The sequence below is a fragment of the Bubalus bubalis genome, chromosome 10 (assembly GCF_019923935.1).
Source record: "Bubalus bubalis isolate 160015118507 breed Murrah chromosome 10, NDDB_SH_1, whole genome shotgun sequence".
NCBI lineage: Eukaryota > Metazoa > Chordata > Mammalia > Artiodactyla > Bovidae > Bubalus > Bubalus bubalis.
The window spans coordinates 95,870,312-97,023,744 of record NC_059166.1 but is presented as its reverse complement, the minus strand read 5'-3'; the positions used below and the strand labels follow the sequence as shown (position 1 = coordinate 97,023,744).

General features: G+C 38.6%; 1 protein-coding gene, 3 long non-coding RNA genes, 2 other non-coding genes and 3 pseudogenes across 9 annotated transcripts; 5 read left to right on the top strand and 4 right to left on the bottom strand.

Annotated features, from left to right (window-relative positions):
• Nucleotides 1-109,949: 109,949 nt before the first annotated feature.
• Nucleotides 109,950-110,021, bottom strand: TRNAC-ACA. Its single transcript has one exon. It is a non-coding gene; the product is annotated as a tRNA-Cys (tRNA).
• Nucleotides 110,022-254,658: 144,637 nt separating this feature from the next.
• Nucleotides 254,659-1,138,848, top strand: ADGRB3 (adhesion G protein-coupled receptor B3). 3 transcript variants are annotated; one of them, XM_044924546.2, is made up of 32 exons: nt 254,659-255,160; nt 257,981-258,146; nt 259,224-259,995; nt 593,177-593,287; nt 599,073-599,234; nt 605,575-605,739; nt 624,328-624,492; nt 624,965-625,129; nt 641,974-642,075; nt 642,412-642,518; nt 672,142-672,336; nt 694,125-694,193; nt 699,502-699,610; nt 735,438-735,587; nt 736,395-736,470; nt 757,153-757,255; nt 770,049-770,092; nt 967,726-967,852; nt 969,471-969,574; nt 973,864-973,966; nt 1,072,686-1,072,836; nt 1,075,434-1,075,503; nt 1,078,334-1,078,400; nt 1,080,910-1,080,995; nt 1,088,313-1,088,411; nt 1,088,727-1,088,898; nt 1,102,106-1,102,201; nt 1,103,979-1,104,018; nt 1,109,074-1,109,717; nt 1,120,753-1,120,788; nt 1,131,069-1,131,173; nt 1,138,041-1,138,848. In XM_044924546.2, exons 3-32 carry the CDS (start codon nt 259,239-259,241, stop codon nt 1,138,227-1,138,229), a joined length of 4,569 nt encoding a protein of 1,522 aa, XP_044780481.2. In that variant the 5' UTR covers nt 254,659-255,160; nt 257,981-258,146; nt 259,224-259,238; the 3' UTR covers nt 1,138,230-1,138,848. The 3 variants fall into 3 exon arrangements, with proteins under 3 accessions (XP_044780481.2, XP_006078332.2, XP_006078333.2); XM_006078270.4 differs by lacking the exon at nt 254,659-255,160 and adding an exon at nt 255,839-256,575; XM_006078271.4 differs by lacking the exons at nt 254,659-255,160; nt 1,088,313-1,088,411 and adding an exon at nt 255,839-256,575.
• LOC102411933 lies at nt 321,270-341,665 on the bottom strand. Its single transcript, XR_006542512.1, has 3 exons — nt 341,528-341,665; nt 341,265-341,361; nt 321,270-321,404 (listed from the first exon to the last, which is right to left on the bottom strand). It is a non-coding gene; the product is annotated as an uncharacterized LOC102411933 (long non-coding RNA).
• LOC112587607 lies at nt 395,878-397,198 on the top strand (annotated as a pseudogene).
• Nucleotides 422,354-423,614, top strand: LOC123327813 (annotated as a pseudogene).
• On the bottom strand, nt 467,049-468,153 carry LOC123327816. The gene is made up of 3 exons (XR_006542515.1): nt 468,023-468,153; nt 467,697-467,769; nt 467,049-467,169 (listed from the first exon to the last, which is right to left on the bottom strand). It is a non-coding gene; the product is annotated as an uncharacterized LOC123327816 (long non-coding RNA).
• Nucleotides 581,774-583,467, top strand: LOC112587606 (annotated as a pseudogene).
• TRNAS-GGA lies at nt 774,694-774,765 on the top strand. Its single transcript has one exon. It is a non-coding gene; the product is annotated as a tRNA-Ser (tRNA).
• Nucleotides 1,114,727-1,126,034, bottom strand: LOC123327815. Of its 2 annotated transcripts, none has more exons than XR_006542514.2 (3): nt 1,125,896-1,126,034; nt 1,117,295-1,117,820; nt 1,114,727-1,115,277 (listed from the first exon to the last, which is right to left on the bottom strand). It is a non-coding gene; the product is annotated as an uncharacterized LOC123327815 (long non-coding RNA). The 2 variants fall into 2 exon arrangements; XR_006542513.2 differs by having other exon boundaries at nt 1,117,295-1,117,407.
• Nucleotides 1,138,849-1,153,433: the final 14,585 nt, after the last annotated feature.

Below are 1,153,433 nucleotides of genomic sequence, written 5' to 3'. Positions count from 1 at the left end.
TTATTCCTAGGTATTATTTTTATATTTTTCCAATAGTTATGTACGGATGTGAGAGTTGGACTATAAAGAAAGCTGAGTGCCATAGAATTGATGTTTTTGAACTGTGGTGTTGGAGAAGATTCTTGAGAGTCCTTTGGACTGCAAGGAGATCCAACCAGTCTATCCTAAAGGAGATCAGTCCTGAATATTCATTGGAGGGATTGATGTTGAAGCTGAAACTCCAATCCTTTGGCCACCTGGTGTGAAGAACTGACTCATCTGAAAAGACCCTGATGGTGGCAAAGATTGAAGGTGGGAGGAAAAGGAGATGACGGAGGATGAGATGGTTGGACGGCATCACGGACTCAATGGACATGAGTTTGAGTAAGCTCCAGGAGTTGGTGATGGACAGGGAGGCCTGGCGTGCTGGAGTCCATGGGGTCACAAAGAATTGGACACGACTGAGCAACTGAACTGAGCTGATTATTGTTTGATACAATGGAATTGGTTTTGCTTTTTATTTCTGACAGTTTATTATTAGTACATAGAAAAGAAACAGATTTCTGTATGTTAATCCGTATCCTAAAACTTTACTGAATTCACTTGTTAGTTCCAATAGCTTTTTTTTTTTTTTAGTTTTTTTTTTAATTTTTTTATTTTTTAAATTTTATTTTATTTTTAAACTTTACATAACTGTATTAGTTTTGCCAAATATCAAAATGAATCCGCCACAGGTATACATGTGTTCCCCATCCTGAACCCTTCTCCCTCCTCCCTCCCCATTCCATCCCTCTGGGTCGTCCCAGTGCACCAGCCCCAAGCATCCAGTATCATGCATCGAACCTGGACTGGCAACTCATTAGCTTTTGATGAAGACATTTGGATTTTTCTATGTTGAGTACCGTGTCACTTGCAAATAGTGAATTTTATTTCTTCCTTTCAATTTGAATGGATGTTATCTTCCTCTTGTCTTATTCTTGTGGCTAGGACTTCCAATGCTTCATTAAGTAGAAGTAGCTAGAGTGGGTATCCTTTTATTCTTTTTGTTTTTAGAGGAAAGGCTTTCTGGTTTTTCACCATTATGTATAATATCACTGTGTATCATAAATGGCCTTTATTATGATGAGATATATTCCATTTATATAAATGTTGACTAGACTTTTTGTGATGAATGGACATTGAATTTTCCAAAGTGCTTTTTCTGTGTTTATTAAAATGGTCATTTCAACTTAATCCTTCCATTTGTTAATATGATGTATCACATTGATTGATTTGTGAATATTCAAAGTATTTGCATTGTTGTAATAAATCCCACTTGATCAAAGTGTGTAATATTTTGGGAATCCACATGTATTGTTAAATTCAATTTCTAACATTTTCTTTAGCATTTTTCTATCTATATTCATCAGTGATACTTGTTTTTTGTGGTATATTTATTTGATCTTTGTATCAGGATAATAGTGGCTTCATAGAATTAATTTGTGACATTTTCATTCTCATTTTTTAAAAATAGCTTGAGAATGATAAGTATTAACTCTTCTTTGTTTGTTTGGTACAACTCCTCTGTGAAGCTATCTGGTATTGGAAAAAAAAATGTTTTGCTTGGATTTTTTGAAATTATAAATTCAATTTAACTTTTAATGATTGATCTCCTTAAACTATTTCTTCCTGATTCAGTCTTAGAAGTTTGCATTTTTCTAAGAATCTGTCCATTTCTTCTAGGATGTTCAACTTGTTGGCATATCACTGTTGTAATATTCTCTTATAATTTCTATTTCTGTCATATTGGTTGCTATTTTTCTTTCATTTCTTATTTTTACTGGCTTGAGATCTTTTTCTTGTTTCTTGACGATACTGGCGTAAAGTTTTTCTATTATGCTTATATTTTTTTTAATTATCTTTATTTCACTGACCTGTTTTTTGTTTTGTTTTGTTCTGTTTGTTTGTTTGTTTGTTTTGTTTTTTCACTGACCTGTTTTTATTGTTTTTTTTCCCTCAATTTTATTTTTTTCATCTATGATCATTGTTGTTTCCTTTGTTCTGATGCATTTGGACTTCATTTTTCTTCTTTTCCATTTCCTTTGCATGGTAGCTTAGGTTATTTTAAATTTTTTTTTTTTTGCTTCCTGATATGCCTCTACTAATATAAACTTTCCCTTATCAATCACTTTTATATATCCCATAATTTTTTTAAAGTTATATTTCCATTTTTTTTTACTTTAAATATTTTCTGATTTACTCTTTGATATCTTCTTTGATCCATTGATTTTTGTGATACCATTTTGTTTAGTCTCCAAGTGTTTTTACTTTCCCTGTTTTTTTTTTTTTATTAATTGTTTTCTAGTTTCACAGTGTTGTGTTTATTAAAATTGTTTTTTATAATTTCTATATACTTAAATTTGTTAAGATTTTTTTTGTGGCCTTACATGTGATCTATCCTGGAGGATGTTCCATATGCATGTGAAAAGAATGTGCATTATGCTGTTTTTGGATGGAATGGCCAATTAAGTCCAACTGATCTAATGTGTTATTGAAAAACAATGTTTCTTTATTGATTTCTGTCTGGATAATCTGGCCATTTATGTAAGTGTGATGTTAAACACCCATACTAATATTGTATTAATGTCAGTTTCACTCTTTTGTCTGTTAATATTTGCTTTATATATTTAGGTATTTTGTATTACATGCATATATGTTAATGCATGTAACATATATATAAAACAACCTTTTCTTATTTTGATCCCTTTATTATTATATATTTGCTTTTTGTTACAGAATTTGTTTTAAATCTTGATATGACTTCACTAGACCCATTTTACTGTTGTTTCATTTTCATAAACTTTGATCCCCATGCTTTCAGTGTGTGTATGTATCTTTAGCTCTGGAGTCTCTTATATGATGTATATAGATGGGTTTTGGCTTTTTTATTGAATCAACCACCCTATGTCTTGGAATTTATTTCACAACCAGACACATCTAAAACTGAGTGTCATTTCTGCTTTGGCCCAGCCTTGTCATTATTTCTGGTGCTATTTCTGTACTATTCCCCAGTAGCATATTGGATACCTTCCAACCTGAGGGGCTCATCTTCCAGTGTTATGTCTTTTTGCATTTTCATGCTCTTTATTGGTTTCTCAAGCCAAGAATATTAGAATTGCTTGCCATTTCTTCCTCCAGGGGGGCCAAGTTTGGTCAGAATTCACTAACTTACCCATCATGGGTGGACCTGCACAAGATGACTCATAGCTTCATTGCGTTATGCAAGCCTCTTTGCCATGACAAGGCTGTGATGCATGAAAGAAATCCTGATGCTGTAAAGAACAATACTGCATAGGTACCTAGAATGCTAGGTCCATGAATCAAGGTAATTTGGAGTAGTCAAAAAGGAGATGGCAAGAATGAAGTTTGGCATCTTAAGAATCAGTAAACTAAAATGGATGGGAAGGGCCAAATCTAATTCAGAATATCATTATATCTACTACTGTGGAAAATAATCCCTTAAAAGAAATATAATAACCCTCATAGTCAACAAAAGAGCCTGAAATGCACTATTTGTCTGCATTCTCAAAAACAACAGAATGACCTCAGTTCATATCCAAGGCAGACCATTCATCGTCATAGTGATCAAGCAAATGCCCCAACCACTAATCTTGAAGAAGCCGTGTTGAATTGTTCTATGAAGACCTACAAGACCTTCTAGAACTAACACCAAAAATGATGTAATTTCATCACAGGGTATTGGAATTCAAAAGTAGGAAGTCAAGAGATACCTGTACTAATAGGCAAATTTGGCCTTAGAGTACAAAATGAAGAAGGGAAAAGGTTAACAGAGTTTTTTCAAGAGAACACACTGGTCACATAAAACACCCTCTTCTAACAACACAAGACACAACTCTACACGTGTACATTACCAGATGGTCAATATTGAAATTAGATTGATTATATCCTATGACCAACCTAGACAGCATATTAAAAATGAGAGACATTATTTTGCCAACAAATGTCTGTCTAGTCAAAGCTATGTTCTTCCCAGCAGTCATTATGGATGTGAGAGTTGGACTATAAAGAAAGCTGAGTGCCAAAGAATCGATACTTTTGAATGGTGGTGTTGGAGAATACTCCTGAGAGTCCCTTGGACTGCAAGGAGATCAAACCAGTCAATCCTAAATGAAATCAATCCTGAATATTCATCGGAAGGACTGATGCTGAAGCTGAAACTCCGGTACTTTGGCCACCTCATGCAAAGAACTGACTCCTTGGAAAAGACCCTGATACTGGAAAAGATTGAAGGCAGGAGGAGAAGGGGATGACAGAGAATGAGATGGTTGGATGGCATCACCGACTCAATGGACATGAGTTTGGGCAAATTCTGGGAGTTGATGATGGGCAGGGAGGCTTGACATGCTGAAACCCATGCGGTTGCAAAGAGACAGACACGACTGAGTAACAAACTAACTATATCCTTTGCAGCTGAAGATAGAGAAGCTCTATATAGTCAGCAAAAACAAGACCAGGGGCTAACTGTGGCTCATATCATGAGCTGTTTATTGAAAAACTCAGGCTTAAATTGAAGAATATAGGGGAAACCACTAGGCCATTCAGCAGTGACTTAAATAAAATCCCTTATGATTATACAGTGGAAGTGATGAATAGATTCAAGGGATTAGATCTGGTAGACAGAGTGTGTGAAGAACTATGGACATAGGTTCATAACATTGCACAGGAGATGGTGACAAAAATCATCCCAAAGAAAAAGAAATACAAGAAGGCCAAGTGGTTGTCTGTGGAGGCTTTACAAATAGCTGAGAAAATAAGAGAAGCAAAAGGCAAGTAAGAAAGGAAACAATGTACCCAACTGAATGTAGTATTCCAGAAAATACCAAGGAGACATAAGAAAGCCTTATTAAGTGAACAATTCAGGGAAATAGAGGAAAACAATAGAATGGGAAAGACTAGAGATCACTTTAAGAAAATTGGAAGTACAAGGGAATATTTCATTCAAGGATGGGCATGATAAAGCACAGAAACATTAAGGGTCTAACAGAAGATGAAGAGGTGGAAAGAAATACAGATCAACTATACAGAGAAGGGTCTTAATGGCACAGATAACTACAATGGTGTGGTCACTCATCAGGAGCCAGATAGCTTGGAGTATGAAACTAAGTGGACCTTAGGAAGAATTACTACAACAAAACTAGTGGAGGTTATGGAATTCCAGTTGTGCTATTTAAAATCCTGCAGTAAATATGTCAGCACATTTGGAAAACTCAGCAATGGCCACAGGACTGGAAAATCTCAGGCTTCGTTTCACCTCAAAGAAAGGCATTGTCAAAGAATGTTCACACTATTGTAAAATTGCCCTCATTTCACATCTAGCAATATAATGCTCAAAATCCTTCAAACTAGGCTTCAGAAGTACTTGAACCAAGAAATTTCAAATGTACTAGTTGGGTATAGAAAAGACAGAGGAACTAGAGATCCAATTGTCAGCGTCAGTTGAATCACAGAAAAAGCAAGGGAATTCCAGGAAAAAACAACAACAACAACAACAACAACAACTACTTCTGCTTCATTGACTACCCAAAAGTCTTCGACTGTATGGATCACAATTGTGGACAATTTTTAAAGAGATGGTAGTAACAGACCACCTCACTTGTCTCCTGAGAAACCTGTATGCAGGTCAAGAGGCAACAGTCGGAACTGGACTGGGAACAATGTACTGGTTGTACTTTGAGAAAGGAGTATGATAAGGGTGTATATTGTCACCCTGTTTATTTAACTTACATGCAGAGTACACCATAAGAAATGTGAGGCTGGATGAAACACAAGCTGGAATCAAGATTGCTGGGAGGAATATCAGCAGCCTCAGACATGCAGATAGCAGAGAATGAAGATAAACTAAAAAGACCCTTGATGAGGGCGAAAGAATGAAAAAAATGGCTTAAAACTCAACATTAAAAAAGTAAGATCATTGTCTCAATTCCCATCACTTTAAGGTAAATAGAAGGGGAAAGGGTGGAAACAGTGACAGATTTTATTCTCTTGGGATCCAAAATCACTGGTTACTGATTATAGCCATATAATAAGAAGACATTTACTCCTTGACAAACTAAGACAGAGTATTAAAAAGCAAAAACATCAGTTTGTCGAAAGGTCCATACAGTCAAAGCTATGTTTTCCAGTACTCATGTACAAATATGAGAATTGGGCTATAAAGAAGGCTGACTGTTGAAGAATTGATGCTTTAGAATTGTGGTGCTGGAGAAGACCATTGGGAGTCCCATAGACTGCAGGAAGATCGAATCAGTCCATCCTAAAGGAAAGCAACACTGAATATTCATTGGATTATCATCAGGATTGATGCTGAAGGTGAAGCTCCAATAATCTGGCTACCTGAAAAACCCTGATCCTGAAAAACACTGAGTGCAGAAGAAGGGGTGACAGGATGAGATGGTTGAATAGCATCACAAATTCAATGGACACGAGTTAGATTGGATGTCAGCAGTAATGTTAGATGCTGACATTAAAAAAAAAAAAAAAAACTAGGAAAAAAAAAACTATTAAAAATACAAAGATATGGAGGCTAAATAACATGCTTCTGAATAACTAACAGATCATGGAGGAAATCAAAAGGAAATCAAAATATACATAGAAACAAGTGAAAACACGACAACCCAAAACCTATGGGATTCAGTAAAAGCAGCGCCAAGTGGAAGGTTCATAGCAATAGAAGCTTACCTCAAGATACCACAACAGGAGAAACATCAAATGAATAACAGAACTTTACACCTAAAGCAAATAGGAAAAGGAGAAATGAAGAACCCAAAAGTTAGTAAAGGGAAAGAAATCATAAAAATTGGAGAAGAAATAAATGAAAAAGCAACAAAGGAGACTATAGCAAAAATCAGCGAAACTAAAAGCTGATTCTTTGAGAAGATAAATAAGATAGACAAACCATTAGCCAGACTCATCAAGAAAAAAAAAAGGAAGAAGAAGCAAATCAACAAAATTAGAAATGAAAATGGAGAAATCACAACAGACAAAAAGGAAATACAAAGGATCATAAAAGACTACTATCAGCAACTATATGCCAATAAAATGGACTCCTTGGAAGAAATCAACAAATTTTTTGAAAAGTATAACCTTCCAAAACTGAGCCAGGAAGAAATAGAAAATCTTAACAGACCCATCACAAGAACAGAATAGAAACTCTAATCAAAAATGTCCCAACAAACAAAAGCCCAGGACCAGATGGCCTGACAGGTGAATTTTACCAAAAACTTAGAGAACAGCTAAAACCTATCCTACTCAAGCTCTTCTAGAAAACTGCAGAGGAAGGTAAACACCCAACTCATTCTATGAGGCCACCATTCCCCTAATATCAAAACCAGAGAAAGATGCCACAAAAAAGAAAGCTACAGGCCAATATCACCAATGAACATAGATGCAAAAGTCTTCAACAAAATTCTAGAAAACAGAATTCAACAGCATATTAAAAAGATCATGCGTCATGACCAAGTGGGCTTTATCCCAGGGATGCACAGATTCTTCAATATTCACAAATCAATCAATGTAATACACCACATTAACAAATTAAACACAAAAACCATAGGGTTATCTCAATAGATCCAGAGAAAGCCTTTGACAAAATTCAACACCAGTCTATGATTAAAAAAAAAAAAAAATACTCTCCAGAAAGCAGGCATAGAAGGAACATACCTCAACATAATAAAAGCCATCTGTGAGAAACCCACAGCAAACATTATCCTCAATGATGAAAAATTGAAAGCATTTCCCCTAAAGTCAGGAACAAGACAAGGGTGCCCACTCTCACCACTACTACTCAACATAGTTTTGGAACTTTTAGCCGCAGTAGTCAGAAAATAAAAAGAAATAAAAGGAATAAAGATTGGAAAAGAAGAAGTAAAACTCTCATGGTTTGTAAATGACATGATCCTCTACATTGCTGTTGTTGCTAAGTCACTTCAGTCGTGTCTGACTCTGTGAGACCCAATAGATGACAGCCTACTAGACACCTCCATCCCTGGGATTCTCCAGGCAAGAACGCTGGAGTGGGTTGCCATTTCCCTACATAGAAAACCCTAAAGACATCACCAGAATATTACTAGACCTAATCAATGAATATAGTAAAGTTGCAGGATATAAAATTAATACACAGAAGTCCCTTGCATTCCTATACACTAACAATGAGAAAACAGAAGGAGAAATTAAGGAAACAATCACCATTGTGATGAAAAGAATAAAATACTTAGGAATAAATTTACCTTAAAAAAAAAAAAGACCTATATATAGAAAACTATAGAACACTGATGAAATAAATCAAAGATGACAGAAATAGATGGAGAAATATATCATGTTCATGGATTGGAAGAATATAGTGAAAATGAGTATACTGCCCAAAGTAATTTATAGATTCAATGCAATCTCTATCAAACTACCAACAGTATTTTTCAGAGAACTAGAACACATAATTTCACTATATGTATGGAAACACACAAAAAAATTGACTAGCCAAAGTAATCTTGAAAAAGAAGAATGGAACTGGAGGAATCAACCTGCCTGACTTCAGATGATACTACAAAGCTACAGTCATCAAGACAGTATTGTACTGGTCCAAAAACAGAAATATAGATCATTGGAACAAAATAGAAAGCCCAGAGATAAATCTATGAACCTATGGACACCTTATCTTTGACGACGGAGGCAAAAATATACAATGGAGAAGAGACAATCTCTTTAACAAGTGGTGCTGGGAAATCTGGTCAACCCGCTGTAAAAGAATGAAACTAGAACACTTTCTAACACCATACACAAAAATAAACTCAAAATGGATTAAAGATCTAAATGTAAGACCAGAAATTATAAAACTCCTAGAGAAAAACATAGGCAGAACACTCTCTGACATAAATCACAGCAATATTCCCTATGATCCACCTCCCAGAGTAATAGAAATAAAAGTAAAAATAGGCAAATTGGACCTAATTAAACTTAAAATTTTTTTGCACAAAGAAGGAAACTATAAGCAAGGTGAAAAGACAACTTTCAGAATAGGAGAAAATAATAGCAAACAAAGTAACTAGCAAAGAATTAATCTCCAAAATATACAAGCAGCTCATGCAGGTCAATACTAGAAAAATAAACAACCCAATCAAAAAATGGGCCAAAGAACTAAACAAACATGTCTCCAAAGAAGACATACAGATGGCTAACAAACACATGAAAAGATGCTCGACATCACTCATTATCAGAGAAATGCAAATCAAAACCACAATGAGGCACTATCTCATGCCGGTCAGAATGGCTGCCATCGAAAGGTCTACAAACAATATATACTGGATAGGGTGTGGAGAAAACGGAACCATCTTACACTGTTGGGGAGAATGCAAACTAATACAGCTACTATGGAGAACAGTGTGGGGATTCCTTAAAAACTAGAATTAGAACTGCATAAACTGAAGCTAGAACTGCCATGCGACCCAGCAATCCCACTGCGGGGCATACACACTGAGGAAAGAGCCACGTGCACAACCATGTTCATTGCAACACTGTTTACAGTAGCTAGAACATGGAAGCAACCTAGATGTCCATTGGTAGATGAATGGATAAGAAAGTCTTGGTACCTATACACAATGGAACATTATTCAGCTATTAAAAAGAATGCATTTGAGTCAGTTCTAATGAGGATGAAATTGGAGCCTATTATACAGAGTGAAGTAAGTCAGAAAGAAAATTGCCAGTATAATATATTAATGCATATGTATGGAATTTAGAAAGATGTAACAACATCTATGGGATAATGGCAACCTTATTTGCAATACAGCAGAAGAGACATAGATATAAAGAACAGAATTTTTGACTGTGGGAGAAGGCAAAGGTGGGATGATTTGAGAGAATAGCACTGAAACATATATATTACCATATATGAAATAGATGTCCAGTCCAAGTTTGATGTATGAAACAAGGTACTCAAAATCAATGCACTGGGATAACCCAGAGGGATGGGATGGGGAGAGATTTGAGAAGGACTTCAGGATGGAGGGACACATGAACACCCATGGCTGATTCATATCACTGTATGGCAAAAAACACCACAATATTGTAAATAATTAGCCTCTAATTAAAAAAAAAAAAAGAAAAAAAAAAAAAAACACCTCCTGGAGATAATGAAGATAGTGAAGCCTGAAGCACTGAAGACCATGAGGTCACAAAGAATCAGACATGACTTAACAATTGAACAACAACCTTTGTCTTTGCCTGGAGCATTTAATCTACTGACATTAATAAGCAAGGTGAAAAGACAGCCTTCAGAATGGGAGAAAATAATAGGAAAAGAAGAAACTGACAAAGAATTAATCTCAAAAGTATACAAGCAGCTCATGCAGCTCAATACCAGAAAAATAAATGACTCAGTCAAAAAATGGGCCAAACTAATAACTAAATAATTAAACAGATATTTCTCCAAAGACAGATGGCTAACAAACACATGAAAAGATGCTCAACATCACTCATTATCAGAGAAATGCAATTCAAGACAACAATGAGGTACCATCTCATGCCAGTCAGAATGGCTGTTATCCAAAAATCTACAAACACTAAATGCTGGAGAGGGTGTGGAGAAAAGGAAACCCCCTTACACTATTGGTAGGAATGCAAACTAGTACAGCCACTATGGAGAACAGTGTGGAGATTCCTTTAAAAACTGGAAATAGAATTGCCATATGACCCAGCAATCCCACTGCTGGGCATACACACCGAGGAAACCAGAATTGAAAGAGAAATGTGTACCCCAATGTTCATCACAGCACTGTTTATAATAACCATGACATGGAAGCAATCTAGATGCCCATCAGCAGACGAATGGATAAGAAAGCTGTGGTACACAATGGAATATTACTCAGCCATTAAAAATAACACATTTGAATCATTCTAATGAAGTGGATGCTCAAAATTCTCCAAGCCAGGCTTCAGCAATACATGAACCATGAAATTCCAGACGTTCAAGCTGGTTTTAGAAAAGGCAGAGGAACCAGAGATCAATTGCCAACATCTGCTGGATCATCGAAAAAGCAAGAGAGTTCCAGAAAAAACATCTATTTCTGCTTTATTGATTATGCCAAAGACTTTGACTGTGGGGATCACAATAAACTGGAAAATTCTGAAAGAGATGGGAATACCAGACCACCTGACCTGCCTCTTGAGAAACCTATATGCAGTTCAGGAAGCAACAGTTAGAACTGGACATGGAAAAACACACTGGTTCCATATAGGAAAAGGAGGACGTCAAGGCTGTATATTGTCACCCCGCTTATTTAACTTATATGCAGACTACATCATGAGAAACAGTGGGCTGGAAGAAGCACAAGCTGGAATCAAGATTGTCAGGAGAAATATCAATAACCTCAGATATGCAGATGACACCACCCTTATGGCAGAAAGTGAAGAACTAAAGAGCCTCTTGATGAAAGTGAAAGAGGAGAGTGAGAAAGTTGGCTTAAAGCTCAAGATTCAGAAAATTAAGATCATGGCATCTGGTCCCATCACTTCATGGGAAATAGATGGGGAAACAGTGGAAACAGTGTCAGACTTTATTTTGGGGGGACTCCAAAATCACTGCCAATGGTGATTGCAGCCATGAAATTAAAAGACACTTACTCTTTGGAAGGAAAGTTATGACTAACCTGTGTGTGTGTGTGTGTGTGTGTGTGTGTGTGTGTGTTAGTTGCTCAGTCGTGTCCAACTCTTTGTGACCCCATCGACTGTAGCCCACCAGACTCCTTTGTCCGTGGGATTCTCCAGGCAAGACTACTGGAATGGGTTGCCATTTCCTTGACCACTTAGATAGCATATTAAAAAGCAGAGACATTACTTTGCCAGCAAAGGTCCCTCTAGTCAAGGCTATGGCTTTTCCATGACCAACCTAGATAGCATATTAAAAAGCAGAGACATTACTTTGCCAACCAAGGTCCGTCTAGGCAAGGCTATGGTTTTGCCAATGGTCATGTATGGATGTGAGATTTGGACTGTGAAGAAAGATGAGTGCCAAAGAATTGATGCTTTTAAACTGTGATGCTGGAGAAGACTCTTGAGAGTCCCTTGGACTGCAAGGAGATCCAACCAGTCCATCCTAAAGGAGATCAGTCCTGAGTGTTCATTGGAAGGACTGATGTTGAAGCTGAAGCTCCAATACTTTGGCCACCTCATGCGAAGAGTTGACTCATTTGAAAAGACCGTGTTGATGGGAGGGATTGGGGGCAGGAGGAGAAGGGGATGACGGAGGATGAGATGGCTGGATGGCATCACCGACTTGATGGACATGAGTTTGAGTAAACTCTGGGAGCTGGTGATGGACTGGGAGGCCTGGTGTGGTGCGATTCATGGGGCCTCAAAGAGTCGGACATGACTGAGAGACTGAACTGAACTGAACTGAATGAGGTGGATGAAATGGAGCCTATTATACAGTGTGAAGTAAGTCAGAAAGAAAAACACTAATACAATATACTAATACATATATGTGCATTTAGAAAGATGGTACTGATAACCATATGTGTTAGAAAGCAAAAGAGATACAGTTATAAAACAGTCATTTGGACTCTGTGGGAGAAGGCGAGGGTGGAATAATCTGAGGGAATACCATTGAAACGTGTATATTATCATATGGGAAATGAACAGCCACCCCAGGTCTGATGCATGAGACAAGGCACTTGGCTGGTGCACTGTGATGACCCTGAGGGATGGGATGCAGAGGGGAGGTGGGAGGGGGTTCAGGATGGGGAAAATATGTACACCCATGGCTGATTCTTGTCAATGTATGGCAAAAACCACTACAATATTGTAAAGTACTTAGCCTCCAATTAAAATAAATTTTAAAAAATAAAGTGAATACGGATAGATATATATTTATTGCCATGTTTTTAGTTGTTTTTGAGTTATTCTCTAGTTCTCTGTAGCTTACTTTTTCTTTAAATTTTTTCCCTTGTAGTTGAATGATTTTTTAAAGTTATAAGCTTCATTCATTTATCTCTCTCATTTTTATATATCTATTGTAGGATTTGATTTGTGATCTTCTTGGGGTTCATCTATGTTTTCTTGTAACTATATCTATTTGTTTTAAATGGATAGCTTTTTAAATTAAATCACATTCTACAAGATCTAAATTTTTAAATTTCTTCCCCCATATTTTGTGTTTTTGATTTCATATTTTAAATCTTCATCTATTTTCTGATTACTGTATTTATATTTCATTTTACTATAATTTGTCATTTAATCTTTCTACAAGTTTGTGTTCAATCTTTTAACCTTTCTATATGCTTATGCTGATCCTCAGTCTAAAGGTTGATTCTCAGCCTTTAATATTTAGTTGTCTTTACTAATGTTTTGTTTTGTTTTGTTTTTTCTGTAGATACTTACTTCTTGTTATTTAAATTTTATTCCACTTGGAGAAATACATTTTAAATATTTTAAAGTGTTTTATTACTGATGAACCCTTCTAGACTTTCTCTTTTGAAAAGTTCTTTATCCTTCAATTCTAAATGGGTAATTCTGCTGAGTAGAATATTCTAGGTTGCCGGTTTTCTCCTTTCATCAGTATGAATGTATCACTCTCTTTTTGCTACAAAATTTTGTAGAAAAAAATGTATGTATTTTTAAAATTTTTATAAAAAATAAAGCTATCAGCAGATAGCTTTATGTGGGTTACCTTGAATATGACATTTTGTTTTTCTCTTTGCTGCCCTCAGAATGTTCTCTTTAGCTTTGTCTTTTGCCATATTAATTATGATATGTCTTGATGCTGTTTATTTTGGTTTATCTTTCTCGGTTTTCTCTGTGTTTTCTATACCATTTTGTCTTCCCTCAGGATTGGGAAGTTCTCAGCCATAATTTTATCAAATATATTTTATACTCCCTTCTCTTCTCCTTCTGTGACCCCTTTTAGGCTATGTTGGTATACTTGATGTTTTCTCAGGGTTCCTTAAGCTGTTCTCAATTTTTTTTTAATTATTCTTTTTGCTATTCTGTTTGTGTGACTTTCATTATTCTTTCTTCACAAGCTCCCAAGATGGCAGAGGAATATGATGAGGAAACCACTTTATCCCCCACAAATTCATCAAAAAATCATTTGAATGTTGAACAACTTCCACAAAACAACTTCTGAATGCTGGTGGAGGACACCAGGCACTCAGAAAGGCAGCCCAATCTCTTCAAAAGGAGGTGGGAGAAAATTTAAAAGAAGAAAACAGAGACCAAAATTTAGGGACAGAGACCCATCTTAGGGAGGGAGTCGTTAAGGAGGAGAAGTTTCCATATAGTAGGAAACCCTCTCACAGGTGTGTCTGTCAGAAGTTTGGAATCTCAGAGGGCACCATAACCAAAAGAAAATAAAAGAAAAACAAACAAACAAAAACCCGAAGAATATGTGCCTAACCACAATTACAAGTGGAGACAGAAAAGTGGCACAGACGCTCACATCCACCAACAGAGAGTGGGGGCTGGACAGGAAATTCATTGGCAGGGACCAAGGAGGTGAATAAGACACACAGCCCACCTAGGCCCACCCAGCTACCTGAGGTGCTTGGACCTGGGACGGGCACAAAACGCACAGCCCATCTCGGTCTGTGCCCCTGCAGAGCACCCAAAAACGTGAGTAGCTTAGACCTGGGAAGTGGACTGGCTAGACTCCTTTCTCCCCTTTTGACTCTCCCTTTCCTCATACTGTCACCTCTATCTCCTTCCTCCCTCTTGTCTATATAACTTTGTGAATTTCTCTGGGTGTTCCTGGCTGTGGAGAATTGTTTCACCATTAACCTAGGGGTTTTATCTTCTGTGCTGTATAGATGGAGAAGTCTTGAGGGTACTGTAATAAAAGGATGAAAAGTCATAGGCAGGAAGCTTAACTCCAAAACTTTAGAACATCAGAGAACGCCTGACTCCAGAGAACATTAATAGATGAGCGCTCACCCAAAAGTCTCCACACCTACCCTGAAACCAAGCTCCACCCAAGAGCCAACAAGTTCCAGTGTAAGATATACCATGCTAATTCTGCAGCAAAACAGGCACATAACACTGAACATTAAAAGATGGGCTGCCCAAAGTCATGCCAAACCTGTAAACACCCCCAAACTCACTACTGGACACTTCATTCTACTCCAGAGAGAAAAGATTCACTCCACCCACCAGAACACAGACACAAGATCTCCCAACAAGGAAACCTTGACAAACCACTAGTCCAACCCCACCCAGAAGGAGCAGACTCCATAAATAAGATCAGATCAGATCAGATCAGTCGCTCAGTCGTGTCCACTTTGTGACCCCATGAATTGCAGCACACCAGGCCTCCTTGTCCATCACCAACTCCCAGAGGTCACTCAGACTCACGTCCATAAAGTCAGTGATGCCATCCAGCCATCTCATCCTCTGTCGTCCCCTTCTCCTCTTGCCCCCAATCCCTCCCAGCACCAGAGTCTTTTCCAATGAGTTAACTCTTCTCATGAGGTGTCCCAAGTATTGGAGTTTCAGCTTTAGCATCATTCTTTCCAAAGAAATCCCAGGGCTGATCTCCTTCAGAATGGACTGATTGGATCTCCTTGCAGTCCAAGGGACTCTCAAGAGTCTTCTCCAACACACTTCAAAAGCATCAATTCTTTGGCGTTCAGCTTTCTTCACAGTCCAACTCTCACATCCATACATGACCACAGGAAAAATCACAGCCTTGACTAGACAGACCTTTGTTGGCAAAGTAATGTCTCTGCTTTTGAATATGCTATCTAGGTTGGTCATAACTTTCCTTCCAAGGAGTAAGTGTCTTTTAATGTCATGGCTGCAGTCACCATCTGCATTGATTTTGGAGCCCCCCAAAATAAAGTCTGACACTGTTTCCACTGTTTCCCCATCTATTTCCCAAGAAGTGATGCGACTGGATGCCACGATCTTCGTTTTCTGAATGTTGAGCTTTAAGCCAACTCTTTCACTCTCCACTTTCACTTTCATCAAGAGGCTTTTTAGTTCCTCTTCACTTTCTGCCATAAGAGTCGTGTCATCTGCATATCTGAGGTTATTGATATTTCTCCCGGCAATCTTGATTCCAGCTTGTGTTTCTTCCAACCCAGTGTTTCTCATGATATACTCTGCATAGAATTTAAATAAGCAGGGTGACAATATACAGCCTTGATGCACTCCTTTTCCTATTTGGAACCAGTCTGTTGTTCATGTCCAGTTCTAACTGTTGCTTGCTCACCTGCATACAAATTTCTCAAGAGGCAGATCAGGTGGTCTGGTATTTCCATCTCTTTCAGGATTTTCCACAGTTTATTGTAATCCACACAGTCAAAGGCTTTGGCATAGTCGATAAAGCAGAAATAAATGTTTTTCTGGAACTCTCTTGCTTTTTCCATGATCCAGCGGATGTTGGCAATTTGATCTCTGGTTCCTCTTCCTTTTCTAAAACCAGCTTGAACATCTGGAATTTCATGGTTCATGTACTGCTGAAGCCTGGCTTGGAGAATTTTGAGCATTACTTTACTAGCATGTGAGATGAGTGCAATTGTGCGGTAGTTTGAGCATTCTTTGGCATTGCCTTTCTTTGGGATTGGAATGACAACTGACCTTTTCCAGTCCTGTGGCCACTGCTGAGTTTTCCAGATTTGCTGGCATATTGAGTGCAGCACTTCCACAGCTGCACTTTGAGGATTTGGAATAGCTCCACTGGAATTCCATCACCTCCACTAGCTTTGTTCGTAGTGATGCTTTCTAAGGCCCACATGACTTCATATTCCAGGATGTCTGGCTCTCGGTCAATGATCACATCATTGTGATTATCTGGGTCTTGAAGATCTTTTTTGTACAGTTCTTCTGTGTATTCTTGCCATCTCTTCTTAATATATTCTGCTTCTGTTAGGTCCATACCATTTCTGTCCTTTATCGAGCCCATCTTTGCATGAAATGCTCCTTTTCTATCTCTGATTTTCTTGGAGAGATCTCTAGTCTTTCCCATTCTGTTGTTTTCCTCTATTTCTTTGCATTGATCGCTCAGGAAGGCTTTCTTATCTCTTCTTGCTATTCTTTGGAACTCTGCATTCAGATGCTTATATCTTTCCTTTCCTCTTTGCTTTCTGCTTCTCTTCTTTTCACAGCGATTTGTAAGGCCTCCCCAGACAGCCATTTTGCTTTTTTCCATTTCTTTTCCATGGGGATTGTCTTGATCCCTGTGTCCTGTACAATGTCACAAACCTCTGTCCATAGTTCATCAGGCACTCTATCTATCAGATCTAGGCCCTTAAATCTATTTCTCACTTCCACTGTATAATCATAAGGGATTTGATTTAGGTCATACCTGAATGGTCTAGTGGTTTTCCCTACTTCTTCAATTTAAGTCTGAATTTGGCAATAAGGAGTTCATGGTCTGAGCCACAGTCAGCTCCTGGTTTTGTTTTTGCTGACTGTATAGAGCTTCTCCATCTTTGGCTGCAAAGAATATAATCAATCTGATTTCAATGTTGACCATCTGGTGATGTCCATGTATAAAGTCTTCTCTTGTGTTGTTGGAAGAGGGTGTTTGTTATGACCAGTGCATTTTCTTGGCAAAACTCTATTAGTCTTTGCCCTGCTTCCTTCTGTATTCCAAGGCCAAATTTGCCTGTTACTCCAGGTGTTTCTTGACTTCCTACTTTTGCATTCCAGTCCCCTATAATGAAAAGGACATCTTTGGGGGGTGTTAGTTCTAAAACGTCTTGTAGGTCTTCATAGAACCGTTCAACTTCAGCTTCTTCAGCATTACTGGTTTGGGCATAGATTTGGATTATTGTGATATTGAATGGTTTGCCTTGTAAACAAACAGAGGTCATTCTGTTGTTTTTGAGATTGCATCCAAGTACTGCATTTCAGACTCTTTTGTTGACCATGATGGCTACTCCATTTCTTCTGAGGGATTCCTGCCCAGAGTAGTAGATATAATGGTCATCTAAGTTAAATTCACCCATTCCAGTCCATTTCAGTTCACTGATTCCTAGAATGTCGACATTCTCTCTTGCCATCTCTTGTTTGACTACTTCCAATTTGCCTTGATTCATGGACCTGACATTCCAGGTTCCTATGCAATATTGCTCTTTACAGCATTGGACCTTGCTTCTATCACCAGTCACATCCAGAGCTGGGTATTGTTTTTGCTTTGGCTCCATCCCTTCATTCTTTTTGGAGTTATTTTCCACTGATCTCCAGTAGCATACTGGGCACCTACTGAGCTGGGGAGTTTCTCTTTCAGTATCCTATCATTTTGCCTTTTCATACTGTTTATGGGGTTCTTAAGGCAAGAATACTGAAGTGGTTTGCCATTCCCTTCTCCAGTGGACCACATTCTGTCAGATAATTTCATGGTTCCACAAATAAGTGGAACCATGAAATTCCAGCCTGCAGAAAGGCCACCCCAAACACAGCAATGTAAACAAAATGAAAAGGCAGAGAAATATTCAGCAGGTGAAAGAATATGATAAAAAGCCACCAAACCTAACAAAAGAGAAGGAGATAAGGAGTCTACCTGAAAAAGGATTCAAAATAATGGTGGTAAAGATGATCCAAAATCTTGAAAACAAAGTGAAATTACTATATAGACTAGAGACAATGATTAAGAAGATGCAAGAAATGTTTAACAAGGACCTACAAGAAATAAAGAGTCAATCAATAATAGACAATGCAATAACCAAGATTAAAAGCACTCTGGAGGGAACCAACAGTAGAATAACTGAGGCAGAAGACAAGATAAGTGAGGTGGAAGATAGAATGGTGGCAATAAATGAAATAGAGAAGAAAAAAGAATTAATAGAAATTAGGAGAGCCTAAAGAAACCTCTGGGACAATGCTAAATGCCCCAACATTTGAATCATAGATGTCCCAAAGAAGAAGACAAAAGAAAGGGCATGAGAAAATACTTGAGGAGATAATGGATGAAAACCTCACTATGTGTTCTGTATCCCTGCAGTTCATTTGATATAATGTGTTTTTTTTTTACTTTTCATTTCAGCTGTTGTACCTTTCAGTTACTTTTCTTTTTAAAATATATCCTAGTTACTTCTTAAATTCTCACTACATTAATCTACTCTTTCCCTTAATTCAATTAGCATTCTTCTTACTAATACTTTGAGTTCCTTATCTGGGCAAATGTATGCTTCTGTTTTATTATTCATTCTTTCAGGGGGTTTCTTTTGTTCTTTCAATTGAGACTAGTTCCTCTGCCATTTTTCCTAAAGTTTCTCTGACATTTTGAAGTTAAGTAAGTTCAGTTAAGTTCAGTTCAGTCGCTCAGTAGTGTCCGACTCTTTGCGACCCCATGAACCGCAGCACGCCAGGCCTCCCTGTCCATCACCAACTACTGGAGTACATCCAAACCCATGTCCATTGAGTCTGTGATGCCATACAACCATTTTATCCTCTGTCGTCCCATTCTCCCTCTGCCCTTAATCTTTCCCAGCATCAGGGTCTTTTGAAATGAGTCAGCTCTTTGCATCAGGTGGCCAAAGTATTGGAGTTTCAGCTTCAACATCAGTCCTTCCAATAAACACCCAGGACTGATCTCCTTTAGGATGGACTGGTTGGATCTCCTTGCAGTCCAAGGGACTCTCAATTCTTCTCCAGCACCACAGTTCAAAAGCATCAATTCTTTGGCGCTCAGCTTTCTTCACAGTACAGCTCTCACATCCATACATGACCACCAGAAAAATCATAGCCTTGACAAGACAGACCTTTGTTGGCAAAGTAACGTCTCTGCTTTTGAATATGCTATCTAGGTTGGTCATAACTTTCCTTCCAAGGAGTAAGCGTCTTTTAACTTCAATGCTGCAGTCATCATCTGCAGTGATTTTGGAGCCCACCAAAATAAAGTCTGACACTTTTTCCACTCTTTCCCCATCTATTTGCCATGAAGTGATGGGACCGGGTGCCATGATCTTCGTTTTCTGAATGTTGAGCTTTAAGCCAACTTTTTCACTCTCCTCTTTCACTTTCATCAGGAGGCTCTTTAGTTCTTCTTCACTTTCTGCCATAGGAAGGTGTCCTCTGCATATCTGAGGTTATTTATGTTTCTACAGGCAATCTTGATTCCAGCTTGTGCTTCCTCCAGCCCAGTGTTTCACATGATGTACTCTGCATATAAGTTAAATAAACAGGGTGACAATATACAGCCTTGATGTACTTCTTTTCCTATTTGGAACCAGTTTGTTGTTCCATGTCCAGTTCTAACTGTTGCTTCCCAACCTGTATATAGGTTTCTCAAGAGGCAGGTCAGGTGGTCTGGTATTCCCATCACTTTCAGAATTTTCCACAGTTTATTGTGATCCACACAGTCAAAGGCTTTGGCATAGTCAATAAAGCATAAATGGATGTTTTTCTGGAACTCTCTTGCTTTTTCGATGATCCAGCAGATCTTGGCAAAACAGTTGCCTATTGTGTTATTAAAGTGGTGTCCTTATGTTGGAGCACCCCTTTATAGACTACCTTTGCCCAATCTTACCCTGAGGAGAACAGTACATGACAAGAGAGACTGGCGAAGGCACTTGGCATGGGCTGTGTCTGTCCTGGCTGCACTGGTGACCCAGACCACTTCTAGGTCCTGCCTATGTAAGCACCAGTGATGGCTGCTCCTCACAGCAGCTTACGTGGCTGCTGGTAAGACTGAGACATCTCTGGGTCTGAGTCACCTTTGTTCCTCCAACTGAGTTCTCCCCTTAACCATTGCAGACTTTGTGCCAGGGTGAAGCTGTATCCTGAAGCATGTGGGGTCAGAGTGATCGCTCCTTTCAGGCTGAGGTATGCTGGGTTGGTTGGTTGTGAGAAACACCAACACCCCATGCAGTTTCAACCCACCCTCTCTTCCCAAGCAGAATCCTCACAAGCAAGTTGCACCCTCCTCACAAGCAGAGCCCAGGCTTCCCAGAGCCCTCTTTTTATCTCACAAGGCCTTCCAATCAGACAAGGGGATTCATCTTCCCTGGTAATGGGTCCCAGGGATAGGGCATCCAATATGGGCCTGGACCACATACTCCCCAGGGGAATCCCTGCCTGTGTAATCCTCTTTTTCTTCTTCCCAGGGGACCAGGTCCAAACTAGTTCACTTCCCTTCCTTCCTTACTTGATTCCCTTGTGAACCTTTCCTAGCCAATGTTGTATAGGAGTCTTTCTGTCAACCCCTAGTTAGTTTTCAGTGAGAATTATTTGACATGTAGGTTTATTTTCAATGTATTCACAGAGAAAAGTGAGTTCCACATCCTCCTATTCTATCTTGATCTCCTCTCACCTTTTATTCTCTTTACCCTTACTTTTCCAGCTGGAATTTTCTCCCTACTTCCTTTACATATTAAAGTTCCAAGCACTCATTTACACCAAGCTTAAATTTAACAACTTCCATTAAGGAATATGGGCCATACAGGTTAAGAGGTTACCTCTTCTTTTCTTGAATAGGTCTAACTCAGTTGAATATACCTGCTTTTATTATGATGTTGTTTCTGTTGTCTGCATATGTGTTTCTTTTTAACCAAATTGAGTTCTTTAAGAGAGCTGAATCATTTCCAATTTTTTTTTCACTCCCCTTCTCTCCATTCCAACTTCTATCATCCTACCACATACACCACCACCCTCCCCAGGCACATCTATCTATTAAACTGTACCAAAGTGCTTTGTCATATACTTATTTTTATGCAAATATATAATTTTACACAGTCATTAGTATTGCTAAGAATAGGGACCATTCAGCCAACACTGCCATAAAATATCTATTTAAACTTTTATTTCCTCGGCCTTTTAGACTCCTCCTCATAGGAATAACATCAAAATGGATTAATGCTTTTAAACTAATTTCTCCTTCCTCTCTTACTTAATTCAAAATCCTGGAAATCTAGATATTCTTAAACAATCCTTAGATGTCCTATACCATTCCATTAAATGCCATGTTCTCTACCTCATAAAAGCCCAGTACACTTTCTGCTTTGCATCTCCCAACATGCTATTCATTTAAGAGCAGTATTTTTATACATTAAATGAGCAAGACTCCAATGTGCATAAGGCAATCATTCCTTATTTTACTGATGTAATATTCAGTTTTCCTTATGGAAATAAGCATAAGAAGTCTAAGCATTTCAGCCTACTCAATTGGTATGTTCAAACAATTCCCTCGGATGTATAAAATTTATATCCTTGGATGGCACTTAATTGCTGAAAAACTACAGTATTCCTTTATATCCAGTGGCTTGTATATCCATGAGATTGTTTTCACTGCTGAAAATTCTTTTTATTATTATTTTCATTTGCAGTGTTTTCTTAAAATAATCCTTTTGTTGATAGTATAATATGATTATACATTCTTCAGTAGATTTTGGATGCACATTATCGCTCAGAAGTTTGTTTCAGACATTTCTGATAGAAATTGTGGATGATTATTAAACTATTAAACTCTTGAGTATGTCTAAATCGAGTAGTTTTCTAGCATCTTTACACTACAAAATAAGCACAGTTTCTCTGACTTCATCTATTATTCTCTTAATGGGATAAAAGCAATTTACATGTCTGTGTCCTTAGACTTAACCTATTAACTCTATTTATTGACTGTGTGTTTTCTACAAGGACATTTATTTTTATGCTTTAGAGTTCTCTTTTAAATATTCTTTTGGCTAAACTTTTAGGGTGTGGGTACAAGAAAAATGTATACATACAAATTGGAATGCATTCAGTGAGTCAATACATTAATATTTCTTTTCAATTAAATCTCAAAAGGGAAATCTAAGGAGAAAGTGAACGTTCTCCTCTATGTAAGTATAAAATAGGTAAAATATAAGACAGCCTTGTCTTTTCATCTTTAGATCATCTTTTTATATAAAAATATTACAATAATAGGAAAGGAACCTTCATTCTATACTTTTATTTATTTATTTGGGAAATGAATGCAGACTTTTATTGCCGCTTTTCAGTAGAAAATATGAATACGGACTTCCATGGTGGTCCAATGGTTAAGAATCTGCTTGCCAATGCAGGGACATGGATTCTGTCCCTGATTTGGGAAGGTTCCACATGCCATGGAGCAGTTAAGCCCAGTGCCATAATTACTGAGCCCATACTGTAGAGCCTGAGAGCCACAATGGCTTTTAGAAACAGGAGAAGTCACCACAGTAAGAAGCCTGTGCACCACAACTGAGGATAGCCCCCACTTGCCACAACTAGGCACAAAGCCTGCACACAGCAACAAGGACACAGCACAGCCAAAATTAATAAATAAAACCTTTTTTTTAAAGAAGAGGAAAAAAAAAGAAAAAAAAAGAGAAAATATTAATATGTTTAGAATATTTTTAATTCCATTTTTCCCCCTCTGGGAAAGAAAACTTACATACATGATGTTAGATAGTAACTTACTTTTATTTATTTATTTTTTTATACACCCTCCCCTTTTAATAAATTTACCATCAACTAAGGTTTGTCTCTTTGAAGAGGAAAAATTAACATAGCCCAAGTAGGCAGAAGCCAGAAGAATTTTGTATGCCAATGGTAGAAAGTAGCCCACTTTTCTACCTTTTTTAGGATAGGACCCTAATTCAGAAATAGTAATTATTTACCCTAGAGTAGGGATTGAAACAAATACAAATTCATAGTATAGACTAAAAAATAAGCTTTATACTTAATTTTTCTTACGTAATATTTTGTCAGAATAATTTTTAAGAAATAGAATCTAAACTTACTTTTTTTAATTGAAAAATATCTTTCTGTCTGATAGAGATAATATACAAACTCTTGCAAAATAACAGTACTAAAATATTTGAATCTTTGAAATACAGGGAAAATATATCCTGAAGTCATTTAGACTCTCTGATACCAAAACTTCAATTTCTTTTCATAGCATTTATTTTATATTGCTTTCATAGGTACTACTGTAACTTGATGAACTATGATAATTAATGTCCTATTCTTAATATCACATTATTGAAAATCAGTCAAGAAATAAGTTATAAAAGAAGAAAACTATGCAACAGAAATGCCATTCTATTTAAGCTCAGGGAAAAAAAGGAAAAAACAGCTATGAAACAAACAAACAAAAAAAATAGATGCCATAGAATCCAGATAATAAGATCCTAAATTCTAATTGAATATACTTCTGTATCTTGAATATATATTGCAGAAAAAATGCCTTTAAAAATACAGAATTTCAATGGGTAAAAGCATATTATAGAAGGGTTAAACAGTTCATTTCAAAAGCATTCCCATGAGATTCTAGTTTAACCAGAGTGACCTGCATTTGATAGCTTACGGTGAATGATGTTCGATTTGTGATCTCCAAAGAAGATTTAGCTTCAGGACTAAGGACCAGGCTTCAAACACTCAAAACTTTGTATGGCAGAAGTTTTATTACAGGGATAAAGGGCGAGAAAGCTTCTGACATAGACTTCAGAATGGGAATGGAAAGTATAGTATTGAGTATAATGTTAGCTGTAGGTTTGTCACATATTACCTCTATTATTATGAATTACTTCTTCTCTATCCTGTGTACAGAAGAACTGTACAAAAATGTCTTCTGACCTAGATAAACATGGTGGTGTGGTCATTCACCTAGAGCCAGACATCCTGGATTGTAAAGGCAAATGCGCCTTGGTAATGATTGAAAGCATTACTACAAAAAGAGCTACAGGAAGCAATGAAATTTCAACTGAGACATTTAAAATTTTAAAAGATGGTGCTATTAAAGTGTTATACTCAATATGCTAGCAAATTTGGAAAAGTCAGTAACAACCACAGAACTGGAAAAAGTTCAATCTTCATTCCAATCCCAAAGAAGGGCAATGCCAAAGAATGATCATGCTACCATAGAATTGCACTCATTCCACATGCCAGCAAGGTAATGTTCAAAATCCTTCAAACTAGGTTTCAAACAGTACATGAACCAAAAACTTCCAGATGTACAAGTTGGGTTTAGAAAAAGCAGAGGAACCAGAGATTTAATTGCCGCCACCTGTTGGATCATAGAAAAAGCAAGGGGGTTGCAGAAAAACATGTATTTCTGCTTCATTTACTAGGCTAAAGTCCTTGACTGTGTGGATCACAACAAAATGTGGGGAATTCTTAAAAAGATGAGAATTCCCAACCAGCTTACTTGGCTCCTGAGAAACTAGTATGCAAGTCAAGGAGCAACACTAGAACCAGACATGGAACAAAGGACTGGTTCAAAATTGGGAAAGAAGTATTGTCATTCTGTTTGTCTAACTTCAGTTCAGTCCAGTTCAGTCATTCAGTCATGTCTGACTCTTTGTGACCCCATGAATCGCACCACGCCAGACCTGCTGGTCCATTACCAACTCCCTGAGTTCACTCAAACTCATGTCCATTGAGTCGGTGATGCCATCCAGCCATCTTATCTTTTGTCATGCCCTTCTCCTCCTGCCCTCAATCCCTCCCAGCATCGGATTCCTTTCCAATGAGTCAACTCTTCACATGAGGATGCCAAAGTATTTGAGTTTCAGCCTCAGGATCAGTCCTTCCAATGAACACTCAGGACTGATCGCCTTCAGAATGGACTGGTTGGATCTCCTTGCAGTCCAAGGGACTCTCAAGAGTCTTCTTCAACACCACACTTCAAAAGCATCAATTCTTCGGCACTCAGCTTTCTTCACAGTCCAGCTTTCACATCCATATATGACCACTGGAAAAACCATAGCCTTGACTAGATGGACCTTTGTTGGCAAAGTAATGTCTCTGCTTTTGAATATGCTATCTAGGTTGGCCATAACTTTTCTTCCAAGGAGTAAGCGTCTTTTAATTTCATGGCTGCAGTCATCATCTGCAGTGAATTTGGAGCCCCCAAAAATAAAGCCTGACACTGTTTCCACTGTTTCCCTATCGATTTCCTATGAATTGACAGGACTGGATGCCATGATCTTAGTTTTCTGAATGTAGAGCTTTAAGCCAACTTTCTCAATCTCCTCTTTAACTTTCATCAAGAGAGTCTTTAGTTACTCTTTACTCTCTGCAATAAGAGTGGTGTCATCTGCATATCTGAAGTTATTGATATTTCTCCCAGCAATCTTAATTCCAGCTTGTGCTTCCACCAGCCCAGCGTTTCTCATGATGTACTCTGCATATAAGTTAAATAACCAGGGTGACAACATACAGCCTTGATGTACTCCTTTTCCTATATGGAATCAGTGTATTTTTCCATGTCCACTTCTAATTGTTGCTTCCTGACACGCATATAGGTTTCTCAAGAGGCAGGTCAGATAGTCTGGTATTTCCATCTCTTTCAGAATTTTATACAGTTTATTGTGATCCACACAGTCAAAGGCTTTGGCATAGTCAATAAAGCAGAAATAGATGTTTTCTGGAAATCTCTTGCTTTTTCCATGATCCAGCAGATGTTGGAAATTTGATCTCTGATTCCTCTGCCATTTCTAAACCAGCTTGAACATCTGGAAGTTCACGGTTCACGTATTGCTGAAGCCTGGCTTGGAGAATTTTGAGCATTACTTTAGTAGCGTGTGAGATGAGTGCAATTGGGTGGTAGATTGAGCATTCCTTGGCATTGTGTTTCGTTGGGATTGGAATATACTCTGACCTTTTTCCCATGAACAGTATGAAAAGGCAAAATGATAGGATACTGAAAGAGGAACTCACCAGGTCAGTAGGTGCCCAATATGCTACTGGAGATCAGTGGAGAAATAACTTCAAAAAGAATGAAGGGATGGAGCCAAAGCAAAAACAATACCGAGCTCTGGATGTGACTGGTGATACAAACAAGGTCCAATGCTGTAAAGAGCAATATTGCATAGGAACCTGGAATGTCAGGTCCATGAATCAAGGCAAATTGGAAGTGGTCAAACAAGAGATGGCAAGAGTGAATGTCGACATTCTAGGAATCAGAGAACTGAAACGGACTAGAATGGGTGAATTTAACTTAGATGACCATTATATCTACTACTGTGGGCAGGAATCCCTCAGAAGAAATGGAGTAGCCATCATGGTCAACAAAAGAGTCCAAAATGCAGTACTTGGATGCAACCTCAAAAACGACAGAATGATCTCTGTTCATTTCCAAGGCAAACCATTCAATATCACAGTAATCCAAGTCTATGCCCCAACCAGTAACGCTGAAGAAGCTGAAGTTGAAGGGTTCTATGAAGACTTACAAGACCTTTTAGAACTAACACCCCCAAAAGATGTCCTTTTCATTATAGGGGACTGGAATGCAAAAGTAGGAAGTCAAGAAACACCTGGAGTAACAGGCAAATTTGGCCTTGGAATACAGAAGGAAGCAGGGCAAAGACTAATAGAGTTTTGCCAAGAAAATGCACTGGTCATAACAAACACCCTCTTCCAACAACACAAGAGAAGACTTTATACATGGACATCACCAGATGGTCAACATTGAAATCAGATTGATTATATTCTTTGCAGCCAAAGATGAAGAAGCTCAATACAGTCAGCAAAAACAAAACCAGGAGCTGACTGTGGCTCAGATCATGAACTCCTTATTGCCAAATTCAGACTGAAATTGAAGAAAGTGTGGAAATCACTAGACCATTCAGGTATGACCTAAATCAATATGATTATACAGTGGAAGTGAGAAATAGATTTAAGGGCCTAGATCTGATAGATAGAGTGCCTGATGAACTATGGACAGAGGTTCGTGACATTGTACAGGACACAGGGATCAAAACAATCCCCATGGAAAAGAAATGGAAAAAAGCAAAATGGCTGTCTGGGGAGGCCTTACAAATAGCTGTGAAAAGAAGAGAAGCAAAAAGCAAAGGAGAAAAGGAAAGATATAAGCATCTGAATGCAGAGTTCCAAAGAATAGCAAGGAGAGATAAGAAAGCCTTCCTGAGTGATCAATGCAAAGAAATAGAGGAAAACAACAGAATGGGAAAGACCAGACATCTCTTCAAGAAAATTAGAGATACCAAGGGAGCATTTCATGCAAAGATGGGCTCGATAAAGGACAGAAATGGTATGGACCTAACAGAAGCAGAAGATATTAAGAAGAGATGGCAAGAATACACAGAACTATACAAAAAAGATCTTCACGACCCAGATAATCATGATGATGTGATCATTGACCTAGAGCCAGACATCCTGGAATGTGAAGTCAAGTGGGCCTTAGAAAGCGTCACTATGAACAAAGCTAGTGGAGGTGATGGCATTCCAGTTGAGCTATTTCAAATCCTGAAAGATGCTGCTGTGAAAGTGCTGTACTCAATATGCCAGCAAATTTGAAAAACTCAGCAGTGGCCACAGTCCTGGAAAAGGTCAGTTTTCATTCCAATCCCAAAGAAAGGCAATGCCAAAGAATGCTCAAACTACTGCACAATTGCACTCATCTCACACGCTAGTAAAGTAATGCTCAAAATTCTCCAAGCCAGGCTTCAGCAATATGTGAACCGTGAACTTTCTGATGTTCAAGCTGGTTTTAGAAAAGGCAGAGGAACCAGAGATCAAATTGCCAACATCCGCTGGATCATGGAAAAAGCAAGACAGTTCCAGAAAAGCATCTATTTCTGCTTTATTGACTATGTCAAAGCCTTTGACTGTGTGGATCACAATAAACTGTAGGAAATTCTGAAAGAGATGGAAATACCAGACCACCTGACCTGCCTCTTGAGAAACCTATATGCAGGTCAGGAAGCAACAGTTAGAACTGGACATGGAACAACAGACTGGTTCCAAATAGGAAAAGGAGTACATCAAGGCTATATATTGTCACCCTGTTTATTTAACTTATATGCAGAGTACATCATGAGAAACGCTGGGCTGGAGGAAGCACAAGCTGGAATCAAAGTTGCCCAGAGAAACATAAATAACCTCAGATATACAGAGGACACCTTCCTTATGGCAGAAAGTGAATAAGAACTAAAGAGCCTCTTGATGAAAGTGAAAGAGGAGCGTGAAAAATTTGGCTTAAAGCTCAACATTTGGAAAACGAAGATCATTGCATCCAGTCCCATCAATTCATGGCAAATAGATGGGGAAAGAGTGGAAAAAGTGTCAGACTTTATTTTGGTGGGCTCCAAAATCACTGCAGATGGTGACTGCAGCCATATAATTAAAAGGCGTTTAGTCCTTGGAAGGAAAGTTATGACCAACCTAGACAGCATATTCAAAAGCAGAGACACTACTTTGCCGACAAAGGTTCGTCTAATCAAGGCTATGGTTTTTCCTGTGGTCATGTATGGATGTAAGAGTTGGACTGTGAAGAAGGCTGAAAACCAAAGAATTGATGCTTTTAAACTGTGGTGTTGGAGAAGACTATTGAGAATCCCTTGGACTGCAAGGAGATTCAACCAGTCCATTCTGAAGAAGATCAGCCCGGTGATTTCTTTGGAAGGAATGATGCTGAAGCTGAAACTCCAGTACTTTGGCCACCTCATGCGAACAGTTGACTCATTGGAAAAGACTCTGATGCTAGAGGGATTGGGGGCAGGAGAAGGGGATGAGATGGCTGGATAGCATCACTGACTCGATGGACGTGAGTCTGGGTGAACTCCGGACATTGGTGATGGACAGGGAGACCTGGCGTGCTGCGATTCATAGGGTCACGGATAGTCGGACACGACTGAGCGACTGAACTGACCTGAACTGAACTGACATTTTCCCATCCTGTGGCCACTGCTGACTTTTCCAAATTGGCTGGCGTATTGAGTGCGGCACTTTCACAGCAGCATCTTTCAGGGTTTGAAATAGCTCCACTGGAATTCATAACTTCCACTAGCTTTGTTTGTAGTAGCCATTCCTAAGGCCCACTTGACTTCACATTTCAGGATGTCTGGCTCTAGGTGTGGGATCACACCATCATGATTATCTGGATCGTGAACATCTTTTTCATACAGTTCTTCTGTGTATTCTTGCCATCTCTTCTTAATATCTTCTGCCTCTGTTAGGTCCATACCATTTCTGTCCTTTATCAACCTCTTCTTTTCATGAATGTTCCCTTGGTGTCTCTAATTTTCTTGAGATCTCTAGTCTTTCCCATTCTGTTGTTTTCCTCTATTTCTTTGCATTGATGGCTCAGGAAGGCTTTCTTATCTCTCCTTGCTATTCTTTGGAACTCTGCATTCAGATGCTAATATCTTTCCTTTTCTCCTTTGCTTTTCACTTCTCTTCTTTTCACAGCTATTTTTAAGGCCTCCTCAGACAGCCATTTTGCTTTTTTTGTATTTCTTTTCCATGGTGATGATCTTGATCCTTGTCTCCTGTATAATGTCATGAACCTCTGTCCATAGTTCAACAGGCACTCTATCAGATCTAGCCCCTTAAATCTATTTCTCACTTCCACTGTATAATCATAAGGGATTTCATTTAGGTCATACCTGAATGATCTAGTGTTTTTCCCCACTTTCTTCAATTTAAGTCTTAATCTGGCAGTAAGGAGATCATGATCTGAGCCAAAGTCAGCTCCTCGTCTTGTTTTTGCTGACTGTATAGAGCTTCTCTATCTTTGGCTGCAGAGAATAGTATCAATCTGATTTCGGGGTTGACCAGCTGGTGATGTCCCTGTGTAGAATCTTCTCTTGTGTTGTTGGAAGAGGGTGTTTGTTATGACCAGTGCATTCTCTTAGCAAAACTCTATTAGCTTTTGCCCTGCTTCATTCTGTATTCCAAGGCCAAATTCGCCTGTTACTCCAGGTGTTTCTTAACTTCCTACTTTTGCATTCCAGTCCCCTATAATGAAAAGGATATCTTTTCAGGGTGTTAGTTGGTCTTGTAGGTCTTCATAGAACCATTCAACTTCAGCTTCTTCAGCATTACTGGTTGGGGCATAAGCTTGGATCACTGTGATATTGAATGGTTTGCCTTGTCTAAATTACATGCAGAAGATATCGTGCAAAATGCTGGGCTGGATGAGTTACAAGCTGGAATCAAGATTGCAAGGAGATACATCAGCAACCTCAGATATGCAGATGATACCAACCTAGGGGGAAAGCAAAGAGGAACTAAAGAGCCTCTTGATGATGGTGAAAAAGGAGAATGAAAAATGCTGGCTTAAAACTCAACATTCAAAAGCTAAGATCATGACATCTGTTCCCATCACTTCATGGCAAATAGATGAGGGAAAAAATGGAAACAGTGACAGATTTTTTTTTCTTGGCTCCATAATTACTGTGGATGGTGACCGTAGCTGTGAAATTAAAAGACACTTGCTATTTGGAAGAAAACTATGGCAAACCTAGATAGCACATTAAAAAGCAAGAAATCACTTTGCCAACAAATGTTCATACAGTCAAAGCTATTAGTCATATATGGATGTGAGATTTGGGCAATAAAGAAAGCTGAGAACCGAAGAATTGATGTTTTTGAACTGTGGTGCTGCAGAAGACTCTTGAGAGTCCCCTGGACAGCAAAGATATCAAACGAGGCAATCCTAAAGAAATCAACCCTGAATATTCATTGGAAGGGCTGATGCTGAAGCTGAAGCTCCAATACTTTGGCCATCTGATGCAAAGAGCTGACCCATTGTAAACACCCTGATGCTGGGAAAGATTGAAGGTAGGAGGAGAAGGAGATGTCAGAGGATGAGATGGTTGGATGGCATTACCAACACAATGGACATGAGTCTGAGCAAACCCTGGGAAACAGTGAAGGACAGTGAAACCTACCATACTGCAATCCATGGGGGTCACAAGACCCGGACATAACTTAGCATTTGAAAGATGAAATATCCTATCACAGTACGTTTATGTATTTTGTCAAATCCTTTTCTGTACCTATTATATGATCATGTGATTTTTAATGTTTCATTTCATTGATGTGATTTTATTGGTTTATGTATGTTGAACCATCCTTGAATTCCTCCATTGTGATGTATTATCCTTTTAATATATTCTTCAATTTAATTTGAACCCTTTTAAGCCTATGGTTTTTCCAGTGGTCACATATGGATGTGAGAGTTGGACGATAAACAAAGCTGAGTGCTGAAGAATTGATGCTTTTGAACTATGGTGTTGGAGAAGAACACCAAGGCTCTTGAGAGTCCCTTGGACTGCAAGGAGATCCAACCAGTCCATCCTAAAGGAGATCAGTCCTGCGTGTTCATTGGGAGGACTGATGTTGAAGCTGAAACTCCAATACTTTGGCCACCTAATGCGAAGAGCTGACTCATTTGAAAAGGCCCTGATGCTGGGAAAGATTGAGGGCAGGAGGAGACGGGGACGACAGAGGATGAGATGATTGGATGCCATCACTGACTCAATAGACATTGGTTTGGGTAGTCTCCGGGAGTTGGTGATGGACATGGAGGCCTGGCGTGCTGCAATTCATGGGGTCTCAAAGAATCGGACACGACTGAGCGACTGAACTGACTGACTGACTGAACCTGTTGCCTGAATTCATTTTCCTAAAACTTCGTTGAGAATATTTGTATGTATATTCATCAAGGATATTGACTTATGTATTATTTTACTGTGGTAATCATATCTGTTGCTGGTATCAAAGTATTGCTGGCCTCACAAAATGCATTTGGTATTATTCCCTCCTCCTCAATGTTTTGGAAGAGTTGAGAAGAATTGATATTTTTTTTTTAATTTTTGGTAGAATTCTCTAGAGAAATCATCTGATATTGGTGTTTTTGTGTTCGGTGTTTTGTTTGTTCGCTTTATTTCTGATTCAATCTTTATCCATGATTGGTCTGTTTGGATTTCTTCCTTATTTCTGATTTAGTCTTGGTAGATTGTGTATTTCTAGAAATATATTCATTTCTTCTGGGTTATATACTTTGTTAGCATATATTTGTTCATATAGTCTCATAATTCTGTAAAGTCTCCACTTTCACATCTGGCTTTGTTTGTTGACTGTTTTCTACTTTTTTCTCATTTAATCTAGCTAAGAGTTTTTCAACCTTTTCAACCTGTTTATCTTTTTGAAAAACCAGTTCTTTGTTTCATTGATTATATCTATTCTTTTTCTGGTCTCTATTTCATTTATTTATGCTCTGATTCTTATTATTTTCTTCTTTTTGCTAACTTTGGGCTTAAGATGTTTTGTTTTTCTAGTTTCTTGTCATTTAAAGTTACATTATTTATTTAAGATCTTAGTAATAGTGTATGTGTGTATTGCTATAAACTTCCCTCTCAGAACTGCTTTTTGCTGCATCCCACAATGTTTAATTTATTTTCATTTTCATTTGTTTGGAGATTATTTATTTCCCTTTTGATTTCTTCTTTGACACAGTGGTTATTTAGAAGTATATTGCCTACCTTGCAAATATTTGTAGATCTTCTTATTTTCCTCTTGTTGTTGATTTCTACTTTCATATCATTATGATCAAGAGAAGACAACTGATATGACTTCAGTCTTCTTATATTTTATGATATGCTTTATAACAAATATAATCAATCCTGGAGAATATTCCATGTGTACTTGAAAATATCATGAATTCTGCTACTGTTGGATAGAATGTTCTGTATATGTCCATTAAGTCCAATTATTTTAAAATCTGATTCAGTTCCAAATTTTCTTATTGATTTTTTGACTGGTAATCTACCCATTGTTAATGTGGAGTATTCATATCCCATGCGACTGTTGTGTTTTTGTCTATTACTTCCTTAATATCTGTTGTGAATTGTTTAATATATTTCAGTGCTTAAGTGTTGGAAGCAGGTATGTTCATGACTATTACATCTTCTTGATGTATTGATTATCTTATCATTCTATAATGATCTTCTTTGTCTGTTGTTATCCTTTTAGGCCTGAAGTCTATTTTCTTTAAGTATGGCTACCTTCTTTCTGTTTTCATTTGTTGAATATCATCTTCCAACCTTTCATTTTGAGCCTAAATGTGACTTTAGAGCTGAAATGAACATCTTATAAGTAGCATATAGTTATGTCTTTTTTTTGATCCATCCAACCATTATGTGCCTTTTGATTACTAAGTTCAATTAATTAATATTTAGGGTGATTCATGATGTGTAAGGATTTACTACTACCATTTTATCTTTTGTCTTCTGGTTATTTTATCCCACCAATATTTCTCTCTCCTCTCTTTCTGTCTAGCTTTGTAAGTTGATAATTTTCTTATTCTCCCAACCTCTTTGTCTGTGTGTGTGTGTGTGTGTGTATGTGTGTGTGTGCTTTAAATATGTATTTTGTGGTCATCATGGTTTACATAAAATATCTCATAAACAGTCATTTTTCCCCTGTTAGCAATTTATCTCCATTAGCCTATGAAAGCTCTATCATTTTACTCTTCCTCTATTTATATTTTTGATGTCACAGGTATTGCTCTTTATACTGCAATTTTGTTACCAAATTGTGATAGCTGTGTTTATGGTTAACTCTCTTTTCATTTAGTCTTTATGCTAAGAGTTTAACATACTATTTTCAAAATTAGTTACAGTATTCTGAGTACATATCAACTTAATCAGAGTTTTGCTTACTTTTGTCTTACAATTTCAGATAGAGCATTTCTTGTAACAGATATAGTTGTGGTGAAGTCCCTCAACTTTTGTTTGTCTGAGAAAGACTTTATTTCTCCTTCATATCTGAGAAAACTTATAGAAGCAGAGGAGGTGTGGTGTTCACTGGGAGCTGTGCATATTCCCATGGCTCAGTAGAGGAATCCAGAAGTAGGGGGATCCCAGAGGTTTGCAGTGAGTGATTTTCATGTCTCCTGGGACAGAGAAAAAAGGACATTTTCCTCAGTTCTCTTTGCCTAATTCTGTTTACTTTACCTCTTCTAGTTATTGCAGTCTCTTTTCAGACTGAGCAGCTTATCCCTCCAGCTGCAGTGTGAGCTTGGCAGACCTCCATGTGCCTTCACCCTCTACCTCCTCTACCAGAAAGGACTTGGTGGCTTGCTCTCTGACTAGTTGTCACCTTCTCAGCTGCTGCTGGTTCTGCCACCACTTCCTTTGCTCCTCTGCCTCCTCACCTCCTCTGTGGTCCAGTCCACCCACTTACTGGTGTACAGATGGATGGACTCTTGGGTGTTATGGTTTGTTGAGCAGAGTCACTTTTTTTCTGTTATGGATGTCCAATTGTTTTAAATCAAAGGAGAAAGAAAAGAGAAGAGACTCACACGTCCGTTATGCTGACATCACTCCTCTTTGGTTTTTTTTTTTTTTAATTAATCTTACAGTGGGTGTGCAGAGGTGAATATTCATAGACATTTTGAAATATGAAAACTATTAGATAAAAACAAGAGTGAAAATATACTTGCTGTGTACAAAAGGGCTTTTATGGGACAGCATGAGGCCAGGCAATAGAAACTGACACAGCACATAACCATGTATTAAAGATAGTAAAAGAAAAAGAGATGCCTTAGCATCCAGGAGTAGAAAGAGTCAGATGTAGAATATTGGCAAGAGATAATGAAGAAAAGAAAATGGTTTTTGGAAGATCAATATAACAGTATTTTAAGTAATATTGGTAGTTTTTGACTGAGGAGAAAGCTAAAGCTTCTGTTTTAAATTATTTATATGTTTGTTTTCATTTCCTACTCTAAAATAGAATTTGTAGTATTCTAGTATACTTTTCCTAAAATAAGAAGAGGATGTACATTGTGAAACACTAGTTAGTGATACCTCATTTGAATTTTTTAAAGCCCAGTATTTTTAAATAGAAGTAATAGCATTAACCTGGCATACTAATGCTCTATGATCTTAGAATTATTTGTTCATTTAAATTTGTTGTTATTAAACCTTATTAATGATGTTAATAACACTTGATAATATGCTTATTCATTGCCTGAGCAGAAACACTAATTTTGTTAAAGAATAGCAATGATGTGTTTATACTCATTCGTATGGTAATCTTAGTCAATAAATTAGCAGAGTTAGTATTAGTTAAACTATTTTTTAATCAATGGTTATTTTTGTAAAAAGTACCACTTTGTTAGAGGAATTACTGAAAATTTTTAAAGTTGAAGAAATAAACATCCATGAAAAGACAGAAAAATTGTGACTAGCAGGGCATTTGAAATAAGAATTTAAATGTCAGATTAGACACATAAGCTGTTTGTTATTTATATTAGGCAATGGAAAGACTGAAGTATAAAGGTGGGAGAAATAATACTGAGTTGAGGGACAAAATACTATGCCCTTCCAACTGAAAAAAAAAATATCAAAAATCAATTGCATGTTGTTTCTAAGCAGAGAATGAGAGAGTAAGTGTCAGTACAAACAGACACTGCACCATAGCTTTGCAGGGATGGGTTCTGTAAAGTGACACCTACAGCCGAAGTCCTTGTTCTATGCAGCTTAAATAAACAAAAAGAATTTAAGACCAACATTCTAAGAGAGAATCAATGAATGAATCATGGTGGTAAAGCATGCTAAATAAGATGCTAGTGAATATAAGATTGATCACAAAATTAAAGTGCTTTTTACGGATAGTACAGGATAAAAATAATGGCAAATATCTATACATTACATTGACAATTAAAGTCATCTAGACTATATCTGCTAATACTTTTCCTAGATGAAGCATTGGGAAGAAGAAAGAAAATGTACCTTTTCAGTTAACATTTTCATCAAGAAACATGTTCTCTTCGCCAAGCTGAAATTCTCTGCATATGTAGCCTAAGCATCATTTGCTGAGACTTTTCTAAAGCTCTTCATTTACACTACTATGATGGATTGGATATTTGTATGTTTCATCTTCTAGGGTTATTTTAATTTAATGCCTTAAGTAAAAGCAGTTCCTATAGGTACTGAAATTAGGTAATAGAAATGTGCAAGTATTTCTCATAACTTTTCTCAATTTATAGTACTTTTAAATGAACACCAAGTATTGATGTGATTACCACCTCCATCATATTATTAGTAATATACATTTAACTGAAAAGCATTTGCATATGAATAAAGGTAAATACATAGACATGTGTTAAAGTAGAAGACTTTTGTTAGCATAAGAAAAGCTATATATGATTTTGAGATCTTGTATTAAATCTACCACAAAAGTGTACCTGCATAACAATCATATTTATACTTTAAATTTTGTGAACATTTTAGTGCGGTTCAGGAATATGAGTCACAAGTGATATTCATTCAGTTCAGTTCAGTCGCTCAGTTGTGTAGGACTTTTTGCGACCCCATGAATTGCAGCACGCCACGCCTCCCTGTCCATCACTAACTCCCGGAGTTCACCCAAACTCATGTCCATCAAGTCGGTGATGCCATCCAGCCACCTCATCCTCTGTCGTACCCTTCTCCTGCCGCCAATCTCTCTGAGCAACAGAGTCTTTTCCAACAAGTCAACTGTTCTCATAAGGTGGCCAAAGTACTGGAGTTTCAGCTCCAGCACCAGTCCTTTCAATGAACACCCAGGACTGATCTTCTTTAGAATAGACTGGTTGGATCTCCTTGCAGCCCAAGATACTATCAAGTGTCTTCTCCAACACCATAGTTCAAAAGTATCAATTCTTTGGCGCTCAGCTTTCTTCACAGTCCAACTTTAACATCCATAAATGACCACTGGAAAAACCATAGCATTGACAAGACAGACTTTGGTTGGCAAAGTAATGTCTCTGCTTTTGAATATGCTATCTAGGTTTGTCATAACTTTTCTTCCAAGGAGTAGTTCAGCTCAGTTCAGTTGCTCAGTTGTGTCTGACTTTTTGCGACCCCATGAATTGCAGCACGCCAGGCCTCCCTGTCCATCACCAACTCCCGGAGTTCACTCAGTCGTCGCCTCCTGTCCCCAATCCCTCCCAGCATCAGAGTCTTTTCCAATGAGTCAACTCTTCGCATGAGGTGGCCTAAGTACTGGAGTTTCAGCTTTAGCATCATTCCTTCCAAAGAAATCCCAGGGCTGATCTCCTTCAGAATGGACTGGTTGGATCTCCTTGCAGTCCAAGGGACTCTCAAGAGTCTTCTCCAACACCACACTTCAAAAGCATGAATTCTTCGGTGCTCAGCCTTCTTCACAGTCCAACTCTCACATCCATACATGACCACGGGAAAAGCCATAGCTTTGACTAGATGGACCTTTGTTGGCAAAGTAATGTCTCTGCTTTAGAATTTGCTATCTAGGTTTGTCATAACTTTCCTTCCAAGGACTAAGCGTCTTTTAATTTCATGGCTGCAGTCACCATCTGCAGTGATTTTGGAGCCCCAAAATATAAAGTCTGACACTGTTTCCACTGTTTCCCCATCTATTTCCCATGAAGTGATGGGACCGGATGCCATGATCTTCATTTTCTGAATGTTGAGCTTTAAGCCAACTTTTTCACTCTCCACTTTCACTTTCATCAAGAGGCTTTTGAGTTCCTCTTCACTTTCTGCCATAAGGGTAGTGTCATCTGCATATCTGAGGTTATTGATATTTCTCCCAGGAAACTTGATTCCAGCCTGTGTTTCTTCCAGTCCAGCGTTTCTCATGATATACTCTGCATAGAACTTAAATAAGCAGGGTGACAATATACAGCCTTGACCTACTCCTTTCCTATTTGCAAAGAGTCTGTTGTTCCATGTCCAGTTCTAACTGTTGCCTCCTGACCTTCATACAGATTTCTCAAGAGGCAGTTCAGGTGGTCTGGTATTCCCATCTCTTTCAGTAAGTGTCTTTTAATTTCATGGCTGCAATCACCATCTGTAGTGTTTTTGGAGTCCAAAAAAATAAAGTCTGAAACTGTTTCCACCGTTTCCCCATCTATTTCCTATGAAGTGATGGGACCAGATGCCATGATCTTCGTTTTCTGAATGTTGAGCTTTAAGCCAACTTTTTCACTCTCCACTTTCACTTTCATCAAGAGGCTTTTTACTTCCTCTTCACTTTCTGCCATAAGGGTGGTGTCATCTGCATATCTGAGGTTATTGATATTTCTTCCGGCAATCTTGATTCCAGCTTGTGCTTCTTCCAGCCCAGCGTTTCTCATGATGTACTCTGCATAGAACTTAAATAAGCAGGGTGACAATATACAGCCTTGACCTACTCCTTTCCTATTTGCAAAGAGTCTGTTGTTCCATGTCCAGTTCTAACTGTTGCCTCCTGACCTTCATACAGATTTCTCAAGAAGCAGGTGGAGGGTCTGGTATTCCCAACTCTTTCAAAATTTTCCAGTTTATTTTGATCCACACATTCAAAGGCTTTGGCATAGTCAATAAAGCAGAAATGGATGTTTTTCTGGAACTCGCTTGCTTTTTCCATGATCCAAAGGATGTTGGCCTTTTCTAAAATCATCTTGAACATCTGGAAGTTCAAGGTTCATGTACTGCTGAAGCCTGGCTTGGAGAATTTTGAGCATTAGTTTACTAGCATGTGAGATGAGTGCAATTGTGCGGCAGTTTGAGCATTCTTTGGCATTGTCTTTCTTTGGGATTGGAATGAAAACTGACCTTTTCCAGTCCTGTGGCCAATGCTGAGTTTTCAAAATTTGCTGGCATATTGAGTGCAGTACTTTCACAGCAGCATCTTTCAGGATTTGAAATAGCTTCACTGGAATTCCATCACCTCCACTAGCTTTGTTCGTAGTGATGCTTTCTAAGGCCCACTTGACTTCACATTCCAGGATGTCTGGCTATAGGTGAGTATTCACACCATCGTGATTATCTGGGTCTTGAAGCTCTTTTTTGTACAGTTATTCTGTGTATTCATGCCACCTCTTCTTAATATCTTCTGCCTCTGTTTGGTCCATACCATTTCTGTCCTTTATCGAGCCCATCTTTACATGAAATGTTCCCTTGGTATCTCTAATTTTCTTGAACAGATCTCTAGTCCTTCCCATTCTGTTGTTTTCCTCTATTTATTTGCATTGATCGCTGAGGAAGGCTTTCCTATCTCTCCTTGCTATTCTTTGGAACTCTGCATTCAGATGCTAATATCTTTCCTTTTCTCCTTTGCTTTTCACTTCTCTTCTTTTCACAGCTATTTTTAAGGCCTCCTCAGACAGCCATTTTGCTTTTTTTGTATTTCTTTTCCATGGGGATGGTATGAATTCCTGTCTCCTGTACAATGTCACGAGCCTCTGTTTATAGTTCATCAGGCACTCTATCTATCAGATCTAGTTCCTTAAATCTATTTCTCACTTCCACTGTATAATCATAAGGGATTTGATTTAGGTCATAGCTGAATGGTCTAGTGGTTTTCCCTACTTTCTTCAATGTAAGTCTGAATTTGGCAATAAGGAGTTCATGATCTGAGCTGCAGTCATCTCCCAGTCTTGTTTGTGCTGACTGTATAGAGCTTCTCCATCTTTGGCTGCAAAGAATAGAATCAATCTGATTTCAATGTTGACCATCTGGTGATGTCCATGTGTAGAGTCTTCTCTTGTGTTGTGGGAAGAGGGTGTTTGCTGTGACCAATGCATTCTCTTGGCAAAACTCTATTAGCCTTTGCCCTGCTTTATTCCATACTCCAAGGCCAAATGCCTGTTACCCCAGGTGTTTCTTGACTTCCTACTTTTGCATTCCAGTCCCCTATAATGAAAAGGACATCTTTTTTGGGTGTTAGTTCTCAAATGTCTTGGAGGTCTTCATAGAACTGTTCAACTTCAGCTTCTTCGGTGTTACTGGTTGGGGCATAGGCTTGGATTACTATGACATTGAATGGTTTACCTCGGAAATGAACAGAGATCATTCTGTCGTTTTTGAGATTGCATCCAAGTACTGCATTTCGGACTCTTTTTTTGACCATGATGGCTACTCCATTTCTTCTAAGTGATTCCTGCCCACAGTAGTAGATATAATGATCATCTGAGTTAAATTCACCCATTCCAATCCATTTTAGTTCACTGATTCCTAGAATGTCAATGTCCACTCTTGCCATCTTCTGTTTGACTACTTCCAATTTGCCTTGAATCATGGACCTGACATTCCAGGTTCCTATGCAGTATTTCTCTTTACAGCATCGGACTTTGCTTCTATCACCAGTCACATCCACTACTGAATATTGTTTTTGCTTTGGCTCCATCCCTTCATTCTTTCTGGAGTGATTTCTCCACTGATCTCCAGTAGTATATGGACACCTACTGACCTGGGGAGTTCCTCTTTCAGGATCCTATCATTTTGCCTTTTCATACTGTTGATGGGGTTCTTAAGGCAAGAATACTGAAGTGGTTTGCCATTCCCTTCTCCAGTGACCACATTCTGTCAGACCTCTCCACCATGATCCACCCGTCTTGGGTGGCCCCACATGGCATGGCTTAGTTTCATTGAGTTAGTCAAGGCTGTTGTCCATGTGATTAGATTGACTAGTTTTCTGTGATTATGGTTTGTGTGTCTGCCTTCTAATGCCTCTTGGAACACCTACCATCTTATTTGGGTTTCTCTTACCTTAGACGTGGGGTATCTCTTCACAGCTGCTCCAGCAAAGTGCAGCCACTGCTCCTTACCTTGGAGGAGGGTTATCTCCTCACAGCTGCCCCTCCTGACCTTGAACGTGAAGTAGCTCCTCTCGGCCCTCCTGCGCCCGTGCAGCCACCACTCCTTGGACATGGGGTTGCTCCTCTCAGCCACTGCCCCTGACCTCGGGCGTGGGGTAGCTCCTCCCAGCCGCTGACCCTACCACTTCATTAAGATTTAAAAACCTATTGTTCTACATAGCAAAAGACCATATAAGTGTGAATAATACTGTGCAGTCTGCATGCCCCCAAGGAAAAGTATCACTGAAACTTCCTATGCTACCTACAAGATTTATTAGCTATTCTTCTTCCAATTTGAGGATCACTGCATAGATCCTACACATAGAACTGCAGCCATAGCAGCCATAATGAAGTGAAGTGAAAGTCGCTCAGTCGTGTCCAACTCTTTGTGACCCCATGGACTATAAAGTCTGTGGAATTCTCCAGGCCAGAATACTGGAGTGGGTAGCCTTTCCCTTCTCCAGGGGATCTTCCCAACCTAGGGATCGAACCCAGGTCTCCTGCATTGCAGGCAGATTCTCTACCATCTGACTCACCAGGGAAGCCCATAGCAGTCATATATGGCTTATAAATAATTGCTCATTAAAACTTGAATAATACAGTCTATCTAGAGAGGCCAAGAAGAGACAATAAGGTGACTGATGTTTTCATAATTCTGTTCCCATCATGCTGGTTTTCCCACTGCATGCTTCTCTCTACCTTCTCTTCAGGCTCCAGAGGAAAACGGAAAGGAATACTTACACTTTAGAACAACTTGGAAATTCACTTAGAATTTGAAATTCAGCATCCTGCAAATTCCAAGTGATCCAGGTTTTTCCTTACATACTTAGGGTAATCTATTTGTTTTTCCACATAACTTGACTTTAGTAAATTCATTCATTTAAAAAGACACTATTGATTGTTAAATTGCTTCAGGCTTTCTTATCAACAACTGGGTACCATGGGGACAAAGACAGGACACCTACTGTTGCAGAGCCTAATCATTTAGCAGGAACCAGTAGATTTTAAGAAATTATTCACCATATAATTTCAGACAGTGATGAGCAATGAAGAAAATTAAACAAGAATAGGTTAAATGGAGAGAAGTATGTTAGAAGTTTATTTCTGTTGGCTGGTGGGTAGTCCTTTCAGAGGAGTTGACTTTTAGACCCAGAGAGACAAGCCACATGAGGAAGAGTTAAGGGCAAGACACAAAGGCATGAACAAAGTCAGCATGGTCTTCTGACTAGAAGGCCAGCGTTCTTGCAGGGTACTGGGTTAATGGCACATTGCTACCAAATAGAGAAAAGTCAATGCCGAAATATATTTTTCTGCCTCAAAATCATCTTTAAATGTCTCATTGGTGTATTTATGGGTCCTGTATAACAATTGGTTTATCAGCATATGCTGTAAATGTATATCCCTCTGACTGTCATAGCAGCTTGAATCTTGGGGCCACGAACTAATTTTTAAAGAGTTTTTCCTGGACTTTTCTATGTCGGAAGATTTTTTATGCAGTTTCAGTTTCACTACTTGTGATTGATCTGTATTTATTCCTGGTTCAGTCTTGGAAGGTTGTACCTTTCTAAGAATTCATCCATTTCTTCCAGAATAGTACAGGAGCTCAGCTCAGTGCTCCGTGATGACCTAGAGGGTTGGCATGGGGTGGGAGGGAGGTTTAGGTAGGAGGGAACATATGTATCCTTATGGCTGATTCACTTTGTACAGCAAAAACTAACACAACATTGCAAAGAAATATACTATATACTCCATTATATATAAATAAATATACTGTACTCCATTTTTTTAAAAAGAGACTTTCCTTCCATTCTCTTTCCAAAAAAAACAAGTGTCTTGTTCTATTCAATGGACTTTCAACAGTCTAGAAGCTGCCTGTGTATTAAAGACCTGACAGCACAGTGATGAGGCAGGGTGAAGGGGAAGCAGCATTGCTAAAAGAACACAGCACACAGATGTAGAAATTATTAAGGTAAACAATGTATACAATCCTTCTCATTTTTTAAAACCATTTTTAAGAATGGGTGAGTCCATCTCATTAAGCATTTAGAGAATATTTGTTTCTCAAACAATATATAGTTTATATAAACTGTGGAAAATTCTGAAAGAGATGGGAATAACAGACCACCTGATCTGCCTCTGGAGAAATCTGTATGCAGCTCAGGAAGCAACAGTTAGAACTGGACATGGAACAACAGACTGGTTCCAAATAGGAAAAGGAGTACGTCAAGGCTGTATATGTCACCCTGCTTATTCAAATTCTAGGCAGAGTACATCATGAGAAATGCTGGACTGGAAGAAACACAAGCTGGAATCAAGATTGCCGGGAGAAATATCAGTAACCTCAGATATGCAGATGACACCGCCCTTATGGCAGAAAGTGAAGAGGAAGTAAAAAGCCTCTTGATGAAAGTGAAAGTGGAGGGTGAAAAAGTTGGCTTAAAGCTCAACATTCAGAAAATGAAGGTCATGGCATCTGGTCCATCACTTCATGGGAAATAGATGGGGAAACAGTGGAAACAGTGTCAGACTTTATTTTTCTGGGCTCCAAAATCACTGCAGATGGTGATTGCAGCCATGAAATTAAAAGACGCTTACTCCTTGGAAGGAAAGTTATGACCAACCTAGATAGCATATTCAAAAGCAGACATTACTTTGCCAGCTAAGGTCCGTCTAGTGAAGGCTATGGTTTTTCCTCTGGTCATGTATGGATGTGAGAGTTGGACTGTGAAGAAGGCTGAGAACCAAAGAATTGATGCTTTTGGACTGTGGTATTGGAGAAGACTCTTGAGAGTCTCTTAGACTGCAAGGAGATCCAACCAGTCCATTCTGAAGGAGATCAGCCCTGGGATTTCTTTGGAAGAAATGATGCTAAACCTGAAACTCCAGTACTTTGGCCACCTCATGCAAAGAGTTGTCTCATTGGAAAAAACTCTGATGCTGGGAGGGATTGGGGGCAGGGGGAGAAGGGGACGACAGAGGATGAGATGGCTGGATGGCACCACCGACTCAATGGACGTGAATCTGAGTGAACTCCGGGAGTTGGTGATGGACAGGGAGGCCTGGTGTGCTGCAATTCATGGGGTCACAAAGAGTTGGACACGACTGAGCAACTGAACTGAACTGAACTGATAGACCATAAATAAAGGTAGCCACATTAAAATTATAGTGAACATGCACATGTATTTTCAACTTGTCTCATAACATAGGTAACATAGTCTATTCATTGAGGAGATGTATTAAAATAAACTTAAGCCCAAATATATGAATCAATCTATCAATTATGTATGTCTGTATATGCCTTTAATTTTTTTAATGTTTGCATAGTTTAAATTATTGTAAATTTTATTTTCAATGTTTTTAATTTTATGTTAATGCAAATAAAATACTTTAACAAATACCACAAAGAGTGAATCAATGTATACAAAGTGCTATGCTTTTAAACATTTGTGCAGTCCTTGATATTATAGAATTTCTTTTAGATCCTTATTAAACTATTCAGCTGAGAAGAAAATTTAAGGAAAAGAGCAAGTGAAACTGCAGCATCCGTATGATATTGAGGCAAATCCCTGGTGGCTCATAGTGGGAGTCCTAGTGTTTTATATTTTTCTGGGAGAGAAAAAAGAGAAGTAGTTTGAAATCATTGGAAATCCTCCCTGAGAGACTTACTGGAATCATATTATTGAGATAGATAAACTCTAAAAAGGAATTCAAAATGGCAGGTCCAGGTCCAAAAGTTCACCACAAAGAAGCTAAATATGTGCTGTTAGAAACAGCCTGCAGAACCACACTGCTGAGGGAAGCTACTGTCACAATGGAACATTGGCAGATATACAGACAACTTTCATTTTGAAATTATTTTTTTTAACTTTTTAAATGGATAATTGACATAATTTACAGACTCACATATTTAATATAAATATGTCTATTAATCAGGAACAGGAAGAATTATTAAGAAACCACATTAGATAAGCAAATTAGAGTAAATACTGATCATTATTCCTAATTGAAATACACAGATGTTTGTGTTGTAATTCTAGAGGGACCATTAAATTCCATTTGGGGAGCATTAGTGTGAGATGCAAAAATGGAGCAAGAAAGCAAAATATTCCAGAAATATATTTTATAACAGGCTTTAATGTTGTACCTATTTAATTTACAACAAAAACTGGTGGGGATTTGTGCATGTTGGATAGTAAATAATTTTTGGCACAAAAATGTTAGGTCAAAGACTATGTAGGTGCATATAGGGGAGGATTCTTCTATTAGTTGCCATATGTCCCAGAAAATATCTATATTTACCTTAATGGCTTCCATAGCAATTATGTCTTGCTTGTGTTAAGCAAATTTTGAAAAAATAGTACATACGACTACTCTTTCAAAATAAACCTAAAAGGAACCACTTTTTTTAAACTATATGTAAGTGAGTTGATATTGAGCCCTACTTTAAAAAAAAAAAAGTTTGCTTGCATTTTTCTCTACAGATATATAATTTCATAAAGTCATTCCACCTTTGATTATAACTTCTAACCTGACCTAACATGCATATCAATTTGCCAAAGGGTATTTTGATCCCAGTGTCATTAATCTATGAAAAAATGGATGTGATAATAGAAGAACCAATCTAATTTTTATTGTAGTTTTGGTAGTATAATACTATTATGTTAAGATGGAAATTCTGTAGATCTTAGGCCTTTGTATATAAGGTCCAAGAAGTAAAGTGTATATATATACATATATATATGTGTATATATATATATATATATATACACACACACACAAACACACACACACACAAATACATATATATAAACATACTCCTTCACAATCTTTTTGCCATTAAGTTCAAAGACCCAAATGCTAAATGCTTTAAAGTTATTTTAAGTTCATTATAATAGAAGCCTAACCATAGGTAGAATTCTCACACACCTTAGATAAAAATTAGGGAAACAAGGGACTTCCCTAATGTTCCTGTTTAAGAATTTACTTGCCAGTGCAAAGGAGATAGGTTCAACCCCTGGTCTTAGAAGATCCCACATGCAGTGGGGCAACTAAGTCTGCAAGCAATAGCAACAGAGCTTGCATGCTCAAAAGCCTGTGCTCCCCAGCAACAGAAACTTCTAAAATGAGAAGTCTGCACACTGCAAAAAATAGTAGCCCCCACTGCCTGAAAATAGAGAAAGTCCTCACACAGCAAAAAATACAAAAAAAAAGAATTAGGAAAACAGGGGTCTATATTCAAACTAAGTGCTGCACTCATTATGCCAACAAATTTGGAAAACTCAGCATTGGCCACAGGACTGGAAAAGATCCCAAAGAAAGGCAATGCCAAAGAATGCTCAAACTACTGCACAATTGCACTCATCTCACACGCCAGTAAAGTAATGCTCAAAATTCTCCAAGCCAGGCTTCAGCAATACGTGAACTGTGAACTTCCTGATGTTCAAGCTGGTTTTAGAAAAGGCAGAGGAACCAGACATCAAATTGCCAACATCTGCTGGATCATGGAAAAAGCAAGAGAGTTCCAGAAAAGCATCTATTTCTGCTTTACTGACTATGCCAAAGCCTTTGACTGTGTGGATCACGATAAACTGCGGAAAATTCTGAAAGAGATGGGAATACCAGACCACCTGACCTGCCTCTTGAGAAATTTGTATGCAGGTCAGGAAGCAACAGTTAGAACTGGACATGCAACAACAGACTGGTTCCAAATAGGAAAAGGAGTTCGTCAAGGCTGTATATTGTCATCCTGTTTGTTTAACTTATATGCAGAGTACATCAGGAGAAACACTGGACTGGAAGAAACACAAGCTGGAATCAAGATTGCCAGGAGAAATATCAGTAACCTCAGATATGCAGATGACACCACCCTTATGGCACAAAGTGAAGAGGAACTCAAAAGCCTCTCGATGAAAGTGAAAGTGGAGAGTGAAAAAGTTGGCTTAAAGCTCAAAATTCAGAAAACGAAGATCATGGCATCCAGTCCCATCACTTCATGGGAAATAGATGGGGAAACAGTGGAAACAGTCAGACTTTATTTTTCTGGGCTCCAAAATCACTACAGATGGTGACTGCAGCCATGAAATTAAAAGACTCATACTCCTTGGAAGGAAAGTTATGACCAACCTAGACAGCATATTGAAAAGCAGAGACATTACTTTGCCAACAAATGTCTGTCTAGTCAAGGTTATGGTTTTCCCTGTGGTCATGTATGGATGTGAGAGTTTGACTGTGAAGAGGGCTGAGCACCGAAGAACTGATGCTTTTGAAGTGTGGTGTGTTGGAGAAGACTCTTGAGAGTCTCTTGGACTGCAAGGAGATACAACCAGTCCATTCTGAAGGAGATCAGCCCTGGGATTTCTTTGGAAGGAATGATGCTAAAGCTGAAACTCCAGTACTTTGGCCACCTCATGTGAAGAGTTGACTCATTGGAAAAGACTCTGACACTGGGAGGGATTGGGGGCAAGAGGAGAAGGGGACGACAGAGGATGAGATGGCTGGATGGCATCAGTGACTCGATGGACCTGAGTCTGAGTGAACTCTGGGAGTTGGTGATGGACAGGGAGGCCTGGCGTGCTGCGATTCATGGGGTCGCAAACAGCTGGACACGACTGAGCAACTGATCTGATCTGATCTGATATTCGAACTTGAAAATCATTCTTTTTGAATAAAAATAAATAATAATTAGTGATTATCAACTGCCCATATAATTTCTTTTCTAATTTCTTTTATACTGGTTATACTTGTATAACCAGTATAAAAAAAAAGCAAGTTCTTTTACCTTTAAAATCATCTGAAGAATAGTGGGGCATGACTTCAGGTAATGTTCTTATTTCTAGAAGCCCCAGTGGAATATTTTTTTCCTTCCCATTTATTACTATAATTAATAATAAATGAAGTTTTTATAAAGTATAAGTTCAGGGAAATTCACCACATGTTACTATTTTTCATATTTACTCCTTGAAGCAGAAATATTTTCTTAATAACTTAAAAAATTAATCACATACAACTCATCCTTTATTCAAAGTCACTGAATGAATCAGTGTTAAAACCAAGAATATAGAGAGAACAAGATGGCAGAGGAGTAGGTGGACATGGAGAACATCTCTCTCCATGGATATATCAGGAATACACCTTCAGACACAGAAGTGCATGCAGAACACCAGCTGAGAGTGGACAGGAGTATCTGACCCGTGGAAAAGAATATATAGAGCCATGCCAAACTTGGTAAGATGAAGGAACTAGAAGGAAAAACAGGAGTGCTGGTCGGGGCAATTTTCTGAGTCACAGGAGAAATATTTACAGCTGAGAGTGAAACAGCTGATCAGTGGCAGCCTAGATGAAATGAGAATCAGACAGTCCTTGCCACAGCCGTGCATAACCCAGACAAGGACACAGGTCCCCTGGAAGGTGCAGAGGCTGGGAGCTGGAGTTTAGGGATTGTGGAGCAATTGTGGAGCTGCTGTTGACCTCGGAGAGACAGATTGAGGGGACGTGAGGGAGGAGATTGTGGTGGGAAATGCCTGTGGAGGAAAACCAGGCAATCATGGAAGCAAAGAGATACTGCTGAGTCACACATAGTGGATGGAGCCATCACTATTGCCTCTTTTTCCCCACATGCCAGCATCGGCAGCTGAACAATAGAGAGGCTGGCCCATCAAACACCTGCGACACTGAACTACAGAATAGACCCCAGCCAGGGAGGCCCCTCCATGTGCCTGACCGCACAGATCTACAGAGTAGGCCCCCAGCCGGGTTGGGGGTGGGGAGTCGGGGAGCTCTATGTACACAGATCTACAGAGTAGGGCCCCAGCCGGGTTGTTGAGGGGGAGGGGCGGGGGAGGGGGAGCTCTAGGTGCCTGATGCACCAAACAACAGAGCAGAACCCCAGGCAAGGGAGCCCTCTAAGTGCCTGAATGGGTGGAGCTATGGGAAAGGCTAGCCAAAGAGGCCTGATCGCCAGCTACAATGAGCTAGAAAAAAGACTCTGATAGGGCCATAACTTCTGCAGTGGAAGCAGTCCATATCTCTGCACACTTGGCACTAGCAGGGTACCAGAAAGCCAAGCAGCTGAGCCACATTCACACTCAAATATCGATGTGACAGAGCTGCCACAGACATAAAAAAGTCTTGTGTCTATGTGCACAGGGTCACTCCAATAGTGTCTGACTCTTTACGACCCTGTAGATTGTGGACTGCCAGATTCTTTGTCAGGGAGGGGGTTCTCCAGGCAAAAATACTGAAGTGTATTGGCCAATACTGGTTGTCATACTCTTCTAGAGCACTATATTTCCTGCTGCCCTAGCTGCCAACTCCCCTGACTACTTGGTGCTGTCAGAATCCCTACAACACAAGCAGCTGCACCACCTCCACACCTGGCCCTCACAGAGGCAAACCCAAGTTCTCCAGGGAAACCTAAGGAGCAAACCCCAGTGTATGACTGACATGCAGAAGCAGAAATAAAATGACAGTTGAAACCCAGGGGCAGGAATAAAATGGCAGTTGAAACACAGGGGCAGTGTGGTTAAGGAACAAGACCCAAAACCTTCCCACCAGCTGTACAAGCTGCAGATTAAATCCACATGATCAACTAGGCAGACTCTATGTCCATGGAATATATAAAAGGTCATTGAGAGCTCCCACAAAAGCAAACACACTAGTTCTGGTAGCTGTAGACATTGGAGGCAAAAACACACAGGAGTAGGACCAGATTAGAATCTGAGCTGCTCCCACAGCAGGTCTAGAGATCAGCACAGTGTTTGAGGGCATCCTGGGGAGGTGAGGTGGACTGTGACTTCCTGCGAGGGAAAGGACTCTGATAGCAGTAACTCAAGAAAAATATTTATTATTCTTATGTTTTGACTTGTTCTATAAATTCTTTTGGGGCTTTTTTCATTTATTTTCTTTCTTTTTTTTTTTTTTTCCTCCTCTGTTGTAGTTGATTTTACTGGCACTATGAAATCTAATTAAGCTTTTGACCTGTTTTTTCTCAGTAACATTTTTTATTGTTGTTATAAACCTCTGTCTAAACATTGGGCTTTTGCAGTTCCGTGGAGTTTTCCTTTGTTTTCTTTTTTACTTTCCTTTTTTAATTTTAATTTTCAATTTTTTAACCTATTATTATTTTTTCTACATTTATTTTTGTTTGCTTTTCCTTCTGTTCTTTTCCCCTTGCAGTTAATCTTTAATGTATATAAATCTTCTTCATCTACCTCTATTTATCTTTTCATATCTATTCTTTCTTTTCTTTCTTTCCTTTCCTTTTAGTATATTTGCTAGTTTTATTTTCATTGATTTATTCCCAAATTGGCACTTTGCTTTACTTTTGTTTTCCTGTTTGTGCTTTAGTTAGTTTTATTCTGATAGATATAATTTTTGGTTTCCTTTGGTCACTGGGTCAATCAGTCGTACTTTATTTATGTTGGACTGTTTTTATTTTGCTTATGGGTGTATATGTATATGTATATGTGTATATTCAGTCACACGTTGTATTGGTGTTATAAACCTCTGCCTCGACATTGGGCTTTTTCAGTTCTGTGGAGTTTCCACTATTTCTGTTCCTTCTTTCTTTCTTCTTCTGTTGTTTGTTTGTTTGTTTGTTTTCACTTTTTTATAATTTTAATTTTTTAAATCTATTATATCTTTTCTACATTAATTCCTTTGTTTGCCTTTCCTACTGTTCTTTTATCCTTGCAGTTAATTTTTAATGAATATAAATCTTCCTCATCTACCTCTATTTAACTTTGCATATCTATTCTTTCTTTTTTTCTTTCCTTTCCTCTCAACATATCTGTTAGTTTTGTTTTCATTGCTTTATTCCCCACTTGGCACCTTGCTTTAGTTTTATTTTCAAGTTTGTGCTTTAGTTAGTTTTGTTCTTAACTGGTAAATAAACTTTTTTATTTCCTTTGTTTGCCGGGTCAATCTACTGTACTTTATTTGTGTTGGACTGTTTTGACTTTGCTCATGGATATATATATATATGTATGTGTATATTCCATTATTTTAATTATTATTTGCCTGATTTTGCAACTGCCTTTTGTCTGGGGTTCATCTTTGGTTTCTCATTCTTGGATATTTATTTTCATCTCACTTCATGCCATAAAAAACCACTTGGAGAATTTTTGTTCCTGACCAGATATCAAGCCCTGAGCCTTTGGAGTGGGAGCACTGACTCCAAGACCCAAGACTACCAGCAAACTAACCCTAGGGAGAATCAAATAGTGAGAACTCACACAAAGGAATACACTTGACTACAAGACCCAGCATCACCCAACAACCAGTAGCACCCTGTGCAGGATATCTCATCTAAACAACAAATAAAACCAAAATACAAACCCATTCATCAGCAGATAAGATTACTACCTCCCTCAGTCTTGCCCATCAGAGGAAAAACAAACAAACAAATAAAAACTTGGCACAAATTTTACCCTCTATAGATTACAAAAACCACAGGACCAATCCTAGGAGGGCAGAAACCAAAGGGAAGAAAGAATTCAACGTTGAAGCCTGGGGAAAGGAGACCTCAAACACAATAAGTTAAAAAAAATAATAATGAAAAGGCAAAGAAATACTAAGCAAATAAAGCAACAAACTAGAAACACAAAAGTCCAAATACATAAAGAGGAAATAGGCAAACCACCTGAAAAAGAATTCAGAATAATGATAGTAAAAAAGATCAAAACCTTGAAAACAAAATGAAGAAAATGAAAGAATCTTTTAACAAAGACCTAAAAGAATTAAAGAATAAACATACAGAGACAAACAACACAATTACTGAAATTAAAAATATTCTAGAAGGAATCAATATCAGAATACCTAAAGCATAAGAACAAATCAGTGAGCTGGAAGATAAAATGGTGGAAATAAATTCTGAAGAGCAGAATGAAGTAAAAAGAATGAAAAGAACTGATATTAGTCGCAGAGACCTCTGGAACAATATCAAATGGACCAACATTCAAATTATAGGGGTCCCAGAAGAAGAAGAGAAAAAGATAGGGTATGAGAAAATTTTTGAAAAGATATAGTTGAAAATTTTCCCAATATGGAAAAGGAAATAGTCAGTAAAGTCCAAGAGGCACAAAGAGTCCCATACTGGATAAACCCAAGGAGAAACATGCCAACACAGAGACTAATCAAACTAACAAAGACTAAACACAAAGAAAGAATATTAAAAGCAGCAACGGAGAAGCAACAAGTAACATACAAGGGAAACTCCATACGCCTAACAGCTGATCTTTCAGCAGAAACTTTGCAGGTCAGAAGGTAATGGCAGGATATATTTAAAGAACTAAAAAGATAAAATCTAAATATCTAAAAAATCCTGCAAGGATCTCATTCAAAATTGATGGAGAAATAAAAAGCTTTTCAGACAAGCAAAAGTTAAGAGAATTCAGTACCACCAAACCAGCTTTACAACAAATGTTAAATGGACTTATATAGTCAAGAAATATAAGAGAAGAAAAAAGATCTCCAAAAGAAACCCCAAACAATTAAGAAAATGGCAATAGGAACATATATAACAATAATTACTTTAAATGTAAATGGATTAAATGCTCCAACCAAAAGACACAGACTGGCTGAATGGACACAAAAACAAGACCCATATATATGCTGTCTACAAGAAAACCATTCAGACCTAAAGACAGTTACAGACTGAAAGTGAGAGGATGGAAAAATATATTCCTTGCAAATGGGAAGCAAAAGAAATCTTGAGTAGCAACCCTCATATCAGACAAAATAGACCTTAAAATAAAGAATATTACAAGAGCTAAGGAAGGGCAACACATAATGTACAAGGGATCAATCCAAGAGGAAGACATAACAATTGTAAATATCTAGGCACCTGACATAGGAGTACCTCAATACATAAGACAAACACTAACAGACATAAAAGGAGAAATTGAAAGTAACACAATAATAGTAGGAGATTTTAACACCCCACTCACACCAATGGACAGATCATCAAAACAGAAAATTGACAAGGAAACACAAGTTTTAAAAGATACATTAGATGAGAAAGATGTCATTAATATCTTTGGGATTTCATCCAAATGCAGAAAAATACACCTTCTTGTCAAGTGCACGTGAAACATTCTCCAGGATAGACCTGATCTTGGGTCACAAATCAAACCTCAGTATATTTAAGAAAATTGAAATCATATCAAGCATCATCTCACAATACTATGAGACTAGATATGAATTACAAATAAAAAACTGTAAGGAACACAAACACATGGAGATTAAGCAACATGTTTCTAAATGACCAACAGATTACTGAAGAAATCAAAACAAAAATCAAAGAATTTCAAGAAACAAATGACAATGAAAACACAACTCAAAACCTATGAGATGCAGCAAAAGCAGTTCTAAGAGGGAAGTTTATAGCAATACATTCCTACCTCCATAAACACAAAAAACATTGAATAGACAACCTAACTTTACACCTAAAACAACTGGAAAAAGAAGAACAAAAAAAAAATCTTTTAATGGTAGAAGGAAAGAAATCATAAAGATCTGAACAGAAATAAATGAAAACAAAGTGGGGGAAAAAAAAAAACAGCAGCAAAGATAAATAAAACTATAAGCTGGTTCTTTGAGAAGATAAACAAAATTGTCAAGCCTTTAGCCAGACTTGAGAAAAAAAGAAGAATCAAATCAATAAAATTATAAATTAAAAAGGAGAGCTTACACCAGACAATGCAGTAATAAAAAAGAGTATAAGAGACTATTATGAACAAATATATGATAATAAAATGGATAACCTGGAAGAAATGGACAGATTCTTAGAAAAGTTCAATCTTCCAAGACTGAACCAGAAAGAAATAGAAATTATGAACAACCTAATTACAAGCACTGAAATGGAAGCTGTGATCAAAAATCTCCCAAAATCAAAAGCCCAGGGCCAGATGGCTTCACAGGAGAATTCTATCAAATATTGGAGAAGAGCTAACGCCTTCTAAATTAGAGAATTAGAATTAGCTCTTCTAAATAGAGAAGAGCTATCCTTCTAAAACTCTTTCCAAAAATTGCAAAGGAAGGAACACCTCCAAACTCATTCTATGAGGCCACCATCATCCTGATACCAAAACCAGGAAAAGACAACACAGAAAGAGAAAACTACAGGCCAGTATCACTGATGAACATGGATGCAAATATCCTCAACACGATTTTAGCAAACAGAATTCAGCAACACATCAAAAAGCTCATACACCATGATCAAGTTGGGTTTATTCTAGGAATGCAAGGATTCTTCAATACACACAAATCAATCGATGTGATACACCATATTAAAAAATTGAAAGATAAAAATCATATGATAATCTCGATACAGAGAAAGTCTTTGACAAAATTCAGCACCCATTTATGATTAAAACTCTTCAAAAAATGGGCATAGAAGGAACCTAGCTCAACATAATAAAGTCCATATATAATAAGACTATAGCAAACATTATTATCAATGGTGAAAAACAAAAAGCATTCCCCCAAGATCAAGAACAAGACAATGGCGTCCACTTTCACCACTATTATTCAACATAGTTCTGGAAGTCCTAGCTATAGAAATCAGAGAAGAAGAAGAAATAAAAGGTATCCAGATCAGAAAAGAAGAAGTAAAGCTTTCACTGTTTGCAAATGACATCATATTGTACCTAGAAAACCTTAAAGATAGTATTAGAAAATTGCTAGAGCTAAACAGTGAATTTAGCAAAGTTGCAGGACACAAAATCAATACGCAGAAATCACTTGTTAACAATGAAATATTAACAATGAAAAATCAGAAAGAGAAATTAAGGAATCAATCTCATTCACCATTGCAACAAAAAGAATTAAATATCTAGGAATAAACTTATGTAAGGAGAAAAAAGAACTGTACAAAGAAAATTATAAGACACTAATGAAAGAAATCAAAGATGATATAAACAGATGGAGAGATATTCCATGTTCCTGGGTAGGAAGAATCAATATTGTGAAAGTGACTATACTACCAAATGCAATCTATAGATTCAGCATGATCTCTATCAAATTACCCATGACATTTTTCACAGAACTAGAACAAAAAAATTCACAATTCATATGTAAACACAAAAGACCCCTAATAGCCAAAGCAGTCTTGAGAAAGAAGGATGGAGCTGGAGGAATCAACCTTCCTGACTTCAGATTATACTACAAAGCTACAGTCATCAAGATAGTGTGGTACTGGCACAAAAACAGAAATATAGACCAATGGAGCAAGATAGAAATCCAAGAAGTAAACCCATGCACCTATGGGGACCTTATTTTTAACAGAGGAGGCAAGAATATACGATGGGGCAAAGACAGCCTCTTCAATAAATGATGATGGGGAAATTCAACAGTTACATGTAAAAGAATGAAATTAGAACACTTCCTAACACCATACACAAAAATAAACTCAAAATAAATTAAACACCTAAATGTAAGACCAGAAACTATCAAGTCTTAGAGGAAAACATAGGCAGAACACTCTATGACATAAATCAAAGCAAGATCCTCTATGACCCACCTCCTAGAGTAACAGAAATAAAAAAAGTAAACAAGTGGGACCTGAATTAGACTTAAAAGCATTTTCACAGCAAAGGAAGCTGCAAGGTGAAAAGACAACCCTCAGAATAGGTGAAAATAATAGCAAATGAAACAACTGACAAAGGATTAATTTCCAAAATATGCAAGCAACCCATACAACACAATACCAAAAAAAAGGAAAAAAAGCTCAATCAAAAAGTGGGGAAAAGATCTAAACAGATATTTCTCCAAAGACACACAAACGGCTAAGAAACACATGAAAAGATGCTCAACATCACTCTTTATTCAGTTCAGTCGCTCAGTCATGTCCGACTCTTTGCAGCCCCATGAACTGCAGCACACCAGGCCTTCTTGTCCATCAGCAACTCCCGGAGTTCACTTAAACTCATGTCCATCAAGTCGGTGATGCCCTCCAGCCATCTCATCCTCTGCCGTCCCCTTCTCCTCCTGCGCCCAATCCCTCCCAGCATCAGGGTTTTTTCCAGTCAGTCAACTCTTCGCATGAGGTGGCCAAAGTATTGGAGTTTCAGCTTTAGCATCAGTCCTTCCAATGGACACCCAGGACCGATCTCCTTTAGGATGGACTGGTTGGATCTCCTTGCAGTCCAAGGGACTCTCAAGAGTCTTCTCCAATACCACAGTTCAAAAGCATTAATTCTTCAGCGTTCAGCTTTCTTCACAGTCCAACTCTCACATACATACATGACCACTGGAAAAACCATAGCCTTGACTAAATGGACCTTTGTTGGCAAAGTAATATCTCTGCTTATCAATATACTATCTAGGTTAGAGAAATGCAAATCAAACCACAATGAGATATCACCTCACACAATTCAGAATGGCCATTATCAAATAGTCTACAAACAGTAGATGCCGGAGAGGGTGTGTAGAAAACAGAACACTCTTGCACTGTTTGTGGGAATGTAAATTGATACAGCCACTATGGAAAATGGTATGGAGACTCCTTTAAAAACTAGAAATAAAACCACTATATGACCCAGCAATCCCACTCCTAGGCATATACCCTGAGGAAAGCAAAATTGAAAAAGACACATGTATTCCATTGTTCTCTGCAGCACTATTTACAATAACTAGAACATGGAAGCAACCTGGATGTCCATCTACAGATGAATGGATAAAGATGTTGTGGTACATATACCCAATGGAGTATTACTCAGCCACAAAAAGAAATGCATTTGAGTCCGTTCTGATCAGGTGGATGAACCTAGAACCTATTATACAGAGTGAAGTGAGTCAGAAAGAGAAAGACAAATATTGTGTTCAAACACATATATACAGAATCTAGAAGAATGGTACTGAAGAATTTATTTACAGGGCAACAATGGAGAAGAGACATAGAGAATGGACTTATGGATATGGGGAGAGGGGAGAAGAGGGTGAGATGTTTGGAAAGAGTAACATGGAAACTTACATTACCATATGTAAAACAGATAGCAAATGGGAATTTGCTGTATGGCTCAGGAAACTCAAACAGAGGCTCTGTTTCAACCTAGAGGGGTGGGATGGGGATGGAAATTGAAGGAAGATCAAAAGTGAGGGGATATGTGTTTACCTGTGGCTGATTCCTATTGAGGTTTGACAGAAAACAACAACATTCTGTAAGGTAATTATCCTTCAATAAAAAAGAAAAGAAAAAAATGAAAGTACAAAGTAAAGAAAAAAAAGAACATAACTAAGATTTCCTATGAATTCTGTATTCATAATGCATACAACTACACTACATTTTCCTCTCATCGATCCCTGTAAAGACATGTAGAGAACCCCTGAAGTGGAAGAACTGGCATTTTAATTTTGTGGCCATAAAATTATTATTTTATCCTATTGGAAATGGAAAGTAAAATTGAACTTGTCACATATGATAGGGGAACTATTAAATAGAGAAGTAAAACAAATTTGACTGTGTGGATCACAACAAACCAAGGAAAAATCTAAAAGAGATGGGAATACCAGACCACATTACCTGCCTCCTGAGAAACCTATATGCAGGTCAAGAAGCAACAGCTAGAACCAGACATGGAACAATGGATTGGTTCCAAATTGGGAAAGGGGTATGTCAAGGGTGTATATTGTCACCCTGCCTATTTAATTTCTATGCACTGTACATCATGCAAAATGCCAGGCTAGATGAAGCACAAGCTGGAATTAAGATTGCTGGGAGAAATATCAATAACCTCAGATATGCAGATATGCATAATATATGCTCAGATATATGCATAAGGTATGCGCCACCCTTATGGCAGAAAGTGAACAAGAAGTAAAGGGTCTCTTGATGGTGAAAGAGGAGAGTGAAAAAGCTGGCTCAAAACTCAATATTCAGGAATTGAAGATCATGGCATCTGGTTCCATCACTTCATGGCAAGTAGATGGGGAAATGATAGAAACAGTAACAGACTTTATTTTTCTGGGCTCCAAAATCACTGCAGATTGCAACTGCAGCCATGAAATTAAAAGACCCTTGCTCCTTGGAAGAAAAGCTATGACAAACCTAGATAGTGTATTAAAAAGCAGAGACATTACTTGCCAACAAAGGTTTGTCTAGTTAAAGCTATGGGTTTTCCAGTAGTAATGTATGATTGTGAGTGTTGGACCATAAAGAAGGCTGAGCAGTAAAGAATTTGTTCTTGAACTGTGGTTTTAGAGAACACTCTTGAGCATCCCTTGGACTGCAAGAAAAGCAAACCAGTCAATCCTAAAGAAAATCAATCCTGAATATTTATTGAAAGGACAGATGCTGAGGTTGAAGCTCCAATCCTCCACCTGATGCAAAGAGCCAACTCATTGGAAAAGGCCCTGATGCTGGGAAAGATTGAGGGCAGGAGGAGACGAGGATGCAGAATATTAGATGATTGGATGGCATTACTGTCTCAATGCACATGAGTTTGAGCAAACTCTGGAAGATAGTGAAGGACAGGGAAGCCTGGCATGCTGCAGTTCACGGGGTCACAAAGAGTCTGACAGGACTTAGCAACTAAACAACAGGAAAGGATATGTTGGTTCTTCAACTTAATGACTTCCAGACAGAGAGCAGCTAGAGGCCAGATACTGGGCCAAGAGGCAAGAACAATTGTTCACAGATTACCATTCGTGATCATCAGCATAATTCACAAATAATATGTTCAAATAATTTTGTCTGTTTTTCTTTCTAGCAATTTGTTGACAGCACTATATAAAAAAAAAAAATTACTGAAATGTATCAAGTTACTGGATTACACAACCTATAATGTAAAAGAAAAAAAAAAGATTCCTTCAGACAAGAGTGGTTAATATTAAAATGGCACGAGTATTAAAGATTTAAAGTGCTAAAGAAAGAAAGTTGAAATCGTTTTGTCCAGTTCAGTTCAGTTCAGTCACTCAGTCGTGTCCGACTCTTTGCAACCCCATGAATCACAGCACGCCAGGCCTCCCTGTCCATCACCAACTCCCGGAGTTCACTCAGACTCTCGTCCATCGAGTCACTGATGCCATCCAGCCATCTCATCCTCTGTCGTCCCCTTTTCCTCCTGCCCCCAATCCCTCCCAGCATCAGAGTCTTTTCCAATGAGTCAACTCTTCGCATGAGGTGGCCAAAGTACTGGAGTTTCAGCTTTAGCATCATTCCTTCCAAAGAAATCCCAGGGCTGATTTCCTTCAGAATGGACTGGTTGGATCTCCTTGCAGTCCAAGGGACTCTCAAGAGTCTTCTCCAACACCACACTTCAAAAGCATCAATTCTTCAGTGCTCAGCCTTCTTCACAGTCCAACTCTCACATCCATACATGACCAGAGGAAAAACCATAGCCTTGACTAGATGGACCTTTGTTGGCAAAGTAATGTCTCTGCTTTTGAATATGCTATATAAACAGCCTATAGATAAGTCATTTTTTTAATCCAATCAGCCGCTCTGGTTATTCTTATAGAAATATAGTTGATTTATAATGCTTTGGAAAGGTCAGTTTTCATTCCGATTCCAATGAAAGGCAGTGTCAAAGAATGTTCAATCTACTGTGCAATTGCACTCATTTCACATGTTAGAAAGGTTATGCTGAAAATCCTTCAAGACAGGCTTCAGCAATAGGTGAGCTGAGAACTCTCAGCTGAATTTAGAAAAAGCAGAAGAACCAGAGATCAAATTGCCAATATTTCTTGGATCATAGTGAAAGCAAGGGAATTCCAGGAAAATATCTACTTCTGTTTCATTGACTATGCTAAAGCCTTTGACTGTGTGGCTCACAACAAAAGTGGGAAATTCTTAAAGAGATGGGAATACTAGATCACCTTATCTGTCTCCTGAGAAACCTGTTGTGGGTCAAGAAGCAGCAATTAGAACCAAATATGGCAAAACTGACTGGTTCAAAATTGGGAAAGAAGTAAAACAAGCCTGTATATTGTCACCCTGCTTATTCAACTTATATGATGCAGATTACATCATGTGAAATGCCAGGCTGGATGAATCACAAGTTGGAATCAAGATTGCTGGGAAAAATGTCAACAACCTCAGATGTGCAGATGATACCACACTAATGGCAGAAAGGGAAGAGTAATTAAAGATTTCTTGTTGAGAGTGAACAGGGAGAGTGAAAAAGCTGGCTTAAAGCTTAACACTCAAAAAACTAAGATCATGGCATCTGTTCCTATCATTTCAAGGCAAATAGGGAAACAATGGAAGCAATAACATATTTTATTTTCTTGGGCACCAAAATCACAGTTGACAATGACTGCAGTTTTGAAATTAAAAGACGTTTCTTCCTTGAAAGGAAAGATATAACAAACCTAGGTAACATATTAAAGCAGAGACATTGCTTTGCCAACAGTCTGTATAGTCAAAGCTATACTTTTTTTTTATACTTTTTACCCAATAGTCATGTACAGATATGAAACATAAAGAGTGCCAAAGATTTGATGCTTTAGAATTTTGGTGCAGGAGAAAACTCGAGTCCCTTGGACAGCAAAGAAATAAAATAAGTCAATCGTATAGGAAGTCAACCCTGAATATTCATTTGAAGGACTGTTGCTTGAAGCTGAAGCTCTGATACTTTGACCACCTCATGCAAAGAGTGAATGCATTGGGAAAGATTGAAAGCAAAAGAGAAGGGTGTCTCATAAAATGAGATGGTTAGATACTGTTGGGGGCCAGCGTGAGGCACTCCGCACGTGGCAAAGGTCATGAGGAAGGAGGCTCGACATACGCAAAGGCAGGATGGAGCCTCAAGAGTCCCCCTGGAAATTCTCGAGCATCTACCCCCATAACCAGAGCCTGCCTACTTTACTACTTTGTGCTCTCACCTACACCTCTGACTTTATGGGGGGCTGTCCCCATCCACCTCTTTCAGAGAAGGAGTTAACTTAGAGCTCCAGTTAATAATAATTCCTGGGCATGACAGGAGCGTTCCAAACTTACAAACTCCTCTGAAGGTTCTCTAGCCTGCCTGACAGGCTTGTCCGGCCACATGTGATTGCTCACAGCCTCCCAACCATGAGAGGCACGAGATGCTTTAAACTTTCTAAAAACAGGTTCTTTAGAGAAGTTAGAAAACTATTAGTATAAGTATAATGGGCTGATTAGAAACTGTATTGGAGAAGGGTTTTTCATTTGTTGAGCCAATGTTTACTGCTAAGTCTCCACATCCCCTGCCCTTATACACATTAATGAATATATAGAAGAAGTATTAACCTTTGATATTAATCACGTTAGACCTTAGGCTAAGCAAATTCTTTCCTTAATTAAAACCCACTACACCCTTACCCTATAGGAATGCAACTTTATCTGGTACCTTCGGAAGGTGGCGTCTGTTTCAAAAATAATCACCCCTGGAGAAATAAGTGTTCTGGTTGACTGACCGCTGTCACAAGGAGAGGGTCTTAAATTGTCAGCAGGCCCCCCTGGCCAGAAGATGATGTAACACCCCTAAGACCTCTGTATACATCTGTATGAAGCACCTAACTTTAATAAAAGTCAGGACTGCTGACCCCTCGTGACTTTTGTATAACATCTCAGTGTATAAAAACAGACCCTGGAAAACAAAGAATTGGGATCATTTCCTCAAAAGACTGGTCTCTCCATGTCGTTCTTTCTCTCACCTTCTGGCTGAATCCCCATCTGGAATGTGGAGGTTTGTCAAGCCTAGTAATTATGCCTGGGCTTCTAAGGTCTGACTGGGAAGGCCTTAGTGTCTCCTCTCCTTCGGGAGAACAGGAGGACGCCTGCGGCCTATGTAGGTGACGTAAATTCCTTGCCTTGGAATTTTACTAGCTTTCCATGTAAACCAAGTTATTCAGCCTCTTTTCTCCACTGAATTTTCCTACAGAGCTATCCTCATTCTATTACTCTTTATATCTCTAATTAATATTCAATTAAAGCTATCGTATCCTGATCGCCGAAGCCATCTCCCCTTCAAATTTCCCTGGATCCACTGGGGCTGGACCCTGACAAGACACCATCACCAACTCAATGTGCATGAATCTGAGCAAATGTCAGGAGATAGTAAAGAACAGGGAAGCCTGGCATACTGCAGTTTCAGTTCAGTTCAGTTGCTCAGTCATGTCTGACTCTTTCTGACCCCATGAACCGCAGCACACCAGGCCTCCCTGTCCATTAGCAACTCCCAGAGTTTACCCAAACTCATGTCCATTGAGTCAGTGATGCCTTCCAAACACCTCATCCTCTGTCATCCCCTTCTCCTCCTGCCCTCAATCTTTCCCAGCATTAGGGTCTTTTCAAATGAGTCAGCTTCTCGCATCAGGTGGCCAAAGTATTGGAGTTTCAGCTTCAACATCAGTCCTCCCAGTGAACATCCAGGCCTGATCTCATTTATTTTTTTTTCTTTTTTAACTTTACAATATTGTATTGGTTTTGCCATATATCAAAATGAATCCACCACTGGTATACATGTGTTCCCCATCCTGAACCCTCCTTCCTCCTCCCTCCCCATACCATCCCTCTGGGCCGTCCCGTGCACCAGCCCCAAGCATCCAGTATCATGCATCGAACCTGGACTGGTGACTTGTTTCATATATGATATTACACATGTTTCAATGCCATTCTCCCAAATCATCCCACCCTCTCCCTCTCCCACAGAGTCCAAAGGACTGTTCTGTACATCAGTGTCTCTTAGGATGGACTGGCTGGATCTCCGTGCAGTCCAAGGGACTTTGAAGGGAATCTCAAGGGATTCCCAACACCACAGTTCAAAAGCACCAATTCTTCTGTGCTCAGCTTTCTTTATAGTCCAACTCTCACATCCATACTTGACCACTGAAAAAACCGTAGCATTGACTAGACAGACCTTAGTTGACAAAGTAATGTCTCTGTCTTTTAATATGCTAAGTTGGTCATAACTTTCCTTCCAAGGAGTAAGCGTCTTAATTTCATGGCTAAAATCACCATCTGCAGTGATTTTGGAGCGCCCCCAAAATAAAGTCTGACACTGTTTACACTGTTCCCCCATCTATTTCCCATGAAGTGATGGGACCAGATGCCATGATCTTTGTTTTCTGAATGTTGAGTTTTAAGCCAACTTTTTCATTCTCCTCTTTCACTTTCATCAAGGGGCTTTTTAGTTTCTCTTCACTGTCTGCAATAGGGTGGTGTCATCTGCATATCTGAAGTTATTGATATTTCTCCTGGCAATCTTGATTCCAGCCTGTGCTTCTTCCAGCCCAGCATTTCTCATGAGGTACTCTGCATATAAGTTAAATAAGCAGAGTGACAATATACAGCCTTGACGTACTCCTTTTCCTTTTGGAATCAGTCTGTTGTCACATGTACAGTTCTAACTGTTGCTTCCTGACCTGCATATAGGTTTCTCAAGAGGCAGGTCAGGTGGTCTGGTATTCCCATCTCTTTCAGGATTTTCCACAGTTTATTGTGATCCACAGAGTCAAAGGCTTTGGCATAGTTAATAAAGCAGAAATAGATGTTTTTCTGGAACTCTCTTGCTTTTTCCATGATCCAGCAGATGTTGGCAATTTGATCTCTGGTTTCTCTGCCTTTTCTAAAACCAGCTTGAACATCTGGAAGTTCACGGTTCACATATTGCTGAAGCCTGGCTTGGAGAATTTTGAGCATTACTTTACTAGTGTGTGAGATGAGTGCAATTGTGCGGTAGTATTCTTTGCCATTGCCTTTCTTTGGGATTGGAATGATAACTGACCTTTTCCAGTCCTGTGGCCACTGCTGAGTTTTCCAAATTTGCTGGCATATTGATTGCAGCACTTTCACAGTATCATCTTTCAGGATTTGAAATAGCTCAACTGGAATGCCATCACCTCCACTAGCTTTGTTCGTAGTGATGCTTTCTAAGGCCCACTTGACTTCACATTCCAGGATGTCTGGCTCTAGGTGAGTGTTCACACCATCGTGATTATCTGGGTCATGAAGCTCTTTTTTGTACAGTTCTTCTGTGTATTCTTGGCACCTCTTCTTGATATCTTCTGCTTCTGCTAGGTCCATATAATTTCTGTCCCTTATCAAGCCCATCTTTGCATGAAATATTCCCTTGGTATCTCTAATTTTCTTGAAGAGATCTCTAGTCTTTCCCATTCTGTTGTTTTCCTCTATTTCTTTGCATTGATCGCTGAAGAAGGCTTTCTTATCTCTCTTTGCTATTCTTTGGAACTCTGCATTCTGATGCTAATATCTTTCCTTTTCTCCTTTGCTTTTCGCTTCTCTTCTTTTCACAGCATTTTGTAAGGCCTCCCCAGACAGCCATTTTGCTTTTTTGCATTTCTTTTCCATGGGGATGGTCTTGATCCCTGTCTCCTGTACAATGTCACGAACCTCATTCCTTAGCTCATCAGGCACTCTGTCTATCAGATCTAGTCCCTTAAATCTATTTCTCACTTCCACTGCATAATCATAAGGGATTTGATTTAGGTCATAGCTGAATGGTCTAGTGGTTTTCCCCACTTTCTTCAATTTCAGTCTGAATTTGGCAATAAGGAGTTCATGATCTGAGCCACCATCAGCTCCTGGTCTTGTTTTTGCTGACTGTATAGAGCTTCTCCATCTTTGGCTGCAAAGAATAGAATCAATCTGATTTCAGTTTGACCATCTGGTGATGTCCCTGTGTAGAGCCTTCTCTTGTGTTGTTGGAAGAGGGTGTTTGCTATGACCAGTGTGTTCTCTTGGCAAAACTCTATTAGCCTTTGCCCTGCTTCATTCCATACTCCAAGGCCAAATTTGCCTATTACTCCAGGTGTTTCTTGACTTCCTACATTTGCATATTATATTTTTCAGACTAAATTTACTACATTATGAATCTTATATAATATTTAAAGAAAACTGCCCAGTATTTTGAAACAAAATGCAGAAATATGCTGTCTGTGAACTTTTCTTCCTATAGGCTGAAAAATATTCATTGCCATAATAATGAAAAAATAAATATATACATTGAACAACAGCATTATCAAAATTCTTATGATATTTCAAAACTCTTTTCAAATAAGATTTCCTGTAAATAGCACTTCCTGTATAGTTTTAAAAGGAAAGCAACCACACCATCTTTAGTATGTAAACATATCAAAAATGACAAAATATACTTACTTATATCTCTTGTGTTTTCATCTCTACTTTTCCCTTCCAGTCCTCTACTTTCCAGTGCAGCTAATCAGGTTGGTCATTTTCTTATTTATATTTAATGTAAGTAGTTATCATTTATAAATTAAAACATATTCATACACTCCTACCCTTAAGAAAATGATTAAAGCACATGGTTAAAAGAAAGAAGCAAGCATATGAGACAGCTAATCCTTAGGTAGGTTGATAAGGAGCCTGGGACTCTCAAGGAGAAAGGGGTCCAGGGCTCTTGAGGAGGAGAAAAGGACAAACTGTTTTTTTTCCACAATGCTTTGTCTTGTCAGTGTAAAAATGTATCTTGCTTGAGGACTTGTTTCTCCTTATCAAAAACCTTCTGACTAATCTTTTCTTTTTTTTAATTTTATTTTATTTTTAAACTTTACATAATTGTATTAGTTTTGCCAAACATCGAAATGAATCCGCCACAGGTATACCTGTGTTCCCCATCCTGAACCCTCCTCCCTCCTCCCTCCCCATACCCTCCCTCTGGGTCATCCCAGTGCACCAGCCCCAAGCATCCAGTATCGTGCATCGAACCTGGACTGGTGACTCGTTTCATACATGATATTATACATGTTTCAATGCCATTCTCCCAGATCTCCCCACCCTCTCCCTCTCCCACAGAGTCCATAAGACTGATCTATACATCAGTCTCTTTTGCTGTCTCGTACACAGGGTTATTGTAACCATCTTTCTAAATTCCATATATATGTGTTAGTATACTGTATTGGTGTTTTTCTTTCTGGCTTACTTCACTCTCTTGTTAAGACTTATATGGTGGGAGTGGGTCTAGTAAGACCTTTCTATTCTTAGCTCTAATTTTGTTAATTTAAGATGTATGTGGTAGGAATGGGTCTGGTTAAAGTATGTAAGGCCTGGATAAGACTAGCAATGGGGGGAAAGGGCACTCTCCATCCCCCTTCAGATGTCTATGTCAGAAGCTTTCTCTCTCCCTTTTCATAATTTAATAAAACTCTGCTACACAAAAGTTCTGAGTGATCATACCTGGTCCCTGGTCCCGAAGCTAAATATTCTTTGGAGATCATGAATCTAACATTGTTCACTATAAGCTATCACATATATATACATCTTCTGCAACAAGCCAAACAGAGGAGTCATAATAGTTTAGCAAATGGTTCTATATAACACACTTATTAAGTTTCACATCAGGAAAAACTGTGTAGTCTATATTCCCCAAGAAATCTAACATTAATTTTTAAGGTTTTCTATTGTGAGGGATGATTATTTACATCCCTTACATTTTTAATGTTTTTATTTAGAGGTTCAAACTTGTCAGGCCTTTTGTAAAGTCTTTATTTTTGTATGGATAATGTATATTCTAATACTTTATTTCATTTTTATTTTCCCTGATTTATTTTTTATCTTTGTTTGCTTGGCTTAGTTTATTTTTCATAACTTCAGACAAGAATGGAAGAACAAAGTGTACTAATACAGATGAGCTCTCCAAACAGGTCTGAAAGCCTCACACCTAAATGCAAAGCTCTTGATTTTCTGCCTAATTTCAATGTAAACACATGTTCTATAAATGCAATACCTCTGCCTCTAAAGATAACTCAGAGTGCTAAGGAAAAATAACTATTTTCTCATATTCATATCTGCCATTTTAATGTTGAAAAGTTAGAGAAGTGATATTTTCAATTTATACAATTATTTTATGCCACTTAATCTAACCATATTGTAAGTATGTCACTTTTAGTCCTAGGACTTGAGTAGACAACATATCTATAGAAATGGAGGTAAATGCATTCATTTCCTATAATTCAAAAAGTGTTCTTTAACATGCTTTGTATTGTCTAAACAACTTAATGTGCATATGAAAGGATGGAAAAGCAGTTTGAAGCTATAAATATTATAAACTCTTTGTATGGAATACTTTCTGTACATATGAGACAAATTGCTATCTTTATTCTTGTGGAACTGTAAGTTTTCATTCTTTTAAGTAGTACAATTCCCATGAAGTAAAAGTTTCTCTTATCTACTGAGGATCTTAATACATGTGACAAGTTTCAGAATAAAAGGTAGAGACAATGAAACACTCTGCATAATTTAATGTGGGAAACATTTTATTTTGAAGAGAGAAGACTTAGGTGGATTTTATTGTTCACTTTCTTTAGTGAACAACAGCAACACATGTTTTAATTCCACATGATGAATTCCCTGTCATCTAAGAAATCCAACTTTCCTTTTTTGTGTGGTGAAGGAAAAATACAGTGTTTAATACAGGGCACCAAGCAAGGAAAAAAGTGCAGCCCATGCTCAAAAGACACAAACTTCCTGATGGCTTTCAGGGAAGGAGTTTTAAAGGCAGTGGGAAGGAGGGAGCTGCAAGGTGTGTGATCAGCTTATGCATAAATATTGTGTTGGTTGGCATCAAGGTGAAGTTTTGAGGATCGTCAATCTGGTTTCAACAAGTCTAGGGTTCCTGTGCTTGCAGTCAGCAATTTCTTCTGGTGGGGTCTGCTTCCTGTAAGAACAAACTTAGGAATGTGTGTCAGACCTTTATCTCTATCTTTCAGTGAACTCCAAGTTTGGTGTTTATAGAAGTTTTCTTCTATATGAATGTTTTATGATCTAAATTGTTATCAGTGTCCTAACCCAACAGCTATTCTTTGTTTCATGTCTTCACATTTCCTAACCATTAACTCTTGAGCCAGCCCTTAGAAACTCAAGAAAGACCTGGGAGACTAAAGAAAAAACTTTTACTTCAAAAGACAGGGTACATTGCCTTGTATAGAGGAGTTTCATCTTGAGTTGATGAATGGCTTATCTGATGATGTTATTTTCTCTTTTCTGCATTTCAGTGACAGCAAAGAAAGAAAGATAGTGAAGTCACTCAGTTGTGTCCAACTCTTTGCAACCCCATGGACTATAGCCTACCAGGCTCCTCTGTCCATGGGATTTTCCAGGTGAGACTACTGGAGTGTGTTGCCATTTCCTTCTTCAGGGGATCTTCCCAACCCAGGAGTCAAACCCGGGTCTCCTGCATTGCAAGCAGACGCTTTACCATCTGAGCCACCAGGAAAGTCGCCAAGACAGTGGAAATTCCAAGTCTCAGTGACAACAAGAGCCAGTCAATTCCTCAATTCTTATAAAACAATTGCTCTCATCCTGGATCACTTCCAAATTTAACATATACATAAATCTTAGGAATACTGATACCATGGCTTACCATGGATCACTACTCCTCTGCTTGCTATTGGCAAGGGATCTTTATGACCATATGATTGAGTGCAGTGGAATTGAAATCCAGTTCCAGAATTCCATTTGCAAGGTCCAACTGCCTGGTATTAAGTATTTTATATTAGGTCAAAATTTTTTTTTTGTTTTATGTCAGATTTTCAGTGGTGTCAAATCTTCAGAAATAACAGAAATAAAGCCAGTGAATCACCAACATAGAAATTAGTTAAAAGTTTACTGTTCAAAAATAAATAAATAAATAAATAAAAGTTTACTGTTCAGTTCAGTTCAGTCACTCGGTCATGTCCGACTCTTTGCAACCCCATGAATTGCAGCATGCCAGGCCTCCCTGTCCATCACCAACTCCCCGAGTCCATTCAAACTCACATCTATTGAGTCAGTGATGCCATCTAGCCATCTCATCCTCTGTTGCCCCCTTTTCCTCCTGCCCCCAATCCCTCCCAGCATCAGAGTCTTTTCCAATGAGTCAACTCTTCACATGAGGTGGCCAAAGTATTGGAGTTTCAGCTTTAGCATCATTCCTTCCAAAGAAATCCCAGGGCTGATCTCCTTTAGAATGGACTGCTTGGATCTCCTTTCAGTCCAAGGGACTCTCAAGAGTCTTCTCCAACACCATAGTTCAAAAGCATCAATTCTTCGGTGCTCAGCTTTCTTCACAGTCTAACTCTCACATCCATACATGACCACTGGAAAAACCATATCCTTGACTAGACGAACCTTTGTTGGCAAAGTAACATCTCTGCTTTTCAATATGCTATCTAGGCTGGTCATTACTTTCCTTCCAAGGAGTAAGCTTACTGTGCACACACCAAAAAGACAGCTCACAAATCAGGAGCACTCGAGCCAAAATGAAGGAAGGAAGGAATGAGGAACGAAGCTTAGGGACTACTGTTATAAAGTAGTTTATATAGTGAGAAAGCAGGCACTGCTTATTTCCACAGTTGTTGGTTATAGTATTAGAAAAATAAAATTAATTACAGGTTAACTTAGATACCAGGTAAGCACTGACTTCATAAAATAATAATAATAATGACAAATTTGTAAGGTATAAAAGACAAAGTTGGAATAAAATACTATGTAACAATTAAAAAAATTAATTACAGGGAATTGGCTAGTGGTTATTTCAAATTACTTTGGAGAAGCAGTTTAAGTTTTGCTTATGATTTCTGTAGGCATAAACAAGAAATGATCTGGTCGAGTTATTCTTGCAAAATAAGCTAAATTAAGCTTTGTTTGTATGACTAAACTGGTTTCATTGCTCCAAGGAATTTTAAGGCTGATTATCATTTGTTTTTTATTTTAACAACTGCAAAAATTTTTTATTTATATTTCTAAATTTGGAAATATGTTTTTACTTAGGTGTTCTGCTTTTCTAGGGTCTCATTAAACTTTTTCTGCTGCTTTCTACCATAGTAGTTTTATCTGATTTTTCTAACATTTTAAAGCTTTCTCTTTTTTTTTTTCTATTTTAGAAGTAAAATGTGCTGCAAAATGCACTGATTGTAAAGGGCTAATTCCATGAGTCTTGATAAATACACAAACCAGAGTAACCACTACCTCAACCAAGATATTAAAAACATCACTATTGAAAGTTTCCTGTTCCAGTCAATCCTTACTCAACAAAGGCAACCAATCAATCACTGTTTTGAATTCTACCACTGTGAATTCATTTTGCTTTCCCTAGAGGTTCATATGGGCTTCCCTGGAGGCTCAGTGGTAAAGAATGTCTGCCAATGCAGGAGATGTGTGTTCAATCCCTGGGTCAGGAAGATCCCCTGGAGAAAAAAAATGGCAACCCACTCCAGTACTTTTGTGTGAGAAATGCCATGGACAGAATAGCCTGGCAGGCTACAGTCCATGGTGCTACAAAAGAGTCCAGACACAACAATAGTGAGTAAACAAGAGGTTCATACAAAAGGAACCATACAGTGTTTATTCTTTGATTTCTAACTTTTTTCTCCCAATATAATATGTATGTGTTCTAATCATATGTGGAGTGTATCATACATTATTTATATTTTTGTAGAGAATTGCACTGTTTGAATAACTGAAATTTGGTTGCCCATTTTGCTATTCATATGTATTTGATTTGTCTCCAACTAGGGACTAGTTTTAAGTTTTTCTAAGTATTTCTATACAAGTATTCTTGAGGATATTTTTATTTTTCCTTCTCTATTTTGTCATTAGAATATTTTACTTGAGTTCCTTTTGAGTAAATAACAAAGACTAAAATTGGGTTAATGACATCTAAGATTGTGTCAAAAGATATGTGAAAACATTTCCAAATTGTGGTTGCACCATAAGCCATCTAAAAGATCCCCAGACACTTTAGGTTGCCACTCATATTTGGTGTTGCCAGTCTTTAAAAATCTAGCCATTCTATGGAATCTTCAATTTTATCTCACTGTAATTTTATTTGAAATTTCCTGGTAACCAGTGGTATCAAGCATCTTTTAACATGCTTGTGGGCCACACAAATGTTTTCTATTCTGAAGTGTATGTTTAAATATTTTGTCCATTGTTGATATATAATAATTATTTATATATTTAGAATTAAAATACTTTGTCAGATATAAATACTGAATACACACACTTGCACACACATATATATATACTATTTCTGTGTTCTTAACAGCACTTTTCAGAAAACAAAAGATGTTTATTCTGAATGGATATTTAATCCTGCATCATTAAGTTCAGTTCAGAAAAATTAGAAATGAAAATGGAGAAATAACAACAAACAACACAGAAATACAAAGGATCATAAGAAAATACTATCAGTAATTATAGGTCAATAAAATGAACAACTTGGAAGAAATGGATGAATTCTTAGAAAAGAATAACTTTCCAAAACTGAACCAAGAACAAATAGAAAATCTTAACATACCCATCACAAGCACAGAAATCAAAAGTGTAATCAAAAATCTTCCAAAAAACAAAACCCCAGGACAAGACGGCTTCACAGGTGAAGTCTACCAAAAATTTAGAGAAGAGCTAACACCTATCTTACTCAAGTTCTTCCAGAAAACTGCAGAGAAAGGTAAACTCCCAAACATTTTCTATGGAGGCCACCATCACCCTAATACCAAAACCAGACAAAGATGCCACAAGAAAATAAAACTGCAGGCCCATATCACTGATGAACAGAGATGCAAAAATCCTCAACAAAATTCTAGCAAACAGAATCCAACAATATATTTAAAAGATCATATATCAAGTCCAAGTGGGCTTTATCACAAGGATTCTTCAATTTTCACAAATCAATCAATGTAATACACTACATTAACAAATTGAAAGATAAAAATAAAAATATTATCTCAATAGATGCAGAGAAAGACTTTGACAAAACTCAACACCCATTTATGATAAAATCTCTCCAGAAAGCAGGCATAGAAGGAACATACCTCAACAAAATAAATGCCATATATGATTAAAACCAGAGCAAACATTATCCTCAATGGCAAATAATTGAAGGCATTTCCCCTAAAGTCAGGAACAAGACAAGGGTGCCCATTCTCACCACTACTATTCAACATAGTTTTGGAAGTTTTAACCACAGCAATCAGAGAAGAAAAACAAATAAAAGAATCCAGAATGGAAAATAAGATGTAAAACTCTCACTGTTTGCAGACGACATGATCCTCTACATAGAAAACCTTAAAGACACCATCAGAAAATTACTAGAGCTAATCAGTAAATATAGTAAAGTTTCAGGATATAAAATTAATACATAGAAATTCTTTGCTTTCCTATACACTAACAATGAGAAGACAAAAAGAGAAATTAAGGAAATAAGCCCATTCACCATTCCAACTAGAAGAATATAATACTTAGGAATAAATTACCTAAAGAAATAAAACACCTATATATAGAAAACTATAAATCACTGATGAAAGAAATCAAAGATGACACAAATAGATGGAGAAATATACCATGTTCATGGATAGGAAGAGTCAATATAGGGAAAATGGATATACTACCCAAAGCAATCTATGAATTTAATGCAATCCCTGTCAAGCTAAAATGGTATTTTTCACAGAACTAGAACACACAATTTCACAATTTTTGTGTAAGCACAAAAAAACCTTAAATAGCCAAAACAATCTTGAGAAAGAAGAATGGAACTGGAGGAATCAACTTGCCTGACTTCAGACTATGCTACAAAGCTACAGTCATCAAGACAGTATGGTACTGGCACAAAGACAGAAGTATAGAACAATGGGAAAAAATAGAAAACCCAGCAATAAATCCACACACCTGTGGACACCTTATCTTTGGCAAAGGAGGCAAAAATATACAATAGAAAAAAAGTCTCTTTAACAAATGATTCTGGGAAAACTGATCAACCACCTGGAAAAGAATGAAACTAGAACACTTTCTAACACCATACACAAAAATAATCCCAAAATAGATTAAAGATCCAAATATAAGGCCAGAAACTATAAAACTCCTAGAGGAAAACATAGGCAGAACACTCTCTGAAATAAATTACAGAGGTCAAAGATCCTCTATGAACCATCTCCCAGAGTAATGGACAAAAAAGTGAAAATAAACAGATGGGACCTAATTAAACTTAAAAGCTTTTGCACAATGATGAAAACTATAGGTAAGGTGAAAAGCCAGCCTTTAGAATGGGAGAAAATAATAACAAACGAAGCAACTGACAAAGAATCTCAAAAATATACAAGCAGCTCATGCAGCTCAATACCAGAAAAATAAATGACCCACCCAATCAAAAAATGGGCCAAAGAAATAAGAGACATTTCTCCAAAGAAGACATACAGATGGCTAACAAACACATTAAAAGATGCTCAACATCACTCATTATCAGAGAAATCCAAATCAAAACCACAATGGGGTACCATCTCATGCTGGTCAGAATGGCTGCTATCTTTAAAAGTCTACTAAAGTCTTCTATCAAAAAAAAAGTCTACAAATAATAAATGCTGGAGAGGTTGTGGAGAAAGAGAATCCTCTTACACTTTAACTGTTAGTGAGAAGGCAAAATGGTACAGCCGCTATGGAAACAGTGTGGAGATTCCTAAAAATACTGGGAATAGAACTGCCATACACCCAACAATCCCACTGCTGTGCATACACATCAAGGAAACCAGACTTGAAAGAGACAGATGTATCCCAATGTTCATCTCAGCACTATTTACAATAGCTAGGACATGGAAGCAACTTAGATATCCATAGGCAGACAAATAGATCAGAAAGTTGTGGTACATATACACAATGGAATATTAGCTATTAAAAAGAATGCACTTGAGTCAGTTTCAAAGAAGTGGACAAAACTGGAGCCTATTATACAGAGTGAAGTATATCAGAAAGAAAAACACCCATACAGTATATTAACACATATATATGGAATTTTAAAAGACAGTAATGTGATCCGATGTGCAAGACAGCAAGAGACACAGATATAAAGAACAGACTTTTGGACTCTGTGGGAGAAGGCAAGGGTGTGATGATTTAAGGTAGTAGCATCAAAACATGTATATTACCATATGTGAAATAGATGACCAATCCAAGTTTAATGCATGAAACAGGGCACTCAAAGCCAGTGCACTGGGATGACCCTGAGGGATATGAGGCAGAAGTGAAAGGGGGTAGGGGTTCAGGATGGAGGGACACAGGCACACTCATGGCTGATTTATATCAATGTATGGCAAAAATCTACACAATATTGCAAAGTAATTAGCTTCAAATTAAATAAGTTAATTAACTAAAAAAAATAAAAATTCAGTTCAGTCACTCAGTCATGTCCAACTCTTTGAGACCCCATGGACTTGGGGTCTACAGGATGCCAAGTTTCCCTGTCCATCACCAACTCCCAGAGTTTACTCAAACTCATGTCTATCGAGTTAATGATGCCATCCAACCATTTCACCCTCTGTTGTCCCCTTCTCTTCCTGACTTCAATCCTTCCCAGAAAGAGGGTCTTTTCAAGGAGTCAGTTCTTTGCATCAAGTGGTCAAAGTATTGGAGTTTCAGCTTCAGCATCATTCCTTCCAATAAATATTCAAGACTGATTTCCTTTAGGATGGACTGGTTGGATCTCCTTGCAGTCCAAGGGACCCTCAAGAGTCTTCTCCAACACCACAGTTCAAAAGCATCAATTCTTTGGCACTCAGCTTTGTTTATAGTCCAACTCTCACATCCATACATGACTACTGGAAAAACCATAGCTTTGACTAGACGGACCTTTGTTGGCTAAGTCATATCTCTCCTTTTTCCTATGCTGTCTAGGTTTACCATAACTTTTTGTCCAAGGAGCATGTGTCTTTTAATTTCATGGCTGCAGTCATCATCTGCAGTGATTTTGGAACCCAGAAAAATAAAGTCTCTCACTGCTTCCATTGTTTCCCCATCTATTTACCATGGAGTAATGGGACCGGATGCCATGATCTTACTTTTCTGAATGCTGTTTTAAGCCAACTTTTTCACTCTCCTCTTTCACTTTCATCAAGAGGCTCTTTAGTTCTTCTTCACTTTCTGCTAAAAGGGTGGTAACACCTGAATATCTGAGGTTATTGATATTTTTCCTGACTATGTTGATTCCAGCTTGTGCTTCATCCAGCTCAGAATTTCCCATGATGTACTCTGCATATAAGTTAAATAAGCAGGGTGACCATAAACAGACTTGACTTAATCCTTTCCCTGTTTGGAACCAGTCTGTTGATCCATGTCCGGTTCTAACTGTTGCTTCTTGACCTGCATACAGATTTCTCAGGAGGCAGGTAAGGTGGTCTGTTATTCCCATCACTTTAAGAACTTATCACAATTTGTTGTGATCCACACAGTCAAAGGCTTTGGCATAGTAAATAAAGCAGAAGTAGGTGTTTTTCTGGAACTCTCTTGCTTTTTTTATGATCCAACGGATATTGGCCATTTGATCTCTGGTTCCTCTGCCTTTTCCAAATCCAGCTTGAGCATCTGGAAGTTCATGTTCAAGTACTGCTGAAGGCTGGCTTGGAGACTTTTGAGCATTACTTTACTAGCATGTGAGATGAGTGCAATAGTACAGTAGTGAAAGGTTGTTGCTGAACCACAAAATACACCGGGATTCTTGGTCTCTGGAGTAGAAGAATTCAATTTGGGGCCAGAGACAAGGCTTGATTACTCAGAGATTTTGTGTAATAAAGTTTTGTCAAAGTATAAAAAAGATAGAGAAAGCTTCTGACATAGACATCAGAAGGGGGATGGAGAGTGCGCCCCCCCCTCCAGTGCTAGCAAGAGAGTTATATACTTTTTACTTAGTTATTACAATGAATCAAAAGAATGTCTGGAAGTTGTAGAGATAAGACCCACTCCCATAATTTACATTTTAAGACAACAGGATTAGCAAGAAGGTTTTCAGGAAGAAGAAACTCTCCTCAAGCAGGATACATTGTTGTTGTATAATCCCTAGTACAGAGTTTAAACTGAGTTGTGTAATTGATTAAGACTAAGAAACTCAGACCAAAAAAAGTTTGTCCTTTACTCCTCCTTGAGAATTCCAGACCCCTATTTCCACTTTGAGAGCCCCAAATCCCTTTCTCCTCCTTGGGGACCCTGGACTTCTTATTAGTCTGCCTAGGAATTCACTCTCTCAGTAGTTTGATCATTCTTTTGCATTGACTTTCCTTGGGATTGGAATGAAAACTGACTTTTTCCTGTCCTGTGGCCATTGCTGAGTTTTCCAAATTTGTGGCATATTGAGTGCAGCATTTGCACAGCATCATCTTTTAAAAGTTGAAATAGCTCAACTGGAATTCCATCACCTCCACTAGCTTTGTTCGTAGTGATGCTTTTAAGTCCCATGGCTTCACATTCTAGGATGTCTGGCTCTAGGTGAGTGATTGCACCATTATGATTATTTGGGTCATGAAGATCTTTTTGTATAGTTCTGTGTATTCTTGCCACCTCTTCTTAATATCTTCTGCTTCTGTTAGGTCCATCCCATTTCTGTCCTTTATTGTGCCCTTCTTTTCATGAAATATTCCCTTGGTACCTCTAATTTTCTTGAAGAGATCTCTAGTGTTTCCCATTCTCTTGTTTTCCTCTATTTCTTTGCATTGATCACTGAGGAACACTTTTTTCTCTGTCGTTGCTCTTCTGTGGAACTCTGCATTCAAATGGGTATATCTTTCCTGTTTTCTTTTGTCTTTAGCTTCTCTCCTTTTCTCGGCCATTTGTAAGGCCTTCTCCGACAACTATTTTGCTTTTTTGCCTTTCTTTTTCTTGAGGATGGTCTTGATTCCTGTCTCCTGTACAATGTCATGAACCTCTGTCCTTAGTTCATCAAGCACTCTATCAGATCTAGTCCCTTAAATCTATTTCTCACTTCCACTATATAATCATAGGGGATTTGATTTAAATCATACCTGAATGGTCTAGTGGTTTTCCCCACTTTCTTCAATTTATGTCTGAATTTGGCAATAAGGAGTTCATGATCTGAGCCACAGTTAGCTCTCGGTCTTCTTTCTGCTGACTGTATAGAGCTTCTCCATCTTTGGCGCAAAAAGTATAATCAATCTGTTTTTGGAATTTCTGTTAGTGCTGTAAATTTGCTTAGTTTGTTTTTTAAGTATTAAACTATGTTTTCCTGAGATACACATTATTTTATCAATATATAGTTTACCATAGCTTTATTGATGTATCCACATTTTGTTGGCTAGAGTAGCCTATAAACATTAATTAAGTAAAGCTTCTTCTCTTGTTCATATCTCCATTGCTCAGGGAGAGATTTGAAAATATCCTACTATAGTAGATTTCTAAATGTATCTATTTCTGTCCAGTTTTATTTCATTAGTTAGGGATTTCTATTACTAGTTTTGTACAGTTTTATGATTTTACATTTGAGATAAACTGTCTCTTTTATCATTATAAATGTCTCTCTTTGTATCTGATAGTTTTCCTTTTCATAAAGACTAGTTCATTTGCTAATAATATAGTTAATCAGTGTTCTTATGTTTACATAGTATTGCAATGCATGACACTGGCCTGGCTTTGTACTACAAGCCCTTGGTCAAGATACAGTCAAGAAACTATTGCCTCAGTTACTTCTGCATGATCCACAAAAGTTCAGACACAGACTCAGACTCGGTAGGCAGGAGGGGCAGGAGGGTGGTGGAGAGTGAAATATCCCCATCTCTGTCCTCTCCATGTTGGGTTGGCCAAGGCTGACATCTTTTCACATACTTTTGCTTTCAATTTATACTTGCCTTTATACCTTATAGAAAACATATACTTTGGTCATGCTTATCTATCTTATCTGATAAAACACCTTCTCATTAATGCCTTTATCCATTCACTTTAATTTATTAATATGATTGCTATAAATAAAATATTTTTATAATAATGTGATATCCTTAACTTTTAAAAAATATTTAATCTAGTTTTTATTTTATGTTGAAGTATAGTTGACTTAGGGCTTCCCTAGAAGCTCAGCTGGTAAAGAATCTGCCTGCAATGCAGGAGACCCTGGTTGAATCCCTGGGTCAGGAAGATCCCCTGGAGAAGGGATAGGCTATCCATTCCATCTACAGTGTTTTTTTCATTTCAAGTGTATAGCAAAGTGATTCAGTTATATGTATATTCATTCTTTTTCAGATTCTCTTCCTATATAGGATATTACAGAATATTGACTAGAGTCCCCTATGCTATATAGAGAGGCTCTTATTGATTACCTACTTTATATAGAGTAGTGTATATATGTTAATACCAAACTCCTAATTTATCCCTCCCCTTTGGTAACCATAAGTGTGATTCTGTTTCTTTCTTGAAAGTAGGTTCATTCATATCAAATTTTTAGATTAATGATACCATATGATATTTATCTTTCTCTGTCTGAGTTACTTCACTCAGTATGATAAACTCTAGGTCCATCCATGCTGCTGTAAATGGCATTCTTTAATTCTCTTGTATGACTGAGTAATATTCCATTGTATGTATGTACTACATCTTCTTTTTTTTTCTTTTTTTATTTTATTTTATTTTTTAACTTTACAATATTGTATTGGTTTTGCCATATATCAAAATGAATCCACCACAGGTATACATGTGTTCCCCACCCTGAACCCTCCTCCCTCGTCCTTCCCCATACCATCCCTCTGGGTTGTCCCAGGGCACCAGCCCCAAGCATCCAGTATCGTGCATTGAACCTGGACTGTCGACTTGTTTCATATATGATATTATACATGTTTCAATGTCATTCTCCCAAATCATCCCACCCTCTCCCTCTCCCACAGAGTCCAAAAGACTGTTCTATACATCAGTGTCTCTTTTGCTGTCTCATACACAGGGTTATTGTTACCATCTTTCTAAATTCCATATATATGCGTTAGTATACTGTATTGGTATTTTTCTTTCTGGCTTATTTCACTCTGTATAATAGGCTCCAGTTTCATCCACCGCATTAGAACTGATTCAAATGTATTCTTTTTAATGGCTGAGTAATACTCCATTGTGTATATGTACCACAGTTTTCTTATCCGTTCATCTGCTGATGGACTTCAAGGTTGCTTCCATGTCCTGGCTATTATAAACAGTGCTGCGATGAACATTGGGGTACACGTGTCTCTTTCAATTCTGGTTTCCTCAGTGTGTATGCCCAGCAGTGGGATTGCTGGATCATAATGCAGTTCTATTTCCAGTTTTTTCCACACTGTTCTCCATAGTGGCTGTACTAGTTTGCATTCCCACCAACAGTGCAAGAGGGTTCCCTTTTCTTCACACCATTTCCAGCATTTATTGCTTGTAGACTTTTGGATCGCAGCCATTCTGACTGGCGTGAAATGGTACCTCATTGTGGTTTTGATTTGCATTTCTCTGATAATGAGTGATGTTGAACATCTTTTCATGTGTTTGTTAGCCATCTGTATGTCTTCTTTGGAGAAATGTCTATTTAGTTCTTTGGCCCATTTTTCACTTGGGTCATTTATTTTTCTGGAATTGAGCTGTAGGAGTTGCTTGTATATTTTTGAGATTAGTTGTTTGTCAGTTGCATCATTTGCTATTATCTTCTCCCATTCTGAAGGCTGTCTTTTCACCTTGCTTATAGTTTCCTTTGTTGTGCAGAAGCTTTTAAGTTTAATTAGGTCCCATTTGTTTATTTTTGCTTTTATTTCCAATATTCTGGGAGGTGGGTCATAGAGGATCCTGCTGTGATATATGTTGGAGAGTGTTTTCCCTATGTTCTCCTCTAAGAGTTTTATAGTTTCTGGTCTTACGTTTAGTTCTTTAATCCATTTTGAGTTTATTTTTGTGTATGGTGTTAGAAAGTGTTCTAGTTTCATTCTTTTACAAGTGGTTGACCAGAGTTCCCAGCACCACTTGATAAAGAGATTGTCTTTAATCCATTGTATATTCTTGCCTCCTTTGTCAAGATAAGGTGTCCATATGTATGTGCATTTATCTCTGGGCTTTCTATTTTGTTCCATTGATCTATATTTCTGTCTTTATGCCAGTACCACACTGTCTTGATGACTGTGGCTTTGTAATAGAGCCTGAAGTCAGGCAGGTTGATTCCTCCAGTTCCATTTTTCTTTCTCAAGATTGCTTTGGCTATTCGAGGTTTTTAGTATTTCCATACAAATTGTGAAATTATTTGTTCTAGCTTTGTGAAGAATACTGTTGGTCGCTTGATAGGGATTGCATTGAATCTATAAATTGCTTTGGATAGTATACTCATTTTCACTATATTGATTCTTCCAGTCCATGAACATGGTATATTTCTCCATCTATTAGTGTCCTCTTTGATTTCTTTCACCAGTGTTTTATAGTTTTATATATATATATATATATATAGATCTTTAGTTTCTTTAGGTAGATATATTCCTAAGTATTTTATTTTTTTTTTGTTGCAATGGTGAATGGAATTGTTTCCTTAATTTCTCTTTTTATTTTCTAATTATTAGTGTAAAGGAATGCAAGGGATTTCTGTGTGTTGATTTTATATCCTGCAACTTTACTATAGTCATTGATTAGTTCTAGTAATTTTCTGGTGGAGTCTTTAGGGTTTTCTATGTAGAGGATCATGTCATCTGCAAAGAGTGAGAGCTTTACTTCTTCTTTTCCAATTTGGATTCCTTTTATTTCTTTTTCTGTTCTGATTGCTGTGGCCAAAACTTCCAAAACTATGTTGAATAGTAATGGTGAAAGTGGGCACCCTTGTCTTGTTCCTGACTTTAGAGGAAATGCTTTCAATTTTTCACCATTGAGGATAATGTTAGCTATGGGTTTGTCATATATAGCTTTTATTATGTTGAAGTATGTTCCTTCTATTCCTGCTTTCCAGAGAGTTTTTATCATAAATGGATGTTGAATTTTGTCAAAGGCTTTCTCTGCATCTATTGAGATAATCATATGGTTTTTATTTTTCAATTTGTTAATGTGATGTATTACATTGATTAATTTGCAGATATTGAAGAATCCTTGCATCCCTGGGATAAAGCCCACTTGGTCATGGTGTATGATCTTTTTAATGTGTGGTTGGATTCTGATTGCTAGAATTTTGTTAAGGATTTTTGCATCTATGTTCATCAGTGATATTGGCCTGTAGTTTTCTTTTTTTGTGGGATCTTTGTCAGGTTCTGGTATTAGGGTGATGGTGGCCTCATAGAATGAGTTTGGAAGTTTATCTTCCTCTGCAATTTTCTGGAAGAGTTTGAGCAGGATAGGTGTTAGCTCTTCTCTCAATTTTTGGTAGAATTCAGCTGTAAAACCGTCTGGACCTGGGCTTTTGTTTGCTGGAAGATTTCTGATTACAGTTTCAATTTCCATGCTTGTGATGGATCTGTTAAGATTTTCTATTTCTTCCTGGTCCAGTTTTGGAAAGTTGTACTTTTCTAAGAATTTGTCCATTTCTTCCACATTGCCCACTTTATTGACATATAATTGCTCATAGTAGTCTCTTATGATCCTTTGGATTTCTGTGTTGTCTGTTGTGATCTCTCCATTTTCATTTCTAATTTTATTGATTTGATTTTTCTCCCTTTGTTTCTTGATGAGTCTGGCTAATGGTTTGTCAATTTTATTTATCCTTTCAAAGAACCAGCTTTTGGCTTTGTTGGTTTTTGCTATGGTCTCTTTTGTTTCTTTTGCATTTATTTCTGCCATAAGTTTTAAGATTTCTTTCCTTCTACTAACCCTGGGGTTCTTCATTTCTGCCTTTTCTAGTAGCTTTAGGTGTAGAGTTAGGTTATTTATTCGACTTTTTTTCTTGTTTCTTGAGGTATGCCTGTATTGCTATGAACTTTCCCCTTAGGACTGATTTTACAGTGTCTCACAGGTTTTGGGTTATTGTGTTTTCATTTTCATTTGTTTCTATGCAAATTTTGATTTCTTTTTTGATTTCTTCTGTGATTTGTTGGTTATTCAGCAGCGTGTTGTTCAGCCTCCATATGTTGGAATTTTTAATAGTTTATCTCCTGTAATTGAGATCTAATCTTACTGCATTGTGGTCAAAAAAGATACTTGGAATGATTTCAATTTTTTTGAATTTACCAAGGCTAGATTTATGGCCCAGGATGTGATCTATCCTGGAGAAGGTTCTGTGTGCACTTGAGAAAAAGGTGAAATTCATTGTTTTGGGATGAAATGTCCTATAGATATCAATTAGGTCTAACTGGTCTATTGTATCATTTAAAGTTTGTGTTTCCTTGTTAATTTTCTGTTTAGTTGATCTATCCATAGGTATGAGAGGGGTATTAAAGTCTCCGACTATTATTGTGCTATTGTTAATTTCTCCTTTCATACTTGTTAGCATTTGTCTTACATAATGCTGTGCTCCTATGTTGGGTGCATATATATTTATAATTGCTATATCTTCTTCTTGGATTGATCCTTTGATCATTATGTAGTGTACTTCTTTGTCTCTTTTCACAGCCTTTGTTTTAAAGTCTATTTTATCTGATATGAGCATTGCTACTCCTGCTTTCTTTTGGTTTCTGTTTGCATGGAAAATCTTTTTCCAGCCCTTCACTTTCAATCTGTATGTGTCCCCTGTTTTGAGGTGGGTCTCTTGTAGACAACATATGTAGGGGTCTTGTTTTTGTATCCATTCAGCCAGTCTTTGTCTTTTGGTTGGGGCATTCAACCCATTTACGTTTAAGGTAATTATTGATAAGTATGATCCCATTGGGGGTACTTATAACATACTTATAACACAAGCTGAAATCAAGATTGCCAGGAAAAATATCAATAATCTCAGATATGCAGATGACACCACCCTTATGGCAGAAAGTGAAGAGGAACTCAAAAGCCTCTTGATGAAAGTGAAAGTAGAGAGTGGAAAAGTTGGCTTAAGGCTCAACATTCAGAAAACGAAGATCATGGCATCCGGTCCCACCACTTCATGGGAAATAGATGGGGAAACAGTGGAAACAGTGTCAGACTTTATTTTTCTGGGCTCCAAAATCACTGCAGATGGTGACTGCAGCCATGAAATTGAAAGACGCTTACTCCTTGGAAGGAAAGTTATGACCAACCTAGATAGCATATTCAAAAGCAGAGACATTACTTTGCCAACAAAGGTCCGTCTAGTCAAGGCTATGGTTTTTCCTGTGGTCATGTATGGATGTGAGAGTTGGACTATGAAGAAGACTGAGCGCCGAAGAATTGATGCTTTTGAACTGTGGTGTTGGAGAAGACTCTTGAGAGTCCCCTGGACTGCAAGGAGATCCATTCTGAAGGAGATCAGCCCTGGGGTTTCTTTGGAAGGAATGATGTTAAAGCTGAAACTCCAGTACTTTGGCCATCCCATGCGAAGAGTTGACTCATTGGAAAAGACTCTGATGGTGGGAGGGATTGGGGGCAGGAGGAAAAGGGGAGGACAGAGCATGAGATGGCTGGATGGCATCACTGACTCGATGGACATGAGTCTGAGTGAACTCGGGGAGTTGGTGATGCACAGGGAGGCCTGGCATGCTGTGATTCATGGGGTTGCAAAGAGTCAGACATGACTTAGCGACTGATCTGATCTGATGATCCTATTGGCATTTATTTTATTGTTTTGAGTTCGAATTTATACACCCTTTTTGTATTTCCTGTCTAGAGAATATCCTTTAGTATTTGTTGGAGAGCTGGTTTGGTGGTGCTGAATTCTCTCAACTTTTGCTTGTCTGTAAAGCTTTTGATTACTCCTTCATATTTGAATGAGATCCTTGCTGGGTACAATAATCTGGGCTGTAGGTTATTTTCTTTCATCTCTTTAAGTATGTCTTGCCATTCCCTCCTGGCTTGAAGAGTTTCTATTGAAGAATCAGCTGTTATCCTTATGGGAATTCCCTTGTGTGTTATTTATTGCTTTTCCCTTGCTGCTTTTAATATTTGTTCTTTGTGTTTGATCTTTGTCAATTTGATTAATATGTGTCTTGGTGTGTTTTGTCTTGGGTTTATCCTGTTTGGGACTCTGGGTTTCTTGGACTTGAGTGATTATTTCCTTCGCCATTTTAGGGAAGTTTTCAACTATTATCTCCTCAAGTATTTTCTCATGGTCTTTCTTTTTGTCTTCTTCTTCTGGGACTTCTATGAATCGAATGTTATAGCGTTTAATATTGTCCTGGAGGTCTCTGAGATTGTCCTCATTTCTTTTAATTCGTTTTTCTTTTTTCCTCTCTGATTAATTTATTTCTACCATTCTATCTTCTAATTCACGAATCCTATCTTCTGCCTCTGTTATTCTACTATTTGTTGCCTCCATAGTGTTTTTGATCTCATCTATTGCATTATTCATTATATATTGACTCTTTTTTATTTCTTCTAGGTCCTTGTTAAACCTTTCTTGCATCTTCTCAGTCCTTGTCTCCAGGCTATTTATCTGTGATTCCACTTTGATTTCAAGATTTTGGATCAATTTTACTATCATTATTTGGAATTGTTTATCAGGTAGATTCCCTATCTCTTCCTCTTTTGTTTGGTTTGGTGGGCATTTATCCTGTTCATTTACCTGCTGAGGATTCCTCTGTCTCTTCATCTTGTTTATATTGCTGAGTGTGGGGTGTCCTTTCTGTATTCTGGCAGTTTGATGGGTTCTCTTTATTGTGGAGTTTCCTCGCTGTGTGTGGGTTTGTACAGGTGGCTTGTCAAGGTTTCTTGGTTAGGGAATCTTGTGTCGGTGTTCTGGTGGGTGGAGCTGGATTTCTTCTCTCTGGAGTGTAATGAAGTGTCCAGTAATGAGTTATGAGATGTCTATAGTTTTGTAGGAACTTTGGGCAGCCTGATAGGCAAAATGATAGGATACTGAAAGAGAAACTCCCCAGGTCAGTAGGTGCCCAATATGCTACTGGAGATCAGTGGAGAAATAACTCCAGAAAGAATGAAGGGATGGACCCAAAGCAAAAACAATACCCAGCTGTGGATGTGACTGGTGATAGAAGCAAGGTCTGATGCTGTAAAGAGCAGTATTGCATAGGAACCTGGAATGTCAGGTCCATGAATCAAGGCAAATTGGAAGTGGTCAAACAAGAGATGGCAAGAGTGAATGTCAACATTCTAGGAATCAGCAAACTGAAATGGACGAACTCCCACACTGTCTTCCTTAGTAGCTGTAACAATTTACATTACCACCACCAATGTAAGAGGGTTCTCTTTTCTTCACACCCTAGCCAGCATTTACTGTTTGTAGCTTTTTGATGATTGACATTCTGACCAGATTTGATGATTGCCACCACCCTTATGGCAGAAAGCAAAGAAGAACTAAAGAGCCTCTTGATGAAAATGAAAAAGGAGAGTGAAAAAGTTGGATTAAAACTCAACATTTCAAAAACTAAGATCATGGCATCTAGTCCCATCACTTGATGGCAAATAGATGAGGAAACAATAGAAGCATTGAGAGACTTTGTTTTTCTGGGCTCCCAAATCACTGCAGATGGTGACTGCAGCCATGAAATTAAAAGATGCTTGCTCCTTGGGAAAAAAAGCCATGACCATCATAGAGAGAATATTAAAAAGCAGAGATATTACTTTGCCAACAAAAGTCCGTCTAGTCAAGGCTATGGTTTTTCCAGTAGTCATGTGTGGATGTGAGAGTTGGACTATAAAAAATGCCGAGCATGGAAGAATTGATGCTTTTGAACTATGGTGTTGGAGAAGACTCTTGAGAGTCCCTTGGACTGCAAGAAAATCCAACCAGTCAATCCTAAAGGAAATCAGTCCTGAATATTCATTGGAAGGACTGATGCTGAAGCTGAAACTCCAATATTTTGGCCACCTGATGGGAAGAGCTGACTCATTGGAAAAGACCCTGATTCTGGGAAAGATTGAAGGCAGGAGGAGAAGGGGACAACAAAGAATGAGATGGTTGGATGATATCACCAACTCGATGGACATGAGTTTGAGCAAGCTCTGGAAGTTGGTGATGCACAGGGAAGCCTGGCATGCTGCAGTCCATGGGGTCGCAAAGAGTCGGACATGACTGAGTGACTGAACTGAAATGATTGTGACCAGTGTGAGCTGATATCTCACTGCAGTTTTGATTTGCATTTCTCTAATAATGAGTGATGTTAAGCATCTTTTTGTGTACTTTTTGGCAGTCTGTATGCCATTTATAGAGAAATGTCTATTCAGATCATCTGCTCATTTTCTGATTGGGTTGTTTTTGTGTTTGTTTTTTTTTTAACATTGTTCTACATGAGCCATTTGTATGTACTGAAGATTAATCCCGTCTCAGTAGATTTGCTTATAAATATTTTCTCCCATTCTGTTGGATTTCTTTTCATTTTTTATGGTTCCCTTATTTCACCTTTTAAATTTCTTTCTTTATTTTTTTTCAGTGTGGTTCTTCAAACACAAGTCTATTTTCTTATTTTTATTACCAGGCAATTAAATAAACTAACATTTTATCAGACAATAAGCCTCATCTTATTAAATAATTTTTTTAAATTATAATCATTTTTAATCACTACTTCTTATTTAGTTACTTTATATTTAAATATGAGAAAAAAATAAAAAAGAATGAACAAAATATTAAAAAAGAGAAATAGGTAATTTCACATGTAGTTCAGTATGAACTTATCTAGTAAAAGACAAGAAATACTGCCACCAACTTATAAATAATTTTAAAACACTTGAATTAATCAAAGTTTCATGTGCCCTTATTTTAAAAAAATAATTAATCCCCCTATCTTTTATTTAATTGGCTATTTCTGTGTTGTCTCTGATGCTAAATCTGAATCCTTATGGAGAGAGTGAAAATCTTATTTCCTTTTAGCTCCCCACAACAGGACACAAGGGGCACCTTGGTAGTGCTCAACACATTATTTGTTGAATTAATAAAGCAGGAAATGCAGTTGTTGCTGAGCATCATTTTCAGGCTGTTGGGAAGAAAATGAGCTAAATTTTATTTTGCAACATATCTGCCTGGTGTAGTAAAAGGATTTGTGATTCCTCTAATCTTTTGTGCTTATAATGTCCCAGTTGACAGAAATTCATTACCAACCTGCATTGGAGGCAGCAATGTCTCTATTTTAGGATCTCAGAAGAAAACTACTAACTCTAACTTGACTCCTTTATATCAGACTTGCCTTTGGAATATTGTGTATTTTAGTAGTAAACTACAGAAAATAATTTTACATTTTTATAAGGCTCTATAGTATAAAGCATTTCACATGTATTATTTATTTAATCTTCATAATATCATGGTATCACTGCTTTTATGAAAAATATGAAAAACTTGGAAATAAGATAGGAAAATGATTATATGAGCTTTCAATGTCACATTGGAGAATTATTTAAGAGTCTCACTAAGAATTATTGTAATCTTCAGTGTCATGAACCTTTTTACATGCTTTTTATTACTGATCAGAGTCCAAACTATCCAATGTTACATGTTACCTTATAGACTTTGGTAGAGATGCAAATAATTTGTCTGGTTGAAATTATAACCAAAGGGAATGGATTTGTTGCCCTTTAGGATTTTATTCAGGATTCTACATAACCTAGAAATCTAAAAAAAATTAATGCTCATTTCCTAAGCCTTCTTTTGAATCAATTTACCATCCTGCTTACCTCATAATAAGTTAAATAAATCTATCATGTATACTTATACTTTATTTGCATAGTACTTCTTTTTTAAAAGTTCTTAAAAATTACTCTTTGATATCACCATGCTTATTCTCAGTTAGCTGAGGTCTCTGAGTAGTTTACACACATACACATATATATGAGAGTGTGTGTGTGAGAGAGATATGAACTATTATATAAAGAAGAGACATAAACTTTAGTAGCATGCTCACGTTACATTCTCCTCACTTATTTTTTTTAATAACTAGAAGTTTTTACCCTTTGATCTGCTTTATCCATTTTGCCCATCCCCAAACTCCTACCTCTGGCAACCACCATAAGTGTCAGTCATTTCTCTGTATCTATAACTTTTGCTTTTGTTTCTGTTCTGTTTAGATTCCACATATGAGTGAGTTCATATGATATTTGCTCTTCTCTAATTTGTTTCACTTAGCATAATGTCCTCAAAGCTCATCCATGTTGTCACAACTTGCAGTACTACCTTCTTTATCATAACAATATTCCACTATACATATACTTTATTTTCTTCATCCATTCAAGGTGGTTTTCACTTCTTTGCTAATGTAAATCGCACTGTACTGAAAATGGGGTGCATATATCTTTTGGGGTTTTTTTGTTGTTGTTGTTGTTTTTCATTTTTTAGGTAAATACCCAAAATTAAAATTGCTGAATTGTACGATTGTACTAGTGGTAAAGAACCTTCTGGCAATGCAAGAGATATAAGAGAGGAGGGTTTGATCCCTGGGTTGGGGAGATCCCCTGGAGGAAGACATGACCACCCACTCCGGTATTCTTGTCTGGAGAATCCCATGGACAGAGGAGTCTGGTGGGCTACAGACCACAGGGTCACACAGACTCAGACATGCCTGAAGTGACTTAGCACTTATGGTAGTTCTACTTTCAATCTTAAGAGAAACTCCATTCTGTTTTCTATAGTGGCAGCACCAATCTACATTCCTACAAAGAGTGCATAAGGGAAACCTCCTTCTCCACATCTTTACTTACATTTGTTATATCTTGTGCTTATGATGATAGTCATTTTAATAGCTGTGAGGTGATATTTCATTGTGGTTTTGATTTGCATTTCCCTGATGATTAGTGATACTGAGCACCTTTTCATGCAGCTACTGGATATCATATTCAGGAAAATGTATGCTCATAATATACATTTTTTTTAAATTGGACTTCGGTTTTGCTACTGAGTTGTAGGAGTTCTTTATATATTTTGGACATTAACAGTTTATCAGATATATGATTTGAAAATACTTTCCCCCATTAAGTAGGTTGACTTCTCATTTATTTCACAGTTTCCTTTTCAGTGCAGCAGCTTTTTAGTTTGGTGTAGTCTACTTGTTTAGGCTTTTGTTGACTTTGCTTTTGGTGTCAAATTTGAGAATATTATGACCAGGATCAATGTTGAGAACTTTACTGCCTTTTTTCTTAGGAATTTTATGATTTCAGATCTTATATTCAAGTCTTTAGCCTATTTTGACCTAAATTTTTTTATGGTATGATAGAGTGATCCAGTTTCATCCTTTTTCATGTGTCTGTCCAGTTTCCCCAGCATCTTTTATTTTAGAGACCATCCTTTTCCCAGTATATGTTCTTGGTTGCTTTGTCATCTGTTAAATGATCATGTATACATAAATTGATTTCTGGTTCTCTATTCTGATCCGCCAATTTACATGTACATGTTTATGACAATATCATACTGTCTAAATTACATGTATACCTTGTTTTATTTCTCTCCACCTCACTGTGCTTGCAGATGTTGTCGGGTTTTTATCTTAACAAATTGAAGGTTCCCAGAAATGTTGCTTCAGTCAAGTCTGTCTGCACCATTTTTTCCGATGCTATTTTCTTCATGTCTGTGTCATATTTTAGTAGGTCTCACAACATTTTAAGCTTTTTAATTTATTATTACATTTGTTATGATCTGTGATCATAGATTTCTGATGTTACCATTGTAATTATTTGGGGGATGCACAAACTGAACCCTTATAAGACAGTGAATTTGATAAATATTGTGAGTGTTCTGACTGACTGTTCCACCAACAAACGATCCCCTTTGCCCACTCTTTCCTGAAGCCTTCCTAGTCTCTGAGACACAACAACATTGAAATTTGGCCAATTAATAGCTCTCAATGGCTTCCAAGCATTCAAGTGAAGGGAAGAATTATACATCTCTCACTTTAAATCAAAAATAAGAAATGACCAATTTTCCCAATGAAAGCATGTTAAAAACCAATGTATGCCAAACGCTAAGCATCTTGCACCAGTTAGCCAACCGGTGACTACAAAGGAAAAGTTCTTAAAGGAAATTAAAAGTTCTACTCCAGTAAAAGTTCTACTCCAGTAAAAGCAAAATTGATGAGAAAGTGAAATAGCTTTCCTCCTGACACGGAGAAAGTTTTAGTGGGCTAGATAGAACATCAGACCAGCCACAACTTTCCCCTAAACAAAAGCCTAATCCAGAGCAAGGGCCTGACTTCCTTCAATTTTTTAAAGGCTGAGAGAAGTGAAAAAACTGCAAAAGGAAATTTTAAAGCTATCAGAGTTTAATTCATGAGGCTCAAAGGAAGAAGCCATACTCATAATATAAGTTCAAGGCAAAGCAGCACATGCTGATGTAGAAACTGCAGCAAGTCATCTAGAGGTCTAGCTAAGATAATTCATGAAAGTGGTTACTCTAAACAGCAGGTTTTCAGTGTAGACAAAAGAGCCTTCTATTGAAAGAAGATGCCATCTAAGACTTTCGTAGGTAGAAAGAAGTCAATGCTCAGCTTCAATGCATCAAAGGACAAGATCATTCTATTGTTAAGGACTAACGTGGCTGGTGACTTTAAGTTGAAGTCAACGCTCATTTCCCACTCCAAATTTCTAGGGCCCTTAAATAAAAGTGAAAATCACTCAGTCATGTCCGACTCTTAGCTATCCTCTGGACTATACAGTCCACGGAATTCTCCAAGCCAGAATACTAGAGTGGGTAGCCTTTCCCTTCTCCAGGGGAGCATTCCCAACCCGGAGATCGAACCCAAGTCTCCCACATTGCAGGCAGATTCTTGAGCCACAAGGGAAGCAGGGCCCTTAAGAATCGTGCTAAATATACTCTACTCCTGATCCCTTCAAGTTTTATCATACAATTTCAGCAATTCAGCCACATCTTCAGGCTCCAGTTCTAATTTTAATTCTTTTGCTATTTCCATCACACATGCAGTTATTTCCTCCAATAAAGTCTTGAATCCCTCCAAGTCATCCAGGAGGGCTGGAATCAACTTTTTGCACAGGCAGGGTAGATTTAGCATGATAGGGCCCTTAAGAATCATGCCAAATCTATTCTGCCTGTGCTCTCTAAATGGAACAACAAAGCCTGAATGACAGCACATCTATTTACAACATGGTTTACTGAGTATTTTGAGCCTACAGCTGAGACTACTTCTCAGAAAAAAAATATTCCTCTCAACCTATTACTGGTCATTACCAAGAACTCTGACAGAGATGGACAAAGAGATTAATATTTTCATGACTGCTAGCACAAGATCTATTCTGCAGCCAATGAATCAAGAAGCAATTTTGAATTTCAAGTTTTATGATTTGATATAGCAGCTATGCCGCCATAAATAGTGATTTCTCTGATGGAGCTAAACAAATTCAATTGAAAATCTTTCAGAAAAACTGCCATTTTAGATGGCATTAAAAACATTTGTGATTTATGGGAAGAGATCAAGATATCAATGTAAGAGGAGTTAGGAAGAAGTTGATTCCAACCCTCCTGGATGACTTGGAGGGATTCAAGACTTTACTGGAGGAAGTAACTACAGGTGTGATGGAAGTAGCAAAGGAATTAAAATTAGAAGTGGTGTCTGAAGATGTGGCTGAATTGCTGAAATCTTATGATAAAGCTTGAAGGGATGAGTAGTTGCTTCTTATCAATAAGCAAATAAAGTTGTTTCTTGAGATGAAATATACTCCTGGTGAAGAAACTGTGAAGAGTGTTTAAATGACAACAAAGAAGTTAGAACATTACATAAACTTATTTGATAAAACAGCAAGTTTTAAGAAGAATGACCTCAATATTGAAAAAAATTCTAATGTGGGCAAAATGCTACCAAGCAGAATTATACATTACAGAGAAATTATGAGTGAAAGTAAGGGCCAATCGATGTAGCAAATATAACTGTTTTCACAAAATAATCAACCTCAGTCTTCACATGTACCACCATAATCAGCCAGTATCCACCAATATTGAGGCAAGACCCTCCACCAGCAAAAAGATCATGACTCACTGAAGGCTCATGTGATGGCTAGCATTTTTTAGCAATATTTTTAATTATAATATTTATATTGTTTATTAGATACAATGCTATTGTGCACATAACAGAATATATATATAGTGTACACATACTTGTATATGCCCTTGGAAACCAGGATTCATTGCAATATTGGATGTATTGTGGTAGTCTAGAACTGAATCTGCAATACTTCTAGAGTCTGTATAGTCAAAAATGTGGTTTTTCCAGTAGTCATGTAGATATGAAAGTTGGACAATAAAGAAGGCTGAGTGCAGAAGAATCAATACCTTCAAATTGTGGTGCTGGAATAGACTCTTGAGAGACCCTTGGACTGCAAGGAGGTCTCCTAAAGGAAATCAGTCCTGAATATTCATTGGAAGGACTGACACTGAAGCTGAAGCTCCCATACTTTGCCCACCTGATGCAAAGAGCCAACTCATTGAAAAAGACCCTGAAACTGGAAAAGATTGAAGGCAAAAGGAGAAGGAGGTAGCAGAGGATGAGCTGGATAGATAGCATCACCAACTCAATGGACATGAATCTGAGCATACTCAGGGAGATAGTGAAGGACAGGGAAGCATGGCATACTGTAGTCCATGGAGTCACAAACAGTTGGACATGATTTAGCGACTGAACAACAACATCTCTATACTATATCTAGATAATATAATTTGAAATCTAGGATCTCAGCTGTTTTTCTTTTGGCATCCCTGTTTTGTATGATGAGTTTGGAACTTTGCCCCTTTTCTATTTTTGGAAGAGATTGCAAAAATTTGTATTAACTTCTTTAAATGTTTGGTGGAATTCACCAGTGAAATCTTCTGGTCCTGGGCTGTGTTTGTTGGGAGGTTTTTTATTATTGATCCAATCACCTTACTAAATCAATCTGCTAAAATTTTCTATCTTTATGATTCAGTCCTTGTAAGTCTTATGTTATTATCCGTTTTATCTAGGGTATCCAAATTTTTAGTGTATTATTGTTCACAGTAGTCTACTTTGATCCTCTGTTTTTCTGTTATCTGTTGTAACGTCTCCTCTTTCTTTTCTGATTTTATTTATCTGAATGCTCTCTTTTCCTTTTCTTAATGAATCTAGTTAAAGGCTTCAGTTTTGCTTATCTTTTCAAAGAACCAGCTCTTGTTGTCAGTGATCTTTGACACTGTCTTTTAATCTTATCTAATTTATTTTCACTTTGATCCTTGTTATTTCCATTTCTTTTTTTTTTTTTTTTTTTTTTTTTTTTTTTTTTTTTGCTAACTTTGGGTTTCATTTTATTATTTTTCTAGTTCATTTAGGTGTCGAGTTAGATGGTTTTATATGAGGGCTTCCCTTGTGGCTCAGCTGGTAAAGAATCCGCCTGCAATACAGGAGACCTCAGTTCGATCCCTGGGTTGGGAAGATCCCCTGGAGAAGGGAACAGCCACCCAGTATTCTGGCCTGGAGAATTCCATGGGCTATACAGTCCATGAGGTCACAAAGAATCAGACACAACTGTGGGACTTCCACTTTCACTTTCTTTCCACCTATTTTTTGCCACATCCTGCAATTTTTGGTTCCATTTTCATTTCTCTCAAGGTATTTTCTGATTTCTTTTTGATTTTTTTCTTTGATCATTGATTGTTCAGTAGCAAGCATTTAACTTCCAAATATTTGTGAATTTTCCAGTTTTCTTTTTGCAATTATTTTTTTATTTCATACCATCATAAACATGCTTGATATTTTGTGTCTTTTTTAAAATTTATTAGACTTGTCTGAGAATGTTCCATCTCTCCTTGAGAAGAATGCTTCATTGACTCTTTTGGTTACCTCAATTTGGTGTTAATCCCATGCGGTAAAGTTTTCATTTCCTGTATTTCAATTTAGTTAAAATATTTCTATTTAGTTCTACTTTATAGTTTCTATTTTTCATTCACCTGTTCAACACTTTTAACAATGTTTCTTCTTAAATCCTTAAACAAATGCATTATAGTTTGTTATCTGCTCATGCTAGCATGTAATCCCAGTTCTGTTTCTCTTAACTGTTTCTTGATGATGGTCACATTTCCTGCTTCTTAATCTACCTAGCATTTATTTTGAATTGAACATTGTAGATTATACATTGTAGAAACCCTAGACTCTCAAATGTACTGATTTATCTTTTAATAAGGAGTTATATTGCTCTATTAAAAAGTCTCTTTTACGTTCCTGGACTCAAACACTGAAGTGTTTTCCCATGATGCACAAAAGCAAAAATCTCTTCTCAGTTTTTGAGCCTACCATCTACTGTTTTTCATGGAAAGTGAAAGCATTACTTGCTTAATAGTGTACAACTCTTTGGAACTCTGTGGACTGTAGCCCACCAGGCTCCTCTGTCCATGGAATTCTCCAGGCAAGAATACTGGAGTGGGTAGCCATTCCCTTCTCCAGGGGATCCTCCTGACTCAGGGATTCAACCCGGGCCTCCTGCATTGCAGGCAGATTCTTTACCATCTGCACCACTGGAGAAGCCCATTTTTCACAGGATTCCTTGAATCTTCCTCCTGTGAAGGTCAGTGGGCCACAAAGGATTTGAACATAGTTTATATGCAGACATTGCGACTGTCCAAGTTGTGTAGCTGTGTTGTAGGTATACTTCCCCTCTTAACATCTAGCTCTTCTGACAGCCCTGTACTCCAGCTTCTGATAGCTTAATGTAAAAATAGTTTTCATTTTTGTTTGTGTTTGATTATACTCCTGCCATTCCAGTAGCCTGGAGAATATCCTCCAAGAAAAGCCAGTTAAAGTAAGATCTCACCTAGTGATCACCACTTCTCTCAAGAGTTGAATTCACTCCAGTTTCTGTCTGGTTTTGTATACTTATCAGTGCCTTCAAAGAGTTAGAGGTTTTAGTCCTTTATCGAGTGTTGTCTGCCATTTGATTTGTCCAGTACAAGTAATCCTGACATTATAATAAATGGAAGCTTTATCAGATTTATTTTCATTTTACTTCTCTATTTGGTTTGATTCATTTTAAATTAAATTAATGTAGTAATGGAGAAAAGTAAGTAAGGAAAAGGGTAGAAGAGCAAACAGGACCTTGCAGGACAATAACACTTAACAAATTACTTATTGTGCTATGTAGGGTATAACCTCTTTTCTTCAACCCAGTTTCTTTAGTATTATCCATTATACTTCTTATAAACTTATACATATATAAAAATAATGGGTTTATTTGCTTTGAAATCACAGAACTTTATTCTTGGATCAATGCTGTTCAGAGCCAAGCCCAGGGAGATGTTCGGTATCTATGCCACAACCTGAGTTTTTGCATCAATCAATCAAAAGTATTTGAACTTGTATAAAAGATGTAAGTGGAGATTCAATGCAATTTTACCTAATATTGCAGGGCAGAGAGTACAGAATGATCTTCTTATTATATATATTGCATACTACCTAGGGAAACAGGAGACCACGCTATCTAAGTTAGCAATTTTGGGCTACAACCATGATATAAGTGTAGGTGTAGAACTTTAGTCTCAATAAAAGCAAGACAAGCCTTCAGTATTATAGGGACTAACAAACTACAACTTGTGTAATTGGAAGGTATGTGCTGATATATATGTTGATGACCAAAACCACCATCCAAAAGATTAATTTATTAGATTCTTTACAGGTAAATTATACTAAAGGAGCCTTGTAAATATAAGTAAGGTCTTCATAAAAAAGATAGTGCAAGCTACTGGCATTTGTACTATGGGCAAATGATAAATTAACACTTGCTCTAAAAATTAGAAAGTTATAGCAGTCAACCTTTTCTTACTATTTGTTAAAGAATTATAGAACTCACTCAAGTACTTTGGAATTGCTTGATAACATTCAAAGTTTCTATATAATGGAGAATGTTAGCTCCAACCTCTTACACTTTTGGTGGAAATGTAAATTTATATATCCATTATGAAGAACAGTATCAGTTCAGTTCAGTTCAGTCACTCAGTCATGTCCGACTCTTTGTGACCCCATGAATCACAGCACGCCAGGCCTCCCTGTCCATCACCAACTCCTGGAGTTTCACTCTGACTCACGTCCATCGAGTCAGTGAGGCCATCCAGCCATCTCATCCTCTGTTGTCCCCTTTTCCTCCTGCCCCCAATCCCTCCCAGCATCAGAGTCTTTTCCAATGAGTCAACTCTTCGCATGAGGTGGCCAAAGTTCTGGAGTTTCAGCTTTAGCATCATTCCTTCCAAAGAAATCCTAGGGCTGATCTCCTTCAGAATGGACTGGTTGGATCTCCTTGCAGTCCAAGGGACTCTCAAGAGTCTTCTTCAACACCACACTTCAAAAGCATCAATTCTTCAGTGCTCAGACTTCTTCATAGTCCAACTCTCACATCCATACATGACCACAGGGAAAAACCATAGCCTTGACTAGATGGACCTTTGTTGGCAAAGGAATGTCTCTACTTTTGAATATGCTATCTAGGTTGGACATAACTTTCCTTCCAAGGAGTAAGCGTCTTTTAATTTCATGGCTACAATCACCATCTGCAGTGATTCTGGAGCCCAAAAAAATAAAGTCTGACACTGTTTCCACTGTTTCCCCATCTATTTCCCATGAAGTGATGGGACCGGATGCCATGATCTTCATTTTCTGAATGTTGAGCTTTAAGCCAACTTTTTCACTCTCTAGTTTCACTTTCATCAAGAGGCTTTTTAGTTCCTCTTCACTTTCTGCCATAACAGGCAGCTGCGACCCACGCACTTAAGCGTGGGTGGCTGTGACCGGTGCACATAAGCGCAGCCGAGAGGAGCTACCCCACGTTCGAGGTCAGGGGCAGAAGCCAGGAGGACCCCATGCCCGAAGGGTGGCAGCCAAGAGGAGTTACCCCACGTCTAAGGTCAGGGGCAGCAGCCAAGAGTGCCAGGCTGCAACGGTGCAGGAACCTCCGAGAAGAGCTACCCAAGTCGAGGCCAGGGGCGGCGCTGGGAGGAGCAATTCCACGTCCAAGGAGCGGTGGCTGCGTGGGCCCAGGAGGGCCTAGAGGAGCTATCCCACGTTGAAGGTCAGGAAGGGTGGCGGTGGGGAGATACCCCTCATCCAAGGTAAGGAGCAGCAGCTGCACTTTGCTGGAGCAGCCGTGAAGAGATACCCTACGCCCAAGGTAAGAGAAACCTAAGTAAGATGGTAGGTGTTGCAAGAGGGCATCAGAGGGCAGACACACTGAAACCATACTCACAGGAAACTAGTTAATTTAATCACACTAGGACCACAGCCTTGTCTAACTCAATGAAACTAAGAACAGTATAGAGATTCCTTAAAAAAACTAAAAGTAGGACTATCATATGACCCAGAAATCCCACTTCTAAGAGTATATCCAGAGAAAACCATCATTCAAAAGATACAAGCACCCCAATATTCATTGCAGCACTATTTACAATAGCCAAGACATGGAATCAATCTAAATGTCCATCAAGAGATGAATTAATAAAGATGTGGTACATATATACGTCCCTGAGCCACTTCCCTGGTGGCTCAGATGGTAAAGCATCTGCCTACAATGTGGGAGACCCAGGTTCATTTCCTGGGATGGGAAGATTTCCTGGAGAAGGAAATGGCAACCCACTCCAGTATTCTTGCCTGGAAAATCCCATGGATGGTGGAACCTGGTAGGCTACAGTCCATGGGGTCACAAAGAGCCAGACACGACTGAGCGACTTCACTCTCACTTTTCACATATATACAATGGATTACTACTCAGCCATAAAAAAGAAACAAAATTGTGCCATTTGCAGAGACATCAATGGACCTAGAGACTATAATCATAAAGTGAAGTCAGAAAGAAAAATATATAAATATCACTTTTATGTGGAGTCTAGAAAAATCATACAAGTGAACTCATTTGCAAAGCAGAAATAAAGACACAAACAGAGAGAACAAATGTATGGATAGCAAGAGGGGAAGGAGTGGTGAGAGGAATTGCCAGATTGGGTTTGACATACAGTATACATGTGTACATACATATATACACTATTGACACTATGTATAAAACAGGGAACCTACTGGATAGCACAGAGAACTCTACTGAATGCTCTGTGGTGACCTAAATGGGAAGGAAATCCAGAAAAGAGGGGATGTATATACATATAGCTGATACACATTGCTATTCAGCAGAAACTTACACAACATTGCAAAGCAAATATACTCCAATAAAAATTAATTTTAAATTTTTAAAAATAAAGTTATTTCTACTAACTTGGACTGTTCTTCTTGAGTGATAAAATGTCAGGTTTCTAAAAGTTGAAAGCAAAGAACTTTTTACTTCATGTCTGCTAGTCTAAACATCTGACTTTGTCTTACAGCAATACAATATACAGCACAGGATAGTGATTAAGAGTATGGATTCTGGAGTCAGAGTCCATGGCTCCAATTCTGGTTCCACCACTTCCTACTAGTCTGAAATGGGTCAAATAAATTACCACCTCTGTGCTTCAGGTCTCAAGCTATAAAATTGTGAGTATAATAGTATCTACATCATAAGGTTGATGTGAGGATCAAATGAGTTAATAACTATAAAGCATTTAGGATAATCATGGGCACATAATACTATACAAGGATTACAACCATTATAATTTTGTGAAATATTTCAAATAGTAACTGATTTAACTTCACTGTCTTTCAAAGATTTAGAAAGTCATGAACCACTGAAAGTGTCATGTCATGGCCATTTTCAGAATTCATCCATTTAGAACTTTTTTTTATTTTATTTTATTTTTAAACTTTACACTATTGTATTGGTTTTGCCAAATATCTAAATGAATCCGCCACAGGTATATATGTGTTCCCCATCCTGAACCCTGCTCCCTCCTCCCTCCCCATACCATCCCCCTGGGTCGTCCCAGTGCACCAGCCCCAAGCATCCAGTATCGAACCTGGACTGGCAACTCATTCCACATTTAAAACTTTTAAGCTCTGCTGCTGCTGCTGCTGCTGCTGCTAAGTTGCTTCAGTCGTGTCCGACTCTGTGTGACCCCATAGACGGCAGCCCACCATGCTCCCCCATCCCTGGGATTCTCCAGACAAGAACACTGGAGTGGGTTGTCATTTCCTTCTCCATTTAAGCTCTAATTAATAGTAAATATTTTCATGGCTCCTTAAAAATTGCATCTTTGCTGAGGAAGTGTTCATACATTATCCCTTCAGTCAACATTTGTTGATTGCCAACTCTTAGACAATGAATGAAGTGGATCCCAAATATGTACCTCATGGAGTTTTCATTGTAAAAGGAATTCAGAAAACAAGTTATACAATAATGTATGCTAAGAAGAGAAAAAGGATAGAAAGAAAGAAGTGTTAGAAGTGAGAGTAATTGTAATTATAAATAGCTATGTTGGTTATTTATCACTAGTAAAAATCATTTACTAGTGATTTTATGTCATTTGTCATTCATTCTAAGTCATTATAGATGATTCATAAAGTAAATCATTTTGAGTGTAACAGCACAATCTTTAAGTTAAATCTCAGTGATAATTGCCAGGTCTACAAATTATTAAGTATATGGTTACTAAATTTCTCTAATTTCAGTTTCTCCATCTTCCAAATTATGAAAAGCCTACCATATATAGTTTTTGTGACTGTCTAATAAAATGGAAAAAATTGTTTGGAGATCTCTAAGTGCACATATAGTACTCTCTTTTTGAAGAAGACTAACAGTTTCTTCTTGAGAAAGTCTGAGTTATTCATTTTTAAAAATTTTTTGTTTAACGAGCCCTTATATTTGATTAAGTCTTTGATGGGGACTATTTTAAGCACTTTGCAAATAATGACTTATTCAATCCTTATAACTACCTAATCAGTACATATTATTCTTCCCATTTTACAGATGAGAAACAGGCTCCGAAATGTTAACCATTTTGTCCGAGGTAGCAAGACCAGTAAGTGGTCTTAAACTATCCCATAGTTTAAGAAAACTTAAGCTTTATGTTTTTCTGCATCATTAGGAAGGAGAAACAAATCCCTCTGGTCCTGGTAGACCAATTAAGAAAAGGCACCATAGCTTTGCTACTGATGCAGTTCATACGGGGGCACAGGTTCTGCTGAATGAAGCTTGAGAGGGATTTTGCTGCCCAGTCAGGTTAGAATAAAGGAATTATAGCAGTCAGAAAGAATGCTTTCTGTATTCTTTTTGATTCTTAGGAAAAGTTTACATGGTTCTAAGCCATCTTCTCTTATCCACCTGTCATATAATGATCTTCTTGTGAGCATAAATAGTATTACACTTGATCCTAAACTAAGTATGACAAATGTTAATGCACCCTGTAATTTCTGTCATTCCTTATTTGGAACAAGAGCTATATATACACTTGAGGATAATGAATAACAGATGCAAATTCTATGCTTAAAGCTCCTAATGTTAAAGCATTTTGCTGGTTTATCCTTTTGAATCTGTCTCTCTTATTTAGAAAGAGGCCTGCTCTTGCCTTGAAGGTTATTTAACATCAACAGTATAAGAAATAATATGTCTTTGCTGAAACAATATTGCTAGAAATAAGCCCTGGGGAGCCTTAGGTGAGAGTTGAACACTAGCTTTTCTGCTGAAAATAAATTTACAAAAATAAATAAAACAGAGGTCACATTGCCCTTCTTTCTAAGCCAGGACCTCTAAACTCCACCTGTGCATTATACTATTATGGGATACTTATTTTGCTATCGCAAACACCAGATGATTTAAATAGAAATTCCAGAAATGGGGCCTGAGCATAAGTGTCTTTTAAAAATTGTCCAGGTGATTCTATAGTTCATTCAGAGCTCAGAATCATGATACAGAATGTAAGGGCTTTCTTTGTCACCAGTCCTGAATTTGTTGCTTTTCAGTCACTCAATCATGTCCAACTCTCTGTGACCCCATGGACTGCAGCATGCCAGGCGTCCCTGTCCTTCACTATCTTCTGGAACTTGCTCAGGCTCATGTCCATTGATTTGATGGTGCCATCCAATCAACTCATCCTCTGTCACCTGCTTCTTCTGCCTTCAATCTTTCCCAGCATCAAGGCCTTTTACAATCAATTGGCTCTTCGCATTAGGTGGCCAAAGTATTGGAGTTTCAGCTTCAGTTTCAGTCCTTCTGATGAATATTCAGGGTTTATTTCCTTTAGGATTGAGTGATTTGATCTCTTTTCTGTCCAAGGGATGCCCAAGAGTGTTCTCCAACACCACAGTTCAAAAGCGTCAATTCTTTGGTGCTCAGCTTTCTTTACAGTCCAACTCTCACATCCATACATGACTACTGGAAAAACCATAGCTTTGACTATATGGACCTTTGTTGGCAAAGTGATGTCTCTGCTTTTCAATACTCTATTTAGGTTTGTCATAGCTTGACTTCCAAGGAGCAAGCATCTTTTAATTTCATGGCTGCAGTCACATCAGTAGTGATTTTGGAGTCTTAAATTGAAGACTCTCTCATCATCAACCACAAGACTATAAGAAATTGAGGGAATATCACCATATTACTTAAGAATTGCTTATTACAGAATAAAATATTTGTTGAAACCCTTTGAGCAGCCTCTCCCCTGGTGTCCTAAAATCCCTTTTAATAGTCATTATAAGAATCAGTGTGCCATCTAATCCAGGTAGGGGTGCCACCTCTAATTTCCTGTAACAAAGTTCTTAGTGAAATGCTTGGCACATAACATGCCCATAATTAACAGTAGTAGTTATTAGCTGATCTGCAGAAATTTTCTCTCAAGTATATATACCTTCTGTTATTAATAATAATGGCTACATAAAGCATTTGGAATTCCTTTATGTTTTATGTGCCAACTAAGTCAAAGGGGAATTTCAGGGAACCAGTCATATTTATGCGCTTTGTTAACTGTTCTCGTTTTGTACATAATTTGTTTGCTTATTTATAACATGGTTTGTTTTGAGATAAGATTGTATAGCCTGAAATATGGATACATAAATAACAGACTGAGTGGTAGTATAGTCACTAATTTGTGTCCGACTCTTGCGAACCCATAGACTGTAGCCTGCTAGGCTCTTTTGCCCACAGGATTCTCCAGGCAAGAATACTGGAGTGGGTTGCCATTTCCTTCTCCAGGGGATCTCTCTGACCCAGGAATCAAACCCAGGTCTCCTGCATTACAGGCAGACACTTTACTGACTGAGCTATCAGGGAAGCCCATCACACTGAGATCATGCTATTAAATATTTATTATAGTTAAAATTATGCAAGGCCAATGGTTAGATAAGGATGAAATTTACAAAGTATTTTCCTAATGATTTTTTTTTTTTTTTGATGAGGGATTGGTTTATTGCTACAGGAAGAATTTTGGTATTTTCTACTTTTTGTAAACAAAAGATTTATTAATATGGTTAATTTATAAAGTCATAATAGTTAATGATCATATCTGGTAACTTGGAAGACAGCAGTAATATAGATTACAAAAGCCAAAAATAAAATAAAAGCATATTACACTTGACTTCACATTTATAATATAGCCTAACATAAAAAATATGTTTTATGAATGTTGCCATTTTCATATTTTCTTACTAGAATTAAATTTTATTTAAACACATAGAGTATTCTCTCAAATCAGAGTAATAATGAAAATAAAATTCTGAATACTAAAACTAGAAAAACATAAGAAACCATCCATTAGCATTCTCCAGAGAGACAGAGAAACAGAACCAAGAAATTCTGTGTGTATGCACACTCATATACACACACATACACATACCCCAAGATCTACAGGGTAAGGTGTCAAACTGGAAACCCAGGAGAGCCAGCGGTACTGTTTCAGTGTAAGTCTGAAGGCCTGAGAATCAGGAAAACCAGTGGTGTAGTTCTAGGCCAGTGGTGGTCAGGCTGAAGACCCAAGAAGACCCAATGCTTGAGTTCAAAGGCAGAAAAAACCAGCCACAGATCAAAGGCAGCCAAGTAAAGGGATTCCCTCCTACTCAGAGATGATCAGGTTTGCTTTCTTTTTCCATCCAATCTTTTACCTGGTTGATTGAGACCCACACACATTAAGGAGAGCAAACTTAGTCCACTTGTTTAAATGTTAATCTCATCCAGAAACATCCAGAATAAGATTTAAATAAATATTTAGATATTCCACAGCCCAATCATGTTCATACATCAAATTAACCATCACAATATGCTTATATAACATGCTATGAAATATTGAAAATCAGACTATGGTTTATACTTGTAGAGAAGAGCATATGGCAGACTGTGGGTGTCGTTGTTGAAATGGGCTGAGTATCTAACTTTGGGCCCCCTTCTCGCCTACAGTAACTTCTCTGTATTGACAACACCACCACCTCCAATTTCCCAGGGCTTTTGTTTGGCAAGCATCCAAACAATGCACAAATCATTTTGTTATCTGCATGTTTATGGACATGCTCCCCAAATTTTCTGGCTAGAATGGCTTTGTTTATAGGGAAATTACTGAACTCCATGAACTCCCACATCTTTTGCTCCATAATGTCTAAAGGAAGATGTAGATCTCTCCTTTTATTACTATGAAAGACACTATGGTATAGAAAACTCACACCGGAAAGATGATGAACTTTTACTCTACCCTGATTAGCATATTGTTCATGAGGAATGTTTTATGGCTAAGTTTCCTAATATCTATAATGTTCAGTTTCCCACTGTGCAAAATGTGGAAGAAAACATACTTTACAAAGTTAGCATATAAACTAACTAACATATATAAAGTTCTTAGTACAGTGTTTAGTATGTAGTAAAGAGCCTCTTGATGAAAGTGAAAGAGGAGAGTGAAAAAGTTGGCTTAAAACTCAACATTCAGAAAATTAAGATCATGGCATCTGGTCCTATCACTTCATGGCAGATAAATGGGGAAACAGTGGAAACAGTGGCTGACTTTATTTTGGGGGGCTCCAAAATCACTGCAGATGGTGATTGCAGCCATGAAATTAAAAGATGCTTACTCTTTGGAAAGAAAGTTATGACTAACCTAGACAGCATATTAAAAAGCAGAGACATTACTTTGCCAACAAAGGTCCGTCTAGTCAAGGCTATGGTTTTTCCAGTGGTCGTGTATGAATGTGATAGTTGAACTATAAAGTTGAGTACTGAAGAATTGATGCTTTTATTTTTTTTTTTTTTAACTTTCAAAGAATTGATGCTTTTAAACTGTGGTGTTGGAGAAGACTCTTGAGAGTGCCTTGGACAGCAAGGAGATCCAACCAGTCCATCCTAAAGGAGATCAGTCCTGGGTGTTCATTGGAAGGACTGATGTTGAAGCTGAAACTCAACACTTTGGCCACGTCATGCTAAGAGTTGACTCATTGGAAAAGACCCTGATGCTGGGAGGGATTGGGGGCAGGAGGAGAAGGGGGCGACAGAGGATGAGATGGCTGGATGGCATCACCAACTCGATGGACATGAGTTTGGGTAAACTCCAGGAGCTGGTGATGGACAGGGAGGCCTGGCACGCTGCAGTTCATGGGGTCACAAAGAGTCGGACACGACTGAGTGACTGAACTGAACTGAAAGGTATTGATTGTATATTTTGAACAAGAAACTCTAGGAAGTCTGTCTTTTTAACACTGGGTTTCTATCTTTATAATTTTCCCACTTTAACAGAGTTGAAAATATTCATATTGACTCCACAATAACATTCAATTATAATTTCTGCAACTCCTCTTCTAGGGGTTAAAGACTTTTTTTTTTAATGAACCAAATAAGGAAAAAAGAATCTTTTGTTTCCCCTCTCTTTTAGGTGCATCGTGAACTCTCACATAATCATTCCATTCACTACCACCAATTGTTGTTAAACTCAGAAGATAATGGGTGAGATTTCAAGTTATAACATCTCAGATCTTAGGTATAAGGACAGGCTTTAGACATATTTCAAATCTCTTGGCTTCTTGAGAAAGCAGATACTAAATCTGTCACGACTCAAAATCAAGTAGTCAGCCTTTGGCCTTATTCCAGTGTATAATGGAACAAATTCCAGGCTTCTCCCAGCTTCATTCTTATTTGCAGTCCACAGACATAAGGCTGCTGCAGTTAGATGTTAATAAAAGATCTCAGTGCAGCAGAGCAAAGGACAGAAGGAGCAAGTCTTGGTGTGGAAGCCAAATGGGCCGGCCCTCTGTCATCTGGCAGCTGTCAGAAGAAACAGCAGAGGATAGAGTTATAAAGCATGTCCACCTTGCAGGTCAAAAAAAAAGTATTGTCATATTTCAGCTAATTTTAAGAAAATCATAGAGTTAGGTACAGTTATAAAGTAAAAATTGTGCATAAATGAAAAGAAAAAATAGATTTCAAAAATTTAGTGAAAACACTGATATCTCAATCCAATTAATCCAAAACTGTTTTTCTGTAATGAAATTATAGCTCCCTTCATTTATTATTTCCATTAAAATGGGAGTCTGTTCTGATTAGCTCAGCACATAATTTAGAATCTAAGTCTCTAAATTGAATCCTTACATGATATGGTTACTCAGGCCAGGTGTATGTTAAAGTGAGCAATAGCATGTAGACAATAATAAGCATCATTGCTTGCACTAATTCCTCCAGGGTATTTTATTGGTTACCACATGGTTGAGGTAATGGTTGCTTGTGGTCAATTAAATTAACTAAATGCAATTCTTTTCTAATTTGAACAATTTCATTCAGAATTAAAGTTAAAAAACATTTTTTTCTATGTTAAGCTACTGTATCAGGAAGTTTGGAAAAATATCAGCCTTCATTAAGGTAAAAATAAATGTTAATAAGATTTCTCCAATTCTATATGCAGTAATTCAGGGTATGTTTATTCATTGCATTCTCATAATCAGTTATATAGAAATTCGTAGTCCAAATTTTAAATCTACCAAAGCATATTTTGTTAAAATGTTAAAAGTAAATATATGAGAATCTTCTTGGAGTCATACAAATGGTCACAAGATTGTATCAATGCCACTTCCACAATGCTTGAATATTTGTAGGTGACTAAAATTAGTATTTACTGATTTCAACAGTGTAGAGCATTGTAAAAGGGACTCACACTTAGGACTCGACGTCAAGACACTACACCTAAATATCAACAAAGAGGAATGAAACAAACAATTGACTATGTAAAGCATAAATATGAGAGATTTAATGTCAAAAAGACAAATGCTATTCATCACTGGAAAATATACACATTTGTGGAAAAAGAAAAAAGAGAATCATAATTAAATTTCTATTAAATCCTAGAGCTTAATATTTCTTGTTAAATGCCAAACATATAAACAATAAAATGCATGTGTGAAAATCACTCAGTTGTGTCCAACTCATGCAGACTTCATGCAATGTAGCCCTCCAGGCTCTTCTGTCCATGAAATTCTCTAGGGAAGAATACTGGAATGGGTAGCCATTCCCTTCTCCAGAGGACCTGCCTGAGCTGGGGATTGAAGCCAAGTCTCTGGCATTGCAAGCAGGTTTTTTACAGTCTGAGCCAGCCACCAGGGAAGTCCCCCACCCCTACACACACCAAAAAACAACATGTATAGATGAGAGTATTTTCTATAGCAGTGACACTATGGAATATGACAAGGTAGAGCATTTAAGAAAAACACCCCCTCCACTAAAACAAATTAAACTCACAAAGACTGACACTTTTTTTTTTTTAATCTGAAAACTAACTCAAAACTTTCAGCAACTAAAGTTCTGCTTACTGAAGAAAAGAGTAGCTGGTTGTTAATAAGAGATTGCTGTGGTATTTTCACTTACCCATCATCTCCCATTCCTCATCATAGTGGTGGTAAATACAGAATAATAGTCAGTGTTCCTGGGGCAGATTACTGGTTCCAAATTCACACTGACCATGTGCATTTTTATCAGGAATCAGCACAGAGGCTCACCATTGTTTTAATTTTTTAAAAGATTTTATTGGAATATAGTTGATTTACAATGTTGTATTATTTCAGGTATGAAGTGAAAGTGAAGTCACTCAGTCGTGTCTGACTCTTTTCAACCCCATGGACTGCAGCCTTCCAGGCTCTTCCATCCATGGGATTTTCCAGGCAAGAGTACTGGAGTGGTTTGCCATTTCCTTCTCCAGGGGATCTTCCCGACTCAGGGATTGAACCCGGGTCTCCCACATTGCAGGCAGACACTTTACCCTCTAAGCCACCAGGGAAGCCCATAATAAAACAATCAAGATACATCATAATAAATCAGTTATATGTACCCATATATCTACTCTTTTTTTAGATTATTTTCCACTATAGACCATTATAGAGTACTGAGCAGAGTTCCCTGTTCTATGCAGTAGATCATGATTAGTTATCTATTTTATATTTAGTAGTGCAGTGTATATATGTCAGTCCCAAACTCCCAATTTATCCCTCCTCCCATATCCTCCCAGTCACCATAAATGTTTCTATATCTATGACTCTATTTCTGTTTTGTAAATGAGTTCATTACACCATGTTTTTTTAGATTCCACAAGGATATGTCTTTGTCTGACTTGTTTCACTCAGTATGACAGTCCATACTGTTGCTGCAAATGGGATTCTTTCATTCTTTTTTTATGTCTGAGTAATATTCCATTGAGACTGGCCTTTGTTTTTGCCCCTTCTGCTCCATACTTTTTAGGCAAAGAAGCTTTCCAAAAAGCTGTTGGAAATATTTAAATATATATATATATAGTCTGCACCCACGTGATGAGACAGCAAGCAGGGAAAGGGGCACAGAGACCCAAAAGTCTGGGAAGAACAAGGTAGAGCAGGAACTCTCTTGAGGGAATAAGAGCTCAAAGGGCCTCCACATACACTGTGTAAGAGAGGACAGGATGCACATCCCCAGGTCCAGATATAAAGGACCTGAGAGGGCCCACAACTCAGGTTGTACATCCACCTTTGGATGTATGATCTCCATGCAAAGAGGACGTTAAGGACAAAACCACAAAATCTTACAAAAGGAAAAGAGTGTTGGTAGACTGGCATTGAAGGAATTTCCAGCTCATGGCCAAATTGCTAAGGCCAGGTAAAGTAGTACTTCTCTCTCTCTCTTTTAGCTCAAGATATTTAAGTAAATTCCTGTCAGGTCACTGGCTGATCCACAGTGACTTCAGTGGCCACACATGGCAAAGAATACAGGCTTTGCTAAAAGCTTATATATATATATATATATATATATATATATATATACAACAAACTAAAGAAGATTAGGGAGAGAATTTCTGAAGAAAATGGATATCAGTAAAAATATCCATCTAAAAGATAGAAATTATAAAAAAGGAACAACATAGAAATATTAGAGCTGAAACATACAATAACTGAAATTTAAAAATTCACTAGAAAACTTCAACAAGAGATGTAAGGAAGCAGAAAAGACAAATCAGTGAACGCGAAGTTCAGGCCATTGAACGGAAGAGAAGAAAAGGGGACAGAGCCAAAGGGCCTGTGGAGACCATCAAATGAACCAGCATACGTATCAATATTATGGCACTCCCAGAAGGAGCAAGAAGCAGACAGACATCATTCCCTTCAAAATGTATAGTTTTATGCTATGAATTTACCTACATTTAAAAAATAATAATAATATCTTCTACAGCTGTTATTTGTTTAGGTTGCCTGGCCAACCAAATCTAACTTTAGGAAAACTACATACAGAACTAAATGAAGGACCTTTCTATAAAATAATTGACATGTATTTCTTTTAACATTTTCTTACACAGACATTTCCAAACACAAGTGAAAAGAACCCTGAAGGGCCACCTCCAGTTCCTCAGACAGCCCCACCCAAACACTATTTCATCTGGAAACATTTTAGGTTGTTTCCCTAAAAAAAGTTCTTCAGTTGAAGGTGCTGCTGCTGCTGCTAAGTCACTTCAGTCGTGTCTGACTCTGTGCGACCCCATAGACGGCAGCCCACCAGGCTCCCCTGTCCCTGGGATTCTCCAGGCAAGAACACTGAAGTGGGTTGCCATTTCCTTCTCCAATGCATGAAAGTGAAAAGTGAAAGTGAAGTCACTCAGTCGTGTCCAACTCTTAATTGGTCTACTTGTGAGAGTTCATGATTTTTTTAATGAGTATTTTATTTTAGAATTAAAAAATGTCAAGATCATGAAAGTCAAGGGAAAAGGAGGAATTCTTCCCACATTGAAAGAGACATGACAAATAAACATATCATATCATCCTAGACTGGAATATTTGCTATAAAAGACATTATTGGAACAATTCATTATGTCTAAATGGAATCTGTGGATTAGATGATTTTAGTGTATCAATGTTAATGTCTTGATTTTGATTGTGATTATGTGGCTGTGTTCTTTTAAATGCATGCTAGTCTCCAAGGATTATAAGACATAATAGTAGCAATTGAGTGAGAGAGAGGGGCTGTTGTGGGGAGGAGGGAACTCTAAATACAGTGAAGTCCAAATTAAGGGAATGAAGGGTACTATATGTACTGTTCTTTCCACACCACCTTAATGACTGTATCCCTGTTCCATCAGTCAGAATCTGCTGCTCATCTCTGCAAACATGCTTACCTTTACACTTCTGTTCACTTTCTTCATTTTAAATACTACTTTGATTTTAATGACTTCCAAATCCATACATTCATTACAAGACTTGTTCCTTAGCATCCCATTTATCTATTTCCTTGGAGTCACAGTTACTTCAAATTTAACACAATCTATTCATTCATTTATTCAGCAAATATTTACAGAATTCCTGTATGGAAGTTGTAATGCCAGGCCCCAGGGAATATATTACTGATAGCTGGTGAGCTAAACTTTCATGAAGCTAAAAGTTTCATTATATTAATTTCAAGGCTTCCTTTGCTAAAATGTGTACCTTATAATGTAATCCAGAAATTTGTTACTTTTTATTTCAAAGTTGTGCCGGTTTTTTTTTTTTTTTTTTTTTAAAGATTTATTTTTTTAATGATTTCTTTATCTGACTTCTTTCCCTTCCTTGAAAGTGAAAAGTGAAAGTGAAGTTACTCAGTCGTGTCCAACTCTTTACAACCCCATAGACTGTAGCCTACCAGGCTCCTCCATTTGTGGATTTTTCCAGGCAAGAATACTGGAGTGGGTTGCATTCTCTTCTTCAAGGGATCTTCCCCACCCAGGGATTGAACCTGGGTCTCCCGCATTGTAGGCAGATGCTTTACCATCTAAGCCACCAAGGAACCCTCTTTCTTATCACTGCTCTTTTCCTAGTCCTATGGTTTCTCCTATAATTTACCACTAACTCTCCATAGCTGAACAACAAAGATCTTGTTAAACTTTTGTGTTCCAAGGTTCCTTATAGATTTTGTTACTAATGTAAGTCACTTTTTCTGCTTTTTGCCAGAGTGATAATACTTTTATTATTATTTTTATATGAGCATCATGTAAAAAATACTCATTGTAAACATTTGATTACCATATAAATATATAAAGAAAAAAGTAAATACTACCCATCATCCTGAGGTTAAAATGGTTATCCCCTCAAGCATTCTTTATGCATGAATATACATACCCAAATAAATTTACAAGTATAGGATTATGAAAATGAATAATATACAAAATAACTTATACATACAGTGGAATATTACTCACCGATACAAAAGAAGGAAATCCTTCTATTTATGACACTGTAAATGGACTTTTGGGGCATTGTGCTATGTGAAATAAGTCAGACAGGCATATCTGGGAGATACTGTGGTTTTTCTTCCAAACTACCATAACAAAACAAATTTTACAATAGAACAAGTCACATTAATTTTTTGGTTTCCCAGTATGCAACAGCATTATGTCTAAAAAGACAATATAAGTGTCTTAATTTTAAAAAAGGAGGGGATATATGTATACCTATGGCTGATTCATGTTGAGGTTTGACAAAAAACAGCAAAATTATGTAAAGCAATTATCCTTCAATAAAAAATTAATTAAAAAATACGTTATTGGTAAAAATGCTTACTATCATCTAGGCCTTCAACAAGTCATATTCTCTGTGCAATAGTAACATCAAAGATCACTGATCTTAGATCACTATAATAAGTATAATAATAAGGAAAAAGTTTGAAATGTGAGAATCACCAAATGTGGCACAGAGACACAGTGAGCAGATGCTTTTGTAAAAATGATGCTGATAAACTTGTTTGACACAGAGTTGGTTCTGGCCTTCAATTCATGGAACATGCAATATCTATGAAGGACAATAAAGTGAAACAATAACATGAACTGTGTCTTTACTACATGCTCTCATTGATACACGGAATATAAATCATTAAACTCATAGAAACAAGGATGGAGTGGTGGTTGCCAGGGATTAGGGGTCAGGAAAATAGGAAATGTTGGTCAAATGGTACAAAATTTCAGTTATAAAGTGAATAAGCTCTGGAGATCTAAGGCGCAGCATGATGACTATAGTTAACAATGCTGTAGTGTATACTTCAGGCATACTTCAAAGTTGCTACAAGAGCAGAATTTTAATATTCTCACCATAAAAACAACCAATTATGTGAGCTGAAGGATGTGTTTACCTTATTGTGGTAAACATTTCATTATAAGTATGTGCACAAAATCATCACATTGTACACGTTATACTTATACAATGTTGTATGTCAATTATATTTCAATAAAAAAGAAAAATTAATTTAGATAGAATAACTGTATATTTGTATTAAATTTTCCTTTTCCTTCCCAAATCCATTAATCCAACTATTTTATATTGTTTGATCAGTTTGCTTTCCATTTTATTTTGAAGAAAAAAAAAAAGAATCTTAGCCTAAATCTGGGAGTGTAATTATCTTCTTCACACATAGTTTCCAACAATCCAAATTTAGAGGTAGGATCATGTGTACCATGACTATTTGGAAAACAACTAAAAATTTACATTTGGCTTTAACAGTAATAGATGGAAAATGCATGAATGAACAGAAAAATGAAAAATTTTACTTTTTCCTCCTTAAAAATATGGCAAAACACTGTTTCAGTTCAGTTCAGTCACTCAGTCATGTCCAACTCTTTGCAACCCCATAGACTGTAGCACCCCGGGCTCCCCTGTCCATCACCAATGCCCAGAGTTTACTCAAACTCATGTCCATTGAGTCCATGATGCCATCCACCATCTCATCCTCTGTTGTCCCCTTCTCCCGCCTTCAATCTTTTCCAGCATCAGGATCTTTTTCAATGAGTCAGTTCTTTGCATCAGTTGGCCAAAGTATTGGAGTTTCAGCTTCAGCATCAGTCCTTCCAATGAACACCCAGGACTGATCTCCTTTAGGATGGACTGGTTGGATATCCTTGCAGTCTAAGGGACTCTCAAGAATCTTCTCCAACACCACAATTCAAAAGCAGCAATTCTTCGGTGCTCAGCTTTCCTTGTGGTCCAAATCTCACATCCATACATGACTACTGGAAAAACCATAGCTTTGACTAGACAGACCTTTGTTGGTAAAGTAATGTCTCTGCTTTTTATTATGCTGTCTAGGTTGATCATAACTTTCTTCCAAGGAGCAAGCATCTCTTAATTTCATGGCTGCAGTCACCAACTCCAGTGGTTCTGTTTGCTCACACATGTACATCCTGTAATCCTACAATGTCACCACAGGGTGCCTCTAATAGGTTAACAAAGGCACAGTGACCAAACAAACTTAGGAGATCTTTTTAATAAAGTTTAGAAGCTTTCCAGTCCACTGTTGATATGATCCCTTACTTCCGACAGAAAATATCACTGATAAGAGCGAGGAGAAACAACTTCTTATTTGAAAAATTCTGTTTGAATTACATGTGGCAAGTATAAATAAAAATATTTAATTTGTGATCACTCACCTAGAGCCAGACATCCTGGAATGTGAAGTCAAGTGGGCCTTAGAAAGCATCACTAAGAACAAAGCTAGTGGAGGTGATGGAATTCCAGTTGAGCTATTTCAAATTCTGAAAGATGATGCTGTGAAAGTACTGCACTCAATATGCCAGCAAATTTGGAAAACTCAGCAGTGACCACAGGACTGGAAAAGGTCAGTTTTCATCCCAATCCTAAAGAAAAGCAATGCCAAAGAATGCTCATACTACCACAAATTGCACTCATCATCTCACACACTAGTAAAGTAATGCTCAAAATTCTCCAAGCCAGCCTTCAGCAATACATGAACCATGAACTTCCAGACGTGCAAGCTGGTTTCAGAAAAGGCAGAGGAACCAGAGATCAAATTGCCAACATCTGCTGGATCATGGAAAAAGCAAGAGAGTTCCAGAAAAAACATCTATTTCTGCTTTATTGACTATGCCAAAGCCTTTGACTGTGTGGACCACAATAAACTGTGGAAAATTCTGAAAGTGATGGGAATACCAGACCACCTGACCTCTTGAGAAACCTATATGCAGGTAAGGAAGCAACAGTTAGAACTGGACATGGAACAACAGACTGGTTCCAAATAGAAAAAAGAGTACGTCAAGGCTGTATATTGTCACTCTGCTTATTTAACTTCTATGCAGAGTACATCATGAGAAACGCTGGGCTGGAAGAAGCACAAGCTGGAATCAAGATTGCCGGAAGAAATATCAATAACTTCAGATATGCAGATGACACCACCCTTATGGCAGAAAGTGAAGAGGAACTAAAAAGCATCTTGATGAAAGTGAAAGTGGAGAGTGAAAAACTTGGCTTAAAGCTCAACATTCAGAAAACAAAGATCATGGCATCTGGTCCCATCACTTCATGGGAAATAGATGGGGAAACAGTGGAAATAATGTCAGACTTTATTTTTTGGGCTCCAAAATCACTGCAGATGGTGATTGCAGCCATGAAATTAAAAGACACTTACTCCTTGGAAGGAAATTTGTGACCAACCTAGATAGCATAACCATAGAAAGCAGAGACATTACTTTGCCCACAAAGGTCCGTCTAGTCAAGGCTATGGTTTTTCCAGTGGTCATGTATGGATGTGAGAGTTGCACTGTGAAGAAAGCTGAGCACCGAAGAATTGATACTTTTGAACTGTGGTGTTGGAGAAGACTCTTGAGAGTCCCTTGGACTGCAAGGAGATCCAAGCAGTCCATTCTAAAGGAGATCAGTCCTGGGTTTTCATTGGAAGGAATGATGTTAAAGCTGAAACTCCAGTACTTTGGGCACCTCATGCAGAGTTGACTCTTTGGAAAAGACTTATGGTAGGAGGGATTGAAGGCAGAAAGGAAAGGGGACGACAGTGGTTGAGATGGCTGGATGACATCACTGACTCGATGGATGTGAGTTTGAGTGAACTCCAGGAGTTGGTGATGGACAGGGAGGCCTGGTGTGCTGCAGTTCACAGGGTCACAAAGAATGGGATACGACTGAGTGACTGAACTGAACTGAATCACTTTGCACTCATAAAATACATTATGATTTTATTGTCGTACATTTATAAACTGATTTTCATTCAGTTATCCTATATAAATATCTTTAATTTGAGTTTAAATAATTCTACAAGATGATTTTTGATGAAAATTAAAATAACCTTAGCTACCATAAAACCATTAATACTATAATACATTGAAATAATGCATAAATATGCATATTTTAGAGCATTTACACTGAAAGACATTAACTTATAGGAATGTATGATATACAAATGTAGGAGATCCCTGGACTAGATTAATACACACATTTCAAGAAGTTTCATTTTCCCAAAATGGGGAGAGCTTATGTTTTGTTCCCTCTTCATCTCAGTTTTGTTGCCACTCTCTTGTGGCTCCCAGCTCATATTAATACTCAACACCACTAGGACTGAGCAGTCTCTTTAGTAAAGAAACTTTTCTGAGCTATGATCTACACTCCAAACTGGTTCATCAAACTTTCAACATTCCAATCTATATTATTTAGAGACTTTATCTATCTTAGGTTAGTACCTCACCTTCAGAATTTTGCTTTGGTTCAATGACTTATTCTTTAAGGAGACAAAAGTATTTTGAGCAAGAGAAGATCCTGAAGCATCAATGTCTTCACCTTTGTTTTTCCAAACATTATGAGGAGACATTCAGCAGGTATGGTTGGGGAATGGGAGATACAGTGGAAAGGAGGAAGCCCTGATTCCTCCTTAAATTTTCAACCAAAGCCAATCCATTTTTACCTGCTTAACATTGGAAACTTCAAGTAAGATTTTGTTTTGAGAAATGATTCCATAGTTAACTGGTATTTTTATAAAACAGAATGTTATCAAAGTAAGCAGTTCTAATTTGGCTCTATATTTATTTTTTTCTTTCTATTTCATTTAAGTAATGAAATTACTAATTTTTTTATTTTCTAAATTTATATCAAATACTATTCTTTCCCACTTTAACATTAAAATATTGTATTGTCTTTATTATAAATTCTGAAAAGTATATTTCCTGATTTTAAATGTTATCAATATGTCCAATATAGACAATATTTTATATGGTCTCTATGGATTAAATATAGGGAAACATTTTCTTTGCATTAAATCTAAACTAATTTCTTATATTTATAACAGATAAACTTGTAAATAGAATAATGTATATGTATAATATATATTATATAATACATATGGTAAATATGTATAATATATATTATTCTATTTACAAACTTTACAAAGTGAAGGGACAGAAAAATATATTTACTGCAAATGGAAATGACAAGAAAGTGGGGATTGCAATACTCATAGCAAGCAAAAGGAACTTTAAAAGAAATGTTATAAGAAAAGATAAGGAAAGACTGTGTGTAATGATAAAAGGATTTATATGTGTGTGTGCATGCTAAGCCACTTCAGTTGGGTCTGACTCTTTGCAACCGTATGGACTTTAGCCTGTCAGGCTCCTCTGTCCATGGGATTCTTCAGGCAAGAATACTGGAGTGGGTTGCCAGGAACTCTTGCAAGGGATCTTCCCAAACAAGGGTTCAAACTCACATCTCTTACATCTACTTGCATTGGCAGGTGAGTTCTTTACCATTGGTGCCACCTGGGAAGCCCAGGGATTTATATAAGAGGATATTACACTCATCAATATATATGCATCCAGTGTAAGAGTACCCAGATACATGAAATAAATTCTAACAGACATAAAAGGAGAAATTGATGCCCTGCTCATATTCATTGACAGATCCTTGAGACAGAAAATCATTAATGTAACAGAGATCCTAAAAGATACAATAGAACAGTTAGACTTAATTGATGAATTTCATGAACTTACATCCTATATATATATATATATATATATATATATATATGAATACTATTCTTTTAAGGTGCACATGGAACATGCTCTGGGATTGAGCACATGTTCCAAGTGCTCCTGAAAAGAATACGTGTTCTTTTTTTTTTTTTATTTAAGTTACAGAAATACATCAGTGAAGTCTAACTGTTCTATTGTATCACTTATTTCAAGGATCTTTTCTAACCAAAATGGCATAAAACTAGAAAACAACCACAGAAAAAGAAACAAGAGAAAAGATTAAAACACATGCAACATGCTACTAAAAAACCATTTGTCAATGCTGAAATAAAAGAAAAAAATTTAAGAGGCAAATGACAATGAAAATGCAACCATAAAAAACTTTTGGGATGCAACAAAATAAATTCATAGAGAAACATTCTTAGTGACACAGGCATTCATCAAGAAACAAGAAAAATCTCAATAGACAACCTATGAGGCATCCATCACCATGATACCAAAACCAGAAAAGGCACTACCAGAGTATAAAATTACAGGCTAATATCTTTGATGAATAGAGATACAAAAATTCTCAACAAAACGTTAGCAAACCTAATTTACCAACATAAAAAATTTATACATCACATTTGGGGTTTATCCTAAGGATACAAGGATGGTTCAACATATACATATCAGTCAATGTGATATACCACATCAACAAAAGATAATAGAAAAATGCATAACTATTTCAGTAGATGCAGGAAAAGCAGTTGATAAAATTCAACATTCATTCATGATAAAACTCTTACCAAAGTGAGTAAGGAACATATCTCAACATAATGAAAACTATTTATGACAAGCCCACAGCCAGTATAATAATTAATGTTTTAAAACTGAAAACTTGTGTGCTAAATTCTGGAATAAGACAAAGACACACACTCTTATCTCTTCTATTCAACATACTATTGGAAATCCTAGCCACAGCAAGCAGACAAGAAAAATAAATAAAAGATATTCAATTGGAAAGGAAGTGGTAAACTTGTCATTATAAGCAGATGACATGATAATATATATAGAAAATCCTAAAGAACCCACACAATAACTACTAGAACTGATAAGCAAATTCAGCCCAATAGAAGGACAGGAGAGCCTGGTGTGCTGCCGTCTATGGGGTCGCACAGAGTCGGACATGACTGAAGCGACTTAGCAGCATCAGCAGCAAGATTAACAAAGAGTAATCAGTTGCATTTCCTGACACTAACAGAAAGGGAATGTAAACAAACTTTTTATTTTCTAAATGGCACCAAAAATAGCACTTAGTTAAAAACCTGACCAAGGAGGTGAAAGATTTATATGTTGAGAACTACAAAACATTAATAAAGGAAATTGAAGATTATTCAAAGAAATAAAAAAAATATCCCACACTCTTGGATTGGAGGAATTAATATTGTTAAAATGGACATACTACACAGAGCAATTTACAGATTTAATGTAATTCCTAGCAAGTTATCCCTGGACATTTTTCACAGAACTAGAACAAATAATCCTTTAAAAATGTTATGAAACTATACAAAAGATACAGAATTGCCAAGAAATCCTGAGGAAAAAGAACAAAGCAGGAGGCATAACCCTCATAAATTTCAGACCCAAAGCTGCAGTTATCAAATGGTATGCTATTGGCACAAAAACAGACATGCAGGTCAATGGAACAGAATATAGAACTCAGATGTAAACCCACATGCCTATGGCAAATTAACCTTTAATAAAGGAGACAAAAATGCACAAAGGAGAAAAGAGAGTCTCTTCAGCAAGTAGTGTTGGAAAATTTGGAAAACTTCATGCAAATCAATGAAGTTAGAATACATCATCACACCAAATAAAAAATAAACTTAAAATGGCTTCAAGACTTAACTTTTAATATCAAACTCCTAGAAGAGAACATAAGCAAAACATTCTCTGATATAAATTGCATCAAAGTTTTCTTGTCAGTCTCCTAACAGAAATAAAAGCAAAAATAAACAAATGAGACCTAACCAATCTTATAAGCTTTTGCATAGCAAACCAGAAAAAAATGTAAAGATAGCCTACAGGCTGGGATATGTTTGCTAATGATACAATCAACAAAAGTTTCATTTCCAAAATATACAAACTGCTCATACAACTCAAATAACAAAGAAACAGACACCCCAATAAAAAATGGGCAGAAGACATTGTTTTCTACAAAGAAAAAAGACACTTGTTTTCTCCAAAGAAAACAAACAGATGGACAAGAGGCTCATGAAAAGATGCTCAACATCACTAATTATTAAAGAAATGTAAATCAAAGCTACAGTGAGGTAACATCTCATACTAGTCAGAAAGGCCATCATTTAAAAGTCTGCAAATAACAAGTGTTAGAGGTCATATAGAGAAAAGGGAACATTGTGACAGATAAATGAATAAAGAAGATGTGGTACATATATACAATGAAATAATACTCAGCCATAAAAAAGAATGAAATGGGAGCCAAGATGGCGGAGGAGTAGGACGGGGAGAACACTTTCTCCCCCACAAATTCATCAAAAGAGCATTTAAACATCGAGTAAATTCCACAAAACAACTTCCGAATGCCGGCAGAGGACATCAGGCACCCAGAAAAGCAGCCCAACTCTTCGAAAGGAGGTAGGAAAAAATATAAAAGACAAAAAAAGAGACAAAAGAGGGAGGGACGGAGTTCCATCCCGGAAGGGAGTCTTAAAAAGAGAGAAGTTTCCAAACACCAGGAAACCCTCTCACTGCCGAATCTGTGCCGAGCTTTGGAAGCACAGAGGGCAACATAAAAGGGAGGGGGAAAAAAAAAATAAACAATTAAAAATCGCGGTTTGTGAGCCCTACGGGAACTCCCCCAGCGGAGAAGCAGCGCAGACGCCTGCACACGGCATTAGCAAGCGGGGGCTGGGCAGGGAAGTGCGGCACGGGCTGTGTCCCTTAGAGTAAGAATCGGGCCGAATGTCCTGAGCGCTATCTGAGCGAAATAATTTGGGCTAGCAAACCAGACTGTGGGATATCTACCACGCGAAAAGCCAGCCCTAACCTAAGACACCGCCAGGCCCGCGCACAGAACAAAGGACTGAACAGAGATAGCCGGCTGCAGACCTCCCCCTCCGGTGACAGGCAACCAGAGCCGGAAGGGGGCAATCGCAGCCCCAGAGAGACACTATCTATAAAACTGTAAGCAGGCTTCTTTGCTAACTAAAACTTCTTGGGGGTCTGGACGGTCAACATCTGCCTGAGAAGGTGCGCCGGTTTTACACCCAGATAACCGAGTGGCGGGGAGGCGATAAGTCGCAGCATTGGCGCCCGCCAAGCACCTCATCGCCTGAGCTGCTCGACCTGGGAAGAACACAAAACGCAGGCCCAACCGAGTCTGCGCCTCTGAGGACTACCCGAGTGCCTGAACCTGAGCGGCTTGGACCTGGGAGCTCAGTCCAGGGCCGGCCTCTGATTGCTCCCGGCGGAACAACCTAGAGCCCAAGCAGTGTGGGCAGGGAGGTTACACGCGCCGTGAGCGGGGGCAGACCCAGTGTGGCCGAGGCACTTCGAGCGCACGCCAGTGTTATCTGTTTGCAGCATCCCTCCCTCCCTCCCCACAGCGCGGCTGAATAAGTGAGCCTAAATTAAAAAAAAAAAAAAAAAAAAAAATAGTGTCCTCAACCATCCCCTTTGTGTCAGGGCGGGAACCAGACACTGAAGAGACCAGCAAACAGAAGAAGCTCTAACAGAGGGAAACGCCTTGGAAGCTACAGGCCATAGATTAAAACCCTGTGGTTACTACGGATTACATAGGAAGGGGCCTATAGATCTTGAGAAATATAAGTCGGACTAAGGAACTGCCAAAAATGAACTGAACCCACAATACTCACAACAAAACCAGAGAAAGACCTAGATATATTTTTACTATTTTTACGATCAATCTTTCTTTCTTTCTTTCTTTTTTTAATTAAAAAAAAAATTTTTTTTAAGTCCTCTATTGTCCTTTAATTTTCACTTTTATAACTATTACTTTGCAAAAAAAAAAAAAAAAAAGACCCTATTTTTTTTTTTTTTTCTTCTTCAGCAAACTTCATATATATATTTTATAATTTTTTGACCGTGGTTTGTTTTTTTTTTTTTGTTTTTTTTTTTTTCTTTTTTCTTTTTCTTCTTTTCTTTAACATTGCATTTTTGAAATTCCAAACTCTACTCTAGATTTTTAATTTTAGCCTTTTGATATATGTTATCAATTTTGTACCTATAGTTTTTTTCATAATTGCTGTGACTTTTTTTTTTTTTTTTCCTCTGTTTCTTTCTCTTCTTCTTTTATATAACATCGTATATCTGCAATTCCAAACTCTACTCAAGATTTTTAATTTATGCTTTTTGGTATTTGATATCAATTTTGTACCTGTATTTTCTTTATAATTTTTGCGACATTGTTTTTGTTGGTTTGTTTGTTTTCTCTCTTTATTTTTCTTCTTCTTCTTTTTTTTTTTTTTTTTTTTTTTTTTAACGTTGTATTTTTGAAATTCCAAACTCTACTCTGGATTTTTAATTTTTGCTGTTTGGTATTAGTTATCAATTTTGTACCTGTAGTTTCTTTATTACTTTCACGACCTTGTTTGTTTTTCTTTGTTCGTTTTTTCTCTCTTTCTTTTCCTTCTCCTTTTCATTAACATCGCATTTTTGAAATTCCAAACTCTACTCTAATTTCTAATTTTTGTTTTTATGTATTTGTTACCAATTTTGTACCTTTAAGAACCCAATCTTCAGGACCCATTTTTCACTAGTGTACGAGATTACTGGCTTGACTGCTCTCTCTCCCTTTGGACTCTCCATTTTCTCCACCAGGTCACCTGTATCTCCTCCCTAACCCCTCTCTACTCTACCCAACTCTGTGAATTTCTGTGTGTTCCAGACGGTGGAGAACACTTAAGGAACTGATTACTGGCTGGATCTGTCTCCCGCCTTTTCATTTCCCCCTTTTATCCTTCTGGCCACCTCTGTCTCCTGCCTCCTTCTTCTCTTCCCTGTATAACTCCGTGAACATCTCTGAGCGGTCCAGTTGTGGAGTGCACATAAGGAAGTGACTACTGGCTAGCCCACTCTCTCCACTATTGATTCCACCTCATCTCATTTGGGTCACCTCTAAATCCCTCCTCCCTCTTCTCTTCTCCATGTAACGCTGTGAACCTCTCTGAGTGACCCTCACAGTAGAGAAACTTTTCATCTTTAACGTAGATGTTTTATCAGTGGTGCTGTATAGAAGGAGAAGTTTTGAAACTACTGTAAAATTAAGACCGATAACTGGAAGTAGGAGGCTTAAGTCCAATCCCTGACTCCAGGGAACTCCTGACTCCAAGAAACATTAATTGACAGGAGCTCATCAAACGCCTCCATACCGACACTGAAACCAAGCACCACACAAGGGCCAACAAGTTCCAGGGAAAGACATAACAAGCAAATTCTCCAGCAACAAAGGAACACAGCCCTGAGCTTCAAGATACAGGCTGCCCAAAGTCACCCCAAAACCATAGACATCTCATAACTCATTACTGGACATTTCATTACACTCCAGAGAGAAGAAATACAGCTCCATCCACCAGAACATCGACACAAGCTTCCCTAACCAGGAAACCTTGACAAGCCACCTGTACAAACCCACACACAGCGAGGAAACGCCACAATAAAGAGAACTCCACAAACTGCCAGAATACAGAAAGGACACCCCAAACTCAGCAATTTAAACAAGATGAAGAGACAGAGGAATAGCCAGCAGATAAAGGAACAGGATAAATGCCCACCAAACCAAACCAAAGAGGAAGAGATAGGGAATCTACCTGATAAAGAATTCCGAATAATGATAGTGAAATTGATCCAAAATCTTGAAATTAAAATGGAATCACAGATAATAGCCTGGAGGCAAGGATTGAGAAGATGCAAGAAAGGTTTAACAAGGACTTAGAAGAAATAAAAAAGAGTCAATATATAATGAATAATGCAATAAGTGAAATTAAAAACACTCTGGAGGCAACAAATAGTAGAATAACAGAGGCAGAAGATAGGATTAGTGAATTAGAAGATAGAATGGTAGAAATAAATGAATCAGAGAGGATAAAAGAAAAACGAATTAAAAGAAATGAGGACAATCTCAGAGACCTCCAGGACAATATTAAACGCTACAACATTCGAATCATAGGGGTCCCAGAAGAAGAAGACAAAAAGAAAGACCATGAGAAAATACTTGAAGAGATAATAGTTGAAAACTTCCCTAAAATGGGGAAGGAAATAATCACCCAAGTCCAAGAAACCCAGAGAGTCCCAAATAGGATAAACCCAAGGCGAAACACCCCAAGACACATAGTAATCAAATTAACAAAGATCAAACACAAAGAACAAATATTAAAAGCAGCAAGGGAAAAACAACAAATAACACACAAGGGAATTCCCATAAGGATAACAGCTGATCTTTCAATAGAAACTCTTCAAGCCAGGAGGGAATGGCAAGACATACTTAAAATGATGAAAGAAAATAATCTACAGCCCAGATTATTGTACCCAGCAAGGATCTCATTCAAGTATGAAGGAGAAATCAAAAGCTTTTCAGACAAGCAAAAGCTGAGAGAATTCTGCACCACCAAACCAGCTCTCCAACAAATACTAAAGGATATTCTCTAGACAGGAAACACAAAAATGGTGTTAAATTCGAACCCAAAACAATAAAGTAAATGGCAACGGGGTCATACTTATCAGTAATTACCTTAAACGTAAATGGGTTGAATGCCCCAACCAAAAGACAAAGACTGGCTGAATGGATACAAAAACAAGACCCCTGCATATGTTGTCTACAAGAGACCCACCTCAAAACAGGGGACACATACAGACTGAAAGTGAAGGGCTGGAAAAAGATTTTCCATGCGAATAGGGACCAAAAGAAAGCAGGAGTAGCAATACTCATATCAGATAAAATAGACTTTAAAACAAAGACTGTGAAAAGAGACAAAGATGGTCACTACATAATGATCAAAGGATCAATCCAAGAAGAAGATATAACAATTATAAATATATATGCACCCAACACGGGAGCACCGCAGTATGTAAGACAAATGCTAACAAGTATGAAAGAAGAAATTAACAATAACACAATAATAGTGGGAGACTTTAATACCCCACTCACACCTATGGATAGATCAACTAAACAGAAAATTAACAAGGAAACACAAACTTTAAATGATACAATAGACCAGTTAGACCTAATTGATATCTATAGGACATTTCATCCCAAAACAATGAATTTCACCTTCTTCTCAAGCGCACATGGAACCTTCTCCAGGATAGATCACATCCTGGGCCATAAAGCTAGCCTTGGTAAATTCAAAAAAATAGAAATCATTCCAAGCATCTTTTCTGACCACAATGCAGTAAGATTAGATCTCAATTACAGGAGAAAAACTATTAAAAAATCCAACATATGGAGGCTGAACAACACGCTGCTGAATAACCAACAAATCACAGAAGAAATCAAAAAAGAAATCAAAATTTGCATAGAAACGAATGAAAATGAAAACACAACAACCCAAAACCTGTGGGACACGGTAAAAGCAGTCCTAAGGGGAAAGTTCATAGCAATACAGGCACACCTCAAGAAACAAGAAAAAAGTCAAATAAATAACCTAACTCTACACCTAAAGCAACTAGAAAAGGAAGAAATGAAGAACCCCAGGGTTAGTAGAAGGAAAGAAATCTTAAAAATTAGAGCAGAAATAAATGCAAAAGAAACAAAAGAGACCATAGCAAAAATCAACAAAACCAAAAGCTGGTTCTTTGAAAGGATAAATAAAATTGACAAACCATTAGCCAGACTCATCAAGAAACAAAGGGAGAAAAATCAAATCAATAAAATTAGAAATGAAAATGGAGAGATCACAACAGACAACACAGAAATACAAAGGATCATAAGAGACTACTATCAACAATTATATGCCAATAAAATGGACAACGTGGAAGAAATGGACAAATTCTTAGAAAAGTACAACTTTCCAAAACTCGATCAGGAAGAAATAGAAAATCTTAACAGACCCATCACAAGCACGGAAATTGAAACTGTAATCAAAAATCTTCCAGCAAACAAAAGCCCAGGTCCAGACGGCTTCACAGCTGAATTCTACCAAAAATTTAGAGAAGAGCTAACACCTATCCTGCTCAAACTCTTCCAGAAAATTGCAGAGGATGGTAAACTTCCAAACTCATTCTATGAGGCCACCATCACCCTAATACCAAAACCTGACAAAGATGCCACAAAAAAAGAAAACTACAGGCCAATATCACTGATGAACATAGATGCAAAAATCCTTAACAAAATTCTAGCAATCAGAATCCAACAACACATTAAAAAGATCATACACCATGACCAAGTGGGCTTTATCCCAGGGATGCAAGGATTCTTCAATATCCGCAAATCAATCAATGTAATACACCACATTAACAAATTGAAAAATAAAAACCATATGATTATCTCAATAGATGCAGAGAAAGCCTTTGACAAAATTCAACATCCATTTATGATCAAAACTCTCCAGAAAGCAGGAATAGAAGGAACCTACCTCAACATAATCAAAGCTATATATGACAAACCCACAGCAAACATTATCCTCAATGGTGAAAAATTGAAAGCATTTCCTCTAAAGTCAGGAACAAGACAAGGGTGCCCACTTTCACCATTACTATTCAACATAGTTTTGGAAGTTTTGGCAACAGCAATCAGAGCAGAAAAAGAAATAAAAGGAATCCAAATTGGAAAAGAAGAAGTAAAGCTCTCACTGTTTGCAGATGACATGATCCTCTACATAGAAAACCCTAAAGACTCCACCAGAAAATTACTAGAACTAATCAATGACTATAGTAAAGTTGCAGGATATAAAATCAACACACAGAAATCCCTTGCATTCCTATACACTAATAATGAGAAAACAGAAAGAGAAATTAAGGAAACAATTCCATTCACCATTGCAACGGAAAGAATAAAATACTTAGGAATATATCTACCTAAAGAATCTAAAGACCTATATATAGAAAACTATAAAACACTGGTGAAAGAAATCAAAGAGGACACTAACAGATGGAGAAATATACCATGTTCATGGATTGGAAGAATCAATGTAGTGAAAATGAGTATACTACCCAAAGCAATCTATAGATTCAATGCAATCCCTATCAAGCTACCAACAGCATTCTTCACAGAGCTAGAACAAATAATTTCACAATTTGTATGGAAAAACAAAAAACCTCGAATAGCCAAAGTGATCTTGAGAAAGAAGAATGGAACTGGAGGAATCAACCTACCTGACTTCAGGCTCTACTACAAAGCCACAGTTATCAAGACAGTATGGTACTGGCACAAAGACAGAAATATAGATCAATGGAACAAAATAGAAAGCCCAGAGATAAATCCACGCACATATGGACACCTTATCTTCGACAAAGGAGGCAAGAATATACAATGGATTAAAGACAATCTCTTTAACAAGTGGTGCTGGGAACTCTGGTCAACCACTTGTAAAAGAATGAAACTAGAACACTTTCTAACACCATACACAAAAATAAACTCAAAATGGATTAAAGATCTAAACGTAAGACCAGAAACTATAAAACTCCTAGAGGAGAACATAGGCAAAACACTCTCTGACATACATCACAGCAGGATCCTCTATGACCCACCTCCCAGAATATTGGAAATAAAAGCAAAAATAAACAAATGGGACCTAATTAACCTTAAAAGCTTTTGCACATCAAAGGAAACTATTAGCAAGGTGAAAAGACAGCCTTCAGAATGGGAGAAGATAATAGCAAATGAAGCAACTGACAAACAACTAATCTCGAGAATATACAAGCAACTCCTACAGCTCAACTCCAGAAAAATAAATGACCCAATCAAAAAATGGGCCAAAGAACTAAATAGACATTTCTCCAAAGAAGACATACAGATGGCTAACAAACACATGAAAAGATGCTCAACATCACTCATTATCAGAGAAATGCAAATCAAAACCACTATGAGGTACCATTTCACACCAGTCAGAATGGCTGCAATCCAAAAGTCTACAAGTAATAAATGCTGGAGAAGGTGTGGAGAAAAGGGAACCCTCTTACACTGTTGGTGGGAATGCAAACTAGTGCAGCCACTATGGAGAACAGTGTGGAGATTCCTTAAAAAACTGGAAATAGACATGCCTTATGATCCAGCAATCCCACTGCTGGGCATACACACTGAGAAAACCAGAAGGGAAAGAGACACGAGTACCCCAATGTTCATCGCAGCACTGTTTATAATAGCCAGGACATGGAAGCAACCTAGATGTCCATCAGCAGATGAATGGATAAGAAAGCTGTGGTACATATACACAATGGAGTATTATTCAGCCATTAAAAAGAATACATTTGAATCAGTTCTAATGAGGTGGATGAAACTGGAGCCTATTATACAGAGTGAAGTAAGCCAGAAAGAAAAACACCAATACAGTATACTAACGCATATATATGGAATTTAGAAAGATGGTAACAATAACCCTGTGTACGAGACAGCAAAAGAGACACTGATGTATAGAACAGTCTTATGGACTCTGTGGGAGAGGGAGAGGGTGGGAAGATTTGGGAGAATGGCATTGAAACATGTAAATATCATGTATGAAATGAGTTGCCAGTCCAGGTTCGATGCACGATACTGGATGATTGGGGCTGGTGCACTGGGACGACCCAGAGGGATGGAATGGGGAGGGAGGAGGGAGGAGGGTTCAGGATGGGGAACACATGTATACCTGTGGCGGATTCATTTTGATATTTGGCAAATCTAATACAGTTATGTAAAGTTTAAAAATAAAATAAAATTAAAAAAAAAAAACAAACAAAAAAAAAAAAAAAGAATGAAATAATTTCATTTTGCAACAACACGCATGGACTTAGAGTTTATCATGCTAAACATAGTATGTCCAAAAGAGAAAGACAAATACCATATAATATCACTTATATGTGGAATCTAAAATACACACAAATGAATTTATCTATGAAACAGAAATAGACTCACAGAGATAGACAAAAAAATTGTATTTGCCAAGGAGGAATGGGTAAGGGAGGGTCTAACTGAGAGTTTGGGATTAGTGGATGCAAACTATTATATATAGGATGGATAAACAACAATGTCCTACTGTATAAAACAAAGAACAATATTTAATATCCTGTGATAAAGCACAATAGAAAATATGAGACAGAATATACATGTATGACTGAATCACTTTGATGTACAGCAGAAATTAATACAACTTTGTAAGTTAACCATACACCAATAAAACTAAAAATATATTAAAGGCATTTTTCACATAATAAAACAAATAATTATAAAATTTATATGTAAGCACAAAAGATGCCAAATAGCCAGAGTAATCCTGAGAAAAGAAGAACAAAGCTGGAGGTATTAATATCACACTTCCTGATATGAAACTATACTACAGTAATCAAACAGCATGATACTGGTACAAAAACAGACACACAGATCAGTGGAACAGAATAAAGATCCTAGAAATTAATCCATGCTTAAAAGGTCAATTATTCTACGACAAGGAAGCAAAAGTACAGAATGAAGCAAAATACACTTTCACCAAATGGTATTGGGGAAAATGGAGAGCTCTATGCAAAAGAATCAAAGTAAGCTTTCTCACCATATATAAAAATAAACCCAAAATGGAGTAAAGAATTAAATGTAAGACCTGACACCATAAAACTTTTAGAAGTAAACATTGGCAGCACACTCTTAGCAATTTTTTTTGTTTATATATCTTCAGGCAAGGGAACCAAAAGAAAATAAAAAATGAGAGGACTATATCAAACTAAAAAGCTTTTGCACAATGAAAGAAACTATCAACAGAATAACCAACTAAATGATAGAACATATTTGCAAACAACAAACCCAGTTAGGTGTTTATATCCAAAATATACAAAGAGCTTACACAATTCAACATTTAAAAAAGCACTCCACAAACAACCTAATTAAAAAATGAGCAGAGGACTTAAATAAGACTTACAGATGGCCAGGAGGTACATGAAAAGATAACCAACTTCACTAATTATCAGAGAAATGCAAATCAAAACCATAATGAGTTACCACTTTACATGTCAGAATGATTGTCATCAAATAGGCAACAAGTAACAAGTGACAGCAAAAATGTGGAGAAAGGGAACCCTTGTATACTGTTGGTGGGATTGCAAATTGGTGCAGTCATGCTGAAAACAAGTATGACATTTCCTCAACAAATTAAAAATAAAACTTCAATATGATCCAGGAATTTCATTTCTGGGTGTTTACTCAAAGAAAACAAAAACACCAGTTCAAAAAGATATATGCACCCAAATGTTTATTGAGCCTTATTTATAATAGTCAATATATGGAAATATCCAGAGTGTCCATTGTTTGATGAATGAACAATGAAGATGTGGTAAATATACATAATGGAGTATTGGCCATAGAGAAGTGAAAATTTGCCATTTGAGGACAGCATGGTTGTAATGAGAGTGTATTATGCTAAGTGAAATAAGTCAGAGAAGACAAATATCACATGATCTCATATAAGTGGATATTAAAATATAAAACAAACAACTAATAAAAACAAAATAAAAACAGAGTCATAGTTATAGAATATAACTGGATAGTACCCAGAAGGGATGGGGGGATAGGTGTGGGTGAAATAGGAGTAGGTGAAAGAGGAGTAGGGGATTAAGAGCCATAAATTTCCAGTTATATAATAAACAAGTCACAGGGATGCAATATACAACATAAGGAATGCAGTCAGTATTTTAATAACTTTATATGGGGATAGATGGTCCCTAGATTTATTGTGGCTATCAGTTTATAATGTATGCAAATATTAAATTATGTAGTGTATCTTAAACTAATGTAGTATTTACATCAACTATATTTTAATTAAAAAGTAAAGGCTGTCAGTTAATCAAGGTGACATCACAGTTCTAAATGGATGCATCTAAGAGCCTCAAAATTTATGAGGCAAAACTTCAAAAATATAAATAAACAGTAAATGGTAAGTAAAAGGTAAATAAAATAAATATATGGAAGACCTATGCAAAACTATAAAACAACCTAATTGACATTTATGGACACTTTGCCATCTACAGCAATTACAGTCCATGGTCAAGTGCATGCAGGACATTTTACTAACGTAATCCATATTGAACTACAAAATAATTCCTTATATGGTCAAGAGAATTCAATTAATAACAAATGGAATTGAATTAAATCTCAATAACAGAAATATATCTGAAAAACTCACACATTTTTTTAATCTAATGATATTTTCATATAAGTATGGGCCAAAAATAAATGAAAATTACAAATTATAGTTAACTTTGAACTTATTTAGAAACACAGTATATCAGATATTGAAAAACAGATCACTGAAAGCCAATATTAGGAAAATACTTATCATTCTTTTTAAAAAATATCAAATATCAAAGACAAAGACCAGTTTATGTTAAGATATTGGGAAAACAGATAATTAAACTTAAAATAAGCAAAAGAAAGGAAAAATAACAAAGAGGAAAATATAACAAATATTTTAAAAATTTTAAAAATTATTGAAGCCAAAATTTGGTTCTTTGTGAAGGACAATAAAATTGATAAATCCCTTTCCATGTCAGAACAACAAAAAAGGAGAAAATACAAATTATCATTTCATAAATAGAAGTGATATTACTATCTATTTTGCATGTGGCAAATGGATGGTAAATAAAACTATGCCTATAAGTTAAATCACATAAATGGAATAAATAAATTTCTTACAACACAAACATTCAACACTCACTCTAGAGAGCCTGTACAAAGGAACTACAAAGTATTGCTGAAAAGATTAAAGATGACTTAAAAAGTAGAGACATACCTGGGTTATAGATGAGAAGCTTCAACACTAAAACAGCAATTCTTTCAAACTGATTTGTCAGTTAAAAGCATTCCCAATAAATATACAGGTACACTTACTGATTGAATTTTAGAAGTTCATTTCAATGTCCATGTAGAAATGGAAAGGATCTGAAATAGCAAATAAATAACAGCAAAGTTAGAGTGCTGACAGTAATCAAGACTGTGCTGTATTGCCATAAAAACTGATAAATAAAGTAGCAGAATATAAAAGACAGTCCAGGAAAATACCCATATTTATAGACAGCTTATCTTTGACAAGGGGACTTCCCTGGTGACTCAGTGGTCAAAAATCCATTGCAATGTAGGAGACCTGGTTCTATCCCTGGGTCGGGAAGATCCCCTATAGAAGGAAAGAGCTACCCACTCCAGAATTCTTGCCTGGAAAATTCCATGGAGAGAATTCTATTGCAGACAAAAAGAGGATATGGGGTCAAAAAGAGTCGGACATGACCAAGCGACTAACACTTTCACACTTCATTTATTTTGGGGAAAGGTGCAAATGCAATTCAGCAAAGGATCATCTTTTCAACAAATTTTGCTGAACCAATTGGACATCCAAATCCAAAAAGCATAAATAAATTACCACATATCAAAACTGGCTCAAAATAGTTTTATAGACCTAACTGTACAACCTATAAAACTACAAAAATTTTAGAGGAAAAAGGAAGAAAATGTTTCTGAAATTGATTAGGCAAAGATTACTTAGCTATTACACAAAAGTCACATTCCACAAAAAAAAAAAAAATTGATAAATTTAACTTCCCCCAAATTAAAAAGTTTTCTTCTTCAAAAAATGGGCTTCCCTGCCAGCTCAATGGTAAAGAATCTGCCTTCAATGAAGGACCTGCAGGAAACATAGGTTTGTTCCCTGGGTTGGGACGATCCCCTGGAGGAGGACATGGCAACCCACTCCAGTATTTTTGCCTGGAGAATCCCATGGACAGAGGAGCCTGGTGGGCTGCAGTCCATGGGGTCACAAAGAGTTAGACATGATTTAGCAGTAAAACAATTTGTTAAAGGATTTTCATCCATAATACACGAAGTACTTCCAGAACTCAACTACAAGGAAAACATTCAATAAAAATGTTTAATTACATGAACAATCTGAAAATAAAACTTTAAGAATGAGCACTCACTCATGCACACTCTTCAAAAGATAACTGTTAGGAGAATGAACTGACAAGCCACAGACTAGGTGAAAATATTTTAAAATCATATATCTGATAAAAGATTTGTGTCTAAAATTTAAAAAACAAAAAAGAACTTTCAAAGTCATTAATAAAAAAATCAAATGGACATCTAGGTTGCTTCCATGTCCTGGCTATTATAAACAGTGCTGCGATGAACATTGGGGTACACGTGTCTCTTTCCCTTCTGGTTTTCTCAGTGTGTATGCCCAGCAGTGGGATTGCTGGATCATAAGGCAGGTCTATTTCCAGTTTTTTAAGGAATCTCCACACTGTTCTCCATAGTGGCTGTACTAGTTTGCATTCCCACCAACAGTGTAAGAGGGTTCCCTTTTCTCCACACCCTCTCCAGCATTTATTACTTGTAGACTTTTGGATCGCAGCCATTCTGACTGGTGTGAAATGGTACCTCATAGTGGTTTTGATTTGCATTTCTCTGATAATGAGTGATGTTGAGCATCTTTTCATGTGTTTGTTAGCCATCTGTATGTCTTCTTTGGAGAAATGTCTATTTAGTTCTTTGGCCCATTTTTTGATTGGGTCATTTATTTTTCTGGAGTTGAGCTGTAGGAGTTGCTTGTATATTCTCGAGATTAGTTGTTTGTCAGTTGCTTCATTTGCTATTATCTTCTCCCATTCTGAAGGCTGTCTTTTCACCTTGCTAATAGTTTCCTTTGATGTGCAGAAGCTTTTAAGGTTAATTAGGTTCCATTTGTTTATTTTTGCTTTTATTTCCAATATTCTGGGAGGTGGGTCATAGAGGATCCTGCTGTGATGTATGTCAGAGAGTGCAGAGGGATAGAATGGGGAGGGAGGAGGGAGGAGGGTTCAGGATGGGGAACACATGTATACCTGTGGCGGATTCATTTTGATATTTGGCAAATCTAATACAGTTATGTAAAGTTTAAAAATAAAATAAAATTAAAAAAAAAATCAAATGACCTAATTTTTTAAACAGACAAAATATCTGAAGAGGCATTTCACCAAAGAGACTGTATAAATGGCAAATAGCTGAATGAAAAGATGCCCAGCATCACCATTAATTAGAGAACTAAAAATTAAAACAACCATGAAATATCACTACATACTTACCAGACTGGCTAAATTTTAAGACAGTCCACACCATGTTTTGACAAGATGGTGGAGGACTGGACTTTCATATACTCTTGTGGGAATGTACAATATTACAAACAGTTTGGAAGTCAGTTTCTTAAAAGGTTAAAAATATACTATTACATGATTCAATCATTCTACTCCTTGGTATTTACCTAAGAGAAATAAAACTATATGTCTACAGAAAAGCCAAATACAATTGTTCATAACAGCTTTATGTAAAGCCAAAACCAAAATCCAACTGCAAAATAGGCAGGTTCTGCTAGACTTCTCTGTTTTGCATATACAGTTACTTTTTACTCTTGAAAGTAATTCTATAACCTAGAGTTTCCTACTCTACATTAATACAGATTGAATTTTATGTTCCTTCTTTTAATTTTTATGGCTGGGAGAAATATCCTGTGAGGAAATTGCCATCATATTTTCAAATTACCATGTGAATATACTCTTACATAACTTTTTTTTTTTTTTACCATTTTATCATTCTGTTTATTGTTCATTTACTTTCCTCCAGCTTTTCTTGTATCCCAAAAAGATATTATTTATCTGTGAAAAGTGAATGGAGTCATTATGTAGTGCTATTAGATATTTTTAAATGAAAATTATATTTTAAACTTCTTTTATATTTCTTATAATTTGTTGAGTCTCTTTAACATTTTCAATGGAGTAAAATTGCACATCATAATGTTAAAGGGCATTACTTATTTTAAGGGTAAATGCTAAAATATAGTATGTGTGTGGCTGATAATGTAACTTTGAAATAATATCATGACTGTTACCATATATGCAAAGCCTGCACTCAAGTTTAAAGTGAATTGAAAGAAAAGAGAAAGGGTAAAGATATATTTTGATATCTGTGGCTTCTCCCAATAATTTTGCACTTAGTTTTTTATCCAATATTATATATTTAACAAGTGAAGTGTTCATATTCATGGGTCCAGAGAGTAATTTCTAAGATTTCTAACATGCCTTGTTCTGATTTCTGCTGACTCTGTGTCTCAGGATTATTATTGTGAAAAGGGTAAAAGAAATTGACAAATAGGGATTTGGTAAAGAGCTAGGTGTAATATTGTATACCTTTATACTGACATATATGTGTGTTTTTAGATTATATACATGTATGCATTTATTTTGGATTTACCTGGTGGTTCAGTGGTAAAGAATCAGCCTGCCAATACAGGAAACGTGGTTCAATCCCTAGGTCTGGAAGATTCCGTGGAGAAGGAAATGGCAACCCATTCCAGTATTCTTGCCTGAGAAATCCCAGGGACAGAGGAGCCTGGTGGGCTACAGTCCATGGGGTTGCAAAAGAGTCATACAAAACTTAGTGACTAAATAGCAATCACGAGTTTATTTTAAGGTAAAAGCAAAACATCTTAAAGAGAGAAGAAAGTTACATAAACAAATTTACAGCTGTTACAAGACACAGTTAATAAGACCAGAAAAATAATTTTCCAATTTTTCCCCTTTTCTTTATTCTATTCATTTCTGTCATACACAAGAAAAATAAAACTTCTAAATTATGTTAGACTTGTCTCCAATAACAAACTCTGATCATAAACTAAAAACCTATATCTATTTTCTCACTGAATTAAAATTAAAACTAAATTTTGATTGATCCAAGCCAGCTGACTAGATTCATTAGAGTTTCAGACAAAGTAGTCTAAATGCCACCAAAGTTTTATGAATACCACTGAATGTTGCAGAACCACAACTGAGCTATAATCTTAGAGTAATGGAACTGTTATAAGAGTATTGGTTTAATGTGAATTTCAAAGAAGACTATCAAAGTCCCTTCCCATTCCCAAGTTTAATATTTTTAGGGAACCTATCAAACAGAAAAGAAAACTCATTAGTTACCGTAATTTATATAGTGCTTTTTGTGTGTTCTAGACACCATAAGAAATGAGGTCCATTATCGTAAAAATGCACTGATTTACCTTACATATTTTCTTCCAAAATTGTAATACACATAGTAGTCACATGTTTTTGTGTTTCCATCCCTCTCAGGACATGTAAAAGACAAAGCAAATATAAAAAACTTTAAATTTCTCTTTAATCCATTGATAGCATGATCTTATAGATTGTCATTTATTGGTTTTGACTATAGTATGCATGCCCTGAAAATCATTTTTCAGATAAGTTAAATAAAAAAAAATTTTAAGATAAAGCAAATATTTCATACATAACTCATATAATTTAAAATGATTGGAAAGAAGTTATAGTGATCTAATACTGTTTTTCTCCAGTATAGAATATATTTTCCCCCATTTCTCTCTCTGCTTGCATTTAATAGACATATACTGAGCTTTTACTATTCACAAAATGTCATATTGCATATTTGGGAAAACTTGAAAATGTATTTCCAATAATTCCTCTTTCAGTTGTGTCTTTACTTTAGGACACTTCACTTTGCACGTGAGTCAGAATTGGTGCAGATGAATTATCATTGACAGATTCCTAAAGATTTTTATGTTGCCTAAAGTTTATATTAGGAGTCTGTGGTTAATATCAGAAATAAAAGAATAATGTAAGCACTAAAGAGGAAGAGTTGTATCACTCATTCAATTTTTAAATTTGTCAGATAGTAAAGCTGAGGCTGAAGAAAGCTCAGACACAACATATAAATACTCCAAAGACTTTCTTGCTTCTTCACTGGATTAACCATTTCCTAATAGCCAATTGTGTTAATAGAGTGCCTTCTGCTACTGCTGCTAAGTCGCTTCAGTCATGTCCGACTCTGTGCAATCCCATAGATGGCCTCCTACCAGGCTCCTCTGTCCCTGGGATTCTCCAGGCAAGAACACTGGAGTGGGTTGCCATTTCCTTCTCCAATGCATGAAAGCGAAAAGTGAAAGTGAAGTCACTGAGTCGTGTCCGATTCTTAGTGACCCCATGGACTGCAGCCTACCAGGCTCCTCTATCCATGGGATTTTCCAGGCGAGAGTACTGGAGTGGGGTGCCATTGCCTAGGCTAACTTTATTGGACTTACAAATTGTACTTAGGAATGTACTCTCAGAACAAAATTCATTTGTATGTAGGGGACTTGTACATCCTTCTCCAAAACGACTCAAAAAACTTTTCCCTGTCCCCCAAAATATATTTTATATATATTACATTCAATCGTGACTATTTCACCCCTATTAGGACATGGAAACCTGGTTTGCTGCAGTCCATGGGATCACAAAGATTTGGACATGACTTAGCGACTGAACAACACAGTCATAGAACACAAGCCAAAGTCATAAGTAAAAACTTTATCCATTTCCAGATTCCATACCCCTGATCGCTTTAAGGCTCTGAATGTGCTTTTTTAAAAAAAATAGATTTTATTTTTAGAGCATTTTTGAGTTCACAGGAAAATTAAGGCAAAAGTAGAGAGAATTTCTAAATTAATATAGTTTTACATGGTCAAGCAGCATATGGGGTAAATGATAAATGTATCATTCACCAACATCTAATAAGCCAAAATGGAGATTAAAAATAAAAACTACCATCTAGGTTAGATAGTAAGGGAATTGATATGGGTTTCAGTTGGTCCTAGTGGTTCCACCTCATGCTTTGAGTTTCAGTTTGTCCATCCTCTCCACAAGTTCACATCCATCTTCTCTCTTAAACTGCTGTCATGAGCAACCAAGAAATTCAATGAAAAATGATAGTCTTGTCAACAAATGATTGAACATAACTGGCTATCCGTGAATGTGGAAAAATGAACTCGGCCCTTATAACGTGCACAAATATTAACTCTAAATATACCATAAACCTAAAAAAGAAAAATAAGACAACAAAGCTTTTTTTTTTTTTAATATAAGAAAATGTCTTTGTGATTTTGAGTTCAGCAGAGTTTCTTGAATAGGACCAAAATCCTAAGCCATAAAAGAACACATTGATAAGTTTGATTTTATCAGAATAAAGAACTCTGCTTCTTGAATAACATTGCAGAGAATGAAAATAGAAGTCATACACTGAGAGAATTTATTTGCAAATTCATAATTGATTAAGGGACTTCTCTGGTGGCTCTGGAGTAAGAAATGGCAACCCATTCTAATTTTGTTGCCTGGAGAATTCCATGGACAGAGTCTGGCGGGCTACTGTCCATGAGGTCACAAAGAGTTGGACATGATTTAGCAGTAAAACAATTTATTAAAGGATTTTCATCCATAATACACAAAGAACTTCCAGAACTCAACTGTTCTGTTTCAACAGGAAAATATTCAATAAAAATGTTTAATTACATGAACAATCTGAAAATAAAACTTTAAGAGTGCATTTTCAGTAGTCATCATAAGGAGTAATATAATTGCACATAATTTTAGCAAAAAAGTACAATATTAGCACAATGAAAACCCCAAATTATTGATGAGAGACTGTGAGAAGATCTAACTGAATGATACACCATACTCATGAACTGGAAGACAATATTTTGAGGAATTCATTTCTTCTCCAATTAAGCTGTGGGTTTGAAGTAATCTCAAATCTATCTCCAGGAAGTTTTTTTGGTATATAAGGCATAACTGATTCTAAGATTATTACTGAAATGCAAAGAGCTTAAAATAGAGAGAAATATTGACAAAGAACAAATTTAGAAGACTTTTTAGCAGCAATATGCTTTTAGGGATATATTACATATCTATATTCTTTTTAGAATGTAAGGAGATGCAGTAAATATATGTTAACAATATAAAAATCATATTAATATATCTGGCATTTATGGAGAAATTACTTCTTTTCTAAATGTATGTAAAGTTCAAAATATTTTCATTTTTTCAAAATATTTTCTGATTTTAATTTAAAGCATAGGATTTCCATAGTTTTAAATAAATGCCTTGTGAGTCATTATTTCCATCATCTTTTCCATCTTGATCTTACTTAAACTAAAATGAAACTTTCAACTGTATTTTTAAAACTAATGTTCTAAGACCTTAAAATCTTGCATAAATTGCATGAATGAAACTCCAATTTTATATATCTAATTCTCCCTTAAATTCAGGTCTAGCAGAGACAAATTATCAACTTTCATTTCAGTTCAGTTCTGTCGCTCAGTTGTGTCTGACTCTTTGCGACCCCATGGACTGCAGCACGCCGACACCAGCCTCCTGGAGCTTGTTCAAACTCATGACCATCAAGTCAGTGATTCCATCCAACCATCTCATCCTCTGTCGTCTCCTTCTCCTCCTGCCTTCAACCATTCCCAGCATAAGGGTCTTTTCCAATGAGTCGTCTCTTTGGATCAGGTGACCAAAGTATTGGAGTTTCAGCTTCAGCATTAGTCCTTCCAATGGCTATTCAGGACTAATTTCCTTTAGGATTGACTTTAATATTCATTAATTTATTCTCCTACACCCAGAAGTGGTTTTTATCCTTAATATATCTTTACCCAATCATCTCAAACATAATTCTTCCATATTAAGCATTTTTACAAAGAAGTAATAGCAATTGTAAGAATCATCAATATTGAAAATACTAGTCGTTGACATTAACAGATCAGTCTAGCAGATATCGATTTTCCAATGGGCTTCCCCCAAATTTCCCCAGTATAACAGAGTTTTGAAAACTATTTCCGTGAAAATGAATATTTCAACAATTGTCCATAAACAACTCCTCGGTAAGATATTTATAAACAGGAAAACCCACTTTTTAAATGAATGATGGAGAGTAATATTTCTAACCTGTTTCAGTGCTAGTTTGGGGCCAGACCCTTCCTACTGCTGTAAGTCAAAAAGCTTGCTCTCAGCTAATATGACTCATTTCCTCACAGTTGGAAGAAAACATTTTGAATTGCACAGTAAATTTGCTGGCAGCATCTTACAGTGTTTATGGATGGTGCTTTTAACTTTTAATTTTAAATGCTCTGATTACCCAGAAATTACTATTACCTAGAAAAGGCAAAGTACATCAAAATTCATGTAAAGAATTAGATGCTTGGATCAGTGTTCTACAACGCAGGAGTTTAGTACATAGCTCCCTAGTGGCAAGCGTTAGTGTTGTAATCAGTGAAAATACAGGACACTTTGATCTTCCAATAAGCAATGATTTGCATAGAAATTCACATAGCTAAATTGTGAAAATTTCTTTGAGGTAGTAAATATATACCTGGACAAAATTGTGTTTCCTTATTTATTACATCCAGTTTTACAAGCTAGAAATTATTTGATTGCATATAGAAAAAAAAAATAAAAGGAAGAATAAGGAGTTAAAGATATTATAGTTTACCTCTCTGCTACATTAAGGAGACCTAGACGGAAGCAGTTCAAGGAAGTCTCTACAAGGCTATCAGTAACTAAGGTAATTATCCTCTGTTCTATTTCAAGATTTTAGTAAATCTTGACAATAAATAATGTAAGTAATTCAAATTTGGCTTTATGATATCTATATATATACTATGTGTGAATAAAAAGGACTTCTTTGTGGCTCAAATGGTATACCTTCCTTACTCAGATGTCTCACTTCTTCTTGATGTCCTTTGACCATGTAAGACAAAGCATCTTGATATGTGGTTGTTTCCTAGATAAAAGTTTCCCTAATATGTGCATTTTTAAGGAACTGAAAACATCTGTTAAAATAACTAGCCACAGCTGAGATAGAAACTGAACTAGAAGCTGCCAGATGGAACACATCTTTAAAATCTGTTTACTTTTAGATAAACTTGCTCATTCTTTCTCAAGAAGATGTAGTAATGTAGCTAACTAGGTGGAAAAGGTTTTTTTGTATGCTATTTGTTGATGATCATTGTGGATTCATTCAGCAACACAGCTACTGAAAACCATGTTAACTTCAAGTGTTTTTCGTAGATTGAGGAACAATTTAAGACAAAATTATAAAATAGGTAATTTATCTTTAGCCCATATTCACATCAGGGCTTCCCTGTTCACTTCAGTCATTCCTAAAGATTTTTCTATTCCTTTACTGTATAATCTTATCCTTATCATTTTCAGTAACTACCAACAATTAAACCAAGAAACTGCATGTAGGCGTGCTCATTCGTGTCTGACTCTTTGCAACCCTATTGAGCCTGTCAGGCTCCTCTGTCCATGGGATTTTCCAGGCAAGAATACTGGAGTGGGTTGCCATTTCCTCCTCCATGGGATCTTCCGGACCCAGGGGTCAAATCCTCATCCCCTGCATTGGCAGGCAAATTCTTTACCACTGAGCCACCTGAGAAGACCACACAAACCAAGAAACTAATTCCTGCCAAAGTGATAGGTGGTAAGGTTTATGTTCCTATCCCTTTCAGAGTTCATTTTCTACTTTGCAATGTGTGAGTAAAATGATTTTTAAGACTAAAGCATATTTCTTTCAAATTAATGTACATTTTCCTTTTCAAGTTCTAAGATTTGAGGAAACAATTTTGGCACAAGAATATTCTCAGTATACAGAAAACCAAGCACCATATTTCAGCTGTTCTAAAGTCAAGTCCTGATTATGTACTGCTCTCTAGATCTCTAAACAAGATTTATACAAAGAACCAAAATCCCCAAATTCAGAGAATATGATATCCCCTAAATGGCAAGTATCTTAGAAAATAGGTATTTTTGTGGGCAAATTGGGTTTCCCTTGTGGCTCAGCTGGTAAAGAATCTGCCTGCAATGCAGGAGACCTGGGTTTGATCCCCGGGTTAGTAAGATGCCCTGGAGAAAGGAAAGGCTACCCACTCCAGTATTCTGGCCTGGAGAATTCCGTGGACAGTCCATGGACTCGCAAAGAGTCGGACACGACTGAATGACTTTTGGCAAGGACTAGAGGATTCTAAGAGAAGGCAATGGCACCCCACTCCAGTACTCTTGCCTGGAAAATCCCATGGACAGAGGAGCCTGGTGGGCTGTAGTCCATGGGGTTGCTAAGAGTCAGACACGACTAAGAGACTTCACTTTAACTTTTCACTTTCATGCATTGGAGAAGGAAATGGCAACCCACTCCAGTGTTCTTGCCTGGAGAATCCCAGGGACGGGGGAGCCTAGTGGGCTGCCATCTATGGGGTCGCACAGAGTCGGACACGACTGAAGCGACTTAGCAGCAGCAGCAGAGGATTCTATGCAGGAAGACAGATCTCACACAATTTGGGCTTGGAGGAGGAGATGAGGGAAACTCAGAGATTGAGATAACTAGGTCCATGAGCTAATGCAAAAAGGATCATTGCCAGGAAGACAGCATATGTTAGAAAAGTTTAAGAAGGCATATTGTTTTCAGAGCATTCTGGAAGGAGTTAGCAAGACTTACTTAGAGAAATGGGAAAAAAAAAAAACATAGTTTAGCATCATAAGTAAGATCAAAAGCAGTATTCCTATCTCTGAAATATCTAGAGTACCAGTTAGGAACTCTGACATGAGGGGATATAAGTGAAAACCAGCTGAAGGGACTTGATCAAAGGAAATGAAGTAAAAGCCAAATAGTAAGAACTCTGATCAGAATCAATATGTTCTGAATTTCCACTCCTGGCCATGATACAGTAAACAACCAGATTTACATTTACATTTCCTCGACAGTAATAAACTGGCCAAAGTATATGAAGCAACAGCTTTCAGATATTGGACAGGCAGCACAGGAAAATGATCCTTGAGAGAAGGAAAACAAATAAGATGAGACCTACGATTGCCATAGCCTGCTACCTGGAAAGACCAGTTCTTGAGGTCTCATGATTCACTCACCTCTGTTCATGTCTTTTTGTCTTTTTTTAATATCTGTCTTATTTTTTAATGGTTTCATGGTATGATCTTCATAATTCTATTTATTTAAAATTCTAGAAAATTCAAAGTAAGCTATAATGGTGGTGGTGGTGGTTTAGTTGTGTCCAACCCTTGGGACCCCATGGACTATAGCTGACCAGTCTCCTCTGTACATGGGATTTCCCAGGCATGAATACTGGAGTGGGTCTTCATTTCCTTCTCCAGGAGATATTTCTGACCCAGGGATCGATCCCAGGTCTCCTGCATTGCAGGCAGTGTCCTGAATTATAGGCAACTCTTTACCAACTGAGCTACCAGGGAAGCCTGTAAGCTACAATGATGTAAAGCAAATCATTGTTTAGTTTGAACATTAATATCAAAACTCATCAAATGATACACAATGAATAAGGTTTATTATCTATCAATTATACCTCCATAAAAATATAAACAATAAAAGAGGCAATGAATGCTCATTATTTGGTCCTTGTCTATCTACATTCCTTCCCTTGGTGATTGTAATAAAATGAATAATCCCTAAAAGATACCAGGCCCTAATCCTTGGAACCTGGGACTATTACCTTATTTGGGAACAAAGGTCTCTGCATATGTGCTCAAGTACCATGATATGGGTTGAGCTATTGAATTTCCCTTGTGGCTCCTAAATGCACTCACATATACTCAACTATGAGGGAGTCAGGGGGAGATTTAACAGAGATAGAAGAGGATGAGGCAGAGTGGTCCCATGCCATGAAAAGAGAAGCTGAAAGAAGCAAGAAACAGAGTATCCAGAGCCTCCAAAGGGAGAGCAGGCTGATGACACCCTGATTTTGTCTCAGAGAAACTGATTTTGGACTTCTGGTCTCCAGAACAGTGAGAATAGTTTTGTGTTATCTCGACCCATCAAGTTTGTGATATTTTGTTATAGCAGCCACAGGAAACTCATAGAATTATGTTACCCATTCCCAAGTATTTAAATACACTTCATATTCAGAAATTATTTGTTTTTGTTTAGTTGTTATGTCATTGCTGATTTAAAATCTTCTTTCTCGTCTTCTCTTCTGAATTTAAATCATGAAATTCAGTTGTCAACATGCTATCTTCCTTTGGAAAATTTCAGTATTTCCAAAGTTGCACATCTTTCCCCCAAAGCCTGCTCTATGCTCAGCTTTCCCACCTCACTTGATACCAAATCTTTCCCTCTGATTGCAAAAATTCTTATCAGCATCAAAAACTCTTCTTTTCTCTTCACCACCAATATGCAATGTGTAAGGGGATCATGTTAGTTCTACCTTCAGAATGCCCAGAATCTGACCAAATATTATCACATCTGCTATACTACTAACTGAGTTCAAGTCATTACTGTCTCTCACCAGGATTAAATACCCAAAGCTCCCCATTTCTACCCTACACTTCCCTAGTCACCCAGTAGCACATGAATAAGATCCAGTCACACCCTAGGTATATATATATATATATATATAATATATATATATATATATATATATCAGTTCAGTTCAGTTGCTCAGTTGTGTCCGACTCTTTGTGACCCCATGAACTGCAGCACACCAGGCCTACCTGTCCATCACCAACTCCCAGAGTCCACCCAAACCCATGTCCATATATATGTATATCCCTTCATTTGTGAGCCTCCCTCCCCTCACCATCCAACACTTCTAAGTCACCACAGACCCCCTGGCTGGGCTCCCCATGTTGTATAGCAGCTTTCCACTAGCTATCTATTTTACACAATGGTGGTGTATATATTCACATTGATTATATACACATTCACATTGCTGTATGGCAGAAACCAACACAACATTGTAAAGCAATTATCTTCCAATTAAAAATTTCAAAAAGTTAGAAATGAAGCCACATCTGATTAGAATGATTCTCTGTTGAACTCAGAGTAAGTGTAATGTCTCTCCATGGCATACCTAGCAGACCCTGCTTAGCCTGGCTCTCCCCTCCCTTTTCTGACCTGGTCTCCACCCTTCTATCCTTCACCCACTCTATTCCAGCCACACTGGCCTCCTGGCTGACCTCAGACACCCTGCCTTAGAGTGATCACTTAACGCTTTCACTTGAATACTCTCCTCCTGCATAGATTTCTAAATTTGTGCTCAAATTTCAAACTCCCAGTGCAATCTATCCACATGATTCTATTTAGTAAAATAAAGCAAACACCCCCATATGTCACACTCTCTTCCCCTTACATCCTCTATTTTTTCTTTTTCCTTAATACTTATAATCCTTTTATAAACTATATAATTTTGCTTATTATTTTTATTTTTCATTGTCTCCTTGATACTGGAAAGTAAGCTCCTTGAGTAAGAAAATGTTTTTCTCCCTGATATATCCCAAGTATACAGAACAATGGCTGCTTCAGAATACACATTCAATACAACTCACTGAATGAATAACTTAATAGATAAATTAATTAACATTAAAGTTAATACATATCCTTTGTCATTTATTATCACTTAAATTAAGTAACGTGAAAAATTCAGGATCTGACAACATTTTCTTGATCAGGAACTTGTAAGAAATTAATTTTGCTATTGTTTCAGTTAGTCTATATGCAAAATACACCATCTTGTTACTCAACACCATGTCATTCATATGAGTGCCTCTTCAAATCATGTAGGTAGAAGAAAACAAATTCACCTTTATATTTTTCAATCATTTGGAACTCAATTCACTTTAAACTTTCCTAAAATGCACCACATTTTCAAAATGGTAATTCTTTCAGGTTAAAATATTGAAGTAAGAACTTGAAATGACCCATAAACTTGCAAAAAAAGTTTTTACTAACTGAAGGAAGTAGCCTAAAATATAACTAAATTCCCTGACCCCTTAAACAATCATATGAGCACTTACTTCATACAAATATTCTGCTGAAATATAAATTCCCTCAGCAAAAACTATTGGAAAATAAGTATGTTTTCATGACAGTGAAAAATTGTTCTGTGTTCTGACAAGTACATTAGGAAAAAAGAAAGACAGCAGAACACTGCACAATTCACTTTAAAATTCTATACTAGTTCAATATGAAGTTATTAGACATCTATAAATTTGTTCTGCTTTTGAACACCAGACATAATTAAAATTGTGAGATTTAATGACATACTGCTTCCCACTGCCTTTTCATAATTTAGGTTTTTATATGCAACTATTAAAACTACTTTTTAAGTCAAAGGACTAGGGAGACGTCTTCTTTCCTTCATAATTTAGGTTGCTATCACTGTAGATTCTAGGATGTAAAAGTTTTCTAAAATTTGGGAGTAGAAATAAAAAACACATTTATACTTCTCTCTGTACTGCATGGTACCTAAATAGAGCTATACATATCAGTTCAGTTCAGTCACTCGGTCATGTCCGACTCTTTGCGAACCCATGAATTAAAGCACGCCAGGCCTCCTTGTCCATCACCATCTCCCGGAGTTCACTCAAACTCACATCCATCGAGTTGGTGATGCCATCCAGCCATCTCATCCTCTGTGGTCCCCTTCTCCTCTTGCCCCCAATCCCTCCCAGCATCAGAGTCTTTTCCAATGAGTCAACTCTTCGCATGAGGTGGCCAAAGTACTGGAGTTTCAGCTTTAGCATCATTCCTTCCAAAGAAATCCCAGGGCTGATCTCCTTCAGAATGAACTGGTTGGATCTCCTAGCAGTCCAAGGGACTCTCAAGAGTCTCCTCCAACACCACAGTTCAAAAGCATCAATTCTTCGGTGCTCAGCTTTCTTCATAGTCCAACTCTCACATCCATACATGACCATTGGAAAAACCATAGCCTTGACTGGATGGACCTTTGCAGGCAATGTAATGTCTTTGCTTTTCAATATGCTATCTAGGTTGGTCATAACTTTTCTTCCAAGGAGTAAGCTTCAATAACCATCTGCAGTGATTTTGGAGCCCCAAAAAATAAAGTCTGACACTGTTTCCACTGTTTCCCCATCTATTTCCCATGAAGTGATGGGACCAGATGCCATGATCTATTCATTTTCTGATTGTTGAGCTTTAAGCCAACATTTTCACTCTCCTCTTTAACTTTCATCAAGAAGCTTCTTAGTTCCTCTTCACTTTCTGCCATAAGGGTGGTGTCATCTGCATATCTGAGGTTATTGATATTTCTCCTGGCAATCTTGATTCCAGCTTGTGCTTCTTCCAGCCCAGCATTTCTCATGATGTACTCTGCATATAAGTTAAATAAGCAGGGTGACAATATACAGCCTTGACGTACTCCTTTTCCTATTTGGAACCAGTCTGTTGTTCCATGTCCAGTCTAACTGTTGCTTCCTGACCTGCATATAGGTTTCTCAAGAGGCAGGTCAGGTGGTCTGGTATTCCCATCTCTTGAAGAATTTCCCACAGTTTATTGTGATCCACACAGTCAAAGGCTTTGTTATAGTCAATAAAGCAGAAATAGATGTTTTTCTGGAACTCTTGCTTTTTCAATGATCTAGCGGATGTTGGCAATTTGGTCTTTGGTTCCTCTGCCTTTTAGTTGATATTTAATAAATACTTATTAAACAATAATTAAATAAGGATAGTTACCTTGAGATATACCTGAATTTATTAATAATATCTTATGCAAATACTTAAAAAAATGAATTTTTTCAAATACCTGCTTATACATGCCTACTGCTTTCAGCTGTTGTTCTTCAGCTACTATTCCCATCCACAGACTTATTAATCTCATTAACACTTCTTCCATTTTGGGGCCCAAATTTTATTTCTCTTTTATCAAACATATAAAGGCAATTATAATAAATGGATCTGTTCATTTGTATCAGTAATTTTATATACTCTTCAGCCCATATTGAATAAAGTACCATCTCAAGATTTCAATAAATTTTTGACACATGGACTTACTGTAACCTAAAAGTAGAAGTGACATTTCATGATATTAACCACATGGTCTTCAATTCAAGGTATTTTTTTTAACCAATGATAAACATTACAAAAATATGATATAGATTGCTCAGTGTGCTAGGTTGAAGATTGTCAGCCAAAGCTTCATGTCTTTCCTAGAACCTCAGGATTAGCCTTATTTGAAAATAAATCATTTCAACTGTAATTAACTCAGTTAATACAAGTTTTTACTGGTGTGGGGTAGTTATGCAATACATTCTTATGAGGAGGGGAAAAATACAGTCATGTGAAGGAGGCAGAGTTTAGATGATGCAGCTACAAGTCAAGGAAGAGCAAGAATTGCCTGCAACCACCAGAAGCTAGGACAATGCAAAGGTCTGCCCCTAAAGTCTCAGAACAAGCCTGGCCCTGTCAACACCTTCCATTCATGTTTCCAGCTTTCATAACCACAAGAGATAAAATATTTATACTTTTAAGTTACCCAGTTTGTAGTACTTTGTTACAGAAGCTCCAGAGAACTAATACACTTGGTTGTTTTTCGGTGGCCAAGTCATATCTGACTCTGCAACCCCATGAACTACAGCACTCCAGGCTTCCCTGTCCTTCATTATGTCCCAGAGTTTGCTCAGACTCAGGTCTATTGAGTCAGTGATGCCATCCAACCATCTCATCCTCAATTGCCCCCTTCTCTTGCCCTCAGTCTTTCCCATCATCAGGTTCTTTTCCAGTGATTCAGCTCTTTGCATCAGGTGGCCAAAGTATTGGAGCTTCAGCTTCAGCATCAATCCTTCCAATGAATATTCAGAGTTGATTTCCTTTAGGATTGACTGGTTTGATCTTCTTCAGTCCAAGGGATCTCAAGAGTCTTCTCCAGCACCACAATTGGAAAGCATCAATTCTTCAGCGCTCAGCCTTCTTTATGGTCCAAATTTCACATCTGTACATGACTACTGGAAAAACCATATTTTTTACTCTATGGACCTTTGTTGGCAAAGTTTTGTCTCTGCTTTTTAATACTCTGTCTAGGTTTGTCATAGCTTTTCTTCTACAGAGCAAGCGTCTTCTAATCCTGTGGCTGCAATCACCATCCACAGTGATTTTGGGCTCCACAGGAGCCCAAGGAAACAGAATTTGTCACAGTTTTCACTTTTTCCTCATCTATTTGCCATGAAGTGATGGGAATAGATGCCATAATCTTAGTTTTTTTTTTTTAATTTTATTTTATTTTTAAACTTTACATAACTGTATTAGTTTTGCCAAATATCAAAATGAATCTGCCACAGTTATACATGTGTTCCCCATCCTGAACCCTCCTCCCTCCTCCCTCCCCATAATCTTAGTTTTTTGAATGTTGAGTTTTAAGCCAGCTTTTCACTCTGATCCTTCACTTCATCAAGAGGCTCTTTAATTCCTCTTCACTTTCTGCCATTAGGGTAGTGTAATCTACATATCTGAGATTATTGATATTTTCCAGCAATCTTGATTCCAGTTTGTGATTCATCCAGCCTGGCATTTTCCATCATGTACTCAGCATACAAGTTAAACAAGCAGGGTGACAATATACAGCCTTGATATATTCCTTTCCCAATTTTAAACCAGTCCATTGTCTGGTTTAACTGTTGCTTCTTGACCTGCATACAGGCTTCTCAGGAAACCTGTATACAGGTAAGGGTGTGTGGTATTCCCAATCTCTTTAAGAATTTTCCGGTTTGTTGTAATCCACACATTAAAAGACCTTAAGGTAGTCAATGAAGGAGGGTTTTTTTTTGTTTTTTTTTTTTTGTTTGTTTTTTTCTTTTTTGGAATTCCCTTGCTTTTTCTATGATCCAGCAAATGTTGGCAATTTGATATCTGGTTTCTCTGCCTTTTCTCATTCTAGCTTGTACAACTGGAAGTTCTCAGTTCACATATTGCTGAAGCCTAGCTTGATGGATTTTTTTTTGCTCAATTTATGTGCAATATAAAAAGTAATTAGCATCTAATTAAAATAAATAAATTTAAATTAAAAAAAATAAATCCTATAATTTACACTGTCATCTCATCCCCTTTCACAGCCCCCCTGAGTGAAAAACTGGTTGATTTAGTAGTTTTCTCTTACAAGAAATATATTAATAGCACAAACTTTGGATATGACTATGACTACATCTCAGTGATTGTGTGTAGTCTCTTCAAATCTGAGACACTGAGGAAATTTATTTTATTTTTAACAATGTACTATGCTTAGTTACTCAGTCATGTCCAATTCTTTGCAACCCCATGGACTGTAGCCCACCAGGCTCCTCTGTCCATGGGGATTCTCCAGGCAAGAATACTGAAGTGGGTTGCCATACCCTCCTCAAGGGGATCTTCCCAACCCAGGGACCAAACCCAGGTCTCCCACATTGAAGACAGATTCTTTACCATTTGAGACACCAATGAAGCTCAAGAATAATGGAGTGGGTAACCTATCCCTTCTCCAAGGGATCTTCCCCACCCAGGAATTGCACCAGGGTTTCCTTCATTGCAGGTGGATTGTTTACCAGCTGAGCTACCAGGGAAGCCCTTTTTTAAAAAATGCTTGTATGTAAATGATTTCATATACACATAGGGACATGAAAACAATTCTAATTCAAATTAAAAAGCAGAAATATTTGAAAACTAAAGCCTTTCTTTTGAGGATTCCTTATTCACAGATATTGATCCTCTCTGAAGGTGTTTCTTTGGCAATAAAGTGTTTAGAATGGGAAACTTTGGATCTAGGGTTTTAATACAGTATTTTGTACAAATTGGTTTTTATATTAAGAAATTAGCATACATCTATACAAATAAACTATTTTCATATTTTTAAATGGCAATTTATTTCACCTTCCCAAATGATGCAGTCTCCCCACATGTGATCCACCTTCTCCCCACCCCCGCACAAAGCTATATTTTCAGCCTGGAAAAATTTTTCTCCCCCCAAACCATATTTCCAGTCTAGAAAAATAGCTTTTAAAAAGATGAGCATAATATGTTATAGATGGTATCCTGGCCAGCAAATGTTTTCTCTATATACTCACTCCATGAGAAATAATACAGGAAAAAGGAATTTTACTCTTAATAAGATAAATGTGATATATGTTTTAATGTTTTGAAGAAATACAGAACAAAAGCATTTGTTTGCCTATTTAAGAATACCCAAAACAGTGATTTTTCCATCTCTCCATCCACAAGAACACCTTGCTGGAGAATTTACAGGCCATGGAGGAGAAGTTGGCTGATTACATCTATGGCTACTATTTGCATTATTTTATTAACTGATTCTTATTTCCTTCAAAGTTACCAGTAGCTATGCAGAAGATAGTTTTGTGTTATCCCTTCTCATCCAGAAACTAGATATTTTAATTGTTTTGTGATATAAACACTAAATAGCAGATATGTGTATGAATCTGTGTATATTTTCATCTTAGCAGATTGCACATTTCTACTGCTTATCTAAAGTCTGGAAAAAGAAGTGCTGAAATTTTCTAAAAAGTGTGATGGGAGTGAACTATTGGAGACCTACTGGACTAATGCAACTGCCGGGCTTAAAGAGGCAAGATATCCAGGTTATCATTCTATATTATAACCACTTTTTGTTATTTTCACCCATGGATAGCATTCATTATTCCAAAACAATTTTTTAAACTTTTAGCACTATGATCCATTAATTATGTGCACATCCTTCATCCTTAGCTTCATCAATTCTTAAGTGATTTCAAGGTAAGTTGAATATCAAGGTGTATTATATTTGGCCATGTCTTTGGTTGACTGCATTTGACAGAACGACATATAATGACGTGTAATGAAGAACTCATGGTCACATAATTCATACTTGTTTGGTTTCCTTCTGATTATTTATATCTTTCTTTTTTAATATTTCTTTAAAGAGTAATGCTGAAATGAAGCTAATAGTGTGCACAAGTCCTTCCCTTAGGATGTCTTCCAAAGTCAGAACAGAAAAAATTGCACTGAACTGCTGTCGATGGGGTCGCACAGAGTCGGACACAACTGAAGCGACTTAGCAGCAGCAGCAGCAAGCTTTTATTTCAATTACAAATTTGAATATAGATATAAATGAAGCAATATATATGAAAGTACTTTGTGTACTATAAGGTACTATTAATAAAAAGCTAGTTGCAATCATTGTATATATGTAATCATTGTATTACATGTATACATGTAATCATACAATGTAATCATTGTATACAAATAGTTATAAAGTATATTAAAACTGGACTTTATGAAAAAGTCTTCATGATGTTATCTTATTTTCAGTAATTTTTAGTATTTTGATGTTCATAATCAATAATTAATGAATTAATTGACATATATTATGATCATCAAAATTAATTTTTTAAAGCCCGGCCTATTAAAATACATGTGGGCTTTATTTTATTTTATGCAAAATATTCAATATTACCTTTGTAAAGCCTGCTAGAAGGTCTGAAGCAATTCTTTCTACAGAAATGTTTTTTTTTTAAAACCTTGAACCACTCTCTCACTTATGCAACAGGACTCTAAGTCTTCAGGCAATAGAGAGGAAATCTGGAAAATGTTAGATATTCTGTATTCTGTATTGTCAAACTCTTTTGTTAATTTGTAACTTAATTTGCCTTTAAGCATGCTTTTCTTTTATGCTGGATGTGTAGTATATCGTGGGTTAAATTTTTTATCTAGAGAAAATTACATTTCTCATTAAACAGTTGTCTTGCCATGATATATATATATATATATATATTGCATATGTATTCATCAGTCTAGGAGTTTTAAAAATCTGTGGATTTAATGGCCATAAATACATGTATGGCAAATATTTAGATAACCATTTCCAGCTGCCCATAACTTTGAAATGCAAATGTCTATTCTTGAAGAACCATTTGTCTATGTTGTATTTGGAGGTCATAAACACAATATTCACTTATCTATGTGATGTTATTTTACACATAGTAAATATGTTTTAACCTGCTGTGTTCAGTACTTGAGTATCCTCAAGAAGTTTGAATATGCTCCTGTAAGTAAGGAACCACTAGTGGGTGTTAAGGAGATAAAGTCCCTGTTCTTAGCCATACTAAGGAGATTTGACTACTGTCTCTGGAAAGGATAACACATATAGTGTTTTGTAAGAGATGCAATAAAAATTCTCTCAATTAAATAGTTTCCCTTTTGCCTCAAGCCGTCCTTGGGTTAACTCTTCTAGAATACTCACCATGTTTATTTAGATTTGATCACTCTTAATATTTTATTCTTTGGCAATGAAAAACACATAGCAAGAAATTATTGTAAAATGAAAAATTCCAGGACATAGTTTTACAGTTTTAAGAGAAATATGAAATTACTTACTGCGTGTTAAGTTGGGTCAGGAAGCTCCACTGGAGAAGTGAAAGGCTACCCACTCCAGTATTCTGGCCTGGAGAATTCCATGGACTGTATAGTCCATGGGGGTCGCAAAGAGTCGGACACGACTAAGCGACTTTCACTTTCACTTCAAGTCGCTTCAAGTCATCCCCGACTCTTTGCAACCCCACGGACTGTAGCCAGGCTCCTCTGTCCATGGGATTCCCCAGGCAAGAATACTGGAGTGGGTTGCCATGCCCTCCTCCAGGGGATCTTCCAACCCAGGGATCAAACCTGCATCTCTTACCATCTTCTGCATTGACAGGTGGGTTCTTTACCACTAGTGCCACCTGGGAAGCCCTGAGAGAAATATACTCTTGCAAATTTGATTTATAAAGAGCATGCTTTAAATTCGTAGAAATGTTTGCAACAATACCATAGTATTTAGAACTTCATTAGCACGTGATTGGATTCACCTTGAACTACAGGCATATTCTATGAAAACCTTAGCATTATGAACTGTATTTCACAAACTAGGAGAGATTTGACTATTTTTCAAGAAGCTGGTATTCTTCCAAGGGAAAAGTAGTGTCTAGAATGAGCCCGTTTTTATGTATTAAGTTCTAGCCATTAATCTCCTACAAAGCTGAGGAGAGCAGTTCTTGTCGGATTTCTTCCCTGTCCCAATAGATGTAATGGTTTGCAAAGGTTAAGCTGAATCAGAGGCCCTAGCCCACAGAGCCTCCGCATATTCTGCTCATGTACTGTCATAACAGTGCCTTTCCCGACTAGTTAGGTCTCCACTCTGCTTCCTATTTTTAACAAGTGCATCACATCCAGCCTTGTACTGGTGAGTTATACCTCTTTTCCATGATCCATGTCTTCTCTACTCTCTATAGCTAGGGTAATATTACCTCCACTGGCTGACCCAGATTCATCCCGGTTCTCTGACCTCCTGATGTCAACTCTGTTTAAACATGGAGATACTATATATTATATAAATTCTCTCACTGCTGCTGCTGCTAAGCCGCTTCAGTCGTGTCCGACTCTGTGTGACCCCATAGACGGCAGCCCACCAGGCTCCCCCGTCCCTGGGATTCTCCAGGCAAGAACACTGGAGTGGGTTGCCATTTCCTTCTCCAATGCATGAAAGTGAAAAGTGAAAGTGAAGTCACTCAGTCGTGTCCTACTCTTCGCAATCCCATGGACTGCAGCCTACCAGGCTCCTCCATCCATGGGATTTTCCAGGCAAGAGTACTGGAGTGGCGTACCATTGATATCAGTTCTTACACATCAATCTAAACTTCCTTGCCATTGAGCTGATGACATCCCAAGCCAATGTCTATTTACGAGGACATGTCCCATCATATGACCTGCACGATCCTAAATGAGAGGGTGTTCTTAGGGCTGATTATAAATTGCTATAGCTTCAGATTTAACTGTTTTGAAGTGTTGAGCATGCACCAACTCTACCTACTGTATCAGAAACTTTGACTGGGAAACAACAGCTTTTTAATTATATTGTTTACCCAGAAATGCCTACTATAGGGATTACCAGCACCCACACCAATAAAATATGGAAAGTGAAAACTATGTATTAGGCATCTGGGGAGTTGTTCCAAGGAATGACACTAGTGCTATTAATGACACATGGCTATTAAAATGTTAAGATAAGATTTCCCTCATGGTCCAGTGGTAAAAAATCCACCTGTCAGTGCAAGGAACACAGGTTTGATCCCTGATCTGGGAAGATTCCACATGACGCGGAGCAGCTAAACCCATGTGACACAACTACAGAGCCTGTTGCTCTGGAGCCTACAAGTTGCAACTACTGAAGCCCACATGCCTAGAGCCCGTGCTCTGCAATAAGAGAAGCCACTGCAATGAGGAGCCCACCCACCACTACTAGAGAATAGCTTCCACTTCCCACAACCAGAGAAAGTCCATGGGCAGCAAGGAAGACCCAGAAAAGCCAAAAATAAACAAATAAAAGACACTTTAAAAATAAAATAAGATTATAACTGTTTAAAAATGTTAAGCTTCTTAATCATATACAATAATAAACTAAAGGGAATTATATAAGATTTTTAAACAGAAGAATAATGCTATATTTAAAATAGATAACCAGAAATGACCTCCAGTATAGCACAGGGAACTACACTCAATGTTCTATAATAACCTATGTGGAAAAAGAATTTAAAGAAAAAAATAATGTGGCAGAATTTAGAAAGTTTCCATGGAGAATGAAATGAGAATGGAAGAATAGAGTGGGAGAAGCTTTGGGAAAAGAGCCTGGAAAAGCCTAGGAATAAGGACAAAAATGTGTACTCACTTCTATGGATGAGATAACCCAGAGGGTTTAGTAGAAAAATCTTAGGTAAAAGGATGACTGCACCACTAAGTCCTAGATTTGAGAGTATAACTCGTCCTGAATATGTCTCTGAGACTATTGATAGTTTCCTTGCCTTAATTAAAACTAGTTTACAAAGTGACATGTGGCAAAATCTGCACATGGGAGACAGTAGACTCAGTTCTAACAAGAGAAGCCTGGTAAAGGCAAGAAACAGGCAGAGGCTGACAATCTCCATCATTAAATGCAGGGGAAATAAAGGAGACCCAGGCATAAGTTGAGGAGTAAGGATGAGAGCAGGTCACCATACAGTCATCTGGGGATTATGTTTAGTTTTAAATGTTGTGGGGCTTTCAGGTAGAAGGGCTAGTGGAAAGTTAGTATCTTGAATATGAAAACCAGAAAAAAAGTGTGAATTAGAAGCAATGTGTCACTATTTGGAAGACAGTAGAATTTCAAGAAGAGAGGGGCAGCATTACCTCACGATTTGGAAAGGTTAAATAATATGCTGAAAATACACCACTGATTTGGCAGTCAGTAGGTTATTGCTAATACTAACAAATGCTGTCTTCCTAAAGTGGTGGCGTAGTAGATTGTACTGAATGATGGAAAATGAAGAAGTGAATGTAGTTGGCTCATTCAAGTAGTTTGGCAATGAATGCATAGAAAATACTTTTCTAGCTGGTTGCCTAAGGATAGTTTACAGATTTTTTTCCTAGAACTTTCCTTTAAGCTTGGGAAACTCAAGAAAGTTAAGGCACCAATTAAAAAAACAAGCAAAAAAACCAATCTGGTTCCACATGCAAGGAGCTCAGAAGTCGCCGCTTCATTCTAATCACAAGTGAAAAGCCAAACAGATTGAAAGACCAGCAGCTCCTCTTGTATTCATAAGACAGAGGCTGGATACAAGGCAAACCATTGCTCCCAAGATTGGAAAGGCAGACCAGCAAATACAGAAAGTCATAGTTTACTAAGGCAGAGATTTATGAGCAGAAACTGCTGTGGAAACTGGTGTTGAGGCAGGAGAATGGAATTTTAATTGATAAATCACTGAAGCATGAGTGTGGACAACTCCAGGGGATCCCAGTAAAGGGAATGGGGTGGAAGAGTAGTCACAAATTGGTGAGATTTACTTCTAGGAGCTCAGTCGGATTTCCACAGTAAATATCAGAGAAAAATTCCCTCATATTTCTTTTAGGAGGAGGGGAAAAAGAAACCATTTTGAAGTACCCAGAGCACTTTGTTCTTAACAAAGTCTGCTCTCGGGGAAACTAATTAACCAGAGTCTAATCTCCTGGGGTATTATCCTAGCTTACCTAGGAAGGAAATACCCAACTTTAGCCAACTCTAGCCATCTTCTCCCATTGAAAAGGGGAGAGAAAACTGAGAAACACTTGTGGCATTTACAAACCACAGGCAGAGACTAGATAAAAGTCCAATGCTGTAACACAGGAGTAAATAACACTTCAACTTCCCTACATCTCAGAACTACACCACTAAAGGCCTATTTACAGCATCTTCTTTCATCCAGTATAACATTTCTGGCTATCATGGAAAAAACTACAAGGCATTCCCAAAAAAAAAGAATTTTTAAAAAGACAAAATTCTTTTTTGGGAACGACTTGTAGATAAATTTAAAAAATAATAATAATATATATATATGGAATTTAGAAAGATGGTAACAATAACCCTGTGTACGAGACAGCAAAAGAGACACTGATGTATAGTACAGTCTTATGGACTCTGTGGGAGAGGGAGAGGGTGGGAAGATTTGGGAGAATGGCATTGAAACATGTAAAATATCATGTATGAAACGAGTTGCCAGTCCAGGTTCGATGCACGATACTGGATGCTTGGGGCTAGTGCACTGGGACGACCCAGAGGGAGGGAATGGCGAGGGAGGAGGGAGGAGGGTTCAGGATGGGGAACACATGTATACCTGTGGCAGATTCATTTTGATATTTGGCAAAACTAATACAATTATGTAAAGTTTAAAAATAAAATAAAATTTAAAAAAAATAATAATAATAATAAAAATAAAAAGACAATGTAAGCATTAGAACCAGATATGTCAGAGCTTTGGAATTATCAGCCCAGGAATTTAAAACAAATATGAATTATGGATAAAGTAGACAGCATGTGAGAACAGATGGTCCATGTAAGCAGAGAGATGAAAATCCTAGGAAAGAACTAAAACTAATGCTGGAGATTAAAAAAAAAAAAAGCCCTGTAACAGAAATGAAAAATGCCTTTGATGGACTAATTAGACTAGACACAAATAAGGAAAGTTTATCTGAGCTACCAACATAAAGCCAGAATCCTTGAAACCAAAAAGCAAACAGAACAGATTGAAAAAACCCGAACACAATATCCATGGATGGTGGAGTAACTTGTATGTAATAGAAATGTCAGAAGAAATCAAAGTGAAAGGGGAAAGAGGAAATATTTGAAGCAATGATGACTAAGAATTTTCCCCAAGTTCATGTTAGACAACAAACTCAGGAAGGAAACCCAGAACACCAAGCAGGATAAATACAAAAACAGGCAAAACAGACACTTATGCACCTCATCTTCAAACTATAGAAAATCAAAAATAAAGAAAAAATCCTGAAAGAAACCAGGCATTGGATAAATGCCTTACCTAAAGAGAAACAAAATAAAAATAACATCTGACTTCTCAAAAACCATGAAAGCAAGAAGAAAGCAGAGTGAAATACTTAGAGTATTGAGAGAAAAAATACCCCACCAATATGGAATTCTGTAACCTGTGAAATTATCCTTCAGAACTAGAGGAGAAATAAAGACTTTATCAGTCAAACAAAAATTGAGGAACTTTTTTGCCAGTAGACTTGCCTTGCAAGAAATGTTAACAGTTCTTTGGAGAGAAGGAGAATAATAAACATAAAGAAAGAGAATTAAAGAAGAAAAAATAAGGTAAAACAAAACTTCTATTTTACTTATTCTTAATTAAGCTAACATTTTTTCCAAAATGATAAAATTAAAATTTAAAAAATTCTTCAAAATATTAATAGTAGTAACTTTTATTTGTATGTTTATGTATATATATACATATATATGTTTATGCATACTTATATATAAGTGAAATGAATGACAACAATGACACAAGAGATGAAAGATATTAGCAGTATTTTGTAGCTATAAGATATTCACACTACCCATAATAGTTAATTAAAAGTAGACATAGATTGCTCATAAATGTATTCTTCAATTTCCAGAGCAATTACTTTAAAAAGTAAAACAAGTGCTAAGAAAGGAGAGAATATGGAATTATAAAAAGCGCTCAATTAAAACCATAAAAGGCAGAAAAATAATGGAAGACAAAAATAACAATAAAGAACAAAGCAATGAATGCAAAACAGTAACAAATATGGTGCACATTAATCCAACTATATCAATAATCATTTTGAATGTTAAAGGTCTAAAAGCACAAATTAAAAGAGATTGTCAGAGTGGATCAAAAGTATTCAATCATACGTTGCTTACAAGAAACCCATCTAAATATAAAAAACACGTATAAATTAAAACTAAATGGATGGAGAAAACATATTATGCTAACACTCATCAAAGGAAAACAGGAGTAGATATATTAATTTCAGACAAAACAAGCTTCAAAATAAGAAAAGATATCAGGGATAAAGAAGGGCATTAAAAAATGATAAAAGGGTGACTTCTCCAAGAAGATATAATTAGATATAATTTTTAACATGTATTTGGGTTAACCAAAAAGTTAGTTTGGATATTTCCATATGATCCTATGGGCTTCCCTGTTATCTCAGTTGGTAAAGAATCCACCTGCATTGCAGGAGACCCTGATTCAATTCCTGGGTCGGGAAGATTCACTGGAGAAAGGATAGGCTACCCACTCCAGTATTCCTGAATGTCCTTTGTGGCTCAGCTGGTAAAGAATCTGCCTGCAATGTGGGAGACCTGGGTTCAGTCCCTGGGTTGGTAAGATCCCCTGGAGAAGGGAAAGGCTACCTACTCCAGTATTCCCGCCTGAAGAATTCCATGGACTTTATAGTCCATGGGGTTGCAGAGTCGGACACAACTGAGCAACTTTCACTTTCACTTTCACTTCATGATCCTATGAAAAACTCAAACAAAGTTATTGGCCAATCCAACCCAATATATGACTAACAGAATAGTGTCAAAATACCTGAAGCAAAAACTGACAAGATGTGCAAGTTCGATGCATGCAAAAAACATGCATCAACTAGCAAAAACATGAAGAGCAGTGCAAGTTCGATGCATGAAGCATGGCACTCAAAGCCAGGGCTTTAGGACAACCCAGAGGGATGGGATGGGGAGGGAGGCGGGAAGGGGTTCAGAATATGGGGACACATGTACACCTGTGGCTGATCCATGTCAATGTATGGCAAAAAAAAAAAAATCACAATATTGTAACTAGCCTCCCATTAAATAAATATATTTTTTTAAAAAACATGACAATGACAAAGAGAAATAGATGAATCCACTATTATAGTTGGAGACTCCAACATCCTTCTATCCAAAATGGACAGACTCGGCAGGCAAAAATCAGTAAAGACATAGTTGAACTTAACAGCATTATCAATTAACTCAGTATGAATGACATTTTTTATAGACTACTATATCCAACAATAGCAGAATACACATTCATCTTAAGTTTACACTAAACATAAACCAAAATAGCCCAAATTGTGGGTTATAAAGCAATTCTTACTGCAATATACTTAAGCCATTAATAGGAACACATTTGAGTCAGTTCTAATGAGGTGGATGAACCTAGAACCTATTATACAAAGTGAAGTGAGTCAGAAAGAGAAAGATAAATACCATATTCTAATGCATATATACAGAATCTAGAAAAATGGTATTGAAGAATTTATTTGCAGGGCAACAATGGAGAAACAGACATAGAGAATGGACTTATGGGCATGAGGAGAGGGGAGGAGAGGGTGAGATGTATGAAAAGAGTAACATGGAAACTTACATTACCATATGTAAAATAGATAGCCAGCAGCAATTTGCTGTATGTCTCAGGAAACACAAACAGGGGATCTGTATCAACCAAGAGGGGTGGGATGGGGCAGGAGATGGGAGGGAGGTTCAAAAGGGAGGGGATATATGTATACCTATGGCTGATTCATGTTGAGGTTTGACAGAAAACAACAAAATTCTGTAAAGCAATTATCCTTTAATAAAATATAAATTAATTTAAAAAAATTCTTACCAAATTTAAATAATAAAAATTATACAATATCTGATCTCAGACCACAATGGAATTAATCTAGGAATTTCTATAAGAAAGATAAATGAAAAATCCACAGTGAATTGAACAGTAAACAACATACTTCTAAATAACTCATGCATCAAAGCAGAAAAATCAAGAGAAATAAAATATTTTGGAAAAAAATGAAAATACAACTTACCAAAATGTGTTGGCTATAGTAAATGCAGAGAATAGAGGGACACTTATAGCATTGAATACATATGGTAGAAAAGAAGATCTAAAATCAATCATGTAAATTTCTAGATTAAGAAACTAGAAAAAAGTGGGGGGGGGGGATTAAATCCAAAATGAGAAAGAAAAGAAATTACAAATATTAAGACAGAAATAAGTAAAACTGCAAAAAGGAAATACATTGGAAAAAAAAATAAACAAAACCAAAAGCTGATTCTTTGAAACAATTAATAAAATCAATAAGACTTTAGCCAGGATAAATAAGAGAAAGAGAGAAGTGGCATAAATCAGTAACATCAGAAATGAAAGAGAACACAACCACAGATTCCATGGAAATTATGAGAATAATAAAGGGACACTATAAACAATTCTCAACTGGAATTCCATCACCTCCACTAGCTTTGTTCGTAGTGATGCTTTCTAAGGCCCACTTGACTTCACATTGCAGGATGTCTGGCTCTAGGTGAAACAGATGGGGAAACAGTGGAAACAGTGTCAGACTTTATCTTTTTGGGCTCCAAAATCACTGCAGATGGTGACTGCAGCCATGAAATTAAAAGACGCTTACTCCTTGGAAGAAAAGTTATGACCAACCTAGATAGCATATTCAAAAGCAGACATTACTTTGCCAACTAGGTCCGTCTAGTCAAGGCTATGGTTTTTCCAGTGGTCATGTATGGATGTGAGAGTTGGACTTGAAGAAGGCTGAGCACTGAAGAATTGATACTTTTGAACTGTGGTGTTGGAGAAGACTCTTGAGAGTCCCTTGAACTACAAGGAGATCCAACCAGTCCATTCTGAAGGAGATCAATCCTGGGATTTCTTTGGAAGGAATGATGCTAAAGCTGAAACTCCAATACTTTGGCCACCTCATGTGAAGAGTCGACTCGTTGGAAAAGACTCTGATGCTGGGAGGGATTGGGGGCAGGAGAAGAAGAGGATGACAGAGGATGAGACGGCTGGATGGCATCACCAACTCGATGGACGTGAGTCTGAGTGAACTCCAGGAGTTGGTGATGGACAGGGAGGCCTGGCGTGCTGCGATTCATGGGGTCGCAAAGAACCGGACACGACTGAGTGACTGAACTGAACTGATAAACAATTCTATCCCCACAAATCTGATGTGTGTGTGCTCACTTAGTCTTGTCCAGCTCCTTGCAGCCCTACATACTGTAGCCCACCAGACTCCTCTGTCCATGGGATTTTCCAGGCAAGAATACTGGAGCAGGTTGTCATTTCCTACTCCAGGAGATCTTCCTGACTCAGGGATCAAACCCAAGTCTCTGGAGTTTCTTGCACTGGGAGGCAGACTCCTTACCACTGCACCACCTGGAAAACAAATCTGATAACCTTAAATAGACTAATGTCTAGAAAGACAAACCAGCCAAATTCATAGAAAGAAAAACAGATAATCTGAATAGGCCTATATGTTCTAAACAAATCGAGTCATTAATTAAGAAACTTCTGAAACAGAAAGTACCATGCCCAGATGGATTCACTGGAGAAATCTACCAAACATGAAAGGAAGAGATTATACCAATTCTTTATAATCTCAGTTGGAGGGTAGAAGCTAAGGAAATGCTTCTTAACTCAGTCTCTGAGGCCAACACTGGTGGTGGTGTTTAGTCCCTGAGTAGTGTCTGATTCTTGCAATCCCATGGACTGTAGCCTGCTGAACCCCTCTGCCCATGGGGTTTCCCAGGCAAGAATATTGGAGTGAGTTTCCATCTCCTTCTCCAGGGGATCTTCCCAACCCAGAGAACAAATATGTATCTCCTGCATTGCAGGTGGATTCTTTACCACTGAGTCACTAATAGGGCTTATTACCCTAATTTCAACACCAAAAAAATATATTACAGGATTAAGAAAAGAAAAAAAAATATCTCTAATGACCATGGGTGCAAAAAATATCAACAAAACATTAGCATATCAAACCCCCAAAATCATTAAAAATCAATTATGCACCACAAGTAGGTGAGATTTGTTCCAAGTACTTAAGTATGGACCTAACAGAAGCAGAAGATATTAAGATATTAAGAAGAGGTGGCAAGAATACACAGAAGAACTGTACAAAAAAGACCTTCACAACCCAGATAATCATGATGGTGTGATCACTCAATTAGAGCCAGACATCCTGGAATATGAAGTCAAGTGGGCCTTAGAAAGCATCACTATGAACAAAGCTATTGGAGGTGATGGAATTCCAGTTGAGCTATTCCAAATCCTGAAACATGATGCTGTGAAATTGCTGCACTCAATATGCCAGCAAATTTGGAAAACTCAGCAGTGGCCACAGGAATGGAAAAGGTCAGTTTTCATTCCAATCCCAAAGAAAGGCAATGCCAAAGAATGCTCAAACTACCGCACAATTGCACTCATCTCACATGCTAGTAAAGTAATGCTCAAAATTCTCCAAGCCAGCCTTCAGCAATATGTGAACCATGAACTTCCAGATGTTCAAGTTGGTTTTAGAAAAGGCAGAGGAACCAGAGATCAAATTGCCAACATCTGCTGGATCATGGAAAAAGCAAGAGAGTTCCAGAAAAACATCTATTTCTGCTTTATTGACGATGCCAAAGCCTTTGACTGTGTGGATCACAATAAACTGTGGGAAATTCTGAAGGAGATGGGAATACCAGACCACCTGACCTGCCTCTTGAGAAACCTATATGCAGGTCAGGAAGCAACAGTTAGAACTGGACATGGAACAACAGACTGGTTCCAAATAGGAAAAGGAGTACGTCAAGGCTGTATATTGTCACCCTGCTTATTTAACTTATATGCAGAGTACATCATGAGAAATGCTAGGCCATTCAGGTATGACCTAAATCAGATCCCTTATGATTATAGAGTGGAAGTGACAAATAGATTCAAGGGATTAGCTCTAATAAACAGAGTGCCTGAAGAACTATGGATGGAGATTCATAACATTGTACAGGAGGCAGTGATCAAAACCATCCCCAAGAAAAAGAAATGCAACAAGGCAAAGTGGTTGTCTGAGGAGGTTAAGTCATATCTAACTCTTTGCAACCCCCATGGACTGCAGCAAGCCAGGCTTCCCTGTCTTTCACCATCTCCATGAGTTTCCTCAAACTCATGTCCATTGAGCCAATGGTGCCATCCAGCCATCTCATCTTCTGTTGTCCCCTTCTCCTCATGCCTTCAGTGTTTCCCAGCATCAGGGTCTTTTTCAATGAGTCAGCTCTTCACATCAGGTGGCCAAAGTATTGGAGCTTCAGCTTCAGCATCAGTCCTTCCAACAACAATTCAGGGTTGACTTCCTTTATGATCTACTGGGTTGATCTCCTTGCAGTCCAAGGGGCTCTCAAGGGTCTTCTCTAGCACCCCAGTTCAAAAGCATTAAGTCTTCAGTATTCAGCCTTCTCTTTGGTCCAACTCTCACATCCATACATATCTACTGGAAAAACCATAGCTTTGACTATATGGATATTTTTCTGCAAAGTGATGTCTCTGCTTTTTGATATGCTGTCTAAGTTTATTATAGCTTATCTTCCAAGGGTCATCAATCTTTTTAATTTTGTGGCTGCAGCCACTGTCTACAGCGATTTTGAACCCTAAGAATATAGTATCTGCCATCATTTCCACTTTTTCCCTCATCTATTATTCATGAAGTGATGGAAGCAGATGCCATGATCTTCACTTTCTGAATTTTGTTGTGGCATATGATGTGACATTTGACATGGTACACATATACAGTGGAGTATTACTCAGCCATAAAAATGCTATTTGTAGCAACATGAATAAACCTAGGTATTATTATATGAAGTGTTGTAAGTCAGGAAGAGAAGTACAAATACCATAATCATTTATATGTGTATTCTAAAATATGACACAAATGAACTTATTTACAAAGAGAAACAATAGACTCACAGACAGCAAATTTATGGTTACCAGAAGGGAAAAGGGGTAGGTGGGGATGGGATAATATATGTTGGAGTTAAAATATACAAACTGCTATACATAAAATTGATTTAAAAAACCAAGGTCATACTGTATAGCACAGGGCACTATATTCAATATCTTGTAATAAACCACAATGGAAAGGAATATGGTTATATATATATATATATATATATATATATAGTGTGTGCTTCACACAAGAAACTATTTATAACACAACAATGTAAATAAACCATGCTTCAATAAAAATTAAAATTAAAAAATTCTCATTTACATTAAAAAAATAAAATACCTAGGAGTAAACTTAACCAAAGAGGTGAAAGACCTATACTCTGAAAGGTATAAGATGTTACTGAAAGAATGGAAGATGACACAAATAAATGGAAAGATAAACCATACTCATTGATCAAAAGAATTAAAATTGTTAAAATGGCTATACAACCCTAATCAATCTATAGATTCAATACAAAATACCAAAGGAAATTTTCACAAGGTAGAACAAGAATCTTAAAGTATGTATCAAACCACAAAAGACCCCAAATAGCCAAGACAATCTTCAGAGATGAGAATAAAGCTGGACATTTATGACTCCTGATTTTAATACAAGCTATAATAGTCAAAGTAGTGTGATACGGGCATGAAAAGAGACATATACATCAATGGAGTATAGTAGAGAGTCCAGAAATAAATCCATGCACTTATAGCCAATTAATCTCCAAAAATAGAAGCAAAAATACACAATGGAGAAAAGATAATCTCTTCAATAAATAGTGTTGGGGAAACTGGACAAATACTTGGAAATGAATGAAACTGAACCACTATTTCACACCATGTACAAAAATAAATTCAAAAGGCATTAAAGACTTGAATGTAAGACCTGAAACCATAGAAGTCCTAGAAAATAAAGGCAATATTGTCTTTGATATCAGTCTCAGCATTATTTTTTGTCCTCTCCTTCTCAGGCAAGGGCAATAAAAGAAAATGACCAACAAATGGGATTCTTCAAACTAAAAATTTAATGCACAGGAAAGGAAAAAACTAGCAGAACACAGAGACAGCCTACTTAATGGGATAAGGCGTTTGCAATTCGTATTTTCAATAAGGAGTTAATCTCCAAAATATAAAAGAACACAAATAACTTAATAAAAATTTAACCACCTAATTAAAATATGGGCAGAGAACATGGATAGATATGTTTTGAAAAAGTGCAGACAGATAGCCAACAAGAATATGAAAAGATGCTCAACATCACTAATCATCAGGGAAATGTAAATCAAAACTACAATGAGATATCCCCTTACACATGTCAGAAGGTCTATTATCAAAAAGATAAGAAACATGAAATTTTGGCAAGAATGTGGAGATAAGGGAACACTTGTACACTGCTGATTGGATCATAACTTGGTGCAGGCACTATGGATAACTTTATGAAGTTTTCTCAAAAAGTTAAAAATAGAAGTACCATATGATCCAGCATTTCCAGTCACAGGTATTTATCTGAAAAAAACAGAAACACTAATTTGAAAAATATTCATTATTCCCAATAGCCAAGCTACAGAAGCAACCTGCAAGTACATTAATAGATGAATGGATAAAGAAGATATGGTGTGATACATATATGTGTGTGTGTGTGTGTGTGTGTGTGTGTGTATCACACACACATATATAATGCAATAATATTTAGCCATAAAAAGCAAGAAACTCTGCTATTTGCAACAACATGGATGCACCTAGAGTATATTATGCTAAGTGAGATAAGTCATACAAAGACAATTAGAGTATAATTTCACTTATGTGTGAAATTTATAAAACAAAATGAATACAAAAAAACAGAAACAGACTCACAGGTATAGGAAACAAACTAGTGGTTGTCAAAGGAAAGGGGTATTGGGGAGGCAGGTGAAAAAGTGAAGGGGATTAATGAGATACAAACTTCCAGCTATAAAATAAATATAATGGGGAGGAAAGCTACCATATAAGGTACATAGCCAATAATATTGTAATAACTTTGTATGGTGATTCATGGTAATTAGATTTATTAAGAGGATCATTTTAATTGTACCTAAATATCAAATAGCTGTGATGAGGCACACCTGAAATGAATATGATATTGTATATCAATTATACTTCAAATAGAAAGAAAGGAAGGAAGGAAGGTGTTAAGTACAAGAACAGGTGAAAATGGGAAACAAACATTTACTCAGGGGAAAGAAATCTGTGGTCCTTTGAGACTATAACTTCTGAAGAACTCTCTGTACTTTAGCTCTGAAAGGGTTACACCATACAAGTGCTTTCTGTATAATTCAGGAAAAGGAACTGTGAAACGTGGATAATTTTTGCATGTCATTAGACACTTGGCAGCTTTATGGATGCCCTCTTAAGCTTAAGTGTGTTTTCTCCTCTTTTTGCCTCTGGTAATATTTTCCCACTGTTTAAAGTTTATGAGTTGTTGTTGTTGTTGCCCAGTTGTGTCTGACCCTTTGTGACCCCATGGACTGCAGCACGCCAGGCCTCCCTGTCCTCACCATCTCCTGGAGGTTGCCCAAGTTCATGTTCATTGAATCAGTGATGCTGTCCAGCCATCTCATCCTCTGACACCCTCTTCTCCTTCTGCCCTCAATCTTTCCCAGCATCAGGGACTTTTCCAATGAGTTGTCTGTTCGCATCAGATTACCAAAATACTGGAGCTTCCGCTTAAGCATCAGTCCTTGCACTGAATATTCAGGTTTACTCTCCCTTAGGATTGACTGGTTTGATCTCCTTGCTGTCCAAGGTACTCTCAGGAGTCTTCTCAGCACCACAGGTCAAAGGCATCAATTTTTTGGTATTCTGACTTCTTTATGGTCCAGCTCTCACAACTGTACGTGACCACTGGGAAGACCATAGCTTTGACTATATGGACCTTTGTCAGCAATTTCTCTGCTTTTCAACACACTGTGTATGTTTGTCATCACTTTCCTGCCAAGAAGCAATCGTCTTCTGATTTCACGGCTACAATCACCATCCACAGTGATTTTGGAGCCAAGAAGAGGAAATGTGTCACTACTTCCACCTTTCCCCCTTTTATCTGCCATGCAGTAGGGGGAGGATGTACTGATCTTACTTTTTTAAAATATTTAGTCTGAAGCCTTCTCCTTCACTCTCATCAAGATGCTCTTAATTCCTCTTTGATTTCTGTCATTAGAGTGGTATCATCCATGTACCTGAGGTTGTTGATGTTTCTCCCACCTATCTTTATATCCTTCAAGGATCACTGCCTTGCCATGGTGAAAGGGCTTGCATAACTCAATTAAGTCATGAGCCATGCCAAGCAGGACCAGCCAAGATGGATGTGTCATAGCAGAGAGTTCTGACAAAATGAGATACACTGGAGGAGGGGATGGCAAAGCACTCCAGTATACTTTCTGTGAGAACCTCACGAACTGCATAAAAGGCCAAAAAGTTTATGAGAGGTGACTCTTAAAGTCATGTTAAGGGGGATTTAAAGTTTTATCAATACAGATTTATCTGGCTTCAGGGGGAAATGATGAAAAACAACATTTATTACCACAGAATCACTCAGATGACTTCTCTAGGCAGTACTGCAAACATCACCAACTTTCTTAAGTTATGAAAATGTAATCTGAGAAAATAATCCCTTTTGTAAAATCTCTTTTACAGACTTTCAGTATATTTCAGTCAAAATATGTAAAAACAAGATTTGAGTGACATTTGAAACATTGACAAACAAATTTAGAATTGTATTTTTATTACTATGTCAAAATAAAGAAGTGAAATTTAAAACTATTTTACCTGAATGCTTTTCTGTTCTCTCTAAACAAAATGTGAAGTTTTCAATTCGCTGTACCTGAATTTTGTCTAAGGAAATATAATTCATTTTGGGTCCAAGGAAATAAATATTTTCAAATACCACATAATGAACCTCCTTAAAAGAAGTATATGTTTTGTTAAAGTTGGTTGATAGGGGCTTGTAAAAAAAGAAAAGAAGTAGATATAAGATGGTATTCATTTTCTTCTTTGTATTTTCCCATATTTCCAAAATTTTATAATAAATAAGCATAGCTTTTATATGGGAAAAACAACTTAATGTGGTAAGAGATAAAATTATACTAAGGCAGTTCTCCACCAGTACAAGATGAGGGTTGATGCATACCAAGGGAGTTTGTTATGTATGGAAGAGGGGGAAAAATACAAAAATTTTCCCCATTTTCTTGCAACTCCTTAACCTGAATTATTGCTATATTACTAGTTGCATTTGTGTATATCTCACTTACATATTAAAAAGTATAATAATACGTGAAAAACAGAATAGTCACCCTTTCTGTGCTCTGACACCACAATAGTAAACTAAAAAGAAAAAAGTAACTCATCATCCAGAAAACAATTAAGGAATTTATATTACTGTCATCTTCTTTGGTGGACAATAAGTGACAGGAATCTGAGGAAAAAGAGTCTGACCAGCTTTCTCAAGAAGTGCAAAATCTACTTTAACCCCCAGTTCAAGTCATCCAAATTGCCTTGGAGAATGTAGCAATCAAAATGTCCTGTCATTAATGTATAATTTAAAAAAAATAATAACATTTGCTTGAGTGGTGATTATGTCCAGAAAAAAATCACTGATTAAAAATATAATAAATCCTATAAAATAAAAAAGAAAAGAAATAAAAAGTGAGTGCTTTTCATATATACCAACAATTAACAAGTGGAACCTGAAACTAAAAACAAAATAGCATTTACGTCAGCACCCAAAAAAAACTGAAGTCCTTAGGCATAAATTTACCAAAATATGTAAATGATTTATATGAATAAAGCTACAAAACTTTGATGAATGAAATTAAAGAACTGAATAGGTTTTCTCTGGCAGCAAAAGAATCCACGTGCCAATGCAGGAGACAAGAGTTCGATCCCCTGATCGTGGAAGATCCCACATGCCACAGAGCAGCAAAGTCCATGTGCTACAACTACTGAGCCTGTGCTCTAGAACCTGGGAGCCTCAACTAATGAGCCCAGGCACCCCAACTACTAAAGCCCACATACCCTAGAGCCCATGCTCCACGACAGCAGAGATCACTGCAGCTGCAACTAGAGAGGAGCTCCCACTCACTGAAACTAGAGAAAAGTCTATGTAGCAGCAAAGACCCAGCATAGCTAAAAATAAATAAATAAATAAAATTAAGAAAGGAAAAAAGTATAAAAAAAAAAAAAGAACTGAATAAAGATTCCACTTTCAAGGGTAAGAACAAGTCTTTCAACATTGTAATATGTCAATTCTTCTCAACTTAGTCTATATATTGAATACAATCACCAAAATCCCATCAAGTTATCTTATGGATATAGACAGTGAAAGTGAAAGTCGCTCAGTCGTGTCTGACTCTTTGCGACCCCATGGACTTTTCGTGGAATTCTCTAGGCCAGAATATTGGAGCGGGTAGCCTTTCCCTTCTCCAGGGGACCTTCCCAGCCCAAGGATTGAACCCAGGTCTCCTACATTGTGGGCGGATTCTTTGCCAGCTGAGTCACAAGGGAAGTTCAAGAATACTGGAGTGGGTAGCCTATCCCTTCTCCTGCGGCTCTTCCCAACCTAGGAATCAAACTGGGGTCTCCTGCTTTGCAGGCAGATTCTTTACCAACTGAGCTATTAGGGAACCCCATATATATAGACAAACATGCCCTAAAGTTTATATGGAGTAGAAAAAGATCCAAAATAGCCAACATAATATTGACGAAGTAGAAAGTCTGAGAACTGAAACTACCTGACTCAATCAAGACTTATTATAAGGTTATAGTTATCAAGTTAAAGTGGCATTGGTGAAAAAAAAAAAAGAAAATAAAAACAAATACCAGTGCAATGGCAAAGACAGCCCCTAAATAGACCCCCATAAGCAGAGTCAACTGATCTTTGACAAAAAGCAAAGACAATATGATGGATCATCTTCAACAAATGACACTTGAATAACTGGACACCCATATACAACGAAATGAATCTACAAACTTCACTAAAATTAAGACAAACTGACTCATAGATCAAAACTATCAAGCCCCTAGAAGGTAGCAGAGGAGAAATTTTAGATGACTATAAGTGTGGTGATTCTTTTTTAGATACAACACCAAAGACACAGTCCATGAAAGAAATAGTTAAGATGGACTTCATTAAAATTAAAACATTTTGCTCTGTGAAAGACAGTGTAAAGAGAATTAGAAATACAAACTACACATTACAGGAAAGTATTTGTAAAATGTATATCTGATAAAGAACTATTATTTGAAATATAAAAAGAACCCTTAAAACTCAGTAATAAGAAAACAAATCGAGTCAGCAAAAGAGACACTGATGTATAGAACAGTCTTATGGACTCTATGGGAGAGGGAGAGGGTGGGAAGATTTGGGAGAATGGCATTGAAACATGTAAATATCATGTATGAAATGAGTTGCCAGTCCAGGTTCGATGCACGATACTGGATGCTTGGGGCTGGTGCACTGGGACGACCCAGAGGGATGGAATGGGGAGGGAGGAGGGAGGAGGGTTCAGGATGGGGAACACATGTATACCTGTGGCAGATTCATTTTGATATTTGGCAAATCTAATACAGTTATGTAAAGTTTAAAAATAAAATAAAATTAAAAAAAAAAAAAAAAAAGAAAACAAATCGTCTAATTTAAAAATGATCCAAAACCTTAGCAGACACTTTATCAAAGAAGAGAAGTGGATAGCAAATAAACACAGGAAAAGATGTTCTCCATCATTTGCATTGAGGGAATTGCAAATTGTCTTCTCTTGCCTGGAAAATCTCATGGACGGAGGAGCCTGGTAGGCTGCAGTCCATGAGGTCGCTAGGAGTCAGACACGACTGAGCGACTTCACTTTCACTTTTCACGTTCATGCATTGGAGAAGGAAATGGCAACCCACTCCAGTGTTCTTGCCTGGAGAATCCCAGGGACAGGGAAGCCTGGTGGGCTGCCATCTATGGGATCGCACAGAGTCGGCCACGACTGAAGCGACTTATCAGCAGCAGCAGCAGCAGCCATCTATGTGTCTCCTTTGGAGAAATGTCTGTTTAGGTCTTTTTCCCACTTTTTGATTGGGTTGTTTGTTTTCCTGGTATTGAGTTGTATGAGCTGCTTGTATATTTTGCGAATTAATCCCTTGTCAGTTGTTTCATTTGTTATTATTTTCTCCCATTGTGAGGGTTGTCTTTTCATCTTGCTTATAGTTTCCTTTGCTGTGCAAAAGATTTTAAGTTTAATCAGATACCATTTGTTTACTTTTGTTTTTATTTTCCTTGCACTGGAAGGTGGATCATAGAGGATCTTGCTTTGATTTATGTCATCGAGTGTTCTGCCTATGTTTTCTCATAAGAGTCTTATACTTTCTGGCCTTACATTTAGGTCTTTAATACATTTTTAGTTTATTTCTGTGTATGGTGTTAGGAGGTGTTCTAATTTCATTATTTTATATGTAGCTGTCCAGTTTTCACATCACCATTTGTTGAATAGGCTGTCTTTACCCCATTGTATATTCTTGCCTCCTTTGTTAAAAATAAGGTACCCACAGGTGCATGGGTTTATTTCTGTGCTTTCTATCTTACTGTCTATATTTCTGCTTTTGTGCCAGCACCATACTGTCTTGATAACTGTAGTTTTGCAGTATAATCTGAAGTCAGGAAGGTTGATTCCTCCAGCTCCATCCTTCTTTCTCAAGACTGCTTTGGCTATTTGGGGTCTTTTGTGTTTCCATATGAATTGGGAAATATTTTGTTCTCATTCTGGAAAATGCCATAGATAAAATATTAAGGATCACATTGAATCTGTAGATTGCATTTCACAGTATAATCATTTTCACAATATTTATTCTTCCTGCCCAAGAGTATGGAATATCTCTCCATCTGTTTATGTCACCTTTGATTTCTTTCATTAGTGTATTATAATTTTCTGAGTACAGTTCTTTTGTCACTTAAATAAGTTTATTCCTAGATATTTATTCTTTCTGTTGCAATGGTGCCTGAGATTGAGTCCTTAACTTCTCCTTCTGATTTTTCATTGTTAGTATATAGGAATACAAATGATTTCTGTGTGTTGATTTTGTATTCCATGACTTTGCTAAATTCACTGATTAGCTGTAGTAATTTTCTGATAGTATCTTTAGGGTTTTCTATGTATCAGATCAGTTCAGTTCAGTTCAGTCATTCAGTCATGTCCGACTCTCTGCAACCCCATGAATCACAGCACGCCAGGTCTCCCAGTCCATCACCAACTCCCGGAGTTCACTCAAACTCATGTTTATCGAGTTGGTGATGCCATCCAGCCATCTCGTCCTCTGTCATCCCCTTCTCCTCCTGCCCCCAATTCCTCCCAGCATAAGGGTCTTTTCCAATTAGTCAACTCTTCGCATGAGGCGGCTAAAGTATTGGAGTTTCAGCTTTAGCATCAGTCCTTCCAAAGAACACCCAGGACTGAACTCCTTCAGAATGGACTGGTTGGATCTCCTTGCAGTCCAAGGGACTCTCAAGAGTCTTCTCCAACACCACAGTTCAAAAGCATCAATTCTTTGGTGCTCAGCTTTCTTCACAGTCCAACTCTTACATCCATACATGACCACTGGAAAAACCATAGCCTTGACTAGACGCACCTTTACTGGCAAAGTAATATCTCTGCTTTTTAATATGCTGTCCAGGTTGGTCATAACTTTCCTTCCAAAGAGTAAGCGTCTTTTAATTTCATGGCTGCAATCACCATCTGCAGTGATTTTGGAGCCCAGAAAAATAAAGTCTGACACTGTTTCCACTGTTTCCCCATCTATTTGCCATGAAGGGATGGGACCAGATGCCATGATCTTAGTTTTCTGAATGTTGAGCTTTAAGCCAACTTTTTCACTCTCCTTTTCACTTCCATCAAGAGGCTTTTTAGGTCCTCTTCACTTTCTGCCATAAGGGTGGTGTCATCTGCATATCTGAGGTTATGATATTTCTCCCTGCAATCTTGATTTCAGCTGATGCTTCTTCCAGCCCAGTGTTTCTCATGATGTACTCTGCATAGAAGTTAAATAAGCAGGGTGACAATATACAGCCTTGATGTACTCCTTTTCCTATTTGGAACCAGTCTGTTGTTACATGTCCAGTTCTAACTGTTGCTTTCTATGTATAGTATCATGTCATCTGCAAACAGTGAGAGCTTTACTTATTCTTTTCCAATTTGGATTCCTTTTATTTCTTTTTCTTCGCTGATTGCTATAGCTAGGACTTCCAAACTATGTTGAATAATAGTCTTGAAAGTGGACACCGTTGTCTTGTTCCTAATCTTAGCAGAAATATTTTCAGTTTTTCACCTTTGAGAATAATGTTTGATGTGGACTTATCATATATGACCTCTACTATGTTGAGCTAGGTTCCTTCTATACCCATTTTTTGAAGAGATTTAATCATAAACGGTGTTGAATTTTGTCAAGAGCTTTTTCTTCATCAATTGAGATTATCATATGGTTTTTGTCTTTCAATTTGTTCATATTGTGTATCACATTGAATAATTTGCATATATTGAAGACTTCTTGTATCCCTGGAATAAACCTAACTTGGTCATGGTGTATGAACTTTTTGATGTGTTGCAGAATTCTGTTTGCTAAAATTTTGTTGAGGATTTTGCATCTATATCCATCATGGTATTGGCTTTTAATTTTCCTTTTTTGTGTGTAGTCTTTGTCTGGTTTGGTATCAGGGTGATGGTGGCCTCATAGAATGAGTTTGGAAGTTATCCTTCCTCTGAAATTTTTTGAAACAGTTTTAGAAGGATAGGCATTAGCTCTTCTCTAAATGTTTGATAGAATTTACCTGTGAAGCCATCTAGTCCTGGGCTTTTATTTTGGGGAGGTTTTTTTTTTTTTTTTTTTTTTTTAATCACAGTTTGGATTTCACTCCTTATAATTGGGTTGTTCATAATTTCTATTTCTTCCTGGTTCAGTCTTGGAAGATTGAACTTTTCTAAGACTCTGTCCATTTCTTCCAGGTTCTCTATTTTATTACCATATAGTTGTTCATAATAGTCTCTTATAATCCCTTCTATTTCTACCTTGTCTATTGTAACCTCTCCTTTTTCAATACTAATTTTGTTGATTTGATTCTTCTCTCTTTTTTTCTTGATGAGTCTGGCTAAAGGTTTGTCAATTTTGTGCATCCTCTCAAAGAACCAGCTTTTAGTTTATTAAACTTTACTATTGTTTCTTTCATTTCTTTTTCATTTATTTCTGCTCTGATCATTACAATTTCCTTACTTCTTCTAATTTTGGGGTATTTTTGTTCTTTTTCCAGTTATTTTAGGTGTAAAGTTAGGTTGTCTATTTGATGTTTTTCTTGTTTCTTGAGGTGGGATTGTATTGCTATAAACTTTCCTCTTAGAACTGCTTTTGTGGCATCCCATAGGTTTTGAGTTGTCATGTTTTCCTTGTCTTTTGCTTCTAGAATTTTTTTTATTTTCCTTTTGATTTCTTCAATAACCTGTTTGTTATTTAGAAATGTATTATTTAATCTCCATGTGTTTGTGTTTTTTTCAGCTTTTTTTTCTTTTTGTTGATACCTTGTCTCATAACATTGTGGTTGGAAATGATGCTTAATACAATTTCAATTTTCTTAAATTTACTAATTTTTTATCTGTGACCCAAGATGTGGTCTATCCTGGATAATGTTCTATGTGCACTTGAGACAAAGGTGAATTCTTCTGCATTTGGATGGAATGTCCTTAAGATATCCATGAGATCCATCCCATCTAATGTATCATTTAAGGCTTGTGGTTCCTTATTAATTTTCTGTTTTGAAGATCTGTCCATTAGTGTAAGTGGGGTGTTAAAGTCTCCTACTATTGGGTTACTGTCAATTTCTCCATTTATGTCTGTTAGTGTTTGTCTTATGTATTGAAGTGCTCTTATGTTGGGTGCCTAGATATTTACAATTGTTATGTTTTTCTCTTGGATTGATCCCTTGATCATTTTGAGGTTTCCTTCCTTATCTCTTGTAATATTCTTTATTTTAAGGTCTACATTTTCTGATATGAGGATTGCTACCCCAGCTTTCTTTTGCTTTCCATTTGCATGGAATATATTTTTCCATTCTCTCTCTTTCAGTCTATTAAGTGTCTTTAGACCTGGAGTAGAATTTTTGTAGACAGCATATATAAAGGTCTTGTTTTTCTATCCATTCAGCCAGTCTATGTCTTTTGATTGGAACATTTAATCCATTTACTTTTAAAATAATTATTGATATATTTGTTCCTAATGCCATTTTCTTAATTGTTTGAGCTTTGTTTTTGTGCTTCTTTGAAAATCTTTTGATTTCTCCATTAATTTTTAATGAGATGCTTGCTGGGTAGAGTTTCTTGGTTGTAGATTTTTCCGTGTCAGTACTTTCAATATATCCTGCCATTCCCTTCTGGCCTGCAGAGTTTCTGCTGAAAGATCAGTTGTTAAATATATGGAGTTTCCCTTGTATGTTACTTGTTGCTTTTCCCTTGCTGTTATAAATATTCTTTCTTTGTGTTTAATCTTTGTTAGTTTGTGTCTTGGCGTGTTTCTCCTTGGCTTTATCCTCTATGGGACTCTTTGCACCTCTTGCTCTTGACTATTTCCTTTTCCATGTTGGTGGATTTTTCAACTATAATCTCTTCAAAAATTTTCTGATACACTTTCTTTTTCTCTTCTTCTTATAGAATCCTGATAATTCAAATGTTTGTGTATTTAATATTGTTCAAGAAGTCTCTGAAACTATCCTCAGTTGTTTTTCATTCTTTTTACTTTATTCTGCTCTTCAGCAGTTATTTCCATCATTTTATCTTCCAGCTCACTGATCCATTCTTCTGCTTCAGATATTCTGCTATTGATTCTTTCTAGAGTATTTTTAATTTTAGTAACTGTGTTGTTTGTCTCTGAATGCTTACTCTTTAATTCGTCGAGGTCCTTGTTAATTGATTACTGCATTTTTTCCATTTTGTTTTCAAGCTTTTTGATCATCTGACTATCATTATTCAGAATTCTTTTTCAGGTAGTTTGCCTATTTCCTCTTCATTTATTTGGGCTTTTATGTTTCTAATTTGTTCCTTCATTTGTGCCATTTATCTGTGCTTTTTCATTTTTTAAAAATCTTGTGTTTGAGGTCTACTTTTCCCAGGCTTCAGGTTGAATTCTTTGTTCCTTTTGGTTCCTGCCCTCATAAGGTTGGTCCAGTGGTTTGTATAGGCTTCATATAGGGTGAGATTTGTGTTGAGGTATTTTGTTGTTGTTCCTCTGATGGGCAGGACCAAGTGGGGTGGTAACCCTGCATCCTGATGATTGAGTTTGTATTTTTGTTTTGCTTGTTGTTTGGACGAGGCATCATGCACACGGTGTTCTACTAGTGGTTGTTGATGTTGGGTCTTTTATTCAAGTGCCTTCCTTTGTGGGAGTTCTCACTATTTGATACTCCCTAGAATTAGGAGTTCTCTGGTGGTCTAGGGCCTTGGAGTCAGTGTTCTGACTCCAAAGGATCAGGGTTTGATCTCTGGCCAGGAACGAAGATTCCACATGTGTCTTGTTATGGCATTAGGTGACATTAAAACAAATCAGATCAGATCAGTCGCTCAGTCGTGTCCGACTCTTTGCGACCCCATGAATCACAGCACACCAGGCCTCCCTGTCCATCACCAACTCCCGGAGTTCACTCAGACTCACGTCCATCGAGTCAGTGATGCCATCCAGCCATCTCATCCTCTGTCGTCCCCTTCTCCTCCTGCCCCCAATCCCTCCCAGCATCAGAGTCTTTTCCAATGAGTCAACTCTTCAAAATACACCCCCCTCAAAAAAAAATAAAATAAAACAAAACAAATACCCAAAAATGAGAAACCAAAGATTAACCCCAAACAAATGGCAGTTACAAAATCTGGCAAATAATAATCAAAATAATGGAATATACACATATACACATACACCCATCAGTTCAGTTCAGTTAGGTTCAGCTGCTGAGTCGTATCCGACTTTTTGTGACCCCATGAATCGCAGGACACCAGGCTTCCCTGTCCATCACCAACTCCCGGAGTTCACTCAAATTCATGTCCATCAAGGCGGTGATGCCATCCAGCCATCTTGACCTCTGTTGTCCCCTTTTCCTCCTGCTCCCAATCCCTCCTAGCATCAGAGTCTTTTCCAGTTAGTCAACTCTTCACATGAGGTGGCCAAATTATTGGAGTTTCAGCTTCAGCATCAGTCCTTCCAATAAACATCCAGGACTGATCTCCTTTAGAATGGACTGGTTGGATCTCCTTGCAGTCCAAGGGACTCTCAAGAGTCTTCTCCAACACCACACTTCAAAAGCATCAATTCTTCAGTGCTCAGCTTTCTTCACAGTCCAACTCTCACATCCATACAAGACCACCATAAAAACCATACCCTTGACTAGACAGACTTTTATTAGCAAAGTAATATCTCTGCCTTTCAATATGCTATATAGGTTGGTCACAAATTTCCTTCCAAGGAGTGTCTTTTAATTTCATGGCTGTAGTCACCATCTGCAGTGATTTTGGAGCCCAGAAAAATAAAGTCTGACACTGTTTCCACTGTTTCTCCATCTATTTCCCATGAAGTGATGGGACCAGATGCCATGATCTTAGTTTTCTGAATGTTGAGCTTTAAGCCAACTTTTTCACTCTTTCACTTTCATCAAGAGGCTTTTTAGGTCCTCTTCACTTTCTGCCATAAGGGTGGTGTCATTTGCATATCTGAGGTTATTGATATTTCTCCCTGCAATCTTGATTCCAGCTGATGCTTCTTCCAGCTCAGCGTTTCTCATGATGTACTCTGCATAGAACTTAAATAAACAGGGTGACAACATACAGCCTTGATGTACTCCTTTTCCTATTTGGAACCAGTCTGTTGTTCCATGTCCACTTCTAACTGTTGCTTCCTGACCTGCATACAGGTTTCTCAAGATGCAGGTCAGGTGGTCTGGTGTTCCCATCTCTTTCAGAATTTTCCACAGTTTGTTGTGATCCACACAGTCAAAGGCTTTGGCATAGTCAATAAAGCAGAAATAGATGCTTTTCTGGAACTCTCTTGCTTTTTCCATGATCCAGCGGATGTTGGCAATTTGATCTTTGGTTCCTCTGCCTTTTCTAAAACCAGCTTGAACATCAGGAAGTTCACGGTTCACGTATTGCTGAGGCCTGGCTTGGAGAATTTTGAGCATTACTTTACTGGCGTGTGAAATGAGTGCAATTGTGTGGTAGTTTGAACATTCTTTGGCATTGCCTTTCTTTGGGATTGGAATGAAAACTGACCTTTTCCTATGCACCCATAAGCAAAATCAACACAGCCCAACAACAAAAAAAGTACTACTGATTTACCAGATGAACAAAGGAGACCAAAAATTATATCTACCAGAACAAAACTAACTAAAGTATAAAGTGGAAAACAAAACTAAAGCAAGGTGCCAAGTAGGAAATAAAGCAATGAGAATGAAACTAACAATATTGTGAGAGGAAAAGAAAGAATAGACATGCCAAGTTAAATAGAGGTGTATAAAGAGGGTTTATACACATTAAAGATTAACTTCAAAGGGGAAAGAATAGTAGGAAAAGGAAACTAAGGAATAAATGTAGAAAAATAATAATACACTTAAAATTTTTTAATTAAAATATTAAAGAAGAAGAAAGGAAAACTCCACAGAACTGAAAAAGACTAACATAGAGGCAGAGGTTTATAACAAGAATAAAAAGTGTAATTGATTAAAAAAAATCTCAAAGCTTAATTAGTTTAATTAGTTTCCATAGTGCTCTTAAAAGTGACAACTACACCAGGGTTGGGGGTGGGAATAGGGGTAAAAAAGAAAAAATCCAAAAGAAACTACAAAACTAGTCAAAACATAAGAATAATAAATGTTTTTCTTGAGTCACTGCTGTCAGGGTCCTTTCCTTAGCTGAGAGTCACAGCCCATCTCACCCCCCTAGGATGCCCTCCAGCACTGTGCTGGTCTCTGGACCAGCTGTGGGGGCTGCTCAGATTCTAATCTTGTCCTACTCCTGAGTGTTGTTGCCGCCAATGTCCACAGCTATCAGAACTATTTTCTTTCGTGGGAGCTCCCAGTATCCTTTTATATATTCCATAGACAGAGTCTGCCTAGTTGATCATGCAGATTTAATCTAGCAGCTTGTATAGAAGGTGGGAGGGTTTTGGGTCTTCTTTTTTAGCCACACTGCCTCTGGGTTTCAATTGTGTTTTTATTTCCACCTTCAGATGTTGGTCGTCCACTAGAGTTTGTTCCTGAGGCTGCCCTGGAGAATCCAGGTCCCAGCGAGGGCCAGGTGTGTAGGTGGTGCAGCTGCTTGGGTCACAGGGATTCTGGCAGCACCAGGTACTCAAGGGACTTGCTGGCTAGAGCAGCAGGAAATATAGTCCTCTAGAAGGGTATGACAACCAGTATTGAACAATACACTATAGTATTCTTCCTGGAGAACCCCACTGACAGTGAAGCCTGGCAGGCCACAGCCACAGGTTCACAAAGAGTTGGACATGACCAAAGTGACTCTGTGTACATATACACAAGATTTTTTTTTTTTTTTTTTTTTTTTTTTGCCTGTGGCAGCTCTGCATCAGTGAGAGTTGAGTGTGAAGATGGCACAGCTGCTTGAGTTGCAGGGACCCTGGCAGTGCCAAGTGTGCAGGGACACAGACTGTCTCAGCCACTGGAGCTATGGCCCTATCAGAGTCTTTTTTGAGACTTTGGTAGCTGGAGATCAGAAAGCCTCTTTGGCTAGTCTTTTCTGTAGCTCTGCACTTTAGGCACTTAGAGAGCTCCCTTGCCTGAGATCTTAGTCTGTTGTTCAGCGTTTGAGGCACATAGAGGGGCCCCTGGCTGGGGTCCTACTCTGTAGTTCGTTGCATCAGGCGCCTAATGGGCCAGCTGGAGAGAGAGGTTATGGTGATGGCCCACCCCGACCCATGACTCGGCAGTATTGCCTTGCTTCCATGTCTGGCTGGCTTTCCTCCACAGGCATTTCCCACCACTATCTCCTCCCTCACATCCCATTGGTCCGTCTCTCCACAGTAACAGCAGCCCTCACCCTGGGATTTCTCCAAATCACTATGCTCCATCTCATAGCCACTGCACCTTCTAGGGGACCTGCATCCCTATCTGGGGTATATATGGCTTTGGCAAGGATTGTCTGATTCTCATTCCACTTAGGCTGCCACAGATTAGCTGTTTAATTATAAGCCTTAAATGCTACCCCTCTGATTCAGACAATTGCCCCAATGTGAGTATCAGACCCTTGCTTCAGTTCCCCCACCCACTGAGGGCAGGTCCAGGCCTACTAACCTCCAGTCTTTCCCCCTAGTTCCTTCATCTTACCGAGTTCTGCATGGTTCTATATACTCTTTTCCACTGGTCAGGTACTCCTGTCAACTCTCAGCTGGTGTTCTGCAAGCACTTCTGTGTCTGAAGGTACATTCATGACATATCTTTGGAGAGAAATATAGTTTCTCTCACCTACTTCTCCACCATCTTGTTCTCTTCCCCCAAGGAGCAAGTGTGTTTTAATTTCATGGCTCCAGTCACCATCTGCAGTGATTTTGGAGCCCCCCAAAATAGTTTGTCACTGTTTCCATTGTTTCCCCCATCTATTTGACATGAAATTTTAAAATCTTTTAAATTATTTTAAAATTTAAAAATAATCAGGTAAAAAAGTAAGACTAAAGAAAAGAGAACTATAATAAGCAAGATGTTCAAATGTACAGAAGAGATAATAGTGCAGAGGTAACCATGCAGCCAAAGCCTTTGACTGTGTGGATCACAAGAAACTGTGGAAAATTCTGAAAGAGATGGGAATACCAGACCACCTGACCTGCCTCTTGAGAAACCTATATGCAGGTCAGGAAGCAACAGTTAGAACTGGACATGGAACAACAGACTGGTTCCAAATAGGAAAAGGAGTACATCAAGGCTGTATATTGTCACCCTGCTTATTTAATTTATATACAGAGTACATCATGAGAAACGCTAGGCTGGAAGAAGCACAAGCTGGAATCAAGATTGCCAGGAGAAATATCAATAATCTCAGACATGCAGATGACACCACCCTTATGGCAGGAAGTGAAAAGGAACTAAAAAGCCTCTTGAGAAAAGTGAAAGAGGAGAGTGAAAAAGTTGGCTTAAAGCTCAACATTCAGAAAACTAAGATCATGGCATCTGGTCCCATCACTTCATGGGAAATAGATGGGGAAACAGTGAAAACAGTGTCAGACTTTATTTTTTTGGGCTCCAAAATCACTGCAGATGGTGATTGCAGCCATGAAATTAAAAGACGCTTACTCCTTGGAAGGAAATTTATGACCAACCTAGATAGCATATTTAAAAGCAGAGATATTACTTTGCCAACAAAGGTCCGTCTTGTCAAGGCTATGGTTTATCCCGTGGTCATGTATGGATGTGAGAGCTGGACTGTGAAGAAAGCTGAGCGCCAAAGAATTGATGCTTTTGAACTGTGGTGTTGGAGAAGACTCTTGAGAGTCCCTTGGACTTCAAGGAGATCCAACCACTGATGCTGAAGCTGAAACTCCAATACTTTGGCTACCTGATGTGAAGAACTGACTCATTTGAACAGACCCCGATGCTGGGAAAGATTGAAGGCAAGAGGAGAAGGGGACAACAGAGGATGAGATGATTGGATGGCTTCACCAACTCAATGGGCATTTTAGTAAACTCCAGGAGTTGGTGATGGACAGGGAGGCCTGGCATGCTTCAGTCCATGGGGCTGCAGAGTCGGACACGACTGAGCAACTGAACTGAACTTAGCTGAGGAGGTACGGGTCAGCAGAGGACTGCTACAGGGGCAGGGGCTCCGGGTGCAGCAGACCTGGGCATAAGCCCTCTTGGAGGAGGTTGCCATTAACCCCACCAGAGAGCTGCTAGAACTTGCACAGGACAGGACCCTGCATGCACCAGGACCCAAAAGAAATGAGCAGTGACCCCAGAAGAGACTGACTCAGATGTGCCCATGAGTTTCGAGGAATCTCTGGTGGAGGTATGGGTCAGCGGTGGGCCTGCAGGGTTGGGGGCACTGAGTGCAGCAGTGCCTGCATGGGACCTTTTGAAGGAGGTCTTCATCATCTTCAGTACCTCCACCATACTTTGGCCTCAGGTCAAATAACAAGGAGGGAAGATGGCCCCACCCTACAACAGAAAATTGGATTAAAGGTTACTGAGCATGTCCCCACCTATCAGAACAAGACTCAGTTTCCCCCCAAGTCAGTCTCTCCCATCAGGAAGCTTCCTATCCTTCTCCATCAGAGGGCAGACAGACTGAAAATTACAATCACAGAAAATGAAACAATCCAATTATATGGACCACAGCCTTGTCTAACTCAATGAAACTATGAGCTATGCCATGTAGAGCCACGCAAGATGGACAGGTCATGGTGGAGAGTTCTGACAAAACATGGTCCACTTGAGAAGTGGCAAACCACTTCAGTATTCTTGCCTTGAAAACCATGAACAGTATGTAAAGGCAAAAAGATAGGACACTGAAAGATGAACTCCCCAGGTCTGTAGGTGTCCAATATGCTACTGGAAATCAGTGGAGAAATAACTCCAAAAAGAGTGAAGAGACGGGGCCAAAGCAAAATTAACACCCAGTTGTGGATGTGACTGGTGATGGAAGTAAAGAGCAATATTGCATAGGAACCTGGAATGTTCGGTCCATAATTTAAGGCAAACTGGAAGTGGTCAAACAGGAGATGGCAAGTGTGAATATCGACATTTTAGGAATCAGAGAACTAAAATGGACCAGAATGGGTGAATTTAACTCAGATGACCATTATATCTACTACTGTGGGCAAGAATCCCTTAGAAGAAATGGAGTAGCTATGAGGATCAACAAAAGAGTCTGAAATTCAGTAGTTGAATGCACTCTCAAAAATGATAGAATGATCTCTGTTCATTTCCAAGGCAAACCATTCAGTATCACGGTAATCCAAATTTATGCCCCGACCAGTAATGCTGAAGAAGCTGAAGTTGAATGGTTCTATGAAGACCTACAAGATCTTCTAGAACTAACACCCAAAAAAGATGTCCTTTTCATTTTAGGGGACTTGAATGCAAAAGTAGGAGGTCAAGAGATACCTGGAGTAAAGGCAAATCTGGCCTTGGAGTACAAAATGAAGCAGGGCAAAGGCTAAGAGTTTTGCCAAAAGAATGCAATGGTCATAGCAAACACCCTTTTCCAACAACACGAGAAGATTCTACACAGGGACATAACCAGATGGTCAATACAGAAATGAGACTGATTATATTCTTTGCAGTCAAAGATGGAGAAGCTCTATATCATCAAAAACAAGACTGGGAGCTGACTATGGCTCAGATCATTAATTCCTTATTACCAAGTTCAGACTTAAATTCAAGAAAGTAAGGAAAACCAGTAGACCAATCAGGTATGACCTAAATCAAATCCCTTACAATTATACAGTGGAAGTGACAAATAGATTCAAGGGATTAGATCTGATAGAGTGCCTGGAGAACTATGGACAGAGGTTCGTGACATTGTACAGGAGGCAGGGATCAAGACCATCCCCAAGAAAAAGAAATGTAAAAAGGCAAAATAGTTGTCTGAGGAGGCCATAAAAATAGCTGAGAAAAGAAGACAAGCGAAAGGCAAAGGAGAAAAGGAAAGATATACCCATTTGAATGCAGAATTCCAAAGAATAGCGAGGAGAGATAAGAATGCCTACCTCAGTGATCAATGCAAAGAAATAGAGGAAAGCAATACAATGGGAAACACTAGAGATCTCTTCAAGAAAATTAAAGATACCAAGGGGACATTTCATGCAAAGATGGGCTTGATAAAGGACAGAAATGGGATGGACCTAATAGAAGCATAAGATATTAAAAAGAGGTGGTAAGAATACACAGAAGAACTTTACAAAAAAGATCGTCATGACCCAGATAATCAAGATGGTGTGATCACTCACCTAGAGCCAGATGTCCAGAAATACAAAGTCAAGTGGGCCTTAGGAAGCATCACTATGAACAAAGCTAGTGGAGGTGATGGAATTCCAGTTGAGCTATTTCAAAACTTAAAAGATGATGCTGTAAAAGTGCTGCACTCAACATGTCAGCAAATTTGGAAAACTCAGCAATGGCTACTGTACTGGAAAAGGTCAGTTTTCATTCCAATCCCAAAGAAAGGCAATGCCAAAGAATGCTCAAACTACCACACACAACTGCACTCATCTCACATGCTATCAAAGTAATGCTCAAAATTTTCCAAACCAAGCATCAACAGTACATGAACTGTGAACTTCCAGATGTTCAAGCTGGATTTACACAAGGTAGAGGATCCAGAGATCAAATTGCCAACACCCATTGGATTATCGAAAAAGCAAGAGAGTTCCAGAGAAACATCTATTTCTGCTTTATTGACTATGCCAAAGCCTTTGACTGTGTGGATCACAAGAAACTGTGGAAAATTCTGAAAGAGATGGGAATACCAGACCACCTGACCTGCCTCCTGGGTAATCTGTATGCAGATCAAGAAGCAACAGTTAGAACTGGACGTGGAACAACAGACTGGTTCCAAATCGGGAAAAGAGTACCTCAAGGCTATATATTGTCACCCTGCTTTTTCAACTTATATGCAGAGTACATCATAAGAAATGCTGGACTGGTTGAAGCTGGAATCAAGACTACTTGGAGAAATATCAATAACGTCAGTAATGCAGATGACAACACACTTATGGCAGAAAGCGAAGAAGAACTAAAAAGCCTCTTGATGAAAGTGAAAGAGGAGAGTGAAAAAGTTGGCTTAAAACTCAACATTCAGAAAACTAAGATCATAGCATCTGGCCTCATCACTTCAAAGCAAATAGATGGGGAAACAATGGAAACAGTGAGAGATCTTTTTTTGGGGGGGGGTGGGGCTCCAAAATCACTGTAGATGGTGACTGCAGCCATGAAATTAAAAGACACTTACTCTTTGGAAGGAAAGTTATGACCAACCTAGATAGTATGTTGAAAAGCAGAGACATTACTTTGCCAACAAAAGTCCGTCTAGTCAAGGCTATGGTTTTTCCAGTGGTCATGTATGGATGTGAGAGTTGGACTGTGAATAAAGCTGGGTGCTGAAAAATTGATGCTTTTGAAATGTGGCGTTGGAGAAGACTCTTCAGAATCCCTTGGACTTCAAGGAGTTCCAACCAGTCCATCCAAAAGGAAAGCAGTCCTAAATATTCATTGAAGGACTGATGCTGAAGCTGAAACTCCAATAATTTGGCCACCTGATGCGAAGACCTGACTCATTTGAAAAGACCCTGATGTTGGGAAAGATTGAAGGCAGGAGAAGAGGACGACAGAGGATGAGATGGTTGGATGACATCACCAACTCAGTGGACATGAGTTTGAGTAAACTCTGGGAGTTGATGATGGACAAGGAGGCCTGGCACGCTGCAGTCCATGGGGTCACAAAGAGTCGGACCCAACTGAGTGACTGAACTGTAGTGATCCTATTTTCATATGAATACATAATTAGCAACAGCAGATCTCTGATCAGCCCAACGATGGCTACAAATCCTTTTTGAACTGAGCACTGTAGCCGGGTATGTGGGATTCACAAAGTAAAGGTTGAGTTCATCATAGCCTCACAAGCAGGAGAGGAAGACTTCAGGAAAAAGAGAGATGAAGAGTAACAGAGGTGGGACTTCCCTGTTGGTCCAGTGGTTAACACTAAGCTTTCACTGCAGGGTTGTGAGTTTGATCTCTGTTCAGGGAACTAAGATCCCATATGGCATGCTGGCAGCATGGCTAAGAAATAAAAAGTACATTAACTAATTAATTAAAACACGAAACAGTAACAGAGTCCACTACTAGCACTCACAAAAGGACCACAATATTAAAATGTTTAAAGAAAACAGAAGTGAAAAGTTTACAAAGAAAACAAGTAAACTTTGGAATATTATATCAAGAATTTACACGAAAAGCAGAATTGTAACAAACATGTTAATGAAAGCTAAATGCGTAATGAAAGCATAACATAGATAGTCCTCTACTCATTGAACAACATACAACAAAACATAGATAGAAAACTGTTAGAAAAAAAAATACTAAATTTGAGAGGAATGCCCTCAGTGTATAAAAACTAAAAATCTAGTAATCATTCTATGAGAGATCTAGTAGAAATATGAAGAAAAATAGGACTATAAGCGAAGAGAAAGTCATTCAGTCATGTCTGACTCTTTCTGACGCCATGGACTGTAGCCCTATATAACATAACAAATAAGGAAAAATGTCGATATATATATATTTTGATCTTCCCAAATAGAAAATATGTCTTTAATTTTTCCACAAAATGTTATCAGAAAAATGGTTATAAACAGGAATACAAATACAAACAGCCTCAAATATAGTATTTCCAAAATGTAAACTATATTTGTTAGAATTAAACATTAATAACAAATATTTTCAGTTTATAAATTCACACACTTAAAAATTTTTAAATTCTCCTGAATTATAGGACTAGATAAGAAGATTCCTTTTAATTCCAAGTTTCCAGGGCTTTATAGATTGAAAAAATACTCTGATGAGTATATTATTAAGTTAATAAGCCCTAGTATTTTTAAATTAAGTGAAAGTATTTTTTATTCATGCTTAAAATTAATAACCAATTTAATAAAGATGTTAAACACATATTTTGGATTTAATAAATCTGCTGTAATCAATTGTGTATTTATAACCCCAACTTGTTTTATTCTAAACCATATTTTCTAATACATAAATGAACCTATTTCTTCATATTAAATTTGTTTCAAAAATTGATGTTGACTAGAAGGTACCACACATGATGAAAAGGTAAATCAAATAAGATAAGAAAGATAAAGCCAATATGACTATATCCTAATTGAATTTTACATTAAAGCTTAACTCCGATGAGAATGATAAAAAAAGTTATCTAGTCTTATCTTCACATCTAACACATTTAATCTTCCCTCTTAGATACTGAAGCTATGTTTCTCTCAGATATCTCTAAATTCATAAATACAACCAATTTGTCAAATGAACATGGGAAACCCTGTAACTACTAGAGGGCGGTAAAGTCTTGTTATGTGCCCAGGAGGATCGCCAGTACAATCCATCCCTTGCAAAACCCACATGGGGTGACTGGATGATGCAACTTTCAGCTTTGTTTTCTGCCAAGTAGTAAAGTCTGAGAAATCAGTGTGGCTCTCATATTTGCACTTTAAACAAACTCAGTCATGTGATGCATCCCAATCGATAAACACTAATTAGCAAGTCAACCTTTGTAATTCGGTTACAAGTTGGTGAAAGTGATGTATTTCTTTTACATATCAGATATTAGCACTCTTCCTATAAAATTCTCTACGTAAATTGTTTTAGGACTTTAAAAAAAGTCATTCTAAATTTAAACAATTGTCTTATTTAAGATGTCATGGCAAATATTTACTATAAAATCATGTATCCAGCAAACTTTTCAACATTTAAGTATTCATTGGAAAAAAAAAATAGCCAGAACATACTTTTGGTGCTCTGAGGAATAAATATATATAAATGATATAGTTGCCTAGCAACACTCCCCAAAAAGGAAGATGAGAAATTTTGTATACTGTTTAGCCATTTTTAAAAAATGCTATTCCTGTCATGCAGCATATTAGATCAGGCCACTTTGTGAACAGGATTTTAACAGTGAGGAGATGTGACTGTGTTTAAGATTCCTTTTTCCAGTCACTAGTTCATTGTCAGCGGCAGCTACAGAGCAGCTTTATGTGCATTCAGAGACCGCCAGGAAATTAGTTCTGCATGACTGAGTCAGCACTGTAGCTCGGAGAACCAGGATCACCCATTTCCTTAAGCAATTGTTTATTCCTTGTTGTGATAACAATATTAAATATTATAGTTCTGGTTTACAGAATAGTCACACCATCCTATTTCATGTAAAAATTTAGCTGCCCCTTAAAGAGTGGCCCATACTATAGACTTCACTCAAGCTTAAATATAACTTGTCGAGTGTTTCTTTGCTTCCTGTTTCATTCCTAAGTCCTGGATGGTTGTTAATAGCTGATTTAGTGTCTTCAGATCTTCTCCTAAACTCTATGAGGCAAAGAAGCAAAATGTCAGTAAAATGAATTCAGAGAAAATGAGCATCTAAAACCAGCAAAAACTAAAATTAAATTGATATTTAAAATTAAGGCAAATGTTTTTGTTTCTATGGTTTTCAAGGAAAAAAAAATAGCATGGCGTTAAGATTTTCCTCTCTGGACTAATGAGCCAGTAGGCTGCATCCCAAAGTAAATGCACACCATTAAATGCACTGCATTCCTGCCCATTCCTGTTCACCCGATCCCTTCCAAGTTGCCATCCAAATCACTCCCTATCTCATTCTCTCTGTAACAAGGCAATACAAAACCTTCCTAGACCCAGTCCCACAGATCCGTCACTATTTCCTAATTAAGTTCTAAGTTATTTATCCAAATAAGGCTTGGGACTTCCATGGCCGTCCGGTGGTTAAGGTCCCTCATTTTCACGGCAGGGGACACAAATTCAATCCTGATCAGGGAATGAAGATCACATCTAAGAACAAATAAATACATAAGGCTTTCCCATATTCTTGAAGATTGAGTAGGAATATTTTCATCATTATTACACATTTTGTATATGCCAGCATGAAAATAATTTCTGTTTCTTTGACATATTTCTTAATCTGTGGGAGAGGGAGAGGGTGGGGAGATTTGGGAGAATGGCATTGAAACATGTATAATATCATGTATGAGGCGAGTTGCCAGTCCAGGTTCGATGCACGATACTGGATGCTTGGGGCTGGTCCACTGGGACGACCCAGAGGGAGGGTATGGGGAGGGAGGAGGGAGGAGGGAGGAGGTTTCAGGATGAGGAGCACAGGTATACCTGTGGTGGATTCATTTCAATGTTTGGCAAAACTAATACAATATTGTAAAGTTTAAAAATAAAATAAAATTAAAAAAAATTTTTTTAAATAAATAAATAAAAATATGGTATATAATCTCAAAATATTATACACCCCCACAGGTACACATACATTCACACATGACTTTTTGAGTTTGGGCAGATTATCCTTGCCTGAATGTCACAGTATAACCTATTCAGAATTTAAGGCCTAAGAGTTTTCTGGGGGAATGTCTAGGTATTTTAAGGCAGGATTCCTATTTTCTGTTCCTCGGTGTACACCATACTTGTGCATGAAACTATAATCTAGAACATGGAAAAGAACTTCAATTCCACAGAAACTTGTTAGATGCTCACTCTATAACTTGAACTTTGCAATGATGAATACATGACCCAGTTCTTAACCTGATCTTTTCTCCTTTAACAATATGAAAGATACCTACCCATCTGTTACAATTTTTGGTTGAAAATATTAGATAAGATTATGTCAAGTAAAATCAGCTTGTAGAATTTTGTCATAGCAAGAGTAGAACAGAATTTCTTCATAATTATATTTTTCAAATTGATCAAATTCCATTTTATTAAGGAATGACAGGCTTTCTAATGCAGGAGAATCAAAACATGTCATATGTTGATTCTGTCTGGTCACTAACACTAGCAAAAATAAAGGGAAATCTGGTTACCTGAAACAGTTTGCTCTGACGTCAGAAATGGGATAGTCTCGGGAATAAATACTAACACATTAGCCCAAGAAGGACAGAAAAGTATTTTACTAGAATCAGTTGTTTAATTTGAGCTTTGTAAATGGCAGAGTAGCACAGAGTTATTCTGTAGCAATCATGAGACAAGTTGCAGCAAATACCAAACTAAGAAACTGAGAGAGTTTAGTTCAGTTCAGATAAGTCGCTCAGTTGTGTCCGATTCTCTGCAACCCCATGAATCGCAGCACGCCAGGCCTCTCTGTCCATCACCAACTCCCGGAGTTCACTCAGACTCAAGTCCATCGAGTCAGTGATGCCATCCAGCCATCTCATTCTCTATCGTCTCCTTCTCCCTCCTCCCAGCATCAGAGTCTTTTCCAATGAGTCAACTCTTTGCATGAGGTGGCCAAAGTACTGGAGTTTCAGCTTTAGCATCATTCCTTCCAAAGAAATCCCAGGGTTGATCTCCTTCAGAATGGACTGGTTGAATCTCCTTGCAGTCCAAGGGACTCTCAAGAGTCTTCTCCAACACCACACTTCAAAAGCATCAATTCTTCGGTGCTCAGCCTTCTTCACAGTCCAACTCTCACATCCATACATGACCACGGGAAAAACCATAGCCTTGACTAGCCGGACCATTGTTGGCAAAGTAATGTCTCTGCTTTTGAATATGCTATCTAGGTTGGACATAACTTTCCTTCCAAGGAGTAAGTGTCTTTTAATTTCATGGCTGCAGTCACCATCTGCAGTGATTTTGGAGCCCCCCCAAAAAAAAAGTCTGACACTGTTTCCACTGTTTCCCCATCTATTTCCCATGAAGTGATGGGACCGGATGCCATGATCTTCATTTTCTGAATGTTGAGCTTTAAGCCAACTTTTTCACTCTCCATTTTCACTTTCATGAAGAGGCTTTTTAGTTCCTCCTAACTTTCTGCCATAAGGGTGGTGTCATCTGCATATCTGAGGTTATTCATATTTCTCCCAGCAATCTTGATTCCAGCTTGTGTTTCTTCCAGTCCAGCATTTCTCATGATGTACTCTGCATATAAGTTAAATAAGCAGGGTGACAATATACAGCCTTGACATACTCCTTTTCCTATTTAGAACCAGTCTGTTGTTCCATGTCCAGTTCTAACTGTTGCTTCCTGACCTGCATATAGGTTTCTCAAGAGGCAGGTCAGGTGGTCTGGTATTCCCATCTCTTGAAGAATTTCCCACAGTTTATTGTGATCCACACAGTCAAAGGCTTTGGCATAGTCAATAAAGAGAGAGTTTAGTATGCAACAGTTAAAGTCAGACCTGGAGACCGGGACGCAAGAAAGGAGTAAAACCAATGCCAATAGGTTTTAGCAATGTGTGCTACTTTCTAAAGAGCTGATTCCTAATTTTCGGTTCTTTTTCTGAGAGTCTCTTAAAGCCTCTCTCCCAAATCTCCAAGAGAAGTTAAATTTTGAAGAACTAAAGGGTGTCACAATTCATTTAGGAAAAATAATAAATTTTTTCACAAATATTACAGCTACCAGCCCATGCTAAGTCACTTCAGTCATGTCCAACTCTGTGCGACCCCATAGACGGCAGCCCACCAGGCTCCCCCGTCGCTGGGATTCTCCAGGCAAGAACACTGGAGTGGGTTGCCATTTCCTTCTCCAATGCATCAAAGTGAAAAGTAAAAGTGAAGTCACTCAGTTGTGTCCGACTCTTAGCGACCCCATGGACTGCAGCCTACCAGGCTCCTCTGTCCATGGGAGTTTCCAGGCAAGAGTACTGGAGTGCTACCAGCCCATAGAAGAAACCAATTTAGAAAAATAGCAATAGGTTGAATCCTCAGGGTTGTGAAGATAGTGTTAGGCTGTGTAAAAAGAAATAATTACAATCCATACCATTCCACATTTTGCCTAGAAAATCTGAACATGAATGTAAAAATGGAAAGTGCAGGTAGAGGAGGGAATACTTCTGATGCTCTGTAACTCCTAAGACATGCATAGGTGATCCACAAAAGTCATCAGGGATGCCTTTAACTGGTAAGCACCAGTAGCCTGCACAAGGACTAGTCTGAGGCAGTGACTGTGGGCTGAAGTCCACCCTTGCTCAGCTCTTGAAGACACGGGGCTGTGTTGGCCTGAAAGGAAGGGACACCTTTTTAATACATATTTTGTTCACCTCTGATGAATCAGTGGAGGTATAATCCTTTGTTCACTCATGGAAAACACTGTTAATTTGTGTTTTCTTGGCACTTCCTACCATTGCATAATAAACAGATACCAGCACTTTGTACTAAGGAACATCTTACATGTTTGCTGGCATTTACTATAAGAAAAGAAAGCATTGGTATTTCAGAGCAATCATAAAATGAGTTTTTGTCTTTTATAATTTAATTATTATATTCTTTTCACATAGAAATATTTTAAAAATTGTAAAGCAAAATCTCTATTTAGTTAACTCTGCTCTAACATAAATTTTTAAAAATTGTGTCTTTCTAACCATAAAAAATTGTTTCTATTTCATACCTTTAATACATATGAAAATACTTTGATCTTTGCCTTTTAAAAGTTAATATTTTTAATTTTTTTTAAAGTTATAAGAATGAAGATATTCATAATAGCTACAAAGTTTTATTCTCTGGGTGATATTTACTTAATTCTTGGAAAAGAAAAGTATCAATTAATGCATGCAGTTACATATCACCGGCCAGTTGATACACTGAACACAAGGCATTATGCTAAGAACTGTTCAAAATTTAAACCTTAAAGTAACTCTAAGCCCATTAGATGCTGCCAATCTGTCACCACAAGTAATCTCTAAAGGCAACAGTGTGACAAGACTTGCAAACATGTATTTACTTTCTAAAAACATAATCCCAATTATAAGATTTTAGAGCTCTGCTGAGGATGTAACAGTTCTAGGGATAAGAAAATGGGTATTTTATTGGGAGAATGGAAAAGGAAATGGTACAGGTAGTCTGCACAGGTGGGGTAGATGTTTAAGAGTTGGAATTCTTAAAGAGAGAAGAGAAAATAAAAGATGAAAAAGTGAAGAGAAAATTAATCTTCACCTACAAAAGTAGGCCAGAAAGGAAAAAAAGGAAAATTGCTCTCTTTCTCACTTGATTGTCATTTTTAAATTTATTTATTTTTAATTGGAGGATAATCACTCCACGATATTGTATTGGCTCCTGACACAGACCAACAGGAATCAGTCACAGGAATACATATGTCCCTTCCCTCTTGAACCTCCTCCCCACCTCCCACCCCATCCCACCCCTCTAGGTTGTCACAGAGCCCTGGATTTGAGCTCCCTGCATCACACAACAAATTCCCACTGGCTATGTAATTTCACATAGGGTAATGTATATGCTTCAATGCTGCTCCCACCCTCTCCTTCCCCTGCCGTGTCCACAAGTCTTCTCTATGTCAATGTCTCCATTGCTACCCTGCAGATAGGTTCATCAGTACCATGCTTCAAGATTCCATATATATATATATGTGTTAGTATACAATGTTCATTGTTCACTTTTTGACTTACTTCACCCTGTATAATAGGCTCCAGTTTCATCCACCTTATTAAAACTGACTCAAATGTGTTATTTTTAATGGCTAACATTCCATTGTATATTTGTACCACAACTTCTTTATCCATTCATCTGTTGATAGACATATAGGCTGCTTCCATCTCCTAGCTATTGTAAATAGTGCCAAGATGAACATAGGGGTACATGTCTTTTTCAATTATGGTTTTCTCAGGGTGTATGCCAAGCACTGGTATTGTTGGGTGGTCATATGGTAGTTTTATTCCCAGTCTTTTAAGACATCTCCATGCTGTTCTCCATAGTGGCTGTAACAATTTACATTCCCACCAACAGTGCAAGAGGGTTCACTTTTCTCCACAATATCTTCAGCATTTATTGTTTGTAGATTTTTTGATGATGGCCATTCTGACTCATGTAAAGTGATACCTTACTGAAGTTTTGATTTCCATTTCTTTAATAATGAATAATGTTGAGCATCTTTTCATGTGTTAGCCATCTGTATATTTTCTTTGGAGAAATGTCTATCTGGTTCTTCTGCCTACTTTTTGATTGGGTTGTTTGTTTTTCTTTTATTTAGCTGCATGAGCTGCTTGAATATTTTGGAGATTAACCCTTTGTCAGTTGTTTCATTTGCTAATATTTTCTCCCATTCTGAGGGTTGTCTTTCACCTTGTTTATAGTTTCCTTCATCGTGCAAAAGCTTTTAAGTTTAATTAGGTCCCATTTGTTTATTTTTTATTTTATTTCCATTACTCTACAAGGTAGGTCATAGAGGATTTCCTGTGATTTATGTAAAAGAGTGTTCTGCCTAAGTTTTCTTCTAAGAGTTTTATTATTTTTGGTCTTACAGTTAGATCTCTAATCTATTTTGAGTTTGTTTTTGTGTATGATGCTAGTTCTAGTTTCATTCTTTTATGTGTCATTTTAACTTAATTGTTTCATTTCTAATCATTGCTCTCCACCAAAATTTGTTAGAGGAAGAATCCACAGATATGGCTGATTTCCACTTTTATCCTGATCCTTCACTGTGCTTTGATTGAGGTGCCCACACAAACTTGACCAACACTTAGGGACTCAGTCCTGCATCTCCTGTCTCTCTAGGGGCAGGACCTATTGATGGGACAATGCCTTGCCCAAGTGTTACCTTCTGATTCTGACCATGGTCATTCCAGCCTTCAAATGACTTTCTTCACAGGGTAGGATGAAGAAATCCACAAAATACTGTTCATAAAAGTGGTGAAATCTCACAGTGACAAAATCCCCATGAGCTGAGACCTCTAGGAAACTGTGTGTTTGTGAGAGCCTGTCTCTTGGCTCAGAACCATTCCTGTGGACATTCCTGCCTCTTACAATATCGCACGGGACAGTACTCTCTATGTAGTAGCACAGTGCATATATTGCAGCTTCCTTAACAGCAGGAAAGCACAAACAAATATACAAGCAGAAAATGTACTGAGAAATTATAAACATATGAGACCCTTTGGTCACTGCTAACTAAACAAGGACAACAAAAACTAGACAGTATATAGATGTTACATGTTTGCTATTATTTATTGGATAAGTCATGTTTGACTCTCTTGTGACCCCATGGACTGTAGCTTCCCAGGCTCCTCTGTCCTTGGACTTTCCCAGGTGAGAAAACCAGAGTGGGTTGCCATTTCCTTTTCCAGGAGATCTTGACCAGGGATCAACTCCATCTGTCCTGCATTGCAGGTGGACTTTTAACCACAGAGCCATCAGGGATGCCCATTGATGTTACACACCTATACATAAAAGCAGTGATTAACTAAACGGACAACTGCCATTTGAGGTGTGTTGAAAGTATATGCAATCAACAGAGGAATGGAAACAAAAGAAGATGTGATAACATATATACCACGGAATATTACTCAACCATAAAAAGAAATGAAATTGGGTCATTTGTGGAGATGTGGATGGACCTAGAGACTGCCATACAGTGTCAGAGAAAAGAAAATATATACTATATATACTATATATATATATATAGTATATATGTATGTATATGTATATATATGTATGTATATACAATATACATACAAAATATATACAATATACATACTAATTAATGTGTATATTGTTGCATATATGCAGAATCTGAAAAAAAATGGTATAGATTATCTTATTTACAAGTAGAAATAGAGACACAGACTACAGAACAGATGTATGGATACTAAGGAAGTGAAGAAGGCTTAGATGAGTTGGGACATTGGGATTGACATGTATACACTACTATGTATAAAATACATAACAATGAGAACCTACTATATAGCACAGGGACTCTTTCAAATAAGGTGTTTTTTGAATTTGAAGTCTTATTTGAATTTGGTCAAAAAGAAATTAGTGGGTTCAGTTACAGAATTTACCTGTCTAAAGACTATGTATTTTGATAGGTCAGCTATGCATCTGTGCTTCATGAACAGTTATTTACTTTCTTGATTTATGTTTGTACACATCTATTACTTCAAACTGGAAATTTGGTTTTATAGATCTATAACAATAGAAACAAAAAAAAATACTATAATATAAATGAAGAATTTTAACAGATCTTCAATTGTGTAAGATTCTTAAAAGCTTCATGTTGATGTTTGACAGAAAATAGTGAACTTCTGTAAAGCAATTATCCTTCAATATAAAATAAATAAATTTAAAAACAAAAAATGTAAAAAAAAAAAAAAGATTTTAGTAACATCTCCATCTTGACAGACCATAACTCATGTAGTTTTTTCGTATTTTCTAGAACTAGGGACCCTATCCAGATCATAAGTTTCTCAGTTGTTTTTTTCCCCTCTTTAAAGTTTTCTAAATGCCCCAAATAAAAACTTTCCTTTCCCCAGCAGAGTCTTGATATTCCATCTGGAAATTCCTGTGAGTTTTCACTGAATAAACTGTGGAAATAATTTCTTGTTTTGTCTTTGGTAAGGGCACTAACGGATATGTGACAGGCTCATAACCCATGAAGGTAATGGTGTGAAACTGCTCCAACGGGCTAGAAAACTAGAGATCACACTTCAACCCATATCTCTTGATGCTCACAAATGATATACTTTTTCTATTAGAGAGTAAAACTGTCTCTCAATGAATATTCCTTAGTTTTCACTCAAAAGAAACTAAGAATTTTGAAATTTTATATTAAAAAAAAAACCTTTTCAGTGTAACACTTTGTATGCAAAAATATTCAAATTTAAACATTGGGTGATGATAAACAAATCAGTGTTTATTCCAATCATAAAGTTTTCAGATGATGATCATAATAGCACTAGTTTAACACTTAAAAAGTCTCACTAGCACTATGCAATGTGTTTTATATATATTTCAACCCCTGTACCCCCAAACAAGCCAGCAAGGTTAGATTCTCTATAGTATCTCTATTTTAGATAATCTATAACATTACGATGTTTAAGTATCTTGCTCTAGATTGACTCAAAGTATTCCTCCTGATGAAATCTTATTTTGAATTGTATAATGTCTTTATATCGCTTTTTAATGCCTTCATTGTAACTTTATTCTACTTGAAGCAAGTCTGATCATTAGCATGGACTTATTCCTTATACAACAAGAAATTGCCACCTTTTAAAATTACAAAATATTTTGACTTATGAGTATTGAATCAACTTTATTTTATGAGAGTTTAGCCTAAAACACTTACATGACAAACTCCACAGTGGATGTTTTCTGCATATCCAGGGAAAATCTGATTTCTTTCTCCCACTAGCAATTATAATTTAGTGCTTTATTTTCAAATTACTGTATTCAATAACTGCAATATTTCTTCTTGTTTTCAAACAGCCACATTTTGCTTTTAATTATTTATTTTCTAAGAGCTATCCTAGTAGCTATAATATCTGTGATCAAACTACTCTTTCACTCTCCCATGAGGTGGATTGCAGGCACATATTGTATATATCAAAAAATTGCAGACTAGCAGAAGAACACGACATACAGCATTTCTTTATGAGCCAGAACAATTCCAAGCAAGCGGGGATATTACAGTACATCTCTGCTTTTGTAGAGTCAGCCCTGAATATTTATTGGAAGGACTGATGCTGAAGCTGAAACTCTAATACTTTGGCCACCTGATGCGAAGAACTGACTCATTGAAAAAACCCTGACGCTGGGAAAGATTGAAGGCAGGAGGAGAAGGGGACGACAGAGGATGGGGTGGTTGAATGTATCACAGACTTGATGGGTGTGAGTTTGAGCAAGCTCTGGGAGTTGGTGATGGACAGGGAAGCCTGTTGTGCTGCAGTCCATGGGGTTGCAAAGAGTCAAACATGACTGAGCAACTGAACTAATTACTCAAAGACTAACGTTAGTCTTTGCAGAGTTAAAAATATAAAGGCACTGACAATGCTTGAAACAAATGACAAAAAAGATGACTAGTTCAAAACTAAATGTCCTTTACTGAAACAAATTCTTGTACTGTCACTTAGAGAAAAAGAAAGGAGAAAAAATCAATTAAAACTGGGGTGGGAGGGAGTAAGTCTACAGAAGAATGGGTGAGAGAAGAAAAGATACTCTGTAAAGTGAATAAATTATTAGTAGAACATTCATACTACTTCCTTAACCCTACATCAAGATCCAAAAAAAGTGTAGAAAAAAAGAAAAAAGGCATGAGAGGTTGTAGGGGTGATTAAGGAGCCTTTGTATGAAGCCTATATTTTTCAGCTACTAACTCTTGCTATGTCAAGAGAATAAGCAACTCAAATGTCTGGACCAGAAACATTTGTACAGTCAGTTACATAATAACAATAACCATGTTTTTGAGTGAGACAAATCTGGGTTTGAAATGTTGACAACACTATCTCATAAATTATGTAAGCCTTCTGAAACCAATTTTCTTATCTTAAAATGGAGATGATAATATCTGCCTCCAGAATGATGTTGCAGATTGAACGATTAAATAGAAAGTGCCAAGGAAATTATAGTACAAAGGAACAGTGAAGCAAAGCTAGGATCCCTCACCATCTTGCTCCCCATGAGACAACCAATCTATCCTTTGCTGAAGATTTTTTTCCCTGCGTTTACATCCCATATGATAAGACACCAACTCTGATTTACTCTGCCCTCTCATAGGACTTTAGCCAGTATCCAATCATCTGCATTGAATAAATAAATAGGAGTGAGAAGCATTAGAGTAAGTATATCTGATACAATTGAGTCATTGTAACTATTAGGATTTGAGGGAGATCTCCTAACATGACTTCCTGCAATATGTGAGGACAATACAAGCAGGTGACCAGGTGCAGTTCTGATGGTGATGTCAAGCAGGAGATTTGAGATACTGCTGAGTGGACGACTTGGAGACAAGTTGAGGATTAGGAGTAAAGGCAAAACAGGAAGCATGGCCACAAGTAGTCTGGGGTCATGGAAACAAAGTCAGGAATGAGTGTTTTATTGTTACTGTTACAAGATGTGGCAACACTGTAATTATAGAATTATACATACCATTACTCCCTCCAAAGGTGGATATTGTTTCTTGGGGTGGACAAACATCCATCATTGCTCCCAGGCCAAAAGCCAAAATGTGTGCATGAATGAACTATTTCTACACTGAAAACAAGGTCATGCATATCTATGGTTACCAGACATTAGAACATAAAAAGACAAGAAAAGGCAGAAATGAAAAATGCATACAGGAGAATGCATTTTAAATGATAATTTTAAAGGAGGAAAGGACAGTCAAAACTTAGAAATTCTGCTTTAAATCTACAGCGATTATTTGTAAGGCTGAGTGGCCCATTCTATCTATAATGTTTAAATAAAGATTCATTTTAATCTCAGCAACACAACCTAGGAACTCTACATTTTGCTTTAGCCTATGCAGAACTGATTCGATGGACGTGAGTCTGAGTGAACCCCGGGAGTTGGTGATGGACGGGGAGGCCTGGCGTGCTGCGATTCATGGGGTCGCAAACAGTTGGACACGACTGAGCGACTGAACTGAACTGAACTGATGCAGAACTGTGAAGCAAAGAGATGCTCCTCTCAAGTTTTCATTCTTAATCTGCATCTGCATTCTTAATCAGTTCTTCTTTTTACTTCCTACCAAAGTTTGGCCTTGTGATAAACAAATGTTGCTGAAAACCACCTAAAATGTCACTCCTTAAGCAGCTTTGAGTTAAGGAGCAGGGCTCAGAGTCCGTTTTACTTCAAGTTTCTAGAAGAGCCCAAGGCTGAGATTCCTATGCCAAAGCTGGATGTATCAAGGGCGTGTTCTCAGGAGGAGTGTGAATGCAGCTGCGTTAGGAAAGGGAAGAAGAGAAGTTGAGGGTGTGATTTCAGGGGAGGCTGATCCCACACATTTCACTACAGAGTCTCTCTCCCTAAAGCAAGGGCTTTTGCAGCCCAGCACAGTCAGAAAACTTCTGGTCTCCTAACAAGTGCGTGTGTGCGTGCTGTCCCTTCAGTCTTCTCTGACTCTTTGCGACCCTATGGACCATAGCCTGCCAGGCTCCTCTATCCATGGGATTCTCCCAGCAAGAATACCGGAGTGGGGTGTTGTGCCCTCCTCCAGGGGATCTTCCCCCTAGTAAGTGAGGCAGCTCCAGAGAAGGCTGCAGAAAGTAGAGCCCATAGCAGCCCCTGCAGCTGCAGTTAAAAGGGATCCTCAAGAATCCTGGGTTAGACACCAATAGTGTCATTGAGACGCATTATCAAAATCATCTAAAATGTTATCAAAAGGGATTCTTATATAAATCTCTAAAAAATTAAAGTGATATAAGTTTTGAGAGACTTGGAAGTGAAGAAGAGCATGGGTGAGGGAGAAGCAGCATCATTTCTGTATTCCTGAAGGCATTTTTACAGATTTTAACCGTGATTCCTTATCAATACAACAGTGCTGTTTACTGAATATCTAGACGTCCAAACAAAAGGTGAAGTCTGCAGACGTATCTTCATGGAGTAATTTTTAGCATATATCTGCATGCGGGTACAGATATTATATCTCTTAACAAAACAGATATTATTCTTGAACTTCCTAATGATCCTGAGAAACAAATGGAGCTAGTATTTATTATTATTTCATAAAGAGGCAAACCACAATTTAGAAAAGACATTGACAAATGCTTGTCACTCAACTCTTAAGTGTTGCTATCAAAATCTGACCTCACATGGCCACAACTTCCATTTCAAAGCAAGTTTCAACTACTGATGAATCTATTTGTGGGGCAGGAACAGAGAAGCAAATGTAAAGAATGAACTTGTGGACACAGCAGGGGAGGAGAGTGTGGAATGAACTGAGAGAGTAGCTTTTATGTATATACACTAGCATGAGTAAAACCAACAGCTAGTGGAAAGCTGCATGTAACACAGGGAGCTCAGCCTGCTGTCTGTGATGGTGGGATGGTGAGGGGAAGGAGACTCAAGAAGGAGGGTCTATGCTGCTGCTGCTGCTGCTGCTAAGTCGCTTCAGTCGTGTCTGACTCTGTGCGACCCCATAGACGGCAGCCCACCAGGCTCCCCCGTCCCTGGGATTCTCCAGGCAAGAACACTGGAGTGGGTTGCCATTTCCTTCTCCAATGCATGAAGGTGAAAAAAGAAAGCAAAATTGCTCAGTCATGTCTGACTCTTAGCGACCCCATGGACTGCAGCCTACCAGGCTCCTCCGCCCATGGGATTTTCCAGGCAAGAGTACTGGAGTGGGGTGTCATGGAGGGGCTATATATACACATAAAGCTGAATCACATTGTTATACAGCAGAAACTAACACATTTTAAAGCAATTTTACTCCACTTAAAATACAATAAAATTTTTAAAAACCATGTTCCCTAACCATGCTTCCCTAATGATGCTATTGAAAATATATGTTCTGTTGTCTAAACATGTCAAAGTTCATTCTTTCAGATAACACTTTGCAATCACTCTAGTGAAATAAAAAGGCAAAGCACCTAGACTCAAAGGAACAAGATTCATGATCTATATTTTTTGTCACTTATTATCTATACGATCATAGACAATTCATGCTGAAACTTCAGTCTCTTCCACTGAAAAATTAAAGTTTGAAATAGTACCTTTGCCCCAAGGTTGGTTGGGTTCTATCTGCAAGAGATACAGTATTTGAATGTTGCAAAATACTATAAGGTGTTATTATTATTATCAACATCATATGGAAAAGACCAGATAATCTCTTGTCAGGGACAGTTATTTCCAGGTGACCATTGCAAAAAGCCCTTACAGCTACTATCTCTCAGGTTTTAAAATTACAAAATAATATGACTCCAGACCGAGGTCTATATCAGCCAATATCTTGTCCAAGCTAATGACAGCAAAACTCTATACTTTTATCTCCTGGGGTTTAATGCCACTTTAATGTCAGTTACCCACATAGGCCCAAAGCTTGTGCTGAACTTTCTTAATAACTTTCCCTCCCTCTTTTTGAGGTAAATGCATCATTTCCTGCCTAAGTAGCATAGTTTGATGGTGCCATTTAACTTTATTTTGCTGAAGAAAATCTTCACATTCTACTGTTTCAATTTCCTGTGACCTCAATTAAAATTGTAAATGGAATTTGTATTCACAGTTTCTAGCCATAAAATATGGATACCAATAAAAGTTCTTCTTCAAAGGTTAAAGAATATATTCTGAGGCTTTAGAATGAATAAAACTAGCATCTTTACAATACACGCCTAATATAAATTCCCTCATGACACTGAATTATAGATTTAAAAGACTAAGTTAGATAGTGCAATAGTGCCTGCTTAATTTCTCAAGCAGAGGATTAAGTTCTAGCTATAGCTGAACGTTTGTACATTTTGACTATCTAAACTCAATTTCCCACCCACTGACCCCAACCTCTGATAACCACAAATTTGATCTCATTTTCTAAGAGTTTGTTTCTGGTAGTATAATTGATCTATAACATTGTGTTAGAACATAATGATTCTATATTTTTATATATTACAAAATGATCACCACAATAAGTCTAGTTAATACCTGCTGCTGCTGCTGCTGCTAAGTCGTTTCAGTCGTGTCCGACTCTATGTGACCCCATAGACAACAGCCCACCAGGCTCCGCCATCCCTGGGATTCTCGAGGCAAGAACACAGGAGTGGGTTGCCATTTCCTTCTCCAATGCATGAAAGGGAAAAGTGAAAGTGAAGTCGCTCAGTTGCGACCCCATGGACTGCAGCCCACCAGGCTCCTCTGTCCATGGGATTTTCCAGGCAAGAGTACTGGAGTGGGCTGCCATTGCCTTCTCCCTGTCACCATAGAAAGATACTAAACGATTATTGACTATATTCCCCACAATGTTCAAATTGTCACATTCACAAGACATTTTAATTTAAATGCAGTATTCTATTAAAAAGTAATCTAAAGCAAACATATCTTAATTATTTTATCAAAGTAAAATATGTTTTGGCTTAAAAAATTAACAAAAGTAGTAACCAAATATCTGAATATAATATAACTGGTAGTAGAAGAAACGGAGAAGGCAATGGCACCCCATTCCAGTACTTTTGCCTGGAAAATCCCATGGATGGAGGAGCCTGGTGGGCTGCAGTCCATGGGGTCGCACAGAGTCGGACACAACTGAGCGTCTTCACTTTCATTTTTCATTTTCATGCATTGGAGAAGGAAATGGCAACCCACTCCAGTGTTCTTGCCTGGAGAATCCCAGGGACGGGAGAGCCTGGTAGGCTGCCGTCTATGGGGTCGCACAGAGTCGGACACGACTAAAGCGACTTAGCAGCAGCAGCAGCAGCAGAAAATATTTTTCACACACACACATAGCAATTGGCACTTAAAGAATATGCAGTTTCCCTATTGTTTTCCTATTTTTTCTGAACTGGACCTAGCAGTGGGCGACCATGTGATAATGCAAATGGCTACAGATATCCTAAGTGCCTGCCATCTTAAATTTTATGGTTATGAGTCAAACTGCAGTACAACACATAACTCAGCTTTAATGAAAGAAAGGAAAAAAGAAGAAAAAAAGAAAGAGAAGCTTTCAGTGAGCTTAAATAATCATTTCGTCACAACATTTTAGTTGGTTGAATTCCCATTGGAGTAATGCCAAATATTGCAACAAAGGGACTAATTCTGTGAAAGATAATTGTTCTACAACGATCTTAAAATATTTAAAAGCTTATGCTACATTCCAAAGAAATGATTCTTCTAAATCAAGCATTTCTTCAAAATAAACAAAGTCACATATCTGCGATGGGAAACAATTTTTTTTTTTACTAACTCTCAGAATTTATCCTTTTCCTGCTCTCCTCGTCCATACTTGAGAGGGAGGATTTAAGAGTGCAGTTACATTCGTTTGTTAAATTCTAAGAATAGCATATAAATATTCTGGTGATATTAAAATCTTTTTTTCTGATACTAGCTTTCCAGACCCCATGCTCATCCTGGTTTGAGGGGAGAATAGCACTGCACATTAGCCTAGACCGATTCCTTTGGTTTGGTTTGAAATCAGCAAGCAGAAAACAACAGGAATTCTATATGAAACTGGGCTTATACTGGTGTAGTAGTATTTTTTAAAGTATCATATCTAACTATGAGACCGAAAAAATAATACATTAGGTCAAACAGAGAATATTCATCTCTGTCCAATTAGTTTCAGCACAGGAGCTTATCTACCTGTGGTCACAGACTTGGGTAATTACTCTTTTTGTTTTTCTGACATTCTGTGGTGAAACTATTGAGTGTATTTTGGCCTTTTTAAAGACCAAATTGACTCTTAATAAGAACAGCTTAGTTGAACAATTAATGATGTAGTTGTTTCCATCACCAAGACACATTTTATCCTGTGAAATATCTGATGAATGTTGCTAATTGCTTTGCAGTTCTGAAGTAAATATCATTATATATTTTGATAATTTCCATAAATCAGTAGGAAAAATCATTTCAAATGAGGTAAAAACTATTAACTTCTTCAGTTGCCTGGATAAAATGAGGAAAGCATTAATTGCTCTAAATTGAGTCTAACAACATCAAAAGTAGAGTACCTGGACAGGAAGACACAAGCTGCTTGGTACTCTATGATGAAAGCTCGATGATTTTTTTATGTGGCCAAGAAATTACTAATAACATTCATCCATCAAATTCTCCTTTAAACAGTGTTCATCACTGAAGAAAGGCAAATGCTCATAGCTATTAGTGGATATTGCCTATCCATGGAGGAAATTTCCCCTTTACTTAAGTAATAATACTGTCATTCTTTCAACTGGGACATGAAAATTTTAAATAATTTATGTACAGAATGCTCAGCATAGAAGTAACAGTCCACTTTGTTTCATACTTCTTTTGGGGGGAAATATAATTTAATATTAATCACAAATCCCTTCTTAAACTTCCTATTGGAGACCAATTCAAAACCTATGCTCAATAATTGTATCTCAATTGCCTTTGTGCGGTATGTTCCCCAGCATATACATTTCAGAAATTGATGTTCCATATATGAGCCTTTAGTGATTTTAGAGCACAAAAACATAGGTTTCATGTAAATGTTTTTTTTTTTTTTTTAACAGGTAAAGAAAATAGCATATTGGTTTATTTTCTGTTGTTGTTATATTTTATTTTCCAAGTAATACTGATTAAAAATATTTACACACCTACTTGAAAGTCCACAGTTCAGCACTCTTATTTGTATGGCTTTAAAAGTTATAGCACAAGATCTTTACATTAAGGATTGGAGAATTTTAAAAATATGAAGTATTCTGCTTGGAAGAATTGTTAAACAAGCCACAATCTTTCAAAAACATTTACATGGAATGCCTTCATGGAATGCATGTAAATGTTTTTGAAAGATTGTGGCTTGTTTAACAATTCTTCCAAGCAGAATAATTCATATTTTTAAAATTCTTTATATTTAAGGATCCATTCTGTTTTATAAAAGCTATCAGACAATCACCTAGTCACAGCCATTTAATGTAAAGATGTGTTCATGCCACATTTTGTTACTGTAACAACAGAGGAGCTTTCTCTTATTTGGTGGTTTCACATCAATTATTAAGGTTCAATCACACAGTTGGTATGTGGGAGCAGGGCTTATAATTTTGATTAATTTTACCATCTTTTTATGCTTTATTGATTCCCTTCTATCCCTTGCTGCTGCTGCTGCTAAGTCACTTCAGTCGTGTCCGACTCTGTGCGACCCCATAGATGGCAGCCCACCAGGCTCCCCCGTCCCTGGGATTCTCCAGGCAAGAACACTGGAGTGGGTTGCCATTTCCTTCTCCAATGCATGAAAGTGAAACATTCTATCCCTTACTCTTCCTCAATCTCTCTGCCAAGGCAATCCTTTAATCTATCTGACTATGGTTTCTCAAGATGTAAATTGTCATTTTGTGTGCTGCTATTTTTCACTTTCATAAGAGACTTGCTTGTGTGTTGTATAGCTAAGTCTTTCTCAGCTTTTTCACCCTTATCGTCATGGGGACTTCAGATCAGTTGTATCTAACTATGTGTCAAGTACATCTTTTTCACTCCATTAAAATGGAGATACAAGAACCACTCACTTCCACAGTTAACTTGGTACACATACACAATCCGCCACGGAACTGTATAAAAGTTACTCTGGATCTTATGTTCAGGGAGGTAAATGATGACTAAGCAGTAGCACACTTTCCTCAAAAACAACTGCACCAAACTACAACTCCCCCAGAGCACACAGACACCAGAGGTTTTCATTTTGGGTTAGGCTGAGAGAGTTGTAGTGAAATTACAAGGTTTTTTTTTTTTAACTTGAATTTATATGATTACAATAACTTTAAAATCTCTTCATAGACTAGTGAAGTTTGGGGTTTACTTTTCTGGTCATTACTTTTTCATAATCATTTGCTCATTTTCTGTTTTGCGTGCTTTCTTCATTTTAATATAAGAATCAATTGTATATTTCAGATATACAATATAATGTTATGTTGTATATAAAAATAACTTATGTTTTGTTATGACAGTGTCTTCTTCCATTCTATGATCTGTGTGATCTCTTTCACATCACAAAAATTCTCAATTTTTACATAATTCCAATGGTCTTTTTTTTATATAATGTATGCTTTTGAAGATTGTTTAATATTTTCCCATACACTGACCACAAATATTGCACATATAGATCTTTAAACTATCCAGAGTCTTTTTATGAACAATTTTTTCTATAACATACAGTGTATACAATTTTCTCAAGAGTTGACAGGTATAAAAATGGGAATGCAACATTAAGAAAGTGACTGACAAGAAAATATACTCATGATGGGAAAAACAAGTTGGTGAGAGAATAAATTTTTAACAAATTCACCTTCAAAAGAAAGTTTATTTTCAGATTTTTGCAGATGCATTCTAAAACAAAAACAAGGATAAAGACACTTTGCAAAGAACTATATATGAATTCAAACAGATTTCTACCAGTATCATGTGACAATATTCCACAGAAAGCCGGCTGTTCATTAGAGTTACATGTATATTTCTTGGTACTAGCAAGGAACTCAAACACTATGCTTCCCCTTCCACTAGGCTTTCCTATCTCACAGCTTTTAACTGACATGTACACTTAGTATAAAAGAGAAATTAATAATACTATATATATTCCCCTCCAGCAATTTGCTTTTCAAGCCTTTCTCCTAACACGGAACAAAAATAGATTTTAAAAATTGTTAAATATGTTGACCTGAAACCAATAGACTACCAGATATTTCTCCATTAGGGATGCGTTTATTCATTCAGGATCAGCAGAGAATTGCAGTTCAGGGTCTGCAAACATGGAGTGAAAGTGAAAGTCCAAGTCACTCAGTTGTACCTGACTCTGTGACCCCAAGGACTATACAGTGGGTGGAATTCTCCAGGCCAGAATACTGGGGTGGGTAGACAGTCCGTCTCCAGGGGAATCTTCCCAACCCAGGGATCAAACCCAGGTCTCCCACATTGCAGGCGGATTCTTTACCAGCTGAGCCACAAGGGAAGCTCCTAATTTGCAAACATGGAGAATCACAAGCAAGTCCCCTCAAAAATAGAGAAAAAAATAACTTTATAGATGGGAAAAGAAGCTGGGAGGGTGGAGTAAACAAAGACTCCTTGGTTTTTCATTGGCTGAGCCCTTGCCAGGAAAGAAGAGGAGCCTTTCTCCTTCCGGTTGGGTTTAGCTATCATCACAGGGTGTGAGAGCTCCCCCTGCTGGTCTCCCAATTCTAATTTAGGTTTCTGTGGGTTGGTTTTATTATTTGAGGTTGGAATAATGGGTGAATATCAGTTTATCTCGAAAGGTAATAGACTATATATCTCATCATATTAAGCTTTCAATATTGACACCTAATAACAACTTAAATTTCTTCAGAATAAAAGGAGCTAATGCTATATATCTACAACCACAAACTCTTGATGGCAGAAAAAGCAACCATACATCTGAAGATCTATTAATTAATATGCTCAATTTCCATCCACTTCATTTTTTAAGTTTTTCATGAAGTTCGTTGATTCACAATGTTGTGCCAATCTCTGTTATACAGCAAAGTGATTCAGTTATATATGCATATCTATTCTTTTTAAATACTCTTTCCATATTGTTTATCATGGGATATTGAATATATTCCCCTTTGTTGTCCATTAGGATCCTGTTCCCTATCCATTCTAAATGTGACAGTTTGCATCAACCAAACTCCCAGTCCATCCCTCTTCCTCCCCACCTCCCCCTTGATGCAGCAGAAAGCTCAGCTTTTCTGTGCACTGGTGTCAAATCAAATATCAGAGCAGAGTTTTAGGTGAAGTCAAAAGGATAGTTTTTTTTTTGTTTTTTTGGTTTTTTTTTTGCCAGGCAAAAGGGGACACAGCAAGCTCCTGCTTCAAAAAAATACTATATGTCCTCAGTTGAGGAGAGTGAGAAGTGATGGTTCAAATAAGTCATGATCAGTTCATGGATGTTCTACTGATGGGTTGATGGTAAGGTAAATAGGAGTCAGCATCATCAACCTTCACATTCCAGCTGGTATGGGTTCTGAAAGATTGTAGCAGCATACTATCATTAATCATTAACTTCTCCCACCTGGAGGAGGTTTCAATATCTGCAAATCAGGTCAAAGATATTGTTGTGTATATCCAGGACCCTGCCCCAAGGCTGCGCTATTGTTTCCTGACTGCTCCTCCCTGGTCTCCTATCCCCATCCTTCACCAATTAACAACTGCCTGAATCTCTCTGTTGGAACTTAGAGAAGGTCATGGAGGCTGAATAAAGCCTGTTTTCTATAATCAAAGGAAAAGGGGACGTAGAAGGGCTTTGTGCCCAAGAGCTCCAAAGGGCCTTGCTCGGCATCACTGGCAACCACACGTCTATTCTCTGTGTCTATGAGTCTGTTTCTGTTTTGTGGATAAGTTCATTTGTGCAAATTTTAGATTCCACATGTAAGTGATATCATTACATTTGTCTCTCTGACTGCCTTTGTTTGATATGATAATCTCTAGTTGCACCGAGGATCTATGTTAAACTGACTCCACATAGGGGTCTCCTTATGGCTTGTTGATGTCTCCTCCACTCAACATATTCTCATTCAGAGGCCTGAGATGAAGGGGGCAGTGCTGGAACAGCAAGCCCTACTGTGAGAACACAATCTAAATTTCACATGCATCATGACTACTCTAATCCAATGGCTACAGCAAGTCAGATGGCCAAACCTAGAGTCAAGGGTTACATTCAGCCTACCACGAGGCCAAGAAAAAACACGTGGCCAAATACAGTACATACTGAGACAGGAAGTACATTCTACCCAAAGGGGGAACAGAAGAGAGTCAAAATCTTCTGAATAATCCAGACTATTATAGAAATTCTTAAAGAGATGCCAGACCACCTGACCTGCCTCCTGAGAAATCTGTATGCAGGTCAAGAAGCAACAGTTAGAACTGGACATGGAAAAATGGACTGTTTCCAAATTGGGAGAGTATGTCAAAGCTGTATATTGTCACCCTGCTTATTTAACTTATATGCAGAGTACATAATCAGAAATGCTGGGCTGGAGGAAGCACAAGATGGAATCAAGATTCCCAGGATAAATATCAATAACCTCATATATGCAGATGACACAACCCTTATAACAGAAAGTAAAGAAGAACTGAAGAGCCTCTTGATGAAAATGAAACAGGAGAGTGAAAAAATTGGCTTAAAGCTCAACATTCAGAAAACTAAGATCATGGCATCTCGTCCCTTCACTTCATGGCAAATAGATGGGGAAACAATGGAAACCATGGCAGACTTTATTTCCCTGGGCTCCAAAATCACTGCAGATGGTGACTGCAGCTATGAAATTAAAAGGTGCCAGCTCCTTGGATGAAAAGCTATGACAAACCTAGACAGCATATTAGAAAGCAGAGACATAACTTTGCTGACAAAGGTCCATCTAGCCAAAGCTATGGTTTTTCCAGTAGTCATGTATGGATGTGAGAGTTGGACCATAAAGAAGACTGAACACTGAAAAATTGATGCTTTTGAACTGTGGTGTTGGAGAAGACTCTTGAGAGCCCCTTGGACAGCAACGAGATCAAATAAGTGCATCCTAAAGGAAATCAGTTCTGAATATTCATGAGAGGGACTGATGACAAAACTGAAGCTCCAATACTTTGGCCACCTGATGAGAAGAACTGACTCATTGGAAAAGACCCTGATGCTGGGAAGGACTGAAGGCAGGAGGAGAAGGGGACGGCTGAGGATGAAATGGTTGGATGACATCACCAACTCAATGGACATGAGTTTGAGTAAACTCCGGGTGTTGGTGATGGACAGGGAGGCCTGGCATGCTGCAGTCCATGAGGTCACAAAGATTCAGATATGACTGAGCAGTTGAACTGAACTGAACTGATTATATATATTTTTATTAGGGTATAATTGATGTACAATACTACATCAATTGGGGTTTTCCTAGCAGCTCAGTTAACAACTAAACCACAACCACCACTACATGAGTTACAGGCACAACATAGTTAATCATGATTTTTAAAGTTTGTATTCCATTTACAGTTACAACAAAATACTGGTTATATTCTATGTGTTATACAATAATATGTCCTCATAGTTCATTTATTTATTAACTATTACAGATTTTTTTGAAACAGGTACTCGGAGATTTTATTCTTACATTCTTGCATGGTTAAGCAATGAGAAAAGAAAACACATTTTTATTACTGGTAATTTATAACATGCAACATGGTTCTTTAACATAAGATAAGGAGCATGGTAATTATGTAGAAGGACCTTGTTTCAAGCTGCTCAGGCTGCCATGACAAAATACCATAAACGGGCTGGCTTAAACAACAGAAATTCATTTTTTCACAGTTCTCTAGGTTGGAAGCCTGAGATAATAACCTGGCATTGTCGAGTCCTGCTGAGAGCTCTCACCCTGACATGGGGATGACCGCTCTTTCTCTGTGTCCTCACATGAAACAGGTGAATCAAACTCTCATCTCTTTCTCTTCTTGAAAGGACATTAATCCCATCATGAGGACTGAAGATCATCACCTCATCTAAACCTAATTATCTTCAAATACCATCACTTTGGGATTGGACTCGGAAATATGAACATGAACATGAGTCCCCATGCTCTGATCCCTGGAAAGGCCTCAAGCAGTCATATCGCAATTGCAATGCACACATCCAGGGCCCATGTTTGCTTGCTATATGCCTTTCATCAGGAAAAAGGGAGTGGGGAAGGACTGCTGGAGAAAAGGCAGATTCCAGGACTGAACTGTGAATGGTGCAAAGTAAGATAAGCCAGAATATCATGCTACTATGCTGAGAGTAAGAGGATATGTCATAAGACAGAAGCCAGCTTGAAGGAGTTTCTATCCAAAAGACTTTGAACATCACAAATAATATTGACAGTAATGAAGCATCATACATGGAATGTGTGTGTGTTAACTGAGTCATTAGTGATAGTTAAAAATGCAATGGAAGGGGTAAGAGAAGAATGATGAATCATAATTGTAGAAGGAAGATGGATTAAAAATTACATTTTGTTATTGGTCAGTTGCTTAGTCTTGTCTGACTCTTTGCAACCCCATGGACTGCAGCATGCCAGGCTTCCCTATCCTTCACTATCTCCCAGAATTTGTTCAAACTCACGTCCATTGAGTTGATGATGCCATCCAACTACCTCATTCTCTGTCCTCTTCTCTCCTGCCCTCAATCTTTCCCAGCATCAGGGTCTTTTCCAATGAGTAGGCTCTTCACATCAGGTGGCCAAAGTATTGGAGCTTTGGCTTCAGCATCAGTCCTTCCAAAATGCATTCAGGGTTGATTTCCTTTAAGATTGACTAATTTGATCTCCTTGTTGTCCAAGGAACTCTTAAGAGTCTTCTCCAGCACCACAGTTCAAAACCATCAATTCTTCAGCACTCAGTCTTCGTTATGGAACAATTCTCACATCTGTATGTGATTACTGGTAAAACCATAGCTTTAACTATATGAACCTTTGTTGGCAAAGTGATATCTGTTTTTTTAATGCACTGTCTAGTTTTGCAATAGCTTTTATTCCAAGGAGCAAGCATCATTTAATTTCATGACTGCAGTCACCATCCAGAGTGATTTTGGAGCCCATGAAAATAAAGTATATCACCATTTCCACTTTTTCCCCCTCCTATTTGCCATGAAATGATGGGACTGGATGCCATGATCTTCGTTTTTTGAATGCTGAGTTTTAAGCCAGCTTTTTCACTCTCCTCTTTCACTGTCATCAAAAGGTTCTTAAGTTCCTTTTAGCTTTCTGCCATTAGGGTGATGTCATCTGCATATGTGAGGTTGCTGATATTTCTCCCGACAGTCTTGATTCTAGCTTGTGCTTCATCCAGCCAGGCATTTTGCATGATGTAGTCTACATAGAAGTTAAAGAAACAGGGTGACAATATACAGACTTGACATATTCCTTTCCCAGTTTTAAACCAGTCCATTGTTCCATGTATGGTTCTAACTGTTGTTTCTTGACCTGCATATCAGGAGACATGTAAGGTGGTCTGGTATCCCCAACTCTTTAAGAATTTTCCACACTTTGTTGTGATCCACACATTTAAAGGCTTTAGTATAGTCAACAAAGCAGTGGTAGATGTTTTTCTGGAATTCCCTTGCTTTTTCTATGATCCAACATTTGTGGCAATTTGATCTCTGGTTCCTTTGCCTTTTCTAAATCCTGCTTATACATCTGGAAGTTCTCATTTCACATATTGCTGAAGCCTAACTTGAAGGATTTTGAGCATTACCTTGCTAGCATGCAAAAATTACCTTTAGAAACCACAGAAATAATAAATGATGTACACAGGATTCATCAGTTGATACTAAAACCATTAAGTGAATGAGTATTGGGAATGAGATTTTCACATAGGTCTGAAAGTTTTTATATTTATATATTACTTGTTAATTAAAAAGTGAAAAGGACACCTTTGTAATGGAAAGCCTTCAAAATTAAAGATTTTCAATACAGAAAGAACACACAAATATTGTGTGCCTCTTGCTGTGATACACTGAGAAGGACACTACATATTTAATGTTATTTTCAAACCAATATTAAATCCAAATGTCCTAATAAGGTACTAATCAGACAAATTCAAATTGAGGGTCATTCTATAAAACAACTGGTCTGAAATGTTATTTTTTTAATGCCAACATCATGAAAAGCATTAAAAAAGGGGATGATAGCTCTTTTAAATAAAAGGAGACTTTACAACTAAAGACAGTGTTTTCAATTTAATTGGATTCTGGATATTTTTGAAGCTAAAAGAATACTGATAGAAAAATGAAAAATTTTCAAAATGAATTGTATGTTAGATGAGTGTGTCAATGTTAAATATTTCTTCTGGTTATTGTGATAGAGTTTCACAACTACAATTCCCATTGTTGCCAAGTATTGTATATCAAGTAAGACAAGTTTTATGAATTATAAACGTCTTGGCAATGTCTGAATATGATCAGTAAACAAGCAATTATTCAGAGCCTATTATGTACCAGGTCAACAATTGCCACATAGGCATTGTGACAATCTCTGTGACTGACAGCTAAAAGGTTAACTAGGTAGGAAACAATAAACAATTACACACAGATGATATAACTCCCAAAACATCAAGTTTCATGGTATAGACCTTCTTAAATTTTTTATGTACCTATTAATTACCAAGGATCTCCTAAAAAGGCACACTCGGATTGCATAGACCTGTAGTAGGGCCTGATAGTCTTCGTTTCTAATTAGTTCTGGCCCTTGGATCACAATTTAAGTAGCCAGTATAGGATGTAAGTTATAGAAGAAAGAAATCTTTAGGAATTAGAGTAACTATGGTTGGGTCTCTTAAAAACAAATTATAATTAAAGCTAACAGATTAATTCAATTTCTTTAAAATTCTTTGCCAATACAGTACAACTATTTGAAAAACGCAAAGCAATTTGACTTCCATTACTCATAGTTTGCATTTGTTAAAAGGTAAGAACTTTTAAACAAACAGCAGCCTCTCCTACACTTGCTTGAATTACATCCATTGGTAATATTTTAATGTTTGTAGTTGTATAAATTATTTGAGCTCAATGGCGGTATTTAGGCATAAAATGTATTTTTTTTCTTTTTTTTTAGAAACCAATTAGAGTAACTAAAGAAGGTTTTGGAGAGGAAATGAATCTTGATAACTCTTTTTCAAAGTGAAGGAGCAGACGGAAAGGTAGAAAGATATTTATATTAGCATTATTAATTTGTTCATTCTTTATATTGTACATCTTCTCAGTAGCCAGCATGTAAAAGACTCTGCAGCAATGAAGACGCTATTTGAATTAATTTTAGCTTCTCTCACAGTTTCCTCTATAGAAGAGGAGCTCAGTGAATATATTTATTACACTCAATTTAATTTATGGCTAAGAAATAGCCAGAAAAAAAGAAATGGAGAGAGAAATTATCATAATGCAGTTATGGGCTGTAAAAAGAATAGTCTGACTCAAGAGAAACATAACTGTGCCTGGGAAGATAGGGTGAAGAAAGATTCTGAACATCTTAAAGAAGTAGCAGAAAAGTATACATTTTTTTCTTCTTTTTTTGTCACTTTATTTTTTAGTTGAAGGATATTTGCTTTATAGAATTTTGTGGTTTTCTGTTATACATTTGATGTAGTTAAATTTCTATGAATAACATTATGAAATAACATTCTAAATATAATTCTTAACAGCAGTTTACCAACAAGAGATCTTGATTGGAGGAGAGTATAGTGGAGGCCTACTGGGAGCTATTGCATAATCCAGAAAACCATCTCTCCTAATTTATCAATCTTCTCCTGGCTTCAAGATGTTCCTTTGCCAGTTTCTCTTTTGTCTGTATGGTCAGAGGTTGTGTGAGTTACTTTAATAACGCTAGGTCCCTGGTAAAGGTGAGACCCTTTACTCATATCAAAGTTTTCATAGTCTGTCAGGAAGCATTTAACAGGAGGCTTCCTGTGTGCTGTTTTGGATCTGTCAGGAATTCTCTGTTCCGTATTAATTCCTGAATATTCAGGAATTAAGAAGAGAGGCAAGCCTCTCCTGGGGGCTGAGGAATCCAGGCATTCCCTTCATTACTTTTTCTACATGGTGATAAGTACCCTCTTCCTTCTTATGAACCATATGGTAAAAGTGATTATTTACAACCCTCTCTCTTTCATATGGATGACCTCATGTTTCCTTGATAACTTGTAAGTTTTGATTTTATCTCTGCTGAAAACAGCTGTCTTGTAAGACAGTATAAATACCTACACAATGTTGAATAAACACCTTTGCTCCATCAGAGCTTTGGTCCCCGAGTCTTTCTTTCTCTTTCTTTCTCTCTCTCTCAGGCTATTTCTTTGGAGCGCAGAGGCTCTCTGAGTTCACTTTCCTGTCCGGGCTTCTAAGACCCTCTTGAGAAGGTGCCCTGCACTTTCATGCCATCGAGAGGGTGCCTGAGGCCTCTGTGAACAGAGCAAGCCCCGTGTTAGGGACTTTATTGGCTTTCTGCAAAAACCAAAGAATATCAACTTATTTCTCTCACCTTTACTTTCTTATTGGTCAACTCGGGATCACCAGGTTCCGGTCCATTAAAGGACCTCAACAATAGTCACATCTGATTTTTTCTCAACTTTTTACAAAAGTTCTAAAAGTTGCTTTTAAAGAAACTTGATATCAAAGATAAGGCACTATGCTAATTATTTTAATCAGATTCTTTCTTAAATCATTGAAAAAGTTCCAGGCCTTGAACCTGGGTCTCCTGCACTGCAGGTAGATTCTTTACCATCTAAGCAACCAGAGAAGCTCCAAAGTTCAATTAGCTAGGCAATTATTGATGTTAGCTTTTTAGTGCATGGATGGAGGAGCCTGGTGGGCTGCAGTCCATGGGGTCTCTAAGAGTCGGACACAACTGAGCAACTTCACTTTGACTTTTCACTTTCATGCATTGGAGAAGGAAATGGCAACCCACTCCAGTGTTCTTGCCTGGAGAATCCCAGGGACAGGGGAGCCTGGTGGGCTGCTCTCTATGGAGTTGCACAGAGTTGGACACAACTGAAGTGACTTTGCAGCAGCAGCAGCAGCATGCTAAGTTGCTTCAGTTGTTTCCGACTCTTTGCAACCCTATAGATTGTAGCCCTCCAGGCTCAGTGTCCATGGGATTCTTCAGGCAAGAATATTAGAGTTGGTTGCCATTTCCTATTCCAGGGGATCTTCCCAACCCAGGGACTGAGCCTGCATTTCCTGTGTAGCCTACATTGTAGGCAGATTTTACCACTGAGCCACCGGGGAAGGTTGTTAGTACAAACATTTAAAAGTCTTTGTATGTTATACTTACATCTGCTAGTAAATACTATTCCCATGTATATTGTGAATAATTTCTCCCTGCTCATGGCTTGCATTTTCATTTCCTTACTGCTATTGTATTGTTAAGAATACTTTATCCACTCTTTTATCTACACCTAATATCAAGGCTATGATTCTTCCAGTGGTCATGTATGGATGTGAGAGTTGGACTGTGAAGAAAGCTGAGCACTGAAGAATTGATGCTTTTGAACTATGGTGTTGAAGAAGACTCTTGAGAGTCCCTTGGACTGCAAGGAGATCCAACCAGTCCATTCTAAAGGAGATCAGTCCTGGGTGTTCTTTGGAAGGACTGATGCTAAAGCTGAAACTCCAGTACTTTGGCCACCTCATGCGAAGAGTTGACTCATTGGAAAAGACCCTGGTGCTGGGAGGTATTGGGGGCAGGAGGAGAAGGGGATGATAGAGGATGAGATGGCTGGATGGCATCACCGAACTCGATGGACATGAGTTTGAGTGAACTCTGGGAGTTGGTGATGGACAGGGAGGTCTGGCGTGCTGTGATTCATGGGGTCGCAAAGAGTCAGACATGACTGAGCGACTGAACTGAATAAACTGTTGAAAATTGCATAGACATTTTAGAAAAGAGATCCAAGAGATCCAAAGTGTAATTTGAATCACCAGATTAAATCATATAATATGATTTATATATGTACAAAGTCATAATTATAAGGTTAAGCAGTTTAAACACATTGATTCTTCCAAGAGACTCAAGGATATATAAATATTCAGAAATTGAAAATGTGGGATTTTGGTTATCTATTAGGAATCCATGAATAGTGCTGAAAGTATATGATAAGGAGTACTAACTATCCATTATGATGTAACAAATTACCACAAGTTTGGTGGCTTTACAAAACACAAATGTATCATCTCAGTTTCTTTGAATGTGAAAACTGTATACACATTGGTTACTCTGTTCAGGATCTCGGGAAGCTGTACTATAACTATAACCCAGGCTGCTACCTTATCTGATGTTCATGGTGCTCATCCAAGCTAACTGGTTGTTACAGAATTCAATGCCTTGCGGCTGTAGGACTGAGGTCTGCACTCTTGGATGTCACTCGTGGTTCCTGTCACATGACTTTCTCCACAAGACACCAGACCGTTCACTTAAGGACAACGGAATCTCTTCCTGTTGGAATCTCTCTGACTTCTTCCATCTCTGGCTTCTATATTCTCTTTCAAAGGGCTCATTTGTGTCCAGTTTATCCAGGATAATCTCCTTTCTGACTAACTTAGTTGATTAGAAATCCCAATTTCATCTTCAAGATATTAATACTTTCATCTTGCCCCATTACTTAATCTAATCATTGGAGTACTTTCTTATTATAACCACAGGTATCACCCACAATCAAAGATTTGGATTATGTTACAGGTATGTGGAGGAGATGTGCATGCGAGGAGAAAATCAAATATTAAATAATCAGATTAAAATAAAGATGCACATGTAAAATTCATCCTACTATGCGGAAAACATTCCCTGAATGTAAAAAGAGAAAAAAGGAAAAAAGAGAGAGACAGAAATCACACACACACACAAAGAGGACAATGGATTTGTTTATAAAATACATTTGAAATATGTAAATTGAGGCTAGAAAAACTTGAAAACTGAGGAAAATATGTTTGCATTTATAATTTAATTGTTCATATGGAAATATCTCTTACAAATTAATTCAAAAAAATAACCTTAGTGGAAAAATGGAATGATTTTATGAGCAAGAACCTTAACTCATAATACTAGCTGATATTGATATTGATTTTACTCAGCCACATTCTGTGCTAAGTACATGGCAGCAATTAATCTTCACAATGAGCTTATGATAAGATAATATTATTCCTGTTATGAGTTGCTTGCATCCCCTCCAAAAAGATGCTGGAGTGCTAACCCTGGTACTTTGTAATGTAAGCTTATCTGGAGTTAGGGTCTTTAGAGAGGTAACCAGGTTAAAATTAAGTACAATTATGTAAAGTTTAAAAATAAAATAAAATAAAATAAAAATTAAGTCATTAATGTGAGCCCTAATTCAATATGTCCAGTGACATTACAAAATGAAAAAGCTTGATATAGAGGTAGATATACAAAGAAGAAAGAATATGTGAAGAGACATTGAGAAGACAGCCATATATAATCCAGAAGAGAGGCCTCAAATGAATCTCCCTCACAACCTTAAAAAGGAATCAATACTGCTGACATTTTTATTTCAAATCTCTAACTTCAGAATTGTGAAAAGATACCTTTCTGTTTATAGGCCATCCAATTTGTGGTACTCTGGTACAGCAGCCTGAACAAAGTAATTCTTGCCTAGAGAATTCCATCAACAGAGGAGCCTGGCAGGCTACAGTCCATGGTGTTGCAAAGAGTCAGACACCACAGAGTGACTAACACTTTAACTTTCAACAAAGTAATACATAAAAGAAAATATTGACTTAGGTTAATAACATGTCAAAGGAAATATAACCAATGATATCAGAGCTTGGTCTCAAACTCATCTCTCTCTTTGAGGCAGGCTGTATCCTTAACCATTCTACTACACTGAAGATATATAGTCAATACATATTTAAAATAATTCTTACTAATGACCAAAAGTAAAATTTCTTAAAGAAACCATAATACATCTTACTTGTTTATCAATAGAAAAATATTTTTAGAAACAAATACTGCAGTGGGAGATGGCTTATTGAATTGTTCACTTTTACCAATTGTTATTTGGTATGCAAAGTAAACAAATTCATTTATGACATTTGATAATTTGGCAATATGTACAGAAATAATTACAAATTTTCATCTGTTTCACTCAGAAGGGATTTATCTTAAAATGTTGCTAGAAATGTGCAGAAAGTTTGATCATGGTGATATGGTTTATAGTATCAAAATAGTGGAAACTTTCAAAATTATTAACAATAAGAGAAAGTTTAAATGGATTATGGAACACTCATATAATGTAATATTACTTTGTCATTAAATGTAATCATTTAGATAATGTTTTGTAAAAGCAGCCAAACATATTCTTTTTTAAAAAGTTGTTAGACAAAAGTTTCAAATGTCATAACAAGGATTAAGAATGGGACATTAGCAAGATGACAGAGCAGTTTTCTACCATCACTTCCCTGCCCCTCAGCAGAGCATCAGTTTTGGCAATCATTCACAGATGAGAATGTCTTTCTGGGAGTTCAAGAGTCCAGTGGAGAAGTTCCAATGCATCACTGGAGCAAAAAGTCTGAGACAGAGGATTTGAGTATGGTAAGAAAACAAGTTCACTTTACCCACATCAGTCCTTTCTCCAAGTGTCCTAGGTCAGTGCCAAAAGATAAGCCCTCTGCCCATGATTTCTCCCGTGGGGAAAAATGAGAATAGTTGAATGAGTGCCTGTAGCAGCATGCTGCACAAAGACGCCATTCTTTCTTGCCCTACTCAGAATACTGAGGTGATCTGTAAAATTGAGGGATCAGGAGAAGTTTGAGCAGAGCAACCAGAGTTCAGGACTCATTAAAGCGATGCTCCTCACCAATTCACAATTCTTTTCTATCAGTCTCCTCATGGATTGCTTCCAAGAGCCAGGCCACAAGCTCCTGGGAACATCTTCTATACACTGGCATACATGCACCCACAATGCCTCAGTGCTCTGCACACCTCAGTGCTCTGCACATCTCTTCTACCATGGTCAGGTCCCAGCACATACTCCTGAGGACAGCACGCATAAGCTTTTCCAGGCAGCTGGTTAACACACACAGAAAGCCTCCCAACTCTGTGAAACTGGAAGAAGATTCACAAACTTGACCATTTTGAGGCACTGCCCAAGGGAAAACAAACTGGAAGTTCTAAAATCCTCTCACTTTGCAGGATCAAGGGAAAGGCCGAACAAGAAGTGTTGGAGCAGGCGTATAAGGCCAAATAAAGCCTCAGAATCACTAGGTGAACTGCCTGAGGCAAGTATCTCTCTTCTAAAGCCAGTTGGTAAAGACTGGAGGACATGACTGCTTCTTTAATCACAAAAACAATGATGCAAGACTCCAATGAACATGAAGAGTCAAAGAAACATGACATCACCAAAGGAACGAAAAAGCTTTACAATAACTGACCTCAAAGAAATGGAGATCTACTAACTGCCTGAGGAAAAATGCAATTGATTGTTTTAAGGAAGATCTGTGAGCTATAGGATAACACAGATGACTCAATAAAATCAGGAAAATAATACATGAACAAGATGAGAGGTTGAACAAAGAGACAGAAATCTTAAAAAAAAAAATGCAGAAAGAAATTCCGAAGCTGAAGAAAACACTGTAAGCAATGAAAAAGAAAATAGACCATCACAGAGGACTTTTAGTGTTAGCTGCTCAATTGTGTCCAACTCTGTGATCCCAGGGACTGTAGCCCACCAGCTTCTCTGTCCCTGAAATTCTCCTATTAAGAATACTGGAATGGGTAGCCATTGCTTTTTCCAGGTGATCTTCCCAACCCAGAGATCGAACTTGGATATATGTATATGTATACATATATGTGTGTGTATATATATATATATACACACACATATATATATATCCAAGTCTTATATATATAACTTGGATATATATATGTATGTGTGTGTGTGTGTGTGTATGTATATATATATATATATATATATATATATATATACATATACATATCACAGAAGCCTCAAAAGGTGAGGAGGAGATAGAAATGAACAGAAAGATTATGTAAAAAAATGATGGCTGGAAACTTCCCAAATCTGGAGAGAGATATGGTTGTCCAGGTGACTGAAGCTCCTAGGTCCAAAGCAGACTCAATTTAAGGAAGACTTCACAGAGACACATTATAATAAAACTACCAAAAATCAGAAAATAGAGAATTTTGAAAGCAGCAAGGAAAAAGAAACAGCATGTACAAGGGAACCTCCCCAAGGCTACTGATGAGTTTCTCTACAGAAACCTTGCAGGCAAGGAGAGAGTGGGCTAAGAGATTTAGAGAACTGAAAGAAAAAGTTGCCAACCAAACATATTTTATCTGGCAAATCAAAAAATTCAAAAATAAATCTAAGATAAAATTTTCCCAGACAAACAAAAACTGTGGGAGTTCATCACCACTATAGTCACCTTACAAGAAATGCTAAAACGAGTTCTTCAAGGCAAAATCATAACACATGAGCATTTGAAAGTATAATATACACTTGTAAAAGTAAATGGTCAAATTCAAGTTAATAACATGACTGCTGCTACTACTAAGTCGCTTCAGTCGTGTCCAACTCTGTGCAACCCCATAGACGGCAGCCCACCAGGCTCCCCTGTCCCTGGGATTCTCCAGGCAAGAACACTGGAGTGGGTTGCCATTTCCTTCTCCAATGCATGAAAGTGAAAAGTGAAAGCAAAGTCGCTCAGTCGTATCCGACTCTTCGCAACCCCATGGACTGCAGCCTACCAGGCTCCTCCGCCCATGGGATTTTCCAGGCAAGAGTCCTGGAGTGGGGTGCCATTGCCTTCTCCATAATAACATGACAGTAGTATGTAATTACTTAACTCTTGTAACAGGTTAAATATAAAAGTTTTGAAAGTAACAATAGCTATGATAGTTTGTTAATGAATACACAATATAAAATGATGCAAATATAATATCAAAACATAACATAGAAAGGGGCAAGTAAAAGGGTAGAGATTTTGTTTGTAATAAAAGTTAAGTTGTGATTGGATTAAAATAGAGTAGTGTAACAATACAATGTTTTATGTAAACTTCATGGTAACCACAAAGCAAAAGCCAACACTAGATATACACAAGATAAAGATAAAAGAATCAAAGCACACCACTATAGAAAATCATCAAGCCACAATGATAGCATAGAAAGAGAAAGTAACTATAAAACAGAAATAAAATAATTAACAAGATAGTAATAACAAGTAATCATCTGTTAATAAATAGGTAAATAATAAATAATAAAAGCTTTAAACATAGATGCATTAAATTTTCCAATCAAATGATGAAGTGGATGAATAAAATTCTTTTTAAAAGATTCAACATTATGCTGCCTACAAGAAACTCACTTTAGTTTTAAGGACACATAGCCTGAAAGTGTAGGGATGGAAAAAGGCTTTTCATACAAATGAAATCCAAAAGAACACAGGTATAACTCTATTTATATCAGGCAAAATAGACTTTAAGCATTATAACAAGAGACAAAGAGATCATTATAAAATGAAAAGCAGTCGATTCATCAAGAGAATATAAAAGTTGTAAATATATATGCATCCAACATTGTGATATCTAAATGTATTAAAGAAACAATAACATTTTTATTTTAAAAAATTACTCGATTATAGTTGCTTTACAATGTTGTGCTAGTTTCTGCTGTGCAGCAAAGTGAATCCCTCATACGTATATACACAGTCCCTCCTTTTTAAATTTCCTTCTCATCTAGGTCACCACAGAGCATTGAGTAGCGTTTCCTGTGCTGCACAGTAGGCTCTCATTAGGTATCTATTTTTTGTACATAGTAGTGTATATAGTGTATCTATATGGGGCTTCCCAGGTGGCACAGTGGTAAAGAATCCACCTGCCAATGCAGGAGATGTGAGAGATGTTGGTTTGATCCCTGGGTCAGGAAGATCCCATGGAGTGGAAATGGAAACCCACGCCAGTCTTCTTTGACTGGAAAATTCCATAGACAGAGGAGCCTAGCAGGCTACATGCAGTCCATGCAGTCACAAAGAGTTGGACATGACTGAGTGACTAAGCACACAAAATGTATATACGTCAATTCCAATTTCCCAATTCATCCCACCCTCCCTTCCTCCTTGGTGTCCATATGTTTGTTTTCTACATCTATGTCTCTATTTCTGCTTTGCAAATAAGCTCATCTGTACCATTTTTCTAGATTTCACATATATTCATTAACATATGATTTGTTTTTACTCTTTCTGACTTATGTTAGTCTGTGTGACAGTCTATAGGTCCATCCACGTCTCTACAAATGACCCAATTTTGTTCCTTTATATGACTGAGTAATATTCTACTGTATACATATATATGCATATATATGTGCTACATCTTCTATATTAATTCCTCTGTCAATGAACATTTAGGTTTCTTCCATGACCTGGTGATTGTAAATAGTGCTGCAATAAATAGTGGGATATATGTATCTTTTGGAAATATGGTTTTCTCTGGGTATATGCCCAAGAGTGGGATTGCTGCATCATATGGGAGTTCTGTTTTTAGTTTTTTAAGGAAGCTCCATACTGTTCTTTATAGTAGCAGCACCAATCAATATTTCTACACCCTGTAAGTGGGTTCCCTTTCTCCACACCCTTCCAGCATTTATTGTTTGCAGATTTTTTGATGATGGCCATTATGACATGTGTTAGGTGATATTTGATTTGCATATTTCTAATAATTAGGGATGTCGAGCATTTCTCATGTACCTCTTGACCATTTGTAAGTCTTCTTTGGAGAAATGTCTATATTTCTACCCATTTTTTGTTCATTTATTTTTTGATATTCAGTTTCATGGGCTGTTTATGTATTTCAGAGGTTAAACCCTTGTCAGTTTTTTCATTTGCAAATATTTTCTCCCTTTCTGACGGTTGTCTTTTCATCTCGTTTAGGGTTTCCTTTGCTGTACAAAAGCTTTTAATATTCATTAGGTCACATTTGCTTATTTTTACTACTTTAGGAGGTGGATCAGAAAGGATCTTGCTGCGATTTATGTCAAAGACTGTTCTGCCTATGTTTTTTGCTAAGTTTTATAGTGTCCAGCCTTAAATTTAAGTCTTTAATCCATTTGGAGTTTACTTTTGTGTATGGTGTTGGGAAGTGTTCTAATTTCATTCTTTTATATGTAGCTGTCAAGTTATAGCACCACTTATTGAAGAGACTGTCTGAAGAAACATTAACATTTCTGAAGGGAGATCGAGACATAAATGCAATAAAAGTAGGGGATTTCAATAACCCATATTTAACAATGAATGGGTATTCCAGACAGAAAATCAATTAGGAAACACTGGACTTTAAACTTTAGACCAAATGGATATAACCTACATTTATAGAATATTGCATCCAAAAGCAGCAATATGCAAATTTGTCTCAACTTTACATGGAACTTTCTCTATGATAGATCATATGTTAGGTCACAAACAAATCTTAAGAAATTCAAGAAGATTGAATTAATATCATGTATCTTTCCCAAAAACATTGGTGTGACACTAGAATAAATAGCAAAAGGAAAATTAGAAAATTCACCAGTATGTAGACATTAAACAGTACAATCCTCAAAAAACAATAGATCAAAGATAAAGTCAAAAGGAAACTTTAAAAATATCTAGAAACAACCAAAATGGAAAAAAACACAAACAGAAACACAACATACCGAAAGTTAAGGTAAACATTAAAGAGTATCCTAAGAGAGAAGATTACAGTAATAAATATCTACATTAATAACACCAAAAATGATGCCAAATAAACAACTTATCTTTACACCTAAAAGACCTATGAAAAGAACGTACTAATCCCAAACTTAGCAGAAAGGAGACAACAAGTATCAGAGCAGAAACAAATTAAATAGAGGCTAAAAATTAATGTAAATGATTAATGAAATTAAGAACTTGTTTTTTGAAGATATAAACAAAATTGGCAAAACTTTCAGTTCAATTCAGTCATTCAATCATGTCCAACTCTTTGTGACCCAATGGACTCCAGTACACCAGGCTTCCTGTGCACCACCAACTCCCAGAACTTGCTCAAACTCATGTTCATCGAGTCAGTGATGCCATCCAACCATCTCATTCTCTGTTGTCCCCTTCTTCCCCTGATTTCAATCTTTCCCAGCATCAGGGTCTTTTCCAATGAGTCAGTTCTTTGCATCAGGTGGCCAAAGTATTGGAGTTTCAGCATCAGCATCAGTCCTTCCAATGAATATTCAGAACTGATTTCTGTTAGGATTGACTGGTTGCATCTCCTTGCAGTCCAAGGGACTGTCAAGAGTCTTTTCCAACACCACAGTTTAAAAGAATCAATTCTTCAGTGCTCAGCTTTCTTTATAGTCCAGCTTTCACATCCATACATGACTACTGGAAAAATCATAGCTTTGACTAGATGGACCTTTGTTGGCAAAGTAATGTCTCTGCTTTTTAATATGCTTCGTAGGTTGGTCACAGTTTTTCTTCCAAGGAGCAAGCGTTTTTTAATTTCAAGGCTGCAGTCAGCATCTGCAGTGATTTTGGAGCCCCCCAAAATAAGTCTGTCACTGTTTCCATAGTTACTCATCTATTTGTTATGAAGTGATGCAGATGCCATGGTCTTTGTTTTTTTGAATGTTGAGTTTGAAGCCAGTGTTTTCATTCTCCTCTTTCACTTTCATCAGGCGGCTCTTTAATTCTTCTTCTCTTTCTGGCATAAGGGTGGTGCCATCTGCATATCTGAGGTTATTGATATTTCTCCAGGTAATCTTGATTCCAGCTTGTGTTTCACCCAGCCTGGCATTTTGCATGATGTACTCTGCATATAAGTTAAATAAGCAAGGTGACAATATAGAACCTTGACATACTCCTTTCCCAATTTGGAACAAGTCTGTTGTTCCATGTCCAGTTTTAAGTGATGCTTCTTGACCTGCATACAGACTTCTCAGGAGGCAGGGAAGGTGGTCTGGTATTCCCATCTCTTTAAGAATTTTCCACAGTTTGTTGTGATTCATACAGTCAAAGGCTTTGGTGCAGTCAATAAGCAGAAGTAGATGTTTTTCTGGAACTCTCTTGCTTTATGATGATCCAACAGATGTTGGCAATTTGATCTCTGGTTCCTCGGCTTTTTCTAAATCCAGCTTGAACATCTGGAAATTCATAGTTCAGGCACTGCTGAAGCCTGGCTTGGAGACTTTTGAGCATTACTTTGCTACTGTGTGAGATGAGTGCAATTGTGCAGTAGTTTGAACATTCTTTGGCATTGCCTTTCTTTGGGACTGGAATGAAAACTGACCTTTTCCAGTCCTGTGGCCACTGCTGAGTTTTCCAAATTTGCTGGCATATTGAGTGTAGCACTTTCACAACATCATCTTTTAGGATTTGAAATAGCTCAACTGGAATTCCACCACCTCCACTAGTTTTGTTCGTAGTGATGCTTTCTAAGGCCCACTTGACTTTGCATTTCAGGATGTATGGCTCTAGGTGAATGATAACACCATGGTGGTTATCTGGGTCATGAAGATCTTTTTTTTGTATAATTCTGTGCATTCTGGCCACCTTATCATAATATCTTCAGCTTTTGTTAGGTCCATACCACATCTGTCCTTTATTGTGCCCATCTTTGCAAGAAATATTCCCTTACCTCTAATTTTCTTGAAGAGATCTCTATAGTGTTTTCCATTCTGCTGTTTTCCTCTATTTTTTTTTTTTTTTTTTTTGCATTGATCACTGAGGAAGGCTTTCTTATCTCTCCTTGTCATTCTTTGGAACTCTGCATTCAAATGGGTATAACCTTCCTTTTCTCCTTTGCCTTTATCTTCTCTTCTTTTCTAAGCTATTTGTAAGGCCTCCTCAGACAATCCTTTTGCCTTTTTGCATTTCTTTTCTTGGGGATTGTCTTGATCCCTGCCTCCTGTACAATGCCACGAACCTGCATCCATAGTTCTTCAGGCACTCTGTCTATCAGATCTAATCCCTTCAATCTATTTGTCACTTCCAGTGTATAATTGTAAGGGATTTGATTTAGGTCATACCTGAATGTTCTAATGGTTTTCCCCTACTTTTTTCAATTTCAGTCTGAATTTTGCAATAAGGAGTTCATGATCTGAGCCACAGTCAGCTCCACTTCTTGTCTTTTTCTGATTGTATACAGCTTCTCCATCTGTGGCTGCAAAGAGCATAATCAATCTGATTTCAGTATTGACCCATCTGGTGATGTCCATGTATAGAGTTTTCTCTTGTGTTGTTGCAAGAGGGTGTTTGCTATGACCAGTGTACTTTCTTGGCAAAACTCTGCTAGCCTTTGCCCTGCTTCATTTGGTACTCCAAGGCCATATTTGCCTGTTACTCCAGGTATTTCTTAACTTCCTACTTTTGCTTTCCAGTCCCCTATGATGAAAAGGACATCTTTTTTGAATGTTTGTTCTAGAAGGTCTTGTAGGTCTTCATAGAACCATTGAACTTCAGCTTCTTCAGCATTACTGCTTGGGCAAAACTTTAGTGAAACTAATTAAGGGGGAAAAGAGAGAAGAATCAAAATAAAAATGAAGCAAGAGTTACTATAACTGACAATGTAGAAATTCCAAGGATTATAAGAGACTACTATGAAAAATTATATGACACAAATTGTATAACCTAGAGAAAAACAGATAAGTTCCTAGGAACATACAACCACAAAGATTGAATCAGTAAAAAATTGAGAATATGGACACTCCAATAGGGAGTATGGAAATTAAATCTGTAATCACAATTCTCCTAACAAAGTAAAAAAGAAAAGCCTAGGACTAGTTGGCTTCACTGGTGAGGTCTACCAAATATTTAAATAGGAAGTAATATCAATTCTGTTCAAACTCTTCCAAAAAATTTAAAGCAAGGAATATACTGATATCGAAGTCAGCCTAATACACTAAAGAAAATAAAATTATTAATATCCCTGTTTTATATAGATGCAAAAATTGTCAATAAAATATTAAGCAACTGAATTCAACAGAACATTAAAAAGATTATACATCATGATCAAGTGTTATTATCCCTGGACACAAGGATGAATCAATATAATGCAAATCAACAGTGTGATCCACCACGTTAAGAGAATAAAGGATAGAAATCCTAAGATCATCTCAAATAATAAAGAAAAGTATTTCACAAAATTCATCATCTTTGAATGATAAAACCTCTCAATAAATTGATTCAAAAGCAGTGCATCTCAACATAACAAAAGGCATATGACAACTCACAGGTAACGTAACACTCAACTGTGAAAAGCTGAAAGCTTTTCCTCTACATTAGTAATAAGGCAAAGTGCTCGTTCTTGCCAATTCTACTGAATATAGTACTCAAACTCCTAGCCAGAGTAATCAGACAAGAAATGTAAATAAAGATATCCAAATTACAAAGGAAGATGTAAAATTACTGGTTTGTAGATACGATCTTATATACAGAAAATCTTAAAAATCCAACAAATGAGTTAGAACAAATAAGTAAATTCAGTAATTTCAATGATTCAAAATAAATGTACAAAACTCTGTTGCATTTTAATGTACAACAATGTGCATCAGAGATTAAAATAATCCAATTTTTAATAGCATTAAAAGGAATAAATACTGAGGAATAAATATAACCAGGAAGGTGAAAGATCTGTACATTGAAGATTATAAGATGATGAAATAAACTGAAGACCTCAATATATTGAAAAATATATCATATTCATGGAAGAATTAATCTTGTTAAGTTTGTAATACCCCCAAACATCTGCAGATTCAACATACTCCTTATTAAAATCCCAGACATTTTTCACAGAAACAGGAAAAAAACACCCTAAAATTCATATGGAATCAACAGAGACTCTAAAAACCCAAAATGATTTTGAGAAAGAAAGACAAAATGTAGGCACCACACTTTCTGATTTCAAACTTTATTACAAAGCTGTAGTAATCAACACTGCGTGGCACTGGCATAAAAACAAAATAATAAAAACACAGTCAACCCTGAAACAATGCCATGACCAGGTGCTTTTTTCTCTCCATGCAACTGAGAATTGAAATATAATTTGTAGTTGGCTCCCAAATATCAGTTCCTCTATCCGCAGTGGATTGTGTAGTACTAAAGAATTTACTATTGGAAAAAACCCACATATAATTGAATTTGCCACAGTTCAAATCTTTGTTTGAAGGCCAACTATAGTCAGATTTAATGTGTCAAATTTTTTCAATATATCCCACAGGTTATCTTACAAAGAAATAAAACTTAGATACAGTTTTAAATCCCTCCTATCACTATCCTTTACTTTTTACCTCTTATTCAGTGTTAACCCTTACCTGGAAATTGCTATTTGTTTTCTGACTGTGCTGTTTACCCTTTACCCTTATTATTCTTTGCTAGGTATTATATGATTTTCTTCTTCAAACTGATCATAATCTTAACAAAAATATGTTTCTTATTAAATGATACATATTATTTGTATATCATATCCATAATATGAACATACAAATTAAGGGGCTTATTCATCTGTTAGTATTATGCAAGTGAGAATGGGGTCCAGAACTTTTAGTTTTTGCAAAGGACTTAATTTACAAGCCAAAGTGATTTAAACATATATGAGATCTGTATTGACGTATATTAAATAAAGTGAACTTGGAGCAAAAAAACAAACAAACAAAAAATATTAATAATAGAGCATATTAGTCCACTAAAGAGAAAGAAAATATTTGAATAAGTATAACAAAGCAATGGGCTAACACAAAATGTAGTTTATATTTAAGAAAAATGACATTAAAAAAATCTGAACTTTATAAATAAGGCAGTAAAATTCTTTAAAATTGTCAAGCCATGCACAGAGATTGGAATAAGAAAGTAAATGTATTTAATTATCATAGTAATTGCTAAAATGATGAAGTGAGTTCTATGACAAAAACTCAGACAGCTATTATTAGCACAGTAAAATCTATCACAATAACCAGAGGAGAGCCTCCAAGTGCTCAAAGAGTTTAAAAAGCAGCTGTTCGACCAGATGGCATTACAGCGCCCTGGAATCCAGAATATTTCTATTTGTTTGTTTGGAACTTCAGTGTTGGTCTTCAGAGTTCACTCTGACTCCATCTTCCATCAATAGCCTTCTGTTTGAGTACCTCGTTCCTAAGTTTGGGCTTCTGAAAATTTGCATTCCCTACGGCAAACATATAACCTCGTACTGCCAGCTCCTGGGTACCGATACACGGGTTATGGAATGTGATTCCTGTTGTCTCGGTTTTCCCCCTCACATCATTTCTACTCCTTGTAGAGTTCAGATATTTAAGTAGTTATACACTGAAATAGCATCTATGTAATCATACCAAATAAAAATATAACTTAAGGCTTTTCACTGCTGAGACAGGTGTTTTAGACTAATAGTCACATGATGTTAAGGAGAAAATAAACCAGGATTTGGATTCAAAGAGTTGGATTTAGATTTGAGTGATTGCACATTTGTTTTCAATTAGATATATACATTTGTAACATTAGTCAAACTTTGCATTTCAGTTTAGTCATTTATAATAGGTTGGAAAAATTTTTTCTGTAAAGGATCAGAAAGTCAATATTTTAGGTTTTGTGGGCTATTCTTCTCTGTCATGACTATTTAACTCAGTCTTTGTAGCTCCAAAGCAGCCATTAAAATATGTAAATGATTGGACATGGCTGTTATCCAATTAAATTTTATTTACACAAACAAGTGGCTGGCCATATTTAGCCCACAGCCTGCAGTATGCCAACTCGTGACATATGAAATGAGAATAAAAATACCAGTCTTTCACAGGGTCGACATAAATTATTTAATACATGGGAATGTATTCTAACATAAATGTAAATCTCTATACCTTTGCATGATGTTACCACCAATGATTTCACAACCTTAGAATTCATTCTATGAGATACTTGTATAATATGCTGAAACACCATAATATGACACCTAAGAATCCTCTGTCCATGGGGATTCTCCAGGCAAGAATACCACAGTGGGTGGCCATGAAGATCCTCCTCCAGGGGATCTTCCTAACCCAGGGATCAAACCCAGATCTTCCACAGTAGAGACAGATTCTTTACCTTCTGAGCCACCAGGGAAGCCCCTTCAATCTGTAGCAAATAACTTTACACACTTCCATGAACAACTTGATTCTAAAATCTGTGCTACCGTCAGTTCAGTCACTCGGTCGTGTCTGACTCTGCAAGCCCCTGGGCGGCAGCACTCCAGGCCTCCCTGTCCATCACTAACTCCCAGAGTTTACTCAAATTCATGTCCATTGATTCAATGATGCCATCCAATCATCTCATCCTCTGTCATCCCCTTCTCCTCCTGCTTTCAATCTTCCCAGAATCAGGGTCTTTTCAAATGAGTCAGTTCTTCACATCAGGTGGTCAAAGAATTGGTGTTTCAGCTTCAGCCTCAGTCCTTCCAATGAATACTCAGGACTGATTTCCTTTAGGATGGACTGGTTTGATCTCCTTGCTGTCCAAGGGGCTCTCAAGAGTGTTCTCCAACACTGCAGTTCAAAAGCATCAGTTCTTTGGCACTCAGCTTTCTTTATAGTCCAACGCTCACATCCATACATGACTATTGGAAAAACCATAGCTTTGACTAGATGGACCTTTGTTGGCAAAGAAATGTCTCTGCTTTTCAATATGCTGTCTAGGTTGGTCATAACTTTTCTTCAAAGGAGCAACTGTCTTTTAATTTCATGGCTGCAGTCACCATCTGCTGTGATTTTGGAGCCTGCCCCAAATAAAATTTGTCATTGTTTCCATTGTTTCCCCATCTATTTGCCATGAAGTGATGGGACCAGATGCCATGAACTTAGTTTTCTGAATGTTGAGGTTTAAGCCAACTTTTTCACTCTCCTCTTTCACTTTCATCAGGAGGCTCTTTATTTCTTCTTTACTTTCTGCCATTAGTGTGGTGTCATCTGCATATCTGAGGTTATTGATATTTCTCCTGGTAATCTTGATTCCAGCTTGTGCTTCATCCAGTCCAGCATTTCTGATGATGTAGTCTTCATACAAGTTAAATAAGCAAGGTGACAATATACAGCCTTGATGTATTCAAATATTGAAATAAAAATCCTAAATTTTAAAATATTATCTTAAATGTAAATTTTTGATGTTTTATCTATGCAGAGTATATGTCTTAAACATTTGACTGTATTTTATTCAGTTGATGAATGAAAATGGAGGATTATAAAGGAGAGTAAGATTGATGGCATAAAATTAAGGATATATAATATAACCTACTTTATACTGAACTACCTTAAAGAGATAGAACATTCTGAAATGGATTTCCATTGGGATAGTAAGAGAGGATGCTATCCATTTAAATGAATTTTAATTCATTCTAAATTATAATTGAAACACAAAGCCCATGAGGTGACCACATTAAAGAGTCGTTGTTGAGCAAGATAGAGCTTGATGGCAATTTTGCTGTCTGCTTGGGAATGCTGAACAGAGATAATGGGGCTTCTGCTAAAAACTCTGGGAAAGCACATTTTATGGACATCTCTGAGGAGCAGTTACACTAACTGAATTCAATTAAAAATTGGCTTGAAACCAGGCGGATATGAACTTAGCTAAGAGAATAAAGCTATGAGTTAAAAAAAAATTTTTTTTTTAATCCAAGGCTTGGAGGCAACAGGGAGAGCATTGCACTTATTCATGTGGATGTTATCTAGAATGAGATTGTGTTGTTGCTATAATAGCAAATCTTTTTAATAAGCAAAGACCTTTATGAATTATTTCCAGGTTACTACTTCAAAAGCTAAACTAAGCAATTGACTATGAACCTAGCCAAAGGATTTAGTTAGAATATCACTAAAGTTATTTTCCTTTCTGATGACTATTTGGCAGATGCTAGACTTGCCTGAATCTTCTTCCATGATACCTTTAACACCACCTATACTTTCTTAAGTTAAACATTTTGATATAATTTATTATCATGATTGATATATTTTTTCTATTTTATTGCTCCCTCTGTCAGCCTTGATAAACACAGATACATACGTATGCATAAGAAACAGTAATTCATGAAGACTATATCAAGAATATTATCATTCTATTATAAATATTTGGATAATAAGAATCATAGATTATCTTTTTTTCTTAACATGAAACTTACTGCTAAATAATGGTTTGGACATTAAGAACTATGAAATGGAGACTCTGTGAGTGAGTTAGCTAGTGAAAGTCACTCAGTCGTGTCCGACTCTTTGCGACCCCATGGACTTAGTCCATGGACTTCTCCAGGCCTGAATACTGGAGTGGGTAGCCTTTCCCTTCTCCAGTGGATCTTCCCAACGCAGAGATCAAACCCAGGATTCCCACATTGCAGGCAGATTCTTTACCAGCTCTCCAGCTCCAAAGTTCAAAAGCATCAGTTCTTTGGCACTCAGCTTTCTTCACAGTCCAACTCTCACATCCATACATGACCACCAGAAAAACCATAGCCTTGACTAGACAGACCATTGTTGGCAAAGTAATATCTCTGCTTTTCAACATATTATCTATGTTGGTCATAACTTGCCTTCCAAGGAGTAAGCATCTTTTAATTTCATGGCTGCAATCACCATCTGCAGTGATTTTGCAGCCCCAAAAAGTCTGACACTATTTCCACTGTTTCCCTATCTATTTCCCATGAAGTGAAAGGACCAGATGCCATGATCTTAGTTTTCTGAATGTTGAGCTTTAAGCCAACTTCTACACTCTCCTCTTTCACTTTCAACAAGAGGCTTTTTAGTTCCTCTTCACTTTCTGCCATAAGGTTGGTATCATCTGGATATCTGAGGTTACTGATATTTCTCCCGGCAATCTTGATTCCAGCTTGTGTTTCTTCCAGTCCAGCGTTTCTCATGATGTACTCTGCATATAAGTTAAATAAACAGGGTGACAATATACAGCCTTGACGTACTCCTTTTCCTATTTGGAACCAGTCTGTTGTTCCATGTCCAGTTCTAACTGTTGCTTCCTGACCTGCATACAGATTTCTCAAGAGGCAGGTCAGGTGGTCTGGTATTCCCATCTCTTGAAGAATTTTCCACAGTTTATTGAGATCCACACAGTCAAAGGCTTTGGCATAGTCAATAAAGCAGAAATAGATGTTTTCTGGAACTCTCTTGCTTCTTCCATGATCCAGTGCATGTTGGCAATTTGATCTCTGGTTCCTCTATCTTTTCTAAAACCAGCTTGAACATCTGGAAGTTCACAGTTCACGTACTGCTAAAGCCTGGCTTGGAGAATTTTGAGCATTACTTTACTAGCATGTGAGATGAGTGCAATTGTGCGGTAGTTTGAGCATTCTTTGGCATTGCCTTTCTTTGGGATTGGAATGAAAAGTGACCTTTTCCAGTCCTGTGGCCACTGCTGAGTTTTCCAAACTGGCTGGCATATTGAGTGCAGCACTTTCACAGCAGCATCTTTCAGGATTTAAAATAGCTCAGCTGGAATGCCATCACCTCCACTAGCTTTGTTCATAGTGATGCTTTCTCAGGCCCACTTGACTTCACATTCCAGGATGTCTGGCTCTAGGTGAGTGATCACACCACTGTAATTATCTAGGTCATGAAGCTCTTTTTTGTACAGTTCTTCTATGTATTCTTGCCACCTCTTCTTAATATCTTCTGCTTCTGTTAGGTCCATACCATTTCTGTCCTTTATCGAGCCTATCTTTGCATGAAATGTTCCCTTGGTATCTCTAATTTTCTTGAAGAGATCTCTAGTCTTTCCCATTCTGTTGTTTTCCTCTATTTCTTTGCATTGATCGCTGAGGAAGACTTTCGTATCTCTCCTTGCTATTCTTTGGAACTCTGTATTCAGATGCTTATATCTTTCCTTTTCTGCTTCCCTTTTCATTTCTCTTCTTTTCATAGCTATTTGTAAGCCCTCCTTAGACAGCCATTTTGCTTTTTTGCATTTCTTTTCCATGGGGATGGTCTTGATCCCTGTCTCCTGTACAATGTCACGAACCTCCGTCCATAGTTCATCAGGCACTCTATCTATCAGATCTAGGCCCTTAAATCTATTTCTCACTTCCACTGTATAATTATAAGGGATTTGATTTAGGTCATACCTGAATGGTCTAGTGATTTTCCCCACTTTCTTCAATTTAAGTCTGAATTTGGCTATAAGGACTTCATGATCTGAGCCACAGTCAGCTCCCAATCTTGTTTTTCTTTTTGACTGTATAGAGCTTCTCCATCTTTGGCTACAAAAAATATAATCAATCTGATTTTGGTGTTGGCCATCTGGTGACGTCCATGTGTAGAGTCTTCTTTTGTGTTGTTGGAAGAGAATGTTTGCTATGACCAGTGCATTCTCTTGGCAAAACTCTATTAGCCTTTGCCCTGCTTCATTCCATACTCCAAGGCTCTGTCATGTCCAGCTCTTTGCAACCCCATAGACTGTAGCTGGCCAGGCTTCTCTGTCCATGGGGATTCTCCAGGCAAGATACTGGAGTGGGTTTCCATGCCCTCCTCATGAATGTGTAATGTCAAATTGTTTGTTGGGTGGTTTGCGATATATAAACACTTCACAGATGTGAAATTGGGTTTTTGAAGTATTCTTTTAAGATATGAGGAGCCATAGAAGACTCCTAATGACATCTGCTCTGGCTCTCTGTCTATGTCTATCATCTGCTTATCATCCATCTGTCTGCATGTATATATATACATGTATCTATCTACCTGCCATCCATCTCTCATCTCTCTATCCATCACCTATCTCTCACCTATCACTTTCTCTAGCCGTTGTTATAGCAGAGGCTATGGTAACAAAGCTCAAGCTACCTTATTTACCAGATTACTTAAACCAACTGGCTCTTTCTCGTTTCTAGCAGTTTATTCAAATATTTCCTTCTCATACATAGGTTTCAAGTGTTCTTTTATCTGATAACTATATCTCTTAGATAAATTTATAGCTAAACAAGCTGAGAAAAAATGGAAATAAAATATCTGTGTTAAAAAGAAAGCATAAATTAAAATACTGAAAATAACAAACAGATGTTTTAGGAATTTAATAAAAAATGAGGTCTGTTAAACCTAAAATCTGTCTCCAGTCCATATTCCAACAGACATGAAACTACAAAGAAGAACAAAAGTCTTCTGCTGCAGTATATTAGATCTGATATGCTATTCAGATCTCAATGTTAATTTTCTTTAGGTAACAAGGGAGACAACCTGATTCTAAAATTCATATTGCATTTCATTGAAACTCTGAAATCTTGTGAACTCCACGATCAATGATATAAGAATTTAATGTCATGGTTACATGGTGATTATTTATGGAGAACCCACTCCAGTGTTCTTGCCTAGAGAATCCCAGGGACGGGGGAGCCCGGTGGGCTGCCATCTATGGGGTTGCACAGAGTCAGACACGACTGAAGCGACTTAGCAGCAACAGCAGTAGCAGCAGCAGAAGGGTAAGAAGTATTTGCCTCACAATTTCTAAAACATTCTTTTCAAAAGTGCCCATGAGTATTTTTTTTCTTTTCACATTAAAATAATTGATACATTTAACAATTTTTATAAAATGAAAATATTGGTGGTTATATCAATTAACACTTATACCAAGTAACTGCTTGAAAAGCATCACTATTTAGCAGCACATAACAGTGGGCACTTAACACCATCTAACATCTTCTAAAAGTCATACCTAAAAACAGCTAGAGTTTAATATTAAATTTTAATTCATATAAACTAAGTTTTCAATGATTATTAGAATGTACTTTTTACTGTAAGAACACTATGGAAATTTAATTTTCCAATCACTTGGGTTTTATTATGGAAGCACTCAATCATACTACCAAAGTCACATTCTCTGAAAGTTTTTCATGAGGTTATGAATAGCTTGACATTAGCTGGAAATGCTCATCTCAGACCAGAACTTTACTTTCACACCCTCTTTCAGCAAACTTTTTAATCACATAGATTGAAAAATATAAAAATTTAAAAATATGTCTTGAATCCATTCTTCTGCCACCTTGAAAATTAAGGTTTTATTAAATAATTAAATAATCAGAAATGAAAAGTAGGTTGAGTCCAGTATCATTTTCTTACCTGTAGAAGAATTTTAATAGATTTCTTGATATTTTATTTCTCTTATATTCACAGATATAAAACTAAATTTAACATGATAACATTGTTCCTGAATTATTATTCATTAGCCAAGTCTGATTATATAAAAATATTCAACATAAATAGGAATATATCTGAATGCTGGTTCTTTATGTCACTAATAATTAAATGGGCTTCCCAGGTGACTCAGTGGTAAAGAATCCACCTGCCAATTCATGAGACCCAAGAGATGCAGGTTCGATCCCTGGGTTAGGAAGATCCCCAGAGGTGGAAATGGCAACCCACTCCAGTATTTCTGCCTGGAGAATTCCATGGACAGAAGAGCCTGGCGGGCTACAGTTTATGGGGTCACAAAGAGTCAGATATGACTGAGCGACTGAGCAAGCACACAATAACTGAATACTATATCCATGTATGAAGACAGATTTATGTTTAGATATTTAGATCTATGAAAACATAATTCATATCCTATCATACAAGTAATATTTTTGAAAAGAATTTAAATATGTTTAGGATTTATTGATAATAATTCAGATGGCAAAGTTTATTACCTGAATGTTACCATCTCTAGAAAAATAATTCAAATATTTTTCTATATATGGATTTTATTTTGTTTTTCAAGGAAAAAGTATATATAGCCAAATAATCTTAAATAATTATATTTTAACACTGTGATGTTAGCTCAATTTAACTTTTCTCTGTCAAGTGCTTGGAATATTTGATACAACAAGCCCAGCCTATTGTCTAAAAAAATATAACTGAGGACTCATACAATATTCCAATGGGCCCCTCTTCCTGCCTAGTTGGTTTCAGCTCTGGTGTTCTGAGTCTAACCTCTCCTTGGCCCTGAGAATATGAAACTCTTGTTCTCAGACTTATATCACCACTGCTTGACTCAGCATGAGTGCATCAATATAGATGACTCAGAGTTATACAATGTGCTTGTAAATAGTGCTAATCGTTACCATTTATTACAATAAGTTAAGTTAGTTAAGTTGCTCAGTCATGTTGGACTCTTTACAATCCCATGGGCCATAGCAGGCCTGGCTACTCAGTCCATGGGATTTTCCAGGCAAGGATAATGGAGTGGGTTGCCATTTCTTTCTCCAATTTATTATAATAGTAATTTATTACAATTATATAAGCCATAATTATAATAATTATGTATTCTTATAAATGAAGCCCTTCTCCTTTCCTCACCATATTTAGCACTTTCCACGTCATCACTAATCTACAAGACAATGATGTGAAATAAGTGGTATTGTTTTAATAACTGATTTTTGAAAATACTAAGATTCAGATGTGCAGTGACTTGCCTGTGCCTAAACAGTCACTAGAAAGCCAAGTCAGAATTCAAACACTGGTCTGTCTCAAAACCCACACTATAGCACTAATGCATTTGGTTATCTTTGCCTTGTAGGTTATAATGATCTTTTTGATAATTTCAAATACAGCAAGTATATTTCAGGAGCAAAGACATAATAAATATTCTTCTTAAATGGAAGCATTAAAAATTTATTAGTTTTAAGAATAGCCTTCTTCTACTTCCATGAATTCCATCAACAATTTTAATTAATTTCAAAGTGCACCATCAAAGCTCTCAGGGGTTACAAGATATTTATGTAACTGTCTGTTCAGGCTCAGTTAAAAGGGGTCACCAGATGGCTTCCTGCCATGTGAAGGTTGTCCACTATCCGGAGCTATAATGCAGGTTCCAGTGCAACAAGATAAGCAGTGCCTATATCCTAGCATAAGGTAATAGAAAATAATATGGTATATTTTTTGTTCAAATAATCTTATATAATGAAAAAAAAGTCTACTTAGCAGAACTGGATGAATAATCATGTTTCAGGAATTGAGATATAAATGTCAAAACAGAAATGATTTTGGAAATGGGAAAGAGTAAGAGGCCATGAATAACCATCTTCCCAACTCAACTCGGTTATCGCTCAGCTGGGTAACGTTAGGCAGTTCACTGTTCAAACCTGTGTCTGTTTCCTCATCTGTAAAGTGAGGACCTTGAGCTATGCTGTTATTTCCCAAATTTGTCTGATCAACTCAACATGGCCACAGGACTGAAAAGGTCAGTTTTCATTCCAATCCCAAAGAAAGGCAATGCCAAGGAAAGTTAAAACCACCGCACAATTACATTCTTCACATGTGCTAGCAAAGTAGTGCTCAAAATTCTAAGCTAGGCTTCAACAATATGTGATCCAAGAACTTCCAGATGTTCAAGCTGGATTCAGAAAAGGCAGAGGAACCAGAGATCAAATTGCCAACATCTGCTGGATCATCAAAAAAGCAAGAGAATTCCAGAAAAACATCTACTTCTGCTTTATTGACTATGTCAAAGCCTTTGATCACAACAAACTGTGGAAAATTCTTAAAGAGATGGGAACACCTGACCACCTGACCTGTCTCCTGAGAAATCTGTATGCACATCAATAAGCAACAGTTAGAACTGGACATGGAACAACAGACTGGTTCCAAATTGGGAAAGGAGTATGTCAAGGCTGTATATTGTCACTGTGCTTTTTTAACTTCTATGTAGAGTACATCATGTGAAATGCTGGGTTGGATGAAACTCAAGCTTGAATCAAGATTGCGGGAGAAATATCAATAACCTCAGATATGCAGATAACACCACCCTTATGGCAGAAAGTGAAGAGGAACTAAAAAGCCTCTTGATGAAAGCGAAAGAGGAGAGTGAAAAGGTGGGCTTAAAACTCAACATTCAAAAAAAAAAAAAGATCATGGCATCTTGTCCCATTGCTTCATGGCAAATAGATGGGGAAACAATGGAAACAGTGACAGACTTGATTTTCTTGGGCTTTGAAATCACTGTGGATGGTGACTGCAGCCATGAAATTAAAAGACACTTGCTCCTTGGAAGAAAAGCTATGACCAATTTAGACAGCATATTAAAAAGCAGAGACATTACTTTGCCAACAAAAGTCTGTCTAGTCAAAACTATGGTTTTTCCAGTAGTCATGTATGGATGTGAGAGTTGGACTATAAAGAAAACAGTTGTGTTACAGAAGACTCTTGAGTGTCCCTTGAACTGCAAGGAGATCCAACCAGTCCACCCTAAAGGAAATCAATCCTGAATATTCATTGGAAGGACTGATGCTGAAGCTGAAGCTCCATTACACTGGCCACCTGATGAGAAGAACTGACTCACTGCAAAAGATCCTGATGGTGGGAATGATTGAAGACAGGAGAAGGGGAAAGCAGAGGATGGATGACAGAAGGGGATGAGACGGTTGGATGGCATTACTGACTCAATGGACATGAGTTTGAGCAAGCTCCTGGACTTGGTGATGGACAGGGAGGCCTGGCGTGCTGCAATCCATGGGGTCACAGAAAGTAGAATATGACTTAGTGACTGAGCTGAACTGAACTATCTGATCATAAGAATCACTTGAGTTTGAGGTCAAAAAATTTAACTCTGTATAATCTAGAGGATCAGAATCCTTGAGGAAGGGTCTTAGGAATGTACATTTTAATGAAAACCCTCATTGACACTGATGATGGGGCAAGTTACAGAAATACAGGAGTAAATTGTTTCTGGTGTTGCTTATACTTATGAAAATCCATAATCTATCTTATAATTCCATAGAGTTTTCTGTAGAAAAATGGAGAGTGGATAAACTGAATGATTTATCACTGCTAATACTTGTGCTTAATCTAGATTTTCTTTCTACTTTATAAATTAATTTCTTGAAGAAAACAAAATTGAGACTCAATATATACTCTGTTGTTACTGGAGTTTCTGACATATGGACAGCATGAAATTTTGAGTAAAATAAAACAGAGTTGAATGTGTGACGCATCAAATTCTTCCTATGTTTGACATGTTCAATAATTCAGAGGGTAATATACTCAATGAGGATACTTCATTTTTAGCCTATTAGAAAACTTAATACATTGGTAGGAATCTGCATTTTTATATCCTTTTGGAAGATTAAGTTGAGTTTTACTAGTTCTAATTCAGTGTGATTCAAGAAAGGCACAGAGAAAAAAGATTAATAAAATCCATGGTGTGTCTTATTCCCTTTCCTAAAAAGAAAATATGAAGATGCATTTAGATAACTGATATCATATTCGTATTTTGTTTGTCTTTTGGTTGCTGAATAATTCCTTTATAGTTAGTGTTCTAAGGATTAACATGTCACCTGGGTGCCCTGCCTGCAATCTGGAAAACAAACTGCTGAGCAGACTCTGGGATGTAAAGAAATTCTTCCCGATGTTGACACTGAAAGCATCAATTAAGAAGATTAGGTAGGTTTTGAAAAGAGAATTTTGGAAGGAGTTGTTTACCAATTTTTACCTTAGTAGAGCAACTAAGATCATAGAGAGACAGTGTTGATATGGAAATGGAAGATTTGCCTGAGACTTAAATTCCAAAAGCAAAATCAAAGAACAGCCTAGGTGAGGAAATGTGCTCTCTGTAAGTTGGAACTGTCAAATGCTATACAGTATTAAAATGCAGGTAATGCACAAGAGGTTTCAGTAAACAAATCTCGCTCCAAAAGACACTGAAATTTTTAACAGATCATTTTATCTTCCAGGAAAAATGTTTTTAAAGTATTAAGAAAATTAAAAGGGACTTAATGTACAGCAAAGGAAATGATACTCAATAGTTTATAATAACCTATAAAGGAAAAGAATCTAAAAGGAATATCTAGGTATTACACATATATGTATATGCACAAATGAATCATTACTCTGTACACCTGAAACTAACACAATATTGTAAATCAACAATACTTCAAGAGAAAAGGAAAAATGTATTAAGAAAGTAAATTGGCCCCAGTGGGTAATCTATGTAACTCTGGTTCAGTAAGGCCAAAATTAAATGAGATAGTCAGTTGTATCACTAGGACAAAATAACGTAAAATAAAATTTTGTAAGGATGAGAAAAAGATGACCACATAAAGAAAGATAAAAGAAACAAAATGTTCAAATGTGTAATAATAAAAAGTCTGAAACAGATACTGCCTTCACAGCCCAGAATGCTTAATGATAATAGAGATAGAGGAAAAGCAGCATTATTAAATCTCTTCCTTGATTTTTATCTCCTACTAAAAAGAAAATGATCTTTCACCCTGAAAGTATGGTATGACAATATTTGAGTGAAATGATACTCAAGAAATCAAGAAAATATTCAAAGGACCCTTAAATCCTTTATATTGATTCAAATGTCCTAGTTTAGAAAAATTGCATCACAGTATAAAGAAAGAATAAGTGTTCATATGAAAGCATTTTCAGCGATTTTTGAAGACTCCTGGAAAGTATTCCTCAGTGATCAATGCCAAGAAATAGAGGAAAATAATAGAATTGGAAAGACTGGATATCTCTTCAAGAAAATTAGAGATACCAAGGGAACATTTCATGCAAAGATGGGCACAATAAAGGACAGAAATGGTATGGACCTAACAGAAGCAGAAGACATTAAGAAGAGGTGGCAAGAATACACAGAAGAACTGTACAAAAAAGATCTTCATGGCAAATAGATGGGGAAACAATGGAAACAGTGAGAGACTATTTTCTTGAGCTCCAAAATCACTGCAGATGGTGACCACAGCCATGAAATTAAAAGACGCTTGCTTCTTCGAAGAAAAGCCATTACCAACCTAGACAGCATGTTTTTTTTTAAGTTTTTTTTTTTAAACTTTACATAATTGTATTAGTTTTGCCAAATATAAAAATGAATCCACCACAGGTATACATGTGTTCCCCATCCTGAACCCTCCTCCCTCCTCCCTCCTCATACCATCCCTCTGGGTCGTCCCAGTGCACTAGCCCCAAGCATTCATTATCGTGCATCGAACCTGGACTGGCAACTCGTTTCATACATGATATTTTACATGTTTCAATGCCATTCTCCCAAATCTTCCCACCCTCTCCCTCTCCCACAGAGTCCATAAGACTGTTCTATACATCAGTGTCTCTTTTGCTGTCTCGTAAACAGGGTTATTGTTACCATCTTTCTAAATTCCATATATATGCTTTAGTATACTGTATTGGTGTTTTTCTTTCTGGCTTACTTCACTCTGTATAATAGGCTCCAGTTTCATCCACCTCATTAGAACTGCATATTAAAACACAGAGACATTACTTTGCCAACAAAGGTCTGTCTCATCAAAGCTAGGGTTTTCCCAGTAGTCATGTATAGATGTGAGAGTTGGTCTATAAGGAAAGCTGAGATGCTTTTGAACTGTGGTGTTGGAAAAGACTCATGAGAGTCCCTTGGACTTCAAGGAGATCCAACCAGTCCACCCTAAAGGAGATCAGTCCTGGGTGTTCATTGAAAGGACTGATGTTGAAGCTGAAACTCCAATATTTTGGCCACCTGATGAGAAGAGCTGACTCATTGGAAAAGACCCTGATGTTGGGAAAGATTGAAGGCAGGAAGAGAAGGGGATGACAGAGGATAAGATGGTTGGATGGCATCATCGACTGAATAGACATGAGTTTGAATGAGCTCCAGGAGTTGGTGACGGACAGGGAAGCCTGGCTTGCTGCAGTCCACAGGGTCGCAAAGAGTTGGACATGACTGAGAGACTGAACTGTACTGAACAGGAAAGTAAAAATAGGCACAGGAAGAATACATCTTTAAAATGGTACATATTGACTCTTAAAAGGGAAAAAGAACTAATTCCTAGAAATCATAATTTAACAAATTCAGTATTGATCCCTGGAAAAATTATAGAATAAATTATTGAATAGGTGATTTGTATAGAAAATAAAATGATGACAAATAGGAACCAACCTGGATATACTAAGAAACAATATTGTTAATCTAAAGGTTACTTCTTAGGATGTTACAGGAGAGGAATGTCATTAGAATAATGCCTATGCTTGTGATTACAAGATTTTTGGCATAATCTGGCATATTCTTGGAGGAAGGAAAGATAAGCATGGGTTGTTTGGTTAAAAAGCATTCCATAACAACTAAAAGAATGTCAGTTAGTTGGGTGGTGGTGGTGTTTGGTCACTAAGCTGTGTCTGACTCTTTTACAATCCCATGGACCGTAGCCCACCAGTCTCCTCTGTCCATGGAACTTCCCAGGCAATATTTCTGGAATGGGTTGCCATTTCCTTCTCCAGGGGATCTTCCCCATCCAGGGATCAGACCCTAGTCTCCTGTGTAGACAGGCGAATTCTTTACCACTGAGTCATCAGGGAAACCCTAGTTAGTGGACTAGCCAACAAACAATCATCAGGTGATACTCATCAAAGCATAAGACAATATCCCTTCTTTCCAGAAATTTACATTCTAAAGGGGAGAAGCTTCTAGTGGTATCTTATTGAACACTCTATTTGAACTTGATCAATTTAACACAGTCCACTGACTTGATAATCACATCAGATGTACAGATGTCATTGAGTGTGGAACGGCGTTGAATTATATTATCCACCCACAAGATGTCAATAAACTGAGTGGGCACCACGTATCACATATTCTTTAACACTCTTTCCACTAAGAGGTGATTAAGCCAAGACACTCCTCTTTTCCATCCCCCACACCAGTTCCACAGGCACCTTGAATCCGGGCAGGCTTAGTGACTGTTTTGACTAGTAGAATAACGTTGGATGTAATGTTTTCGGATATAGGCCTTGAGATCCCGGCAGTTTTCTTTTCCTGTCTCAGGTAAGACACCTGCAACGCTGCCTGGAAGACCGAGCAGCCTTGAGGGGGCCAATGCGAAGAGGCACTGACACCTTCTACCAAGGGCTCCTGCTGAGCCCCGATCTCCAGCCAACACCGAACGCCAGTTACCAGCGCGCCATCATGGAAGCAGCGTCTCTCGATACCAGCCAACAGTCCATCCCAGGGGGCACTGCAGGGCCCAGAGGAAAGACTTCCCGCCAGGCAAGCCCTCCTCAGACTGTCTTTATGAGGAAAAGAAGTGACTGTTATTAAGCCACATGTGGGCCCCCCTGCCTTCTCATAGAAACGCGCAGACACACACATTTTATAAATACTCAATTGTATAAATAAAAACAAACACAAATGCATTGATCAAACTGTCACTGAATATGAACCAGCAGTATGCATGTTTGCCCTTATCTAAATCGTCATTCTTGCTGCATATAATCATTGACAAATTTTATTGATTTTATCTCCAAATGTCTCTTGGATTCCTCTCCTTCTCTCCATCTTCACTCAACCCATCATTGTCACGAAGTAGCCTCCTAAGTTGATTCCTGATGTCCATTCTTACCTTCCTCAAACCGCTCAAGTTGAGGTGAGAATGAGCTATTAAAAATGTAAACATGAATGACTTACTTCTCTGTTTACAATTCTTCAATCAATATTGCTATCGGATAAACACCTACTGATTTTTACCCTCATGTATATCAACAGCATCAACTGCCATGACCCCTTTCTTTGTTTGTTGTTTGTTTTTCACTCTCCACACTTTTATTTTCTTTTTCTGAACCTGTTCTGCTCCCACCCACCTCAGTGTATTTGCACCCTCTGTTCCTCTTGGCGAAGATGACTAGTCACCTCTCACTGTCCTTCAGCTCTCTGATTAAATGCCACTTCCTCAGAAAACTGTTCTCTGCCCACCAATACCTGGTCGTATGCCCCCCTCCCCCACCACACGTGCTCCTCACTTTTCAGAATGTGCTTTCTTTGTCCTCTGAGACATTCGATACATTTTCAACATATAATTAAGTGTGGCTAGTTATTCACTGGTTACCTCTACCAACAGAGACAATCATAGCAATGGCGGGACTCTTACCACCTCTGACTTCCAAACATGTTACAACATGCCTTAAAGGGAGTACCTGCTTAGTGATTATGTGTTAAATAGATCAATGATTGATTTGTTTCAGGATCTTTAAAGCCTTCTTCTCTGAAAATGGTAGAACATGAAATATTATTCATCCTGCAACTACAGAGGTTGGTTAAGTAGATGCTCAGTAAATGTTTATTCATTTAAACTGAATAAACAGCCTTATTATACATGGGAAAGTTAAAGTATGGAGCAATTTTTAAAATCAGGGCATCCAAGAAATGTGGCAAACTGAAATAACGTCAACTGAAAGCAGCCATATAGATGGAGACAAGGCGCATGAGAAGTGACCGCAAGAAATAAAGTCCAGGGAAGAAAGAACTCTAGCTGAGTTGTGACACATATATATATTACACAGCTGTTAAAACAGAAAATACTCCAGTGGGAGCAGCTAATATCAACCTATGGGGTTTATCATGTTGCAAATTCCAACCAACTCATTCACTTAATAAAGTAAGCCCCCTACATATGAACAATTTTCATTCCAGGAGCATGTTTGTAAGTCCAATCTATTTTTAAGTCCAACAAAGTTAGCCTAGGTACCCAACTAACACAATTGGCTACATGGCAGTGTACTGTAGTAGGTTTATAATACTTTTCCCACAAATAACACATAAAAGCAAGTACAAAAAATGAAGAAAACATTTTTAATTTGACAGTACAGTACCTTGAAAAGTACAGTAGTACAGTACAACAGCTGGCATACAGGGACTGGTATCCAGTGAACAGGCAAGAAGAGATACCGACTAGAGGAGGGAGAGAAGGAAGGTATTGGCGCTGAAATATCCTCAGCATTAGAAGACGGAGGGCGAACTGCAAATTCACTCACGCCTGAGGTTGATGCACAGGTTCTGGTCCTTGCTGGAGTCAATTCTATCGACTCTCTTGGGGGGAAAAAAGAGAGAGAGAGAGAGAGAATGATCCAGTAATGCCTGGGTTGTAGCTCTTTTTTTCTTATCATAGATAACATGGTAGGCCTGGATTGCATTCTGAATGGCTGCTGCAACCTTTCTGTACTGTTCTGTGTTCTGACCCTGTGCCTCAAAAACTAACAATACCCCATCAAATAAAGAAAACTACCTTGCCATTTCCTGCATCCTGAATCTCTTCAGTCACCTCTTCTTCCTCCTGTCCCTCTTCATCCTTTCTCTGGGCCTCCAGTTTCATGGGGTCTTCATCAGTAAGCTCCTTGTGTGCACAGCAAGGAGTTCAACGAAGTCGTCCTCTTGCAGCTCTCGCTGAGGCTGACTCTAACTTCTCGCTGAGGCTCACTGAGTTGCTGAAGACCTCTTTGGACTCCTCACCCACTTTCTCAAATCCATGAAAATCATGAATAACCTGTGGGCAAAGTTTCTTCCAAACCCCATTCATGGTGATGGCCATATCCTCACACCAAGCAATTTTTTTATGACCTTTATAGTTTTTCCAAAATTATCACAATGCTGTTCTTGATTTGTCACTCACCTTTACTGCCTGACAAAGAGTGTGATGTGAATAGTATTTCTTGAAAGTCGCTGTAACTCCCTGGTCCATAGGTTGGATGAGTAACATGGTATTCGGTGGCAGATATACTACTTTGATACTGGGATGAATATTGTCCATGAATAGAGGGTGGCCTGCAGCATTGTTAAGCAACAAAAGAATGTTGAATGGGACGTCATTCTTCAAGAAATATTTCTCTACCTCCAGGATAAAGTGCTGGAAAAACAAGTCCTGGAAAATGGCCTATGTAAACCTGACTTTGGGGTTACTTTTACACACAACAGGAAGAGAGCCCTTGGCTATGTTTTAAGGGCTCTTGGGTTCTCTGAATGATAAACTAAGAGAGACTTTGGCTTCATATCACGGAAGCATTGCCACCAAGCGACAGAGTTAGCTTATGATTTGCTGCTTCTAGCCTGGCATCAACATTTCTTCCTTCTTGATATAACTTTGGTCTGGCATTCTCTTTCAGTATAGTCCTGCCTCATCCACATTAAATGCTTGCTCATGTAAATATGTGCCTTCATTAATAATTTGAGGAAGCATTTCAGGAAATTCCTCTGCAGCTCCCGAATCTGCATTCACCACCTTGCCACTCATTAAACTAAGTGAGATTTCAGCTTCATATCACTGTAAGCATCGCCACCAAACAACAGGTTTAGCCTACTCTTTGCTGCTTTATAGCCTGGCATTAACCTCGCCTCTTCCCATTTGGTCCTATCTCATCTATACTAAAAACCTGCTCAGGTAAATATCCACCTTCATCAATAATTTCTTGAAGCAGTTCAGGAAATTCTCAGGCAGCTGCCAAATCCGCACTTGATTCCTCACCCCTGACTTTTACATTGTGAAGGTTGGCTCTGTGCTTGAACAGATGAAACCAGCCACAGCTGGCATTAAGAGATGAGCCCTCTGATTCTTTGCTGTGTTTTCTTCACGTCTTTGTAAAGTTTTCCGGCTTTCTCTTGAATTGTCATTCAGCTGTGTGAGACTCAGTGCTGACGCTGATCCTGCACCTATACACAGAGAAGCTTCTCCATCGCCTCCATCACTTTTCCACACTTTCTCAATATTATTGCTGACATCATCAGCACAACAGGCTTCATATGTTCCATAATCTTGTCCTTGTTTTTTAGAATCACTAAACAATTCATGTTATAAGGAGGAGTGATAGCTACCATCTTTTTTGCCTCAAGCCACTCTATTATTTTCATTTTTTTCCCATTGTTATCATTTGGCAGTTCTTAGCAGTACCAAGTACATACCACTGCTTTTACACCTGCTTCCAGACATCCTAGGCATGAATTAAAGATGCTATACTACTGTACTTTATGTAGTACTATACAGTAAAATACACAAAATCACATGTGTATTGTCAATACATGACAATATACACCAGCCATGTGGATTCACTTATGTGATCTGACATGAGAAGGCATGCTCTTATCTTTGCAAGTTCGAAGGATCATGCAGGGAATTCACTGTATCTAGCAATCACTTACTGTGTGCCTTGTGCTGTGTTAGGGAAGAGTATACAATCACGGAGTTTGTAGGCTACTAAAAAATCAAAGAACAATTAAATAATTAAGAATTGCTGTTGTTGTTATTCAGTCACCCAGTGGTGTCTGACTCTTTGTGACCCCACGGACTGTAGCACGCCAGGCCTCCCTGTCCCTCACCATCTCCCGGAGTTTACCCAAGTTCATGTTCATTGCATTGGTGATACCATCCAGCCATCTCATCCTCTGACACCCTCTTCTCCTTCTCCTCAATCTTTCCCAGCATCAGGAACTTTTCCAATGAGTCATCTGTTCGCATCAGATGACAAAAATACTGAAGCTTCAGCTTCAACATCAGTCCTTCCAGTGAATATTCAGGGTTGATCTCCCTTAAGATGGACTGTTTTGATCTCCTTGATGTCCAAAGGACTTTCAGGAGTCTTCTCCAGCACCACAGTTCAAAGGCATCAATTCTTTGGCATTCTGCCTAAATTAGCAACTACTAAGAAACAGACAAATAAGTATCTTGGAAAGAATATAAAGTAAGAACCCATAGATTGGGTGGTTAAAAAAAAAAAATGCTTCTCTAAAGAGGCGATTTTCAGATGAAACCTGAAGGATGAGAATAGGACAGGCTAATAAAATTTTGCCACACATCAAGGGACGGGAAGTCCATTTCTTATGCGGGGAGGCTATAAGGAATGGAAAAGCTTGGTGTCTTTGAGACACTGAAAGATTAAGTAGTGTGGGCAGCATAAGTAAGCACGATGAAAGGGAAACAGGAGTCACATGATGTGAGGTCTGTAGGCTGTGATTAAGGGTTTGGACTTATTTAATATATGTACAATGGAAAGCAACTAGGGTTTAAACAAAAGACTATTTTAAATTATGTTTTAAAAGAACATATTTTGCCTTGAGCATAATTGATTGAAAGTGGATTAATCAAGAATATTTGATACCAGGTAGAAGCTTACGACAGTCAACTGAGTAAAAATGACATGCTTTGGAAAATAAAAATGTAAGTGAAAGCAGAATTAGTTAGATTTGAGATACATGCCTTTGAAATGTTTTATGGGTTGAATATAGGCTTCCCAGATGGCACAAGGTAAAGAATCTGCCTGCCAACGTAGGAGACACAGATTCAATCCTGTATCAGGAAAATTCCCTGGAATGGAATGGCAACCAACTCCGGTACTCTTACCTGGAAAATTCCATGGACTGTAGCCTGTCAGGCTCCTCTGCCCATGGGGTTACACAGAGTCTGACACAACTGAGTGAGCATGCACACATGCATGGGTTAATTTCCCCTCAAAATTCACATGCTCTGTAAGATGAGGGAGCTCCCATCCAACCACATCTCTTTATCAATGAAGAATGCAGAAAGTTATCAGAGTTGATGTATTGAACTCAAGTTTTATGTTTTAACAATCAAGTAAAAAATACAAAATATTCATCAGTTCAGTTCAGTTCAGTCACTCAGTTGTGTCCGACTCTTTGCGACTCCATGAACCACAGCACGCCAGGCCTCCCTGTCCATCACCAACTCCCGGAGTCCACCCAAACCTATGTCCACTGAGTCCGTGATGCCAGCCAACCATCTCATCCTCTGTCATCCCCTTCTCCTCCTGCCCTCAATCTTTCCCAGCAACACGGTCTTTTCAAATGAGTCAGCTCTTCACATCAGGTAGCCAAACTATTTGAGTTTCAGCTTCAACATCAGTCCTTCCAATGAACACCTGGGACTGATTTCCTTTAGGATGGACTGGTTGGATCTCCTTGCAGTCCAAGGGACTCTCAAGAGTCTTTTCCAACACCACAGTTCAAAAGAGTCAATTCTTCAGTGCTCAGCTTTCTTTATAGTCCAACTCTCATATCCATACATGACCACTGGAAAAACCATAGCCTTGACTAGACGGACGTTTATTGACAAAGCAAAATATTCATATGGGGGTGTAATGGGCAAGTCAGCTTACAAGTCTTAAGTTATGATAGAGTAACAGCCCATAGAGTGAGGCCATGTGAACCCAGTGTATATACAGGGACATTAGGGTGCCCAAGGGTGTGGATTTCTTCACCAATGTTCTGCTGCATGGATGCTGGCCCAGGAAGGCAGTTTTACAGTACATTCAGCCAGGAAAATATAAGCAAGAACTGAAGGTTTTAAATAAATTACTATAGTAATGGGTATGGAATCTATAGGGTTATGCATCAGTTATCTATTGTTACATAACAAGCTATCCCCAAACTTGCCAATGGAAACAGCAGATACTTGGTGTCTTTTTTTTTAAATAAATTAATTTATATATTTTAATTGAAGGCTAATTACTTTACAATATTGTAGTGGTTTTTGTCATACATTGACATGAATCAGCCACGGGCACACATGTGTTCCCTATCCAGAACCCCCCTTCCACCTCCCTCCCCACCCCATACCTCAGGGTCATCCCAGTGCACCAGCCCTGAGCACCCTGTCTCATGCATCGAACCTGGACTGGCAATTCATTTCACATATGGTAATATACATGTTTCAATGCTACCCTCTCAAATCATCCCACCTTTGCCTTCTCCCACAGAGTCCAAAAGACTGTTCTTTACATCTGTGTCTCTTTTGCTGTCTGACATATAGGATCATCATTACCATCTCTCTAAATTCCATGTATATGTGTTACTATACTGTATTGGTGTTTTTCTTTCTGACTTATTTCATTCTGTATAATATGCTCCAGTTTCATCCACCTCATTAGATCTGATTCAAATACATTCTTTTTAATAGCTGCGTAATAATGCATTGTGTATATGTACCACAGTTTTCTTATCCATTCATCTGCCAATGGGCATCTAAGTTGCTTCCATGTCCTGGCTATTATAAATAGTGCTGCGATGAACACTGGGGTACCATGAGGTACCATCTCACGCCAGTCAGAATGGCTGCTATCAAAAAGTCTACAAACAATAAATGCTGGAGAGGGTGTGGAGAAAAAGGAACCCTCTTATACTGTTGGTGGGAATGCAAACTAGTACAGCCACTATGGAGAACAGTGTGGAGATTCCTTCAAAAATTGGAAATAGAACTGCCATACGACCCAGCAATCCCACTGCTGGGTATACACACCGAGGAAACCAGAATTGAACGAGGCATGTGTACCCTGATGTTCATCACACCACTGTTTACAATAGCCAGGACATGGAAGAAACCTAGATGCCCATCAGCAAACAAATGGATAAGAAAGCTGTGGTACATATAGAAAACTATAAAACACTGATAAAAGAAATCAAAGATGACACAAATAGTTGGAGAAATATACCATGTTCATGGATTGGAAGAATCAATATAGTGAAAATGAGTATACTACCCAAAGCACTCTATAGATTCAATGTAATCCCTATCAAGCTACCAACAGTATTTTTCAGAGAACTAGAACAAATAATTTCACAGTTTGTATGGAAATACAAAAAACCTCAAATAGCCAAAGCAATCTTCAGAAAGAAGAATGGAACTGGAGGAATCAACCTGCCAGACTTCAGACTGTTCTACAAAGCTACAGTCATCAAGACAGTATGGTACTGGCACAAAGACAGAAAAACAGATCAATGGAACAAAATAGAAAGCCCACAGATAAATCCACACACCTATGGACACCTTATCTTTGACAAAGGAGGAGAGAATATACAATGGAGGAAAGACAATCTCTTTAACAAGTGCTGGAAAAGCCGGTCAACCACTTGTAAAAGAATGAAACTAGAACACTTTCTAACACCATACACAAAAATAAACTCAAAATGGATTAAAGATCTAAATGTAACACTATAAACTCCTAGAGGAAAACAAGAGCAAAACACTCTCTGACATAAATCACAGCAGGATTCTCTATGACTCACCTCCCAGAGTTAACAGAAATAAAAGCAAAAATAAACAAATTGGACCTAATTAAACTTAAAAGCTTTTGCACAATGAAGGAAACTATAAGCAAGGTGAAAAGACAGCCTTCAGAATGGAAGAAAACAAGAGCAGAAGAAGCAACTGACAAAGAATTAATCTCAAAAATATACAAGCAGCTCCTGCAGCTCAATTCCAGAAATATAAATGACCCAATCAAAAATGGGCCAAAGAACTAAAAAAAAAATTTCTCCAAAGAAGACATACAGATGGCTAACAAACACATGAAAAGATACTCAACGTCACTCATAATCAGAGAGATGCAAACCAAAACCACAATGAGGTACCATCTCATGCTGGTCAGAATGGCTGCCATCAAAAAGTCTACAAACAATAAACGCTGGAGAGGGTAAGGAGAAAAGGGAACCCTCTTACACTGTTGGTGGGAATGCAAACTAGTACAGCCACTATGGAGAACAGTGTGGAGATTCCTTCAAAAACTGGAAATAGAACTGTCATAGGACACAGCAATCCCACTGCTGGGCATATACATCAAAGAAACCAGAAATGAAAGAGATATGTGTACCCCAATATTCATAACAGCACTGTTTACAATAGCAAGGACATGGAAGCAACCTAGACGTCCATTGGTAGACGAACAGATAAGAAAGTTGTGGTACAGATACACGGTGGAGTATTACTCAGCTATAAAAAAGACCACATTTGAGTCAGTTTTAATGAGGCAGATGAAACTGGAGCCTATTATACAGAGTGAAGTAAGCCAAAAAGAGAAACACCAAAACAGTATATTAATGTATATATGTGGAATTTAGAAAGATGGCATTGATGACCCTATATGCAAGACAGCAAAACAAAAACAAAAACAAAAAAACACAGATGTAAAGAACAAACTTTTGGACTCTGGGAGAAGGTGAGGGTGGGATGATATGAGAGAATAACACTGAAACATGTATATCACCACATGTAAAACAGATGACCAGTGCAAGTTCAAAGCATGAAGCAGGGCACCCAAAGCTGGTGCTCTGGGACAACCCAGAGGGATGGGGTGGGGAGGAGGAGGGACAAGGCTCAGGATAGGGGACACATGTACACCCATGGCTGATTCATGATGATGTATGGCAAAAACCACCACAATATTGTAAAGTAATTAGCCTTCAATTAAAAATTATTTTTAAAAGGCTTTCTTAAATGAAAAATGCAAAGAAATAGAAGAAAATAATAGCATGGAAAAGACTAGAGATCTTTTCAAGAAAATTGGAAATACTAAGGGAAACTTTCATGCAAGGATGAGCACAAGAAAGGATAGAAATGGTATGGTCAAAACAGAAGAGGAAGAGATTAAGAAGAGATGACAAGAATACACCAAAGAATTATACAAAAAAGTTCTTAATGACCCAAATAACCATGACGGTGTGGTCATTCACCTAGAGTTGGACATCCTGGAGTGAAGTCAAGTGGGCTTAGAAAGCATTACTATGAACAAAGCTAGTGGAGGTGATGGAATTCCAGCTGAGCTATTTCAAATCCTACATATGATGCTGTTAATGTGCTCTACTCAATATGTCAGCAAATTTGAAGAACTCAGCAGTGGCCAAGGACGGGAAAAGGTCAGTTTTCATTCCAATCCCAAAGAACGGCAATGTCAAAGAATGTTCACACTGCTGTACAATCGCAGTCATTTCACATGCTAGCAAGATAATGCTCAAAATCCCTCAAGCTAGGCTTTAGATACCAACAATCCTGTGTTCATAGTAATTCTTCCTAAGCCCACTTGACTTCACACTCTAGAATGTCTGGGTATAGGTGAAAGGCCACATCATTGTGGTTATCTGGGTTACTTAAATGAAAATTACTTTATACATTAATCTGGCAGTTTGGAGGCAAGAGTACCATGAGTGCTTGCTCAGTCATGTCTGACTCTGTGACCCCATGCATGGACTGTAGCACACTAGGCTCCTCTGTCCATGGAATTTTACAGGCAAGAATACTGGAGTGGGTTGCCATTTCCTTCTCCAGGGGATCTTCCCAACCCAGGGACTGAAACTGTGTCTCTTGTGAAAGGCCACAGGAAGGCTGATGATTATTCTTTGAAACGGTGAATTTAAATTGCATTAAAGTACAAAATAGTCCAGTCTCAAGAGGGAGACAGGACACAGAGTCTCAACTGCTGCACTCCTTTTTTGGGGTGGGGGCTGGAGTCTGTGTATCAGCAGTGCCGTCGCCTGGTAGAACTCTGCAGACGGGAGCAGGGTGGTTCTCCCTCGGCTTCTCTTGGGACTGCGCTGTTGTCAGGGGCCAGACACCAGATTTCTCCACGTACCGTTCTTTTTGTGATTCTGGATTCTGACTCCCTGAGCAAATCAGACTAGCCTAGGGTTACTGGAGCCCGCCACTTGCTTGGCATATTTATCATCCACAAATCATCTGCTATAAATATACCTCAGCAGGATGATCATCAGGCTGGCTCTGTAGCCTGCAATTTATGAAGGTTATGGGAAACGGTGTGAAGGGTGAAGTGCTTTATTAAGGGTGGCTTTCTCCCTAACCCAGCCCCGCATTGCTCTGGAATATAAATGACCCTGGGAGTGAGTGCTCCTTTCCCTTCAGGATTAAGGCTTTTTAAATTGTTCCTTTTGGCTGTTATTCTTTTGTCACTGTTGTGAGACCCACAAGATTTTGAAAGAAACGACTAAATCACTATTCTAGATAATGTGAGAAACCTCTAGTTGCAAAGTATATTTAAACCTCACATTGGTTCCTTTTTATGTACAAATCATATGCAACATACTCCTTTTCTCCATTTATTTTGCATGCCATTAGTCTCTTTACTTTTCGCTTCTGGCAAAATAACAGAATTGACCAAAATGTCTTGCAAGTATCATAATCAAAATCTCTGTGGAAGTTGAAATAAATGAAATGTGTGCTGCTTCTTTGATTGTTAAATGTATTTTTTTTTTAATTTTAAAAAATGTGTTTGCTGAAGACACAATGTTTTGGATTATGCCCCGGACATAAACCTTATTTTCCTTTCACATTCTCTTAAATGAATAAAAAATATTGAAACGAACCCAAAACGACACAAAACCAAAACGCCACCCAGGCAGCTCTCAGCAGTGAATTTTCCTGGAACACGGTTAAAGTCGGCTGGATGGGGAATGATTAACTGTTTCCCTTACAGAGTGTTATTCTGAACATTTGTCCCAAAAGAAAAAGCCTTAAAGAGGGTCACCCTATTAATATGTATTAAGCAGTAAAGGACCAGTTTTAACATTTCAGACAACTCCTGTGAACAAATCGTGGACACCTTTCTGTTTTCACTACAATCCTCTTTTAAAAAACGATGTTCCCGGCTATCCAATCGACCCAGGGGTGAGGAACAACATGAGGAAGAAAAAAAAAAAATGCAGAAGGAGAGAAAATGATGGAAATGTGTTTTATTCAACTTCACCTGCCGCTCAAGCAACTCACCCAGAGGAAGACTCCACACGTTGTATGAATTACCCCAGCATGGTCTCTTCCCCTACATCAACGCACTATTTTATCACCTGTTTTGCAAAGCACCAACTGCGTTTACAAGTAGAGGCATACCCGGTAGGCAAATAACCTTTTGCTGCACGTACTGGAAGCTAGCTCATCAAATACTTGTCAGCCAACTGTCCAGGAGGCAAGAACACCAAGGTGGGGAGTGGCAGACATTTACCCCTCTTTCCATGCTAAATCGAGAATCTGGTCGCTTCTCCTCCTCCAGTCCTTCCCTCCTTGTCACCCCCGTGCCCAAACTGTTACTAGGGAAACTCGAAAAAGAACTGGATGCATTACGAAAACAAAAGTTTCGACCCCATAGGCACGATCCCATCGCCATGCAGAAAGCAACGCAGACGCCCAACCTCGGTCGCCGTATCAGCCAGAACAAGTAAGATGTTAATTGCAGACTCGCAGAGGAAAAAAAAAAAAACAAACAAACAAAAAAACTAGTATTGTTCCTCCCGGGTACGCGCGCCGTTTGCGGGGGGCGAGACCTGCCCCCTCCGCGGTGGGAGATCCATCCCTCCGAGCCCAGGTGCGGAAAAGAAAAGCTGCGACAGGTCGGCGCTAGGAAAAAAAAGAGAGAGAGAGAGAGAAAAGCAACCTAGTTCGGCAGTTTCGCCCCTAGCCCCGGGGGTCGCCTTCCCGCGCTCCGCAGCCCCGGCCTGGCCTCCCTGGGGCGATGAGTCCCCGCCGGCAGCGGCGCTGGGAACTGCAGGTGCACAGACCTCCCAGGCGCAGACAGCCGCGCTCCCGAGAAGTGCGGGCTGGAAGCAGCGGTGACGTGAGGGGCATCGCGGCCCGGGGGTTGGCGCGCCGCCCGCCGTCCCCCAGCGCGCGCCCCTCCTGCCGCCCGCGCTCCACCACGCCGAGCTCCGTGCGGGCCCCGGGCCGCCTCCGGGCGCACCGCGCTTCACGCGCGCGCCGCCGAGCACACGCGGGGGGCCGGCGCGCGCCCGGGGGGCGCGCGCTCTCTCCGTCGCCGCCGAGCACACGCGGGGCCCGGCGCGCGCCTGGGGGGCCGCGCGTTCCGGCCGCCGCGCGCCCGGGAGAGCGAGCGTCGCGCGCGCACGCCCGACACAGAGCTTTACTATCTGGCTCCCCTCTCGCCTCCCTCCTCGCCGGGCATTCACACGGCTCTCCGACATCACCAGCATCCCCAGCCAAGGCTCTCTCTTTTTTTTTTTCTTCCCCCCTCCTCTCCTCAGTACCTGCGGGCTGTGGGGCGGGAGGAGACGGAGGGGCGGGAGGAGAGCGGGGAGAGGGGAAGACAGGAGCCCCAGCCTCCCGAGGCGGCCGCGGGCGCCCGCGGAGTGAACCCGCCGCCCCGGCGCATCGGCCGCGCCGCCGCCTCTGCTCGGCGCGCTTCCTTGGCTTCCTGGCCGATTGCTTTGCTGGGGGGGCAGGTCTGGAAAAACAGCTCCAGTGGCTGTGAAGCCACTTCCTTTTTTTTTTTTTTTAAATTCCTTAGCGTCTGTCTTCGGGGGGCTCTCCCCGCTCCCGCCGGCGCCTCGGTGGGAGGTTGGATTCACTTGGCTACGGCGTAGGCTCCGGGTTCCTGGGGGGCTTTTATTCCCCCAGCCCTCCCCTCTTTGATTCTCTCTCCCCCCACCCCCGATCCCCGCGTTCTTTTACTTCTCTTATGTGCGCGTTAAAAAAAAAAAAATCCATCCTGATTTTCTAAGCTCAGCCGGGGAAAGATGGGCTCCGGGGCTCGGGACCGAAGGGGCGTCTCTCCGTCGCTGTTGCTGGGACGCGTGCCTGCGCTGCTGCCTTAGGCGCCCCGAGTGTTCCGAGAGGAAGGTAAGGACGGGGGTCCGGGGGTCACCTTCCCTCCGCCAGGGTCGCCAGCCACCAGCCTTCCCCCCCCCCCCCCGGGGGGCGGGGGTTGCGGAGGAAGGATCGGGAAAGGCAAGGCTGTTGCTGGTGGATGGAGGGGCTGCGAGCAGACCTGACGGTCTCCATTGACTTAAACGCCGCAGTTGAAAAGTTAGGCAAGTCTCGTTTTCCAGAGATGTGCTCCGTCAGGAGGGATAGGCTGAGAGACCTGAAACATCTGGCGGTTGTGTGTGATCGGGGTCATTTTGTGGGGGGAAATGTTAGGTTAAAAGGAAGTTAAGGGGAGGCCGTGGGTCTTCTGTTGGGGGAGAAAGAAAAAAAAATCAGTGGAGTGATGGCGCCGTCTATGTTCGACTAAAGTGTCACCCAGAAAATCAGTTTTGAGGGGAGCTAAACTAAACGCCAGTTTGCCTCTCAGCAGGAGACAAATAAATAAATAAATGGCATCCTTGAATCCTCGGTGGCCGGGTCCCTTACACACCCGCAACCCGGTTCTTTCTTTCTTAAAGAGAAAGATATAATTGTTGGAAGTGGCCCTGCAGTCGGGGACTGGCGGGGGATGGGGGTGGTGGTGGGGGTGACAGAGTTCGGCGATCCATTTGTGATTATGTAGAATAAAAGAAGACTCCGTACACGAAGGAGTATACCAGTGATCGAAATAAAGAGCGTTATATTGAGGGGGCTTTCTTGAGCAGGCTCGAAGAGTGAAATCAGAGCCTTTTATCCACTGTTTCTCATCCTTGATGAGCACAGCAATGCAGACATGCACTGTCAAATAGATGGAAGCAAAAGTACCGGGTTTCATTAGGAAAAGAAATACGACCTCTTTTTGAGTTAGTGATTATAAAATGAAGCCCCCTTTCATGGATGGAATTCCTAATTTAGACACTCACTGTCACATTGGCTCTCAACGCCTACACTCTATCCTGAAGAACACTGCGCAGACCTGCATTGCCTGCAAAGTGCTACAGCAGGGGGAAAAGGGGGGATTATTTCTAGAATTTGCTATAACTTTCCCTATTTTTTAACCTTTACATCCTCTTTGGTTTTATTTTCTCAAGAAGAAAATGCATTATTCATTGAGCTGTATGTTTGAATCCGAGAACACTGTTTTGATAGTCCCAGCAATTCTGATGTTATTTTAAACTGCTGCTATATGGAGATTTAGAATTGGAGTTGTTTTTGCTTATATGAAGACATAGAATTGGAATCATGATCTGGGGATTGCAGATCTGTCTTCAGGGACTTCAAAACTGGATTTTGTGTGCATGCATTGGTGTGTGTTATGCAATGGGGAGGAAGAGGACCCAGGCAAAGACATGAAAACTCTTAACTATCTATATGTCTGTATGTCTGTCTCTGTTTACAGAACAGTGGAAGAGACTGCAGCCTAAAGACTTTTAAAATTAACTTGGCATCACTTTTCTCAGCTCAAAGGCTAAGCAAAAAAGCAGTGTCATTTATTCTAAGAAATAACTTCTTAAAGGTTAAAGCTGAAAAATATTCAAGTTACTTTTGGATAACAACTTACAGAGGTAAATATAACCAAGAATTACCGTATTATGTAAGACCAGGTTAAAAAAATAGAGGGGGAAAGGAAAAGAGCTTTGGAGCTGTTATTGGAGAGGTAGCAACAATTCAGTAATTGAAATCTGCTAGAAGAGACAATGCTAATTCATATATCTACCATGTGTAAATGTTAAATTACAGTAGATAATTCTAGGTAAAATAGCCCTAATTAAAAAAAAAAAAAAAGACTGAAACCAGTTCAGTTCCTGTGGTTCTGGGATTATTCACTAGTAACGCCTTTGGAAACAGATACTAATACAATGGTCTACTTTATGTATCCCAGGAGGCATGTCACATTGAAATGACTGCCTTAAATCGTGGTTCTCAATGATGATGTCCGAAAGCTAGTCTTCCTTCTGTATCTGCCCTTTCTTGGATGATAGTTTACAAATTCTGTTAATCTACATGAATGCCTGTAGTTTTGCATAGGAATTTCCCATCAGTTCACATAGTGGCCCCTGCAAAGACTAGTAGGAGCATTTGGGTGATGGTGTTTCAGCTGCAACAAATTATCATTTGTGCTTTTAAAATTGAGGCTATCATTTGTCATACGTGCTTTTCACATTTAAAAGAAAAGAAATAATATGACGACAGCTGTTCCCAGATTATCAGATTTTGTGTGATGTTGTTTACTGCAGGCAGAGAGCTGAGGGGGAGAAAAGGTTTGTCTAGGTTGCTTAAAAATATCTCAGAAATTAAAATTTAGGTTGTTATATTTAAAAAGCTGAATTTTCCTCTTCTTTTACTAGAATCATAATGCACTTGAAGGAAATCTTGGTAGATAAGAGCATTCCTATTAGTAATCTATTGAATATTATTTTAAAATTGAATGTAGAGAATTTGGCCATTGCGAAGGACCACGTGAGGGCGCTGTTCACACAGCAACAGATAGTTTTATGGCATAAAAAAATTACCTGCCCTTTTTAAAAAAGGCTTTTTTGCTGAAATCTTGGAAACAGCTGGCTGTAATATTGGAAGGAGTTTCTTTTTATCAATGCGCGTAGACTCCTACTTGCATTTTACTTTCATTGCCATTTTTACAGGCCAAATGACATAGGATGAAGGCTGTTCGTAACCTGCTGATTTATATATTTTCCACCTATCTCCTGGTTATGTTTGGATTTAATGCTGCCCAAGACTTCTGGTGTTCAACTTTGGTGAAGGGAGTCATTTATGGATCGTATTCTGTAAGTGAAATGTTTCCCAAAAACTTTACAAACTGCACTTGGACGCTGGAAAATCCAGATCCAACCAAATATAGCATTTACCTGAAATTTTCCAAAAAGGACCTTAGCTGCTCTAACTTTTCCCTCCTGGCTTATCAGTTTGATCATTTTTCCCATGAAAAAATCAAGGATCTTTTAAGAAAGAATCATTCTATAATGCAACTCTGCGAATCCAAGAATGCTTTCGTTTTTCTACAGTATGACAAAAATTTTATTCAGATACGTCGGGTCTTTCCAACCGATTTCCCAGGATTACAGAAAAAAGGGGAAGAAGATCAGAAATCTTTTTTTGAGTTTTTGGTGTTGAACAAGGTGAGCCCGAGCCAGTTTGGTTGCCATGTGTTATGCACTTGGTTGGAGAGCTGCTTAAAGTCAGAAAATGGGAGAACGGAGTCCTGCGGGATCATGTATACAAAGTGCACCTGCCCTCAGCACTTGGGAGAGTGGGGGCTCGACGACCAGGCGCTGGTTTTGTTAAATAACGTGGTGTTGCCCCTGAATGAGCAGACCGAGGGCTGCCTGACCCAAGAGCTGCAAACCACCCAGGTCTGCAATCTTACCAGGGAGGCCAAGCGACCGCCCAAAGAAGGTAAGGTCAGCCAAGAGGGGGTGCCTGGGTGGGGGCGGGGGGCGATGGGGCGGAAATGTGCTGTGTCCCACACTGGCCGGATCCTTGCCACATCCCTGGGTCATCTCTGGATTGATTTGTGATCCTCACTGGTCTCTTAAGCTAGTTTTACTTTTCAAGGTTTTAGACGGGTGGCAGGGTGGGGTGGTGCTCAGCAACCTGCCCTTAGATGCCAGTGGGAGTGTTCAGGGGAAAATAGGTGCAAAAATGTGGAGTCAGTTTGAGATGGAGGTGGGTGGCTGGGGGGTGATGCTTTATTGCTTTCTTAGGCTGCAGCCCCTGGGGGAGACGGAGACACTCAGAGACCTAGGAGTGGATCTGTAGGCTTCTCGCTGGGGCTTCAGCCCACTGTCTCATCTGTGGCCTCTTTCCGGGTTGGAACTTGGGGTGTAGCTACTGAGAGGTGACACAGATTCAATGGCATGTCGGTGTGGACCAAATTACTCCCCTACATGGGATGGCAAGGGTGCCCCTCCCCCAAAGACCCATCATTGTGTTAAAGATGCTTTGCACAGTAAGTCCCATGCTGGCTCTGTGGTCAACGGAAGCCCACTGAAAGTGCAGACTGTAAGGTTACAAATGAACACAGGCAGGTCCTGCAAGACCTGGTACCCTGTTAGCATGACTTTTGGTTCTGTCTTCTTGGTCCCCTCTTGAGCTTGTCAGAGCTGAGCTAGATGGAAAGCCGTGCAGCGGAAATGCAGAAGAAAAGGGGAAAGTACAGGAGTGATTTATAGCTTCACCCAGACTAGTGGGGAAGCTGCCCCAGGATCTGAGACTGTGGATTACGTTTAATAAGGCTGGAAAGCTGGCACATTTTGAGAAAACGGCCTTCCCCTTTGGAAGATTAGGGGATGCATTCTGTTCATTTGAGGGCACGGCTGGTATCTAGCCTCTCTTGCTCCCCAACCCTGCACCCAGAGTGCATGTTGAATTTTTATGCAGGAAATGTTTTCTGATTGCCACAAAGATCTCTGTCTGTGGAAAGGGACAGCCAAGCTCCAGTCCCTCCTTGCTCTCCTCCCCCAACAGAAGTTGTCTTTGTGGCCAACATAAAATTGACACGTTGTTGGAGAATTTTAAGAGTAGCCAAGGTTTTGTAAGGGGGTGGGGGGCGGTGGGGAAAGAGAGAGAAAACGGCTTAACCAGCAAAAAGCCTTGACTTTTCTGCTGAAAGCCTTTTGGGGGATGGGAATTATGGAAGAGACATGGCACCCGGGGCAAAGAAGCCTTAGAAAATAAATTCAGACTAATGGCGCTGGGAGAAGGGTGAAAAAACCTTTAAGATTTCTACAGGTCAGTGTTTCCCTAACAGCTGTGACTGAAGAAAGCAAAGTGGTTTTAAATTACAGGAGTTCTTTTCTCTAGTAAAAATCCCAGAGAAGCACTTGCAACTGCAGGGATGGTATTTAACACCATTTAAAACCGATTAGTGTCCCTTAGAATAAGAAGCTATAGTACATGAGGAAAGTGTGATGTTATAAGCTGGCTAATAAGACAATTAACACCAGAATCCAGGTTTTGTTTGTCTGTTCTATTGCTGTTCTAAGAAAATGGAGAAAATTTGTATCTTCAGTGGTTAAAATTTTATCATCAAACTGACTGCTGATGACAGTGGAAAAAGAATCTTGGTATATATACAACCTTTTTTTTTGTGAATGGTAGCAAGTGACAAAAACAAAGTTGTTGTGTTCTCACGGAGTATGATTTTTAGAGATTTTGCTAGTCATGATCATGAGGTGTGGGTTAGGAAAGGGCTGAGATTTATAGAAGTTGGACTAGATGGCCATTCGTTTCAGTAAATGACTAAGAGTGATTTTAGACATTAGATGTTTGAATCCTGGGGGAGGCTGTACGCTTCTTTTGGCTAATTAGCTGGTGAAATGAGAAAGAAATGCCTCCATAGAGAAATCAGTGATTGTTTTAAAATTGTTAACATGTTAATAGAGCTGAAGAGGAAAAGTTTATATAATAGGGGAAGAGTATGTGCTGTATCAGTAAAATTGCACAGCCTATATCCTTTGTCTTCTAAATTTGTGCTCTTGAATTGCTTAGGTGTTCTGAGTCAGAAAGGTAAGGATAAGTAATTCCTGATGACATAATTGTGGCTGATGCATTTGTAAGTAATTCCTATAAAATATGTATATAGTACTCCTTACTTCATTCAAAGAAGACCTTTCAGGCCATGTTACATTGTAGGAAAGGAATGTGAAAATCTGCAGATGCTTAATTTAGTCAAATTATGCAAAAAGTACATTAAATCATAGTCAATACAAATGATATGTAAAATCTTACTGTTTCGAATAAACTACCACATAATGATATTCACAGGGCTTGAGGGCTATATGTAATAATTACATACGGTGGTGCTACTCATATCTAATTTAATTCCAAAATGTTTTCATTTTATTTGGTAACATGTAATCTCAACTTCTAAAATGGGGTTTTAAAAGTCCCACTTGTATATTACTTTATGATTTCTATTCTCTGTGAAAAGTAAACTATCCTGTAAATCATAAGGGGAATATTTACAAGTTCATCCTCCATAGTTTTTGCCTCCCATTTTATTTGCTGTTATAAGTACTGACTCAGAAGCCTTGAGTAGAAGTATTTTCCAGTGTATTATGTCACACAGGTGGCACAAATTTGACTGAATGGTCTTTATGCTCAGTGGATACAGTTTCAGAATTTTTAATGTAATGCTGCTAGTGATGATAAAGATATGCTGAATACTGAATATTTTGTATCTGTCCATTGGAGTTATCATGTTTAGTCAGTATTTGAGAAAACTATGGGCTCTCAGCAATGGAATGTCAGTTTTGAGATAGGATTTCTACTAAGATATTTGTTAACAAACATTCATGTACTTAAGAATTTCATAACCAGAAAACAGTGAGAAGACTATTACTGTTTGAAATGACAACACTGACAATTATAGGTGTTATCTTGAATATATTATAAAAGTAAATTGTTAAATGATGCTACATTAAAGTGTGAAATTTTATTATATTTAAATATTTTCTTATTTAAGATCATATTTCACATATTTGAGGGTGCCATGTGATTATAGAAACTTAGCTGTCATTTCCTAATTTTTATGTTTAATTTTGAAAGTCTAGTAAATCAGCAAAATGGACTCTCTTGAAAATAATGTCATCTTATTTCAGGCAGTTATTAAAGAACTTTTTATGTACAGTCTATATACCTGTTTTTAAAAGAAAACTAAAGTAACATTGCTGTTTACCTGGCTTTCAGATGTGAGTAGGGGCAAGACTGGTATTTATTCATGAGGTCTTTAATATTTTTTATAGCTTTCTTTTACCACAGATGATCCTGGACTATATAGCTAAAGTATAAAAGATCATATATGATCTTATTTCTTACTACTTCACTTAAATAATTAAAACAGTTAAGAGAGAGAAATTGCATACCAGGGTGTCTAAATCACATAATAATCCTTAATGGAAGCTTTGTTTCCTACTTAACATCAATGGCGCTACTTATGTGCAGGGAGTTGGGATCCCTGTATAGATTCCAGGAAATCTGGACACACACACTTCCTTGTCTTTTCATTCTGCCCCTGCTAATCCTTGATAATCATCCACCCAAAGGAAGTCTCACCATGTGCCTATATAAAGTCTAGCCTGTGTGTGTGTGTGTGTGTGTGTTTGAACTTGGCACAAATCCAGAGCAATTTGTGTGTCTCTTCATTTTCAGGTGATTTCATTTCTTTCTACTTGTGGGGTTTTTTTGCCTCATCACTCTTTTAGTCACTTTTCCCTTGCTTCTTTAGCCTCCTGGCTCTTACTTCCTTTGTGAATGCTGTGATCCCACACTGTATCAGGATGTACAGAGATCTCCTGAGTCAGTGGCATCTTGTCAGTCTGTCCTTCCCCTTGGCTGGACCCATAGCCCTTTGCACACACTGTACTTCTGTTCTAGCATCTATCATATGGCATTGAAATTTCCATTTATTTTTCCGTCTTCCTGTGCTAGTCTTGTGAGTTCTTCAAGTGTACAGACTTGGTCTTCCAGTTGTCTAGCACAGTCTAAACAGAGCTTCAATAAAGATTGGTTGAAATGAATGTTAAATGAGCTAAACAAAATAAAAAATTTAAATAAGGAATATACCAATAAATTGAGGTTAATACCATTTATAACATTTCCAGTACAATTAAGGTGTTATTTAGCCAGCTCCGTATCTCAAAGTATTGTTTAATAACATTTTTAAAAGCACAAGAAGAATGGAGTCATTGAGAAATAGTGTTGGTTCCATATGCATTTATTATAATAGATTAGTGATAAATATAGCTTTCTATATACAGCTGTCTACAAAAACAGTAGTAAGAAAATTTGCCAATTTTTACCTGTTTTTTAAATTTTCTTCATTTCTATCTACGTTTTTTAGCAGTTCTTATCCAGAAATGACATTTTCCAAATCTTTTTTCCACAGTTTGAAGAGAAACATATGCAAAGTCTTTCCAAGAAAGAGGAATATTTGCATGTCGTTTAGAGCTTCTGTTACTTATTCCTGATTATGATCTATACGTATAGTAATAGTAGAATACTACTAAAATTTTAGGCCTGGCCAAGTAACAGGCCCTAATTTTTACTTTTGCCATTTTAGAATTTTGTCAAGCAATTTAGGGAGTGGCTCAGATATGTAGAATTAATGAAAACTCCATTATATGGCAACTTTTTTTGGAGGCAGTAAATTAAAAATATTAACAGAAAAATCTTGTGTACACATGTGTGTCATTCTGACTTCAGTGTTAGTTGCAGATAAATGTGCTACACATTAGTTTTCTTCAAAACTGAGATGGGCATTTCATTTACTTAGATTCCAACTTCATGTATTCCTATACTTCATTTCCTAATAGAAGTGATTTTCTTGTTAAATGAAATACTTTAATAAAATACAGGGTCCTTAGAGTCAGTTTGATCTGTATTATCTACAAATACAGATCAAGTCATCTGGCCCTTGGATCTGAAATCATAGTTTCTTAAAAAATCAACATTTGTTACTTTTTTGAAATATAATGAGCTGGGTTTGAATCCACACCTTCACCTGAGAACCTGTTCTGTGTCCCCGCTTCCCTTCTTGGGTTGTTAGAAATGCTTATTCCTCAGGGTACCAGAGAACAGGATATGACATTATGTAGTTAAAAAAAAATTATCCCAAAAAACTAATGAAATTAATGGCTTGGAATATTTTAGTTCCTGTCAGCTCTGTGGAAACTTCTTACCAATTCAATTAACTAATACAGATCAGAGAGGTATTCAATTTTTCTAAGTGTGTCAGTTCATTGAAATGAAAGGTGTATTTTGGTATGAGATGCCCTTGGGTCCTGAGAGTGACTCAGCCACCTCGTTGCATCCTTGACAAGGGACAGTGCTTCACTGAGCTTGACTGTACTGTAGTGAAGTGCTGAATTAGATGAGATTGCATATGGAAGACACTTGGTCTAATCCTCAAGTTTTGTTAGGCCCTCAATTCAGTTTTTGAAACCTCTATTTTATTCTTATCTTTTGGCTATAAATGATAGATGATTGATAATAACTAATGAAGTAGATTACCATATAATTATTTGAACTTGTTTAGGAATTTAGGGCATTTAACAAAGGGTCATTAGTTGATTGAATGTCTGTTTTGTATTATGTAAAGAAAAGGTCGCATCTGGATACCTTTGTGTTGATGGAGGCATGACTAATACATCGGATAGATCAAGCCAGTGAATGTGAGTCATCCCAGGGCTGGAAAGCTGTCCTCTGGATATCATTGCTGATCCTTTTTAAAGTCTGTAAAATCTAAATGTAAATTAAGGAGTTTCCAAGTGTTTTACTTTTTGCTGCATTATGCAAAGTTAAATTCCCGTTTTGAGTTCTGTTTTGAAAAGGAATTATCCTGAAACAATTAAATCTATATTAAATCATTTGAAAAGAAGTAGAACATTTTTGGAATTTTTTTCACTGAATTGTGTTTAGTTGTTATAGACTAATGAGCCCTCAGAGTCCTCCAAAGGCTTACATATTCAGATATTGAAAACAAATTTAAAAATTTGTTAGAACTCATTTGAAGATTCTAATGTTTTCTTAAAGTTGAATTACAGAATGCCAACTATAAGACTGCATAAAATGTTATGTGTTCAATTAAATGCTAAATGCTCTATTTTTCAATTATCTTTCAACTGTCATTCAGGAATTTTGCTCATATGCAGAGAATGACCTAGCTAATACTTATTTATTAAAGGTTAATATATTTCTTCTTATTATTAATAAGATATTCTTAATAAAGTAATATGTTTCTAGTTTGCACAGAAAGTGCCATGAGTAACAAATGCATAGTAAATACATTAGTGTGGAGATATTTCTCTCAAAAATAATTCCCTGAATAGGAATCTTTTCTGAAATTGTACATGTTTGCTGATATGCATTTTCCCCTTATGACACATCCCTTACACTTAGAGCATGTTATAAAATATGAAAGCAAAATGGTTACTGCTTAGTTTCTCCCATATTAAGTGAAATAATTTATCTGCTAACCTAATCTTGGATATTATATTCTCAAATTACTTCTAGACAACAAGATTCTTTAAAGACTGAGAATTGTTTGGGAAAACAGAGCAAATATGTGCATGGAAAAGACATTGAAACACTGATGGAACCAGATTACAGTGTTGAGGATGCAATTTACATGCACTTAGATATAATCAAAAGCATTAAACCAATTGTGGACCTAACCAGAGTCTACCTTGGTGAATTACTTTTTAGCAATGAATGGGTTAAAAAGATAGAAATGGCACACAGAAATATTTGCTTTCCTAGGTCAATGGTATAGAGTATCTATTTCATGACATTTCTACTGGTGTTCCTCCATTTAAAAATAATTTTTAAAGTTTTGATTAAAAATTTATTAAAATTAATATCTACACCACATATATAAATAAAGATAATTTGTTCTCTAATAACTATTTTTAAAGAGAAAACTTCAACTACGTATCACTTTTAAGAAAAGAAAGATGTGGAGTGTTTTGTTAAACATTTTATAAATTAAAAGAATGTAAGGAAACCCGACATTGAGAAAGTGTTTTCCAGTTCACAGAGGTCTGTGGCACAGATTATTCTACTTCAGCAGTAACTGTGTGAGGCACCTATTATTCGCTCCATCAACATGGGCCGATTATACCTTAAAGACCATGACTTTCCTTTCTCATCATTTTACTATAGACTGGTCCAAATGAAAAACTACAGAATTTTAGAGCTATGAGTTTCTTTCTGTTTCTGGAACACCTGAATCACAAATTCTCAGATTCATAAGGGCCTCTCAGCATCATCTCATCCAAATCTTACCTGACTAAAAGAATTCCAATCTGCAGATGTATCACGGGAATATTATTTCAACTGAACGTAAGTGTTCTTGGAGTTTATATTTAATGCCATTTCTATAATGTAAAAGAGACATGGTCATTTAGGATGGTTGGATAGATCTAATTATTAAAAAAGAAAATTACCTGGTATCCAGCCAGAACAATAATCAGAGTATATTGCTTTACTACTGAATATAGACTCGTCTTTACAAATCAGAACTTTCATTCATTAGGTTTTTTTTTTGTAATTGGTATATATTATTTAAACAAATGTGATGTAAGTTTCAAAAATCTATTGATTTTCAGTCTAAGCGCATTAAGTTTAAAGAGCAGTGTGTTTCAAGTGCAGAGCCTGTCTAGATTTAGAAAGATGATTTACCAAGGTCTATCTTGGATTTTCGTTTTATTATCATTCTCTAGGGCAATCTGTGTTTTAAAGAAATAACATGTTCTGTTTTTTAGTTATCCCATTGCACATTGAGAAATGCTATTACAGGGGGAAACAGATCAGAACCCACTCCTGTTTTGAAGGTCACAGCCCCTGTGGGTGGGCTTCCCTGGATTCTCTGGAAACCCCTCTCTTCTCTCAGTCCTGAGGCCCATGCCCTGATTCTCACCCTAGGACTGTACTCTGTCTCCCTGATTTCTCCAAGCTTTATCCATGCCTTACTCTCTTCTCACATTACTTTACTACAAGACATCGTCTGTTTCTTATTGGGACATTTACTGGTACAGGAGTATGTGATTTTGTTAAGTCATTACGTTGAGCTTGGTCTGAAATCGTTCCTTTTAATGTGCTAACAGTCTTATGTAATAATTAGCCATTTGCAGAGTTGCAGGTTGGCTAACCCTACTAATTGAAAGGATTGAGCTAGGCTTCCCTGGTGGCTCAGATGGGAAAGAATCCACCTGCAATGCAGGAGACCCAGGTTTGTCACTGGTTCCAGAAGATCCCCTGCAGAGGGGAATGGCAACCCCCTCCAGTATTCTTCCCTGGAGAATTCCATGGACAGGGGAGCCTTGAAGGGCTACAATCCATGCGGTCGCAAAGAGTCGGGCACGAGTGAGCAACTTTCACTTCACTTGAAAGAGTTGAGCTAATCAAAGTAAAAACCAATTGGCCATTTTTTAAGAAGCTCAGTTGACATGGTTTATTTTACACTTGATCCTAACTCAGGATCAGTAAATGTTCATCTTCATAACTACATTGAGTTTAGGAACTCCTCCAATAGTCTTTCTGTATGTACATGTTGACTTGTTGACTACTTAGCCTGTTTTAAAATCATGTAACATGTACATTCATATACAATTTTTCAGTAATGATGTGACCACAGAACATTTGAACTGGCCTGGGTGTTCGAGGAAAGTTTTGTGAGTTGGCAATTTCAAGGCTCACATATAAAATGTAAAAAGTCCTGGCAGGTTAATATTTAGTTTTCATTTTATATCATTATAATAGTGGAAATATAAAATGAAAAAACAATTTCGGTTGCTAATGTAAATATCCTTTTGCCTGTTGATTTCATTATACATCTCAAGTACATGTGTCCAACTCTTGGTGATTCCATGGACTACAGCCCACCAGGCTCCTCTGTCCATGGAATTTTCCAGGCAAGAATACTGCAGTGGGTTGCCATTTCCTACTCCAAGCAAAGACAAAAAACAAACAAACAAACAACAACAAGACTAATACAGAACTTTTTTTTTTTCTTTCATTTCATTGCAAAAAGAAACCAAGGCAGCTAAGTTTACCCTTATAATTTCATTAAGAAAATTACAGTTTTAACTCTTTCTGTGTTTAGGTTGCCTTTCACGTCACAGAAGAGTCCTGAGAAGGAAAAAGGAAAATAACTTCCAAAGAAACAAACAGGCTAACCTTTATTTTTTTCTGACCTTCTGTTGATATACAGCTCTGATTTTTCTGAGTAGGTGATACATAACAAATATTTATTCTTCAGTGAATGCTTTTGGAAATATTTTTTTCTAATGTTGGCTCCTCATACTAATTGTAATGTGGAAAAGAGGGCACCTTGAGAAGATAGAAATCTGTTTACTTTATATAATCTTTCCACATAAATCTGGCAAATTTTCAACGATCTGCTTCTGTATCTGGGCTGAGAGATTTCAGTTTATTTTGGCTTCCCAGAGAGGTCAGCTTCCTTTACAGAAATGTCAGCTTGTGGTCGGCTCTCTTTGGCTGGCCTTGGTTTTTGTAACTTAGAGGGCAAACTATGTATATTTTTTAAGTGGTGTCTGAGATATTAACCAAATGCAGCCTTTTCAATCGGCTTTACTTCCAACTACAATGAAGTAAATGGCCATGAAGCACGGTTGTTGGTTCCATTTGTACCACTGAGAGCATTTTAATTGCCTTCCTTAGCTTGTGATATATTAACAGTCTGTTCTCTTAAAAATGTATGGCTTCCCTCTGTCTAGTGGTTTTCCTGGAATTTTCTTATGACCATATTTTGGTGTCCAGTTGGTGATAAAGGGCATAAGTGAATTCTAGGCAGTAATAAATATTACATATACTTGCCACTGGTCTCTGCATCCTGAGGGGAGAGAAACCACAGTAATATGGCTGACTAGAAGTTAATCCATTAAGTAGCAAGAACTGATTAATGCAAAAGAAGTAAGTATGTATAGGATATGAATTAATACAGCTTTTTTCCCCCTTAGCAATGGAAATTTTTTTCAAAATAAAAAGTCAATATATGAAAAAGTTTATTAAAAATAGGACTTCTTTGGTGAAGTGAGCAGGAAGCCCAGAGCTTGCCTTATCCACCTCCACAGGTGAAACACCCTCCTTCTGTTTTTGTCACACTTATGGAATAAGAGACCTGCTCATGACCTGTCCCCTACTGCCTGTCCTGTGAACACTTTCCTTGGGATCTCTCTTTCCTTGGGGTCAGTTTGTCCTGGGGCTGCATGTCGTGTTTCAGGAGTAGTACCTGAATTGTCCATCTTTCTGTCTCATCATCTGGATTCTGAGCCTCTTCGCCTGAAGTTTCCGAACCTGCAAATTCGCTTATTGCAATCATACCTCTTGCTCATAGACTGGAGTTTACCCAGATAAATACGAATATTGTATTAGGATCCTTTTGGATCTTTATCTGATGAATAATTAGAAGCCCTCGTGTTAAATCTTTATAAATGTACTGTTTTTGGGTGTTACTCATTCTGATTCTCTTCCTGATTGTTTAGTTACTCCCCAAACTGTTCAGCTGAAGACTGTCAAACATCTTGAAGTAAACTAAAGTTATCAGGGCATAAAATTTTTTTGGAGGTCATTTGTTCACCATGTTAGCATCTGTTCTATGGACATGAGTGGACACTGAAGTGTTATTAATGCTCTTCCAGTAGTGTCAGCCTTCCCTCTCTCTGGGCATGGGTCGTGACTGATTTCTGGACCAGCTGTGCCTGGATGGGATCATGTGACTGGTTCTGGCCAATGGGTGGTAAGCAGAAGTGTTACTGCTTGCTTCTGAGTTGGGTTGTTTCATTGCTGGAGGAAGATCACCAGAGTGGTCTCTTTGCCTCTGGCAGGGGGACCTGTGCCAGAGAGAAGGGCCTCCCCAGGCAGCTTGTGTCATTAAACATGAGAGCTGATTGGAGCCCCTTTCCGTGGCCTGAAGGCTGAGCCAGGAAGTTCTTGTTCTGTTTCGAGACACTGGGTATTCAGATTTGTCTTTGTTACTACAGCCTAACCTAGCATATTCTAGCTGATAACAAAACGTCCAGTTAGGGAGGATTGGGGCACAGTGGCGTTAACTGGTGGTTTTAAAAGGTGACGGGGCACACTGGTGACCTGTTGTGTAATTCAGCTGTGAAGATGTGGTGGCCAGACAGGTCTGTGATATTTTGTGGGGAGGATCTCGCCTACCTGAATATTCTACAGTGTACTCTGGTGTAGCTGAATTTCAATTTATTGTTAACAACATTCTGGACCTCATTTTAAGTATTAATTTATCAATATTTAATTGTCCTAGCCTAATTAAAATAGTAAATTAATACAGGCATTGTATGTTTGGACTTCCCTGGTGGCTCAGACGGTAAAGCGTCTGCATACAATGCGGGAGACCAGGGTTCAATCCCTGGGTCGGGAACATCTCCTGGAGAAGGAAATGGCAACCCATTGCAGTGCTCTTGCCTGGAAAATCCCATGGACAGAGGAGCCTGGTAGGCTACAGTCCATGGGCTCGCAAAGAGTCACACACGACTGAGTGACTTCACTCACTGTTGTACGTTTAGATAACAAGAGACCATTCTTTTGACATATACTCAAAAGCTATTGGATTTTTATATATGTTCACGTGGTCTTTTGCTGAGTCATGATTGTCAAAGAACTGAGTAGCAGACATTGCTTATGGTCTGGGGGTTCTTACTGACAGATGAAAACGTGGCCCCGTTACCTTCCCTTCACCCTCCCTTCTTTATCTTCATTCCTCCTTCCCCCCTTCCTCTCTTTCTCCTTGGGTACTTCTTTTCCCTCCAGATACATAGGCCATGATATATATGTGTTCACCCAGATCCTGTACTGCCACAATTTGCACAGAATCTGTTATCAATATACATGTAGGTGTTTGTGGTAAACAAATATTTCTATGGGCGTTCAAGGGGAGCTTATAAACACTTAGTAAGCACTGCCTCATTAATCTTAACAATTTTCTTGTGAGGTTAATTATGTAGTGGTAATTAACCTCCCCTGTGAGTAGGTGGGCTTTTGCCATGTTGAGAAGTGTTTTTCCCTTCCAGGAGAGGTGGGAGGGAGCACTGGGCTGCTGTGAACTTTAAACATGCCTCTGAATGCTACTTCGCAGGAGTGAATGTTGGTAGTACTCGGGAAAATCTTACTATACTGGCCTGAACCTTGCATTTTTTCCCTGACTCTCCTGTCCTCAAGTTTTCATTATAATATGCGCGTTATTTAGACACATTCCAGGACTCCGATGGGGGTATACAGAATACTAAGCAGCTGAGAAGTTAAAAAAAAATTGAACACAAATATATTCTCTTTTTTCCATTTTATATTGTGTTCTGAAGAAAATTTAGGTATGCAGTGAATTATCAATTTTTTTTCCTTCCCCTGTATTTTATATCTGATCTTTGGGACACATACACATACACAGTCACTTATGCGTGATCTGTGGCATTAAACACTCACAGGTATTATATGCAATGTGATTTGAAAAGATGAACATTTTTTCAATAGCTTGAGGATATATTCCCTGCTAAACTGCATTTACTAACTAAATATTTACTAGATATAAATCTAACTAGTCTCACTATTGAGAAGATCACAGGAATGGCAAAGAATAAAGATGCCTTTTGCAAGTAAGCTTTAACATTTAAGTTGATATTTTGAAAATTCACTTGGAGCCTTTTTAATAAATACATTCAGATCAGTGTTCTGTGGATCTTCTTAATTTTCAGAAATTAATTTTTTTTTTTTACTTAGGATTTAAGAGTAAAAATCATTTGTCAAGCAGGTTTCTAAAAGTTGAAAACAAATGTCAATTCATAAACGTGTACACTTTTCCATTTCTGGGAAATTCACATGTATCATGTCATAACAAATTAACACTTTCAAATTCTCTTTAATCATTGATTATTTTCTTCCTTTGGAACTTGTTCCATATTAGATCCCACACATCTGATGGTCATTAATTTAGATATTTCCTTATAGAGCTTAATATAAAACGAAAATTGCTTCAAGTCAACATTTCATAGTGATTTAAGAGTCAGACTTCGTGGGTTCAAATCTCATTTTCTCAACTTCTAATGGAGAATATTACATATTTCTCTAAACCTCAGTTTCTTTGAGAGATTGAGGTAATTAACATAAAAAATTAACATGATTCCTGGACTGTTTAATAGAGGCTCAATACATATGAACTTCCATTAATTGGATGGTTTTGGAACCCTTTAGAAACCCTGCATAAGCTTTTTCTTTAGTGCAACAAATAAAACTTTGATTTGTAATAAAAAGTAATTTATTTAATTGACCTCCAAGAAACTAAAATGCCTTCTGGGTCATTCAGTCTGGAAAAACACACTGTATCTTTAACCTTTCTTCCCTCTGAATCTTCAGGTTCCTGAGAAAAGTAGTCTGAGTTAAGCTGCCATATCTCTTCTTCTTTCTTCCTCATTTCAGAAATGATTCACTCTGTTCCCCACATCATTTTCCTCTTAAAATAGACTAGCCAGTGATATTCACAGATCGTTTGACAAATGGTGATTGCCCCCAGATGATTTTCTCTCAAAGGCTCGGTTCTACTCTAAATCAGAATCAGAAAGCGTTATGGACTGTATTTTGTCTGCCTAAGCAGCTTCAACTTCTGGGTATTTTCCTGAAAATATTTTTGTATCTTGGGTGAGTCCTTTCCTCATAACATTATGGTCTAAATGAATTCCCATTTTTTTGGTTAAGTCAAGTTAAAATCTGTATTCTGATTTCTTTCTCACGACTGGCATACATGTTAAAAATGAAGCAAGCTGTAATTACCTCCTGGCCTGCATTGAATCCCTTTTTTCTTCTGAGTAGAGTCAGATCTCCTAGAAAAATATCTTGCTTGCTGCCTGCTTCTTAACATTTATTCTAAGGCTTACTGTAAGAAAATATCAATAAAATATAAATTCATACTATATTTTTCAAAAGATCATATCTTTTTACTTTCAGTTTTCTGAAACTTTTACTTTTGCCTTTATAAACAAGAAAATTAGCAATGTGGCATTAGATACTAATATTTTTAACACTCTAGAATCCTTTGTATTTAGAAGAGCACTTAGAAGACTGAATAACTGCCTTTTGGATGAGATTTGCCATAACTTGAGGCAAGTCAGTCTGAGCTCCAGTTTACTCAGTTATAGAAAATAAACTTGGTTGAGTGAAACTCATAGGATTCTGTGGCAAGTAAAACTGTACCATATATGAAAGCCATTAAGAAAATGAACAGTGGCATCCAAAAATGTTATTGTTATTTATGGTATTAACTTGTAAATTTGATTAGATTCATTAGTTCATTGGCATATGTGCATGTGAAATAACGGCCCTGTCCTGCAATAATAAATATCATAGATGGTTGGATGGATTGTTGGACTTATTTGCAGACGAGACTGATTTGTCCTTGGGAAAACACTGTTCCCTTGGCTCTTCTTTTTCTTTTCGATGTCAGTGGAAGCAGTGACAATTTGAGCTGCACGTTCAAACCTTTTAGTTTGATTCCCAGCCCTGCCTTCCGCCAGCTTGGTGACCTTTGGCAATTTGCTTCATATATGTAAATCACATTTTCTGTATCTGTGAAAGAGAGATCATCTCTATGCCATTTCTTTTTAAAAAATGTATTCTGTACCAAAAAAAAAAAAAACAAAACAAAACACAAACACTGTTAAGATAAATGCATGAAAAATGCAGAAGTGGTCAGTTTCTCTTAATGCTGGTTTTTAGGTAATCAAGCTTTAAGTTTTCAGCTGCCCATTGTAAGTTTAAGTATGAGTTCAATTGTGTTCAGGTCTAGCTTTCCTCTTCTGTAGATGAAGATCAGAAGTACACTGAATCACTTCATAATAAGCTTTCCACTCCATGTTGGTCAAAGAAATAGTCTGAAAATAAACACATCCTTTCTTCCCTTTTGTGTCAAGAGTTAGCATTGGAGGAGAATGAGTAGATGAACGCTTGCCCAAAACCTTATGCCCAGTGCCAAAAATACTGTGGGAGAAATTGGAATTTTACAGAACTGCTTATTTTCTCAAGGGGAGAAGGCTACGTGTAAATAAGCAAAGATTTCTATGCCATACAAGTAATTGAAATTAAATGTAATTAACTTTGAGGAATACAAATTAGGTAAATTTTGCATCAAGGTGGATTTTGAAACAGAGTAAAATATGGAAAGAAACATGCAGGGAGAACTTCATAATTTCTTGAAGTATTTTTGTATCCGTCCTGAAAAGACGGCAGTTTGGAATCTGTTTTCTCTAGGTCACAGCTGGGAATATTTCCAAGGTCAAATGTGATCTGGTAGCCAGACATGCCATTGTTCTGATGGCATCAAATTTACTAGGTAAAATGCCGACTTACAATAATTTATCAACTTGTAAAGAGTTTGGGCAAATCTAATACTTGGTAAACAGTTTTTAAAAACATTCAGTTTTGTGCTTTTGAACAAGTATAGCAAACTGAATCAGTAAAACTATATTCAGATTTTTAAAATGAACCTTAATACAGGTTTAACAAAGTATTTGTTTTGACTCAGAGTTTCCTACACCAGGCATAGCACAACCTAACCACTAAATGTAAATTTTTCAGTTAGCCTGACTTCAGTAGGTGGTGTATACTTTAGAAATCCATTAAAAGAAAGGTACCGTGCATAATGGATATTTTGAAGAGAATATAAAATGGAACAAAATAGTCCACCAAGCTTATATAATTTTTAACTTTGTTTTTTGTAAATTTTTTAATCTATTTGTGTGTTTATTTTCTAATTATAGTAGTAATGAATACTGTGTGTCCAGTATAATTTTAGATCTCAACTCTTTCAAGGTTCTAAGACTCCTGTGAGATGTGTATTGTCATTACTGCCTCCAGTTTCCAGATGAGGTGTCTGGGACACAGCAGGACTGACTGAGTGACCTGCCAGGATCACACTGAGAAGGGCAATAGCTGAAATAATCCCTCTTTTAATCCTTACAACATACCTTCACTCTGTGCAGATGAATACAATCTGACATTTTGAATAATTGCAAAGGTGCTTGACTCTTAAAATCCTTGAATTATAGGATGTTTTTAAAGAGTATAACATTTTATTTTAATTCCTCCAAAGTCCATTTCCTCCTGTGTTTGGGTAGCCTCTGATCTGCTAATGCTGCTAGCCCTCAGTCTTTCCCAAGCTGTTGCCTGTGTCAGAGACTCCCTAGTAAAGGAGCTTTCTTCTCCAACCGAGTCCATTATTCACAGAATCCTTCAATCTCAACTCTCTCAGGAAACCTCAAGTGATGAAAATAGGAGTATTGATTTTGACTTGCTCTGAGACATCCAATGCTTATGAAATCCTTTCTACTCATAAATATACAACTCTGAATGTTTATATTTGCAATCATCGACTCAGTGAACATGAGGTTGAGCAAACTCCAGGGAATAGTAAAGGCTTCCCCACAGGAAAGCCTGGTGGGCTGCAGTCCTTGGGGTTGCAGAGAGTCAGACACGATGAGGGACTGAGCAACAATAAAAATGTTCATTTAGATTTAAGTATAGTCTGTTTTAATAGTTTTCTATAAAATATGAATTTCTTAGGTTTCAAGTGTATGATTGGTAAAAACTACAGCTTAATTACCTTGAACTTTACTTAATACCATATTAACACAATGAGGTGCTTAATCTTTTCTGTAATTATGATCATAGAAGATCCAAATAAAATTAGAATGACAATTATCTTTTTTTGTATAAGTTAATGATTTTAAGTTGGGAAGATGTCATTTATATTAGACAAAAATAGGTTATAGTTAGATTAAACGTCTCTAATACTAGAAAATACAGAATATTATAAAAAAGAAACAAAGGTGAAAAGTTCAATTCCTTGCTCAGAGAATATTTGATCTTTGTCTTTAAATTAATTTTGATATGTTCTTTTGAAATTCTCAACTTTCATATGCTTGGGCATTGAAAATGAATACTATCCTACTAGGAAAAAGAATAAATCCTGATCCAGTCTGACTAAAATCATCCTCTGTGGAATTTTCTTAGTGATAATATTCAAATACCGAAAATCAAGCTGATGCTAACTTTTCCTTCTGAATGGTAGTGATTCAATGTGTTGAGGATTTAAGAGTTTCTTGAGAGGAAGTAATCAAAATAAAATTACTTTTCTTCTTAAAAAGAACAGCTATTCCATTTATTCTAAAAAGAGGAATTCACAGAGTTTATGTAGGTAAATGTCAGTCACAAAACAAAAAGGAAAAGATAACTGCAAAATAATTCTCTGAAAAGTTCAGACACATCAGAAGATTTAAGGTTGATTTCCATTTTCTTTTCATTTACCTTTCACCATTTATATTTCCCTGAGTTTCTTTCACATTTGTATGTGCTAGGAAAACATATTCCCCCATAACTTTTTATTCTGTGTTTCTTATTGAATTTTATAATATTACAGTCTTATTACAATATTAATATATCTTAAATCCTGTCAGCTCCAATACTAATTATTTTTATACTACATAATTTCAAAAAATATATTTAAATTACTTCTGAATTCTTATATCATGCAAATTTTGTAGCAGGACTTCAGGTGCATAATAAAAAATATTCTGCTGCTGGTGCTGCTAAGTCGCTTCAGTCGTGTCCGACTCTGTGCGACCCCATAGACGGCAGCCCACCAGGCTCCACCGTCCCTGGGATTCTCCAGGCAAGAACACTGGAGTGGGTTGCCTTTTCCTTCTCCAATGTATGAAAGTGAAAAGTGAAAGTGAAGTCACTCAGTCATGTCTGACTCTTAGCGACCCCATGGACTGCAGTCCACCAGGCTCCTCCGTCCATGGGATTTTCCAGGCAAGGGTACTGGAGTGGGGTGCCATTGCCTTCTCTGCAGCATTTGGATAATTTAGCAGATTAAGAAAAAGAATTTAGAAAAACATTTCAGGGCAATTTGCTTGTTTTGAGCATCTGGTTAACAGCTGGAGTAATGAGAGTTAACGCAGCAGTGACCGTCTTTTACACTGATCTCCCGTGCACTCACAAACACTAGGAAGTATTAACTACTATTAATTCTTGCTTCCTTTTGCTATAGGGATTTGCTAAAAAAAGGGAAAAGATCCTTGGAGTTTTCCTTCCCTAAAACAATTTTTCAAAAATAAGATTATATGTAGTTTGTATATCATAGTTCACACGTTGACATATATGTAATATCTCAAGGTGGTCTGCTGAGTTGAATTATCTTATGTACAAAATATCTGTTTTGAAACTTTACTTTCTAAGAAGTGTCTCTAGGTAAGGTTCCACATGTATTGATAAGGGTAAACAGGTACTTACTGCATATATCATGTTCTTGGCCTCGAAATCAGAGCCATGCAATAGAAGTAGGGAGTACACTTAGTATATCACAGATGAGAAGAGTATTTAAGATTTTGCCACTGTTGAGAAGAAGCAAACACTGTAGGAGGTCAGAAAGGAAAGAACGACATGGCCTTTGGGGATTTTCCTGGTGGTGCAGTGGTTGAGATTGTGTTTCCATTTCCGGGGGCACAGGTTCAGTCCCTGGATGGGGAGCTTGGGTCCTGCACGCCTGGAGTGGAGTGGGTTGCCATTTCCTTCTCCAGGGGATCTTCCTGACCCAGGGATCGAACCCAGGTCTCCTGCATTGCAGGCAGAGTCTTTACTGTCTGAGCCACCAGGGAAGCCCCAAGGCAAAGATGAATCAAAACCAAAAAAACAAAAAAATGGTGAAGACTATATGATCAGTTTGAGAGATTTAAAATGGCATGAGGTGATACATTTTTCAAATAAAGTACCAGAGGGAAAGAAAAGGCTTGACTTTTGATGGTTGTGGCCCTGGGACAGGTTCATAGTTTTCAAAGGGGACCTGGTTCAAGTTCAATCACAGTATGGTTCAAAAATGATGAGTCTGTGGTTTTGGCAGATAATTAAATTGGCCTTGTTCTGTGAAAAAGCAATTAGACTTTTTATATTGTAGCTCAGTCACTTAATAGCTATGGTATTTACCACATAAATCAAGTAATCAGTTAATCTAAGAAGCTTAGAATGGTTCTTTGCATGTAATTTCTGCTTAATAATTTTGGTGAAAACAGTAAATAAATGGAGAAAGTACTCTAAGTTAATTTTCACAAGAATAATTTATTTCATATTATCAAAATTGGCAATAACTTAGAGAGCCAAGGTCAAGTCTATAGTCTAGGGCAAGATCAGTGAAAGTCTTCAAGGGTAGCAAAGTGGTGAGAGGTAAAAAATGATGCTAAGGCATAGGTAAAAAGAATTTTTGGTGAGGATTTTGAAGTTGTTATCATAGGACATTCATTTCAGAAATTATGTTTTTTCCCAAAGCATTTTAAAATCTAATGTTTAAAATCAAAACGGTGCTATGCAAGGCGAAAAGAGCCGAGAATAGTCAAAATATATTTCTTTTGTCATTTTTTTAATTTGTTTTTTAATTGGTGGAAAATTACTTTAAAATGTTGCGTAGGTTTCTGCTGTACAACAGTTGGGCAGAAGACCTTAACAGACAGTTCTCCAAAGAAAATATTCAGATGGCCAATAAACACATGAAAAGATGCTCAACATCACTAATTATTAGAGAAATGCAAATCAAAATTTCAGTATTTCTTAAACACCATGTTTTAAGGGTCACTGAATTAAGTTAAAGGTTTTATTCTTGTGACACTATATAGAAATTGCAAAAGTACTGTTCAAATAATGTTAATATATAAAATCCATTCATTATAGAAAGTTTATCCTACAATGTGTCATATATAAAAATATCATTTTTAGTCTTGTTAAAATTATCTTATGTATAAACATTAATTTTATTACAAGGGAATCATGAAAATAGTGCTTGTTGCCTTTCTTTATTAGCACTTTTTCATAAAGTAAAAAAAAAAATCACTATTTTAGATCTACTAGTCACTTTAAGGGGAAAAATGTAAAGAGAAAAAAGTTAACATCTGGGATTCTAAGAATTGGTGTTACTTATATCATGAAAGAAGATGTTATAAGTGTCTTCCCACATATGATATAATCCTGTTTGTCAAATAAACAAGAAATTTTTATTTTGATCATTTTATCAGTTTTCAACAAGTTATTCAAAATAATAAAAAACTAAAATGGATAAGAAAAAATTTAAACAATTTATATTTTCTTTTAACTTACCTCTGTTATTCCAATTTTTCAGATCTTCATAAATATGAAGTATACTATTTAGATTCTAGGAAATAATTTTAATAGTTTTTTTTATACAATATAGTTTGTATTCATTACATAATTTATACCTAGAACTCTACCATTTCCCCATCAGTTTTGTATTTTGAAACTCTGTTGAAAGTAGTTCTTGATTTTGGAATCACAATTTTTTTATTTTTAGAAATTAAAAACTTGATTTACCAAAAATTTGCACAGTAAATTATGCATACACGTATATCACATTTTCATATTTGAAGAAATCTTTATATTTTCGGAGTTTTCAATTTGAGGTTGGTAGAATTAAATTATCCAGCCAAACCTATGCAGCTACTCTTATGCTCCTTAAATTGCCTACGTTTGCTAAAATCTGCCATTAATATCTGTATGTGTTCTGCCTATATATAAGAACTGAGAGTTATTTTTGAAAGACACATTTTGTCTTTAAAGAAGATAGGATTCAGTGTTGCCTGCTTGAAATGTTTTCCTTCTTTCTTTGGAAGTTGTTAAAGGCTTTTGAATAGAAATAATTTTAAAATAGAAATTTCCAGCTATCAATGAGCGCATTGCCTTGATTTCAACCAGAATTAAATATAAAGAGCTGAACTGAGTCCTTGGCATTCTGCTGTGCCTTCTTCATTTAGAAACTTCAGTATTAAGTGAAAGCCAGATGATTCAAGTGTTGCATTTTAGCATAGCACAGATTGTGATCTTTAGAGTTACATTATCTATATATTACAAGTAATCCAACTAAAACATCTGCACTGTGGCAGTTTCTGTGAAATTTAATTTTCACTAAAAGCATGAGAGTCAATAGGAAAATCACCCTGTCAGCAGAATTTGAACATAGAAGTTCCATTCATGGGATAAAAGGATTATTTGTAAATGGAGCAAAATATGCTGAGTGATATTTGTCATTTTGTTAATGATCAGTGTTCTCATTTGCCCTAATTTATTTTAATTCCCCTAGTGTGTTCTACATTTGAAAAAAAGAATAATCTTAATTACATTTTTTATATTTTACAATATCATCAGTTCATAAAGCTGATGGACCATCATTCTCAAAACTGTATTTATTTGAGTAGTATGAAAATATGTAAGATATGTTTGGTGTTTAGAATAATGTATCTTGTCCTCCTAGTGTTTTCATGTTGCTCTGACCAAAATGAGAAAGTTGAGGACCAGTGGTTATGTGTGATAATTAATGTCGGACTCCTCGGGCAGAACGCTGGTCTGCACCAGGGCAGTCCGTCTTCACCGCTCCACACTTCACTGCCCCCAGATACTTGCTGAAAAGTTTCCTAGGAGGGGGACTAGTGATTGATTTTGGGGGTGGAGAGATTGTGGTTGCAAGTGAATTATTGGAGCAGCATCAGAATTCACAGTCTTAGTAATTTTATTCTTAATGATTTTATTTAATTCTTAATAATTTTATTTAATTCCTTTTCAATGGTTGGTTGAGGGTCTGTCTTTCATTTTTCTGTGTTCAGATGCCTAGTGTGTGGATCAGATGAGATCATTTAAATCATAGGATCTCACCCCTTTCACTTTCACCAGGCCTCAGCTCAGCTCTCTATCTCGGCCAGGACCCTCTAGGGAACTCTGTGTCCTGCTCGAGGGTGAGGAGTGAAGTATCACTCTGTCTCTACACTCCCCACTTTGTGGTATTTGTAGTAGGCTCTCTGTGACTGGTGTTTGGGGTTGATGGTGGTTTCTTTGATGAAAATGGAGTCAGTCTTGCCCTGTATATGTGTTTCATTGTGCTCATTCGGTTTCAGGGATTGAGAAAAGGTTTGGAAAAATGCAGCTCTCCTGCAGCCTTTAACTGTAGTCCAAAATATTCTTCTCAGAAGAATTTTCCCCGAATTAAAATTATAATATCTTAGTACAACTTGTTTACCTCTGGAGGGAAAAAACAAACAAAAAAACATAACAGTAGCTGTAGCCCAAAACTGCGTTGCGGCTTAGCCAAGAACCATATGCTATAATGGGTTTCCCAGGTGGCTCAGTGGTAAAGAATCTGCCTGCCAATTCAGGAGACGCAGGTTCGATCCCTGGGTCTGGAAGATCCCCTGGAGAAGGGAATGGCTACAGACTCCAGTATTCTTGCCTAGAGAATCCCATGGACAGAGAAAGCTGTTGGGCTGTAGTCCATGGGGTCACAAAGAGTCAGATGTGACCGAGCGTGCACACACGTGCTCTAATAAATGCACAATAGTGTTTAGCTGTCACCATCATCACCATCATTGTGATGATGGTTGGAACTTCTGGGGGATAATATCATATGTCTGTTTTGTTTGAATTCACTTTAAATTCTCAATCAATTCAAATAAGTAACTGTAAATATTTTGAATGTAATACTTGATGAAATAATTCCAATAGTTCATCTTTAATCTTTGGAGTGGCAGTTAATGTCAATGGATAGATACATGAAGTATATTACGTAAAGTGCAATTTGATATTATTATAAGCTGCAGCCATACTGATGTAAATTTACATCACAGAAGCATCAATATATTAGTGTCTAATTTCTGTATTCCCAAGTTTACTGGTTCAATATCTCTTGAAAGTTTATCTAACATTAACAGATGAATAGATGTATTCTAAGGTTTAATATCATTAATAATTATCGTTTAATTATTGATAATTTATCTCACAGTATATTTATAGGCTTTGTTTATTCTCACCTTAAATGAGATACTTCTGTGAGTCTCATGTTCTTCATTATTGACATGTTTCATAGATGAGTTCTAGAGTCATAGACTAGCAGACCTGAATCTGCCTGGAGAAATGTTTTGATGTTTTAGCACAATGTTCAAAGCATTTTTTAGTTTAAATGCCTTTCATCAGGGCATGGAGTCACGGTTCTTATCACACTGAACAGCTTACGTATAGCTGTTTTATACATTTATGTTAGGTGTGTGACCACTGCCAAAATAGAGGTTTTGACTCCTAGACCTATATTTTGGAGGTCACTTCCTACTTTAAAGATTTGTGTATCTATGTGACTGTTCCTCTGTGGTAGAGAAGTGAACAAATAGGTCTTTATTTGTGCCCATCTGCCCTGTTTGTTACAACTTTTGGTAGATACCTGTACCTGTCACAATCCTCTTGGGAAGAATAGCTGTTTCTCTTTTGGTCAGGGGCACCAGAAAGTAACATATTATGATTTTGTAAGTGCTCATTATCTTTCAGGCTATAAAGGTATTTCAAGGAAAAGAATGTGTTATTAATTCGCTATAAAAAAGTAACAACTGTAGATTTTATCTTAACATTATTAATTTTGCCATTAGCTATTTTCACTTTTCTTTTAATTTTTGAAGACTTGTGAATGTCAAAACTCTTTTTTTGAAGTCCATAAGTATAATTACCCTAAGAATAATGGTAAAATATCTTGATATAAAAGTCATGGAATTTTGTTAGGCTAAAGGTCAAAATAATGAGGTAATTTAAAAGGAAGTGTGGTTTATACTCTTTGGAAAAGAGGTTGTCATATGCAAATTAATGATGGATTATTTTTAGTGTTCTGTAAATGTGAAGCTGACCCACTGCTGGCAGTAGTAATACCTGTAGAATTAAAGAGTGTTTATCTGGTTCTAGTGGATTATTTCATAGTCAAACTACCTTGTAACAAATGACAGTGTTCCATATAGATATGATTTTTTTTTTTTTTTTACTTTGAGGGAAAGGTGATATAACTAAAACAGGAATATCAAACTTGGTTTTGTTAGCTGAGATCAAGTTATAGTTTGATTTATAATTCTAGAATGGCTTAAAAATTCCTTAAATGGGGAATTTGCTAAGTTTTACAGTGATTATTTGCTCATCGTATGATGCAAACAAACATTTCATAGGACACATTTAAGGGGAATGTATCAAACTGCTTGGAGATTTCACACTTCTACTGAAATTGAATTTAAATGTGAAAATGCTAATTCATAGATCCTTATCTGCTCAAACAGCAGTGGTACCTCCTCTGTTTAACTCAAGGCAACAAACTCATAAAGCAAACTTTAGAAACTCTGACAATATGAATTTTGCATCTACCAACTGAGCTATGAGGGAAGCCCATGCAACCTTAGAGAATCAAACAATTCTTAGAATTAATATGTCTTCCAAATCAAATTTAAAAGAAATCAACTCAATAAAGAGTCCATTCACAATAGCAACAGTAGCAAAATTTCATAACATAACTACAGACAACCTTAATAAAAGTTTATTAGGAAAATTTGAAGAAAAAGTATACCACTTTGGAGAAAATACAATATTTTAAATGTAAAACTATGCTGTTTTCTTAGGTAATATAACTAAGAATTATGAAAATGTTAATTTTTCCAAAGTCAAATTACTAATCTGGTGGATTTTAAAATGTAAACTTTGCTAATGTTATTCTAGTAACAATCTTCTTATTGAAAGAGCTCTGAAGAGAATTTAATTATCATGTAATTGTAAAGTTATAAGTAAAAAGTGTATTTACCCAACAATTAACATTTATCAGTGATATTTAATATAAAGCTCTAAAATCCTAGTGTACTTAGAAATTTAACATTCAGTAAGAGAAGCACTGCCAACAAATACACATTCAGTCAAAGATTCAACCTATAGTGTTGGAGGGCTAGGCTATTTGGAAAACTACAAATTTAAAATCTCCCCTCAAATCTTATGCTAATGGAAAAAAATGTATAGATGGAGTAAATAAGTCACTGTGTTAAATGTAAAAAAATAACTTCAAAATTTGTAAGAAAATATTTATATTTAATCTCAGGATATTTAATATTAGAAAAAAAATAGAAAATGCAAAGAAAATTTTAATAAAATTGGCCACCAAAAACTGAAAAAAAAAGGAAAAGAAAACTAATACATATCAGAATACATTATAATCAAACTTAAAAGCCAGATTTCCAAATGGGAAAGATATTTTAAATATATAGATTAATGTCCTTACTGCATAAATAGCTCTCTTTTAAATCAAATTCTTGCTTTTCACTCTGCTTGGATAGCATTATTTTAAATTAATATAGACAAAAAATACTGTAATGACAGAATAAAGGATACGAATAGAAAATAAAAAACTAAATCCTAATGGGCAGTAAATATATAAGAATACTGAACATCACTAGTAATGAAATATGACTGATACAGTAATTAGGATGCCATTTAGGATACCAATTTTATAATCTGTCAAATAAAAAAAATGTTGAAGAAGATAATACTGATAATAACAGTGAAGTCATAGGTGCCTTTTCTTAGACTACTATTAGTGGAAAATATATAAAAGGGATTTTGGCAGAAAGTACCAATAGATTTAAACCAATAATTTGTCGTTCTAAGAATTTAGCTGAATTTTCACAGAACTCTTTCTATAATAGTCTTCTGTATTTTTTATATTTGTCAGTACCTTGAGAAATTCATATGCCCAATAATAAATAGATGATTAATTCAGTTACATTTTATATGAATATGAATATTCAAATTCATGGTTTAGAAAATGTAATAATGGAAAAATGACCCATGATATAATGTTAAGTGAAAAAAGATAGAAAATTGTAACTATGATACCAGAGGTTGGTTTTAAATTATGGCTACATGTATAGACTATATAGAAACACACATAAATGTAATTGTCTTCTACTAGGATTATGGATCAGTTTCATTTGCTTCCATGTGTTTTGTTTTTTTTTTTTTTTCTTATGAGTACAAAGAGTATAGAAGAAAGTACTGTGTAGTAATGTTAAAACTTTCCAATTCCAGAAGACATACTTTGTTGCTGAAATACATATATATTATGATAAAAGTTGCAATAAGTTTAGTTAAATAACTAGCAATTTAAGCATAAATGGCTTGAGAAGGTTCGATGGTTACACAGCTAACCTAAGTGTACAACAGCTCTCTTCAGATGTCCCGACGGAGTTGGAGGAGGTAAGGTGGCTTTCCTACATCAGCTGATTAACCGCACTTTGACTCTCCCCCATGTGCCCTCAGTCTCTCGTAGACTGGATCGCATTTCGTCACAGCATGATTCTCAAGGCCCCAAAAGAGCAAGGGGGGAAGCTGAACAAATGCGGCCTCTGTACCCTGCTGCTGCTGCTGCTGCTGCTGCTAAGTCGCTTCAGTCATGTCTGACTCTGTGCGACCCCATAGACGGCAGCCCACGAGGCTACCCCGTCCCTGGGATTCTCCAGGTAAGAACACTGGAGTAGGTTGCCATTTCCTTCTCCAGTGCATGAAAGTGAAAAGTGAAAGTGAAGTCGCTCAGTCGTGTCCAACTCTTAGTGACCCCATGGACTACAGCCCACGAGGCCCTCCGTCCATGGCATTTTCTAGGCAAGAGTATTGGAGTGGGGTGCCATTGCCTTCTCCTCTGTACCTTGACTCCACATTAAATCTCCAGGACACAGTTTTGGGTAATGAAGTAGAAAAGAGTAGCTTTATTGCTTTACCAGGCAAAGGGGGCCACACGGGCTAATGCCCTAAAACTGTGGGTTCCCTCCTGGAGAGGGTATGGAGGAGTTTTATAGCAATGGTCCAAAGAGGAGGGAGAGATCGATCAGCTTATGGACATGGTTCTGATTGATTAGCAGTGAGGTAAGTTGGAGTCCTCATCGTCAACCTTCTGATTCCAACGGCTCGATGTCTGCATGCTTATGGGGAGCATACAGTTAGCTTCTCCCACCTGGTGGGGGCTTTAGTATCAGTGAAATTGCTCAAAGACATCTTTACATGTAGCCCTTGAGGGGGAACCAGCACCCTGCCGTAGTTCGTTCAGTCGCTCAGTGGTGTCCGACTCTTTGCGACCTCATGGACTGCAGCATGCCAGGCCTCCGTATCCATCACCAACTCCCAGAGCTTATTCAAACTCAAGTCCATTGCGTCAGTGATGCCGTCCAACCGTCTCATCCTCTGTCGTCCCCTTCTCTTCCCACCTTGAACCTTTCCCAGTATCAGGGTCTTTTCCAGTGTGTCAGGTCTTACCATCAGGTGGCCAAAGTATTGGAGTTTGAGCTTCACCATCAGTCCTTCTATTGAATATTCAGGACTGATTTCCTGTAAGATGAACTTGTTTGATCTTGCAGTCCAAGGAACTCTCAAGGGTCTTCTCCAACATCACAGTTCAAAAGCATCAATTCTTAGATGCTCAGCTTTCTTTATGGTCCAACTCTCACATCCATACATGACTACTGGAAAAACCATAGCTTTGACTAGACTGACCTTTGTTGGCAAAGTAATGTCTCTGATTTTAATATGCTGTCTAGGTTGGTCATAGCTTTTCTTCCAAGGAGCAAGCTTTTAAATTCCTGGCTGCAGTCACCATCTGCAGTGACTTTGCAGCCCATAAAAATCAAGTCTGTCACTGTTTTCTATTGTTTCCCCATCTATTTGCCATGAAGTGATGGGACCGGATGCCATGGTCTTAGTTTTCTGAATGTTGAGTTTTAAGCCAACAATTTCACTCTCCTCTTTTATTTACATCAAGAGGCTCTTTAGTTTCTCTTCACTTTCTGCCATAAGGGTGGTGTCTTCTGCATATCTGAGGTTATTGATATTTCTCCCGGCAATCTTGATTCCAGCTTGTGCTTTATCTAGCCCAGCATTTCGCATGATGTACTCTGCCTATAAGTTAAATAAGCAGGGTGACAATATACAGCCTTACGTACTCCTTTCCCAATTTGGAACCAGTCTGTTGTTTGATATCCAGTTCTATCTGCTGCTTCTTGACTTACATACAGATTTCTCAGGAGGCAGGTCAGGTGGTTTGGTATTCCCATCTCTTTAAGAATTTGTTTGTTGTTATCCACACAGTCAAAGGCTTTGGTGTAGTCAGTAAAGCAGAAGTAGATGATTTTCTGGAACTCTCTCACTTTTTTGATGGATGTTGGTATTTTGATCTCTGGTTCTTCTGCCTTTTCTAAATCCAACTTGAACATCTGGAATTCATGATTCATATACTGCTGAATTCTGGCTTGGAGAATTTTGAGCATTACTTTGCTAGCTTGTGAGATGAGTGCAATTGTGCGGTAGTTTGAACGTACTTTGGCATTGTCTTTCTTTGGGATTGGAATGAAAAGTGACCTTTTCCAGTCCTGTGGCCACTGCTGAGTTTTCCAAATTTGCTGGCATATTGAGTGCAGCACTTTCACAGCATCATCTGTTTGAAATAGCTCAACTGGAATTCCATCACCTCCACTAGCTTTGTTCATAGTGATGCTTCCTAAGGCCCACTTGACTTCACATTCCAGGATGTCTGGCTCTAGGTGAGTGATCACACCATCATGGTTATCTGGGTCATGAAGATCTTTTTTCTGTAGTTCTTCAGTTTATTCTTGTCACCTCTTCTTAATATCTTCTGCTTCTGCTAGGTCCATCCCATTTCTGTCCTTTATTTTGCCCATTTTTGCATGAAATATTCCCTTGGTATCTCTAATTTTCTTGAAGAGATCTTTAGTCTTTCCCATCCTGTTGTTTTCCTCTATTTCTTTGCATTAATCACTGAGGAAGGCTTTCTTATCTCTCCTTTCTATTCTTTGGAACTCTGCATTTAAATGAGTGTAATATTCCTTTTCTCCTTTGCCTTTCACTTGTCTTCTTTTCTCAATTATTTGTAAGGCCTCCTCTGACAACCATTTTGCCTTTTTGTGTTTCTTTTCCATGTGAATGGTCTTGATCACTGCCTCCTGTACAATGTCATGAACCTCCATCCATAGTTCATCAGGCACTGTCTATCAGATCTAGTCCCTTAAATCTATTTCTCACTTCCACTGTGTAATCGTAAGGGATTTGATTTAGGTCATAATTGAATAGTCGAGAAGTTTTCCATACTTTATTTAATTTCAGTCTGAATTTTGCAATAAGGAGTTCATGATCTGAGCCACAGTCAGCTCCCAGTCTTTTTTTTTTTTTTTTTTTTTTTTTGCTGATCGTATAGAGCTTCTTCATCATTGGCTGCAAAGAATAATGGCACCCCACTCCAGTACTCTTGCCTGGAAAATCCCATGGATGGAGGAGCCTGGTGGACTACAGTCCATGAGGTCACTAAGAGTCGGACATGACTGAGCGACTTCACTTTCAGTCTTTGCTTTCATGCATTGAAGAAGGAAATGGCAACCCACTCCAGTGTTCTTGCCTTGAGAATCCCAGGGACAGGGAAGCCTGGTTGGGCTGCTGTCTATGGGGTCGCACAGAGTCAGACACGACTGAAGCAACTTAGCAGCAGCAGCAGCAAAGAATATAATCAATCTGATTTCAGTAATAACCATCTGGTGATGTCCATGCGCAGAGAAGGCAATGGCACCCAACTCCAGTACTCTTGCCTGGAAAATCCCATGGACAGAGGAGCCTGGTAGGCTGCGGTCCATGGGGTCACTAAGAGTCAGGCACGACTGAGTGACTTCGCTTTCACTTTTCACTTTTGTGCATTGGAGAAGGAAATGGCAACCCACTCTAGTGTTCTTGCCTGGAGAATCCCAGGGACAGAGGAGCCTGATGGGCTGCCGTCTATGGGGTCGCATAGAGTCCAACACAACTGAAGCGACTTAGCAGCAGCAGCAGCAGCAGATGTCCATGTGTATAGTCTTCTCTTGTGTTGTTGGAAGAGGGTGTTTGCTATGACCATTGTGTTTTCTTGGCAAAACTCTATTAGCCTTTGCCCTTCTTCATTCTGTACTCCAAGTCCAAATTTTCATGTTACATAAGGTACCTCTTGACTTCTTACTTTTGCATTCCAGTCTGCTATAATGAAAAGGACATCTATTTTAGGTGTTAGTTCTAGAAGGTCTTGTAGGTCTTCATAGAACCATTCAACTTCAGCTTCTTCAGCATTACTGGTCGGGGCATAGACTTGGATTACTGTGATATTGAATGGTTTGCCTTGGAAACGAACAGAGATCATTCTGTCGTTTTTGAGTTTGCATCCAAGGCTGCGCTGTTGTTTCCTTACTGTTCCTCCTTTTGTTTGGCATCCCCTCTGCTCTGTGATTAACAAGTGTCTGAGCCTGCCTCTCGGAACTCAGGGGAAGGTCAATGAGGCTGAATGAAGCATATTGCTTATAATCAATAAATTGGGAACACAGAAAGGCTTGTGTGCCCACAGCATTTTTATGCCTAGGATTCTAAGCAGCATGTTATTTCTGCCATATTTTATTTGTCAAAGTAAGCATCTCATTGTGGGCAGCCCAGATCCATGAGTTAGGGAAACAGATGCTAGATGGGAGAAGCTGTGAGATGGTGTTCTTTGTTTTCATCACCTGTGCTGTGTGATTTGCTTTGGCCAGTGGGGCATTGAAAATGCTTGTAATTAGATCTAGCCTCCTGCAAAATTCGAGACCACAGGAGAGAGGATCTAGCCACACTGGTGATCCCTCCAGTATTGAGCCTTCCCTGCCATCCCCACCATGGGCTCAGGTGTGTGACCATCCAGCTTAAGCTGGAACTGCCCGAGGTTCAGAAGAATCACACAGATGATCCAAATAATCATGAGAAATTATAAATGTTTGTGTTTTTAAGCTGATAAATACTGTAGAGCATAAGCTAACTCAAGATAATCCCTTTGGTATGAGTAAGAGAATAGGAATTTACTGAATCAGATATTGGCTCAAAACTGTGCAGCAATTGCTAAAGCCATAATCTGAAGCTTGATGCTGTCTCTCAGCAACGATCATTGAGGGACCACGGCCCTGAAGGCAGATGTTCTCATGGGCATCCTTATTGCAGAGAGCACCTCTCTTTCAAATACTGTATACAGCTGTCTAATAATGTGAAACTAAATCAAACCAAAAACTCTACACATAGAAAAGTCTGAGAAATGTAGATTTTAGTACTCCAGAATCATAGTGCAGGAATTCATATGAGGAAGGTGTGATATTATAATTTATAATAAGAAATGTTTATTTTTTCTTAGACCCAGTTCCTGACACAGAGCTCCTAGTTCAGTTCAGTCCCTCAGTCGTGTCCCAACTCTTTGTGACTCTGTGGACTGTAGCACACCAAGCTTCCCTGTCTATAACCAACTCCTGAGGCTAATTGAAACTCATGTCTGTTGACTTGGTGATGCCGTCCAATCATCTCATCCTCTGTCGTCCCCTTCTCCTCCCACCTTCAATCTTTCCCAGCATCAGGGTCTTTTTCAGTGAGTCAGTTCTTCATATCAGGTGGCCAAAGTTTTGGAGTTTCAGTTTCAGCCTCAGTCCTTCCAGTGAATATTCAGGACTGATTTCCTTTAAGATGGACTGGTTGGATCTCCTTGCAGTCCAATGGACTCTCAAGAGTCTTCTTGAACACCACGGTTCAAAGGCATCAATTCTTCTGTGCTCAGCTTTCTTTATATCCCATACATGCCTCATATCCATACATGACTACTGGAAAAGCCATAGCTTTGACTAGATGGACTTTTGTCAGCAAAGTAATGTCTCTGCTTTTTAATGTGCTGTCTAGGTTGGTCATAGCTTTTCTTCCAAGGAGCAAGCATCTTATAATTTCATGGCTGCAGTCACCATCTGCAGTGATTTGGGATCCCTCCAAAATTAAGTCTGCCACCGTTTCCATTGTTTCCCTGTTGTATTTGCCATGAAATGATGGAATGATGGAATCAGATGCCATGATCTTAGTTTTCTGACTATTGAGTTTTAAGCCAACATTTTCACTCTCCTCTTTCACTTTTATCAAGAGGCTCTTTAGTTATTCTTCGCATTCTGCCTTAAGGATAGTATTATCTGCATATCTGAGGTTATTGATATTTCTCCCAGCAGTCTTGATGTCAGCATGTACTTCAACCAGCCTGGCATTTCACATGATGTACTCTGCATATAAGTTAAATAAGCAGGGTGACAGTATACAGCCTTGATGTACTCCTTTCCCTATTTGGAACCAGTCTTTTGTTCCATGTCTAGTTCTCACTGTTGCTTCTTGCCTTGCATACAGATTTCTCAGGAGGTAGCTCGGGTGGTCTGGTATTCCCATCTCTTTCAGAATTTTCCACAGGTTTTTGTGATCCACACAGTCAAAGGCTTTGGTGTAGTTGATAAAGCAGATGTAGGTGTTTTTCTCAAACTCTCTTGGTTTTGCAGTGATCCAACAGTTGGCAGTTTGATTCTGGTTCCTCTGCCTTTGCTAAATCCACCTTGACCATCTGGAAGTTCACAGTTCACATACTGTTGAAGCCTGGCTTGGAGAATTTTGAGCATTACTTTGCTAACATGTGAGATTATTGCAATTATGCATTAGTTTGAGCATTCTTTGGCATTGCCTTTCTTTGAGATTGGAATGAAAACTGACCTTTTTCCAGTCCTGTGGCCACTGCTGAGTTTTCCAAAATTGCTGGCATATTGAGTACAAAACTTTCACAGCACTATCTTTTAGGATTTGAAATAACTCAAGTGGAATTTCATCACCTCCACTAGCTTTGTTTGTTGTGATGTTTCCTAAGGCCCACTGGACTTTGCGTTCCAGGATGCCTGGCTCTTTGTTAGTGATCATACCATCGTTATTATCTGGGTTGTGAAAATCTTTTTTGTATAGTTCTTCTGTGTATTCTTGTCACCTCTTCTTAATATCTTCTGCTTCTGTTAAGTCCCTACCATTCCTGTCCTTTTATTGAGCCTATCTTTGCATGAAATGTTCCCTTGGTAGCCCTAATTTTCTTGAAGAGATCTCTAGTCTTTCCCATTCTATTTTTTTCCTCTATTTCTTTGCATTGATAACTGAGGAAGGCTTTTTTTTTAATCTCTCCTTGCTATTCTTTGGAATTGCATTCTAGTGGGTATCTCTTTCCTTTTCTCCTTTGCCTTTAGCTTCTCTTCTTTTCTTAGCTTTTTGTAGGCCTCATCTGACAACCATTTTGCTTTTTTGCATTTCTTTTTCTTGGGAATTGGCATGGCCGTGTAATGTCTTTGGTTCTCTCTTGTTACAACAAAAATTTGAAGTGACGGATGTTAAAGCCCTCGGCGTGTCACAGCTCTCGGACAGTCTGTGTTATAGCTCTTGGACAGATCAGTTTTATTTAGAAAATAAAGGAAAATACATCCTAGAGGCGTGAGGGTATGCCGATCCAAAGGATATGAAGAGACGAGAACGAGAGGGGGAGAGAGAGAGAGCACGAGCGAGCTAGCACGTGTGCTCACTGGAGAGAGATGCCCGGCCCTTTGGCTCTTCTTTTTGTATGTCTTTCCCCCTCTCTGGGCCTGCCTATGTAAATTGGGCTAGCTAGGAGTGCTGTTTGTTCTACTTGAGGTCTTCACTCAGGTCCTTGGAGTGAGGACCTCCTCACTCCTTCCTTTGGTCTATTTTTGTGGGCTTTTCCCTTCTTTGTCTGTTAGTCACTGCCATTCTGGACTCCTTTTTCCTATTCTAACTGCCCAGCAGGGATGGTCTTGATCCCTGCCTCCTGTACAATGTCAGGAACCTCTATCCATAGTTCTTTAGGCACTCTGTCTATCAGATCTGGTCCCTTAAATCTATTTGTCTCTTTGACTCTATAATCATAAGGGATTTGATTTAGGTCATACCTGAATAATCTAGTGGTTTTCCCTACTTTCTTCTATTTAAGTTGAATTTGGCAATAAGGAGTTCATGATCTGAGCCACAGTCAGCTCCCAGTCTTGTTTTTGCGGAGTTTATAGAGCTTTTCCTTGGGCGTGAAGAGATATGCAGAGTACATCATGAGAAATGCTGGACTGGAAGAAACACAAGTTGGAATCAAGATTGCTGGGAGAAATATCAATAATCTCAGATATGCCGGTGGCACCACCCTTATGGCAGAAAGTGAAGAGGAACTAAAAAGCCTCTTGATGAAGGTGAAAGTGGAGAGTGAAAAACTTGGCTTAAAGCTCAACATTCAGAAAACGAAGATCATGGCATCTGGTCCCATCACTTCATGGGAAATAGATGGGGAAACAGTGGACACAGTGTCAGACTTTATTTTCCTGGGCTCCAAAATCACTGCAGATGGTGACTGCAGCCATGAAAATTAAAAGACGCTTACTCCTTGGAAGGAAAGTTATGACCAACCTAGATAGCATATTCAAAAGCAGAGACATTACTTTGCTAACAAAGGTTCATCTAGTCAAGGCTATGGTTTTTCCAGTGGTCATGTATGGATGTGAGAGTTGGACTTTGAAGAAGGCTGAGCACCGAAGAATTGATGCTTTTGAACTGTGGTGTTGGAGAAGACTCTTGAGAGTCCCTTGGACTGCAGGGAGATCCAACCAGTCCATTCTGAAGGAGATCAGGCCTGGGATTTCTTTGGAAGGAATGATGCTAAAGCTGAAACTCCAGTACTTTGGCCATCTCATGCGAAGAGTTGACTCATTGGAAAAGACTCTGATGCTGGGAGGGATTGGGGGCAAGAGAAGAAGGGGATGACAGAGGGTGAGATGGCTGGATGGCATCACTGGCTCTAGTTCTGAGTGAACTCCGGGAGTTGGTGATGTACAGGGAGGCCTGGCGTGCTGTGATTCATGGGGTCGCAATGAGTCGGACACGACTGAGCGACTGATCTGATTTGATCTGATCTGATAGAGCTTTTCCACCTTTGGCTGCAAAGAATATAATCAATCTGATATTGCTGTTGACCAACTGGTGATGTTGACCTGTAGAGTCTTCTGTTGTGTTGTTAGAGCTCCTAAAACCCTTAGAATTTCTGTGATTAGAGCATGAAAAGATGTTTTTTTATGTTAATTAGATGACTCTTAGGTAACCTGAGGAGGGTGGTTGCCTGGAGAAAGTGTGATTGCAAGATTAGAAGTTTCTGTAGCCAACACCAGCCCCTTCCCCCAAACTCCAGCAGGGGAGATGACTCACTCCCTGAGGGCAAGAGATTAAGTAATCAGGACTCTGAAGCCTCTTGAGAGAGAACCCCTTGGACAGCAAGGAGATCAAACCAGTAAATGGTAAAGGATATCATTGTTTATAAATGTACTAAATATTCATTAGAAGGACTGATGCTGAAGCTGAAACTCCAGTACTTTGGCCACCTGATGCGAAGAACTGACTCATTTGCAAAGCCCCTGATGCTGGAAAAGATTGAAGGTGGGAGGAGAAGGGGATGACAGAGGATGAGATGGTTGGATGACATCACCAACTCAATGGACATGAGTTTGTGTAAACTCTGGGAGTTGGTGATGGACAGGGAGGCCTGGTGTGCTGCTGTCTATGGGGTTGCAAGGACACGACTGAGCAGCTGAACTGAACTGAACTGAGGACAATAGCCCAGTAGAGAACCTCTCAGGTAGCTCTGACGAATTGCTTCATAGAGGGGATGGAGTTCCGGTGGAGGGGGCAGGGGTGGAAATCAGTGTTACATGTGATTTTGGTGAAGAGGGTGCCTTCAGTCAACCACACATTTTGGCAGAGGCTTGCTGCTAGTCACAAAGAGCCGATATCATCATTAATGATTTTAGTGCTTTTCTAGACATGAGAAGAGGCAAGAAGTTGGGCTCATAAAATATTCTGAAAATATCTAACTGTCTGAAGACCTGTTCTGCCAGTTTTTCCCAGAGCACAGAGTGCCTTACTCCGGACCTCCTCTCTCAAGTCCTTTCAGGTGGTTTTGAAGGTCTGTGACTACAGTGGCTAGTGACTTCCTTCTGTAAGAACTAGATGGGGAGCAACAGTTTTTATTTGGCAGTTACAAACCGTTGGTATTGTTAGAGAAAATTTAACATTTTCTTCTGAAGCCATGATTGCAAAGCACGGGGTAGTGGGGAGTAAGATAAGCTCCATTGTCCTTTGTCTGATATGTTGACATTGCTTCATCTAAGCTTATGTCTCACTGGTAGTCAATTCAAAGAAGATGAGAAAGCAAAGGAGGTAAATAATAAATTATTGCTATGAAATTTAAATTCAGGCTTAAAGCCAGTAGCCAGAATAAAATGTAGTGAAAGAAACAGGTACACAGAAGATTTAAGATAGGCTTTCTAAAGGATCAAAAGCAAGGAGGGAAAAAAAAAAACTGCAACTGAGTTTAAAATCTAAAAATAGTAGTTAGAGCTGAGAAATAAAGTTGAGGGAAATAAATGCGATAATTCAAAGAAAAAATGAAACCAAAGTGAAGTAAGAGGCTACAACGTGCCTATTAGATGCAGAGAGTAGAGGCCCGGGGTGATGGAGCCCCTTACCTAGCTGGGGGTCCCCGCTTCTCCCTGAGGGGAGCTTAGGAAAAGTCCTCTCTTTGTTATTTGGACCCTTTCTAATCACCCAGTCCCCAGATATGTAGTAGTTGACAAACTCATTGTTTCTGAATGTCACTTATGCTCTTTGATGATTTTCTTTAGTTTTATTTTTTTCTGGTTAGATTTATCATCATTTAACATGTATATAAAATTATAGAAAGGTCCATTCTCCTATTCAACTCATCATTTTGTTTACCATTCACCCCCCTCCCCAAAGTGCTTTACTTTCTTTGTCCCATTTTATCATTTATATATTTATAAAAACCTTGTATTTGTTTATTCAAAATGTTTTGACCTACAGAGTACTTTCCTTTAAAATTATCTTCCAACATTTTGTTGTTTGTTTCCCAAAGGAAAGTGTGCCATTTTTATGGATGGTATTGTCTTTCTGGAATGCTAATGCAGTAGTGAAACTGTAATAAAGCTAACTCACAGCCAGAGAACTGCGGTTTAAGCACCTACCTATGTTGTGAATCTCTTTCAAGCTACATTATTAGGCACTTGTTTTATTTTCTAATATTTCTGTAGTATTCTGTTCCCACAGAACAGACTGTAAAATCCCCCAGGACAAGTACAGTATCTTACTGCTTTTATGTTCTCCATAGCTCTTGGTATAGTGATGCGTACCATGTGCTTTTTAATGTATATTTGTTGAATTAATTATACATTTCTTCTGTGCATATAAGGAGTCAGGCAGCCAAGGATTTCCAGTCGAGTTATCCTGCATTTAAATACAAATAGCTTTCTTAAAAGGATACTTTTTTAAAAATTCTGAGAGTCAATTTGCAGAAAAAATGATGCAGTTACTCAGGACCCAGCCATTTCAGAATATTGTTTGTTCTAAGTGAATTTTGCTGTTTGACTCCGGAAATATTAAATAAATCCTATTTAGTGCTCATCATTCCTTTTTTGGCGAAGAGCATACATAAACAGGAAGTACGCTATACATTAATTTTTGGCAAGAATGTTTTCTTTATATGGCAACATTCTTTCCTTACTTTTATTCAGACATTTGCATTTCTTAAGAGGTTCACAACAGATCAAAAACTGTATATAAAACTGAAAGTCTATTTTTTATACTGCATATAGATTTCTTTTCTTAACTGGTGAAATATTTGCTGTCCTCAGTGCATTTCTACTGGCTTTTGGTTCAATACAAATCTTTGATAACTCTGAGTTTTCTGAAGAATTACTTTCTGAAGTTATTTTCTTCTTGTCACTGCAAACACTAGCTCAGAATTTTTTATGGGATGTCACTACTTTTCCCTTTTGTGTGTTTTCCCCACCTGAATGTTTCAGTGGAACATTCAGAATTTATTGATATACATAGAGTCATAGGAATTTAAAATGTAATTTCAAGTCATAATAGAGGGGACTACACAAAAAGATGCATCCAAATTTTTTGTTCAGTTATGTGAAAAAAAAAAAAGTGATGCCATCAGGTATATGACACTGAAAAAGTTAACAGTAGTGATGTGTGTGCTCAGTAGCTCAGTCGTGTCTGACTCTTTGTGGCGCCATGGACCACCAGGCTCCCCTGTTCATGGATGATCTTTCATTAATAAAATCATCATGGAAAATGCCATCTTGTCTCTCTAGGTCATGTTGAATCAAAAGACAGACCAAAGTATCTTTGCCCCTGAATGAGGAGCAAAAGCATTGCTTTGCTTTTTCTTAAGCAATTAAAAATACACCCTCATTCATTCACAGGCAGTTAGAATCTTCAGAACACAGGTCAGGGCTGTGCTCACCATGTATTTTGGTTGCTTTGCAGTGTCTCAAAAGTTAGTTTCATGTGGAGCTCTGAATTGTTAATTTTTCTGGAAAAAAAATCAGAAGATTCAGAATCGCTAGACAGGCATTTCCACCAAGCATTGCTTGGAGCCTGGTATCTGCTCCTTGTAGAAATGCCTCCTGCGTTTCATCACAGACTCACTGCTGTCCTGGAAGTATAACCTGAAGTCCTGGGTGAGGCCACTACACAGTAAGCTTTTGGATCTGTGAGCCCTGCTGTAGAACAGGTTAATAACAGGTGTATAGAATGAAAAATGGTGGTTAAAAAAACAATTTCATTCATTTGGAATTTGGAATGTGGATGTGATCAGAAGAAAATTAGGTGGAGTGAAACGTATGACATTGGGGAGTACATCCAGGTTTGGATCATTATTTTCAGGGTTCCTCCCTATTGAGTCTAATAGCCAGTTTCTAATCTACCTTTGTTAGCATTTCTCATACGCCTGAACTTTAGTATGATTTTTTAATATTCAGGGTTGTCAGTAGGCTAACAATCTTAACACTCCATTAATTCCAGGATTCAGAAAATCAGAATATGTAAATTAAAACAATAATGCTAATAGCAAATAAAACGAACATTATAATTACAATAAAAAACTTCAAAAGATGTTATTTTAAAGTCTCCAGTGACTTACCTGACAGATGTTTTAGTATTATGCACATAAATACAAGTGAATGACTTTTATAACCTCCTTTTCTTTTAAATTTTATTCCAGTTTATTTATTGTTTAGATTTTCACCTTTTCTGTGAATCATCTTGTGAATATTTATGCTGGGATTTCAACATTCAAACTGTATAGAAGGCACTTGCATAAAATTAAATATTTGTTAGATTACTGTGAATATGTTTAAGTCTAGACCAAAAAAGAGACTGATAGTATGTTAATTGGATAATGTTTACTGTTGTAATAAATTAAAAAAAAATAAAAAATAAATAAATTTAAAAAAATAAAATGAACAAAGAAAAACAAACAAACAGACTCCAAAGTTTTAGTAGCCGAACACAATAAAAATTTATTTCTTGTTCACAGAACAGTTCAGTGAAGGTGTTCCTGGTTTGTGGGTGGCTTCCTTAGGGCTTCCCTGGTGGCTCAGAGGTTAAAGCTTCTGCCTGCAATGTGGGAGACCTGGGTTCGATCCCCGGGTTGGGAAGATCCCCTGGAGAAGGAAATGGCAACCCACTCCAGTATTCTTGCCTGGAGAATCCCATGGACAGACGAGCCTGGTGGGCTACAGTCCATGGGGTTGCAAAGAGTCATACACGACTGAGCGACTTCACTCACTCACTCCCTTCAGGAGGTGATATTAGGATTCCGATTCCTTTATTGTGGCTCTGCACCCCATAGGGACATGGAGATTCTTGTACCCAAGCAGAGGAAAGGGAAAGTTTGTAAGTTTGTTATAGACTAGGAGTATCACTTCTGCTTACATTTTTATTGGCAGAAATAGTTACTTCTACCTTTGATTGTTCCTGTAACCTTCTGTTTGAAATCTCATTCTATACTGATCACAGTGGCTCTGATAAGCAGAGGTCAACATTATTGAGGAGAAACAGGTAAACAAAAAGCAACTTCAGGACAGACTCAAAAGAAAGACATCATCAAAAGAAAAAAAAAAAAAAACTGAATTCAGTTATTTGTCCTATAAGAAAATATTGAGAACGGTGAATGTAAACATTTTGTTTTCATAGGTGTTTTGTTGGTAGATAAATTTAGGAGGAAAATATAATGCAAGAAAAGGAAAAATCTTTACATATACTGAGAGTCATTTGTCTGTCTTTCTTTTAAAGTCTTTATTGAATTTGTTACAGTATTATTTCTGCCTTTTTCTTTTTTGTCCGTGAGGCAGGTGGGGTGTTAACTCCCCGACAAGGGATCGAATCTGCACCCACTGCATTGGAAGGTGAAATTTTAACCACTAGACTGCCAGGGAAATTCCTGTTGATTTTCTTTTTAGAAAAGTCTATTCATGTCCGAAACCCATGATTTTAAATTGGGTTATTTATTTTTGCTATTGAGTTGAGTTCCTTATATACTTTGCTTATTGACTCCTTATCAGACATCTTAGTTTGCAAATATTTTCTCCTTTTCATTCTGTCAGTTGTTTGCTTTGCTGTGCAGATTTTTAGGTTGATGCAATCCCAGTTGCCTATTTTTGCTTTTGCTGCCTGTGTTTTTTAGTGTCATAGCTGAAAGAAAAAAAAAAAAAAAATCATTGCCCAGGCAAATGTCAAGAAGCTTTTTCCTTCTATTTTTTTTTCTGTGTTATGGTTTCAGGTCTTATATTTAAGACTATTTATGAGTTGAATTTCTATATAGTGGGAGATAAGAATAAAATTTCATTGTTCGGCAGGTGGCTGTGCAGTTTTCCCAACACTAGTTATTGGAGAGACTATTCTTTCCCTATTTTTCGTTCTTGGCGCCTTGTCTAGGAACAGTTGACTGTAGATGTATGTTGTTATTTCTGGGCTCTGTATCCTGGTCCATTGGTCTCTGTCTTTATGCCAGTACCATATTGATTTGATTACTATAGCTGTGTAATGTATTTTGTATCATGCCTCCAGCTCTGTTGTTCCTCAAGATTGCTCTGGCTATTCTGGGTCTTCTGTGGATCCACATGAAGTTGAAGATTGTTTTTTTCTGTTTCTGTAAAGACTGTCATTTAGATTTTGATAAGGATTGCATTGACCCTGTAGACCACCGTGTGTAGTATGGACATTTTAACAGTACTAATTTTGTAATCCATGAAATGTTCAAACAGTTGAAAGACTAGCACACTGACAATTATAAAATACTAACGAAGGAGTTAAAGAAGACAGAGATAAACGTAAAGATGTTCATTTGTGTGTTTCTTCTTTAATTCCTTCAACTCTGGTTAAGTTTATTCCTAAATACTTTATGTGTATTGTTCACTACTATGAATGGGACTCGTTTTTAATTTCTCTTTTAGATAGTTTGTTGGCAAGGATGTACAGAAAAGGGAACCTTTTTGCACTGTTAGTAGGAATGTACATTAGTATAGCTATTATGGAAAACAGTATGGCAGTTCCTCAGAAAATTAAAGATTAAACTGTCATATAATCCAGCATTCGCAATTCTGGGTATCTATCTAAAGTAAATGAAATTCGTATCTTGAAAAGATATCTGCATCATTATGTTACCTGCAGAAATATTTACAATATCCAGGATATGGAAACAGCCTAAATGTTTGTTGATAGATGAATATGTAAGAAAATGTGAGAGAGAGATATATATATGTGTGTGTATATATATATATGTGTGTGTGTGTGTGTGTGTGTGTGTATATACTCAGTTGCTTCAGTCATGTCCAATTCTTTGTGACTCAGTGGACTGTAGCCTGCCAAGCTCCTCTGTCCATGGGATTCTACAGGCAAGAATATTGAAGTGGGTTGCCATTTCCTTCTCTAGGGGATGTTCCTGACCCCCTGACCCAAGAATCAAACCTGCCTTTCCTGTGCCTCCTGTATTACAGATGAGTTCTTTACTTCTGAGCCACTGGGGAAGCCCAGATATATGTATATTAGTTCAGTTCAGTACAGTTGCTCAGTCGTGTCCGACTCTTTGCAACCCCATGAATCGCAGCACGCCAGGCCTCCCTGTCCATCACCAACTCCCAGAGTTCACTCAGATTCACATCCATTGAGTCAGTGATGCCATCCAGCCATCTCATCCTCTGTCATCCCCTTTTCCTCCTGCCCCCAATCCCTCCCAGCATCAGAGTCTTTTCCAATGAATCAACTCTTTGCATGAGGTGGCCAAAGTACTGGAGTTTCAGCTTTAGCATCATTCCTTCCAAAGAACACCCAGGGCTGATCTCCTTTAGAATGGACTCGTTGGATCTCCTTGCAGTCCAAGGGACTCTCAGGAGTCTTCTCCAACACCTGAGTTCAAAAGCATCAATTCTTTGGTGCTCAGCCTTCTTCACAGTCCAACTCTCACATCCATACATGTATATATTCAGCCTTAAAAAGAAGTAAATCTGCAACAACATGGATGGACTTGGAAGGCATTTTGCTAAAGGAGATAGACCAAATAGAGACAAATATGTAAGATCTCACACGTGAAATCCAAAAAAAAAAAAAAATGTGGAGCATCTAAAAGCAGAGAGCAGAATGCTGGTTGCCAGAGGTGGAAGTGGGGAGATTTTGGTCCCAGGATCCTATGTTTTGGTTATGTAATCTAAACATCTGCTGTGCAGCATAGTAACTGCAGTTATTAATATGATTTTATTTATTTTCTATGATTTGAAATTTTCCAAGAGGCTTGATCCTGTTTGTTCTCATCACACACAAAGAATTTTTAACTATGTGAGGTGAAGGCTATGTTAACTATTTTGATGTGGCCATCATTTCACAAGCTATACATATGTGAAACAGTGATTCCCAAGCAGCTCAGTAGTAAAGATCCCACCTACAATGTAGGAGAGACAGGAGACACGGGTTCGATACCTGGAAGTTTTCCTGGAGGAAGAAATGGCAATTCATTCCAGTATTCTTGTTAGGAGAATCCATGAATAGAGGAGCCTGGCTGGTTGCAATCTGTGGGGTTGCAAAGAGCTGGGCATGACTGAACACACATGTACATATATGAAAAAGGATATTCTATGCCTTGTGTGCCTGTGTGTTAGTTGCTCAGTCCTGTCTGACTCTGTGCCACCCCATGGACTGTAGCCCACCAGGCTTCTCTGTCCGTGGGATTCTCCAGGCAAGAATACTGGAGTGGGTTGCCATGCCCTCCTCCAGGGGATCTTCCCAGCCCAGGGATCAAACCCAGGTCTCCTGCATTGGAGGTGGGCTCTTTATCATCTGAGCCCATTCTATGGGAAGCCCACTCTGTGCCTTAAATATATACACTTTTTAGTTTATCAATTATACCACAATAAAGCTGGAAAAAATAAACTGGGAAACAGGAAAGAGAGAACGAAGAAGGAAGGATAGAGGCAGTAAAAATAGACCTCCACAAACCAAGCAGAGAGGGGAGTGAAAGGCCGACAGCGGACAGGGTACAGGAAGGGAAGTTCTGGAGCGAGGGCCTGAGCACAGCCTCTGCTGTGTACCTTGGTGACAGGCTGTGGAGCATCCTGGACTGTGGAGATTCTGTGTCTGAAACGCGGCCGAGTGCCTCATCTCCTTTCATCCTCAAGTCTTTAGGCCACTCTGAATGGAATCACAAGGCCAACCCAACAGGGTAGAAATTAATTTCTAAGCCTGGGGATCAGGAGCCAGGAGGACTGAATGAAATCATTTAAAACTGGTCTCTCTTTTTTTTTTTTTCTAGGCATCATATTTCAACACTTTTTTTTTTTTAAATTTTATTTTGTTTTTAAACTTTGGGTGGGAAGATTTGGGAGAATGGCATTGAAACATGTAAAATATCATGTATGAAACGAGTTGCCAGTCCAGGTTCGATGCACAATACTGGATGCTTGGGGCTGGTGCACTGGGACGACCCAGAGGGATGGTATGGGGAGGGAGGAGGGAGGAGGGTTCAGGATGGGGAACACATGTATACCTGTGGCGGATTCATTTTGATATTTGGCAAAACTAAAACTGGTCTCATAGTTAGTTTACCCTTCTCTTGAAGCATACATTCAGGTACCTACTAACAGGTGAATACAAGTGAATAACATCAACAAAATATGAATATTTTATATACATATAACTTGTATATATCTTATGTGGATTTATAGAATTCATATTTATAAAAATATATATAAATAAAACTTGGCAATTAAGCTAGATATTGCTAAATTTATTTTCTATTTCAAAATTATAGGGTTACCATCTTAGAACTCAGAGCTTTTATCCCATAATTTAGATAGAATGTAAGGGATCAGTGGCAACCCACTCCAGTGTTCTTGCCTGGAGAATCCCAGGGATGGGGGAGCCTGGTGGGCTGCAGTCCACAGGGTCGCTAAGAGTTGGACACGACTGAGTGACTTCCCTTTCACTTTTCACTTGCATGCATTGGAGAAGGAAATGGCAACCCACTCCAGTGTTCTTGCCTGGAGAATCCCAGGGATGGGGGAGCCTGGTGGGCTGCCGTCTATGGGGTTGTACAGAGCCGGACACGACTGAAGTGACAGCAGCAGCAAGGGATCAGTTTATCAGTAATATGTGGACATAGCACACAGAGAAAGAGTGATTTCAATACAATGCTTTAAAATCACCCCAAAAGGAAAGAGATTCTAGTTATGGAATAATGCTCCTGTTTTCTTATTTATTACCTTTGCAACTTTTCTTGCCTACACGTGATAGTTAAATGAGTTACATAGCTGCCCTTGAAATCTCTAAGCTATTCCATGAAGTAATGCTATTTCAATCTTTACTGCTTTCTTAATCTGTTATCTAAATAAAGTTAAATTCTGTTCAAATTCTGTGACGTTATTATTTTAACAGAAATTAAATATAAGTTGTCTGGGTGATAAAGTTGGAAACTTATTAGGACATTTTTAAAACTACTTTTTTGTTTTATTTTTTTTCTCTTAAATTCTCTTTATGAATTGTGTCACTATTCTAAAACATAAAACTTTTCCACAATCTTTTGAGATGTAATAAGTTAATATCTTTATTACAATAGTTAAAGTCAAATTAGTTAATAAAGTTAGGATCTTTTAATAAATTTGAATCTAGCTATTCAGCCCTTTTGAAAGATACCTGGATATTTGCATGAAGGGAAAAAAGTTTCTAATCGGGCTGAAATGATCATCATAATTGTTGCTACTAAAGATTCTTTAATTTATCAGAGGAGCTTTTAAAGCTGTTTTGATGATTGATTGATTGATTAACTTAATTTCTAAAAGTTCTAATAATATTGGTCATCTGATTTTTCAGATTAGAGGTAATGGAAAACTGTGATGCTAATAATGTCATGTAATGTGGCACGTATTGTCTATATAGTATCTGAAATTTTCTAGTCACTCTACTTAGGGCTAATGCTGTTTCCATAATTCTGAAGGGAAAATGAGCCATTCCAGAAGTTAGTGACTTCCTAAATCCCAAAGGTGGTGTCTGGACTTACAACCAAGGATTGTCTGTACCCAGAACCTGAACTCTTCCAATGACACCAGTGTATTCCCTAATCTGAGAACAATGCTCATGTTATAATACAGTTCATTAGCGCATGGGCAAAATGCTGACGTGAAGTAAGAAATATCTATGGTATACTTGGTATGCATAGTTTTAAAAATGAAGAAATGCATTTCCAAAGGACTTTTTGTAGAAAATATTTTAAGTTGAATGCAATCTGTTGGCACTTAAATGAGAAAATTCCAATTAATTGGGACAGTCATATTGATAAAAAAAAAAAAAGCACATTTCATGACTACTACATGTATAAGCACACTCAAGAACTCTCTCATGGTAAAGAATCTACCTGCCTATGCCAGAGCCACAAGAGATCTGGGTTAGATCCCTGGATTGGAAAGATCCCCTGGAGGAAGAAATGGCAGCCCACTCCAATATTCTTGCTGGGATAATCCCATGGGCAGAAGAGCCTGGCAGGCTACAGTCCTTAGGGCTGCAAGAGTTGGACCCAGCTGGGCAGCTGAGCCTGCATAAAAAATAATTACACATTTTATCTACTACTACTAATTTACTTCAGTCATGTCCAACTCTGTGTGACCCCATAGATGGCAGCCCACCAGGATCCCCCATCCCTGGGATTCTCCAGGCAAGAACACTGGAGTGGGTTTCCATTTCCTTCTCCAATGCATGAAAGTGAAAAGTGAAAGTGAAGTCACTCAGTCATGTCCGACTCTTAGTGACCCCATGGACTGCAGCCCACCAGACTCCTCCATCCGTGGGATTTGCCAGGCAAGAGTACTGGAGTGGGGTGCCATTGCCTTCTCCGACACATTTTATCTAAGTATTTTAAAAAAAACTTTCATGTTGTTATTATTTACTCTGTGTTAGTGTGGATTCTTCAGAGCAACAGCACCATTAGTGTTTGTTGCTCTTTCTATTATATATACATGTATGTATAGAGAGATTTGTTCTATTATATATTTTCATGTGTGTGTGTGTGTGTGTGTGTGCGCGCGCGTATGTATAAGAAATTGGTTCATATGGTTCGGAGGTTAAGTCCCAGGATGCATGGTCTACAAGCAGGAGAGCAGATGGTGTAAGTTCCAGTACCAATCTGAGTCCTAGGGCAGGAGAAGACTAGAGATAGTCAGGCAGAGTGAGATTTACTCTGCCTTTTCTTTCTATTCAGGCTTTCAGTGGATTGGGTGCAGCCCAACAACACTGAGGAGGACCATGGCTTTTTACTGAATCTGTGTATTCAAATGTTAATCTCACCCAGCTACACCCTCAGGGACACACCCAGAACAGTGTTTTTTCAAATATTTGGTCACTCTGTGGTCTAGTCAAGGTTACACATAAGATTAACCATCAGAAACTTGTAGGAAAATTTGCATCAGTACTGACTTTTGAGTCATTATGCATCTAGTTATAGAACAGTATTAAACACTCAACATATAAATATACTTAACTAGTTTTCAGAGTAAAGATGGTTACTATTCATCACTGCTTTCAATTAAAAATGACTTTCTCAAGATGTATTATTTCTCTTTTCTCCTTTTTCCTTTTTAAATGTGGTATCAGAGTATTCATTATAGAGCTGGACTAAATTCAGACTGGCCTTTAGGCAGGTTGTTTTTGTTGTTGTTCAGTCACTAAGTTGTGTCCAACTCTTTGCGACCCCCATGGACTGCAGCAAGCCAGGCTTACATGTTTGCATTATCTCCCAGAGTTTGCTCAAACTCATGTCTTTTTAGTCTGTGATGCGGACTCAATAATTTCATGATTGCAGTCACTGTCCACAGTGATTTTGGAGCCCAAGAAAATAAAGTCTGTCACTGTTTCCATTTTTTCCACTTCTATTTTCAATGAAATGATGGGACCAGATGTCATGATCTTGGTTTTTTGAATGTTGAGCTATAAGCCAACTTTTTCACTCTCCTCTTCACCTTCATCAAGAGGCTCTTTATCCTCTTTGCTTTCTGCCATTAGGATGGTGTCATCTGCATATCTGAGATTATTGATATTTCCCCCAGCAATCTTGACTCCAGCTTGAGATTCATCCAGCCTGGCATTTCCCATGATGTACTTTGCATATGGAGAAGGTGATGGCACCCCACTCCAGTACTCTTGCCTGGAAAGTCCCATGGATGGAGGAGCATAGTGAATAAAGCAGAAGTAGATAGTTTGCTGGAATTCCCTTGCATTTTTCAGTGGTTCAACAGATATTGGCAATTTGGTCTCCGATTCCTCTGCCTTTTTAAAATCAGCTTGAACATCTGAAGTTCTCAGTTCGTGTACTGTTGAAGCCTAGCTTGAAGGATTTGCAGCATTACCTTGTTAGCTTGTGAAATGAGTTCAGTTGTACAGTAGTTTGAGCATTCTTTAGCATTACCTGTTTTGGGATTGGAATAAAAACTGATCTTTTCCAGTCCTGGGGCCCTTGCTGAGTTTTCCAAATTTGCTGGCATATTGAGCGCAGCACTTTAACAGCATCTTCTTTTATGATTTTAAATAACTCAACTGGAAATCCATCACTTCCACTAGCTTTATTTGTAGTGATGATTCCTAAGGCCCACCTGACTTCACTCTCCAGAATGTCTGACTATCGATTAGTGACCACACCACTGTGGTTATCCAGGTCGTTAACACTTTTTTTGTATAGTTCTTCTGTGAAATCTTGCCACCTTTGCTTAATCTCTTCTGCTTCTGTTAGGTTCTTGATGTTTCTATCTTTATTGTGCCCATCCTTGCATGAAATGTTCCCTTGGTATCTCCAGTTTTCTTAAAGAGGTCTCTAGTCTTCCCCATTCTATTGTTTTCCTCGATTGCATTGTTCACTTAAGAAGGCTTTCTTATCTCTCCTTGCTATTCTTTGGATCTCGACATTCAGTTGGATACATCTTTCCTTCTCTCCTTTGCCTTTTACTTCTCTTCTTTTCCCAGCTATTTCTAAGGCTTCCTCAGACAACCACTTTGCCTTCTTGCATTTCTTGTTCTTGGGGATGGTTTTGGTCATTGTCTTATGTATAGTGTTACGGACCTCCTTCCATAGTTCTTTATGCATTCTGTCTACCGGATCTAATCCCTGAATCTATTTGCCATCTTCACTATATAATCATAAGGAATTTGATTTAGGTCATACATGACAGACCTAGTGATTGACTGTACTTTCTTCAATTTAAGCCTGAATTTTGCAATAAGTATCTCATGATCTGCCTTTGTAGAGTTTCTCCATCATCAGCTGCAAAGAATATAATCAGTCTGGTTGCGATATTGACAGTTGGTGATGTACATGTGTAGAGTCATCTCTTGTGGAGTTGGAAGATGGTGCTTGCTATGACCAGTGTGTTCTCTTGGCAAAACTCTGTTAGCCTTTGCCCTGCTTCATTTTGTACTCCAAGGCCAAACATGCCTGTTACTCCAGGTATCTCTTGATTTCCTACTGTTTTACTCCATTTGTCCATGATGAAAAGGACATCATTTTTTCTTGGTGTTAATTCTAGAAGGTCTTGTAGGTCTTCATAGAACCATTCAACTTCAGCTTCTTTTTGTAGGTCTTCATAGAACCATTCAACTTCAGCTTCTTTTTTAGTGTTTGGGCATAGGCTTGGATTACTGTGATGTTGAACGGTTTGCCTTGGAAACAAATCGAGATCATTCTGTTGTGTTTGAGATTCCATCCAAGTACTGCATTTCAAACTCTTTCGTTGACTGTGAGGGCTATGACTATCCCTTTCTTCTAAGGGATTCTTGCCTATACAAGTGGATAGAATGATCATCTGAATCAAATTTACCCATTGCCATCCATCTTAGTTCACTTATACCTAAAATGTTGATTTTCACTCTGGCCATCTCCTGCTTGACCATGTCCAATTTACCTTGATTCATAGACTCTAACAGTCCAGGTTCCTATGCAGTGTTGTTCTTTACAGCATCAGACGTGCTTACACCACCAGACACATCCACAACTGAGTGTCATTTCTGCTTTGGCCCCTCCTCTTCATTCTTTCTGGAGCTATTGCTCCATTCTTCCCCAGTAGCATATTGGCAGTAAGTAATAATAATTATAACAACAACCTTAGCAATCAGACTGCAGTTGGAATAGATACTAGGTTAGTGCACTTTAGAACTTTTTTCCATTTAATACAGGAGAGATTCTATAGCTATCCATTTCAGATTTAGATACTGTCAGATGTTTGCCCTAGTGTGACATGGTATTGAAGTGTTGGGTTCCAGGTAAGGAGGAAACAGGCATGAATAGTAAAGAAGGGCTTTTGGAGGCAGGCAGATAAAATACAAGCAGGTGTCTGGGAGATTTTGCTAGCCCAGCAAGGACAGTTCCTCTGTCAAGGCTTACTGTGAAACCAAGGATCCAGGGATGAAACTACTAGGCACTGTGCTTGGGGAACCAGGTCTACTCAGTGCGTGACAGGTAAAGTTCTCTTTCCTGAACCCAGATGTGGTACATATACTCTACTGGCTTTTGACCATCTTTTACAAGAATCTCGTAACAGTGATATTTCAGACACTTGGATGATCAAAGAATACTTGAAGTGTTCTATTAATGCAGCCTGTTATACTCAACATAATCTTATTTTTTGTTTTACTCCAAATTGGGAATATCCTTAAAGACAAAACCTATTACATAAATGAAGATAACAATAAGGGTAGCCTGATGATAGAAATTAAGCCTAAGAAAATAAATTCAGAATAATAAGTTACTTTAATATTTTTATTTATATTGTTAACTTTCAGTTGTGCCATATAATCTAAATTTAATGTCCACAAACAAAAAGGTAGTATAGAAGCTTTCCATCATATACCAAATAAAGTTTCAGAAGTATTAATAAATTTTTTCAAAATAGAACAAATAGTTATAATTCTCCAACAAATTTATTGATTCTCTGGTTTTAGTGGCATTGGGACATTTTACCATAGAAAGCAAAGGAAGAAACCATTAACAACATAAAATACATTTGACTCCTCAAGATAAAATATTTTCAGTTCAGTTCAGGTCAGTCAGTCAGTCGTGTCCGACTCTTTGCGACCCCATGAATTGCAGCACGCCAGGCCTCCCTGTCCATCATCATCTCCCGGAGTTCACTCAAACTCATGTCCATCGAGTTGGTAATGTCATCCAGCTATCTCATCCTCTGTTGCCCCCTCTTCTTCCTGCCCCCAATCCCTCCCAGCATCAGAGTCTTTTCCAATGAGTCAACTCTTTGCATGAGGTGGCCAAAGTACTGGAGTTTCAGCTTCAGCATCATTCCTTCCAAAGAACACCCAGGGCTGATCTCCTTTAGAATGGAATGGTTGGATCTCCTTGAAGTCCAAGGGACTCTCAAGAGTCTTCTCCAACACCCCAGTTCAAAAGTATCAATTCTTTGGCACTCAGCTTTCTTCACAGTCCAACTCTCACATTCATACATGACCACTGGAAAAACCATAGCCTTGACTAGACGGACCTTTGTTGGCAAAGTAATGTCTCTGCTTTTCAATATGCTATCTAGGTTGGTCATAACTTTTCTCCCAAGAAGTAAGAATATTTTAATTTCATAGTTGCAGTCACCATCTGCAGTGATTTTGGAGCCCCCAAAAATAAAGTCTGACACTGTTTCCAGTTTCCCCATCTATTCCCCATGAAGTGATGGGACCAGATGCCATGATTTTCGTTTTCTGAATGTTGAGCTTTAAGCCAACTTTTTCACTCTCCACTTTCACTTTCATCAAGAGGCTTTTTAGTTCCTCTTCACTTTCTGCCATAAGGGCGGTGTCATCTGCATATCTGAGGTTATTGTTATTTCTCCCGGCAGTCTTGATTCCAGCTTGTGCTTCTTCCAGCCCAGCGTTTCTCATGATGTACTCTGCATATAAGTTAAATAAACAGGGTGACAATATACAGCCTTGATGTGCTCCTTTTCCTATTTGGAACCAGTCTGTTGTTCCATGTCTGGTTCTAACTGTTGCTTCCTGACCTGCATGTAGGTTTCTCAAGAGGCAAGTCAGGTGGTCTGGTATGCCCATCTCTTTCAGAATTGTCCAGTTTATTGTGATCCACACAGTCAAAGGCTTTGGCATAGTCAATAAAGCAGAAATAGATGTTTTTCTGGAACTCTCTTGCTTTTTCCATGATCCAGCAGATGTTGGCAATTTGATCTCCGGTTCCTCTGCCTTTTCTAAAACCAGCTTGAACATCTGGAAGTTCACGGTTCATGTATTGCTGAAGCCTGGCTTGGAGAATTTTGAGCATTACTTCACTAGCGTGTGAGATGAGTGCAATTGTGTGGTAGTTTGAGCATTCTTTGGCATTGCCTTTCTTTGGGATTGGAATGAAAACTGACCTTTTCCAGTCCTGTGGCCACTGCTGAGTTTTCAGAATTTGCTGGTATAGTGAGTGCAGCACTTTCACAGCATCATCTTTCAGAATTTGTAAGAACTCTAACTGGAATTCCATCACTTCCACTAGCTGTGTTCGTAGTGATGCTTTCTAAGGCCCACTTGACTTCACATTCCGTGTATACTAAATACCATAAATAAAATAAATGACAGGTGACACATGAGTAGCTGATTCAGTGATTTTTGAAAGCCAAATAATTAAATATTTTAAAACAAAACTAATCAACGCTGGTCAGAATATGACTTAAGATATACACGGCTAAAATTATGTAAGTTGGTTTACCTGTATAGTTTCAAATGAATTGGTTCATTATTCTTCTTTCCATTATCTGTCTACAAAAATAATGTGAGATGCTAGTAAATATTTTTGATGGCAATATTTATAATAAGCTGTATTAGAAACATAGTCCTCAAACCTTGGGCAATAAATTGTGATACAATATGAGGTAATACAATACAGTCATAGAAAAAAATTATTTCAAAAACTTTTACTGACATGGTAAATTCTGTTTGTATAATTGCTATTAAATTTTAGCAAGCAAGTTAACAAAAATACATGTGTATTAAAAACAAGCAGGATAGTGATTATTTTAGATTGTGAAATTATGAGTATTTTTCCTTTACACATTCTATATTTTTAATGATTTCTGCAGTGAGTGTGCATTTCGTTTTATTGAGTAAATATTCATATTAAAAATAATGGCAATGGGACTTCTCTGGTGGTCCAGTGGTTAAGAATCCACCTTTCAATACAGAGGATGCAGGTTTGATCCCTGGTTGGAAACGGGACGAGTGTTGACTGATCTCATACTACCAAGAAGAGCTGAAAAAATCTAGATTTTTCTGTGACTTTAAAATTTTGCAATATGTGGTGACACAGATGTGGGAGAAATCTAGCTCTGGATTGTGGGTTTGCAGGCTTTGTCTTGTTCTTTTTCCTTGTGTTTTACAATAATTTGTATTCTTCCAGTAGTTCCCTGAGAGCTCTCACGCCTGCCTCCAGTTTTCTCTGTCACTCTGGATTTAATGTACTTGGTTTGTCTACCAGTCTGTCTTAGTTATTAATCTGGCTTGTTCTTGAGCCTCTGCAATGACTTTTTGCTTTGCAAATCTTACTTTTAATTACACTGCATTGTTTATTTCAGTTCATTTGAAGTCAGTTAGAAAAAAAGACAAAAAAAACTCAATCTGATTTTTTAATAATAACCTTTTAGCTCAGGGAGAAAACAGGGACAAAAGATGTATATTTTAGACCTCCCAACACTTAAAAAATGCAGAATATGGCCCTTTCTTAAGATTTAATTCTGCATTGTATAATGGGGTCATTGAAATCTGAATTGAGATGTCTGGCCTACTTTTAATGAGGGCTTACTCTTTTAATATAGCCTTTATTAAGAGGGACTTGATTCCATTGGGAGGAAAATGAGAGCAATATGGTATAAATTGCAATTATGAAAGATTGTAATATGAATAAAAGGGTAATTTTTCAGAAAAATTTTGAGGACGTGTTTAAAATAGTAGACAATCACACGTAAATAGATTTTCTTTTGGAGTAGAACTGATGCTATATACCATATAATTTAATTTTATGTTAATTCTTGTCATTAAAATAATCATAAAATGTCCTTTTGGAAATAATCTTTCTTTTAAAATAGGAGCCTATACTTTTGTATATTTTAAAAATAAACAGATATGGAACCAGGGAATGTTTGGATTTGGTCTCACAGTTATGGGGTGGGGTGGGGTGATGTGCTCTGCAAAACAGAGAATGAAAATTTGTCAAGAAAGAGATGGTGCTTCAGTCTCCACAAGACCCCTGATTCTCACACTTGCACAGCCTTCTGGGAAACTGAGCAGGAACTGAACCAGCTCAGACAAAAGACCTTCTCACACTTGAACATGGACTTTCAACTCTGGTGGAAAAGCTCGAAGTGCATCTTGTGAACCCTATTGATTGGACACAAGTTGCAGTGACAGACCACTCATTCAATGCTTTACTCCTCAGTGAGTTAAGGAAAACCTCTAATGTTACAAATCCAAATAAAAAGGAAGGGAACACAGAAAATGAAGACTTTCAGAGAGCAAAAGAAAGCTTCAGAAAAGCTATAAATTATTATCCTGAGAGAATGGAAGAATATATTGTTTCTCTATAATAATAATTTAAAAATTGACAAATCTGAAAGTCTCTCAGAAATTAAAGATATGAGAAGCAAAATAGAAGTTCAAATATAAGTTAGTATAAAAATAAGATAATAGAAAGTAGGAAAAGTACAAAGATGGATAGTGAGAACTGAAAGAATCAAAAAGGTATGGGGTCTATCTGTAAGAAACAATGGTTGATGGAAATTCCAAAAATAGAAAAATATCATGTGCAAAAAATACATAAATAGATAAGTATATAATTGATTATTAGTTTTTTCAGAAATAAAGAGTACAGGACATGGTATCCAGATTTAGGCCCAATTTCCAAGGACAGTGATTTGAAGGATGTGGGTGATAAGTGCATCATTATTAACTTCTGAACACTGGGAATAAAAGGAAGATTTTAAAAATTTCCAGGGGAAAAAAAAAAGCATAACAGAGAAACAACTGGCATATAAACAGTAGAGACAATAGAAAATTCAAATGTTATTTCATTTTTAGTTAATAAACTATGGTCCACAATCCCACTCTTCTGGCATATATCTGGAGAAATCTAAAATTCAAAAAGATACTTGCACCCCAGTGTTTATAGCAACACTATTTACAGTAGCCAATAGACTGGATCAACCTAGATGTCCACTGACAGATGAGTGGATAAAGATGATGTGGTATTTAAATACAGTAGAATGTTACTCAGCCATAAAAAAAGGAATGAAATAATACCATTTGCAACAACACGGGTGGACCAAAATATTATCATACTAAGCAAAATACGGTGAAAGAGGAGAGTAGATAAAGCTGACTTACAACCCAACATTCAAAAAACTAAGATTGTGGCATCTGGTCCCATCACTTCATGGCAAATACATGGGGAAAAATGGAAATAGACTATTTTCTTGGGCTCCAAAATCACTGCAAACAGTGACTGCAGCCATGAAATTAAAAGACTTTCTTGATCCTTGGAAGAAAATCTATGACAAACTTAGTCATCACTTTGCTGACAAAGGTGCCTATAGCCAAATCTGTGGTTGTTCCAGTCATGCATGGATGTGAGAGTTGGAGCCTAAAGTAGGCTGAGTGCTGAAGATTTGATGCTTTTGAACTGTGGTGTTGGAGAAGACTGTTGAGAGTCCCTTGGACTGCAAGGAGATCCAGCCAGTCAATCCTAAAGGAAGTCAACCCAGAATACTCATTGCAAAGACTGATGCTGAAGCTGAACTCCAATACTTTGGCCACCTGATGTGAAGAACTGACTCATTGGAAAAGACCCTAATGCTGGGAAAGATTGAGAGCAGGAAGAGAAGGGGTAGGCAGAGGACAGGACGGATAGATGACATCACTGACTCGATGGACATGAGTTTAAGCGAATTCCAGGAGATGGTGAAGGACAGGGAAAGCTGGTGTGCTGCAGTCTACGGGGTCGCAAAGAGTCAGATACGACTGAGTAACTAAATAACAACAACAAAATAAGTCAGACAGAGAAAGATAAATATCACATGATGGTGCTTATATGTCAAATCTTAAAAATACAAATGAATCTAGCAGAAAGAAATCCAGAGACATAGAAAACTAACTTATTGTTATCAAAGGGGATGGGTGTGTGTGTATGAGATAAATTAGGAATTTTGTATTAACAGATACACCTACTATGTACTAACAGATAACCAATAAAGATTCACTGTTTAGCACAGGTAACTCTACTTAATATTTTGTATAAGGGAAAAGAATTTGAAAAAAATATATGTATGTATAACTGAATCACTTTTCTGTACACCCTAAACTAACACAACATTGTAAATCAACTATACTTCAATAAAAATAAATTTCTAAAAAAGATTTAAAAAATACATTCAAATAAACAGACAAAGAATTCTGTGTTATTAAGTGAATAAAAGAAGAATGCCACTTCATGGAGACATTCTAAACTGTGTACAAGATAAATTCCTTTAAATTTTTCAAGTGTAATGATTTTCCACTGAGAATTCTGTAGTCAACTAAGTGGTCAATCCCACATAATGTTTGCCTAAAGACACCCTAAGGCCAAATATTTGAAAAAACTTGCCCGCCAGTATCTCAGGAAGCTTCTAAGTGGTATACAGTGAAATGATATGTAAACCAAGAGAAAGGAAGATGTGGGATCTGTAAAATTGGAAATTTGGGGGGAGGTGAAGGGACTTCTTCAGAATTCAGATGTAATTAAAGATATCATTAGGATAGATGATGGTCTTCCTAGGTGGCACAGTAGTAAAGAATCTGCCTGCCAGTGCAGGAGATATAAGAGATGTGGATTTGATCCTAGGGTTAGGAAGATCCCCTGGAGTAGGAAATGGCAACCTGCTCCAGTATTCTTGCCTGGAAAATTCCATGAACAGAGGAGCCCCGAGGGCTACAGTCCATGGAGCTGCATAGAGTCAAACACAACTGGGCACTCACACATACACACAAGCATAAAGCTAATTTTCAAATAGCTGAGAATCCTGTGTACAAGGTGGAAATCTAATATTTCTGTGCTGCAATTTGCAGAGATAAAACTTTTTAAAAAAAATTTTTGATGAAATGTATTATTGTGGAGGATCGTTCTATTTCTCTTTCTGAAGGTCTTCAAATGTAACATACGTCTTCAACCATGTATGTTTGTAAAAACACATTGGATATTTATTATATACCACTTTGGCCACCTAATGTGAAGAGCTGACTCATTGGAAAAGACTCTGATGCTGGGAAAGATTGAAGGCGGGAGAAGAAGGGGATGACAGAGGATGAGATGGTTGGATGGCATCACTGACTCAATGGACATGAGTTTGAGTAAGCTCCAGGAGATGGTGAAGGACAGGGAGGCCTGGCGTGCTGCAGTCCATGGGCTTACAAAGAGTAGGACACGATTGAGCGACTGAAGAACAACAAGGAACAACTGACTGTGTATCTTACCTTTCAGAGGAGAAGATGTTGAATACATATTAATAACTTAAACGTGTATTATATAACTAGCAAATTGTTAAGTTCTGTGAGAGAGTGCTATGAGTGCTAACAAATGTGCTTTAATATACTTCGATTTCACTTGTAAAATACCTGAAAGTCCCCAAGCATATTTTTCCCCTAAAAACTAGCATTTGTAAAGTGACCTTCTGAGGTGCAGTATTCACCATGGCATGCTAAGTTTAGTGTGTTCTTTTAGTTTAAGAACAGTGTAATTTTTCACCATTCCTGTCAAATACATTAGAAGGAGAAAAAGATATTGTTATCTCTGTTTGGCCCTTGAGGAAGTTGAGTCAAGGGGAGATTGAGTAACTTGTCAAAGAAAATTAAGTCAGGAAAGCTGTGGCTCTTTAGATCAGGCACCAGTCATAGGACCTTGTTGTCAGGCTTGGCTTTTGGATAGAGAAAGAACCTAAGAAATTCAACTGCAGCCCCATTATTTTGCAGATGATAACGTTTATGTCAAGGAACTTGCCCGCTATCAGAAAAGTGCAGGATCTGAATAGGTATGAAGGTGACTTGATCTTAAGGCTTTTGATCTCTTCTGTGACCTTATGCCACGATCAATAAGGTTAATTGTAGATTTCATCTAACTTTTGAAGATTTTACTTTCTCTTTAAATTTAAGTATTCCATTCTGTAAGAGAGAATAATTTTCTCTTTGTCCATCTATTGGGTGTAATTCTTAGTAGTCACCCAGTTGGGTGAATTGGGTGTAATTCTTGGTAGTCACCTAAGCCTGAAAAACTCAGTGGAGGTACAGCGCCTAAGATACCTACTCTGAGTCATGATGTTTATCTTTCTACTCCTGCTGGAATTTCTGTTAGAAGGAGGGCACCCACCTCACCCACTCCAGTTTGTTCTTCCCCAAATCCCAGGCTATTTCATATTCATTTAGGCTCACAGCTTAGCTTGTCCTTTGCACTGATTTTTGTTCAATCATAGGCTTCACTGTAAGATTGCAGAAATGCATCTTGTGTTTCTGTCTTGGTTTTCTTTGAGGGCCTGTCCTAAATTTATGTCTCTAATAACTCCCAACAAGTTATTCAAGTGGGTGTTGAATAGAGGGGTGCCCCAAATATAACATTCCATGTTTAATTTCATGGAATTTTTTTAACTTAATTTTTCTCTCCTGGGTATTATATATTCATTCTTAAAATTTTTTAAAAATATAATCATTATTACTGATCTGAATTCTGTATTCCTTTATTAATGCACCATTGTGGATTAGACACTAATGCAAGGAAATACATACTTCCTCTTAACAAAAATACACATAATTTTTAATATTAAGAACAATTTAATGTAATTGGCAATCTTAGCTTTACCATGGCAGGGAGAAATAAAAAACAGAACAAAATGGGTTTTGTGGCATCTGCATTCTTAATTAATTTTGAAGTCTCTTTAAAAGAAAGACTAAAAAACTACAGATATGAATGTGAATATTTGAGACAAGGAAACAAATTCATAAGAAAATGCAAATTTGAAAACTGATAAATGCCACAAATGTCATGAAATTTAGAACAATACTTTAATCATTTCAGAAGTTAAATGACTGAGATAGATTTAACATTTTTTCCAAAATTTTTGACTGCATGCTTTTTAGTCTCCTCTTCATAAGACATTGATTTTATATTTATCCCCCTGAGAAAAATAGAAACTTAATTCAATCTTCCCTCTAGCATGTATTTTATTATTGATAGCCAAGATGAATAAAACATGCAACTTTGCACAACGTCAGACGTGCTGTTTGTAGTACTGCTTCAGGTTTGTGCTCTGAAAACCCTGGGGTTATGATAAATTCTATTTCATACAATTCCCATCCATAAGAGAGGAAGTATGGTTGTTTATCAAGTTTATTGCTGATAGCAGAGAACTTCTGTTTTGACTAGGCATTGATGAGAACCAAATTCTCCACTTAGAGTTTTATAGGCCTGATGATTGGAATAATTTTCCACCGAAGTCATATCATGCTCTGTACAATTCTAAATCTTTTTTCTCCTCCACTACCCACATCCTTCCATTGCTAGGCACGGTAGGAGATGCTTTTATTGTGATAAAACCTCTGTGTCACAATGCCTAGAAAGTAACCAGTAGGAGGATTCCAGGAATCCATTTCTACCTGAGGAAGGAAATGATAATATATTGATTATTCTGACTGCATGCATAGATCCCAGAAGACCGAAAGTAAATGAATCCTTTAATTACCTTCATCATAGCTGGATCTCAGGCTGCCTGTGGCCATTATATTGTCACCCAGTATGATAGAGGCAAGACTGTCTTACAAAGAGACAGTGGTCTTAACTGATTGCCACTGAAGTATCTTATTTATGCAAATTTGACCCATTGGGATCCCATGGACTGTAGCCCTCCCGATTCCTCTGTTCATGAAATTTCCCAGGCGAGAATATTGGAGTAGGTTGTCTTTTCCTACTCCAGAGATAGGCAGTAATGATTACATGTTAGTCACAAAATCCTAATTTACAGCGGAGAACTGCTGTATAGCATCAGGAACTATACTCAATGTCTTATGTTAATAATAACCTATAATGGAAAAGAATTTGAAGAAGAACTATACGTGCATAACTAATCACTGCTGCTGTATACTTGAAGCTAACACAATATTGTAAATTAACTAAACTTCAATTTAAAGATAATTAAAAAAAAAAAAAAAAAAAAAAAGAAGATCCTGCAAAGAAAGGGACCCAAAAGCTGAAATTTTCTCTGGCCTTTGAAAGTTTGAAATCAGATTTGCAACCTACCTTTATAAATGGACTGTAGAACCTGATTGGAGTTTATTACTGAAGTCTAAGCTTTTTTCCAGTTTTCCTGGTGGCTCAGATGATAAAGAATATGCCTGCAATGTGGGAGACCTGGGTGTGATCCCTGGGTTGGGAAGATCCCCTGGAGAAAGGAATGATTACCGACTCCAGTATTCTTGCCTGGAAAATTCCATGGACAGAGGAGCCTGGTGGGCTAGAGTCCATGGGGTCACAAAGAGTCAGCCATGACTTAGCAACTAACACAGAAACACAAGCTTTTTTCCACGATTATGTAATCCTTTTATTGATGATTTCCCATTGTCTTAATTGTTGCTTATTTTCTTCTATCACTTTGTGTGCAGACAAAAAAGACACCCTCAGAGTTTTTTCCTGATGCAGTTTATGGAAGGGAAGTATGGTCAGGGTTCAAGTTAAAGTGCCCAGTCTAGCACGGAGGGAAGTTGTCAACAACCACCCCAGGTCTGGTAGGGTCGATGACGGCAGTCCTAGCCCCAGAGCCTGGGAGGCTGAGGCCCCTAAGGGGGCAAAGGTGGACTCACCTAGAACTGGAACCTGGACTTTCAGTCTCCTGTTGCTGCCTCCTGACTGGCTGCTGCAGTGGTCGGTCCCCTGCTTGGGGACCCTGTATGCTGCTATTCATTGAGTACAAAGCAGAGCAGAGAAGGGCAGGCAATGAAATGTTGGGGGGGACAAACCAGAATTAACCAGCATAGGTACCAAATACCCTACAATAAAGTAAGTCTCAAATAATGCACATTACTATTTGATTACCTGGGTACATATCTATGTGAATTTTTAATATTACCAATAACTAAGCTCTCTTTACCATAATCGAGGGGCTTCCCACGTGGCCCAGAGTTAAAGAATCAGCCTGTGTGAGTGCAGGAGTTCCATCCCTGAGTTGGGAAGATCCCCTAGTGTAGGAAATAGCAACCCAATCCCATATTCTTGCCTGGAGAATTCCATGGACAGAGGAGCCATAGGGTCACACAAGAGTCCAACACAACTGACCACACACACATGCACACCACTAATTGAAACTCCATGAAAAAGAAAGCAAACTGTTATAGTTTTTATTTGGTTTATGTTGTTGCCTATTCTTTTTTTTTTTTTTTTTTTTTTGATGATGGGTGCTAAAAGAAAAACATATAAAAAATTCATAGGTGGTATTGTTACCCAACCAAATTGGGTGCACTTGCCAGAGTGCCCAGTAAGGCCAGTCTACTGACATGGGCTTGTGGTGAAGGAAAGGGCAGCGTTTATTATAGGGTACCCGAAAAGGAGCTTGGGGTACCTGCTGCTGCTGCTAAGTCGCTTCAGTCGTGTCCGACTCTGTGCGACCCCATAGACGGCAGCCCACCAGGCTCCCCCGTCCCTGGGATTCTCCAGGCAAGAACACTGAAGTGGGTTGCCATTTCCTTCTCCAAGGCATGAAAGTGAAAAGTGAAAGTGAAGTTGCTCAGTCGTGTCCGACTCTTAGTGACCCCATGGACTGCAGCCCACCAGGCTCCTCCATCCATGGGATTTTCCAGGCAAGAGTACTGGAGTGGGGTGCCATTGTCTTCTCCGTGGGGTACCTATTGCTCAAAAAATCCAAACTCTCTGATGGGGTTTCGCCAAAGCATGTTTACAGGCCAGTTGAAGGAGGCTGGTTGCAGGGTATGTGATCAGCTATGCACAGTTTTCTGACTGGTTGATGGTGAGGTAACAGGGTGATGTCACAGGGGTTAACATCAGGCTCCAGTAAGTCTGGGGGCTACGTGCTCGTGGTCAAGTAGTTAACTTCTTCCACTGGGTGAGGTTTTAGCATCTATAAGACAACCAAAGAAATGTACATCACATACTGTTATCTGTGTACTTCACGGAGGAACCAAAGATTCTGTGACTGCATTTGGCTGATAGCCTGTTTGCATTGTTATTTATTCTCCTGATCTGACTGCTACTCTTGTTCACTACCTGTTCACATCCTTTCAGTCATTAAGTATGGAGGCAAGACTTTGTGACTCAGGTGGGGCCCGGGAGACTTCAGCTCTTCTGCAGGCAGAGGACATGTGGGGAGACGTCTGTCCTGGGAAGGCCCATAGGGGCCTGCTCGGTTATAATATGAAGTCATACAATCATGCAATATTGAGGGATTTATTACTAAACATGTTTGTGAAGAATGCATATTTATCAAAGGGCAGTGAATTATATTTTAAGCACACAATGAATCCTCGTGCAAACACAGACCCCTGACATCCTGGCCAGCCTTCAGACAGCATTTTGATGGCCTCTTCTCATGTCCTTTGACATTCCTGGTCCTTATACTTACAGCTCCTGCACTATCAGCTTTCCAGGTGGCGCAGTGGTAAAGAATCCTTTTGCCAATGCAGGAGATGCTAGAGATGCATGTTTGATCTCTGGGTGGGGAATATCCCTGGAGGAGGAAATGGCAATCCACTCCAGTATTCTTGCCTGGAAAATTCCATGGACAGAGGAACCTGGTGGGCTACAGTCCATAGCATTGCAAATGGTCGGACATGACTGAGGGTCTGACCTGCACCATCGACTTCCTAGAGATCACTCCTGAGTCCTCATCCAGTGTGTTGATGAGGATAGGCTTTCGTGGGTGTGACTGAAACACCCTTCTCAGCCAGGGAGAGGCGGCCTTGCCTTTCCTCCCTGAGTTCCTGGATAGTGCAATCTGAGAAGTGAATAATTAGTGTGGGTGCAAATCTTAGCCTTTATGTGCTACTGAGCTGCTGGGAGCAGTGTGTGGGGCTAACTGCAATTCTGGTGTGTGTGTGGGAGGTTTGTCCCCGAAAGGTTTGGAGATATTATAATGCCCCTTTGTTTGTGTGTTTTTGAAGCATGGAAACATAGCTTAACATATATTTAGGGGCTACAAGTTTCCTCCTCTAAAAATTTAAATCTTGAAAGGACTCCTTTTTGGGTGACATAATAATAGGTTTGCTGCCATCAGAATGAATGTTTCTGCCCACTGCTATGCTTTCCATAAACAAAATCAAATTCCTTTATGTTTTAAATATATAGAAAAACTTAGAAGAAAAGTTTGCATTTCTAACCTCTGAATAATGTTAAATCATTGGTTCACTTGGGGTTATGGATGAATGTAGATCTTTGATTTAGAAAAGCTTCAATTTGATTCACTTGACTGGTTTTCTGAGATTGAGTTTGATCCCCAAGCCTATCTTTAATATTATGCGCTTGGATAGGAACTCCCTTGTGTAGGAATAAATACCTTTACACAGATTAAACTATTGATAATTCTATTTGGTATGTAGCATACAATGGGCACCTCAAATATGACAGTTCCCTTCTTTAATATTTTCACCATGTTTGATTATTTTCTGTCTGTTTTCCTATTCATTTCGTAAAGAAGCCACTCTGGGTTATGCTTTATTTTACTTTTTTCTTTCATCCTACTTGGTTACGTGGTGATCTTTCTTGCAGCATTGAGTGTATGAGATCTGCCAGCATTCAGTGGGTATTCTGTGAGAGTTGTTCCACACGTAGATGTATTTTTGAGTATTTTTAGGAGATAACCTCCACGTCCTTCTGTTCACCATCTTAATCTCCACCTCTGGGTTATACTTTTCTTAACGAAAGGAATAAATTATTCAAACAATTAAAAAAGACTAGCAATAATCATTTTATGAAATGAAGAGAATATTTTTTTCTAGACAAGTAGGTGCTTTAAAAATGCCACATTATTTTACATCTTTTAAGGTCTTGATACATATTTGCCAAAAATTCTTTTCACTGATTTTCATTCATTTATTATTGCCGTAGACTTTAGGACAAAGTAGATTAAAATACTCATAGGTTTAGATGTAATCATGTGCCCATCTTAGTTGTAGGGGTATCTGTTGAATACTTCAATGGATCTTAAAATGGAATGTGTTGTATAGAGGACAGGACTGTTTTTCTTAAATCCTGCCTGAAGCGTGGTAGTCACTGTGGTGGTTTTCTCATCATGTTTGCTGTCTTCTCTCTGAAAATAGCTGCTGACTTTGCAGGCACCTAAGGCACAGCTGCAGGAACCTTCCAGAGCCTCAGAGCAAGGAACTTGAATTTGGTCAATTGATAGATGAATATTCAGTGTCTGAGGTTTATTCCTCTAGGGAAAATTTTAAAATTTATGTGTCTGTGAGTCTCAGAAGCTTATATACACTGGTGGAAATTTCGTTACCTCCAACTATCTCAGTTAGTGGACTTCCCAGGCTGAAGACCATGTATTTAAATTTAATGTATTAAATATGCACCCACCCAAGTGTAACAGATTTGAAAAGCATCAATTCTTTGTTACTTTCATATTCAGCTGTATTAGGTATGATGGCAGTCATTGGAAAGACATTAATATAATTTTATTAAATTCATATTTCATGTCATTAATAAATTCATAAGTACATATTTTAAATTACAGATTATTTCAGCACATGGAGAGCTATAATGGGGTCTAATGTTAACAGGAAATAATAATAGCAAGCATTTATTAAAATGCCAATTTCTATGTCTGAGAGTGAGTACTATCCTAGGCCTTAATTAAAAGGACCAGAATTTATAAATATCTAAGTAAATTTCGCCCTCATTTAAAACACATATCTGGATTGCTTACAAATTTCAAATGCAGTATCTTTTTCTAACAGATACTAATGAATTCAATGAAAGAAGCTAGATCTTAATGCACAAATGATAGCATAGAGGATTGACAGAAAATTGCTGTATGTACACAATTACACACCTGTGTATGTACACACTCATATATACTAAATCTATGATGTATTCCAATATTTACACCACACTATAATTATGAAAGAAAGAGGATTTTAATATTTATTCCTAGAATAATTTCAAATATATTCCCTAGGAAACTTAAAATAGGGTAAACATTTCCTAATGTTTCAAGTAACTATGCAAAATCTCTTGAAATCAGTTTTTTTTAGAGTCCATTAACTTTGATGTCATTTAAAATGCTGTTTACATATGGAATAACTACTTTGATTATTCCCTAGAATGTTAATTTTGTGTTTAGAGTAATGAAATCTGCTTTCTTCCACATTTAAAATTGCAGAGGGAAAAAAAAAAGGCAAAGAAGAGTACTACTGAAAGCTTGGATATTGAAAAAATGTGATCCATGCTTCTCAAATGCTGTTTATGCTACTAAACTTCTCAAGTGCTTTTTTTTTTTTTTTTTAAGAAGTTAGGAACTACATTGAAATGTTCCAGATGTTATACCGTTTCTGGTTAGAAAATACCTGAAATATGCCAGAGGTTAAAGTTGTGCTGTAGCTACCCAAAAGCCCATGAAACACACATTCATCAGCAATGATCCTTAACTAATGTTGAAATCAAACTAGCAAGGGAAACCTTAGGGATATTTTGCGATGGTTTTTTGAGACCAATATATCTGTTGGAATTTATCAGACATTTCATTGCTCTATGTGTTACTAGAATTTGAAATTGATAGAATTTTGAAACTCAATATCATTGTTTTAAAAAGTTTGCCTTTTCACTCTCACTCCTCCTTTGAGATTTTAGAAAATGATTTTCCTTACTGCAAAGGGGGCTGTAAAGCGAAATGAAAGTGGAGGCTACTCGTGCAGAGAGCGTTCCCTCCTTAAAAATGTCAACAATGAAATAATGTTTTCAAAAGGGCTCTTGAGATGACATATCTAAAACCACATACAGAAAAAAAAAAGCTGTTGGTTGGTTCTGTGACTGCTCAGCTTCATGGAATCAATTCAAGGAAATTTAGAAGCTGCAAACAGACAGCATGTTCAATTTTAAAGGTAACTGAGTTTAAGGAAGGAAATAATAGTGGGAAATTGCTGTAGATCAGATTTTTCTTAATAAAAATCTCCACTCTGTTGTGAGTTTAATGGGTGATATAGTTCATTGACCGCATTTTTCCTCATATGTCCCTATAATTCCAACTCTAGGGCTTCAGCTTATGAAAATGAATTGTGTAACACAGAGAGTAAATGAAATGAATTACCAGGCTTGGGATTTGGCCATCTATCGAAACATACCCCGTATGTCATGAGTCTCGTGAAAAGAACATTGCAGTATTTTATGGATAGTCTTCAACATTTAAGAAATTATTGAAAAGACAGTGCTAGAATCTTCCATATTTTATAATATTAATCAGTTAACTAGAACATAGCACAGTCACTCCTGATTCCTTAGCAACAGTTTTGGATTTGAGTAAAATTAAGTAATGCACGATACCCTCTATTCTTTAGTGTTTTTTCCAATTATGTACATTGGTTTTTTTATTTTCATGTATATTTGTGCCTGTGAACTGCTAAAATAATTTTTTTTCATCCTGAACTTATGATATCAGCAGGACTGGATGTTCTATACTAATCGACAAATTAGGTGCACATTAATCACCAGGAACACATGGCACCTACCCCCAAATTTGGAAAGCATTCAAAAGTATCATTTGTGAATTTGGCACTGTTGACAAAATGGCCTTTTTTTTTTTTTTTTTGGGCAAGGCATAATGCCAGGGGCCTGGTGAATTGACGTATTAAACCCTATTTGTAAGGAAGTATGAAGGGTATGAGTATCATTTCTCAACTTGGGTGGTAAGACATATAGACCCATTTGGAATCACCATCAATTAGAATGGCAGAAACCCAACTTCAGTGACTTTCTGATCCAATCCTTGCCTCTCAGCTCCCTGAGATTTATCCAAGTTTGAGGTAACTGGTGTTAAGATATTGTTATGGAAGTGGGGTGGAGGGAAGATGTGTGTGGGAGCTTATCTGTCTTGTTTTCGGTCCTCTGCCTGCGTACACAGAGGTCTGCTGAGATGGCCGTCACGCCATATGGCCCCCGATTATGTTTCCCATAGATAACCTCAGGGACGTGCTGTGTTTGTGTCAGATCAGCCTCTTCAGGTCTGGTGCCCTCTCCCTTTTCATAGTTGGCAGTCATTTGACTGCTCCCAAGCTACATCAGGGAAAGGAAGTACAGCCTTTGTGCTTTTCAAAATCCCAGCAATTGCCTACTTCTGCTGCATCTCGGGATCCCTGAATTGGAATCCTCTCCCTCCCCAGACCATGGTTTCGGTCTTTAGAGAACACATCAGTCTCATTAAGCTCTCTTCTCCTCAATGTTGTGGGTACATCTGAGACTTCTATGTGCTCATGTGTTTAAACTTTCAAAAATTAAAATCAGGAATACTTCTTTTCTATGTTGGGTTATTTTCCATCTCCTGCTATCAGGCAGCAGGCATAGTATAGTCTGTTGTTCAGTTCAGTTCAGTCACTCAGTTATGTCCAACTCTTTGCGACCTCATGGGCTGCAGTACGCCAGACCTCCCTGTCCATCACCAACTCCCAGAGTCCACCCAAACTCTTGTCCATTGAGTTGGTGATGCCATCCAACCATCTCATCCTCTATCATCCCCTTCTCTTCCCACCCTCAATCTTTCCAAGCTTCAGGGTCTTTTCAAATGAGTCAGCTCTTCCCATCAGGTGGCCAAAGTATTGGAGTTTCAGCTTCAGCATCAGTCCTTCCAAAGAACACCCAGGACTGATCTCCTTTAGGATGGACTGGTTGGATCTCCCTGCAGTCCAAGGGACTCTCAAGAGTCTTCTCCAACACCATAGTTCAAAAGCATCAATTCTTCTACACTCAGGTTTCTTTATAGTCCAACTGTCACATCCATACATGACCACTGGAAAAACCATAGCCTTGACTAGATGGACCTTTGTTGGCAAAGTAATGTATCTGCTTTTTAATATGCCGTCGAGGTTGGTCATAAGTTTCCTTCCAAGGAGTAAGCCTCTTTTAATTTCATAGTCTGTTGTGGTGCTATCCATTCGATGTGCTGTGATGATCCTCTATCTGAGCCATTCAGTATGGCAGCCCCTGGCTACCTGTGCCTGTTGGTCGCTTGAAGTGTGCTCAGTGTGACTCAGAAACTGAAGTTTTAATTCTGCTTGGTTTTAATTTACAGGTAAATTGCCACATGTGGCCAGTGTCTAGCAGAGGCAACTGCTGGAATGTGGAGAAATGACAAAGCTTTTAAAGAAATGACTATATTCCTAAATATCTTGCAGTCCTAAAATCATGTCTGGGAAGTGCTATATGGCATGTCAGATATGAATTTGACTCATTGTGGCTGAGACTGCTTGCAAGAAAACTTTGTCCCTCTTTCTCAGTAGATACTCCTTGTGCTCCTCTGTCACTGATGGGTGCAGGCGGCTGGGAGGGGGAGCAGATGGGAACAAACCTAAACTTTCAGTGAAAGATCTCTTCTGACTAAATTCCCCATCTTTCATGAGACTCCTTTCCTTTATTTTCCAAGAAGGTATCGGGATGTGAAAGAAAGCCTACAGATAGGTGTTCTTGGGATGGGAACGGGTCCCCTGGATTGCATGCAATCTCTGTGTCTCTTGGTCTCCTAGACACTGGGACTGGAGAGGTCTGGTGTCTGGGCACGGCTTACCCCCCACTGCCAAAGTCCACAGCAGCTGGGACTCCCAGTCTGTTCTTGGTGCCTCTCACTGTTGGTCACCTCTGCTAGTCTGAGGGGATCAGACTGCTGGTGTCTTGGTCGGCATCAGTGAAGATCTCTGAGAGTCCAAATAGTCTCTGCATCATTTCCCAGAGTTTTGGATCCTATAGAAGCAAAAAACAGCCTGTAGCACATTAAATGCGGTGGGAGGAGCCTCTGGCTCAGGTGTTCTTGATGTCTCAGTTCAGTCGCTCAGTCCTGTCGGACTCTTTGCGGCCCCATGAATTGCAGCACGCTAGGCCTCCCTGTCCATCACCAACTCCTGGAGTTCACTCAGACTCACGTCCATCGAGTCAGTGATGCCATCCAGCCATCTCATCCTCTGCTGTCCCCTTCTCCTCCTGCCCCCAATTCCTCCTAGCATCAGAGTCTTTTCCAATGAGTCAACTCTTCACATGAGGTGGCCAAAGTTCTGGAGTTTCAGCTATAGCATCATTCCTTCCAAAGAAATCCCAGGGCTGATCTCCTTCAGAATGGACTGGTTGGATCTCCTTGCAGTCCAAGGGACTCTCAAGAGTCTTCTCCAACACCACAGTTCAAAAGCATCAATTCTTTGGCGCTCAGCCTTCTTCACAGTCCAACTCTCACATCCATACATGACCACTGGAAAAACCATAGCCTTGACTAGACAGACCTTTGTTGGCAAAGTAATGTCTCTGTTTTTGAATATGCTATCTAGGTTGGACATAACTTTCCTTCCAAGGAGTAAGTGTCTTTTAATTTCATGGCTGCAGTCACCATCTGCAATGATTTTGGAGCCCCCAAAAATAAAGTCTGACACTGTTTCCCCATCTATTTCCCATGAAGTGATGGGACCAGATGCCATGATCTTCGTTTGCTAAGTGTTGAGCTTTAAGCCAACTTTTTCACTCTCCTCTTTCACTTTCATCAAGAGGCTTTTTAGTTCCTCTTCACTTTCTGCCATAAGGGTGGTGTCATCTGCATATCTGAGGTTATTGATATTTCTCCTGGCAATCTTGATTCCAGCTTGTGCTTCTTCCAGTCCAGCGTTTCTCATGATGTACTCTGCATATAAGTTAAATAAGCAGGGTGATAATATACAGCCTTGATGTAGTCCTTTTCCTATTTGGAACCAGTCTGTTGTTCCATGTCCAGTTCTAACTTTTGCTTCCTGACCTGCATATAGGTTTCTCAAGAGGCAGGTCAGGTGGTCTGGTATTCCCATCTCTTTCTGAATTGTCCACAGTTTATTGTGATCCACACAGTCAAAGGCTTTGGCATAGTCAATAAAGCAGAAATAGATGTTTTTCTGGAACTCTCTTGCTTTTTTGATGATCCAGAGGATGCTGGCAATTTGATCTCTGGTTCCTCTGCCTTTTCTAAAACCAGCTTGAACATCAGGAAGTTCACGGTTCACGTATTGCTGAAGCCTGTCTTGGAGAATTTTGAGCATTACTTTACTAGCGTGTGAGATGAGCGCAGTTGGGTGGTAGTTTGAGCATTCTTTGGCATTGCCTTTCTTTGGGATCGGAATGAAAACTGACGTTTTCCAGTCCTGTGGCCACTGCTGAGTTTTCCAAATTTGCTGGCATATTGAGTGCAGCATTTTCACAGCCTCATCTTTCAGGATTTGAAATAGCTCCACTGGAATTCCATCACTTCCACTAGCTTTGTTCGTAGTGATGCTTTCTAAGGCCCACTCACTTCACGCTGGCTCTAGGTCAGTGATCACATCATCGTGATTATCTTGGTCATGAAGATCTTTTTTATACAGTTCTTCTGTGTATTCTTGCCACCTCTTCTTAATATCTTCTGCTTCTGTTAGGTCCATACCATTTCTGTCCTTTATCGAGCCCATCTTTGCATGACATGTTCCCTTGGTATCTCTAATCTTCTTGAAGAGATCTCTAGTCTTTCCCATTCTGTTGTTTTCCTCTATTTCTTTGCATTGATCACTGAGTAAGGCTTTCTTACCTCTTCTTACTATTCTTTGGAACTCTGCATTCAGATGCTTATATCTTTCCTTTTCTCCTTTGCTTTTCGCTTCTCTTCTTCTCACAGCTATTTGTAAGGCCTCCCCAGACAGCCATTTTGCTTTTTTGCATTTCTTTTCCAGGGCGATGGTCTCGATCCCTGTCTCCTGTACAATGTCACGAACCTCATTGGTGTCTAGACCTCTGGAATTCCTGTTGTGGCTTCTCTCAGCCCTTACGATATCTGGCTGAGATCAAAGTGGTAGTCAATTGATGGGGTCTGTTTATCTGAATCTCCTCTTCTCCTCTGGAGGCTTTCTCTTCATCTTCCTACCTGGGTAGAACTTCTCTGAAATTCTGTTGTCAGTGGTTTATAGTAACCTTTCATGATCTGAATTAGCCAAGCTTGAGTTTTAATGTTGGGTTCTGCAACATTGTATGGAAAAGCCTGAATGAACTTCTTGAGCAACCCAATACTCAAAGGGAACTTCTAAATTTATCATTTTCTCTTTAGAGAAAGCATGTTTGTTTTTGTTTTTTTTTTCACAGATTATTGTGTCACTGTGAAATCAGCTGTTTTTGAAATTCAAAGTAAAAAGTTTTTCCTGCATTAGAAAAAGGACATATACAATGATATTAATAATGCAATCTCTGAATTTGAGGTTTGAAATTTTTTATACTTTGCTATATTTTTGAAGATTGACTTTTGTCACTTTTATATCCTAAAAAAAGAAAATCTGAAAGTGAAAGTTATGAAATTTTTACCACCTCATTTAAAAGTAAAGCACAAACCACAACTGAATTAATGAAATAGGATAAAGAAGCTCCTGGAATTTGATATCTTATTGTTGTGACAAAAAGCAAATCTCCTGAGCTTCATTTTAAAATGTTTCAAATGTTGAGAGTCAAATGTTTGACATTACATGAAAAATTCTGAATCATAAACATGTAATTTTAGTCCTAATGATTATAAGTAATTAAGGGACAATTTCCAGTCTGGCTCCAAAGAGTTGAACATTAAACAGTTTTAGAGATCATAAAGTGTATAGTCCCTTTGTTGAGAAAATTAGCCATTAATTTGTACATTATAGAAGATTGATATAAAGCACATTTAGCCAAAATGTAGTTAACTTTACTTGAGCTTTAAAGTAAGTCTAGAAAGCCCCAGATTGTTTTGATTAATTAAAGGACAGCTCATTCTCCTGTAAATCGGTGCCATCATAGTATGGTGCTTCTTATTTTGGAGAATTATCACCTGTCAGCTTAGTCAGTGGGAGAATAATAAAAAGGCTTCAGATGATGTAAAGAATCCTATGAAGATACACTGTGAGGGACTGAGCATGGGATGGATCAAGCCTGAGATCAAAATGTCCAACCATGATTTTATGTTAAGAAGAATACAGCTTTCAGTACTTAAACCTAAAAATTAATACTATTATTTTTGGTGCAATATCATTTTTACATGTATGTTGACACAGGTAAATTTCATAAAATTGCTGTTTCATTTTAATTAACCAGAGAGAATGTGGTTATTAATAATGGCATAAAAGTATACTGGAGAGAGAGGCTGATAGGAAAGCAAATAGCATTGGTATTTATTCCAGTCTGTGGATTAGGGAAAGGTCCGTGGAGGATACGATGATGTCATCAGCCTTTGTGACTCTGGTAAAACAAAGCAGCAAGATGGACACAGGCATAGGAGTAGATCTGGGCACATATATAATTTGTGCTAAGCTTCGCAGGTGATTTTTATGCCTGTCTAGTGCAGTTCAACGTAGAAATCTCTAACTATTCTGTAGTTTTTTTCCCTCCAGAAGAACAAATTAATATTAACAATATTGTTTTAAAAGAAAAGATTTACCTATAATGAAATAGTTTCCTTACACACTATGTATTTTGGACCACAAATACTGAAGAATCGAGTTCCATAATATGAATGGACACAAGCTCTTCCCTATTTAATACAGCTGGGGAAACTTATTCTTTGAATTAATGCTGTACAATTTGCAGACACTTCAGGCTAATTTTAGACTGATGTATCTATTTATGTAAATTATGGCTTCGGAGGGGCTTCCCTTGTGGCTCCGCTAATCCTCCTGCAATGTGGCACACCTGGGTTTGATCCCTGGGTTGGGAAGATACCTTGGTGAAGGGAAAAGGCTACCCACCCCAGTTTTCTGTCCTGGAGAATGCCATGGACTGGAATTCCAGTACAGTCCATGGTGTTGCAAAGTGTCCCACATGACTGAGTGACTTTCACTTTCACTTTTCTCTCTCTTTTAACCACATCTTGGTTCTGAGTTCTTGATTGGCAACTCATTTTTTTTCTGTGCTGTAAAAGCCACTTAAATTGGCTGTTCATTATTGTTCTGCCTCAAAAAAAAAAAAAAAAAAAAAAAAGGGGGAAATCATAAGTTTCCCAGATCAAATGCCACAGACACATGACACCAAGAAAATTCACCTGTTCCACTTTCACCCGTTGTCCTAGTCATTCTTTAAAGATAGAGATGGTCTTCCTACACACTTGAGGTTTTTCAGTTCAGTTCAGTTGCTCAGTCGTGTCCGACTCTTTGCGACCCCATGAATTGCAGCACGCCAGGCCTCCCTGTCCATCACCAACTCCCAGAGTTCACCCAAACTCTTGTCCATTGAGTCGGTGATGCCATCCAGCCCAGGTTTTTAGTTTGTGTTAATTTTGTTCCAAACTGGAAGAAACAAAAGAGGCTGGGGAGGATTGATTCTGGTTTGTAAGCAGCTGTAAGTTGTCTTTCAATCTGCATATTGTACTTTATATATAAGTCTCTGAGTACATTTACTTGATTCATCCAATTATTTTTAAACTTCTTAAAGAATTGCTTGTTGAGAGGCAGCCTGTTGTGGGGATACTCAATCCTTCCACCACTGCCCCCCACAACCCAGCCTAGCACAGGAATGGGCTAGGGAGGGACCTGAGGGCCAAAAGGGAACACTGATGAGCTTCTTTAGAGTTCAGTATTAAGAGTCCTTTAATATTTCCAACCCATTAATGTGTATGAAGCTGAGAGACTCTAGCTAATCAGCCAAGGTAAAAGTATTAATATCATAAATTTCTCATGTTAATATTTTCGTCTTTTGGAACCACTTAGAGTGGTTTCTGTTTTCCTAACAGTGTTTCTGTTTTGGAAATTGTCTGATGCACTTGGCTGAAATATAAAATATGTCAGAATTCTGGGTACATTTATGTGTAGTTAGAACTGGCATACCATTTGTGTCCTTTTGACCATTATTTCACAGAGTACTTAGAATAGATGATTTTTTAAAAATATGTAAAGTTGAACTTGTAGCAGTATTATTGAAAGTGCCTTCTAGTAAAACATGGATTTTAAAAATAATTCAAAGGATTGAATAAATGTAAAAAAATCATTATTGGGGATTCCTAGGTGTTTCAGTGGTAAAGAACCCACCTGCCAATGTAGGAGATGCAGTTATAATCCCTGGATAGGGAAGATCCCCTGGAGAAGGAAATGACAACCCATTCCAGTATTCTTGCCTAGAAAATCCCATGGACAGAGGAGTCTGATAGGCTAGTTCCCGGGATGGCAAAGAGTCAGACACAACTGAGCATACATACACACACACAATAAACCATTATGTTTATAATTTGATATTTTCAGTTTATTTTAAAAGGCATAAAAATGATATGGTTTGATAGTTGTTGGGAAAGATTGATAGGACGTGATATTAATCAAGCAAGTGTAGTAATGGTAGAGTTAAGGTACAGCTGCAGCTGTTTACTGGAAAAATCTTTCAAATTTGCTGTATGTTTGAAAAGTTCATGATAAAATTATAGAAAAAAGTCAAATTTTGTAGATTCCAAACGAGGTCAGTTTTGACACTCAGAATCAGTGATTTATGGTTCATAATCAATATTTTGTTCTCCTGGAAGAAAAGCAAAAGTGTTAGTCACTTAGTCATGTCCAACTCTTTGCAACCCCATGGACTGTAGCCCACTAGGCTCCTCTGCCCATGGGACTCTCCAGGCAAGAATACTGGAGTGGGTTACCATTCCCTTCTCCAGGGAGTCTTCCCGGCCCAGGGATTGAACCCAGGTGTCCTGCGTTGCAGGCGAATTCTGTACTGTCTGAGTCACCAGTAATGCCCCTAATTAGCTAAAAGTTAATAAGAAAAACATGCTTAAATACAATTTAAACAGTCTTTTTTATACACTACCACTGTTTTGTAGGACTTCAAATAACTGTAACTTTGAAATTTTGGGAGCATCATCATATATTCAAAAAGGCCAGATTCATAATTGATATGTAAGAAATTAACATTATTATTCACTTCACATAATTTCTCAGAGCAATTATGGCTATAACTGAGGACCTTTTTATCCATTCATCTGCTGGTGGACACTTGGGTTGTTTCCATGTTTGACTGTTGTGAATGATGCTGCATGAACATGGAAGTACAAATATCTTTTCACTAACCTGTTTTCATCCCATTTGGTTATATACCCAGAAGTGGTATTGCTGGATTGTAAGGTAGCTTTGTTTTTTTTTTTTTTTTTAAGTTTTAAAATATCAGTCCTCAGTTTTCTAAATGAAATGTTTTATAGTTGCTTGAATTCTTGAAATATTTTATAATATGCATGTGGTACATTTTACAATGTATTAGTTTTATAGTAAAAAAATTAAGATATAAAAATGAAGGTGATGAGCACACACTACAGAGAGTTTAAAAATTAGAGGAAAATTGTAGTTCTGTTTAATTTTTTGAGGACTCGCCATACTGTTTTCTATTTGTCTGCATTTAATTTACAGGTAGTCCCAAATTTTTTTTTTAAATAAAATATAAGAAAGATACCCCTGGAATACTGAGGTAAGTATGGCATCAAGTAACAAGGCTTATTAACCTCATGTATCATATATCTTTGTTGTTGTAAAAATTTTGCTCTGTTTTTAAATTTGGGGCATTTAGAGAATAATGCTAACCTGATTATCATTCTCAAGTGAGCTTTCAAGAGTTCATTAAAAGTTAAGATGAGAACAGCATGCTCTACGAAGCAGCTATTTTTAACAGAAACAAATTTGAATTCACCTACTTTAAAGCTTTTCACTCTTTTTAGAAAATATTTCCGTCAATAATTTTTAGATTATATAAGTCTATTGAGGTCGCAGTTTATAGACCCATCTCACAATGATCTGACATTTTTGCATCTTGGCTAAATTCATGAGAACCAAAATTCTTTCTCTTCAAGGGCAGTCCAAATAGAGAAGCAGAGTATATAGGTTTGCTTTAGATAACAAAGAAGCAAACAACCAAAGTCTCAGAATGTTCAGTTAATTGACAATCCTCAACTGTATATATTTATGCTTTGATTTGGTAAAAATATTTTGCCGTGTGGAAGCCTCCCTTTGGGGCAAAGGGCTCCTTTTAAAAGTGAAAGTTTTAAATTCCATTAAAAAATAAAATCCTGTAACAAGAAGTATACTTTTGTCTTGAATTTAAATGAAAAAAAATAAAAACCAGTCACTGAAAGCTGTAACATCTTCTTAGTAATTTAGTGATATCGCAGAATATCTTTTACATGTATTTATCATTATTGGAAATTATTTTTGAGATCACAAATACATTTAAAAATAGTTACTGGGCTATATTTTTGAAATGTTGTGGCTGGAACAGATCATGGATCTTTTTCTCTGGTTCCCTTTATCTGGAATGTGCTTACTTTGTTCTGTGGTACCAGCTTAGAGTCACTTTTTCTTGGTCTGTCTCCTTGTCCCTGAAGGAAACTGTGGCTCATCTGTGTTTTTTTTCCTCCCAAGTAAGTACCCTGTAGTGCTTACTTCCATGTTGACTCCTGTATTTTCTGCACTAGAACCTAAGCCTGATTTGGGCAGGTATTGTTTTATGCATGGCTCATTGGGCACTGTTTCCAGCCCTCTGAACACAGTAAGTGCTCAGTGAATTGGAATGCTCTCTCATATTCCAGAGGGCTGACTTACCCTCTGAAGCCTCCCTCTTCTCCAGGGTCATTTTGATGTCAAGCAGCATTGCAGTGGTCTCAAAAGAGAGAAAACTAATATCAGGGTCTTCCTCTTTCTTTCTCCATAACGTGCGTGTTTATTTGAAGAGCCATGGTGGAGTCTGGGTATATGACTCTACATCTCTCTGAGTCTTCCAGGAAGCAGATGCATACGTGAAGTTTTCATGGAAGAAAGTTTAAGGAAGGGGTCATTTAGAGGTGGAAAGGGTTGAGTTGACCAACCTGAGATGGGAAGTGCTCACTCAGGGACTAACTAGTATTAAAGGGAAAAAAACTGGACAATACTTATGGCAGCAAAACCAGCTTTTATTCAGGAACTATTGAAATAGAGGAAGAGAGTCCTGAGAACAAAGCTGGATTTAACTCTGAATACAGCATGGACAGTGGAGATTTATTGACCAGGGTGGGGTCAGTCGATGTAAAATTACTAAGTGGAGGAAGGAGAATGTTTGACTCAACTGACCCAACAAGATTTTTGCTGAAGGTGGGTTTGAGTGATCAGGTATCACCTAGGGGATCTAAGGATGAGGAACTTGGTCAGATATCGAGGTGATCCGATACTGAGGATGGGAAATTCTCTGTAAAGTGACTTAGCAGAATTTTTGCTACAATGGACAACACAGACATGGACATGGAAGTCTAAAAGTCGAGGTCTAGTTGAGGTTTTGGAGGCATCTGGCCGAAGGGAAGCTGTTACCACCTGCAGACCTGAGAGGCAGAGGGAAGGTCATTGCAGGAAGCTTGGGGCTTATAGGAGGCAACCACTGCCAGAATTCAGACCCAGTAAGGATGGGAGATTAAGTGGAGAGTAGATAACCCTAGTTGGCCAACCCAACAGGAGGCCAGGCAGCGAGGAAGCCCAGGCATAGAGGTCATTCTCTGGAGTGAAAGCCAAGGAGAAGAGGACACAGGAGACAGGAGGGGTTTGTGGAGACGGATCAGGCATACTCTGACTGGCTGAAGCCTTTAGACCGATTGTTCATTGCCTTGAAAGCTATTTTCTTGTCAATAAAATGTGAACAGTAAAACCTAATTTGTAATTGCAAAGTTGAAAGAAAGAAAATATGTAAGACACTTAGCATCAGTTCAGTTCAGTCTCTCAGTCGTGTCCGACTCTTTGTGACCCCATGGACCGCAGCACACCAGGCCTCCCTGTCCATCACCAACTCCCGGAGTCTACCCAAACCCATGTCCATTGAGTCGGTGATGCTATCCAGCCATCTCATCCTCTGTCATCCCCTTCTCCTCCTGCCTTCAGTCTTTCCCAGCATCAGGGTCTTTTCAAATGAGTCAGCTCTTTGAATCAGGTAGCCAAAGTATTGGAGTTTCAGCTTCAACATCAGTCCTTCCAATGAACACCCAGGACTGATCTCCTTTAGGATGTACTGGTTGGATCTCCTTGCAGTCCAAGGGACTCTCAAGGGTCTTCTCCAACACCACAGTTCAAAAGCATCAATTCTCTGGTGCTCAGCTTTCTTTATAGTCCAACTCTCACTTAGCATAAGTCACTATAATTTCCTTGTTCTTGGTGTTCTGAGCATAGGCATATTTTGAATCTCTGAGCTTCTAAACTTTGAACTTTCCTCTGATTGGAGAGTTACCACATACTTCAAAAATATCAAGAATGGGCTGAAGTTAAAGATACGGCAGTGTGGTTAATGCAGAAAAACAATTTAATTTGGTAGATTTAAACTTTTGCTTTACCTAGCCCATGAGAAAGAGATGCTGATTGTGAACAAGGAAGGGGCTCTGTGTGTGTACAGAATAGATGTCCGTCTGTGTGTCTGTGTGGCTGGGGCTTTTGGATAGTGCTCTGAGCCAGACTGGGGGTGTTCACATCCTGGATCTGCCACTTACTACCTCTGTGACCTTCAGCAAGTTACTTAACATCTCTGTGTGCTTATTTCCACATCTTTGAATATACGGGTAATGATGTCGTTTGTCATGGAATAAGATAAGATATACAAGTTCTGAGAACAAGTCCTGGGATGTAATAAATATTTATTCGATATTATTATTATTCCACAGATATGTAATTATTTTAATGCATACATGTTGTTATAGATCCACCCATAAGTAATTCAGTTATAATTAAGCTTGTTTTGAATAAAGGATTTTGCTGACAATAACTATACCCGTGACAAAAAGGTCTCTTTTTGTTTCTATATAGCCTATTTGAACTGATCATCTGATGGATTATATTGACATTAGCCTTGAAACAAAGCTGAAATAGAGTTTAAATTACATCTTTTTGGAGTAATTGTGCTCTGTAGATATTTTTCTTCCTAGCATTGCATCTGTTTTGTATATCCAAATGCCTTAAGAAACTCCTTTGGTTAAATATTTTTCTGTTAATGTGAAGTAAAATCATTTGTGTATTTATGCATGCATGTGTATATGTATGTATATGTATGTATATGTGTGTGTATGTTTATAAGAGATGATATTCAGGTATATATAATTTATTATTATAAAAAACTACACTCTGAAAATGAGTTTATATTTACCCTTATATCAGTTGTTTCTAGTTTACATGTTCAATTAATATAATCCAGTCAAATAGGCTAAAGATTAAAATATAATTTCATGTAAGTATGAGATGAAGTAATTATACTTATAAATTATTAAGAAATAACCTTTGTTCTTATTGAAAATAAATTTATCAAGTCATTATAATTGTATTAACTAATAAATGGGAGAATAAAGTTGGGTGAGTTAGTTTTAGGAGGAATTCTAGCAATATTACGATCTGTAAGAAATTATTCTGACCCCGACCCCCAGCCCCACTTGCACCCTGGTCAGAGTGATAACACCCAGTCAGTAGAAGTTGCTAAGTGGCCAGACAAGAAATTCAGGCAAGCTTTTATTGGGACCCCCGCTGCAGCAGTGAGTGAAAGTCACTCAGTCATGTTTGACTCTTTGCTATCCCAAGGACTGTAGCCCCCTGGCTCCTCTGTCCATGGAATTCTCCAGGCAAGAATACTGGAGTGGGTAGCCATTCCATGTTCCAGGGGGTCCTCCCAACCCAGGGATTGAACCCAGGCCTCCGGCATTGCAGGTGGATTCTTTACCATCTGAGCCACCCAGCAGAAGGGCAGTAAAAATGAGTAGCAGGTTCCCTTGCCTTCTCCCTAGAATGAGGTGAGTGGGTTCCTTATAGGGTGAGGGTAGGAGTGTTTCCAGGGGTCAGTGGTGAGTGCAGGGCCAAATGCAGAGTACCCTGCTTTCACTCCCAATACCCTGATTCTGTCCCCGCTTTTCAGAAGTGATGGATTTTTTTCTTTTTGGACTGTTTTGTATCTTGTTGCCCATAATTTGCCGGGACTGCATAGGTGCACAGTTATTTTTAGTCCCTTTTAGTTTCTTTGTGTTCTGTTGACTCAGGAGACATTTATCCAGGTACAGCACTGCAGTATCCCCAGTCCCCGGTCCCAGCCTGCCTCAAGAGCACTAGCCTGTTGTGCACACCTAAGAGAAAAACATTCCACCAACATTTCTAAAGGGCTCAGTTCATGGACACGTACAGTCCATAAAATTAGCAGAAGTTTGGAACATCTCCCAGTAAGTTTTTAAAATACAAAAACTAAAGATACTTCTAATGAAAGAGTTCTGCCTTTTGAAAGATCTTAACCACTGGCACCTGTGCTGAATATTTTAAAAAATATTTTGAATTATTTCAAGAGTAACTAAAGAAAAGATAATGGCTGACTCTTGATATATGTCAGATTTGAAGCTTCACTTGTTCTCATTTTTAAAATAGTTTTATCTTACAAAAAATTAAGCAAATGTTTCATAACTGGTGTGTTAACTTCTGAAAGTGAGCTTTTTTTTTTTAAAGATCTTGGCTCATATCAGTGCCTATTATCAATCTGTACCTAATTTTTTTACTTAATAGCAGCAAGAAAAAACTGTTCTGCCTCACTCAGGGGCACATACACTGGGGCTGGAATGAAAGGAAATGCATTTCTCAGGCACTCCTTGAGTGGGGATTTGTTTAAAATGTAGGTGGTTCTGCTTTAAAGCTCACTGCTCTGAACATTTTGAACCCTTTGCTTCATTAATTGCATTCATTCTGAAATACTTTTCAATTTAAAACAGGAGATAATTGTAATACCTTGAAGCAAATGAGATGTTATTTCAATAATTAAATCCAAAATGAGATGCCAACACATTAGCCCCGCTGCTGTGTCTGCCTGTTAATAGGGACTCGCATTCCCATTGGTCACACTGCTTCCTTTCTTTTCCAGTTGAGGTAGAAGTACTGCATACTAATCGTATTCTAATGTCTTTTATAAGAGGTAAAATGTGTGTGAAGCCCTATCACACTGTTTTAAATTAATCTAACTTTGCAAAAATTATAATAATTATATGACATGTTGCTTTCATCCCATGCAAATATGCATCAGATTTAAGAAAATAATTTTACATAACAATCGGGTTACTTGAATTCTAAGTGCATGCTTTCTCACTAATGAATTTGTTGGTAGAATCAGGAGGCTTTTTATTAGCTTTGTCAAGCTGCAGAAACTTTCAGTGTTTAAAATGGGCCTCAGCATTTCGGCTGAGAGTACAGAGCCTATGGTCTTGGAGGGTGTGTGATTGGCTATGCCAAGAGGAGAAAGCATCTATTTTCTCAAAATAGTGTGATATTTTGGAGGGGGTATATCATTTTCATCAGGGACACAGCTCCTATATTAAAATACTAAACTTGGATATGTTGTTTATATCAGACTACATAGGCAAACGGAAGTTTCTGTTTATAGAAGTGACCTAAATATATGATTTTTCTTAAAGAACTATTAATACTTCTGGTAAATTGGTTTTCCTTTCGGTGAAGATTTTTATGCTCTTTGTTTTCTAAGAAGCTAAAAACCACTTAGTTCTTCCTGCCCCTTATTTTAATGCTTGTTTATGCCCTATTATCTCAAATCTTACTATTTATATTATATATATATATAATATAATAATATTATTATTAATGATAATAAAAACCATAGTAAAAAATAACTGACACATTAACACTTACTGAATACTTCCTGAGTGATGGACTCTGTGCTTAATGCTTTGGAAGCTTACCGCCCCAGTCCTCACAAAAAAAACACATAAAAGGGATATTCTTATTATCTATATTTTCTAAGCAAAGAACCCAGGACTACTGGTGGTGGAGTCACTTACCTGATGTCCTGCAGCAAATGTGCACAGAGCTAGTCTGGCTCCAGGACTCCAGCTGTCAACTTCTCCATCATCCTGAGCTGACAGGGGCGGGTGGATGCTGAGAGAGCAGAATCAAAGATGGAGGTGGTGTTTTTTCAAAAGTGTTTCAAATATAACCTTTAACCTACACTCTTATCAGAAGAATCAGAGAACCCTCATCCCCTGCAAGCCCCTTTCCTCCGTGATTCTCTTTGTGGATTCCATTTTTTTGCCCCCTGGCTCACCGTGTCCTGCCTGTTCTGTCTGCAGCACCTTTTATCCTGAGTGGTTCTGAGTCTCTGCTCTTGTTACTCCCGTTTGTTTTGAGTGTAGCATTCTAGTGATTAGCGCCATCTGTTATTTGGGTTTATCTGGCTCTTCTCCTGGTGGTGGATGTGCTTTTCCTTTGTTTAAAGAAGAGTGGAGCTTTTGTTTCCCATGTGTACACCACTGTTACGATGTTTCTAGTTCAAGGCAGAATCTTCTTTCTTGCTGCCACAAGAAATTTGAAGGGCTGGCCTGGGAAGAGTGCTGGTGTACCGCCCTACCCCCGAAGGTGCGTCAGTAGGGATCTTCCCGGAGGCCAGCGGTGCCCATCCTTTTTGGCACCAGGGACTGGTTTCCTAGAAGGCAATTTTTCCAAGGACTGGGGGTGTGGGATGTTTTGGGGATGATTCAAGTACATTACAATATTGTGCTAATGATCTGTATTTGCAGCCATTGCCTAGCACTAGCATCACCCCCTCAGATCACCAGGGATTATAGTCTCATAAGGAGTGCACCACCTAGATCCCTCACGTGCCTGTGTGGTTCACAGTAGGGGTTCACACTGCTAGGAGAATCTAATGCCTCCATTGATTTGACAGAAGGCGGACCTCAGGCGGTAATGCAAGAGATGGTGAGCAACTCTATGTGCAGGTGAAGCTTCTCACCCTCACACCTCCTTGGTGGCCCAGTTCCTGACAGGCCCCAGCAGGGGCTGGGGACTCCCGTTGTAGGCCATTGTTTTACAGGAGCTGCTAATGATCAGAGGGCATCTCTGGCTTCCATCCTCCTTTCAGAGCCTTAGATTAGGGGATGGCTCTGCCTGCAGGCTTCCCATCCCTCCCCTACCTTAGGTTCAGCTGGCTGCGCTTCGTGGAAATTGAACTCCCAGACGTGTGCACTGATCGTTTTAAATCTTCCTGAGGCCTCACCCCAGGAGAAGGCAATGGCACCCCACTCCAGTGCTCTTGCCTGGAAAATCCCATGGACGGAGGAGCCTGGTAGGCTGCAGTCCATGGGGTCGCGAAGAGTCAGACATGACTGAGCGACTTCACTTTCACTTTTCACTTTCATGCATTGGAGAAGGAAATGGCAACCCACTCCAGTGTTCTTGCCTGGAGAATCAATCCCAGGGATGGGGGAGCCTGATGGGCTGCCGTCCATGGGGTCGCACAGAGTTGGACACAACTGAAGTGACTTAGCAGCAGCAGCAGAGGCCTCACCCCACCCCCTGCAGTAGTTTGCTTTCTGGGACCCCGTTGTCTTTCCTCCTTCCCTTCCATTTCTTGAAATAAACGAAAGACTTTGGTGAGAAAGTTCACTGTTGTCTTTCCTGCTCTTCATTCTGACCCCTCACACTGCTGTGAATTAACCCCAGGATTCTCCATCTTTAGCTGTACATTCTTTGTTTCCCACCCAGGGCAGGTCTCTTGATCTTTGTGAATGAAGACAGTTGATATGATCATTATCTTTCCAGATCCCAGATCCCCAACTCAGGGCCTTATTTCCTTCCTTCCACCAAGGCTGTGAACTGCTTGCATTTCTCTCTCCTTCTTTTATACCTATTCAAGAGTTTTCTTTGTCTTGGACTCCTTTCCCCTCCAGAAGATTGGTAAACTGTTTATAATTTCAAATCCCTCTTTCACAGGGCAGTTTTTTTTATAAACAACACAAGATGGTTTCTATTTTACATGAGTTTTTATGGTTAGCTCATAGGAAAGCAAACAGAATTTACAAAATTAGCAAATAATGAGTATCATAGAGATGCAAACCCTCTGAAGTCTTAATTCAAATTGAAATAAGAGCTAAGTGCGCTTTCTACTATTCCCCACAACTGACTTCCTGCACTGGTGCCTCTGCCAGCCTCTGGTTTTTATCTGGGGCTCAGCCAGCATAGCAAAGCCAATGAGATTTTGGCTCCAGCAGAATGAGGCTGACCTGGCTGTTGGGTCAGCTGTTAACCCTTCCTGTCCAGGGTGCTTGTGGCCCACTGCTGCCTTCATTCTCTGCAGCCTTTCTGATTAGTTTACAACCCTGGCCCTAGTCACCACCCAACTTACATCTGCTCAGTGACTCATCACATCACCCTAAGAAATATGCTTCTTGTCCCTTATTAGCACAAATGTTCTTTTTTCGTGGTGAACTAAATGCTGGGAAAATACCTTACTTAATGAGATAGAGTTGGAAGGAGTGGCTTTTAAGGGAAACGTGATTTGTTGAGAAGGCATATTTTTTGTTTGTTTTGTTAATTTTTATTTTTCCTTATGTAAGTGTAGTTGACTTACAATAATACATTAATTTGGAAAGGTGTAGTTTTTTATAATTGAAATATAATTTATTTGTACTGTTGTATTAGTTTCTGCTGTACAGCAAAGTGAATCAGTTATACATATACATATATCTACTCTTTTTTTACCTTCTTTTCCCATGAAGGCCATTACACAGTATTGCATAGAGTTTCCAGTGCTATACAGGGGCTTCTTATTTGTTATCTATTTTATATATAGCAGTGTGTATATGTCTATCCCAATCTTCCAGTTTATCAATAACTTTAATGTGACTATATTGTAGAAATTTTGTGTGTCCTTGGCATAACTATTATGCTATGGAAACAAAAAAATAAACTCCGGGATAAATGTCTTTTAAAAGTATGAATTAGACTTTCAAAAATAATTGAGGCCAAAATATTTTTAATACATTCATTGACTTTCTAAGTGCACAAGATTTTTTATGAAATAGAAGTTGAACAGAGGCTTAATTTATATGTGGAGTATCATTATTTTGCAACTTGTCGAGTTCAGCAGAGGTTAAAAAAAAAAAAAGTTTTTTTAAAGGTTTTAAAGAGGTAGCAATTTCTGGTGACTGGACCCAGAAGGCTGAGGGTGTTACTGAATTGAACTTGGGTCTGCTCATTGGCTGTGTAGCAAGGCATAACATGGAGTTGTGGGGAAGGAAAGTACAGCATCTATTAAAGGGCACCAAGCAAGGAGAAGGACAGACACTGCTCAGTAGACCTGAACTTCCCAATGGGTTTCAGGGAAGGGTTTTTAATGGCAAGATTTGGGACAAGCGTTGCAGGTCTTAGACTGTCTACAAAGTTATAATTTTTTAAATTGAATTATAGTTAATTCACAGTGTGTTGATTTCAGGTGTACAACAAAATGATTCAGTTATACATACATATATATGATATATATACATATGATACATAAATATATATATATAAAATCTTCCAGATTCTTTTCCATTATAGGTTATTATAAGATACTGAATATAGTTTCCTGTGCTCTACAGTAGGTCCTTGTTGTTTACCTGTTTTATGTGTATTAATGTTACCTGTTAATGCCAAACCCCTAATTTACCCCTCCCCCCACTGCTATACTCTTTGGTAATCATAAATTTGTCGGTTGGTGATGAGGTAACAGGGTGGTGGTTCTGGTTTCAAACAGTCTGGAGTCTATCTGCTTAGTGTTAGCATGTAATCAGCAACCTCCACCTGGGCTAGGGTCTTGGTTTCTGCAAAGGGACTCAAAGATTTGTCACTGGCAAGGCCTCTTAGGGTCTTGCTCAGTTTCAAGGGCACAGCTATATTAGCAATTTTGGTCTTGATCCTCACCACAGGCATTTCAGTAGTTACTATTTAAAATTCATTTTTTAACTCGTGCTTTTTTTTGCATTTTAATAGCTCTACTTCTAACACTAGAATGCAAATGTGAATTTTTGCCTGGGGCGTTTTCTATTTTACCAGTTCAAAATCACTAGGAATCTATATTCTTAATACTAGTACTGTGCATGACTCAGAATTTCAGGAGGAGAAGGAATATAGGGATAAAAATGAGAGGGCATGAAATAGAGTATTGTGAAAATGAGGATGGATAGAGACAAAGAGGTGAAATATAGGAAGAAGGACTTGGGGAAAAGGAGAACTACAGAGACAAGAAGAAACAGAGAAAAACATGGAAGTTCAGTAAATTGTGATTTTGGTTGTTTAGACTAGTTGAATGGGTTTTGCTTTTTCCGATTTACATGGATAGTAACGAGTCTCAACTTTAATCACTTATTTGGAATAGTCACTTAATAATAGTTAAAAATACCGCTTTCTTCCTTGGAAGCAGTTTTCCAGCTTTAACTTTCAGAGTTCAAAATTTTTATGTTTTTAAATTAAATGTTATTCAACACTGATGAGTTTTGCTGAAGAATGAGAAAATTTTTTTTATGAATTAGTTTTGGAACTTTATAGATTTTGGTTATTGTATGAGCTTAAATACCTTTGGGTTTCAAACACTGGCAGAATTTTTTTTTAAATTGTTCTTGTTTTTGGATTATTAAGGCTACCTTGTACCAAAAATAGCTGAAGGTTATATTTTGAATCAGCAGATACTTTGTACTTCTCAGCCTTTTCTTTCAAATCAAATTCAGGTTTATGGTCTAATTATAGATAACATGTGGCGTGAACAGCAATAACAAAACGACACCTTGATGGAAACAGAAAGGCTCAGAGGTAAATGGATTGGGCACTTTTCCACAGTTTTCAATTTTTGTAAACAAATCATTCAGAGAATGTTGTTCTGGGTCATAAAGCCAGATACCGTTCTACCTTCTCCCCCTGAAACACCTGTGCCCTCATACCTGGGAGATTCCAGTTCCTTTTCCACTGGTACCCTGGGAGTTCATGTTTTTTTAATTATTAGGTATGTTTTATATGATAACCAAATCATTCCCAGATGGGCTCCTGTAGGCGTTTTGTCCAGAGTCACTGTTCTGTTTCTGCCTTCCTGTCTTTCTGTCTCTGCACCTTCTGTGTGTTTGTGTCTCTGTCTCTGACTATCTGTTGCTTTCTGGATCAAATACAAACTTCTCATCTCTACTTTAGCATTTGCTTTGCCAACTTGACTTCTACTTTCATTACCCGTTGGGAGTCTTCCATTGCCAGCCTTGTTGTTGAGAGATGGCCTGCTTTTGGCCCCTGTGCTATTAGCTACCAGCAGGCGTCTACAGTTGGAACAGTTCAAGGCTAACAAAGGCAACTGCTTTCTGTCTAGGTATTCACGTATCTAACCTAAATTGAAGTTAAAATTGTGTTTTTACATCTAGAAAGTTGAAATTCATATCTCTAATCCCAATAAAATTTATCTATATCCATTTAATGCGTTAAAACTTTTATATTATTATTTGAAGAGATATATAATATATATTATACATTGAAAATATGAAGAATATGTTTTCAGTGGAAGGAACATTATGGAATGATTTCTGTTCATTAGTAGGGCAGTAACTACTTGCTAAGTGATGTCTAAAAGAGTAGTCTTTGGTTACAGACAGTCTAAACATTTTGTACTTTTGTTCTTATTTATATTCTGTAAGCAGTTGCTTGGGAACATCTATAAAATACTTGAGTGCCTGTGTGGTTTTAATCTATACTTAAGGCTCTAATTTCTGATACAGTCCTTCGAATTTGAAAAAGTTATTGTTTATGGTATATTATTTTCAAAAAAATTGAGCATTTATCAGTGCAGTAGGCAGCTTTTTTCTTTGATTCCAAAAGACAAGAAGATAGAAGAGAGGCTATATCCAAAACAATAAGTAGAATTTCAATTATGGAAAGACCTTTTGTCTAAAACTTATTACACATGGTATTTTTCATCCTGTCCAAGTCATGTGGCACTGCTGTCCGTGTTTACACAAAAGTTTTATCACCAGTTGGTGGTGGTGGGATGTGCTGCACAGGTGTGCACTAACCGCACTTAGGTTCCTTTGTTTATTTTCCCTCGTACACATTCTGGAAAGTAGCAATGAAAAATAATGATCAGATAGGAAAACCCAGCTTGATGGAGTGTTCAGTATACCACAATACAGTTGGCATGTTGAAACATTGTTTGGAGGGTGTTTCAATTTAAAATGTACATGCAATCAGGATAAAGGGGAAAATACTGAAAAGTCTGTAAAATGGCAGGCTTGTGGGAGATATATTTTATAGTTTGATGTATGGCATGTCTTAGGAATAACAATGAGTTATTTCTAAGCCATGGGGAACTATAAAAGCATTGGTTTTTCGAATTTTAAAATGCCTTCTATTATACTGTAGTCAGTGTTTGAAGATATATAGACTTTGGAGTTAGATCTGAATTCCTTTCTGTTTCTTTCACAGTTCCAGCTATGTAATCCTTGGAAAGTAAGTTCTCAGGAATTACAAAATAAGGTTAATATGTAAAATATTATTTGGTTACATTAATAAGCTTAATATGACCCATGTCACATTTGAAATTGTAAGGAATCAAATGAGTTAAAGCATACAAAGTGTATTAGCAAAGTGTACAAAATTTTTATCATCATTAAACTTATGCATTAAATAAATGATTTTTATTTATGAAAAAAATGCAAGACCTTGAGGCTGTTTCTTTCATGGCAAAGAGCAGGTAGGAGAGCAAAGCTGTAAACGGATAAAATAATTGGAGGTGCTTTAATATTAATAAACCTTACATCCTCTGCATAGAAATGCATCAGAGACTTGAATGAATTACCAGGAATTGTAAATGTCTCTATAAGCCTCTAGTTGGTAGCTCTGCAGAATTTTTTATCCCAAGTTTGCTTTTCATTGTTTTTTATTTCTGTGTGTGTTTAGTTATATATATGTGCAATTTCATTGATTCTTCTTTAAAAATCTTTTTTTAACCTTTCTATTATCTGTAATGGTTGTTTTCCGTTTGTAGTTATTATACAACACTGGCTATATTCTCAGTGTTGTACAGTACATTCTTGAGCCGGTTGTATTTTTATCCAGCTTCTGTGCCCATCTATGTAGGGGCAGCCTTGAAGAAGTAAGTTTACTGATGTTTATCAAGCACCAACAATTTTGGAGACCTTTTCACTTGCTTTTTCTTGCTTAATTCTCACAATCATATTTTGCAGTCGATAATACTGGATTCTATTAAATAATTTAACAACTGAGGGGCTGGAGAAGGTCATGGGACTAATACGTGGCGTACCTGTGCTAGGGCCCTGCCTTTTCTCATGCGTAGTCTTTCTGCCACTAATCCTTCCAGATGTATAAAGGAAGGATGGAAGTTTTTGGTAAATGTGTGGCACCTAGTATAACGTATTTTAGGCATTTCACTCAGCGCTTTACGTGTATAGTGATAAATCTCACCAGGATCCTATAAATCAGCCATTTTATTCCTGTTGGTCTCTATTAGGACAGTATTGGCTATATCTGACAAAATAAATGAACTCAGATGTTGTAAAAAAGAAGCTGTTTGACATATTAAGGCATCCAGAAGTAAAAGCAGAAATGACTAATGGTAGACAACGTGGAGATTAAGTACTCTTTCCTGGAATGTGTGTGTTGATGTGTATGTTTGTTGGGGCTTGTTGACAGTTTAGGCATTAAACCTTTATGAGCTCTTAGTGCCAAGCATTTCACTACATAATCCCATCAGAATTGGCATTATCTAGATTAAATACAGGAACTCATAGGTACAACTAGGTCAAATGAGTTCAGGGTTACACAAATCATAATTGATAATTAGGGCATACAGTTTGTCTTTCTGAGTTTAAAATCTGTGCTTCTTCCAGTGACCATACCATCATTCTTCTATAAAAATGCCTTGGGAACACCTGGAGTTAATCTAGTCATCTGCTTCCATTAAAGTGAAAAGTGAAGTTGCTCAGTCGTGTCTGACTTTTTGCAACCCCATGGACTGTAGCCTACCAGGCGCCTCTGTCCATGGAATTTTCCAGGCAAGAATACTGGAGTGGGTTGCCATTTCCTTCTCTAGGGGATTTTCCCGACCCAGGGATCAAGCCCAGGTCTCCTGCATTGCAGGCAAATGCTTTACCATCTGAGCCACCCCACCAGGGAAGCTTCCATTAAGCTGTAGGGTAAATTTTCATTGTTTATTTTGTTTGAATATATAGTATGTATTAATATACATGGAGAAGGAATTGGTAACCCACTCCAGTATTCTTGCCCTGAAAGTCCCATGGACAGAGGACCTGATAAGCTACAGTCCATGGGGTCACAAAAAGTTGGATATGACTTAGCAACTAAAACAAAACAAAACAAACAAACAAACAAACAAAAACAAACCCAGAACAGTTCATACATACATGTACATATACACATAGGGCTTCCCTGATAGCTCAGTTGGTAAAGAATCCACCTGCCATGCAGGAGACCCCGGTTTGATTCCTGGGTCAGGAAGATCTCCTGTAGAAGGGATAGGCTACCCACTCTAGTATTCTTAGGCTTCCCTTGTGGCTCAGTTGGTAAAGAATCCGCCTGCAATGTGGGAGATCTGGGTTTGATCCCTGGGTTGGGAAGATTCCCCAAGAGAAGGGAAAGGCTACCTACTCCAGTATTTTGACCTGGAGAATTCTATGGACTGTATAATCCATGAGGTCACAAAGAATCAGACACAACTGAGTGACTTTCACTTTCATACACACACACACACACACGTATGTGTGTGTATGCATATATATATATATATATATATTCAAAAGTGCTGTATGTGTAAGTACAATCTAGTAGATTTGAAATATTATTATTCTATTTGATCTACTGCTTGAGCGACTTAGTATGTTCATGCTCATGAAAGAATCCTGGAGATATTAAAAATCCCCTTCATTGTGGACCTGTGTTTTACTGGTCTTACAATGCAGACTGCATTTTCCATATTCATTTGGACATGCTAAAATTAGTATCACAGCTTAGTCTTGGTTTCTTTCCTAGAGGTGTAGTGGAACCACTCTGTACCAGCTCACAGAGCCGGCATTTCTTCCTGACTCCACTTTCAGTGGCCTCATACTGGTGGCTTGAAATCACCCACTAGGAATATTTATACCACAGAAATTGGCAGACATTGCAAATCCGAGCTTCCTACTTCCTCACTTCCCAGGAGAACCAGCTGTTAAACTTTTTCAAGCTCATCCCTGCTTTTAACTCTTGCTGGGAAGTCCGCTAGACTATTTGGGATGTTTGTGAAGAGTCTGCATCTAAGCAAAACAATTTACCCTCCTGTTTCCTAGAGATAAGCTCTGACTTTTGGAAGTGATTTACTTTCTCTGAGCCTGTAAACTTAAGATTCAAATGTTTTTCTTTATTATAGGATTAATTTTCTCATGTTCTTTATTTCCATGAAGAGACCTGGTGATAGGCTTTATTCACTTCTCACTTAGGTGCTTATCTCTCTATGTGGGATATTCAGCAGTTTTCAAGTTCTCCCCATGAATGTTTTGTTTGAAAGGACCATCTTTTTTAAAAAGTGCCACTGTGTTTTAGAACATATTTATAAATGCTTCAATTTGCCTGAACAGCCTTTCAATAAAGGACCATCTTTAAGGAAAGTTCTTAATTCTGCTGTATCAACAGTTTTAAATGTTAAGTATGCACAGCTCCTAAGAAGGTCCTTATAGCAATAGATTTATACATAATTCACTGTATTTTATAATAATTTCAAATTTAGAACCCCAGTTGCAGATGTTAGTTTCTCCAATTCAAATGAAAGCCTTTGCCTTAGAAATGATAGATTTTAGAATGCTACACCATCATAACAAATTTTGGTCTGTAAATGTCTTAAATGTTCGAAATGATGAAAATGAATTTATTTTATAGAAAGTTTTCCTGAGTGGGTAAGATAAAACGAGTTTTAATGTAGATAAGCAAGGTGATGCTTTTACGGAAAAGTAATTCTACTTGGAAGATACCTGGGTCCAAGAGAGCTTTTGTACCAAGAGAAGGCTGGAAGAAGCTGTTCTTTTTTTAAAGGATTTGATGGATTTTTATTGATTAGAGAGGTCTTCACATCACTAGCTATCTTTAATGAAGCTATGGAATTCGCCTGTATTTTTCTTATGATTTTGTGAATTAATAAAAAGCATAGTGTATTTCTGCCATGTACGATAAACTCCAATAATGTTGTGCCATGTACAATAAACTCCAAGAATGTTTTATGGAAAAATTCTGTTGGACAAATCAGTTGATCAAGAACATGTGAGTAAGGGATGCAAGTGAGAGTCATTTTAAGGAGTTATTTCAGTTCAGAAAACTGAGACCTGGAACAGGGAATAGCTAAACTATAAAAATTCATCTGTGGAGTGGAGTGATATAGTGCACACAGGCTCATGCAGTGAATTGAAATGAGTTAGCTTGAGGAGAGACTTCTTGAAACTCCTTTGAACAGTGAAGAGTAAACTGACTTTCATTGAAGGGAGGATGAAGGCTGGAAACAAGCTCAATAATAATTCTAAGACTCTTCAGCTTGTATTCAATGTTCAGCCATGTAAAATGTTAAAATTGTTCAGCCTGTGTTAAATGATTTAGGAATTGCATTTAAAGATATTTTAACTAACCATGTATGTCAGTGGTTCTCACATGTAAAAAATGTGTCTCAGAATCAGCAGTGCTTGCTCAGAATAGAACTTTCTAAGCAGCACTACAAATCCACTAAATTGACATTTTGGGGGCTTGGGGCCACGACTATAAACTTTAATAAACAACAGAGATGATGCAGCTGAGCCATAGACCACTTAGAGAAATCCTGCTTCCTGTTGATGCTAGGAAAGAACGTCCTGGAATAGTCTTAGACAGCCTGATGGCCTCCTACTAGAATGTGTCCCAGTGCCTCTGTCAGCTCCAGTTACAGTGATCTGCCGCCAACTCATTGAGCAAGTCCTGTGCTGTTAAGCCTTTCTGCAAGTTGTTTCCTCCTCCTGAAATCCCCTTCTCTTCATATTTACTCACTGAGCTCATGTTCATCTTTCAAGACCCATTTTGTATCTCCCCTCCTCTGGGAAATCTCCAGTTCATTCAATCAAAATTTGTCTCTCTAAGTTTCCTAAAGATACTGAACATGCAGTAGCATTTACCACAGTGTATCTTGCATCTATATAGAATTGTGCTGCTGCTAAGTCGCTTCAGTCATGTCCGACTCTGTGCGACCCCTTAGACGGTAGCCCACCAGGCTCCCCCGTCCCTGGGATTCTCCAGGCAAGAACACTGGAGTGGGTTGCCATTTCCTTCTCCAATGCATGAAAGTGAAAAGTGGACGTGAAGTCACGCAGTCATGTACGACTCTTCGCAACCCCATGGACTGCAGCCTACCAGGCTCCTCTGTCCATGGGATTTTCCAAGCAAGAGTACTGGAGTGGGGTGCCATTGCCTTCTCTGATATAGAATTGTATACCTATTATATAAGTGCTTATCCATCAACTAGAGTCAGAGTTGGGAAAATGTGGTCTGTGGGCAATCTAGCCCATGCCTGGTTTATAAATTATATTTTATGAGAACATCAGTTCAGTTCAGTTCAGTCGCTCAGTCGTGTCTGACTCTTTGCGACCCCATGAATTGCAGCATGCCAGGCCTACCTGTCCATCACCAACTCCCGGATTTCATTCAAACTCATGTCCATCAAGTCGGTGATGCCATCCAGCCATCTCATCCTCTGTTGTCCCCTTCTCCTCTTGCCCCCAATCCCTCCCAGCATCAGGGTCTTTTCCAATGAGTCAACTCTTCGCATGAGGTGGCCAAAGTATTGGAGTTTCAGCTTCAGCATCAGTCCTTCCAATGAACACCAAGGACTGATCTCCTTCAGAATGGACTGGATGGATCTCCTTGCAGTCCAAGGGACTCTCAAGAGTCTTCTCCAACACCACAGTTCAAAAGCATCAATTCTTCGGCGCTCAGCTTTCTTCACAGTCCAACTCTCACATCCATACATGACCACAGGAAAAACCATAGCCTTGACTAGACGGACCTTTGTTGGCGAAGTAATGTCTCTGCTTTTGAATATGCTGTCTAGGTTGGTCATAGCTTTCCTTCCAAAGAGTAAGCGTCTTTTAATTTCATGGCTGCAATCACCATCTGCAGTGATTTTGCAGCCCCAAAATTAAGGTCTGACAATGTTTCATCTGTTTCCACATCTATTTGCCATGTGATGGGACCAGATGCCATGAACTTCGTTTTCTGAATGTTGAGCTTTAAGCCAACTTTTTCATTCTCCTCTTTCACTTTCATCAAAAGGCTTTTTACTTCCTCTTCACTTTCTGCCATAAGGGTGGTGTCATCTGCATATCTGAGGTTATTGATATTTCTCCCGGCAATCTTGATTCCAGCTTGTGCTTCTTCCAGCCCAGCGTTTCTCATGATGTACTCTGCGTATAAGTTAAATAAGCAGTGTGACAATATACAGCCTTGACATTCTCCTTTTCCTAGTTGGAACCAGTCTGTTGTTCCATGTCCAGTTCTAACTGTTGCTTCCTGACCTGCATATAGGTTTCTCAAGAGGCAGGTCAGGTGGTCTGGTATTCCCATCTCTTTCTGAATTGTCCACAGTTTATTGTGATCCACACAGTCAAAGGCTTTGGCATAGTCAATAAAGCAGAAATAGATGTTTTTCTGGAACTCTCTTGCTTTTTCGATGATCCAGCGGATGTTGGCAATTTGATCTCTGGTTCCTCTGCCTTTTCTAAAACCAGTTTGAACATCTGGAAGTTCACGGTTCACGTATTTCTGAAGCCTGGATTGGAGAATTTTAACCATCTCTTTACTAGCGTGTGAGATGAGTGCAATTGTGCGGTAGTTTGAGCATTCTTGGGCATTGCCTTTTCTTTGGGAACATAGCTGTGCCCATTTGATGGCACATCATTTAAAACAGTAGAGCTGAGTAGTATCAACAGGGGCCAGTGGTCCTCAAAGTCAGGTAGTTACCACATGGTTTCTTAGAGTTTGGCAAACCCAGAGCAAGAATATGTGCTGTATTTGTATATAATTCAGAATGCTAATTATGTATTAGTGTTTAAGAGAATGTTTTGTAGAAATTTGCTATCCTATGATCTGTATAAAGGGTTTCCCAGGTGATTCAATGGTAAAGAATTTTGCCTGCTAATGCAGGAGCCACAGGAGACGTGAGTTCAATCCCTGGGTTGCGAAGATCCCCTGGAGGAGGAAATGACAACCCACTCCAGTATTCTTACTGGGATAATCCATGGGCAGAGGAGCCTGGAGGGCTACAGTCCATGGGGACTCAAAGAGTCAGATACGACTGAGCCACTGAGCATAGACACAGTCTGTATAAAATAATTGGTGAAAAGAATGAAGAAATAGTTGGAAAATAAATTTATTATGGCAGCAGAGATAATACAGACTTAAAGTCTTTTCCCATTCCTGCCTTAGTTTGTGTCTGAGTCCCTGTCCTTGGTGTCATTCAGTGCTTCTGTCTCTCTGTGATGTTGGACAGTATTCTTTGTATGTGCTTCAAATTCATAGGCCCAAGTGGCTGTTGAGTACGTGCCATGTGATTAGTGTAACCTAATAACTGAATTTTAATTTAAGTTAAATTAATACACATTTAATATATGATAGCTAGTTGAGGCATATTGGACTATGTAGGCAGAGGGAAAACATAGAGGTTTATAAATAGTTCTACTCAAAGAGAAAGTGCCTGCAGTAAGAGGGAGAGGGAGAGAAGAATTAACTGAATAAAATCGACAAGATAGCTCTTATGCCTCTGTTATGATCCCTATATGTATTTTGGCTATGAATTCTATGATTTGGATATTAAACAAAGAAATTGATTTCTGAAGTTAGACCACCACTCTTACAGATAAAAAGTCTTTAAGTTAGCATTTTTTTTTTTCTAGGGTTCTTCAGCATTTCCAGAACTGGCATGTTTCATAGATGAAATGTGCCAAGCTAAACATGAAAGAAGGACATTAGAGACACCTAAAGATTCACACATAAATTATATGTGTGAGTTGGTGTGCTTGTGCTAAGATTGCACGCACAGTAACCATAAGGCAAAGTGAGAAGGAGGTGGAGAGGCTGGCCCAGGGCTTGTGTGCATTGTCACTGGTGGTGAAGAAAGGGGGACTCTCACATGTGTAATTATCTCTGCACTTGTGTTCACTGAACTGAATTAAGCTTCCCTGTGCCATGAATGTATGTAATGAGAACTGTGTAGGTGTGGAAAAGTACAAATTAAAGGATTGATCAAGCATATGCACCTGTTTCAGAGCCCTGTCCAGCACATGAAGAGGAGAAGGGTGGAAGGGATGCTGTTCCTGATGTTACTTTGGAGAGTAAGCAGGGCAGTCAAACATCCACTGAATATTGTGTTTCACGGGGTTCTTAGAATTGTCATGTCAACCAGTGTAGACAAAGCTCACATTGGAAAAATGAGAATGATGTTTTCCTTTGTATCAGTCATTTTCATGTCTTGGTCATTATAATATGGCATTCAAGCTTTCTGAATATTTTCTCTTCTTCAAGTTAGGTGAGGCTTCTACCTGAATTTCCAACTCAATCTTAGTAGGTACCTACAGATGTAGATATACCTATATATAAATCTTTTACGTATTGCTGTTCAGTCCCTCAGTCATGTCTGACTCTTTGCCATGCCATGGACTGCAGCACACCAGGCTTCTCTGTCCATCAGTGTCTCCCAGAGTTTGCTCAGACTCGAGTTCATTGAGTTGATGATGCCATCCAACCACCTCATCCTCTGCCTCCCCTGTCTCCTCCTGCCCTTAATCTTTCCCAGTGTCAGGATCTTTTCCAATGAGTTGGCTCTTCGCATCACATAGCTAAAGTGTTGGAGCTTCAGCTTCAGCATCAGTCCTTCCAATAAATGTTCGGGGTTGATTTCCTTTAGGATTGACTTGTTTGATCGCCTTGCTGTCCAAGGGACTTTCAACAGTCTTCTCCAGCATCACAGTTTGAAAGTATCAGTTCTTAGGTGCTCAGCCTTCTTTATAGTTCAACTCTCACATATATACATGACTATGGGAAAAACCATAGCTTTGACTGAAACCTTGTAGGCAAAGTATTGTCTCTGCTTTTTAATATGCTGTCTAGGTTCATCATAGCTTTTCTTCCAAGGAGCAAGCGTCTTTTAATTTCATGGCTGCAGTCATTGTCTGAATTGTTTTTTGAACCCATTTGTATTTATCTATAACTAAGATCATGGCATCTGGTCCCATCACTTCATGGGAAATAGATGGGGAAACAGTGGCAGACTTTATTTTTGGGGGCTCCAAAATCACTGCAGATGGTGACTGCAGCCATGAAATTGAAAGACGCTTGCTCCTTGGAAGAAAAGCTATGACCAACCTAGACAGTATATTAAAAAGCAGAGATATTGCTTTACCAAAAAAGGTCCATCTAGTCAAGGCTATGGTTTTTCCAGTAGTCATGTATGGATATGAAAGTTGGATTATAAAGAAAGCTGAGCACTGAAGAATTGATGCTTTTGAACTGTGGTGCTGGAGAATACTCTTGAGAGTCCCTTGGACTGCAGGGAGACCCAACCAGTCCATCCTAAAGGAGATCAGTCCTCAGTGTTCATTGGAAGGACTACTGTTTAAGCTGAAACTCCAATACTTTGGCCACCTGATGCAAAATGCTGACTCGTTGGAAAAGACCCTGATGCTGGGAAAAATCGAAGGTGGGAGGAGAAGGGAACAACAGAGGATGGGATGGTTGGATGGCATCACCAACTCAATGGACATGAGTTTGGGTAAACTCCGGGAGTTGGTGATGGATGGGAGGCCAGGCGTGCTGCAGTTCATGGGGTCGCAAAGAGTAGGACACAACTGAGTGACTGAACTGAACTGATAGGTATCTCTATCACTGGGGCTTCCCAGGTGGTAATAGTGGTAAAGAACAGGACTGCCAGTGTAGGAGACATAAGAGACATGGGTTCAATCCCTGGTTTGGGAAGATTCCCTGAAGAGGGTGTGGCAACCCACTCCAGTATTCTTGCCTGGATAATCCCATTAACAGAGGAGCCTGGCAGGCTACAGTCCATAGGGTTGCAGAGAGTCAGACACAACTAAAGCAACTTACCATGCAAGCATCTCTTATCATTTAATATGTATATTTAAAATATATGTATGTATGTATGTAAAGTATGTAAAGTGCTCTGGTCTCCTCTAAGTCATCCAAGCAAATCAGAAGGGAAGGCCATACATAAATTGATCCATGAGCTCAAAGAAGTGCCATCCCCTAATATTAGGTAAATTCTCCCTTTCCACTATGGAACTGTTTAAATCGGAAAGAGAAGGACACATTGAATAAACTTTTAGAAATATAGATTAAGCATCTCTTTAACTCATCATATTTATTAATGTGACTGACTATGCAATAAAATTTTATTATAATTTCTCCACTCATATTTTATGAAATAGCAATTTTTATATGCATCTTGTGCTGAGCTGTGTGTTCGTTATCATCACCCAGGTTATTTTGTGAGTTATATAATGTAGATTGACAATATGATTGCTTCCTACCAAATTACTTGAAATACAGCACTCTTTGGATCTGTGTATAATTTCAGTGCAAACCACAGATATCAGTTTGCATAGTGTAGGGATTTAAAAAATTGATCGTGAGATATATGTTAATAGGTGCCCAGAATGTTATTACTATTCAAAGATGAGGTTATACTGCCTTGAATAATGACTTGTGTTAAAATATTTTTCCTCGTTTTATTTGCTTCTATCAGGTTCTTTCTGTGTCTCAAAGTCACTGCTTGACCTCATTTCAGGCTGGCGTATGTTCCCAAACAGCTCTTTATTTTGAAAAAATAGTGATTAGAAATTGCCCCGTAATATGAGACTGTGTAATGTCTCAAATAGAAATCAATTTTTTCTTTCCTAAAAGATAAGGAGTGACCCCACCTTGTCTATATTTAATTTTTGCATATGATGATGTTCATTCAGAAATGAGCCAAGAAAACAAGCAAGCAGTTTTAAAAAGCAAGGAAAAATATCTTAGAAGCCCCAAGAAAGAAATTACTTGCAGAAAAGGCCCGTAGGGCACCGTGCTTTTGGGGGGCAACCTGTGGTCTTTGGAGGGCTCTCTACGGTGACATTCATCTGGTGAATTTTTGCCTGTGGCCAAGGCTATACTCAAATAAGAGTGTTTGCAGATATTAAGCTTTCTGTTGTATAAACAACTTCTTTTGTTCAGATTTTATGCTCAACAAGCAAACTTATAATAATTTGCCTCCCCGTGTAGTTTACTTGTAAAAACATAATATGAAGATGTGACTTGCAGAGAGCTACACTACATGTAGTCGGTATTTGGATTGCTCCAACCCCATGGTTATCTTCAAGATGTTTCCCCAGCTTCAGCAGCTCTCTCTTCCCTGGCATCTTCCATTGATGTTAATACATTCAGTGAAGTTACAGCCAAGGTCTGCCAGTCTTGGAGACATCTGACCCCTTTAAGATGACTTTCTATGACTTCTGTTGTATCTGCTCAGTGATGGTTTGACGGTTTAACTCTCAGAAGGCAATGTTATTTCCCAGTTGCACGAGGAGTCTGTAATCTCTGAAGAGGAATGATGGTAAGTGGTGGTCTTGCTCAGATAAAAAATTACACAGCATACAGGAAAGTGAAGTCGCTCAGTCGTGTCCAACTCTTTGTGACCCCATGGACTGTAGCTACCAGGCTCCTCTGTCCAAGGGATTTTCCAGGCAATAGTACTGGAGTGGATTGCCATTTCCTTCTCCAGGGGATCTTCGAGACCCAGGGATCGAACCCAGGTCTTCCACATTGTAGACAGACGCTTTACTGTCTGAGCCACGAGGGAAGTCCTAGTGGTATACTTACACATAAGGAAGTCAAATGTTGTTGGTTTTTTAACTATTCCCAGGAGTGGGGGGCAGGGGTCACTCATTTTTCATCAGTATATATGGACTGGATATTCCTTGGGCTAAAGTGAAGTGAAAGTGTGAGTCACTCAGTCATGTCCAACTCTTTATGACCCCATGGACTGTAGCCCACCAGGCTCTTCTGTCCATGGAATTTTCCAGTCTAGAATATTGGAGTGGGTTGCCATTCCCTTTTCCAGGGGATCTTTCTGACCCAGAGATTGATTCCAGATCTCTTGCATTGCAGGCAGATTTTTTCCCTCTGAGCCACTAGGGAGGCCATGGATAATCATTGGAGCTAAGACATATATAATTATAGGATTGCTGAGATAGAATATGACATAGTCTTAAGTGTAATTCACACTTACTAATTTATTCCAGGAACTATTTATTGAATACCTATTAAGTGCTAAATGAGGTGCTATATGGTGGATACCAAAAGAAGCCAATTTGCTCACTATCTGAAGCATTGATTCTCAACTGGAGAGCATTTTGCTTCCTAGGAAACAATTGGCAACATTTGGAGAAATCTTTGAGTGTCACACCTGGGAGAGGTACTGACATTTATTGTCATCTAGTGCCACTTAAGGATGTGCTAACCATTGTACAATGCAGAGGACAGCCCTCTACATCAAAAAGATATCCAGCCCAGTAATGCCAAGGTTGAGAAACCTTGACCTGAATGTTAAAATGTAGTTAAGCTTCTGCATGTGAAGTATTCAGGAAATAGTGTAAGTGGAAAGGTTGTTTTTATCAGGTTGATTATTTTATATTTTTCTTACTATGTTCTGGTCCAATAAACACTGAAGTCTTGAAAAATACTTTCAAGAACTGTACAGATGTCCTGGAATTACATTTAAGAAGTTCAGATTTCATATACTGATTCTTTTTAGTCAGCATGGATTCCAAATTTCTGACTAGAAACAGATTTTAACTGCAAAATGAGGACTATGAAATTAAATTAGAGGTTCAGTGGACTTTTATTGACTTTTAGGAATGGCCAAAATATCGGTCAACTGTAGGTCAGTTCTCTAAATCTCAATAGCTCATTGTCCTGGGAAAAACTGTCTAATTTAATAATTCTTGCTCATGGTGAAAACAAGCTTTTCTACTTCCTGGATACCAACACGTCTTTAAACACATACACACGCACAAAATTGTGTATTAGGAGTAAAAGAAATAAATACATAAATAACTATAAAATTTTGATTTGAACTTTTACATGTCAAAAGAAGAGAACTGATTACTGACTTGTGTGTCCTTTTGTTTTTTAGATTTATGATCATGGCAGATTCAGGCTAGAGCATATAACAAAGATGCACAGATTTTACTTAAAAGGTGATTTTTTTTTTTAACTCGCAGTTTTAAAAACTCACAGTTGTTTATGAGTTCTTAGGAAGAGTCTTTCCAATTTATCTCTATTTTTTAACTTTGGTCATTGGGAAGAAACTATCCAGGAGCCATTTTCTTTAGTTTATGGAGAAGGTGCCTAGGCAGTTTGTTAGTCAAGGGAGCACACACCACGGTGAGACATGGCCTGTACGCTAGACAGAAATACAGTCATTACCAGTGCTGCCACGCAGCCGTGTGCAGCCGCTGTACATCCCAGCACTGATGCTGCTACCTTAATGTGTAATAATCTGACTTACTGTTCAGTCACTAAGCTGTATCCAGTTCTTTGCAACCCCATGGACTGCAGCATGCCAGGCTTCCCTGTCCTTCACTCTCTCCCGAGGTTTGCTCAAATTCATGTCCATTGATTCGCTGATGCCATCCAAACATCTCATATGCCGTCACTCCCTTCTCTTCCCTCAATCTTTAGTTTCCATGAATATATTTATATTTGTCAGATCTCCTGGTTGTGCTGCTGGAGTCAGAGAATCATGCCATCAATTGCTTTGGGGAGCTTAAGAAAGCTTCATAGATTAGGAAGGGGTTGGAGTATTCTAGGCAGAGGGATGTGACATTCAAGGGAAGTGTAATAGAATCATGCATCACAAATTTCAAGAAGAGTAAAGTTGTGCCCCTCTACCCACTGGAGAAGCAGGAGGAAGCAAAATGGGGGCTCAGTCTAGAATCTGAAGGATGATATAGGATGCATTATCTTTCCAGGTGGCAAAGGGATAAAGAATCTGCCTGCCAACGCAGGAAATGCAAAGAGACACAGGTTCAATTCCTAGGTCCAGAAGATGCTCTGGAGTAGGAAATGGCAACCCACTCGAGTATTCTTGCCTGGAAAATTCCATGGGCAGAGGAGCCTAGCAGGCTACAGTCCATGGGGCTGCAAAGAATCGGACACAACTGAGCGACTGCGCACACACATAGGATGCAGTGAGAGTTTTAGGATTTACTTCATGGAGTTTAGAGTCCTAAATTTTTAAGGCAGTGGGAGTGGCATGATCAGATTTTTGTGTTAGAATGATAATTAAGGAGTTCAGTTGATGGGTTAGACAGGAGAAAAACTAGAATGATAGAAATTATTTAGGAGCTTATTGTAGCTATCCACATGCTGAAGATAAGTACAAAGTCAGGAGACAGTGCCCAGAAGGGGAGTTTTTCAACATTTTTGTCACAAATTGAAAGGAATTGGTGACCGACTAGATGTCAGAAGTAAGAACAAGACAACTTGAGAATGATGCCGTAGATTTAGCTTGGGTGATGTGGAGGATGCGAACCAAAGACCTGTTTGCTAGATGGCAGGTTTTCAGTTGGTTGTGCAGCATTGTCTGTGCAGCATCCTAGAGGAGATCAGTCCTGGGCGTTCATTGGAAAGACTGATGTTGAAGCTGAAACTCCAATCCTTTGGCCACCTGATGCGAAGGGCTGACTCATTTGAAATGACCCTGATGCTGGGAGAGATTGAGGGCAGGAAGAGAAGGGGATGACAGAGGATGAGATGGTTGGATGGCATCACCAACTCAGTGGACATGAGTTTGGGTGAACTCCAGGAGTTGGTGATGGGCAGGGAGGCCTGGCGTGCTGTGGTTCATGGGGTTGCAAGGAGTCGGACACGACTGAGCGACTGAACTGAACTGAACTGTGCAGCATTTAGGGGGCAGTTGGGAGGATCTCTTAGGAGAGAGGACAGAGTGAGGGGCTCGGATCTGAGAATCATTAGTATCTCCAGATAGCAGTGCTGATGCTCAGGAGGGGTGAGTCTGTCGCCAGCACAGGGTGAGAAGGGGAAGATTTGACAGAAGTTTAAGGGGAGGGCTGACAGAAAGGACCTGAGAGTCTGAAAGTAAATTAATTAAGGCAATAGATTCCAGGAGTGTTGTCACAGACATCAAGATGGAAATAAAGGAAAACTAGAGGACGAATAGCAGTGCTAAATTTTGCAGAAGTCTAAGAAAGATCAAGACTATGACAGAGGCCTATGGTTTGGGCAGCTAGAAGCTATTCATATTATTGACTATAATTATTTCCATAACATCTGTCGGTAAAAGGCAGATTGTTGAGTTAGTGTAAGTGTTGGAGGGATGCTGTCTAGATTAGATTTTCTCTAGTGAGGATCACTGGAGAGGGAAATGGCAACCCACTCCAGTGTTCTTGCCTGGAGAATCCTGTGGATGGAGGAGCCTGGTGGGCTGCTGTCCATGGGGTTGCACAGAGTCGCACACGACTGAAGCGACTTAGCATGCATGCATGCATTGGAGAAGGAAATGGCAACCCAATCCAGTGTTCTTGCCTGGAGAATCCCACGGATGGAGGAACCTGGTGGGCTGCCGTCTATGTGGTCGCACAGAGTCGAAAACGACTGAAGCGACTTAGCAGCAGCAGCAGCAATGAGGATTATTTGCTAGAAAGTTTTTTTCTTTGTTGTCATCTGTTGTGAATATTTTTCACCCAAAGGTATGTACACCCACATAAAGACAAAAGGAGGGATACAGAAAAAGACTTTATAGATACCTTATCTACCTATTCAACTTAGAAGGAAATTAGAATAAAAAAGGTTAAGGGTCTTGTCCAGAATGTGCACACAGTCAGTTGTAAAACCAATTCTGCAATCATCCTCTTGATTCCTGGTCTGGTATATTATCCATTACTCCGTGAACAGAAAGATAGAGGTCATTTCTATGCAGAGAAAAACAAATGAGCTGTGTCATTGCAGAAATGTTCTGCATGGTTTCCAGCCATCTGTTTTGAAGCTCAGTCTGGACTCCTAGGAATTGAGACTGCTGGGCTGAATTTAGATGGACCGTGTGGACAGGGCAAGGAAACTCTTGTACTTGAGGGGTTTGGATATTTCAAGATACGGAATATGGAAGATACAAAATCTTTATGAGAAAATTCCTAGAGCTGTGGGATTTTTGAAGACTGCCTTTGACTTCTTGTTGTATATGATTCTGGACTTCTGTGTCTTCTCATTAGACCTGCTGTGCTTTTTATGTGTTAAAAATGGAGCAGAATGCATTGCTTTTAGCAGAAGAAAAGGATAAAGCAGAGAGAGCATTGGGTTGGAATTCAGGAAAGCTGAATTCTGACCCCAGGTGTGGTACTTTGTGCCCGTGGACCCTTCACACTCTGTGGGCCTTAGTTATCTTACTGCGCTAGGTCAGCATTTGAAACTGAGATCTTTTGAAGTCCCTTAAAGACTTGTTTGGTACAACCCACATACCTGTTGGAGTTGTAATATCTTCAACCAGAAATGCTCCCCCTAGGTTACCTTAGGTCCCGTTGTCACGTATCCAGGTAACGGCCTCTGTAGGGCTTGAGCTTGTGAACCCTGATGTCCAGTCCCCTTTCAGCTTGGATTTTCCATGATTCCTTATAACAGCGCTCAGAGTCCTGGAACTGTTGTCCAGGCTTGCTATTTGTTGCCCAAAATGCCCATAATGACAGAGTTGCAAACTCCTAACAAACTGATTTAAGACTAGAAATGAAAAATCTTGATAAAGAATATGTGCATGCATGCGTATTCAGTAACTTCAGTCGTGTCTGACTCTTTAGGACCCCTTGGACTGTAGCCCTCCAGACTCTTCTGTCCATGGGATTCTCCAGGCAGGAATACTGGAATGGGTGTCCATTCCCTTCTCCAGGGGATCTTCCCAACCCAGGGCTTGAACCTGGTTCAACACAACATTGTAAGTCAACTATACGCCAATAAAATAAAAATTAAAAAAAAAACCTTTAGGTTAAATAAGCATATATCATTTAATATAATTATCAAAGGTCATCAGAACGTTAAATTTGGACTTCCCTGGGTGTCCAGTGGTTAAGAATTGGCTTGCCAATTCAAGGGACACAGATTCGTGCCCTCCTCTGGGAAGATTCCATATGCTGCTGCTGGGCAGCTAAGCCCACACTCCATAACTGCTGAAGCTAAGCACCCAAGATCCTCTGCTCCACAGCAAGGGAAAGCCACTAGAACGAGAAATACATGTTCTGCAGCTGCAGAGTAGTCCCCGCTCACCACAGCTAGAGGAGACCCACTCACAGCAATGAAGACCCAGTGCAGCCAACGATAGATACATAATTTTTGAAAAAAAAGAACATTAAAGGTTATTAAAAAATGGTAACACAATGTAATCAGCAGGATGCTCTTTCCTAGTTGGATTGTTTTTAAAGAGACTTTCCAAATTATTTTCAATACTGTTCCATAAAATTAGGGAAAACAAACAAGAAAAAGTACAGACAGAAATCTGTGGTGGTACATTGTAATTTAACCCTCTTTTCCCAAAACTCACTTTTTAGGCTAAGGTATGGGTTTTCATTGTAAGGAGTTACTACAATTCTGTATTTTCTTTCACTGGGACTTTCTCAGTTTACTTTTGAAGGGTCATAAGATTTGTCTTACAAGGAACATTGGAGCTTTTAGTTCTCTAGACATTCCTTGGAAATAAGAAATCTAATGTGAAAAAGCTAGAAATTGATGCTAGGAATGGTTTCTGTGAATTCCCTTAAGTGTACTGCATCCAACTAGTTGACACATCTTTCTTGGTGATAAAATGGTTGTCATTTCAATCAGATGACAAAAAACAATTCTCCAAGTGAAGCTGAGCTCCTTCGCCAAGAGGACTGTTGAACTTTTAATAGTTCCTGAGAATGAAATAATCAGGCATGTATTTGTCAGAAGCTTAATATAAATTTTTTTCTTTTGATTTTATCTGGGCATTTTTATTGAATTTTACTTGATTTGATTTTTCCATCTCTTCTATGAGAATGGCTTTTTGCTTGTAAGTTTCACTCAAATTGACATTTTGATGGTTTAACACATTAATGAAATTTCTAGAAGATAGGCTGTGTTCTTTGAAAAATAAAATATTGACAGAGTACACCAAAGGGACATTTTAAAGTACATTTTGATTTCCTTTGCAGCTTGATAACATATTTGCTGCTGTCTGGTAGCTCCCAGAGCCGTACTTCCCACTCTGTGTCCAGATGATATTGGGCAATATTGTAGTACATCTTTCTGTATCTGGATTTCTGTATGCAGATTGAGTGCTTGGCTGTCTATGAATACCACAAAGTCCTCCTCTCCCCGTCTAGCAATGTGGGACTGAAAAAAAAAAAAAAAACAACCACCTTTCTGAAACCATGAAGTCATCTTTTTCACAGCCACTGAATTTCCAGACAATATAGAGTCTACTTTGCTTTTCAAAATATTTTGCTTTGCAAAAACACACAAATGCACAGAGATAAAACACTTTCATAGCACTGTGTGCCAGGCATTCTTCTAAATTATGTATGTAATTCATGTCATTTGTTTTCGACAGCATGCCTAGGATATAGGGACTGTTGTTGCCCCACTTCTCGGGTGAGGAAACTGAAGCTCAAGTTGGCACAGTCAGCAGGAGACAGAGCAGGAGTCAACAGGATCACTCGACCCCAGGGCCCCTGAACCTAACCACTAAGCAGTGCTGTGCAGCTCTGACTTAAATGAGCAAAATAGTGTGTAGCTTCCAGTGAGACAAAAGAGCTATCAGAAGTTTTTACTGAAACCAGAATTCCACAGTGTACTATTTTTTTTTCTTTTTTCCATTAATAGACGTTGATGAACCTTTCTCCTTTCCACTAGGGAGAAACATACTAAGCTAAGCCACTCTGAGGTAGGCCAAGAAGACATAGAGTAATTCAAACATTAAACTAGAAGTAAATTGAGAACATTTTTGCATTGTAATCAAGTTTTTTTTTTTTTTTAAAGCATTAATGGGGATATTAGTCTCCCCACGGGAATTCTTGTCCATCCACTTGGTTGCCTTGCCCTGGCCACACCCTTGGATAGCAGAGTTGCCCTGGAAGCTCCCCTTGTTAGAAGCGTTGGTGTTGCTGATGCTCAGTCTAGAGGTCAGTCCCTGGAACCTCTTGGACGAGTCATCCAGAAAATATAATGCCTCTTTGGAAAGTGTCGTCTTGAACTTAAAATCCTTTCTAAATACTCAATTCACCCTAGGAATCAGTATCGAGGTATTGATGAATCCATGAGCTTTTGTTATTTATTGTTAGGACCCTGTTTCTCTTAGGAACCTTGGTCATTTTAAGGAAACATACACCATCGGATTTCTCAACCAAGTAATCTCCAATGCAGAGTGCCCTATCCAGTGCTCAAGACTGGGGTGGACGCTGCAGATGAAAGCTGCATGTGGGGGGGGGATCTGAGTGACCATCATGAAGCTGAGCCTGGAGGGATGTCTCTGACTTCTGGAGACCCAGGGGCTTCTGTGCTCTGGGGCAGGCAGTGAAGGGCCCTGAGCTAGCTTATGCAGGCATAAGAGTCCCTGAGAATCTATTTCCCACACTGTTTACAGAATCAGGGCCAAAGTTTCCATTATTGTTCAACTGTAGTTCTTGCAATTACTGTTGCTGATATGGTAGCACTTTTCAGAGCAGTTAACATCAGTGCCATGCTGAGGGAAGCATAGTCAGATAATGGCTTTTCTCCTTGCTTTATTGATTCTCCATTTACAAATACACATTTTTTTCCTCTTTATTCTTATAGTATGGATCCCACTTCTAGAAGCCAAAAATCTATTGTGCCAAGTTATGAACTGGTAAAAGCCGTCTCCTTGGCTCTGGGAATACAAAAATGAATAAGAAATCGCCTTTGCCTTAGAGAAGTTTATAGTCTAGTAGCAGAAGGATGCTTGAAGAATAAGGCAATTGGTATTTGAAAATAAGACTGTATCCTATTCCATTTGTTTACTTGTCCCCTTCTATGATTAAACAGTAAAGTTTGGGGAAACAGGGCCATTGTCTTATTTATCTTTATAAATGGCACTTAAAATATTTTCAAAGCTGAATCAGGTACATATCTAAATTCTCACATTCAATTAAATGTACAGTAGTAATGTTATACTTAAAAATTTAGTAGCTTTTTAACTGTAAACAATGAATCTTGATCTTGTACAAGTCATTTCCATTCCCTAAACTTCTGGAATGAACCAATGATAAGAGGTTGATGAGGCATCAGGAAAGAGAATGAAATTAATCCCACAAGAGGAGTAGCATTTTGTTTCTATATATATGTCTGTGCTGCTGTATAGAATTTAAACACTCTAATGTCTCTTTCCTTTAGAAATTTGCATTTTAAGATGTTGGTGTTATGACACACATCTAGCAAACATCCAATACAGAGGCACTGTGGAGCCCAAAGGAAGAAGGAAACATGGGCACATCATTGTTCGTCAGTGTTGAAATGCTGCCCGCCACCCAGAGGAACGCTACGCGCTGTTGCCTCTTGGCTGATGAAGGACTGTGGCTATTCAGTCCTCTCTCGTTCTCCCGTTTTCTTCCTTTTGGTCCTTGTTGGGCTCTCACCTTTCTAGGAGGAGAGGTGGAAAGGAGGAGGTAATACTCAAGGGTAGATTCCATAATCTTCAACAGCTCAGTTACAAGGGGAAGTAGTAGTAGAAGATGCTAAAACTAATGGATTAAATGGGGCTTTTTAATTATATGTAGCTTTCCTTGATGCATGAGAGTCCTTGTTTTCATTAGTCATGAGGCCGAGGTAGTTTTTTCCCTATTTGTTAATCCACAGATTGAGACAGCACACGGCTTTGATGTCAATCACAGACCTGCAGGGTAATGTTCAGAAAGGAAGAAGAAAAATCTTAATTAGTCACATAAACAAGGGAAAAGCAAATCTTTAGGAAGAAAATAAGAAGGAATTAATGGTTTATCTGGATTACAGCCAAAGAAAAAGTAAGTCAGATGTGTTGTTTGAGCAAGTTTAAGAAAGTATCAGAAAGAAGTACAAATGATGCAGAAGTCCTTTCTTCCAAGTCTGCTGAAGATGAAAGAGACTTGATAATAATAGTGATAATAAGATAGACATATAAATAAGTGAATATTTGATTAGTAATCTCATAACTAATCTTTCTTTTTCCTTAAAAGAGTGTTTTCCCATAGATATCTTAATTCTCATGGTACCGATTTACTATCAGTCAACTATTTAGTGAAAAAAATCACATGGCTTCACTAGGGTTTACATTATTTCTGTTTGAGTCTTCTATAAGTATTTATGCATTATGCTTCAAGGCAATATCATCAGCTATAACGTACTTATACTTTAATGCATAACTTAAGTTGCATTTCAAGATGTCAAGATGAGTATAGACCAGTCACACAAAAAGAACTTCTGAAAAAAACAAAAGCCTAAAATTTAAAACTATGACATTACAATATTATCTACAGTACGGATTCTTTTATTAAGAAGCTTCAAGATCAAAGCATAAATGTTTTGAAAAATGATATTCTTCAAGTAAATGCACTTTCTAATAATATGAAGTAACACTAATGATCAAACTCATGATATTTATGAACTTTTTGGCTTACTCATGTTTTAGTCAGAAGCATAGTTTATCGCTTGCACTGACATATGCCTAAATTAAATTGTTTTCATTTATAGTAAAACAATGAATAATATAATTTTAGTCACTTTTACAATGTAAAATTAGATTTAATTCCAAGAATGAAAAACAAATGAGATATATTTGGATATTACCAACTTACAGATGTGTGGATCATATTATCACTATATGCAGATATTGATCACTGTTTATAAAATAGACTTGAATAAATTAAATAGTGTTCATTGACAACTTAAATGCATATCAATATGCCTTGCCATATGTGCATGCTGCTGCTGCTGCTGCTGCTAAGTTGCTTCAGTCGTGTCTGACGCTGTGCGACCCCATAGACAGCAGCCCACCAGGCTCCCCCATCCCTGGGAATCTCCAGGCAAGAACCCTGGAGTGGGTTGCCATTTCCTTCTCCAGTGAATGAAAGTGAAAAGTGAAAGTGAAGTCGCTCAGTCGTGTCTGACTCTTAGCAACCCCATGGACTGCAGCCTACCAGGCTCCTCGGTCCATGGGATTCTCCAGGCAAGAACACTGGAGTGGGGTGCCATTGCCTTCTCTGATATGTACATATATACTCATATTTATTCTGTACTTTCAAGTTGTTTTCTAAGACTTTATTTTTTAATAGTGTAAAAAAACATGCAGTACGAACTTCATGGGTATATTTAGCTTATCTCCTTATAGATGTATTTTGTAAATCAATTAATATGAGTATTAGGCCTTATAATAGTGAAATAATTCCTTATTACATAATTGATAATGTAAAAACAATTTACTGGTTTTAAAATTTTAATTGTTTTAAAGTATTTAAACATTGAACTATTTTTTTTTAATTTTATTTTATTTTTAAACTTTACATAACTGTATTAGTTTTTGCCAAACATTGAACTATTTTTAAAGGAAGTTGTTTTGAGTTATAACAATTAAATGAAATTCAGAGATGAATAAATACCATCCTATCACAGGACGATTGCTAGGAATATGGTGTGGGACTGGAGAGAGAGTGTGTGACAAGCAGACGGAGAAGAGGTCTGCAGGACTGGGGTCAGGGGGTCCAGGAGGATTTGCAGAGTGTGTCTCTGAGTGGACAGGGTTCGGGCTAGAGTGCAGGAGCTCTGTGGGGGACAGGGCTGAAGCAGAGGTGAGACTCCACCCTCGCTGTGCATGAGTCTTGGGGAAACCTGGGCTGCCGCCATATTGGGCTTCACATGGTCCCTGGTGAGTCCCAGGCAAAGGTCTTATTTGAAAGAGCCCAGGGGAGTTCCTTGGTGGTACAGTGGATGGAACTCTGCCTGCCAATGCAGCGGATGTGGGTTCGATCCTTGGTCCAGGAAGATTCTGCATGAAGAGCACCTAAAAGCCCTTGTGTCACAACTGCTAAGCTTGTGTGCCACAACCAATGAGGCCCACCTGCCCTGGAGCCCTTGCTCCACAACAGAAGCCACCACAATGAGAAGCTCATGCACCGTGAGGAAGAGTAGCCTCTGCTCACCGCATCTAGAGAAAGCCCGTGGGTGGTGACGAAGACCCAGTGAAACCAAGAATAAATAAATAAATAGCCCAGATGTTTTTAATGTGCCATCAGGGTTAAGGAAAAGAATTGATAGTTTTCCAGCTTTGGAGAGCATCAAAATCACCCGGAGTAAAAGTTACAGGACCCCACCCCAGTGTTTCTGATTGGACCTGGGACTGGACCAAATTTATGTTTCTGATATCATCTCAGAAATACATGACTTGCTGTTAGTCTGGGTCCATACTCTGAGAACCACCACTCGCCATTCTTATGAGAATTTTGCTTTGAAGATGCGAGAGTGCTAATCAGTAAACAGAGAGGGAACTTTCTCAAATCCTTCATGGAAGAAGTGTATGTGCGTGCATGCTCAATTGCTAAGTCATGTCTGACTCTTTGGGACCCCTGCAGACTGCAGTCTACCAGGCTCTTCTACCCATGGGATTTTCATGGAAGAAGGGGAGATCACAAATAGATATATAAATATGAACTTGAAAATAAAACGAGGTTCATAGAAATATTGAGTACCAGAAAACTAATTAAATAAATTGTAGAGTGGGCAGAAGTTTCTCACAGGACTTGAGAAAGAAAGGACTATTAATGACAGCTTGTATTAGACGGATGTAGAATACAGATGGAGAGGACTAAAGAGGATGTCTTTAGTCCCTCTTCTTCCAGTGTGCTTCAGAGCGTTTCATTTTTGAACATTTCTTTTCCATTGCTTGCTCCACTTTTCCATTTTTGCTTTTTGAGCTCTGTGAACCTACAGATTATCTTCTGTCAAGTTCTTACTACCTATTCATAGCTAGGCATTCATATTGAAATTTAGCATCTTTCCCCTTTATCCTGACTGGAGTTTACTCAGGCTATAACTTATCAAGAATACCAAAGAAGTTAATGGTAATGGAGTTCTGAGGTTTTTGAAAATTCAGAGGGCAAAAGATCAAAATGCATTGAGTGGTAGAGGTTCTGCCTGTTATCCAAAGGTGTGGTTTCAGTCTTGAGAAAGTGAAATCACTCAGCCATGTCCAACTCTTTGCAACCCTGTGGGCTGTAGCCTACCAGGCTACTCCATCCACGGGATTCTCCAGGCAAGACTACTGGAGTGGGTTGCCATTTCCTTCTCCTGGGGATCTTCCCAACCCAGGGATCGAACCGAGGTCTCCTGCCTTGCAGGCAGATGCTTTACCCTCTGAGCCAACAGGGAAGCTTTGAGGATGTGCAAAAGGAGTAGATAGAAGAAGACACTGAATTTGATATGAAATTTTGAAAGCACCATATGGATATTTAAATGCATATCAGGGTGATGGTAATGTAGAAGAAAAATGTGGATTCTATAAGAACATTCTGTAAGAACACTGAGGAGTGTCCCAGATACTGGAGGATGGTAATTAAAAATGGGAACAGGTGAATGTATACAGAGGACAAGGACATTCCGTGGAGAGGAGGCTCCTCAGCAGTCTACCCAGAAGCATGTTTATCACTGAAAGACCACCAGGGAAGACTGAGGAGGACACTGGATTGCCTTTTTAACAAGACATTTGGAAGAATAGTCAGCTTTTCAACTTCGAAGTGTTTATAGGAATGATTTAGGAAGGAGAGTCCAGGATTTGGTTCAGATTAGGTCTGTTGATCAGGCCGCATGAGAGGCCTCCCACTTCTTACCCTATTGATGGAGTTTAACCTGGGCTGCTTCTGGGACATCTGATACTTGACTGAGTGAAATGAAGTGATAAAATACAGAACTCACACAAGGTCAATACTGCTATGAAAATGGCTAATGCTAAAGCTCAAGAAAAATCTCAAAAACTGTGATGATTATCTCACTGCCCACGGTACTCCTAATTACTGTTCTTAGTTTCCCATTGCAGGTAAAAACTAAAAAAAAAAAAAAAAAATCTGTATATCTGCATCCTCAATCTTGTTGACTCCTCACCTCATTCACAATAATGTGCTTAAACCATCTGGGACTCGTTTCAGGTACTAAAAATTCATGGAGATTTTTTCTGCCTCATGGTCTTTACTGTTCTCTTTGCTTTGGATACTGTCGACTTCATCTCTTGCCTGAGACTGATGTATCTACCTAGGGTCACTGGTTATGAGCTCCATAACCATCTCTATAACACACAACATACCTGGGAATATCTGCTCTGTTTTTTTTTTTTTTCACTTCTAGCCTGATACTTTCAGGAAATAATCTCTTCTATCTAATTTACTGCTCTACATGTCATGTTTAGTACACACATAGCATGTGATACAAAGTTATTTGAAAGAATGAATAATCAAGTTCTAGAATTGAGGTTATTATTTAAACTATAAAATATATATAGTTAAATCTAAGATGTGTCTGACATGAAAAAAATAGGCTTACGCCAGTTTCTAAAAGCCTGCTGAGAGTATCTAACACAATTTTGCTTTTCTATGATGGAGGGTACAATGATGATTTGTTAGCATCTGAGAAATTGATTAAATTGCCTTACAGTTATAGGTTGTGTAAAGGACAGGGAAGCCTGGCATGCTGCAGTGCATGGGGTAGCAAAAAGTTGGATACGACTTGGAGACTGAACAACAACAAATGTATATGATAGAGAAGAAAACAGGTAAACATAAGTTTACAAATTGAAAATAGAAATACATATATTAATGTGGAAAGTACTGAGAAGGTTGTGATGGTTGAACAGTGTGATTGTGCCTATATTAAAACATATTGGAAAAAAACAAAATACATTGGAAACTAAATTTTAGCTTAATTGAATTGATTATATTGAGTTTTTTCTTAGCATGTTAAGCTTTGAAATTATGTAACAAAATTGGGAGGGAAAAATTCCACCTTCAAATTTATTCTCTGGGAAGGTTTCTAGCCTGGATACTAAGGGTTATCCTATCACCATGCCTTGCTTGAAACAGCTATTCAATGGAGGCTTAAGGCATTAGACTGGATTTAATTTATGGAGAAAAAGAACTAGATATTGCATAATCCCATATTAGGGGCAAACTCTGGAAACCTGTTTTTTGTCCTTCTGTCTTAAAATAGATAAATGCTTCAGTTTTGATGAAAGCATTTAAGTGAAAAGATTTTAAAATTTTTATAATAAAATGGCTACTGAATTCTCCTTTTCCTCTAAAAATATTTTACTACAATTATTGGCTTTGAAATTTTTATTATGGATGGAGAATGCTTTGACTTTAAATAGCTTATCAATGTTTTATAACAAAATGAAACTAATTACATTTGATATCATGATAATAATGATTGCAAGAGTGATTATTGTCCTTATTATCAGAAACAGAAAGTTGAAAAATAATTAATAAAATTTTATAATATAGATCACTTTGAATATCTCCATGAAAATAAAAATATATTAAATTATGTTCGTTTGAAAAGTAGTCCCAGCACCCAAAATCACTTACTGCTAAGAGTTGTTGTACTTTCTGTCAGTCTATCTTTTTAAAAGTATACTTGAGTTAGTCATGTATAGCATTTTAATGTTTCATATCTTTCTATAAGAATATTTCCCTCAATAAGACATAATGAGCTTTCTTCTATGTAATAGGAAATGCTACATGTGGTTATGATATACTCTAGCCTGTGAATACATCATAATTTGTTTAACTTAAAAAAAAATTACTGATGTTTTCCAACATTTCTTTATAATGTAACAATGACTGTTTTTATGCTTAAATCTTTATGTAAGTCTCAAGTTATTATTGGGAGAAGGCAATGGCACCCCACTCCAGTACTCTTGCCTGGAAAATCCCATGGACAGAGGAGCTTGGTGGGCTGCAGTCCATGGGGTCGCTAGGAGTCGGAGACGACTGAGTATCTTCACTTTCACTTTTCACTTTCGTGCATTGGAGAAGGAAATGGCAACCCACTCCAGTGTTCTTGCCTGGAGAATCCCAGGGACAGGAGAGCCTGGTGGGCTGCCGTCTATGGGGTTGCACAGAGTCGGACACGACTGACGCGACTTAGCAGCAGCAGCAGCAAGTTATTATTTGGAGAAGGCAAAAACACCCCACTCCAGTACTCGTGCCTGGAGAATCCCATGGACGGAGGAGCCTGGTAGGCTGCAGTCCATGGGGTCACTAAGAGTCGGACACGACTGAGTGGCTTCACTGTCACTTTTCACTTTCATGCATTGGAGAAAGAAATGGTAACCCACTCCAGAGTTCTTGCCTGGAGAATCCCTGGGACAGGGGAGCCTTGTGGGCTGCCATCTATATGGTCACACAGAGTCGGACATGACTGAAGCAACTTAGCAGCAGCAGCAGCAGCAGTTTATTATTGTTCATAACTGGAATTACTGCATTAGGAGTTAAGAATAAAGTAGAAGAGTTGTTTCAAATAGGAACCAGCTCCCCCCATCCTTCATAGCACTGAGTATTTTGTAGCTTGTTTTTTAGTAGAAAAATACTATCAATACTATTTTTATCTATTTTATTATTAGTGATGTTGCATGTTTTCCCTATGTTTAAAAGTCAGTTGTATACTTTTTCACCAGGAAGAGAAAGTAAAAAAAAAAAAATTAATAATCTTGTTTAAATTTGTATCCATCAAAACAAAAAGTACCTAGGAGTAAACTTAATTGAGGATTCCAGCTTATGTTTCATCCAGCCCAGCCTTTCTCATGATGTCCTCTGCATAGAAGTTAAATAAGCAGGGTGACAATATACAGCCTTGACGTATTCCTTTTCCTATTTGGAACCAGTCTGTTGTTCCATGTCCAGTTCTAACTGTTGCTTCCTGACCTGCATACAGATTTCTCAAGAGGCAGGTCAGGTGGTCTGGTATTCCCATTTCTTTCAGAATTTCCCACAGTTTATTGTGATCCACACAGTCAAAGGCTTTGGCATAGTCAATAAAGCAGAAATAGATGTTTTTCTGGAATTCTCTTGTTTTTTGATGATCCATCTATTGTTGGGCAATTTGATCTCTGGTTCCTCTGCCTTATCTAAATCCATCTTGAACATCTGCAAGTTCACAGTTCAAGTACTGTTGAAGCCTGGCTTAGAGAATTTTGAGCATTACTTTGCTAGTGTGTGAGACAAGTGCAATTGTGCGGTAGTTTGAGCATTCTTTGGCATTGCCTTTCTTTGGGATTGGAATGAAAACTTACCTTTTCCAGTCCTATGGCCATTACTGAGTTTTCCAAATTTGCTGGCATATTCCGTGCAGCACTTTCACAGCATCATCTTTTAGGATTTGAAATAGCTCATGTGGTGTTCCATCACCTCCACTAGCTTTCTTTGTTGTGAGGGTTCCTAAGACCCACTCAACTTCCCATTCTAGGATATTTGGCTCTAGGTGAGTGATCACACCATCATGATTATCTGGGTCATGAAGATCTTTTTTGTACAGTTCTTCTGTGTATTCTTGCCACCTCTTCTTAGTGTCTTCTGCTTCTGTTAGGCCCATACCATTTCAGTCCTTTATCGAGCCCATCTTTGCATGAAATATTTCCTTGGTATCTCTAATTTTCTTGAAGAGATCTCCAGTCTTTCCCATTCTATTGTTTTCCTCTATTTCTTTGCACTGATCACTGAGAAAGGCTTTCTTGTGTCTCCTTGCTGTTCTTTGGATCTCTGCATTCAAATGGGTACATCTTTCCTTTTCTCCTTTGTCTTTAACTTCTCTTCTTTTCTCAGCTATTTGTAAGGCCTACTCAGACAACCATTTTGCCTTCTTTTCTTGGGGATGGTCTTGATCCCTGCATCTTATACAGTGTCATGAACCTCCATCCATAGTTCTTCAGGCACTCTGTCTATCAGAGCTAATCTGGCGTAAGATGGCAGAGTAGAAGGACGTGTGCTCATCTTCTCCTGAAAGAACTCCAAACTTACAACTCACTGCTGAACAACTGTCTCTGTAGAATAAAGGATCCCACCGAAAAAAGATACCCCACATCCAAGGGCAAAGGAGAAGCCCCAGAAAGATTGTAGGAGGGGCAAAATCGCATTTAGATTCAAACCCTTTACCTGCCACAGATGCTCAGAAGGCTCAAACAAACCTTATGTGCACAAGGACCCAGAGGCCCCACAGAGACTGAGCCAGAACTGTGTCTGAGTGTCTCCTGTGGATTTACAGGTCAGCAATGGCCTGCCACAGGGGCAGGGGCTCTGGGTGCAGTAGACCTGGGTATGGCATAAGCCCTCTTGGCTGCTATTAACCCCACCATACAGATGCCAGAACTTACACAGGACTGGGGAAACAGACTCTTGGATGGCACAAACAAAACCTTGTGTGCACCAGGACCCAGGAGAAAGGAGCAGTGATCCAACAAGAGATGGACCCAGACTTGCCTGTGTGTGTCTAGGAGTCTCTGGCGGAGGCATGGGTGGCTGGTGGCTTGCTGCAGGGTTGGGGGCACCGAGTGCCCTAGTGCATGCATGAGACCTTTTCAAGGAGGTTATCTTCATTACCATTACCTTCACTAACCACCATTATCTTCCTTACCTCCACCATAGTTTGGCCTCAGGTCAAACAACAGGGAGGGAACACAGGCCCACCCATCAACAGAAAATTGGAATAAGACCCAGATTCCCCCTCAGTATCTCCCATCAGGAAGCTTCCATAAGCTTCTTATCCTTATCCATTAGAGGCCAGACAGAATGAAAACCATAGTCACAGAAAACTAACCGATCTGATCACATGGACCACAGCTTTGTCTAACTCAATGAAGCTATGATCATGCCCTTGTGTCTAGGGGCACCCAAGACAAACAGGTCATGGTGGAGAATTCTAAAAAAATGTGGTCCACTGGAGATGGGAATGGCAAACCACTTCAGTATTCTTGCCTAGAGAACCCCATGAACAGTATAGAAATGCAAAAATATATAGCAGTGAAAGATGAGCCCCCCAGGTTGCTAGGTGCCCAATATGCTACTGGAGATCAATGGAGAACTAACTCCAGAAAGAATGAAGAAACAGAGCCAAAGCAAAAACAACAACCAGTTGTGGATGTAACTGGTGATAGAAGTAAAGTCCAATGCTATAAAGAACAATATTGCATAGGAACCTGGAATGTCAGGTCCATGAGTCTAGGAAAATTGGAACTGGTCAAACAGAAGATGGCAAGAGTGAATGTTGGCATTTTAGGAATCAGTGAAGTAAAATGGACTGGAATGGGTGAATTTAACTCAGATGACCATTATATCTACTACTGTGGGCAGGAATCCCTTAGAAGAAATGGAGTAGCCATCGTAGTCAACAAAAGAGTCTGAAATGCAGTACTTGGATGCAATCTCAAAAACGACCGAAGGATCTCTGTTGATTTCCAAGGCAAACCATTCAATATCACAGTAATCCAAGCCTATGCCCCAACCAGTAATGCTGAAGAAGCTGAAGTTGAACGGTTCTATGAAGACCTACAAGACCTTTTAGAACTAACACCCAAAAAAGATGTCCTTTTCAGTATAGGGGACTGGAATGCAAAAGTAGGAAGTCAAGAAACACCTGGTGTAACAGGCAAATTTGGCCTTGGAATACGGAATGAAGCAGGGCAAAGGCTAATAGCGTTTTGCCAAGAGAACGCACTGGTCATAGCAAACACCCTCTTCCAACAACACAAGAGAAGACTCTACACATGAACATCACCAGATGGTCAATACCAAAATCAAATTGATTATATTCTTTGCAGCCAAAGATAGGGAAGCTCTATACAGTCAGCAAAAACAAGACTGGGAGCTGACTGTGGCTTAGATCATGAAATCCTTATTGCCAAATTCAGACTGAAATTGAAGAAAGTAGGGAAAACCACAAGACCATTCAGGTATGACCTAAATCATATCCCTTAGGATTATACAGTAGATGTGACAGATAGATTTTGGGGTAGATGGTTATGAAATGGCAAGTTTAAAGACATAAAATAAGAGGATTGATGGTGGTTTGAAGGGGGGTCTGCATGGCAATGGCACCCCACTCCAGTACTCTTGCCTGGAAAATTCCATGGGCGGAGGAGCCTGGTGTCCATGGGGTTGCGAAGAGTCGGACACAACTGAGCAACTTCACTTTCACTTTTCACTTTCATGCATTGGACAAGGTAATGGCAATCCACTCCAGTGTTCTTGCCTGGAGAATCCCAGGGACAGCGGAGCCTGGTGGGCTGCTGTCTAGGGGGTCGCACAGAGTCGGACATGACTGAAGTGACCTAGCAGCAGCAGCAGCAGCAGCAGCAACTGCATGGCGTGTATGACCTGAGTAGGGGAGGGAGTTGTCACAGGTGGAGTCTGAGTAATGAGTGGAGTCCAGGACTTGTATCATCTTGCAGGTCCCGGTGGTGGGCCAGTAGAATATGAATTCTCAGAGTATTTTGTACAGAGAAGTGATGTAATCTGACAAACATTTTAATTGCATTGGCCCCTGAGCTAAGAACAGTTGAAGGACCGCAGTGGAAGCCAAGAGACAAGCTGGGAGACTATTCCCATAACCCAGGGCAGAACATGGTGATGGACTGAATGAGAGCAATAACTGTGGTGATAAGACGTGGTGGAGACAGTGGGACATTACTAGAGACTGACTATATTTAAAAGCAAGAGCCAGCGATTTCCTGAATGCTCAATATGGAATGTAGAGGAAAGAGAGTAATCCATGAGGAAGGGCCTGAGGAATTTGGGATGAGCAGCTGTAAGAATGGAGTTGACCTTAATGAGATAAGGAAGCCCAATATTTGCAAGAAGATGCTATTTGGTTCGGGTCATAATAAATCTGGGAAACACATTTCACATTGTCTGTGTATAACAGAGGTCCCAGTGTACACTAGTCTGGAGTTTCACAAAGGTCCAAGTAGAGATGAAAATGTGGAAGTTGTCAGTGAATAAGTTCAGTCGCTCAGTCGTGTCCAACTCTTTGCAATCGCATGGACTGCAGCACACCAGGCTTCCCTGACCATCACCAATTCCCGGAGTTTACTCAAACTCATGTCCATCGAGTTGGGAATGCCATCCAACCATCTCATCCTCTGTCATCGCCTTCTCGTGCCTTCAATCTTTCCCAGCATCAGGGTCTTTTCAAATGAGTCAGTTCTTTGCATCAGTTGGCCAAAGTATTGGAGTTTCAGCTTTAGCATCAGTCCTTCCAATGAATATTCAGGACTGATTTCCTTTAGGATGCACTGGTTGGATCTCCTTGCAGTCCAAGGGACTCTCAAGAGTCTTCTCCAACACCACAGTTTAAAAGCATCAATTCTTTGGCACTCAGCTTTTTTTATAGTCCAACTCTCACATCTGTACATGACTACTGGAAAAACCATAGCTTTGACTAGATGGACCTTTGTTGGCAAAGTAATGTCTCTGCTTTTTAATATGCTGTCTAGGTTGGTCATTCTTCCAAGGAGCAAGCATCTTTTAATTTCTTGGCTGCTGTCACCACCTGCAGTGATTTTGGAGCCCATGAAAATAAAGTCTCTCACTGTTTCCATTGTTTCCCCTTCTATTTGCCATGAAGTGATGGGACCAGATGCCATGATCTTAGTTTTCTGAATGTTGAGCTTTAAGCCAGCTTTTTCACTCTCCTCATTCACTTTCATCAATAGGCTCTTTAGTTCCTCTTTGCTTTCTGCCATAAGGGTGGTGTCATCTGCATATCTGAGGTTATTGACATTTCTCCTGGCAATCTTGATTCTAGCTTGTACTTCATCCAGCCCAGCATTTTGCATGATGTACTCTGTATATAAGTTAAATAAGCAGGGTGACAGTATACAGCCTTGATGTACTCCTTTTCCAATTTGGAACCAATCTATTTTTCCATGTCCTAATCTAATGCTTACTTCTTGACCTGCATACAGGTTTCTCAGCAGGCAGGTAAGGTGGTCTGATATTCCTTCCCATCTCTTTAAGAATTTTCCACAATGTGTTGTGATCCACACAGTCAAAGACTTTAGCATAGTCAGTGAAGCAGAAGTAGATGTTTTTCTGGAATTCTCTTGCTTTTACTGTGATTCAAGGGATGCTGGCAATTTGATCTCTGGTTACTCTGCCTTTTCTAAATCCAACTTGACTATCTGCATGTTCTCAGATCACATACTGTTGAAGCCTAGCTTGGAGAATTTTGAACATTACTTTGCTAGCATGTGAGATGAGTGCAATTTTGCAGGAGTTTGAACATTCTTTGACATTACCATGGCAATGCTATTGCCATTGTCAGTGCATAGTTAAGATTAAAATTTAAAATGTAATTGTGTGGTGTTAAGAAGAAAATGACTCTAAATAGAGAAGAGCTGTGAGAACTATGAGCTGGGTCTGTCCAACATTAATATTTGGAGATATTGTGAGGATACAGCCAAGGAGACAGAAAGGAACTCTTCCTAAGATAGAAAACTAAGTGTGTACTGTGCTGTACTCAATCAAGAAAGAGAAAGGAATACAGTGTACACCATGATTAATATCATTAACACTGTTGTATGTTGTATGTGAAAGTTTTTATTAGAGTAAATCCTAAGAGACCACATGACAAGTAAAATATAATTTTTGTTTAATTTCATATCTTTATGAGATGATGGATGGTCACTAAACTTATTGGGATAATCATTTCATGATCTATTTAAGTCAAATCATTATGCAATACACCTTTACACAGTGTTATATATGTCAACTCTATCTCAGTAAAACCCAAAGAAAAAGTACTAAAAATATTAATTGAGCAGCATGAAACCATTCATGGGTGCTTTAGGTTCCAAGAAAATGGTGATGAACAAGACATAAATTATTGGCAGTAAACAGGCTGTGCACCTCCACGGGGAAAAGAAAGAGAAGACCAGGGAATGGATGTGAGGTAACATTTCACATTCTGCTGTTGGTCAGTAAAATGAGGACAATGACCAATGACCTAGCATTATGCTGGTCAGTGAGGACCTCACTAAGTGTTCTTCTCTTCCGTGCAATTTTTTTTTAACCAAAGTGATTATTTAATATGTAGATTTTGTAATAGATAAAGAGGAAATGTTTTAACAATTATTTGTTACTTCTTTCCTTTCAGGAAAAAATGAAATTTCCCTTTACAACCCAAGTATTACCTTACAATTAGGTGATTATCAGTTCAGTTCAGTTGCTCAGTCGTGGCCGACTCTTTGTGACCCCACGGACCACAGCATGCCAGGCCTCCTGTCCATCACAAATTCCCGGAGTCTACCCAAACTCATGTCCATCAAGTCGGGGATGCCATCCAACCATCTCATCCTCTGTCGTCCCCTTCTCCTCCTGCCTTCAATCTTTCCCAGCATCAGGGTCTTTTCAAATGAGTCAGTTCTTTGCATCAGGTGGCTGAAGTATTGGAGTTTCAGCTTCAGCACCAGTCCTTCCAATGAACACCCAGGACTGATCTCCTTTAGGATGGACTGGTTGGATCTCCTTGCAGTCCCTTGGAGTCCAAGGGACTCTCAAGAGTCTTCTCCAACACCACGGTTCAAAAGCATCAATTCTTCAGTGCTCAGCCTTCTTCACAGTCCAACTCTCACATCCATACATGACCACAGGAAAAACCATAGCCTTGACTAGATGGACCTTTGTTGGCAAAGTAATATCTCTGCTTTTGAATATGCTGTCTGGGTTGATCATAACTTTCCTTCCAAGGAATAAGCATCTTTTAAATTTTATGGCTGTAGTCACAGTATGCAGTGATTTTGGAGCTCCCAAAATAAATGCAGCCACTGTTTCCCCATCTGCTTGCCATGAAGTGATGGGACCAGTTGCCATGATATTAGTTTTCTGAATGTTAAGCTTTAAGCCAACTTTTTCACTCTCCTCTTTCACTTTCATCAAGATGCTCTCTAGTTCTTCTTCACTTTCTGCCATAAGAGTGCTTATAGTATAGGTGATTATAGTAATGAAAAAAAAATTGATTCCACTTGTAAGTGAATCCCAAATTTTGTTTCACCTTTTCAAAAGTTACATAGCCAGTATATGCAACAGGAAGCACCTTTACGATGTCTGGGGTGACACCCCTGAAAATGTCCCTTTTTCCTTCTTTGTTGCATATATTTTGAATGAGATGAATCATAGAAGGACAGAAATCTCCACTACCTGAGTGGATTAGCTTGAAGAATGAATAGGAAGAGAGTGATTGGAAGAACCAACTCCTGGGCATTTTGTTGGAAGGGGACACTGAGCTAGATATTTGCAAAATATGTACCGTCATGCAGAAGTTTTGTTATGATTTGTTTTTAAGGTGGGAGAAAGTTGAGCATGCTTTAGTATGCTGATCAGAATTTTCCTGTAGAGAACAGTTTGATGATATAATGAGTCAAGAGGATAAAAGCTTATTTTTAAATAGATGAGAAGAGAATGTATCCTGATGTACAACTGGGGAGCCCTTCTTCAGTTAGGAGCTTGCAGGAGATGAAAGAACCCGAGTGTGTAGGTAAGTGTGCATGTGGATGGTAGATACACAGATAAGAGCCCTTGGACTCTTTTTTACTTATTTATAATTTGTGATTATAAACTCAGCTGCAAGTGAGGCAGGGAGATGTTGAAGTTCTAGGAAAAAAAGACATGGTATGGTTAGTTGTCTGGGGATGTGAATTGTCCTTAACTCTGACTTATTTTTTAAAAAATCGTAGGACTAAAATACATAACATATGTTTACATATTCAAATTGTAGGTTAATTATTAATAGATCTCATGCCACACCTTGTTATTTGTTGGAGAGTTTAAAATATCAGTGGTCATTTTGTTTTGTTATATCCCCTGCTTGGTTTTAAATACAGTAATTCTCCTACATACAAACCTTCAAGTTCAGACTTTCAGAGATGAGAACATGGATTTGCATGTCTAATCATGTAAATTAGTTCACGTCTCTGGCATGCATTGTCACGTGTGTGCATCCTTTATAAGTGGCTGTGCTTTTGTGTACTTTACTGTGTATTACTGTATAGAGTGCAATAGTACAGTATCTTTATTTCAAGCCCAGGATGTATGCAAGCAAGTGTAAAAGCACTGGTGATGTAGCTGGTACTGCTAAGAAGCTCTTGGAAACAAAAGTGAAAATGATTGAGAGTGTGAGACAAAAAGATGGTAGTTGTTGCTTGTTCTTATAACATGAATCATTCAACCACTGGCAAGATTCTAAAGAACAAGGACACAATCATGGAACATGTGACGTCTGCTGCGCCAATGATGTTCACAATAATATAAAAGAAGCTTGGAGAAGTGACGGAGGAGATGGAGAAACTTTTCAGTGCATAGATGCAGGGTCACCATCAGTCTCCAGTCCTACTCAGCTTAATGCTGATTCAAGAGAAAGCCGAAAGCCTTCACGAAGACTTGAAGAAGAAACACAGTGAAGCATCAGAGCATCTTTTAATGCCAGCCATGGCTGGTTTCATCGGTTCAAGGCTAGAGCCAACCTTCACAATGTAAAGGTAAATGGCAAGGCAGTGAGTGCAGATTTGGTAGCTGCCAGAGAGCGTCCTGAAATGCTTTGAGAAATTGCTGATGAAGGCACATATTTACCTGAGCAGGTTTCTAATGTGGTTGAGACAGGACTGTACTGGAAGAAGATACCAGACTGCTTACATCAGTAAGGAGGTAAAGTTGACACCAGGCTGAAAACAGCAAAGGGTATGCTAACTGTATAGTTTAGTGACAAGGCTTCCACAATGTAAATCTGAAGCCTCTTTTAGTTTATCATTCAGAGAATCCAGGAGCCCTGAAAACATAGCCAAGGGCTCTTTTCCTGTTGTGTGGCAGAGTCACCCCAAAGCCGGGGCTACAAGAGCCATTTTCCAGGATTTGTTTTTCTACCACTTTATCTTTAAGGTAGAGAAAGACTGCTTGGAGAAGGACACCCCATTCAGCATCGCTTTGCTGCTCAACGGTGCTCTGGGCTGTCCCCCATCCATGGATGACTCATGCAAACGTCACAGCAGTGCGTCCGCCACAGAATACTATATTGCCTATCCAGCCTGTGGTCCAGAGAGTTACAGTGACTTTGGAGATAGATTATTCATGTCATGATTTTTGTCAGGCAGTAAAGGTGAGTGAGGAATCAGGAGCAACTTTGCAACAGCTTTGGAAGGGCTATGGGCTTCCCTGTGGCTCAGACAGTAAAGCGTCTGCATGCAATGCAGGAGACGTGGGTTTGATCCCTGGGTCAGGAAGATCCCGTGGAGAAGGCAGTGGCAACCCACTCCAGTACTCTTGTCTGGAAAATCCCATGGTCAGAGGAGCCTGATGGGTTACAGTCCATGGGGTCACAAAGAGTTGGACGTGACTTAAGTGGCTTTCACTTTCACTTGGAAGGACTATAACAACTACACGGTGATAAAAACATTAACTTTGCTTGGTGTCAGGTTATGGCCATCACCATGAATGGGGTTTGGGAGAATCTTTGTCCTGAGTTTGTGCACGATTTTTGTGGATTTGAGAAGGTGGGTGAGGAGGCCAAAGAGGTCTTGAGCAACTCATGGAGCCTCAGCGAGAAGCTGGAGCCAGAACTGCAAGAGGAAGACTTCCCTGATCTCCTTCCTGTGCACCCAAGGAGCTTACTGATGAAGACCTGATGGAATTGGAGGCCCAGAGAAAAAATGAAGGGAGACAGGAGGAAGAAGAAGTGACTGAAGAACTGAAGAGATTCACGATGCAGGAAATGGCAGGGGGTTTTCTTTACTTGAAGAGGTGCTGTTAGTTTTTGAGGCACTGGACCTGAACACAGAATAGTACACGAAGGTCGCAACAGCTATGTCATCTATGACAAGGACAAAAAGAGCTGCTACCCAGGCATCATTGGATCATTTTTGCCAAAGGTTAGATAGAATTGAATCCAGCAAGGAACCAGAACTTGTGCTATCAATGTCAGGCATGAGTTGAATTGCAGCTTGCAATTGTAGTTGACAATCCTTCAGCTCTACCATCTCCCACTTCCTCTCCCTTCTTCAATCGGTATCTCTTCTTGCCTGTTCACTCGATACCAGTCCCTGTATGCCAGGTGTTGTACTGTACTACTGTACTTTTCAAGGTGTGTACTGTAAGATTAAAAATATTTTCTTTATTTTTTTTAATGTATTATTTGTGTGAAAAGTGTTAACAAACCTATTACAGTACAGTACTATTTAGCTGATTGTGCTAGTTGGATACCTAGTCTAACTTTGTTGGACATGGGAACAAATTGGGTCTAGAAATGTGCTATCAGAATAAAACACTTTTGTATGTAGGAGACTTACTGTAGTTTTCTTTGCTTTTATTCAACTTTTTGGACTACTGATAGCCAAAGTTTGTAGCTTGTTAAGGGAGATGCTGATTTAACATTTTCAAGTGAACAACAATATTCATCTACACAAGTACAACCATAGGAGACGAATTCCAATATCCGGGAGTAGGAGATCCTCACACAGCTTGCTCACATCTCCATTTTATCAGACGTTGTACACTTGATGGGGCATGTATAATGGTTTCTGTTTCTACTGCTTTCTGCTGATCAATAAAGAATTCTTTTCAAAACAGATCTCAAGGTATATTGTAGTGAGTGGGAGTCTGTACTGCTTATAATCATGTTGTTCAGTCCCCAGGTTGTGCCCGACTGTTCACGACCCCACAGACTCTAGCACACCAGGCTTCCCTTTCCTCACCATCTCCTGGAGTTTTCCTAAGTTCGTGTCCATTGCATTGGTGATGCCATCCAACCATCTTATCCTCTGTTGCCATCTTCTCCTTTTGCCTTGAATCTTCCCTAGCATCATAGTCTTCTCCAATGAGTTGGCTGTTCGCATCAGGTGGCCAAAGTATTGGAGCTTCAACATCAGTCCTTCAATGAATATTCAGGGTTATAGTTATATACAGTGTTAAATGTTTGGGCAAGCTTTTCAAAGGGTTCTGGGTACACAAATCCATAAAATGATAAACAGAAAACAAATAGCAACAATAAACAAACATAAGCATTCTTATAATAGATAATAAAGACACCTTAAAAATCAACTTGTATATGTTAAACCCAAACTCCTAATATATACACACTACTGTAAATAAATCAGATAACCAACAAGGACTTATTGTATAGCATAGAGAAATCTACTCAATATTTTGTAATAACCTATAATGGGAAAGAATCTGAAAAAATTTCTATATATGTATGTATAACTGAATCACTCTGCTGTACACTGAGATGGTAAAGAAACTGTCTGCGGTAAAGGAGACCCGGGTTTGATCTCTGGGTTGGGAAGAGTCCCTGGAGAAGCGAATGACTACCCACTCCGGTATTCTTGCCTGGGAAATCCCATGGACAAAGGAGCCTGGCAGGCTATAGTCTGGAGTCGCAAAAAGTCAGACACGACTGAGTGACTAACACATTATAAATCAAGTATACCACAATAAAAACATAAACAAAAACAAACAGAAAAAAAGAGATAAAGTATCTTTTGATGACAGATGAAGAAGATCAACTAATGATGACATAAAATAAAATAATAAAATCTATAAAAAATCAACTTTTACCATTAACCTCAGGGAACCGTGGTCTTGTATGGACCCCAATGTCGGCGTCCATTTTTACATGAGCTTTTGTTTTAAAACCATGTATGCAATAGTTGCAATATTATCCTTTTACAAGATCATGTGTTATTAAAATGTACTAGTTACTTGTGTCTGTGTGTTTTGGAAAACTAGCTTCAGTGTATTTGTAGAAGGACAGAAATAATTTTTTTTAATATATAAAATTTAATTTGGAACACAACCTTGTCTTCCATTTCTCTTACATTCTTAACGAAGAGTGAGTTTGTAGAACCTGAAGCACAGTTGGAGAGTATGCTGGTTGTTTTTTAGCCTTCCCAATCCGTCAAGCAGCAATGATCTGAAGTTTAGCTGAAGGAATTGGAGAGCTGAACTGAATTGTCAGCAAAAATGAACTAGTTTGGTTTTCTGAGAAATACTATTTTTATCTACATGATGCAGATTATGAAACAGGCAGAGGGGATAAAGGCAGCTTCACAAGGTCACACAGGTCACACAGCTAGCATGGAGTGGTGCTGGCATTTGAACACAAGCAGCCTGGCCTTCCTACACAGCATGGCATGTCCCTTTTTTGAAACCAGATCAAAAGGGCTACTGCAGCAAATTGGCTTCTTGAGGGAGCATCGTGAATTCATGTTGCTAATTCCTCAGAGCCTAAATATATTTGCTTCTGCTGCTGCTGCTGCTAAGTCACTTCAGTTGTGTCTGACTCTGTGCAACCCCATAGACGGCAGCCCACCAGGCTCCTCTGTCCCTGGGATTCTCCAGGCAAGAACACTGCAATGGGCTGCCATTTCCTTCTCCAATGCACGCATGCACACCTAGTCACTTAAGTCGTGTCTGACTGTACGTGACCTGGTGGACAGCAGCCCACCAGGCTCCTCCGTCCACAGGATTCTCTTGGCAAGAATACTGGAGTGGGTTGCCACGTCCTTCTCCATTGCTTCTGATGAAATGCTCTTTAAAAATCTTCCCCATCTTTCCATTCTTTTCCTTATGGTATTTTACGTAAGTGTGTAAACTCTCCCATCATCATTCATGGGTGATACTGCTTTGGTAAGCAGGGCAACATGAAAAAGTTCATAAAGATTTTAAACAGATTCCTTTGTTGAAAGTTTAGTGACAGGGCTGAATATGCATATATCTTGTATGAAGAATTTCACCTAACATGTGAAGAAAATAATACAGCAACACTTTCTCTGAAATAGGAGTTACAAGTCAGTGATTTCTTTCCCTACTGTTGGCTTGCAACAGGCTTTTGGAGAAATCCTAGAAGATAAATTACCTGGGTGTTTTTTTCCCAGTCTTAACACAGATCATTGCTAATGAGCAGCTTCTTCATGATGTAAAAGGTCTTCAGAGCCTTCCAGTCACAGGTGATATACATGTAACAACGAATCTGATGGTTTTCCTGCCTCCTCTGGGACCTGACTCTGACAGAGGGAGAAGGGAAAAATAGAAACACTATCTGTACACTTCCTTCTCAGAAATAGGGTTTCTTGTTTGAAAATTGAGTTGGTATAATGGAAAGAGGATAGGAAGAGAGGAACTGTTGTTTACTGTTAGAATTAACATTAAGCATAGAATTTCAGATTTGCAAGATGAAAAAGTTCTAGAGCAATTTCACAACCACGTGAATATACTTAACACTGCTGAAGTTAAGATGGTCCATTCTGTGTTTTGTGTTTCTTAACTACATAAAAAATTGTACTCAATACTCTATTATAACCTAAACGGGAAAAGAATTTGAAAAAGAATTGATACATATATATGTATAACTGAATTACTTTCTTGTATACCTGAAACTCACACAACATTATGAATCAACTATACTCCAATATAAATTTTTAAAAAGACATCTTGGTTGCATCCAAGTTCTGATGATGATGAATAAAGCTGTTATAAACATCAAAAAATAGATAAAATATTTTTGTGAAGTTGAAAAAAAAAACTTTAAAAATCAGTATGTATTTGTATCCTGCAGGATTTTTGTAAATCATATACATATATATATGTCATTTTTATATATGTGTATAAATGCTTATACATTTATATATACACATACACACATATATGTATATATACACCTATATATCTTACATCATATACTTATATCTCTGTATATTTTGAAATGAATTTAGAAAACCCCTATATATTATGTAAATATATACATATATGAATATGTATATATACAAATATATACACATGTGAATATATATACACACAAATATATACACATGTGAATATATATATATATACAAATATATACATATACACACACATTTATCTAGTTAGTCTTTTCTTCCCAGTGAGAGTTTATTATTTCTTTGTGTTGCAGCTGGCCTTTTGCACTTGACAATATAATACAGCTCTCCTTCTATGTCTATTTATTACAGTTTGTAAGAAAGATGATATTGATGATAGTGATGTCACAGTTACTGACAACATAGCATTTGTCCATCATTCCTCTAGTGATGGGCATATTTATTGTAAAGTCTTATTGTAGTCAACAATTCAGTACAAATTTTCTTACTGATGCATTCCTGTAAGGTGATTCTCAATCACAGATATGTATATTTATAATTTTTTTCTTTTTTTTTTTTTTGAAAAAAGAAGTACTAAAAATTAACCTCCAAAAAACCTGAGAATATTTGGTATAACCTTGCCAATATTGGATAATATCAATAAATAGTTAAATGAAACATAATGTAAATGTTTCCTAATGTAATTTTTAGTGTATCATATGATTTGTGTATTATCTGGATGCCTCTTGTTCATTTCCAACTTATGCCTTTTTATTATGATTGTTCTGTTCAGTTCAGTTCAGTCGCTCAGTCCTGTCCAACTCTGTGACCCCATGGACTGCAGCACACCAGACCTCTTTGTCCAGCACCAACTCCTGGAGTTTACTCAAACTCATGTCCATTGAGTCGGTGATGCCATCCAACCATCTCATCCTCTGTCGTCCCCTTCTCCTCCTGCCTTCAATCTTTCCCAGCATCAGGGTCTTTTCCAAGGAGTCAGTTCTTTGCATCAGGTGGCCACTGTATTGGAGTTTCAGCTTCAGCATCAGTCCTTCCAAAGAACACCCAGGACTGATCTCCTTTAGAATGGACTGGTTGGATCTCCTTGCAGTCCAAGGGACTCTCAAGAGTCTTCTCCAACACCACAGTTCAAAAGCATCAATTCTTCGGTGCTCATCTTTCTTTATAGTCCAACTCTCATATCCATACATGACCACTGGAAAAACCATAGCCTTGACTAGACGGAGCTTTGTTAGCAAAGTAATGTCTCTGCTGTTTAATATGCTCTCTAGGTTGGTCACAACTTTTCTTCTAAGGAGTAAGTGTCTTTTAATTTCATGGCCGCAGTCACCATCTGTAATGATTTTGGAGCCCCCAAAATAGTCTCTCACTGTTTTCCATTGTTTCCCCATCTGTTTCCCATGAAGTGATGGGACCAGATGCCATGATCTTAGTTTTCTGTATGTTGAGTTTTAAGCCAGCTTTTTCACTCTCCTCTTTCAGTTTCATCAAGATGTTTTTAGTTCTTCTTTGCTTTTTTGCCATAAGGGTGGCGTCATCTGAGTATCTGAGGTTATTGATATTTCTCCCTGCAATCTTGATTCCAGGTTGTGCTTCATCCAGTCCAAGGGACTCTGAATTATGATTGTTACTGTCTCTTTATTAGTTTATAGGAACCCTTTATGTAACTTTATCTAGAAATGTTTATGGAAATGCTTGTGATCTTTATATAATCAATGAAATCAGAGTTTGCTTAATGGGACATGTGATACTCAGTTGTAATTAGAATTCTATTTCTGGTATCTTAATACAGCTCACCCTACAGAGTCTTGGGACATGGATGTTGTCTCAGTGGCCCTCAGCCACTTTCTTTGGTGTGAAAATGTTCTCCTTTTTCACTCTTCTATTTCTAGTAGAGCGTTTTATTATTTATCCCTGGGCTTTCTTCTATTTCCATTTGATTTCTTCAGTAATGTTTTTTTTTACTTTCTCTAATCGTTTTAAACACATTTTAATTTTGTTTAATACCTTTGAAGATAATTTGACTTTCACATCCTCTAATATTCCACTCCATGCTGTTAGTCCAGTGGTCCAGTTGTTTTTTCCCGTGGATTACTGAGCTTGCTCTGTCATTGGGCTGTTGTGTCTATTGGACAGAATATATGGGTCGTGAAAGCAGCAGGCTCCGAGTCATCTCACAGCTGCCATAAGTCACTGTCTTGTTATGGCAGCATGTACTAGGGTGGCTTACACAGGGCTCAGCTGGACAGGACAGGAGGCAGGGAGGCCCATGGAAACAGGACATTAAATTACCTTCTGTGAATTAAATTATCCAGTCACATGTGATGCATGAATTTATATATTAATCTGTATTTTATATATGAAAAAATGCTTTTGGTGTAAAATAGCCTATCTAACTGAAGACTCTGGCCATGTGGACAGAAAATAGTCTTATGAGAATGTGAGCCTCTCCTTTGCTTCTCAGGGTAATGAATCATCCATACATGTGCAGTGAGCAGCAAAAGTAGTGAAGTCACTCAAAGGCAAGCATTTATATAACATTCATATACGAGGCAGAGTTTGTGGTAATGGAGCAATTCATTAAGAATGTGTTGCTGTCTGATGACATGCTTTTTAATCAGTTATTCTTTTCATTCATTTGAACCTATGCATTTTCAAGTGACAGAAGGACTTTCCTAGAATCGACTCAGAAACTGATACACCATTTCCATATACTTTAGCGTAATTCATCTAAGTACTATAAATGGAACCATTTTAGCCAATGGCATTTGCACATTTGGCAGTAGTCAGAGTAGGTAAGAATGTTAATTAAAAAAAAAAATGTGTGTAATGAAAGAATCTGTGACTAGTTCATGGAGATAGTGAAACCTAGAAATAAAATTATCTAGCTGAGCGTTTTCTTGGCAACAAAATACCCACAGTATTCATATTATCATTTGGTAAAAATCGTCATTAGCAGTATTAGCATTTCATTGGCAATACTGCATGCAAATTAGTCTAGTGTTGTAATGTTGAATAAAATTGGATGCAAATACCTGTATCATGATTAAGTTTTATGTCTGTGTGAATCTGTCCAGTAACACTGGACAGGCTGGCTGTCAGGAAAAAAGAAATACTGCTAACATTTGCAGCAATAGTACTTGCATAGTTGCAGAATATAAAGCATTCTAAGTCAAATTTTGTGACTACTGAAAAATAAGTCAGAATAGTCAACTTAGGGTAAAGCCTTTGATACCTGGTGTATGGTATTTCTAAACATCTGTAAGGATATTGATAAACATATATGATGGTATAGTAATATAAGCTTCTGAAGCATGATCATTTTCATAAACAATGAAACTTTATCAAAATTAAAGAATTGACTATAATAGTGTGCTCTAATTTTTGAATAATTGGTAACCCAATTAACAGATGTAAAATATCTGTGGTAGCTAGAATATTTGATTGAATTTCCATTTTATGCCATGCTACTCACTGAAAAAAATTACATTAAAATTTCAGCATATGTATTATGAAACTGGCTTTACTGAAATTCAGCAATTAACATTGCTGCCATAAACATCACTATCCACATGTTTTGTGGTAAGAATAAAAACCATTGCTCTAAAAGGAAGTAGGGAGTTTCTGAATATTTTATATTGAAGTTCATATTAAACAAGGGTCTTTCATTAAATACCAAGGCTTGTGATCACTGAATTGCAATAAAAGGTTTTATATGTTTCTGAACTATATAATTTTGAGTACACAGTTTCAGCATACATGACTGAGGATCAGAGGAATTAGTGGAAGAAGGCCAATCAAAATAGGGCATATGTGTTATTTATTGCCACAAGAAGAATGCCTTTGCTTTCTTTTTTTTTTTTTTTCCTTTTTGTTTTCTTTGTTTTCTGCTGTTGTTGTTTAGCAGCTAAGTTGTGTCCCTCTCTTTTATAACCTGCCAGGTTTCTTAGTCCATGGCATTTCCCAGGCAAGAATACTGGAGTGGGTTGCCATTTCCTTCTCCAGGGGATCTTCCCAACCCAGGGATCATACCCAAGTCTCCTGCATTGGCAGGCAGTTTCTTTACCACTGAGTCACCAGGAAAGACCCATTCCCATTGTTTACAGCCTATAAACAAATGAATGCATAGATTACATTAACCTTTATTTGTCTGTGTTATCAGATATAGTTCTTCTGTGTATTTGTACTGTAGCAGATATGTATGAACAGATACCTTGTCAATTAATTTTTAATTTTGTCTCTGCATAGAACTTTGGCCATAGCATTTTTTTCCTCTCTGGCATTTAACAATTTTCTTTGTTCTGGGAGACTTCCATTCACCTCTGCCTTTCTTTTTATAACCTGTTTTGTTAGTTTGGACCCATATTTAAAGAACCCTTGGAGTGTGTTTGCCTTGAAATATTTATAATGGATAATATAGGGATCTTGCAATCAGAGCGCTGTATGGTATCTGTAAATAAATCATGAGGATGATTCATTCAGGCCTTCTTCCAGTGTATTTTCTTACCCACCATTGACAAAGGGAGAGACTGGTGGTGCAGGAGCTGACTAAAGGGAGGTATGGGTTGGTGGATGATGTGATAACATGGGCCAGAAAAATGTACAGTTTCAAAGCATGTAACTGAAGTTGTAGCCTTCAGCCTTTAATGCCCGAACAGCCACTGTCTAAATTGCAGCAGGCCTGGCTGCAGGAAGTGGGGCCTTTACCAGGCTCCATTCCCCATGTATTTCTGGGAATTGGAGTTCTACCCTATCCCACCCGTCTGCACTGGGTTACTGAGAGCTGACCCTTTCTTCTGGAAGCTTCTCTTGCCCCTCATGTGCAGCCTCTCTCTCCCGGATGGCTGTTTCTCTCCTGGACAGCTTTCTCACCAAGCCCATGACTCAGAGCATAGCTGAATCCAAGCTCTGCTGTCTCACGTGACTTCCAGAAAGTGCCACATGGGCAAGAATGACTCCAACTCCAGGCTACATATCGCTGCTCTCAGGCTTCATAGGACAAGACTTGTCCCTTGCTGGGCACTCCTTGCTGAGTCTTCTTCTTGTATTTCAGAGGCCAGTTCATCCTCTGTCGATAAGACTGTCCTTACCCAGGTTGCCCCCAGTTTGTGCACACCCCGACCCCTGCCCACCCCCTGCTGCATTGACCTTAATCTGCCAAGACTAAGCAGGGGAAAATAAGTCCCCATCTCACTTCCCTTTTGCCCAGTCACAGCTCTGCCTCCAAGTTAAATAAAATAAAATGATAAAACGGCAGACATGTAAATTCATGGAGAAAGGAAGAAACTTATTTAAAACACATTATTATGCAAAATGCCTGTCTCCTAGGTATTATAACACATTTACATAACCAAAAGGCTTATTAAAATTTCCCCCATATCAAGGAAGCATTTTGCACTGAAATCATTTAAAGTACAACCTGTAGAGAAGTAGGAAAAGCTGACAGTTTTAAAAAGAAAAATACATCCTATCCGTAGTCCCCCATCTGTTTGCACTATGTGTGTGCTGAGTCCTTCAGTCGTGTGCAACTGTTTGCGACTCTATAGACCGTGGTCTGCCAGGCTTCTCTCACCATGGGATTCTCCAGGCAAGAATACCAGAGTGGGTTGCCATTTCCTTCTCCTGCAAATCTTCCTGACACAGGGATCGAGCCCACCTCTCTTATGTCTCCTGCATTGGCAGGAGGATTCTTTACCACATCTGTTTGTAGCTATTGTCAAAATTGGAGCCCATTCACTGCTAGAAAAAATCTATTTCAAGTGCAGAGAGAATTTAAGGGAAAAGAGATATTGCAATTATTTTTTTAAGTAATATATATTCTATTATTGGGATTCGCTGGAGGCTCAGACTGTAAAGCGTCTGCCTGCAATGCGGGAGACCCGGGTTTGATCCCTGGGTTGGGAAGATCCCCTGGAGAAGGAAATGGCAACCCACTCCAGTACTCTTGCCTAGAAAACTCTATGGATGGAGGAGCCTGGTGGGCTACAGTCCATGGGGTCACAAAGAGTTGGACATGACTGAGCGACTTCACATTCTATTATTAAGTATTGCTAATAAGTATATAAGTATGTATTAAGTGTATATTTATTGAGTATAGACTTTGTGTGTGACACCACTGTAAATCCTGTTTGTGTAACATAAAGGCCCTAAGGATGTGATATAGCGACATGAATAACTGGGTGCTAATTATGTATTTCCTATAATTCTGTGTTAATTCAATTATCATTAGCTGACTATTCATCTCACATCAGCCTATGCCAGAGAGCATAGAAAATTAATACATTTATAACAAAAGTTCTAGCTTTCAGGAACCTATGTAATTGGATAAAAATGTGTACATGAAAAATTGAGGTGATCTGTAGGTAATATATAAATAAATCACAAGCTATGCATTATAAGTATTATAAGAAATTAAAACTGGCATATGGAATTAGCTTAATTAGGAATTTTAAGAATTGACTTAGCCCAAAAAGGTTTTTTGGCTAAAAAGGTTTTTTGGAATTTTAAGAATTGACTTAGCCTAAAAAAGACTTTTCAGTTATAGTAGAATATTCCTGATATAGGAAGGTATAGGGAGTCTCAGAATATACAGTCTAAATAAAGAGAAATATGTGAAATGGGAAGATAGGTCCAGTTGTCTGGCACTCTTGAGCTTTGCAGGTCAAGTTCAAGATGCACCTCTGATGTTTTTGCCCCAAGAGTCAAGCATATGCTATACATGTGTGATTTACTGGTCTTGACTGATTAAATTACAGTGCAATGAGTAAATCTGGTACATACCTGCAAAACCTTTTAGTGATGGGAGAAACAAGAAGCCAATTAATATCCAATATTCATGCACCATCCATGATTTATGGGGAGAACAGAATCCATACACACAAATATCAATGATGCTCACCAAGTGGAGACAGGACAGGAGAGGGCGCTCCCCTGGCCACCGCCAGGACGGAAGACAGCCCTGGCTCCTGGTGGCACCTCTGCTGAGGAGTGCAGCCCCTGGGAACGCAGAAGCACACATCCAGGCCCTGTTCAAAGACTCCATCATGCAGCTGTGCACTGCACGGCCCGAGAGGCCACGACATTCCTCAGGGAATACTTTGAGAGTTTGGAAAAGGAGGAGGTAAAACGGATCCAGAATCTGCAGAAAGCAAGCTCTTGTGCAGACTCAAGGAAGGATGAAGTCTCTCTCCCTCCAACCAACCCAGCGGTGAGGGGCTGGGGGCGACAAGGTGCCATCCACGCTGAGGTCTACACTAAGCAAGATGCCACATCCTGTGATAGGAAGGTGGGACCAGAAGGTTACAAGACAATGGCTGCTTTAGCTAAAGCTGTTGAAAAGAATGTGCTGTTTTCACATCTTGATGATAGTGAGAGAAGCAATCATTTTGATGCCGTGTTTCCAGTTTCCTTTATTGCTGGAGAGATTGTCATTCAGCAAGGTTATGAAGGGATTGATCAAGGAGAAATGAAAGTCTGTCAGCAGTGAATGGGCAACCAGTGTTGGGGAAGGAAGGAGCATTGGGGAAATTGCTTCAATCATGGAGCACCCAGAGCAGCTACCTTCAAGGCCCAGACAGATGTGAAGTTGTGGGGCATCGCCCCAAGACAACTCTAGAAGGATCCTCCTGGGAAGCGTGCCGAGAAAGCTGAAGACGTGTGAGGAGTCTTTTAGCAAAGGATCTATTTTAGCATTTCTGGACAAGTGGGAACATCTCAGGGTAGCTGATGCCATGGAACCAGTCCAGGCTGAAGACAGCCAGAAGACTGGTGCAGGGAGAATCAGAGAAGTTCTTTTTTGTTTTAGAGGATTCAGCTGCTATGCTGAGCCATCGGTCAGAAAATGGAGAATTTGTTGAAGTGGGAAGATTGTTTTGGCAAAATTGCTCTGCTGATGAATTGTTCACCTGCTGCCACCCTGGATGTGCGTGGCCTGTTGAAGCGTGTCAGGCTGGACCTGCAGAGGTTGGAATGTGTTCTCAGCTTGAGCTCGGACGTTCTCAAGTGAAACCGCCAGCAGCACAGCAGTTTTGTGTCCCTGTCTGTCTGGAGTCTGCCTCCTGTGCCTCCCTGCCTGCCTCTCCCCATCCAGATTCTTCATGCAGATGGGCTCTGTCCCGCTTTGCAGGGACAGGTGGCCGCTGGCATCGCAGCTTCTTGGTTTCCATTAAAGTTGGATTTACAGCACTGTTTTTATTTGGGAACATTAACTGAGTGTGCCTACAAAGTAAAATAAATAGGAAGAGTTCTATAGAGTCTTTGCTGTTCTTGCATCTCTGTGTGCAGTGTTAGTATCCACCCTGGGCCCTGCTGGCGACGCTTTCTGGTGAGATCAGACCCTGCACCACGTGGGTTACCATAGACCCATGATGTAATAATAGTGCAGGATCTTTAAAGTGACTGAAGTTTCATATTATATAAGCATATTTTAGACTGTGGCCATATATATAGCCATATTTGTACTTCTTTGTAGAATAAATGATGTCTCATGAAGCTCTGAGAATTAGGAAAAACACATGTAGAAAAATTTTAGTATAGTAGAAAGACATCTGCCTGTGTTTAAGGGCAGAAAAATGTGCAGTTTTTCTAATTATCAGATGGATATGACATGTTTGCTTTTTTTTAACAAGAATTTTTATTTGTCAAACTAATTTGCCTAGTTTTGTTTTGATCTTGTTCTTAATGTTTCCTCTCCAATTCTAAAAGCATTTAAGGTGTGGCTGTCTATTCCTGTCTTTTGCTTTCCACACCAAATCATAAGCTGCAAATATTGGGTTCTGATTTAACCACATCTGACTCAGCTCATAAATTCTGATTACACCTGCATTTATCTAGTTAGTGCCAAATATCGATCATCAGATGCTGGACTCAGAATAAGAATTTGAGGTTTGCACTCTTGGTAGTTAACTTAGAGCTTTTGGTTAATGTACATCCTTCAGTTGACTCTGGGATCATAATCTCATTTAAGCACTGATTCCAGGAGCCAGGGTTTGCTGGGGAGAGACAGACAAAATGTGATAACAGAGAAAGGGAGGTGGGATTGCTAAAGGGAAATACGACAGGTGGACAGAGATCAGTGTTGGGGACTTTGTCCCCTAAATTCACTGGGGCAGGAGATTGGGGAAGAAGTTTTTACTTTGCTTTAACCTCCCCCTGTCTTTTTACATCAACTAGGATTTATGGTGGGTTGGGGGGCTCAGCTGGTAAAGAATCTGCCTGCAATGCAGGAGACCTGGGTTCGATCCTTGGGTTGGGAAGATCACCTGGAGAAGTATACTGGAATATCCACTCCAGTATTCTGGCCTGGAGAGTTCCATGGACTGTATTGTCCATGGGGTCCCAAAGAGTTGGATGTGACTGAGCGACTTTCACTTTCACTTTCAGAATACGTCTGTGTTTCAAATTGGTCTAAAAGGCCATCCTGCTGAAAAGTTCTGCTTTCTTATCTACCATTTTATTTCTCTGGAAAACTTTTTTTTGGGTAAACTTTTGTTTTGAGTCTTAACTGTATTTCAGTATTTCCCAGCCTTATCAACATTACATTAGTCTTTGTGCACCAATGATTTCTGCTTATTTTTATTAATGTTATTTTTAGATGAATGTCACAGTTCCATAATTTAGGCACTTTTATTTGCATTGTGGGGGGCTGCCCAGGTGGCTCAGATGTTAAAGCATCTGCCCGCAATGCGGGAGACCTGGGTTTGATCCCTGGGTCAGGAAGATCCCCTGGAGAAGGAAATGGCAACCCATTCCGGTATTCTTGCCTGGAGAATTCCAAAGAGAGAGGATACAGTCCACCGGGTCTCAAAGAGTTGGACATGATTGAGCGACTGACACTAATGCTTTTGTATAATATGTAGGGTTATATTTGGAAGTGACTGCAAGTGTTTTTTTCCATCTGTATGCAACTGACTCTGATTATTAATCTCCTCTCCTTACCCTTTCTTAGGTAACTTAAATCACAGATTTGAATAGATTTTTTTCACAGATTTGAACAGTTTTTAGGTTATACTAAGTTTGGAGTTTTTGCTCAGACACTCAGTCATGTCCAACTCTTTGCAACCCTGTGGACTGTAGCCCACTCGTCTCCTCTGTCATGGGATTTCTCAGGCAAGAATACTGGAGTGGGTTGCCATTTCCCAGGGACTGAATCTGCATTTCTTAGTCTCCTGTATTGAGCTTCCCTGATAGCTCAGATGGCAAAGTGTCTGCCTGCAATGCGGGAGACCTGGGTTTGATCCCCAGGTCGGGAAGATCCCCTGGAGAAGGAAATGACAACCTACTCCAGTACTCTTGCATGGAAAACTCCATGGATGGCGGAGCCAGGTAGGCTACAGTCCATCAGATTGCAAAGAGTTGGACAGGACTGAGAAACTTCACTGACTGTATTGGCAGCAAATAGTTTACCACTAGCACCACCTCAAACTACCACACAATTGCACTCATCTCACACGCTAGTAAAGTCATGCTCAAAATTCTCCAAGCCAGGCTTCAGCAATACGTGAACCATGAACTTCCAGGTGTTCAACCTGGTTTTAGAAAAGGCAGAGGAAACACAGATCAAATTGCCAACATCTGCTGGATCATGGAAAAAGCAAGAGAGTTCCAGAAAAACATCTATTTCTGCTTTATTGACTATGCCAAAGCCTTTGACTGTGTGGATCACAATAAACTGTGGACAATTCTGAAAGAGATGGGAATACCAGACCACCTGACCTGCCTCTTGAGAAACCTATATGCAGGTCAGGAAGCAACAATTAGAACTGGACATGGAACAGACTGGTTCCAAATAGGAAAAGGAGTACGTCAAGGCTGTGTATGGTCACCCTGCTTATTTAACTTATATGCAGAGTACATCATGAGAAACGCTGGGCTGGAGGAAGCACAAGCTGGAATCAAGATTGCCAGGAGAAATATCAATAACAAAACCCTTATGGCAGAAAGTGAAAGAGGAGAGTTAAAAAGTTGGCTTAAAGCTCAATATTCAGAAAACGAAGATCATGGCATCTGGTCCCATCACTTCATGGGAAATAGATGGGGAAACAGTGGAAACAGTGTCAGACTTTTTTTGGGGGGGGCTCCAAAATCACAGCAGATGGTGACTGCAGCCATGAAATTAAAAGACACTTACTCCTTGGAAGGAAAGTTATGAGAAACCTAGATAATAGCATATTCACAAGCAGAGACATTACTTTGCCAATACAGGTCCGTCTGGTCAAGGTTATGGTTTTTCCAGTAGTCATGTATGGATGTGAGAGTTGGACTGTGAAGAAAGGTGAGCACTGAAAAATTGATGCTTTTAAACTGTGGAGTTGGAAAAGACTCTTGAGAGTCCCTTGGACTGCAAGGAGATCCAACCATTCCATCCTAAAGGAGATCAGTCCTGGGTGTTCATTGGAAGGAATGATGCTAAAGCTGAAACTCCAATACTTTGGCCACCTCATACGAAGAGTTGACTCATTGGAAAAGACTCTGATGCTAGGAGGGATTGGGGGCAGGAGGAGAAGGGGACGACAGAGGATGAGATGGCTGGATGGCATCACCAACTCGATGGACATGAGTTTGATTGAACTCCGGGAGTTGGTGATGGACAGGGAGGCCTGGCATACTGCAATTCATGGGGTCGCAAAGAGTCGGACACAACTGAGTGACTGAACTGAACTGAGCACCATCTAGGAAGCCCAAGTTTGGAGTATAAATCTGGGGAAAATATTTTATTTACCTTTTGGTGTGGGGTAGAAAGCTACCTTATTACAGATTTTTTACTTTTTAAAATAATCAGTACTAAATGAGGATTTTGTGATCTGTTTTATTTTCATTACTTTTATATTTAAAAAATTAAAAATTAAAATTATATTCTTATTAACTTAAAGTTTGATTTGATCTTTGTTTATATGGTAAAATTGTACTTAACTAAATTGTTTACAATGCCACCAACTTCCACAGTTTGATGTATTATGTTATCGTGATCATGATATTTACATACATACAGTGCTGTTTAAATGAGTTTTGCTTGTAAGTTATTTGGCTTTGCTGTTTACTCCCTTGTAGTTTTAATCTAAGAAAATTTAGATCTGAATTTAAAATGATCACATTTAAAGCTTTATCTTAGTGCAGTTTGAGTATGTATGAGAGATTACGATTGGCATCGCTTGTCTCAGTAGATATTTAAGGCTTTAGAAGTCATTATTTCTGGCCTGCTAAGTGAGTTTATGAGATCTACTTCTCTAGAAATTACAGTGGACAAAGGACCATTTTGTATCGTTTCCTGGCTACTCATCTGATTACACTGTGCGTGCTAATACACTCTCTTCTTTTTGTTATCGATTGTCTTAACAGTAGGTCAAGTAATAAAAAAGATTAAATAAGGAGATATATATATATTTAAAATATAAATAAAGAAAAAGAAAAGCAGTCTAAAAAATAATCTCAGTAACCAACTGAGAGTAGGAGAGTGAATGTGAAGTTGTTTTTTCCTAACTGGGTGTGTTTTTAAGGTAGTATGTCATGGACAAAAGCAAAGCTTCCTGGTGCTGATTGGAAGGGCTGGCGTATCCCTAAGGCAACATATCAGATTTGGTTGGAGGTCTTAGAAGAGTAGCAAGTTGGAAATTTTGGTTAGACTCTCAGAGAGGCAAGTTTTAAAAGCACAAGGTCATTTAAAAATGAGATTTAGAAATTAAATCACTTTAAATAGAAGGACTCTGGTATCCAGAGAAGGTATATTATTTGAGGTAACGGATGAAAATATGAAGTGAATGTAAATCCAGAGGAGGTGTGAATTCTATAAAAGAGCAGGTCCCTAGGGGGAAAGCTTAGTGTCACATTGTGGTTTGGGTCCATGACTCAGGAAGCAAGCTTTACTTTTCTCTGAAAGTCAGAGATTAAAACCAGGGATAAAACATTACAACCTGCTTTCAAGTACAATTCATATTTGATCTTCATGTTAATCATGACTAAGGCAGAACAAACACTGTTATCCCCGTGTTGGATTAGAAATGCAGACATTTTTCATCTTTCCTGCCAGCCCTCTGCATAGCGGAAAAGAATCTTAAGGACCAAGAAGTCGGGGGTCAAGGGGCAGGGAATCTAAATTAAAGGTGATGACGGAGACCAGCTCTAACTGAGAAGGTAGGAGAAAGGGCTTGCCCTGCTGCTCCTTCTCACAGCAGGCTCTGCACAGGTCTGTACCATCCCCAGAGCTGCGTCCGTGCTTGTGGACTCACCACCCATGCTCTGTGTTTTGTCTTCTCTTCTTGGCACTTAACATAGTACTATTCAGGTGGTTCACAAATTTTTATGAATATGCACTATTTTTACCAAGTCCAAGCTCCTACTGCTTGCCACACAACAGGCCAATAAATCGAGAGAGGAGTTATTGGGCCAAGAAATAGTGACTTTATTCAGAAAGTCAGCAGACTGAGGAGACAGTGGATTAATGTCCCAAAGAACTATCTTCCCTGGCTGTGGATGCTAGTTGTTGCTTTTGTTTTGTTCTGTTTTTAATAGAACAAAGAGGTGGGAGGTGAGGAGGCAAAGCAAAAACAAGGTGGTAAGTGGTGGCAAATGTTTCCTGATTCCTGAGGACTCCAGAGGGGAAGTGTTAATTTCTTCTTTTCTGCAGCCATTCACAGGTGGGCCTGGTCAGAATGTTTGCTGTGAGCTAAACAAAGATATTTAGGTTAATGCTCATTGCATGGGAGGCAGGGTTCCTGGAGGTAGCCCATTATGTATGCTTTAAGCTACAGACAACCTGACTTTAGTGATTAACTTATAGTGAAAACAACAGAACACAAAGGTTAAAATAAAAGAAACAGACCCATGGAGTCAGATTTGTTCTTCCTTATTATGCCATCTGCAAAGGGGACCTGAGGAGTAAGAAGTGTATGAAATAGAAAATATGGGTCCTGAGCTCCAATAGCTCATAAAGAAATCTAGAGGAGACCCTCATCAAGGAGGGAGCTTCCGTGTGGAATGTTATATGCTGGGAATAGGAGGAGGGCAGTTAGACAAACCAGCACTTGGGAAGTTTCATGACTGTAGACATGTAACACATGTGGGTGTTCACTGTGGGTGCAGAGCGCTTATCTGTTTTCTTGATGGAAGGGCTAGGAGCCTCGGTGAGAAACGAGGGCTGACCTCTCAGGTTGACGTCACTAAGGAGAACCTCCAGCCGCACAGATGAGGGCTTGAAGGTGTCACAGGACACGAGACAAGTCGGTGTGACAGCATCAAAGGTGCAGTCCTCAGAAGGCAGGATGTGCGTGCGCTCAGGATTCATGTGTGCCGTGCGACTGCACATGCTTGTGGAACAGACCTACACACTCCTTTGCATCTGGTACAAGGTGCAGAGCTGGCTTGTGGGCACTAATGAGAATGGATCTGAGGGTTGAGGGTCCGTAAGTGGACAAGTGAGTGGACAGCAGGTTCAAGCACATTGTGAGGATGGAGGGGGAGATTTCCTCGAGTTGTTCGCTGATATGATTATGTGTAAAGATGTACAAAATGACTGCAGATGGTGACTGCAGCCATGAAATTAAAAGACGCTTACTCCTTGGAAGGAAAGTTATGACCAACCTAGATAGCATATTGAAAAGCAGAGACATTACGTTGCCAACAAAGGTCTGTCTAGTCATGGCTGTGGTTTTTCCAGTGGTCATGTATGGATGTGAGAGCTGGACTGTGAAGAAAGCTGAGTGCTGAAGAATTGATGCTTTTGAACTGTGGTGTTGGAGAAGACTCTTGAGAGTCCCTTGGACTGCAAGGAGATCCAACCAGTCCATTCTGAAGGAGATCAGTCCTGGGTGTTCATTGGAAGGACTGATGCTAAAGCTAAAGAGTTGACTCATTGGAAAAGACTCTGATGCTGGGAGAGATTGGGAGCAGGAGGAGAAGGGGACGACAGAGGATGAGATGGCTGGATGGCATCACCGACTCGATGGACATGAGTCTGAGTGAACTTTGGGAGTTGGTGATGGACAGGGAGGCCTGGCGTGCTGCAGTTCATGGGGTCGCAAAGAGTCGGACACGACTAAGCGACTGAACTGAACTGAAATATGTACAGACACACTAACGGTTACAAAGGGAAAGTGAGAGGTAAGTTAGGAGTTTGGGATTAACATATACACACTGTTATATATGAAATAGATAAATAATGAGGTCCTACTGATTAGAACAGGGAACCATATTCAATATCTTGTAATAACCTATAATAGAAAAGAATCTGAAAAAGAATAGATACATAGATATATATATATAACTGAATACCCCGGGTCTGGAAGATCCCCTGGAGGAGGAAATGGCAACCCAGTCCAGTATTCTTGCCTGGAGAATCCCATGTGCAGAGGAGCCAGCCAGGCTACAGTCCATGGGGTTGCAAAGAGAGACTGAGAGACTGAGCACGCATGTGCATAACCGAATCATGTTGCTGTGCACTGAAACCAGCAGGACACTGTAAATCAACTGTACTTCAATAAAATAAAATGAATTTAAACATAATAAATAGATGCACGTTATTGAAAAAAGAAAAAAAAAAAAACTGTAAAGGAAGGAGCAAGACAAATAAGACAGCGAATGTCCTGCCTTTGATGAGTTTCCCTGAAATGCACCCTGGGGAGGGGGTTTGGCCAGTGTGTGGCAACTTGGGCCCCAGCAAACAGGAAGGGTGTCTGTATTTTTTGACCTTGGAGAGAAGGGTGAGAAACCGTAGGGTCACTGACTGAAATGGAGGGATTCTAGGAATAAGCTCATGATAGATGTGATGGTCCATCTCGGTCTCTCTTGGAGAATTAAATGGTGAGGTCCCCTGCCCTCGCCTGCCCAGGATGCACAGACCTGAAGGGAGAAGGAAACGTCAGCAGGGAGCCCCGTGGGAGGTGGCCATTTGAAGATGAAAAAAGATGGTTGGAGTCTGAAGGGAACACAGAGCAGCCCAGAGAAAGCTGAGCGCTCGGGAATTGAAGGAAGGAGGCAAAAACCAAGGGGAGATTCAAAATCTTTATGACAGAAGAGAGGAGAGCAGGGGCTGAGCGCTTTGCTTGTCTGGAAGTGGGAAGGTTGCAGCCACAGGGGAAATGTTTTTTCTGAAGAATTAACTGAGGGCATTTGCTTTGGAACATTGCCTCTTAAGACGTCCTGTTTTCTGATAAATGGTGTTTTGTTGTTTGTGTCAACCTTCTGCTGTAGACATGGTCCCTTTGTTTAAATTTCCACTAAAATAAAATGCTTTTCGTACATGGGCACTTTCAAGGAAGGTAATTCTCAGGTAGGGTAAAAACCCCTCTACCTTTTCCCAGGCCTTGCTGGAAAGAGATTTTAGAAAACACTGATAGATGTGTCTTCCAAGTCTAGAGTTCTGGTTGATGGGCATGCTGGCTAACTCAGCTCTGGAAAATCTCTTCAGGTCAAATTAAGGGTAGGGGACAGAGTACTCCTGCTGAGGAGACAGCTGTATATAACTTTAATTTAAATGCCACCAATGAAAAAATTGCCCTGGTATAATTTAAAGCATTTGGTTAAGGGGAGAGTTACTTTATAATTAAATAACGCTGCTTCCTTCCTATCTACCCCATGGGTATGAGAGTTAAGAACTAAAACAATTTAATAGGATAATATTTCAAGAGCATACAGAGCACTTGCAGTCCAGGGGGAACAGTGGCCACAGAGGCAGCACCAAAAGCTGGGCTTGTGGAAGCAGGCGAATGCTCAGGTACGGACACAAAATGGGAACTCAGTGCTCAGGCTCATTGTTTAGGAAATCTGTTTGCTGGAGTGATGGTGGGTTGCATATTTACAAAACAGAAATAGACTCAGAGACATGGAAAGCAAACTTATAGTTCCTAAAAGGAAAAGGTGGGAGGGGTAAATTAGGGGTTTGGGATTAATATATACACAGTGCTATATATAAAATAGATAATCAACAAGGATCTGCTATATAGCATGGGAATGCCACTCAATATCTTGTAATAACCTATCACAGAAAATAATCTACAAAATAATATGTGTGTGTATATATATATATTGTTCAGTCTATAGATTCATTATTTTATACATATATATATATATGTATAAAATCTGGCTTAGATGGTAAAAAATCTGCCTGCAGTGCAGGAGACCCAGATTTAATACTTGGGTTGGGAAGATCCCTTGGAGAAGGAAATGGCAACCCACTCCAGTATTCTTACCTGGAGAACCCTATAGACAAAGGAACCTTGTGGGCTACAGTCTTTGAGGTTGCAAAGAGTTGGACACAACTGAGAGACTAAAACACACATACACACACACACACACACACATATATAAAGTGAAGTGAAAGTTGCTCAGTTGTGTCTGACTCTTTGCGACCCCATGGACTGTACAGTCCATGGAATTCTCCAGGCCAAAATACTGGAGTGGGTAGCCTTTCCCTTCTCCAGGGTATCTTCCCAACCCAGGAATCAAACCCAGGTCTCCTGCATTGCAGGCAGATTCATTACTAGCTGAGCCACAAGAGAAGCCTATATATATATACACACACATATATATATATATATATTTATAAAACACATAAACTGAAATTTATTTTGCTATATACCTGAAACTAACACAACATTGTGAATCAACTATATTTCAATAAAAATAATTTAAAGTCTTTAAAAAAAAAGGAAATCTGTTTGTTAGGATATCGTGAAGGTGTTTGCTTTCCGGCAGGCCATATTCAATACCAGACAAACCTCTCCAGGTCTGCACGGGCTACCCACCCTGCCCAGAAACCAAATGGGAGCTCAGGGCAGTCTTGTTTCTCACACGTTTGTATCTAATGCTGGAAGAAGTTGCTACAAGGAACACTGACTGTTTATTCCCAAACCCCCAATCTTCTAATAGTTGCACACACACTGCTTCTGCGCGGAGGACACTTTTACTTTCAGGAGTGATTATGATTGTTTGGGTATGGTGTTCCTTGCAGTGTGATAATGGATGTTTAATCACAGAACATGTGCTTTCCATTTTGAGCTCCATTTCTCACGCCTGGGGCTCTCATTCTGTCCCCAGGATGGCTGGGACACACCTCCTGGCTCTTCTCCCGTCTTCACGCCTTCTGCACACTCCCGGATCCCTGCTACCCTGTGCTTTTAGAAACAACAAAGTGTTGAGAATGCCGTCAGCGCCCCTCCAGTTTGGTCACAGATCTATGTGTAGTCATCCTTCCCTGCCTTTCTGTTCTGTATCAGAAGGAGCACAACCTCTTCCAGAGCAGAATCTCAACCAGGACCCTGACCTGCCCAGATGTGTGAGCATCGCCCGATTCCCCCATCATTGTGTTTTGTTCACCCTCTTCATCTTTGTATGGGCTCTCCGTTTGTCTGTACTTTGAAAAAAAAAATCATTCTTGGGCACTCTCTATTTGCTAAGTGGAACCTCTGAAGTTAGTGTCTGAATCTTGATAGTTTCCTGATCTCCATCTATTGGTCTGACTGATTCTTAATCTAAGATTCTTTATCTACCTGACCACTGATTTGAAAATAAAATACCTAGAGTTTCTAAATCCTTGAGTTTCTACCAGTGCTTTTATTCACATGCAGTTTCATTTCTCTAATTCTGTGCCTCTTCATTTCCCTGTATGCTCCTCAAGTTTCAGCCTCGCTTTTTACAGCTGTTTTTCTGCGAACTCTAAAGATGCTTGAGAATTTCCTATTATAATAAGCAAAACCAAAAAAAAAAAAAGAAAGAACTTTCTTTTAGTCTTGCTTTTGTCCCTCAAAATAATAACATGTCTCCTTATCTCTTGGAACTACTTGGAATCTTACCACCATTTTAGTCGCGTACAGTCTGGTTGCCATGGTTACTACTCATGGCTATGCTCTCCAGTATTACCACTGACCTCTAAAGTTACTGAGTTTGTTATTTGTTTACAATATTTATGCTACTGGCTGCTTGATTTCACTTGCAGCTTTGATGAGAAACTCCTTATTATGTGTTCCTGGTAATGTGTCCCTCTCCTAGCACTAACAGAAAATATCCTGGTGAAAGATTACATATGTGGGCTGTGGAGCTTTGCAGACTCGCCTTTCCATTCTGGCCTCTGATTATACATGAATGTGACCCGAGGAGAGCTATTTAATTATTCTAAGGCTCATTCATTCACGTAGTGGAGAAAAATTGTCCTTGCAAAATTACTATCAGGATTAGAGGTAATGGATATTAACTCTTAGCAAGTTCTTGATACACATGAAGCACTCAGGAAGTAGTCAGTCCAGGCATCGCGAGCAGCAGCAGCATCCCAGCATCCCTGTCAAACCACTATCATCACCACTGGCATTTTCAGCACCTTAGTTACTGGAGCACCAGTTTTCTCTCTCTCACTCGTTATCCCTTGTTTGCTGACAGGTGTCCACTTACAGGAACACAACTGTAACAAAATCAGTACTGAGAACTAATTTCATTGTGTCACTTTTATTGTTAAAAAACTTTCAGTTGTAACTTATTTCCTCATACTGAATGAATGATTACGTGTTCCTTCCATTGTGTGTATTCAGAACTGTTTTGAGCTTTATGACATATGTTAGCTTGCTTGTGGGATTATGAGTCACTTGTTTGTCTGTTTGAACACCCCTCTGCTGCTGCTGCTGTGTCGCTTCAGTTGTGGCTGACTCTGTGCCACCCCATAGACGGCAGCCCACCAGGCTCTCCTGTCCCTGGGATTCTCCAGGCAAGAACACTGGAGTGGGTTGCCATTTCCTTCTCCAATGCATGAAAGTGAAAAGTGAAAGTGAAGTCGCTCAGTCGTGTCCGACTCTTAGCGACCCCATGGACTGCAGCCTACCAGGCTCCTCTGCCCATGGGATTCTCCAGGCAAGGGTACTGGAGTGGGGTGCCATTGCCTTCTCCGGAACACCCCTCTACTAATCCTAAAAGCTGCTTAGGGTAACTACATTGATTCATTCATTTTGAATTTCAACCAGTTTTTTTTTAATCTCAAATGAGTGATTTCTGAGACTGACAGTTTTATATATACATACATGCAAACACGCATAATTTCAAAGTTATTTAAATATACTAGGTACCCAGAATATGAAATTCTATGCCATGAACTCTTATGGCTTACAAAGCCAGAAAGATTATTCAGTTGAGAGAGGCTCCCCATGATAAAGTGTCAGCCTACCTTGACGTTTTCCTTACCAGCTGAGAAAATAACTAAATTACACACAATCTGCGTAATTTAAATATGTGGTTTTTTGATGGCTTGTGCCCTATTATTATTTATAATTATATAGAGTACATATCTATTCAGTAAAAGCATTTATTTTCCATATATCTGAGACAAAATGAAAATGTAATCAATATATTCCAAAATATTTAATTTTCTATTTATTTATGAGTAGAAAAGATTTATATTATTACTCTGAACTTTTTTTAGATATTCTATTCTGTTCTTAAAAGATAATTCACCTATCTTTGCCTAAAAAAACATGTGCTCCTCATTAACTAGCGTTCTTGGCAAATCCTTTTTCTCCATTGTCTGTATTAGTTGCAGTCCGGTCTCTTTTTATTTTTAGTATAGTGTGTGAAACATTTGGCCACTGCTTTCCTTATTCCAGATTACTTTTACATTTCACTTTTGACGTGGCCTAATGTTATGTAAACGGTCCTTATGAAGTCTTTAAATCAAATTGATTCTTTTGTGTACAAGATATTTCCAAAATGCATAGCCAATATTTCTTAAACTCAAATACAGTTCAAACACAGATTATTGTATTAACGCAAATTTTCTCTATATGTAAAAACGAACTTTTCTTTCCAGAAAAGTCAAAGAAACTAGGTCAATTGAGAGGTAAAAGACAAGGGTTATAGTTGAAGAAAATGAATGTTAATAGCACAAATTATTTCATTATATTACCATACATTATAAAATTTAGCCTAAGAAAATACCATGAATGCTTGGTCATTAACTAAAGTAATGTCTTAATTTTTTAAAAAATTATTCCTTTACTACACTATGTGTGCCATTGGTTTCCTTCTAGTCAATGTCTTTTTAAGTTGGAAAATTCAATTTAATTATGTAATTAGCTAGTTAGTTCCATTTTTTTTATTAAATCTTGATTAAAAGCATTGGGCATAAGCAGAAGCAAGCAATTCAGTATACCTGAATATCATAATTTTTGTTTTTCTCAGTGTTTCATAATGAAGTCATTCATTAGTTGTAAATGATCCTGGATCCATATGCCATCAAAGTTGAAGGGAAAAAATTAGGTATTTAGTTATTTCTGAGAATGACTCTCTTTCTGACTCTCTCTCTCCCTCACTCACACACACACACACACACACACACCCCCCTCAAGGACATTTTTCCCCTTGGGATGGCTGTCATATGCTTCAGTAATGGAGATTAAATTCCTAGTAGTTAGTTGGATAGATCTTTTCCTAACAGAGAAACTAAAATTCATTAAAAACTAATTAGGAATGTATAGGAGGTTAATTTTACATGTTCAGCCTTATTAGAATGAGATAAGTAATTCATAAAATATCAAAGGATTGCTTTCAAGAGAACTAAATAAAATGACACTACCAAGTATTGTTTCCTAAAAAAAAAAAAAACAATAGAAACTATAAAAGCAAGTCAAGGCAAACCTTCAGTCCAACTCATCTTACTTTTTGTCAGAAGGAAAACCACAAACATAACATACCCACAGCTCTATTAAATAGTGGCTTCTGGCAAAGAGTCTGTGAAGTAGCAGCTGCAGTGCAGGTGGGCTTGACTTTTTATTGATTGCATTCCAGCGAGAGAAGACTGTGCCATTTGCCGTGATCTTCCCCTCAGTAAGACCTAACTGGGTATGAAATCTAACAGGATTTGGTGTCCGATTGGAGCCCGTGCACTGACGCCGTAAGAGCAGCATATTCAGTTCCCTGAATACATTTGCCAGTTGCGGTTAGATGTATAATATAGAGGGGAAGCAAGGGAAACTATTCAAATGCTCTCATTTTTCTTTTTGCCAAACATAATTTTTAAAATATATCAGCTTTTTTTTTCACCTTGACTTCTAGCTGAATAGCTTGGGCTATTTCCATGTTGGGAAAAAAGAAGTCAGTTCACCAGGTTTCCTTTCCAGCAACCTCCCCCAGCGTTCTGGCTCCTGCCCGGTGGTCCCGAGGTTGCTGCTCAGAGCAGCAAGTTCTGGGGAGGTTCCTGCAGCCAGCTCAGCTCCATGCCCTTCAGGGCAGGGCTCCGCTCCTCCCAGTTGGATTTGTGACTTTACACAGACACCCTAAACTTCCCTATTTGGTTCCATCTTTTGACTCAACCAGGACTTATTTGGCACCTCCTGGGGGCAGGCTCTGTCTGCCCACAGTCTCTGGTGCTGGCTCCCTTGGGCCTGAATTGGACTCTGCATCCACTGATGTATCTTCTCCACATCTCCTGTGGTCTGGGCAGTCCTTCAGTATCCCTGGCAGCCCCTCTGAGTACCTGCAGGGGCGTTGCTTGGTTTTCTTTTCTTTTTTTTTTAATTTTAGTTTTTATTTTATATTGAAGTATGGACAGAAGAGTACCTGGCAGGCTAGAGTCCAGGGGGTCATCAAAGAGTTGGACACAACTTAGCGACTAAGTAACAACTGAGAAAGTGAAAGTCACTTAGTTGTGTCTGACTCTTAGTGACCCCCATGGACTGTAGCCCACCAGGCTCCTCTGTCCATGGGATTCTCCAGGCCAGAATACTGGAGTGGGTAGCAAGTTCCCTTCTCCAGGGGATCTTCCCAGCCCAGGATTGACCCCAGGTCTCCCACACTATCAGTGGTTTCCTTATCAGCTGAGCCACCAGGGAAGCCCAAGAATACTGGAGTGGGCAGCCTATCCCTTCTCCAGCAGATCTTCCCGACCCAGGAATTGAACCCAGGTCTCCTGCATTGCAGGTGGCTTCTTTACCAACTAAGCTACCAGAGAAGCACAACAACAACAATAGCATAATGGGTTTACAATGTTGCCATTAGCTTCAGGGTACAGCAAAGTGATTCAGTTATGCATATAAATATATCCATTCTTTTTCAGATTCTTTTCCCATATAGATTATTAGAGAATATTGAGTGGGTTTTTTTCAAGGCGTCCACAGCGTTACTATGCTTCTGTGATCACATTGTGTATGGTTCAGCCATACATTTTCTGTTTTATTTTTTATATTAATTAATTAATTTTAATTGGAGGCTAATTACACTATTATACTGGTTTTTACCATACAGGGCACTCAAAGCTGGTGCACTGGGACAACCCTGAGGGATGGGATCGGGTGGGAGGTGGGGAGAGTTCAGGATGGGGGACACATGTACACCCGTGGCTGATTCATGTCAATGTATGGTCTGTTTTATTGTATAGACTGCAGATGGTGTTAAGTAGCCTGTTTATTTTCTCCTTAATCTTCTTTTAGGTTCTGTTTTCTGGTGGGTGATCCAACTTGTCTTTCCTCAGATTAAGTCTTACGTTTTGTAAATATGAAACTGCTAATCTATTTTACTGTCAGATTTTTCTCCTTATCATCATACTTGCCTGTCTTCCAAAATAGTAATGGAAAGATGGGAAATGTTTTTATGAGACCAACTAGATAATACGTACGGAGAAGGCAATGGCACCCCACTCCAGTACTTTTGCCTAGAAAATCCCATGGATGGAGGAGCCTGGTGGGCTGCAGTCCATGGGGTTGCTAGAGTCAGACAGGACTGAGCGACTTCACTTTCACTTTTCACTTTCATGTGTTGGAGAAGGAAATGGCAACCCACTCCAGTGTTCTTGCCTGGAGAATCCCAGGGACGGGGAAGCCTGGTGGGCTGCCATCTATGGGGTCGCACAGAGTCGGACACGACTGAAGCGACTTAGCAGCAGCAGCAGCAGCAGATAATATGTAAGTCAAGTTTGTGGTTACCTGAGAAGTACTGTATATGAACATTTTATTGCCTAATACTTTTGTATAAAAATGACCTATTTATTTCTTTAATTTGTTTTTCTGAAGTAGAGGTGATTTGCAGTTTGGTATAATTTCTACTATGCAGCAGAGTATTTGATTCAGGTATACATACATATACACTCCGTTTCATGTTCTTTTTCATTATGGTTTTTCACAGGATGTTGCAGATAGTTCCCTGTGCTATAGAGTAAGGCCTTGTTTATCCATTCTATATATACTAGTTTGCATCCACTAATCACAGACTTCCAATCCAACTCATCCACTCCTCTCCCCGTTGGCAACCACATGTCTGTTTTCTGTGCCTGTGAGTCTGTTTCCGTTTCAAAGATAAGTTCATTTGTGTCATATTTTAGATTCCACATATGAGTGATGTGCAGTATATCAAGTGGTATTTAAAGAATGACAGATTTTTATTCTCATCATTCATCCAGTGATTTAAGCCATAGCACCACATTTAAAATCCACTTTAAGCTAAAATATGCAAATCTATTTAAATATCATAGAGAGATTTACCATGTCCCTTGCTGGTTAAACTGAGTGTTGTACGACTATCACTGCTCTCCAAACTACCCCATGTTTTTGTGTGTGTGCTTAGTCGCTCAGTTGTGTCTGACTCTTTGTGACCCCATAGGCTGCAGTCCCACCAGGATTCTCTATCTACGGACTTTTCCAGGCAAGGATTCTGGAGAGGGTTGCCCTTTGCTTCTCCAGGGGATCTTCCTGACCCAGGAAATCTGTGTGTCCCGAGTCTCCTGCATTGGTGGTGGTATTTTTACCACTGCGCCTCCTGGGAAGCCGAACCCTACATATTATTGCAGCATTTTTATCTTTGCCCTCTTTCCCATTCTCCTCTCCTTTTTCTTTTTAATAAGCTTCTCTCTACTTTTTTGCCATTCTTCCTTTCCTCTGTTTTTTTTTTAGATTTATTTTTTAAGAACTTGTAAAAAGTAACCTTGAAGTTTATATGGAAGAACAAACAAGTGAGAAATACATCTATGTTTTGTTTTTAAAAAAAGTAATAATAAGCAACTTGATCTCAGTGCTAAAACCTACTATGGCACAATAATTAAATTGGTATTATACAGATGAAGCCTAAGCTTCCGTCAAAATAAATCCACCACATCATAAGCCCAAGTATGAGTACACATATAACAAGTAATAGATGTGGCCCCAAAATTGATGAATCAAGGAATTGTTTAATAAGTAGGACTGATAAATAACTATTTGAAAAGTAAACAGAAGTGTAAAAAAGGTAAGAATGTATTTTAACCTTTCACCTAAACAAGATAGCAATTAAATAAATTATAAACATATTTGCATATATTTTAAATGCAATATTATAAATGAAGTTAAATGATATCATATGATCACTGATAATTGGAATCCAAATAAAATGATCAAGTAATTTGACTTACAGATATAAATAATAAAATAAGAATTATATTAACAATAATGATATCACCTGTCCTTTTCTGAAACCTTATCAGAGTGTCAGAAACTCTAATAAGTGGTTTACTTGTAATATCACATTTAATCCTCTGTGACTCTCACATTACAGTCTCTGTGATTTCCAGGAGAGGGACACAGATCTTAGATTTCAGGTAACTCACTAAATTCTGTCATAATTTAAACTTTAGCCTAACTTTTTACGTTTATATAAAACACTCCTGTATGTAGCTATTTAGGTTGTTTTACTTTATTAATATTATGACACTCAGATGAACTTTTTGATGCACACACACAAACACATGTTTAAGAGAGAAATCTGCATTTAACTGTTGTATTTTAATGATTCATAGAAATGAACTACTTATTTTATTCTTTTGTGTCATATTGGTAGACTTTTATATTGATTTTTTATGTTCCTTATTACAAAGAAACATTTTAATGTACCCACCTGTTAAAGGATTTCTTCCTGCTGCCAGAATTTCTGGATGTTGGGGATGCACATTTTAAATGTTAATGAGATTTTATTAGCAGTGATAGCAAGTATTCATGTCATATTTTTGGTTTTAATAGAAATGCACCTGAGGATTGATTACTAAGGATCATTTCGTGTTATTTACTTGTTTTGGGAAAAAAAGTTATTTTTCCTTAGTTGCCTCTCTTCCTTTTTTAAAATAATATTTTTAGATATGAGCAGAAATTGGGCTTTATAAAATTGATGTGTACAATTGTTCTCCCATACAATTCTTATAATCAATATTTAATGTTCTTGCAAAGGCTTGCCTGCAAAATACCTTTCAGTTTTATTGAATAAAGTTCTAGAGCAAGTAAAAGTTAAAACACGTCAGCGTTTTAGAGAAAATCAAGATTCAGTTAGAAAAAAAGAAATACAAAATATGATAACTGAGCTGTAACGTTGTAGGATGCCAAACAGATTAAGACCATTATTCAAAATGAAAAAAGAGTAAAGAAATATATATGACTCCTGAAGAACCAGAATCAGAAAGGAAGGTGACTTTACTAAGAGCAGCCAAAGCAGCAGCACTGGAAAAGGTCGAAGTAATCTTGCATGCTTCCTCAAGGAAGATATAAGAAGCAAGGTGCTAGAGATGAAGTCCCCTTAAAAACCTCCTTTAAAATTATGTTCTGAGACTTCCCTGGTTGTCCAGTGGTTAAGACTCTGTGCTTTCAATTCAGAAAGCATGGGTTACATCCCTGGTTGGGGAAGTAAGATGCCATATGCTGCACAGCATGGCCAAAAAATAAATAAAATTCTATTCCATTCTTTGCTTTAATGTTTTCCTGTATCAGAAAAAAAAAAAAGTTCTCTAAATAAATCCTGATGGGATTTTGATTAGAATAGAGTTTATTGATTAATTCATTTTAAAATATGTCAACATATTGCAATGCCTAATTTGATCATGTCTTCCTTTATTTTCTTAAATTTCCTTTCCAAAATGTATCACAGTTTGGTAAACTTTATCCCATTTTATTTTACAAAATTATATTCCTCAACATTTCTCTACTAAAATTTCTATTTGATGAATGCTGGTTTAATGGAACGCTACTAAATTTTACATGCTGACCTGATATCCAGCAACTTTTGAACTTTCTTATTCATTCTAAGAGTTTTTACATTCTCTGGGCTCATATAATGATCATCAGTTTAGTTCAGTTCAGTTCAGTTGCTCAGTCGTGTCCGACTCTTTGTGACCCCATGAATCACAGCACGCCAGAACTCCCTGTCCATCACCAACTCCCGGAGGTTCACTCAAACTCACGTCCATCGAGTCTGTGATGCCATCCAGCCATCTCATCCTCTATCGTCCCCTTGTCTTCCTGCCCCCAATCCCTCCCAGTATCAGAGTCTTTTCCAGTGAGTCAACTGTTTATATGAGGTGGGCAAAGTACTGGAGTTTCAGCTTTAGCATCATTCCTTCCAAAGAACACCCAGGGCTGATCTCCTTTAGGATGGACTGGTTGGATCTCCTTGGAGTCCAAGGGACTCTTCAAGAGTCTTCTCCAACACTACAGTTCAAAAGCATCAATTCTTAGGCACTCAGCTTTCTTCACAGTCCAACTCTTGCATCCATACGTGACCACTGGAAAAACCATAGCCTTGACTACACGGACCTTTGTTGGGAAAGTAATGTCTCTGCTTTTCAATATGCTATCTGCTGCTGCTGCTGCTAAGTCGCTTCAGTCGTGTCCGACTCTGTGTGTCCCCATAGACGGCAGCCTATCAGGCTCCCGCGTCCCTGGGATTCTCAAGGCAAGAACACTGGAGTGAGTTGCCATTTCCTTCTCCAATGCATGAAAGTGAAGAGTGAAGGTGAAGTCACTCAGTCGTGTCCGTCTCTTAGTGACCGCATGGACTGCAGCCCACTAGGCTCCTCCGTCCATGGGATTTTCCAGGCAAGAGTACTGGAGTGGGGTGCCATTGCCTTCTCTGAATATGCTATCTAGGTTGGTCATAAATTTTCTTCCAAGGAGTAAGCGTCTTTTAAATTTCATGGCTGCAGTCACCATCTGCAGTGATTTTGGAGCCCCCCAAAATAAAGTCTGACACTATTTCCACCTTTTCCCCATCCATTTCCCTTGAAGTGATGGGACCAGATGCCATGATCTTCATTTTCTGAATGTTGAGCTTTAAGCCAACTTTTTCACTCTCTTCTTTAACTTTCATCAAGAGGCTTTTAGTTCCTCTTCACTTTCTGCCATAAGGGTGGTGTCATCTGCATATCTGAGGTTATTGATATTTCTCCTGGCAATCTTGATTCCAGCTTGTGCTTCTTTCAGCCCAGCGTTTCTCATTATGTACTCTGCACAGAAGTTAAATAAGCAGGGTGACAATATACAGCCTTGACGTACTCCTTTTCCTATTTGGAACCAGTCTGTTGTTCCATGTCCAGTTCTAACTGTTGCTTCCTGACCTGCATACAGGTTTCTCAAGAGGCAGGTCAGGTGATCTGGTATTCCCATCTCTTTCAGAATTTTCCACAGTTTATTGTGATCTTAATATATGTTTTCTGCAGAACATGGCAGTTTTGACTCTGCTCTGTGATTCTCATACCTTTACTTTTGCCATAGTTTTGTCCTTCTGAGAGGGATCTCTAGGACAGTGTTGAACAGCAGAAGTGATACCAGGCACTCATGCATTTATTCTTACTGAATACTAGTGAAGTTATACCAGTCAGAGATGATCTTTACTTTAGATTTGTCTTCGTGAGGAAGAGAGAGAACTATCTTTCATAGACTAAGGAAGTAACTTTCTACTCCTAGTTTTTTTATGGTGCTTTTAGTCATGAATAGGCATTGCTGCTGCTGCTAAGTCACATTGTCATGTCTGACTCTGTGAGACCCCATAGATGGCAGCCTATCAGGCTCCGCCGTCCCTGAGATTCTCCAGGCAAGAACATTGGAGTGGGTTGCCATTTTCTTCTCCAGTGCATGAAAGTGAAAAGTGAAAGTGAAGTCACTCGGTCGTGTCCAAGTCTTCACGACCCCATGGGCTGCAGCCTACCAGGCTTCTCCGTCCATGGGATTTTCCAGGCAAGAGTACTGGAGTGGGGTGCCATTGCCTTCTCCAATGAATAGGCATTAAGGTTTATCAAATATATTTTCTTCATCTGTTAACTTTGATCATATCATTTATGTGATGAAATAACATTGGTAGATTTTCTAAATTTGGAGCATTATTGAAAAAAACTTTCTTGTCTATGATATATAAATATTTTAAATATATGACTGCAGTCGAAGGTTGGGTCAATGATGCTGCACAGTTCACGATGTGTTATCAGTATCAACCCCTGCAAGGTTCTTGACCTTTTTAATTCATCTTTATTTATAAGTTTGACAAGCTTATAATTTTCTTTACATGAGAAGCCTTATATCATCGTAAGATCAAGTTATAGTAGTTTCATAAATTTGGATAATATTGGATTTTTTCTATATTATGGAACAATGTGTATAAGGATTATCTGTTAGTTGAAATTTCAGAAAAATAATTTTTGCAAAATGATTCTGGATAAGACACCTATTTTTATTCTTTGGTCAATTTCGGTAATTTGTGTATTCCTAAATATTAAGAAATTTCTAGAAACATATTGTTTCACTCATGTTTTCAAATATAGTGAATATTTTAATGATAACTTATATATTTTAAAATAAAAAGTTTATATAGAGACATATCTATTTTACACTTTTATATTATATGAGCTATTATGTTATTTTTGTTCAATTTTGTTAGATATATTTTGGGTTCTACTTCAAAATACAGGAAATTATTTTTATTGACCATATCAATTGTGTTTTTTTTTGTTCTCAGGTTCTATTTCATTTAATTACTTTTTCCCTCAGTCGTTTCTCTTCCTTACATGTCTTATATTCTTTTATATCTTATTCTATTGAATGCTCAGATTATTTATTTTCAGTTTTTTATGTTTTCTATTAAATGAGTTTTTGGCTAAACCTTTTCCTGGGGTTACTGTACTAGCTGCTTCCTATGTAGTATGAACTTTTCACAGGAGTATACACATATTGAGCACTGTTTTACAGAGTCTACACCAGTTCATACACAATAGCTCTACATATAGAAATGCATGGATTTTTGGTACTGCATCACTTCTAGACCTGGAATTATGGATTGTATAGACAATTTGCCACCTAATGAACAAAAATAACATTATTTCACTTTAATGCAATTACTAAGCCGTCTTAGAAAAAGCTATTTTGAACATAATTATATACTTACTTGATTTATGTTTTGTTGATTGTTTTAACGAACCATTTCCCTTAAAGACTACTGTTAACAAGTCCATGAAAGGATCCCAATCAGTAGTCATTTAAAAAAATATTTTTATTATTTCTTGTCCAACTTCTCTTTAGATATTTCACTACTAGCTACAACCACTAATCCTACTTGAACAATCTCCAAAAGAGATATATCAATAGGAAATTGTCTATAGAAAAAAGTTATAGTTTATTCATGATGCAAATATACAGTAGTGTGAGTCATAAATACATAAATCAGCTACTGATGGAGAGATCAACTTGATGAAATCTGATTAAGGAACAGTAATTCATTCGTAATGCACTGGTTTATAATCCATGGTTCCCAACATAAATAACTTCTCTAGGTTTCTCATGGACACTCTGACTACACATGGTCGTATTTTCCAGTGCTGGATGAATTACATTCTCTCTAATAGTCTATATTCTCTGAAACTCTAGGCTTTCTTTAAAATAAGTGCTTTATTAAAGGTTATTTATTTTTAGCTCCTTAATTGTGTGTTTATAGAAGCATAAATTATTTGTTTTAGTATCTTCACATCACTGATGTCAAAACAATCAATATGTTGGCCCATCTTTAAAGTTTTATGAATTAGAATAAATAACATTACAATACTGATTTAGCTATACTTTGGGAAGTTGCAACTTAAAAGATTTTCAGGGGAAAAGTTGTGCATAATCTTTCCCTTTAAAATAATAGTGTAATAAAACTTTTTGTTGAAAAAATCTGCAGTTCTTTAAATTAAAAATTATTAAACTTAAAAATGTATGTAAACTTAAAAATGTGTTAAACTTATGCACATGTATGATAAAAATCATGACTGTTACATTTTGTTTGTCAAAGGTTATTTTCTAGGTTTTGACAATAAAGAAAAGGAACTGAAATTGTAAAGTGTTAGTAGATACAGCAGTTCCACTGTGAAGCTTGGGTTACATTTTGAGGGAGGGATGTTCCTCCACCCTTCTGAGGTCTTTTGGCTAATCTAATAATCAGATTGACATAGATGGATTAAAGGGAGAAAAACAAATTTAATTTGTATAAATGTGGAGGCCCTATAGGTAAGGGAGCTAAGAAGTGAATGCATCAGGTTGTTGATGTACCTTTTAGACAAAGAATCAAGTAGTTGTGAATATTTGATGAAACTAAGAGGTCTTCCTTGGGGTAGCAGATAAATGAAGAGGTAACACAGTTTGTTCAGACAGCTTTTGGGACCTTGAATCCCCTCTCTCTGTCAATAAGGATGCCCTCCATCCACGGCCAAAGGTAGGGCACCTTCCCATGGGAGCTTTGTTTCCTGCTCTCATGGGAACAAAGGAGGGCCAGAGTGTTCTTTTTGTTCCAGCTGGCTCTCCTTTAATCTTGATTCAAAATAATCAATATGCCACTTTGGCACATTTGGGGGCAGCCTGTCCCGATCTGCAGCACATGTAACCTTGGACAAGAGAATCTGTATTAAAATATCATGCTTGGTGTATTTCAGAATCTCTGCCTCACACTAAAACTCCTTTTTCTAGAGAGAAAGCTGAATTTATCCTATAATACAGACAAAGCCTGTTTTATTACTCTTTTAAAATAATGTGTTTTTTACATGTTGAAGAAACCTTCACAACCCCGCATTTAGCAAGTCTGTCAGCACCGGTTTCCAATAGCATCGTCTCACTTTGCATCTTTGGCATATTGGTAGTTCTCATATTTCCAACATTTTTATTATTGGTTATGGCGATCTGTGATCAGTGATTCTTGTTGTTACTATGGTAATTGTTTTAGGGTGCAACAAACTGTACCCATGTAAGATGGTGAATTTAAATGATAAACATCATGCCTGTTCTGACTGCTCCACTGACTGTTTCCTGTCTCTCTCCCTGTCCTTGGGATACAACAATATTGTATTAGGACAATTAATCACCCTACAAGTGTTCAGTTGAAAGCAAGAGTCGCATGTCTGTCACTTTAAATCAAAAGCTAGAAATGATTCAGCTTAGTGAGGAAGATGTGTTGTAAGCCAAGACTGGCCAAGAGCGAGGCCTCTTGTGCCAAACAGCCAAGTTTTGAATGTAAAGAAAAAGTCTTAAAGGAAATTAAAAGTGCAACCCTAATGGACACACAAAGGATAAGAAAGCAAATTACCTTATTGCCGATATGAAGAAAGGTTTAGTGGTCTGGTTAGAAGATCAAATCAGCTACAACATTCCCTTAAGCCTAATCCAGAGCAAACTCTTTTTAATTCTATTAAGTCTAAAAGAGCTGAGGAAGTTGAAAAAGAAAAGTCTGAAGGTAGCAGAGGTCAGTTCCCAAGGCTGAAGGAAGGACGCCATCTCCATAACACAGAAGTGTAAGGTGAAACAGCAAGTCACCCAGGAGATCTAGCTAAAATCATACATGGAGGTGGTGACCCTAAACAACAGATTTTCCATTTAGATGAAATAGTCTCATATTGGAAGATGACGCCATCTAAAATTTTCATAGCAGGAGAAGAGAAGACACTGCCTAGCTTCAAAGAACAGGCTGACTCTCTTGTCAGGGGCTAATGCAGCTGGTATTTTAAGTTGAAGCCAGTGTTCACTCACCAATTCTGAGAATCCTGGGGCCCTTGAGAACTATGCCAAGTCTACTCTGCCTGAACTCTGTTAATGTAACAAGTCTTCATGACAACACATCTGTTTACAATGTGGATTACTGAATATTTTAAGGCCACTGCTGAGACCTACTGCCCAGGAAAAAGATTCCTTTCAAAATGTTGCTGCTCATTGACAATGTACCTGGTCCCCAAAGAGCTCCAATGGAGATGGACGAGAAGAATGTTTTCATGCTTGGAAACACAACATCTATTCTATAGCCCATGGATCAAGGAGTCATTTTGACTTTCAGAGTATATTAAATAATGCATGATTAAGGCTATAGCTACCTTAGACAGTGATTCCTGTAATATATTTGGGTAAAATCAATTGAAAACATTCTGGAAAGGATTCACCATTCTAGGTGCCATTAAAAAACATTTGTGATTCACAGGAAGAGGTCCAAATATCAACATTAACAGGGACTTCAGATTGATTTCAATCCTCATGGATGACTCCCCTCATGGATGAGGGGTCTGACGCTTCATGGAGGAAGTCACTGAAGGTGTCATGGAAATGGAAAAAAAAACAGAGTTAGAAGTGGAGCCTGAGGTGTTGACTGAATTGCTGCAATTTCATGGTAAAACTTTAACATTTGAGCAGTTGCTTCTTATGGATGAGCACAGAAAATGATTCCTAGTGAAGATGCTGTAAAGATTGCTGAAATGACAGCAAAGAATTTAGAATATTGCATCAATTTAGTTGATAAAGCATTGCCAGGGTTTGAGAGGATTGACTTCAAGGAACTTCTCCTGTATGTAAAAGGCTATCAAACAGCACTGTTTGCTACAGAGAAATCATTCCTGAAAGGAAAAGATGCCGCAAACTTCATCACTGTCTCAGTTTAAGGAATTGTTGCAGCCATCCCACCATTCAGCAGCCAGCCACCCTGATTGGTCAGCAGTCATCAACCTCAGGGCAAGACCCTGTGCCAGCAACAAGATTGCAACTTGGTGAAGGCTCAGATGATGGTTAGCATTTTTTAGCAATAAAATACTTTAACATTCAGTATGCACATCGTCTTTCAGACATAATGCACACTCAGTAGACTACAGCATAATGTAAGCGTAAGTTTTATATGCACTGGGAAACCAAAAAGTCACTGTGATTCACATTATTGCAATATCCACCTTATTGCAGTAGTGAGGAGCCACGCCCCCAGTATCGCTAAGGTGTGCTTTTTCCCTTTGGCATGTCGCTGAATATCCCGGTGTCACCATGGGCCACCAGCCCGCCCGATGTTACCAGTATTGTAAGAACAAGTTGTACCCAAAGTCCGGCTTCTGCCGAGGTGTCCCAGATGCTGAGATCCACATCTTCAACTTGGGGTATAAGAAGGCCGAAGTGGATGAGCTCCCACTCTGTGGCCCACAGCGTCAGATGCGCATGAGCAGCTCTCCTCTGATGCCCTAGAGGCTGCCCTTATCTGTGACAACAGTACATGGAGAAAAGTGGTGGTAAAGACGGTTTTCACATCCGACTGTGGCTCCACCCCTTCCAAGTTATTGGCATCAACTGGATGTTGCCTTGTGCTGGAGCTGATAGACTCCAGACAGATATGCGCAGTGCCTTTGGAAAACCCCAGGGCACAGTGGCCAGGGTCCACATTGCCCAAGTGATGATGCCCGACTGCACCAGGCTGCAGAACAAAGAGCATGTGATCCAAGCCCTCTTCCCGGCCGAGTTCAAGTTCCCGGGGTGCCAGAAGATCTCCATCTTCTGGGGATTTACTCAATTTAATGCAGATGAATTTGAAAACATGGTGGCAGAAAAGCTGCTCCTCCTGGTTGGCTGTGGGGTCAGATACATCCCTAATCGTGGTCCCCTGGACAGATGCGGGCCCTGCACGCAGGAGAGCATCAGCGCTGTCCCCTCCATAATCATGCTCACCAATAAATGCTGTTTGGAAAATACATTTTCCAAAAAAAAAATGTATACATACATTTCAAACATTGAAATAGCATTTCAAACATTGTTATCAGAACTTCATTTCCTAAACACTGCAAGAAAAAAATACTGTTATGTGTTCTTTGTTTTCATAAAATTTAGAACTTAATTTTGAATATTTAATACTTTCAAGAAAAATAAACTGAGATTATACTAGATCAAAATTCATATCAATATATTTCAAATGTATTATGAACCTCCATGTTAGAGTACTTAGTGTAGATTGAAATGTCTTTTATAAGCTTAATTATGCCATATATCGAGTGAATTTGTTTTGCAGCCACCCCACCCTTCAGCAGGCAACCACCCTGATTGGTCAGCAGTCATCAACCTCAGGGCAAGACCTTGCTCCAGCAAAAGATTGCAACTTGGTGAAGGCTCAGATGATGGTTAGCATTTTTTAGCAATAAAATACTTTAACATTCGTATGCACATCATCTTTCAGACATAATGCACACTTAATAGACTACAGCATAATGTAGGGTTAGGGTTAGGGATATATATATATATATATATATATATATATATATATATATATGGTGTGCTATATAGAAGAATGAGTAAACATTTACCAAATAGACAAGAAAAGACAGACATTGCAAAAAGGCTGTCTTTATTATGATATTTGCTTTATTGTGGTGGTCAAGAACTGAGCCTGCACTGAATCTCTAAGGTATGCCTGTATTTCAGTTTATTTCTTAGCGGCTGTATGTAAATCTCCTTTAGATTAGAGAAGATGAAGAAGAAAGATGTGTATTCATTGTCAAAACTTAAAAAGCATTTATTCAAATAAAATATCTACAAAGCACAAATGTCAATTTTTTGTTCCTATTCTGAATGCAACCCTTTGTTTATAAAACAAATTCACTTGATATATGGCATAATTAAACTTATAAAAGACATTTCAATCTACATTAAGTACTCTAACATGGAGGTTCATAATACATTTGAAATATATTGATATGAATTTTGATCTAGTATAATCTCAGTTTATTGTTCTTGAAAGTATTAAATATTCAAAATTAAGTTCTAAATTTTTTGAAAACAAATAACACATAACAGTATTTTTTTCTTGCAGTGTTTAGGAAATGAAGTTCTGATAACAATGTTTGAAATAGATTTTATTAAAGAAATATAAAAGTATAGCTATCCATCAGGTAAGAAGTAATTTCTAAACTCTGTGTATTCTAAGTCTGGTTGGGGGAAGCTGAGAATTCACCCTTGAGAAAATGCCTAACATTTTTAATGACTTCCTATTGAAATTAACTGAAGCTCATTCATTAAAAATATGGCATGGCATTTCTTTGTGCATTCAGTATTTTGAATTACTCTGGCTGTCTTCATTGTGAACAGACAACTACTGTCTTTATCATCCTAATAGAATGAGAAAAAGAAATCTGCATATTTTGTTTTCTGCTGTTTTATACACAAACCTCAGTAATTGGATTCTGAGACTTCATTCTCATTTTTATCCCAGGGCTCTTATTGATTCTTTGGCCAGTAAGACAGGCACTCTGGAAGGAATACATTAAGGGAACAGCAACACTCACTGTCTGATAAGTGGTTGCTAGAATCACTGATATTGTATCACTTTGGTGATGCATGTCTCTGTCTCAGGTTCTAAGGTTGGGAGTGTGTAGACCCTCCTCTAATCACTCTACGTGTTATCTTTTGCCTTTCTGCCTCTCATTAGCATCTGCAATCTAGAATGTGTGCCAGGAAAAAAAAAAAAAAAAAAAGAACTAAAATTTTGATAGAACAATTGGCAAACTTTGTATATATTTTTTTACTTGATTCATAATTGCTAATACCACACCCATAAGCAATCTAGATGGAATAAGTAATTGTTTTCTCTGTGAGAGAACCTGTTACTCAGATGGGCTGTTGGTAATTGACAAGGAAGACTCATGTTTTAACTCCTGACAACCCAATATATTGGGACAAAGGCACAAGTGGCTCTTTTTAAAATGGGGGACACAGGGGTTGAAAGGCTTATTGCTCCAAAGAATTACAGAAGAAACTGCTTACCATTAACTACGAAATATGGTGCTATTTGCTACATTTGGATAAGAGTGGATATGCGTCTCTCATCTATCCATGATTTCATGTGCTACTGCTGACTGATTTATCAAGGCAGTGTGTCTGGGGTGTAAAATGATACCACAAGTTCCCTGAGCTTTTCTGTTACTCAGACTTGCCCTCCTTGTTTTTCAAAAAGAATTTTGTTTTGGTCATTATTCACCTTAGTTTCTCAGAATTAACATGTATTTGAAGATTATTCTAATGAAAATTCAGAAGACATTGGTTTATTTCTATGATATTGAACACATCAAATTTATGTAAATAGCTCAGAATTTTTTTAAAAATGCAAAGAAATTTCTCCTCTATAAAATAAAAAAAATAAATTCAAGTTTGAAAAATGCCATAATAACCTTGTGTAGACTATAATTCAAATAGTTTAAATTAGGGTTGAAGATGTTGAAAGAAACATGTATAATATGAAAGTATTAATTTTACCATAAGAGTAAGTGAGGCAATGAAGTTGATAGTTTGAATTCTAAGAATCGAGTGACATAAACTACCAAGCAGCTTTTTAAAAAAGGCCCTCAAAGGGAGCAGCTAATAATTCATTTCTGGTTGGTGAATATATGATATATATGAATATAATATGAGTATTTAATTAAAATTGTTTTGAATTATAAATAATCCTATCTTCATAAAATTATAGAACATCTTTAGAAAAAGAGTAAAATTTATTCACACCATTTTGAAACTATAATGTAACATTATTCTTTGGGTCTCATTTTATTATAACTAGAAAAGTACTTACCAAATAACACCAACCTGTTAGTTGCTAATAAGAGAAAACTGAGTTCAGAGAAGTTGAGATGACATGTGAGCCTACTGCTGGAACCTGCATGCTGTGACCCCTGAGGATGGGTATGGGGTGGGGGCCTTGGGGGTCTTTCCTGGAGGCAGAGACGCCCAGCTTCATATCCTTGACTCATTGCTTTTACACTGGGGACTTCATTCAGCAAACATTTTTGCACGACTTCCTTATTAGGCACTGAAAAGCTGATTGCCCCTGTTGGAGGTCATCTTACCATTGCTATGCATTTGGAGAGGTGATCCTTGCGGTTTGGCTGGAACAGCACATTTCTTTCTCTTAGTCCACAGATGCCGAGTGAAAGCTCTTTTACATTGATCAAGTGAAGAACATGGCCATGAGCAGATTGTAATGAATTATCTTAAATATTTAACTTATACTTTTGCTATGTAAACTTTTACTTTAATTATCGAACTGTTTCAGTTTCCACATGTCAGATTTTGGTGACTTCAAAAACAGAATAAGCAAAGTGTGGAAAATATTTTTCCTTAAGGGATTGAAAAGTGAACAGTCATAAAAATCAAATAACCAAGGTCTGTGTATGATTTGATTGAATTCACCATTTATTGAACATCTATAACATGCTAAGACCATGCTGAGTATTGATGGATATATAAGTAAGACATGTGCCTATGCTTATATGTAGATTACATTCTGAACATTTATTTAAATCATTAGAATGAATGATTTAAGTAAATGATTCATTTAAAAAGATTTAACTCAAAAATGGTCTGTATAAAGGTCCATATAATCAAAGCTATGGTTTTTCCAGTGGTCATGTATGGATGTGAGAGTTGGACCATAAAGAAGGCTGAGTGTTGAAGAATTGATACTTTTGAACTGTGATGTTGGAGAAGACTCTTGAGAGTCCCTTGGACTGCAAGGAGATCCAACCAGTCCATCCTAAAGGAAATCAATCCTGAATATGCCTTGGAAGGACGATGCTGAAGCTGAAGCTCCAATACTTTGGTCACCTGATCCGAAGAGCCAACTCATTGGAAAAGGTCCTGATGCTGGGGAAGATAGAAGGCAGGAGGAGAAAGGGATGACAGAGGATGAGATGGTTGGATGGCATCACTGATTCAACAGACATGAGTTTGAGCAAGCTTCGGGAGATGGTGAAGGACAGGGAAGCCTGGCGTGCTGCAGCCCATGAGGTTGCGAAGAGTCAGACATAACTGAGCGACTGAACAACAACTCAAAAAATAAAGAGATTTGTCATATATTTAAAGAGATTTAAATACAGCAGGTATTGTATTTTAATGCCTTTTGTGATAATAGCCATGTGCATCCATTCATCCAGAAAGTGTTGAGTGCCTACACTGGGTCCGAGTTCTGAGAATACAACAGTGAATGAAACAAAGTACAGGGACCTTACATTCTAACAAGGAGAGACAGATGAGGAGCAAGTAAACAGATTATTCATATCATGTAGTTTCCAGTGCCATGAAGAGAAATTTAATAGCAAAAGGAGATGGAGATGGTGCGCTCTTGGTGTGCTTGGCTAGGTAACATATGTAGGGAAGGGGTCTCCAAGCCCTTCAGCATCTGACTGGCAGGCAAAGGGAAGGTTGAAGTACAGAAAAAAGTAAATGGAACTTGAAAGAGAAGAGGTTGTTTTGCAGGCACCGTGAATCAGATTGCCTGGGATCCTAAGTGCTTGGGAATGGAGTGTGGCCCTTCCGAGGGCCTGGAAAGTCTCTAACAGCTCTGCTTTTGCTCGCTTCTATTCATAAGTGGAGGGTTCCTGTGAGGAGAGCTCTACCAGGAAATGGAAAGTGTTCCATTTCACTTTGTGGGAGAAGTTAGAGCTGTGAAAGCCCACTGAGGTAGATCGGTTAGGAGGGTGTAGTGGCTCCCCAGGCAGTTGAGCAGTAAGGCCATCACGGAGAGCGCTGAAACTGAGAGTCTCGCGGCTGGATGTGTGCACAAGGGCACCGGAAGTGCTTCTGAGGTTTTGAGCGTGAACACAGGAAGGGGTTGTGAAACCATCAAGGGACTTTTGGAAAGTGGACACCGGAGCAGGTTTCTGGAAATGTGACAGATCATTTTCAGTGCAGATTTTTGAGGTAGTGATATGGCTCTTAACTTGAGGTACCCAGGAATCCCATGCAATTATGGGCTGGATTTTGTGAGAAAGTGTGGAATTCAGGATGCACATTTGGAGTTGAAGATGCTCAGCATAAAAAGAAATAGCTGGGACATGTGATTAAAAAAAAAAGAACAAAAGTGACAGTAATGATTTACCATACAAGTAATCAATTCTGAGAGAAGCTAGTCTGTCAATTACTCTAATGGGAAAAGTCAAGACATTTAAAATATTAGAATAAAACTAAGGCAGCTCAGGATAGTGTAGGCAAAGATAGCCCTATATTAGTTAGTAATTGTAATTACAGGCAAGACATAAGTAGCTATTTGTAGTTTATTAAAATTTGCATAAATTATCTCATTCTTTCCACAATAGCAAGCTGTGGGTTCAGTATGACTTCTCATTTACCCGAGAAGGAAATTGAGGTTTGAAGAAACGGACCAATTTTCCCAAAGTTTCCCAGTTCATATGTGGTGGAGTTAGGACTTGTCCTCACACAATTGATGTCATCCTAAACATTGCCAGCTTCCTGAATTAGAACATATCAGCTAAACCAATACCAACCTGTCCAGTTCACAAACCTTGATAGAAGCCAGTATTAGCTCATAGTGAGGTAGCTATTTCATTGGTGTGTTCATTCATTCAACAAGCATTTGTTGAATATCCATGCTTTGGGCAGTGTACTAACTCCGGAGGTTTGAAAGCGTGTAAGATAGAAAGATAGAAATTAATCCTTTCCTGGTCTGCTTGGTGTTCAGTGAAATGTTCCGAGGAGTAAACAGGCAGTTATAAGGGCTGTGTGGTCAGTTCTTTCCTGGAAAGTCCATGGTGCTTGTGAGAACTCATGAATAACCTGGAGCCCAGATTCGGAGGGTCAGGGAAGATTTCTCATGGAAGGGGATATTGTTATAGAGCCAAATTTGGGTCCACTCTCCCGTGCACAATAAAGCCAGTCTACTGACACCGGGTTGTAGTGAAGAAAGTGTGGCATTTATTGCAGGCACCCAGCAAGGAGAACAGACAGCTAGTTCTCCAAACACCTGGATTCCCAGTTGGGCTTCCAGGAAGCATTTTAAAGGCCAAGTGAGGGAAGGGGTTGCAGGATATATAGGATCTGCTCATGCCCAGCTGATGGTTGGTTGATGGTGAGGTAACAGAGTGGGGTCACAGGGGTTAACATCATCAGTCCTCAGGCTCTAACAAGTATGGGGGCTACATGCTCCTGGTCAAGAAATTAAGTTCTTCTGTTTGGTGGGGCTCTTCGCATTTGTAAAACTTCTCAGAGGTGTGCACCAGACACTTTGATCTGTTTATTTGATAGAGGAGCTAAAGCAGGAGTTATGGGGGAGGAATCTGTCCTGGGAAGGCTCTGTGGGGTCCTGCTGGGTTAGACAGTGTCTAACCAGTGTCTTGTGGGCTGCCGTCTATGGGGTCACACAGTCGGACGCGACTGAAGCGACTTAGCAGCAGCAGCAGCAGCAGCAACCAGTGTCTTGGACAGCTGAGACCAGAAGTGTGATATGACGAGTTGGGTTTATTAAAGAAGCAGCAAGACATAAAGATGGGGAAGCCTAAGAGGGCTTAGGAACCTAAAGGGTTGGATGGTGAGCTGTCCACATGTGAACTCAAAGAAATAAGAAGGGAAGACAAAGTGGTGCCTTGACACCTAAACTACAGGTAAATTTATAAAACTGTATGTGATGGATTCTCTCTAAAGAGAACTGAATGGTGTCTAATACATTTCAGGTTTCTTTTTTTCTTTTTTTTTTTAAGTTTGTGAAGCCTATTGTTAAATTTTAACTTTTCTGGAAAATGACCTTGTATGAAATAAGGTATTCCTGAATAAGCAAGGTGTCCCTGTGATACCTTGTATTATCATCTGCTAAGTCATAGGTCATAAAAAAGTAACCGAAGAAAGGGAACAGGACGAGAATTGGATTCAGAATTGTAATGATCTGCCTCTGTATTTTAATGCCTTTTTACAGCAGACCAATGTTGAACCTTCTGCTTTGTCACATTTCCTTTTTCTTGCCGGGTGGGGAGGCTGTAAAATCACTGAAGTTTTGATTAAACATCCTTGGTGTCAGTATTCTCAGGATCCCTTCCTGGAATAGGTGAATTTAGCTGTAACAGCCTCAGATGGAATTAATTTCCCCCAATTTTGCTTTTGTAGTTATTTTGTAGCAGGTTTTCGGATGCTTTTAATTACAGGAAAAGGATTATGGAGACAGGACATGCAGTGGAATGTGGCCTTTTAACGTTGATTGCTATTTTCTTTTCCAATGATTATTCTGTTCAGAAAAAGGTCATGCTTCCAGGACACATTTGTTTCTCAGAAACGTTTCTGAAGATGTGAAATATAATAGGCATCCTGGGAATGTATCCCAATTGGCTCCCCAAATATGTTGTTTTGAAACATTTTTCACTCACGTGAAAGTTACGACAGCAACATTTTATCAACAAGTGTATTTATCATAGCAGTAAACACAATTCTAGCAGAAACCTGTTCAGGATTCAACAAATATATTCAGGCCCCTAAGCAAAATCCTGCTCTATAAATATGCCCTCCTCTTGTAAGGTTTTGGGAAGAGAAGTTCTGGAAAGGAGCATTTTTTTTTTGTAGGCAAGAGACATTTCAGTTTTTTAAGAGAGTAATTGGGCAGGAGACAGGGAAGTCTAGGGGGTGGGAAAGAAAGGCTCATGACTAACACGGCCTTGCCTGTAAAGCAGGACTAAGAACCTTTCTTATGAGGATTAAATGAGATAAATCCCACAAACCCTTATTCATGCCTCTCACAAGCTAATTGCTCAGGGGGAAGAAAAAAATTTTTTTTTTTTTTTTTTTTGCCTTCCTTCATCCATTTAAGCTCCAGCCTGCATTTTCTAGTGGCTTCTGACGTGGGGTGGGGGAGGGGGTTGAGGGAAGAGCAATAGGAGCCGAAAACAGTGGGGACCGGCGGGGCTTTCGTGCCTTTCTGCATGTGTGTGACCTAAGGGGACACTACCCCGCTCCTGGGGCACAGACTGAGGCCGACCCTGCACCTCACAGGCTGTTTATGAGCCCTGGCCGCTGCAGGCCCCTGGAGATGGCCACGGGGCGTGCTGGCCGACAGTGCCTGCCTTCCAGAAGCAGCAGTGAGTGTAAGGCCGGGCCTGCGGTCCTCTGCACACGTGTCCTCCGGACGGCGGCAGGAAGCCCCTGAACCTCATCCTCATCCTCGGGCCCGAGATTAAACGACTTACTGTGTGTAAAGTACTCAGGACAGTTGCTGCCATGATGTGGGAACCGTTTCAAATAAAATAACAGTCACTGATCAAGGCTTGTCCCTGATGTCATCCATGATGGCAAAGATAGCAAGGCTCCTTTCTGTGCATCTCCTTGCTTTTTATCCACCCTGGTCACGGATTTCTCTCCTTAAGACACTGCTAATTATGACATAAACTTGGGGAGCTTCCTCTTCTGTTAACCTTAGTTCATTTTGAGCTAAGGCACCCTGGCTGCCAAAATAATTTTTTTTTTCTTTTCTTCTTTTCCTTAAAAGAAACATCTAGCTGATTTATTATAAAAATGTTTTATTCATATAGCATTTATTTAATAATAGATTTAGTTTTTTTTTTTTTTTTTTTTTTTTAGTGGTGTGATAAATAAGAATTTGGAAATCAGGGTGGAATTGTAATGTCACTCCAGCATGACTGAAGCTCCCTTACATGCTTTAGTACATGGTGAGCACAGGTTCAGTTAGGAGCCAGATGTTGGGCCTAACACAGACTCTGTTACCTTGATAGCTTATGCTTATCACACTACCTGCATTTATTGGCCATTTCACTGCTAATAGTCCCTCAATTTTAATTGGATACAAAAAATAAGGAGGTGAGGGACTAAGAAATGCCACTTTATTCCTGGCCATAAAATCTAATAAGAGCCTTAGTGCAAAAAGTCCTGGTATAAACAAAAAAATGCTTTGCAAAATTAAGTCAGTGCTGCTCTTCTTAACCCTCTACTACAAATAACTGAGAAGGGGTTAAATGTAATGATTTTTGAAAGTAGGCTGTAGTTTCACCTGCCTGGAGTGGCTGACAGATAGATGACAGATGGGAACGCAAGCCATGGATGGAGTGGTTGACCTTTCTGGCTTCTTTTAAGCCCTTGATTCCAGAATTTGAATGCATAGATTCACATGCATTTATTCAGAAATATGTGCACCCAGACTACTTTCTGCTAAATGCAGACTCCCACTCTTAAACATTGGAGAGAGAAAGAAGCCTGTTAACTGACATTTGCAATTTCAGGATGGCACCGTGTGGGAGAAGGAACTGCCAATCATTTCTGCCAACATCACTCTGGAGGGGAGTCTAAAGGAAGCTAGCTTGGTCCAATTAAAAGAAGCAGTTATGAGTAATGAAAAGTAAACAAATCTAAGGAAAATGATACTGCTGATTATAATGGCTCCTCACAATGAAAGGCTGGAGTCTGTTGGGTAGCACTTTTGTTTCCAAAGCTATTCATCTACTTTGATTTTATTGAAGATTTTTATAGGAAATAATCAAAAAGAAATCATTAAGCTTCATTTCATAACTAAGTAAAACTCACAGTAGTGGAAAAATTAAAAGCTCTCTACAGAGCCTTAATTAGGTCAATTTTCTACAGGGCCTTTGGGTTAGGAAAAATATATAAAATGTTACATTGTGACCCATTTAGCTACTTGATTATAGATAATCTTTCCAAACAGCCAGCAGACCTACATTTTCTTTTGTTAAGATTGAATCTTTAGTATGTGAAATTTGCTTTTGTGATATGATGTAATTCAGTTGTTGTAAATGTAGGCTTTGATAAGCTTTGTTTTAATGCCTTCTGTATGTGCAGGGCAAATTAAACCATGTACTGTAATGGTGCACAAAAGTGTGTGTTGTCTCCAAAAACATAGTGGTAGAGTACTTTTACCATTGCTCATAGAATTTGTGTTAAATTAATTAGCTTTAGTTCACTTGTGCAATGATGCAAAAAACAAGTATCTGTAGAAATTAACATTTTGGTTGTTAATAACCTAAACAGAGAAATATGCCTGACTCAAAGTTCTGGGAGAAATATAAAAATACTTCTTTTTCCAAACAATTTCCCTCTCTAAATATCTCTACACTTGGATCTTACAAGATAAATGTATATTAGGAAACGAAAGTACAAACTTATATTACCTACCACTGATAAACAGAATAAATAAATAATCCATGATAAGAGGCACAAGATCAAGGGAAAAGTGTTTCTGGACATGTGAAAAAATGGTGGCAAATGGCTACAAAAAGGAAACACAAGCTTCTTTAATACTGGAAAGCTGCTGGTGGGACCAAAAGGAATAGGAAACAATTAAATAATCTCTTCTGGAAGTAAGAAAAGGACTAAAGATAAGCATGATATGTTAACACCGATCCACAGAAAAGATTTCGAACCATCTGTCACAGGGGTTTACAGCTGACTTCAAGCTAAGAGTAGATGAAGATCCAGAAGACTCATGCACAGAAATGGATAATAGTTTGCTTCAAAAATACCCAATTGGTTTTGCCAAATATCAAAACTAATACAATTATGTAAAGTTTAAAAATAAAATAAAATTAAAAAAAAAAAAGAAAATGAAAAAACAAAAACAAAAACACCCAATTGGAAGCTGAGGCTAAACATTGATTTAGCTGATGTCCATAGCATCCTGAAAAATGCTATCTTGATAAACAGGGTAATGCCAGACCACCTGGATCCAGTCAGCTTAGCATATCGTGAAAGCAACGCACCCAGAGAGCCTGTCGGGTCCAGTGCCATGTTCAGTTTCTGCAGGTAGAGGCTACAAGCGTGAGCCTGCCCATTCTTATCTGTGGAGCTGGCCCTTTAGCCTGTCATGGACATCACATCAGGCATTCTGAAGTAGATGCTATTTCATTAGCATCACTTACTTCCAGAGAGTGACACGGTCTTGGAGCAGAGCCAGGCTTCTGGCACGAGAGACGCGTTCGATTCTGGACTGGATTCCCCAGGAATGGATGCGAACTGTCTTGTGCGGTGCTTGGTAAAGGTTGCTGTGAGAGACACATGGAAAGGTTTCATTCACCCATGTGGCTGGGTAAAACTAGATTTTTTAAAGAATCCCTTTATCACCACAGAAAGACAATTCCTTGCTGCTTGCTCATACGTGTGCTGGCGTTCTAACTTAGCGCTATGCAATATGTCGTCATAACACTTTCCAAATGAAAAAGTTGAACCACTTTGTAGCTATGAAGCAGAGGCATATTTAGGATACTAACCAAATCCAGATAGTGACTGTAACCTCATACTTGAACGTATTCTATGTTTCGTGGGTTTTGTTTTCAACTCTGTGTCATGTTCCAGAAGTTTAGGTTAGTCATCAAAATATTTTTAATTTGGGGAATTCGCATGGTTTGCTTTTGTATTTTTACAGATCACTTGTGATGAGTTTGTACAAAACACCTACACTTCATTTTGTACTGAACCAACCGGTATACTTGTCAGTATTTCCCATCACAGAAAATACCAGAATCGCATACTTCTGTATCCAGAATACAACCACCACTACCATCACCCCCACCCCCTTTTCCCTGATGCGGGACTGCCATCTGGTGGAACACAGAAGGCACTTCTGGTTTGGACTTTGTCAAAACTGTGTGATCATGATTGCTCAGGTTTCCAAAGAAAGAAAGAAAGAACCTGAAATCACTCAGTGGTGTCTGACTCATTGTGACCCCATGGACTGTAACCTACCAGGCTCCTCCGTCCATGGGATTTTCCGGTTAAGAGTACTGTAGTGGGTTGCCATTTTCTTCTCCAGGGCATCTTCCCGACCCAGGGATCGAACCCTGGTCTCCCGCATTGTAGGCAGACGCTTTACCGTCTGAACCACCAGGCAAGTCTTAAGGACTGGCATGAAAAATGGGAGCCTTCCAATGTAGGTGAGCCTGCAGTGAAGAAAGGAGACAGTGGTACAGATGAAAGCAGCTGAAACTATCTCTGAGGGCCTCAGTGGCTATGGTGGGGGCGTGGGGACTAGTGAGAAGAGATCACATGCTCAACTTTACTACCAAGATTTTTAAAAATTTTTGTATATTGATCCACACACAGTGCATGTGTATGCACATTATATATGTGTTTGTGTGTTCGACAAGGCAAAGGCAATCCCAGTAGAAGCAAAGCGTGCTTAAAGCCAGATAAAGCAAAGTTACCTACTCCCTTTTCCCTTCCCACAAACATGCACTGCCCCCGCCCCCCACCAAGGCCCACTCCTTGGAATCCCCACATTGGCCATGTGATGCTGCCTGAGCAATAGAGGGTCTCTGAAGCCGTGGAGGGTTCCCTTCTAGATGTGCATCCCACTGACTCTCAGGGATAATGTAGACATTGCACAAGAATTGTACTGACACATGGTGGAGGGCCAGGGGAGGGAATCCTCGACAGCACGCGGCACACCTATCTTACACTAAAATCAGGATCTCTCATGAGGGTGGAGAAAGCGGAGACAGGGCCCAGGTATTTCTGAATAATAGGTGTACTTCCTACTGCCTAGTTTTCAGGAAGCAAAAGGCATCTTGTGTGCCAAGCACTGTAACAGATACATCTGAGCTAATCACAGATACTAAACATAGAGTACTTGAGATAAGAACGTTCCCAGCCAGACCCAGCCAGACGGCAGCAACGATGCTGGATGTGGTGAACCCTCTGCAACTCTGTATCTGAGGAAGGGGATGAGAGGGAAACTGCTGGCTTCTCACTCTCCCTGCTTCTTGCCCAAGCTGTGCTGTGTGGGAAAGTAACATTTGGAAGGAGATAAAGCCCCAGGACAGACACTTTCATATCCTGTAGAGCAGTTTTCCCGAAGAGTATGGTTGTTTCTTTGAAAGTAATGTCTTTGAGGTTGAAGTGTTTCATTGTACAAAGAAAAGGATGCTGTAGCTTTTTCATCTGGAGGAAAGTCAGGATGGTTGTAAGAAATCACGTCACCATGTTCCCCATCGGAGCCGGACTCCAGGCATCCTTCCCAGTGACTGCGGGCATCTCTGGACCCAGGGCGGACCCTCCCTAAGATTCTGTCCCCAAACATCCACATGGTTGAGAATGGAGCGGTGCTATTTGTCCAGACATTTTCTTTTCCTAGGCCTCAAACAAACCTTCCGTATGAACCAAGAGGTAAATATCAGTGGGAAATGGTCAGAGCCTCACGTTTGATTGATAGGTTGGTGGTCTGTTTGACATTTTGAGAAGTGAGTTAGGGTATTTGGTGACTAGTTGTCCTTGGTTGTTCCTGGGGGAAGTGAGTAAACTTCAAACACAGGAGTTTAAATTACTTGAACCCCATGGCCAACTGAAGGATGGTTCATTAAAGAAAGTAGGATGTCTCCCGAATGATAAAAGACCTAAGGAGGAAAATGTGACAAAGTACCACGCTTAATGACTTGATGGTATGTGTTTGTGGAGTGATTAGAAAAATGCATAAGTAGCTTGGTTGTGTAGCAGAGTAGGAACTGTATTTCTAATTTCATCCAGATAGTCCTTTTAAGGCTGCAAACTTTGCACTTCAGATTTTAATGGATTTTTTCTTGTGTGATACATTCCCCTTGGCATACAAAGAAGCTTAAAACACACACACACACACACAAACTTTTTATTTTGAATTAAATAGTTTTGGTTTTAAAAGAAGCTTTAAAAATAGTGCAGAGTTCCAAGCTCCTTTAGTGATGACGTCTTATATAATCAGAATATATTACCAACACAAGGACAGTGACATTGGGGCACTACCATTAACTACCAACTTCATTTAGATTTCAGATGTATGCAGTTTAAAAAACATTATTTAGCATGTCTTAATGATTGTTATTTAAATTATTTTATTGTGTTTCAGATAGCTGCTTAAACTAATATACCTTGGTTCAGAACTCAAAGCTTTGCTTGAAAATTGGACTTCCTGAGCAAATCTTTCCTATCTGCATTTATGTTTTGCCTTTGTTTTTGTGTTGTTCTCAAGTAAGCAGATACTGTAACCTGACATTGCATGAATTCTTGTGGAGTTTAATGAGATTGCTCATCTGCAAAATTAAGACTTGGAGCAAATCTCTAAGGTGGCTGTCTTCCAAATAATTCCTTGTCTTCCGCAAAACCATGATTTTCACTGTTTCTATCAGTGTCTTCTGACTTATGAGCTCATAGGAGTTCTGCTATGCCAAACGCAGTTATCTCTTGGACTTCGTCCTCCCCTTTATTCAACTGTGCAAATTCTAAGCATGATGTCATTGGAAGCCATCAGTATCATTTGGAACATTGCCGCTATAGATCAGTGAAGCTAAGCTTTTCCTTTGCAACTGAAAATATCATGAGCAAAATGTTACATTTGTGCAACGATTGATAGTTTCAAAATACTTTCATGGGCAGCATTTTCCTGGATCCCACACAAGGACCTTGTGAAATAGGCTGAGTAAATATTTTATTATTTCCACTTAAGCTTTGTGGGCCCCTGAGACTAAATATCAGATCCATTCAGGAAAAAAAAAAAGAAAAAAAACTGGGTTCAGCCAGGAAGACATATATGTGCCAGATAAATCAATAGAGGAAATTTAATATGGAGCATTTAAAATAGGATGGCTAAAATTAGATGGGAGAGCAACAAGAACATGAGGGGAAAGCGAAGCAAACAGGTTGGCAGGCACCAGACACTGTCTGCCCTCCCTGCAGTGGCTAAAAGCCGAGATGGGGTGGCTGGTCCCAGGAAGCAGAGGTACTTTGTTAGACCATTGTCTCCCACCAGCCAAGATTGCTGCTGTGCTCAGTCGTTCCATTGTGTCTGAATCTTTGCAGATCCTATAGACCGCAGCCCACTAAGCTCCTCTGTTCATGGAATTTTTCAGGCAAGAATACTGGAGTAGGTTGCCATTTCCTACCCCAGGGGATCTTCCCAACCCAGGGATTGAACCCGTAGCTCCTGCCATTGGCAGGTGGATTCTTTCCCACTGCACCACCTGGGAAGCTCAAGCTCAGCCGAAGCCTAAAGGCTGGTGAGGAAGGGAAATGGAGTTTCACACCCACAGGGGTTCTAAGCGGAAGAAAGGAAGTGTGGGGAGCTGATCTCAGAGCAAATGGGCCAAATAGTGTTGGGCAGGTGTACTCATTCATAAACAGAAACACCACATGTTGGCATGTTGCTCAGCTTGAAGGTCAGCAGTGAAGTGCACGTTATCTCTGCAGGGAAGAAATGGTTCTGTTTTGTAAGGGAGGGGGCATCGTATAAACAACTATCCTTACTCCTGCTGCCAACTTGTATTTACTATCCAGTTGTATTTACTATCCAACTTGTATTTACTACCCACTGAGTACCACTTATGTGCCAGGAACGATAATTAACTATTGAAATGCAGTTCCTCGTTTAACCCTTTGGGTTGTACTTATTCCCATTTTACAGATGATAAGACTGAGGCTTCCAGAGGTCAGATGCATTACTGAGGGTCACAACACTGCATAGCTGACATTCTGACCCAAACCTTCTGAACCTAAAATCCATGCTCCTTGGCCTACGCTACATTGCCTCCCTAAGTGTGATAAAATCAATTTCTAGGATTTTGTCTGTGTTCAAGGTATAGGGTAGGTGCCAAAGAATAAGTGACCAGTTTGTCCCGGGGGCAGGGGAGACTTCATAGGAGGCAGTGCACTCAAGTTGACCTTGGAGGGTTTCTCCAGGGGGACCAAGAGGCAGGGGCGGTCAGAGGCAGGGGGGGATGTTAGCCCCTGGACCACTTTGCTTTAGATCTCCCCTGCCTGCAGTTAGGTGGCTGTTATGACATGTTCATATAATGCTTAGTCATTGTTCTGGCACTGGGTGAATGTCAGAGGAAATCTTGGAAAGACAGACTTGAGCCTAAGTGTTAGGCTAGTCAAGTAGAAATGCCACCAGCTCCATCTGACCACTGACCGTTCATTCCTCTCAATCATTGGAAATAGATGTTCTTGATAAGGTGTTGGTGATATCTGAATAGGCTTCTGCTAAGTGCTTGGTTGTGCTCTTTATTAACTTTGTTCAAAACTGAATTATCCCTCATTATTCTTTTATAATTATGCCATGTATTTATTTAAAGAAATTAAATTTCCATATAATTCCTCCAATTTTTCTGGGTATTGATTTCCTTTTATATCCACATACACATTTATTACTTCTCAGTAATGGACTTTGTGATGGATTTAATTTTTTTTCCTTTGGCAATTGTCTACATCTCAGAAATGTCACTTGTCAAGGATATCAATTTCTTCAGCAAATAGAAAGCTATTGAATACTTTTATATGAGCTTTAAACTTAGCTTCACCTGGTTTCCATTATGTTGCAAGGTGCTTTAGAGGTAGAAATGCATTTCTGGCCTGCTCACTACCACACGAGAAAAATGATTTTCCTAGCTTCTTTGATTTACTTCCTTGTAGGCACTCATTTGAGTTATACATCATCTGTGTTATAATGTAGGCAGCTTCATATCAGCAAAGCAGAGAGAATTCTTAGTATTGAAATAGTGCATGTCCTTTTCTTGTTTTTTTTTTTTTTTCACAGAATTTAATAGTGTCCATTTTATTTATTTGAATGTCAAAATTCCCTAGATATTAATAGCTGCCACATATTGTGATTAAAGTTGTTTAGGTGAGCAGAGAATGGAAGTGGCTGGATTTAATTATGGTCAATAACCACAGCTGTGGGGAATGCAAGACATTCTGATTCTCTTATACCCTCATCAGCACTATTTATTTAGTGAAATAATTCAGTATTAATGAGCTTATATTGGAATTGACTTGGCTCAGATGGTAAAGAATCTGCCTGCAATGCCAAGGACCAGGGTTCAGTTCCTGGGTCTGAAAGATCTCCTACAGAAGGAATGGCTACCCCCTCCAGTATTCTTGCCTGGAGAAGTCCATGGACAGAGGAGCAACAGTCCATGGGGTTGCAAAGAGTGGGATATGTCTGAGCAGCTAAGTCACTTTCACTTTTCATGCCTGATAAAAGGGAAAAAAAGAAAAACCTTGGCTCCTTAAATGACAGCTTATATCTCTACTGTCCAAGTTTCCTTGGTAATAGCTTCATCAAATGTTCAGTAGGCTTTACTTAAAGGAAAGAGTTAAAATTGTCAGCGTCATGATTCTAAAATGAACTTTCATTTCTGTCTTTTCCACACTGTGTTCATATGCATATATATTTACAGATTGATTCATGACTGTGCAGGTAACAATTAGAAAGTGTTGATTTAAAAAGAGTGAAAATTCTGTGTACAAATTATAAATATATGCAATATGAGTATGATGAATATTTACAATATAAAATATAAAGAAAGCTAGTTGATGCTCTATATTCCTTTTTTCATTCCTTTGTTTGCTGTTGTTTCTATGGAAATTGACTATTTAGGAGAATTTAATTTCCTACTGGGAAAGACTGAATGCCGTATGGTATAGACAGAGTCTCTGAGTTAGAAGACGAGCTGGCTGACTTTAAATGAGGAAACTGTGCCTCATTTTCCACATAAGAGTGTAATCACATTTATGACCTAAAATGGTTTTTTGAAGGTAAATATATATATATATATATATATATATATATATATTTAAAAATGTGAGACTTTGATGAACAAAATATTCACGTTACACTTTGAATTTTTTTATATAGTTTAAACCACGTCAATTAGAAGTCACTTAAATGTGATAATACAAGCCAAGGGTATTATAATAATGTTTGTCAGCAAATCCAAATTATGATTTGGAAAGCCAGAAAGACAAGTTCTAGGGATGAAAATCAGAGTCCAAGATCTGAAAAGTCAATGCAAAGGGGCTGGAAAAGTGGTCCACTGGAGCAGGGCCAGCATAACCTGTAGCTTGGCCAGAGAAAAAACCTGTATTAAGAAAGAATTTGGTCTCTAGGCCCATCAGGTCCCTGCAAATACTGTCGTACAGAGTGAAGTAAATCAGAAAGAGAAAAGCAAATATCGTATATTAATGTGTATGTGTGAAATCTAGAAGAATGGTATAGGTGATCCCATTTACAAAGCAGAAATAGAGGCCATGCATATGGACACCAAAGAAGGAAGGGGGTGGCGTAAGCTGGGAGAGCGGGGCTGACACATATACACTGCTCGGTATAAAACAGAAAACTGGTAAGGACCTGCTGTAGAGCATGGGGGACTCTACTCAATGCTCTGCGGTGACTTAGATGGGAAGAAAATCTAAAAAAAGAAGGCATATATGTACACGTATAGCTGATTCTCTTAACTGTACAGTAGAAACTAACACAACCTTGTCTCAGACAGTAAAGCAACTATGCTCCAATTTAAAAAAAAAAAAGAGAATTTGGTAGAAAGATGAACATTGTTTTCCTACTTTATCACCTCTAGACTCGAGAGTCTTGAGTAAAAGTGTTATATGGAGTATTCTGGAGTTTGAGTAAACATTATTTTACTAAAAAAATTTTTTTAAGGTAAGCATATTTGTGAGAACCAGTGACTTTGTTCTACACTCTATAATAACACCTTGGCTATTGGTATGTGTTTTTTTTATTAATTTATTTTAATTGGAGGCTAATTACTTTACAATATTGTGTTGGTTTTGCCATGCATTGACATGAATCAGCCATGGGTGTACATGTGTTCCCCATCCTGAACCCCTCTCCCACCTCCCTTCCCATCCCATCCCTCAGGGTCATCCCAGAGCACCAGCTCTGAGCACCCTGTCTCATGCATCAAACCTGCACTGGCGATCTATTTCATATATGATAATATACATGTTTAAATGCTACTCTCTCAAATCATCCCACCCTTGCCTTCTCCCAGAGAGTCCAAAAGACTGTTCTTTACATCTGTGTCTCTTTAACTGTCTCGCATATTGGGTCATTGTTACCATCTTTCTAAATTCCATATATATGTGTCAATATACTGTATCGGTGTTTTTCTTTCTGAGTTACTTCACTCTGTATAATAGGGTCCAGTTTCATCCACCTCATTAGAACTGATTCAAATGTATTCTTTTTAATGGCTGAGTAATACTCCATTGTGTATATGTACCACAGCTTTCTTATCCATTCATCTGCTGATGGACATCTAGGTTGCTTCCATGTCCTGGCTATTGTAAACAGTGCTGTGATGAACACTGGGGTATACGTGCCTCTTTCAATTGTGGTTTCCTTGGTGTGTATGCCCAGCAGTGGGATTTCTGGGTCATATTGCAGATCTATTTCCAGTTTTTTAAGGAATCTCCACACTGTTCTCCATAGTGGCTGTACTAGTTTACATTCTCACCCACAGTGTAAGAGGGCTCCCTTTTCTCTGCACCCTCTCCAGCAATTATTGTTTGTAGACTTTTTGATGGCAGCCATTCTGACAGGCATGAGATGGTACCTCATTGTGGTTTTGATTTTCATCTCTCTGGTAATGGGTGATGCTGAGCTTGTTTTCATGTGCTTGTTAGCCATCTGTATATCTTCTTTGGAGAAATGTGCTAATTGGCTGTGACTCTGTCTGTCCCCTTCTCTTCCTCTCTTCCTGAGAAGAGGGTGGACTTTGGCTTCGCTTGTGGTCCTTACAGTGGCCGGTGTGGCCCCTGTCCTGGGAGCTAGGATGCCCGGGATTGCTTTGGGGCTCTCAGTGCTAAGTTACAGTAAGCGCCTAGTCTCTTGTTTAATGGTATAGAACCTGAGTAACCCTTGGTTTTCTTTCTCTGTGAGCGACACAGTGACGCTGTCCATAGTTCTGAAGCCCTCCACCCTCCCATATGAATTCTCCCATGTCTGTATCTGTGATGTCCTGGCAGCTTGGCTTCATTTGTTCTGCACAGTCAACATTTCCTCTCACTGTTTAAACCCCCTCAGCAGAAGCAGTTTACTGTAAACGTGTCTCACATTGAGCAGAAACAATGACACTTACATTCCGATGACACATTTTCTATCAACAATAAACAGCTCTTCCCTGTGCCCCACCCCCTCCCCCTTGTGATAGCTGAGATGTATCCCAGGTGGAGCATCTCTGCTCCCTGTTCAGCTATATGCCTCCTTGTTATGTAGGAGCTAAATGGGCCCCGTGAAGCTGCAAGACCGGGATGAGGGAAGAAGGAGGAGATGCCATCATGTAATCCGTTGTGGGGCCCCGTTGGCTCTCACCCTGGTTAATGGCTGCAGTCCTGCTCCAGGTACACTTTCCCCTACCTTATTAAGAAGAGTACTTATCACCCAGAGTGCTCACATTCAGAGAGCTGAGCAAAGGCCTGGGCTCCCCGCTTCCTGACAAGGTCACTACCCGCAGGCCGAGGAGACCCAGGAAAGAAACCCTCAGCCAACGCAGTCATTTACTTCCAGGGAATGTATTTATTCCTGGTCATTTTAGGTAGTGACTGCTTTTCTTTTGTTTATTTTTCTGCCTCATTTTTCGTGATCAAGCATTTGAAATTCTTTCTGGTAAATTTGTCCATGGGAAAAAAAAATTTGCTTTATGATTCAATTCAGTTTGGGATCCTTGTTAAACCTAAAAGAAGATCTCACGGGCACACAGCTGTGACAGAACAGAGGGAGGCGGTTGGAGCCTGCCTCGTGGGTCCTCCAGGCTCTTACTGCCCCTGCTGGCATCCCAGCCCCATAGGAGTTTAGGGTTTTGATCTTTAAAATTCGCTGTCTGTTGTTATAATTCTAGCAACCCGGAGATCACATATTGTGTCTACATTCAGTGTTTTGCTAAGTAAAATTAGTCTGTATCTTTTATGTTCTCTGTGTGTGTGTGTCTATTTTTACGCACTCCAATTGACCCCTGAACAACATGGGTTTGGACTACATGGGTCCACTTCTAAGTGGATTTTTTTAAATAGGAAAGACGGCACTGCTACACAGGGTTGATTGAGTGCTGGGATGTGTAACCGTGGATACGGAGGAACCATGTATACAGAGGGCTGACTATATTTATATTCGGATTTTTGGCTACATGAAAGATGAACATCACTAACCCCGGTGTTGTTCAAGGGTCAACTCTATTTACAACCATAGGTTGTTCCTTTATCTCCATAGTCCAGTGTGAATTGCTTTCTTAGCTCTATGCATGAATTTATTCTTAGGACAGTCATAATTTTCTTCAAGGTTATACTCTGTCCTTTAAAATTTAATTGGATACAAATATCACCCTTTTACCAACCAGTTCGTATTAGTTACAATCTCACTCATCATTGAAAACAGTCTTTCATGTTTTAAATCTGGAAACTGTTTGCAGTTAGTGTGTTATTTACTACCTTTGCATCCAGGACAGAGTGAATTTTTCCACTGCTGCTTTCTCAAGATGCATGTAAACCTGTGTCACTAGGATTCTGTGTTAAAAAATCACAGTGTGGGAATTGTATGTGAGAAGCAGTATTTCAGCTCAAATGTCCTGTTTTTTACCTTATACAATATAACCAATCCAACATTGGAGGTCCTCCATGGTAAAAATTGCTTATGTATATTAGCAGATTTTATGTATCATTTAAATTTGGAAATGATTCAAAGCTCTAGCCAGAGTGAATAGGTGAATCAAAGTATAGTCCCTTAAGGGAGAGCTGTGTGATATTAACTTGTGTTTTGATACTATGTGTGTATTTATAGTCACGTGTAAACATAGATCAATGAAAAATAAGAATTATGAAAGCTGTAGAGTCATTTTGGAAATGCAAGCATTTATGTTTTACTCTTCTGCAGAATGAAATGCTACCTGGGAAAGAAATTGATGCTGTGGTAATAGCTCCAGCACATGGAGCTCAGAGCACATAGCAGTTTATATGCTCATCTATTTAATATTCACAACAACCCTGTAAAGCGAGTACTGTTCTTATTCCCACTTTACATATGAGGTAAGCCCTAAAGAAATTAAGTATTTCACCCAAGATACGGCAGTTAGCACATCCACCACCCAGTTGTCTATTTTAGTGGCTTTATTTCCTTTGTAGTTTTGAAGGCAGTGAGAGTTACAGTGAAGAACTATATGCCTGTTAGGAACGTAAGGAAGTTCAGGAAGACCCTGAATTAGGGATTGGAAACCCTGTCCAATAGATGGTCCTCCCCAAGAGGTCTGTGTGCAGGAAGGATCACAGAGGTGTTGGAGACACATCACTTAAATCCAGCTTGAGCGAATCCTGTATTTGAGTGTTAACTCTGCTCAGATAATTTAAACGTTTAATACCAGGCACTGTTGGAGTCCTTATATGGCATAATATTATATATCTTCCTTCAATTTCCATATGTCAACAAGAACATTCTCAATTGATTTTCTGGGGAAGGTTATTAAACTTTTCATAAAGTTTATGAAAAATATCATAAACTTTATTATTCTTGACCATCATTATTTTTGCCAACTTTGTAATTATGTAAAATATAGACTAAAGTCAAAGTACCCAGGTGAAGCCAAGTGGCTAGGCCTTTCAGTAACATTTCCATGAACGTGAAAGTGAACATGTGTGTAGCATTGAGAACCTCAGTCCCTAAACTATCAGGTGAGCTCAGGGATGTTCACTGTTCCCTGGGCTTTCATGCACGTGCCCTGGGCACTCATCACTTCCACAGTCTTGACTTGTAACTGGTGTGGTGAGACTTAAAACATCTTAAGACTTGTAACTGGTCCGTGGCATTTTGAAAAAAGAGAGATAAAAATAGGAAGTTAAAGTCTTCTTTTATAAACTAAAGGCAAATGAAATAGTCCTGAAGGAAAAAACATATGTATCTTGAGATAAAACACAGTATGTAGTATAGAAAGGCACAGAATGCTAAGGTAAATGAGATAGATTCCTTTAAAATACAGATTGATAAGACATTCAAGAAGCTAGAGGATGCTCTGAGAAACAGGAGCCATCATATATTTCTTAAAATAATCAGCTGCAAGTATACAGTGATAGAAATGCAAATCTTAAGGTGCTCTTAGCTAGCTAGAGGTTAAATCAATGTTTTTCTTCAAATCAAAACATCAGAATTTTTCCTCAGTCAATTTTAATTTTTAAAGGTTGAATATTTATGGGGAATCTAAAAGCTGAAATTGTCATAAGTCCTTGGGAAAAGGTTAAGCTAAGGAATAAGTAAACAGAAGATGCTTGTGAGTGAGCTTGAAGGTGTCCAAGAACACCTTGAATTAAAATGCAAAGCATCTGAAGAGAAAGTCTGTCTCTTTCTTTAGATTTCGAATAGAGTCCAAAAACTGTTAATAATTATTGCTTAAGAACAGTATTTTTTTCCCCTTTTTACCTGGCTGTGAACTAGACTGGCTTCAAGTCTTCATATTCAATGTGTGTTGATGATTTTATATAAAGTTGTAATCATGGGCTCCTAGAATTTCAGGTTCCATTTTCGTGAATCATTTCTGCTTTTGCTGCCAAGTGAAAATAAGCCTATGCTTAAGAATCATGTTTGTGAAAGGAGAAAAAAGCTTTTGAGCCAGGTAGATTTGTGTTCAGAACTTCCCCCTGCTACTTGGTTAGATTTCATAAGTTTTTGAATCTCATCATTCCTTACTTGTAGTAATGATGATTATGTAGCATAATAAAAACCAGAGACCATCACTTCATTGATATAGGTCTGTCTAGTCAAAGCTGTGGTTTTTCCAGTAGTCGTGTATGGATGTTAAAGTTGGACCATAAATAAGGCTGAGCACTGAAGAATTGATAATTTCAAGTTGTGGTGCGGGAGAAGACTCTTGAGATTGGATTGCAAGGAGATCAAACCAGTCAATCCTAAAGGAAATCAACCCTGAATATTCATTGAAAGGAATATTGCTGAAACTGAAGCTCCAATACTTTGGCCACCTGATGTGGAGAGCTGACTCATTGCAAAGACCCTGATGCTGGGAAAGATGGAGAGCAAGAGGAGAAGAGGGCAGCTGAGGATGAGATGGTTGGATGGCATCACTGACTCAATGGACATGAGTTTGAGCAAATTCTGGGAGACAGTGGAGGACCTAGGAGCTGGTGTGCTCTGTACAGTCCATGGAGTTGCAAAGAGTTGGACAAAACTTCGTGACTGGACATATATGTATTCCCAGGTGGCACAGTGGTAAAGAATCCATCTGCCAGTGCAGGAGATACAAGAGACACAGGCTCAATCCTTGGGTGGAGAAGATCCTCTGGAGTAGGAAATGGTAACCCACTCCAGTATTCTTGCCTGGGAAATTCCATGGATAGAGGTACCTAACAGGCTGCAGTCCAGGGGCTTGCAAAAAGTCAGACAACGACTGAACGACTGAGCATGCGCACACACACACACAAACACGTGTATTTGTTCAGTCACCAAATTGTGTCTGATTCTTCATGACCCCATGGACTGTAGCACGCCAGGCTTCCCGGTCCCTCACCATCTCCCAGAGTTTGCCCAAGTTCATGTCCATTGCATTGGAATATATATATATACACACACATACACATACATATATATGTACACACACACACATATATATGATACCATTTGGCATCCAGACAGAACTTCATTTCAGTCCAAGATATGCCATATTCCATTCTGTGTTTTACCATTTATCAGAATAGTCTTTTTTTATACTCGATTGACTGGAGTCTGCAGAAACATCATTTGCCTCCAGTGTTGTTGTTGTTGAAGCACTGCATTCTTAGATTGCAAGTCTAAACCCTCTTCTGCCTGACACCTCCTCCACTCTTTCCTCCTATTCTGGAGTACAAGTGTTCCCATTTTCTTTCCTCTTCTTTTGAGGTGTCTAGATTTGTCCAGTGTCTTTATTCATTTTGCCACCAGTCTTTCCAAGTGATGTCTGGGAATGCCCTGTTTTCTCCAAAAGCCTAGCTGAAGCACTTTCTGAATGTGGATCTTCTGGGAATATGCTTGGCCCGTCTTGGAGGTTCACTCCATCCGTCTCTGCTTTCTCGGTGGCAGTCCTACTATTATGGCCCCAATTCAGAGAACCGTGAAATGAAATGTTTGCTTCTATATCTTCTGATACAGTCAGTCCAGGCAATACCTTTGCCCATTTATAACAACTTAGGCATAATTCTTTTTGGAAATAAAATAAAGTAGAATGAGTTTGCCAGACCACAGGGTGCAGTGTCTTAGGTGCTTAAAAACAGGTAGCCTCTGTGGAGAAAATTATTACAGGAGAACAAAACATACACATTTTATGTATGCTTGTGTCTCTGCTGTACGTTATTCTTTGTAAACCAAGAGAAAGGAATCTCACAGGTGATAAGAGCTACTTAAAAATATTTTCAGAGACACAAAGAGTATTTGTCTCCCTAATTTTCAAGGGTTTTTAGGGGATATATTCTATACCGAGAATGTCCGCCTGTCCTTATCTGAAGGCCTGTCTGGCAGCTGGAGTGAGACATTCTTAGAAAGGAATGAGCCGTGATGATGGCCGCTTATATCTGTCACTCCTGATTCCATTCTCTCCACACACGTGGCTTGGCTGTCTAGCATCTTCAAACGCTGAGATAGAAGCTTCTGGTTATGAGGAGGAGGAGACAGATGTATAAACAGGCACATTGGGGAAAACAAACCACATATGGAAGCATTCCATCCTTCCTAGAGCTGCAAGGGGAAGCTTTCTGGGGCTGTTCTCCCTTTGAGTCTCAGAAGGTGGAGATTGGCGTCAGGATACCATTTTCAGCAGAAGCAAAAAAGGGCTTCCTGCTGCCTCCGAAACATGGAAGCCATCCATCCACTGGTGGGAGGGCACCAGGTCCGGCTGCAAAACCCCTAGGAATCACATTCCTTTTCGACAGGTGCGGGGGTAGAGGTTCTGAGTGGTGGGCTTGACTTCTGTTTGTGAAGTCACTGACCTTGAGCTCAAGGCTTCCAGGTCCTGCACTCGTGATATGGTCATCTCACTGGGTGTTCCTACCACTGTGGCTTCTAGGGGCAGGCGGCCCTCCTTTGGCCAAAGATGCTCCTAACATGTGTATTTCTCTTCAGTCTTGTTCCTTTCATCTCCGTTGGACTGTAGGCCTTAAGCTGAGAGCTGAAACCATGTAATAGCATTTGATTTATCAGTGAGCCACTTAAAAGCATTTTGGTTTGATGGGTTCTAACCTGTCACCAGTGGAGGTACCTCTGTGTTTTCTATGCCCATCAGGCTTCCTTCCACCTACTCATCCTTTCTCAGTGTGACATTGCCATTGTTCCTTTTCTAGTTATAAGCAGTTCTCTACAAGATGAACTTTTAAGATTAAAGAACATCTTTCCTGCTGCCCCTTCCTCAGCGACAGACTTGCTTTTCAAGTCAAGGCTGAACATTTTAAATAAAATTTAAAATAAACTCATTAAAATGGATGGTTTATTGAAAAACAGTGAACCTATACATGATATAAATTTTGCGGAAGTGTATTTTCATTACATTTGGCAAATACGCATGCATTCACAAGCTTTCTATGCTTTGAGTCCGTTCTGTCTTCATGTAGAGGATTAAAAGATGAATAAAACATTGTCCCCACCCTCGAAGGACTCTGAGATGGGTAGGGAAACCAAATATTTAAGCTAGTGAATTGGAACCCTGAATGCAGAGTACAGCAGTGGGAACACATTCAAAATGCAGAGAGGATGCTGATGAGACGGTGACTCAGCCTGGAGAGGAAGGAGAAGCTTCCTGGGGAAAGGAACTCAAAATTATGCTTTCAAAACTTTGAGCAAAGGAGTTTTTTAGGAGGAGCAAATTATTCTGAATAGGATCTTCACAGCAGAAAGACATCTTGTAAAGATGTTGATGAGTGATGACACATGAATGGATAAAGAAGATGTGGTACCTATATACAATGGAATATTACTCAGCCATAAAAAGTGAAAATGTGCCACTTGCAGAAACATGGATGGACCTAGATATTATCATACTAAATGAAGTAAGCCAGACAGAGAAAGACAAATACCATATGATATCACTTATATGTAGATGCTTATATGAGGACCTGTCAAAAATTAAAGAAACATATATTGGATATTTAAATTTTATAGAGCATATTATTAGGTATTGATCCAATACATAATGTAAGCTTTTTTAAAGGAGATAAATATAATAGGACTAATTAAGCAATTATCACCATGGATGGAGACAGAAAACACCATACTAAGTCAGAGAGGACGAGTATTATATGATATCACTTATCTAAGAAATGGGGCAGCGATAGACTCACAGACACAGAAAACAAATCTACGGTTACTAAAGGGAAAAGGGATCAGAGAAAGGATAAATTAGGATATCCTAGCAGGAAGAATCCTGTGGACCAAGGAGCTTGGTGGGCTGCTGTCCATGAGGTTGCACAGAGTCGGACACGACTGAAGCGACTTAGCATGCATGCGTGCATTGGAGAAGGAAATGGCAACTCACTCCAGTGTTCTTACCTGGAGAATCCCAGGGATGGGGGAACCTGGTGGGCTGCCATCTATGGGGTCGCGCAGAGTCAGACACAACTGAAGCGACTTAGCAGCAGCAGCAGCAGGAAATGGGATGAACAGATACAAACTACTATACATAAAACAAGTAAGTAACAAGAATTTACTGTGTGACACAGGAAATAATATTCAGTATCTTGTAATAACCTATAATGGAAAATAATCTGAAATTTTATTTGTGTGTGTAAATATATATATATATATATATAGGCTTCTCTGGTAACTCAACTGGTAAAGAATCCACCTGTAATGCAGGAGACCCCAGTTCAATTCCTGGGTCAGGAAGTTCAGCTGGAGAAGGGATAGACTACGAACTCCAGTATTCTTGGACTTCCTTGGTGGCTCAGATGGTAAAGAATCTGCCTACAATGCAGGAAACCTGGTTTGATCCCTGCGTTGGGAAGATCCCCTGGAGAAGGGAATGGCTAGCCACTCCAGCATTCTGGCCTGGAGAAAGAAGTCCATGGACAGAGGAGCCTGGTGAGCTACTGTCTGTGGGGTTGCAAAGAGTTGGATGCAACTGAGCAACTTTCACATGTGTGAAAGTTGCTCAGTTGCAACTATATACACACACACACACACACACACACACAAACACACACACAACAATCACTTTGCTATATGCCTGAAACTAACAATGCATTGTAAATCTACTATACTTAAAAAAAAATTACATTGATGGGTGAAATGCCATAAATTGGTCAGGAATGGTTAAGTGCATTAGCTTTAAACTTCAACTGTGGAAGGACAGCAGGCAGAGGTAGGGTCCTGGCAAGGCTGAGTGAACGTCTTATATACCCACCTGACTGCTTTAACCTTACCCTCTGGGCTGTGGGAAGACAGGAGGGTTTACTTACGTAATAGGGGCTTCCCAGGTGGCACAGTGGTAAAGAATCCTCCTGCCAATGCAGGAGATGCAAGAGATGCAGGTTCGATCCCTGGGTCAGAAAGATCCCTGGAGTAGGAAATGGCAACCCATGCCAGCATTCTTGCCTGGAAAATGCCATGGACAGAGGATCCTGGCAGGCTACGGTCCATGAGGTCTCAAAGAGTCAAACACGACTGAGTGATTAAGCACAGCACAAATGGAGGGGAAAGATGTGCCGTTTTATATAAGGGAGACTAGTTCGGACAGGGGTCCTCAACCCTGGGTTGTGGACCAGCAGTAGTCCTTGGTCTGTTAGGAACCAGGCCACATGGCGGGAGATGAGCCCTGGGCTAGCAAGAGAAGCTTTATCTGCTGCTCCCATTGTTGGCATTACTGTCTGAACCACCATCCTGATGTCTTCCACAAAGCCAATCCCTGCTGCCAAAATGGGTGGGGACCACTGAGTTAGGAAATGGTTACAAAATCCCAAAGCAGATCATAAAATATAAAACTCAAATACACATAAACTCCCAGCACAGCCACCATTCCACTAAGGCAGTGCCGTAGAGAAGGGAGAAGAAAAGTATGTAAGAAGACACATCTCCAGAAATTAGTGGCTCCTTGGATTTGAATAGTGAGAAAGACAGAGCCCAAGATTATTTTCAGGTTTCTGGTCCTGGAGAAAGGCTAGGAAGTGGTACCACTCACCAAGATGGGGTGCGGAGTGAAGCAGTTGTAGAGGGAATAATTACCCGTGAATAAAACAAATACCATCAAGTGTTTACTAAATGCCAGCGTTGCTATGTGCTGTTCATATAAAAAAATAATAATAAAAAGGCAAATTTCCTATTCTTAGTTTACAATCTGTAGACAAAACAGGTAGTGTGCAAAAAGAGTGTATAATGTAATTCCAGATGGTGGTTAGTACCATAGAGAAAACTAAAGCAGGTGAGCCAGTAGAGGCTGTAGGCTGGGAAGGCTGTTACAACAGTCTATGTGCAAGATGGTTAGAAAATCACTAAATATCTTCTCTCCATGGTGGTGATATTTAATTGGAGAAATGTAGGAAGCAGAAAACAGCATGAGGGTCTGGAAGAGAGCACAGTGACTCCAAGCCCTGGGGAGCAGGACTGATTTCATCAGACCGTGGAGACAGCCAGTGTGGGGAATGGGTAAGTGGGTTTTAGAGAGGAAGTGGTCTTGCTGTCAAGAACAGTTGGGATTTTATGTCATTTGAAATGAAACCCTGAAGAGTTTGGCCATCAGAGTGACAAGATCTGATTTATGTCTTTAAAATATCAAGCTGTTGAGCACACAGAACGGATTGTTGGAAGGTAACGTAAACGCAGAGAGACAAGTTAGGAAGCGGTTTCAGCAGCTCAGGAGGATATCATGATGTCTTGGACTAGGGGGATGGTGAGGATTTGAGGAGTCTTTAGGTTTCATATGTATTTCAGCGCATGGCTGTATGGATGGTAAGTTCCAATGTGAGCAAAAGGACCACCCGAGGATGAATGCTAGATGGTTGAACTCAGCAGTTAAGGTGTGGGAAGAGTTTTGGTGGAATATGGAAGAGAGAAATGAGCAGTTCATTTTGGGGCCTATGAAACCTGGGGTGCCTTGGGACATTCATGGAGAGATGTCGTGTCCATGGTAGGAAGATGACACCAGGAGTGTTGAGCGAGTCCCAACTGTATGTGTGAACTTGTGAATCATCAGCCTGGATGTGAATGGAATCTTCTGGACTGGAGGACAGAGGGCGGAAGAGGGTGGGGGAGTGAGCCTGGAAGCACACAGAAGTCAGAGAAGGTGCTGGCAATGGGGGGTGGGGAGAAATACAGAGAGGGTTGAGGCATCTTACTGATGAATTTCAGTAATGGGAATATCACAGGAAGGAAGGTATGGATCAGTTATATCAATTGCTACTGACAGGTCAGATAATTAAACCTTGAGTTCCTGCAGAATTTTAAAAATTAGCTGAACTCTGCCTTTGAATGAGCTAGTTTAAAAATTTGTAATTATGATAGCATATATGCACTACTATATATAAAACAGGCATATATCAAGACAGGGAACTATAGTCAATGTCCTGTAGTAACCTATAATAGAAAATAATCTGAAGAAGAATATGTGTGTGTGTATAAACATATATATATATATATTCTGACTCTGCTGTACACTTGAAACTAATATAACACTGTAAATTAACTATACTTGATAATAATAAAATAAGAAGTCATTTGGCTCTTAGCCAAGAATATTTGGGCATGTATTCCCTTGCTTTTCTGTGTCCTTACCATAGCTGTTTGTGTTTGGTTTTCATTTTTAAGTTTAGAAGTTCTCTTATAAAAAATTATCACAGAAGATGTTAAAAATGAAAAAAAAACTACTTAAGAACAGTGCATGTAAAATTATTATACAAAAAGAAGAGTATCATTGCTCCAGATGTGTACAAACCACTGTGTTTGGAGCACAGGAAAGAGGGAAATGTGTCTAACAGGCAGCTGGTGGGTAAGAAGGAACAAGCAGCCGACTTCAGAGCACAGGGCTCCTGGGACCACGGAGATCTGCCTCCACTTCACCAGCTGCCTGGTGCAAACACTTGATTCTGAGACAGGACTCTCTGTGCTACTGAGATAATAGCCAGAGTTCCTTTTGCTTTTTTTCAGCTCCCGCATGTGCTAAGTTGGGCTTCCCAGGTGGCCCTAATGGTAAAGAACCCGCCTGCCAAATGCAGGAGACATAAATGATGTGGGTTCCATCCCTGGGTTGGGAAGATCCCCTGGAGGAGGGCATGGCAACCCACTCCAGTGTTCTTGCCTAAAGAATCCCATGAACAGAGGAGCCTGGCGGGCTGTAGTCCATATTTTACTTGCTGTTACCCGTGTGCACGATGGTAAATCTCAGTCACCTTTGTCCTGTGTTATTTCTGGGCATTCAGAGAACATGAGTTCATCAGATACTCTCTTCTTTACAGAAATGTTTCTCTCCTCTGCTTAGAGTCATGCTTTATCCCTGGAGGCTGTGTTAGCATCACTATTCTTCAGTTTAAGACTTCAAACAGACTTCAGATTCAACAGAGTGTGTCTGTCCTGCCCTCCTCATGTTTGACCTCCCCAGTACCTCTCTGCCAAGAGCACAGTACTTGCGCCTTCCTTGTTAAGCCAAAGAAAGAGGTGCCCATGGAATGGATAAATCCACTCTTCTCCAGTCCCCCTCACCTGACAAATCTGTCCAGACATGTCTGAACTACAGCAGATAGAAAATGAAGCAGATAGGAAAAACAAACATGAATAGTATCTTCTCTTCTTAGGTAAGAAAAAGAAATAATCCAACTTCTTTATCTTTCACTTGAAGAAATTGAAATCCAATAATGTTAACTGATGCATCTAGAGACACAAAGCTGAATTTTCTAGAACTCAGACGTGTATCCAAGTTTCCAAACCTTGGGCTGTTTCCTTTTCCAATAAAGCAAAAACACACAAATACACACAGAAATACCACAGTAACTGAATTTTGAATACGGTCTAACTGTTTCCATTGAGTAGATCGATTAATTTTACTGTACTCTTGGAAACAAGAGAACTATTTGGAAGACGAACATGGTGATAATAGGATGTATCATACTGCAGACTCAGAAAGAGAAGGACAATAATGCTTGGCTAATTTCTCTTTATGTTTCAAACTTCAAATTGTATCAACTTGTAATGGAGAAGCAATAGTTTTGAATAGATTTGCTTAGAGGATGGGAAACTTAATAAATATTGAAAAGGAGTATAAAATCTTAATATTGAATTTCTAAAGTTCATGAATCTTGTGTAGGGTAGCAGAGTATCACAATAATCATAGAGATGTATATTTACAGAAACAACTGGTTAGGTGAAATATAAATCTAACTGAACTAATCATTTGGTTAAGGAATCAACTTTGTACAGATAATGTTAGAGATTTTCAAATTTATTTGTGTAAATAGCTGGGGACTAGATTTTGCTGCTAGGTGGTTATAAATTCGATCTCCACCAATCCTATCTGGGTTCAACATTCCTACTAGAGTTACCTTTTAAAAATCCTTTGTTTAACTCAGTCCCTTTATGTAAAACTTTGTCCCTATTTGCTGCAGAATGAATGTCAAACTTCTTTATATGGCATTAAAGAAGTCAGGGTCCTCTCCGTCTAACTGGACTTACCTTTCTAATGGTGTCACTGGCCCCTGTTACTCAGGTTTTTTCCTAGCCAAATCCTTTTTTTCTTTCTTTATATTATTCTACTACCTACCTTTCATTCACAGGTATGCCTGTTAATAGCTGCCTCCAAGTTATTTCGCATGTGTACACCGCACACTTGCCTCCCACCTCTCTTTCTCTTTCTCTCTCCTGTTGGAATGCTCTTCTAATTCGTCTTGACCAGCTGAAAGCCTCTGACGCCAAACACTCCTATCAGATGTCAACTTACCTGAGACTCCAATGACTCCTTCTGGCCCCCATTATAATTTGTCAACTCTCATTCACAGGACTTGCAGGTTATTCAGCTCTCCCTTTCCCTGTCCAAGCTTGCATTCTGTTTTCATTCTCCAAAGCGGCTGTTTCACAGGTACCACCTTTTTCAGCCCTACTGCCCTGATGGCTCGTTCAGCGGATGACTCACTGAGAAACCCGCTGTGAGACGTGAGCCCCACTAACCTGTTTCTGCACCCAGCAGGTCCACCCATGCCTTCGTGCCGGTTCCCTCCTGCACTTAGCGGTGTCCCCTTCCAGATCACTGGCCTGTGCTCCTCCCGCATTCCTTTCCTTGTCTGGGACGTGGCCCTTTACTCTCCCATACCTTTGTACCTTCTTACCATTGCTTTCTTCCTGTCAACCTGCACTATCCTGGTTTTTATTTTTGTTCATTCCAAACCACAGTGTTTCCCCCTATTTCAGCTTCTTTCTCAAACAACTGCAGTGTTGCTTAGTGCTTGCTTTTTATTTGATTACAAGTATGTGGAAATACTAGTGGGTATCTATGAAAGAAAGAGTTGCTCAGCCGTGTCCGACTCTTTGCAACCCCACGGTCTATACAGTCCGTGGAATTCTCCAGGCCAGGATGCTGGAGTGGGCAGCCTTTCCCTCCTCCAGGGGATCTTCCCAACCCAGGGATCGAACCCAGGTCTCCCACACTGCAGGCAGATTCTTTACCAGCCGAGCCACAAGGGAAGCCCAAGAATCCTGGAGTGGGTATCTGTGACACCACATCAGTTCTATGTATTCCTCCAGTCCACGCACTCAGATGTCAGTCACCCTGTACAGCTGCCATGCTTCTGAAGTCCAAATCCATGGCCTTTCTGACTTTGTTATCACTCTCTGCACTTTTCGCCAACATTCTTTCATGAAATAGTACCCTCTTCTGGTTTGAAGAATATGGATTATCCACTATCCTCTCCTACTTTTCTGATTTTTTTTCCTGTTTGTTAGGAGCTGAAAATATAGTTGGACATGCCATTCCTGAACTATCATCAGTGGGTCCCGATTACCTACATAATGAATATCCTGGACTTTCTTAATTTTAATACAATCTAACTTTTGCACAGCCTTTGAGAACCACACCAGAAGGCTTCCAAAATATCACACACACTCATACCTTCCGGCCTTGGATAATGCTGTTGCTCTCTGTCTAGAATGCTGTTTCGCACTTTTCAACTTGAGAAAGTCATGCTTATCTTGCAAATTATCTCCCAAATGTCACTCCCACTGTACCACCTGCCTTCTCTAATTATTACGTGGAAAATTAGTAACTGCCTCTGTGTTTCTTTTACACTTTTTAATGTGCATTACAAATTTTCGGTAATAGTACATGTCTCATATTGAAAGTATTTTTAAAACTTTCTCTTTCCTATCATGCTATTTCCTCAGGTTAGGGTCTGTATTTACCTTTACATTCACAATGCTTAGCACACTGTAAGTGATCACTAAATATTGATTTATTTAATAATAGTTTGTCTTCAATCAGAGCTCTTTGGTGAAGACAATTTTGCCATATTCCTCCAATTACATATCTCTATAAAATAAATTGATGAAAGAGATTGGATAAAAAATAGTTTTTCTGCAATTTAAGTGGTGAATTTGAAGTAATTAGGGACAAAGTATTGTAATGACAACAACAGAATTAAATATTTTAAATTATTAGTATTTTAAAATATAATTCCTAAATTTTTAGTTTACAGTCCAATCATTCAAGTTCAGTTAATATTAACTGTAGCTCTTGTGTTTGTTTGTTTTTTTTTTTTTTCATCTTTCATGATTTACCTCTGGTTTGTCATGTTCTGTTAAAATGTGTAGACTATAGTTCTGAAAAATGCCAGCTTAAAATGAATTTATACTGACTGTATACTCTACAGAACAGAATGTGAACATTTTAGAAACTCTTACTGTCTCCCAAATGTTGATCATTCACCTGATAGCTATTGCTTTTCTCAGTCTAATTTTATTGGATTTACTGAATTAAACTCTGTCTTGTAATGATGGGACTGAATGGTTAAGAAAGCCTAATATGGGGCAACTTCCATCTTATTTTACCTTAACCCATGAAAGGGAAACTCCCACATTCTGAAATTCTCACCTACTGCATCCTAGAGACCAGAGATAAAAGTTCAGATTATCTATAGCCACTGAGGAGGTGTTTGGAGCTTACCTTCACCAACCAGGTCACATCTCAACTGCAGAAACCAAGTCTTATGTGACTACATAAGGCAGTTACGTGCCAGAGCTCAGCAGAGGGGCTGTGATTATAGATGTGAATGAATGAATGATGACCATGGTAATTATTTTACACACTTACATTCATTACATTTCCTATGTAGTTTTAGAATGTTTGCAAAATCAGTGTTCATGATTTGCTGAAATTAAAGTATTAAAGTTAAGATGGATTATTTTTTAACTCCTGAGGATTTGTTTTTGTCTTTAAACAAAAAATACAGACCTTGTGGCATTTCCTTTAAGCATAATATGAATAAAATGTCCTCATGATTACAGTTGTTAACTTTCATGTGAACACTTTGACTTATGTAATCGCAGCCCATGTTCTTCTTAGTCAATATGGACCTTATCTGTTTATCAGAGTTTCAGAATAATTAGGTTCTCAATGTCTGAACTTAAGGATAGGCATTTCATATTATAGATTATGTCTGAATTTATGCATCTGAGTTCAGATTTTTTAAAAAACTATTACACTAGTAACATTTAAAATATTAAGAAAAAGCCCTTATGATTTCAGAACCTATAAATCATTGGTATTACCTTTCAATAACACTGCATTGTAATCTTAGCATATATACAGATTAGTGTTCTGTGTATTAATATATTGCCAAACAGAATTGTCTGCCTTGTCAGAATCTTTTATATTATTATTCTAGTGGTTACATAGTAGTAACTGCTGCTGCTGCTAAGTCGCTTCAGTCGTGTCCGACTCTGTACGACCCCATAGACAGCAGCCTACTAGGCTCCTCTGTCCCTGGGATTCTCCAGGCAAGAATACTGGAGTGGGTTGCCATTTCCTTCTCCAATTTATGAAAGTGAAAAGTGAAAGTGAAGTCGCTCAGTTGTGCCCAACTCTTAGCGACCCCATGGACTGCAGCCTACCAGGCTCCTCCGTCCATGGGATTTTCCAGGCAAGAGTACTGGAGTGGGTTGCCATTGCCTTCTCCGACATAGTAGTCTAGAGATCTGATATTCTAAAATTTACATAATATTCTCATTACTGTTTACTTACAAAATATTCAGGTTTATTGTAGAATTATAAATCAGCAAGCAACCTGAATTAAGAAGAAAAAGTACTTAGAATTTCACTTCCTGCAGACAATCACAATTAATATATTAGAATATATTTTGAATATTATATATATATATCTAGTTTATTAAATATTCATACAAACAGGCACATAAATATATATTATCTGTGTATTTTTTAATGTGACTATATAATATATAATAAGAATATACAAGTTATAATCAGAAATCTTATTGATAGTATATTATGACCAATTTTGTACTTATAAATCACAGTTATCTGCATAGTATTTCCTTTTTGGAATATGTTATTATACACTTAGAATATACTTTGTTGCATTGCAGTGGTTAAGTATCCATATCATTATGCAGCTGTCTTATTAGTTATTTAAAATAAATTCTAATATAGTTAAAGGTATGCATATTTTAAGGCTTTACTATCTGCACCAGAAAGGATCAAGAAAAGGTTATGTAAAGTTATATTTCTGACATCAAAGATGTAACACAGCTTAGCCTTTTTGAACATTTTAAAAGAACTCTTCTAGCATGAATTGCTAAATTTGCTTAAACATGTTACAAAATATCTCAAATAAAACCCAGTTTTAGTTGTATATAAGGTTAGATAATGGTTATATTGGACTTTTTCTTATCAAATTGAAATAAATATTAATTTCTCTTAACACAACAGTGATTAGTGATGTAGTCTCTGTTTGCCATTTGAGCATAAATTCCACAATAAAAATAAAGACATGGTAACCATGCCCAGGTAGTAGTATCTCAGTTATCTGTAAGCTGTAGACAGAGTTTTTCCAAATTAATTTTTAAACCTGTATTTGACTTAAGTAAGGACTCAGAAATAGTGAAACGTTTTAAAAAAGCAACTAGAGCTTTTTGTCTAGGACACTGTGCCACTTTATAAGTGGAACCACTTACACAGCTCCATGAGTTAAATGTATCATTCATTAATAGTTGAAAGAATTTCCAGGACTGAGAGTGAAAAAAAACATAAGTATGTAAATTTCAACTTGCATTTCCTGTAACACCTAGTCATGATAACTTTGTTGTACCTTAAGAAAGCTCTAAAATATTTGTAAAATTATTTCAGTAAGAATATTTCAAGGTCAGTTGGATCTGATTTTCTTTTCATCTCTGAAAAAAATGAAGCCATTACAATTTTTTTTAATTTAATATAATTAAATCAGGTTTCCAGGGATTCCAGTATGGTAGTTTCTGACCTGGCATTTAGAAGTGTCAAAAGTCCAGCTAGATCAATCAAAGGGAGCAGTGCTTGTTTTGGTGATGTCATCTGTCACCTTGTCAGCTGGACACAAAGTCGAAATTGAGCTTCTATTTCAGATAGTACCGCTGAAGCTGGTTTCAGTCCCACAGCACAGTTATGTATATACGTCTGGCAAGAGAAAACCACCTTACTTCTCAAAACTTTTCGCTTGCTATCCCTAACTGTACATTGGCTACACCTAAGATTTTTTTTTAATCCATTTTCAATACTATGCAGATGGTTTCTTTTTTTCTTTTTTTTTCTTTCTCTGAACTGTGTTGCCCCAAAATACTGTATACTAGGAATGGATAAAATGGGATATATCAAGTTAGACTCTAGGTTCAATATTTGTATATTTCATAATTTCCCTCAGAATGCCTTACCATCCTTAGATACTATACTAGGTAACTCACAAAAAGTGCATTTTGTATCCATTCAATGTGGATATCAGCTGGAAGGAAGAAGGCAGAGGAAAGGGCAAAAAGAAGGAAAGAGAAAAGACAAGGGGAGAGAGGAATAGAATGAATGCATAATGAATAAAAGAAGATTCTTGCATAGCAGTTGTAGAGAATCAGCTACAGCAGGGTTTTTTTTTGTTTGTTTTGTTTTGTTTTTTCCAAGTGTGGTTAGAGGACCACCTGCAACTGGGCCTGTTAGAAGCAGAGCTTCCTGAATGCTGGTCCATATCTGCAAAGTCAGCTCCCCTTGGGATGGAACTAAAGGACCTGTATTTTCCAGGAGCACCAAAGATGATCTTGTGCCCTCTAGAGTTTGAAATCTGTTGCACTAAAGTGTAAATAAAGTTAATTGAAAATTCTGACCCATAACCTGATTTAGAAAGATGGTATTGGCTTAGAAAAACTAGTCATATATTATGACTTGTTCTCAAGCATTAAGAACAGTGTAAATGCACAGAACCTGCTAAGAAAATAAATGTTCCATGGGGAATGCGTTGGAAAGCAGAAACTGATGAGGACTTATTCACCCTATATTGTTCACTCCTGTTGTAAGGCTCATCCTTGAAATGCAAGCAGGAGCATATTAGGATAGAATGACTATTTACCTACAGAGTGTTTTTCTTTCAAGTGAACCTAAATGATAAGTATAATTAATGTTTAAGTAACACAATAATTAAGCGTGTAGGTATAGCCTCTCTCTGAATTGCTGAAGCATACAAATTATTTGAAGAATTTGAATACCAAATGCTGTTTGCATGCCAACATATTTACTATAAATCTGTTGATGGTGAAACATAATTTGCCCAGGCAAGTATTATAAATATCATCTAAATAACAGTTAGTGCTGATTGATCATTGCTAATATGGATTTTTAAATTACAGTATATTTGAGGGAATATTTTAATTATAACTTCTGACAACATAAGCTTATTTCTTTATACACTTTAAAAGTTTTTTTTCTCATCTAAGAAAAAAAATAGCATAAAAAAACGAGAAATGAATTCACAGCCCCAAAGGTCAAATGCTAATTTTGGGTTTCCTTCATTTAAAAAAAATATTCCCAATATCAGTGTCGAAACTATTGATTATTAGTGAAAAATACATTTCCTATGGTGTTCTTTTTGACTTGTACATTTTAATCTCTGTTAAAAACATATTAGTCTCTGCTTCTTTTCCCTCCAATGTTTGAAGCTGAATCACAACACAAGGATATTATGCAAATCAAGACAATTCTTTCCACAGCTCTGAAAATTTAATGTCAAAAAATACATATTTTAGCATACATAATTTAGTGAAAAGTTCATTTTTATTTTTTATGCAAAAGTGCTCTAAGCTTTGGAGTAAGAGAATTTTGTAGGTTCCTGGTTTTACCACATTTTTTAGGAGTGTTTACTTCCTCATGGATGTCTAAAGATGTTAGCATCTGACGTTTTTTTTCCTGGAATTGTACCAGTTTCATTTTCATTCTGTTGTTATTGTTATTATTACCTCATGTTGGAGCATAAATGGAAAATTACTCAAAGGATCAGTGGTTGACATGCACCGAACTCCTGGCCGATAATGTAGACTGTGCTTCCTGGGAGGAGTGAGCCATGTCATGCCCTTAGGGTAGGATGGAGTAATGTTGTCTGTAACTCAGCTTGTCCTGTAAATGCTTCTGAAAACTATCACACTGTCAAAAACACCAGCCCATTTACAATCACTGCCCTAAACACCACCAGCAATGACAAGACCTTTAGTTACTTACGGTGGACCCATCCCAAACAAAACAGGCGCTCATCCCAAAATGACTGGGTTCTGCTTCATGGGGCAGGTGGGGTTGTGAGAGTGGGGAGACTCATTTCAGGGTCACACTGTCACTAATGTTTTGATTCTGAGAAACTGGACGGATCTTGCCAGGCCTCCGTTTCCTCATTTTAGGGAAAGTGGTTTGAGATAGACAATTTTGAGAATTTTTCTTGGTTGCACAATATACCTGAGTTGATAAGAAAAGTGCAAAGTATGTGGTGGTAAGATAAACAATGATTAGATCATAATTAGGTTAAATGTGAATAAAAATTAAGAAAAGATAGAAAAAATGTTATGAAAATCTAAATATGAAACATGTTGGGGTAGAAAGGAAAAAGATAAGAGTGAGAACAATAGGAAAATGTATCACCAGAGTGTCTTTAAAAGTATAAAATGATAGACAATGTTTGCTAGAGGTATCACGTTAAGAAAAAAGAATAGCAGTGTGTTTCTCCAAGCTTGTATACAAGTAGATACAAGACTAATGGAATGATATTTTAAAGTGTGCTTTTCAACACATACACTTTAGGAATTTTAACTGTGTTTTTTAAAGTTATTTAACAAAAATAGCAATGTGGATTCATTTTGTATTTTCTCACCCTTTCTTTTTTATGGAAGTTATTTTCAATATTAAAAACAAATTTCCAAAATCGATTAAAAGCAAACAACTCCACTTAACCTCACATGGTCAATAATTTTTTTGATGTCAGAATATTCTGCTATATCCAATCTTGATACAATTTAACATCTAATTCTACTTCCATTCTTTTGAACTACACTCATATCTGTAAGATAATAATGATAAGAAAATTTTAATTCCTAGGCACTTGCATTTGCTGTGTGTTGGAAACCGTTTGAGTTTTCTACATCTGTGTGTAAACAAACCAAAGTACTAAGTTTATGTATGGCATAAATCATGTGGATCTGACTAAGGCTTGTATTTCATGTTTTTTTTTTATTATAAAACTTATAAGTTTTTACCCTTATATCTCTCCATCATGCCAAATCAATTATTTTTTTTAGCAGTTACTTATGGATCATCAGAATGGACCAGGTACTTTTCAAGATGTTGTGGGAGAAGTGTGATATGCTACAGATACAGAAATAGATGATGTTGACAGACAGAAGCACAATACACAAAGTGAAAAGAAAGGGAAAGTCGCTCAGTCGTGTCCAACTCTTTGTGACCCCATGGACTATGCAGTCCGTGGAATTCTCCAGGCCAGAATCCTGGAGTGGGTAGCTGTTCCCTTCTCCAGGGGATCTTCCCAACCCAGGGAGTGAACCCAGGTCTCCTCATTGCAGGTGGATTCTTTACCAGCTGAGCCACAAGGGGAGCCCATACACAAGACTGATCTGTTATTAAACATATAAATGTTTTTGAGTGATTGAGTCAATAAATAAGAATTTAGTGAAGATGAAATCATTTTCAGTTGTAGTAAATAAACTATTTCATGGCAAAATTAGAATTATTTGGCCAGTCAAACCTGGGATTTGAACAGGTGCCAAGAGCTGCAAAGGGAAAGGCATGAATAAAAGTAGGAGTGTGCAATGTGTAAAGTGGTTTGAAGGCAAGAGGGGAAATGGATGACAGAAGATGAGATGGTTAGATAGCATCACTGACTCAATGGACATGAGTTTGAGCAAACTCTGGGAGATAGTGGAGGACAGGGAAACATGGCATGCTGCAGTTCATGTGGTCGCAAAGAGTCAGACACAACAACTCAGAGTGGTTTGGGAGACACGGAGGAGATTAGCAGATGAACCTGGCTATTACAGTGACCTCGTATGAGGGACGGTATATATGTCTGGGACCAAGGTAGAAAAAGCCTTAAATGCCAGCTTAGTAGACTTGAAATTTATCCTGTGGGCAGAAGAAAGCCTTAGGGATAATAGAAATATTTACATTATTAAATATGATGAGGGCAGATTAGTCTGCCTGAATTCTTATTTCTGAATGTCTATACAAGTCAGTGCCCTGTGTAGCACACGAAGGCTTATTCACATCACAAAGAGTCATTTGTTGGGTGCTTAACAGTGAACCTTGCCCGCACCAAGGCACGTACAACGATTGCTCCCTAGTGTTCTTTAAGAATTGAGCCGGCGGAATCTGAAGGTTCTTAGCGTCCTGAATACAGCACACAACTTTTGTACACCCTGGGCTAAATTGTGCTATGTAGTGTCAGCTAAATATGTTAGTCACAGTTATAATTAGGCTTCCAAAAATACCAGATAGTGGACCTAATATCACCTTGTAGCAGGTATATAGGCTCACATTAACCTAGCACATGAAGGAACCAGATGCTGGAAAGAATTTGACTTGCCATGAATTCAGTTCAGTTCAGTCGCTCAGTTGTGTCCGACTCTCTGTGACCCCATGGACCACAGCACGCCAGGCCTCCCTGTCCATCACCAACTCCTGGAGTTTACTCAAACTCATGTCCTTCGCGTCAGTGATGCCATCCAACCATCTCATCCTCTGTTGTCCCTTTCTCCTCCTGCCTTCAGTCTTTCCCAGCATCAGGGTCTTTTCAAATGAGTCAGCTCTTCGCATCAGGTGGCCAAAGTATTGGCATTTCAGCTTCAACATCAGTCCTTCCAATGAACATTCAGGACTGATTTCCTTTAGGATGGACTGGTTGGATCTCCTTGCAGTCCAAGGGACTTTCAAGAGTCTTCTCTAGCACCACAGTTCAAAATCAATTCTTCTGTGCTCAGCTCTCTTTATGGTCCAACTCTCACGTCCATACACGACCACTGGAAAAACCAGGGATGCTTCGTTTTATACTCTTTAGCCAACCCTTCAGAGTGTTACTCAGATGCTTTAAGTGTTCAATACAGAATTTAAGTCAGGACTGAAATTTCGATTCTTACTTTCTGTCTTTATTGTCTTCACAAACTAGATACTGAATCTCAAAAGATGAACCTTATATAGTTTGAAGCTTTATATAAGCTAATTATAGCATTGGCATTATTAGCCAACAGGCTAAATTTGTCAGTCAACTGAAATAGTCTAATTTTTTTGAAAAAGTAAAACAGCATTCTGTCTAATTTAATTGAGTTAGGAGATGCTTCTTATCAACTTCCCAAAAGAAATATTTATTTTCTTAGTGTACTTTTTGTTAATCCACAAAAAATATTAGTGCTTTCCACTTTCAATTTTCATGATACCCACATGTAACTTATGTGAGAATATATGCATGTGTCATCCTTGCTTAAGATAATGGTTCCTTGAACACTCTTCTTGCATTATGAAACTCAGCCAAAGAAAATAATTACTGCCCTTAAACTTTTTTGCATACATAATTGAACAAAATAGACATGTTAAAGATACACAGCCAAAAATCTTCCACAGAACTTTAATATTGCTTTACATATTTCCAAAAAATTGTAAGAATTTGGTTGATATATGTTATATCGGATGCTTTTTTAAAATGTCATAATATTACACATATTTATCACACTCACATTGATAGATTTATTTACCAGACTCAGAATTATTTTATATAGTTTCTTTTAGTGCAGCATTAAGCTTTAAGATGCAAATTATTCTCCTCAGAATAAAGAACTTCTAAAATCTTTTGCAGTTTCTCGGAAGTAGTAATGGTCCAATATGTCATAATTTTAAACTGTAAAAGTACTTTGGAACAAAATATTTTTAAAAAGAATATGATAATAAGAGGCAATTGCCTTTTGACATTACAATTTTTAAAAGTTAAGAAGCCTTTAAAATAGGATCTATTCATGGTATTTCAGCTTCCTTTCCTATTTTTTGGAACATATGTGCTTTTGGTTTTAAACTAGTTGTGATAAAACTGTGTGTCTTGAAAGGAAACCCTCAACAGTGTAGGCAGACAGGGGGAGGTGTCTTCCAACATCTTTTCTTCTTATTTTAGCTTTGAAAGTTCCTGAAGAACAAGGATCCATCCCTGGAAGAAGGCAAAGATCAAGTAATATTAAATGCAGTGCACACAGCCTCTTCATGAAATATAAAAATTAGTTGATACAGGAAAATAAATGCTATTAATTGATTTTAAATTAGCAAACAAAGTTAAATTGACCTGGAATAACTAATTTAAGCACTCTTGAATATACTGAGATATATTTAAATCTGAAATAAACCTAGAAATATTTAGTTTAAAATAAGTATCCAACACTTATTAGAATAAAAGTTATGATTATTTATTATCATGAAAATGATTAAGAATCTTCACTGAGTTATGACACTGTTAAATGGGGAGTTATTAGAAAACATAACAGTATTAATATCTAATTATATAAAATTGATTTGCAATTAGCTCTACAGGAGTGCAAAAGTAATTCCTGTGGTATTAATGAAACCAGATTAAAGAGGAAAGCTCTTTTTTTTCTCCTAATTAGTTTGGTTTGCAAATTCTTATTGATGACACAAATACATCATTTATTTTCCTCTCAATGTGTATGGATTCCAAGCTACCTTTTCTATTGCAAGAAAGTTTCAGTTGTTTCTCCCTTCTCGGCCTTGAAGTTATTCATGAATTGCACAAAGGCTACAGAGAATGAGAAAACGAAAACAGACCCAAACTTAAATCAAGAAATGTTTCTAAGTTGCTTTTGACAGCACTGGCACTGCCTGTACCCCCTTTAGTCCTGTGTCCAACACCCTTCCCTGTAGGCTGCCTTCCGGGGTTGGGCATCAGCTCCAGCTCCCTGCAAGAGCACCCAGCCCGCACCCCTCAGCCAGGCCTGCAGGCTTCTCACGACGCCCATGGCCCCGTCTAAACTGAAAGCTCTGTTGAATACCATCCTTCCATGTCCTTCTAGATTTCTTGTTGGCAGCTCATTCCTCCACTGTGAATTCACCAAGTGCTATCCTCTCAAATATTATTCGAAAAATACACAGAGATGATTTCCTAACCCAAAGAGACTTGTTACGATAACTCCTGTAACTGTCACAACATATTTTTTATATCTTTTATAAAATATCCTTGTGTTCCATACATTCCTCCCTGCTAGACTAAACATTTCTGAACAGCAAAAACCTGTTTTCCTCATCTCTGTGTTCCTCGGAGGCTAACCCCACAGGAGCCCCATATAAAATGTGAACATTTTATAGGTATTTGTTGAATAAATGAGTGGAAGAAAAGACTCAGTAACTATCTTGTTATAAATGCCAAGGATTTGTTTATTTAATCAACCATGAGATAACAAATGGTGAAAAGGTATTTATTCTTTCTACTTGCCCTTGTATGTGTAAGACCTGCGATGCTGTATTTCACCTTTGTTTCCTTTAAGGCATTACTTTTATTTTTCTAGCTAGTTTTTTCTCGCTATGCATCTCCAGCTGGTACCACTGTATAGTATAAAAAGCGTGTTGAATGTAGGCTGCTGCTGGAATGTGAAATGAAGACTGTTGAGTTAAAGCATACAAGTCTTGTGTGTAGAAAATATCTGGCAAAACACCCAGCAGCACTCAAAATACCTCTGCAAAATGGGTCTTCTAATAATCCTAAAGATGGTTACAAGTTTCAGGTAAAATATTTTTGCCAGGTTTCTGGGGTAGTGTCTAGCACCTGTGGTAAGCTTTCAGTAAACTAGCTGTGCACCGTACACTAGATCTCCTTAGTTATCCCTTTTATACACGTGCGTGCATACTCAGTCATGCCTGCGTCTTTGCGACCCTGTGGACTGAAGCCTGCCAGGCTCCTCTGTTCATGGGATTTTCCAGGCAAGAGTACTGGAGTGGTTTGCTCTTCCTTATTCCAGGAGATCTTCCCGACCCAGGGATCGAACCTGCGTCTCCTGCCTTGGTGGATTCTTTACCTGCTGTGCCACCTGGGAAGCCCCATGTTATACGTAGTAGTTTGTATATGTCAATTCCAATCTCCCAACTCATCCTGAATGCCTTCCCACCCCACCTTGGAATCCACATATTTGTTCTCTACATCTCTGTCTCTATTTCCACTTTGAAAGTAGTTCATCTGTACCATTTTTCTAGATTCCACATATGTGAATTAATATATATTTGATTTTCCCTTTCTGACTTACTTCACTCTGTTTAACAATCATTAAGTCCATCCATGTCTCTGCAAATGCAGCACAATTTGATTCCTTTTTATGGCTGCATAATGAAAGAGGGGTTATATGTATGCATACAGTTGATTCACATTGTTATACAACAGGAACACAACATTGTGAAGAAAACTATACTCAAATAAAAACTTAAAAAATAAAATTGTAGCTATGATTGTATTTCAAGCCAAGTGCATTTGTGAGTAGCAGAGAGTCAATTATAAAGAGCTTATGATAGAACTTAAAAAAAAAAAAAGAATAATCTGGTTTCACCAGTTTTGTTGCCATCTACGTGTTATTTGGAGAAGGAAATGGCAACCCACTCTAGTGACCTTACATGGAGAATCCACATGGATGGAGGAGCCTGGTGGGCTACAGTCTGTCAGGTTGCCAAACAGTTGGACACAACTGAGCGACTCAACAACAACAACAACCTGCTTATTACTGCAAAATGACTGTGGTGCTTGTCATTGAAATGTTTAGCGTCATGATTTGTATCTTTGGCTGGAGGTGAAAGGTGATAGAAAAGAAAGTGAGTAACTGAATTACTATTTTTTTGAGGAATAGAGTAGCTTTTCTTCTAGCAACTGGGGCCCATTCCTCCTCCTTTGCTAAGTTTGGAGGGAAGGGCAAAGAACAGAACAAAGACTTTAGAGGCGGAAGAATGCAAATCTCAGGTCTGGTTCCCTGGGCCCTCAGCCTCTCCATCTGCACATCCTCGCTGCAGTGTGAGTGGAATTCTGCACACACCGCTTACTGGTTCACACCTTTAATGTCACCACTGTTTTACGTAAAATCAGAAGCTGGTGCCCACCTCCCCGAGTGAGAGGTGAAGGAGCGGGGGACACATAAACACCAAGACATACGCACCCAGCACCCAGCATGGCACGGGGCAGGTGCTCCAGTGTTTCTCCCTCCTCTTTCCTCTCCCTGACCCTCTGCCCAAGCTGCGGTGATCTATGAATACACTACTGGAGAAATGAAGCAGTTTGCTTTGGTGGGGAAGACTAAGGAGGAGAATTTAGAATGTGTGTAACTAGCATGAAACCTTTCTTGGGAGAAGAAAACAAGTTCAAGTCCTGGCTTTCTCCCCCTAGCTCTGTGACCTTGGACCCTCAGATTTTTTGGGACCTCGTTTTCTTCCCATAAAATGTCAGTTTACTACTTGCAGCTCTCATCATCTACTGTTGCAGAATAAACGAGCCAGTCTTTGTATCCCCAACTGATAGACCCAAAGAAATGTTACACTATTTTGCCAAAACAAAATTTTGAAAGATGGAAAATTCGAGGACGAGAAGGTCTCTCCTTTCTTTATTTAATCTTCCAGACTTTCTCTCTTTCAGATTCTTAAAGAAAGCCAGCTCTGCTAGGAAAGATGTATTTCAAATAAATCAACAGTGTTTCTATAAAAGTTTGATAAGTACATGTTTCAGTATATAAAACATTTGGCTTAAAAGGAACAAAGCACGTGGCAGATGCTTCTTTATCCTGGAATCTCACAGCTGTCGTCTGTTACAGTAATGATGGTTGAATGAGTAGAGTGTTGTTTATTCCACTAAAGAAATTATCCAGCCTTCAGAATACAAAGACTTCTTTCATTTTTCTCACCTTGATATCTGAAAGCAATGGGACATACCTTGCTTCATGTGTAACTAGCTGCTTATTGTCAATTACACGCGCATGTCCATGGCACTCACCCACCCCTTTAAATCTGGCTTTCGCCAGCTTCACTCCATTAAAATCGATCATTCCCACTGCCACAGCCCTCTGGCTGCCTGAATGCTGCTTCTGCTGCTTCTCCTCCGTGTCTGCACTCCTGGCCTCCTTCCACTCTGCACACACACACTTTCTCCTCTGCACACTGTGCACTTCCCCTCCACTCCTTGTCTCCTTTGTTACCCTGCCTTTCTCTTTCTTGCAATCAGATTGCATCCTCAGATGACTGCTCTCTCGATAATCTTCCTTCTTGGTATATTCACTCACGCCCATAAATTGAGTTTAGCCAGTCCCTCTAGGGCAATGTCTTCTGAATATCTACTTGCAGTACTGACATCTCCCGTGTCTAAATAGCTGCTTCTGGGGATCTCTTCCAGGAGGTACCACTGGACACCTCAATGCCCAAAGTCCCAATGCAAAACTCACTATATCCCCATAGAAATTGATTTCTCCTTCCTTTTTTTATGCTGGCAATAGATAACAGCTTTGAAGTTACAAAGCAAACCTTCACTTTCTCATTCCCTTTTGCTTCTTGTTTGCTTTGTGCTACGGAATATTCCTCTTTGACTGGTTTTCAAAGTTTCCCATGAAATGATTGTTTTTTGCCCCTGCTATTGCCTTCCATCTTTTATTACGTTTAGCCTGAGCTGTTGTAATAAAAACCTTTATAATTGGTTCCACATCATCTTTTTTCCTATCCTGAGCCATTCTACATCTCTGCTAGGCTAGACTTATTAAAGATTCAGATTGATTGTATAATTTTCCTTCAGAGTAGCTTCCATGACCTTCTGCTTTGACTGGCATTCAAGGCCCTACACAGAAGCTGCTCTACCTTGTACCCATTACTTGCCCTCATGTTCACTTAATTTAACCCAGTTACTTTTATTGTAGCTATGTATATCTCGACTTTTTTTCCTCTCTTATAAAACTTCAAATACCTTAAGAGGTTATAGTGAATGTTCTATAAATATTAATTGAACAAATAAATAATTGAATCTTCTAGTTATTTTTTTTACCCCATCTTACGGCATCTATGTTATAGTGCTTTATGCTGTGTTTATTTGTATATTTATTTCATTCCCCCTTCAGTAGGTAAGCACCAAAAAGTCAGAGACTACATTTTACTGATTTTTCTAACCTTGCAATGGTTAGCCCAGTATAAAATGCTCTGAAATATTTATTAAATTGACTAAGCAATATTCATGCAAAACTTAGAATAAGGCTTAGAATTATAGATAAAATATTATTACTTAGATAAAATATTAGTCAATCTGTTGTCATATATTGGAAGTGGCCTCATTTTGGAGCTTGATATACATTTTTGATGGCATGAGTTAATGACCTCATCTGTTTACTATTTGTCTCTATAAAAATTTCTTGTGATTGTTGTTGTTCAGTCTCTTTGAAACTCCATGGCCTGCAGCATGCCAGGCTCCCCTTTCCTTCTCTATCTCCTGGAGTTTGCTCAGATTCATGTCCATTGAGTCAGTGATGCTATCTAACCATCTCATCCTCTGTCATCCCCTTCTCCTCCTGCCTTCAATCTTTCCCAACATCAGGATCTTTCCCAGTGAGTCACTTCTTCGCATCAGGTGAAGAAAATATTTGAGCTTCAGTATCAGCCCATCCAAAGAATATTCAGGGGTGATCTCCTTTAGGATGGACTGGTCTGAGCTCCTTGCAGTCCAAGGGACTCTCAAGAGTCTTCTCCAACACCACAGTTAAAAGGCATCAATTTTTCAGTGCTCAGCCTTCTTCATGGTCCAACTATCACATCCATACATGACTATTGGAAAAACCATAGCTTTGGCTCTATGGACCTTTGTTAGCAAGTGATGTCTCTGCTTTTTAATACGCTAAGTTTGTCATAACTTTTCTTCCAAGGAACAAGCGTCTTTTAATTTCATGGTTGCAGTCACCATCAGCAGTGATTTTGGAGCCCAAGAAAATAAAATTTGTCACTATTTCCACTTTCCCCCTTTTTTTGCCATGAAGTGATGGGACCAGATGCCATGATCTTCGTTTTGAATGTTGAGCTTTAAGCCAACTTTTTCCTCTCTTCTATCACCTTCATCAACAGGCTCTTTAGTTCCTTTTGACTTGCTGCCATTAGAGTGGTGTCATCTGCATATCTGAGGTAGTTGATTTTTTTCCCCTCAGTGTTGATTCCAGCTTGTGCTTCATCCAGCCCAGCATTCCACTGATGTACTCTGCATATAAGTTAAATAAGCAGGGTGACAGTATACAGCCTTGTCATACTTCTTTCCTGATTTTGAACCAGTCTGTTGTTCTGTGTCGGTTCTAGCTGTTGCTTCTTGACCTGCATACAGGTTTCTCAGGAGACAGGTCAGGTGGTCTGGTATTCCCGACTCTTTAAGAATTGTCCACAGTTTGTTGTGATCCACACAGTCAAAGGCTTTGGCATAGTCAATGAAGCGGAAGTAGATGTTTTTCCTGGAATTTTCTTGCTTTCTCTGTGATCCAGTGAATGTTGTTAATTTGATCTCTGGTTCCTTTGCCTTTTCTAACCCAGCTTGTACATCTGGAAGTTCTTGGACGCCCTTGTGTGGTTGATATGAACTACATGTATATAATCTGCTTCTTATTTTTAAAATCTTGATCAAATCCGCTATTGTATAAATTGAGAAATCTTAGGCTAAGATTGATAATTTTAGTAAACTCAATTGATAGCAAAGCTGCAGTGTTTTATCTAAACTTTTGTTGCATTCATGAAATTATTTATAAATTTGTGACATGTATGTTATTAAGAAGCAAAATAATTTAGTTGCATAATGCAATTGGGTAATTGGAAAGATATTGGTATTACTAGTTAAAATGAAGATTGTACTTTGTATATGTGTCTTATACTCTTAAGACAAATATTAACCCATTTAATAATTTACTGCAATCCTAGATGCTCAAAACTATTATTGTTCATGTTAACAGATAGAGAACATGAAGTACCAGGAGTTCATGTTAATTGTTCAACTTTAGAGAACTCGGGAATCTACCAAGTGTAACTTCAGATTCTGTGCCATTAGGAAGTCGCTCTCCTGGCTCTGCCTAGGGATATATGTGCCTGTGAGATGAGAAAAAGCACCGCTGATGGCCATAAGGAAGTGAAGAGATGAGAGGCTGATCTCGTGTGTGTTCCTAATATATTAGGCACAATTTAACAGACAGCTTTTTATGTAACCAATTTCATCATCCCCAAATCTATGAATAATAAAGTTAAGGAGAAGGATAAAAAGAGAAGTTAGGGGTAAAAGAAATAATTATTTATAATTTGATGTATGCAGTTCTAGAATTTGTCAGGACACAGTGGTCATCAGCAGCCTGGTGAGATCTTTCTGATATTAGAGGATCTGGCTCCTTTTTGAGTACTTCCTTCTTTTCTGACATTTTGTTCCATTTGAAATACCTACTGTTTGCTATATTTGAGGTGCATTGTCAAATAAGAATAGTTTAAGATCTGTCTTCAAATAGAGTTATTGTGTCCTCTGAAAAGTAATATTCCTATTGTTTAGCAGTTTTTCTTGTTAAAATTCAAAAGCTGCCATGCAAGGTCCATTTGATCTCTATTTGAACCATATCCCCAAGGATGTGCCAAAGGAATAGCTTGTCATAGATAAACACAATTTTAAAAGTTTCTGTGTAAAGTTTCAGTTTTAGAGCCTTGGACTGTACCTTAAGAAGCTCTATAAGTGATTTTGAGAAATATAAATTGTCATCCAAGCATTTTATGAGGCATTTCATTTTAGACCCTGAATTAAATGACCTTCTGCTCACTGGAGTTGGTAATAATTCAAGGAGGCTATGTTTCCACTAAGTGAGGAGTCTTTGGAAGCATCATTTCCTTTTACATTGGACAGGAAAGCTGTATTGGTTTCTGAGCTAAAGAATAAGTCATTCCACTTCTAGGAATCTGACTGGAAGAAATAAACATTAAGCACAAAATGTTTTAGACACCAAAATGATTGCTACTCTTAGATAATTCACGGCAACTAAAGAGGTTTCCTGAGGGGCAGAGGCATGCAGGTTTCATTCGTCTGCTCGGTGGAATATCATGGAGCCACTAAAAAGCACTCTTAATGTTCATTGAAAGGTTTAGAGCACAAAATTCAATATGATCATGATTCTGAAAACCTGGGCATAGAGAAAAACGGAACAAGTCAAGAAGTACGGGTACTTTTCATACGTTTTTACACTTGGAAGTATTACTTTTATGCTGGAAAAGAAGATGGAAGAAGAATTTACCTCAAAAATATTACAGCAATTCTCCTGACTCTCTATTCCATGATTTATTTAAGCAGTCAGATACTGAGGTAATATGGAAGAAAACATGTTTACCTTCTATGTTCTTGTTCTCTGTTTTTTAAAAGGCCTTCATTATAAATAATGATGGACATTTTTTTCTCTCATGGATATTATTTCCAGTTGTTTATTGGATGATTTTTCTAAGAACTAGTCATATTTTGGTTAATAACCATGTCAGTGACTAGCAATCTTCATGTAAAACCATTCATGCTTGATGTTCTCTGTTTGATGATGTGAGGAAAAATTTGAAAAGATGTTTTGAATAAGGGGTCATGTCATAAAATAAGAAATGAAATTCTTAAACTAAGTCATCATTGCCTCTTTCTATCATTAGAAGTTCCAAATGAGTTTCTCTTACTGGTAAACTTTCTTGGGTTTTATATTTTAAATAACTCATAATGATTCCCTCTTTGTTATATGACAATTTAGTGTGGTATTTGATTTTGTTATTTTCTCTGAAAAAAAGAAGATTTTACTCCACTATCTTTAGATTTCTGTTGTTTCTTTTTTGTCTAATAGTTATTCCTTCATATGATTTTTTTTTTTACAGTTTTTTTCCTTTGTCCTGTTGTGTCAGAGTTTTAGCATTGTGTGCCTAGATGTGGAATTCTTTATAATTGTCTGACTTGCTGTGGACTTGAGTCTTCCTACATTTGAGGTTTCATGTCTTTCATTGTTTATGAGACTTTCATCCATTTTCACTTTGAATATGTCCCGTCTTTCCTTGTACCAACCTCTGTGATAGTTATACTAGAGCTGGGCAGGACGTACCTGTTATCCATGTCTCCTAACCTTCCTTTGTATTTCCATTTCTTTTGATCTCTTTGAAGAATTCTGAGTTGCATCTTTAACTTCATTTCTAATTCACTACTTTTCATATCATGATTAACTTACAGTTTACACCGTTCTCTGAATCTATCCAGTCCATTCTAAAGGAGATCAGCCCTGGGTGTTCTTTGGAAGGAACGATGCTAAAGCTTAAACTCCAGTACTTTGGCCACCTCATGCGAAGAGTTGACTCATTGGAAAAGACTCTGATGCTGGGAGGGATTGGAGGCAGGAGGAAAAGGGGATGACAGAGGATGAGATGGCTGGATGGCATCACCGACTCCATGGATGTGGGTTTGGGTCAACTCTGGGAATTGGTGATGGACAGGGAGGCCTGGCGTGCTGCGATTCATGGAGTCACAAAGAGTCGGACATGACTGAGCGACTGAACTGAACTGCATCTTTATTTCAATGGCAGTTTTTCCTTTCTTTAAAGTCACCTTTATTGAGATATAATTTATATCAAATAAACTTTACAGATTTCAAGTATACAGTTATATATATATATATATATATATATAAACATAATGGAAATCATTTTCATTGCTTATTTTTGTGTTTTTTTTCTAACATTTCTCTTTTCTGATGGCATCTTATTACCTTCACATATTTCATTCATTGTTTTGTGTGTTTTGCTTTTAAATTTGTTTTTTTTAAGCAGTTTTTCCCCAATTAAAAATAAATTTTAAAATGTCCAGGTGATTGGTAAGTTAGTGAATATAACATATATTTAAGTTTATGTAACAAATATTTGAATAGTACTTATGTATTAAGCCCTGGTCCAAGTATGTTATAAATATTAACTCACCCTCTTAATATTAGATGTATTTCTTTTGTGATGGACATCCAGTTGGTGCTATAGTCTGAACCTCTTGTGGCCCAATTATGGTCGGATTTTTATTTGGTTGTTTTTGATGAATTATGCTCATGGTGGCTTTACTGCTTGTGTATTTTGTAAATGTGCACTGTGAGTATATAATTTTGCACATTTTCTCTGGTCAGTTGTCTGACATTTGCTGTGGAAGTGGTCTTTGAGGGATAGTTTACATTTTTTTTTTTCCCTAGGCACTCCACAGGTATCCAAGATCACTTTAGAGTTCACATTGTGTAATACTTCACATATCTATACAATATAGGATTTTCATATATATAATACAGGATTTTCAAATATATAAGGAAATACATACATATGTAATATATATTATATGTAATAAAATAGAATAATGAAGTTAATACATTTTTCACTCCCCATAGGTTAAGAAGCAGAATGACCACGACTTACAGTAACTTCTCAGCACTAACAGTTCACACTGGTGGTGTTTCCTCCCTGTGTTTGTGCCAGCAGTTTTTCTCGCACAAGGAAATCTTTCATCTGTTTACATGTTCAGCAGATAGTTACTGAATGCCCACTGTGTTCCAGATATGATCCTATGTGTTCCAAGCTCAGAAATGAGCAAAACAGACAAAATCCTCTGTCCTTAGAGAGTTTGTATTCTAGTAGGTCCAAGGCTGTACTTAGAGGGAGTAGGTAACACACAGACCTTGTCCAATGGGACAGATGTTACAGGGGAGAAAATAGCAGAGTGGAGAGAGTGTTAGCCACAACAGGAATTATGCTTTGAAAACTATACTGAGAGAGGGAGGGCCTCGCTGAGACGAGAGACTTGAAGGGAGTGAGGGACTCAGTAGGGAAGTTATGTGGGAGGACACCCGAGGCAGAGGGAACATTAGAGGAACGCCCCAACGTGCTTTAGGACCAGGAAACACAGAGAGACAGCTGGAGCAGAGTGAGCTTCAGGAGCTCAGAGCCAGGACAGGGCCAGGCTGTGGAAGCACTGGAAGGAGGTGGGCATCATCTCCTAGGGGGACCGGGAGATTTGGGCGGGTTTTGAGAACAGAAATGGTGTCATCTGGTCTGTTTTAAAGGGATTTACCTGCTTGCCAGGTCGAGATCTGCTGGAATTGAGCAAAGACATAGTGAGAAGGGCTGCTGGGGCCCTCATAGTGCCCAGAAGGCAGCGGTGGCTTTACTGGAGCGAGCGGTGGAGGTGGAGAGGAGGGGCCAGCTTCTGGAGCTGTTTTTAAGGCACAGGGTACAGGATTGAAACTGAGCAGGCCCCGTGTTAGAAGGAAGCCCAGGAGACAGGTGTCCTGGAAGTGAGGGCAGTGGTGCGTTGACAGGTGAACAAGCAGCTGAGGGTGTGGAGCAGAGGGTGTGACCTGACCTTAGTGTTCGAGCCAGAGGGGTGTTCCCAGCTGATCGCTGTGAGTGCAGGAGTGGAAAAGAAAGAAAGATTCTTTTAACAGAGCAAAACATGGGACCATTAGCTAGAGAGGGAAGTGGGGGTGAAAGAGGGTATTGCTCAGATGGTGAAAATTCAGGTGGCATGTTTGTAGATGGAGAAAAGTGGAGAGAGAGAAAAATCGATGGTGCAGGAGAGAGCAGAGACTTCCAGGACTCTGATCAGGAGTAGACAGGAAGGTGTGGATACAGCGCAGCCTGAGTGGAGGAGCCTGTGCTCAGGACCCAGGGTTTACAGGGATGTTTGCTCTGAGGCGTTTCACAGATGGATATTTTGCTCATATAATCTACACTATTGTCAGAAACGGACATGTATTTTCACGAATGTAATGCGTCATCTTCGGTAGTGCAGCATGAAGCCCTCTGTGTACTCTAGCCTCCTTCTCTGTGGTCCAACCACAGTGACCTTTCAGTCCCTGAAAGCCTCCTACTCGCCATGAACCTTGGCATGTCAGTTACATCTGCCTGCAAGGGCACCCACTCCAAGGCTTTATTCAGATCTTCGGAGCACTTTCCGCAGATGTAACCTTCTATGCAGTCCTGGGCTCATTGATTAACAATGAGCTCTGGTAGCCTTTACCATGAGGCTTTAATCCCATGAGGCTGGACCACATCTCTTAAAATGTTTAAAAAGCATAATAGTATATTAAGTAGCAAACAGTGACATTTGTTATTTATTTATTTATTAGCAAGTATTGTATGAATGAAATACATTTTTGTTTTTAAAAATGTACTTAATTTAGTCTGGTTTTTAACTTATACAAAGTTCATGAGGCAGGTGCTTCCTGCTATACAGTTTGGCTACCTAGGTGGTATACAGATTAAGCTCATTATATTCATAATTGTACTTAGTTCTGAGCTTCCTGGATGACATATTTTAATGAGTAAAATGCAGTCCTAATAAGCCAGCAAGTTGTTTTACACTGGAAGAAGATGTTCCACCACTTTGTTCAAAGAAGAAAGAAAAGCACGCACCGCGCAAAAGTTATTTAGACATTCAAAAGTAAGCCTCAATTTAAGAACTTTTAATTGTGCTTCTGCAATTTAGAGATAGCCCTGCCTCAAATATGTAGAATATTTTCCAACTGAAATAAACCATTCACTGGCCTGTAAAAGTACACCTTTAGTGGAGCATGTTAATTCCTAGCTTAAAGTGTGTGCTGGCCTGTGGGAGCAAGTGGTTGAAAATGTGTTTATATTTAAACAAAAATTAAATCAATGGCTTCACATTGATTCAAATGATATACAAACAACAAAATGAGGAATAAAACAGTGTAGCTAAAATATTTTACTGATACCCCAAAATCAGGAGAATTTCAACAATAACTAAAACCTTAAGTGTTAAGTGAAGTCGCTCAGTCATGTCTGACTCTTTGCGACCCCATGGACTTTAGCCTGCCAGGCTCCTCCGTCCATGGGATTTTCGAGGCAAGAGTACTGGAGTGGGTTGCTGTTGCCTTCTCCAGGGGATCTTCCCAACCCAGGAATCGAACCCAGGTCTCCTGTATTGTAGGCAGATGCTTTTACCGTCTGAGCCACCAGGGAAGTCAGGAATCAAATAATAGTGTGGGTTCCGAGGCTTGCTCCTTGTGTGGTTATCAGTAGAAGGTTAGACAGTACTCTTGCCTGGAAAATCCCATGGACAGAGGAGCCTAGTGGGCTGCAGTCCATGGGGTCGCTAAGAGTCGGACATGACTGAGCAACTTCACTTTCACTTTTCACTTTCATGCATTGGAGAAGGAAATGGCAACCCACTCCAGTGTTCTTGCCTGGAGAATCCCAGGGACGGGGGAGCCTGGTGGGCTGCCGTCTATGGGGTCGCACAGAGTCGGACACAACTGAAGCAACTTAGCAGCAGCAACAGCAGCAGCAGCAGCAAACAGTCAGACCTAATTCTGCAGCTGAAGTACAGGCTGCACTGGTCTTCCCATGAGCTCACTGTGTGACTGGAGTTTGAGTTTACAAGATAGAAAGGGAAGTTAAAAGTATTGAGTTCCACAGAAAGAGCTTGCCTACTAACTTAGCTGTATAACTTTTTAAAAATGAAGGATACCATCAACAAAATGAAAAGGACAACCTATTGAATGGGAGAAGCTATTTGTAAATATGACTGATATTTGGGATTATGATGCAACATATATAGATAGCTCATACAACTCAATATAAAAAAAGGAACTCACAGTTTATTTTAAAATGGGCAGAAGAACTGAATAGATCCTTTTCCAAGGAGGAATGCAGATGGTCAACAGGCAAATGAAAAGATTCTCAACATCACTCATCATCAGAGGAATGCAAATGAAAACCACAGTGATCTATCAGCTCGCATCTGTCAGCATGGCTGTTATCAAAACACCCCACGCGTGTTGGCTCTGTGGATCTGGAGAACATAGAACTCCTATATGCTGTTGGTGGTATTGGTGCATCTGCTATGGAAAACAGTATGGAGGTTTCTAAAAAAATTAAAAATATAATTACCATATGATCTATCAATCCCACTCCTGAATATATATCTGAATGAAACAAATACACTAAGTTGTAAAGATACAGACACCGCAGTGTTTGTGATAGCACTATGTACAACTGTCAAGGTATAGAAACAACCTAATTTCCATTAACAGGTGGGTGGATAAAGAAGATGTGGTATATACATGCAATAGAATACTCAGCCATAAAAGAGAATGAAACAACATAGATGAACTTGGAGGGCATTATGCCCAGTAAAATATCGATAAGTCACACAGAAAAAGGCAACTACTGTAGGATGCCATATATGTGTAGAAGCAAAAAGACAGGGCAAACTAAAGTGAGTCACTCAATCATGTCCAAATCCTTGGGACCCCATGGATTATACAGACCATGGAACTGTCCAGGCCAGAATACTGGAGTGGGTTGCCATGCTCTCCTCCAGGGAATCTTCCCAACCCAGGGACTGAACCCAGGTCTCCCGCATTGCAGGCAGATTCTCTACCATCTGAGTCACCAGGGAAGCCCACGAATGCTGGAGTGGGTAGCCAATCCCTTCTCTAGTAGATCTTTGCAGCCCGGGAATCGAACCGGAGTCTCCTGCATCGCAGGCAGATTCTTTACCAGCTGAGCTACCAGGGAAACAAAGCACTACAGAATTTAGAGTCTTTCATTCAGTTAAAAAATGTTCCATCCCTAAATGTGCAGTCCCAAGGTCCATGCTATCCCTTTCATTGATCCCTCACATAGCCTGCATCTCAGGTAGAACAGAGAAGCTTTAATCCACGTTCCTTTTAAACAACTGCTCTAGTGTTGTTGTGTTGGTACCCAAGCAAAATTCAGTCCTATCAGTTTCTGGCATATAAAATGAGTAGAGAAATGTATGACACAAGGTCAAGAGAATGAAGGACTTGAGATAGGGTGAGGTGTTGTATAAAAGTACTTGCATCTTTAATACAATATTCTATATTATTTTAGCATTAATAGAGAGAGGGGAGGAAAATTTGGTATCCTCCTTCAGTTCAGTCGCTCAGTCATGTCCTATTCTTTGCGACCCCCTGGACTTGCAGCACGGCAGGCTTCCCTGTCCATCACCAACTCCAGAGTTTACTCAAACTCATGTCCATTGAGTCATTGATGCCATCCAGCCATCTCATCCTCTGTCGTCCCCTTCTCCTCCTGCCTTCAATCTTTCCCATCATCAGGGTCTTTTCAAATGAGTCAGCTCTTCGCATGAGGTGGCCAAAGTATTGGAGGTTCAGCTTCAACATCAGTCCTTCCAGGGAACACCCAGGACTGATCTCCTTTAGGATGGACTGGTTGGATCTCCTTGCAGTCCAAGGGACTCTCAAGAGTCTTCTCCAACACCACAGTTCAAAAGCATCAATTCTTTGGCGCTCAGCTTTCTTTATATTCCCGCTCTCACATCCATACATGACTACTGGAAAAACCATAGCTTTGACTAGATGGACTTTGTTGACAAAGTAATGTCTCTGCTTTTTAATAAGCTGTCTAGGTTGGTCATAACTTTCCTTCCAAGGAGCAAGCGTCTTTTAATTTCATGGCTACAGTCACCATCTGCAGTGATTTTGGAACCCCCAAAAATAAAGTCTGTCACTGTTTCCACTGTTTCCCCATCTATTTGCCATGACGTGATGGGATCAGTATTCTCCTTAGTTTAGAACTAATTGAATTTTTTATAAAGAACATAAAAAAGACCTGTCTACTTTAAAAAATGTATTAATTTTGTTCATTTGAGTGTTTGGTGTGTCATGTGCCAGTTACATTCTTTGACCTGTGTTGATTCAAAGTGAAGAATATCAACATACCAAACTCATCATGCTTAGCAGTGCCTTCCTGTTAGAAGTTAATAAGTTGTGAGGAAGAGAAAATACTAATTATTCAACATGCATTTGTAGAACTGTATTAATATCTAAAGTCCTGTTTTTGGGCTTCCCAAGTGGCACTAGTGGTAAATAACCTAGAGACATGGCTTCAATCCTGGGAAGATCCCCTTGACAGGAAATGGCAGCCCACTCCAGTATTCTTGCCTGGAGAATCCCATGGACAGAGGAGCCTGGTGGGCTACAATTCATAGTGTCCAAAAGAGTTGGATGTGACTGAATCGACTTAGCATGTCCTGTTTCTGATGAATATAAAATAGAAAGCATTTTTTATTGACAAATAAATACACTTAGTAACTTCAGGCACTCATTTCTTGGGGTCTGCTTTTGAATTGAAATATAGTCAAAAGAGCTCACTTAGAAGTCAGATTTTTCAGGTTTTTATTAATTTTACCACATTCATATCTAAATGACTATCTCAAAACAGAAGTACTATTTTGCACATTGATTAGAGCAAGTTCTAAATGGAATTTGCTATTATTAGAAGATGAAATAATCTCATATGAAATAGAACATAATGACAAGAATGAATATTTGAAATAGTTACATCTGCTCTTTAGATATACTGAGTTTACAAAATTATCCATAGTGAGTATAATTATACCTTGATTAAGAAGCACAATAAACTACTAAGATCTTACTATCACAACAGATGTAGTATGAGCTGTCTGAACTTTCACCTTTGAACAGACTAGTGATACATGAGGCTGGTTTGAAGAAAAGTTTTGATTGCTTGTGAATCATAATTATTTCATAACCAGAGCCAGTTAACAGTCTCCATTAACAAGTATTACTTTTGACGTTTTAAGATCTATGATGGTATCAGACCTGGAAATACCTTGCCTTTTACTTTCCAATGGGCAATTAAATGCTAGATAAAGGGGGGGGAAAGCAGAAATACTCAAAGTTAGAAAAGGTTCATATTTAGATTTGGAATTTATAATGGCAGCCAAATTTTTCTGTAACCTAGATCTTTCAATTCTATCCACAGAGGCAATGTCTGAAAGCAATCTATATTAATAGAACTTGGACTTCCTGTTCCAGCTCTCACATCTAGATGTTACTTGCTTTTAGAGAAAACAGTGATGTCTTTTAGTTTGAATTAAAGCAACTGGTGTATAAAAATTTGGAAAAGCAAAGTGAATTCCATACTTGAACTTTCTGTAATTTCATTGACAATTTTTATCCCTCAATTCAATTCAGTTCAGTTGCTTAGTCATGTCCGACTCTTTGCGACCCCATGAGTTGCAGCATGCCAGGCCTCCCTGTCCATCACCAACTCCCAGAGTTCACTCAAACTCACGTCCATGGAGTCGGTGATGCCATCCAGCCATCTCATCCTCTGTCGTCCCCTTCTCGTCCTGCCCCCAATCCCTCCCAGCATCAGAATCTTTTCCAATGAGTCAACTCTTCGCATGAGGTGACCAAAGTACTGGAGTTTCATCTTTAGCATCATTCCTTCCAAAGAACATCCAGGACTGATCTCCTTTAGAATGGACTGGTTGGATCTCCTTTTTGTGCCTACGTGGCCAGTAATGATATACTTGAAAATACCATAGTCCTGAAAATGTCAGTAATGGACTGCCCAACCAAAAAAGAAGTATAGAGAAAGGACACACTTGGAAAACTTGTAGGGATATGATAAGAACCACAGTGATGAACTATTTATGAGCATAGAGAGCAAAAATGGCACAGTGACCCGAAGGCTGCTTTCTCATTGAGGTGAATGATGAATGTTAAAATGGACAAGACAGAAGGAAAGCCTTGTTTCAGTGATTTTAGACAAGTTGACTTTGAAGCATTGCAAATTGTGTGGACTATTTAGGTGAAAGGTCATTGAGCAGTAGAGAGCATGAGGGCAGAACCCAAGAGAAAAGACTGGGTGGTATTCATCAGATTACTCAAAACTATGATTTTCTGTCTGTGGGACACAGCAGTCTGTCTTGTTAAGGTTTCAGAGTCATTAAATAAGGTAATGAGTGAGATCTCCTAGAGACAGCCCATGGGGCTCTGGGGAGAAGATGGTCAAGTGTGCATCCCTGGGAAAGCTTTTAGTTGAAAAAGTCATCCAATGGTGGGAAGAGGACCAGGAGAGATGAAGTTGGAAAGTCAAGGGGGGATAGTGTTCAGAAGAGGGAAAAAGTCAAATGAATCGAAAAGTTGTACTTCAAAAATTAGGGAAAAATAACCTATACTTAAACTAATTATGTTGTAAATTATGTCCCCTGCCCCAAAGAAATATTTCCAACCATCCATCATGAGAATGCCAAGGCCTCTTACAGATCACTTTTGACTGTTCCTACTGTGATCTAAGCCCAGATGGACTGGAGAGTCAGTGATGGCATTGCTAACAGGATCATGGGCAGTGACTGACTATGAACTTTGTGGCTACCTTTTTCTTGTTGGTGGCCTAATATTAAGGAGTTTAAATCAGAGCCTTTCATTTTAGTAACTTGTGCATACTTTAAAGCATATAGTCTAAATTGGACTTAGTATCCAATGCTTGCTCCTTGCAAGAAAAACTATGAAAAACCTAGGCAATGTATTAAAAAGCAGAGATATCAGTTTGCCAACAAAGGTCCTTATAGGTAAAGCTTTGGTTTTTCCAGTAGTCATGTATGGATGTAACAGTTGGATCATAATGAAGGCTAAGCACCGAAGAATTGATGCTTTTGAACTGTGGTTCTGGAGAAGACTTTTGAGAGTCCCTTGGGTAGCAAGGAAATCAAACCAGTCAGTCCTAAAGGAAATCTACCCTGAATGTTTCCCAGGTGATGCTGATGGTAAAGAACCTGCCTGCCAATGCAGGAGACATAAGAGACCTGGGCTCAATCCCCGAGTTGGGAAGATCCCCTGGAAGATGTCATGGCAACCCACTCCAGTATTCTTGCTTGGAAAATTCTGTGGACAGAGGAGGCTGGCGGGTTATGATCTATAACGTGGGAACTGGACATGGAACAATGGAAAGTTCAAAATTGGGAAAGGAGTATGTCAAGGCTGTATATTGTCACCCTGCTTATTTAACTTATATGCAGAGTACATCATGGGAAATGCTGGGCTGGAGGAAGCACAAGCTGGAATCAAGATTGCCTGGAGAAATATCAATAACCTCAGATATGCAGATGACACCACCCTTAAGGCAGAAAGTGGAGAGGAACTAAAGTAAAGAACCTATTGATGAATGTGAAAGAGGAGAGTGAAAAAAACGGGCTTAAAACCTAGCATTTAAAAAACAAAGATCATGGTATCTAGTCTCATCACTTCATGGCAAGCAGATGGGGAAACAGTGGAAACAGTGTCAGTCCTTATTTTCTTGGGCTCCAAAATCAATGTGGATGGTGACTGCAGCTGTGAAATTAAAAATGCTGGCTCCTTGGAAGAAAAGTTATGAACAACCTAGACAGCATATTAAAAAGAAGAGACATTACTTTGCCGACAAAGGTCTGTCTAGTCAAAGGGTGGTTTTTCCAGTAGTCATGTATGGATGTGAGAATTGGGCCATAAAGAAGGTTGAGTGCCAAAGAATTGATGCTTTTGAACTGTGGTGTTGGAGAAGACTCTTGAAAGTCCCTTGGACAGCAAGGAGATCCAACCAGTCAGTACTACAGGAAACCACTCCTGAATATTCATTGGAAGGACTAATTATGAAGCTGAAACTCCAATACTTTGGCCACTGATGCAAAGAGTTGACTCATTGAAAAAGACCCTGATGCTGGAAAGATAGAAGCCAGGAGGAGAAGGCGATGACAGAAGATGAGATGGTTGGATGGCATCACCAACTTAATGGACATGGGTTTGAGCAAACTCCGGGAGATGGTGAAGGACAGGGAGGCCTGGTGTGCTGTATAGTCCATGGGGTCACAAAGAGTCAGACATGACTGAACGACTGAACAACAACAGAACCAATAGGATTGAATATAATTAACATTAGAACCCTGAAAGTTATTTGTCCTAACAGTATTTGTAAAAAAAAAAAAAAAAAAAAAAAGACTGAGGACATTCAGAAAGTATTTTATTTTTAAAATACTTATTCGTTTGGCTCTGCCAGGTCTTAGTTGAGGCATGTGGCATCTAGTTCCCTGACCAGGGATAGAACCCAGGCCCCCTACATAAGGAGTACAGAGTCTTAGACCACCAGGGAAGTCCCCAAAAAGCATTTTAAAATAATGGCGTTACATCTAAATCCAACTCAGTTATTAAAATAACTATTTATGATTCATGAATAAAGTATAAAAACATCAATAAAGTATAACTGATTAAGCTACCATTTATTTAAAAGTTACTATCATTACAGTGTTTAATAAATATGCATAATATTTATACTTTGTTTTGTAATCATTTAGGTATTCTACTTCTTCAGCCAATCTTTAATTTCCATGGTGAGAGGAGTCTTCTGACTCATCTCTGAGTTTCCCACATTGCTTTGCCTCCATACCCAAAGTCCAAAATTAGAGATACAGTAAAATATTTCTCAATGTATTGTATCAACAAAATATCAGTACACATGAGTTACCTAATTGAATAAGATTAAGTTTTGCTCCTGAAACAGCAAATGAATTTAAAACAAAGCACAGTGAGTGTTTTACAGTTTTAAAAATTAGTTTCTTCATTTTTCTTGTTACAACTTTGACTAGTGATTCGATTGGTTAAAATGGTGCTAATGCGACCAACCTAAGGTTTGAGTTCTGTGTGAAACTTTAACTCTTTGCTCAGAGACACAAATTAAGTCTTAGCCATGGTCATATTTGCATTATTGATTAAAAATAAAGGGGCAGTGCGTGGATAGAAGTGGACAGACTATTTACAAATCCATTTATATACCTGGAAAATGAATTCAAAGAATGCTGTCTTTTTGGTCGGTAGCACATTTGTTCTGAGGAGCAGCACCTTATCTTTGTTCTGCCTGATATCTGGATTTCCTATATTGACAATCCTCCAGTATTGACCTGCTAGCATCTGCTTGCCATGTACCTTCCTGGGTACGGTTTCCAGCAGAGTGCTCAGAAATTCATTCAGCCCACACCTAAGGAATATAAAGATGTCTTCTTATATTCCTTAAAACTTATAAAAATGTAAGTTTTAAGACGTGACTTTTAAAAAAGCACGTTTATTTCAAAGGCTTTTAATTTTAAACCAAAATCGCCATCTCCATTTTGTACAGGAAAGGGTATATGTTGGCAATATAAAAATCTAAGATACTGTAATGTTTCTTAATCCAGTTCTATGTAACATTTCATGATGAATTAGTTTAAGAAAAATTTCAATTATTTTATAAATGAAACAAGTTGATAGAATGCAAAATTTTTTATTAAAAATAATGTTAAGGAAGTGTACATAAACTAAAAAATTTAATGAGTATGGGGACAAAAACTTGAAAATATAGTTATTAAGTTTATTTTATTGGTACTTTGAAGGCCTTTTACTGCCAAAGGAGTACAATATATCAAGTCATTCACAGTGTGGTTTTGATCAAGTTCAAAAGTTGAAATCTAAGCATTGGACTAAAGTATTATTATATTTATATTTTCAAGTAGTTAAAAGAAAAATATTCATTATTATTTTAGCTAGTTAAGCATTTTTACATGAAAATGTATTTGAACTCAAAATTTTTATCATCTCTATTTTCCTGAAATCAGTATATCACTATGTAAATATTATTTAACTTACTAAAATGGAAGTTTATTAATATTATTGCAAATTTATTAAAAATGAAAAAATAACTAGTTTTTTGACAATTATTCTTCTAAAAGATTCATAACCTACACATGATTTAATTCTGGTATAGTTGGAAGAAAAGATATAGTTATTACATCAAAAACTTAAAGCAATTTTTTTTCTGGAATTATAAATTATTTTTAAAAATGAGAAAAAATGTTAATTTATTTGGTATTATAACCAGTCAAGAGGAAGACCTTTTCCTTTGCACCCGAGTGTAAGCTTCATGTGGGCACGATTTTTATCTTTTTTGATCTCTGCAATACCCTCATCACCAAGAAAAGTGCTTATATACAAGCATTTAGTAAGAATCAATCAATAAATACAAATGACTCTGACAATCTGGGAACTATCTCCTTTTTATAAATTAATATAATTGTGCCATACAAAGAAAAGTAATGGGTTAACAGAGACTAATAAATGCTATCATTCTGTGCAGCTCTGTCTAGCTCCTTTCTGTAGCATACCCAGTCACAGGCTCTCACAGCAGGCTCTAAAGTCCCCAGGTTCTGCTGCCTTTCATTCATAATGTACAGGGGTCAGATTTCAACCAGGCCGAGGTGCAGATCAACACGAATAACCAACCCTGTATGAATAATCACGTGAACTTCAAAGTCTCCAGATTTGGGGCAAATAAATGGCACTGTGCTTAAGAGTTTATGTTTGTCTATACATGAAATTTACTTTTAAAAATCAATAATACAAAGGTTTCAGGGTAGTCTGATGGTTCCATTCTGTAACTAGTGTATCTGATTTCAAAAGTTATAAAACACAACAAATTAAAAAAATAGCCACTTTGTATGGAGGAACAGAAATCTAGACGATTGCAGCCAAGTTGAACTCCTTCAGGAAAATACTTCAGCCAGTATTTCTGTAGTCTTTTATTTTCTGAGTTAAGTTTGCTGAATTTATTCATGGATACTCCATCTGTTCAGTGTGGAGGGACCGTAGAAGGATATATTTATGGGTGGCCTCTTGCTTCAATCTGATGAGTCACTAAAGCAAGAAAGTACTAACATCACGTCCGGAATCAGAAGGGCTTGTGAAATGCTGTTTATAAAATGAAGTTCAAGATTCTGTTTTGAAGATCTGGGTCAGACCTCAAGCCTTTAAGATTTGGAGAAATCGGGCATAAATGTTATTTTTTTCCTCAAACTAAGCATTACTGTATGGTTACATTGAAAATATTTCAGTTGAAAAAACCAACATCTAGGCCATTTTAGATTTTAAAAATATATTTATTTATGTAATTTCAACCCTCAGAATATTTAGCATACCTAAAAGAAACTTCAAAAATTTTTGTCAACACTAGTTACAGAATGATATCATCAGACTACCTTAAACCTTTTATATTTTTTATTTTTAAAAGTAAATTTTATATTTAGATATACATAAAATACTATGACCTTATACCAAGGGACTTCAAGATAAGATGCTTGCTGTTGGGTCTGCTAAAGTAAGGTGAGGTATGAGATGTTTTCCATGTACCCACGTGCTGCTTTCTGGGGACAGGTTTGGGTCTTGCCAGGCTGCACAGAGCAGGCAGAAACACTGATTTACTATCACTGTCTGACACTAATTTTCTGATTCATCTTGAATTGATATCACTGGAATCAACTTAGGATGTTGCTTGGTGATTTGAAGTGATTGATCTTCCCATGGAGCTTATTTTTAGATAAAATATATGCAAATGATGTGCAGTGCTTCTTTGTTCTCTTATTTTCATAAGAAATGTGTGTTGTGTTTCTTTTTCAATTATCATAGGAAAAAAATAACTATCCTAAATGTAAATGAAAATTGTCTAAATGAGCTATTAAGAAACCGAATTACACCCCACATAGCATGAGGCATAATCCTATTACCATTTTTTTCTTTTTACTCTGGCTCTTCCAGCTCAAATTTTGTCTCCTGTTCTTTTTTTTCTTCTCTCCCATGTATTAGAGAGGTCATAAACTTCTGCAATTTCTTGGATTTCAAGGAGTCTTTTATAGTCTTTTTGTTTGTTTTACAGCATAAGTTTCCTGCCATAGCTTCTTCATCTGTCTTTAGTTTTTCATGTCCTTTTTCTTTGTTTGTTTTTTTTTTTGTGGCATTTGTAAAATTTGATTTTGGTTGAGATCAATTTTCTTCTCAAATATTTCTCATCATTTGGTGGAGGTTGTTTCTCTTCTCCGGCCCAGCAATTTTGTAGTTACTGCGGTGGGGGAGGTGGGCTGGTGGGATATTATTAGCTCCTTCCTGCCGGGGCTGCACCTCTCCAGCCCCCACCGTGCAGGGAGAGCTCTCTGCTCTTGGCTAGTGGTGCTGTGGGCAGGCTCCCAGTCAGTCATTACATATCGCCCGTCCTGGGCATCTCACCTTGCTTTTTGCTAATGCACCGAAACACAGGTGCAGAGGGGACTTTTCTCCTCCGCATGACCAGTCGAAGGCCTTCCTTGGGTTGGAGTTGGCACAGATGAGTGTCTTCCTGTCTGGCCTTCTGCCCTGTGATGAGGACTCAGGGATTTCCGTCCTATGTGCCCACACACCTCTGTCTCTACTCTGGATGAGGGATGCCGGGCTGGCCTGCGGGCTCTGTGCTGTCTGAGAGCTGCAGGGGCAGGGACTCACTCTACCTCTTCCTTGGACCTGGACCAGTTTTTACTTCTCCAATTTGCTGCTCATCTTCCTAGATTGTGGTTCAGGACTGTGGCCATTTTCTAGCTTCACCAAGACACATTTTTCTTGCCTGTATTTGTGTTCTTGTTGGTTAGTTTCAGAAAGCAGAGCCTTACTTCTGCATCTTTAACTGGACGTTCCAGGTTACATTCGCACATCGGGCCCTTGGCAATTCTTAGGAGTTACTTGCTGTAGGTGCTGATAGCTGTTTAGCCTCCTGGAGAAGAATTATTTTTCTCAGTCTCTTTTAAAGAATAACAATTAACAATGCATAATCTCTTTCCTCATCTCCATAGACCTTATTTCAAGAGTAAAATGTCTGTGAAAGAGGATGTGTGGAGTGAGTGAACACACAGATTTGCTGTGTTTAACTTCAATGCTCGTTTTCATTTGATTGTGAACTCGGGGTGTTCAAAGTCCATGTATCTTAGAAAAAGGAAGCTTCTTTGTGACGACCCTAATTTAGAGAACTTGAAAAATTGTTTAGCTTTCCTCTCTGCAACTCTGCACTCAAAAATCCAACCACTGACCCTGCCACCTCACCAGCTCTTTCCTGCTCAGACCTTTGGACAGGAAGGAAATGCATGACTTCCTAGAATCATACACACCAGAAAACAGGAATGAGATGATAAACAAAAAGAGCTTCGTTCTGTAAGTAACTTGCTGGTATGAAGCTTTCCTGGGGTGTGGGAATTAGTTAACAGTCTTGATTCTTAGGACCACTCCTTTTGTCATGTGATGCACCATGAGATGTGTGAGCATAAAAGAATGAATGAAGATGCTAATAATTCAAACTATAACTTAAGCACCAAAGGTTGTAGAAGTCAGTAATAGTTGATATATTTTTGCCTTAAATTAACTTTTATATAATTAATCACTTTATATATAGCATGTGTATGCTATTTGTGCAACTATTCGAGTATTTTAAGAAATAATATGGTAAAATTAATCTGTAATTTGTACAATGTAAGGTAGATAAGTGCCAGAATTTCTTTGAAGTGCATGTCCTTTAAAGATAGAAGGGTAACAATAAAAAGTTTCATTTGCTCTTCTTGAAGACTTGAAATAGGCTAAAAACTGAGTCATATCATTCGGGGATCACTTATGGTCCTAGCCCAGGAAATAAATATGAGCTTATTATGCTCTTTCTCATTCAAAAAATTGCTTCGGTGACCTGGAGTCTGTTGCATGGCTTCTGAAGGCCCAGCTTTGTCTGAGTGGATTTTTCATTTAGAGCCACTCTTGCACTAGGACTCCCACTCATACTCTTTAAGGAGGATGCTGCTGTCTGAGGATTTAACCAGGTTTAATAGCTATTTGTTTGGAGAAGGAAATGGCAACCCACTCCAGTATTCTTGCCTGGAGAATCCCAGGGACAGAGGAGCCTGATGGGCTGCTGTCTATGGGGTCGCACAGAGTCGGACACAACTGAAGTGACTTAGCAGTGGCTATTTGTAGTAGCAACTACCAAACGGTATCTCAAGCTGACCTGTTGGATCTCCCATCCATGTTAACCTCCAAGGCCATTCTGACAGTCATTGCTTTCATTCTGGATTTTGAATTTTCAAAACCTACATTTTCACTTTTATGTGAAAAAAAAAATTAGAGGGAAAAAGAAGCAGTCAGAAAAAGATGCATATATACAGAGAAATGCCAACCTGCATTATGAACTATGATAGGTAAAGGGATGCCAGGGTCTCTGCAGACTGTTACCAGTATGTCAGTCAGTCCGTCAGTCTGTCAATCCATAGATGCTGCAGTAAACCTGGTTTTCAGAACCTTCATGTGTTATCAGGCTCATTTCCCCCAATCCCCTCAAAACAGAGAAAGTGACATCAGCTCTGTCGTGATAATTTCTTGTCAGAACAAGCAGCCTGCTCCATTCCTGGTCCCATCTCTCCTTGTAGCTCATCTGTTTACTACACAAGATGCAGAAATGTAGTTCTGGGGGGCATATGCAGCAATTGGAGAAGGAAATGGCAACCTACTCCAGGATCCTTGCCTAGAAAATTCCACGGACAGAGGATCCTGGTGGGCTGTAGTCCATGGGGTTGCAAAGAGTCAGACACGACTGAGCGACTAACATAACACATAATGCATCAATTTGCCTCACTTTTTTGCTCTTAATAAAGTATTGAAGGAAACAAACATTAACAGCAACTTTAATTCCTGAACTCAACTGGATTTACTTCATTGTTCCCATTTCTCATTCCACCATTACCTCCTTTGGCAAATACTACCTATTCAGATTGCTTTTAACAGCAAACAACAATATATTTCTTTGATTTGGTAAACTGTTTTGTTAAGAAAATTAAAATTGTAGCATAGCCAAATGAGCTACTGAAATAGCTCATTCATTAAATAGGAATCAGGGTCCTAATTTTAGCGTCCTAGATCTGTTACTTATATGCTGACTTTTATGTAATTGGTTTCCCCTCTCTACATCTGTTATCTTTTTTTTATTTTATTTTTTAACTTTACAATATTGTGTTGGTTTTGCCATATATTAACATGAATCCGCCACAGGTATACACATGTTCCCCATCCTGAACCCTCCTCCCTCCTCCCTCCCCGTACCATCCCTCTGGGTCATCCCAGTGCACCAGCCCCAAGTATCCAGTGTCATGCGTCGAACCTGTTATCTTGATAAGTGAAGTGGAAAAGATGCTTCAACCAATTTAAAGGGCTATTTGGTGATGATTTCATGGGTTTGTGTGTGCTTGTTTTTTTAACCATACTATATTCCAAAATCTGTTTGAAACAGCTTAGAGAGATGTATAGAATTTGAACAGATAATTGTAACAAAAGTGTTAGTCACTCAGTTGTGTCCAACTCTTTGCGACCACATGGACTGTAGTCTGCCAGGTGCCTCTATCCTTGGAATTCTCCAAACAAGAATATTGGAGTGGATTGCCATTTCCTTCTCCAGTGGATCTTCCCGACCCAGGGATTGAACCTGGTTCTCCAGCATTGCAGGCAGACTCTTTACCATCTGAGCCATGCCTACGGAACAAAAATAAGTCAAGGTAAAGACTAGCATAAAAGTGGGTCTAAACTTACTGTCAGTTCTGAGAAGTCAACAGAAAAGGAAAGGGTAAATGGACACATGATCTCAGAGTCTCTCTCTCCCTTGCTGTGACGAGTTGTGAACAGAGTGGTGCAAATTAGAAATATAATCTTTATATCCATCCTATGATAGAAATACAAGACCCTCTTATGTAATTTTCTCATAGGAATTAGTCATCACCCTGCTTCTCAGGAACGTCGGGTGAAGTTGTATATATTAATCTGCCATCATTCCACCTTAGTAGCACATTTGTTCCAAGTTTATCTGAAACCATGAACTTCAGAATGTACACCTTCTTGTATGGTAACTTGATTATGTAGCATGTCAGAGGCAGTGCCATCTAAAAGGTCAAATTTACCATTTATATGTGAACAGCGGTTACTGTCCTGAGGATGTTTGCTCTATCATTCTTCCCAGTACCCAGGGATATAACTTTTGATGAGCTAGTTTTAGACAGATGCTTCTAGAAGAAAGTTCGAATCCTTGTAGAATAAAGTTCGAATTTCCTGTTGGTGGTGTAGACTTTGTCTAGTTGTAGGCTTGCAATCCTGTTCCAAATTGGCCACTTTTAAAGCATGTGAAATCGAGGCATAACTGAAATGTAAAAGACAAGTTCAACAGGAACCAGAGGATGACATTTGCAAAAGAGAAGAAGAAAGAAGATAAGAAAAGAGGTATTAACAAATTAAAAATTTAAGAACTTGAGTCAACTGAGAAATTAAGTCCAAAAAAGATCTCAAAATAAAATAGTTTTTAAAAATGAAAGAGCTAAAATTTATTAACTGTATTGTAAAATTTAATGATTTTGAACAGAATTGAAAAACGTTTATACATTAAAAAGGACTAGGGCAATTAAAACATAAAACAACACAGTGATAACTATTAAAAAAACAACATTTTTAAAAAGCAATAAAGAGAGGTAAAAGGAAAAGCATAAATCTTCCAGGCTGGATATTCACTCCCCAGGGTCTCTTGACTTAATCTTGCTCTTTAGTAAATATGTATGAACAAAGGAATGTTATTATTCCCATTAACGACAAATACTTTCATCTAAAAAAAGGATGGAAAATGCTAATTTTTACTCTTAAAAGAAGTACTAACTAGGAAGACAGGTAGAAAGTCAAGTTTAACTCTTAAGAGTAAAAAGTCATAGAAACAACATAATGGCTACTGTTTTGCATAATCCAAGAAACTAGCTGCCAAAGATGCCATTTTTATTTTTAAAGGGTCTTTTCTTTCTGACTCAAAACATTTTTTCTACCATGTTTTACATAATTCTACTAAAATATGCTTGTTTTTGTGGTTTATAGACTCACAGTTTTGAAATCAACAGGGAAAAGGAAAATTCTGAGGAACAAAATAATGTTAAAATGCTTTCGTTTGTTTTGCTGAGCTATTACTCTTTCCATGATCAATGCTACCAAAATTTAATAAAATATAACAATTATTACACATACAATAACATTAAAAAGCTTTTTCTGAGGTGATATTAGCATCCTGTGCATTCTCTGTTGAATTTTGAACATTGATTGTTCAAAGGCTAACCCAATTCTTTATGTATTTTCCTGGTAAATAAAAAGGCCATAACCTGACTTAATCTTTTTAGATGTAAAACAGAAGATTGTTCTCTAAGGTTGATTAATTTCTTAAAATATTAATGCTCTGTCAGGCTTGTTGTGGTGAATGAAATGTTTGAGTTTTTATCAGGCAGTTTTTGAAAAGGAATGATATTTGCTTTCATGTTTTGTAGGTGAAAAATGGTTCTTGAATCATGAAAAAGGGCTTTTGGAAAACATCAATGTCCTTAAATTAAATCTTTCCCAGTGGAGGTACTTTATGACATATTCTTGTTAATATCATTTTAGAATCTGTGTCTGGGGATTTTGCAGTAAAGTCTAAGGAATGACCAGAATGCAGGCACTGGCAGCTAAATTGCACAGTTAAATTCAGACTTACAGTTTTTACAGTGGTTTGATAAAATTTCAAATGATTTCTTCCTTAGAAGAGGAAATATCAAGGGATGAGTAGCTAAGCTGTAAACACATAGGGATTAAGCACCCACATTATCCAAGTCAAACCTGTCACTGATCTTCCATTAGGAGTCAGCTGCTGAAAATTAGCTGACACATTTGCTTCCAGTTTTTAAAGAAAAAAAAGTTTGTTTTTGGCCATAATTATACATGCTTAAAGAATACAACCAATACTGAAAATCAAAAATGAAAAATTAAATTCTACCACTCTAAAATCATCATTTTTAACATGAAGTGACCACCAGCCCATCATTCAATTCACCAGTTTTCTCTCTGTGCCAGAAATATAGCCAAACATCTGGGTGCATGGGTGGATGGATAGATGGATGAAAACATGGAAATATTTTTATAACATGGGAAGCCTAGTATAAATAGTTTTTTAAGTTAAAAACTCAACTTTAGTTTCATTTGAGTTTCATAGAAGACAAATACACTGATATGAAATTGAAGAAAAATTTTAGTGTTCAGTAGATGATTCTGTGAACACTAAAATTTTTCTTCAATTTCATATCAGTGTATTTGTCTTCTATGAAACTCAAATGAAACTAAAGTTGAGTTTTTAACTTAAAACTATTTATACTAGGCTTCCCATGTTATAAAAAATATTTCCATGTTTTCATCCATCTATCCATCCACCCATGCACCCAGATTCTGTGGAGAAGGCAATGGCAACCCACTCCAGTGCTCTTGCCTGGAAAATCCCATGGACTGAGGAGCCTGGTGGGCTGTAGTTCATGGGGTCGCTAGGAGTTGGACACTACTGAGCGACTTCACTTTCACTTTTCACTTTCATGCATTGGAGAAGGCAATGGCAACCCACTCCTTGCCTGGAGAATCCCGGGGATGGGGTAGCCTGGTGGGCTGCTATCTATGGGGTCGCACAGAGTTGGACATGACTGAAGCGCCTTAGCAGCAGCAGCAGCAGATGATTCTGTTGCAGGAAGGGGGGACCCCCTTCCACGGCCCGAAATTGGGCTCTTGTCTAATACTTGAAATGAATTGTGCGAGGAGACACACGAGCTGACAAAGCAAAAGGCTTTATTGGGAAAGGACGCCTGGGTGGAGGCAGGAGGGTAATCCAGGAGAATAGCTCTGCCATATGGCTTTCAGTCTTGGGTTTTATGGTGACAGGATTAGTCTCCGGGTTGTCTTTAGCCAGTCATTCTGACTCAGAGTCCTTCCTGGTGGTGCAGGCCTTGTTCAGCCAAGATGGACACCAGAGAGGAGGATTCTGGGAGGTGGTCGGATACGTGGTGTCTCCTTTTGACCTTTCTTGAACTCTTCTGGTTGGCGGAGGCTTATTAGTTCCCTGTTCCTTACCAGGACTACCTGTCATAAAGCAACTCATGCAAATGGCTGTGGGGTCTATCCAGGGTGGGCAGTTTCAGTCAGTGTGCTTGCCTTAACAATTCTACACTACACTGTAGTACCAGTTAAAATATGCCTGTAAGGTTAAAGAGAGGGGGTAGAGGGAGTGGGTGAGGAGGTCAGGGAAGGAGGAAAAGGCAAAGGAGAAGAAGACAGGAGAGAAGGCAAAAGGAAGTGTACCCTTTTTAAGGTAGAGTCATTGTTTCCAAACTGTTGTGTTGGCCAAAAAGCGTGTTTGGGATTTTGCGTGAGCTGTTAAGGAAAACCTGAACAAACTTTTTGGCCAATCCAATATCTACTTCCATTTTAACTTTCTCAGTGCTGTATTAAAAGATCAATCTATTCCCACTTGTTTTAACAAGGCATATTAACATATATATGTGTGTGTGTATATATATATATATATATATATATATATATGTATGTTAACAAGCATATAACAGGTCGTTTTTACCTTTTTCATTTTTTGTTCCATAACCTCAGATCCATGGAGTGATCTGTGCGTAACTGGATTCGTTTCCCTCACCAGTACTTTTCCTATAGGTTTCTAGTTCTTTGCTGTTAATTTTCATTTATCCCCTAATTGGATATATTAATGGTCTACCTTTTATTGTCTGTTTCTTTTTTGCTTTCTCAACAAGGGCTTCTGAGCATGGCATTATCTCAATGTTTTCCCATTTAAGAATAGTGTCTGCCTACTGCCTATGTGACTTCCCTGGTGGCTCAGATGGTAAAGCGTCTGTCTACAATGCGGGAGACCTGGGTTCAAGCCCTGGGTTGGGAAGATCTCCTGGAGAAGGAAATGGCAATCCACTCCAGTACTATTGCCTGGAAAATCCCATGGACAGAGGAGCCTGGTAGGCTACAGTCCATGGGGTCACAAAGAGTCGCACACAACTGAGTGACTTCACTCTCACTGCCTTTTTACATAAATAATATTGTTACTGGTTATAGAATTCTCAGGTTTCACTTTTGTTACCCTAGAACATTGTAGACATTGCTTTACTACCTCTTGCATTGAAAGTTGGAAATATTTACTGCCAGCATGAGGTTTAATAAGAAATTATTTAAGGGTGAATACAGGACTGTAGAGTCAGTCAGTTGACTGGGCCGTGCTTTGGCCTTGACTATTCTGTATTAAATTTGTTTGAAAGACAGTGTATTCTTTAATGTATAGATTCACTTCTTAATGGAGGGGACTATTTTATATTGCAGATTTGCTAAAATGCATGTTCTCTTGCATTGTGGGCATCTGGGCTTCCCTGTTGGTTCAAATGATAAAGAATCTGTCTGCAGTACAGGAGACCTGGGTTCTATCCCTGGGTTGGGAAGATCCCCTGGAGAAGGGAATGACAACCCACTATAGTATTCTTGCCTGGAGAATTCCATAGATAGGGGAGCCTGGTGGGCTACAGACCATGGGGTTGCAGAGTTGGACACCACTGAGCCATTAACACTTCCACTTTTTCACTACTGCACAAACATTATTGATCTTTATGTAAAATTCCCTTGCGAGTATAGTCTTGCTTCCATATTTGTTTTACTTTAATCATTTTAATTCCTTGCATTAAAAAAAGTCAGCATTCACTATATAAATCTAATTGTTTCCTAAATATCAATTATTTCACCTTTAATCAGTTTTGTTTCTACTGTTCTTAAGTTTTGTGTATTGTTATGTAGTGGTGGAATTGTGATTCTTGATTTGTATGATCAAGCTTTTTATAGACATTTAAATCTTATGTAGTCTATTCATCTCATCTTTGAGCTCATTTTTGCAGAATTCTCATTCTCAATGTTATTTTATATCATGAGATAATTATGAGGAATTCCATTTTGTTCCATGAGTTATTTTTCTTTGTTGTTACAGACTTGGTCCTTCTGTCTTTATTTGCCATATTGGGAATTCTACAGAGATGTTCTCTGCTCTGATAAAATATGTAGGACATGTTTACTCTCTTCCTACTATATCTGACTTCAGTTAAGTTTTCTTTCAGAGCTGCAGATCAAGGGCTATACCTTTGCTTTTCTTATCCCCTTATTTTAGTTATATGTACTTTAAAATTTTAAAAATATATATATTCAATTTTAAAGATTGCTTCTCATTTGCAGTTACAACAAAATATTAGGTATACTCCCCATGCTGTACAATATATCCCTGAGCTCATCTTACACAAAATAGCTTGTGACTCACACTCCCCCACTTCTGTATTGTGGTAACCACTGGTAATCCACTGATAAGCATTATTTTTTTCTCTGTGAGTCTGTCGTCTTTTGTTGTTGTTTTATTCACTAGATTACAGTATTATTCCATTGTATAAATACACAACTTCTTCCTTATCCATTCATCTGTTGATGGGTACTCAGGTTCTTTCTATACCTTCACAATTTTATGTAATGTCGCTTTGAACATAGGGGTGCATGTTTTTTGTTTTTGCTTTTTTTTTCTAATTAGTTTTTTTTTTTTTTAAGACTACATTCTCAGAAAGTAAAATTGCTAAGTCATATGTTAGTTTACTTTTAGTGTTTTGAGAAACCTACATGCTGTTTTTCACAATGGCTGTGGCAATTTACATTCCTACGAATAATGTAGGAAATTCCCTTTTCTACTCATCCTTGCTGACATTTTTTTTATTTTTGTGTTTTTTGTTTGATGACAGCCATTATGATAGGTGTGAGGTAATATTTCATTGTGGTTTTGATTTGCATTTCCCTGATGATTAGCATATGCCTGTTGATTTCATATGCCTGGTGGCCATCTGCATTTCCTCTTTGGAAAAATGTCTGTTCAGTTCTTCAGCCCATTTTTATTGGATTGTTTGGGTTTTTTGGATGCTGAATTATATGAGCTGTTCATATATTTTGGATATCAACCCATTATCAGTCATATCATTTGCAAATATTTTCTCCCATTCAGTAGGTTGAGCGCTTTCCTTTGGTGTACAAAAGCTTTCAAGTTTAATTGGTTTAATTAGTTTCAAGTTTAATTCCTGCTTTTCTTTTCTTTTTTTGGAGTGAAAAGAATAACTTTATTTTTGTTTTTTCATTAATTATTTTATTTTAATTGGAGGGTAATTACTTTACATTATCATGATGATTTTTGCCATTCATCAACGTGAATCAGCCACAGGTATACATGTGTCCCCCAATCCTGAACCCCACTCCCGCTTCCCTCCTCACCCTATCCCTCTGGGTTTACTTTAGGAGATGGATCCAAAAAATATTGCTGCTATTTATTGCAAAGGGTATTCTGCCTGTTTTTGTCTAGGAGTTTTATAGTCTCACACTTAGGTCTTTAATTCACTTTTAATTTATTGTTGTACATGGTATTAGAGAATGTTCTACTTTCATTTTTACATGTAACTCTCCAGCTTTTTCAGTACCACTTACTGAAGAGGCTGTTGTTTCTTCATATGTATTCTTGCCTTCTTTAATCTATTGAAAAATAGGCTAATTTTTAAACCTGAGGTAATGACAGAGTGAGTGGAAGTGGGAGGGTGAGCTGAGGTGGCCCACAGTCTTTGTTAGATTTTCTCTCCATCTGAAATGTTGTCAATTATTCAGTATGGACTCACTATATCTAACTATGGATGAGGGCATATATGATTTTCAAAAGGTTAATCCTTGGACTTCAATCATCCCTCCAATTATTTCATACCTTCCAGAATCTTCACTTCTACTCCACTTTTCTAACTGTTAGTCGCTCAGTTGTGTTCGACTCTGTGACCCTATGGACTGTAGCCCACCAGGCTCCTCCGACCATGGGATTTTCCAGACAAGAATACTGGAGTGGGTTGCCATTCCCTTCTCCACAGGGTCTTTCCAACCCAGGGATAGAACCCTGGTCTCCTGCATGGCAGGCAGATTCTTTACCTTTTGAGCTACAGGGTAGTCCTGAAGGGATGGCAGTTCAAGTTTGCTTCCCTGCAGATTAAGCACGTTTAGATCAAGGGTGTGTGTGACTCAGTGGTGACTCAGAGGCAGAGGAAGGTACCAGTGCTGATATCAGAACCACACTCCAGAGGGCTTGTGCAGGGCTCATCTTCCTCTTTCTCTCTCTCTCTCCCCACTGCCTTCTTCACCCCTTCCTTATTTTCTTCATCTAAGTGTTCTTTCTCTCCCTGTTTTGCTTGCTAATTTTTGAAGATGATTGTATTATGTTGGCCTAGTTTCTGTCTGGGTATGTTGGTTATTTTTTTCTTTGTATGACCCTTTGTTGTTCAATATTTGGTTTTGATGAAGGGAATTCTAAAACTGAAGTTATTATAGTGCTCTTAACCTCGAGGTCCCTATTTAGTATTTAATGTTCTGCAATACATCATCAAATGATTCTCCCAACACCACATGTGATTTTTAATGGTCATTATATTTCAGAGACAATTATGCTACACAGACTGTGGCATTTTAAAATACCTGCCAGCTTCCCTGGTGTCTCAGTGGTAAAGAATCCACCTGCCAATACAGGAGACATGGGTTTGAACCCTGGTCCGGGAAGATCCCACATGCCATGGAGCAGCTAAGGCTGTGTGTCCTAACTATTGATCCTGTGCTCTACAGCCAAGGAACCACATGTCACAGCTACAGAAGCCAGAGAAGCCTGCACACCGAATGAAGGGTAGCCCCTGCTCACCGCAACTAGTGAAAAGCCCACACGCAGCTACAAAGACCCAGCACAGGCAAAAATAAACTAATAGATAATTTTAAATAATAAGTAAAACACCTTGCATTAAAAAAAATAGTCCTTCATTAATGACAGGTTTACCATAGCGTATGTGGGTGATCCTCAAATATATCTTTGAATTTTTTTCCTCTGATAGGTAGGTAAAATGACTTTGCAGAGTTTCAGCATAGTACATACAAGTTGTATGAAACATGACTTTCATGGAGACAGTTTATACTCTTCTAGTATTGTTGACTGATTCATAAAAACATAAGCTATTTATTTGCATTGTACAATGACCAAGTTTTCTTTTCTTACCTGAGCGAGGCAGAGCACATATATAAAATCTTTATTTATTATTCATTTTAACATTGATTATTATAACCTATTACAGTAGATTTTTAAGTCCTTTAGCATTAAGCCAGTGGTTACTATTCTACTTTTTAAATAAACTGATGGTTTGTATTTCTTGTTTTTTAAAAAAATGAAATTAAAAATCATGTTCAAAGATCAGGGACTTACAAAAATGTTCCAATCACAAGTGTCTAGATTTATCAGCTATTTTGTTATAGCCTTAAACTCTATATTTGAAAAATCATATTTGTACTTCATGTGTATTATATTTAGTTAGTAAGGTCTCTACAGATAAAAGTACTTTGTACAGGGATCTAGGAGTCTTTTAAGTAGTTAAATTAGTATATGTTGAACACATTAAGTTAGCCTAATATAGAAAATGAGATGGCTGGATGGCATCACTGACTCGATGGACGTGAGTCTGAGTGAACTCCGGGAGTTGGTGATGGACAGGGAGGCCTGGCGTGCTGCGATTCATGGGGTCTCAAAGAGTCAGACACGACTGAGTGACTGAATTGAACTGAACTGAACTGAATATAGAAAAATAGAATTATGGTACTGGATCTCTGATTAAAATGCTCAAATTATTTTATATAATTGGTAGAAAACTCTGTCAGTGTATACCCAATAACTTGTGTGTCTTTAAAGAGTTGTTGACAAAATGAGTTGTTGATAAACATTTGAGTTGTTGACAAAAAACTCATTAAGGTCATCTGAAATTGTTTTCTTTCAGGGGTAAATAAATGCATTTTGACTTGATTAGACATGTTCATCTAAAAAAAGATCCACCTTTTACGATTTATGTCAACATCATTAGTGGCATCTTTTTAATGGTCTCCCTCTGCAAAAAATGCTACCTAAGCATGATCTCGTGTCTTTTAAGTGCTGATTTTTTCTTTAACTAAAGCCTTGTGGCTTTCACTGATGCACATGGTGACAATGCAGGCTGTCGGAGATGGGAGAACTGATTTAGCTGGAAATGAATTAATACCATCCTCCTCTCCCGTCAATTTTGTTAAAACTGTGTCTCAAGTAGAAAATGTTGGCTCTGAGTATGGAATAATGAGTTACTTCTTAGACTCAATGAGTAAAATGCCAGGAATGGAAACCACGCTACCTGTGTGACTAGAATATTAAATGAGGAGCTGTGTGTAATCACTCAGCAACAAAAATGCCCTCAGTGCAGATGGGGTCAATTCGACCAGGATCAGTATTTACATTCATCCCTGAAATCATGTATCCTTTGCTTTCTGTACCTTCTAGAGCCCAGATATTTTTTTCTCCTGAAACTGTAATTCATTAGTGTATATAATTTATCTTTACCCATGGGTAAACTTTTAATCTTTGCTGCAATCATGACAAGACAAAGCAGAACAAATTATGATATATCTTTGTACAGTAATTTCTGACAGAATCACCCAGAGTAAATAAAAAGAAAAATGCATTTGGGAAAAATGCAATTAATTTATGTTATAATTGAGTAGAGATTTCATAACCTGTATTGTTTTCAGGTTCTGAATACCAATATTTTGAATACCAATATTTAATAACCATAAATTTGAAATAAATTAGGGGTTTCATTCAATTGTTGGCAAAACACTCTATAACATTTTTCATTCTGTAGTGATTTTTATCTTTGTAAGTAAAAATAAAAGCTGGATTTTGTTATTGGAGAAACAATGAAATCAAGATGTTATTACACAGAGAAACATGTGGGCAGTGGGGACACTAACTAAAATCTGAAATATTTCTGTTAATATTTTGAGTAAAGAAACGTAATTAATAGCTCTGTGAGGAGTACAGCACTGCTATATGCTATGTTTGGGAATGTTCTCAGTATTTGTGAACCTAGAATCTGTTTTATGTCTTTATTTAACACTAACTGAAGAGATTGTTCTAACTTGGATTTGCAAAATACAAGGTAAATGACGTGAGAATGACTGAAATTACACATGGAACATAATGTGTACAGTTTATTAGAGAGTTCACTGAAACATGAATAAGAATAGCATAGATTACAGACAGTAAAGCCGTGATGTTTACTTTCAGTCTTGCTGAAATCCTTAACCACGTGTGTGCAGGGGGAATTTTCTTCAACCTCATCCTTTACAGACCTTTTATTAATCATCCTGATTCTTAATTCTGCACCATCTGCTCGTTTCTTGCTGTGTTTGTTTTGTAGTGATCTATATAAGGACAGCTACTTCTTCCTATCAAGACTCATTCTAAAGGTTTTCTGTCTTGGTATGATGAAAGAGTCTGTGGACACACACTCTGTCAACAGTCCCTCTATAGCACTTACTGTTTCTCTCTCTTGAGCGATCTCTGCAGACCTCTGCCCATGGCTGCTAGTTTTCTGGAAATAGTTTTTTTCTCTATTTAGATTTCATTTTTACAAGTTCAAGAACTCAGTTTTTAGAGCTGGGCTGGGTGGTGCAGAGAGGACTCGCCCATCAGGAATTGTTTTCATCCTGGCAAAGGGTTTGGCTATGCAGATAAGTAATGTGCTGTCTGTGCCAGGCTTTTGCAGATTTAGAGTCTCAACTGCCACCTCTTATCTGCTGTATATTCAACTTCTTTCTCTCCAGCTTTGAAGCTGGGGCGCATTTCTCTCTCTGTTGGTTGCTTTGCCTTTCTGATCTGAGCGTGACCCAGTTTCTGCCCTCTACCATCACATTCCCACAGATGCAGACTCAGGCTCTCCCCAGCTGGATGCATTTCTCCTTCGGGGCAGGATATCCGAGGAGAAATGCATCCAGCTGGGGAGATATCCGATGCATTTCTCCTTTGGGGCAGGATATCCGAGGAGGGCGTCCTGGCTCTTGCTGAACTTGCCCTGGGAACCACTCCCTGTACCCTCCACCTGCATGTAGCTTCTCACTTCTCCTGTCTCTGCCTGGGGAGCTAGACCCAAGCAGGGCAGCTTGGGTATAGAAGTTACCTGCTTCCAAACTTATTTTAACATAAAAACTTCCCTTGAGTCCCATGTCTTTTGCTTTTTGTTCCATTATTATTTCCTTTAAGAAAGTTTAGGTCTTCTGTTTAACTCTTTGACTCCTGCCTTTTAGTAGATACAAACTCTGAACATTTTTAAATATCTATAACCAAGGTGATTGTGGACTAGGCTGTTTAAAGACAATAAGAACTCTAATTTTGAATACTTACAAGTAGCAGATATAGGATCTCTTAGGTCGCTCAGTGGTAAAGAATCTGCCTTCTATGCAGGAGACATGGGTTTAATCCCTGAGTTGGGAAGGTCTTCTGCAGGAGAAAATGGCAACCCACTCCGGTATTCTTACCTGGGAAATCCCATGGACAGAGGAGCCTGGTGGACTACAGTCCATGGGGTCACAAGAGTTGGACACAACTTAGAGACTAAGCCCCCACTGCCAAAGAGCAGATATAGCTTTATGTGTCTTCAAATAAGTTCATGGCTACTATATGAATGAGAGTCTGTCAGAACATAGGATGTGTGACCATAAAATTAAAATTTCAATACTTAAGTATAAAATAAAACCAAAAAATAAAAAAAATCTGACAACTAAAAGCATTTATAATTTCTAGTTTAAAGCCTTTATATTATTAATGATTTCTTAAAATAAATGTACTATGCTAAACGTGTATTGCCTTTCTATATGAGATGATCAGACATTTTTATTCTCCAATATGCACCATTATTAAACAAAATAATTTTGTAAGAGGGTGTTACATGATGACAAACTATTCTGCAAAGAGCAATGGAAAAATGATAACATTATAGGTTTCATTGTTTTACTAAATATTAAAAATGTACTTTATTAGTAACAATTATACATGTTTCTTCAATATGGAGTATAGTTGATTGTTGATTAACAATGTTGTAATTATTTCAGCTGGACAGCAAAGGGACTCAGCCATACCTATATATGCATCTGTTCTTCCCTAACCTTCCTTCCCATCCAGACTGCCACATAACATTGAGCAGAGTTCCCTATGCAGAGCACTGTTATTTTTGAACATACCATAGCACTGTAATTTTATTTCATTTTTTGAATGGCTAAAAAGACTTCTTACTATAAGATAACAGCGGGGTTCCCAGGGTATGTCTATGGCTGAGAAATAAAGCTCAGCATGTCAGTTGCTACTATTTCCTTTTCCCTGGTTTCTTTCAGTGCCACCTCTTTAGATTTGGGAGTTTTACCTGATTTCTGTAGTTGGAACTTGACCTCTGGTAGCAAGGACTTAGCAAATGTAGAACCTAAGGAGCACTGATATTTCCTTCCATTGATGATAAGTCCATGGTCCATCTCTGTTGCCAGGGTTCAACACAGAGCTAAAAGCTGGGAGGCGGGAGGCCTGTTTGTTTTGGAGAGCTCTGTCCATCAGGTGGTAAAACCTGTATGGGAATTTCAGGAAACAGAGCCTCGAATCAATCCAGTCAATGGACAGCCTCTGCCCGGAGCACAGCAACATGCTCCACTGTGTAGCCTCACTCTGGACCAGAAAGCACGGCAAGGAGCCACACCCACCCTGTGGCCCGGCCTGACTCTGCGGGTTAGGGTTCTGATCTACATCTCTGAGAAGATGTGGGTTTTAGGTTTCAGAAGAAGACCAGTCCATCCTAAAGGAGATCAGTCCTGGGTGTTCATTGGAAGGACTGATGCTGAAGCTGAGACTCCAGTACTTTGGCCACCTGATGTGAAGAGCTGACTCATTTGAAAAGACCCTGATGCTGGGAGGGATTGAGGGCAGGAAGAGAAGGGGACGACAGAGGATGACATGGCTGGGTGGCATCACTGACTCAATGGACATGAGTTTGGATGGACTCTGGGAGTTGGTGATGGACAGGGAGGCCTGGCGTGCTGTGGTTCATGGGGTCACAAAGAGTCGGACATGACTGAGCGACTGAACTGAACTGAACTGAGAGCTTACTCTTCCATATCAAAAGCAAAACTCTCTGTTAATGCTCAAATATGACTTGATTTACATGTTTGTAAGAAATTTCCACATTTATATCAGGACAGAGTTTTACTACGGGTTTTAGAATGTTTGGCAAAAAAGTTACAGACAAATGAGCCTAATGGGAAATTATAAAATAAGAAAGACATTTAAAATGTTTCTGCTTGTCCAGTCAATGGATGCTTCCCAACATAGTTTGGAAGCTATTGTTCTATGCATTTCTCTCTTAAATCCCTATGAAGTGAAGAAGTGAAGTTGCTCAGTTGTCTCTGACTCTGTGACTCCATAGACTGTAGCCTACCAGGTGCCTCCGTCCATGGGATTTTTCAGGCAAGAATACTGGAGTGGGTTGCCATTTCCTTCTCCAGGAGATCGCCCCGACATAGGGATAAACCCAGGTCTCCCATGTTGTAGGCAGACGCTTTACTGTCTGAGACACCAGGGAAGTATAAATCCCCATAGGGGATGAATTTTTCCCTAGAAACCCACAGTAACCAGCCTCCTGCTAGTTACTCCCTATGTGGCCCCCTCTTCAGTGAATCAGGACTGATTTGTGTGACCAATTAAATAAAGCAGAAATGACACTATATAATTGCCCAGGTGGTGCTAATGGTAAAGAGCCTTCCTGCCAGTGCAGGAGACATAAGAGATCCGAGTTTGATCCCTGGGTCAGGAAGATTCCCTGCAGGAGACATGGCAACTCACTCCAGTATTCTTGCCTAGAGAATCCCATGGACAGAGGAGCCTGGCAGACTACAGTCCATAGGGTCCCAAAGAATCAGACATAACTGAAGCCACTTAGCATACATGCTTGCATTTAGCCTGTTCAGTTCAGTTCAGTCCAGTTACTCAGTCATGTCCAACTCTTTGCGACCCCGTGAATCGGAGCATGCCAGGCCTCCTTGTCTATTGCTGACTCCCAGAGCTTACCCAAACTCATGTCCATCGAGTCGGTGATGCCATCCAGCCATCTCATTCTCTGTCGTCCCCTTCTCCTCCTGCCCCCAATCGCTCCCAGGATCAGGGTCTTTTCCAAGGAGTCAACTCTTCGCATGAGGTGGCCAAAGTATTGGAGTTTCAGCTTCAGCATCAGTCCTTCCAAAGAACACCCAGGACTGATCTCCTTAAGGATGGACTGGTTGGATCTCCTTGCAGCCCAAGGGACTCTCAAGAGTCTTCTCCAATACCACAGTTGAAAAGAGTCAATTCTTCAGTGCTCAGCTTTCTTCACAGTCCAACTCTCAAATCCATATATGACTACTGGAAAAACCATAGTCTTGACTAGACAGACCTTTGTTGGCAAAGTAATGTCTCTGTAGACACCATGAATGAAATGGGAACAGTCAGTGTTTCATCCTGGTGTTCAATAATATTGTATATTATCCTGTACCAATAATAACAACTCAGGAGAAAGCAGATGAAACTAAGCAAGACCCTGTGTATTTACTGGACAGCAAGCAGTGCTAACTCTTTAGCAACATAACCTCCTTTCATTTTTAGCATGATTCCATGAAGACAGTATTATCACAACTGACAGCAGGGGGCTGGGGGGGGCGGTGGGACACCAATGATAGAGAGATTGAGTAACTTGCTGCACATCATGGAAAGCATCAACAGGTGCCCATGTCTGCCCCAGCTACCTTAGCCAAGCTCACCTGGCTTCTATGTGTTAAATTTCCCTCCCCATATTTCATCTCATCAAGAGACTCTTGATGAAGGTGAAAGAGGAGAGTGAAAAAGCTGGTTCAGAACTCAACATTCAAAAAATTAAGATCATGGCATCCCATCCCATCACTTCATGGCAAATCGAAGGGGAGGGGGGAAAAATAGAAGCAGTGACAGACTTCATTTTCTTGGGCTCCAAAATCACTGTGGACAGTGACTGTAAACATGAAATTAAAAGACCCTTGCTCCTTGGAAGAAAAGCTATGCAAAGTAGACAGCATAATAAAAAGCAGAAGCATTACTTTGCTAACATAGGTGCATATAGTCAAAACTATGGTTTTTCCAGTAGTCATGTATGGATGTGAGAGTTGGACCATTAGAAGGCTAAGTGCCGAAGAATTGATGCTTTTGAACTGTGGTATTGGAGAATACTCTTTTTTTTTTTTTTTTAATTTTATTTTATTTTTAAACTTTACATAACTGTATTAGATTTGCCAAATATCAAAATGAATCCGCCACAGGTATACATGTGTTCCCCATCCTGAACCCTCCTCCCTCCTCCCTCCCCATTCCATCCCTCTGGGTCGTCCCAGTGCACCAGCCCCAAGCATCCAGTATCGTGCATCGAACCTGGACTGGCATCTCATTTCATACATGATATTTTACATGTTTCAATGCCATTCTCCCAAATCTTCCCACCCTCTCCCTCTCCCACAGAGTCCATAAGACTGTTCTATACATCAGTGTCTCTTTTGCTGTCTCGTACACAGGGTTATTGTTACCATCTTTCTAAATTCCATATATATGCGTTAGTATACTGTATTGGTGTTTTTCTTTCTGGCTTACTTCACTCTGTATAATAGGCTCCAGTTTCATCCACCTCATTAGAACTGATTCAAATGTATTCTTTTTAATGGCTGAATAATACTCCATTGTGTATATGTACCACAGCTTTCTTATCCATTCATCTGCTGATGGACATCTAGGTTGCTTCCAGGTCCTGGCTATTATAAACAGTGCTTGAGAGTCCCTTGGACTACAAGGAGACCCAACAAGTCAATCTTAAAGGAAATCAACTCTGAATATTCATTGGAAGGACTGATGCTGAAACTGAAGCTCCAATAGTTTGGCCACTTGAGCTGAAGAGCTGACTCATTGGAAAAGACTTTGGTGATGGGAAAGATTGAAGGCAGGAGGAGAAGGGGGAGACAGACAATGAGATGGTTGGATGGCATATTTGACTCAGTGCACATGAGTTTGAGCAAACTCCTAGAAATAGTGATGAACAGGGAAGCCTGGAGTACTACAGTCCATGGGGTCACAAAGAGTCAGACATGACTGAGTGACTGAACAACAACCACTTTCCTTTATTTTTTGCCTTTAGTTTAAAGTGAAGTGAAAGTTTAAGTCACTCAGTCATGTCTGACTCTTTGCAACCACATGGACTGTACATTCCATGGAATTCTCCAGGCCAGAATACTGGAGTGGGTAGCCTTTCCCTGCCCCAACCCAAGGATCAAACCCAGGTCCCCTGAATCACAGGTGGATTCTTTACCAGCTGAGCCACAAGGGAAGTTTAAAAGACCTGTGGCAGATTCATTTTGATATATGGCAAAACCAATACAATATTGTAAAGTTAAATAAAATAAAATTTTAAAAAATTAAAAAAAAAAGATAAAAAAAAGACAAACATATTTAAAATAAGCTTGTTTAGACAATAAGCATCCTTCTCCCTCCCCTTACCATTAAGGCCACCACTTCTTGGATGATCCACTCAGTGTTTACCTTCAAGTCTCTGTAGGGCATATTTGCATTGCTTCCTCTTGATTTGCAGGTTTAGAAATGATTTTTTAACTTTTCACTATAGAAGATTAGGATAGGTACCCTTTCCCTGCTTCTTCATGTATGTGCACCCTCCCAAAATTCTTTAAAGTATGGGTCATAATTCTGGTGTAGGTTAGTGTCAAATGTATACATTATTATGACTATGTAGAAGCTGTTTACAGTGTGATTACTTTTCCTTCTATTTACTACTTTTTGCCTTCCCTGAAGTTAATAATTATATAATTTTCATTTTTATTGCAATTTTGGAATTGTAAGTTTGGTGCATATTTTCTACCGTTATAATCTCCAAATGTCTCCCAGTTGTCTACATTTTCCCACAAGACCTTCTATAAGGGACGTGCAAATAAATTAGTCCTTTTCTTTTCATTAATTGACACACTGTATTTGCCACCTATTTGGATTTTCAGAGATATTTTAGATACTCATAAATCCAATTTTATCAGTATGGATGAGAAGAAATGATCACATGTATTCACTGAAAAGAAATGCATTAATAGAAATTCTCTCTTAGGTTAATGTAAAAAGATGTTTGCTATTAAAACTACCTTATATTTATAAAATAAGAATGGTCTGTAATGTTTCTCATTGCATATTGACAAGTGTAAGGTAACTGAATATTTTTGCAATTAGGATAAGTTATAATGTCATTTTGGGGTAAAATGAATATATCTATTATAATGATTATGAATCTTAGTTACTGACATTCAATATAATTTTTAATCTTCCTTAAGTGTAATGCAGTTAATTTACAATCTCAAGCATTTAAAAAAAGCTCTGTGTCCAAAAACATAAACATAAATGTGATGAACACATTTAAGAATGTACACAGGGACACATTAAGGTGAAATGCTCAGATGGAGAATGAATTTTTCTGAATAACTGAGTTTTTGAAATGCCTGATTACTGTTGTCTGTAAGCACAGAAATTAGCTTAACTGAGCCACTCCAAAACTGTATCATATTCAGCCCTGCCTTCTATAAAATAGCCCAGCCTTTTTTGAAAGTTTGTAATGAACTTCATTATTCATTTTTCTTAATTACATTTACTTTCAGGCTACCAATGCTCATTATAATTCAGTAATTCTTCCTTTTTCATCTCCTGTTCTTTCTCACAGTTGGTTGTTTCTCTTGAATTGTGGGCTTTATTCCATATCATCAAAATTATTTGATCAGATTAAAAGCCAGTAGTATGGATATAAGGGCTCTAGTGTGAATAAAAGCTTAGTACCAGGGCTTGTATACTTATTTGGACTGCCCAGAATTTATGGTTACTTAGTCCTTAAATATGATTTTATCTGTGTCTAGTTAAATTTGTTGTAAAAGTGGTGTATGTGTGTAGCAACTACCCTAGACATTGTCTCCTTTTACCATAGTAGAACCTTCAGCTGAGCCCTGGCTACCAGGAAGGGGCAGCCATGTGCCTTAGTTCTGGGCAAAGATGTGGAGGGAGAGGGTACCATTTTCAGCCTTAAAGGAAGCTGTGTGCTTTTCTGCCTCTGTCTGCCCAGCTGCTTAGAACTCACAACTCCCCCACCGACGAGGAGAGTATGAGAGTCACACCATCCCTAAGGATAGTGGAGCAGAAAGCTGACAAGGATACCCCAAACTAAGGGCAAAGTAAACGTCTTCTTTTTCCTTTAAGCCACTATTAGTTGGATTCTTTTTGTGCTTCTGTTCATTAATCCTAATTAGTGCAACTGAAGAGTTAACTGTGTAAAGATGGCTTCTCTGCTCAACCTACTGGCCGGTTCATCTGTTCTGAGTAAAAACGCAGTAGATTTTATTTCAGTCTCATCTGCTCAGGCCCTGAGGTTTGAAACATTAGTTTTCTGAAGATAGTTGGTTGTCGTTAGGTTATTAATTCGCTAGATGATAAAGCAGGCACTGCGTGAATGAAGTGCTGTTAAGAGCAAGACTATTTTTCTTAGTCTTCTTAGGCTCTGACTCCAGTTGAAAAAGTAAACATATACCCTAAGTTCTTTTTGATATTTGGCCTGTTGAATGATTCGAAGGACTGACAGACAGTCCTGCCTCCCATGAACCTTGGTCTGCAAAGTTACCTGTACCTCTGGTTTCAGCTGCCTCTTCAGATGTTGATTAAAAGACTTGAACACAACAGAATAGAGTAAAATAGAATGGAAGAGAATAGAAGAGAGACCCAAAGTAACCTGACTCTTGCTGAAATCCCAGTTTCTAGAGACATTTAACCCAGCAGGAAATTAAAAATAAAATAGGTGGTTTTAAGTTCTTTAATCTTTTTAATTGCCCTCAGACCCTTTCCTGGCCCCTAACAACGTTTTGGAGATGTTGCTAGCTTTTCCTGTGAATTTGGTAATTAAAAGCACGGTTCAGTTCTCAAACTTAAGTTTCATTTCTTTTCTTTCCAAAGCATAAACTTGGGCCCGACTGAGGAGCCTGGAGTGTTGTGGAAGGTATGGGCCTGGCTTTTCTTAGCCCATCTCACTCTGAGAGTTCACCTGCTCCCTGATGGGAGGAAACAGTGCTGGTGTCTCGTGGGAAGGTCCTGCAGGGCCTTCCTACGGCTCAGTTCCCTGGTGAGGCAGGGCGAGAGCCTTCTGGAACGTGACCCCACACCCCTCGTGGGGCACTGTCGCCCTCCAGCCACAGAGGCGCCTGCATCCAGGGGACGAGCGGGCTGCCAGCCAAGGACCCCGGTCCTTGACCTTCTGTGTGTCTGCATGGACCATGGGCACCTTCCTTTGCCAGATGCTAAGCATGACAGTCCTGCCCATCCTGCCCCCTCCACTCACCCTACCTGCTGTCTCCCTCTGGTTTTCTTTTGTCCAGAGGGTCTGGGTCAGACGAGTAAATCTGGCCAGATTTGCTGGTCAGACAACAGCTACCTCCTCTCCACCATGACTCCTTAGCAACAGCACCAGCTTTTCACAGGACCTCCCCACAGGCACTCCACCTCCCTTCTTCCCCTCTGTTTCCAGAATGGGGACAGGCAGGGTCCTGTTATCTCCCCCAGCTCCAGGCCCTCTCTTCAGAGAGAGAAGTTCCTCCCAGGTTTGGCACTGGTTCCCCTTCCCATGCTGTTGCTTCTAGGATGAGGTTCCTCTGTGGGGACCACATATCATTTTATGCAGAATATAATTTGTAAGCCAAAACCACAGAATTGGCTTCAGCAGTTATTCAGTAGCTTCACAACACACATTTAAAATACATGTTTATTTTCCCTTGCTCCCCAAATGCCTGCTTTGAAGGGAGCATAAAGTGCTGCTATGTTTAGGTTTATTTTGGAAAATCTAGTTAAGGAATTGTCATAACCTTGATAACTACTATTATCATTCTCTGAGATGTTTTGAATAAATATTATGATACACATTTGTGCAATATTTCTGTGTCGGCATATGCCAGATGTGAGATGACATGCAGCTTTGCAATCCAAAAATACAAACTCCTGGAAGGGCAGTAACCGCGAAGTGTTTTATATTCTGAATTTAACTATGGAGACAAGACTGGCAGATAGTGGGGTGTGTGTGTGTGTGTGTGTGTGAGCACGCACGCACACGTGCACATGCACACACATTTTAACTTCATCTCAGCATCCCATCCAGCTCTAAAACTCTTATGTTTTGGCTTTCCTGATGCCTCTCAAAGCAAAATGAATCATTTCCAGAAGATTGCAATGTAATGAGTTTAACCTCAAAGATTTTATCCTTCTCAGCAGTCAACTGGAAGCTAAAGCACATCAGAGAGAAGCTAATCACAAGATGCTTGCATTTCAATTATTCTGCATTTATCATTGCAATTACTAATTCCATCTATCATTTCCTTGCTAAATATAGGAGTAGGAAAAACACCCTCACATTCATAGTCATTTCAGAAATGTGAATAGCCTATAGTTGACATATAGAGTTCTTTATATATTTATCATTTTAACTATGATTAAAACTACAGTTAAAATTATTCAGAGAGACTTTCTGCAGTAGAAATTTTAAGGAGTACCCTTGGTTGCTTTTGAGTATGCCATATGCATACTTCAAATTTAGAGTGATAATTATATCTATAGAAGCTTAAATTTTCTAGACTGGAAACAAGGAGAGAAATCATGCAGGAAAATCAAAGATCAAATTGAGCATTTATGATGCACAGAGTAAAAGCTGACAGTAAAACCTAGTAAACAATGTTTGTATAGTCAAGTCAGCTAAATCATTCAATTTATGGATACAGTATAAAAGCAAAAGTTACATTTCTAATATACAGAAAATAGGAAAAAACATCTATGTTTTCAATTTATTTAGAGTTCTGAAATCACTCTTGCATATGGAAAATCATAAAGAGCTATTTTAAAATCCAATTTTATGTAAGAGACACACACATACACAGAGCTTTGAAAAAAAAAAAACAACAACAATATTCTGTGCCGTGTAAGGCAAGGCCATCTTCCTTGATGTAAGTACCCACAGGACTCTTACTGCATACATCCTGTGTCTGAAACCAGTGGTATCATTGCCTTGAGTTTCCCATGAGAAATAACCATTAAATATACCACCAAATGGGTATCGTAGAGGGGGTTTGGGGGACTGACTCTGTAAAAAACCAACGGGTGACTCATAGGCAGCTTTCAACAGTAGCTGTGCTTGAGGGAGGGGATACATGTATACTCATGGCTGAGTCACACTGCTATATGGCAGAAACCAACACAACACTGTAAAGCAATTATCCTCCAATTAAAAATAAATTTAAAAACCTTTTAAATATTTGGAAATTCCACATAGAAATCTTGATTCTCAGCTTGTTATCAAAACCAGCATGAAAATACAATGGGCTTGTGTAGCCATCCGGTGAAGCTGAGTCCACAACTGAGCCCTGTCGGGGGATGTGTTCCTGTCAGGTTTACACAGCCCCCATTATCCCCCTAACCTTGCAAACAGTAAATTCCAATATTGGGTATGTGTGCAACCATATCAGACTTATGTCATACTCGGTGGGACTCCACATTACCCTCTGGTCAGATTAGCTTTTATCACCCCGACATCTACCTTGAAGCAAGACAGAACATTTTTGTGGAGTAAACAGTACTTCACTTGAGTTCATCTGTTTCTTCTTTTGACAAGGCCTGTATCTTCCCGTGGAGAAGGAAATGGCAACCCACACCAATATTCTTGCCTGGAGAATTCTTTGGACAGAGGAGCCCAGTGGGCTATAGCCCATGGGGTCACAAAGAGTCAGACTTTGCCTAAACGACTAAGCATGTGTCTTCCTAAGATCATCTCTGATGCTTCAATTTGAGCTACGGTTTTATATAACAAATTATTTTCAATGATTATAAGTAATTTGTATAATTTTAATTATATTTGATAAATTCATTTTCTCTTCCTGTACTTTCCATATAAATAAAAGCTATGTAAGCCAAAGAAATAAATTAGGAATTTGGGATTAACATATATACACTACTATTTGTAAAACAGGTTAAGAATGACCTACTGTGTAGCACAGGGAACTGTATTCAGTCTACTAAAACCTATACTGGAAAAGGATCTGAAAAGGAATTTATATATGTATATATATAACTGAATCACTATGCTGTGCACCTGAAACGGAGATGACATTATAAATCAACTGCAAAAAGTGGTTTAAAAAAGCTGTAAATATCCTTACGTATGAGGTTCTGACACTTGCATAGTGGTTGGAAAGCTACCATAATTCAGATAAGGCAATACATACTGGATCTGTAGCAGTCAGTGCCTCCTGTCAGGTTGCAGGAAATGAGGGCCTCTTTGCAGCTAAGTGCATGCCAGGCTTAGGTAGCATTTGTTGCCTGTGGAAATACTGGGAGCTAACTTAGCCATCTGTTACATACTTTAAATAATGCAATAGCTAAGTTGAATTACTGACAGGAAGAAAAAAAATATTGGGAAGGTGAAAACAGTTGTCAGAAAGGTAAGGTTTGAACAGAAGAAACAACTAGAAAAGGGATTTTAAAAAAAATAAATAAATATATGAGAAGAGGAAGAAATAGAAGAGCAATCAATTCTTTGCATCCAGTGTCCAGATTAGGCTTTGTTAGTGTTTACTGTTTTGAATACATCAAAAGTTTTGGTCACATTGAGGATGGGTCCTTTATTAATTTGGTGGTTTAATTTTGTCATTGAATTAAGGATATACTTCTTGAAATTGAAAAAAAATAACCATAGTCAAGCTGTGGTTTATGTGGCTATATTTGCTCTTAAGTGTAACCCAAAATATGACTTCCAATGGACTTTGTGATGCTTAGCTGCTCTGAACAAGAAAGACACATTGGTTCTGAATTGGTGACCCATTTGGAGACATTTTGCCAAGTTCTAGGACCACAGTTAGAATTTTAATGTACTTGATTCTTGATTGAGGAAGCTCAAATATTCTAGAATCAATTCACAACACACACAAACACAAGCACTATGTACATATATATATATATATATGTAATGAAAATTATATTGATATATGTATATATTTCTAAAGAAAGGGAATTAGGAGAGAAATGTATTGAATATTTGGGTGTTTGGACTCATAAATGCACTTACCTAATGGCCACAGACTGATCCTTCTCTAGTTTCAACAAACCCACAGCCACATGTTTTTCTGTGTCCTTAGCTCCTGAAAGACATGCAGGCTTTTGGCAAACGGCATTGCTGGAAATCAAAAGAACTGAGTTAGCCCTTTACAAATGAAGAGTTTGCAGTGACTAAAATTATGAAAAATCCTTCAAGATGTCTTAAAATATATAATATTAATATGTAGTATGATAAATGCATTAGCTTTGTTTAATTCTGAACCAGTCTCAGCAAAGAAAATGGATGCAAATCATTTCTGAAGAGCAGGTGAACACAGTCTGATTTAGGTTTGGCTACTCTCTGTAAGATTGTAGTTTGGATTACAGCTGTATTTCATGTATTTTTCTCCTGGAAAGCTAATGAAAATCCTGTGGATGTAATGCCATTAATCCCTGGAGAAGAACTAACTGGGGCAACATTTAGGATAACAGATGTGGGTGCTGTAAGTGCCAGTGATAAGACAAGAGTCAGTTCATCAGCAGGAAGGATTAAATAAGTGAAGCTGAGAAATGGGGGCAGGCGGGTTCTGTTTGCCCTGAGGGCAATGTCATGATAACCCAATGCTTTCGGTAGTTATTTTCAATAACATTGAAGTAATAATACGTAAGATTTGACCTTAAATCTTTTAACTCTAAAGCCCAGCAGTGAAAAGCGTAAGGTCTTACAAGATCTAAGTTTTTTCACCAAAGAAGCAGCATTAATAAAATATTCACTCTTAGGAAGGGGAGTGTGAAGGAATCATAACTTCATGATACTAGGAAATTTATTAAATATTCAAAATGCTGTATTACATTTCTCTAAAAATTATTTTATTTTATAAAATTTAGCATGTATTCTTTCTTCATTCCAAGCTCATTAACATAACTCAGAAAATCCTAGATAGTAAATGAAAGCTTAAATTATATTGGTTATTCAGCAGTATAAATATAATGATTCCAGACTGAAGATCTCTGGGTGCTAACATACCACTCATCACAGTAGGTACCAACTCTGAGATTTCACTTTCAGAAATGCTGCCTGTGCATGTTTTATGTCAGGTGACATTATTGTTAATGTCAGGGCTTTCTAATAGGATGGGATAATATTCTGTTTTATATAGGTGCTTTTGACAAGAATGAAAATGAATGAATTCACATAAATATTACTACTGTAACTGTTTTCTTAAAACATAACCTTCTGGGAAATAACATGTTACAACCTCATGACATATTATTGCTCTTTCAGGTAGCACTCAAGTTTCTAAGCTTGACTCGTGACTATAAATTTTTCAAAACCATGAGTTATGGATTATGGATTATTTCAATGTAGACTCTTAAATATGCTTTTTAAAATTCCTACCTCATGGAGCAGTTAGTCCGGATTACACCCAGCCTCTTAGAAAGTTAATAATAAATAAAAATTTGTCAGTGCCCTGAATTAGCTTTCTGTGCATTGGTATGTTAAGCTTCATATTTAGGGAAACTTGGAAATGCTCTTTATGTACCTAAAACAAAAACAACATGATTTTAGGATGATTGAGAAGGCCAGTATTAATATTTTAGTGACATATATGTATACAGCCAGATCCTAGCAGAATTCCATACATGAGATTCAAATGAAGTCACAGTGCATTAATTATTAACATGATGACTATGTTATGTTATTAACATAACATTGATGACTATGTATTAAATAGCTTTTAGTGACTTTCATGGAATTTTTCATTAAATTGTTCAGTCAATCAGTCCATCCATGTAAATGTGTCATGGCTTGGTGATCACGATTCACAGAGTACATGTGCTCTTCAGAAATGTGAATTAAAGAGCCATGAATAAAGTATGTTGATGATTGAACATTATTTTTAGTGGAGCCAAGGTGTTCGCTGAGAACAGTTTTGGTCCCATGATGCCTCATGTTGCCAATAAGAAAGAGCCTGGATGTTAGGATGACTGGTCCTGAGGCAGAGCAGTGCCTTGATGACAAGCATCAATGTGGATACAAATGTTTTTTCTCCTTTCTCCAAAGCAAAACTGTTTTAAAAAAAATGGGTCTTAGCTCTCTTTCTTATCAATACTTGCCTAAATCAGGTGACACTTTTGTTAGAGTTCCATGGGAAGCTTGAAAATGAGCCATTGCACTTAAAACAAGTGGTTTCCCCCAGCTGATGACATGTTTTAGGACCACATCTAGCAACAAGGGCACAGTCCACTTAGAACTATGAGAAAGAGCCCCAGTTTCCAGACATTCTTCTTCTTCCTAATATATGCCTGTTATTTATTCAGATTTTATTTTGTTTCAGTCATTCTGCTGACACGACCTTCCTGTGGGTTACGGTATTATTATTGCTGTTTTAAGAATTAAGGAAATTGAGTATTTTGTTGGGATAACAGAAAAGAGGGATTTGAGTCTATGCCTTCTGGGTTTCAAAGAGTTAAAGTATTTTAGGTATTAACTCTGTTGATACTATTTTAATCACATTTAAGAAAAATTAGCTTATTTCAAGTAAATTATTTTGACATCAATAAGTGAAAATTTTTCTGAGACTATTAGGCAAGCAGTTTTAATTTTTAAAAAAATAAAAATAGGAAGGGGGGAAAAAAGAAAGTTTGCTAATAATATATATCATGTTTGCACAAGAAAAGTGCAAGCACTGTTATTGTCCATATGCTGTATGTGGAAAGTAAGTTATCAATGTTTTCCATTAATATTCAGTGCTAAAGCATAAGCTCAACTGAAGCTTAGTAAAAGTTATTTTGGATACAAATTTTATATTTGAAAATTATTTCCATCCATATATGATATAGTTAAAAACTTAATTATTAAATATAGACAGTATATTTATTTATCCAATCAATTCATAAATGTATATGGAGTGTACCAGAGCTTAAAGGTTGAATGAACCAAGTGGACAGTCTCTGCCTTCAAGAAGCTTCCTGACTCACAATGACTCACAGCTAAAAAGATATCCAGCCGAAAGGTGACCTGCTCTTTGGTGTCTTATTCCCTTGGTGGAGTCTGCAGAGCCTTCTTTGTGAGTTCTGAAGCTGAACGTATTATTCTACCAGGAGATGATCAATCCTTGATAAATAAACTTGTCTTAACTAAACTCATAAGACAGAGATATAAAAGCCAAAACAATATTTTATTGATTTCTAAAGCTGACACTAGGTAATATCTTCATAGGTAGTGCCTGGGACTTGAAATTATTGGAGAAGATTTTGGTAAATAATCATATCAAATGTTTTTGATGGTGTCAACAGTTGTATAATTTTTCTTCCAGGGAATTATTAATATCACCAATCTATTGCTAGAATACATTTTTGCTAGCCAAAATTTTCCAGATAATGTTAGTCCTTATGAGAAATCATGAATAAACACTGCAAAATGTTTATTTAGCTTTGTTGTTTATTTTCATGTTTGATATAATTTAATTGTAAGTTTACATAATTTATTTTTCCAGGTTTTATTGAGTTATAATTGACATATGCCATTGTGTAAGAATACTGTGTTGTATTATCATTCTTCTTGTGGGTTACCAAAAGCACCATTATAAAAACATTCCATAGGTTAACAGTTAAACTTCAGTACTGTCTTTCTCTGGATGTCAGCTGGGTTTGACCTGGGCATTTGTATTCTGCGAAATGTTTTCAGAGTGTCTTCAATATTTTTGCATATGGCTAAGGTTTCTTTTTATTGATGATTTTAACTAGTTTGCATAAATGAATTTTTCAAAAATGACCTTTTCTAAAAATCTGAAATATCAATTTGTAACCGGCACCAGTAATGGGTCTCATTTATTTATAATGTAACCTTACATGTTTAATCAGAAAACATACTTCCAACTTTTTCATTTGTAAAATGACTTGCAAAGCATTAATTTTTAGCAGTAGTAGTAGTAGTAATACTGTTTTGGTACATATTTAAGTCATTCTTTAAAATATTTTTTTCCTTTTTTTGGTAAGGCCATTGATAAAATACTCATTAATTATTTAATATTTGACTTCTATATTTCTCTTCAGAAGCATTCATATAGATAAATGTATGTGTAAGTTAGTACTTGGATATAATGAAGTGATTGGATTTCTGTGTATCTTAGGTAAAGAAAGATACTTTTTTGATTTCCAGACATCATTAGGCTGTGCCCAATTTTAACCTTTAGGTGGCAGCATTTGAGAACAGTTATATGTCTACATAGAAAGTTGCCACCATTGAGAAAAATATGTTGAAGCATAATACATAAATTCAAAAGAAAGGATTAGGGAGTCATTTATTATTTAAGTTTTATTATTATTTATTATTTATTTAGATTCAAGACAATCCCTAAACAAGCCATAGCATAATCTCATAATTTGGAGATAAAAAAATATTTCCTGTCCACATAAGACTATTTTATCCCCATAAAAAGCCCTTCATCTTTTTTTAACTGATATTTCTTCACTGATCATGATTTCATTGAAGGCAGCAGAGGGAAGGTGTTTCTAAATGGAGATTCCTATGTGGCCTTTGTTCCCAGCATAGCCCCAGTTTTAATGAATTTTACCTCATTAGACGTATCTGAATGTTCCTTCTGAAGAATTGAACATAAAATGATATTTTTTTCCTTGCAATTCATTGGTTGACAAGCATTTTACGTTGATATATAGTAAGAGAGGAATGGGGAAAATATAGTTTACAACTAATTTATAATAGTTCTGGTTGTAGACCATCTTAGTTTTTAACTAGAATTATCATCACAAAGGTAAATTGTTTTGCAAGATTGATAACTCAGTTAATCTATCACTCTAAACTTCCTTCCTTTTGTAAATATTGGGATCAAGTAATTTTATGTCACAATTCAAGTACCTGATCAAGATCAGAAGATCAAGATCAGAAGAAATGGCTATGATATTTAGTGGAATTTCAGTGTCTAATTTCACATAGGATCATGTCAACTGTTCCACGATAGCTATAATTCTCATTGTATAACTTCTCATTATATTAAAACTCGAAATTTATTTTATTTTACTCCTTTTAGATTTTAATATATTCAAGAGAATTTTTTAGAGTAACTTATTTTTTTTAATTTTAATTTTTTTAACACCAAAAACATTTTGTATTGGGGTATAGCCAATTAACAATGTTGTGGTAGTTTCAGGCAAACAGGGAAGGGACTCAACCATAGATACACATGTATCCAGTCTCCACCAAAGCCCCTTCCCACCCAGGCTGGCACATAACATTGAACAGAGTTCCATGTACTACACAGTAGGTCTTTGTTGGTTATCCATTTTAAATATAGCACTGTGGACATGACCTACCCCAAATCCCTAACTATCCTTTGCCCCCAGCACCATAAATTCATTTTGTAAGTCTGTGAGTCTTTTTCTGGATTGTAAGTAAGTTCATTTGTATCCTTTATTTTCAGATTCCGCTTATAAAGCATGTCATATATTTCTTCTTCTCTGCCCAACTTACTTCACTCAGTATGACACTGTCTAGGTCCATCTGTGATGCTGCAGATGCATTGTTTCATTCATTTTAATGCCTGAGTAGTATTTCACTGTATGAATCTACCATATCCTCTTTATCCATTCCTCTGTAGAATAACTTTTTAAATAATAGTTTTATATTCTTTGATCCTTGTGCTTATTTGAAAATGTTTCAATATTTTTATCCTGATTTAAGTTCAGAGGATTTTAAGTGCCTATTCTATTATGATAAGAGAGATAAAATTTCAAGGAACTTAATTAAAACTGTGTTTATATACAGCTGCCTGGTATAGAAGATTAAATAATGTGTATCTGTTTATTTTGTCTGTCTAAAAAAATTAAATAATTTTGCCGAGGGTGTAGTGTTTGCAATGATTTTGATGGATTGTTGAAAATTGCAAAAAAAATAGTTACCTAGTAATTATATAAAAATTTATAGACATAAGACAAACTATAGGAAGTCTTTCATGTTTTAGATGTTTTTTTTTTTTTTTTCTGTGCTATTTATATTAAAGAAACTTTGGAAGATAACTAAAGAAGCAGATGTAGGATAATGGATAATCCTTTAATTACTTTTATGAGATGTTTGTAGTCTTGATAAATCCAGGGTACAAAAGTGTATAAATGTATGTATTCTGTGACCACTTCAGTTTTAGTCAGAATTCTTTCATTTGCATGAGTTACTTAAAATGGCTTCAACAAGAGAGAGGATCTGTTTATTTACTGACTGGGGCCAGCGCTCAGAAATCTGACTCTCCCTTCTCTCTCCTCTGATTGCCATTTGATTGGCTTCATTCTTAGAAATCTCTTCCAATTGGTGACAAAGCAGTTTTCCACCACTCTGGCTGGCATCCCTGGCAGAAAACACCTAAGGGTGCTTCTTCCCAGTGACCTAAGTGAAAGTTCCAGGGAGGGTTTCATTGTCTCAGCCTGAGATTCATTCCCATCCCTGAGCTTATCATTACCAGCAAGGAGTCTCTGATGGATGGGCCAGGATCCCAGGCCTCCATCCACTCCACAACCCCGAGGACGACAGTTAGCATCAGTGTTACCCAGACGACATGGACTAAAGCAGGAGTAAATTGGTTCCCCAGAGGAAATAGGAGAATTTTCACCTGGAGAATGGGTGTATAGGAGTATATATTGTATATAGCAGAGAAGTAAAAAAGTAGGTGTCTACCATGGCACCTATAAAATGAAATAACAGACTCTTTTATACCATCAGAGAGACAGAGACAGAGATGAGAGAGGGCCCTTCATTATGATCACATAGCCAGTACAAAAATCAAATATTGTTGACTAAAGCCAGCTCCAAAAGCAAGACAGTTAGCTGAAGTCAAGCATAATTAGAGTACAATGCATGTTTGTATATACCATGCTATATTACTAAAATGCACAAATCTTAATCAAGTTCCACTATACTTATATTAAACTTATGATTAGCAATTTGTGGCAATTTCAACTAAATTTAATTGTTTAATTAAATTTAACAGTTTAATATCTATTGGCATGCTAAAAGTTATGGTTCAGAATACTATTTAAAAAAATGTATACTATGAGAATTCCATGCAAGTATTAATATAATGATTGTAAAAGGGGCATGATGGCAGAAGATCAGATCAGATCAGATCACTCAGTCATGTCTGACTCTTTGCCACCCCATGAATCACAGCACGCCAGGCCTCCCTGTCCATCACCAACTCCCGGAGTTCACTCAGACTCACGTCCATCGAGTCAGTGAGGCCATCCAGCCATCTCATCCTCTGTCGTCCCCTTCTCCTCCTGCCCCCAATCCCTCCCAGCATCAGAGTCTTTTCCAATGAGTCAAATCTTCGCATAAGGTAGCCAAAGTACTGGAGTTTCGGCTTTAGTGTCATTCCTTCCAAAGAAATCCCAGGGCTGATGTCCTTCAGAATGGACTGGTTGGATGTCCTTGCAGTCCAAGGGACTCTCAAGAGTCTTCTCCAACACCATAGTTCAAAAGCATCAATTCTTCGGCACTCAGCCTTTTTCACAGTCCAACTCTCACATCCTTACATGACCACTGGAAAAACCATAGCCTTGACTAGACGAACCTTTGTTGGCAAAGTAATGTCTCTGCTTTTGAATGCTATCTAGGGTGGTCATAACTTGCCTTCCAAAGAGTAAGCGTCTTAATTTCATGGCTGCAGTCACCATCTGTAGTGATTTTGGAGTCCAGAAAAATAAAGTCTGACACTGTTTCCACTGTTTCCCCATCTGTTTCCCATGAAGTGGTGGGACCGGATGCCATGATCTTCGTTTTCTGAATGTTGAGCTTTAAGCCAACTTTTTCACTCTCCACCTTCACTTTCATCAAGAGGCTTTTGAGTTCCTCTTCACTTTCTGCCATAAGGGTGGTGTCATCTGCATATCTGAGGTTATTGATATTCTCCCGGCAATGGCAGAAGATAATATCCTCTAAATTGGTGAGGCTTAAAGTACAGTATTCAAATTCACTTTCATCTCCTTTAACTGTAATTGCTATAGAGCTACATATGGTATTTAGATTAAAACTCAGTTTCCTATTCAGCAAGATGGGATATAATAATGCAAGAATATATAGATAAAGATTAAATAAGATATGAGTTCACAAAAACTTATACACTGAACATTTTCCTTAATGGTAGTGACAGAGTTAACAGTTTTGTGATAAAGTATATAAAAATTATTAGACTCACCTTTTAGAGTTTAAATCAGTTTAAAAAACAAAATTTTATATACGTATAATTAATATGTGTGTGTGCTAAGTCACTTCAGTTGTGTCTGACTCTGTGACCCTAATGGATTGAAGCCTACCAGGCTTCTCTGTCTATAGCATTCTCCAGGCAAGAATACTGGAGTGGATTGCCATTTCCTTCTCTAGGGGATCTTCCCAGGGATTGAACTCGTGTCTCTTATGTCTCCTGCATTGGCAGGTGGGTTATTTACCACTAATGCCTAATTATACATATATAAAATTAAGGACAGTAAAATTAATACTTAATAACAGTAAAATTAAGATCCAGTATATTCTTGAAATGTAAACCTGTCAGAACCTTTTTGGACTCATCTAAATTAAACAGTTTCTTTCTTGTAGCTGACTTGTTTAAAGTCAAGATTAGAACAGTCTTATGGACTCTGTGGGAAAGGGAGAGGGTGGGAAGATTTGGAAGAATGGCATTGAAACATGTAAAATGTCATGTATGAAACGAGTTGCCAGTCCAGGTTCGATGCACGATACTGGATGCTTGGGGCTGGTGCATTGGGACGACCCAGAGGGATGGTATGGGGAGGGAGGGTGAGGAGGGTTCAGGATGGGGAACACATGTATATCTGTGGTGGATTCATTTTGATATTTGGCAGAACTAATACAATTTTGTAAAGTTTAAAAATAAAATTAAAAAAAAACAAACAAGATTAGAAAGCAGCAGGTAAATAGATAGCCAACGGGAATTTGCTGTGTGGCTCAGGAAACTCAAACAGGGGCTCTGTATCAACCTAGAGGGGTGGGATGGGAGGGAGAGGGGGAGGTTCAAAAGGGAGGGGATATATGTATACCTGTGGCTGATTCATGTTGAGGTTTGATAGAAAACAGCAAAATTCTGTAAAGCAATTATCCTTCAATTAAAAAATAAATAATTTTTTTAAAAAAGAAAAGAAGAAAAGAGCAACAGGCAGAGTGGTGGAGAGAGGGGAAGAAAATTACATAGGGACACTACTGATGGGTGAACTTCTTACTCAGGGACCTCCGCATTCAGTCACTTGCTTCCTGTCATTATATTTATGTCTCTATTTTCCAAATGTTAAAAGAACCTTGTGTCAATAGCGTTTGGTTTTCTGACGTACTTTAGAAATTTATGTGCTAAGAAATATCAGCAGGAAGATACTTCTTTCCTTAAAATCTGATCTGACTGGTAAAAATCTGTACTATACACTATGTAAATGGATAACAAGTCAATTGCAAACCAACTGAATGTGCAAATCTTAGTGCTGGTTCTGAAATCTCTTCAGACTAGTCATCATGATTTCAAAGTTTGTCTCAAAATTTGCAAGAGTCATGTGTTTATCAAAAGTGACAATGAAACTCTAGTGAATGTTGAATTCTCATGCTTTAGGTATACTTCCTTTTTAGAATTTTTGGTTCTTTACTGTTTCTAGCTTACTGTTTCATTTAAATTTCCTACATGCTAACTTTGGGTGATTGAAATAAAATTACAGTATATATAAAACAATTATTAGAAGAATAAATCAGAGAGTCAATCTTTCAGTGTGCATCTTTTCTGAATTCAAACTGTGATCAGGCCTTGAAAAATTACAGCTCAGGCACTATCCAAGTCATCTTGGGATACTAGTTAATTCTTATGTTCAATAAAATTTAGGCCAATTGAGCCTAAGCAGATACTGAGGCTTTTCACGCTTCCCACTGGCATGCTGACCCAGGCCAGTTGTATTCTAAGCATGTCTACATGACAGCATCACAGATTGTGAGATGCAAACTGCTAAGTCGCTTCAGTCGTGTCCGACTCTGTGCGACCCCATAGACGGCAGCCCACCAGGCTCCCCCGTCCCCGGGATTCTCCAGGCAAGAACAATGGAGTGGGTTGCCATTTCCTTCTCCAATGCATGAAAGTGAAAAGTGAAAGTGAAGTTGCTCAGTCGTGTCCGACTCTTAGCGACCCCATGGACTGCAGCCTACCAGGCTCCTCCGTCCATGGGGTTTTCCAGGCAAGAGTACTGGAGTGGCAGACTAGTTCCTATAAAATGGCCATGTACAGTTGTTGCACCTTTAAAACAGTAGTTAGCTATGATCAGACTGCTTGAAACTATATAAAGAGGAGAGATTTCTAAGTCATGGGATATTGTTATATAACCAAAAGGTTTAGTATGCCAGAGGTCCTGACTTTTGACCTCCAGATTTACACGGCCGCTCCCTGGGATTAAGAGGAGGATATGACTGGGTTCTGGCTGTGACATTGACTCAGGAGGATGGGCCACCCCCACTGATAACAACTCCTGCAACTGAATTGAGTCTTGGCCATAAGTTGCAGTGTTAAAGATGGCCTGCATCCTCCCTTCTTGTTTCTTGTGCTATTACATAATGTTATCACTTTAAAAAGAGGACATTGAAAGTCAGTTTTTTCCCTTAAATTTCTTAAAAAATTTATACAGTCAAAGCTTCCAGTGCATTAAATTATCTTTGTTGCTACCCCATCCTCCAAAGCCACTCTTCCCACGCTATCTAACAATGCTGTCATTTCAGGCTTGCTAGATAGATACCCTATCATGAGGGAAACAGACTCTGCTAATTCATACTAGCTACCAAATCAATGCTTTTTGAAGAGTGTGCATTGTATAAAGAAATTTAAAGAAGGCACCAGAAGGGACTTTGCAATTCAGAGAGAAGGCAGGGCATTTTTTACAGTATATTTACAGGAAAATGAAAATTAAAAGAGCCATCATCCTCTGGAAAAATCTAATATAGTTCATGCATATATTTATTCAACAAATATTGGCTACCTGTAATATTCTAGGTATTGTTGTTGATCTTTTTATTTTTAATCATAAAAATTTAGATCTTACCTTAAAAGGTAAAAAGACAAAGGACTATAAAGCTAATCAATAGTTCAATAGTATCTTTGTCAAGTTTGTGAGACATTAACAAGAAGATGCATCAAAATACTAGTGGTGGTTATCTCTGAGGGATTGATGATAAAAGTAATTAATATTTTCTTACTTTATGCTTTTGTGTTCTTCCAGTTGTCTGCAATGAACATAGAATGTTTTGAAATTTCATTTAAATTAGAGAAAAATAAATGTCATTAATAATGAAAATAATTTTTTAAATAATGAAAAAAGACATCTTTGTGGTTTATTTTCCTAACTTTTATTGGTTAGAAAATATGAGGAGAATCTGATTTCCCATTTTCATCAGGAAGGGCACTGATAGGGCTTGTGGGCTGGCACCCTACTGCCTGGGAACTGAGTTGGGGGAAAGTTGCCCACAACTACTGTAGCCTCACCTTTTAAAAATTCTTTAAAAGGAGTCCTGAAAAGTATGCATTGGATATTTTTACATATTCGTTGTCAAATCCACAGTTTTATGACTAAAAAATGCAGATTCTACCTCCTTGCTCTCTTTTCTCTACACTGCAGGGTGATTTCTCTCAAAAACCAACCTGGTTATCATTATTAAAATTATTAGATTTATCTTCTAGTAAATATGACCTTTTAGGAAAGAACTACCTATGTTAATTACCTAAATTACCTTCATATTTGTGAAGATGCCTTTATTTCAATGATACTACCCAATATTCATGATTTCTATTGTTTTTGTGAAGATACATCAGAAGACACATACATTTGGCTTTTAATATCGGCTCCTTGTTTGTGGAACAAGTGTGTGCTACAGTGTGTACTGCAAGGCCCGTCCTTGCAGCCTCAGCTGAGATCTCATCTCTCCACTTAAATCCTGTTCCTTTGCATTCTGTTAGTTCCACTAATACAGCATCCTATCATTCGCACTAAGCACCCCACCTTTACCTGTCAAGGTCTTTCACATTCACCAGGGTTCAACTTGCCATGATGCCTGCCTTCAGAAAGGTATCCCTGACATCCCACAGTTCATGTATCAGAGCACCTAACACATATTATTCCAATTTCTCTGTTACTTCTTGGCAACATTTAGCAGTAGCAGTTACCAAGTCCAAAATTGTTCTGTTTGCACACAACAGGCCAATAAATCGGGAGATGAGTTGTAGGGCCTCGAAATAGCCAGAAGACCAAGGAGATGGTGGACTACTGTCCCAAAGAACCAATTACCCAGGTTAATTCACTCTTCTTTTATATTGCAAGGGGCTGGGAGTGGGTAGGCAGTGGCTGGTTATTGCAAACTTCTTGGTGTAGGAATCCATTGTTCTTGCAATTGTCCCTGTAGGTCAGGCCACAATGTTCCTGTAAACAAACCTCCAAGACAAATATTATTCTCTGTTCTGAAACATTTTATCTTTATATGAATGGAAAAGTATTATACCTTTAAAGGTCAGAGCCTTAAGAATGGGCTATCCCTTGTGTTTCAGGCTATAGGCAACATTCTTTTACAAAAGGTGCAGCGGTCAGGCAATAGAGTGCAAGGGTTAAAGTAAAAGGAGCAGATCGAATATGGAGTCAGATTTGCTCCTTGAGGGCAAGGACAATGTTTGTTTTGTTCAGTGATTTGCACATTTGGGCACTGAGTAAGTGGTTGGCTAGTATATGTTGAATGGTGAACGATGACTCCTTCAGGAAATACTTCGTAAGTGAGCCTGGGTCCATAAGGCTCTATTCTATGACACATTTCTTTTCTTCATGAAGTTTTCCAGTTAGTATGCCTAAGTGTTTGGGGATAAGTCATGACATAAATCTTATTAAAAGGCAACACTGCAGTCTGAACAAAGGGCTAGAAGATTTTAGTCTCAAAGGTTAGAGGTCATGGAATCTCTTGGAGATTAGAGTTCATTGTGGAACATTCTGATTTATGTTTTGGAAAGTAGCACTCTCTTTTGATGGAGAAGACAATGGCACCCCACTCCAGTACTCTTGCCTGGAAAATCCCATGGACGGAGGAGCCTGGTAGGCTGCAGTCCATGGGATCGCTAAGAGTCGGACACGACTGAGCGACTTCACTGTCACTTTTCATTTTCATGCATTGGAGAAGGAAATGGCAATCCACTCCAGTGTTCTTGCCTGGAGAATCCCAGGGACGGGGGAGCCTGGTGGGCTGCCGTCTCTGGGGTCGCACAGAGTCGGACATGACTGAAGCGACTTAGCAGCAGCAACTCTCTTTTGATAGATAGTTTTTAATTAGCAATTTTGATAAATGAATAAAACAAGGATTCGTTTCCTTTATCTTTGTGTTTCAGTTTAAAATGGTAAAAATGATTATCATCTTCATCTGCTCTATCCTGGAATAAACAAAATATTTGATGTATATTTTTAAGTATTACTATAATTATGGTTTTTATTTCACTAGACAGGTTACATCCCGATTTTATGTGTGCAGGTCTGTGATTATGATAATCCATTCATAATTGCTTGTGTGAAATCTATGAATCCTTTTCCGTACACTGTTGTATCCTCTTAAGTGTTGATAAACTGGATCCATTAAAAATTTTTAATGTTCTCTTACAGATTATTTGACTTTGACTTAGAAATGTTACATTCCCATTAATTTCATAAATATTCCTCTAATGCTGTTTCTAAACCTGGGACATAATATGGATCTTATTTCCCAGAAAATTATGGATATTATCAGTAATTGCTCCATTACCACAAGGGAAAAGTATATTTAGATTGTAGAGTCCTGAGGTGTTTCAGAAAAATCTTTTGAAGTAGTGATTCAATATAGGTAATGCATGTAGTTTGCATGCAAATAATAGTTATTATTCTTTCATGTGTAACATTTAAGCCACGGGATACTGAAGTCTCATTTCCTGTTGGGAGTTTTCCATGTAAATGTGGTGCTGTTCTTCCATCTGAACAGCTGTAGGTTTCCATTTTATTGTATAAAATGAGCAGTAGAATGCTAATGCTGAGTTGTGATTTTAAAAAAATAGATTATTTCCAGCCTTAAAAGAATGTTGCCCTTCTTTCACATTGCATCACCTTATTCTATTCTGTGATAATATCCTTTATGTTCTCTCTCTGAATTGAATTTTCTCTGTAGATGGGCTTACCCCCTCTTTTCAGTGATCTGTAGGCTTCTCCCTTATCCTGTGACATAAGGAACCTCAATTATGCTTTTTGTTGTTATTCAGTCACAAAGTTGTGTCTGACTCTCTGCGATCCCATGGACCTCATGGACTATGCTAGTTTGTACAAATTACATCAGGTGTTTTCTGTGGCAATATAGATTTCCTCCTTTTCATTGCTTTTACTGTAAATGTGTTTAAACAACACCTAAAAAGACTTTTTGAAATAATGAAATACCAAAGAGGCCCCTAAAGTTTCTTTCCTTGGAAGATTAATTTGGTAAGAAAGAATGTAGTCCCATTGACTATTGCTTCTACTACTGGTTTTGTGAGTTAGGTGTGAAGAACCAGCCTTCAGAGCAGGAAAAATGTTCAGGATGGTAAATGTGTCTTTCTGAGATGCTCCGAAACTGTTCATATAGAAAGGCATATGTGAGGAATCTTATCCTTAATTCTTAGTTGACCATGTTATAATGTTTGTCTTTCTTTCAGGCAAATGATTAAAAGAAAGATCAAAACCCTTCTTCTCCAAGTAATAAAGGGATAAAGAAATTAGATACGTTATAACCTGTACTTCTGATAAACTGTCCCCAAGTGCTTTCTAGAAGAATCACCATAGTATACAGATGGAAATAACTGAGGCAAGATACCTTTAAAAATGTAGACATTTCATTTTTAAAAAAATTGTTTTTGATTGGAGTATAATTACTTTACAGTATTGCGCTGGTTTCTGCCATATACCAGCATAACCCAGCCATTGATATACGAATGTCCCCTCCCTCTTGAATCTCTCTCCCACCCCTCTAGCTTATCACAGAGCACTGGATTTGAGTTCCTGGTGTCATACAGTAAATTTCCACTGGCTGTCTAACATTACCTATAGTAATGTGTGTTTCCGTAGCATAGACATTGCATTTATTTAATTGCATTAGAATTAATGAGGCTTGTATTCAAACAAGAAGTCAAGCAAACTGCTTCGATTGGTGTTCTGTCAATGGATATGGATATTTGTTCAGTGAGGTATTGTGAGAGTGGCAGAATTCAAAGAGGATTTGACTGGAACTCAAGTGCTGCATTTGAATCTCTTACTCAGTCTGGTTTTCATGGTCTCCAAAGTTCATCTAAGTCTAAGGCAGATGTAATTTTAGGAATCACACTAGCCTTTTCTATCCTCTGAGTACTTCCTTCATGCCAGCGACCTTGCTGGGTGCAGGGATGAAGCAGTGGACAAGACAGACACAGTTTCTGTGCTACGGGGCCCGGGATCCAGGAAGAGACACAGCACAGCATCACAGAAATGAGCTGCTGCATAGACATTGCGACCAGTGCCACAGGGATGTCCTGAGACAATAGTGGGGTGACCCGAACTTGAGTGAGAGTTGGGACTTTCTCTGACAGCATAGAAATCTGAGCAATGAGACACCGCAGTGGGTGGAGGGAAGCAGAACCAGGCTCCAGGCAGAGGGGTGAAATCGCCTAGAGATCCAGGACCTAGTCTGTGTCTAAGAAGACGAGTCTGTGGAGAGAGGACAGAGAGTATGTCATGGGATGGCTAAGGCCAGCTTAGGGCTTTCATTAAGTACAGGGGCAGCCCGAGAGGAACAGAGACGCTGGTGGTTTGCTTTGTGAAGGTACGCCTTTTTGAAAAGGCGGGGTTCTCAAGGACATCCTTTCAGATGTGAGGAATTTAATCATCTGAAGATGTTTTTTCAAAGGCTTCCTTTCCCACCTGGGACTCCTCATACCCTATGTGAAGACCACTGTGCCTGATCTCAGAGGGTTTGCAATCTCATTCAATAGAAAAGAGTGGAACTTAGGGAATGGTAATTAATCTTAACCAATTTAAAGCACAATTCAGGACAAGCATAGAAGAACTATAATATGCAAGCCATGTACAATGCCTTAGTCAATTGAGCAGATAATGATGCCTCAGAGGCCTGCGGTGGTCAGGCATTTCTTTTGGGATCTTAAAAAACAGAGTTTGAATGATATGAGTGGAGGACTTAGGACATCTCAGAGCCAATAGTAGTGGAGATTATAGAAGGGGGAATCAGAAGATGTTTTGAGATCAGTGCAATTTGATGAAATAGTCAGAAGTCAGGCAGTTTGACTGCAAATCATATCAAGTCATGACACAGATCACAGGAGCCCTTGTAGGCTTTGGAGCAGGAGATGCTAAAATCAAATTGGTCAAAAGGTTTCAGTGAAAACCTTAACAAACAGATTGGAAGGAAGAAATTGTCATCACATTTAGAAGCCTGGAGTCAGAATCCTGGCCTGCATCAATAAAGCTTGAAGTGATGAATATGAAAATGGAAAGTAAGGAGAATTTTTGACAGATCAAATGAAAGTAACAACACAAGATGAGACAGGACTGGATAATTGTTTGCATATGGAACTCAGGGGAAAGTGAGGAATCCAAGAAAGCAAAAATCTGCACCTGGTAAATTTGGGGAACGGTTTCTGTCACTGTTTAACCCACTGGAGTGTTGGACACAATCTAGCTCAGTAAGTTAAGCAAAGCGGTGCTGTCCAATAAGATATAGAGCTTATGCATCACCTAGACACGTGGTCCAGGCCTGGCCTGCACCGCCACCCGACTGTGAGGACAGCAAGGAAGAGCCCTTGTACTGCTGCTGCTGTCAAATCCGGGTGTTCAGCCTCGCTGGTGTTAGTGGCTGGTGTCTACCTGCTTGGCGTCGTTCCCTGACAGTCTCTCTGCTTAACTAATGCTTTTCATAAACCAGAAGGACTGTGCTTATTGCTTAGTGGCTGTACTTGGTCCTCCATATGGTTTTCTTCCATTGGACATGGCTTAGGCCATGATAACCCTTAAGTGTGATAACCTTTCTCTTCCTGGAAAGTAAAATGGACCACTGGTCAGAAATATGGACTGTGTCACATATACACTGTCATTTCTCCTTTAGTAATAGCTTTCCAAAATCATAGTTGGAACTATCCACAGTTCCTTTCCAAAAAGTGTTTAACAGTTCATTGTTTAACATACTGTCTCCAACCAAAATATCTTGTTTATTATTTAGGCAATTTTTCGAAGTGCCTTTAAATTTATTTTTTAAAAATTCATCCAGATTAAGCAAACTGAAACAGGAAAAAGAAATAGAATTGGATCAGCTATCATCATACCATCCAGACATAACTACTGATTTGGGTTAGCTTATAGCTTCTGAATGCACATAAAATATCTTTTATTACAGAAATGTGATCATATTTTTGTATTGAAAATGTAATATTTGTATCTACTGTTGTGTGACCTGCTTTTCTCAAATCAAAATTAGCTGTTGAATGTCTTTTCAGTGAATAAATTGTAAGCATCATCATTCCTATAACCTGTGTTAAATTTTATTTCAGTACATTTCTAGTATGTTTTAGATGGTTCTTAATATATTCTATGTAAATGTTGTTATCATAAAATGTTTACATACTCACATATAGAGAAAAACACATGTATAGATGCATATATATGTATATATATACACACACGTGCATGTATTCACACACTTGTCTGATTATTTCTTTGGAGTAAATTTCTAAAGAATATGTTACTTCAAAGTTGTACAATTTTAAGTCTTATCATACATATTTTCAAACTGTCTTACAGAAGTCATAATCCCCTGGGTAGAATATGTAAGTACTGATTTCCTCACTCTTTCAACAATAAAACCATAAGGAGTCTATTAGCTGAATAAATATATCTCAGGGTTTTAAGTTGCATTTGTAAGTTATTTGTAGGTGAGCATTATATTCTTCTCTTCATTGGTCATTAGTATTATTCCTTTTTGAACTGCCTGTTCTTATTCTTTGCCCATTTTCCACAAGAGTTAAAACCAATTTCTTAAATGTTTTTATGAGCATCAGCCAACACAACTAGCTTAAAAAGATTACCTAAATAATTAGATTTTTATGTCTTTTCTTTTATTGCAAAACAATGATTTTGTATTTTCCAGGTGTTAAGCACCTGGTATTGTTTAACATCAGTAGCTCTCATTTTCCTAAGCTCTTTATTCAATGTATGTTTTAATTAAAATGAAAAATGTGGTGATATTTCCAACATATCTTATGTAATTTCTTTTACCATTCTCTTATGGGGATTGTCGTCACAAAAACACCTCAAACATATCAACAGAGATTTTTATGTAAAAGCCAAAATTTAAGTGGTAGCCCTGCACTGCCACTGAAGGTAGAACTTATTTTCACCAGTATTTGAACAGCCAGCACAATGTGGACAACTTCCAAGTTAGTTAGCGTGACTAATCATAGAAGTTGAAATCTTTGCTCCCCTACCTGGTGGGTGACAAGAACTAAGTTTTCCCTTTTCTGTCTGGCCCCCCTTTCCAAGAGCTCTGCTTCCTGCAGGACAGAACAGGGCCTTTCTGTCTCTTACACAGAACTGTAGTTTCTTAAAGAAAATGTGTCCTGGTTAAAACTGAAGCTGTAGGTGGAAATTTGGGGGTAGAGGAACAGTGTGAGATTGACAGTGGAAGATCAGAATTTGATGGTGTTCAAGAACCAGTGAGGTGCAAAAAGAGGAGACAGAATAAGGGGTAGGAAGAAAATACTTTTGCAAAGCATGCATAACCACACTTCTCAAGTATGTACAAGAGATTCGTGACAAAAGGGGTATTGTTGTTCACTCTCTCAGTCATGTCTGACTCTTTGCGACCCCCATGGACTGCAGCATGCCAGGATTCCCTGTCCTTCACCATCTCCCAGAGTTTGTGCAAACTCATGTCCATTGAGTCGATGATGCCATCCAACCATCTCATCCTCTGTTGCCCTCTTCTCCTCCTTCTCTCAGTATGTCTAAGCATCAGAATCTTTACCAATGAGTTGGCTCTTTGCATCATGTGGACAAAATATTAGAACTTCAGCATCAGTCCTTCTAATGAATATCCAGGTTTGATTTCCTTTAGGATGGGCTGGTTTGATCTTCTTGCAGTCCGAGGGACTCTCAAGAGTCTTCTCCAGCACCATAGTTTGAAAGCATCGGTTCTTCAGCACTCAGCCTCATTTATGGTCCAGCTCTCACATCTGTACATGACCACTGGGAAAACCACAGCTTGGACTCTACAGACTTCTGTCGGCAAAGAGATGTTTCTTCTTTTTAATATGCTAAGTTTTCCATAGCTTTTCTTCTAGTTCTTTTAATTTCATGGCTGCAGTCACTGTCCACAGTGATTTTGGAGTCTAAGAAAATAAAGTCTGTCACTGTTTCCATTTTTCCTGCATCAATTTGCCATAAAGTGATGGGACCAGATGCCATGATCTTAGCTTTTTGAGTGTTGAATTTTAAGCTAGCTTTTTCACTCTCCTCTTTCACCTTCATCAAAAAGCTCTTTACTTCCTCTTCACTTTCTGTCATTAGGGTGTTTGTCATCTGCATATCTGAGGTTATTGATATTCCCCCTAGCACTCCTGATTTTAGCTTGTGTTTCATCCAGCCTGGCATTTCATATGATGTACTCTGAAGTGAAGTGAAGTGAAGTGAAAGTCTCTCAGTCATGTCCGACGCTTTGCAACCCCATAGACTATGCAGTCCATGGAATTCTCCAGGCCAGAATACTGGAGTGTGTAGCCTGTCCCTTTTCCAGGGGATCTTCCAAACCCACGAATCGAACCCAGGTCTCCCACATTGCAGATGGATTCTTTACCGTCTGAGCCACAAGGGAAGCCCAAGAATACTGGAGTGGGTAGCCTATCCCTTCTCTAGCGGATCTTCCTGACCCAGGAATCAAACTGGGGTCTCCTGCATTGCAGGTGGATTCTTTACCAACTGAGATATCAGGGATGTACTCTGAATGTAAGTTAAATAAGCAGGGTGACAATATACAGCCTTGACTTATTAATGCAGTTTAATAATTGTTTCCATGTGTTAATAAGAGATATGGTAATAGTATAAAATGATCCACTCCATAATTAACAGTTTAATCCATTCAAGAACATAGATTTTCTGATTATGGAACAGGTAGAAATCATGTAGATTTGCACTGTCCAAAGATTAAATCATTTTGTTCTCCTTTTTTTTTTTTTTCAGGCTTGAAACTTTTAATCCAATTCTGAGAATTTAAAGATATATTATGTTGTTTAAAAAAATCCAGGAAATTAACATGTGATACTGTATTACTAACTGAAGTGCAGATTTTGTTCACATTACACAAAATTTTATGCTAGTGTCCATTATTTGCTTTCACACATTATTCAAGACTCCACATTGTATTTAATTGCACTGAGAAGCTTCAGCTGCATGCAACAAGTTCTGGTAAATTCTCTTCATTTTTATTCTGTTGCAGATATTTTCTGATTTTCCTTCTTTAGGGCTTTTTAGATATATCCATCATTGAAAAGTGGACTTTTAATTACCACATACATGGGATTTTTAAAAGCATGTTGGGTATTAATTTCTCATTTTGGTATTAATTTCTCACTGAAATCTTTTCTTCTCTGCAGTCACCTCTGTTTTTTTCAGTCTTCTAACTTTATTGAAGTTTTCAGTGGCTAAGTCAAAGAACTCTGTTGGTAAATGCCACATTGCACTTGAAAATATGTGGGTTATTTTCAAATATATTTTGATATTTATTTCTAATATAATTCCACAGTGATAAGAAAACAAACTGTGTATGATTTCAGCACCTTTATACCATGAAATTTTTTTTTTAATTTTTTTTAATTTTATTTTATTTTTAAACTTTACATAACTGTATTAGTTTTGATATTTGTTCTCCTTATTTATTCATTTTGTGTTTGTCAGGTGTCAAACACACATTTTGGGTGGCAGATACATGATAAAGAATAAAGCTTCTGACCTCTACCTACATTCTAAGTGGAAAGTCAGTAACAAGCAAACTGATAAATTGTTACAAAAGATAATGAGGGGTGATGATAAGAGCTGTGAAGAAAAATTTACACAGTAAGGCGTTAGAGAGAAACTGAGGTTCTTAGTATTGTGTAGAGGGTCAGTGATGGTCACTTGGAGGAACTTGCAGTGGAGCTCGTCCCGGGAGGACTCTGCAGATTTCTGGATTGAAGAGCATCGAAGTCTGAGTGAAGAGCACATGGGGAGGTGTGGAAACAGGAGTGTGCATGTTCAGAGATTATTTGGAAACTTTTTATTACTCCCTTAATTTCTTATCAAATTAATGTTTCACATTTAACTTGAAATCCATTAATGGGCCCAAATGAATAGAAAGTAATAAACATAAAAATTATATTCAATAATGTATTTTCTTTTAGGTATATATATTTTTTTAATGTTAGAAATGACTAAAGGCAAGACTGGTAAGGTAGATATCAGGAGACGATATGCTCAAATAGGATAGGTAAAATAGTGGGACAAAAGTAGGATTAGTGTATAAATTTTAACAAAAATGCTTTGGTGACATGACTAATGACCTGTAGTGACTAAATAAATCAACGTTATTTTGCTTATCCAAATATTGAAATTGAGACTTTATTTCAACTCAGTATTTTGATTTCCATGCCTAGTTTAAGTTATAATAACAACAACAAAAAGTAGCATGTTGGAACAATAAGTCTTATAAAGTTGTATCCACATTGGATTCCTGGATTTTGATGGACAGTTAATTGACCTGAGACTATGAGTTTATCCAGTAGTACCGAACAGAACCAGGTATATGATATCTGCCTTCAAGTCTATACTTTGGTGCTCCAGCTGTCAACAAATAAATATCCCTAGCATCTCAATGAGCAGTGCTGATGGCATTAATAGTATTTGCAAGATTAACCTAACATCATGGAGCAAACTTCCCATATTCTTTTGTTTCTATCTGTCAGTCTGTCCATCTGTCTACACGTGTGTGCATGCATGCTCAGTCATGGCGGACTCTTTGCTACCCCATGGACTCCTCTAGCTCCTCTGTCTATGGAATTTTCCAGGGAAGAATACTGGAGCAGGTTGCCATTTCCTACCAAGGGGATCTTCCTGACCCAGGGATTGAACCCGCATCTCTGGCATCTCCTGCATTGGCAGGTGGATTCTTTACCACTAGCACCAGCTGGGAAGCTCATTTACACATGACCATCAGCCAATTATGAATTTCAAAATTGTCCAAGTGAATTCTTTGAAGGAATATGCAAATAATAAAACTTCAGTGATATTTTCTGTATGTGTTATGATGTAAATGATGAAGGTATTTGTTCTTTAAATCCTTTCTTTCAGTAAAGTCCTAAGGAAACAATAAGGCACTTAGTTCATCAAGATGTCAGCATATCTTGATGCATATCAGTGCTGCTCATCGACACTATACTTGAGCAGTTTTTACAAGGATGTTAGACTTTTTTGATACCTGTATAAATCAAGGCAGAGTATTGCTTGAGAGCCACAATGAAATATGTAATGAATGTGGAGGTGTGTGTATATTCTACTTAATTCTGTGCAATGGGTGCTAGATGTTGCCTCAGATATGTCTACACTATTCTTGAGCTTAGAAATTATCAAACATAGTATATTAATAAACTCTGTAATGGTGAGTGAAAATTTTTAAATTCAAGAAAAGGACATTAAAATTTTACTGGAGATTAAACAGAGTAAATATCAGGTTTTTAACCTAAAGAATGAATTCAGAGAGCAAGTAGCATTTGTTATACGATGGATCTTAAAGGCAAGTTTGGATAGTTATAAGTGGAGGGGAGATGTTCAGTGGATGGAAAGGTATTGAGTGAATGGAGTCTGAGGGTGGAATACAGGGGACAAGTTCCTGCAACAGGAAACAAGCTGTTGAAAAGAGGTCAAAACAGTAGTAAAATTGGAAAACTAACATTATTTTCAAAGCTGTACTGGAAGAAGAGTATGTATCTTTGAGCAAGGAGTTCTTTTAATTCAAGAAGATTAATCTTCCAATGCTGATTTGTAATGAATTTTATTAGGGAAATTTTAAATTAGCCCAGGCAGCAATTAATTAGGCAATATTGGAAATGAGAAGTATGTAAGAGAAATCATGAAAGTAGATTATGTATGATTGAATGGCTGCCTGAGAAAGGGATGCAGAGCACTTGCATCTGGTGACTAGGAAATTGGTAGTGCCATTAATAAGATAGATCAGGAGGAGTTAATAGTCATGGGGAAAAATATGATTATGGACATCTTTCCAAGTGGCTCAGTGGTAAAGAATCCACCTGCCAATATAGGAGACCCAGGTTCGATTGCTGGGTCAGGAAGATATCCTTTTGAAGGAAATGGCAACCCACTCCAATATTCTTGCCTGGAAGATCCCATGGACAGAGGAGGCTGCCAGGCTACAGTCCATGGGGTGCCAAAGACTTGGACATGACTTAGCAACTAAACAACAACAAATGGACATCTTGAATTTACACTGCATCATAGAAGCTCTAGGAAGCTCACAATAGGTTGTTGGAAAGCTGTGTCTGGAACAGAGAAGAGAAGAGGAAAGAGCTGAAGAGGCAGGAGGCATAGGAAGGGGCATGGAAGTGGACGAGTGGGGAAGTAGGGAGTGAGGTGGGGACATCCAGAGGGATCTTACCACCGGCAGGTTCCATGGAAGGTGGAGAGCTGAGGATGGAGCCTGGGAAGACGTGGATGCGGTCCCTGAATGTCACTCCCTGGAGAAGGTCCTGCACTCATGGGAGTGTTCTCCATCTGTGCCGTCCAGGTTGGTGGCCAGCATGTCACAAATGCGGACCCGAGCTTTAAATCTTAGTTCAGTTCAGTTCAGTCGCTCAGTTGTGTCCAACTCTGCGACCCCATGGACTGCAGCATGCCAGGCCTCCCTGTCCATCAATAACTCCAAGGAGCTTACTCAAAAACATGTCCATTGAGACGGTGATACCATGCAACCATCTCATCCTCTGTCACCCCCTTCTCCTCCTGCCTTCAACCTTTCCCAGCACCAGGGTCTTTACCAATGAGTCAGTTCTTCACATCAGGTGGCCACAGTGTTGGAATTTCAACTTGAGCATCAGTCCTTCCAATGAATATTCAGGACTGATTTCCTTTAGGAAGGACTGGCTGGATCTCCTTGCAGTCCAAGGGACTCTCAAGAGTCTTCTCCAACACCACACTTCAAAAGCATCAGTTCTTCGGTGCTCAGCTTTCTTTATAGTCCAACTCTTACATCCATACATGACTACTGGAAAAACCATAGCTTTGATTAGACAGACCTTTGTTGGCAAAGAAGTCTCTGCTTTTTAATAAATGGTCTAGGTTGGTCATAACTTTTCTTCCAAAGAGTAAGCATCTTTTAATTTCATGGCTGCAGTCACCATCTGCAGTGATTTTGAAGCCCCCCAAAATAAAGTCTGACACTGTTTCCACTGTTTCCCCATCTATTTCCCATGAAGTGATGGGACTGGATCTCATGATCTTTGTTTTCTAAATGTTGAGCTTTAAGCCAACTTTTTCACTCTCCTCTTTCACTTTCATCAAGAGCCTTTTTAGTTCTTCTTCACTTTCTGCCATAAGAGTGGTGTCATCTGCATATCTGAGGTTATTAATATTTATCCCAGCAATCTTGGTTTCAGCTTGTGCTTCATCCAGTCTGGCATTTCTCATGATGTACTCTGCAGAGAAGTTAAATAAGCAGAGTGACAATATACAGCCTTGATGTATGCCTTTTCCTATTTGGAACTAGTCTGTTTTTCCATGTCTAGTTCTAACTGTTGCTTCTTGACCTGCATACAGATTTCTCAGGAGGCGGGTCAGGTAGTCTGGTATTCCCATCTCTTGAAGAATTTTCCACAGTTTATTGTGATCCACAGTCAAAGGCTTTGGTATAGTCAATAAAGCAGTAGTATATGTTTTTCTGGAACTCTTGCTTTTTCAATGATCCAATGAATTTAGTTTCAGTTAGTTTAAACTTAAGTATAACAGCCACATGTGGTTGATGGTTGCTGCATTGATAAGTATTTCTGAGGCTTCTCCCCCACTGTTGTCTCACTGCAATCACATTTCCACTCAGCCACCAAGTGACACTCCGAATATATAAAGTGTAATGTGTCCTTTCCCTGCTTAAAATTCCCCAAAGGCTCTTCAATGTCTGGAGTAAGATCCAAGCTACTGCATCATGGCTGCAAGGAGAAATCTATGATCTCGCCTTCCTCGCCAAAGCCCCAACCCCATCAGCTCTCTGGCACAGATGAAACTTTCCAGGCCTGGCCTGTGTTCTCATTTCGCGAATGCCTACCCCTTCCTCATCCTCCGTTTCCTCCTGTCCTTTCTGGTGTCACTTCTCGGTATTTCAGGTCTCTACGTAGGTGTTATTTCCTTTATGCCACTGGTCAAAATTGGTATTAAATAATCTATATATTTCCCTCACCCTCCTCACTGGACTATAAACTCTGAGGGCAGGTGTTCTGTTTCTCAAACCTCTCAGAACACCTGGCACATAATGTGTGTGCAACAAATATTGGGCCATTGTTGATCAAGTACCGACAAGGATTGCCTGACAAAGACTATGCAACTGCAAGCAAGTTTCCATAAATAACTCTTGTTGCTGTGGAATGAGCCCATCTCGCAGACAAATGCTCAGAGCAACTTACACAGACAGTTTGTTAAATTGTGTACCTGAAAAGTCCATTAAAAAGAAGAAACTAAGATAATAATGTATTGAATGATACAATTTGAGTAGTACTTCATGTCGAATAAGATGGTATATTCATAAAAGCCTCAAGTCTGGAATTCCCAGCCTCTCAGTTTCTTCCTACCCCAGAGGAAGATTTTATTTCTTAGCTACCCCTCCAATGCCTATTTCTGATCTATTCTTATAGACATCTACGATCCTTGAAAGCACTTCTACATTTTCTCAGGGTATTTTTTTAAATTTGTCAGTAATAATGTAAGGTAGACATTGCTGTTATCACCAATTAGAAAACAAAATGAAATAAAACCTTTGGGTCCCAGATTGGCAGTTTGTTAGAAAAAGATCTGTTTTGGCTTGAAAGTGCATGAGAAATAAGGACCAATTTATCACTCAGAAAAGAGTTGTTTACCTTCATTGTATGAGTGAAATAAAGTACTGCCCTGTTGAACTGCTTCTACTACTTAAATAACCAGAGAATGATACTGTTAATAAAATTTTATTTCACTAGGAATAAAATTAATGGTACATTTTTTCTGTTTTTAAAGACCTTTGTCTAAGTCAAATGTAAAGAAATTATGTATATGAAAGCTAGTATTTTTCCTTAGTATTTAAAATGATGGTTCATATCTATGGATTTAAAAGAAGAAGAAATCCCCCTCCAGGGCAAGCAGCTCTTCCCTACCCCCCACCTGTTATGCTTCCTGTTTCATTGCTATGAATGTTTTTAAAAATAGAAAAGGAAAAGGACAGTGAAAGAAGAAGGAAATAAAGGAGAAAACAGAAGTAAAGTTTAACTGAATATGCTAGTATGAAGTGAGCACATTTTATCTCAAAAGAATGTGTTTACTGGATTCTAATTTTATTTCCAAATATAAGTTAAAAGTTCAATCCTGTGTATTTAATTTTTATGCTGATGTGTAGTGTTTATAAATATGAAGTCTCTGGGAAATAAAGTTGGATTTAAAAAACACCTTCTAATTCTAACCTTGCGTTCACGCATGACTAGGTGCTCAGTCATGTCCACCTCTTTGCGACCCTTTGAACTGTGACCTGCCAGTCTGTGTCCATGGGATTTTTCAGGCAAGAATACTGGAATGGGTTGCCATTTCCTTCTCCAGGGGATTTTTCCAACCCAGGAATCGAACCTGCGTCTCCTGTGTGTCCTGCATTGTAGGTGAATTCCTTACCCACTGAGACATCAGAGCTCTATTCAAAAACTTAAATATCTTCCTTCACCTGAAACTTAGACCCACACCCAAATAGGTAACTCCAAAAGTTTGAAAAGCATACAATTTTGTTTGAAAAGCATATAATTTCCTTAGATTGGTAGAAGCAATATCAGTTCAGTTCAGTCTGTCTGACTCTTTGTGACCCCATGGACTGCAGCACGCCAGGCCTCCCTGTCCATTGCCAACTCCCAGAGTTTACCCAAACTCATGTCCATTGAATTGGTGATGCCATCCAACCATCTCATCCTCTGTCATCCCCTTCTCCACCTGCCCTCAATCTTTCTCAGCATCAGGGTCTTTTCAAATGAGTCAGTTCTTTGCATCAGGTATTGCGATGAGAAATACCAAAGTATTGGAGTTTCAGCCTCAGCATCATTCCTTCCAATGAACACCCAGGACTGGTCTCCTTTAGGATGGACTGGTTGGATCTCCTTGCAGTCCAAGGGACTCTCAAGAGTCTTCGCTAACACCACAGTTCAAAAGCATCAATTCTTTGGCACTTAGCTCTCTTCATAGTCCAACTCTCACATCCATACATGACTACTGGAAAAACCATAGCTTTGACTAGATGGACCTTTGTTGACAAAGTAATGTTTCTTTTTAATATGCTGTCTAGGTTGTTCATAAGTTTTCTTCCAAGGAGCAAGTGTCTTTAAGTATAAATAAAATATGTGATTTTTAAAAGACATATTTTAGTAATATAATATTAAGCCTAAGTATAAAAAATATTCCAATAAACTTGTCCCCAAATTGAAGACACTCTTATGAATAATACTGTAAAATAGCCTTTCATTTGAAATCTTTTTCTAATCCCTTCATTTTCCCCGTGGATTTAACATAGTTACTGCATGACCCATTACTTACCAGGTAGTGCCTATTAAATTAGATAATCATGAAACTTCCCCCCATAGGAATATGGTACATTTTGTTAATGTCCTACATTAACGAAGGAAAGCAAAATGGGTCTCTGTTTTAGAATTCTGAATGATAACTTGGGACATAAAAATGGGACATATTTTATGAGCTTTGTAATATTTTTCTGATGTAACAGTTAACTTCTAGAATGTCTCTTCTGGGGAAGGATTCTCTGTGCTGCATGAGTTACAAATTTTGTATCATTATTTTCTTGCTACACTGTGCCTCCTTAGGTAGAGAATTTGAGTAAATAAAAGCCAGATGACTTTCAAGTGGTGAGAATTACAACATGAGCCCTCAAAAGACTCATGTGTTTCCTTTATCTTCCTCCCTTGCCCAAAGGGGCATGTCAGAAAGTAGATAATTACCTTGTGAACTCTTGTTATATACACAGATGGATTGGTTAGTATGAAAAAATTGCATTAATAGCTTGTGAAATGCAGATGAGGTAACTATTTAGATCACTCCGTCAAAACACTAACTCATTCTGATCTCAAAAATTTAAATGAGTCTGAGGAACATGTGGTGTACCCCAGTCATTTTGGCATAAACATTTCACTTCAAATCATAAGAGTTAAGATAGAAGCTTAATTTGTTACTACAAATAGCAATTAATTCAACTGCTATGTGAATTAACATGTTTCTTATTTCAGTGTTTTATTGTGTAAATAATTAGACGGAAGTCCATCATCATTTGGTGAATCCTAATGGACTTCATCTTTAGTTTATCAAAAAGGATCATTTTGGAAATAAACAGCAACACTGTTGTCAAAACCTGGGTCTCGTAGGTAAAGGGAGTTAGTGGGAAAAATAACTGAAGTGACATTAAACATAGTTTTTAAACACAGGAAACAAAAACTCTAGAAGATGTTCCCTTCTGAAACATACAATAATCATTAGCATAATAGTCCTTTTCCAGATGTAGCTGTACTTACATCCCCGTTTTCTTAATTCAGAAAATATTTCATTGACTTCACGAGCTGATTCTGCTGAGACTGATTTTCTTCCTAAGTTCAATATATGCAGACTACACTTCCTGTTTAAATATTTGTAATTATTCACACTGATTTGAAATATAATGTCTTTTGCATTTGAACTTTTCTTTGTTTTATTTTTGCAAGTTCTATGGAATGTGTATTTAGTGTCCAGGATTTTGCAAATTTTTGTGATGCTTAAGAAGGCATCTGTATTAGTCTGGGGTTCTAGAATGTACCAGAAGGATGAAATTGAACAAATCTGTCTGTGATCTACCCCATAGATCTGCCATGTGTTCTATAGGAGGGGAGGAGTGTTTGTTGCAGTAGATCATTTAAGAGGATTAAACTGAATTTCTCATATAGAAAATACTCCATTTCTCTAAACATTAATCAAGTCTTAAGATATTGGTAGAGAATGAATGTATTACACAGTATGCCAGGTATTCAGATTACTATTTCCCAGTATCTCCTGGTGAATAAAGTAACCAAGAAACTTGTTACAAACACAACATATCCAAGACCCACAGCAGGTAAGTGAGATCTGAACACATTGGGGGTTGAGTGGTAGCCAGGAATGTTGTGATGCCATTTCTTTGCTGAATGGTCATCAGTGTATATATTCTCGAAGAAACAGTTTACATTATAATAAAACTGTACTACACTAGCAGACCAAAAAAAAAGCTGTATAAAGAATCAAAGTAATACCTTTAAAAACAAAATATGTCATCTGTTATTAAAGGGAATTTATGGAGTTGAGCTGAGAAGGTGATGGCACCCCACTCCAGGACTCTTGCCTGGAAAACCCCATGGATGGAGGAGCCTGGTAGGCTGCAGTCCATGGGGTTGCGAAGAGTGGGACACGACTGAGTGACTTCACTTTCACTTTTCACTTTCATGCATTAGAGAAGGAAATGGCAACCCACTCCATTGTTCTTGCCTGGAGAATCCCAGGGATGGGGGAGCCTGATGGGCTGCCATCTATGGGGTTTCACAGAGTCGGACACAACTGAAGCGACTTAGCAGCTTAGCATGGAGTTGAGCAAAATGAAAACAGCAGTATATCTTTATATGGGCAGCAGTTTCGCGGGGAACTTAAAGTTCTGGTATAAAGATACGAGTCAGAAATAAGGTTAGGACAGCCTTTCTGTGGATTGAAAAGATTAATGAAACTGGAAGCTTCTTTTAAGGGGAACATAAAGTCTTAATGATGGGTAAGAGAAGGATAAGGATTCAGGTTCAAGTAACCCTTGAAAGCTATAATTCCCTTAGAAATGGTTGACCTGGCAGTTAATAATCACAAAGAGTTTTGAAAAATATATGAAAGAACTGGAGAATTTAAAATTGTTTTTTACATGTTTCAATGCCATTCTCCCAAATCTTCCCACCCTCTCCCTCTCTCTCAGAGTCCATAAGACTGTTCTATACATCAGTGTCTCCATTTTGATATTTGGCAAAACTAATACAATTATGTAAAGTTTAAAAGTAAAATAAAATTAAAAAAAAATTGTTTTTTAAAGTACTTTATATCTTGATACGCACATTATAGAAGGAAGACCAGATGAAAAATCCACATTACCCTGGGACCATGGTCAGAGATTACCATAAAATGATGTAGAAAATTCTCTTTTCAAAAATTCTTTATGTGTATCTATAAAATATTTACATATTTTATATTTTAATGGATAAAATATGGAAATTAATATATAACAGTAAGCCGGTGGCATTAATAAAATAAATTCAGACAATTCATTGGCCTTTAAAGAAAAAGATTGTCCATAGAGATCAGAGAGAGAAAGAAACAAAGAAACTACTTTTTTAAACAGTTGCAATTCTAAAGTTATGGAGCAAGCAGAAAATTATAACATGAATTTCCCTTTAGTCAAGAACCAATTCTTCTCTTTTTAATTGACCATAACTTCTCCCAGCTGTCATCCTGCCTTAATTAATCCTACTTGCAAAGGTAAAATCTTGTAGGTGTGAAGTTTTGCAGACACAAACCTATTTCTTGCGTGGAAAGCATAAAATATATGGGGAAAGGAGATAATCAGTAAAGGGAATGACAAAGTATATGAAGATTGAATATCTGATGTTTTATTAAGAATTTTAAAGAAAAGTGATGTTCTAAATTGTCACCTGATCCCATCTGATCATCAGAGATAAAAATACCTGTCTCCTGGGCTAGGCACCTTGGTTTTGTTGCTGCCCTCAACAATAAGAAAAATGGTTTCTAACACATGATTTGTGGAATCAGAGCCAATAGCTTTAAATAAACAAATGAACAAGGCAAAAAAAAATAATAATTTAACTGAAAGTCAATAAATCTCCTGGTCCCCTGGCCTCACCCAGCTTCTGCTACAGGTACCTCACCTAGATTCCCAGATCAACCTTTGACTTAAATTTTTCTCCCAGCTTCTTTGATGTTTTAGGTTTTAATCTCAGCTCTGCTTTTCCCAGGTTAGGACACATTGAGCAATAAGCCCACCAAGTGATCTAAACTGGTGTGTGTTGCTGGTAGAAGCATGGTTAAATACTGTAAAGAAAGGATTGCAGAAGGAAAAGGAGTGAAGATAATGTCATTGTGAAACATTGGCACTTGATATTTAACATATCTACTGCAAGAAATGCAGAGAAACACATTATAGCAAAGCCCCAGAGTATTTGTTTTGAGAAAAAAGTTACTTTGGGCTCTTATTTTAAAAAGAATAACGATAAAACCCTGTATGTGAGATAGCAAAAGAGACACAGATGTATAGAACAGTCTTTTGGACTCTGTGGGAGAGGGAGAGGGTGGGATGATTTGGGAGAATGGCATTGAAACATGTATAATATCATATATGAAACGAATTGCCAGTCCAGGTTCCATGCAGGATACAGGATGCTTGGGGCTGGTGCACTGGGATGACCCAGAGGGATGGTACGAGAAGGGAGGAGAGAGGGGGGTTCAGGATGGGGAACACGTGTACACCTATGGCAGATTCATGTTGATGTATGGCAAAACCAATACAATATTGTAAAGTAATAAAGCTTCCAATTAAAATAAATAAATTTATATTTAAAAAAAATAAAAAGAGTAGAGCTAGAGTGTGACTCCCTACTCCTTAGATGTGGATGGCACATAGTGATTTTCTTCCGGAGCACAGTATGAAAAGCAGAGGGGAATAACTTCACGATGGAGATGAAGAACTAGTCAGCACTGTCCCAGACGGTGGCCACGGTCAGTTCCAGCAGTGACCAGGCACTTTCATGGCCTGGACCCTTGGTATGATGTTTTGAGAATGGCGCTTCACCTCTGACCTTTCTCCCCAAGTTCTGTAACTCCAGTCTAATTGTAAGAAAAATATCAGGCAAATGCTAATTGAGAAGCATTCTATAAAATACCTGACAAGAACTCTTCAGAGCTGTTAATGTCATTAACAACAAGGAAAGTCTGTGAAACTATCATAACAACAGGACCCTTAGGAGATTTGACCTATAAAACAAATGTGGTGTCCTGGTTAGGATTTTGGAACAGACGTTAAAAAAGATGTTAAAAATCTAAGGCAATCTGAGAAACTTGAACTTATTAATGATGTTATAGATAGATTAATAATGTTATAGATAATGTATTAATAACAACATCAGTTTACTAGTGGTCACATATGTACCATAGTAATGAAAGATTTTAATGGCAGAGCAAACTGGGTCTCTGGTGGTAAGAACCCTGTGTTCTGTCTCTCCAACTTTTCTGTAAAAATAAGACTACTCTAAAAATATTTATTTAAGAAATTAGTTGACAGTTACCTACAACTTAATATTAAAAGCCTTTTGGAAAAAGTCAAGTGAGATCCACAGATCATGGCTAAATTCTTGACTAGGTTATCAGGGACTTGGGAGAAATGTACCTGAAAAATTGGTCACAACAACGTCTGGGGAAGAGGTACATGGATAGACCTCTCAAGATAGACGAGTCTGAAGATATGTGTTTCTCACTGCAAGGCTCACTAAAGGGTGAACTCAGAGGAGATGAATTTTAATAAAGAAGTGGGTAGAATGGCTCATTCTGTGAACTTCAGTCTCCATCCCCAGCCATTCCTTTCCTTGCCAAAGTGGCTTATGACTAAAGTGGCCACGGTGACAAGGAAGGAGGGTGTGCGTGGGCTCAGCAACATGGGCCTCCACGCACTAACAGTGTGTGCACCTGGCCGCCAGCAGTAGAGACCAGCGCTGAGGCCACAATGTGCCAGGATTCCTCAGAAGGATTACCAGTGCCAACACATCCATCATGGGAGAGGCAGCACTTATTGTTCCTAGAACAGACACAAGGCTCCTGCCAACATTGTCATCTGTGGATTTATTTATTTATTTATCCACTGTTACATGGAGAAGGAAATGACAGTATTCTAGACTGGAAAATCCCGTGGACAGAGGAGTCTGGTGGGCTACAGTCCATGATATGGCAAGAGTTGGGCTTGACTTAGCGACTAAACCACCACCACCACCACCCACTGCTATGACATTCCGAAGGACAAAACTTGGAAGGCAAGTCACAAAGGGCAATACAATGTATTGAATTAGAATGATAGTATTATGGTTAAGTGCTTTTTTTTTCCTTCAATAATATTTAACATTTTAAAAATATTTTAAATATTTTATAAAATGAGAGAAGTGGTACCATATTGATAATGCATGCATACTAAGTCATTTAAGTCTTGTCTGACCCTTTGAGACCCTATGGACTGCAGCCTGCCAGGCTCCTCTGTCCCTGGAGTTCCCTAGGCAAGAATACTGGAGTGGGTTGGCATGCTTTCCTCCAGGGAATCTTCCCGACCCAGGGGTTGAACCTGTGTCTCTTTGCCTCCTGCATTGGCAAGTGGGTTCTTTACCACTAGCCACCACCTGGGAAGCCCACTCTATTGATAATATTTAATATTAACTTGAAGGAAATGCCAGCCCACTCCAGTACTCTTGCCTGGAAAATCCCATGGACGGAGGAGCCTGGTAGGCTACAGTCCATGGGGTCGCAAAGAGTCAAACACAACTGAGCAACTTCACTTTCCTTTATATGTCCTAAGGGTAAGGAACATATTATTCTTAATGCATGAGTTCAGCATAAGAACTATCATAAAGTGGACATGATGGAGTAAAGATGATTCTCAACACACCTTTTATCTCCCATGGCATCAGGATTTTAGTAACATTATCCTGGTGTATATAGAATCCATATTTTGTACCACATGTTTTCTATCTATATTCTGAAGCCAGTCTACAAGTAATTAGGTGTTATTCATTTTGCCACCTCTGATTCAAAATGACAGGAAGAGCCACGTGTACTTTGGATATTTTATTCACTGAATAGTATGTCTGTTATTACACCAAAAACTGTACTAACAACAGAGAGTTTATTCCCTCAACCTCTGTAGGACACTAAATCAAACCATCTGTAGTAATTATTTTTCTGTCTAGAATATGATTGTTAACATATGGCAGTGTCAAATTATTTTAATTTATCTTTTGTTAAGCAAGAAATAAATAGCATGTCATCTCTTAAGTAGCCTGGAGACTCTTTGTTTTATTCACTGTGAAAAAGTCAAATAATTTTGCCTACTGTCCTTCTACATATTATACCAGAAAAAAATTCAGAAATGTCCCTAAACTTACATGTAGAATAAAATAAAGAAAAAGTTAGCAAATAAGATACTGTTCATTGACTTTCAGCACCAAATTGTGATTAATATACTTGTTTGATAATATTGAAAAAAACAATGAAAAATCCTAGAATCTTGTTTAGATAAGGCATCAGAGGGACTAACTATATTATTTGCTATAAATGTGAAAGAAATTCCAAATATAATTATATGCTTCTTTTCCCATTTGGCTGATGAACTGAAGAAACGTTCCACCTAGTGATCTTGGCACTAGAACTCTCAACTTAACCTCTGTGTGACTGAGTAGAATGAAGGACTTAGACAACATGATTTCAGTCTCTCTGACCCTATTATTTTTTATTTCCTTGGGCTACAAAATCACTGCAGACAGTGACTGCAACCATTAAATTAAAAGACACAAACTCTTTGGAAGAAAAACTATGACAAACCTAGACAATGAATTAAAAAAGCAGAGACATCATTTTGCCAACAAAGGTCCATCTAGTCAAAGCTATGGTTTTTCCAGTAGACATGTATGGATGTGAGAGTTGGACCATAAAGAAGACTGAGCACCAAATAATGATGCTTTTGAATTGTGGTGTTGGATAAGACTTAAGTCCTTTGGACTGCAAGGAGATCAAACCAGTCCATCCTAAAGGAAATCAATGTTGAATATTCATTGGAAGGACTGATGCTGAGGCTGAAGTTCCAATACTTTGGCCACCTGGTGTGAAGAACTGACTAATTTGAAAAGACCCTGATGCTGAGAAAGATTGAGGGCAGGAGGAGAATAGGGTAAAAAAGGATGAGATGGTTGGATAGCGTCACTGACAAATGGACGTGAGTTTGATCAAACTCCAGGAGATAATGAAGGACAGGGAAGCCTGGCATCCTGCAGTCCATGGGGTCACAAAGAGTCAGACATGACTTAGCAACTGAAGAACAACAACTGGCCTCATGTAATATGCTTTCAATGTACTTTTTACATTGTTTAATATCAGGGAGTAGTCCTTTGCAAGATCTCTGCTGCCTGTGAAGACTCTCTGAATATGGAATGTAGAAACAAGCATCAATCCATATGGGGCTTCCCAGGTGGCATTAGTGGTAAAGAATCTGCCTGCCAATGCAGGAGATGTAAGAGACATGCATTTGGTCCCTGGGTTGGGAAGATCCCCTGGAGGAGGGCATGGCAACCCACTGCAGTATTTTTGCCTGGAGAGTCCCATGGGCAGAGGAGCCTGGCAGGTTACAGTCCATAGGGTCTCAAAGAGTTGAACACGACTGAAGCAGCTTTTGTACAGCACATCAATCCATATGTTCTGATATGTATTTATGATTATATAATTTTTAAATTTGTACTTCTTTAGAAATCCAGGGCATATAATTTAATCTGGGATAAATATTAAGAAAAACTAATTGGCCCATGATTTCCAATTCTGACGAGCTTCTTATAAATAGGCCCAGTGATCCAACATTAAAATGGTCTTTGTGGAAAGGAGATGAATTGTCTGAGGAAAGAACAACTTTTGAAGTAACAGTCAGTGGTAAAAGATGACAGTACATAACAGATCTAATATTCTGAAGTAAAACAGCTTCAAGGTTATAATAATGAGAATGATGATGATGTTTAAGAGTACTGTGTCTCTAAATATCTTATTACTTAAAATTGAAAAATAGCCAAGATGATCTATGTTGTAATGAACAGCTATCATAAAAGTACTGAACACATATGTCTTTTTATTAATTTTTAATTGGAGGATAATTTTATTATAAATTTATAATATTTTCTTGGTTTAAAATATTTTATATTATTGTTTTAAAATACTTTATAATATTTTTTGGCTTTATAATATTTTGTTGGTTTTTGCCATATGACAGTGGGAATTTTCCATAAGTATACTTATATCCCCTCCCTCTTGAGCCTCCCTTCCACCCCACCCCATCCCACCCCTCTAGGTCATCACAGTGCACCAGGCTGAGCTCCTTGTGTTAGACAGCAGCTTCCTGCTAGCAATCTGTTTTACACATGGTAATGTGTATATTTCACTGCTACTCTCTCAATTTGTTCTATCCTCTCCTTCCCCTGCTGTGTCTGCAAATCCATTCTCTACATCTGCATCTCCCTTCCTGCCCCGCAAGAAGTTTTATCAGTGCCATTTAAATAGACTCCATATATATGCATTAACATACAATATTTGTTTTTCTCCATCTGACTTATTTCAGTCTGCATAACAGGCTCTAGATTCATCCAGCTCAGTTCAACTGACTCAAATTCATTTCTTTTTATGGCTGAGTAATAGTCCATTGTATAGATGTACCACATCTTCTTTACCCATTTATCTGTTGATGGTTGCTTCCATGTCTTAGTAAATAGTGTTGCAATGAACATTGGGGTACATATGCATTTTTAAATTACTGTTTTCTCAGAGTGTATGCCAAGTAGGGGGATCGCTGGGTCACATGGTAGTTTTATTCCTAGCTTTTTAAGGAATCTCCTTACTCTTTTTCATCATCAGTTCAGTTCAGTTCAGTGGCTCAGTCATGTCCGACTCTTCGTGAACCCATGAATCGCAGCACGCCAGGCCTCCCTGTCCATCACCAACTCCCAGAGTTCACTCAGACTCACGTCCATCGAGTCAGTGATGCCATCCAGCCATCTCATCCTCTGTCATCCCCTTCTCCTCCTGCCCCCAATCCCTCCCAGCATCAGAGTCTTTTCCAATGAGTCAACTCTTCGCATGAGGTGGCCAAAGTACTGGAGTTTCAGCTTCAGCATCATTCCCTCCAAAGAAATCCCAGGGCTGATCTCCTTCAGAATGGACTGGTTGGATTTCCTTGTAGTCCAAGGGACCCTCAAGAGTCTTCTCCAACACCACACTTCAAAAGCATCAATTCTTCGGTGCTCAGCTTTCTTCACAGTCCAACTTTCACATCCATACATGACCACAGGAAAAACCATAGCCTTGACTAGACGGACCTTTGTTGGCAAAGTAATGTCTCTGCTTTTGAATATGCTATCTAGGTTGGTCATAACTTTCCTTCCAAGGAGTAAGCGTCTTTTAATTTCATGGCTGCAGTCACCATCTGCAGTGATTTTGGAGCCCAAAAAAATGAAGTCTGACACTGTTTCCACTGTTTCCCCATCTATTTCCCATGAAGTAATGGGACCAGATGCCATGATCTTCATTTTCTGAATGTTGAGTTTTAAGCCAATTTTTTCACTCTCCTCTTTCACTTTCATCAAGAGGCTTTTTAATTCCTCTTCACTTTCTGCCATAAGGGTGGTGTCATCTGCATATCTGAGGTTATTGATATTTCTCCCGGCAAACTTGATTGCAGCTTGTACTTCTTCCAGTCCACCGTTTCTCATGATGTACTCTACATATAAGTTAAATAAGCAGGGTGATAATCATGGTTGTATCAATTTACATTCCCACCAACAGTGCAAGAGGGTTCCCTTTTCTCCACATCCTCTCCAGCATTTATTTTTGTAGATTTTTTGATGATGGCTGTTCTGACCTGTGTAAAGTGATACCTCAATTGTAGTTTTGACTTGCATTTCTCTAATAATGAGTGATGAGCGTTTTTTCATGTTTTTGTTGGTTATCTGTATGTTTTCTTTGTATAATGAGTGAAACAAGAATACAAATTTGATCTTGATATTTTAAAAACATTATAACCTATCCAACACATACTTATTTGCTTCATTATGTATTTATTATTCTAGAGATCAGACTTAATCGTTATAAAAGAGCTAACCACCCAATGCCTACTAGTATTTTTTAATGAAAGTCCTACTTAATTAAGATACCTGCCAGTATAGGGCTGCTGTCTGAAACTTGATAAAATGATAATACTGCCTATAATACTGATAACAATTGCAATAATTATAACACCCTAGGAGCCATAACTAAATCTCACTCAGTTATTCAATCTGAAGAAATTCTAGTAATCTCCCAAGGCCCTTTTGATGAATCAAACCAAATAATTTAGTTGCAGCTTTTAGCACAAATTGGAATCAAGATTTCTGGGAGAAATATCAATAACCTCAGATATACAGATGACACCACCCTTATGGCATAAAGTGAAGAAGAACTAAAGAGTCTCTTGATGAAAGTGAAAGAGGAGAGTGAAAAAGTTGGCTTAAAACTCAACATTCAGAAAACGAAGATCATGGCATCCGGTCCCATCATTTCATGGCAAATAGATGGGGAAACAGTGGAAACAGTGTTTGACTTTATTTTTGGGGGGCTCCAGAATCACTGCAGATGGTGACTGCAGCCATGAAATTAAAAGACACTTACTCCTTGGAAGGGAAAGTTATGACCAACCTAGATAGCATATTAAAAAGCAGAGACATTACTTTGTCAACAAAGGTCCGTCTAATCAAGGCTATGGTTTTTCCAGTGGTCATGTATGGATGTGAGAGTTGGACTATAAAGAAAGCTGAGCTCAGAAGAATGGATGCTTTTGAAGTGTGGTGTTTGAGAAGACTCTTGAGAGTCCCTTGGACTGCAAGGAGATCCAACCAGTCCATCCTAAAGGAGATCAGTCCTGGGTGTTCATTGGAAGGACTGATATTGAGGCTAAAACTCCAATACTTTGGCTACCTCGTGCGAAGAGTTGACTCATTGGAAAAGACCCTGATGCTGGGAAAGATTGAGGGCAGAAGGAGAAGGGGACGACAGAGGATGAGATGTTTATATGGTATCACGGACTCGATGGACATGGGTTTGGGTGGACTCTGGGAGTTGGTTATGGACTGGGAGGCCTGGCGTGCTGCAGTTCATGGAGTTGCAGAGTCGGACACAACTGAGCAACTGAACTGAACTGAACTACCAGGTTCAGTCTGAAAGGAAGGCATTAGGTTTGAGTTATAAAATGGAATAGCCACATCATATGTAGGTATGAGAAATTTCAAGTCTAGATGCTAGCATGTTAAAAAAATAATGAATTTTGTTATGTAAACTTATTTTAAAATGTGTTAATTTCTGTGTATAGCAAAGTAATTCATATATGCTTATATATATATGAATTACTGACATGGGTGAGCGACTGAGTACATGCACTTAGTAGCTACAGTCATGTCCAACTCTTTGTGACTGTATGGACTAATAGCTCTCTAGGCTCCTCTGTCCATGGGGATTCTCCAGGCAAGAATACTGGAATGAATTGCCCTGCTCTCCTCCAAGGGATCTTCCTGACCCAGGGGTTGAACCGCGTATCTTACGTCTCCTGCTGCATTGCCAGGCGGGTTCTTTACCACTAGTGCCGCATGGTGTGTGTGTGTGTGTGTGTATATATATATATATATATATATATATATATATATATAGTTATGGTTGTTGTTCGGTCGCTAAGTCCTCTGTGATTCTTTGCGACCCCATGAACTGCCCTATGCCAGTCTTCCCTGTCCTTCGCTATCTCCCAGAATTTGCTGAAACTCGTATCCATTGAGTTAGTGACGCCATTCAACCATCCCATTCCCTGTCGCCCCCTTCTCCTCTTGCCCTCAATATTTCCCAGCATCAGGGTCTTTTCCATTGAGTCAGCTCTTTGCATCAGTTAGCCAAAGGACTGGAGCTTCAACATCAGTCCTTCCAATGAATATTCAGGGTTGATTTCCTTTAAAACTGACTGGTTTGATCTCCTTGCAGTCCAAGGACTCTCTCATCAGTTCTTCAGCTTGCAGCTTTATGGTTTAACTCTCACATCCATACGTGACTACTGGAAAAACCATAGCCTTGACTAGATGGACCTTTGTGGGCAAAGTGATGTCTCTGCTTTTTAATACACTGTCTAGGTTTTCTGTAGCTATTCTTACAAGGAGCAAGCATCTTTTAATTTCTTGACTGCAGTTACTGTCCTCATTGATTTTGAGGGCCACATAAATGAAATCTGACACTGTTTCCACTTTTTCTCCATCTGTTTGCCATGAAGTGATAGAACTGGATGTTGTGATCTTTGTTTCTTGAATGTTGTGGTTTAATCCAGCTTTTTCACTTTCCTCTTTGATCTTCATCAACTTGATGAAGTTTCTGCCTCTTCACTTTCTGCCATTAAAGCTGTGTCATCTGCAAATTAGAGGTTGATATTTTTCCTGGCAATCCATTCCAGCTTGTGATTTATCTAGCCCAGTGTTTGCATAATGTATTCTGCATATAAGTTAAATAAGCAGAGTGACAATATACAGCCTTGACATACTCCTTTCCCAATTTTGAACCTGTCCATTATTCCATGTAAGATTCTGTTGTCCTGCATATAGGTTTCTCAGGAGGGAGGTAAGGTGGTCTGGTATTCCCATCTCATTAAGAATATTCCACAGTTTTTTGTGATCCACACAGTCAAAGGCTTTAGCATGGTCAATGAAACAGAAGTAGATGATTTTTCGAAATTCCTTTGCTTTTTCTGTGATCCAGCGTATGTTGGCAATTTGATCTCTGGTTCCTCTGCCTTTTCTAAATCAAGCTTATACCTTTTGAAGTTCTTGGCTTAAGTATTATTGAAGCCTAGCTTGAAGGATTTAGAGTATAATCTTGCTAGCATGTGAAATAAGTGCAATTGTGTGGTAATTTAATATATATATATAATATATGTATATATATGCACATATATGTATTATTTTTCATTGTGGCTTATAACAGGTTATTGAATAAAGTTTCCTGTGCTGTACAGTAAGACCTTGCTGTTTCCATTCTATACACTACTATGTACTACTCTGCATCTGCTAATCCCGTACTCCCAATCCATCCCCCCCACAACCCCCTTCCCCTTGGCAATCACAAGTTCTAACAGGTAAAATTAATTAGTGAAACTAGTAAGAAAGAAGGAAGGCATTTAGGAACTGGTAGAGACACTAGGCTTAAAGCTCAACATTCAGAAAACTAAGATCATGGCATCTGGTCCCATCACTTCATGGGAAATAGATGGGGAAACGGTGGAAACAGTGTCAGACTTTCTTTTTGGGGGCTCCAAAATCACTCCAGATGGTGATTACAGCCATGAAATTAAAAGACGCTTACTCCTTGGAAGGAAAGTTATGACCAACCTAGATAGCATATTCAAAAGCAGAAACATTACTTTGCCCACAAAGGTCCGTCTACTCGAGGCTATGGTTTTTCCTGTGGTCATGTATGGATGTGAGAGTTGGACTGTAAAGAAAGCTGAGCGCCGAAGAATTGATGCTTTTGAACTGTGGTGTTGGAGAAGACTCTTGAGGGTCCCTTGGACTGCAAGGAGATCCAACCAGTCCATTCTGAAGGAGATCAGTCCTGGGTGTTCTTTGGAAGGAATGATGCTAAAGCTGAAACACCAGTACTTCGGCTACCTCATGCAAAGAGTTGACTCATTGGAAAAGACTCTGATGCTGGTATGGATTGAGGGCAGGAAGAGAAGGGGACAAAAGAGGATGAGTCGGCTGGATGGCATCACTGACTCGATGAACGTGAGTTTGAGTGAACTCCGGGAGTTGGTGGTGGACAGGGAGGCCTGGTGTGCTGCGATTTATGGGGTCGCAAAGAGTTGGATACGACTGAGCAACTGAACTGAACTGAACTGAGAGACACTAGGGACTGGAAAAGGGTATATTTTAGTCTAAATTTTTTTCTTTTTTTCATAGAAGAAGGTTTAGTTGCCAGATATCAGGCATACAGGTAGAGGTCAGAAATACAGATTTCATGTGAAATTGTTAAGGCATGTTTTAAACCAAACAAAATCATTTTGTAAACAGTGTGTGGTGCTGATAAATGATTTTCAGGAGCCAGTGATTCTTTGAAAGTAGAGATGGGCTGCAGAATCACCAGGTACTTGTTACAAATCCTTGTTCCTGGGGCTCCCCAACATAAATTCAATAGATCTGACTTAGGCACTGAGAGGCATTTAAAAAACTATAACAGATATTTCACTGGCAATGTAAACTTTTAAAAACACAGTGTAAGTTTATTTCTACTAAACATTTGAAAATGAAAGGAGATGGAGCCAAATTTAAGTCGCAGGATGTTTTAGACAGATATGCTGGGAGTGTCACATTCTTCTATGTGAGCTCACGTTTCTGGTTTAGTGATTTCAGCATCACAGGATCTCTGATAAAGCACATATCAGCCTGGTCTAATTAAACATTAAGAAAAGTACCCACAGGGAACTCTACTCAATATTTTATAAAAGAATCTAAAAAAGAGTGGATATATGTATATGTTGGATTCACTTTGCTGTACACTTGAAATTATCACATTATAATCAACTGTACTCCAATAAAAATGTTTAAAAAGTGCCAAAATAGGCATGAAAATATTCATTTTGAGAATATTTTGCAAAGAACTGTGTGAGAATGTCCATATAAGTAAACCCATGCTAGAAACAAAATAATGTGTATAACTACGTCTGTGGAAGTGACACAGGACTCAGTGGGACCAGAATTTCTTTCTACTTTCACTGGAGAAATGAATTGGTCTCACTTGAAAGAAATACCCACATCATTGGCGAAATGAGGGGAGTGTTGTAGAAATGAAGAGTGAATCTGCACCGTGGCCTCCTTGTCTGAGAACCTCCCTCTTCGGTTAAGTTCCCTAAAGCTCAGCTTTTAGATGTTTCCTGTATGTACCTGCAGTCCAGTGCCACCTCCAGCTTACAATTAATTGCCTGTGAGGTGCTCAATGTCCCATTCTTTTATGCAGATTTACAAAGATTAGAACCTTTCTGAGTTTTCCTGTACTTGACCTTTTTTTATGTAATCCATGGACTTTTTTTCAAAAGCTGTTCAGTGACAGTTTTTAAATGCTATTATCCTAGTGAATCATTGAATATTAGTATTTTTTTGTAAAATTTTTATTGTAACATTTATTGTAAAAACCCCAACAGTACAAGAATATATTGATCACATACCTTGATATTTCTCCATCTGATCTCGATACAAAGAAGTCACCAATGTTAACAGTTGGTGTGATTTTTTAGAGACATTTATACATGCTCATAAGCACGCACATGAGTGCACTCAGGATTTAGTGAAGTTTTGAATAAATGGAATCAGGTGCAAATTATCTGACACTATTCACTCCACAGTGTACTTTGGAGGTCCTTCCAAGTCCATACACATGCATCTGCTATATGGTTCATTGCTTGCAGAATAGTCTGTATTTTAGCTGAATCCTAATTTCACCCTTGCTTATTGATGGACATTTAGGATGTTTTCGTGGACATACTTCCAACCATGGGTGTCCAAAACCCCTCTGTTGTGACTTTCTGTTTTGTCCGTTTCTCTCACAGTTCTCTTTCAAATACTGAAAGTAGTCCTCAGAGTCATCTCTTCCTCAAGCATACAACCTGATGAAGTGCTGTTGTGACTTCAGTGATGTTAGGACACTTAAGAACGTAGATCTTTCTTTTCTTCTAGTTTAAAGTAAGGCGTGTTTCTCAAATTGTTGATGTTACATGGGAATTGAATTTTGCTCTGTTTGTGGAGAGGGACATGACCACTGTGTGTAGCTGCCAACTTTAGCTCATACTGGTTGACATTGTAATGAAGAAGAATGTATGTTTAGGTTGTTGTTGCTGTTTCCTATATCTTAGTTATTAAAATCTGGCCAGTGTACTGCATCATTATACTTTATAATTATATCTTTAGTAATAGTCCCGAATAATAGGTCCATGCCATATTGTGTTTTTAGAGCTCCATTCCTAAAAGTGAACAGCATATGATTTAGGATACTAATAAGGGCCCCTCTTACTAGTCCTTGTGTGCTCAGTCGCTTCAGTTTTGTCTGACTCTGTGACCCTGTGTACTGTACCTTGTGAGGCTCCTCTGTCTGTGAGATTTTCCTGGCAAGAACACTGAAGTGGGTTGCCTTGCCCTCTTCCAGGGGATCTTCCTGAACCAGCAATCGAACCTGTGTCTCCTGTGTTTGCTGCATTGCAGGCAGATTCTTTACTGCTGAACCACCAGGGAAACCCTTGTTAGTCCTTGCTGCCAAGTCACTTCAGTCGTGTCTGACTCTCTGCATCCCCATAGACGGCAGCCAACCAAGCTCCCCCATCCCTGGGATTCTCCAGGCAAGAACACTGGAGTGGGTTGCCATTTCCTTCTCCAATGCATGAAAGTGAAAAGTGAAAGTGAAGTCGCTCAGTCGTGTCCGACTCTTAGCGACCCCATGGACTGCAGCCTACTAGGCTCCTCCATCCGTGGGATTTTCCAGGCAAGAGTACTGGAGTGGGTTGCCATCGCCTTTTCTGTTGTTAGTCCTTAAGCTTGTGTTATTAATGCTACTCTTACCCTTTCTGACAGCTGACCTAAACTCCACAAAGCCTCTTCCCAAGACTTTGACATTAAGAATAATGAATAAGTTTATCCTGTTTCTTACTCCATGAGATCTCATAATTTACTGTCCATAAGGATTGAGCAAAAGCACTTCCTTTATTATGGACTTAAGCTGTAAGGCTACTTGGGAATGGATACGTTTGTAGCAAAATATGCTGTGATCTCTTTTAATCACTAAGCAATGAGGCCTCCAGCAGGCTTCTTGTTCTGCTTGGCTGGTCAAGCAAATAATTACAGGTGTCCCACTTCAGAGACACCTGCTGCAGGCTGGTCCATGACCTCCATCCCCCATGTCATCACTGCTCAGCTCAGAGAGGGATGGAGAGCCTCCCCATGGCTCCTGGCTTCACAGCAGTTCTTTGATTGTCTTCAATCTGGAAATGAGTTTTATAAATTAGGTTAAAAATTTTCCAAATATTCAGACTCTATTCTTTCCTCTGGCTGTTGTCCCAATTTCCTCCTTTCTTTTCACGGTTATAGAAGGCACAAACTTGACCACAGTCTCCATTTTCTCCCTACCTACCCTCCTTAAATACATGAATTTAGTTTTCCTCTGGATATTCTAGAGAAATTGTGCTGAAAGCAAATTTTTTTCAAATGCTCTCTTCCTGACTTTTAGAAATAAGATATAATCACTGTGGATCACTTGGAAAAGATAGCCGATGATAAAGATACACAAAAATTGTTTATAATGTCACAGAGTAGATATAGGCATATTTTTGTCCTTGGGGTTTTTTGTTTAAGTTTTTTGTTTGTTTGTTTTTGTACTGTGCTTATAAATATAGTAAGATCATTTTCCTTTGCCACTAAAATTTCTTGGAAATAGTTTTTACTTGCTATATTAATTTCATTAATTACTAATTCCTTAGTTTCTAATTGCTTGGTTTTAGAAATTAACAAAAATTTGATCATAATGTTTGACAACATCTCCAATATTTTTAATCAGGTGTATTCAGAAAAATGGAATTTCCCAGTCAATACACAATATTGACAGTATTAATGTTCCTGATAAAAATTGCCACATTGCTAAAGACAAAGGTGGAAATAATTTGGATTCCAATAGCATTCTTTGAGTGCTCATTTTGTGAAATGAGCTCTTAAAAGGATTGTCTAACATTTAATTTTTGCTAATCTAATACATTAAAATAACTTTGTGTTCTTACAGTTTATTGTATCTAGGTTGCTAATGGAGTCAGCATGTGTATTAGTTATTATCATTTTTTGTCTGTTAATTGTGTATTCATATAATAGCACCACAATTATGTTCACTGGTTTGTTGCCAAACCTTAGATTATGTTGATTATGTTTATGATAAACAAAATATTGTGTTCAGAAAGTCTTTTACAATAAAATCTATTATGTCCATGTATATTTGCCTTTGTAATCTCCACTTTATCTTTTTCCTCCCTTTTTCTTACCTCCATTCTCTTCATCCTTCCACTTAACTCTGAGATATTAGGCATGTCTATTCATCTTTATAAGCCTCTCAGGAATAATATACAGAGGGTAATTGTAAGGAATAAATATGTCATATTATCATACTATGAAGCACTGTGTCTAGCACACTCTATAATTCTGATTGACATTTGTAGTTTTGTTTCAGATAGCCTCTGCATATTTATTGTTAAATTAACTACTTGTGTTATAATTTATTTTTAGTATATTTTTAAAAATATTTCTACTTTATTATTTTTTATTGTAGTGAGGCTATTATTTTGGATATTTTTATCACATATGCAGACATAACGAAACTTATTAATTCTACTAGTTTTAAAATTGGTCTTTCTAGGTAAAGAATTTTGTCTGCAAATAAAAAGTTTTTTTTTTCCATTATTTTGTGGTGTATAAATGTTTTGAGTCTAGTTGTGCTGATTCTATCAATACTTCCAAACCAGTGCAAAAAAGCAGAGACATTACTTGGCCAACAAAGGTCTGTCAAGTCAAGGCTGTGGTTTTCCCTGTGGTCATGTATGGATGTGAGAGTTGGACTGTGAAGAAAGCTGAGCGCTGAAGAATTGATGCTTTTGAACTGTGGTGTTGGAGAAGACTCTTGAGAGTCCCTTGGACCACAAGAAGATCCAACCAGCCCATCCTAAAGGAGATCAGTCCTGGGTGTTCATTGGAAGGACTGATGTTGAAGCTGGAACTCCAACACTTTGGCCACCTGATGCGAAGAGCTGACTCATTTGAAAAGACCCTGATGGTTGGAAAGATTGAGGGCCGGAGGAAAAGGGGACAACAGAAGATGAGATGGTTAGATGGCATCACCGACTCGATGGACATAGGTTTGGGTGAACTCTGGGAGTTGGTGATGGACAGGGAGGACTGGCGTACTGCCTTTCATGGGGTCGCAAAGAGTCGGACACAACTGAGCGATTGAACTGAACTGAATGCAAAGTAGTCATTGTTATTATAAACATCCTTGTTTTGTGCTTTTTACTTATGAGGGTGTCTCTAGAGTCTCATTTCTAAGTATGATGGAACAATTGACTTGATGTTTTTTTAGTTATTTTTCCTTATCTGAAGACTCTCAGTTTTGACTGAAATACCACAACAAAACAAAATCACACTATGTGAGAGCTGTGAGCTTTAGTTCTATTCAGGGACCTTACTGAGGACTATAGCCTGGGAGACAGCTGGTCAGTAACTTAGAGGAGCTGTTCCTCCAGAGCTAAGAGGAGAGACCAGTGTCTATATGATCTTGGAGAAGAGGGCACATGAAGCCAAGCATACATCACAGGGAGGGATTAGTGCTGGCCATGCTGCTGCTGAGTTGCTTCAGTCGTGTCTGACTCTGTGCGACCCCCATAGATGGCAGCCCACCAGGCTCCCCAGTCCCTGGGATTTTCCAGGCAAGAACACTGGAGTGGGTTGCCATTTCCTTCTCCAATGCATAAAAGTGAAGAATGAAAGTGAAAAGTGAAAAGCGAAGGTGAAGTCGCTCAGTCGTGTCTGACCCTTAGTGACCGCATGGACTGCAGCCTACCAGGCTCCTCTGTCCATGGGATTTTCCAGGCAAGAGGACTGGAGTGGGGTGCCATCGCCTTCTCTGGCTGCTGGCCATGAGTAACAGGTATCTCAGTTAATAGTTTCAGTGCTCCTCTAGGTATCAGAAGATGCAAGCCTAGGGCTCACTTGATTTTTTTCCTGAGAAATACATCCTAACTATCTAGGGGTCTGTTTTTTCAAAGTACAGAGCGCCTCATCCTGTTTTTCATCCCAAATTCCTTTCCAGGTGCACTGTGTCAGCAACTGCCTTGGCTAATGACTTGATCATTGGAGAACAGGAGGGTGGGCAACAGTCTTTGTTTTATACTAGTTTTAAAAGAATTTTAATTACAAGAAGTTGATAAATTTTAGGCTTTTCTAGATCTGTTTCAGTTATACTTTTTCTCAAATGTTTTCCAACATTGATGCATAATTAATTCTTCAAATGGACCCTACCCAGTTATGAGAGATTTTTCCACTCATGTACCATTAATTTCATCCTAGTTTTTTATTTAGGGTTTTCACATAAATTATTTTGCTTCACGCTTTTTATTTTTAACCATATTTGTTATATGTTACTACCTTTGTTACCCTAACTTTATAAAACAAATTAGGTAGTTTTAAATGTTTTGCAAGTTCTATAACATTTTGTCTATATTAGGAAATAATTTCATATAAAAATTTAAAAGCTACTCTTGCCATTATATATGAAGCTGGTCCTTATTGGCATATAGTCCTTTAACAACATTTTCTGTCCTCCTTGTTTATTGGACAATTAAATATTTTTCCTGCTTCTTGAATTAACATTGCTAAATTTTTCTGAAAATTATTGATTTCAATGAAATTGTAATGTTAATATTTATAAATATCATAGTCTCCTTAATATTAAAATCAATGTTAGTTATCTCTTCCCCTTTTAATTTATATGCATATTTTATTTATTCACTGCATTCATTAGAATCACAAAAAGAGATTAAGTTTCTGTTGTTGATCAGTATTCAATTCTAATATTTCTGTTTCTTATCAAGTTATTTTTCTTTTACCTTTTTTGGAAATTATTTGATTCTTGAAGATCACCAGTGATTATCTAATATTCAAATCCAGTAACCTTCTCAACTCCTTTTTATTAATTGAAGGCTGGGCTTCCCTAGATGAAACACGCTCTTAAGTTCTGTCTCCTTTCGCTGTTTCTCATAATCTTATTTCAATGTTCTGCTTTCCTCTTCCAAACTGCAATGTGGGCTCTCTCCAAAAGCAGCTCCTGGTCCTTCTTTGCTTTGTAGACCTCACCCAACCTTTATCACAGCAAAAAGTCAATAAACCTATATCCTCATATTGACTTCCTTAGTTCATCTGTTAGCATTTCCACTAAGAAGTTTCACTCTCACCTTAAGCTCAAAGTGAAGTCATAAAATTCTCACAAGTACTTCCGTGTTGTGACTTCCTGATTGCTGACTGTACCATTTCCATTCCTTCCAAATCTTATCCTTAAACCCTGAGGTTATCCAGATCCTCATTCCCCTCCTTCAGCTGCAAAATCTAATACACTCTGCATTTGTGGTTGATGTGGTCTCACAGAAGCATCTTCCACTGGTGCTTCCTCCTCTTTATCTGAGAGCACCCAGCTGATAAGAGAGCCTGATGATTTAAGTGAATGTCCAATCAGGAGAGGTTTCAGTCACCCCTAAATTTATTAGTGACTCTCCAGAGGCCTCTTTTTCTCCTTTTGGAAAAAAAAAAATTGTCAATACTCTTACCTTGGGATGACTTTCAATTCTAAATCTGTCCTTGTGTCTGTGGGAGATATTGGAGATTTTAATTCAGTGAATGTATTCTCAACAGTGAAATCTTTGCACTGTTAATTTGCCTTTGGTACAAGTTCTGAAGAAAACCTCATAACATCTTATTACACATGCCTCTCCCCAAAAGAGCATTTAAAATTTGAAAATAATGGTGGTAAGAATTTTTTGATGGTGGATTAGGGATAAACATAATATTTTTTCTGACATCTTTATCATAATGAACTTGAATTGCTTTTACTCAGGGCATGGATACTGTGCCCTCTGTTTTAGTTTAATACTTTAAAGAAAAAAACATAGGCTTTGAACATACTCACACCTGATTTTGAATGACCACTCTGTATAGTGCAAGTGATACTATTACATTATTATTTGATTTCTCATCTCTACGTGGGTGAGGGGGTCATAATTCTTAAATATAAAAGAGGTAACAAATTCCATCTTTCCACCAAAGGGTAGTGACATAGTAAATGCCAAAGAAATGTTGGTATCCTCATTTAAGCACCAGAGAAAGAAAACATTGACACATGTATGTGGACTCTGAAATTAATTTCATATAATCATTTTATGGTAACTGTGTTAAAGTATTTATTGATATCACTTACTGGCTGGTCTTAGGGTAGGACCAAAATGCTTCTATCTACACTTTTCCAGCCAATCTGCTCCAGGAAGCTTGGAGATTGCCTTTTATGGAAGCAGTAGGAGATTTTGACCTCAAAACCTGAGGTCAAGACAGCCAACCATGAAGCTACTTTAAATTTGTAAGTCAGTAAATTCACTGAGATTCTCTGGATACCAGCAAAACATGTTCTCCATCTTCAGAGGAGGCTGCAAGAGAAGGTGGTTTATGTTCATTCAGTGAAGTTGCCAAATCTGATTCAGCAGTGTTACAAAAGTGGCATGAGAATTGATGGAGAATTTCTACTTAATCTGAGGATTTAACTTCACTAATTTCAATGGCGTTTGCTAAAAAAAAAAAAATAAATAAAGGTTTATGGCTAGTAATTACTTTTTTAGCTGGTAATGTCTTTTCATTTGCAAATGTGTTTCTGGGAATGTTTGAACGTTGGCTTTTTGGAAAATGACTTTATTTGCTGCACAAAGGTCATTCTTAAATGTCAAACATCATTTGGTAGTTGTTCATGTTTCATGTTTTTTAATGTCTGAAAGAATATTTTTTTCAGACTTGTTTTTGAGGTTAACCTAGTGTTTTGAGGTAGTGGGAAATTCTGGTTCTCTGAAACCATAGGGTATGAAAAGAACATAGAGCATTGTCACAAGTGAAAAATCAAGTTCTTGTGTGGCTCAGTCCTGACCTTTACAAGTGATTAACAGATTGCTTGTCTGGTAAAAGAGTTCAGTTCTTTCTCAGCCATTTACTAAGAAGAATTGAGTACTGTTGTGAGAATTTAATTCTTGTATTAAAATTGGAGTCAGAAAAACTTTACAGTCTGTAGAGGAACCAAAACTAAAGCCTTTCCATTCTCAGTAACTTAAAGATTGAATATATAAATTCCTCTGATTTTTTTATGTGCCTCTTCCAGAGTGAATCTAATGTGGCCTAGTACTCACACTTCTAAATTCTTCATTGAAAATATAAATGCATCTCTTTATTCATACTTAAAAAAGAAAATTTTGTTAGACACAAATTAAAATGACTAATATTGTGAAGGGTGAAAATTTTAGGAAAGGAGCAGTATGATATGTTACTTACTATTAAAATATTTCCATTATCCAAACTCATGTTAATGACACTATAAGATTACACTTTTTGGGAGGCATCTTAATATTAATTCACATTGTGAAACTGTTAATTTGACATATTTTCCTTCCCATGGTGTATCATGGAAAATCCACAAAGCAATTGGAAGGGATCTGCAGCTGAGATTATAAAAGCTCTGAGCAAACATTAGCCTGATTATGTATTCCACCATGATTAACACCATGAAACCACATATTCCAACTTAGGAAAATAAGCCATTCAAAGTGCAAGGATATCAAATTAATTTTAAGGTTGAAAGGGTTTATATTAACTATATGGCCTTATACTTGAGGGCCTGCTGTGGTCATCGATTATATGTGACTTTTTTAATCCCAGACCCCAAACACCTTCAACTGTATAATGATGGACAAGTCAAGTAATCTCTTGAAACTTCATCATTTCAATATCTAAAAGGGGACTAGGACTTAACTCATGATAGCACTTAAATAGAGTAGCTAACTTGTTGGAAAGAATTTGAACAATATGGCAGAATGATCTGATGTGGATGGACCCCAGCCCTAATGAAAACTCATATAAATGCTGAATAAATGTTGGATAACAAACATGAGCCATCCTGAAAAAAAAAAAAAAAATATATATATATATATATATAGGTATCCATAAAATACAGCAGCAATAATAAAAAGACAAAAGTGACATATAGGGTCAGTTGGCGCTTTTGAGTGTTTTGGGTCATTATAAGCTCTAGATGGTTAAGAATTTATGACTTCAGTGTTGCTGCATGGAGAGGAGAGTATGCTCAGCCAGCATAGGCTCGGGGAAAAAAAAACAACTACGTAAAGCTGGAGGCCTCACTGAATTCCCTTTTCTATCAAAGGGAGTTTAGAGAAATTTTATTCAATAGCTGCAGGAAAGAGTGAGAAAGAAGCTTGCCTTCCTCAAGAGGCTTGGTGGGAAGAAGAAAGGTACCCCCACCCCAACAAAAGAAGCAAACACTAGCACAGGCCATGCAAGTATATGATGCATGTTTATGGTTTTGTGATATAGCAACCTACAGCCAAGAAATTTATGGCTGTGAAGGATATTTTTACAGTGAGGATTATATGAGTTTCATGGAGGGGGAAAGTGCTGTGCAAGATGAGCACTCAGTAGAAATAACACAGAATCATACAAAATAAAATACAGGAGAAAGCAAAAACCATGCAGGAGAATCAGCAGATGTAATGCAAGGATCACACTCTGAATGAGAAAACACACAAGCAAAATCCTTCAATAGGCCACAAAACAGATATGTTTAAAGTGATTTTTCTAAAAGAATAGAAATAATAAAGAAGAAATACAGAGCAACATAATAGAAAATAGATTTAGAGGATGTCACCCAGAGTGCAGTAAGATTAAGATCATGACACTCAATAATAATAGCTTTCTCTCCTTTCTCTGTTTTTCCTCTCTCTCAACATTGCAACATACTTTGCAGTCACTTACAAGGCACATGATACAGTGATGGACAAGACAGAAAAGACTCCTAGTCTTATGAAGCTCACATTTTAGTGGATTGTTGGATACAGTTATTAAACAAAACAGAAACAAACACAATACAGATAATGATAAGTTCAGTGAAGAATTAAAATCAGGTCTTAGAGAATGACTGTATTTGTATTCGGTGATCAAGGAGAGCCTTTTGGAAAATGGTGAGATTTTAACTAAGAATGACAAACTGGAAAAGGTCAGTTTTCATTCCAATCACAAACAAAGGCAGTGCCAAAGAATGTTCAAACATTCTACTATTCTGCATGACTCTACTGCACAATTGCACTCATCTCACACACTAGCAAAGTGATGCTCAAAGTTTTCCAAGCCAGGCTTCAACAATGTGTGAACCATGAACTTCCACATGTTAAGCTGGATTTAGAAAAGGTAGAGGAACCAGAGATCACATTGCCAACATCTGTTGGATCATCGAAAAAGCGAGAGAATTTCAGAAAAACATCTACTACTGACTTACTGACTACGACAAAGCCTTTATTGTATGGATCACAACACACTGTGGAAAATTCTTCAAGAGACTGGAATATCAGACCACCTGACCTGCCTCCTGAGAAATCTGTATGCCAGTCAAGAAGCAACAGTTAGAACTGGAGGTTAGAAAAAGAAGTTAGAACTGGACATGGAAAAACAGACTGGTTCCAAATTGGGAAAGGAGTATGTCAAGGCTGTATATTGTCACCCTGTTTATTTGACTTATATGCAGAATATATCATGTGAAATGCTGGGCTGGATGAAGCACAAAATGGAATCAAGATTGCTGGAAGAAACATCAATAACCTCAGATATGCACAGGACACCACTCTTATGGCAGAAAGCGAAGAAGAAATAAAAAGCTTCTTAAGGAAAGTGAAAGAGGAGAGTGAAAAAGCTGACTTAAAACTCAACATTCAACAAAGGAAGATCTTGGCATCCAGTCCCATCACTTCATGGCAAATAGATGGGGAAACTATGGAAACAGTGACAGACTTTGTTTTTTTTTTTTTTTTGGTCTCCAAAATCACTGCAGATGAAATTAAGCCATGAAATTAAGAGATGCTTGCTCCTTGGAAGAAAAGCTATGATGAACCTAGACAGCGTATTAAAAAGCAGAGACATTACTTTGCTGACAAAGGTCCATCTAGTCAAAGCTATGGTTTTTCTAGTAGTCATGTACTGATGTGAGAGTTGGACTATAAAGAAAACTGAGCGCCAAATAATTGACACTTTTGAACTGTGGTGTTAGAGAAGACTCTTGAGAGTCCCTTGGACTGCAAGGAGATCCAACCAGTCCATTCTAAAGGAAATCAGTCCTGAATATTCATTGGAAGGACTGATGCTGAAGCTGAAACTCCAAAACTTTGGCCATCTGATGTGAAGAACTGACTCACTGAAAAAGACCCTGATGCTGGAAAAGGTTGAAGGCAGGAGGAGAAGGGGGTGACAGAGGATGAGATGGTTGGGTGGCATCACTGACTCCATGGACATGAGTTTGAACAAGCTCTCGGAGTTTGTGATGGACAGGGAAGCCTGGCGTGCTGCAGTCCATGGGTTTGCAAAGAGTTGGACACGACTGAGTGACTGAACTGAACTGAAGAATGACAAGAATGAAACAACCATGAAACAAACAACCCTATAGTTCTATAGTGAAGTTAGACGGTTTCTCTTCTCTAAAGCACCTTATCCATTAGGCACTCAAAATTTATTTCCAAAATGAGACTATAATTTTTGAGACAATTATCACTGTTTTTTGACACTCGGAGCACTATTCTTTCCGCATATTATACTTTATCAGAAAAGTTTCCCAATTAAAGAAATCAGTGTATGTTTTAGGCAATAAAAGGTCAGTATGGCTGGAACATGGTTAATCATAGGGAGAAGAATGTGAGATGGTTTTTTGAGATGTAGGCTGGGCAGATTACACAGGCCTATTAGTAAGACCCAGAGTAAGGAGTTTAGATTTTATTTTAAGAGTTGGAAAGATATGAAATGAATTTAGAGAGGAGGTTTACATTATCTGTTTTACCTTTTAAAAGGTCTGCCTTTCTGCCATGAGGAGACTGCATGGTGAGCAGAAGTGGCGGTGGAGAAGAGGCAGTTAGACAGGCATTGCAATGCTCCCAGTGCGAGAAGCTAGTCGGGTGTGTACCTGTGTGGTGATGATGGCGCTCAAGAGACCTCGACAAGTTTGGAACATGGTTTGGATGGACACAGGACAGTTGAAAAATCAACAGAATACAGTGTTGTGGAATGGGGAGAATCATAGATTCTAGGAATCAGAGATACATCCCTGTGGAATACTGACTAGTCGCACCACTAGTTAAGCACCTCCACTAGTCAACACTTAGGTACTTCATGTGGACACTCACTCCTTTTTACGGACTCTCAGTTGTCAGAAAATTCTTCCTATGGATTTGACCCTTTCCCCTGTATTCTTTCTTATTTGTTCATTTATTTTTAATCCTTCTGCACATGAATTTCCAAATATTCAAAGAAAATCACTGTTTCTTCCTGAATTTTTTCCCAAGTTAAGTATACACAGTTTTTTATTATTACTATTATTATAAGAATCTATTTTTATCACATTTGGAGCCCTATAGTTCTATAGTGAGGTTAGACGGTTTCTCTTCTCTAAAGCACCTTATCCATTAGGCACTCAAAATTTATTTCCAAAATGAGACTATAATTTTTGAGACAATTCTCACTGCTTTTTGACACTCTGAGCACTATTCTTTCTGCATATTATACTTTATCAGTATTTCCCTTTAAAACACTAATGGCCACATCTGAATATAAAGTGGACCAAAAGTTCTGAATTCTATACTTTAAAAAATGCAACAAAAGTTTAAATTGAGATTTGGTACAGCTATTTTACAATGTTGACTCATCAGACTTTAGTCATCAAAACCCCCAGTATATTCACTTTAAAATAACTTGTTACGCCAGGTGTATGCCAGCCTAGAAGACATATCCTGATATAGACTTCTGGCAAAGGAACAATAACTTATATAATACATAGATTTGAAGAAATATTATAATTAATTGGAAAATATTTAAAAACTTAAAGCTACAGCACTAAGATGACATCGTTTTTCCTTCTGAGAAGCAAAATTTTAATTACATCTCCCACTTAACTCTTGTTGGAGCAGTTTGCAATAATTAGCTAATCAGAACTATTGTGCTCTGTGAAGGTTGGGGTCAGGGAAGAAGAAAAAGCCCAAAACCAAAATCAGGAAGAATTTAGCACATAAGAGATGCCATCCTTAATTCCCTTTGCCAATCCTTGGCCACTTAGCCACCAGTTCAGTAGACCCAGCAATGACTAGTAAACAACTTTAGATTCCCTTCTATATCAGGGTGGTGTTTGCATTTGGTACAGAAAGTGCAAAATCAGCTGAGAGACTGTGTATAATGGATATTATAGCATGAGCCACCCAGAGCCAATATAAGAATGTCAGGTTGTAATCCTAAAGTTACCATTAATATGTTTCCAAATTCTCCATCCTTTCAAATGCTAGCTTTAGTGTAATTTTAAGCAAACACTTGGCTTGATCTTCTGCATAATTTGCAGCTATAAATTCATTATACTCTTGATATCCCTAGGGATGTTTTGAGGGAGGGGTTATATATGTTCCTGCCTGTTCAATCTTACATGTATTTTAGCTATGTCATTGACCATTGCTTTGTATTTTGTAGGTGGGGCTGTTCTTTATTCTGCCCCTTGCCAACCTCAGTGTGAAATCAATCTTTAATTTCTGTAATCACCTCTTTTTAAATATTACTAATATAAGGTATAGGCTTTTAATAAAAGTTAGTTGTAGTGTAGAAGGATTTTATTTCACAGTATATACCTTTATATTTAAATATCACTGTTATTAAAATTGCTTCTGATATTATTTCCATGTGGAATCTCACAGTTTCCTCCTGCGGTCTCAGTTTTCAAGCATTTTCTGGATGGTTCTCCCCTTACTCCTTAATCCTCTTTTTAACCTCACCTCCTTCCTCTGTTTTACTCAGGAAGCCTCACCTTGTCTCCCTGGGAGCCTCAGTAAAGTTCAAATTATTACTTGTTAATATGCCAACTAATCTCTCTCTTTTATCACTGTCAGTTTTCCAGATTTCACCTTAGGGCTTATCTTTACATAATCAAACTGGTTCATCAAGAAATTTTTGATAACTCTAAGAAAATTTTCTGCATTATTTCTAGTCAACTTTTATTTTATTTTGCTCTTTATTTATTCATGAATGATTTATCCTGAGCACCATACGTTTATTTAAAAATAAATTTGGAATGCATGTCTAGGACCAGCTCTCACCAAGGTGGTAATAAGCTTGTTTTCACAGATCCTAACTGTATCACTGTAACTAGGAGGCACTATAGTGTGGGTGGCCTCAAGATGTAGATCAGCCTACAGGAGTGGGAGACTGATGGTTGTTTTTCCAAAAGTGATACCGGAGTCTGTAGGAATGGGTGGAATTTCTCAAGGAGAGAATGTTGAGGGGAAGACTTAGCTTTAGAGGATGAAGATTCACTAAGGCAGTGAAGGAAACAAAGCAGTCAGGAGGAGGAAGAAAATCAAATCGTCAGCTTTGCAAACCAAGGGGGATGAACATTTTAGGAAAAGTTGTGGGATGGGGCAGAGTGGGAGGGTGTCAAATGCTGGAGGCATCAAGATGAATGTGACAGTTTCTGAGGCAATTGCCTTTCCAGAAAGCGGTTTCATTCAGGGAAGGAGGCTTGAAGTCAGATTGCCTGACATTATTGGACGAGGGGAGAGTGGAGAATCAGAGGACACTCTTTTGAAAGGTTTATGTAAGTAGGAGAGAGAATTCTTCAGAGAATGACATGGAAAGTAATATGGTTTGCACTTAACTTTAATAGTCAGAAGTCAGGATTCAGTTTTCTCAGAGGATGCTCTTAAGGGATACAGAGAGGCTGGGATGCAAGCAGAGGGCAGCTTGCAGCACCTTCAAACCTCCACACCAGATATGAACAGAAACTAAGAAAAGGGGAAGCTGGCTTAAGAGAGAATTGCTGAGTATGCTCAGTTAAAGGGCTGGTCCTTGTATGGAAAGGGAACAGAGTTCCAAGTAAGCTGAGTGAGAAAGACCCATATCTAGACATGCATTGGTAAAATTTCAGAACTCTAATGATAAAAGGAAAAACCTTCAAAGAAACTTCCAGAAAGAAAAGCAGATTCTCTTGTATGTGTTACTCTCTTAGTCATGTCTGACTTTTTGCGACCCCGTGGACTGTAGCCCACCAGGCTCCTCTGTCCATGGAATTCTCCAGGCAAGAGTACTGGAGTGGGTTGTCATTTTACCAGTAGACATCTCACAGGCAACAATGGGTACCCGCATTCTGTGTACAAGTTATCGTCAGTGTTCACTGAGGAAAAGAGATACTCAACCTGGGGAGTTCCCTGGTGCTCCAGTGGTTAGGATTTGGTGCTTTTCACTGCCAGGGTCCGGGTTCAATCCCTGCCTCAGGAACTAAGATAAAAATCCTTGACCTTAAGTTTCTAGGTCTAGTAAAACCAGCATTCAAATGTGACAGCCAGATGGGTCAATGTTAGACCATTCTCTGTTAAAAGAGGTACTTGAACAGAATTAAGCAAATCCAAGAAAGGAGATCAACAAAGAAACTGATACTGAGAGTTAGATTAAGTTGAGACTAATAGTCAAGTCTAATTATTGAAGAATGATGTACAATAATTTGGAAATGAATATGGAAAATAATGATACATGAGTATCAAGACAGAGGAGCATGGATGACACATTAAAATTCTTGTCTTGGTTTGGGAAAGAGTACAAACACTAATTAACTATAGATATTGATAGATTTAAAGCTTTATTTAAGTACATGTGGTAAAATTGGTAAACACCAATAATTTAAAGATATCTAAATAAAAACTATTACAGTGAAAATTGCTATCAATCCAAAAGAATTAAATAGGGGGAAAATGAAAAAACAAGAAAATATGCTAAATAAAAAATTTAAGATATAAGATATAAGTCCAGTATTATGATAAATATGATAAATTAAGATGATTTTATTTCCTACTAAAAGGAAGAGGATCAATGTGATTTTTAAAATACAGCTATACATGTTTTATGTAAGATATATGCTTAAAGCAAAATGATACTGAAGAGTAGAAAACATATGGAAAAAGATGTAGCAGGCAAAGGTGTTAACAAAGCAGCAATAACAGTATTAATATCAAGCAAAATTGGACAAGGAAAAGCACTACTCAGGTTGAAGAGAGATGTATATTGAGAGATAGTAGACCAAAAAAAAACTAACATTTTCCCTCCCTGAACTATTAGTTGTGAAGTATTTTTGGGAGGGGAGGTGACATCAAAACTGTGTCTATGGCTCCTTCCTCTGAGAGCAAATCTTTGATGGCTGCATAAATGTAAATGTATGACCCCGTGAAAATAGAGAGGCATGCTATAATGAAACTATATTTATGTCTTCTTGGGTAGTTTACAAAAATAAAAGCATTTAAGAGGTATAATATAACAATAGTGAATGGAATGAGGAAACAAGCATTTTCGCATAGTGCACATAAAGACTAGATCCATGTATAACAAAATCAATTAAAATTGAAAGGAAAGAAAGCTCTGGGATAATAGAAGAGAAGCCAATGAGACCACAGCATGATTTTGGACATAGTAACCTGGCTTTTGTGTCAAGTTTTCATCTCAGTGATCTCTTAATCATCCTCCATCAAATGATACAGATGAAATATTACTTAAATTCCCTTTATCTGCAGCAGTTTCTGAATGAAACAATGATATTAAAAGTTATGAATCTGACTAATGTATTTTTGATCACTTATAATGAAGCTGTCCAAGGACTGGCTAATAAATTTAATATTTATGTAAGACTTATAAGCCTTGTATATCAGACTAGGAATAACTATAAAATTTTCTCTCACAAAAACAAATTCTTGTCTGTTCAGTTCATGTCTGTGTATCACCAGTGTCTAGAGTCCTGACTGGTTTATAATAGGTGCAAATTTAATGTTTATTAAATGAATGGAATGTATTAGGGCTCAGAAGCCTTTGAAAACATATTGTCTTCTAAAGAAAAAAAAAATCCCTCTCCAATGAGGATGCTGGCTACAGCTTTCCAAACTGCATAATCTGAAGCCTCACATGCAAAGTAAACCTTGCTTTAGTGCTCAGACATTCAGCCAGGGAGAAAGGAGAAGCCCCAACAAGACTGTGGGAGGGGTGAAATCAGGTATCCAGTCAAACCGCATACACACCAGAGACACTTGGAGGGCTCAACAAAACCTTGTATGCACCAGGACCCAGGGACCCCATAAAAGACTGAGCCAGACCTGCCTTTGAGTGTCTCCTGTGGAGGCACAGGTCAGCAGTGGCCTGCCGCAGGGACAGGGGCTCTGGCTGAAGGAGACCTGGGAGGTGTGGTGTGTGGCCTAAGTCCTCCTGGAAGAGGTTGCCATTAGCCCCACTTTAGAGTGACCAAGCAGATGACCCACAAACTGAAGAACAATTATACCAGAGAAGTTCTCACACTGTTGTGAAAGTTCTAGGGCCCACAACAGATTTCCCAACCTGGGGATCTGGCAAAGGGACTGAGAACCCCCAGGGAATTTGACTTTGAAGACCAATGGGATTTGATTACAGAACTCCTACAGGACTGCTGCTGCTGTTTCTAAGTCAAGTCCGACTCTGTGCAACCCCATAGACGGCAGCCCAACAGGCTCCTCCATCCGTGGGCTTCTCCAGGCAAGAGTACTGGAGTGGGGTGCCATTGCCTTCTCCACGTGCAGGACTGGGGAAGCAGAATCTTGGAGGGCACAAACAAAACCTTGTGTGCACCAGGACCCAGGAGAAAGGAGCAGTGATCCCACAAGAGGCTGAGCCAGACTTGCCTGTGAGCATCCAGGAGTCTGTGGCAGAGGTGTGGGTCAACAGTGGGATACTGTGGGGTCAGGGGTACTTAATACAACAGTCCTGGTCTAAGTCCTTTCAAAGGAGCTGCCATTACCACCATTACCTCTACCATAGTTTGGCCTGAGGCCAAACTACAGGAAGGGAACACAGCCCCACCCATCAACAGAAAATTGGATTAAAGATTTATTGAGCATGGCCCTGCCCATCAGAGCAAGACCCAGATTCCCCCACAGCCAGTACCTCCCATCAGGAAGCTTCCACAAGTCTCTCATACTTATCCATCAAAGGGCAGATGAATGGAAACCACAGTTACAGAAAATTAACCAAACTGATCACTTGGATCACAGCCTTGTCTAACTCAATGAAACTATGAGCCTCACTGTATAAGGCCACCCAAGATGGATGGGTCATGGTGGAGAGTTCTGACAAAATGTGGTCCACTGGAGAAGGGAATGGCAAACCATTTAAGTATTCTTTCTTTAAGAACACTGTGGACAGTATGAAAAGGCAAAAAGTTATCAAATGGAAAGATGAACTCCCCAGGACAGTAGGTGCCCAATATGCTACTGGAGAAGAGTGGAGAAATAGCTCCAGAAAGAAGGAAGGGGCTGAGTCAAAGCAAGAACAGAGCCCAGCTGTGGATGTGACTGAAGATGGAAGTAGTCTGATGCTGTAAAGAACAATATTGCATAGGAACCTGGAATGTTAGGTCCATGAGTCAAGGTAAGTTGGAGGTGGTTGAACAGGAGATGGCAAGAGTGAACATTGACACTTTAGGTATCAGTGAACTAAAATGGAGTGGAATGGGCGAATTTAATTCAGATGACCATTATATCTACTACTGCGGGCAAGAAGCCTTTAGAAGAAAAGGAGTGGCCATCATAGTCAGCAAAAGAGTCTGAAATGCAATACTTCAGTGCAATCTCCAAAACGACAGAATGATCTCTGTTTGATTCCAAGGCAAACCATTCAGTATCACAGTAATCCAAGTCTATACCCCAACTACTAATGCTGAAGAAACTGAAGTTGAAAGGTTCTATGAAGAACTAGAAGACCTTCTAGAACTAACACCAAAAAAGATGTCCTGGTCATCCTAGGGGACTGGAGTGCAAAAGTAGGAAGTCAAGAGATACCTGGACAAACTAGCAAGTTTGACCTTGGAGTACAGAATGAATCAGGGCAAAGGGTAACAGAGTTTTGCCAAGAGAACACACTGCACATAGCAAACACCTCTTCCAACAACACAAGAGACGACTCTACACATGGACATCACCAGATGGTCAGTACCAAAATCAGGTTGATTATATCATTTGCAGCCAAAGATGGAGAAGGTGTACAGTCAGAAAAAACAAGACTGGAAGCCGACTTGGCTCAGATCATGAACTCCTTATTGCAAAATTCAGACTTAAATGAAGAAATTAGGGAAAACCACTGGACCAATTCAGGTATGACCTAAACCAAATCCCTTAATGATTACACAGTGGAAGTGAGAAATAGATTCAAAGGATTAGATCTGATAGACAGAGTGTGCCTAAAGAACTATGGACAGAGGTTTGTGGCATTGTACAGGAGGCAGTGATCAAGACCATCCATAAGAAAAAGAAAGGCAAAAAAGCAAAATGGTTGCCTGAGGAGGCCTACAAATAGCTGTGAAAAGAAAAGAAGTGAAAGGCAAAGGACAAAAGGAACTATATACCCATTTGAATGCAGAGTTCCAAAAAATAGCAAGGAGAGAGAAGAAAGCCTTCCTCAGTGATCAATGCAAAGAAATAGAGGAAAACAATAGAATGGGAAAGACTAGAGATCACTTCAAGAAAATTAGAGATACCAAGGGAACATTTCATGTAAAGATAAGCACAAAAAAAAAACAGAAATGGTATGGCGCTAACAGAAGCAGAAGATATTAAGAAGAGGTGCTAAGAATACACAGACGAACTATAGAAAAAAGATCTTCATGACCCAGATAATCATGATGGTGTGATCACTCACCTAGAGCCAGACTTCTTTGCAAAGTCAAGTGGGCCTTAGGAAGCATCACTACGAACAAAGCTAGTGGATGTGATGGAATTCCAGTGGAGTTATTCCAAATCCTGAAAGATGATGCTGTGAAAGTGCTGCACTCAATATGCCAGCAAATTTGGAAAACTCAACAGTGGTCATGGGACTGGAAAAGGTCAGTTTTCATTCCAATTACAAAGAAAGGCAATGCCAAAAAATGCTCACACTACTGCACAATTGCACTCATCTCACAAGGTAGCAAAGTAATGCTCAAAATTCTCCAAGCCAGGCTTCAATAATACATGAACCATGAACTTCCAGATGTTCAAGCTGGTTTTAGAAAAGGCAGAGGAACCAGAGACCAAATTGCCAACATCTGCTGGATCATCGAAAAAGCAAGAGCATTCCAAAGAAACATCTATTTCTGCTTTGTTGACTATTCCAAAGCCTTTGACTGTGTGGATCACAATAAACTGTGGAAAATTCTGAAAGAGATGGGAATACCAGAACACCTGCCCTGCCTCTTGAGAAAACTGTATGCAGATCAAGAAGCAGCAGTTAGAACTGGACATGAAACAAAAGACTGGCTCCAAATCAGGAAAGGAGTACGTCAAGGCTATATATTGTCACCCTGCTTATTTAACTTATATGCAGGGTACATCATGAGAAATGCTGGACTGGAAGAAGCACAAGCTGGAATCAAGATTGCTGGGAGAAATATCAATAACCTCGGATATGCAGATGACACCACCCTTATGGCAGAAAGTGAAGAAGAACTAAACAGAAAAACTCAACATTCAGAAAACTAAGATCATGGCATCCAGCCCCATCACCTCATGGCAAATAGATGAGAAACAATGGAAATAGTGACAGACTTTATTTTCTTGGGCTCCAAAATCACTGCAGATGGTGACTGCAGCCATGAAATTAAAAGATGCTTGCTTCTTGGAAGAAAATCTATGATCAACCTAGACAGCATATTAAAAAGCAGAGATACTACTTTGCGAACAATGGTCTGTCTAGTCAAGGCTATGGTTTTTCCAGTAGTCATGTATGGATGTGAGAGTTGGACCATAAAGAAAGCTGAGTGCCAAAGAATTGATGCTTTTGAACTGTGATATTGGAGAAGACTCTTGAGAGTCCCTTGGACTGCAAGGAGATCCAACCAGTCCATTCTAAAGGAAATCAGTCCTGAATCTTCACTGGAAGAACTGATGCTGAAGCTGAAGCTTCAATACTTTGGTCACCTTATGCAAAGAACTAACTAATTAGAAAAGTCCTGCTTTTTCACATTGGGTTTTCTGCCAGGACACAGGTGTTGTGAAAAACCACCGTTAAACCTAAGCCAAAATGGGAAAGGAGAAGACCCACAACAACATCATTGTCATTGGGCACGTAGATTCAGGGAAGTCTACCACGGCTGGCCATCTGATCTACAAATGTGGCAGGATCGACAAGAGAACAATTGAAAAGTTAGAGAAGGAGGCTGCTGAGATGGGAAATGGCTCCTTCAAATATGCCTGGGTCTTGGGCAAACTTAAAGCTGAACGTGAGCGTGGTATCACCATTGATATCTCCCAGTGGAAATTTGAGACCAGCAAGTACTATGTTACCAACGTTGATGCCCCAGGACACAGAGACTTCATCAAAAACATGATTACAGGCACATCCCAGGCTGACTGTGCTGTCCTGATTGTTGCCGCTGGTGTTGGTGAATTTGAAGCCGGTATCTCCAAGAATGGGCAGACCCATGAGCATGCCCTTCTGGCTTACACCCTGGGTGTGAAACAACTAATTGTTGGCATTAACAAAATGGATTCCACTGAGCCACCCTATAGCCAGAAGAGATATGAGGAAATTGTTAAGGAAGTCAGCACCTACGTTAAGAAAATTGGCTCCAACCCCGACACAGTAGCATTTGTGCCAATTTCTAGCTAGAATGGTGACAACATGATGGAGCCAAGTGCTAATATGCCATGGTTCAAGGGATGGAAAGTCACCTGTAAGAATGGCAATGCCAGTGGAACCACCCTGCTTGAAGCTCTGGATTGCCTCCTGCCACCAACTCGCCCAACTGACAAACCCTTGCATTTGCCTCTCCAGGATGTCTATAAAATTGGTGGTATTGGTACTGTCCCTGTGGGTCGTGTGGAGACTGGTGTTCTCAAACCTGGCATGGTGGTCACCTTTGCTCCAGTCAATGTAAGAACTGAAGTGAAGTCTGTAGAAATGTACCATGAAGCATTGATGAAGACCTTCCTGGGGACAATGTGGGCTTCAATGTCGAGAACGTGTCTGTCAAAGATGTCCGTCATGGCAATGTGGCTGGTGACAGCAAAAATGACCCACCCGTGGAAGCTGCTGGCTTCACAGCTCAGGCGATTATTTTGAACCATCCAGGCCAAATCAGTGTTGGATATGCACCTGTGCTGGATTGTCACACAGCTCACATTGCTTGCAAGTTTGCTGAGCTGAAGGAGAAGATTGATCGCCGCTCTGGGAAAAATCTGGAAGATGGCCCTAAATTCTTGAAATCTGGTGACGCTGCCATCGTTGATAATGGTTCCTGGCAAGCCCGTATGTGTCGAGAGCTTCTCTGATTATCCTCCCCTGGGCCGTTTTGCTGTGCATGACATGAGACAGACAGTCGCTGTGGGTGTCATCAAAGCAGTGGACAAGAAGGCAGCTGGAGCTGGCAAGGTCACCACGTCTGCCCAGAAAGCTCAGAAGGCTAAATGAATATTATCCCCAATACCTGCCACCCCAGTCTTAATCAGTGGTGGAAGAACGGTCTCAGAACTGTTTGTCTCAATTGGCCATTTCAGTTTAATAGTAAAAGACTGGTTAATGATAACAATGCATCGTAAAACCTTCAGAAGGAAAGGAGAATGTTTTTGTGGACCATATGTTTTGTGTGTGGCAGTTTAAGTTATTTTTTAAAATCAGTACTTTTTAATGAAAACAACTTGACCAAAAATCTGTCAAAGAATTTGAGACCCATTAAAAAAGTTTAATGAGAAAAAAAAAAAGAAGAAAAGTCCCTGATGTTGGAAAAGATTGAATTCAGGAGAAGGGGACAACAGAGGATGAGATGGTTGTTCACCGACTTGATTTACATGAATTTCAGCAAACTCTGGGAGATGGTGAAGAAGAGAGAAGCCTGGTGTCCTGGAGTCCACGGGGTTGCAAATAGTCAGATAAGACTGAGCCACTGAACCTCATTCACCCAGGGACCTGTTCTGTTACAGTCCAGGACTTTTGGCTTCCTTAAAGGAATTTGTTAGAGGCCAGACAAGAAATTCAGGCAAACTTTATAGGGGTCCCTCCTGAGTCAGAGGGTTGGGAAAAGAAGCAACAGTTTCCCTGCTTGCTCAGAAGGTGGGTGGGAGAGTCAGCTTTTTCCTTATATGGGGTGAGGGAAGGGGTGTGTGGAGGAGTCCACCCAGAGAGGGGCTTAGGTGCTTTGCCCACCCCTTAGGTGCTGCTGCATGCAGGGGCATATGTGGTACCCTGCTTTTGCTTCTGATACCTGGTTTTTGTTCCAGTCTCTTCAAAAGTGGCAGTTGGGTTTTTCCACCTCTTTGTATCTTTTGGGTCCAGAATTTGCCTTAAATGTGCATGCACACAGTTACTTTTAGTCCCATACAGTTTCTCTGTGTTCTGTTACCCAAGAGAAGTGCATCCAGGTGTAAGCATTGAAGCAAAGCATTCCAGGTCCCAGGCTTGTCTCCGTTCCACACTGAGTGACTTGAGCAAAGGTATAGAAGCAGCTACAGCTTCATGTTTTCCTTAGACTCTGGGGCCTGGTTGTTCTGGGCACCCCAGGCAAGCTGGCACAGCCTCTAGGCCTCTGGGTCTGCTGAGAGATGGCCCACAGGTCCATTTGCCAACTTTTGACTTGAGAAAATGATGCAGTTTTAGTGCTTCAGAAGACCTCAGAAACCTGTTCTAGAATCCCCTTTTGCAAGAGGAGGAAGCAGGTTAAGAGAAGCTCAGGTGTGATGCTCAAACAGAAGCTGCTTCTGCTGGTTGACCATTCACTTGTCCACTGCGACCTTAAGTTGTAGCTTCCACCTGAGTTTCAGTGGTCTTCCTTCTCTGGAGGTATATGAAGCACTTCTTTGATACTGCAAATTGTTTTTAGTTCTCTTTTTGAATGCCTCTTGGGCTTCAATACTAATAAGGACAACCTATGGAAACAAGTTTGAATATATGTTAATTGATTATAAGGATAGTTTTTATCCTAGAAAAATTCTGAAAATATCATTCACATGTGTTCACATATCCCTTAAAAATAAGCTGTGTTAAGGGATTAGTAAAGATAGTATTATATTATTTTTAGAAATAATTATAAACACTCTATGTACATCTTAATCATTTTCATTAAATAAGTCAGTTTTATTATTTCAGTAACTATGTATACAATAATGCTTTAAACTAAAATGTAATAAAATGTAGAAATATAGCAGTAGATAAATGGTAAAACATGAATAGAACTATTTACTTAAAAAATAGATTATGTAGGAACAAAATAGATAGGTCAAAAAGTGTAAATGTCAGAGGAAATTCTCTTTTCTTACCTCCAGATACAACCTTGAGATCATGTGAATCAAGTGAATGTAATTTAAGTGCAATAAAGATGTTTCTGAATTATCAGTGCTTATGAAAACAAACAAACAAACAGTCATTTCACGGAATACCCACTAGGTATATATGTTGAACTGTTTTGGTCAAGCAACTACTTACCTTATCTTTTAACTTTCAGTTGTAATGTTGAATGCACTAATTCTTTTCATGGAGTATCTTATGAAATTATTTCTTTCAGTAAATATGCATAGGGTGACATTTCTTTCAGTTAAACTATTCTGTGCTCTACTGTTATAGTGGGCTTCCCTGGTAGATCAGCAGTAAAGAACCCTCCCACAGTGCAGGAGATGCCGGAGACTCGGTGGTTGGATACCTCAGTTGGGAAGATCCCTTGGGGGAGGGAATGACAACGCACTCCGATAATCTTCCCTGGAGAATCCTTTGGACAGACGAGCCTGGCAGGCTGTAGTCCATAGGGTAGCAAAGAGTCGGACACGACTGAAGCGACTGATCACACATGCACGTATACTGTCATAGTAAATGAGATTGAACTTTAGCAAGTTGAAAAGTCCCAAATGGATATGAGCTTTAATTAAAAAATCATAAAAGGGAGGAGGGAGGAGGGTTCAGGATGGGGAACACATGTATACCTATGGCAGATTCATTTTGATATATGGCAAAACCAATACAATATTGTAAAGTTAAATAAAATAAAATTTAAAAAAAGAAAAATCACAAAAAAATCATAAAGGAATTATTTTTCTTAAACATTTTAAACAAATACATAATATATAATATATAGATTATGTAATATGTATAATATATAAGTATGTACATAAAGGTAGCATCTATCAAAAATATTATACTAAAATGTGTGACTTTTGTAAACATAAACTTTTCTATAAAACATTTTTCCTGTAAACTTTTGGGGCATTCAAATGCACTCTCATTGCCGATGATTTGGACCCCAAAGATGTACTCAACCTGCAGTAAGCTGGGGCTGGCCAGCGTTCTGTGTGTCCTTCTGGTTCTTATCTAATGGGGGTACCCCAACTATCTGCTCCTTTACCCTTAGGAGCTGCCAGAAACCTGTCCGTCGAACCTGACCCTCTGCCCAATCACAGATGGTTGTATATGGACAATTGCAGCCACTCTTCATAGTTTATGCTGCCTCTAATTATTTTTCCCTACAGTCTGCTCTCCATTCTTCAGTTACCATAATCTACCTAAATGCAAATCAAACCATGATTTCTCACTCATTGCCTCTAAAATCCTACAAGAGTTTCTCGTTTCATTAGATAGAGATACTTTCCAGGGTTCTTCATAAGGCCCAAAAAAGGCTTTCTGTGCGCCTGATTCCCTCTCATGTCAGAGAGGTTGGCAGAAAGCCAGTCAGCCCTGTTATTGTTAGGAAAATACAGAAATGATTCATCCAGGGACAGCCCAGTTCACTTTCTTTTCATTCAGATTCCCTAAGATCTTATTGGGTCACGTTAGCAATAAGATTCATTTTACAGTATGAGGGGTTTAGTTCCCTACAAAGGTGCTGGAACTCACAGCATAGCATCTTATTTTGCCACTGCTGTGCTAAAATGTTAAATGCTGATGCAGGTCAACAAGAAGAGATGAATACTACTAGTTTGATATTGGAAGTAGAATTGCTTTTATTATTTATGTGTTTCTATATTTATTTTAAGCCTTACTATGGCTCAGATGGTAAAGAGTCTCCCTGCAATGCGGGAGACCCGGGTTCCATCCCTGGGTCGGGAAGATCCCACTGGAGAGGGAAATGGCAGTCCACTCCAGGATTCTTGTCTGGAAAACCCTGTGGATGGAGGAGCCTGGCAGGCTACAGTCAATGGAGTCACAAAGAGTCAAACACAGCTGAGCAACTAACACACACACTATATTTATTTTACTCATCTCCAATAAATGAAGTATTTTTCAAGCAAATCACTACTAATAGTTGATAAAAATTCAACTTATCTCAGAAAGAGATGAGATCATAAAATGCAATTGGATAATATATACTAACTAAATATTAACAAATAATTCCGACATTGATGATTTCTTACATGGAATGGTGTACCCAATTTACTAACATTTCCCAGAAGTCAGAGTTAGTATAAAAATAATGATGTAAAGGTTTATACCCCAAATGTCCTGGAATCATTCTAGATAAGATGCTTTATAATATAATTTTTGAATACATGTTTGAGAAGAGATTTAAAAATCTATTATTATATGTAATTATTTTTCAAAGCTTGTATTTGGAAATACAGTAAATTAGAATATATCATTTTTGTCTAAGAGTATCGATACTAAATATATTTGACAATTGTTTCTATAAAATAGTATGGGTTTTGTAATTTAAGAATTTAAAACACCTGATCATTTTTAGTTTTTCTGTGGACGTACTAACAGTATACCCTTTGATTATACTATCTTTTGTCCAATTTAGAAGTGCCGTAAAATCACCCATTTACTTAACAGAGAAATGGCCAATGTTGAAAAATAGCATTTCTGTGGTAGTATTTTCAAAAGCAAGATTCTATTTTTATAATAAACAGCATCTTGTTTCCTATAACCAAGTATCTGATTATGGCAATGAAACCAAGAAGTAATTTGACAGAAAGAATATCAAGTAATCTTTTAATTTTTAATAATGGATTGCTCAGATTTCTAGTGTTTCTTAATAGAAATTAATTTATTTTAAACAGCATTAATTTTGTGATCCTCTAAAAATGTATTTTATTTAAATATTTTCTGATATTTATTATGTAATGGTCATTCTTGAATTAATTCTTTGGAAATTGTCATTTATTCACTTATCATATTCCTGTTTGGTTCTTTGGGGAAATTAAAGTATTAGTATGTTTAAAATTGGGGCTTCCCCGATGACTCAGAGATGAAGAATCTCCTGCAGTATAGGAGAGACATGGATTCAATCCCTGGGTCAGAAAGATGCCCTGGAGGAGGAAGTAGCAATACACAGGAATATTCTTACCTGAAAAATCCTATGGTCAGAGGACCCTGATGGGCTACAGTCCAAAGGGTTGCACACAATAGGACTCGACTGAGTGACTGAACAACAGCAACATTTATAATTAACAGTAAAAGGTTTTTCTTAACCGGTGTCCTTTAGAATTTTAACTAATGATGCCTAATCTTAAAATTCCTTGTTTCCAATTGTTCATGTAAGTTCTAGAAATGTCTTTGATGATACAGACTACAAAAGATAATAGTCTTTTCCTCAATCATCTATTTGTTTCCATAAATCACCTGCTTGTACAAGCACTAAACAAATACTTGGTGAGGGAGAGAATACAATTTTTAAGTCTAATCACATTAAGTGTTTTTTTTAAAAAATCTCAGAAAACAGGATATTATAATGACTGATAATCTGGCTCCTTGTCACTACCTAGAGAACTCCAAGCAATCTTATGCACACAAAAGAATTTGCATGAAAAATAAAAGTATCCAATAAGTAAACAAACAAAAATAAAAAATAAACAAATTTAATAAAATGTAAGTGTAGCTAATTACTTCAATTAAGATAAGTAATTTTATGTACCTGAAAGGCTCAGGCCATGTTTAGTGGCTTTTCTTGGGTGTGAAAGTATCAGAGACTATTTCTTACTTATCTTTGTAATTTTAATACTTAACATAGTAAATAATTGACAAAAATGAAGTGGTATTTTAAAACATTAAGCTTTGTTTTAGGACACTGAGATTTAAGTCCTAAATAAAATAGTATTTTAATTATTTTCATAACCTGAATATATTTATACATTAAAATATATAGTAAATGCTGTTGACAAAAGAAATGTTGACTGTCATAATCATGCATACCTAACATTTAAGTACTTTATAAGAATTTTATTTTTTACCCATTGAACTGTTCACCAAAGAATATTAGAGAAATGATTCTCAGCATCTAAAAATTTGCATTTTAAAGAAGCAATTCATAGAATAAAATTTATTTATAGGATAAATATTGAACCCTAGCTATACAAAGCAAGAGGTGATTTTAAATCTCATAAGGTGTACTTCCTTCTCATAGAAGTTTATAATCTAGTTGGGGGAATAAGAAACCTAATCTAATAATTGAAAATCCATTATTGACATAAAACAGACAGAAGTTAAGGCATAGGGAAGCTGATGCTGATTGGTTGGTTAGTTCATGGTGGTGGTGCCATTGGGGGTGGGACTTGGGGTGGCTTTGTTGCAGGCATGCCTGGAGAAACAGATGTTTCAGGTGAGGAAATTAAGAGAAAGGGTGTATTGGCCTGACCATTTCCATGACCAAAAGTCGTGCAATGGGGCTGTAGCATAAAAGTACAGCATAACTTTGAGAGTTTCTTGAGAAGCAATAGTGAGCTAGAATAGTTTCTGTGGAAAGGTGAGCGAAAACTATCTGACAATGTGAAGTTAATATTTATATTGCAAGCTAGATGGCAGTAACAACTGTTATCAAATAATCTGATGTTCTACTTGTCCATACATTGAAGAATAAACACATGGTAAAATAATGAATTATGTGTGTGTGTTAACTTATTGATGATTTCACTTTATTATAACCCTTGATTTCCAGAAAAAAATTCATAACTGAAAATTGAACACCAAGAGTCAGTTTACGAGTGTATTTGTTTCTTAGTCATCTACTTATAAGTCCTGGGTGGAGGAATAAAAGACATAAAACTATATTTAAAGCAACAAATTCATATCTAACTTCCAGAGGCTACTGCTTTTTTCCGAAGTGCAGTGAAAGAGTTTGTATGAAAAAATGTGCCTAAACATGGAAGCCATATGAGTTTTATACATGAACACAGTTTATTGACCCCTTCATTGATAGTATCAGTATAAAGATATAGTAAATAACCCTGTATTTTCATAAGCCATATACCATATGTATATATACAATATTATGCTATACATGACTTCATCTGATTCCATAACTTGCTTTTCATTGCTTTCACCAAAGCAGATCATCTTTTTATTTGGCTATGCTATTTTCTCGTGTAACTAATGTAGAATATGATCTTTGAATCATTTGAATATGGATCAACAATCACGAAGAACTTACTTATTCAGAAAGTATAACACTCTAAAGGTTTACCTTCACTCACACTCACCAAGTAAGAGAATAATAGCAAACATAATAGCTCATTATTTTTAAAGTTTGGATTATTTAATTGGCCTTTATTTTCATAAGAAGTCAAGAAGATAATATCATCTTGAAAGAGAACACCGATATTTGAAAGTATCCCATTGTGAGATATGGATGGATCCATAACGTTTGTTGTTAAACCTCACCATTGATAATAACACTTAAACAAAGATGTTTATGTTTTTCCAAACACTCGGCACATAAACATTAGCAAGAGAAAGTCATTTAATTAGATAAGAGTTTACATATGTCACTTACAAACTGGGATTATTTTAGGTCTGAAACAGTCAGTCTAGAACATTTAAAAAAATACCACCATAGTGTTGCTTTTCCATCTGAGAAAAAGAAATAAATGGCTAACATGTCATCTGTCTTATAAGGAATTTGGTTACATCAATACTTCATAATAGTTTTAATTTTTAAAGTAATTTTAGATAAGTTGTTTTGATGGCAATAATAAAAATTTCATTTAAAGTTTTGGTTGTATAAAAATTATGTAATAATGTCAATATATGATTGAAGACTTTCTTAAATACTATGACCCATGGTAAGGCATCAGCACTAACATTTTATAACATTGGTGATTAATAAGTAGAAGTGACTAGATTGAAGAATATAGAAATCTAATTTGTAATATAAATATATTTGGGAGACTTCAATTACATTCCAGCTAATAATATGACATATTCACTGAAATAACCAATGCCTATTTTAAAAAAATAAGTAAACTCATTTTTAAACTTCAGAATTATTAAAAATTGAATATGACACTTTTAAAATGATCTCAGCAGTGTCAGCCTATATCCTCAGACTCCTAAATTTCAGGATCATTGTCCCTGTACAGTAAACTGTTTATCCTTAGAAAACAAATTGCAGGCTATTATCATACTGCCACTGAGTTGAAGAATTGCCTTCTCTAAAGCAGGTAATAAAGTTACCTAGTAGTTAGGATGTTGTGGGCATGGGATAATTTCTTTTGCTGTCCTTCACTCTCCGGGTGCCCAAACTACCTTAGTCCAGGTGTCAGAGCCTCCAGATTATTTTCGTGAACCTGCACTCTGATTCAGATGCCCTAAGTGAAAGACACACACACAAATACAATTTAAATGATAAATTCAAGGGGACAGAAGGTAAAGCATACTGTTAATAAAAATTACTACTAAATTTCCTTTGCTATTTCAGATCCAGAGAAATTTCAGTTATATATAATATTTTAAAATATTGGGTAGTGTATGAATCTAGATATAAATTTTCAAAGTAGTCACTTTCCAAAATCATTAAATGATATGTGATTAGATGCTTCTTATTAGCAGAATGAAACATGATTTAGGCAGAACCTACAGTGCACATAAACAAATGCACTGAAAGGTTGTTGGCAGCAATGGGAAACAGTGATGGATTTTACAAGATTAAACCAACTGACATTTTATGAAAATTTCAGTTTCCTGCCCTGAATTCTATCTAAACTGACAAAAACACACATTTAAATTTCTCAAATTTCTCATGGGATGTTCACTTGTGTAGAGTGTCTGGCAAGGATTTCTGATAAATCAATCTGTCAGGTGCCATACTTTTAATATTTATGAGGAAAGCTGCCAGGCTGGACAAAACACGTGCTAATGTTTTCTCCTCACACAAAAGATCAGAGCTGTGCATACAAAAATGCACTGCTTAATTGCACAAAGTACACTGTAGTATTTTAGCAGAAGATTATTTAAAGATGGTTGGGAAAAGCCAAAACAATAAGCTGGTGAAATTACCCATTCCTAAATGTTGACATTATTAGTTCTAGCAATATAGCTGCACAATCATTAGAACACATTTTAGCCAATCATCTGTGTCATGTAGAAAAGACCTGGTCTTAAAGGCCCAGCAATTTTCTTGTAACATTGAGCACCACTGACCTCTGGCCCTCAGCAATGCCCTCCCAACACCTGCACTCCGGTGAGCCAGAACAAAACATGCCATTCATGAGGCTTTGTTTTTATTAAAATTATTTTTAGTGGCTCAGTGGTAAAGAATCTGCCTGCCAATGCAGGAGACGCCAGTTCAATCCCTGGGTCAGGAAGATCCCACAGTGGGGGGAAATAGCAACCCACTCCAGTATTCTTGATTGGGAATATCCCATGGACAGAGGAGACTGGAAGGCTACAAAAATTATTTTATAGTAGCAGTGAAAAGTATGGAACTCTTACAGAGTTCTAAGTGTACAGATTAAAAATATATATTATGTGGAATCTATTCTTTTGTTCAGCTTATTTTTTTCTCTCCCCCATCTGTCTCTGAGTTATGCCCAGATTTTTCTTCCTTTCTTAGGAGGTATACATTGAAAGGATTAAATGAAGAAACCTGGAGTCATTCTCATTCTTAAACATAGCTTTTAAAGTGCTTAGAAAAGAGATGAAGAATTATGTGGGGACAAGGCAGGAGAAGATGAGAATTATTTAAGCTACCATTTTCTATAAGCTTTGGAGGACACCAAGGTCAACTTCATCTTTGGAAAAATAGTTCATCAAGTGAATGTTTGCCTTAGGTGAGCTAGGTTACAGGATTACTCACTCCACAAGAAAGTGCTGAAAAAACCTGTGGGGGTGACCACTCTTCGGCAAAGCAGCAACTGCTTTGCAGTCAGGATTCTCTCTCTGAAGAACAAGTTAGCACTGTGGTTGTATTTTTTCTGATGCATTGCTTCAAAACATGATCAGACAAGAATACACTACTTCTGTTAATTAAGCTGACTTAAAACCCGATGTTTCATTTCACTGACTGTTATTATTGTCTCTTGAAATCTTGTTCTTGTTTATAGATTTTTTTTGACTGGAGTTTAGAAATATTCCAAGCAGATGAGCCTAGAAAATTTAGAATCATGGAATGAATCAGTAACTTCTAGATCTGTGTAGGAACATATTGCATGAGACAGTGATGTGATTTATGAGAAATGTCTACACACGAGCTTTCATATACCTTTATTCTGTCTTTAGAATTTGGAATGATGGGAGATCATACAATTAAAAGTCAGCGACCTCGATCTGTTCATGAAAAAAGGGTCCCTCAGGAACAAGCTGATGCTGCTAAATTTATGGCACAAACTGGTAATACGTTAGTTACATTTTTCTATTTATTGTTGTTAATTTAATGAAACCACTGCATGTTTTCATAATCTTTTGCTGCACATTTGTCAGTTTTTGGAGCTGATATTTTTTTTGAGCCATTTTTTTTTTTTTTTTGTCACCAGTTAAAGTCCATAAATGAAGTAGCTGTGAATTCAAAGTGCACAAAAATGTGTAAGATTTATTTTGCTTTCAGCATGAGACATTTAGGATTTACATATTATTACTTACGTTAATTAACTAATTAAAATGTATTATTAAACTTTTACAGAAAGTCAACAAAGTTATTTCATCAACAAATGATTATTTTGACTTTTCAGAATTAAAATTTGAAGGACTTTAGATGATGAAATTTAATGTTTTATATGTTTAATATTTTTTTCAAATGTCTTGCATCATCTAACTATTAATTGATTGTTAAAATGTATAGCAATTAGAAATTTTTTTAGAATTTAATATTTTTAATTTGAAGAGTTTTCTTATATGAGCTAAATAATAAAAAGTTGACAGTCTTTATTCATAGCTGTAAAACACTCCTAGTAATTTAATATCAATAAAATAACTTTTTTGGTTTATAACATTTTAATTTTAAATAAATCAGATTATTCTTAAATACATCCCCTCCAAATATAGATACATTCCTCTTTTGGCTCATCATAATAAGTGGGCTATAGTTCCACCTCTTTGTACTGCATGTAGAATGTTCTTAGATGAAAATATGATTAAACTGTACTGTGACTATTTTCAGCCATCACTTTTATTTCAGGAAATTGCAAACTAACAGTTTTATCTATGTCTTCACAAAGTCTTATATGTCCCAATCTAGATGATGTGTTTTACTATTTTTACAGAAGTTTCAAGTACATGATCAACTTTTGACATAACATTCAGAGAAATTTTGATGAAATTCTCTTGAAAAATGAATATGTCCTTTAGTTCATATATTCTTCAGATAATATTTATTCAGAACACTAGATTTTTATCTACAACTTAAAAACTGCAAATGTTCTTAATGAATTGTGCTCTTAGTAATGGGTTAGTAGTCGTAGACTTGAATATATTAGTGGCAAATAGGTCAATGAATTCTCAGAACAGAAAGAACATTTAGAATAAATTCTACAGTTAAGAGCATATTTTTAGCTTTGTAAAACTACATGTTACAACCAAATCCAGAAATGAAGAAAGCTTGCTTATCTGGATTGCTTTTTGTGCAGCTTCTTGTTTAAGAAAAGCTTATTTATGTTTTTACTGTTTGTGCAAAAGCAAAAGTGCATGACTAGGTTTGGGCAAATTTTCAAATTTCTAAATGTATTTTTCTCCCTTACAGGGATCAAAAATTCAACTACTGACCAGAGATTAGGGAGTGTTTGTCTGTAAATAAAGCATAGAGCATGGGCTGACTACTCAGCCTTCTAAGATTAGAGGTGTCTTGACTTTTTGCAAAAGAAGTGGCAGACACTGGCTTACTAAAATTCCTAAAACTAGGGTCACTTATTAATAAAATGAAGAACCATAGTTTTAATTTTCCAAGAATGTAGCATGAGTTTTTTTATATAAACTTAATTTTTGGATTTGCCTGACACATACCAAGAGAATTCAGAGTTTTCAGCCAAAAACCTTTTTGCAAAGTCAAATCACAAGGAACATTATGTTTTCTTAGTGATTTATTACTAATTTCTGTTTTAATTTACTCACTATTTTCCAAGCATTGTTTTGTATCTACTATATAGTAACACATGATTTGGTAAAATAGATGAAATGCTTATTAAATAGATACATGAAGAGCTTTAAAACTGTTTCTCCATGCTGTGAACAATAAGTTGGAAATGTCAATGAACTTCAGAATTAAACTTCTGAAAATATTGATGGAATGCTTGATTTGGTAACTAGTATATATTTCTTATTTCATTTTAATCCAAAGATAAGCAACTATAAATACACGTATAAGACTGATTTTAAATTTAAATTACTATAATACTGATAAAAGACTAGAAAACTGCATTATTAGTTTTTAAAATGCTTAATTTGACACTCACAGTTGTAAAGCTAAAAGGAGAGGGTTTTTTCCCCTTAAATATTTTTTGAGTTATACTTTCTCTAGATGTTTAGGTAGTTGGAATAAATACAGCTGAGTATCACACAATAAAATTTTATGAAAGTTAACTTTTATTTATAAAACATCTATTTCACCAAGTAAAACTTTTCTATTTATAAAACGAAATAAATGAGTGTTACATATAAACAATGATAATCATTTGCTAACATTAATTTAAAAACAAAGAATAATAAAATAGATGTAAAACTGAATAATAAAATACAATATATTTGTATATTAGTCCTGAGGGAAAACAAAGCAGCAGCTATCAGACCTTAAAATTTAAGAATTCCTTTCAAAATGAGTAACCTGGCCTCTTCAACCAGTATGATCAGTCAACCCTTTTTATGAAATAATAATTAAGTGGTAATTTTTTTAGAAGAGTAATATTTAGTAAGGTTGTATTACTTTATCAAACTAACTTGATCATTTTAGTCGATTAGGTAATTGAGATTGGTTAGTTTGGGCATACATGTACAATGTTCGAATGAAATGAAATGCTGTGATAAGATATATAGACATCTAAATTAAATGCCAACAAAATGGCTTAAGCCATTTTAATTATATTCACTGATGCTTTTTTAACATCATAGTTATAAAATGGTCTTATAAAAATGTTTAGGAAATTAGTCTTTTATTCCAGTGGAGAAAATAGAATACATTAATATGTAGTATGTTATTTAAAACAGAAAAATAAAATTGTAAATATATTTCTAATTTCATAATTTTTACATACTAGCAACATTTTATATTAATATTTTGTTTATAGCTTAAAATGTACTCTCATACATTATCTCATTTAATTCTCACAAATAGGTTTTGAGGTAGATGTATTACTCATCTGACTGAGAGATTCAGAGAAATAAAGTAACTTTCTCCAGGTCTCAGAGCTAATATGCATTAGATTTCCATCAAACACAGGTCTTCTGACTCTACGTGCAGTGCTTTCTAGTTTCCTTTCATGTTTTATGTCAGAATAAGGAGCCTTAAAAGTTCCGTAGATACTGAATCCTTCTACACCATGTGTAATGTGCCTTCAGTTACAAGTTAAGGAACCAAATTATAGTAGTTTGTGCTCTCTCCAAAGACACATATATTAAAAAGAGTATACATTGTGTTATACTTTACTATTTTAATATCAGTGCATTTTTTATAAAATAATTTTGCTGGAAAGTGTTTCTCACAAAGCCCCAAGACTAGAACAGCCTTCATGCCTTTCTGGGATGAGGCCATGGGCAGAATGGAAAATGTAACTACTACATGGAAGTATTACTTGAAATTATAGATGGAGATATAACAAGGTCATTTTTATAGGTTGACCAATATTTTAATGGCAAGGTTTGATTAGTAATTGGAAAGCCCATATATATGTTATCCATTTATTTATTTTGGTTTCGATCAACGAAAGGAACCATCAGTTTGAGCGAGTGAATTAGCCAATTCTGAAGAATAATTATCAGTCCCTCCAACCTAGGCATCACTGTCTAGCTTGTTCAACAACCTTGTAGCTTCATACATACAGAAGCAACCTGAATTTTCAAATATTTGTACAAAAATGCACTTAAAAGTAGTTTGTGATCCTGATTCATTGCTCACTTTAATTAAAACATTTTTTCCTGCCATCATAACAATGCAATGCTTTTGTGGAAAAATAGAACTAATTGTATTCATGACTTTTATCATTTGCTTATTATAGAATTCACAATGTTCAAAGTTTTCTGGCTTTTAATTAATAATATTCAACCATGATATTTCTACTTCACTTAGTCTTATCATAAACACCAGTTCAACTATCACAAGAAAAAAAATTTCATTATATTTTCCCCAAATTTAAGTTTAAATTTTCATTACTATATACATATATATGCATGTATATATATATGTGTGTAGATATTTTTAACCATTGTTATATTATTTGGTTTCTAAAATAATGATTTTCAACCTTGATAGAGTATTCTTTAATGTAAATGCATAATCTATTAGTCATAGATTTAAATATTATTCAAATGTCATTCAATAACATTTTATGGACTAGTAATATATAAACTGGTAGAGGCAAAAAATACTGGAATAATCAAGGGTGATGATTAGAGTATGACCAAGACAAACATTGATCACAACACTGAAAAGATGTCCTACTTAATATAAAATGTCGTCCCAGTTACCACTGTACCCTATGACATACATCCAGTTATAAATGCATTCTGTTATGTATACCTCTGGGTGCATAATGCAGACCAATATAAGAACAAATGTTTCTACTACATACTCAAAGTGTGGTTGGTGGACCCATGCTTGTCTGTGACCTAATTGTCCTGGGCCTTGAGATAAGAAGCTTACAACAGAATGTAACTTGAACTACTTTATCAAATGCATGTTTTATTTCAGCTGATTTTTCTCAGTGAAGAAATCAGAACATTGAGTTACATTCTGATCCAATCTCCTTCTGTCCTAGAGTCCCCGCCTGTGGATCAGCTGCCTTGAGTTACACTGCAAGTCATTTCTAAGTCATTTACTAACCTTTCCACAGAAGGTGGACACATGGATTATCACATTCTATCCTTTGAATTCTATACCCAAGGCAAATTCTAAGTGAAACCTATAAAATATAAATTGCTCCTTGGTTTATATAATCAGTGATACAAAGCTTTCAGAAACACTTTGCCAAATGATGGAAAAGTACTTTTTAACAAAGTCTAAATTTAACTAGTATCCTCCAGTAGGTAAATGGCCCGACTTTGTATTTGGAGAAAAGCAACTACAACTTTTCCAATCAGTTTTCAAAAATCTATTCTGAACACCATGACCAGAATATAATTATCAATAGGAGCTCTTGGGATTGTCTTAGAAATTCTTGATTTTACATCTCCTTGGGATGTGACTTTGGATAATAATAGAAGGGAGACATAGTTTCAGGGTGATACCTACTCCAAGAAAATTAATGAATTCAGACATTCAATGACTTTTAAAACCCTAGTTTTTAGTAAAAACTAGTTCCAGGTTAAATTGACAGACATCATAGAGAAATTTTCCTTTATTTCAATTAAAATTCATTTTGAGGAAAATTGTGAGCAGAACATTTTAAAACAAATTATCACAAATGAATAACTGTTATAGGATGAAAAACTAGGAATTGAACTAGGAATAAATTATAAATAAGTGTCAGTGTTCAACACAATAAAAATTAGATATGCCCAAACTCCCAGGCCCTACCTAATTCAGCATTAGAAAGGAGATTATGCAACAAAGAATTGGGGAAGGATGCATCAATATATGCCTGCTCGCCAAAGCCAGAGTAAGTTTAGCCATGCATTTTGCTTTCTCTTCCAAACAAGTACAGAGCCTTAGACTGGTTTGAAAAGAATTGCTCCAACAATCATTCATTCCTTGTTAAAAATTACGGACTGGTCCATTCATAGCATCCATGGCCCAGTGGATTTGTGAAGCAGAGTCTTGCTAACAAGGTTATAGCTAACGTGAACCTTGCATCATAGTGTCATAGTATCTCTATTTACATTTCTTTTTCTCTGAAATGTTTTTGTATGGCTTTGATGTACTGTCATGTTTTTACATTGAAATTATCCTTGCATGTCATAATGTCACTTTGGTATAATGCTTACTAGATGAATATTCAAGACGGTATTTCATGTTTGTTTGTTGTCTTGCTCACAGGTGAATCTGGCGTGGAAGAGTGGTCCCAGTGGAGCACATGCTCAGTTACTTGTGGTCAGGGGTCGCAGGTGCGAACCAGAACTTGTGTATCACCTTACGGGACCCACTGCAGCGGCCCATTAAGAGAATCAAGGGTTTGCAATAACACTGCCCTCTGTCCAGGTAGTGTTAGCAGCAACTACAACTGTGGATGTTATTGAATTGTGTCATGCTACGCATTTGGAACAATGTGTTATTTTCATATGAACTGGGTATAGACATTTTAATAAGAGTGAATAAGTGTAATTTGTTTTCAGCTGTGAAATTTTATTATGTATGTGCTTCATTCTGCTTTCAGAGCAGTCAAGCAATTATATAAGTGACTCCCTACCCACTTGAAACTATAAGTTTGATATTTCTGTATGTTTCTCATGGTATTTAAGGTTCAAAGTCTTATTTTAAAAGGTGAAAAAGTCCGATTGAATGTTGGATGAACAGTGAAATTTGCCAGCATCCTGGAATGTGATCAGTAGGCACTGTTTAGGCAGTGGTTAATGCAGCAATACAACCTTTAAGGCAGTCAGCTATTTTCCTACCACTTATTTAACCCATCAGAAAAAAAGTGCCCCTGACCAAAGGACTTTCTGTTAGTTTATTTCATTCAAGTGACTGCCCTCATCAAAGCCATCCTCTGCTTTGTAAACTTAAAGTCACTAATGGAAAAAGATGGTCTTCTTTATAGCATAATAGCTTACCCACTTAGGACCCGGTTTTTCCATGTTGCTTCATTTTTTGGCAGGCAGTGCATATATGCATATTATGAGCATTTCTTCTTCTCAGAAGTCTGACTTTCCTGTAAAATGAGTACCAACAGGATTCTTTCAAGAAGTCCAAAGCACATAATCCTGTGAATCTCCAGGTTTATACTTATGCTCAGCCATCTGACGGATGGGTGATGCAAACTCATTATTCCCTGCAGTTGACGATGGACTTGCATTCACAGCCCATCGAGATCCTCTGGAGTGAGATGGGCACAAGGAAAGGGCCGGGCACTGCGCTGCCTCTCATCTGGTGAAGCGTGCGTAAGGCTTCTGGCGAGTTCCACTTCCAGAGAAGGCGGATTCTGCAGTTGCTAAAAGCAAATGTACAGAGTGGGCGGCCCGGGGCAGGGATAGTCCGGATTTCCCAGAAGGGGCAAGGGCAACCCATTCAAAAACAAGTTGGAGGAGGAGTTATTTAATAGGGACAGTTTTGATTTGCAGAATGAAAATTTTCTGGAGACTTGTTTCCCAACAGTTTGGATATACTTAATACTGCTGAATTGTATACTTAGAAAGGATCCAAAGATAAATTTTCCATTTGGTATATTTTTATCACAATAAAAGGAAAGACACGCTGGTAAAAATAAAAAGGGAAGAAAGTGGTGAGCAGTCCTGAAGAAGGAATGCTTTGGTGAGCTGGGAGATCCCTTTGTCAGGGGCTTGGAAGGCACATAGCAGTAGAATTAAAAAATAAACAGTGGGACTTCCCTGGTGATCCAGTAGTTAAGAGTCCACATTTCCATTGCAGGGGGCAGTGGATTTGATGCCTGGTTACTGAACTAAAATCCCACATGCCCCACGATGCAGCCAAAAACAAAAAGTAAATTAACTAAACAGAGCGGAACAACAGGAAAAAGAATAGATATATATATAACACACACATATAACTGAATCACTTTGTTGTACACCTGGAACACTGTAAATCAACTCTACTTCAATTAAAAAAAGATAAATAAGGCAGAAATCTATGAGGAATGGGAGGTAGAATTAGCAGGAAAAGAGCAATAATTCCACTAAAAACAAGAAAAGTCAATGAGCATCAGAGAGAAACAGACTAGATGAGAAGGAACATCAAATGAAAAATAAAAAGTGAGGGAAAAATGCTTAAGGAAGTTGTAGATGGGGAAGACAAAAAAAAAAAAAAGACAAAAACAGGAGTCACAGAGCAAAGTGAACTCTAATACATTAGGCAAGAGCAGAAAAGCAAATAGTAAGCAGATGGGCATTTTAGAATTAAAACATTTCTAAATTTTGTAGGTAAAAGGACCTCATGAGGAAATGCTAGTGGATTTTCTGCTGAGTGTAGGTTAAGTGCACAGCGCACTGTCTGGACTAGTACTTAAATCTGGCCCCTACTTAACAGTGTTTACGTTAAGGGCTCTGTACTGGACAAGGAGAGAACTGTCAACAGAGATTTAGGTTGTACTTGACCTATACACTTACCTTGTCAGCATCCTTTTGAAGAGTCAAGATCCTTTCAATGTACAGGAATAAAATCTAATGGCTAACAGATCCCTAAGTGCAGGTCTGAGCGGGGCTAAGGAGTTCCCCACAGTTCTCTGTTCAGAGCTTACTTTCCAGACACTAGCCATAAACACTCACCTGGTTGGCAAATGAAAACCTCCATCTTCCTACCAGACGATGTTGATTCACCCCTCCCTGGGCATGAGACCATCTGTCGTGGGACCAGCATGCTTTCCCTTTCACTCTGCATCTCAGGTCCAGAAAACAGTAATAATCTATGATGGTCAAGTTTGTCCTCATTTTTTTAAACCTCCTACCGTGATGCCTACTGAAGAAGTACATGCTAATTATTGGTTCCTCTTCACCTCCACATACATAGAGGTTTGTCTTTCTAAATATTAGGATGATAAGAAATCTGTATCTTTTAATCATCTAACCACTGTTATAGTTCTGATATTGAATCAAAGATCTTGACAAGAGTTTTGTTGATTTCTTTTTAATTTTCCAAACATAAAGAATAACTTAGCAACTTTATTATTTTTTGAATGTGCAATAGTTACCCCACTACAAGAAATTGTGATACGTTTCAGATGGTGATTGTGCTTGTTATGAAATATTTTGTGTTCAACATTTTGTTCACTTATTTGCCATGCTGGTAAATATGTATGTTTTTATACAACATACAATGAAAACACTAAAAAAAAAAAGATGAATTTAAAATCTGAGATAGTACTTTGAATAGTGTAAATATTTTTTCTGAAATAATAGCTTATTCCCAAGAAGAACGTTACCTCAGAAATAAATAACCCACTTGTCACACTGTGTATAAAGAAGTGCATTTGCCATTTAGTTAATGAAAATGACACAAGGAAAAATTGAATGTTAAATATCACTTTTCACAAAATGTATGGAATGATAGAACTAGAGCTTATATTTATTTGTGCTACTAAAGGTTAATCAATAGTGTTATATATTAGTTACCATTCACCCATATTATTTACATTTAAAGAGTTTTTTTTAATTAAATTGCATAATAATGTGTTATTTCTAATATGAATCCTAAAATATCCAGCCTTTTACAAAATTTTTGCCTTGACATCATAGTTTCTTAGAAGCTTTTATTGCTTAGAGAAGAAAATGCTAGAGATAAACAGAAAGTAAATTGAGAAAATTAGAGAGCTATGTGAGATTGTGTATTTACTGACCTGGTTTTGGCAACCCACTCCAATTTCTTGACTGGAAAATCCCATGGATGGAGGAGCCTGGTAGGCTACAGTCCATGAGGTAGCAAAGAGTCAAATATGACTGGGCAACTTTCTTTCTTTTTTCTGACTTACAGTTTTATGATCTCTTCCAGGGTTTCTGAAACCTTGGTACTATCAACATTTTGAAGTGGATAAATCCTTATTGTGGGGAGCTGGCCTGAAGGTGCAGGGATGTCTGGCAGCATCCCTGACGCCTACCCTTCAGATGCCAGGAGACTTCCTTCTTCCCCTGAGGCTCTGACAACCAGATAGTCTCTGATGTTCCCAGATGTTCCCTGGGGAGGCAGTGTTGCCGCTGGTTGAGAACTACTAATCTACTTTATATGTACTGCAGTATTTTAGAATAAATGTTTATTTAGGCTAAGGAGTGGTTTTGAATTTTTTTTAAGGTCATAGTTTTCATATCCATTTATTTTCTTAAGGAAAAAAAAAAGAAAACTTTCATTTAACAGAGTTATCTTATACATCCCAATCTAAATTACAACATAATTTGTATACTTATTTCAAAATCTGGTAGTAATATAATTTGCATATTGTATATTCTTCATTTCATCTCTAGATAGAATAGAGATGAAATAGAAATATTACAGCTGGTATCTAAAGAGGAAACTATAAAAATAGATTGATTAGATTTGCATCGAGGCATATTTTTCAAATGCACTAGATCACTTTTCATACTTTTCTAAAAAGAAAAGTTTATATAATGAATTCCCATTAAAATGAAAATATTTAACCTTTATCCTAAATCTTATGAAGAGAATTTATAAAATTTATAAAAAAAAATTGTGCCCTAATTTCCTACTAATTCAATAGTATCGTAAAAATTATTGATAATTTTATGTCCTTTTCAAATAAAAAACAAGTATTTTTGCTTTTTAAAAATGATGTGGAGGAGTCTCGAAATTTCACCATGAAACAATAAAGACTTAAAAAGTAGGAGGTAAGATTACTTTTCAGAGGATTCTAGCTTCATAATTTAACTAAGTCATCAAGATTAATTAACATTTCAGTAAGATTTTGGAGAAAAACCTGGCAGTTTAGCAGCGTTTTCTTCTGAAGCATTGTTCACTGCTTTTGGAACAACGCAGTTTGATAGAAGACAAAACGAACAGAATGAGAAATAAAAATACTATATAGCCTATTAACATCTTATACAGAAAATAAGGGAGAAATGATGTTTTTTAAATGGAGAAACTTGGTAACTAAACATAAATGCAAAAATTGCTTAAAGGTATGCATTTTACATAACTAAATGTTTGTATATGTTACTTTAAAATATTTTGCTATAATTAATCATATATTCCCATATGTAAATATAGGTATTTGTATATTTTTTTCCTTAGACTTTAAATATAGACTTACTATTTATTCTTATACCAATAGATACAAATTATTTTTGGTGTTCCTAAACTTAAATGGGAAAAATGCAAACATGTTAATTTCTCTCACTCTTTTTCTTTTTTCTTTTTTTTATAAAACCATCTCTTTTTCTATACAGTGTGTTTGAAATATATTTGCCAGCTAGTTTCATAGTACCTTAAAGAATATTTCATTGACTATTGCCTAAATTTGGCTAATTTTTCCAATATTTGAACACATTTTCACAAGTTGGGGCAAATAAATAGTATAACTAGAACAGACTGCCTTATAATTAAGGGTATTGTATCTGTGTTTTTAAAATAACAACTTGGTCAGCAGATACGTGAAGAAGATTCTAGACGTACTATATTTACTTGAATAACTCTTCTGTTACTTCTACTTGCCCTGACCAATGTTGAAGAGAAAATGAGCATCTTTTTTTGTTGTTTTTATTTAAGTATAAATTTCTACTCCCCCTACTCATGTCTGTAGGTGTTATATCAAGCATTTGCTCATGGACTTTCAAGAGTAAGATAGAGTTTCAATATCAAGACAAGAACTTTTGACCTGAAGAGCACATTTTGCCTGGTTTATTTTAATTTGTATTATCCATGGAATGGATATAATACATGTATTATCCATGGAGTGCTACTGCTTACTGCCCCAAATGTTAAAAACTGGGATGGAATTGGTGATTTGACAGTTCAAGAAAGGGACCTAAACTTTGAACCCTAATGGCCTTTTGGCAAAAGTTATCAATATTTATGTGAAGTGTTTATTATGGAGGAACACAAATTATGTTAGTATTTCCATTCAAGTTTGAATTCATCATGATGGCATATTTGAAGTACTGATGTATTGATAGTTATATGAAGCATAATCTTAATTAAATCATTTGTTTTTTCAAGAAGTTTTACTTAGTAGGAGAATTACCAGTGTCATTTAGTTATTGGAGGAGGAAAGGTGTCTTCTGGTTTCCTGGCTATTAGAAATAGGTCTTCATATTTGCCCCTCATGTTAAACCTAGGGAAAGAGGGGACTCTTAGCAAATAAATAGAAATTTGAAATTTACCTCTTATTCAAAAAACAGTGACTTTAAACACCCAGATTTTAAATGGCAAAAATACATTTTATAAAATGTGAGGTCTGTTTAAAATATGTACCTTCAATTCTCTGACACCATAAAATTTATTAATCAAATTTATTAATCCTGAAACTTTTTAAATGTTGAAAAAATTAAGTTGACCCTCTCTATTTAAACTCAGCTTTAACTCCAGAAGGTTACTCTAAGAAATTTAGTTTTACATAGATGTGAAATAACTCATGACTGTTTTACCATGACATAGAGAGGTACATTTCCATTAAAAAAATAATAATAAACTATATGACATAAGTAATTGTTCAAATACAAAGGTACATGCAAGTTTATATTATTTTAATAATTTTTGAGTTAACTTACATTTTGTGGCAAATAAGAGTAATTCAAATGAATATTTAAAATACCTTCGTACTTGTCTATTTGATGAGTTTTTTTTCTTAGTTATGTATTTAAAAAAGTAATCTTTGACTTTGCGTCTCGGTTTCTGTTGTTGAAGCTTCTTTGCTTTATTGCAGTCCATGGAGTCTGGGAGGAGTGGTCTCCGTGGAGTCTGTGCTCATTCACCTGTGGTCGAGGCCAGAGAACCAGAACGCGGTCGTGCACTCCGCCCCAGTATGGGGGGAGGCCGTGCGAAGGGCCAGAGACGCATCATAAGCCGTGTAATATCGCCCTCTGCCCAGGTGAGCCTGTTCTGCATTTGGTGAGCTTTGTGTTTCTGATCTTTGTTATATGGTCCTCAGAATACCTAAGAGATTTTAAGAGTGCAACCTTCATTTAGCCTCATTGGAAAATGAGCCTTTTCTTTATTGATTCTTGCTTAAATAAAGCCAGCTACCTTCCTTGATTCTATTGTATGCAGTTGTGTATATTAATATTTCATTAATTTTGAAATATTAATAATTAATACTGTGTACCAGGGGATGCTCACCTTTAGTGAAATTCTATAAATATGCATATTAATGATTCCCACTAAGACTTTTATCCTATACATGGATTTCTGCCCTGGAAAAATTATAAGGCTTCCCAAAGACTTGAATGGACTGTTGCTTCCACATTGTAAATAGAGAGTCTGGTGTAGAGATGGTCCTTCCATATGAGGATTATAGACATTTGCTGGAAAATCAGACTTTCTGCATTCACTGCTAGATATTCAAAATGGTTAGATCATAAGTGATATATAATCCTGATGTGATTATGAGGACTGTAAAATCTGTTCTTCAAGTGTATTTATATTTTTTTATTTTCCTTTAAAATGTTTCAATTCTGTTTTACCTTTTGATAATTTCCCCCATTGCTCCAGAGAAAAGTCTTCCTAATGCTGTTATTTAGGATGCGGAAACATTCACACATAAAACAAATACCTACAAAATGAAAAAGACTGATCTCTAGCTTGAAGGGGGTTGCAATTTATAGGAGAAAATGAACACAAACAATGATAGAATCTCCCAGGAAAGCAAAGACACTTCTTAGAAGAAGAGACAGGTATGAGTGGCAAATGGCAAAGTCTAAGAAAAATGCACAGACCAGTATTAATAAGCAGCATGTTCTGTTTGGAAGAGTTTCTCACTGGCCCATGCAGTCACATATTCTCCATGCAGTCAACAGCTGGGATCCCAGTAGTGAACTCCAGACATATTACTTAACTCACATTGAGTCCCATTTGCCCTCTACATTCCCCACATTAATATCTTATCTTATAATACAATGTTTTAAAGTTCTTCTGGAACTTTTAAGCGTCTAAAATATCTGAGGACTATGAAAAACACTGAAAATGCAGAGAAGAAACAGTCATCTAACAAGCTTAATTGTTCCCTTTTAATTCAGACAGAGACTAGAGTTCCTACACTTGGGAGTATACATGTAAATATATAGCAGTTATATTGAGTAATATACTTTTTACTTTTAGAATTTTATGAATCCTATGAATTGTGAATATAACTATATGATTCAGTATTCAGGTATTATGAATACTAAGGTGTCAAAATCATGATTCCTTATTTTCAAATCATTCCCAGAAAATCAAAGTTCTTATTTCTATCTCTATGTAAATATACAGATAGGCACACCAGACATATGCATGTATATTTATGCTCTGCCTTTTCCCCAAAGATTTAATTTATGCCAATTTTAGAATTTTTTTTCTAACAACTAAGCTGTGATATTTATAGGTAGTCAGAGTTCACTAATTTTTCTATGGAATGTGAAAAAAATAGACAACACTGGGAAGTAAAGAATAATAGCTAACTATGGAATATCTTTGGATATATTTGTTTTTAATTAATTCTTTACCTCAGTTGATCCCCATAAGTACAAAGATAAAATGGCACCGATCAATAAAATGTTGTCAGCCGGGTTTTTCATAGTCCATTTTCCATTAATTTATCTAGACATAAAAAGCTTAGATATGAGTACATAGAGATGCTAAGTTGTTAGAATTCAGATAAGAAAATTCATTTTTCTAAGCTGATCCAGTTATGACTTAGAGGTGTTCAGTCATAATTCCACAGATGGTAGCTTTGTCCCACTGGCTACTCTGCAAGTACATAGACCAAATATCACTCACGTAGTAACCATGTGTTTTCAGGCTAGTAGTGTTTTATCTGTACTATACTATCACTGAAATCACTCTAAGATCATTACAGTTGGATATCTTAGATATAAGAAGAATTAGAACTAATTATCTTATGGCCAATTTCAGGGATCTTCACTGAATATAAAGCATTATTAACTATCAACTAGATGTAAGACACTACTGAGAATAATGTAGAATCCCTGATCTCTAGAAATTTACAATCTCTTCTGAGGATTTAGAAGCACGCATATGAAAAATGAAAGTGAAAGTCGCTCAGTCATGTCTGACTCTTTGCCACCCCATGGACTATACAGTCCATGGAATTCTCCAGGCCCGAATAGTGGAGTGGTAGCCTTTCCCTTCTCCAGGGGATCTTCCCAACCCAGGGACTGAACCAAGGTCTCCTGCATTACAGGTGGATTCTTTATCAGCTGAGCCACAAGGGAAGCCCACACATGTGAAAAATAGAATGCAATTCTGAAAAACACAAATAAATGCTCTAGTCTCAATAAAAGGTAGTAATTTGAATATTAAGTGATTTCAACTTACATTTCTTACAGCCATCCTACCTGAGATTCCTAAGATATCCTCTTAAAGAAAAAAACTATGATAAGAAATGTGACCATGATGAAGAGTATGGGTAAGACCCACACTTGGTTCTCCTTGGTTAGGCTGACATGGGCCACGGAGCAGAAGAAAGCAGGGGACACATTCAAAACAAAAAATTGTGTCTCTGGTCACTACTTCTGCAAGATTTGATCATGCAAGTTCTGATCATGGGCAGTGATGTTTTAGTGTAGAGTCATGTGAGAACAGCCTCCCAGCTTTTAAGAAACACATGCTGCTGCTAAGTCACTTCAGTCGTGTCTGACTCTGTACAACCCTATAGACAGCAGCCCACTAGGCTCCTCTGTCCCTGGGATTCTCCAGGCAAGAATACTGGAGTGGGTTGTCATTTCCTTCTCCAATATTGCTCTGTATATTTCTGGCCGACTGCTCCCATCCAACACCAGTCACTGTTTAGGTATAGTACACAAATCAGTTACTAATGACTCAGACTAGGAAATACCAGATCTAACTTTTCCTTCCTTCCTTCTCTTCTTGTATGGCAAGGAGGCAAGTGATTTACCTTTGCTCAAAAGGAATGGGAGAAAGTTGGACATTGACTAAGGAAAGTATCAGATAAGAATAGATGTCATGTATTATCAGTAGGCAATCAAGATTGCTGGGAGAAAAATCAATAACCTCAGATATGCAGATGACACCACCCTTATGACAGAAAGCAAAGAAGAACTAAAGAGCCTCTTGATGAAAGTGAAAGAGGAGAGTGAAAAGCTGGCTTACAACTCAACATTCAGAAAACTAAGATCATGGCATCTGGTCCCATCACTTTATGACAAATAGATGGGGAAACAGTGGAAACAGTGGCTGACTTTATTTTTGGGGCTCCAAAATCACTGTAGATGGTGACTGCAGCCATGAAATTGAAAGATGCTTGCTCTTTGGAAGAAAAGTTATGACCAACCTAGACAGCATATTAAAAAGCAGAGACGTTACTTTGCCAACAAAGGTCCATCTAGTCAAAGCTATGGTTTTTCTAGTAGTCATGTATGGATGTGAGAGGTGAACTATAAAGAAAGCTGAGCGCTGAAGAACTGATGCTTTTGAACTGTGGTGTTGGAGAAGACTCTTGAGAGTCTCTTGGACTGCAAGGAGATTCAACCAGTCCATCCTAAAGGAAATCAATCTTGAATATTCATTGGAAAGACTGATGCTGAAGCTGAAACTCCTATACTTTGGCCACCTAATGTGAAGAACTCATTGGAAAAGACCCTGATGCTGGGAAAGATTGAAGGCAGGAGGAGAAGGGGATGACAGAGGATGAGATGATTGGATGGCATCACCGACCCTATGGACATGAGTTTGAGTAAGCTCCGGGAGTTGCTGATGGACAAGGAAGCCTGGCATACTGCAGTCCATGGGGTCACAAAGAGTCGGACATGACTGAGCAACTGAACTGAACTGATCAGAATTTGCATAAATAAAACACATTTCATTATTTAGTGTGAAAAACACTCATCATTCCTACATAGCATCCACTTCATTATGGGGATGATATGTGTTTTTTCTTAGTGGAGGACACATTAACCCACTCCAGTATTCTTGCCTGAAGAATGTGGACAGAGGAGCCTGATGGGCTACAATCCATAGGGTCGCAGAGTCAGACACAACTGAAGCAACTTAGCACAAAACATGTGTTTCTTAGGGGCTTCCCAGGTGGTGCTAGTGGTAAAGAACCCACCTGCTAGTGCAGGAGACATAAGAAACATAGGTTTGATCCCTGGGTTGGGAAGGTTTCCTGGACGAGGGCATGGCAACCCACTCCAGTTTCTGGCCTGGAAAATCCCCATAGACAGAGGAGCCTCTTTTCTCATCTACAGTACCAATCAAGTGTCATACTATGGAAGGATGTATGTATGTATCTGTGCGTCCAGTGGTCTTTGTGATCTGTTTCTATTACCTCACCATACCCAGAATTTCTGGAAGTGCAACCTGTGCTTTCTGTTTTCTCCGAATTTTCATTGCAGTCACTAATTGAGCATCAAGTTCACAATGATATTAGTTGATATATTTGACAACAAAGAAGTGCTCTTGTATTTCCTGTTTATCTCTCTGTGCAACTTTATTCCTGGTTGTATCCAATTATTAAGTAGATTCTTTCCACCTATACATATCCAAATTTCTAATGCTCATCCAGATGTTTTGTAGGGCATTTCTGTTCTTATTTAAAAATACATTAATGTGTTGTAGTGGAAAGATCTTTGGTTTTTGCAAGTGAAAACATATTTGAATTTAGATATCACATTTCACATCTGTGTTGCTCCTCTGGTCTTAATTTCTTCAGCTGCACATTGAGGACAGAATAGTAACACCCTTTTCATGAGAAGGCCACATGAGATGCTCTAAAGGAGAGAACTTGGTAGTTAGCAAACTAGCAAATGCTATTAATAAATATTAGTAGTATTATCACGTCAGTGCAGTCCAGTGAGAGTCCATCAGGATGACACTTGTCGTTGAACAAGTTGGGTTTGTCACTGTCCACAGTGAGGGGGAATTAACCTAGGGAACTGCAGGGCATCTTAGTAAGAGGGTGGTGTTGTTGCTGTTTAGTCACCAAGTCCTGTCCAACTCTTTTGCGATCCCACAGACTGTAGCCCACCAGGCTCCTCTGTCCATGGGATTTCCCAGGCAAGAGTACTGGAGTGGGTTACCATTTCCTTCTCCAGGGGATCTTCCTGACCCAGGGATCAAACCCAAGTCTCCTGCATTGGCAGAGAGATTCTTTACCTCTGAGGTACCAGGGAAGCCCAAGAGGGTATTAGGAAAGACTTACCAATGGTTTGGGCTTGTGGTGGGTGATTTCACAGAAAGTTTATTAAAGTAGGACTTTGCTTCACATTTGATGGTGTCAGGGTGAGGGGGGCAACTCTAGGATTTAGTATCTTAGTAAATATCTAGGACAAGTGAAGACCAGCTGAGTTGGTGTGTCCCTCAGCTGAGAGAGGAGAATGCAGCTCCTCTCTCAGAATGTGTGTTCTGAGAATATGTGTTCCACTGGGACCTGTCTTTGTCCATGAAGTGGTTTTGGTTTACCTCATTTTGATCACAGTCTCAAAGTGACCTTGTCTGGTATTCATGTGCTGTGATGGTTTTAGGTCCAACAAGAGACAACACATCATTATGACACCAAGGAGGCTGCCAATAGCACTGAAGTTTGGCTAAGTTTGTCAGGCCCCTGCCTGGGTGTCCCCTAGATGGTGACCCCTCCTCCATGGTGACTGGATCACTTTAGAGGTTTCTGTTGTTAGTGATTTTGATTAATATTCATCTGGAGAAAATTAACAGACATTATGAAATGTTTGCATTTCCCAGGTAGGCCCTCCCTTAACATTATATAGGTGTGTATCTGCAAAATAAAATCTACCTTATCTTTTCCAAAATTAAATTATTTGAGGAAAATAAATGTTTAAGTGTTTACTTCAAAGTCTCAAGGTTCATTATAATTTCTTTCATAGTATTTGGCTTTATATTAATGGTAATAATTATTTCCCTTTGTCCAAAGTTGAAGACTGGAGGAACAAGTGATTCGAGTTTGGCCCTACTTGTTTCCGTTTTGACAATTCTCCTTCTGATATATATTTATGAAGTAGAGGACAAATAATATCGAAGATAGGCAGGGGTAAATAATATGTAAGTGACAGATGGGAGACTGAAATAAGGAATTATTGACAAGTTTTCATTTATCTATAAGAAGTATATCTGAATGAATGAATATGGTTCAGTAGTCTGGAATCCACAAGACATGGATGAAGGTTTCATCCCAGTCCTTAATTGTAAATATTTACTTTGGCAACTTCTTACTTTTTTCTATTCCCCACTTTCATTTGTAAAGTAGAGCCAGTATTCATTACCCTTCATATTTTAGGAATGTTCTATGATTAAAGTTAGGTTAAGAATCTTGAAAAGTATAAAATAACAAAGTTGAGGGTATTTATCATGATTTAGATAGGACTATTACTTGAAAAGTGAGGGATTTGGTGAAATAAGCTCAGGATATTATGATAGTTTTTGAGCTTTGCTTCTTATGGACAGGCTTAACCAGATACTCAAAAGAGATTCTTTGGGCAGGATTTTTCTAAGGAGAAGTAGGTACGTAAGTGTTAGTCTATGGGACTGAGCAGTCCTGCATTTGAGAAATCCATTCCTTAGGGTCCAGAACCTTTCTAGAGAGATCTGATTTGGTTGTACTTTCCAGATACATTTGCAGACTCTTATAAACTCCAAGAAGAAAGAAAGAACCACCTGATGGTAGGTCCTGAGGAATAGAGCTGGACCCAAATGTCTGTTACCATGAGCACGAGGCTTCAGTCTCCTGCGGTGCTAGTATTTTGATTCTTCAGCATCTGTGAGAGGGTGACCTCCCACTGTCCCTCTGCAGGGAGCTCCTGGGGAGACAGTGAGTGGAAAGATGCTGAGACTTTGCCCTATCTGACTCACTACCTGAGAGGTCCCTGATCTCTCAGCATGAGGATGTTATAATTTACAACACAAATGATACCTCATTAACCTGGTCTTTAATTAATTTATAGTTTATAATCTTAACCTTCTGGTCTATTATGTGGTGATTGTATTCATTTTGTGTCATTTCAGATGTTTAAGCACTATTCTGGTGATGTTTTGGTGCTTAGCTTATGAATTTTTTTAAAAAAATCATTATGTCTGTGTTAATTCTGGATTTTTTTTTCATTTACCATTTAATATTTTTCTCATTTAAACTTTATCTTAACTTCATCTTATCTTACTTTTTAAAATCCTTAGTCTTACCATGATAACTTGGTAAGACTATCCTTAATTCTATTTTTTTTAAAGCGTATTTCATTTTGATGTCTCCTCTCTTGTCATTTATATAAAAATGGCAGATAGGAAACATAAGTTTAGGCTCTTCAGCATATGGTTCTTCCATATTTCAGTCTTGTATTCCAAAGGAGTCTTTCCCATTTCCTGGGTAACTTTCAATTCAATAAAAATCAAAGCTTTCCAACTTTGCCATTCCTAAGTCAGATAGCCTAAAAGGCAGCTTTTGTCCCCCAGCTCTTCCCTATCAGTAACTTAATCAGACAGCAATAATCAACCCAGAACAGTTGTTGAAATGATGGTTTTCGTGTCCAAAATACTCATGACTTTAACTTGTGTTTATTGTTATCCAACCAATTCTAGAATGTCACTAGTTATTCTCAAGATGAGAAAATAGACTGAAGCATAGTATTTTCATTAACATGTATCATAGTCACTGGGAACTATATTCAATATCCTTGAATAAACCATAATGGAAAAGAATATAATAAAGGATGTATATCTGTATATAACTGAATCACTTTGGTGTAAGAAGAAATTAGCACAACAGTTAAATCAATTGTGCTTCAATAAAAATTTTAAAGTTATAAAGTAAAAGAAAATGTATCATAGGAACTAACTCCCTGCATATGGGAGACAGATTTTTCTTCCAAGTGAACACAACTGCAGAAGGAAGCTTATATAACAAGGTAAAACCCAGAAATCGAACAATTTAAACATGGTAATTTTAATTTTTCTGTGTCCAGAAAATGTCTCATGTGTCACATTACTGAAAAAAAAAACTTTGTGTCTGCAGAGTGGCTCTGTTTTATAAGGAAGTACTGCTGTGAAGGCGGGACTGGCTGATCTTAGCATCTTCCCACATTTAAAATATGGCCTCCCATCCTCCATCCTTAGACGCCTCTGTGCGATGGGTAACAGGTGATAGGCATTTGGAGTTTTTAAATTGAAAAATGACAATGAAAAAGCCCAACTGCAAATGCTGATGATAGAAATGAAGAGAAAATGAAAAGCCCAAGAAAATGTGGGCTCTTCACAGAAGAAATTATGTCTTATAATGTGATGTCAAATGGTGTTCCATGAAAGAAAAAAGAAGAAGAAAAGAGGGAGGGAGGAAATTTGGGAGAGACAACTTTAAACAAAGTCTATTCAATGCAGGATTCCCTGGGTTATGTCTATAATGGCACTGCAGGTTCAATATGTTCCAGATAAACATTTTTATTTCAGGGCTATATGCCTGCTGACCTGTTTGAAAGTTCCTCTAACCCAGTTCAGTAACAGGTCCTACCATTTACCCCTGTCTGGGCTGTAGTCTAGTCCACTACCATCTGCCACACCAATTCCTGCCCCTGTGCAACCCATTCTGCACAAATCCACAAAATAGAAGGGCTCAAATATGAATGACACCACGTCTCTTCACAACTATAAAGTCCACTCGTGGCATTTCAGCTTTTTGGTCCTGTACCTACTGGACGCCCCAAGATCTGTCTTCTGTTGCCCTCAAAACCCACCTCCTGCTGTGTCGCCCTCTTCATGAGCCCCAGACTCATCTCTTTCCTGAAATGCACAAAGCCTTCCTGCCCTCAAGCCCCCCTTGGGTGGAGCCCTCCACAGAGCTCAGGTCTCTGGCTCCTCCTAGTGATGGGAACTCAGCTTTTCTGTGGTCATTCTGCCTTCAGAACTCTTCCGGATGAGACTGTTGTTTCTCCTTTGTTTCCTTGTTTACCGTCATCTGTCTCCACCACAGCCGCTCAGACTGTAGGTTCCAGGAGGGCAGAGCATAGTGCGTCTTCATCAGCACAGTTGTCCATGAATCTAGGAGAAGGAGGCCAGTCACAGTGTAGATTCTCAGGAGGGCGTCCACAGCCTGCAAGACCAGTTCTGGAATGTCTGCGTGCATGCCTGCGTGCTAAGTCGCTTCAGTCATGTCTGACTCTATGCCACCCTGTGGACTGCAGTCCACCAGGCTCCTCTGTCCATAGGATTCTGCAGGCAAGAATACTAGAGTAGGTTCCCATTTCCTTCTCCAGGGGATCCACCCCATCCAGGGATTGAACCCAGGCCACTATGTCTCCTGCATTGGCAGGTGAATTTTGGACCATGAGTGCCACCTTGGAAGCCTGTTTTGGATTGTTTCAGTTCAGTTCAGTTGCTCAGTCGTGTCTGACTCTTTGCAACCCAATGAATCTCAGCATGCCAGGCCTTCCTGTCCGTCACCAACCCCGGAGTTCACCCAAACTCATGTGCATCGAGTTGGTGATACCATCCAGCCATCTCATCCTCTGTCATCCCCTTCTTCTCCTGCCCCCAATCCCTCCCAGCATCAGAGTCTTTTCCAATGAGTCAACTCTTCGCATGAAGTGGCCAAAGTATTGGAGTTTCAGCCTCAGCATCAGCCCTTCCAATAAACACCCAGGATTGGTCTCCTTTAGGATGGACTGGGTGGATCTCCTTGCAGTCCAAGGGACTCTCAAGAATCTTCTCCAGCACCACAGTTCAAAAGCATCAATTCTTTGGTGCTCAGCTTTCTTCACAGTCCAACTCTCACATCCATACATGACCACTGGAAAAACCATAGCCTTGACTAGACAGACCTTTGTTGGCAAAGTAATGTCTCTGCTTTTGAATATGCTATCTAGGTTGGTCATAACTTTCCTTTCAAGGAGTAAGCATCTTTTAATTTCATGGCTGCAGTCACCATCTGCAGTGATTTTGGAGCCCCAAAAAATAAAGTCTGACTCTGTTTCCACTGTTTCCCCGTCTATTTCCCATGAAGTGATGCGACCAGATGCCATGATCTTCATTTTCTGAATGTTGAGCTTTAAGCCAACTTTTTCACTCTCCTCTTTCACTTTCATCAAGAGGCTTTTTAGTTCCTCTTCACTTTCTACCATAAGGGTGGTGTCATCTGCATATCTGAGGTTATTGATATTCCTCGTGGCAATCTTGATTCCAGCTTGTGCTTCTTCCGGCCCAGTGTTTCTCATGATGTACTCTGCATATAAATTAAATAAGCAGGATGACAATATACAGCCTTGACGTACTCCTTTTCCTGTTTGGAACCAGTCGGTTGGATTGTTTACATTTCCCCAAATCATCAGGAAGACTTTTCTGACAGAACGACAAGGTGCTAATTAGCTTGCAGTAGGCACAGATTTCGGAGAAGGAAATGGCAACCCATTCCAGTGTTCTTGCCTGGAGAATCCTATGGGCAGGGGAACCTGGTGGGCTGCTGTCCATGGGGTCGCACAGAGTTGGACACGACTGAAGCGACTTGCAGCAGCAGCAGCAAGCACAGATTTCTAGAAAGAAAGCTTTGAGGTGTTTTCACACTCATGGGTTTGCAGAGTCTGGGGTTCTCCCTGTCAGTATGTAGGACAGTCCTATCTGAGTAAGTGGAGATGGGGTGGGGAGTGCTTTGATGGTCTGTTTGGTCTGAGGTCACCCGGGTAGAGAACAAACCTAAATGCATCTGGGAGAGGCAGCATTAGCAGTGCTTCGGATTCTCCAGCAAGCATCAGATAAGAAGAAAAAAGTCTCTTCATGGCTTGTGTGGTACCTAGCTAAGTGGTTATGAAACAGAAACCTAAGGTGTATCATATGATAATTGGTTTTCAAGTATCTCACCATTTATCCCTGAAGTGTAATGTACATGTCGGATTGGGAAATGCTTAAATGTCCAAAACAGAGCTCTTAATTTCCACCTCTCAAAAACCTCAACTTTTTTTTTTTAATTTAGTGAAATAACACTACCATTTCTGAAAGATGTTTCTTTTTTTCTTTTTGGTTCAGATATTTTCATGATATTGTGATACTCTTTTCTTAAAAAAAAGTTTTATTGGAGTATAGTTGATTTAGTTTGCTTCAGGCATACAGCAAGTGATTCAGTTATATGTACATATATACCAGTGTTTTTTCAGATTCTTCCCTCTTGTCCGTTATTATGGTTGTTGTTGTTGTATACTCACTAAGTCATGCCCAACTCTTTTGTGACCCTGTGAACTGTAACCTGCCAGGCTCCTCTGTCCATGGGATTTCCCAGGCAAGAAAACTGAAGCAGGTTGCCATTTCCTACTCCAGGGCATCTTCCTGACCCAGAGAACTAACCCACATTGTGTCTCGTGTCTCCTGCATTGGCAGACAGATTCATACCACTGCGCCACCAGGGAAGTATAGTTCCCTTTGCTATACAGTAGGTACTTCTTGCTTATCTGTTTTATATATAATAGTTCAGTTCAGTTCAGTTCAGTTCAGTCGCTCAGTCGTGTCCGACTCTTTGCGACCCCATGAATCGCAGCACGCCAGGCTTCCCTGTCCATCACCAACTCCCGGAGTTCACTCAGACTCACGTCCATCGAGTCAGTGATGCCATCCAGCCATCATCCTCTGTCGTCCCCTTCTCCTCCTGCCCCCAATCCTTCCCAGCATCAGAGTCTTTTCCAATGAGTCAACGCTTTGCATGAGGTGGCCAAAGTACTGGAGTTTCAGCTTTAGCATCATTCCTTCCAAAGAAATCCCAGGGCTGATCTCCTTCAGAATGGACTGGTTGGATCTCCTTGCAGTCCAAGGGACTCTCAAGAGTCTTCTCCAACACCACAGTTCAAAAGCATCAATTCTTTGGTGCTCAGCTTTCTTTATAGTCCAACTCTCACATCCATACATGACTACTGGAAAACCATAGCTTTGACTATATGGACCTTTATCGGCAAAATCATGTCTCTGCTTTTTAACACACTGACTAGGTTTGTCATTGCTTTTTTTCCAAGGAGTTTGTTTCTTTAATGGCTGCAATCACCATCTGCGGTGATTTTGGAGGACAAGAAAATAAATAAAGTCTGTCACTGTTTGCATTGTTTCCCCATCTATTTGCCATGATGTGATAGGACTGGATTCCAGATTCCATGATCTTCATTTTTTGAATGCTGAGTTTTAAGCCAGCTTTTTCACTCTCTTCTTTTGCCTTCATCAAGGGGTTCTTTAGTTCCTCTTCACTTTCTGCCATAAGGGTGGTGTCATCTGCATATGTGAGGTTGTTGATATTTCTCCCGCCAATCTTGATTCCAACTTGTGCTTCATCCATCCTGGCATTTTGCATGATGTACTCTGCATATAAGTTAAATGAGCAGGGTGACAATATAAGCCTTGACATACTTCTTTCCCAATTTTGAACCAGTCCATTTTTCCATGTACAGTTGTAATTGTTGCTTCTTGACCTGCACACAGGAGACAGGTAAGGTGGTCTGGTATTCCTATCTCTTTAAGAATTTTCCTCAGTTTGTTGTGATCTACACAGTCAAAGATTTTAGCATTGTGAATGAAGCAGATTTTTTTTTTTTTAATTCTCTAGCTTTTTCGGTGATCCAGCAGATATTTGCAATTTGATCTCTGGTTCCTCTTCCTTTTCTAAATCTAGCTTGTACATCTAGAAGTTCTCAGTTCACATACTGTTTAAGCCTAACTTGAAGGATTTTGAGCATTCCTTTGCTAGCCAGTGAAATGGGTGCAATGGTGCAGTAGTTTGAACATTCTTTGGCATTGCCCTTCTTTGGAATTGGAATGAAAAGTGACCTTTTCTGCCACCTTAGAACATAATGATTTTTTTTTTTAATTCCAAGATGACAAAATAGATGTTCCACATTTGACACTAAAAGAAATTCTTTCGTATACAATTGGTCAATTATCTAATCCTTTAAATTAAAATCACATACCCCTCTCTTTCTAACTTCTTAATTTTCCATTTTCCCACTGGAAATGGAAATTTGACTTATCACACTATATAACACACTAAGGGAATACTGGTCTTTTCTTCTTTTTAAGAAAGTATATAATCAGTTACTTTGTCACAGCCATTCTTTCATAATGGATAGGGAATATTCACAAAAAGAGACTTCTAGTTCTCAGTGTAAAATAAAACATCAAAAACTTACACTTGATACATTTTCATTATTATTTGTTTTCTGTAACTGACTTATAAACAAAACTTCCTGTAAAGTGTATGTTTTGCTGGTTTATAGTGGTGTCAAAGTTCAAAATCCCCTCAAATACCTAATTTAACTCGTTCTTGAACTCTAGCCACAACATAAAATGTGTACTTTGACAGAAAGACTGAAATAATATTATAAATGTATGGACTGAAAATGTTAAAAAAAATTTTTTTTACAATGATTATGCAAAGTCTTCTTTCAAAAAAACTTCTACTGTGCAAAACACTTCACAAATAATCTGTTTTTCTAATACATCTAATATGTCTTCAGCAAGATACTTTCTCTCCTCACCCATAATATAGCTCCCTGCTGAATTATCTACTCTGAGTCTTTCTCTATCTCACTCATTCCTAAATGCGCATCTTCCTAGCTGTAGACACTTACCCTCTCTTCTTTGTACTGAGTGTACAACTGTTACATTCCTAAAAACTACTAAATTTTTTACTTTAAAGCAGAATTCTTAAGGATATCAGATATTCCTTTATTCTAGTCACTTAGCACTGAACTGATTGGTATCACTTAATTCATCTTTGTTTCTGTGTTGCTTTCTAAATATTCTCAGTAAGTTGAATACCTGTACATTTTTTGGCCAAATAGGTGGTACCTACAGTGCAGGTATGAATCTTATTTTTTAAAAACCTTTCTCCTCCAAATGCAAACTTACTAAGTGTTATCTTAGAAAAGCAAACTTCTGAAATGGAAAACGCACTCATCTCCAAAGCCAACATCTAGAGGAAATGGATTCACTAGACTTCTTTTTTGTCTGGCAAATGGATTATATAGTCAATAAGACTGTGTCAGGTGCTAAAAGTGAGATGCTTAATGACATGAATGGGATGATTAAATTGGCCTTTTATGATTTTTTAAATCACACAGTATCACTAGATACATATTAAATAACTTTCTTTTTAATAGCTCCCTGCACAATCTGAAATTAGGTTGAAAGTACTCATTCCTATTCTTCCAGGGTGGGTCTTCACAGAAGCATTAGTTTATAACTTTGGATTTATGAAATATATGAAAAGCAATGGAATGACATTGGAAAAAAGTGGACAGTAATATCCTGGTGCATTTTTAACATGTATATGCTAGTTAATACCTTCAGGTAAATATTTTGCCTGGTTCCTTTGCTCACTTTTCATTTGTGGCCTATGGGATTATACCTTCATGAATGCTTCTCCTTTGTCTAAACCATCCAAATCTTACTATACTAGTCTAACACAGTTACCCCCTAGTAGATGTGATGAGTTTTCTGAGTGTTTTTATTGCTGTGTTAAATTGATATTGCTTTTCATTTTTTATTTACTTATTTATGTACATAAAGTAATTCTTTTGATGAGTTCTAAAAGATTTTTGAGGGGTTGGAATTCAAATTCTAGTATTTCTTGTAACACCTATCACAGTATCTGGTGACTGAAAAATTCTCAATAGTTATTTGCATGAGTGAATAAATAAATGCATCTCAATTTGAACTTCCAAAGAAAGGCTCAACCATCTGTATTCTATCCCAGCCTGGACACCTGGGTGTCCCCTTGGCCCTCTCTCTGCTCAGGGCCCTTCCCTCGCATCCCTGATCTCCCCAGGATGCCACCCTGGCAGGTTTCCTCCTCCAGCTCAGACCCTCCTCTGCTTTCCTGTGCCAGATACGATCCGAGTCCCATCGAAATTCTCCAATGGCTGCTTAACGATTGGAGCAAAGAGCTAAAATCCTTAACATGGCTACAAAAAGTTTGAAATCTGGCTCCTGTCTCTTCCCTGACCTCCCTGATAGTTATTCATCTGGCTGTCTGGGTGATGCTCACAATGCCCCTCATTCAGTCCTGCCCAGCACCTCTGTATCTTCATGGAATAAGTGCTTTCTTAGGGACTTCCTATTATCCTTCAAGTGTACTTGAAAACTTGCTTTGTCAGGGAAGACTCCCAAGACCCTGAAAACTCTTGTCTCACTCTGTCTTGAAATCATCCTTTGCAGCAATGCTATAGAATTAACTTATTTGGCATGTAACTAACTGTTTAACTTGTTCTAGGGAGTCCTTTTCTAAAATATGAGCTCTGTAATTATCGTTATTTATTATATTCATTGCTACCTGTACCCATCTCCAAAATCAAGGTCTTGTCTTTTTAAGTGGTCAATAAATATATTTGAAGAAATAAATCAATAAATGAAATAATAGACACATAAAAGTAAATAGAAATGAAGAATGAGGTAATAGTTGTTTGGAGGGTAATAACATCTAATTGGATTCATTTAGAGTCTCTTGGTTGGCATTCATCTTCAAGGTTGGTTTCACCTTGTATAGGCACACCTCAGAAATATCACAGGTTCAGTTCCAGATCACCTCAATAAGGGGAATATCACAATAAAGTAAGTCATACCATTTTTTGGTTCCCCAGTGCACATAAAAATTATGTTTACATTATACTGTATTCTTTTAAGTGTGTAATAATAACATTATGTCTTAAAAACAATGTACATACCTTAATTTTAAAATACTTTATTGCTCAAAAATGCCAACCACCATCTGAGCCTTCAGGAAATTGTAATCTTTTTGTTGATATAGGGTCTTGCCCACATGTTGGTGGGTACTGACTGGTCAAGGTGGTTGTTGCTGAGGACTCAGATGGAAGTGGCGATTTCTTAAAATGAGACAGAAAAGTTCCCACATTGGCTGAGTCTTCATTTCATGAAATATTTCTCTGTAGCATGTAATCCTGTTTGATAGCATTTTGCCTATAATAGAACTACTTTCAAGATTGATGTCAGTCCTCTCAAACTTCCATTCTGCTTTATCAACTTCTTTTATGTCATATTCTAAATCCTTTGTTGTCATTCAATAATCTTTACAGCATCTTCACCAGGAGTAGATTCTACTTCAAGAAACTTTCTTTACTTATCTATAACAAGTAATTCCTCACCCCTTCAAGTTTTATCATGAAATTCAGTCACATCTTGGGAGAAGGCAATGGAAACCCACTCCAGTATTCTTGCCTGGAAAATCCCATGGACAGAGGAGCCTGGTAGGCTACAGTCCATGGGGTCTCTAAGAGTTGGACACAACTGAGCGACTTCCCTTTCACTTTTCATTTTCATGCATTGGAGAAGGAAATGGCAACCCACTCCAGTGTTCTTGCCGGAGAATCCCAGGGACGGGGGAGCCTAGTGGTCTGCCGTCTATGGGGTCGCACAGAGTCGGACACGACTGAAGTGACTTAGCAGTAGCAGCAGCAGTCACATCTTAATGCTCCCTGTATAATTCCAATTCTCTTGCTGTTTCCACATCTGCAGTTACTTCCTCCACTTAAGCCTCGAACCCCTTCAAGTCAATGAAGATTGCAATCAGTTTCCTCTAAACTTCTGTTAGTGTTTGGAGCACTTCCTGTGAATCATGAATATTCTTAATGGCATCTAGAATGGTGAATCCTTTCCAGAAGGTTTCTTCTTCACTGCCCAGATCCATCAGAGGAATCACTATATCTGGTGCCTATAGGCTTACAAAATGTGTTTCTTAAATAATAGGACTTAAAGGTCAAAATATCTCCTTGATCTCCATCCATAAGAATGGTCATTATGTTAGCAGGCATGAAAAAGCAACATTAGTCTCATTGTCTCCATCAGAGTTCTTGGGTGACCAAGTGCATCGTCAATAAGCAGTAATGTTTTGAAAAAAACCTTTTTTCTGAGCAGTAGGTCAACAGTGGGCTTAAAATATTCAGTAAACCATGTTGTAAACAGATGTCCTGTCATGCAGGCTTTGTTGTTCCATTAATAGAACACAGAGAGAGAAGATTTAGCATACTTTAAGGGCCCTAGGATTTTCAGAATGGTGAATGAGAACTGGCTTCAAGTTAAAAGCTACATTAGCCCCTAACAAGAGTGTCAGCATGTCCTTTGAAGTATTAAATCCGGCATTTACTTCTCCTCTCCAAATATGAAAGTCTTGGACAGCATCTTCTTCCAATCAAAGGCTGTTTGTATAGAGTGAAAATCTGTTGTTTAGGGTAGCCACCCTCATGAATTATCTTAGCCACATCTTCTGGATAACTAGCTTCAGCTTCTATATCAGCACTTATTGCTGCACCTTGCACTTTGATGTTACGGAGACAGCTTCTTTACTTCAACTTCATGAGCCCGTCTCTGCCAGCTTCAGACTTTTCATCTGCAGCTTCCTCACCTCTCTTAGCCCTCATAGAACGGAAGGTAGTTTGGGCTTCCCTGGTGGCTCAGAGGGTAAAGTGTCTGCCTGCAATGTGGGAGACCTGGGTTCAATCCCAGAGTTGGGAAGATCCCCTGGAGAAGGAAATGGCAACCCACTCCAGTACTCTCGCCTGGAAAATTCCATGGACAGAGGAGCCTAGTAGGCTACAGTCCAAGGGGTCACAGAGAGTCAGACACGACTAGGCAACTTCACTTCAGGGCCCTATTATGTCTGGATGAGACTTCTGCATATGGGAATGGTATGGTGGTTTGGATTTTCTCTCCAGACCGGTCAAACTTTCTCTGTATAAGCAGGAAGGCTTTGTTCATTCCAGTGTGCACAAGAGTAGCACATTTAATTTCCTTTAAGAGTTTTCTTTACATCCCCAACTTGGCTGACTGTCACGAGGTCTGACTTTTGGCCTGCCTCAGCTTTCAACATGCCTTCCTTACTGAGCTTATTAATTTCTGGGTTTTGATTTCAAGTGAGAAATGTATGACTCTTCCTTTCATTTGAACACTTAGAGGCCTTTGAAAGTGAAAGTGAAGTCGCTCAGTCGTGTCCGACTCTTTGCGACCCCGTGGACTGTAGCCTACCAGGCTCCTCCGTCCATGGGATCCTCCAGGCAAGAGTACTGGAGTGGGTTGTCATTTCCTTCTGCAAATTGGCCTGATTTCATTACTGTTGGGTCTCAGGGAATAGGGAGACTCAAAGAGAGGGAGAGAGATGAGGGATCAGCTGCCGGGTGGAGCAGTCAGAACACAGTCAAAACACTTAACTGTTGAGTTCCCTGTCTTGTATGTGCCTGGTGCCCCAAGGCAGTGACAACATTCACATCAAAGATCACTGATCATAGACCACCATGACAAATATAATAATCATAAAAAGTTTGAATTATTGTCAGTTACTAAAAATGTGGCACAGGAAGCAAATGTTGTTGGAAAAAGGGCACTGATACACTTGCTGTACACAAGGTCACTAAAGAACTTTAATTGGTCACAAGTGCAGCATCTGAAAAGTGCAATAAAGACCTGTGTCTACTTTGTGTACAACCTTGTCTCCTGGAAACCTCCTCATACCGTCTCTGCTTCTGCCTTGCAGTCGATGGACAGTGGCAGGAGTGGAGTTCCTGGAGCCAGTGCTCGGCGACCTGCTCGAATGGGACCCAGCAGAGGAGCCGGCTATGCACTGCAGCCGCACACGGGGGCTCGGAGTGCAGGGGGCCCTGGGCAGAGAGCAGAGAGTGTTACAACCCCGAGTGCACAGGTGAGGCCTGAGGATTGCACTTTAAGGATGCCTGCCATTAGGTTCTGTGACAGAGCCGTGCAGGACAGTCATGGGATAAACCGATCATTATACATTTCTACTCAATGAAGCCAATTGTACCAAAGCTCATTCTACTGTATGTTGTATTAAGAAGGCAACAAAATTCAGCAGCTTCTTAAATTCGATCAAATTAATTAGATTGAACTAAATATTGATGTAAATCGATGAAGTCTAGAGCTGCACTTGTCCTCTTTTAAAACTCAATGTCCATTTGTCCAGATCCTGACAAACCTATAGAAGCTTCTGTTCATCAAGTGCTCTAAATTTGGCCGGAAAGTCAAATATTTGTGTATACTTTATTTGTGGTGGTAGACTAATAAAAACTGAACAGTCGTGGTCCTCAGATTTTTGAATACCTAAAGCGGTTAGCACTGTACTTCTGCTGTTGACCATGGTGGTGTGTTTCTTTCAGCCAATGGGCAGTGGAATCAATGGGGTCATTGGAGTGGCTGCTCCAGGTCCTGTGACGGGGGCTGGGAGAGAAGGATGAGGACCTGCCAGGGCGCGGCCATGACCGGGCAGCCTTGCGAAGGGACAGGCGAGGAAGTGCGGAGATGCAGTGAGCAGCGCTGTCCTGGTAAGTGTGCTCAGTGTCCCCGGGGAGATACGCTGGTCCCTCAAAAAAAAAAAAAAAAAAAAAAAAGATGAAAAATATTGCCTTTGGTTAAAGATAATGTTTCCTCAGTTAAAGTATTGGTGTTGATAAATGGTGATTCCCTTTTTTCCCTAATGTATGAAGTTTCCTCTGTTTCTGTGTCATAGACTGTTTTCTGTATGTTTTTAAATTGTTTGCTGCAAAATGAGTAGGCATATTGAACAATAACATGGGTAGACATGTTTAAAATTACTAATAGTTTGGGGTGTCATTTTTGTAACTATCTTTATGAAATATTGTTTACTGAGAGAACAAGTTGCCTTAGATTATTTAGTAGAAAATAGATGCGTGAGAAAATACAAATATAAGACTGAAACTCAGAAACTTGTAAATTTCACTGTTAATCCATCCTGATGTGTGACCTTGGACACCTCGGTTTACCTGCCCCATTCCCACTGCAAAAGGAAAGCCCTATGAGGAACTCACTTTAAAATGACAGCATCAGTCTTAATTCGTAGAGAAAGCCTGGAAGTATTGCTACATTAGAGGATTTTACACATAAGCATAGCATACAGGAAGGGTCAGAAATTGACCATATTATCAGTCACATATATCTGAAAGTTCATGTAGAACAGAGACTCTTTCCTATGAGTGTGTACATTTCATAAAACACTGTTAATACTCAAGACTCAATAAATAAGTGAAAATTAGGATTTTAGAATGATATCATTGGCAAAATTTTGTAAACATGCCAGAAAAGCTAATAGCATGGAATTTTAAGATTTCATTGCTGTGTATAAAACTCTGAACTTAGAAATTCGAAGACCCAATTAGAGTTGATGTTGCCACTGTTAATTGTGGGCAAGCTCGCCAACTCTGGCTGTCTGGTCCTGCTGAGTGTGATGACTGCATCTGTTTGAGATTCCTTTTCAGACAACTATGGATTCCTGTCTCTTATCTAACATGACTACTTCAATTTAGAAAAAACTCAATGAATTCTAAGAGTTATCTGGGATCAAAACTTTGTATTTCTCCATATTTAGAATTCTAAAGACTTTTCATGGTTCAGAGATAATAGCAACAGAAACTAGACTCTGAGGGCAACAATAAGTCAGTTGTGTTCCTTTTAGAGCTTTAAAAAATCTAAAATTAGTTTTGTTCATTCTTAAAGCCATATGAATCCTGAATGATAAGAAGTAACCAGCATGGAGAATTCTGTTGAGAAGGATATCTACACCAATTAGCACTGTGAAATTTCTCCTGTGCTTCATAAAAATTAAGAAGCATTAAACAAACGCATTTATTTTGCCCTGGGAGAAATTTCACTGGAACAGTAAGCATAATTAAATAAGACCCTTTTTAATATTTGAAGTTATCTAAACTAGTCTGAGCATGCCAAGGTTCTTAACCAGTCCTTTAACACTGACTTTCATCTGCAAATACAGATAGAAGATGGTGCTGCTTGCAACCAGATTTATAAAGATTGCCACCTGCTGTTTGGAAAACATTTTACATACCTATTTACAAAAAAAGATACTACACCCTGTTTGCTAGGCTTATTTGCTGGCTTTCATGATTTCAGGGAGATTTAAAAATTATATAAAACTGTAAACACTTTGTAGATTATATAAATATATATTTTTGACATTAACCTTGATACTTTCATTTTTCTCTATTCAAAACTATGATTTAAATCATCTCCAAGTATGTAAATAACATTTTTTAATTAAAATGAATTATTGAGTTAGCTAAACAATTCACAAATTAGTGCTTGTACAGGGGTAAAAAGATAATCATATGTACCAAGCTTTTGAAAATATATCCTTATCTTTCACCTTCATACAAATCACACTTTCCATTAACATGGGACTATAATGTGACTAATTTCAGCAGTACTTCTGCCTCTGTATAGAAATTTTATCAAAATAAAAGTAGGTTTTTCAAATCACATTAGCTAAACAATTCACAAATTAATGCTTGTACAGGGGTAAAAAGATAATCATATGTACCAAGCTTTTGAAAATATATCCTTATCTTTCACCTTCATACAAATCACACTTTCCATTAACATGGGACTATAATGTGACTAATTTCAACAATACTTCTGCCTCTGTATAGAAATTTTATCAGAATAAAAGGTTTCTTTTAATATTTATCCTTTAACTTTTCCATGCACGTCAATGACATCTCCAGATTATTTTTTTCAAAAAGGCAGGGATAATAAATAACTTAGTTTTCCACAGTGGACTTTATTTATACGCTATACTGGCTTTTCAACTCAGAGCAGTTGTTTCTGTATGGTCAGTATATATTCCTTTTATAATTAGGAGCGTAGGTTTTCTAATTTCTTCCACTAAATTGCTCCTAATTTGCACACTGGCAATATAAATTGAGAAAACTTTCAAATTATCTTAACAGTTGCTAAGTCATTTTTTCTTGTTTTGTCAAAGCTGAAGGTTTCTATTGAAATAATATGATTTTTCTAGTGCTATTTATAGTATTGTTCATTCTTAATTTTATTCATCTTGCTGGAAACAAATAAATTATTTATTTTTATGCTTAACTTAATTTGGATACAAAACAAATTAATCAAGTTTGCCAAGAGACCCTCTGTTGTCAAGAAAGTAAAGTATAATATATGCACATCTCTGGGTAATTAATGAAAATAATGATTAATTATCTGGATTTAATCAAAAGCTCTTATGACATCTACTAAAAATGGAACAAGATTAGGATATTTCTTTCCTGGTAAATAGATCAACAAAAACTATTAAAAAGAGCATCATCAATGTCCCTGTCTTCTTAAGAAAGAGAACGAGAAAACTATTATTATTTTAAAAACTACTGCTAGTTAAGAAATAAAAGAGCTACAGGGGAGATAATTAAGTTGCCCAAATTTTAAATTGATCAAACTCACCAAATAATGATTTTATTGATCTCAGTCTCGTTATATACCCAAGCTTTTTGGCTTAAACTAGTGGAATAATTTTGTTATATTGCTACAATGTGAAAACGTACTATTTTTAGTCTTTTGTTTGGTTGTTTTTTTCTCCCCCAATTTTCCCCTGGATTCGCCTATGTTAGCCTAGGCTTCACAAGGCCTCTCTGCTCTGTTCCAGGGAAGGGCTTGCTCTTCCCAGAGCCCAGTTCTAGGATCCATGAATCTTTAGTCATTAGTTGCTAAATTGGAACTTGGAACCTGCCATTCACAGGCAGATGTTACACTTAATTTATATATAAAATGTTCTTCTTGGAGTCACCATTGCTTTGTCTACAAATGATGAGCAAAGCTTGCAGGTGGAATGTGCTGAGAAAATCTTTGTAACAGCAACTTAAACAGAGATGGAGCAGTTATTGTGATTCTGAACTCTAGATATTCAGAGCCACTTACTTGGTTTCTGAGTAACTTTCTTTTAGTAGGAAGAAAATATCACCACACTTGCATTTTTTGAGTTTTTATCTTCTCTGAGTGCCTCTCTGAATTATCTAGAGCTGTGCTCCTCAAACTTTAGTTGACAACCCCCTTTTAAAATTGCATCAAGCATGATACAGGATGCTCGGGGCTGGTGCATTGGGGTGACCCAGAGGGATGGTATGGGGAGGGAGGTGGGGGGGGGTTCAGGATGGGGAACACGTGTACACCCATGGCGGATTCATGTCAATGTATGGCAAAACCAATACAATATTGTAAAGTAATTAGACTTCAATTAAAATAAATAAATTTATATTAAAACAAAAAAAAGAAAAACAGAAATTCTTAAAAAAAAATTGCATCAAAAAACACTTAGGAATAAACCTGACCTAGGAGGTGAAAAAATATGCTAAGAACTATAAAATATTAATAAAGGAAATTGAAGATGATTCAAAGAAATGGAAAGATATCCCATGCTCTTAGACTGGAAGAATTAATATTGTTAAATGACCATACTACCCAAAGCAATCTATAGATTTAATGCATTCCTATCAAATTACCATGGCATTTTTTCACAGAACTAGAATAAATAATCCTAAAATGTATATGGGATTTTAAAAGACCCAGAATTGCCAAAGCAATCCTGAGGAAAAATTTAAAAACAGGCGGCATAACCCTCCTAGAATTCAGATAATACTACAAGTCCACAGTAATCAAAACAACATGATATAGACACAAAAACAGACATATGGATCAATGGAACAGAATAGAGAGCCTGGAAATAAACCCATACACCTATGGACAATTAGTATTCAACAAAGGAGGCAAGGGCTTAATTTCAAAAATGTTCAAACAGCTCATACAACTCAGTAACAAAAAAATACAACCCAATCAGAAAATGAGCAGAAGACTTAAATAGACGTTTCTTCAAAGAAGACATACAGATGGCCAGCAGGCATATGACAAGATGCTCAACATCACTAATTATTAGAGAAATGCAAATCAAACTACAGTGAGATACCACCTTACACCAAAATGGCCATAGTTAAAAATTCTACAAATGGTGGAGAGGGTGTGAAGAAGAGAGAACCCTTCCACATTGTTGGTGGGAATGTAAATTGGTGCACCCAGTGTGGAAAACAGTACAGAGGTTCCTCAAAACAAATAAAAATAGAGCTACCACATGATCCAGCAATCCCACTCCTGTGCATATATCCAAACAAAGCTATAATGCAAAAAGATACATGCACCTCAAACTTTAGTGGACAGAATAATTACCCAGAGAGTTTATTAAGACAGAGATTCATGAGCCGGTCCTCTGTCCCAAGGTTCTGATTCAGTAGGTCTGGTCTAGGCCTGGGAATCTGCATTTCTAACAAGCTCCCAGGTGTTAGTGGCAATGCTGCAGATGACCCAGTAGGTTGCACTGGCCTTGAGTATAAGTAAGTAAATACAAGTGACAAAACTAGCAAAGAATGGAAAATGGTTCTCACCCTCAGCCACACTGTTGCAAGTTGCAATATCCCCTTAATAAGATTGCAGGATTTTATTGTATTCACACTTCATAAGTAAGGAGGGATTATTTCTGAAATCTGCTCATAACAAAAATACAGGTAATGCATTTCACATTCCCTTACCCAACTCTTGTTTCAACCAAAATAAAATAGAAACATAGGGCAATTAGCCAGCTGTTGTGGACAAGGAAGAATGGTTTATGCAGGGCACGTGGTTGTACAGTCCTGGTGCAGGAAGAACTGGGGTGTCACTGGAACCCATTTGAGGTGAATTGTGTGCCTCAAGAACACATATCCACTGTAGCAGAGGTGCCTTTTCACTGCCTGTCCCCATGCTCGGAGCTACTCTGTGCACACACATACAGCTGCGTAATATCTGGATCAGGGAAGTATCAGGAAGGAGGATGGAGTCTGCTCTCATATCAACTTACATTCTCCTCCATTCCCAGGGGGAGGACTGGGGATTAATTAATCACTATCAATACAAATATTGTGTCTTTGTTAGAGACAAGTTTAACAAGTTAAAAAGTCAGACTTCTAAGTGGTGTAGGCTGAAAGAGCTGTTTGATGGTCTGAGGTCTACTTCCTCCTCACAGAGCAATTTCTCTCGGCCTTATTTTCCCCATGATCACAGAGACGAAAATAACTGCAGCCACTTTGAAGGGTGTTATAAGAGCTATTTGAATTAAAAATATTTAATGCACTTGGAAGACTGCCTGATTCATAGGGGTGTGTAAATATCCCTGTTGTGGTGGTGTATCAGCTTGAGACTGATAATAGTCATTCTCCATATAAGGAAGGCTCTTAAGAAACATATTTGATAAATACCCCTCTTCTTCCCTCAGACCTTAGCAGCACCATGAAGTCTTCATATGTGTTGGTTCCACTGCTGAATTAGAGCAGTGTGAGCACAAAGACGGAATCAATCTCATTTACCTCTGCACCCCCAGCATAGGGGGTTCCTGAAACATTAGAATTAGAGAGTTGCCAGCAAGTCAGATTTGAAATGTGGGGTCATGCATCATGCATATTTCTTCTGTTTTCTGCATGCAGCTCTGCAGTGTAGAATCAATTTCTCTTTAATGCTGAAATTCTAGCATAAGTGGGGAAAACTAATTTTCCACATCAAATTGATTTAAGTCCTGTATAATTTTTGCTATTTTTAAGAGACAGAAAATCAGTTTGAATAGACAGATTAACAGCTAATCACTAGGTAATTGCTACCTTGTTTTAAGGGAGCATGCTAACTGTGTACTTGTGCCTTCAAGTACAGTTGTATCTTACAGATGGGTTTTTATATCTTTACACTAGTGAGAGTAAACAGTGGGATTTTTCAGCTGATAAAACAGAGTCGTGGTTCCATTTTGCTGAGGCATAAAAAAGCAAGTGGTTCACATTGCTACACATAATATGTTTTTTATTTTGAGCACAGAACCATGGCCTGAACTAATTATATATTTCATAATTTACAAAATGCACGCAGGTAGCATTAAACAGAAAAAAAAAAATAACACAAATCTCTATTTCCAGCTTTTCTTTCTCTCCTGCACTTTAGTTTAATGCACCAGCCAGCTTTTTGATGCCAGGATGTGCTTAGGTAACTCCACATCAAAACTATTTTCGCATCTCTCCTAAGCTGCATCCTCCCCGTGTTCTGTAACTCAGGGCAGAGCGCACCAGACATTCTTCCTAAAAACCCGAGTTCCATCTTTGCTCTCTCTCTTGTCCTCACCTCCCACATGAGCTGTGGAGCAGAGCCTGCCATCCTCCTAAGGGGGTTGGAATCCACCCACCTCCCTGGCCACTTCCTGTGATCCCCCAGCCCTACTTCCCTGGTTACCCTATTTCGATGGTCACAGGCCTGCCTGACTTCAGTGTCTCTCTCCCTCGACCCACTCTCCAAACTGCCTGGACAGCTTTCAAAACATGACAATACGTGTCCCTACCCTTAAGTTCAAAGCCCTATTTTAGCTCTTCACCTCACCCTGTCCCCCTCCTGCAGTAACCCCCCTCTGACCATCCCCAGTTCTCCTTGCCATCCTGAAAGGTTCCCCAAGATTTGGATGGACCAGGCTCTTCCTTCCCCACTGATCCTGCTGCACGGGGTTCCCGAGGCACACTTCCCCATCCTCACTGGCTGGCAGTTCCTTGTCCTTCACACTTCCACTTGATCATCCTTCAGGAAGTCCTCCCCTGATGTACTCCTAGAGCAGCCCGGACTCCCCAAATCATAGTGGGCGCCCAGCTGCATTGCAATTTCTCTACTTATGTGTCCTTCACTATCATGGAGTTGAGAAGCCCTGACTGTTCTTGTTTGGTTTTGTGTGTGTGTGCAGTATTTATCAAGGAGACTGGGGCATGATAGAGGTTCAAATATTTATAGAATGAATGAGTTCCATTCCTGCCACTGAAGCAACCCCAGAAAGATTCTCACTCTCGGGAACTTCATCAACCTAAGATGGAAGAAAATGTCATTTTACTGTCTACACTGTTCTGCTTTAGGTATGAACCGCAATAGAACTATTTTCTGAACTAATTTTTTTTTAAAGATTTAATCTTCAAAGATGACAAATAACTTTTGATGAAATATTTAAAACAGCTGAGAGATTCGACATTCCTTCTAAAAAGCTGAGAATCCTGGACCAATTTGCAACTTTGAATCTCTGATTCCCCTGGCATCTTCCTTTCTTATCACTTGTGTACTGAGTAGAAACTCAGTACAAAAAGCATGATGAATGCTAAGCTTCATGAATTTGCAGGGCAGAGAACAAAGTTTGTTGACTTCTCTGGGTTTATAAAGTTACTGTGATTTGTTTTTGTTTTTGTTTTTGAACTGGCTGAAGTACCCCCTTGTGATTGTCATAGGCAAATGCGAATTAGTACTTACTTGAGTGGTGTGGTTGGAAAAATAGCTTTTTAATCAGCTTTTTCTTTAACCAGTTAGACTATATGCAGATCATATCAGAGGATTCTGAATAGGGTCCCCAGGACTCTTACCAAGTCAGGCACAGCCATACAAGATCAATATTTGTAATTATCCAGTACCATGGAAACCCATTTTGGCTAATTTTTAGGAAAAGTGTAGTAACTAACTGCTCACTCTTATTGGTTCTAAATGAAATTTATTATTTACTACTGACCTATTTCACACACACACACACACACACACACACACACACAGAGTCCTCAGTACTTTGCAAAATCATCTGCATTCTCTGTCATCTTAGGCACTGGAGTAATGGGAAAATAGACCTTTTGAGCATATTTGGTAGCTTTGGGTTAAAAATACATGTGTGTGTATAGTCGTGAAAGTGAAAGTCGATCAGTAGTTTCCGACTCTTTGTGACCCCATGGACTACACAGTCCATGGAATTCTCCAGGCCAGAATACTGGAGTGGGTAGCCTTTCCCTTCTCCAGGGGATTGTCCCAACCCAGGGATCGAACCCAGACCTTCTGCTTTGCAGGCAGATTGTTTACCAGCTGAGCCACAAGAGAAGCCCAAGAATACTGGAGTGGGTAGCCTATCCCTTCTCCAGCAGATCTTCCAGACCCAGGAATCAAACTGGGGTCCCCTCCATTGCAGGCGGATTCTTTACCAACTGAGCTACCAGGGAGTAGTTTTCCACTATCTTTTAGCAGACCTGTAAATGCTATGTGTCCTAAGGATGAAACAAAAATCCTTTTATTCATGGTGCTCACATTCTAGCAGGAGGAGGCAAAAAATAATATATAAAGCAGAAAATCATGCAGATGTATGTGGTTAGGAGTGTCTTGGAGAACACAAGGGCAGAGGAAGGACTGGATGCATAGGGCAGGCAGGCAGGCTGTCTCTGAGAAGACGGGTTACAGAGGAGCTTGAAGGCAGTGGAGAGGAGCCAGGAGGAGGTTTAGGGAAGGAAGCTGGGCGGTGTCCTGGGCAGAAAGAAGAGGTGCACAGGCTCTAGAGTGGGGTCCTCCTGAAGCTGGAGAAGTCTCCAGGGGACAGTGAGAGTGGAAGCGGAGGAGCTGAAGAAGGAGCAAGGCTGTAGAGCCTTGTAACTGATGCTCCTTAAATCACTCAGCGTTGCACTTTTATGGAGAGAAGTTTCCCCCAAGTAATGTACCTTTTTAAAAAATTGAGCACTGATCCTAGCCCACCTTGATTTTGAACTTCATCAGTTCCAGGTGTGAGCTGGGTAACTGTTTCACCCTGTTGGCCCACTCTTGCCATCTAGTGGGGAAAGTGAAAGTCTTCAGGCAAGAATACTGGAGTGGGTAGCCTTTCCCTTCTCCTAGGGATCGAACCCAGGTCTCCCACATTGCAGACAGATTCTTTACCATCTGAGCTATCGGTGAGTACTTGTAATTGCCAGATTTTCTTACTCCCAAGGTGGACTGGGGCAGGGCGCTCTTGGGAATAACAATGGATGTGAGAAACTTTCAGAAACCTTACCTGGAAATGAAGAAATCAGGGTGCAGATGGCTCCATCATTGACTTATGTCAAGACTGAATCAGGAAAGAAAACTGAAAGCTATAGCAACAAGTTTCATGAAATGTATTTCAAATTTCATCAATGGAACTGATGAAAATTTGGGTTTGAAAATAGTATAAAGGTACAAGTGAAGTGAAAGATTACAAAGGAAGAGTTAATTAGGTGATGTTGAGCAGAAGCTGGGTATATAGATAAGCAAAAAGAATAGTCAAACATCATGATAATGTTAGATTGATCACTGCTATGGCTTTCTTAAAATAGATGCATTCTGTGCATTTTAACACATAATTTCCCTTTTCATGTTCTATAGTAGTTTGGGTTGACATTTACAGAAACACAATTATCATCTGTTACAGTATTGTCCAGGATGGTAGATATTAAAATTTTAACTTACATTAATAAAAATTAGATATATTTAAAACTCAGTTCTCAGTCTTACTTGCCACACTCCAAGTGCTCAGTGGCCACATTGACTAGAAGCCACCATACTGGACAGTGAAATTCTCCTTTATCATTGCAGAAAGTTCTACTGTATGACACTAGTCTTATATTGTTTCCTCAGTAAAACTGATTTACTCAACAAACATGTTTTGAATCTTTACTACATGCTAGACATTATAACAGTTCATTACAGCAGGTGAAAGATAAATAAATAAAACATAATTAGTCTCCTAAAAGGCAAAATTTTGGAGTTGAGAAGGTTTACAAATGTAACCAGATGCTTTCCGTCCACTTGTGAGAAGAGCTATAATACTTGCATGTCCAGTGACTGAGGTACTGAGGAGGCTTCCCAGAGATCCACAGTTTAAGATGTGTTTTAAAGATAAACAGGAATATTAACAAAAATCAAGGAGGGACGTGAGTATTTTAAGTGGAGGATATAGCTTCTGCAAAGTCAAGGAAATGTGAATTTGTATGGAGTATCTGGAGGATTACGATTCTATGTGGCTGGCTGGTTCACGGGAGAATAAATATGAATTGCAATTGGAGAGTGGGTTAGGGCTTGCTGGAAGGGCCTTTTCTGTCACAGCCAGAACAGTTATTTTTATCCTGTCAGATGACTGGAAAACCATGGAAAATTTCATGCAGCACATTATGGGATTACTCTCCATTTTAGAGATTACTTTATTGATGTGGTATAAAAATTGGATTGAACATTCATGTCAATGTATGGCAAAAACTACTACAATATTATAAAGTAAATAGACTCCAATTAAAATGAATTTAAAAAAAAAAAGAAAAAAAATTGCATTGAAGAGGAAAGACGTGAGAAAGAATAGAAGCACTTGATATCCTGCATCTTACATGTAATAAATACATCTATATTTGGAATAAAAAATAAATTCACCTCTCTGAGCATGTTTTCCCATTTGATCAATGCAGCTAATAGTCTCTATCCTATAAAGTTGTTGGGGAAATTAAATGAGTCCATTCATGTAAGATGGTTAGTAAGGGCTCAATAATGTTACTGTTATTAATAGTTTGAAATTGTCTAAGGAAAGCTTTTAACATAAGGAAAATGTAAGGGGTCGATGATTCTGCAAAAATGCAGTGAATGAGACAGGGAGAAAGAATGGTACAAATGCTTGAGAGAAAAGAGCCTTCTAAGATCTTAAAGAAAGTGTTTCCAGGTAGGAGGGAGATGTCAAAGGAACAAGTGCCATGCATAAGGTTCTGAGAGTGATGACCAAGGTGAGTGTGTTGGGTTTGGCTGTTAGGAGATCACTGGTGGGTGAGGACAGGGCATTTATGAATATGGGGCTAGTGAAGGTTGGATCAACGGCTAAACCACCCACCAAACAAAGATTCCATGACTCAGAGACAGGTGCCTGCGGGTTTTAATGAGAATCTAGATTATATATATGTTATACACACACATATAAACTCAATATGAGGGAGATTATCAAGGTAGCAAAGAAGGTGTGCATGCATCAGAGTTCCAGAATCAGTCCTGCTGATACCTCTACCAGTCCCATCACTTAGACAAGCCTCTTCTTTGGGAGCCTTGGTGCCCCAACCATAAAGAACAAGGAGATAGATTAGGTGCTCTTCAGTGTCACTCTCAGTTCTAAATGCCCACATTTAAACCACTCATCTCAGTGAATTATTGTTTCAAGAAAGTATTATTTCAAGATGACAAATAAAGTGCATTCTTAATCTACTAACAACTCTAATAGGTCCTAACGATCTCCTAAACTCTGAAGTAGAATTAGTATCTAGATTCAGTTCAGTTCAGTCACTCAGTCGTGTCTGACTGTCTGTGACCCCATGAACCGCAGCATGCCAGGCCTCCCTGTCCATCACCAACTCCCGGAGTCCACCCAAACCCATGTCCATTGAGTCAGTGATGCCATCCAACCATCTCATCCTCTGTCGGCCCCTTCTCCTCATACCCTCAATCTTTCCCAGCACCAAGGTCTTTTCAAATGAGTCAGCTGTTCGCATTAGGTGGCCAAAGTATTGGAGTTTCAGCTTCAACATCAGTCCCACTAATGAACACCCAGGACTGATCTCCCTTAGGATGGACTGGTTGGATTTCCTTGCAGTCCAAGGGACTCTCAAGAGTCTTCTCCAACACCACAGTTCAAAAGCATCAATTCTTCAGTGCTGTTTTCTTTACAGTCCAACTCTCACATCTATACATGACCACTGGAAAAACCATAGCCTTGACTAGATGGACCTTTGTTGACAAAGTAATGTCTCTGCTTTTTAATATGCTGTTTAGGTTGGTCATAACTTTCCTTCCAAAGAGTAAGCGTCTTTTAATTTCATGGCTGCAATCACCATCTGCAGTGATTTTGGAGCCCAAAAAAATAAAGTCAGCCACTCTTTCCCCATCTATTTGCCATGAAGTGATGGGACCAGATGCCATGGTCTTAGTTTCTGAATGTTGAGCTTTAAGCCAAATTTTTCACTCTCCACTTTCACTTTCATCAAGAGGCTTTTTAGTTCCTCTTCACTTTCTGCCATAAGGGTGGTGTCATCTGCATATCTGAGGTTATTGATATTTCTCCCAGCAATCTTGATTCCAGCTTGTGCTTCCTCCAGTCCAGCATTTCTCATGATGTACTCTGCATATAAGTTAAATAAGCAGGGTGATAATATACAGCCTTGACAAACTCCTTTTCCTATTTGGAACCAGTCTGTTGTTCCATGTCCAGTTCTAACCGTTACTTCCTGACCTGCATACAGGTTTCTCAATAGTTTATTGTGAATGACTTATATAGTATATTGTCCCCAGAACAAGAAATTTCTCACAGGTATCGCACTCATATATAGGCATTCATGTATTCATTCAACATTGGATGACATCTCTGTGCCAGACACACCTTTATGTGTAAGATAGAAAGGACCTAACATCCCAGGCAAGTTGTGAGGATAAATATATGAACATATAAATGTCAGTGCTGTGTGGGAGCAGAAGAGTAGGTGTGTCTGGAAAAGTGACAGTTGCTCTTTCTAGGAGTAAGGTGTCAGGTTTAGTACAACATATGCTTTTTTTCTTTCACAGATTCTATCATTTCTAGTATGCATCTGTTATTCTTGAAATTCCCTTCATCTTTCTTGGCTTAGTAATCAAATTGAGCTTTTGAAGGAAAAGAAAATAATTCATTTATTTTTATATGATGTAGTGTGATTGCTATTATTGCTCTTATATGAAGAAAAACAAAGTTATATGTTTTGTCCTTTAAGTTTATTTACTGTTGACACCTACAGTTAATAATTCTGATATGACTTTCAGTTTATTAGAAATCATTTTATTTTGTAACATCTCAGAACTTTATGAATAATGATGAGTATTGGAAAGACTATTTATACATCTGAATGTGATATAATGTTCAGTTTTTAGGTGTATTGCGGATACTGTTCATGACAGTAATTGTCCCGCTGTTCACACTGTTCACTGAACTCACGGTAGGCAAGGCCCGAGCTAAGAGGCTGGAAGAAAATGCGAGGAAGTGTAGGAACTGCAGACACATTTATTCTCTCCCGGCTGGAATAGCAGTCTTAGCAACAGACATAACATAATACAACATAACCGCACAGAACCCTTCCGGGCTTTTCTAGGTGAAGCATATACAGGTGAACATAAAGTAGCTCGTGACCAAGTGGGTAACTCGTGATGCACATGCGCAGTGCTTTAAGCGAGCTCGGCTGTAGCCTAAACCTCCTGACGCACATGCGCAGTGCTATAAAGGCGCTCAGCGGTTACAAATGGATCTCATTATTTATAGAACGTGGGGCAAGAGAGCCTGACCACACCATCTTGGCTAATTTGCCCTCTCCCCACAGTCCACCTCTAAAAGCTCCCTCACCTTACATTCTATATGCAGTCCATCTTCTGTGATATTCCCTTGGTGAGTGACACTGACCCTTGGATTTACCTCTTGCAGCAGCATTAGCTACAACAGTTACATCCCCAATACATAGCAAAACCCAATGCCAGGTATCGCCTGGAACTCATGTTGCAGTCCTTGCCCTCATGGGGCTAGAAGAACCACCCACCATATGTGGAGTGCCTTTATCTTGCGTGGCCAAGTCCAGTCCACCATCTGTCCTTGTGAAATTGCAGGAACGCCTCCAAAGGGGCAACTCTACCCCATGGGTTTTTTTTATTAAGGATCCAGAAAAGCCCACAGGTGCCAGGCCCACCCCTTCGAGGAGGGCATTCACAGCTCACCCACAAGATTCCAAATGCTTTCACAGTGTTGTAAATCTGCAAGAGTGTCAGAGGTTAGTAGCACATCATGGACACAGCCTTTATACACTGTTGTGGGGAGAGACTTTCCAGACTCTTAGCTCATGCCTTGCTTTCAGCAGTGTGAACAGAGAGACAGTTGGCATCCCCAACAGGATTAGCAATAGAGCTGTTCTAGTGAATCTACAGCATGGAACACACAGCCTAAATTTACATTATACACCATAGGACACAGCCCTTACGGTATGCCTCGGCACAAATCAGCCCACGTTGGCATCTGCATAACTGATGGAAGCCCTGCTAGCTCAGGCCCCCTTCAGGGTCTTCACACTTTCAAAATGGCGTCTGGCACACCATCCCTCCACTGCTCCCAAGCTAGCCACTATGGAGGTCACCTCATAGATGGGGCGCCCACACAGGGTGCAGGAATAGCAGTCAGGGATCCAGAAGAGGTCAGCGGGCACTGTTCAAAATGGCATCTGGCACGCCATCCCTCTTCTTCTCCCAAGCTAGCCAGCATAGAGGTCACCTTGTAGATGGGGCGCCCCACACAGGGTGTGGGAATAGCAGTCAGGGATCCAGAAAAGGTCAATGGGCACTGTTCAAATGGCGTCTGGAGTGCCACCAGTGAAACGCTCATCATCTGGACCTCAGGCATTTGGGTTACATATCGACTGCCTCATGCCCAGGTTTCTCACCACTTGGGTCAACGCGGCATAGTTACACCGTTTACTTCCGGTATGCTGGGGCTGTCCCACGTTCACCCACAGGGTGCAGATGGCGGTGTTAATCCATTCCATGAGGGTGTGCACTGGGTTAGGCGCCCCCTGCGTGAGCCGCCTAGCATTCTGCAGCCTTTGTCTCGAAGAGGGGTGAATGGTGATACACGCCAGCCATTCTGCCCCATCCCCAGAACACAGGATACTGTTCACCTGTGTCCTAACGTCTCAAGAGCCATATTGCCAAGGGTTCCCCTCTCCTTTGCCGAAATGGTGTACCTGAGTCGACCAACTCCACCTGAGTATATGGTCAGTATGTTGTGAACTCAGTCACATCTGGGGCCCCTTGAGGATGCCCACCCCGGGCCATAGGCTGCTCATGTTTCACCTTCTGCTGCACAACAGGCCTTGTTGCCAAGAGGGATCTGTGGTCTCATAGCATTAATTATCACCATCACTTACCGCCTTGCTGTCAGAGATGCTGGGTTCTTCAGGGCCACCGGGTTCTTGCTCTAATGCCAATGTATGTTGCTCTAGTTCTTCCAAGTGACTGCACATTGCACACTGATGCAGCCTTATGGGGAGTGCTATCCATATTCACCTGCAGGGTAGTCAAGAAAATGTGTCCCATGGTGCCAGCAGCAGCCCTTGCTGCCTTGTTCAGCAGGTGGGAACTCTTGCCTGCAACACCTTTCAGTGCTATCCGGTGAACCGTCCACTGCCTCCCAGTCTTCTACTGGAACCCATGCCAAAAGGATCGTGGCCACATGGTACCACATGCTATGTGGTGGCCGCTGGCTCCCTCCAGCCAGTGGAGTCTCCAGCTCTTCTACCTGCTGGGTATCCTGCCACCTCTTCTGTGGAGCCTCAGGCTCCTCTACCAGCTGGGTTTCCTGTTGACTACACCAGTTGTATTGTTGATCCTGTTCATGACATCATCTCACTGTTCACACTGTTCACTGAACCCATGGTAGGCAAGACGTGAGCTAAGAGGCTAGAAGAAAATGTGAGGATCCATAGGAACTGCAGACACGTTTATTCTCTCCTGACTGACACGACAGCCACAGCAGCAGACATACATAACACAACATAACCACACACAACCCTTCTGGGCTTTTCCAGGTGAAGCATATACAGGCGAACCTCACAAAGTAGCCCGTGACCGAGCGGGTAACTCGTGAAGCGCATGGGCAGTGCTATAAATGAGCTCAACTGTTACATAGTCATTATTTACAAAATGTGGAGCGAGAGAGCCTGAGCACGCCATCTTGGTTAGTTTGCTCTCTTACCCACAATCAGATCAGATCAGATCAGATCAGTCACTCAGTCGTGTCCGACTCTTTGCGACCCCATGAATCGCAGCACGCCAGGCTTCCCTGTCCATCACCAACTCCCAGAGTTCACTCAGACTCACGTCCATCGAGTCAGTGATGCCATCCAGCCATCTCATCCTCTGTCATCCCCTTCTCCTCCTGCCCCCAATCCCTCCCAGCATCAGAGTCTTTTCCAATGAGTCAACTCTTTGCATGAGGTGGCCAAAGTACTGGAGTTTCAGCTTTAGCATCATTCCTTCCAAAGAAATCCCAGGGCTGATCTCCTTCAGAATGGACTGGTTGGATCTCCTTACAGTCTAAGGGACTCTCAAGAGTCTTCTCCAACACCACAGTTCAAAAGCATCAATTCTTCGGCGCTCAGCCTTCTTCACAGTCCATCTCTCATATCCATACATGACCACAGGAAAAACCATAGCCTTGACTAGTCAAATGACTTTTTTTTTTTTAGCCTAAGCTTTCTTTGGAAAGTGCTTTTTTTCTGTGAGGATTTTGTAGGGAATGAAATGAAAGCTAGTGGTGTTTTGTTTCTGAAGACATCTCTAACATTTCAATAAACACCACACTTAAAAAAAGAGAGCTCTCTTCAGTCAGAGAGCTGCATTTCAGGATTGCTTATTGCCAGCATTTAAAAAATAAACACCATGGGTGTTAAAGTCCCTTTGTTTTAAATTGCAGCACCTTATGAAATATGCCCAGAGGATTATCTGATGTCGATGGTGTGGAAGAGGACTCCAGCAGGCGACTTTGCCTTCAATCAGTGCCCAATGAATGCCACAGGTAATGTAGGATGACCCTCAAACCCAGACAATGACCACCCGCCAACAGCAGCCTGCTGTGTTCTTCTGTCGTGTTTCGTCCTATATCTAAAACTAAGTCTGTCTAATAAGCAGTTAATAAAGCAATTTTAGTAAAGGGCTTCCTAAGTGGAGCCTATGAAGAGGTCTGGAAAATCTTGCGGATTCAATGGTTTCTCAGTGTGAGTAATATGCATTGTGAAAATAATCAAAGGGACAATTTACATGCATGTTTAGAGTGTGAAAATGTACAAACCCAGGTTTTCAGCCTGCCTCCAAGCCTCCCTGTCGTAAAGCTCTCTGTTTTTGTGACTCGCAGGCACCGCTAGCAGACGCTGCTCGCTCAGTCTTCACGGAGTGGCCTTCTGGGAACAGCCGAGCTTTGCAAGATGCATATCAAATGAGTACAGACACTTGCAGCATTCAGTAGGTGCAAAGCCAGCTTTAGTACTTGCTCTGTTTAATTCCTGTTAATGATCTCTGTGTGAGAGTTTAGTCTGCTGCTATATAGTCAAATTGATAAAATCTCTGAAAATAACACCTAAAGTGAAAAAGTCTGTGCTAGAAAGCTAACTTTTATAAATCAGTGCTAAACTGTTTTATTTCAAGGGTTTGGGATTTTATGGATCCTGCTTGGATCCTGCTATTTAAATGAATGGATTCCTTGTCTATTGGAAAAAAGTCCTGAATAAAATCTGTTACTTGGGTTTATCTATATGAGTTAAACTATATATCATGACTGGCACAAATCAGTTACCTAGTGCATAAGACTTATTTCAAAATACCATAAATTTTAAAATTAAATTCTTTAATATTTTAGTACTCAGGAAATAATAAAGCTGTGTCATATAGGTATCAAAAATTTCACTGCATTTTGACATTAAGACACCAAAAACAAAACAAAAAGATGGTGTTATTTTATCAGAGAAAATTAGTTGCTCACAAAAGATGACATGGGACAGATTTCCAGAAATAGCCCCTCTTCTCCCACACATCATTGAATTATTCAGAATATGCTGTATGAATATTTTGAGCACAGTTAAGTGTTGCTAGGTTTTTTACCAGTGCAAGTCATTGTCATTTTCGGAGACTGTTGTCATTCATCCTGACAGTCGAGAAAGCTTCCTGTGTGAACACACATTACGGGGCTCAGAACAAAGTACAAGGCGGAGCCTTGGAGAATCCAGCGTTGGAGGGGTGCTATGCAGTTAAGAGCCCTGAAGTTCTGTTGTGCTTATATTTTCTTTCATTTTCTTACTGTTGCTCACAAGTAAACATAATTTAAAAAAACCAAAAACTAAAGAACATTCTCATTCGTGGATGGAGAAATAGCTTGTAGAACCCTTATTAATGAAGTGAATGTATTTGACTCATTATCAGAAAACCAAAAAAGCACATTTTAAAAATATCTGAAAACCAAATGCTGTTTAGTATGTTTACTTTCCAAATCAGTAATCAAACTGATGAGTTATTTGGCTACCTAGAGCCTTATTTCTGTTGTTGTGTGTATATACGTTTATGTATACACCTATATGTGTACATGGGCTTCCCTGGTGGCTCGGATGGTAAAGAATCTGCCTGCAATGTGGGAGACCTAGGTTCAGTTCCTGGGTTGGGAAGATCCCCTGGAGGAGGGCATGACAACCCACTCTTGTATTCTTGCCTGGAGAATCCTCATGGGTAGAGGAACCTGGCGGGCTACAGTACATGGGGTCGTAAAGAGTCAAACATGACTGAGCCACTAAGCACAGCACACATATGTGTATATACATACGTGATATCATATATATACACATTAATACAATTATACACAAATACATATATTCAATAATATGTACTTATGTGCATATAAGTATTTGGTGATATTTGACCTCACTGAGCTTTACTTGTGTCAAAATTAAAATGTTTCAGAATTAAGTATAACCAAAGACTTTCTTATGAATTTAATTTTAAATGAATTTTATTTTCGTCTAATTTTAGGCATGATACTTTGTCTACTTAATCTTAATATTCATATTTAGTTCTTATTTATTCTTGGTAATAAATGAGAATACTTGTATTGATTAAGTAAATCATAGGTCAAGTCTTACAAATTTGTTAAGAATGAATAATATCACTTGGTGTAAAATGTTTGCTTTTTAAATTCATCATTTTATACAATAATACTTAAATGTACTTGCCTTCTGTGAGTGCAGGTCATCTGCTAATGGAGAGAAATAGAAACCCACTGTGAAATAGGAGAGATGGTCTCATGTTGTGAGTCACATAGAAATCATTCAGTTAGTGATTGGACAGCCCATGTGTCTGTGCCCCTGCTCACTTGCAGGCAGAAATCAAGTGCACGCTTTTGCAGAATAAGAAACAGCCTCAGGGCATTCAGCTCCCACAGACAACCAAGCAAACTGCACTGGGCACTTGCACAGATTAATTCCAGTCCCCACCACCGCCTGCAATATGGGCATCCCTGCCTTAGTCGCATGGAAAGAAATTGAAAATCCTGGGAACAGTCCAGTTAAGTGAGGCAAGAGTGAAAGCTGCATCCCACGTGCAATTGTTCCAAAGCTTAACCTTCTTTCTGGAAGTCATGCTCCCTTCTGAGTCTTTGATTTGAAATCCTCAGCCCTAGAATCTGGTGCTATAGGCACCATTTTCTGATTGCATGTCCTTTGGAAAAGTCATGTGATCTCACTCAAGTCTTGGTTTGTTATGCAAGATGAAATTGATAGCATCATCTTAGCATCTCTGGAGGTTTTGAGTAAGAGTAGATGAAATACTGTATGTGAGATGGTTGCAATGTGCTATGTAACTATGAGGTATTAATATCTACAGGTACAGAAAATGCATTGAGTTAAAAAATTAAGAGTAAAATTTTAGAGCTTAAGTTAACTTGAAATGTACATGTGAAAAAATTATGGACAAATACAGATGAATGGATAGATAGAAAGGCAGGCAGGTAGATAATTGAATGAATAGATAGGCGGATAGGATTGATGTCATATGTATTTTTGCACGTGAATTTGGTTTATATGCACATACAGAAACATACATACAGTTATACATGCATACAAACACTCATCTAGTACTTTCCTGGGGACCATGGTCTTCTCCTTTACAAATTCAGGGAAGTATAGCACTGAAGGATGCCTTAAAGAGTGTTTACCTAATACATGGAGCTCATCATATGTACTCTCAAAGGTCAGTTGGAGATGGGAATTAAATCCTTTTCTTTGCATGCTTCTACACTTATGGCTTCACATACTTTGAGTAACAAAGCTAGGTAGTACTTCAATGTAGAATAGTTCTGATTCCCCAAACTTCTGAAATTGCTTTTGATGATTCTGCACCTTCTCTTCTAGTAGAGTTTGTTGGTTCACAATTTAATGTCCTATTTCTCTTGGGGTATTTAATTTCTTGCTGCTCTACATTTGTGAAACTCATTAATTGTTAATTGTCACCCACTGCAGAGACTTATTTAAAATAAGTAGACCTGTATTTTCCAACTTTTCACATATAGATCACAATATATGTACACACACACATAGATTACAATATTTTATATACCCATTTTATAAAATTATATGAAGACTAAGTTTGAAATGACATATTGTCAACAAACAGTTGAGTGCTTTCTTTGACTTCTTATAAACCAGTTGAGGTAAAACCGAATCATTAATTAGTTTAATATAGGAACTTACTCATCTGTCATATTGAATGTTTATTGAATTCTTTGAGGACAGAAATCATTTCTATTAAGCTTTATTTCTCTAGTCTTCAACACAGTGCTAAATGTGTTCTAGATATTCCATAAATGACTGCACCTTTTCTTATCAGAAAGGGGATGTGCTGGCTGGAGGGTTCTAAGAAGGTGATACACAAAATTTCATGTTTTTGAATTTTAACCACATGAAATTAATAATTTAATTTAATTAAAATTAAATTAAAGTAATTAATCCCTCACCTGCAGTTTTCCTAGTCTAAAACCATCTAGAAATGTGTAGGGCTTTACAATTTTACTTTATGAAATAATTTGGTCATTGAAGAAGAATTTTCAATAAGCTCAACTTCATGAAGTCTTTTTGGAAACTTTGTAAGATACAAAATTGAACACTGTGATCCAACTGCTGCTTATTAAAAAAGTGACAAATGAACACATTTTAAAAAGTGATAATAAAGGAATAGAGTATTTAATGTAGTGGGAGTTTTGGACAATTCAGGGTTTTTTTTTTTTCCATATTGTAATATTTAATTTCATACTCTGGGATATTTTTTGAATATTTTGAATTTATACCCAGCAAGAAAAATAATTTCAGAACCTACTGAGAACTAGGTACAGGGGCCAGGGACATTAAGAATACATTAAGTTTTTTTTTTAACTTATTAAATGATTTGGATAAAATGGGTGATATTGTGGGCCAAGCGGGTCAGTTCCCCACCCCCCAAATTAAACAGATCATTTAGTCTTTCTTACAACTGAACAATCAAGATAACTCTTTCTCTCTCTTCCTCTCTCTCTATTTCTCTCTCTCATTCTCTCTCTCTCACTCTGTTTTATTCACATTCGAGTTCATACTTACACATACACACCTGAAATGGCAGATGACATAGAACTAGCAGCTCTAGAACAAAAGGAGTTGAATCAGACATGCCAATGCCATTTCATAAATTCATCAGGCAGAAAAGTCACTTCTTCCATGGAGAGGAGTGTGTGATGGGGGACTGAAAAAGCTCACAGATATTCCTCTATATTCACAGAAATGGAAAGAATTGGTATAAATGTTTCTTTTAAAGTCATTCTGCCTTATAACCTCTGCTTTCTATTTTTCAAGCTGTCATTTAACAGTGAATAAATACAGAGGCTGGAGCAATAATCTGTCTAGTCACGAAAAGGTTGACTTTGTGGGAAGGGATGTCAAGGAGCTTGATTTGTGGTTTAAGGACTTTGTTTATTCTGTTTTGCTCTACATTTATGACTGTTTATTAGGAGAGAGAGAATGATGGAGATGGATGGAATGGGAAGTCAGGGGAGATAGAGCATGACGGAGGCAGAGAGGCTGAGGGGGAGAATGGACTTGCTGGATCTCGAGGGTCCAGGGGAAGGAAGGTGGGAGATTCACCCAACAGTGCTGACACTCTGTTCACTAGTCCCTCGGTTTATTACACATGATAAGCACACAACACAGAGTTGTGAAAACAGAAGTTCAGTTCAGTCTCTCAGTTGTGTCCAAATCTTTGTGAACCATGGACTGCGGCACGCCAAGCTTCCCTGTGATCACCAACTCATGGAGCTTGCACAAACTCATGTCCATTGAGTCGTTGATGCCATCCAACCATCTCATCCTCTGTAGTTCCCGTCTCCTCCTGCCTTCAATCTTTCCCAGCATCAGGGTCTTTTCAGATGAGTCAGTTCTTCGCATCAGGTGGCCAAAGTATTAGAGTTTCAGCTTCAGCATCAGTCCCACCAATGAACACCCAGGACTGATCTCCTTTAGGATGGACTGGTTGGATCTCCTTGCAGTCCAAGGGACTCTAAAAAGTCTTCTTCAACACCACAGTTCAAAAGCATCAATTCTTCGGCCCTCAGCTTTCCTGATAGTCCGACTCTGACATCCATACATGACTACTGGAAAAACTATAGCTTTGACTAGACAGACCTTTGTTGGCAAAGTAATGTCTCTGCTTTTTAATAAGCTGTCATTTAACAGTGAATAAATACAGGTTTGTCATAGCTTTTCTTCCAAGAAGCAAGTGTCTTTTAATTTCATGGCTGCAATCAGCATCTGCAGTGATTTTGGAGCCCAAGAAAATAAAGTCTGTCACTGTTTCCATTGTTTCCCCATCTATTTGCTATGAAGTGATGGGACCACATGCCATGATCTTCATTTTTTGAATGTTGAGTTTTAAGTCAGCTTTTTCACTCTCTTCTTTCACTTTCATCAAGAGGCTCTTTACTTCCTCCTCACTTTCTGCCATAAGGGTGGTGTCATCTGCATATCTGAAATTATTTATATTTCTCCCAGCAATCTTGATTCCAGCTTGTGCTTCATCCAGCCTGGCATTTCTCATGATGTATTCTGCACAGAAGTTAAATAAGCAGGGTGACAGTATACAGCCTTACGTACTCCTTTCCCAATTTGGAACCAGTCTGTTGTTTCATGTCCGGTTTTAACTGTTGCTTCTAGACCTGTATACATATTTCTCAGGACGGAGGTATGGTGGTCTAGTATTACCATCTCTTGAAGAATTTCCACGGTTTGTTGTGATCCACACAGTCAACAGCTTTAGCGTAGTCAGTGAAGTAGAAGTAGATGTTTTTCTGGAACTCTCTTGCTTTTTTGATGATCCAGCGGATGTTGGCAATTTGATCTCTGGTTCCTCTGCCTTTTCCAAATCTTGAACATCTGGAATTTCTCGGTTCACATACTGTTGAAGCCTGGCTTGAAGAATTTTGAGCATTACTTTGCTAGAATGTGAGATGAGTGCAATTGTGCAGGAGTTTGAACATTCTTTGGCATTGCCTTTCTTTGGGATTGGAATGAAAACTGACCTTTTCCAGTCCTCTGGCCACTGCTGAGTTTTCCAAATTTGCTGGCATATTGAGTGCAGCACCATCATCTTTTAGGATTTGAAATAGCTCACCTGGAGTTCCATCACCTCCACTGGCTTTGTTCGTAGTGATGCTTCCTAAGGCCCACTTGATTTCACATTCCAGGATGTCTGGCTCTCGGTCAGTGATCACACCATCGTGGTTATCTGGGTCATGAAGATCTTTTTTGTATAGTTCTTCTGTGTATTCTCGCCACTCTTCTTAATATCTTCTGCTTCTGTTAGGTCCATACCATTTCTGTCCTTTATTGAGCCCATCTTTGCGTGACATGTTCCCTTGGTATCTCTAATTTTCTTGAAGTGGTCTTTAGTCTTTACCATTCTGTTGTTTTACTCTATTTCTTTGCATTGATCACTGAGGAAGGCTTTCTTATTTCTCCTTGCTACTCTTTGGAACTCTGCATTCAGGTAGATATATCTTTCCTTTTCTCTTTTGCCTTTAGCATCTCTTCTTTTCTCATCTATTTGTAAGGCCTCCTCAGACAACCATTTTGCCTTTTGGCATTTCTCCTTTTGGGGATGGTTTTGGTCACTGCCTCCTGTACAATGTCATAAACTTCCGTGTCTGTCTATCAGATCTAATCCCTTGAATCTATTTGTCACTTGCACTTTATAGTCGTAAGGGATTTGGTTTGGGTCATACCTGAATGGTCTCCTGGTTTACCCTATCTTCTTCAATTTAAGTCTGAATTTGGCAATAAGGAGTTCATTGTCTGAGCCACAGTCAGCTTCTGGTCTTGTTTTTGCTCACTTTTTGAGCTTCTCCATCTTCAGCTGCAAAGAATATATTCAGTCTGATTTTGGTTTTTACCATCTGGTGATGTTCATTTTTAGAGTCTTGTGTTGTTGGGAGAGGGTGTTTGCTATGACCAGTGCATTGTCTTGGCAAAACTCTGTTAGTCTTTGCCCTGCTTCATTTTGTACTTCAAGGCCAAAAACTTGCCTGTTAGTCCAGAAATCTCTTGGGTTCCTGCTTTCACATCCAGTCCACTATGATGAAAAAGACATCCATTTTTTATGTTAGTTCTAGAAGGTCTTTTAGGTCTTCTTAGAACCATTCAGCTTCTTCAGCATTAGTGCTTGGGGCATAGACTTGGATTACTGTGATATTGAATGGTTTGCCTTGGAAACAGACATCATTCTGTCGTTTTTGAGAATGCACCCAAGTACTGCATTTTTGACTGTTTTGTTGATTATGAGGGCTACTCCATTTCTTCTAAGAGATTCTTCACCACAATAGTAGATGTAATGGTCATCTGAATTAAATTGTGCCCATTCTGGTCCATTTTAGTCCACTGACTCCTCAAATGTGAAAATAGAAAGGGGGTAACAAATCTCTCCTGGAAAAGTGCACGAAGAAGGCAATGATCTCTGGTCTGGCACAGGTCTTGGACAGTGTGAATTGGGAGTCACTGTGAATTGGAAGTTGCCATCTGCCCAGCAGGAACATCTCTCAGGTCCTCGATGGAAGAGTGTTAATTCACATCACTCAACTTAGTGGACTCCTTTTTTTATTTTAATTTTTACCATGTTGTGTTGATTTCTGCCATACAGCTCAAAACAGCCATAATTATGCATCCATCCCCTGCCTCCAGAGCCTCCCTCCCCTCCCCTTCTTCCATCCCTTCAGCTCATCACAGAGTGCTAGTCTGGGCTCCCTGTGCTACACAGCAACTTCTCACCAGCTGTGCCTCTTAAATCTGATAGTGTATATATGTATATATGTTGATGCTACTCTCTCCATTCGTCCCACTCTTTCCCTCCGCACTGTGTTCAAAAGTCTGTTCTCTGCATCTGTGTCTCCATTCCTTCCCTGAAAATAGGTTCATCAATACCATTTTTCTAGATTCCATATATATGTGTTAATATATTATATTTGTTTTTAGTGGTCTCTTTTTAAGGAGTAATGGTTTCTCCAGGAAAAGGGGTCTTGCCAGTTGCTCTCTCTCTTCCAGTGAGGTACATTACCCTTTAATCTTCTGATCTAAAGTAACAGTCTTTATCACTCCAAGATGATCACAGTCCTGTAGAGGATGTTTCAAAACTACTGGTGTAGAAATTCACACTGGCCACTGATTCATTTTGAGCATGTCTTTTTGTTGTTGTTGTTGTTATGGTTTATTTTATTAAACAATTAATCTGCATTTGCACAGTATTTGCATAAATTAGTAAATATTTATGATCATCTTTTGCTCCACTGAGTCTTTTTTTTAATTTTATTTTATTTTTAAACTTTGCAATATTGTATTGGTTTTGCCAAATATCGAAATGAATCCGCCACAGGTATACATGTGTTCCCCATCCTGAACCCTCTTCCCTCCTCCCTCCCCATACCATCCCTCGGTAGCTTGAATCCTTCCATTTCGTAGAAGCTGAGTAGGAGTCATAATACAAAAGAAATCACATCATAACATTTGCTTTATATTAATATATTTTCCCTGCCTTCCAGGTGAATTTTGCTCCATTGCAATAAACTTCTTACATATCACACTTTGTTGGCTACCACCTCATTGCACAAATATCCATCACATTGCCTAAAAAAGAATAATACATTTGATGACTACAGCTTATTTACAGTAAAAGAAGAAAACAATAGGTACCATAGTTTTGTTTACATTTGCTTATTGGTTTTTTTTTGAGTGAGTAATTTTGGGACAAATAACCTCATGCTATTGTCTAGCCAGGAGAAGGCAATGGCAACCCACTCCAGTACTCTGTCCTGGAAAATCCCATGGACTGGAGCCTGGTAGGCTGCAGTCCATAGGGTCGCGAAGAGTCGGACATGACTGAGTGACTTCACTTTCACTTTTCAATTTCATGCATTGGAGAAGGAAATGGCAACCCACTCCAGTACTCTTGTCTGGAAAATCCCATGAGCGGAGGAGCCTGGTAGGCTGCAGTCCATGGGGTCGCGAAGAGTCGGACATGACTGAGTGACTTCACTTTCACTTTTCATTTTCATGCATTGGAGAAGGAAATGGCAACCCACTCCAGTGTTCTTGCCTGGAGAATCCCAGGGACAGGGGAGCCTGGTAGGTTGCAGTCCATGGGGTTGCGAAGAGTCGGACATGACTGAGTGACTTCATATTTACTTTTCTATTTCATGCATTGGAGAAGGAAATGGCAACCCACTCCAGTACTCTTGCCTGGAAAATCCCATGGGCAGAGGAGCCTGGTAGGCTGCAGTCCATGGGGTTGCGAAGAGTCGGACATGACTGAGTGACTTCATATTCACTTTTCATTTTCATGCATTGGAGAAGGAAATGGCAACCCACTCCAGTGTTCTTGCCTGGAGAATCCCAGGGACAGGGAGCCTGGTGGGCTGCCATCTATGGGGTCACACAGAGTCGGACACGACTGAAGCAACTTAGCAGCAGTAGCAGCATGGTCTAGCCAACCAGGGGAACTAGCCTGATTTTAATTTTTGAATATTCACTAATTAAATAAAGGTGAGTGAGCCTGAGAGAACAAGAATTTGTTCTTCCAGTGTTTTGTTTTGTTTTGTTTGCAGTACTATGTGGCTGGAACACAGCAAACAATGGGGGTAATTCTGGGAGAAGTTAGATCAAAGGCTTTTTAATCCTGGCTGAACATTGCAACCATGTGGGAGTTCTTAAAAAATACCAATGGGAAGTTCACTCAAGGCCAATAACATGGAGTTATTACCAGTCTACAAAATACAGTCAGTAACTGTATGTTATTATTATTACTAATTACATTAATTTGGCATTCATATAAATGTATTTCTATTTACATGTATAAAAAATGGGTGTTCACATTATTTCTCTCTTTTTAAGTACTCAAGACATAGCATGTGACTGCCTTTCTATTTTTGATGCCAAGTTTCAAGTTTCTGCCAAGTTTGTCAGAGTCCTCACTTCCAGAGCTCAGATAATTATTGCATAATCCAACAATGCCAAGGAAAAGTTGAAAAACATTACTACCTTTAAAATGGACAGAAGGCTTTTAATTTTATTCAAGGCCACATGTTAAGGTTTTGTTATCTGAGTTCAACTTCACAATCCCAAAATTTTTAACATGAGATCTTGAATAAAATTATGAGTTTCCTGAGTGTTCATCAAATGATAATAGTTAACATTTATTGAATGGTATCTGCCCTGAGGGAGCTGACTGGAAAAAAAAATCAGAAGGAAGATGTTAATTAAATCTTGTTATTTTAAGCAATTCGTATGTCAAAGTTTACAATGTATTTCAAGGACAAGATAGAGAATATTTTAGGCTTTGTATTCCATATGGTCTCTGTTCTAAATACTCAACTCTGGTTTTGTAGCATAAGAACAACCATAGACAATTAGTGAACGTGGCTAAGTTCCAGTAAAACTCTTACAAAAACAGGCAATGTGCTGGCTTTGGCCCACAGGCTGTATGTAGTTCACTAACTCCTGGTCTGTAGTATACATTTTAAGTTTTTTATTTTTCTTTTGTAACATTTCAATTCTATGAGAATTTTCCATCAAAGGATGGACAGATTTTATTTTGTTCTTCTTTTCTCCTCTATTTTTAAAAGATTTTAACCAATCATTTTACATTTCTTATCAGCAAAATCTATTATTTGAATAATCTGTGAAGGCCTTGTTTTATTTCATCAGTCATATAGTCTGTCATATCTAATCATTTTTTATTAAATCTCAGGCATTGTGTAAAACAAATGTAGGATTTGGGGATGATATTGAGGTCAATCAAAAAGCATTCCTGTTTTCCTTGATTATTCAAATATAATGAGGAACTGAGATTTTAATGCAGCCAAGGATTGATCTGGATCAAGAAGTTTCTCAGTTTTCTTAAGACTATATCCCCTTAGTCTCCTTTCTCCTCTGTGTGTGTTATACACTTTAGACAGAGAGCTTATGTGTGGCCGTCTCATCAGCCCTGAGAAACTGTAGAAGATTCAGATCTACCCTTCATAGGGTCCAAGCTTTCTGTCCAGGCAACTTCAAATGCATCAGATATCATGAGTGGGGACAACTGGTTGCTTAAAGCTGGACTCCTTCTTCAGATTTAGGAAAAAAAAGCATACTTAAGGATGGAGAAAAGTACACTCCACCTTTTAAAAGTGTTTATCTTTACTCCTCATCTTCCTACACATTCCAAAGATCCAGCAAATGTTTCATTGGGAAAAATCCCAGTTAGAGTTTTTAGGGACCCTCCAGTTCCCATTATAGCTCTCCAGCCCTGAGCAACCAAAAAGCATTAATTTCTCTTTCTACCCTAGAGAGCCTCTGCCTGGGCTGCACCTGCCCCTCATTTCTTGCCAAAATTTAGCAGAGATTCCAAAGGGGGGAGAAAACTGGCTGAAATTGTTTTCCTATCTCAAAAAGGATCTCTTCTTTCTGGAAATGTAACTTATCTCTTCCATAACTTTCTGAAGCTCTAAAGAAAATGATTTTTATAATCTATCAATTTTTTTCTAGTTATAGTGGCAAATACATTGGCCTTACAGGAATATACACTCTGTATATATTCTATACTCTACTAAAATAATAATTTGTCACTGTATTATATTAATAAAATATAAAAATATTTTAGGTACATATGATAGTGTTTCCTAGGAAATAGTAAGGGAATGCATTAAATAGATGTATAATTAAATACTTATAAAGTTATATTTTATTTTCTCTTTTCTAAAAACTTGTAACATATTACTGATCATATCTATAAATCCCAGGAGAATTTGAAGCTTCTCCCCAGTTATGAATTTAGTGACTTGATGAAGAAATGTTAGAGTTAGTCTTTAGGGATTGAAATCTACTGACTTGAAATTTATCCATGGAATGATTTAGTAGAATAAACCTGTACAGAGCAGGCTGTTTAGGCTGATGCCAAAGGAAAATATTGTAAAGGAAAGCCTACTCTATTATTTAATTGTCCATCCATCCATTCAACTACCCAGTAAGTTATTCTACAAATACACACTGAACTTTATCGAGGTGCAGCACAGTCACATGAGTGTGACACACACAACAAACACAAAATAAAGCAGACCAGAAAAGAGCGAATGATTCCAAACCGCAAGATGTCAGGAACTTAACCAAGTGCCAACATGGGGAATAAAGTTTGGAGACTGATTGGGATGAGAAAGGCGTTACATATCGTTGACAAAATGACATTACAACTGTGACTTGAAAGATGAGATAGATTCAGACATACTAAGAGTGCAGAGAATGAGTTTTTCAGGGCATGACCGTACATTCTACTAGAGAGAGTGTCCATGGAATTTTCTAGACAATACTGGAGTTCCAGTCTCCTCCTATTCCAGGGCATCTTCCCGACCCAGGGATCGAACCTGCATCTCTTCCCTCTCCTGCATTGGCAGGTGGACTCTTTACCAGTGTGCCACCTGGGCAGCCCTCTATTGAGAATAGCATGTGGGAAAACCTTGAGGTCTTTAAGGAAGCGGAACTTGATCCAGTAGCCAGGGGTAGTGAGCAAGAAGAGAGTGCCATGAGATGAAGTTGGAGAACTAGGTAGGGAAAATATTATTTTTTTCTATGCCTTAAAGACCTTTGCTGAGAGTATGGATTTTATTCTAAGGGCAGTGGAAGCCATTGACAGTAAGGAGAGATGTGATTCAATAATGCAAGAGGGTCATAGGGCTCTTGAAGATAGGCTGAAGGGGCAGGATGGCAAGCTGTGGAGCTCACTGCAAAATCCAGAAGAGTGACGACGGTGCCCTTTATTAAGGCTGAGTGAGCACATGTGACTGACGCTGTGTCCTTTTCTGAAATGAGAAGGCAGGGTGATAAACATTATGGATAGTTTGAAGCAAGTAGGTTTAGGGGTTGCCACAGGTTACATGAAGAACTCAGGGTACAGCTGGCCAGAATAGACATGAATTTTCTCCAGCAAACTTGAGTTTCTTGGATGCAAGTGCAGTGAATGCTTGTGGTAGAACTAACATGTTTTCCCAGAACTGCAAGCAGAAGCAGCACCTGGGAGCTTGTTAGAAATACGGACTCTTAGACCCGCACTTTGTCCCAGACCCGCACTTTGAAAATTTGCCTTTGTGATTCATATACACATTAAAATTTAAGATGCACTGTGGTAGATTTTGCCTAGGGTTGCAGTTTTGGTCGATGAATTCAGAGAAGTTAAGTGAGTTCTGGCTGGCTCTGTACCATCGCAAGACATGCTATGTGAAGTGATCCCTAGAAGCACATGGAAGGATCGTGCTTCTTCACTCCCTTGAAGTTAGGCATACACATGTGACTAGTTCCAGCCAACTGCTTGTATGTGGAGGTGACCTTTGTTATTCCAGGCCTGAGAATGTCCTTGCCAGTGCAAACTCCTTCATCCTCTGTCATGCCAAGCCCTGGAGTGACTAGGATAAACAGAGCCTCTCTGATGATCTGAGTTGAGTATGTAGTGTGACTGAGAAATAGATCGCTTTGCTTTTAGGCACTGAGATTTTGGAGTTGTTGTCACAGCATAATCTGTCCCATTCTGACTCACGCAGTGTCTCTATAACTAGGAAACTCCAGTAACAGAAACAGAATTGAAAAAGCCTCCAGGAAGGAAGATCAGTTACTGCCCTGCGTCCCATTGGGCAGGTCTCTGAAAGTCTAGGTCCCCGCCTGTGACCACTAAAGTGCTTTCAGCTCATGCACAGGCCCTAGTGCTAGCTCAGAATATAATAATCATTGTAGATTTGTTTGGTGTTAAGAAATTCCACCTACCAGTAACCTTTGCCCAGGAATGGTGCTTCTTCATTTTCACTAGAAATTAAGACTTATTTCTATTTTTTTTTCACAAGGAGATAAGTTTATTGTACTCTTATTCTTACTTTGTAAATGTCCAGGTTTTATGGAGTAATAAAAGCCTCTTAGTGAAAGTTAAAGAGGAGAGTGAAAAAGTTGGCTTAAAGCTCAACATTCAGAAAATGAAGATCATGGCATCTGGTCCCATCACTTCATGGGAAATAGATGGGGAAACAGTGGAAACAGTGTCAGACTTTATTTTGGGGGGCTCCAAAATCACTGCAGATGGTGACTGCAGCCATGAAATTAAAAGATGCTTACTCCTTGGAAGGAAAGTTATGACCAACCTAGATAGCATATTCAAAAGCAGAGACATTACTTTGCCAACAAAGGTCAGTCTAGTCAAGGCTATGGTTTTTCCAGTGGTCATGTAAGGATGTGAGAGTTGGACTATGAAGAAAGCTGAGCACTGAAGAATTGATGCTTTTGAACTGTGGTGTTGGAGAAGACTCTTGAGAGTCCCTTGGACTGTAAGGAGATCTAACCAATCCATTCTAAAGGAGATCAGTCCTGGATTTTCTTTGGAAGGAATGATGCTAAAGCTGAAACTTCAGTACTTTGGCCACCTCATGCGAAGAGTTGACTCATTGGAAAAGACTCTGATGCTGGGAGGGATTGGGGGCAGGAGAAGAAGGGGATGACAGAGGATGAGATGGCTGGATGGCATCACCGGCTCTATGGACGTGAGTTTGAGTGAACTCCGGGAGTTGGTGCTGGACAGGGAGGCCTGGCGTGCTGCGATTCATGGGGTCACAAAGAGTCGGACACGACTGAGCGACTGAACTGAACTGAGGCAGTGGATATATACCTGGCTCCGTTTTCAAGACTCAGTTTGTTCTCATAATAGTACCTTGCAATCTTCAAATTCATGGCATCTTCTCTCTCATTTCAGAAATTCCTGGGGCAAGAAATTGGGGTACTTGATGCACCGTGGTCAAATACTGTCCATCCTGGGTTCTGGGCAGTACATTTTTAATTTATGCAGGGGAATATTTAGCTAAATCTCCCCATCATGTGTTCATTAAACAATTTTCTCTTCAAATTTGAACTCCTAGCCCTAAGATGAATATGTGTTTTTGTATCAAATATAGAGCAACTTAAGAAGTATTCATGTAACTAAAACAAAAGAGCTGCCCTCTTTTTTACATAGGATGATCTCTGTCTTTCCTGGAGACATCAGATAGATCTGTAAACCACTTAAGACCATCATCTAGGGAGTGATTTTTGTCTTAAAAGTGGGCAGTTATGAACTGAAGCAAAAAGTACATATTTAGACCGTTGCTTTAGGAAAAGAAGTTTCTTCTATAATTATCTTTTAATTGAAGCCACTTAGAGCTGCAAAACCTTTAATATACCTTACAGATGGACTGTAGGAGTTGATGCTGAAAATAATATATAAATATATGATTTTAAAGTGTGTCGTTTGCACAGAGCAACTACGATAAACCTTTTTTTAGGATTCACACAATAGAGGCAACTGTGACTGCCAGTAGGAGGCATAAAGTGAAAAGAATAAGGTTATTTCAGGAACACAGCTACTCCTTAAACCATGACCCTCACCACATCTCTCTACATAAATAGCAAGGAGACTTAATCCAGAACTATTAAAAGCTACTGTCTTTAGACTTCAGGTTTTTTGTTTGTGTGTTTTCCCTTCACTGCTGCTCTTGTCAACACTATTAAATGTGAATGACACAGAAACTTTTAAGGATTGTCCTTTGGAGCAAAAATGCACACAAAGTACTGCAATGTGTGCAGATATAATCACTGATAATTGTAACTTTACAAGAAATGTTAAAATTATAACTATTTCTAAACTACTTCTGTGACTAAATGAAGAGAATTGAAAAATACAGCCCAAGGGAAATAGAAGCTTTCATGTACCCATGGGGGCTCTTTCTCTCCACTTGAATAAAACTACAAACATCTTTCATGAGTTGAGTTGAGTTTGGTTGCTCAGTCATGTCCGACTCTCTGCAACCCCATGGACTGCAGCACGCCAGGCCTCCCTGTCCATCACCAACTCCCGGAGTTTATCCAAACTCATGTCCATTGATTCAGTCGGTGATGCCATCCAACCATCTCATCCTCTGTTGCCCCTTCTAATAACACCTTCAATCTTTCCCAGCATCAGTGTCTTTTCCAATGAGTCAGTTCTTCACATCAGGTGGCCAATGTATTGGAGTTTCAGCTTCAGCATCAGTCCTTCCAATGAATATTCAGGACTAATCTCCTTTAGTATGGACTGCTTTGATCTCCTTGCAGTCCAAGGGACTCTCAAGAGTCTTCTCCAGCTCCACAGTTCAAGAGCATCAATTCTTCGGCGCTCAGCTTTCTTTATAGTCCAACGCTCACATCCATACATGACTACTGGAAAAACCATAGCCTTGACTAGATAGACCTTTGTTGTCAAAGCAATATCTCTACTTTTAAATATGCTGTCTAGGTTAGTCATAACTTTTCTTCCAAGGAGCAAGCATCTTTTAATTTCATGGCTGCAGTCAGCATCTGCAGTGATTTTGGGGCCCCAAAAAATAAAATCTCTCAATGTTTCCATTGTTTCCTCATCTATTTTCCATGAAGTGATGGGACCAGATGCCATGATCTTAGTTTTCTGAATGTTGAGTTTTAAGCCAACTTTTTCACTCTCTACTTTAACTTTCATCAAGAGGCTCTGTAGTTCTTCACTTTCTACCATAAGGGTGGTGTCATCTGCATATCTGAGGTTATTGATATTTCTCCCAGTAATCTTGATTCCAGCTTGTGCTTCATCTAGTCTGGCATTTCTCATGATGTACTCTGCATAGAAGTTAAATAAGCAGGGTGACAGTATACAGCCTTGACATACTCCTTTTCCTTTTTGGAACCAGTCTGTTCCATGTCCAGTTCTAACTGTTGCTTCTTGACCTGCATACAGATTTCTCAGGAGGCAAGTCAGGTGGTCTGGTATTTCCATCTCTTGAAGAATTTTCTAGAGTTTCTGTGGTCCACACAGTCAAAGGCTTTGGCATATCCAATAAAGCAGAAGTTGAAGTTTTTCTGGAATTCTATTGCTTGTTCGATGATCCAACAGATGTTGGCAATTTGTTCTCTGTTTCCCCTGCCTTTTCTAAATCCAGCTTGAACATCTGGAAGTTCACCATTCATGTACTGTTGAAGCCTGGCTTGGAGAATTTTGAGCATTACTTTACTAGCAAGTGAGATGAGTGCAATGGTGTGGTAGTTTGAGCATTCTTTGGCATTGCCTTTTTGGGATTGGAATGAAAACTGACCTTTTCCAGTCCTAAGGCCACTGCTGAGTTTTCCAATTTTGCTGGCATATTGAATGCAGCACTTTCACAGCATCATCTTTTAGGATTTGAAATAGCTCAACTGGAATTCCATCACCTCCACTAGCTTTGTTCATAGTGATGCTTCCTAAGGCCCACTTGACTTCTCATTCCCAGATGTCTGGCTCTAGGTGAGTAATCACACCAATCACACACAATCACAATGACCCAATGATTATCTGGGTCATTAAGTTCTTTTTTGTATAGTTCTTCTGTGTATTCTTGCCACCTCTTCTTAATATCTTAAGCTTCTGTTAGGTCCATACCATTTCTGTCCTTTATTAAGCACATCTTTGCATGAAATATTCCTGTGGTTCTCTAATTTTCTTAAAGAGATCTCTAGTCTTTCCTATTCTATTGTTTTCCTCTATTTCTTCGCATTGATAACTGAGGAAGGCTTTGTCTCTCCTTGCTATTCTTTGTAACTCTGCATTCAAATGACTATATCTTTCCTTTTCTCCTTTGCCTTTACTGTCTCTTCTTTTCTCAGCTGTTTGGAAGGCCTCCGCAGACAGCCACTTTGGCTTTATGAATTTCTTTTTCTTAGGAATGGTCTTGATCACTGCCTCCTGTACAATGTCACAAACCTCTGTCCATAGTTCTTCAGGCACTCTGTCTATCAGATCTAATCCCTTGAATCTATTTGCTACTTCCAGTATATAATCTTAAGGGATTTCATTAAGGACACACCTGAATGGTCTAGTGGTTTTCCCTACTTTCTTCAATTTAAGTCTGAATTTGGCAATAAGGAGTTCATGATCTGACCCACAGTCGGCTCCTGGTCTTGTTTTTGCTGACTGTATAGAGCTTCTCCATCTTTGGCTGCAAAGAATATAATCAGTCTGATTTCAATATTGACCATCTGGTGATGTAAATGTGTAGAGTCTTCTCTTGTGTTGTTGGAAGAGGGTGTTTGATATGACCAGTGCATTCTCTTGGCAAAACTCTATTAGCCTTTGCCCTGCTTCATTCTGTACTCCAAGGCCAAATTTGCCTGTTACTCCAGGTATTTCTTGACTTCTTACTTTTGCATTCAAGTCCCCAATAATGAAAAGGTTATCTTTTTTGGGTGTTAGTTCTAGAAGGCCTTTTAGGTTTTCATAGGACTGTTCAAATTCAGCTTCTTCAGCATTACTTGTCGAGGCATAGACTTGCATTACTTTGATATTAAATGGTTTGCCTAGGAAAAGAACAGAGATCATTTTGTCATTTTTGAGACTGCATCCAAGTACTGCATTTCAGACTCTTGCTGACAGTGATGGCTACTCCATTTCTTCTAAGGGGTTCCTGCCTACAGTAGTAGATATAATGGTCATCTGAGTTAAATTCACCCATTCTAGTCCATCTTAGTTTGCTGATTCATAGAATGCCAACGTTCACTCTTGGCATCTCCTGTTTGACCACTTGCAATTTGCCTTGATTCATGGACCTAACATTCCAGGTTCCTATGCAAGATTGCTCTTTACAAAATCGGACCTTGCTTCCATCACCATTCCCAACCACAATTGGGTGTTGACTTTGCTTTGCCTCTGTCTCTTCATTCTTTCTGAAGTTGTTTCTCCACTGATTTCCAGTAGCATATTGGGTACCTCCTGACCTGGGGAGTTGATCTTTCAGTGTCCTATCTTTTTGCCTTTTCATACTGTTCATGGGGTTCTCAAGGCAAGAGTACTGAAGTGGTTTGCCATTCCCTTCTGCAGTGGACCACGTTTTGTCAGAACTCTCCACCATGACCTTTCAGTCTTGGGTGGCCCTACCTGGCATGGTCCACTGAGTTAGACAAGGCTGTGGTCTATGTGATCAGATTGGTTAGTTTTCTGTGATTGTGGTTTTCATTCTGTCTGCCCTCTGATGGAGAAGGATAAGAGACTTATGGAAGCCTCTGATGGGAGGAACTGATTGAGGGAAAAATTGGGTCTTGTTCTAATGGGTGGAGCCATGATGAGAAAATCTTTAATCCAATTTTCTGTTAAAGGGTGGGGCTGTGTTCCCTCCCTGTTATTTGACCTAAGGCCAAACTATGGTGGAGATAATGAGGATAATGGTGACTTCCTTCAGAAGGTCCCAGTCAGTGCCCCCAACCCTGTACCAGGCCACCGCAGACCCACGCCTCCATTGGAGACTGCTGGATACTCACAGGCAAGTCTGGGTCAGTCTCTTGTGGGGTCACTGCTCCTTTCTCCTGGGTCCTGGTGCACAAGGTTCTGTGTGGGCCCTCCAAGAGTCTGTTTCCCAGTCCTGTGTAAGTTCTGGTGGCTCTATGGCAGGGTTAATGGCAACCTCCTCCATCAGATGGCTTATGCCATACCCACATCTGCTGCACCCAGATCCCCTGCCCCTGCAGCAGGCCACTGCTGACCTGTACCTCCTCAAAAGACACTCAGACATAGTCTGTCTCAGTCTCTGTGGGATCTCTGGGTCCTGGTGCACACAAACTATGTTTGAGCCCTCTGAGCGTCTCTGGCAGGTATGGGGTTTGATTCTAAACATGATTTCGCCCCTCCTTCCATATTGCTGGGGCTTCTCCTTTGCCGTTGGATGTGGGGTTTCTCCTCAAAGTCACTTCAGTGCCACACAGGTGCTGCTCCAGCACCACACAGCTGCCACTCCAATATCTAAAAATCGTTTATAGAGATTGGTAAATGACTTCAGGAACACCTCCACACTGCATTTCAAATTAACAACCACTACTTAATAATTGACAGCATCTCAGCAGCCTGGAAAGTTGCTTGCCAAGCCTCTTTATTTTTATATTCTTTTTTCATATGAAAAAGATATAGTGTCAAAACAAGCATGTTTGTGGATAACTTCTAAATATTAAAGCATTTTGATAGTTTCTAACAAAAGTGTTGTATAAAACCTGAGTTAAATGTGTAATAGTTAAGTGTATGGACTCTGGAATCCAACTGCCTGAGCTCAAATTTTGGGACAGTTTACTAGCTATGTGTTCCTCAGGAAGGCATCTCACCACAGCATGTCTCTGTTAAATGTGGGTAATTACAACACCTCCAATTGTTTTAAAACTCAAATGAGATAAATCAGGTAAAATGATTAGTCCCATGTTTGCCATAAAATAGGCACTTAATAAATGCTATTATATTTTGTGGTAATTGTTGCTATTATTTTTCAAAAGGTTTCCAACTGTAGAAATTTAACAACTGTAGAAATTTAAAATTTGCCTACTTATATTAATTGGATAGCTCTTAAAAGGCAGTTCTGTCAGGAAATGTAAATGTTCCCTAATTATCACATACTTCTTTGTTTTGAATAATCGTGGGCAGCTATGTTTTTACATTGTCTACTTTTGAAGATCACAGTTACAGAAGGAAAAAAGAAAATTCTTCTATGGTTTTGGTTTCATTTAACAAGCACTTTGAGAAGATACCTTTGTGCCTCAGACAATGTGCTGGAAATTACAGGGTAAACAAATTGAAAAAGAAACTACAGGCCCTTTGGAGTTTACAGTCTAATAGAATGGATGAGATAAGAACACAAACACTATAATATTGTAAGATAGAGCAAGATTACTTCTATGAGGTTTGAAAGTACAGATCATATCATGATTGCAGTTATCTGAAAAGAATTCAGGAAGGAGAAAAGAAAGATAACAATTTAACAAAAGGATTTGGAGAAAACATTTAAAGTCATAGAAGCGCATAATTCAGGGAGTAACAGCAGAATCCCTGGGCTTTCTTTGGGAATGATGAGTAGTTCATTCTGTTTGGCATTAGGGACCCACAGCAGTAGAGGAACAGTGGGGTGGACCAACATAATACTTCACAGATCATGTTGAGGTTCTGCATAAACTGCATCAAGACTATTTTTAAAAGGTGCATGATAACTGAGCTCAAAAGAAAGACAGAAATATTTAGATATCAGGAGTGAAGGAAAAGAAGAAATGAATGCAAGAGTCATAGGGGGAAGTTAATACTACAGCAGCCTGGGAGGATTTCTGATTATACATGAGTCCTGGGTACTGGAAGTTGAGTTTCTAAAGCTTTGTTAGATCAGGTGACAAGAACACCTTCCACATGAGTCGTGGCCTGCACAAGGCTAAGTCGTGGAACAAGATGAACCAAGCTCCCTGCAACAAGCTGGCACTATCTTGACTGCTCTGGCTTCATGGATGAAATAAACTCTATAGGTCTATGATGGGTCTAAAAAAATTAAGTTTATACAAGATTTTAGGAAGAAGAGGGAAGAAATTACCTTTCAGAAACTGAAAGGCTAGCTGAACTATAAATAGAAGGAATTAACATGGAGATTAAAAGTGATACAGTATCATTGAATTGCCTGAGGCCCTCGCCCTCAGAGAAACACACTCAAAGCTAGTCCCTAACAACTCTTTCACAAACCAACAGCATGAGGGTCCTAAAGGATAAACACAACTCAATGAATATGAGTTGACAATAATTTCAGATATCATGAGGGAGAGTTAGCAAACACAAGAATCAAGGGAATTAGTGATGCAAGTAGAAATATTAGAAAATATGAAAGAAACGATAATGTATTTGTTGAAAATAATTTGAGCAATAAAAGAACAGAAGGCACAGTTAAAAAATGCAACACTGTGAAAAAAATGATCTAGAACTTAAATCAGTGGAAAATAATGTCACTGAAACTAATGAGCAGAATAAAGAACCAGTTAGATATAGTTGAAGAAAGAATTAGTGATCAGAAGTTAGTTTGGAAAAAGATCACTCAGAAGCCAGAATAGATACAGAAATGAAAATAGTGATAGAGAACTTAGAAAAATAAGAGTAAAATGAGACAGTTTAGTCTACATTTAATAGAAATGTATATAATGTAATGGAAATGTTGTCCAGAAGTAGAGTACATAGAGATTGCATTATGAATTAGTACTTAAGAATTTTCCAGTGTCGAAGACAGATAATATATTAAGATTTGAAAGGATTGTCAATAAATATATGCAAGTCCATAGTAACTTAATCTGCATTGTACTAAAAACAAAATGAAAAATACTAAAAACTACCATTAAGAAAAGACTGGTAATCTACAAAAGATCAACTGTGTAACTTGCAACAAGAGAGACTTGGAATCACATTATAAAAATGCTAAAAGGGAAATAAAAACATTCTCACATAAAAGGTCAATTGAAAATGAGTATAATTTTTATATAAAGTACATCAGAGATTGAATGAGTTACCATTCATAGAACCTTACTAAAAGATTAGAAAAAAGGAAAATATGCTCTGAAAGAAGAGAATTAAAGAATCAATGGTTGAGAAGCAGTAGTGAATAAATAGATTAAATGTATTGCTGGTTTTAAAAATCAACAATAATAAAAATAAAGACCCGTATGAAGAGTTCAAAATTAAAGTGGATTGAATTATTAACAAGCAATAAAGATGTAAACGAAGATCATGCCATCCGGTCCCATCACTTCATGGGAAATAGATGGGGAAACAGTGGAAACAGTGTCAGACTTTATTTTTTGGGCTCCAAAATCACTGCAGATGGTGACTGCAGCCATGAAATTAAAAGATGCTTACTCCTTGGAAGGAAAGTTATGACCAACCTAGATAGCATATTCAAAAGCAGAGATATTACTTTGCCAACAAAGGTCCGTCTAGACAAGGCTATGGTTTTTCCTGTGGTCATGTATGGATGTGAGAGTTGGAATGTAAAGAAGGCTGAGCACCAAAGAATTGATGCTTTTGAACTGTGGTGTTGGAGAAGACTCTTGAGAGTCCCTTGGACTGCAAGGAGATCCAACCAGTCCATTCTGAAGGAGATCAGCCCTGGGATTTCTTTGGAGGGAATGATGCTAAAGCTGAAACTTCAGTACTTTGGCTGCCTCATGAAGAGCTGACTCATTGGAAAAGACTCTGATGCTGGGAGAGATTGGGGCCAGGAGGAGAAGGGGACGACAGAGGATGAGATGGCTGGATGGCATCACCAACTCTATGGACATGAGTCTGAGTGAACTCCGGGAGTTGGTGATGGACAGGGAGGCCTGGAGTGCTGCGATTCATGGGGTCGCAAAGAATCAGACACGACTGAGCAACTGAACTAAACTGAACTGAACTGAAAGATGTAAAGACTGAAATGATAACTCACAGGATAGAAATAATAGGAGATTAGGGTTGGATGAATAAAATGAGACAGATAAAAGATTGGAATTGTCGGTTAGGATTATATTTGTTTGGCTTTGTAAGTTAAATAATAAAGGGCATATTTGATTTAATATGAAAATGGATGGATTTTTTGGTGGACTTTTTTTTTTTTTTCCCCTCCAGAAGAGAAGCAACTTGTTCAGAGATGTGAAAAGTAGGATAATTAGCTTGGGGAAAGACTCACTCAGTTAAACCAGTTAGGAGAGTATTGTTAAGAGTGTGATGATAGGCCTTGAAGCCTTTACCAGATTCCATCTTGCCCACAGGTAAGAAGGATGGATATGAGAAACATAACATAGCTAGTATTTAGAGAAATTAGAAATTGAAGATAAGAAGGGAAAACAGTCGCTGTGTCCATTTTTAATCTCTTTGCATTAGCCCACCCTAGCAACTAAAGCAATGGCACCCCACTCCAGTACTCTTGCCTGGAAAATCCCATGGACGGAGGAGCCTGGTGGGCTGCAGTCCATGAGGTCGCTAAGAGTCGGACACGACTGAGCGACTTCACTTGCACTTTTCACTTTCATGCATTGGAGGAGGAAATGGCAACCCACTCCAGTGTTCTTGCCTGGAGAATCCCAGGGACAGAGGAGCCTGGTAGGAGGCCGTCTATGGGGTCGCACAGAGTCGGACACAACTGAAGCGACTTAGCAGCAGCAGCAACTAATGAGAAGGCAATGGCACCCTACTCCAGTACTCTTGCCTGGCAAATCCCATGGACGGAGGAGCCTGGTAGGCTGCAGTCCATGGGGTCACACAGAGTCGGACACGACTGAAGCAATTTAGCGGCAGCAGCAACTAATGATATTTGGTTGTTTCAGCAGACAAATCAAATGATTCATTAAGTTATTTGTTTTGGGCTCTGCTGGCTCTTTCTTGCTGTACAGGCTTTGCTCTCTAGTTAAGGCAAGCGGAGGCTGATCTCTAGTCGTCGAGTGAGGGCCTCTCATCGTGGTGGCTCCTCTTTGCTGTGGAGCAGGGATTCCAGGGCACATGGGCTTCAGTCGTTGGAGCAGGTGGGCTCAGTAGTTGCGGCTCCTGGACTCTAGAGCACAGACTCAGTGGTTGCTGTGAATCATGTGGGATCTTCCCGGATCAGGGACCTGACCCATGTCTCTCACATTGGCAGGCAGATTCTTTACCACTGAGCCAGCAGGGAAGCCCTTGGACGACATTTAAATCCAGGTTTGATGATTGCAACTGTTCTTTAAATATAGTATGCTGGTAAGATTTTCAGAGAGAATGCTTAGCAGGTAATTGTTGAGTTTAATTTTCAGCTTAAAGAATTGTGGGATTCAAGTCAAATTTCATACTTCTGATTTTGATTTTGAAGACAAACGAAGATTAGTTGAAAGGAAATAGCAAGATGAAGGGTGAGTGTGTGTGTTTCTCAGCTGTGTTTGACTCTTGCGACCCTATGGACTGTAGCCCACCAAATTCCTCTGTCCATGGGATTCTCTAGGCAAGAATACTGGGGTAGGTTTCCATGCCTTTCTCCAAACAAGATAAGTTATGGGTATATAAATAAGGTACCAAAGTCAGGGTGTATTTTGAGAGAAGGAAAGACTGGAAAAGAATGAAGACTGAAGAATGGGTGGGATTCAAAATCATTAAGGTTTAACCAAAGGGTTATACCATGGAGATGAGAACAGAAGATGCAAATGAGGAACAGTATGAAACAGAGAAAGATGATGTGAGCAAACCCACTTTGAACTTTATTTCTTCATGATCCAGAAAAGAGAAAAACAGTCCAGGAGATAAACATGGATTCATCACTCTGGAAAAAAGTGGTGAAAGGGTAGGCCCAAGGTAGGAACTCTTGTGTTATGGAAGGAAGGTCAAGAAACTGTAATTGTTTTTCACCTAAATACATTCTGAATGTGTCTTACCCAAATACCCTTTATATCCTTTAAAAACGCTACCAGTAGCCTATGCTACTGTGTACAAATATTACAAGGTATTTGTCCTGAGTGCCTTCCATATATAGACAATGCCAGGAAGGATGCTAATTAGTACCAGTTGTGAGAGCTGGTTTGTGGTCTGGTCATCTGTCTCAAAGATCAGGACTGAGAACAGCTCATTCTACATAAGCCTGCTAAGCAGCTGTCAGCTGGCAATGACTAATTTCTAAGGACTGGGCCAAATTTGGTGCTGACCCAGACATGAAAGTCTGCATTTCCTAGCTCTGATTAGTTGAGACAACCAAAGCCCTCTGTATTATTTTTATTACAAGCAGAAAACATGTCTGAATGGTGCATTCCTCAAGATTCAAGTCAATGTTGTGATGCTTTTGTCTGAGAGAAAGGATGCATTATGTCCATATGAATCAGACCCTCACCAGTATAGGTGCTCCTACTCAGTCGCTCAGCCATGTCTGACTCTTTGTGCCTCCATGGATCATAGTCCACCAGGCTCCTCCATGAATATAGCTTTCCAGGCAAGAATACTGGGGTGGGTTGCCATTTCCTTCTCCAGGGCAAAGGAGGGGATTGACAAAATAATAGATGGGCAGCTGAGTTGAATAGTCAGATGTTTACCTTGGCAACCATTGCTGCACCACATTCCTAGTGGAGAACTGTCTAAGTATTCCTTGGCTTTGAGCATCTCAGCTGTGATTTGTACTGCGAGCACCAAACTGAGAACTGAGGTCTGCAAAATTATTTAGGGTAGACTTTATTAACTTCATTTTTCTTTACCATTTCACACTGTACCTACTGAAGCAGATACTTTTGAGTCCAGGAGCTGCACTGTCTCTTCAGGTCAAGGAGTTTATTTATCTTATGCTCTCTGATACCAGTGTTTTCTATGGACTAAGCTGTGAGACAGCTTAGGACAACTTTCCAAGTGTGCCTAACTTAATCCCACAGAAATTCAAGACACTTGTTGCTTGGAAGGAAAGCTGTGACAAACCTAGACAGCATATTTAAAAACAGAGATATCCCTTTGCCAAAGAAGGTCCGTCTAGTCAAAGCTATGGTTTTTCCAATAGTCATGTACGGACATGAGAATTAGACCATAAAGAAGGCTGAGTACCAAAGAATTGATGCTTTTGAATTATGATGCTGGAGAGACTCTTAAGAGTTCCTGGGACTGTAAGGAGATCAAACTAGTCAATCATAAAGGAAAACAACCCTGAATATTCATTGAAAGGACTGATGCTAAAACTGAAGCTCCAGTACTTTTGCCACCTGATGAGCCAACTCATTGGAAAAAAAAGAAAACCTGATGCTGGGGAAAATGAAGGTAAAAGGAGAAGGGGCAACAGAGGATGAGATGGTTAGATAGCATCCTGGACTCAATGGGCATGAATTTGAGGAAACTTCTGGAGATAGTAGAAGACAGAGAAGCCTGGCATGCTACAGTCCATGGGGTCACAAAGAGTCAGACACAATTTAGCGGTTGAACAACAACTTAATCCCAAGAACTTAATGAGCTTAGGAGGAATCATTCAATAATTCATTTACTAATTTGTCCAACATATTAAGTCCACTAGGTACTGAGAGTATAACTGTAAACATAATACACAAAAATCTCTTCTTTTACATGGCTTCTGTTCTAATGTGGGAAGCAGAAAAATAAATGAGATATAAGATAGATACACAATGGTAGGTAAGGTTAAGCACAAAGAAGCTAAGATATTTTTTGAAAAGCTAAATTAATACCTAAATAAATAAAAGGGTAAGATAATTGAGAATGACAAGGATGCCTTTTAGATAGGAAGTCAGGTAAGACTTCTGTGAGGAAATGACAAGAACACATGTGGATCTCTGTGGGAAGACTATTCCAGACAAAAGGAAAAGCAGGGCAAAGACCCTGAGACAAGCATGTACTTAGAATTGAGGAAGATGAAAAAGACCAGAGTGACCAGAACACAGTGAATCAGAGGAAAAGTGTGAGTCTCCAGGAACTAGATCACTTAGGCACGCAGATCACGATGAACTAGGAGCTTTTCTGTATGCTATAGCTGTGCTGACTATGTAGGCTTGTGTGGGTTTATTTTAATTAAAAAAATATATATGCTTGGGGCTGGAGCACTGGGACGACCCAGAGGGATGGAATGGGGAGGGAGGAGGGAGGAGGGTTCAGGATGGGGAACACATGTAAACCTGTGGCGGATTCATTTTGATATTTGGCAAATCTAATACAGTTATGTAAAGTTTAAAAATAAAATAAAATTAAAAAAAAAAAAAAAAAAAAAAAACTTGAAACCGTATAGGCATATTTTTCAAGGCTGAGAAGAGACATGACAAACTGAATCTCCGATGACTTCAATTATATAAATAGTAAGTTGAAATGTTTAAATAAAAACCTAGGCAACCCTGTCTTTAAAGCCCATTCCATCATATTCCATCATAAAGATATAGTCAGAATATCATAGCTGAGTTCACTCTAGCATACTTTTATTGTGCTATATTCTAAGGCTATGAACAAGGCAGAAAACCTACCCTAAAAGTTCAGAAAGAGTACTGGGACAGAAGACATATAAGCAAATGATTATATTTAATTCAGTGTGATAGAGTAGCTGATGGATGTATGAGTTAAGACCACACAGGAGCTGATTAACTCAGTTCAGATATTTAGAAGAACCAGGACTATCTGAGTGGTAAAAAAAAAAAAAAAAAAAAAAATTGAGAGAGAGAGAGAGGGGAATGGGTGGCATATCCAGTGCAAACAATATGACATTATGGCACACGTAACCTGAATAGAAAATTTCTGAGTTATCACTAGTTTAGAGGCAGGCCTGGAGTTCAACCTGGTAGCACACATCTTCATTGTACCCCAGCCTGCTTCTACTGGGGGATCAGCGTTCTTTCTGATTGGCCAACACAGTGTCTGCATCTTAGATTAAGTATCACTCCATAGCGACGAGCATTGAGACCACAGAGATAAGCAACCACTGGATCATTGCTGCACCATCCATTCTCTGGGTCAGGTGTTGATGGCTGGCACTGAGGGGAGACCAGGAGAGGAATAAGAAAATGGGAAAAAATAAACTCCATTAACATGTTATGTTTTTAATGTAACACAAATAACAGAGCATGTCTCTGAAGATTTTTATTTTCCCAAAATATATTTAGAGTTTTAGAGGCTAAGGAAAATTTAAATGTCTGAAGTGTCAAGGAAGCACTTAAAAATACATTTTAAAGAAAATTCCTAACTCCAAGATTAATTCAGATTGATTGCTGTACCTCAAAGGATTTGTTAACACTTTTCTTAATGGGAAATTGATGGTTATAGTATTATACTTGAACCTTTCTAGGCCAGTCTTTCTCTGGTGTGTTAGTTCCTAAGTATTTCATGATCTTTTGATAAGTTAACATTATCAAAAATTTAGCAATGGGATGATAAAGATTAACCTTCTGTTAAATAAGTAAACATATAGTGTATCCTTGCTATGAGTGTATCCTTGCTAGTGTATCTATTAAATAAGTAAATATATCCTTGCTATACTTTTACTGTAACATTCTTCCATGTGATAAGATGCTTTTCTTCCCTTGGATTGGATGACAAGCAAATATGAAAACCGACAGTGTATTTCTCTGGTCATCAAGCTAATTTAAGTCTTGCATCTCAATGATTCATTCTGCTGCTGAAAACCTAGCTGAGAGATTTTTATTTTGTTGTTGTTTATTCCTTTTTAAAATAAAGCTAACTTAATCTAGTGTTCAGTCATGTTCATCATAGTAGACCTCTAAAGTTTAACTAAACGTCTGTCTTAAGCTAAATGTTATTGTGAAAACTTTTTTTGCTGCTACATAAAGATGTGTCTACTTTAAGAAGTAAGGCAAAAGTCATTAAACCCAGCTTCTCAAATACAAAAGGATATTTTGATGTGTTTATAGTCTCCCGTCTCTGCTCACACCTCACTGAACAACCTCCCATGTTTACCATGTGCAAAGCTATTTTTTATTTTTATTTCAGTTAAGACCCTAAATTAATACATGCTTCCTGCGAAACGCTAAATTATGTTTTCTGAAAACTAGAAAAGGCAAGTCCATCAAGCCTGCCAAAATGTGGACACAGATTCTGGCAGTTTATCCTTGCTAGGGTGGGAAACATGCAACTTAGTTTTGAAACCTTCCCAAGGTTTGCAGTGCTATTGGAAAGTCAGCTCTTTAGTTTTAAACACATTTGTCTGATGAAGCTATGTGGGGAAACAGTAATGAAGATTCTGATGTTTATTCTGTTCTGTTGACCATCACAGATCAAAGAACACCTTGCAAAGGGGCAAAGAATGCTGGCGGGTGATGGGATGTCCCAGGTCACCAAGACACTGCTGGATTTAACTCAGAGGAAAAACTTCTATGCAGGCGATCTTCTGATGTCGGTTGAAATCCTCAGGAATGTGACGGACACCTTTAAAAGGGCAAGTTACATCCCTGCCTCTGATGGCGTCCAGGTAAGGGAGGCAATTCCATGAAGGAATACCAAGTGAGCTTGGGATCACTTATGGGCCTGAGAAGCTGGTACAGCCACCTTGGAGGATTCCTGGTCTGGAGCGGGGTGTGCTCCCTCCTGTTGGGGAAGAATCCAAGCTGTGTTCAGTATGAGCTGTGGAAGTGACCCCAATTCCTTAGTCATTATACCCTTCAGTGTCCCCAACAAACATAATGCACCTCAAGGAGAGAGTGAGTAAGAATGTGTGTGAAGTGATTTGAGCCATGGGCTAAAAGACACTATAGCAAATTCAAGGTTGTAGCATGGATCTTTTATTCCCACACTTAATAACACCATCTTGCCATAGGAGACTATTAAAAGTACATTAAGCATAATGAAAGCACATTGACTATAGCATGCAAAGAAGACATGGTTTAAGTTTTGTTCGGAGTTTTGTTATTAGAAGGGGGAAGGCCATACTTAATTTTGTGGAATTATCGCCTGAAAATGCTGGGCGAGTAGAGAATTGTCCTGGATAGGAAAATAAGTTCAGTAACTCCTCAACAGCCTGTTTGTCTTGTTATGGCAAACTTCTAGAATGGCATCATTTTTTTCCCATAGTACAGTTTAAGTACTCATTCAATTTTAGAATTGTCTTTGCCATTAAGACCAAGCTTGTTGAATGGCAAACAAAGCATATTTGATGCAACACTAGTTTGGATTTCAGCTCAAGTTTTCTTGTGCTGTAGGCTAGATGTACTCCTGCCAAGAATACTGAGTTGGTTTTTGAGTTAGTTTTTGTGTTTCCAGCATAATGTTCTTCTGTATCTCTGCATGAAGTTCATTAACATAAAAGTTTGGCAAAACTCCCACATCAGGTAATTTTCTTTCAGCCCACTCTTCCTTTGGGAGTTTTATTTGCATTTCACTTAGAGAATGCAGAGGGTGGGCTTTTTCAGTGTTTTTGTTTGTTTGCTTGTTGTTTTGCTTTGTTTTGACCAGAGATTGAAGGGAAAGAGGAATAGAATGCTTTTTGGTATCATGGAATTATTCATAAATAATACCTGTGCCCTAATTTGTATAGAGATTCATATAGTACTTAAATTATATAAATATTCTGTTCATAGTAGCTGCGATAAGAATTAGAGGGGCTGTGGTATATATAATATTATATTACCTGTGTCCAGGAATACATTTCTAACTGTAAAAACGCATTACAGGGAGGAAGAGTAGAAGATACTGTCATTTGAGCATTTCGATTCTTTTTTTTTTGGCTGCACTGCAGTGCTTTCAGGAACTTAGTTCCATGACCAAAGATTAAACCCAGGCCCCTGCAGTGAAAGTACTTGTTCCTAACACACTGGACTAACAGGGAACTCCCAAAACTTTTATTACTTTGTTGTTATTCGGTGGCTAAGTCATGGACTGGAGCACACCACACTTCCCTGTCCTTAACTGTCTCCCAGAGTTTGCTCAAACTCATGTCCATTGAGTCAGTGATGCCATCTAACCATCTCATCCTCTGTTGCCCCCTTCTTCTCCTGCCCTCAATCTTTCCCAGCATCAGGGTCTTTTCCAATGAGATGCAGTTTGATCCCTGGGTCAGAAAGATCTGGAGAAAGCAGTGGCTACCCATTCTACTATTGTTGCCTGGAGAATTCCATGGACAGAGGAGCCTGGCAGGCTACAGTTCATGGGGTTGCATAGAGTCAGACATGACTAATCAGCTAACACTTTGCTGCTTTACAAAGAATGAAAGTTTTCCAGTTTTAATAATGTAATAAAGTAAGCCAAGTACAACTTTTCTCCTTAGTTCTGAAATACGTCTATCCATTAGCATTTACATTGTAAAAATTACATGTGAACTCCTTGACATAAAGTACAAGTTGTAATTTCAAAACACGTCAGATTCTTGTGTTTACAAAGGAAACATCAGGCAGAAAGCTGCCATCATTGAGCTCTTGGGCCTCTCTGTACCATCAAGAATGTAAGACTTTAAAGTTTTAATCATACTTAAATTACAATTCCCAGGTTGTGTTGGGGTCATGTTGTGAATGAACTTCTCATTGTAGGGCATGGACTCTGAACGATTAGTGTAACCAGAGGCTTTTTCATGGACATCAGCTGGTTTGACTTAAATAGAGCAATGTGATTGTGTTGTTTTATCTTGGTCAGAAACACCTTGCTGATTTTCTGTCCTACTCAGTAGTTACTCCTCGGCATGAACACAAAATCTCAGCCGGTGCTGTCCTGGTCATTTCTCACATAAAGGAGCTGCATTTTTCTACTCTGCTGTCTTGACTGGTGTCTTTCCAGGCACCTGGAAGCCTTCTTCTTCTGGAAGTCCTTCTTCATCTCTGCCTGTCCCACTCCAGGTGAAGTTGCTACAAGTCTTTCTGAAGGCCAGTCCTGCAAGCCCCAGACTTCATCTGAATATGACCTGTCTCATCTCTAAAATCCCAGGGGACTTTGCACCTCTTTTATTCTACCTTCCACAAACCATTTTGCACAAACCTTTTGGATGTATTTGTTGTCTTTGCTTGATAACAGCCTTACCCAGCACTTTTATGCCTTTACTCCCCGGGGCTCTGGGCACTTGTGATTGGCTTGGCTCATCAGACTTCATATGACATAAACTAAATTCATCATAAGTGCCATGTTCTCTTGCATTTTCACCTTGGTAGAATTACTGGTCCTTAGGCTGCTCCTGTAATATCATCTGGACTTTTCCCTTCTCTTCCTTTCCTTATGGGCAGCCGATACTGTGCCTCTTCCATCTGTCTTTCCTGTTTTCCCACTGCTGTACCCTAACTTTGCCTTCTTTCAGTGACCCCAGCCCGCATTAGTTGCATGGCCTTTTTCCTTCTATACTCCCTCAGATCTCTCCCTACATCCCTACTCATCATGTCCGCTGTCCTGGTTGTTTAGTTGCTAGGTCAGGTCCGACTCTTTGCCACCCTGTGGAATGTAGCCGGCTAGGCCCCTCTGTCCATAGAATTTCCCAGGCAAGAATACTGGAGTGGGTTGCCGTTTCCTTCTCCAGGGATCTTCTCAACCCACAGATTGAACCTGAATCTCCTGCATTGGCAGGCAGATTCTTTTACTGCTGATCCACCAGGGAAGCCCCATTGGCTATCCTAGGATGGCCATGATTATGTCATGATTAAGTCAGAACCCTTAACCTGGGCTCCAAGGTTGCCTGAAAGACAACCCAAAGCCTGTGTCTTGCCTTCTAGTGTATCCATAGTACCTGGATAACCTATCTCTCCAGCCATGAGCATGGACCACTCTCTCCCTTCACAGTTCAGTTCAGTTCAGTTCAGTCGCTCAGTCATGTCTGACTCTTTACAACCCTATAAATTGCAGCACGCCAGGCCTCCGCGTCCATCTCTTACTCCCAGAGTTCACTCAAACTCACGTCCATTGAGTTGGTGATGCCATCCAGCCATCTCATCCTCTGTCATCCCCTTTTCCTCCTGCCCCCATCCCTCCCAGCATCAGAGTCTTTTCCAATGAGTCAACTCTTCACATGAGGTGGCCAAAGAACTGGAGTTTCAGCTTTAGCATCATTCCTTCCAAAGAACATCCAGGGCTGATCTCCTTCAGAATGGACTGGTTGGATCTCCTTGCAGTCCAAGGGACTCTCAAGAGTCTTCTCCAACACCACAGTTCAAAAGCATCAATTCTTCGGTGCTCAGCTTTCTTCATAGTCCAACTCTCACATCCATACATGACCACTGGAAAAACCATAGCCTTGACTAGATGGACCTGACCTAGAGCTAAATCAACCACTTCCTGCCTCCTGGATATGCTGTGTTTCTTGGCTCCAGGTCTTAGCTTCCTGTTTGCTTTCAGACTGGCTTAGTCTCTCTCCATCTTCTAAATTAATCTCTCAGTACTCAGCCTCTGCATGCCAGAAACACGTTTCCTCCTGTATCTCTTTACATCCAGAGTTATTAGCAGCCTGTGAATCTTTGCAAAAGAAAAAATAGTCCTGATCAATCTTTGGATCCTAGCCTAGCTCCAAGTCCCCCTCATCCGAATAGGATTTAGCAGATTCTTGACTATACAAGGTGTGTAACAAATATTTGTTGAATTCACAGCAAAATTAATAATTATATAGACACCACTGAATTTTTATCCTTTTTTTTAAACTGGGGAAAGAGCAAAGACTAAAGAGATGTTAAGTAAAACTCTTTAGAGAGAATACATTCTTTTTTTTTTTTTTAAGTTTATTTTATTTTTAAACTTTACATAATTGTATTAGTTTTGCCAAATATCAAAATGAATCCACCACAGGTATACATGTGTTCCCCATCCTGAACCCTCCTCCCTCCTCCCTCCCCATAACATCCCTCTGGGTCCTCCCAGTGCACCAGCCCCAACCATCCAGTATCGTGCATCGAACCTGGACTGGCAACTCGTTTCATACATGATATTTTACATGTTTCAATGCCATTCTCCCAAATCTTCCCACCCTCTCCCTCTCCCACAGAGTCCATAAGACTGTTCTATACATCAGTGTCTCTTTTGCTGTCTCGTACACAGGGTTATTGTTACCATCTTTCTAAATTCCATATATATGCGTTAGTATACTGTATTGGTGTTTTTCTTTCTGGCTTACTTCACTCTGTATAATAGGCTCCAGTTTCATCCACCTCATTAGAACTGATTCAAATGTATTCTTTTTAATGGCTGAGTAATACTCCATTGTGTATATGTACCACAGCTTTCTTATCCATTCATCTGCTGATGGACATCTAGGTTGCTTCCATGTCCTGGCTATTATAAACAGTGCTGCGATGAACATTGGGGTACACGTACCTCTTTCCCTTCTGGTTTCCTCAGTGTGTATGCCCAGCAGTGGGATTGCTGGATCATAAGGCAGGTCTATTTCCAGTTTTTTAAGGAATCTCCACACTGTTCTCCATAGTGGCTATACTAGTTTGCATTCCCACCAACAGTGGAAGAGGGTTCCCTTTTCTCCACACCCTCTCCAGCATTTATTACTTGTAGACTTTTGGATCGCAGCCATTCTGACTGGCGTGAAATGGTACCTCATAGTGGTTTTGATTTGCATTTCTCTGATAATGAGTGATGTTGAGCATCTTTTCATGTGTTTGTTAGCCATCTGGATGTCTTCTTTGGAGAAATGTCTATTTAGTTCTTTGGCCCATTTTTTGATTGGGTCATTTATTTTTCTGGAGTTGAGCTGTAGGAGTTGCTTGTATATTCTCGAGATTAGTTGTTTGTCAGTTGCTTCACTTGCTATTATCTTCTCCCATTCTGAAGGCTGTCTTTTCACCTTGCTAATAGTTTCCTTTGATGTGCAGAAGCTTTTAAGGTTAATTAGGTCCCATTTGTTTATTTTTGCTTTTATTTCCAATATTCTGGGAGGTGGGTCATAGAGGATCCTGCTGTGATGTATGTCAGAGAGTGTTTTGCCTATGTTCTCCTCTAGGAGTTTTATAGTTTCTGGTCTTACATTGAGATCTTTAATCCACTTTGAGTTTATTTTTGTGTATGGTGTTAGAAAGTGTTCTAATTTCATTCTTTTACAAGTGGTTGACCAGATTTCCCAGCACCACTTAAGTGTAGTTCTTTGCAGGGCTTTTTATGTAAAATGCCTGCTGCTGCTGCTGCTAAGTTGCTTCAGTCGTGTCCGACTCTGCGACCCCATAGACGGCAGCCCACCAGGCTCCCCCATCCCTGGGATTCTCCGGGCAAGAACACTGGAGTGGGTTGCCGTTTCCTTCTCCAATGCATGAAAGTGAAAAGTGAAAGCGAAGTCGCTCAGTCATGTCCGACCCTCGACCCTCAGCGACCCCATGGACTGCAGCCTTCCAGGCTCCTCCATCCATGGCATTTTCCAGGCAAGAGTACTGGAGTGGGGTGCCGTTGCCTTCTCCATGTAAAATGCCTAGTTAATGCTAGATTCAGTAAAAGAGTAATACATTGATCAATCTTCTATCTCCATTGATACATTGATGAAAGTGAGATAGAATAGCCACAGTCTGTTAAAATTAGGGGAAAAATAAAGTGTGCCTTTATTTCTTGGAAGTATAGAGCATAGTAGTAGTTTTATTTTGGGTATCTGGTTGGTAGAAAATTATTCCAGAAGCCTTTTCCCTTCAGGCATATTCTTTCCAAACCCTGGGGTTTGGCCTTATGTCCGTATTTCCGCTCTTATTGGTTCTCTGCTTTAGTTTGGTCTTCCTGTTTATAATCTGATGCAGATTCCTTCAAGATGCAGATCAAAAAGCATTTCTAGTCCAAAAATCTTCTCTTCAGATCTCAGGCAGAATTCAGTGTTTTCCTAATTGTCTTGCCTTTTGAAACCTTGTAAATACCCAATGGACAGAGAATCCTGGCAGGCTACAGTCCACTGGGTCACAAAGAATCTTTTTGTTGGTACTAAGATACAACTTAGTGCTGAAAAAACAACAAAAATACTCCTATTAGAGCAGGTGTTTCACATAACAGTGAAATTATTTGTTTCCAGGCCTCTTTTTCAGCAGTAAATTTTAAACTTGTTGAGAAGACAATTAGGTCCCTGGGGCTTAAGCTGGCACTAGGAGCATGGTAGACATGCAAATATTTGTTCAAGTAATTAGTGAATGTGAATAATATAGTAATATTTGAGGAATTTGCTTTACAAAAAAGAAAAGTACCCTAAGCTTCCAATTAAGAGAAAGAAAGAAAAAAAGAGAAGATCTATCCGTTTACTTGTTTTTTCACCCCTGGGATAATTCATACCGAGTTGCATAATCAGTGGAAGTTGAGTTTATACCACCCACACCTGGAACTGTGGAACTTACAAAGTTGAATCAGACATGCAAATTGAAATTTGTCCAATAACTATGTTGATGTTTTCAGACACATTGCTTAATCTTTATGTACCTTATTTCTTCATATCTAAAGAATAAATAGTAGTAGAGTCTATTCCATTAGTCATGGCAGTTATATTCTATAAGTGAAAGAATACTGAATCATTTACTAGCCGGGAAAATACAGGATGGATTCCTACAAGAATATGGTAGTATAATTTCATCAACCACTTAATACATGACCTTGTTTGACTTATTTATGTATATATAACAATATGTATGTTATTATCATATATTCATTATTATATATTTGTTTATATAAAACATTATTATTGTTGCATATCATGCCTGAACAAAGCTTACCTAATACATATATTTTCTCTCTAAGGCATACCAGAGCTTTCTTGAATTTAGGAATGCTAGATAATCCTCCAACACTATGCTGGGAGCCATTTTCAACAGTGAAATTACCATCAAAAAGCACAAAATATATGGGGGAAAAAAACCTGGGCATTAAATCGACCATGAAACACACTTGTTTACAGTATGTGGGCTTGAGACCAAGACTCAGAGCATGGTCGTGTGACCTGAGCTGGGTACATGTGCATGGGGTGACTCAAACTCACCACGCTATGCATGTTCCTGAAGCTATGAACTTTGATTTGTGAGTTAGAAATTAATTTTAGTGAGTAATTGAACTTGCAAATATGAAATCCATGAATAACGAAGCCCAGTGATATCTGTTTTTCAGGGTTGTTGAGAGGCTTAGAAAAAAATGCAGATTATACATGTAACAACCCATTTGTGATTCATGTGGCAGACAGCAGGTTCTCTGTAATGCCATTAGTACTGGTGTTGTAACTCTTAACCCCTTGCTCTCAGCCTGCTTACAATATTTCTAAAGGAAAAGATAATTTAGGAATGAGGCTAGGCCAGTAATGAGGAAGAGAGATTACAGTGTCTCCCTTCCAGGAACTCTCAAAACATAGAGTCTGAACTGCAGCAATAAAAAAAGAACCTTAGGCCTTGAGATAGAATTTGGAGAAGAAAGCTAGGGCAGAAATAATCATCAAACTCCAATAAAAGGTGTAAAAATTGGGACTCCCCTGGCAGTCCAGTGGTTAAGACTCAATGCTTCGAATGCAGATGACATGGGTTGAATCCCTCATATGGGCACCAAGATCCCACTAGCCACAGGGTGTGGCCAAAAAGTTTATTAAAAAAAAAGAAAAAAGAAAAGACATAGTAATGGTATGCATGTGACACATTCAAAAGACCAAGTTTTGTAAAAAAGGAGATTCATACTGGAAAATGTCAGTCATGAAGGCAGGAGAACCAAGGCTAGAGAAGAGTTTGGATGTGATTCTCTATAAACAAAGTACTAAACCTGAGTGCTGTTTCTGAAAGGGGATCTGGCTGAGGTAGAGAAGGGAGATCCGTGAGTCGAGGAAGACTTGGCCACATCACTGATTTAGAGGTTCAGAGAAAAGAAGGCAAGCATGTTTCAGCAATAGTGGATCAGACAAGGAGGCAAGATCCGCTTAATGGAATGAAAGGCAGGCCTCTGAGATGGCTTATCATTGGAAGTAAAGAAAGAAAAATTGGAAAAAATACACACATGGAGTATCCACAGAGACTCCTCATGTACAATGGCCCTCAAACTTGATGAATATGAGGACTTGTCTCTTTTCAAGCATCTTTTAGTTCCCTGATGAAACTTCTATTGGCCTAACTCAGTGTTTTCCAAATGTTTTTGACTGTGACCGACTGTAAGACACACAGTTAACATCGATATATAACTGAAAAATAGACTTTTACAAAACATTTACCTATTCTGTAGGTAATGCACTCTTGCATTTTCTGTTCTTGTCTATCATGTTATGAAAAGTTGATCAGGACCCTCAAACAGGTTCCCCTCTCAATGTTTGAAAATCACTTGTTTGCCCGACATACTCCTGAGGCTTGAAAATTCATTTTTCCAATAACTTAGATTAAATAGGAGGCCGAAAACTTCCACTTCCAATTTGTTTCTTAAATGCAAACCATCTTCTTAGGAAAATTCTCAGAATTAGGAGGTCAATAAATCACATCAAGGGCTTCCCTGGTGACTCAGTGGTAAAGACGCTGCCTGTCAGTGCAGGGGACACGGGTTCATCCCTGGTCCAGAAGACACCACATACTGCAGAGCAAGTAACCCATGCTCTAGAGCCTGAGAGCTGCAACTCCTGAGCCCAAGCACCAGAGAACAAGAGAAGAATTCTGTGCTTCACAACAGGGGAAGCCACCACAATGAGAAGCTGAAGTCCACACACTGCAATAAAGAGTAGCCCCTACTCACTGCACCTAGAAAAAGCCCTAGTGCGGCAAGGAAGATCCAACACAACAAAAAAGAAAGAAATTAAATTCTCAATAGAGTTGATGATTTTGGATAAGGTAAGCATCTTCTCTTTAAAACACTTGATGAGAAAGAAGGTACGTTGGATCTTTCTCATGTACCCATCAAGAATTAGGCGAGGATCCTTAAGTATCATTTCTGTTCTGTTTTCATTTCCCTTTTGTTTTCTGTGTGCAAAAGAGTGGATTGACAGATGGGGATGCATCTATGACTGTGATCATCCAAGGCCCTCATGTAATGATTAGCCTAATTTTCTTGACCAAATACGATCTAGTAAGTACTCTTTCAGAGAAGGCAACCAGGAGGATTAATAATTTCCTATAATTAATTAATAACTACAATATTTCCTATAGTTAATTATTTCCTATAATTAATAATAATAATAGTATAAATTAATAATTTCCTGGGGACGTAGGGAAGTGGTAGAGGATGATGACTCAGAGTGCTTGCTCTGTGGGCAGAGTCCTGAGCTTCTGGTCATGGCTCTTCTACTTGTCACCTGTCTGATGCTGGACAGGTGACTGGATCTCTGCATACCATCATATTTTCTTCCATCATATGGAATGCTGGTACCCATGTATAGTGCTGATGTGAGGGTTAAATCTCTGTCTAAAAGTTATATAGCACCTCAGTTCAGTTCAGTTCAGTTCAGTCGCTCAGTCATGTCTGACTCTTTGTGACCCCATGGACTGCAGCACACCAGGCCTCCCTGTCCATCACCAACTCCCGGACTTTACTCAAACTCGTGTCCATCCAGTTGGTGATAGCATCCAACCATCTCATCCTCTGTTGTCCCCTTCTTCTCCTGCCTTCAGTCTTTCCCAGCATCAGGGTCTTTTCATATGAGTCAGTTCTTCACATCAGGTAGCCAAAGTATTGGAGTTTCAGCTTCAACATCAGTCCTTCCAATGAATATTCAGGACTGATTTCCTTTAGGATGGACTGGTTGGATCTCCTTGCAATCCAAGGGACTCTCAAGAGTCTTCTCCAACACCACAGTTGAAAAGCATCAATGCTTCAGCACTCAACTTTCTTTATAGTCCAACTCTCACATCCATACATGACTATTGGAAAAACCATAGCCTTGACTGGACGGACCTTGTTGGCAAAGTAACGTCTCTGCTTTTTAATATGCTATCTAGATTGGTCATAACTTTTCTCCCAAAGAGTTAGCGTCTTTTAATTTTGCACATGGCACACAGTAAAAGGTCAAGAAACCTGCCGACCCTTATGATTGGGGAAGGTGAGATTCTGACAGAGCGAACACCTGAAGCATCTCTGGACCACACATGTCTGCTGCTGCTGCAGACGTATATTTTGCTGTCTCTCCTGGGAACAAAGGAAGGTCAGGTGTTCCTCACAGCACTACCTAAGCAGGAATGCATTACTGGATTTTTTTCTTTTCTTTCCCTACTCTTAACACAGGAGAAAGGCAGGGAATGTGTCAAGAAGCATGGGAGCCTGAAAAGAAGAATTAGTCTGAAAGGCTGATACCACAAGACCATTTCATAGTTAACCAGCAAGTGGATGAGAGGATCGCTTGAATCAGTAGCCAGGATTCCTGGCCCTGTGGGAGCCAGTTTGAGTCCAGCTGACAATCAGTCTGAGTCACAATAGATGCTGTTTTCAATGCTTGAAGCCTGAGAAGGTTCCCTATTCTTTCTCCAGGGTAGAGAGAAGTTATGCAACTCAAAGCTATCTCTAGATAGTGTTGAGGGTGTTCGCCTGTTATAAAGAAGGAAAGAAGAAATTCAATGCTGAATACCTGCCTTCAGTGAGGGAGATATTAAGGAACGCATCTTGCTTCACCCATCAACACGAGTAAAACCTACTGTGCACAGAATTTGGGAGAAGGCTGCAAGCTGAGAGGAACTCAGGAAAGTTGGGTGTTTGTGGAATGCCACTTATCAACTGGTACATGTTATGTGGTATACATGAACGGCTTTGGTGGAGCTCAAGAAAAAATGATGAGGCATTTGATAAGCAGTCTTGCCCTTTTGGAATCCCTCGTTATTTCCTTCAGATGCAAGAAAACATTGGCATTTGCACAAGCACAGTGTACAGATAGTCTTTTCTTGTGATTTCATTTATTATCAAATTTTCCTCTTAAGAAATTATCAGGGAATGTGTCAGGTCACGGGGCTACCGTAATAAATACCATGAACTGGGTGTTGCATCGCGGGTCTGCAACAACAGAAGTGTGTTGCATCGCAGTTCTGCAGGCTGGAAGGCCAGGGTTAGGGTGTGGGCAGGTGTGCTTCCCCAAGGCCTCTCTCCTCAGCGTGTATTGGCTGCCTTTTCCCTGTAGCCTCCCAGGGCTCTCGTCCCTGCGTGCATCGCCCCTGATGTTGCTGTGTGTTCTCAGTGCCTCTTCTCACAAGCATGCCTGTCAGGCTGGGTCAGGACCCAACCTTATTTTCACTTAATCACCTGTTCAAAGGCCCTGTCTTCAAATACAGTTGCCTTCTGACGTTTGGAGGGTTGAAAGCTTCAGGGTAAGGATCAGGAGGCAGACCAGTTTGAGCCCACCACAGGGAATCTTGCAGGACTGGGGGAGTTCCTGTTTAGCCAAGAGAGGTGTGTGCCATGCACCCTCCCAGGTGACCAAGATGGCAGCCTAAAGTCTCTCTGGATGCTTGCCTTGCTGCAGGCTTGGCCTGTCTCATCTGGATCGGTTTCCCCAGAGAAGAGTCTTCTCTCCTTCCCTGCCTCCTCTGTCACCTCCCTCACCTGGTCCTCTTCCTGTCTTCTCCAGTGTTTGCACCCTGATTTTATCCCATTTGGCTCTATTCCTGGTAATTTTATTTTTCTGCGAAAGGCTCCAGATTTCCACTAGGGCTCAGGACACACAGATTCTGAGCTTCAGGCTTATGGGATGGCAGAGGCTGGACACGTGCTCTCAGCTCCACCCCAGAGCCTGAGCTCCGCTGCAGTGGAGCTGCCAGCCGGCCCAGGCACGCCCCGTAGGGTCTGCCGTGTGCGCGTGGGGCTGCCCATCCTTGAGGGGCCTGAGCCTGGGCCTGGCATTACTGCCGTCTGCCTCCTGGGCACCTGTCCCCCTGATTAAGAGGGTATCACCAGCATCGCCCCATTGCCTTGTACCCTGATTAAGGGGGGCATCACCAGCATTGCCACATTGCCTCGTCCCCTGATTAAGGGGGCATCGCCACATTGCCTCATCCCCTGATTAAGGGGGCATCGCCATATCGCCTCCTCCCCTGATTAAAGGGGCATCACCAGCATCGCCACATCGCTTCATCCCCCTAATGAAGCCACCGCCCCCGGCCTCCGCGGACGACACAGGCTCCTTCCAGGACCCCTCGTTTTCCTTCTTACTTTCCTGTCCGCTGTTTGCCACTGTTAGATTTTGTGTTTTCCTGAAACTTGTGTGACAAGACTCTGGTGGGATCTGGGCCCCTCTGAACTAACCCCTGCCTCTCTTGCATCCTGTATTAACAGTCTTCTTCCTCCACCCCTCAGCTCCTACTGAAGGTCGTGCGGCTGCGTCTGCTTCCTTTCTGTCTCTTGAACACCTTAGGTTGCCTGCCTGCCTGTCGTTTCCCAGCACCGTCCTGAGCCTGCCCCTGGTTGATGGCCCCTTCCTCACCCTGTTTTCAGCTCACACCTCATCTCCTCAGAAAGGTCTTTCCTACTGGCTCTTCAACCTAATGCAGCCTTTCACATGCACACACATACAGACACTGTACACACACATCCAACCATGTGTACACATACACACTCATACACACAGACACATGTATACATAAACAGCCTCACATGCACACTCACACACACACATACACACACACCCACACAGACACACATATACACAAACAGCCTCACATGCACACTCATATACACACACAGACACACATATACACAAACACCCACGCATCCACATTCACAGACACACATATACACAAACACCCACACATACACACTCATACACACACTCATACACACTCATACACACACACAGATACACATACACACACACATAAACACTCATACACACAGACACACATATATACAAACACCCACACATACACACTCATATACACACACAGACACACATATACACAAACACCCACACATACACACTCATACACACACAGACACGCATATACACAAACACCCACACATACACACTCATACACAGACACACATATACACAAAAACCCACACATAAACACTCATACACACACTCATACACACACTAATGCACACACACAGACACACATATACACAAACACCCACACATACACACTCATGTACACACACAGACAACATATACATAAACATCCACACATACACACTCATACACACACACATATACACACATATACACAAACACCCACACATAAACACACACACAGACACACATATACACAAACACCCACACATATTCATACACACTCATGTACACATACTCATACACACACAGACACACATATACACAAACACCCACACATACTCATACACACTCATGTACACATACTCATACACACGCAGACACACATATACACAAATACCCACACATACACACACACACAGACACACATATACATAAACACCCACACATACACACTCTTATACACAAACATCCACACATAAACACTCATACACACACTCATACACAGAGACACACATATACACAAACACCCACACATACACATTCACACACACACAGATACACATATATACATTTATACCAAACACTCACACATACACACCAGGTGGTGCTAGAGGTAAAGAACCCGGCTGCCAGTGCAGAAGACAAAAGAGACACGGGTTCAGTCCCTGAGTCGGGAAGATCCCCTGGAGGAGGAAATGGCAACCCACTCCAGCATTCTTGCCTGGAGACTTCCAGGGACACAGGAGTCTGAGGGGTTACAGTCCATGGACTCACAAAAGAGTCAGAAACATTGAAGCGACTTAGCACAGCACATGCCCTCACCATCCACACACACATACACACATGTACATAAGCATGCACACACATACCCCTCCCCGGCCCAGTGGCTCCGGGGCCCCATACACTACTTTATTTTTGTATCATCGCCTTAAGTCATGTTTTAGATGATTACTTACTCCTAAATTTACTTTCCTTACACAGTACCATGTAAGGTCCGTGAGGGCAGGACCTGTGAGTGTCTTGCTCACTGTTGTTTTCCCAGCACTCAGAATTGGGACAAGTACATAACAGGTATGCAGGAAGTATTCTGGAAAAAGCACATGCATTTCTGCTTCACAAGTGTCCCCTGCGTCTTTCCGCACGCCCATCCCACATCCATTGTCCCCTTACACCCTCATAGCCTCTCCCTCGGGCTGTAAACTCTCCCAGGGACATTCCTCTCTCCAGCCTTCTTACTCCCCAAAGCCCCGGCTTTCTACCTGCAGTGGATTTTTCTCTCTCTCCTGATGCCCTTCTGCTGCTAAACAAGGCAGCTGTCACTCCACCAGGGATGGGCAATGATGTAGCGTGGTGGTGAGGCCTACAGTATTGGACAAAGAGCAAGCTGTGTGTGAGAGAGATGGCTCCTTCCTGGGAAAGAATCAAGGCCACACATCCTCTTCTGTATTCGCCAGGTGACTGGATCTCTGCATGCCACCATATTCTCTTCCATCATGTGGAATGCTGGTACCCATGTATAGTGCTGATGTGAGGGTTAAATCACTGTCTAAAAGTTATACAGCACCTCAGTTCAGTTCAGTCGCTCAGTCATGTCTGACTCTTTGTGACCCCATGGACTGCAGCACACCAGGCCTCCCTGTCCATCACCAACTCCCGGAGTTTACTCAAACTCATGTCCATTGAGTCGGTGATGGCATCCAACCATCTCATCCTCTGTCGTCCCCTTCTTCTCCTGCCTTCAATCTTTCCCAGCATCAGGATCTTTTCAGATGAGCCAGTTCTTAGCATCAGGTAGCCACACTCATACATAGAGGCACACATATACACAAACACCCACACATACACATTCACACACACACAGATACACATATATACATTTATACCAAACACCCACACATACACTTCAGCTTCAACATCAGTCCTTCCAATGAATGTTCAAGACTGATTTCCTTTAGGATGGACTGGTTGGGTCTCCTTGCAGTTGAAGGGACTCTCAGGAGTCTTCTCCAACACCACAGTCCAAAAGCATCAATGCTTCAGCACTCAGCTTTCTTTATAGTCCAAATCTCACATCCATACATGACTACTGGAAAAATCATAGCTTTGACTAGACAGACCTTCGTTGGCAAAGTAATGTCTCTGCTTTTTAATATGCTGTCTAGGTTGGTCATAACTTTTCTTAAGCATCTTTTAATTTCATGGCTGCAGTCATCATCTGCAGTGATTTTGGAGCCCAAAAGTGGGTGTCTGTGCTCATGATGGCCTTGAGACTTAAAATGACATTTTCAAAGAATTTGTATAGTTGATTTACAATGTTGTGTTAGTTTCAGGTTACAGCAAAGTGATTCAGTTATACATATGTGTATATATATATATATATATATATATATATATATATATATACACATATATATTTATTTTTTTCAGATTCTTTTCCCTTGTAGGTTATTACAGGATATTGACTAGAGTTCCCTCTGCTATACAGTAGGTCCTTGTTGGTTATCCAGGGATCGAACCTGGGTCTCCTACATTGGAGGCAGATTCTTTACCCTCTGAGCCACAAGAGAAGCCCAGCTTATAAATAGTAGTGTGTAAATGTTTTTTTTGTTAATGCATATATGTGGAATGTAGAAAAATGGTATAGATTTGCAAAGGAGAAATAGAGACATAGCTGTAGAAAACAAACTTATGGATACCAAGTGGGAGGTGGGAAGAATTGGGAGATTGGGATTGACATATATATAATATTGATATTATGGATAAAATAAACTAGTGAGAACAGACTGTATAGCACAGGGAGCTCTAGTCAATGCTCTGTTGTAACTTAAATTGGAAGGGAATACAAGGAAGGCGGTATATATGTATACGTGTGGGTGATTCACTCTGTTGTACAGCAGAAACTAACACAACATTTTAAAGCAACTATGTTCCAAGAAAAATTAATCTTAAAATGCCTTTGAAATAGGAAGAATTTGATCCTGTATTTAATCAGGAAAACCAGCTTCCTTACTTGCAAAACTAAGCACTCATATCTCCTTCCCTGGACATATAAACATACAAAGCCCTGTGTATAGAGCAGAGGATGGTGTTGAAAAGGAGGCAGCACATTGGGGAAGGGACCATTTATCCATGATCTTTATTCTCCCAGTGCTCATCCAGGGTCTTCTACACAGTAGGAATGAAGCCAGTCAAGTTGAAATATTTGAGTATTTATATTTTCCTATGCCTTGTGCTGTATGCCAGGGGCATGAGAGTGAGCAAAATAGAAATAATCTGAACTAAATGATAGGCTGGTCAAGAAAAAGCCCTACACTGATCATCACATAAATGCATCGTAATTAAGAAATGTGATATATCACACAAAAAAACCTACACAGTACAATTGCAGCTCATCGTGTTTGCTGCCCTGTATGTGGTGCTTACGACTGCTTGCTGCCTGCCTGACGTTAGGGTGAAGGAGCTCTTACCTGTTGCTGGGTGAGCTTGTGGTGGTTTTGCTGGGGTGCTCATGCCTGGGTGCAGAGACTGTCATACTGATTCTCCAGGTTTTGGGGAACACCAGCTCACAGAACAGAGAACAAGGGGCCCTTCTAGTAGATAGGACCCCTTCCTTCACATCACATTCTTGTAGGTGATTACTTCCATATACTGGCTATTTCCTTCTTCCATGAATTTTTTGCCAGTCATGAAGGATGACAGTACTGGTAAGTGAAAGATAAAAATGGTCACTAATCAGAAAAAATAAATAAATAGCCTATGCAGACCTCATGTGCTTTAGGGGGTGGTGGTGATCTGAAAGCCTTTTTGAGGAAATGGCATGTAAATCTATGTGTGGAGGGCAAGGGAAAAAAAAGAAAAAAAACGGCTCTTTGAGTAAACAAACAGAAAAATGGTTGAAGAAAGGGAGCCACATTGTATGCATCCAGAAGCTGGGTAGCATCGTGTTTGGGATGCTCTGAGTAGTCTGCTGAGCCTGGAGTAGAGAGAGTTGGGGGCAGGATAGCTCAAGAGGGGGTGAAGAGGCAGGAAGGGGCTGGATCACACTTGACCTGCATCTGCTGTCTGGACTGGGGATAGACGACTGTCCTGAGGTGTTTATCTCAATCCTAGTGGAGTGTCCCTGCATCCCTGCTTGTCTTTGAAGCTTTTCTTACAATCCCCTTATATTTCTAGTCGGATCACCACAATCCATGAAAGCATTCCGTTCTGCTAACTGACTCTTACTCCTTGGGACCCATCTCTGCATCTCGGTGCCCAGGCATTTGCTGCTGGGTTGAAGGGAGGAGAACATGCTTCCCATGGCTCAGATATCTCAGATCAGGAGGCTCATCTACAGCTCTCTTTCTCTAAGGAATTCAGCTAAAGGCATGTGCTGAGATGTGCCTCGGTATATTTATAGAAAATCATAGATTGTCCCTAAGAAATTTGTCAAGTGGAAGCCAGACAGGCACAGAGCAAAGAATTAGTTAGTTACTGCTTTCCATAAAAGTGAGTGTCCTTTTAGTCTCCTGTGGCTAAACCTAGGACTTGCACTTTGAATGTGGCAGGGACATTGGTGCTTCTCTTTGTGACCTGCATTCCTTGTGCTGATTTTCAGAATACTTCCTGCCCAGGACAAGCAGCGTCCTGCCTCCTGAACTCGGTGCCCATGCTGTTTGGCACAGAGCCTGCCACATGGTGGGTGTCTCACCATCACAACTCTGAAACCCCTCCCAGGGGAGGGCAGGAAGGAGAGTTTTCTGCTGAACAAATCACGGGCCATAATGTGGCTGTAAATACAAATCATGCAGCCAGTCATAAAAAAGATAGCACCAAGGGAATAAAATCATAAAGCTTCCGTATATCGAGTACTTAGCTTGTGTCCGATAACTGTGTGGAGAATGAGCTCTTAGCTTCACAAGTGCTCTGCCCAGCAGCTGTTGGCATCCCTGCCTTACAGAGAAGGCAAGCTGTGGTGGGCCACGTAAGCCCACAACCACACAAGTACTAAGTAATGGGGGAATTTTAAACTAGGTCAGCTAGTTCAAGCTCCAAACTCAGACTCTGCCAAGGACTCTCAATTTTCAAATTGGTGTAAGTCATAGAGATCAGAGCTTGATCAAAACCAAACAGAAACCCACTGTCAGACGAAGTTCCGGGGCTAAGGGACTTGATCCATAATTCATCAAAAGAGCAATCTGACCCCAGTTAGCAGCGCTCTTAAAAAAACTACAAGGAGTGCATCTGCTGCTGTGGAAGTTTCTTTATATTTTTCTCAAAAATTCAATCCAGTGACCTAAATGTTATGAGTCCCCTCTTCAGAATTCTGTTCTGTTTGGTTTTGCCTTGTTCTTTCACACTGGTCTTTGAGCAGAGGTCAAGGTGAATTGATATATTGAAATACATTTTTCCTTTATGTGTTTTTTTAATTGAGGTATAGTTGATTTATAATGTTGTGTTGGTTTCTGCTGTACAACAACGTGAATCAGCCCTAAGTAAGTATGTGTTAGTCACTCAGTCATGCCCGACTCTTTGTGACCCCAAGGACCCCACCAGGCTCCTCTGTCCATGAGATTTTCCAGGCAAGGATGCTGGAGTGGGTTGCCACTTCCTTCTCCAGGGGATCTTCCCAGCCCAGGGATCGAACCTGGGTCTCCGGCACTGCAGGCATATTCTTTACTGACTGAGCTATGAGAATCCTCCATGTGTGTACATATATCCCCTTCATTATGGACCTCCCTTCACTTCCCTTTCCCACCCATCTAGGTCACCACAGAGCACAGAGTTGATCCCTGTATTAGACAGCAGGTTCCCACTTGCTGTTTTATATTTTACACCTGGTAGTGTATATATGTCAACACCACTCTCTCAACTCATTCTCCCTTTCCCTTCCTGCATTCACATATCCATTCTCTATGTCTGTCCCTCCCCAGTTTTCCAGATTCCATACATATACCTCTTCCCCAGTGTCTGTGAGACAGATTAGAGCAGGGTCAACTCAAAGGAATGATGCTTGAGTCTTGGAGAAATGCAGGTATACTGACTTTGTAACTCTGTTATTTCCTATTAACCACCTGCTGTGAAAAAGGCATTGCATGTGAGGAAGATACACTAAGAAACAGGAAAAGTTCAGTTTCCCCATAAATGCCTACCCACCCCCTCACCTGGGATGTTCTGACTTAGCCCCTGTGACCTTAGCTGCTGCTGCTGCTGCTAAGTCGCTTCAGTCGTGTTCGACTCTGTGCGACCACATAGACGGCAGCCCACCAGGCTCCTCCGTCCCTGGGATTCTCCAGTCAAGAACATTGGAGTGGGTTGCCATTTCCTTCTACAATGCATGAAAGTGAAAAGTCCTGTGACCTGCATGGCCCCACAACTGGCCATTTCCAGACCTAAGCCACAGGAAGATGGAAGGAGAGCTTTATTCTGTGCTATTTCCCCTCGCAGATAAGAGTCGAATACTATTTACTAGCCTTGGAGAGTGGTCCAACAGCCTTTCATAGACTCTCTGCTTGCTTGAACGTATATTTTAAAAATTTGTTTTTTTTACACTATGCTCTCTGGTGATTTTGAAAAACGTAACTCTGAATGTATCATTTTGATCAAGGAATCACGTGTGCTCGCACTGGCCTTGGCGTACAGCACGGAGTCGCTGACCCTCTGTTAGTAAAACACGCTGTGTGAAATGCTTTCCCAGAAATGGAGATGCATTTGCACAAATTGCTTCCCATTCGCGTGGCACCCTCGTTAGGAGCAGCATGAATTCTGTGTGAGAGCTGGCGGGGGCTCGGTTGTGGACCTCAGCTCTGCTCACTGGTGTGAACAGGGATACAGCCTGCAACTTTTGTCTCATTAGCATCACGTCCCCTGCTGAGTTCAACTGCCACAGGCAGTCTGAGAACTCTAAAGGTTAATTCTTTCTGCTCCTATGTAGAGTTACAGCTCAATGGACAAAGCTCTTAAAATGTTATCACTCCAACCAGGACATTTTAAGTGGAAAAAATGGCTGGTAGTACAAAAAGGTTAAATGAATTAGAAAACCAGTCTCACACAGACTTGCCCGTTTTTGTTTTGTTTTTTCTTTCCCCAGAGTTGCATAAAATATTGTGTAACTTTTATTGAGGCTGTGACTCAAAACATGTTTCAACCATGTGATTGCCAGGAACTATTAAAATAAATAGCACAAATAGGGCAATTAAATATAGATACTAACAGATTCAGAGCACAGGAGGAAATGGAGCAGCTTTGTTTTCCTTCTAAAAACACCCAGGTCAATTAATTTAGAATTTGAATAAAGGCCTGTTTTGAAAAGCCAGCTGGAGAGGGAGGAGGGCTAAGGAGGTAAAAAAATTCTGGCTCTCACCCCTCACCCCGCAAAGGGAGACCTGCCCCAAGCGAATGTATTGAGTGGATCAGTGAGGCAGTGTTCCTGCTGACTCCAGGCAGACTAGTTGGAAGAGGTGGGCTCCAAGGACAGCAGCAGGGACCACCATCCGTGTCGCTTTACACAGACGTTGCAGGTTCACTATACACTTCCTGGGCCTCCCGTGACCCTGTCACTGGCACCCTGGCTTTCCTCTCCTGGCCCCTGTGTTTTGAGGACAGAGAGAGGATGAGAGGATGGGGAGGTCCATCCTTGGTAACCACCCCTTGTGTAGGTGCCAGGCACTAACACCGCCCATGTGGGTGTGTGACACAGAAAGTGAACCCTGCAAGGTGCCTGCCTGCCTGGAAAAGGGACGCTGAAACTGGTGGTGAGCACTCCCAGGACAGGATGCTGTCAGTGGGTTTCCAATGGGTCATCAGGGACATGGGGAAGGGCAAGGATTTGGAACATCCCCAGAACCATGTGACCATTCCTTCCTTGGTTCTGACTTGCTGCAAGGGACAGGGGAATCAAAAGCAAGGATTTGAAAATAGCCAAGATTTACTGAGTGCTTGTTGAAAAGTTGCATGCCATCTTTATGATATGTAGTTGTAACCGTTAAAATAATATAGCCAGAAAAAAGGGCAGAGCCCGGGTCCGCCGAGGAAGGCTTCACTCATCAGCTGTGCCTTCACTGTCATGCCCTTCGACACAGCCATGTGAGAGGCGAACGTGGGTCCCAGGGAAGTGGGCCACTTGAATAAGACACACACGGGGCTGTCTTACAGGCGCTCGCAAAGAGGGCTTCTTTGTAAGGAATAATCATATGGTGTCATGAGACAGCAGAATCAGGGACAAATAACTGTGAGAGAAAAGAACTGTTGTACCTATTTTGCTATCTTCTAAGATGGATATATATGTAGGAAGGTCACTGGAAATCCCAGGATCTTAAGGGATCCTCAGAGATCTTCCAGGATAGTATGTTGGTGTCATTGAGCAATATGGCAAAGTGTTTAGACCTTCAGCGCATTATCAGTCCAAATAGATGTTGTCAGCAAGTATGCTTCCTCGTGTAACATTAAATCTTTTTTTCTAATTTAATTTACAGAACTTCTTTCAAATAGTTAGCAACCTTCTCGATGAAGACAACAAGGAAAAATGGGAAGATGCACAGCAGGTAAGACCAGGTTATTTCTGAACTTAAAGTGAAAGTGGCTAAATCAAGCTTCTTAATCTGTGAAAAAAGGAACGGCTTGCTATTCCAAGAGCATAAAATGAAAAATTTAAGTCATTCTAGATTATTTCATACTAAATTTAGAGAAAACAAATAACCTCCTTTATCATGACAATCTATGGAATGAATGATATTTAAAATGTAAAAAAATGGTGTAGGTTTAATATCTAACTTTAAGGTATTAACAGATAATGACTATGCAACTCAGCCATCCTTTTCTTTCCTGTCTACAGACTATAGGGAAAACAACAAATCTAAAAGGAGATATTGCAAACTAAACTGTGGGGTACTAACTAGTTACATCATTTGTATTTACTGCAATGTTATGTGTAATCTGAATTATGTATACACATGTGTGTTTTGATTCAATGCCAAGAGTTGTAAAAATGAATTCTTAGTAAAAAAAAAAATATATTCTGCTTTTTTCTCTTTCTGCTAAGCATTATAACTGTAGCAAATAGCCTTACCGGTTTAGTTATTATTATTATTTTTTAATATAAATTTATTTATTTTAATTGGAGGCTAATTACTTTACAATATTGTATTGGTTTTGCCATACATCAACATGAATTTGCCACGGGTGTGCACATGTTCCTCATCCTGAACCCCCCTCCCACCTTCCTCACCATAACATCCCTCTCGGTCATCCCAGTGCACCAGCCCCAAGCATCCTGTATCATGCATCAAACCTGGACTGGCGATTCATTTCACATATGATATTATACATGTTTCAATGCCATTCTTCCAAATCATCCCACCCTTTCCCTCTCCCACAGAGTCCAAAAGACTGTTCTGTACATATGTGTCTCTTTTACTATCTCGCATACAGGGTTATCGTTACCATCTTTCTAGTTATTATTTGAAAAATGCCATTTGTGCCGTACTGACTGACGCGTGGTTAATAATATTTTTTCTTAAACACAAAAAAAGTGGGTTAGAAGTTAACAAAGGGAGAATAAGCATATTTTTAAAAACCCTGTGGAAATTTAACTTAACTGAATGTTAAATGGCTTTAAGTTTTCTTTTGATACTTGATCCTTGTTAAAAAATCCAACACAGCAGTACAATATTGAAACTGAGAGTATTTACTGAGGTTCAGGGGGCTCCTCTTCTCTCTGCTTTTCCTTTTGTAATCATGATCTGGGCCTTCAGCAGTAGAGCTCACTATTTCTGTTATCATAGGAACTCTAAAAATAGTCCAGCATGGTCCACCTCATTATCAGGTACACGTGCTGTGCTTCTGGCTGTAGCAAGGAAAAAAAAAAAAAAAATCACTGCTTAGTCTAAGACCCTAAATCTATCTTTTCCTACTACTTTGAATTATATACTTGCCCTTGGCTTCCTTCTAGAGGAGAACCTCCTTCACTCACTGTGAGAAAACGGTGTCTCTCAGTAGAATACACTGCAAAGGCTGAGTGCATCAGAATTCTGGTGACTATTCACTATGGATATATTTAGATCAAATGAATACTACCCTGTTTAAAACAAGACTGTAATTCATCAGATGGTATTATTTACTATGAGATCCCAGCTTGAACAATCAGTGAACATTGGCAGAACCTTTTGTCAATGGGAAATCCTACATTCATAATCTCCCTATTTACTTGTGATTGTGAGTTAGCTATATTCTTGTCTTTTAAATATATTTTCAGTAGTGATTATCTTTAATGCTTCTTTGAAACAACTGTTTGAAATAAATCAACTATTTTGTAGCAGTGTTGTCATGAATGCACCCACGTAATAAAAGAATCTTCAGGTTTTTGACACTAAGGGTGAACTCTTTGAAAATAAGAGCTGTTTAAAATCTACAGAGAGAATCATTTATCTATTTTAGAGGACTAGCTCAATAAAACATAGCTCTGGGTGCACCTGGAAAACTAGCAGCATAAAATGCTGAATATTGAAGTCAGAAGGGTTTTGCCATCAAGAATTCACACTTTTGGACAATAAACTGTCATTCCAGAATTTTTTTATGGCACATCAGCGCCAGTTATGAAGGACCAAATTATGTTTAGCTAAAGCATCCTACTAAAACCACAGTATATGTGTTAGTCACTCAGTCATGTCCAACTCTTTGCGCTGTAACCTGCGAGGCTCCTCTGTCTATCAATTCTCCAGACAAGAATATTGGAGTGGCTTGCTATTCCCTTCTCCAGGGGATCTTCACAACCAAGGGATCGAACCTACATCTCTTTCATGCAGGTGGATTCTTTACTATCTGAGCCACCAGGGAAGCCCAAAATCTCAGGATACTAAAGTAGGGGAAAAAAGGCTGCATTTTACATAGCACTGTTTTATAGACTAAGATAGTAGTTGGAATGGATAGGTCATTTTCAATCATAATATTGTGATTGGCATTTCTTAGTTATACTGAAACCTCGTGTGTCTCTATAGGAGTGTGCAAACTGTGACTGTTGGTCCAAATCCAGCCCAACACCTATTTTGTAAATAGTTTGGGACCATAGTCACAGGATCTATGGCTGCTCTGGTACAGCAAGGACACAGCTGGGTGTTGGAACAACAGACACCCCATGAGCCACAGAGCTATTCTCTGACCCTTTACGGAAAAAAAAAAAATATATATATATATATATATATATATATATATAATCAGCCTTTGTTCTATGATATTTGAAATCTGATTGGAAAATATAAACAAAACAAAATCTGCTACAAACAAAATCTGCCTCCACCCTAGAAAACCTCTCCCCAAAGGTAGATGACAAAGAAAGCAGTTTTATTACTGAACAGGCATTAAGCCAGAATGTGGTGTGTATCACTGACAATTCACTAAGAGATACAGAGTAACTTCACCCTTTCAAACATCCAAACAGGATACAAGTCATTACAATCTGTCCTCAAGATAAACAGTAATTAGTTCTTGCTTAAGAGGACTAGATAACACCATTTGTCACAGGCAGTTCATCCTAAATTCACTTGATAATTGGGATGACCACCTTGTAAAAAAAATGCTTCCCTGGTGGCTCAGAGGTTAAAGTGTCTGCCTGCAATGCGGGAGACCTGGGTTCGATCCCTGGGTCGGGAAGATCCCCTGGAGAAGGAAATGGCAACCCACTCCAGTATTCTTGCCTGGAGAATCCCATGGACGGAGGAGCCTGGTAGGCTACAGTCCACGGGATCGCAAAGAGTCAGACACGACTGAGCAACTTCACTTCACTTCTTCAAAGAAAAAATAAGCTCTCGTATCTTAATGCCTGCAGACAGTTTTGCAACTCTGAATTAGGATCCTCCCCACATCTGACAGCAATGCAAGATCGAGTCCTGCCTTCCTTGATGACCACTTTCCACTGAGAGACATCCCTGGTTCTTTAAGTTGGGAAGAAGCTATTTAGCTTTCAAAAATGTTTACATACATTTCAAAGAAGACATAGAAAGGATTTATCAGTTACTCATTTTCTAATAATCCAATGCTTTTGGCCATCTGAGGTAAAGAGCTGACTCACTGGAAAAGATCCTGATGCTGGGAAAGACTGAAGGCAAAGAAGAGGGCAACAGAGGATGAGATGGTTAGATAGCAGCACCGATTCAATGGACATGAATTTGATCAAGCCCCGGGAAATAGTAAAGGACTGGGAAGCCTGGTGTGCTGCTGCCCATGGGGTTGCAAAGTGTCAGACACAACTTAGCAACTGAACAACAACATTTTCTAAAGTAAATGCCCCTAAGAAAAGGGAGGGGAGCAAGGGGTTAGTTACAGAGGGAGTCTCTTCTCTATTTTCAACAGGGAGAATTAAGCCTCTTCTATTTAATGTGTATTTACACATATTACACATACTCATAGACACATACACCTACACAAAAACAGAAGGAAAAATACAGTAGCAGGAGGAAGTTTGGAGTTGATGGAAATGTCCTGTACATTTTTGGAATGAACTGTCAAAATTCATAGTTTATGACTAACTGTAGGAATGAAATAGCGTTTCTCCCCAAATCTTTCCATAATTTAAAAAATTACAGCTATCTATGGCATACATTTTGAACTATCAGCCATTGTTCATGTCCTCAGCTATATGTAAGTCTATGATGCATTTGAAGTGTCTGATTTTTGGATTGGTGCAGCCACAGCTCCTGTAAAATATACATACCGTTCTACTGGCCACCCTGCCCAATGTGTCTTTCTGCTAATCAGAGTATGTCCTCCCCTTCTGCACAAGCTTTTGCAAATAGGAAGCCACTAAGACTCTCTAATCCACTTAACTTTTTTATGGCTAGAAGCTGCAGTGAAGCTGAATGACTAAAAGAAATGAACCTAACTTCAAAAGACTTTCTGCTTTAATATGGTTATATAATGAGGGCTGAATTTTTCAGCATGATAGGTTACACATGCTAAAATTCATGTGTCTTTTTATTTTTTTTATTTTTTTTTTCTGTGACTCCGTATTTTTTTTTTAATTTTATTTTATTTTTAAACTTTACATAACTGTATTAGTTTTGCCAAATATGAAAATGAATCTTTTTAAATGGACCTCACATTCCACTCGTTATGAGCTATTGCCAGAATCAGGTCATCTGTTAGCAAACACACATGTTTCCAGTGTTGTGAAGCGTCTGGTGTTGGGTATCTTGTGTATGTACGTGTAAGATACCTACACTAGAGCTGTTATTATCTTGCAAGTATTGCCAACATTATTATTGATACAGTAGCTATTATAATTATTAGAAATGTGTCTCTCCCAAGATAGTTATTTTGCAGTGAACATCACAGAATGTAAATATTTATGATGGTATTGATAATTGTTTTTTTTCTCTCTCAGTGTTCATCATGTAGATCCTAAGTAAAAAAAAAAAAAAAAAAAAGAAAGAAAATGTAAAAAGCCCTCAAATTTCAGTGGTTGTTCTATGTTGTAATTAAGTGAGGAAAGGAGCCCATCAAAAGTGAAGACATTCTACTTTTAAGTGTACAATGTGTTAGGTGTCTGAGTCTCTTAGATTTATGAAGTGTCAATCATGGTATCATATCATCTCCAGAGTTCTTGCCGTGTGATGTTTGTTATCATTCTCAACTACTAGTTCAAGAAATACAACTATTAGATGGTTTAAAATATTAATAAATCAAATTAATAAACATAAATTTAAGAAGTAAACAAAAATTACAGCTTTGCTAGTTGTAGAAACATGTTCAAATAAATCAGAGCTGATTTATGATTTCATTGTGTCATTTTTTAACTCGTTATGTTTTCTGTTATGTAGATTTTTTTTTGTTCCATCTAACCTTTGCTTATTTTTGTAGATTTATCCAGGCTCGATAGAGTTAATGCAGGTGATTGAAGATTTTATACACATTGTTGGAATGGGGATGATGGACTTTCAGAATTCATACTTAATGACTGGAAATGTAGGTAAGAAATAGGATGTTTTCCCAAAATCTTACTGAAATTTAAAAAAATCATTGCAGGTATCTGAGCCATATATTTCTAAGTGCCATACCCATTGCTCATATCTTTGAGTATTGTGGATAATGTATTATAGATACTTCGTGTCTGGTTTTTCGATGGGCCAAACAACATATGTGTTACACACACACACACACACACACACACACACACTTGCATGCGTATGTGTGTATGTATACATTTACATAGGCCTACTTGTATTTATCTGCACAGAAATATACCAAGCATTTATTACTGTCCAATCTCATGTTGAAAATATACAGTATATGCTATGTGATTATATAAAAAAATAAACCTTCGTGGGCTTCTGAACACTGTTCTCAAAGATGCGGAGCCACTTTGTTGCTGAGTGTCCCAAGGGAGTGCTCAATCTCCATGGGGGTGGGACGACATTTGAGAGACCTTTAGGGGTCATTGTCACGGTGCTGCTGCCACTGAAGTTTTCTTGAGTGAGTCCTTGGACACCGTGTGTCTCTCGGATCCCTCTGTAGTAGACCCGTAATGTTAGCATAGGTGAAATGGAAGCGTCTTTCCTTCTTTAGCCGCCTGTAACACTGCCTCTCATAAGGGGACATTACACAGAGAAGCAAAACCACAGGGCCGTCTGCTGCTGTTGCCTCCAGCAGTTATGTTAACTGAATGGCACATTTCTCTTTGTGGTTAAAAGAAAAACTGCAAGAACAAAGAAATATTCTTCCTAAATAGTATATGTGTTGAGCGAATACAGGTTTATAGTTCTGTTTCTTTTTTTTTTAATTGGAGACTAATTACTTTACAATATTGTAGTGGGTTTTGTTTTTTTTTTTTAACTTTACAATATTGTATTGGTTTTGCCACATATCAACATGAATCCGCCACAGGTATACACGTGTTCCCCATCCTGAACCCTCCTCCCTCCTCCCTCCCCATACCATCCCTCTGGGTCGTCCCAGTGCACCAGCCCCAAGCATCCAGTATCGTGCATCGAACCTGGACTGGAGGGAGAGGGTGGGATGATTTGGGAGAATGGCATTTAAACATGTAGTGGGTTTTGCCATACATTGACATGAATCAGCCATGGGAGTACATGTGTTCCCCATCCTGAGCGCCCCTCCCACCTTCCTCCCCATCCCATCCCTCTGGGTCATCCCAGTGCACCAGCCCTGGGCACCCTGTCTCATGCATCAAACCTGGACTGGCAATCTGTTTCACATATGATAATTTACATGTTTCAGTGCTATTCTCTCAAATCATCCCACCCTCACCTTCTCCCACAGAGTCCAAAAGACTGTTCTATACATCTGTATCTCCTTTGCTGTCTCGCATATAGGGTTATCGTTATCATCTTTCTAAATTCCATATATATGCGTTAGTATACTGTATTGGTGTTTTTCTTTATGGCTTACTTCACTCTGTATAATAGGCTCCAGTTTCATCCACCTCATTAGAACTGATTCAAATGTATTCTTTTTAATGGCTGAGTAATACTCCATTGTGTATATGTACCACAGCTTTCTTATCCATTCGTCTGCTGGTGGACATGTAGGTTGCTTCCCTGTCCTGGCTATTGTAAAGATTCCTTAAAAAACTGAAAATAAAACTGCCATATGACCTAGCAATCCCACTGCTGGGCATATACACAGAGGAAACCAGAATTGAAAGAGACATGTGTACCCAAGTGTTCATTGCAGCACTGTTTACAGCTTTGTTTCTTTAAAGATTCTTCTCATGATGTTACTGGGACTCTCGTTTTCTTTCATTTGTCATGTTTTTGCAGTCTTCACATAAAGACCCTTAACTGTAGGTAATGATGTGCTTAAATCCAGATATCTTACCTAACATTCGTATTTACAGGCTATGTAAGTTTTAGTTTGCAGATCAGAAAGAGGCCTAACTTGGTAGAGGGATTAACCAGGGGAGTTCAACTGTTATAGAACATAACTTCCTTATGGTTATGGTGTGGTGGTTCATTCTATACTTGAATCCTTTAGAACTACAGGGACTCATTTGACTCTGAGATATCATCCAGCAGGGTAGCCTCAACTTGTAACAGGTAATGGATGGCTGACTACCGGGTGTATTCTTCAGTTGATAAGAACCTGTGTACTGGAGTACTCAAAGGTCTGGAGAGGGTTCCCTGCCCTTAGGCCATCTTTATGCAGCTCGAGGTCTTATGAGTTAGAAAGAAACTGAAAGTGTTAGTTGCTCAGTTGCGCCTGACTCTGTGATACCTTGGACTGTAGCCCACCAGGTTCCTCTGTCCATGGGATTTTCCAGGCAAAAGTACTGGAGTGGGTTGACATTTCCTCCTCCAGGGGATCTTCCCGACCATGGAATAGAACCCAGGCTTAGACCTATGTCTTATCAATTAGACTTATGCCTTAGTCCACTTTCTGGAGGTGGTGGAGACCCCAGACTTCTCCCCAGTGTGCATGTCTAGCATCTTGTGCTGGTTCAGAGATGAAGGGAGCAGTCTTTGCTATGGGCAATGAGAAAAAAAATGACTGAAAATAGTATCTTTTCAGTAGGACGAATTCAGAAATCAGAGAAAATTCAAATTAAATATCCATTCAAAATTGTCTGGGCAAAGAGAGGAAAGGTAATGTCTCTGGGGAAAGGGGGTGCCATGTTGGGCTGTGAATTTGGGGCAAATGAAAGGAAAACCCTCAAGAGATTTTGGGGTTGCCGATCACTCAAGATGGAACCACTCATCTAAGGGACTATGACTTTTGAGGGGAGGAAGGAACCAGGAAGTGTGGTATGCAAAATTGGACAATTTGCAAAATAATTTACAAAGAAAAAAAAAAAACTAAAGGGTAAAACCAAAGAGCTATTGTTTTCTTGATTTTTGTAAATGTTAACGTCTAATTCTAAAATGCATTACTGACTAAAAGTATTATCGGATCAAAACATGGCACTGATTCAGAATGTGTTTGGAAGAAAACTTTAAAAAACAGAGCCAGTCTCAGAGTGTAGTAACTAGGCTGTTTGAATAGTAGCATGTCAAATTCCCTGTGTTACTTGTATTATTTACAACAAAAATTCCAAAAATAGCCATCAATTGCAGCTGTTTATTCCTCTTTACCTTTCTTTTGACTTCCCAAATAGATTTTTGAAAAGTTTGTGTATTTTTTTATTAAAATTAAGCTTTACCTATATTCACCTACTTCCTTTATCATTATTAAAGAAGTATATTAAGCATGGTAACTCAATGCAGTTTAATGTTGCAAATAAAACCAATATCATCCTATATTGCCTTCAGCCTTGTGTAAGGACAGTGTGGCTGTCTGGCCTTCTGCTTGCTTATGCAGCACTGACTGTCCATATAAGAAAAGGTTATGTCCTGTGCATAAATATCCCCCAATTATTACACTAGCCAGAAGAGATTTTATTCATTGTTATTGTTCCAAATACTAGCACAGGAACTGACTGACTGTTGTTTGATGACCAGAAGAAGGTTATCTTCAATAATATTTAAGATTTTTCCAAAGAATATCCATATATTAGTAAGAATTCTCCACAGAAACAGAATCAGTAGGATATATGTAGATACATGGAAATTGATTTATCTGTGGAGACTGGTTCATGCAATTTTAGAGGCTGAGAAGTTTTGAGATCTTCCTACAAGCTGGAGGCCAGGAAAGATGACGGTGTTGTTCTAGTCCAAACCTGAAGGCTTGAGAGCCAAGAAAGCCAATGGTGTAAGTCCCAGTTTGAATTTAGAGACCTGGGAATCAGGAGTGCTGGAGTCTAAGGGTAAGAGATAATGAATGTCCCCGCTTAAACAGAAAGCACATTCTCCCTTCCTCTGCCTTTTTGTTCTATTCAGGCCCTCAGTGGATGGTATGATGCCCACCTGCATTGGTAAGGGATATCTATACTTAGTCTGCTGATTCAAATACTAGTCTGTTTCAGAAATACACTCACAGACACACCCAGAAATGTTGTTTGACCAGCCACCTGGGCATCCCTTAGCCCAGTCAAGTTGACACATAAAATTAGCCGTCACAACCCAGTTATATCAAGCTGGAGGATACCAATAATAATTACTTAACTATTCATATTCTTCATGTTATCATATTTGATACTAGTATATATATAAAACATGACTGTACTGTCTTGTCAGGTATGGTCCAATGTTTTAGAACAAGGACACCCAGAGAGAATAATTTGCAATGACAAATTGTGAAATGTGTGAGTTAGCATTCATTTTATATCCTAAGTCCAAATATTAATTATTCAACATGGAACTTACACACACATGCCTGCAGGCCTCCAAACACACACACAGCATGTTAGTGAAAAATAAAGTAGTAACTAATAAAGTTTGCTATTCCTTCTGGCTATTCTTGTTTAGTGTGTTAGAGTAAGACTCCACAAAGAATTTTAAAAGATCATCATGTTTTCAGAGATTACATTTTTTTTTTTAAATAAAGCCAGTATGCACAGCCTCCTCACTTTTCTGGGAATAGAGATAAGCTCTTGAGGAAAAAAAAAAGAGTTGAATAACCACATATAAAAGAAAGACCATATGATTAAGAGTCTCAGAACCTTGCTGATAGCTTAGTTTATTTCAACTTTAAATATAGGTTCAGTATTTCTGTTTCTCCTGGTACCTGGTTTAGGTAGAATGGTTTAGGAGCAGAGATGGTGGTGTTAGAATCACATACATAGCAAATGGAATAGCTGAGATGATGAAAAAGAAGCTCTGAAAGAAACTAGCAGGGTGGAGCTGATACTGCCTGTGGGAGCAACACTTGTTTATCAGGATACAATTTCCTGTAATTGATTAAGACGGCAGGAAAATGACTGACATGTCTTAGAAAGATTTAGACTTTCTTCTGAAATAATTCACATGAAAACTTTTGAAGCTCCTTTTATCTGAAAAGCGTCCCTACCTGTGTCAATGTTTGATAACTGAGATGCTTTTACATGCTAAAAGTCTATGAACTTTTTTGTATAAATGTAGCATGTTCATTGTGGGAGGGAACAGGTCCATTGCCCTGATCACTTTCTCAAAAGACTTGTGACCTCAAGAAGTTTATTAACACAAGACTTGGGAAAAATATTCTATGAACAAAGATGTTAAGCCAATGAATTTATAAGGTAATTGAATATTTTTTGTATGTCTTGTGTGAGTATGACATTCAAATAGACAAATGATAAGTTGCAGTGAATAAAATTTAGTGAGCACATAGTAAACACTATTAAATAGCTTATATAATTACTGAATAAATGAATGAATATGAAACATTGATGTCTACAGAGAGACTTAAATTTCAGTATGCTTCAGTTTATCAAACTGTTGTATTCTAAATATACTGTATATGTTCTAAATATACTGAATAGGAAGTGATTGACTTTTTTTGAGTAAAAATCTGATTTTTAAATATATTTTTAAAATATTGTCAGTTACCTCAGTGTGGCTATATCTTACTATTATTTGCATTAAAGTTATTTTTGTTGAAGAAAAATATGCCTTGAGTTTAAACTGACTTCTTACCCTTTCTCTTCAAACATTTTCTCCTCTCTTCCTTTCAGCCCCATGTTTCATCACTTTCCTGAAATGCCTCTCAGAAAAGTCTTCTGGAATCTCCCTATTGTCAAATCAAACCTCTTCTCATACTTCAGCCTCAGGTCCCCTGTGCCTTGTTAACCATTCTCTCTTGAAACTGTCCATTCTTTTAGCATTTGCGTATTTATTATAGTAGAAAATAGAATTTGGGGATGAAAGTCAAACTCATGACTCAAAACTATTTAGAATTCTTGGAGGCAGTAGCATAAAGCCAGTCACTGAGCAGGAGATGTGACGTTGTTTGCAGTCCCAGACAGAACAGGGCGTGTGCAGTCTCACCTGACCAGAGTGAGAGGCCAAGTGCATGCGTTCCAGCTGCTCTCAGTTCAGTTCAGTTCAATTCAGCCATTCAGTCATGTCCGACTCTTTGTGCCCCCATGAATCGCAGCACGCCAGGCCTCCCTGTCCACCACCAACTCCCGGAGTTCACCCAAATCCATGTCCATCGAGTCAGTGATGTCATGCAGCCATCTCATCCTCTGTTGTCCCCTTCTCCTCCGGCCCCCAATCACTCCCAGCATCAGATTCTTTTCCAATGAGTCAACTCTTCACATGAGGTGGCCAAAGTATTGGAGTTTCAGCTTCAGCATCAGTCCTTCCAGTGAACACCCAGGACTGATCTCCTTTAGGATGGACTGGTTGGATCTCCTTGCAGTCCAAGGGACTCTCAAGAGTCTTCTCCAACACCACAGTTCAAAAGCATCAATTCTTCGATGCTTAGCTTTCTTCACAGTCCAACTCTCACATCTATACGTGACCACTGGAAAAACCATAGCCTTGACTAGATGGACCTTTGTTGGCAAAATAATGTCTCTGCTTTTGAATATGCTATCTAGGTTGGTCATAACTTTTCTTCCAAGGAGTAAGCGTCTTTTAATTTCATGGCTGTAATCACCATCTGCAGTGATTTTGGATTCCAAAAAAGTAAAGTCTGACACTGTTCCAACTGTTTCCCCATCTATTTCCCATGAAGTGATGGGACCAGATGCCATGATCTTAGTTTTCTGAATGTTGAGCTTTAAGCCAACATTTTCATTCTCCTCTTTCACTTTCATCAAGAGGCTCTTTAGTTCCTCTTCCCTTTCTGCATGCTCTAGATTTGCATAAAGTCACTGCAGAATGTTTTATAGTTTTCTGTTATATTTTTAGTCATTTCCATAACCACTTCAAGGAACACCTTGCGTTTGCCTTATTTATTGGTAAGAATATCCTATTCTTTAGAAATTACTTGTTTTAATTTTGGACTTAAAACCTGAATTGTGTTCCCCAAATTGAATTCAATAATCAGTGATGTGAGGCATGTTGCGGTCTACTGACTATGTTCAATTAAAAACAAAAAGAATTTATCTCTTAAGCAAAGCCTTTCCTCAGTGATCCATGTCATTAAAATGTATGAATGATCTTACAAGGATATTGCAGTCTAGTTGTGCACCTAAAAGGATTTCATAGATGAATAAAATACCAAGTATACATTGGTATTTGGTGTCATGCAAACCAAACATTACAGAGATTCATTCATGGAGATGCTGTTCCACGCAAAGAACTGGAAATTTTTCTTAAGAAAGAATCATTTAGAGTATACTCTGAAGGATGGCTGGATTGTTGACAGGGCAGCAATCTGAGGGACAGTGAGTGGCAAGGAGGTGGTGACATTCCAGAATGTTCTTCTAGTGAAAACAGAATAGAGTTCTCAAAGTTGAGATAGCGTTTATAGGCTAAGTGGTCTATTTTGATAAAGACACCCATTACAGAAGTAAGAGAAATGAGACTAAGTTGGAGAGGCCTGCTGAGACCTGGTGTAAGACAGTTTCTGGTTCTGAAGAGCATAGGGAGCTCCTTAGGCTTGGCCAGATGCGAGAGTTATGCCCCAGAGAGACACCAGTTACAGCAGCAATAGAATTTGTTGAAATTGAGAATGACTTGAAGACTAGAAGGTTTTTTATAATATCTTTTAAAATAATATTTTATAATATCTCCATGCAGGAGATAATTAAGAGTTGGTGATAGAAAAGAACCCAAAACATGGTCACCAGTTTGAGACTCTGAAGGTAGAAATGATGGCATTCCATAACTGAACAAGGTGTCATAAAGAAGGAAGGAACTGGGATCTTATTCATCCAACAAGTATTTGAGTGTGTCTTTCACATATTAATGTTTAAATGCAAATGTACCTCTCCAGTGAAAAATAAAATGTGGTCTTGTTACCAGTTTTAGGAGGGTCAAAGAGGATCCTCCTTTGTGGATGTTAGCTCTTGGTAAGGACACAAAGAATCTGAGGTCTTACATGTGGCAAAAACAAGTTTATTAAGGAAAGAAGAGAAAGAACACCTCAAGGGAGAGGTAGGCTAAGCCAAGAGAGGCACTGGCTTCAGAAGGTTGAGGTATGGGGGTTTTCAAGAGAGGGCTTTTACATATTCATCTAGGCAGGTGTAGACTGACCGTTTGGATTGACAGTTGCAAGCTACATAACAACAGGTTCTATTGTGCATGCTTTTCCCGTAATTCAGTCTTTTATATAAGGTATATGTATATATAGAATATTTATGAATGCTTAATGGGCTTCTGGCTGTGTAAGGTCACTGGAGAACACAGCAGCAATCAAGGGAACACGTCCAGATGTTGTAGAAGTCCCTGTGGTTAGATTGTATCCATTGTGTGCCTAGGGCACCTGTGCCTGAGTTGGAACAGTCTCTGGTTATTTTGTAGCATATCTGTGAGCTCTCCTGGGCTGCACTGGGACCTGTCTGAGATGGGGTTTAAAGATCAGCTTGAATCTGCGAGGCTACCCCTCCTTGCTCATGCCTGACTTTCTACTTAACAGTCTTAGGCTTTGGTAGAGAAGTAATAGTTATGATATACACTTGGTAGTCAACTGCAGAGAAGTGATAGTTGAGGCCAAAGAAGCTTTTTCAATTCTCAGAACAGGAAGAGGGTAAGAAGGAAGATGATGCCTGTGTGTGCGCATGTGTGCTGAGTTGCTTCAGCCATGTCCGACTCTTCGTGACCTATGGAGAGTAGGCCTCCAGGCTCCTTGGTCCATGGGATTCTCCAGAAAAAGAGTACTACTTATTATGTGCGGTGATGGATGTTAACTATACTTATTGTGGTCATCATTTCACTAAATATAAAAATATTGAATCATTATGTTGTGCCCTTGAAACTAATGTTATATTTCAATTATATCCAAATTAAAAAAAATATCTCTATGTATGACTATGGAGAGACCTCTAGAATATATTGTCACCTGGAAAAGTAGGTATAGTAATAAACCAGGTTAAGAAATATACTTTATGGTCAGATAAGATTTACACATTATACTGGAAGGAAATCATGTAAGTTATTGAACAGCAATCAATGTCAACAGGGAAAATAAAAAAACAAAGAATGGTTGCTGGTGTCAGAATAAGAATAGTCAGAGATAGTCAGTATAAAATGTTCCAGAATAAGACAGTAGAAAATCAATGTCATGTAATTAATAGGAGACAGAGAACATGTCAAAATGAATACTGTAGTTAATATGAATTGCTAATAAAGTTCAGAACAGTAGAGTTAAGAAACATCTTGCATGATAGCTGATGGTGTAACATAAAAGTTCTACAGGAAAAATGCATGCCCAATGAACAAGATCTATATTTCCAAGCTCTTTAGCTTGGAAATGGATTCACCCTTAACATTCTGATACAATTATCTCTAAGGATTTACTTTGCACAGATCAATGTTGCTTACCGCTGTCTCACAGCTGTTCCTTCAAAACTATTCAAGTTGGTGATATCAAATAAAAAAGGAATATTATTAGGCTAAAAAAGTTTCAAAATATATGTTATAATTATTAGCTTTAATAAGGAATTTCAGAAGTCACTCCTATATACACCCTGCTGCTGCTGCTGCTGCTGCTGCTAAGTCGCTTCAGTCGTGTCTGACTCTGTGCGACCCCATAGATGGCAGCCCACCAGGCTCCCCCGTCCCTGGGATTCTCCAGGCAAGAACACTGGAGTGGGTTGCCATTTCCTTCTCCAATGCATGAAAGTGAAAAGTGAAAGTGAAGTCGCTCAGTCATGTCCGACTCCTAGCAACCCCATGGACTGCAGCCTATCGGGCTCCTCCATCCATGGGATTTTCCAGGCAAGAGTACTGGAGTGGGGTGCCATTGCCTTCTCTGATATACACCCTTAAGACATAGAATATTCTGGAAAGTATAGTTTCCATTTTCCCTTGTTAATCCAATAAGGCCAATGCCTTTAAAATATTAACATTAAAACACTTTTCTTTGTCAAGCTAGATATTGCTGTCTGTTCTTGGTTTAGAAATATAAGACACTGGGCTTTTCATAATGAACATTCACACTTGATATTTTCTGGAATCGAATCCAAATTCAATCTCAAGAATGGCATAATACAATTTTGGCATCTCCTTTCTCTCCACAATGCTGTCTCATCAACATCACATCTATGTTCCTTCTTACACTCACAGGTAAGTTTAATCATTTCTTTAGTAGAGTATCTTGTTCTTCCACTGAGAAACCCACCTTCAGTCTGATGATGTAATTATAAAAATAAAGTGGCCTCTCTTTCTAGGTTTATTTTCCTGTCCCTGCTTCCATTTGTTGTTTGTACATCTCCATCACTTGCTTAGCTTTCTTTCTTTGAAAAAACAGATGCCTGTAGTCAGTTGACATCAAGCCTGAAAAATACATAATTTAACATCTTTTTGGTTGTTTATCTGTAGCACCTGATGTTGGTTAAGTCAGCGAGACTTGAGTCTGAAAGCGTCAGATTCTACCTCATCTGCCTGGCTCACTATGCTTTTTCCTGCTAGACATGTGAAGCATGTGGTATGTGTTTCTTTAGGTCAGAAAGAACAAACTAAAAATACTTGTCTTTTTTTTTTTTAATGATACTAACACACCAGTTTCCTTGGGAAAATAGATAGTTCAAACATTGTTTTAAAAACTATGGTTTGGAACGCTATGCAGCATTGAGTTCTTTGAATAATTTCTCGTTTAATAGGAATTACCTTATTGCATTTTCTATGGCCAATTATTCCAAATGGTTGGGGGTGAGTGTCTGGGGAGGCTGCTGAGAAAAAGGGTCATACCTGATGCTTCTAGTGGCAGGAAAGACCTACTCCTCCTGGGGATATCATGCTCTCCTTTCAACCCAACTGAAACCCCATCAGATGCTCTCTAGTGTCAGTATACTAGTGTGGTAATAACACGTGGATGTAATTGGCGTTAAGAGAGTGTCAGGTTCTGTTCTAGGTTCTGGGGATTTCTCAGTGAACAGACCAGATGAAGTTGTTGTTCTGTGGAACCTGTGTGTTATAGCAGAGACAGAGGTCAATCAAGCACCGTCTAACATGCCCAGTGATACTAAGTGATATGAAGACAAGTAAAGGAATCCATCAGGAGGGGTCAGAAAGGGGAGAGCGGAGGGGGTGGATGGTGGAGAAGTGCTAATTGCACAGAGATGCCCTGAGTGTGTGAGACATGGTGACCTGTGGTAACAGACTTTTCCAGCAGAAGGAATAAGTACAGATGCCCTGATGTGTCCTTGTGCTTGACATCTTAGAGGCCTGAAGGAGGCCAGTGATGGTGGGGTGGCTGACAGAGGGGCCGCGGAGGAGCTGGAGTCAGAAAGGGGCTGAGGACCAGACCATGGAGGGCTTTTGACCATAAGTCTGAACTAGATGCAAAACCACTGAAGAATCTGAGCCGAAAAACCAGACCATATTGATGCCTGTCCTGAAAGGACCCTTCTGACTAATGGAGACAGTCAAGGTTATGAATGTACATGTGGAGATGGGAGGGTAATTATTGTAATAGGCCAGGCAAGAGAGCTCTATGGTTTGGACATGATGCCAGTGGAAATAACACAAGAAGTCAGATGCTGGAGGTATTTCAATGGTTGATCTAAGTGTCCTGACAGTTAGAAATAGGGTGTGAAAGAGATAGTCAAGGAAATGTCTCCATTATGTCTCCAAGAACCCAACAACAAAAATAAGACAAGTTGATTTCCAAATCTGTATACTATAAACAAACATCTAAAACTTTCTTCAGTGACCATGTAAATGTCTCTACAGTTTAGGATCCAAAATAAGTTGTTTGGTTTACTCTTTCCTAAATCCTTTTCATTTTATACTTGACATATAACACTGTATCAGTTGTAGGTATACAACATAATGATTTGATACATGTATTATGAAATGATTAAGATAATCATTTCAGTTAACATCATGACCACAGTTGCAATTTGTGGGTGTGTGTGTGATGAGAACTTTTAGGATCTACTGTCTTAGCAAATTTACATATATAATAGAGGTTGTTTAGTCGCCATGCTGTTTCTTTTTTACGTCCTCTTGCTTCCTGAGGCCGACACAAATACTTCTCTTACAGCTTAAGCAGCTTTACCCGTTGAAGCCATCAGCATTCTGCATTGTTACAACCTCTGAATCCTTGGTCAAAATCTAGAATGAAACCGTTCCTTAAGATGACTTTTGAAAGCTGTCAGATTGACTTGCCAGTTAACATATTAAATAAATTCCACCTTTCCTACCATTTTTGTAATTTTCTCTTCTGTTTATAAAGTCACGGGAGCTCAAGAATGAAAGAAGACTTATGAATCAACTAAGTCCAGCCATAAACTTGTTAGTCCATCTTCAAGTACTTTGTAATTTTTAAAAGTTTTTTGGAACATAAAAAATAAGTAGGTTTATTATCTGAGTTGGAAAGGTCTTTGCAAGGCACTTTTTTTCTCTCCAGTTAAAAAAAATATTATTTTCTACTAGTAATACTGTCATAATTATAACCCTGGACCTTAACACAGAAAACTCTTATCATGTGGTTGTGTTTCAAATTAACAGTAGATCTATATTCTTTTATAAGTTAACTGGGGTTAAAATAGTTATCAGATCAGATCAGATCAGATCAGTCGCTCAGTCATGTCCGACTCTTTGCGACCCCATGAATCTCAGCACGCCAGGCCTCCCTGTCCATCACCAACTCCCGGAGTTCACTGAGACTCACGTCCATCGAGTCAGTGATGCCATCCAGCCATCTCATCCTCTGTCGTCCCCTTCTCCTCCTGCCCCCAATCCCTCCCAGCATCAGAGTCTTTTCCAATGAGTCAACTCTTCGCATGAGGTGGCCAAAGTACTGGAGTTTCAGCTTCAGCATCATTCCCTCCAAAGAAGTCCCAGGGCTGATCTCCTTCAGAATGGACTGGTTGGATCTCCTTGCAGTCCAAGGGACTCTCAAGAGTCTTCTCCAACACCATACTTCAAAAGCATCAATTCTTCGGCACTCAGCCTTCACAGTCCAACTCTCACATCCATACATGACCACAGGAAAAACCATAGCCTTGACTAGATGTACCTTTGTTGGCAAAGTAATGTCTCTGCTTTTGAATATACTATCTAGGTTGGTCATAACTTTCCTTCCAAGGAGTAAGCGTCTTTTAATTTCATGGCTGCAGTCACCATCTGTAGTGATTTTGGAGCCCAGAAAAATAAAGTCTGACACTGTTTCCACTGTTTCCCCATCTATTTCCCATGAAGTGGTGGGACTGGATGCCATGATCTTCGTTTTCTGAACATATAATAATAATTACATAGTTGCAGGTTTATCTATCCGTTTATCTATGTTTTATACATCCATACTCATGAAGTCATTTTAAAATAATGCTTCTTGTCCCTGAAAAAACTCAAGCTAGAAAACCTTGTTAATAACTATTCTTTCTCATTTCAAGTAATCCAGATATCCTAAACGTTTTCTCCAGTGTCCCTGTGCTGTGCCAGCTCTTCGCTCTAATCCTAACTACTGCTGCTAAGTCGCTTCAGTCGTGTCCGACTCTTGTGTGACCACACAGACGGCAGCCCACTAGCGATATCCCACTAGGGATATCAGGTGGCCAAAGTATTGGAGCTTCCGCTTCAGCATCAGTCCTTGCAATGTATATTCACGGTTGATTTCCTTTAAGATTGACTCCTTTCCTTTAAGATTGACTCTTTGATCTCCTTGTTGTCCAAGGGACTCTCAAGAGTCTTCTCCAACACCACAATTCAAAAGTGTCAATTCTTCAGTGCTCAGCTTTCTTTATATTACAACTCTCATATCCATGCATGACTACTGGAAAAACCATAGCTTTTACTATATGGGCCTTTGTCGTAGAAGTGATGTCTCTGCTTTTTAATACACCTTCTCAGTTTGTCATACCTATTCTTTTTTTTTTTTTAATTTTATTTTATTTTTAAACTTTACATAATTGTATTAGTTTTGCCAAACATCAAAATGAATCCGCCACAGGTATACATGTGTTCCCCATCCTGAACCCTCCTCCCTCCTCCCTCCCCATACCATCCCTCTGGGTCGTCCCAGTGCACCAGTCCCAAGCATCCAGTATCGTGCATCGAACCTGGACTGGCAACTCATTTCATACATGATATTTTACATGTTTCAATGCCATACCTATTCTTTATCTTGGTTTAATTTACCATTAAGAAAGAATAGAATCTTTTCTGTTGTGGATGATATTGAACATAACTACCTGTGATGTATAGTAGGACCTTGTTGTTTATCCATCCTATATATGATAGTTTGTATGTACTAATCCCAAACTCCCAAACCATCCCTTCCCTACTCCAAAAGACTATTAAGAAGAATGTATATGAAACGAGTCGCCAGTCCCGGTTCCATGCACGATACTGGATTCTTGGGGCTGGTGCACTGGGACGACACAGAGAGATGGTACAGGGAGAAAGGAGGGAAGAAGGTTCAGGATGGGGAACACATGTATACCTGTGGCAGATTCATGTTGATACATGGCAAAACCAATACAATATTGTAAAGTTAAAAAAAAAAAGAATGTATATATTCAAAAAGAAAGAATAGAGAGTCAGCATGTTGCTACTTTGGCATGTCTCCTTTCTTATAATACCTTATATATACATTATGTGACTACATATTTTAATGAAAATTCCCTAGCCATAAAGTGACTGTTATTCTAAGGAACTCTTTTCAGTGGTGCCATTTGAGTACAATGCATAGGAAAATGTTTTTGTTTGTTTGTTTCTACTTTTATTCCTCAGGCTTTCCAGGAAATGTTTTGGTAAAGCATCCTTAGTATTAGAGTGTTTCCCAAATTAACTCTTTCACAAATGCTCCCAATGCAACCTTGCTGCCAGAGCGTTAAGGGCACCCACGCAGTGTGATCTAATCAGTGCTTCCTGTTCAGAGTGGATGCATTTTTATCCCTTGGCAGCTTAGTAATTGAAAGTTAAGGATTGGTTGCATTATGTTGCTCAGCCAACCACATTCTATCCTACTTCTCTTATATAAAGAACTTCATTGTAGCCTTTGATATGACTCTAGGGGAATCTTACTCATAGAGTCTCTATTACACATCAAAGTAAAATGAGTCCTAACATTTGTATTCTTTTATTGTATCGTTTTTCATATATTTCTATTTTATTAGAAAATTCAAAATTGTTTTTTTGACCAATTGCACATTTTAAAGGATGCTTGAATAATGCTTTTTTTTCTGAATCTTTTATAACATATCCTGGCTGGGGAAAATTTTGTAAGCTTATTTGTCATTCATTCATTCTCCATCCCTTCAGTAACTGTCCAGGAGAGAATGCCCAGATAAAGACCAAATCTTTGGCCTAGTCCTGTCATTTCTTTTGGATTTTTGTATTTACTGGGAAAATGCTCATTGTCTGAAAAAATCTAAGGAGGTCACACAAAGCTCAGTTGGAAATGTACAACGTATAGGATCACAGGGATGCTCAGCAGTGTAGAAGCAGGAACAGGAAAAGCAGAGGACAAGCTGGCTTCTAGCATCACTGTGCGTGTCTGTAAAAGAAGAGTTTAGAGCTTAAAGGATGGTTTGTGTTATATACTAGATTTCACATGTAAGTGACATCATGCAATATTTGTTTTGTCTGACTTTGCTTAGTGTGATCATCTCTAATAGAAAATATGAATATATAAGTGTAAATTTATGTATATACATCTATATATATGCATACATATATGTGTAGAACTGAGTCGCTTTATTGTACAGAAGAAATTAATAGAGCATTGTAAATCAACTACACTTCAATAAATTCTGTTTTAAAAAAGTTGAAAGTATGAAAGGCATGTTACAGGAATGATGAAGAAGTGTTTCCTAGGGCTACATCTTTGTGTATTAGACACAGATGGTAAAAGCTGCCCTGAGATGGAAAGCCACAGTTTCAGAAATTAAGATATCTGGTGAGAACGAGACTGAGATTTCTTAGGTTTCACACGTGTTGGCACCTACACCTAACCACAGACATTCTGGATTTGAATTTTAACTGTTCTCGGTAAAGAACATGAGTTTTAGCAAAGAAGTTGCTGTCCCTTTTGTGCCCTCTGGAAGCTGTGAAGAGCTTTGCCCAAAGGGATCAGTGCTTTGCTTCAGTCTATCAGCTGGACATCAGGGGGAAGATTCCAGTCAGAGAAAGGCTTTCAGATTAGCACAGGCCCATGCTGGAGACGGAATCGCTTCCTAGTGCCCTGAGACACTGCCTCTAAAAGACGGACATGTGCACACTGCTGTATGTAAAATAGGTAACCACAGGGAACTCTGCTCAACATTCGGCAATAACTAAATGGGAAAGAATTTGAAAAAGAATATATATATATATATAATTCTGGAATGATAGGTCTTCTCAGTCTGACTTCATTCTTCTGTTTGAAACAGTAACATCAGAGTCTGATAGGCTCATTTATAGACTGGAATAGAAATAGAAAACCTAAAGCTAACTAAAAGCAACATTTGTATATGTCTGATCTCTATTGGTTTATGCAATAAGGATTTGGAATCACTAAATTTGTCACACACAGGCCATCTTTCTTATTTTGCTGTTCAACTGAATTAGAAGGATGTTACTATGAGTTTGTGTGAATATGAAAAACAGTCCTATTTTAACTGTCTCTATGGAAATAATTGCTTATCTCTATGGCAATACTGGTTTGCCTCTACAACAATAACCAGTGAAAAGAAGTGCTAATTCCTTTTATCATTTAAAATTTTTTTTTCTTTTTATGGTTTCACCTTTGCAAATATTTTACTTGATCAGACCAAGAATTATTTACTAAATTGTTCCTCGTCTCCATTGTTTCCTTCACTGAATTCCAGAAATATAAGTAAAAATGTTGTCATCTGAGTCTGACAGAAAACTCTGACCCAAATTAAAGACTGATGCTCTTTATTTCAGTGAATGCTGGGATGCTATTTTGTACCTAGAAAGACTTGCTGGCTTTGGAGCCTGACCAGCTGCAAATCTTGGCTGTGTCACAATTAGCTGAACTTCTCTGTGCCATTTCATCTCCATACCCCTCAGGGTGCTCCTTTCCAAAGTAGAAGTAACGGTCTCTTTCCTGAATAGGTACAGTAAAAATTAAAGATATATAGGTATAGACACAGATACACACACATCTCTCTCTCTCTCTCTCTCTCTATATATATATATATATATGTACACACACATATATACACATCATCTGGCTGATGGAATGTGGGACTTTGGTTAGGTCACTCCATTCCCATAGGCACAGTCTGGCCCTCTAGGGAGCTTCTACAGTTCCTACCTACTCTCTTTTTTTTTTAATTTATTTTTAATTGAAGGATAATTGCTCTACAACCTACCTACTCTTTAAGACTCTAAGTTTTTGATTGTTGTTTTGTTTGCTTTATGAACACTTTTTGGAATATAATTGCTTTACAATGTTGTGTTAGTTCCTTTAAGAACTAAATCTACCATATGACCCAGCAACCTCACTGCTTGGGCATGTACCCTCAGAGAGCCACAGTACATAAGCACACATGTACCCTGATGTTCATTGCATACTACTTACAATAGCCAGGACGTGAAAACAACCTAAATGTCCACTGAGAGATGAATGGTTGTAGTTGTTTTTAATCTCAAGAGTACACATACTGTTTATTTCACAAGGCAACCAGATCCTATATTTACAGGTTTATGCAATAACTAAATCTGGAAAGTCACTACTGTTGTGTCTGTCTGTTTGGAAGTGTGTTTGTTCCAAGGCTGTCTTCTGTAGTAGAATGCCACTAATGGTCCACAAACATTTCAGTGGTACTTGCACTTCTCTATCTTAAGAAGCTCCTCTCTTCCATGTATTTATTTCTCATTAGTCAAATCCTAGCTCTTCTAAATGATTTATAGAGGCAAATATCTTCAGCTTTAATTTTATAATTTCTATCCCTTAACATGTAATACGTCACCTGTTGTTTGCAAAAATGTATAAGCCAACTCTGTAGATGCATTAAATAATTCTGCAGTGTTAAATCCTCCTGCATTCATAAGTCAATTAGTTCTCATTTATTCTTAAATGATATCTTTGAATAGTCAAAAACTACTTTTTTGCATTAGTTATTCACTTAAATTTTTCATGTGACGAACTTTAACTTTAGAAATGTAAGTAATGACATGTGGCTAGTTTAATGTGTTCCCTTTAATTTTATCTTCTGTTTTTGTCTGTGGCTTATGAATATGAGAGAGCAGATGTGAAGGAATGTGCTTGTGTGTATATGTTCTAAGACATTCTGAGCTTAGGAGAAAATTAGTGTTTTTTTCCTTTAAAGTTACATCAAACACTAAAGATACTTTTAAAAAAAAGTTACACTGACTTGAAAACGCAATAGTCACAGGCTTTGAAAACCTTTCTATGCTGAACAGTATTTTGTTCAAATTGTAGCTGATAACCACAAAGTAGGATGTTATAATAGGGACTTAACAATTCATAAAGGAATGATTTATATTGGACAGTACCTTATATATCCAAATATATGTTCTGAAATGAAATGAAGTTGATACATAGAAATTATTAAAAGGGAAATATGGTTAAGATGAAGACACTGAAACATTTTCTTTGCCACTACAAAACATTTTAATGATCAACTTTGATATCCATTTGAGCTACTTTATTATTTTTAGAATTATGAACCTTCCTCCTTTTGAAGCATCTGGTCTTCATTATTTGAGAACATTAATCTCTACCTCCTTTTTTTCTAGACAATCTCCATTTGCTTTCCCCAGGCTCATTGCCTAATTAATTCTCTTTTAAATTTCCCTAACTCCTTCATTTTTTTTCTTTTACATTCCCTAAAATACATTAGTGTTTATTAAAGAGGATAATCATCTTTAAAACTTATTCTAAGACTCCTTAATATTTCAAAAATATCATAGTGTATTAAAGTATATAATATTTACTTCTAAAATATCTATTAATTGCAAAGTAAATATATTATTGAGCAGTATAATTTAGACTGCATAGGTGAAGCAAAACTGTAATTGATTTGTATGCTGTTTTTAATAACATAGATTATTCTAGTGAAATAGAGCAGTCAGTCTCAGAGTGTACATTTTTATTTGTGCATGCATGCAAATGGGGAATAAAAGTACATTGTTGTTTAGGGATTATTTTTGGGGTTTTGATTTCACGATCCAAAAACCAAAATTTTTTTTGGAGCTTGAAGAGAAAGAAATGATGTTCACAAATATAGAACTTATGTATTCATTTAAAAAGAAGTAACTTTAACGGAGTATAGTTGGTGTACAATGTTATATTAGTTTCAAATGTACATCAAAGTGATTCAGTTATACATATATATATAACATACATATGTTATATATATATATATGCACACATTGTAAATATGTATATTCCCATCAACAGTGTAGGAGGGTTCCCTTTTCTCCACAACCTCTCCAGCATTTATTGTAGTTTCTTTCTATATAAGAGTTATTTTCTTCTAAAATTTTGGATCTTCCACAGTATTTTACACAAGGCACAGAATGGTTGAAGTGAAGGATAGAAGGAAATTGGCATATGTCATGTCCTACTGTGTATAAAAAGTGAGCTGTCTTTGGCTTCACTTGATCTTAGCCAAAAGGTTGCTAAGTGATAACTCTCTTTGGCTTAATCCTCATGAAAGGTTATTTACTTTTTACAGATGGTCAAAAGCAAGAGCAATTAAATGACTTGCCAAAGATCACAAAGTAATTGGAAGACCAAATGTATTTGTCTTCATGGCCCAAAGATATCACATTAAACTCCAGTGCATGCTAGTGAGCCTTTGGAACACCTCATTCATTAAAAACATGGAGAGTTGTGTCAAAACTACTAGATGTTATGATCCTGGTACACAGCAGTAAAATGGAAACTTCCTTTCCTTTTGGAGCTTATAGTCTACTGTGGGAGGCAGATAATATATGAATCAATGTAAAACTGAATAATATTACCTGTTAATGTGCTGCATGTTCAGTTTTGTCCAACTCTTTGCCATCCCATGGACCGTAGCTGACCAGGCTCCTCTGTCCATGGAATTCCCCAGGCAAGAATACTGGAGTGGGTTGCTGTTTCCTTCTCCAGGTTACCTGTTAATAGAGCCATAAAAAATAAAAAGTTATATGATAGAGAGGAAATGGGGGAGTTGAACTCTTTAGATGGGGTGGTTCAGGTAGACTGAGCTAAGGAAAGCACAATTTAGCAGATTCAAGGATAAGCGTAGAAAGAATCTTCTAGGTGGAGAGGAAGAGTCCTGTGGTGGAGAGGGAAAACAGTGTGCATCCAACCGGGGGGAGAGTGGATGGTGCTTTAGTCATGACTCACAAACAGGCAGGCACCAGCTACATGAAGACCATCGGGTCGGTGTGGGTTTACTCTAAAAGCACTGGTGAGCCATTGAATTACTCCCAGTATGAGGACAACACAGTCTCATTTACATTTTTCTTTCTTTTAAAAAATTTTTATTTATTTTAGTTCGAGGCTAAATATTTTAAAATATTACAATTTTTAGTGGATTTTGCCATACGCTGACATGAATCAGCCACAGGTGCATATGTGTCCTCCATCCTGAATCCCGTCCCTCTGGGTTGTCCCAGTGCACCGGCTTTGAGTGCCCTGCTTCATGTATCAAACTTGGACTGGTCATGTGTTTCACATATAATATTCATGTTTCAATGCTATTCTCTCAAATCATCCCATCCTCGCCTTCTCCCACAGACTCCAAAAGACTGTTCTATACATCAGTGTCTCTTTTGCTGTCTCACATATAGGGTTATCGTTACCATCTTTCTAAATTCCATTTATATGCATTAGTATACTGTATTGGTGTTTTTCTTTCTGAGTTACTTCACTCTGTTTAATAGGCTCCAGTTTCATCCACCTCATTAGAACAGATTCAAATGCATTCTTTTTAATAGCTGAGTAATATTCCATTGTGTATATGTACCACAGCTTTCTTATCCATTCATCTGCTGATGGACATCTAAGTTGCTTCCATGCCCTGGCTATTATAAACAGTGCTGCAGTGAACATTGGGATACATGTGTCTCTTTCATTTCTGGTTTTCTCAGTATGTATGCCCAGCAGTGGGACTGCTGTCTCCTATGGCAGTTCTAATTCCAGTTTTTGAAGGAATCTCCACACTGTTCTCCAAAGTAGCTGTACTAGTTTGCATTCCCACCAACATTGTAAGAGGGCTCCCTTTTCTCTGCACCCTCTCCAGCATTTATTGTTTGTAGACTTTTTAATAGAAGCCATTCTGTCCTGCGTGAGATGGCACCTCATTGTGGTTTTGATTTCCATTTCTCTGATAATGAGTGATGTTGAGCATCTTTTCATGTGTTTGTTAACCATCTGTTTGTCTTCTTTGGAGAAATGTCTATTTAGTTCTTTGGCCCATTTTTTGATTCACTTCAGTTCAGTTCAGTCACTCAGTCGTGTCTGACTCCTTGCAACCCCATGAATCACAGCACACCAGGCCTCCCTGTCCATCACCAACTTCCAGAGTTCACTCAGACTCATGTCCATCGAGTCAGTGATGCCATCCAGCCATCTCATCCTCTGTCATCCCCTTCTGCTCCTGCCCCCAATCCCTCCCAGCATCAAAGTCTTTTCCAATGAGTCAACTCTTCGCATGAGGTGGCCAAAGTATTGGAGTTTCAGCTTTAGCATCATTCCCTCCAAAGAAATCCCAGGGCTGATCTCCTTCAGAATGGACTGGTTGCATCTCCTTGCAGTCCAAGGGACTCTCAAGAGTCTTCTCCAACACCACAGTTCAAAAGCATCAATTCTTCGGTGCTCAGCTTTCTTCACAGTCCAACTCTCACATCCTTACATGACCACTGGAAAAACCATAGCCTTGACTAGACGAATCTTTGTTGGCAAAGTAATGTTTCTGCTTTTCAATATGCTATCTAGGTTGGTCATAACTTTTCTTCCAAGGAGTAAGCGTCTTTTAATTTCATGGCTGCAGTCACCATCTACAGTGATTTTGGAGCCCAAAAAATAAAGTCTGACACTGTTTCCACTGATTCCCCATCTATTTCCCATGAAGTGATAGGACCAGATGCCATGATCTTCGTTTTCTGAATGTTGAGCTTTAGGCCAACTTTTTCACTCTCCTCTTTCACTTTCATCAAGAGGCTCTTTAGTTCCTCTTCACTTTCTGCCATAAGGGTGGTATCATCTGCATATCTGAGGATATCTTATTGATATTGATATAAGAAATATATTATTCATATTTCTCCTGACAATTTGATTCCAGCTTTTGATTGGGTCTTTCATTTTTCTAGTATTGAGCTGCATGAGCTGCTTGTATATTTTTGAGATGAATTCTTTGTCAGTTGCTTTGTTTGCTATTATTTTCTCCCATTTCAAAGGCTGTCTTTTCATCTCGCTTATAGTTTTCTTCGTTATGCAAAACCTTGTAAATTTAATTAGGTCCCATTTGTTTATTTATTTTCTTTTAGTTCTACTTTTTTGTTGTTTATTTTTATTTTTTTTTATTTTTTAACTTTACAATATTGTATTGGTTTTGCCATATATCAACATGAATCTGACACAGGAGAGGGTGGGATGATTTGGGAGAATGGCATTGAAACACGTATAATACCATTTGTTTATTTTTTATTTTATTTCCATTACTCTGAGAGGTGAGTCATAGAGGATCTTGCTGTGATTTATGTCAGAGTGTTTTGCCTCTGTTTTCCTCTAGGAGTTTTATAGTTTCTGGTCCTACATTTAGATCTTTAATCCATTTTGAGTTTATTTTTGTGCATGGTGTTAGAAAGTGTTCTAGTTTCATTCTTTTATAGGTGGAAGGCAATGGCACCCCACTCCAGTACTCTTGCCTGGAAAACCCCATGGATGGAGGAGCCTGGTGGGCTGCGGTCCATGGGGTCGCGAAGAGTCGGACACGACTGAGTGACTTCACTTTCACTTTTCACTTTCATGCATTGGAGAAAGAAATGGCAACCCACTCCAGTGTTCTTGCCTGGAGAATCCCAGGGACGGGGGAGCCTAGTGGGCCACCGTCTGTGGGGTCGCACAGAGTCGGACACGACTGAAGCAACTTAGCAGCAGCAGCAGACCAGTTTCCCAGCACTGCTTGTTAAAGAGATTGTCTTTTCTCCATTGTATATTTTTGCCTCCTTTGTTAAAGATAAGGTGTCCATATGAGCATGGATTTATCTCTGGATTTTCTATTTTGTTCCATTGATCTATATTTCTGTCTTTGGTCCAGTACCATACTGTCTTGATGACTGTAGCTTTGTAGTATAGTCTGAAGTCAGGCAGCTTGATTCCTCCCGTTCCATTCTTCTTTCTCAAGACTGCTTAGACTAGTCAAAGTGTTTTTTTTTCTTACAAATTATGAATTTATTTTTTCTAGTTCTGTGAAAAATTACCATTGGTAGCTTGATAGGGATTGCATTGAATCTGTAGATTGCTTTGGTTAGTATACTCATTTTCACTATATTGATTCTTCCAATCCATGAACATGATATATTTCTCCATCTGTGTCATCTTTGATTTCTTCTGTCAGTGTTTTATGGTTTTCTATATATACATTTTTTTTTTCTTTAGATAGTTTTATTCCAATGTATTTTTTTCTCTTTATCACAATGGTTATTGGGATAGTTTCCTTAATTTCTCTATTTTCTCATGATTAGTTTATAGGAATGCAAGGGATTTCTGTGTGTTAATTTTATATCCTGCAACTTTACTTTATTCATTGATTAGCTCTAGTAATTTTCTGGTGGTATCTTTAGGCTTTTCTATGTAGATGATCATGTCATCTGCAAACAGTGAGAGTTTTTCAGGTGAGATTCTGGAGGCTTCAAGAGGGATCTGGAATGGAAACAGAGGGAAGAGAGGTGATAAGACACTTGCTAGAGATAATACTGAAAGGAGGTGTTGCTTTATGGTTTTAGGAAGTGAAGGAAAACTGGAACAACCCTTAGGTTTTTATTTGAATATCTGAGTACCTGGCAGCACCTTCTGTGGAGATGAAATGCTTGGCGGCAGAAAATCTAGAGTTTTGATCTAAAACACTGTTTACTAAATGAAAGAGCCACTATGTTGGTCACATCAGATATTTTTTCTTCTATGGTTAAATACAGTGTTTTCTTACATGACCATTCATTTATGAATTGTCTGTGGCACCTTCCACATCTTACTACAAGAGTTAGGTAATTGCAACATAAGTTTGCTGGCCCTCAAAGCTGAAAATGTTTACTTGTTTGGCCCTGTCTAAAAAACTGATTAGCTCTGCAGTAGAGCATGGCTGGAACCTAATTTTAGAGTATGGTTCTCATTTTTCTAAACCAGTGGTGCTTTTCGATAATCTTTATAAAGGCTTTATCTCCTTATAAAGCCAGTCTGTCATTGTTAAGGGCTTCCCAGGTAGCACTCATTCTGAAGAACCCACCTGCCAATGTAGGAGACATAAGAGATGCAGGTTCGATCCCTGGGTTGGGAAGATCCCCTCGAGGAAGGCATGGCAACACACTCCAGTATTCTTGCCTGGAGAATTCCATGGGCAGAGGAACCTGGAAGGCTATAGTCCATGGGGTTGCACAGAGTCAGACACGACTGAAGCAACTTATCACACATGTCATTATTATTCACAGCTACTTTACTATTGTGGTTTGTTTATTTTTTCTTTTTTTGCTCTCCATTTATTTTTGGTACCTTTCCTTGTTTGCTTCTCTTTACCCTCTAAGAGTGAATCTTTCCTATACACATTGCAGCCTCTTTTCTGCCATCTCCTTGATGTCTGCAGAAAAGCCACCTGACCACCAAAGCTTCCTGTATTTAGGAAAGGTCCCTACCCACTCACCATTCTCCCGAAGATCACTTATTGTTACTGACATTTGGTCTGGTTTTGCTTGTCTGTTCCCTGTCTGTCTCTCCTCTGATACCATGCTGGTCACATGAGGGCAGGGGCTTGGATTGTTTTGTTCACTGGTGTATTTCCTTTGCCCAGAACTGTGCTCGGCATGTGGTAGATAATTCAGTTAATATCTGTTGAATGAACTAATCTGTTCATTGTATTCTTTCTTTGGGGGAACTTATCCATGTTTACATTATCAACTATTACTTCTTACTAGAAGACATCCAGTTCATATCTCCTAGTACTAAATTTGATCATGCTGTAGATCTCAGGTCACTTAGTCCAAAATTTCATTTTCAACCTTTTCTTTGATTACTTGTCTACTTAAACCTTTATACTCTATTAAAAATGTTACTCTTTTTCAAGGGCATTGTAGTTTCCCCACCTTGTACCCAGACACTGCTGTTCTGATGCTCCTGGACATCTTGGCTCTCTTCCAGGCTTTGAGTCTGCACTGGCTCATTCTTCTTCCTCTCACTTATGCTTATCCATCAGATCTCAGCTCACGTTCTGCCTCTTCAAAGAGGCCATCTTTGGCAAACTAACCACACGCCACCTCATCGGTTCTTTCTTTCATACCACCTGTCACACCTCAAATCATCCGAATTGTTTCTTCACTTAACAAATGTGTGTTTCCCACTAGACTGCAAGCTTGTTAAAGGCAAAGACTCGGCATCTCTTGCTCACTTGCTAGTTCCTCAGTGGTGGGACAGTTCCTGGAATACTCTCAGGGCTCAAAAGAAGTTTGCTAGAGGAATGAATTTCCAGAGAGAACTCCAGTCCACAGTGATCATTCACTTGTCAAGTCTTGGCACTTGGCAATGCTGTTACTGTTCTGGGGATGGATGATTCACTATCTTGGGAAGCCCTGGGATTCTAGACTTCAGTTGCTGTTTCCTGCCTATATGGGTGCCTGATTCTTACTCCTCTAGTAAGGTTTAAATACCCATAGATCTCAAAACAATACATCACACAGGCATACACACACAATGATGCATACACAAGCATGCCTATTTCTCTGCTTTTGGTTTATTATCATCTGAAGGTCCTTCCCCTGCAAGAATACTGCTCTTCATTTCACAGGTTCAGAGAAGAGAGAAAATTTATTTCCTAAAGCATTTTCTTTATCGATTTGGCTTTAAAATTCAGGTATACATGCAAAAATTTTCTGCATATTTTATTTTCTATTTATGTTAGGAATGAAATAATGAACTACTTGTGTAGAGAAGATCACCATTTATAAGTGCCTCTTTATAAAAGTACACAAAACATACCCTTTTTAAAAACTGAAATAGAACTGATATAATCAGCTTAAAATTTCCCTCATTAAATTTTGCATAGCATAGAAAGAAAACGGCAGTCAGAACATGCAGTAGTTAACAGAAAAAGTACAGAAATTAAGATGCTTTTACAATATATTTCTCTTTAAAGAAAGATTATAATATTTAACAATAGCTTCTCCAACATTTGTCTGCAACAGGGGTAGGCAAACCTTCTCTGCAAAGGGCCAGGTACTAAATATTTCAGGTTTCGTGAACAGTACAGTCTCTGCTATAACTGTCCAAGTGTATTACTGTGGCCTGAGAGCAGCCGTAGGCGTCACGTGGATGAATGGTATTTATTTGGGGCTGTATTCCAATAAAACTTAATTTGTGAACACTGAGATTTGAATTTTATTTAATTTTCACGTGCCAAGAAATAGGATTATTCTTTTGATTATTTCAACTACTTAAATGTCTGAAAACCATTTTTAGCTCACAGATCATACACAAATAGCTGCGAGGTCAGATCCAGCCTGTGGGCTGTAGTCTGCCAGCCCCTAGTTAAGAGAGTTCAGCTTGAACAAGGTGATGTGTTTGTCTGGCTGGGGGTGACCATGTGTATCAGCAGGAATACATGCCGAGTAGTAGTATCTGAGAGGAAGCTGAGGGGAACCTCTGCAGAGATCACTGAAGTTCGGCCAGAAGTTCAAAAGCAGAAATCAGAAAAGTGCCCTGCAGTGCAGAGACTCCCAGGCTTTGAAATGGCTAATGGATTAAAAAATAGAATCTGAAGCTGATAATCCACAATTAATTTACAAGCTTTTTGATTTTAATGCCAGAAAGGAATATACAAAATGGTTAATTAAAGTTTCAATATATATACAGCAGGTCATTAGAAAGTTGAATACGATCTTTGACTTGCCACTTTCTCAGCTGCCTGTTGAGTTTGTCTATTTCTAAATATCAGAGAGTCCTGCATTCTCTCTTAAAACAAGGCAGTGAACTCTCTAATAGGAAGGATGTTTCTCACCTAAATCTCTGTGTGCTGCTATGGGATGTGGGGTTGTTACTCCCTGTAGCAGGGACGGTGGAGGCCGAACTGATTGATGCTCTCGGCGCTCAGCACCCTCTCCTTGCAGACGCCCCGCCCACCAGCTCTGTTTCCCAGGAAACGGAAGCTGCAGTGTGCTCCAGGGTTGCCTGTTCTTTCCCCAAGACCCTTAATGCTCCAGTCCCAGCCTTTAGGAAGGAGACAGCATAAATGAGGGAAGTTGGATGGGGAGAAGGGAAACCAAAAAATCTGTCTGTTTGAATGTCTGTTTCCTATAAACACTGTTGAAGAAACCTGAAATGTGATTGTTCATGAAGATATTAGAACATGAAGATTATGATGGATGAATTAAACTATGTGTGTGTATAGTTTATGCATCCCCTTTTGCTAACTACAGTTCTTGCATCCCCTTTTTCTAACCACAGTTCTTCAGTGATATCTAGTTTTGATCTTCTGTTGGGCAAATAAGATAGTTTTATTTCCTCTAATTGAATCATTATGTCTGTCTTTTGTATTTAGCACAAAAATATTAGAGTAAGGCAAAGTAAATTTGCTGTTATGTGTTAGGTACAAACTGCACCACACAGCACAAAATCCTGTGCTTCTGAGTAGGCAAACCGAGATTTGAATCATAATGTGACCACTTAGAGCCCTCTTCCTCATTTAAACTGAAAGCACAGACAATAACAATAAGGATACTGATAACACCAGTACCTCTTAGGGTTGTTTTAAATATTAAATAGTGTATCATGTTTAAGGCATCTGAGCCAAATGCTGTACTAGGAACAGGGCCTAACACAGAGGAACTACATAATAAATATTAATGCATGCTGAATCAGTTAAGGAACAGTGGCAAGTGCCAAGACCATGGCGAGTGTGCAATAAAAGTCAGCTGTCCTTCCCTTCTCTCCCAAATACCCTCAGTATTTTGCAAGCCACTCAGCATTGCCATAGAAGTATAAAAGCAATGGCTTCTTAAGCTGCTAAGTGCCACAGAAGTCACACTACATATAGGCTCTGCTCAGCTCCCATGTGCTTGCTATGGGCTCCTGAGCAAAACTGAGTCATGTTCTTTTTTCTTAATTTATTTTATTGAAGTACCGTTGATTTTTCAGTCTTGTGTTAATTTCTGCCATATAAAAGGTGGTCCAGTTATATATATATATATATATACATTTTCTTTTCATATTTTTTCCATTATGGTTGCTACTAATGCTAAGTCACTTCAGTCGTGTCCAACTCTGTGTGACCCCACAGACAGCAGCCCACCAGGCTCCCCCGTCCCTGGGATTCTCCAGGCAAGAACACTGGAGTGGGTTGCCATTTCCTTCTCCAGTGCATGAAAGGGAAAAGTGAAAGTGAAGTCACTCAGTCGTGTCCGACTCTTAGCGACCCCGTGGACTGCAGCCTACCAGGCTCCTTCGTCCATGGGATTTTCCAGGCAAGAGTACTAGAGTGGGGTGCCATTGTTGAGTTGCTTTCTAACACACTTATGAAATGCACCACTCCCTCCATCCCAAGTGTTATGTACAGGACTTTGTGCAGGTAGCCATCCAGTAATGTTGAGTGATGTTTTCCACAAGCACTTTCATTTGGATAACTGGCCAATTTTCTAATACTAGTGAGTCAGGATCCAGTTTGTAAGTTGTCCCCTCTTAATCGACATGAAATACAGTGTGAATTTTAAATATATTGGAAGCATCAATAGTAGAAGGCAGTGAGAAAGACAGCTTTTAGGGCATCCCATAAAGAGCTTCTGTATGCCCCTCCGCTTGTGTTTATGATTATGCCGTGCCTTCCCTGGGGAGTTTCCTCTACTTATTACAGGATGTGGGTCATTGAATTCAGCACTTAGGTCACTGCCTAAAAGTAGTGCTTTTCAAGTTCTTTGTGCGGGCAGTGGCCATGACTGCAACAGAAATACTGAATTTGTCATCCACAACATAGTCATTTCCCTTCTCAATGGAGGAGATAGATTTTTAACGTGACTGACCTTGTGTAACCAAATAACCAGAGAAGGCAGTGCCTTGCCTCTGTCAGAAGCTACTAGAATAAAGGAATGAAGGAAGGGAGAAAGAAAGGGATGAATGGAGGAGGGAAAGAAGGGAAAGGATGAACTTAAAGGGAACTGTTAGTCACTCCTGAGGTGGTACATTAAAGTTGATGCATTAAAGTACTGAAGAATGACCTGTATTTATTTTAAGTGCAATTCCTGCCTTTGGTCTGAATATATTCCACATTAAGTTTTGACTGTGTAATTTCATGCCTAAGGTCACTGAAGGACAACCAAAAAGGAATGTTTAATGCAAAATTCAAATGCTTTATCATCCTATGGATGTACGATGAGGTAGTTCCCTAGTTCCCTTGGAAGTAATTATGAGGAAACCTACTAGAATAGCCAACAGTTCCCTAGGACCACTCATGCTTCAGGTACTGATTCGGCACCCAGCTCTCACTGCTTGACATATAGTTATTTATTTCATCCTCCAACATTCCAATGAGATAGATAATATTATTATTCTCATGGTACAGAAGAGGAAATGGAGGCACAGAGAGGTTAGATAGTTTGCCCTGGGTCACACAGCATATAAAATGAACTTGAAATTTATCCTCTAAAATGAGACTTTTGAAAGTGATAGGCGGTGTTAATCATAATCGTATAAAATAACAGAAATGAACTGGGACTGGCCCTAAAAGTCCAGGACATCATAGTTAGCCTAAAATATCCAGAATTTGAATCCAGGCCCAGATCCAGAGTCTACACTTATTTGACTCTAGTAAACTGCCCCTTTCCTCCGCTGGCTCTCATTTGCCCATTCTGTTCATTCCTGCAGCATTTATCTGTACACTTCAGTCCCTAACATTTTCTTTCCAGGTGCCTTATTTTTGCTCATTGTGTATTTTTTTCAATTGAAGTTTAGTTGATTTACAATGTTGTGTTAGTGTCAGGTATACAACCAAGTAATTCATATATATGTGTGTGTATATATGTATATAATTTTTCAGATTCTTTCCCCTTATAGGTCTTTGCTGTTTATCTAGTTTATATATATGTATTTGTGATCCCATGAACTGTTGCCCACCAGACTCTTCTGTCCATGGTATTTTCCTGGCAAGAAACTGGAGTGGGTTGCCATTTCCTCTTCCTAGGGATCCTCCCCACCCAGGGATCAAACTCATGTCTCCTGTGTCTTCTGTATTGGCAGGCAGATTCTTTACCATTGAGCCATCTAGGCAGACCCCTGTTTTATATGTTCAGTTCAGTTGCTCAGTTGTGTCCGGCTCTTTGCAACACCATTAATTGCAGCAAGCCAAGCCTCCCTGTCCATCACCAACTCCCAGAGTTCACTCAGACTCATGTCCATCGAGTCAGTGATGCCATCCAGCCATCTCATCCTCTATCATCCCCTTCTCCTGCCCCCAATCCCTCCCAGCATCAGAGTCTTTTCCAGTGAGTCAACTCTTCTCATGAGGTGGCCAAAGTACTGTAGTTTGAGCTTCAGCATCATTCCTTCCAAAGAACACCCAGGACCGATCTCCTTTAGGATGGACTGGGTGGATCTCCTTGCAGTCCAAGGGACTCTCAAGAGTCTTCTCCAACACCACAGTTCAAAAGCATCAATTCTTTGGTGCTTAGCTTTCTTCACAGTCCAACTCTCACATCAATACATGACCACTGGAAAAACCATAGCCTTGACTAGACAGACCTTTGTTGGCAAATGCTATCTAGGTTGGTCATAACTTTCCTTCCAAGGAGTAAGCGTCTTTTAATTTCATGGCTGTAGTCACCATCTGCAGTGATTTTGGAGCCCCAAAAAATAAAGTCTGACACTGTTTCCACTGATTCCCCATCTATTTCCCATGAATTGATGGGACTGGATGCCATGATCTTAGTTTTCTAAATGTTGAGCTTTAAGCCAACTTTTTCATTCTCCCCTTTCACTTTCATCAAGAGGCTCTTTAGTTCCTCTTCACTTTCTGCCATAAGGGTGGAGTCATCTGCATATCTGTGGTTATTGATATTTCTCCCGGCAGTCTTGATTCCAGCTTGTGCTTCTTCCAGCCCAGTGTTTCTCATGATGTACTCTGCATATAAGCTGAATTAGCAGGGTGACAATATACAGCCTTGACGTACTGCTTTTCCTATTTGGAACCAGTCTGTTGTTCCGTGTCCAGTTCTAACTGTTGCTTCCTGACCTGCATATAGGTTTCTCAAGAGGCAAGTCAGGTGGTCTGGTATTCCCATCTCTTTCAGAATTTTCCACCGTTTATTGTGATCCACACAGTCAAAGGCTTTGGCATAGTCAATAAAGCAGAAATAGATGTTTTCCTGGAACTCTCCTGCTTTTTCGAGGATCCAGCGGATGTCAGCAATTTGATCTCTGGTTCCTCTGCCTTTTCTAAAACCAGCTTGAACATCTGGAAGTTCACAGTTCACATATTGCTGAAGCCTGTCTTGGAGAATTTTGAGCATTACTTTACTGGTGTGTGAGATGAGTGCAATTGTGTGGTAGTTTGAGCATTCTTTGGCATTGCCTTTCTTTGGGATCAAAATGAAAACTGACCTTTTCCAGTCCTGTGGCCACTGCTGAGTTTTCCAAATTTGCTGGCATATTGATGTGTATATGTTAAGCCCAAGCCTCTAATTTATTCCTTTTTTTTTTTTTCTTATTCATAATGCAGCTGATTCAACTTGTAGTGGACCATACACATTACAAGGATGAATCAGACAGAATCCCCATCGTCCAGGACCTCAGTCAATAAGGACAAAGGGCTAAAACATCATGATTTTTCTTAGGAACAAGTTAGAGGCACCCTATCTGCTTTGATGAACCAAAGGAGAACTTAGTGGTTACAAAAAAAAAAAAAAAAAAGAAACCAAAAACAAAAACAGAAGAATGACTCATGTGCTTTTAGATCCTTTGTATAAATTCCCTTATGCTTTCTGATGGGCAAAAATCTATACCAAACCCGAACCCTCTGAGAACTTGGCCAGTAACAGACATGGTGCTCTCAGAGGGTTTTATGCTGTATTCCAAATGCAGAATGAAAGCAGTGAACATGCAGAATGAAAGGCAGCTGGGTTTGCTCCAAGGCTTATCCATGGTGAGTCACCTATTTTTATTACATGAGAAATAAGTTCTAGTGTTGTAATGAAGACATGATACAGTGAATTTAGGCTAATTCTTGGAGCATTCAAGACTCGCCTATGTGTTCAGGGATATTATGTCCTTTGAGATTTTTTTCTAACCACTTTAACCTTCTGTAAGAAACATATTTTCTCAGTTTTTGAGGAAAGACACGATATTATTTGAATCCTCACGACTGGATTTTATGCAGCAACTTATGGAAGCAAAGCATGCAGGTTGTGCCCTCATGCTCTGCACTGATGCTCTTTGGCAGCACTAGACACGTATATACTCTAGACATGTCTTAGGACATCATTGACTATAGTTGATTTACAATGTCATGTTAGTTTCAGGTATACAACACTGTGAGTCAAATATATATTAGTATATACATATATATATATATATGTATCTTTTTCAGATTATTTTCCTTATCAGTTATTATAAAATATTGAATATAGCTCCCAGTCCTTGTGGAGTATCTATTAGTATTTTATGCCTGTTAATCCCAACTGCCTAGTTTATCCTTCCCCCACCTCTATCCCCTTTGATAACTGTCACTTTGTTTTCTATGTCGGTGAATCTATTTCTGGTTTGTAAAAATAAGTTAATTTGTGTTATTTTTTAGATTCCACATTTAAGTGATATCATATAGTATTTGTCTTTGTCTGACTTAGTATGATGATCTTTAGGTCCATCCATGTTGCTGCAATGGCATTATTTTATTCTTTTTTATAGCTGAGTAATATCGCATTGTACAAATGTGCCACGTTTTCTTTATCCATGGGCATATAAGATGTTTCTGGGTCTTGACTGTTGTGAATAGTGCTGCTGTGACACTGGGGTGCATGTATCTTTTCAAACTATGGTTTTCTCTGGATATATATAAGGCATTTGTTTTTAATCTTACCTCTTTTGAGCTCCCTAGTTCCCTAAAGACTAATTGCATTTAAATTTTACATGAAGGTTTTAGAGAAACTTAGTGAAAAAGGGAAGGAATTGAGGACTGGGTTGGTCCAAGTGTCTGTTACAGGGACTGAAAAAAGGAAAAAATAAAAGTCATCCTTAAATCATTTTTGTTGTATGCAAATAGGCTTTCTTGTTAATCACGGCACCATCATAAAGAACAACAGGGTCACCTTAAGCATCTTCCTACGTAGGTTTAAGGTAAAAATGTGCACATTTAAATACTGCATATTTTAAAGAACTTGTATACTGGTAATTGAGGCTGTATTTGAATCTTGTCAGTTTATGAAGTCATATCTCTTTTTATAATGTATTTATCTAAAATGCCATCTTACTTTATGAACTGCATTTCTATAAAATTAATGAATACATATTTGTTTTTATACACTTCCTATGTGCAATACTGCACAATTTAAAGGACTTCTTACAGAAGTTAGATAAGTGATTCTAAGTGATTTTTGTATCCCTTTAGTCTAGAATCAGTAGTCAATTAAATCTACATGGTTGTCATTTAACACCCAGTGTACCTCCAACTGAAGAATGAATGCACTTCATAAAGTGAGATGCATGCATGTATAATTATCTCATTTTTATATATTTAAGAGTAATGTATTGAACCCGCATTTGTGCAGGATAAAGTGATATACAACTGATACAGAATAAGCTTCTTCCATATGACATCTATTTCTTTTTGATTGTTTATTTTTTCTGTTTTGTTTTCTTTTCAATGTATATAGAAGCCATAGGCATTATTAGACTTCAGAATCCAACAGTTTATCTCTTGTTTTCCTTTATAATAGAAACCAGAAATCAGAAAAGGCTTTATTATTTTTCATCAGTTTTTAGACCAGTGAAGTGAAATAAATTTCCTCTCAACACCAAGACAACCAAAGTTAGAATCAAGGAATTTGGAAGTAGATGCACTTAGCTTTGCATCTTGGATGAGGCCTGGAAGTCCGTTAAGAAAGACCATGCTGCCAGTGTGCTGGCCTGTCATGTACATGCACTGGAGTCTTTGGACCCTTTAGGACAGATAAACTGGGTTGGCTTGTGGAGCATAAAGACTATGTTGTTTGAATTATTAAAGAGACTAAAATAATTAGAGATGCTATCCCAAAACAGCATTTCACATCCATAACAATGTATGTTACCCGGCACCCTTTTCCTTCAACATTTAGTTACAAAATCCTTTTTTAGCGTTATTATGTCAAATTACAAGCCAAATGAAATTCTATTCTGTTCTGATAATGGATGTGTGTAATAGTCTGAAAGAGCTTTCATAAAGTATAGTAATATATAACCAATTTAATTTGCAACTAAGCCAGTGGTGAAGTAATATGTTTACACAACTAATATTGTTAAATTCATAATTTTCATTCTCTCTTGTTTAAATTACAAGTTTCTTTCGAATGAAATACATTTATGAGGAGCCTAATGGTTTCTTACTATGGCTTTTCTGTTGTGATAGCTTTTAGGGTTTCCCCACTATCTTTCCATTTAAATCATACATAGGACATCTGAAACTTTAATGTAAGTCAAGTATAGACCTAAGTTAAAGTTACAAATTAAGTAATCATTGAAAATATATATAATCAATAAGTGCTTGAATATTTACTATCATAGTTTTGTTACATATAGTTATATATTGATGTATATATATGTATAATAAAATATATATTAAGGCATAGCTCAGTTGGTAAAGAATCTGCCTACCATACAGGACACCTGGGTTCAATTCCTTGGTTGGGAACATCCCCTGGAGAAGGAAATGGCAACCCACTCCAGTATTCTTGCCTGAAGAATCCTATGGACAGAGGAGCCTGGCAGGGTCGCAAGAGTCGGACACAACTTAGCGACTAAACCACCACCACCAGCCAACCAAGGCATTAGCAAACATATTATTCATTGAGTAAACACAGAATTCTTTTTTCACATATTTATTACATTTATTACCTTCAATTATGGGTGTACATTTTAAGAACTGTTTGTTATTGCTATTCTACTTGTTAAATAATTCTGCATATTGTATTGTCTCTGTGGTTTTGGCATTGGTGCTTGGTTATTTGAATTCTGACAGTTCTGTCTCCCAGAGCAATATGCTTGTTTTTCATGTTCATGATACCCAATCCAATCCGTGAAATAATTGTTCCAATGGCAGTGTTCAGAGGTGAGCACAGAAAACTTGTTCTGAAGACAAAGTACAGATTTAAATGAAAATGTCAGTCTGTGAGTCAAGTGTGTTAATCAAAATATTTAACAAAAAATATGGCATGGGCTTCTAACCATTAGAATGGAGGCCCATCCTAAACAACCAGTATGTCTGCACATTTTGTGCTCTGAATGTGCACCACTGAACATCATTGTATGATCCCCGCTGAGAGCAACAGAAACCAAATTAATAAGAAAAACAGTCACAGCCTTAATGAGCATCATCTAATATGGAGGAATAAGTATGTATGTTTTATAGCTCTGATAAACATAATTTGGGCTAGAAATTTTCTTTTGACTATACTGAAAGGTTTAATTTGGTCAATTTTGATAACACTGAAAGATTTTAGGTAACATCATTGCTTCTTTTTTAATAGTGGCTAGCATTCAGAAGCTTCCTGCAGCCTCTGTTCTAACAGACATCAACTTCCCAATGAAAGGACGGAAGGGGATGGTTGACTGGGCAAGAAACTCAGAAGACAGGGTGGTCATTCCAAAAAGCATCTTCACTCCTGTGTCATCAAAAGGTAAATATATGAAACGATTTAGGCCTTGAGCAAAAAATATACGAGTTCAATGCTACACTACCAATTTAGTCTGTAATCATGACCTTACAGTCATTTTGTTACTATAGAAAACTCAATTTGGTGTCGCCTAAAATCTTAATTTACTTGAGTAAAAGATCTATTAAAATGTGTAAAAAAAAAAAAAAATACAAGTGCAAATTGTAGACCTGCTGATGACATGGTCAGATTTTCAGTGTTAACAGTCCCCCCCCAGTGTAAAGCATGCAGCACACTATTTTAAGTTTAGGTATTGAAATAGGTTGTGTTTTCTAGTCCATTAAAAATAAATTATTTCTGCCTCACTTAAAAAAATTGATACATAAAAGCCAATCTAAGAAAAGAATTGAGTTTTAAGACCATCTTAGGTAGCCTCTTAAACTGAATGGCCCTTTTCAGTAGTGACCCTGGGGTCTCACTTCTTACCTTGGAGGTCTGACATTTTAACCGAGAGCTCCAAAGAGCATAGGCTGTCTCCCCACATCACCTGGAATTTAAGCTCTTTTGCTAAAACTACAGTCACTTCTTGTCTCAGCTTGAAGGAAGGTTGCTTCATGACACAAAACCCACTGAAAACATATCTTCTGGGTCATGATTGACCCATACAGTGTGTGGGCTCAATTGCCCGGCATGGTTAAGAAGGCATTTCTTATTCCTGACTTTGCATCGGTAAATACTGGAATCCCCTTGTAATTAGGAGATTAAAAGTTTTATAGGACATAGTATTTTTCTTGCTGTTTTGCTAATATGTTTAAATTTTATTCTTTCTAGAATTAGATGAATCATCGGTCTTTGTTCTTGGAGCAGTCCTGTACAAAAACTTAGATCTAATTTTGCCCACTCTGAGGTAAGCTACAAAGTAATAAGCTGTTGTAATCTCTGTAAATTATTCCAAAAATGTGATTATAGCTCATTCTATGAAAATAGTCAAACAAGCTTTGGTAATACAAAGGGCTTTTCTTAAATGAAATAGAAAATACCAATTTAATGAACAGCTTATTAGCATATCATGGCATTGCAAAACAAGTAGGAAAGACAATTTTGGTTCCTGATTATAGCCCTGTAATTCTGACTTGCCTTGACTGAGGGAAAAAAAGTAAGAAAAAGAAAACCTCAAGGCTCCATAATAGAATGGATCATTTTAGAATTAATCTGTCTTCTTGCTTTATTTGTACTTAATGTTACTGTTTACCAGCATGACATGAAATTAAAACAGTGTCATGATGGCTGAGAACACACGTTTTGTTCACTGGCACAAGATCTCAATTTGCTTCTAAATAAATATCCAATTACAGTTACATTAAGAAAGAATGCTGTTGTTCAATTAGAGGAGTAATTTTGGAAGAAATCCATTGATTTCTTTCCTCCCAGACATTAAAAAGAAACAATTACAAATAGTAATTCTACCAACATTAATTTATTTGTTCTGCTGTCTTAACTGGTTTATCAGATCGATAAAGAATCCGCCTGCAATGCAGGAGACCCCGGTTTGATTCCTGGGTCTGGAAGATCCGCTGGCGAAGGGATAGGCTACCCGCTCCAGTATTCTTGGGCTGCTCATGTGGCTCAGCTGGTAAAGAATCCGCCAGCAATGCGGGAGACCTGGGTTCAATCCCTGGGTTGGGAAGATATCCTGGAGAAGGGAAAGGCTACCCACTCTAGTATTCTAGCCTGGAGAATCCCATGGACTGAGTCGGAAAGAGTCGGACACAACTGAACGAATTTCACTTTCACTTCACTTTCACAGAAAAAAAAGAAACAAAAACATGGGCTCCCCAGGTGGTGCAGTGGTAAAGAATTCACCTGCTGTGTAGGAGATGCAAGAGACGCGGGCTCAGTCCCTGGGTCAGGAAGATCCCCTGGAGGAGGGCACGGCAACCCACTCCAGTATTCTTGCCTGGAAAATCCCCATGGACAGAGGAGCCTGGTGGGCTACAGTCCATGGGGTCGCAAAGAGTCTGACAGGACTGAACTACTGAGCACTCACGCACACGGAAAGCAAGGTGTCCATCTGTCTGGATGATGCTGTCCTCACTCTTGATGACCTGTTTCCTCCAGCAGAGCTCGCAGTGGAGAACTGAGACAAAACTGTATTTCAGTTAAATACAGCCCCAGGGCTGTGAGCACTTCCTCACTCCCATCTGAGTAAAGCACTAAGTTTTTTGAGGGGAGAGACTGCAAATTAATGTGTACATTATACCAGGGGTATAACAAATGGGCTAATAAATAAAAACAATTAGAGTTCAGTCCAGTAGGAATAGACCTCCCAAGAAAGAAACAGTTGCAGTGACTGCAAGATTATTTGGAGAAAATCTATGTGGAGCAAATTGATAGAGTTGGTGTGTCATCCAAGGGGAGGTTTCAACCACAGAGACAACTCAGAAATCTAGCTTTCTTTAACTCTGTTCTTCTCTGGATGGAAATTGGGCTTCCTGAATTTAAATAGGTTTGTGGTTCATTTGGTTCTGCTAATACCTCTTCAAAGCTAATTCTTTCACTTTCAGTTTTTCCACGGGTTTTATTAAAACACATTGGTCTGTACAGTTACTCACAGCTAAAACTAATATGGAGTTACGCTGCCTCTATCTCTGTGTATGATATTTATTTGAGGAGAAAGTTAAAAGATGCTCAAAGTTAGCCCCTTATTTCCATTGGCAGTTTGTTTGTATAAACCTAATCTTGCAAGAATTCTAGATTAGGCACTAACTCAAAATCAGTTGATTTGGGTTTTAATTTCAGTTGAACATAACAAGAAATTTATAAGCTTTTCAGTCACTCAGTCATCATCTGCTTCAGTTCAACTTTAAAATAGAAGCACCTTTATGTGCAACATTCATTCTGTTTGCTGCAGAGGGACATAGTGAATGCAAATGAAATACTCAGTGTGTAATGCTTTAGACGGTGAATTAGTTTCACTGCTACATGTCAAACAGAGTTGCGTTATGGTTGATCTTATTTTGAATAACACCATAGAACTCACTCACGTACACAAAGTCAGATTAGTCTCAGTTCAGTTCAGTTCAGTCACTCAGTCATGTCCGACTCTTTGCGACCCCATGAATTGCAGCATGCCATGCCTCCCTGTCCATCACCAACTCCTGGAGTTCACCCAAACTCATGTCCATCGAATCAGTGATGCCATCCAGCCATCTCATCCTCTGTTGTCCCCTTCTCCTCCTGCACCCAATCCCTCCCAGCATCAGAGTCTTTCCCAATGAGTCAATTCTTTGCATGAGGTGGCCAAAGTACTGGAGTTTCTGCTTCAGCATCATTCCCTCCAAAGAAATCCCAGGGCTGATCTCCTTCAGAATGGACTGGTTGGATGTCCTTGCAGTCCAAGGGACTCTCAAGAGTCTTCTCCAACACCATAGTTCCAAAGCATCAATTCTTCAGCACTCAGCTGTCTTCACAGTCCACCTCTCACATCTAAGTTTTAGTCTAACTTTCATAAATTCATAGAGTGAAGGGAATTGGAAATTTATCTAGGGATATGAGTTTGAGGGAACTCTGGGAGTTGGTGATGGACAGGGAGGCCTGGCGTGCTGTGATTCATGGGGTCGCAAAGAGTCGGACTCGACTGAGCAACTGAACTGAACTGAAATGAATGGGCCTTTTTGTAAAAAAAAAAAAAAAAAAAAAAATCTTTCAACATTTTTTACATCATGGCAGAAGCAGTGGTCACTTGTGGGAGGATTAATGGCTACATTGTGGGCAGTTTAATGCATAAACTGAAAAAGTCCAGAACTGTACTCCACTGGCATGACCTGTGACAGAGATTCAGATTAGCCTCTGGGCAAGTCACTGACTGTGTGTAAATCGTTCAGTTGAACTCAAAGGTTCTTTTTAACTTCAAAAATTCCTTGTCTTTATTTCAGTAAAATTGTATAATTTTGGCATTCTGGCATATTTATTTGAAGTTCTTAATAACCTTTATATAAGAATTGTGACTATGTACACCCACTTACACTTCCTAAGGATAAAGTGATTAGGTAAACGACTATAGGAAGACAATATTCACCTTTAGATTCATTAGATATAATGACCATAGAATGCTTAGGATGAAAGGTTTGTTTAAGCACTGTTTGAAAGGTGAAATATTAGCATTTCCTCCTCATTTTCTTTCATTTCACACTGTACAATGATGAAACCACTAAGCAATCTCAGTTTTGTTTGTTTTTTTCTTTCCAAAAAATTGTTTCAGAAAGTCTAGTGGGTAGAAGAAGCCTTTCAGAAGACAAGAGTGATGCCTTTGTTATATAATCACTCAACAAATATTCACTATGCAACATCCCTCCTCACCCAACTGTCTTAATTCTTTTAAATCTCCTCTATTCTCAGAACTCCCAGAACAGTGCATTATATTTATTATTATAAATAATAAATGCACAAGAAATGTTTACTGGAATAATTGTCTTATATGATAAAATAGTCTATATAAAAAGCCAGTTTTTTAAAAATTGAGGTACAAAGAAGTTTAGCGTTTATGTTGTTGTTCAGTCACCCAGTCGTGTCCAAGTCTTTGTGACCCCATGGCCTGCAGCACCCAGGCCCCCTGTCCCTCACCATCTCCCAGTCATGTCCAAGTCTTTGTCACCCCATGGCCTGCAGCACCCAGGCCCCCTGTCCCTCACCATCTCCCAGTTGTGTCCAAGTCTCTGTGACCCCATGGACTGCAGCACCCAGGCCCCCTGTCCCTCACCATCTCCCAGAGTTTGCCCCAGTTCACGTCCATCGCATCAGTGATGCCATCCAGCCGTCTCATCCTCTGATGCCTGCTTCTCCTTCTACCCTCAACCTATTCCAACAGCAGGGTCTTTTCCAGTGAGTCAGCTGTTTGCATCCAATGAGTCGGCTGTTTACACGAAAATATTGGAGCTTCAGTTTCAGCATGAGTCCTTCCAAAGAGTATTCAGGGTTGATCTCCGTTAAGATTGACTGGTTTGATCTCTTTGAAGTTCAAGGGACTTTCAGGAGTCTTTTCCCACACCACAGTTCGAAGGCATCAATTCTTTGGCTTTTTGCCTTCTTTTTATACTATTAAAATATTTTAGGAACAAAGGAATAAAATACATATATTTTGTTTTTTCACTGTAAAATTTGACTATGCCATCTGAATCCAAGAGAAAAAGACATATTTTCTTATTCAACATGAAAAATACACAAATTTACTCTATATGTTTAGTTATTATTTATCAGATATTCATGACACATTTTCTTCTGTGATCATTTTACTAATAATTATCTGTTGAATATTTTGGAGCCAAGTTTCCCATACATGGAATAATGTCAGGCTTGCTGTTAAATCTCCAGGAGTTTTGTATTTTAATGCAGTATTTTTAAAACAATACTTTGCATAATTGCCCTGGTGCAGACCAAGAAGAACTCGATAATGTTTCGAATAGATATCATTTAGAATTTTGCCTTAATATAAAGACAGCAATAACTTTGCATGTTGACTCTTTCATTTAGATATTCCTCTCTTGCCCTAATATGCCTTCGACTCTTCTTCAAACTGCAACCTCAATTTTACTGTTGGATTGTTTTTCCTTTTACAATTAAGTGGATTCAGATTGTGACTTCATCTGAAGGAAATGTGCTCTACTCAAGTCCAAACTAAGTGAGGGCTATTCTCAGCCTCCCAGTTGTATTCTTCAGAATAATACCTCACAGTAAAAAGCATAGAGCCAGTGCCACAGGCCCTTTAAAGGTTAGTTCTGTCCACAATCTGATTCTGCCAATAGGGGAACTGAGCCCAAGATGTTATGTCCCGAAGGTGGGTGGGTTCTAATCCATCTCAAGTCTTTGGTTTTCCAAAACCATTATCTTTCACTCTCTTGCTGCCTCTGGATGCTCACATATCTATTTCTTTGAGTAGTACAGATTTCTACATTCCTTTGGATACATGTGTATCTTCTGCAGAAAAACTTGAAAGGCCCAGGGGGAGGTAGCCATGCATGGGTACCTCAGAGTGCTAGGGGTCAATTTGGTGGCCCCAGCCAAGGCTATTAACACCAAGGGCTGGACTCTTTCTACCCCTCATGACCACTTTTGAGACTGATCGCTGAAAGCTGACCAGCAAAGGTCAGGGATCCTTTGAGGGTGCTGAGAGCATCCACACAGGCTCTATGCACATTAGGGAATTAATAACCACCCACAGTTCTTACCCTGTTGAGGGTTTAACTGCAGTACATTTTAGTAGGACAATTTGGTAAATCTGGGAGCCTGTAAAAACGCATGATTATCTAATAGAAATTATCTCTAAGGAAGAAAAGTATATCCAAGCATGCATTCAAGCCAAAGAGTTCAAGAAACAGTCGTAATCAACCCATTTTCTAATTCATCTAATAAAGCCAAGTTCCAGCTATATAGGAAAATTACAATACTTTTGAGTATGGGAGTAATGTGTACTTTTCCTCGTAGGATGTATAGATGTGCTGTGCTGTGGTTAGTCGCTCAGTCATGTCTGACTCTTTGTGACCCCATAGACTGGAGCCCACCAGGCTCCTCTATCCATGGGATTCTCCAGGCGAGAATACTGGAGTGGGTTGCCATGTCCTCCTCCAGATGGAAGATGTAGTCCTGCTTTAAAAAAAAGAAAAAATGTGCATAAATGAAGCTATTAATATTCATTATAAAGGACCTAATTAAAATTATATGCAAATTACACTATAGTATTAAAGTGCTAGGAAAAATATGGATAAACCAAACTAACATTTTCATTAGCCAGTAACATGAAAACTATTTTTTCAAAAAGGAAAAAACTTTTCAATAATGCAAAATCACATAAATTTGCTGTCAAGTACACCAACCTAAAAGATAAATCATGCTAACTTTTTTCATATTTAGGAAATAGAGCCCATTTAACTGAACTGAACTGAACTGAGTTCCTAATATTATAGGAATTAAAAGCAAACAAGAATAGCAATGAACCAGAAAATAGTGTAAATAATAGAAAAACAAAAACATAATCACATTTATACCAATACATCTTGAACGTAATAGATCTGAAATACTGAGTTGCACCAAGAACATGTTTTCTTCAGTTTGAGGACCAGATTTTGAACTTTGCCTCTTCATTCTGAGTTTGCAGTGAAATATTGTAGTTTGTAATAGTCTGTATCTTTTAATAATGTCCTATGGTGAGGACATTAATAATTAAAATTATTCATGGGGTAACAAATTTATATGACTCATAAATTATTGTAATATTACAAAGTCAGTATATTATTTTTTTTAAAAAATGAGTTTAATTTGGGCACACTGTTTTAAAATTAATTTAAACCTCTGATCCCTTAGCTTCATTGTGGATCTAGGTGTTACCTAACCTGAAATTGTCATTTGTTTTCCAAGTTCTAAGTTAGCCCAACTACTTTTAGCAGCCATCAGCTGATTTTAGTATTAAGCATAAGTGAGACTATCACACTAAGTAAAATAAGTCAAAGACAAATATCATATGATATCACTTATATTTGGAATATAAAAAAGTGATAGGGATGAACCTATTTAGAAAACAGAAACAGACTTACAGACATAGAAAACAAATTTATAGTAACCAAAGAGGAAAGGGGAAGAGAAATAAATTAGGAGTTTGGGATTAAGACATACACACTACGTCATATAAAGTAAATAATCAGCAAGGACCTACTATATAACACAGGGAGATGTACAATGTACTCTGTACTAATCTATATGGGAAAAGAATCTGAAAATTAATTGGTGTATTTATATGTATAACTGAATCGCTGTGCTGTATACCTGACCTAACACGACATTGTAAATCAGCTATACTTCAATATAAAACTATTTTTTTTTAAGTAAATGTATTTAGCTTAATGATTTCGATGCAGTCTCCATTTCCTGGAATATATGAAATCACCTATTTTATTTTGGTTTTATTTTAATTGAAAAGCTCATTTAAAACAGTTATGAAAGCTTTCAGGTTAGAAGCTGCATGAACTATACTTTTAAAAATAGAAAGAGGCTACAGTAATTTTAATATGTTTACTGCCGGGGTCCAGCCCCAGTGGATCCAGGGAATTCGAAGCAGGGAGAGCCTCGGCGAGGATCAGGAAACAATTGCTTAATTAAACATTAATTAAGAATGTAAAGAGTGGTTAAATAAGGATAGCTCAGTGAGGAAATTCAGTGGAGAAAAGAGGCTGAATAATTCAGCCAGAAGGTGAGAGAAAGAACTACATGGGGAGACCAAGCTTCGGTGAACAAGGCCCGCACTTTATTTTCCAAAGTAGTTTTTATACCTTAAGTTGTGCATAGGGGATAATGGGGGAAGGGATAGAGTCAGCAATAAGCCAGGCTTTCTTCATATGCAAAAGTTTAGGTGATTTACATCATCTTCTGGCCTGGAGGCCTGTTAACATTTTAAGAGCCTTTGTTCAGAAAAGTTATTTTTCTCTAAAGGTGATTAGTCAGGCGCCACCCTCCAAAAGCATTAGATAAAGTTGTATTCCTATAGGGAAAAGGTGTGGTGGGCTATAACAAGAAAAAGAATTAACTCAAGGGTCCAAGGTTACAAACATTAAAGCTACTGCTTACATTCCTATACACCAGTTATATTAATCAATACACTGCCAGGGACACAGTAGGTAAGGGAAACGTAGCAGCAAACATTGGCCCAACAAGTGAAAAACCCTTCACCAATACAATTTCTAATCAATCTTTTAACTGCTCAAAGGACTCTGTATTTAGACAGTTTAGAACATCTCATGCCTCTCACGGTTGGGAGGCTGTGAACAATCACATGGGGCCAGAAGAACCTATTCAGGAGAGAGATGGGGGTGGGGGACAGCCCCCGTAAAGTCAGAGGTGTAGGTGAGAGCACAAAGCAGTGAAGTAGGCAGACTCTGGTTTTGGGGGTAGATGCTCGAGAATTTCCAGGGGGACTCCTGAAGCTCGATCCCACCTTTTCGTATGCCGAGCCTCCTTCCTCATGACCTTTGCCACGGGCGGAGTTCCTCATTAACTCCTTTTTACTGTACCTTATCTGGCTATATGTTATTTGCACGATTAGTTCCACAATCCCTTCTACTGATATTTGTTTTGTAACACTGCATTACATTGTTTTAGTGCTAAGTCACTTCAGTCGAGTCTGACTCTTTGTGACCCCATAGGCTGTAGCCCACCAGGTTCCTCTGTCCATAGGATTCTCCAGGCCAGAACACTGGAGTGGCTTGCCATTCCCTCCTCCAGGGGATCTTCCCAACGCAGGATCAGATCTACCTCTCTTATATATCCTGCATTGGCGGGGAGTTCTTTACCACTAGTGTCACCTGGAAAGCCCAAAATGTAGTAAAAAACACACACCATTTACCGTCTTAACCACTGCAAAGTGTACAGAATAGTAGTGTTGACTCTATGATACGTATTGTGCAGCAGATTTCTAGAATTTTTTCACTTTGCATATTTCTTAAATAGCAACTCCCCTTTGACCTCCTCCTCCTAACCCCTAAAACCACGATTCTACTTTCTGCTTCTGAAAATTTGACTATTTTAGAAAACCTTGTATAAGTGAAATCATACAGTATCTGTCTTTTTGTTAATGGCTTATTTCACTTGGCATGATGTCCTCAAAGCTTATCCATGTTGTAAAATAGGACAGAATTTCCTTCTTTTTTAAGGCTGGATAATGTTCCATCATCTGTATTAACTTCCTTTCTTTATCCATTCATCTGTCAATAGACATTTGGGTTGCCTCCACCTCTTGGCTACTGTGAATAGTAATGCAGTGAACATGGGTGTATCAATATCTATTCAGGATCCTGTTTTCAGTTTTTTAGGATATATAACTAGGAGTGGGATTTCTAGATCATATGGTAATTAAACTTTTGAATTTTGAAGAATCTGTGTACTGTTTTGCATAGCAGCTACACCATTTCACGTTCTCACCAGCAGTGCAGAAGGCTTCCCATTTCTCCACAACCTACTCACCGCTTATGATTTTCTGTTTTGTTGACAATGGCCATCCTAATGGATGTGAAGTGATATTTCCTTGTGATTTTGATTTGCCTTTCCATGATAATTAGTGATGGTTGAGTATCTTTGCATATACTTATTGGCCTTTCACATATAAACTTCATAGAGATAATTAAGTCTCTTGTCCATTTCTGAGTCTTATTCTTTGTTTTCACTTTAGAATTTATTTATATATTCTCAATAATCATTTATCATATATAAATGATAAATATTCTGTCTTATACATATTATAAATATTAATATATTTATAAATATTATAAATATATAAATATTCTGTAAATATTCTGTCTTATTACATACTTGACTTTTCACTCTCACAGCTATTTTCTTTACTATTTTTAAGTCTGTGTAGTATCATATGTCTATTTTAACTTTTACTGCCTGTACTTTTGGTGTCATATCAGAAATCACTGCTAAATTCAATGTCATAAAGCTCTTCTATGTCTTAATCTAGGAGTTTTATTGTTTCAAATTTTATGGTCAACCTTGTCAAGAATAATTAGACCATATATGTGAGGGTTTATTTCTAGGCTCTCTATTCTATTCAACTGATGTTTATGTGTTCTACTGTCTTTATGCCAGTGCCATACTGTTTCGACTTACTATAACCTTATAACATGTTTTGAAATCAAGAAGTATAGTACCTCCAGCTTTCATATTCTTTCTAAAGATTGTTTTGACTATTCAGAATCTTTTCAGATTCCATATGAATTTTAGAATTTTTTTTTCTATTTCTACAAAAAGGTCATTAGGATTTTGATATGGGTTGCATTGATCTGTGGATTGCTTTGGGTATTATGGAAATTTTAACAATATTATGTCTTTCTGTTCATAAACACAGGCTGTCTTTCCATTTGCTCCTATCGTCTTTGATTTCTTTCAACAATGTTTTTTTGGTTTTCAGCATACAATTCTTCACTTCCTTGGTTAAGTTTATTCCTAAGTATTTTATTCTCTTTGATGCTGTTTCAAATGTGATTGCTTTCCTAATTTCCTTTTAGGATTATTCATTGTGGGTGTTGTTGTTTAGTTTGCTAGTTCATGTCCAACTCTTTTGTGACCCCATAAACTGTAGCTTGCCAGGCTCCTCTGTCCATGGGATTTCCCAGGGAAAAATACTAGAGTGGGTTGCAATTTCCTTCCCCAGGGGATCTTCCCAACCCAGGGATCCTGAATTGGCAGGTGGATTCTTTACCACTAAGACACCAGGAAACCCCCATTGTTAGTGTACATAACTGCAACTGATTTTTGTGTGTTAATTTTACATCTTATACCTTGCTCATGTGTTTATTAGTTCTAAGAGGGTTTTTGTGGAATCTTTAGGGTATTCTACATGTTAAGATCATTTCATATACAAAGTGAGATAAATTTGTTTCTTCCTTTCCAATTTGGTTGCTTTTTGTTTCTTTTACTTGCCTGATTGTTAGGCTGTTACAGAATCCCCACCTGTTAACAATTCTAGGTTTAGCTTGAATAGAAGTGACAATATATTGCATGTTTGCTTTCTTTTTTTTTTTTTAATTTTATTTTATTTTTAAACTTTACATAACTGTATTAGTTTTGCCAAATATCAAAATGAATCTGCCACAGGTATACATGTGTTCCCCATCCTGAACCCTCCTCCCTCCTCCCTCCCCATTCCATCCCTCTGGGTCATCCCAGTGCACCAGCCCCAAGCATCCAGTATCGTGCATCGAACCTGGACTGGCAACTCGTTTCATACATGATATTTTACATGTTTCAATGCCATTCTCCAACTTACAGTGAACAATTTTAGTTTTTTACCATTGGGAGTGATGTTAGCTGAGGGCTTTTCAAATAGCCTTTATTATGTTGAGGTACATTCCTTCTAAACATAATTGGTGAACTTTTTTTTTTTAAGGTTTACATTGATTTTCCTTTTTTTTTTTAATTTTTAAAATTTTTTATTAAATTAATTAATTTACTTTAATTGGAGGCTAAGTACTTTACAATACTGTAGTGATTTTGCCATACATTGACATGAATCAGCCATGGGTGTACATGTGTTCCACATCCTGAACCCCCCTCCCACCTCCCACCCCATCTCATCCCTCTGGGTCATCCCAGTGCACTAGCCCCGAGCACCCTGTATCATACATCAAACCTGGACTGGTGATCTGTTTCACATATGATAATATACATGTTTTAATGCTATTCTCTCAAAACATCTCACCCCCACCTTCTCCTACAGAGTCCAAAAGACTGTTCTATACATCTGTGTCTCTTTTGCTGTCTCACATATAGGGTCATCATTACCATCTTTCTAAATTCCATATATATGCATTAGTATACTGTATTTGTGTTTTTCTTTCTAACTGACTTCATTCTGTATAATAGGCTCCAGTTTGATCCACCTCATTAGAACTGATTCAAATGCATTCTTTTTAATGGCTGAGTAATATTCCATTGTATATATGTACCAGAGCTTTCTTATCCATTTGTCTGCCAATAAACATCAATATTGCTTCCATTTCCTGGCTATTATAAACAGTGCTGTGATGAACATTGGGGTACATGTGTCTCTTTCAATTCTGGTTTCCTTGGTGTGTATGCCCAGCATTGGGATTGCTGGGTCATATGGCAGTTCTATTTCCAGTTTTTTATCATGATACAATATTGAAATTTTCAATTGAATTTTCTGCATCAGTTGAGATGATCATGTAGTTTTTGTTCTTTCAATTATTGTTGTTGTACAGTCACTCAGTCATGTCCTATTCTGCAATCCCATGGACTGCAGCACACCAGACTTCCTTTTCCTTCACCATCTCAGAACTTGCTCAAACTCATGTCCATAGAGTTGGTGATGCCATACAACTATCTCTTCCTCTGTCGTCCTTCTCCAGCTGCCTCAATCTTTCTCAGCATCAGGGTGTTTTCTAATCAGTCAACTCTTTGCATTAGGTGGCTAAAGTATTCGAGCTTCAGTTTCAGCATCAGTCCTTCCAATGAATATTTAGGACTAATTTCCTTTAGGATGGACTGGTTTGATCTCCTGCTTTCCAAGGGACTCTCAAGAGTCTTCTCCAGCACCATAGTTGGAAGGCATCAGTTCTTTGCTCAGCCTTTTTTATTGTCCCGCTCTTACATCCATACATGACTACTGGAAAATCATAGCTTTGACTGTATGGACTTTTGTGGGCCAAATAATGTCTCTGCTTTTTAATATGCTGTCTAGGTTTGTCATAACTTTTCTTCCAAGGAGCAAGCATCTTTTAATTTCACAGCTGCAGTCACCATCCACATTGATTTTGAAACAAAAGAAAATAAAGTCTGTCATTGTTTCCATTGTTTCCCCATCTATTTTCCATGAAGTGATGGGACCAGATGCCATGATCTTAGTTTTCTGAATGTTGAGTTTTGAGCCAACTTTTTCACCCTCCTCTTTCACTTTCATCAAGAGGCTCATTAATTCCTCTTCACTTTCTGCCATAAGGGTGGTGTCATCTGCATATCTGAGGTTATGATATTTCTCCTGGCAATCTTGATTCTAGCCTGTGATTCATACAGCCTGACATTTCTCATGATGTACTCTGCATATAACTTAAATAAGCAGGGTGATAATATACAGACTTGACATACTCCTTTCGCAATTTTGAACCAGTCCATTGTTCCATATCCAGTTCTAACTGTTGCTTCTTGACCTGCATAAAGATTTCTTAGGAGGTGGGTAAGGTGGTCTGGTGTTCCCATCTGTTTAAGAATTTTCCACAGTTTTTTGTGATCCACACAGTCAAAGGCTTTGGCATAGTCAGTAGAACAGAAGTTAATATTTTTCTGGAATTCTCTTGTTTTTTTCTTTGATACAATGGATGTTGGCAATTTGATCTCGGGTTCCTTTGCCTTTTGTAAATCTAGCTTGAACATCTGGAAGTTCTTGGTTCACGTACTGTTGAAGCCTGGCTTGGAGAATTTTGAGCATTACTTTGCTAGCATGTGAGATGAATGCAATTGTGCAGGAGTTTGAACATTCTTTGGCATTGCCTTTCTTTGGAATTGGAATGAAAACCGCCTTTTTTCAGTTCTGTGGCAACTGCTGAGTTTTCCATATTTGCTGGCATATTGAGTACAGCACTTTCACAGCATCATCTTTTAGAATTTCAAATAGCTTAGCTGTAATTCTATCACCTCCACTAGCTTTGTTCATAGTGATGCTTTCTAAGGCCCACTTGATTCACATTCCAGTATGTGTGGCTCTAGGTGAGTGATTACACCATCATGGAAATCTGGTCATTAAGGTCTTTTTTGTATAGTTCTTCTATGTATTCTTGCTACCTCTTAATATCTTCTGCTTCTGTTAGGTCCATACCATTTCTGTGCTTTATTGTGTCCATCTTTGCATGAAATGTTCCCTTGGTATCTCTAATCTCTTTGAAGGGATCTCTAGTCTTTCCCATTCTATTGTTTTTCTCTATTTCTTTGCATTGATTATGGAGGAAGGCTTTCTTACCTCTCCTGCTGTTCTGTGGAACTCTGCATTCAAATGGGTATATATTTCCTTTTCTCCTTTGCCTTTTGCCCTTCTTCTTTACTCAGCACTTTGTAAGACCTCCTCAAACAACCATTTTGCCTTTTTTCGTTTCTTTTTCTTGGGAATGGTTTTGATCACAGCCTCTTGTACACTGTTATGAACATCCGTCCATAGTTCTGTCTATCAGATCTAATCCTTTGAATCTATTTGTCACTTTCACTGTATAATCGTAAGGGATTTGATTTAGGTCATGCCTGAATGGTCTAGTTGTTTTCCCTACTTTCTTCAATTGAAGTCTGAATTTTGTAATAAGGAGTTCGTGATCTGAGCCACAGTCAGCTCCCAGTCTTATTTTTGCTGACTGTATAGAGCTTCTCCATCCTCAGCTGCAAAGAATATAATCCATCTGATTTCAGTATTTACCATCTGGTGATGTCCGTGTGTAGAGTTTTCTCTTGTGTTGTTGGAAGAGGGTGTTTTCTATGACCAGTGCATTCTCTTGGCAAAACTCTGTTAGCCTTTGGCCTGCTTCGTTTCATACTCCCCACACCAAAGTTACCTGTTACTCCACGTGTCTCTTGACTTTCCTACTTTTGCATTCCAATCCCCTATGATGAAAAGGACATCTTCTTTTGGTGTTAGTTGTAGAAGGTCTTGTAGGTCTTCATAGAACCATTGAACTTCGTCTTCTTTGACTTTATTGGTTTGGGCATAGCCTTGTATCACTGTGATGTTGAATGGTTTGCCTTGGAAACAGATCATTCTGTCATTTTTGAGATTGCACCCAAGTACTGCATTTTGGACTCTTGTTGACTACAAGGGCCACTCCATTTCTTCTAAGGGCTTCTTGCCCATAGTAGTAGATTTAATTTTCATCTGAATTAAATTCACCGATTCTGGTCCATTTTAGTTCACTGATTCCTAAAATGTTGATGTTCACACTTGTCATCTCCTGTTTGACCACTTCCAATTTACCCTGATTCATGGACCTAACATTCCACGTTCCTATGCAATATTGTTCTTTATGGCATCAGACTTTACTTCCATCACCAGTCACATCCACAACGGGGTGTTGTTTTGCTTTGGCTCTGTTTCTTCATTCTTTCTGGTGTGATTTCTCCACTCTTCTCCAGTAGCATATTAGGCACCTACTGACCTGGGGAGTTCCTCTTTCAGTGTCATATCCTTTTGCCTTTTCATATTGTTGGGTGAGTGGTTTAATTTCCTCGGTTCTGTTGCACTGCAACAAAGATTTGAAATGGTGGACCACTGTTACAGCTTTTTTATGGCTCAGAGCTTTATTCGGCAAGCAAAGGATAGTACGTCTCCAAGGCTTGAGGGCGGGTCAACCCCAAAGGAGAGGCCTCAACCTGACTTGGCTCCCTCTGTTATAAGTTTGTTTTTCCTTCCCCTTCTCTTGCTCTCTGCAAATTAGGGTTAGCCAGGAAGGGGGTGTGTTTGTTTCATCTGAGTTTCTCATTCCAGTTCATGGATTTTCTTTTGTTCCCTTTTCACATGCTTTTCCCTGTGTCTTTTAGCTACTGCCATTTTGGATTCCTTTTTCCTATTCTAACTACCTACCAATACTGTTCATGGGGTTCTCAAGGGAAAAATACTGAAGTGGTTTGGCATTCCATTCTCTAGTGGACCATGCTTTGTCAGAACTCTCCACCATGACCTGTTCATTTTGGATGGCCCTACATAGCATGGCTCATAGTTGCTTTGAGTTAGACATGCCGTGATCGATGTGATCAGTTTGGTTACTTTTCTGTGACTGTGGTTTTCATTCTGTCTGCCCTTTGAAGGATAAGGATAAGAGGCTTGTGGAAACTTCCTGATGGGAGAGACTGGCTATTGGGTAATCTGGGTCTTGCTCTGATCTGGGGCAGGGGTTGGGGGGGACGGGGGAGGCATGCTCAGTAAATCTTTAGTCTAATTTTCTGTTGATGGGCAGGGCTGTGTTCCCCCCCGGGAGTTAGGCCTGAGACCAAACTATGATAGGTGACCTCCTTCAAAAGAATTTATGCCAGCACTCCCCACAACCCCAAGGACTGTTGTATCCAGTGCCCCTGACCCTATGGCAGGCCACTGTCAGCCCACACCTCCACCAGAGACTCCTGGATGCTCACAGGCAAGTCTGGCTCAGTCTCTTGTGGGGTCACTACTCCTTTCTCCTTGGTCCTGATGCACAGGTTTTGTTTGTGCTTTCCAAGAGTCTGTTTCCCCAGTCCTGTGGGCGTTCTATAATCAAATTCCACTGGCCTCAAAAGTCAAATTCCCTGGGGGTTCTCAGTCCCTTTGCCAGATCCCCAGGTTGAGGAATCTGTTGTGGGCCCTAGAACTTTTAGAATAGTGTGAGAACTTCTTTTTAGGTACATATATTATAATTGTTATATATCCTCCTGGTGAATTGACCCTTTTATCATTAACTAATGTTATTCTTTGTCTCTTATTATAGTTTTTGCTTAAAGTCTGTTTTGTCTCTTATAGTTTTTACTTAAAGTCTGTTTTGTCGATAGAAATATATCCATTCTTGCTCTCTGTTGGTTACCATCTCTAAGGAGTATTATTTTACATCTTTAACTTTCAGCCTGTCTATGACCTTATACCTAAAGTGAGTCTCTTGTAAAGAGCTGCATTGCATTTTGTTCTCACTTTTTTACTCTCTTTAAGATATGTTTCATGAACCCTATGCACTTTAAGCCTTTTTAATAATGTGAAGAATAACTTGAGCCTTCTTTGAATAAAGAACTCTACACATTTTAAAATGTTTCAGGTTCTGACTAGCACAAATCTCAAGGACAAGAAAGAACTTTATTACTTTAGTCATGAAATCCATTTAGCGGTAAGATCTGCTTTTCCAGCAGTGAATACAAATGTGAACCCAGCCAGGAGGCATTAGTAGATCACAAAGTCTGACATGACACACGAGGAGCCAGCTATTCACTTATGCAAACTAGAATAAGTTGATGGAATAAATTAATTTTGTACACTGCATATTTTTTAAAAGCAACTATTGAATAATGTGTATTTGCTTGCTTTTCCTTCACTAAATATTTGGATACTGTGATACTGACATTATTTTTTAAAACTTGGCCAAAAGTTTAATATTTTTTGGTATATTATCAGTGTCATTCAAATATGTGTTATCACTAAAATGTGGCAAACGTAATGTACTCAGGATACATAAATACTGGATACTAATATTGTCCTCCTTGAACTAAAATCTTATGGAAGGAGACATGCATAGTATCAGTGGATGCTGTGATAGAGCCAGTACATATTAGTGACACAAAATGAAGGGGGTACTCACATAAGTGTGATGAGACCATCCAACTGCATAAATACATTAATGCATATCCCTTCCCAAATGTATTCTAAATAAAGTTATTACACATCTGAACACACAGTTTCTCTCCCTGCTACACATACACAGTTTAGTTCAGTCGCTCAGTCGTGTCTGACTCTTTGTGACCCCATGAACTGCAGCACGCCAGGCCTCCCTGTCCATCACCAACTCCCAGAGTTTACTCGAACTCATGTCCATTGAGTTGGTGATGTCATCCAACCATCTCATCCCCTGTCGTCCCCTTCTCCTCCTGCCCTCAATCTTTCCCAGCATCAGAGTCTTTTCAAATGAGTCAGCTCTTCGCATCAGGTGGCCCAAGTATTGGAGTTTCAGGTTCAGCATCAGTCCTTCCAATGAACACCCAGGACTGGTCTCCTTTAGAATGGACTGGTTGGATCTCCTTGCAGTCCAAGGGACTCACAAGAGTCTTCCTCAACACCACAGTTCAGAAGCATCAATTCTTCAGTGCTCAGCTTTCTTTATAGTCCAACTCTCACATCCATACATGACCACTGGAAAAATCACAGCCTTGACTAGACGGACCTTTGTTGGCAAAGTAATGTCTCTGCTTTTTAATATGCTATCTAGGTTGGTCATAACTTTCCTTCCAAGGAGCAAGTGTCTTTTAATTTCATGACTGTAGTCACCATCTGCAGTGATTTTGGAGCCCAAGAAAGTAAAGTCAGCCACTGTTTCTTTGCTATGAAGTGATTGGACCAGATGCCATGATCTGAGTTTTCTGAATGTTGAGCTTTAATCCAACTTTTCACTCTCTTCTTCAACTTTCATCAAGAGGCTTTTTAGTTCTTCTTCACTTTCTGCCATAAGGGTTGTGTCATCTGCATATCTGAGATTATTGATATTTCTCCTGGCAATCTTGAGTCCAGCTTGTGCTTCATCCAGCCCAGCGTTTCTCATGATGTACTCTGCATATAAGTTACCCTAACTCAGACACACATACTTACCAAAAACCATAAGATGGAATTAATCTTCTAGGAACCTTCTCCACCAGGCTGATTGAACAACAGACTAAATACCCTACAGAAAGTAGCTTATCTAAACTTGGTTCTCCACAGCCCAGTTTCCTGAGGCTAAAATCTCCCCAGGCCCAAACACAAACAGAACTTCATAAATATCTTAACAAAGTATAAATTCCTACTTGGAATCCTCACATCTGTATATTCCAATAAATTATTCACTTATACATCTTCTAAAATAATACAGTTTCTGTATAATATCATTTTAACAGTTGTTAAAATTAACATTTTATAATCTTTTGGTTTTATTTATAGCAGGAAAACAGGATTATAAACAAGACCAGAATAAAGGAGTAGACTGAATTTGAGTAATGTGTAAATATTTTTGTTTCAGGTAAACATCCTGAACTGAAATATATTCATTCCTGAGAAGGAAACTTGTGTCTGTGTCCTAGGGCTGTCCTGGGGGAGAAATCTCCATATTTTATTGTTTTCTTTCTGGTGGTGGCACACGAGCATTTTCCCCAACTTCAAGTGTTTTATACACACACACACACAGACACACACACTCATATGTATGACGAGATATATATGTATATATTGTTTCTGGGAATCCTGTCAGATCTTCTAATATAATTAATCACCTGGCATCAACTCACAATTAATTCCATCTACTCTCATTTGGTCCCCTGATCACTTCTGCTCATGAAAAAAACAGGAAAAAGTCAGTTTGCAAAGGAAGTTTGGCTTACTTCTATATCCTTCTCAATATATCTTATCTTCAATTGATTCATTAATATTAAATGAAATAAATAACAGTGAACCAGCCTTCTTTGTTTGCAAACACACTCCTCTGAAGAATATTAAAAACAATTTTTTTTTTTTTTTTTTTACTATTTGTTGTTAGACTGGATACAATGAAACTTCCTGAGTGTTTAAGAATTTTGTTATTTGACATTGCTAAATACATGAGAGATGGGTTAAAATGTTATCCCACTCAGAATTTGTTTATAGTCTCTCTGCTACTAAATATTCTACTAAATATTCCTCCAAGTGTAGTATACTTGTTTTTTGTTGTTGTTGTTTGTTTTTTTTTTTTCTGGTGAAATCTTGTGGCAAAGATTATCTCATTAGAGAAATGATTTTCACAAAGAATGTGAGGTTCAACATGATTCTACAATATTGGAATTATATGACTTTGATGATACAGACATTTTAGAAAACCATATGGCAGTAACTTAAAAAATTAAACATGCTTTTACCACATGAGCAAGCAATTCTAATCATACTCAAGAATGTGAAAATATGTGTCATCCAGAATGTATGCATACCAGTTATTCATAATAGGCAAATATGGAATAGCTACTCAAAATCATAAAAGCTAAAAATCAGAAGCATCCTAAATGTTGCTCATTGAAATGATGAGTAGATCAGAAATTGCATGTCATGAAATGCTGCTTAGCTATAAAGAGAAACAGGATGGATGCATCTCAGAAGCATTATGGTATGTGAATTAAATCAAACACACATGTGTATGTACTGTATGATTTTATTTAAATGAAATTCTCAAAAGGCATAATTATAATGACAACCTGTCTGTGGTTTCCTGGAACCATGGAGATGGGAAAGGATCAAGTATAAAGAGTCTTAAGGAAACTGGAGGGTTGTCTGGATTTGCTGGTACAGTTACCGAAAGCTTTTGACTACTGACTTAAAACTGATGAATTTTATTAACTATAAATATTGCCTTAAACAACAAAAAAAGATGGAAAAATTAAGTGAGTTTGTCTTGACACCTGTTATGAGTTCCCCAGAATAGTAAATGATCTATGGAAGAACAGGTGCTTTATTTTAAATCAAGAAGGAAGGAATATATACATCTTCAAATAGCTCAAATACAATAAAATCTTTAAATTTCTATATAATAGAAGGTGTAAAACACTTTATACCTGTTGGATAAAAACATGTGCAAGAAACATCTGGTTCAGTTTTATAGGTTTATACTTATAGGTATTTTTTTGTAGCTTATAAATATAATTATTTTGAAAACTTCTTTGTGAGTGAACTATATTGGTGAGATATTTCAAAATGCAAATGTGTTCCTTATATCTAGCATATTGAGATATAGAAGTGGCCTGAAAATATGTTTTGTTGAAATAAATGATAGTCAGTAATTAACAACATTTATTTATATTTAAATTCTACTTGTTTTCATTCTATACTACTTACCAGTCATTCATCTTAATGAATTTTGAAAAAGTTTTAAAAAATGCAAAGACAGCACTTTGTAAGAAAAGTATCTGGTCTCCTGGATAGCAAAACTGTTAAGTCCACCTTGAGATAAATGGATTATATTCGTTTAAAGATTGCCTGAAGGTTTGAATTCACAATGCATCTATCTCACAGGTGAATCAGATTTAAGTAATCGAAAGCTTGTCGGCGCTATAGCTTTTCTATCTTTCCTGCATTTAAAATGGTAACAGTCAGCAATAGCTTTTTCCCTCTAAGGCTTTCTAGTTCCAGGTAGGGTATATTTATAATAAGAAATCAACTATATCTTTCCATGAATACTACTTCAGGATCATGTTTTAAATCTGTTCGTGCAGTTTCTATGTCTTTGCCTAGATACATTTATTAAAAGTGTCATCACAACATGTACTGAGCATACGAATTAATATTCCTTTTCAATCCTTTCTCCTTTTAATCATAATTATTCTGTTTCAGAAATTATACTGTCGTCAATTCCAAAATCATCGTGGTCACCATAAGGCCTGAACCCAAAACGACGGATTCATTCCTGGAGATAGAGCTAGCTCATTTGGCTAATGTAAGTATCGTTCATTTAGCTTTGAGTTTCTTATAGAATTGACCTTTTAAAGAGGTTAATAGTCATTCTGTGGACTAATGAGACCAGAACACATTTTCTAAACTCTTCAGAGTTGCAAATGAATTTATCTCTTATGAAGATATGTGTTATATAGAAACAAGATGACATATTATCCTATGTTTTTGTTCATAACAGAACTCTCAGGTTCTCCAATATAGTACTTAATAGTTTGTCAGTGCCTACATCTTTATTGGGCTCTAAGCTAGGCAATGGGGGATGTCAAGATGGGAACCAATCTCGCCCCTGGTGAGGAAGACTACGATGTAAGATGCATGCAGCAGCAGAAGCTACAGACATAATGCAAAGGGGAGTGCTGTCCTGCAGGGTACCCCAGGGTTGGAGAGTGGGTGGAGTGGCTTTTTAATATTCTACACTCATGATCAGAAGAGGCTCCTTGTAATTACCTGGGTGTTGCAGTGATCAAAATCCAAATCTTCCATCCAGAATGATAAGAATTCATCCAAATGCAAATGAAATTCTTCAGACCTTGTTTAGGCAATAGACAGAAATTTAAACCATATACTTATCCTTTATACATTCACCTCAAATACCTAACTCATTGATTTAAGGGGCAAAGAAAGTGATTCCTATTAAGGCTTTCTTAATTATGCTTTTACAATGCCTGTGTTCAAGTAAGACAATCTCCTATGTTGCACATACATAGTTCTTTTTTTTTTATTACTCCTTGCACATTTTCTATGAACTTGGCTTTTACATACAGTTAATGAAAGCACAGAGTGATTGTCATTTTCCCAAAGTGAATGACATAATGAAATTTATTCCCACATCCTTTAGTTATAAAACCTGTACTTTTCCTAGTATTTTATAATTTCTGATATTAAAGAACTCAGATACATTTTATTAAAAAATGACAATCATCTTTCCTATAAACCAGTTTTTAAAAAGCTGTTCTGGCTTCTTAGATTGTTTAATGTAAACCTCACATCTCTCAGCACTGATTTTTAAACATTATGATTAATATTTTAACTATCAGGTCTTTTCACACTTTTGCCAAAATGTGTCCATACTGGTTCTAACTTTGACAATGTGTCTTATTTCTATTATATGTACTTCTTCATAACTTATAATGGCTCTAATATCACTACTGAATGGAAAACTAAGAGTTTCTTTCAACATTACTTTTGAATAAGGAAATTGTTCCTTTGCTTGTTCCACATGTATTATAAAATATTTGTTTACATATTTGTTTGTATATATATTTTTATCATGGTAATGTCTATTGAGTTATAAGCATTGGTGAAGAATATTAAGAGATATTAATTGCCTGCATTGCTCCCTTTTTCTTAGGGAGAAAACACTTCTCTAAATGAGCATTCACAAAACTTTCCAAAATAAAGATTAAATCACTATTGAGAATTCAAAGAACATGTTAATTAAATGGTATTTTTCTCATAAATTGAAGAAAGATTAACTGTAAAATAGTGTTGATAAAACAGTCTCATTATTTCAGTTGAATAGAACTATTTGAAATGAACATATTTAAGCTTTGAGTCACACTTTTCTGGCAGCATATTTTGTCAATTCAATTTCCAAGAGATACAGCGCATCTAAAAAGTTATTTTCTATGTATGGAAACTAGAGTATATGGTCAATACATTTTATGAAGCCCTAGCTACATTCTGGAGTGGCAGTGAGTCAGAGTATAAGCAGGATGAGCTGATTACCAAGTGACTGAGAATTGGTTCTTTCAGTGTTTTGACTGAGTTGACCAGATTCCCAAAACAATACTATCCCACCGCCAAAGACCTGGATCTGAGAGAATATAGACAAATCTGTTACACAGAAGGGCTGAGGGAGAAGAAGAGAAGTTTACTCTGAAGAAGAAATGCCTCGAGGCGTTCCTGGGTCAGAGCAGCACCCACCTGTGCGTGTCCTTGAAGGCCACCTGACTCCAGCCCACGTAGTGGAGACGCTCTTGCTGCTTCATCGCTTGTCTTTCCTCCACTTTATAAATCCCTCCCTCACACACCTCTTCACGCTCTGCTGTTTGAAGTCTCCGTGCCTGTTGTATTTATACTCACCGTGCAGATGAGGCTGTCTTAAAGACTTTATTGTTCACTGAGGGAAGGAATATATGACTGGTTTATTGAATGTCTTATAAAGTATGTTCTGACTTTATTATATTTTCATTGAAGAGGTAGTCAGAAGAGCGTAAGCTAGCATAAAGTATTCTTCACTAAAATGTGAAGAAAAGATATATCTCAAACATGAAGTTAAAGTGGATTACAACAAACACAAATTTCATTATAACTATATTGACACAGATACATTATCACTGGTGTTCCCTTCAAAGTTGACCTGTTTCAAATAAGACATCTTGCTAATATCAACACTGTCTACTTTCACCTGTTTTCTTATAGCAAATGTATCTGCTGCAGTTTACTAAGCTCAGAAGAGAATAATGACTAACAAATTGTATCTGTTGCATATACCATGTGCAGAAAAAGGAAGAATGAAAATTAATAGTTCTAATGAGTCTAGGGAAAAGCCTGTTAGTGTTTGTTTAAAAAAAAAATGTGTTCTTTTTTTAAAAAAACAAAACAAAACAGGCTTTTTAACAAATAGCATTTAAAACATGTTATGTATAATGAGACCCTTGGGAACTGGTAGGACTAGGTAATAGAACATAGAATCTTGAAATTGCATACTGTATTCAGCAAAGCCATTTGCAGTTTTAACCAGCTCATAAGTCATTAAAGAGTAAGATACTATTTTTAGTTCAGTTTTCTAGGCTCATGACTTTATTATTATAATTTGCAGAGTCCAGTTTTGTGGTCTTTAGTGCTTGAACACAGAAATTGCTTGATTATTAGAAATACCAAATTTGCTTTTCTGAGAAAAGTAATTTTGTTTTCCATGTTATATTACTTAAGTATTATTAGACTCCATAATGTGCAAGGAAAGTTAATACATTTATTGAAAGTAATTATTGGGACCTAAATAAGGGGAGTCGAGTGGGTCTGTAAGTACACACATAAGGAAACACACACACACACACACACACACACACACACATACATACACCCACCATTAGGATGCCTTGGTCCTGACTGATCTGGGTCTGCTGACTTTCCAAGATATAACATCCTTATCATTAAAGATGGGTTTGAAGAACTTTAGTTATCTTGTGCTCTATCAGCTTTGCAAGCCTGTAGTCCCCTTTTTCCAAACAAAATGTCTTAATAGAGTTCTATTTCTGGTAGAGGGATAGATTGGCCCACACTAGCCTGCAGTCTCTGCAGTCAGTTTTTCTCTTTCCTTTTCTTTCTTTCCCTGAGTAACAGCTTTCACGGTCTAGGTAGGGTGAACCTTCTATCTTTCAGTATTAAGAAAAATCTACTGGGTTTATTTGTAGTTCTCAAATTGATCATATTTACAAATGGTCTCATGGGAATCAGGCTTGTAGGTTTTATTCTCTTTGCCATATTGCTTGTTGTATACTAATAGGATCTACCTAACAAATTAAGGAGTTTGTTTTATGTTTATAAACTAAAATTAGTCATGAGCCATGGCTTTGTAAATCATAGTGGAAAACACAATGGAAAACTAATGAATATGCTTTTTGCTATTAAGAAGCATGAGAAACAATAAAGAGAAATCCCCACGTTCATTAGTGGGTATTTTCATGAATAGCACAGGCCAATAACAATCCAAGGAATTAAAAATCACTTGGCAAAGCTTAAAGAATAAGTTCAGTCTATGCGATTGTAATTTCCACAGAGGGATATTTGTATCCCTTTACTTTTTAAGTTACTTTCTACCCTAGCTTGTGTCCAGTTGGAAGAGATTTCTGATGTTTTGCCTGCTCAAAACTCTTGGTAGTTTTAATGGGAGAGTCTTGAAATGCTAACTAGATGAGCAGATTGATGGTTCTGCCAGCGGCTAAAATTGAGATAGAAATTATTCTCTAGCTACAGTTTTTTTGGTTATATCCTAAATTCCTAAACTTGAGTAAGCATTCTTCCCACTTACATCTCAAATTCTGTTTATTTTTATTCATAATACAACACTGTTATTCTTCAAAAAGGTTTAGACTAATTATGCTATTGTTGGAGCAGTTTCAGTTGAGTCAGGCATTTTGGGCATATGAGTTATAATGGTCCTTGTCGTATCTACTCAGTTATGCTCTTGTAGTGTGACAGCAATCGTAGACAGTATGTAAAAATGGGTGTGGTTCTGTTACAACAATATATGATTTACCAAAGTAGGTAGCAAGCCAGATTCAGTCCCTGGACTGCATATATTATCACCCCCTGTATGGTAAAGAGAATGTGCCCCCACCAAGATGCCCACATCCTAGCCCCCATAACTTGAATATATTATAGGTCAGAAGGGAATTTGCAGATGTGATTAAGGGTAAGCACACTGAGATGGGGCAAATATCCTAAATTATGTGAGTCGGTCCAATTCACATTAACCATTAAAACTGGAAAGCCTTTCCCAGCTGTGGTCAGAGAGATGCAAGGTAATAAGGACTCAACCTGCCATCGCTGACTTTGAAGATGAAGGAATAGGACTGAAAGCCAAGGAATATGGGCAGACTCTAAAAGCTAAAAACAACCCCTGGTTGTCAACAAAGAAGAAAGCACGGACCTCAGTCCTACAACTACAGGAGCTCAATTATGCTGAGACCTGAATGAACCTAGATGCAGATTCATCCTCATATCCAGAAAGGACTCCAATCCTGTTAGCATTCCAGCCTTGTGAATCTCTTGAGCAGAAATCCAGCTAAGTTCACAAAGACTCCTGACACAGAGAAACTGTGAGATAATAAATTTGTGTTGTTCTATGCTGCTAAGAGTATGTTAATTTGTAGTAGCAGCAATAGAAAACTAATAACCTGTATTTGCATTGGAACATTGCAAAATCAAGTTTTTATTATGAAAATAATATATATGTGTACCTTAACAGATAAACTACAATAATAATCATATATTTCTCAGTGAAAGTCAGTCAGCAACTACAGATTACATTTCGGCCTGCCGATTATCATGCCAGACAATGAGAATGGCCACTGTAAGCTGGTAGTGGGATGTTAGGGAAAATTGGAGGATGTCAGGAGCAACTCTGACATTTGTAGATGTATTGTGCTCTTAAAGCAGCTGAAGAAATTTCTCTGCTGGCAGCTGATACATTGAAACTGTCCAAAACAGTCCAGCCAGCTCTTGTCTCTGCCAGGACCCCATGAAAATACTACTGGGACACATTGTTACATCGTTTTGGATTTAAAGGAAGAAGGAAAAGCTGTATGCTCTATCTATACGGAATCTAGTTAGCAGTCACATATGAGGAAGACGAAGACATAGATGTGGAGACAATGATTTTCTTTGAAAGATATACATGTAAATAATTTCTGATACTGGTTCTACTTTTACCACTTCCTCTATTTCAATAAAAAAATATGTGTCAGGAAATAATGTACATTCTGTGATTGGTGATATAGCTAAGGAATCAGAGAAGCAAGCTGTTATCACATCCACAAAATCAGTGTCATCTGGTGAATGTGGATTCCTGAGTACCTAGAGCAGAAGCATGCCCTCCTGAACAGCTGCCAGCTTCGGGAGAACGTGACTTGTCCTGATAGAACCATATTCTGCATTTCTCACTTCACTGCCCTATATACCATTCTGCTTTACCTAAAGACAGCTCTTTCTTTTCCATCTTCTTGATTTAGCTGATATTCTCAATGCTTTGCTTTCTATAAAACTCATGCAAATAAATGGAAAAATTCTATGTCTCCATGTCCTTTTTAGCAATAACACAGTGTTGCATTCTCAGTGAGGTTCTTTGGACTCCAGGTGTATCTCAGCTACCCTATCAAAAAAGGAGCGTTAGATCCAGACATAGATGTTTTTAAGTATCATTTAAAAATACTAAAATATTCTTGAAAACCTTAAGAAGAAGTGTGGAGAACATGCAACAAACGGTCTCCTGTTATTGAGCTGCATATTATTTTCAATGGCATCATCCCCTTAGGTGGTGTATTATACTTTCAGGGATTATAAAGATGTTTATTTGTTAAAAGATATACAGAAAGGGCTCCAGAAAGGGCTCCTGCTCACTGATCCGTTTTAGTGACCTGTCAGAGATATGAGTGTGGAAAGATTTACCTCTACTAGAATTCTGCTTCCCTTAGAATGCATTCCTGAACGTTTTAAGATGTGGCTCTTCTCAAGAAGTATTTGAATTATAGGCAAGATATAAACTAGTCTTTGGTGGGTCAGATCAGGTGTTTTGGGAATGTTCTTAGGAATTCCCAAAATCTGTTTGTGCAGTTGTTTAACAATTACAATTAGAAGTGGGATGGAAGTGGAGGATAAGCTTAGCAAAATCCAGGTCTTTTTAATGTAATGCCTTTACATATAAAATTTCAGAAATAGAGGCTTTGTAATGTCAGTTGAACAGTCTGTCTCCTCTCCATATACAAGAACTCAACACACTCAATCATGGGAAGATGTGACAGAAGAACTTGCCCTGGAACATATGACCCAGAGCCCTGGAAATGTTGGAACAGTGACAAGAAGGTCACTGCCCTTCTCCACGTCCTTAGAAGCGTTGTCTACAAGCTTGCTTTTCCTCTACAGATGAGAGGACATTTTTGTTTCAAGAGGGCTATGAAAGGTACAGGAAAGTTAAAAGGTTTCCAGATTAGGAATTTACCGTGAAATATGAGGTCTAAACGTTTGAACACTTCAAAGAAAAGCAGAGTGAAGTAGCCGTGTTATTTCTGGTGTGTGTCTCTGTGTGCGTGCGTGCATGCTCAGTCATCACTTCAGTCATGTCCGGCTCTTTTGCAGCCCCCAGTGGACTGTAGCCCACCAGGCTGCTCTGTCCATGAGATTATCCCAGCAAGGATACTGGAGTGGGTTGCTTTTTCCTTTCCAGGGGCTCTTCCTGACCCAGGAATCGAACTGAACCTGTGTCTCCTGTGGCTCCTGCATTGGCAGGCAGATTCTTTACCACTTGAGCCAGCTGGGAAGCCCCTGTTTTGTGTCCATGATTCTACAAATGTAATGTGGATTAAAAATTAAGAGGAGTGGAGGAAGTAGTTGTAAGAATGCCTCCTCCTAGGTTAAGCCCCAATCTCAGAGTTCCTGAAGCCAAAGAACCTACCATTTTAATCAACATCCCAGGTGATTCTAGAGTAAGTCCAGAGAAAACACCTTGAAAACATTAAGGTAACAAGAACATAATTAAGATTTCATGTGAATTGAATTTATTCAGAACTTAAAAACTCCAAGGAAGACTTGAAGTAACTTGGTCAAAATTCATGTTTATTATGACTATTATCTTTTCTGTAAACAAGCTCCTTCAGGTATTTATTCAAATATCATCTTATTGGTTCAGTTCAGTTCAGTTCAGTTCAGTCGCTCAGTCGTGTCTGACTCTTTGGAACCCCATGGACTGCAGCATGCCAGGCCTCCCTGTCCATCACCAACTCCCAGAGCTTACTCAAAACTCATGTCCATTGAGTCAGTGATGCCATCCAACCATCTCATCCTCTGTTGTCCCCTTCTCCTCCCGCCTTCATTCTTTCCCAGCATCAGAGTCTTTTCAAATGAGTCAACTCTTCGCATCAGGTGGCCAAAGTATTGGAGTTTCAGCTTCAACATTAGTCCTTCCAATGAATATTCAGGACTTATTTCCTTTAGGATGTACTGGTTGGGTCTCCTTGCAGTTCAAGGGACTCTCAAGAGTCTTCTCCAACACCACAGTTCAAAAGCATCAATTCTTTGGCTCTCAGCTTTCTTTATAGTCCAATTCTCACTTCCATACGTGACTACTGGAAAAACCATAGCCTTGACTAGATGGACCTTTGATGGCAAGCCCTATTGGTTAAGCCTTCTCAATATACAAAATTGCAATCCACTCACTTCCCAGTCTTTCCTACTCAGTGTAATCTACTTTTCAACACAGCACATATTGCCCCCTAGCATATTATGTATTTCCTTGGGTTTTTCTTTGTCTCTTTCCCTGCCCCCTTCATTATAGGTAAGTCTGTGAGGCAAAGGCTTTGTTTTGTTCAATGCTATGTCCCCAGTGCCTCCATGTTATCTGGAATGTAACATATTTGCTAAGCGATTTTTGCATGAGTTGATGAACTTGTTCATCATCTTAGCTCTCTCCTGACTTATTTTTGTGAGCATGATTTACCATTGTGAGATGTACTGAAAATATTACATAGGTGAAAAAAAAAGACTTGGATGAGAGTTTTCAAAAAGAAAAGGAAGTCATTAATAAATGTCATTCTAGGGTAATTCTACGGGGTAGGGCTAGAAAAGATGTCTAAATTCCCCATTTTACAAACAAGAAACTAGGGAAGTTATGTAAGACCAAAGGAAAAGAGGACCATGTATGGAAACACATAGACAAAGCCAGTGATGTATTATACTGTTAAATAGATATACAGATAGCCCCTCATTCATGATTTTTCACCTTTTGATGGTGGGATGTGATACGCATTCAGTAGGAACCACACTTAGGATTTTGAATTTCAATCTTTTTCTGGGCTAGAGAAATGCAGTTACTCCCTTGTGATGCTGGGCAGTGGTCCACAGCTCCAAACCAGCCACACAATTGTGAGGGTGGACAATTGTGATACAGCCATTCTGTACCCATAAAACCATCTTGATTTTACTTTCAGTACAGCAGGCTTTGCATGAGATGATTTTGCCCAAATTTTGGCTAATGTGTTGTGAGCACATTTAAGGTACACTAGGTTAAGCAATGATGTTCGATAGGTTAGGTGTATAAAATACGTTGTCAATTTACAGTATTTTCAACTTGCAATGGGTTTATCAGAATGTAACCTGCTCATCATCAGTCAAGGATGCTCTGTATTGATTTGCTTGATGTTGAGACAGAGGAAAGAAGTAAAATAAAATATCAAAGACTATTAAAGATAGTACAAATGATATGTTTAGAACATCTATGGTGACTAGAAAATGTGACTCTTGGTACACTTTTCAAATGCTTGAAACTGGGTGAGTGGTAATGTTTAACTCAACTGTACTGTTCAACTTTACAGTTTTGAATGGAGTCAGGAGACACTTTTTTGGCCAAAAACTTAGAGAACAGCATATTCTTTCCAAAAGTTTTCAAACATATTCAGTTTTAATATTTTAAGTATCAATTATATTGACTGCTCTGTAGATTCATTTCCAGTCCATTTGGCTCATTTACCAGACAATCTTTGTTTTTTTAGTTTCATGAATTTCTTAAATCCCCTTCTGTGAGTTACTTCGCAGTCTGTTTTCCCCTTGCTTCTGCCATTATATTATGTTCCTTCGTTCTGTCAAGCTCACCATTTCCTGTTATTGATTTTCCATAAATTCCTCATAACAGTTCTTACAGCAGAGTGCCTTTGAGAAAAGTATCTTAAAATTATAACAAATATTTTACAAGTGGTTCCTTGTAGCCAGTTTTTTTTTTCCATGTATAGAATTCATTCATCATTGATTTTGCTTTGTTTACCATTTCACATTCTTTTTTTTTTTTGGTCTTCATGTTCATAACTTTAATAACCAAATATGCCTTCCAATATTTATTCTCCTTTTCTTCCATAGTTATAGCCTCCAATTAAAATAAATAAATTTAAATTTTAAAAAAAATGGGGTACTATAACCATCTCACATTCTTATTCCTTAAGTGACTGGTCTATCAAGGTACTAAGATCCTCTAATCTGCTTGTTCTGCATATTTCTATAAACTTCAGATGTTTATGTAATTGACCTCAGCCCACAGCCCCACAGGGTAACTGTTCTGGAATGAACGTTCACAGAGGTGTATCTGTCTTTTGTGTAGGTCCCAGAATGTACAGTAAAAAGCAAGATGGAGCGGTGCATATCAGAACCTATAATATTTCTCATGTGGATTGTTTCTAAATTTTCGAAAGGACAGATAGAGAGAAAAGCATGAGCTCTAAGTGGTTAGAGTGAGGAAGGTAGGGATGAAACTAAGATTTGACAGAGGTATGGGTAAGAGTAGAAAAGACATTTCTCACCTTCATACTTTCATCCTAAGTGAAAATTAGTTTTCTTAGAGGGGTAAAGCAGAAAGAAATACCTAAACAATTAAGCTTATATTCTATTTCTTTTCTAACTTTATTGTAACCTGTTACAAATTATAATTATGAAATATTAATCCTATCATCAGTATCCTGTGCTGTTTTATATAGAGATTGACCTTAATCTCACTTGTCCATTCCTAAAGAAACAAGCTCAATATAGAGGACCTGTAATTTCAAGGTTTTATGCTTACTGCCTATATCCAGTGTACACACGCCCATGCCCTTCATTGTCATATTCCAAGGATAATTTTTCTATAAATTGCCTTGAGTTCTTCTGAATAGAACTCTAGATATATATAAAATAACTTTATGATACAATATTGTATTTCTGCTGAGGACTTGTTAGGAAGTCAGAAGCTGTGTCAGAATTTCAGGTAAAATTAGAAAGGGTGTCATAGGACAAAGAAAGAAACAAATTTGAGATGCCATCACCTCTTCATCTCATGAACATGTACATATCTCTGCCTCACGTAATGACTCAGTAAGGACCCACTTCTTCCATGGAACTTGCGGTAACACAGGCCATGATGCTCTGTCCATTATTTGTCCCCTAAAAAATAAATTATGACTAGCGATATTTCTTTTGATCATGTCTCTATTGTTATATGAACATTCCACATGTTCCTCATCAATCTCTATAAGACTATAACCCATTTCAAGGAAGGGAATGTTTTTATGCTCTGAGAGCATGGTTTATAGGTATGAGTGTCTGATTAGAAGAAAGATATCTTAGAGATCTGGTCTATGAGGGATTCTGAAGAATGGTAATAATGGTAACATATGGGAGTTAGTCAAATCCCAATTAAAATGCTAATAAAATTGGGATCAGTTCAGTTTGGTCACTCAGTCACATCTGACTCTTTGCGACCCCATGGACTGCAGCACGCCAGGCTTCCCTGTCCATCACCAACTCCTGGAGGTTACTCAAACTCATGTCCATTGAGTTGGTGATGCTATCCAGCCATCTCATCCTCTGTCGTCCCCTTCTCCTCCCACCTTCAGTCTTTCCCAGCATCAGGGTCTTTTCCATTGAGTCAGTTCTTCACATCAGGTGGCCAAATTATTGGAGTTTCAGGTTCAACATCAGTCCTTCCAAGGAATATTCAGGACTGATTTCCTTTAGGATGGACTGGTTGGATTCCTTGCAGTCCAAGGGATAGATTTCACCAATTTTAGAATAATGAGCCAAAGTTGTGTTTTTTTTTTTTTTTCTAATAGAATTCTAGAATGAACATAGTGAACAGTACTTTAGAGAGGCAATGTTTCCCAAAGAACTTGCCTAGATTTTGAAAATATTGCTTTGCCAGATCTACTCTAGTAATTATCTATTTGGAAACAAGACTGAGGGCAAGTTCATAGCTGGCAATCACCAAGGGAGCTTGTCCACCTGCAGGAAGGTGCCTGTAGTCTGTTTCAGGACTGGAACTTTCACCTGTCTTGGCTTATTCATCATTTTGATATCAGTGACTTGTTGGATGAGCCCATAGATGTGATGCGTCTTCATCCTGCAGTGACCCAAAGTTTAGTAGAAGTAGTGAGTGTGTGGGATGTCAATATCAGGATTTAGAAATCTTCCTGAGAGAATACAATGTGTCAAGCTCAGGAGAACACTACCAAAATATCCCATACACTGTTGGTGTGGGTTATTAGGAATAGGCCACCTATACTGGAGAGGCAAAGTTCCGCTTTGTCCTGTGCGTGCGGCTCAGGTGGATGTTTTCCTAGGCACACTGTAAAGTAAGCACTCCCGAAGATGAGTGCCATGGAGAGTGAGAGAACTTGAAAGCGACAGAGTATGTTTAATAGAAAAGACAAGAGGATCTGTGGATAGCTAAAGATATCACAGAGAAGAAGAATTACTAGGTTAGTTTCAAAGGGAACGATAAGGCCCCATGAATGTGACAGAAAAACCAAAAGTAAACCATTCCAATGATCAGAGCTCTTCAAAACTGTGTGCCTGGTGGATTATCCAATGTGGAAAACTCATTGTGTCATCCTGAAGGTCATCGTGGCTGCTCAGTACATAATTATTAAACTAAATAAAAATTTAGCATGTTTCCCCCATAGCTTTATTAGATGTGGTTCTATAGAACTATGCTCTGTTGGTTAAGAAAATATTGCAAGTCCACAGACTCTCTGGAAATGCTCTTGTCTTTTAGAAGCTACACCCCCGGAAACGGAATAGGACATGGCAGGAGGGTGCCTAATACAGAATGTTTTACTGTGATTTAACTACTACAAGTATTTCTTAAAGGAAATAATCCAGCAGTTAGTATTTTAGAGAAAAAAATCAAATAGAAATAATAAAAGTATAAACCATGTTGTATATGAAAATAAAGTATAAATATAAAAGTATAGACTGTGTTGTAAATTAAATTTTCACTTATAATTTTAAAAAAATTAAATATGGGTTATGATATTTGGAATAGATGTAAGTTTTCTTGAGTAGAATTTCATTAAATGAGCCATTAAAACTATGAGGAAGGACATGCAAATTTTTATGCAAAACAGAGGTGGAATCTTTCTTTAAAGTATCTTACTGTGAGATAAGAAATGTGCCATTCTGTTTGCATTTCACAGAATACTCCAGTTTTTTAATACACCTACTCAAGATACATTTATTCTTTTTCTTCTTACTTTTAGGGTACTTTGAATCCCTATTGTGTGTTATGGGATGACTCAAAAACGTAAGTGACAGATGTTTCCTTACATTACTTTGGACTAAATATTCAAAGCACGTTAAGTTATTTCAGCTGCCTTCTAGTCCACAGGAATATGATAAGTTAGTGGGATGGAGTTACACTCATTGAGAAGAGTCTCCTTTTTGAAGCTGCAAGACAGCATAATGAATGTGTTTTGTGTGTGTGATGATGCCATCAGGTTATATCCCAAGATAGGACTGCATTACCTAATGTGTAAGGCACATTGCGATGTGAATTCCATGAGGTTTTTAAAAAAGCTCTACTGTTTTAAAATTATAGTAGCTCAAATGCTATTTCAACATTTTGCCCTAGTGATTCTGCTTAGCATTGCAGAATAAAATAGCAATCTCTATGGTCATTTAGCCAATACATTACTTGCATAACCTTGAATCTATTATCAGAGTAATGCAATATTTATATGGCCCTTCAAATTGTTTTCTTATGAAAATGTTGAGTGACATTTAATTTTCTTTTTCTATATTTTATGAATTCAGGAAGACAAAAGAAAATAATTTCAGTAAATAAGGATGAATCATTCTTCCATGTATTGCTTTGTTTGTACAAGTAATTGCAATATATCTGGTCAAAATCATCTTAATCTCATTGGTAATGCTATGAGATTTTAAGGTCTCAAAGAGCAGAAAAATCCATGATTAAGGCTTAATTAGACTCCCATACTTTAAGTACTTGTGTGCGTTTTTTTCATTGTAGTAGCCCGATTATACAATCTTCTTTTTCTTTGCTTTGCATGGAGGAGAGATTAATGTCAATCAATCTCAAAAAGTAGTACCACATGTATGCTGTCAGTTAGCACACCACATTCTATGTATTCTAAGAATTTTCCCAGTGTTCTCCCCCCTTAATTGGATGTGTATTCAGGGTTTTATGATGTTGCTTGTCTCCTATTTGTAGTTATTGGAGAGTTTAGAAGAGGGATGTTCTTAGATTTCTAGGTAAAAAACAAACCTATTGGAAATGTGCTAATTCTTAGGAGAGTGATGTAGGTTAAAATAGTATTTATGTGGGTGAAAAATCAATGATATGAATCATGTTATTTTCTTTCCTTTTTTCTTTTCAGTGGTATGAATCATGTTTGTTTTTTTTTTCTTTAGAGTCAGATATTCTAGGATCCTCTTTTCCTAGGAACCTTAGTACATAAAGAGAGTCTCAACTTGACCTGGTAATAACATGAGTTGGATGCTGTCATTGATGTAATTTTTTTTTTTTTTTTGCTTTTTAAAACCACATGAAGAAATCCACTGTAGTAAAATTTCTGCAAGATTTCCTCTTTACTAATAGCCAGAGAAGATGTTCATAGTATATTCTAAGTCACTGTTTAGTATGTTGTATAGCCAAGGGAAATATAAAAGTCTACCAAAAAAGGTAATTGTTTTCTACTCAAGAAAAGCATGCCATCTTACACACGTGATTATAGGCATTTGCATATCTCCATGAATAATAACCAACTTTTGTTTAGTTTCATTATCTTTTTAGTGGATAGAATATGTTTCTATATTGATCCAAGTAGGAGAATGCATTGGTTATTCCAAAAGATCTTTGGGACTTACAGGAATATTATAGGAAAAGTGGCATTCCCTTATTTTGTGTTTCTCTTGGTTTGTTTTCTCAGTTTTTCTAAGGTGTTGAGTTTAATTTATGGAACTATTGGTGTGCTTGAGGTCAGCACTGAGTTTACAAATCACATTCTACTTTCTCTAACATCTGCTGACTCTTATCCATCACAAAGAACATGTCTTGGTTTTACAAACCTCAACTTTGTAGTTGTCCTTGAAGAAAACTATTCAGTGAGAGGTGTGTTTAGCTGCCTTTCAAATCATCTTATCTCCAGAGATCAGTGCAGTTCATATTTCCTTGATGTATCTGAAGAGTGATCAAAAATCTTTGCTCTGTGACAGAAATTCCATCCTGTCATACTTTTTAACAGACTACTTCATCATTAAATTGTTTTTCTGGGTGAATTTGAAACAATGAAGGTTAAGACAATTTTTTTTTGTTTCTTCACATCTGTTCTTCTATTTTGATAATGTTCACATACACAATAGCTTTATCGATGCAGTGATGTTAATTTTGAGTATAAGACACCAAGCATAGTTAAAAATGAAGAGATATGGCTCATTTTTTTAATCAGAAAAGCATTGATCTAAATGATGCTTTCAAGATTGCAGTAGCACAGTTGAAATTAGAATTCATTTTTTAAATTTTGGTGTAGTAATCAAATTACCTTAAATTTTTATTAAGAAGTATTTGACATGTAACGGTATGGTAGTATCAGGTATGAAACGTAATGATGCCATATTTGTTTACACTGCTAAGTGACCACCATCATAAGTCTACTTACTATCTGTCACCAATGTTGTTTTGTTTTTTAGTCGCTAAGTAATGTGTGACTCTTTTGTGACCCCATCGAAGGTAGCCCACCAGGCTCCTCTGTCCATGGAATTTCCCAAGCAAGAATACTGGAGTGGGTTGCAATTTCTTTCTCCAGGGGATCTTCCATGCCCAGGAATCGAACCCATGTCTCCTGCTTAGAAATATATTCTTTATCTCCAAGCCATCTGGGAAGCCATCTGTCACCATTATATAGTTGCAAACTTTTTTTTCTTATGATGAGAAAGTGGGATGAAGAAAGTAGGGAAAACCATTAGACCCCCCAGGTATGACCTAAATCAAAATCCTTATGATTATACAGTGGAAGTGAGAAATAGATTCAAGGAATTAGATCTGATAGACAGAGTGCCTGAAGAACTATGGATGTAGGTTTGTGACATTGTATAGGAGGCAGTTATCAACAACATCCCTAAGAAAAAGAAATGCAAAAAGGCAAAATGGTTGTCTGAGGAGGCCTTACAAATAGCTGAGAAAAGGAGAAGCTAAAGGCAAAGGAAAAAAGGAAAGATATACCCATTTGAATGCAGAGTTCCAAGGAATAGCAAGGAGAGATAAGAAAGCCTTCCTCAGCAATCAATGCAAAGAAATAGAGGAAAACAATAGAATGAGAAAGACCAGAGATCTCTTCAAGAAAATTAGAGACACCAAGGGAACATTTCATGCAAAGAAGAGCACAATAAAGGATAGAAATGGTATGGACCTAACAGAAGCAGAAGATATTAAGAAGAGATGGCAAGACTACACAGAAGAACTATACAAAAAAGATCTTTATGACCCGGATAACCACGATGCTGTGATCACTCACCCAGAGCCAGACATCCTGGAATGGAAGTCAAGTGGGCCTTAGGAAGCATCCCTATGAACAAAGCTAGTGGAGGTGATGGAATTCCAGTTGACCTATTTCAAATTCTAAAGGATGATGCTGTGAAAGTGCTGCACTCAATCTGCCAGCAAATTTGGAAAACTCAGCAGTGGCCACAGGACTGGAAAAGGTCAGTTTTCATTCAAATCCCTAAGAAAGGCAATGCCAAAGAATGTTGAAAGTACCACTCAATTGCACTCATCCCACACACTAGCAAAGTAATTTTCAAAATTCTCCAAGCCAGGCTTCAACAGTACATGAAAGCTGGATTTAGAAAAGGCAGAGGAACCAGAGATCAAATTGCCAACATCTGCTGAATCATCGAAAAAGCAAGAGAGTTCCAAAAAGCATTTACTTTTGCCTTATTGGCTATGCTAAAGCCTTTGCCTGTGTGGATCACAACAGACTGGAACATTCTTAAAGAGATGGGAATACCAGTCCACCTTACCTGCCTCCTGAGAAATCTGTTTTCAGGTCAAGATGCCACAGTTAGAACTGGACATGGAACAACAGACTGGTTCCAAATAGGAAAATGAATACGTCAGTGCTGTATATTGTCACTCTGCTTATCTAACTTATATGCAGAGTACATCATGCAAAATGCCAGGCTGGATGAAGCACAAGCTGGAATCAAGATTGCTTGGAGAAATATCAATAACCTCAGGTACGCAGATGACAACACCCTTATGGCAGAAAGTGAAGAAGAACTAAAGAGCCTCTTGATGAAAGTGAAAGAGGAGAGTGAAAAAGTTGGCTTAAAACTCATCATTCAGAAAACTAAGATCATGGCATCTGGTCGCATCACTTCATGGCAAATAGATGGGGAAACAATGTAAACAGTGACAGACTGTTTTTTGGGGCTTCAAAATCGCTGAAGATGGTGACTACAGCCATGAAATTAAAAGGCACTTGCTGCTTTGTGGCTGACCCAAGGAATAACTTGAAAATACTTTGCTCACATCATAAAAAGGCTTATTTTAGTTACAAAAACATTTCTTTTTACACTTGTGTGATTAATAATTTGCACATTTTTGGTGCTACTCCAAATTTGGATTTTTGGGTATTGAATCTTGTGTTGATGACATTCCCTAGAAATTCCATAAGTCTTCCTTTCATCTGAAGCTATTAATATTTATCCTGTTCTCGGCAACACCATTTGTTGCTAACAGGTCTGTGAAATATGTTTGTTCTCAGAAAATGTTTTAGAGATTCGTTTTTTCTTTATTTTATTTCAGTTGATTTATAGTATTATATTAGTTTCAGTATTACAGCATAGTGATACAACATTTTGCAACTGTACTCAATTAAAATTGATTCCCTGGTGGCTCAGAGGTTAAAGCGTCTGCCTGGAATGTAGGAGACCCAGGTTCGATCCCTGGGTTGGGAAGATCCCCTGGAAAAGGAAATGGCAACCCACTCCAGTACTATTGCTTGGAGAATCCCATGGAGGGAGGAGCCTGGTCAGCTACAGTCCATGGGGTCAGGAACAGTCGGATGCAACTGAGCAACTTCACTTTCACTTTCAATTAAAATTTATTATAAAATAATGGCAATATTTCCCTGTACTGTACAAAATGTTCTTATTACTTATTATTTTGTACACAATAGTTTGTATCTCTTAATCTTGTACCCCAATTTTGTGGTCCTCTCATCCCTCTTCTCACTGGTAACCACTAGTTCTCTGTATCTGTGAGTCTCAGTTATATGCATATAATTGGATTTATTTTTTTATATTTCATATATAAATGAAAACAGAGTTCTTTGACTAATTTCACTAAGCGTAATGCCTTCTAAGTTCCACTCACATTGTTGCAAATGGCAGATGTCCTTCTTTTTCAGGCCTGAGTAATATTTCAGTATTTCATTGTTCACATCTTCTTTATCCATTCGTCTGTCAATGAACTTGTTGCTGTTGTTTAGTTGCTAAGTCATGTCCAATTCTTTGCAACCCAATGGACTGTATCCCACCAGGCTCCTCTGTCCATGTGATTTCCCAGGCAAGAATACTGGAGTGGGTTTCCATTTTCTTCTCTAGGGGATCTTCCCAACCCAGGGATCAAACCTGTGTCTCATACATTGGCAGGCAGACTCTTTACCACTGAACCATCAGGGAGGCCCTGATGTGTATGTAGGTTGCTTCTATGTCTTGGCTATTATTTATATTGTTGCTATGAACATTTGCAGTGCATGTATCTTCAAATTAGTATTTGGGGCTTTTTTTTTTTTTGATATATACCTAGGAGTGGAATTGTGGGATCATGTGGTAGTTCTTATTTTTAGATTTTGGAGGAACGTCCATACTGTTTTCCATAGTTTCTATACCACCTTACATTTCTACAACAGTGTGCTAGGGTTCCCGTTTCTTTACATCCTTACCAGTATTTGTTGTTTGTAGACTTTTTGATGATAACCATTTTGAGAGGTGTGAGGTGATACCATATTGTAGTTTTGATTTTCATTTTTCTAATAATTAGCAATGTTATGTGCCTTTTGGCCATCTAATTTTTTTTTTAGAAAAATGTCTATCCAGGTCTTCTACTCATTTTTGAATTGTTAGCTTTTAAAAATAGAGTTGTATGAGTTATTTATATATTTAAAAATGGACACCTTATCAGTCACATCATTTGCAAATATTTTCTCCCATTCCATAGGTTGTCATTTTGTTTTGTCAGTGGTTTCCTTTCCTGTGCAAACACATTTAAGGTTAACTATTAATAGATTACATTTATTTATTTTCCTTTTTGTTTCTTTTTCCTTCGTAGACAGATCAAAAAAAATATTGCTATAATTTATGTCAGAGTGTTATACCTGTGTTCTTTTCCAGGAGTTTTATGGCTTCAGACCTTACACTTGGGTCTTAATGCATTGTGAGATTATTTTTGTACATGGTATGATAAAATGTTCTAGTTTCATATTTTTACACTTAGCTGTCAGGTTTTCAAAGGAGCAGTTATTGAAGCAACTGTCTTTCCTCCATTGTATATTTTTCACTCCTTTGTTGTGTATTAATTGAGCATAGGTTCCTGAGTTTGTTTCTTCTGTTCCATTAATCTGCGTGTTTGTCTTTGTGTTAGTGCCATGCTGTTTTGACTACTGAAGGTTTGTAGTATTATCTGAATCCAGGGACCATGGTAACTTTAGCTTTGTTGTTTTCTCTCAAGATTCCTTTGGCAATTCAGGATTTTTTGTTGTTGTTTAATATGAATTTTAGGATTATTTCTTCTAGTTCTGTGAAAAATTTGATTTTGATAGGTATGACATTTAATCTGTAGATTTCATTGGATACTGTGGCAATTTTAACAATACTTCCAATCCAAGAACATGAAGTATACTTCCATTTCTTTGTATCATCTTTATTTTCCTTAATCAATATATTGTAGTTTTCAGAGTCTAGGTGCTAAATTTATTTCTTTTTGAGGATAATTTAAATGAAATTATTTTACTGCTTCCTCTTTTAAATAGTTCACTATAGCCTTCTATCCTGCAGCTTTACTGAATTTGTTTATTAATGCTTATAGATTTTTTGGTGGAAACATTAGGGCTTTCTATGTATATCATCATAACATCAGCAAATAGTTGACAGCTTTACCTCTTTTCTTGCAATTTACATGTCTCTTATTTCCTTTTCTTGTCTCATGCAGTAATTACGATTTCTGGTACTGTGTTAAATAGATATTGTAAGAGTAGGCATCCTTCTCTTATTCCTAATTTTAGGGGAAAGGCTTTTCATCACTGAGTGTTACCTGTGGGTTTACCGTAACTTGCCCTTATTATGTTGAGATATGTTCCCTCTATATCCACTCTGAGTTTTTATCATGAATGGATTCTGAAGTTTGTCAAATGATTTTTCTGTATCCATTGAAATAATCATGTAATTTTTACCCTTCTTTTTGTTGATGTTGTCTATCACATTGGTTGATTTGTGAATATTGAACTGTCCTATGATCCTTGAATAAATCCAAAATTGATCATGGTGTGCCATACTTTTTATATATTGTTGAATTTGGCTTACTAATATTTTGCTTTTACATCTATATTCATTGCAGGTATTACTCTTTAAGTTTCTGTTTTTGTAGTATCTTTGCCTGGTTTTGATATGAAGTGGACAGAGAAGCCTGGTAGGCTGCAGTCCATGGTGTCGCTAAGAGTTGGGCACGACTGAGTGACTTCACTTTCACTGTTCACTTTCATGCATTGGAGAAGGAAATGGCAACCCACTCCAGTATTCTTGCCTGGAGAATCCCAGGGACAGAGGAGACTAGTGGGCTGCCGTCTATAGGGTCGCACAGAGTTGGACACAACTGAAGCAACTTACCAGCAGCACCAGCAGCATAGAATGAATTGGAGAGTGTTCTGTGCTCTTCAGTTTTTCTGGAATACTTTAAGCAGAATAAGTATTAGTTCTTCTTTATATGTGTGGTAGAATTCACCTGTGAAGATGTCCAGATCTAGATTTTTTGTTTGCTGGGAATGTTTTTTTAACTGCGAATTTAATTTCATTATTGGTAATTGGTCTGTGCAAATTGTCTGTTTCTTCTTGTTTCATTCTTGGTAAGTGTTTGTCTCTGGAAATTCTTGGTAAGTGTTTGTCTCTCTCTGTTCATCCCTTCTATGTTGTCCAATTTGTTGGTGTATGTTCTCATAATTTTTTGTATTTTTGTAATATTGGTTACTCTTCCTCTTTTATATCTTACTTTGTTTATTTGATTCCTTTCTCATTTCTTCTTGGTGAGATAGCTTAAAATTTCTCATTTTTTTAATCCTTTTAAGAAACCAACTCTTGAATTCGTTGATTTTTATTTCTTCTTTTTTGTCTCTATTTTTTAAAATTCTTCTCTGATTCTTAAATTTTTCTTCTTTTCTGCTGACTTTGGGCTTTATTTGTTCTTATTTTTCTACTTCTTTTAAGTGGTAGGTTAGGTTATTTATTTGAGGGATTTTTGTTTATTTCTTGAAGTAGGTGTTTTTGTTATTTAGTAGCTAAGACATATCTGACTCTTTTGTGACCCTCTGAACTGAAGCCTGCCAGGCTTCTCTAGCCATGAGATTTTCCAGACAAGAATACTAGCGTGGGTTACCATTTCCTTCTGCATTGGCAGGCAGATTCTTTAGTGCTGAGCTACCAAATAAGCCCCTGAGGAAGGCCAACTATGAAGTTCCCTCTTAGAATTGCTTTTGTGCATGCCATAGTTTTGGGAAACCATGTTTCCATTTTCATTTGTCTTTGCATGTTTTCTGATTTCACCTTTGATTTCTTCATTGAACCACTGCTTTTTTAGTAGCATGTTGTTTGATCTCCATATTTTCATTCTTTCCTACTTTTCTTTCTGTAGTCAAATTCTAGTTTTGTATTATTTTCTTTGGGGAAAAGACAATATAATTTCTATACACTCCAATTTTTTTATGTAATTAATTTACTTTTTATTGAAGGATAAATTGCTTTATAGAATTCTGCTGCTTCCTGTCAAACCTCAACATGAATCAGCCATAGGTATACCTATATCCCCTCCCTTTTGCACCTCCCCCCATCTCCCTCCCCATCCCACCCCTCTAGACTGATACAGAGCCCCTGTTTGAGTTTCCTGAGCCACACAGCAAATTCCTGTTGGCTATCTATTTTACATATGGTAATGTAAGTCTCCATGTTACTCTTTCCATACATCTCACCCTCCCCTCCCCTTTCCCCATGTCCATAAGTCTATTCTCTGTGTCTATTTCTCCATTGTTGCCCTGTAAATAAATTCTTCAGTACCATTTTTCTAGATTCTGTATATATATGTTAGAATATGGTATTGATCTTTCTCTTTCTGACTCACTTCACTCTGTATAATTTTTTGAGACTTGTTTTGTGGTCTAACATGGTCTATTTTGGAGAATATTCCATGTACACTTGAGAAGAATGTGTATGCTGCTGGTTCTGGTTGTAAAGTCCTATACATATCTATTAAGTTCAATTGGTCTATTGTGTCATTTAAGACCATTGTTACCTTATTGATTTTCTACCTGGATAACCTGTCTGTCCATTGATGTCACTTGGGTGTTAAAGTCCTCTACTTTTATTGTACTATTGTAAATTTTTCTCTTTAATCTATTAATATTTGCTTTTTATATTTAAGTGTGCCTGTATTGTGTGCATATATGCTAATGAATATAACCTTTTATTGATCACTTTATTCTTACATAATGCTCTTCTTTGTCTGTTTTGAGTTTCTTATAAAGTATTTTGTCTTTATAAGATATGAGTACAGCTATCCTTATTTAAATCATTTTCATTTGCATGAAATACATTTTTCCATCCTCTCACTTTCATTCTGTGTATTTCTTCAGATTTCAGGTGAGTCTCTTGTAAGCAGCATATAGGTGGGTCTTGCCTTTTTAACCCATTCAACCACCTTATGTATTCTGATTAGAGCAATGTCTGTTGAAATTTATATAATTATTGGTAACTATTTACTTACTGCCATGTATTACTTGTTTCTGATTGTTTTTCTTTTTTCTCTGTTCTTTTATTCATTTTAGTTTCTTTCTTTATGGATTAATGATTTTCTGTTGTGGTATGCTTTTTTTTTTCCTCCTATAGTTCTTGTATATCTATTGTGTATATATATATATATTTTTGAGTTGAACCTGTGCTTTTCTTTATTTTTTTTTATTTTTTTTTTAATTTTATTTTATTTTTAAACCTGAAACACTGTATTAGTTTTGCCAAACATCAAAACGAATCCGCCACAGGTATATATGTGCTCCCCATCCTGAACCCTCCTCCCTCCTCCCTCCCCACACCATCCCTCTGGGTTGTCCCAGTGCACCAGCCCCAAGCATCCAGTATCGTGCATTGAACCTGGACTGGCAACTCGTTTCATACATGATATTACACATGTTTCAATGCCATTCTCCCAAATCTTCCCACCCTCTCCCTCTCCAACAGAGTCCATAAGACTGTTCTACAGAGTGAAGTAAGCCAGAAAGAAAAACACCAATACAGTATACTAATGCATATATATGGAATTTAGAAAGATAATAACAATAACCCTGTGTATGAGACAGCAAAAGAGACACTGATGTATAGAACAGTCTTATGGACTCTATTGTATATTTTTTGATTTGTGGTTACCATGAAGTTAATATATGTTGTCTTATAACTGTATCTACTTGTTTTAAACAGGTAGTCCTTACCTGTCCTTCAAGTTCAAACACATTCTAAAAGATCTACATTTTTAACTCCCTTCCCTCACATTTTGTTTACATGTTTTACTTCTTCATGTTTACCCCATACTGATTATTATTGTTATATTTGCTTTTATTCTTTATTTCTTTTCATCTTTGTACTAGCTTATTTAAAAGGTTGAACCCCAGCCTTTACCATATACTTACTTTTACAGTAGGATTTTTCCTTTCTTTTATATATATATATATGTATATATTTACTTTGTGCTATAACCTTTTCTTTACCACTTATAAAAAACGCTTTAACATTTCTTTGAGGTAGGTTTAGTATTGATAACAACTTTTAAGTTGTCCTTGAATGAGAGGTATTTTTTTATCTATCACCCCTTCAATTCTAAATGATAATCTTGCTGAGTAAATTATCCTAGGTTACAAGTATTTCCCTTTAAGCACTCCTTTTTGGCTTGCAACATTTTTGCAGAAAAATCAGCTTGTGGCCTTATGGGGGTTACCTTGTGTATGGCTCTTTGTTTTACTCTTCTGCCTCTAGAATTCTCTGTAACTTTTGCCATTTTAATTATGATATGTCTTGATCTGGGCCTGTTGGGGTTTATGCTCTTTGAGACCCTCCATGATTCCTATGCCTGGATATCTGTTTGATTGCTCAGCTTTGGGAAATTTTCACCCATGATTTCATGGAATACATTTTTGACAGACACACCCTTGCCCCCCCCCCCCCGCCCCCGCCCTGATCCGGGTCTATCCTCTCCTTCTGGGGCCCCTATAATACAAATATTGGTATGCTTAGTGTTGTCTTAGAGGTCCCTTAAACTGTTGTCAATTATCTTTTCTCTTTATGCTGTTCTTATTTGGTGATTCGCATTATTCTGTCTTCCAGTTCATGTAAGTGTGTTTCTATGTCACTTAGTCTGCTAATACTGTCTAATGTGTTTTTCATTTTACTTATCATATTCTTCAGTTCTGATTAGTTCTTGTTCATATTTTCTAGTTCCTTGTTATAATTTCACTGTGTTAATCTAATATTTTCCCTAATTCAGTTAGCATTGCTAATGCTTTGAACTCTTCATCTGATAAATTTTTAACTTCTGTGTTCCCGTCCCCCACCCCACCAGGGGTTTTCTCTTTTTCTTACAGTTGAGAGTAGTTCCTCTGCCTTTTCATTTTGCTTAACTTTCTCTGTCCCTGTGTGGGTAAAATCATTACCTATTACAGTGATGAAGGGGTATCCTTATGTGGGAGCGTCCCTGTACAGTCTGCATGTGCCCAGTGGCCTTGGTGGAAGGGCCGAATTTGATGTGAATAAAAGTCAAATTTTTCCTTGGGGTTTGCTGGCACCTACCACCTTGGTAGGAGATGGGGCTGGAGATAGAAGGCCTAGGGCCAGAGCAAGGTGTAAGGTGGGGCTTCTCCTGTGCTCAGTGGCCACTACCACTATATCGGGGACAGGGGCAAGTCCCAAGTTACTAGAGGAAAAGCCCTTGTGAGCAAGTCTTAGCTGGCTTTGTTTCCTCTAAGTGTGTATTCTTCCCATTCCCAGCCCTGGTACGATCACCCCAGAGATGCTCAAACAAAAGCCACTGCTGTGGATGCTCGACATAGATCTAGACATGGGGTGTGGTGGCCCTGGCCATAAGTGTCCCAGGCTGCTTCTGGTGCACTGCCTGTTGTGAGTGTTAGTAAGAGCTGCCTCCACCCTGTTCAGATGCTTCTTCAAGTCTGAGCTGCCTTTGTGCCTTATTGCCAAGTTCTCTCTTTGGCCACAGCGGTCCTCCCCACAGGCAGGAGAGGATGACCTGCATCAGGAAGCAAGAAGATCCAGAGTGATCGCACAGCTTAGGCTGGGGCACATGTCACGGTGGTCGTGGGAAGCTAACCAGCAAATCCAGAGTTTTAGTCTATGCTCTCTTCTGTGTTTTGGGTGTAGGCAAGCATGTTCACACTCCTTACAAGCAGCATCCAGGCTTCCCATAGTTCTCCTGTTATTCCCACTGGCCCTCCAACCAATCTTATTACTGTTCGACCCCATGGTTGGGGTTCCTGACCTGTGGTTCACATTGCTCACTCCCAAGGGAAGATCTCCATCTGTGTAGTCTTCCTTTTCCTCTGAGTCCCCTCCGAGGGGCCCAAGTCCCCACCCACTCTCTTCTGTCCCCATCCTACCTGATTATATAGGAATCTTTCTTACAGCCTTGGTGGTGCAGGAGCCTTTCTGCCAGTTTCAGTAAGAATTGCTCCACATGTAGATGTCTTTTTGATGTGTTCCTGGAAGGTCAGTTCCACACTTTCCTAGTTGCCAATCTTGATCTCCCTCTCCAGAGTTTTAATTGCATGACTTTTCATTGTAACTTATTAACTATTGATGAACAAGTTCATAAATCCATTTATAACTTATTTTCTTGCCTCATAGTTGAAGCCAAAAGCTTTTTCAGACTAGACTTTTACTTCTCTACATTTCAAATTGATTTATTGGAGTCGCAAGCAGCAATAGTCACATCTGACTGAGACTGACACTGGCTTGTTTTATCTCAAAATCATGTAATTGAAGTGTTCTTCTCTTACTTTTGCTATCCTTATTTCTTAATACCCATGAAATCTTTCTCTCTTATTCATATTGTAAGCCATCATTTCATTGATCTCACAGTATGATTCCTAGAAAATGTAAAACTAACACTTTAGCCAAATCCCATCATTCCAAGGAGTTTGTTATCCCTGTTCTTGATCTTCAGGTGACAAATATACCTGTGTTGTTAGGGAAACATATACTGTCAGGAAATATACTTTAAGAAAGATATGCTAGCTCTTAGAAGTTCAAAGCAATTATACAAAACATTGCTACTATTGGATAACCAACCTTTGTTGTTGTTGTTCAGTCTCCAAGTCATGACCAACTCCATGACCCAATGGACTGCAGCATGCCAGGCTTCTGTGTCCCTCATCATCTCCCAGAGTTTGCCCAAGTTCATGTCCATCCAATTGGTGATACCATTGAACCATCACATCCTCTATCACACTCTTCCTCCTGCCTTCTCAGCATCAGAGTCTTTTCCATTGAGTCAGCGATTCACATCAGGTGGCCAAAGTATTGGAGCTTCAGCTTCAGCATCAGTCCTTCCAAAGTGTAATCAGGGTTGATTCCTTTAAGATTGACTGGTTTGATCTTGTTTCCAAGGGATACTCAAGAGTCTTCTCCAACACCACAAATTGAAAGTGTCAATTCTTCAGTGCTCTACCTTGTTTATTGTCCAACTTTCACATCTGTACGTCACTACTGAAAAGACCATAGCCTCGACTGTACAGACCTTTGTCAGCAAAGTGATGTCTTTGCTTTTTAGCACATTGTCTAGGTTTGTCATAGCTTTCCGGCCAAGAAGTAATTGTCTTCTAATTTCATGGCTGCAGTAACCATCTGCAGTGATTTTACAGCCCAAGAAGAGGAAATCTGTTACTACTTCCACCTTATCCCTTTATATTTGCCATGAAGTGATGGGACAGGATGCCATGATCTTAGCTTTTTAAATAGAGTTTTAAGCCGGCTTTTTCACTCTCTTCCTTCACCCTCATCAAGAGACTCTTTAGTTCCTCTTCATTTTCTGCAATTAGAATGATATCATCCACATATCTGAGGCTGTTAATATTTCTCCCGGCAATCTTGATTCCAGCTTGTAACTCATCCAGCCCAGCATTTCACAGGATGTATTCTGTGTATAAGTTAAATACACTGGATGACCATAAACAGCCTTGTCATACTTCTTCCTCAGTTCTGAACAGTCAGTTGTTCCATGTAAGGTTCTAACTATTGCTTCTTGACCTGCATGCAGGTTTCTCAAGAGACAGGTAAAATGGTCTGGTATTCCCATCTCTTTAAGAGTTTTCCACAGTTTATTATGATTCACAAAGTCAAAGGCTTTAGCATAGTCCTTGAAACAGAGATAGATGTTTACCTAGAATTCCCTTGCTTTTTCTATGATCCAGCAAATGTTGACAATTTGATCTCTGGTTCCTCTGCCTTTTCTAAATCCAGCTTGAACATCTAGAAGTTCTCAGTTCAAGTAATGCTGAAGCCTAGCTTGGAGGATTTTGCATAATCTTACTAACATGGTAGATAAATGCAATTATCTGGTGGCGTGAACATTGGTTAGTACTGCCCTTCCTGGGAACTGTGATGAGGGTTGACCTTTACTAGTCCTGTGGTCACTGCTGGGTTTTCCAAATTTGCTGACATATTGTTTGCAACACTTTAATAGCATCATCTTTTAAGACTTTAAATAGCTCTGCTGGAATTCTGTCACCTCCACTAGCTTAATTGGCATCAGTGCTTCCTAAGCCCCACTTGACTTCACACTCCAGAATGTCTGGCTCTAAATGAGAGACTATACCATCACGGTCATCTGAGTCATTAAGGTTTTTTTTGTGCAGTTCTTCTGTGAATTCTTTCCATCTCTTCTTGATCTCATCTGATTCTAGTAGGTCTTTATTATTTCTGTCCTTTATTGTGCCCATCTTGAGATGAAATGGTCCTTTGATATTTCTAATTTTCTTGAAGAGATCTCTAGTCTTTCTGATTATCTAAGGAGGCTTTAAAAATAACAGTGGAAAGAAGAGAAGTGAGAAGTAAGGGAGGAAGGGAATAGTATGCCAAACTAAATGCAGAGTTCCAGAAAATAGCAGGAGAGACAAGAAGGCCTTCTTCAACCAACCTTTATCCTCTGAATAATAACTGAATGACAAGGCATAGTTTATGTGCTCTATTCAAATTTCTGTCTTTGAACTGACAGATAGACTTGGGGAAAACTGATAAAGGCAGAACTTAATAATAGCAATGGCTTACAATTATTATAAGGGAACAAAAGGAACAACGAAGAGATCTTATTGGAGAAAATTTATAAAATAGTTAAGAAAGAAAAGAGATCAATTATACTTCAAAATCCAACCAACAGACAAACAAAATTATACAAGAAAGGCATCAGATTTGTGGTTACCAAAGGCGGGAGTGAAGAGAAGGTGAATTGAATAAAGGCAGTCAAAAGGTACAACATTGCCAGTTTATAAGGTAAGTGAGTTCCAGGGATATAATGTAGAATGTGATCAATGTAATTAACATTGCTAGATGTTATTATGAAAGTTGCTAAGAGTTCAAATCCTAAGAGTTCTCATCACAAGGGAAAAATTATTTTCTATTTATTTAGTTTTGTACCTGTATGAGATGATGGATGTTCACCAGACTTACTGTGATAATTATTTCATGATGTATGAAAGTTAAATGATTATGCTGTACACCTTAAACTTATATAGTGCTGCATGTCAATTGTATGTCAGTAAAACTGGAAGGAAAAAAAGAACAAGAACTGCTATGTAAAACAGTAAATGTATGCTCTTCTTGTTATGGTAAAAGGGAAGCATCTTTTACAGCCTTGAAACATTTTCTTCAGAAGCAATGAAAAAAAGAAAATCTATTTTCAAAATATTCTGCATACTTACAGTCATGATTCCAGTACATCAGTACTTCTAGAATTTCTTTTACAATTAACCATAGACAGGATTTTAAAACTATTTATCTTCAAGAAGCGTTTTTACTCTTTTGGATAGATTTATCTTTGAAAACTAGTTAAAATTTAACTGAATACCTCATAGAAGTCAGTACTTTGGAAAGAAATTACATGAGTATATAATAAATGTCTGACATTCAGTATTCCAAATTGACTTTGTTATTCACAATTTCTAATATGTCCAAAGTAAGTCCTAGGTGTCAGTTTGTTAAATTTTATTGGACAGTGTCTGAGTACATGTCTGCTTCTCTGCAGTTAGAATTGGAAGAAATAGCTAGTTCTGAATGGTGCTTCATGTAATTCTGCCTCAGTTGATATATTCAGGGCCCATATGGATCAACTGCAGAAACAGTTATATTATCATTGTTTGTGTCTTAAGATGTCAGAATTTCATGGAATTTACCATTTTCTGTTCAGGTTCAACGATCAGTTCTCTAGTAAAATAAAACCAATGTGCTTTTTCCCCTTAAATATTCACATGGTAACATAAATAAGATTATTAGATGCTTACATTATCAAAATATGAGTTTTATAAATTAAAATGTAACCAGTCTCTAAAAAACTAAATATATTACTGTGGTCAATAGCAACCATGCCCAAAGTCATAATAGTTACTGGTGTTCAGATTTATAATTGATAAAGTTTTTGCCTCTGTTCACAAAACACAAATACTATTCTAAAAGCACTGCAAAAAGCAATAGAAAAAGCTTATTTTCTGAGAAACTACCAATATAATTAAAGATTCATTGGTATGAAATTAAGTGATGCTTTCTTTACTTTTGCTTTTCTTAGACTGTACATTACTTTTTGAAGTTCCATGTATCCACAGATGTGTGTTTTTTTATAAACCCATTATAATTTAAAATTATATTTTTTCACCTTTATTTAGGAATTTTTTTTCCTGTTTCATCCTTTATAATAAAAAGAAATTAGAAGGTTTTAAATTACATAATAAACTCTAAGCAATTTAATCTAGTTTCCTAAAGCATATTTTTGGATTTGTTAGTGTATAAAGTATCATTTTTAACTGATAAAATTTACATAAGTGTATCTAGTACTATTAACAACCCATTATGTCCATTATTGTGAGATGTAAAGTTCAAGATATATTGCATTCTGCCTTTAATATGCATTCTGAGGACTAATCAGTTCAGTTATTCAGTCATATCTGAATCTTTGCGACCCCATGGACTGTGGCACCCCAGGCTTCCCTGTCCATCACAAACTGCCAAAGTGTGCTCAAACTTGTGTCTATCAGGTCAGTGATGCCACATAACCATCTAATACTCTGCCATCCCCTTCTCCTCATGTCTTCAGTCTTTCCCAGCATCAGGGTCTTTTCGAAGGAGTCAGTTCTTCACTCAGGTGGCCAAAGTATCAGCTTCAGCATCAATTCCTCCAATGACTATTCAGAATAATTTCCTTTAGGACTGACCGGTCTGATATCCTTCCAGACCAACAGACTCTCAAGAGTCTTCTCCAACACCAAAGTTCAAAACAATCAGTTCTTCAATGCTCAGCCTTCATTATCGTCCAACTCTCACATCCATATATGACTACTAGAAAAACCATAGCTTTGATCTTTGGATCTTTGTCAGCAAAGTAATGTCTCTGCTTTTTAATATGCTGTCTAGGTGTGTCATAACTTTTCTTCCAAGAAGCAAGCGTCTTTTAATTTCACAGCTGCAGTCACTATCTGCAGTGATTTTGGAGCCCAAGAAAATAAAGTCTGTCACTGTTTCTGTTGTTTCCCCATCTATTTGCCATGAAGTTATGGGACTAGATACCATGATCTTAATTTTCTGAATGTTGAGTTTTAAGCCAGCTTTTTCACTCTCCTCTTTCACTTTCATCAAGAGGCTCTTTAGTTCCTCTTTGCTTTCTGCCAAAAGGGTGGTGTCATCTGTATATCTGAGGTTATTGATATTTCTCCTGCCAATATTGATTCCAGCTTGTGCTTCATCCAGCCCGGTGTTTTGCATGATGTACTCTGCATATAAATTAAATAAGCAGGGTGACAATATACAACCTTTACATAATCCTTTCCCAATTTGGAACCAGTCCATTGTTCCATGTCTGGCTTTTACTGTTTTTCTTTGACCTACATACAGATTTCTCAGGAGGTTGGTAAGGTGGTATGGTATTCTCGTCTCTTGAAGAATTTTCCACAGTTTGTTGAGATCCACGCAGTCAAAGGCTTTAGTATGGTCAATGAAGCAGAAGTAGATGCTTTCCTGGAATTCTCTTGATTTTTCTATGATCCAACAGATGATGTCCATATGATCTCTGGTTCCCCTGCCTTTTCTAAATGCAGTTTGAACATCTAGAAGTTCTCAGTTCACACAATTTTGAAGCCTAGCTTGAAGAATTTTTTTTAATTTATTTATTTATTTTAATTGGAGCCCGATTACTTTACAATATTGTGGTGCTTTTTGCCATACATTCACATGAATCAGCCATGGGTGTACATGTGTCCCCCATCCCAAACCCCTCTCCCACCTCCCTCCCTATCCCATCCCTCTGAGTTTTCCCAGTGCATCGGCTTTTAGTGTCCTGTTTCATGCATAGAACTTGGACTGGTCATCTATTTCACATATGGTAATATACATGTTTCAATGCTATTCTCTCAAATCATCCCACCCTCACCTTCTTCCACAGAGTCCAAAAGTCCATTCATTATATGTGTCTCTTTAGCTGTCTCACGTATAGGGTCATTGTTACCATCTTTCTAAATTCCATATATATGCATTAGTATGCTGTATTGATGTTTCTCTTTCTGATTTACTTCACTCTGTACAATAGGCTCCAGTTTCATCCACCTCATTAGAATTGACTCAAACGTGTTCTTTTTTTATGGCTGAGTAATATTCCGTTCTGTATATATACCACAACTTTCTTATCCATTCGTCTGCCAATGGACATCTAGGTTGCTTCCATGGCCTGGCTACTGTAAACAGTGCTGCGATGAAGATTAGGGTACATGTGTCTCTTTCAATTCTGGTTTTCTCGGTGTGTATGCCCAGCAGTGGTATTGCTGGGTTGTATGGCAGTTCTACTTCCAGTTTTCTAAGAAATCTCCATACTCTTCTCCATAGTGACTATACTAGTTTGCATTCCCACAGACAGTGTAAGAGGGTTACCTTTTATCCACACCCTTTCCAGTATCTATTGCTTGTAGACTTTTGGATAGCAGCCATTTGACCAGCGTGAGATGGTACCTTATTGGAGTTTTGATTTGGATTTCTCTGATAATGAGTGATGTTGAGCATCTTTTCATGTGTTTGTTAGACATCTGTCTGTCTTCTTCAGAGAAATGTCTGTTTAGTTCTTTTGCCCATTTTTTGATTGGGTCTTTCCTTTTTCTAGTATTGAGCTGCATGAGCTGCTTGTATATTTTTGAGATGAATTCTTTGTCAGTTGCTTTGTTTGCTATTATTTTCTCCCATTTCAAAGGCTGTCTTTTCACCTTGCTTATAGTTTCCTTCATTGTGTAAAAGCTTTTAAGGTTAATTGGTTCCCATTTTTTTTATTTTTGCTTTTATTTCCATTACTCTGGGAGGTGGGTCATAGAGGATCTTGCTATGATTTATGTCAGAGGGTGTTTTGCCTCTGTTTTCCTCTAGGAGTTTTATAGTTTCTGGTCCTACATTTAGATCTTTAATCCATTTTAAGTTTATTTTTGTGTATGGAGATAGAAAGTGTTCTAGTTTCATTCTTTTACAGGTGGTTGGCCATTTTTCCCAGCACCACTTGTTAAAGAGATTGTCTTTTCTCCATTGTATATCTTTGCCTCCTTTATCAAAGATAAGGTGTCCATAGGTGTGTGGATTTATCTCTGGGTTTTCTATTTTGTTCCATTGATCTATATTTGTGTCTTTGTGCCAGTACCATACTTCTTGTTGACCATAGCTTTTTAGTGTAGTCTGAAGTCAGGCAGCTTGATTCCTCAAGTTCCATTCTTCTTTCTCAAGATTGTGTTGGCTATTTGAGTTTTTTTGTATTTCCATACAAATTGTGAAATTATATGTTCTAGTTCTGTGAAAAATTACCATTGGTAGTTTGATAGGGATTGCATTGAATCTGTAGATTGCTTTGGGTAGTATACTCATTTTCACTATATTGATTCTTCCGATCCATGAACATGGTATATTTCTCCATCTATTTGTGTCATCTTTGAATTCTTCTATCAGTGTTTTACAGTTTTCTATCTTTAGGTCTTTTGGTTCTTCAGGTAGATTTATTCCTAAGTATTTTATTCTTTTCATCACAATGGTGAATGAGATTGTTTCCTTTATTGCTTTCTGTTTTCTCATTACTGGTGTATAGGAATGCACGGGATTTCTGTGTGTTAATTTTGTATCCTGCAACTCTATTATATTCATTGATTAGTAATTTTCTGGTGGAGTCTTTATGGTTTTCTATGTAGAGAATCATGTCATCTACAAACAGTGAGAGTTTTACTTCTTCTTTCCAATCTGGGTTACTTTTATTTCTTTTTCTTCTCTGACTGCTGTGGCTAAAACTTCCAACACTATGTTGAATAGTAGTGGTGAGAGTGGGCACCCTTGTCTTGTTCCTGGCTTTAGGGGAAATGCTTTCAATTTTTCACCATTGAGGATAATGTTTGCTGTGGGTTTATCATATATGGCTTTTATTATGTTGAGATATGCCTGATTTCTGGTGAGTTTTTATCATAAATGGGATTTTGAATTTTGTCAAAGGCTTTCTCTGCATCTATCGAGATAATTATATAGTTTTTATCTTTCATTTTGTTAATGTGCTGTATCACATTGATTGATTTGCCAATATTGAAGAATTGTTGTATCCCTGGGATAAAGCCCACTTGGTCATGATGTATGATCTTTTTAATATGTTGTTGGATTCTGTTTGCTAGAATTTTGTTGAGGACTTTTGCATCTATGTTCGTCAGTGACATTGGCCTGTAGTTTTCTTTTCTGGGGGCATCTTTGTCAGGTTTTGGTATTAGGGTGATGGTGGCCTCATAGAATGAGTTTGGGAGTTTACCTTCCTCTGCAATTTTCTGGAAGAGTTTGAGTAGGATAGGTGTTAGCTCTTCTCTAAATTTTTGGTGGAATTCACCTGTGAAACCATCTGTTCCTGGGCTTTTGTTTGTTGGAAGATTTTTTATTACAGTTTCAATTTCCATGCTTGTGACAGGTCTGTTAAGATTTTCTGTTTCTTCCTAGTTGCATTTTGCAAGGTTATACTTTTCTAAGAATTTGTCCATTTCTTCCAAGTTGTCCATTTTATTGGCATATAGTTGACGATAGTAGTCTCTTATGATTCTTTGCATTTCTGTGTTGTCTGTTGTGATTTTTCCATTTTCATTTCTAATTATGTTCATTTGATTCTTCTCCCTTTTTTTCTTGATGAGTCTGGCTATTGGTTTGTCTATTTTATTTATCTTCTCAAAGAACCAGCTTTTAGTTTTTTTGATTTTTGCTATAGTCTCCTTTCTTTCTTTTTTTATTTATCCCTGCTCTAATTTTTATGATTTCTTTCCTTCTACTAACCCTTAGGTTCTTCATTTCTTCTTTTTATAGTTGCTTTAGGTGTAAATTTAGACTATTTATTTGATTTTTCTCTTGTTTCTTGAGGCAAGCTTGTATTGCTATGAACCTTCCCCTTAGCACTGCTTTTACTGAATCCCATAGGTTTTGGGTTGTCCTGTTTTCATTTTCATTTGTTTCTATGCATATTTTTATTTCCTTTTTTATTTCTTCCAAGATTTGTTGGTTATTCAGAAGCGTGTTGTTTAGCCTCCATATGTTTTTATTTTTAATAGTTTTTTTTCCTGTAGTTGATATCTAATCTTACCACATTGTGATCAGCAAAGATGCTTGAAATGATTTTGGTTTTTTTGTATTTACCAAGGCTAGATTTAAAGCCCAAGATGTGATCTGTCCTGGAGAATGTTCTCTGTGCACTTGAGAAAAAGGTGAAATTCATTGTTTGGGGGTGAAATGTCCTATAAATATCAATTAAGTCTAACTGGTCCATTGTATCTTTTAAAGTTTGTGTTTCCTTGCTAATTTCCTGTTTGGTTGATGTATCTATAGGTGTGAGTAGGGTATTAAAGTCTCCCACTATTATTGTGTTATTGTTAATTTCCCCTTTCATACTTGTTAGCATTTGCCTTATGTCCTGAGGTCCTCCTATGTTGGGTACATATATATGTATAATTGTTATATCTTCTTATATTGATCCTTTGATCATTATGTAGTGCCTTTCTTTGTCTCTTTTCTCAGCCTTTATTTCAAAGTCTAGTTTATCTGATATGAGTATTGTTACTTCTGCTTTCTTTGGGTTTCCATTTGCATGAAATATCTTTTTCCAGTCCTTCACTTTCAGTCTGTATGTGTCCCTTGGTTTGAGGTGGGTCTCTTGTAGATAGCATATATAGGGGTCTTGTTTTTGTATCCATTCAGCCAGTCTTTGTCTTTTGGTTGGATCCTGTTGCCATTTACTTTGTTGTTTTGGGTTCAGGTTTATAAATCTTTTCTGTTTTTCCTGTCTAGAGAAGATCCTTTAGCATATGTTGGAGAGCTGATTTGATGGTGCTGAATTCTCTCAGCTTCTGCTTGTCTGTAAAGCTTTTTATTTCTCCTTTATATTTGAATGAGATCCTTGCTTGGTATAGTAATCTGGTTTTTCTCTTTCATCACTTAAGTATGTCCTGCCATTCCCTTCTGGCTGAAGACATTTTATTGAAAGGAGAGCCCCTTGTGTGTTATTTGTTGCTTTTCTCTTGCTGCTTTTAATATTTGCTCTTTGTGTTTTATCTTCATTAGTTTGATTAATTTGTGTACTAGTGTGTTTCACCTTGGATTTATCCTGTTTGGGACTCTCTGAGCGTTTTGGACTTGGGTGGCTATCTCCTTCCCCATTTTAGGGATGTTTTCAACTATTATTGCCTAAAGTATTTTCTCATGCCCTTTCTTTTTTTCTTTTTCTTCTGGGACTCCTATGATTCAAATGTTGAGGTATTTAACATTGTCTCAGAGGTGTCTGAGGTTGTCCTTATTTCTTTTAATTCTTTTTTCTTTTTTCCTCTCTGCTTCATTTATTTCTAGCATTCCATCTTTCACCTCACTTATCCTATCTTCTGCCTCAGTTATTCTTCTGTTGGTTCCCTCCAGAGTGCTTTTGTTCTCACTTACTGCAATATTTCTTGCATCTTCTCAGTCCTTGTCTCTAGTCTATTTATCTGTAACTCCGTTTTGTATTCAGGATTTTGGATCATCTGTACTATCATTATTCTGAATTCTTTTTCAGGTAGACTCCCTATCTCCTACTCTTTTGTATGGTTTGCTGGGCATTTATTGTGTTCCTTTACCTGATGAATGTTTCTCTGCCTTTTCATTTTGTTTAGATTGCTGTGTTTGGGGTGCCCTTTCTGTAGGCTAGAAGTTCGTAACTTGAGGTTCCTCTTTATTGTGGAGCCTGCTCCATGTGGGTGGGGTTGGACAAGTGACTTGTCAAGGTTTCCTGTTTAAGGGAGCTTGCATCTATGTTCTGATGGGTGGAACTAGAACTTTCCTCTGAAGTGCAATGAACTGTCCAGTAGTGAGTTTTGGGATGTCTATGGGTTTGGCATGGCTTTGGGCAGCCAGTCTTTTTAATGCTCAGTGCTGTGTTCCTGCTTTGGTGGAGAATTAGCATGGTATGTCTTGCTCTGGAACTTGTTGGCTCTTGGGTGGAGCTTGGTTTCAGTGTAGGTTTGAAGTTTTTTGAGTGAGCTCTTGTCTATTAATGTTCCTGGAATCATGAGTTCTCTGATGTTCCCAGACCTGCATCTGGCTTTCAGTCTTATTCTTAAAATAGGCTCAAGACTTCTCCATCCATACAGCACAGATGTTAAAACATCTAGGTTAATGGTGAAACAATTCTCCACAGCTAGGGATACCCAGAGAGGTTCACAGAGTTACATAAAGAAGAGAAGAGGGAGGAAGGAGATAGAGGTGACTAGGAGGAGAAGAGGGGGAATCAAAAGGGGAGAGAGCAATCTAGCCAGTAATCAATTCCCTATGTGTTCTCAACAACCCAGAACACCCAGAAAGGTTCACAGTGTTAAGTAGAGAAGAGAAGGGGGAGGGAGGAAATAGAGGTAACCTGGGGGAAGAAGGGAGAGTTAAAAGGCAAGAAAGCAATCAAGCCAGTAATATCACCCCTAAGTGAAAATGGATATTGAAGATTAGATTCTTAAAGGTACAAAATTGATAACAAATACCAAAAAGCAAAGATTAAAAATCTAGAGTAGAGGTTAGACTCTCCAAAAAAAGAAACAAAACAAAAACAAAACTATTAAAAATACAAAACAAAGTCAATCACAAAAATTATAAAATAAATATAGATGAAATTTTCCTTAAAAATAGGGTCTTTTTTTCTCAAGGTAATAGAAGGTTATAAAAATGAAAATTAAAAGAGTAATAAAGAACTTAAAGTTAAAATCATTAAAAAGTTTGATAATAGTAAAAATATACCTAGGAATTTCTCTGGAGCTGTTGTGGGCAGTGTGGGGTCAGTTCGGTTTCAGATAGTTCCTTGTTGTAGCTTATACTTGTTCTCAAGGTCTATAGTGAAAGTGACTCAGTTGTGTCTGACTCTTTCTGACCCCATGGACTATACAGTCCATGGAATTCTCCAGGTCAGAATACTGGAGTGGGTACCATTCCCTTCTCCAGGGGATCTTCAAGGTCTATAGGCCCCTTCCAGTGCTTAGTCAATGTTAACTACAGGGTTTTAATTTGTTGCAGCTGTCACTTGCAGAATGTTTCCCTCTGTTTATTTTGGCTTCTTCTGTTTGCAAGTCTCTTCAGTGTCTAACTTCCACTCTGACACAAGGTGGCGAAGGTGGTCATTTATTTAGGCTCACTTGTTCAGTTGTGTTGTGGGGAGGGAGGAACACTGCAAACAAATATGACTGGCATGTGTGGAGAGTGCTCACAATTTGTGGACCACCCTGTGTTTGCCCCAGCTCACAGCCGTGTGTGCTTTCTGGGGTCTACACTGCTCAGGCTCCAGGGTGCTCTACAGGGCACTGTTGAAAGCAGGCCCTGTATTTGGTGCACTTCCCAGGTCTAAGCTGCTCAGGTTCAGATTCTCAGGTACTCTACAAGGGCACAGACTCAGTTGGGTGTGCATTTTTTGCCCTTCACAGGTCCGAGCAGCTCAGGTGACAAGGTGTTTGGCGGGTGCACTGTCCCTGGCGGACAGTGCGTCTTAATCACCTCCCTGGTCCTGGCCGCTCGATTTCCTGGGTGCGCCGCTAGAGCACCATCTCAAGTGTGCCAGGTGCCTCCTCTGGGGAGCTGATCTCAGGCTGCGACCCTCCTGGCAGATGTCAGCTGTCCAGGATATCAGGAAGACGTGGTTAGCAACTGGGAGCCTGCTCACAGTTTGGTGGAGGATGCTGGTGTCTGGGGCCAAGATTGCCCGCTGCCTTCCAGCTCTGGCTGTCACGTGCCAGTTCATGATCTGATCCACAGTCAGCTCCCAGTCTTGTTTTTGCTGACTGTATAGAGCTTCTCCATCTTTGTCTGCAACAAATATAATCAGTCTGATTTTGGTATTGACTCTCTGGTGGTGTTCACATGTAGAGTCGTCTCTCATGTTGTTGGTAGAGGGTGTTTGCTATGTGCAGTGCATTCTCTTGGCAAAACTCTGTTAGCCTTTGCCCTGGTTCACTTTGTTCTCCAAGACCAAACCTGCCTGTTACTCCAGGTATCTCTTGACTTCCTACTTTCGCATTCCAGTCACCTGTGATAAAAAGGACATCCTTTTTTTTTTTTTTTTTTTTGGTCTTAGTTCTAGAAGGTCTTTTAGGTCTTCATAGAACCATTCATGGAGAAGGAAATGGCAACCCACTCCAGTACTCTTCCTGGAAAATCCCATGGATGGAGGAGCCTGGTAGGCTGCAGTCCATGGGGTCGTGAAAAGTAGGACACGACTGAGTGACTTCACTTTCACTTTTCACTTTCATGTATTGGAGAAGGAAATGGCAACCTACTCCAGTGTTCTTGCCTGGAGACTCCCAGAGAGGGAGGAGACTGGTGGGCTGCCGTCTATGGGGTAGCAGAGTTGGACACAACTGAAGCGACTTAGCAGCAGCAGCAGAACCATTCAACTTCAGCTTCTTCAGCATTAGTGGTTGTGGCATTGACTTGGATTACTGTGATATTGAATGGTTTGTCTTGGAAACAAACAGAGATCATTCCGTTGTTTTTGAGATTGCATCCAAGTACTGCATTTTGGAATCTTTTGACTATGAGGGCTACTCCATTTCTTCTAAGGGGTTCTTGCCCATAGTAGTAGATGTAATGGTCATCTGAATTAAATTTGTCCATTTTGGCAAATTAGAAGAGATCTCTGATCTTTCCCATTCCATTGTTTTTCTCTATTTCTTTGCATTGATTACATAGGAAGTCTTTCTTATCTCTCCTTGGTATCCTTTGTAACTCTGCATCCTGATGAGTATGTCTTTCCTTTTCTCCTTTGCCTTTTGCCCTTCTTTACTCAGGTATTTGTAAGGCCTCTTCAGACAACCATTTTGTCTTTTTGCATTTCTTTTCCTTAAGGATGCCTTTCATCACTACCTCCTGTACAATGTTATGAACCTCTGTCCACAGTTCTTCAGGTATTCTGTCTATCAGGACCGATATCAGGAGTGAAATCACACCACATATTCTTCATTGCAATCCTTGATGCTCTAAAATGCGAGTTGGCAAAGTATACCTGGGGCCTCTCAGGTGGTGCTGGTGGTAAAGAATCCATTTGCCAATTCAGGAGATGCAACAGACATGGGCTGGATCCCTGAGTTAGGAAGATCCTCTCCAGTAGGAAATGGCATCCCTCTCTAGTATTCCTTCCTGGAAAATTCCATGGTCAGAGGAGCCAGGTGGGCTACAGTCCATTTGGTCACAAAGAGTCAGACACAACTGAACACGCACAGGACAAGTTCAAGAAAGTATGGCCTGCAGCATGTGGGATCAACCCGGACTCAGAGCCATTTCAGTATAGTTTTATTGGAATGCAGCCACATCTGTTTGTTTACATATTGTTTATGGCTGCTTTTGTCCTGCATCTGTTGCCTTGAGTAATTGCAATGGAAATCATGTGGCCCACAAGTCCTAAAATATTTACTATCTAATCCTTTTCAAAAAAAAAAAAAGAAAGAAAGAAATTGCCAATTCCTGCCCCCAAAAATGTTCTCCAGCATTTTTCATGTCTTGGCACACATAAAAAATAATTACTCAACACATTGGGACAAACAAATGAAAAGTTTGCAAGCTGAGTCAGGTTAAGGTGCCCAAGGGTCAGGGGACCATTACTCTATTAATCCTGGAGAATTCTCCATCACTGTTCATTTCAAATACACATTCATCTATAATGTTTCATTGTATCTAGAGCTTTTGATAATGTTTTTTCCTGTTTTCCTTGTATCATAAACTCTCTTTCTGATCTTCTGCTCAGGTTTCTTTTTTCTCTCAGTAATGTATTTTGGGGAAAAAATCTTAACAATTTAGTTTACTATCTCTATCTTCACTTCTGTCTAATTTGTTATTTGTTTATCCACAGAGTTTTGATTTTAAGTTATTGCCATTTTTCATTTCTAGAATTTCCATTTTTATCTTTTAGATTACTTTTTAGATTTTCCTAGCTTATCCAGGTATTTTTAAACTTATGTTTTATTTATTTTAACTTAGTAAGTACAGTTTCATAATTGGTGATTAGTGATTTCTATATTTGAATTTTCATGGGTCTATTCTGTGTTTTTTTTTTTTTTCCTCTTAATTTTTACTCATAGGACCTTATTTACAAATGTTCTAGGTTATATTATGCTATCTGTTCTTAAAATATTATTTGTGAGGATTGATGCTTATTATTAAGGTATCATCTTCCAAGGATGATTTGTTTTTGCCTCTTCTGAGCACTTGGTGATAATACTAACCAGGATTTCAATTCAGTCTCGAGGTTACCTGATTTATCCACGTAATGTCAACACAAGCTCCGATTCTACACGAGGGCTGGATCATTGTCACATTTTTTTCCTCATGTATCCCAGCATTTCTATTAGTATTCACATGGAAGGACTGATCTGAAAAAGAACTTATTGCTGGAAATTGGAACTCTAAATCAATGCCTTATCACACCTATAATCCCTGAACAGCTCACCTTATCCCCTTGCATGTTTGTTGGGAAGCACTGCCTGAAGTATTTTCTGTCTGCTCTTGATAACTCTGTATTTTCTGCCTCATTATAGCAATTTGATATTTCCTTAGAGTTGAGTATCTAGAGGACTGGAAGTGTGTCTTATGCACCTTTTTAGATTTTATGCATAGCAAAAAGATTTGCAAATAGTGCTGAGTAAATTCATTAATTAATATGATAAATCTTTCTTGAGACCCTATTATTTGTTCTCATGCTCAAGGTGCCTGACACATGTATTAGTGAACAGACAAAAATACCTGAATCATGGAACTTAAATGGGAGGATGGGTGAAGTAGGGGGTGATAAGAACATAATCTATAAATAAATTATATAGTGTGTTAAAAGGTAAAAATGTCATGGTGGCTTTTATCAAGATAAGAGAATAGAGCATGTCATTTAATTCAGTTGATTTGTTTCTATTCCTTTGACTTATTCCAAGATGCCACCATTTGTTATATAATATTTATTTAACAAGTTTCCAAGGTAGCACTTCAGCATCTATCCCTGGGTCTTCAGGTTTGACCAGATGCTTTTCTAGGTTACCTGAATAGCTGTGATATTGATGAATGTCCTTTCTTCATCTACACTCTGTCTTTGGTCTGAATGTCTGTCCCTCTGGCCCCACCACAGTCGTTATCCCAACTATAAATTGTGTAATGCCTTAAAAGCAGTAGACATAAGCTATTAAATTTAAATATTTTCTGAAATTGAAACAGTTGAAAAATTTTCAAAAATTACTAAAGGGGCAGAATCAATTCATTTTATACTTTCCACTAAAATTTAGAAGTGAAAAACTCCTTGACTTTATCCATAGGCATTCTGGATCCAAAATATTGCAAATGATTTCTAGATTTACAATTTTCTACAGTCAATTATTTATTATATGAACAATGATCTCAAAAGACTGCAATTGTGTGTGTTGTGTGTGTGTGTGTGCAGCAGTTTTATTACAGTACGAAAAGGAACACAGAAAGCTTCTGACACAGCCATCAGAAGGGGGTGGAAAGTGCCCCCCTCACTAGTCTTTTCAAGGGCTCATTTATACTTTTTTCAGACCCACTCGAAAGACTACAATTTTTGAAGGAAGAATATTGCACAATGCGTGTGTGCTCAGTTGCGTCTGACTCTGCGACCCCATGGACTGTAGCCCTCTAGGTTCCTCTGTCCAAGGAATTTTCCAGGCAAGAATACTGGAGTGGGTTGCCATTGCCTACTCCAAATATTGCACAATATTCCTCTTTAAAGTTCATTAAAAGTATTATAGCCATGAGGGGCTCTCAGTTTATCTGGAAAGCTGTCTACCTATTTGAGGATATGAAACTGAAAATTAACTTCAACTTTTTAATCAACAATTTAGGAAAAATATGATAATAAAATTAAATCTTTCTAAAACCCAGATGATTAAAAAGTTAAAATGAGCATAATGTTGATTATTGCATAGAATCATAAGAATCAACAGAAAAACTGCTCTAACATGCTTGGTTCGGTGACTTAAATGTGGGAGAAGCTCATTAAAGTTTTGTGGAGGGGTGGGTGAGCTGTTTGGTCTACTGATTAGTTAGTAGGCTATTCTGGCAGGGAAGGATAACTATGCATACTCCCATGTCTCAACATCGGGACTCATGTATCTGGAAAAATAGTCTTTTAAGATGTCAAGATACCTTGGGTAGGATTATAGAACAGAAAGTGAAAAAAATAAATAAAAATTAAAAATAGCCTGAATGAAGTAAAACCAAGCAATGCTGCCCAGAGACTTGTCTGTACCATGGAAACTCTCGTTGGTGTTTGTACCTGCTCTGCCCCTTACCCATAGCTCCTTCTTCTCCCAGCCATCCTCACAGTCACTGAAGTCAGTTTTCAAAGTATTTACTTAAACTAAATGTTTTAAAAATCAATAATAGCAAAATTGGGAATTCATCCAACATTTCTCTCCAATTTATACTGCTATTACAGGCCCTGGGATGATTCCAGGAATTACTTTTGACAGAATTTTAAAAATTAGGTTTAAATATTAGGTTTAAATTAGGTTAAAATATTCCTGGGATTAACAGGGAGCTGGCTGGTAAGGACAGACCACTATTGAACCTCTCTTAATTCACAGATGTCGGTGGTTCTGTTTCTGAAAAGGTCCAGGTTTAAATTACCAGTTATCTGTATTAGATAATTTTAGAACCCCACTTTTTTCCCAGCTGTTTGCATGATGTAAGCAAAATTTTCCCCAACTTATATATCCTGTAAACAACAGGATGGACATTTCTTAATTTGCTATTTAATTTAAAAAATTCAAGTGTCAGAACTGTTCAATTGTACCATAGTTAGTAATTGTTTGCCAACTTCTGTGTTAAAGACATTCAGTAATTAAAGATAGGTAATGTCATCTCTCATTAGACCCCATTAACCAAGACACTCAGTATATATCTGTTAATATCTTTAAAATTTTAAAATAATATTCTCTTCCAAATTATCTGAAATATAGGTGTGAGTGAACATTAGGGAATGTGAGATCAAGGTATGGAAAATAATTTTCAGATTTGATAATAAATACACAGTTATTGATTGAACTGTGGGGAACACTGAGGAGAAACAACAGGATAAGAACATGTATAGTAGCTATGATTTTCATTAAAAAGTTAAACCTACTCCAATCATTTTTATTTGTTTGATATAATGGACATAAGTACACTTAAGAGGTATAAATCAAGGAACAACTATGACCACAATAGTTTAAATTTTTTATTTGGAGTCAAATTGGAGTTTTTATTGAAGTTGCCTTACCTTGAAAAGACAGAAAACAAAAGAACTCATTTAAAAATATGTGTAAATGTGGCCTATAGAAAGGAAAGCAATTTGGAAATCTATAATGGACAAGGTTAATATCTTAAATATAAGATTAAAACACTGTATTAGCAATATAAAATACACAGAAGATTTTCTGGACGCTCTGTGCTTTCTACAAAGCAGCTATTTTTGTATGTCTTGTTGTTATGCGATCGCTTTTTAACACTATTTATACTCCTGGGCTTTGGCAAGAACTGGGCGAGTTGCACTGCCCTGCATTATCACCAGTGTCATAAGAGCACTCTTCTAAGGGCGCTTACCCAGAAGGCTAAGTCCAAGTGGGTGGTCTTGTTCCATCTCACTCGTCGGAGTGGTTGTAGTCTTTAAAAGTGTGGTTTAGGTTACTAGGTTTTATGAAACCATATTTGAGAATCTAGTTAGGTTTTGAAACCCGGTGCTGGGCTTTTTTGGGGTGTAATGGAGAGTGGGAAGAGAACAATAACAGTAGCATTGAAGGAAGTCTTCCAATAGAGTACATTTTAAACTATTTCCAGGATCATGGTGGCGGCCGCTTAGAGAATCACTATGTGTGGATTCCTTTGTGTTTGAAACATGCAACTAAGCAGATTTTAAAGTTTTATTAATTCAGCAGGGCACCCCCCCAACACACACACACACAAAAGTGTTCTAGTAGCAAGGAAAATTTTGCACACTGCTGAACTATTTTACTAGAGACATAATTGTAATGTAACTTGTAGTCTCAATAAAATAATACTTACCAAATTCTACAACCAGTAAGATCCTTTTGGGAAATCATACACATATATGGGCCCTTTAAAACTTGAAACTTGAGCCTGGACTAAAACTGAAGTCAGAGAACAGGCCTAGTGTTCTTCCATATCTGCTGCCTACAGAGGGAACCTGATTAGGCTCTTCAATCTTTGTCAACTTAAAAGTCGCAGGACAAGACAGCTGAGGTAGAATTCTACAAGGTAGAATTTAACGTCACCGTTCTAAATCTATTACCATACACCGTCTCACATTAGAAACATGTGGAAAATAGAATATCTGGTTTCTAAATAGCTGTTACATACTGAACTGATCCTGGGAAAATAAAAGAAACTATGTAAACAGTATAGATAGAGTGGAAAAGCAACTTATGGACAATTAGCCTATGTTGCAGCTAAAGAAATGTAACACCTTTGAAATGACCTCAGACCATGCATGAGTGTAGGTCACAGCTGAGCAGCTCTCCTTTGAGTAATCACTGTAATTAAAAGGCATTTATGCCTCGGCTAAATGTAGGTCTGATCCTGACAGATCTTTTCAACCTGCTCTGTGTACAGATGACAAGTTCCTGAAAGGTAAGATACCTTTCAAAAACTAAGGACAAGAAAGTACATTTTCTACAGTTTCATTCACTTTCTTAGGAGACCTCTCCTCATCCCTGGTTTCTGAGAATGCCATTATCATACCATTGCAGCTTTTTCAGCACCTAGAACAGTTCCTAGACAGAGAAGGCATTTAATAAATGCTTACCAAGCTGAAACTGAAGTGTTCAATTTTATAGTAAATTTGTGCATGTTATTCCTTTGTCTAAATAGATATGTTAAACAATGTAAGTTTTATGACATATAAATAATAAAATATTATTTCAGTGTTGATAGATCATCTAGCTCAATATAGCAGTCTTATCTATTCCTAAAAGTTAAACTGTTCTCATTCTTTTTTCCCTTCAAGAGAGAAATGCATTCTCTTTTGCCACAGAAAATACAACACTTTGTATTCAGTGTTCATGGGAAGAATTCATAATTCAGACTCTTATTTTCACACTGCCTTTCAACAACACCTACGCAACTCAGAATAATAATGTGCTAAGCTGCTGTGGCTGCAAAGCATTTCAATAAAAGAAGGAAATTATTTTCATAATTACTGATAAGTTCTTAATTTGTTCTGCTAAATGGTAAATCAACCACAGTTGGTGAAAGAAATGATTCTTATGTTTTGATATTACAGGTTTAGAAAAGGAGGCTTACAGTTGTCTTGAAATACCAGGGAGTGATATGTTCACTTTATGGAGAGAAAGGGTTAATTAATGGAAACTCTCTCAAGTCCTAAATATCAAGCATTGTATTGCTCTCTGAAGTTTACAATGCTCAGTTAAGTCATCTGCAGATTTCTATCTGAAATTTCATACTTTCTGTTGAAAGTAAGGGATTTAAAAAAAAAAAAAATCACTATAAGATGCTAACAGGACAGAAATCAGTTAAAACTGTCATTAAACGTGTCAAAAATTATTAACACAGGGTATTTATTGAGATGCACCCTGAAGTTAAGCACGATCATTAACTTTATAAAGAAAGTGGAATATTACAGTTTTTTCTGATCTATGTCAATTAGGTACTCAATAAATGGACATCAAAAGGAATTTTTGTTGAAAGAATCAATGAATGAACAGTTAGATCATTTTTGTCTGAACCAGTATCTCCCGTGCAGTATACCTGGGAATATCGGAAACTTTTCTGAGCCTCTATTGTGAGCATTAATTAAATTAATGATTTACTGACACCTCATTTATCCAGCATCATTTGAGAAATAGTGCTCCTGGTTAAAGATTTATGGTTACCTGAAGATGCACTTTGCAGTCGTGTTCATTTAAGCTACATCTTTCTAGAATGCACCTCACCTCCTCCTATCTGCTCAGGGATGTGATCCAGGCTGTGATAGTGCTGAGCCCCTAGAGCACTCTCTCTCCCAACATACAGCTTCTCTCCATCTGGACTATGGGATGTGTAGTGGTGTCTCAGACTCTACCCATGAGACACTGGGAGCCCTCCCCGCCCCCCGACCCTGAAGTCACTCAGTCATGTCCAACTCTTTGCAACCCCATGGACTGTTACCTACGAGGTCCTCTGTCCATGGGATTTTCCAGGCAAGAGTACTGGAGTGGATTGCCATTTCCTTCTCCAGCAGATCTTCCCGACCCAGGGATCGAACCCAGGTTTCCAGCATTGGAGGCAGACGCTTTAACCTCTGAGCCACCAGGGGAGCCCTCCACTCCTCGTTAATTGTGATAAACAAAAATATCTCCATTTCAGTTCAGTCTCTCAGTTGTGTCCGACTCTTTGCGATCCCATGGACTGCAGCATGCCAGGCTTCCCTGTCCATCACCAACTCCCGGAGTTTGCTCAAACTCATGTCCATTGAGTCAGTGATGCCATCCAAACATCTCATCCTCTGTCATCCCCTTCTTCCCCGCCTTCAATCTTTCCCAGCATCAGGGTCTTTACAATGAGTCAGTTTTTTGCATCAGTGTCCAAAGTATAGGAGTTTCTGCTTTAGCATCAGTCCTTCCAGTGAATATTCAGGACTGATTTCCTTTAGGGTGGACCAACTGGATCTCCTTGCAGTCCAAGGGACTCTAAAGAGTCTTCTCCAATACCACAGTTCAAAAGCATCAATTCTTTGACAATCAGCTTTCTTTATAGTCCAACTTTCACATCCAGACGTGACTACTGGAAAAACCATAACTTTGACTAGACAGACATCTGTTGGCAAATCAATGTCTCTGCTTTTAAATATGCTGTCTAGGTCGATCATAGCTTTTCTTCCTAGGAGCAAGTGTCTTTTAAATTCATGGCTGCAGTCACCATCTGCAGTGATTTTGGAGTCCCCCAAAATAAAGTCTCTCACTGTTTCCATTGTTTCCCCATCTATTTGCCATGAAGTGATGGGACCAGATGCCATGATCTTAGTTTTCTGAATGTTGAGTTTTAAGTCAGCTTTTTCACTGTCCTCTTTCACCTTCATCCAGAGATTCTTTTAATTCCTCTCTGTTTTCTGCCATAAGGGTAGTGTCATCTGCATATCTGTGGTTATTGATATTTATCTTGGCAATCTTGGTCTCAGCTTTTATTTCCTCCAGGCCAGCATTTCTCATGATGTACTCTGCATATAAGTTAAATAAGCAGGGTGACAATATACAGCCTTGACGTACTCCTTTCCCAACTGGAACCAGTCTGTTGTTCCATGTCCAGTTCTAACTCTTGCTTCTTGACCTGCATACAGATTTCTCAGGAGGCAGGTCAGGTGGTCTGGTATTCCCATATCTTTAAGAATTTTCCACAGTTTGTTGTGATCCAGACAGTCAAAGCCTTTGGTGTAGTCAATAAAGCAAAAGTAGATGTTTTTATGGAACTCTTTTGCTTTTTTGATGATCCAGTGGATGTTGGCAATTTGATCTCTGGTTCCTCTGTCTTTTCCTAAATCCAGCTTGAACATCTGGAAGTTCACAGTTCACGTACTGTTGATGCCTGGCTTGGAGAATTTTGAGCGTTAATTTTCTAGCTTGTGAGATGAGTGCAGTTGTGCCATAGTTTGAGTATTCTTTGGCATTGCCTTTCTTTGGGATTGGAATGAAAACAGAACTTTTCCAGTCCTGTGGCCACTGCTGAGTTTTCTAAATTTCCTGGCATATTGAGTGCAGCACTTTCAGAGCATCATCTTTTAGGATTTGAAATAACTCAACTAGAATCCCATCACCTCCACTGGCTTTGTTTGTAGGGCTGCTTCCTAAGGCCCACTTGACTTCACACGTTGCCAAGTGCTCCCAAGGATGAGGAGGTGCAGAATCATTTCTGGTTGAGAACCATTGATATTGGAGAACTTTTGTTAAAGACACAGATTTTGCCCCAAGTCATATCTACTGAATCATGTACCCTTCCTTCAAGAAGATATCATTAGTGATGAAAACGGAAAAGTCAACACATGGATACAATTTTTAAGCAGAATTGTGCATACAGAACCTGTAGGATTCTGAGATCCAGGGATGATCTCTCAGAGGGGGTGATGCCTGAGTTGTTTCCTGAATTAAGTAGGGAAGTGTCAAGTGAGGAGCAGAGGAAGGAAGTTTACAACACAGAGTCAGCATCATGTGTAAGGGTGTGGATGGTGATGTTGGAGCATCCAGCCTCTCAGGGATGCTTGGAGCCTAAGTACAGGAGATAAGCAGACCCAAGAATTAAGTGTGATCAGAAAAAGAGAGGGGAGAGCTGTGTTTGCCTTGTGACAGAGTTGGGACTTTTTCTTCAAAGGTACAGAAAATCCCACACAAAAAATGTTTAAACCAGAGACATATACAAAGAAATCTTTTTTTTTTTTTTTAAGTTAGATAGGGATGGAGAAAGAAACTGAACCAGAGGAACCAAGATAGCAGGCAGGAAACTTTTTCAGAGCCCCACAGAACTCCAGGCGAGACAGGAAGGAGTTTGGACAGCAGAAGGGGATGAGGAGGTGTGGACAGGTAGGAGGAGTGTCTGTGACTGAAAACCAACAGGACCTGGTGACCACCTGGACACAGGGCAGAGGGACGGAGAACAGTGGAGGATGCTTCTAAGCTCCACAGCAGAGGGTTTATGCCTCACCTTCTCTCTGAGGACCATTGTTCTCTCGTGGAGGGAAGTGTAATTGATATGTTTTACTTTGACATCCAAATTGATGATTCTTTCATACTCTGACCTAATAATTATTTAAATGATTAAAGATGAAGATTTTTCTTTTCAAAACTCTTCTTTTTATTAGTTGCTACTGTGTTTGCTAGCAAAGGTGCTAGTACTGGTGTTTATTAGTCTGGACTATGTTCTGATTGAGCATAAATCCCAACTTAGTTAGTAGACTAACCCACAGATGCCAATGTTGAGCATTTGGATGTATACACCCAAGTTAAGTTGGTACCCAGAAGGGGAAAGTTTGAAATACTCAGCAGATACTGAAAGCAATGTTTCTGTGTTTCTAACATGGTTATCAGATGTTGGCTTTCACTATTCCTTCAAATACACTTTATTTCTGATATATCAATGAAATATTCATGGTTGACTATATAGAACATAAGATTATAGTTTCTTTTTTAAGTAAATGGCTTATGCACATTGAAAAATCTAAATTTCTAGTCAGATAATGTGGTTTAAGGGCTCTGTTTGGATACCTGCCCATTTGCAGAGAAATCACCAAAGCCTGGATCTCTCTTGTGTGAGGCAGAAAACTAATTTAGAGAATTTCAAGATGCAGGTGTCAACACACTTTTAGGAGGGCTTACAATGATGCAGATCCCAAGCTGCCTCTGACATGAGTGAGCTACATGAAGCAAACCAAAGGTGCGGGTGTCTCGAAGGCATCAGTCCAGCCTACATTCAGGCTTTTGTTAAGCACAGGGATGTTTCATTACTCACTCCCTCTTTAGTGTGTATGCCTTTATTCTAATTATCCAAGTCAGAATTAATAAACTCTGTGTTTTTGAATGATCTGTGGTTTTCTGCAGGTTACTTTTCACATATGGCACTCACTCTGTTCTAACAATCAAGAAAATCTGGATTAAATGCCAAGAATAAGCAGAAGAACAGTAAATGTACTGAATTGGTTTTGCAATTTCTAGTTTAAAAAAAGGCAGTAAGAGAGGGTTCAGGATGGGGAACATATGTACACTCATGGCAGATTCAAGTCAATGTATGGCAAGCCAATACAATATTGTAAAGTAAAATTTTTTTAAAAAAAGGCAGTAAGAGCGCAAGGAGAAAGCAATGGCACCCCACTCCAGTACTCTTGCCTGGAAAATCCCATGGATCGAGGAGCCTGGTGGGCTGCGGTCCATGGGGTCGCGAAGAGTTGGACACGACTGAGTGACTTCACTTTCACTTTTCACTTTCATGCATTGGAGAAGGAAATGGCAACCCACTCCAGTGTTCTTGCCTGGAGAATCCCAGGGACGGGGGAGCCTAGTGGGCCACCGTCTATGGGGTCGCACAGAGTCGGACACGACTGAAGCGACTTAGCAGCAGCAGCAGCAGCAGCAAGAGTGAAAAGTTTGGTCATGGAAGGCTTTCAGCAAAGAGTTCTGAATTAAATTTTATGAAGTTTGAGTGTTGCCCTGCAGAAGCACAGGGGCGAGATCCTTGGGAGGCAAGGTTGACAATAGCTTATATGTGACGTTGAGGGGGGTGGGTAGTCAGTAAGTTTGACTTATTGAGCTAGTGAAAATGATGATAGTTAATATGATCAGTCAGAAAAGACTGGTTAATGAGTAAATTTAAAGTCCAGGCTAACAAAATAGGTTTTAGCAGTAAGATTTTTAGTTTACCAAAATGTTTTAATAGCTTTGACTGTCTGGAAAAAAGTGTCATACTTTAGACTAGTTTTCACTTTTTAGGTAATGAATTCTGGGCTCATGAAAGACAAAGTGGTTCCCCAAACCTGGCAAACAGATGCCCACTGCAATTTATTACTTTAATATTTCAATAACCTGGGATGGTACACCCTCCACTCCCCCATCCCCCCACAAACTTTCCCTTGTTTGTACAGTTATATTGAGTATTTTTTTTCCTTTGCTATATGTCCCATATGACACTAGTTCAGACGATTTATGTTTTAATATTGTGTAGACATAGAACAGATATAAATAATGAACAATAATATACAATAAAGATCGGGATACCTAGAACACCTCTAAACATTATTTTAAAAAATCAACATTTGTATTCATTGTTTTGTCTGACTTTTCTGTGACTGACTGCACCTTTTAGTGGAATTTTCCATTTCTTTCTGGAAATTTACATTTTTATTTATTTTTTAAAATTACTTTTTATTGAAGTATAGATGATTTACAATGGTTGGTTTCTGTTGTACAGCAGGGAGAATTAGATATTCACTCTTTTTTTAAGATTTCCTTCCCATTTAGGTTACCATAAAGCATTGAATAGAGTTCCCTGTGCTATACACAGATCGTGTCTATTAGTTATCTATTTTAAACATAGTATCAATAGTGTATATATGTTAATCCCAATCTTTCAATTCATTGCACACCCCTTCCCCACCTTGGTAACTGTTAAGTTTGTTTTCTACATTGTAACTCTATTTCTGTTTTGCAAATAACTTCATTTGTACCCTTTTTCTAGATTCCACATATAAGCGATATTATGTGATATTTGTCTTCCTTTGTATGACTTCACTTTATATGATAATCTCTAGCTACATCCATACTACTTTGAGTGACATTAATTCATTCCTTTTAATGGCTGAATAATATTTCATTGTATACATGTACCACATCTTCATTGTCTCTGAAACTTTCTAAAGACCTCATTTGAAATATTTCTAATGTGACAAAGTCTAGAAAGTCTCTCTAGGTCATAAATTAATATCTTAGGCTTCCTAACTTTTCACTGTAAACTGCTATAGTCAGACATTAATTTTTTGTTTTTAATGTGATGATGCCTCACATCAGGGCGTAAAATCAACACAAATCTTGGAGCTCTGTGAGCTTGCTTTAATTTCTGATAATGGTCTTCTTCTCAGAAAAGAGGAGAACTTCTACTTCCGTGGTCATCACCTATTATATCATCATCTATTCTATGCATCTATACACACACACAGATTTCCCCTAGAATAAGAGGAGCATTAGCTATTATGTTAACTATTTGATGCCACTAAAATGCTTATAATTTATTAAAACTGTAAATATTAGCTTTCCCACTGCCTTAAGTACTTAAACTCTCAGCTTTTTTACTTAAACTCTGATACTTTCCTAAGCTCAAGCCACATAACTTTGCTTATTGTTTGTGCTTAATTTTCTCCTTTGTAAAAATCTGGTCATTTCTACTCATATGACTTTGTTGTCATAGCTGCTACCCAGTTTTGAAAGTCACTGGTACACTCTGTTCAAACATATTAAATCTCATCTTTGCCATAGAAAAGGATAATACCTTTATGATCTCTGTAAGAGCCTCATTTAATCTTAGGGAACCGTTCAGAGACCCAGAGGTTCTGTTCTGTGTTTTAACCACACTACACACTGCATTTCAAATGACGTATTTAGTGAAATGCAAGATCTCTCAGGAATCCAAATGGAATTTGCATTGAGTCAAAGAAACTCACAAGCTCTCTCTGTGAGCCGTTTGAATTTTTGCAGTATATAAATAATGATGTCCTCAAATATTAGATTAAAAGAGGACACTAAGAATGCAATTTCACTTTAAAAGCTTTAACTTGTAGTAGGAGGTAAATATTACATTCTATTTCCTTTTATCTTTGAGAATGTTGAATAATTTTTAAAGATACGTCATGTGGGTATCACCACATCATGAGATTAGAATATCTATGATTCGGGTTAAGCTCTATAGAATGGTCAGATTAACAAGAATAATATAAATGATTCTGTGGATTTAAACATTTCAAATGAACGACAATATTACTCAATGAACAGCTTTAGGTCAAATGATTTTACTTAAAGAATGCATTTTTTTAAAATAATTGCTAGATCATGAATGAAATAACTAATTTTTTGCTGAAAACATTTTGCATTTTTTTCGTGATCCCTAGAATTGTTCAATAAGAAGCATTTCCTATGGAAATCAATGTAATATACCTAACCCATCCTGTCTCTGTGCTTGAAACAGTTTGTCCCTGAGATGTAAGTATGTATCTCATAGGCTGCTACATATACTATGAAGTATTTTGAAACTGTTTCCCAGAATTATTTTAATACACAATTATATTCACTGTAGCCTAAAATTATAGTCTTCCCTCCAAAGAACCTAGAAAACAGATTTAAACATTTATGAGTTATTTTGAATGAAGTAGTTATAATAATCCATATAGAAATAAAAAGCATAATTATGTTAGCAAATGAAACATATTTTGTGGCCTCATTTACACAGCTGGTTCATTTAGGTAAAACAGGTTATTTTCTTGAACTGCCAAATGAATGAATTCTGACTTGAATAAACTACTTCTACTTTCTCAGTTATTTTCCCCCAGCCTTTTATTTTATTCTGTGTTGTTCACACACATGAACCCACAAGTGAAACTTTAATTAAATTAGGAATACAGCTTTACCTGAGTTTTACTACTTTAAGTACCAGAATCATGACTAAAATGAACCACCAAGTTCAAGTGTTATTCACTTGGGACTCTAGGAAAACTGCACAAGAATTTTTTTGAGAATGAGTGAAGCACATCATGAGATACCTTCCCATCATGAGATACATAATCATACTTAAGAGGTACTAGCTTGGTATATTACTGGCTCCCAACAAATAACTATTAGTTTCTTATTTTACTAGATTAAAATCCAAATAAAATTGTACATTATGATAAGAACATTAAAGATAGGATAATTTTCATATAAAATGATAACTTTAAATTGTTAATGAAAAAAGTGAAGTACGTTTACTTAGGACAGAAGGTCACTATGCTGTCTTATATTTTTCTCATTTAATCTCATTTCAGTGAAAACTTCATTGGTGCACTTCATTAGGGCACTTCACCAGTGCCCTCGCTAAGAACCAGTTTTGGGGAATCTGTAACTAACTTAATTTTAAATTCCTACATCTATAAAAATATTGTGTGCAGTTTTGATATTAACATCAATTCCGGAGGTTCACAGCTGAGGGTGTGAAGGTCCACCCAGTGGACCTCTGACAATGTCACACAGGAGTAGGGTGCACTGGCATCTACTTACTGGGTAGAGGACAGAGATGCTGCTGAATACCCTGCAATCCACAAGAGAGCCCCTGATGGGGAAGAATTATCTAGTCTTAAAGGCAATAGTGACAGGATTCTGAACCCTTGTTATAGTTTAACTCAAGGTACTGGTGATACCATAGAGTCAAACTGCCAAAGAGAGTGACAGACTTTGCTTTCAGATTCCACTAAAACTTACATCTAGTTCTGATTTCCTTATATCAGTATATGGCAAGTATAGACCCTTAGCAGAAAGTCTCAAGTTACAGTAAAACTTTCATCCTTAGTTTCCAAGGGCGGCCCTGCTTCTTTCCAACATGTTCCCCAAAAGGGTGACCTTCTTCATTTTTCATTTTGCTGTACTTCCTATCACTTGGTGCTCATTCATTCAGTTCAGTTCCGTTCAGTCTCTCAGTTGTGTCCGACTCTTTTCGACCCCATGAATCGCAGCACGCCAGGCCTCCCTGTACATCACCAACTCCCAGGGTTCACCCAGACTCACGTCCATCGAGTCAGTGATGCCATCCAGCCATCTCATCCTCTGTCGTCCCCTTCTCCTCCTGCCCCCAATCCCTCCCAGAGTCTTTTCCAATGAATCAACTCTTCGCATGAGGTGGCCAAAGTACTGGAGTTTCAGCTTTAGCATCAGTCCTTGCAAAGAAATCCCAGGGCTGATCTCCTTCAGAATGGACTGGTTGGATCTCCTTGCAGTCCAAGGGACTCTCAAGAGTCTTCTCCAACACCACACTTCAAAAGCATCAATTCTTCGGTGCTCAGCTTTCTTCACAGTCCAACTCTCACATCCATACATGACCACAGGAAAAACCATACCCTTGACTAGACGGACCTTTGTTGGCAAAGTAATGTCTCTGCTTTTGAATATGCTATCTAGGTTGGTCATAACTTTCCTTCCAAGGAGTAAGCGTCTTTTAATTTCATGGCTGCAATCACCATCTGTAGTGATTTCGGAGCCCCCAAAAATAAAGTCTGACACTGTTTCCACTGTTTCCCCATGCACTCTGAACACATTTGTACTTCCAATGGGGATTTGAGATGAAAATACATTTCCTTCATTCCCCCAAGGCAGAAATTCAGTCTTCATAACCATTAAATGCAAGGCCATACTCTGAGGGAGACCATCCAAGGGCTGGTCTGCTTAACTAGTCCTTGCCCAGTATCATGTAAGCTGAACTAAGTAAATCATCAACCACAGAGATCTACACATGACATATGGAATATCTTAGTCCTTTGTTTCTTTATGTGAATATTTGTGGCTCTTGAATTAATATCCATAAAGAACAAGAAAGGAAAAAAAGGAGTCATTCCAAATTAAGATAATTCTTTTAAAGTCAATTTTATCAACTTTGTTATTGGATTTAGACACATAAGTCATTTACCTGAATAAATTAAGAAAGAGTATCTCCTATAAAAAAATAAACAACTACTGATCTCCCTCTAGATATCATTTTAACTTTTATTAGAAATAATCATTTGCAGAGGAATATGTGTGGATGAGTTTCCCTCCACTGTGGTGCAGAATTCCCTGTAAATCATTCTTCTTACATCTATAATTCTTAAATGGATCTCATATGTTAATGTTTTCCTTCAATCTTTCTTATTTTGGGGGTCGATTGCTTTTGTCCTTTATATTCTGTGAAAAAAAAACACATATTCATTATTCACCTGAAGGGCTGTAACTGGATGTAGAATAGCTAGAAAATAAAAACAAACAAAAAGTTTGTTTCAGTTCATAAAGTGTTCATTGAGAAAATAATGTCTTCAGAATAAATCTCAAAAAGTTATTTGTATACTGAGGCACGGATAACCTCCAACAAATAACTGTGTATTTTATGCTTCTGCGTATTCTGTTGTACAGTTAAGAGGTATATCCAATTTACTGCAGTGTATATTATGTCCTTTGTACGTGGAGTGATAACCAGAGAAACAGTGATATTCACAGCTATGAATGTCAGCATCTAACATGAAAGAAGAAAAATGCCTGCTTTTCTAAACTAATATTGTGTGTGTGTGACTTAGATTCCTAAGAAAAGTTGCTTTCATTTTAAGAAAGGAAGGAAGAGGAAAGAAAGGCAAAAGCTAAATTATCCAATTTTTTAATAACTGGGGAGCTTTTACTCAAGTAAAACAGTTGCCTTTCTCCTAAAATAAATGCTTTGTGGTGTATGGGCCAGGGGAACATAAACAGATGTCTCTTTGATTACACTGGTTTCTAATTTCAAGTAACATAAGGCCTTGATACTATTCCAATTGCTTGAACTTTTTCAGAAGATATCTTAAAAATTGGTATCATAATTTCAGAGATAAATACTGTTAAATATCAGAAGACTTTAAGATCAATTTCCTTCTTAGAAAAAGTGTATATTTAATGAAAGGGAAAAAAAAGAGAGAGAAGGAAGGAGGGAGAAAGAGAGAAGGAGGCTTGTGAAGCCCCAGCTGCAGACCTGGGTGAGCACCCCCAGAAGTGTAGAAACCACTGATATGCTCTCAAAGTTGGTGCAGAAGACAGAGTAGTTTCTAAATTCAAAATGAGCTTGGATATGATCACTTTTAACAATGCCCTTCAAGAAATCTAAAATGCTTACAGCGTGAAAAATTTTACTTGAATAATTTGGTTCACTGGGGGTTATACATATAGGTGTATGGATTATAGCTCTTTACAGCAAAATTAATTTTTGTATATTTTTTTCTTAAAACAACTTTATCCGCTTGTTTTGAAGTGCAAATGTTGGATACCGTCAGTATCACAAAGGTATGCTACAGAAAAATGGGCTAGAGAGGGCAACACAGGAGTTGGAGGTGAACTGAGCCTTGGGTCTTCATGCTGTTTATAGCTTTCTTTCAACAGACTATGAAAGAATAGACTCAAACTTCTATTTACCATACTTCCAAGAAACATTTATATGGTACTTCCTAGGTGCAGGATACTTTTCTAAATGTTTCTTGTATATAAATATGTTTAATCTCATAAAGCCTGATAAAGTAGTACCATCTCCATTTTATACAATAGAAAATGAAGCACAGAGAATTAAAAAGCTTTTACAATATCACTAAGCTAGTGAGGGTAGAATGGGATTTGAACCCAGACAACCTTCTCCAGCACGAATATTATATTTTCTCCTGATGATAACATATTAAGACTCTCCATCTTGAAAACACTTAAGTACAAAATTTTCCCAGTGAACTTGAAGCCTTCCCATTAGAATCATTTAATTTGCTGGAGTGAACTATATAAAGTGATCCCAAACATAAGAGATGCACCTGTCCTGAAATTTTTACAAATAAGGTTAAATAAGTCAGTATAGTGAGCACCTTAGAATAAACCTCCAAAGATATTACAAATAATGTGTGTTTTTGTACATGTTTCATGTTGTACATGTACATCTGAATTTCCTTGCAAGAAATCCAAACTTGTGTCTATGATGTGTTTTAGGTTTTAAGAAATAGCCATCTGAATACATGGTGTTAGGGATCAGAGGAGAAGGCAATGGCACCCCACTCCAGTACTCTTGCCTGGAAAATCCCATGGACGGAGGAGCCTGGTAGGCTGCAGTCCATGGGGTCGCTAAGAGTCGGACACGACTGAGCGACTTCACATTCTCTTTTCACTTTCATGCATTGGATAAGGAAATGGCAACCCACTCCGGCGTTCTTGCCTGGAGAATCCCAGGGACAGGGGAGCCTGGTGGGCTGCCATCTATGGGGTCACACAGAGTCGGACACAACTGAAGTGACTTAGCATAGCATAGCATAGCATAGGGATCAGAGGTCTCCGGCTCCATGACTGAGGCCAAGTTCCTGGGCTAACAGGAGCGGAGGGGCTCACCTAAGTATAAGGTGGTATTAAGTCATGGATCACTGAACAGTGGGACGAATAAGGTAGCCTGGTGGAGCCCAAAGGGAAAAGAGAGCTTCTGTAATTTTGCACTGATTACTTGGTAGAAAAGACGCTACCTGGTGCCACATCTGATTTACGGAACAGATTGGACTGGTAATGAGAGTCCAGATATAGCTGACCTCTTTCAAAGAAACTTGTAACCTTTTTTGATATACTTTGTGTCGGTTCATGAATAAATTATCACTATGCAGTTTTTCATTTTATACTGAAGCTTATTCTTATGTTTAAATGTATTCAAATTTCTCAATAAGAATAGACAACCCATAGAACCCAAACTGTAATTCATTTCATTCTCCTATTGTTCTTTTCCTCTTGTATTTTTTACTTAAAAAAAAAAAAACATTATTTATATTGTATATTTGTTCTCATGACAAAAATTCCAACAGGGAAAATATGCTCAGACTGAATTCATTTCTATGGTATTCTCAAAATGGAAATTACAAAGTGCTCAGATATTGTCTTCAAAACAACTAACAAATAAAAAAGCTGCTGACCTCTGTAAGGAAAATGGCCCAATTCATTTTTGAGCATAAAATATGAAATTCAGGTAAACTGATCTTTAGAAGAGTTCAAGTATTTCTGGTATACTAAAATTATATTTCATTCAGTTGAAATAAATAAGTCATAACTATGAAAGTGTTACATTATTTATTGAAATGGAATTTAGATCATGCCAGTATGTCAAGGGAACTTCCCAGTGGCTAAGCAGTATAGAATCCAACTGCAATGCAGGAGACATGGATCTGATCCCTGGGTCAGGAAGATCCCCTGGAGGAGGAAATGGCTCCAGTATTCTTGCAGGGAAAATCCCATGGACACAGGAGCCTGGTGGGCTACATTCCATAGGGTTGCAAAGAGTCGGACACGACAGAGAGACTGAACACACACACACACACAGAGTATGTCGAGAGAAGCTAATTTTTGTTAAACAAAGTAGGCATCAAGAAAACTTTTATATAGCTCTGCTTAGATGACTACATTAAACAGGTTATTTTTATAGATTTAATTATACACAACATAACTAGAGTGTGCCCCTTGTCAATCAAGTAAAAAAGCCCTTACCTTCTGTCTCCATAATCACATTTTCTTAATACATGGTTAAGAAAAAAAAAATCTCATTTAGCAATGAACCCTCGGATATTTACTAATTATGACAAATCTATGGCATTTCTCCAACTTTTAAAAGTGTTTTCTGAGCTCCTAAAAGGGATTAAAGATTTTAAAGTCTTTACTATAGCTGCCATCCTTAGTTCCACCCTGTAATGAACTGTGAAAATAATGAAGAAGAAAATTGCATGGATCTTTTTACATTTGCACTCAGAAAAGCTCTTGGTCATCTATAGTTCCAAGTGAACTTCTGCAAAATGTATTTATAATTATAAAGCAGTGTATATTAAGGCAGAAGCATTTGTGTTTAACAATCGCCAAGTGGTAACAGGGGGAGAACTTGTGGGCAAACTAATTAACAATTAGGACCTATCAAGGTGTTCATGGGTCCTGTTATTAATATTTAAATTACACCTGAAAATGCATGCACTAGATAATAATGTTATAAAATTGAAATTTTTATTTGTATCTGATATTCCCTGAAACTTCATATTTTGTTAAAGGTCTAAGACAGAACATAAATGTTGCCTGTTGTTAAATTTTAGTTTGAGATTTTTTCATTTGTTTTTATTAGATTTCTTGAAGCCTTTGATATAAAAAATCTATGAACATAATAAAATTATTGTGTGAAGAATATTCTTCCCTTTTCTATAATATAATAAAGAAAATACATGGCAACTCCTAACCAAACACATTTGTAATAAGGTACTAAAAGGTAATACTGAAAACATAATATTTATTTCAGTACAACTTCCCTAGTAACTCAATAATTCAATATTTTTTTTTTATCTACCCATTTTCTGATAATTTACTTTCCTGGAAATTTCTACAAAAATTTATATTTAAACAAGTTATTTATTGCCTACTCAAAGGATTTTATGCAAATATGTATATTCTGTTTTATTATCCATCCATTTTTATCTAAAAGATATTTTTCTTTTAAAATACCTTCTTCACAGTCTCCTAATTCCTCTCACCCTTCCCCTATCCCCCTTGGTATCCATAATTTGTTCTCTATGTCTGTGTCTCTATTTCTGCTTCGCAAATAGGATCATCTATACCATTTAGATTCCATATATATGCATTAATAATACAATATGGGATTGACATATATACACTATTGATGCTAGATATAAAGTACATAACTAATGAGAACATACTGTCTAGCACAGGGAACTCTATTTAATGCTCTGTGGTGACCTGAATGAGAAATAAATCCACCAAAAAGGAGAAATATGTATATGTATGATGGACTCACTTTGCTGTACAGTAGGAACTAACACAACATTGTAAATTGTATACTCCAATATAATTAATTTTAAACAATGAAAATAAAGTACCTTCTTATTGGGAGAAGCAGAATATCACAACAGATGAGTTTTCTTTGGTTCTGATAACATTTGCAAGGTGAATTTGCTTTAATGCTGTGGTTTATAGCAAATGGCTTAAGAACTGATCCTTAAATAAGTGAGGTAGGAAGCCAGTTGATACTAATAGCAGTGGTAAATGGAATGGCTGTATGCTGCTGCTGCTAAGTCGCTTCAGTCGTGTCCGACTCTGCGCGACCCCAGAGACGCCAGCCCACCAGGCTCCCCCGTCCCTGGGATTCTCCAGGCAAGAACGCTGGAGTGGGTTGCCATTTCCTTCTCCAATGCATGAAAGTGAAAAGAGAAAGTGAAGTCACTCAGTCGTGTCCGACTCCTAGTGACCCCATGGACTGCAGCCTACCAGGCTCCTCCATCCATGGGATTTTCCAGGCAACAGTACTGGGAATGGCTGTATAGTTGGTAAAATTTCTACACTCTGGATTGCAAGAAATGTCTCACCTAAAGTTCACATCTCCATGTATGTGCCTCAGCACAGTAGCTAAAATAATCTAAGGTTGATTTTACCATCCGTCAGCCTCTTGCCATGCACTGGTTTTCCTCCCCACATGGCAGATCAGTTTGCAGAAAATCATACGCTTTTAATATATGTTTTTTCTTCACTAATTTTTTTTCCTCAGTTGTTAAAATACTATGAAATCAATAAATACAGAATGAAGCAAACTTCACTAGAGAACATGGAAATAGTCTTGTTTAAGTAAAACACAGGTAACTGTGATTCTAAGAAGGTTTTTTCTTAACCAGGCTATGAGAACCAAACACATCTGTAAAAGTTAAGTTTTGTGTCAAAAACAGCAATAACCTGAAGGACAGTATTTCATAGCAGTATTATCAAATCTGATAATGATTTTGTTTCATTTTTACATATGTTGACGTTGTTTACATTGCACATTTTGGCATTTGCCATGGTCCTCATCACCTGGCTGAGGTGTGCCCATCCAGCCATGCAGTTTCAGTCATATGGTTGTAAAGAGGTGTAAATTACATTTAATTGGATGGTGGTACGCAGAGCCGGACAGGCAGAGGTAGAGTCATAGTTCTGCCACCTGTTACTTTTATTGGGCCTTATTTTTCCTGTCCCAACAGCACCAAAAATGTAAGAAAACGCGTTTGTATTTCCCCCTCCCTCCCAAGAGGAAGTCAGTCACTGCTTGAAGAGTATCTAAGTCAGTGAAAGCTTTTGTTCCTCAGTCAGCTTTTTTCAGTTATCATCGCTGGTCAGATCTATTTGTTCCCCAGGAGAATTCAGTGGATTCAGCTGTTTTCCAAAGGCTTTGGTGGTATTCTATATTGGAAAGCCAGAAAAGGGACTTTCCTCAAGGGACTCTGTTGTGAGCTTCCCAGGTGGTGCTAGTGTGAAAGAATCTGCCTGCCTGTGCAGGAGATACAAGAGATGTGGGTTTGGTCCTTCAGTCAGAAAGATCCTCTGGAGCAGGAAAGGCCAATGCTCTCCAATATTTCTTTCTTGGAAAATTCCATGGACAGAGGAGTCTTATGGGCTATAGTCCATGGGGTTGCGAAGAGTCAGACACAACTGAGCACACACCAGCGTGACTGGAAAACATTCATCATGAATTATCTGTTCACACTGAACTGTGCAGTAGTATAAGAATGACTGGCATGCCAACGGCCACGGAAAAGAGGAACCAAGTGGTCTGCAGAGCTGAAGGAGGTCATGTCAGGATTTCAGTGTGCTTTGGCAACCCACTCCAGCGTTCTTGCCTGGAGAATCCCAGGGACGGAGGAGGGCCTCCGTCTACGGGGTCGCACAGAGTCAGACACGACTGAGATGACATAGCAGCAGCAGCAGCAGCAGAGTGCCCCAAGAAGGATCTTTACCCGGTATCTGTGGCCTCTGCGTGTGGCCAGGATAAAAACTTCCTATTAGAAAGAAACAAGTGGAAGCAGTTTAGATGCAATCATGTGAACTCATGTGAACATAAATCTGGCCCGATTCTCCAGTCTCTCAAAACTTGTATTATTTCCTCGAGGATCTTCACGCTACTATTATTCATGAATCTGTTCAATAATTACCTTCATCAAAGAATGTCTAAATAAATCTTTGATGCTCTTCATAAATAGCAAAGCAATAGAATATGACTAATCTTTGTTAACCTTCTACAGGAAAATTACATGGTGTGTTTAAGTGTTTTTTTCTTATTAACTAGGCTCTTTTAAATAGTAAAAACCTTAAATACATTTCTGCTTAGGTATGAGTTTTTTAAAAAGCAAGAGTTTTTAAAATCCAGCTTTCTTAAAATTGATGTTTCTTTTTAAAGTACACTGAATGTGTATAAAAAGATCACATTCAAACCTACATTATTTTAGTCTATCACATTAAATATACATTAGAATCCTTGAAAATTATTCACTTAACCAATATTCATTGTATCTAATGTGTGCAAAGCATTATGCAGGGTTCCAGGAGTAAAAGAGTTTTCCTTCTTACTTATGCCCATCTTAGATTATATTAGCTTTGTCATTGTGAGAAGTGAACCAAGAGTGTGTGGATTACTAGCAGTTACAAAATATATACTTTTTTTTTTTTTAATATCATAGAGCTAAAAAGCGTTAGCCAAGGAAGAAGACACTGGCTTGATTGTGTAAACCAAGGAGTAAAAAGTTGGCTTAAAGCTCAGCATTCAGAAAACGAAGATCATGACATCTGGTCCCATCACTTCATGGCAAATAGATGGAGAAACAGTGGAAACAGTGACAGGCTTTATTTTGGGGGGGTCCAAAATCACTGCAGATGGTGACTGCAGCCATGAAATTAAAAGACACTTACTCCTTGGAGGAAAAGTTATGACCAACCTAGACAGTGTATTAAAAAGCAGAGACATTACTTTGCCAAAAGAGGTCCGTCTATTCAAGGCTATGGTTTTTCTAGTAGTCATGTATGGATGTGAGAGTTGGAGTATAAAGAAAGCTGAGCACCGAAGAACTGAATCTTTTGAACTGTGGTGCTGGAGAAGTCTCTTGAGAGTCCCTTGGACTGCAAGTTGATCCATCCAGTCCATCCTAAAGGAATTCAGTCCTGAATATTCATTGAAAGGACTGATGTTGAAGCTGAAACTCCAATACTTTGGCCACCTGATGCAAAGAACTGACCCATTTGAAAACACCCTGATGCTGGGAAAGATTGAGGGCAGGAGGAGAAGGGGACGACAGAGGATGAGATGGTTGGATGGCATCATCGACTCAATGGACATGAGTTTGAGTAAACTCCAGGAGTTGGTGATGGACAGGGAGGCCTGGCATGCTGCAGTCCGTGGGGTTGCAAAGAGTCAGACACGATTGAGCAACTGAACTGAACTGAAATGAACTGAACTTAACTGAAAGAGTAAATCAGTGGAAAAGACTAGGAATCTTAGCTCCAGATCACAGAGGCTGTTATATCTCCTTATTTTAGGAAGGACTGTAAATGCCAAACCTGGCCAAGAGATTCCCTGACCTTGCAATTCTTATACACCTGAGATTGGGTACAGTGAGTGTAGGAAAACTGAGCATGTACCTAGAGTATCAGATCAGCATGTTAGCGTGTGTGGCAGGGACATGAAGTCAAATGAACTTGAGTTCTAATGTGAGCTCCATCTGTAGCTGGTGAACTTCTCGTTTTTCTTGAGTCTTGTCTTTGAAATGAGGATATGAAGGTCTTTGCAGTGGATTTGAAGAGATGGAAATCAAGTAGCATATGCAAAACAACTAAACTTTTGAGAATACAGCATAGAAATGAGAAAGACATGCCCTCAACGTCTGATGTGTGTGTATGAGAGAGAGACTGATGGACAGACAGAGGTGGGAGATTGTGTTAAGGGCAGGGACAGTAAAGACAAGATGAGAGGGGAGAAGAGAATGCAGTGGAGGTCACAATTTAGTTTGGGGAAATCTAAGGGTCTTTTTGAGGACATAAAGTCAAACTGAGGCCTGATGATAGATAAGAGTTATCCTGGGAGGGATTTGGTAGAGTGCAGGTAGGCCTTCAGGCAGGACAGGGTTTGTTACCCTCAGCAATCAGAGATGCTAGCTGTGTGTATGGTGGGGATGGAGTGTGGTGGGGAAGAAATTGGGCCTCATTTGGAGCTGACTGCATAATGTATGTTCTGAGCTGGGAAACTCAGTAAAGAGTAAATGTTGCGGTAGGGGTGCTGTGGGTCATTATGAAGCCACAGGGAACATCTTGGGCACACAGGCTGCACAGCACCTCCTGGTTGGCAATGTCCAAGGGCGATGGAAGGCCGCTGGAGGGCATTCAGTTAGAGGGTGACATAGTGGATCTGTGCTTTAATAAAATGATCCACCATAGAGGCCTATGTATAAGATTCTGGGATTTTATTTCTCTTTGCATAAACAAAGTAAGAGCCAGTTTGATGACATGATTTAGCCAAGGATGGATTTCTTCTGTTATAATTCATTAATGAAACAGTCGAGAAGAAGGAGAAGTGCCTTTTGTGTTTTAAAGAGGGGTGGAGAAGTCATTTTCTGCTGACGACTGTTTGGGTATGCTTCCAAAATCGGTGGCCGAAGGCCAATGAGAATCAATATTGTCTCCAGCCCTACCCATCCCAGACCCTCAGTTTCCTTTGTATTTCAGTATGTGACTGTGCTAGACATGAGATAACTCAATAAAGTGAATAATAAAGTAGTTATAGCTAATGTTGATTACCAAAAAGCATACTATTGGGTGTCATATTCATTATCTAATTCTCGAATTGTGAGGTAAATATTATTAGCCTTATTTAATAGAAGAGAAAATTGAGCTTTCTTAGGATTAGGTGCCTTGCCCAACCAGCAAGGGAAGAGTTGAGCTTCATTCCAGATTGTCTGATGGCAAATTCCCTGCTCCAGTTCCCTGAATTGGGGGTGGCAGGTGAGTGATTTTCAGAGCTCTGTTTTGGTGATGTAGTAGGGGAAAGAAGGTGATAAGATTAACTAGTATTTGCTAGGCTTAGTGTACCTGCTGCTGCTGCTGCTAAGTCGCTTCAGTCGTGTCCGACTCTGTGCGACCCCAGAGACAGCAGCCCACCAGGCTTCCCCATCCCTGGGATTCTCCAGGCAAGAACATTGGGGTGGGTTGCCATTTCCTTCTCCAATGCATGAAAGTGAAAAGTGAAAGTGAAAACTTGTACACAGAATCGACCTTAGAAACTAAACTAGATTAGTGTACCTAGTCTAGTTTCTAAGGGCGATTCTGTGTGTGAGTTTGCTCTCTTAAGGTGTTATTGTTACTGTTGTTTAGAATAGCCATGGTACGTTCAAAATGGAAGTGGCACAGTGATACTATGATGTCCTTCTTTCTCAAAAAATCATATGAACTGTTGCTACTTATTTTAGGCTATGGTATGAACTCTAGAATAGCTCCCATGCTAAACAATGAGATTAAAACATTCCACATATTGAGCTGAAGATGGAATATGCCCATATTTTGGATATATATCCCTAGTAGCAGTGAATAATTTATAAAGGCCAAGTCATTCTGTGTTGAAAATGGAAGTCATTATAATTTTTTTTAAACTTTATTGATTTACGGGCTTTGAAAGGTTGTTGCTGAACCACGGAAAGATGCCGGGATTCTTGGCCTTCGGAGGAGAAGAATTCAATCTGGGGCCAGAGACGAGGCTTGATCACTCAGGGCTTTTGTCTAATAAAGTTTTATTAAAGTATAAAGGAGATAGAGAAAGCTTCTGACATAGACATCAGAAGGGGGTAGAAAGAGTACCCCCTTGCTAGTGTTAACAATGGAGTTATATGCTTTCCAATGAATCCAAAGAATGTCTGGAGGTTGTAAAGACCTCACCAGACCTACTCCCATAATTTACATTTTAAGATAACAGGGTTAGCCAGAAGGTTTAATCCAGAGACTGTCCTCAGGCAGGATGCATTATTGTTATATAATCCTAAGGAATGTAGAGGGAAAAAAAGTTTGTCCTTTTTTCCTCCTTGAGAGTTCCAGACCCCTCTCCCCTTGGGGACCCCTAGACTTCTTATTAACCTGCCTAGGAAATGACTCTCTCAGCTTCCCAGGTGGCTCAGTAGTAAAGAATCTGTCTTCCAATGCTGGAGACACAGGTTTGATTCCTGGGTCAAGAAGAAGGATCTCCTGGAGAAGGAAATGGCAACCCACTCCAGAATTCTTGCCTGGGGAATCCCTTGGACAGAGGAGCCTCGCAGGCTGTAGTCCATGGGGTCACAAAAGAGTCGACACAACTTAGCAACTAAACAACAATATAGTTGATTTACAATGTCTTATTTATAGCAAAGTGACTCAGTCATATATGCTGCTGCTGCTTCAGGACTTCAGTCGTGTCCGACTCTGTGCGACCCCATAGACAGCAGCCCACTTGGCTCCTCTGTCCCTGGGATTCTCCAGGCAAGGATGCTGGAGTGGGTTGCCAATTCCTCCTCCAATGCATAAAAGTAAAAAGTGAAAGGGAAGTCGCTCAGTCATGTCCGACTCTTAGCAACCCCATGGACTGCAGCCTACCAGGCTCCTTGTCCATGGGATTTTCCAGGCAAGAGTACTGGAGTGAGGTGCTATTGCCTTCTCCACAGTCATATATATATATATATACACACACACACATATATATATATATACACACACACAAATATATATATATACACACATACACACACACACACACATTATTTTTATTTTGTTTTTCATTATGGTTTGTCACAGAATATTAAACATAGTACCCTGTGCTGTGACTTAGTTAAGTCACCATAATTTACATAGGAAATTGCTATAGAACTTACAATAAAGAAGTTTAAAAATACCTTGTGTTGATGAAATCTTATTATCATAGAATTTACTTTGATACCAAGTATGTAATCATGTCCAGAGAAGGCAATGGCACCCCACTCCAATACACTTGCCTGGAAAACCCCATGGACGAAGGAGCCTGGTGGGCTGTAGTCCATGGGGTTGCTAGGAGTCGGACACGACTGAGCGACTTCACTTTCTCTTTTCACTCTCATGCATTGGAGAAGGAAATGGCAACCCACTCCAGTGTTCTTGCCTGGACAATCCCATGGATGGAGGAGCCTGGTAGGCTGCAGTCCATGGGGTCGCTGAGTCAGACATGACAGTGACTTCACTTTCACTTTTCACTTTCATGCATTGGAGAAGGAAATGGCAACCCACTCCAGTGTTCTTGCCTGGAGAATCCCAGGGACGGGGGAGCCTGGTGGGCTGCTATCTCTGGCATCACACAGAGTCGGACACGACTGAAGTGACTTAGCATAGCATAGCATAGCATGTAATCATGTCACTAACACTTTTCTTTAAACAACTCTTTCATCCTTATCATTTCCCTTCTTCTTATTAAAATGGTAGAAGATAAGTTGTTTTTAAAGTTACAGTCATTTTAAAACCCCATTTATTTTGTATAATAATACAAAAGCCATCAAAAGTGGTAAACGATAAACATTTATTACCCAATTTTCAGGCCGTTGATAGCACCAGGGGTATACAAAGAAAGCAGAAAAATTAACAACCTTCCTAATGTTGATACTTGTTATCTTCAGTGTACATACGATGAACATTCTGAAATCTTGCTCTTCAGCTTCTCTGTGGAATATGCATCATTAAACTTTCCATTTGTGGGACATTCAACCTCACAGAAATTGAATATATTTAGCAAAATTTTCTTGAAAATACATTATGTTTTTTATCATTATTCAGGGTATCAAATGGATTTGGTTTCTCTTTGATGATTTAATATCTTTAGAAAATAATATTATTTTTAGGAAATAATATTGAAGTATAAAGAGACTCTCTTTTATCAACAAATAGGATGTTCTCCACACAGAAGCATTATTAGAATCATATCTCACTTAGGCACATTACAGTCACTTAGGGACCTTCCAGATATACATGCTGGGGCTGAAATACATTAAGTGCTGCTTTGCTGCCCAGCATGTGCTCTCACTCTTTCTGGGACGAATATCGCACTGTCCTTAGGAAAACCACTCATTCCACCAGATAAAGCCACAGGTTTTGTGTCAGTTTGACCTTATTCCTGACCAAGGCAATGGTATATGCTGACTAGCCTGAATCAAAGCTAACTGACTGATGTGGTGTGGGTACCGGACTGAGCGTTGTTTGTAAAACTGCACCTAGTGGCTTTTTCTGCAACAACGTGCCTCACTTTTCTGTGACCTGAATAAGATGGAATGGAGCCCAGGTTGCTGCCTGCAACCGTCCTGTGACCTCGGGGAGCCAACATTGGGATAAAACTGCCATGTAGGAAACAGTATGGAGAAAAGGGAAGAATGTGAGTATATCCTTGGTAACATCGTGAGTGTCTGCCTCAGGCCACCCCTGCACTTTCCATTAACAGTGGATTCTTCAGCTAAATAGCTCAACGTGCTTGACCCTTTGTTTACTCAGTTTGGGTTGAGTTTTCTGTGACATGAAACCAAGATAATTGCAGCTGATGCAGTGAAGAGTTTTTAATGAAAATGGCATTTCACTTCCGGCTCGTGAACAACAGAAGAAACAGAACCACTGAGCACATAAGAAGGATCAGTTTCAAAACCTGTCTGTGACAGCTTCGATGACAGAGTCACCTTCCACCTGGGTGACCTCTTGGTTTGCACTGGGGAGCGGGTCCCTTGCAGTGGCCACGGAGTAACCAGTTCTAGATCCCAGGGCCTTGGGACTCTCTCAGAATCAGCAGTGATCTCATCGTTTGGCTTGGGTGCCTCCTGATTATAGATGGGCTCTGTGATGTTTAGGAAATAGAGTAAGATACCAGAACAAACACAATAAAAAGTGCAGGGGTTCAAGCAAGGAAGAAGTTACCTTGTCTGTTCCTTAGAGTCTGTGAATGGGCAGGCAGGCCAGAGCGAGTAGCTGCCTCAGTCCAGGAGTTCACCTGAGGACCACTCCCAAACTGGGGGTACCACTTTGTCGTCCTTGGCTTGCCTTCCGTCTCTGCACCAAAGACCGAAACTCCATTTAACCCAGCAGAATAGCAGAAAGGGAAAGAAAAGAGGTAGATGGTAAACACTTTCCTCTACGGAATGTGATGGAGCTATTGGTCTGATTGCTTCTTCTCTGACCATTGCATCCCACTGACCAGACCAAAACTCACTCAAAACCATGTGTCCCACCAGGTAGTCATAAGGCTGAGAACTGTAGTCTCTGGCTAAAACCTTCTAGGACTCTAATACTAGAGAAATGAGAGTGCTGGTAACAATTTAAGTATGGAGCTCCTTCATATTTTTCCATGTTTCCATAACATTAATACCATAAAATATTCATCTTATTCATGTACATATCTGTATACCCATATCTATGTGTATATTACATGTATCATGCATATAGCATTCACATACATATATGCACGCTTCCAGTTACTTCCCAGAGAAATATTTTTCTAATACTTATGTGATTTTACAAACTAACAAAAATTCAAGTTCTAAAAAAGCTAAGATAAGTAAAAGTTATAATTAATAACCACAATAGAATGCATAACTCCATTTTCTTTATAATTCTGAGTAAATTAAACGAGAAAGCAAGTTTTCACTTCAATAGATTGTAAATATTTATACAAAATGACTAAATATGTTTACATATTACCTAGTTCTGAAATTTATATTAACTGTTGCAACATTTCCTGGCATGAAAATTAGAGGGTAAACTTACATGATTAAGGCCATTAGTCAATTATTTTGTTCTGCTAAGTGATGTATTCAAAGTCTTTTTCTGAGCTACAGTGAACTTAGTTTTTATCTGTACAGCTTTTCCTAATATTGTTTTGCAGTCTCAAATAATTCAATGACTGTTACTTTAGATCTGATTTAGATAGTCATTAATCATGTCAACCTGAGTCAGCCTGGGTATTGGAATTTATGGAGCAAGGAAGCTCTTTCAAGTGCATCTTAAAACAGACGTTTGCATTACTTGGTCTCTTAGGCCCCTGGTGTAACACTAGTATATAAATCCTGCAGATTTCTGGTGCCTAGGAGAGTGACGGGCCCAAACAGTGACATTTTGGAAGGAAAAATGGAGCCTCCCAATAGCACCTCAACATGGCTTTCTTTTTTTCTTTTTGAACCACTACTCCTTGGGTTCAAGGGATTGTCCCCTGTCCCAGGCTTTGTCCTAAGTACTTCACTTTAATCCTTATGACAGGCTTTGCATGTTTAGTCATGTCTGATGCTTTGTGACCCCATAGTCTGTAGCCCGTGAGGCTCCTCTGTCCATGGAATTCTCCAGGCAAGAATACTGGAGTGGGTTGCCATTTCCTTCTCCAGGATCAACAACCCTTAGGTGAGGACTACTAGCATTGTTTCACAGGTAGAGACCCTGAGGCTTGGAAAACTGATGAGCTTGTTCAAGACCATGGTTTTGCTCTCCTTTCTCTGGCTCCAAAATCCTTGAATATTACCCAGCTCTTACTACATCTGAGTCAAGGTGGGTGTGGATATGTCAGTCAGGGTTCTCCAGAAGAACAGAACCGATAGGATGTTGACAGATACACTGGAACAGAGAGAGAGACTTCAGGTGTGCGGGGTTTCCTTCAGAAACCGCAGGTCCTGTAGAGGGCGGGAGGGGCCCCAGTGGGTGGGGCTGGTTGCTTCTGTGATGAGACCAAACAAGCTGTAGGAGGGAACAGAAGAAAACGGGGATTGTGAATCATGGTTTAACTGATTGCGGTAAAAGCTAAAGATAGTTTTTTGTCCCAGGTAGTATGAGGAAGGTGGGGTTTCTGAGAGCTATAGTATTCCTTAGGGGTAACATCTCTAGAGTGAGATAAAGGTATAATGCCATTTGCAGTGACATGGATGAACCTAGGGACTGTCATAATGAGTGAAGTAGTTCAGATAGGGAAATATCACATGATATTGCTTTCCATCCAGATTCTATCATATGATATGTGTAATCTGAAAATATGGACCTCTGCTCAATACTCTGTAATGACCTATATGAGAAAGGAATGTAAAAAAAGAGGGGGTATAGGTATGACTGATTCACTCTGCTGTACACCAGAAACTAACACAACATTATAAATCAACTAGACCCCAACAAAATGTCATTTGAAAATAAATGGACAATTAAAGAAACAAACTTTGTTGCCAGGGCAAATAAACAAACAAAGAAGGGAATATGGTTTTCAGAAGACAGCTTTCATTAACGGACAGACGGTTGTTGGGCAGGCGGCAGGACTCCTCGGGCGCATTACAGCAGCAGGCAGGCCAGTTGCTCTAACTGTGTATTAAACAGTAATGTGCAGCCACATTACTGCTTCAAAGGGCACTGAAGGCCTGGACCTCGACTGATGCGCTCCTGGCCAGCTGGCCCTTTACTCCAGCTGGGCTGTGCTGACCTCAGAAGTCAAAGCCATTGGTCAAAGCCTCCTCCGCCTCCAACTATTGTTGTTGTTCAGTCACTAAATTGTGTCCAACTCTTTCAACCCCATGAACTGCAGCATGCCCCGCTTCCCTGTCCTTCACCATCTCCCAGAGTTTGCTCAAACTCATGTCCATTGTGGCAGTGATACCATCCAACCATCTCATCTTCTGTTGCCTCCTTCTCCTTTTGCCCTCCATCTTTCCCAGCATCAGGGTCTTTTCCAGTGAGTCACTTCTTTGCATCAGGTGGCCAAAGTACTGGAGCTTTAGCTTCAGCATCAATGCTTCTAATGATATCAGGATGATTTCCTTTAGGATTGATTTCTTTGATCTCCTTGCTGTCCAAGGGATTCTCAAGAGTCTTCTCCAACACCACAATTTGAAGCATCAGTTCTTCAGCACTCAACCTTCTTTATGATTCGACTCTCACCTCTATAAACGACTCCTGGAAAAGCCATAGCTTTGAATATTTGGACCTCTTTTGGCAAAGTGATATCTCTGCTTTTTAAGGCACTGTCTAGGTTTGTCATAGCTTTTCTTCCTAAGAGCAAACGTCTTCATTTCATGGATGCAGTCACCATACACGGTGATTTTGGAGCCCAGGAAAATAAAATCAGTCAGTTTCCACTTTTTCCCCATCTATTTGCCATGAAGTGATGGGACCAGATGCCATGATCTTAGGTTTTTGAATGTTGAGTTTTAAGCCAGCTTTTTCACTCTCCTTCACCCTCATCAAGAGGTTCTTTAATTCCTCTTTGCTTTCTACCATTAAAGTGGGTATCATCTACATATCTGAGGTTGTTGGTATTTTTCCTAGCAATCTTGATTCCAGCTTGTGCTTCATGCTGCCTGGCATTTAGCATGAGGTACTCTGCATCTAAGTTAAATAAGCAGGGTGACAATATACAGCCTTGACATACTCTTCCCATTTTTGAACAAGTCCATTGTTCCATGTCCAGTTCTGACTGTTGTTTCTTGTCCTGCATACAGGTTTCTAAGGAGACAAATAAGGTGGTCTGGCATTGCCACGTCTTGAAGAATTTTCCCCAGTTTGTTGTGATCCACAGTGAAACTCTTTAGTGTAGTCAATGAAAAAGTAGATTTTTTAAAAAATTCCCTTGCCTTTTCTGTGATCTAACAGATTGGCACTTTGATCTCTGATTCCTCTGCCTTTTCTAAATCTCCTTCCTCACTTTCAACTATTATTTGTTTCTTATTCCAAAAGCAATATATATTGTCTGAAAGAACCTGGAAAAAATCCAGACAAAAAATTGCCTGTAGTCCCATCACCTATGCTGATGCACAGTCTCAAAACTTCTAAATTTAGCCAGAATGTTACTATAGATCTGGCTACGGATACAAGGAGAATATAGTTACAAAAATGGATTTGTGCTTTACATACAGTTTTATGCCCCGCTTTCTCAATTATTTGTACTGTTAATATAGTTCCATGTCAATAGATACATTTCTACAACTGTTGGTAGGGGTATGTAGAATTCCATTATATTTATAGTCTCCAGTACTGTTGAAGTGTATAATCCCTTGATAAAGTGTAGATATGTTATTCCTCCAGAGCATGCATTCCTGATGTTTTTCTGATTCCCAGATCATCAGGCATAGATTAATTTCTCTTTCTGTCTTTAGAAAGCAGGAAGAGAAAAGATACACCTCTGTCATCTAAATCACTATCTCTAATAAGTAATATCACAGCCATATTACAGTAAGCCAAACTCTCACTGGCAATATAGGTAATACTTCAGGAATAAACATTAGTTTAAAATTTAATTATCTCAACCAGTTCCAAAATAAGAGTGATAAATCAAGAACAACTTGCTTTTCAGTTTTTTTTTTTTTTTTTATTATCTCGAGCTTTACAGCAGCAGGCTTCAAACCCAAGACAAGTTTTCAATGCCCTGTAACAGTTGTCTTCTTGAGTCCGAGTATGATGTGTTTCATTGAATTATATGAAAATTAAGTTCAGGAACTTATGATGTAGTTGTCATGAAAGAGTGCACCATCCCGTCATGCATGCCTCTTCACTACTGCCTATTTCAGGAATTACTGATGTCGTCAGTGCAAAGCTGAATCATTCATTTCTAGAATACCTCTCTTGACATGTAAAGATAACAGCATTGTCTGATTGCAACATCCAGATTTTCCTTTCCTGTTTTTCTGACTCTTCTACCAATATATGCATTTTACAAAGTCACAGAGTAGCAGTATAATGAATAATTTGGGCCCAAGTCTATGTGATTATAGCAAGAATTACTTTGAACAGGTAGTCAGGGGCACCTGACATCTAGCTGTGGCTTAGTCATCAATCACATTGAGAAAGCAGTTGGCTCCCACTTTCATTATGTGTAAAATGAAACAGTTGAACTAAACGAGCATTGAGAACCTTCCAGGTAGTGTATTTCTAGTATGATTCACCCATTTGGAGGCCAGAAGCTTCTTCTACCTCAAGCACCGGTGACTGGATACTGGACCTGGGATTCTTTTCTGGTCAGAGCCAAACTACCAGGAAACTGTTCACTTTCCCAAGGTTAGCATGTGATATTAAATGGCTTAACTGAATCCACCGGCTGAGTTCCTAGAAGAGATCATCAAAGACTCAGCACAGAACTTAGCCAGCCATCTGGGTAAGTGATTCTAATATGATTGAGAAGCTGCCTGCAGGAAAGTCAGACAGCAGTCTGTACCACGGACTGCATGCCTGGCACCTGGTACACTTCTTCTTCCCCTCACTTCTAAATTCAGTCCTCATGTGAGGGCGAGTGACTGATGAAACCTGAGTGACTCTCAGCTCTGCCTGCAGGCCTCTCCAACATGTTTCATTTCAGGTCTCCAGCCACTGCAGGAGAAGGTGTCACCCCAGACTGAAGGATGGATTCATTGTTTAGGGAGTCAGACTACAGTCCCAGATGTTCTCAATACCTGATTGGTACCAGAAACCCATAGACCACTGTTTTATCAAAAAATATGCCTGAATATGTGGATATACTTATTTTACATGGGAATATATTACCATACAAAGTTTTCAAAGTGATTATGTAATAATCAAGTTTATATTTGGTCTGTCTATAATAAAACTGTTTTTTGTGACAATATTTTAATGTTGTTTTTGCCTTCAAATGAAGAGTATATGATAAATATGCCCTAAAGTAATATGAATTGAGCTTTAATTTGCTCATATTTTATTCTGCTCAAAAAGAATTAGAGCTGCTGCTGTAATGGACATATTCTGATACCTTAGATTACAGACTTCTCAAAACTGGCATTTGTTATTAATAGTAGTTTGAGTCTACATACCCCTATACAGATGCCTTTTTGCCAGTTAATCACTGTCACAGGAAAACTCTGATTTACGTAGAAGTCACAAATTATTGATAATTTTATTTTCTCTGTCTAGCTGAGCTAAAAAACTTACTTCAGGGAGAATATTGATGAAGGCTGATTCTAGAGCAGATTGTCAGCATGGAATTTATCAATCTGATGACATGTTAGGTTAACAGGAATTCCTTCCTATTGTGTATAGGAATGAATACACATAGGAATTCCTGCTGAAATTCATTCATTTCATTAAACAATATTTATTTATGCCTGATTCGTGTGAGACCCTAGTCAGGATTTGGAACATAGCGGTAAGCAAGACAGACAAAGATTTCAGTCCTCCCCGAGCACCAACTCTAACACGGGTAGAGAGGGGATAAGAAACCTCATGCACGAGCAGACTGGGTTATAGAAGGCAACACACGACGTGGAGAAGCTAAAAGGGTGGGGGGCAAAGGAACAGTGGGACACGGGTGGGGATCATGGGGCGGTGCGGTCAGCATAGCCCTCATGGAGATGGCCGAGTGGAGCAGACGCAAAGGCAGTGAGGCAATGTATTCCTGTGGTCATCTGGAGCAGAGCGTTTCAGCCAGGGGGGCCCTGGGGTAAAAAGTATTAAGTATGAATGCAGCAGGCTCGCCCAAGCAGAGCAAGGAGCCCCGGGCGGCGGGAGTGCACCGCGGGGAGACCAACCGGAGGTGGGATTCAGGGACTCTGAAGGCCACGTCATGCAGGGCCTCCCAGGCCATCACAGGGGCTCAGGGCTTGGCTCTGGGAAAATGTCATGGCCTAGAGCACAAGAGTGATATAGACTTCCATTTTAAATGCATCTTGCTGGAGCTACTGTGTTCACAACAGGCTGTGGGTGGTATCAGCAGAGAGGTCAAATGTGAAGCCGTCTCAGTGACCTGGGTGTCCCTATCTGGACGGTAGCAGCAGAGACCATAGGATGTTTGAAAGACTGGATTCACAGTATGTGGGCTGAAGGGGATTCCAGAATGACCACAGAGAGCGGGGTCAGAAATACGAACGAATGGCACTGCCATTAAGCAGGATGGAGAAAGTGACGCATGGCCTGGGTTTGTGGGATGGGAACAGGAGCTCAAATCCAGAAGGTGGGAGGTTATGTTTTGTCTACTGCAGTGCTTCTCAAAGTGTGGTCCCTGGACTGGCAGCAGAAGCATCACCTGGGAACCTGTTAGAGACTCATACTCTTGAACTCCAGCTTAAACCTTCTCAATGGGAGACTCGAGCCATGGTGCTCAGTGGTCTGTGCGATATCCAGCCCTCCAGGAGATTCTGATGCTTTCTCAAGTTCTAGAAACACTATGTGTTGTTGGCAAGGACCCCGCGCCACTGTCACAGAACGGGAACACCATGGGTTCTGAGGTTAGAAGACCTGGGTTAAAATCCCACCTGACTTGAACAAGATGGTCTCTCCACCTGAGTCTTCATTTCTCTATCACTAAAGGGTAGATCGGAGAAGGCAATGGCACCCTACTCCAGTACTTTTGCCTAGAAAATCCCATGGACGGAGGAGCCTGGTAGGCTGCAGGCCATGGGGTCGCTAGAGTCAGACACGACTGAGCGACTTCACTTTCACTTTTCACTTTCATGCATTGGAGAAGGAAATGGCAACCCACTCCAGTGTTCTTGCCTGGAGAATCCCAGGGACGGGAAAGCCTGTGGGCTGCCATCTATGGGGTCGCACAGAGTCCGACACGACTGAAGAAACTTAGCAGCAGTAGCAGTAAAGGGTAGATGGGCTTCCCTTGTGGCTCAGCTGGTAAACGATCTGTCTGCAACACGGGAGACCTGGGTTTGGTCCCTGGGTTGAGAAGATCCCCTGCAGAAGGGCAAGGCTACCCACTCCAGTATTCTGGCCTGGAGAATTCCATGGGGTCGCGAAGAGTCAGACATGACTGAGCAACTTTCACTTCACTTCATTCAAGGGTAGATACTGATATCTGCGCCACTGGATTGCGATCAGAAACCTGATAAAACAAGGTAGGCTAACAACCCTATGCATCTTCAAAGAATTAGGAAGGGAGACAAGAGGCTGGGAATGGGGAGGTATAATTCAGTTCAGTTCAGTTCAGTTCAGTCGCTCAGTCATGTCCGACTCTTTGCGACCCCATGAATCGCAGCACGCCAGGCCTCCCTGTTCATCACCAACTCCCAGAGTTCACTCAAACTCATGCCCATCGAGTCAGTGATGCCATCCAGCCATCTCGTCCTCTGTCATCCCCTTCTCCTCCTGCTCACATCCGTCCCAGCATCACAGTCTTTTCCAATGAGTCAACTCTTTGCATGAGGTGGCCAAAGTACTGGAGTTTCAGCTTTAGCATCAGTCCTTCCAAAGAAATCCCAGGGCTGATCTCCTTCAGAATGGACTGGTTGGATCTCCTTGCAGTCCAAGGGACTCTCAAGAGTCTTCTCCAACATCAAAGTTCAAAAGCATCAATTCTTCAGCGCTCAGCCTTCTTTACAGTCCAACTTTCACATCCATACATGACCACAGGGAAAAACCATAGCCTTGACTAGACGGACCTTTGTTGGCAAAGTAATGCCTCTGCTTTTTAATATGCTATCTAGGTTGGTCATAACTATAGTACTTTTCACTAATATCCTCTTGCTTTCAAGAATAAATAGTAATGATTACATGGAAGATCAGAATTTTTCTTGAAACTTTGCTAGATTTTAACACTCAAGTAAAAATGATTGCTTAACAAATCTCAGATTGATGATGCTACTTGTATGACTCAATAGAAAGAAGAATTGGTTGAATTAATATGGGAAGGAAATAGAAGTCTGTATTTTTACTACAAAATAGAAACACCTACTTCAATATGAATTTTTTTCTCTAAGTGTATGTGCTTATCTTTTAGCATCTGTTTACATTTAGTTTGCAAATTTGAGTTTTATTTTTCTTTTTTTTTAATTTTATTTTATTTTTAAACTTTACATAACTGTATTAGTTTTGCCAAATATCAAAATGAATCCACCACAGGTATACATGTGTTCCCCATCCTGAACCCTCCTCCCTCCTCCCTCCCCATTCCATCCCTCTGGGTCGTCCCAGTGCACCAGCCCCAAGCATCCAGTATCGTGCATCAAACCTGGACTGGCAACTCGTTTCATACATGATATTTTACATGTTTCAATGCCATTCTCCCAAATCTTCTCACCCTCTCCCTCTCCCACAGAGTCCATAAGACTGTTCTATACATCAGTGTCTCTTTTGCTGTCTCGTACACAGGGTTATTGTTACCATCTTTCTAAATTCCATATATATGCGTTAGTATACTGTATTGGTGTTTTTCTTTCTGGCTTACTTCACTCTGTATAATAGGCTCCAGTTTCATCCACCTCATTAGAACTGATTCAAATGTATTCTTTTTAATGGCTGAATAATACTCCATTGTGCATATGTACCACAGCTTTCTTATCCATTCATCTGCTGATGGACATCTAGGTTGCTTCCATGTCCTGGCTATTATAAACAGTGCTGCGATGAACATTGGGGTACTCGTGTCTCTTTCCCTTCTGGTTTCCTCAGTGTGTGTGCCCAGCAGTGGGATTGCTGGATCATAAGGCACTTCTATTTCCAGTTTTTAAGGAATCTCCACACTGTTCTCCATAGTGGCTGTACTAGTTTGCATTCCCACCAACAGTGTAAGAGGGTTCCCTTTTCTCCACACCCTCTCCAGCATTTATTACTTGTAGACTTTTGGATCGCAGCCATTCTGACTGGTGTGAAATGGTACCTCATAGTGGTTTTGATTTGCATTTCTCTGATAATGAGTGATGTTGAGCATCTTTTCATGTGTTTGTTAGCCATCTGTATCTCTTCTTTGGAGAAATGTCTATTTAGTTCTTTGGCCCATTTTGTGATTGGGTCATTTATTTTTCTGGAGTTGAGCTGTAGGAGTTGCTTGTATATTTTTGAGATTAGTTGTTTGTCAGTTGCTTCATTTGCTATTATTTCTCCCATTCTGAAGGCTGCCTTTTCACCTTGCTAATAGTTTCCTTTGATGTGCAGAAGCTCTTAAGGTTAATTAGGTCCCATTTGTTTATTTTTGCTTTTATTTCCAATATTCTGGGAGGTGGGTCATAGAGGATCCTGCTGTGATGTATGTCAGAGAGTGTTTTGCCTATGTTCTCCTCTAGGAGTTTTATAGTTTCTGGTCTTACGTTTAGATCTTTAATCCATTTTGAGTTTATTTTTGTGTATGGTGTTAGAAAGTGTTCTAGTTTCATTCTTTTACAAGTGGTTGACCAGAGTTCCCAGCACCACTTGTTAAAGAGATTGTCTTTAATCCATTGTATATTCTTGCCTCCTTTGTCAAAGATAAGGTGTCCATATGTGCGTGGATTTATCTCTGGGCTTTCTATTTTGTTCCATTGATCTATATTTCTGTCTTTGTGCCAGTACCATACTGTCTTGATAACTGTGGCTTTGTAGTAGAGCCTGAAGTCAGGTAGGTTGATTCCTCCAGTTCCATTCTTCTTTCTCAAGATCGCTTTGGCTATTCGAGGTTTTTTGTTTTTCCATACAAATTGTGAAATTATTTGTTCTAGCTCTGTGCAGAATGCTGTTGGTAGCTTGATAGGGATTGCATTGAATCTATAGATTGCTTTGGGTAGTATACTCATTTTCACTATATTGATTCTTCCAATCCATGAACATGGTATATTTCTCCATCTGTTAGTGTCCGCTTTGATTTCTTTCACCAGTGTTTTATAGTTTTCTATATATAGGTCTTTAGATTCTTTAGGTAGATATATTCCTAAGTATTTTATTCTTTCCGTTGCAATGGTGAATGGAATTGTTTCCTTAATTTCTCTTTCTGTTTTCTCATTATTAGTGTATAGGAATGCAAGGGATTTCTGTGTGTTGATTTTATATCCTGCAACTTTACTATAATCATTGATTAGTTCTAGTAATTTTCTGGTGGAGTCTTTAGGGTTTTCTATGTAGAGGATCATGTCATCTGCAAACAGTGAGAGCTTTACTTCTTCTTTTCCAATTTGGATTCCTTTTATTTCTTTTTCTGTTCTGATTGCTGTGGCCAAAACTTCCAAAACTATGTTGAATAGTAATGGTGAAAGTGGGCACCCTTGTCTTGTTCCTAACTTTAGAGGAAATGCTTTCAATTTTTCACCATTGAGGATAATGTTTGCTGTGGGTTTGTCATATATAGCTTTGATTATGTTGAGGTATGTTCCTTCTATTCCTGCTTTCTGGAGAGTTTTTATCATAAATGGATGTGGACTTTTGTCAAAGGCTTTCTCTGCATCTATTGAGATAATCATATGGTTTTTATTTTTCAATTTGTTAATGTGGTGTATTACATTGATTGATTTGTGGATATTGAAGAATCCTTGCATCCCTGGGATAAAGCCCACTTGGTCATGGTGTATGATCTTTTTAATGTGTTGTTGGATTCTGATTGCTAGAATTTTATTAAGGATTTTTGCATCTATGTTCATCAGTGATATTGGCCTGTAGTTTTCTTTTTTTGTGGGATCTTTGTCAGGTTTTGGTATTAGGGTGATGGTGGCCTCATAGAATGAGTCTGGAAGTTTACCATCCTCTGCAATTTTCTGGAAGAGTTTGAGCAGGATAGGTGTTAGCTCTTCTCTAAATTTTTGATAGAATTCAGCTGTGAAGCAGTCTGGACCTGGGCTTTTGTTTGCCGGAAGATTTTTTATTACTGTTTCAATTTCCGTGCTTGTGATGGGTCTGTTAAGATTTTCTATTTCTTCCTGATCGAGTTTTGGAAAGTTGTACTTTTCTAAGAATTTGTCCATTTCTTCCTCGTTGTCCATTTTATTGGCATATAATTGTTGATAGTAGTCTCTTAAGATCCTTTGTATTTCTGTGTTGTCTGTTGTGATCTCTCCATTTTCATTTCTAATTTTATTGATTTGATTTTTCTCCCTTTCTTTCTTGATGAGTCTGGCTAATGGTTTGTCAATTTTATTTATCCTTTCAAAGAACCAGCTTTTGGTTTTGTTGATTTTTGCTATGATCTCTTTGGTTTCTTTTGCATTTATTTCTGCTCTAATTTTTAAGATTTCTTTCCTTCTACTAACCCTGGGGTTCTTCATTTCTTCCTTTTCTAGTTGCTTTAGGTGTAGAGTTAGGTTATTTATTTGACTTTTTTCTTGTTTCTTGAGGTGTGCCTGTATTGCTATGAACTTTCCCCTTAGGACTGCTTTTACCGTGTCCCACAGGTTTTGGGTTGTTGTGTTTTCATTTTCATTCGTTTCTATGCAAATTTTGATTTCTTTTTTGATTTCTTCTGTGATTTGTTGGTTATTCAGCAGCGTGTTGTTCAGCCTCCATATGTTGGAATTTTTAATAGTTTTTCTCTTGTAATTGAGATCTAATCTTACTGCATTGTGGTCAGAAAAGATGCTTGGAATGATTTCTATTTTTTTGAATTTACCAAGGCTAGCTTTATGGCCCAGGATGTGATCTATCCTGGAGAAGGTTCCATGTGCGCTTGAGAAGAAGGTGAAATTCATTGTTTGGGGATGAAATGTCCTATAGATATCAATTAGGTCTAACTGGTCTATTGTATCGTTTAAAGTTTGTGTTTCCTTGTTAATTTTCTGTTTAGTTGATCTATCCATAGGTGTGACTGGGGTATTAAAGTCTCCCACTATTATTGTGTTATTGTTAATTTCTTCTTTCATACTTGTTAGCATTTGTCTTACATACTGCGGTGCTCCCGTGTTGGGTGCATATATATTTATAATTGTTATATCTTCTTCTTGGATTGATCCTTTGATCATTATGTAGTGACCATCTTTGTCTCTTTTCACAGTCTTTGTTTTAAAGTCTATTTTATCTGATATGAGTATTGCTACTCCTGCTTTCTTTTGGTCCCTATTTGCATGGAAAATCTTTTTCCAGCCCTTCACTTCAGTCTGTATGTGTCCCCTGTTTTGAGGTGGGTCTCTTGTAGACAACATATGTAGGGGTCTTGTTTTTGTATCCATTCAGCCAGTCTTTGTCTTTTGGTTGGGGCATTCAACCCATTTACGTTTAAGGTAATTACTGATAAGTATGACCCCGTTGCCATTTACCTTATTGTTTTGGGTTCGAATTTATACACAATTTTTGTGTTTCCTGTCTAGGGAATATCCTTTAGTATTTGTTGGAGAGCTGGTTTGGTGGTGCAGAATTCTCTCAGCTTTTGCTTGTCTGAAAAGCTTTTGATTTCTCCTTCATACTTGAATGAGATCCTTGCTGGGTACAATAATCTGGGCTGTAGGTTATTTTCTTTCATCATTTTAAGTATGTCTTGCCATTCCCTCCTGGCTTGAAGAGTTTCTATTGAAAGATCAGCTGTTATCCTTATGGGTATTCCCTTGTGTGTTATTTGTTGTTTTTCCCTTGCTGCTTTTACTATTTGTTCTTTGTGTTTGATCTTTGTTAATTTGATTACTATGTGTCTTGGGGTGTTTCGCCTTGGGTTTATCCTGTTTCGGACTCTCTGGGTTTCTTGGACTTGGGTGATTATTTCCTTCCCCATTTTAGGGAAGTTTTCAACTATTATCTCCTCAAGTATTTTCTCATGGTCTTTCTTTTTGTCTTCTTCTTCTGGGACCCCTATGATTCGAATGTTGTAGCGTTTAATATTGTCCTGGAGGTCTCTGAGATTGTCCTCATTTCTTTTAATTCGTTTTTCTTTTATCCTCTGTGATTCATTTATTTCTACCATTCTATCTTCTAATTCACTAATCCTATCTTCTGCCTCTGTTATTCTACTATTTGTTGCCTCCAGAGTGTTTTTAATTTCACTTATTGCATTATTCATTATATATTGACTCTTTTTTATTTCTTCTAAGTCCTTGTTAAACCTTTCTTGCATCTTCTCAATCCTTGCCTCCAGGCTATTTATCTGTGATTCCATTTTAATTTCAAGATTTTGGATCAATTTCACTATCATTATTCGGAATTCTTTATCAGGTAGATTCCCTATCTCTTCCTCTTTTGTTTGGTTTGGTGGGCATTTATCCTGTTCCTTTACCTGCTGGGTATTCCTCTGTCTCTTCATCTTGTTTAAATTGCTGAGTTTGGGGTGTCCTTTCTGTATTCTGGCAGTTTGTGGAGTTCTCTTTATTGTGGCGTTTCCTCGCTGTGTGTGGGTTTGTACAGGTGGCTTGTCAAGGTTTCCTGGTTAGGGAAGCTTGTGTCGATGTTCTGGTGGATGGAGCTGTATTTCTTCTCTCTGGAGTGTAATGAAATGTCCAGTAATGAGTTATGAGATGTCTATGGTTTTGAGGTGACTTTGGGCAGCCTGTATCTTGAAGCTCAGGGCTGTGTTCCTTTGTTGCTGGAGAATTTGCTTGTTATGTCTTTCCCTGGAACTTGTTGGCCCTTGTGTGGTGCTTGGTTTCAGTGTCGGTATGGAGGCGTTTGATGAGCTCCTGTCAATTAATGTTCCTTGGAGTCAGGAGTTCCCTGGAGTCAGGGTTTGGACTTAAGCCTCCTACTTCCAGTTATCGGTCTTAATTTTACAGTAGTTTCAAAACTTCTCCTTCTATACAGCACCACTGATAAAACATCTACGTTAAAGATGAAAAGTTTCTCTACTGTGAGGGTCACTCAGAGAGGTTCACAGCGTTACATGGAGAAGAGAAGAGGGAGGAGGGAGTTAGAGGTGACCCAAATGAGATGAGGTGGAATCAATAGTGGAGAGAGTGGGCTAGCCAGTAGTCACTTGCTTATGTGCACTCCACAACTGGACCACTCAGAGATGTTCACGGAGTTATACAGGGAAGAGAAGAAGGAGGCAGGAGACAGAGGTGGCCAGAAGGATAAAAGGGGGAAATGAAAAGGAGGGAGACAGATCCAGCCAGTAATCAGTTCCTTAAGTGTTCTCCACCGTCTGGAACACACAGAAATTCACAGAGTTGGGTAGAGTAGAGAGGGGTTAGGGAGGAGATACAGGTGACCTGGTGGAGAAAATGGAGAGTCCAAAGGGAGAGAAAGCACTCAAGCCAGTAATCTCGTACACTAGTGAAAAATGGGTCCTGAAGATTGGGTTCTTAAAGGTACAAAATTGGTAACAAATACATAAAAGCAAAAATTAGAAATCTAGAGTAGAGTTTGGAATTTCAAAAATGCGATGTTAATGAAAAGAAGAAGGAAAAGAAAGAGAGAAAAAACGAACAAAGAAAAACAAACAAGGTCGTGAAAATTGTAAAGAAACTACAGGTACAAAATTGATAACTAATACCAAAAAGCAAAAATTAAAAATCTAGAGTAGAGTTTGGAATTTCAAAAATACAACGTTAAAAAAAAATAAATAAATAAAGAGAGAAAACAAACAAACCAACAAAAACAATGTCGCAAAAATTATAAAGAAAATACAGGTACAAAATTGATATCAAATACCAAAAAGCATAAATTAAAAATCTTGAGTAGAGTTTGGAATTGCAGATATATGATGTTATATAAAAGAAGAAGAGAAAGAAACAGAGGAAAAATAAAGTCACAGAAATTATGAAAAAAACTATAGGTACAAAATTGATAACATATATCAAAAGGCTAAAATTAAAAATCTAGAGTAGAGTTTGGAATTTCAAAAATACAATGTTAAAGAAAAGAAGAAAAAGAAAAAAGAAAAAAAACGGTCAAAAAATTATAAAATATATATATGAAGTTTGCTGAAGAAGAAAAAAAATAGGATTTTTTTTTTTTTTTTGCAAAGTAATAGTTATAAAAGTGAAAATTAAAGGACAATAGAGGACTTAAAAAAATTTTTTTTAATTAAAAAAAAAAGAAAGAAAGATTGATCGTAAAAATAGTAAAAATATATCTAGGTCTTTCTCTGGTTTTGTTGTGAGTATTGTGGGTTCAGTTCATTTTTGGCAGTTCCTTAGTCCGACTTATATTTCTCAAGATCTATAGGCCCCTTCCTATGTAATCCGTAGTAACCACAGGGTTTTAATCTATGGCCTATAGCTTCCAAGGCGTTTCCCTCTGTTATAGCTTCCTCTGTTTGCTGGTCTCTTCAGTGTCTGGTTCCCGCCCTGACACAAAGGGGATGGTTGAGGACACTATTTTTTTTTTTTTTTTTTAATTTAGGCTCACTTGTTCAGCCGCGCTGTGGGGAGGGAGGGAGGGATGCTGCAAACAGATAACACTGGCGTGCGCTCTCAGTGCCTCAGCCACACTGGGTCTGCCCCCGCTCACGGCACGTGTAGCCTCCCTGCCCACACTGCTTGGGCTCTAGGTTGTTCCGCCGGGAACAATCAGAGGCCGGCCCTGGGCTGAGCTCCCAGGTCCAAGCCGCTCAGGTTCAGGCACTCGGGTAGTCCTCAGAGGCGCAGACTCGGTTGGGCCTGCGTTTTGTGCTCTTCCCAGATCCGAGCAGCTCAGGTGATGAGGTGTTTGGCGGGCGCCAATGCTGCGACTTATCGCCTCCCCGCCACTCGGTTATCTGGGTGTAAAACCAGCGCACCTTCTCAGGCAGCTGTTGACCGTCCAGACCCCCAAGAAGTTTTAGTTAGCAAAGCAGCCTGCTTACAGTTTTATAGATAGTGTCTCTCTGGGGCTGCGATTGTCCCCTTCCGGCTCTGGCTGCCTGTCACCAGAGGGGGAAGGTCTGCAGCCGGCTATCTCTGTTCAGTCCTTTGTTCTGTGCGCGGGCCTGGCGGTGTCTAAGGTTAGGGCTGGCTTTTCGTGTGGTAGATAACCCACAGTCTGGTTTGCTAGCCCAAATTATTTCTCTCACATAGCGCTCAGGACATTCGGGCCGATTCTTACTCTAAGGGACACAGCCCGTGCCGCGCTTCCCTGCCCAGCCCCCGCTTGCTAATGCCGTGTGCAGGCGTCTGTGCAGGCGTCTGCGCTGCTTCTCCGCTGGGGGAGTTACCGTAGGGCTCACAATCCGCGATTTTTAATTGTTTATTTTTTTTCCCCTCCCTTTTATGTTGCCCTCTGTGTTTCCAAAGCTCGGCACAGATTCGGCAGTGAGAGGGTTTCCTGGTGTTTGGAAACTTCTCTCTTTTTAAGACTCCCTTCCTGGGACGGAACTCCGTCCCTCCCTCTTTTGTCTCTTTTTTTGTCTTTTATATTTTTTCCTACCTCCTTTCGAAGAGTTGGGCTGCTTTTCTGGGTGCCTGATGTCCTCTGCCGGCATTCAGAAGTTGTTTTGTGGAATTTACTCGACGTTTAAATGCTCTTTTGATGAATTTGTGGGGGAGAAAGTGTTCTCCCCATCCTACTCCTCCGCCATCTTGGCTCCTCCTCTGAGGTTTATTTTTCTACTTTTCTAGACAATGCAGGGTATGACATCTATGAATTTTACAGAAGTCTTCATATAAATTAAAAATAAAGAGATGTAGTCTTGGAACCGCTTTTTTCCAGGAAAACTCATTCTTCTTTCATTTTGTTATAAGATACTCAGGTTATCTGCTAAAACCAAGTCTGCATGGTGGTAAAGCAATGTTTTAAAGTTTGAAAGACTTGTCATATAGCATGAGTTTTTATATTTGAAGTCACTAACATATGGGGTCGCAAAGAGTCAGACACAACTGAGTGACTGAACTGAACTGAACATATTCTTGCCATGGCAGCTGACCAGACTGATTACCGGACAGAAGTACCACCTCATAGTTGGTTATGCTAATCTTAATTAATCTAGGGTTTTGATTGATGAGCTGTTATGGTCTGCATAGAAATGAATAAATTTTCAGAACATAGACTAACATCACTAGTCTGGGAAATTAAGAATTAACTACCACTTTTTATTTTTATATATTCAGTAAACAGTGAAGGTAATAGATATTAGATACTAGTGTTAAAAAGTTTTGTTTTACACAAGTATAATTTAAGTCAATACTTACCTGCCTGGTTTGGAAACTTTTATTTCCTGCCTCTGGAATTCTCTAATAATATTCTTGCAATGTGTTCAACATTCATTCAGAAAAAGAATGTTGAACATCTCATATATCTCTGTTACTGCTCTGGATACCTGGGAGCCCAGCAATGAACTAAACTGGGAACTAAAATAGATACACGTCTGGAAGTTATATTCCAGTGTTTGCAGGCAGACGATAAGTAAGATCAGTAGGTTTTATAATAGGCTGTACGTGCTGTGTAATACATACTATGAAGGAAAATTAAACAAGGAGAAGAATATTAATAATAGAGAGGTAAGGCAAAGGTAATTCTACATACAGAGCCTGGGGAAGGAATCTCTGAGAAGGTGACATTTGAGTCTAGACCTCACGTGTGTGAAGGAGTGAGCCTGGTACATATTTGGAGAAGAGACTTCTCAGAGGAGGGACTGCAAAGTCCTGGAATTGCAGCACATCTCGGAGCAGCAAGTTGGCCAGTATGATCAGAAAGGGGGATTGAGATTTCAGAGATGGGGTCAAAATGCAAAATATAAAGAGCCCTGTGGGCCTTTGTCAGGTCTGAAATACCTAGTGTGAAATAGGAACTCGAGAGTTTTGGCAGAGGGTTTACACGACCTGGCTTCCATCCAAGGATCTCTTTCTTTTGTATTTTCATTTGACCAAGAACTTGCCTGGAAATAAGCTTCTGGGGTTAAGTCATTCTCCCATAAACTCTGAAGTCACAGTTGCTCCAAACCATGTATCATCACGTGGGAGCTCTGGTTTGCTGTCTTTAATGGATGAGACTTCCATCTCCCTGTCATGTTTAGCATTTCTCAGTATCTTTATATTTTACATAGAGTTTGTGCCCAGGTAGGGGTTTTAGTTCTTTTTTTTTTTTTTTTGGCCTCCAAAAGTTGTTCTCATGTAGCTAAAGATTCTAATCTTTCAATTCTATGAAAATTTCTTGGATTATTTTCTCTTCATTATCTCATCCTTTCTAACATTCCTAAAAAAAAGGATGATGGATTTTTCTAGTCTTCCTATGTCTGCTAACTTTTTTTTGCTATAATTTCCACATATTTATCTGTTTCTACACCACAGACTGCCAGAGTTAGAATTTTCGTTTTTGTCACTTACTCACTCTATGACCTTGGGCTAGTTACTTAATCTCCGTGTTGTCTGTGACTCTCCATCTATAACATGAGAATAATAACCATGATACTTGCCTTGTAGGAATGTTGTTTGGTATGAATTAATTCATAGAAAATGATAAATTAATGTTAGCTCTTTATCTTCAGTGTTCGGTAGCTTCATTCTATCATTGAGAAGTTCCTGTTATTTTTTTTTTTTGAAAAATTCAAGCAATTATGATTTCAATTTGCAAGGATATTTTCTCTCTTTTTGACTCATTCTTTCTACATAGAAGCCTATCCTTTTTCTCTGTATGCAATATGCTATCAAATCCCCCTGGGGAAAACAATTAGAAAAATGGGAAGTTATTTTCTTCCCCAGATTGTTTCTATTTCCTCAAGAGTCTGCCAGTCTATGTGTATTCCTTAGTATTTTTTTTTTTCATTTTGCCATGAGTTTTCTTCACATGCCTTGAAGTGCTCAGTTGTCAGTCCATATTAATGGAAGAAAGACAAAGGTTTATCTTGTATACAGATATCTGACATGGGGGAATCCTCTGGATAGTCTCCCCTTGGCTGGGAAGACTCCTTGCAGGGTCTCCATTACCAGCGGAGGGGTAGCAGGAAGGCAGGCTTCCTCCGAGGGCCAGGGGGAGGACAAGCAGGCAGACGAGCGAGCAGCTGCCCTCTGACGTCCCTCTTGGAGGGGCTCCCTTTCCCTGTGTGAGCCCTCCATCTGCACCACTTGTGGGGACCCAGATTCCCCTTTGCCTCCACTCTGTTCTTGCTGCAGCTTTCAAACCCCATCTCGGAGCCCTCCCCAGGCAGATCAGTCACTTTCCTTGGGGACTTCTCAGAGGGTAACTAGATCATTCCACGTGTATCTAAATAGGAAGAGGGACCTGACCAGCCCCTCTTGATTTAATTTCTCCTGTGACTCTGAGAGCTGCCCAGAGCATCTCTGAAAACAACAAGGCTCACCTCTCACCTTGAAGGCAGCTGGCTCTGCTGGTTCCCCTTCCAGTCTCATCCCATCTGCACCCGTGGTATCAGAACTCCTACCTGGACTTCAGGACCTGTGCTCAGAGTATATCTGATGTCATTTCAGTGAACGGGGGAGACCACACAATGATGAAAAGCTTGCACTGTATCCCACAGTTGGGTACACAAGGCAAGTCGACATCTTTTAACCTGCACTCCGCAGCTTGGGTTTCAGAATCCGGACTGTGAGTGGCAGAGGTCTCCGGCTAACGTAGTTTGTAGCACAATGGGGTCAGATCACAAGAGCTTCCCTTCCTCCTCTCCCCATACAGTTTGACCTTTCACCTCTAAGATGAGTTTCCCTGATTACACAGTGGGATCTCCAAGCTGAGAACAATAGCGGTTACCTCTTCAGCTCCAAAATCAGAGAACCTTAATCCCCTCAGACCAGACTCCCTTCTTCCCCAGGTGAAGTAAGGCAGGGTGGTTTCACTGGAGTTTGCTGCTGCTGCTGCTGCTGCTAAGTCGCTTCAGTCGTGTCCAACTCTGTGTGACCCCATAGACGGCAACCCACCAGGCTCCCCCGTCCCTGGGATTCTCCAGGCAAGAACACTGGAGTGGGTTGCCATTTCCTTCTCCAGTGCGTGAAAGTGAAGTCACTCAGTCGTGTCCAACTCTTCGCGACCCCATGACTGCAGCCTACCAGGCTCCTCCGCCCATGGGATTTTCCAGGCAAGAGTACTGGAGTGGGGTGCCATCGCCTTCTTCTGGAGTTTGCTGCTAGGAAGATATTAATCCTAGGAAAGAGCACAGGGAAGTGAGATGGTGTCAGAGGCTGGAGAGAGGAGAAGAAATTTTGAGAACAGTGTGTGGAAAGGAGAAGTGAGACGTTTAGTCTTCCCTGTTCCCACCTGTGGATGTGAAATCCTGAAAGCGAATTTCAGGATTTCAACTCAAAGGAAGTTTAGCTGCCTATTCCCTGGCTAGAATGGACCTCGCCTGTTAATCCACTCTCCAAACACCACCAGCAGGCCGTAGAAAGATGGGAGATACATGAGGTCAGGAGACTGTAGATGGTCACTTAGCTGGGTGCCCCAAAGCCATCAAATGAGCCACCCTGGAGTCAGACGCTGGATGGACTCACAGGGCCAATGAGATGAGGACTGGCCAACAGAGAAGTGGCCCAAACCAGACTCAGCCTGTCACCAATTTGTTTACAGGCTCCTTTTGTGAAAACATTCCTTGGACTTTTCTGATACATATTTACATCCAGCTTGAGTAGGAGGAAAGGGAATTTGGGGAGAGACTTGAACAGGAAAGAGATCCTGGAAATGTTTGAATATGACTGTATTCACCCGAAGGACACTATTTTAATCTGGAAGTGATTGAGGAAACTGTAGGGCTGGAGAAAAGACAGGGCCCATGTTAGAGAAAACCAAGAACAATTCTAACATAAATACATAAAGAGTTTCATGTTTACCCATAGCTTAATGTTAACTATATAACTTTTGAGCTCTTCATATCTAGTAATGTATATTATAGTAGGGTGCTTTACAAATATTGTCTGACAAAATGCCTAATTTATCACTAACAGTAACTGTGCTTCAGTGCTAAGAGGTAAAATATTCCACGTGTCTCCCTCTGAGATTGGGTTTAGGTACCACCATGGTGGTTCATCAATGTCCCAGCAACCTCTGAGGCCCAAACGTGGTTATCACACGGACCCATCAAAAGTGGCTCACAGCATGCCCAAAGTCATCTGCCTCAGACCTTTACAAACTGAAGAGTAGGTTAGAAACAGATTTCTTCCCATTCTCAATCCTAAATTCCAAAGCTTAGAAGTAGTGTTAAAACATTCACTTCAGACTCACTAAGACACATTTTGTTTATTATTATTTCTGTTTAGACTTCGAATCAGGTTCTGCCTTAACATATTTTAGGCAAATCAGTAAATATGAATTGATTCAGCACTAGAGGGAAAATGATAACACAGTGCTGCTGGCATCATTTCCTGCTTGACATCTTCATTTTAACGATTAATCCATGTATTGGCTGACATGAATTTGAAACAAAGCAAATTTTACGACTCTTGCCTTCGAATTGAGTTATTTGTCATTGAAGATGGTATTCCTAAATTGCAATTTTCAAACTGGATTCTTTGCCATCTGTTGTATGAAGAGTGCATGGCGGTCTGCAAATCTCTGATTCAAAATTAGGTGTTTCTATCATGACAGTTCCTAAGCTGTGTTCTGTCTCTTTATAAGTCTATTTCTGATCTCTGACTCCTGTTAAAATTGATCCTGTACAAGTCAGTCTGACCCATATACTACATAAAATTGTTTTTGAGGTCTGAAGCCTCAATACCAGATAATGTCTAAATCTGCCATTAAATTTTGCTTTGTGCTATCTGTCCCACAGTAATTACTACCACCTTCATCATCATACTCAAGTCTTGATAGGCAGTGTTGCTTTGAAAATGCTAAGAGAAAATGTGTTTTATAAATCACAGAGTGTATTTCTTTTGGAAATTAACTACTGATCAGTTCAGTTCAGTCGCTCAGTTGTGTCCAGCTCTTTGCCACCCCATGGATTGCAGCATGCCAGGCCTCCCTGTCCATCACCAACTCCTGGAGTTTACTCAAACTCAGGTCCATCAAGTCAGTGATGCCATCCAACCATCTCATCCTCTGTCGTCCCCTTCTCCTCCCACTTTCATTCTAACTACTGATACTTACACATAAATGGAAACTTCTGTAATTTTTGTTTTCTTCTTTATCCTAAAAGAAAAAACTATGCTGTTTTATATTTATGTCACTTATGTGTGGCTTCCTAGTTTCTCTTTCTCGAACGTGAGTAAACTCTGAGTCTTAGACGGTTGCCCAGGTATCTTAAAATACATGGTCAGTTATTGTGATCCTTTCTTTTTGTGATGGTTATTATGATGGTCTGGTTATTTCTAGGTTTGAAACTACAAATGTAGCTTCTAATCTGGTTTCTACTTAATCACTGTGTGATTTGTGACATATCACTTAGTCTTCTGTGTCTACGTTCGCTCTGTTATAAAATGGAGGGTATAATATCAACCAATTAATGTGTATTTATATTTAAAAAAGCAACCTTTTTTCCTTTATTTATTTGCACTACAGATCATATTTTATTCCAGAATATATTAACCTCATATTTAGGTGTGATTTCTTATTCCAAAATTTCTTGATACTGTGAACCCTTGGTATCAGCTTCTACCAACAGAAAAATGTTAAAATTTTGCTCCAGATGTGTTCCAGTGCCTGGGAATTGGCATGAGGTGAGGGCAAGGTTACAGCCAAGGTAACAGTGTTTCTTCTGGCATGGTTTTTCAACACAGGTGCCTTTGAATGTCTCCTTCATACTCACCCCTAAAGAGGCACTAGAGCTGTCTCCCTACAGAAAAAAGAAATCAAATGCTAAGCATCAGCATAATGTGTTCACATATGGACAAATTCTCCATTAGCAAAAAATCCAGTTATTCTGTTTCCAGCGAGACATTGTAGCTAGGCTGCACCCAATCTGTGAAAAGCACAAGCTGCCTGTGAACACTTTGTGTGCTTATTATCAGTATTTAAGACACATCTGCTTATCCTCACTGTCACCTGTCTGCTCCTAAGAAAAAGTATCTGAGGGCTACCCTTTATTTGAAAGTCAAATGTATTTCTGTATCTTTGCTACATCAATTTTACTTAAAAGACTTAATTCTCCAAAGCCAAAATGACAAAATCCACAGCTTAGAGTCATTTATTAAAATTTAAACCCTCCATTTAAATGAAGAAAGCTGTTAGGGGATCCTGTAGTCCATGATTTGAAGACAATTATTTATTCTGCAGGGATAGTACTGATAATTTAAAATGTTCCCTCCTTGCCTTTAATAGATAGTAACTATAATCATAGAATTTCTTCTAAAGTCTTTTTCTGCTTTTTGACAAACTACATAGCAGATATAAACCTACCTCTTCCCCAAAGGAAAAGAGGAAAAAAAAAAAAACAAAAAAAAAGCTCCAAGAATCATTGATCCAGGCTTGAAGCCAAGCAATCTATTTTTAGTACTTTCTCAACAAGCCACACAATAAAAATGTAAATGGAATGGTGCTACTTGCTTCTCTCACCTTTTTTCAGTTTGCAAGTTTGATGCTGTTTAAATTGTTTATTTTCAGACTATCTTCAAAGAACTTAGTTACTCCGGTTTGGGGGCCTTACTGCCCCAGTTTGACATTAATCATAATTACACAATTCTTACTGCTTTACAATACTCGACTTTCATCAAAAGGAGAAAGGGGCAGCAGAGGATGAGGTGGTTAGATAGCATCACTGACTGACTCAGTGGACATAATTTGAGCAAATTCCAGGCGATAATGACGGACAGGGAAGCCAGGCATACTGCAGTTCATGCGGTCGCAGAGTCAGATGCTACTTAGCAACTCAACAACAACACAACTTGACATTCATAAAATCTAAGGATAAACTTGAGGTATCTTCCTACTCTGGGTTGCTGTCAATTGAGTCACTTCTAAGTCTCCCCCCACCCCAGTATATTGCAATATACCTGATACATAAGGTCATGTAATTTGAAGATATACAGAGTGTCGATTTGATACAGATATACTGCAATACAATTACCACTGTAGTGTTAGCTAACACCTCCATCACATTGTATAATTACCTTTTTATTGTTATAAGAACATTTTAGATCTAATCTCTCAGCGACTTTCTAGTATATAGTACAGTATTATCTTTAATCATAATGCTGTGCGTAGATCCCCCAGAACAAATTAATCTTCCAATCAGAAATTTGTACTGTTTGACTAGTATCACCCCATTTCTCTCACCTCCCATCATGGTAACCACCAATCTACTCTCCATTTATATGAGCTCATCTCTCTTAGATACCAAATGTAAGTGATCTCATATAGTATTTCTCTTTCTGTGATTTATTTCACTTAGCATTATGCACTCAAGGGCCATCCATGTTGTCACAAGTGACAGAATTTTGTTATTTCTCATGACTGAATGATACTTTATATCATCTTTATCCATTCTCCTTTTGATGGACACTTAAGTTGCTTCCCTCTCTTGGCTATTGTGAATAATGATGCAATGAACTTAGAAGACCAGTTCTTTTCTCCATGTAGTGCTTGTTTCAGCCAGCCTCCTCCTAGGCTAGATAATTTAGCTTTCTGGAACATCAGTAGATTATAAATTCCCCATGAATGAACTACATTTGAATCCTGTGTGTACCAAAAGACTGAAACAGTACATAGAGTATGTGAGGAAAGATAGCATGTATATGCTGACTGTATGTCAGGTACTGTTCTGCTCTGTTTTCATGCATTAATTTACTTAATCTTCACAACTTAATGAAATAGGTATTATTATTATTATCATTACAGTTGAGTTAATCTGAAATGTTGTTGTTTAGTCACTAAGTCGAGTCGGACTCTTTGCGACTCCATGGTCTGTAGCCCACCAGGCTCCTCCATCCATGGGATTTCCCAGGCAAGCATACTGGAGTGGGTTGCCATTTCCTTCTCCAGGGGATCTTCCCGACCCAGGGATCGAACCTGCATCCCTGCATTGGCAGACAGATTCTTTACTGCTGAGCCACAAGGGAAGCCCTGATCCGAAATACACAAGGTGCTTTGGCCAAAGCCACACAGCTAGTATGTAAGGTAACAAAAATTTGAAACTAGGCAACTCTTGAGTTCTACCTTCTACCTTCTACCTTATAATTCCACTACCTCAACTAGTGGAAGTAAGAATTCAGAGTATATGTGTGCAATTAAATAAAATAGAACTTTTAATGAAAGTCGAACACTTATGTCCAACTCTTTGTGATTTTATGGACTATAGCCTGCCCGGTTTCTCTGTCCATGGAATATCCAGGCAAGAATACTGGCGTGAGTTGCTATTCCCTTCTCCAGGGGATCTTCCTGACCCAGGGATGAAACCCAGGTCTCCTGCATTGCAGGCAGATTCTTTACCAGCTGAGCCACTAGATTGTAGATGATGCAGACGGGCTAAAAACAAAAGTGAAAGAGAAAAAGGTAATGTATGGAAGTTGGAGGGTAGCACTGCAAAAAGAATAAGGAGTACTGGGGGACAAGGGAAAGGAATATTGGAAGAAGAGAAACTAAACATAAAAAGTGAGGAAACAGTGTCAGTGGGACTGGAAGGTAAATTTATTCTTAAACAGCTACACACTTGTTACATTATTGCTACCTGAGTTACACCCACCATAATCGCTCAGACTCCCAATCTTGGTCCCATGTCAGTCAATATCAGACAACAGTTCATGTGAGATGCTAGGAAAATTGTCTCACTGAACAATGGCCTTTTACTATTCACTGAGTCTTTATATTCTATAAAATCAGAAAAAGAAATGTTTGCTAAGGATCCTTTTCAGTGCAGACATACAGTCTATCCTCAACTTGAATACCTTTTCCAGACTCTGTCTAAATACAGGTTTCCCTTCCCAGTAAGTGAAGTGAAAGTGAAGTCGCTCAGTCATGTCCGACTCTTTGCGACCCCGTAGACTGTAGCCCATAGGCTTCTCCATCCATGGGATTTTCCAGGCAAGAGTACCAGAGTGAGTTGCCATTTCCCAGAAGATCTCCCAGGAGATCTTCCCAACCCAGAGACTGAACCCGGGTCTCCTGCATTGCAAGCAGACGCTTTACCCTCTGAGCCACCAGGGAAGCCCAGTAAGTAATCTACTCTAATTATGTAACCAGTTTTTGTAGAGATCAGTTGGCCTGAAAGATGATGAGAAATCCCTGGTTATCATTCTTGCTATGTGTCGTCTTGACTACCTGGGCCTGCGGGGTTCACAACTCAGATTCATTCAATGCTCATGTGCCCTCTGACATGCTCACATCACCCACTGATACCCACACCCTGCCAAGGAAGTGGTGGGTGCTTCCTAAATGGACTAAGTAGATTTAGAAGTGTCCTATGCCCTTGACTTCTTTTTCTCCTTCTTTTTCTTCCTTTTAGATAATTTGAAGCTTTGTAATCCCTTTTTGCCCTACCTCTGGTTTTAGTAATTATACGTTCTTTTCATTTAATGGTTGCCCATTATTTGTAAATTATAAACTTGATTTAATAGACTCTATTGTGATCAGTATCTCAGCCCTTTTCCAGAACATTACAAAGACTTGTAATGTTAACTCCTGCCACATGATCCTGACTTACTCATTATTTTTTTCTAGACTTTTATATCTACCTTATGTTTATACGTTCCAAATTTAGCCATTGTTATTTTTCTTTTAAAAGTCACGCTTAGTAAAATTACTTACATCTGATTAACAAATTCTTTACTCATTATTTCCTTCTAAATTTACTCCTTCCTTCTGTATCATTTTCTTCTTGAGATACATTCTTCACTAGATATTCCACCAAGAAGACTGAGAGACCTCTCTCAGTCTATTTCTGAAACATGTTTCTATTCTTTGTTCAAGAGCAAAAGATATAAGATATAGTTTTTTGCTAATTTTCCCTCAATTTATAATTATATTTTTATGAAAATCTCCAGATGAGAATTAAGAATCATTAAAACAGAAGATGTTCTGAAAAGAAGCCATGCATTTCAAGTGTTGGAAGATAGCCATTAATTATTTCAAAGTTAAAACCTAATGTAAATTAGCTCAAAATCAGAAAAAAGAAGAGTGTTTAACTCAGTAGCCTTTCAGCATAAGACATTTAATTAAAAATCATGGCATTATCATGGAGGTCAAACAGTAGAGTACTGAAAGTTAATATTGGAAATTATATTTAAAATAGAGTAGAGAGACGACACTGAATATTCTCATTATGTCTAGCACCAAATGATATTGAAAAAAGTAGCTTTAAATTTGAATACAAGTTCATAGTGTGTGTAATAGCAATAAGTATAGTGCCATGTGGGTCTTTGCAGTTGAAGCACAAAAATTTAAAATGGGACTATTTGAAAAGTCATTCACACATATGCTTTATTTTTTATTTTATCTTTGAGTGTAGTTGATTTGCAATGTTATATTAGTTTCAGGTGTACATCAAAGTGATTCACTTATCCATATACATGTATCTATCCTTTTTCATAGTCTTTTCCCATATAGATTATTACAGAATATTGAATAGAATTCCCTGTGCTATAGAGTAGGCCTTTGTTGTTTATCTATTTTATATATATAGTAGTATATATATCGTAGAAGGCAATGGCACCCCACTCGGGTACTCTTGCCTGGAAAATCCCATGGATGGAGGAGCCTGGTAGGCTACAGTCCATGGGGTCGCTAGGAGTTGGACACAACTGAGTGACTTCACTTTCATGCATTGGAGAAGGAAATGGCAACCCACTCCAGTATTCTTGCCTGGAGAATCCCAGGGACAGGGGAGCCTGGTGGGCTGCCGTCTATGGGGTTGCACAGAGCCAGACACGACTGAAGCAACTTAGCAGCAGCAGCAGTATATATATGCTAATGCCAAACTCCTAAGTTAACCCCCTGCACAGCACCTTTCTCCTTTGATAACCATAGAAACCAAATTTGTTTTCTATGTCTGTGAGTCATTTCTGTTTTGTATATAAGTTCATTCTGTTTTTAAAGATTCTGCATACAGGTGATATCATAGGGTATTTCTCTTTCTTTGTTTGACTTCATAAATTATGATAAGCTCAAGGTCTATCCATGTTGCTACAGATGGCATTGTTTTATTCTTTTTGTGGGTGAGTAATATTCCATCCTATATACGTACCACATCTTCTTTATCCATTCATTTTTTGATGGACAGTTATGTTGTTTCCATATCTTGGCTGTTGTTAATGGTGCTGCAATGATCATTGGGGTGTATGTATCTTTTAATTATATATCCACTTTTGTCTGGATATATGCCCAGGAGTCTGATTGCTGGATCATGTGGCAGGTCTATTTTTAGTTTTCAAAGGAAGCTCCATACTGTTGTCCATAGGGGTTGGACAAGTTTATAGCTCCACTAGCAGTATAGGACCCGGAGAAGACAATGGCACCCCACTCCAGTACTCTTGCCTGGAAAATCCCATGGACGGAGGAGCCTGGTGGGCTGCAGTCCATGGGGTCGCTAAGAGTCGGACACGACTGAGCAGCTTCACTTTTCCCTTTCATGCATTGGAGAAGGAAATGGCAACCCACTCCAGTGTTCTTGCCTGGAGAATCCCAGGGATGGGGGAGCCTGGTGGGCTGCTATCTATAGGGTCGCACAGAGTCGGACACGACTGAAGCGACTTAGCAGCAGCAGCAGCAGCAGTATAGGAGGATTCTCTTTCCTCCGCACCTTCTTCAGCGTTTTTTGTTTGTAGGCTTCTTGGTTATGGTCATTCTGACCAGAATGAGGTGAGACCTCATTGTACACTGACTTTGATTTCTGTAGTGATCAGCAGTGTAAGCATTTTTTTATGTGCTTTCTAGCCGTCTGTATGTCTTCCTTGTAGAAATATCTATTTATAAAATAATCTGCCCATTTTTGATTGGGTTGTTTGTTTTTTCAATATTGAGCTATATGAACTTCTTTTTATATTTTGGAGGTTAATTCCTTGTCAGTCCCATTATTTGCAAATATTTTCTCCCATTCTGTAAGTTGCTTTTTTGTTTTGTTTATGGTTTTCTTTGCTATGTAAAGGCTTCCCTGATAGCTCAGTTGCTGTGCAAAAGCTTTTGAGTTTAATTAGGTCCCATTTGTTTATTTATGTTTTTATTTTCATTACTCTAGAAAGGGGATCAAAAAAGATCTTGTTGTGATTTATGTCAAACAGTGTTCTGCCTGTATTTTCCTCTAAGAGTTTTATAGCATCCAGCATTATGCTTAGATCTTTAATTCATTTTGAGTTTAGTTCTGTGTTTAGAGTTAGAGAATGTTCTAATGTCATTTTTTACATGTAGCTGTGCATTTTCCTAGCACCATTTATTGAAGAGGCTGTCTTTTTTCCAATGCATATTTTTGGCTCCTTTGTCATAGATTAATTGACCATAATTGCATGGCCTTATTTCTAAGCTTTATATTCCTATTCCTTTGCTCAGTAAGTCTCTCTTTGTGCCAGTACCACACTTTTTTGATTATTGTAGCTTTATAGGGTAGTTTAAAGTCAAGGCGTTTGATTCCTCCAGCTTCATTTTGCTTGCTCAAAATTGCTTTGGGTGTTTGGAGTCTTTTGTATTTCCATACAAATTCTAATATTTTTTTCTAAATCTGCCAAAAAACTGGCATTGGTAACCTGATAGGGATTGCATTGAATTAGTAGATTGCCTTGGGTAGTATAGTCATTTTCACAATATTAATTCTTCCAATCCAAGAACATAGTGTATCATCCCATCTGTTTGTGTCATCTTTGATTTCTCTCATTAGAATCTTATAGTTTGTGAAGTACAGGTCTTTTGCCTCCTTTTAGGTAGGTTTATTCCTAGGCATCGGAGAAGGCCATGGCACCCCACTCCAGTACTCTTGCCTGGAAAATCCCATGGACGGAGGACCCTGGTAGGCTGCAGTCCATGGGGTCGCTAAGAGTCGGACACGACTGAGTGACTTCACTTTCACTTTTCACTTTCATGCATTGGAAAAGGAAATGGCAACCCACTCCAGTGTTCTTGCCTGGAGAATCACAGGGATGGGGGAGCCTGGTAGGCTGTCGTCTATGGGGTTGCACAGGGTCAGACACGACTGAAGCGACTTAGCAACAGCAGCAGCATTCCTAGGCGTTTAGTTACTTTTGATGTGATGATAAATGGGATTGTTTCCTAATTTCTCTTTCTGATCTTTCATTGTTAGTGTAGAGAAATGCAACAGATTTGTATCTATTAATTTTGTATCCTACAACTTTACCAGATTCATTGATGAGCTCTAGTAGGTTTCTGGTAGCATCTTCAGAATTTTTATCTATAATATCATGTCATCGAAAACAGTAACAGTTTATTTTCCAATTGGATTTCATTTATTTCTTTTTCTTCTCTGATTGTTGTGGCTAGGACTTTCAAAAGTATCTTGAATAAAAGTGGTGAGAGTACACATCTTTGTCTTTTTAGTGATCTTAGAGGAAATGATTTCAACATTTCACCATTGAATATGATGTTAGCTGTGGGTTTGTCGTATAGGGCCTTTATTAGGTTGAGGTATGCTCTCCCTATACCCACTTTCTGGAGAGTTTTATTCATAAATGGGTGTTGAATTTTTGTCAAAGGCTTTTCTGCATTTACTAAGATGATCATATGATTTTTATTCTTCAGTTTGTTAATGGGGTATCCTCACATTTATTGATTTGCATATATTGAAGACTCTTTGTATCCCTGGAATAAATCCCACTTGATCAGGGTGAATGATCCTTTTAATGTATTGTTAGATTAGGTTTGCTAGTATCATGTTGAGAATTTTTGTGTCTATGTTCATCAGTGATATTGGCCTGTAATTTTGTTTTTGTGTGTGTGTGTGGTGATATTGTCTGGTTTTGGTATCAGGGTGATGGTCATCTCATGGATTGAGTTTGAGAATGTTTCTTCAACTGCGATGTTTTGGAATTTTTTGAAATTGAGGATAGGTGTTTTGGAACAGAAGGATAGGTGTTAACTCTTCTCTAAATATTTGATAGAATTCAACAGTGAAGCCATCTGGCCCTGAACGTTTGTTTGTTGGGAGTTTTAAAATTATAGATTCAAGAGAAAAGGGAACCCTCTTATACTGTTGGGGGGAATGCAAACTATTATAGCCACTATGGAGAACAGTGTGGAGATTTCTTAAAAAACTGGAAATAGAGCTGCCATATGACCCAGCAATCCCACTGCTGGGCATACACACCGAGGAATCAGAATTGAAAGAGACATGTGTACCCCAGTGTTCATCACTGCACTGTTTACAATAGGTAGGACATGGAAGCAACCTAGATGCCCATCGGCAGACGAATGGATAAGAAGGCTGTGGTACATATACACAATGGAATATTACTCAGCCATTAAAGAGAATACATTTGAATCAGTTCTAATGAGGTGGATGAAACTGGAGCCTATTATACAGAGTGAAGTAAGTCAGAAAGAAAAACACCAATACAGTATATTAATGCATATATATGAAATTTAGAAAGATGGTAATGATGACCCTATATGTAAGACAGCAAAAGAGACACAGATATAAATAACAGACTTTTGGACTCTCTAGGAGAAAGCAAGGGAGGGATGATGTGAGAGAATAGCATTGAAACATGTATATTACCATATGTGAAATAGATGACTGGTCCAAGTTTGATGCATGAAACAGGGCACTCAAAGCCGGTGCACTGGGACAACCCTGAGGGATGGGGTGGGGAAGGAGGTGGGAGGGGGTTTCAGGATGGGGGATACATGTGCACCCGTGGCTGATTCATGTCAATGTATGGCAAAACCACTACAGTATTGTAAAGTAACTACCCTCCAATTAAAATAAATTAATTACTTAAAAAAATAAAATCACAGGTTCAACTTCAGTACTTGTATTTGGTCTGTTCATATTTTCTATTTCTTTCTGATTCAGTCTTGGGAGATTGTACCTTCAAAAGTGTGTTTCTTCTAGTTTGTCCATTTTGTTAGTATATAGTTGCTTTTAGTATTTTTTATTATCCTTTGTATTTCTGTGGTGTCAGATGTAACTTTTCCTTTTTCATATCTGATTTTATTGATTTGAGTCCTCTCACTTTTTGTCTTGATAAATCTCACTTAAAGGTCTGTCAATTTTATTTCTTTTCAAAGAATCAGCTTTTAGTTTCACTAATCGTTTCTATTGTTTTATCTCCATTTAATTTATTTCTGCTCTGATCATTATTATTTTTATTCTTCTACTAACTTTGGGTTTGCTAGTTCCTTCTCTCCTTGCTTTAAGTGTAAATTTAGGTTGTTTATTTGCGATTTTTCTTAGTTCTTGAGGTAAGACTGTATTGCTAAATATTTCCCTCTTAGAACTGCTTTTGCTGTATCCCATAGGTTTGAGATTGTCATGCTTTCATTTTCATTTGTCTCTAGATCCTTTTTAAATTTCTTCTTTTATTTCTTATGATCTCATCAACTGTTTAGTAGCATATTTTTTAACCTCTATGTTTGTGTTTTTTTTTTTTTTCCTTGTAGTTGATTTCTAATCTCATACACAGTGTTGTGTTCAAAAAAGAATTTACCAAGGCTTGCTTTGTGTCCCAGAAAATGGTGAATCCTGGAGGATGTTCCATGTGCACTTGAGAAGAATGTGTGTTTTGTTGCTTTGGATGGAATGCTCTATAAATATCAACTGAGTCCATCTGCTATAATGCTTCATTTAATGCCCGTGTTCCCTTATTGATTTTCTGTCTGAATGATCTGTCCATTGAGGAAAGTCCCTCAATATTACTGTGTTACTGATTTTTTTCCCTTGTATGGTTATTAGCATTTTCCTTAAATATTAAGGTGATTGTATATTGGGTGCATATATAATTGTTTTAGCTCTTTTTTGGATTAATTCTTTGATCATTATGTACTGCCCTTTGTTTCACAAAAGTCTTTACTTTAAAGTCTATTTTGTCTGATATTAGTATTACTACTTCAGCTTTCTTTTGATTTCTCTTTCCATGGAATATCTTTCTCCATCCCCTCACTTTCAGTCTGTATGTGTTTCTAGGTCTGAAGTGGGTCTCTTGTAGACAGCACACGTATGGGTTTGTTTTTGTATCCATCCAACAAGTGTATATCTTTTGGGTGGAGCATTTAAGCCATTTACATTTAATGAAAATATTGATATGTATGTTCCTATTGCCATTTTATTCATTTCGGGGGTTTGTTTTTGAAGGTCTTTTTTCTTCCCTTCCTCTTTTTTTTTTTTTTTTTTTTTTTTGTTATTTTCTCCTGTGATAGGATGGGTATCATTAATGTTGAGTTTGTAATCCTGTTTCTTTTTTTGTATATATCTTTTGTAGATTTTTGGTTTTCAGTTACCATGAAGTTTTGATATAGTATAGTAATTATATATATACATACATACACACAAAATTGTTTTAAATTGCTGGCCTCTCTATAGTAACCATACTATACACACACACACACACACACACTCACACACACAAGATTGCTTTAACTTGCTGGTCTCTTAATTTTGGATGTATTTTTAATATCCTGCATTTATGCTCTCCTCATGATTGACAGTTTTGATATCATATTTCTGTGTGGAGGATTTCATACCTTTGCTGTATATTTTGACTTTACTTTTAAGATTACAAATTTCCCATTTGTAATCTTAGAGTTTCTAGTCACAGTTTTTTCTTTTCTACCTAGAGACATTCATTTAGCATTTATAGTGAAGCTAGATTGGTGGTGCTGAATTCTCTTAGCTTATGCTTGTCTATAAAGCCTCTGGTTTCTCCATTGAATCTGAATGAGAGCTTTTCTGAGTAGAGTATTCTTGATGATAGATTTTTGCCTTTCATCCCTTTGAATATACTGTGCCACTCCCTTCTGGCCTGCAGAGTTTCTGCTGAAAAATCAGTTGATAATGTTATGTGGATTCCCTTTGTGTTATTTGTGGTTTTCCCCTTTTTATTTTTAATATTTCTTCTTTGTCTTTAACTTTTGTCGATTTAATTACCTTAGGTCTCAGTGTGTGCCTCATTGTGTTTATCCTGTTTGGCAGGAGTCTCTGACCCCCAGGCCATGGACCAGTATTGGTCTATGCATTTCTACCTGAACCATCCCCCCTCCCCATCTGTGGAAAAATTATCTTCCACAAAACTGGTGCCAAAAAGGTTGGGGAGCCTGTGAGTCTTTATGGGACTTTCTGCACTTCCTGGGCTTAGGTGACTGTTTCATTTCCCATGCTAGGGAAGTTTCCAGCTATTATCTCTTGAAATATTTTCTCAAGTCCTTTCTCTCAACTCCTTATAAGAGGCCTCTAAAATGTGAATGTTGGTCTTTTAATGTTGTCCCAGAGGTCTCTTATACTCGCATTTTTTTTTCATTCTTTTTGCTTTTTCTGTTCTGCAGCAATGGTTTCCACCCTTATGTCTTCCAGCTAACTTATTCATTCTTCAGCCTCATTTATTCTGCTAGTCGTTCTAGTGTATTTTTCATTTCAGTTACTGTATTAGTCAGTTTTGTTTGTTCTTTAAATCTTCTATCTCTTGGTCAAATATTTCGTGTATCTTCTCAGTCTGTGCCTCCATTCTTTTTCTGAGATCTTGGATCATCTTTAGTACTACTTTGAATTATTTTTTCAGGAAGATTGCCTATCTCCACTTCACTTGGTTTATTCTTCTTGAGTTTTATCTTGTTCCTTTTTTGGGAACATGTTTCTCTGCCATCTCATTTTGTCTAACATCTGTGTTTGCAAGCTGTGTTCTGCAGGCTGTAGGACTGTAGTTCTTCTTGCTTATGCTGTCTGCCCTCAAGTGAGTGAGTCTGGTCTAGAGGCTTGTGCAGTATTCCTGGTGGAGAGACTGGTGCCTTCCCAGTGGTGGGTAGAACTGGGTCTTGTCCCTCAGTTGGGCAGGGCTATGTAAAGGGGTATGTCTGGAGGTAGCTGTGGGCTCAGGAATACTTTGGGCAGCCCTGAGTTGTTGACAGCTTGGGCTGTGCTTCTGCCTCTTATGTTTGGCCTGAGGCATCACAGCCTTGGAGCCTTCAGGCCACTGGGTTGGGCCAGATCTAGTTGTCAAGAGGGTGGCTTCTAGGAGGGCTCATACTAAAGAGCACTCCCAGTACCTCACCACAAGTGTCCTTGTCCCCACCAGTGAGCCGCAGTTGCCTGCCCTCCCCCACCTCCCCAGGAGACCCTCTAGGACCAACAGGTAGGTCTAGCTAAGGTTTCTTTAAAATCACTGCCTTTTCCCCCTGGATTTTAATGTGCACAAGACCTTGTATGTGTCCTCCAAGGGTGGAGTTTTTATTTCCTCCAGTACTGTGGAATTCCTGTGATCAAACTCTACCGGCCTTCCATGCCAAGTACTCTAAGGGGCTCCTCTTCCCGGTGCCAGAGCCCCAGCCTGGGGAGCCTGATGTGGAGCATGGATCTCTAACTCCTTTGGGAGGACCTCTGTAATGTCATTATTTTCCAGCTTTGGGGTTGCACACCCAGGGGATGTGCAGTTTGATTATATTGCATATGCCTCTTCTGCTGTCTTCTCGTGGCTTCTTCCTTGTCTTCGGATGTAGAATATCTTTTTGGGTAGGTCCCAGTCTTTTTTTGTCAATGGTTCTTCAGGAGTTAGTTGTGATTTTGGTGTTTTCATGAGAGGAAAGAAAAAGTTGGTTCTCAGTTGTGTCTAAGTGTTTGCTACTCCATGGACTGTAGCCCACCAGGCTCCTCTTTCATGAGAGAAGGTGAGCTCAATCCTTCTACTCCACTATTTTATCTCCAATTCATGCATATCCTTCAAATAAACATTCTCCCTACAGACCATCTTCTCCCTTCACATATTGCTATAACTATTTATGTTCTCTACTATTCCTTGTATATTCAACTCCTACTTTCTGTTGAGGGGTCAGGCTTAGTCCCACTTGTTCTGAAAACTTTTACTCATCACCATAAAATTCTGTATCTTTTAGAGCACTTGTGGTTTATTCTGGTCACCAGACACTACATTGTTGACAGATAGCTTTGTGAGTCTTATTTGCCAACTGAATTGTGAGAACACAATTGAAATTCAAGACCATTTTTCTTCTCTTTAACTATCATAGCTCTTCCTGTGTCATGTCCCACATATGATTTTTACTGCACTTTTTAAAGTATAGTAGTAAACATTAACAACTTTGAAAAGAGAGGACAGGAGGATACAGGTTGAGGAAAAGGACATTTTCTGCCCTAATGAACATAGTAAAGTGGCTTCTCTTATTGAGGGGGCATCTCTATATACATAACTAATATAATGGAAGAATAATTAATTTAAGAGCATATATGAACAGATGGACAATAAGGAAATACAAGCTAGTTATCAAAAGAATTTTAAGAGTAGCATTTCCATAGAATACATTCAGTCAGACAAGGTGGATTACATATATTTTAATGTGTATGTTTCTAAATGTAAACTGCATCTTTGGCATACAAACAATCCTGTTGACAATGTTGTTTTTGGTTTTCTCGAAAGATCATCTTTTTTTTTTACAGTGTATTCTGAGGGGTATAAATTTCAACACATTGAGAACTTTATTTAAGAAGAGACTTAAAGTACTTAGCAAATAAATGGTCATCAACAGATGTCAAAATAGGAACTGCTTCTACTGCTGTTAAGTTGCTTCAGTCGTGTCCTACTCTCTGCAACCCCATAGGTGGAAGCCCACCAGGCTCTCCCATCCCTGGGATTCTCCAGGCAAGCAAAATAAGAAGGAGCTTTGTAAATTCCAAATAAGTAGCAAAACTGGTTATGCTAAGTTAGAGATTTTTTTTGTCCTTTATGGGCTTATCTTCTGGTTTCTTCCAGAAGTAGCCTAAGTTATGTAAGTACTATTAAGCAAAAATAACAGCTACATTTTATGTGGCAAGGATTTGATACATTATATCAGGCCTTTTTAAGTGAAGTATATTCAGATTTTTACCTTCTGACATCGATTTCAATAAGGCCCATAAAAATGTCCTCTATCAGCTAATTTAATGCCAACAAAAGTGTAGTTATTTTTCCAACAATTCTCTTCATTCAACCTAATAAATGTTCTGTCATATTAAGCAAGGAGAAAGAATTAATTTCTACATATAAATTTTGTAAGTACAGATTACATGGTATTTATGTTTCTATGTCATTAAAAAAAAAAAAAATTGTGTCCTTGCACAGAAAAATCCAGCAGGTTAAAGCATCTTAATTACTAGGAATTTGCAGTATCTTGTGTCTAAATGATACCAAAGGACCAATTTCGAGCCTGACTTGGAAAATTCAGCAACTTGTAGTTTTTGACTTATGGTTATCAAAATCTGCCTCAGGATAAAAAAGCCCATAATAACCAAGAAAAGAGGTGATAGGGACAATTAAGAGAAGAAAAAAATGCCAAATGTTGAATTTGGTAAAGTCATAACAGGTTAGTCTGCAGCAATAAACTGAATGTAAAACAGAAAACTTTCCCTCTACAAGAAATTCCCTGTGTAATTGGAATGAAATACAAAGAAATATACCAAGACATAACTTTGATTTAGTCTTCACTGAAGAGGGAAGAAAATCACAGGGAGCAAAACTGAATAATAACTGTGATATGCCTTTCCTAGCATATTCTTTAATGAAAAGACACAATTTCAGAAATATGCTCTTGGTTAGCATGGTATACGTATATGTGTATGTATGCATATATGGAGGCTTCCCTGGTGGCCCAGTGGTAAAGAATCCACCTGCCAAGCTGGAGACACAGGTTTGATCCCTGAGATGGGGAGATCCCTGGAGAAGGAAATGGCAACCCACTGCAGTACAATGGCACCCCATTCCAGTACTCTTGCATAGAAAATCCCATGAACGGAGGAGCCTGGTGGGCTGCAGTCCATGGGGTTGCTAAAGAGTCAGACACGACTGAGCAACTTCACTTTCACTTTTCACTTTCATCCATTGGAGGAGGAAATGGCAACCCACTCCAGTGTTCTTGCCTGGAGAATCCCAGGGACGGGGGAGCCTGGTGGGCTGCCGTCTATGGGGTCGCACAGAGTCGGACACAACTGAAACGACCTAGCAGCAGCAGCAGTATTCTTGCCTGGGGAATCCCATGGACAGAGGAGCCTGGAGGGGTTGCAAAGAATCAGACATAACTGAGCATACACAAGGCTTACATATATATTTAAATGTTTGTGTATTGTATCCACATTGTGTGCATGTGTGTCTGTATACAAGTGTGTGAATGCATATAAAAATATATGTGCATTATTGTAAATATGATGTAAATTACTGTCACTATAAAAAAATGACAGCAAGCGCCCTGTGTATGAACAAGTTCAGTTCCAAGAATCCATTTGTAAGCCAATTTGTTCATAAGTCCAACGAAGTTAGCCTAGGTACCCAACTAACACAATCAGCTATATAGTACCATGTTATAATAGTTTTATGATACTTTTCACACAAATAGTATAGTAAAAAACAAACACAGAAAACAAAGAAACATTTTAAACTTACAGTTCAGCACATCTATAGCTCAGTTGGTAAAGAATCTGCCTGCAGTGCAGGACACTGGGTTCGATCCCTGGGTTGGGAATATCCCATGGAGAAAGGAAGCAGCAATCCAGTCTAGTATTCCTGCCTGGAAAATCCCATGGACAGAAGAGCCTGGTGGGCTACTACAGTCCATGGGGTTGCAAGAATGGGACATGACTTAGCAACTAAACCAGCACCACAGAACCTTGAAAAGTACAGCAGTGTCGTACAACAGCTGACATACAAGGGGATGTTCACATTTTTGGAAGTTCACAATTGAAAGTTCGTATGAGGGAGACTTACTGTAGAACATAAAAATCATCATGAGTAAAGAATTGTATTTTTCCCCATTCCCATATTCTATAAGTAACAATCATCATAAAATAATTTCTGGGGAAAAAGACTTATAACCCACGATTGTTGTTGTTCAGTTGCTAAGTCATGTCCGACTCTTTGCAACCCCGTGAACTGGATTATATATCTATAGTTGCCCTCAAATTAGGAATATGTATCTAACATCTAGTTTTCTCTATGAATGTATCACTTATAATCGCAAATAAGTCCTTCTTTATGTAGTGGCCGGTCCACAGGAAATACTTACAATGGTTTTCACGACAGAATATTCATCCTACTCTTTTGAAAGTAATTGCCTTCTTTTATTTAATATTTAATATTAAACTTTCTATAGACTTCTATAGGTCAATAAATTTGGAATTCCACAAGCCCATCTATTTTCTTTTAAAAATTCCCTTCATAACCGTATTCTTTTTGGTTTTACCCTACCTACTATCCTTTTCTATCTTCATAATGAAGAATTCTTCAGTCTTTAACTTTTTTGTTTGATTATTTTGGTTCCTCTTCGAATTGTCTTTATTTATTTTAATACCCAGACTACATTTAGAACCTTTACATTTAGAACTACATTTAGAACTTCAAGTAACAGCCTATTTTGTTTTTATGTAAACCTAGAGGAAATTATTTATCTCTCTATTTTGAATAATGCCCAGCTCTTTGTGGTGTTTTATGGTTGTATAATAAACATACTATCTAATATGAAAAGATAATATCTTCTATAGGGCCAGTGATTCCAATTCCTCACAGAACAGATTTCAATTCCTCACTATTAGTTTCTATATATATATATATATATATATATATATATATATATATATATTCTACGCATATATATGGAATCTAGAAAAGTGGTACTGAAGAATTTATTTACAGGGCAGCAATGGAAAAACAGACATAGAGAATAGACTTATGGACAAGCAGAGAAGGGAGGAGAAGGTGAGATGTATGAAAGAGTAACATGGGAATTTTCATTACCTTATGTAAAATAGATAGCCAATGGGAATTTGCTGTATGTCTCAGGAAACTCAAACAGGGGCTCTGTATCAACCTAGAGGGGTGCAATGGGGAGGGAGAGGGGAGGGAAGTTCAAAAGGGACGGGATATATGTGTACCTATGGCCAATTCATGTTGAGGTTTGACAGAAAACAACAAAGTTCTATAAAGCAATTCAGTTCAGTTCAGTGGCTCAGTAGTATTGACAAATGTCTGAATATTTTTCCTTTGTCTCTATACAGACTTGTTTTTCTCTCATTTATGTTACTCTTTGCCCAGTAAGTTCTATGTAGTAGTTTTATCCTTTTCTAAGACACCATCATTTCATAAAATGCTAAAGTGAATCAGTGAACATATATTTCCTCTGGTTAGTTATCTAGTTTATATGATCAGTTATGCAATGGTAAGTTAAAACAAACACACAAATAAATATCAGAGACTTAAAAGAACAGCTTCTCAAATAATAGTATTCTCCATAATAGGTTCAGTATGCTAGTTGCTGTAGGAAAGAATCCCTTAATTTACCATGGCTCAAACCCAATAGGGAGAAGGCAATGGCACCCCACTCCAGTACCCTTGCCTGGAAAATTCCATGGGCGGAGGAGCCACGAAGGGTTGGACACGACTGAGTGACTTGACTTTCACTTTTCACTTTCATGCATTGGAGAAGGCAATGGCACCCCACTCCAGTACTCTTGCCTGGAAAATCCCATGGGCGGAGGAGCCTGGTAGGCTGCAGTCCATGGGGTCACTAACAGTTGGACATGACTGAGTGACTTGACTTTCACTTTTCACTTTCATGCATTGGAGAAGGAAATAGCAACCCACTCCAGTGTTCTTGCCTGGAGAATCCCAGGGACGGGGGAGCCTGGTTGGCTGCCGTCTATGGGGTCACACAGAGTCAGACACGACTGAAGTGACTTAGCAGCAGCAGCAGCAGACCCAATAGATCCCTTTCCCCTTCTGTTGAAAGTTCATGTGGTGAAATCAAATGAAGAGGCTAACAGGATGACCGTCCTCCAGCCAGTCATGCAGCAACGCAGGGGAGGATGTTTTTCCACCGCAACGTATCTGCAGAAGCTGCTTTGGTGCAAGAGAAAGTGGAGAATAACAGGGAAGAACAAGCATGGGAGGTTTTAATGACCCAGGCCTGAAAGTGGTACCCACCACTTCTAGGTACATTTTATTGGTGAAAACTGTATCAAATCTAAATAAAATACACAAACATACAATATACATACAAGTGCACAAACAAAAACAATGATAAATATAATATAAAGTAACATCATAGCATGATGTATGAGAGATAATGACAAAATAATGACCATACCCAGCTACAAGGAAGAAGCTAGAAATTTATGGTATACTATGTTCCTTTTACTGAACCAAAGTTGGATTCATTTGCCAGCATGCTCGGTGAAGCCAATCTAGTGACACCAGGTCTTGGTAAAGGAAAGCATAGCATTTTCTGTGGGCAGAAAATGGGCACCAGGGACAGAGTGCAGGTAGCTAGTGCTTAAAAGGCCCAAACTCCCCAAAGGCTTTCAAGGAAAGGTTTTTAAAGACAAGGTGAGGGAAACTGTTGTGAGATGTGTGGTCAGCTTTTGGACGTTCTTCTGATTGGTTGGTGGTGAGGTAATCAGGAGTCAACATCATCAACCTTCTATTTCTGGACAGTCTGGGGGCAGTATTCAGTTCACTTCTCCCACCTGATGGAGGTTTCACAATCTGCAAAGCAACCCAAGGACATGGCTCAGAATATCTGTAGCCCTTGAGGAGAAACTAAAGGTCCTTAACTTTGTTCAGTGGCTGAAGCTATTATTATTCTGTCTTAATCTGACTGTTTTCCTTTCTGCATGTCTCACTTCTCTGATTAAATGGATTCTTTGACTAAAGCTTTTCTACAGACAGAAGGCTGGCAGAGGACATGTGGGTGGGAAAGGGGGTCTGTCCTGGGAAGTCCCTATAGGGTCCTAATTGGTTCCATCCCCACGAAGGTGAAAGAAAGAAAGAAACGCTTTTTGGAAGCTAGCTGGCAGTCTCTGTCACATCTGCTTTGTTCAGCGACATTGTCTCAGCATCAGGAAAGGCGCAGTTGGAAGACACTAGCTGTGGGCACTTTGTGTATAAGTACTTCAGGGTTCTCCTGTGTCTCCATGTGTCTGTGTGTATTCAGCTGCCAACTTCCAGAGCTGTTTAGGGCTCAGGTGTAGCTCTCTAATTTGTCCTTACCTGGTGCCATAATGGCACCATCATGGCTTACTGAAAAACTTACTCAGTGGCAGCCAGTATTCACACATAAATGTGCCCAAGTAGAGTGAGATTTAAAGTTTGCCTTAATGACCCCCGACTTCCACACACTCATCTACAACTTACTTGATTATTTCATAAGTCCTTTCCTTGGAGAAAAGAGGCTGGCTTTCTGGTGGTTAAAGTAAATTACAGTATACTATGAATTCTTTTTTAACTGAGGGTTGCTATTTTTTTTCTTCCTTGAATTCCAAATTAATGAGATTTATTAACATTAAGTTTATAAAATGCTAAGCTAATGAATTATAATGAGGAATAAGAATATTCTTTTGTAAAGCTGCCATTAAGACTGAAAGAGAGAGCTCTGTGATTAAGTTCACATTGTAATTCAAGTGACTAAGGAAAGCAAAGGTTATAAGAGGCAAAATATTCACCAAGAAAAATTGCTTTACGCCCATCAGAAGACTCTAGAGGAAAATATTACTTTAATTTAAAATTAACCAGTGCATGGCGCTGTGCAGAACAAGCAGACCTTGATTTGTGAGTTTACAAGTCAAGGAATTTCTACTTGAAAACCGAGCAGTACTGAGAAAGATGACTCATCATGGGACAAGGGGCCCTTGTGTCTCGTGTGGTCATGAAAGCAGGTACCTTACCAGGTTCAGCCTCTCAGAATATCGTGACCGTCATGATTTTGGAACTGTTCAACCCCTTTTTCATGCCTCTTTCACCTCAGCCTCTCTCCACAGCAGATGCTTGGTTTCACGGGCAGCCGGGCTTCCCCAAGGAGTGTCCTGCCAGCTTCCTCCACTCACCCCTGCCCCCTGGCCCCTCGGTCACCGCCCCTCTGCCCGGTGGCAGCGCCACAGAGACTTGTTTCTGCGGCAGGTCAAATGCCCCACATGACAGTGCCATCCACTGACATTAGGCCTGGTCCTTCTGTGCCCTGTTCTTTACTATGTTGAGAGTACCTGCTGACTCGGGAATTTCAGGGCATTCTGCTTTCACTGAGGCATTTTATTGTGGGTGTATCTTCATTGTAACTCACCTATGACCCATCTGTTAGATACGGTCATCTTGAAGAACTGTTTTGCTTTGTAACTTACTTAATGATGAAATGATTTATATTCATAAACTGTATGTGGAAATATGTGAGCAAAGATCATTATAGCTACCATTGTTTACTTTTATGTTCCATTCAATTATTGAAGTATGTTACCTAAGTTAATCCTCCCAAAAATGGTTTCTGCATTTTTATATTTGTATACTTGTTTTACAGATGAGAAGACAAGTTTTCGAAGTTGTGTAAGTTGCACAAGCTCACCCAGTTAACTACTAACTAAGAGACAAGCCTAGATCGCAGGATTGTCTAGGGCCAATGCCCATTGTGTTAATAACGACTAGTATATCTTGACTTCAATTACATATTTTTCACTTTACTCTCAATATGAAGTGAACAAACTAGAAATATTTTATATTTTGAAGGAAACAAGATCACTTCATCTAAAGCAATTTTTTAACTGAGACCCACAGAAATGAACGGAGAAGGCAATGGCACCCCACTCCAGTACTCTTGCCTGGAAAATCCCATGTATGGAGGACCCTGGTAGGCTGCAGTCCATGGGGTCACTAAGAGTCAGACACGACTGAGCGATTTCACTTTAACTTTTCACTTTCATGCATTGGAGAAGGAAATGGCAACCCACTCCAGTGTTCTTGCCTGGAGAATCCCAGGGACGGGGGAGCCTGGTGGGCTGCCGTCTATGGAGTCACACAGGGTCGGAAATGACTGAAGCGACTTAGCAGTAGCAGTAAGCACAGAAATGAAATGCCCCCCTTTTACCATAAGTCAGCCACACAGCACAGACGAGAACTAGAATGAATATTACTGCTGCTATGACATGTTACCTCCTGTACTATAACCTAGATGACTCAGTGAATATGCCATTTTAGAATCTGATCTCTTTCAAACCTTGTCCTTTCAGATTCTTAGTGGAAATATTCTTAAGCTTCATAGCAACATACTAATTGGTAATATTATATCATTAATTTTATACTCTGAATTCAAGAGCCTCATAAATAAGATTAAATAGGATAATTCATGAAAACAGTAACTGGACTCAGACTTTTAAGTAGAGCATCGAGGAAAACAAACAAATATGCAATCTTACTTGACCGCATCCCAGATTAGAGCGTGTACATACTCCAACAGAAAGAGACCCACTGAGAAAGACACTCTCAGCAGAGGCCCCGCACAGGAGGGAATGCACCCACACCAAGAACAAGCGCTGCTGCTTGTCTGCCTTTGTTGTCATGAGCTAGGAAAGTCTCCAGCTTCCTCCAACTTAAGACTGATCACTGTGAGCTTTACAAGAATGCTGCTTGCCACTATCAGCATGGCATGTACGCTGAGCAATCTTTTTTTCATCCACAGTGATTGACTTGTGTGATTCTGTCCTTCTGATCAAGGACATGCATTTTCAAGACAGCTGGCCAGGGTTTGGGATGCATTCTACAGCTGTGACAGGGCCAAGGAACATGCCCACATGGAATGGAACTCACGCTCTCAACTTAATTAGCTTTAAGCCTCACACACTGAGCCAAACGGCCATGGAGCATTCCCCAGAAAGCTCGGCACATCTACACATGCCACTCATTCTTAACTGTAGACAAGACAAATGCACTCTGCACATACAAACCACTGTCATATGTCCTGTAAACAGTTTTTTAGACCAGTCTGAGTTAAGTCCAGGAGAGAAAATGTAGGGATAGATCAATCTAATGTAGATCAATCTAACTATTTGAAATCTCCTCATGGAACATGATCTGATTAAAAACTTTCAGTAAGTTAGGAAGCACTTGCCAAAAGCAAGATCAAAGCATAATGTTAGAGAATTCCTTCTCCCCTCAATACTTTGTTACTGTGATTGTTCAGCTTAGGTTGCTGATTCTAAATTCATTGATACTAACCTTTAAATCTTGAGGCTCCTTGAAGCTAAGACACACACCTTCCTGAACCTATCTCTCAGACGCTCAGACAGCGTATGTGGTCTAATTAGAATTTAGCTTTTGTCTGATAACATGTGGGTAAATCTCACCTGCTCTGAGTTTTTATTTCATCGTCTTAAAGGACTCAGGTTTGCTCACAGCTCAAATACCCCAATTTCTAAAGCTTTACAACTACATTTTCCTTCATCCTGTTTTGAGTTGACAAAGTATCTCGCAGACTATTCACTGAAATATTAAATCTAGTCTGTGCTGTGACCCTCAAGGCTGTACACAAACCCCTCTCCATTATGTCCTCTTCTTCCTGGTTTCCCACTTCTCTCTTCCTTGTTCTCCGTGTCTCTCTGGCCTCCTTGGTTCTGCCCTGCACACTGGCGCCTTCCAGAGCAACCTTTGCACTGACCAGACGGTTTTCCCTCTGGAGGCTGTAGGACCTGCTCTCCCATTTCTGTTAGCAGTTTCTCACACATCACCTTCTCAGGGAGGCGTTCTCTGCCACCCTTCGGAAATATGAATCTCTGCCCCAGCACCGGCTCCTTATCTCCCTTCTTTCACTTTCTCTATTCTTCTTAACATTTACTGTCCAAATACTGGATTATTTTTCTTAATTATTTTGTTTATTACTTGTTCCTGCCCTCATGCAAGCTCTATTAGGGGAGGAATTTGTGTCTGTCTTATTAATATTTATGGCTACATTTAAACCAGTGCCTGGTATGGAGCAGGTACTCATTAAGTGTTTGCTGAATGAATGAATGCAGCTAATCTCTGTCTAGGGGCCCTTGTTCATATATTTCTGATACTGTGAACGTTTGGCTAGTTGTTTATGTTATGTATTTGGAAGGGCCCAACCAAAGTGAGCAAATTTTCTTTTTCATTTTTAAAGCTGGCCTTCTGGGGTGAGGAGAGAGTAATTTGTACTTCTTTTCAAGCTCTCAAAAATACAGGCATTATTCCACGCTTAATTCTTCAAAATGGATTTATCTGGTGGAGGCATTACTTTTTGTAGCTTCCACAGCTACCACCAGAGAAAAATCTTGGAAACATAGAGTTTAAATTCATGTCCCAAATGTGACTCTCCTGAATGCAAATTGAGTGTGAATTTATTAGAAACCATTAGTGGGATAAATGTCCTCCTATTATGTAAATCTGTATCTTTAATCTGAAATGTAGAAAGTGAATTGCTTTCCAGAATACCTGATCTGTGATTCTGTAATTAGGTGAACAGGTGGTTCATTACAGGTGCAGTTAGTGACTTGCCCCTGATCACAAAAACGAATAGCTTATTCTATATGTCCCAAGTCACTCAGAGAGGGAGTTGTATTGGCTACACAGTTTTTCAAGCTACAAGTGTTAAGTGCCTGAATTCAGAAGCAGAATTCAGTATTCGTTTTGTTTTATAGATATCAAAGTTGACCCTTCACAACTGAGACACAGTTATTTTCAGTGACACATTTATTTTATATAGTATTCTATAATATCTACTTTAATATCTAGACAGGTTGTGAGCAAGTAGAGAAATTGAGTTTATGTGTTTAATATTATACTGTAATAACATATGTAAAGTCTTAGTAAATTTTAAAGGGGATCATTTATGTATCTCTGGCTGAACCAAGGGTCCTGGAGTTGCACTGAGACAATTTATGATCACACTTATTTTCTAATATATATTTTAGCCGTAGTTTTGAGGAAAAGACAATAAAACAAATTTAGGTGCTGAGTTTAGAGTCATAATCAACAATATGTAGCCCTAGAAGTGAAACCTGCATGCAGTATCCTCCCAGATACTGAAAGAAGTATCTCTAAAAGATAAAAAACCAAGAAACCCAACACAGAATTGGATCTTCAATTATAAGCTCTATGAAAAGGTAAAAACTTTACAAAAGCCAGAAAGGGTAGCATAGAGATAGAGATCCACCTGTGGTGGGAGACAGTTGTCCTTCAAGACTCTACCTTCCTCCTGCTTCTATACACATAGCATTGTGGTTCAGGAAATCATATGGGGTATTTTGTCAAGGTTGATAGCAGATGGAATAATATGGAGAAAGGGAGGTTGAGGAATTTTTTTTAAAGCCTGAGAAGGAATATAGAAAAGCAGGCTGAAAGGTAAATGGAGGGAACAATCAAGAAGAGAGGAGGTGGCACTTTGCATCCAAAAGTTGTGATTGTCTTTCACGGAAATGGAAAGCTCATTTCAGTGGCGTAGAACACAGTATCTTTGTCCTCAAGAAGGATTAGTCAAGTCATGCCTCTATGAAAATAGGGAAATTTCAAATGGACTCTAACAGACAAATGTCATTTGACTTATCTCAGACCCCCACCCCAAGAAAAGTCCAACGTTGGAGTTTGGTAAGAAGACACATGCACCCCAGTGCTCACAGCCGCACCACTCACAACAGCCGAGACATGGAAGCACCCTGTGTCCATCCACAGAGGAGCAGACAGAGAAGGCGTGGTGCATACACACAGTGGAGAATTACTCAGGTTTGTAAAGGGACAGAGAAGCCGTGGTGCATACACACAGTGGAGAATTACTCAGGCATGAAAAGGGACAGAGAAGCCGTGGTGCATACACACAGTGGAGAATTACTCAGGCATGAAAAGGAATGAAATTGAGTCATTTGTAGAGACATGGATGTCATATAGAATGAAATAACTCAAAGCAAAACAGGTATCGTGTAATAACACATATATGTGAAATCTAGAAAAATTATATAAATGAACCTATTTGCAGGGCAGTAATAGAAATGCAGATGTGAGAAAAGGCATGTAGACACAGCAGGGGAAGAAGAGAGTGGGATGAATTGAGAGAGCAACGTTGACGTATGTCCAGTACCATGTGCCAAATAGATAGCTGGTGGGAACCTGGTGTAACGCACAGGAAGCTCAGCTCAGTGCTCTGTGATGACCGAGATGGGTGGAATGGGGGGCTGAGTGGGAGGGAGGCTCAAGGGATAAGGGCTATATGTGTTCATAGAGCTGATTCACTCTGTTGTCCAACCAGAACTGACACAGCATTGTAAAGCAGCTATGCTCCAATAAAAAAATAATAATAATAAGCTGCAATACAGACATAGTGAAAGTAGGCCTTGCCAAATGTTAATAAAGCAAATTGAGCTGTAATGACCTACTGATGACCCTCCCTACTGCATCCACACATCAAAACTGGACTCGTTTGTTTATTCGTTGTCTGCCTAATAGATCAATGTTGGGGTTTAAGGACAGTTCCTACTCTCTCTGTGATGGTGAGAGACCTGCATTTATAATCCACAGGTGCAGTAAGACACGTGATTTGACCCATGGTCTTTGGATTTTGAATCTTTCTTCCATTTCTCCACCATACTATTTTCTCTTTCTCTGGTTCCCCTCTTGCTCCTTAAATAATAAGCAGGCTCCTCAGTGTGGTTTAGGATGCCTTTGTGGTCCAGCCTCAGCTCCATCCTCCTCGCTCTTCCTGCTGCACCTGCCTCGGCATCCCAGCAGTCAACTAGCTGTTATTTCCACAACAGTCATGCTGACTCACACTTTTCTCCCTGCTGTTCCGTCTGCCGTCAGTGGCTCTCTCCATATACTTTATCTGTTCTTGGCAAATTCAGGTCACACCTTCAGTCTATCCCTCTGCTTGCTCAGAGCAACTTACATTGTTTTTGTTGTTCTTTAGTCGCCAAGTCATGTCTGACTCTTTTGTGACCCCATGGGCTGTAGCCCACTAGGCTCTGTCCATGGGATTTCCGTGGCAAAATAATGGAGTGGGTTGTCATTTCCTTCTCCAGGGGATCTTTGTGACCCAGGGACTGAACCCACATCACCTGTTTGGCAGGTGTATTCTTTACCACTGAGCCACCTGGGAAAGTTCCAGAGCTTATACCTACCACTAATTTAGCTCACAGTAAGTGGTAAGGAGCTTCTGTGTTATCAGCAGTCTCCAACCTAGAGGGCAGGTCTAAATGTCAAAAGATCCTTCAACTCAATTTCCTAAGGACTCAACTTAGATGCTCATTGTCTGCTAAGCTGGAGTGAACGGTGCACGTGAGCTGACCAACAGTCTCCATCCATCCATCCATCCATCCATTTATCCACTCATTCCAACAACAGGTATTGAATTTCATCATGTTTATCAAGGCCCTTGCTCCTTGCTGAGATGGCATATTCTTATAAGTAAAGAACACCTAGTGTAAAGGTTTTAAAATTGTAGTAGCTTTGACAGTGTCAAAGTGATAAAGAGAACAGAGAACATTGAAAGTGCATTTCACTGGCATCTGGTTACTTAAGTAGTTCTGAAACTCTTAATAGTCTTCACAAGTGTTCTAAATCTAGAGCTAATTTATTAAGTTGGATTTGAGAGCTAATTCTTATGTAGCTAATAACCTAATGTGACAAACTGTCTCCTGTGGAAGGATGTGTCCAGTATATTTAGGAAGAAGGAAGAAAGAAAGCAACTGAATACCTCACTCCTTGGCAGCATTCCCCTTGCAGACACATTCCCCCAAATCCTGCCTCCATTAACTTTAAGGCAATAGAAACCTCTACATTTTGGTGCTGGCCACCAGATAGGTGGTGTGGGCTCTTTCTAGCTGACAAAATAAAAATAACTGTTCACTATGTTTTGAGTTCAAGAAATCAAATTCCAAAAAAATATAAATTTGACATTATGCCATCATGTATTAATATCTCAGTGTACAAACTTTTTGCCCTGTACCAAGGTACATTATAAATTCTATATTATTATAAAATTGAAGCCAATAGTATCTTTAAAGGATTGTTTGATGCAGGAGTAAATTGAGTCATCACCAGTAGGGAGTTGAGAGCAGCCATCAGTCCCAGTCAGTGTAATGCTGACAATTCATAAGGGAGCCGTTTCTGAAGCACGAAGAAAAGTGAAAGTGTGTCTCTCAGTTGTGTCTGACTCTTTGCGACCCCATGGACTGTAGCCCGCCAGTCTCCTCTGTCCATGGGATTCTCCAGGCAAGAATACTGGAGTGGGTTGCCATGACCGCCTCCAGGGGATCTTCCTGATCCAGGGATCGAACCCTGGTCTCCTGTGTTACAGGCAGATTCTTTACCGGATTCTGAGCCATGGTAGCTAAGTACAAATAATCACAATGAGTTAAAAATTTTTCATAAACCAATCTATATCTAAAAACTGCAAAACTTTCAACTGCTTCTGAGAAGAGGAAGACATAATTAAGGTGGAGAATAGTTTTTTCTTCATTCAGAAGCTGCAAATGAGAGAAATTGCATGATAGTAGTTATTTGAATACTGAAATAGGACCAAAACCTCAAGGCAAATTTGTCCTTTTCACTAATTTGGCAAAATGACACTATCTATGTCCTTGGGTCTTTTATGAATATTTAATGAAAGTCAAAAATAAACAAAAATATAAAGGTAATTTTGGGAGACATTCATATTTTTTATGTATGTTGATTGATTTAATTTAAAAATATGTAATTGAGAACTTATTCTCAATTAAGTCTCCAAATATTGTAATTATCTTTCACAGTAATGAGAAGCTCCTTTTCAACAAGGTATTATTATTCAAGGTGTTGGTTTAAAAATGGACACTGTCTGTGTCCTCAAGTTAATGAACAAGATGATTTGGGAAAGCTGCTGTGAAGGAAGAAGCAGGATAGCATGATGCAGAATGGCTGAGTTAGCAGAGAGGCTGGGGGAGAGGGCAGGGCCGAGACAGCAGGTCAGGACAAGCCACTGTGGGGAGTGACACATTAGGTGAGAGAATGGTTTTTTCTGGCATCAGATCATGCGTCTCTAAGACATTGCAAGGGTTTTGGATATTTTCTAAAAGCAATGAGAAGTCACATGGGCCTTTTAGCTAAAGGAACAACACGATCAGTTGTTTTTTTTCCTTCTGTGAAGATACTTGTGTCTGTGTGTGTGTGTATGTATTTGTACTATGTGCATGTGTGCATTCTTTTTATTATTATTGAAGTATGCTGACTTACATGTTTCAGGTAGACAACATCAACACAATTTTTTAATGTTATACTCCATTTATCGTTAATATAAAATATTGGTGATATTTTTCTATTGTACAATATGTTCCTGTCTCTTATTTATTTTACACACAGTAGTTTGTACCTCTTAATTCCCCACCTCTTTATTGCCCCACCCCCATCCTTCCCTACACTAGTAACCACTAGTTTGTGCTCTATGAGTATTTCTTTGTTATATTCATAAGTTTGTTTTCCTAGGTTCTATATATAAGTGATATCATACAGTATTTGTCTTTCTCTGTCTGACTTGTTTCACTTAGAAAAATGCCTTCCAAGTCTATCCATGTTGGGCAAATGGCAAAATTGCATACTTTTTTTATAGTTGAGCAATCGGAGAAGGCAATGGCACCCCACGCCAGTACTCTTGCCTGGAAAATCCCATGGATGGAGGAGCCTGGTAGGCTGCAGTCCATGGAGTCGCTAAGAGTCAGACATAACTGAGCGACTTCACTTTCACTTTTCACTTTCATGCATTGGAGAAGGAAATGGCAACCCACTCCTGTGTGTTCTTGCCTGGAGAATCCCAGGGACGGGGGAGCCTGGTAGGCTGCCGTCTATGGGGTCGCACAGAGTCGGACACGACTGAAGCAACTTAGCAGCAGCAGCAGCAATACTACATTAGCACATCGTCTTTATCCATTCATCTGTTGATAGACACTTAGATTGCTTTCGTACTTTGGCTATTGCAAATAGTGCTGCTATGAACATAGGGGTGCATGTATCTTTTCGAATTATACTTCTATTTGGATACATGCCCTGGAGTGGGACTGCTGGATCACGTTGTGGTTTTGGTTTTAGTTTTCTGAAACTACTGTTCTCTGTAGTGGCTGCACCAATTTATGTTCCCACCAACAGTGTAGGAGGGTTTCCTGTTCTCCACATCATCACCAACAGGAACTCTTCAGCTAAAGATGCAACATGATAGGTTTAATTTCAAAAGATCCCTTAGGTTGCTGTGTGGACAAGAGAGAGACAGAAGTGGAAATATTAGAAAGACCAGTGTTGCTAAGAAAATAAAGGCTGATTTTCAATTTTTGTCAAACTTACTCCTGTTAATAATTGTCAATTCTATTGCTGAATATTTAATAAGGAAGTGATCTCTAGGTCACGTTTTTTTCCTCACTTTACAAATGAATAAATAAAGCCCAGGGATGTTAGGCAGCACAACTTACTTCCTGATCAAGCTGTGTCATCATCATGTCTATTAGTTATCAGTAGATAACCAACCAGAGAAGTCAATGGCACCCCACTCCAGTAGTCTTGCCTGGAAAATCCCATAGAGGGAGGAGCCTGGTAGGCTGCAGTCCATGGGGTTGCTAAGAGTCGGACACAACTAAACAACTTCACTCTCACTTTTCACCTTCATGCATTGGAGAAGGAAATGGCAACCCACTCCAGTGTTCTTGCCTGAAGAATCCCAGGGGCAGGAGAGCCTGGTGGGCTAATGTCTATGGGGTCACACAGAGTCGGACATGACTGAAGTGACTTAGCAGTAGCAGCAGCAGATAACCAACAGAGAAGACAATGGCACCCCACTCCAGTAGTCTTGCCTGGAAAATCCCATAGAGGGAGGAGCCTGGTAGGCTGCAGTCCATGGGATTGCTAAGAGTCGGACACGACTAAACGACTTCACTCTCACTTTTCACCTTCATGCATTGGAGAAGGAAATGGCAACCCACTCCAGTGTTCTTGCCTGGAGAATCCCAGGGACGGGGGAGCCTGATGGGCTGCCATCTATGGGGTGGCACAGAGTCGGACACGACTGAAGCGACTTAGCAATAGGTAACAAACCTCTCTTCCAGGAGGCCTCAGCTTCAGATCAGAGCAGATACCAGGTCTCCTCAAGCCACTGAGGGAGTAGCCCGACAAAGTGGTCAAGTTGCCCACTCTGGGTCCATTCTATTCTTCACATCCTGCCCTGCACTTTTATTAGCTGCATAAGAGGGGGAAGGTTACTTAACTTTACTGGGCCTCTGTTTCCTTGTCTATAAGCAGAGAGGATAGTAGCAAAACTCTACTTAATAGAGTTGGTGTGAGAATTGCCTGAGTTGAAATTTGTAAAATGCTAAGAACAGTACTTGATAAACACTGTTAAATGGTCACAAAAAATATAAAAAGGCCACAGAAGTACGGATGTGTGAAATATTGCAAGCACCAGGCACCAAGGCCCTGGGATGTATGGATATGTGGGAGCTTGTATACTCCCTGAGGGAGTTTGGGAGGGGGTGGGCAGCAAGGAGAGGAAGGGATATTGTACATTGCTCAAAGCAACTACTGTACTTTATGATGCCATTTCTGAGAGAATCCCCTATTGGCTTCCTACCCAGTAGCAATTTCCTTTCCTTTTTTTTTTTTTTTTTTTTTTGGTGGAGCTCATGTCTAACAACAAAAGCTCAAATGCCATACATGTTCTTTCTCAGATTTCATTTCTGGGTTTGACCATCTGATTCTGGTAAGGGATTGCAGGGAAGAGTGTGTGTGTGTGTGTAGCTGAGGAGGAGGAGGCTCAAGCTTCTGTTAACAAATTTTCTCTCTGATAAAAAAAGAGACACTGATGTATAGAAGTCTTTTGGACTCGGAGCTGGAGAGGGTTTGTTGATTTGGGAGAATGGCATTGAAACATGTATAATATCATATATGAAACGAGTCGCCAGTCCAGGTTTGATGCATGATACTGGATGCTTGGGGCTGGTACACTGGGATGACCCAAAGGGATGGTACGGGGAGGGAGGAGGGAGGAGGGTTCAGGATGGGGAACACGTGTATACCTGTGGTGGATTCATGTTGATATATGGCAAAACCAATACAATGTTGTAAAGTTAAAAAATAAAATATATTAAAAAAATTTAAAAAAGAGAGAAAGATAAATCCTCCTGATAAGATTCTCTTTTCCCATCCATGCATGGTTTTGAATGTTTATGAATTAGGGATCAATGGTTGGAGTGGTGGCAGCCACCTTGTGACCATGAGGAAAGCCCATGTATATCAAAGAATAACTGAAGTCCTGCAATCACTGAACTGCTGAATTCTTCAACCAGAGAACTACCTATATCTGAAGTTATTTCTAAGTGCAATTTATTAACAAATTTCTCTTGTCTGGACCTCTTTTGACTAGTTGTTCTTTTTGTGTTTTTGTTTGTTTGTTTGTTTTTTACTTGGAGTAGAATCATCCTGTCTGAAATACTCTCCAAAAGCATTCATTTTTTTTTCAGCAAATAGTAATTAAACCTCTTTAATGCCATCTTATACTTAATTTTATCATACAAGTAAAATAGGTATGAAAATTAATAGCATTTATGATGCTTTTCTTATTCACTATTTAAGTCTATGATTCCTCTGTATTATATTGTAAATAATTTGAAGACATGGGTTGTTTTCTTTATTTCTTCCTCCCCTTTCCCTCCATAACACCTAATAAAATTCCTTGGGTACCAAATGAAATTGATTAATGTTTATTAAATTGTTTGAATAGCTTTGGATAATTGAGTCTTCTTTCTCCCATCTCTAATTCCATATAACTGAAGATGATTAAACCTAGATTGAAAAACACACATTACATTAAGTATTAATTTTCTCACCCTCAGCTAAAGTTCAGTCAAAGAAAGCAATATAAACAAGGCTTGAGCAGTTTCAGGAAGAGTGTAAATAGATGAATATTGTTCTAATTGAAAGACATTACAACTAAGAATTATGCTTCCTTATAAATAAAGTTTTATAAAAGTAGGGAAATATAAAGAAAATTTATTTTGAGTTTACCTTACTAATAAGCTTTTCTTATTGATACCACTCATTGGAGGATCTTATGAGGAAAGAAATATTCCTATCTATAGGTTTTTCAACATTACTGTCAGGACAGCTTTCTCTGAAAACTGCTTGAAGACATCATTTTTTTTCATTTGCTTCCACTCAGCTTTTTCTCATCTACTTCAAAGTGAACATAAGAGCACTTTCCAGAGTGAGCTGGTTTTCTCCCAACACCAAAGTAAAGAATACAGTAATACAGACTATAATATCATTTGATTATCACAATTTTTCAGTCTTTTCGAAGATCTGAATAAGTCAGAACCAAATTCCTAATTGCAGTTTTCTTACAACATTATTCATCTCCTCTTATTTCTCTCATGCTCCAAGCCCCCTCATCTTGTGAAATTATTCCCTGTTTGCAAGTGAAGGAAACTGTGAAAGTATGGCTTTAGTCTAAAGTCTAGAGTTCCAAAATATCCTTTAGTCTTCGACAGAGAATCTGAAATGTAGATACCCATAAGTAACTATAAGTCAGCTCCCTATGATGTATCTCTTTCACTGTTCCTGAAATTCTTTCCATAACTTTTTGACTCACTTTTGTTTCACGTCCTAATAAAAGCCTTCCATCATTTAGTAGAACTTAGAGGTTCTAAAATAAAAATGAATGGCCTTCCTTTACATGCCACCAGCATTTTAACCATGGTCATAATCTTACGTACAGACTATAACTGATTTTTTTAAGTTTTTGTGTTTTATTTTCTTACCTTAAGTCTTAGTAGTGTTGATTATATTTAACAACATGTTCAAAAAAACATGGAATAAAGGCTTATTATACTCCAGTTCGGAGAAGGCAATGGCACCCCACTCCAGTACTTTTGCTTGGAAGATCCCATGGACGGAGAAGCCTGGTAGGCTGCAGTTCATGGGGTCGCTAGAGTCGGACACGACTGAGCAACTTCACTTTCACTTTTCACTTTCATGCATTGGAGAAGGAAATGGCAACCCACTCCACTGTTCTTGCCTGGAGAATCCCAGGGATGGGGAAGCCTGGTGGGCTGCCGTCTATGGGGTTGCACAGAGTCGGACATGACTGAAGCGACTTAGCAGCAGCAGCGTATGCCAGTTACCTGGAATAGAAAGGTGGATAATAAATGAACTCCAGCTCTATGGGCACTTGCTATAGCTGGGGAGAGAAATGAACAAGCAGGACCAAGCAGGTCCAGCTGGTTGCCAAGCAGATAGTAGATGTTTGCTATGTAGATGTTTAGGAAGGACAGGAGGCAGGGAGAGAGGGCTGTATTTGAGTAGACATGTTTGTTTTCAGAGTCCCAAGGATATCATCTGTATTCATTCTCTTAATAACCTCAGCCACTCTTGTGGTTTTAAATACTGTGTATTATTTAGTAACAGATGACTACTGGATTTATATCTGCATCATCCATTGTTCCTCTGAATGTCTCTGTATATCTGATTTCTACTTGGACATTTCTTTGATAGCTACTGTGCTTCACAAATTTAACATTACAAACCCATAGCTTTGAACTTTTCCCTCAAACCTACAATTTACACATTCTCCCCTATGTCAGTAAAAGCCAGTTCTATTGTTCAAGTTGCTCAAACCAGAAAAGTTGACCCTTTTTCTTTCCCACTCCATATCTAATCATTTAGTAATTACTATCAGCTGTCTTTAAAATGTATCCAGAATTTGATGATTTCTTATGAATCCACTGCTGTCATCGTGACCCAAGCTTCCATGATCTTTGAGGGACCCAAGCTTCCTTGATCCAGATTACTTAAATAGGTTTCTACCTACTCTGACTGTGCTTCTCGCTTTTGCCCTTATCCGTTAAGTCTCAACACGTCAGCCTAAGTGATCTACTGAACTGTACGTTAAACTGAGCCATCTCCTCTGCTCAACACCCTTCCACAGCCTCCCATCCCAAGCAGAGAAAACCCAGAATTCCTTACAATATGTTATGTGACCCTTCTTGGCATCTGTCTTTCTCTCTCTGTCCTCCTCTCCTGCTATCTGTTCCTTAAGTCCAGTTGCTCAGGTCTCCTTTATGTTTTCCCAACGTGGCAGGCATCTCTACCTCAGGACTTTTGCACATGACTTGCTTATTTCTAACCATGGAAATCCTTTACCTACCCAAGCCAGAAAATGCCTCCCTTGCCTACATCAGGAATCTGCTCCAATGGTATATTTTAGTGTCAGCCTTCCAAGTTATTATTTTTAACACCCTCCCTCCACCATCACCACCAGATCATTTATATACTTTCGCTGATTTACTGTATGCTATTTTAAAATAATCATCCAGAATAACTCTTTGTTTTTCACATATTTCCTTTCAGGCTGTCTCCCCCAATACCCAATTAGAATGTAAGCTTTAAAGGAATAATATTTGTTTGTTGGTTTGTGTACTTTTCTTCCCGTGCTAAATTTATAATGTCTGGAATATCTCCAGGCATATAATAAGCTTTCAAAAAACATAAATGAATGAGCACATATCGTTGCCATCGAGAGGGAAGGGGTCTCAGGACTTGAGAGAATACAGGGAGCTCACAGAACGGTCAGTGCATGTTCTGGGAGGCTCCATGTGCAAAGGCTACGGTCAGACTCCTGCCGGGTCATCACTCTAAGTTATCCTCGTGATCTTAGGCACGTTACTTTTCTCTATGAAACGTATTTTGCCCATAGAAAGGGTCTTTTGTGGGCTTCGATAAGGATTTTAGGCTTTCTCCTGTAATGCAGTGGTTCCACATTGAAAGCATGTTAGAATCACTTGGAGGACTTGTGAAAACACTGATTGCTGAGCTCTGCCCCCATAACTTTTGGTTCAGTAGGTGTGCAGTAGATCCTTGAATTTGCATATCTAACAAGTGTCAGGATATATTCATTAACTATGGCTGCATGAAAAACCATCTCAAAACTGACTGGCTGAAAACAGCAAACATGTATTATCTCAGATTTGTGGATGAAGAATTCAGTGAGGATTGCAGTCAAGTGTCAGCTAGTGCTGTGGTCTTATTGGAAAGGAAAGCTTGACTGGATGACTTGCTTCTTTTCTTTCAAGACTTCCTTCTCATTTTGCTTTTTTTTTTTTTTTTTTTTTGCAGTTGGACTAAAGTTGCTTTACAATGTTATATTAGCTTCAGGTGTACAGTGTAGCGATGCAGTGTTTTTGCAGATTGTTATAGGTTATCACAAGCTTCCCAGGTAGTACCAGTGGTGAACAGCCTGCCTGCCGATACAGGAGACTTGAGGAACACAGGTTCCGTCCCTGGGTGGGGAGGATCCCCTGGACGAAGGCCGAGCAAACCACTCCAGTATTCTTGCCAGGAGAATCCCAAGGACAGAGAAGCCTGGCAGGCTACGGTACGTAGTGTTGCAGAAAGTCAGACACAACTAAATTCTGACTTGGCACACACACATAAGTTATTACAAGATAACGTGCTGTACGGTAGAACCTTGTTGCTTACCTATTTTATACATAGTAGTTTGTATCTGTTTGGAAGTGACAAATAGATTCAAGGGATTAGATCTGATAGACAAAGTGCCTGAAGAACTTTGGACAGAGGTTCATGACATTATGCAGGAGGCAGTGATCAAGACCATCCCAAAGAAAAAGAAATGCAAAAAGGCAAAATGGTTGTCTGAGGAGGCCTTACAAATAGCTGAGAAAAGAAGAGAAATGAAAGGCTAAGGAGAAAAAGGAAAGATATATTCATTTGAATGAGAGTTCCAAAGAATAGCAAGGAGAGATAAGAAAGTCTTCTGCAGTAATCATTGTAAAGAAATAGAGAAAAACAATAGAATGGGAAAGACTAGAAATCTCTTCAAGAAAATCAGAGATACCAAGGCAACATTTCATGCAAAGATGGGCACAATAAAGGACAGAAATGGTATGGGCTTAATAGAAGCAAAAGATATTAAGAAGAGATGGCAAGAATACACAAAAGAACTGTACAAAAAAGAACTTTATGACTCAGATAATCATGAAGGTGTGATCATTCACTTAGAGCCAGACATCATGGAATGCAAAGTCAAGTGGGCCTTAGGAAGCATAACTATGAACAAAGCTAGTGGAGGTGATGGAATTCCAGTTGAGCTATTTCAAATCCTGAAAGATGATGCTGTGAAAGTGCTGCACTCAATATGTCAGCAAATTTGGAAAATTCAGCAGTGGCCACAGGACTGGAAAAGGTCAGTTTTCATTCCAGTCCCAAAGAAAGGCAATGCCAAAAAATGCTCAAACTACCTCACAGTTGCACTCATCTCACACACTAACAAAGTAATGCTCAAAATTCTCCAAGCCAGGTTTCAACCGGAGAAGTCAATGGCATCCCACTCTAGTACTCTTGCCTGGAAAATCCCATGGACAGAGGAGCCTGGTGGGCTGCAGTCCATGGGGTCGCTAAGAGTCGGACACGACTGAGCGACTTCACTTTCACTTTTCACTTTCATGCATTGGGGAAGGAAATGGCAACCCACTCCAGTGTTCTTGCCTGGAGAATCCCAGGGGCGGGAGAGCCTGGTGGGCTGCCGTCTATGGGGTCGCACAGAGTCAGACACGACTGAAGCGACTTAGCAGCAGCAGCAGGCTTCAACAGTATGTGAACCGTGAATTTCCAGATGTTCAAGCTGGATTTAGAAAAGGCAGAGGAACCAGAGATCAAATTGCCAACATCTGCTGGATCATAGAAAAAGCAAGTTCAGTTCAGCTCAGTTGCTCAGTCATGTCCGACTCTTTGCAACCCCATGAATCGCAGCACACCCGGCCTGTCCATCACCAACCCCTGGAGTTCACCCAAACTCATGTCCATTGAGTCGGTGATGCCATCCAACCATCTCATCCTCTTTCGTCCCCTTCTCTGCCTGCCCTCAATCTTTCGCAGCATCAGGGTGTTTTCAACTGAATCAGCTCTTCACATCAGGTGGCCAAAGTATTGGAGTTTCAGCTTCAACATCAGTCCTTCCAATGAACACCCAGGACTGATCTCCTTTAGGATGGACTGGTTGGATCTCCTTGCAGGCCAAGGGACTCTCAAGCGTCTTCTTCAATACCACAGTTCAAAAGCATCAATTCTTTGGCACTCAGCTTTCGTTAGAGTCCAGCTCTCACATCTATACATGACTGCTGGAAAAACAGTAGCCTTGACTAGACAGACTTTTGTTGGCAAAGTAATGTCTCTGCTTTTTAATATGCTGTCTAGGTTGGTCATAACTTTCCTTTCAAGGAGTAAGCTTCTTTTAATTTCATGGCTGTAGTCACCATCTGGAGTGATTTTGGAGAGTTCCAGAACATCTTCTTCTGTTTTATTGATTATGCCAAAGCCTTTGACTGTGGATCACAATAAACTGTGGAAAATTCTTAAAGAGATGGGAATACCACCTGACCTTCCTCCTAAGAAATCTGTATGCAGGTCAAGAAGCAACAGTTAGAACTTGATGTGGAACAACAGACGGGTTCCAAATCAGGAAAGGAGTACATCAAGGCTGTATATTGTCACCATGCTTATTTAAATTATATGCAGAGTACATCATGAGAAATGCTGGGCTGGAAGAAGCACAGGCTGGAATCAAGATTGCTGGGATAAATATCAATAACCTCAGATATGCAGATGACACCACCCTTATGGCAGAAAGTGAAGAAGAACTAAAGAGCCTCTTGATGAAAGTGAAAGAGGAGGGTGAACAAGTTGGCTTAAAACTCTGCATTCAGAAAATTAAGATCATGGCATCTGTTCCCATTATTTCATGGCAAATAGATGGGGAAACAGTGGAAACAGTGACTTTATATTTTGGGACTCCAAAATCACTGCAGATGGTGACTGCAGCCATGAAATGAAAAGTTAATACCAACCTAGCCACCATAATAAAAATCAGAGACATTACTTTGCCAACAAAGGCTCATCTAGTCAAAGGTATGGTTTTTCCAGTAGTCATGTATGGATTTGAGAGTTGGACTATAAAGAATGCTGAGCCCTGAAGAATTGATGCTTTTGAACTGTGGTGTTGGAGAAGACTCTTGAGAGTCCCTTGGATTCCAAGGAGATCCATCCAAACCATCCTAAAGGAAATCAGTCCTGAATATTCATTGGAAGGACTGATGCTGAAGCTGAAACTCTCCAATACTTTGGCCACCTGATGCAAAAAGCTGACTCATTTGAAAAGATCCTGATGCTGGGAATGATTGAAGGCAGGAAGAGAAGGGGATAACAGAGGATGAGATGGTTGGGTGGCCTCACCAACTCTATGGACATAAATTTGAGTAAGCTTTGGAAGTTTGTGATGGACAGGGAGGCCTGGCGTGCTGCAGTCCATGGGGTTGCAAAGAGTCAGACACAACTGAGTGACTGAACTGAACTCAACTGAATTTGTATCTGTTAACCCTACCCTTAATTTTTCCCTGCTTCTTTCACTCTTCCTTTTGTAACAATAAATTTGTTTTCTCTTTCTGTGAATCTGTTTGTTTTTCTTATACATTATGTATTGTTTATATTTCCCACTTATAAGTGATATCCAGTATTTGTCTGACTTATTTCACTAAGCATAATACATTATAGGTCTTTCTACATTGTTGCAAATAGCAGAATTTCATCCTTTTCATGGTCACGTAACATTCCATTGTTCATTTCTTAACCCGTTCACCTGCTGATGGGCAGTTAGGTAGCTTCCATGTCTTATCTGGTATAAATAATGCTGGTGTGAACATTGGCGTGCATGTATCTTTTCAAATCAGTGCTTTGATATTTTTGGATATATACTCAGGAGTCAAATTGCTGGATCATGTGGTGTTCTGTTTTTTGTTTTTTGTTTGTTTGTTTGTTTGTTTTTGAGGAAACTTTCTATTGTTTTCCATAATGGATGCACCAGTTTACATCCTCACGAAGAGTATACAGAGATTCTCTTTTCTCCATGTCTTCTCCAACATTTGTTATTTGTAGACATTTTGATGATAGCCATTCTGACAGGTGTGAGATCATATCTTATTGTTATTTTCATTTGCATTTCTCTAATAATTAGCAATGTTGGCCATCTGTATGTCTCCTTTGGAAAAATATCTTTTCTGGGGTCTTAGGCCAATTATTTGATTGCATTGTTTGTTATTTAGATTTCCTTTCATTCTTCATCATGTAGACTCTCCACAGAACACCTCACAGTATGGCAACTGGCTTTCTTCAGAGCCAGCAAACAGGAGAGCAGCCCCAAGATAAAAGCCACTGTGTTTTTCTAACCTAATCTTGGAAGTGGCATCCCATTATGTCCGCCATACTCTGTTTGGTAGAAATAAGTCACGCGATCCAGCCATACTCAGTGGAAGGCTGTGAACACCAGGAGGTGGGAGATTTTGGTGGCCAAGGTGATTATGGCTGTGCTGGTCTAGAGGCAATAGTCTGAGAACCATTGCTGTAAATAATTTTAAGCTAGTGAGTGACAGGGAAGCATGCCACGTGAAGAAGAGGTGAAGGAAGAGGTGAGACTTCTGAAAGCTATTTCAATAATTTACATGATGAGTTTTATTTGTGTATAATTAACACTCTTTTTTGTTTTGAAAATTAGCTCTTTTTAATCAACATATTTAATAATTATGCCTCCAAGTTTGGGTCTAAACTTCCTCTATAAATGAGATATTTGAAAACAACTTTCAAGATTATATAAAAAGATTTGTGTGGAGTTAGATTCCATTAAGGGTTTCAGTACACTTTTGTCCCCTTATTTACCATTAAGCATGTATTTAAATCTAGAGAGGCTTCAACCTAGACTATCAGAAAAGGTACTTTAAGTTTGACCACTAACAGCATTCCAAGATAAAGGCAATTGATGGTTTTAAATACATAAGTACAGACATTCAACACATCTCTGTCTCTCTGAAAGCTTAGAGTAGGGTGTGAATTAGGCATATATTCAAGGACACAATGACTGTTAAATTTGCTAAGAAAATGGGCATAAAAAAAATGGAGCAACATTTCATAAAATAAAAGGAAAGTGATTTTAATTTACAAGTAGAAATAAGTGGCTTTCAAAGTGTGAGAAATTCATAAGTAGACTTGAATGTTATTTTAATAACATTATTTTTGCATGGGAATACATGATGTTCTAATTTTTTTTTTTTGAAAGCTCAGCAGTTTGATGAGACTCTGCACCAAGAAACTATCCTATAAGCTGAGGTGGGCAGCCTGCCTCATCCCATCAGTAATGCCCACTGTTGAGACATCCAGTCTCAACAGTAGTTTCACGGCAGCAGGGGCAGGTTAGCCCCTCTGGCTGAGGATTCAGTTTCTTTGGCTTGCTTATTTGCTTCAGTCTGTTCTCACCTCCTAGACATTGATTTTGGCTGACATTTAGTTCACCGTGTTCTCAAATTTTTTTTTTTTTTTTAAACCATCTCCAAAAGAGAGACAGGAGCAGAGACGCCCTAACCATTACCCATCATGTCAGCACAAGACAGGTTCAGGTAATCTGTTCTGCAGACAGTGGCCCGAGTGTAAGGGAGCATTTTCTTTAGCATTACTTCAGACTTAGCAAAAATAATAGAAGAGTTAGCTCTTGTCAGAAAGTGTTTCAAAGACCTGATTCTTTTTTTTAACCAAGCAACGTTTCCTACCTCCCCTGAAACCAGGTACTCCCCATGTTGCCATGAGATGGATAATTAATGCTCAAATTGCCTGGAAAATCCCATGGATGGAGGAGCCTGGAAGGCTGCAGTCCATGGGGTTGCTGAGGGTCGAACATGACTGAGCGACTTCATTTTCACTTTTCACTTTCATGCATTGGAGAAGGAAATGGCAACCCACTCCAGCGTTCTTGCCTGGAGAATCCCAGGAATGGGGAAGCCTGGTGGGCTGCCATCTATGGGGTCACACAGAGTCGGACACGACTGAAGTGACTTAGCAATAGCAAAGTACAAATGGACATAAGTTTGAAAAGGTCAAGTATTATTCAGAAAATCACCAAGGGAAACTATGCAAACCATATGAAAAAAATTAAAAGAGGGAGAGACAAGATGCATTTTTTAGTTTGGCCTTATAGATGCTAATCAACTTGCTTAGGAAATAGAACCACTGCTGTAAAGCAACCCTAAGCCCAGGTAAGATAGATTCCCATCAGCTGAGGGTAGATTAAGGGGCTGGTTGAATTGTAAATATTGCATAACCCTTTCAATAAAAGTGAGAGAGTATTCCATTATTTGAGTAAGTAAGTAAGCTTAAGAGCAAATATTGCATTATTTGAGCCATTTCTAGTTTTACCCCTGATTTCTTCTAATGTTTCCTAAAGTCTAGACCAGTATTTCTAAGTGCTTAATGAGACAAATGAAAGGTATGAACGTGTTCCTTCTTCAGTATTACCTGTCTCACTTAAAGGCAGAATCATCCACATGTGGTTGTGAGATCTTTGAGGGTAGAAGTTATGTCTAATTCAGTTCTATATCTCTTATATTTTTTTCCCCAAAGTAGAAAGGAGGCATGCAGATGTAATCACATATCCAGCCATTGAAATGATTTCATGATATACCTGAAGAAATGAATTCATTATTTTATAACTTGCAAATTTTAGGTTAGGGAAAGATATTTTTCTCAAAGCAAAACACTGCCCCGAAAGGATAGGAAGGCAAGTATGGGCACCAGCTAGGAAGCTTGTGTTGTCATTGTTGTTGTTCAGTCACTAAGTATCTGATTCTTTGTGACCTCCTGGATTTCAGCACACCAGTCTCCCCTGTCCTTCCCCAACTCCTGGAGTTTGCTCAGAATCATGTCCATTGAGTCAGTGATGCTATTTAACCATCTCATCCTCTGTCCAGAGAAGGCAATGGCAACCCACTCCAGTCCTCTTGCCTGGAAAATCCCATGGACGGAGGAGCCTGGTAGGCTGTAGTCCATGGGGTCACTAGGAGTCAGACACGACTGAGCTACTTCACTTTCACTTTTCACTTACATGCATTGGAGAAGGAAATGGCAACCCACTCCAGTGTTCTTGACTGGAGAATCTCAGGGATGGGGGAGCTCGATGGGCTGCCATCTATGGGGTCGCGCAGAGTCGGACATGACTGAAGCGACTTAGCAGCAGCAGCAGCATTCCTCTGTCGTCCCCTTCTTCTCTTGTCTTCAATCTTTGCCAGCATCAAGGTCTTTTCAAATAAGTCAGCTCTTTGCATCAGGTAGCTAAAGTATTGGAGCTTCAGATTCAGCATCAGTCCTTCCAATGAATATTCTGTGTTGATATCCTTTAGGACTGATTGGTTTGATCAGTCAAACCAAGGGACTCTCAAGTGTCTTCTCCAGCACCACAGTTCAAAAGCATCAGTTCTTCAGTTCTGTCTTCTTTATGGTCCAACTTTCACATCTGTACATGATTACTGGAAAAACTATAGTTTTGACTATACAAATCTTCGTCAGCTAAGTAATGTCTCTACTTTTTTATATGCTTTCTAGGTTTGCCATAGCTTTCCTTCCAAGGAACAAGTATCTTTTTATTTTATGGCTGAAGCTTCAGTTTGCAGTGACTTTGGAGCCCAAGAAAAGAAAATCTGTGACTGTTTCCACTTTTCTCCCTTCTATGGGCCATAGCTTCATTGAGATTCAAGCCCCATCACCACGATAAGGCTATAATCCATGAAGGGGGGATGTGTTTATTGTTGGGAAAGATGACCCTCAGAACAGGTCACCACACAGGGATAAATTGAGATATTTATTCCATGAAACAGGCATTAATCAAGCATTTCCTGTGGGCAAGTCATTGTTAGAAAACAGAGGATTAAGACATAGTCCGTGAACTCTGGAAATGTCTATCTAAGGGTTAGGCATAGCACCTATCACAGTAATAATTAGGTGATTTTCTGTTGTCTGTTTCTTCTTTTAGTTTCAAGCTCTGTGAGGACTAGGATCTTCTATTGTGGCAGCTAGTACAGTGACTGGACTATCTAAGGCATTCACAGGTTCTTGCAGAATGGATGCATCCTTCTAAAACCAAGCGAACATGGCCATCTTCTCTGGGGCATGCCCACTGTCTCCTCCCACAGGCCCTCATCTCTGCCTGGACCCTTCAGAGGCTCTCACTCATCCCTCAAATCTCTAACCAGACTTCTTTCTCGCTGCCAGTAGAGGGGCCTTTCTAAAACCATGTGTGATCCCACTTAAAAATCTTAATTTTATCTTCAGCAGGTAACAGTGGTCCTTCACTTTGGTCATGCAAACCCTTTTGAATGCTGATGAAAGCCAAGTATCATTTTCCCACTTAAATGCATTTACAACACAAGACTTTGTACCTAATTTCTAGGTGGCTGTGATCTTCCTGAAACCCATCTCCTACGCCTGATAGAGGTCTAGGAATTTTACCTTAAGAATTCCAAGATAAAATGCAGACTGTTTAGTAGGACACAAGCTGTTTAGATGTCACTTCTATGCCATCAGGCACGACCCTCTGCCCCAGCAGTCATACCCCCAAGCTCACCTCGCACACAGCCTTATCATGGTCTCCTAGACTCCACGTGTCTTCCTTGGATTGATGTTGTCATCTTGTAATCCCTTCACTTATCTGCTAGGCAAACCTTAATCACCCTTCACAAAGAAGCTCGCATTTCACCTCTTCCAGGAAGTCTCCTTCAATGGGCCCTAATAAAAGTCACCTCTTGTTTCTTTGAGTTACCTCTGGTCCTTTCACATAGCTCTGCAGTTCCCTGTCTCACTATTATAATTGTCATATTCATAATTATCTTTACTCACATGCCAGTTCTCTAAACTTCAGAAGTATTGCTAATAGTACTCATAATAATGGCTAATATTTATTCCAGGCCTGTAATTGCATAAGGCTATGTTCTAACAGATTCTTTACTATTTGAGCCACCAGGGAAGCCCTATATATAAATATATAGATGCATACATACATGTAACAATTTAAACCTCACAAAAATGTATGAGGTAGGTATTATTTGTATGTATATTTTATAGTTGAAAAAAAAAAAAAAACAGGCACAGAGAAGTTAAATTTTAATTCCTTGCATCAAGAAGTTTATCTGAAAAGCTTATTAGAATGGACTGAATTAAAAAGCAGTATTAGGGATACCAGCAAATTGCTGAAATGATACTTCTAATAGGTGCCATTTGCTGAGTACCAAATACTTTCAGTGCACTTGGAAGTTTACCTTATGTCATCAGTAATATTAATCATCTTTCAGCAAGGCACACTTTAGTTTCTGCCTGTAACAGTGTGGGGAGAACACCCTCTGTTAATTCTTTGACAGAGAGTTTCCTATGCCATCTGAATATGGAAGAAGTGAACCTTGGGAAGACTAGGAGAGCCTGGTCTGTGGACGAATAATGATGAAAATGGAAGGTTCTGTAGCTTGGAGCTTCACTTGTGTCTGACTCTTTGCAACCCTATGGACTGTAGCCCGCCAGGCTCCTCGGTCCATGGCATTCTCCAGGCAAGAATACTGGAGTGGGTTGCCATGCCCTCCTCCAGGGGATCTTCCCAGATCAGGGATCCAACCCATGTCTGCTGCATTAGCAGGCAGATGCTTTACCACTGAGTTACCTGGAAAGCCCCGTGTGTGTGTATACTTGTTATTAAATATTTAATGGAATTATTCATCCACTTCCTTCTTTATGTGCTGTGCTAGGTAGCTTCAGTCATATTGGACTTTATGAGACCCTATGGACTCTAGCCTGCCAGGTTCCTCTCTCTATGCGATTCTGCAGGCGAGAAGACTGGAGTGTGTTGCCATGCCCTCCTCCAGGGGATCTTCCTGACCCAGGGATAGAACCTGCACCTCCCAGGTTTCCTGCGTAGGCAAGGGGGTTCTTTAGCACTCTCGCCACCTGGTAGCTTCAAGAAGGGATGTTGAATAGGGAAGATCAATTGACCTCTCAGATTCCCACAGTAAAGAGGACCTCGGTGTGGGCACATGGTCTTACTCTGAGCTTTATAGGTTCACAAACTTGAATATTAATACTTCTAGGGGTCATCTGTTTTTAGAAGATTTGTTCAACTTAAAATTCATCACAAACCAATATATTAATACATAAATTAAAATGATACTTTATTAATTCATCATCCATTCCCTGATGTATACATTCACAAGGAGTTACATCATAACTAAAAAGTTACCAGGAGCACATAACTTCCCGACAAATGTTGAGTCCCTCTGTGTGCCACTCACTGCACTGAGGACTACAACAGTGATCAAAAGAGGCAAAGATCTACGCTCACAGATACGAAATCCTGGGGTTGCATTACATCCTGTGCACCTGTTCTTCCATCTGCATTATAGGGACAGTCCCATCTTGTGCTGGTGGTGATGACAGGGAACCATCTGGTGAGCAGTACAGTCAGCTCTCAGTCAGCGTTTGCTCCTGACTGCCTGCTCGATCGAGGTTCTGTCCCTGATCACAGATTCACGTGAGATTTAAGAAATTCTTTCTTGTCAGTTTACCTATGACAAAGGAGGCAAGAATATACAATGGAAAGGAGACAGTCTTTTCAATAAGTGGTGCTGGGAAAACTGGACAGCTGTGTGTAGGAGAATGAGATTATAACATTCTCTAACACCATACACAAAAAATGAACTCAAAATGGATTAAAGACCTAAATGTAAGACTGGAAATCATAAAACTCCTAGAGGAAAACATAGGCAATACACTCTTTGACATAAATCAAAGCAGTTTTTTTTTTTTTTTTTTTTTTTGAGCAGCCTCCTAAAGTAAAGATAAAAGCAAGAGTAAACAAATGGGACCTAATTAAGCTTAAAAGCTTTTGCACAGCAAAGGAAACAATCTACAAAATGAAAAGATAATCTACACTCAGGGAGAAAATATTTTCAAACAATTTGACCAGTAAAGGATTAATATCTAGAGTGGCTCAGACGTTAAAGAATCCGCCTGTAATGCCGGATACCCAGATTTGATCCCTGGGTCGGGAAGATCCCCTGGAGAAGGGAATGGCAACCCACTCCAGTATTCTTGCCTGGAGGATTCCATAGACAGAGGAGCCTGGTGGGCTAATAGTCCATGGGGTCTCAAAGAGGCAGACATGACTAAGCGACTAACTTTCACTTCACCTTCATATATTTCAGTATCAAAAAACAACCTAATTAGAAAATGGCAGAAGAGCTGAATAGACATTTATCCAAAGAGGAAATGCAGACAGCCAATAGGCATATGAAAGGATGCTCAACATTACTAACCATCAGGGAAATGCAGATCAAAACCACAGTGAGACATTACAAGTTGCTGTAAAACAAAGCAAGCTCAACCTGATGCTCTGTGACCCCTAAAGGGGGGGTGTGAGGGAGCGGGAGAGAGGTTCAAGAGGGAGGAGATGTGTGCATGCTTACGGCTGATTCGTGTTGTTGTACGGCAGAAACCAACACAACATTGTAAACCAATTATCCTCCAATTAAAAATAAATTTTGTACCACAGCTTTCTTATCCATTCATCCGCTGATGGACATCTAGGTTGCTTCCATGTCCTGGTTATTATAAACAGTGCTGCGATGAACATTGGGATACACGTGTCTCTTTCATTTCTGATTTCCTCGGTGTGTTTGCCCAGCAGTGGGATTGCTGGGTCATATGGAAGTTCTATTTCCAGTTTTTTAAGGAATCTCCACACTGTTCTCCATAGTGGCTGTACTAGTTTGCATTCCCACCAACAGTGTAAGAGGGTTCCCTTTTCTCCACATCCTCTCCAGCATTTATTGCTTGTAGACTTTTGGATAGTAGCCATTCTGACTGGCGTGAAATGGTACCTCATTGTGGTTTTGATTTGCATTTCTCTGATAATGAGTAATGCTGAGCATCTTTTCATGTGTTTGTTAGCCATCTGTATGTCTTCTTTGGAGAAACGTCTATTTAGTTCTTTGGCCCGTTTTTTTGATTGGGTCATTTATTTTTCTGGAATTGAGCTGCAGGAGTTGCTTATATATATTTGAGATTAGTTGTTTGTCAGTTGCTTCATTTGCTATGATTTTCTCCCATTCTGAAAGCTGTCTTTTCACCTTGCTTATAGTTTCTTTTGTTGTGCAGAAGCTTTTAATCAGACCCCATTTGTTTATTTTTGCTTTTATTTACAGTATTCTGGGAGGTGGGTCATAGAGGATCCTGCTGTGATGTATGCAGGAGAGTGTTTTGCCTGTGTTCTCCTCTAAGATTTTTATAGTTTCTGGTCTTATGTTTAGATCTTTAATCCATTTTGAGTTTATTTTTGTGTAAGGTGTTAGAAAGCGTTCTAGTTTCATTCTTTTGCAAGTGGTTGACCAGTTTTCCCAGCACCACTTGTTAAAGAAATTGTCTTTTCTCCACTGTATATTCTTGCCTCCTTTGTCAAAGATAAGGTGTCCATAGGTGCGTGGGTTTATCTCTGGGCTTTCTATTTTGTTCCATTGATCTATATTTCTGTCTTTGTGCCAGTACCATACTATCTTGATGAAAGCTCTGGTACATATACACAATGGAGTATTATTCAGCCATTAAAAAGAATACATTTGAATCAGTTCTAATGAGGTGGATGAAACTGGAGCCGATTATACAGAGTGAAGTAAGCCAGAAAGAAAAACACCAATACAGTATACTAATACACATATATGGAATTTATAAAGATGGTAATGACAACCCTGTATCCGAGACAGCAAAAGAGACACAGATGTATAGAACAGTCTTTTGGACTCTGTTGGGGGTGGGGGGGGGATGACTTGGGAGAATGGCATTAAAACATGTATAATATTATATAATAAACGAATCACCAGTCCAGGTTCGATGCAGCATACAGGAAGCTTGGGGCTGGTGCACTGGGATGACCCAGAGGGATGGTATGGGGAGGGAGGTAGGAGAGGGGTTCAGGATGGGGAACACGTGTGCACCCATGGCGGATTCATGCTGAGGTATGGCAAAACCAATACAATATTGTAAAGTAAAAAAATAAAATAATATAATAAATTTTTTTAATTTAAAAAAATAAATTTTAAAAAGAACAGAAATAACAAACGTTGACACAAATGTGGAAAAATGGGAATCCTAGTACACTATTGGTGGGAATGTAAATTGATGCAGCCACTGTGGAAAACACTATGGAGATTTCTCAAAAAACTAAAAATAGAACTACCATACAACCCAGCAATTCTACTCTAGGAAATATATACAAAAAAACAAAACCAAAACAAACACAGTAATTCAGAAAGATTTGTGTACCCCCAATGTAGCATTATTTATTATAGCCAAGATATGGACGCAACTAGGTGTCCAAGTGTGTGTGTGTGTGTATATACACACACACACACACACACACACACACACACAATGGATATTACCCAGCCACACAAAGAATAAAATTTGCCATTTGCAACAACGTGGATAGATTTGGAGGCTATTTTGCTAAGTGAAATAAGTTAGAGAAAGACAAATAATGAATGTTATCTCTTACATGTGGAATCTAAAAAATACAACAAACTAGTGAATAAAATACAAAAAAGTAGCAAACTTACAAATACAGAAAACAAACTAGTAGTTATCAGTGGGGAGAGCAGAAGAGGAGAAGGGAATTAAGAGATATAAAGTATTATGTTGGAGAAGGCAGTGGCACCCCACTCCAGTACTCTTGCCTGGAAAATCCCATGGATGGAGGGACCTGGTGGGCTGCAGTCCATGGGGTCGCTAGGAGTCCGACACGACTGAGCGACTTCACTTTCACTTTTCACTTTCATGCATTGGAGAAGGAAATGGCAACCCACTCCAGTGTTCTTGCCTGGAGAATCCCAGGGACGGGGGAGCCTGGTGGGCTGACGTCTATGGGGTCGCACAGAGTCAGACACGACTGAAGCGACTTAGCAGCAGCAGCAGCAGCAAGGGTGCCGACAAATTGATGCTTTTGAACTGTGGTGTTGGAGAAGACTCTTGAGAGTCCCTTGGACTGCAAGGAGATACAACCAGTCCATCCTAAAGGATATCGGTCCTGAATATTCATTGGAAGGACTGATGCTAAAGCTGAAATTCCAATACTTTGGCCACCTGATGCAAAGAACTGACTCATTGAAAAAGACCCTGATGCTGGGAAAGGTTGAAGGCAGGAGGAAATGGTGAGGCCAGAAGCTGAGATGGTTGGATGGCATCACCGACTCGATGGACATGAGTTTCAGTAAACTCTGGGAGTTGGTGATGGACAGGGAGGCCTGGCGTGCTGCAATCCATGGGGTCACAAAGAGTCAGACATGACTGAGCGACTGAACTGAACTGAATACCTGTAACTTGTATAGTATTATACATCTTGTACCTATTGTATAGCTGCATGTCAATAAAATATATATACTAAAAAAAGAAATTCTTTCTTGAGGGATGCTTATTTTAACAGTTTATATTCAAGTCTTAATCTGATGACATTCTCTTTTCTTTGTTTTTGTTTTTGTTTTTTTTTTTTTTTGGCATACCTTCTCTGTTGTGTTGCATATTTATTTAGAGTTTAACTCTCAGAGAGGCGGAAACCTTACTTCCTTCTTTCCAAGTTTTTCATACTTTGTTCCTGGGGCTATGCATTACCTACAGAGCAGCTCGAGTAGAACTCTGCTCTGTACATGTTTGCAAATTGGCAAATAGATAATTGTGTTTCTAGCTTATAATCAGAGAGAATGGACTGAAAATGTAGCTTTGGGCCAAGTCAGGAGGATTCTGAGGACCAGTATGAGTAGGAACTTCAGTCTGTATTTGGTAGAAAGTCATTGCTGGTTTTAGAAAACAAATGACACAACGCGATATGAATTTTTAGAAGGTACAGATTTCAGGACAAAAACTCAGATATACAAGACATGCGTTTTCTTTTTCTAAAGCTAATTGTCCTTTCTGTTTCATGCCTCCATCTTTCCAGTGTGTAAAACTCAATCCCAGTTTGTTTAGGATTGTTGACAGTTTTTTTCCCTGGATTTCTTTCCAAACATCTAGATTTAGTAATTTGGGCTTTTCTGGTTTCCTCTGATTTTAAATAAGCTCTTCCAAGCTAGGAGGAGAATACATCTCCTCAGATATGTTTGTGAACAGAAGGGACATGGGCCATATTTCTGAAGAAAGTCCAATGCAGTAACCAGAGCCCAGGGTTCTTCTGTCCCCCAGCAGGTCCAAAGGCTGTGCCATGGAAATGCTGGGCAGCCTGGACAGGAGCTGGGCAGAGGGTCTAAGGCAGTCTCCAGAGTTCTTAGTTGCCAGTGCAAGGGGTCGGGGTCCCTAGTGCTGACAGGGTTCAAGTTTGAAGCCAACCTCAATGAGGTCCTCACAGCAGCAGAGTTTTTGCTGTGTGCCCAAGAAGGATCAGAGAAATAACTGGAAGGGAGTTGGATTGGAATCACCTTGCAGTCCAGAGTGTGGGACAATGCATGATCTGCTCTCATTAAAGATTACTTTTATCCCTGGAGCAGGGATGCAAAATCAAGGCTCATAATACAAGTCAATTCTTAGAAAATTCAGGAAGTTTGACATTGTCTGTACCTCACTATGTGGCCTGAAACTCTGACTTGATGCACACTTTAGAATCCAATAAACTAAAACCAAGCAACCATCAAGGAAAGGTGTTTAATCAATGGAAAGTTAGAGCATAGTACCAACTAGGAGAGAACAGGGCAAAAGCCAAGTTTGATTTCACCAGTTAAAATTCAGTGTTAGACTAAGATGACTATAGTTATCAGAATAATTAAATGTGGAAGTAAAAGCAGAATTCTAGCATGGATGAGCAAAATCTATGGAGATGCAACAAATGAAGTTAAATGACTATTTAATGTTGGGGCGTCCTAATTACCCAAATTTTCACCATCTGAGTACCCAAGTTACGGTGATGATGTTAGCGAACCATGGTTTGCTTAAAGGAAAATGTTCCTCAGTAAAGTCATGTTCTATGAAACTGGTCCCCATTGAAACAACCTGCCCACTTCACAGCAGCATCTATCTGCACCAGGACAGTCAGATCCTTTTAATAAGTCAGTCTCTTATTGGTTATTACATATTAAATATCTAACTTAAAATTTAATTTTGATGCAAATCAATCGCAAACTGAAATTTCAAATTTTGCAAGATCTGATTTCATGAAGTTTTTGTGAGCAAAGTTGCAGAATTGCTTATATCATACCAGAATTATTGACAGAATGTCTTTTGCTCTATCTTAATTTTCTGTTTGAAAAATCAGTATCTAATTCAGTCTACAGTGGTTATAAGAAGTGATACATTGATTATAAATTAAATTTATTAAAAAAGCATATCACTAATTATTTTACTGTAAGATAATATCTCAACTTGATGTTTTTGTTTTGTGATATTTAGCATGAAAATTTGATATGTTTCAAAGGAATTCAGTTTCACTGGCTTTTTCTAATATTGTAATGTATACCTGCTGTAGTGAATAAACTTCCATCCAAGTTTATGCAGGAAAAAAGACAGTTCAAATATACCTTAAAAGGAAGGAAATACTATTGTGGGAGAAACAAGATCAAATGGATGGACTGGTAAAAATTGTTCACTTACCATAAACCCTCATTATACAATTTTACAGCTGACTACTAGAAATGCAGATTCTTTTGAGATGTCACCCACATTTAGCAACTATCTAGGTTTCTTAGGGGCTTCCCTGGTAGCTCAACTGGTAAAGAATCTGCCTACAATGCAGGAGACCCTGGTTCAATTCCTGGGTTAGGAAGATCCCCTGGAGAAGGGATAGGCTACCCACTCCAGTATTCTTGGGTTTCCCTTGTGGCTCAGATGGTAAAGAATCTGCCTGCAATGTGGGAGACCTGGGTTTGATCCCTGGGTTGGGAAGATCCCATGGAGAAGGGAAAGGCTACCCACTCCAGTATTCTGGCCTGGAGAATCCCATGGACTGTATAGTCTATGGGGTCACAAAGAGTCGTACTGAGTGACTTTCGCTTTCAGGTTTCTTGGCATGTACAGTGTGCTCAATGTGATGTCTACTATAGTTTACCTACCCTTATTTTCTTTGCCTCTTTCTCTTATTTATTTTAAATTTATGTTGTACAATGCTGTAAGCTATCTCAAAACATGTGTGCTATAAATGAAAAAAAAAAAATCAAATACAATACGTATCAAGGTCCTTACCAGTTGTATCTGCTAGAAATGGTAGTTTTGAACTTAAATATAAAGATTTAGGGAAAATACAATGAGGATAATATTTTAAAACTATTGATTTCCAATTTAAAGCTCTGGGAGGTTCAACCTTGTCTAATGCAGTGTGGCTCATGAACTTTTTCCTGGCAGCTATGGCCTGCTTAGATGATAGTTTACAGCCTGACCTTGGGCTGCATCCTTCTCACAGCTTCTATTCTGTCTTAGCAGCCTTGGGGTCCCTGACTGACTAAGTGCAGAAAAATTTAGAATTGGTTAGAAGGCTCTCTGGTGCACTTCTGAAACCTGATAATTCTACGAGAAAGTCATTTCAAGAAGACCATTCAGACTTCAGGGAACACAGCAATTTCTAAGTACCATTGATGAGCAAAAGTTGACCCAAAGGAGAAGATTTGGATGGATTTTCTTTACCTTGCTCTTAAGGGGCCCAGAACATTTTTACTAGTATTTTAGACTGAATTGCTTTGAGACACTCAAAAGTAATTTTCCAAATTTTTATAACAAGGCCAAGTATATGATTTCTTTCCCTTGAACCATTTTCAGTCTAAGTGTATGTGAAAAATAGGGCATTTGGCTGAAAATCTGGATCTGTATGCTCCATATAATGTGGATTCTTAACTGCATACTTTTAGCTTTCATAGCAAGTGCTTTTCCTTTAAGCCACATAACTAGTACTTTATCACTTTCAAAATCCTTCGAGGCCCTTGCTTTTCGTTAGCATCGCTCTCGCCTGTCTTCAAGTGCGGGCTTCCCTCCTGGCTCAGACAGTAAAGAATCTTCCTGTAATGCAGGAGACCTGGGTTTGATCCCTGGATCGGGGAGATCCCCTAGAGAAGGGAATGGCTACCCACTCCAGTATTAATCCATGGACAGAGGAGCCTGGCAGGCTACAGTCCACGCGGTCACCAAAAGTCAGCCATGACTGAGCCACTAACACTTTCACTGCTTTTCTTCAAAAGTAGGACTCTCAGTAGCTTCCCTGGTGATTCAGTGGTTAAGAATCCACTCGCCAGTGCAGGGTACATAGATTCGATGCCTGCATGCCCCACATGCCGCGGGGCAGCTAAGCGCATGCGTCACAGCTGCCGAGCCCAACCTCTGGAGTTCCCGAGCGCAAGTGCTGAAGCCCGTGTGCTTAAGGAAGGGATTAAAGGGGCGATACAAAGGAGAATCCCAGGGACGGGGGAGCCTGGTGGGCTGCCGTCTATGGGGCCGCACAGACTCGGACACGACTGAAGTGACTTAGCAGCAGCAGCAGCAGCCGCAACAAAGGTTTAGAAGCCAAACTTTTACCCAGAAAAGAAAACATGATGTCTATATAGGTGCTGAACCATGTAAACAATCCACTGTAATAGACAGTAAGTGGTGTTCCCTGCGATAAACCTGCACAGGTAAATTGGATGGTAGTCAGAGAAAGGGAAGAAAGTTGGAAAGGTATCAAAGTACCACTTTCTGGAAGACATGGCCTTGGCGCAAAGAGCTTGAAAAGGGAGTAGGGAGTGGGTTTTAGGTATGGAATTAGAGCCTGTCAGCTGCAAGTAGCTCACGTTTGCTTGAAGGCAGAGGAAGTCCAGGTGGAAAGCTCAAGTAAGACAGGGTCTTAGAAGACAATTGAAAACCTTTTTGATGAATGCTAATTGAAATATAATATGAGCCACCATCACCTGCTCCGTGGACTGAAATCTGAGCAAACTCTGGGAGATATTAAAGGACAGGGAAGCCTGGTGCCGTGCAGCCCATGGAGTTGCAAAGAGTTGGACACGACTGAGCAACACAACATGAGCCCCCTATGTAACTTACCATTTTCTAGTAACTACATTCAAAAGTAAAATTAATTTTAATTATAACTTTCATTTAACCTAATAGATCTAAACTTGTAACAGTTAATACACAATCAATGTAAAATTTATTGAGGAGATATTTAGTTACGTTGTTTTTCACCCTAAGTCTTTGAAAGCCAGTATGTAGCTTACACTCAAAACACATATCAGTTCCTACAATCACATGTGGCTGGTGGCTCTCATATTAAACAATGTAGTTCTTGAGAGGATTTTAATTAATGAGGACAAGAAATAAATAAATTGAATAAAAATAAGAGATAACACACATTTTTGCTCATCGTGTATATAGTGTGTGATATGTTGAGAAATACATGCAGCTTCCAAAATGGCCTGCTCACCGTCTTCTCCTGCTCTGGGTAACTATTCTCATTGTCCAGCTGCCAGCCACAGTCCATTTGCTTAGAGCCTTGGTAATTCAATGTCTGGTTCTATAGAAAGGTGCAGAAGACTTAGTCCCATGCTAATGCGTTCAGTCGCTTCCCCTGGATATGGTTGTTGGTTGTGACTGCTGAGGTTGGAGGAGATATTTCCTGGGCTGGAGAAGAAAGGTGCTTCCTGTGTCTGTTGAGAAAGCAGCCCGAGGTGCATGCCTCGCTCTCTCCCCCCACTCTGTTTCTCTCTCAATGTGAACAATGGGATTTTAAGCAGTTTTCTTGTAACAACTCAGGGAGCAAGCCTGGATAAAACAGAGAGAGAAGCCTTGCTTGCATCAATAAGCCTGGTCTAACTCTGTATCCCATATGAGAGATTGCAACCCTGGATCCATTTTCTTCTTTTTCATTAGTTATGAACAAGTTTTGTTTTTTGTTTTTTTTTTTTCTTCCAGAAGGGAATGAGTTTATTAAGAGCAAAGAGCAGAGATAAAATGGGCCCTGCAAATACAGTGGGCCAACCTCCTGACAGACCAGGGGAAGCTGACTGTTTTCATGGGTTAATAGCCAATTTTTATAGTGTCAAGACAGAGAAAATTCCTGCTAGAAGTTTGGTTTTAAGTGACTAGTTGGGACACTATACGGTATTTACTGGAGTGGGCATCTTTTACTTAATTGAAAGTCAGGAAGGTTGTTAGTGAAGATCAGGGGGCTTTTGGCAAGGTTAGAAAGACAAGTTGATGTTTTATTCTGACACATGGCCACACAGAATTAACACTACATTTCCAGGTCCTCTTTGAAAAGACATGTGACCATGTGACTCAGTTTGACCAGTGAGCTGCAAGAACGTCCCCTGTGACTTCTTGGAGGTCTCATACTTCATAGCTTGAGTTATAGCTGGCTTCCGGACTGTGATGTGCCCTTGAGGTTGGAGGCTGTGTGCTGAGGATAGCAGAGCAGAAAGCGTGGAGCTTGGGCTCCTAATGAGATCATGGGACCTCCAAATCACTCTTAACCGCCTAAGCCTCCATATCACTTTTAACCACATTCCTTTTACAGAAGGGGATATATGTCTATTTTCCTTTAACCACTGATATTTCGAGTCTTTTCCATGATAGAACAGCTCCACCTCTGTTTAGCCATGCCCTTCTTCTGGCGGGCAGCAGTGGCCCACACAAACTTGATCCACTTTGGGGGAAAGAAAGATAATAAGTGAACAAGCTCAAGAGGGACTTAACAGCAGAGAAAGGCTGCTCAGTACAGTTAGGGAGGTCTCCATGGGAGCAGTGGTTTGCAGGGCGATGGGGAGCCCACCACAGGAGAGAGAAGGTAGCATAAGAGTGTGCCTGGAATGCATGGACCAAATCTAGCCCTCCAGGTCAGGAAAGCTATTCAAATTCTTTCCTAAGGAAACCGGGAAGCCACTAAGTAATCTTTTAAACAGGAGAATAAATGATCTAGTTTTTAAATTAACTTTTTATTTACTTATAATTTATACTTTGATGGATCATTTAGTGGATAAGACAGGAGTAAGAAAACTATGTGTAGGAGAAAGTGAAGAATAGCTACATCTTGGACTAAGATGGAAGTGCAGAGATGAAGATGAACACATGTATCTCCTTTTTTTGAGTCTTATTTAATTTTTTTAATGTTTATTTATCTATTTGGCTGTGCCAGGTCTTAACTGAGGCGCATGGGATCTTTGATCTTAGTTATGGCACACGGATCTTCAGCTGTGGCATGTGAACTCATAGTGGCTGCATGTGGAATCTAGTTCCCTGACCAAGGACTGAACCTGGGCCCTCTGATTTGGGAATATGGAGTCTTAGCCATTGGGTTACCAAGGAAAACCCTATTTACTTATTTTTTTTTCTTTTACTTTTTTATTGAAATATAGCTGATTTACAATATTGTGTTAGTTTCAGATGAAAAGAAAAGTGATCCAGTTATACATATATAACAATTCGTTTTTAGATTTTTTTTTCCCTTATAGGTTATTACAAGCTATTGAGTTATAGTTTGAGATAATATAGTTCCCTTATAAACTACAGGTTACTACAGGTATAGTTCCCTGTGCTATACAGTAGGTCCTTGTAGGTTTTCATTTTATATATAGTTTTTTGTCTATATGGGCTTGCCTGGTAGCTCAGCTGGTGAAGAGCCTGCCTGCAATGCAGGAGATCCTGGTTTGATTCCCAGGTGGGGAAGATCCCCTGGAGAAGGGACCTACTCACTCCAGTATTCTTGGTTTTCCCTGGTGGCTCAGATGGTAAAGAATCCACCTGCAATGCAGGAGACCTGGGTTTGATCCCTGGGTTGGGAAGATCCCCTGGAGGAGGTCATGGCAACCCACTCCAGTGTTCTTGCCTGGAGAATCCCCATGGACAGAGGAGCCTGGTGGGCTACAGTCCATGGGGTCGCAAAGACTTGGACACAACTGGCTGACTAAGCACAGCACAGCACAGCATAGTTTGTCTATATAGTAGTGTGCCTATGCTAATCCCAAACTCTAATTTATCCACCCACCCCTTTGGTAACCATAAGTTTATGGACACATATATTTTCATACAATGAAAGTATTGGGCAAATGGAAGAGATATTCCAATAGTTCATTAATCTTATAGGATTGATTTTTTTTTTCTATCTAAGTCATTACTATTCATTATTACCTAACAGAGAGTAGGACCTGGAAGGAGCAGCAGAAATACTGAAATAATAATTGGAAGTAAATTTAAAAAAAAGGTCATGGAGTGAAACAGTGTGTGAATCTGCACTGCTAGGAGAAAGCGTCAGGATGGGGGAGCAAATGAAACGATGCTGGGAGTACCCCTGAGGGTTTTGTGACCAAGAGGAGAAAAGAGAGGATAAAGCAGAAAGTGCGGGTGGACTGTGGTGTTGTAGAAGACTCTTGAGAGTCCCTTGGACTGCAAGGAGATCCAACCAGTCCATCCTAAAGGAAATCAGTCCTGGGTGTTCATTGGAAGGACTGATGCTGAAGCTGAAACTCCAGTACTTTGGCCACCTGATGCGAAGAGCTGACTCATTGGAAAAAACCCTGATGCTGGGAAAGATTGTAGGCAGGAGGAGAAGGGGACAACAGAGGATGAGATGGTTGGATGGCATCATCGACTCAACGGACATGGGTTTGGGTGGACTCCAGGAGTTGATGATGGACAGGGAGGCCTGGCGTGCTGTGGTTCATGGGGTCACAAAGAGTCGGACACGACTGAGCGACTGAACTGGGGGTGGACATGGGAGAAGGGGCATTTGTTCACTTCCATGTTTTATCTAAGCCCCTCTCACAGAAAATACTTTAGCTGGTAGGCTGCAGAATCCAGACAACTGAAGAAAAGGATTTTCTTTCATTTACTGGAAAATAGATAATATGTAAAACTCTCATTATTTTAAATGAAATGGTTCATTTAGGTTTATTGATGTTTTATTTATGATATATATCCTCCTTCGTTACTCTTCCTTTATAATATACCTCTTTAACAGATAAGACTACATTTTGACAGTCACACAGGTTGAATTCATAAACTCAGTTTTTGGTTTAAATAACTTTAAGCTTTTAAAGGTATTGAAGATACATTATAAAGATATCTAAGATGTAAAGATGTGTAGAGTTGAAAATACTCTTAATTTCATTATCTAGAGGCTAAATTCCCTCAGAAGTTTTTGAAGAGTTTTATACAATTGAGGGACTTCTCTGGTAGCTCAGCTGGTAAAGAATCCGCCTCCAATTCAGGAGGCCTCAGTTAGATTCCTGGGTCAGGAATATCCCCTGGAGAAGGGATTGGCTACCCACTCCAGTATTCATGGGCTTCCCTGATGACTCAGACAGTAAAGAATCCACCTGCAGTGCGAGAGACCTGGGTTCAATCCCTGGATTGGGAAGATCCCCTGGAGGAGGGAAAGGCTACCCACTCCAGTATTCTTGCCTGGAGACTCCCCACGCACAGAGTAGCCTGGCAGGCTACAGTCCATGGGGTCACAAAGAGTCAGGCATGACTGAGCGACTAAGCACATAGCATATACAAGATCATACCATTTTTTCCTTTATTTCTATTATTGTCAAATAAATATACTTTTAATATTTAAATAGTTTACATGTAAATATGGTTTTAAATATTTCATTAAGGAAATATATTTCACTAAATATTTTAGTTTGAATATTTTAGCTGTCTCTTTTCTCTACTCCCTAGTTCTTCCTCGTCTCACTCAAATCAGTCCTATATGTACACTGATCTCAGACTAACCTTTCTCAGATGTCTCTGAAACCATTTATCTCTCAAAAAAACACTCAGTGGCTCAGCTCCAACTACTTGACTGAATGCAAACACCTCATCCTGACAGTCAAAGGCAGAGGGGCTCCTGGTGGATTTTCCAGTGTTTCTTTCCAGGTCTCCTGTATACATAGGCAGGTTCTGGTCTGTATGTGGAACATGGCCTATACATCATGCTTCTGTCAAGAACTGTAATGAATCCAAGATTCCCTCCCAGTTGCAGCCAAGTAAGGTGGCCTGCTATAGCTTCGTAAATGCTGGTGGGCTCCATGAGACTTTGGAAGAGAAACAAAGGAAACCTGACTTTTCAGTGCAGAAAAATTGCAGAGTGTCAGCATTTTGGGGGCTAACTCCTCAAGCCCCACTTCATACAGGTTGGCACAGAGAGTGGGACAGTAAAGATGGGTTGTGTTACAGGAGAGGCACCAACCCCGAGCTTAGGAAGCTTCAATAGTTTACACTGAAGAGGGGGAATCCCCACCCCTTGCTCCAAAGTGGGATTCTGTCTCTATCTTGGAACAGATTCCAGAAAAAATTGCTGTCAGTGATTCGCTCCCAATGTGTGCAGAAATGTGACAGACATATGGAGAGTTGCACTCACCCCCAAAATTTACAGATTCCTCCTTCTGCCTAGGATGCCATCTTCTGATGCATTGTTTTATTAATAATTATCCATCTGTGTGTGTGCTCACTCACGTCTGACTGTGACCCCAGAGACCATAGCCCACCAGGCTTCTCTGTCCATGGAATTTACCAGGCAAGAATACTGGAGTGGATTGCCATTTCCTACTCCAAATTATCCATCTGCAAATATCATTTAAACTATTTCCCTTAAAACTGCCTTCATGTAGTCAGAAATATATTTTCCCTCTTTTGAATGTCCCTCTTTTTGCATCTCTTCTATTTTATTACATGTACATTTTACTATAGTTCTTTAGCCAAGTAGATTTTTATAATCAAAAATATTGATGATTTCTCTTGTTTAAGGGTATTCTTACTGGGCATTGTGTTTCCATCAATACCTAGAGAAGATATACAATAAACAATTCAATTCTACAAAATTCCATGATTCCAGTAAGAGGATATTCATGGCAGAAATTGGCTCACAGATTTCCAAACTCAGTAATTTTGACTTGGAAATATAGAAATAATTGTGTTTGGTAGGAAGCAATCCCAGGGGTGGGAGAGCCTGGTGGGCTGACGTCTATGGGGCCACACAGAGTCGGACACGACTGAAGTAACGCAGCAGCAGCAGCAGCAGGGACATAAGATGAAAAGATAGACCCACATGGACCCACACATAAGATAAGAGGGGTCTTGAGGCATGTAAGATGGAAATGTGAGCAATTCAAAACCATGAGTAAGCGTAAATTATGACAGAGAAAAATTGCAAAGTAGCATCTGAAGAAACCAGGTATGGAGGGGAGATGAGCATGGAGTTGCATGCAGAAACAAATCTAGCCTAGGAAAGCTAAGCTAAGACGCACCTGCTGAGGCTCCTAGGCTACCCTGGATTCTTAGCTATGGACCTTTCACTTATTTGTGTGATGTTCTTGATTCTTCACTATTTGGGTCACTTTGTCCCAGTTGGCCTGGGACTCTTCAGTTGGCTGAGAGCCATTTCCCCCTTGTTCTTCGCATAAGCACCATTATCCTTTCCATTATCTGAGGCAATCTGCATGGGTCCCTGCTCCTGTCACTTGAAAGAGCCTAACATAGAAATGAATTGGATGTAATGCACCAGTGGCGTGTTGATACATGTCCAACAACTAACTCTTCAGAGAAAAAGGAACTCATTGGTAGCCTTTATCAATTTCCATGGTATAAATACTGCTACCATGACTTCTTTCAAGCTACCAACATAATGTAACATAACAGCCCCAAATGAGGAAGAGGTGTGCGTGATCAGTTCTCGTGAGCCTGAAGGAGCTGATCCCAGCGCAGCACTGGATCAAACGTTCAACCTTGGCATATAGATCTTGTTCTTCTAATCCTTCATTATAAAATTCAGTAGCTGCCTCTGAGTTATCACTTTAAAACATGACATTTCTGTTACATGAATGTTGCCCTCCCAAATTCCCACTATTTTATACCAATTAATTTATAAGGCAGTTTAAGTTTCCTTTGTATTTCAGGGGATACACAATATGTTTACATTTTTCCATAACCTTGTGCACTCTATTTTTTGCCATAGATTTTGTTTCAGTTTGAAATCACTGAGTGTATTTTGCATTGTTCCATTGTAAAAACTGCTTGACTTACTTTCAAATTGAAAGTCTTCAAATGAAACAGGAAAACCTGTAAGTACTTCAGTCTTAAAATTGTCCTACGGCATACATGGTGATTTGAAATTATTGTGGTACTTTCCTTTTCATTATAAGTGCCTCTTTATAAGCAGTAGGGACTCTGAACTTATGAAGTAGAAAATAATTTAAAATTATTGGAGTGCTTTGGACTTTTAGGAGACCTTCATTCTTTCAAATTGGAATTCCAATTTGTGAAGTGCTCCAGTAAGTTTAAATTGCTGAATGCTGTAGACTCAAAATTCGGGTACAGAGCTTCTTACCAAAGAAGTATTATACATTAAAAATCCTTCAGCTACTTCTCAGAGGACACGGTCACATTACTAATTTCTTTCCTTCCTCAATCTGCAATTAAGAACTTACACGATATGTGTGAAAAATAAACATAGATCCAAATTTTAATCTTAAATGTTAACTCACATCCTTAAATTCTGATCCTTTGAGATATAGAGGTTTGTATTTCTGAAATACTACAGGCTACCCAGGCAGCTCAGAATCTGCTTGCCAATGCAGGAGACGTGGGTTTGTTCCCTGGGTTGGGAAGTTCACCTGAAGGAGGAAATGGCAAACCCCCCAGTATTCTTGCCTGGGAAACGACAGAGGAGCCTGACGGGCTATCGTCCATGGGGGCCCAAAAGAACTGAACACGACTGAGCACTTGCTGGAGGAGGATGAAATACTTGAAGAGATAGGAATGAAAACAAACTTCACAGGTCTGAACAAACTCATTTTATGGAAGTAAGCATCCTCATATTATTTCTTGTGCCTTATGAATATAGATAATGTAAAAAATTGTGCCTTCCACCCTCCATGCTGCTATGATAAAATTATTATGAAAATTAATTAACATGGCCATCTTGTTCCCATTGAAATAAAAATAAATTCAATAAAAGCTAGTGCAATAACTCCAGAAAATGTTAGGGTATGTAGACAAAAGGGAGTAACACTATTTTACTCTTCATAAATCAAATAACAATTGAGGCTGCTGGTCGTGGCAGTTTGTCCATAAAGAAATGGATGCAGCAGTTTCAAGGCACTCTTGAATCCTAATAACCTTAACAAACCATGATTGAAACCAGTGACTCTGTGTAGGTCCATCCATTACAAAGAAACAGGTCCCTATCCGCCAGCTTTCAGTGTCATGTTCATCATTTGTTTGCATCTGTCCTACGTGCTCTAAGAAACAGGAAAATGAATGTGGCAGTTTGACTTTTCTCATATGACTTGGAAAAATGCAAATGTAATCTTTCTTTCCTCCATCCCAAATAAAAATGACTGTTGCCAACATAGCTTCCATCACCATCAAGAAAAATTGTAACAAATTAAAAACAATGTACAAGAAAAAAAATCTATACCAAATACATCATTAATCCAGTGTACCTTAGTTATACATGGAGTTTTGTAATTTTCTGTCACATATAGAATTTACCATCCTAAAATATTCGTCAAGTTCAAAGAAGCATTATTTTTATGTTTAACGTTATAAACTGGCCTGACATTGTTGCTTTACTGGAAGAATTTGACCTTTCAAGATATATTTCTATCTTATTGATTTCTTTTAAAAAATGCATACATGGATCTGTAGAAAGGCTAAAAAATGCTTTCATATGAACCCAGAAGAACAATTGCTGATGTAAGAGAAAACAATGTAAATGAAAATGTTTTGAAAAATACCCTTGTCATTCTAAATCAACAATTTACATGGGGTGTATTTTTTGGGGTACTTGAAGAATCAGTCAGTCAGTTCACTTGCTCAGTTATGTCCGACTCTTTGCGACCCCAGGGACTACAGCACGCCAGGCCTCCCTGTCCATCACCAACTCCCAGAGCTTACTCAAAGTCATGTCCATTGAGTCTGGGATGCCATCCAACCATCTCATCCTCTGCCGTCCCTTTCTCCTCCTACCTTCAATCTTTCCCAGCATCAGGCTTTTTTCAAATGAATCAGCTCTTCACATCAGATAGCCAAAGTATTGGAGTTTCAGCTTCAGCATCAGTCCTTCCAATGAATAGTCAGGACTGATTTCCTTTAGGATGGACTGGTTGGATCTCCTTGAAGTCCAAGGGATTCTCAAGAGTCTTCTCCAGCACCACAGTTCAAAAGCATCAATTCTTCAACGCTCAGCTTTCTTTACAGTCCAACTCTCACATCCATACATGACTACTGGAAACACCATAGCTTTGACTAGATGGACCTTTGTGGGCAAAGTAATGTCTCTGCTTGTTAATAAGCTGTCTAGGTTGGTCATAACTTTTCTTCCAAGGAGCAAGCATCTTTTAATTTCATGACTGCAGCCACCATCAGCAATGATTTTGGAGCCCAAGAAAATAAAGTCTGTCACTTTTTCCAGTTTCCCCATCTATTTACGGTGAAGTGATGGGACCAGATGCCATTGAAGAATACTTGAGATTTAATTTTTAAATGTATGATTTGGAAGTTTTAAATTATTTTCTTCATACACAGTCTAGCAAAAAGATTGTTTTCTGAATCACAGTCATTCTTTTAAATTAAGCACAGGAGCCATTCACACACTACACACTCATAGACTTGAAGCACTCACATTCTCACTTTATTGTTTTATTTTTTAATATTACATAAATTCTCTTATTTTTTCTAAATTGGAATTAGCCCCCAAATGCTTCTTTAGAGGAAAACAACATGTATGGGAAAACAGGGCAGAAAATATATTGTATAGTCATTTTGGAAGTTGGGTGTAATGAAAATTCAAGAATCTATGATTGTACTGTACATGTAACCTGCCTCATCTAACTCTAGTATTAACAAAATGCAGAACAGAGAAGAATATAGCATGAAAACTCTTCTTATAGATTCACAGATTTTTATTCACTGATGTATTGTTTGAAAGTTTGGACTATACCTCTCCTTGGCCACAGGACTGGTAGGAGAGTGTATAAACCCTCCCACGTCATTCATGAAAGAAAAACTGCTATGTAGCTAAGGCATCAGGTTAAACCAATCCAGGAACATTTTCAGCACAGTGCAGAACAGAACATGGCATAATGATACACGCACCAGAGCCTTCTCTCTCAGAATTTCTCCTTGCGTTTTATCTCCCTCTGTTCTGTCTATACCCCCTGAATAGTGAAGAGTTTCCTGAACTCTTAACTCATTCTTATCATTTCTTTTACAAGAAGCATATGTTGATCTTATTTCATGAGGCTGTATTTAGGGCTCTATTCCTGTAACTGAAAGAAATAAAATATGTGTCTGTGCCTTATCTTTCAAAGGCAGAACCTACTTACCATTGACTCTTAGGATGCAAAGAATACAGATGACTTCTGTATGATCTGAGAAGCAATTAGCATATTGTGAACTCCTAAATGTTAAATGACAGCCCTATACAAGAATCTGGCAGCTGATGCATTTTGGACTTATATTTCCAAAAAAAAAAAAAAAATCCTTGTGTAAGAAATGCCTTTATTTAGTAACAAACACGTCAAGTCATAATAGCCCAGAAGGACCAAAGTGATCAAACAGAGAAAGGAAATCAGAATACTAGATTTTAAAATACACGGAGTAAATCTGTGTGTGTGTGTGAATGTGCATGCATGTGTGTTGATAGGGGGAGAAGATAATCACTTAGCCTTGTCAGAGGTTTCTTCTACAGAGGGAGTTGGGGAAAGCCTGTTCAGAGGGATAAAGGAAGCTGGGTGTGATGCTCCATTGGGCATTCAAGTCATTCTTCAAATGAGTGACCTAATAAAACAGCAACAAAACGATTGTCAACTGAAATTACATGACTCATGTAGTATCGACGTTTAGGCAGTCATGTGCCATCAATAACATTTTCATATTGCGACTTCACGTCCCCTTTGAAGCTGATACCTGATGAGTTTGGTTTCCTGGAACTTAGCCAGTTTCAAAGCAGAATGAAAATCACTTTTCACACAAATCAAAGAAGAGCATTGTCTAGGGAGATGTTCTGCGTGTAGGCACTCCCACAAGCCCACCTCTCTATGAAGCTTGCACAGCTTTACAGAGCAGGCTCTTGAGAGGAGAGCACAGCAGATGTGAAAGGGAAAAGCTGCAAGAGACCCAGAATGAGCCAGCCTGGCCGCTCACCATGCTCCTTGTGCCAGAACAGTGTTGACATCAGCAAAAAGCAAGGAGGCTAGAGGCTGTGGACTCCCTTTAGTTTGGGGTCATTCAGAAAATGAATTGTTCTATGGCTTGTCCAAGTGATGACCAAAGTGCTGGTAAACCAAAGGAACTCAAACTGGTTCTTTTCAGCAGTACTGTTGAGAAATTATTTCTTTTGTAAGACTCCCGTCTTTCTCTGCATCTGTTCTCAGGAAGGCTAAGTGATCAATATTGCCTTGTTCTGGCTGTGGCTGCAGAAGAGAGTGAGGTCCAGATTCAGTGAATTATTATTTTCATAAAACTGTAAGGTTTTTGGTTTTTTTCTTGTTTTTTTTTTTTTTTTTTTGCTTTCTACCCTGATAGAACAAGGAGCATTCTCCATGAAATGCCTTCTACTATAGATTTCCCTGGTGGTCCAGTGGGTCAGACTCTGCACTTCCACTACAGGGGGCACAAGTTCAATCCCTGGCTGGGGAACTAAGACTGCATGCTTTGAGGTGTGGCCAAAAAAAAAAAAAAAAGCCTTCTACTCTGGGGATTACTATCCATGAAATATTTGAAAGCCATTTTCATTATGTCTCCCTCCCAGAGTCTCTTTTTATGATTCATGATGTTTCACAACAGGTACATTTTGGGGTGCCATTGTATGTCCAAATCATATTAAAAACAAAAATCATAAAACTCATTTAAAATTATCTATGTGGTCAAGATTAAGCATTTTTAATTTTAAAAAAAAAAATAACAAAGTTTATTTGAAAGGTGCACTTCTGAATAAACCATTTGCCTCCATTTATCTTTACTGAACTTCACAAATAAGTGAAATTTAATTTTAAATGCTTCTTCATACATAATATAATTAAGTACATATAGTAAGATAAAATAAAAATAATATCACAAATGTTCTGTGGTTTTTTATGGTAAAAGGTAAATTGTTGAATTTAATGGGACAGGAATCATGTCTGTATTCTTCCCTCACGGTCACTCATGAAATGATGCCCATTGAAGTTAACATCATTTGTTCTGGAGAACTGTGTGTACTTTACTTTATTTTTTTTTTATTTTCAATTAGAGGATAATTGCTTTATAATGTTGTGTTTATTTTTGCCCTGTGTGTACTTTAGAAACACATAGAAATAGAAGAATAACTACAGTTCCACAATGGGGGATAATACAGGAATGCCATAAACTGTCAAATTTATCAAAAACATCTTTTCTCTCACGAAGTCACAAGACTTCAATGGTTCATTATTGACCACCAAAGGGTCAGTCCCTTTGGGAAATATTCACCTAAAAATTATTGGTCCAACTATGTTTTAATGCTTGCCTTTACACCAGCACTTTTTATGTATAGAATTCTTTCTACTGTTTGTCCACAATGGAGTTGTTTCATATTAAAGATTTTTCATCAGCAATGAAAGATTTCAGGATTTATCTTGACTTAGCACAAGAAAAGTCATAAACATCTATTATTATTGCTTTGTTAGAAATGTTGTGGAATTATTAAAGTGACTAGCACCAGAGTAGCTCATATTAATATTCACATTAATTTCTGTGGAAAAGAATTCTGTCTGGTAAAAATACCGTTTTATTCAATATGAGTCTCCCTAGGGAATCTCTCAGAATTATAAATAGACACATCTATTATAATTTAGGCCAATTTCTGCTAAAGTGAGTCAGCAGTTGACCTTAGACTGCTCATCAATAAAATTCTGGTCTCTTTACTTTGTAAGATACATACAACTTATTTAATCTTATTTACTAATGGCATCTAATCCTATTTTAAGATAGAGAGGTCCTTTGCAGAATATAATCATAATAGTGTTTTATATTTGTATGGTGCTTTTTGCATTTACAGAATGTTTTCATATACTTCATTGCATGTGATTCTCTCAACAAATATTGCTACTCCCTTGAAATGAAATACTACTGGCCTCCAAATATTAAGAATTTTATATCTATTTATATAGTCAGTAGTGGTGAAACTAAGACAAGAATCTAGGCTTCCTGCTGCTGCTGCTGCTGCTGCTGCTGCTGCTGCTGCTAAGTCACTTCAGTCGTGTCCGACTCTGTGCGACCCCATAGACGACCGCCCACCAGGCTCCCCCATCCCTGGGATTCTCCAGGCAAGAGGAATGGGTTGCCATTTCCTAGGCTTCCTACTCCTAGTTAAATGTTTTTTCCACCCTACCTTGTTGCCTGGAAAGTAAGCTCCATGCACTCTTGGGACCACTGTGAGTGAATATTTCCTTATCTAAGTCTATAGTCGGAAACTTAAAACTAGGTTGTGAGGATCAGGGAAGGGCAACTTGACAGGCATGGTCCTGGCATCCTAATAATCCTCAGCTTTCATCTGAGCCTCAGGAATTCTGACCTGCAAGTCCTCTCTCATCTATAGTAGGAAACAGTAAAATGATTCTAAAACTTGAAGTCTTTCAATGATTGGTTTTTCTTATTTCAAAGAAGACCAAGCTGGGTTATCCATTTCTTTGTGTCTATGGTGCTGATTCCCACTTATGAGATCTTACTTATATTTTGAAATTTTTTTCTGTTTCCTTCATAGCTGTTTATTCATTTTTATTAAAGAGAGATTTTTCAAGAGCTCGTTATATTCTGCACTAATGTTGGTAGGACTGAAGCAACTATGAACAAGACAGACACGTTCCCAACCCACTGAGAGCTTTTGTCTACAGATGCTTATAACTTTTCACTGCCAACTGCAAGGTTTTTGCTGCAAATTCATTATTTTGGGGAGGAAACATCCTTGGCTAAGCTATTATTTCCCTGGAACTTAAATGGGGAATTGATGCTAATGATCATCCTTTTTGTTATGTTTCAATATCATGAGTCCAAGCAAACCATGAAGTTAAGCTACCTTAAACTAGATTTCTTCTCACTTTTAAATCAAGACTTGAATGAACTCTTCAAATTTATTGTGAGACCCATTCTGCCTGCTCCTACCTTCTGCATTCCTTGAATAGGCCATTTTCTCCCCCTGACGCAGCAACCCCACTTCTGTGGCTCCCTCTTCTCCCAGAGGAGGCCGGAGTGTGATGAAGCAGCTTGATGGCAAGATGGGAGGTACATACCAGCAAGAAAAAAAAAAAAATACCTGAAATGAATTAAGTATTCTCTTACTTCATGACCCTTAAACTTTGTTGTCCTGAAGAGGAGAACTTTATGAAGGACTAGCTCAGTTGGTGGATACAGGTGCACTTGGGTCTATGTACTTTTTTCTCAGTTCTGTCTTCTTAGCTCAATCACATACAGCATCAGGAGAGACAGAGACAATTGGAAAAAGTGAGATGCTGGTTACCTTTCCTGCCACTGTGAGACCACATGGAAGAGCACCACCCCAAGGGAGCATCCTTTGGAAAAGAGAACCCGAGCTTGGTGGAATACCTGGGCTGTGGGATACCTGAACTGGTCCGCAGACCAGCTGTGTGACCTTTGTAAAACTACTTGACCCTTTGGATCTTGCTTTTCTACCCTGAAAGTCAAATAATGACCTACTTTGAGTGTGTCATAGATTTGTTCTGTGAATTAAGGAATGAGAAGGTCTATGTGAACTACGAAATATAGCATAAATTAAGATGACACTATTTCAGAACTTGACCCATGGGAAACCTGGGTGAAGTCTGGTTGGGAAAAATAAAGCCAGTGAACAAGATCAATCTGTAGTGTGTTCTGGTCCTTGACCCCTGGTGCTCACTGTCCTTCCAGCTCCCAGTGCATCCCTTACCGTCTCCTCCATCCACTGTATTCATTGCATTTTCAGGATGTTTTCTTTTCCCTGTCTTTCTCTTCCTTCTCACTCTCTCTGTAAATCTTCAAGCCAAAGAATTCCACTTTAGAATTTCTCTCCTTCTTGCTTCTCCATTTACCTGAGGACTCACTATGTGAGTGAAGTCGCTCAGTCGTGTCTGACTCTTTGTGACCCCATGGACTGTAGCCCACCAGGCTCCTCCGTCCATGGGATTTTCCAGGCAAGAACACTGGAGTGGGCTGCCATTTCCTCCTCCAGGGGATCTTCCTGACCCAGTGATCGAACTCAGGTCTCCTGCTTTGCAGACAGACGCTTTATTGTCTGAGCCCCCAAGGAAGCCCTGAGGATTTGCTGTAAAGGTCTACAAGAGAAGAAATGTGGATTCCCTTTTAATTCTTTGACATATAAGGCATATGACTGATGGTTAAGAAAAGGGAAGGAAGTTTCATCCAAACCCAAGTTTGGTGGGAACGAGCATCTCCATGCAGACCTGCACTGAGAGCGTGGGGCTGCATGTGAGAGCACTTGGTGCTCCGTCCTGTCTCCCATGGGGACCCGGGGTGATGGGGATGCTGGCTGGGTTGGACCACTGCTGAGGAGGCCTTTCTCTCTGGGCCCGGATGCTGCCACTACATCCTCTCCAGGTGTTCCAGAATGAAGATAGGCAGGCTTTCTTAATACCCATCTGGTTCCTTCTTAGTAAGGGCACAGTTTGGCAGCTTAAGGCAAAGAGGTGAAGTAGCATTGAGTTCCATCCTCTTGCCCCGAATAGCTTTTGGTTGTGTGACAAGGAGTGTGAGTGTGAGAGGTATTAGCTTCTAGATGTGGTTCCACTCTTTAAGAGCCAGGTTCAGTTCAGTTCAGTCACTCAGTCATGTCCGACTCTTTGTGACCCCATGAATCGCAGCACGCCAGGCCTCCCTGTCCATCACCAGCTCCTGGAGTTCACTCAAACTCACATCCATCGAGTTGGTGGTGCCATCCAGCCATCTCATCCTCTGTCGTCCCCTTTTCCTTCTGCCCCCAATCCCTCCCAACATCAGAGTCTTTTCCAATGAGTCACCTCTTCTCATGAGGTGGCCAAAGTACAGGAGTTTCAGCTTTAGCATCATTCCTTCCAAAGAACACCCAGGACTGATCTCCTTCAGAATGGACTGGTTGGATCTCCTTGCAGTCCAAGGGACTCTCAAGAGTCTTCTCCAACACCACAGTTCAAAAGCATCAATTCTTCAGCGCTTGGCTTTCTTCACAGTCCAACTCTCACATCCATACATGACCACTGGAAAAACCATGGCCTTGACTAGACAGGCCTTTGTTGGCAAAGTAATGTCTCTGCTTTTGAATATGCTATCTAGGTTGGTCATAACTCTTCTTCCAAAGAGTAAGCATCTTTTAATTTCATGGCTGCAATAATGGTGATCAAGTCTCTTAATCCCTAGTTAGGGTAACCCCTCAACCATACAAGAGGGATTTGGGTGCTCATAAATAGAACTTCACTATTCTTAGAGTCTGCATGCATGTTGAGTCATTTCAGTCATGTCCAACTCTTTGTGACCCCATAAACTGTAGCCCTCCAGGCTCCTCTGTCCATGGGATTGTCCAGACAAGAACATTGGAGTGGGTTGCCATTTCCTCCTCCAGGGGATCTTCCAGACCCAGGGATCAAACCTACATCTCTTTACATCTCTTGCATTGGCAGGCATATTGTTTATCACTTGTGCCACCTGGGTAGCCCCTCTTAGAGTCTATAGAGCTTGATATTTAAGAGCAGAGCCTCTGGGGCTATACTGCCTGGTTCTGGGACCAACTCGGTGCTTATTTTCTGTGTGACCTCAGACATTTAGTTTCTCTCATCTCTGAACAGGGAGTTGTAATAATAATACATAATAGCAATCATATAATGAGTAATTGTAATAATGTACTAACAAGATTATGAGACTTTAACATGCTTTTACATGTAAAGTGCTGGGACCACCACCTGTTAATGTTAAATGTTAGCTGTTAATGTTTTTCATTCATCCAGTGGACAAACACTTGGATTCCATTGCAGAGATGGGTGCTTCTTTATAGGGAGAACTTAGTGCTGGCAGGCACCTTGGCCCCACTCTGCTTGAGTGGTGGAGAGAGAGACATCTCGATGTCCTAGGAATCAAGGGACAAGCCTCCCCTCTTATACCTGCTTTTCACTGCGTCCTTGAAAACATCCACTGGATCACTGAAAAAACAAAAGAGTTCCAGAAAAACATCTATTTCTGCTTTACTGACTATGCCAAAGCCTTTGACTGTGTAGGTCACAATAAAGTGTGGAAAATTCTGTAAGAGATGGGAATACCAGACCACCTCACCAGCCTCTTCAGAAATCTGTATGCAGGTCAGGAAGCAACAGTTAGAGCTGGACATGGAACAACAGACTGGTTCCAAATAGGAAAAGGAGTACATCAAGGCTGTATATTGTCACCCTGCTTATTTAACTTCTATGCAGAGTACCTCATAAGAAACACTGGGCTGGAGGAAGCACAAGCTGGAATCAAGATTGCCGGGAGAAATATCAATAACCTCAGATATGCAGATGACACCACCCTTATGGCAGAAAGTGAAGAAGAACTAAAAAGCCTCTTGATGAAAGTGAAAGAGGAGGGTGAACATGTTGGCTTAAAGCTCAACATTCAGAAAACTAAGATCGTGGCATCTGATCCCATCACTTCATGGCAAATAAATGGGGAAACAGTGGAAAGAGTGGCTGACTTTATTTTTCTGGGCTCCAAAATCACTACAGATAGTGACTGCAGCCATGAAGTTAAAAGACACTTACTCTTTGGAAGGAAAGTTATGACCAACCTAGACAGCATATTGAAAAGCAGAGACATTACTTTGCCAACAAAGGTCCATCTAATTAAGGCTGTGGTTTTTCCAGTGGTCATGTATGGATGTGAGAGTTGGACTATAAAGAAAGCTGAGTGCTGAAGAATTGATGCTTTTGAACTGTGGTGTTGGAGAAGACTCTTGAGAATCCCTTGGACTGCAAGGAGATCCAACCAGTCCATCCTAAAGGAGATCCGTCCTGGGTGTCCATTGGAAGGAGTGATGCTGAAGCTGAAGCTCCAATACTTTGGCCACCTCATGCGAAGAGCTGGCTCATTTGTAAAGATTCTGATGCTGGGAAAGACTGAGGGCAGGAGGAGAAGGGGACGACAGAGGATGAGATGGTTTGAGGCATTACTGACTCAATGGACATGGGTTTGGGTGGACTCCAGGAGTTGATGATGGACAGGGAGGCCTAGCATGCTGCGGTTCATGGGGTTGCAAAGAGTCGGACATGACTAAACGACTGAACTGAACTGAACTGAACTTGGAAACATCGGATTTTTTCAGTTTTCAGTTTTGTTAGTGGAACTGTTTCAAAACTGTACAAATGGCAAACTGTACTCCTCAAAATTTAAGAGACTGGTCTTCATACAGCGTGAAGCAGCTGAAAGCCCAGATCTCAACTATCTTTCTCTCATTCTTCTTCCCACCCCTTCTTCATGCTTCTTGGACCCAGGGAAGTCAGATTTGCACCAGTTGGTTTCTGTTTGGAGCAATTAGTGCACAAAGAGATTTTCCATACACAAGGCCAGACAAGGCTGCACTGTGCCAATGCTGGCTGAACATACAGTCCCTGTCTTTCTCCCTGGCCTTGACCATTTTTCTAAACACCAGTCTAAACAACTCCCTTTTTTAAATGCTTCATGAAAGTATAAAACATGTCACAGGGTCTTATTTATCTTGAGAAATTTGGAGTTTAGGAAACAGCTATTGATTTCAAAGGATAAATGAATATTCTTCTGATAAAACTTGCACACTGCCCAGAGAATCTCAAGTCACTGCTAAACAGAAGTTTCCCTTTTTAGGATACGTATAGTGTAAGCACCAGCATGTAAACGCCTAAACTTTTGCATAGCAAAGATCTTCTCCGTTGCTAATGTTGTGGGAACTAAAGTCCTAACTCTCATTCCAGGTAATAATAGATCCATCATGTCAATCTTCATAAAATGTCACACAGCTTAACTCTGTTGCTGGTGTTTGTTAGAGCCGCCATCACAGAAGGACGCGAGCTAGGTGGCTCAACCATGCGGACGCTTGTCTTGTCAGAGTTCCGGGTGCTGCGAGCCTGAGATCCAGGTGTAAGCAGATTTGGCTCCTCCTCCAGTAGACAGTACCATCTCTCACTGTCTCTTCTTGTGGCCTTTTCAGTGTGTCCTTCACTCCTCCTGTAAGGGCTCTGCTTCTGTTGGATCAGGGACTCACCATAAGGGCTTCGTTTTCACTTAGTCACCTATTGAAAGTCTTTCTCTCCAAATAAAACTCTGAGACACTTGGGTTTGGGACTTCAACATATGAATTTGGAGAGTAAAAGATTCAGTCCATAACATTTGCATGATGGACGAGCAGAGCAAAGGAGGTTTCTGTGGTTCCCTTGTTTTTGTTTAGAAAGATACTCTAGATTTACTGTGGGGGTCATTTTGCAATATATACAAATATTGCCATTGCATTGTATCCCTGAGAAAAATATGATATCATAGGTCAATGATACATCAATAAAACAAATTAACACATGATTAAACTAATTAAAGTGTTTACAGAAGGTGGGCATACTATTTTATATTTAGCTGGATAGATTTCCTAGAGGAAAAAAGTGACATGCATAAGAGAGTTCCTCTAGTGAATAGTTAAAGCACAAGATTAAGGATTTGTTTGTTTAATTCTTACACAGCTTTAGGTGCCAAGTTCTATTCTGAGTACCTCACAAACACTAACTCCTGCGAACTATCCCTGATACAGACATGTGAGGTGGTGCCACTGATCAATGACAACCCTCTACATGTAGTAAAACCCAAACATTTTATTTTGGCATATAAGATAGATTCTCATTGTCTGTACCCTAGTCATGGGGAAGGCTTTGCCACAAGCGAAATTCTTCATACATATTTGCTATCCCTTCTGCCTTTTCTCTTTAAAAAAGAGAAATCCTTGTTTTTTCACAAATGGTTATTTTTTATCTAATGAAAGACAGTAAGGGAGAATGAAAGGCACAGACTCTAGGATCAGACGGACCTGCACTTGAATGCAGGCAAATATTTTATCTCTCAGAGCTCCAGTATTTCAGCTGCAACAGAGAGACACTACGGTCTTGCTGGGTTGCTATGAGAACTTGAAATAATTGCTCTTTACCCTCGCTCTTTTGTCATACTGCTAATATTAATACTATATACACTGGGGTCCTTTGAATGCAAGACAGAAGATAAAAGATGACAATTATGATAGTTGGTCTTGGTGTAAATTGAACTTTTACTGGTCAACTTAATATTAATTCTCTATTTTCATATTCAATGATGCTATTATTCAACTAGTTTATTTGCTACTTTTTCAAATCAAAAGTATATTAGCATTTTTATTTTTAAATGTATATATTTTCAGTTTAGTCACTCAGTCGTGTCCAACTCTTTGCGACACCATGGACTGCAGCATGCCAGGCTTCCCTGTCCATCACCAATTCCAGTATTGGTTGTTACATACCAACTCATGTATTTTACAAATGGTAATTGCTTATAATGTTGCATATATATGCATATTACATTGAGTAACTAGATTTAAGTTTGGTCTAAATTTTGAAAGCAATGTGCTTTATTTTTTTAAACTACTTTATTGAGGTATGATTGACATAGACAAAAAACTGCACATATTGAATGTAGACAACTTGATGATTTTGGAGATAAGTATAAACCTTTAAAACCATCACCATAATCCATGCCATAAAAATATCCACCACCTCCAAAAGTTCTTACCAACATCTTATTTATTATTCTTGTGTGTAGAATAAGAGTAGTTAACAGAAGTTCTTTCTTCTTATGATCATTATTCTAAGGATTTTTTTTACACTTGGATTTTTCAGTTACCCACTTATACACTTAAATGAAAAACTTGAATTCTGGGCTTTAGGATAAGGAAATACGCACAAACACATGTATCCTTCGACATGCTATTTCATGGAAAAGGAATAACTGTGGTATATTAGATGCTCAGTGTAAATCTCCACTGATTTTTACAAATTTACATTTCCACTCACCTGCTCTAAATGTAGGACTCCTGATCCTCTTCTCTCATCTAATTGAGGATCTTGAGTTGAGGCACCAAAAAAGTTTGGAGTTAGGTATAAATTAAACCTTCATATTATAATGGCATCAAGTGTGGGTGTTCTATTAACTTGGGTATAATGCCAACCAAAGGTGAGAGGCTAGGCAGTTGAAAGGCTGGGAGGAAATAAGAGAATCCAAAATAAAGAAGGATTCATACAGTATTTTGGAAAAAAAATTAATCTCATGTGCACAGAGCCTTTCCTCCCTTTGCTCACATCCACCCACCCCATCTTCCATTGCCTAATTCAAAACTTTCCCCTTCTTATTCCCTAACATTCTTACTCTTCCCTAATCACTGTTTTGTCTTTTCATAGTCTTTTATTCTTATATATTTGTATGAATAGTTGTAAATTTGTCACATAGGATGCTATTTTCTGCTTCCATGTTTCTGAACCTCTTAACAGTGGCATGTACTATAGGTATGCAGTTTATTAATTCATTGCTATCTGACATAACAAATCATTAATTTTTAGTCAGTCTTCTCCACCAGAGTATAAGCTCTGTGAGCGCAGGGCTTTGTCAATATTGTTCATTGCTATGTCCAGAATCTAGAGAAATGCCTGAAAAAACTGGTTCTCAAGCACCTTCAGGGAACCAGTTACTGTTTAGGGTGCTGGTAACTACAGAGATCAATAAGCTGACAGGGCCCCTACTCCCCTGAGTTTGTATTCTGGTTAGAAAAATGAGAGTGAACACACACACTGTTATTACTTAGTGGTATACAGGAAAAGCGCTGGTAATGGGGTTTGAGTTTGTAATGTAATGATAGGTGGAGTGGTGTTTAGATAAGGCAATGAGGTAGGACTCTGGACTCTGGGAAGAAGTGACTTTTGAGCAGATGCTTGAATGAAGTGAGCACCTGCAGACTGGGGAGTTTACTTCAGCTCTGACAAAGGCAACAGCAACTAACTAGAAAGGCTCTGAAACAGGAATAGATTTGGCTTAAAAGAAAAAATTCAAATAAGAGAGCACCAGGGAAAGTTGTGAGACAAGTCTGGGTAGGATTACATAGGGCCTCTTAGTTATCTAGAAGGAGTTTAGATTTTGAGAGTACTGTGAATCCACTGAATGAATGAATAAATACAGTGTGATCCAAGTACATTTACTTCAGAGCAGTTACCAAAATACCACTTTATGCATGCTAATCATACCCTAAAAACAAAAGAAGTCTGATCATTTTATAAGAATCTAGCTCAAGATCTGGACTCATTGGAGCAAATGATGAGAACCCTCAAGCAACTAAGTATGTAACTGAAGACAGATCCAGTGTTGGTTCTGCCAGAATACTAAGGCTACCCATGGATGTGAAGCAGAAATACCCCAGCAGCAATGAGTAGGTCAGTAAATATCTCTGCAGGGGAGAGACTTGCACCCAAAACTTTTTTCCTCTCACTTTTTTTTTCCATTGATTAGTCCATCTCTGCCAATGCTTACTTAGGTGCTACATTACTATTCTAGAGAAGAAGATTTCTTAGTAGAGAAACTGCATTCCAAGTATTTTAGCTGAAAGGGAATATATACAGAAGTTAACCACACAGACTCTGGAATCAGCCTGTTTATTAAGTCAGCTGAATGGTCTTGGGCAAATTAAATTGTCAATGCCACACTTTCTGCATTGGTGAAAGTTAAAGTGTTGCTCACTCAGTCTTTTCCACCTCTTTGAGACTCCATGGAGTGTAGCCCGCCAGGCTTCTCTGTCCATGAGATTTCCCAGGCAAGAATAACAAAGTGGATTGCCATTTCCTTCTCCAGGGATCTTCCCGAGCAAGATATCAAACTCAGGTCACCTGCATTGCAGGCAAATTCTTTACCATCTGAACCACCAGCTGGGGATAATAATAGCAAAATATTATTGTGATGATTAAATAATTCATGTAAAGCCCTTAATAGTGTTCCTGGTATGAGGTTATTGTTCTATAAACATTAACCTTTCTTATTAAAACCAGGTAAAGATAATTTTTTTCCTGATGCTCAGCCTTACCAAGGTAACTCCCCTGATATTCTAAAAGCTAAGTTTGGATCCGAGTCTTTCTAGGAGAGGAAGGATCAGCCTGTTCTCACGTTCAGTGGTTTGGGACAAAGCATTACCATGATAGAAGCCATGACCATTCTCAGAAACTCTACAGTTGGCTTGCAGAGAATGTGAAATTATAAAAGCAACTCGAGCTTGGAACCCGAAAATCCTGGACGTGGTCCTTATCAATGACCTGCTTTATTGTTGATCTTGTGAAGGTTATCTGACCTTTCTATTCTCCATTGTTCTTGACTGTAAAGTGAGGGCAAAAATAACATCTCTCTTGCAAGGTTTTTATATGAAGTCAAAGTGAGCGTTTTCATCAGTGTCCTTGGAAATCTTTATAACCTTATTCAAATGTTAGTTATTTTGTTATTAAAGTTTTTGACCATTTCTATATTGATCAAAAGACAGTTTAAGATGAAAAGGTATATAGTCAATCAGTCCTGGCATTTGCTTTCTTTATTTTCATTGAAATATAATAGACTTACAATAGTGTACTAGTTTCAGGCATCCAAGATACTGATTCAATATTTTTGTACTTTACAAATGAATATCACAGTATGTCTAGCTACTGTTTGTCATTATACAAAGTTACTACAGTATTACTGACAATATTCCTATGTTTTGACTTATTTGTTTTATAACTGGAAGTTTGTGCCTCTTAATTCATAGCCCACACTCCCTTCCCTTCTGGCAACTATCTGTGTGTTCTCTGTATTTATAAGTTGGTCTCTCTTTTGTTTGTTCGTTGGTTTTGTTCTTTGGTTTTTTTTTTTTTTTTTACATTCATCATAGAAGTGAAATCATGAAGTAATTGTCATTCTCTGTCTGACTTACTCTACTTAATGTAAGTCCAAACATGTTATCACAACTGGCTAGATTTTATTCTTTTCTACAGCTAAATAATATTATATTGTATATAGGTCACCACATCTTTATGTTGTCAGAACTAGCAAGATTTTATCCTTTTCTATGGCTGAATAATTTCTATTGCATATAATTTACCATATCTTCATTATCTACTCATCCATCGATGGGCACAATTTTATCTTTTCAAAGAGCCAGCTCTTGGTTTTGTTGATCTTCTCTTTTGTTATCTTATGTCTATTTCATTTATTCTCACTCTGATCTTTATTTGTCTCCTTCTACTTTGTTCTCTCTCTGGTTCCATTAGATGGAAGGTGAGGTTATTTTTTTTTTTTTTTTGAGACTTTTCTCATTCCCTGAGGTAAACTTAAATTACTATAAACTTCCTTCTTAACAAGTGCTTTTGCCTCATCCAATAGATTTTTGATTGTGTTTTCATTTTCATTTGTATTCTTTAATTTCTACTTTGATTTCTTCAGTGGCCTCTTGGTTATTTAGCAGCATATTGTTTGGTCTTCGAATGTTTGTTATTTGCACTTTTTTTTTTCCCTTAAGGTGATTTCTAGTCTCATGGCATTGTGGTCAGAAAAGATACCTGATATGATTTCAGTCTTATGGATGTACTGAGCCTTGTGTTCTGGTCTAGCATGTGATGTATCCTGGAGAATGTTCTTGGTGCACTTAAGGAGAATGTGTGCTCTCCTGCTTCAGGATAGAATGTTTTATATATATATCCATTAAGTTCATGGAGTCTAATGTGTCCTTTAAGGCCAAAGTTTGGTTATTTTCTGTCTGGATGATCTGTCCATTGATGTAAGTGGTGTGTTAAAATCCAATACTATCATCATGTTGCTGTCAGTTTCTCCCCTTATGTCTGTTAACATTTGCTTTATGCATTTAGGTGTTCCTGTGTTGGCTGCATATAAGTTTACAGTTGTTAAACCTTCGTGTTGGATTGATCCCTGCATCGTTATGCATTGGTCTCTGTTTTCTGTTACAATGTTTGTTTCTTGTTATAGTCTGTTTTAAAGTCTATTTTGTCTGATATAAAAACTATTGCTACCCCACTTTTCTCTTTGTTTTCATTTACATAGAATACCTTTTCCCATTTATCCGTTTGTTCACTTTCAGTCTATGTGTGTCTTTAGATGTGAAGTAAGCATCCTGTAAACAGCATATATGAGTCTTGTTTCTTTATTTATGTAGCAACGCTGTGTATTTTGATTGGAACATTTAGTCCAGTTATATTTAAAGTAATTATTGCTAGGTACATACTTACTGTCTTTTTATTCACTTTTTTCTGATGGTTATTGTAGTTTCCTTTGTTCTTTTTTCTTCTCTTTCCTCTTGTGATTTGATTACTATCTTTGTTGTTCATGTTTTACATCTTTTTGTTTTGTGAATCCCTTTACTACTTACTGTGTGTATAGATGATGTTATTACTTTTGTCTTTCTTGCTTTCCTACCAGTTTTGTAAGTGCATAATCTACCACCTTTACTGTACATTTGCTTTTAGCAACTGAAAAATCCTTTCATAATTTTTATATTTCTAGTTGTTATTATTTATTTTCTACTTTGATAAACCCCTTTATAATTTTTTGGTAATGCTGGTTTAGTCGTACTGAATTATTTTAGCCTCTGTTTTTCGTTCCTTCTAATATGACTGATAGCCTTGCCAGGTAGGGTATTCATGGCTATGTTTCCTGTTCATCACTTTAAATATATCATGCCACCCTCTTCTGTCCCTTGGACTGCAAGGAGATCCAACCAGTCCATCCTGAAGGAAATGAGTCCTGAATATTCACTGGAAGGACTGTCTCTGAAGCTAAAGCTCCAATACTTTGGCCACCTGATGCAAAGAGCTGACTCATTGGAAAAGGCCCTGATGCTGGGGAAGATTGAAGGCAGGAAGAGAAGGGGACGACAGAGGATGAGATGGTTGGGTGGCATCACCGACTCAATGGACATGAGTTTGGGTAAACTCCGGAAGTTGGTGATGGGCAGGGAATCCTCATGTACTGCAGTCCATGGGGTTGCAAAGAGTTGAACACAACTGAGCAACTGAACTGAACTGAACTCTTCTGTCCTATAAAGTTTCTGCTGAAATATCAGCCGATAGCATTATGGGAGTAGCCTTGTATGTATTAATAACTAGTTACTTTTATCTTTCTGCATTTAATATTCTCCTTTAATCTTTATTTTTCATTTTTCATTAATTATAATTAACATTCATAATTAATTGTAGTGTTTCTTCATGTGGACCTGTTTGGGTTTATCTTCGTGTGACTGGTATTTTTTTCTTTTTCTATGTTAGGATGTTTATCAGCTATTATGTTATTAAATAAATTCCCTTCTCCTTTCTCTCTTGTTCTTCTGGGACCCCTATAATGCAGATGTTAGTGTGCTTGAAATGGTCCCAGTGGTCTCTTAAACTATTTTCATTTTTTTCATTCTTTTTTCTTTACTCAATTTATCTTGGATGATTTCCATTACTCTGTCTTCCAGTTAATTCTTCCATTCCTTTGTGTCATCTAATCAACTGTTGATTCCTTCTAGTATATTTTTTATTTCAGTTATTGTATTTTTCAGTCTCTGTTTGGTTCTTCTTTATATTTTCTAACTCTCTGTTAAAAATTCTCACTGTATTCATTCATTCTTCTGAGTTTGTTGGGCATCTTTATGATCATTACTTGAACTCTTTATCATGCAGATTACTTATCTGCACTTCACTTAGGTCTTCTTATGGAGTTTTGTCTTGTTCTTTCCTTCAGAACATGTTACTCTTTTTCCTTATTTTGCCTGATTTTCTGGGTCTATTTCTATATATGAGGTAGCTTGGTTACATTTCTCAACCTAGAGAAGTGGCCCTTTGTAGGAGACATCTGATGGGGCCTAGAAGCACCCTCTGCTCTGGTTACCAGATCTGTGCTATAGGGATGCCCCTCATGTTGGCTGCAGGGGCCCTTCTGTTGGTGGTACTGACTGCTGTGGGTGCACTGGTAGCCTGGATCTTCCCCTGGCCCAGTTGGTTGCCAGAGCGTCTTGTGCAGTGCCTGCCAGCCCACTGATTAATGGGGCTGAGTCTCACGGAAGCTGACTGTAGGGCCAGCGGGGCATGGGCTGGTTCTGGCCTGCTGGAGGGAGTACTATAGGCTAATGGGAGGTATCCAGAATGGTCTTTTCCAGTATCAGTGTCCTCATGCTCCCAGAAAAAGCTCCCAGAAATGACTGCCACTAGGATCATTGTTTCCAGAAGGAGTCTCTCTTGCCTCCTGGCTTTCAGGAAGGCTCTCCAATCCCAGAGAATGGGTCTGATCCAGGCTTCTTTCAAGCAGTGGAACTTGGGGCATGTGAAATTTTCCTTTTTTCCTTTAAGAGCAGAGTCACGGTTTCCCACCACCTTCTGGTTCTCCTGAATGCATGCTTCACTGGCCTTCAAAGCCTGACGTCCTGGGGCTCCCCTTCCTGGTGGTGGACCTCTGAGCTGGGGAGCCCAGTGTAAGCCTTGAGTCCCTCACTCCTCAGGGCTCTTCACTGTGATTCCCCTCCCACCGGCCAGTCATCTGCTGCCAGGAGCATGAGTCTTGACTACACCATGCCTCTCTCTGCTCCTCCTGCCCGTCTTGTGTTCTTCCTCCTTTATGTCCTTCAGTTCATTTCAGTTCAGTTCAGGCACTCAGTCATGTCTGACTCTTTGCGACCTCATGAATCACAGCACACCAGGCCTCCCTGTCCATCACCAACTCCCAGAGTTCATTCAAGGTCAAGTCCATCAAGTAGGTGATGCCTCCAGCCATCTCATCCTCTATCATCCCCTTCTCCTCCTGCCCCCAATCCCTCCCAGCATCAGAGTCTTTTCCAATGAGTCAAGTCTTCGCATGAGGTGGCCAAAGTACTAGAGTCTCAGCTTTAGCATCATTCCTTCCAAAGAAATCCCAGGGCTGATCTCCTTCAGAATGGACTGGTTGGATCTCCTTGCAGTCCAAGGCACTCTCAAGAGTCTTCTCCAACACCACAGTTCAAAAGCATCAATTCTTTGGCGCTCAGCTTTCTTCACAGTCCAACTCTCACATCCATACATGACCACTGGAAAAACTATAGCCTTGACTAGACGAATCTTTGTTGGCAAAGTAATGTCTCTGCTTTTCAACATGCTATCTAGGTTGGTCATAACTTTTCTTCCAAAGAGTAAGCATCTTTTAATTTCATGGCTGCAGTCACCATCTCCAGTGATTTTGGAGCCCCCAGAAATAAAGTCTGACACTGTTTCCACTGTTTCCCCATCTATTTCCCATGAAGTGATGGGACCAGATGCCATGATCTTAGTTTTCTGAATGTTGAGCTTTAAGCCAGCTTTTTCACTCTCCTCTTTCACTTTCATCAAGAGGCTTTTTAGTTCCTCTTCGCTTTCTGCCATAAGGGTGGTGTCATCTGCACATGTGAAGTTATTGATATTTCTCCCAGCAATCTTGATTCCAGTTTGTGCTTCTTGCAGCCCAGCGTTTCTCATGATGTACTCTGCATAGAAATTAAATAAGCAGGGTGACAATATACAGTCTTGATGTACTCCTTTTCCTATTTGGAACCAGTCTGTTGTTCCGTGTCCAGTTCTAACTGTTGCTTCCTGACCTGCATACAGATTTCTCAAGAGGCAGGTCAGGTGGTCTGGTATTTCCATCTCTTTCAGAATTTTCCACAGTTTATTGTGATCCACACAGTCAAAGGCTTTGGCATAGTCAATAAAGCAGAAATAGATGTTTTTCTGGAACTCTCTTGCTTTTTCTATGATCCAGTGGGTGCTGGCAATTTGATCCTTGGTTCCTCTGCCTTTTCTTAAACCAGCTTGAACATCTGAAAGTTCACTGTTCCCATATTGCTGAAGCCTGGCTTGGAGAATTTTGAGCATTACTTTACTAGCATGTAAGATGAGTGCAATTGTGCAGTAGTTTGAGCATTCTTTGGCATTGCCTTTCTTTGGGATTGGAATGAAAACTGACCTTTTCCAGTCCTGTGGCTGTGGGGAACATTTCCTAGTAGTCTTCAGGTCCTCCTCATAGAGAATTGTTCTGCAAACATTTGTAATTTTGTTATGCCTCTGGGAGGAGATGAGCTTAGGGCCTACTCTGCCATCTTGGCTTTACCCCCTGGTATTTGCTTTCTGAAATATAAATGAAGTGTTGTTTTTATATTTAAATTGATAAAACTTGATGTCACCAGTTTTCTGCTGTATGCATACTGCTTTTTATTTCTTTTTTAAACCAGAAATTAATTTTTAATTAGAAAAATTAAAAGAGAAAACTCAATTGGGCCTGGTATTCTCATGTTCAAAGTGTTGGTTTACAATATGAAGTTTGAAGAAACTGGGAAGGAGAAACCAAGGAATAAGAATGTGCCTGCATTTCATGAAAACAACTATTTTTGTAGTGATCAGTTGAAGACAATCTCTAGATACCTTATCCTTGACACTAGTTTGGCAAGCATGTAGCACAGATGTGGCAGAGAGAACATTAAGGCTAATTTTATAACATCAATCTGTTGTCATCAGTATACAAATGAAGTTAAACCCACGTTGACAGACCAAATTACTAAAGGGAGACATGTGTGGAGTAGAAAGGAGCAGAGGTCTGAGAACAGAAACTCTGATGACACCTGAAAAAAAAAAAAAAAAGTTGTGTCAGAGTCTAAGCTCCCAAAAAGATGCTAAATGCAATTTTTATCCAATGGAAAATTCTGATTCAAGATAGAATGTTTCTGTTCAAAATGGAAACCTAAGCATCTGTAGAAAAGCAAGTGGCCATTGTGATCTAAGAAGAGCAGCTGAAGGTGGATCTGTGGCAGCCTCTGAAAGACTGCTTCGCTGCATCTCCTGGGAGATCTCCCAAATCTGCAAGCAGGTGGCTTTCGGAAAACTAGAAGAAGCCAGTTCCTATATGCCCAAAGTGAAATTTTTAAAGTGGTTGGAGATGAAGAAATGGAAGAGAAGTTTTGCTAAGCCAAAGCTAGAACCCAGTATCTGTGTAGTTTTCAAAGGACTGAGAGCGTGCTTTCCTATAGTTATTTATTTGTTGAAGAAATGAGAAATATATACATTTGTTTACATGATGTAAGATGACAAAAATGCTTCACAGAGTATGCCTCTTTGTAGCTTTAACACGGAGATCACTGCTTTGCCTCCCCTGAGTCTTTCCTTACAGGACTTTGCCCCATAAATCACTCTCTCTATTTCTTCACACACTTCCACATTCTTTCCCTCTGAAGAAATACATGAACAATAAATAGCACCCTCATTGTGTCTCAGTTATCTTAAAACATTTCCTTGGCTCCTCGTGAACTAACACCCCATTTCTGAAAGGGCTTTACTGAGCAGTTTTCCCAAGATGGTCTTATGCCTGCTGCCTTCCCACTGTCCCCACACTGGCTGGATCTCACTTCGTCCCCTGACTCCTTAGAGTGCCCAGCTCCCGGGACCTGGTCTCAGCTGTTTCTTTCTGAACCCTCCTCTGGGACATTTAAGAACTGTTGACTACTGGGCCTTGAAATTCTCTGCTGCCTTTTCCCAGCCTCCTTTGTGTCTGTATCTATGTGTGTGTGTCTTGCCCCATTCGTAGTATTTTCTCTCTGATCCTTTCCTCCTCCTTATTTTCTCTGATTGCTACAATTTTTGTTTTGTTTTCTAACTCCTTTAAGTGTCTGTCTTCTGGAGTTCTGTTCTTGGCTTCGTTCTCTTCTATACATCTTTCCTTTATTGATTTAAACTATCAAAAGTAGACCCTTTTACCTTCTTTATATGCTGTGTTCTTAACTCCATCACTGTCAGGATTACCATACTCTTGTCCACTCTAGATTATAGCTACACAGGTAACATCAGCATCAGGTCCCCCTATACTGTATCTCTCTTTCCATGAGATTCCTTATATACCAGAATTCCTGCTTGGAGCCTACTCTTTCCCCAAACAGACTATTTCAACCACCTCATAATATTCCCACCTCTCTCAAATCCAATGACTCTATTTCTGTTTTGTAAAGTAGTTCATTTGTATCCTTTTTTGGATTTCATGTATAAGTGTTATCATGTGATATTTATCCTTCTTTATCTGGCTTACTTTACTCATGACAACCTCTTGGTTCATCCATGTTGCTGCAAATGGCATAATTTTATTCTTTTTATGGTTGACTAGTTATGACCAACCTAGATAGCATATTAAAAAGCAGAGACATTACTTTGCCAACAAAGGTCCGTCTAGTCAAGGCTATGGTTTTTCCAGTGGTTATGTATGAATGTGAGAGTTGGACTGTGAAGAAAGCTGAGTGTTGAAGAATTGATACTTTTGAACTGTGGTGTTGCAGAAGACTCTTGAGAGTCCCTTGGACTGCAAGGAGATCCAACCAGTCCATCCTAAAGGAGATCAGTCCTGGGTGTTCATTGGAAGGACTGATGCTGAAGCTGAAACTCCAATACTTGGGCCACCTGATGCGAAGAGCTGACTCATTTGAGAAGACCCAGATGCTGGGAAAGATTGAGAGCAGGAGGAGAAGGGGACGACAGAGAATGAGTTGGCTAGATGGCATCACCGACTCGATGGACGTGAGTTTGGGTAGACTCCAGGAGTTGGTGATGGACAGGAAGGCCTCGCATGCTGCGATTTATGGGGTCGCAAAGAGTCGGATACGACTGAGTGACTGAACTGAACTGAATTGATATTCCAATGTATATATGTATCATATCTTCTCTATCCATTACTCTGTTGATGAACATTTAGGTTGCTTCCATGCCTTGGCTATTGTAAATAGTTCTGCAATGAACATTGGGGTGCATGTATTTTTTCATATTATGGTTTTCTCCAGGTATGCCCAGGACCAATATGTCTTCTATTGTCTTCTTTTAATTTAGAATTACACAAATAAAGTATCCAGAAATATGACACTACCATCTTAATCAAATATCTTTTCCATGTAAAAAGCTGAATTCTACTATATGTTTGTATGTTGTATGTTTTTTTGAATACAAACGTATTCTTTGTGTGTTGAAGTCCATTCAAAGTATGCCAGCAGGACATGACTCTGGCATTCCAGCTTGGTTTACCAGGATGAGGCCAGGTTCATGAGGGTTCTATATTCAGAAGTTAAACTTGGGCTTGTTTTGAGGATATATTGCTTATGTTAACTCATACATGTTTAATCTAGTGAGGCCCTGTTTTATTTATAAATATCCTAATATTTATGGGAAAGCTGTCTCATGAAATTGATGCTTTTGAGTCATCTTCCGCTTTTCAATATTAGAAATTCTGAGATTGAACTAATGTCTAATTGCAAAGTTTTACATAGTTTCTATGACAGATCCCAAGAACTTCCATACTTTTTCCATCTCCTGAAGTGGATTCTGATTTTGTTTTTGTCTTTTGCATCTAGAACATGAACACTTAACCAGTTGCATTATTTCACTTAAGTTCTACAACATTCCAATCCATACTTTCCATTCCATTTATTTATATAGGTAGATAGATAAATCCTTTCTCTGCTTGTCTCAAAATCCTATAAGCCAAAATTTACACTTGCAATATCAATAGACTTTTTATTAGGCAAAGTTGAAAGCATTCTATGTACTGAAATAATACAGTGAATTTTACTAGTCAAGATTTCATATAATATTTAAAACTAAGGTAGTCTCCAACTGATAGGTAAAGGTTGAGGGCATAGATAGCTGAATTTTTATAAACCCCATTTCTTACAACTAATTGAATTAAGAAAAAGCTACATATGAGAGCAGAGGCCTTTGAGAAATCAGATACTTTATTGACAGCCACCAGAAGTAAGTACTTACTAGTTTAACTTTGCTGGTTGAAAAAATGATACATTCCACAGAAACCTGAGGTGTTCTAGAAGAAAACCTTTCTCTGGCAGAGCCTACAGAATGTGATAAAATGCTTTGACAGAATGTTGGAGTTACATGACCTTCAGTGAAAATAGCCAAGTAATAAATTAGTCTTCCCAGCTGCTAGTGAATAGTCATAACAGCCAATAGTATGTGAAAACTAACACCATGACAGATAGTAATCATGTAATGTAACATATCGATCCCAAGCGCTGAAGGATATGAGTGCAGCGGCCTGAGAGGAGATCAGTTAAGAAAACATGTACTTCATCAAAAATTCCTTGTGAAATTAGCACTGCGTTATGCAAAGACATTGTGGAAACCGTTTTAAGTCATGCTCTAATCTGGGAGGATACAAGGGCATTGTCTGGTGCCGTGGTTTTACTGTTATTATCTTTGAGTAGGTTTTGAACAACTACGCTTTGCTCAACATCATTTATCTGCAAAAGGAGGCATTGTTAGGACTGAGTGGAGACCTTGATTTTAGGGTCAAAACAATGACAGAGCCCTTTCTCTTGTCTTTGCTTTTACTTTTTCCAATATACTTCCATCCTTCCCTTTATTCTACCCATGATTAAGTATACTAGGACTGCACAAATGTTGGGAGTTATAGGAGTTATTGGAGTTGGTGGAAGTCATGTCCTTCTCCTTTGAAACCTCTCTGTGTTGACCAGTCATCTAAAAGGTGGCCAGTCTTAGAAATGTGGCCCTTAACTTCCTTCAGCAACTAGCCCCTGATCACTTCTCCAGGGACAGTGCTTTCTACTTCCAACGCTTGCATTATTCTCTAAGACCCCTACCTCCTCATGCCTCACACATCTTTCTTCTAACCTAGCAGTCATATCAGTATTGTTGCACACAACTCTGGGTAAACTGAACATTATGCCTCATTCTGAAGACCTGGAAATCTCTTTTGGTGAGATGTATCCATTTCAATCTCATGGTTTAATTGTCTTCAGTTCACTGCCAAAATTTTGTATATGAGAAATTCTAGTGATCCCTCTGGTCTTTGGTACAGAGGCTAAGAGGATTGCTACTAATTTTATATATGTGTTACCTCTGGTGATTTTTCATTTGAGAAATTTCTCAGTTACCTTTACAATGATTAACAGTTCTGATAGGAGAAACAGAACTCTCATATTTTTTAACATTCCAAAGCTGTGCCCCAAACATATTCAGTTTAAATAAATGGTGTTGGACCAACTGGCTGGCTGACCAGTAGTGCACTAAGAACGAGCCTCTCCTTTATCTTGGACACTTTAACTTAAACTTCCAAAGCCTCTCTGCATCTTATCTTTGCTCTCAAGCCTGAATATTCTGTGTGCAATACAAAAGCCCAGAGCCCTCAAAATATTTTCCCTTTCCCATGAGGCAAAAATATTTTCACTGGACATTATATTTTTTAGTTGGCACTTAAATCATTTTTTTTTCCCGTAATACTAATGAAAATGGTTAAATTCTTACTTATGAAAAGCCCAAAATATTTAAAGATCTGAACAACCTATTCATAAGAAGTTGAGCTACATATATGCATGTATATGTGTATATGTATGATAAATGGATGTCTTGTGTGCTCTCTGCTGTTGAATTAAGTGTTCTAAGGAAAATGATAAGAACTGAGTTCATGAAATTCATCTGCTTGGTCTATTTTTTCTCTAGTTTATATATATTATTTTTGCAAAACAACTAAAAAATCAGAAGACTTACCCTCCAGTTGCCACCGTTAGTTGTTTGTTTGTTTGTTTGTTTGTTTTTCGTTAGTTGTTTTTTCCTTGAGCAAGATTTTTAACCTCCCTGACCCCTAGTTTCTAAGACTGTAAAATTATGGAATTGTTGTAAATTACCACCAGTTTCTTTTACAGTTCTGGTACTAATGGACAAAGTTAAGAACATCTAAAAGTAGATAGTAAATGTCATGTACTTTATAGAATTTTCAATTTCTAAAAATTATGATGTGCTTGTTAACATGTACCTAATATAATATTCAGCAAAGTCTAGTATAATAAAGCTGAATTCATTTTATTTTATGTTTTCATATCATATGTTCAAATATTTTCTTCATTTAAAACATCCCTCAAGTTAACGGAAATAATTTGTGTAATTGTTACAGCAAACCCAGCTAGAAATAGGCCTTAATGAAACATCATTGTATAATGGGTGATTGCTTAGTGCACTTACTATAAAAACACTGAATCAAATAGTTAGCTAATGTCCACTCCATGCAGGAAAGCTTTATTTAACTCACATCATCTGGGTTCCTCATTGTTATAACATTTCTCTTCTCTCTAAGATTTTAGGAGGTTCTCAAGCTGCTCCAGAAGAGGCTCTTCTTGCCTGGGTTCTTATGTAAAATATTTTCAGTAATACAGTCCACCAATATTTGATATTTTAACTGTTACCCTTGTTCTCCCATTTTTCTGTGATAAATAGCCAATTTCCTTTTGCGCTGGAACACAACATTAAGGTTTAAAAACAAACAGCAACAAAAATTCTACATGTCCCAGCCTCACTTTCACCTAAATCTGAACACATTCTAGTCAAGAAGACACAAGCAGAAGTGATGTATGTGACTCTGAGGAAATATCCTTCAGGAAAGAGAGAAAATTCTGATTCCACTTATTTTTTCATGCTGACTGCAACAGAGATGGTCTGCTTGGGGCTGGATCAGGCACCTTTGTGTTGAACCAGAGGTCACACATGCTGAAGTAATAAAAAAGAAGGGATTGGGGTCCCTGACATAGCCCTAGGTAACCTTCCATCAGTTTGTAAGTGAAAAGGAATATTATCTGGAGTTTTCTGCCAAACCTAATCCTGTAAGTTTATAATATATGTATACATTTTTAGTTCATCTAAGTGCCAAGTACTGCCAAAACATTTTCCTGGATTATGTTATTTAATGTGTTACAACAACTCTGCGAGGTACGCATATCGTAAACAATGTGAAGACTGTGTTAAAGAGGCCAGTCTCACCCACGTAGAAGCCTGGACCCTCTCTGTCAGTGACTGGGTCCCTAACCTGCTCTTATTGTTGTTAACCACTCACTTCAGTTCAGTCTCTCAGTCGTGTCCGACTCTTTGGGACCCCATGAATCGCAGCACGCCAGGCCTCCCTGTCCATCACCAACTCCCAGAGTTCACTCAGATTCACGTCCATCGAGTCAGCGATGCCATCCAGCCATCTCATCCTCTGTTGTCCCCTTCTTTTCCTGCCCCCAATCCCTCCCAGCATCAGAGTCTTTTCCAATGAGTCAACTCTTCACATGAGTGGCCAAAGTATTAGAGTTTCAGCCTTAGCATCATTCCTTCCAAAGAAATCCCAGGGCTGATCTCCTTCAGAATGGACTGGTTGAATCTCCTTGCAGTCCAAGGGACTCTCAAGAGTCTTCTCCAACACCACAGTTCAAAAGCATCAATTCTTCAGCGCTCAGCTTTCTTCACAGTCCAACTCTCATATCCATACATGACCACTGGAAAAACCATAGCCTTGACTAGACGGACCTTTGTTGGCAAAGTAATGTCTCTGCTTTTGAATATGCTATCTAGGTTGGTCATAACTTTCCTTCCAAGGAGTAAGCATCTTTTAATTTCATGGCTGCAGTCACCATTTGCAGTGATTTTGGAGCCCAGAAAAATACAGTCTGACACAGTTTCCACTGTTTCCCCATCTATTTCCCATGAAGTGATGGGACTGGATGCCATGATCTTCATTTTTCTGAATGTTGAGCTTTAAGCCAACTTTTTCACTGTCCACTTTCACTTTCATCAAGAGGCTTTTGAGTTCCTCTTCACTTTCTGCCATAAGGGTGGTTCTGCCTATCTGAGGTTATTGATATTTCTCCTGGCAATCTTGATTCCAGCTTTTGTTTCTTCCAGTCCAGCGTTTCTCATGATGTACTCTGCATAGAAGTTAAATAAGCAGGGTGACAATATACAGCCTTGACGTACTCCTTTTCCTGTTTGGTGTCCAACCTCCTGCAACCCCATGGACTGCAGCACACCAGGCTTCCCTGTCCTTCACTATCTCCCAGAGCTTTCTCAAACTCATGTCCATTGAGTCAGTGATGCCATCCAACCCTCTCACCCTCTGTCGTCCCTGTCTCCTCCTGCCTCCAATCTTTCCCAGCATCAGGGTCTTTTCAAATGAGTTGGCACTTTGCATCCAGTGGCCAAAATATTGGAGCTTCTGCTTCAGCATCAGTCCTTCCAATGAATGTTTAGGGTTGATTTCCTTTAGGATTGACTGGTTTGATCTCCTTGCTGTCCAAGGCACTCTCAAAGAGTCTTCTCCAACACCACAGTTTGAAAGCATCAATTCTTTGGCACTCAGCCTTCTTTATGGTCCAACTTTCACATCCATACATGACTATGAAAAACCCATAGATTTGACTAGATGGACCTTTGTCAGCAAAGTGATTTCTCTGCTTTTTAACATGCTCTCTAGGTTTGCCATAGCTTTTCCAAAGAGCACGCATCTTTTAGTTTAATACCCGGCTCTGTATGTATCGTTATACTAAATATTTATCAATTTATAGTATCATCTTCTTCCTACTCAAATGTATGGTCAGGAATGTTGCTTTTTTCATTACCATATCCTCAGAATCTACAGCTGAGCCTGGAGCAATATTTGTTGCTTATATGAGTACATGACTTAAAAAGCCAAATACTTAGCCACCAAATTATATCACATTCCATCTTGTGATTTTGTGAGACCAATTCTGTATGCATTACAACTTGGCTGCACATGTTACATATCTCAGCATTTTTTGATTTGGGGATACATGTTCAGAAATTACATAATCTGGAGAGATGTATCAAGAGAAGTAGAGAGAAACCCAAGACCATCATTTATTATTCTATTTAGTGGAGTTATTTTTATTCTTAGATATAAGAGAAGTTTAATATTTTTTGACTTGTATAAATTCTGATGTAGGAGAACAATCAATTTCCAATATTAACATAGTAAACTTGCATAAAATCAAATAAATTCAAAGTAACCACACTGAGAACAATAAAATATCTTAAAAAGAAAATTAAAACTCATCCTACTTGTTGCTTATTTGCCTGTGAAATGTGCTTGATGTTGGCCTTTTCCAGTATTGCCCTCCAGTTATTTTGCTGAATCGGTGAAAGCATAAATCACATGTAGCTACATTTAAAAATTTAAGTCAATGCATGAATTCCTCAGCCTGAAATGGAAGAAATGCTAGAGTTTGTATTTAAGAGTAATCCAGACCACACTATTCTGAATTCTCACCTTATGTGGAGCAATGAATTTTTCAAAAAGTGGCCTAACAAGATAGGGCTAATTTACAACTGTTTCCATAAAAGTTTTATTTGAAGAAGGGGAAAAAGGAAGACTCCCCAGTAGAAACTCCCCAGTAGAAACTGAAGCCCTTTTATTCCTCCAAACTAATGAACATTCGTAAAATTACACTCCTTGACTGCGCTTCTCCTTGATTTGTTAGGCAGAATATTTGAAATATTTAATTGGCTAGTTATCCATATTTCAGATCCCATTGCAGACAATGAAAGTACTAGTTTGATAAGAAAACTTAATGATGGAAAAGAAGAGTGGGCAGTGTTTGATTGAGGGTCTTTGCAAGTAACCTTTATCTGCAAGTCTGAACCAGTGTTTCATCTTGCTGGTTTTAGGAATGTCTCATTGACCTGTGGGCCTGAGATGCCTCTTTGCAGCAATAGATCGGTGGTAGGAGGTAGCAGACATTATTTTAGTTTTAAATTTATAAAGGAGAGGAAAAAATTATATTATCTTGTGTAACAGAGTTGACATATAACTTGACAAAAATGTACCTTAGTGTGATGAAATAATGTTCCACTTTAACCCAGGAATCTAATGAGATACCTGAGAAGCTATTTCTGTTTCAGATACCTGAGTAGTGATTTCATAGAGAAATCACTTTATATTGTGATGAAGTGAATATTTAGCACAAGATTAAAATGAACATATGTAAACAAATTAGGCTGTTTGTTCATATCTCCCATTCTCTTTTTAAAAAGCTCTCAAATGCATACAATTTTCTTCCCTATATACTAATTCTAGGAATGAGAACAGTCCAACAAACCAGAGAGTCATTTTGCTTTTAACTCTCATATTGCATTTACTTATGGGTAACATTGGAGAAGGCAATGGCAACCCTCTCCAGTTCTCTTGCCTGGAAAATCCCATGGACAGAGGAGCCTGGTAGGCTGCAGTCCATGGGGTCGCTAAGAGTCAGACACGACTGAGCAACTTCACTTTCACTTTTCACTTTCATGCCTTGGAGAAGGAAATGGCAACCCACTCCAGTGTTCCTGCCTGGAGAATCCCAGGAGCAGGGGAGCCTGGTGGGCTGTGGTCTCTGGGGTCGCACAGAGTCGGACATGACTGAAGTGACTTAGCAGCAGCAGCAGCATGGGTGACATTCCTCTGTCTGGTTTCCAGGAAGCCTTGTTCCAAATTCATCGTTGTGAATGATAGGCAGGTGTGTGCATTGTTTCACCAACCTTGACTGGCAATCTCTAAATACCTTTACACAAATACAGGATTATTTTTGTGTTTGTTTTTAAAAGTTAACATTTACCATATATTGACTTTGGGGTAAAGAAATTGTTTACCTAAAATAAATAGACTGCCAAATATTTCTCCAGCAAAGATGAATTTATTCAGGATCAGCAGCATATTGCAATTCAGGGTCTGCCACCACGGTGAGACATGTGCCAGTTCTCTCTTGACAAGAGAAAGAAAACCTTTTATAGAGGGAAAAGGAAGGTCGGAGGGCTGGAATGAACAAATCATCCGTGGCTTTGCATTGGCTGAGTCCTTGCCAGGAAAAAAAAGACTTTCTCTTTCCTGTGGGACTCTGATATCATCACAAAGCATGAGAGTTCCTCTTCTAGTCTACCCCCTCTATTTAAGTCAGGTTTCAGTTTGTTAATTTTTTATAGCATCGTCAAACAGAACATTCTGTAGCTGCACAGCATGGTTCCTTAGGTTTCATGGCATTTTTTGAACTACTTCTTTTTTCATATTTATCATAAGGCTTAATTTAGACCCCCTTCCTAGCAAAAGTATAAGATTTGTTGTTTCATTGTTTTTGAAATATGTAGTTAATTTCTCAGTATTTACCACTTGATATGTTCCAAGCTATTTATTGTGGCTCCAAGTAGAATGATACAGTTTCTGATACTAAGGACCTGAAAGCTGAGTAGGGGTGAAACAGGCTTCAGTAAACAACCACTGTACAGCATGTGATTTGCTATAAATGCTCTCCAGACGGAGGGTCCCAGCATCCTTGAAGTGAGAGCTCAAGGAAGGTTTCCCAGAGGAGATGTCATCTGACCAACACAGAGGGGAGAAGGAAGGACAGCATTAGCAAAGGCATAGAGACGTGCATGCTCACAATGGATTTGAAAATCTTCAATTCCCTTTTTCGTGCCAGTTGTCAGTTGGGGCTAGTGCATTGGAGTGTTAGCTTGATAATAAATGACCATGTCTTGTACCTGATCTGGGTTCTCAGCAGCCCTTGAACACTGTTGACAGACTGCTTGACTAGATACTGAGTTCCTCCTGATTCAGATCTATTTTATTTTCATGCTAGGCCAAAGAAACTACCTTTATATTGTTGAGCAATGGATTCTATTCCAGAGCTCTACCGTAGTTGTGGAAGGAATTTCTGGTAAAGATCAACCTAAAAAGTGACTGAAACAAAAGCCAGACTGGTGACATTAGCTCTACAGACTTGACTCCCAAATCTGTTGAGGTTTAAAATTAAGACAAATGCTCTCCAGTGAGCCTTAAGGATGACTATGGGGCATGCTAGGTGTTAAGATGGAAATAAGCTTCCTTTCCCTATAAAACTTGCCCTGGAATCACCCATGTTTTAATTTCAAAAAGAGGGAATACATGTCTCAAAAGAAAGTATATCGCCTCAACGATGTTTCTTAATTACAAACGGAGAAAGTGGAGAAATCTGGTAGATGCAACCTGAACCAAGTGATTGGAGTTAACTTCACCAATAATAAGACCTATATACATTATGTACTTTTCTGAAGCGGTATACCAAGTTAGACAAAACATCACTTCTGTGACATTCCTGTCAAAAATGCACAGCCTCAACCTACTGTTTAGAAAATGCACACACATCTAAATTGAAGGACATTCTGAAAAGTCAGTGGGCAGTACTCTCCACAGTGGTCAGGATCACAAAGACAAAAGATGAGAACGGACACAGACCAAAGACGAGGGAGACAGGATAATATGCATTTAGCAGGGCTGAACCCTGGACGGAATGGCCCATCACAGGAAGGACACTGGGGTACAAGTGCTGAGTGTTGAATAAGCTTTGCAGACCAGTATGTTCTGGTAGCATAGAAATAGTGCGTTCTAATGTTTATTTCATGATTCAGGTTAATTTCATGTGGTTGTGTCGGATGAACCTGTTAGGCAAAACTGGGTGAAGGATAAACAGGAATTCTATGGGAAAAAAAGAAGTCTGTGTACTGTTTTGCAACTTTTTATGTCTAAAATTGTTTCAAAATAAAATGCTAAAGAGAGAGAACAAATAAACTATGATCCTTCCCATTTCTTGTTATTTTTAGTCCTGGCTTCAAGGGTTTCCTAGGTGGTTCGTTGGTAAAGGATCTGCCTGCTAGTGCAGGAGACACAGATTCGATCCCTGGGTCAGGAAGATTCCCTGGAGGAAGAAATGGCATGTGTGTGTATGCATGCGTGTGCGTGTGTGCGTGTGTGTGTGTGTGTGTGTGTGTGTATTGTTCAACTTTTTAATCTTATAAAATGTCTATTGCTTTCAAAAGTTGGGCATTTTCTTTTCAGGAAAATACTGACTAAACTCAAGCTTTTTTTTCTTGAGCAAAGGATTATAAAACCTACAAGAGACCTAATATATCCTCTCATTAAACATTTTAAAGACTTATGGAAAAAAGTACAAAAAAAGCAAAAAATCATAATAGGATTTATTAGTGGTGGTTTTTATTACTGATTTAAAGACCTCCTCCCACAATTAAACAAAACTTTTGTCATTTCTTATTAGAGGAGACGTGTGGGTAGCTGTCTTTTATAACACACTGAAATAAATGTCTTAGGTCCCAATAATATTCAAGCAGAATGTTGCCTACACATTAATTCTTTTTCACAGTTGACCTAGATTGTTAAAATAAATTTAAATCTCCTGAACTGATTTATCTGTCTTGACCTTCTAGAATACAAAGATTATATGCAAAATATTCTATTGGCAAAGGAGATTATATTAGAAATAAATGTATATTCTGCCCATCATATTTTTAAGCTGTTGCTAAATATTGACCTTCAGTTCAGTTCAGTTCAGTCACTCAGTCATGTCTGACTCTTTGCGACCCCATGAATTGCAGCACGCCAGGCCTCCCTGTCCATCACCAACTCCCGGAGTTCACTCAGACTCACATCCATCGAGTCAGTGATGCCATCCAGCCATCTCATCCTCCGTCGTCCCCTTTTCCTCCTGCCCCCAATCCCTCCAGCATCAGAGTCTTTTCCAATGAGTCAACTCTTCACATGAGGTGGCCAAAGTACTGGAGTTTCAGCTTTAGCATCATTCCTTCCAAAGAACACCCAAGACTGAACTCCTTTAGAATGGACTGGTTGGATCTCCTTGCAGTCCAAGGGACTCTCAAGAGTCTTCTCCAACACCACAGTTCAAAAGCATCAATTCTTTGGTGCTCAGCTTTCTTCACAGTCCAACTCTCACATCCATACCTGACTACTGGAAAAACCATAGCCTTGACTAGACAGACCTTTGTTGGCAAAGTAATGTCTCTGCTTTTGAATATGCTATGTAGGTTGGTCATAACTTTCCTTCCAAGGAGTAAGCGTCTTTTAATTTCATGGCTGCAATCATCATCTGCAGTGATTTTGGAGCCCCCCAAAATAAAGTCTGACACTGTTTCCACTGTTTTCCCATCTATTTCCCATGAAGTGGTGGGACCGGATGCCATGATCTTAGTTTTCTGAATGTTGAGCTTTAAGCCAACTTTTTCACTCTCCTTACGTATTATAGTGATTTTGGTGACAGAGTATCTTTCTCATCTTCCCCAAAGTCTTGTAAATGCCTGACAATAGTAGACACTTTATTTAAGTGGATGGATGGATGGGAGGCCCTAGGCCAAAGAATTGGCTTGATTGAGAGGCGCTAATGGGTCTAAACAGAACTACTTTACATCCTCAAAGACTACTGCCTGGGGCATTTGCATTTGAATACCCACAAGTAGTGAGAAAATTTGCTTCCTCTGTTTCAAGATCAAGGTTCCAATCACAAGGCTAAGTGTTTTAAAGGGATTTTAACACCTTGTTGAGGGAAGAGCAGGACTTGTTGGGGTTACGGTGGTGCAGCCCCCCTCCATCATGCAAGCCTGCTGCAGCGGTTCAGACAGAGGCACAGAGATGAGTGAGTTTTGCCAACACTGTGTGCGATGCCTGGTGAGCCCAGGGCTGCATGAATGTCCGCCATGAAAGACCAGAGGACAGGAAAAACTTGGGATATGGAGTACTCTGAGCAAAGGAATTACAAGCACATATGAACGGAGAACCCTGTGGGTGCCAGTTCTGTGTCAATAGAAAAATAACCTAGAAAGCCCTAGAAGTGTTCCACAGAATCCCAAGGTATAAAGAATCTGTGTGGACAGAATAACTAGGAAGAGTCCACCTGAAAGTCCTAAAAGTGACTGTGTTTAGATTTCGGGCCCAGTGGATCCCAGGGGCTTTGATGTTTAGTGGTCTTCAGTGGGATGATGGAATCAGCTGTCAGTCAACAGAAAAACTGCAGGTCATCAGGTTTAGAGTTGGGACAGCACAGAACAGCCAGCTTCACAAGGAAGCCGCAGCCTGTTTTGCCCTGGAACCAGGAAGGGCCTCATGAAAAGGCCAAAGTATCAAGGAGCACAGTCCTTCTTCCTGGAACAAGAGGGATATGTAAATCTTCATACCTCCTTGCAGCCACTCTGGATCCAGCCAGCCCTCAGCTTCTCTGAGTCCCGAGTGGCTGTAGATACTGTGTCCAGAAGAGTCTTTCCAAAGACTTGGCCCTCATCAGCACAGACAAAGCCTCTGAGACTCTGCATGGTTGCTGGAGGCAGCCTGCAAAGGCTTGTCAGCAAGGTGTCCAAGGCCAGTCTGCGACAGTGGCTGGTCTCCTCACCCCTACTGTCTTAGAGACATCTTTTCAGTGATTGCAGTTAAAACTTAGGGGGGAAAGTTTCTATGAAGCAATAGAGCGCACACAGAATAAAACTGGGAAAACCCAGCCTTGAGCATCTCTTCTTTTTTCCTGTCACTTACCCCTGAGTGTGACAGTCATAGATTACCTCCAGCCAGTAACATGGGCTGGTGAGGAAGGCTGTGTGGTGCAGCAGGAAGGCAGTGGTTTGTTCACAGTGGCCTGGCAGAAAGGCAGAGGAGTCAGGGTGTCACCCAACATCCGTGAGCTGCAGGAAGGGATCTCAGGATTGGCCCCGCAGGGCCTTTGATTAGGCTGAAAGAGGCCTGGCGACATGGGCAATTTGGCGTTAGCATGTTTCCTCCTTTGTGCTGCTGGGTTGATTCAAAAACCAATTTGCTTCTCGTCACAGCTCCCTTGGCCATCGGGTGGGAGAGAGTTCTCTGTCCTTGGGTCTTCCCTGAGGAGTATCTGAAAGTGAGATTTGAATCTGGGAGAATTAAAAGTAATTAATTTAAAAAATTCAAAGGCTAACCCCTTTTCCCTATGTGCCCCTTTGCAGCTACATAGCTTAGTTAGTTAGTTAGTGTTAGTCGCTCAGTTGTGTCTGACTCTTTGCAACCCCATGGACTGTAGCCCACCAGGCTCCTCTGTCCATGGGATTCTCCAGGCAAGAATACCGGAGTGGTGGCCATTCCCTTCTCCACAGGATCTTCCCGACCCAGGGATTGAACTTGCATTTCCTGCATACAGGCAGATTCTTTGCCAACTGAGCCACCAGGGAAGCCCTGGAGTACATAGGTATTTAGTTTCAAATAGGGATTCAAGGCCTCTGATAGCTAGGAGATGGTCTGAGACACTTCTTTTTGCACTTAACTTCAGTATCTTTTGGTGTGCTTGTAAAAACCTTTTCTCCTTCTAAAAACAAAATCTAGGTCTTTCAAGTATTATATTGCAAAAGAAGCAGCCATTGTTAAATTAATATGAACTCTTCTGTCCAAAATGGTCCATAAGTACTTTTCCTTGAATGTTTGAACCCATTAACCTCAAGACTGAGTCTTGTACAAATGCGGGTTGCTCTTATTTTAAATAACAGTCCATTCTCAGAATCCCTTAGTAATATTTTTCCATCTCTAAAGCCCCATTTGTGTCAGCATTCTGTTTACACCGCAGCCCTGGGTAGTTGGCATCCCGGTGTAGATGGATGAACAAGACTCTATTTAATCTGTATTTTGGCTCTGAGTAGCAGTGAACAGTTCTTATAAGATATGGAAGAAAGTGAACTCACAAGGATATGAATAAGTTACCATAAGATGTCTGTACTCAGAACCTGAAAGAAATTATACTGAACTCCTGGGATATAGACATGGGATTCCAAAAGCAAGTTCTCCCTCTCCTTCCTCTTCTTCTGGGCTTGACTTTCCATAGAGAATCTGTTGCCTTCAGAGGAGGCTTTGTTTGGCAAGACTGGTAGCAAGAGAAGCCTAATTAAGTGAAGACAACTCTGGAAGGGGAGGAGGTAGCCCTCAGCAGGTACAGTTGGAGTCTACAGGAATTTGCAAGGTCACCCAAAACAGATTTTCTGTACATTTACTGGGTCCTTAAATATTTTCCCAAACCGGTTCATGGAATACCATTACTCTTACTTGGAAGTGACAGTATTTCTATCAGCGTTTGTCTCATGTGTCCAGAAACCACCTTACTAATGTAAAACCACTGCTCCAGACTGTGTTTATTATACTTTCTAGGGCTGCGTTTGAACCTGTGTCTGTCCCTCTGAGTGACCGCAGTTAAACCCTAGAACATGAAGATACATATAATGGCCTGAGTTAGAGAAGTTTTAATGTAGGTAATTTGTTTCTTTGTTTTAGAATTGCAATGTTGGAAATTGTACAAAGTGAATTTTATGTGCCATTATGAGAATGAAGCAGTCTTCATACCAGTCTTCCCAACTGCATCCTCAATAGGAACAATTCTGCTTTCCTGGAATCTCCTATGTATCCTAAATAGCTGGCTACAAAAATTGGTAGTTTGTCTTGTGGAGCATTATGTTGAAGTTCTCTTTGGAGAACTTGGAATCTTCTTCTCCAGATGATATTTCTTCAGTGGCAGATACCATGTGACAACTATTCTTCATAAAATCAGTCAACTAAATATGGCAGGCATTTCTATACTTTAAGTTTTTATTTATTTATTTAATGTTTAATATCCTTGACTGTGGTTTAAAGGAAAAAAGGAAAGCTGAAGGGTACAATGAACATACCTGGAGTCTGCAACTTGGCTAAAAGATTATGTAACTCATGGGTTAAATGTGCATAGTGTCCTTGGTTTTATGCCTGAATCAGTAAGCAAAGTTTAAAGCAGTGGTTGAACTGCTTCAATATCTATGTGCATTATTAATGTTCACATCTTTAGAGATAACTAGAGCTATGCTTTCTTGTCACTAAGTAATAAATGTTAAAATTCCCTGAGATTCTGCAGCCTTTATCTAATAAGAATAATAATATAACAAATATTGTGCTATACGTGTAACATGCATTATAGTTACGGGTCTGCAGTAGTCAGAAATGAGACATGAAGACAGGAGATGCAACCTGAGTTTTATATTAGTGATGTTGTATTAATTATGACAGAGAAGGCTTTCCTATTATAAGCTTCATTTTTCAGATGCTTGAAACTTTCCCACAGGAATTTTTCTCATGACATTTTTTTGCATAGTAATGAAGACAGGAGATTGGTTTTTAATGTTTTTGAAAGATTTTATCTAGGAGTAAAAGTGTTTTTTTAGAACATTTTTAAGTTACTTTGTATTCTGAAACCTCAAACCAAATAGATTTTTAGTGACCTTCAAACTTGTCTCCAATGAAGAATTTTACTGCCTTTCGTGTGTGAGGCAAAGTTTGATTTATAAATAATTAAATTACAAGCATCACCCAATGCTTCCTCTTCAAGTTGCCGGGTTTCCAAATAGCAGTTGCCCACTGCACTGTGCAAATGAAGGGAACTGCATTTACTTGGTCAATAACTGAAAATTAGCCACTTCTAAAATGTGTGTGGTAGATACAGTTTTTGTACCTATTAAAAAAGAAGCTAAGCTGAAAACTAGTTGTTGGATTCTGACATGGCCCCTTTGAATATAAGTGAGCTCTGCTGACAAAGGAGAGAGCAGTATCAAGCTAAAACAGTGGCCTGTGTGATCTACTTTTGTTTAAAAATCTCACAAAGACAGAATCACTTCATGCTCTGAGCTCAACAGATTGAGTTCCACTCAGGGGACCAATGGTTGAGATCCAAAACACAAAAGGTCTCAACTGCTCATTAAAATGTTAATCATGCAATGGAGGGTTCAGGGCTTGTCCTTCAACCATGAATTTTCACATCTCAACCTATTAATGTTAAAGAAACCATAGTACCAGCAGAATCACAGCATAAGAGAAAGATAGTACACACTTATTTAACTCTATGCATTTAAGTGCATTTAAGTATGTATACATTTAAGTATATTTCTTTAAATGCCAATCTTTGGAGAAAATGAATTCATGCACTTCTTCCCCTTTATCACCAGCTCACTCACCACACCATTACAGACTCTAACTGGGTTACAGAGTTTTGAAATTTCCTTAAGTGGGGGTGCAAGTGGACAGGCTACATATTTGTCTTCACTTTATACAATGTGTACCTTTCAGTCTCTGCAATCTCTATAACCTATACTGTGCAGAGCACAAAAAAAGGCATTAAAACATTTTATATAAATTTACAAATGAGTGAGGTTAAAGAAGAATTTCATATTCTGTAAATTACAAAAGTCAGTATTTTATGGTGTTTAAATCAGCCCTGAAAAAGCCTTAATCTCACCTACCCATGAATTCATAAAATACCATTCTTTCACATTTTATGTCAGAATTTAAAAATCAGCTTACATATTAAGCATCATTAAGCACCGAACTTTAAAAAGCCACATTACATGATTCATACAAAGCCACTCCTGCCTCTTTACCATCCTTTTCGCTTGTGCTATGACCGAGAAATTAAGCACGGGCTTCCATCGCTTCTCTCTGGTCACGTTGACACACAGTCAGGAGTGGTCGGCTTGGCAAATGCCTGGCCAGGTGGGAGATCCAGGGTGTTTGGGGAACAACGCTTTCCCTGCGAACTCTGGTCAGCAGTAGAAGTCTTCTAGCCTAACATCCTTTTGTTTTGTGAGGGGTGGGTAATCTATGGCCTTGCACAAAAGAGATCTATCTTCAAATTCCCATAAAGCCAGAATTTTGTAGAAATTACTACATTTTTGTAATTTTACACATTATTCTTCTTAACCATACTTATGAGGGCATTTGTTTTAAATATTCATAATTTCCAGAGAGACTAGTTTCAGTAGGAGGTTTCCATTAATAATTTCTTGGCAGTGTTTAGGAGATAGAAAGATCACATCCTTTGCATTTCATTTAAGGATTTGACATGGCTTCTTTCCCTGGTTGTACATACATATTTTGTCTTGATGTTTCATTAGCCACCCGAGACTTAAAAACAACATGTAATTTAGCTATTGGCTGTGTGATTCTGTGATCACAAAGAGATTTGCTAATTCAGGGTTCTGTTTTCTTAAGGTCTTTACAGTATCAAAAAATTCATGAAAAATCAGATCATATCATCTCTTTTCTTCTTCATGGAGGACATTAATGACTTTACTTCTTTTAACTTTGAGTCTTCCAAACCAGGACTCTGAAGCCTGGAAATTTTATGACACCATGACAAGAGCAATAATCCTTAATCAATAATCTTGTTCATCTCACTTGACTCCTCTGATATGGTTTTCTTGTTGGTAAAATGATACATGTCATCATTGTGATGATACACAACATTTATATAAAGCGTTTAGCTTTCAGAAAAGTATTTCTGTTCCCATTAATAATGCTTGGGCAATATAACCACTAAATAAATGGCTCAGTGGTAAAGAATCCACCTGCAGTACAGGAGATACAGGAGACATGGGTTCAATCCCTGGGTCAAGAAGATCCCCTGGAGGAGGGCACAGCAACCTACTCTAGTATTCTTGCTGGGAAAACCCTGAGGACAAAGGAGTCTGGCAAGCTATGGTCCCTGGGGTCACAAAGAGCTGGACACAATTGAAGAGACTGAGGACAAGGATGTCTGTTATCTTCTGTGTTTTCAGCAGCAATCCCCAAAAGACAGATAGAACATACAATTGCTTAACTTTATCAGTGAGGATCAGTTCAGTTCAGTCGCTCAGTCGTGTCCGACTCTTCGCGACCCCATGAATCGCAGCACACCAGGCCTCCCTGTCCATCACCAACTCCCTGAGAACTGAGTCCCAGTTTAGGCTAAGAATTTCCTCCAGATAATAAGACTATGGTGGTGCTGAAATCAGAAACCATGATTCCTGTTGCCACATCTGTGACTTTAAAAAACAAAAACAATGCAACTATGAAGAACAAGGACATTGGTTTTCCCATTAAGTCTATAAACGATACAGAAGGGAGGAAAACTGGCAAGCTCTTTTGAAACTGGTCATAAGTAAATTCTAAGTGTAATCTTAATTAGAAGGGGAAAAGAACGGATGAAAAGAATATTTACTGAAGCCATTATTACAAAGTTTGGTTTGGTATAAGAACTCATCTCTGTCATCAAGTAGGCATAAAACGTTTGCAGCTTGGTTTTCATTGAGTGAGATTTTTCACTTGAAACACTGCAATGCTGAGATATTGATTTGTTTGTAAAGAATTCAATAGTTGCAAATGAGTGGAATTGGGGGCTGATGCAAAATTAGTGTGTTGGTTGAATAAATGTATGACCAGGAACCAATGGCAACCCACTATAGTATTCTTGCCTGGAAAATCCCACAGACAGAGGAACCATGGGGTCACAAAAAATCGGACACTACTGAGCAACTTCACTGTCACTTTTCAGGAACCACTTGGTTGAGGTTAACCAATTATTTTCTTATTTATATTTTAATCGAATTCAGTTTTTTCAGAGACTAGGTAATTTCATGGACACATGTTTGTACATATTAATAATTTGTTCTGCCACTTCAATAATTTCTATTTCCTCTCTACTAATATCCAGGTTCCCTAATTGCACATAATACCATTGGGAAGTAAGCAGAGAAACAGTCTGCTAATATGCAGGGCTCCCTTTCTCAGAGTTCTGAGAATATTGTACCACCCAGATAGTCACTTTGACTATATATATATATATATGTTCAGTGAATTCTCTTTTTTTTTTTTTCATTTTTTGTGTAGGCAGTCAATGATGAATCATAATTTTTGATGTATGATTAACCTAATAATTAAAATTTCCGTTTCTTAGAAATGATAATTCTGGTGTTAAAAAAAAGATTTCTAGCTTTGTCCCAGAATTAATGCATCAGAATTTTGAGTGAATTAAGCTCCCACTCATAAATGGTGCTTCAGTTTCATGTCTCAACTGTAAATTTTTGAGAACTGCTCTTCCAATTTGGATTAACATTGCAGGCAGGTGCTCCAGTTTTTAACTTGGAAAACAGCTGACCTATGACCCAGTGCCAAAAGCATGACTAGACCAGTTTACAGCCAAACCACATCATAATTAGAATCTCAAATAGAATATGATAAAAAAAATTTATGTAATATAAATAGCTGCCTTAGATGCTTACTCAGTGATTCTGCTGTTGAATTTTTTTTTTTTTAAACCAGGATTTCCACATATAGAAGACTATTGTACCTTTCGCAGTGTTTTATGAACTGTTTTTGGTTGATAATTTGTTAACAGTATGGTGATTTGACTTCAAGGTGCTAGGAACTCGAAGAATTCACTACACTTAATCATCTCATCCCAAAATATGTAGCATAAATTTCCAGGATAAACAGCAGACCTTCACTTGCAAGCATAGGACTGCATGCTCTCTTATAAGTTGTCTCTTTTTTACTGCATGTTCTGCAAAATAGTAATAACTGGATGTTCTGGCTAAAGCTTCAAGATGACCATTGTAAGTCAGTGGCTAAATATCAATTTGCAAACTCTGCTTTATCACTATAAATCTGGATAGATTATTTATCTAACTTTAGCAAAAGTTTACATAATATTACACGTCCTTGGTAAATAGTGAAAAGTAATAAAACTAAATATTGGTTTATGAACCCAGTCATTATTAATTCATTTCATTGTGCCATAATGTTACTTCAGTTTAAGAGAAAATATTTATATACTACAAAATGACTTGAGAATAAAAGACTTAGATAATCCATTTAATATTGAAACTCTTATATTCCTGAGTCACACATTAATACACGTACATATTGAAAGCTATATTTTTTTTTTTTCTTAAAGTTGTCCTTTTAGCTTTCTGGTAAGGGGACTATTTTGGTTCAAATTATAAAAGTACTTACAAAGAAATATTCATTTTTTACAAGTAAAGACTTTGAAAGAATTAATCTTATGTTAATAATATGTTAGCTTCCTCTTATTTCAGATAATTTTTTTGAATTACAAAAGAATTTTTTATTATAGAGGTAATATAGTAATGGGAGAAATACAAAGGTACAAAAAATATAAAGAAGCAATAAATAATACTTATAATTCAATATCCTGAAGCAACTATTGTAATTAATTTGTCAAATATACATTTAGTCTTTTTTATATGTGTATTTTACATATTTGGAATTAATCCTCTGAAAAAAGAAACAAAAGCCATTAGAATCAGGAAAAGAGCAATTTAGATAGATACACAGGACTGCTTTGTGTCCAGATTATCTGAAAACTAGTGGGGAAAGGAACTTATGTTTAAATCTGCTCTATTTTATTTCAGTAATACTCCTGTTTCACGGTTGTACACTCAGTTGTTGTAGATTATATCAGACTAAAAACTGGTTACTAGCCTAGATAAACAGTTTTGTTTTTTGAGGGAAGAAAATATCCAAATAGAATGAATTGTTTTGTGATTTTGAGATTAACTCACCCTCAGTGGTTCAAGAAATGTTTATTTTAGAAAGAAATGCAGAGAAAAATCATTTCTAGGAGCTTTCTTTAACCACACCATAGAATGACTTTGGAAATCTTTTTTAAATTAGTTATAGATAGAACTAAATTGTCTTTTTGCTATTTTAGTAGACATACCATACATAATTTATCAATAAACTAAAATATATTAAAGCAAGCCCCTTTAAATTCCATTCAAAATTAGAACCCTCAAATTTATCAAAATTTATCAAAATTATCCCTCAAATGGCCTCACTCTCTCACTTTTTTGTTCTGTCCATTGCTTCTACTCTTGACTCTTTTTTTTTTCTTTTAAATTTGTCTAAACAAATTTTGGGGAAATTTCTGAGGACAAAAAAGGTGTAAAATGATATCAATGAGATTTTATTCTTGAATGTTCTTTTATTTTATTGACAGGAATAATACTTTTCCCTGTGGACGTTCAGTAGTTTTTGTTTTTTTTTTTTCTTCTTTCTTTCTAATCCCAATACTGAATCAAATTATGGAACCTCTGTTTCAACAAATTGTGGAACGTCTGTTGGTTCCTGGTGGCTCAAACAGTAAAGAATCCGCCTAGAATGTAGGAGACCTGGGTTCAAGTCCCCAGTTGGGAAAATCCCCTGGAGAAGAGAATAACCCACTCCAGTATTCTTTCCTGGAGAATTCCATGGACAGAGGAACCTGGTGGGCTACAGTTCATGGGTTGTCAAAGAGTTGTACACTACTGAACGACTATTTCACCGTTGCTACATCCTATCAGAATCATCTCTTCACTGAACTGTTAAGGTCTGTGTTGGACGACATTAGGAGATTTAGTTCTACCTCAAAGTAAAAACATAATTGATAAAATTTTATGTTTATATGTTGACTCACATGCAATCTTTTTTCTTCTATTGCTAAACTCTTTGATATCACAGGCTTCCTTTTTTAACTTCCAGAAATCTAGTCTCCATCTGAGCCCTCTGCTAAAATCATTCTCTAAAATGTTCTTAATGGCCTCTGTGCCCACAGTGACCATTCTCAACACAATTCTTTTTATTCTCTTAAGTATTTGCCCTTTCCAGTCACTTTTTCATGAAACCCTTCTCACATGTTTTCTGTGAGATTTTAAAAAATTAATTAAATTAATTTAGAAGTACAGACATACAGATGATACCACTCTAATGGCAGAAAGAGGAACTAAAGAACTTCTTGATGAGGGTGAAAAAGGAGAGTGAAAAAGCTGGCATAAAACTCAACATTCAGTAAACTAAGATGATGGCATCTGATCCCATCACTTCATGGCAAATAGATGGGGGAAAAGTAGAAACAGTGAGAGATTTTATTTTCTTGGGCTCCAAAATCACTGCAGACAATAACTGCAGCCACGAAATTAAAAGACATTTACTCTTTGGAAGAAAAGCTATGACAAACCTAGACAGCATATTACAAAGCAGAGGTATCACTTTCTGACAAACGTCCATCTAGTCAAAGTTAAGGTTTTTCCAGTAGGCATGGTAAGATGTGAGAGCAGGACCTTAAAGAAGACTGAGTGCCGAAGAATTCATGCTTTTCAACTGTGGTGCTGGAGAAGATTCGTGAGAGACCCTTAGTCAGCAAGGAGCTCAAACGGGTCAATCCTAAAAGAAACCAATCCTGAATATTCATTGAAAGAACTAATGCTGAAGCTGAAGCTCCAGTACTTTGGCCACCTGATGCGAAGAGCCAACTCACTGAGAAAGATTTAATGCTTGGAAAAAATTGAGGGCAGGAGAAGAAGGGGGCAACAGAGGATGAGATGGTTGGATGGCATCACTGATACAATGGACATGAGTTTGAGCATACTCCAGGAAATTATGAAATTCAAGGAAGCCTGGCATGCTGCAGTCCATGGGGTCACGACAAATTTGACACAACTTAGTGACTGAACAACAGCAAAGAGTACCATTGCTTTACAGTGTGGTATTAATTTCCACTGTACAGCAAAGTCAATGAGTTAGACATATACATATATCCACTCTTTTTTAGATTATTTTCTCATATAGGCCCCTTCAGAGTATTAAGGAACGAGTTCCCTGTGCTATACAGTAGGTCTTTGTTGATTTATCTGTTTCATATACTGTAGTGTGTATATGTCAACCTGAAATTCCCAATATATTCCTCCCTTCCTTCCCCCTTGATAATCTTGTTTGTTTTCTACATCTGTGACTCTATTTCTGTTTTGTAAATAAGTTTATTTGTACCATTAATATTCCACATACAAGCAATACAGTATGATATTTCTCTCTCTCCATCTGAATTACTTCACTCAGTATGATGATCTGAGACTTCAGTTCCCAAAACGGTGCCCTTTCTGAGTACCCCCTTGAATGTTCCTAGCTCAAGCTGTACACTCCCCTGTCTTCCCCTCGCTGAGAGAACTGAGGGTTGGGAATCTGCTCTGAAGGTATACAGGCTCAGGCTTAGCTCTGGGTGTACCTCTGCACCAGCTGGATGGCGTTAAGAATGTCACCATCTCTCGGTGACATTCTTTTTATTTTAAACATATGCAATAAGGACAAAGGTAGGCCTCCATGGTTACATGGATCCTAGGCAGATGGAGATATCCAGGTACCTTCCAACTGTAGGCTTTTTTCTGTCTCCAGGGTCCTCATGATCCTGAATGGAGGCACTAAGTCTCTTTGTCAATACTATCAACCTTGATATTTCATTTTAGGTTTTTTTGTAAATGTGTTTAAAGCATCCACCACAGCACCTAACATTGAATAGACACTCAGTAAATGTTAGCTGTTATTTTCATTAGCATGATTATTTTTATTTGCCTATTGACTAATTAATGATGGCACCTTGCATATTTTAACCTTTAGTTATTAATACATCATGGTGAAGATGTTTATACATATTTATAAGCCAGTAGATTGATTCCCTTAATGGTGTTACTTCCCATACTCCTTTATACTCTCAGTGCTTCCAGTTTACAAAACAACAAAAAAGATACTACTTTACCCATTTTTAATTGTTTTTCTTTTTGCTCTGGATTTGTAAGAGTTCCTTATATATTTTACATATTAACTCCTTATCATTATGTGGTTCAAGAGTATTTTTTCCCATTCTGTTGGCTGCCACTTCACTCTCTTGCTTCCTTTGTTAAGTAGAATTTTTTTTTTTTTTGGTTTATATCATCTACTTGTCATTTTTTTTTTTTTTTTTTTTGCTTTTGTTGCTTATACTTTGGAAATGGTGGTTGCCAGCAGCTGGGAGAGGAGGAAATGGAGAGTTTCTGTTCTGTGGGGTAAAGTTTCAGTTATCCAAGATAATTATGTTCCAGAGATCTGTGTACGACATTCTGGCTATTGTCAGCTGGGTATTCTGTGCCTCGCATGTCAACTGTTCTTACCACAGTTTTAAAATTAAGTAGGTAAATGAACAGATGCCATTACTGGAAATAAAACTGGTGCTACCATTCTTGCAAATGATATTCAGTCACCCTCAAGAGCAACATATTCTTGATTTTAATGTGTATTTTATGACAAAATGGCAATGACACTACACCTGCAAAATAATTACCACTGAAGCTATCAAGCTCCAAAAGGCAAAGTGGAAATCTGTACGGCCATAAAATAATCTAGCACAGTGTTTGAATGTCTTTGAAGATTAATAATATTTGTTGAGAAATGAAGTGATGAGGTCAGAAAGTCCAGCTACCCTAGGTCAAAATCTACACCAGGTATTCATTCAACAAATATTTATTGAGCACTTGCTATGAGTCAATCTCTGTTTAGGATCTAAGAAGACAAATGAATGTATAGATATCACTATTCTCTGGAACTTGGCATTCTAGTAAGCAAAGACAGGAAAAAGTGAATTAAAAAGTGCATACATAAATGTGTTAGATGGAGTAAGTGCTACAGGCAAGAGTAGATCAATAATAAGGTCAAGAGCAGGGCATGTAGGAAAGTATTGGGTAATGCATCATTTCCTGTATAACAAACCACCTCAAATCTTAGTGGCTTTGTTTCATGTTGTTCGTAATTCCATGATTCAGCTCTTTGACTGAGTTAAGCTAGTTGGTTCTTCTGCAGTTTCATCTGGTGTCTCTCACGAGGCTACAGTAGACTAACAGCTCTACTTAGGGGTGGATGACCTAATATGGGCTCACTCACGTACCTGGTGGTTGGTGCTGGTTCACCCTCAGTGAAGCTAGCCTGTGCCACCCCACAGGAAAGCAGACTTTCAGGATGATGAGGCTGGAAACCGTAAGAACTTTTGAGCCCTCAGCTCAAACAGATCACTTTCACTGCATTTTTCTGACCAATTCAAGTCACAGGCTTGCAATGATTCACAGCAAGAGGAAGGAAAACCTCCATCTCTTGATGAGAAGAACTGTATAGGAGTTGAGCTAGTTTTAGCCTACTACAAAGGAGGAGTTACTATGTTAAATTGGATAGTCAGTGACATCTCTGGAAGGATGACATAAAGGCAGAGACCTATGGGATGTGAGAGAACATCAGCAACATGACTGTCTTTGAGGAATGCATTCTGAGCCCTGAGAATTCACAGCACAAAAATGCCACGGTGAGGAAACAACAAGCTTACAGGCTTTGTCTTTCACTCCATGTGAGGTGAGAAGAACCATTGAGAGGGTCTTGAACAGAGCAACAAAAGTTCACATATGTGTCAATAGGATCTCTGGTTGCTGTGTTGAAATTGAACTTGAGGGTAGATAGCAAGGAAGGAACAGGGAGCCCAATAATAATATTTATCTGGAGAGAAAAATGATAGTGCCTTAAATTAGAAGGGCAGTACTGGAAGCATTTTCTGGAACAATTTGTAAAACTAATCAGATAGAAAACATTCTTGGATTGTATAGTCTTCCCAACCAGAAGGTCGGCTTTCCTAGGAAATAAAATGTTAGATTTGTGTGTGTGTGTGTGTGTGTGTGTGTGTGTGTCTTCCACTTTGGTATTTGAAAAACACTCACTGGCTAGTTAGTGAAGACTTAGGCCTTACTGCTGGATTGAGCATAATCATTGCAGGATGTCAAATCTTTCAGAATTTATCAACAGATGATGTTTAATGACCTTAAGCAAATAGATAAGCCTATTAAGATTCATTGATACCCTTCAGATTGCATTTCTACGATATGCTGAAGGACAGCAGATGATTTAGAGCTAAGACATTCTGTCTGGGTCCAAAAGTATTAAAAATCCATCCCTTGAAATATAAATGATTGTTAAATTAACTGAACAAAAAATTGTCATTAAGTCCTTACTAAGTGAAAAGTGGTAGTTCAGTGATTCAAATTCATACAGGATACAGTTCTCAAAAGCACTAACATTTTATTGTGGCATGGAGAGTGTTAATTTTATAAATAAAGTAAGGTGAATTTATCAACTAATGTTCTAGTGTTGGAAAGAAAGCATGAATAGGCACAGAGAAGTCCTGGGAAGATCTAAGTGTAGGGTGTTCCTGGAACTAGTTCATATCTAGGTGGAACATTCTTCAAGAGATGGGAATACCAAACAACCTGACCTGCCTCCTAAGAAATCTGTATGCAGGTCAAGAAGCAACAGTTAGAACTGGACGTGGAACAACAGACTGTTTCCAAATCGGGAAAGGAGTATGTCAAGGCTATATATTGTCACCCTGCTTATTTAACTTATATGCAGAGTACATCACGAGAGATGCTGGACTGGATAAAGCAAGCACAAACTGGAATCAAGATTGCCGGGAGAAATATCAATAACCTCAGATATGCAGACGACACACTTATGGCAGAAAGCAAAGAAGGACTAAAGAGCCTCTTGATGAAAGTGAAAGAGGAGAGTGAAAAAGTTGGCTTAAAGCTCACCGTTCAGCAAATGAAGATCATGGCATCTGGTCCCATCACTTCATGGCAAATAGATGGGGAAACAATGGAAACAGTGAGAGACTTTATTTTGGGGGGCTCCAAAATCACTGCAGATGGTGACTACTGCCATGAAATTAAAAAATGATTACTCCTTGGAAGAAAAGTTATGACCAACCTAGACAGCATATTCAAAAGCAGAGACATTACTTTACCAACAAAGGTCTGTCTAGTCAAAGCTATGGTTTTTCCAATAGTCATGTATGGATGTGAGAGATGGACTATAAAGCTGAGCACCAAAGAATTTCATGCTTTTGAACTGTGGTGTTGGAGAAGACTCTTCAGAGTCCCTTGGACTGCAAGAAGATCAAACCAGTCAATCCTAAAGGAAATCATTCCTGAGTGTTCATTGGAAGGATTCATGCTGAAGCTGAAACTCCAATACTTTGGCCACTTGATGCAAAGAACTGACTCCTTGGAAAAGACCCTGATGCTAGGAAAGAGTGAATGGAGGAGGAGAAGGGGACAACAGGGGATGAAATGGTTGGATGTCATCACCGACTCAATGGACATGAGTTTGAGTAAGCTCCAGGAGTTGGTGATAGACAGGGAAGCCTGGTGTACTGCAGTCCATGGTGTTGCAAAGAGTCAGACATGACTGAGCGATTGAACTGAACTGAGGTGAAAAATTGGGATTCTGGTGGTATTTAAGGTGTGGAGGAGTCACTACTAATTTCAGGTTCAGTAGTGGATGATAAGTGCTCTTCCTTCTTGTTGCAAAGTACTCACTCCTAAATTTCATGACAGTGAATGAAATATTAATGTTTTTTTGTCGTTTTTATTCTTTTTACAGTAAAAATGATTTATGTATGTGTATACTAGTATATAATACTGTATGCAGCCATTATGATAATTTATGAAATCTTAAATCATCTCCTACTGAACCTAAATACAGAGGATATCACTTTTAGAAAGAAAAGGAGCTTATTACTTTTACTTATTATCATGTTTTCAGTATTTGGAATTTCAACTTTTATATCATCCAAAACTATAAATGAACTCACTAGAGATGAAAGATGCTTTATATCATGAAAAACTGGTATAAAATAGTATTTCTTACATGTCATAGTATATTTCGCTTAAAAAACAAGATGAACACAACAGTTTGATAATCTGTCTTTAGCTAAATTCATCCACTGATAAATCATACTTGGTAAAAACTGCTACACAAGGGCCATGTTATTTGCAAGTGTAGATAACATGACATGCAGACCTTATACTTCATAGGACTGTTCATTAATTCTGTTTTAAAACAGATTACATCTAAAATTTAGTATTGAAAAAAATCTCTAGGAATGAGAAAGACAACCTTGTGTCTCACTCTGTGCCTTCAACAAGCTTCCTAGATTCACTGCACTTCGGTTTCCTCATCTGTCAAAGTAAGTGTTTGGTGATAGATCAGGGGTTCTCAACCCTGACTGCACACTAGAATCATCTGGGGAAAAGAAATAATTCCAGGCCCCACCTCAGACTTTAATTTTTAAAGGTCTCCAGATGGCTTTAATATACAATAAGTGTTGAAAACCAATGGGCTAGGTGATCACTAAGGTTACTTCTCAAAAAACTTCCTAATTTTATGATTCATTGTATTCTGGCATAGTAATGGTTGCTAGAGATAACAAATTTCTCAGTATTTCCAATGTCCTGGAAGCTAGATTGCCCTCAAAGACTGTTTCTGCTCAAAATTGAGAACATTTCCTTATCTGTACTCCAAAATTTCTGTATTATGAGAAATATTTATACAAAGAGACATATATATATTATTCATTTGAGTGCCGTATATACATTAAAAGTGATACAGATTCACCTAGTTCTTAGACATTAATGACCGTTCTGATTGGGAAGCACGTTCCTTCAGTGCACATATGTTTTAAGGACAGTGTACTCAGAAGCTATGTATTAATTTTTTCAGTTCAGTTCAGTTCAGTCGCTCAGTTGTGTCCGACTCTTTGCGACCCCATAAATTGAAGCATGCCAGGTGAAGTGATATTGTAGCTATTTTGATTTTGAATAAACTGACCGTCAACATCCTGAGATTTTATAATAAACCTCCTAAAGTGTATCACTTATTCATGATAAACACTTTACATATTGATGTACCATGAAGCAGTATAAACAGTTTATAAAAGATTGATCTGAGAGGAATATTTAGCTGTATTGGTGTTTCAAAAGATACAAGTTTGTTTTCTTGACGCAGTTTTGAAGTGTGTCACTGTAAGTTTTTGCTGTCAAGTTTTTTACTAACAACTTTTCATTGGAGTGAATGGATAATCTTTTTCTTTAATTGTAAATGCTAAATAATATAATTGTTTGCTATATTACTTAATTCTCCCATGAAATCCAGAACCCAACAATGAATTCAGAGCCAAAGAAATATCATATAAACTCTAAGAAAATTGGGAAGGGCCTCAAATAAATAGTAAGCTGGGAAGTAATAGATTTGGGGTCTTGTATTTTCACAGAATTCTGTGCTTGTGAGTATGTACTTTCCAGTACTTGTGAAAGGCAGACTCTGTTCTTCTTTTATCCAGCCTAATAATAGGAAGAAGGAAAATAGGTATAGATGACAGCTAATGGCTAACATGGGTGAATGTAGGTGTAGCCAACAAAGAATGTGCTGGTTATATGAAATTTCTGCAGGCCTAGTTATTTTTGAAATCTATTTGAAAAAAAATTAGTGTCCAGGAAAGACACTATGAAAAAAAAAGATGTGATTTTTCAGTATCACAATTTTGTGTTTGTTTCTGACGTCCTCAGTCTGTTAGTCTTATTATATCTTTAATGTTCATACATATTTCATTGTATTTGCTTGCCCCATTGATGACAAGGTACACTTAATAACTAAGAATAATTCACAGTTATACCATTAATCATGGCATGCAAATCTCTGAAATTAGAAGAATAATGTGACTGCTGGAATAGTCCACGTGTTTTAAAACCTTGTTCTGTGCAGACTAAGGAAGCCGTTTTGCTTCACATTATCTCTACCACCATAACAGTTTGTTTTACAAGGTCTCGCTGAAATCAATCAGATACATGTGCCATGCTTTCAAAGAATTTTGTACAGTCAGAATAGCTATGAACTGTTTGAAAATATGGTGACATATATGGTTTTTGTAATAATAGTAATGTGTATGCTAGTGATTTTATAATGTCAAGAGGTTTTATGAAACAATATAAAATTTAACATCTGATGGCATCACACTTATTATTACTCAAGTCTTGGAAGTGACCAAGTATAGAAGTTGCTAGTTACCCCTCACCTATCAAAATTTTCACTCCTACCCATTATCATATTCTGGTGTTCTGCCATCAGATGCATTATTTGTGTTTTATGACTTGTGTTAAACTGAAGAGAACACATCAAACTGTACTCAGTCACTTTTATTATCTTAGTTTAATCAGATAAAATCAACAAAGGGATAATAATTCCAAAGAAAACTAAGGACAGAGGTTATGTAACCTTAAGAGGGGACCCATCAAAAGGGGCCCAGTGAGATTAGAAACATTTCATGCTTGGGGGGAATGAAAGATTAAAAAATGGAAACCAGTGTCACTTCCCAGTTTTGCCTGGGGCTGGATCAGGTCAGTACTACATCATTGTACAGAGCAAAGTAAATTGACCTACTTTTCTAAAGATGTCATATAAAATTTACATGATCTTCAGAGTATGGCAACATTGTATTGAACATAGACTATATCTGACAGTCAAAGGTTAGTGATAGCTAACATTTTCTTGAGTAAACAAGCTTTTGTTACCTAAATATAAACATGCCATTTTGTCTCATATGAGGCCTTATTTGCAGTAAAGTTTTTTTCCTGGTTAAGACTTGTTTTGGTTTATTGGTCATAGCTACATAATGTGAAAAGTGTAAGTATTGGACTGCATCTTGAGAGTAGAAATACTGCTTTCCAGGATGAATAAGCTGCTATCCAGGATGAATAATGCAATGTTATGCTTTAAAAATTGTCAGATTCTCTTAAATGTATCATTCTTCTTTAAACTTTAATCTACTGAGATAAACATATTTTATTTGGCCTTAACTGTTTGTCACAAGAAGATAGACATAAGAGACAGACAGTCAATTATATATATATATGGTTCTATGACATCATGAGAAAGAAAAGAGACCTACCAAATTTTTAACTGACTCATACTAGCTGGCTAATACTTAGAAGTACTCGGGTAAACTTAGTTATAATTTTTATGTGCCTCTTCCCAAATATAGTCTATTCTTTCTCTTTAAAAAAGTTGTAACTAACAGTATTTTGAGTCATGAATATTAATGATATCAAGTCAATATTAAAATAAAATTAATGAATGTTAAACAGATATTGCATCTAAATACCAAAATAGGGATAGTGTGAATTATATTCTACAACTCAACCTGGAGGTCCAGCTATCACAGTGAAACCTCTGTCATTGAAATAGCTTCAAAATAGACTGCATTCATATTTAGCCCAATAGCTTTAGGCATTCATAGATATGGAGTAGGTGAAATAAAAAGTACCTTATCAAAATTAACATCAAGCCATGTGTTCTGCTTCTGGAGTTTTAGAGTCATTTTTAACATAGATAGTAACTTGGTTTGAAATTTAAGCACACATATACACACAGGTTTGCTAATCGGAGAGTTTCCATGCCTAAGGGAGGGGAGGTGACAATTGGTGCATTCAGTATATAACACGTGTAATGATAATCAAGTTGATTGGTTGAACTCCATAGCTTTTTTTTTTTTTTTTTCTTCTTCTTCTTGTGGAGTAGTTCAGTCGGGGGTGGATTCTCCCCCATCTTTAACCCCCTCAAGAAGGCGTAGGTTGATACCATTTTTATTGTTCTGCTGGGGTGGGAAATAAACCATATGCTTTAGAATTTTGAATGGCTACACCAAAGGGAACATTGAAGCAGGCCCTCTTTCCCCTTTCCTACCAGACTTTGAGGTGGAGTTATTCTGCTATATGTTGTAGCAGACTCCAGGTTAGCTTAACGCTTAATGCCCCACCCCGGGAAGAGAGGTGGGTGGGGATGGGGGGAGCAATGTCAAGGGCTTCAGAGGAGCTCGGGCTGAGTGAAGTGTGGAGTGGGAAGCGTCTGAGACCCACCCCTCCCCTGGATAACAGGCAAAGGCAATGAGAGTCGGAACCAGCTGATGCCGCTGCTGCTGCTGCTGCTGCTGCTGCTTCCCATTTCCAGGGTGAAATTTTCACAGCAGCTAATTCTAAGGGGAGGGGGAAAAAAAATCCCTAACCAACAGCGGAGAAGATTCTATCACCCAACACGAGCTATCTAACCTTTTAGGCAGGCTTTTCAGAGAAATCCTCGTTTTAAAAGCCAACATTCACGATCCAAAAATACGGGACGGGAATCAGAGCTGGTATGAAATGTGAAAAGCCTCTTTACACTCTGAGTGTTTGAAACGATCCGATGAGCATAGGAAGTGGCTGCCAACGCTCTGGCGGCTGCTCGTGCCGCCGCCGCTGCCGCCGTTCCTCGCAGAGGGCTGGACAGAGTCAGTCCCGGTTTCAGCACCTCCGGCGCTGGACAGCTCTCTGCACGCTGCACCGCCGCCCGCCTGCTTCCTCCAAACACTCTCGCTTTGCCTTACTGGAGATGCATCTAAATTACGTCCTATTCAACAACAAGTAGATTTTTTTTTCCTTTTTCCTGTACGGGAATTACAGTAGACGATTCTCTCAATTAAACTGCATTTTCTTCTTTACGGAATTGGCCGTCAGGAGTATTTATCCCGATCTTCCCCCCACACTTTGCAGGAACGATTCTTTGGGAACGTGGTCCACCCAGGGATGTAAAACTGTGCTTACCGATGCATCCCATACGAAATGCTTATGTGATCGTCTCTCTACCTTCGCCATTTTGGCTCAGCAACCTAGAGAAATAGTAAGTAACAAAGGGAAAACACGGCTTTAATGCAAAGGCAGGGACGTTGTGGAGAGTGTTTCTCCAGGGAACTGCATTTTAAATGGGGAAATGGAAAATGTTGCAGGGTGGCAAAATTGGGTTCGTCTCCTCCTTAGCTACAGTGGCTTGGTGAAATGAATTCTAGTTGGTGTGCTATAACTAAATTCTACTCAATTTTATGTCTTCTAACTTGAAATTTCTGCAGTATAGTTTTAAGTATGTAGTCCAATCATATTGCTAATATGCTGCAAACTTTCAAATAAAAATAATTGTCAGCTTAACCTTTATTTTAGAACTCGAAATCTGTTCTGGGGGATTTGTAAGGATACTGTTAGTAGTAGAATGAAGACCCCAGACACTATAGCCAAACACATTGCATATCTGCATTGGATATTTTCAGTACAGGTTTTCTGGGATGTCCTTGGGTATTTATTTTTAAAACATTAAATGAAGTTTTTGTGAAAGTGTGGACTATCAGAAACTGTAAAATCATTCCTTAGAAGTATATAGGTTTGCAAAACTAGTTTCTGAAACAGGCAGCTATATAAACTGTCTGAAAGAAAAACAATATCCTCATCAAAGGTATTTTGAAAAATTATTTCAGAAATTGAAATGGTAAGATATAATTATTAAGATAAATGTGACTTTCTGTCTAAATCTGGCCTAAATATGCATCACTCTTACTTATTTTGATAACCAAAAATATCTATAAAATTCATTGTGCATATCTAAGATTTGGAACACACTTGATCTTAAAGTATATTTCTTTAAACTTCTAATACTAAAAATATGAAAAAAAACAGTAGATTGTACTAGTTAGTACCATGTTAGTGTCTGAAGAAAGAAATCTCTCAAATCAGTGACTGCTTGTGATCTTTATACATTTTTTAAAAAACATAAGGTTTTACTTTTCAAGGTCATATATTTAGAGAATGATATTGACTGTGAAAATTAACTCTATATTTTGTTCACAGAAAAAAGAATCACAAAATATATTCTGGGTCTTATACCTGAAATTTGATTTTCCTCTATATTCTAGGAGGCCAAGCTACTGAAATTAAATGAGAGGATACTTGACTTAAAGCAAAGTTGTCAAAAGTCAGAAAGTTTGAACATTTTTAAATATCTAGTTACCACATTTGTATAACATAATGCATTGTAAATAGGAGGATCAAGGTACATTTCGCTAAAAGCACATATTGTAAAATAACTGAACTGTTGTTAGTTGAAGAAAAATGAATACTGCTTCAAATATCAGCTAGAGAAAATTTAACACGTTAATGCTGACCAAGTTGTAACTTCAGTGATTTATTTTAGAAAGCAATAAGTGGGTATATGCCACAATCAAGCACTGAAAACTCTTAAGGCCTTCATTACTTCACAGTGGGAGAGAGGGAGTAGCTAGAATTAGTCATTTTAGGGGTTGAGAATACGTGAACAGAGTGGTTACTGGGTAATTATCTGGTTACTATAACAACTATATTGGCTATTTTTGAGTGTTAGGATAGTTTGGTTGAGTTTAGAAGTTATTTTAATTTATTTTAAAAATCCTCTTTCTCTCTCTCTTTTTTGTGTGCTTCTTTTGTTTAATCTGCAGATCATGGAATCCTCCAGTACACCTTCAGTTACCCTAATCGTAGGCAGTGGCCTTTCTTGCTTGGCCTTGGTCACCCTAGCAGTTGTCTATGCAGCGTTATGGAGGTATGTAATCAGTTAACACACTTCAAATGGAATGCTGTTATTCTGAGTTAAATCAGAGAATATGATAACTACTATATGTCTCATGTTTTCTTGATTTACTGAAAAAAGTACCTTTAAAACAGCTATAATTGCTTTGCTTGAACTATAATAAATGAACTCAAAAGTGCTAAGTAAGTGTTTACTTAAATTTTCTTCTCTATATTTTCCTATGATAAGAAAATAAGCGAAGCATACACACACACACACTCAATTCAAATGATGGTAGTCTTCAACAAGTTGCTTATCCCTAAGTATTCTTAATACCCCAAATTCAGTCAATGTGTGGTTTATACTTATCCCAACTGCTATTGAGTTTGAGAGTTTAATTGATACAGTCAAATTAATTTCTCTGTTATAGAAATATGGTCTACAAATTCTTGTTTTAAACACATAAAGTCAATGTGTCCCAGACAATGAGTAAAATCTTCTATAATATTAATATATTAACATAATAAATACCATAAAGCTTTAGAAAAGGTTTCTTGGTTGAATGTTTCAAATAAGTCAGATTTTGACAAACTGATTAAAAGAAGTCAGAAAAAATACATAGACAAGAGGAAGTGATTGAAAAATACTGTTCCATAATATATGAAATTGCATCTGCTTGATATTATGTGAAAATATAGTATTTTCCTAAGATTTGTTCTTATTCTATTAATGAGAATATTAGACTTGTAAGGCTTATTATGTCTACTGACATATTGTTAGCTAGTATGTAACAAAACTTCCCAATAAATTTTTAAATGTTAAACATTTTTATATCCATTTTTATTAGTTAAAAATATTCTAAAAACAGTTGCTATATTAATAACTAGATAATTGTATATTATTGTTTGAATATTTGAAATATTAAAATTGCAAAGATTGCCAGCCCTAGTATTTTACTTATCTTTTACTTAATACAAAAAAACAATTCTATCCAAAAATTAATTATAATATATTAAAGAAAGGTCATTTGATTGACATCTATTTTTGGAAAAAAAGTTTTTTGTTACATTTTTTACTCTTTTGAAGACAAAAGTTAATTGTCCACGATAGTATATTGTCAAAGATATTAAAATTTTTATGCTTCACACAAAACTAAAGTATGTATACATTCTTGGTCTGTTGGTGCAGATATGTAACAGAAGTTCTGCCTTCCCATGAAGGGTAGTGAAATGCTAAGAAAGACAATCTAATAATCTATGATCAGTCTTATGAAACGAAAGAGATGCTTGGTCTAGGCATAGCATAGTAGACAGTAGAATCCTGGGTTCAGGGCTCAGTCAATCAGGCATTGTCCTGATAATATAAGAGCAAGACAAGCAAAGACTGGAAAGAAGCCTTTCTCTCCCATAGTTGCCTAAAAGGTTCTTCTAAGGAAATGCAGTGTTTACAGGCCAGAATACTAGGTAATGGTATCACAGTTCATCAGTAGCATCATAATTCATACTCACTGAGATATTCAGGACTAAGTTCCATTTCTCATTACATGGAGTTCAGTCACCAGTTCCACCTTTTCTTCACACCTCAACACATATGGCTAATGCTAGCACAAACACTGCTGGTGTAAATGATATAAAAAGTTTATCCAAGAAGCATAGGATTAATTCGTCCCTAGTAAAGTTTTCTGTAGTACAGAAAATCCAGGAAAATCACCTATTGTAAGAGTTTTCCAGGAATTACCAGCTGAAAGTATCTACCCAATTTTGACATGACACTTAGAAGTATAAAAGACAGTACCCAGAAACAACATAAATTTGAATTCCTAACAGTTAGTGGCCATCAGCTCATTGTCTACAGGTAGAAGAATTGAAGTAATATTAATGATTTGATAGAAGTTTCAAGATTCAAAAACTATTGATATTAAGTGGCTCTTATAGCATGAATGCTCAGGATCCAACTGCCTTTTTTTTTAATTAAGAGATTTATAATTTTTGCTTTCCTAATGATATATAAAATATGTGAACATCAGAATTATTTTATATATAATTACTACTTTGAAATGTGTTGGTGTCTCATATAGCTTATTAGAAATGTTCATCAAAAAATGAATCCACTGTGACGTTCTCTCCACCTATAAATATATTCTGTGGAGTTGTTATTACATCAAAGAGCAACTGAGCATGTCCTTTCAGCCCATATATTGAAATGATGCATTCACAAATTTTGTTTAAAACATAAAACATTTTTATAAAAAGTTTTCAAAGTTGAGATAACTAATAAAATTTTAAGGCAACAATACTACAAAGGAAATGAAAATGGAAAAACTCTGCAGGTTGGTCAGTCTAGGTCCTTATTACCCTGATTCTTCTATTTACTGACTAAATAATATCAATGAAAACTTTTAAATAACATCTATATACTTGTGGTGTCATGGAAGCCTTTCATATCACATAAAGGGTCAGTTTGTGCAGTCCTTAAACTTGTTGTGATACATATCCCACCCACAAAATAAGAAGCAACTTAACATTTGATGATGTTTTCAGTATCCCAGTGTGTGGTTTATTATATTTTTAGATATTGATAATGCAGGGACAAGATTAAGCTACTCTTGAGCCCATTTTTATTTTTTAATTGAGAGTCAACTTAGGCTCCTTCTATGTTCTGTGAAGAAAGGAAGTTTCTCTTATGTTAAAAATTGCTTTTTATATTTTATTGTTACTCCTGTTTCTGTTCTGCACTCTTTTCTGAACTATGTGGTGGAATGTAGGGCCTCTGCCTTCATATTCGTCACAGCAGAGAGAAAGAACTTTGATAGATTTTACTTTCTAAAGTGTCTCCCGCTCTCTCGCACCCGCATGTAACCTGCACAGGGAAGCCCACGCCTGCTGTGGACAGTGATTTCATGTTCTAATACAAATCAAACAGTCTCAAATACACAGCAAGAACAAATACATCTTTCTTTTTTTTTTTTTTTTAAACTGGCATTCAGTGATTTGCCACTGGGTACAGGAAAGCGAAATAGCTACTACCCTGTTAGGGTAAACAGCTGGTAGAACATTTGATTCTGAGTAGTTTTCTCCATGAATTACATTCTTGATGCACTTAAAAATTATGTGACAGACCGTATATAAACTCTTCTTCATAAGGGTAAAATATGGCTGCTGCTAAGTCGCTTCAGTCGTGTCCGACTCTGTGCGACCCCATAGACGGCAGCCCACCAGGCTCCCCCATCCCTGGGATTCTCCAGGCAAGAATACTGGAGTGGGTTGCCATTTCCTTCTCCAATGCATGAAAGTGAAAAGTCAAAGTGAAATCGCTCAGTCCTGTCCGACTCTTCGCGACCCCATGGACTGCAGCCCACGAGGCTCCTCCGTCCATGGGATTTTCCAGGCAAGAGTACTGGAGTGGGGTGCCAGACGCCAAGTAATTTTCTAGCCTAATGATGAATAATTTGTGGACGGGGTTAGTTTTTAGCAATAAAGATTCCTTTTCTTTTTTCTTGGTTTGGAACAATCACTCAGGAAAAGAAAAATGTAAAGAGTAACAACCTAAGTACTTAAAAAAACTTGAGACAATGACGTAGTGGATGAAAATGTGGTTTCATGAAAGTGAAAGGAATCTTTAGCAATAAAGATTCCTTTTCTTTTTTCTTGATTTCTGGAACAATTACTCAGGAAAAGAAAAATGTAAAGAGTAACAACCTAAGTACTTAAAAAACTTGAGATAATGACATAGTGGATGAAAATGTGGTTTCATGAAAGTAATGGTATCTTTCTAGTAAATGGTGCGGGGTGGGGGGATATTTCAGAATTTGTGTGGATTTTTTTTTCTTTTTGGTTCTAGAGTTTCACCCATTGATGAGTTTGGTGATAATTAGCATATTATATATACATATATAGTAAAAGTTCTTATACTAATTTACATAGTTCAAAGAAATTTTTTATTTCTAGTAAAAAATTGTATGGTGATAACAGAGGTACAACTTAGCCTCTGTCAGAAATGCCATGTTGTCTACACTAAGGTCTAAAGAAAAGAAAATTTAAAGGTCTTTTGGATATCACATGTCACTATAAAATTGAGTCTCAAAGAATAATCTTTTTTTAAATTAATTTATTTATATTAATTGGAGCCTAATCGGTTTACAATATTGTGGTGGGTTTTGCCATAATCTTTCTTAAAAATGATTGGTTTTTATATGTTTTCTCATGTAAAGCCTGCAGCTTAGTGTATCTTTTTCTGGATGAGTTCCGCCAATTTGTGTAATAGAGAATTTTTCATCTTTCCTTTGAACTTTAACGTCGGGCACTCTTTCTCTCTCTGGTTAGGTACATCCGCTCTGAGAGGTCCATAATTCTAATTAACTTTTGCCTGTCTATCATCTCATCCAACATCCTCATCCTGGTTGGACAGACTCAGACACATAATAAGGTACGGTTGGTGATGATTTTAATTTTCTTTCTGTGTTTATGTTGTGACCTAAAGTTGCTTATTGATAATCTAAATGTTTTTTCTTAATAAAATGGGGAATTTCTGACAAAATTATTTTTAAAAGTAAAAATATCTTGTTCTGAATTAAAGTATTATGTATTCCAGTGTAGAAATACATGCTTTTGACTTAATTTCTTGGGGATTGAGAAGCTGTTTATAATAGTAGAAATATGTGTTTATTAAACATTATATCAAAGCTCTATGAGTTCAAAACTTTGAAACATCAAAAGCACGAATTTTTAATTCATTATCCTAATTGTAATAAGATTTCCTGTGTTTTGGCCTAATTGATTAACATTTTGATTCCTAAATTCAACTGTAAATTGCTAACAAGTGTAACATAGCTCTTGAAAATCCACCAAAAAGCTTTTTTAGACAATAATCGAAGAGAACATTAGATGAAAGTGACTCTACATGTTATGCTCTTCAAAAAAATTTAACTTAACCAAAAAGTAGTTTTACACTTAAACAGTATTGTAGTTCTTTAACTGAATAATCACTTTCAGCAGAATATAAAAATGTATGACTTGAGTTAAATAACCATGTGTTTTGAGGAATGATTGTCAGTCTTTTTACTAAATGACTTTTAAATACATTCCAAGAAACCACTAATAGAAATCTTAAATTAAATGGCCCTAATCTCAAAGAAATTATGTTGAAAAATGCTTTGATAATATTTGTCAATTTGGGCCTGTTCTTAATTTTTTTCAAATACTAAGGTCAATAATTGAATTTTTTTCCCTATACCCTGTCATTCTTGGAACATCCAATATACTTTTCAATTGGTTCTTTTAATATATTAGGTATTTGTAGGACAGACATCAACATCAGAATATTATGGATAGTTTTATTATTTTACTAAACTTGCACTCCTCAGAATCTGATTCCCACCCAAAGGATCTGATTTTGGGTCTTGAAAGTCCTGGAAAACTACTTAGATGATTCTGATGAAGATTTGTTTTGACCTGTATTCTGTCTGGGCTGCAGGAAGACTGGAAGACAGTGAAGGGTCAGACAGAAACAAAACAGGCAACAGCAGTAAGCGTCCAGAAAGGGGCCCTGCAGAAGTAAAAGGCACATCCACCTTTCATGTATCTGAGTGCCTAGGGTTTGTTCCCCCTGCCCCATTTCTTTCCTTTGATGAGATAAGAAAATGCAAAGTCTATTAAAATATATTTCAGGTCTCCCTTCTGACTGTTTAACCTAAGTTTGCAAAGAAATGCACCGGAAAAGGAAAGTCAGACAGAAAGGCCAGAGTGAGGGAGGTGCAGTTGAAACTGAGAGGAGAAAGAAGTGTGAGAAGCAGCCAGCCAAGGGGACGCTGGGCGCCACAGGGCAGTGGGGTGGGCTCAAACTAGCTGGGGAGGAAAGGAGAGAGGGGCAGTGAGGGGGAAGGGTGCGGGTATAGCGTGGGAGACACCCGCCCCCCAGGGGCCTGGAAGTCAAGTAGGGTGAAAGTCCTCAGTCGTGCCCGACTCTGCGAGTCCATGGAATTCTCCAGGCCAGAATGCTGGAGTGGGTAGCCTTTCCCTTTGCCAGGGGATCCTCCCAACCCAGGGATTGAACCCAGGTCTCCCATATTCCAGGCAGATTCTTTACCAGCTGAGCCACCAGGGAAGCCCAAGAATACTGAGCAGGCAATCATCACCCACCTCACCCCTGTTCTTACTGTTCCCTGAGCAGGATCTTAGAAGAACTCCTATACTTGTTCTCACCTGGTCATAATTCTTTTAACTCTTCATCCTTGAACCTTCCTGCAAAAGGAGAGTTTCCCTCTGAAGCAGAAGTCACCTACTGGATCTGGGCACCAGAAACAGTTGAGCTAGAGTTAGCTTTAGCTGGTGGTTGAAGTTGGGTTTTTTTTCCCACCAAAGCCTCCCTTTCTGTCATGTTTTACCCTCCAAACACTCTTATTTCCCAACATCATGGTCTTCCTTAGGAAATATGCTGTAAAAACTGTTTTATACTATGTGCCAAAGTTTTTACAAGTTCTGAGCCAAATGGTTTGACTAGTAGAATTTCCCACGAGGTTTTCTACATGTTGTAATGGTTATTGTCTATTTCTTTTGGATCATTGCTGTACAATACAAATACAATGTTGGCCACACATGCCTGCTACATATCTGATAGTGATATATTAGTGGCCACTTTAAAATAAGTAAAAATAAATAAGCTAAATCAGTTTTAATAATGTGTTTAATTCAATATATCCAAAAGATGACCATTTTAAAATATAAGTAACATTTTTAGATGTTAATACAATATTTTAAAACATTTTTTAATAAAGTCTTCAGAATCTGGATTGTATTTTATACTTATAGTACATCTCAGTTTGAACCCGGTGAATTTCAAGTGCTCAGTGGCTACATGTAGCAAGTGAGTGCTATGTTGAATAGGTCTAAATCATAGTAATACTTAGAAACTAGAGTAGTCTTGAGAAATTACATTCTACTTGCCCATTTGGGCTTTTCCAGTTTCTCAATGTCCTGTTTTTTGTTTTTTAGTTAGAATGTCTTTTGGATATCTGTGATTATTATAACATCAAAGGCAAAATAAGACAAGTCTAATTTCACTTTTCATTTCTGATTATGCAGCATGACTGACATTGGGCTTGGTTTAAAAAAAAAAAAGTCAGCATAGTTGTTTTTACAGAATAGGTTCTATGTGGTTTTGGGATCCTGGTGGTTCTGTTCCAGACAGACTGTGCTGATTTCTGCTCCTACAGTTGTTTATGCTTGTGGGGAGGAGCGGGTGGTAAGTGGTGGTGATGATGAAGAAAATGAAAAATTATGGGTTTTTTTCTCAGGCTATGTTAATTTTGCTTTATTAAGTCTGAGTAAATGATCTTCTTAGCTTAGAATAATCCACTATGGAGTGACTTTGAAAGAAAAATGTAACCCACTAGGATTTTATTCGTAATCACTCTCAACAATATCAGGTTTCCAGGGGAAATAATTGTATATTTGATTATGATACATGTGCTGAATTCAATTTAATCGACCTCACTTTATTTTTTATGTGAAATAGCAGTTTGTGAAAAGCTATACCTGCTTCACTGTTATGAGATCAATGATTAAAAAAAAAGAAAACATGCAAAATGAAATATCTGTATGAACTTATGATCTGTATAAACTTCAAAAGAATATTTTTAAAAAGTAATATATGATCAGTGAGTACAGTAAATTTTTTAGGTTGTGTGTAGGATCCCATCACTGCCCTGGGCATTTTGTAATTGATCAAATTCCTATCTTTTATTTCCCTGATAAGCTCTGACTAATGCTTTACCATTCCACACTTGGAAACATGTGAGAGGATTTCTTGATGAACAGGTTCTTTGGTATTGCCTCTGAGAGGTGTCATGGGTAGTTTGTGTAGAAACTGGTATTTGATGCTGAGGTCCAGAATAGTTTTGAAGTGTCAGACTGTGATTTTTCTCGAAATTGCTTTCCAAATTATAATTGATTCAATTATCTCACTACTGAGTATCTCTGCCTTCTTTTGAGTTGGGATAGAAACAAGCTGAAATGATCCATTGTTTAAAATATGATGTATTCAAATCTTTGAACTATAGATTCAATTGCTGGCAGCAGAGAGAGGAATCAAATGCAATTTCTTATATCTCTTCTTAAAATGCAGTGATAAAATGTAATTATAACTGATTTCATTGTATTTCAAGCTATCTCATAAAATGTCACTGCCCTTTGATTTCTTTGTGCATTTTAAATTTCAACCAGGATGTTCTTTTATCACTCAAATGTTGTTTATTTTTAGAATTTCCTTTGTACTTTAAAGTATGCAAATGTTTTCTGTTGAGCCATGTAGATTATTTTGGACCTAGTATTTTGGAAACATATTTTCAGAGAATAGTTTTTTTAATCACAAAAATGTATACCTATCTTTTTCTAGAACACTTTGAGATGATTTATCATATTAACCATTTCATAGCATTCTTTTCGGAGAAGGCAGTGGCACCCCACTCCAGTACTTTTGTCTGGAGAATCCCATGAATGGAGGAGCCTGGTAGGCTGCAGTCCATGGGGTCGCTAAGAGTCGGACTCGACTGAGTGACTTCACTTTCACTTTTCACTCTCATGCACTGGAGAAGGAAATGGCAACTCACTCCAGTGTTCTTGCCTGGAGAATCCCAGGGACGGGGGAGCCTGGTGGGCTGCCGTCTATGGGGTCGCACAGAGTCGGACACGACTGAAGCGACTTAGCAGCAGCAGCAGCATTCTTTTTACTGATGGAAGCCAAAATTAGCAAAATTGTTTTTTTGATTAGATAGTAGTGAACACCCAAGAAGATTCTGAGAGAGCTTCTCCCTACAACCAAAAACTCACTGCCAGGTTATAATGAAAGCAAGCCAAGTCTAATTTCAATCAGACAGTCAGGTATTTATTAGATAAACATTTATTAGCAAATCAAGAGCAAAACCTGTTCTGTAAACACAGTGAAACTGTGGGTCTCTGTCATTTTAGATACTTTGGTCATATCTTATAAGCACACTCACTTGAGGTGGACAGAGCAACACTCTAGAAGCAGGCATCTGTGCCTTTAGTCAGCATCTTTCAATCAGGAATCCTCCTAACCCAGTGTCTGGACTCAGTACAACTGGGGATAAAACTATGGGCCTCGTCTCTAAAAGGTACAGGATATAGGCACCAATGGAATCTTCCATGCAGTCCATTTAGATTAAGACATGTTTAGCTATAATATCTCATCTGCATATGTTGAATACCTTTATGTTCACCAAAGGGAAGCCACTGATACATCCACCATAATAATTGCCTAGACACTAGTTCATCAGTAAAAATCAATCTTTTGTATTTAGCTCATAATTGAAGTGTTGACTGTGGATAGATCTACCCAAATCAAAAGGTCTTGCAGCTGACTCTGCTAGACTCTGGAGTATAACCCTTTCAAATACAAGGTCAGCTGAACACCTTGTTCTGTGCATTCCTAGACAGCTCCTAGAATTAAAGATTAAAATAACAGGCACCAATATAGTATCATACCAAGAACACCAACGCGTTATAAAATAAATTACAGACATCCTGAATAGACATCCTTATTCTAAAAAATAATAGTTAAATGTGAGAGGGTGAAGATACATACTAACTCTAATCCCAGGAGATCTAGGAGACTTAGCAAAAGTTCTCATTGACAGGTCTAGGGAAACTTCACGAATTATTTCAGATATGCAGACACATCTTTATCACTCTTTGGAAGGAATTTCTCTCATAGTTCTTTATGTTTGGGCCATTGAATTATATAATAGGCCATGTCTTTTAATTCAGTCTTGCGAAAAATACAAAAACTGTGTTGGAGCAGTTTTTAAAAGTCACAAACTGTACACCATTTTCTTCCTACATTTGGTGCTTACTTCACCTTTATCGATGTTGTCATGTTTTTGTTATATAGTTTGCGTAGAGATAATCAGTAAAACTGAGCCAAACTAGAAGGCTGTGATTATTCTAATGGAAGATGTCTTTGCATTGTCAGAATTGTGTTTTTCTAAAATAAAGTCTTGAATTTTAATACTTTCATTGGTTGAAGCGCTCCCTAATTCAGCCATTTCTCCCATGGCCGCCTTTTGCCAGAGACCCACATTCTTCACATGTTTACTTCCATCCCTGGCCTCTGAATGTATAAGTGTTCAGCTTCTGGGGAGGAATATTGACTGTGTGTTTTCATCCACCAATCTGTCTCTCCTCATACCCTCTGAAACAGTCTGCCCATCTCTTGAAGGTCAGAGCTCTCCAGGTTTCCCTGGAGACATCCATCTCTTTGGGGTAAAAGTAAAGATCAGGCATTTTAAGCCAGAGGGACCCAAGCACCCTACCTCTCCTGCTTTCTATTTCTGTGATCTTGGGCTCGATACACCTTAGCTTCTTCTCAGTATCTCCCTTATAGTATTTCTGTCAAGGTTACATGACAGTATATATGAGGCACTTTGTAAGAGTCCTTAACCAGTTGCTGTGATCATAGTGATGGTGATGATGATGACTCGTGGACATGCATCTGAGCTCCAGATAGCCTTGTGTCAAATTTTCTGTTTACCACTGAATTCCCCCGTTTTGTCTCCACCCCACACCCAAACACATTATATAGAAATGTATGCATTTTATACAATATAAACTGTATGTGTTTATATACAGGAATAAATTATATTCAGAAATAGCTCTGCAGTTTATCAAACTTGAGAAATGCTAAACATGACCTAGGCTGACCTTTCCATTTTTGCTCTACTTTATTGACTTTTGTTTTATCACAGTAGCAATACCAGTCTACTTATAGTTCATCAGAATCATGGAGGTCGCTTATTCCTTGCTTTCCCCTCACTTGTAACACTGTTACTCCCCTGCACCCCATCCGATTTCCAAAACATCTGCATCTGACTCGTACTCATCCTTTGATACTCTTCCTCCTGCGGGAAGTCCTTCACTGTCCTCCACAGTTAGGTTCACCAGCTCTGAGACTCTGTGATTCCTGGTACAAGACTGCTATCTTGTACTCTATTATCTGTTTCCAGCCAGGCTGTCCACTTCTTAGGGCAAGGCTAGGTTATATTTATTCTTAAATTCACTGACAACATAGGACCTAAGTACAGCAAATATCTAATATATCTTTATTGAATGAATGAGTAAATGCATTTATTTGAATTCATCAGTTAGGCTTGTATCTATAGAGCCAATAGCTGTGGTTAGTTTTACGAGGATCAGGGTCCCCGACTCTAGACAAAATCTAGGCCAACATAGTGATCAAGACTATTTTCTTAAGGCCCGATTTAAGCTCCAAGTGATTGATGACTTGCTTTAAAGGCAATCTGGTTTCTGGGTTTTAGTTAAAGAAACTCTGAAAGCCCACAAATGTGAATATTCTCACTTGAGAAGTCGTGTAAAATAATGTTTTCATCCTTCAAAAGAAATGTGCTTTTTCATAATTTCACTCATAGAAGTCACTTCCTGCCAAGAATGTCCCAAATGCCGGTCTATTTTGTCTCAAATTTGTTTGTGATCCCTGTGGCTGAGGTCAAAGCTTCTTATTTAGATTTTTTTAAATCCCATTTATTGACTTGCTATGATGTTTGTAAAAGGATTTGGATGTAGTAAGCTTACATGTGATTCATTTGAATCCATTTTGAGATATCTTACTCACTCTACCAGGATTCTCCTGGGCTCCTGAAAACCATTAGACCACGGAACTGAAGAGTAGGTTAGTTTCCTGATTTCCTCTGGCTCCTGGCAGTCAGGTTTATTGTATCCTGTTGGTGTGGGGCTCACAGAGTGGAGGCAGTGGGATAAGAGAGACTCTCTTGACCCACTTCAACCTTCTTATCCCCTGACTCTATGGTTCCAATTTTGTGTGGCATGAGCCAAGGATCACATTGTTGAAGTCAACTTCAACACAGAGCAAAAGATCAATGTGAAGAATGGGTTTGGAACAAGCACCGGAGATGAAAGAGAAATAATTTAACAATAAGGAGTGACTCAAATGGTTGCAGTATCAGGAAGCAGATTATCTTGAAGGACAAGGAAGCCAGTTTGGACATTCAATTTGTGTTCTTGGGTCAGTCTCCAGAGCTGGACAAAACTCCCCAAAAAATAACCAGGGAGACTTGTGTGCTGGCAGGGCTTTGGAGAGTGTCAAACATACTCCAGCTATTTCTGCTCATTTATTCTTAGGCAGTTGTACAGAAATATTTTCCAGATAACCTAGAAACTCCTCAAATTGGCCAATCACTGGTGTCTATCCCAGCCATCCCACCTTAGACCTGGCTTTCATGATTTCTAGTTCTAGAATGCTAGAACATTCTTCCTGCTTTGGTCTGCTCACTTAGCCTTTGTTTGTATTAACATATTACTGTACAAAAATTCATATATGTAAAGGAAAAGCAAGCACCCACCCGATTAAGTCTTTCTCCTAACTCTACAGTGGGTCTGTAGGACTCATGAGGTTAACCCCCCATTCTGAACATTACACACATTCAGAGCTGCTTCTAGTATGTAAACTGGATTTGTAGGACATAAAAAAGGGCACTCTTTCTGGGCTGATGAGTTATGAAAGCACTCATGTCTCTCCAGGCTGAGGTGGCCTCCAGCAGAGCATCTGGCCTCCTACATCTGCTCTCTGGCCTGCTCTGCAGGCCCATTTCTGTGCTTCCTGGAGCATCCTAGCCCATGTGCATTAGACCCATCCTTGCCTCTGTGCTTACTTTTCACTTCGCCCGATAAAACTCCTACCACCCTCTGGAAGTTGGTAAATCATCCTTGTGTAGCCCTTCAACACCTCCATAGCATGGGGTGGAAAGTAAGTGAACATACTAGTCACTCAGTCATGCCTATCTCTTTGTGCCCTGCTCCTCTGTCCATGGAATTCTCCAGGCAAGAATAATGGAGTCGTATCCCTTCTCCAGGGCATCTTCCTGACCTAGGGATTGAACCCAGGTCTCCTGCACTGCAGGCAGATTCTTTACCTTCTGAGCCACCAGGGAAGCCCTAGCATGTGGTATATACATACCTCTGTATTTAGCACCAACAACATTATTCTATAACTTTCATTTACTGATCGACTTTGCCCACTCACTGTGAGACCACTAGTATTAGTACTTGTTTAAACATGGTATGGAATCAATAAATGTTGAATGAATGAAGCTGTGGCTCTATCTATGAAATGAGGGGTCACATAACAGCAGTAAAGTCACTTGTACATTGGGGGGCTTATTTGGAATAATTTCAGCCTAGATCAATTTTTATGTTATTGTTGTTCTATGATGAGAGAAAGAAGTTGAGAAAAATACTAAAGGCTTGTTCTGAGACCTTTCTTTGATAAGAGATGATTAGTTGAATCATATTTTAAGGACCTTGTGGCTCAACAGTAGGGCATCTGACTCCAGATTTCATCTGTTTTCTGTTCAATTTTTAATTTGTTTTTTGATAAGTTTTGGGTTTTTTTTTTTTTTTTTTTTTTTTTTTTTGGAGGGGGAGACATATCATGGATGATAGTACTGGGTTGTATATTCTTTTGACATACTAGCCTTGCATACATGGAAAATAAATAATTTGAGAGTTCCCTGACATTCTGAATCTCATCTACTCTTTTTGGTTTAAAGGTCATATGATTTACAATAAGCAATGCCAGGTTCTCCAGTGATTAGAGCATGGCAAAGCAGTAGGAAAGAGATTGTGATTAAGTCTCAAATAATCTTAGAAATGACTTGGTTCCACATTCCTACAGTGTCCTCTCTCCAAAGAGAGCTAAAATATTTTGTAAAATATTGGGGTAGCTTATAGTGCTATGGTTTGCTGTCAATTTTTTTTTTTTTTGGTGTTTACTTGGAAATTTTTTTAATTTAAGTATGGTTGATATACACTATTAGGAAAGTTTCAGGCATTCAACATACTGATTCACAATTTTTGAAGATTATACAATATTTACAGTTATTATAAAATATTGGCTATATTCCCCATGTGGTATAATGTATCCTTGTAGTTAAGTTTATACATTGTAGTCTGTACCTTCAAGTGCTCTACCCTTTTTTTGCACCCCCCCTTCTCTCCAGTAGTAAACTCTAGTTTATTTTGTACACCTGTGACTGTGCTTCTATTTTGTTATAGTCATTGGCTTGTTTTATTCTTTAGATTCCACATATAGTATTTGTCTTTGTCTGTATAACATTTCACTTAGCATAATATCCTCCTAAGTCCATCCATGTTGTTGCAAATGGTATTATTTCATTCTTTTTATGGCTTTTTCATTATTTCATTATTTTGTAATTGTGTATGTATGTGTGTGTATATATATACATACTGCATCTTCTTAGGTTAGTCGTCTGTTGACGAGCCCTGGGGTTGCTTCCATATCTTGGCTATTAGAAATAGTGCTGCTATGAACATTGTGGTACTTGTATCTTTTCTCCAGATACGCCCATTGAGTGGAATTGCTGGATCATATGGTAGCTCTATTTTTAGTTTTCTGAGCGACCTCCATACTGCTCTGCATAGTGGCTGCAGCAGTTTGCATTCCCACCAACCGTGTACAAGGATTCCTTTCCTTCCATCCTTGGCAACATTTGTTATTTATGGTCTTTTGAATGATGACCGTAAGTCAGATTTTAACTTGATGCTGAGTTATCTAAGAGAGAATTTGAGATGTTGAATGATTTTCTAAGAGTACGACAAAAGGTTAAAGATTTTCTGTTTTTATCTCCTAGAATCAAACCAGCAGATGAATTACAAGTTTATCCTAATGTATGAATTTTTCACTTTCCCTCTTCTTGGTACATAACATGAAATGGTCAGGAATTTGTCTAATGTCAACACGAGAACTGTGTTGTATCATTATGACTGATAATGTTTATGAGAATTCTGAATACATCCTAAAGTACTAAAAAAAATGACCCTTTAAAATGAACCAGTTTAAATCACATTCTCACAAAAGTGAAAGTCCCTTGAAATAAGATGATAACAAATTTTTCAATATTCTGTTATGCTAACTCTGTATCCAAAGAGAACTCCTTTCATAAATAATTCAGAATCTAATTCAAAGGTTTGTAAGTCTGGAAGGTAAAGGGCCATGTGATAAATATTTGGGACTTTGTGAGCCATGTACCCTCCATCACAACTCTCAGCATAGCTGTTGTAGCTCAAAAACGGCATCAACATGTGCATTAGGACATGGATGTGGTGGATTTGGCATGAAGTCATCGTTTGCTGACTGTGGGCAGTTTGAGTTTTCTAGAAGCATCTACCATACAAGTGAATGGAAGAACTACAATGTCAGCTGAGGCCAATCCATTTTTAGGCTGATACTTTTATGTAAAAATGACCTTCAGTTCTGAATCTCCACCTGCAGAACTAGAACAGGAGAGTTTTGACAGTTTTTGAAAAGGCTTCTGCAGAGATAAAGGAGGGGAAAGCACTTTGAATTCCTTCTTTGGAGCAATGACTAAACCCAGAGTTTCTTCACATATGGTGACTATTGGTTACCAGTATATACAAAATTAGAATGAAATGTGAATCAAATCACTCTCGACCAACCAGGACCTTTTATGAATTGAAGAAGCTGAAAGTAGCTAACAGTTGCCCCGTACATCAGGCAACAAAGCTAGCTTTTTGTAAAAGGAAGCTTCTTACAGTACAGCAATAAGTAGTAAAGCCCCTTTTAAAGAGTGTCTCTCATCTGACAGTCTTGGGCATAAAGGTAACAGCTGACGCAGGAAGGAGGGATGGCAGAGTCCAGCTAATCCCACTGAATTCAACCATAAATGGCCTTTTTTACCTCCCAGCCTCTGGCCCTCACTCTAGCCTAAAAATTGAATAATTATTATGTATATTAGATCATAAGCATTACTATAGCAAAACTTAGAACTAAAGCACAAGCACTAATGCCTCTTACCAGAAAAACAGCGCATTTGAAGATTAAACTTCTTTTGTGATGCTAGTGGGCTCATTTAAAATCTTAAGCCTTAAAAAAATGAAGTAGGCATATGACTGAGTTGCATTTAGGTCCTAACTATGAAATTTAAGATTTATGACATTCAAAATGCATAAATTAAAATATTTATAGTTATCTAGGCTGCTAGCAAACTAAAAGATTAAAGTTTCAACTATAATGTAAAGAAGAAATCATTAGCTTAAGCAGTAGAACTGTATGATAAAATGATCATTTTAATAACAAATAATATTAAATTATATGTGAAATTAAATTTTAATTCACAAATATTCATGATGAAGACCTGGATATATGTTCTATATCAAACTATAATACACGTAGTTTTTGCATATCTCTATAGATGTGTCTGTGGTAGATGACACATAGGACTATGAGGAATTTTCAATGAATCTTATCAGTGTCTATTTTACATTCTTATTGTTAATTAAATTCTATTTGTATTTTAAAATGATTTTTCCTAATAGAAAAGAATGACGTATATTACTTTTACAAAATCTAAATTGGTTCTGGTTTTCTGTTTTTTTTTACTCAAACAGTTAAGAGCATATGTTTCTCTGTTTAGAAACTTTTATTATGTATTTTCATAATTTCTGAAAGAAAGCTACAAAATGAATCCCGTATACTAAAGGAAGAGCACCTTTTGTACAGATGAAATTTCTGTGAAGCAAATTCCCTCCAATTTAATGGCCCTACAACAAAGAATTATTTGCCATCCTCCCAGTTTCTGAGTAACAAATTTGGGCATGATGTAAGTGGGCCGGCCTTCCCTGATAGCTCAGTTGGTAAAGAATCTGCCTGCAATGCAGGAGACCTGGTTCGATTCCTGGGTCGGGAAGATCCCCTGGAGAAGAGACAGGCCACTCCAGTATTCTGGCCTGGAGAATTCCATGGACTATATAGTCCATGGGGATCCCAAAGAGTCAGACACGACTGAGTGACTTTCACTTTCACTCAGTGGGCCACTGTGCTCAGCCTGTCCTGGGGCTGCGGTCAGATGTGAGATCCATGGTCATCTGGAGGCTGCCTGGCTGGAGGACGTGCTGTGAGTTGGCTCATCCCTGCAGGTGGAGTGGAAGCTTCCTTCATCCTCAAGTGAACAGTCTTTAAGCTCTGTCACCCACTGGCTCTGTGTCCTTTGTCTAGTTGCTTAACCATTCTCCACACACCAGCCTCATGATGTTTTAAAGTTGTAGATCAGACTGTGACACTTGTCTGCTTTAAATCCTTCGGCTAAGAAGTTACGCTTCTCTTCCAGTCCTGGCTCAGTGGCCTGCAGGCCACTCACACGCGTTCACCTCTGTCTGCGGGGCCTGGCCACGCTCTCTTGCCGTCTTGGGGCTGGGCCCCTGCCCTTCTCTCAGCCTCTCCTGGACCAGCTGAGCGAACTGACAGAGGGCTACAGCTCACATCTAACCTGTTCAGAGACCTTCCCTAGAATGCCAGTCCTCGACCCAGAACACTCGCACGTTTTCTTCTCGCTCATTTTGTTTTTCCTTCACTGTAGTACAGTTGCTCAGTGCTCTTTTGAAGGAGCTCATTATTTTTCTTCATCATAATCACTATGACTGGTCATCTTATCTTTCCATAAGAGGGGAGGGGACATCGTTTGCTGTGTAATCAGTGCCAGCATAGCGCCCGCGACATAATAGCAGACACTTCTCGAATGTTCCTCAGTGGATGAAAAGGAGGTCTAGCACTCCCTTCTCGAGTTGGGGATGGGACATTATGGGGATCAAATAAAATGACACCTGAGACAATGTCTGGCAAACAGCAAGCTTTTACTTGAGGTGCAGTGTACATACAGGGGAAGGTACCGTGAATGATGGGATGGGAATTACTACCGACATGCACCAAGTAAGCAACACCACAGTCAAGACTGGAAACATTCCCCCCACCTGGAACGCTCTCTGCCTGCCTCCAACCACCTCTGCCAGAGGCCGCCATTGGTCTGGTTTCTGTCATCATACCTCAGTTTTGTCTGTTTTGAAAGTTCATGTAAATGGAATCTAAGAATGAGTGCCTTCCATTCAGCCCTTTTCCACTTGTCTCAGTGTCTCTGAGCTGCATGTTGTGTGTATTAGGAGTTAGTTCTTTTATGTTGCTGAGTGTTATTCCATTGTGTGACTGTACCATGATTTTTTAATCCATTCTCCAATTAAGAGACATTTGGATTATTTCCAGCTTAGTTTTGTTTTTGTTTTTGTTTTTAATAAAGCTGCTTTAAATTTCCTATAAAAGCTTATGGACAGACAAGTATTTTCATTTCTCTTGGTTAAATACCTAGGAGTAGAATTGCTGGGTTAAAAAGAAGTAAAGTTGTTTTTTTTTTTTCAATTTTATTGAAGTATATGTTATTTACAAGCCTGTGTTAATTTCAGGTGTACAGCAAAGTTAATACATCTATCCATTTTTTCAGATTATTTTCTCATATAGTTTACCACAGAATATTGATAAATTAGAGTTGTCTTTTTTAACAAAACAAAACTGCGCAACAGTTTTTAAAAATTGTTGTACCATTTCACACTTGTACCAGCAGTCAAGATGGTTCGTATTCACCCTTGTGAACATTTAAATTTACATCTTAATAAGTAGTAGCTTATTAAAAGCTTTTAGCTCTTTTTCATGTGCTTTTATGCTATTTTAGAGCCAATTCTGTGAAGTCTCTAAGTATTTCCTCCCTTTTAAAAATTGGATTGTCTTTTTATTATTGCTTTGTAAGGGGCTTTTAAAATAAAGTATTCTAAATACAAGTCATATATATATGAAAGAAAGAAAGTTCCTCAGTCGTGTCCAACTCTTTGCAACCCCATGGACTATAGCTTACCAGGCTCTTCCGTCCATGGGATTTTCCAGGCAAGAATACTGGAGTGGGTTGCCATTACCTTCTCCAGGGGATCTTCCGGACCCAGGGATTGAACCTCGGTCTCCCGCATTATAGGCAGACGCTTTACCATCTGAGCCACCAGGAATTGTATATATATGATGTATATACACACACACACACATTTATGGGCTTCCCTGGTGGCTTAGATGGTAAAGAATCTGCCTGCAGTGCAGAAGACCAAGGTCTGATCCCCAGGTGGGGAAGATCCCCTGGAGAAGGGAATGGATATCCACTTTAGTATATTGCCTGGAGAATTCCATGGACAGAAGAGCTTGGAAGGCTGTGGTCCATGGGGTCCCAAGAGTCGGATATGACTGAGAGACTAACATTTTCACTTTGGTGCTTTCCTGATGGTTCAGATAGTAAAGAATCTGCCTGCAATGCAGGGGACCTGGGTATATTTTTTCACATATATGATATATATATAGATGCATATTATTTTATCTCAGTCTGTGGCTTGCCTTTGTATTTTACTAATGGCATCTTTTCCTAAGTAGCTTTTAATGTTGTAAAGTCTAGTTTATCACATTTTTCTTTCATAGTTATTATTTTGTGAGTATTCTGTAAGAGATCCTTGTTCACTTCTCTAGGTCATAAAGATATTCATCTAAATTATCTTCTGTGAACTTTATAGTCATAGCTTTTATATAGGTCTTTGGTACAACAAAATAATGTTTTTATATTATTTTGTACATATAGGTGTTGGGGTCCAGTTTTATTCTGTATGGGTACCCAACTGTCTGGCACCATCTGTTGAAAGGACTTTTCTTTTCCCTTTGAATTACTTTGGTACCTTTGTAGAAAATAAAATTCTAGTAAGTCTGGAAATCAAAGTTTGAGTTCCCAAATTTCATTCCTTTTCAAGATTGTTTGTCTAATCTAGATCCTTTCCTAGATTTGCCTAATCCAGAAACTTTAAATATCCAAATACACTTTAGAATCAACATGTCAATTTCAACAACAGCAAAAAAGCTTGCCGTTTTGCTGGCATTGCACTGACGCTACTGGTTAATGTAGGAAAGAACCGGTATCTGCTTTCAGTGACTGTTATTAAATTAGTAGCAGTGGGTATGGATTGACTTCATGAGGTAGAATCACTGGGATTTTGTGATCAGTTGGATAGGATGTTGAGAAAGAAAATAGAGTTATAAACTGCAGTTTTGTTTTGGCTCTGATGTAATGTTCCTGTTTCAACGGGAGAAACATTTGAGAGGGAACATAGGTCCATCGGGGGAGCTGTATCCTGCTCTAGGGAAAATATTCTTCTCCAACCAATTTTCCCCTTGCTTTTGTTCTTTAATCCTTCACTCTATGGGGACTTTTCAGTTGATTACTTCCTACATATGTTTTCTTTAAAATGTGGAGCATTTTCCTTCCAAGATGGCATCTGTTTTCATCAAAACATATGCAATTACAGACTGAATTTATCTTCTTTACATTTCCTGAGCTTGTTAATTACCAGCTGAGGCAAAATTGTGCCTAAGATCAAAAGTTCACAGACCACTTTCTCTTTAGGCATGCAGGCCTGTCTCTTGATGCCTTTTATAACTAGGCACAAAAAGTCTTTGCAGAGAATTAGAGAGTGAGCATCTGTGTTCCCCTCCAGCGAGTGAGAGGCACAGTTTTGCATGGGAGCAAAGCAGTTCTCAGATTGAGGGGAAGAAAAGAGCATAAGAAATAGAATCTGTGCCAAGCAGACCACCACCTTTGACTTCATTTCCAATGAATGAGAATAAGCTTAAAAATCCAGTAAGTGACTATTCTGTCTGGAAACCATTGATGTTTTAAATTTCACTGACTGGGTTTTTATTTGAAGTGTAGGTAATATTTTGATATCTGACTTCCTTTAAATTGCTCAGCATCCACATATTTGAAAATAGCCACTCTTTGCCTATTAATGCAAACATAATGAATGTTGTTATTCAAAAGGTAAAATAAGACATTTACCCATGTATCATTAATAGGGCTTGCTCCTTCTTTCCTAATAAAGTGCAACCATGAGTGTGCCTGTTTTTTCCCAAATACTAGAAAGGATCTTGTGGAGTATAAATTGTGTTTTACAATGAGAAAGCCTTTTCTGTTTTTCCCTGAGAGGCTGTTTCAGAGATACAGAAATAGGAATATGTAACATAGCTATTTCTATGTTATCATTTTTCCTTTTGCTTTCTATATGGTCAAGAAAAAGTGATGCATTTTCTTTGATCATTAAATCCTACAGCTAAAAAGCTCATAGTTATTTCCCAGATTTTCTTTGTTGAATATTTTTTATTATTCAATAAGGACATTTTTTTCCCCCCCTGAAATGTGCGAAGATTCCATCTTGCACTCATTTGCATCATTGGCAGTCCTGCATCCAGCAGTCCTCTCATTTGGGGGTTTATTAACTATTGGTTATAAGTAAAAAAGAAATGCCATCTGAAGTAAATAAAATACTGTTCACCTATTTTCATGACTTGCAAGCAGTGATAAACTCGATTGAAAACAAATGACAAAAATGCATTCCAAAGATGGGGGAAAAGTTAATTATTTTCCATTTTTGTCTGCTGATTATATTTAAGATTGAGTTGACTGGTCTGTGTTTGTGTCTCCAAAGGAGATGGTGTGATTTTTGTGAGCAAAGTGCATTTTCAGCATGCATTCTCCCCTGGATACCCACGTGTAATTTCTTGTGGTGATAATAGAGCTCAGCTATGCACGTCAAGGGGAAATGAGATTCTTTGGGGATGCACGCAAGGCAACTCAAACAGTATCCTTAACGCCTGTTGGCAAATCTATCCATTTGTAGAGATGTGGTGATTAGCTTACAGTGGAGATTGCTGGCGTGTGTTTATGCCTCTTCACCAGCCTCCAGTCAAGTCCACACATGAAGAGTATCCGAGTTGAGCCTCCAGGGCCCATTTGTTGGAAAAGAGGAGAATTTGAATGAAATCTCCATAGCTAGCAACATAAAGAAAATGCTCAGTCTCCATTTTCAGAAATGGAATTGTATTCACAAGGAAGGCGAGAAAAGAGACAACTACTTCTGTTGGTAGAGAGAATTCTAAGATATGTAAAGAACTTCTTGAGGATTACAGAACAAACCAAGTTTCAGAGTTGAAAATATTGTTAATAGAGAAGAATTGCTTTTTTATATTTTTAAATATAACAAGTAATCCCACCCAGCCATGCTTATTTCTTATTCTTGGCACTTTAAGGGAACATGAATAAGATATAATTTTGGAGTCCTTTTCATAGAATGCTAGTTAAAGGGACAGGCTTCCCAGGTGGCACTAGTGGTAAAGAATCCACCTGCCAACGAAGGAGCAGCAAGAGGCATGAGTTCGATCCCTGGATCCGGAAGATCCTCTGAAGGAGGAAATGGCAAGCCACTCCAGTATTTTTGCTGAGAGAATCCCATGGATAGAGGAGCTGGTGGGCTGCAGTCCATGGGATCGCAAAAGAATCAGACACAACTGAGTCAGAAAAAGAATCAGACACAACTGAGTCAGAAAAAGAATCAGACACAACTGAGTCTGAGCCACAAAAGGGACAACTTGTCGACATATGGAATGTCTGCATGTTGAATCTACAGGTATATAGAAATGAAGAAGGTTGAGAATTATGCAGAGTATGAAAATATTAAAGTTAATGCATTCAATAAAGTGAATATTACAAAGTCAATAAAAAATAAGGTACCTTTATATGTCAAAAATATTAGCTTTCACAACCATTTATCTAAAGACTAAACAGTATATAGTCCAGTGTCCCAATGTAGAAATTATTAAATTGTCATAATGGAATAAGCATTTAAAAGATGATTTAGAAAGGGAAATATGTTTTTTAAACTTTTATATTGAAGTATAGTTGATTAACAGTTATGTTCGTTTCAGATGTACAGCAAAGAGATTCGGTTTTATATATCTACATGTATCTATTACTTTCTCAAATTCTTTTCCTTTTTCGGCTATCACAGAATTTTGAGCAGAGTTTCCTGTGCTATGCAGTAGGTCTTCGTTGATTATCCATTTAAAATATACTAGAATGTACATGTCAGTCGCAAAGAACCAAAGTGCGTATGTTAGGGAACTACCGAGACAGCAGTGGCGGTCAGCGCCGGTGAAGGAGCTCAGGCACTGAGAACCACGTGGAGGGTCTTCACTGTCCCTGAGTCCTCCCCAAACTTTGCCCTCAGGAATGTCATGAATAGACTGAAAATACCCTGCAGGTGGTCCTGATGAGCATCCTGGTTCAGAATTACTAGTCTCAAGAGCTTGTACAAGAAAAGGGAAAGGTGGATAATAAATGCAAGGCTGAAGTTCTGCTGTTAGTACTTCTCCAGTGTTGGTCAATTCTGTGTAATCTTCTACTGACCTCAGCTTTACCATGTGTCAGATAAGGATAAGAATATGTCACAGCAGTGTCATGAAGATTAATATTAACTCTTTGACCTTCCTGGAGAAAACACTAGGTATTAAGACAAAGGAATTTGGCAAAGCCAAAAATATCATAGCATTTCAAATTTGCTTAATAAGAAAGTGAGTCAGTACTTTCACAGAAAATTAATGCAAGTTCTAAGCTCCAAGCCAATGAGACTCTACAATAGCTGGGCCTACATGGAGAATAATTTTAAGTAAAAGATAGACGTCTTCAATGACTAACCTTGTTGCAGCCAACTTTGTCAGCCCTCTGACTGCATTTATTAATATTTCTCCTGTGCCTGTGTTCGGGGAAATATGTTTAGTTTCACCTTGAAAAGTTTAACAAGAATATATTCGTAGATTTTTCTCCCTACTTATCTGTTTTCAATAATGTTCAAATATGTAAATATTATATACACATATAAATATTATATATGCTTCTGAAATCAGATATAAGAAGGCATTGAATATAGCAGAGAATAAAAATAAGTTCTAGAATTTTTTAAGCTGGGTAATCTTTTGCTTTTAGGTTATGATAATCCACATTTTCCTGACTATAAAATTATAGTTGGCAACTGGAGAAAAGTTAACTAGAAGTTAAAAAAACTTAATCTTTCTAAACTCAAATTCTTGAGAACAGAAACCATCTCTTCCTTGGGATACCTTGTATAAAGTCTATTTTTAAATATAATATTCATGAATGTATGTATGTGTGCTGTACTTGGTGCTGAGTTATAGGGTTGTTGTTTTTTTTTTTTTTTTCTTGGTAATTATATTACAGAGAGAGAGAGGATGTGAGGGAGGAACCTATGAAAAGTTAAACTTAAAAATAAATTTTAATGTATCTTTTTCTTTTAATACGTAACAGACTGGGTAAGTGCAGATTTGAGGGGAATTGTTTTGTGTGTAAGGGGCTTCCCAGGTGGCTCAGTGATGAAGAATCTGGCTGCCAATGCAGGAGACACAGGTTTGATCCCTGAGTTGGGAAGATTCCTTGGAATAGTAAATGGCAACCCATTCCAGTATTCTTGCCTGGAAAATTCCATAGACAGAGAAGTCTGGTGGGCTATAGTCCATCATGTCTGTGTTTTTATATAGTGAGGCAATTTACTTCCATATGTTTCACCAGGCTTTCTCTAAGGAGTGACCTGACTGACTCACTGGGAGCAGAAATAAGTCTTTTAGCTTGGTCTTACTTAGTATTCACACCTCCTTCCAGACGTCCTTTCACAGTAAGCTTGGCACAGCAAAAAGGGGTCCCAGTCCCAAATCTTAACCCTGTCACTCATCAAGAGATGATCTTAGGCAAGTCTGGCTCATCTCAACAGCAGTTTGCCTAACAGCAAAATGGAAATGTGTGTGTATATGTTTGGTGAAGGTTGGATGGCCAGGATGAAAGGGGGGTTGGACTCTGCTTGGAGGGGTTAAATGGAACCTGCCTTTCATTTCCTTATGGCTCTAAGTGTCTAGGATTCCTACCTAGAAGCAAAAATGATTTTTTGTCTAACGTTTTTATTGTGATTTCTATAAACTCCATCTTAGCATGTTTTATTCATATATTCTAATTTGCCTGTGTCCTGGTATTAAAATGTGGACATTAGCAGTTGCTATTTCATTTTCCTAACAACTTGGTCATGATATATCAGCATACTAGAGATGCAAATTATTTTGTTTCTTATACGTCTGAATCAGTTCCTAAATCTAAAATTTATTTAGGAATATTGTCTACCTGCATATGGACCAAATCTGCCCTATTCTCTTAAACAAAAATCTTTCCTAATGGTAATTGTCAGTAAATGCAGTGAAGGACAAAATTGTGTCTTAAAGTCATAGCAGTTCACTTGATTTTGGTGATTTTGCAGTATCTTCACATTCTTCTACAATAGACTTTTGTATTTGAATAATAATATGCAGATGCAGTACTGAATATAAAATTGTCTATTTTTAAAGGAAAATAGTAGCAGCAAAGCTAATCTATAGCTGTGGCCTTTCCTAATGAGTGTTGCTGGGAAACTTTTCAAAACCCTGCAGGGAAATGCATGTTTTTGTAACGCAAAGGTCTCAAGCTGTTAGAACAGATAGAATTTCAGAAATTTCATAAGTTCAGCTTGCATTAGATTTTTTGGTTTTATTCAGTTAATTTCAGTTCAGTCGCTCAGTTGTGTCCAACTCTTTGTGACCCCATGGACTGCAGCACGCCAGGCTTCCCTGTACATCACCAACACCCAGAGTCTACTCAAACTCATGTCCATAGAGTCGGTGATGCCATCCAACTATCTCATCCTCTGTAGTCCCTTTCTCCTCCCACATTCAATCTTTCCCAGCATCAGGGTCTTTTCCAATGAGTCAGTTCTTCCCATCAGGTGGCCAAAGTAATTGCAATTTGAGCTTCAGCATGAATCCTTCCAAGGATATTCAGGACTGATTTCCTTTAGGATGGACTGGTTGGATCTCCTTGCAGTCCAAGGGACTCTCAAGAGTCTTCTCCAACACTACAATTCAAGAGCATCAATTCTTTGGCGCTCAGCTTTCTTTATAGTCCAACTCTCACATCCATACATGACTACTGGAAAAACCAAAGCTTTGACTAGACGGACCTTTGTTGGCAAAGTAATGACTCTGCTTTTTAATATGCTGTCTAGTTTGGTCAAAACTTTACTTCCAAGGGGCAAGTGTCTTTTAATTTCATGGCTGTAGTCAACATCTGCAATGATTTTGGAGCTCCCCAAAATAAAGTCTCTCACTGTTTCCATTGTTTCCCCATCTATTTGCCATGAAGTGATGGGACCAGATGCCATGGTCTTAGTTTTCTGAATGTTGAGTTTTAAGCCAGCCTTTTCACTCTCCTCTTTCACTTTCATCAAAAGGCTCTTTAGTTCTTTTTCTGTCTCTGCCATAAGTGTGGTTTTATCTGCATACCTGAGGTTATTGATATTTCTCCCAGCAATCTTGATCCCAGATTGTGCTTCATCCAGTCCAACATTTCTCATGACGTACTCTGCGTATAAGTTAAATAAGCAGGATGACAGTATACAGCCTTGATGTACTCCTTTCTCAATTTGAAACCAGTTGGTTGTTCCATGTCCAATTCTAACTGTTGCTTCTTGACCTGCATAAAATTTCTCAGGAGGCAGATTAGGTGGTCTGGTATTCCCATCTCTTTAAGAATTTTCCACAGTTTCTTGAGATCCACACGTTCAAAGGCTTTGGCATAGTCAGTAAAGCAGAAGTAGATGTTTTTCTGAAGTTTCTGTTGCTTTTTCGATGATCCAACAGATGTTGGGAATTTGATCTCTGGTTCCTCTGCCTTTCTGAATACAGCTTAAACCTCTGGAAGTTCACAGTTCACATAATGTTGATGCCTGGCTTGGAGAATTTTGAACATTACTTACTAGCATGTGAGATGAGTGCAATTTTGCAGTAGTTTGAACATTCTTTGGCATTGCCTTTCTTTGGGATTGAAATGAAAACTGACCTTTTCCAGTCCCGTGGCCACTGCTGAGTTTCCAAATTTGCTGGCATACTGAGTGCAGCACATCCTTTATGATTTGTAATAGTTCAACTGGAATTCCATCCCCTCCACTAGCTTTGTTTGTAGTGATGCTTCCTAAGGCCCACTTGTCTTCACATTCCAGAATGTCTGGCTCTAGGTGAGTGATCACACCATCATGATTATCTCAGTCATGAAGATCTTTTTTGAATAGTTCTTCTGTGTATTCTTGCCACCTCGTCTTATTATCTTCTGCTTCTGTTAGGTCCATACCATTTCTGTCCTTTATTGAGCCCATCTTTGCATGAAATGTTCCCTTGGTATCTCTCATTTTCTTGAAGAGAACTCTACTCTTTCCCATTCTTTTGTTTTCCTCTATTTCTTTGCATTGATCACTGAAGAAGGCTTTCTTATTTCTCCTTGCTATTCTTTGGAACTCTGCATTCAAATGGGTATATCTTTCCTTTTCTCCTTTGCCTTTCACTTCCCTTCTTTTCACAGCTGTTTGTAGGCCTCCTCAGACAGTCATTTTGCCTTTTTTGCATTTCTTTTTCTTGGGGATGGTCTTGATCACTGCCTCCTGTACAATGTCATGAACCTCCATCCATAATTTTTCAGGCACTCTGTCTATCATATCTAATCCCTTGAATCTATTTGTCACTTCCACTGTATAATCGTAAGGGATTTGATTTAGGTCATACCTGAATGGTCTAGTGGTTTTCCCTACTTTCTTCTATTTAAGTCTGAATTTTGCAATAAGGAGTTTATGATCTGAGCCACAGTCAGCTCCTGGTTTTTGCTGACTGTATAGAGCTTTTCAGTCTTTGGCTGCAAGAATATAATCAATCTGATTTTGATATTGACCATCTGGTGATGTCCATGTGTAGAGTCTTCTCTTGTGTTTTTGGAAGAGGGTGTTTACTATGACCAGTACATTCTCTTGACAAAACTATTAGCCTTTGCCCTGCTTCATTCTGTACTCCAAGGCCAAATTTGCCTGTTACTCCAGGTGTTTCTTGACTTCCTACTTTTGCATTCCAGTCCCCTAAAATGAAAAGGACATCTTTTGGGGCTGTTAGTTCTAGAAGGTGTTTTCGGTCTTCATAGAACTGTTCAACTTCAGCTGCTTCAGCATTACTGGTCGTAGCATAGATTTGGATTACTGTGATATTGATTGGTTTGCCTTGGAAATGAACAGAGATCATTCTGTCGTTTTTGAGATGGCATCCAAGTACTGCATTTTGGACTCTTTTTTTTAGGTTATATTAGCAGAAATGAAAAAAATTTAATATATTCCTTTGGAATCAAAGTTCATCTAGAATGAAGAACTATCAGTTGTATGGATCTGAAAATAATTTTGACCTCAAAATATAGATTCAGTGCCTGCTGAATCCATCCTTAGACTTCTCTAGGCAAGAATACTGGAGTGGGCTGCCATTCCTTTCTCTAGGGGATCTTCCTGACCCTGGGATTGAACCTGGGTCTCCCACATTGCAGGCAGTTTCTTATTGTCTGAGCTGCCAGGATAACTCCAACTATTATATAAATAGGCCAATTTCTATATGTTTATTTCATCTTTTAGAAAATTATGGAGTCTCAGTTAAATCATTCAAGTGTTTTATTCAAGAACCTTTTTATACTTCTGTTCAGATGTCATGTAAAATGACAAAACCCTAAAATAATAAACACATGCATATGTGTGAATCCATGTTTCATGTGATGGAATGATTTTCCAAGTCATTATATATAATGACATTTTATACCAGTCATTAATGGTAGGTTTATATTTCATGCAAGCATGCTAAGACTCTTCAGTCCTGTCCAGCTGTTTGAGACGCTATGGACTGTAACCTGCCAAGTTCCTCTATCCTGGATTCTCCAGGCAGGAATACTGGAGTGGGTTGCCATGCCTTCCTCCAGGGGATCTTCCTGACTTTGGGATTGAGCCCACATTTTTTACGTCTCTGGCATGGCAAGTAGGTTCTTTACCACTAGCACCACCTCGGAAGCCCAGGTTTAGATTATGTAGAATTTATTTGAATCACTCATATTGAAAATTACCAGTGAAGGCCAAAGCATTCTAACAGTTTTTTGAAATTTAATTTATTTAAACTGGAGGATTGCTTTCTAATATTGCATTGGTTTCGAATAAAGGAAGATTTTTATAGTATACAGTCAAACATGACCAGAATTGAAAGAACCCAAAATTAACTGAGAATTCCTTACGTACATTGGCATTTATTTGTTAGTGTTAGAAAAATATAGTGTCATTGAATGTTTATCACACAATTGAGATTAAATTAGAGGGTCTGTATTAATAGATTATAAGCATTTATAGTCAGTGTTAGCATGCTTTGTCTTCAAAGGCATTCCATATCTCCTAGGAATACATAGAGGGAAAGTAACTTGTAGGAGGAAAGGTAACATAATTTGTCATAGAGGGTCAGACATAACCTGTCCTCTCTGGTCTGTAAGTCATCACTTTGAATGGGGTCCAAGATACATGAATTCTGGTGAATAGAATAGAGTGCTCTTCTTTAGAATTTCATTGTGGGTCATAGAACTACCTTAAAGAAACATGGATAATTTTATTATTGTATTAATTCTTGAATCTTCATTTTATTTCATTTTTTCCCTAGACATATATAAATTTTTGGTACCTTAGAAACCAGAAGTCTTCAGTAGAAAAGATAAGCAGACTTAAAAGCATATGAATGATGAGTTTTGTTTTTTATTTCAAGGAGGAGAACTTGTATATATTTTTTTTCATTTTTGTTCTTATTAATACCAGTGCTTTCCTTACACAAATGATATTCTCTGTGGGTGATTAGGATGTTTTCATGACATGTTCTTTTTAATTGCTTCTAACTATCTTTTAAAAAAAAAATTATCACTTATTGGAAGGTCGTCAGTTTTTCTCATCAGTCTCACATGAAAATTCCAACAATTGTTTTAAGTATATCTGAGGCTGTTTTAAGTGTGTCTGAGACTTTACACATAGCATTTTCTAAATACACATGTCAAATTTCCCCCAAAGGGAGCCATTTGGTTGACTGAAAAGGTTTCAAGAAGTATAATGAATCTATTTATTAAAAAGTAGAGTCTAAAGTTAGAGTTAATTGCAAGTATCGTTTATCTTCAGTGGAAAGTAGCTCTTGGGAAGCTATGGACATCACTTTTCTGGGACTTTCTTCAGTTCACTGTAAGACAAGGGAAGGAAGCGGCTCTGTCTTTACGCAGTAATGTGTCACTGATTCAGTGAGTATTCTTTATGCTACTATTGATGCCTGTAGGGGACACAAGTCCTCATTCTCATGCATCTGCTGAATTTAAGACTGATGTTATTTAGTTGCTAAGTCATGCCTGACTCTTGGGGACCACATGGACCCCGGTAGCCTGCCAGGTTTCTCTGTCCATGTGATTTCCCAGGCAAGAATACTGGAGTGGGTTACTATTTCCTTCTCCAGGGGATTTTCCCAACCCTAGGATCAAAACCTGTGTCTCCTGCATTGGCAGACAGATTCTTTACAACTGAGCCACCAGGGAATTTAAGATATTTAAGATAGATATTTAAGGTAGGTATTTAAGATAGATGTGAGCTTCCCTGGTGGCTCAGATGGTAAAGAATCTGCTTGCAATGCGGGAGACTCAGGTTTGAACCCTGGGTCAGGAAGATCCCCTGGAGAAGGGAATTGGCAACCCGCTCCAGTATTCTTGCCTGGAGAATTCCATGGACAGAGGCTACAGTCCATGGGGTCGCAAAGAGTTGGACGCAACTGAGTGACTAACACTTAAGACTGATAATTATGTTTCCAAAAAGCTTCAAGTTTTTCTTTCCAAGATCATGATGATGAGAAGGGAGATTTTTACACAGTGGCCCGTAAAGGACTTTTGCATTTTGACACAGGGTGGTCGCATGAGTCCTGGGTTGAGCCAGTTTCTCTTAAGCAGCGTTCTCAGGTCCTCTCAGTGCAGCCCGCTCTGGACCCCACACGGTCCAGCGGAGATACTTGCTTTGTAGTTGCCTATATGTCACTCTTGTGTATGTTACCTTTATGTTTAGCTGCTGCTAAGTCACTTCAGTCATGTCCAACTCTGTGCGACCCCATAGACAGCAGCCCACCAGGCTCCCCTGTCCCTGGGATTCTCCAGGCAAGAACGCTGGAGTGGGTTGCCATTTCCTTCTCCACTTATGTTTAGCAGTTAAGGCTAAATTCAAGAACTGCAGCCCTCAAAGTTCCAAGTTCATGTTAAAATGTGGATAGGTCATCTGTCTGCTTTTTAATTAATTTGAAGCTTCATGGGAAAGTGAGGTTCCGGGCATATTGAATGGTAAAGGAAGTAGATGTGATGTCTCACAGGAATTTACATACAGTTGCCCCTTGAACAACATGGGTTGAACTGCCTGAGTCCACTTATAAAGCAATGTTTTTCAGAAGTAAATAGTGTAGTACTACTCCATGCACAGTCAGATGAACCTGCAGATGAAGAATCCCCAGTATGGAGGAACTGTGCATCAGAGGGCCGACTGTAAGTTGTATGGAGGTTTGGGACAGTGAGGAAGCTTAGTACCCCACACTCCCACATCATCAAGGGTTAACTGTAATGTCTTAATAATTAACTTTGCTCAAATCACCTCAATTTACAAATGAGTAAGCAGAGAGGTAGATAGTTGATCAAAGCAAATAATCAGCAACAGAAACAGAAAAAAAAAAAAAAAACTCCTCTTCCTCCATTTGCATGTGGACCAGGTGAACCTCACTTAGATATCTGCTGTGTAAATAAAATATCCCTCCCACTCCATTGATGTCCTTATGTTTCATAGCAGCCAATTTAACTCTGAAGTCAAAACTGAAGGCTCAGTTTTGAGTCCAACATCCTTGGACACAGAAATGCGCTCATCAGGAATGCACATATCATTATTCACTGCTATCGTTATTCGCTGCTTCTCCCCATTTTCTAAATCAAATCTAAGATATTATGCAAAAACTATATCCAATTAAAATTTCTTGGAAAAACCAATTTACAAAGTGAGGAGGAAATCTCTCTAGGGAAATTTATTTTACTTGTAGTACAGAAGTTAAATTACAAGTAGTACATCTGTGATCCATAGACTAAGGAAATTTATACCTGGAAACCGCCATGGCTATTTCAAGCCCAGCGGGGCTTTGCTTTCGTGTGTTAAAAACTCTCAGTGTGATCAGTCTTAACTTGAACTGTCAGTCTGAAAAACATGTTCTTTCTCACTTCTGTTTTTATTACTGTATCTTCTTAGTATATCTTTCACCTTTTTAATTTTCTGTTCTTCTCTGTCCTAAGACCATCTTTTTCCCTAGACAGGCATGTCTTCCCTCTTCCCTTTCTTTGGGATTTATACAATAACTTGAATATTTTGCTACAAAACCCACTTGGTGCTACATTCTCTATCGCAGATTGCTGCATGAACTCTTACTAGCATCTTTTCTCTAGATCTTCTCTCAAAAGTGCCTGTTAATGGCAGGCATCACAGCTCGCCTCATACACTCACCAAGCTATCCTGTAGGATATAAAATAACAACAATGGACTGAGATGAGAGTTCTTTCCAACATGAAAACGAAACATCGTCTCCTAGTTGCCAGAAAAATATCCACTTGTTTGTAACCTAGAGGTCCAAAGGCATTCTCAACTTTTTATTCATTTTTTGTGTTCTATTGATGCACTAAATTTCTGGAAATTCAATCGTGACTTTCAAGAAACATGGTTCCTTTGGTTTCTCTCTTTGTAAGATCACTATCCAAAATATAATTAGCCTTCTTACTCCCTCATTCTCCCTCTTCCTATTTCTTGCTGAAGTCCAAATAATAGCCTTTCAGCAGGAACAAATAAACTGAAACATTGCCTTCGACCGTGGTTCTCAACTCTGGTTGCTCCTTGGAGTTAACTCACTGAGCTTTCTAAAGCTGGGAGTCCTGGGACTGATTCATGAAGTTGTCTAAATTAGAGCCTGTGGGGCTGAGATCAGGGAATGAGGGCCGTACAAAGCATCACAAGTGTTGCTGCTCTGCGGCCAGGGGGGCACATAGTTTATTAACAGACCCTGTAAGGTTACACACATGATTGACACGGATGGGATAGTCAGTTATCTATGGAGCAGAGAGCCACGCATAGCATCCCTCACCACCTACCCAGCCTCCACAAGGAAAATCTTCGTTAGCATGACTGAAAGGTCTCTCACATTTCATTCCTCCAACAACCCCCATTTTCCAGGTGGAAAAAACTGCCTAACATGATGTATTTCTTTAAAAGAAAATCTGTAAATTTGATTATTAAAATTTAACCTACTTATGAAAACATCTCTACATTTAACCCCGATTTAGATGAATATTACCAAATTACTCGTTCCAAAAATAAATAATTTTGACCAAATGTTTTTAAAACTCCCAAATATGATGTCTCTAGTCCAAGATCTCAAAAAACCTAAGCTTATTGGTTAATTTTAAAAATAGAAATTGCTCCTGGTCACTTCCTTTCTTTCTGTTTTCTGCAAATGCTATCTCCACATGTGTCCTGAAGCACATTTTCAATTAGCTTAACCCAAATCTGTGATGGACTGAAGTAAACAGATTGCCCTCCCTTTTGGAAATAACCTGCTTTTCTACAGAAGACAAATGACTCCTTCAAGGCAAATGCAGCTTGTTTACCCCAGTCCCTGCTTCATCCCATGGCCTATTATTTACATGCTTAGTAACTGAAAAAAATTACATTTAAAAAAAATGTACATAAAAAAATACTTCAAGTTGCTTGAATTTTTCAAAAAATATATTAAGAAAAAGAGAGTTTACAGAAACAGTTTTTTGAAAGAGTAGTACTTTTATGTCAATAAGTTTTATGTTTATATTTTTCTGCCTGATAATTTCAAAACGAGAGGAAATTGAAAAGGAAAATATGGTTCAGAGCTACTGACTGACTTGAAATATTTACTGGATAGATAAAGAATATAATTAGATATTTGTGTGTGTCAAAGGGCTGTGAATGGTGTTCCTTGTTTTGTGTTGACTGTAATGGTGAAAAAAAGAAAGCAGAATTTGAGTGTGTTTGCATGTTTGCTTGTTTTTAATTCAAGGGTACTTATTTTCGTTTTTCAGTTCTATGTACACTTTGCAACAGTGGGGGAACAGCCCAGAGTCTCTGGGAGCATTACTGAGATATAGATGGAACATCCCTCCTTGAGGGCCAGTGCACGTTATTTTCTCTGGAGATCTTGGCACAATAGGCTAATCTCTGTCTACAAAAGATTTATTGTGACAGACGGAACTTAAGAGTCATTTGTACTTGTCCAGGTATTAATCTGTTCACCAGTTTCAATGTCACATTTTATTCAACAGCAAGCTAGTCAATAATCTTTTCCCATTAGACTATTTGTAAGAGCCACATTTTATTTATATATGTATACATGCATAAATTATATATAATCATATAACTTGAAATATCAAATAAAATGCTTATTTTATGTAGAAGCCACTGGAGACTTAAAAACTATTGCTGTAATAAAATCAGTGTTGTTTAACACAATTGAAAACTTGATTTTAGTTCCACTTACTATTCAGTGAGGTTTAGGTTAGGAATTCTCACTAGGTCTGGAACTCAGGTCATCCTGCACTAAGCACTGATGCCCGCCGCCTGCCGCTGAGCAGCGGTGATGCCCACCGCCGGCCCCTGAGCAGCGGTGATGCCCGCCGCCGGCCGCTGAGCAGCAGTGATGCCCGCCGCCAGCCCCTGAGCAGCGGTGATGCCCGCCGCCGGCCGCTGAGCAGCGGTGATGCCCGCCGCCGGCCCCTGAGCAGCGGTGATGCCCGCCGCTGGCCGCTGAGCAGCGGTGATGCCCGCCGCAGGCCCCGAGCAGTGGTGATGCCTGCCGCCGGCCGCTGAGCAGCGCACCTGTCTGCCAGCAGGGTTGGCAGTGTTGCCGTCAGCGTTTGATGACTGTAAACCCTTGAGAGTGGCTCTGAGAGTTATGGCCTGAGGATAGAATGTTACTTTTGTGTAATGGTTGATTCATCAGTAAATAAATCCTGATTCACTATTGTTGTCTGTTTCTGATTTGTATTAAAATACTCAGGAATGTAGAGTATTTATTTACCAACCAAAAACCATAATCAACTCTCTCAATTTGTAAAATATGAAGATGTGAAGATTCCCTTTTTTGAAAATAACTGACCCTGGAAAGCATTTAGAATGTTTTTAGATCTATGTGTGGTTGTGTTATTTTTTTCAGCTTTTTGAGTCTTATTAAAAATCAGACAACAAGAATTTGAATAGTCCAGTGATAGCATTTGGATAAGTAGCTGAAGATTTGTTATATAATTTTCATGTTTTTAAATGTGAGAGTCTATTTTTATATTTTCCTAATGTCCAATTGTAGTATTTAAATCCAAGTTCTGAATAGAATTATTTGAAAGCCAAAGTAATGACCGTATCTTAGTTTCTTGAGTGTTGAACTAAGCACCAACAGTCCGCAACTACAAAGTTCTGATTTTCTATTTGTCCACTTTAAGATGATGTGAAAGCCATGTGCAATCAGTAGAAACTGTACTTTGCATTTTGATCTTTTCGTGGGCTGGTGCTGTGCAGTCCTGTCATCTCTTACAATGCTGGGCAGCTCCCAGTCAGTCCCAAGATCATGAGGGTGAACAGTTGATTCGCTGACAACCATTATGTACTCAGACAGCCGTTCTGTTTTTCACTTTGAGTACAGTATTCAAAAATCACACAAGATATTTCACACTTTATTATACAATAGGCTTCATGTTAGACAATTTTGCCCAGCTATAGGCTGATATAAGTATCTGAACACAGTGCGAGGTAGGCTAGGCTAAGCTATAATGGCTGGTAGGTGAGGTGGATTAGATGCATTTTGACTTACGATATTTTCAACTTATGATGGGTTTCTCAGGAGGTAACGCCATCATAAACTGAAGAAGAGCTATACTCTCAGAGAGCCTGCTTCCTTTTGGTTAAGTAGGAAGTCCGAGTCAGGCCCAGTGTATTACGTTAAATGGTTATGACATTATATCCAGTTGAATTTATTACTGTTCCTATTAGACTTCTCTCTAAGCCATCACCATTTTGACAAGATGACCCCACATTTTAGAGCAGCCAGAGGACGGGTTTGCTCTCAGACACCCAGGGCATCATGGGCGTCCATGGCAGCTGCTGACATGTCCTGTCCTGGATGTGCTGTGCTCTTTATTACTCAGACTTTGCGACCTCTTTTTCTGAGCTCTAAAGCAGCTCTTTAGATAGAAGCTCTCTTGATTTTCTGAGCAATCTATGGAATGATTTAACTTTGCTCTTCCGTCATACGTGATCTCTCTTTGTTCATTAGAGTAAAGCCTATTGTTACCTTAACATTAGCGCTGATTTCCCTTCATTGGTGATGGTTTAGTTGCTAAGTCATGTCCCACTCTCATGACCCCATAGCCTGTAGCCTGCCAGGCTCCTTCATGTATCTCCTAGGCAAGAATACTGGAGTGGGTTGCCATTTCCTTCTCCAGGGGATCTTCCAGACCCAGGGATCAAACCCAGGTCTCCTGCATTGTAGGTAGTCTCCTGCATTGCAGGCAGATTTCTTTACCAACTGAGCCACCAGAGAAACCCTTGGACTGGCAGAGGGTCGGCTGGTTAGGTAACAAAGTGCTGTACAGAGCACACAAGGGCTGACATGGTGGGGTTGTCGCTGAAGCTGTCTGAGTCTTGATGTTTTCATTTCTAAAAGGAGATGAACAGATGGTCAAAAGGTTCTTTTGGTTCAAATATTTCAAATGTGCAGTTGGTCTGCTACTCCTGCTACTTATAATCATCATCACCATAAGCATTGTTGTTACACCCAATATGTATTCAGCATTTACTTTCTGTGACATACCATGCTAAGCATCTTCATAAATCATCACATTCTGTCCTCCAACTATCCATTCAAATAGGTTCTTTCACCCCCTCCCCTTTTATAAATAAACATGCTGAAACATACAAATGTTAACAATCTTTCCCAAGGTCATACAGCTGTTCAGACAGAACCAAGTGTTAAGCTTAAGTTTGTGGAACTCCAGAAACAGCTGAACAGTTGTCTAGCTATAGCAGAACACCAAGGTGCTGGTTAGATTATACAGAGAAAAATGCAGTATTGGAAATTGTCTTCATCAAATGCAGGTATTCCTTGAGATTTCATTTGAAGAGGATTAAAAAAAATTATTAAAAAGATCCATCATGTAAAAATGTCTTTAAATGTAAAAAATTCATCTTAAAAGTGATAGTTGTTCCTGTAATTTGAAATAAACTGATATATACATTTTGACAAAGTAGTTTACACTTATAATCATTCATTCAACATTAGTTATATTTCAAGTGGTTCTCCTTTATCAGAATTTGAATTGCATAAATGCACAGCTATCAAATAGGTTTATATTTCTTTAGCTTGCATTAGCTTTGACATTTCTAAAATAGTCAATACTAGCATTAAATCATTTATATCTCCAACCGAATCCAAAATTTTCATTATTGCTGTGCTTACAGGAATAATCATTTTGTAGTATTGTGTGATTTTTATGGGAAAGGACTAAGAAATGGTCCAAGAAGTAAAATTTATATCACTAAAATGTTTCATGTAGTTACTATATCATATCCTTGGTACTTTACATTTATTAAATAGGATTCTCTATATAATAACTTCCTTCTGAAATATACAAAGCACTGATGTGTTTTAGAAGCTACATCACACTTCAATGTCCTATAGAATCCTTTCTCTAAATACTAGAAGTAGCATGTAAAATTAAAGGTTTGAGAGTAATTTTGTTAATTAAGGGACAGTATTTTAGAATGCAAAGGTATAAAAGACACTGTTCCTTTCCTAGACACCTCGGTTCATCAGAGTTGTATGCTTGATTGTGGCAGCTTTTGGAGTCTGTGACGGGCCTGCTACTCTTAATGAGCACGGTTCCTCCACTGTGGCTGACGTTTTGATATTAGACTTCCAGCAGTGGATTCTTGTCAAAGTTGGGTTTTAGATCACCAGGCTTTTCAGATTAGAGTTTCAGGTACATAATGTCAAATACATTCACCAGTTAAATGAATTAATGGTAAAGGAGCACTCTGTTGGCTACACCGCGACAAGAAGAAAGGCTGACACAGAGAAAAGTCTCTTTCTTGGCTTTAGATCAGTTGACAGCAATCTCCTTCAAATGCTAAGTGATCATAAAGGCATGCGTAATTTGCCTTAAATCAGAAAAGCTACAAATTGTGTCATTAATGGAAGAATTCTTCAGTATTGTTGTCGTAAAAACTGAAAGAGCATCCTTTACCCATAAGAGAGGTATTAAATGTGAGAAAGTATTAATATGAAATAAAATAAAATTGAATAATAAGGAGAGGGTGATCACAGTAAACATGTTAAGTTTAGATTTGATTACCATAGGGTAAGAGTCAAGGGGGTCAGTTGGTAGACGACCAGATGGCTGTATAAAAAGTATTTTAAAGGTTCTATCTTTTGTGTTGGGTGGCTCGGTCATGAGTACATGCTACATTACTAATACATTCATGAATAAAAGGATCAATGAATGAAAAGAGAGAACCACGCAGTGATGAGACTGTTTTGTAGACCACAGATTAAGATTAAGCCAAGAGGTCCAAAAAGTTAAATAAATTTTTTTTAATGTATTCATCCAGATTCTTTTTCTGTTTATAAATAATATTTGGGGTAGAATATAAGTGAACAAGATAGCATCAGCTTTCCCCTAATTCTGTAGCAGTATGGCATTTTATTCTGAAATTTAGTTTTCTATTTAAAGCCAAAGCGTCATGGAAAATATATTATCTAACTTATTTCAGATCAGAAAGGATGTAAATGAATTCATCTCTCTCCCCCACCATGCCTCTCCCACCCTGTGTCTCTCTCTTCCCCACCCTTCACCCCTTCTCCTTACTATGGCTGAATAGCTCTGTTCTGTTTGAAAGCTCAGGTAAACCCACATCCCTCAAATATTGGGATAAAATATTATAATTAGGGTTTCAGATTCATAAGAAAGCATTTTTGTTTCAGCCTTGTTATTTGGTCTCACTTTCTTAAATATGAATTCATTCCCCACTTAATATAGCATAGTAAGAAAATCTGAATCTTTCCTTGTTTATTAGCAAAATTGCAGCATTTCTTATTGTTGCAGATACCACACATCTCTTTTTATCTGAAAGGTGAAAAGTTACTCACAAAAATATTTCTGAACAAATTAAAAATAAAAAGAAGTAAAGAAAAATCGATATAAACCAAAAGCAATCATGCCCGTGTGTGCACACATGCGTGGGCACGCATGCACACACACACACACATCCTGGCCAATAGATAGGTACAGGAAAATCTTTTCCAAATAGTTGTAGAAATTTCCATCTGAATTTGGAACATGTGCTGAGAATTATTGTTTTAGCTCTCCTTTCTCTCAGGTGCTAAGTGTGCAGAAACAAGTGGATTTACTTCCTGCCCTGGAGGAAACGGGCTGGTCAGCAGATAATTAGGACACAGTATGGCTGTTTTCTAGCTCAAGAGAGAAGATGGGAAGTCAATCTGCACAGCACAAGTGGGAGTGGGGAGGAGATAGATGTTAGGGAACGCTCCACGGAGGGCATGGTATTTGGCAAAGGACTTGGCATATCAAAGGGGCTTCCCTGGTGGCTCAGGCTGTAAAGAATTTGCCTGCAATGCAGGAGACCTGGGTTCGATCCCCAAGTCAGGAGGATCTCCTGAAGAAAGGAATGGGCTACCCACTCCAGTATTCTTGCCTGGAGAATTTCATAGACAAAGGAGCCTAGAGGGCTACAGTTGATGGGGTGGCAAAGAGTCGGACACAACGGAATGACTAACACTTTCAACCGGTATATATCCATGGCAATTTGCCTGACCAGAAAGAAAGACAGGGTGGGATAAACAGTAAACACTCCCCAGCATCAAAGTGCAGTCAGGACCCAGAGCGTGTGTTGGAGGGAAGGAGGGGAGGCAGGTTCACATGATCCCTGTGTCGTGGTACAGATGTAGAGGGGAAGTGAACTCGAGAGAAACCAAGCTCGCTGCAGTGTGTGGCAGGAACTTGAGTCAAGAGAGAGCAGAGACGGGTAAGGAAAGGGTGGCCTGTGCCACAGAAGGTGAGAGATGAGCCCCAGGCTGAGCGGCTAGCGGGGTGGGTGCCTGGGGGACAGAGGAGTGGACGGAAAGATTCACCATCAGCCCGGACCCTCACCTGTTCCCCTGCGTCTGGTATGATCTGGGCACAGAACAAATAATTTTCAGTCATTTCATAAGTCAAGTTTCCCCTTTATTATATTGCTGATAATTATTTGCTTTATTACCATTAAAAAAATTTTTTTTTCCGTCAAAACCCACTTCTGTGCCTCACATGCATAGTCGCTCAGTTGTGTCCAACTCTTTGCGACCCCATGGACTGTAGCCCGCCAGGCTCCTCTGTCCACAGAATCTTGCAGGCAAGAATACTGGAGTGGGTTGCCATGCCCTTCTCCAGGGGATCTTCCCAACCCAGGGATTGAACCCAGGTCTCCTGGATTGCAGGCAGATTCTTTTCCGTCTGAGCCACCAGGGTTCTGCTAATTCAAGTTTCAGTTTACCTATGGGAACATGTATAAAACCCATTTACCACATTCAGTTCTCTCTAAAAGAAAAGGAGGCCACTTAGAATTGCAATTTGATTGACCACATCCAGCATGATGAGAAAGGTAAATGCTTGCAGTTTAGAAAAATGGAAAATTTAGTTTCATGTGGGTTTTATTATACACCTGGAAATCCTTCATCTGGGCCATTTGTGTTACCCAAGAATCTGAAGGCTCAGGCCAGCAGCTGGGGTCAGTGTGCAGAAGACAGAATTGGGCAGTGAGTGGGTGTAGGGGCAAGCAGCCTCAGAAGCCATTTCTTCCCTTGGTTTTGGTCATTTTCTTTGGTGGCCCATTTTGGAAATGTTGCATGTTAAACACTTAAAAATAATGTGATGACTTGCAAGGGTTTTTTGTGTCACTCTGTGCAATCGCTAATGCTGAGGAAAATCAAGAAGACAGCCTCGGGTAGTTGTGGAAGGTTTTACAGAGACTTCAGATATGACGCGGTTCTGTTTCTGGTGAAGGACGGGGTCATGGTCCATGGACCTTTATCTCCATATGGACTGTGATTATGGAAAACCATGTCTTCCTGGGGTAAATTCACATCACTCACCTGCTACCCAGTGATACAGATGATGATGCATTAAATTAGAATAGGAAGGACAGCTCTGGATTCTAAGCTATGTCTGTGGGAGTCAGCTAGGAGGAGTGATGCTGGTGGGTCTCTTTAGACATTGGAGTAAAATTGTGAATAGAGACATCCCAGGTTCTCAAATTTCTATTTAAACCTAAAGGGAGCTGAAATGGGCATTTTGAGCAAAACAAGGTGAAGGAGATGTAAACATTATCCGTACCCTGAAATGTTCACAGTTCCAAGTTGCATTTTAAAATGTCTTCGAAGAAAGAAACAAAAATCAATGTTTGTGATGCTGGAACACAAACCGTTTACCTCTGGGAAAACTCTCTGGGTTCTAAGCCAAACCAATTTTGTGAGATTTTACCCTTCCATCCCCAGGTCATGCGCAGCTAAATGTTTTTACCTGACTTGCAATGTTCATTCCAAGAAGCAAAGAACTGTGGAGTTAAATCCAACTGGACAGATGAGGTGGCGCTCTGAAAGAAGTCAATCAGGCAAAAGAAAGGGGAATGCTTTTTGCATCATCTTACTGAGTAGGGTTCCCAGGTGGTGCTAGTGGTAAAGAATCTGCCTGCCAATGCAAGTAGATGTAAGAGACCCAGGTTTAATCCCTGGGTCGGGTAAGATCCCCTGGAAAAGGAAATGGCAGCCCATTCCAGTATTCTTGCCTGGATAATCCCATGGACAGAGTAGACTGGCGGGCTGCAGTCCATAGGATTGCACAGTCAGACATGACTGAAGCCACATAGCACTCACTGAGGAGGGTCTGGAAAGAGCCACAGTAAAACATCAGTGGAACCCTTCACTGAGGAATGAAACCAATTCTTAGAAATGTATCACTGTGCTACTCCTCCCCACTTAGATTCTGCATTCAGTGGACTCCCTAATTAGATCTCACACAGTCCTCTTTGATTTGGAGGAGAGTTGTTTTTCTTGACAGAGAAAGTGAATACTTTGGGCTGTCATGGGCTTATAGAGACTAACCATCCTATGCTTCTAGTAGGCAACCCAGTGCTGCAGTGTATGCCTGGCATGCCAAGAACATTGAGATCTGACCAATATTGCCTCTGTCCAGAATCCTACTGACTGCTACATGGAATAGATCAAATTCAAAATCGTTGTTCAAAATCTCAAATGTTTCAGATCTTGAGTTGTCACTACTTTATAGCTTTCTCATCCATCTTTACTTCAACTGCAATTCTTTAGGAAAAAAATGCTCAGGAGACTAAAATTTGCATGATAAATAAAAAGGGAGAGTGGGAGAAAGACATATGACTATATAAGTAATGATAATTCCTTGTTGGTCTAGAAATCCCAACAGTAGCCTCTGTGTAGGGTGCTTTTTAAACTTCAGTTTCTTAGGATTGGGGGAAGGAGGGGAAGGATCTAAGTTTGTGGTATGATCTAGATACCACTGTGAAACACAGTCAGAAAATCTCTTCCTGTAAAATATATGCCATGATACATCCCTTCATTTATCTTTGATATATTGTGGTTAAAGAAGACCTTTAAGATAAAAAATGATAATTGTAAGTCAGATAGTGTCCAGGGCTAGATGAAACTCTACAAAATTCAGCAGATGTGCAGACATTTTCTCAGAACATGCGATTATATGAAAATACTTATTTATAGTGACCTCTGAGTGTTTTGAGGTTAATGGAATAATTTTTCCTGAGTTTCAGTGGTCAATGCTGGATGGAGGAAAGAAGAATACAAAAAAAAATGAGATAAGCATATTCAGTACATATGCTATAAGATTTCTTTTAGTATCATTTCACCAAATCCAAGTAAATAAGTCCTAGCCATTCTTCCTTTTTACTCAAACTGCAACATCTTCGTGGTGATCAAGTGTTAGTTCTGGCCCTTTACGTGGCCCTGAATTGTATTAAATGATAAAATATCCCTTCATTCAAATTTTATATCCCACTGAACATTCTCGTAAGGTAAAAAATGTAGACAGAACATAGAAAAAGATAATGGTGATTTAGAAAAGGATTCCCCTAGATTTCTATCGCATCTGGTATTCACCTTATTTCCATAAAATGTCTTCATTTATACTTAGGAGAGAGAGTGGACACCATCAGGAAGTGGAAAACTGGAATCATTTTAAGTACGTTCACAAATGACATGAAAAGCTAGAAATTAGCAAAGGGCCAAATGGAGGAGAAAAAAAGAAATAAGCTATCTTATATTAAATTAGGATTGTGATCAGGTGGCATTCAAAGAAGTTTAAAAAAGAAGCTAGTAAACAACCTCTCAGGCATATATTAGTTCACATTTGAATTAATCCATAATAAAAATACTCCAAGGCAGGTGGAGAGGAAGGGAGTATCTGTAAAAGAGGAAGATGGTTGAATTATTGTCAAAGCTTTGTTTTTTCAATTTTATTGAAGTAGGGTTGATTTACAATGTTGTGTTAATTTCTTCTGTACAGCAAAGTGACTCAGTTATATGACTCAATATATGAATATTATTTTTCATATTTTTCCATATGGTTTATCGCAGGATATGGAATACATGCTATACAGTAGGACCTTGTTACTTATCCGTCCTATATATATAGTAGTCTGTGTCTGCTAATCCCCAGCTCCCAGTCCCTCCCTCCCTCACCTTCCTCCCTCAGCAACCACAGGTTTCTTCTCTGTGTCTGTGGGTTCATTTCTGTTTTGCTGTTGACCATTGTTGCTATATTTTAGAATCCACATATAAGTGATGCAGTATGGTATTTGTCTTTCTCCTCTGACTTGCCTCACTTAGTATGGCAATCTCTAGGTCTATCTATGTTACTGCAAATGGCATTATTTCATTCTTTTTGATGGCTGAGTTATCATCCATAGTATATCTTCAATAGTATATATCACAGCTTCTTTATCCACTCGTCTGTCGGTGGATGTTTAGGTTGCTTCCATGTCTTTGATATTGTGAATAGTGCTTATGAACATAAGGGTGCATGTATCTTTTCAAAGTATAGTTTTGTCTGGATGTATGCCCAGAAGTGGGATTTCTGGATCATATGGCAACTTCATTTTTAGTGTCTTAAGGAACCTCCATAGTGGCTTCACAAATTTATATTTCCACAAACAGTATAGGAGAGTTCCTTTTCTCCACAGCTGCCAGTATTTGTTATTTGTAGACATTTTAATGATGACCAAAGTTTTTTTTTTTTTTTTTAACATACATCATATTATGTGACCGATTCTATGAAGACCTACAATACCTTCTAGAACTAGCACCAAAAGAAGATGTCCTTTTCATCATAGGAGATTTGAATGCAAAAGTAGGAAGTCAAAAGATACCCAAAATGACAGTCAAGTTTTGCCTTGGAGTACAAAATGAAGCAGGGCAACATTTAACAGAGCTTTGTAAAGAGAACGCACTGGTCATAGCAAACACCCTTTCGCAACAACAGAAGAGACAACTCTACAAATGGACATCCCCAAATGGTGAGCACTAAAATGAGACAGATTATATTATATTCTTGCACATGAAAGTGGAGAAGCTCTATACAGTTAGCAAAAACAAGACTTGACACTCACTGTGGCTCATCATGATTTCCTTCTTGAAATATTCAGGTTTAAATTGAACAAAATAGGGAAAATTACTAGGACATTCAGATATGACCTAAAATAAATTCCTTATGATTATACAGTGGAGGTGACAAATAGATGATTCCAGTAGGCAGAGTGCCTGGAGAACTATGGATGGAGGTTCATAACATTGTATCAATATCAGTTCAGTAACTCAGTCATGTCTGAATCTTTGTGACTGCATGGACTGCAACATGCCAGGCTTCCCTGTACATCACCAAGTCATGGAGCTTACCCAAACTCATGTCCATTGAGTCAGTGATGCCATGCAACCATCTCATCTGTTGTCCCCTTCTCCTCCTGGCTTCAATCTTTCCCAGCATCAGGGTCTTTTCCAAAGAGTTGGCACTTGGCATCAGGTGGCCAAAGTATTGGAGCCTCAGCTTCAGCTTTGGTCCTTCCAGTGAATATTCAGGACTGATTTCTTTTACGATTGACTGGTTTGAACTCCTTGCAGTCCAAGAGACTCTCAAAAGTCTTCTCCAACACCACAGTTCAAAAACATTAATTCTTCGCTGCTCAGCTTTCTTTATGGTTCAGTTCTCACATCCATACATGACTACCGGACACACCTTTGTTGGCAAAGTAATGTCTCTGCTTTTTAATATGCTTTCTAGGTTTGCATTAGCTTTTCTTCCAAGAAGCAAGCTTCTTTTAATTTCATGGCTGCAGTCACCATCTGCAGTGATTTTGGAGCCCAAGAAAATAAAGTCTGTCACTGTTTCCATTGTTTCCCCTTCTATTTGCCATGAAGTAATGGAACTGGATGCCATGATCTTAGTTTTTTGAATGCTGAGTTTTAAGCCAGCTTTTTCACTCTCCTTTCATCAAAAGATTCTTTAGTTCCTCTCCACTTTCTGCCATAAGGGTGGTGTCATCTGTGTATCTGAGGTTATTGATATTTCTCCCGGCAATGTTGATTCCATCTTGTGCCTCATCCAACCTGGCATCTCACATGACGTACTCTTCATATAAGTTAAATAAGCACTCTGTTGTTCCATGTCCAATTCTAACTGTTGTTTCTTGGCATCCATACAGATTTCCCAGGAGGCAGGTCAGGTGGTCTGGTATTCCCATCTCTTTAAGAATTTTCCACAGTTTGTTGTGATTCACACAGTCAAAGTTGTTGGTGTAGTCAATAAAGTAGAAGTAAATGTTTTTCTGGAACTCTCTTGCTTTTTTGATGATCCAATGGATGTTGGCGTTTGATCTTTTGTTACTCTGCCATTTCTAATTCCAACTTGAACTTCTGGAAGTTCTCAGTTCCCGTACTGTTGAAGCTTAGCTTGGAGAATTTTGAGCATTACTTTGCTAGCGTGTGAGATGAGTGCAATTGTGCAGTAATTTGAACATTCTTTGGCATTGTCTTTCTTTGGGATTGGAATGACAACTGACCTTTTCCAGTCCTGTGGTCACTGCTGAGTTGTCCAAATTTGCTGATATATTGAGTACAGTGTTTGAAGAGCATCATCTTTTAAGATTTAAAATAGCTCAGCTGGAATTAGATCACCACCACTAGCTTTGTTTGTAGTGATGCCTCCTAAGGCCCACTTGACTTTGCATTCCAGGATGTCTGGCTCTAGGTGAGTGACCACACTATCGTGGTTATCTGGGTCATCAATATCTTTTTTATATGGTTCTTCTGTGTTTTCTTGCCACCTATTCTTAATATCTTCTGCTTCTTTCAGGTCCATACCATTTCTGTCCTTTATTGAGCCCATCTTTGCATGAAATGTTCCCTTGGTATCTCTAATTTTCTTGAAGAGATCTCTAGTCTTTACCATTCTATTGTTTTCCTTTATTTCTTTGCACTGATCACTGAGGAACACTTTCTTATCTCTCCTTGCTATTCTTTGGAACTCTGCATTCAAATGGGTATATTTTTCCTTTTCTCCTTTGCCTTTTGCATCTCTTCTTTTGTCATCTATTTGTAAGGCCTCCTCAGACAACCATTTTGCCTTTTTGCATTTCTTTTTCTTGGGGATGGTCTTGATCCCTGCCTCCTGTACTGTATTGTAAACCTCTGCCCATAGTTCTTCAGGCACTAAGAAGTTCTTCAGAGAGTTCTGAAGAACACACAGTTCTTCAGATCTAATCTTTTAAATCTATTTGTTACTTCCACTGTATAATCGTAAGGGATTTGATTTAGGTAATACTTGAAAGGTCTAGTGGTTTTCCCTACTTTCTTCAACTTAAGTCTGAATTTTGCAATAAAGAGTTCATGATCTGAGCAACAGTTAGCTCCCAGTCTTGTTTTTGCTTACTGTATAGAGCTTCATAACATTGTATAGGAGGCAAAACATCCCAAAGAAAATCATCCCAAATAAATAGAAATGCAAGAAGGCAGAGTGATTGTCCATGGTTTCCCAGGTGGCTCAGTGGTAAAAAATTCAGCTTTCAATGAAGAATACACAGGAGACACAGGCTCAATCCCTAGGTCGAGAATATCCCCTGGAGGAGGAATTAGCAACTCACTCCAGTATTCTTTCCTGTAGAATCCCACAGAGGGAGGACCCTTGCAGGCTACAGTCCTTAGGGTCCCAAAGAATTAGACATGACTAGGACTCACACACTGCTAAAGTGGTTGAGGAGGCTTTACAAATAGCTGAGAAAAGAAGAGAATCAAAAGACAAGGGAGAAAGGGAAAGATATACTCAACTGAATGCAGAGTTCCAGAGAATAGCAAGGAGAAATAATAGTCTTAAATGAACAGTGCAAAGAAATTGAGGGAAAAATAGAGTGCAAAAAACTATAGATCTCTTCAGAAAAATTCAAGATATCAAGGGAGCATTTCATGCAAATATGGGCACAATAAAGGACAGATACTGTAAGGGCCTAACAGAAGCAGAAGATATTAAGAAGAGGTGGCAAGAAAACACAGAAGAACCATACAAAAAATATGTGAATGACCCAGATAACCATGATGGTGTGATCACTCACCTAGAGCCAGACATCCTGGAGTGCAAAGTCAAATGGGCCTTAAGATGCCTCACTACAAATGAAGCTAGTGTTGGTGATGGAATTCTACCTGAGCTATATGAAATCCTAAAAGATGATGCTGTTCAAGTGCTGCACTCAATATATCAGCAAATTTGAACAACTCAGCAGTGGTCTCACAACTGGAAAAGGTCAGTTTTCATTCCAATCCCAAAGAAGGACAATGCCACAGATTGTTCATATTATCATACAACTATGTTCACTTTACATGCTGGCAAGATTTTGCTCAAAATCCTTCAAACTAGGCTTCAGTAGTACCTGAACCTAGAGTTTTACAAGCTGGGTTTAGAAAAGGCAAAGGAACCAGAGATTGAATTGCCAAACATTCATTGGATCATGGAGAAAACAAGGGAGTTCCAGGAAAATTTCTATGTCTTCTTCATTGATTATGCTGGGGCCTTTGACTGTGTGGATCACAACAAACTGTGGAATATTCTTAAAGGAATGGGGACACCAGAGCACCTTACCTGTCTCATGAGAAACCTGTACGCAGGTAAAGAAGCAACAGTAAGAGCCTTACATTGAAGAACTGACTGGTCCAAAATTGGAAAAGGAGTACAACAAGGCCATATAGATGCAGAGTCCATCGTGTGAGATGCTGCACTGGATGAATCACAAGCCAGAATCAAGATTGCTGGAGAAATATCAACAAGCTCAGATATGCAGATGATATCACCCTAATGGCAGAAAGTGAAGAGGAACTTAAGAGCCCCTTGAGGAGGATGAAAGAGGAGAGTGAAAAAGCTGACTTGAAACTCAACATTAAATGAAAACTAGGATCATGGCATCTGGTCCCATCACTTCATGACAAATAGAAAGGGAAAGAGTGGAAGCAGTGACAGATTTTCTTTTCTTGGGCTCTAAAATCACTATGGATGGTGACTGCAGCCATGAAATTAAAAGATGCTTGCTCCTTGGAATGAAAGCTATGACACACCTAGACAGCATTTGTCATAAAAAGAAGAGACATTAAAATCCAGAGACATCACTTTGCTGATGAAGATCCCTGTAGTCAAAGCTATAGTTTTTCAAGTAGTCTTTTCAAGTATGAATGTGAGAACTGGATCATAAAGAAGGCTGAGTGCCAAAGAACTGATGGTTTTGAATTGCGGTGTTGGAGAAGACTCTTGAGAGTCCCTTGGACTGCTAGGAGATCAAACCAGTCAATCCTAAAGGAGATCAACCCTGAATATTCATTGGAAGGACTGATGTTGGAGCTAAACTCCAATATTTTGGCCATCTAATGCAAAGGGAGGACTTATTGGAAAAACCCTGATGCTGGGAAAGATGAAAGCCAAAGGAGAAGGCAGCAGAGGATGAAATGGTTAGATAGCATCACTGACTCAGTGGACATGAGTTTGAGCAAACTCCAGGAAATAGTGGAGGGCAGAGGAGCCTGGCGTGCTACAATCTATGAGGTGGCAAAGCATTGAACATGAGTTAGTGACTGAACAGCAACCACAGATTATATTTAACCTTTCTTCTTCTGGAGCCCATAGAAGACTTTCCAGGATCTTTTTATCAGGCACTAGTGGGGAATCAATAGGGCTCTTCTGAGGATGAATTCATTGCTCATATGCAGATGATGTGAATTAGTTCACCTCACTGCTTTCCCCTCATCATCTATCCGCCTAAGAACCTTCTGGCCTTCTGGCATCTTCTTATTTATAGGATGCTTTAGGAACACAAAATCATTACTATAGTCTTAAACCCCTGCTCCATCTGTGCACCCAGAATGGATTTTGGAACACTGTTCTTAACTGGTCGCACTGTTCCTCTTGTGAGCTGAATGGATCATTGTCCTTCATGTCCAGTATCAGCATAAACACATTTTATGCACTGATGGAGAGAGAACATCAGATTGTATGGCCTGTCATGGAGCTGGCTCAGTTCAAGTGGGACAGCGGATTTGGAGTGTAAGCTTTTCCAAAGGACTTCATAGGGGTTTGTCACTGTCATCTCAGAAACTGCCACAGTATGAGTTTTGGGTAGGACGGTAGTCACACTTTAGACTTGTGGTCTGCTAATGATGACTTCCAGGGGGCTAATGCTCCTCTCCCCCCTGATCGCCACCATCATCATGCCCATTATTATCATTAGGAAACAGAAGAAATGATGATTAAGAACAAAGCCAGTGGTCTGGCTCATTGGCTGCACCATTGAGACCTGGGGCAACTTACTTGGTCACCCTTTCTGTAGTTTCAGGAGCTGTAAAAGGAAGGTGATTATAGAACTCATCTGTACTAGTGTTAAGTACTAGATGAAATAATTCAATGAAGTGCTTAAATCATATCTGGAATGTGGCAGGAATTTATTTGATGGATGTTAATGATTACTGTTATGGCTGTTTATCATGTAACATGAATAATGTTCTATCCTTGGAGACATTCATGCTACATTTTACTAATATCCTGCTCTGCACACACTATGTCATTTTTTTCTTATTAAGGGTTGACAAAGCTGTTTTTGAGGGAAAATAAGATGTTTCTTCAAATAATTGGGTTTTGCAATACGAAATTTGTAACTACTTTAACAGAATTCCAATGTCAATGCACCACGTAGACACTGTGGAAAAATGGCTGATGTTTAACATTTTCCAACCCTGTGGAATTCTGGAAAGGCAGTTTTATATATTCATGCATTGAAATTATTCATACCTTATGATCAGTTGCTTTTATGAGACAGCAAGTAACTTCACTGTAACTTCTTCCTCATTTCAAGGTCTTAGAAAAGAGTTAATCATCACACATTTGAATTTAGTGAACTTTGATAAATTCCTCATGATGCAAAACAGTAGAATATTAGTGATGAATTAATTTGTTTTGACAATTGGTGTATTACAATTCCTGTGTTATCTCATGAATTATGTTCCTCTCATTGTTTGATACCTTGTATTGCTCTTTGGGCTTCCCTGGTGGCTCAGCAGTAAAGAATCTGCCTGCAATACAGGAGATTCAGGAGATGTGGGTTAGATCCCTGGGTCCAGAAGAGCCCCTGGAGGAAGGCATGTAAAACCCACTCCAGTATTCTTTCCTGGAGAGCCCAAGGACAGAGGAGCCCAGTGGGCTACAGACCATATGGTCACAAAGAGCTGGACAGGACTGAAGCAACTCAGCATGCACACGTGCATGCACTATTCTTTACCTCATCCAATCTTTTTTATGCAGAATAGTACTTAGCTAATCATAAGCATAAATTTAATAAATCCTGTATCAACCTTCTTGCATCTATAATTCTTTTGGACTTAAGATATGACAACCAGATTTACAAAAATTAGTAAACATGTGTTCATAGTCAGCTATGAGAGCTAACTCAGCATTCTAGTGAAGAGTGTGGGTTCCAGGTTCAAACTCCTGTATCTTTGCTTTCCTACTCTGATTTGGTCTCGATTTCCTCATCTGTAAAGTAGGGGTACTACTACTGTCTTTCTTAGAGAGTTACTGGAGGATTAAAGATAATCAAAGAGATATATAAAATACCTAGCAGTCCCTGGCATGGAGAAAAGTACTCACTGTATTTAAACTCTCACTAATAGCACGTTTAGATATGATCCCAAAGTAAGGAACTTCATGGAATTCATAGGAAAGAAAATGAAAGCATTTTATTTCAGTGTTCTGATTTTCACAGTCCTATAACAAGAATTCTATTCCAAGAATTCACTTCTCACTTCCCTTCCTTGATTCCTCGATACCTCACATGCCATTTAAAATATATGTGTATATTTATCTAGCTGTTTCTCAAATAATGTCCCCTTGCCTACATTTAAAATTTGACTCTGATTCTGATCTTTTGGTATATATATATATATTTCTGTACTTCCAAGGGCAACTGATTTTGAAATTTGTGATAAAAGGGCTTCATCCTGACATTACCAGTGTCAAGGTTAATACCTGCTAACATAACCAATTCAGTTGAACCCTTTGACCACATAGTAAAATTGCAGTGCCTATAGAATGCAGCCCTCTTAAAGGAAAGATGCTAAGTTTTTCCTGTGCCCAGAATTAAAGGGCAGCATGTGAGGTTGGGAAGGATCTGTTCACTTGCATTAAACTAAGACCACCTTTGTGTCTCATCATCTTCTTTGTATCTTGTCCTTCCACAAAACCTCCAAGGAGGAAAAAATATATTAGAGAAAAGCCCCTTGCTGCTTGAGTCACCAGCCTCCCATGGTTGTGGGGTGTCTCTGCCCCTGGTTCCTGGCCAGACCCCCTAGAGATGGGCAAGAGATGCCTTCCTCGGGGGCCAGCTGATGACCAGAGAAGGAGTGGGGGCAAGATATGGGACTTTTAAAAGTAAGCATTCCTGGTTTTCACTTTGGCTCTCTATTCTGCTTCTGCAGAGCAATCGTCTTCCTTATAATAGGAGGCCGAGGCCAGATCACCTACAGATCTCAATGGGCAAAGCCACAAAACACTTCACATTTGTAGCTCACAAATCTTAAAGCCTTTCCTGACCTCTCCAGGTAGAACTGACCCTTCAGCTCCCATTTGGGGTCCCATCCCACTGAGGAACCAAAATCAGTGCGGTACAGATGTTCGTTTCTCTGTGTCTTCCTGAGAGGCAGTATTGTGTTACAAAATTGAGGACTCTGGCCTCAGAATGCCTGGTTTTGGATCCTGGCTCTGTCACCCCTAGCTATGTGACCTTGGGCATGTGTTTTCACCTCTCTAGGCCCAATTACCTTGTCTGTCTATCTATCCACCTATCCATCTACCTATCTCTAATGGGAATAATATCTATCTAATATTAATGTGAAGATGAAATGACTTAATATGTGAAAAGCACTTAGAAGAATGCCTGGCACACAGTAAGTGCCAGTCAAGGATCTGTGTTACTTTCTTGGAAAGCAGCAGATTTTAATCAATCTCTCTCATCCCAAGAAACCAGCATGATGACTGGCACACAATGAGTATCAGACTTGGTTCTCAAAGACAAAGCTATCCGTGAACTTCAAACAGCAAATGCCCCAGCAGGCTTTAATGGCAAAATAAAATTGCATGTTTCTGTGACTACCAGAAAAAAAGCCCAAAATCTATAAGAAAGAAAATGGGGAAAAAAGAAGGGGGTGGGGGAAGAAAAAGAATTCTCTGTAAAAAGAAACAGAATCTCAGTGGGATCTCCTTTCTATCAAACTAAAATGTCCTAGTAACTGGCGTATCTGAATCCCCTCCTGAAATACAGCAGCAGGCCAATTAATTAATATGAAGCTCAGTGGAAAGGACAATGCTACCTGGAGAACTAAGCAATTCAGGCAGCCTTGCAGCATTTAATTAAGCTACAGACCAAGGAAGAGCATTGATAGTAATTTAGAACATCTTTGGCCACTGGAGCGTGGGCTCCAAGGCAGGCCTTCTCCGGTCTGCTTTTCACTTGTCTAGCGCTCTCTGCTCACCCATAGGGACCAACAGCATCTACTACCAGGCTCTGGTACCTACTTACAAGGGGATATGGGCTTCCCCGGTGGCTCAGAGGTAAAGTGTCTGCCTGCCAATGCAGGAAACATAGGTTGGATGCCTGGGATGGGATAATCCCCTGGAGGGGGAAATGGCAACCCACTCCAGTATTCTTGCCTGAGAAATCCCATGGACAGAAGAGCCTGGCAGGCTAATCCATAGGGTCGCAAAGAGTCAGGCATGACTTAGCAATTAAACAACAGTGAACCCAGTTTCAGACACATATACTGATTCTCAGAGTGTGAGTGCTTTGACTTGCTTTCCAAGAAACAGGTAATAGAGCATGTGGGGACCAAGGAAGGAAACTGGTAAAAGAGTGTCTTGAAAGTGTGGCACCCACAGTGAATGTGTTGTGGCTGTGGGCAATTCATGTAGAAGAGCTGCGACCAGCATGGAAGGGTCTCCCCTCCGCAGACCCCAGAGGCTCTACTCAGGTTGGGAAGCGTTGACACCCCTGTAGGCTTCCCTGGTGGCTCAGTGGTAAAAATCCAGCCTGCCAATGCAGCAGACACAGGAGACGCAGGTTTGATCCCTGGGTTGGGAAAATCCACTGGAGAAGGAAATGGCAACCCACTCCAGTATACTTTCCTGGAGAATCCCATGGACAGAGAAGCCTGGTGGGCTACAGTCCAAGGGGTTGCAAGAAGTCAGACATGACTTAGCGACAACAAGCCCTTGTAGTGCCTTCTCAGAGTGCCTGTGCTGCCCAGCTCCAAGCTCCGCTAAACAGGAACCGCCCATGGCCCTCCAGAATTGCTTTGGATGAGAGAGCAGGTCCAGGGAGGGCCAGATAAAGAGGGCCACAAAGAAAGGCTTATTTTAGGAAAATGCACTCTTTTTTTATTAAACTGTACAGCAAGCGTTCAGTTACACACACACACACACACACACACACACACACACACATATACATACATATATATATTCTTTTTCAGTTTCTTTCTCATTATAGATTACTACAAGATATTGAGTATAAGTCCCTGTGCTATATAGTAGGTCCTGTTGTTTTCCTCTTTTACATATAGTAGTGTTTATCTGTTAATCCCAAACTCCTAATTTATCTCCACTCTCCCCTACCATTCCTTTTGGTGACCATAAGTTTTTTTTTGAAATCTGTGAGTTTCTGTTTTGCAATTATTTTCATTTTTATCATTTTTTAGATTCCACATATAAGAGATCGTATGTCTTCCTCTGTCTAATTTACTTCACTTATTAGAATAATCTCTAGGTCCATTCATGTTGCTACAAATGGCATCATTTCACTCTTTTCGTGGCTGAGTAATAGTTGATTGTATATATGTGCCACATCTTCCTTATCCATTCATCTGTCGATGAACACTTAGGGTTGTTTCCATGACTTGGTTCTTGTAAATAGTGCTACTGTGAAAAATTGAGGTGCATGTATCTTTTCAAATTATGCTTTTCTCTGGATATATGCCCAGGAATGTGATTGCTAGATCATGCGGTAGCTCTATTTTTAGTTTTTTGAAGAATCTCCATGCTGTCTCCATAGTGGCTGCACCAATTTACATTCCCACCCACAGTGTGGGAGGGTTCCTTTTGGGAGAATCCACTCTTAGACAAATACAAAACCCTTGCCCTGTGTTGGATGCCAAATAAAGCTACATGATGGAAAGCTATGACCAAGGGTGAAATGTGTTGTGTTCTGCATGGCAGATCATATCCGTGAAACAAAACATAAATTCCCTGATGGTGAGGATTAGCTAGCCTCCTTGTGAATTTATTCAGGTCCCTATCTAGATGTGTTCTTGGGAAAGGGAACAAGCAGAGCTCCATAGGGGCTCACTGAGGGGACTTGCCTTCAGCAAGCAGGGCTCACAAGGCGTCAAGGGCAATTCACAGCATGAATCCACCAAGACCCTGCCTGAGTACCAGGAACTTGGAGGCTTAGGATGGCGATCCATCTCTCCCAGCCCCCTAACAGGGTCCTGCTTCCACTTCCCCTTCAGTTTTCCCAAAAAAAGGGCACCAGATGAGAATCACTTGGAAAAGGGGACAGATGTCAGTATCTGACTTAAAAAGTGGCTTCAACATAGAAATGCACCCACTGTTTTAGGAAGCTGTGAGATGCTTGATACTTATTCCCAGAACCAAATAAAGAGATGGCCTTTGTGAGAATAAAAGGATAATAGACACGAGATTCTAGAGCAATGAAAGAGTCCCAGCCTACATAAAGCCTCACATAATATGTAAAAGGATTAACAATGGGAAAATATGTAAAAGAATTAATAATGGGATTATTGAGGTTTAAACTGCCCAGTATTTATCAGATGACCATAAGCTGCATAAACTAAATCTGACTTTATGAGGTGGAAGCTTTAGTAAGTAATTATGTTAATATTTCCCAACCACTAGATTAGAACCATATAAGAGAGAGAAAATTGAACACAGCACAGTATCTGCCCTTAAGTAGCTTAAAATACAGAAGCAAAGTGATATTGCAATTCAAAGCATCTTAAGATACATGGAAGCTGGGTGGTTCAGGTAAAATTCTGTGAGCCAACAAAGAAAGGGTAGACAGAAAATAAATATATTGAGGTAGATGAATGAGGAAAATGTGCAAAGGAGAAAAACAAGGCAGGAAGAGAGCTATGGTTAGCAGTCTGGTGGCTGTTTCAGACACAGGGTGTCAGAAACGGGACAAAGGGAGATGCACCTGGAAAAATTATTGGAACTTTACTCTTTAGAAGATTGCCAGGGGGACTGGGAGACATATTAAAAGATATATCTTTTTTGCTTTTGCCTGGTAACAGGGTAGTGACACAATTAGAAAATGCTTTGAGCAAGAGATGAGACTGTAATGAAAATCAAGATTGATCTGCCAATGATATCAGCAAAGAGCTGGCAAGTCCTGGTGCTTAGACAACGCACGCTTCAGCCTTCTCTTTAGGGGTCAGAGCATGAATATCATGCCACCCAGCCACTTGTGTAACAACTTCCGTGTCTGTGCAAACAGACAAGGTGCAGCAGGAAGCGGGGCTTCTCCAGCCCACAAGGGAAGACCCGCCGGAGAAGCTGGACCTTGTATTGGTTTCTTATGGTGGAGCCTATATTCAGACAGAGCATGACTGTTTGAATTTGGGCAGGTTACAGAGCTCTTCACACCTCAGTTTTCTTCTGTTCAGAAAGTTTTGCACATTGGTTGGCATATGGAGAAAAGTCAGTAGCTAGCAGCTATGTAGTTCCTACTTGTAGCAGCTATGACTACAAGTAGGAACTATAGACAGTAAATTTACATTGGGTCCATGAATATCCTTTTCAGTAAACCAGTGTTTACTGAACTCTCAGTGTTTACTGCACTTTTCTTAATTTGATACAGATTCCAAGAGATTCTCAGATATCCCAAAGAAGTCTCAATCCAAGTGGGTAAGGCCTTCACGTTTTGAACTGTGACATTAGTAGACCAAGCAAGCATATTCAGGCAGAGTGGTGTCAAGCAACAGCTGAACTTCACATATATTCCCCTACTAAAATCCAGAGCATGATACACTTCCTAGAATCTGTAATCTCTTCCCTGAAAAGAAAAATAACAGTGACTCATCAGCTACTGGTTTATTCCACGAAAAGGGGCTCTGGAATGATGCTTCTTCTACCTAAGACTACTTTTGCTTCTATTATCCGTAGGTGACAAAGAAGCTCTAATCCCCTTTGTTTTTAAGATTTCTCTTTGGAGCCTTGTCCAGCAGAGCAGAACTGAAGGTCCATCTGCCCTCTCCTGAGCTGGCAGTGCTGGCCTGACATAGAGTCCCGAGATCTCCTTGGCTGCCCCCATTCTGCTTCCACTTTCCACCTCTTTTCTCTGGCCACTGCCTTTAGGCATATAATTTGTGCAAAGTCATCATATTTTTCCACTACGTGTGTAGTCCAGCTTTTCTCTGCACTCTATTGGGTAATGAAAATAATTGATCCTTGTTGTATTCTTGGTAAAGGTCAGAGAATAGAATCATATCAGCTGACTTGAACTGCTTAACTAGCAGCATCATGATTCCCACCCGGGCAACTTGAGAGGGCTGCAGACTGTCAGAATGAAGACAGCTTACCCAGCTAAGACCGAGTCGGCATCATATGAAATTGGACAAAGAGTCCTGGTTATGGCTTTTCAACATCTGTCCCTTTCTCTGAATCTTTCTAAAGGAGAAGAAATGCAAACTGAAGTGGAACTTTCTCTTGGCATTGTGTATCTTGCTTTCAAAAGTAACTTGGGTTTATTTAGATTTATTTGAACTTTGCCACTTAACCTGACTAAAGGGGCTTCCTGAAATGTCTAGTCATGGGTATGTACCAATATTTAGTGTGACTTAGTTTACCCTTAATCATTAAAAACATGAAGAAAATAAAAAAAAGATTATTATTAAGGCTTTGTGATAGGTGTGTAAAACCAATCGAGAGAATGGAGAATTTTAAGAAAAACACTAAGGAAATAAAAAGTTGGATTTGATAAATGAAATTGGCAAGAAATTGCAGAGAAAAAAGTATTAAGAATATAGTTACTCACTGAAAATGAAAAAAAATAATTAAAATTGACAATAAAAAAATTAACACCTTGGGGAGTAATAAAATACTCACAGAAAGTTTTACAATTTATGGGTTCTTCATTTAGGTCTGTTTGCTCAAGAGGCATAAATGTTAAAATATTCCATGGAGATTGAGAGAGTGGTACCATTTTCCAATATTAAGAAGTCTAAAGAGAAATTCTGCCAAAGGAAACAGAAGTGACTTTGCTTCTAGAGAGTGAGTGGTGAGGGAAGAGAACGTGAACGTCCTCTCATAAGTTCATTTGTGGCCTGGCTTCTTCACCTGCATCCCCACAGACCTGTCTTCCTGCAACAGCCTCAACACAGCCCTGCTTCCACACAGTCCTCCACCCCACTCACTCCCCAATCTTTTTTTTTTTAATTGAAATGTAGTTGATTTACAATGCTGTGTTAGTTTAAAGTGTTCAGCAAAGTGATTCAGTTTATATATATGAACTGAATATATAAATTTTTCAGGTTCTTTTCTCTTATAGATTATTTAAAAATACTGAGACTAGTCCCCTGTGCTATACAGTAAGTCCTTGTTGGTTGCCTATTTTATTTATAGTAGTGTATATATTGTTAATCCCAAATGCCTAGTTTAGCCCTCTCCCATTTTTCTCCCTTTTTAACCGTAAGTTGTTGTTTTTTTTAATGTGTATGAGTCTTTTTCTGTTTTGTAAATAAGTTCATTTGTATCACTTTTTAGATTCCACATATAAGTGATATCATATTGTCTTTTTCTGACCAACTTACTTCACTCAATATGATAATTTCTAGGTCCATCCATGTTGTCACAGATACCAAGATTTCATTCTTTTTTATGTTGAGTTCGATTGTATATATGTTCCACATCTTCTATGTCGACTCCCTTGTCGACGAGCACTTGGGTTATTAAAGTGGGACTTCGATGTGGTGGCCTCCTCCCCAGAAGCACCGGTGACAGCACCTTCCAGCCTCTCTCTGTGCTTTGAGACTCTGCGTCACCGTCCACACCTCCCCTGTCCAGCCTTGCCTCTTACCTCTTCTTTACATGAACCTTCTCCTGGACTTGGGCCTGTGTGCCTGCCTGTTATCTTGAGGCGGACACCAGCTTAGTTCTACCACCAACATTGGTCTCCCCAGGCAAATCAAGAGCTTTACGTTGATTAAATTCTTCCCTGATGAAAGGAGGCAAAGGAATCATGCTTCTGCTTCCTTATACAGCTTCTGCCCAAACTCGGTTTCTCACCTCTGAGTCATGGGCCTCCCTGTTACCCTGGCCCACTCTGGTTCCACTGATGCTTCTACAAGACAGGCTGATAAAAAAAAAAAGGAGGGGGATAGATAAACAAACAAACAAAAAAAGGTTTTCCAAGGAAAGGCTGACTTTGGCTAGCTTTTCCTGACAGTCCTCATTCTTAATCATGATTTTTTCCTTCTAGTTCTAGATACCTTTCAGAAATATACCCTTCATTTATAAACCTTATATTTTCACATCTCTCTTTAACATTTGCCTGATCTCACTGTCCCTCATACACTTTACTTCTTTTTCCCTTTCTCTTAATCCTTTGCTTTAATATCTCCTCACCTATTTGTTTACCCTAATTCCTCCACGATTAATGCTGGGCATCTTCCTTCCTCCTCGTCACAAGGGCTCACTTCTGATGGCACGGTGGGAGCCCAAGCTGAAAAGGAGATGCTGCTGACCCGTCCCTTTTTAGCTGCTGTCACCACGGCCATGTGTGCCAGACACCCCCAGGGCAGGGGACTGGGCTGTCAGGTGAGGTAGAATGATCCAGAGAAGGGGCTGCCAGAGAGCACCCTTGGATCCAAGTGGAGGAGGCAGTTGTTTTCCCTACAAGTATTAAACCAGGAGAAATTGTATTGGAGCCTTTTCAAAACTGAAATGTGTATAAATGCTTTGTTTTCAAAGCCCTAATATTTAAATCCACCATGGAATCCATTTTACTGTTCGTTTGGGAGTAACTTATTATAAGCAAAAGGAATCAATCAGAAATATAACTCAAAAAAACGGAGGTAGAATCGAGTTCCTGTAAAATCTTCACAGTCTTCTCTGGAGTTAAATGACCATATAATACCTGTTCTATTACATACATAGTGTTAGTGGCCAACTCTGTTAACCTCTCTGATGAGATTAAAGTTGGCATGACTAACATTCTGCTCATTTTTCTTTAACTTACTGTTTATCAAGCCCATGTAACACACAGGTTCTGTGAAATCTGTTCAGTCATTACACGTGAGCAACCATTTCAAAGTCTGCAGCTTTAGATCCTATACCCACATCACAGAATGTTTTGTTCATAGTATATGAACATTAGGTGCTCTCAAAGAAAAACGAAAATGCTTTGAAGGCTGTAGTTTTTGAGTATGTGGGTGTGTACAGTACATGTGTTGGTGAGAGGTATATATGGTATGTGTGTGTGTGTGTGATACGGGGTGTGGGGGAGTTGTGTGGTGTGTGAGTGTGCGGGGTGTGTGTTGGTTTGTGTGGTTTGAGGTGTGTGTGATACTTGTGGGATGTGTGGGATGTGGAGGTTGTGTGGTATGTGAGGTGTGTGTGTGGTGTGTACTGTGTGTGGTATGAGGTGTGTGTGTGGTATGAGATTATGTATGTGGGGAGATTTTGTGGTGTGTGTGGTGTGGGGGATGTGTGTGGTATGCGTGGTTTGAGGTGTGTGTGGGATTTGTGGGGTTTGCAGTGTGTGTGGTATGAGACCTTGTGTGGTGTGTGTGGTATGAGTGGTATGTGTGGTGGGAGGGGAAGGTGTGTGTGGAGTGTCTGTGGTATGTGGTGTGTGGTATGAGGCACGTGTGTGGGGGTGTGGTGTGTGTGTGTGTGGTGTGTGTGGTTTGACATGTGCATGGTATGTGTAGTATGAGGCATGTGGGGGGCTGTGGTGTGTCTGTGGTGTGTGTGGTTTGACGTGTGTGTGGTGTGTGTGTGTGGTGTGTCTGTGGTGTGTGAGGTGTGTCTGTGGTGAGTGTGGTTAGATGTGTGTGTGGTGTGTTTGTGGTGTATGTGCTATGTGGTGTGTGTGGTATGAGGCACGTGTGTGGGGGTGTGGCATGTGTGTGCTGTGTGTGGTTTGATGTGTGCATGGTGTGTGTAGTATGAAGCATGCGGGGGGCTGTGGCGTGTCTGTGGTGTGTGTGGTTTGACATGTGTGTGGTGTGTGTGTGGTATGAGGCGTGTGGGGGTGTGGTGTGTGCGGTATGTGGTGTGTGTAGTATGAGGCATGTGTGTGGGGGTGTGGTATGTGTATCTGGTGTGTCTGTGGTGTGTGTGGTATGAGGCATGTGTGTGGGGGGTGTGGTTTGTGGTGTGTGGTGTGTCTGTAGTGTGTGGGGGGGGTGGTGTGTGTGTGTGGTGTGTCTATGGTGAGTGTAATTTGATGTGTGTGTGGTGTGTGTGGTATGAGGCGTGTGGGGGTGTGGTGTGTGTGGTATGTGGTGTGTGTAGTATGAGGCATGTGTGTGGGGGTGTGGTGTGTGTGTGGTGTGTCTGTAGTGTGTGTGGGGGTGTGGTGTGTGTGTGTGGTGTGTCTGTGGTGAGTGTGGTTTGATGTGTGTGTGGTATGTCTGTGGTGTGTGTGGTATGAGGCATGTGTGTGTGAGGGTGAGTGGTGTGTGTGGTATGAGGCGTGTGTGTGGGGTGTGTGTGTAGGGGGGGTGTCTGTAGCGTGTGTGGGGGTGTGGTGTGTGTGTGTGTGGTGTGTCTGTGGTGTGTGGGGGGGTGTGGTGTGTCTGTGGCTTGACGTGTGTGTGGCGCGCATGTGCAGGCTCTTTCCAGCAAGGCTGTGCTGTGTCCTCACTGACTGAGCGCGCCATGTCTGCCCCTGGACACTTGGCCCAGAGTAGAGAGGACACTGGGTGAGGAGGGGCCACAAGCTCTCCAGTCTCCAAGTGGATTAAAGTTTCCTCTGAGCAGAGGCGATAATGGGAACATTTTCACATGTGGATTCTGCTTAAAAAATGAAATAAGTTGCGTCAGCACTCACCACCATTTCTTGTGGAAGAAACTATTGCAGTAGGAAAGAAAAATGAGGCGATTATGTGGTGGGCATCGAGCCAAGTACCTTCACAAATGTTGATTTATTGAAACTCCACAACAACCCAGTGACAGTGTAATTGCCCCATTTTTTCCCTCTTGAGGAGACTGAAGCTCATCAAGGCCAAGGTCACAGAGGGAATACATGTGAGAGTCAAGACTTAATCCTGTCACCTGGACCCCATCCCCATACTCTCTTCTACTGTACACTCCTCTCTGAATATAAACTTGCCTCAGTCTGTCCTCCAATAAACCAAATTGTGGTCTTGTGGATCAAAGTAAATTGTATGATTGCCTGGATTTCTGTGTGAATCTGTAATTGCGAAACCCAAAAGTATATCTCCAAAAGTCTCAGTTCAATCATTTTGTTTTCTAATGTCTAGGGTAAGTTATTTTAAAACACATGGCAACTTTCAGAAACAGCATTTAAAAAAAAAAAAAAAAGGTGGATATTTGAATTTTCCATGTGCAGCAATCCAACGTGGTTTCTGACCGTACCTTTTACATTGCGACTGAAAACGTTTGCTTTCCTTCAGGTTCACTGTGACCATTCTCTACAGGCTGAAATGAAGTTTCCCTCAAATCTTTTTCCATTATTACATCTTGATGGATCGGCTTAAGGTTCAACAGTCTAATGACAATTCTTGCAGATCTATCTTCCCGAGGGAGTCATTAGCTTAAACACTGGTGTACTTTCTGGGCAACTTTGTGGTTTTCCCTTTCCCACTGTGGTTGTTCATTTATTTGTTTGAAATTAAAGACCTGCTTCACAATTTTTGTTGATAATGATGGCACCTCTGTACATGGGATGCTAAAAAAAATGTCTTCTACCGAGTTACTTTTCTTACTGTGTTGAGGCACCATGGTTGGTACAAGCTGAGCCATCTCTCCTGCAGTCGAGCCCACTCTGTTTGACCTCCTCCTCATCTCCATGGCCCCCGTCCCTCTGCGCACCCCTCCTCCAAGTGCAAACCGTCTCCAGCATACCTTCATTCCCTTTGTGGTCTGTTTGCAGCCTCCCCAAACAACAACCAAAGGAAAAGCAAATAGCTAATGAAATACTAAAACAGCTTGAGAGAACTGTCTGTCCTGTGGCCCCCAAGTAAGACGAGGACACTCCACCATTGACTTCCCTCCCAAGACAGAGCCCAGTTTTCTCCCCAAGAGTGTGACATCAATTGTGTGAATTTTAAACCAATCACTGAGGAAGGAGGGAATCAGATCCTGCCAGCTGTTAGAGCCTTAGCGGCCACACACATCACAGCCTAAGTCACCTGAATATACCTCCAGGCACCAGAGCCCCCACAGAGCTGCCACTCCTTAGACAAGGGTGGACTTCAGTCAAGGCCCAAGTTGTCAAAACCGCTAAAATTCCATCTTAGCACTTTTATATTGCTCTGACCAAAAGGAAAAAGAAAAGGGTGGGGGGGATGTTTTTCACTGCCTGTTCCCCTTCATAATTCCATAAGAATAGATTTGTTTCAAGCTTTGTAGCTCTGCCTCAGACTTCTTTGCAGCTGTATCTCCCAGCCACCCATTTACACAGCCTGTTTGTGACTCACTGATACTTACATGCTCATGGCACCAAAGAGAGTTGGTCTTGACGCCCCTTCCCCCAGGCCTCAGCATAGGATCTGCGGCAAATGCAGGTGTGCCTTTCTATCCCATAACCTCCCCCATCACCCCCAGCCATGCACTGTTGGCTCCAGTGCAGATAGGGCTTTGCAGCCCAAGCCCAGAACAAGGTCTGGCCTTCAGGTATGCTTCTGTCTGTAACGAATTGCCCTGCGTCTTGTGCACCTCGTTTACAGAAGGTCAGCAGCGGCATGATGCATGGTTGTGCAAGACACCGCCATTGCAGAATGACTTCATCTTCTTGGTTAACAGGAAAGAAGCCTGTTAAAACCCCATGGAAACACTGAATTTTCTTAGTAGGCACTTTAATTGTCACCAGTTATTAATGCTCACACACCTCAGAACCAGAGTTGTGGCTGCAAGTCAACGACTCGGTTCCAGTTGCTAAATTCAGAGGATGAATTGTGTGGAAGATTATTAGAGTGAAAAGGGTGTGATGGGGCAAAATCATTAATATAACTGAGTGATTACAGATCCTTTCCCAGGAGAATATCAGACAGGAACAGGCCATTGAAATAGAAAATAGAATCCTGGAGGAGCCTGGCACGAGATTTGAGCTTTGTGGCTAAAAATAGCAAGGTTAATTACAGAAGGGAGTGACAGAAACAGGAAAGCAGCAATCACACCCAGCAGAAGTGCTGCAGAGGTGGTTCTAAAATACTTAGTAACAAGGTTGGTGGTGGAGCTGTCAAAACATTAACCCTTGAAGGCAGGAGATGCAGAGGAAAAAGCCGGGGAGACAGGTAGGACACCTCAAGCATAGGTCACTAGTGGCTTCAATTCACGTTTTGCTTGTCTTGCAGATACGGATAACTACTTCCTGACTTGAGTAAGTTTTTAATTCTATTCATCAGTATACAACTAACGCTCCTTAAATTCAAAAGTGTGTGATGTTCAAATACACTCATGTAGCTCTATCTCCTTTTTACTCTCTGGCAAGCATTAGTGTTGTAATAAAAACAGAGTGTTTATTTCAAACAAATAAGTAAATACATTTCATAGCAAAGTCTAAAACCCTAGCTAAGGAATTTTCTAGCCATTATGTGTTTACCATGTATAACAGTGCCGCAGGCAAAATCCTGTGACACTCATTAAGGAAGTAATATGATTTTGTCAAAGATATGGTAAAGTTAACGTTAACATGAAAATATCTAAAGCAAGCTCCTAAAAAGGCTGACCTTTACTCAAAATACATTTTCTAAACATCTAGTATTCTAAGCCAAAGTTTATGACCTTTACTGGAATGATAGCAGATATTCCATTTATGTTCAGCTTTCACTTTAGTCAAAACTGATTGTATAGACAGAAAAAGCTTTGACTGAAGCATTAAGATTAGCAATGAGAAATAAAATATTGAACACTGGAAAAGGATTTCTAAGGAAACTTAGTCATCCTGTTCTTAACGTTTCTCACATTTTTGTGAGAATGTCTTCATTTACTTTTCTGGAAAATAGAAATGAAGGCTATTTTAGCCTGTGGGTATGTGTCTTCCTTGTGATAAACCTCAGAATTCTATCAATGATCTCTATTATGAATGTGATTCTTACCATGATAGATATTACCATCGTGTGAGTGTGTCTGCTACATAACAGATGTGTGCTTACATGCATGGATTATAACTTGTCACTAAATAGGTGGATGTTATTAACCCTATTTGAAGGAGTAGAGAACAATGGCTAAAGGAGTTTTAGTATTTCATTGAAAGGTATATAATGCCCACTGTTAAGCAACAGAACTAGGATTCAAACACAGAAATACATAGTTTTCCCCCAAAGACTCTGCTGCTTCTTATTTTACATTTCCTTAATTATTATTATGAATTCAGCTTCCTTAGTACCATCAGAATTAAATAACTGCATTTATGTTTATAATATTCAGAATTGAGTGACTCACTGTATTTTCCATATTTTTATAACATGAAGCCTAGTTTACAGAATTCCCCAATTTTGTATAGATTGTGGTTTCTTCAATGAGGTAAGCCTATAGCAATCCCTAACCTAATGGCAAACATTTCCTAGAGATAGTGGAAATAGAATGAAAGCTTCTTATTAAGAGAGGTTGCAGATTGTTCCCTAGGTCACCCCAACTCTCTCCCTTGTTTAGAAAACAATATAGAAGACATAGTATATGTGTGTGTGTGTGTGTGTGTGTGAGTGTGTGTGTGTGTGTGTGTATATATATATATGTACAGTTCTTTTTGTTTATTGAAGCATAGTTGATTTATAATATTACATTAATTTCAGGTACACAGCATAGTAGTTCCGTATTTTTACAGGTTATACTCCATTAAATTATTATTATAAGATTATGGCTGTAATTTCCTGTGTTGCATTAATACAATATATCCTTCTTGCTTATCTATTTTATACACAGTAGTTTATATCTCTTAATCTTGTACTCCTATCTTGCCCCTTCCTGCTCTCTCCACTGCTAGTAACCCGTAGTTTTTTTCTCTGACTTGGTTTCTGTTTTGCTATATACATTTTATTTTTTAGATACCACATATAAGTGATTTCTTCTCTGATTTTGTCCTTGACCTATTGTTTTTTAGTGGCATGTTTAGTCTGAAGATGTTTGCTCTTCTCCTCTTTTTTTCTGTAATTGAGTTCCAGTTTCCTACCATTGTAGCCAGAAAAAAAATGCTTGATTAAATTTCTCAAATTTGTTGCGATTTGTTTTGTGGCCTAGCATGTGATCTCTCCTGGAGACTGCGCCAATGTAGACTTGAAAAGAATGTGTACATAGTATCCATTTTGGTCTCAGAAGGTTTCTGAAGCAGATCAAGGAGTCTTGAACAGAATGCATTAGTTTATTTGCTTGTTTTGTGGGATATCCTTTGTCAGCTCTCGCTTCCATTCCTTGCCCCTGGTTCCACTCTATTCTGCTCCAGATCCCAGGGAACTGTACTTGTCACACTCCACGGCCTCCTGCCTCCTGGGCAGGCTGGCTCGTGGGACACTCTGGAGGAGGATTAGAGAGAGGAGGTGGTGAGAAGACGGTCTTTCTCTGCTTGCAGTGGCTTCACCGCCTCTGGGATTCTGGTTTGCATTGCGCTGTCCCATTTCCCACCCAGCAGACCTCACATGTGTTCAGCTCCCACTGGAAGGCTCCAGCACTGGACTTCGGCCAGCCTGTCCCAACATTTGCAGGACCCAGGGTGAGGCTGCAAAAGGATGCCCCCAAATATGTAAAATAATCAAAAGTTATATGAAGCAAATACAAGCTCAAAGCATTTCCCACTTTCCTGCTTGACAAATACACCTGTATGATGACAGATTTTAAAATAAAATCATTTTCTTGGGAATCCACAGGATAAATACCTTTTTTCCTTGCTCCTTAGGGTGGGGCATTTACTTCCCATACACTACAGTTTATGTCCGTCATTCCTCTTCTCCACATCTAGGATCTCTGAGAATCCCGTGAGTGGAGATTTTGCCTTACTCTAGCCAATACAATCCAAGAATTATCTGCCCACAGGTGTCCACTAATCCCCTAATCACATTGACACTGACGCTTTATGTTCCTCAGAGCAACCTGGAGCTGGAAGGCCAGGTTCAGGTTCAGAACTTTCAGGCCGCGAGCTTGCAACCCACCTCTTCTCCTGCCTCTCTTGGTTCCTGTCCACACTGTGAGGAGCTTCAAGTGCACTTACATGGATACTGCAGACCCCACACTCACCCTGCCAAACACTACCAGCAACTCGTCTCCTGAGAATAACCGCATGCTCTTGGCTCCAGGTATCTGTGCCATCTGAGAGAGAACAGACCCAGGCAAAAGACCCCTTCCAGCCCTAGAGGAAAGCTTTGTCCGTTCAAATGAGAAGGCCAAGACCTAGGACATGGTCTAGGAAGGGGCAGAGCTTGTTCTCTGGGAAGGTATGTCTTCTTGACTCAGAGGTCTTTTTTTTTTTCACTCTCTGGAAGGTAGGAAACTTCTCTCCAGCTAGGAAGAAATATCACTGGGGAGGAGCAGAGAGAGGCGTTCTAATGTGAAGAGCCCAGAGCAGCTTTCACTTTGCCCAGGTCTAAGGCTTTGAGGAGTCCCCTGAGGATGGTGTTGATGGCAGCTTCCCACTGTCCTCTGCTGGTCTCCTCAGCTCATCTCACCCATGTTTGACTAGTCCCCTGTATTGAATTACTTCTATTTGAAACACCTAGAAAGTTTTCTGTTTTCCTGACTGCACTATCATTCATATAGCTCATTGAAAAGCTTTTTAAAAAGTGTAGATTGCAGTCATCTTTTCTGTGCACAGTTGGTCATTCTGTGCATGTATCTGAACTAAAGAGAACAGGCCCCCTGATAGAGTCAGAGATATAAAATGTTTTCTGACAATTGAAATCTTTTACCAACACATGCACATTTCATAAGTCATATTTCAGAAGGCACTATATATTTAGATGGACCTAAATTTGCTGTGCAGTTACAAGGTAAATAGGACAGATGGAGAAAAATAGAAGTGGGATATTTCAGCATGCCAGGCAGAGGGGTGGGAAAGTGGTAGTGATTCAACTAAATGCTGCCTCTTACCTAATGTAGAGCCTTTGATGGTGAGCAGCAGCCGTTGGGTTCTCTGCGACTCGCTCTGACACTTCCCACATTGGCCCTCTTTCACGTGTCATTCTACTGGGGCAGTGCAGTGCTAGTTCTTAAAATAAGACCTACACATATGGTTCTTATATAATGGAAATAAAACCTGTGCAGTGGGCCTGGAAGCGTTCACATTTGTTCTCTTGATAACGCTTCAGGAGATATGCTGCCTGAGTTACATAATGATTTAGTTCTTAGATTTGTTGTTCTTTGTTTTTTCCTGGAAGGCACAAGAATTTGACATATATCCGACTTCTGATCTCTTTTTTTTTTCCTAAAGAATAAGATTTTATATTTTAAAAAATCCTAATTTGAGTGCTAAAATTTCTATTCTGTATTCTATGTCACCATATCCAAATCATGACTGGGAACATAGTTACTGATAAAAATCACGATCTGTTTTTCATGTACTGTTTCTCCTCTTCTGTGCCTTTGCTCATAACCCTTTCTCACTGCAGCTTGCATGCCCTGGCTGACCCGGCAGACACTGCCAAGACTTGACAATAGAGGTAAAAGGAAAGTAATCAGCTTGACTGCAGGATGATACTAAAAATTGCAGCCAATTTTCAATTATCCATGTTAGGAGATGAAAAGATCTTTGAAATCAAGACCTAATCTATAAATAACAAACAACAATATAAACAAAACAACTAGAGCTGCATGTGATCAATAGTCACAGACTTTTCCTATTCTTTTTAGTCAGGATTTCTGAAGTAGTCATCAGAGCCTTGTGGTTGAGAAACAGATTGAGCCGTAGGTCAGGACTGAGGCAGGTAAAACTGGCCTGAGGAAATTGGCCTTAATTTTTAGGTGACTAGTAATCCTGCTCCCCCACCGTCTCCAAACTGAACTTCCTCTTCTGGACACACAGGCAGATCAAAGAGAGGGCCTGCGTTTTCTCACCAGAGGGCTGAGCGATCTGAGAGTGGGCAACCTGCCCCCAAGGCTGAGAGAAGGCATACCATACGGGAACAATAATGTTTAACCCCTTAAACCACTGAGCAGAGAGAGAAGAGAGGTGATTGCAATCATCACCATGGTTACTCTTCCGTCCTGGGAGAAGATGCTTCCTCATGCAAACACCAGGGCAGGGAGCAGAGCTCCATAACACTTGTATCTGAACTATTAAGCCTGTGATAGTCGCTCAGTCATGCCCGACTCTTTGTGACCCCATGGACAGCAGCCCACCAGGCTCCCCTGTCCACGGGATTTCCCAGGCAAAGACACTGAAATGGGTTGCCATTTCCTTCTCCCTGAACTGTTAAAGATATGCAATATTCTACCTTTACTGTTGACAGTACTAGACCATTCTTCAAAGAGTCAAAGAAGGAAAATCAATAATTTATAGGCTGTATAATCAACTGCAAAATCATGAAGAGTTGTGTGCTTATATTTATTTTCTCCAGTTGTTTGTCCTGTTCCAAATGTTGGCCAGAAGTCATGTTGACATCTTGGTGGGGGATCAGAGAATGTGTTTCCTATTGGACGGACTAGTAGCATCATGTTTGCATATATAGAGTGTTAATGATATCTTCCAGCTAGTCTGAGTTGCTGTGTTACCCTCACTAGTTCTATTGAAATTTAAGCCAACTGATAAATTGTGCTTTGTTGGTGACTCCCACCAAACATGGAACCACCTGTCATAATATCCATGTTAACTAAGTTGATGAATTCTCAAAGTGAGATGGGGTTATTATTGTTAATAGCTGTAATAAGTACAATCGACAGAATTGCACGACACATTTCAAGAAATTAAATGAACTCATGAAGATTAATCATGTTAAATAACCAGCATAGATGTTTATTTCCTATAATAATGTTACAAACAAGAGACTCAGCATTATTTCCAGTCTCATCATTATTTTCTTACTTATTTTATTTCTTCTTGCTAACCCCACTTCTCCCAAATGCACATTTTGGGACATGGCAATATTTTTCAAGCTTTAATAGGAATTTATGTCTTTCTTAAAAATAATTAGATCCCTCAACATGTCAGAGAAATATGAGACAGAATATCTTTTAGCTCAAGTAACATTCCAGCACAGAAGGTGATGCAAATTTATTATCTGAAAATTACTCCGTGTCAAGAGAATGGTCATATTCTCACTTGAATTCCTCAAAAACAGATGGCCACTCTCAAAGTAATAAAAATAACTCCCCTCACTTACCAAGCTTAAAAAAAAAAAAAAAACTTTAATTGTGTTTTCCCCATACCTGTCCTATCCTCCTTCTTCATAAGGAAGAGGAGACCAAGATATGATACTTGATGGCACCCTCAAGAGAATAGTCTGAAGCCACCTTGCAACTTGTCCTCAATTTCATGGGACCTCATGGCTCATTAGACCCCATACTAGTATTATAATTGACCCATTCATATACACTCATCATTGTGAAAATTTGTGACCTTTTAAAAAGTTGTTTTGAAGATATCAAGTGCATGTCCACAGAGTAAAATCAGAGTTTGGTTATATAATGCATGTGTGCATGCTACCTCACTTTAATGCTACATCACTTTAGTCATGTCTGACTTTTTGCAACCCTGTGGACTGTAGCTGGCCAGGCACCTCTGTCTGTGGGGTTCTCTATGCAAGTATAATGGAGTGGACTGCCATGACCTCTTCCAGGGGATCTTCCCAACCAGAGGATTGAACCCACGTCTCTTACATCTCTTGCGTTGGCAGGCAGGTTCTTTACCACTAGCACCACCTGAGAAACATGGTTATCACAGGCTTAGATTATTGTCTTGCCACATTGAAACAACATTTGGCACAACTCCCATCTTTTTTGGATCTTTACTCAGATCAACCTGATTGATGCACATCTGAATCAACCATAGAAACTACAAATTTGGTCAACAACACTTGGTACTTTTAGTTTTGTGGTGATGATAGTGGAGATCATGGCTGTCCCCAATAGAGATTATGGAGATTATTTGTCAATATGTTCAGTTCAGTTCAGTTCAGTTCAGTCACTCGGTCATGTCCCATTCTTTGCAACCCCGTGAACCGCAGCATGCCAGGCCTCCCTGTCCATCACCAACTCCTGGAGTTTACCCAAACTCACGTCCATTGAGTTGTGATGCCATCCAACCATCTCATCCTCTGTCGTCCCCTTCTCTTCCTGCCCTCAATCTTTCCCAGCATCAGGGTCTTTTCAAAAGAGTCAGCTCTTTGCATCAGGTGGCCAAAGTATTGGAGTTTCAGCTTCAACATCAGTCCTTCCGATGAACACCCAGGACTGATTTCCTTTAGGATGAACTGGTTGGATCTCCTTGCAGTCCAAGGGACTCTCAAGAGTCTTCTCCAACACCACAGTTCAAAAGCATCAATTCTTCACTGCTCAAGTTTCTTTATAGTCCAACTCTCACATCCATATATGACTACTGGAAAAACCTTGACTACATGGACCTTTGTTGACAAAGTAATGTCTCTGCTTTTTAATATGCTGTCTAGGTTGGTCGTAACTTTCCTTCCAAGGAGTAAGTGTCTTTTAATTTCATGGTTGCAGTCACCATCTGCAGTGTTTTTTGAGCCCAAAAAAATAAAGTCTGACACTGTTTCCACTGTTTCCCCATGTTTCATGTTGCAATGAAGTGATGGGACCAGATGCCATGATCTTAGTTTTCTGAATGTTGAGCTTTAAGCCAACTTTCTCACTCTCCTCTTTCACTTTCATCAAGAGGCTCTTTAGTTCTTCTTCACTTTCTGCTATAAGTGTGGTGTCATCTGCATATCTGAGGTTATTGATATTTCTCCCGGCAATCTTGATTCCAGCCTGTGCTTCATCCAGTCCAGCGTTTCTCATTATGTGACATTGACAGAACCAATATAATCCAGCCCAATAAATACTAAGGAAATTTGACTCTGTAAATTCCTGCCTGCTTTTTATTAATAAAATACTATAGATCACTTTTTAAAGTTTTTGGAAAACTCTACCTCAAGAAAACTCTATTTGAGGATACTTTTTAAGGTTAAGTTACTTAAAGTTCATTCATTTCCTATCACTAGGGTGTGAGGAAGGCAAAGAAAAGCTCTGACATCTCCCCCAACCCACAGCAATCAGGTGGCTAAAGCTGGTACAGAGAGAGGGACGATGGATGTTGGGTTTGGCCTTAAATGAGAGGAGAACTGCACATTTGCAAGAGGTTCATGTATCCTATAAGATGGACTCAGAAGGAAGGGCACCGGCTGGTGTTCAGGAGAAAGAGCCAAGCAAATGAACAGGAGGGGTCCTTTCTGAGTTGCACTTGAAATAGGCATTTTAGTTTTTCTTATTTATGATAATGTTTTTAACAGGAAAGATACATTCCAAGTAAATTTCTGTCACATTACTTTTTTTTTTAATGTGTATCCTTCCTGCCATTAGTTTTGGCCTTCCATAGAGAGAGCTCATGGTTTAAACCCTGTTCCTCCACTTATTAAGTATGTTCAGTTTTGTTCCTTGGTCTCGGGGAGTTTCTGTGAGTTGAGGTCACTCAGGAGTTACTGTGTGTCATATGAAACCATACACAAGGCAGTCCACAGCACTAAGTCTCTTCCTCTTGTAAGTTAAAATAAATAAATTTTTAAAAAGAAAAAAAAAAAAGAAAGAAATGCACTGGACAATCATTAAAAATGTCAAGAAAGACTTTTTATGGAAATAGAGGGAAAAGACACTTGTAACGGGACAAAGAGATTGACTCAACTCTGCTGAATCAAAAAGTGAGAGGATTATTGAACACTGGGGTTAGTGACTGGAAAAGCCCTAGGGGATGGTGGGGAAGGTTAGCTGTTCTTCCCACAGAGACTGGGAGCAAGTGCTGCCTTCCTGACATGGCTCCCAGGTCCTTGAGAAAGACACTCCTGAGTGGCAGAAAAGATTTACATCTCCAGGGGTCAGAGAAACAGTTGCAATTCCAAGCTTCTTAAAGTGAATGCTCTAAGGAAAGGGAGGTGGGCCTCCTGCAGTGAGAGGAAGTCTGTCTGACGTTGAGTCCAGGATGGGGTGGGAAGACCTTGGTGATCCTTCTCACCACGGGTACCCTGGGCACCTCACACTCAGCGTTTTTCTGTCTCACAAAGTTGTGGCTTTTATTCACTTCCTTTCACATCATCTGATTCTTTTGGAGTGCATTTTTTCTTCAGCTTTTCCTGGTTGTTTTGTTTTGTTGACTTTCATTCTAGGTCTTCTGTCCTACACAATAAAATGTATTATTTTTAAAATGATCTGTAAAACTGACCTATCTCTAGATGGCCTTTGTTTCGTGGGAGGCCTAGGAATAACAGCTTTTATTTCTCGAGACTTTGGTGTTTGCTTTAGTCATAAACTGGAACCACATCATTAGCTTAATTATAATCTATGAAATGTGCTTCTTCTCTGAAGGACATTGTCCTTGACCTCAGCACACTTTCTTCACACTGTAATTGTTCTCAAGGTTCAAATGCTGCTATAGCTCCACTGTAGACTTTTAATTTTATATGATTTTGACTTTTCTTGTTTTTTTTTCATTCAATAATATTCTTCTAATTAAAACATTTTAGACAAATCATAAGTTTAAAGAAAAGGGGTTTATACACTTATAATTTCCAAGTTTAACCACATTTTTACCACTTTCATAACTGAATAGCAAAGCAACTCAAACTTTTAATCCTTGGGTTATTAGTGTTGTAGGTTTTCTTCTCAAAATTTTATTTAGTGCATTATTAAATCTTCGTAGAAAACCTCCTTTGTTTTCTCCAGACTTTGAATCAAAACAAAAATATATCATCCATGTGGCTTGAAGATATTAAGTAATTTCAATCCTCTGATATTAGGATTTCAAAGAATTTTTTTTTTAATCAAATGTTCTCTCTTCTCCCTGGGACAGTTTGTTTCTTAGACTCTTTTCCTACTCACATGGGAGTGTAAGTACAGCTCCTGGAGCTTAAAATGAAATTATTAATAGATATCTTAGATGCTGCAACTGTCTTCTTTCTGTTTTAACTGCAGGTCTTCCTTGACTTAAAATGGGCTTATATCCTGAAAAGCCCATCATACATTGAAAATATTGTAACTGAAGGTGCATTTAATACACCAAAACTACCGACCATCGTCGTTTAGCCCAGGTGAATTTACACATGCTCAGACATTTATAACAGCTGAGCAAAACCACGTAATGAAAAGTCTGTTTTATAATAAAGTGCTGAGTATCTCGTGTAATTTCTGGAATACTGTACTGAAAATGAGAAGCAGAAAGGCTGTCTGGGTACAGAATAGTTCTCAGTGTATCAGCTGTTCACCTTCGTGACCTTGGGTCTCACTGGGAGCTGTGGATCTCTGCCCTTGCCCAGCATCATGGAAGAGTATCGGACCACATGCCCCTAGCCCAGAAAAAGATCAAAATCAAACTTTGAAGTAAGATTCAAAGTGAAGTGAATACTGTCACTTTCACGCCATCATAAAGTTTAAAAATTGTAAATTGAACCATAAGTCTGGAACCAGCTGGCTATTGATTTGAAATCTTAGCTACTATAAACTCAAGTGAAAGTTAATTTTTTCCTTCTTTGGTAGTTATATTTTGTCAGTCTTTGTATGTCAAAACAGTTGTTTCTTATACTATTCCATTTTTGCCATACTGAATGCTACAGTTGACTATTCAGAAGTTGGTAATGAATTATACTCCTATTTTAGCTTGTTGCATATTTGGAGGTATAGTATTTCTTTGTTTTTCTCAGTTTATCTGCCTCTAGAGTAAGGGTAGCTCTTTCTATCAGCATTGTCAGTTTTGAGGGCATGTACTAGTCTACTTTCTAAAATGGTTTTCAAATGAAGTATTCTAGCTAATAGCATGTTCTGGTGTCTAAGCCTGTTGTGTACCATACATTAATTATAATTTTCAAATACTTCAGAGAAAGTATAGTCATATAAGAGCATGGCCTAAGGAGTTCTGTGAGTCTGGATTTGAATCTCAACATGGCTCATTACATTTTACTGGACTTTAAGCATGTTGATTAACCTGTCTGACCTCACTATCCCCATCTGTATATGGTAATAATAATAACAAGTGATAATACTTCCTTGAAAGACCATTGTAAAGTCTAAGCCCAGAGTAGCCATTCAAAATGAAATAAAATAAAACTAAAACAAAGACATTTAATGAATATACAATATTCCTAAATTATACCTATTCCAAATATATCTGATCCTAAGAGAAAGTAACATCCTTTATTCCATCACAACTAAGTGACTGAACTGAACTGAACTGATTATTAACTACAAGATGTTCAAATTGTGACCACTCCGGAGTCTGCTTTTTTCCTGGTTGATAGAGATGACTGGCTGATAGAAGATGAGTTACTTTTCTGTTTGAATGATCAGGTCATCTTTTATTTCTCTTCGCTTGTAGGCCTTCTGCTGAAAAGGAGAGGCTCCCAGGTCATTTTAATTTTTTTTCTAGAATTCAGGTTAGATTTACACTTGTCTACACGTAAGTTCCTTCATAGTTACTCTGGGCCCATCAAGTTTATGTGTATCAGAGTGTGTGAAGCGGCGGGAGAGTAAAACAGAGTCAACCAGCCCACACAGGGACCAGACTTAGGGCTGTGGTCACATTTGTGGAGCTGTAGGTAAATAGTCCACCTGACCTCAGAGTAATCTCTATTGGGCTTTTTCTTTGACCACTGAGCTTTTTCCTGCTCTTCAATTCCTCATATAGTCTGTTTTCATTGATTCTAAATATTTGTTGCTGTTTGAATGGGGATTGGTAAATCACCATGAATTTTCTTTTATTCCATAGAAATCAGGAGTGTGTCAGTAATCACCCAGCACCATCATAATATTATCTCCGTAGGCTCAGTGATGTCTTGATTATTGTCATCCAGCAATATAGTTTCTTTGTAAAAGCAAGACCAATAACACTTATCTTTCATTTTGCCTTTATCCAAAGTCACCAGTCTTTGTCAAACATAGAACATAAAATGCTGCCTCTTCTCAGTTATGGGAAAGCTAAGAATATCTTCTCATCATGAATTAATCAACTGAGAACCTGTATGCGACTCAGGAACATATAGAGAAGGGAACTAGAGATAGAGCTGCTTCAGGAGGTTTGCGTCCAGGGAGAGAAGCTGGGCACCTTAGCAGCTAGAAACAGAGCAGCGTGAAGAGAGAAGGGGCTCATTCATTCAGTGATTCACTCACTCACTCACTCACTCATTCATTCAGCAACTGGGGGTCTTTATTTCTTAACACAGGTTAGGCTTGATTCTAGGCTAATCATGATGAACAGCAATAAAGTTACAGCAAACAGAAGCTCCCTCTTTGGTCCTGTCATCTTAATGTGCATGTGGCTAGGGGTGGACAGAAAATTAAACAAGCTGTGATAACACAGTGGTGCTTATCCTGGAGGACGGGGCCTGGGAACATAGAAGGACAGGTGGTAGACTTGGGAGATTCAGCGAGGTTTCCCAGTTTCCCATCTCATTCATTCCTACTCACTGTGAGATTGTAGCTTCTTGCTATAGCCCTGTCACATTGTAGGGCAGTGCTACCCCCTCCTTCTGCTTACTCTGTGCTTTGTTCTCAAGGTGTTGTATAGGTTATATTTATAAATATATCTCTTTTATACCACTGACAACTTTCTTGCTTTCCTAGTTGTGCTCTTGCTCTAGTTTCAAGCTGGAGTTCTAAGCCCAGTCTCATTGCATTCTAAGCAATCGCTCCTTTTCATTGATGTGTATTTGATTCCAAAAATCTCTTAATGTCATTATCTTCTGTAAAATTATCATATTGAAGAACCAATTACATGGAAACTGATTAAAAATGTAGTTAAATTTCTTACGGATTTCAGAGTCACTCTTGTGCTAAGTGCTACATTTTAAGCAAAGCTAAGAGATGTCTTCATGCTTGAGTAATCCACATTAAAAATAAGCCAGGTTAAAAAAGTATCAAGTATCATAATCTCTGGTTTTTGAATAATCTGAACACTGATACATTTTGAGTTCCTGAAGCATCCCATTTAAACTGATAGCTTAAGGGGGCTTGCATTGTAACCACATCTTCTGGATGGCTCTTCTTCACCCTTCCCTGACCCTTTTGGAAATTCTCTACTTGTCCTAGTTTTGTCTTTATATGCTAAAGCAAGTAAGAACTTTTTTCCTTATGAACCTACCAAGTTCTGGGTTGGAGATCTGTAATAAAGATCACATACCCAGCTGCTCTAATCCATTACAATAGTCCAACCCAACTGGTCACCCACTGGAAGAACTCGGGTCACTAGTCCTGCAGATGGGGGAATAGTTGGGGTATGTGGCTGCACAAATGTTATTCTCTTTGCCGCAGAGAACCCAGTCTCAAATATGTTGGTAAAATATTCATCCCAAGTTATGAACTAAATTTGAAACTACGTGTAAATTCTGGTGGCAGTATCACACTAGGATAAATATGAAGCCCAGGAATCTTGACTTCCATCTGCTAGAAAGGCAGGGAGTAACAAGGTGAGAATTTTGCTTAGCAAGAAGTTTGAGATGTCTAGGATCTGCTCCAGTGTATACATGTTAGATGATATTGGTCATTTCCAACTGAAACAAATCCAGGAAAGCAAATGAGATCTGGAATAAATCAAAAACCATGGCTTTGGATCCTCACTTAGCCCCTACTGTGTGACTTTGGGAAAGTCACTCAGTTTCACTGGGCATGTTTTATTTTTTTAAAAAAAATAAAAATTATAGTAATTATATCTTATTTTTCTATGAAGTGAAAGAATCAAAGGAGATGTTGTTGTTCAGTTGCTAAGTCGTGTCCGACTCTTTGCGTTCCCATGGACTGGAGCAAGCCAGGATTCCCTGTCCTTCACCATCCCCCAGAGTTTGGTCAAATTCATGTCCATTGAGTCAGTGATACTTTCCAAACACCTCATCCTCTGTTGCTCCCTTCTCCTCCTGCCCTCAATCTATCCCAGCATCAGGGTCTTCTGCAATGAGTTAGCTGTTTGCACCAGGTGGTCAAAGTGTTAGACCTTCAGCTTCAGCATCAGCCCTTCCAATGAATATTCAGGGTTGATTTCCTTTAGGATTGATTGATTTGATATCCTTGCTTTCCAAGGGGCTTTCAAGAGTCTTCTCCAATACTACAATTTAAAAGCATCAAATTCTTCAGTGCTCAACCTTATTTATGGACCAACTCTTACATCTGTTGGTCCATAGATGGGTTTTAATGTACTATGTAAAGCCTACCAAACTTCACAAATATAATTTACTGCTAAGTAAAGGGAGATTTATTGGAGTCAAGAATGATATGATTCAGAGCACATTAAATGGGGTGCAAATATTTGGATTTACTTCAGTGCTTGGCAAGTTTGTGAAATTCATTCTAACTGGTTCACAGAGTGCATTAAATGCAATATATAGTATTTTATAAATTAAGAGCATGGTAATATAAGTCTTTCTTTTACATATTGATACCACATATCATTAAAAGATGCTTGCTACTTGGAAGAAAAGCTATGACAAACCTAGACAATGTTTTAAAAAGCAGAGACATTACTTTGCCAACAAAAGTCTTCATAGTTAAAGCTGTGGTTTTTCCACTAGTCATGAGTGGGTGTGAGACCATAAAGAAAGCTGACGTCAAAGAATTGATGCTTTTGAACTGTGGTGTTGGAGAAGACTCTTGAGACCCCCTTAAACTTCTAGGAGAGCAAACCAGGCAATCCTAAAGGAAATCAGTCCTGACTGTTCATTGGAAGGACTGATGCTGAAGCTGAAGCTCCAGTACTTTGGCCACCTGATGCAAAGGGACAACTCATTGGAAAAGACCCTGATGCTGGGAAAGATTGAAGGCAGGAGAAGAAGGGGATGACAGAGGATGAGATGGTTGGATGGCATCACCGACTCAATGGACATTAGTTTGAGCAAGCTTTGGGTGTTGGTAAAGGACAGGGAAGCCTGGAGTGCTGCAGTGCATGGGATCACAAAGAGTCAGACATGACTAAGCAACTGAACAGCAACAACCATATGTAATATTGAGACTTAAATTTGGCTCTAAGTTATGGGAAAACCCAAAACAAGAGTGATTTAAAAGATATAAAAGTTTATTCCATATTTAATATAAGTGTAGGCAGCTCCTTGTCATTAGGGACCAAATTCCTTCAGACTATTTTCTGTCATACCAACTATTTTCTGTCATTGCAACTTCCTTCCAATGCCTAAGCTGGCTGCTCCAACTCTAGCCATGATGTAAACCTTCCATCTTACAACAAAAAGGAAAAGGGGGGAAAAAAAGACATTTTCCATACTTCCCATACTATTTTCCCACAGTACTTTTATGTATCTTCCGTTGGCAAGAATCATAACTTTATGATTATAAGATTAATCATATAACCTTAAAACAAAGGACTGAAAAATTCAGTCTTTATTCTGAAGCTCCACGTGACCACATGTGTTGTTTTGTTTTGTTTTTGAGATCCTGTTATGAAAGCAAGGAATGAACAAGTATCAAAGGAAGCTTATCATCCCCACAAAGTAATGATAGGTAACTCCTCACACTTAATCACCACCAAGGAACAGATTAAATATTCAGACCAATAATTTTAAAATTATTGATAACAGAGCTATTTTCTTAACTTTTTAATATTGCAAATAATTAGCAGATAAAATCTATGGGCCAGATATTCCACTGGACATTTAAAAAAATGAAAAATCCCTGATCCTTAGAAGCTGCTGCTGCTGCTGCTAAGTCGCCTCAGTCGTGTTTGACTCTGTGTGACCCCATAGATAGCAGCCCACTAGGCTCCTCTGTCCCTGGGATTCTCCAGGCAAGAGTACTGGAGTGGGTTGCCATTTCCTTCTCCAATGCATGAAAGTGAAAGGGAAGTCATTCAGTCGTGCCTGACTCTAAGCAACCCCATGTACTGCAGCCTACCAGGCTTCTCCATCCATGGGATTTTCCAGGCAAGAGTACTAGAGTGGGGTGCCATTGCCTTCTCCCCTTATAAGCTATAATCTATGAAATTGGCATAAAAATATGTTTCCAGAAGATCATGCAATAATAAACAAGACAAAATTATTTTCAATTCATACGTGTTATGTTATTCTGAGATAAAATCATTATTTGCTATAGTCATGGATTAAATGGGATCCTAGAAACCTGAAAGAATGTGTATTCCTCTGAAAATGCTTCATTTACTACAAGAGAATATTTCAAGCACTGAGAGCCTGTAATTCAGAACTGAATATGAATCATAATCTGATTTCTCTTAGAAACATACACTTGGCAACTCATTTTGAATTGAATAAGATAAATAAGTAGGTACTTAGAAAAGACAGATATTATTTATGTAATATTAGCTGGATTTGAATGATACCATTATTTATATAATATTTGGTTTCTTGGAGTTGAGTTGCTTCTGCAGCAAAGCTCTCTTCTTGAGGAATCCTGGCATTAAGACATTGTAGTCAAAGGAGGAGGACAGGTTGCCGGATGTAACTGCGTTTCCTTTCTTCTCTCTTTCTTCCTCCAATACTAACTTTGCTGCCACGCCTCTCCTCGGAAGGCAAAAATGCATGCAGCAGAATAGGAGGCGGCAAGGTCGGAGGTGGGGTGAGAGGAGCAGTTTTCACCCTCTCAGAATGAGGGGAATGAAATTATAGCTCTCTAGAGGAGACTGGGAACACATTTCAACTCCTCCACCTCCCCTCCTCACACTCTCCCCCTCAGCCTTGAGCCCATATCTCTCTCATTTGTGCTCTTACTTGCCAGTAAAAACACAGGGAGTTTCTCAGCTCATCCACATTACTTTAAACTGTGTAATTTAAAGTCATGATATAAGAATAAAGGACTATACTTAAAATATTTAGTGAGACCTATTTTTGACTTAATGGCCTTTTGAATTTTGCTTCTCTTCCTGTTGACACTTTTTTGCTTTTCTGGTTTTACATAAAAAATTTAAATATGATAAAAGCAAATGGTATAGGTATGACACGTCATATTAAACCAAAGGAGCTTAATAACAAAACTTTGGCCAACCCAGAAACATTGTGATTCAGCTGTCACCATTTCTAAACAAAGTGTGAGGCTATTATGTAATATGCTGCTAATTTTTAATGCCCAGAAAATAAAGCAAAATAATATTTTTACTTCCTTCTTTTCAATCAACTTTTTGCTAGTATCATTTGAGCTCCAGATTTAAAAGTGAATTGTCCTCATAAAATTTAGCTATTATTCTGTATTGACAAAAGAAATTAAGTGATTTTAAGAATGTGTTTTATTCACACACAAAAAACCCAACAACTTAAATTCAGTACTTGAAGTGTCCTTACCCTCTTGATCTTGCTCCTTTTAGAAATCCTTCTAAATGCACACATATGTAATAACTACTTGCAGGTGTATGTTATACTTAAATAATTTATATGTTTATGTTCTTGTATAAAATGCTTGTAACTTGCCTAATACAAGATTTTGCATACACTGGATCCTCAAGAAATATTTGACCCTAAATTCCTCAACAGCAAAGCCTATTAAGACATGCTAAAGAAAAAGAAAAGATTACCTTGGTTCTGTCTGGGCTAAACTATTCTTTGCTAATATATGAGTGTGTTCCATAAATACTAGTCATTTCTTATAAAAGTAATGGTACTAGAAATAGTTTGTTCTGCCAGCTGTTATTTTTGTCCAGTCTGGACCACAACACTCTGACCATAGTCGTCTGTCCCACATGCTGAGAAGCTGAGAACCTAGCCTGGTAGGGTTCCGAACTTTCAGAAGTAATTGTTTATTAAAAGATAAGAAGCAGCTTGAGACACATCTTCGTCCTGCTTCAGAATGAGGGGTCTGATACAGTGTGATTTCAGAATACCCCAAACCGTGGACTGAAATCTCGATTTGCTCCTGGCAGTAGTGTGAGTTGTTTCCATGGAGCTGGGTTCAGTCTTCTGAGGACACGGCAGCAAGAGGAGGGGAATGAGAAGTTCAAGGGGGAGGAAACGGAAGCTTGTGTGTACTGGGTGGTCCACGGAAGATGGAACCCAATAAAATACTCAGAAAGAAGCCTTTGCAGGGGGCTGGAATTCTTGTTTCAGAGTTGGACAGGGGTCTGTGCTCTAGGTCTTTGGTTTTCTGGTGGTGATGAGCAGATAAATGCATGGTCATTCAGCTGGATAGAGGCTTCAGAGCTGTCTAGCAATTCCATGTTATCTCACTCTCCAGTTTTCAACAGAGAGAATTAGACTCTTTGAATGTACTCAAACCTCTGACCTCCTTCCTACTTCTGTAACTTCAGCATCTGTCTCAACCCCTCTTCCAGAAAGAATCCACCAGCCATCACAGAGAGGAATGATCTTACCTTCCCACCACAAATATGCCACCTTATCTACATTTCACTCAGTCTTTCTCTTCCCTATTTTAAACCAGGACCTTCTCAAAGGTTTGTTCTCATGTGCTTCAGATTGCATTTCTGTCAAATTTTTTCCCAAACTTGATGTTATCAGTTTTCTGTCACTCCAGATTCACAATTGCTCTCTCTACTGGATTCTTCACATAACATTCACACATAATTTAGTATTTCTGATTGTGAAAATAAATCTTGTCTTCATACCCCCTTCGAATAAATATGAAAGTACTGAGAACTACACCTCATCTTTCCTCTTTGTACCTGCCCGGGATATCCTAAGACCTTTCCTCGATTAATTTGTTGAGGGGAGGGGACAGGGACATCTTGCTGACGTTACTCTGGAGCTGCTGAAGGAGCTGGAGGTACAGCCAGCAGAAGGGTGCTCTCTCCAGGGAGAGCTCACTCCACCACTAGGAGTTCAGGAGAGAGTGCATAGTGGCCCTAGCTAAGGTTGGAGAAAGAGGTCAGTGGAGTCAATATGTTGTTATTTCATGTATTCCAATTTTTTTGTTGTTCAGTTGCTAGCTTGTATCTGACTGTCTGTGGCCCCATGGATGGTAGCACACCAGTCTCTTCTTTTCTGCACTGTTTCCTGGAGTGTACTCAAATTCATGTCCATTGAATCAGCAATGCTATCTCACCATCTCATCCTCTGCTGCCACCCTCTCCTCCTGCCTTCAATCTTTCCCAGCATCAGGGTCTTTTCCAATGAGTTGTCTCTTTGCATGAGGTGACCAAAGTTTTGGAGCTCCAGCTTCAGAATCAGTCCTTCCAGTGAGTATTCGGGGTTGATTTCCTTTAGGGTTGACTGGTTTGATCTCCTTGCTGCCCAAGGGACTCTCAAGAGTCTTCTCTAGCACCACAGTTCAAAGGTATCAGTTCTGCACTCATCCTTCTTTATGGTCCAACTCTCACATTGGTACATGACTTCCGGAAAAACCATAGCTTTCATTATATGGGCCTTTGTTGGCAAAGTGATGTCTCTGCTTTTTAATACACTGTCTGGTTTTGTCATAGCTTTTTTTCCTAAGAAGCAAGTGTCTTTTAATCTTATGACTGGAGTCACCATCCACAGTGATTTAGGATCCCAAGAAAATAAAATCTGTCACTTTCTCCCCTTCTATTTGCCATGAAGTGATAGGACTGGATGACATGATCTTTGTCTTTTTTTTTTTTTAATGTTGAGTTTTAAACCCACTTTTTCATTTTCCTCTTTCACCCTCATCAAGAGCTTCTTTAGTTCCTCTTCAATTTCTGCCATCATAATGATACTATCTGCATATCTGAGGTTGTTGATATTTCTCCTGGCAATCTTGATTCCAGCTTTATTCATCCAGCTTGGCAGTTTGCGTGGTATACTCTGCATAGAAGTTAAATAAGCAGGGTGATAATATATATTCTTGTTGTACTCCTTTCCCAATTATGAAACAGTCAGCTGTTCTAACTATTGCTTTTTGACCTGCATACACGTTTCTCAGATGGTCTGATACTGCCATCTCTTTAAGAATTTTCCACAGTTTCTTTTGATCCGCACAATTAAAGGCTTTAACTTAATCGATGAAGCAGAAGTAGATGTTTTTCTGGAATTCTCTTGCTTATTCTATGATCCAACGCATGTTACAATTTGATCTCTGGTTCCTCAGCCTTTTCTAAATCCATCCTGTACATCTGAAAGTTCTCCGTTCATGTACTGTTGAAACCTAGCTTGAAAAATATTGAGCATAACTTCACTAGCATGTGAAATGAGCACAATGACACAGTAGTTGAACATTCTTTGGCATTGCCCTTCTTTGAGATTGGTATGAAAACACCTTTTCCAGTTCTGTGGCTTCTGCTGAGTTTTCCAAATATGCTGACATATTGATTGCAGCACTTGAACAGCATCATCTTTTAGGATTTAAATAGTTCAGCCAGAATTCCATCACCCCCACTAGCTTTTGTTTTTGTAGCAACATGTCCTAAGGCCCACTTAACTTTGCACTCCAGGATATCTGGCTCTAGGTGAGTAACCACATCATCATGGATATCTGGGTCATTAAGACCTTTTTTGTATAGTTCTGTGTATTCTTGCCACCTCTTCTTAATCTCTTCTGCTTCTGTTAGGTCCATACCATTTCTGTCCTTTATTGGGCCCATCCTTGCATGAAGTGCTACCTTGATATCTTTCTTGAAGAGATCTCTAGTCTTTCCCATTCTTTATTTTTTAGCATTGTACGTTGAAGAAGGCCTTGTTATCTCTCCTTGCTATTCCCTGGACCTCCTAAATCAAATCCCTTTTGATTATACTATGGAGGTGACAAATAGATTCAAGGGATTAGATCTGGTAGACAGAGTGCCTGAAGAACTATGGACGGAGGTTCGTGACATTGTACAGGAGACAGGGAGCAAGACCATCCCCAAGAAAAAGAAATGTAAGAAGGCAAAGTGGTTGTATGAGGATGCTTTAAAAATAGCTGAGGAAAAAAAAAAAGGCAAGCAAGAAAGGGAAAGATATGCCCAATTGAATGTATTCAAAGAGGAATGGGTAATTGGTTGGATATGGTGGTATTATAAGGATGATATCTAGATTTCTACCTGAGCATGAGGGTGTTGTTTCACTGATAGCAAACACAGAAAGAGAAGCTAACTAGAGAGGAAAGGTAAAAGGGTTTGTTTTTAGACTGGACTTGGAATATCTGGAGCTGAATGGCTCAGAGATAAGGAAATAGATATCTAAAAGGCGAGCACAAATGGAACCATGCAATCTCAAGGTCAAAACTGGTCCTGTGGAGAATTGGGATTTCTGTAACTCATCATTCCCAGAGACCCATAACTGGCTGAGTGAACTGCGCTACTTACCAGTGAGGGTTGTTGTTCAGCATCAGGCCTCTTCCCTTAGGTATTTGCGGAGTGTGGCTTCCTCCTCAATGCCACGAAGGACGGCATTACTCTGCTTGTTTTTGTTTTCCACACTATTCATTGTTAGGTGCTTGATTCTCTTTTCATAAGAGGCTCTATAAAGAAGTATATCAGTTCTAATGGCATTATAAATTAAAACATGAATGCATAGCAGAGGGGTCCATTTTTGTTAGTCTTTCTAGAATTTTAGGAACCAACTAAGACCAGGTAAGTTACTGTAATGGGTTGAGAATTCTCATGGATAGTCATTGTCACTAATCCTTTTCAGAACCCACAAAGAGCTAAGCACTTTGCATCTATTATATGTAATTTTATGAACCTATATAGTACTGGATATTTCACCTCTATCTGACGGATGAAAGATTGAAGCTATGAGACGTTGAGTAATTGGTGCAAGGTCACATGTTTGGAGCCATTGACTATATTGGAGGCACATTGGAATCATAAGGGGGGCCTTAGCAATTCTAAAATGGAGAGGTTACACCCCAGACTGATTACATCAGAGTCTTAGGGAATAGCACTAATAGATGCATATTTTTTTCAGAGCTCCCTAGGAGATAACTCTGTCCACTCAAGGTTGATAAATACTAGCCTGCTTACAAAATCTGGGACCCTTTCACATCATGGTGTCTCTGGATCAAAAATTGTTTTCAGTCCACATTGAAATAGTCTCATAACACAAAATAGACTGTTGACTAAACTTAATAAACAGTAAATAAATAAATGTCTTCTTGATATTAAAAATATCTTCTTGTCATTGTCCTCTGCCTTCCAAGTCATCGAAGAAATGTCTTCAAAACATAGAAACCTTAGCAACAAGGCTATAGGGTTTTATTTGCTCTGCTATTATACACTGAAGGCAACTTTACACTCGAGTTACTCTTACCCCTTTTTGAGCAACTGTATATGGTGCTTGCTTACACCAGAGGATGCAAACTCACTGATGAACGATTTCCTCTACAGATACAGAATATAATGTGAGTTATTTTTAAGAGATTGGAATAGAGATTATAACACATTTTGAAGATTTCAAGTTATTAGTAAGGCTTTAGATGAACTCTTGGCCTTATTTAGTAAGTGGCCTAATTAAATTTTATTTTGAATAAAATTTTTATTTCCTAAGCCTGGAGATAACAGTATATAATGAAGCATCTGCTGTGTGTGATGTACAAATGTTTGGATTCCCAACGGACATGTTTCAAAGAACCAGATTTCCATGTTATTTGTGACAAACTTTCCAAGGTCTGCAAATTATGAACATATTTTTTCCAAGATCCATATTTTTGACATCTGTGGAATACACTTCTGTCTCTGGCATCTATCTAGCATTTATTTTCTTTTTAATAGTACTGCTTTATTTTAATATGAAATTATATAAATCTAGGAAATAAGAATTACCATTGTTTTGGGTATTCATGTTTAGCAAATGTTGATATGGTTCCTTTACTCATTAACTGGAGAAGGAAATGGCAACCCACTTTAGTATTCTTGCCTGGAGAATCCCAGGGACGGAGGAGCCTGGTGGGCTGCCATCTATGGGGTCGCATGCATGCACTGGAGGAGGAAATGGCAACCTACTCCAGTATTCTTGCCTGGAGAATCCCAAGGATGGAGGAGCCTGGAGGGCTGCTGTCTATGGGGTCACACAGAGTCGGAGATGACTGAAGCGTTGCTGCTAAGTCACTTCAGTTGTCTCTGACTCTGTGCGATCCCACAGACGGCAGCCCACCAGGCTCCCCTGTCCCTGGGATTCTCCAAGCAAGAACACTGGAGTGGGTTGCCATTTCCTGCTCCAATGCATGAAAGTGAAAATTCAAAGTCAAGTCGCTCAGTAATCATCAACTATTGCATATCATACATGTCTGTTTAGCAATTTCTTCTATTAGCAATGTCTTCTGTTCTTCAATGTTTTGTCAGAGAAGATGAATCAGAGAGATAATAATATAATGTTTCCTCATCATAGTTTTGTGCTACTGGTTTTGAGTGAGTATTACAACTTTTAATGGTGAGCCAAGAGTTTCCAAGAGAGAACTGAAGTCCATCACATCTCTTCTGTTGATATTTTCCATTGCCTCCAAAGAGAACAATGCATAATCTAAGTATTTGGGCCTATGAGAGACATCCGTCTGTTATTTACAAGTGACATTGCTGTTGATGTAGCACATCATGGCAACTATAGAATGAGGGAGGTCAAATAAAGTGACATTAACAGAAAGTTTCTGATTGAATCCTTGATACAATAAAATTTTCATTTAACTGTGTGAAATGATGATGTTTAAGGCCATAGTGCTTACTGGTTTTATTGATTCATCCCATTCAATATTTGCATATGTGTCAATGAAATCTGTATAAGAAGAATTATGCTTTTATAAAACAGCTTTATTGAGATCTAATTGATAAATAAAGCACTGTACATACTTAATGTGCACAATATGATGAGTTTAAAGAGACACAAATACTCATGATACCATCAGCACCATCAAGGGTAGTGGATGCACCCTACGCTTTCCAAAGTTGCCTGTGTCTCTTTGTTGTTGTTTTCTTTAATAGAGGACTTAATATGAAATCTACTCTCTCAGCAATTTTTTCTTTTTATTAAAATATAGCTGATTTACATTACTATATTAGTTTCAGATGTACAATATGCTGATGCAATCTTTTTATAGATGACACTCCACTTAAAAATACTGGCTGGATTCTCAGTGCTGTACAATATGTCCTTGTAGTTTACCTAAGTTTGTAGCTTGCCAAACTCTTAATCCCCAGCTTCTGCCCCAACACTATCCCCACTTTTAATCACAAGATTGTTCTCTATATATGTGAGTCTGTTTGTGTTTTGTTTTATATATTCTTTAGTTTTATTTTTTAGATTCCACACATAAGTGGTAATATACATTATTTGTCTTTACCTATCTGACATTTCACTAAGCATGATACCCCAGGTCCATCCATATTATAGCAAGTGGCAACATTTCATATGCTTTTATGGCTGAGTAGTATTTATCCATTCATCTGTTGATGGACACTTAGATTGCTTCCACATCTTGGCTATTGTAGATAATGCTGCAGTGAATATTGGCGTGCATGTATCTTTCAGAATTAGTGTTTTCATCTTCTTGGACATATACTCAGGAGTGGAATTGGTGAATCATAGGGCAGCTCTACGTTTAGGTTTTTGAGGGACTGCCATATTGTTTTCCACAATGGCTGCACCAATTTACATTCCCACCAACAGTATCCTAGGGTTCCCTCTTCTACATCCTCACCAAAGTTTGTTACTGAAAAGTTATACTTTTAAATGGTGCATTTTTCTGTTTGAGTTGACAGTGATTTGAACAGTGAGGACAAATCATATATCATCTTGTTAGTTTCTAGTAACATCTGTTTATTTAAAACCTATACACTATTTCAAAAAGAATTTTTGGTGGCTTGAAATGATATGGTAACACCATATTTATATTTATAAATATTAGTGAAATCAGGTTCTTTGCAACACAAGGCAGTGTATTGCATGAAAAGATGCCATGCTTCTTCACCTGCTACCTGTGCAGCTACAGATACCACCTCCTGGGGCTTCATTTACTCATTATAAATATTGACCTGGTCCCGTCTATGGGGTCACACAGAGTTGGACATGACTGAAGTGACTTAGCAGCAGCAGCATTGCTGTAAAATTAATGTTTAAGATCAAGGAGATTCTTGACAAGTTAGTTTTATCTTCATCTTTTACAATGTAGTAAAACATCTTTAAATAAGTCTGTTTTACCAATTAGCACCTAGAATTTTATTGTGTACTTACTGTATGTGTGGTTATTTATTTCCTTTTGTAAATCCCTTTTTATTCATAATCTTATTTCACCCTCACAATAATTCATTTTAGCCTAAGAACTACCACTTTCTGAAATCTATAAATAGGAAATTATTAGTGTAGCCTCTAAAGAACTGTCTTTAAAAATCATGATGGTGATGAGCTGTAGCAATATTCATATGGAAAGAGTTATAGGTGCATCCAAAAATTATATTGTATGTGTCTTGTACATGTTTTATTGCATGGTAATAGCAAAATATACTGGAGAAGGCGATGGCACCCCACTCCAGTACTCTTGCCTGGAAAATCCTATGGATGGAGGAGCCTGGTAGGCTGCAGTCCATGGGGTCACGAAGAGTCGGACACGACTGAGCAACTTCACTTTCACTTTTCACTTTCATGCACTGGAGAAGGAAATGGCAACCCACTCCAGTGTTCTTGCCTGGAGAATCCCAGGGACGGGGGAGCCTGGTGGGCTGCCATCTATGGGGTCTCACAGAGTCAGACATGACTAAAGCGACTTAGCAGCAGCAACAGCAGCAAAATATACATATTTATAATTCATTTATTATGGACAATTCCGTGTGTGAATACAGGAAAGTTAAAACAATTCAAACAAGAATTTGTTTATATTAAGGATTATTTCACTTTGTCTAAGATTGCTAAAATGTTGTGATAACTGCAATAATTCTTGATTTTTCCATAAATACTGCAATTAAAGTATACAGATATTGATAGTGTTTGAGAGTTTATAAGTATTTTACTGGAATGCTTCATCTTAATATTCTGTTTTTCATGTTTGTAACAAAATCAGGTTTATCTGCATTCTCTATTCCATGGATGTTTTATTATATCATGTGTCTCTCATGAAAAGCATTTTCTCTTTAGCTTTTTGAAGCATTTATAAAATAATTTTCTAAGATTACTTATTTTCAGAGTTAACACCCTTCTCTCTGATTTATTTGAATGCTGAAAATAAGGTAAGCACAGTATTTTGTGCTTAGAATTTTTGAAGATCTGCCAAATGAACAGAGTAAATAATTATATTTCACACTTTGAAAAATTCATCACTGTAATAATGTAAAATATTTCTCAAGTTGGAATTAAAGAATCATTAAGGTTTGAAATAAATTAGTAAAACAGACATCTTTGATAAACCTAGTAAGAAGTAACAAACAGATATGCAATCTTAGAAATAAACAAATGGTATTTCTTAAAACTTATGAGAACATTATATACAATCAGATAGTAAGACACTGGAAAATATATATGAAATGGATACTTTGTTGTTTAGTCACTAAGTCATGTCCAACTCTTTAGTGACCCCATGGACTGAAGCCTGCCAGGCTCCTCTGTCCATAGGATTTCACAAGCAAGAATACTGGAGTGAATTGATGTTTCTTACTCCAAGGAAATTTCTTGACCGAGGGATCAAACCTACATCTTTTGTGCCTCCTGCATTCTCAGGTGGATTCTTTACTACTGAGCCACCAGGGAAGTCCCAATAATTTACTGGGAAAACATAAATGTCCAAAGTTAATTAAGAACTAAATTAGTTCAAGAAAAAGTATCCTGATAAAATCTTTCATTAGAGAGTATTCATAGTTCTGTAGAATTTTAGAGCTAGGGAAGCCTTTAAGGGTCATATGGTAAAGACATTCTCACAAGTGAGAATGTTGAGGTCCAGAGTTTTTGTGGCAAACTAAAAAGAAATTTCATTCATGAGCTTTGGAAATTAGGAAGTTGTGGGTGATTCTTGTGGAAGGGCAATTCAGGGCTGATGCTGGATGATAGGAAGGAAATGCGTGAGCTGGTCATAAATTGATAAACAGATTAACCTTTCAAGAAATTTGACAGTTGGAAAGAGAGAAAACAACCCAATGAGAACCAGTGCAAAAAAAGTCAATAAAAAGAAGGTTGATTGATTAGTTTGTTGGTTGAAGATAAATATTTTAACAGATTTGTAGGCTAGGAGGTTATGTTTATAAGCATATAGGAGCTAATTAAAGGGAGAGAGTATAGAGTTGACCAAATGTAAGTTCCAGAGTAGTTACTGTGCATCAAGCTTTTCACATAAATCATATTAATTTAACCTTTGCAACAATCCTACAGTGTAGGTGCTGTTGGTATCCTCATTTTTACAGTCAACGAAGCAGTGTGTGAACCTTTGTCTTAGCTCTATTATGTCAGCTCTGGAAAGGAGGAGGGTGTAGAGGAAGCTAAGGGTCCCATGGAATATGAAGAGTGTCAGTACTATTTGTGGTCTGTACCTCATCAGCAATGTTGAAGGCAAACTCATCTGATATAAGAGTTAGGAGGGAAATTGAGGCCTGAAAAGAATGAAAAAACTGAGGATTAGTCTATTAATGAGCAAAAAATACCATCTAAAAGCAGTGCAGTTATGGTAGTTGAGGAAGTGCACAAACTCTGGGGGCTTCCCTGCAGGCTCAGATGGTAAAGAATCTGCCTACAATGCAGGTGACTGGGGTTTGATCCCTGGGTCGGGAAGGACCCCTGGAGAAGGGTGTCAGGGTCCAGCCCCGGTCGATCCAGGGAATTCGAAGGGGAGACAGCTTCGGCAATCAGGATACGATAGAATTAAAGATATAAAGAGTGGCTAAATAGGGATAGCTCAGTGAAGAAATTCAGTGAAGAAAAGAGGCTGAATAACTTGGTTTACATGGAAAGCCAATAAAACTCCAAGACAAGGAGTTTGCATCACCTACGTAGGCCGCAGGCATCCTCCCATTCTCCTGAACGAGAGGAGACACTAAGGCCTCCCCAGTCAGATCTTAGAAGCCCAGGCAAAATTAGTAGGCTTAACAAGCCTCCATGCGCCAGATGGGAATTCAGCCAAAAGGTGAGAGAAAGAACGACATGGGGAGACCAAGCTTTGGTGAACAAGGCCCGCACTTTATTTTCCAAAGTAGTTTTTATACCTTAGGGAAGGGGTAGAGTCACACAAGGAGAGCAGTCCTTGATCCCTATCGAAGCCAGGCTTTCAAACTTATCATGTGCAAAAGTTTAGGTGATTTACATCATCTTCTGGCCAGGAGGCCTGTTAACATTTTATGACCCTTTCTTCAGAAAACTTATTTTTCTCTAAAGGTGATTATTCTAAAGTCAGGCGCCACCTTCTGAAAGCATTAGATAAAGTTGCATTCCTATAGGGCAAAAGTGTGGTGGGCTATAACAAAAAAAGAATTAACTCAAGAGTCCAAGGTTACAAACATTAAAGCTACTACTTACATTTCTATACACCAACTATATTAATCAATACACTGCCAGGGACACAGTAGGTAAGGGATATGGAAATTTAGCAGCAAACATTGGCCCAACAAGTGAAAAACCCTTCACCAATACAATTTCTAATCAATCTTTTAACTGCTCAAAGGAATCTGTATTTAGACAGTTTAGAACATCTCATGCCTCTCAAGGTTGGGAGGCTCTGAACAATCACAGTGGCCGGAAGAACCTGTTCAGGCAGGCTAGAGGACTTCCAAAGGAGTTTGTGAACTAAAACACTCTTGTCACACCCAGAAACTTTATTAACTGGAGCTGTAAGTTAACTCTTTCTCCGAGATAGGTGGTGGGGGACAGCCCCCCGTAAAGTCAGAGAGGTGTAGGTGAGAGTACAAAGCAGTAAAGTAGGCAGACTCTGGTTTTGGGGGTAGATGCTCTAGAATTTCCAGGGGGACTCCTGAGGCTCGATCCCACCTTTGTGTATGCCGAGCCTCCTTCCTCATGACCTTTGCCACAGGCAGAGATCCTCACGCTGGCTCCCAGGAGAAGGGAATGGCTATCCATTCCAGTATTCTTGCTTGGAGTATTCCATGGACAGAGGAGCCTGGCAGGTTACAGCTCATGGGTCCACAAAGACTGAGCGATTTTCACAAGCTCTGGAGTCAGTGTTAACCCCTCCTCCTTATTTAGTAACCATGAGACATTGGCCAAGTTATTTAGTGTCTCTAAAGCATCATATGCCTGGTGGGGGTAGTGATCATCTAACTACATGTTATTCTGTTTTATGCCTTTAGGAAAACCTCTATCCTGCTTTATTCTTCATTTTAGACTTCTAGACAATTCTCTGTATCTGGTTTTCTCCATGACTTAAAAGTGACTTGCCAAACTTAAAAAAATTTTGATGGGAATTGCACTGAGCATATTTATCAATTTGGAGAAGATTGACATTTACATGACATTGAAGCTCCCAATTCATGTACATATTTTCCATCTATTTATGTCTTGTTTCACTTCACTTCAGTCACTCAGTCATGTCCGACCCTTTGCAACCCCATGCATTGCAGCACACCGGATCTCCCTGTCTGTCACCAACTGCTGGAGTACACTCAAACTCATGTCCATCGAGTCGGTAATGCCACCCAGCCATCTCATCCTCTGTCATCCCCTTCTCCTCCTGCCTCCAATCCCTCCCAGCATCGGGGTCTTTTCCAATGAGTCAACTCTTCGCATGAGGTGGCCAAAGTACTGGAGTTTCAGCTTTAGCATCAGTCCTGCCAGTGAACACCCAGGGCTGATCTCCTTTAGAATGGACTGGTTGGATCTCCATGCAGTTCAAGGGACTCTCAAGAGTCTTCTCCAACACCACAGTTCAAAAGCATCAATTCTTCAGCACTCAGCTTTCTTTATAGTCCAACTCTCACATCCATACAAGATCACTGGAAAAACCATAGTCTTGACTAGAAGAACCTTTGTTGGCAAAGTAATGTCTCTGCTTTTGAATATGCTATCTAGGTTGGTCATAACTTTCCTTCCAAGGAGTAGGTATCTTTTAATTTCATGGCTGCAATCACCATCTGCAGTGATTTTGGAGCCCCCAAAAATAAAGTCTGGCACTGTTTCCACTGTTTCCACACCTATTTCCCATGAAGTGATGGGACCAGATGCCATGATCTTAGTTTTCTGAATGTTGAGCTTTAAGCCAACTTTTTCACTCTCCACTTTCACTTTCATCAAGAGGCTCTTTAATTACTCTTCACTTTCTGCCATAAGGGTGGTGTCATCTTCATATCTGAGGTTATTGAGATTTCTCCCGGCAATCTTGATTCCAGTTTGTGCTTCTTCCAGCCCAGCGTTTCTCATGATGTACTCTGCATAGAAGTTAAATAAACAGGGTGACAATATACAGCCTTGATGTACTCCTTTTCCTATTTGGAACCAGTCTGTTGTTCCATGTCCACTTCTAACTGTTGCTTCCTGACCTGCATATAGGTTTCTCAAGAGGCAGGTCAGGTGGTCTGGTATTCCCACTCTTAGAATTTTCCACAGTTCATTGTGGTCCACACAGTCAAAGGCTTTGGCATAGTCAATAAAGCAGAAATACATGTTTTTCTGGAACTGTCTTGCTTTTTCGAGGATTCAGTGGATGTTGGTAATTTGATCTCTGGTTCCTCTGCCTTTTCTAAAACCAGCTTGAACATTCTGAAGTTCACAGTTCACATATTGCTGAAGCCTGGCTTGGAGAATTTTGAGCATTTCTTTACTAGCCTGTGAGATGAGTGCAGTTTTGCAGTAGTTTGAGCATTCTTTGATCTCTGTTTGTTTCCAAGGCAAACCATTCATTATCACAGTAATCCAAGCCTATGCCCCAACCAGTAACACAGAAGAAGTTGAAGTTGAACGGTTCTATGAAGACCTACAAGACCTTTTAGAACTAACACCCAAAAAAGATGTCCTTTTCATTATAGGGGACAGGAATGCAAAAGTAGGAAGTCAAGAAACACCTGGGGTAACAGGCAAATTTGGCCTTGGAGTACAGAATGATGCAGGGCAAAGGCTAATAGAGTTTTGCCAGGAAAATGCACTAGTCATAGCAAACACCCTCCTCCAACAACACAAGAGAAGACTCTACACATGGATATCACCAGATGGTCAACCCCAAAATCAGATGGATTATATTCTTTGCACCCAAAGATGGAGAAGCTCTATACAGTTAGCAAAAACAAGACCAGGAGCTGACTGTGGCTCAGATCATAAACTCCTTATTTCCAAATTCAGACTTAAATTGAAGAAAGTAGGGAAAACACTAGACCATTCTGGTATGACCTAAATCAAATCTCTTATGAGTATTCAGTGGAAGTGAGAAATAGATTTAAGGGACAAGATCTGATAGAGAGAGTGCCTGATGAACTATGGACGGAGGTTCAGGACATTGTACAGGAGACAGGGATCAAGACCATCTCCATGGAAAAGAAATGCAAAAAAGGAAAATGGCTGTCTGGGGAGGCCTTACAAATAGCTGAGAAAAGAAGAAAAGTGAAAAGCAAAGGAGAAAAGGAAAGATATAAGCATCTGAATGCAGAGTTCCAAAGAATAGCAAGGAGAGATAAGAAAGCCTTCCTCAGCGATCAATGCAAAGAAATAGAGGAAAATAACAGAATGGGAAAGACTAGAGATCTCTTCAAGAAAATTAGAGATACCAAGGGAACATTTCTTGCAAAGATGGGCTCAATAAAGGACAGAAATGGTATGGACCTAACAGAAGCAGAAGATATTAAGAAGAGGTGGCTAGAATGCACAGGAGAACTGTACAGAAAAGATCTTCACGACTAAGATAATCACAATGGTGTGATCACTGACCTAGAGCCAGACATCTTGGAATGTGAAGTCAAGTGGGCCTTAGGAAGTAGCACTACGAACAAAGCTAGCAGAAGTGATGGAATTACAGTTGAGCTATTTCAAATCCTAAAAGATGATGCTGTGAAAGTGCTACACTCAATACGCCAGCAAATTTGGAAAACTCAGCAGTGGCCATAGGACTGGCAAAGGTCAGTTTTCATTCCAATCCCAAAGAAAGGCAATGCCAAAGAATGCTCAAACTACCGCACAATTGCCCTCACCTCACACACTAGTAATGTCTTGTTTTTTGTTCTTCTATTAAATGTTATAATTCTCTATAAACCTCCTGTACATTTTGCTAAATGTATTTGAGGTGTTTTATAGTTGTTAATATGAATAAGGAATTTTTCTTTCATCTGATAATATTTCCCTAGTGATTTTGGTTTTTGGTGCAATATCTTTTCTCAGCTTCTGAATGACTTAATCTGTTTTAGAAGTTTTTATTTTTTGGTTGCCCCTATTATCTCTCCTCACTCCTCACTTCTTTTTTTCTTTGCTGGCTTTGTTTTTCTTTCTCTCATGTTGGAAGATAACCTCAGCTATCTGATTCTCTGTCTCTGTATATTTATATATATAAAAGCAAGGTCCTCAAAAGTGACTTGAAGCTCTCTACTAGGGTAGATAGACTTTTTGAAAGGTTGTGTAGTATATTAATCAAGGATGAGCCAGAGTATGAAGACTTTTCCCCTTTGGGACTTTTCTGACCTGCTGGCAATTTGAGAGTAGAAATGAAGCAGAATTAGAGTGAGGAGCCAATAGTTAATGCATACATTTGTATCTGCCTTGTACCTCTAATGAAACTGGTGTCTGAGTTCAGAACCCAGCCACTGAATTTTCCAGAAACTAAACCTCACCGTGACTACACTAGGCTGCCCTGAGCTGGAAGGAAACAGTTTCAGCTCTTCTGCATGTAGATTTTTCAGCCAACCTGGCTCTTTTTCAGTCCCATGCAAAACTAGGTCCTCCTTCTGCTTCTGGAGGAGTAAAGTGTTATCTAAAAGCGTTAAACCCACAGAAGGTCTTCAGAGTGAATTGGCTCCATTACAATCGTAATTTCCACCCCCACTGTCTACCCCTAAGCACTTAGGATGTAACTCTCTGCCACTCTAAGTCAGTCACCCCTTCTTCCCTCAGCATCTTCTGAATGTCAGCACTCCTATCTACAGCCTATTCTCTTTTTTCCTGGGGCTTGAAACTTGGTCATTTCAACATGGCTTGGGAAGGAGAAGAGATATGAATCTTTCATGATTCATTATAAATTTTATATTACATTTTCCGGTAGACATTGTCGGTGCATTAGGAAGTTAGTTTTGAGTATTGATCTCACTGTACAATACAATTTTGTATGCTGATCTTATTTCCAGCCGCATTCTTGATTCTCCTTATTGTTTCCATTACTTTAAAAAAAATGGATCTTCTTGTGTTTTCTAGTAAGGAGATATATTTATAAAATAATGACAATATTATTTCTTCCTTTCATATTGCTTTCTCTTGTATTGTTTTGGTGAGGACCTCGTATAACAATTTAGAATAGTTGAGGTGATGTTGGCCATACTGCTTTTATTTGTGATGGGAATGCTTCTGATATTTCACTGTTAAATACAATTTTCATCATAAGTTTTGGAGAGATAACATTTATTAAGTACGAATGTTCTCCTTTATTCCTAATATATAATGAAGATATTTTAAGTGATAACCGGAATTTTATCAAATTCTTTCACATTTCTTGATATGATTACTTGTCTTCATTAATATTAATATAATAAATTATATTGAGGTCATTTTTAATATTGAAATCATCCTGTTTTAGTAAACACACTTTTACTTGATGGTGATTTATTATCTTTTTTCTGTATTTGTAGATTTTATCTTTTATTTAATACTTTCACATTTATGTAGAAAAGTGAAAGTATCAAAGCTTATAGTTTTCTTGTTCATTTTGGTGTCATTGTTATACCAGCCTTGTCAAATGAGTCAGGTACATCTAATCTTTTTATTTTTTTGACCTGGTAATATTTTATAAAATGCAGCTTATATATACATTTGTTAGAATTTGCCTGTAAAATTTTCTGCAATTTTTATCATTTTTGAAGATTTCTTTTATTACTTTTTATTAACTTTCCATTTTATCTAAGATTAATTTTTTATCTCTCAGTCCTATTGAGATCATTTATGTTTTCCTTGAAGAATGTCCATCTTACATAGGTTTTCAATTTTATATATACAGTGCCTGCTGTTCTTTTATGATAATTTAAAAAAGTTTTTATATTCTCAATGTTACTTATTTTTCATTCTCCTCTACCCTCAAAAAAAATCACAATAGCCAAAGATTTAGCTGCTTTATCAGCCTCTCAAATCAGCTTAGATTTTATGGATCAATTTTACTGTCTTTAAGAGTTTTCGTTTGTAATTTCTGCTTTTGCCTTTGTTAAATTCCTTCTGATTTCTTTAAGTGGCCTATATATTTTCATTTTGTATTGTTTTCTATCTAAGACTTTTGTAACCCTGAGTACTGTCATACCAAAATTGCACAAGTTTTTCTTTTGTTTTTCAGTTCTAAATAGTTTGTAATTTGGATATTAATTTCTCTTTAAATCCTTAGTTATTAAAAGTTTCCCCCCGAAGATGTACAGAATTTTAATGTTGATTTCTAAATTCATTGTACTATAGTTTGTGAAAATGTTCTATGTGTGATCAAACTTCTTAAGTTTATCTTATTCTCCTTTCTGTCCTAGGACTAGTTAACTTCTGTAAATATTCTATTTGTATTTTAAAGAATTGTACATGCTCTGTTTCTTATCTATAATATTTAAAAAAGATTAATCACTTTTATGATCATCATAGAATTCCATATTACTATTTTTCTCCACATTTTCCATGACTTTCTGAGAGCTATAGGTTGTCTTTCATTTTAAACTTAGTTTGACATTTATCCTTGCAGTTTTCTAAGTATTTTTGTATATTTGTTCCATATACTTTGGAAAATTTTTATGAGTTTCATAGAAATATGTTACTTTAGAAACTTCTTTATGGCTTGCTCCTTTTGTCCGTATGAAAACTCCTTCATCTCTTTTAATGCTGTTTTCAATATTAACATCGTGACATCTGATTTTTGCATATTAGCATTTGCTTAATATAGCTCTTTCATCTCTTTATTCTCAGTCTTCTTATGTCATTGCATTTGAGGTCTCTTATAAATTCATTACTGGATTTTTTTTATCTGGGATAAAAATTCTTAACTTTTAACTAGTGAATTTAAAGCTTTCCCACTTATTGTGATTTCTGTAATTGGAAATTTCTGTATCGTCATTTGATTTTTCTGTTTATTGTATTTTCTAGTTGTCCTTTTGCTTACCTTTAATTGGACTGATAAATTTTTCTTAGTTCTATTTTTCTACTATTTTGCAAATATATTATTTGTTTCTGCCTTTTGTGGTAACCTTAACATTATTAACATAGATGTTCAAACATCCTTTTCTAATCTAGAGTTAATCAGTATCTGAAATATTCCTGCAAATAAAATAAGACTGAGTTTATTTTTGAATATAAATTGAGTTTTATATCCAAGTGGCTATGTTATCAATATATATTTTATTGTTTAATAAGCATTTGTTTAGACTATTTTAATATTGATATTCATGAGACTAGCTTTTGTCTCATTCTGCACTTCTGGATTTCTTATTAATATTGGTTTATGTTCTCTAGCAATTCTTAAGGTAATAACTTCAAAGTTCCTTACCATTCTAAAAATGTCTTTATTTCTACCTCTCCTTGAATAATAGTTTTGCTATGTGTTGAATTCAACAAAGTTATTTTCCCATAAAATATTGAAGATAGTCTATTGTCTTCTTGTATCCTGGGTGGCTCACAAAGAGTCCAATGTCAGTTTGATTCTTATTCTTTTGTAAGTGATCTATCTTTTGATTCTGACAGCTTTTAAGATTTTCTCTTTATTCTTAATGTTCACAAATTTCATTGCAATATATCTTAGGGTGTGTGTACGTGTGTGTGTGTTAGCTATCTTTCAGCTAAAGAATCTTTAATGTTATTGAGAAATTTCCCCATAAGATTTCTTTAAATGCTCCATTTTCCCAGAATTCCCTTTTTCTCCCCTCTGAAAATACTTTTAAACAGATGTTGAACTTCTGTGCCATCCATATATCTTAAATCTCCTACTTTCCATGTCTTAATCTCTGCTCCTAATGGGTAGCTTTAACCCTGGTATTCATCCTACCTTCACTGACTTTTTGTTTTTCAGGCACTCCTTGTAGTAGCTAGTCTACCACTGTTTACATATTTTTCTTTCCAGTTATTTTATGAAACATTTTCTATCATTCCTATGGATTGGGGATGAAGAGTGTATGTGAAGTCTATAGGTATAAACCACCATCAGTTTGCCAATTTAAGTACCTTTTCAAGTTTTCTAATATTTGTCAGCAACACTCGTCATTTGTAGAAGGGGACCACACTGAGGTTTGGCGAGGAGTCGAAGAATTGACTGAAGAGCTGGAGGAGCTAGTGAGTCTTGTGTTCGGAGTGGTGAGCTGTGAACTCCCAGCTGTGGTGGAGCTTAGAGCAGACACGCACGCTGAATAAGAAGACAATGTGAGAGCAGAGGTCACCTTAGTGTGTCTGGGTAGGAAGAGGTGAGCAGATGGCACGATATCAACACTTACATAAAAGGAACGTCAACGTTTGACTTAAAAAGTGAAAAAATCCCAGTACTGCAGGATCCAAAGGATGGTTGATCTCTATGGGTTACTGAGATGGGACTTAGGTTCTACCAGAAAAGAAATTAAAAAATCCTGAACACCAAACTTAGAATAGCCACTTTGTGGAAACTGATGTGCAAACAAATGTGCAAATAACAGACTTTACTTGAAGACTGCTGTTTATAAAAGTTGTATTTTAAAAGACAACTTAGCGAATGTATCAGTAGAAAGATCAATGTGTGTTTCATGAAGTGCAGTATCTGACTTTATACTGACCCTTCATATGATAATGAAGCAGAATGTAGCTCCTTCTCTCTCCCAGCATCATAGGTTTTTGCTGCACGCTTGACTTTAGACCTCTCAGTTCACATATACACTTTGCTTAGGTTGAGACAGCTTAACTCCATACTTGGAGCACTTTTTAGTCATTTATGAATATTCACCTGACCATAGTAGAATACGTCCACCCATAGGGTCTTACTTCTCCTGTTACCATTTATTCCCCCTACATGTTGTGGCCATATCTTTGTCCAGAGAGACATGAATTATTAAAATATGAATGTCAATAGCCCCAAATTATTTTTATTATTAGTATGTCAATTTGTATCAGAATTAAAGGAAGTCCCAAAGTAATAAACATAATATAGAGATAGCAAATTAAAAGTCTCTATATTGAGATATTGAGTATTTTATTATTTCTTACAAAATTTCCATGCATCTAGCACTTAGCCTTTAAATAATTCAGCATTTTACATTGTTTTAGATAACCATGTATTGATAGTTTATAAATCAATAAACACAAGCTACTGAGGTGAGACAAAAGGATGGAAAGAAATGACAGGTGAATTAGAACATGTAACTAGTTCAGGAATGGAAAAAAGTTATCTTTGAAGTTCAAATCTGCAAGAGACTGCAGATCAGGAATGAGCAAAGTAATCAGCCTGCAGATGTTTAAACTTCAACTTGGGAAAAGTCTCAGTGTCTCAAATACAGAAAGAATCAGAGTTGGGTAAATCTCCTACATTCTGGCTGAAACAGGAGTAAACTGATGAGGAAGAGGATGCTGGAAATCCATGACTTTCTCAGACTGAAAATTATTAGTTTTATAAGAATAAACTTAAGCACCAAGTATATTTAAGTACCACGTGAGATAAGGAACCCCAAGCTGAAAACTGATAAGACCCTTTTTTTGTTCTACTTAAAATAATGACTATGGTTGTAATCGGTTAAGCACTTGCTGAGTGCCTACTATAGTCCTACTCAGCATCTGTATATTATCCCTCTATTATCCCTCCTCATTAAAACAACCTGATGAGATAAACACGATCAAGGTCTTTCTGTAGGATAAGAAGGACTGAACATTTGGTGAATTTTGAAAGAATTAAAAATATGAATAATTTGGGCTAAGGTATTAAAGACAGTGGATCAGAGTGGAGGGAGAAGGGTGGGATTGTATTAATACTTTTAATTCTTTGTTAGGAGTTTTTAGTGATCTTTTTTGTAGCTCCATGTTTTCCTTTTTTCAATTTTTGGAACTAACCAAGACTGAAACTGACAAAGGAAAGTTTACAAAGACTTGCATTTTAACAAGATTTACACAAAGAAATTATACCAGTAATGAAGTAAGTAGCAGCCTTTACCCAAATGAAGCTGCTCGTCTTTGCAGAGGAGTCATAAGTAACTAATGGTGACACATTTAATTGATTAAGTTATACAAAGAAGCATATCTATGAAATCATGGCTGTGTACTGCCAGTGACTAGTTTTTCAAAATGATTTGATTATGACATACCTTATAATATAATAACACAGAGCAATGTATAATAACACAGAGCAATGTGTTAGTAAGTATCTTCCCAGGTGGTGCAATGGTAGAAGCCACCTGCCAAGGCAGGAGACGCAAAGAGGCAGAGGTTTGATCCCTGGGTCGGGAAGATCCCCTAGAGAAGGAAATGGCAACCCAGTCCAGTATTCTTGTCTGGAAAATTTCATGGATAGAGGAGCCTAGTGGGCTTCCTATATATATATCTCATTAACCCTCCACCCCTTTGGAGAAGGCAATGGCACCTCACTCCAGTACTCTTGCCTGGAAAATCCCATGGATGGAGGAGCCTGGTAGGCTGCAGTCCACGGGGTCGCAAAGAGTCGGGCATGACTGAGCGACTTCACTTTCATGCATTGGAAAAGGAAATGGCAACCTACTCCAGTGTTCTTGCCTAGAGAATCCCAGGGACAGCGGAGCCTGGTGGGCTGCTGTCTATGGGGTCACACAGAGTTGGACACGACTGAAGTGACTTAGCAGCAGTGGGCTACAGTCCATGGCAATGCAAAGAGTTGGACGTGACTGACGACTGTGTACACACACAATGTATTAAGTACTTTAAAATACATATGTTATTTTCATTGTAGGCTATTAGCGAAACCTCCTTTTGTACTTTGCTCTTATACTTTGAATATCACATTGTATAAAAGCAAAGTAATTTTTTTCTTTAGAGAGACTGGTGATATAATCTGAACATCAGCAGATAAAACAGCAAAGCATTATTGGTTTAAAAGAAGGGATGAACAGTGTAGCCAAAAGAATTATGCAAGATGTCTGTAACTTATATTAAACCAAAGAAAGGACCATTCCCATAATTATGATTCAAGAAAAAAAATCAAGGAAAGTAGTAACTTTAATCTCCCTTGAGTTTAAATTTACATTCAGGCTTCTTCTCATAAAAAATTGAGCACACAAATGACATTAGAACTTTTATTCTGAAAGATACTGTACAGCTTAGAGAGTCCAGGGTTTCTAATTTCTGTAAACAATTACTCTGTCACAAAGAAGAAGTAGATATTTGAAGTAAAAGCAATGAGTTGGAGATTAACAACCCTCTGAAAGACACATGATCCCCCCCATGTTGAGTTGAGTCTTTTCTGTTTCCACAGAGCATCTGTACGACCACCACAGCATTTCTGCACTTTTTCTTCCTGGCTTCATTCTGTTGGGTTTTGACTGAAGCGTGGCAATCATATATGGCTGTAACTGGAAAAATTAGAACACGGCTTATAAGGAAACGCTTTTTGTGCCTTGGATGGGGTAAGCATATTGCTGTTCCCTTTCATGCTCTTGTTAAAATGACTTTGAACACTGCTGTAATGAATGAAGTTGGAAGCTGTGATTATCCCCAGGCTACTTTTCTTTGTGTCTAATTTAGTATGTCGAAGTGGAAATATAGGATGTTAGTCATATTGGAACATTCTTTGAGGTTGTGGAGCTTTAAAAAGAGTGAATACTGGATGGCCACATAGCTGGTCAGTTGGTAATCAATAGTGCCCACATGGCAGTAAATGAGATGTAAGGTATATACAGGCAAGAAATCAAAAGTATTCTCTACTATAGGTTCTGAAAATGCAAAATGTCTTAAGAAGTCCAGTGCAGTGCAAAGTTCAGAAAGCTTTAAAGAGTCCATTTCAAGAGAGCTATTCATGACGCAAGAGAAAGTCATCTAGACCATGAATGAAACCACATGGATAGTCCATGGAGTTCTCAAAGGAAACACAAAAATTGCTGACAGGCTAAGAATGAATTAATTTTTCATTAGAAAAAGTTCCTCTCACAGTGCTGTATGAAATGGGAATCTGGAGGACCTATACATTTCAAAGGGCCAATTCTAAAGTTTAACTGAAATTAATGAATTCATTTAGTTTAATTAGAATTAATTAATTAAAGAACTAGTTTTAGAAAAAGCTCAGGATTTTTTCATGTTTGCCTTTGAGTTTCAAAAGACTTGCACTAAAAATAAATGAGGAAATTTGGACCAAAGATATAACAAATGAATGCTAGAGGTAGCCTAAAGAATCACAAATAAGTGGACTTATTACCATGTCAGAATAATCCATGCTATAAAAACACAAGACCAAGAGCACCAAGGTTATCCATCAGATTTCAGCCAAGGGCTGTTGTGTCTGCACAGGCAAGTGGGAAAGCCATTAAGAAGAGACTGGAGAATGCAATATTCTTACACTGTGTTACAATTTTTGTCTGAATTTCATGATAAAGACCATCTAAAGCTGGAATGGTATTGAATCAGGCTTTGACTAGATCCAAGAACTACAGTATGTAGGGAAATGAAGACTTCCCTTGAAGTATAAAGAATAGCAATTTACAGGAATCTTAGCTAAATTATTTAACATCATTACCAAAGGTGATCTTGAGGAGAAGGGTGTACAGCTTTACAGGGTCTCCAGGTTTACAGCTAATATTAAACTATTCAGGGTAGTGAAAAAGCTAAACCAATGGTTCTAGACTGTGAGGAAGTCTGAGAGTGGGCAGAATAGTGGCATATGAGTTTCATGATGGCAGAGTGCAACATAATAATTTAGAAAAAAGTTAATCTAAATTATATGGAATGAAGACTGTTAGCTTTTCAGCTTAGGACCCAGAAGAGGATATTTTTTCTGACAAACTTGGTCCAGTCCATCAAAAAAGTCAACTATATTGAAAAGAAGAAGGACAAGAAGGAAGAAAAGAAAAAGGGAAGAGGAGATATTTTACATATGTGTGTGTGCACATGTATAAATATACATACACACATATATACTTTATATATTACATATTACATATATATATATATATATGCACACACACAGACCAGTAATTGTTTTAAAAAAATGTTGTGTCCCTTGGAGTTCCCATAATTTAAACCTCGTGAAGGGGTATGGTATCATGTGAAAATTTCCAGAAGAAAATAGCCAGAATAAGGAAAAATGATAGGAGGGAAAATGATGAGTGGAGGGGACACAGGTAGATGATCAGAAGATGAACTTTTCAATCGGAAAAAAACAAGCATGGGCTTCCTGAAAAAAAAGCATGGTCTTCTAGAACTTAAAAAAAAAGTTAGCAACTTAGGTCAGACTGAATCCCACTCACCAAACACAGGGAGTTTCTGTTGAACTTGAGCAAGGTAAGCATGATTCGTAGAAGCATAAAGGAAAAGATGCCGGGTCAGAGTTGCTGCAGGGATGCTGGCACTTGAATGCCAAGAGGGACTAAGGCATGGAGTGTTACCTACCTAGAGGTTCATGAAGAAAAATTGGCATGAATCTCTGACCTTCATTCAGGATTGTGAAAAGAGGATGAGTAGGAAGCCTAAAGATCTCAGGGCCTTTAACCTTGTTCCTACATTCTTGTTAGTATAAGTAAATCATAAAGAGTTAAATGAGGAGATATATTTTTTCTGTCTTATTATAAGTACAGCTTGATGTGGATCAATATGAGGTCAACTGTACATTCCACTTCTGTGATATTCCATCACCCCAGAACATCCATTGTTTTTTGTTTTTGTTTTTGTTTTGCCTTTCTGATTTTATAACTATAAATTCCTTTATAGGAATGTAAACCCCTAGGGAAAAAATAACTTAAAAAGATATACTAAATCTCTGTTATGAGTTTCTTTTAAATCCATGTCAAATGCAGTGGTAACCTAGCAACATCAGAGAAATGCACTGACTTAAAAACCCAGCTATCACGCTCATATTTTTGTACTTGGAAAAAATTTTATAATACTTTATGAAGTGATCCATCCATAGGCAGTTCCTCCAGTTTTGGTGTTCCGGGTCTGTCCTGGCTTCGCTTGAGCCTGTGTGCACAGTGGCGGAAGCCAAATGTGAAATGTGGCAATGCTTTTCTTGCAGGTTTACCAGCGTTAGTGGTGGCCACATCCGTAGGCTTCACCAGGACAAAAGGATATGGCACTGATCACTAGTAAGTCCGTCCACGGTGATAAATCCTATTTATAATTAAGTAAACTGTCAAATATGCTTCATTAGTCTTGGCTGGCACTGCTGATGACTTGTACTCTGTCACTGAGTCATTAACGGTGGTTGAAGTCACATTACGAGGAATGATGTAAGGTGTCTTAAATGCACAAAAGTTCAGCATTAAATGCTGCAGGGCTGTTCAGAATTCTTTTAATTTCCCATTTCTTTGGAACACCAGAGTCTTAATTTCTTTCTTTCTTTGAAATTAATTTTTGTTGGAATATAGCTGATTTACAATGTTCTGTTAGTTTCTGCTGTACAGCAAGTGAATCAGTTATATATATATATACATTTCCACTCTTTTTTTAGATTGTATTCCCATATAGGTCATTCCAGTATTAATGGTTAAGTAGAATCATAATTTGTAAAATATTTCTATATTTACATTGCATGTTCCATCTCAGATGCATTTTTAAAGACCTGGATAAATCTTGACACGTTTACATTTTAAAATAGGACTCTGATCTGAGCTTCTGATTTCACAGATAATATATACTGGCAGCAACCATATTTTGTCATGTTACTTCAAGTTTTGTTGCTGTATTAGGGAGATATGTATTCAAATTCAAAGGCCAGGGGATCAGTAGCCCCCATTATAGAATGCCTGGGCTACAGAAGAAACTAGAAAGGAGTAAAAGGGGGATGTGGTACCAGCCTACCCTAATCAGACCTGTAAAACTAAGAACATTCTGTGGGAGAATTTGTCAAGTTTATATTTAATATTTCAAATGTAAAGCAGTGCAGTCTCATATTTTGCTTCATCTGCTCTTTAAAGTAGAGGAGACAGCTGAGAAATGGGGAGAAGGATGGCATCTTGTTAGAAGTGTAAGTCTTAAAAGGAGGTGTCCTATTTAATTGTCTTCAGGTTTGAGATAGGAATTGGGGCTTATTAGGCCCTTGGTGGGTTCATCTAAGTGGAAAGTGTGCCAAGAGACACCACTGGACCTGCCATCCCAAGGAAACTTCCAAAGAATTGCAAGAACTCACATCATCAGAGCGCTTGTTTTTCTCATACAACCTACAGGATGAACTGATTAGCGTATGCTGTAGAGCTGTCTTCCTATAGCACCGTTGCCTTTAATCTGTTATTTTTCAAAATAGCATGACTCTTTTTGAAAGCCACTGTGGTGGGGATATGGAAAGAAGTAGGATTATAGATGGCACAGTTCCAGCTCTCAAAGAGTGTATGATTGAAAATGAATGCAGTACAAGCAGGAGAGTACCAATTTGAAGATGAATTTACACAAAACTGCAGGAGAAGTTCAGTGGCAGTCCTGGAGATGCCAAACTGAAGTGTTCTATCATACCTAAGGCCTTTTCCTCCAGGTGTTTTGTTTTAAAAATAGACATTAAATTGTTGATCTCAAAGTGGGAAAGTAGAATTTTATCAATTGCTGTTATGACCAAGGAGCAATAACTAGATGCAGACTTTGAAAGCACACACACACACACACACACACACACTGATTTACATGGTAGCATGCACTATTAAATGTATATAATCCTGTGAGTTATCAAATGCATGAATCATGTAACCACCACCACAGCCAATATAAAAAAGTTCTTAGAAGAGGAGAGAAGAGTATTGTTAAGTGTTCTTTTTAATAAGATTATTTATTTTGTCTGTGCTGGGTCTTTGTTGCTGCACGGGCTTTTCTCTGGTGGTGGTAAGCAGGAGCTCATCTCGAGTTGTGGTGCTTCTCACTGAGAGGCTTCTCTTGTTCTGTAACATGGGCTCTAGGGAGCAATGGCTTCAGTAGTTTCAGCATGTGGGGTCACTAGTTGCAGCGCCCGGGCTCTTGAGGACAGGCTTGATAGTGGTGGCCAACAGGCTTGGTGGCACTGTGGCCTGTGCGATCTTCCTGGGTCAGGGATCGAACCTGTGTCTCCTGCGTTGGCAGGTGGACTCTTTACCACTGAGCCATAAAGGAAGCCCCAGGTATTGTTGATTGTTGTTCATTTTGGAGGTAGCATGCTGATTCAGGGGACTGAGAACTAATATGAAAGGGTCAGAGGTCAAGGAGAAGTGCATGAAGTGGTAGACATGACTCTGCATCCGGAAGACCTCTTGACAGTCCTTTGCTGAGACAGAATGAGCATTTGTACCTAAATGGTTACTGTCTTTGTCCATGAAACCTGCAACTCTTGGGGAATCTATTAATTGAAACAAACACAGCTATACTTATTTTCATTCAAAAGCTTATCTTTAGTGATTTTTTAGCAGTCTGGGAAAAAGTTAAATTGGAAGAAAGAAAAAAAAAAAAAAACATACAAAATGTAGATTATCTGTTCCCTGCAATGATGGCTTTTAAACCAATATCTTCCACTATCTCAATGGCCTCAAGGAAGAACAGGTAAATGGCACATATAAGTCTCTAAAAACACACTGTTCCTGCTTTAGAGTATACTTGAAAAATTCCATAATGGATATAAAGCAGCATTTTGCATAACTTAATAGTTACATTTGTACTGAAAGTCACTGTAAAAATCTCACTGCAACAGTAATTTGTCTAAAATGTTTTAACTGCCTGACAGTAAAACCTCATAATCAAAAGTTTCTTGTCTGTGAGAGGTATGTGGTATTTGCTACTCACGAAGTGTGCTAATTTTAGCTTTTTTCAGTATCTTCCATGTATTTTTTAAAAAAACTATGAACCTTTGAAGTATGCCAGAATTCCAAGACTAAGCACATAGTCCAAACTATTTGTGTCACACGTTAGTGATGTAATACGTGTCACTAATTGGTGTTAGTTTTTATCTGATGTTCTTTCCAGTTGCTGGCTGTCTCTTGAAGGAGGTCTGCTCTACGCCTTTGTGGGACCTGCAGCCGCTGTTGTCCTGGTAAACACCGAAATCAGCTTAATTGTTTTTCTTAACAAAGAAAGTCTACTTTGCTTCCATTAGAGTGACAGTTTTGTATTGATTGTGCAGAAATTTTAAAGTTTGATGAATCGTTACTTAAATTTTAATGTTGATGTCTACCCAGCGCTTTATCACACTAAAATATTCTTATTTTGAAGCCTGAAGAATATTAAGCATGAGAGTATGGGATTTCTCTTTCAGGAATTTCACATTTGTGAAGAAGTTTGAGTAAGTTTTGGTAAATTCTTCCTTGTTAACATATAGAATTTCCTCATTTTTTATTATTTCACCTTTACACTATTAAACCTTTATACTTTTATAATATGATCTACATAATTATTCAGATCTCTTAATTTGGTGTCTGGGGCTAACACCAAATATCAACAAGAAAATGTATGTTCATGTGTCAAAGTTTCTCCTCCTCACTGCTGCAGATGTTTTGAACTGGACATTTCTTTGTTGTGGGGCTGTCCTGTGTATTTATCAGCACCACTGGCATCTACCTGCTAAATAGCAATGGTACCCTTCAAGTTGTAATAATCAGAAAATGTCTCCAGAGATTTTGCAATGTTCACTGAGGGTACAAATCACCCCCCTCTAGTTGAGAACCCCTACCATATTTATGCATGAAGTTTTACAAATTTTTCTTTTTTGAATCACAAAATAATTCCTTTGCATGTTTATTTATAGGAGCATGAAAATTTTCCACAAACTTGCCTTTCCTCTGTGTCTCTGAATTTATTGATTACAGATCTTTCTTATGTAATAAATCTTTGAAAAATGTCAGAGAAAAAAGAAACAATCTGAATTAAATACAAAGATGCATTTCACTGTACAATCAGATTTCTAACTGAAAAGTTACCTTTTCGATTCTTGGACGAATCATTCAATAAGTTGGAAGCTGGAGATATCTTTCTTAATAGCTCTATGTGGTTTTCTTTCTTTAAAGTTTGTTCTTCCTCCTCTACATTATAAAAGGGAGCAGAAACTGTTGGTGATTTACAAGAAAATCTAGGCATGAGTGTTAGAAGAACATAGGAAAACTAAAACTATCAGACATAGTTCTATCCACTGCATTGAATTTTTATTTAATCAACTGAATTATTTCCCTAGGCTTCTAGATTAATATACATATAACCCTAAAGTGAAGAAACAATGAGTATGTGTGTAATTGAAAGACAAAAGGTCTTTGGAGTGGTGATGAATTCTCTCATGTTTAAACTGTAGATTAATAGAATCCACAGAACACAGTTTTTTAGTTCAAATACAGATATACGAAGATGAGTCAGTCTTTTGCTTGATCAAATGGTATCTTGTTAAGCTATGAAGAGTAGCCCTTTCTAAGTCTTTACCTAACAGTTTCTTTGGATCTTCTTTACACCAGTAATTGAGCAGACTCTAGCTTTATATTCCATCTGCTCGAAGTATATTGGAGGAGTAGAAGTTTCTTTTTTATCAACCAGTCATCCTGCTTCATTTAAAACAGATTTTTCGCAAGCTCCTAGTTGCAATGTACAGGCTTCACCATTTGCAGTGGGTGTCGCACCAAGATTCTTTTGACCGTGGAGGGTAAGGAACAGGAAGGCAAAAAGGAGAAAATATTTTTCCTTGATTATCTTGGTTTCAGCATTGTACTGGATTCCTTTATCAGGAAGTGCCAGTAGGTTAGAGAACCCAGCGCACTTATAATAAAGCCGCTATAACTAGACCGCAGCTCTCTCTGCAGCATTTTACAATTTGACTTGAGAAAGATGAATATGTCTGATTTCATCTCAGCTGTGTTATGCAAGAGACCTTTTAAATGGATAGAAGAGTCTTAGAGATGCTGAGACTGGTTCAATAGAGCACATTATAAAAATTAGTGTAAGTGTCCATCTGAAAGGTTGCTGGTGAATTGAATAGGCTTTCCCCTTTGTCCAGAAAAGCAAGGTGCATTAAAATGCCCCCAGTCTCATGGGAGAAAACAGTTGCACAGCACGAAGGATAGAGGCATTCTGTTCTCCCAGTGGCGGGCAATGACAAACCTTAGCACCTCTGTCTGGCAGGACTCACCCTGGCTGCACGTTGCAAGACATAGCCTTCTGATACCCAGACACAGTGTAAAGCTCATTAGTCCATTTGTTTTACTCAAGGATGAGTCAGAGAGAAGAATGCTAAATTGGCATAATATGGCAGTTTAAAAGTTAGTCTGTGCGATATTAATTTCCTCAGCGTTAACTGCAAAGCATGGACAGTAATGGGCTGAATGTACTTTAGAACATTAAAGTAACCCACCTAGCCAACTCACGAGAATCCTTTAAGAGATGGACACTAGCACTACTGGTAAATTGCCCTATTTTCCTGTATGCACTTATGAAATATTTGAGAAGGGCTTCCTGTCACTACCATTGTGAGTACATAATTCTGCCAAGGTTGTGAATGGATAAAAGTGGGTTCTTGAGAAAAATCAGGGACCTGATTCCCTTCAACCTTTGTTTCTGTCTGACAGGTCAACATGGTGATTGGCATTTTGGTATTTAATAAACTTGTTTCAAGAGATGGGATCCTAGATAAAAAGCTCAAACACAGAGCCGGGTAAGCTGCAATTGGTGGATTTTGAAGGGTCTTTACAGCACGTCCCACACACCAGTCCCAGATCACCGCCTGCATTTGACTGGGCCTTGGATTTTGTTCTTGAAAAACTGGTGTGTATGGTGGACTATGCCATTCGAGCTTCCAATGGGCTATTCTTAAGAGGTGTCAGCAAAATCTGAAAATAATTAAAAAGTCCATTAAGAAAATCTGGATTTGTTTGTGTGTATTGCCTGTTTGTAAGATAAGATTAAATATTAAGGCTAGACTTGAAATAATTGTTCTTGGGTGAGAGTTTCAAAGACCTCCTAGTTTTAGTCACAAAGGACAGGAGGGTAGATTGAACCTAATTTCAGTATGGGGCACGACAGAATAAGGACAAGCAAACCTTAGTAGGGCAAAAATATTGCATTTTATTTGTTCATTGTATATATCAGAAAAATTCTTCACTCAAAATAATCAGGAAACACTATTCTTATCATACATTCATTTTTATGATGTTTTCACTATAACTTGCTAGAAAGTTACTCATAATTTTCACTTGCACATTTTAACCACTTATAAAATTTTGCAAAGTATCTCCTTTAATTTTACTGTTATTATAATATCACCATATCTAATGACTTAATAACATTTCATAGGCAGGTTGATAGCAGCTTTTTAAAGTTATATCATTAACTCATAAATTTGTAAAACCTTGAATGAAATAGTAATGTCTTTGAATTTCCCTTTGTATCTTTTCTTATAAAATGTTTATAGCTTTCTCCTTTCTGTTTAACTGTACTCCCATTCAAAGCTTACCCCAGATGTTCTCATTTCTTTAATCATCTATGGTATCCTTAATGGTCATAGTATTTTATCACTGGCTGGTGGGAATTTTAAGTCATTTGTGTGTTTATAATCTATGTAGTAATAGACAAGATAGGCTGGGCATTTTTCCCCTATTAAAAGATGAGGTTTAATGGCTTTCAGTGTGAAGTTGGATATCATTCAAATCAAACATTAGAACTGCAATGATGTAATAAACACATAATTGGTGGTTCCTTTCTGAGGGGGAATCACTTCCCATCTGGAGACCTCTTTCACTTCAGATAAGTCTCTTAAAGCAACTTTAAACAGGCAGACTTGAGCTTGGATAGACACTGAGCTTCCTATGCCATTTAAATTTGAAACTTTCACACTATTAATCGATAGTCTGATGTATGGTTAGAATTGGAGCAACAGCTACTTCAGTTATTTCTGCCTAGGTTAATCATGTTAGAATAAATTGTTCATACTGGGTACTGGATATAGAAACTCATTTCTGCCACTAGTCGTGTAAAGTTGTATAATTACTTGCTGAAATTGAGGGTGGAGTGGGTTAGTGGTTAAGATAAAGCTTGGAGGTAAAAGAGAAAAACATGCTCAGTATTTAGCTCTGCAATTTCTTAGCTTTGTGTGTCTTTAGGCATGTTATTTCATCTTTCTGCAGCTCAATCTTCTTACCTATAAAATGGGGTAATAACTCTTGCCTCACAATAAGAGTATATGGGGAAAAAAAGTGTGTAAAGCATTCACTAGAGTATCTAGCAAATAGCAAGCAAGCATTCACTAGAGTATCTAGCAAGTAGCAAGCAAGCACTCTCTCAGCATTGGTGACTCTTGTTATGATGGGTGAGATGAAGAAGCCAAGCTGGACAGCTTGTTTGCAAAGGACCCTGAACTTCTGTCAAGCAAGCACCCATGGTTCCACCATTCATGACACTGAGGTCAGAAAAAGAGATGAGATTATCAGAATAAGCATAATGCTAAGGATTTATTAAAGTCAGTCAGTATTGTTTTTCTCATTTGATTGTTTTATATGTAATATGCAGTTTGATTCATGTAACTCTTTGTAAGGCAGAACATAGGTTTAGGAGAAATGACATTATCCTTATGAATATAGAAATTATCCATTTCAGTCTACATATTATTAATTTTAAAATACCTGTTTCTAAAAATGTCATAGAAGTTGCATCTGTTTTACTGGGAAAAACAGTTTTTTTTTTCCTTGTTCAAAGGCCACTACTGGAGAAATACAAATAAAGTTAATACAATTTAAAGCAGCAGAATGTTGGCTGTCCACAGCAGAAAAAGACTATTAATAAATTAATGATTCTTAATTTTTTTATAATAGAAAATGCTATTTTAGCTTAAAGATTGAAATTTGCTCTCTATTCCAATGTGTGACTGAATGAATTTTTCATATCTGAACATTTGCAGCTAATTTTTAGTTCCCAGAGAAGCAGTGAGACCAATAACACAGACTTCAGTGAAGAACAGATAATCCGAATTATCTAAAGAAACATTAGTAAAGAAGCTAACTGATTAATTTAATTGATACTCTAATTGTAAATATAGACCATTTCAGGTTATTAGAATATATACGCATATGTATATATACATATATATATATATACACACCAGTGTTTCCTTTGAAACATTATAATTTGGAATCAAATATAGTACCAACATATTCTATTATATCAACATATTCCTCCTCCCATTTTACCTACTTCTTAATCTCCTTTCTTCTTTTCATCATCAGTTATTAGAAACTGACAAGCAAATAGTTTATGCTCAATAAAGATTAATAAAAGAATGGGTGAATGCATATTAAAACAATAATACAATAATTTGACAAGTTTTGTAATACCCAAACTAGAATAACGTTTTCTAATACATAAAGTATAGTTAGTTACCAAGGGGGAATTTATTGCAAATATCAACATATCGTGTATAAAGTGAAATTTGGAAAAGAGTGAAAATAAGATAAAATGACGTGTCTTTTTAGAACATCTCAAATAAGATATTTCATTTTCTTCTTTTTTCCTGCAATGAAACTTTCTTATCTACTATTATGAAGTATATAATGTGAAGAATATTGGTATAGGCATTCTTCTGGGAGCATATGCAAACACACTGGCCACTGAAACATTCATGAGCCAAACTGCGTAGATTGTTATTAGTTATTATTTGGAAAAGTCTGGATACTTGTGGCTAGTACCTTTGCCCTAAGTTGAATCAGTAAAGTGAATAGTTTAGAATCATATTCTCTACCCACACATCTAACTCAGAGTTTTGATCTTTCTCATGGGGTCTACTGATTAATCTGCTTACTTAATAAACTTCAGATTTATCATCTTATCAAAGTTCAATTCACCAATGAAGGCACCTCTTTAAAAGAAACCAGACATTCTAAATTATGAGGCCCTTGTCACTTTCTCTGTTCTACCATTTTTAGTTTAAATATGGTCCACCACAATATTAGTTTTTTAAAAAACCACTGGGAAAACCTGATCAATTCAGTTCAGTCCAACTCTTTGTGATCCCATGGACTGCAGCATACCAGGCCTCCCTGTCCATCACCAACTTCTGGAATTTACTCAAACTCATGTCCATTGAGTCAGTGATGCCATCCAACCATCTCATCCTCTGTCGTCCCCTTCTCCTCCTGTCTTCAATCTTTCCCAGCATCACGGTCTTTTCAAATGAGTCAGTTCTTCACATCAGGTGGCCAACATATTAGACTTTCAGCTTCTACATCAGTCCTTCTAATGAATATTCAGGACTGATTTCCTTTAGGATGGACTGGTTGCTCTCCTTGCAGTCCAAGGGACTCTCAAGAGTCTTCTCCAACACCACAGTTCAAAAGCATCAATTCTTTGGCGCTCAGCTTTCTTTATAGTGCAACTCTCATATCCATACATGACTACTGAAAAAACAAAAACTTTGACTAGATGGACCTTTGTTGGCAAAGTAATGTCTCTGTTTTTAATATACTGTCTGCTGCTGCTGCTAAGTCGCTTCAGTCGTGTCCGACTCTGTGAGACCCCATAGACAGCAGCCCATCAGGCTCCTCCGTCCTTGGGATTCTCCAGGCAAGAACACTGGAGTGGGATGCTATTTCCTTCTCCAATGCATGAAAGTGAAAAGTGAAAGTGAAGTCACTCAGTCATGTACAACTCTTAACGACCCCATGGATTGCAGCCCACCAGGCTCCTCTGTCCATGGGATTTTCCAGGCAAGAGTGCTAGAGTAGGGTGCCATTGCCTTCTCCAAATATGCTGTCTAGGTTGGTCTTAACTTTTCTTCCAAGGAGCAAGTGTCTTTTAATTTCATGGCAGCAGTCACCATCTGCAGTGATTTTGGAGCCCAAAAAAATAAAGTCTGTCACTGTTTCCACTGTTTCCCCATATATTTGCCATGAAGTGATGGGACCCGATGCCATGATCTCAATTTTCTGAATGTGAGTTTTAAGCTAACATTTTCACTCTCCCATTTAACTTTCATCAAGAGGCTCTTTAGTTCTTCTCTTTCAGCCATAATTTTGGTGTCATCTGCATATCTGAGGTTGTTGATATTTCTCCCGGCAATCTTGATTCCAGCTTGTGCTTCATTCAGTCCAGGGTTTCTCATGATGTACTCTGCATATAAGTTAAATAATCTGGGTGACAATATACAGCCTTGACATACCCCTTCCCCAACTTGGAACTAGTCCATAGTTCCATGTCCAGTTCTAATTGTTGCTTCTTGACCTGCATACAGATTCCTCAGGAGGCATGTCAGGTGGTCTGGTATTCCCATCTCTTGAAGAATTTTCCACAGTGTGCTGTGATCCACATAGTCAAAGGCTTTGGCATAGTCAATAAAGTAGAAGTAGATGTTCTTCTGGAACTCTCTCACTTTTTTATGATACAACAGATGTTGGCAATTTGATCTCTGGTTCCTCTGCCTTTTCTGAATCCAGCTTGAATATCTGTAAGTTCTTGGTTCACATACTATTGAAACCTCACAGGGAGAATTTTGAGCATTACTTTGGTAGCTTGTGAGATGAGTGCAATTGTGTGGTAGTTTGAACATTCTTTGGCATTGCCTTTCTTTGGAATTGGAATGAAAACTGACCTTTTTCAGTCCTGTGGCCACTGCTGAGTTTTCCAAATTTGCTGGCATACTGAGTGCAGCACTTTCACAGCATCACCTTTTAGGATTTGATATAGCTCAACTGGCATTCCATCACCTCCACTAGCTGTGTTCATAGTGATGCTTCCTAAGGCCAACTTGACCGCCCTCCAGGATGTCTGGCTCTAGGTGAGTAATCATACCACCATAGTTATCTGGGTCATGAAAATCTTCTGCGTTTTCTTGCCACCTCTTCTTAATATCTTCTGCTTCTGTTAGGTCCATACCATTTCTCTCCTTTATTCTGCCCATCTTTGCATGAAATGTTCCCTTGGTATCTCTAATTTTCTTGAAGAAATCTCTAGTCTTTCCCATTCTATTGTTTTCCTCTACTTCTTTGTATTGATCACTTAGAAAGGCTTTCTTATCTCTCCTGCTATTTTTTGGAACTCTGCATTAAATGGGTATATCTTTCCTTTTCTCCTTTGCCTTTCACTTCTCTTCTTTTCTCAACTATTTGTAAGGCCTCCTCAGACAACCATTGTGCCTTTTTGCATTTCTTTTTCCTGGGGATGGTCTAGATCACTGCCTCCTATACAATGTCATGATTTCCTCTGTCCATCATTCTTCAGGCACTCTGTCTATCATATCAGTCCCTTGATTCTATTTGTCACTTCCACTGTATAATCATAAGGGATTTGATTTAGATCATACCTGAATGGTTTAGTGGTTTTCCCTACTTTCTTCAATTGAAGTCTGAATTTGGCAATAAGGAGTTCATGATCTGAGCCACAGTCAGCTCCAAGTCTTATTTTTGCTGACTGTATGGAGCTTCTCCATCTTCGGCTGCAGAGAATATAATAAGTCTGATTTCAGTATTGACCATCCAGTGATGTCCATGTTTAGAGTCCTCTCTTGTGTTATTGGAAGAGGGTGTTTGCTATGACCAGTGTGTTCTCTTGGCAAAACTCTGTTAGCTTTTGCCCTGCTTCATTCTGTACTCCAAGGTCAAATTTGCCTGTTACTCCAGGTATCTGTTGACTTCCTACTTTTGTGTTCCAGTCCCCTATGATGAAAAGGACATCTTCTTTTGCTGTTTGGTTTAGAAGGTCTTGTAGGTCTTCATAGGACCATTCAACTTCAGCTTCTTTGGCATTGCTGGTCAGGGCATAGACTTGGATTACTGTGATATTGAATGGTTTGCCTTGGAAATGAACAGAGATTATTCTGTCATTTTTGAGATTGCACCCAAGTACAGAATTTCGGACTCTTTGGTTGATTGTGAGGGCCATTCCATTTCTTCTAAGGGATTCTTGCCCACAGTAGTAGATAAAATGGTCATCTGAATTAAATTCACCCATTCCAATACATTTTAGTTCACTGATTCCTAAAATGTCAAAATAGGGAAAGCCTGTATTTTACACATAAACATCACCTGGTAATGGATGAGAGACCACAGAAAATTATTTCAAGGTGTTTTGAAGTTTGAGTCAAATAATTCCATTTTGGTTTCTCCTAAGAGGGTAAGGTTCTGTTAAACCATTTGTTTACAAAATACTCTTTTCTAAAGAAATATATGTCAAGTTTTTCTACATCATATGATTTGCTTCTATGAGAGAGTAGATTGAATCTGAATTTGCCTGCAGAATCCTCTAGACTTGAATATACCATTTAAAAACTATTAGGTTTATGTCTGTGACAAAATGTTCAGAAAGAACGTTTTGAACTTAGTGACTATATTAAATGTGTCTTATTAAAGCTAAACTACCACTCTATTTATTGGCAACTAATACTTAGTCAAATTTATCAATCTCTATATTCAGATCATCCTAAAATATAGGCAGTACATCGATGCTAAATGAAATTTCAAAATGTAAATATGTTGGGTTAAAGGCTACATCTTCCTCACAGGACTAAAAGCTTATAATATGTATCTCCTTATGTTGGAGTTCTGAGATACCTGTGTGTATTTCAGAAGGTTTTAGTTGATACTATGTTCCTCCTGTAAATGACAATGAAAATCTTTGAAACTAGGAATCCTTACCTGTTTGATTATCAAGGTTCTGAATAAAGGGTTTTCACTGTATGTCCACACAAATACATGCTTATGTTTAACTCAGTGTATTGGGCAACTTTGACCTGTAGATACACGGGCCATTTATGGTATAAATGATCGAAATATGCTTTGCATGTAACAAAGGCCCATATTATTAAGAGGTAAATGTTACAAAAATACTGTGTAGTGTAAATGCATCTTTAAACACGAACGAGAGAATTCCTCTTTGATAGATATGCTTTTCTGCATGAAATCATATTTAAAAGCTAACTTATAGCAGCAACTTTTTTTTTGGTGACAATTCAATATTTTGTTCTTTTTGTGGGTGTTCTGTTTGTTTGCAGTCAGATGAGTGAGCCTCATAGCGGTTTGACGCTCAAATGTGCCAAGTGTGGAGTAGTTTCAACAACAGCTTTATCAGCCACCACCGCCAGTAACGCCATGTTAGTCCCAATCATTTACATCTTCTTGTTACAAATCTTTTACCATGCATGTGAGAAAATGCTATGATGGAAAATAAATCATATTCACTAATATTAGAACTAAGATCATACTTAAATGTTTGTTATTTGCAACTGTTTTTTATAACTATTGTGGGATTGCTTATCAAAAAATAAGTAAAACTGTGGAATCTTATCTGCTTTGTGGCTTCCAAGTTAATATATTGGTGCCACATACAAGAATGCTTTGTTGAAGGGGGATTAGGTTATGGCCTGAGGCATACGTGCAGCTACATAACGTCCCTTCTCTTCCAACAGGGCATCTCTCTGGAGCTCCTGTGTGGTGTTGCCCCTTCTGGCTCTGACGTGGATGTCTGCAGTTCTGGCCATGACAGACAAACGCTCCATCCTGTTTCAGATACTTTTTGCTGTGTTTGATTCATTACAAGGCTTTGTGATAGTCATGGTCCACTGCATTCTTCGAAGAGAGGTGAGAAAGATCATTCTTACAGGAATGAAGAATGATACTTAGAAGAGTATTTTCCATGTTAATAAATAGGATCTTTTCTTTTAATAACTGGATCTTGAGATTAAAGCTGGTATCCTCTAAAGACAATTGTTAGAGAGTCAATGCTAAAGGAAAAGGTTAAGGCAAAGGGGACTCCTTGGACTCTGACAGATTAAAACAAATGGGATGAAGCAAGGGAAAACACCAGCAGAGGTGCCAAGAGAGGCTATGATGCAATCACAAGTATAGATAAGAGGATGGGCGGCCTATCTGTAAAAGATAATATGATGCTGTTTCTTAAAGCTGTTCCCTAACTTGTGCTTCTACACACGGTGTAACCCCATTCCTCATACTTAACTAATTTTGTTTTAGGTAGAAAATGTTGAAGATGAATGAGCAATTCTTTTGTCTCTGTACTAAGGTGTGGTTAAGGTTACTCAAAAAGGATGATTTTGATATGGATTTGATGCTTAGAAAACACACACACACACACACCCCCAAAAAATGGCCACAGTGGAGCATGATGGACAGTCCCCAAGGACTGTAGGTCTATAATCACAGCATTTTTCCAGGTTCTGGTGAGGTTTGCTGATAGCACTGACAGAAGGAAGTCATCCTTCATGAACTGAGACTGACATGCACCAAATCTATCCAGATGAGTGATGGAGTTCACACTTAAATTGTTTAGGGATAAAATATTGTTTTCCAACTGGTGCAAAAATTATTCTGAGTGCTTGCAAGCACTGACAGTGTTTACAAGGTTTCTGAGTCATTTTAGCATTTACTTTGGGGATGGTGGTGACTAAAACCCACAGTGACACAGTGCCATGCTAGTAATTTTGAGAAGGTGGTATCCACTGTCATTTTGTATTATCTAGCTTGCATGAGAACTTTATTATGATGTGCATAATGCAGAATGACGCATGTGCATCTGAGTACACATCCCATAGCTTCTTCAGTGATGTGTGAAGGTAAGCAAAGTTTTTAACCTCATTTACCAGATGAGGAGAACGTTTCTGAGTTCCTTTAGTATAATACAGATGTCAGCCATAAACCCACAAGTGTATTCCAAGAACATTGTATGATGAAAAACAAGGAAAACAGAAGAATAACTTCACATTGCAAGGGGAAAGGGAATTTCATCATTTAAAAGATCTGCTCTAGCTCACCGTTGCCAGGACATCACAAATTACTACCTGAAATATCAGCATTAAAAACCTTTTAAGTGTTGAATTTTTCATAGGCCAAAGTTGCATAAAAATGTTCTTCTCCGACCATAACTATTGAAAGGTTGTTGCTGAACCATGAAAAGATGCCGGGATTCTTGGCCTCCAGAGGAGAAGAATTCAATCCGGGGCCAGAGACAAGGCTTGATCACTCAGAGCTTTTGTGTAATAAAGTTTTATTAAAGTATAAAGGAGATAGAGAAAGCTTCTGACATAGGCATCAGAAGGGGGCAGAAAGAGTACCTCCTTGCTAGTGTTAGCAATAGAGTTATATACCTTTTAATTTGTTATTACAATGAATCAAAAGAATGTCTCAAGTTTGTGAAAATTTTACCAGACCCACTCCCACAATTTACATTTTAGGATAACAAGATTAGAATTTAACAATAGAAAGATCCTGGCAGACCCACTCCCATAATACATTCTAAGATTTCAGGATTAGTCAGGTTTTCAGAAGGAGAAACTGTCCTCCAGCCCAATACATTGTTGTTTTATAATCCCTAGTACAGTTTGGATTTCCCTGGTGGCTCAGACGGTAAAGCGTCTGCCTACAATGCGGGAGACCCGGGCTCAATCCCTGGGTTGGGAAGATCTCCTGGAGAAGGGAATTCCAGTATTCTTGCCTGGAAAATTCCATGGACAGAGAAGCCTGGTAGTCTACAGTCCATGGGGTCATAAAGAGTTGGACACGACTGAACTTTCCTCAGTACAGTTTAAACTGAGTTGTGTAATTGACTAAGACCAAGGAATATAGAGGGGAAAAAACATTTGTCCTTTTCTCCTCCTTGAGAATTCCAGACACCTATTTCCACTTTGTGGAGAAGGCAATGGCACCCCACTCCAGTACTCTTGCCTGGAAAATCCCATGGATGGAGGAGCCTGGTAGGCTGCAGTCCATGGGGTCGCTAAGAGTCGGACACGACTGAACGACTTCGCTTTCACTTTTCACTTTCGTGCATTGGAGAAGGAAATGACAACCCACTCCAGTGTTCTTGCCTGGAGAATCCCAGGGACGGGGGAGCCTGGTGGCTGCTGTCTATGGGGTCACACAGAATTGGACACGACTGAAGTGACTTAGCATAGCATAGCATAGCATTTCCACTTCGAGAGCCCCAGACCCCTTTCTCCTCCTTGGGGACCCTGGACTTACTATCAGTCTGCCTAGGAATTGACTCGCTCACTATCCTGAGAGTCTTCTGTGTTAATATTATCTCTAAAATGTTTATGTAACAAAATTGTTCTAAGTGTGTGGACACGATACTTTTTTGATTGATGATTCAGGATGAACAATGTGGGCTGTAAGGAAGATACATGATTTATCTGCATAAGATTTTCAGAAGATATTAATACTTTAGGTGTTAAAGAGGAGAAAATGTCCCATCTCTAAATTAAGTCTTTATTTTTCTTCAAGAATAAGCTCTCTAAAAAGCCTTAGGCTATGATCAAAATATTCAGGTTTTAAAGTGACAGATATTTTGTTGGCTGATTATCAAATTTGTGCTGCTTACATGAAGAAAAATACTTGGCACAAAAATTCAGTTCCACCAGAACTTTTCCATACTTGCTAATTGGATTAAAAATTATCAAAAACATGAATTAAGAGTTCAGTTTCAGTCACTCAATCATGTCCGACTCTTTGCGACCCCACGGACTGCAGCATGCTAGGCATCCCTGTCCATCACCAACTCCCAGAGTTTACTCAAACTCATGTCTATTGAGTCGGTGATGCCATCCAAGCATCTCATCCTCTGTCATCCCCTTCTCTTCCCACCTTCAGTGTTTCCCAGCATCAGGGTCTTTTCCAAGGAGTCAGTTCTTCACATCAGGTGGTCAAAGTGCTGGAGTTTCAGCTTCAGCATCAGTCCTTCCAATGAATATTCAGGACTGATTTTCTTTAGGATGAACTGGTTGGATCTCCTTACTGTCCAAAGGACTCTCTTAAGAGTAATTAAATTAAATCATATAGAAATACTTCTGTTAAATACATGTCTGTAAATATATATTTTCTGTATTAATAGGAAGCAAAAAATGGATTTTTGGCCCTGTTGTTCCATTTTCAATGATTAGTTCAAATTGAATAATTGTATCATTGATAAATTAATAACAGAGTGTCATGTCTCTCATTTTAACACTGAAATCATAAATTGCGTATTCAGTAGTTTTGCATTAACCCTTAAAAATACCCTGTAACATTTCTAAAATACACAGAGAAGGAATACAAGTCTCTTTCAGAATTCTTCAGTGGAAATTGTTACTGAAAAACCAAGAGCCTCTTAAATTTTGCAAATTCCAAAGAATGCATCATAAGGGTATCTTACTGAATTCATACAAGGTTTTTTTCCTTTTGACCTTCTAAATGTAAACTGCCAGACACTAGCGATGGGTCTATCTGGCTGTGTGTGGACACACAGCCCTAGCATTAACCACAGTCCAGGAGAACAAGGCACCTTTCCATGTCCTCAGTGTCTCCTGTGAACAAACATTTCATAAAAACACACCAGAGCAGATGAACTCAATAGCTACCTGTAAAATATTGGGTAATGACTCAGATCTATCACTCTACTTGATAATCTGATAAGAGTTTTATATCTACTGCTTTTTTTTTTTCACTTTAAAGCATTTCCTTCACAACAATTCAAAATATTTTGTATGTACTCTTTGTTTTTTTATTTCTTTAAAATCTATGGTGTTCTTGCTATGTGCCAGCACCTATGCTAGATGTTTATTTTTTATCTTTTAATTAATTTATTTGACTGTGTCACATGGCTTATAAGGTCTTAGTTCCCCAACCAGCCATCAAACCTGGACCCTTAGCAGTGAAAGCACAGAGTCCTAACCACTGGACAGCCAGGGAATTCCCTGGACATCTTCTTTCGCAAAACTATATAGTAAGAAAGGACATCAGTAGTTGCCTAGAGCTGGGGTGGGGGTTGGTAGAAAATAAGGGATGACTGTCAGTGGGTATTGGATTTCTTTTGGAGATGAAAAGATTTTCAAATTGGATTCTAGGTTAGTTACTAAAAGCCTTTATACACCTTACATGGGTGACCTTTATGATATGCAAATCCCATCCCAATAAAGCTGTTTTAAAAAACAAACAAAAAAAGTATATGAGCAAACTAAGGAATATTCCCTTCAATTTACAGAGAGGCTGGATACAAATAAACATATTTCTGTTTCTGTGTATTTTGGTACATGCTAACATAATTTGGTTGTCTTTAGTCTTTAATGTTTCATCCAATATGATTCAAAAGGCTTTTCCTGTGTTTATTTCTGCAGTCTTCTCTGAAGCAGGTGGGTGTGCACAGGGGAGGAAGGGAGCTTTGCAGGTTAAGAAGGAGAAAAGAAATAAAATACTGTAAAACACTGGCATTTTAAATGTTAAGGGGGTGGTTCTCTTCATTCATTTTTAAAACACCACTGCTTTCAATGGATCAAATTTTTCTAAACTATTACGAGTCAAGAAAGAAAGGAGAAAGGATCATTCTGGTATGATCTCAACTTAATTATATTTCACTTTTCTAAAAAAATAAATCAGATTGATTATTTGCTTAGTAATTGGTTGTGACTCCAGACTGAGATCTTAATGTTCAAATTTCATAACATGTATATTCTTGAAGTATGGTTTCTTCTTCTGAAGCCCCTTTCTCTTTTAAATTGCTTTAGCAGATGTCTCTGACAAAAGAGAAAAAGCAAAGAGGGAATGAGAATTTTTTAAAAATTGAACCATCTGATCACAACACATGACTTTCAGAAACCTACATCTTGAAAGCTAATGTGTCATACCTAATAAGATAAGGATAAGGATCTAATAGAAAATAATGATATACTAGAAAATAGAAAATGTAGGTGTTTCCTTCATTTACCCGTCATTTTTTTCCATCTTAAGTGTTTTTTATTAATCTCTATTGGAGTAGAGCTGCTTTACAGTGTTGTGTTAGTTTCTGATGTACAACAAAGTGAATCAGCTGTATGTTTACATGTATCCCCTCTTTTTTGGATTCCCTTCCCATTTAGGTCGCCACAGAGCACGGAGGAGAGTTCCGTGTGCTTTCTTGATTAGAATTCATTTGCATTAAGCACATAACTACATACCCACTGTTTACTATTCTCTGCATTGCTATGGAAAGCCTAACTACACCAGAGCCATGAACGCTTTGAAATAGTTCCGGTTGCTAGGAAACCGCTTCCCTGGTGCTGCACATTCTTCTCATGGCTGCTGTCTCTGGCTGTGCCTGGATCTGAGACAATCGTACAGCTTGATGGCAGAGGGGGAAAATAACAAGACTGTGGTACGAAATAAGCTACAATAAAACCCTCTTGCTGAAAGGAAGGGGGAACAGAGAGTGCCTAAATGGATCATTTTGTCGTGTCGGCGTGTGAGGACGCTGGGGCCGCTCCGAAGCTTCAGTGGCAGGGCCAAGCTCCTCTCTCTTCTTTCCCTGCTGCTGGCAGGAGGGCTGGGCTGCACCAGATGAGGTCCCAGAAGCTTCATCCAAACCTGGGAAGCGATTTTGTAGCAAATGCTTAAACATGAACGGGGTTTTCTTTTTTTCTGTATCTCCCACTCCCTTCCAGTCCCCCCTCCTTTTTTTTTCTGTCAACTTCCCATTTTGACTTATTATTTTCATAAAAATACAGATGAGCAAAGTTATTTACAAGCATATAACAGCGAATATACGAGGCAGACAAGCCACCTTAACTATCTCAGTTAAAACGAATATTCTCTCCCAAATATATTATTTTTTTAAAAAATGAAACCAGTAGTGGTACTTGATGGCAATTTGAAAAGAGGTGTATTGCACATAATATAGTTCAGATGGAGAGTTGCATGACTCTCCCAGATTGATTTGCAGGGAAATTTGGTAGGACCCATGTACCACAGAAGAAGGTACATCTTAGTCCTCAGTGGAAAGAGGGCAGGGGCTTCAGTGGTCTTGGAAGATGAGGGGGTGGGTGATAGAAGACTTCAGAACCTGTAGGGGTCCTGAGGAAGAAAGTGAAAGTTTCACATGGAGGAAAATGGAGAGAGGGCCATGGGCGTATGGCTTCTTAGAAATGAAGCTTGTGGTGAGTTGCAGAGAGTTGCTTCTCCTCTGAGACCTCCTGGGGCCCATGGAGGCATAAAGCAAGTGATGACATGATCCTGGAAAACAGGATGATTTTTTTTTTTTAATGGCTCTGACCGTGGCGCCTAGAGAAAAACAGAACCGTCGACATTTAAGGGTGCAGCACTAAGTGGTGTTTTAGAGCTTTCTCTTGATGGTGAGCAGAGGCCTTGAAAAGAGGCCACTGTATGTCACAAGGAAGAGATTTCAGAAAATGAGTGAGTAGCCCAGGGTGGCGAGGGTCAGGGTTCTTGCTCGGAGGGGCGTTGGGTTAAAGAGAGTGAGGTGGGTTGCTAAGAGCTTCATCTTTGTCAGGTTGAATTGAAGCTTCCAAAAAAAAATGCATTTAAAGATTTATTTTGTTTGTCTAGTTTTTAATAAGACAGAATGTGTGTCTGGAAATGGGAGAATGGCTAAAGGTACCACAATAAAGCTGGATTTTAGTTGGAACAAAGGGTAGGAAACACAGAGATGCCTTTAAATAGGCACATGTACAGGAGCAAGCAAGGACCATGTGTAGCCCTGTATGCTTCTCCCAGATATCACCAGCCTCCCTGCACTCAGGAGTCATCCTGTTTCTTAGTCAGCAGACTGTTAGTCTTATCTTTCCTTCCAAGTTCAGCTTTTCTGATTGGAGCATAATTTCAGTTCTGTCATGAATATTTCTGTCCATCTTGATCCACATTGTGGTTCTCCAACTCCATACAGGGAGCTTCACAAGAGGGTGAAACCAGGTTGACTCACAGGATATAGCATCAGTGAACAAGTTAAGACGCAGAGAGGTCATGGCAGAGATTGGCAAACTCTGGCATGTCTGCCAGGTAGCATCCTGCCACGGCTTTCTAGCTCCCTTCTCTCTCCTTTCAGACCGTAGAGCCCCAGCTTGCAACGGTGTTAAACTGGTGACGAGAAGTTGAGTACATCTGGAATAAAGGTTTAAAATAAATGTAAGAAGAGGTCACGAATAAAGTTTTTGTTTTCTGCCTTGACATGGACAGCAGGAAGCTCAAAGTATCTTCCTGGAAGGTGTGGGTGCAGGTGTCTGGTGTGTGACTCCCTTTCCTCCTTTTCTCCTCCTGTGCCGAAGAAATGCTGTTACACTTTTTCAGATCACACATGTGAAATGCTGTGGAGGGCAGCTTCTGTGACCCTTAAATCTGATATAAGGAAACGTAAAACTCTGCAACAATTTTGAGACTAAGTGACAATTCCTTGAGTGTTAGAGAATTCCAATAGAAAGTCATTAGGACTGAAATCTGGGACCAGAGTCCATATTTTTCCTTTAACATATAGGAAATGATTAACCATGTTTGTTCACTTCCTTTCCTATCAGAGAGGTCAAATAATACTTTAATTATGTGTAGTTATTCATGGTGCTTCTGTGAACTGGTATAATACACATGAAACTGACAAGGCTCATTCATTTACTGGTGAAATGATATGAAATTTAATGTAATTTAAAAGCCATTTGTTCAACTATGAATCAATAGAAACAATAGTTGGTGTTAGATTCAGAAAGAAAAAAAAAGTTAAGCTCTTCTCCTAGTCTAACAATCTCAAATAAACGATCCTCGGAAATTAGAAAGTAAGGGAGACAACCTGGAGGTAAAGCTGTCTTCTTAAAAGGTGAAGATTTGGGGCCTGTAGCTAAATTCAGAGCCAGTCTCCAGCAGTGCAGCTCTCTCCCGGAGCTCCCTCTAAATTGCAGCTCCGCCAAGCATTGCTCCGTGTTCTTCCCCAGCAGACTCTAAATCTGGCACTGACTTTCATCGTGGCATTGCCTGCTGTCTTCAGAGCAAGGCCCAGCAGAAATGCTCTTGCTAGCTGCTGCTGAGATGAACTGAGTCACTGTCCCCAGGGGAGGGGCAGGAGCAAGATACACCCTGCAGACCTCCGAATGCTGTTCTTTCCCAGGAACCCATCCACAGGAAAAGGGGGGATAGCTTTCTCAGGAGATCTTAGAGTTGCCCCCAGAAAGATCTGGCCAAGGTAACTTTGGTTGTGCCTGACGGGTCCTCTCAGAAGACACCTGATAGCTTGCTGTGGTCACCTCACTATATATTTGAAGATGTTTCTTGACACTTCTTTTTTTATTTCACAACATGATGTCAGCTTTCTGTAAAGTCTCCTAAATATTCCAAGGCTATTCACATATCTCTTCTTTGCTACACCACTGATGCTTTTTAACCCTCTGGCTGTCAATTAAGGTGAAATATCTGTGGCAGAGTATTATAAGACATTTTGAAATCTAGATATTAACTGTGCCACAATTTGTGTTAAATAATTATTCTAGACAGTTTTGTTTAAGAATTATATTTACTGGTCCTACATGAGTTTAAAAATTGATTGATATTGGAAGAACTCAGAGGTATAATGATTTTAGTATCTTAAAAGAACCTTTAAATTGGTACCTAAAGTAAGTGACTTGTTTTCCACAGATAGTCAACTTAAGGAGTGAAGTGAAGTTAAAGTCATTCAGTCATGTCAGACTCTGTGCGACCCCATGGACTGAAGCCCGCTCTGTCCATGGGATTCTCCAGGCAAGAATACTGGAGTGGGTTGCCATTCCCTTCTTCAGGGGATCTTTCCAACCCAGGGATCAAACCTGGGTCTCCTGCATTGGCAGGTGGATTCTCTACCATCTGAGCCACGAGGGAAGACTCTGCTTAAATAGTGAATATGAATCTTCTAACAATTCTTTTTCTTCCCTCTTAATCATGAGGCAGGAAAAGTGTCAGGACTATTGTTGTCCAGTCTTGTAAATATGACTTTTGACACAGAAAACTTTAATTTCAGCATGCAGTAGTCATATCTGTATTCTGTCTTATGTTTGTTTTTATGCTTTCTCCTTGTTTGGAATTAAAGTCCTCAGAGACTTGGTTTTTTTTAACTTTTATTTGTTCTTCACAAAAACAATTTAAATTAACTCACCAAAGATAAAAGTCTCTTTGCTTACTTGATAGAATATTCATTTAATTATCAAAATGTTTCCAAATAACTACAGATGCATCTTCCAGGTACTGTCTTGCTTGAAACATCCTTTTCTGTGATAAAAGTATGTGGTGTGAGATCTAGTCTAATAATTCTTCCCTGTCAGTATTCAATAAATATTTAAGGCTAGCTCATCTAGCTTGCCTGAATGCAATCTTAAGATTTTTTTTTTTTGTTTAAATCAGAGCAATTTCTGCTACCGATCTTTCTGAATTAAAAGGAACAGAGGCACTAAAAGTGTCAGAGAATTCAACACTTAAATCATGGCATTTATTGATATACGACCACTAAAATAACCTTGAATTTACTGCAGAATTTTTATGCTTTTCTGTTCTATATTTCTTGTGACTAGCATTGACTGACTCATGCAGCTGACATCATTCTCCAGGATAGACATACCCTTAATCCATTGTCATATTTGAAAGTTTGGTAGTTTAAGCTATCGAGTTTTTGTATGTGTGTTATGAAAAAGAGATTTCTTTTATATTTCCTTCAAGCAATCAGAGGGTGGATTTTGAAGAGAAATTTAGAGGAGTTGCTTTTCCATATTTCATTGTCAGACAAAAATATCTTTGACGGTTGCACTTCAAAGACTTAAGAGTGGCTGGTGAAGAAGAGTTAAATTAACGTTTTTGTTTTACCAGGGGCCACTTTCATATTTTATATATGCTGGTGTTTAGAAGCAGGCTTGAAAAACATTTATGTGACCAGCCCCTGGAAGGCAACATTTCTAACATACTGCTTATCTTCCTTTATAAACTGTTCTTTAACAGTTGCTTTGGGGCACACAGAGAAAATTAGCAAGTACCTATTTTTCTGACATTAGTACTTAGAATTTTTATTCTACAAACATATACTTTCTTAGTGCTCTCCCCCAAATGCAAATTTTTGTGAACCAGAAGCACAGATCATCTAACAGTAGACTCATTACCCTAGTGTATAATGATCTTTTTGATTATCAATTGTCTTTTTGTGACCTACAGCTATGACTTCTTAATCTAAGAAGTATTTGCTTCTAAAGAGTCTAGTTTGTCCACATGATGTCTCCTTCAAAGGAGAAGCTGGATGATTTATTTCCCAGTGTTTATCCAGATCTTCAGGAAAACACGTTCAGGCTAAATCTCACTGAGCCTAAACTTCTGTTGATGTGTCTGAAAGAGACTCTGGGAAATTGCCTCACCTGGTTGTATGAGGCAATTCCTTGTTCTTTTTTTCCAGAAAATTCCAGATTTAGAAATATTAGAATATGTGTGCATGCTAAGCCGCTGCCATCGTGTCTGACTCTGTGCGACCCTATGGACTGTAGCCCACCAGGCTCCCCTGTCCATAGGATTCTCCAGGCAAGAATGCTGGAGTGGGTTGACATTCCCTCCTCCAGGGGATCTTCCCAACGCAGGGACCAAACCAGTGTCTCTTATGTCTCCTGCATTGGCAGGTCAGTTCTTTACCGCTAGTGCCACCTAAAAAACCTATCAGACTATACACACTACTATATATAAAATATTAATGGATGAACAAGGACCTACTGTATAGCACAGAGAACTATACTCAATATCTTGTAATAATCTACAATGGAAAAGAACCTGAAAAAGTATATATAAAGATGGGCTTCCCTGGTGGTTCAGACAGTAAAGAATCTGCCTGCAATACTGGAGACCCAGGTTCAATTCCTGGATTGGGAGTATCCCCTGGAGAAGGAAATGTCAACCCACTCCGGTATTCTTGCCTGCAGAATTCCTTGGGCAGAGAATCCTTTCAGGCTACTATCCATGGGGTCGCAAAGAGTCGGACACGACTGAGTGACCAACACACACATATACACATATGTATGTATAACTGAATCACCCCACAATACACCTGAAACTAACCCAGCATTGCAAATGAACTGTACTTCGATTAAAAATGGTTGAAAAAAGAAAAGTTAGAATCAGAGAATGGAAGAGAGGTCAGAGGATATGGAGCCCACCCCCACCTTTCTTAATTCACAGCTCTAGTGGTTACGTTGGCTTCCCAGGTAGGGCAGTGGTAAAGAAGCTACCTGCCAATGCAGGAGATGTAAGTTTGAAACATATCTATGGAATCATAGCTGGTACTGCCAGTGACTCAGATTGCTTTTCAAAATGATTTGATTAGCACACACCTTAGAATATAATCGCTAAGTTGTGGCCGATTCTTGCAACCCCATGGACTGTAACCTGCCAGGCTCCTTTGTCCATGGGATTCTCCAAGTGAGAATACTGGAGTGAGTTGCCATGCCTTCCTCCAGGGGATCTTTCTGACCCAGGAATCAAACCTGGGTTTCCTGCATTGCAGGCAGAGTCTTTACCAACTGAACTATTAGGGAAGCCTTATAATAACACAGAGCAATGTATTAAGTAAGCATCTTCCCAGGTTGTACAGTGGTAATGAATCCACCTGGCAATGCAGGAGACACAAAGAGACAGGGGCTTGATCCCTGGGTCAGAAAGATCCCCGGGAAGAAGAAATGGCAACCCACTCCAGTATTCTTGCCTGGAAAAATCCATGGATAGAGAAGCCTAGGGGGCCACAGTCCATGGGGGTCACAGAGAACTGGACACAATTGAGTGACTGAGCACACCACAGTGGTTGCATCACCAGGATCAGAACCTGAGGGGTAAAATCCATGTGGATGGAGCTCTCATGATGGAGCTCAACCAGGGCTCAGTGGTGACTAAGCTTCATATCACTTTCCAAGTCTTGCCATTTGGGAAGGAGGCTGCTAACAATTTATGAAATGGATGAGAGAAGCTGAAAACAACTTAATAGGCTCAGAGTTTTTCATGGCCAATAGATAAGTTCTGCACATCTCACAAACAAAACCATGATAGGATATTTTATTCCAGTGCTTCTCAAAACTGGACATCATTATGTGTTTCCCTGGGTGGTCTCTACCATGTGCTTCGGGAAAGTAGAATGCCACATCATCTGTGCTTTGTTTTGTAACCCCAAAAGACAGATCATAATAAACAAGGAGGAAATATTAATGGTATGAGGTTGGAAAAGCCAGATGTTCATAAAATGACCTTGCCCTTGACTCAGCCTGTGCTCACGCCCACCCATCGTTAGGGACCTGGTGAGTCACAGGAGCTAGAGGACTGGCTGGCCGGGGGGCGCCAGGGGATCAGAGTAGCTGTCGGTTGATTTGTGGGTTTGCTTTCATCTATTCAGGTTTACCCACATGGTGTTTAATGACGGCTTTAACGATCTTCATTTCCTTTCGATATGTTTGCTCTTTGCTCAGAATCCAGTTGTAAATAAGTCTGGCTTTGCTAAAGTGCTTTTTCTTTTCTTCTTCTTCTTCTTCTTTTTTTTTTTTATGAGGCTCAACCAGAAACAGTCATTTTTGTTATCTTTTTGTGTCATTGTTTATACATTTGTTTGTTTTGGACATCAGGGCATATAGTACTTGAAGGGAGACAAGAAAGGTTCTCCCCAGTATGTCTTACATAAGGCAAAAAAAGGAAAATCCCAAATCAATTTTGGCCAACAGATCATCTCATTTTTCACAATGTTTAAAGCCATTATGAAGATTATGCCATACCAAATAGTAAATCCCCCCTTGAAAGACAGGCATATTGTTTGTAGCAATGGAAATAAGCCTGCCCTCTGGCAAGAATGATTAGTATTGAGCCAGACACAGCCATAGGCACAGCTCAGGAGTCCCCAGCACCTCCGTCTATGATGATGGCAAGTGATGAATTCTCTGGTCATAGAAAACAGCAAACAAAATGTGTGTGAGATCATGAAAACAGCAATAACGGTTTTCTCAGTCAATTGCCAATGTAGACAGTGTTTGGTAATTACCAAGAGAGATGAAAATGAATGTTTGTCCTTTTTTCACAGGTTCAGGATGCATTTAGATGTCGATTGAGAAACTGTCAGGACCCAATCAATGCTGATTCTTCCAGTTCGTTTCCCAACGGGCATGCTCAAATCATGGTGAGCTTTAACTTCCCCTCTGAGTGTTGATTCAGTCATGGTTTCTCAAGGGAATAAACAATTATTCTTACTAGTAAAATAGTGTCAGATTTCTCTTGAGTTGGACTCTAGTTCAGTCACAGACTTGGAGCTTCGATACCAGATGATGGTTGCGTCCAGACTTGTTGGGAGTCCTGGATGTGTTACTGGCAGACTGGTGTGTTGAGTGTGGGGTTTCTAGGCAACACTGGGGGGGGCGGTATGTTCATCTTCACACAGAATTAGGGTTAGCAGTATATCTGTAGGATCATGTTTGTTTACAGATCAAAACATGCTGCACCTGCAGTTCTGGCCTGAAAGCCAGACCTGCTGTGGTCCTCACCTTGCCTGCCCTTCAAACTGCTCAGAGGAGCTGCACTCTAGACCAAGGAAACAAGGATCCCTGGGGTGGGACCTGGCCTGGGGAGAGACCCACGACAAGGACCACCGCCCTAAAAGCAGGAAGGGCAAACATGCTCCCAGCAGAACGGTCAACCACCGTACATGAGTTCTGACTGCTGTTCAGATGAGGGATACTTTACACATAATCACTTCCATATATTTTAGAAATGAAGTGAGCTTTAAGCTATGTCATTAACAGCAAGGCTTAATAGAGTTTTCTTCATAATATACCTGATTTATTATCAATGTGTTTGTATTAAGCAACACAAAAATAGCCTAAATGATATGCTAGTAACTAAAACAGGAGAAAGAGTAATTAATTTCTTTTAAAAAATAAAGAGATAAATACTGATATCTTGAATCTAAATATTGATTAAAACAGGCTAATATAATTTTACCATTAAAAGTGAACTAATCAAATAGTGACAGTCAATCCTAAAGGAAATCAACCCTGATTATTCATTGGAAGGGCTAATGCTGAAGATGAAGCCCCAATATTTTGGCCACCTGATGTGAAGCACTGACTCATTGGAAAAAACCCTGATGCTGGGAATGATTAAGGGCAGAAGGAAAAGAGGGTGACAGAGGATGAGATGGTTGGGTGGCATCACTGACTCAATGGACATGAGTTTGAGCAAACTCCAGGAGATAGTGAAGCAGGGAAGCCTGGCATGCTGAAGTTTATGGGGTTGCAAAGAGTTGGACACAACTTAGTGACTGAACAGCAACAACTATTTGTTTACAATAGAAGTTTGGAGAAAATATGAGGATGGAACTAAACTCTAGCAGGCTCTGGGCCAGATTAGTATTGTTTAATCTTCAAGTTTAATCTGTAAACCCTAAGGCTTTTGTCAGATTTGCATAAAAGGGGATCATCAGAAAACCCTAGTTTGATTTTAAGGGTTTGTCAAAGCTATATTGTAAGATATTACATTATTAACAATATATTCAAAGTGAATTTTTAAAAATGTAAATAACAAGGACATTTATTTAAGTATCTTCAGAATATTTCACATTCTAGTATTTTCATTGTGGAATTGAAATTCCTTAATTAATTTCATTAAGGAATTGCCTTAAAATTCTGTTCTTTCATATCTGGTGTTAGAGGACCATAGGTACAATATTGCCTTATTAAAACTGTACAACATATTTCCAACTGATTTTATCCAACATATGGTTGCTAGAAAATACTCTTGAAAGCATTTGATTATTCCTTGAGAAACTTCCTTTGCACAAAGTATTAACAATATCCTGGTACTGCCTAGTCAGATATTTGTTAACTTCAGATACTCTGGTCAGTATAAGCTTGAGGTCTTCATTAAATGATGATTCTATGTCTTATTATTTCTTGTTACAGACAGACTTTGAAAAGGATGTAGACATTGCTTGTCGATCAGGTAAGAATGTTTGAATTTTGAAAATGCAATCATTAGATGTTGAATCATTTTTATGTTTTGTTTTTTTTTTGGTTTTAAAGAAAGTGCTGTAGTTTACACATCATATATTCCTATAGATGAACAAATTGAGTCAGCTGGAAGCATTGTAATAGCAAATGTGGGAGAGGAGGAGGAATGAGAGAGAATATGAATGGGGAATGGGAGGAGGTGAAAATGGTTGACTGGGAGCACAGATCACAGGAGAGCACTGACTTGGAGAGGGAAGCTTTCCATCCACCTCTCACTGGTTGTCAGGTGCAAGGCCAGTCAGTTTGATGTCTCTCTGTGCCTCAGGTTCATCATCCTTGTTGGAAGGATGAGACACCACTATGTATATGTGTTTGTGTGTGTGTGTGTACTATAGGTTTATTGCTGTATTTGCAGAGGGGACCACGACAGAGCATGCACATGCCCTGCTTAGAGACCTGCATCCTGTGACCATGTCCTCAATAGCTTCCCTCCAGCCTGTGAGTTCAGTTCAGTCGCTCAGTCGTGACAGAGTCTTTGTGACCCCATGGACTGCAGCACAACAGGCCTCCCTGTCCATCGCCAATTCCTGGAGCTTACTCAAACTCATGTCCATTGAGTCAGTGATGCCATCCAACCATCTCATCCTCTGTTGTCCCCTTCTTCTTCTGCTTTCAATCTTTCCCAGCATCAAGGTCCTTTCCAGTGAGTCAGTTCTTCGCATCAGGTGGGCAAAGTTTCAGCTTCATCAGTCCTTCCAATGAACATTCAGGACTGATTTCCTTTAGAATGGACTGGTTGGATCTCTTTGCTGTCCAGGGGACTCTCAAGAGTCTTCTCCAACACCACAGTTCAAAAGCATCAAATCTTCACTGCTCAGCTTTCGATATAGTCCAACTCTCACATCCATACATGATTACTGGAAAAACCATAGCTTTGACTAGATGGACCTTTGTTTGCAAAGTAATGTCTTTGCTTTTTAACATGCTGTCTCGGTCAGTCATATCTTTCCTTCCAAGGAGTAAGCATCTTTCTAGTTCATGGCTGCAGTCACCATCTGCAGTGATTCTGGAGCCCAAAAAAATAAAGTCTGACACTGCACTGTTTCTCCATCTGTTTCCCATGAAGTGATGGGACCAGATGCCATGATCTTAGTTTTCTGAATGTTGAGCTTTAAGCCAACTTTTTCACTTTCCTCTTTCACTTTCACCAAGAGGCTCTTTAATTCTTCTTCACTTTCTGCCATAAAGGGGGCATTATCTGCTATCTGAGGTTATTGATATTTCTCCCAGCAATCTTGATTCCAGCTTGTGCTTCATCCAGCCCAGCATTTCTCATGATGTACTCTGCATAGAAGTTAAATAAGCAGGATGACAATATACAGCCTGTGAACACCACCAAAAGCAGATGAATAATGCTTCTTTATACTGTGAAAAAATATACTTTCATTTTTTGTTCATTTGTTCTAATGGCACCTTTGAGAATAACAGTGAATATCCACCTAGCCTTCATCCAGATATTTGAGAGCAAATACTATTTAGCCCAATCCAGATCTTTTTTTTTTTTTTTTTAAATTAAGCAAACTATGTTCCTTCACTCATTGCTCAGCATCCTCCCAGGCAGACATTGTGCCCCCTGGGGTCAGTCATTTAAAATTATGGTACCCAAATTTTGAGTATGGTGCCCATTTTAGCCAGCATTTATCACAGTTGGCTCTTTTCCTTATATTAATGTTGTGTACATTCACATCTGATTTCATAGCAGCTGGTAAAATAATAATCCCAAGACTTTTTGTAGTAGCTGTCAGGGATTTCCTAGGCTATGATTATGTAAAGGTTTTGCTTTTTTTCTTTTTCCCTTAAAGAAAAACTAGCCTTTGCATTTATCTCTATTTGCTATTATCTTACTAGTTATAAGTTACCATTCTATCCATTTGAAATTGTTTGGCCATTGAAACTTTGATAAGAATGCCTTCTAAATAAGTCTTCTTCCAAACTTTACAAATAAAGGAATGATACTCATCTTGTTCTCTTTTGTTAAAATATGCATTTACCCAGATTCATTGCATCCAGAGATTTAGTATTCTTAATATTAGGCCAGTACCATTATTTTATTAGAAAAAAAAAATCTTTTAATGTTTTCACTTTCAGTCTGTGCTCTTTTTTAGCTGAGCTTATCAAGAACTTGCTCTTGTGTTTTTCTGAAGATTTCCTTCCACATTGTATATTCAGTGTCAAAGCCTCAATTCCTGGTCTCTGAGTAATCTTTCTCCAAGTTTTGTTGAAATTTCCTTTCCCAAAGAGTGGCACATATATCTGATAATGCAAAATATTCAAGTGCTTTTTGCTTTGTTTTGGTTTTGTTTGCATTTTGCCTTTCACTACTTGATTTATTTCTCTCAAAAGTCTCATCACTTCAACATCGTGTCTGTATGTGTAGGTGGTGTCAATTTGTTTATGCTGTATGTTCAAAATCTGGATATCTACATTTTGAGCATGTCAAAGGAATAGTTACGTTTCTCATATAGAGTCAACACTGCTTCATAAGATGAATTGTATTTCCCCAAATATTTGATATACAAATTTTCAGTAAAGATGGCTGTATCACTGATAAAAATGTGCTACTATAACTACAAATTATATTTATACAAACTAAATATATGTTATACAAATCCAGATTGAAATTGAAAGTGTTAGTCACTCAGTTGTGTCCAACTCTTTGTGACCCCATGGAGTGTAGCCCATCTGGCTCCTCTGTCCATGGGATTTCCTAGGCAGGAATACTGGAGTGGATTGCCATTTCCTTTTCCAGGAGATCTTTCTGACCCAGGGATTGAACCTGGGTATCCTTGACTGCAGGCAGATTCTTTACTGAGACACCAGGGAAATGAAGATTATGCAATCAATATCCAGTACCAAGATTTAATTGTAGTTTATGTTATACTCACAAAAGTAAAAACTTATCTATATGTACTTAATAAAATACAATAGGTCCCCATAACTAGCCTTTAAATTATATTGCTATAAATTTTGGATTAATATTTACTTACAGTTAAAGATTTAAAATATTCTTGCCAGAATTTGGAATTATTTTAAGGGCTACTTTCTGGAATATTACTAAATGCGTTAATTTAACATACTTTATCTCTGAATATTTTTATGTAAATTGCTCCTGAAAATCCCAATTCATTACATTAAGATGTTTGGAAATAATTTTTTTAATGGAATTATTCTAATTCTTAAATAGAATAGTTAAATATAAAAAGTCACACCAAATTATGGATTAATAAAAATATGCGATGTAGAGTAGATTTAACATCTTTGTTTGTCTTGTTTTTTGCTTTTTTTCTGCTCTTTTAAAAAAAAGTTTTATTGGACTATAATTGAATAACATCTTTAATATATAAAAAGAAAGAGAAACCTAGTGCAAAATTAAATACAGTAACTCTAAGATAAGAGATATTACGTGAATGATACCTGTCTTGAAATAATTTGAAAGCGTCTCTTCTTTGTAATAGGGAAAGACATGCAGAATTTTCTATTTTCAACCCTTGCTTTAATGCATAATAATTAAGATGCTATTTGAAAACTTGATAATGATGGGTAACCCTGAATATGTCTGTGACTTCTCACAAGGAGATAATAAACCAAATACTTTAGTTGCTGCTAAGTCGCTTCAGTCGTGTCCGACTCTGTGCGACCCCATAGACGGCAGCCCACCAGGCTCCTCTGTCCATGGGATTCTCCAGGCAAGAACACTGGAGTGGGTTGCCATTTCCTCCTCCAATGCATGAGAGTGAAAAGTCAAAGTGAAGTCGCTCAGTCATGTCTGACTCCTAGAGACCCCATGGACTGCAGCCTACCAGGCTCCTCCATCCATGGGATTTTCCAGGCAAGAGTACTGGAGTGGGGTGCCATTGCCTTCTCCATGCCTAACAAAGCAATCAGTGAAAAGGGCTCTGCCTGTTGATAAGGCAGCGCTGGGAGCCCCTGTTGAACCAATGTGCACACAGTGCTGGTCTGTCTGTTTTCAACACGACCATCACCAAGAATATTTCTTCAGAATGTCATTCTCTTAGACTTTGAAACTGATAGCTGTTCACAACTAAGCAGGCTTCAAGTCATTCTGCCTCCATGACACATAAAGTATGGCTTCCTTCTTTATGGAGGGGCAGAAAAGAGAAACTAAAATATATTTTAATAAATAATTCTGAACTACTCTGTTGATGGTTTTTTCTTTGATGTGGTTTATGTTTTCATTTTGTTCTCTTTCTTACTACAAGATATCGTGCATTTTTAACTTTTCTAAGCCATTATTTCACAGTCTTAAACTGGAAGTTTTAGAGGCTCATACAGTTTTTTCTGCTTAAAGTCAGTTGGCACTTTTAATACCCGCTCATGAGCATTGGAGCATATGGATGAATTGATCTTGTAAAAAGAAAAGACCTTGCTTTTCATGGGACTGAAAATGATAAATACATTTGAACCCTGTATCTACTTGACCATATGAACTTCATAGATAAATACTCCTTAGTTTTCAACATGCATAAATTTTGAAGGTATTTCTGACACAGTGGGATGAAATTCTCATTGATTACCTCTTTCAAGAAGTATTTTAATGAATAGAACTTGTAGAATACTGCAGAGAGGAACCCTTTAAGAAAAAGTCAAACTCTTGTGAATATATCCATAATTTTATAAAGCCCTTTGCAGTACACTGATGGAGAAAATTTCTCAGGGAACCTTCCTTTCCTGTGAAAGTAAGGCAGAGTTATTTAAGGTTAGGGCACTGAGATTTTTGAAAATCTGTTTATCAGTTTTCAGATATGCTTTAGCCACCTGAGATCTATCATATCAGAATCAGAGCATATCAGAATCAATATAGAAAGATTCAGTTATCTGGACCAGGTACAAAAAATAGAAATGTAATTTTTGATAATTTTTATTTTATTAAGGAAAAAGTTTAGTAAAACAAGGAACAACAGAATATAATAATAAACGAAAAGCATGCATTAACTTTCTTTTATTGCTTTTATGTTCTAATTCACAGTTCTTCATAAGGATATTGGTCCCTGCCGAGCAGCAACAATAACAGGCACCCTCTCCAGGATTTCTCTGAATGATGATGAAGAAGAAAAAGGAACAAACACTGAAGCACTTAGCTATTCAACATTGCCTGGAAACGTCATTTCCAAAGTCATTATTCAGCAGCCCACAGGTCTACACATGCCCATGGGTATGAATGAGCTAGGCAATCAATGTTTGAAAAAAGAGAACAGTGAATTGCGGAGAACTGTGTACTTATGTACGGATGATAATTTGAGAGGGGCGGATATGGACATCGTCCATCCTCAAGAGAGAATGATGGAGAGTGACTATATTGTGATGCCCAGAAGTTCTGTAAATACCCAGCCATCAATGAAAGAAGAAAGCAAAATGAATATCGGCATGGAAACCCTGCCCCACGAAAGGTTATTGCACTACAAAGTGAATCCTGAATTCAACATGAATCCTCCTGTCATGGACCAGTTCAATATGAACTTAGAGCAACATCTCACACCCCAGGAACATATGCAGAATTTGCCCTTTGAGCCTCGCACAGCTGTGAAGAACTTCATGGCCTCTGAGTTGGATGAAAATGCAGGATTATCAAGAAGTGAAACTGGATCAACGATATCAATGAGTTCTTTAGAAGTAAGCAATGGACCAAGTCTTCCCTTAATATTTGAAAGACAGATAGACTGATAGACAGTCTGACTGATAGATTCATAGACTGATAGATAAATAAGTAGACAGATCAATAAATAGATTGATAGAGCAAGAGAGAGACTGGTAGATAGACTGATTGATAGATGATAGATAGATATCGATAGCTAGATAAACTGAGTCATGGGGCACTGCAGTGGGGAGAACTGCAGCACCCTTAGCTTTAGCTTTTGCGCTTTTATATTGCTATGTTGGGATTAAGATTGTTTTTTTCCAGTAGAGCATCAGAATCCCCTTTCTCAAGACTACTTTTTTTTTTTTTTAAAGAAACCCTCTTTAAAAAAAAAAAAAGATACTTATATGTAATAATTTTGTCATAATGGGAACCAATAAGAGCATTCCTGAACAAACAGAAGATCCTCCTGATGTTTCTCAGGTACCAGAGGTTTTTGATGGTTAAAGTAGTTTCTGGATGACATTGAAGACTTTAACCAAGGTCTGGACTTTTTGTGTGAGGGCAGCTCTTGAAATAACAAAATTGGAATGTCTCAATGAGGTTACCATTACACTGTTTATTATAAATGTATGATTACCATAGATTGATATCTTTCAGAGTAAGTATTTTGCTTTTAACTCTTGCAGAATTATGACCACTAAATGTTTTGGTCTTAAATTGTGAACTCTTGGGAGGCATATAAATTAAGCAGGCCAAGAGACAGGACTCTGAGGTCCAACCACATGACTTTTGCAATAAAGCAAGCTCCCCTCAGCTTCTTTCTTACCCACAAAGTGATGCAAAGAGTAGTCAACAGGTATCAATATTGCTCATATTTTATAACAATTAATCAAGTAATATCTAAGTCAAATAAGACAACTCATGTATAATAGTCTTTGATAGACATCCTGTTGCTGTTTTGTATGTGACTTTTATATTCTTTACCTTGAAATTTTTCTATAAACCCACTATTGATATGGGCTTCCCTGGTGGCTCAGTGGTAAAGAATACACCTGCAATGCAGGAGACGTAAGTTTATTCCTTGGGTCAGAAAGATCTCCTGGAGAAGGAAATGGCAACCCACTCCAGTATTCTTGCCTGGGAAATACCACGAACAGAGGAGCCTGGTGGGCTGCAGTCCACAGTGTCACAAAAGAGTTGGTTATGACTTAGCAACTAAACAACAATAACAACACTACTGATATATTGCATATGTTCAGTATACAGTGCAATACATGTGTTATTTTATATGCATTTCCAATTGTTTTAACATAACAGATTATTTCACAATACGTTATAATTGGTTGCCTGCTCTTTATATCAGATGTTTGCTGATAATCTTAGGTTCTAGTGTTCAAAAGTGCCCAGAGCAAATTACCCCTCCTTTCTCCCCACAAAGCTGTGCCTTGTACTATGTCAAGATGAAGAGAGATCCTGAAAGTTTATAGTAACTTGTGTGGTATAATTTTGAGGTTCTTCCCAACTGAGTTGAGGGAATTCTAGACCAAAATAGGCATGCAGACAAGATCTAGGATAAATCCCTAATTCTAAATCAGTGTTAAACAAAAGACAGTTTCTGAGGAAAATCATTCCTTGGAACCATAGGCATAGGGGCAGTGAGTCCAAGTTGAGTCCTGAGTGGTTGGAGCTCCCTCAAGACAAAAACAGGCCATCATTCTGAACTAGCAGAAGGGCTACTGTGTCTGTCTCTAACTTGCATATCCCTGACAGTCACAGGTCTATGACAATAATGACCACATAAACACAAACTACATAACATTTATTCAAAGTCAGAAAAGTTTCTCAAAGAATTTCAGTGATTATGAATATAAGAACATAACACCATAAATAATCATAATGACCATATGAGGTTTTTCTACATAGAATGACTCTTTAAAATGTGCTAGAGGGATTAGAATGGAAACATTACAATATTTTACTTGTTCTAAAAATGTTTTATGTCTAAAAACCTTTCTGGGTTTGATATTGTATAGATTGTGTATGCTTGAACAATAGACTGGATTTCCAAGTGCTGCTTTGTTCCATGGTAATTTTTCCAAATCTCTGAATTAAATATAAGCATCATGTATAAGTATGATTCAGCCAAAAGCTCTGCATTTAAATGACTTAGAAATCACAAGGCTCACATCTTGAAAAGGAAGAAAATTCAGGATTAAGAATGAAAATTCAGTTTTTCATTTTCATTCTTTCAAAGAGTTTAATAGTGAGTAATTGCTTAGGGTGACCATTTTAGGAGGCAGCTGAATATATAGATGTGGGAATGAATAATAAAATTAGCATTTATATAGCATCTTTCATTAGCTGATCATCAAATCACCTTAAAATATGAATTAATTACTCTTCACAACACCTCTGTACAATGCATAAGTTTTTCTAATCCTTGAAGTAAAGTCATTTGTTCAAGGTTACCATGCAAGTGCACAGAGAGTATAGGACCTGAATCTTTCTATCCTCACCAATTTTACACTGACTCAAAGAGACAGTCATGTGCCTGAATGTTAACATGAGAATCACTTTATAAAGTTCATTTAACCCAGGTCAGACACTTGGTCATATGGAATAATGACATGGAATGGATGAAGCGTAGATGTGTACAGCTAGCCAAGTTTGGGAGCAGGACTATGGCCGTGAAGGTCCAGTCTGGTGTGACTTCCTCTGTGGGCAGAGTGAGTGGTTAACTGCCACACTGTCTGTAGCCAACCATCAGGGAAGATGATATTCTGACGCTAGAGGAGAAGCGGAAAGATGCCTAGTGCATCAACATGGAGCGTGGGGAGCAGCAGTAGCCAGGAGGTGTCTTGAGACCTGGAAGAGCATAGGAAGACAGAAGGGAGCGGCCCTCCGGCTGACATGAGGCCCTGGCGCAGTCTGAGTCTTCCTGGAGTGAGAAAGGAGGGCCCAGCCGCAGGGGCCTCTTGCCCAGGAAGCTGGGGCAGCAGAGGACAGCCAGATGCCACCGGAGCTTCTCAAGGGTGTCATGAAAAGATGTTCACAGTGATTCAGAAAGTCGCCTCCAGAGGAGTGGGTGTTCGCAATTTGCTGAGGTGGGAAGTGGTGGGGGGAAGAAAGAAGAGGGTGAAAGCTGCCAGTGCTGCACAGAATACAGTGTTGCTGAGGAAAAGTGCAGGCGAGGAACAGCAAGAGGCAAAGGAGAGAAAACAAAGCCAAAGAGTGGGTGGAAGTGTTTATTCAAGTAAGCAGGAGGCACCAAAGCGAGAGGGCGGCTCCCCAACCCCAAGACTGTGCCCGCAGAACAGGCTCCGACCTCCAGGGGAGCCTGTGCAGCTAACCCCCAATTATTCCGTGTAGAAAGTTTCATAAATGCATCAAGTTGTGTTTTTTGTTCTGTTTTGTTTTTGGCGTAAAAGCACATCCAACTTCTCTCCCCTCTTAATACTCTCTGGTTTCTTTCTTTCACGAAATATGTTAGCTGCCATTTTCCAAACTGTATCCATTCCCAGAACGGACTTGTTAAGCAAGTCTGAAAATTTTTAGATTTCCACAATTATGGATTCATTGCAATATGCCTATGGTAGAATTTCTCATGATGGCTTCAGGCCTGGATATCATCTAGTTGCTTTCCTTAAAGCTAAGAAAGATGAGGTTGTTATTAGGATTTAAGTCCTTCCCTTTCAGTTAAGGAACAAAATGTGTTGAGTGAATGGTGTGTATATAGACAATTACAAGGCACTGTGAAGCAAGTGAGGGAAAAGGAGGATCTGTATTCTCAAGCCACTGAGGACTGTGAGATATAGTTTAAACCTTGGGCTGTGGTTCCATTTATTTATTTTTTTTAAAGTATAGATATATCAGTGTAAGAAGATAGGTCAGTATTTGTTTGGACTCATGGCCGCACCACTCTTTACTCTGTGTCTGGTAGCTGGTATATCTAAATAGGACATATTTCCTCACTCAAAAGTCTTCTCAACTTGGGTGTGGCTCCAAGTCAAGAGACCCCTGTGCCCCTGGGTCTCTTGGCGGTTGATGCAGGCTTCTGACTAGGTGAGAGGGCTGGCCACAAGGAAACACTGTGAGGCTGGATGCTGGTCAGAAGAGGGAAGCCAAGGTATTTCTCCTCGCTCTGCTTTGGGCAGCACCTGTGTCTTTATCTGCAGTTCTGTGGTGCCTCCAGCCTTGGCTAGATGCCTCAGCCCCCGGGGTCAGGTTGTTGTGCCATCTCCCTTGTCTGTCCCTGTGGGAGGGGGGCACTAGCTTCTTCTCCTGTGAATCCCTGGGTTCCTCTGTGGCCCCTTATGTGGCTTCTCGGCTCCTCCATCACTTGAATTCCTGTGCAACGCTTTGCTCCAGTGTTAGCACGTTAAGTGGTTTCTCTTATTCTCCTGACATATCTGGCCTAAGCTTTTCTTGTAACTAAACAGAATTAGATAGTCAATCGCACAATTGCTGTTTTAAACAAAGTTTTGCTGCTCCAGGTTTTCTGAGTATTCAGGTATAAATTTAACGATGTATCTCAAAACACGCTCAGCCAAATCTCTCTGTTTCTAAGTGCATAAAAAGGGACAGCATTCTGTGCTAACTTTTTATATGCCAATTTTCCTCTGGACATGAATTCTGGAGATCTCAATATAATGGTTTTGAAAGGTAAAACATTTTAGCTATAATGTCACATCACAGGTGCCTCCCTTATGGCTGCGGTGAACATCAAATTGGATAATGTGTGTGAAAAATCCTTTGAAAATTGTAAGGAGCACTTTAGATGTAAGGTTGTGTGATTATTATTTGATTGCCATTATACCTTGAATATTGCTGCAGAAACTTGATTGCTATAATTAAGTCAATATTCAGGATATTAGACAAAATATTATGGCCATGCTTGGGAACTAGAGACTCCGTCACTAACAGAAACAATTATAGAACTGACCATTGGGCAGAAGAATCTTTTTCTTATGTAAACTTTTTTCCCTCATGTAGCTGTGGTGAAAGAAAGCCTTTTCCTTCTTCAGTGTTTTGTTTTTGCTGCTGGGTTAGGGGATTTTGTCTTTTATGCAGGCACAAAAAATTAGGCAAGCAAAATTAGCTCTAATAAGTCATTTTTCAAAATGAATGATTCTCAAGTTTCATTTACTCAGATATTTTGAATGGATATGACATCAGAGCTTTTTCACTTGAGTGAGTTCATTGCTCAGTCTGTAATGGAAACTTTTAATGGCAGTCATATTGGCATTTATCAGTCCATGGAATTTATTCCTCACTGTGAATCTTCTAGGATCTTGTCCAGCTTAATCTGCAAAGACACAGACAATGAAGTATTCCCTTTGAGAAATTATTTATCATTCTACGAGACTTTGCTGTGCAGAGACACCTCTGTGCACATCCTATTCCCCTGAGTAGCCCCGTATTGGTGGGCATTTTCTTACTCAGAATTCATCCTAAAGAATGTTTCCTTCTATTAGTGATAGGCCTGCATTCCTCTAAATGGTCTTGATCCACTTGGCTGTCAGCTGATCTATTCAAAATGGTTTTCTTTGTTTATGTAGTCCACCTGCTTATACAAATTCTCCTGGAGTCTTCCTGAGAAAAATAAAACCAGAAAAACAAGTCACATTGTTTTGAATTTGTTTGGCTTCCATAGTGTAGCTCCTTCAGTCTTTCAGCAATAATTTTGTGAATGTCTACTACTGTGCCAGGCTCTAGGCTAAGGTGCTTGAGATATAAAAGTGGTCAAAACAGACGTGGATCCTGCCCCTTTGGTGAATAAACCCTATGGAAGAGATAGAAGGTGAACTGTTAACAAATGAATAATCAGAAAGTGTGCTGTGCTGGACAATAACCATGGAATGTGTGAGAGAGAGGCTTCTTTAGATGAGGAGACCTGAGAAGACTTCCAAACCTACATTAGAGTAAAAAGTGAAGTTAAGAAGGAACATGGTTTGTGAGGTGCTAAGGGATCAGGTGATGTTTCAAGAAAAAGAAAGTGCAAGTGAAGAGGCTCTGAGGTAGGAAAGAGCTTGGAATGTTCTCATAGGGTTCAGTTCAGTTCAGTCGCTCAGTCGTGTCTGACTCTTTGCGACCCCATGAATCGCAGCACGCCAGGCCTCCCGGTCCATCACCAACTCCCAGAGTTCACTGAGACTCATGTCCATAGAGTCAGTGATGCCATCAGCCCATCTCATCCTCTGTCGTCCCCTTCTCCTCCTGCCCCCAATCCCTCCCAGCATCAGAGTCTTTTCCAATGAGTCAACTCTTCACATGAGGTGGCCAAAGTACTGGAATTTCAGCTTCAGCATAATTCCCTCCAAAGAAATCCCATAGGGTTAGAAGACTTGTGAAGTGAGGGGCAAGCTTCTTATAGAGTTGGAGTAGGAAGAAGAGATGAGACTTTTTAGAGCCTTGTAAAAGAAGAGAAGCAAATGAGACAGATAAGCATTTGTCATGGTCATTTCTCCATCCATTCATCCATCACTTTGATAGTGTGAAAGAGAGAGGATTAGGATCCAGTGGCAATGGGAGAAGGTGTAGAACAGAAAACTGGAGGACAGTTAGGAGACCACTGAGGTCATCCAGATGAGAGATAAGGATGCCTTTAACTATGGAGGAGAAGCAGAGGTGGAGAAGATTGGGCAGATCAAGATGTGTTTTGAACATAGAACAGATGGCACTGCTGATGGATTTGATGTGCAGGATGAGAAGTAAGAAGGGGTGAAGAGTGATGCCAAAGAGTCTCACTCGACGAACTAGATATGCAACATTTCCTGTGATGGGAAGACATGGGAATAAAAGGTGTTTGCAACTTAAGAGATGGTATTTAAAACCATGGGAATGGATGAGTTCATCCAAAAGAGAATATGTGAAAAAAAGACAACTATGCAACTCAACATTTAAAAGCAGGGTGATGAGAAAGAGCCAGCAATGGAGACTTGGCTGAGCTGCAGTACATAAGAGGGAGGAAAAGAAAATAAATGGAAAAGCTGAGACAAATGAGTGCTTTAATGAGGAAGTGATTAAGTCTCAAAAGCTTCTGAGAGTCCAGTAAGATGAGAAGAGAAAAATAACCTTGGAAATTGACCAGATGGATCTCTTCTGAGACCTCAATAAGAAGAATGTTAATGGAATATTGAGGACAGAATACAAGTTGGGATGAGTTCTAAGTGGGAAATTAAAGCAATGGAAAGAGCATAGAAGAAACATCATCTACTATGGCAAAAAGGATAATTTATATCAAGTTATTTGGGAACTTGGGGCCATAGAGAGAGGGGTATTTTTATCTTCATAAAATATGTTGGCACCATCCTGACTTTTCAATCTCTGGGTCGGGAAGATTCCCTGGAGTAAGAAATAGGAACCCACTCCAGTATTCTTGCTTGGAAAATCCCATGGACAGAGGAGTTTGGCAGGCTACAGGCCATCTGGTTGCAAAGAATCAGACATGACTGAGTATGCATGCAGCCACATCCTGACTTGTTTTAAATTTGTATGTAGCATTTCTTCAATTATCCACTTATCAGAAAAGTTGTTTTGACTTGATCACTTTTCTTCATTGATTCTCATCTTTTAAACATGTAACGGTTATTTCTAACCACTTTCCTACCTTATAGTAACACTCAGAGAGCTCAGAGGTATGTTTGAATAAGCATGTAAGGCAGTCACAGTTTCCACAGACTTCAGTGCTTTAAAAGATTCTTCCACACACTGCAAAACAGACTGAGAGATGGTGAGTGTTATCATGAGGAAGTGAAGAACAGAAGTTAACATTCTGGTCCTTCCATTCCATCACAGATTTTCCAATGCAAATACTTCCTTAGAATAAAATTGATTTTGCGGTGGGAGACCCATTGTGGAGTGAAGTCTGCCACTGTGTTGTTGCATCTTGGCTCATAAACTAGCCCATATTAGAATCACTTTATCAGACTTTTAAAATATAATTGACATGTAGCAGTTCATATGCTTGATTCTGCTTCAGGCTTGCAAAGCATTTCAGGCTCCTGCTGTCATCCTGGGGTTGACTGGATCCTATAACGTTATTCTTGCTGAGTTCCAGGTAAAGTCAGCAAACTATCACGTGAAGCTTGGCTATGAACCATCTTGGCTATGAACCTTGTACCATGGTATAGTCACTGGGCAACAGTGGAGAAAAAACACAGGATTTTGCGGTCAGAGAGCTGAGTGGGAATCCTAGCTCACGCAATTACTACCCTGGTGAAGCAGGCGAGTTATTTGAACTCCTCCAATCCTCAGTTTTACTCATTCATAAACCGGGAAAATGCATAATTCTTTCCTAACCAAACTACAGGCCAGCTAGCATCTTCTAACGTGAAAGCACTTTATTAAAGGTTGAAACACTTGGTCAATATTACACATATTTTATTACCCTTGGACTCTAAAAATCTGCCACATTTTTTCAACTCTTTAATTTCAAGTCTTCACTGCTGAATTTTCCAGCCTACCTACCCCCGTCCCTGCAACTATCTTTTGAGAAGTCTGCTTCATGTGCTCATTTCTTAGCCTAATCCCTTACATTATAATGTGATATTAATGAAATGAAACAGAGAGAAACTTATTTATGGGTGTATATCCATTTTATTTTCCATATTTCACAGCCGCATAACCGGCACCTGCTCTCGCAGGGACAACCCCTCTCTGCTGCTCCTCTGGGTTCCCATCTTGGGATGGTTCCCATCTTGGGATGGTTCCCATCTTGGGCCGGTTCCCATCTTGGGCCTGAAATTTAAGGCCTACAGCAATATGTATCCATCCGCATTTCCGGTTCTTAGGCAACACATCGTTGCATTCAGAAACAAGAGAGCAGCATATGGCTGTTAGGATCTTTGCAACAAAGAAGCCCTCAGCCCATGCAGTGGACAGGCCTCTTTGCTGGATAATTGAACCTTTTCCATCAGGTCTCACTATTTAGTTTTCAAATGAAACCCAAAGCGCGTGACTAATGTTCTGTAGTAATTGCTTAACATTAAGTGTTTCCATGCTTGAATTTTGCTGTATTAGGAAAGAAATTTGCTTAATGTACAGTTGCAAAAGTGTCCTGGTGAGTCACAGTGCCGAGAACGCAAAGCGCCCAAGAACAGGAGGGATGCCCTGACCTTTGGTCTAACATCTCAGAGCAAAGCGGGATGCAGGGCGCTGAGGCCTGGCTCATACATCATGGGCAGCTGATAACAGCAGTGGGGGGTGGCCAAGGAAGCCTGGGGTTACACGGCTTCCCCCACACACCTCTCCTTCCAGGATGCCCCCAGAACTGGGACACGGAGCAGAGTGGGGTCAGCAGGGTGACTTTCCTTTGAATAAAGCAGTTCCTTATCTGCCTCTCTTTGACCGTACTGAAGGATTTGATTCTCAAGTCTTAAGCAGCTCCACCAAAATCAAATTATTTCAGAACTTTTAAACGTTTTTTTTTTTTTTTAAACATAATCTTTCTTTGGGTGTATCACCTTCTGTTTACTGCAACATGCTTTGGAAAGTTGGTTAGGGAAGGTTCAGGGTCTATAGGGACAATTTTAACTCTGGCTGCAGAAATTTAGTCGTATTTTCCAATGAACTGCATTAGTTCCTTTCTTTCTCTCCTAATATTCAACAGTTACAAGAATCTCTCCGTTATCTTGGACATGACTCCCTCAGGTTATTGAACTTCACACTATAGCTATTAGGATAGGAGAAGAGGAAAGAAAAAAAAAAAAAAAAAACACAGAAGTTTTATATATCTTCCCTACTGCCTGTATAGTTCATCTTTTTAATATTTATTAATTTCCTCTGTTTTTCATTCCTACTTTCTCAAACAAACAAACAAAAAAAAAGCCTGTATTGGAAACTTTTGAGTGCCAATAATTTGGTGGACATTTTCTATATTTATCAGATAGCTCCTTCTATACCTAATAATTCTAAGAATTCAGTGAATGATTTAGAGAAGATGTTAAGAATACCTGCCCTATACTAATATTAAATAATCACATTAATTTCATTTCAACCATGTTTCCTGATTTTATCAAGACATTTATCTGTAACTAGATTCAGGAAGTGTTTAACAGATTCTGAGGCTGCTGCTGCTAAGTCACTTCAGTCATGTCCGACTCTGTGCGATCCCATAGACGCAGCCCACCAGGCTCCCCCATCCCTGGGATTCTCCAGGCAAGAACACCGGAGTGGGTTGCCATTTCCTTCTCCAATGCATGAAAGTGAAAAGTGAAAGTGAAGTCACGCAGTTGTGTCTAACTCTTAGCGACCCCATGGACTGCAGCCTACCAGGCTCCTCCATCCATGGGACTTTCCAGGCAAGAGTACCGGAGTGGGGTGCCCCTGCCTTCTCTGGATTCTGAGGCATAGTGAGGTATTTACGTCTACATCTGTGTTCTACTGGGGTGCAGACTGTTACTTGTTTTATTGCGCTGTGCTTAGTCGCTCAGTTGTGTACAATTCTTTGCAACCCCGTGGACTGCATCCTGTCAGGCTCCTCTGTCTGTAGGGAATCTGCAGGCAAGAAAAATAAGAGCAAGTACTTTCATGCCTAGCTCTGAGAAAGATTGTGCTGTCAAGGAAGATTACCAAGTACGGAGAAATTTGTGGATGAGACCTATAGAGAATTTTGGCGTGTAGACAGAAGGTTAGGTAGAATTTGGTAGAAATGAAGGTTGAGGGGGTGATGGCTGGAAAGTGTTGAGATGACTGGATGCCTTTCCTCCACAGCTTTGAATCCTTTGTGTCTGTAAAGTAGTTCTGCTGTAGCAGGCCTAAAGTCTCCTTCAAGATTGAACTTTTAAAGTGAATTTCCCCTTAAAAATGTCTCTGTATTGAAAAAAAATAGACTTAAGGCCAAGATAAGGAATATATTATAAATTTATATTCTCCAATTTTAAAGGAAATCCAAAGTGAAAATGGAATAATGTGGATGGCATAGTTTGAGATCATAAAAATGTTGAGATTCTTTTGTGAAGGAAGTGTTTATATCACAAAGAAACAGGATTATTGAAAATAATCATTTTTATTTTAATACTAAATATAACTTTTTTGGTTTTTCTCTTTTTAAAAAATATCTAACAGAGAAGAAAATCACGATATTCAGACCTTGACTTTGAGGTAAGTGTCTGAGAATTATTTTTGTTTTAACTTTAATTATTTGAATTTGAAATTGGTGTACAATTACTTAAGCATATTACTCTGTGCAGCTATGTAAGAGTTCTACGTTTTTTAATTAAAACGAGAAGTCATGTTTTTCATTAAAATCCACAATGTATAACTAGTTTTAGAGAAAAAATGTAAGTTCTGATTGCTTTAAATGTGTGCTGAGTCTGAGATATTACATACAATTAAAGATTCCATTTTGTAATGCTAAGACGTGGGCTATTTATGGTGAGAGTTGAATCTGGTCAATTTGTTTAAATCCCTCAGTTTTTTGGGAAGTAGGAATTTTGGTTTCTTGATATTCTAAATATTTTTCATATTTAAAATGGTCATGTTTGTTCTACTTCAGTGATGATGTGAAGAGCACCTGTGAGGGGTCTTTGGCTGGATAGCTAGGTTTCCTTGGGACTGACTTGCCAGACTCAGGCTCCCTATGGTACATTACAGACTCATTTTTCCAATAGCAAGTGTTGTTTCAACGTGCTCCTCTGTTTGGTAAATGCTTTTTCACAGATATAAACAAGATGAAGATGTTCATTTTCCAATTTGCATTGAATTTATATTGATGCTGTAATATTGATGCTAGAAATTACTGAAATCATACCATTTGAGCAGCTTGTGCTAAGCACAAAATTAATGATGTTTGAGCATCACATAAAATGCACTTATGCATCTTGATAATTGGGTATGATTCATAGCCTGCTGACATAATTGGATATAAAGCATTATCAATTTTTCCAGCATATTTGTACTGTTGTGATGCCTACATAGAACTTAATACTCTTAGCTGATAGCCTAAAATTTTAGAAGCCTCCCAGAACATGGAAATTCATAATTCCATCATTTCGTTTATGTAGATGAATATTGTAACCCAGCACTGCGTATCAAGTGTCAAAAGGGAGACGGTAGTTTCTGTTTACTACAGTGGTGAGCAAGCCCAGAGTTTACCTTGAATAGAGTCTAAGGAGAATTAGATTTTAAAGACATATTTTAGTAGAATGTGTACAAGATACAAAATAGTGATGATGAGTCTGACCTCAGTGATGATATGGCAAATTTTAGTAATGATGTGGCTCAATTGCATCAATATTAAACTGGCACAGGACAGATATTTCATTATAGCCTAAATTTTAAGATAAAAGTATCAAGACTGTAAATTCAAAGAGAAAATAAGCAAAACTCTTCACTTTTAGAGTCTTTAGTACCTTTTAAGGAACAGATATTTTAGGGTTTTTTCCTATTAATTCTTCAGGTAGCCAAAAGAGAGGATCATCCTGTATATGTATATGTTCCTGATATATGTATGTGTGTGTATATATTTATACATATATGTGTGTGTGTGTGTGTGTGTGTGTGTATATACACATATTCCTGAAAGCAGTTAGTTGTTAGTAGGGAAGGGAAGAAGTGAGATTAACCCACTAGGCATCACTGATAAAATACAGTATAAATCTAGATCTAAAATTAAGCCTCCGTGCAACCAACTAAAGTTATGTAATTGCCAGCACTGAAAAGAAATCTGTGTCCTTTGGAAAATTAGAAAAAACTATTCTTTTTAAAAATTTTCTCTGTGCCAACTGGTAACAGACTCCTTAAGCTGATCTTTCTTCCTGTGCTTTGGATTCCAACATATAACCAGGGTATTATGAAAACATCTGCTGATAACAAAAAGATAACAAAAAGTTGGAACACTACAACTCTGGATATTTTCTTGTGCTCTTTAATTACTTTGGTTCTTTCATGACTTCTATTGGTGTCAGGTTTTGCCAGAAAATGTCTTTGATTCATGATTTGAATGGTTTAATACTACTCCCCTTAGTATATGTGCAACTACAATTATATAACAGATGTTTCATGGACTGTGTACAGAGAAATTGTTGCTGCATTTAAATGATGACGAATTTTAATACAATCTATCTGTTCTCTATGGATAGTCCTTGAGGATGAGTCCAAGTCTCCTCCCTGTTTTAATTCAGGCTGGATAAATTAAACATGTTGATGTCAAACTTTCTGATAACACCCACCTGAGCCTGCTAGTTTTACTACACAATGGCCAACTCAGACATTTAAACCACTGCCAGACAAACTTTGCCTCCTGGATACCTAAAAGCATCTTCCCTTCAGGTGAAGGCCTCGCTCGCTCCCCAGAATCCACACATGATAACAACATTCTCTTAACTCACATATCCAAAAACCCTGTGGGTAAATGTCGTACATGGGAGAAGCCATTTCATAGTGCCGATCTCCAAGACAGCATTGAGCAAAGAACACAGCAAGTTAACCGGTCATAAAATTGTGGAATATAGATTCTTACTTTCTAGAAAGTATACAGAAATTACCGTAGTATTGACCTTATGTTTTGTGACCAAACTGTCTATTGACTTTGTATTCCCAACTCTAAACAGAGAGGTGGTACAATATATACATAACCCTCCAGTAAGTGTTTGTCGAGTGAGTGATGAAAATTTGAATTTTTAATCTGATCCACTTTAATAAAACATGGTCAAACACTATATCTGAGTTGGAGCAGAGAGCAGTATAGAAAATGGACCACAGTGGAGGCAACACCTCAAAGATAGCCACATTAGACTTCAAAGATATCCATGTCATGTATAATTCAAGGAGCTAGTAATGTCAGATAGAAATCCCCAGAGGGGGAAAAGGCATGGAGGTTGCCCTTGCATGTTTAGTGAGCAAGAAGCACGTCAAAATTCACTGTAACCTGGATCGTATGGAAGACAAGAACAGACAGAGGAGGCAGTTTATAAACCATCTAGTGAAGGGCTTGTATACCTTAGGAACAATTTTTACCTAATTCATTACTAAAAGTCCCTGAGTTTTTTCTGTTGTATTTTGTTTTGTTTACTTTTAATGAGGAATTTTTTTTAGCTCTGATCTGGGCTATGGAAAGATGAATATGGCAGTAATAGGAAGGAGAGATGGTAGTGTGGTGAGGGAGGAAGTGTAGCCCACCAGGCTCCTCCATCCACGGGATTTTCCAGGCAAGGGTACTGGAGTGGACTGCCATTTCCTTCTCCAGGGGATCTTCCCGGCCCAGGGATCGAACCCGAGTCTCCCACATTGCAGGCAGATGCTTTACCCTCTGAGCCACCAGGGAAGCCCAGGAGGGCAGAGGTGGTAGGCTAAAAGGACACTGAAGAGTCAAGGTCAAAGGGCAAGGAAGCCAAAGAAAGACAGCCCTGCAGGTCTGAGCCTGAGCTTCTGCTAGCACCACAAACAGATCCAGGGAAGCCAAGGAGACATCTAGCTAGGATGAATTGTATTTTAATACTTGGGGGATAAAGGTGCCTCTTATTATGTGAAATTAAAAATATTTGGCAGGTGGTTTAAACTGTCTGTCTTGGATTGAGGACAAAGCTCAAAGAATTCTTAGGAATACAAACTTCCTTCCAGAAACTGTAATATATAATTTTATCATTTCCATGTTAAAAATACATAGAAAGAGGTGTCTTTTTTGTATCTTCTCTTGCAAAAATGTGGGGATAAACCTTGTCACATTCTTCCATGAGAACCATGCAGCCTCTTAAACACACCTGAGAATGTTCCTTTGAAGTTCCTGGTGAGCCCCCACACCCAGTCAATCCACGCTTCTCCCACGTGGCAGACGGGACAAGACAGCACAGACCCAGGGTAATTGTGACCTGTCTTGGTGGGCACTTGATTTTATTGGAAGATTTGGGGGAACATAGTCAAGTAAGATAAAATATTATTTTATACTAATTTTATATCATTTATGAACACAGCTAAGCTGTGATATAAAAGAAAATATTTATATTAATTTCTAAATTGAAAGCATGATTTCTTACAAATGTCTTATTCACAGAAGACCCCTTCGTGCTTTGACCCAACCCCTAGCCGTGTGTGCCTTCTGTTATGCAATCAGTATATTTTGGGGGGAAAAGTTTGTGCACTGAAAACTTGGCTATATCCTTCTCTTCTAGCTTACTAAATTTAAACTACTGTTGCAAAATTATTTATCTGTAGCCAAGTATACTCTGAGTGACAGCAACTGTCACTCAGATATATTTGTATGTATGTATATATATATATATATACACACACGTGTGCATGTATGTATATAATGTGTGTGTGTGTGTATATATACACACCTCTTTCATTTTTTTGTCTGGTTTCTTTTAAGCCCTGGGTACATATTTATTCAGATAGAAACATATATGACACTGTAACGCCAGGCATTTCAAGGGTCAACAGATTCTGTCTTATGGGTACACTGGGACTCTGACCAAAGAAAGGTACCTAAATCATCCCCTTCCCACAATATTGACTTTGAGAATCAAGTTTAATTCCTGTAGTATGTGTTGTTTCCTTCACATGAGTTTTAATACCACTGCGGACTAGTATTCAACAGCCCACACTGAATTAATGGCAACCCACTCCAGTACTCTTGCCTGGAGAATCCTGTGGACAGAGGAGCCTGGAGGGCTGCTGTCCATGGGGTCGCACAGAGTCAGACACAACTGAAGTGACTTTGCATGCATGTATGCATTGGAGAGGGAAATGGCAACCCACTCCAGTGTTCTTGCCTGGAGAATCCCAGGGACGGGGGAGCCTGGTGGGCGGCCGTCTATGGGGTCACAGAGTCGGACACGACTGAAGCAACTTAGCAGCAGCAGCAGGAGCTAAATTAAAGACTCACATGCAAAGCAGCAAGAAGAAGAAAAATAACCCTAATTTTATACTAATTATATGGACAATGGCAGAAGAGCTCTATAAGGCCAAGCGGTGTCTAATTCCTAACAGCACACGATTTCCCAGCCCCATAGTCTAAAGTTTATAGTTGGGAGATTTTCCAACTTTTTCTAATCACTTCCTTCCATTTCTAAAAAATTAATATATGCAGTGGTAATACCTATCTTATCTGTAATTCAAACTTAAAGAGATTCCAACTCTATAATTCTGGACTCTGAATTTGGAAGAGAAAACCTTCTAACAGAAGGAGAGAAGGCGAGGTTGGTGATGGCCTTCTGTGTCTGTCTACCTATGTATCTATGACACCTCATTCACTTAATTTATTCCGTACCTGTCTGTGGAGCACCAGCTGAACGCCAAGCACTGTGCTGGGTGTCAGGGATTCAGTCACTGCCCACAAGATGTTCAGAGAACAAGATGAGGAGAATAGGCTTCAAGCCAAAATTGCAGTGCTTGCTGTGAGACCATTGCAGGGTGATTGATATCCGCCGAGTTCATGAGCTCTCAACAGAAGCCCTCTCATCCACCCTCAATGTTTTAATCTCCTTTTCATCTGAAAATGAGATGGCATCATCACAAACGTGGATCGTCTGATAAAGGATGCTCCCTGAATCCATGGGGTCCACCTAAGACAGCAGCATGCAGAGAGAATTCTCTTGGATTCAGGATTCAGCTTCCCACCACCTGTGTGAGCTGCAAGCTTTACTGACCTCTCAAGTTAAATCTCCTAATCAGTCAAGTGAAGTAATGACCACTACCTCCCAGCGTTATTGTGAGGATTAGGAAAGATAATAACAGCCACCTTTTCTTAAGTGGCTCTTATCTGTGTGCTCCAGTGATAAGTGATTTAGAACCCTTTTTAAATCTTCAAAGCAATCTTACAAGGTTATTCTGACAACTGAAACTCTAGCTTAAGGAGATTTGAGTTTTTTGTCTCTTACCATACAACTGGAAAGCCATGGAACTAAGATCCAAATCCAAGCTTGTCCAGATCTAAAACTACTAGCTTTGACAAGCATTTAATCAAGGAGACCAGCTGGAATATAGTAGGACCTCAAGACATGAAGTTTATTTACATTCTAATTTTTCTCAAATATCTGAAATTTCATGAAAGTGCTTGACAGCATATCAATTCCCCCCTAATTTCAACTATTAAAAGGCCACAAAGACTGCCTTCCTTGAGTTACAAAGATATAAATGAAGGATAAAAGTCCTATTAAAAAAGCTATTTGGGAGACTCGACATTTGTGCAGTTAGGTGGCTGGTCCTTTTAGAATGGGATAGCAGCACAGCTTTGAAAAAAGGCTGAGTGATAATAATCTAAGTGAAAGTGAGCTTTGTCTAGTATTTGTCTTTATTGCAAAAGATGCCTGTAATATTTGACAGGCATTATAACTGAAGGAACTGATTTTTATGTGGTGTTGCCGATTAGAATATATTTGACTATTTAAACACTCCACTTATTTAAGTTGCAGTTTTGTCACAGAAATCAATTTCTTTGCAACACAAGATGTTTGGTTCACAAGAGAATGAAAACGGTAAATGGATAAACCCTAAGGTCAGTAAAAGTCCAGAAAGAAAAAAAACAAAAAACACCAAGAAAAACAACAGCAAAAAAGCAAAATTCAGAAAGAGCCATCAAACTGGATCATTAAGATGTATAAGAATGAAACTCTCTAATTAGATAATTAAAATCATCAAAGGTGTAAGTGCTTCAAATAATTAAATATTTAAGAAAATAAATAAGGCGAATCTCGTATCACCTATGACAACTAAAAGTGCAGCTTAAGTTTTTATCCCAGAACATCACTGGGTTAGAAACGGCCCAGTATTCACTGTGATACTGGCTTTACTGCCAACGGACCTTTCCCCACTAAAAAAGCGGAAAGACGTACTTGAGTCTTTGAACAAGACAATCATGCCTGGAAGGTCACACTGAGACTCACGCGCTGTCCCTTGGCAACCGTAACGTGGTACTCAGAACCAGCAGGCCGTCACTGCTATGGTGATTTCAGGCCGTGACAAGGTGGTAGTTTCAAACTAGGCTGATGATCTGGTTTGAGGATGTTTTTGCAGTTATCTTTCTAGGTAGGAAGGGGCCCAGATTTCAGCATCTAAATTTTTCATTTGATTTTATATTCATTTCAGGGTCCTTGAGCTTTATTGTTCAGAGTAGCTTTTATGAGCTTCTGGAGAACATCATAAACTACTCTTTGGTTACATCAGATTGGTGCCCACCATATACACAAGAATGTCATAACAATCCAACTCTTCAAAATCCACCCGGTTCAGAAAAAGGTGCTCCTCATTCCATCAGAGCATATGATTTTACCCTGTGTACGAGACAGCAAAAGAGACACTGATGTATAGAACAGTCTTATGGACTCTGTGGGAGAGGGAGAGGGTGGGAAGATTTGGGAGAATGGCATTGAAACATGTAAAATATCATGTATGAAACGAGTTGCTAGTCCAGGTTCGATGCACGATACTGGATGCTTGGGGCTGGTGCACTGGGACGACCCAGAGGGAGGGAATGGCGAGGGAGGAGGGAGGAGGGTTCAGGATGGGGAACACATGTATACCTGTGGCGGATTCATTTCGATATTTGGCAAAACTAATACAATTATGTGAAGTTTAAAAATAAAATAAAATTAAAAATAAATAAATAAAAATAAATTTAAAAAAACTCCTATCAGTATCCTCCTTTCCATGGAATATATTTGACACTTGGCCTTATTAAACATGATTTATCTGTTAGAGATATCTGGTTGCAAGAGACAGAGTGACTTTGACTGATAGACAAAAGAGAAATTTGTTGGAAGGATATGTAAAAATTCACCTCTCAGGAGGGGATGGTCAGGACCTTGATTGGCAGTTTGCCAATACAAAGTCAGACCCCTCTCATGAGATAAAACATGAATGGAAAGAGACAGCCCAGACCAACTCAGCACAGAGCCACCTCAGAGCGGGCAAGTGGTACCAATAACATCAACCATCTTAGAAGAGAATGAGTCCTCTTCAGAAAGGAATGATCTCCCTGAGGAAAGGGGATTGTGGCATAAGATTAAAAATTGCAGTAGGAATTCTCTTTTATAAAACAGAAGAAAGAAAACAAAATGCAGGAATAACTGATTTGAGAATTTGCAACCTAAAAATGAATGTGTAGGACTTCCCTGGCCGTCCAGTGGTTAAGACTCCATGCTTCCAGTGCAGGGGATGTGGCTTCAATCCCTGGTCAGGAAACTAAGATACCACGTGCCGTATAGCATGGCCAGATTAAAAAAAAAAAAAAAAATTTAATATGTAAATATTTTGGAATCCGAGTCACATGGATTTCTCTTAGCAAATTCCCCAATCACTTACTCCTATAACAGCATGTCTTGTTTTTCCTCACCATGGTCTAATTAAACTATGTGATTGAAGTGTGTCCCCATTATAATGCAAGCTATAAAAGGGCAGCGACTCTACCAGATTTTGCACAGTAGTGTTACTCCAGTGTCTAGCTCAGTATGTGATGTCATGAATATGTATTAGCTTACAGAATGAAATCTCTTTAGAGAAATGTCGGTACTATGACATCACTCCTACTGCACCCTAACACAAAATAACTGTGTGATAAGATTCATTATCAGGAAAAGCACTATATGGAAGTTCAAGCCGAAGTCAATATACTGACAACTATAGTTTTTGTTTTGTTTTAAAGCACTCATTGTGACTCAGACCCATAATTTAGACAGTGTCTTAGGACCAGCTGCTGCCTGGGAATATTTGCGTCCCTCAGGATAGAATGTACGGCGTTGTTTGCCAGCTACTCGGTCCTCAGAATCCCTCCATTGCGTTGCTTTTGCAAATCCTCGCCTCACAGCAATCTGCATCAGCCATCACTAGTCAAGTGGTGTATGCCCAGTGTTTCTCTGTAAATCCTGCAGATCTGTTTCTTGTATTCTCCCCAGAACTGAAGAGAAGTTAATCACCCTGCAGCTTCATGCTGTGTTTATGCTCCTTTCATGAGTGATGATGCCATGTTCCTATCCTCCCCACCTGATTCATCAACAGCAAACTCCTAGAACTCAGAGGAGCCGAGGTGGAAATAATCCAGTAGAGCAACACTTAAAACAGCCGAATTTCTCTCGTATTAAAGTAGGCTAGTGAAAAAAGAAAAATTAGCTAAACAAAGCATTGCCTAAACACAGATTCATTAAATATAGGAAATTAAAGTTGGCATAAGAGAGAACAAGCCTTTTTCAAATGTTAAAGATACCATTTGCATTTTTCTTTTGCCTTTTTTTGTTCTCCAGGAGATAAAGTTTTCTACACATGTGTCTTTTGAGAACAAATTTGGGCATTATAAATCTTTCCCCAAAGTTGCATTTCTTTTTCAAAACAAATTCTTAGTTTTGAAAATATCTGGTAATTAAAACAATAGACCAAATGTTCAAATCATAGCTCAGACATCAATATGGTATACCTACGCAGTCTGCAAGAGCAAATGGTGAGTTATGAAGCCCGTGCTTAAAAAGACTATAAAATCTTACATAAACATGAAGGCATAATATTGGAGAACCACCAAAACTTTGATATTTTAAACTTTCAAATATCACAATTGAGGAAGGTATTTTCTCCTTTAAAATAACACTTATAAATACAGGGGAACTTTTACCCAGCCCTCCTTTGTTAGTACTCTTTTAAATGCTCTGTAATAGAAAAAGATTCAGCTCATGATACTTACCCCAAGGTTGTTTTTATTTCTGACTCTATTTGTTGAGTTGTGATGAAGTTGGAAGAAAGGATATAATTGGGGATGACGAGTATTAATGTATTTGTATCTGTGGTTTTAGAAGCTCATCAACCACACAATTTATGCTCTGAATTCTAATTGTTAAGATTCTGCACCATTTTGTAAACAAATATATGAAACTTCTGGGTCAGATTTTCCTTCTGTGAAGCTCAATCATTATTCACAGGGAAAGTGTAAGATTTTTAGTTCAGCATTATATTTCAGACACTTTATTGCTTTGAGTAAGCCTTAATTGGTATAGCCTGGGACTTTGCTCCCTCTTTAGTAGAGCCAGCCAAGATTTTAGTGTTCATAGAAATGAAACATAAAAAGTAATATTTCCCATGACAAACACTGAGAGACTCTGGTGCTTTACAGTCTGAAATTTTTAAACATTCTTTATATTGTGGCAATTTTTGTAAAACAGCTTTAACTTTAAATGATGAAAATCTTACACAGAAATGACTGCTACATTTTTATTCACCCACAAGAGAAAACTATTTTTTGCTAATCCTGTAAGTGGAAGAAAAAGCCAATTCTTCATGTCCTGGACGTGCTGACTGTAAGGCAAGGGCTTGATGCAGCTCATTTGCCTTTGTGGCATCTTCTGGGACCTCCTACTACCTGCAAAACTTGATTTTTCTTATTAGTGTAATAAAGTATTAAATCTCTTTTTTTAATGCGTAAATCAGATGAGAAATGTGAGTCATCATACTTTCTCTTGCAGAAGGTTATGCATACAAGGAAGAGGCACATGGAGCTATTTCAGGAGCTCAATCAGAAATTTCAAACTTTGGACAGATTTCGGGATATACCAAATACAAGCAGTCTGGTGAGTGTACATCGCTTCATTGGTGCTGATGCTGTCTCAGGAATACAAGAATGGAAAATTGAAAAAAAAAAAAAATCCCCCAATGGTGCTTTGAATTGTACTCAGAGGCAAATTAGGAATAACAGAATTTTAAAGTTTTTTGTTCATAGTTCAAATGTTCTCAAGTATAAGGGCTAATTAGAATGAGTTTTATATATATATAAAAATGTGCTGGATTCACCTGGCCTTTTTATAATCAGAGCTAAAAGCCAGTTCATTCAAATGTCCAAAGAGTTGATTAAATATTTTCATTTGAATGCCTGGCATTTTAAAGTCATAACATGTAATGTATATAACCTATATAATATAAATAAGATGTATTATAAATATATAACATATAGATAATAAGCACACCTATCTATAGAGAGAGAGTTATTACCTGAAACTCGAGAGGTAGGTTTTCCCCCAGAGTTTCAGGATACACATCAGTGCTGGGGGCTTTGATCGTTAGCTTTGACCACTCTCTTCACTTGGTCCTTCTAACTATAACCCTAGCATAGGACTTAATCAAATATGATATTTGGCAACTACTTTGTGCGTGGCACGGTCAGAGCTCCAGAGAAGGCTGTGCCATTATTTGTGAGAGCGCTGGATCATGGGTCTAGAAATCAGTATGATGGCTCAACAAGATATTTCAGTTTTATGATAGTGCAAAAGCAATGTGCATTCAGAAGTCACACTTTACATTTTGAATGTTGGTGTGTTCCTTGGCTAGTGATGTGTGGTCCAGTATTCTTCCATGATGCTGGGCAGGGACAGAAATCCACAGCTCCCAGTCAGCCCTGAGACCACAAGGATGAACAACCACACATTGACAACCGTTCTCTCCCCAGACAGCCACCCTGTTTTCCACTTTCAGTGCAGTGTTCCATAAATTACATGAGATGGTGAAGGACAGGGAAGCCTAGCGTGCCGCAGTCCCTAGGCTCGCAAAGAGTTGGATATGACTTAGTGACCGAACAACAACAAAGCCTGGCTAAGCTATGGCGGTCAGTAGATTAGGTGTACTGAATGCACTTTGAGCATATGTTATTTTCAACTATGATGAGATTCATGGGAATGAACTTACCATGCATCCATGGTAAGTTGCGAAAGACCTGTAGTAGAAAGCTCAGCCAAGAACTATCTGAGCTTGAGCAAGTTACCCAGCTCAATTTCTGAAGCTCAGTTTTCTCCTAAACTGAGCATAGAAAGTAGTCTGATAATGTGCCCCTTGGATCTTCACACTTGCCAAAGCGGGAGGGGCCTTACCAGCCACTAGCTAACTCTCTGACTCAGCTCTGAGAATTAGAGCTGGGATGGCCCGCCCTCTGACCCTCTTCTCTCCAAGTGTGGCACTTTTTCTCAGCTTCACACGTTTGCAGACCCTGGCCGGCTATCCTCCTCCCAGCCTCTGGTGTTCTGAAATACACATCCTCTGAGGTGTTTCTGGTCACCTTCTCATGCTAGTAATTCTTTCATACATGTATGAGTCTTAGTCCTGGCTTTCTAATTAATGCTATTCACTTATCAAGAGGAAGCATTTATGTGTCTCTGTGTTTTGCTTGTATTCCTCTTAGTACAAAAAAGCATGATGGCCATACACAGTAAGTTATCAATAAATGGCCACTCTTGATTTCTTACATGTCAAATAGTTTAATCTGCATTTGTTAAATGAAATATTATAGACTTTAACTCGTCACTGGTCTCTAAACAGTTTGTGTATATCACTCTATTTTCCTCCATACAGCAAGAATCATGCATTATGTGGAATCATCAACATGAAGCATACAGAAAACACTGTATGCAGTATTCTTTCTCATCTACCCACCCCCCAACACCACCAAATATTAAACTGTCAATTTTTAGTGAGCAGGAAAATGAAAATTGCACCATTGAAATTAGGTCTAAACTCATTAGCTATTCATTTTGAAATCCTGAAAGCTAACATTGAAATGAATTGAAGAAAGTTCTTGTTTTCTTTTTAAAAGGAGAAGGTTATGCTTACAAATTTGAAAGACTTATGCAACAGATACAGCTGGCTGACTGCTATAATATGATTGTAATTTCCCCTTGTATGGTCTGGGTATTAAATCATTAATGGCACAAATATCTGTATCTCAGTTTCCTGACAACCAAAATAGCATCCTAATTACAGCACATCTCTGCAGCAGCCTGCCTCTTCTAGAAAAGATTTATAAATATTTATCATTTGGGAGGTTAGGAGTGGGGAGGATAGTTGTCATTGCTGCTTCACTATTGTCCTAAATACATGTGAACAGAGGGAAAAAACATCCTTATTCCGTTTTGATTAATAAGGAACATGTGAGTGAATTTATTATCCTGTAATTCATAGTGGCATGTTGCTAATGAAACAGTGCCTAATTGGGTGGAGAAAGAGATTTTCAAAACACAAACCTCAATAAAGTCTGTTTCCTTTTTTTTTTTCTGGCTACTAACTCACAACACCTGCCCTTCAATGCAAATGACTGTAATTATGTAGAATCTGGGGAATAAAAGGGAAACCAGAAGACCTCTATCTATCTCCCTGCCTCTAGGCAGGACAGCACCTGAATCTCCTCCAAGGAATAGGTATGGTTAACAGCCCCATCATCGTATAGAATAGGCATAGGGATCTTTCACTTTCCCCCCAGAAAAAAAGGTTGGAAGAAGGAAAGAAAGAAGAGAGGGAGGGAAGAAAAGATCAGTGAAGGGGGAAAAGAAGGATGGATGGAGGCGGGGAGGGACTTACCCACCTGTCTTACTTACCTGTCTGCCCTGACGAGGAAATTTGGGGAAACAAACAGGCATGTTTCGGGTGGCTCTGAATTCTCATATTCTATGAATGTTCTCTTTCTATTTATACAGCCTAAGACCACATTAGCATTTTTGGAACCCTTATGCATGTTGGCTTATATTGAGTTTATAGTTTATTAGTCCTTTATCACACGTGCTTCAGTTTAAGTACATCTCCATTCTACACTTGAGCTCAAAAACAAACAAACAAACAAATGAATGTAATACAACTGCATCAATTCAGGAACTTATTCTAACTCTGAATTTTATATCAAGATTCAGGCCTCCATTGAAAGCTTTCCTGGTCCAGGTGGCTCTCCCTGTTGAATTCAGTAACCCCCATAGGCTGTTCCAGGGTTGATTGTTCCTTGGACCATTGAACAGGTCACAGTCTCTCCATGACAATCCATCACCCTCCGACCACAGAGGAAGATGGGTGGCCCAGGGGCGCTATCCCCTGCTTCCGGCTTCCTGCCCTGCTTGCTGGCTGTGGTGGTCCTTCTCCACGCAAGGGTGTCCACACACTTGTGAGCCGTGGTGGGAACCGCAGCTCTGCAGGGAGTGCTGTAGGATGCCAGAGGAGATGAACCTCATTCATTAATGTATTCCTAACTCAGAAATTCAATCAGCTGTGTATTGGCAACAGCACTCTTTGAAATTAGAAACAAGACATCCTGACAAAGTTTAAAATTAGCCTTTTTATTTCCTGTATCCGCAGTGCTGGATCTTTAAAATATAAAAGGAAAATCACACTTATTCTAAACATGAAGAAACACTTAATTATATTTATTAGAGTATAGTTGCTTTACAATGTTGTTAGTTTCTGCTGTACAGAAAAATGAATCAGCTATGCACACACACACACACACACACATCTATCCCCTCTTTTTCAGATTTCCTTCCCACGTAGGTCACCACAGAACACTGAGTAGAGTCCCCTTTCCTATACAGTAGGCTCTCACTGGTTATTTTATACATAATATCAATAGTGTATATATGTCACTTCTAATCTCCCAATTCTTTCCACCCTCCCTTCCCCTGTGGCATCCATATGTTTCTTCTCTACATTTGTGTCTCTTTTTCTGTTTTGCAAATAAGATCATCTATACCATTTTTCTAGATTCTACACATATGCATTAATATACAATATTTGTGGAAGTCGTGTTTAAAGCAAATGAACTAGCACTTTACATATTTTGACTTCTTTTATGATTGAACTAATTAGCTTTCTGTCAAACTTAGGATTCCCTTAAAGCTCCTTGAGACAACCCTCCTCCAAGATGGATAAATCCACTCCATGGCTTGATTCAGCAGAATTTCTGCCCTTGAACCCTTCCACTGATGATTGATTGTTCTGATCCCTGTAGTGCCCCCGAAGCCCCAACCATTCCTCATTGCCTACAAAATAAATTCCAAATTGAGAAGTAGCCTGGCAGACAAAGCCTCTTATGATCTGACTTTCATCTTTGCTTGATTTTTTTTTTCTAATATTCTTTTTCACTACAACTGAAATAAATTGGTCTGTATTCTGAGAGGCCCCATTTCTACGCCGTCTGGATTTGAACTTAGTACACATACTTTTCCAGCCACCTGACCTCCAGCCACTCATATGTCTTCCTGACAAAGCGCATTCTTCTCTGCCAGGCCTAAAGTCATTTTCCTCAAAAAGGGCTCTGTGCTCTCCACAAAAGGAAGCTGTATTTCCGCCCTCCTCCAAACTCCCACAGTACTTTTTCTGGATCGTAGGTGTGTTTATATCTATATATTTTATACCTCCACTTAACTATTGACACCTTTATAACAAGTATAATTACTATCTAGTGAGTATTTATTGAAATCAAATATTATGCTCAGCTTCTCCACATTTTTTTTTTAATCTTTGCAACCCTTAAAGTAGGTGATGAGCTGCACCTTTTGCTAAATCCTTTGGCCCAAAAGACAAAGCATACCTGTTTTGCAGATGTTAAAGTTGAGGTTCAGAGAAATGGAGTCAGTTGTTCCAGGTCACATTCATATGGAATGGAGCAACTGGAATTTGGACCTGTGTGTACCGAGCTCTAAATCTATGTTCCCTCGTGGACCATGTGCTTTTCTATATTTGATGTATCACCTTTCTCTCCCAAGTGCCTAATATAATGCCAGCATAGAGCAGTTGATAAATAAACACGGATTGAAAGGAAGCAAAGGGGGAGAGAGGGAAAGAAAAGAGAGAGAGAAGGGGAGAGTTCTAGGACTGTAATTCATGAGATATTAGGGTATTTGACTAAATCAGAATCAACCCCGTGTACATGCCCTAAAGTTATACTTTTTATTAAATCTTTACTATTAGCTATTTTGTTTCTTGTATGTCATGATTAAGGCTAACAAGTGCTGAAAATAGCTAACATATTGAGAATTTTAATAATGTAATTTCTACTTATACGCAAATATATGGAATCTAGAAATCTATTCGCTGGGCAGCAAATGCAAATATAGAGAACATACTTGTGGACACAGTGGGGGAAGGAGAAGGTGAGGTGAATCGAGAGAATACAATGGAAATATACACATTACCATATATAAAACAGATAACCAGTGGGAATTTGCTGTATGATGCAAGGAGCTCAAACCAGTGCTCCATGATGACCTAGAGGGGTGGGATGGGGTGGGAGGTTCTAGAGGGAGGTTTAAGAGGAAGGGGACATATGTATACCTATGGCTGATTCATGCCGATGTATGGCAGAAACCAACACAATATTGTAAAGCAATTATCCTCCAGTTAAAAATAAATCAATTTTTTAAAAAAGAAAAATAATCTAGTTATAAATATTTCTATAAGTTGTGTCTTTTGACTATACTGGAGAATGATGTTTAATCTACTGAGTGGAATCCAAACAATTATTCAGGTACATGTTTTCTATTCCCCCTGCTAATTGATTGGAGTTAGTAGAAGGCCAGAATTTGTGTGTGGAGGGGTAAGGAATGGATTCAACAACCATGAACTGTTTTCTTCTTCCTAAGGAGATTTCAGTCATGATTCTCTTCTTGTCTTTGATATTACTCAGTTTAGTAAATCCTGTTCAAAGCCCCTCACTTTATAGAAATCTTTAAATGACATTTTTTAAAATTTTTTTGTAGTATTTATTTATTTAATATAAACCTATTTATTTTAATTAGAGGCTAATTACTTTATAATATATTGGCAATATATGGCTACTAAAGTAAAGCAATTTTACTGCTAACTTCTAGCCAATATCAGGATATAAAAACCACAAATGATGTCTGTTCATACATTTCTCAAGCACCTACAACATTGAAGTTCTTGGCGGAGTTATAATTAGGCAGATCTTAAATCTTAGGTAATTAGAGGGTGTGGACTATGAAACTTCAGAAGAAATGGCTTATAGACATTTCTTTTTAAACCCTTATATTGCCGGATATGTCTTCCAAAAAGCTGTGCTCTTTGAAAGGGTTTTTGGTAGTGTGTCATACAAGTGTATAGGAAATTGTGAAGCATATACAGCAGAAAAAAATAGATCGCACGTAGCATTTTCATATTCTAAAACGGGTAATTTCTTGAAGAAAAACTAAGCAAAGATAGAGATCTAAAATTTTATTTTATAAAATAAGGCTAGTTTGGGTTATAGTTTTTAATATTACACAACCTTCCCTATGATATAGCCTCAATTTGTTTTAACCTCACCAAAGATTCTGCCAAAATATGTAAGTGTTCTACATTTTGTGTAAATGCTCCTTCCTACTTGAACCTATAGCCATCCTGACACTTTACAAGATGCTCCCAAACAAAACATTATCTACATTGCCTGTTATATTACTATTCACTTCCTTTGATTGCTGGAACATTTTAGGGTAACTCAAAGAAGGTGTTCATCAGTTTGTTCAATGAAAGAAAACTGAAATCAAAACCATTTCCTGCAGCTGGCCACAATTTCCAATCATCTCTGAATCACATAAACTGGATTAAGCTTAAAACAGGCTCTCTAGCTGGAAATTTCAACTAGCGGCCATCCAAGTCATCAAATAAATGATTCCCTTCCCCTTTCTTCTTGACAGGAAAACCCAGCACCAAACAAGAATCCATGGGACACTTTCAAAAACCCCAGTGAATACCAACATTACACCACAATCAATGTCTTAGACACAGAGGCAAAAGATGCTTTGGAACTGAGACCAGCAGAGTGGGAGAAATGTCTGAGTTTGCCTCTGGACGTGCAGGAGGGGGACTTTCAAACAGAAGTTTAACAGAATCAAAATGGACTGCGGTGGAGACAAAATGTATTTGCACTGACGCTTAAGACTTGGGAAGCCTGACATTTCTCTCCAGACAATGCGACTCTCCTACGTCAGCACCTCCACGTGCCAAATGTCAGTGATGTTTGCTTTGGTAACTTCTCCCTGGTCAGGCAAGTGGAGAGAGGCCCAGGTGTACAGTCCTGACTGCCCTGTGTTGTAAGTACCCGTGGAATGGATTTGTAAGGTAATCTTTATAGATAAACCTCAAGCAACGATTCATGTTGTAACCGCTTCATATGGTTTAGTTTTCAAAAAACTTCACCATGAAGCACAATGTACATATTTATGCAGTTTTTAAAGTTTATAACAGTCTGTTTGGCCATTACTACACTTTTTACTTTATAATATAAAAGCAAAGTTTTTGTCATTAAATGAATGTTTGTTGAGCTACATTCTTCATTGCTTTAAATGCAATAAAGTAATAATCTCACTTTTATATGAATAATATATTTCACATCTTTATTATTGCAGTTTTCTCTAGAAAGCTCTGAGTAGCTTTCTCTGCTGCAGCTGTGTATAAAATATTTAAAATGTTGTATGGTGTAAATAAACTTTTGTCTACATATCAGTTTTTTAGTGCATTTTATTTTGGATTTGTTGAACAGAAATTTACATATTTATAAAGTTTTTTTTTCATTACAGATATTGAAAATGTATTCATGGTTTTAATAGCATACCATTATTACTCCTTTGAGGCTAATGATTTCTCCAATGTAATAGTAGGTTTGATAGTGCTTCTGTATTTTCTACTCAAACACCCTGTGGAACAATGTACCATGTAAATGGGGCTTGTCAGAAATCTGCTGGCATCATACTCTTACATAAATATCATGTTTTTTCTATCTCGTGGCAAAAAAAAAAAAATAAAGAAAGAAAAGCTAGTAGAAAATAGTAAGTTACCGTACCAAAAAAATAATGCAGAGACAGTGTTTGCTATAAGTAATGAAGCTCACTGCATGTCCCACAAAAGAAACTACTTGTACTACTGTTCTTCACAGCATATGGGAAGATGAACTTGGGATTTTAAAAAAACTCGTATCTGTACATCCTCTAGCAGAAGGAAAAGGGAGTGGATGTACTTGGCAGATACTTTATCTGATGTGAAGAGTCTGAGACGAGCCAACTGCAGAAGCCTCCCTGGTGTTCTGTCTGGCTTTGGAGCTGCACAGCAATGCCCCCCACCCTGCAAAGCGGCACCAGAGGAACCTGGGAGCCCTGGAGTGGGGAGGATTCAGGCAATTTCCTCATCCTTTCAGGGGATGAGGAGATTGTGCTTTATAGTCTGAGGGAAAAATAAAGGGAGTGGGGAGGAGATTGGGGGCTTCAGAACTTCTCGGATGTTTATTTAGATTAGCTTGCTGGTTAAGCCTGCACTGCGTGGTCTTCTGTGGTGGGCTCCTGCTACCAGTGACCAGGGGACGCCAGCCCACGGGCCACGAGGCAGACGCCAAGGTGCTTCAAACTCAGGCGCGCCTCCGAGCCGAGCCTTAAAACCCAACTCCTGTCAGACACCCTTCCTGTACTCCAGGTGTGAGAAGTATATTTTTAATCAGATTTTAAAAATAAAGTGACATCATTATGCTAAAAAGCATATAACATAACAAAGGACTGTTTTTTAATAAAATAAATTTGATGCTAATTACAATGTAACTGTAATATTTAATGCTTATTAAATTTATCAGGTGACTTTATGGTGACAGGAATAATATTTAGTAATTTCTCTCACTTCCTCTATTATGTATAAACACACACATATGCATGTGTGCATATATACATATACATGTACATATATACACCTATACATAGGTGCATGTATGTATACAAAATCCATAACACTCTGCTCCATCTTAGTACCCTCTAGAGGGAATGAAATTCATATACACAGTTCTCAATTCCAAACTGTAAAATCTTGATGGAAAATAAAAAACAAGTATAGGTTCGAAAATTCTATATGTTTAAAACATAAATTCAATATATTAGACTAATATTTCTTCTAAAATCATAATATTCAAGGGCATAAAACAAAAACTTACTTTTTTTTCACCATTTTTCCCTAGTTCTGATAACTCTAAATACTAGAGTAATACATGAAACCTAACCAAAAATCGCATACTTAAAAATGTTAGGGTAAATGTTTTGGTTACTCTAAGAAGGATGCGAAGTCTTGGGGTGCTTTTGTTTGTTTTTTAATCTGTAAGAAGAAAATCCAAATCAGTCAGTATCACGGAATCATGATTTTAAGGCAGCCCTCTTCCAGTCCATGCCTTCTGAGTGTGCACTGTATTTACATACATGGACTCAGGCACAGTGCTGAGTACAGCGGTCCCCTGACAATCTAGGCACGTCCCTTAAAGCCCACTCAGCACCTGCCAGAGTCCTGGTTCCCCTGGGCCGGACAGTCCCTGCCTCATGACCAGATTTGACTTATGGGGCTTCCCTGGTGGCGCAGATGGTATAGATTCTGCCTTCAATACCGGAGACCAGGGTTTGATCGCTGGGTGGGGAAGATCCCCTGGAGAAGGAAATGCCTACCCACTCCAGCATTCTTGCCTGGAAAATTCCTGGACAGAGGAGCCTGGCAGGCTACAGACCATAGGGTCACAAAGAGTTGGACACGACTGAGCGACTAACACTTTCAAGTTACACCTTATATTTCATCCTCATAAACTTTTTCATGATTTACCAAACTAGAAAATAATTTCTCCTGTGAACTCTTATGGCATTGCTTCTGTACCTCTCCTAGGACTTTTAAGATCTAGATCTTCTACCTTGTTACTTATATACATTTCTGATATTCTCTGATGGACTGTAAGTGCCTGGAGGGCAGGATTCATGTCTGATGCATTTTTGTACCTCATAAGGGATCTACCACAATAATGTGCACACAATAAACATGTGTTGAATTATTTGTGGAATTTATTTTAGTATTGCTTACAGTTATACGTATCAAGTCACATGTCCCCAAAAGTTTACTGAACAATCACTATGTGTGTATTTCTATAAGTCTATACTCTGTTTAGGGTTCTATCCCTGGCCCAGGAAGATTCCACATGCTGCGGAGGAACTAAGCCCGTGTTAACTACTGAGCCCGCTCTCCAGAGCCCACAGCCGCAACCACTGAACCTGTGTGCCGCAACTACTGAAATCCTTGCACCTAGAGCATGCACTCTGCAACAAGAGAAGCCACCACAATGAGAAGCCCTCCCATCACAATGAAGAGGAGTCCCCGCTCGCTGCAACTAGAGAAAGCCTGCAGGCAGCAATGCAGACCTAGTGCAACCAAAAATAAAGAAATAAATAAATATGAGATCACGTGTGAAACAAGTATTTATATTACTTAAATATTAAGAAGCTCCTATAACCCCCATGTTATCATTTTGTTCTTCAGATGACCACATGGGAAAGAATTACTTATCCAAGATGCAGCTCAGAAGCAGCTGACCACCTTAGCAGGTGACCTAAGATCACCATAAATAAATACAACCCAATATTAGGGCCCAGGTCTTCTGACTTCTGCTCTGGGACCACTCCTATGATGCCATAATGTTTCCAGTTTTTTTCTTCTATATTACTAAGTTCCCAAATCAAATAATGATAAGTGGAGATATTTTTCAGGCGAGTCACAGAGGCAGAGAACTGAAAACATGCGTTAGGTGCCCTGGGATGCTGAGACTGGGAGCTTCTGGGAGTAGAAAAGCATGGCTGATCCAAAATAACAGGTGGTCATAAAGAGATTTGGATCTAAAATCCATCGTGTGGTTCTACTTGCAGCTGCTTGACTTCTCAAACCCACTTGAAATGTATTTAGTTTTCCTCACGTTGTGTTATTACCTGAACACATGCAACAGGAGTTAGAAGAGAGAATCCAACCTGAGTTTTCAGACTGGATTCAGACACTTGGTAAAAATACACAATCACAAGAACTTTTTTTTAAAAAGGTGTAGTCAATAAGCCATTGTTTCAGAAATTTCAGCTTGTAAATTTTGAATCATTCTCAGCTTCTTAGAAAACTTCATTAATTTTAATTTTCCAGAGGTATCTATGTCAAAATTAATTCACGAAATTCTATCATGTTGGAGCACTTCATTGAAGAACATAGGACAAACATGTCTCTAGTGTGTCAATCTACACAGAGTTTTAAGTGATGAAAAAATCACTTTGCTCTCCTGAGATACTTCTGTAGTTACCTGTAACTGGTGTAGTACAACAGAAAAGAGGTTTAATAAGAGAACCAGAAGAACATAGAGGCTGAAGAAATATGGCAACTGATGAAAATGGCAGTCATATTTTTGGTGTCATAAAACAAGTCCAGATGTAGGTACGGAGTACCTCTATTTGTAAAAACTATTGCAGTAGGGCCGAGAATTGCTGACATAGGGAGAACACTCCACCTGTGAGACCCAGCGCATCCCAGACATCATTCAGGAGGGAAGATTGAGCAAGACAAGAAAGAACTGGGTCAGAGAGTGGGATGAGCGGATGGGGGGACCAGGCAACTGAACAGGGGGTGTCTTTCTTGGTGGCCAGACAATTCTGGGACAGACAGACAGGTAGGGGAGGTTGTTCCATCTTCCACGTTTAATCTCCTGCACATACTCATGCTCATGGTCAGTCGTGTCTGACTCTTTGCAACCCCATGGACTGTAGCCCACCAGGCTCCTTTGCCCATGGAATTTCCCAGGCAAAAATACAGGAGTGAAGTGACATTTCGTACTCTGGGGGATCTTTTCGACCCAGGGATCAAACCCATGTCTCTTGCATCTCGTGCTTTGGTAGGCAGATTCTTTACCACTAGAACCACCTGTTAATCTCATAGTTGTTTAAACTCAAGGATGGGCTAAAGTTCAGCTTGACTTCTTGTATCTTTCCACCATACAGCTTGCTGGTCTTGAGGTGTTGGTTTAGAAATACTAAACTTTCTAAAATGAAAAAAAAAAAAAGGCACTTCGGTTTGTAATTCAAATAGAGCTGGGATATGGGTACAGATGAGGAGGTACCCTTTCCTTTGACACAGGCTCCTGGTGATGCTAGGTTCCTGAACCCCCTCCCTCCAGACTGGGAGATGGAGGGGTCACCTTCCTGCACTATCATAGACTTGGTGCAGGTGCTTGAGAAATATATTCCTGGCCTGTAAAACCTGCAAGAAGCTTTTTAAAATACCTACATCTCACAGAGGCAGAGAATTTACAATTCCAGTTCAGTTCAGTCGCTCAGTCTTGTCCAACTCTTTGTGACCCCATGAACTGCAGCACACCAGGCCTCCCTATCCATCACCAACTCCCAGAGTCCACCCAAACCCATGTCCATTGAGTCGGTGATGCCATCCAACCATCTCGTCCTCCATCATCCCCTTCTCCTCCTGCCCTCAATCTTTCCCAGCATCAGGGAGTCAAATGAGTCAGCTCTGCACAGGTGGAATTCCAAGTTCTCTCTAATAAGAGACAAGGCAGGTCAAGGACCTAGAGTCCAGGAGAATCCTGTCTGAAGTTTGGTCAAGTGAGGGGAAGGTTAAGATCTTCCTGGTCACAGGTAAACTCATTGACACCTGAAAACTAACTAAACTGTTAAGATATCCACAAACTTAATCCACTAGTGTTCATCACCTCAAAGCATCAAGCACTTCTCATCCCTCCCAAAGACAGCAATTCATCTTGAAAATGACTCTTCTGGTGGCAACCACCAATGTCAGAGGCCTCAAGCCCTCTTGAGGAGAGTCTGCTTAGAGCTTCCTCCTCATCAAAGCCACTAAACTCCAGGAAGAGGAGCCAGCTCACTTTTAATAATCAATTCTCCATGAAAGAGTCACAAAGATTATTGTGTCAACGTCTCAAATGAATGCCTGGCATCACCCAGTAGCTCTCTTTTTCTCCCTGTCAAATCTAGAATTGCAGTCCTAAAATGCATAGAGAATTTTACATAGAGACTAAAAGGTAATTTTATGTAGTAATTGTATTGTGCTTTATTCTGAAGTGAATTTGGGATAGTTTATAAAATATATATACATTAATATATTTATTCAACAAATAGTTGGGTCCGTTGCAGACTATATACTAACATAGCATCTAAGAAGTGGTGATTCAACAGTGAACAAAACATGATCCCTATTTTCAGGGACTTAGTATCTTTGAGAACAGACAGACCAAGAAAGAGAATTACAATAATTTGATGGATTTATGCTATCGAACTCTTGGGAAAGACACTGATACATAAGTAAAAAACATGAGGAAAGACAATCAATGTGATACAGAGGCTAACTTAACACTTAAAATATATGCCTCAAGGTTCTAGACTCTTCTCTGGGACTACAAACAAGTGACAGCTCTGAGCTCCCTAACAACCTGTGCAAATATAGAAACTGCAATTCATTCTGTAGTTCACAGTGTCCCTAAGATAAAAGCCAACATCTCCTCTGTAAACAGAAAAGGCCAAGAGGTGTTTCTCATGAACCTTCATGCTGCAGGTGAATTCTGTATAAATAACACCCTTATAAATTTCCTGAACATTATAGACATAATTCTCACATCCCCCCACCTTTTGTCTTTATGCAAACCCTGTTTTATTTAAATGTACACATATGTATATGCATGCATGCTCAGTTGTGTCCAACTCTTTGTAACCCTGTGAACTGTAGCCTACCAGGCTTCCCTGTCCATGGGATTCTCCAGGCAAGAATATTGGAATTGGTTGCCATTTCCTTCTCCAGGGGAATCGTCCCCACCCAAGGATCAAACCCATGTCTCCTCTGTCTCCTGCTTTGGTAGGCAGATTCTTTACCCCTGTGCCACCTGGAAAGCCCAATATACATATATAGGAGATCATGAAAATATTTTTTATTATTTTTTACAAAGGTTTTAAATATCACACTCCATTGACAGTTATTACAAAATACCAGCTATCTTCCCCTTGTTGTGTAGTATATCTTTGAGCCTGTCTTAACCCCAATAGTTTGTGCCTCCCATTCCCCTACCCCTATACTGCTGTCCCCCCTTCACTCTCCCTACTGGTAACCACTGGTTTGTTCTCTGTATCTATGGGTTTGCTTCTTTTTTGTTATATCACTAGTTTGTTGTACATTTTAGATTCTACACATAAGCAATATCATAGAGTATTTGTCTTTCTGTGTCTGACATGTCTCTTCTTAAAGGATAATGTGATGATTAATTTATTTCTCAATTTGATTAGACCTTGATATTTGGCCAAACACCAGTCATGATGAAGGTATATTTTGGAAAAGATCAACATTCCAACCAATAAGACTTTGATTAAAGCAGATTACCCTCCATAATGTGGGTGGGCCTTATGAAATCGGGGGAAGCCTTCAGAGATAAAGACTGAGGCTCCCCAACAGAGGGAATATTCTTCCCTCAGATGGCTTCAGAACTAGAGCTGTAACACCAGCTCTTCCACAAGTCTCCAGCTGCTGCCTGCTCTGCAGATTCAGACTCACTAGCCCTCTCCATCACCTGAATCAATTTCTCAAATCTCTCTTTTTTATTTTATTTTATTTTATTTTTTTAAATTTTATTTTATTTTTAAACTTTACATAACTGTATTAGTTTTGCCAAATATCAAAATGAATCCGCCACAGGTATACATGTGTTCCCCATCCTGAACCCTCCTCCCTCCTCCCTCCCCATTCCATCCCTCTGGGTCGTCCCAGTGCACCAGCCCCAAGCATCCAGTATCGTGCATCGAACCTGGACTGGCAACTCATTTCATACATGATATTTTACATGTTTCAATGCCATTCTCCCAAATCTTCCCACCCTCTCCCTCTCCCACAGATTCCATAAGACTGTTCTATACATCAGTGTCTCTTTTGCTGTCTCGTACACAGGGTTATTGTTACCATCTTTCTAAATTCCATATATATGCGTTAGTATACTGTATTGGTGTTTTTCTTTCTGGCTTACTTCACTCTGTATAATAGGCTCCAGTTTCATCCACCTCATTAGAACTGATTCAAATGTATTCTTTTTAATGGCTGAATAATACTCCATTGTGTATATGTACCACAGCTTTCTTATCCATTCATCTGCTGATGGACATCTAGGTTGCTTCCATGTCCTGGCTATTATAAACAGTGCTGCGATGAACATTGGGGTACTCGTGTCTCTTTCCCTTCTGGTTTCCTCAGTGTGTATGCCCAGCAGTGGGATTGCTGGATCATAAGGCAGGTCTATTTCCAGTTTTTTAAGGAATCTCCACACTGTTCTCCATAGTGGCTGTACTAGTTTGCATTCCCACCAACAGTGTAAGAGGGTTCCCTTTTCTCCACACCCTCTCCAGCATTTATTACTTGTAGACTTTTCAAATCTCTCTTTAAAAAAAATTATACCCACAGACACATAGACACATCCTATTGGTTCTCTTCCTTTAGAGAATCCTAGTACACGTAAATAGTTAAGACTTAAGTACAATCACTAAAACCAGTTTCTCACAGTCAGAACATTGTTCTGCAAGCACAAAGCTTCCCCATTATCTGGTTGAATCCAAAAAAAAAAAAAAAAAAAGGAGAACATTATTCTACTTCCAAAAATCACCCATGAAGACGACTTTCCAAAAACCAAGATTTTGGTAATAATCTTAAGTTCTTTCTGAATGCTTGTGAATACTTTATGCATAAATATTCATTTACTCCTCAAGCCTAAGAGGCATGTTCTATCATTATTCCCATTTGGGATCCGTAACTCCTCCAACACCACACAAGGCAGCAAATGGCAGAGCCGGGACACGTCCTCAGAGTTTGACCCCAGAGACTAAGCTCCCAATTATTCTGCTGAAAACTGAATAATGTTCAGGGGGTAGGAAGTTCAAGGGTTAACTCACTGGCAAGTGTTTGGAATGGATGAAGGACAGACCTGCAGAATCAAGCAGAGACATGGGCATCCAGAAGACCTCTCTTCTACGCAGAAAATGCTAAGGAAGAACCACCAGAAATCTCCCCAGAACACAAAACTGGGTCTGGTTCTGCACAATGTGAGAGAGCGAGTCCCCAGGGTTTACCTCAAAATGAGCTTCGCTTAGAGAGTGTTATCAAGTTACTAAAGCAGATCATATCTATTTATCCATCTATCTATATATAAAGACATATATATATATATAGAGAGAGAGAGAGACATATATATAGATACACACACACACACATACTCATGGGGCTTCCCAGGTGGCACTAGAGGCAAATAACCTGCTTGCCAATGCAGGAGACATAAGAGACATGGGTTTGATCCCTGGGTTGGGACAATCCCCTGGAGCAGGAAATGGCAACCCACTCCAGTATTCTAGCCTGGAGAATTCCATAGACAGAGGAGCCTGCTGGGCCACAGTCCATGGGGTCAGAAAGAGTCGGACATGACTTAGTGACTAAACAACAACATATATATTCTTCTTTTGCTGCCTAAATTTCCTAGGGACCTAAGGATCAGGAAAGCAGAGTAAAGAACAAAGGGAGGGATTTCCTGGTGGTCCAGTGTCGAGACTCTGCACTGCCTCTATAGGGGGCTCAGGTTGATCCCTGGTCAGGGAAACTAAAATCCCACAGACAACACAGCAAGACCAAAAGATAAAAGTTCAGGAAAACAAGAAAGAACAAAGTGAACTCCTAGAAAGGCCTCTTCATCTCTGAGTCCAGCCATCTCATCATCTCAACAGACAGACTCCCTTTAAAAAGAGAGATGATCCCACAGAACACTCTGAGCAAATGGCCTCTCCCCAGAAGCCATCACAAAGATGATTTTTCTTACCTCTTAGTTTTGGATCTTGGAGTATAGCCACCTTGGGGGTACCTTTCCCTTTCCTCTTCACTTCCAGGGTTCCTTAGATTCAAGCTCCAGGCAGATCAGCCGTATCAAAGACTTTGGATCAAGCCCTTTCTTTGCACAATTTCACTCTTGGTCATTTATCAGACAGGTGAAAAGTGGATTCACTTTTCTTCCCAGGGCCTGGTGCAAATATAAAGCACACCCTTTCACGCTGTGAACTGAGGCTTTCCCATCCAAATCATGGTTCCCCAGTTTCCCCAGCTGCGTCTTCAGTGGCTGGGAAGCCCACCTGCCAGGTGCTTCTGAAACTGTCCAGAACTGAGTGACAGAGTCCGACTGAGCCAGGGTGAGGCAGCAGCCTCAATGTGGGTCAGGTTCTCTCCTCTGGCCATGGAAAAGCCTCAGGGAAGAGACCACCTCTGTCCCTGATAAGTCTGATAGCAAATTAGAGAGGACTTCACAGAAAACCATCCTGGGGCCTCCTGAGCAGGCCTCAGGCATTTGTCCTCAGCATGGTTCCTGGGACTGAGCTGATCATTTACCTTGTAAAAAAAACTGTATTAGACTCTTCAAAATATTAATACTTGAATTGTAAGGAGGAATGTAGCTTTTTAAAATAATTTTTATGTTATCAAAAGGCCATTATATTCTAGAGATTATTTTGTATCTTGATTTTTAAAGGTAATTGTATATGTGCTATTTTGGAGCAGCCAAGAAATGGTAAGTAAGCACACAGCATCCAGATTTCTCAGGAGCCCAAGCAGAGACCCTTTCTAAGTGTTTACCTGATGTGTTTCCTGAGAGGCGGCAGACCACATCTTCCTGTTGACATCAGCATCACAAAGACCATGTGTTTATATAGCAAGATGCTAGCCCTTGTCCATAATTTCCAATGCTTCACTTCACTGCAGCTGTGCAGAGACCTTTCTGACCCCATCTAAATTAGTGTAATTAACTTCCAATGTTATAATTCTAGCATGGTAGGTTTTGTTTCCCCCTCTGCTCCCCCCTCAAAAAAATTTATTATTTGACATTCAAAGAGAAAAATCTCTAAAAATGACTTCATCATTAAAAGAAATCATCTTGCTTCTTTTAAATATGCATCCAAGAAAAGCCAGTAGGCATTCACAGGCATCTATCTAGTCACAGATCAAAATCTTGCAAAATTACGTAGTCCGACCAGAGCCTCCTCAAAAATGGTGAAGGAGCTTAAACAAGCCAGTCTACTTCCTGTTCGCAACCACAAATGCAGGAATACAGGTCATGTAGAAATGACTCCTTTTTCTTCTAAGTTTCAAGTTATATAAGCCTGTTGGAGGTTGGGGAGGAAAATGTTAGTCGCTCAGTCGTGTCTGACTCTTTGCAACCCCATAGACTGCAGCCCACCAGGCTCCACTGTGCCTGGAATCCTCCAGGCAAGAATACTGGAGTGGGTTGCCATTCCCTTCTCCAAGAGATGTTTCCGACCCAGGGATCGAACCAAGGTCTCCTGCATTGCCAACAAATTCTTTACCATCTGAGCCACCAGCGAAGCCCCTAGATAAGCCTAGATGTTTTGAATTTTTGTATATCAAAGTTTTCCTGCTATTCAAAAGTGTATAAAAAGCTTTTTTCAGAAGGCCTCAAAAATGTAAATTAGAGACTGAATATTGCTTTGCCACTTTGCATGGTGACCTGTGTTTTCCAGCAACACATGGATTCAAAACATGACCGCTAACTTTAGGGGCTGGTGGAGGAAGATGGGGGAAATGGAAGAGGCAGAGGGAGGTAGGAAAACAGGGAGAGAGATGAAAACTGAGAGCTAAGCTGGGAGAAATAGAAGAGGCAAATGTAGAAAGCATTATGGGATGAACAAACAAACATGAACTTCTCTGCTAGGCCAGAGCATGAAGACTCACAGGAATCAAAAACAGTCTAGTCCTTGTGAAACGCTGCACAAAAGGAAAGGCAAGAAGCACTGTTAGTGTCCTGAAGGCAAAGGGCGGGGGAGGAAGGGACGAAACAAGGAGGTAACGGAATGCGGAGGACACACAGAGACACTGAACGGGATAGTCAGCGACAGATCCTTTGTAAGGACCGGTGTCCAGGGAACTTCCAGCTGTGGGCGAGCTGTGGCTGGGAACAAGAAATAAAGCATCTTAATTGCTTTTCCAATACAGATATTTTACCTCCGTGTCTAGAGAAAATTGGTTCTCTAGTAAATGGTATAAACTCACTGGGGAAACATACTTATGGCAACACAGAAATATTGTATCTAGAAACTAATGCTTGAATGTTTTCCATCTGTTTGAAGTCCATTTTTATATTTTTCCAAAGTACTGATCAAGATTAAGAATAAAGTTTCTTACCTTCAAGAGTTCATTCAACTCTTGACTGGGTTACAAAAGTAAACACCAGTATTCCCTGTGGCCCAGAGGAACAAATGTTCTGATTTCTTGTGTGTAAGAGATGAAGAGTCCCTTGGACAGGAAAATATGTGGCGGAGGAGAAAAAGAATAGGAACAGGAAAACAGGAGGGGCCATGTGTACATGGACATGATCGCTTTCTATTTATGTAGAAAATGGGATGGCAAATTAGATCTAGTAATAACTATACTACCCAAGGGAGGGTGTGCTGAATCTGAGGATGTTTCAGAATCTGTTCTCCAAAGAAGGATTTGACACATTCAATTTATAAACACTGCTGCTGCTGCTGTTCAGTCATTAAGTCATGTCCGACTATTTATGACCCCATGCACGGCAGCACACCAGTCTTCCCCGTCCGTCACTGTATCCCGGAGTTTTCTCAAACTCATGCCCATTGAGTCAGTGATGCCATCCAGCCATCTCATCCTCTGTCTTCCTCTTCTCCTCCTACCTTCAACCTTCCTGAGCATCAGAGTCTTTTCCAATGAGTCGACTCTTCATATCAGGTGGCCAAAGTATCAGAGCTTCAGCATCAGTCGTTCCAATGAATATTCAGGGTTGATTTCCTTTAAATTGATGCTTTGCTCTCTTTGCAGTCCAAGGGCCTCTCAAGAGTCTTCTAGAGTGCTGGAATTTGAAAGCATCAATTCGTCAGTGCTCAGCCTTCTTTCTGGTCCAACTCTCACATCCATACATTACTACTGGAAAAACCATCAGTTTGGTTCAGTTGCTCAGTCAGGTCCAATGCTTTGCGACCCCATGGACTGCACCACAACAGGCTTCCCTGTCCTTCACCAACTCCTGGATCTTGCTCAAACTCATGTCTATCCAGTCGGTAATGCCATCCAACTATCTCACCCTCTGTTGTCCCCTTTTCCTTCTGCCTTCAATCTTTCCCGAATTAGGTCTTTTCCAAGGGGTCAGTTCTTCCCATTAGATGGCCAAAGTATTGGAGCTTCAGCTTCAGCATCAGTCCTTCCAATGAATATTCAGGAATGATTTCCTTGAGGACTGACTGGCTGGATCACCTTGCAGTCCAAGGGACTCTCAAGAGTCTTCTCCAACACCACAGTTCAGAAGCATCAGTTCTTTGGCACTCAGCTTTCTTTATGGTCCAACTCTCACATCTATACATGACTACTGGAAAACAATATAGCTTTGACTAGACAGACCTTTGCTGGCAAAGTAACAACTCTTCTTTTTAACATGCTGTCTATGTTGGTCATAGTGTTTCTTCCAAGGAGTGAGTGTCTTTTAATTTCATGACTGCAGTCACCATCTGCAGTGATTTTGGAGACCCCCCAAAATAGTCTCACTGTTTCCATTGTTTCAATACCTATTCACCATGAAGTTATGGGACCAGATGCCGTGATCTTCATTTTCTGAATGTTGAGTTTTAAATCCACATTTTCACTCTCCTCTTTCAGTTTCATCAAGAGGCTCTTTATTTCTTTTCCACTTTCTGCCATAAGGGTTGTGTCATCTGTGTATCTCAGGTTATTGATATTTCTCCTGGCAATCTTGATGCCAAATTGTGCTTCATCCAGCCTAGTATGTCACATGATATACTCTGCATATAAGTTAAATAAGCAGTGTGATAATATACAGCCTTGTCATATTCCTTTCCCAATTTGGAACCAGTCCATTGTTCCATGTCTGGTTCTAACTCTTGCTTCTTGACCTGCATACAGATTTCTCAGGAGGCAGGTAAGGTGTTCTGGTATACCCATCTCTTTAAGAATTTTCCACAGTTTGTTATGATCCACACAGTCAAAGGCTTTGGCATAGTCAATAAAGCAGAAGTAGATGTTTTTCTGGAACTCTCTTGCTTTTTCTGTGATCCAGTGGATGTTGGCAATTTGATCTCTGGTTCCTCTGCCTTTCCTAAATCCAGTTTGAACATCTGGAAGTTCACAGTTCATGTACTATCGAAGTCTGGCTTGGAGAATTTTGAGCATTACTTTGCTAGTGTGTGAGATAAGTGCAATTGTGTGGTATAGTTTGAGCATTCTTTATCATTACTTTTCTCTGGGATGGGAATGAAAACTTACCTTTTCTAGTCCTGTGGCCACTGCTGAGTTTTCCATATTTGCTGGCATATTGAGTGCAGCACTTCCACAGCATCTTCTTTTAGGATTTGAAATAGCTTAACTGGAATTCCATCACCTCCACTAGCTTTTATTTTAGTGATGCTTCCTAAGGCCCACGTGACTTTGCATTCCAGGATATCTTGCTCTAGGTGAGTGATCACACCATCATGGTGATCTGCATTATGAAAATCTCTTCTGTATAGTTCTTCTGTGTATTTTTGCTACCCCTGCTTAATATGCTCTGCTTCTGTTAGGTCCATACCATTTCTGTCCTTTATTGAGCCCATCTTTGCATGAAATGTTCCCTTGGTATCTCTAATTTTCTTAAAGAGATCTCTAGTCTTTCCCATTCTATTGTTTTCCTTTATTTCTTTGCATTGATCACTGAGGAAGACTTTCTTTTTTTTTTTTTAATAATCTAGTTTTTATTTATTTATTTTATTTTATTTTTTAACTTTACAATATTGTATTGGTTCTTATCTCTCCTGCTATTCTTTGGAACTCTGCAGTCAAATGTGTATATCTTTCCTTTTCTCCTTTGCCTTTTGCTTCTCTTCTTTTCTCAGCTATTTGTAAGGCTTCCTCAGACAACCATTTTTTCTTTTTATATTTCTTTTTCTTGGGGATGGTCTTGATCACTGCCTCCTGTAGAATATCATGAACCTCTGTCCATAGTTCTTCAGGCACACTGTCTATTAGATCTAATCCCTTGAATCTGTCTGTCACTTTCACTGTTTAATTGTAAGGAATTTGATTTAGGTCATACTTGAATGGTCTAGTGGTTTTCTATACTTTCTTCAATTTAAGTCTGAATTTGGCAATAAGGAGTTCATGATCTGAGCCACAGTCAGCTCCCGGTCTTGTTTTTGCTGACTGTATAGAGCTTCTCGATCTTT

Coding starts and splice junctions, on each gene's coding strand:
- ADGRB3 (XM_044924546.2), top strand. CDS start 259,239: ATGAAGGCTGTTCGTAACCTGCTGATTTATATATTTTCCACCTATCTC. Junction 967,853..969,470: donor CTCAGCAACCTAGAGAAATA/GTAAGTAACAAA, acceptor TTTAATCTGCAG/ATCATGGAATCCTCCAGTAC. Junction 1,080,996..1,088,312: donor AAGCTCAAACACAGAGCCGG/GTAAGCTGCAAT, acceptor GTTTGTTTGCAG/TCAGATGAGTGAGCCTCATA.